This window comes from Hyla sarda, chromosome 3 (assembly GCF_029499605.1).
Source record: "Hyla sarda isolate aHylSar1 chromosome 3, aHylSar1.hap1, whole genome shotgun sequence".
Classification (NCBI taxonomy): Eukaryota; Metazoa; Chordata; class Amphibia; order Anura; family Hylidae; genus Hyla; species Hyla sarda.
Window position 1 is genome coordinate 253774914 of NC_079191.1, and position 1153433 is coordinate 254928346.

Here is a 1153433-nt window from a genome sequence, read left to right on the forward strand (position 1 = left end):
CTCCAGCCGCACGCGCTGGCTGTGAGTGCATGGCCCCGTTACCTCCTGCTGCCGGCGGGGCTGGGATTCACATCACGGGACGCACCCGCTTGCGAATACCAGCCCGTCACTCACCTTGTGCTTCTCCTGCCTCCTCCTCTGCCTCTCTGCTCTGGCATGCGTGTCCCTGCCCCTAGGGCGCACGTGCGCCGGAGCTTGGAGATTTAAAGGGCCAGCATGCCCAACAATTAAGTAACACCTGTGGTTCAGTTATAAATTCCATCACCTACCACACTTCCCTGCCTGATATTTGTTGCCCTAGTGCCTGAGAGAAAGCATTCCTGAGAATTGCCTTGCCGTGTTTCTGACCCTTAGCTCTGTGACCTAACCTTGCTCCTTTGCCGCCTGACTATTGACCTCATGCTACGTTCCTGACTACACATCTGTAACACCTGCCCTGACCTACTGCTATCCTGACCACAAGTTGCCGTATCCTACCTGTTCCTCAAATCTCCTTAGCTGCCTGTGTGTTCGAGCCGTGTCGGGGGTAGCGACCTGGGTGCCGACTGCCGCAGCAAGTCCATGCTGCTTTGTGGCTGGCTCTGGTGAAAACCAGTGGCACCTTAGACTCCGCTCCCTGGTATGGTCCATTTCATCTGCCAGACAGGTCTAGCGGATCCATTACCACAAGTGTTCCCGTCTACTGAACCGTGAGTGTTACAGACTGTAACCCGTCCATATACTTAGAAAAAATGCACGCATGCAACAACGTTCATGCTCTTATTCCGAATAATTTACTTTTCTTTCTGTTTGTTTCTTACAAAACTTCAAATAACGGAGACGGTAATCAACAGAACATAATCACCCAAGTTCTCGTCGCTGTTTAGGGATGCGGCATCTTAATGCAAGTCTCTTGCTCCAGCCAGAGCTTTCATGTGTGCCGATTGTCAGGCCCAAGGCCTGATTATGGAAACATATATGTGTATTATAATTGTACTGTGTGTACTGTATTATCCAGGACATGGGTGAGGGGTCATTCAGACGGTGTGTCCCTGTTTGTGTATTGCATTTTATTAGGGGGCCTGGCTGGTTGTTTGTTTGAAGTCAGGAGTTTCTTTGAAGCGGCAGAATGGGAGATAACAGATGCCCCTTGGTGGGATCAGAGGGGAGGGGGGAGTGGAGCTTCCCTCCAAAAAACAAGCAGATATGACATTTAAACAATGCTAGACTCAAAGTTGGTTGTTAAGATCAGTGCCCCAAGCTGACAAGACCATCCTAAGAACAGCTGGAGACCCACTCTCATGGACTGCTATACTATTACGCTGTAAGAACTTCATTTTTACTTTTCTGAACTTGATTGCTAAACTCTTACATATATTCTTATACCTGTATGTCATTTGTTTATTTTTATGCATAGCACTGTGATACCTATTATCAGATGAAATGTTTAATTAATCAGCTCTGGTCTTTGATCTCTAAATATATGAGCTCACCTTTCTGAAGGCAGCTCGGGTGAAACGCGTTTATTTAAGGGTTAATTTGGTGACTTGCTGGGACTAGTAGTGGATACCTAGAGGTCTGGCGGCTTTAACCTTTGCACCATCACACTCTCTCTAGCGTCTCGGCTGGACCGATAGGGTGTGATCGTGACACCGATCAACCAGCTTTCCTTCCGGACTGACAGCAGACATGCTCACACACCTGTGGGTGGTACTGGCGGCATTTCAGGATCTCTCCCTTTCTCAAGCCTAGCATATGTGCACCCACCACCACTTTACATGAGGACCGAAGTCTTGCGAGAAATCATATCTTAAAGTTATAATGTACAAAACATATTTTAAATAAATTAATAGGTGAAAATACCATATTAAAACATGTCAGAACAGTATAAAAAAATCACAAAAATACATTTAAGTTGCAGTTTTTGTTAACACCATTTAGGGGACATAGCATCGAGTCTAGTGATCCAAAACACCTCCCTTTTCAGTAACGTCCTTTTAACCTCTTCACTTCTGGATCCCCATACTTCTTCCAATACCATCCATCTCAGATCACATACTTGGTGATGGTTCTCAACAAAGTGTCTTGCCATGCTGGTTTCACCATATTTAGTACTTTCCACTTCCCTCTCTTGCATTGATTTTTTAACCATGTTTCTAATAGAGATTTTATGCTCATGAATTCAAATCCTCACCGACCTGGCAGTCTGACTAATGTATACTTTGCCACATGGACACTTTATTGAGTATACAACCTGTTTAGTTTCACAAGTGAACAATCCCCAAATGGGAAAAGTAGTCCCCTTCATCAGATATGATACTGTGTCACCCCTAACAATGCCATTGCAGTTCTGACAAGAACTGCATTTAAACGTACCTCTTTTCTTTTCTTGGCTTTAAGAAACGTCTGTCTTACCCCAGTATTTGCAGATCACATTTTTTACAAACTTAGAGTGCCCATCAAACACAGAAAAAAAAGACACATTATCTCTTTTTTCTCACTCTTTTTGTCTTTTGTCTTTTTTCTCAATGATTCCCTTGGCATATCATCTACAATTCTCCCTGCTTCCTCTACTGTTTTTCATTCATTGCCTCTCTACAAATTTATTCACCAATTTCTCTTTGTTCCTCTCATATTCTATTTGTGTATTGCAAATCCTTTTATCTCTCACTATTTGGCCTAAGGGGATCCTACTAAATACTTGTGGTGTGTGACCACTATTTCTATGGAGCAGATTGTTATGATCTGGCTCCATAGAAAATAGGGAAGTTTCAAGTCTATTCTCTACCTTTTTAATGTGTACATCCAGATAGTGTATCTCCTTTTTTATACATTCACAGGTAAATTCAATAAGTGGGTGACAGCTATTCAGAAACCTAAATCTTCCAAATCTGGACGTGTGCCCGTCCAGAGGACGAACACGTCGTCCACATATCTGAGCCAAATGCTCACATTCTTACCCAATGGACTTGCTGGAACGTACTCTCCTTCAAATTTATTCAAAAAGATGATAGCTAATCTGGGGGCCAATGGGGACCCCATCAAAGTTACTTGTTGCTGTAAATAAAACTCATTACCGAACCGAAAATAATTTTTGTTCAAAATCAGTTCCAACAAGTCCATTCGGAACCTGACCTTTCTGTTGTCTAGGGTGACATCCTACACTAATTCCTCTCTAATGGCCGACATACCCTACTCTGTTGGAATGTTATTTTGAAGACTTTTTATGTCCATAGTACATAACCACATCTCCTCGGTAATTACATAATCCTGTATCCGGTCTAGAAAATCATTGGTATCGCATAAGCAATTGGATAATTTTTTAACAATCTTTTGGAGGTATCCATCAACATACATAGCCAGTGGATATAGGATTATGGGTCGTCCCAGGGGTCGACTCAAGTCATTATGGACTTTGGGCAACAGGTATAACACTGGGACCCTAGGTGTATCATTGCTAAGAGCCCTCTTTACTTCATTACCTATCACACCATTCATAACTGCTTCTCCAAAATTAAACCCACTTCAGTTTTTATTTCACTTGTAGGATCACTTTTAAGCATAAGATAAACATCCTTCTCACCTAATTGACGGTGTACCTCAGACAGATACAGTTCTTTATCTTGCACAATTATTGCCCAGCCTTCATCTGCTTTTTTAACGATAATTCTCTCATCCTCCTGCGATGTTTTAAGGGCTTCCCTTTCTTCCTCTCCCAGATTAGGTCACAATTTATATTTCTTATCATCCCAGTTTTTACACACTTCATCAATCACCACTTGTTGAAAACCGTCTAGTAACTCATTAGTAACCTTCAGATCAAAGTTACTCCTTTTTCTTAATTTATCTGGGACATCTCCCTCTGTCTAGTTTTTACCCCGGTTGACATAAAAAAATGCATTTTCAACCTGATCATTCTGCAAAACTTATAAAAATCCACCATGAATTCAAAACTAGTTGTATCTTTAGTTTGGACAAAACCTGATCCCCAGTTCAATACTTTCTTTTGCTCTTCAGACAGTTAAACAGATGATATGTTGATCAATAGCTCACCCCTTTTGTTGGTTTGTATCTGTTCCGGGCTCTGGTGTGTACTCCCTCGGATCTTTCTCCTTCCTTTACTTTTCCTTTTCTTCTTCGGTTGTTTTTAGGCGCGCCCCTTAAAAATCGTGTGCAGCTTTATTAGAGAAATTTTCATCTCTCTCGCTGTCTGTTGAACTACCGTCAAAAATGTCAAACTAATGAGTGAACTCTCTCTGTTTCCTTCACGTGGGTCTTTTCTCCTCTGCCCACGTATACACTCGATCCAGTATATAATCCTTAGTGTCACGCTCAAATTTGGACAGTTTGACTTGGAGTATTGTAGCTCTTAATTTCTCTATGTTTACCTTTAAATCCACATGCGTTTTGCCAACCACTTCAGTTTTTTTTTGTTTTTTAAACTCTTCGTTCAATGTCTTAATTTCACTTTGTATATCACTTATGGCTTTTTGTAGATGTTGTACCATTAGGTACATAAGATCTAGGGAATGCCGGTTACATAATGCTAACCATTTCTGCCAGTATACAGTGCCATCAGGTAATAATACAGGGAGTACTGGACTCCTTAGTCCCCTTGGTATTCATTGCACCTTCAAATACTCGGTTAGAGTCGATGCATGTAGCTTCCAACTTGTTTCTTTTTTCATCAAATAATTCAACTTTCTGGCAAAATTAACTTTCACTTCACTAGTGACATCCTGTAGGTGTAATCCTGCTGCTTCCGCAGCTGAAAAGATACAGTTCCGATCACCGTCAGGAAAAGCAAAAGAACATATTCACACTTTTTTATAATGTTCATTTTTAGTTCACCCGATTCGTGGAGCAGTCAAGCATTCTATATAACAAGTATGTCGGATTGAATGCACCTTGGATGTAACATTGTGCAAATGAGACTCCACTAACTCTCAGCACAAGGTCCATATACAACACGTGCAACAAAGTTCATGCTCTTATTCCTGTGCTTTACTTTTCTTTCCATTCCATTGCATTAAGATGCCGCATGCCTGAATAGCGACAAGCACTTGGGTGATTATGTTCTGTTGATTACTGTCTTTGTTGTTTGAAGTTTTGTAAAAAACAAAAACAAATGGAAAGAAAAGTAAAGTATATGGAATTAGAGCATGAACTTTGTTGACCGTGTGCATTTTTTCTAAGTATATGGACATTGTGCTGAGAGTTAGTGTAGTCTCAGTTGCACAACATTACACACAAGGTGCATTCAACCAGACATACTTGTTATATAGAGTAACCCTTTAAGTGCAATTGATTACATTATGGGAATTGTGAGTTGTATTACTAATAAATAACTGCTGTGTCCTTTTCAACTAGATGTACAGTTGTACAATTGCACCTTTTTCTTGATTGCTTTTTAGCTATTCTTTACTAGAACTCCAACAGTGACCGCAAGGCCATGTTCACATGTCAGAATTTACAGTGCCTTGCAAAAATATTCACCCCCTTGACTTTTTTCATATTTTGGTACATTGCAGCCTTAAATTCAATGTTTTGTTAATCTGAATGTTCTGTGATGGATCAGAACACAATAGTCTAAGTTGGTGAAATGAAATGAGAAAATATATAAATAAAACTATTGTTTAGAAATAGAAAAGAGAAAATTGGCATGTGTGTATGTATTCACCCCCTTTGTTGGGAAGCCCATAAAAAGCACTGGTGCAACCAATTACCTTCAGAAGTCACATAATTAGTGAAATTATGTCCACTTGTGTGCAATCTAAGTGTCACATGATCTGTCATTACATATACACACCTTTTTTGAAAGGCCCCAGAGGCTGCAAGCAAGAGGCATCAGTAAGCAAACACTGCCATGAAGACCAAGGAACTCTCCAAACAAGTAAGGGACAATGTTATTTGGAAGTACAAGTCAGGGTTAGGTTGTAAAAAAAATATCCAAATCTTTGATGATCCCCAGGAGCACCATTAAATCTATCATAACCAAATGGAAAGAACATGGCACAACAGCAAACCTGCCAAGAGACGGCCATCCACCAAAACTCACAGAACGGGCAAGTAGGGCATTAATCAGAGAGGCAGCGCAGAGACCTAAGTTAACCCTGCAGGAGCAGCAGAGTTCCACACCAGAGACTGGAGTATCTGTACATAGGGCAACAATAAGATGTGCACTCCTTAGAGTTGGGCTTTGTGACAGAGTGACCAGAAGAAAGCCATTACATTCAGTTAAAAACAAAAAGGCACATTTTGAGTTTGCATAAACGCATGTGGGAGACTCCCAAAATGCATAGAGGAAGATGCACTGGTCTGATGAAACTAAAATTGAACTTTTCGGCCATCAAGGAAAACGCTATGTCTGGCGCAAACCCAACACATCACATCATCCAAAGAACACCATCCCCTGGTCGCAGCATCATGCTGTGGGGATGTTTTTCAGAAGCAGGACTGGGAAACTGGGCATAGTTGAGGGAACGATGGATGGTGCTAAATACACGCATATTCTTGAGCAAAACCTGTACCACTCTGTGCAAGATTTGAGGCTAAGATGAAATTTCACCTTCCTGCAGGACAATGACCCCAAACACACTGCTAAAGCAACACTTGAGTGGTTTAAGGGGTAACATGTAAATGTGTTGGAATGGCCTAGTCAAAGCCCTGATCTCAATCCAATTGAAAATCTGTGGTCAGTCTTAAAGATTGCTGTTCACAAGCACAAACTATCCAACTTGAAGGAGCTGGAGCAGTTTTACAAGGAGAAACGGGCAAAAACCCCAGTGGCGAGATGTGGCAAGCTCATAGAAACTTATCCAAAGCGACTTGGAGCTGTGAGTGCAGCAAAAGGAGGTGAATAGTTATGCAAATTGACTGTTTCTGTTTTTTTGCTTCACAATAAATAATTTAAAAAAAGTCTTCAAAGTTGTGGGTATGTTCTGTAAATTAAATGATCTAAATCCTCAAACAATTCATGTTAATTCCAGGATGTGAGGCACCAAAATACGAAAAAAATCGAGGGGTGGGGGGGGAAATACTTTTGCAAGGCACTGTATGTGCTGAATTCTGCATTGGAATTCAGCATGGAGATTCTGCTGCAGCAGAGTCACATTGAATTCAATGGGATTCTGCTGCGCTGTGTGCACGGCGGAAAGAAACATCTGGCAGGGAAATTCTGTTTTCCGTGTCCAGAGAAAGAATAAACCTGTTCATTATTTGTGCACACAGAATACATAGCCGTCAATGAGACCTGGCATTCCGCAGTTTTTCCGGGCCCGCAGTTTGTGGAATGTCCGCACAGAGATTTTCTGTGCAGATATTCCGTAGTGTAAACATAGCCCAACAGTATCTAATGGGAGTCTATAGTAATCTGAAATCTCTCCCCTTTATCCAAAGCTGCAGACTACTTCTGTCATCCACGGCAGCTCTGCCTATTGGGATTGTCTATATGTATAGTGCCCAACCGACTACATATTCACCAGTCAGAGTGCACGGAATTGATTTCCAATACAGCAAGGACAGACTGTATAAAAAGATTATCAGATAACAGGCAAACATGTGCCAAGGGAGATGGGGCTTTGCAAAAATCTCCAACACAGACATCCTCATATGTTAGCACATTACTCTTGGGCTACATAGCAGTGCCAACTCTGTATAGTGATCTCTATAATCATATTAAGTTTTCATCCTGATCATTTAACTGGATTTGATCTCACAGATTTATAGATATAATCCGTGATAACTGAGCTCCATTAGATGTATAAGTGACAACATTTGATAAACAGAATAAATGTTCAGTAATATATGCAGCGTATTCGGTGTATGCGCCAAAGTCATCTTCAAAGAAACAAAGCTCCTCATTGTTCTTCTGTTAGGGCATTGCCACAATTGGATTACTTTCAGAAACCTGCCTTATTCAGCAGACATTCTCCAAGTGTTTCGTGCTGGCTCTAAGGAGCACAGTGAACTGCAGTAACCTCATGTCACTCAGCAGGAAACAAGCTTTATTGTGGACAAAAAAATCAGCATCAATGAACATCTAATGAATATTCTAGTAACCCATACAGTGTATTTATACATACTAACACATACACACCTGTCTGTGTATTAAATGTTATGTGACTTAAAATATTCCTAATAAAATTGTTAAATTTTTTCCCCCAAATATGACCTCTTGAGAAATTAATTCAAGTGCATTGGGCTAGTCTTTTAGTTTCCTGACCCTTTGTCTTAGCCTCACGTATTATCCATGCCACACCTCTTGTCAGTCTATTGGTTGTTGAGAATGCACAGGGTTGGACCCCTTTTTCTTCTCCCTGTCCAGCCCCCATCACCAGTTGCAAGTCTCCCAATAAGTACGGCTCCCATGTAAAGCAGGGCTGAGCATCCAATTCCAGAATCACATTTTCCACTGTGCTCTGTACCCTTCACCTGCTGAAAAAATGGTAGATGCTTTCTGTGCCACCTGGAAACTGGTAGACAGCCAGAACTTTGATGAGTACATGAAAGCCCTGGGTATGTACACATCTGAAGATTACCAATGAATATAGACGTCAACAAAGCCTTTAAACACCTGCAGCATGCAAGTATTTCTTACTAGGGACATAGTAGCAGCAGCTTATTGGATCATAGTATTGTAGCATTACCAGCAAATTAGACTTTCAATACCTTTATCTGTATTTTATTTTCTAATTTCTGCTGCACATTAGTGCAGTGCATTGAATATTACTGTTCTGATGGTTACCTGTTGCTTTTTGCAGGAGTTGGCTTCGCTACAAGACAGGTAGGAAACGTAACTAAGCCAACAGTTATTATTAGTCAAGAAGGGGACAAAGTGGTGATAAGGACTCAGAGCACATTCAAGAATACAGAGATCAGCTTCAAGCTGGGAGAAGAATTTGATGAAGCTACCGCAGATGACAGGAACTGCAAGGTGAGTAGAGCGGAGCAGAATATAATCTTATCAAAGACACGCTGTTTAATGGATTGTGAGGTTATTAATACATTGTGCCATTACTGCACATCAGGGAAATGTGGGTTCCAGCTGAGACATTAGTTACGGATCACCTATGAGCTGTAGATTGTTACATCTAACTACTAAGTATAACTTGATTACAGCATACTGTATACTGGTTCTCACTGAGTTTTTAAAGGGAAAAAGTGACATTGCATCAAGGGTTCATGTGACACAAATTTGTACTTCGACTGAAAAGCCTGTTTCATGTTATTGAATAGGGTTGTTTCTATAACATATGTGAAGAGTTTTGTAAGACCCATTCCCATAAATAATACCTGAAAAAGCTGCCATGTGTAAATATTCCAATAATCGCATCATTGTCAATAAGACATTCCCATTAACTCCATACACACCGTTTACTAACACTAGCTTAACAGTACCATATTGTTAAACAAAGAAAAAAGAGTTTGATAGATAAAGTTGCAATAAAGGGATTTGATCTGGTATATTTATAATTGTAAGATATAAAAGAGGATATGTAAATCAAAATGTAAGTATGTAAAAAGACTTTCGATTATTGGACTACTTTATAATACGCTGACATAAGAACTTAATATTACACATATATTTTAGATGTCATGATGGTATGCAAATCACTCTTGGCTTTAGGATAGAGCAGCCCGGACTCTAATGCAAGGGCTGCATGTAGATTGTTGTCACACTCCATAAATAAATACACAAACAAACAAATAAATAAATACATACATCAATACTGGTTTGCCAGCTGGTCCTTGCACATCCAATTGTAGGATTTCCAGGTGCTTTCAGGGCAGCATGGCTCCATTCTTGTAAGAAATGATCTCCCTGTCTGTGAGGACATCCTTGGATGTATTCCCCGATTCTCATATCCCCTTGTATAATAGTAACAAGTACCTTATGAAAGTTCTATTGTTTGCCTTTTTCCTGATCACACATGCAGGATAATGTAATAGACTACACTTGATATACATGCGTCATTGCATGCAATCCTATTTACACAGTTCCCAAATCTATTTTATATAATTAATAAATAATTAAAAATACTATTAAGAAATATCTGAAATGTTTCTTGCTTTATTAATAAAAAAAAAAAAAACATTCTGCTCTCCGCAGTCCATTGTAACCCTGGAAGGAGATAACCTGGTCCATGTACAGAAGTGGGACGGAAAAGAGACTAAGTTTGTAAGAGAAATAAAGGATGGCAAAATGGTTATGGTAAGTAGTGAAAGAGAGACCGTATTTACTCCAGATTTTATACTGTATGATTGACAAATTGACAAAGATGAAAACTCTTGATTCTCTTCTTAGCATCATGATCAGAAGTAGCATATGGCATTGAAATGGTGCCTTCATCCTCTACTGTTTCCATCTTAATATAAAGTAAAGACAATTTTAGTATTATAAAGGGCTATAATGTATTAGAAGCTAATGAAGATATACACAAACCCTGTCTATTCCTAAATTGCATTTCCAGTAGGCTTGAGGCTTGATAATCCTAATAGTCTGGTGATGATCCCTGTACTTAAACACAAAAGTTAATCGTCATCTCAGTAATTATGAGAACGCCATCTGGAATCGAAACATGGTTACGTCTAGTCTATACATTTTACCCTTAAGACTCATTGCATATACAGTATGATGACTTAGTGGTTAGCACAGCTGCTTTGCAGGACTAAGGCTTGGGGTTTGGATCCAACCAATGACAACTTGGAATTTGTACATTCTCCATTTGTTTACCTTATGAAGAATTTACTATATGATATGTGTTGTACACATTCTTTGTGAGTTGTCTTGATATCTAAATTAAAATATAGTTAGTTTAGAGTTTTGTTTTATAGCACCTGCTATATGCTTACTTAGATCATTTATTTATTTTTAATTTTTTTACTCAATTTTATTACTTCCCCCCTACCTTATGTAATTGTTCCCTCTGATTTGGGTATTATGTTGTCACTACATGAATAAAGATTATTATTATTGCTATAATTCGTGTGCCTTTCACTTTAGATAGCTGAAGTGATGCATATCAAGTATTCATGTAGATAAAATAACAATTTCATATATTTCTTCTCTCTGCAGACTCTAACCTTCAGAGACATTGTTTCTGTCCGTCAATATGAGAAAGCATAGACAACAAAAACATGGTTTCACTTTCGGTTTATTGAAATGTTCCATCCCATGTATGAAACGAAGATGGCCCAAACCCTACTGACCATTTGTATGCCCGGCTTAAAAACAATCTGATCTGTGTACACTATAAAAATGACAACTTTGTACTTTACTCATGACAACAATGTAACAACTTTTTAATAAAATAAAAAAGCAACTATTTTTATGGATTACGTTGATCTTTTTCTTTATTAATAGCCTACATTTGAGAGTTAATAGTGACATGTTTTGTACTTCCTCCTTGAGTTTTTTTTTTTTACTATTCTTAGGCTGATTTGTGAATAATATCATAATGTTTTAAGGTGTTTTTCATGGAAGTTTATGCGCACAACAAAATATGTGAAATATGCAATACACAGAAAACATTTTGGTTTGTGGTATCACAGAGAAACACCATATTTACTGATAAAAGGGCGGGTTACAAACCAAATTTCCAGGAGCGTGCTGACAGGACAAAATGCTATACTGGAAAGGTCCCACAGGTGCAAAATACTGAAGAACAGCCTCACACATCTGCCTTTTGTTATGGGGGTAGCTTCTGAGTATTACAATTGCACCCATGGCTATATGTAGTGCAGCATGCTGGTTTATAAGCTATTGGTCATATCCATAATGCTAGATCAAGAGCGCAACTTTTAAGTGCATCATCTCACAACACATCCAAATAAAAAAAACAAAAAAAAGTTGATGCTTTTTTAGTGGTGTTTTTGGTGGCATTTTTTTTTAGAGGTGCACCGAAATGGAAATTTCAGAACCGAAACGAAACCGAAATAAAAAAAAATGTCCGTCCGAAACTGATACCGAAAATGACTTCTCCCCGTCTTCTGGTAAAATGCAGCGCTCCGCTCATTAGATTAGATTCCCCCACATTAGATTGCCAGCTCCCCCACATTAGTAGGCAGCTCCCCCACATTAGTAGGCAGCTCCCCCACAATAGTAGGCAGCTCCCCCACAATAGTAGGCAGCTCCCCCACAATAGTAGGCAGCTCCCCCACAACAGTAGGAAGCTCCCCCACAACAGTAGGCAGGTTCCCAAATTAGGTCAGCATTTCCCCCACAATAGTAGGCAGCTCCCCCACAATAGTAGGCAGCTCCCCCACAATAGTAGGCAGCTCCCCCACAACAGTAGGAAGCTCCCCCACAACAGTAGGCAGGTTCCCAAATTAGGTCAGCATTTCCCCCACAATAGTAGGCAGCTCCCCCACAATAGTAGGCAGGTTCCCCACAATAGTAGGCAGCTCCCCCAAACAATAGTAGGCAGTTCCCACACAATATTAGGCAGCTCCCCCCACATTTTTAGGCAGCTCCCCCCCACATTAGGTCAGCAGTTCCCCCCACAATAGTAGGCAGGTTCCTCACAATAGTAGGCAGCTCCCCCACATTAGGTCAGCATTTCCCCCACAATAGTAGGCAGCTCCCCCAACAATAGTAGGCAGTTCCCACACAATATTAGGCAGCTCCCCCCAACAATAGTAGGCAGCTCCCCCCACATTTGTAGGCAGCTCCCCCCCACATTAGGTCAGCAGTTCCCCCACATTAATAGGCAGCTCCCCCCAACAATAGTAGGCAGTTCCCACACAATATTAGGCAGTTCCCCCACAATATTAGGCAGCTCCCCCCACAATATCAGGCAGCTCCCCCCAACAATATCAGGCAGCTCCCCCCAACAATATTAGGCAGCTCCCCCCACAATATTAGGCAGCTCCCCCCACAATATCAGGCAGCTCCCCCCCCACAATATCAAGCAGCTCCCCCCAACAATATTAGGCAGCTCCCCCCCCCACAATATTAGGTAGCTCCCCCCCCACAATATTAGGCAGCTCCCCCCAACAATATTAGGCAGCTCCCCCCCCACAATATTAGGCAGCTTCCCCCCCCCAATATTAGGCAGCTTCCCCCCCCAATATTAGGCAGCTCCCCCCCCCACAATATTAGGCAGCTCCCCCCCCCCCACAATATTAGGCAGCTCCCCCCCTCCAATATTAGGCAGCTCCCCCCCACATTAGGTCAGCAGTTCCCCCACAATAGTAGGCAGCTTCCCCCCACCCCACAGACATACAGCTTCCAGCCATATACAGTGTATGGCTGGAGGCTGTATGTCTGTACTGCTGCCCCCACAGTGTTCCAGTCACCGCTCCTCCGGCCCGGGGTCACATCTACTGCTATGGCCTATGAACCATAGCAGTAGGTGCCGGGACCGGAGGAGCGGTGACCGGAACACTGAAGAAGATTTTTTTAGAGGTGCACCGAAATGGAAATTTCAGAACCGAAACGAAACCGAAATAAAAAAAAATGTCCGTCCGAAACTGATACCGAAAATGACTTCTCCCCGTCTTCTGGTAAAATGCAGCGCTCCGCTCATTAGATTAGATTCCCCCACATTAGATTGCCAGCTCCCCCACATTAGTAGGCAGCTCCCCCACATTAGTAGGCAGCTCCCCCACAATAGTAGGCAGCTCCCCCACAATAGTAGGCAGCTCCCCCACAATAGTAGGCAGCTCCCCCACAACAGTAGGAAGCTCCCCCACAACAGTAGGCAGGTTCCCAAATTAGGTCAGCATTTCCCCCACAATAGTAGGCAGCTCCCCCACAATAGTAGGCAGCTCCCCCACAATAGTAGGCAGCTCCCCCACAACAGTAGGAAGCTCCCCCACAACAGTAGGCAGGTTCCCAAATTAGGTCAGCATTTCCCCCACAATAGTAGGCAGCTCCCCCACAATAGTAGGCAGGTTCCCCACAATAGTAGGCAGCTCCCCCAAACAATAGTAGGCAGTTCCCACACAATATTAGGCAGCTCCCCCCACATTTTTAGGCAGCTCCCCCCCACATTAGGTCAGCAGTTCCCCCCACAATAGTAGGCAGGTTCCTCACAATAGTAGGCAGCTCCCCCACATTAGGTCAGCATTTCCCCCACAATAGTAGGCAGCTCCCCCAACAATAGTAGGCAGTTCCCACACAATATTAGGCAGCTCCCCCCAACAATAGTAGGCAGCTCCCCCCACATTTGTAGGCAGCTCCCCCCCACATTAGGTCAGCAGTTCCCCCACATTAATAGGCAGCTCCCCCCAACAATAGTAGGCAGTTCCCACACAATATTAGGCAGTTCCCCCACAATATTAGGCAGCTCCCCCCACATTTGTAGGCAGCTCCCCCCCCCCACAATATTAGGCAGCTCCCCCCACAATATCAGGCAGCTCCCCCCAACAATATCAGGCAGCTCCCCCCAACAATATTAGGCAGCTCCCCCCACAATATTAGGCAGCTCCCCCCACAATATCAGGCAGCTCCCCCCCCACAATATCAAGCAGCTCCCCCCAACAATATTAGGCAGCTCCCCCCCCCACAATATTAGGTAGCTCCCCCCCCACAATATTAGGCAGCTCCCCCCAACAATATTAGGCAGCTCCCCCCCCACAATATTAGGCAGCTTCCCCCCCCCAATATTAGGCAGCTTCCCCCCCCAATATTAGGCAGCTCCCCCCCCCCACAATATTAGGCAGCTCCCCCCCCCCACAATATTAGGCAGCTCCCCCCCTCCAATATTAGGCAGCTCCCCCCCACATTAGGTCAGCAGTTCCCCCACAATAGTAGGCAGCTTCCCCCCACCCCACAGACATACAGCTTCCAGCCATATACAGTGTATGGCTGGAGGCTGTATGTCTGTACTGCTGCCCCCACAGTGTTCCAGTCACCGCTCCTCCGGCCCGGGGTCACATCTACTGCTATGGCCTATGAACCATAGCAGTAGGTGCCGGGACCGGAGGAGCGGTGACCGGAACACTGAAGAAGATGACGCGGTCACTTACCAGGCCCCGGCCAGCGCGCGTTCTCCTGCGACGATCCTGCGGTCCTCCTGCGTCTCTATGGTTGTACGCACGGGACGTCAGTGACGTCCCGTGCGTACGACCATAGAGGCGGAGAAGCGAAGGACCGAAGGAGGATCGTGGGAGGATTGCAGGAGGATGCCGGGGAATGGTGAGTGACCGCCAGACATCCTTATGTCCCAAAAAGATTTTTCGGGACACAGGGATGTCCGGGATAGGATTAGGAATACTTCTTTTTATGTGCCCGGGCCGGCTCCCGTGTGTGACTGCAGGCGGGGGCCGACCAGAGCCTATAAAAACTAATACTGTGTACTAAAAACCAGGGGGCCTCCAGCTGTTGTGAAACTACAACTCCCAGCATGCCCGGACAGACTTTGCCGGTCCGGGCATGCTGGGAGTTGTAGTTTCACAACAGCTGGAGGCCCCCTGGTTTTTAGTATACAGTATTAGGTTTTATATGCTCTGGCCGGCCCCCGCCTGCAGCCACACACAGGAGCTGGCCCGGGCACATAAAAAGAAGTATTCCTAATCCTATCCCGGAAAGCGCAACCCCCCCCCCCCCCAGATGTTGCGGCCAGCCCCCCCTGCACCCCCCACGAGTGCCTCTGCCACTGGCAGTGTTTGTAATTTGTGCTGTGGGCGGGCAGGGGAGGTGGTCATTATCGGCACATTTTTTGTTGTTTCGGCATTTTGCCGAAATAGCTATTTTCGGCCGATATGTATCGGCCGCCGATATATCGGTGCATCCCTAATTTTTTTACTTAGTGTCCTTTTGTCCATGTATTTTTTTCTTACAAGTCTTATAGAGAAGCCTATGAGTATTGCGTGAGATAAAAAAAGAAGAGCATACTGTGTTTTTAAATGCCACTGACCTCAAAAATGGATAAAATTAATTCTAAATCACAAATATCATCATATTCACTGAAGAAATTTTCAGAAGGATGCAAAGAAGCCAGAATGTTACATCAAGGTGTGCAATACTGCTAAACAACCACGTATATGGCTGCCTTTCATTGAGGTAAACACAACTTACTGATTCTAATGGACTTCCTAGTTAGATTTTGAAATGTTGTGGTATTTCAGAAAAAACATAGTTTAAAAGCAAGTCTGGAATGAAAAGAAGAGTAGTGGGGGTTGCTCTCCTTCAGCTTTTCCTACCTAGCTTGGCCTGATACACAAATCTCTACTTATTTGTTTCCTTATAGCACGGGCATCTTCACATGGTGTGTCACAAAGTAATTTTATAAAATTGATGGTAATCTTGTGGCAAACATCTTGAGTTATATGGAGCTGTGTTGAAAATGGGGTGCTAGGATTCCTCATCAATTCATGACGCCAGGGCACCGTTAGCCTATACACGGTTCGAGGTGGAGACAGCTTCTCCTGGGCCAAACAAGGGGGGTTTATGAAACACACTGACATTGGGTTACGGATAACTGTCTTTTACTGAGCAGGTGCAGATGGTTTTACACACAGTAAGGAGCAGAGTAGAAGGGTTACAGTGTAACCCTTTGGGAGTCTTGAGCCTTGCTGGGACTTATGGTGCTTTTCACCCACTTGAATAATACTGACTTGAGATTAGAGACTGTAGATTTTCCACACAGACTAGGGTTCTGACAAGGTCCAATCACTATCACTGCCAGGGCTTGACTCACCGCTGTACAGGGAACACTTGCAGAATGGCAGGGCTGACTTAAGTACTCCAGTGGAAAACAATTTATTTTAAATCAACTGGTGCCAGAAAGTTATACATATTTTTAAATTACTTCTATAAAAAAATCTTAATCTTTCCAGTACTTATCAGATGCTGTATACTACAGAGGAAGTTATTTTCTTTTTGAATTTCTTCTCTGTCTGACTACAGTGCTCTCTGCTGACACCTCTGCCCATGTCAGGAACTGTCCAGAGTAGGAGCCAATCCCCATAGCAAACCTATCCTGCTCTGGACAGTTCCTGACACAAACAGAGGTGTCAGCAGAAAGCACTGTGGTCAGACAGAAAAAAAAATATAAAAGAAAAGAACTTTCTCTGTAGTAAACAGCAGCTGATAAGTACTGGATGGATTAAGATTTTTTAATAGAAGTCATTTACAAATCTGTTTAACTTTCTAGCAACAGTTGATTTAAAATATTTTTTTCCACCGGATTACGCCTTCAAGCTTCCCTCAGGATTCTCCACACACGACTTCCACCTCCTTTCCACACTGGAGCTCAGGCTAAACTGGAGCTAAACTGGGGCAACTTCTCTCCCCCCCCCCCCTACACTATATACATGACAATTTAGGGGTTCCAATTGGCCATGCAGGGCCACCAGGGTAACACCACTCCTCTTGCTCTTAAAGGTACAGTTCATACATTACATAATACACAGTGAATATAGAAAACATAATAAAGTGCTTTAACATATCAAAATATAATAAACATTTTCACAGTGGGCCCAACACAGGTGCAGCAGGCATGCCCAAGGAGATCCGCAACCCACAGGACAGCCTTTGGTGCTGGGACACCACAGACCCATGAGTAAAGGCAAGAAAGGACACATCTGTATACTGTAATATTAAAATTGTGAATTAAATAATACTGATAATCTGGTAACACTTGTCAAAGGGTAAGGCATATAAAACAGTAAGTGAACAGTCTTTAAAGATGATGTATTGGAGGCAGCAAATATGGGCTTGCTTACATTGAAGACCAGCCCTTCCCATTTGATCCTATAGAAAAGGTACTCTTTCAAAAAATGCCTCAAAAGTAATCCTTGTTATGATAGAAAAGGTTAAAAACATACACTGAAGCACAACTACTGTAGTTACTTATGGTGACTACATATCCACAGATCAGTCAGAGCGCCCATGCTGAAAGTACTTGCAATGAGCCAGTAAGCATCCAAATGGAAAAAGGAATTTTGGTGTAATGAAGCATGTTTACATTTAATTACAGGGGTAATCCAGAATAAGAAAAACAGAGCTGATTTCTTCCAAAAACAGCACCACACCTATAGTCAGGTTGTATGTGGTATTTTATCTCAGTTCCGTTTAAGGGAATAGAGCCAAGCTGTAATATCACACTCAACTTAAGGACAGAGGTGGTGCTGTTTTTAGAAAAAATCTGCTCTGTTTTTCTATTTCTGGATAACCCCTTAAGGGTAAGGTCTAGTGTTGAGCAGCATAGGCCATATTTCAATTCGCGATATTTCGCGAATATATGGACGAATATTCGTCATATATTCACTAAATTCGCATATTCGTAATATTCACGTATTTTTTTCGCATATGCGAAAATTCGCATATGTGAAAATGTATGAACTTTATAGCAAGTATACCAGTGTAACTTGATAGAAGCAGCAGAAGGGAGGGATCAATATTCGCAAATATTCACATAGTATTAGAGCCTTCTTTAGACCACACAACCTGAAAGCAGAGAGGGATGATCAAAAAAAAGCGAATATTCTTAATTTCGAATATATAGTGCTATATTCACGAATATTCGCGAATTCGCGAATATGCGATATTCGTGAATAAAATTCGAATTGCGAATATCTGCAAGCAACACTAGTAAGGTCACAAGCAGTGCACCCGCAGATATTTTACGCTGCGGATGTGCTACTGACCATCCCTAGAGTCAGCCTCCTACTTTTCCCATGTGTCCCTGTTTTGTCTGCTTGCCACTACCAGCAGACACAGAGGGAGCTGCGAGTAGCCTGCGTGCATACACAACGTACTTACAGATATCACGGCGCTCTCAGCCTAGTAGAGGGAGCAACCGTGATGGCTGTGAGTATACTTCGCATGCACAACTCAAAACCCCTGGCTGAAGTCCAGGGTCACTAACACCCCTATTAGATTCAATTATTTAAAAAAAAGATCCCTTGCCAAGTATTAGCCTCTAGACAATGCTATTTTTATGGTGAAACATGTTGAGGGTGTACTGCAGCACCCAATACTTGTATACATAAAGGACAGCGTTCCTCTTAATGATGTGGCACTTTTTGTTTTAGCACCATCACAGATATATATGTTTTATTTTTGCACAAGGCATCTTTATTTTAATAATTGAAATAAAAGTTACATTTTAGGGGTAGGCATACAAATCTTGCTGCCTGACCTCTTGACATGCATGACTTCCCCCATCTATCTTAGAAGGGGGCTATTGTTCTCTGCAGAATAACAAGAAGCCAGTTCTACTCGCACACTGAGCTTTGTGATGGCAGAGATCCATAGTGGGAACACCAAGCCTCCACAAACCCAGCTTAATGTGCACACAAAACTTATTCTTACTAGAGTTCCTACAAGTTCCGGGGCTCATGGCGTAATCTATCATTCCTGAGGGATTTCAATGTGTTGGCCAGAAATGAATTGAGCAAAAGCTGCAGGTCTGGTATTCCTGTGTACACACAAATATTATCTAGGGAAAAGTCTTCATACACTTTATGTTATTTCTAAGCAAACACAAGCTGGGGTTTACTGAAGAACACTGCCCTGAAGATCAGTGTGTTAGTAAAGACTGCAAAAAGTATGGTAAATAAAGACTGTTATATATAGGCCACATTCACACAGTGGACAAATCGTTGGCATTATTCCTTTTGTTTTTGTTCTTAAAAAAAAAAAAAAAAAAAAACTATTTTCCACAATTTGTTTTGCTGATTACTGATTAATAATATAATAATAACAATATTAATAATAATAATAATAATTCTTTATAAAATATGTCCCTGATTGAAAGGCATTAAGGATAGGCAACCAATTGCCATCTGTGCCATCAGTTAAAAGGAAAATGAAAAGTCCAACCTAGTTAGTTGCATGAAAAATGTTTGGAGTATTATTCCATCATATAGACACACGTTAAAACTGCTGCCTCCCCTGGTGTTGTCCTCTACCATCCGTGTGGTGGACGGGCAATTTTTGGTGATCTGGTGTTGTTCGTTTTTGAAAGGTTGGATAATACCTTTAATTACAGACCACGGACCAAACCATATTTACACCCCAGACTAGACCCCTAAATTTACACCCCAGACTAGACTCCTAAATTCAGATCCTATACCAACAGTAATGAAAATTTACTCAGACCTATCATCAAATTTGATTACTTGCCCTACATGCTTCTATGAGTTGAGAGAAGCCTGGGTGAGAAGGGTCAGTATAATTGGGCATTATCTATTGGACAAATCCAATATATAATGGCCAACTAACCCCTAAAGGACAAAGCCCAGCATTGTAATTTTTTCTTATTCACCTTTTTAGAGACATAACTTTTAAATGTTTCCATTCACGGTGCTATGGGAGTACTTTGTACTTTGTATTGACAACTTTCATTTTACCTAAAAATATTATTTGGGGGCGGGGGGGGGAATCTTTGGCGCAAAAAGTTGGCACTATATATGCAAAGGGTTTTAGGTGCCAAAGATCATAGTATATATATATATATATATATATATATATATATACATACAGTATATGCCGGCGTATAAGACGACTGGGCGCATAAGACGACCCCCAACTTTTACAGTTAAAATATAGAGTTTGGGATATACTCGCCGTATAAGACTACCCCTTCTACCACTATGTACAGTACCTTGTAGTTCCCCCCACATCAGGTAGGCAGTATAGTTCCCCCCACATTAGGTAGGCAGCATGTTCCCCCACATTAGGTTGCAGTTCCCCCATATTAGGTTGGCAGTTCCCCCACATTAGTAGGCAGTTCCCCCACATTAGGTTGCAGTTCCCCCACATTAGGTTGTAGTTCCCCCATATTAGGTCGGCAGTTCCCCCACAATAGTAGGCAGCTCCCCCACATTAGGTCAGCAGTTCCCCCACATTAGTAGGCAGCTCCCCCACATTAGGTCAGCAGTTCCCCCACAATAGTAGGTAGCTCCCCCACATTAGGTCAGCAGTTCCCCCACAATAGTAGACAGCTCCCCCCACATTAGGTCAGCAGTTCCCCCCACATTAGGTCAGAAGTTCCCCCCCACATTAGGTCAGCAGTTCCCCCACAATAGTAGGCAGCTCCCCCCACATTAGGTCAGCAGTTCCCCCCATATACAATGTATGGCTGGAGGCTGTATGTCTGTACTGCCCCCACAGTGTTCTGATTACCGCACCTCCGGCCCTGGATCACCATATACTGCTATGTACCATAGCAGCAGTCCCGGGCCTGTAGGAGCGGTGACCGGATCACTGAAGAAGATGACGCGCCGCTGGTCACTCACCAGGCCCCGGCCGGCGTGCGTCCTCCTGCGATGGTCCTGCGGTCCTCCTGGTCCTCCTGCGTCTCTATGGTCGCAGGAGGACGTCACTGACGTCCCGTGCGTACAACCATAGAGGCGGAGAAGCGGAGGAGACCGCAGGAGGACGCGTGTTGGTCGGGGAATGGTGAGTGACCGGCAGACATCCCTATGTCCCGAAAAGATCTTTCGGGACACAGGGATGTCCGGCATAGGAAAAGCTATGATTATCTGCTCCCTTGATACTAAAAACCAGGGTGCCTCCCTCTGTTGTGTAACTACAACTACCAGCATGCCCAGACCGGCAAAGGCTGTCCGGGCATGCTGGGAGTTGCAGTTTCACAACAGCTGGAGACACCCTGGTTTTTAGTATCAGTAATTAGTTTTTATCTTCTCTGGCCGGCCCCCGCACACGGGAGCCGGCCTGGGCAGATAGTCATAAGTATTCCTATCCCGGACCCCAATACGCGGCGTATAAGACGACCCCCGACTTTTCCGGAAAAAAGTCGGGGTTAAAAAGTGCCGGAATATACGGTATATATATATATATATATATATATATATATATGTGTGTGTGTGTGTGTGTGTATATATATATATATATATATATATATATATATATATATGTATATATATATATATATGTGTGTGTGTGTATATATTTATCTATATATATTTTTTTATTTTTTTTAGCTCCGACTTAGATTACCTTTTTCTTCATAGTGTTACAAAAACAAAGAAAAGTTTACTAGTTGCCCATAGTAATCAGATTGCTTCTTTCTATAAAAAAATTGAAAAACCCTCCGTCCCCAAAAGAGTTACATTTCAGAGCTCCAGTGCGCACGCGCCCTAAGGGACGGAGATGCGCGTGCCAGAGCTGAGAGACAGAAGGAGCTGCAGGAGCGGAGTGTGGTAAGAGACGGGCTGTTCGGGGACAGAGGGACACTGCGCTCACAGCCGATGCTTGCGGCCGGAGCGCAGTGTGTAACAGTACCCCCCCTTTGGTCTCCCCCTCCTTTTTCGGCTCAAGAATCTTTTGAGAAGTTACTGATCTAGGATGTTATCCTGTGGTTCCCAAGACCTCTGCTCTGGATGCTTCCCAATCTACAAGAAGAAACGTTTTCCTCCGATGAATTTGGAGTCCAGAATTTACTTGACAGGATATACATCAGAGATACCCGAGATGGGAGTAGGAAGAATGTCCTTTTTAGAGAAGCGGTTATGGATAACTGGTTTCAAGAGGGAGACGTGAAAAGAATTTGGGATCCAAAGGGAGGAAGGCAGATGAAGAGAATAAGCCACTGGATTTAGTTGTTTCTTGACCTTGAAAGGACCCAAATAGCGTGGACCCAGTTTGTAACAGGGTACTTTAAAGCGGATAAATTTAGATAACAACCACACCTTGTCCCCGGGTGAGTATTCAGGAGGAGGGCACCTTTTCTTGTCCGCTTGAGATTTAATACGGGTCACGAAGAAGGCACAAAGAAGGGAGAGACGAGTCTTCTTCCAGATGGAGGTGAAGTTTCGTACAAGTTCATCTGCCATAGGGACACCGGAGGGAGAAGACAAGGGCAAAGGTGGACGAGGATGAAGTCCATAGACCACAAAGAAGGGTGGAGTTCCTGTGGATTCTGTATCCCTATGGTTGTAAGAAAACTCAGCCCACGGTAGTAGATTGGACCAGTAGTATTGGCGGGCAGAAACAAAGTGGTGAAGGTAATCTCCGAAGATCTGGTTCGCCCTTTCAACTCGACCATTAGATTGGGTATTATAGGCAGAGGAGAAATCCAACTTAACTTGAAGATGTGAGCAGAGTGCCCTCCAGAATTTGGAGATGAACTGGACTTCCCAGTCAGAGACAATATGTGTCAGTAATCCATGGAGACAGAAGATATGGGAAAGGAACAATTTAGCTAGTTGAGGTGCAGATGGTAAACCAGGCAAGGGCACAAAATGAGCCATTTTAGAAAATCGACCCACAACAATCCAGATGACAGTATTGCCGCTAGAAGATGGAAGGTCAGTAAAGTCCATTGCAATGTTAGTCCAGGGCAGGTCAGGGACAGGCAAAGGATGTAGAAGATCGGCAGGCTTGGCACGTGGTGTTTTGTCCCAGGCACAGACTGAGCAGGAATGAACAAAGATAATGACATCCCGTTTCAGAGTGGGCCACCAATACTGTTGAGAAATTAGTTGCAAGGATTTATGGAAACCGGCATGACCAGCCAACAGAGAGGAATGACCCCATCTTAAGATTCAGAGTCTCAGACGTGGAGATACATAGGTTTTCCCAGGAGGCAGATGCTGAAGACTTGCTGGGGCAGCGGAAATAAGACGATCAGGAGGAACAATATGTTGAAGATGTAATTCCAAGACTTGTACCTCAGAAGATCTAGATAGAGCATCAGCCCAAAAATTCTTCTCCGCTGGATGGAAATGAATAAAAAAGTTAAACCTGGAGAAGAACAGGGACCAGCGAGCCTGTCGACGGTTGAGGCGATGGGCTGACTGAAGATAGAGCAAGTTCTTGTGATCCGTATAGTTGGTTATCTGATGCACTGAGCCCTCTAATAGATGTCACCATTCTTCCAAGGCCAACTTAATAGCCAGGATCTCCTATAGTATAATTTATCTCTGCTAGAGAGAAGGTCTTAGAGAAAAATCCGCAAGTCACAGTCCTTCCCTTGGAAGATCTTTGTGTCAAGACTGCTCCTGCACCAACTGAAGAAGCATCCACCTCTAAAGTAAGTGGCTTGTCCGGATCAGGTCTTGACAACACGGGAGCAGAAGCGAAGGCAGACTTTAAGTGTTTAAACGCTTCTTCGGCCTCTGGAGTCCACACTTTTGGATTGGCAGTCTTTTTGGTAAGAGATGCGATGGGGGCAACCAAGCTTGAATAGTGAGGAATAAACTGCCGATAATAGTTGGCAAAGCCAAGGAAACGCTGAATCGCTTTCAGACCAGAGGCCACTTTAGTACAGCAGATAATTTGTTAGGATCCATTTGTAGTCCTTGACTGGTAACAGAAGACTGTTTTTTTCAAAGGTACACTTTTCAAGTTTTGCATAAGGTTGGTTGTCTCGGAGATGCTGTAAAACTTGACGGAGATGGAGACAATGAATGTGGAGATTGGGCGAATAGATGATAATGTCATCCAAATAGACGACGACCCAGGAGTAGAGAAGGTCCCGAAAAATGTCATTGACAAACTCCTGGAAGACTGCTGGAGCATTACATAGACCGAATGGCATTACAAGGTACTCAAAATGTCCATCTCGAGTATTAAACACAGTCTTCCACTTGTCCCCTTCTCTTATACGAATCAAGTTATAGGCACCATGAAGATCCAGTTTGGAGAAAATCCTGGCACTTTCAGGAACAGACAAGGGGTAGATTCGGCCCCTGGGAGGTGTGGTGCCAGGCAGTAAATCAATGGGACAATCATATGGACAATGTGGAGGCAAAACTTCAGCTTGCTTTTCACTGAAGACATCAACAAAGTCCTGGAGGAGCAAAGGTAAACTGGGCAGAGGACTAGACGATGATTTCAACTTGGACACACGTATGTGAATACAGTGGTTGTTGCAGTACGGACCACAGCGAAGAACTTCTCCAGTTTTCCAATCCAGCTGTGGGGCATGAAGCTGCAACCAAGGTAGGCCAAGCAAAAAAGGAGAAGTACAGTGTGGGAGTACGTAGAAGGACATATTCTCCTAATGCAGGAACCCAATCTGCATCGACAGGGGTTCTGTACGATATAGCATGGTACAGTCCAGTCTTTCTCCATTGACCGTAGAGATGTACAGTGGTTTTAAGAGGCGAGACACTGGCAAACAATACCTATGCACCAGGGAGGCATCAATAAAGTTCCCCGCTGAGCCAGAGTTCAGGAAAGCCAGAATGAGGATGATCTCTTTAGAGGGAAGATGAAGCTGGACCGTCAAATTTAAGCATGGAGAGGTAGAATTCACACCTAGGTGGGAGCGTTTCCCTGTGGCTGTAGACACAGAGGACAATGTTTAAGGAACGGGTTTGCACTGCCAAAGTATAGGCATAGATTTTCGGTTCGTCAGTGAGTTCTTTCCTGCAGAGTCAGGCGAGACCGATCCACTTGCATAGCCTCCATTGCGGGAGGCAACATAGAAGGTTGTGATGGTTGCTGGAAGACTGGTGCCAGACGAGGAAAGCGCCGAGGTCGTGCAGATTCCCTTTCTTGTTGTAGTTCCTCTCGTTGCTCAGAGAAACATATATCAATCTGTTAGATGGCAATTCCCGGGCAGCGAGGACATCCTTAATTTGGCATGATAATCCTTTCTTGAAAGTAGCGCAGAGAGCTTCATTATTCCAAGACAACTCCGACGCCAGGTTCCGGAACTAGATGGCATACTTGCCCACAGTGGAGTTGCCCTGGGAAAGACTCAGCAAAGCCGTCTCAGCGGAGGAAGCTCGAGCAGGTTCTTCGAAGACAAATTCTGAAATTCCATCAGGAACACCTGGAGATTGGTAGTGATAGCATCACTGCAATCCCACAGCGGAGTTGCCCAGGCCAAGGCCCTTCCATATAGGAGACTGATGATGAAGGCCACCTTTGCTCGTTCCGTGGAGAACTGGTCCACCATGAGTTCAATGTGCATGGAGAACTGTGTCACGAAACCATGACAGGACTTTGGATCCCCCTCAAACTTTTCCGGAAGCGACAAACGGAGTTTGGTTCCGGAGGAAACTGCAACAGCGGGAGGCTGTACTGGAGCGGGAGGAGGCTGTGGTGGTTGCTGCTGAGCAGATAGCAACTGCTGCTTCATGGCGGAAAGCTGGTTCAGCTGCTGTGCCTGCTGGGCCAACTGCTATGACTGAAGCACCACGATAGAAGGGAAGGAGACACGTGGGCCGGAGCTGAGAGACAGAAAGAGCTGCAGGAGCGGAGAGTGGTAAGAGAGGGGCCGGGATACGCATGCAGGCACGTCCCATGATGCAGGGACACTGCGTTCACGGCCAGTGCTCGCGGCCGGAGCACAGTGTGTAACAGGCAACTGCATCACTCTCCCTCTAGAAAGGTCTTGATAAATATTCCCTTAATATTAGCTCATCACCCCCCCCCCCCCCCCCCATCTTCAGAGATCTACAATTTGGTGCTTAACCCGGCAATTTGGGATGAAAGAAAACAAAAGTGGCGCATATTTTCAAAGCAGCACAAGGGGCGTTTGAAAATGTGAGGAGAAAAAAAATATGTGATTGATATTGCTGTAGCACAAATTACTGTAGTCTTTAAATATGTTCCCCAGTATGCTTTAATCCCATCTCGCAAATGGACATATATACATGTCCATTCACGATCACAGCGCCGCGGGCGGGCAGGCGGTGATTGGCGGTGACCGCACATCGCTGGGCACCCACCGCAACTGTCAGGAGCAGAGTTGTGCTCCAATCCTGTCAGTTAACTCCTTCAGTGCTGCGGTCAATGTGACCGCAGCACCAAAAGCTGGTGGCAGAGGGAGGGAGATCCCTCTGTTTTCCAATGAGACCCCGCGATGCGATTGCGGGGTCTCATTGGTAGCCATGGAAACCAGGGACCTCCTGGTTACCTGGCTACAGAAGCCGATCAGGCTCTTCCTTAGGCAGAGTCTGATCTGCTCTGCATTTCAGTGAAACATTGACAAGCTGTTATACTAATAGGGATAAGACATTGCAGTACAGATCTGTACTTCAATGTATAATAAGTGCCAAGTCCCCTAGTAGTGATGTCGTGAACGTCCGCAAAAGTTCGCGAACTGGCAAACCGGGCAAACCGCCATTGACTTCAATGGGCAGGCGAATTTTAAAACCCACAGGGACTCTTTCTGGCCACAATAGTGATTTAAAAGTTGTTTCAAGGGGACTAACACCTGGACTGTGGCGTGCCGGAGTGGGATCCATGGCAAAACTCCCATGGAAAATTACATAGTTGATGCAGAGTCTGGTTTTAATCCATAAAGGGCATAAATCACCTATTATTCCTAAATGGTTTGGAATAACGTGCTTTAGCCCCCTTTAGGCAGCACATAGAGCCTCCCTTTAGGCATTACATAGTTAGATTCCCCCCTTTAGACAGCACATAGATTCCCCCATATTAGGCAGCACATAGTTAGAGCCTCCCTTTAAGCAGCACATAGTTAGATCCCCCCTTTAGGCATCACATAGTTAGATTCACCCTTAAGGCAGCACATAGATTCTCCCATGTTAGGCAGCACATAGATTCTCCCATGTTAGGCCGCACATAGTTAGAGCTCCCCTTTAGGCAGCACATAGTGGGATTTGAACAAGGCCCCAGCGCTGCAAGGCAGCAGTGCTAACCTCTGAGCCACCATGCTACACTTAGCATACATCTAATATCCACGGTTGCAAAAATGGACAGAGATGTCAGCATAAAAAAAAACTCTCAGAAAATAGCGATGCACTAACAAGACAAAAAATTGTTTTTATGGTGTAAAAGTAATAGACCATCAAGTAAAGTACATAAATGAGGTATCACCATAATCGTACCAACCTGCAAAATAAAATTACCATGTCATTGATACTGCATGGTGAACACGGTAAAAAAAAAAATAATAATAATGTTGCCAAAATTACTGCTTTTTGGTAATCCTGCCTCACTAAAAATGTTATAAAAAGTGATTAAAATGTGAGACCTTCCCCCCAAAAAATTATATTTAAAAACCACTACTTATCCTGCAAGAAATAACGCCTCACACAGCTCCATTGGTAAAAAATAAAAAATTTAAAAAAGTTACGGCTCTCAGAATATGGTGACAATCAAAATTTTGTGATGTAAATGGGATAAACCATAAAAAACTTATATAAATTAGGTATCGCCACAATTGTACTGAACAGCAGAACAAAAATAACATGTAATTTATACTGCACCCTTGTGTTTCAGAAAAAAATGAGCAAAATCGCATATTTGCAAAAAATAAAACATTTGAATTCCAATTCCACTTTGCTTTAATTTCTGCGAAACCCCTAAAGGGTTAATAAACTTCCCAAATGGGTGAGGTAATTTATAGTTGGTTCTTACATACAGGCCCCTCAAATCCACTTCAGAACTGAACTGGTCTCTAAAAAGATCTGATTTTGAAATTTTCTCTATAATTTAGAAAATTGCTGCCAAACTACTATGTCCCATAATGTCCTAAAAAAGTAAAACAACATTTATCAAATGATGTCAACATAAAGTAGACATATTGTAAATGCAAATTAATAACTGATCTATGTTGTATGACTATCTTTCTTAGGCCCCTTTCACACTACAGGTATCATCCTTTAAAAAACCTCCGTTATTACTTCCTGCAAAAAGTCCTGAAAACGGGCATCAAAAAAATCACATTTATGTCAATGTGAGAATTACTTTTTCATACATAGAATAAACACCAAGCACTGTTCACCTTTTTCTAAAACTTTTTTTTTTCAATCAGTCTAAAGAGTCGGTGAACATCCAATTGGCGGAGGTAGAGGAGGAATCAAGTAATGTGCCAGAGGCCTCCCAGGATACACCACCCATAGAGCCTGAACCAGTAAGTATTGTCATCACTATTGGACACTGTATGTCCAAACCTTTGTATCTTCCCTTATATTATAGTAGATCTTCTGTAACCTTCCAAATGTTTTCTATACAGTGACCTGTTTCTGTGCGAAGAGGAGTTGCAGCAGCCTCTAAGAAATCTGCAGAACGTGGTCGTGTGAATATTTGTATATTTTGTTTTTGGTTGGTTAATATTTGAAAATGTAGATTGATATGTACTTATGTTTCATTTTGTTGTTGCCCATAGCAACCAATCCAATTTTTTTTTTCATATTTACATTCAAACATTTTTTATTTGAGAGGCAATTTGTTATGACAACAGAATGTTTTGTACATATATGTTAACCTCTTCCTAAATTTTTTTATGATTTCAGGGTTCCAAAGGGCGACGGATGCCAGTAACTGATGAGCAGGGCGATTCAATCCTCGTCATGGTTAACGAGAAATCAATATCATTGATCCAGGAACGCCCTGCTCTTTGGGATGCATCCTACCCCCTCCATGCCGAGAAGACTACGGCAAGTCTCTATGGGATGAAGTGTATGCCAGCATGTGTCCCACCTGGGAGGAACTCTCTTTTTATCTAAAAGAAGCAATAAGTAGATTTTTATTTTATTTTAAAATGCTTGTTCACAAGATTTGTGGTGGGTGTACATAATTTTTTCCTTTTTAATTCCAGCAAAACAAATTAAAACGGTGGCACAGTATCTGAGGCTCCGGTGGAAAAAAGAAAAAGAAATACAAGTATGCAAGACTACTGGACTTTCTTAACCCCTTAAGGACCAGGCCAATTTATACCTTAAGGACCGGAGCGTTTTTTGAAATTCTGACCACTGTCACTTTAAACATTAATAACTCTGGAATACTTTTAGTTATCATTCTGATTCTGAGATTGTTTATTCGTGACATATTCTACTTTAACTTAGTGGTAAAATGTTATGGTAACTTGCATCCTTTCTTGGTGAAAAATCCCAAAATTTTATGAAAAAAATGAAAATTTTGCATTTTTCTAACTTTGAAGCTCTCTGCTTGTAAGGAAAATGGATATTCAAAATATATATTTTTTGGGTTCACATATACAATATGTCTACTTTATGTTTGCATCATAAAATTTATGAGTTTTTACTTTTGGAAGACACCAGAGGGCTTCAAAGTTCAGTAGCAATTTTGAAATTTTTCACAAAATTTTCAAACTCACTATTTTTCAGGGACCAGTTCAGTTTTGAAGGGGATTTGAAGGGTCTTCATATTAGAAATACCCCATAAAAGACCCCATTATAAAAACTACACCCCCTAAAGTATTAAAAAAAACATTCAGTAAGTGTATTAACCCTTTAGGTGTTTCACAGGAATAGCAGCAAAGTGAAGGAGAAAATTCAAAATCTTCATTTTTTACACTCGCATGTTCTTGTAGACCCAATTTTTGAATTTTTGCAAGGGATAAAAAGGAGAAAATTTTTACTTGTATTTGAAACCCAATTTCTCTCGAGTAAGGACATACCTCATATGTCTATGTTAATTGTTCAGCGGGCGCAGTAGAGGGCTCAGAAGGGAAGGAGCGACAAATGGTTTTTGGGGGGCATGCCGCATTTAGGAAGCCCCTATGGTGCCAGGACAGCAAAAAAAACACATGGCATACCATTTTGGAAACTAGACCCCTCAGGGAACGTAACAAGGGGTAATGTGAACCTTAATACCCTACAGGTGATTCACGACTTTTGCATATGTAAAAAAAATATATATTTTTTTTACCTAAAATGCTTGGTTTCCCAAAAATTTTACATTTTTAAAAAGGGTAATAGCAGAAAATACCCCACAAAATTTGAAGCCCAATTTCTCCCGATACAGAAAACACCTCGCATGGGGGTGAAAAGTGCTCTGCTGGCGCACTACAGGTCTCAGAAGAGAAGGAGTCACATTTGGCTTTTTGAAAGCAAATTTTGCTCTGGGGGCATGCCGCATTTAGGAAGCCCCTATGGTGCCAGAACAGCAAAAAAAAAACACATGGCATACCATTTTGGAAACTAGACCCCTCGGGGAACGTAACAAGGGGTAACGTGAACTTTAATGCCCTACAGGTGTTTCACGACTTTTGCATATGTAAAAAAAAAAATTTTTTTTTACCTAAAATGCTTGTTTTCCCAAAATGTTTACATTTTTAAAAGGGGTAATAGCGGAAAATACCCCCCAAAATTTGAAGCCCAATTTCTCCCGATTCAGAAAACACCCCATATGGGGGTGAAAAGTGCTCTGCTGGCGCACTACAGGTCTCAGAAGAGAAGGAGTAACATTTGGCTTTTTGAAAGCAAATTTTGCTCTGGGGGCATGCCGCATTTAGGAAGCCCCTATGGTGCCAGAACAGCAAAAAAAAAAACACATGGCATACCATTTTGGAAACTAGACCCCTCGGGGAATGTAACAAGGGGTAATGTGAACCTTAATACCCTACAGGTGTTTCACGACTTTTGCATATGTAAAAAAATATATATTTTTTTTACCTAAAATGGTTGGTTTCCCAAAATTTTTACAATTTTAAAAAGGGTAATAGCAGAAAATACCCCCCAAAATTTGAAGCCCAATTTCTCCCGATTCAGAAAACACCCCATATGGGTGTGAAAAGTGCTCTGCTGGCGCACTACAGGTCTCAGAAGAGAAGGAGTCACATTTGGCTTTTTGAAAGCGAATTTTGCTCTGGGGGCATGCCGCATTTAGGAAGCCCCTATGGTGCCAGGACAGCAAAAAAAAAACACATGGCATACTATTTTGGAAACTAGACCCCTCGGGGAACGTAACGAGGGGTAATTTGAACCTTAATACCCTACAGGTGTTTCACGACTTTTGCATATGTAAAAAAATATTTTTTTTAACCTAAAATGCTTGTTTTCCCAAAAATTTTACATTTTTAAAAAGGGTAATAGCAGAAAATACCCCCCAAAATTTGAAGCCCAATTTCTCCCGATACAGAAAACACCTCACATGGGGGTGAAAAGTGCTCTGCTGGCGCACTACAGGTCTCAGAAGAGAAGGAGTAACATTTGGCTTTTTGAAAGCAAATTTTGCTCTGGGGGCATGCCGCATTTAGGAAGCCCCTATGGTGCCAGAACAGCAAAAAAAAAAACACATGGCATACCATTTTGGAAACTAGACCCCTCGGGGAATGTAACAAGGGGTAATGTGAACCTTAATACCCTACAGGTGTTTCACGACTTTTGCATATGTAAAAAAATATATATTTTTTTTACCTAAAATGGTTGGTTTCCCAAAATTTTTACAATTTTAAAAAGGGTAATAGCAGAAAATACCCCCCCAAAATTTGAAGCCCAATTTCTCCCGATTCAGAAAACACCCCATATGGGTGTGAAAAGTGCTCTGCTGGCGCACTACAGGTCTCAGAAGAGAAGGAGTCACATTTGGCTTTTTGAAAGCGAATTTTGCTCTGGGGGCATGCCGCATTTAGGAAGCGCCTATGGTGCCAGGACAGCAAAAAAAAAACACATGGCATACTATTTTGGAAACTAGACCCCTCGGGGAACGTAACGAGGGGTAATTTGAACCTTAATACCCTACAGGTGTTTCACGACTTTTGCATATGTAAAAAAATATTTTTTTTTACCTAAAATGCTTGTTTTCCCAAAAATTTTACATTTTTAAAAAGGGTAATAGCAGAAAATACCCCCCAAAATTTGAAGCCCAATTTCTTCCGATACAGAAAACACCTCACATGAGGGTGAAAAGTGCTCTGCTGGCGCACTACAGGTCTCAGAAGAGAAGGAGTCACATTTGGCTTTTTGAAAGCAAATTTTGCTCTGGGGGCATGCCGCATTTAGGAAGCCCCTATGGTGCCAGAACAGCAAAAAAAAAACACATGGCATACCATTTTGGAAACTAGACCCCTCGGGGAACGTAACAAGGGGTAACGTGAACTTTAATGCCCTACAGGTGTTTCACGACTTTTGCATATGTAAAAAAAAAAATTTTTTTTACCTAAAATGCTTGTGTTCCCAAAATGTTTACATTTTTAAAAGGGGTAATAGCGGAAAATACCCCCCAAAATTTGAAGCCCAATTTCTCCCGATTCAGAAAACACCCCATATGGGGGTGAAAAGTGCTCTGCTGGCGCACTACAGGTCTCAGAAGAGAAGGAGTAACATTTGGCTTTTTGAAAGCAAATTTTGCTCTGGGGGCATGCCGCATTTAGGAAGCCCCTATGGTGCCAGAACAGCAAAAAAAAAACACATGGCATACCATTTTGGAAACTAGACCCCTCGGGGAATGTAACAAGGGGTAATGTGAACCTTAATACCCTACAGGTGTTTCACGACTTTTGCATATGTAAAAAAATATATATTTTTTTTACCTAAAATGGTTGGTTTCCCAAAATTTTTACAATTTTAAAAAGGGTAATAGCAGAAAATACCCCCCAAAATTTGAAGCCCAATTTCTCCCGATTCAGAAAACACCCCATATGGGTGTGAAAAGTGCTCTGCTGGCGCACTACAGGTCTCAGAAGAGAAGGAGTCACATTTGGCTTTTTGAAAGCGAATTTTGCTCTGGGGGCATGCCGCATTTAGGAAGCCCCTATGGTGCCAGGACAGCAAAAAAAAAAAACACATGGCATACTATTTTGGAAACTAGACCCCTCGGGGAACGTAACGAGGGGTAATTTGAACCTTAATACCCTACAGGTGTTTCACGACTTTTGCATATGTAAAAAAATATTTTTTTTTTTACCTAAAATGCTTGTTTTCCCAAAAATTTTACATTTTTTAAAAGGGTAATAGCAGAAAATACCCCCCAAAATTTGAAGCCCAATTTCTCCCGAGTACGGCGATACCCCATATGTGGCCCTAAACTGTTGCCTTGAAATACGACAGGGCTCCAAAGTGAGAGCGCCATGCGCATTTGAGGCCTAAATTAGGGACTTGCATAGGGGTGGACATAGGGGTATTCTACGCCAGTGATTCCCAAACAGGGTGCCTCCAGCTGTTGTAAAACTCCCAGCATGCCTGGACAGTCAACGGCTATCTGGCAATACTGGGAGTAGTTGTTTTGCAACAGCTGGAGGCTCCGTTTTGGAAACAGTGGCGTACCAGACGTTTTTCATTTTTATTGGGGAGGGGGGCTGTGTAGGGGTATGTGCATATGTAGTGTTTTTTACTTTTTATTTTATTTTGTGTTAGTGTAGTGTAGTGTTTTTAGGGTACAGTCGCACGGGCGGGGGTTCACGGTAGTTTCTCGCTGGCAGTTTGAGCTACGGCAGAAAATTTGACGCAGCTCAAACTTGCAGCCGGATACTTACAGTAATCCTCCGCCCATGTGAGTGTACCCTGTACGTTCACATTGGGGGGGGGGGGAACATCCAGCTGTTGCAAAACTACAACTCCCAGCATGTACGGTCTATCAGTGCATGCTGGGAGTTGTAGTTTTGCAACCGCTGGAGGCTCCGTTTTGGAAACAGTGGCGTACCAGACGTTTTTCATTTTTATTGGGGAGGGGAGGGGGGCTGTGTAGGGGTATGTGTATATGTAGTGTTTTTTACTTTTTATTTTGTGTTTTGTGTTAGTGTAGTGTAGTGTTTTTAGGGTACAGTCGCACGGGCGGGGGGTTCACAGTAGTTTCTCGCTGGCAGTTTGAGCTGCGGCAGAAATTTTGCCGCACCTCAAACTTGCAGCCGGATACTTACTGTAATCCTCCGCCCATGTGAGTGTACCCTGTACGTTCACATTGGGGGGGGGGGGGGGAACATCCAGCTGTTGCAAAACTACGACTCCCAGCATGTACGGTCTATCAGTGCATGCTGGGAGTTGTAGTTTTGCAACAGCTGGAGGCACACTGGTTGTGAAACACCGAGTTTGGTAACAAACTCAGTGTTTTGCAACCAGTGTGCCTTCAGATGTTGCAAAAGCTACAACCCCCAGCATGTACGGACAGCGGAAGGGCATGCTGGGTGTTGTAGTTATGCAACAGCTGGAGGCATACTACTTTGGCTGGGGATGCTGGGGATTGTAGTTATGCAACAGCTGGAGACACACTGGTTTGCTACTTAACTCAGCGTGCCTTAAGCTGTTGCAAAACTACAACTCTCAGCAGTCACCGACAGCCAACGGGCATGCTGGGAGTTGTAGTTATGCAACCAGCAGATGCACCACTACAACTCCCAGCATGCACTTTAGCTGATTGTGCAAGCTGGGAGTTGTAATTACACAACAGCTGAAGGTACACTTTTCCATAGAAAGAATGTGCCTCCAGCTGTTGCAAAACTACAAGTCCCAGCATGCCCATAAGGGCATGCTGGGAGTTGTGGTGGTCTGCCTCCTGCTGTTGCATAACTACAGCTCCCAGCATGCCCTTGTTGCATGCTGGGAGCTGTTTCTAAGCAACAGCAGGAGGCTGTCACACACCTCCAACGATCCAGCCGCACAGGTCAGTCCCTCGTCGTCTCCGCCGCCGCTGCTCCTGGGACCCCGATCCCAACAGGGGCGCCGGGGATCGGGGTCCCCAGCACCCGGGGTGCACGTCCCGCACCCGCTCACGTCCTCCGGAAGAGGGGCGGAGCGGGTTGCGGGAGTGACACCCGCAGCAGGCGCCCTGATTGGTCGGCCGGTAATCCGGCCGACGAATCAGGGCGATCGTGAGGTGGCACCAGTGCCACCTCACCCCTGCAGCCTCTGGCTGATCGGGGCCGTCTCTGACGGCCCCGATCAGCCAATAATTCCGGGTCACTGGGTCACTGGAGACCCGATTGACCCGGAATCCGCCGCAGATCGCTGGACTGAATTGCGGCCATCGCCGACATGGGGGGTCATAATGACCCCCCTGGGCGATATGACCCGATGCCTGCTGAACGATTTCAGCAGGCATCGGGGACCGGCTCCGCTCCAGATGGTTGCGGTGGGCCGGTAAAACACATGACGTTCTCATACGTCATGTGTCCTTAAGGACTCGGAAATGGAGACGTATGAGAACGTCATGTGTCCTTAAGGGGTTAAAAAGTGTGCAGACATGCGGCCGTAAGTACATTTTCATTTTTTTAGGGTACGCTTTTTTTCCCATCATAAGTGCTTACTCTCATTTTTTTCCTTTTAGAACCACTTCAAGTGTCTCATCTGCAGCCACCTGCACCTACTCTGCCCCCACCCCTGCACCCCACTACTGCTGATCAAGGGCAAGATCCTTCTCCCCTACCAACCTCATTGGATTGACCAGGTTGCCAAGCGATCACTAGATCCTTTGAAAATCTGGCCCGTCCGTTGAATTCTGGTAGAAAGCGCCATAGGACTATGGAAGAACTCATCATAGTGACTAGGGATGGAGGGTGAGTTTGGATGAAACAGTAGCAGGCTTACTTGCCAAACTGGTCCCCCATTTGACTGCCTACTGCTTCTCCAAAGCCTGGCCCCCATGATGGAGAAACTGACCCTTGAGCAGCAGTGTGACTTCCACATGGAGAATGTCGATCTGTTTAAGAGGGAAATCTGCTGCCCCCCCTCCCGTTCCCACCCTGTTCCCTACCCTGTTCACATTCTACTCACCCAGCCCGGTCCCCTCACCATTCTTATGCCACTCACCGCTCCAGATCCCCTTCCCTTTACCATTCCAGGTCCACTCCCAGTTCCCATGCTCGCTACCATACCCCATCATCTGCCCCTTCATACGCCCGTCATCGTTCCTGCTCCCCTCCCCGTTTCTATGACCCCTCTCCTTCATATGCCCACTCCCAGTCCTTGTCCTACCCCCTGGGACACTCCCAGCTTTTGGGGAAAATCCATGCACCGCCCCATAGTATTGGCCAAACGCTGTCCCAGGGGGACCAACCTACCCATTCCACCCCTTCTGCAACCTCCCCAGTTTACTTCTCCCATCTAACCTTCACACCCCTAGTATACCCTTTACCCAACAATTTTTCATATTCCCAGTCTTATTCCCTAGATACACCCACAGTTTTTCCCAGTGTTTCCCTAAGCAGATGGACAGACTCCATGCGGCCCCCAGTTCCCCACATCCCTCCCCAAGCCCCCTTCCCCAGCCCCAGTTCCACCAAATGTAGGCCAACACAAATGGTCATGTTCTATGTTAACTTAAAAAATATATATATTTTCTTAAATAATAGTTTTATTTAAAAAAAAATGTACTTTATAATAAACAATTTTTTTTTGTTTCACTACTATGTCTTCTCTCAAATTATTTTATTGAACCATAATTAAGTATGAGTGGCTTGCTGTCAGGATAGGGGAGGTGAAGCTTGTAGACTGGAGTGTGCTTTTGACACTTGAGTCTGCAAGCTTTGCCTCCCCTGTCTTAACCGCAATACAGTGAATAAACATCAACATGAGGGGCTTGCTGTCAGGATAGGGTAGGTGAAGCTTGTAGACTGGAGTGTGCTTTTGACACTCGTGTCTGCAAGCTTTGCCTCCCCTGTCCTGACCACAAATTACACAACATAGGACATAACATACATGATCCAAAAAGGAGACAAGATGCATTGGACAAAGTAAAAATCAATTCTTAGAGTTCAGATCATCTGATCTTGCCATTCCCCTCTGCCAGGTTTGGTCAATAAAAATTCTGAAATAATGTCTCTCATCTGCATAACCGCTGCAGATGATCGTCTAGGTGCATCCTGCTGTCCAGGTAGAGTTGAATCCTCTTCATCCTGAGCAGTGCAGGGAGATTCCTTGGTGAGGATGTATTTGTGTAGAACCATCACTTGATCCACAACAGCTGGGGACAATTGGATCTGCCAAGTAAAGATCCGCCATCTTGATGTCAAAATGCCAAAGGCACACTCTACAAAACGTCTGGAACGTGACAGTCTGTAATTGTAGATCCTTTGGTGGTGGTTCAGTCCCAGGGGCGGATCCAGAGTCAAGTCTCGGGAGGGGCACTATTAGAGTATTTTGTGTTGGCGGACAGAAAACAACATGTTGCTTACGTAACTTACAATATTATTAAATGTATCATACAGTCCTAACCTTGTTTAAGACTCTTAGGCCGTGCTCACATGTCAGAATAATAATCAAATATACCAACTGCCACAGAATGGGAAAGTGCTAAAGAAGTTTTTACCATTTAAAACTACAGCTCCCTGTATGACCTAAGTAGTGGTGAGGGGATGCTGGGAGTTGTTGTTTCACCCATCATTACTGCAGAACTTCTTCAGTGACTCCAGCTCTGATGGGACACACACAGGAGGATGCAGAATGATATCAGTGACTACAGGTGACGTCTTCTCTATAGTGAGGAGAATACACAATGATATCAGTGATTACAGGTGATGTCTTCTCTATAGTGAGAATACACAATGATATCAGTGACTACAGGTGACGTCTTCTCTATAGTCTTTCCTTATCTAATTCAGATGTACATACCACCGGGACTTGTTCCAGCTAAAGGTTCTCTCTGCAGAACTTGATGCCCAGACGTCTCCTCACTATGTCAGCGGATTCTGATCCTCTATATGTAAACAAAAATTATTATAATACTGCCAGACACTGTATTCTTCAAATATAATACTGGCACATACCTTCTGAATATAATTCTGACACACTGTACCCCCTGAATAAACAACACACTGTACCCTCTGAATATAATACCGCCACACACCGTACCCTCTGAATATAATACTACCACACACTGCGCCATCTAAATATAATACTACCACACACTGTGCCCTCTAAATATAATACTACCACACACTGTGCCCTCTACATTTAATACTAGCAAACACTGCACTCTCTGAATATCATACTACCACACACTGCACTCTCTGAATATAATACTACCACACACTGTGCCCTCTGAATATAATACTACCACACTGTGCCCTCTAAATTTAATACTACCAAACACTGCACTCTCTGAATATAATACTACCACACCCTGCACTCTCTGAATATAATACTACCACACACTGTGCCCTCTAAATTTAATACTACCACACACTGCACTCTCTGAATATAATACTACCACACACTGCACTCTCTGAATATAATACTACCACACACTGTACCCTCTGTATATAATACTACCACACACTGCACTCTCTGAATATAATACTACCACACACTGTACCCTCTAAATTTAATACTACCACACACTGCACTCTCTGAATATAACTTGCTGTGCAGTGCACCCTCTGAATAAAATACCCAAATGTATTGTGGCCCATAAAAAAACGTACCACCTCAGAAATTCCTCATAATCTACAATACACTCTGTGCCTTCACATATAGTAATAATGCCCCATCTTGTGCCCCTACATATAATAATTATGACCCGTCCTGTTCCCCCCACATAATAATGCCCTGTGCCCCTAACATATATTGCCCCCTGTGCTGTGCCCTTCACATGTAATTCCCCGTTCTTTACCCCTCACATATAATGCCCCCATCATGCGTCCCTCACATATAATGCCCCCTGTGCTGTGCCCCTCACATATAATGCCCCCCGTGCTGTGCCCCTCACATATAATGTCCCCTGTGCTGTTCCCCTCACATATAATGCCCCCTGTGCTGTGCCCCTCACATATAATGCCCCCCATGCTGTGCCCCTCACATATAATGCTCCTGTCATATGCCCCACACATATAATGACCCCTGTGCTGTGCCCTTCACATATAATGCCCCCGTTCTTTGCCCCTCACATATAATGCCCCCATCATGCGCCCCTCACATATAATGCCCCCTGTCTTGTCCAGTCAGGGGGCATTATATGTGAGGGGCACAGCACAGGGGGCATTATATGTTTGGGGCACATGACAGGAGCATTATATGTGAGGGGCACAGGACAGGGCGCATCATATGTGAGGGGCGCATGATGGCGCATTATATATGAGGGGCACAGGATGGGGGCATTATATATGAGGGGCGCATGATGGGGGCATTATTTGTGAGGGGCACAGCACAGGGGGCATTATATGTGTGGGGCACAGCACAGGGGATATTATATGTGATGGGCACAGAACAAGGGGCATTATATGTGTGGGGCACAGCACGGGCATTATATGTGAGGGGAACAGCACATGGGACATTATATGTATGGGGCACAGCACAGGGGGCATTATATGTGTGGGGCACAGCACGGGGGGAATTATGTGTGGGGCACAGCACGGGGGGAATTATGTGTGGGGCACAGCACAGGGGGCATTATATCATATTATCCCCCTGTGCTGTGCCCCACACATATAATACCCCCTGTGCTGTGCCCCACACATATAATACCCCCTGTGCTGTGCCCCCCACACATATAATTTATATGTGTGGGCACAGCACAGGGGGCATTATATGTGAGAGGCACAGCACAGGGGGCATTATATGTGAGGGGCACAGGGGGCATTATATGTGAGGGGCACAGCACAGGGGGCATTATATGTGATGGGCACAGAACAAGGGGCATTATATTTGTGGGGCACAGCACGGGCATTATATGTGAGGGGAACAGCACAGGGGACATTATGTGTGGGGCACAGCACAGGGGGCATTATATGTGTGGGGCACAGCACAGGGGGCATTATATGTGTGGGGCACAACACAGGGGGAATTATGTGTGGGGCACAGCACAGGGGGCATTATATCATATAATGCCCCCTGTGCTGTGCCCCACACATATAATACCCCATGTGCTGTGCCCCACACATATAATACCCCCTGTGCTGTGCCCCCCACACATATAATTTATATGTGTGGGCACAGCACAGGGGTCATTATATGTGAGGGGCACAGCACAGGGGGCATTATATGTGAGGGGCACAGGGGCACTATATGTGAGGAGCACAGCACAGAGGGCATTATATGTGAGGTGCACAGCACAGGGGGCCCCCCTGTCATGTGCTCTTCACATATAGTGCCCCCAGTGCTTTGCCCTGCAGCCCCTCACATTAAAAATCCCCTTCTCTCTCTCCCCCCCCCCCCTGTACAATATAGTGCCCTTAACAGTGGCACATATTCTGTCCCCAAAATCCCCTGGGCCCTGAGCATACTCTAAGTACTTACAGTATGCTGGCCGCGGGGACGGGATTTCCGGGCGCTGGCGCGATAATGTGACGTCATCGCACCGGCCTGCAGTGGATCGCGTCCCCGCAGCTCACACGCTGTGTACTCACAGCTTGTGACTGCCAAGGTTAGTGAATGGTGGAGCGGGGGCTTACAGCTTCGGCTCCACCATTCTAGGGGGAGGGGGGCAACAATCTCGGGGGGGGGGGGGGTCAATTGCCCCGTTGCCCCCCCCTGGATCCGCCACTGTTCAGTCCTCGGTTGGCGTAATGGCCATAAGGATGGTGGAAAAGTGTATCTTATATATCTTATAGTTGAAGAACTCTGACCCAGTGTTTGGCGGTTTCTGGATCCTAATGAATTTTCAATTGATCCTGTCCGACACAGTTGGGGAACTGTATGATCTGCCAAAACTTTTCTGCCATGACCAGCTATTGTTCTGCAGAAGTCTCAGTAAAAGAACAAAAATTCTCCAGTGAAGGCTCTTCTCCCATAAAATGTTATTCTTTATTCCTTCATCATACATATAAAACAGTGGTAGCACTACCACCTTTTATGGGAGAAGCGCCTTGTTTTTTACTGGGACTTAAGCCGTATGCCAATATCCTCGGAGAATCGGGTACTCCAGGGCTGCTGACCCACTCAAATGACATGCCGCTTTAAATGTAATGCTCTGAGCATAACCAACTTTGGTGAGCACAACTGATCTTCAATTTCCTATATATTTTTTCACCTGGGATAATACACTAGGACCACACTCCTCTATTATTCCATCTTTTCAGTTTTGTTGTTCTGCAGAAGCATGTGGTACATAATCTGCAAGAAGGCAATCCCACAGGGCCTCTCAGGTGGTCCGCAGAATGCCAGAAATGGTGGAAAGTCCAAGCTGAAACTGAAAGTGGAGCGATGAAAAACTCTCTCCAGTGGCTAGGAACCTGAAATAACAAAACACAGATTTAGTTTTTCATGCAAAACCTTAGCTAAAAATAGTACAAGAAAGGAACATGGCAACATACCTCAAGAGGCGTAACAATGAGGCGTTCCTATGGCCACCGACATCTGCAAATAGTTGACAAACTTCTCAGACTGCTGACGGAGCTCGACGTACAGTTGACTATGTATCTCACAAGTTATGCAGGCCGGTGGATCTAGATTCAATAGTGACATCTCTCCTCTACTTGGCATCTTCTCCTTATTCTTCTGGCATGCATCACCAGGACGGTAAGACTGTGACGAACATGGGTAGGCAACATGGTTAAAAGTCGCAATGATAAAAGTCTAGCAGCCAAAAATTAATGCTTGAAATCAGACTGGCATTGGTCCTTAGTGGCGGAAGCCTTTTATACCTTTGATATACCTTAAACTTTAGTTTTTCCTCCTTACCTTTAACCCCTTAAGGACCCAGGACGTACTAGAACGTCCTGGCACCCTGGGCTTTAAGGACCCAGGACGTACTAGTACATCCTGGTGTTTCTCCGGTCTCTGCTGCGCCCCGAGCAGAGATCGGAACGGCTGGCCGGCTGAAATCTTTCAGCAGGCTTGCCGTGCATATGCCGAGGGGGTTCACGCAAGCGATCTTCGGCGATTCGGGTCATTCTGGTCACTTGTGACCCGATGACCGCGAAATACAGGGTGATCAGCGGTGTACGATACACCGCCAATCACCTGCCATTGCAGAAACACTACTATTGGCCGGCGATCGTCCGGCCAATAGTAGCGCGGCAGAGGAGGGGTTAACGGTCCTTCCCGCCGCTGTACCCGCTCGCTGCGTTCAGTCAGCGGGTACAGCAGCGCAGAGAGGACTGTGGATCCCCCCTCAGAGCTCCGGAGCCCTCTCAGGAGCCGTTAGAATAGGGACAGACTCTTGCAGGGACAGGTAGGTGAATAAGTGTCAATAAAGTTAATAAAAGTAAAAAAAAGAAAAAAAAGTAACCCCCCTCCCCCCTGACCCCCTAATAGGTTCTCAAGGGTCCTATTAGGGTCTGATCCCTGACCCCGGGCCCTATTAGGGGTTCAGGGAGCTGCGTGCACCACCCTTTTTTTGGGGGGCCACAGCTTTTATTTAAAAAATCCCCCCTGACCCCCTAATAGGTCCCCCAGGGTCCTATTAGGGTCTGATCCCTTACCCTGGGTCCCCTTTTTTTTGGGCCGCAGCTTTTTTTTTGTTTCTAATAACGGTGTGTGGTTGTAAATCACACACCGTTATTATATAAAGTTTACACCAAGCACCACATACACACTTCCCCACCCCCCGTACACACCCCCTCCCCCCCTGCCCGCCACCGTAACCCCCCCACCCCCGCCACTGTAGAAAAAAGGCTATGGCCCGCCAGGCATTTTCGGCAGCAGAGGCTTACGCCTTTTTAGCCTCCGACTCCGAATCTGCCAGTGAGGACGAGGAAGATTCTACTTTTTTGTGTTCTTCCTCATCCTCCTCATCATCTAGTAGTGATGATGAGTCCCCTGTACGGTGCCGCCAGGCGAGGCCACACCCCCCCCACCATGAGAGTTACCCAGTGGTCGACACTAGTACGAGTGGCAATGCCGCTCGTAATAGGAGTCCGGCCCCCCAGACAAGTGCACCGGAGCCCTCTTCTGATGACCCTGTCTGGAGCCCCCCAGAGGGTTATCAGCCACGGATTCCTGAGTTTGTTGGTGACTCAGGAATCCGTATTGACCATTCTGGCTTCACTGATCTGGACTTTTTAAAGTTTTTTTTCAGTTACAGCCTGGTCAATCTAATGGTGGAGCAAACAAACTTGTATGCCCAGCAGTTCATTGCCCACCACCCCGATTCCTTTTTGGCCAGGTCCAATGAATGGCATGCCATTGATGCAGCGGAAATGAGGACATTTTGGGGCCTCTTGCTGCATATGGGCCTGGTCAAAAAGCCAAGTGCTCGTCATTAAGCTCTCAAAAAGCCAAATATTACTCCTTCTCTTCTGAGCATTGTAGTTCGCCCGTAGTGCACTTCAGGTCAACGTATGGGGTACCGACATACTCAGAAGAGATGGGGTTACAAATTTTAGGGGGTATTTTCTGCTATTAACCCTTGCAAAAATGTGAAATTTGGGGGGAAACACATTTTAGTGAAAAAACTATATATTTTTTTTTACATATGCAAAAGTCGTGAAACCCCTGTGGGGTATTAAGGCTCACTTTATTCCTTGTTACATTCCTCAAGGGGTCTAGTTTCCAAAATGGTATGCCATATGTTTTTTTTTTTTTGCTGTCCTGGCACCATAGGGGCTTCCTAAATGCCACATGCCCCCCTAGCAAAATTTGCTCTCAAAAAGCCAAATATTACTCCTTCTCTTCTGAGCATTGTAGTTCGCCTGTAGTGCACTTCAGGTCAACTTATGGGGTACCGCCATACTCAGAAGAGATGGGGTTACAAATCTTAGGGGGTCTTTTCTGCTATTAACCCTAGCAAAAATTTGAAATTTGGGGGGAAACACACATTTTAGTGAAAAAAAATAATCTTTTTTTACATATGCAAAAGTCGTGAAACCCATGTGGGGTATTAAGGCTCACTTTATTCCTTGTTACATTCCTCAAGGGGTCTAGTTTCCAAAATGATATGCCATGTGGTTTTTTTTTTTGCTGTCCTGGCACCATAGGGGCTTCCTAAATGCGACATGCCCCCCTAGCAAAATTTGCTCTCAAAAAGCCAAATATTACTCCTTCTCTTCTGAACATTGTAGTTCGCCCGTAGTGCACTTAAGGTCAACTTATGGGGTACCGCCATACTCAGAAGAGATGGGGTTACAAATCTTGGGGGGTCTTACTGCTATTAACCCTTGCAAAAATGTGAAATTTGGGGGGAAACACATTTTAGTGAAACATTTTTTTTTTTTTTTTTTACATATGCAAAAGTCGTGAAACACCTGTGGGGTATTAAGGCTCACTTTATTCCTTGTTACGTTCCTCAAGGGATCTAGTTTCCAAAATAGTATGCCATTTTTTTTTTTTTTTTTGCCGTCGTGGCACCATAGGGGCTCCCTAAATGCGACATGCCCCCCTAGCAAAATTTGCTCTCAAAAAGCCAAATATTACTCCTTCTCTTCTGAGCATTGTAGTTCGCCCGTAGTGCACTTCAGGTCAACTTATGGGGTACCGCCATACTCAGAAGAGATGGGGTTACAAATTTTGGGGGGTCTTTTCTCCTATTAACCCTTGCAAAAATGTGAAATTTGGGGGGAAACACACATTTTAGTGAATTTTTTTTTTTTACATAAGCAAAAGTTGTGAAACACCTGTGGGGTGATAAGGCTCACTTAATTCCTTGTTATGTTCCCCGAGGGCTCTAGTTTCCAAAATGGTATGACATGTTTTTTTTTTTTTTGCTGTTTTGGCACCATAGGGGCTTCCTAAATGCAACATGCCCCCCCGAGCAAAATTTGCTCTCAAAAAGCCAAATATTACTCCTTCTCTTCTGAGCATTGTAGTTCGCCCGTAGTGCACTTCAGGTCAACTTATGGGGTACCTCCATACTCAGAAGAGATGGGGTTACAAATTTTGGGGGGTATTTTCTGCTATTAACCCTTGTAAAAATGTGAAATTTGGGGGGAAACACACATTTTAGTGGAAAAAATATATATTTTTTTTACATATGCAAAAGTTGTGAAACACCTGTGGGGTATTTAGGCTCACTTAATTTCTTGTTACGTTCCCCGAGGGGTCTAGTTTCCAAAATGGTATGGCATGTGGGCGGTTTTTGCTGTTCTGGTACCATAGGAGCTTCCAAAATGTAACATGCCCCCCAAAAACCATTTCAGAAAAACGTACTCTGCAAAATCCCCTTGTCGCTCCTTCGTTTCTGAGCCCTCTACTGCGCCCGCCGAAGAATTTACATAGACATTTGAGGTATTTGCTTAGTCAAGAGAAATTGGGCTACAAATATAAGTGTAAATTTTCTCCTTTTACCCCTTGTAAAAATTAAAAAATTGGATCTACAAGAACACGCAGGTGTAAAAAATGAAGATTGTGAATTTTCTCCTTCATTTTGCTGCTATTACTGTGAAACACCTAAAGGTTTAAAACACTCACTCAATGTCATTTTGAATACTTTCGGGGGTGCAGTTTTTATAATGGGGTCATTTGTGGGGTATTTCTAAGATGAAGATCCTTTAAATCCACTTCAAACGTGAACTGGTCCCTTAAAAATAGTGAGTTTGAAAATTTTGTGAAAAATTGGAAAACTGCTGCTGAACTTTGAAGCCCTCTGGTGTCTTCCAAAAGTTAAAACACTTCAATTTTATGATGCAAACATAAAGTAGACATATTGTATATGTGAATAAATTTTTATTTTATTTTGTGTATCCATTTTCCTTACAAGCAGAGAGGTTAAAAGTTAGAAATTTTTCATCAAATTTGGGGATTTTTCACCAAGAAAGGATGCAAGTTACCATAAAATGTTGCCACTATGTTAAAGTAGAATATGTCACGAAAAACCTCGGAATCATAATGATAGGTATAAGCATTCCAGAGTTATTAATGTTTAAAGTGACAGTGGTCAGATGTTCAAAAAATGACCGGGTCTTACGGTGTAAAATGGCTGGGTCCTTAAGGGGTTAAAAAAAATCATAATTCTTAAAATTTTGCACCCAAAAATCCATATGATGGCTTAATTTTTTTGATCCACCAATTCTACTTTGTAATGACATCGGTCATTTTACCCAAAAATCTACGGCGAAATGGTAAAAATAATAATTGTGCGACAAAATTGAAGAAAAAGCGCCATTTTGTAATTTTGGGGGCTTTCTTTTCTACACAGTACATTTTTGGTAAAAATGACGCCTTCTCTTTATTCTGTAAAATCATAACTGCATGGAGGAAAATGTATCTGTTTAAAATTGTCAACTTCTGACCCCTATAACTTTGTTATATTTTCCGCGTACGGGGCAGTATGAGACTAATTTTTGTGCCGTGATCTGAAGTCTTTAGTGGTACCATTTTGGTATTGATCGGACTTATTGACAGCTTATTATTCATTTTTTCATGATATAAAAAGTGACCATAAATATGCTATTTTGGACTTTGGAATTTTTTTGCGCGTACGCCATTGACCATGCAGTTTAATTAACCATTAACTATATATTTTTATAATTTGGACATTTCCACACACGGTGATACCACATATGTTTATTTTTATTTACACTGTTTGTTTGTTTTTAATGGGTAAAGGGGGGTGATTCAAACTTTAATTAGGGAAGGGGTTAAGTGATCTTTATTCCCTTTTTTTTCACTTTTCTTTTGCAATGTTATACCCCCCATGGGGGCTGCACACACTGATCTTTTACATTGATCAATGGTTTCTCTGATTTCCCCGCGGCAGTCCCGAACAGCCCCCTGAGCTGACAGGCATTAGTTTACTTTCACTTTAGATTCGGCGATCAACTTTGAAAGTCTAAAGGTTTAATGTCTAAAGGGTCACCGCGATCAGTGCCGCGTGCTATTAGCCACGGGCCAGGCCCGACCCGCTATGACACAGGATGATACCTGTAGTGTGAAAGGGGCCTAAAGTAGAGAATCTGGAATTCGTAAAAATGCTAAAAAATTTTACATTTAGGAGTTTTTCACACAAAAATGCTGAATTTATTGACCAAAAGGTACCACTAACATTAAGTACAATTTGTCATGAAAAAACTATCTGAGAATCACTTTGATAAATTAAAGTGTCCCAAAGTTATAACAACATCACCGCAGGCAGCCTCAGCAGTGTGCACTGTTTAGTGGAATCCCATTGGCAGCAATGGGATTCTGCTGCACCGGAATTCCTGAGTGGAATTTCAAAACAGAATGCCTATTAAAAAAAAGAAGGGAAAAAAAATGTAAATTCTCTGTGTCCTCAAGGCCAAAATGGGTTGTGTCTCTGTGCGGACATTCCGTCCTGTGAACATAGCCTTAAAGGGGTACCCTTTGTAAATCTATATAACTTTTTGGCACCAATTGATTTGAAAACATTTGTTTTCCACCCGAGTACCCCTTTAAAATCTGTCCTCAAGGCCAAAATGGGCTATGTCCTTAAGCAGAAGTTTCCCTCATCTGTAAAGAAAAGTAACATATGTATATATTTATATATATATATATATATATATATATATAGCTTTTGGTAGGCAGCACTTCCGAATAAAAATGGATGTGGTGCAAGCAGTCTAGGGGCCCTGGTCTTGGGTCCAATTCATACAAAACATAAAGGATGACCGCAGCACTCAATAGTAGTGAAAAAATCAAAAAAGTGGCTTTATTCCAAAAGCAAACAGCAGCGACGTTTCGGTGTTCTCACAACACCATTCTCAAGCTGAGAATGGTGTTGTGAGAACACCGAAACGTCGCTGCTGTTTGCTTTTGGAATAAAGCCACTTTTTTGATTTTTTCACTACTATTGAGTGCTGCGGTCATCCTTTATGTTTTATATATATATATATATATATATATATATATATATATAGATAGACAGGGGTGGCCTGTGTGGGCATTCATTCATTCATTCATTCAAAAAAAAAAAATATGAATCTTGGAATCACAAAATGATGACTTGGCCTCTTGTCTATACTAAGACAAGTTTATTTTGTTAGCATATCAGCTACTCATATTTGTCTTAATATTTGGGTTAATCCTTTCAGGCATTCCAAAGCTGCCTGCTTACTCTAAATCTTCTCATTACAGAACTCCATTACAAATTTCCTTCATCATCATCAAGCACATAATTGTATTTAGCACATGGAATTTTGTTGACTTGTTATTGCAGGATAATTACATTTTATTGCAGTTTCAAGAAATAATGTAGTGACTTGTAGCCTATTGGGAAACACCCCCTCCCCAGAGCCCCCCTACAACTACCCCATTCCTAATGACAGCAAAATTCCTGGTTGGGAAACGCCTCTACAGTTTGCATGTACCACGGTAGATCCCCTGCTGTTAAAGTTTTTTCTGTCAAATGAATGACAGTATACATGAATTTACATATATTCTATCTATTTATAAGTTCTCCCTTGCTGTTCACATGAAATAATTGATTTGCTTACACTCCAAAAATCCACCTTTTTTCCACTGTGCTAGCTTGTTACACCTGTGAAATGACGTTGCTATGTAAAAAAAAATATATAACAAAATAATAATTATAATAAAATTAATAATACTAATATAATTAGGTAAACCTCTTAAGGCAATCAGAGGCAACAAATTGGTTTATGCCTTGTCCGATTGTACCCAGTCTAGACAAGACTTTGTGGGTTAAACACATTAGTAGCAGCTGCTCTAATATATCTGGTTGTTTGTATTTGGTGAAAAGAAAGATATTGTACATAAAGATAACAGAAAGATTTACATTCAGTTAGGCTAGGTTTACATACGTCAGCTGTGCCAGGCTCAGTTTTTTTTCTTAACTGTTTACAACTGATGGCACGACTGATGCTCAAAAAGTGCATAAATTGTCATCAGTCAAAACCATCATTTGCCATCAGTTTGAGAAATTACAGTTTTAGTTTTTTCAAGTTTTGTACTGCTAGCCCACCAGGATTGACGATGCCTACCTTGAAAATAAAGCTGTGGGGAAAGGTAGGCATTGTCAATCCTGGTGGGCTAGTGGTACAAAACCTGAAAAAAAAACTGTAATTGCTTAACCCCTTCCTGCTATAGGACGTACGCATACCTCCCAGCACTCGACACATTTGCATACGTCCTAGTGATTTCCTGCACTGCCATGGGCGTCGCGCTGGTCCCAGTAGCAATAACTCCATAGATGCTGTGATCAATCCTGATTAAGCATCTATGGTGTTGACACCTATGGTGACATCTATGGTGTTGGCATCTATGGTGTTGACAAGCGCACTCCCCCTGTTCACCCACGGCGATGCCGCAATATGATCACAGGTCGTCATTGGTTTCTATGGCAGCAGGAGATCATATCATGACCTCCTGTCTGCCTGCTACGGAAGCCTGTGAGATGCAGCTAGAGGCTGGATCGCACAGGCTGTACTGTGTGCAGCTGATCGGGTCATGCTATGCTGCAGTACAAATGTATTGCAGCATAGTACAACCTGTAAAAAGTGTAAAAAATGAAATAAAAAGTTCTTAAATAAAAGTATGAAGTGTAAAAAAAAAATGCCCCTTACCCAATAAAAGCCCTGTATTATCACCAAAAAAAGATCAAAAACACAAATCATATACATAGTAAATAATAAAGTTCTAGTAGTTTGCAAAATAGTCTCCCTTGTGTCATCATGACTGCATATAAGTGAGTGCATATAAGTGAGTGCATATAATCCTGTCAGCAACAGGGGAACTCCAAAACATACATTTTGTACATAAAGAATAAGAGTTCAAACAACACCTAAATTGAAAAAATATACATCTTTATTGAAAATATTCGGCAATGGAGAAGTGACATAATGGGCATCCAATACGAAAAAAAGGGGCTACTACAGGTTGCTATATAGTCTACAAAGGCAAATCATCCAAGCACAAAAAAGATTCTTTGTATATACAAATAGCAACGGTAGTTTTCATCAAGATTATAGTAATATCCAGAAAATGCACTATGTAGTATTTCTATCATATACCAATGCATAAATACCTGTTAGGGTAAAAATTGGTGAACCCCAAACATTGCTAAATTAGATAAATTCAACATAAAGTGCTAGTGCATTACATATATGTAGCAAATATCAGGTAAACATAGACATGATCTACACATAGTGCGAGAACGAAAAGCAGTAACATCAAAGGGCAAACATAACCTTACCCATATGATAGCAGCCCCGACCCCTACGATCGTTTCGGTTTCCCTTTCTCAAGAGGTACTGATTATACCAGTCACTACCGGGATTTATGTGGCCACTTAATGATATAAATTACTTACAGCAGTGTAAGATCTATGAAAGTGCAGTGAGAACAATATTACTGTAACTTGAATTACACAGGTTTTTGAATAAGTTTCCCACTGTGTGTACTGACAGTGGCTTATCCATAGACTTAAATAATGAAACGAAACATTAGATTAAAAAAGAAAAAAAAAACTTTAGCATCTTTTGCTGCAGTATTTTTGTTATTATTTTTTAATGTATGCTGTTCTTAAGTGCTCTTCCTAAAATATGCTTACAACCAAATCAATCACTTTCTAGTAATTGCTGAATCAAGAACTAATCAAGACACAATAATTAATACTTTAAAAAAACTATTTTAATAGTATTAATGATAATTATAATAATCATCTTTTAAACACAGTCAAATGCTCTGGCTGGATCGCTTTATAAACACAGTCAGAACTTTGCTTCCATCTAGAATAAAGTCTTTCATTGCTCAGACACAAGTGAATGACCTGGGGTTACCCTGAGTGGAGATGCACAGCTCGCACATAAAAGATGTACACATTTTACACTCTGCCGCCCTGAGAAACACCCAACCAAAGCGACTCCTTTATATTTCATGCTTCATTGATGCTTTGTGATGCGCTGTGAATGGTTTCCTGCCTTTGTAAGAACAGCTTGGGCTAAGATGTGATTTACTTGTAAGCCGATTGTTGTTCCATGTGTGGACAGAACATGATCAGTTTGGCGTCAGCCAGTCAGTGCAAGCCCTGGCTATTACATCACCATCAGCCCATGGCTTAGCCAGACACTACCAAACAGCCTTTTTTCTTGTTAGCAATAAAACGTCTGGGAAAAGAAAGGAGCGCCAGCTTTGACTGGGAACTTCTATTCATTTTATCTGTATCATAAGAAAATTTACTTAACAAAACCAGATCCTAATTTATCATAAAGAAAGCTTGGAAGAGAAGAAGTAGCCTCTACCCATAATGATGCCCCTACCACAATCTGGCACCCTTCCATCCAGAAACAGCCTTTGCACACATTCAGTATTCCCTAGCCATTCACAATGAATTATTGCATTCACTATAGATGCTTCTGGTTTATTAACTTATCTCCCCATTTTCTTTCTTGTTTGTTAAATGGCTTGGATGTATTGATCTATGATTTGTGATATGAAAAGAAACAAAAACTCTTATTTCCTTTAAAAGCCACAAGTTATATGTATCAGATTTTCCTTTAAACAGTTTCTTAAAAGTGCTGCCCCTAGTGGCAATTGCAAATATATATACATTTTCCATGAAGGCAAGCAGGAAGAGCATTGTAAGGCACCAATTATTCAAGTGTTGTTAGTGTAAAACGCTTTTTTTCATAATCTTAACAACATCACAAGAATGGGGTAATTCTACCCCTGGTGAGACAGGTGAATTTTTGCCAAATTGGTAAATAAAAAAATCAGTCTATAACCCCCCCCCTCCTCTCCTTGCATCATTTATAAGTAGTAGATTCTACCTATGGGGGGGAGCTATGTGCTGATTTTAGGACTAAGAGAAAACAGTCAGGCCAAGCTCACACGGGAGAATGTCTGCACTGAAACGTACAGACATTCTGCAAACTGTGGACACTAGCATAAAAAGCCTGTGCTAAGACCGTTCAAAAATGTGCTGTCTCAGTAGACGGCAATGCATTTCAGTGCAGACTCCGCAGACACATTGAACCTGTTCAATGTTCTTGTAGATGCCTGGCGTGGAATTCTTCCATCTGAACAGTACAGCAAAATCCGATTAAAATCAATACTGCCTCTGAAACCTTTTAGAAACTTATTGGGACTGATAGGCCATTAGGTTGTCAGGTTGAATCACTTAAGGTGTGGGAGATCAGGGTGCCCTAAACCACAGGTTCTGCAGTGGGGAAACCTTCAATATTGCTCTCGACTCATCTTTATGAACTGAGAAAACCATAACTTTCTTGGCCAGAATGTTTTGATGTCTATTCCTGTGGCCTGGACTCACCTGAGTTTTACCAATACCCTTGGCCATAAAAGGTAGAGCAGCCTGAACTTTCAGAAAATGGACAGAGCATTAACTATTAAATAATTCTCCTCCTGATAGAGAGAGCAGAATGAATCCACTACACTGAACCTGATTGCCATGAGATCCATCTTTGGCATTCCCCTGTCACGTCTGGGAAGGGAAGGAATGCACACTATTCTCGCACACTACCCCTATCCCTGCCTAGTTACGTACCCACCCTAGGTAGCGGGTCCGTATCCAAGGTGATGGTCCCTACTTACAATAAGTGAGGGCAGTCCAGTCAAAATGATAAACTATTATGCAGGCAGAGGTCGGGACACAGAATTGAATCACTCAGACTAACAGTAAAACAATGAAACATACACACAATAAGTCGCTGTCCACAGTCCGAGTCGATACCAAGAGGTTATAGATAAGCCAATTCGCAAAGCCAGGAGCAGAGTCAGAGAGCTGAGCCAAAAGGTCAAAATGACAGACATAACAGATACAATATAAATGCTAGTTAGGAGTACACAGAGCTCTATAGCAGGCAAGGATTGGGAGTAGACTGCCAGCTTACATGGAGCCAGAACAGGTGCTCCAATAAAAGTCAGCTGACCAGTCCAGACAGCCGGAAGTAACCCAGCAACAAGAAACAACAAAGAACCTGTCAGAACCTTTTAACCCATTTTGTTTTGGGTTTGTCTGGGTGAGAGCTGTGGAATTTCCTGACCAAGATGGAAGCATGTATGGACGATGCTGGAACCCACGACCGCTCTTCCGGCCCACACCCTTTTCAATGAAGCAAGTATTGGATCTAGTTTTGAATTCAACAACTGTTCAAAATTTGGAGACCTCATACTCCAGTTCTCCATCGATTTCAACTGGTGGGGGAAGCACAGAAACAGAAGATTGTGAGGGAACATACCATTTTAACAAAGAACAGTGGAACACATTGTGAACCTTAAATGAAGAAGGTAATTTTAATCTGTAACCGACCGGATTAAGAACCTCAATTATCTCATAAGGCCCAATGAACCGAGAAGCCAACTTCTTAGATGGAACTTTGAGACACAAATTTTTTGTAGATGACCACATTTTGTTACCTACTTTAAATTTCATGCCTTTAAAGGGGTACTCCCCCCCTAGACATCTTATCCCCTATCCAAAGGATAGGGGATAAGATGTCTGATTGCAGGGGGTCCCGCCGCTGGGGACCCCCGCATTCTACCATGCAGCACCCACCTGTAACGGCTTCCGGAACAGCAGGAGGCCCTCAGGCTAATACCATCCCGACCATGGGGACGTAAGATCGTGACGTCATGACTCCACCTCCGTGTGATGTCACACCCCACCCCTTCAATGCAAGTCTATGGGAGGGGGCGTGGCAGCTTTCACGACTCCTCCCATAGACTTGCATTGAGGGGGCAGGTGTGACGTCACATGGGGCGGAGTCATGATGTCATGATCTTAAGTCCCCGTGGTCGGGATGGTATTAGCCTGAGGGCCTCCAGCGGTTCTGGAAGCCGTTACAGGTGGGTGCCGCATGGTAAAATGCGGGGGTCCCCAGCGGCGGGACCCCCATGGTCAGACATCTTATCCCCTATCCTTTGGATAGGGGATAAGATGTCTAGGGGTGGAGTACCCCTTTAAGGTATGACTCTTGTTGACAGATTTACTTTATACCTCTTGGGCATTTCTCAGGTTCTTCTGAACCTGGGTCAAAACTGTGCACAGTTTACTCATGGTAGTCTCGACTTCAGGATTATCATTAACAGTGTTGGTACTGGAAGAAAACCGTGAATGAAATCCATATACAAAGAAGAATGGTATCACACCAGTAGAAGATTTTCCACGATTATTAAAGGAAAACTCTGCAAGAGACAAAAATGATACCCATTCATCCAGTCTATCTGCTACGTAGCATCTAAGGTAATGTTCAACATTTTGATTCATTCTTTCTGTTTGACCGTTAGATTGAGGATGAAAAGCGGATGAAATAGACAACTCTACACCTAACTGTTTACAAAAAACTTGCCAAAATTTAGAAACAAATTGAACCCCTCGATTGGACAGAATATTTGCCAGAACCCAGTGGTACCTAACAACTAGAGATGAGTGAATTTTTAAAAAAATTTGATTCAGCCAATTTGCCGAATTTTCCCCAAAAATTCATTTCGGTCCAAATTTATTCACGAAGAATCACTAATATTAAAAACAGACAAAGAATAAGTCAGCCAGCACTTTAGTTGATACCAAACTATTATATGGACCTGGCCTACAGGTGCACGCTACTAGGCTAAATATACAGCAACAGAAGAATGCAGCAGCACACTGCCAGCACAAGGATATAGGTGCAACATGAATATGCAGTTAAAACATGGAGAGCTATACAGCTATGGTGTAATAGATGCAAATGTGAAACTATGAAATAATGAGGCACTTAGCTCGCAAATTTGTCTCCGCCGGCGGTCAAATAGCTTGGACCGTCCCACCGTGATAAGGTAGCCTCCTGGGACGGATAGCTGTATAGCTCTCCATGTTTTAACTGCATATTCATGTTGCACCTATATCCTTGTGCTGGCAGTGTGCTGCTGCATTCTTCTGTTGCTGTATATTTAGCCTAGTAGCGTGCACCTGTAGGCCAGGTCCATATAATAGTTTGGTATCAACTAAAGTGCTGGCTGACTTATTCTTTGTCTGTATTGCACATACGGGGGAGTGGCTACCTCCATGTTGGCCGTGCACCCCACCCACCTCTATCAGGTGTGTATATAAGGTGGCTTGGATGTTCCAGATCCTGCCATGCTTACTGAACTGTTCACACAGAGGCATATTCACAGTGTAGGGTCCGTCCCAGGAGGCTACCTTATCGCGGTGGGACGGCCCAAGCTATTTGACCGCCGGCGGAGACAAATTTGCGAGCTAAGTGCCTCATTATTTCATAGTTTCACATTTGCATCTATTACACCATAGCTGTATAGCTCTCCATGTTTTAACTGCATAATCATGTTGCACCTATATCCATGTGCTGGCAGTGTGCTGCTGCATTCTTCTGTTGCTGTATATTTAGCCTAGTAGCGTGCACCTGTAGGCCAGGTCCATATAATAGTTTGGTATCAACTAAAGTGCTGGCTGACTTATTCTTTGTCTGTATTGCACATACGGGGGAGTGGCTACCTCCATGTTGGCCGTGCACCCCACCCACCTCTATCAGGTGTGTATATAAGGTGGCTTGGATGTTCCAGATCCTGCCATGCTTACTGAACTATTCACACAGAGGCATATTCACAGTGTAGGGTCCGTCCCAGGAGGCTACCTTATCGCGGTGGGACGGCCCAAGCTATTTGACCGCCGGCGGAGACAAATTTGCGAGCTAAGTGCCTCATTATTTCATAGTTTCACATTTGCATCTATTACACCATAGCTGTATAGCTCTCCATGTTTTAACTGCATATTCATGTTGCACCTATATCCTTGTGCTGGCAGTGTGCTGCTGCATTCTTCTGTTAATATTAAAAACAGCTATTTCTGGTGTACAGAGAGCCTCAATAGGGGTGTAGAACACTTTGCCTTGGTGTATCACGCATAGAGTGTGTGCTGAGTTAGTGAAATAATACAGTGACCCCCCGACCTACGATGGCCCCGACATATGATAATTTTAACATGTGATGGCCTCTCAGAGGCCATCACATGTTGAAGGCAGCATCAACATACGATGCTTTTGTATGTCGGGGCCATCGCATAAACGACTATTCGGCAGCGCAGACTGCTTCAGGTGCTTCTGGATAGCCGTTTACGATGCCCCATAAGCTACGGTGATGGTCACTCACCTGTCCGCGACGCTCCAGGACATCATCTTCGGGATCCCCTGCATTTCCGGCGCTCTCCATCGTCGTCATCACGTCGCCGCGCACGCCATCCCATCATCCAATAGGAGAGTGACGTGATGGCGGCTATGAGGAATGATGATCCCAGGCAACAGAGATGTTCCGGATCGGCAGGGACACCCCGGGGACATGGCGGCAGCGATGGACGGTGACATCCAGCAAGGATACCATATAGTGACTGAATGACACAGCGTGGAGGTGGCGGCAGCATGAGGAGAACATATAGTAGCTGAATGACACAGCCTGGAGTTGGCGGCAGCATGAGGCGACCATAAAGTGGCTGAATGACCCAGCGTCGAGGTGTCGGCAACATGAGAAGACCATATAGTGGCTGAATGACACAGCATAGAAGTGGCAGAAGAATGAGGAGAACATATGGTGGCAGAATGGGACAGCCTGGAGCTGACATCAGCCCGAGGAGAACATATGGTGGCAGAATGAGACAGGCTGGAGGTGGCAGCAGCAGCATTAGGAGTACTGTAAGTGACTCAGTGACAGTGGTGCGGCGGGTGCCAATACCAGTACCCGTTGATGAAGGTGGGTGAAAAAGGAGAACTCAGGTGGGTGCAGGATCAGAATAGTAGCTGAGGCAGGTAGGCAGAAGAAAATGGTCTCTTGTAAAAGTGTTGATGTGTACAAGTAAGCATTGAGGATTTGCATTACGTAATACATAACTTTTAATAATATGCTTAGGATAAAATATATCTACCCCCAATTTTTTTTTAAATCAAACAAACAGAAAGGTGTGCAAAAAACAACATGTGCCACCTAAACCACCAAGTATTGATGTGATGCAAAGACCTCTAAAAGGTGGAAGGGAACAAAGTATGGTCTATTGTAACCGGTGGGGGTAAAAACTTCCCCTGTAAGGCCTTACTCTCGCATTATTAATTCCCTTCTTATCAAGTGTTACTTGCTCTAAAAAGGGCGGCCCCACACAGGAACCTCACCCTATTTCCCACTACAAACACTGCCATATCCCAGGGTTTTTTGGTGGAAACAGGGATTGGTTCCTGTGCGGGGCCGCCCTTTTTAAGACGAGTAACACTTTCCTCGAAGAAGGGGGAGGAGAACATGTTGTCCATTGTAGCAGGTGGGGGTAAAAACTTCCCCTGTAAGGCTCTACTCTCGCTCTATTAATTCCCTTCTTGGCAAGTGTTACTCACCCTAAAAAGGGCATCCCTACACAGGAAACTCTCTCTATTTCCAAATAAAACCCTCAGAAATGGCAGTGTTTGTAGGGGGAAATAGGGAGAGGTTCCTGTGTGAGGCCGCCCTTTTTAGGGCGAGTAACACTTGCCAAGAAGGGAATTAATAATGTGAGAGTAGGGCCTTACAGGGGAAGTATTTACCCCCACCGGTTACAATGGACCATACGTTATTCCCTTCAACCTTTTAGAGGTTTTTGCAACACATCAATACTTGGTGGTGTAGGCGGCACATGGTGTTTTTTGCACACCTTTCCTTTTGTTTGATTTCAAAAAAGTTTTGGGTACATATATTTTATTTTTATCCTAAGAAAATTATTAAATGTTAAGTTTTACTTCATGCATTCCCTCAATACTTACTTGTGGTCTGATGCAGAGGAATGTCTGTAACTGGGGAGCAGCACCTTAAATATGTTTTGCACTATCCCTATTTGTGAAGTGTTGGTGTGTGTCACGATGCCGGCTGGCAGGAGGTGGATCCTCTGTGCCAGAGAGGGATTGGCGTGGACCGTGCTAGTGGACCGGTTCTAAGTCACTACTGGTATTCACCAGAGCCCGCCGCAAAGCGGGATGGTCTTGCTGCGGCGGTAGTGACCAGGTCGTATCCACTAGCAACGGCTCAACCTCTCTGACTGCTGAAGATAGGCGCGGTACAAGGGAGTAGACAAAGGCAAGGTCGGACGTAGCAGAAGGTCGGGGCAGGCAGCAAGGATCGTAGTCAGGGGCAACGGCAGGAGGTCTGGAACACAGGCTAGGAACAAACAAGGGAACGCTTTCACTAGGCACAAGGGCAACAAGATCCGGCAAGGGAGTGCAGGGGAAGTGAGGTATATATAAGGAGTGCACACTAATTAGAACCACTGCGCCAATCAGCGGCGCAGTGGCCCTTTAAATCGCAGAGACCCAGCGCGCGCGCGCCCTAGGGAGCGGGGCCGCGCGCGCCGGGACAGGACCGACGGAGAGCGAGTCAGGTACGGGAGCCGGGGTGCGCATCGCGAGCGGGCGCCACCCGCATCGCGAATCGCATCCCGGCTGGAGGCGGTACCGCAGCGCACCCGGTCAGTGGATCTGACCGGGGCGCTGCAGCAACGAGGATGAGGCGAGCGCTCCGGGGAGGAACGGGGACCCGGAGCGCTCGGCGTAACAGTGTGGCACCATGGCCAATTTACTCTGATGTATCAGGCATTGGTGGGTTGAAAAACTGACTGATCCATGCCTTATTCATCTTTACAAAGGTCAGTCTCTCCACATTTTTCATGGACAGACGAGTTCTCCTTGGGGTGACTATGGCCCCCGCTGCACTAAATACCCGCTCTGATGGTACACTACTGGCCGGGCAGGACAGCTTTTCCAGGGCAAACTCTGCTAGTTTCGGCCACAAATCAAGATTGGCTGCCCACAAGTCATGCGGATCTTTAAGGTGTGTTGGCAGGGTCATGTCAAGGTATGCCACAACCTGCTGGTTCAGGTCCTGCACCAGGTCTACTGCTGCTGATAAGTTGCTTCACTATGCAGGTGAAGAAAGCTACACATCAACGACTGTAGACTCAGGCTGCTGCTTATGGAGCTGGTTCTGCTCCTGCCAACCCACCCCTCTCTAGCAGCCATGGCAGTGGAAGGTCAGCGCAGAGGGCCCCTCGAGAGGATGGACAATGGTGCAGATAGGAATTGGCCAACTGACTACGTAGGATGTCTCTGTAGTAGGTCAGTTTGTCCTCCCTCTCAGTGGGTGTGAAAAATGCCCCCATTTTGTGCCGGTAGCGATGTTACAATAAGGGGGAGAGCCAGAAGTCATCCCGCTGCCGAATGGTGACAATTCGGCGATCACTATGCAAGCAAGTGAGCATGCATCGTGCCATTTGTGCAAGTAACTCGAAGGGACTCCCTGCCTCTGTCTCCACTGCATACTGCCACGGTGTGTCTGGGTCCTGTGTCTCCCCTTCCTCATAACCTTCAAGCTCCTCTAGCTGCTCCTCCTCTCCTGTCAGATGTTTAGAAAAACCACCCATCTCGCGAATCCTAAACTGTGCTCTACTGTGCCCCTCCCCCTCCTCCTTCTCAGAGTAATCGCACACTGTCACATGACCAACGGCCTGAGAGCGTAGAGGCAGAAGTGGCATGACCTGTCCAAGTTGCTGTTGTTGTGGCTGTGCAGGAACCACATTCAACCAGTGGTTGTAAAAGATATGTATTGCCCCTGACCGTAGTTACAGCTCCACATATGGGCGCTGGCGTGCACTTTGATAAACACCGATAAGCTCAAGGACAGGCCCACCTTCTGTTCCACAAAATTGTGCAGTGCTGGTACTGCCTTCTTTGCAAAGAAATGACGGCTTGGCACTCTCCACCTTGGTTCGGCACAAGCCATCAGTTCTCTGAAAGGTGCAGAGTCCACCACTTGAAAAGGGAGGGACTGGAGCACCAGCAACTTGGACAGGAGCACATTCAGCTACTGTGCCGTTGGATGAGTGGGCGCATACTGTTGTCTCTTGGACATGGCTTCGCCAATGGATTGCTGGCGGAATGACTGACTCGAAGTAGGAGGAGCAGGAGCATCTGGAGCAACATAAGATCGATATGACACACAGCTCCCTTCAGCTGAGGTGGTGGAGCCTTGGCTGGCTGAAACAAGGAGTGGCATGCCACTGGGTAATGCAGCAGGCTGGACCACCACATCAGAGCCACGCTTCTCCCATGCCACTTCATGGTGACACTGCATATGTTGACGCAGGGCCGTGGTGCCAACATTGGGACCCTGGTCACGCTTCACCTTCTGCCGACACATCTTACATGTGGCCAGGTTAACATCCTCCGGATGCTTGATGAAAAACTGCCCCACCGCCGTGTTGCTGATTTTCCCACCAACAGTCCACACTGATTGACTGCTACTTCTGCCGTCTCCAGGAACCCCTGTTCCACTACCTCCCGGGCACTTTTGGCTCCAGACTTTCCACTTCTGCCACCATACTGACTGCCAACCATGCTACCACTTTGCTGGCTCAGCTGCTGCCTCACGGGCAACCTTCAACCCTCTTCTCCTAATGACGATGAAGCCCCTTCTACACCCAGCTCCCAAGTGCGAGCGGCTTCATCATCATCATTGAGTTGTGTCTGCATGTCACTGATGTCCTCCTCAGGTTCCTCAACAGTGTCTTCTTCAGGATCCTGAATGCTCGCAACACAACCTCCCACGCCACTCTCCTCATCACTACTTGCCCGCTTAACGTAGGAAGCGGCATATGTCTCCTCCACTTCTTGGCTGGGCAGTAGCTGCTGACTGTCCGCTAGATCGTCCACACTAAATAGTGGTGCAGAACCCACAGCATAAGATACTTCTGTAGTGGAGGGAACACCAAAGGACAGAGACAATGAGATGAAAGGGACTGCTCCCGGGCCATGCCAACTGAGGGTTGTGTCTGAGGAACCCACTGACAGTTGACTGGGGGTGTCAGATGTCACTTGTGATGAAGTGGATGACCGTGTTAACCAATCGATGACAGCAGATGTTTTGCTGGTCGAGACACGACCACTAGCTGATATCGGGAGGTCAGCCCTCTCGCTGCGACTCCTGTTGCCACTCGCCCCTAGATTGCTGTGACCTCTGCTGGTGAATTCAGGCCTCTGCCACTCCTCTTTGCATGTCCTGGCCCTTCTCTTCCTGACATACTTAGTGTGTATATGAGAGGAGTACAAAACTTCCTTTTTAAGGCCCTACTCTCGCCCTAATAATTCCCTTCTTGGCAAGTGTTACTCACCCTAAAAAGGGCGGCCTCACACAGGAAACAATCCCTATTTCCACCTAAAAACCCTGGGAATTGGCAGTGCTTGTAGGAGGAAATAGGGAAAGGTTTCCTGTGTGGGGCCACCCTTTTTAGGGCAAGTAACACTTTGCCAAGAAGGGAAATAATAATGCGAGAGTAGAGCGTTACAGGGGGAGCATTCTCCTTCACCACTTACGATGGACAATACATTGTTCCCTTCCACCTTTTAGAGGTGTTTGCATCACATCAATACTTGATGGTGTAGGTGGCACATGGTGTTTTTTGCACACCTTTCCTTTGGTTTGATTAAAAAAAATATATTTTTGGGCCATATATTTTACCCTAAGCATATTATTAAAAGATAAGTTTTACGTAATAAATATCCTTAATACATACTTGTGCACACTAACACTTTTACAAAAGAGACCGTTTTTTTCTACCTACCTGCCTCAGCTACTATTCTGATTCTGCCACCCTCCTGATGCCACACATCTGATGCCAAGTTCTCCTTTTTTCACCCACCTTCATCACCGGGTACTGGTATTGACACCCACTGCACCACTCTGTCACCGGGTCACTTTCAGGAATCCTGATGCTGCCACCTCCAGGCTGTCTCATTCTGCCACCATATGTTCCCGTCATGCTGACGCCATCTTCACACTGTGTCATTCAGGCACTATATGTTCTCCTCATGCTGACGCCACTTCCAGGCGGTGTCATTCAGCCACTATATGGTCTCCTCATGCTGCTGCCAACTCCAAGCTGTGTCATTCAACTACTATATGTTCTCCTCATGCTGCCACCACCCCCACAATGTGTCATTCAGCCACTATATGTTCTCCATATGCTGCCGCCAACTCCACGCTGTGTCATTCAGCGACTATATGTTCTCATCATGCTGCCGCCATACCCTCACTGTGTCATTCAGCCACTATATGGTCTCCTCATGCTGCCGCCATCTACACGCTGTGTCATTCAGCCATTATTTGTTCTCCTCATGCTGCCGCCACCCCCACACTGTGTCATTCAGCCACTATATGATCTCCTAATGCTGCCGATACCTCCATGCTGTGTCATTCAGCCACTATATGGTCTCCTCACGCTGCCGCCAACTCCAAGCTGTGTCATTCAGCCATTATATGTTCTCCTCATGCTGCCGCCAACTCCAAGCTGTGTCATTCAGCCACTATTTGGTCTCCTCATACTGCCGCCAACTCCAAGCTTTGTAATTCAGCAATTATATTGTCAGGATTCGGCAGGCTGGAGGTGGATCCTCTGTGTCAGAGAGGGATTGGCGTGGACCAAGCCGGCGGACCGGTTCTAAGTTGCTACTGGTATTCACCAGAGCCCGCCGCAAAGCGGGATAGTCTTGCAGCGGCGGTAGCAACCAGGTCGTATCCACCGGCAACGGCTCAACCTCTCTGACTGCTGAGATAGGCGCGGTACAAGGGATTAGGCAAGAGCAAGGTCGGACGTAGCAGAAGGTCAGGGCAGGCAGCAAGGATCGTAGTCAGGGGCAACGGCAAGAGGTTTGGAACACTGACTTGGGACATACAAAGAACGCTTTGACTGGCACAATGGCAACAAGATCCGGCAAGGAAGGGAAGGGGAAGTGAGGTTATATAGGGAAGTGCACAGGTGAACACACTAATTAGAACCAGGCGCCAATCAGCGGCGCACCGGCCCTTTAAATCGCAGAGAGCCGGCGCGCGCGTGCCCTAGGGAGCGGGGCCGCGCGTGCCAGGACAGAACAGACGGGGAACGAGTCAGCTGGTCTGACTGGGGCGCTGCGAACAGGCAGACGCTGCGAGCGCTCCGGGGAGGAGCGGACACCCGGAGCGCTCGGCGTAACATATATGTTCTCCTCATGCTGCCGCCAACTCCAACCTGTGTCATTCAGCCATTATATGTTCTCATAATTACAGTCTTCCTGAACCTCCACCATTGAAAAAGGGGACGCAGTTCCCCGAAACGCGTCTGGTGTTAAGACAACCCTGCACATCATCTGAGACAATCTTTACCGCATTGCCGGTCCTCAACTACTCTCTCACCTGCTCCCCGTGCTGTCGGGGTAGAGAGGATACCTCCAGCGTTGCCATGCGCTGCTACGACCGCTAGGCTTCACAGCGCTGCTACACGCTGCTTCCCAGCCATCATCTCCAACCCCCAGCACCGGGGTGCTACATTTCTCCTGTGCCGCCGGGACAGAGGGACGTGTATCCGGATCGCAAGCACAGCTGCACTCACCTGACTGTGCACACTGTAGCCGGTAAGAGGCACTAAATGCCTGAACTGTATAGTGATTGCCCTCTTGCATTCAGTCCCCGTGCCATCGGGGTAGAGGGGGCATCGCCTGTATCTCTGCACCAAAAACGTTTATAGTGGGCCCCAATCTGGGAGGCTCCAGAGCTACCGAAAATTTGCCTTATTGGATTATCAACTTTTTTGCTATGTACTTTAATCTGGATTAATCCTGGCTCTTAAAATATGACTTTACAGTATAGCTAAACAGATACTGTTTTCACTGTCCCATTGCCCCACTTTCATTGTCTCATTGTCCAATTAGTGAAGTGCAATACCACTGTGTATATTTTATATTTTTAGCATTTTATACCATTGTAACCATTTTATCTAGTGACCAGTCTGCGACAAGGGCCCTGCCGCAGACCTCACATCATTTTTCCAAATAAATGTTATCATTTTATGCTATTTTAGACACGTTTTCTTTTTTCTCTCTCTCTTTCTTCTAATTTTTGACCTTATATCTTTTACTCTGACCTAGCCTAGCAGGACTGCCTCCCCTTTTGACACTATTAGTACTCTTTCTTGGAACATGGGTATGTGCAATGCAGTATCCTCGGTATAGGTTTTCTCTTTTTACGTTGAGCTCCCACATTTTTAAAATATATTTTCATTATATGTTCTCCTCATGCTGCTGCCACCCCCACACTGTGTCATTCAGCCACTATATGGTCTCCTCATGCTACCGCCACCTCCATGCTGTGTCATTCAGGCACTACTTAGTCTCCTCATGCTGCCGCCACCTCCACGCTGTGTCATTCATCCACTATATATTCTCCTCATGCTGCAGCAAACTCCAGGCTGTGTCAATCAGCCACTATATGCTGCCGCCAACTCCAGGCTGTGTCTTTCAGCCACTATATGGTCTCCTCATGCTGCTGCCACCACCATGTTGTGTCATTCAGCCACTATATGGTCTCCTCATGCTTCCGCCATCTCCAGGCTGTGTCATTCAGCCACTATATGGTTTCCCCATGCTACCGGCACCTCCACGCTGTGTCATTCAGCCACTATATGGTCTCCTCTTGCTTCTGCCACCTCCAGGCTGTGTCATTCAGGTACTATATGGTCTCCCCATGCTGCCGCCACCTCCACGCTGTGTCATTCAGCCACTATATGGTCTCCTCTTTCTTCTGCCACCTCCAGGCTGTGTCATTCAGGTACTATATGGTCTCCGCATACTGATGCCACCTCCAGGCTCTGTCATTGTTCTGCTCTGCGACAGTGATTCTAATAGAGACGCCTCTGATCCGCATGACATTATTATTTCACTAACCCAGCACATGCCCTATGCGTGTTGCTGCAAGGCAAAGTGTTCTGCACCCCTATTGAGGCTCTCTGTAGGCCAGAAATAGCCATTTTTTAATAACGATTCGCTGCAAATAAATTTGGACCGAACCGATTTTTTTCGGAAAATTCGTCGAATAAGCCTTTTCAAATTTTTCAAAAATTTGCAGATTTTTAACAGTAATTTTATTCAGACCCTGATAATCAATACACGGCCTTAACCCTCTGTTCTTATTTGTCACAAAGAACAAACCTGCTCCCATAGGAGATACAGAGGGATTAATATTTTTGCAAACTTCACTGAATATAATCCTTCATAGCTTCCCTTTCGGGACCAGACAAATTATAAATTTGCCCCTTAGGAAACTTGGCATCTGGTACAATTTCAATAGCACAGTCATAATCTCGATGTAGGGGCAAAGCAGAGGAGGCCTCTTCAAAAATAATTTCACAAAAATCTGCAATAAATTCAGGTAGATTACTTTGGGCCAGACCAAGAGTTGCAACACAAGTGGAAATACATTTGTTAATACAATCAGAACCCCACTTGATGAGTTCCCTGGAGGACCAATCAAAGATAGGATTATGCTAACCTCTTAACCAAGGTAAACCCAAAATCACATTCACTGGCAAATTTTTAAAAACAAAAAATTTGTTTTTTTCAAAATGCAATGACCCCACGAGACAAAGGTGTGTAATCCACTCCAGCAATGGGTAAGGGATTTTCCAACAATTTTAAAGGAACATTCAAAAGCTTATTGAAATTCAGATCAACAAAATTTGTAGTATTTTCATTTAGGCGCTGGTGTCTATCGGCTGCTGATGTTTGGAGCAATTCTGTATTCGATGTCCCATCTGTCCCCAAAAAAGTATGAGTTGTTCTTCTTCTGGATAGATTTTCTCTCCTGGGATGACAATTTTCCTATCTGCATTGGTTCCTCAAAAGGGAAATGAGAGACAGGTAAAGAAGACAACATGGAGTAAGGAGAGTGAGAGACAGAAGAAACAGATCGTTCACATCTTCTCTCTCTCAAACATCAGTCAACTGCTAAAGTGGCCTATTCTAAGGAGTCAGGTGATGAATAGCTCACCAGGATATCCTTAATGGCATGAGATAATCCTAGTCTGAACTGACATCTAAGGGCCGGATCATTCCAACCAAAGACAGTACACCATTTTTGACAATCTGCACAATACTCCTCAGGCCCCTTTCACACTACCAAATGACTCAGTTTTAACGATCCGTACGAAATTCCGTCTGAAAATCAGCTGAAAACGGCATTTACAAAATCCTATACAGCCGTTAGAAAATCCCATTATAGTCTATGGGATTTTTCTAATAGCCGTTTTAACCTGTTATAGCCCGTTATTAATAATGGCCGTCCAATTTGTGATGGAAGATAGTAACAGGAGAAATAGTGCATGCAGGGAAACTGCCAAAGGGGCAAAAAATGCAATTTCCACACAGAGGTAAAAATGCCAGAAAAGCTGCAAAAATGCAGGGAAAATCACTGACAGACAGTTTTTCTGGATTTTTTTCAGGTTTAAAAATAAAAAAACAAGGGGATTCCTAGCCTTAGGGTAAATAGAAGTTTAGCAGGTACTATGAACCCTAAGCATAACCTCAATAGCTGTTTTACCAAGGAATTTCCAGAAAACTATCACTAGCTATGATCTAAAATAGTGAGTCTGGCTTTCTGGTGAGTTATGTAAAATGGGTTGTCCTGGTTAAGTTTTTTTTTTTTCACAGTTATGCTCAGGGAGGGCGGGTTGTAAAAAATTTTTTAAATCATATAGTACGATCATAATTAATCTGGAGGGAGAAATGGAATATAATTAAGACATAAGACCCTTCCTGGCAGAGTCATAAGTACCTTTTAGAAGGTTACAGGGGACTGCTAAACCAAAGGACAAAACAACAGTTTGTAGGAAATTGTATATTTGATTGAGATGAAAGGATAATTCATGGGTGACATTGCACAAAGAAATGCAAGGGATCGTGATTCGCCCAATATGATTATGTGGTGAGCTGGGGTGTTGCTATAGTGTAGTATAGTGTAGTAGGGTCTGGTGGTATTAACCCTGGGAGGCAAGATGTTGTTTACCCCTTAAAGTTGATGACACCAGGATGTGGTTATTCCGGTATGGTAACCGCCGTCAACCAACCCAAAATGTTTTTCAATAAAGGAATGTCCACAGCAGGAATTATGCAAGAACTGGAACTTTTACTTGTAGTTCTTAAGAAACAGTCTTTACAGTTATGCAGTTTCTCTAGAGGCAACCGGGACATAGGATACCTCTCAGGCTTGCTGGGACTTGTAGTATTTAGAATATCTATGCATGCCACTGTGCTACTAATAGTATTCTTGAGTTGAGCAGTAGTCACTAGAATTGTAGATAGAGCTTGATAACTTGCGTTTTGAAGTGTCTGCAGGTTCTTTAGGTTTTGGCCTAGATCAGATGAATTTAGATAGTACAGGTATTGTGCTTGGCTGAAATCCAGGATATAAGAGAGCTAACTGAGAGACTACAGACCCTTATATACTAAGGAGGCTGGACTAAAGCCCATTGGTTGCAAAGCCTGTGGGTCCTGTACCCAAGGAACTCTGGGTATGTTACATGACTAACACATCTGTACACATTTGTACAAACTTTATACATATTGACAATGCCTACACAATATTTACAATGCATTTATAGAAGGTGAGCAAAGGGGTGAACCCTGCAGGAGAGCCCTATGGACTGCAGGGACTATTCCTGAGTGGACTTAGGGAGGGTACCGGACCATGTCCTGTACCGGGACACCACAAACCCCCTTTCTTAATAAAAGTCGTCCTCGACGTCTGTCCCCTTAGGGAGGGGAACAAAATGGCCATAGGGCCAGATGCAGTCCTGAAGCATTTAATCACAATGTCCCATTTCAAGCTGAAGAACAATAAAAATCTGAAAAAAAATTTAGAGTCTCTGTACATATGAATAATGTCCATACATGCTCTGGAACTTGTTATAAACAGGATGATAAGGAATAGACTTTTTCCTTAAGACTCACTAAATATTAACATTCCTCAATAACATGACTATTATGTTATGTTTTATCTCAATACCTTTTTCTTTAGTATAGGCATATTTATTTTATTATGCATCTCTAATGACTTTGCATAAATTATGAATAGCTATCACATCCGACTATAGCTAACAATTTTATTGACATTGTGCTATGACTGATATTTGACATTTGACTATGAATGACATTTGACATTTGACTATGACTGGCAATTTTATTGACATTTGACTGCTATATATATGGTATGTATAATGACTGCAATGCTACTACATACTTTACATTATCTCAATGTTACTTTTTTTTTTATATGCAGTTAATATTATACCACTCATTATTTCCTTTGTTATATACTGCGTGTGGATTGGGTTGCCGTAGGCTTTCTGCCCAATTGTTACGCCTAGCGCTCCGGGTCCCCGCTCCTCCCCGGAGCGCTCACGGCGTCTTTCTCCCTGCAGCGCCCCGGTCAGTCCCGCTGACCGGGAGCGCCGCACTGTCATGGCCGTTGGGGATGCGATTCGCACAGCGGGACGCGCCCGCTCGTGAATCGCATCCCAGGTCACTTACCCGTCCCGGTCCCCTGCTGTCATGTGCTGGCGCGCGCGGCTCCGCTCTCTAGGGCGCGCGCGCGCCAGCTCTCTGAGACTTAAAGGGCCAGTGCACCAATGATTGGTGCCTGGCCCAATTAGCTTAATTGGTTCCCACCTGCTCCCTGCCTTTATCTGACCTCCTCCCATGCACTCCCTTGCCGGATCTTGTTGCCTTGTGCCAGTGAAAGCGTTTAGTGTGTCCAAAGCCTGTGTACCTTAACTTCTGCTACCCATCCTGACTACGAACCTTGCCGCCTGCCCCCGACCTTCTGCTACGTCTGACCTTGCCTCTGCCTAGTCCTTCTGTCCCACGCCTTCTCAGCAGTCAGCGAGGTGAGCCGTTGCTAGTGGATACGACCTGGTTGCTACTGCCGCAGCAAGACCATCCCGCTTTGCGGCGGGCTCTGGTGAAAACCAGTAGCCTCTTAGAACCGGTCCACTAGCACGGTCCCCGCCCTTCCCTCGCTGACACAGAGGATCCACTACCAGCCAGCCGGAATCGTGACAGTAGATCCGGCCATGGATCCCGCTGAGGTGCCGCTGCCAAGTCTCGCTGACCTTACCACGGTGGTCGCTCAGCAATCGCAGCAGATTGCCCAACAAGGACAGCAGCTGTCGCAGTTGACCGCCACGTTACAGCAACTTCTGCCTCTGCTACAGCAGCAACCATCTCCTCCGCCAGCTCCTGCACCTCCTCCGCAGCGAGTGGCCGCTCCTAGCCTCCGCTTGTCCCTGCCGGACAAATTTGATGGGGACTCCAGACTCTGCCGTGGATTTTTGTCTCAGTGTTCCCTGCATATGGAGATGATGTCGGACTTGTTTCCTTCAGAACGGTCTAAGGTGGCGTTCGTAGTAAGCCTTCTCTCAGGAAAGGCCTTGTCTTGGGCCACACCGCTCTGGGACCGCAATGATCCTGCCACAGCCACAGTCCAGGCCTTCTTCACTGAACTCCGGAGTGTCTTCGAGGAGCCAGCCCGAGCTTCTTCTGCCGAGACTGCCCTGCTGAACCTGGTCCAGGGTAATTCTTCCGTTGGCGAGTATGCCGTACAATTCCGTACTCTTGCTTCAGAATTATCCTGGAATAACGAGGCTCTCTGCGCGACCTTTAAAAAAGGCCTATCCAGTCGCATCAAGGATGTGCTGGCCGCACGAGAGATTCCTGCCAATCTGCAAGAACTCATCCATCTAGCTACCCGCATTGACATGCGTTTTTCTGAGCGACACCAAGAGCTCCGCCAGGAAAAAGACTTAGATCTCTGGGCACCTCTCCCACAGTATCCGTTGCAATCTACGCCTGGGCCTCCCGCCGAGGAGGCCATGCAAGTGGATAAGTCTCGCCTGACCCAGGAAGAGAGGAATCGCCGCAGGGAAGAAAATCTCTGTCTTTACTGTGCCAGTACCGAGCATTTCTTGGTGGATTGCCCTATCCGTCCTCCACGCCTGGGAAACGCACGCACGCACCCAGCTCACGTGGGTGTGGCGTCTCTTGGTTCCAAGTCTGCTCCTCCACGTCTCACGGTGCCCGTGCGGATTTCTGCTTCGGCCAGCTCTTCTCTCTCAGCCGTGGCCTGCCTGGACTCTGGAGCTTCTGGAAATTTTATTCGAGAGTCCCTAGTGAATAAATTCCGCATTCCGGTGACCCGTCTTGTCAAGCCACTCCACGTTTCCGCGGTCAACGGAGCCAAGTTGGATTGCACCATACGTTTCCGCACGGAGCCCCTTCTTATGAGCATCGGATCTCATCATGAGAGGATTGAACTTTTGGTCCTCCCCAATTGCACCTCGGAAATTCTCCTTGGACTTCCCTGGCTTCAACTTCATTCCCCTACCCTGGATTGGTCCACTGGGGAGATCAGGAGTTGGGGGTCCTCTTGTTCCAAGAACTGTCTAAAACCGGTTCCCAGTACTCCCTGCCGTGACCCTGTGGTTCCTCCTGTATCCGGTCCCCCTAAGGTCATTAAGGACTCTGCCTGCCACAGGAAATGCCCCTCCCCCCCTCCCAGTCCCGTCAGGCAAGCCTCTGTGCCACCCCATGGCCCCCGTCCTGGTGTCACACTGCCCCATGCCAGGCCTCGCCCTCTGCCCTCCCTCCCCATTCCCACTCCTGCTGTACTGCCTGCCGTTGAGGAAACCCTCCATTCTTTCCAGGTGTCCTCATCCCAGGGGAGGCAGTTACCGGGCAAAGAGAAGGGGAGACCTAAGGGGGGGGGTACTGTTACGCCTAGCGCTCCGGGTCCCCGCTCCTCCCCGGAGCGCTCACGGCGTCTTTCTCCCTGCAGCGCCCCGGTCAGTCCCGCTGACCGGGAGCGCCGCACTGTCATGGCCGTTGGGGATGCGATTCGCACAGCGGGACGCGCCCGCTCGCGAATCGCATCCCAGGTCACTTACCCGTCCCGGTCCCCTGCTGTCATGTGCTGGCGCGCGCGGCTCCGCTCTCTAGGGCGCGCGCGCGCCAGCTCTCTGAGACTTAAAGGGCCAGTGCACCAATGATTGGTGCCTGGCCCAATTAGCTTAATTGGTTCCCACCTGCTCCCTGCCTTTATCTGACCTCCTCCCATGCACTCCCTTGCCGGATCTTGTTGCCTTGTGCCAGTGAAAGCGTTTAGTGTGTCCAAAGCCTGTGTACCTTAACTTCTGCTACCCATCCTGACTACGAACCTTGCCGCCTGCCCCCGACCTTCTGCTACGTCTGACCTTGCCTCTGCCTAGTCCTTCTGTCCCACGCCTTCTCAGCAGTCAGCGAGGTGAGCCGTTGCTAGTGGATACGACCTGGTTGCTACTGCCGCAGCAAGACCATCCCGCTTTGCGGCGGGCTCTGGTGAAAACCAGTAGCCTCTTAGAACCGGTCCACTAGCACGGTCCCCGCCCTTCCCTCGCTGACACAGAGGATCCACTACCAGCCAGCCGGAATCGTGACACCAATACCTTAGCTGCCAGGGTCTATCGGTACTACACACTTACCCCTAGAACTCTGGATCTAGAGGCACCCTGGTTGGGAGGGAACCGCTGGTTAAAAGGGGTACTCCAGTGTAAAACTTAAGTTCCTTCAAGCAACTAACTACAGTATTAAAAGGGCTATAAGTTCAGTCCATGTGTCTTGCAACAGCTGGAGGCACCCTGGTTGGGAGGGGACCGCTGGTTAAAAGGGGTACTCCAGTGTAAAACTTAAGTTCCTTCAAGCAACTAACTACAGTATTAAAAGGGCTATACGTTCAGTCTGTGTGTCTTGCAACAGCTGGAGGCACTCTGGTTGGGAGGGAACCACTGGTTAAAAGGGGTACTCCGGTGTAAAACTTAATTTCCTTCAAGCAACTAACTACAGTATTAAAAGGGCTATACGTTCAGTCCGTGTGTCTTGCAACTGCTGGAGGCACCCTGGTTGGGGACCTCTGCTTAAAAGGGGAACTCCACTGGCAACCTTTTTTGCTCATTGTCACACTAGTGCAAATCCCATTTGGTGTGACAGTTGTTCAAATAAAAAATAAAAAAATACCTTTTTTGGATGTGAAATAAAACCAGTGCTGCGTAAAGAGGGGCTCTAACTATGTGCTGCCTAATATGGGGGAATCTATGTGCTGCCTAAAGGGGGGGATCTAAATATGTGCTGCCTAAAGGGGGCTCTATGTGCTGCCTAAAGGGAGGCTCTAACTATGTGCTGCCTAATATGGGGGAATCTATGTGCTGCCTAAAGGGGGGCTCTATGTGCTGCCTAAAGGGGGGCTCTAACTATGTGCTGCCTAACATGGGGAATCTATGTGCTGCCCAATTACACTTACTGTTACCTTTTTGTATACGTGTATTTTTTTAGTTAGCTACAGGAATACCTTCTAGCCACAAAAGCCTCCTGAACACTTAGAGATAAGAAAGAACAGATTAGTACATGACATTTGTGCATAACAGTGGTATGGACTGGTAATAAACAGGTTACAGTCCCTAATAAACATTGACTTGTGTACTGGTGGGATTGGTATGGGAATTTTTTTTTTTTTATTTGCTTGGAACACAAAGGTTACATATCAGCAGCCAAACAATTGAGATACTCAGGTTATCTTTACCTGCTGCTTGAGTGCAAAATTTTGTGCATATTACTATTATTACATTTACATTAACAGACATGTAAGGCTCGACAGTCCACCTACATTATGGAGTCCTGGATGAAAACACGTCTATAGCCGGGCACAAAACTTAATAGAATCTCCTCAGGCAAGCAGTCCCTTGGCCGAGCCGGGCACAAACTTACGAAGGTGGTTGCGTTGCAAAACAATCAAACTTCTTGGCATAGTCCTGCCAGGCACTTTATCTCGAACTGAAGAACCTGTAACAATAAGAAGATACTCGTGTACCACACTAGAGATGTCGCGAATTGTTCGCCGGCGAACAGTTCCCGGCGAACGTAGCATGTTCGCGTTCGCACCGCCGGGCGAACATATGTAAAGTTCGATTCGCCCCCTATACTTTAACATTGCGGTAAACTTTGACCCTGTGAGTCAGAGTCAGCAGACACATTACAGCCAATCAGCAGAAGTCCCTCCCTTCCAGACCCTGCTACCTCCTGCACAGACGCCATTTTGCCTTCATTCGGCATGCTGCAGGCTTAGAAAGTGGAGGGACAGAGAAGCTGCTCCTGCTGTAATAGGGAAAACGATAGCTAGGTTGCTGCTAGGTGGTGTATTCAGGGTCCACTTTACTCCTAAAACACTAGTCTAACATCTGCTTTAAGGACAGCACCCAAAAAAGCCCTTTTTAGGGCTCAAATATCAGTCCGTGTGTCTTGCAACAGCTGGAGGCACCCTGGTTGGGAGGGAACCGCTGGTTAAAAGGGGTACTCCAGTGTAAAACTTAAGTTCCTTCAAGCAACTAACTACAGTATTAAAAGGGCTATAAGTTCAGTCCGTGTGTCTTGCAACAGCTGGAGGCACCCTGGTTGGGAGGGAACCACTGGTTAAAAGGGGTACTCCGGTGTAAAACTTAATTTCCTTCAAGCAACTAACTACAGTATTAAAAGGGCTATAAGTTCAGTCCATGTGTCTTGCAACAGCTGGAGGCACTCTGGTTGGGAGGGAACCGCTGGTTCAAAGGGGTACTCCAGTGTAAAACTTAAGTTCCTTCAAGAAACTAACTACAGTATTAAAAGGGCTATAAGTTCAGTCTGTGTGTCTTGCAACAGCTGGAGGCACCCCGGTGGGGATGGGACCGCTGGTTAAAAGGGGTACTCCAGTGTAAAACTTAAGTTCCTTCAAGCAACTAACTACAGTATTAAAAGGGCTATAAGTTCAGTCCGTGTGTCTTGCAACAGCTGGAGGCACCCTGGTTGGGAGGGGACCGCTGGTTAAAAGGGGTACTCCAGTGTAAAACTTAATTTCCTTCAAGCAACTAACTACAGTATTAAAAGGGCTATACGTTCAGTCCGTGTGTCTTGCAACTGCTGGAGGCACCCTGGTTGGGGACCTCTGCTTAAAAGGGGAACTCCGCTGGCAACCTTTTTTGCACTAGTGCAAATCACATTTGGTGTGACAGTTGTTCAAATAAAAAATAAAAAAATACCTTTTTTGGCTGTGAAGTAAAACCAGTGCTGCGCAAAGGGGGGCTCTAACTATGTGCTGCCTAATATGGGGGAATCTATGTGCTGCCTAAAGGGGGATCTAAATATGTGCTGCCTAAAGGGGGCTCTATGTGCTGCCTAAAGGGAAGCTCTAACTGTGTTGCCTAATTTGGGGGAATCTATGTGCTGCCTAAAGGTGGGCTCTATGTGCTGCCTAAAGGGGGGCTCTAACTATGTGCTGCCTAACATGGGGAATCTATGTGCTGCCTAAAGGGGGATCTAACTATGTGATGCCTAAAAGGGGGATCTTACTATGTGCTGCCTAAAGGGGGCTCTATGTGCTGCCTAAAGGGAGGCTCTACCTATGTGCTGCCTAAAGGGGAGCTCTAACTATGTGCTGCCTAATATGGGGGAATCTATGTGCTGTCTAAAGGGGGGATCTAACTATGTGATGCCTAAAGGGGGGCTCTATGTGCTGCCTAAAGGGGGCTAAAGCACGTTATTCCAAATAATTAAGGAATAATAGGTGATTTATGCCCTTTATGGATTAAAACCAGACTCTGCATCAACTATGTAATTTTCCATGGGAGTTTTGCCATGGATCCCACTCCAGCACGCCACAGTTTAGGTATTAGTCCCCTTGAAACAACTTTTAAATCCCTATTGTGGCCAGAAAGAGTCCCTGTGGGTTTTAAAATTCGCCTGCCCATTGAAGTCAATGGCGGTCGCCGGTTCGTGAACATTTGCTGAAGTTCGCGTTCGCCGAACCGAAAATTTTATGTTCGCGACATCACTATGCCACACAGTTAATAATGAGCAATAATGATGACTTTAGAAACAGGATCTTCTTCCTTCCCAACCTCACCTATCGGCGTGTTTCCTACTTTGCGGCATGTATCTAGGGGCACGAGGTTGGGTTTCCCTTATGGGATTGACCGTAGTGTCCCAGGCTACATTATAGAGCCATGACTGTGTTATTGACGGATTCAAACTGACGACAACATTAATGGCAGCGTCTGAGGCCACTGGTACAACAGTTGGTGCTGGCTGGTTCGGCCACACCTCCTTAGGTGTAGTGGGCCGCGGCAGATCAGTTGGTGCCTGCTGATTAGGTCACACCTCCGATTCCGGAGTAGGCCTAGGCACATTGGGTGGTACCCGTGAATCAGGCCTCACCTCCTCAGAGGGAGCAGGCCTGGGCACATTTTCCGTTACCGATGATGCTGACGTTGACCTCTTCATGTACTTGGGATCAATGATGGGCACCTTGTACTTGGACATTTCTTCCTCCCAGGCTGTACCTGGTAACCTCATCGGCCGAATTCCATGGGGATTTCCTACCCAGTCGTCCGATGGAAAATAAGTGAAGGGTAGCTGAGTGGGCTTTTTGGGCCTAGTTATGGCTGCAGCCCATTCACCCCGCAGACTCTTGACTGGGGTTGACTAAACTATATCCCCTTGTTCAAGGAAGTGATACTTTGTAGGCAAGTAGTCCCACTGAACAGCCCTTCTGTTGACTAATATGGTCCCTCCATGTCGGCAGTCCTGGAGGGTACCAAAGCCTTGTGCTTTATCAAATTTAACAACTGTGGTGCGGCGGCGCTCTAAGGGTGGCTCGCCCTCTCGGGAATAGTCCAGCATGCGTACGTATAGAGCTTCCAGCTTTTTAGTGTCCCTCTGTTGCTCTACTTGGACTTCATAAGTGAGGCGTTTCGGTCCATATCTTTTTCTGTGCTGGACTTTTAGCTTTTCAATGATGCCGGTAATTTCGGCCTCCCTGCAGGCTCTCTCTTTAAATAGTACAGGTATCATGCTTGGCTGAAATCCAGGAGATAAGAGAAAGAGTTTAGAGACTACAGCCCTTATTATACTAAGGAGGCTGGACTAAAGCCCATTGATTGCAAAGCCTGTGGGTCCTGTACCCAAGGAACTCTGGGTATTTCACATGACAGTGCTTCTCATGACTAACACTTTTGTACAAACTTTATACATATTGACAATGCATACACAATATATACAATGCATTTATATGAGACAATAGAAGGTGAGCAAAGGAATGAACCCTTCAGGAGAGCCCTATGGACTGCAGGGACTCTTCCTAAGGGGACTTAGGGATACCACAATTATAAAATGTACCCTGCTCCAGTTGCCCAAACACGTCGGAGGTGTGGTGGGTGACTGGGGAACGGGGGGGGGGGGGGGGGGTCTCTGTATATCTGTTTACTAGCTGGTCTTGTACTGCTTTTTTCCGGCTCCCTGGTATTTGATGTCTATTATTGTGCTTGATACTTGTTTAGGAGACCTTTCCTATGTACTCATATGTATTTATTTGTCACACCGCACTTCTCTTGCATTTTTTGCACGATTGCATTTATCTTTATTTCTACCTAGTCCTGCCATGTACATCTGTGTGGTACTACTGTTTTATTGTTTTTGTTTGGTATAAATCTGGCCATGACTTCTTATTAGTGCTACATAGCCATTATCATATTTGATTCTGTACCCCTCCTTACCCTAGTCCCCACCTTTTTCTGTGTCCATGCCCCTTGCTTTTAACCAATTTTTTGTATGATTTTCATAATAAAGATTGACTATTTTTATATATGGTCTGTTTTTGAGTGGTCTTTAAGGTTGATAGGTTATAGAAATAAAAATTAGTTTATTCTCCTAGAGGAATTTATAAGTCTTGGTGACTTTTATTGTCTAAAGGCCAGGTGAGAACATTGGATTATGGAATACAGGGAGTAAGGAGGTTGGCTATGTTTGTAATTTATATTAAAACAAGTCCCTTGCAACTGTTACAATTTCTGCTTGCATTTCATCTTAAGTCTTTGGCGCCATCTTGTGTAGTTTACAGTGTGTGCAATTGTGGGCCTTGACGCATACTTTTTTTTGTTTTTGTTATTTACATGTACAAATGGAATTATCAGTTTCAGGAACAAGCACAAATACATACAATTTAAGAAGTATCTTAAAATGAATTCAAAGAAATAGTCTGTTTTAGAAAGAAATGGGGTTCAGGTTGTAGATCACTAAGTGGTCTCAAACTGTAGCCCTCCAGATGTTGCAAAACTGTGGCCCTCCAGAAGTTGCAAAACTACAACTCTCAGCATGCCCAGACAGCAGTTTGCTGGCTGGGCATGCTGAGAGTTGTAGTTTTGCAACATCTGGAGGGCCACAGTTTTGAGACCACTGGACAGTGATTTACAACTTGAACCCCTCTAAATCTTGCAAAACTACAACTCCCAGCATTCAGGAACAGCATAAGGCTGTCTTGGCATGCTGGGAGTTGTACTTGCGTGCCTCCAGCCATTGCATAACTACATCTCCCAGCATGCCCTTCCGCAATCAGTACATGCTGGGAGTTGCAGTTTTGCAACAGCTGGAGGCACACTGGTTGGAAAATACTGAGTTAGGTCATAGAACCTAACTCAAGGTTTTCCAGCCAGTGTGCCTCCAGCTGTTGCAATACTACAACTCCCAGCATGCATGGTCTGTCAGTACATGCTGGGAGTTGTAGTTTTGACCCCCCTCCCGTGTGAATGTACAGGCTACATTCACACTGGCGGCAGATTACAGTGAGTTCCCCACTGCAAATTTGAGATGCGGCAAATTTTCCGCTGCAGCTCAAACTCCTAGCGGGAGACTCAGTGTAATCCGCCGCCAGTGTGAATGTAACCTAAAAACACTACACTACACTAACATAAAATAAAGAATAAAACACTACATATACACACGTACACTGCCCCATCCACCCCCCACCCCCCACCCCCCTTCTCCAATAAAAATGAAAAACGTATTGTACGGCAGTGTTTCTAAGATGGAGCCTCCAGCTGTTGCAAAACAAAATCTCCCAGCATTTCTGGACAGCAATTGACTGTCCAAGCATGCTGGGAGTTTAGCAACAGCTGGAGGCGACCTGTTTGGGAATCACTGGCGTAGAATACCCCTATGTCCACCCCTATGCAAGTCCCTAATTCAGGCCTCAAATGCACATGGCGCTCTCACTTTGGAGCCCTGTCGTATTTCAAGGCAACAGAATAGGGTCACATATGGGGTATCGCCATACTCGGGAGAAATTGCCTAACAAATTTTGGGGGGCTTTTTCTCCTTTTACCCCTTATGAAAAGGAACAGTTGGGGTCTACACCAGCATGTTAGTGTAAAAAAATAAAAATGTTTACACTAACATGCTGGTGTTGCCCTATACTTTTCATTTTCACAAGAGGTAAAAGGGAAAAACGCCCCCCAAAATTTGTAACACAATTTCTCCCGAGTACGGAGATACCCCATATGTGGGCGCAAAGTGCTCTGGGGGCGCACAACAAGGCCCAGAAGGGAGAGTGCGCCATGTACATTTGAGGTGATTTGCACAGAGGTGGCTGATTGTTACAGCGGTTCTGACAAACGCAAAAAAAAAAAAAAAAAAAACACATGTGACCCCATTTTGAAAACTACACCCCTCACGGAATGTAATAAGGGGTGCAGTGAGAATTTACACCCCACAGGTGTCTGACGGATCTTTGGAACAGTGGTCCGTGAAAATGAAAAATTTTGCACAGCCCACTGTTCCAAAGATCTGTCAGACACCAGTGGAGGGTAAATGCTCACTGTACCCCTCATTACATTCTGTGAGGGGTCTAGTTTCCAAAATGGTATGCCATGTGGGGGTTATTTTGCTGTTCTGGCACCATAGGGGCTTCCTAAATGCGACATGCCCCCCGAGCAAAATTTGCTCTCAAAAGCCAAATATGACGCCTTCCCTTCTGAGCATTGTAGTTCGCCCGTAGTGCACTTCAGGTCCACTTATGGGGTACCTCCATACTCAGAAGAGATTGGGTTACAAATTTTGGGGGGTCTTTTCTGCTATTAACCCTTGCAAAAATGTGAAATTTGGGGGGAAACCCACATTTTAGTGAAATTTTTTTTTTTTTTTTACATATGCAAAAGTCGTGAAACACCTGTGGGGTATTAAGGCTCACTTTATCCCTTGTTACGTTCCTCAAGGGGTCTAGTTTCCAAAATGGTATGCCATGTGTTTTTTTTTGCTGTTCTGGCACCATAGGGGCTTCCTAAAGGTGACATGCCCCCCAAAAACCATTTCAGAAAAACGTACTCTCTAAAATCCCCTTGTCGCTCCTTCGCTTCTGAGCCCTCTACTGAGCCCGCCGAACACTTTACATAGACATATGAGGTATGTGCTTACTCGAGAGAAATTGGGCTACAAATATAAGTATACATTTTCTCCTTTTACCCCTTGTAAAAATTAAAAAATTGGGTCTACAAGAACATGCGAGTGTAAAAAATGAAGATTTTGAATTTTCTCCTTCACTGCTTTTTGCTGCTTTTCCTGTGAAACACCTAAAGGGTTAAAACATTTACTGAATGTCATTTTGAATACTTTGGGGGGTGCAGTTTTTATAATGGGGTCATTTATGGGGTATTTCTAATATGAAGACCCTTCAAATCCACTTCAAACCTGAACTGGTCCCTGAAAAATTGCGAGTTTGAAAATTTTGTGAAAAATTGGAAAATTGCTGCTGAACTTTGAAGCCCTCTGGTGTCTTCCAAAAGTAAAAACTCGTCAATTTTATGATGCAAACATACAGTAGACATATTGTATATGTGAATAAAAAAAAATTATTTGGAATATCCATTTTCCTTACAAGCAGAGAGCTTCAAAGTTAGAAAAATGCAAAATTTTTAATTTTTTCATCAAATTTTGGAATTTTTCACCAAGAAAGGATGCAAGTTACCACAAAATTTTACCACTAAGTTAAAGTAGAATATGTCACGAAAAAACAGTCTCAGAATCAGATTGATAACTAAAAGCATTCCAGAGTTATTAATGTTTAAAGTGACAGTGGTCAGATTTGCAAAAAAGGGCTTCGTCCTAGAGGTGAAAATGGGCTCCGTCCTTAAGTGGTTAAGGGTTAAAAAAGGCTTCTAAGAAATTATAGATGCAATCTGATTGGTCAACTTTCCCTCTGCTCATAGCTCTCCCAATACCCTTTTGATGGAGCAAACATTAAGCGGGTAGTAAAGAATTACTCATGTGACAATTACAAACACAAAGTCATACTAAGAAAAAACATTTTACATGCAATGAAGCAATAAAGAGAGGCCTGACAAAGCATGAGACGATGCAAAATGGTTTTCGTATACCCCCTGTATGTCTCCACTCTCCCCCCAAAAGTGATGTGAGTATTTCTTCAAAAAAGAAGAAAAAATGAAGATCCCGTGAGTGCAGTCTTTGTATTTCTATTATTGAAGCAATAAGAAAGGTTGGCATTCTTGTAATGTTAAAAAATCCTTGAAGTTTTGAACAACCACATTGAAGTCACAAGTAAACTAAACAACACGCTTTGTTGCAAGAGGAAAAGGATATGCAAGGGAGACCTTCAAAATATGCCATCACCTACTATGTAGTAGCATGCATCTTATATAGGGTCGCATGGGGTAAAACCAACTTATTCTAAATAGAAGGCATTTATTTGCAGGTTAGCTGTAATGATACATGGGATCTGATCTTGAAAGATAATATTTAGACAAAAACTAACAGCCAAAACATTACACAACTATGGCAGGGCCTAAACGTAAACCTGTGACCTTTCCCAATATTGGACAGACTTAACTGCCAGACAGCCAGGATGCATCTGGCTAGATGAAGTAATGGTCAGAGGGTTGGAAAATATCACAGAAGCCACAAGAAGTAAAGAGTGGTTGCCTAGCTGGGTTTGACAAGCCAGTAAATGTTTTAAATTACATTTATCTACCAAAAGTAGATGCCTGATTTCAATAACCCGCCACACAGGAGCATTGGATGCCAAGCTTGAATCCGGATTGTCTTGGCATTCTAATGCACTAATAGGCCAACTAGACCGCCTTACAGTGAGACTGATGGTCATGAAAGCCCTGTGACACCCCTCTCAGCACCCCATTGCTAAGCAGAGAAGTGAACAACTGAGAAAAGCACTTCAGGTGCTCTGATAGGTGAGTATTTTACAATTGTACTACACTGAAAAACATATTCAACTATTCATTTCACTTGGAAATAAAACATGTCGGCCCAAAAGAATTCCCAATGAATACTCTGTAAATGGGGCTTTGCATTGTTTTAGAATATGCTTTGGGAGTTTTTATGATGCATATGCCAAAGATGCAATATAAATGCAGTGTAAGCATAGCCTTAAAGGATTTGTCTGAAGAATTTATTTTGGATTTAAATGTGTTTAGGGTGAGATGAAAATGACTCACCTGCCACTGGTTGCCCACTTGTGCCATTCTGAGGATGTATGGTCAGTCATTGACCACAGTGGTAATCTGATTTAGTCAGTAATAGGGTAAGCAGGCATTGAAAGGCAGGCAGAAAGTGCTTGTTAGTGGAGATGTGCACTGTTGAGGCATTGACAGCAAGTGAGCAGATTAGTCATATATGAATGGGCACTTTAATTTGCAAAAACTTTTTATATGATGTAGATACGATTATAGGGGTCAAGTATTAAGCTCCAATATGAGTTTAAATCTTGCACCACATTTAACAAAGTAGATTTGCTGGCACAAATGTTTATTTAAACCAGCAAATCTACCGTGTATGGAATGGGTGGGTAGGGGGTGTTTTCATCCCAGAATGTATTAAGTGTGAATTTTTAAAAGTGCTTTAAAATTCACACAACACATGTGTCAGCCAGGAACTGTGTACACATGTGCCAGCCAGGAAAGGTGTAAAGGCCTGCATCCTGCTGGCATGGGCTGTGTGGGGCACATATCATTCCATGCGTGTGGCTCACAGAGTGAGGAATGCCCTATGTACTGTATACAACTGTGCATAGTGCACCACAGAGTCACTTCTGTCACTAATGATGGGAGTGCAGCTCTAAGTGGCCTGGTAAAGTACAGTATACAGGGGTGCACCCTGCACTGACTGCTGTAAACTTAACTCTACCATTATACTGATGGGAGTGTCCACGAACTGTGACAGCAGATTTACAGCCATAGAAACAGCTTGGCTGAGCAGGTATATATTGTAAGCCTCCTTCATCCCTCCTTAAATCTACAGTGTTCCACAAAGTTAGGCTAGGTGCTCTGCACCGGCCCAGCAATGAAGGGGTTAACTAGCAATGCTGAGCATTGCTAGTAACACCTTCTGTCCAATGCCGGGATGTCATGTCCAATGTCAGGCCCAGAGGCTCTAAAATGGTGTTCCCAGGCTTGGCCGATAGCAGGCTGTCAATAATACATAAATAAAAAAAACCTTTGGTTTCCTGTATTGGTTTATGATATTACTAGGGTGGGTGAGGACTATAGTTTTTGCATTCCCCACGTAAACAATGGCTATCTGTTACCATCCTGGCTGGGGAATGCCATTTAAGACACTCCATGCCTGTTGGTACTGGCTTTTGCTGGTACCCGTGAGGTGTTAGGTACCAGAGTATTATTGGGGGGTTAGCGGTTTTGGAGCTATCACTGGCTTATTTTTTGGGAGCTATCCTGGCTTATTAACGGATGGAATCTATCATATGGTTTCCACTCACAAAACTGTAAATTAATATATATATAATAAGAACTGATGGATTGTGAGAAATTAAAAACTTCACTTTTATTATTTCCCATTAAATTGTGAACAAAAAATTATTAACAAATAGTGCAAAAAAGTTTCGGCTGCCACCTTAATGAGTTATCACTATTATGGGATACATTGCAAATAGTCAATAGCTGAGAGGTGTAAATATTAAAACTAAATTACACCTGTGAACCTAGGACACATAGGATACCATATAACATGTGTGCGGTTTGTCACACTTGATGCACTAGGATGATCTGAACATCTGCAAATAAACAATGGTGGTATAAACAGTACCCGCTGCACACCTCAAATAATAGTATACAAATGTATGGCACCATTATTAGTGTGAACAAAGACTCTACTCTAGAAGTGTTTTTGGGTGTTACAGCCAGAAACTATATGACACCAATATCAGTGTGAACTTTAACTTTAACTGAACAAGTGGTTTTGGGTGTAACTTACTCCTGGCAAGAGACAATTGTGTTGATACCGCATATCATATTACTTTCAGCTCGTTAAGGTGGCGGCCAAAACTTTGTTGCACTATTTATTATTAATTTTTTGTTCACAATTTTATGGGAAATAATAAAAGTGAAGTTTTAAATTTCTCACAATCCATCAGTGCTTATTGAATTTGAGTGATAAACTACCTCTACATACCGTGGGAATACACGGATCAGTGCAACATATATATATATATATATATATATATATATATATACACATATATATGCAGACGAGGTAAGGCTGCTCACCACTCCCGCGTGTACTGCACGATCTCGTGCTGCGGACACCGGTACCGCTCCCGGCTTAGTAGAAATCACACAAAGAAATCCTGCCTTAAGCGTGTGAATAAAGCCATTGACAAGTTTTACCTGCATCTTCCCGAGTGCCGGACGTTTTTCTTGTGTGATACACATATATATATATATATATATATATATATATATATATATATTTGTAATATACAATGGTTAAAACATGTATATTTTTGGGTAAAACAATACTGTCTTGCTGCTCTGTGCAGGCTCCTGATTTGTCAATTAGCTCAGCACAGTTCATTGAGACTCTGTGACACGCCCCTGACTCCCATAGCAAAATGATTGACAGGAGCCTGCACAGAGCCGCTCTTGTCTGCCCACACTTCTATTATTTTGTCCCAGCTGAGATACATAGGCAATAACTGCAGGGACAAGACAGCATTTTTCACCCAAAAATATACAAATTTTTTAACCAATGTATGTTACAAATACATAAATTTTTATTATCTATCTATCTATAGACAAGAGAATGCAGCAGTACACTGCTAGCACAAAGATACAGATAAAACATGAAATGCTATATTGCTACAATGCAAAAAATGTAGGTACTTTGCTCACCATTTGGCAAAATAGTTTGGACCATGCCACCACGATAAGGTGACCTCATTGGGACGGACCCTACACTGTGAATTTGCCTCTGTGCAACCAGTTAGTAGGCTTGCAAGGTCTGAAACATCCAGCACCTTACAAAATTTTTCATGTTTTGCATTGTAGCAATATAGCATTTCATGTTTTATCTGTATCTTTGTGCTAGCAGTGTGCTGCTGAATTCTCTTGTCTATGTATATTTAGCCTAGCAGCGTGCACCTGTATGCCGGGTCCACGCTGTAGTTTGGTACCAGTGTGTGCTGGCCAACGTATCCTTGTTTGTATCTATCTATCTATCTATCTATCTATATAAAACTCAATGGGGGAGATTTATCAAAGTTGTCTATGTCCCGCATCAATATAGACCAAACTACAGAGCGTTAGACTTCGGGATTTATGCTTTAGACTGTATTTAAACCTGCTCCAGAATGGTCTGACATTTCAGAGTACTCTCAGCTGATGCGACTAGTTGCCAAAAAATCGTTTCTGATAAATTCAGCACCAATGCATTTTTCCATCTAAAATAGACTAGAATGCATCATGTTCTAAAAATCCTCTAAAGCAAAAGTCTCAAAAAAGTCGCACATATTTAGACTGCGACTTTCTGTGCGACAAATTTATAGCTTTGATAAGTCTCCCCCAATAATATGTGTGTGTGTGTTCCAGCATCACGTCCACACGGCTAAAGATATTAACATGAAACTTGGCACACATGTTACTTATATGTCAACAACAAACATAGGATAGGTGATTTAACCCTTACTCCCCCCCCCTCCATTTGCCAAGGGCGGGGTTTTTGTTTAAAGTCCCATACAAGTCTTTGGGAATTACGGTATATGTTACTGCATAACTTCCAAACGGCTGGCGATATCTCGATAATACTTGGTCACATGTTACTTATATGTCCACTTAAAATATAGGATAGTTAATTTAACCCTTAACTACCCCCATTTGTGAGGGTCGGGGTTTTTGTTTAAAGTCCCATGCAAATCAATGGGAAATGTATGTTTACACATAACTTCCATACGGCTGGAGATATTTCAATAATACCTGGTACACGTATTACTTATATGTCAAATAAAATGATATGATAGTTAAATTAACCCTTACATACACCCTTATGTAAAAGATGTTTTTTTTTTCAAGTCCCATGCAAGCATATGGGACTTCCAGTACCTTACGCCACAAGCTCCGCTCTGCATCTCCTGGTGAATGTGTCAATCCGGCTGGCAAGCCCCACCCCATCTCACAAAGACACTCTGACATTTTAAGCCCCACCCCTTTTATTATCTACCCTTTTGTGCAACGGTCTGTCTTGCAAATCAACCCAGTCCCACAAAGCCACGTCCCCTTCTATATTCAGCTTACAATATCTCCATCACAAATCAGTCCCACCTGAGGACAGGATATGAGGATGGGACATAAGGACGGAACATGAGGTCAGGATATGAGGAAGGGATATGAGAACTGGATGTGAGGACGACATATGAGGATGGGATATAAGGATGGTATATGAGGTCAAGATATGAAGATGGGATGTGAGGACGGGATATGAGGATGGGATATGAGGTCGGGATATGAGGACAGGATATGAGGTTGAGATAGGAAGATGGGAAATGAGGTCAAGATAGGAGGTCGGGATATGAGGACAAGTTATGAGGACGGGATATGAGGTTGAGATATGAGGATGGAATATGAGGACAGAATATGAGGACAGGATAGGAGGTCGGGATAGGAGGTGAGGATAGGAAGTTGAGATAGGAGGTCGAGATATGAGGATGGGATATGAGGATGGGATATGAGGTCGGGATAGGAAGTCAGGATAGGAGGTCGGGATAGGAGGTCAAGATATGAGGTCGGGATATGAGGACAGGATATGAGGGCAGGATATGAGGTTGGGATAGGAGGTCGAGATAGGAGGTTGGGATATGTGGTCAGGATATGGGGATGATATATTAGGTCGGGATAGGGAGATGGGATAGTGGGACGGGATATGGGGTTGGGATATGAGGTCGGGATATGAGGATGAGATATGAGGATGGTATATGAGGTCGAGATATGAGGAGGGGGTTTGTAGTTGGGATATGAGGAAGGGATATGAGGACAAAAGCTTCCTCCTGTTTCTTTTCCTCCCCCACAAGGATTAGGTAGGAAAAACCAGGCAGCTCCAGGTACTCAGCTAGTGTTATATAAAGTGTTTTTGCAAATGACAGTGCCCATTGAAATATCAAAATAATTCTTTAGGCAACCCCTTTAACCATAAAATAAATGTAATTGGTTAAAAATATATATTGAAAACGATGCTAAAATATAACAAAAAGGAATACTAAAAAAGACGAAAGGCAATTGTTCTTTGTTGAATTGCAGCTAACATAGTCTCCATGTTTCTTTGTTTTTAAACAATATCTGGTTGATATGGTAAGTTAGAAGACATATGTATGCACCAAGGAACTTTGCATAAGTACAGTATGCACAGAACAGTTCAGTTTTTCTTGAGCCTTTCTGGATGTATACATGACCGAGCTTACTTGGATGCCGTTAGAATATCAGACTGTTTCCTAACAGGATCAGCAGAAACAGTTACTATGGAAACTAGATTTTTTTCTATTAAATGGCATACAATGTACACTTGACATCAACAGAGGCTGATATTTAAAGACACCTCACTTTGTTACCTTTTTGGTTATCTGTTTTTATTCTAGTTAATCTATAATAGCAAACAGCCAATAGTCTGAACCCAGGAGTCTGACCAAATAATTTGAGATTTTCCTAGGCTTGATGATGGAAAATATGGATTTTATTAAAGACAGGTGGCAAATATTATATGCATTTCGTTCTTTTCTGATTTCATCCAGCAGTGAAACAGTTAAAGTTAAGATGAAATGAAAAAACGTTAAAGATGCACACAAATATGCTAAACATTATGCGCAGCCATTCCGTACATAGGCAAGGTGATATAAACTGTTGGTACAGTCAGTTATCCCTCTTTCTTTGATGATGTATGGAAAATGTAGTAAGAATATCGATATCTTGAAACCAATAACCAATCTTGAAAATGAAGTCGAGGAACTCGTTAGTAGAACCAGAAGAAAACTCGGAGTTCTTGAAGATGAGGAAATTTCCATAAGAGTTTAACCCCTTAAGGACCCGGGGGTTTTCCGTTTTTGCATTAAAATTTTTTTCCTCCTTACCTTTAAAAAATCATAACTCTTTCAATTTTGCACCTAAAAATCCATATAAAATCCGTCAAAAAAAAAAATCATAACTACATGCAGAAAAATGTATACGTTTAAAATTGGCATCTTCTGACCCCTATAATGTTTTTATTTTTCCGCGCATGGGGCCGTATGAGAGTCCATTTTTTGCACCGTGATCTGAAGTTTTTAGTAGTATAATATTTGTATTGATCGGACTTATTGATCGCTTTTTATTCATTTTTTCATGATATAAAAGTGACCAAAAATATGCTATTTTGGAGTTTGGAATTTTTTTGCGCGTACGCCATTTACCGTGCGGTTTAATTAAAAATATATATTTATAATTCAGACATTTCCACATGTGGCGATACCACATATGTTTATTTTAATTTTAATTTACACTGGTTTTTTTTAAATGGGAAAAGGGGGGGTGATTCAAACTTTTATTAGGGAAGGGGTTAAATGATCTTCATTAACTTTTTTTCACTTTTTTTTTGCAACATTATAGCCCCCATAGGGGGCTATAGCACTGCACACACTGATCTTTTACATTCATCAATGGTTTCTCATACGACACCATTGATCAATGATTCTGCCGCTTGACTGCTCATGCCTGGATCTCAGGCACTAAACAGTCATTCGGCGATTGTACACCAGGAGGCAGGTAAGGAGACCCTCCTCCTGTCCTACAGCTGTTTGGGATGCCGTGATTTCACCACGGCGATCCCGAACAGCCTGCTGAGCTATCCGGGGGTAGTTTACTTTCACTTTAGGAGCGGCATTCAACTTTGAAGGGTTAAAAACGCCCTGCACCACGATCATTACGGCACCACGAGTCCCGGTCGTTTTTAGAGGCAGGGCCCGACCCTCTATGACACGGGGCCACGCCTTATAGAATGGGAGCGGACTCAGGACGTACAGGTATGCCCTGGGTCCTTAAGAGGTTAAACAGCTAAAAATTAAGAAAAAACAAGATTATAGGGATGGTTAAATGGGTGTCTTTAATAAACTCATATTTTCTGTCATCAAGACTAGGAAAATCTCCAATTTTATTATAAGATGGAGGCTCATATTATATGCAAGTTTAAAGCTAAAAATGATTAAAAAAAAACATGAAAAGTAAAACAAGATTAAACAGTATAGAGAAAAATTAGAGGACAGTCATAGATACATGAGAGTCAGGTTTGAAATAAAAGGTCATAAAAGTAGATTCTGAAGACCAATTAGCTGTTTTGAGAATGTCAGCCAAAGAACCTCTGGTGGAATGAACATGAAAATGGAAGTATCTATATCTGCCATGGGCATGGATTGTTTAATCCACCTAGCAAGAGTAGGAGAGGAAACTGGACAATGAAATTTGCAACATGAAGTAAGTAATTGAGAACAAGAGTGGAGTCTAAGAGGAGATGTTTTAGCATTGTAGGATTTCAGATAACGGACCATACATAATTTCTCTTGATGAGGGAAGGAAGGATAGAACACAGAATGTAAATTGGTTATTAGTCCGCCTGAAAAGGGAAAATTGAACACCATGAGGTAAATATTGTCTATGAGAACCATCAAAAGCTTTAACATCTGAAACTCTTTTTATGGATATCAGACAAAGGAGAATAGTGAGTTTGAAAGAGAGGGGTAAAAAATCATTAAGGAATGTTTTTTGTTGGGTAAACTCAGAAGAGCTAATTGGGTGATGACTACAAAACCCAGAAATTCCAATTCTTTTGGAGGAGTGAGGATGGATTTCTGTTGATTGATCTTAAAGCCAAGGTCTGTGAACCCCTTAAGGACCAAGCCCATTTTCACCTTAACCCCTTAAGGACCAGGACAATTTTCACTGTAGGACCAGAGCATTTTTTGCACATCTGACCACTTTCACTTTAAGCTTTAATAACTCTGGGATGCTTTTACCTTTCATTCTGATTCCGAGATAGTTTTTTCGTGACATATTCTACTTTATGTTAGTGGTAAAATTTTGCATTTTTCTAACTTTGAAGCTCTCTGCTTGTAAGGAAAATAGACATTCCAAATAAATTGTATTTTGATTCACAAATACAATATGTCTACTTTATGTTTGCATCATAAAGTTGACATGTTTTTACTTTTGGAAGACATCAGAGGGCTTCAAAGTTCAGCAGCAATTTTTAAATTTTTCACAACATTTTCTAAATCGGTATTTTTCATGGACCAGTTTTGAAGTGGACCAGGTTTGAAGTGGATTTCAAGGGCCTTCCTATTAGAAATACCCCACAAATTACCCCATTATAAAAACTGCACCCCTCAATGTATTCAAAATGACATTCAGTAAGTGTGTTAACCATTTAAGTGTTTCACAGGAATAACAGCAATATAAAGGAAAAAATTCAAAATCTTCATTTTTTACACTCGCATGTTCTTGTAGAACCAGTTTTTGAATTTTTACAAGAGGTAAAAGGAGAAAAAGCCTCTCAAAATTTGTAACCCAATTTCTCTCGATTAAGGAAATACCTCATATGTGTATGTCAAGTGTTCGGCGGGCGCAATAGAGGGCTCTGAAGGGAAGGAGCGAATATGGGATTTTGGAGAGTGAGTTTTTCTGAAATGATTTTTGGGGGGCATGTCACATTTAGGAAGCCCCTATAGTGCCAGAACAGCAAAAAAAAAAAAAAAAAAAAAACACATGGCATACTATTTTGGAAACTAAACCCCTCAAGGAAGGTAACAAGGGGTACAGTGAGCTTTAACACCTCACAAGTATTTTTACGACTTTTTGTTAAAGTTGGATGTGTAAATGAAAAAAACATTTTTTTATTAAAATGCATTTTTTTCCCCAAATTTTACATTTTTACAAGGGGTCATAGGAGGAAATTACCCCAAAATGTGTAACCCCATTTCTTCTGAGAATGGAAATACCCCATGTGTGGACGTCAAGTGATCTGCTGGCAAACTACAATGCTTAGAAGAGGAGGAGCGCCATTGAGCTTTTGGAAAGGGAATTTGTTTGAAATGGAAGTCAGGGGCCAAGTGCATTTACAAAGCCCCCCTGTGCTGCCAGAACAGTGGACCCCCCTCATGTGACCCCATTTTGGAAACCACACCCCTCACGGAATGTAATAAGGTGTGCAGTGAGTATTTACACCCCACTGGCGTTTGACAGATCTTTGGAACAGTGGGCTGAGCAAATGAAAAATTACATTTTTCATTTTCACGGACAACTGTTCCAAAAATCTGTCAGACACCTGTGGGACGTATATGCTAACTGTACCCCTTATTACATTACGTGGGGGGTGTAGTTTCCAAAATGGGGTCACATGGGGTTCGCCCGCAGAGCACTTTACATCCACATATGGGGTATGTTCTTATTCAGAAGAAATGGGGCTACAAATTTTGGCTGGCTTTTTTCCTATTTTCCCTTGAAAAATTTAGGGTAACGCCAGCATTTTAGTGACATTTTTTTTTCATTTTCCCATCCAACTTTAATGAAAATTCGCCACACACCTGTGGGGTGTTACGTTCCGTGAGGGGTGTAGTTTCCAAAATGGGGTATTTATTTTATTTGCATTTATGTCAGAACCGCTGTAAAATCCGCCTCCCCTTTGCAAATCACCAATTTAGGCCTCAAATGTACATAGTGCGCTCACACTCCTGAGCCTTGTTGTGCGTCTGCAGAGCATTTTACGTCTACATATGGGGTATTTCCGTATTCAGGAGAAATTGCATTACAAATTTTGGGGGTCTTTTTTTCCTTTTACCTCTTGTTAAAATAAAAAGTAAAGGGCAACACCGGCATGTTAGTGTACATTTTTTTTTTACATTAACAGGCTGGTGTAGACCCCAACTTTTCCTTTTCATAAGGGGTAAAAGGAGAAAAAGCCCCCCAAAATATGTAGTGTAATTTCTCCCAAGTACGGAAATACCCCATATGTGACCCTAAACTGTTTTCTTGAAATACGACAGGGATCTGAAGTGAGAGAGCGCCATGCGCATTTGAGGACTAAATTAGGGATGGCATAGGGGTGGACATAGGGGTATTCTACGCCAGTGATTCCCAAACAGGGTGCCTCCAGCTGTTGCTAAACTCCCAGCATTCCTGGACAGTCAGTGGCTGTTCGGAAATGCTGGGAGTGGTTTTTTTGCAAAAGCTGGAGGCTCCGTTTTGGAAACATTGCTGTACAATACATTTTTCATTTTTATTGGGGGGGATAGTGTAAGGGGGTGTATATGTAGTGTTTTACCCTTTATTATGTGTTAGTGTAATGTAGTGTTTTTAGGGTACATTCGCACTGGCGGTGGTTTACAGTGAGTTTACCGCTAGGAGTTTGCGCTGCTGCAAAAAATTTGCCGCAGCTCAAACTTGAAGCAGGAAACTTACTGTAAACCTGCCTGTGTGAATTTACCCTGTACATTCACATGGGGGGGGGGGGGGGGGGGCAAACCTCTAGCTGTTTCAAAACTACAACTCCAAGCATGTACTGACAGACCGTGCATGCTGGGAGTTGTACTTGTGCAACAGCTGTAGGCACACTGGTTGGAAAACCTTCAGTTGAGTTTTGTTATGTAACTCAGTATTTTCCAACAAGTGTGCTTCCAGCTGTTGCAAAACTAAAACTCCCAGCATGAACTGATCGCCGAAGGGCATGCTGGGAGATGTAGTTATGCAACAGCTGGAGGTATGCAACTACAACTCCCAGCATGCCGAGAGAGCTGTTTGCTGTTTGGGCATGCTGCAATTTGCAGTTTTGCAACACCTGGAGGGCTACAGTTTGAGACTACTGCACAGTGATCTCCAAACTGTGGACCTCCAGATGTTGCAAAACCACAAATCCCAGCATGCCCACATAGCAAATAGCTGTCTGGGCATTTTAGGAGTTGTAGTTTTGCTAAATCTAGTGGGCCACAGTTGGATCACTGCACAGTGATCTCCAAAGTGTAGCCCTCCAGCTGTTGCAAACTGCAAATCCTAGCATGTCCACACAGCAAATAGAAGTCTGGGCATGCTGGGAGTTGTAGTTTTGCAACATCTGGAGGGCTACAGTTGAGACCACTGTATAGGCAAGTCACCAGCTTCCGTAGGATCCAGGTAGCCAGACGCACGACATAGCCGCCCGCCGATCTCCGACACCGATCGTCGCCCGCAGCCTCGCCCGCAGGGTAAGTGGACCTCGTCGCCGGTCCCCTTCGGTTTTGCCATTCTGCCCCTCCTATTGTGGGTGGGCAGAACGGGGAAACCTCAACTTAGCCCCCCCACCCTCGATCTGCTATTGGTTGTCGCGTCTATACGGCCAATAGCAGGGATAGGAGGGGTGGCACCCCTGCCACATCACTCCTATCTCTTTAGGGGGATTGTAGGTGTCTTGGACAACCCCGATCCCCCTTATTTTCCGGGTCACCATAGACCCGTATGACCCGGAATAGCCGCAAATCGCAAGTGTGAATTCACTTGCGATTTGCGCGATAGCCGACATGGGTGGGTCTGATGACCCCCCTTGGCATTTGCGCGGGGTGCCTGCTGAACGATATCAGCAGTCACCCCGGTCCGACGCGTGGTGGGGACCGAAATTCCCACGGGGGTACAGGTCCCCATACTGTGTGAAATTTTGTGGCCCTCTACCCCTTTCCAGCAGATCCCCCCCCCCTGTACTCATCTTTCTGATGATGGGGGTGCTACCGCTGGAGGGGTGTTGCTGGTGTATGATGAGGGTCCTACTGGCAGTAGCATCTCAATCATCCAACACCCCCCTTCCCCCAGTAGTAGTAGCCCCATCCCCCCGGAATATAAGGGGGGGATCATGGTTGTCTAAAACACCTACGATCCCCCTGAAGGGATAGGAGTGAGGTGGCAGGGGTGCCACCCCTCCTATTCCTGCTATTGGTTGCCAGAAGCGACGACCAATAGCAGATCGGGGGCGGGGGGGGGTAACTTTTGTTTCTCACCCACAATAGGCGGGGCAGGACGGGGAAATGACGGGGACCGGCGGCGAAGATCCACTTACCCATCCGGGTGGGCGACGGAGGCAGCGGGCGACGGAGATCGGCAGGCGGCGATGTCGTGAGGCTGGATCGTACGGAAGCCGGTGAGTTGCCTAGCAACATCCGGAGGGTACAGTTTGAGACCACTATACAGTGGTCTCTAACTGTAGCCCTCCAGATGTTGCAAAACTACATCTCCCAGCATGCCCAGACAGCTGTTTGGGAATGCTGGAATATGTAGTTTTGCAACAGCTGGAAGGCTACAGTTTGAGACCACTATACAGTGATCTGCAAACTGCAGCCCTCCAGATCTTGCAAAACTACAACTCCTAGCATGCCCAAACAGCAGTTTGCTGTCTGGGCATGCTGGGATTTGTAGTTTTGCAACAGCTGGAGGACCATAGTTTGGAGATCACTTTGCAGTGTTCTCTAAAACTGTAGCCCTCCAGATGTTGCAAAAGTGCAAATTTCAGCATGCCCAAACAGCTGTCTCAGCATGCTGGGAGTTGTAGTTGCGTACCTCCAGCTATTGCATAACTATATCTCCCAGCATGCCCTTTGGCATTCAGTACATGCTGGGAGTTATAGTTTGGCAACAGCTGGAGGCACACTAGTTGAGAAATACTGAGTTAGGTAAGAGAACCTAACTGAAGGTTTTCCAACTAGTGTGCCTCCAGCTGTTGCAAAAGTACAACTCCCAGCATGCAAGGTCTGTCAGTACATGCTGGGAGTTGTAGTTTTGAAACAGCTGGAGGTTTGCCCCCCCCCCCCCCCCATGTGAACGTACAGGGTATATTCACACAGGCAGGTTTACAGTAAGTTTCCTGCTTCAAGTTTGGGCTGCGGCAAATTTTTCGCCGCAGCGTAAACTCCTAGCGGGAAACTCACCGTAACATGCCAGTGCGAATGTACCCTAAAAACACTACACTAACACATAATAAAGGGTAAAACACAACATACACCTCTTACACTGTCCCCCCCCAATAAAAAACCAATAAAAATTAAAAACGTATTGTATGGCAGTGTTTCCAAAACGGAGCCTCCAGCTGTTGCAGAACAACAACTCCCAGCATTTCCGGACAGCCACTGACTGTCCAGGCATGCTGGGAATTTAGCAACAGCTGGAGGTACCCTGTTTGGGAATCACTGGTGTAGAATACCCCTATATCCACCCCTATGCGATCCCTAATTTAGTCCTCAAATGCGCATGGAGCTCTCTCACTTCAGAGCCCTGTTGTATTTCAAGGAAAAAGTTTAGGGCCACAAATGGGTGTATTTCCGTACTCGGGAGAAATTGCACTACAAATTTTGGGGGGCTTTTTTCCTTATGAAAAGGAAAAGTTGGGGGCTAGATCGGCTTGTTAGTGAAGAAAAAAAAAATTTAAACTAACATGCTGGTGTTGCCCTATACTTTAAATTTTCACAAGCGTTAAAAGGAAAAAAATAAATATATATATATTGAAGAGACCAATATATGGAGGGTAATTCCAAATATACACTTATAGGCTGCCCTAGGGCAACCCAAAGTAACCTATTTTCCCATATACGAAAAGGGGGGGGGGGGGGGTTTGTTAAAAGTGCAATCTTTATTAACTGTATCCGCACAAACAGATTAAAATATGCAAGTGCCTATAGCCTTTCACTATTGATCATGTCCTGACTAACCAGCCTTGGACTATTGTATAACCTGAACGATGCCGGGTGTCTGCAGTTACATCCGCATCTAAGAAGACATAGGCATAGACACTGACAATTAAAACCAAGGTGGAATGGCCCACCCTCGACATGTTTCGCCCATTAGCCTCTTGACAAAGCCAATTCGGTGGCGAAACATGTTGAGGGGGGCCGTTCCACCTTGGTTTTAATTGTCAGTGTCTATGCCTATTTCTTCTTAGATGCGGAATGTACTGCAGACACCCAGCATCGATCAGGTTATACAATAGTCCAAGGCTGGTTAGTCGGGACATGATCAATAGTGAAAGGCAATAGTGAAAGGCATATTTTAATCTGTTTGTGCGGATACAGGCAATAAAGATTCCACTTTTAGCAATACCCCCCCCCCCCTTTTTCGAATATGGGAAAATAGGGTCTTTTGGTTTGACCTAGGGCAGCCTATAAGTGTATAAAAGGAAAGAAAGACCCCCAAAATTTGTAACACAATTTCTCCTGAGTACGAAAATACCCCATATGTGGGCGTAAAATGTTCTGTGGGTGCACAACAAGGCTCAGGAGTGAGAGTGCACCATGTACATTTGAGGCCTAAATTGGTGATTTGCACAGGGGTGGCTGATTTTAAAACGGTTCTGACATAAACGCAAAAAAGAAATACCCACATGTGACCCCATTTTAAAAACGACACCCCTCATGGAATGTAATAAGGGGTATAGTGAGCCTTAACACCCCACAGGGGTTTAATGAAAATTCTTCAAAGTTGGATGGAAAAATGAAAAACAAAAAATAAAATTCACTAAAATGCTGGTGTTACCCTAAATTTTTCATTTTCACATGGGAAAATAGGAAAAAAGGCCCCCAAAATGTGTAACCCCATTTCTTCTGAGTATGGAAATACCCCATATGTGGATGTAAAGTGCTCTGCGGGTGAACTACAATGCTCAGAAGAGAAGGAGCGCCATTGGGCTTTTGAAGAGAAAATTTGTCCGGAATTGAAGGCCACTTGTGTTTACAAAGCCCCCATAGTGCCAGAACAATGGACCTCCCCCCCACATGTGACCCCATTTTGGAAACTACAACCCTCACATAATGTAATAAGGGGTACAGTGAGCATTTACACCCCACAGGTGTCTGACAGATTTTTGTAACAGTGGTCCGTGAAAATGAAAAATGTAATTTTTGTTCTGTTCTGGCACCATGGGGGGCTATGTAAACACGCATGCCCCTGACTTCTATTCCAAATTTTTTTTCCCAAAAGCTCAATGGCGCTCCTTATCTTCTGAGCATTGTAGTGCGCCAGCAGAGCACTTGACGTCCACACATGGGGTATTTCCATACTCAGAAGAGATGGGGTTACAAATTTTGCGTGCAATTGATCCTATTACCCCTTGTAAAAAAAAATTAATTTGAGGGAAAACTAGCATTTTAGTGAAAAAAAAACAATCATTTACACATCCAACTTTAACGAAAAGTCATCAAACACCTGTGGGGTGTTAAGACTCACTGGACCCCTTTTTACGTGCCTTGAGGGGTGTAGTTTCCAAAATAATATGCCATGTGGGTTTTTGTTTTTTTTGCTGTCCTGGCACCATAGTGGCTTCCTAAATGGGACATGCCTCCCAAAAACCATTTCAGCAAAATTTGCTTTTTAAAAGCCAAATGTGACTCCTTCTATTCTGAGCATTGTAGTTCGCCCGCAAAGCATTTGACATCCTAACATGGAGTATTTCCATACTCAGAAGAGATGGGGTTATAAATTTTGGGGGCATTTTGTCCTATTATCCGTTGTAAAAATTTAAAATTTGAGGGAAAACTAGCATTTTAGTGAAAAAAAAATTATAATTTGGGTGGCAATTGATCCTATTACCCCTTGTAAAAAAAATACATTTGAGGGAAAACTAGCATTTTAGTGAAAAAAAAACAATCATTTACACATCCAACTTTAACTAAAAGTCGTCAAACACCTGTGGGGTGTAGTTTCCAAAATAGTATGCCATATGTTTTTTGTTTTGCTGTTCTGGCACCATAGGGGCTTCCAAAATGTGACATGCCCCCCCAAAAACGATTTCAGAAAAACTCCCTCTCCAAAATCGCTCCTTCCCTTCTGAGCCCTCTACTGCGCCCGCCGAACACTTGACATACACATATGAGGTATTTTGTTACTCGAGAGAAATTGGGTTACACATTTTAGGAAGATTTCTCTCCTTTTACCCCTTTTAAAAATTCAATAACTGGGTCTACAAGAACATGCCAGTATGAAAAATGAAGATTTAGAATTTTCTCCTTCAATTTGCTGCTATTTCTGTGAAACACCTAAAGGGTTAACAAACCTTTTGAATGTAATTTTGAATACTTTGAGGGGTGCAGTTTTTATAATGCGGTCATTTATTGGGTATTTCTAATATGAAGGCCCTTCAAATCCACTTCAAAACAGAACTGGTCCCCTAAACCTCCTATTCACGTTATTGAGCATTGCAGCAGAGAGGGGCAGATAGCTGTCAGCTGCCTCATACAGATCTCCAAGCTGCCTGAACTTTCTGAAGCATCTTATCTCCTAATTGTTCAGCCCAATTGAGTTTATTTTTGTTTGCTCCACAAAACTTCTGCTGCTCAGAATTGTGTGACAGAGTGCAATTTAGGGTTTAATCCCTGGATTTTTTTTTTTGTGGTGCTGCACTGTTGGGTCCTGCTGCTGTTCAGAAATACATGATTGCTCAGTGGACTGTAGTGCATTTGCACCATTTTGTACCTGTTAATCTGTCAAGAGGCTGGCTACATACTGTGCAAGTCCAAACAATACTATTCACTGGCTGTGTTTTTTTTTTTAAACAGTTTTTTCTGCTTATAGTTACGCATATATAACTGCCCTCATCAGTGCTTACCGCCTAGGTACATGCAAGTATTGTACCATTAACACCTGTTAAGCTGTCAATGTGCTCCATACGGTCAAAGTCCAAACAATAGTATCCACCGGCTAGTGTATTACAAAAATACAGAGTTTTTTCTGCAAATAGTTAGGCATATTACTGCCCTCATCAGTGCATACCGCATAGGTACATCCAAATATTGTACCATTTAGTACCTGTTAAGCTGTCAAGGTGCTCCATACCGTCAAAGTCCAAACAATAGTATCCACCGGGTGGTGTTTTACAAAAATACTGAGTTTTTTCTGCTAATAGTTAGGCATATTACTTCCCTCATCAGTGAATACCGCATACGTACATCCAGGTATTGTACCATTTAACCTCCCTGGCGGTATGATTCTGTGTGGAAATTTGTACCAAAAGCGGTACAATTTTTTTAACTGAATTTCACATCTCCCTCTGCCCATTTCACATCTCCCCTGTCACATTCCCCCTCTCCCTTGTCACATCCCCCGTCACATTCTCCCCCCTCCTTGTCACATTCTCCCCCCTCCTTGTCACATTCTTCCCCCTGTCACATTCCCCCCCTTGTCACATTCCCCCCCTTGTCACATTCCCCCCCTGTCACATTCCCTCCCTGTCACATTCCCCCCCTTGTCACATTCCCCCCTGTCACATTCCCCCCCCCCTGACACATTCCCCCCCTTTTCACATTCCCCCCCCCCTGACACATTCCCCCCTTGTCACATTCCCCCCCTGTCACATTCCCCCCCCCCTGACACATTCCCCCCTTGTCACATCCCCCCCTGACACATTCCCCCCTGTCACATTCCCCCCCCCTGACACATTCCCCCCCTTGTCACATTCCCCCCCTGTCACATTCCCCCCCCTGACACATTCCCCCCCTTGTCACATTCCCCCCCTGTCACATTCCCCCCCTGACACATTCCCCCCCCTGTCACATTCCCCCCCCTGACACATTCCCCCCTTGTCACATTCCCCCTCTGTCACATCCCCCCCCTTGTCACATCCCCCCCCCTTGTCGCATCACCCCCCCCCCCCCACTTGTCACCTTGTCACCTTGTCCTGCAGCAGTATACACTAGGTTTGCCGGGCAGATTTCAAACCTAGTGTATTTCCTGCAGAACAAGTCCTTTCCCCTTCAGCCAATCACAGGCTTTACACCACTGCGGCCTGTGATTGGCTGAAAAGTGAAAGGTCCTAGAAGATGAATAGTGAAGAGAGGACACCCCGGACCGCACGGAGGGGAACAACATCTGCAGGGACCGGGACTAGGTGAGCAAAAGTTTTTTTTTATTTTACTACTTTTTCCTTTTACACTTAGCTCAGTGTTTTTCTAACAGGGGGCCTCCAGCTGTTGTGAAACTACTACTCCCAGCATGTCCGTACAGCCTTTGGCTGTTCGGGCATGCTGAGAGTTGTAGTTTTGCAACAGCTGGAGGCCCCCTGGTAGGGAAACACTGACTTTTAGTATTTTTCTTTACCTGCTCTGGCCGGCCCCCGCAACGGGAGCCGACCAGAGCAGATAATCGCATGTTTTCCCGGGGGCCGCATCGCTATATCGCATTGCTTTTGCGATATATCGTGCAGCCCGGCCGGGAGCTCTGCAATTCTACCCCGAGAATGACTCGGGGTTACCGATCCTAGCAGGGAAAATTAACCCCAAGTCACTCTCGGGAATACCGCTCAGGAGGTTAATAGCTGTCAAGGTGCTCCAAACCGTCAAAGTCCAAACAATAGTATCCACCGGCTGGTGTTTTACAAAAATACAGAGTTTTTTCTGCCAATAGTTAGGCATATTACTGCCCTCATCAGTGCATACCGCATAGGTACATCCATGTATTGTACCATCTAGTACCTGTTAATCTGTCAAGGGCCTACATACTGTGAAAGGACAGCCATAAGTAATCACCTGCTGCTGTTCTAGACAAATACTATTTAAAGAGTAGTGTAGCGTATTGTAATACCCTCATAAATGCACTTAGTATGTCAGGTAGAGAAGTGCCAGGACGTGCACAGAGGAATGGCAGAGGCCTAAATACTTCAGGCAGAGTTGGCACCAGACTTGGGGCGAGTGACAGCAGGAATCGCAGCGAGAGGCCTGAGCTCCCGTTATCAGCCAGCGGTCGTGTCTCCACCAGCAACCCATCTGCCGCAGTCAACAGTCGGTGGGTCCCTCAGACACAACCCTCAGTTGGCATGGCCCGGGAGCAGTCCGTTTCCTCCCATTGCTTTTGTCCTCTGCTGTTCCCTCTCCTAAAGAAGTATCTTGTGCTGTGGGTTCAGCTCCACTATTTACTGAGGACGATCCAATAGAGGACAGTCAGCAGCTACTGGACAGCCAAGAAGGGGAGGAGACATGCGCCGCTTGCTCCACTAGGCGGCCAAGTAGTGATGCGGAGAGTGACGTGGGAGGCGGTGTTGCAAGTGTTCAGGGTCCTGAAGCAGACACTGTTGGGGAACCTGAAGAGGATATCAGTGACGTGCACACAATTGTTGATGATAATGAAACCGATCGCAATTGAGAGCCGGGTACAGAAGGGGCTTCATCATCATCAGGAGAAGAGAGTTGCAGGTTGCCCTTGAGGCAGCAAGGCGGTAGCACGGTTGGCAGTCAGTGTGGTGGCAGTAGTGGAAATTCAGGAGCCAAACGTGCCCGGGGGAGACCACCTGCTTCGCGGCAGCCTACCTTTCCGGGAGGTAGTGGAACAGGGGTTCCTGGAGACGGTGCCAGTAGCAGTCAATTAGTGCGGACTGCGGGTGGGAAAATCAGCTACTCGGAGGTGTGGAAGTTTTTCATAAGGCATCCGGAGGAGGTTCACGTAGCCACATGCAAGATCTGTCGACAGAAGGTGAAGGATGCCCAGGGTCCCAATGTCGGCACCACGGCCCTGCGTCAACACATGCTTTGCCACCATAAAGCAGCCTGGGAGAACCGTGGCTCCGATGTAGTGGCCCAGCCTGCTGCATCACCCAGTGGCCATCCGCTCCCTCCTTCATCCAGCCAAGACTCCACCACCTCAGCCGAAGGGAGCTGTGTGTCAAACCCTCCTTCTGACGCTCCTGCTTCTCCCGTTTTTAGTCAGCCATTCTGCCAACAATCTATCGGCGAAGCCATGTCCAAGAGACAACAGCATGCGCCCACTCATCCAATGGTGCAGAAGTTGAATGTGCTCCTGTTCAAGTTGCTGGTGTTGCAGTGCCTCCCTTTTCAAGTGGTGGACTCTGCACCTTTCAGAGAATTGATGGCCTGTGCCGAGCCGAGGTGGAGAGTCCCAAGCCGTCATTTCTTTGCGAAGAAGGCAGTACCAGCCCTGCATAAGTTTGTAAAAGAGAAGGTGGGCCAGTCTTTGAGCTTGTCGGTGTGTTCAAAAGTGCACGGCAGCGCCGACGTGTGGAGCTGTAACTACGGGCAGGGACAATACTTGTCTTTTACGGCTCACTGGGTAAATGTGGTTCCTGCACAGCCACAACAGCAACTTGGACAGGTCACACCGTTTCCTCCTACACGATTTCGCTCCCAGGCAGTTGGTCCTGCTACAGTGTGCAACGCCGCTTCCTCATGCTCCACCATGTCTCGGCCTCCACTGCACGTCCAAATCTCGGTGGTCATTCATTGTGCCATGTGTGTAGGGCACAGCGGTAACAAGCTGTTCTTCACATGGTTTGCCTTGGCGAACGGAGTCACACAGGGGAGGAACTGCTAAAGTTCATTCGTAAAGAAATCCGAGTATGGCTTATTCCACGGAATCTGGAAATGGGAAACATGGTGACAGACAACGGGAAGAATATCGTGTCCGCGCTGCGACAAGGATGTGTGAAACATGCGCCCTGCATGGCACACGTGTTGAATCTGGTTGTCAAGCACTTCCTCAAGTCTTCACCCCATTTGCAAAACATCCTGAAAATGGCAAGGAAACTGTGCATGCACTTCAGCCACTCGTACACCGCCAAGCACACCTTCCTTGAGCTGCAGCGTCAGAACGGTATCCCACAACATAGTCTAATTTGTGACGTTGCCACACGTTGGAATTCCACCCCCCATATGTTGGACAGACTATACGAACAAAGAAAAGCCATCACCAATTTCTTGATGATACAAGCAGATAGGAGTACTCCCCTGTGTATCTTCAATGTGAACCAGTGGCAGCTTATGCGTGACACCTGCAGTTTGCTGAGGTCCTTTGAGGAAGCCACATTATTTGTGAGTCGCCTGGATTACACCATGAACGACGTAATTCCACTCCTACATTTCCTACAACAAATGATTGAAACCATATCTGGTCACGGCAATGGAGATGTTGCACCTACATCTCAAGGCTACATGAGCCCTGTGGGGGCTGAACTGGAGGAGGAGGATGATGAGGGGCAGAGCGGAGCACAGTTTAGGTTGGATGAGATTGCCAGTGTTTCTAGTCTTCGGACAGGAGAGGAGGAGCAGGAGCAGCCAGAGGAGCTGGAGGGTTATGAGGAAGTTGAGACAGAGGACCCAGACACACCGTGGCAGTATGCAGTGGAGATGGAGGCAGGTAGTCCCTCCAAGTCACTGGCGCAAATGGCACGATGCATGCTCAATTGCTTGCGTAGTGACCCCCGAATTGTCAAAATTCGTCAGCGGGATGACTTCTGGATCTCCACCTTATTAGACCCTCACTACCGTCCCAAAATGGGGGCCTTTTTTACACCCACTGAGAGGGAGGACAAACTGACCTACTACAGAGACATTCTACGTACTAAGTTCTAAGTACTAAGTACTAAGTTCTACGTACGTACCTTACGCCGGGAAAGGTGAAGAGCTGTGTTGTGGTCTGTGACCGTGATGTGAATGCTCGAATCGCGGTCACAGACCGCAACACAGCTCTTCACCTTTCCCGGCGTAAGGCCGTTCTACACCACACGAGCCTCTGCAGCAATCAAAGATATCTGAGGAAGACCCTCATTTGGGTCAAAACCTCATATAATCTGTCTGGATTGCTACATATGCAGAATAAAATTCACATTATTCAGATCTAAGAGTGCCGAGTCTATTCATCTTGAGTGATGTTCTATTCATATCACTGGCCGGAGTATAGTGCAGAGATGCGGAGCGCAGGAGAAAATCGCTCCGCATCTCTGCAATAGATAGGACGATCGTATTGGGTGTCAGGAGTGATATCTGCTGTGATCTGTTCTTAACTGCAGGTACTACTACTCCGAACATGGAGCACACTCTGATCCATGCTGGGAGCTGTAGTACCTGCATTAATAGACAGATTGGCCGCATCTATAAATGATAAAGAAGGATTGCAACAGACCCATAGCAATCTGTCAATTAGTACAGGTACTACTACTCCCATCATGTGTTCCATGCTGGGAGTAGTAGTACTATCTATAAAAATGTAAAATAAAAAAAAAGTGAAAAGCACACACACACGCCATTGGCTCAACATGCTTTGCAAAACCACCAAGGAGCTAAAAAAAAGGGTGAAAAAGACTCCAAAAGGATAAAAAAAATTAAGAAAAACGCCAAACTGAAAAACGCCAAGTGGAAAAAGAATTTTGAGATTTCTCATTGATTTACAGTATCTGGCTGCAGCGTGTTTTGGCGGAAAAAACGCCATGCGGCAGAATTGGTGTTTTTCTTAGTGTTCCCCCCACCCCCCCCAAAAAAAAAGTTTCTAAGTAGAAACTTAGCCGAACATCAGCCTTCGTAACTGCTTGCAAGAGAAATAAGGTGAGTTCGGATAGGGCAGCCGGAAGCTTTCTACCCAAATGCCTTTGCTGCTGGGCACTTTTGGCTATAGCTACTTCTCCCTAGAACATTATACAAATAGATATACATTTTCTGATAAAATATGACACTATTACCTATACATAGTAACTCTGCCTCTGCACGTGTTTACCTAGGATTCCAGGAAAACTCTCTGGCCAGTAGAGCACCCTATACACGATGGACAGGAAAATAGACATTAGATATGACATTTAATAACTGATGTGGACTGGAAATATGAACTGGTTAGTTAAAGTCCTAACTGGACATGACATTTGACTAGTTTATACACATAAAACACTATGTACGCCACTGACTTCTCTGTACATAACATGACATTAGAATTAGTTAGAATATTTGTTCTGGACTAACTATGAGTGTACTATGGACAAAAAACTTTTGTACAAAGGTACTATTATTCTTTGTAACGGGCTGGTAACTGTCATGGCAGTAAGGTAGTGGATACACTTCACTTGACAGGGACAGGGTACCTCCTATACAATTTGCCACGTGTAAAAGGATATTATACTCTTCAGACATTTTTGTATGAACACGCTATATACACTTTATTACAATGTGCCATAAACAATACAATAACAATATTTGCATTCATTGGTGCAAAAAGAGTAAACAGTATATATTACTCTGAATATATATATTTTTCTCTTTGGAGTAGCGCTCCACAGTTCTGGTACATTTAGAGTTCTCAGTAATGTATCATGGCTAGAAGCCGGGCACATGAACTTATGTAAATGGTTACAGGATATCTTGGAGAGTCCACCAGGCACTTTTTCTATGCGTTGCAGGAACCTGAACACAACAATAATGCTTCACAAAACAAAGTTAGTCTGCTAGTCGACTGCATAGCAATGACATTACACGCATTCTTCAACCTGGAAATTTTCCCTCTCAACCTCATCTATCAGACTGCTTCCTAGGCTGTGACATATGGCGGGGACCACGGGACTGGGCCCCTTCTAAAGGACTCAGGTGTTCAAATTTACCCTGGTCAGGGTAGACTCAGTGATGGTGGGACTGATGGTAATCACCATCTGAACTGCAGCAGCTTGCGCCACTTGGGGAACAGACATTGGTGCCTGTTGGGCCGGCCAAACCTCTTCTCTCTTAGCCCTCTCGGACAGGGCCACCGGAAGTGGGGGATGGGGCTTCCCTGGCAGGGGTAGAAGGTGCTCTCTCATGTACTGGATCAAGCTGGGCTTATTGCCAAATAGCCACCAGGGCAGCGGGGGTGACCGGGGGCATGCTGTGGGCTTCTGGACCTGGGGGGTTTGCTCTGGGTTGGGGGTAGAAGGAGGGGTAGAGAAAGCAGCCTAAGCTGGGGTACTCACTTCTGATTCCTCTGTGTTGATCTCCGCCCAGGATCCCCAGGCCCGGTGATGAGGGGACAGCCTCATTGGCGACACTCCTCTAGAAGATGCCTGCGTACCTACTGCCGGGTGCCGGCTGGCAGGAGGTGGATCCTCTGTGCCAGAGAGGGATTGGCGTGGACCGTGCTAGTGGACCGGTTCTAAGTCACTACTGGTATTCACCAGAGCCCGCCGCAAAGCGGGATGGTCTTGCTGCGGCGGTAGTAACCAGGTCGTATCCACTAGCAACGGCTCAACCTCTCTGACTGCTGAAGATAGGCGCGGTACAAGGGAGTAGACAAAAGCAAGGTCGGACGTAGCAGAAGGTCGGGGCAGGCAGCAAGGATCGTAGTCAGGGGCAACGGCAGGAGGTCTGGAACACAGGCTAGGAACACACAAGGGAACGCTTTCACTAGGCACGATGGCAACAAGATCCGGCGAGGGAGTGCAGGGGAAGTGAGGTATACATAGGGAGTGCACAGGTGAACACACTAATTAGAACCACTGCGCCAATCAGCGGCGCAGTGGCCCTTTAAATCGCAGAGACCCGGCGCGCGCGCGCCCTAGGGAGCGGGGCCGCGCGCGCCGGGACAGGAGCGACGGAGAGCGAGTCAGGTACGGGAGCCGGGGTGCGCATCGCGAGCGGGCGCCACCCGCATCGCGAATCGCATCCCGGCTGGAGGCGGTATCGCAGCGCACCCGGTCAGTGGATCTGACCGGGGCGCTGCAGTAGCGAGGGTGTAGCGAGCGCTCCGGGGAGGAGCGGGGACCCGGAGCGCTCGGCGTAACACCGGGGTTGCTGGCCGACCTGGAAGATGATAGTTGAGATCATTCTGGTGGTAAAATAAAAAAATGAAACTATGAACTTTCTGGTTAAAGAATTACTGCTTGTAAACAGCCATTCTTTGAGTACAGCACCACTTGAATAATCTGGAGGCATAAGATCATTGGGACCAGAGACAAGACTAGGAAAAGCTTGGGATTGTGGAAATGAGCATCACTTAGACCATTAACCTGATCACTTGTGTTTAGGTGACAGATCTTATGGAAACCATTTCGACATCTTCCTCTAAGTCTGAAAATTGTGGATTGAGTGCCTATTCTACTGAAAAGACCTTCACATCTCACCTCTACTAGATAGATTGTGTTTTGGACAAAGGGCTACATCAGAGATCTCTAACAAAATATTCTCAGGTCCTGGTGTCAGAATTCCTTCTAGCTTCTGGCATGTAGAAAGGTGGCAATATTTGAGCAGGCCATCTTCATGACTAAGTAGATCCCTCAAAGGGTATACATTCATCACTGAATATGTGGAAGACTTAACCTTTCAGTTCCTATGGAAGGTGATCTGTGAGGTCTTGGTTGGAATTGCTGTGTCATTATGTTTAGTTGAAGTACTACACTTGTACCTAGAAAAAGACTGCTCCCAAAATGTTTGATGGTTGGCTCCTATGAGCCATTTGTCTAGTCTCCGGCACTTTGGACTTTATCAAGGAAATCCAGTCCTGATCAATACAAAAAAAAAAACACCAGTCCATACTACAAGTATATTATGATTCAACAGAGTTTATCTTAGAATCTTAAAGCATATTATAAGATCTTCTGTGGCAGAAGAGACTATACCATCAGAACGTGACTTGAACATTTACAATTTCAAGCAGATTGTAGAATCTAGAAGATCCGGAAATAGTCTTGTGTCTCTGAGTTCAACATAAAATTGGAGAAGTTGTACCTTTGCAGGATGCCCATCAACCAGTGCTAGATGTTCTCAGTTGGTGAAATTGTTTTATATATATATATTGCTCCTCAATCTTATTAATTAAGACATCTTACAGAAGATCTCTACTTAAAGCCATTTGTGATGGTTATCCTATTTGGTTTTCAGAGTCTGGTTTTTCAAACTATTGTGTATATAAAAGAGAATTCTGAAATCTTCTGCACCAAGATTTGCTGTAGACAAGATTTCTATTATCTTTGTAACAGGCTTTAATTGACTAATTTGATATAAACAGAGAAAATACTGATGAAAAAAATCCTTCACGTTTCATGGTTGATACCTTGCTTCAGAAAATCAGCTACACTTTGGGTCTGTAATCTTTAATTAGGAGTTACATTTCCTCTCCTGAAGAAACATCTGTCATACAATGACTGCAGAATGTGAAGTCACCATGTTTGTTGATGATAAGATTCCATAAAGTGATGAGAAAATTGTAGTTGATTTAGGTCCTTCTCCTGAGAATTCCTCTTGTTCTGAAAGGGATCTACTAGAAGGAGAGAAGAAATGGTCAACATCCTTCATATATCCTAGGCAGCTGCCAGAGGATGAAGTTCTAGGACTTTGCCCCCCTATTGTACCTGAAGGCTCTTATTGCAAAACAGTAGAAGAATAATCTTCCTTGGATGTCAAGAGGGCTCTTGTTTTGTCCAAAACAAAGTGTTGACTATCTGAGATCTGCAAACCTTTTGTGCTCCCGGGCCAGAAAAGGTTGAAAATTTCATAGATCTGAAGTGGAATTAGTGTTTTTCATCTCTTGAACACAGGTGGAAAAGGGAATTTTTCTTTCTCCAGTAAGGGTTGTTCTGCCAGTTAAACTTCCCCCTGACTGGCAAAGAGGCTCTAATTTCTTAAAGAGTTGGTAATGCAGCCTTCTGGTCCACACTGTTATCCTTTGAAATTCTATGTCTCAAGTAAAGACTTCTAGAATTCAGCCTATGATGCTGTTGACCTTTTTAAGATTTACCCTCCCCTCTGGTTTTCTATTTTAGATTCCATCTGTGCTGCCTAAGGACCAAGAGGAAAAACAAAATTTGTCTTACCTGTAATTTTGCTTTCCATGAGTCCTAAGGCAGCACACAAATACCCTCCCAATACTAGTTTTTTCTAATTCGTCTCTATTTTACTAGATAATACACAGGTGAGCTGTAGGAGAAGGTTCTTATTAGGTAAGCAATTAACTATGCTAATTTCTTGATTTATCTTGCTAGGTTGATGGTCCTAGGGTGGAGTCTGGGGGATGAAATATCCCATCTGTGTTGCCTTAGGACCTGCAAAATTGCAGGTAAGACACATTTTTTTTTATCCTCAGTATGATGGAACTTTTTAGCATTAGTTGAAGAAGTGCTGCTCCAACCCATCTTTCTATATGACCAAGTTGTCCCTAAAAAGAAATTTCAGATGCTAGCCAATATGCTGAAACCCACTTGTGATGTCAAAACAGCATTCCTGACTGAACCAAATTGTGATGCCATCACGCCATTCGGGACTGAACCTTCTTGTGATGTCACAGCAGCATTTCTGACTAAAACCCACTTGTGATGATTCAGCAGCTCACCTGACTAAATCCAACTTGAAACTACAAAGCTTAATTTGTTTATTTGATGACAGTGTTATAGTAGCTATTAATTTATTTTTATATCTTATAGCTATATCTTATTCAGGGGAATTATGTTTTGATATTCCGCTCTGAAATTTTGATGTAGAGTCCTATTGCTGTTAAAAGGGAACTCCGGTGGGGAAAAAAAAAATTCAAATCAATTGGTGCAAGAAAGTTAAACAGATTTGTAAATCACTTCTATTTCAAAATCTTAAGCCTTCTAGTACTTATCAGCTGCTGTATACTACAGATATACTACAGAGAAATTTGTGAAGTTCTTTCCAGCCTGACAACAGTGCTCTCTTCTGACATCTTTGACCATGTCAGGAACTGTCCAGAGCAGGAAAGGTTTTCTATGGGGATATGCTTCTAATCTGGACAGTTCTTGACACAAACAGAGATGTCAGCAGAGAGCACTGTTGTCAGACAGAAAAGTAATTCACAAATGTCTCTGTTTTATACAGCAGCTAATAAGTACTGGAAAGATTAAGATTTTTTAATAGGAGTAATTTACAAATCTGTTTAACTTTCAGGCACCAGTTGATTTGAAAACATTTGTTTTCTATTTGTTTCCACTGGAGTCCCCCTCTAATGGAATTTGGCTGTGTAGTGCACACAAAGGTATTTCAGCCACAGAGGTTTTTACTGTGGAAATTATTCTGCCTAAAAAATTATCTCAGAAAATCATTCTGACTAAATTATAGTCAGAATATGCAAACAATAAATTGCTGTCAATGGGGACAGCAATGTCTATGCGTGAGCAAAGCACCATGAATAAATACATTACCAAACCCAAGCTCAATACATTATTTCTGCATCAGAACCAAGTTCAAGTAATAAACATGGTACCAGAAGCAAGCTCATCACAATAATAAACTTATAGATTTTTTTTTCTTCATAACTATGGTACTAGAAGCGATTAGTTTAAAAAACAATGCAGAATAACAGAACAAATACACTGCTAGGACAAAGTTCTTTTTACAAATACTGTATCACAACTAAGCAAAGAAAATAAATACAGGGTAAGATTCAAGCTCAGTGTATTAACATGATATTAAAACTAATCATAATACTAAATATGGTACCATGGCTAAGCAAAGTAAAGAAATACAGTACTAGAATGAAAGGAAGTTATTAAATATGGTAACATAATGACAGTCAAAATAAAATACCGTATATACTCGAGTATAAGCCGACCCGAGTATAAGCCGAGACCCCTAATTTCAACCCAAAATCCCAGGAAAAAGTTATTGACTCGAGTATAAGCCTAGGGTGGGAAATACCTCATCCCCCCCTGTCATCATCCAGACCCGTCATTAACATCCTCATCATCATCCCCGCCTGTCATCATCCCACACATCCCCCCTTCATCATCCCCTTATCATCCCACACATCCCCCCCTTCATCATCCCCTTGTCATCATCCCACACATCCCCCCTTCATCATCCCCTTGTAATCATCCCACATCCCCCCTTCATCATCCCCACCCCCTTCATCATCCCCACACCCCCCCCCCTTCATCATCCTCTTCTCATCATTCGCCCTCAGTGGTCTTCAACCTGCAGACCTCCAGAGGTTTCAAAACTACAACTCCCAGCAAGCCCGGGCAGCCATCGACTGTCCGGGCTTGCTGGGAGTTGTAGTTTTGAAACCTCCGGAGGTCCGCAGGTTGAAGACCACTGCGGCCTTCAACATCATCCAGCCCCCTCTCACCCCCTTTAGTTCTGAGTACTCACCTCCGCTCGGCGCTGGTCCGGTCCTGCAGGGCTGTCCGGAGAGGAGGTGGTCCGGTGAGGAGGTGGTCCGGGCTGCTATCTTCACCGGGGGCGCCTCTTCTCCGCGCTTCCGGCCCGGAATAGAGGCGTTGCCTTGACAATGACGCAGAAGTACGTTGGCAATGAACGCACCTCTGCGTCGTTGTCACGGCAACGTGACTATTCTGAGGCCGGGCCCGAAGCGCTTAGAAGAGGCCTCCCCGGTGAAGATAGCAGCCCGGACCACCTCCTCACCGGACCACCTCCTCTCCGGACAGTCCTGCAGCACCGGACCAGCGCCGAGCGGAGGTGGGTATTCAGAACTAAAGGGGGTGAGAGGGGGCTGGATGATGTTGAAGGCCGCAGTGGTCTTCAACCTGCGTACCTCCGGAGGTTTCAAAACTACAACTCCCAGCAAGCCCGGACAGCCGATGGCTGCCCGGGCTTGCTGGGAGATGTAGTTTTGAAACCTCTGGAAGTCCGCAGGTTGAAGACCACTGCGGGTGGGGGAGTTCACTCGAGTATAAGCCGAGGGGGGTGTTTTCAGCACGAAAAATCGTGCTGAAAAACTCGGCTTATACTCGAGTATATACGGTACAGTATATGAACCAAACTCAGCAAAAAAAAATATAATATAAGGATTTAGCACAATTAAATATGGTAAAAGTATTGTATAAGGTATAATTAATAAAATTAACAGAACAGGCCAGCAACGTCTCCAGACCACACAGATTAAATGGGAAAAAAGGAATCCAGCTCAAGGAATAGTAAAATAAAAATTCTTTATAGTGTCATCCAGCAAACAGCATATACAGTGGGATACATACTGCCAACGTATTTTGGGTTCTCAGGACCCTAAATATGGCCTGGAACTGGATAATCCTTTTTCTAGTAAGCACCAAGACCAACAAAAATATATGGTACTATGCAGAGTTCAAAGTCATGGTATCAGAACTAAGCACAGTAAATAATTACAATATAAGAACCTAGCCCATAAATTAAGTACATAATAATAACAAAGCACAGTTAATAGATATTGTACCAGAAATAAGTAAAGTAAATAAACACAGTATAACACCCAAATCTAATAAAGAAATATAGAAACAAAGCTAAGATAAGCCGAAAGATAAATTATAAAGTAACAACCAGAAACAGAAAAAGAAGTAGAAATGAAATGGCACTGAATGTACTACTGCTATAATTGCAACTTTGTTAGTATCTGTACAATGAATGGAGATGGAGCATCTATATCCCAATTTCGGAGCCTAATCGGTGCTTCACAGAAACAAAAGATATTTCAAATATGTGGATGCCAAGAAAGTGGAAAACGGAGCACTCACCCGGTACGTGTCCTCAAAGGTAGGCTAGTCCCCTTGTCAGGGAGGCGGTAGATGGAACGGGGGCAGCTCAGACGCTGACCACAGTCCGTATTGCGCCAATGGGCACTTCATCAGGCCATGCACTCTTCATCACGCTACTACACGTTTTTAACTCGCTGTGAAACAGGTGAACAGAAAACTTTCTTGCCGGTGAATCCACCTGTATTTTTTCAATAGTAGTGTGTCATCTTTATTCTTCCCTTTTATTGCTGCATCAACTTTTTCCAGAGCCGCAAACTTTATTTGTTTAAATTAGTTTTTATGAAAATTTTGTATGTGATGAATTAATCTTGCTGAACCCTTTCCTGTAGCAAATGACCTCATGTGCTCTTTTCTATGTGCTCTTTAATAGTATGTCCCCCTAAATTAAATTCTTCTTTCTCATATCATATTCACAAAATGTACATGAGCCGCAAGCATAGTTTCCTTTCATATTTTCATTTTCTAACCAAGTATTTGTTCTATTAGCTTCGGATTCTGTATGGCACAAGGTCTGGATGTAGAAGATTACGCACATGTACGAAACCTAATGGAATTATGGGACGAAGGGGATGGGATTTCTCCTATGCAGGAAGACAATACAATATCTAAGGCCGATAAAGGCGGCTCTGTAGTAGTATGGTGGAAAAAAGATTACGATAAGGAATTAAATAGAATCCAGGTGGATTCTAAGAGTAGATGCGACCAGCCCCATAGGGCTCAATGATAAAAATGAGCTTGGAGCCTTATTGTAAGATTATTCTACCCCCTTGAATCCTATTCACATGATCGTTTCTCCTTTTCTTGTTTTTAACTCATTTCACTGGCACATTATGAGTTAACACTCACCTGGAAGAAAGTTTTCTGTTCACTTGTTTCTTTTCACAGCAAGAGTTAAAGGGGTATTCCAGGCCAAAACTTTTTTTTTATATATCAACTGGCTCCGGAAAGTTAAACAGATCTGTAAATTACTTCTATTAAAAAATCTTAATCCTTCCAATAGTTAGTAGCTTCTGAAGTTGAGTTCTTGTTTTCTGTCTAACTGCTGTCTGATGACTCACATCCCGGGAGCTGTGCAGTTCCTATGGGGATATTCTCCCATCATGCACAGCTCCCGGGATGTGACATCATCATTGAGCAGGTAGACAGAAAAGTTCAGAAGCTAATAACTATTGGAAGGATTAAGATTTTTTAATAGAAGTAATTTACAAATCTGTTTAACTTTCCGGAGCCAGTTGATATATATAAAAAAAGGTTTTGCCTGGAATATCCCTTTAAAACGTGGAGTAGAGTGATGACGAGTGTACGGCCTGATGAAGCGCCCATTGGCACCATACGGACCATGGCCGGCGTCTGAGCTCCCCCCGTTCCATCCACCGCCTCCCTGCCGAAGACCCTGCTAGGGGACTAGCCTAGACTAACCTAACCTTTGAGGACACGTACCGGGTGAGTGCTCCGTTTTCCACTTAGGATCCAGGATCCACATATAAATCATAAGTCACCTGCCATATAACTCCCCTAGTTCCTATGATGATATATTATACTCATGGTCTGGACAATTGTATGGCTATGTTGGGGTTGTTGTTGTTATTAAAAATTGTACCATTTATCATCTGGCTTTAGATCATACAGGGAATCCAGTTCTGATCTGATGAATCTGATACATTTTAACATTCAGTGACTTACAAGTGATGTCTTTGTGATTGTGATCAGGCCCTCACCGCCATGACAATGTCTTCCTGCCATACTTTGCAGCCAAGTCACAGTAAATAAGACATCATCAGTGAAATTACAAATCCTACCATGATCTGACAAATGAACATTGTATGCTGGGAGAATGGTAGTAAACACGCATTAGCAACATATTTCGAAAATTCAGGATGAGGGTTTGGGAGACATCCAACAGAATCCCATAGTATGATTAGACCCTTGGGAAAACAATTCATTCATACTCCAGACCAGACCCATTAATAAATTTACACCTGACCAGGCTCTAAATTTAACTGGACCCCAGAATCCAGATCAAACCCTTACATTTTTTCAGACACCAAATTGCAAAATGAATTCAGATCTTGGACTATTAGCCAAAAAGCTGTAAATTCAGATCCTCACAAATTTACCACACACACTGCACACACACCAGATACTCTATATTCATACAATGCTCATATTCTTCCTCCTCTGCAGAGCCTATATGCAGGATCTTGGACATGTAAGGTCATGTTCACATGGTGCAGAAAACATGTGTGGACATTCTGCATATTTGCCGGAGCTGGTGGGCGCTAGGAGTGCTAAAAAATAAATAAAAATAAGCATTGTCTCATAGACTGCAATGCATTTGTGGTGTCCCGGTATCGGACATAGTCCTGTACCTTGTGTCGTAAGTCCCTATAGTCAGAGTTCCTTCGTGCTGTTAGGATTCTCTTAGTGGGATAACCCTTAGTCACCTCATCAAAATGTAATTTATTGTATATATTTAATATATTTAATACTTTAAGGTTACTTACAGGACCTTAGTTATATAGATAAAACTTCGTACACCACTGTTGAATTGAATCAAGGTAGCTTTATTTGCAATCCCAAACAAGATTTAATGACATTTAGGCTGTAATGTGGTTTTACACCCACTTTTATTTATGAGACCTAGGTTTATAATTCATTTTGATTTTATATACATATACATCATTTTTCCATATATACACTTGATTTATGATTATCTGGAGACAGTATTTCTTCCTTTATTTTTTATACTGAGTGGTCCTTATATTTTCCATCAGTCCTTATGAATTTTCCTTTATTTTTACGTTATTAGACATTTTTGTTCTGATTTTCATTTATGTTCATGTGATTTCTTAGATCTGATGAAGGTCCAGTGTGGACCGAAACGTCAGAAAATCTTGTTTGGGATTGCAAATAAAGCTACCTTGATTCAATTCAACTTAGTTTTATCTACATAATTATTTAAGGATTGGGATTCCTACTCCTGCACCCATGACCAATTTGAGTGTGACGTATTTCTACATAAATTACAGGACCTTAGGTCATGTGATCTATAGTAAATGTGTTATGCTAAAGTTAAGGACCTTTCAGGTCATGTGATTTAGTCATGTGATGTATCACAATCCTTTGTGATAGGACTGACAGGTTTGGGGAACCAATAAGCTTTTAGCCTGCCCCTTCAGATATAAGGGTGTTGTTACCCAATCATCGCTCTCTTTTCTCTCTTTCCCCCAGGATATGACAGCGAGCAGAGTACAAATCTACAAGACTAATTAGGCCTGAAGCCTAACTCTTCAACTTCTTGATAACCATGAGTCTACCTAACTCCAATTCAGCTAATTCTACGTGACTACTGAACCTAAATCAAACCCCTAAATTCAGTGGAACAGAGTAAAGCAAGCATCAAAGCTTATTCCCTACAAAGTCCCAGCCAACCTCTGAGGAGCCTAAGTACCGGTCCTCTGTATAGACTGCTGATTTCATCCTGCATAAAATCTGCAGTAAAGTTATTTCCAGTTTACTACAATTCCGGTTGTGGACAATCCTTTATTCCTCCCTATTGTTCCTGGGACGGGTGGCGGTAGGATATATATATATATATATATATATATGCAGAGGAACCCGCACCCTGGTGTCATGACAGTTAAGGGTTAATGCTACACCCTTTCGTCACTGCACAGCTACACCCTATTCACTCTGCACCCCCCAAGCTTACCACATATTGCCGAGCGAAATCCACAAAACGGGTAGGCAAGGCTATTTTTGTGGACGCCAAAATCAGAATTTCTGCAGCAGAAACATCTGCCATGGAAATTTCACAGTGTGAACAGTGCAGCAGAATCAATCAATGTGACTCTATGAAATCAATGGGACTCTACTGCAGTGGAAAGTCAGTGCTGAATACTCCCACAGAATTCCCTTACAGTTATGTTAACATAAATCCTACAACTCGTTCTGTTGCTGTTTTACTGCAAATTACTGTTATGCAAGATATATAAATATATCAACTCACATCAGAAACAATGCGAAAATCCAAATAAAATGATTAGTAAATATGCAGTGGTGGCTTATTTTTGTTTTAGCCCTGCCTATAGATACACTCCTATAGAGGGCATTAACATGTGTGCATACAACAGATGGAGGCACACTGGTTGGAAAACACTGTCTTAGCCATTAAAGGTTATCAAGCAATAGAAAAACAGAGCTAATTTCTTTCAAAAACCGCTCCCCATCTGTCTCCAGGTTGGATGTGGTATTACAACTTGGCTCCATTCACCTCAATGGAACTAAGCTGCCGAACCACAACCAACCTGGAGACAGAAGGGAGCAGTTTTTGAAAGAAATGAGCTCTGTGTTTCTATTTCTGGATAACCCCTTTAAGAATATTTGCCACCTGCACATAGGGTTTATTAGAACAGAGAGCCTGAATACTCCATTCCTCATTCCTCCTCAATGCGAGACCAAATACATAATATAAAAAAGTGTTTTGAAACACACCTAGCCATCATTGAACTTAGATATTTCATTCAGTCCCATTGCCACAGGTGTATGAAACCCAGCACCTACCAATGCAGTCTGCCTTTATACAATTGTGGAAGAATAACCTGTTCTGAATTCCAGCGTAATACAGTAAAAAGATGCCACCGCTGCAACATGTCAGTTTATAAAATGTATTCCCTTTTAGATTTTTCACGATCAACTCTGCATGGTATTTTTGAAGCATTTGCTGTAGAAACCACAGCATCTCACCATGTAAAGTACAGACCAAGGTCACCAAGTGCTATGATGCAATGAATAAAATCCGCCAACGCTATGCTGATTCCAAACCTCATCTAACATTAGAGTCTGCACAAAAACATGTATGCTGGCAGCTTCATGACATGAGTTTTCAGCTGCATGCCAACTTTACATCACTAACCACAATACTAAGCACTGGATAGAGTTGTGTAAAGTACTCTACCACTGGCCTCTGCAGCAGTAGAAACATGCTGTGTCATTAAGGGGTTAAACCAGTTTAAATGGGTTCTGGATGTTTTTCTTGAAAAATATAATATCACAATGTATACTAGATTTATGGGGATAGAACATTGATCCAGGGACTTATTCTGATGTGTGTGTCTGATCTTACTTAGCGTACATGTGTGTGTGTGTCTGACTGTAGTAAGTGTGTATGTGCACACACTTACTGACTGTATAATGTGCCATGTAATTGCACTGTGCCAAGTGGTTATCATATTTGGTATTGCTGTGTGTGTTCTATTGTAGAAACTGCTAAATATAATGTTAATACTCCTGCACACTTAACTGTGTAATCTGATTTATGCAAAAAAAAAAAAAATGGTTCAGATTAAGACCTACAGATCACATCTTAGGCTGCTTTCACACTATATAATTACTTCCGTTATGAACGCCCGTTGTAAAAAGCCTGGAAATCAACAGTTATACGTCCGGTACAAAATCGCTCATAGCCATTGGAAAATCCCATTATTGCCTATGGGATTTTTCTAATCCGTTATTGCCCATTATTAATAACGGCCATTATTTTGTGACGGGCGATAGTAATGGGAGAATTAGTGCATGCTGGACAAGAAGGAGGAGGTGGCTGACGAACAGAGCAAGATACCGGGACACTGGGAAGCAGCGGCAGGTGAGTCCTCTTTATTATTTTATTTCAAGGCAGCCAGGGTGACACTTTCACTTGAAATATACATGGTGGAGGCATAGAAGTAACTAGCCCCCAGTTGTCAACTATGAAAGGTCTGGATATATGATGTTTAACCCCTCAGATGGCATGAATAGTGACCACAAGATCCTATATGTTAGAGAGGGGAAGCAGGCTCCCTCTGTGAACCCATGTACTTCTACTCTTTTGTATTTCTCAATAACTGTACATTAGGGCCCTGCCAAAAGAGTTTACTCTGTTGTGGTAATTCCAACTCCACACTTCACCAGCACAGATGGATTTATTAAATAAAAAAACGCACAACGCATTCTGAAGCCGACCTTACCTGGTACTTGAGAAAGAAGCCGGTTCAGCTTTGAAACACGTTGTACCTTTTTTATTTAATAAATCCCATCTATAAAGTTGAGGGCAGCGCTCCTTTATCCTCCGTGGTGGTAAAGTGTGGAGTTGGAATTCTAATTTTTCACGACTTGCAGCCTGTTGTGTGAGAATTAGCACAACCGCTCCAGGTGAGTCAGCAATAAACTTATATATGGGATGTGTCAGGTCGTGGGGGCTCCAATTACTGGGACCCCGCAAACCTCCGTATGGTTTCTCGTTCTCTTCATAAATGTAGTGTGTTGACTAGAGCACGAAGTGGTGGCTGACACACCCCCTCCATTTATCACTATGTGAGAAACAGAGATACAGTGTTCTGGTATCTCCGGCTCTCCCATAGAGATGCATGGAGGGGGGATGTCAGTCACAACTTTGTGCTCTGTTCAACACACTACATTCATGCAGAGAGCAGAGTGCCGGAAAGAAGATCACAGGGAGTCCCAGCTATAAGAACTAGTAGAAAGTATGTGTGTGTGTGTGGTGAGGGGAAAAAGAACTGGCTGTATGGGGCTTAAAGCATACCTGTCAGATCCCTCCCCCACAAAAAAAACTGTTATATGTTGCTCAATACCTCATCCTGATCATGTACATCTAATTTGCATGTGTATACGACCTACATTTCTCTCAGAATGACCTTTATTTACTTGCCATCATTGCTCAGTGATGTTTCTGTCCATGCAGAGGCATTGGGCGTGTCCCTCTTTTCTTCTCACTGTGATGACTCCACCCCCTCCCTCACTCTGCCCAGAGCAAGCAGAGCAGTTTTGGACCTGCCTGCAGCCCTGTCAATCACTCATGGTGACCATAAAGTGTCTATCACCACTGGACACTGCCGTACTGGTATGTGTCCCAGGAGGCAGGGGGACACCTAGTGGCCACTTTTTCAGTTGCCTTTTTCAGTATGAAATACTGAAAATTTTCTGATGAAAGCAATTGCAAAACATATTAGTTTTGCATGCTTTATAACATATCAAAAGTAATTGTATCTGACAGTGCCCATTTAGAAATTCCTGATGGTGGCCCTAGTTGAAACATACTGACAAAGAGTACCAAACATTATTTGGAAGTTCGTGATTTTACCTTGCATAACATGGACATGATAGGTATCGGATGTTGTATGGACACGAGTAAGTGACATGAGTAATGTACAACTATGCATTACCGACTTGAAGATCTATTTGTATGACCTTGATTGGGGTAGTGTTTTAACTGAGATTTCAATAAAACACTGTGATAAATTATTAAATGGGCACTGTCAGATACAAAAACTTTTGATATGTTGTAAAGCATGCAAAACCAATAGGTTTTGCAATTGCTTTAATTAGAAAAGGAACAACGGCCCCTCCCCTTTCCCCATCTGCTTGGACACATACTAGTTCTGCTATGTCCATGCATCATCACCTATGTCATGGACACACTTCCTTGATTGACAGCTGTGAGCGCTGGGCTCACAGCTGGAGGAAAAATTCTCCCACTGTCAGCTTGTGTCGCGCTACTGTCAGTGAGGACAAGCTGGGAGTTGTAGTTTTGCTAATGCTAGGGGAGATGTGAGCAGACAGCATACTGAGCGAGGGGGCGGAGACCTGCACAGTGAGGCCATGCCCCTCCCTTTGAGAGGAATTCAGGCTAGTGAGCTAAATTAAAAGTGTAATAAAATAAATAAATAAAGGTGCTAGACACATAAACATTAGATGTACATGGTCAGGATTAGGTACTAAACGATAAATATTATTTAAAAAAATGTGTTGGATCTGACGGGTATGCTTTAAGGAAATATTTGAATAGTTGGGTTGTAGGTTACAGTGTTGGGAAATCATCCTTTGACGAACAAAATGGTAAAACCCACTTGTCATTTTATTCATATATTTTCAGAAAAAATAATGTAAGTAGCAGCACAACCTGGAGTTACAGGACAATAATATGCACCACAATTGTTTATTATGGGATATAAAAAGCAGACATGTCAAGAGAATGGACACCTCCTAAACTCAGTGAGCTATTACTGGCACAAACAATACAGCCCCAAAGAGTTAAATGCAAAGTCAGATCTTAATTTTTTGCTATGTGTATTTTGCAAACACACAATGTTTATAAACACACAATGTTTGTAAATATTGAAACAACAAAGATCACAGTGTTTGAAACTAGGGAAATTGGCAAGTGTTGTTCCTTATACATGTAACGACCTAATGGTGGGCTTGAAACAGTGCAGGGAGGGGTTGTGCAGTGAGTGGGACCACAAAGGAAAAAACAGCAGGTGCAGAATGAAATAGAGATCTCTAACAAAGAATGTGAGTGGCATGTTGGGGGGAGATAAGAGCAGGGAGGATGCTGCATACTGCTGAGTCCCAGCTACTAGCTGCATAGTACTGGCTGGGCCAAGGCTGACGTCACCCTCCCTCCAGCAGCAGCAGCAGGACCACAAGTGATTGAATGCACAAAACAGACGGGCAACCTCTCATCTTATTGCCATCCAGCACACAGCAGCTGGGAGCCAGCTATGAAGGCAGGCTGACCACTCTAGTGATGGAGCTGGATTCTCAGGAGCAGGCATCATATGATCTATGGTGGTGTGACAAATAGGAGGAAGTGGAGCCACTGGACCATCCCTTTTCCAGAACCTTATTGCCTGGGAAGAGACTGTCATCACAGCTAGGGGATCACAGCTAGGGGATCACAGCCAGGAGATCATAGCTAGGGGATCAGCTGCAGTGAGCCACATGTAGAGGGTCTCCAGCCTCCTCCTCCTTGATGTTTCCCTGCTCTGTAAGGCTGAATGGTTCTGCTGCTGGATTGGGCTGCTCTCAGGTACTGCATGCTGCCGCATTCTTCCTAGGATGAGATGTATTCAGCTATCTATTGGTACAGGATGGGCTTTAGGAAACCATTGAACAGGCACAGCTGAGAAGACCCCTGAGCTAACAGAGCAAACTGGATTTCTGCATGCACACATTTAAGGAGATTTCATCAGGAAAAGGAGATGCTACTGGCTTGGGATATATATATACTTAAGTATCATGGCTAAAATGCTGAGGATTCTCAATGCTTCTGAATATTAGTGCTGCCTCCTGCCGCCTGGGGGCGCTCCCCTCATCTGTTCAATTGTTATCCTTGAGCCTGGAAGATAAAGCAACAAGGGCTTATATTTGATATTGCTTCATTTTTTTTATGCTGTGAAAAACAAGGGATTCAGTGATTTTGTAGACCTGTAGAGGATTCCTTTCCAGTGGTTTTACCTTGTGTAGTATTCTTCATATCTATCTGGTGTACTGCAGCTTTGCTGGGCACAACTTGCAGGCAGGGCCTCTCAGGAAGGTAAGGTGAACAGTCTTGCCTAGTCAATATGACTCACTTACAGGCTGGCCTGTCTCCTGAGACACTGGAGAAAGCTCGTTTGGAGCTGAATGAGAACCCAGATACCTTGCACCAGGATATCCAGGAGGTAAGAGACATGGTTATTACTCGACCAGATATTGGTTTCCTCAGGACAGATGATGCCTTCATCTTGAGGTTTTTGAGGGCCAGGAAATTTAACCACTTTGAGGCTTTTCGCTTGTTGGCCCAATACTTTGAGTACCGACAACAAAACCTGGATATGTTCAAGAACTTCAAGGCCACTGATCCAGGAATCAAGCAAGGGCTCAAGGATGGATTCCCAGGAGTACTCTCGAATCTTGACCACTTTGGCAGGAAGATACTGGTATTATTCGCTGCTAACTGGGACCAGAGCAGGTAAATTTGGCATGCTAAAAAGTTTGAATGCAACTAGATGGAGCAAATAGGGTTAAATGCATTATACAAGCTTTGAATATATTTTTTTATCCCATAATAGATAGGTTATTGTATATTCAGCTTGTCTTGTAGTCATCAAACTACGTTTCTGCTAGAAACGTGTCCTTTTTCTAGGTTTAAGAATATCGAATACTGGATTGTGTACTCAATAAACTTGGCATTTTGTATTTAAATAACACGTAGAAGTATAGGCCATGTTTGAGCTTTGGACATGTTTATTCTCTTTAGTGACGGAAAGCCTGTGGCACATTACAGGAATGCTTTTTCTCTACTGTCTATATATATATATATATATATATATATATATATATATATATATATATAGGTTCAAATGCAAAGCTGCAACAAAAGTGGAAAAACAGCTGAAAGAGCCATGTTGTATTGTCTGAATAGATCCATGTCTTTATCCTTACAATTGATTCTTGCATCTCATTTACATGCAACATGCATTGTTCTCATTGTTACATAATAACCAACAGATACAGATTTTTGTTGCCGGTACATGAAAGTCAGTTTCTATGCTATGTGTATAATAATGCACCAAGATTTCCATTTATGTAGTATAAGCCTAGTTATATATTACTTTGTGACACCCATCACATTTCTCTTGTGCTTTGAAGGAATGTTGTCTGTGCAGTAAATCTTGGGTATGTGTTTACGTTGATTCCATGTCAATAGTTGGTTTTGCTCGCCCAAACGTTCTGGTAAGTAAATGGTGCTTTCTGGTACACAAGGCATTGTGGCAAATTTCCTTGTCTTCGAGGAAATGAAAAAATGATAAATATAAACATATATTTTTGTAAGTAAGCACGTATTGGAAATAGTTCAGAGAATTGTAACCTACGGGATGGGCATAAATTAGGTGGCCTACTGTTATAGTGATTGGATAACACTTAACAGAAGGGCAATAAACACTGGCCAAAGAATTCATAACAGCATGCAACATGTAGTGAACAGACACACATTTTTGGATGCCAATTTTGTGTCCATTTTTTTAAGGGGGGGGGGGTGGAGAAGGTTAAAGGAAAGATGTTGCTCTTATAGTTAAGTCCATCTGCGTTCAGGGTGTAAAACACTAATAGAGATCATTTCCTTTTTTTTTTCTAAATCCATCCATAAATTCCATCTTTAAAAAAAAGCAAAAAAACAATATGCTGTACACCAACAGCCTAAAGGCCAAAATTTGGCTACATTATTAGGTAGGCCTTTGTGACAGCGTTGAATCACGCTGAGAAAGTCATATTGGTTTATGCAATAGTGTTACAATTGTTCCCTCTATAGTTGACCTATTGTTTCAGATAAACACATCTATAACATTAGAATTCTTTGATTCAATTTCAACCTCATAACAGCTTACGTAATAAATATTGGGCATGCTCCAGCATCCTTATTGGGTCCAAACATACCTACGGTTATAAAAAGAGCTGCAGACACTGTTGGATAGATGTTGGGGTATAAAAACAAAGTAAACCTTTCCTGGATCGTATGGTGGTTTCCAAACTTATATAACTGCCTTTATAGTTTTCAGCCAAGTGTCAAGAAGCTGGTGGCAAGGTTTTCAAGTGCCATAGCCTGGCATGCTCCCTCACTCACCCCCACCTCCCATTGTTTCCTTAAAGGAGTACTCCAGCGCAAAATAACTTATCCCCTATCCAAAGGATAGGGGATAAGTTATAGATCGCGGGGGGTCCGAGCGCTAAGGCTTCCCGGGATCTCCTGGACGGGGCCGCGGCAGTCTGCCGGAAGTGAAGTTTCGTCCCCAGCAGAAAGCCACGGCAGACACTCCCCCTCCATGTATCTCTATGGGATTCATGGAGGGAGTGTGTCGGCCGCCGCGTCATGCGGGGATGAAACGCCCCCTTTCCTGTATATTGCCGCGGCCCCGTACCGAAGAGCGCGGGGGGCCCCAGCGCTCAGACCCCCCTTCGGATAGGGGATAAGTTATTTTACACTATATATGTCCTTTAACTTATTTTCAGGACTCAGGAATCTTGGAAGTGAGTTCGAATGAGAAAATGTGTTGGGCTGTGTCCTTTGAGTAACTTGACTCCATTTCCTTGACACTTGGCAAAAAAATTGATAAGCAATTATACAAGTTTGGCAACCACTATCATCTTCAGGAAAGGTACAGTTTGCTTGTACTCTAACCTGTACTGTTTTCTTTTATCCAAATTTTTTCTTATTTTGGTTGACACGTTGCACAGCCATGCCTTAAGCTAAGATTAGTTGGGGTCTTAAAGCTGAAACCCCTTTCGATCTGACTGATGCCTTCCATATACTAAAATGAAGTGCATCAGTGTGATTGGGCAGCAAGCCAGGGAGTGAAGCGAGGTGCCACAAGCTTCACCTGGCTATTAAGATGGGAAACACTGAGACTCTGACTGATCTTAACTTTTGACATGTCTTTGCAACATGTGAAAAGTTGATAATTATGACAGTAATACTTTAATGTTGTGCAATCATTTAGAATGTAGGAGCTTACATAGGTAAAGCTGCCATGATAGCAATTACAGTTGCTGCTACAATGCCCATTAGATAAAAATTATGCTTGTTTCTAAAGAGTAGTGAGGTGCAACTACTGATCAATGTAGGTGATATATAAAGGTGACAAAAGTTATTGGAGTGAAGATTGTTGGGAGGCCATAAGGGATAGAGACTTAAGTCATTATAATTATCTTATGACAGAAAACATTTGTTGTTGACAGTAGTTTTGGTGAAATGTCCCATTCTAAGCTTTGCAAAGAGGTCCCATGCTTAACCCCTACAGGACCCATGACGTAACGGTACGTCCAGACACCCTGGGTCTTAAGGACCAAGGATGTACATTTACGTCATGGGCAGTTCTGGTCCCCGCCGTGCGCCGGGCGGGGATCGGACCGGGATGCCTGCTGAAATCATTCAGCAGGCATCCCGTGCAAATGCTCAGGGGGTCATTAGACCCCCCATGTCGGCGATCGCCGCAAATCGCATGTGAATTCACACATGCGATTTGCGGCTATTCCGGCGATGCGGGTCACGTGCGACCCGCTGACCCGGAGATACAAGGTGATCGGGGGTGTATGATACACCCCCTATCACCCACTGTATCTATGGGGAGGTGGCGATTTCGCCACCCCCCCAGGATCGCTGCTATTGGCTGGACGATCGTCCAGCCAATAGCAGCCGGCAAGGGAGGGGTTAACAGCATCTTCCCACAGCTCCCGCCGCTGGCTGAGTTCAGTCAGCGGTCAGAGCTGCTGGAGGAAGACCGGGACCCCCCCTCTGCCGAGATCGGAGCCCCCAGAGAAGAAAAGAAGCCCCCCATAGATCAGGGAAAGCATACAGCCCAGGGAAAGGTAGGGTAAATAGTAAAAAATAGTTAAAAAAAGTAAAAAAAAAAATTCCCCCCCCTGACCCCCTAATAGGTCTCCAAGGGTCTTCTGCAGTTTTTCAGTGTGACCCGGGCCCTATTAGGGGTTCAGGGCGCTGCATTAACCCCCCCCCCCATTTTTTTGGGGGGCTACAGCATTTTTTCCCCACCATATAACGGTGTGTGATTTCTAATCACACACCGTTATATATAGTATATACCAAGCACACACACAGTACATAAACCCCCACACACACACTACCCTCCCCCCCCGCCATCGCCCCCCCGCCACCGTAGAAAAAAGGCGATGGCTCACCGGGCATTTTCGGTAGCGGAGGCATACGCTTTTCTTGCCTCCGACTCCGAATCTGTCAGTGAGGACGATGAAGATCCAACATTTCTGTGTTCTTCATCGTCCTCCTCATCATCTAGTACTGATGATGAGCCCCCTGCATGGCGGCGGAGACGCCGCCAGGCAAGGCCATGCACCCCCCATGATAGTGGCCCAGTGGCCGGCACTAGTGCGAGAGGTGATGCCGCTCGTACTAGGAGTCCGACCACCAGACAGGTTTACCGGAGCCCCCTTCCGGTGAACCTGTCTGGAGACCCCAGAGGGTTATCAGCCACGGGTTCAGGAGTTTGTTGGCGACTCCAGAATCCGGATTGACAATTCTGGATTCACCAAAATTGACTATTTCAGTTATTTTTTCAGTGACAGTTTTGTCAATCACATGGTGGAGCAGACGAATCTGTATGCCAGGCAGTTCATTGCCCACCACCCTGATTCTTTTTTGGCCAGGTCCAATGAATGGTGCGCCATTGATGCAGCAGAAATGAGGACATTTTGGGGCCTCTTGCTGCATATGGGCCTAGTCAAAAAACCAAGTGTTAGACAGTACTGGAGCGGGGACATCCTCTACCAGACCCCGCTTTACAGTATGGTCATGACACGGAGGCGGTTCGAGGCCATTTGGAAATGCCTGCATAATGCAGATAATGCGGCATGTCCACCCTGAGGTGATCCCGCCTATGACCGGCTTTACAAAGGGAGGCCGGTCATCGATCACTTAGGGGACAAATTTTTGGAGGCCTATGTACCCCTCAGGGAGCTCTCGGTTGATGAGTCTCTTATCAGTATTAAGGGGAGACTCATCTTCCCCCAGTATATTCCCTTGAAGCGGGTGCGGTACGGCGTGAAGCTCTATAAACTTTGTGAGAGTACCTCCGGGTACACTCTCAAGTTTAGAGTGTATGAGGGACGAGATTCCCGTATTGAACCTCCAGATTGTTCCCCCACAAGCTCGTTTGGGAGCTTGTGCACCCATTGCTGGATAAGGGTTACCACGTGTACGTGGACAACTTTTATACCAGCATCCCTCTCTTCACATCCCTTGCCGCCAGATCCACGTCCGCTTGTGGGACCGTGCGGAAAAACCAGAGAGGCCTCCCTCTAAATTTTGTTAAGACACCTATTCCCAAGGGTGAGTCCCGTGCCCTTGCCCATGAAAACCTGTTGCTGGTCAAGTATAAGGATAAGAGGGATGTCCTTATGCTGACCACTATTCATGGCAACGGCAGCTCACCTGTCCCTGTGCGAGGTACCACAACACCGGTCCTCAAGCCCGATTGTATTCTGGACTACAATCGGTATATGGGGGGAGTTGATCTTTCTGATCAAGTCCTCAAGCCATATAACGCCATGCGGAAAACACGGGTATGGTACAAGAAAGTTGCGGTCTACATGGTACAGGTTGCCATGTACAACTCTTTTGTACTGTCCCAGTACGCTGGCAACACAGGGACATTCCTCCAGTTCCAAGAAGAAGTCCTAAAGGTCCTGATCTTTGGCGACCGGGAAAGAGCAGGCTGGACTTCCCAAGGAACTGAAGTAATAGGTGCCAGGATGGTCCCAGGCCAACACTTTCCAGGTGAGGTCCCCCACACTGGAAAAAAGGGACGAGCCCAGAAAAGATGCAGAGTGTGTTACAAGAGGGGGATTCGGAAGAACACCACCACTCAATGTGACACTTCAGGGAGTATCACACTTCCATGTAGTTCTAAATTTTCCCTCTTAATTTTAATTTTCCACAATTTGACCCAAATGTACCAAGTCCAGAGTACATTCCAAGTTTTAACCCCATAAAACCACTAAATTGCCCAAAAAAATATTTAATCCAAAAAAACAAAAACAAAAAACTAATAAGACCTCTGGGGGTATTTTTTTAATAAAAAATGGGTCATGGGTCACTGAGTCACTATCATCGGGGACTTTTTATGTTGCCTCAAATGCGCAGCGCTCTCTCTCCACCTGAGCGGGGTGCGCATTTGAGGCAACAAGTTAGGGACGGCCACACATATCACATTCTAGAATGATGATTCAGAGCTTAGGGTTTGGGGCGGGCATATTTTTTTTTTTGGCTATGCTCTGGGTCATCATTCTGGGAACATAATCTGTTTTATAATTTTATGTCCCACTGTACCCCATTTTTGTTACTTAGTGTACCCCAATTATTTACCCCATGTAATGCCCCTTGAGGGGGGGGGGGGGGTCCCACTGTTCTGGCTCCATAGGAGAAAGCCAAAGCTCAAGGACCCTGACTGATCTCCGGCACCTCTGAGACCGGTGTGCACGCTGTTTACGCCCAGACTTGAGGTATGTACTTACTCCAAAGAAATGTATTTACACATTTACAATGACATTTTCTCCTTTTACCACTTGTGAAAATGAAAAATTTGGGGTAACCCCAGCATTTTAGTGTAAAAAAAAATCAAATTTTTCATTTTCACATCCCACTTCATGAATATTTATCAAACACCTGTGGGGTGTTAAGGCTCTTTGTACCCCTTGTTATGTTCCTTGAGGGGTGCAGTTTCCAAAATAGTATGCCATGTTTTTTTTTTTTTTTTTGCTGTCCTGGCACCATAGGGGCTTCCTAAATGCGACATGTCCCCCCCATTTCAGCAAAATTTGCAAATGTGACTCCTTCTCTTCTGAGCATTGTAGCGCTCCCGTAGTGCATTTGACGTCCACTTATAGGGTACTTCCATACTCAGAAGAGATGGGGTTACAAATTTTGGGGGGTATTTTCTGCTATTAACCCTTGCTAAAATGTGAAATTTGGGGGGAAACACACATTTTAGTGGAAATTTTTTTTTTTACATATGCAAAAGTCGTGAAACCCCTGTGGGGTATTAAGGCTCACTTCATTCCTTGTTACGTTCCTCAAGGGGTCTAGTTTCCAAAATGGTATGCCATGTGGTTTTTTTTTGCTGTTCTGGCACCATAGGGGCTTCCTAAATGCGACATGCCCCCCGAGCAAAATTTGCTCTCAAAAAGCCAAATATGACTCCTTCTCTTCTGAGCATTGTAGTTCGCCCGTAGTGCACTTCAGGTCAACTTATGGGGTACCACCATACTCAGAAGAGATGGGGTTACAAATTTTGGGGGGTATTTTCTGCTATTAACCCTTGCAAAAATGTGAAATTTGCGACATGGCCCCCGAGCAAAATGTGAAATTTGGGGGGAAACACATTTTAGTGAATTTTTTTTTTTTTTTACATATGCAAAAGTCGTGAAACCCCTGTGGGGTATTAAGGCTCACTTCATTCCTTGTTACGTTCCTCAAGGGTTCTAGTTTCCAAAATGGTATGCCATGTGTTCTTTTTTTTTGCTGTTCTGGCCCCATAGGGGCTTCCTAAATGCGAAATGCCCCCCAAAAACCATTTCAGAAAAACGTACTTTCCAAAATCCCCTTGTCGCTCCTTCGCTTCTGAGCCCTCTACTGCGCCCGCCGAACACTTTACATAGACATATGAGGTATGTGCTTACTCGAGAGAAATTGGGCTACAAATACAAGTATAAATTTTCTCATTTTACCCCTTGTAAAAATTCAAAAATTGGGTCTACAAGAACATGCGAGTGTAAAAAATGAAGATTTTGAATTTTCTCCTTCACTTTGCTGCTATTCCTGTGAAACACCTAAAGGGTTAAAACGCTGACTGAATGTCATTTTGAATACTTTGGGGGGTGCAGTTTTTATAATGGGGTAATTTGTGGGGTATTTCTAAGATGAAGACCCTTCAAATCCACTTCAAACCTGAACTGGTCCCTGAAAAATAGTGAGTTTGAAAATTTTGTGAAAAATTGGAAAATTGCTGCTGAACTTTGAAGCCCTCTGAAACACGCCAATTTTATGATGCAAACATAAAGTAGACATATTGGAAATGTGAATACATTTTTTTTAAATTTGGAATATCCATTTCCCTTACAAGCAGAGAGCTTCAAAGTTAGAAAAATGCAAAATTTTCTATTTTTTCATAAAATTTTGGGATTTTTCACCAAGAAAGGATGCAAGTATTGACAAAAATTTACCACCATGTTAAAGTAGAATATGTCACGAAAAAACAATCTCGGAATCAGAATGATAACTAAAAGCATTCCAGAGTTATTAATGTTTAAAGTTACAGTGGTCAGATGTTCAAAAAATGCTCTGGTCCTAAGGTGTAAAATGGCCTGGTCCTTAAGGGGTTAATATTACATCCTTGATTGTGGCAACTAAATATTTAATGAGTAATAAATAATTGTGTTGCGGTAATGTCCTGCTTATAGGGGTTGTCCCTGGAAATTACACTTATTCCCTATCCACAAGAGATAAGCGTCTGACCACTGGGGCGCCCCTGGAATCTCCAAAATGGGGGTCTGGCTACTCACCTGTACTAAGAGGTGGCTTGCACCATTCAAGATGTGAGGAATATATATATATACATATATATATATATATACATATATATATATATATATATATATATATATATATAAAAGGGGTCAAGTAATTTCCTCAGGGAGAGGAACACCGCTTCCGGTGTAAAACGGAGATTCAAAAAGGCCATTAGCACTCTGTGGGATTTCTGGGTAAGAAGTATGCAAAGTAACTCATCACACCACCTTCTCAGGTAGAATGCCCTAAGATCAGCTATGGCTCCAGTTACTTTGTATACTTCTTATATATATATATACACTTAGCCATATATATAGGTATACATCCCTCTGTCATTTGACACATAAGATATATATAATTAAGTACATTGCTATTGATGATAAGTTACCATAGCAGTTACATAAAAATATTCCATTAAAAAACACTAAACCATATAGTGTCTAACTATCTATGATACACTAAATAATGGAAAAATATATCATTTCTAGCTACTATGATGCATTCCCTAGATATCATTCACAAATAGAACATATGCATATCACAAATAGAATATATGTATGACAATCATTTAGCAGAATCTAGACATAAATATATTTTCTTAACACAGGTTCAGATTTTGCGGTTTCCTGCTGTTTCCCAGAGAAAGGAGAAGTTCGCTAATATTGTAACGCCCCAAGGGTGTGGACACACTGTGCCACAAGGAGCAGCTGCCCAGGCAGGCAGAATGGGGCAAAAGTGACAATAAAAAGCGTCAAATGCAGCAATGCTGATATAGGTGTTTATTTACAAGCAGGTACAGAGTCCAAATGATAAGGCATTGTCAAATCCAAAAAATGGCAGGGATCAGCAGACAGACAGACAGGCTTCAGGACAGGCAGGTTACAAAGACCTAGCAGAGCAGGATGAACAACCAGAATACAACCTTGATGAAGCATCAGGAAACAGGTGAGGGACGTTTATGTAGGGAGTGGCATCCATTAGGGAATTTAGGGACACAGTAAACGTTGCACGATGCTGCTATGAGCCAGGACACATGGTACACCGGTGGATGCCAACCAGCAGCGTTACAAATGTATAGCACAGTCCTTGCATGAATTTGTAAGTATAAATGTATAAGATCTTAACACAGGTTCAGACGCTTGCGCTTTTCTGCTTCCCAGACTTGCTTTCCATATAACTGACTATTATTTAGGAGAATCCTAGAATTAACATATAAGTATGAGATCTTGAGGCAGGTTCACAGAACTTTTATTGAGAGTAGAATGACAATACAGGTGTCAGGTGTATACTTGACCCTTTTGGATGACTACAAGGTTTGGGGAGAATTTTTTTCTATTTCCATGATACCTTTTTCCAAGGCTTCCAAATTATTATAATGGACAAAGGAAACTTGTATAGAATTAATTTCCCAGTGGATTTCCCCCCAAAGCATGATTTTCAAGCATGATCCCATAACCATTGCACATGTCTTATATTACCATGTGCCTTATATAACAGATTTAATGCAGATTTCCATAGCAGATTATGACCGTCACTGTGCACACTGAGGCTGACTTGAGCTGTCAGTTGTCAGTCAAAACCATTGAGATTGCCACAAGACATTGAATATTCTGCAATGATTCTGCCATAATTCATTATTGGAGACAGTATGATTATATTAGGTTACATTACATTAAAATCATTCCTGAAAATAGTACACTTTATGAAAAACCATTGTATAATACAGAACATTGTGATCCATTAGAACAGATATTTAAAATAGTGAAAAGAGCAGCATAAGACATGTTGACATTTCATATTACAGAGAAAGAAGTGCTACTATTTTCATAAAAAAAACGGCATACATTAACATGTGGTTCATAGCTAACTATTCACAATACATGATTTAAACTGATAACATTGTTCACAACAGACATTTCTGTAATGCAAAATAATGACTTTTTTTTTTTTTTTTTTTAGATAAACAGTAGACACTTTGCTGGTACTTAAAGTGGAACTCCTGTATTTAACTTCATATTACCTATCCACGAGATAGGGAATAAGTGTTGGATTACAGGTGTCCGACTGCTGGGACCCCACACGATCTCCTGTCTGGCGCCATGTCTCTCCTCATGCATGGAGAAGTGTCAATGACCGCATGTCCACTCCATGCATCAGAGATACACAGGCGCTATGCTGTGGATATTGGATAAGAAGTTGTATACCGGAGTTCCCCTTAAAGATCTCACAACATCACATTAACCTCAACAACATTTACATTAAATACATGTGCTGTGGGATTTAAAGAGAATTTGACAAATTTGGCTCCTAAAGAATAAATTAGAACATTTTTAAAGATTGGTTCTCGAGTTAGAATACCGCTAAAACAGGGTGGTGGAGTGGGTGGTGGTTTGCCATCAAATTAGCTAATATCATCTTAAAGATGATGCTGTCATACTAGTCAGACACTTAAAAGTCAGGTTTACTGAGAAATGTATTGCAGTTCCCAACTGTTAAAGAAGTGATTTGTTAATACAGTAGAAACAAGTGTATTTAAAATAATTCCATAATGATCCATGTTTTACCAATACCTGTTTGCCAAATGAAGGCTCATGGGCCCTTTAGGAAAAGTTTACCTTGGGCCATATTGTGCAACCTGTCTTCATGGTCACCCAAGTCAGAAGTTTAGCTACAGTCTTAATTACTTAAAGTGTAACTGTCAGATCTCACAAGAAAAATTTATAAATAAATAAAAATAAAAAAAATGAATGTAACTCAGTACCTAAGCCTGATCATGTACATGTAGTTTTTATGCCTCTATCACCTATATTTATTATGAAATCCCTCTTCTTATTAGCTCACAGTGTTAGAAATCCTCTCAATGGAAAGGGGCGTGTCCCTTCCTTGTGGCGGTGGGAGGTGATTGGTGTGTCTGCTCATGCAGCCTTGGCCATGATTCATTACTTATCCATGACTAATGGACAAGCCTGATGTCTCTGCAGGACTGGTTACTGTCCCAGTAGGTATTGAGACCCCTAGTGGTGGGATTTTCAGGAACTGTTTTCTTTATTAAATATTCAAAAATGTTTGAACAACCATATTAAAAAAGATCTTTAATTTTCATCAGTAACGTCATATAAAAAGTTTTTGGGACACATGCCATAAATGTATGCAGCTGCAGTAAATAAGGTTGTGCATACTGCCATATATTTATGGCACGAATATGAAGTGAGCACAGAATTTTTGCCTCACAGCTGGTCAGTTCCAGGGACTCACCGGTAATAATGGACATCAGCAATCACTCTTATGCCTGCCATTAACCCTGTAGATGCTTTGAACAATGCCAACTTTTTTAGTACAAAAATGTGGGACTTTTAGGTATGTTATGCCAGCTTTGCCACTTTGGTGTGGTTTAGCATAAGAGGGGCATGGCATTCAAATCTTCTGATGGCTAATGGACATCATGTAATGTGATTGTTAGTATGCCTGTGGCAGGATTTGAAGGCCTACTTGTTTCTCTGCTTGACATTGTGGTAAAGAAATCAACTGTGTACCTCCACATGTCTGGCACTTCCTTGGGAATAACTTCTAAACACCTCAAGATTTAACATCCTGGGTTTACACAGCCATCATACAGTTCCAGAACTTGATGCTTTCAATTGCTCCAAAGGCTAACCTACTTTAGCGCATAAAATAGATCAGTCCAATAACAAGTCTTATGAATATACTGGAGAAAGCAGGTAAAAAAGTATGTATATCAACAGTAAATGTGTCCTATATCGACATGACCTGAAAATCTAGCTATTGCTCCAAACCTGCCATTATAAAGCCAGGTTATAGTCTGCATCTTCACATGGGAACAAGGATTTTCCTATGACCTGATGAAACAATGATGGAACTGCTCTGCCATAATGACTATGATTATGTATACAGGCTAAAGGGGAGGCTTGAAAGCCAAAGGCTACCAAAAATGATTAACCAAAGATAGACAATGTAAAAACATTGCTACTGAATACTAACCACATGTTACACACCTTCTTGACCATTGGAAAGTTATGTGATGTTAAAAATATATAATTTTTCTACTCCATTTTGGATTTCTTAAAAAAAAAAAAAATCCTTCAGTTGGATAACCCCTTTAAAGTTGCCTTTCCTGAGTATTCAGTGAGTATTCAGACCCTGACCGATCACTAGAATATTTCTTTGCTTTGTGCCCATCGAAGCAAGATAGTCTCATGAACTTATATAATGTTACTGTCTCAGTCACATGACACAGGGTCAGGAGTAAACACGCTAAGCGTACACTTGTCCCGTCTCTATGTTCAGTCAAGGGCTAAACACTGAGACTCAGACTGATCAAAACTTTTTAAATGTCTCCCTGACATTTCATACGTTTTTTCTAATGAAAGTGCCAATTTATAAAAATTGTGCAAAGGAAATATATGAAATACAACTAGAGTAGGAATAAATTGTTGGGGACAATGGAGAAGAAAACATTAAATCTTAGCACAGTGTGTGAGTGAGATCTCTGGAGCTGTGTGTATGAGACTACTTTCTATGAGGTCAGTGGACTTCTCCACACAAAAAATGTAAAGATCAGAGCTGCAGAGAGTTGGGGAAATAGGCTACACAATAGAGATTGTCTGTTTTTTCATGGATACTAGAATAGCACTGTAACTTTTTTTTCCAATTTGGTGGAAAAACACCTTTAAATGGGTACTCCGGTGAAATTTTTTTTTCTTTCAAATCAACTGGTGCCAGAAAATTAAACAGATTTGTAAGTTAATTCTATTTAAAAATAGTAATCCTTCCTGTACTTATCAGCTGCTGAATGCTACAGATGAAGTTGTGTAGTGCCTTTCAGTGTGACCACTGTGCTCTCTTTCTTTGTAGTATACAGCAGCTGATAAGTACTGGAAGGATTAAGATTTTTTTTAATACAAGTAATTTACAAATCTGTTTAACTTTCTGGAACCAGTTGGTTTAAAAAAAAATAATAAGTTTTCCACCAGATATCCCCCTTAGGAAAATTAAAACTTTATGAGACAAATTTCTAATTTTTAAATATTAATTTTCTCTTTTAGATACACACTTGTAGACATTTTGCGTGCCATATTGCTATCTCTGGAAGCTATGATAGAAGATCCAGAACTCCAAGTCAATGGATTTGTATTGATTATAGACTGGAGCAACTTTACTTTCAAACAAGCCTCAAAATTGACCCCAAGTATGCTGAGATTAGCGATAGAAGGACTTCAGGTAAGAAGATCGTTCACTTCTATGTTGTTCATCTTTGCCAACAGTACTACTCTTGTAGTGTATTTAAAGTGGTGTATAAAGACGTCAATTTATTATTTTCCAATGTTATACCTTAACAGTTTAGTGGAAGTACTATTCTTATGACTCTGCCTTTAAGTACAGTAATAACTACTGTATTTTATCTATCTGTTGTGAAAACAATCTATCTATATATATATAAAACTCAACATGTGTGTGTGTTTGTGTATGTATGTTCCACAAAAACTTTCAAACGGCTAAAGATATTAACATGAAACTTGGCACACATGTTACTTATATGTCAACAACAAACATAGGGTAGGTAATTTAACCCTTACTCACCCCCATTTGCCAGGGGAGGGGCTTATGTTTAAAGTCCCATACATGTCAATGGGAAATATATGTTACTGCATAACTTCCAAACGGCTGGAGATATTTCAATAATACTTGGTCGCATGTTACTTATATGTCCACTTAAAATATAGGATAGTAAATTTAACCCTTAACTACCCCCATTTGTGAGGGTCGGGTTTTTTTTTTAAAGTCCCATGCAAATCAATGGGAAATGTATGTTCCCATATAATTTCCGTAGGGCTGGAGCGATTTCAATACCTGGTACACATATTACAGGTTGGGATAGGAGGTCGAGATATAAGGATGGGATATGAGGATGGGTTAGGAGGTCGGGATAGGAGGACGGAGATAGAAGGTCAGGATAGGAGGTCGGGATATGAGGACGGGATGGGAGGTCGGGATAGGAGGTCAAGATAGGAGGTCGGGATAGGAGGACGGGATATGAGGAGGAGATATGAGGTCGGGATAGGAGGTCGGGATAGGAGGATGGGATAGGAGGACAGGATAGGAGGTCTGGATAGGAGGTCTGTATAGGAGGTTGGGATAGGAGGTCGAGATAGGAGGTCGAGATAGGAGGATGGGATAGGAGGTTGAGATAGGAGGAGGGGAAAGGAGGACAGGATAGGAGGTCAGGATAGGAGGTTGGCATAGGAGCTCGAGATTGGAGGACGGGATAGGAGGTTGGGATAGGAGGTGGGGATAGGAGGTCTGGATAGGAGGTCGAGATAGGAGGACTGGATAGAAGGACAGGATAGGAGGTCGAGATAGGAGGTCGAGATAGGAGGATGGCATAGGAGGATGGAATAGGAGATCGAGATAGGAGGTCAGGATAGGAGGACGGGATAGGAGCACAGGATAGGAGGATGGGATAGGAGGACGGGATAGGAGGACGGGATAGGAGATCGGGATAGGAGATCGGGATAGGAGGTCGGGATAGGAGGACGGGATAGGAGCACAGGATAGGAGGACGGGATAGGAGGACGGGATAGGAGGACGGGATAGGAGATCGGGATAGGAGATCGGGATAGGAGGTCGGTATAGGAGGTCGGGATAGGAGGACGGGATAGGAGGTCGAGATAGGAGGTCGAGATAGGAGGACGGCATATGAGGATGGGATAGGAGGTCGGGACAGGAGGTTGAGATAGGAGGACAGGATAGGAGGTCGGGATGTGGGGTTGGGATATGACAACAATATATGAGGACTGGATATGAAGTCAAAAGCTTCCTCCTTTGTTTATTTTCCTCCCCAACAAGGATTAAGAAGGAAATACCGGGCAACGCCGGGTACTCAGCTAGTATATATATAAAACTCAATGTGTGTGTGTGTGTGTATGTATGCTCTACAATCATGTCCAAACAGCTGAAGATATTAACATGAAACTTGGCACACATGTTACTTATATGTCAACAACAAACATAGGATAGGTGATTTAACCCTTACTCACCCCCATTCGCCAGGGTCCCAACCTCATGACCACAGTGCTCTCTGCTGACATCTCTGTCCATTTTAGGAACTGTCCAGAGCAGGATATGTTTTCTATGGGGATTTTCTCCTGCTCTGGACAGTTCCTAAAATGGACAGAGGTGTCAGCAGAGAGCACTGTGGTCATGATGTCAGCAGAGAGCTCTGTGTTCCAAAATGAAAAGAATATCCTCTGTAGTATTCAGCAGCTAATAAGTACTGGAAGGACTAAGATTTTTTAATAGAAGTAATTTACAAATCTTTCTGGCACCAGTTTATAAAAAAAAAAAAAAATTCCATCAGAGTACCCCTTTAAGATTTTTAAATAGAAGTCATTTACAGAACTGTTTAACTTTCTTGCATTTGTTAATTTAAAAAAAAAAATATTTTTTCCAGTGGAGTACCCCATTTATAAACGGCGCTGCAGCACGGCAGGGTTATGAAGCCAGCCCATGAGCTGAGCTCGCATCATACCTGCACAGTCCCGGCTGCCATCAGCCAGGATCCGTGGCTAAAGCCAGGATCCGTGGCTAATGCTGGACATCGCCGTTCAGGCAGATGTCCGGCATTAACTCTATAGACACTGCAATCAAAGTTGATAGCCGCGTCTAAAGTGAAAGTGAAAGCTTTCCACAGCTCAGTCGGGCTGATCAGGACCATCGCGGTGAAAATGTGATGTCCCGATCAGCTAGGACGCAGCAGGAGGGTGACTTACCTGCCTCCTGTGCATCCGATTGGCGAATGATTGCTCCAAGCCTGAAATCCGGGCTTGAGCAATTGACCGCTGATAACACTGATCAATGCAATGCAATGGCATTGATCAGTGTATTGAATCAATGTACTGCATGTTATAGTCCCCTATGGGGGCTATAACATTGCAAAAAAATAAAAAGTGAAAAAAATAAAGTTAATAAAGATGATTTAACCCCTTCCCTAATAAAAGTCTGAATCACCCCCCTCTTCTTATTTAAAAAAACTAAAAAACTGTGTAAAAAAAAATATAAATAAACATATGTAGTATTGCCGCATGCTTAAATGTCCAAACTATAAAAATATATTGTAAATTAAACAGCACAGTCAATGGTTTATGCGCAAAAAAAAAATCCAAAGTTCAAAATAGCGTATTTTTGGTCACTTTCTACACCATAAAAAAAAATTATAAAAAACGATCAAAAAGTCAGATCAAAACAAAAAAGGTACTGATAAAAACTTCAGATCACGGTGCAAAAAAAACAAGGCCGCACAACAATGTGGAAAAATAAAAAAGTTATAGGGGTCAGAAGATGACAATTTTAAACTTATTAATTTTCATGCATGTAGTTATGATTTTTTTCCCGAAGTACAACAAAATCAAACCTATATAAGTAGGGTATCATTTTAATCGTATGGACCTACTAAATAAAGATAATGTGTCATTTTTACCGAAAAGTGCATTGTGTAGAAACAGAAGCCCCCAAAAGTCACAAAATGGCATCTGTTCTTCAATTTTTGGTGCACAATGATTTTCTTTTTTTGGTTTCACCGTAGATTCTTGGGTAAAAAGACTGATGTCATTACAAAGTAGAATTGGTTGCGCAAAAAATAAGCCGTCATATGGATTTGTAAGTGCAAAATTGAAAGGGTTATGATTTTTAAAAGGTAAAGAAAAAAAAGGAAAGTGGAAAAATGCTATGTCCTTAAGGGGTTAATATCATTCAGACCAGGTGCCTATTGGATTAGATGTAGAACTGAAAAAACCTGATAAGGTAACAGATTACTTTGTTCAGAACATTTATGTGATGTTAGCTGCAGTAAACTAGGACTTTGAAGTATGAAATGCCTTTAATATGTCACTTTAACATTAAATTGATACATTTTAGCTTTGTCAGAAGACTAATGATGTCAGTTTCCAGCACATCTACTGTTATCTATAGACCTATACTAATGCAGCCACCTTAATTCACTATTTCACATTGTTACCTTATGTGCATTAAATAACATATATATAGGTATATGTCCAGCATGCGGCATAGGTGAACTGACCCTAAATCTCAACGCACCTGATGCCGCAACTGATGACAACGTGCATCAGTTGTCATCAATTGTATGGCATTTGGCGTCCATTGTTTCTGGCACTGGATAGGGGAATGCAGTAAGCTGTGTTCCCCTGTCCAGTGCTGTCCAGTGTGTCCAACCATCCGCCGTCAAAATTGGGATCCTGGATGATTGTGAACTGTCCCATTTAAATGAATAGGATCAGTTCTATTCAGTGTCTGAAACTATGCCGGACAATTGATATATGTAAACCCAACCTTACAGAGTGCACCTATAGTGCATGTGATTTGGCAAAGCCATCTCCAAACACATCTTTATGCTCCACCAGAAATATATACAGTATGCATTTTAAATTAAAAGTATTTAAATTATTAAAATATAAAAATAAATGGAGGGCCAATGGTCTTATAATGGAAATAAAAGTGTCCATAGACTATTACAGTCTCATGTAAGAAATAATAACTTAGCTGGGCAGCACCTATACTTACTAAGATAAAAATAGAGGAAAAATATATACCTCTTATAGACACAAACATATGGAAGAATAATAACATAATATTATTACATTTATTTATTTCTTTTTTTTTACAAATGTCCAAAAAATTGGAAAAATATATGCAGTTAAGGCTTATGGAAAACATTTTTCCATAGGTCTTTATTAGCCACTTAATGTCCACAATACATGTTTTGTCAGCAAGGGAAAAGGATTTCGGTTCTGAATATTGCTGCAGTTTAGCACTTGCATGACAGCAAATCATCTGCTCTTACTGCCAGGAGCAGGGACGCCTCTGATGCTTGTATTTTAAGATGCGGATGGGTTACCTTATGAAGTTCTCCAGGTATGCTACGTATTTTAATTTACATGGCTGTGCCTGTGGCAGGGCTGGATGGGTCGTCTGTCATCTTTTTATTGACAGGATAATACACAACAGTAGTAGTAGTGCAGGTTATTATATAAGCAATCAGGAGATTGCACATCCAAGTCCAAGAGGACTTTTTAAAAGAAAAATGTAAAGTTTAGCAAAATATATATTATATATATATATATATATATATATATATATATATATATATAAAAACGAATATGCATTTTTTATTTAGAAAATAAAACCACACGTTTTTGGTATCCCACATGGTGAACATTTTCAAATGAAAAAAATAATAAATAAAAAAAATCACCAGAATTGCTATATGATGTTAGTCTGCTTTCCCAAAAAAAAAAAAAAAAAAAGCTGTCAAAAAAACCATGTGTAACCATGTAAAATAAAAATGTGATAGCTGTTGGAAGGCGGCAATGAGAAAATAAAGAGAATTGCGTGGGCATTAAGGGGTTAAACAATTCTGCTCCCTTTCTTTTCTACAGCTGTAAGATATTTATCCATCCTCTTGCGTTGCATCTCCCCCCTGCACATTCGCCACTCTGATAAGACCTGTGATGCTAAGCAGTTGGGTTCTAAGGATTTCCTTGGCTACAAACCTCACTGTTTCTAGAGTGTGGGCGGGGACGGGTTTCTACTTAAAGGGGTATTCCAGGCCAAAACTTTTTTTTATATATCAACTGGCTCCAGAAAGTTAAACAGATTTGTAAATTACTTCTATTAAAAAATCTTAATCCATCCAATAATTATTAGCTTCTGAAGTTGAGTTGTTGTTTTCTGTCTAACTGCTCTCTGATGACTCACGTCCCGGGAGCTGTGCAGTTCCTATGGGGATATTCTCTCATCATGCACAGCTCCCGGGACGTGACATCATCATTGAGCAGTTAGACAGAAAACTTCAGAAGCTAATAACTATTGTAAGGATTAAGATTTTTTAATACAAGTAATTTACAAATCTGTTTAACTTTCCGGAGCCAGTTGATATATATAAAAAAAGGTTTTGCCTGGAATACCCCTTTAAAGGAGTACTCTGTCAGTAGGGTGTTTTTTGTTTTTAAAGATACCCAGCATACCCCTTATTAAAAAAAAAAAACCTTTATTCTCCTCCTGTGAACCCCCTGGTGCCTTTTGTATTGCTGCTCCTGTCCCTGGTGCAATACTTTTTCTGGTGCTAGGAGTTGGTCACAGTGTAGCTCAGCAAATTACTGGCCACAGCGTTGTCCCGCCTCAACTAGTGATTGGCTAAGCTGCAATGTGACATATTGAGCCCTGGCCCCAGTTTTCTTCCTAGTGCTGGGGCTCAATATGTCACATTGCCGTTTAGCCAGTCACTAGCTGAGGTTGGACACCGCTGCAGCCAGGGATTCATTAAACTACACTGTGATGGATTGACCTCTGTCTTTGGCAGATATCTGTGAGTTTGTTTTTTTTCTTGTCTCGTATACTGCGTTCTACTGCTGAATTTGAATATTCTGGCTATAGACTTTTAGAATAATTACTTGGTAATCCTTCTTGTCTGCTTATTCTGTCTATAATGCGACCTCCTTGCATTGCCTAGTGAACTGTTAATCTGAACTGTTAAGCTGTTAAACCTTTGGAATCTGATTTTGTATATACATGGGCCCAGATTTATCAAACTATGTGAAAAGAAAAAGTGAATAAATTTTCCCACAGCAACCAATCACAGCTCAACTAACGAGCTCTGGTAAAGTGAAAGCTGAGCTGTGATTGGTTGCTGTGGGAAAATCACTCCATTTTTTCTATCACACAGTTTGATAAAACTGGATATATATTTTGGATATATATTCTTCTGACTCTGGTTAATCTTTTGTTAGCTGTCATTGTCCTGACAAGTCCAACCTTTGGGTTGGTCATGAAAAAGGTTAGACATTCTATCAGGAATAGCAGACTGATTTAACTCAGTAAGGTGTGTAAGGGACACATCAAGAGGCTGTAGAAGAGAAGGTGAGCAAAATTAAAAAAAAAGACCTATGGAGAAAATATTTTTTGTACCGCAATCAATACAAAGCGAGAATTATAAATGCATTCATGTGTCCATAGTCTTTAATGATTATTTCTAAAAAGAATAGATATCCAAAATCAACAAGTGATAAATAAATAATATATAAAAAATACCCATGCTGGTGAATGTCAAGTTAGGTGTCAAAAATATAAATTTGTCAATAAGACTGTCAAAACAGCACAGTCTAGAAGTGTTAAATTATTTTTATCTAAACAGTCTCTCAGTTATAGCATTATATACATGAAGCATATGCAGATGGTTCTTTTGCACCTTTCACTACTTTCGAAGTAGATGATTCTTGATAACTCCATAATTTCTCATTGTATCTCAGAGTTCCAAATATGGTATTGTTCTGCCCATTCAATGTTCCTCCAGCATATTGTGAATGCTGTGTTTTCTATCTTTGTTTGGGTAGTACTGACAGGTGTGTACACGTTCTCAGAATTGGCACAATATTATCATATTATATATATACAGGGTGGGCCATTTTTATGGATACACCTTAATAAAATGGGAATGGTTGGTGATATTAACTTTCTGTTTGTGGCACATTAGTATATGTGAGGGGGGAAACTTTTCAAGATGGGTGGTGACCGCGGCAGCCATTTTGAAGTCGGCCATTTGGAATCCAACTTTTGTTTTTTTCAATAGGAAGAGGGTCATGTGACACATCAAACTTATTGGGAATTTCACAAGAAAAACAATGATGTGCTTGGTTTTAACGTAACTTTATTCTTTCATTAGTTATTTACAAGTTTCTGACCACTTATAAAATGTGTTCAATTGTGTTGGATTGTCAATTCAACCCTCTCTTCCCACTCTTCACACACTGATAGCAACACCGCAGGAGAAATGCTAGCACAGGCTTCCAGTATCCGTAGTTTCAGGTGCTGCACATCTCGTCTCTTCACAGCATAGACAATTGCCTTCAGATGACCCCAAAGATAAAAGTCTAAGGGGGTCAGATCGGGAGACCTTGGGGGCCATTCAACTGGCCCACAACAACCAATCCACTTTCCAGGAAACTGTTCATCTCGGAATGCTCGGACCTGACACCCATAATGTGGTGGTGCACCATCTTGCTGGAAAAACTCAGGGAATGTGCCAGCTTCCATGCATAAAGAGGGAAACACATCATTATGTAGCAATTTCGCATATCCAGTGGCCTTGAGGTTTCCATTGATGAAGAATGGCCCCACTATCTTTGTACCCCATATACCACACCATACCATCAATTTTTGTGTTCCAACAGTCTGGGAGGGATCTATCCAATGTGTGTTGGTGTCAGACCAATAGCGGTGGTTTTGTTTGTTAACTTCACCATTCATATAACAGTTTGCCTCATCACTGAACAAAATCTTCTGCGTAAACTGAGGGTCCTGTTCCAATTTTTGTTTTACCCATTCTGCAGCACCTGAAACTACGCATACTGGAAGCCTGTGCTAGCATTTCTCCTGCAGTGCTGCTATCAGTGTGTGAAGAGTGGGAGAAGAGGGTTGCCTTGACAATCCAACACAATGGGCAGCACATTGAACACATTTTATAAGTGGTCAGAAACTTGTAAATAACTCATGAAAGAATAAAGTTACGTTAAAACCAAGCACATAATTGTTTTTCTTGTGAAATTCCCAATGAGTTTGATGTGTCACATGACCCTCTTCCTATTGAAAAAACAAAAGTTGGATTAAAAATGGCCGACTTCAAAATGGTCGCCATGGTCACCACCCATCTTGAAAAGTTTCCCCCCTCACATATACTAATGTGCCACAAACAGGAAGTTAATATCACCAACCATTCCCATTTTATTAAGGTGTATCCATATAAATGGCCAACCTGTATATATATATATATATATATATATATATATATATATATATATATATATACATAACACAGTGAATTTTGAGGCTCAAGAAAGGGTTCAAAGGGGTTAAAAATGAGCCTTAATTTGTCAATGCCTTTTGGAGCATGTTTTATTCAGTGTTTAATGAAGGTTTTTTTTTTTCAGATGTTTTACAGATGCTTTTTGCAAATCCGTCTTATTTTTTCCTTTAAAAAGTTTTGAAGCATTTACACACAAAAATGCACAAAAAGTATATCTGCATGTACATGACCAAAAACAAGTACTTGCATTTATTTTTTTCACGGCTTAGGGTAGGTTTCTACACGTTTTTTTCTGGCAGTTTTTGGAATACTGCCACTGCAGTTTTTAAGCCAAAGCCAGAAGTGTATTCAAAAGGAATAGGACATATAAAGGAAGGGCTTATACTTATACAGTGCTCTCTGCTGACATCTCTGTCCAATTTAGGAACTGTTCAGAGCAGGATAGGTTTGCTATGGGATTTTCTCCTACTCTGGACAGTCCCTAAAATGGACAGAGGTGTCAGGAGAGAGCAGTGTGGTCAGACAGAAAGGAAATTAAAAAAAGAAAAGAACTTCCTGTGGAGCATACAACAGCTGATAAGTACAGAAAGGATTACAATTTTTTAATAGAAGTAATTAGCAAATCTGTTTAACTTTCTGGCACCAGTTGATTTTAAAAAGGCGAGTACCCCTTTAAAGGTAATTCAATGGAAATAGTGCTTGCATATATTTTGTAAGATGGGATTTAGTTTGTCATTCTGTGATCGATAAAAAAAAAAAAACTATTACACTTACTTAGTTGCCTTTTTCTTGTCCCCTTTTAACATCCTTGTAAGCTATTAATTTTGCCAAGTTACAGTCTCATATATGAATACGATTAGGCTGAATATTTCCCCTGGTGTATATTATACCATTTGAAAGGTACAAGAATTTTCACATGCATTAATCACATAGGACCCACTGCACCTGCTAAGTAGAATAAGTATTTTGGTTCGTGAATCTTTGGCCTCCTTCCAAACACTTTTTTCAAATTTTTTTTTTTGCGGTTTTGCTTTTTCAACACAGTAATTGTGATTTTTTTTTTTAAGTATTGTAAAACATTTAATTTCCTGTTGATTTCCAGCTAAAACCTGGGTGCAGAGATCTCTTACGAGATCTTATTTGTGTCTGTGGGATATTTTACCTGAATGACATATTGATATTTTCTACTGATCTAAACACTCACCAGGAGCCGGTTTGAAACGTTCTGCAGTGTCCTTAAGCGAACCTTGTTTGTGCTATAGTAAGTTACAGAAGTTACTTTAAAAAAAAAAAAATACGTTATCTGTTTCTTGGTTACGTGATCTCTGACTAAGGTCTTTAGATGGATCCAGATAAATTGTCTGTATTGCTCAAGTGGACCTGTCCACAGGGCCTAAGGAATTTACTCTTCACCTCTCTACTTCGTTCGTTTAACAGCCCTCACCTCCTCTGCTTCAGGTCTTCATCAACCTGATCTAAGCAAACTGTCTTTATTTTATACCTAGTAATATCTTCTGTAGGTGTAGGAGAACTCTTACCTGCAGCTTCTTTACTAAAGCCTTTTCCTCTACTTAGAAGAATTATTGTGTTGGCAACTATGAACTTTTGTTCATTAAAGAGGACATGTGGCCAACCCAAAATGTGATTTATTTCTCGAATAATTGGGCCACTCTGACAAAGTTTAATGTATTTATTTAATATGCTCAAAAAAACACACAAAAAAAATGTGCCCACCTCCTGCATTCCCCAGTGCCTCAGGTTCTGCTGCTATGGTCCCCAGTGGGGTAGATGGTTCACAGTTTAGCACAGCAGATGACTGGCTGCAGAGGCGTCATGCCTTAGCCAGTGATATGCAATTGCATATGTCTGGTGTATATATATATATATATTTATGGTTAATATACAAAAAAAAAAAAAAGGTTGCAGCAGCACTCTTTTGATCAACACTTGTGTCCCATCCACCATGCGGAGGTGGCCTCACTTCAGATGAGATCCTAATACGCTCATTCCACTGACCTCTGCTGGGCATATAGCCTCTGACTGGGTGACATGCAGAATCCACTATCAATTTAAAAAACAGAGAGGGTTGCATGGCTAAAGAGGGTGTGATTCCCCCTAACTTGCTTAGCAAAAAAAAAAAGACAAATAGTCAGCACAACTACCTAATACACCCCTCCCTGTTCACAGGAGTTTTTTTTTAATTGATGGTGTACCCTGCATGTCACCCAGTCAGAGGCCATATGCCCAGCAGAGGTGAGTGGAATGAGAGTGTTAGGGTCCCATCCAAAATTAGGCCACCTCTATGTGGTGGATGGGGGACACATTTTTATCAAAAAGTGCCTTCCTCCATTTTTTAACAACCAAAAGAGAAGTACACCCAATATTTCACAAAAATATCAATCTTTATTCAGTTTACAAAAACATATAAATACATCTAATCAGAATATTGCCTATTAAAATACATTTAAAAAGGCACAAAAAGGGAGAAGGCCATTGGACCCCTCCCAGGGCACCTAAATATTTTGCGTCCCCTACACTGCCTCATAAATGTATCAATAATAGTCTCAATACACATAGATGTTCCAGGACCAATGAATGCAATACAGCCTGTATATGCATTAACATTAGCTACAACCTACCAATCCCGCATATACAAAAATAATAATTAAAGGCAAGGTACTGAAGAAAAAAAAGACCTGAGGCAGTATACAGAGATGGTAAGTTAAGGCAGGTGCCCTCCTGGACCCCACACGTTCCATCACCTGTGGGTGACTTCCTCAGGGGTGTATATATAGTTAAAAACAACCTAAAAAAGTCCTATGTACTGTGGTCTGAATAAAATTGGGGAAAACCCAAAACAACCACTAAAAAAACCTATAAATACGCCACTGCAGCGTATAGGGTAAACCCACCAAGAGTAAAAGATGTATATAATAAAATAAATAAAAAGTATATTAATCTGAAAAATCAATTACCATAGAATTTAATAAATATAATTTTATTTTACAAAAAATACATATATCATACACAAGCAAGAAAAGTTAAAAATAATATATAGCTATATAACATACATAAAAATAGTAATCATTAGCGCAATTTGATAATGTGTATAATTATTTAAAAAAATATTTTATATGTATATATATATATAAATAAATAAGCTTAAAAAATGCAAAGGATAGCAGGGACGGGAAAAAGGATGTAAAAAAGTTGTAATGAGGGAAGACGTAAATGTCGGGGTCAACTGATCACCAATGGATCATAAAAACACCTTTTGCTAAAAAAATATATATATATACGTGCAATGTGACACTCAATTTAAAGCATAACAAAATGTATGTAACCTTAAAGATAAAAATATATAAGGTGCAAATGTGCAACACAGAAATGTACGTGTATACAATAAATATAAGAAAAGGGGAAAACAGTGCAAAAAACAAAAATTAAGGTGCTGGGAGTAAAGGTGTCAGAATGTAAATACTTGACCCCACATGTAAAAAGAGAATGGGTTCCACGTCCCTGCGATCGCCTCCAACGCGTTTCACCGTGACCGGCTTTGTCAAGGAGTATCCTTTGCATTTTTTAAGCTTATTTATTTATATATATATATACATATAAAATATTTTTTTAAATAATTATACACATTATCAAATTGCGCTAATGATTACTATTTTTATGTATGTTATATAGCTATATATTATTTTTAACTTTTCTTGCTTGTGTATGATATATGTATTTTTTGTAAAATAAAATTATATTTATTAAATTCTATGGTAATTGATTTTTCAGATTAATATACTTTTTATTTATTTTATTATATACATCTTTTACTCTTGGTGGGTTTACCCTATACGCTGCAGTGGCGTATTTATAGGTTTTTTTAGTGTATATATAGTTACATAGTTAGTACGGTCAAAAAAAGACATATGTCCATGAAGTTCAACCAGGGAATTAAGGGGTAGGGGTGTGGCGCGATATTGGGAAGGGATGAGATTTTATATTTCTTCATAAGCATTAATGTTATTTTGTTCCAGGAATGTATCTAATCCTGTTTTAAAGCTGTAAATTGTTCCAGCTGTGACCAGTTCCTGAGGTAGACCGTTCCATAAATTCACAGTCCTCACGGTAAAGAAGGCGTGTCGCCCCTTGAGACTAAACTTTTTCTTCTCCAGACGGAGGGAGTGCCCCCTCGTCCTTTGGGGGGGTTTAACCTGGAACAGTTTTTCTCCATATTTTTTGTATGGGCCATTAATATACTTATATACGTTTATCATATCCCCCCTTAAACGTCTTTTCTCAAGACTAAACAATTGTAACTCCTTTAATCGCTCCTCATAGCTAAGATGTTCCATGCCCCATATTAGTTTAGTCGCGCGTCTCTGCACCCTTTCCAACTCCGCAGTGTCCCTTTTATGGACAGGTGCCCAAAACTGAACAGCATATTCCAGGTGAGGCCGTACCAATGATTTATAAAGGGGGAGTATTATGTCCCTGTCCCTTGAGTCCATGCCTCTTTTGATACATGACAATATCCTGCCGGCTTTGGAAGCAGCAGCCTGACATTGCATGCTATTCTGTAGTCTGTGATCTACAAGTACACCCAGATCCTTCTCTACCAGTGACTCTGACAGTTTAATCCCCCCTAAGACATACGATGCATGCAGGTTATTAGTACCCAGATGCATAACTTTACATTTATCCACATTGAACCTCATTTGCTAAGTGGATGCCCAGACACTTAGTCTATCCAAGTCATCTTGTAACTTATGCACATCCTCTATAGACTGTACTGTGCTACAAAGCTTGGTGTCATCTGCAAAGATAGAAACAGAGCTGTTAATACCATCCTCTATATCATTGATAAATAAATTAAACAACAGCGGTCCCAGTACTGAACCTTGGGGTACACCACTAATAACCGGGGACCAATCAGAGTACGAATCATTGACCACCACTCTCTGAGCCAGTGTTCAATCCAGTTACAAACTAAAATTTCCAAACCCAAAGACCTTAACTTACCTGTCAGACGTCTATGAGGGAGAGTGTCAAACGCTTTAGCAAAATCCAGAAACACTATATCCACAGCCATTCCTCTGTCAAGGCTTCTACTCACCTCTTCATAAAAGCAAATTAGATTGGTTTGACAACTTCTTGTCACGATGCCGGCTGGCAGGTAGTGGATCCTCTGTGCCAGAGAGGGATGGCGAGGACCGCGCTAGTGGACCGGTTCTAAGCCACTACAGGTTTTCACCAGAGCCCGCCGCAAAGCGGGATGGTCTTGCTGCGGCGGTAGTGACCAGGTCGTATCCACTAGCAACGGCTCACCTCTCTGGCTGCTGAAGATGCTGAAGATAGGCGCGGTACAAGGGAGTAGGCAGAAGCAAGGTCGGACGTAGCAGAAGGTCGGGGGCAGGCGGCAAGGATCGTAGTCAGGGGCAACGGCAGGAGGTCAGGAACACGGACTAGGAACAGACAAGGGAACGCTTTCACTAGGCACAAGTGCAACAAGATCCGGCAAGGGAGTGCAGGGGAAGTGAGGTGATATAGGGAAGTGCACAGGTGGGAGCCAATTAAGCTAATTGGGAAGATTGGGCCAGGCACCATCATTGGTGCACTGGCCCTTTAAATCGCAGAGACCCGGCGCGCGCGCGCCCTAGGGAGCGGGGCCGCGCGCGCCGGGACAGAACAGACGGGGAGCGAGTCAGGTACGGGGACCGGGGTGCGCATCGCGAGCGGGCGCTACCCGCATCGCGAATCGCATCCCGGCTGAAGGCGGGACCGCAGCGCACCCGGTCAGTGGATCTGACCGGGGCGCTGCAACAATGAAGATGAGGCGAGCGCTCCGGGGAGGAACGGGGACCCGGAGCGCTCGGCGTAACAGTACCCCCCCCCTTGGGTCTCCCCCTCTTCTTGGGGCCAAAGAACCTGAGGAAAAAAAACTCAATTTTTCCGTGATGAGGTCCGATGCAAATTAGGAGGGGTTCTGTGTGGAAACGTACGAGACAGTCCAATCTTTTATTGTAAAAACAATAGATGTAGAGGGGTCTGGCGAGACTGGTCACAGGAACGTAGAACCTGTTGATGAGAGAGGCCAAAAAAAATTTTCCTGCAGATCCGGAATCCAAGAAGAGCATAGTAGAGAAGGAGAAGGTAGAGGCAGATATCCGCACAGGCACAGTAAGGCGTGGAGAAGCAGAGTTGACATCAAGAACTGTGTCACCTTTGTGCGGAGTCAGCGTACGTCTTTCCAGGCGGGGAGGACGGATAGGACAATCCTTCAGGAAGTGTTCGGTACCGGCATAGTACAGGCAAAGATTCTCCATGCGGCGTTGTGTCCTCTCTTGTGGTGTCAAGCAAGACCGGTCAACTTGCATAGCCTCCGCGGCGGGAAGCACAGGAACAGATTGCAGAGGACCAGAGGAGAGAGGAGCCGGAGAGAAAAAACGCTTCGTGCGAACAAAGTCCGTATCCAGGCGGAGCTCCAGACGCCATCCGGAAGAACGCATGTCAATGCGAGTGGCTAGATGAATGAGTTCATGTAGGTCAGCAGGAGTCTCTCGTGCGGCCAGAACATCTTTAATGTTGCTGGATAGGCCTTTTTTAAAGGTCGCGCAGAGAATCTCACTATTCCAGGACAACTCGTAAGCAAGAGCACGGAACTGAATGGCGTACTCGCCAACGGAAGAAACACCCTGGGCCAGGTTCAGCAGGGCAATCTCGGCTGAAGAAGCTCGGGCAGGTTCCTCAAAGACACTTCGAATTTCCGAGAAGAAGGAGTGTACAGAGGCAGTGACGGGGTCATTGCGGTCCCAGAGCGGTGCGGCCCATGACAGGGCTTTTCCAGACAGAAGGCAGAACACGAAAGCCACCTTAGACCTTTCAGTAGGAAACTGGTCCGACATCATCTCCAAGTGCTGGGAACATTGCGAAAGAAAGCCACGGCAATACTTAGAGTCCCCATTAAATTTGTCCGGCAAGGACAGGCGGAGGCTAGGAGTGGCCACTCGCTGCGGAGGAGGTGCAGGAGCTGGCGGAGGAGAAGATTGCTGGAGAAGTTGCGACTGAAGTTGGTGCGAAATGGTGGACATTTCCGACAGCTGACGGGTTAGAAGGGCGATCTGTCGGGCTTGCTGGGCGGCCACCGTGGTGAGGTCAGCGACAACTGGCAGAGGAACTTCAGCGGGATCCATGGCCGGATCTACTGTCACGATGCCGGCTGGCAGGTAGTGGATCCTCTGTGCCAGAGAGGGATGGCGAGGACCGCGCTAGTGGACCGGTTCTAAGCCACTACAGGTTTTCACCAGAGCCCGCCGCAAAGCGGGATGGTCTTGCTGCGGCGGTAGTGACCAGGTCGTATCCACTAGCAACGGCTCACCTCTCTGGCTGCTGAAGATGCTGAAGATAGGCGCGGTACAAGGGAGTAGGCAGAAGCAAGGTCGGACGTAGCAGAAGGTCGGGGGCAGGCGGCAAGGATCGTAGTCAGGGGCAACGGCAGGAGGTCAGGAACACGGACTAGGAACAGACAAGGGAACGCTTTCACTAGGCACAAGTGCAACAAGATCCGGCAAGGGAGTGCAGGGGAAGTGAGGTGATATAGGGAAGTGCACAGGTGGGAGCCAATTAAGCTAATTGGGAAGATTGGGCCAGGCACCATCATTGGTGCACTGGCCCTTTAAATCGCAGAGACCCGGCGCGCGCGCGCCCTAGGGAGCGGGGCCGCGCGCGCCGGGACAGAACAGACGGGGAGCGAGTCAGGTAGGGGGACCGGGGTGCGCATCGCGAGCGGGCGCTACCCGCATCGCGAATCGCATCCCGGCTGAAGGCGGGACCGCAGCGCACCCGGTCAGTGGATCTGACCGGGGCGCTGCAACAATGAAGATGAGGCGAGCGCTCCGGGGAGGAACGGGGACCCGGAGCGCTCGGCGTAACACTTCTATCCTTAGTAAACCCATGCTGGCTATCACTTATAATACAATTATCCCCTATGTATTCCTGTATGTAATCCCTTATAAGTCCTTCAAACAATTTACCCTCAATGCACGTTAAACTTACCGGTCTATAGTTTCCTGGGGAAGACCTAGAGCCCTTTTTGAAGATTGGCACCACATTCGCCTTGCGCCAGTCCCTTGGCACAATACCAGACACCAGAGAATCTCTAAATATCATGAACAGGGGTACAGATATTACTGAACTTACCTCTCTAAGAACTCTTGGGTGTAGTCCATCCGGTCCTGGGGATTTGCTTACATTTATATCACTTAACTTACCTTGTACCATCTCTACATTAAGCCAGTTCAGTACATTACATGATGTGTTACCAGCACTGACCTGGCCAATGTCAGCTCCTTCTTCCATAGTGTATACAGAACTAAAGAACCCATTCAGTAGCTCCGCCTTCTCTTGATCGCCTGTGACAACCTCCCCATTATCGTTATTAAGGGGTCCTACATGCTCTGTCCTAGGTTTTTTTGCATTTATATATCTAAAAAAATATTTAGGATTAGTTTTGCTTTCTTTTGCCACCTGTCTCTCATTTTGAATTTTTGCTGTTTTTATTACATTTTTACAGATTTTATTAAGCTCCTTGTACTGTTTAAATGTTATAGCTGACCCATCAGATTTGTATTTTTTGAAGGCTATTTTTTTGTTGTTCATTGCTCTTTTAACATCATGTCTCAGCCATGTAGGATTTAGTTTTAATCGTTTATATTTGTTCCCCTTTGGTATATATTTAGCTGTATAGTTATTTAGAGTTGATTTAAAGATGTCCCATTTACCTTCTGTATCAGTATTTGACAACACCTCCCCCCAGTCTATGTCCTGTAGTGCAGCCCTCAGCCCAGGGAAATTTGCCTTTTTAAAGTTATATGTTTTTGCCTTCCCCGCCTGTCTTTGTTTTCTACATTTTAAGTCAAAAGTAACTATATTGTGGTCGCTATTACCAAGGTTTTCCCGCACAGTTACATTACCAACCAGCTCTGCGTTGTTGGAAATGATCAGATCCAACAAGGCATCACTTCTTGTTGGTTCCTCCACAAACTGGCCCATAAAATTATCCTGCAATAAATTTAGGAATTGTCGCCCCTTTGTAGTTTTAGCCAACCCCGGACCCCAATCTATATCTGTATAGTTAAAATCTCCCATTATTACCACTGTACCTGCCAGGGCGGCCCTCTCTATTTGTTTATGAAGCCGAACTTCTATCTCTTCAGTGATATTAGGGGGTCTGTAGATTACACCAAATACTATTTTTTCAGTATTTCCCTCCTTTTGTAATTCTACCCACAATGATTCCACATCCTCAGAATCATCACACACTATGGCATCGTTCACACTGACTTTCATACCACTTCTTACATACAGACAGACTCCACCACCTTTTCTGTTCATTCTATCCTTGCGAAACAATGTAAACCCCTGCAGATTGACAGCCCAGTCATGCGAGGAGTCCAGCCAAGTCTCAGTGACCCCAACTATATCAATATGTTCCTCCAGTATCAAGGCCTCAAGCTCCCCCATTTTATTTGCTAGGCTTCTGGCATTTGTGAACATACACTTTACATTTCCATCCTTTATGTTATTGGGGTTAATGGGATTCAAGGATGTAAGTTTTATTTTCCTATGAAGCTTATTCCTATTAACTATTCTAACCCCTCGCTCCGCTCCACCCCCAGGTACATTTATAATTCCCACCTCTCTATCTACACTATCTTCCCCCTCTTTGCTGTAGGTTCCCTCCCCCCAAGTCCCTAGTTTAAACACTCCTCCACCCTTCTAGCCATCTTCTCCCCAAGCAAAGCTGCACCCTCCCCATTGAGATGCAGCCCGTCCCTACGGTAGAGCCGGTAACCGACAGCGAAGTCAGCCCAGTTCTCCATGAACCCAAACCCTTCCTTCCTACACCAGCTTCTGAGCCACTTGTTTACCTCCCTGATCTCCCGCTGCCTCTCTGGTGCGGCTTGTGGTACTGGTAGTATTTCAGAAAAGACTACCTTGGAGGTCCTTGCCTTAAGCTTGCGGCCTAAGTCCCTGAAATTATTTTTAAGGACACTCCACCTACCTCTTACTTAGTCATTGGTGCCAATATGTACCATGACTGCTGGGTCCTCTCCAGCCCCGCCCAACAACCTGTCAACCCGATCCGCGATGTGCCGAACTCGTGCGCCAGGCAGACAACACACTGTTCGGCGATCCCGGTCTTTGTGACAGATTGCCCTGTCTGTCCCCCTAATAATTGAGTCCCCCACCACTAGTACCTGTCTGGCCTGCCCTGTACTCCTCCCTCCTTACTGGAGCAGACACCCCCCTGGCGGTCAGAGGCGGTATCCTGCTGCAGTTCTGCTAGCTCTGTAATGGCATCCCCCTCATCTGCCAAGCGGGCAAACTTGTTGGGGTGTGCCAGTTCAGGACTAGCCTCCCTGACACTTTTTCCCCTACCCCTCTTTCTAACTGTAACCCAGCTAACTGCCTGACTGTCCTGCAACTCCGTCCCACTGTCCTCCCCCACCTCTATTCCCGAGAGTGCCTGCTCAGTGAGCAGGAGACTCCTCTCCATGTTGTTAATGCTTCTCATTGTTGCCAGTCGCCCCTCTAGATGCAGGATCTGGGCTTCCAAACGGACAACTAGCACACATCTCGCACAACAATATGCACCCTCAAACTGTTGTTCAAGGATTGCATACATTGAACAGGATGTACATTGGACTGCATTTTCCAACATGGAGGCCATCTAGTTATGGGGATTTCACAAATGTATAGGAAAAAACAGACAGTCAAAATTACACTTAAAATTTTTTGTAGACCTTGTGGGTTCAAAAATTAATACAGCAATCTCAACCTCCTGCTTTCAAACTCCAGTTTTGAAACTCCTCTTTCACGCCCCCTCTTACACAGCAACACTCAGAAAGAGCAAGCTCTCAATAAGAGTCCCAAGCTAAGATTTATACACCTGTGCCCAATCTACTCCTCCTCCCCCCAAAATATGAATGTGGGCTATAGGCAGTCGCACCCACTCCACAGATTCACTCCACACAACAGATAATCACAGTTTTTGAAACTCCTCTTTCACGCCCCCTCTTACACAGCAACACTCAGAAAGAGCAAGCTGTACACCAGGTCTTTTGGAAGAACAAAAAGACCTGAGGCAGTATACAGTGATGGTATGTTAAGGCAGGTGCCCTCCTGGACCCCAAAAGTTCTGTCACCTGTGGGTGACTTCCACAGGGGTACACCCCTGAGGAAGTCACCCACAGGTGATGGAACGCGTGGGGTCCAGGAGGGCACCTGCCTTAACTTACCATCTCTGTATACTGCCTCAGGTCTTTTTGTTCTTCAGTACCTTGCCTTTAATTATTTTTTTTGTATATGCAGGATTGCCAGTTGGCAGTTTGTATCTATTGTTAATGCATATATAGGCTGTATTACCTGTATTGGCCCTGGAACATCTATGTGTATTGAGACTATTATTCATACATTTATGAGGCAGTATAGGGGACACAAAATATTAAGTTGCCCTGGGTGGGGTCCAATGGGCTTCTCCCTGTTTTGGGAGGGAATTTTTGTGTCTTTTTAAATGTTTTTGAATGGGGAATTGTCTGATTAGATGTATTTATGTGTTTTTGTAAACTGAATAAAGATTGATATTTTTGTGAAATATTGGGTGTGCACTACATAGTGTACTTCTTTTTTGGTGGTTGGATGTGCAATATGGTACATAGGGTAGCACCCGATTAGAAATATTTTAAGGCTGAGCCTGCTTGTATTTTAGTGCTTCCATTTTTTGACCAAGAATGCTGCTACAACCTTCTTAATTTGCTATATATGGTAAATATTGTACCTAACTGTGTTGTAAAATTAAACATTTGTACCTGTTGATGTCTATAGACCGAGCAATATATGTTGTTTACTGAAATAAGGTTATTAAGTGCTTATTTCTGGAGTATAGACAAGTGGCAAGTTGCATCCATTAAAAGTTTTGGCTAGGATTATGCATAAATAGAAAAATGTTCATATTAATTGTTTTCCCATAGGGAAGAACAGAACTGCTGGTCGGAGCTGACTGTCTTACAAAGCATCCTATTCTTATTCCCCTAGGACAAGTGTTCTGTAACTCAATCCAGCGTTCTCTCTTAATTGCTATTAAAGTCTTGGTTGAAGAAAGTGTCTTTAATTATGGTCTTCAGTTTGTTTCGCACTCATTGCCAGTTATTTAGCAACAAAGGGCAGATGAAATGAACCAGTAAGACAAAAATAGCAGTTTATTTGCACACTGCATGCACCGTGTTGAAAGGAAACCCAAGGGCTAATGTAAATTATACATTAAACCAGATTTTGATTTGGAACATCTTTGTAAAAAAGTTGCTCAAAGGCATATGGTGCTTGTTGAAAATTTCTTGTTATCTTGCCTGGTGGGTTATACACATTAGTTTTTAAAATGTAATGCTTTCCCTGTGTTGTGTTCTGGCATATTATGTTTTATTTTTTATTTTACAGGACAGGCTTATCGTGTATTTTTCTTTTACAGGATAGTTTTCCAGCTCGGTTTGGAGGAATCCATTTTGTCAATCAACCTTGGTACATTCATGCCCTGTATACTGTCATAAGGCCCTTTTTGAAAGAAAAGACAAGAAAAAGGGTATACATATTTTTCATTGTACAATGAGGGTGATTTGTTAATGTTTGACACCAGAAAGCTAGTTGCTAATTTTTGTGCAACGCCATCAATTTTTTTTTCGGAAACACTGGAAAATTCACTAGCTAATTGTGAGGTCTGGTGAATTCCTGCGCTGCTTTCTATTTCTACAGTCTGTTTCCTTGTGCTTCCAGACACTGGTGTTAAGGAGAATTGATTCTAGTTTCTTCCACCTTCAGACTGCATTGTGTTTGCTTTCCTTCCTATCTATAGCCCACATGAGCTCTCCTTCTTCAAAACACTGTCTGGAGCAAAAAACTTGATATACAATATTTATTCTAGACATTCTGGAAACAAATAAACTATTAAAATAGTACAAAGGTGACCATATAATTTAAAGATAAAGGGGGACTTTTATTATGTGCAGAGTTTTGGTGCATCACACAAAAAAAAAAGGCTGTGCCCATTTTTGGTCTGCTTAATTTAGCAGCTCCCGCACACAACTATATACAACCTATTGGGTGGTCCTAAAGTCGCATGTGAGGAGGGCATGCCCCCTCTATACAAAATCAAGGCCCCTTTCAGCCTCCTTCAGGCCTCTTTCATGCCTCCTTGTTGCAAGGGACGCAGACCCTCTAAAGTCACACATTTTTGCAAATACATTTTTGACAACTTGGTACAACTTGATAAATGTCTCCCAAAAGTTTTATGGTTCTGTTTTATATCAAGGAATTAAGGCTTGGAAAAGTCTTAGTAGTCCAGCGGGCAGTGTCATTCAATGATTGAAAGCCCTCCTTTTATGAGCATGCGTACAGTGGTTACTGTCACTGACTGGGACCACCCATTGGACGCCTAAACACCGAATGAACAGATATTTCAATCAATATATCATAAGCTGTATTGAAACTTTTTCCCCACTTAACTCCCCCCCACTAAACTATATATCAATCTTCTCAGCACCTTCACTTTATAACCCAGTGGTGACTGATCAGACTTCTTGACATTACAGGTTCACCATAAGAGGACATTACAGGTTCCCTTTCCTAGCCTATTCAGAAGACGAGGCTCTGCATCTTATATAGTAGAGGATCATATTTCACTCATCATGACCACCTGACAAGATGACCATTCTGGAAAGCAGTAGCTCAGGAGATTAAAGGACTCCTGGAGGCATTGTGCTTACTTCTTTGCAAGATGTTACAGTTCTATATTGAATTGTTTCAGTGTATTTTTATGACTATTCTATCATGATCACAACAGAATGATTTAGGAGTATCAAGAATATTGCATCCTTCCATTTTTGCCCTTCCATTAAAATGATTTCTGCTATAAAATAAAATGAAAACCCCACAGTTCAAAGCTGCTGTGGTCCTCCCTTCCCACTTTGTATATAGGACTGCATCAATGATGTGCCCATTTCCTCTTGCCACCACTTCAGCTAGTCACTGGCCTCAATGGTCTTGTCATGTACAAGAGTCCAGTGTTTGCTTCAGCTATAACTTGGGTATATGACATGTCTTCACTACAGCCATGTAAACAAAGCCATTGTGAAAGATCAGAGCAGGTAGTGATGGGAATTAAACTAATTAATATAGTTAGTAAATACCTCTTAAACATATATTGTAAAAGGAATTTATAAGAAAATGAAATAAGTTGATGTAATCTTTGAGTGGAAATAATATTTTCTTTTTATTTGCTTGTTATCTTTTACAGATATTTTTACATGGTAATAATCTCAATAGCTTGCATCAGCTGATCCACCCAGAGATCCTGCCTTCTGAGTTTGGAGGAATGTTGCCTCCATATGACATGGGAACTTGGGCAAGAACACTCTTGGACCATGAGTATGATGATGAAAATGAATATAATGTAGACTCATATAATATGCCAACGAAAGTAGATGTGGAAAAGGATTTGTCTCCTAAAACCATGAAGAGGTAAATTACACTTATTCTTATTACTACCGGATGACAATATAACGTACAATTACATGAAAGCATGTTAATGGTTAAGAAAATGTTAGCATGTCTAGAGAAAAAGCCAAACTGTCACGATGCCGGCTGGCAGGTAGTGGATCCTCTGTGCCAGAGAGGGATGGCGAGGACCGCGCTAGTGGACCGGTTCTAAGCCACTACAGGTTTTCACCAGAGCCCGCCGCAAAGCGGGATGGTCTTGCTGCGGCGGTAGTGACCAGGTCGTATCCACTAGCAACGGCTCACCTCTCTGGCTGCTGAAGATGCTGAAGATAGGCGCGGTACAAGGGAGTAGGCAGAAGCAAGGTCGGACGTAGCAGAAGGTCGGGGGCAGGCGGCAAGGATCGTAGTCAGGGGCAACGGCAGGAGGTCAGGAACACGGACTAGGAACAGACAAGGGAACGCTTTCACTAGGCACAAGTGCAACAAGATCCGGCAAGGGAGTGCAAGGGAAGTGAGGTGATATAGGGAAGTGCACAGGTGGGAGCCAATTAAGCTAATTGGGAAGATTGGGCCAGGCACCATCATTGGTGCACTGGCCCTTTAAATCGCAGAGACCCGGCGCGCGCGCGCCCTAGGGAGCGGGGCCGCGCGCGCCGGGACAGGACCGAGGGAGAGCGAGTCAGGTACGGGGGCCGGGGTGCGCATCGCGAGCGGGCGCTATCCGCATCGCGAATCGCATCCCGGCTGAAGGCGGACCCGCAGCGCACCCGGTCAGTGGATCTGACCGGGGCGCTGCAACAACGAAGATGAGGCGAGCGCTCCGGGGAGGAACGGGGACCCGGAGCGCTCGGCGTAACAGTACCCCCCCCCTTGGGTCTCCCCCTCTTCTTGGGGCCAAAGAACCTGAGGAAAAAAAACTCAATTTTTCCGTGATGAGGTCCGATGCAAATTAGGAGGGGTTCTGTGTGGAAACGTACGAGACAGTCCAATCTTTTATTGTAAAAACAATAGATGTAGAGGGGTCTGGCGAGACTGGTCACAGGAACGTAGAACCTGTTGATGAGAGAGGCCAAAAAAATTTTTCCTGCAGATCCGGAATCCAAGAAGAGCATAGTAGAGAAGGAGAAGGTAGAGGCAGATATCCGCACAGGCACAGTAAGGCGTGGAGAAGCAGAGTTGACATCAAGAACTGTGTCGCCTTTGTGCGGAGTCAGCGTACGTCTTTCCAGGCGGGGAGGACGGATAGGACAATCCTTCAGGAAGTGTTCGGTACCGGCATAGTACAGGCAAAGATTCTCCATGCGGCGTCGTGTCCTCTCTTGAGGTGTCAAGCGAGACCGGTCAACTTGCATAGCCTCCACGGCGGGAGGCACAGGAACGGTTTGCAGAGGACCAGAGGAGAGAGGAGCCGGGGAGAAAAAACGCCTCGTGCGAACAAAGTCCATATCCAGGCGGAGCTCCAGACGCCATCCGGAAAAACGCATGTCAATGCGAGTGGCAAGATGAATGAGTTCATGTAGGTTAGCAGGAGTCTCTCGTGCGGCCAGAACATCTATAATGTTGCTGGATAGGCCTTTTTTAAAGGTCGCGCAGAGAGCCTCACTATTCCAGGACAACTCGGAAGCAAGAGCACGGAACTGAATGGCGTACTCGCCAACGGAAGAAACACCCTGGGCCAGGTTCAGCAGGGCAGTCTCGGCAGAAGAAGCTCGGGCAGGCTCCTCGAAGACACCACGGACCTCAGCGAAGAAGGACTGGACTGTGGCTGTGGCAGGATCATTGCGGTCCCAGAGAGGTGTGGCCCCAGACAAGGCCTTTCCAGAAAGGAGACCACGGCAGAGTCTAGAGTCCTCATCAAATTTGTCCGGCAGAGACAAGCAGGGGTTAGGAGCGGCCGGTTGCTGCGGAGGAGTTGCAGGAGCCGGCGGAGGAGATGGTTGTTGCAGTTGCAGCTGCTGTAACTGTGACTCCAGTTGCTGTGTCACGGTGGACAAGTATGCCAGCTGGTGATTTTGTTGGGTGATCATCGTGGAAATGTCGGCAAGACTTGACAGCGGCACCTCAGCGGAATCCATGGCCGGACGCTGCGGAGGAGTTGCAGGAGACGGCGGAGGAGATGGTTGTTGCAGTTGCAGCTGCAGTGTCAGTGGCAGCAGCTGCTGTAACTGTGAGTTCAGTTGCTGTTCCACGGAGGACAAGTATGCCAGCTGGTGATTTTGTTGGGTGATCATCGTGAAAATGTCGGCAAGACTTGACAGCGGCACCTCAGCGGAATCCATGGCCGGATCTACTGTCACGATGCCGGCTGGCAGGTAGTGGATCCTCTGTGCCAGAGAGGGATGGCGAGGACCGCGCTAGTGGACCGGTTCTAAGCCACTACAGGTTTTCACCAGAGCCCGCCGCAAAGCGGGATGGTCTTGCTGCGGCGGTAGTGACCAGGTCGTATCCACTAGCAACGGCTCACCTCTCTGGCTGCTGAAGATGCTGAAGATAGGCGCGGTACAAGGGAGTAGGCAGAAGCAAGGTCGGACGTAGCAGAAGGTCGGGGGCAGGCGGCAAGGATCGTAGTCAGGGGCAACGGCAGGAGGTCAGGAACACGGACTAGGAACAGACAAGGGAACGCTTTCACTAGGCACAAGTGCAACAAGATCCGGCAAGGGAGTGCAAGGGAAGTGAGGTGATATAGGGAAGTGCACAGGTGGGAGCCAATTAAGCTAATTGGGAAGATTGGGCCAGGCACCATCATTGGTGCACTGGCCCTTTAAATCGCAGAGACCCGGCGCGCGCGCGCCCTAGGGAGCGGGGCCGCGCGCGCCGGGACAGGACCGAGGGAGAGCGAGTCAGGTACGGGGGCCGGGGTGCGCATCGCGAGCGGGCGCTATCCGCATCGCGAATCGCATCCCGGCTGAAGGCGGACCCGCAGCGCACCCGGTCAGTGGATCTGACCGGGGCGCTGCAACAACGAAGATGAGGCGAGCGCTCCGGGGAGGAACGGGGACCCGGAGCGCTCGGCGTAACACAAACATTGTATCTTTATCTGTAAAAAAAAATTGGACAGAATGAGGTTCTTAAATTTGGAAAAAGGGAAGTTATACAGTAGTTGGACTTCATTATGTAATTTATCTGAAATCTATTTATAAATAGATGATAAAGATCAAGAATATTATAACTATGTACACCCACCACTGTAAGCATAACAAGGGAAGTATAAAAAATAAGGCGGTATTTTTTACATTTTTCCCAGGGGTTTCAATATTTGTATTTACAAATGAAGATGAGAGGAGAGCACGCGTAGGTGTAGGGGTTAGCACACACACCTGCCAGGTGATGGCTGGGTGGAAATGGCAGCGACTACGGGACATCAGAGTTTTCAGAGAAGAACCGATCTGCGGGGTGCAGAAAACTCACAGCAGAATCATATAATAGACGTAAAAGAAAGAAAGCATCTGCACTCACCGCTAGGTATCGGTAGTAGCGTCCGGGAGTCCGGGGTCAAAGGGGCAGCATGTCGCAGGAAGCGCTCAGAGACAATACCGGAATTTCGCACAAGGATGTGCTTCGTCCGATCTCGTTTCAATATTTGTTACAGCTCTCACTGTGAAGGATTCCGCACGATCATGCATTTCATGGTCGTTCATTTACATCCTCAATAGCATTTTGACTAGTGTTTTAAGTGGTAAAAATATGACAGACATTTTGATGGTACTATTTCAAGTATAGCTCCACTTTTAGGTCTGAAATGCTAGGCACTATTAAGAAACAATAGAGGCAGATTAAAGTAAATGTATTTACTAGATGTTTTTTAACTGATTAGAGCAAAATAATGAAACATGTTTTTTTTTATCCGTTTCTATTTTCTGATTGTAATTTTTTTTTATTTAACTTTTACTACATAATAATGGGGGCTGCCATCTCATGTACGCTGTTTTTAACAGCATTTAGAGATATATGTTGCAGCAAGCCCCATGAGCATTGGAACAATAGAATCCTCCTGACCCTATTCACTAGAATGGGAGTGTTTTCTTGGCATGCTCTGTGGCCCGTGTATAGGTAATAGCTTAGGGAGCTGTGCTTTGACCATCATCTATTGTGTCAATACAGTGGTGTCACCTTTTACTAGAATTCTGTCTGTGATGATAAGTGGGACACTGCTGGAAAGGGATCTGTACATAACAGGAAGTGTAATCTTAGTTTTAGGCTTAGAGGTCAGAATGAAAAACCTGTAAGATTTCAGGGTTAATTTAAAATCTAAATAGCAAAATGTGAAATTGACAAAAATAAAAATTCAGTAAAAATTCTTGAAAAATGTTTAGCAAAAAAAAACATTTTTTTTAACCCATTAAGAAACATTACTCTTTTTGTTTTTATCCACTAAGCCATTGTATTGCAGGGGTCTAATAAGCCCATCTAAATCCACAGGCAACTATGTTTTGCTTATACAGCAGATGTCATGATTTACATTGATCATGGCATTTATAGGGTTAATTACGCTGATGTCCACCATTATTGGTGAGGTCCCTGCGGCTAATAGCGGTTCATGTCATGTTCATGACATAAATGTACTTCATGGTGCTCTAAGTCCCTGGGCACCATGACATACATTTACTTTATGGATCCTCTTCGGGTAAAACAATAGGTTATTTTTTTGTATAGTACACTGTTTGCAAGTATAGCCCCTTAAAGGGGTTCTCCACTGCCTTAACCTACTTTTAGCAGTTAGTTAGTTCTGTGGCTATATGTTATTATGGCTTTTTTTCATGTTGCTAACGGTTCTGTATGTGGTGTTTTACTTACCTTTTTTCCAGACCCGGAAGCTGGTTTCTTCATTTGCTTCCTGCCTTGCCTCGACCACTTTTTTTCTTTTCTTCCGCCGCCATCTTGCCATCGGGACGTCACCGTGGAGGGTGGTGTGTTGGAGGCCGGCCTGCCCCTCGCCCCGTACATGCCCGCCTCCCGCGCGATGGAATCCTCTGCCGTCATCAGCACGCACCCTCCTTACTTTCAGCTTCTTCTAAACTGAATGCGGATTGGGCTGCTTTCAGCGAATCGGATGCCGTGATGGGCGCATGTGCAGTTGGTCCTCGCTCCGGACTATCATCTGCGCATGTGCCATAGTGATGTCAGCATCGGGCCTGACGCGCTGGAGGATTGTTAACCCTAACCTGGCCAGAGGTGAGTCCCGGAGCGCTGGACAGCTCCTGAAGGTTTGCTATGGCAGTGTTTCCCAAGCAGGATGCCTCCAGCTGTTACGAAACTACAACTCCCAGCAAGCCCAGACAGCCTTCGTGGTAGGCGGGCATGTACGGAGCGAGGGGCAGGCCGGCCTCCAACACACCACCCTCCACAGTGACGTCCCGATGGCAAGATGACGGCAGAAGAAAAGAAACAAAGTGGTCAAGGCAAGGCAGGAAGCAAATTAAGAAACCAGCTTCTGGGTCTGGAAAAAAGGTAAGTAAAACACCACATACAGAACTGTTAGCAACATGAAAAAAAGCCATAATAACATATAGCCACAGAACTAACTAACTGACAAAAGTAGGTTAAGGGAGTGGAGAACCCCTTTAAGGCAATTTTATTTTTGCATTTTCGTTTTTTCCTCCTCGCCTTCTAAAAATCCCAACTCTTTTATATTTCCATCCACAGACCCATATGAGGGCTTGTTTTTTGCGTCACCAACTTTACGTTGTAATAACATCACTTATTTTACCATAAAATGTACGGCGCAACCAAACAAATATTATTTATGTGGGAAACTTGAAAAGAAAACTGCAATTTAGGAAATTTTGGAAGGTTTTGTTTTCACGGTGTACACTTTATGGTAAAAATGACATGTTCTTTTTATTCTGTGGGTTAATACAATTAAAATGATGCCTATGATATATGTTTTTCTATAATTGCATCGCTTAAACAAAATCTCAAACTATTTAAGCAAAATTAGTATGTTTGAAATTGCCCTATTTTGACCACCTATAACTTTCTCATTTTACTGCATATGGGGCAGTATGAGGGCTCATTTTTTTTGCGTGGGAATCTGTAGTTTTTAACGGCACCACATTTGCTTAGGTTTTACTTTTTATTTATTTCTTATAAATTTTTTGGGGGATTAAAATGTGACAAAAATGCAGCAATTTTGGATTTTTTTTTTCGTTTACGCCGTTCACCGTACGGTATAATTAACAATATATTTTGATAGTTCAGACTATTACACACGTGGTGATACCAAATATGTTTATTAATTTTATTTTACGCTTTTTGGGGGGTAAAAATGGGAAAAACTGATAATTTACTTTTTTATTGGGGAAGGGGATTTTTCAAATTTTTTTACCTTTTTATTTTTTAAATTTTTTACTTTTTTTTTTTTTACATTTTAATAGTCTCCATAGGGAACTATTTATAGCAATCATTTGATTGCTAATACTGTTCAGTGCTATGCATAGAGCATAGCACTGATCAGTGTTATCAGTGATCTTCTGCTCTGGTCTGCTCGATCTCAGATTAGAGCAGAAGACCCCTGGAGATGGATGGAGACAGGTGAGGGGACCTCCGTCCACCATCATGGATGATCGGATCCCCGTGGCAGCGCTGCGGGGAATCCAATCATCCATTTAAAGTACCGCACTGCCGCAGATGCCATGATCTGTATTGATCACGGCATCTGAGGGGTTAATGGTGGACATCGTGGATGTTCGCCATTACCGGCGGGTCCCTGGCTACTGATAGCAGCCAGGACCTGCCGCACATGGCGCGAACACCGGTCAGGTGCTCTTGGTCATGGCGGAGCGTAAATATACATCATGGTGCGTTAAGTACAACGGCACCATGATGTACATTTACGTCCCTTGTCATTAAGGGGATAGTACACAATAAAAGATCTTTGTTGTGCTCTTAGTAAGTAATAGAGTGTACAAAATGAATTCATGCTTAAGGCTTCATTGACTTTTCACGGTCTAATAAAAGTATAATGTGCACAAAAATAAATTGTATTAAAGAATTGTTTCTCTATATTCAATTGACTTCTATTTGGAGAATGTGAATCTGTAGTATACATTTTTTAGGTAGCTTGGGTAGGCTCAGAATCGTTGGAAAAAATTACCATGTGACCCTAAAAACTCAGGGGGAGATTTATCAAAACCTGTCCAGAGGAAAAGTTGCTGAGTTGCCCATAGCAACCAATCAGATCGCTTCTTTCATTTTTCACAGGCCTTTTCAAAAATGAAAGATTAATTCCTATGGGCAACTCAACAACTTTTCCTCTGGACCGGTTTTGATAAATCTCCCCCTGAGTTTTTAGGGTCAGACTTTTCATTATTGTTTTTTTTTCTTATGACTGTCTTCTATGGAACTGAGAAACCAATGGTAATTCACTTTATTCAGTAAAATTTTATAGCTATAATTTTACAAACATAAAATTAAGAGCAAGTCCAAATTTTTAGCAGTTTATGAAGTTTTTTTTGGGAAAAATATTTTGGCAAGTATTTAGGGCCATCTATATCCCAAAAGCTGCTTTTCTTATTGTATAATAACATCTGCCATAACAAAAAAAAGGAACACATTGAAACATGAAAAATAAAGAATGTCAAGAAATGCCTCAGAAATGCACAAATTGGTAGAAAAGACATTTTCAGGATTTGTTTTTGTATAAAAAAAAAAGCTGCCATTTATGATGCTAAAAATAAGAAATGGCAAACAGTGAGTTCTCCGGTCCCCTCCTCTGGATCGGAGCGCTTGCTGTCTCTGCCCCAGTCTGCAGTGTTCCTGCGCGTCCCGGTCAGACACGTTGACCGGGAGCGCAGGGTCTCCTCTGTCGGGGATGCGGTTAGTGTGGCGGCCGGTCCCCGCACACACGCCGCATCCCGTGTCCACTTACCCGCGGCACCGTCCTTATGCGCTGCCTCTGCCTCTCGGCGCGTGCAGCACCGCTCCTTAGGGCGCGCGCGCCGGCTTCATGTATTTTAAAGGGCCAGCGCACCATTGATTGCCTGGTCCTCACTGTCCTAATAAAGGTCTCCTGCCCTCGCCGGATCTTTGTGCCTCGTGCCAAGAGAAAGCGTTCCATATTATTAAAGTGTTCCCTGCCTGTTGCCGACCCTTGCCCGTGACCACCGCCTCTGAACCCGTGCTGCCTTCCTAGACCTGTTGCTAGTGACTACCGCTTCTGATCCTGTGCCGCCTGCCCTGACCTTTGCTACGTCTGACTACGCTTCTGCCTGTTCCTCCTGTACCGCGCCTATCTCAGCAACTTGAGGGGTTGAGTCGCTATCTGGCGGAACGACCTGGGGGCTACCTGCCGCAGCAAGACCATCCCGCCTTGCGGCAGGCCCTGGTGAAGATCAGTAGCCCCTTAGATTCCGGTCCCTTGGTACGGCCCACGCCATCACTCCTCTGGTCCAGTGGATCCACCTCCAGTCACCTGTCCGGACCGTTACAATAAAGTCCAAAAAAACTTATGCAGGGAGATTTATCAATACCTGTGCAGGGGAAAAGTTGCCCAGTTGCCCATAGCAACCAATCAGATCGCTTCTTCATTTTGAAAAGGCCTTGTTAAAAATGAAAGAAAAAATCTAATTGGTTACCGTGGGCAACTGGGCAACTTTTCCTCTGCACAGGTTTTGATAAATCTCCCCCATAGTCTTTATAAATAGAACCTCATAAGGCAATATGAAGAATTGTGTAGAGGAAATAAGGAGGCATTATTAAACATATAGAAAAAGATGCATCCACTTAATTGTTTCGGCATTGTCAGTATCAATTATATGTTTATCTGAGCAATGTACCCTAAAATAATAATATTCATAATTTATAAACTGTATTAATAGACTTTAATATAGTTTTTCTAGGAGGACACAGCTGAGAGGTTTGAATTCTCAGAGCACAATTTCTCATTTTGCCTAAAACATGCATATGAATAGGAAATAGCTAAAATAAAATACAACACTGAGTGGTATAGCACTGCTCTTTCAGAGGTATGAATATGTATGGAATCTGAAATGTTTTCCATTGCAAATTACAGCTATTATTGAGCGTGAAATAAAGATCCTCAGGGTGGCTGGGAACATTGTGCTGACAATCTGAAAAAAATAAACTTCCTATTTTTGTTTGCTTGCAGATCTCAGTCAGTAGTGGATCCTGGGGTGTTAAAGCACAATGACAAAAATGAAGATGACAACACACAGCAACCCTTGCTGTCTCTTGACTAGTTGGATGTCTGCAGTGCTCACCATTTAGAAGTGGAGGGACCATTTCCAAAAATAACTAAACACTCTACAGGAATGTACCAACTGGAAATGTATCATATATGTTAATGTTGCATAATGTAAAAGATTTCTCTACAGTCCAAGTGTTAAGGGGGGCCAGCGACTAATGCTTTTATTCTGTAAGTGCCAACTTGTGGTTTGTAAATAGAATTCAAAGTATCTCTCTGTAGATTTCTAAGCACTCATATGAACACTTCTGTGAAAAGCAAAAATGATACTTCACCAATCCATATTCAAAGTTGTGTAATGTAAAAAAAGATAGGAAAGACAAAGTATATTATTATAGTAGGCTCCATCCTTTTATATAAAGCCATATAGCAGCCACCACACTGCGTTTTATTCCGAATATGACATAAAGACATTTCACTATATGAATGCTTTACGAAAATCTTTAAAAAGGTCCATTCCTTTGCTGCTTGCGGGAGATGTCCCAGGAAGACACAGCAAGGCATGTTGGCTTTATAGGACAAAAGAACCAAGCCTTTCTTTAATGTGCCAAACTGGTTTGTTATTGAAATTTGTGATGATAAATTTTTCTTTTTCTTAAATATTTATCATTTTCTTTTACATTATTAGTATTCTTTCTTCAAAGCAGAAGAATGGAGGGTGTAAACCAGTGCCATTGAGTAGAGACATTTAGGACAATTTTTTGGAATCTCAGATGAATTTGTCTGAAAGCTGAACTATTTCATTGTTGATAGTAGTAATGTCTTCAATATTGTACATTGAGAACTACGGGTTGGTGTATTCACAGACAGTAAGCAACAATCACTCTGAATTTAGCAGATGTTACACTTTTGTGTTTTGATCTACTGTGGTTTTGGTCAGTGTCCAAACTGTTTAGTTTTTTTCCCCACAATTTTGTTGATGATGAATAAAACACAGGATGGAGGAATTGTTACCATAGTTCCTTTTTTTTTTTGTTTAAGTAATTTGTATGAGGTGCTTTTATTTTACCATTGATGGCTATTGTATCTTGTGATTCGATACATTTTCAAGGTTCCTTTCCACTAATTCAAGAGATTAATGTCACCACTTTTAAATCTTACTTACGGCAACTCACAATTTTTTCAGCTATTTTTCATTTATATAGATTATTTACCTTAATTTTATGTATCCTTAAACTGTGATTGTTTATATTCTATATGTGTATGTACTGTAATAAGAAATGAGGATACATCCAACCGCTTGGATATTTGAATCTATTTCTTATTATTATTTTAAAAGGCCACTCTGATCCATGATGTCGGAGAACTGCTATAACTTGCATAATGGTATTTGTTATTACATTATACTTTCATACGATTGTCTTGTATGCATATACATAAGTTATTTTTAAAATGGCTTCAAAATTCCTATTTTTAACAATTGCACCTGCATTAGTGAATGGCGATTTAACAAATTAACTATTTAGGTAGAAAATCCAGGACTACATATTTAATCATACTAATCCCTTTTTATTTACCTATAGATTGATGTTGGTCAAACAATACATCTGTATCCTTCTGATCTCATACAAAGGCACACAAATTGTCACAATCTCCAACGCAATCCTCACTATTAAGCTATTGCCCATTAGAAGCATTTCTTGTAGAAGACAATACATGCATAGTCCTGCTCTCAGCTAAGAATTAGATGCAATTGTATACAGTCTAGGCCAGTGTTTCCCTACATTGTGCCTTCTGCTGTTGAAAAACTACAACTTCCAGTATGCACGGACAACCAAATTCCGGTAGAAAAAACATGGGTCTAGGCGATGTTCCATGATCTGATTGGATTTAACTTTAAATGGGTACTCCCCAGAAAAACATCTTATCCCCTAGGCTAGGGGATAAGATGTCTGGGGACCCCCGCAATCTGCGGCGCAGCACCCTAGTCATCTGTACATGGAGCGAACTCCGCTTCGTGCTGGATGACTGGCGACTACAGCCACCACGCACCCTCCATTCATGTCTATGGGAGGAGGCCTGACGGCAACATACAAGCAGTTACTCCCCCTCCTATAGACTTGAATGGAGGGGGCGTGACAAGCTTCCATGTTCTGGACACTGCCACTGCCGGACTGGAGAACAGACACCTTTGCATAGGGCATAAGATGTTTTTTGGTGGAGTACCCCTTTAATATATTGCATCAAACTACCCATAGATCTTTGTAGTTTCTGCCGATGTAGTAAGCTGGCAGAGCTTTGTTTTGTTTATAGAAGGCCTCCAGATCATCATCTACATACACAGGATTCAGTTAGTATTACACATGTTTGCTGAGTCTCATTTCTTATTAGTTCATACTGCAGGCAGGCTTTTTTAGTTCAGTTTGCCTGCCTGTTGTCTTCATTACTCTTCTTGTTCGGGTACCCATTTTAGTACATGTGCATCCTATTTATTTACAAACAAAACTATTGAGTAATGACCAAATAATACATTATAATTTACCAGTAGACTTCTCATAGACATCTCTTTGTGCAACCAATGAGATGTTTTGTTTAAAACCTGTAAATCCCACTGTGTGTCTCTCACACACTCATTGGCAGGTCATGTTATAAGGCTATTAGGCAGGGGTCAAGTCTTGGGGAAAAAAAAAGTGTGGGAACTCACCCAAGATTTCCAATTAGGGCTGGTCCTGCTAATGGGAATGGTGTTCCTGTTGTGGATAAAGTGCAGAAACTCAGTTCTTACACATTCCTGCAGGACTTGAGCCCTGCTACTAGGACATCTTAAAATGGAGCATGCACAAATGAACAGTAGTGTTCTCTACATGCCGCGTTAAACATTAAAGGGTTACTCCTACTCTAGACATTTTAGGGGATAAGATGTCTCATCGCGTCAAAGGGGGAAGGATGGGGTATCCAGCTGGGAGGAATATCTGTTTACTTGATTTATATTATGTCTGTTTACTTTGAGGAAGGATTCAGAGACTGTAGATACAGCTACAGATACAGCTTTAAGAGGTTGTTCCATTTTAATGGTTATTATATTATGGGGCTTTCATATTAAGAGGCTATTTACAATTTGGTTTGGCTCTGAGCTGCAGGTTTATGACAGGATACTGTCGGAAAGGTATAAGTCATAGGTATAATAAATAAAAATAATATAAGATAAATATTTGGGATATAATTCAGATAAACTTTTTAATGGCCAACTGTAAATCTGTCATTTTTAATTTGTAAATATTATGTTATTGTATTGTTCTTTGTGTAAACTATGCATACACACAGTTCATCATTGTTTATCGACATAGTATTTCTGTACTACTCAATCAGCTTTAAGGTTGCATTCACATCATGATTTTGGGAGACGGCAGCCAGATCCGGTGGGAATTTGAAAACCAGCTGCGGTCATATCCCTGCCACACCCATGCCACACCCTATTTATTACAGCTAGTTATGACCCACTATGGTGATCAGACAGGCTCATTTCAACTGCAGTCTCCTGAAAGTATTAATAGTTGGTCTCCACTGCACATGCAAGCAAGAGGGATTGTGGGATGTAAGTTACTTTATTTAGGACCAGCACAATTGTGCTCCTATACATATATGAATGTGCCATGAATATGAATCTGATGATTTTACCAATGTTTTTTTGTAAAACAATCCCTTTAATGTGCAAATGTCTTCAAGGCAACAGTGCCTATATGTTTTAAGGATTTGGAGTGTAAATACCCGCCAATTAGATATTGGAGTAACAGTTTTTATGCTTCTCCCAGACACAATTTTGTTTCATATTTTTGTGGCCTGAAAAGTACACCACTAAAAACTGCTCCTTTTTTCTCCTCCAGGAAGAATTATATGTGGTGTTTCATCCTCAAAACGACATGTATTAGTATAGGCATTTATCCCCCTGTGCCATGTGATTCTTTTATCATATGACTGCTATAGAGTTCAGTAGCAGGAAAATGCCACAAAATCAGTAAAAAAAACAAGAGCAACTGGACCAGAAAATGCCACTAAAGATACCAACATAAAAAAAAATGCCAAGTAGAGATGGCATTTTATATTTCCTTATTGATTCTTAACTAACATCTGGACACAGCATTTTCTGCAAAAAAAATAGTAATGTGGCTAATATGCCTGTTTTTTTGAGGGGGACTTTCAGATAAAACCACCATTTGTGTTTCTAGCTGTAACCCTTATTTACATGGCTGTATTAGTGGTCCATGTTACAAGATCCAGATCTATCTGTGGCTCGAAAGTGTAAGGCGTTCATATAGATGCAGTGCTGCATTCCACATACCACGGCTGGGGGAGGGGAAAACCGGGCTCTCCCGTACCCCAGCCAGACTAGTTCTGAAATCCATTTACTTTAATGAGCTGACCGGAGCCAAACAGTGACTCCGGTCAGCTCATTTTTGACCCGTATCTGGTTTTGTGACCGGACCTAAAACCATAGTATACTACAGTTTTAGATTTGGTCAGGAAACCGGATACAGGTAAAAAATGAGCCGACAGGAGTCACCGTTTGACTCCGGTTGGCTCATTAAAGTAAATGGATTTCAGCGCTGGTCCGGCTGGGGTACGGGAGTGCCTGGTTTTCCTCTCCCCCAGCCGGCACCCGTACAGTGAAAATGAGGTGTGAATGCAGCCTAAGCCTACACATAACAGTTGGAGTCAATTGGGATGTCTACACTCTTTCAATGCTGTTTTCAGGATTCATGGATTATTTCCATTTAATTTGATTAGGGTCTTCCATTTTCTCTTAATATCCATGAACATGTAGTACATAAGTGGAGTTTGAACAGAGGGGCAGGTTTACTAAAACTGTGTAAATCTAGACAAGGCCATCTAAATGTGCTCCAACTTTTTTATAGGGCTTTAACTGTTTAATAAATGTGGCATATCATTAGGCTGTCTTTTTCCAGTTATCTAGGGGTATGTATAAAACTTTGTACTCCTTTACTACTACTTTGTACTATTTTGACTGTAGTTTGTCTCTATTTTTGATTCAGTTGCTTTTTAGAGACAAAGTTTTGCGACAAACCAAATAGACATTTTTTTTTTCAAAGTGACATTGGAAATTGAGATTTCAGTTAAAATCATGCAGGGGTCAGGAATTTATGATTTGTGACTTTTCAGTTTTTCGCATATTTTGGTGCATCTAGGCTTATTTAGGCGCAATTCTACACCAGTCCTCAGTTGGCTTAGAAACTGACAGTATTGTTAAAAAGTCGCACATTTGTAGCACAGATGAAAGAGTTGCACAAGAGGTCGGAGAGAAATGTGATAAGCACCAGATTTATCACATGCCCTGCGCCGTGTAATAAATTTGGTGCAGGTACACAATTTTCAACACGAGAATTAATGGAGTAAAAAGACGTTCACCTCCTCTACTTTTCATGCATTGAGCTTAATGGAACTCAAAGGAAAAATGTCTTGACTTGGGTAGAAAGATGGAACCAAAGACTATGTCAACAAAGCCTAAATCTGAATTCCCTTGTGTAACAAAGCCTTTTGATGAGTTAGCCTATGCAACTTCATTTTTCTAAATTTTTGCTTTTTTAAAATAAAACTACTAGAATTAGTACTACTAGACTTCCTAGGAATTTTTTCCCCTTTTCAGAGTTTTTTACGCCAGCTGCATTGGGGCAAAGTGTCACATCTTGTCCCTGACACATTTAACAACGATTTGCCAGCAAAATACAACACCAACATTTTTTTCTAGGAAGGAGCACTTCATATTTATGAAGAAGATTGCACCTTGGTGCATAATGTTTGCATAAAATAGACCAACAAGAACGTACTATTTAACAAAGATGAGGTTGATAAAACTTACATGACAAAACCCCACATGCCAGTAGATGGCATTCAGAACACTATTGGGCTAAACCATACAATCTTAAATCTGGGCCAGTGACCCAGATTTATCAATCTGTCTGACACCAAAATGTGTCTGATTTATGTCTCAGACAGATAGTAACCAATACCAGCACAGATTTCATTTCTCTAAGTGCTCTGGTAAAATAAAAGATGAGCCATGATTGGTTGCTATGTGTCTAAGAGTGCCGTCATCTGCATGTGGTGATCTGGCTCAGTTAACTGGGCACAATTGATACAACTAATGGCACAACTGATGGCAGGGGTCCATCACCCAGTTACTCTTGCAAGCTGGATAGGGGAACATTGCAAAATGCGTCCCTCTATCCAGTGTTTCCAGCAATCGCTGAACATGCCGGATGGAGGAATCTTGCAGTGTTCTCCCCATCTGACCCAGCATCCTAACTGAGAAGCTGAATAAATCTGAACAGTCCCATTCAAATCAATGGGATCAGTTTGATCACTTGTTGCTCTGTAATGCTATTCTATAGGGCTGGAGGGAAGTTGAGCCAGATCGCCACATGTATGTGTTGTCACCCTAAAACAGATTGATAAATCTGGGCCAGTCGGTCTATGAAGTTTGTATAGTTATTCTTCTTATTTTCCATTTCTAGCATATATAGTATTATCCGTGCTGCATTCATTTCATCCTGCATTTTACTCTTTCTTGTATTCTGCAAGCTCTGCTTTATGTTGTTCGCTAGATACCACTAAACAGTCATTTTAGTCTATGTTTCAATACACAGTTGGGACTGTAGAGAGTTCTATCTGCCATAAAAATATATTAGTACCTATTCATGCATTACAGCCTGCATTTATGACCATACAGTCAGAAATGATGAAATACAGGATAGAAATATTCAAAGAAAAGAGGAGAATTGCAAGAAAGGCAGTGAGGGAACTTGGAAATATAATGGCAGAAAAATAATCTTTCAAATGTTAAGCTTTCTATAGATATCTACAACTGAAGCAACAGTGTATAACAATAATTTAATAAATTATAGGAAAGAGCAACTTAGGTTACACCAAATAGGTAAACGTTTTTTTTTTGTTTTTTTTCTGGACTGTGTACCCGCTTTATAGGCATACATAAAATATACTCTCTTAAAACGTCTTTAGAAACCATTATAAATTAATTCCCATTGATATTATTTGCTTATATTGTGAGATAACTGCATATCGTACAATCAAAAATAACATTCTCCCTAAAAGAATTAAGTTATCAAGTATTGGAGCCAAGCTTGCTTGTAAATGTATTGTTAATGGACCACCACATAATTCACAGGCCCCTTCTCTGCAGAAAACACTGAAAGCAAACCTCAGCCGTGTTCATCTACAGTTTATACTCCTGTGTGTATTATATTTATTTGCTTTCTTAGTGAGACTTTTGTTTATTGTATTTTTTTGTTAAGTTATTGGAGGATAAATAGTTAAAACACGATGCAGCTTCTAATAAGCCTTCCTTCTTTGTTATATTATGGCACATACAGCACACACTGGCTATCTTACATGACGATGAGACACACTCCAGAGAGACTGTAGGCCTTAGAGTGTAACTATGGTAACTGAGTGATTCCTACTCTTGCTGACGCTCCATTTCTCCAGTGCATTATAAATATTTCATGTAAGAAAATGTCTCTATGCTGCCATCCTTAAGAAAAAAAATCCTGTGCTTAATTTTCTCTTTAACAAATATGTGTTTTCTTCCTGAGAGATTGTGTAAACTAAGTCTTGTTTATATTTATTACGTATAGAGAGAAGAGATTAAACTGGCTAGGGCTAGAATCTCATCATCTCATTGTAATTACTATATATATATACACATATATATATATATATATATATATATATATATATATATATATATAGTTCGTAAAATTCTGCCTTCATAGCAAAGATGTTATTGTCCATTGGATTACATACTGGGTTTTACTCACAAAGTTTTAGTGGCAGTTTTTCATTCTTTATCTTTTGAGCCAAAACCATGAGTAGATCCAGTAGTATATGTTCTTTCTTTATATTTCTCTATCCTTTTTAATCCACTTTTGGCCTTGGCTTAAAAAGCTAAATGAAAATCTACCACAAAGTGCTGTGTGTGAAATTTCTCATTAAAGCATTGCCTATAGGGAAGAGATACCAGTTGCCACATAGGGCACCATACAGTGTACCACTGTATGGTGCCCTATGTGGCAACTGGTATTCCTGAAAGAAAGCCTATGGAGGGAATTTATCATATGTAGCTCAAGTTATTTTTCCCGCCATTTGCCCGTGCATACATCATGACCCAAATTGACCCAAATATATCAAAAAAGGTGCACGTTCTTTATAAATACCTAATACGTCTGGTCTTGGTGTGGAGATCAGGTCCCATAGGCTCCTGAACTAAAAGTGTAGTAGAAATAGCACTTTTACCACCTGTATTCTGTGGCTAGAAAGTAGTTGTGATTTATAGAAGGTCTTCACAACCATACCTTTTCTCTCACCTTGTGGTTGGGTTCACACATAGTACTTTGGCCAGTCTTTTTAGGCAAAACCAAGAGTAGACACACTGTAAAAGGTGCAAATATTTTGTTGTAATTTTCTCAGTTTTAGGCTAAATATATGGACTAAATAACTTAACTAACAAACCAAAATACTGAGTGTGAACCCAACCTAAAGCTGTGTTCTTTAGGTTCAGAAACAGCCCCAAAATTGACATTTTTGACATTAAGATACAGGAAATATAGATGGTAGTTCACATTAAGCAACATTTTATGGCTGTACAATTAAATATCAAGTCCTTTTTTAAGGCCAAACATTTTTGAGAGGAGTTTTTATCCCCAAAATATATGTGGTTTGCAAATTGTATAATAGCATTTGCTGTACCAAAAAATATGACTAATGTCTGAAAAAAAATATTTAAAAAATGCAAAAAATGGTTCAAGAAATAAACCAAATGGAATACTGTTTTGTAGTACAGTATAGTAAAAGTCTATTTTCTGAGGCTGTATGTAAACATAGTCCCAATGGTGCCTGTATTGTGTTGACACAGCACCAGAGAGGACAGTTAAGTGGAATTTTATTGAAATTTTCCAACAAATAAAGTCCTTGGCCTACTGCCGTAAAATCCAAATCCTTTTTTTATAAAAAACTCATGAAATACAGGCAGGTAATAAATAACTCAAGGCCAGGAGGCATACTATTGGAATTGTATTTATCTGTACCTGTTTTCCCCATTAACTCTATAGGGTGATTCATGTGACACGTATGTAAGTTAGGGAAAGACTATAAATGCAGCACAGTGATTTTAGCATCCTGGGTCTTTGTCATATACAGTGGCATCTGGTGCTTTTGATTCTATGCCTAGATCTCCTACATTCTATCTTAAATCCTTTTATTTAAAATAAAGTGGATCTGAAGTGATGAGCACGGGAAATCCGCAAATAGATGCATCCGAATCAGCCTGAGACTCGGTGAAAGCTCCTCCAAGCTTCATTGTGCTTTAGTCATGGTCTGTGATCCAGTCTGCTGCACAAACCTCTTAATATCTATCCGCTCTTGCAAAAACATCACAAACGGGTTGTGTCTTTCTTATTTTCCTTACAAATGTAAGTATTCATGTAATAGCTGACGTTTGTGTAATGCTTGTGAATCATGCCAACTGAAAAGGAATATTTTTACAAACTTGCAATGACCTGTTTAAAAAAAATGTTAGGAGAAATATTTTATTTTATTTATTTGTATTTATTTAACTTATTTTATCAAGAATAAACTTAAGAGCATTCTGCCACTTTATGTGTCCTGAAATATTTATTAATAATATTAATCAGGTTTTAGAAAACCTCCACAATTGATCAGATGTAATTCAGATGAAAACATGTATGGTTTAGAAAACATAACTTTTATACATTCTGTTAGGGATACAAGTTAATTGCGGGGGTCACCTGTTTCAAATCTTCATGTTCTTAGTGTAGAGATTAGCTATAAAGTGTGTCTCCTTTTTTAGGTGACACTACACTGTATTTCCCCAGTGATGATGCTGCATGAAAATTGAACACTTAGGGGACAGTCACACTACAGAATTGGAGAAATTATGGTGCAGCAGCCTCCCATTATCTTCAATGAGATTCTGCTGCATTTTACTCTCTTAGGAAAATGTATCACCTATCCAAAGGATAGGGAGTAACTTTCTGATCGTGAGGGGTGTGACCGATGGGACCCCCCGCAATCTTCTTCACAGAGCTCCGGCTCTCCTCATACAGTGGTCCCTCAACATACGATGGTAATTCGTTCCAAACGACCTATGGTTTGTCGAATTCATCGTATGTTGAGGGATCCGTGCAATGTAAAGTATAGGAAGCTGTACTCACCTGTCCCCACCGCTCCGGACCAGGTCCTCACCGCTCCCGATGCTGTCCCAGGGGCTCCCGATGCTGTCCCGCTGCTCCGGTGTCTTCTTCGCGATCCTCCGGCTTCTTCCGCATCTTCTGCAGGGTCCGGGCCTTGCTTTCTGGTGATGTTATTACGCTGCTGCGCTAACGCGGCGTGCGTAGTGACGTAATAAAGACGCCGGAAAGCAAGGCCCGGACCCTGGAGAAGATGCGGAGGACACCGGAGGATCGCGAAGTGGACCCGGAGCAGCGGGAATAGGTAAGCAAACCTGCCAGTGATGCTTAAACTGCTATCCGACAGCAGCTTAAGCATTTTGCACTGTCGGATAGCAGTTAATGCGATGGCCCCGACATATAAAAGCATTGTATGTCGATGCTGACATCGACATGCGATGGCCTCTGAGAGGCCATCGTATGTCGATTTTATCATATGTCAGGGCCATCGCATGTCAGGGGTTACTGTATATGGAACAGGGTCAGCACACACCCTCCCCTCAACTCTTTGGAAGAGCTGGAGATACACAAGTACAGTGCTTGTGTATCTCTGGCTCTCACATAGAGATGCATGAAGGGTGCATGCTGACCCCGCTCCACGCAGAAGGAGAGCTGGAGCACCGTGCAGGAGATGACAAGGGGTAGGACCCCCCTGTAATCAGACACATTTTCCTAAACTGGACTTCACCTCTAATGCAGGACTTTACAGTTGCCAAAGTTGCTCTGTTGCTCTGCCTGAATAGTGCTACTTAACAGCCAGGGGCATAACTATTGTGGGTGCAGTGGTAGAAGTATCATCTGCCCCATAAGAGACCAGTATTATTAATGGTACATGGGGCCTGTTGCATATTTTACACTGGATTCCAAAAGCTACAAGTTACACCTTTGATCACATCTAATTTCATTGAACGGGTTGTGTTGTTACTGCAAGTAGCAGAGACACAAAAATCACCAGAAATCCACCGAACATGAATTTTTGATAGAGCGATCCCATTCACATACTGTACTGTAGCTGTGATGTAGCAGAAATCAGGGAGAGTGACACAGAAGTTTTTGGCCTCATGACCTGTGTCATGGCCAAAGTCGCCATGTGGCCCCAACCACTTTCTCATAAGGGTTTTACACTTCACTGGGATATGACATCCAATGTTCAATCACTGGCAATTCATTCATTAAAGGGATACTCCCCTGGAAAACATTTTTTTAAATGAACTGATGCCAGAAAGTTAAACAGATTTGTAAGTTACTTCTATTTAAAAATCTTAATCCTTCCAGCACTTATCAGCTGCTATATGCTACACAGGAAGTTCTTTTATTTTTGAATTTCCTTTTTGTCTGACCAAAGTGCTCACTGCTGACACCTCTGTCCATTTTAAGAACTGCCCTGAGCAGGATAGGTTTGCTATGGGGATTTGCTCCTACTCTGAACAGTTCCTAAATAAGACAGATGTGTCAGCAGAGAGCACTGTGGTCAGACAGAAAGGAAATTCAAAAAGAAACAAACAGCAGCTGATAAGTACTGGAAGGGTTAAGATTTTTAGGCCCCTTTCACACTATAAAAATTCTTCCGCAATGAACGTCCGTCATAAAAATCTTGAAAATGGGCCGTTAAATGTCCGTTAGAAAATCCCTAACGGCCAGTAGAAAATCCCATTATAGTTATGGGATTTTATAATAGCCGTTTTAACCCGTTATCGCCAGTTATTAATAACAGCCGTTATTTTGTGACAGGTGATAATAACGGGAGAAATAGTGCATGCACTATTTCTGCTGTTTGGGCATACTGGGATTTGTAGTTTTGCAACAGCTGGAGTGCTACAGTTTGGAGATCATGTTGCAGTGGTTTCTAAACTGTGGCCCTTCAGATCTTGCAAAACTACAACTCCCAGCATGCCCAAACAGCAAACAGCTGTCTCGGCATGCTGGGAGTTGTAGTTGCGTACCTCCAGCTGTTGCATAACTACATCTACCAGCATGCCCCTCGGCGATCAGTACACGCTGGGAGTTGTAGTTTTGCAACAGCTGGAGGCACACTGGTTGGAAAATACTGAGTTAGATAACAGAACCTAACTGAAGGTTAGCCTTCCAACCAGTGAGCCTCCAGCTGTTGCCAAAGTACAACTCCCAGCATGTACGGTCTGTCAGTGCATGCTGAGAGTAGTCATTTTGCAACAGCTGGAGGTTTGCCTCCCCCATGTGAATGTACAGGGTACATTCACACAGGCGGGTTTACGGTGTTTTTCCTGCTTCAAGTTTGAGCTGCGGCAAATTTTCCGCCGCAGCTCAAACTCCTAGCGGGAGACTCATCATAAACCCCCGCCAGTGCGAATGTACCCTAAAAACACTACACTACACTACCACAAAATAAAGGGTAAAACACTACATATACACCGCCTTACACTGCCCCCCCAATAAAAATGAAAACGTATCGTACGGCAGTGTTTCCAAAATGGAGCCTCTAGCTGTTGCAAAACAACAACTCCCAGCAGTTCCAGACAGCCACTGACTTTCGGGCATGCTGGGAGTTTAGCAACAGCTGGAGGCACCCTGTTTGGGAATCAATGGCGTATAATACCCCTATGTCCACCCCTATGCAATCCCAAATTTAGTCCTCAAATGCGCATGGCACTCTCTCTTTTTGGAGCTCTGTCGTATTTCAAGGAAACAGTATTGGGCCACATATGGGGTATTTCCGTACTCGGGAGCAATTGCACTACAAATTTTGGGGGACTTTTTCTCCTTTTATCCCTTAGGAAAAGGAAAAGTTGCGGTCTACACCAGCCTGTTAGTGTAAAAAAAAAAAAATTACACTAACATGCTGCTGTTGCCCCATACTTTTTATTTTCAAAAGAGGTAAAAGGAAAAAAGACCCCCAAAATTTGTAACGCAATTTCTCCTGAGTATGGAAATACCCCATGTGTGGGCGTAAAATGCTCTGCGGACGCACAACAAGGCTCAGGAGTGAGAGCGCACTATGTACATTTGAGGCCTAAATTGGTGATTTGCACAGGGGTGGCTGATTTTACAGTGGTTCTGACATAAACGCAAAAAAAAATAATTACCCACGTGTGACCCCATTTTGGAAACTACACCCCTCACAGAACATGACAAGGGGTATAGTGGTCCTTAACACCCCACAGGTGTTTGACGAATTTTCATTAAAGTTGGATGGGAAAATAGGAAAAAACTTCTGCGGGAGAGTGGCCTGACGAAGCGCGATCTCGCGTGAACACGGTCTGTTTGCCCAACCCCCCACGCCAATCCTCTCTCCCGCACTGTGTTTGTTACCTGCTCCAATATTGAATAAAGCCTGAAGATTTTGCATACTTCTACTGGGTGAGTGCTCCGATTTATTCTTCTCCACACGTCTTCTGAGTAAAAACATACTCCATATGTGGATGTAAAGTGCTCTGCGGGTGCACTACATTGCTCAGAAAAGAAGGATTGCCATTCGGATTTTGGAGAGAAAATTTTGTGAGGGGTGCAGTTTCCAAAATGGGGTCACATGTGGGGGGGGTCCACTGTTCTGGCACCATGGGGGGCTTTGGAAACACACATGGCCCCTGACTTCCATTCCAAACAAATTCTCTCTCCAAAAGCTCAATGGCACTCCTTCTCTCCTGAGCATTGTAGTGCGCCACCAGAGCACTTGCCATCCACACATGGAGTATTTCCATACTCAGAAGAAATGTGGTTACAAATTTTGGGGGGAATTTTCTCCTATTACCCCTTTAACAAAAAGTTGTCAAACACCTGTGGGGTGTTAACGCTCACTGTACCCCTTGTTACGTTCCTGGAGGGGTGTCGTTTCCAAAATGGTATGCCATGTGTTTTTTTTTTTTGCTATTCTGGCACCATAGGGGCTTCCTAAATGTGACATGCCCCTAAAAAACCATTTCAGAAAAACTCACTCTCCAAAATCCCATTGTCGCTCCTCTTCTGAGCACTCTACTACACTCGCCGAGCACTTCACATACACATATGCACATATGATGTATTTCCTTGCTCAAGAGAAATTGGGTTACAAATTTTGGGGGGCTTTTTCTCCTATTACCCCTTACAAAAATTCAAAAACTGGGTTTGCAAGAACATGCGTAAAAATGAAGATTTTGAATTTTCTCCTTCACATTGCTGCTATCCCTGTAAAACACCTAAACGGTTAACAAACTTTATGAAGGCTATTTTGAATACTTTGAAGGGTGCAGTTTTTATAATGGGGTCATTTATGGGGTGTTTCTAATATGAAGGCCGTTCCAATCCACTTCAAAACTGAACTGGTCCCTGAAAAATTCAGATTTTGAAAATCTTCGGAAAAATTGGAAAATTGCTGCTGAACTTTGAAGCCATCTGATGTTTTCCAAAAGTAAAAACATCAACTTTATGATGCAAACATAAAGTAGACATATTGTATATGTAAATCAATACATAATTTATTTGGAATGTCTATTTTCCTTACAAGCAGAGAGCTTCAAAGTTTAAAAAAAAATGCAACATTTTGGAATTTTTCACCAAGAAATGATGCAAGTATCAACGAAAATTTACCACTAACATAAAGTAGAATATGTCACGAAAAAACATTCTCGGAATCAAATTTCTAGGTAAAAGCATCCCAGAGTTATTAATGCATAAAGGGATAGAGGTGAGATTTGAAAAAAAATGCTCCCATCATCATAATGGGCTCCCTCCCCAAGGGGTTAAAATCCCTGCTTCTTTACAGCAAACAGTGATACTTTATGCATTAGTTCTTACTTTGTTTCAGCGAAAGGAGGTTAGCAGTGGTACTGTGCATTGCCTCTCATGTTCCTTACACTTGCTGGACCAGGCGAACCCTCAACCAGAATGTATAGGGCTCCATCTGAATTAACTGTTGAATCTGAATCGAATTGATGGCTACTTTACAGCCAGTCCTCCTGAAATGAATTTTGTGAGGTTTGCTCATCAATACAAAACTACATATACATGTTACATACCGTAAAACATGGCATGCAAGGTACACAGACACTTTAACACATTGCAAACATACATACCATGTTTGTTGAAACCTTTACACATACATTTTTAAAACTATTTTGGGTAAAAAAATATGGGGACGTAAGACTGATTTGCTGTAGAAAAGTCCACAAAAAAATCCACAATAATTTTGACACATATTTTCTGCAGAAATTATGTAGACTTGCTGGGTATTTTATGTAGATTTAACCTTCCCCATTCATTTAATAGGGAAATCATGTTTACTTCCTGGTATTGTAATCTGATGCGGATGTGCCATGTGAGTTTCCCAAAAGAAATTCTGCAAATCAGTTTAGTAAGTGTTTATCCTGATGATTTCTCTTGTCTATAACTTTGAATAAATCATCATATATAGAATATATGAAAATGTATAATCTTTATTGAGAAAAACCCTCTAACCCTTTTTTTTAAATGTACCAAGTGGAGGATGGGGATTTCAGTCCAAAAACATTCAGAAACATAAATAATGGTGGTCACTGAACACAAATGTGTAATGATACTAAAATTAAAAGACAAAATATGAAAATAAGAATAAACACAAATAACCCAAAATTGCAAACAAATCTGTCCTAAAGTATAAGCTGATAAAAATGAGTGAATACTCAGCGACTATATTTAAAATGCACAGTAGGTTTGGTTAAAAAAAACACACAAAGCCTTATACTCTAAGAAGGCTGGGGGGAAACGTTTGTTCAGGGAGGAAATTGTAGCCACGGGGCATACTACTACATTAACCAGTGCTTACATTTTTATATATTCTTTGTGTGACTATTTATGTAATGTGTGATGATTTATGTAATGTAGGGGGTTTCCTGTAGGTGTATTGTAAATAATTACTCTTTTCCATAGACTGGATCTCATCTCCATTCTGTTGTCTGAGCTGACCTGCAATACCAGACTCAACCCACTAACAAGAAGAGCACTGTTTATGAATGAAAGCAGACCCATTCTTTTTAATCTCACAACTGTTTAATGTATCCACCAGCATATCATTTCACTCCTTGAAATAATCACCTCCTAAAGGTTCCTATGTTCCCTGGGATTCTTTCATTCCTACATAGAGTAGATGAGGATACTGTATTTTTACTGTACATTAATAATACTAAAAGCTACTGTAAATTTTCTTTAACCCTTTAAGGACGTAGGGTTTTTCCATTTTTATATTTTAGTTTTTTCCTCATCACCTTGTAAAAATCATAACGCTTTCAATTTTGCACCTACAGACCCATAGAACGTCATTTTGTAACTTTTGGGGGCTCCCGATTCTATGCAGTACACTTTTCGTTAAAAATGTCACCACAACTTTATTCTGTAGGTCCTTATGGTTACAAAGTTACTCAATTTATATAGGTTTTATTTAATTTTACTACTTTAAAAGAATTATAACTACACGCACTAAAATTAGTATGTGTAAAATTGTGATCTTCTGACCCCTATACCTTTTTTATTTTTCCTTATACGGGGATATATGAAGGCTCATTTTCTGCACCGTGATCTGAAGTTTTAATCGTTACCATTTTTTGTGGGACTTTTTGATCTCTTAATATACTTTTTTTTAGGGTATACAAAGTGACCAAAAATACGCAATTTGGGACTTTGGAGTTTTTTTTAAGTGTACGCCATTGATCGTGCAGTTTAATTAACATTATATTTTTATAGATCGGACATTTACGTACGTGGCAATACCACATATGTTCATTTTTGTTTACATAAAGGGGGGTGATTAAAACTTTTATTAGGGAAGGGGTTAAATAACATTTATTAACAATTTTTTTACACTTTTTTTTTTTGCACTGCTAAAGCCCCCATAGGGGACTATAACATGCAATACCTTGATTGCAGACACTGATCAATGCTATGCCATAGCATTGGATTGATCAGTGTTATCGGTGCTCTGCTGCTCCAGCCTGGATCTCAGGCATGGAGCAGCAGAGCGATGATCAGGCAGCGGGAGACAAGGTAAGAATCCTCCCGCTGTCCTCTCAGCTGTTTGGGATGCTGCAATTTCACAGCATCCTGAGCACCCCACTGAGCTAACCAGCAACACTTTTCTCCCGTTTTAGACGCCCCGGTCAACTTTGATCGCAGCGTCTAAAGGGTTAATACCGCACATCAGCCCGATCGGCGATGTCTGTTATTAGCTGCGGGTCCTGTCTGCTGATAGCAACCGGGACTTGCTGGGTATGAAGAGCAATAAAATGGAGGAAAAAAGCGGAGGTAGCGCCGGGTGCGGTGTAGGTCTTTATCCGGTATAGGTGGGTACCCAGGTGGGGGTAGCATATTCCTTGCCGGTGATGGTAGCTTGGTATGCAGGCAAGCAGCGTGAGGACAGAGCCCAGAGGAGAGTCCGTAGAGTAATGCAGAAGTATTGGAGGAAAAAAGCTGCTTGGCGCTCCCAAGGAAGTAACCCAAGTTGTGGGTATTGATGCAAAATAATTTATTCTTACAGCATAAGAAATCAAAGAAAATAATAAATATAAAGCAAGACGCGCTTCGGGAGTCACAGCTCCCTTTTTCAATTGCAAGTGGTTGTTGTATCACCTGCAAATGAAAAAGGGAGCTGTGACTCCCGAAACGGGTCTTGCTTTATATTTATTATTTTCTTTGATTTCTTATGCTGTAAGAGTAAATTATTTTGCATCAATACCCACAACTTGGGTTACTTCCTTGGGAGCGCCAACGCAGCTTTTTTCCTCCAATACTTTTGCTGGGTATGAAGCGCACTCAGCTCCTGAGCACGCTTCACATAATGGGAGCTGGCCAAGAGCATAAATATACGCTCGTGGTCGTTAAGGGTTTATAGAAGAGTCCTAGAATTTTATATGTAAAATATCCCTGACTGGTGGTAAAAACAATGCAATGATTTCAAAAGCAACAATTTTCTCTTTATACACATTGATAGAAACAAGATAAAAACCGAAGACATGCAAGGGTTAACTGTTGAAGCTGAGAAGAAGAGAAAATCACAAGGTGAGATGGCGGAGCTGTCTGGCTGCTATGAAAGCAATGATTGATATTAAAGTTCAAGCCTACAGAAGGTCTCTTGGAAGAGGGAGGTCATGAAAGACGACAAATTGTATTGATGCAATTATCAAAATAAAGTTGACTTCTGTCAACGTTTTTGCTAAACTGTTAGAAGCATATGGAGGAGTTCATGTGCAAGACATGAATCAGAAATAATAATGTGTCTTAGAAAAACATATTTGGACTTGGAGACAAAAGAAAGAGCCAAGGTGCTATACTTGGATAAATCCAAATTGTTGATGTCTGACAAAGATAGTAATCTGTTTTAGGGGCCAGGAATAAAGTAATTCATGCATGTGGCTATATAATGATCTATAGATTTTTTTGTCTGAACAAACTGTAATGCATACATGTTTATGAAAGAAGAATATCCTAGACAAGAATATGTTGCAGTAAATAACTCAACTTCAACATAATTCAACTGGAATAGCTATGTCCTCAGTCTCAAAGTCTCTATATTTTTAACTAGGGATGAGCGAATCGAATGTGACGAATCTGAATTCATTGCAAATTTCAGGAAAAATTTGATTCGCAAGGAATGCGAATATTGCCACAATTCAATTGCGCCAATCGCTTCATTAAACTCCATTTAGTGCAGTCCAGGCTCCAGGGCATCTAAAATGGTGGATCACATGCAGCATGCAGCCTATCAGCAGCCAGTCACCCCTGTGAGCAGCCCTATATAATCGGCAGCCATCTTGAGGTAAGTCACTTCAGACTTTCACTGCAGAGAGATAGATAGGGACAGAGAGAACTGTGTTTTGCACAGAAAAGCTTTTTTCCAGCAGTGACTCACCTCCTAGTCAAGTCAGCATTCTGTTACACAGAGAGAGGGACAGAGAGCTGTGTGTTTTGCACAGAAAAGCATTCACTGTCTACAGCGTTCTATTACAGAGAGGGACAGAGAGCAGTCTGTAGTCAGCACATAACAGCAGCGATTCAGCTCAAGCAAAAATCCTGCCTAGAAGCACTGATAAGGAAGGGAGTGAGATTGAGAGAGAAATTTTGGGTGTAGTACACAGTGACCGTGTGCTGCAGCACTGCGTGTACTGCTGGTGTGCACAATACTTTTTTAAGCGTACTGTAGCGCATTGTCCTCTCTAATAAGTGCATACCACATACGTACATCTAAGTGGTGTACTATTTTGTGCCTGTTAAAGTCTCAAGGGCCTAGATACGGTGAAAGGCCAGGCAAAAGTACACACTGGCTGGTGTTGTACACAAATAATTTTCTAAGCGTACTGGAGTGTATTGTACTCCCCTCATATACGCACTAAGTATATCAAGTAGAGAAGTGCCAGGATGTGCACAGAGTAGTGGCAGAGGCCTAAATTCATCAGGCAGAGTTCGCAGCAGACTAGGGGCGAGTGACAGCAGGAGTTGCAGTGAGAGGCCTGAGCTCCCGGTATCAGCTAGTGGTCGTGTTTCGACCAGCAACATATCTGCCATCATCGATTGGTTAACACGGTCATCCACTTTATCGCAAGTGACATCTGTCACCCCCAGTGAACAGTTCCTCAGACACATCCCTCAGTTGGCATGGCCCGGGAGCAGTCCCTGTCCTCCCATTGCCTCTGTCTTATGCTGTTCCCTCCCCCACAGAAGTATCTTATTCTGTGGGTTCAGCTCCACTATTTAGTGTGGATGATCTAGCCGCTTCTAACACTAGGCGAGCAAGTAGTGATGAGGAGAGTGGCTTGGTGTTGCGAGAATTCAGGCTCCTGAAGCAGACACTGTTGAGAAACCTGAGGGGGAAATCAGTGACGTGCAGACACAACTCGATGATGATGATGAAGCCGATTGCACTTGGTAGCCGGGTGCAGAAAGGGCTTCATAATTATCAGGAGAAGAGGGTTGCAGGTTGCCCGTGAGGCTGCAGCTGAGCCAGTAAGGTGGTAGCATGGTTGGCAGTCAGCATGGTGGCAGAAGTGGAAAGTCTGGAGCCAAACATGCCCGGGGTAGACCACCCCAGGAGCTAGTGAAACAGGGGTTTCTGGAGTTGGCGGCAGTAGCAGTCAATAAGTGCAGACTGTTGGTGGGAAAATCAGCTACTCGGCGGTGTGGCAGTTTTTCATCAAACTTATGGAGGAGTTTAACCTGACCAATATATGTCAGCATAAGGTGAAACGAGGCCAGGGTCCCAATGTCGGCCCTTTGTCAACATATCCAGCATCACCATAAAGCGGGCTGGGAGAACTGTGGCTCCGATGTGGTGGTCCAGCTGTATGCATCACCCAATGGCACGTCGCTCACTGTTTCAGCCAGCCCTGGCTCCTCAGCCAGTGCCAAAGTGCACGGCAGTGCCAATGTGTAGAGCTGTAACTACGGTCAGGTACAATACATGTCCTTTACAGCTCACTGGGTGACTGTGGTTCCTGCGCAGTCACAACAACAGCAACTTGGACAGGTCACGCCGCTTCTGCCTCCACGCTCTCAGGCTGTTGTTCCTGTGACAGTGTGCGACTCCACCTCCTCATCCTCCCCCGTGTCCTCAGCCTCCACTGCACGGACAAGTCTCATTGTGCCATGTGTGCAGGGCATGGTGGTGTCATGCTGTTCGGCACATGGTTTGACTTAGCGAAAGGAGTCACACAGGGGAGGAACTGCTAAAAGTAATTCATGAAGAAATCGAATCATGGCTTACTGGAAATGGAAATGGGAACCGTGGTGACCAACAACGTGAAGAACATCTTGTCTGCGCTGCAACAAAGAAGCCTGATTGTCAAGCGGTTCCTGTAGTGTTCCCCCATCCGTAAGACATTCTAACAACGGGAAGTAAACTTTGCATGCTCTTCAGCTCCTCGTACACTGCAAAGCACACCATCCTTGAACTGCAGCGTCAAAATGGCATTCCCCAACATAGTCTGATTTGTGATTTTTCCACACGTTAAAATTCCACCCTCAATATGTTGGACCGACTATACGAACAGAGGAAAGCCATCACCGATTTTTGCATGATCCAAGCGGATAGGGGGACTCCCCTGTGCAACTTCAATGTCAACAAGTGGCTGCTCATACGTGACACTTGCCGTTTGCTCAGGCCCTTTGAGGAAGCCACATTATTAGTCAGTCACCAGATTACAAGATGAACAACATCATTTCACTGCTTCATCTACAACACATGTTGGAAACAATGGCTGCTCAGGGCACTGGTGACGTAGTGCCTACATCTCACAGCCCTGTGGGGGCTGAACTGGAGTATGAGGGGCACAATGGAGCACACTTTAGGTTTTGCGAGATGGGCAGTTTTTCTAGTCAACTGACAGGAGAGGAGGAGCAGGAGCAGCTAGAGGAGCTAGAGGGTAATGAAGAAGGCGAGACAGAGGACCCAGACACATCGTGGCAGTATGCAGTGGAGATGGAGGCAGGGAGTTCCTTCCGAGTCACTTGCACAAATGGCACAAGGCATGCTCACTTGCTTGTTTAGTGACCGCCAAATTGTCACCATTTGGCAGCGGGATGACTTCTGGCTCTTGACCTTATTGGACCCTCGCTACTGGCACAAAATGGGCGCCTTTTTTACACCCGCTGAGAGGGAGGACAAACTGACCTACTACAGACACATCCTACGTAGTCAGTTGTGTTACGTTATGCACTCCAGCCACACACGCTGGGCATAAGTGCATGGTCCCCTTACCTTCTGCTGCCAACTGAGCTGGGACTCACATCGTGGGACGTGCCCGCATGCGAGCCCCAGTCTGTCACTCTCTGTGTGTTTCTCCTGCCTCTGCCTCTTCCTCTCTGCTCCGGCGTGCGTGTCCCCGTCCCCTAGGGCGCGAGCGTGCTGGAGCTTTAAGATTTAAAGGGCCAGTACTCTTATTAGTCTAATCTACCTGTGGCTCATTTATAAATTCGTCCACCCTCCTCAGTTCCCTGCCGGATCTTTGTTGCCTTGTGCCTTTGAGAAAGCGTTCCTCTGTCTTGCCTTGCCATGTATCAGATCTCTTGTGACTTGACCTTGCTCCTTCACCGCCTGCCTACTGAACTCCTGCTTCGCTTTGACTACTCTACTGTGCCGCTTGCCCTGACCTTCTGCTATCCAGACTACGAGTTGCCTTATCCCTCCTGTGCCTCGCATCTCCTCAGCCGCCTGTGTGGTCGAGCCATGCCAGGGGTAGCGACCTGGGTGCTGCCTGCAGCAGCAAGTCCATCCCGCTTTGCGGTGGGCTCTGGTGAAAACCAGCAGCACCTTAGACTCTGCTCCCTGGTACTGTCCGAGTCATCTGCCACACAGGTCCAGCGGATCCACATCCACCAGGGTTCCTGTGTTCAGAAACATGAGTGTTACAGTAAGATCCAGCCATGGATCCCGCTGAGGTACCCCTGCCTGAAGTCGCGGATCTTCCCTCCGTTGTGGTACGTCAGTCGCAGCAGTTGGCCCGACAGGCACAGCAATTTTCTCAACTTTCAGCCATGATGCAACAGCTTTTGGCCTTACAACAGCAGCAGGTCCCACAATCGGACCCACTCCCACCTTCAGCTCCTGCAGTGTCTTCTGGCTCCCAACTGCACCTGCCTTTGCCTTCCAAGTATGATGGGGATTCTGAGTAGTGCAGAGGCTTTGTTACACAGTGCTCCATGCACTTGGAGCTCATGTCTGAACTGTTTCCGACGGAACATAGTAAGGTGGCCTTTGTCATTAGTCTACTGTCCGGATAAGCCTTGGCTTGGGCTACACCCCTTTGGGACCGGGGTGATCCATTATCCTCCAATTGGCCGGCATTTTTGGCAGAATTTTGCAGTGTCTTTGAGGAACCCTCACGTGCCTCTTCAGCTGAGACGTTGTTGCTGAACCTCAGTCAAGGGAATTCTAACGTTGGTGACTACGCGGTTCAATTCCGCATTCTAGCCTCTGAATAGTGTTGCTCGCGAATATTCGCAATTCGAATATTATTCGCGAATATCGCATATTCGCGAATATAGCGCTATATATTCGTAATTACGAATATTCGTTTTTTTTTTTTGTTTTTTTTTGTTTTTTTTTCTTCACAGTACACATCACAGTGATCATCCCTCTCTGCTTCCAGCTTGTGTGGTGTAAAGAAGGCTGTAATACTACTGTGTGAGACTGGCGTGCGAAAATTCGCATATGCGAAAATTAACATATGCTAATTTACGCATATACGAATTTTTCACACATGTTACTTTTCGTATACACGAATGTTCGCATATGCGAAAATAAAACGAGAATATAACGAATATGCGAATATTCGCGAATATATGACGAATATTCGTCCATATATTCGCGAATATTCGCGAATTCGAATATGGCCTATGCCGCTCAACACTACCTCTGAACTTGCCTGGAATGATGAAGCCTTGTGTGCCACATTCAAAAAAGAACTGTCAAGCAGGATTTAAGATGCCCTTGCAACACGTGATCTTCCATCTTCTTTGACAGAACTTATCCACTTGGCCACACGCATAGATGTGTGTTTTGCCGAGAGACAGGAGAAATTTCGCTTAGAGAGGGAATCTGCCCGCCTGACACCCGTGTTTCAACGTTCACCTCTTCAGTTTCTTGCACCTCTTGCTGAAGAGGTTGTACAAGGAGTTGTACAAGGAGAGGTCGCGACGTCGCAATGAGAATTTGTGTTTGTATTGTGCTAGCCCGGAGCACTTTCTCAAGGACTGCACAGTTCGCCCGCACCTAGGGTACATGGGAGAGGCGTCCCTGGGTGTGAATACTACCTCTCCACGCTTAAATATTCCTGTATAAGTCTTCGCTTCAGCCAAGTCTTCCTTCAGCGCTACAGCATTTTTGGATTCTGGATCAGCAGGTTACTTTATTGATGCGGCTTTAGTCCACAAGTGTCATCTTCCCCTTACTCGGCTTGCCAAGCCCTTGTTCATCTCCTCTTCTCCTCTGTTAATGGACAAAATCTGGACTGTAGGGTTCATTTCCGTATTGAATCTCTTATCATGCAAGTGGGAGTATCGCATAAAGAAAAGATTGAATTCTATGTTCTGCCACACTGTACTTCTGAGATTCTTCTTGGTCTTCCTTGGCTGCAATGCCATTCCCCGCAACTGGATTGGAGAACTGGAGAAATAGTTCGCTGGGGACAATTCTGCAGCGCCAGATAAAGACTGCCTGAAAGACGGAGCACTTCATTATGATGGGGCCCCCCCAACAGTTCCCCCACATTAGGTGCAGTATAGTTCCCCTGCATTAGGTTGTAGTTCGCCCACATTAGATGCAGTATAGTTCCCCACATTAGATGCAGTATAGTTCCCCACATTAGGGGTGCAGTACAGTTCCCCCACATTAGAGGTGCAGTACAGTTCCCCCACATTAGGGGTGCAGTACAGTTCCCCCCCATTAGGGGTGCAGTACAGTTCCCCCCACATTAGGGGCACAGTACAGTTCCCTCCACATTAGGGGTGCAGTACAGTTCCCCCCACATTAAGGGCGCAGTACAGTTCCCCCCCATTAGGGGCACAGTACAGTTCCCTCCATTAGGGGTGCAGTACAGTTCCCCTCCATTAGGTGTGCAGTACAGTTCCCCCCCCATTAGGTGCGCAGTACTGTCCCCCCCATTAGGTGCGCAGTACAGTTCCCCTCCCATTAGGTGAGCAGTACAGTTCCCCCCCATTAGGTGCGCAGTACAGTTCCCCCCATTAGGTGCGCAGTACAGTTCCCCCCCATTAGGTGCGCAGTACAGTCCCCCTATTAGGTGCAGTACAGTTCCCCCTCATTAGGTGCAGTACAGTTCCCCCACATTAGGTGCAGTATAGTTCCCCCACATTAGGTGCAGTACAGTTCCCCCACATTTGGTGCAGTACAGTTCCCCCACATTAGGTGCAGTACAGTTCCCCCACATTAGGTGCAGTATAGTTCCCACACATTAGGTGCAGTACAGTTCCCCCACATTAGGTGCAGTACAGTTCCCCCACATTAGGTACAGTATAGTTCCCCACATTAGGTGCAGTATAACTCCCCACATTAGGTGCAGTATAGTTCCCCCACATTATGTGCAGTATAGTTCCCCCACATTAGGTACAGTATAGTTCCCCCACATTAGGTGCAGTATAGTTCCCCCACATTAGGTGCAGTACAGTTCCCCCACATTAGGTGCGCAGTACAGTCCCCCCATTAGGTGCAGTACAGTTCCCCCACATTAGGTGCAGTACAGTTCCCCCACATTAGGTGCAGTATAGTTCCCCCACATTAGGTGCAGTACAGTTCCCCCACATTAGGTGCAGTACAGTTGGGGGAACTGTACTGCACCTAATGTGGGGGAACTATACTGCACCTAATGTGGGGGACATTAGGTACAGTATAGTTCCCCCACATTAGGTGCAGTATAGCTCCCCACATTAGGTGCAGTATAGTTCCCCCACATTAGGTGCAATAGTTGTTCTCCACGTTATGTGCAGTATAGTTCCCCCACATTAGGTGCAGTACAGTTCCCCCACATTAGGTACAGTATAGTTCCCCCACATTAGGTGCAGTATAGTTCTCCACATTATGTGCAGTATAGTTCCCCCACATTATGTGCAGTATAGTTCCCCCACATTAGGTGCAGTACAGTTCCCCCACATTAGGTGCAGTATAGCTCCCCCACATTAGATGTAGTATAGCTCCCCCACATTAGATGTAGTATAGTTTCCCCGATTAGGTACAGTATAGTTCCCCACATTAGGTGCAGTACAGTTCCCCCACAGACATACAGCCTTTAGCTATATATAGTGCATGGCTGGAGGCTGTATGCCTGTTTACTGCCCCACTTCAGTGTTCAGACCACCGCTGGGGAACCCGGGGTCATAGCAGTAGGTCCCGGGACCGTAGGAGCGGAGGTCAGAACACTGAAGATGACATGCCGCTGGTCCCTTACCATGCGCGCACATCCTCCTCGATGCTCCGCTCCACTCTCTGTTCTCGTATGGGCACATGCACAGGACGTCAGTGACGTCCGTGCGTGCATTATCTCCCGGTGGCCCATTCATTTTTAAAGTTAACGCGGGAGCCGCCGCAGAGAGGTAACCTCCGGGACATCCTTATGTCCAGAAAAGATTTTTCAGGACACAGGGATGTCCCGAATGTGACGGGGGGCCCCTGTGGGCACGTGGCCCAGAGCAGGCGTTCCATAGCACCAATGATGATCCGGCCCTGTGATTCTGTCAAAATGTTTGCCGCCAACCTGTTCTGCATATAGTTGTTTCTCGTCTTCCTCCATTACCTGGCCTGCCGCCAACTTACCAAGATTTATCTGATGTTTTCTGCAAGAAACAGGCTGAGTCTGCCTCCACATCGTTCTTACAACTGACCTATTGATCTTCTGTCTGGTACTTCTCCTCCTCGTGGGAGGATATACCCTCTATCAGTTCCTGAGACCAAAGCCATGGCTGAGTATATCCAGGAGAATATCCAAAAGGGATTTATCCGTAAGTCCTCTTCTCCTGCTGGAGCAGGTTTCTTCTTTGTAGGGAAGAAGGATGGCTCACTCTGTCCATGTATTGACTACAGGGAACTTAACAAAATCACGGTCAAGAACCGTTACCCTCTACCTCTTATCTCTGACCGTCTACGTGGTGCCAAGGTCTTCTCCAAGTTGGACTTACGCGGTGCGTATAACCTCATTCTTATCTGTAGGGGAGATGAATAGTGTTGAGCGGCATAGGCCATATTCGAATTCGCGAATATATGGACGAATATTCATCATATATTCGCTAAATTCGCATAATCGTAATATTCTCATTTTATTTTCACATATGCAAAAATTTGCGTATGCGAAAATTAGCATATACAAAAATAAGCTTAAGCGGAAATTAGCATATGCGAAAATTAGCATATGCAAATGTTCGCATATGTGAAAATTTACACACGCCAGCCTCACACAGTAGTATTAGAGCCTTCTTTACACCACACAAGCTGAAGCAGAGAGGGATGATCACTGTGATGTGTACTGTGAAAAAAAAACGAATATTCGTAATTACGAATATATAGTGCTATATTCGCAAATATTCGCGAATATGCGACATTCGCGAATAAAATTCGAATTGCGAATATTCGCGAGCAACACTAGAGATGAATGGAAAACGGCCTTCAATACTCGTGACGGACATTTTGAGTATCTTTTAATGACTTTTGGTCTCTGCAATGCTCCAGCCATTTTTCAAGAGTTTGTCAATAATATCTTCCGTGATCTTCTCTACACCAGTGTTGTCGTATACCTAGATCTTGATCCTGATCTTCTCTTCCAACCTAGAGGAGCATCATACTCATGTTCGTTAGTGTTGGTCGCGAATATTCGCAATACGAATTTTATTCGTGAATATCGCATATTCACGAATTCGCGAATATTCGCGAATATAGCACTATATATTCGTAATTACGAATATTCGTTTTTTTTTTTTTTCACAGTACATATCACAGTGATCACCCCTCTCTGCTTCCAGCTTGTGTGGTGTAAAGAAGGCTCTAATACTACTGTGTGAGACCGGCGAGCGAATTTTCGCATATGCGATTTTTCGCGTATGGTAATTCTTGATATGCTAATTTTAGCATATGCCAATTTTCGCATACGCGAATGTTTTGCATATGCGAAAATAAAACGCAAATATTCCGAATATGCGAATTTAGTGAATATATGACGAATATTCGTCCATATATTCGCGAAATATCGCAAATTCGAATATGACCTATGCCGCTCAACACTAATGTTTGTCTGGTTCTTCAGCCACTTCGGAATAATCATGTCTATTAGAGATGAGCAAACTTACAGTAAATTCGATTCGTCACGAACTTCTCTACTCGGCAGTTGATGACTTATCCTGCATAAATTAGTTCAGCTTTCAGGTGCTCCGGTGGGCTGGAAAAGGTGGATACAGTCCTAGGAAAGAGTCTCCTAGGACTGTGTCCACCTTTTCCAGCCCACGGGAGCACCTGAAAACTGAACTAATTTATGCAGGATAAGTTATCAACTGCCGAGCCGAGAAGTTCGTGACGAATCGAATTTACTGTAAGTTCGCTCATCTCTAATGTCTAGGCCAAACTGGAGAAATGCCTGTTCGAGAAATCTAGTCTTCCATTTTTTGGCTACATTGTCTCTCATCAGGGCCTGCAGAAGGATCCAGATAAGTTGTCTGCAGTATTGGATTGGCCTTGTCCGTCGGGCCTACGTGCTAATCAACGCTTTCTGGGGTTCGCTAACTATTATCGTCAGTTTATTCCCCATTTTTCATCCTTGATTGCTTCTATTGTGGCACTCACTAAAAAGGCATCTAATCCTAAATCTTGGCCTCAAGAGGCTGAAAAGGCCTTCTCCCGTTTACATTCTGCGTTTGCCTCTGCTCACGTGCTTACAACACCTGATGCCCTTTGATTTGGAGGTTGATGTCTCATCTATTGGAGTGGGTGCCGTTCTCACTCAGAAAAATGCCAAGGGCAAGAGTGTAACTTGTGGGTTCTTCTCCAAGACGTTCTCTCCTGCTGAGAGGAATTACTCCATTGGAGATCGTGAACTCCTCGCTATCAAGCTAGCTTTGGAGGAATGGCAACATTTATTGGAAGGTTCTTCTCATGCAGTCAGCATCTACTCTGACCATAAGACTCTTCTATACCTTCAGTCTGCTCAATGTTTTGAACCCTCGCCAGGAAAGATGGTTACTGTTCTTTTCTAGGTTCGACTTCTTCATTCACTTCCGTCCAGCAGACAAGAACATCAGGACTGATGCTCTCTCCAGGTCCTCTGATTTCATTGGTTTGGACTCCACGCCCAGGCATATTATTACTCCTGACCATTTTATTCCTGTCGCTCCTGCTGAGATTCAGCAAGTTCCTCCGGGAAAATCCTTTGTGCCCGCCAGATTGAAACGCCAGGTCCTGAAATGGGGTCATTCTTCCTTGACAGCAGGACATGCTGTAATATGCAAGACTCTATTTCTTATTTCCCGGCACTACTGGTGGCCCCATATTGAACGTGATGTTTATGATTTTGTTCGGTCCTGTGTAACTTGTGCCCGTGACAAAACTCCTCAACAAAGACATGCAGGACTCTTACAGCCTTTACCCATTCCAGAGACTCCCTGGTCCCATATCGCCATGGTTTTCATCATCGATTTGCCACCTTCTCATAATAACACTCTTATCTGGATCGTTGTAGATCGGTTTTCCAAGATGGCTCATTTCATTCCTCTACCAGGTCTTCCTTCTGCCCTCCAGCTGGCAAAATACTTCTTGCGGCATGTCTTTCGTTTCCATGGTCTTCCTCAGAATATCGTTTCGGATTGAGGTGTGCAGTTTGTCTCTAAGTTCTGGCGAGCCCTTTGTAACCATCTGGACATCAATCTGGACTTCTTCTCGGCCTACCACCCTCAGTCCAACGGCCGGCTGGAGAGGGTTGATCAAATCCTTGATACTTATCTTCGGCATTTAGTTTCAGCTTGCCAAGATGATTGGGTCGACCTTCTCCCCTGAGCTGAATTCTCATATAATCATAAGGATTCCGAGTCAACGAGGTCGTCCCCCTTTTTAGTTGTCTACGGACTCCATCTCTGTTCTCCTCTTCCTCTCCCAGTCTCCTCCGGTATTCCTTCTGTTGATGAGCTGGTCCGTGACCTCTCCACCATTTGGAAACAGACCGACAGTCGTTGTCCCAGGCTTCTTCACACATGAAGGCGCAAGCAGATAAAGGTAGAAGACCTCCTCTGTCCTTCTCTCCTGGTGACATGGTGTGGCTTTCATCCAAGTACATTCGCTTCAAGATCTCCTGTTACAAGCTTGGTCCCCGCTACCTTGGTCCCTTCCAGATTCAGCAAAAGATCAATCCTGTCTCCTACAAACTCTGTCTACCTGCTACGTTGCGTATTCACAATTCCTTCCACGCCTCTCTCCTCAAGCCTCTTGTCATAAACCTTTTCTCTCAGAAGAATCTTGTCCCCACACCTGTCTCCGGCTCATCTGACGTCTACAAGGTTAAACAGATTCTTTCTGCAAAAACTGTGAGAGGGAAACAATTTTTTTGGTTGACTGGGAGGGTTACGGTCCTATGGTCCTGAGATCATGGGGCCCTGAGGAGAATATCCTGGACCGTGACCTCAGGAGTTTTCTCACTTGTAAAAGGAGGGGGAGACCAAGGGGGGGGGGGGTACTGTTACGTTATGCGTTCTGGCCACACACGCTGGGCGTAAGCGCATGGTCCCCTTACCTTCTGCTGCTGATGGGGCTGGGACTCGCATTGCGGGACGCGCCCGCATGCGAGCCCCAGTCCGTCACTCTCCGGGTGTTTCTCCTGCCTCTGCCTCTGGCTCTCTGCTCCGGTGCGTGTGTCCCCGTCCCTAGGTCGCGCACGTTGCGGAGCTTTAAGATTTAAAGGGCCAGTACGCTCATTAGTGTAATCCACCTGTTGCTCATTTATAAATTCCTCCACCCTCCTCAGTTCCCTGGCGGATCTTTGTTGCCTTGTGCCTTTGAGAAAGTGGATCTCTGTATTGCCTTGCCGTGTATCAGATCTCTTGCTCTTGTGACTTGACCTTGCTCCTCTGCCGCCTGCCTACTGAACTCCTGCTTCACTTTGACTATGCTACTGTGCTGCCTGCCCTGACCTTCTGCTATCCAGACTACGAGTTGCCTTATCCCTCCTCCCTGGCATCTCCTCAGCCGCCTGTGTGGTCGAGCCGTGCCAGGAGCTTTGCGGCGGGCTCTGGTTAAAACCAGCGGCACCTTAGACTCTGCTCCCTGGTACTGTCCGAGTCATTTGCCCCACAGGTCCAGCGGATCCACATCCATCAGGGTTCCTGTCTTCAGAAATGTTAGTGTTACAAGTTGGCCAATGCTTATCTGCGCCATCGTCCACCCTTTTGCAGGTCTGACTCGGGCCACTTACACCACCAAATATTGATGTGATGCAAAGACCTCTAAAAGGTGCAAGGGAACAACATATTGTCCATTGTAACGGGTGGGGGTAAAAACTTCCCCTGTAAGGCCCTACTCTCGCATTATTAATTCCCTTCTTTGCTAGTGTTACTCACCCTAAAATGGGCGGCCCCACACAGGAACCTCTCCCTACAAACACTGCCATTTCCCAGGGTTTTTAGGTGAAAATAGAGAGTTTCCTGTGTGGGGACACCCTTTTTAGGGTGAGTAACACTTGCCAAGAAGGGAATTAATAGGGTGATAATAGGGCCTTACAGGGGAAGTTTTTACCCCAACCTGCTACAATGGACAATACGTTGTTCCCTTCCACCTTTTCGAGGAAAGTGTAACTTGTCCTGAAAAGGGCGGCTCCACACAGGAACCAATCCCTTTTTCCACCTAAAAACCCTGGGAAATGGCAGTGTTTGTGGGTAGAAATATGGAGAGGTTCCTGTGTGGAGCCACCCTTTTTAGGGCGAGTAACACTTGCCAAGAAGGGAATTAATAATGCAAGAGTAGGGCCTTACAGGGGAAGTTTTTACCCCCACCAGTTACAATGGACCAATTTGGGGCCATCTTTTTTATCCTAAGCATATTATTAAAAGTTAAGTTTTACATAATGCATATCCTCAATACTTGTGTACACTAACACTTTTACAAAAGAGACCGTTTTTTTTTGCTTACCTGCCTCAGCTACTATTCTGATTCTGCCACCCGCCTGATGTCACACATCTCATGCCAAGTTCTCCTTTTTTCACCTACCTTCATCACCGGGTACTGGTATTGCCACCCACCACCTCCAGGCTGTGTCATTCAGCCACTATATGGTCTCCTCATGCTGCCGCCAACTCCAGGCTTTGTCATTCAGCCACTACATGTTCTCCTCATGCTGTCGCCACCTCCACGCTGAGAGGCACGGGCTGGAACAGGTGGTAGCTCGCCTAGCTGCAGACCGCCAGCTCGATGCACACCAGAATGGGTACTCAAAAAATGTAAATAAATTCAAATGAAATGAAATAAAAATTTCATAAAAAATCTATTTATTCCCTTCAATTTTGACACCATATGGTCTCCCTGCTGCCACATTCAGAAGCTCTGGGTCAGTGATTCTAATAGCGATGCCTGTAATCTGCATGTCATACTGAATAACAGTATTATTTTACTAACACAGCACACTCCCTATGCGTGTTAGGACAAGGCAAAGTGTTCTTCACCCCTATTGAGGCTCTCTTTAGGCCAGAGAAGTAGTGCCTGTGCTACTAGACAGATCGCCCCGGGTGTCACTCCTGACATCCGCTGCGATCGTCCTGTATAATGTATAGATTCAGGCGGCTTTCTCGCATCTAGATAGGACAATCACATCGGATGTCAGGAGTGACACCTGCTGTGATCTGTTCTTAACTGTAGGTACTACTGCTCCCAACATGGAGCACACTCTGCTCCATGCTGGGAGCTGTAGTATCTGCATTAATAGACAGATCACAGGGGGTGTTACTTCTGACACCTGATGTGATCGTCCTGTATAATGTATAGATGCGGACGGCTGGACGCTCTTTTCTGGTCCCACTGTAGTATGAGTATATGCCGTATACAGTCATGGCTGTAAATGTTGGCTCCCCTGAAATTTTTCTAGAAAATTAAGTATTTCTCACAGAAAAGGATTGCAGTAACACATGTTTTGCTATACACATGTTTATACCCTTGTATGTATTGGAACTAAACAAAAAAAAAGGGAGGAAAAAAAAGCTCATTGGACATAATGTCCCACTGAACTCCAAAAATGGGCTGGACAAAATTATTGGCACCCTTAACTTAATATTTGGTTGCACACCCTTTGGAAAAAATAACTGAATTCAGTCGCTTCCTATAACCAACAATAAGCTTCTTACACCTCTCAGCCGGGATGTTGGACCACTCTTCCTTTGCAAACTGCTCCATGTCTCTCTTATTGGAAGGGCAACTTTTCCCAACAGTAATTTTAAGATCTCTCCACAGGTGTTCAATGGGATTTAGATCTGGACTCGTTGCTGGCCACTTCAGAACTCTCCAAAGCTTTGTTGCCATCTGAGTGCTTTTTGACGTATGTTTGGGGTCATTGTCCTGCTGGAAGACCCAAGATCTCATACGACAAAGTGAACTTTTCTCCTTTTATCTGCTTTCAGGTGATTCATTCACTGCCGCCGCCCGAAATGTCCCCACTGCTGCCCTGCTCCTAGCGCAGTCAGCACACTGCCGGGACATGTCTATTCCCTGCTGCTGCCCCGCTGCTGCCTTGCTCCAAGAAGATGAGGAGCAGGCAGTGGGATGGGAAACAAGGACACTGGGGGGGGGGATAAGGATAAGCACATTGGGACCAATGAATTATTATAAACACACAAGGGCCAATGAATTATTATAAATATGCATGGAGGCATACATTTGGGGGTCAAATTAGTAGTTTAAAAACCCTGCCAGGAGCCCTGAATGGCTCCTCAGTGGCAGCCATTCAGGGCTTCCATTGGGGAAATTAAAAAGTGAAAGTAAAAATACACCGTACATCGCAGGGGAGCAGAGCATGCCGCCCGCTCCCCTGTTTAATAACTTCTGATCGCATTGGGTCTCTGAAGTGAGACCCAGTGCGATCAATCCCTCAGCCCGTGTACTACAACCCCCATCATGGAACATAGTATGTTCCATGTTGGGGGTAGTAGTACAAACACTAATGTAGCCTCCCCAGTCACCTGCAGATTCCCGCAGCTGGGGAACTACTACTCCCATCATGGAAACACAGTCCTGGCTACGGGAGTCTGTAGGCAGAGGTGTTAAAATGGCCATAAAATAAAGGTACATGACGGATGTTATAACGGGTCTTAATGGATGAATATGCCCATTATTTTGACGGACATTATTCAGCCGTTATCACCCGTTATTTCATCTATTATTATACATCTGTTTTTTAAATTATACAATACAGAAAACGGATGTTTAATAAAGGATGAATACTCATAGTGTGCAAGCAGCCTAAAATGTAGACTCCATTCTTGGGTGTATAAAAAATTATAAAGCCACCAAATAAAAATGTAATGTTATTTGTAAATTTTTAAACAGGGATCAATTTATGTGGGTGGGCAAGGACCTAAAAATGTAGCCGACAATAATAAAAATGTAGAAAGGGGCCATTTAAATATATATATTAATATATATATTTTTAAATTAGTAGTGCATTTTAATATTGTGTTTAATAAAGTATGTGTGTGTGTGTGTGTTTAACTTTATTTTCTGTATTTTTTTACATTTTTTAGGTTGTACTACTACTTCCAGCATGGAGCAGACTGTTCCATGATGGGAGCTGTAGTACCTGTGCTAATGGACAGATGAAAGCAGGTGTCACTCCTGACACCTGATGTGATTGTCCTTTCTATTGCAGAGATGGAGCGGCTTTCTCCTGCTCTTGCATCTCTACACTACACTCCGGAAGGTCAGTTATGTGAATAGAATTCACATCACTTATTCATATTTCACGCAGAGGGCTGTGATTGGCCAGATGGTTCCAGCCAACCACAGCTCTCTGCAGGAAATATGAATAATAGGTATATATATGGCATATACTCACACTAAAGTGGGACCAGAGAAGAGGGGCCCCCTGCCCCCATCTATACATTATACAGGACAATACAGGTGTCATAAGTAACACCCGCTGCGATCTGTCTATTAATGCAGGTACTACAGCTCCCAGCATGGAGCAGAGTCTGCTCCAGAGAATACAGAGAACTTAGGTTTGGACCCTATCATACATACAGTGCATTTTTTTGTAAAACCGCCATTGCTGTTTTTGAGCCAAAGCCAAAAGTATATTTAAATGGAATGACTTATACTTATCCTTCTTCATGGATCAATTTCTGACTTTGGCTCAAAAACAGGAGTGGAAATTTTCCCCAAAAAATGCCAGAAAAAAGGAGTTGTCGGGTAGCATGTTTTATTTCGCAGTCGACCCAGCCTGTCTAAAAAATAATCAAAAGATTAACTCACCTTTCTCCTTTCCCTCATAGCTCCAAAACAAGGGTGCCCATCTCTGACTGGTCTTCACTGACAGTCTGCTTCACCAGTGCTGTAGACGTGACGTGTCCTGTCTTGGCCAGTGATTGGGGAGCAGCACTGTCAGTTTTCCCAGCTGTAGATGCTACACTCTGCAGCTCAGGGGAAAGCTGTGTTTTATATATATATATATAATATATATATATATATATATATATATATATATATATATATATATATATATATATATGTAATCTTAATTAACTCCTTGGGGACGGAGCCCATTATAAGCATTAGGACGGGAGCATTTTTTTGCAATTCTGACTACTGTCACTTTAAGCATTAATAACTCTGGGATGCTTTTAATTTTCATTCTGATTCCGAGAGTGTTTTTTCGTGACATATTCTACTTTATGTTAGTGGTAAATGTTTGTCGATACTTGCATCATTTCTTGGTGAAAAATTAAAAAAATTGATGAATAGAAAATGTAGCATTTTTATAATTTTGTAGCTCTCTGCTTGTAAGGAAAACAGACATTCCAAATAAATTATATACTGATTAACAAATACAATATGTCTACTTTATGTTTGCATTATAAAGTTGACATGTTTTTACTTTTGGAAGACATCAGAGGGCTTCAAAGTTCAGAAGCAATTTTCCAATTTTTCACAAAATTTCCAAAATCTGAATTTTTAAGGGACCAGTTCAGTTTTGAAGTGGATTTGAAATACCCCTTAAATTACCCCATTATAAAAACTGCACCCCTCAAAGTATGCAAAATGACATTTAAAAAGTTTGTTAATCCTTTAGGTGTTTCACAGGAATATCAGCAAAGTGAAGGAGAAAATTTAAAATCTTCATTTTTTTACACTCGCATGTTCTTGTAGACCCAGTTTTTGAAACTTTACAAGGGGTAATAGGAGAAAAAGCCCCCCAAAATTTGTAACCCAATTTCTCTTGAGTAAGGAAATACCTCATATGTGTATGTAAAGTGTTCCGCGGGCGCAGTAAAGGGCTCAGAAGGGAAGGAGCGACAACGGGATTTTGGAGAGTGAATTTTGCTGAAATGGTTTTTGGGGGCATGTCACATTTAGGAAGCCCCTATGGTGCCAGAACAGCGAAAAAAAAAAAACGCCATGGCATACTATTTTAGAAACTACACCCCTCAAGGCACGTAACAAGGGGTCCGGTGAGCCTTAACACCCCACAGGTGTTTGACGACATTTCGTTAAATGAAAGAAATTTTTTTCACTAAAGTGCATTTTTTTTTCCAAAATGTACCATTTCTACAAAGGGTAATGGGAGAAAAATCCCCCCAAAATTTGTAACGCAATTTCTCCCGAGCACGGAGATATCCCATATGTGGCCCTAAACTGTTGCCTTGAAATACGACAGGGCTCTGAAGTGAGAGAGCTCCATGCGTATTTGAGGCCTGAATAAGGAATTTGCAATAGGGGTGGACCCGGTTACAAGGATGGGGCTTGTCTCCTCCAAAACCCTACAGCAGTGTTTCCCAAACAGGGTGCCTCCAGCTGTTGCAAGACTCCCAGCCTGCCAGGACACTCTATGGCTGTCCGGCAACACTGGGAGTTGTGGTTTTGCAACAGCTGGAGGCGCTGTTTAGGAAACACTGCCGTATGAGACGTTTTTCATTTTTATTAGGGGGGGGGGGGTGACGTGTAAGGGGGTGTATGTGTAGTGTTTAACTTTTTATTATTTGTTAGTGTAGTGTTTTTAGGGTACATTCACACAGGCAGGGGTTCACAGTAAGTTTTCTTGAAGGAAACCCATTGTAAACCCGCCCGTGTGAATGTACATTCACATGGGGGGGGGGGGGAGCCCCAAACCTTTAGCTGTGGCAAAATGACAACTCCCAGAATGCACTGACAGACCGTACATGCTGGGAGTTGTAGTTTTAAAACAGCTGTAGGCACACTGGTGGGGAACCACTGAGTAAGAAAACAGACTCTAGCTCAGTGATTCCAACCCATGTGCGTCCAGCTGTTGCAAGACTACAACTCCCAGCATGTACGGTCTGTCAGATCACTCTGGGAGTTGTAGTTTTGCAACAGCTGGAGGCACACGGGTTGGAATCACTGATTTTTGAAGCAGACTCTAGCTTAGTGTTTCCCAACCAGTGTGCCTACAGCTGTTGCAAAAGTACAATTCCCAGCACGGCCAGACAGTCAGGGATGCTGGGCGTGTAGTTCTGCAATATCTGGCCCTTCAGATGTTACAGAACTACAATTCCCAGCATGCCTGGACAGTCTGGGCATGCTAGAAGTTGTAGTTATGCAACAACTGGGGAAGGACAGTTTGGAAACCGCTAAGTAGGGGCCTCCAAACTGTAGCCCTCCAGATGTTGCAAAACTACAACTCCAAGCTTGCCTAGACTGTCCAGGCATGCTGGGAGTTGTAGTTCTGCAACATCTGAAGGGCCAGATATTGCAGAACTACACGCCCAGCATCCCTTACTGTCTGGCTATGCTGGGAGTTGTAGTTTTGCAGCATCTGGAGGGCTACAGTCTCCAAACTGTGCCACTTCCGATGTTGCAAAACTACAACACCCAGCATGCCCAGACAGCCTTTGGCTGTGTGGGCATGCTGGGAGTTGTAGTTTTGCAGCTTTTAGAAGGCCACGGTGAAGATCACTTATCGTAATCTTCACTGCAGCCTTCTCCGACACACTTTCCGGACGCCGCTCCGATCATGACGCCGCTGCCCGGGATGCCGCCGCCGCAGGTCGGGGCCATGTCCCCCCCGCCCTCGCCGCCCGTGTTCCCCCCGCTCTGTACCGACTTTGATCGGTGGGAAGAGCGGGGGGAAATGAACTATAACCTCCCGCCCCCCTCCTGCCATTGGTGGTCAGCCTGACCGACCAATGGCAGGGGATAGGAGGGGGTGGCAACACTGCCACCTCGCTCCTGTCCTTTAGGCTGGTCAGAGCTGTCTCTGACAGCTCCGATCACGCTTATTTTCCGGGAGATCGGGTCACCAGTGACCCGATTTGCCCGGATTGCGGCAAATGGCAGGTCTGAATTGACCTGCGATTTGCTGCGATTGCCGACATGGGGAGGTCTCAGGACCCCCCTAGGCATTGCCACAGGATGCCTGCTGATAGATATCAGCAGGCATCCCGGTCCGATCACCGCCCGGCGAGCGGCAGTGATCGGAAAGACGGAGGGCGTATGGATACGCCCTCCGTCCTTAAGTGGCGGGACGCGAGGGAGTATGCATATGCCCTCGGTTCCCAAGGAGTTAAAATGCACCATTAATTTAAAAAAACAACAAAGTCAAAATTTTTATATTTTTGGTCACTTTGTATACCATAAAAAATTTATAAAAAGTGATCAAAAAGTCCCATCAAAATAAATATAGTAAGGATAAAAACTTCAGATCATGGCGCAAAAAATGAACTTAACAAGAGTACAAGTTTACTGTAAGCAATTACACACACAGATAAGTTAGTAAAATACAACCACAAGAACATATCTGAAAGGGGCCTTACGAACTGCTTGTAGCGCGAGACGGTTCCGTAGACCACATACACTTCCTCCCGATGTTGTCTCCCTGCACTTTGTCAATGTTTGATATGAAATAAAGAACACAGAGGATTCAACTAATGTGGTGAGTGCGATTGAGTTTTTTCTTTGGCTGGATTTGATATACGGCTTTACTGTTGAAAGTTTAGCACCACCACAATCTGTGTTTGGTTGGTATCACTGCAGCATAGTGTCTATTTAAGAGGACTCATACAGTTGTGTGAAATAGCAGTGCCAGGTTGTCTGTTTCTCCCTTGCTATTGATTACAGACTAAGATATATCAAGGTAAATGCAGAAAAAACATACACAAGTACTAAAACCCTACAATATACAAAACAAAGCAGGCTGATATGGTTATTTCTTCCTAAATGCCCTGGAGGTGGCTGCTGCTGTATGTGCAATGCTTTCTCCTGCCCACTTTGAGGATAACCCCACCACCTTCTGTTGACAACTCTGCCCCTTCATAAATATTCATCCTTTTTTCCTCAGCAGATTTGTGGAGTGTGCGTGAGTGTGTGTGTGTGTGTGTGTGGGGGGGGGGGGGGTTTATTGGCCACTAACCTGTATATTCAGGTTAGTGCTGGTGGTCCTGCTTTCAGTTCTCCTATAAAGGGCTTGTTCAGGGAAGAGGCCTGTTAGTTCAAGAGCACAGTTTTTACTTCTAATGTGACAGTTTTTTTTTACCACTATTCTACCGCTTCAGCTCCAGTGAGCTAACGCTAACTTGTTGTGTTGAACCTGCTTGGTTACTTGCATTACTTTAAAGTTGAATCCTACATTATGGGTCACTGATGCTTAAAATGTTGTTGCTCTTAAGGGAAAACTGTCAGCATGTTCACCAACACTGGGGGAACAGGAATCCAACGAGGGGGTCACTTACTTAAATATGTCCAGTAGGTCCTGAGATATGTCCCCCAGAGGATCCTCTGCTAAATTCAGTAAATCACATGAAGCCCTGTCCCCTTCGTGCGACTAAATCATAAAGCATGAAATAATTTCTATCATTCCTTTTCTTAAAATAGAAAATTTTTGGGCTGAAAAGCTTTTAACCGTCACCTGTCATCCTTGATCTCCTGTGTCACAAACAAGCATGAACAGTTACAAAATAGGGAACTCATTAAGTGTCACACACCCCTTGTATTTGAACCCATTTTCCTATTTCCTGTTCTGCTTTTGAGATGCAAAATCTTAGTAATAATGTTTTAATCTTAAGGAGGTTTTAATCTCCCTTTTTTGGAGGCTTTTGAGGAAGCTTAGCTTTCTTCTATTTACAGGATAGGGGATAGGTGTATGACTACGGGTGGTCCAACTGCTGGGACCACCCCATGATCTTAAGAACGGGTAGTCATGTGCACGCTACTGCTCCACTCGTTGTCTATGGGATTGCCAGAGATAGCCAACAGCTTTACTGAGTTATGTTTAGGAATCCTGTAGACATATATTGAGGTGGCAGAGCTCAAACGTAACCTCTGTGTCATTCTGATGGGGGGTTCAGGACCTCTGTTTACAAGATTGTGGTGGAGGGCTCCAGTAGTCGGACCACCCAGGATCATACACATCTTCTATCCTGTGGAAAAGAAATAAGTTTTAATCTAGAAACAGTTATTGTAACCATAGGGGTGTATACTGCTTGAAAAGAAAGTAAAATAAATGCACAGAAGTCTAGTGGACCCGATTAAGCGACAGTACTGTATGAATTGGCCTGTCATCCCTGACAAACACTCCCCACTGCTTATCTGTCTCTAACCCGCTACACGAATATGATGTACATGTTCTTCGTTAGGATTAAGTTTCTACTTGCAATACTTTTCGGGTGAGTGCCCTATTCATATACTTCTAATTGCACGAAATCTAGTGTAAGGCTGCATTCACACCTCGTTTTTACGTTACGGGTGCCGGATCTGGCTCCGGTTGGCTCATTAAAGTAAATGGATTTCAGCGCTGGTCCGGCTGGGGTACGGGACAGCCCGGTTTGCCCCTCCCCCAGCTGGATCCGGCAACCGTAGCATAAAAACGAGGTGTGAATGCAGCCTAACACTGGACACACAGGCTATCCTTATTGAGTCTTCAGCCCCCAGCATCATAATTATAAAAGTGCAGAGGTAGCGGTCTACAGATCACCTTTCTTTTCCGCAATGTTTTAGGAGTTGTAACCTCCTAACATAGTAAGGAGTAGGGGTTACTAACTTCTTACTAGAGTGATAGTTTGGACATAAACACAATCCAATCAATAGTAACAGTCATCACTCTTTGTTAAACACTTCTTCTATTTTCAAAGCATTAACTTAATGATTGTGTAATATTAGATCAGTTTAAGGTGTATTTTGAAATGAGAATTACAAGTAAGGAGACAATTCATCTAAACATCATTTTACATTAAATATTCATAACATTTTTTGTATGAATACATTTTTGGAAAGGAGTTTGAATTTAAGCTGTCAGGTTAAGGTAATGTGTGGTCAGTCTACACTCCAAATAGGTTCTGAAAATGTCAGATACATTGGCAACACTTACTAATGAACCATTAATAAATGTATTTAGTTATACATTTTATATTTTGAAAAATGGAAATATTGTCTGTGATGTTGCAGCAGAAATACACTATATATTTGACTGGATTCACATACAACATTTTGTAGAAATATTGAGGTGTTTTTGTAGGCAATATTTAGGTATTTAGGGTTTGGGGCATGGCATTTTTTCTGGTGGTTTTCTTCTCTAGACTTCTCTATAGGTATTGGAAATGGCAGATAAAACACATGTTGCAAATGTAAATGTGAACATTTTTTTATGAAAATTTATAAAAAAAAAAAAAAACAATATAAAAAGTCTACTGCATTTTTAGTCACAGAAAATGAGTGTGTGAAGGAGCCCCTATTTAATTATTTTTATTCTCCTCCAGTGTGCCCTATTAGTAATAAATAAAATATAGTCATCCATCCATATTCAAGTTTACATTTTGCGCAGATTTCCTTTTAAGGGTAGGGTCACACATGCTGTATTTAGCTGTGTGTTTGCCGCTGCATATTTTCCTACCCATTAAGGTCAATGGGTTGCTACCAATTGACTTTAATGGCTAGGAAAATATGCAGCAGCAAATACGCCACAAAATTTTGGACCTTCTGAGTTGTGATTTAAAGGGATCTTGTCAGGTCCCTGGGGTCTCACAAACCAGTGATGCCAAAGAGAGCTGAAAATTTAAAGGGGTACTCTGGTGGAAAACATTTGATTTTTTGGGGGCCAGAAAGTTAAACAGATTTGTACATTACTTCTATTAAAAAATCTTAATCCTTCCAGTTCTTATTAGCTGCTGAATACTAAAGAGGAAATAATTTTCTTTTTGGAACACAGTGCTCTCTACTGACATCTCTGTCCATTTTAAGAACTGTCCAGAGTAGGAGAGAATCCCCATAGTTTTCCGGTGGAAAACCTTTTATTTTTTTGGTGCAGAGGTCCAGAGTAGGAGAAAATCCCCATAGCAATCATATGCTGCTCTGGACAGTTCCTAATAATAATTTTACACCGGAGTACCCCTTTAAGTTACCTTAAAGGAGAACAACAGAATATAAAAATTGTCCTCCATACTGCCGGCAGTAAAAAAAATAAATAGATACATACCTTCCTTTGCTCCCCCGGTGCCTCCGGTAACCCACTCCGGTCTCCGCCGCGATCCTCTTCCTGGTTGCCGGTGGTTGGCGAGTCATACTGCACTCAGCCAATCACTGGCCGCAGCGAAGTCCCGACTAGGCCGGCGATAGGCTGAGCGGCAGTGTGACGTTTTCGGGACTTCCCAATTATGGTCTGAGCATTTTTCACCTTTTTTACCCCTGTTTGTATTTGGAATTTTTGAGAGATACATGATAAACTAAAAAGACTGGCACTTTTTAATTTGATTTATACTTATTGCCCAGCTATTGTGTGTTTACCGAAAACACACTTGCTATGTGAGGATATTAGTTTTCTTAGAAGACATTGGGTAGAAATTTCATTTTATTCTTGTTTATCAATTTATTTCCAAAGAATGAGTGCCCTAGTGAGAGTAATCTAAATGTTCAGAGTCTTGTAAAAGGAATCGATCATGAGGGCAAATTTATTTTTCAGCATTTTTCTCCAAAACCGCTAGAATTAAATTTGGCTCTGGTCTATGTTCCCCCATCATTCATCCCTGTTGTCTTGTTCAAACTGAATACTTTTATATAAAATGATTATCTTGTTGTAGTTGCATTATTGATAGTAAATATTGAAGTTTGAACAAAAAGATGAGAGGAAACATGAAGATGGTACTAAGTTAGAGCTTAAAGGGAACCAAGCACTAGATTTTACCAAATATAATACTTGGCAATGCATTTTCCTACTGTTTTTTGGAAAGGTTTTTCCCCCAGGGATAGTGAGGGATGGTCATCACTCTTCTTCCCAGTCACACTGAGGGGGCATCACTACGGTCAGAGCAAACGGACCTGGTAAGTATAGTTCCTCACCCAGGGGACTACTTACAGGACGGCGGGGGTAACTTACAAACTTCATATCTTCACCATCCCTGGGGATGGTGAGGATAAAGATTTTACTATATATATAATGCGTTGCCAATTGTTATATATGGAAATATCTAATGCTTGGTTCCCTTTAAAGGAAATCTGTAATGACTTTCATGCGGCCAGAACCATGAGCAGCATGAAACAAGAACAAGCTCACATTTTGTAGAGGTGTATGATTCACTCTGCTGCAAAAGAATAATGTTCAGGAAACTGGCTGGAAACTGAAAATAGCACTTTGAATCATAGCAGCGGATTGTAGAGAATGCTGGTAGTTGTAGTAGCCAGAGGACAGCAGGCAGTGGTGGACTGGCCGTACTTGAAGTAACCAGGGAACAGCAGAAAATGGTGGACTTATGGTAGCTGTAGGAAGCAAAAGGCAGGTGGTGGTGGACTGGTGGTAGTTCTAGCAGCCAGAGGATGGCTGGTGGTGGTGGACTGGTGATAGTTGTCATATCAATAAGAAGATTTGTAGAGGTATAAAAACTCCAATAAAATTCAGTTTTCTAAGTAATCCTAAAATGTAATTTTAAGATACACATGCTTGTGGATAGACTAAGAAATATTGGAATTTTGGCCCTGATTTACTATTGTAAACCAGATACGTTTTGTCAAATTGTGCTCCAGATCCCATCATTTTCACAAAAAAACTACATATTTACTAAGGTAAAATTAACCATGCGTCCCAGATATAATAGATCTATGCCGTGAGGAATATTAACAAACAAACCATCAAGGCAAGTGTATAGCGATCAAAGATAATATGTATTTTATTAAACAGTAATGCACAAAAAGACATACATTTAAAAGTTGTAAAAAATGCTGAGAGGTAAGTAATTTTTGCAGAATGCTGCTGGTAGAAAAGACTAATAAGCAGAGGCTACGTACATATCATACATATGTAATATATACAAGTCAGTGATACAGATGACTAAGAAAGGACCATAGTGATTCAACTCATCATGTTTGAAGGAGAAAGAAGGCTGAGTTGCATCCAAAGAACACCATACCTACTGTGAAGAATGGGGTGAAAACATCATGCTTTGGGGCTGTTTTTCTGCTAAGGGACCAGGACAACTGATCCGTGTAAAGGAAATAATTAATGGGGCCATGTATCATGAGATTTTGAGTGAAAAACTCCTTCCATCAGCAAGGGCATTGAATATGAAACGTGGCTGGGTCTTTCAGCATGACAGTGATCCCAAACACACCACCTAGGCAATGAAGGAGTGGCTTAGTAAGAAGCATTTCAAGGTCCTGGAGTGGCCTAGCCAGTCTCCAGATTTCAGCCCCATAGAAAACCTTTGGAGGGAGTTGAAAGTCTGTGTTGCCCAGCGAAAGCTCCGAAACATCACTGCTCTAGAGGAGATCTGCATGGAGGAATGGGCCAAAATACCAGCAACAGAGTGTGAAAACCTTGTGAAGACTTACAGAAAACATTTGACCTCTGTTATTGTCAACAAAGTGTATATAACAAAGTATTGAGATGAACTTTTGTTATTGACCAAATAATTTTTTCCCACCATAATTTGCAAATAAATTATTTAAAAATCAGACAATGTGATTTTATGGATTTTTTTCTCATCATGTCTCTCTAGTTGAGGTATACCTATGATGAAAATTACAGGCCTCTCTCATCTTTTTAAGTGGGAGAACTTACACAATTGGTGGCTGACTAAATACTTTTTTGCCCCACTGAATATCATATCCTTGGAATTGCCATGAAAGTCAACTGGAACAAGACCCAAAGATTTGCATTATGGGACAGAATGTGAGTGTCTTTCTGCAAATATGTATAAGGCATTGTTTAAATTTTTAAACCTGACAAATATAATTGGTGACTCATACAGACAAAGCTTCCTGCTAACTGCTTATATAAAGATGCTTGCATAGGCATTACTAAGGAGATTGCGGAGATCCTATTAGAAAATATGTATATAGCCCAGATAGGATTTTAGAAAGGGAGATCATAAGCCAACAACATGAAAGGCTGCAATAGATTTTATCATTAATAACAGAGGCCATGTGACTTCTGTCGCTTGGTGACACTAAGGAATTTGATTGCTTAGAGTAACCTTATGGGAAAGTTTAAAATGTATTGGGTTTGATCAAAACTGTATTAAATGGCTAATATTTACCCCCCAAAAAAACTAAAAGTTGCTGTTTATGTTATGGTACAAGGTTCTTCTATATTTAGAAGCAGGACACCACTGAATGCCCTCCTTAGAGAGTGGGGACCAGAGCAAGCTGAAGACAGGTGAGTAGCAGACCCCTGTACAGGAGATTGGACTCCTGTGAACAGAAATGTATTCCCTATCCTGTGGATAGGGGATACATTTTATTTCACCAGATTACCCATTTAATGTATAATATGACCATCATTTATTTACATATCTTGGAAACTGTGGAGAGGCTTTAAAGGAAATTTTTCACTATGCTACAAGAGGATGGAAAGTTTTACCAATAAATAATAAGGACATGAGATAAGTGAATATTCTAGCATATGTGAGTAAGCAGAATTGCATACAACATTGGTGCTTACCTCTGGGCAGCCCTAATTATTTGATTAAATTGGAATTGGGATCTGGAGATTTGGAAATTAAATGACAGGAGTCCCTGCCCCTGTACACTGTGTGGTGTGGCATACACTGTATTAACATTTGCTAGACTAACTGTAGAACTTTGATAACAGATAAGTATTAGTCTTTAACACATACGTAATCTCTTAAAATATGTCAACATTTCCTGTGGAAGTCTGAATAAAGGAATCAGAGGCCTTTCTTGTCAATCTTGGCCCCCTTTGTGCACCAAATTGTTCCACAGCTCAACTCACTTGAACAGAGTAGTGCTACATTTCCTGCTTCAAAGATGATGGCTAGTAGCACTGCCGTGCAGGAGAAGTGTCCCAAGGACCTCATTTCCTTCATTCATCCTTCCCTCATTTAGAAATGAACAGGTTACAATGCAAATTTAAGAGATAAGGAAGATAATACTTATTGGCTTAAAGCCTTCTCTTTGCCACTGCAATAAATGCCCTTTCTGGACCACTTCTTTCCTAATGCCCAGTGCTTATTTGTGGTTAGTCACGACACATATATTGCGAAATACTAAGAATAAAACATGGCAATGAGAAAATAATAGGCAAAAGCAATTACCATGTGTATAAATCTCAGTGGAGTTTATTCTAATAACACCGGATTCACCGGTCGCTTTTTTTCTTCATAATGTTATTTTTTATTAAGATTTAAAATAGAATGTCAAGTGGATTTGAAAATGGCTCTTCAATCTTCTAGGAGAAATACCATTTGTTTAAATTCAAGAGACTAATTCTTCTATGCCAGGAAAGAAAAACTATTAGATTATGATTTTTTCTCTACTGAGGTGGAACAATTTGAAGCCAATTAAAATAACAGGGGCTTTAGTCTTGTAAAAGCAAATCTGCCCATGATTAAAGCAATTACCTTCTATTGTAGGCTTTTAATGTGTGGTATTGCTGAAGACATGTAATCAGGATTCATGTCGGGGGATAGAGAGGTGCAGCTGCTCCAAACATGTGTCGCCTACTCTATGTTCTGCCTTGCAGCTGGGTTTCTGCAATTGTAACCAGGGAATCATAAAAAGGTGTTGTTTCATCATTAAATAGCATAATTATTGTATAGATCATAAAAAATTTACGTTGCTTGGTGTTTACATTCTAATAAAAAACATTCACTGAAGAGTATTAACATTTAATTATGTAGTACTTTAATGCCATTTAATTTTCTAGCAATGTATGCTTTCCCCTAGTAAGCTGAGTGCAGGTGTCTCTGTCTCCACATTGTCAGTTCCCTGGATTGTGACTCCTTCTGTAGGAGAATTAAGAAGGGGATATATTTTCAGATGCCAGAGGAGGAAGTAGAGATGTTTAACGGTGTAACAATATTGGCTGTTCACCAGATGGCATAACTGGACATCACCTTTTACGGTAACCTTTTCTAGGTTGTAATTCTGGCTTCCCATGCTCAGGGCCAGACTGTATAAAAAAAAAAAAAGTGGCAGTCATAGAAAAATATGTAAAGCACATCAATACTGGCAGGTCACAAGAACAAGTAAGAAACAACCAGAGATGATTTAGTGTATAATAATACAAATGAATGATAAGGATGGCAGTCAGAAATGAAGCAGAAGATGACAAAAATGGAAGATATAGAAAGACTGTCACTTTTTTCCATAGATCTATTACCTATCACAAGACAAACCAAATATGACTGCCCTGGTAGTGTTCCTATCGAAATGATAGATGATTGACTGACAATAGCAGACAAATGTCCACCTTTTTAAAAATGCCAAACTTTATAATCATATATAAAACATCACTGATAAAGCCTATGTGTTTTGTACAATTGCTTGTCCTTAGCCATAGCTGGAAAACACATCACCAATAAGAGATCATGAGAATTATTTCCATAAGAAAACACTATTACAAAAAGGCATATATGCTATACATAATAACAATGAATTCTAGTAGCCCACAGGTACCATTGGTTTTGATCCCACAAAACATATGGTAGGGGAGGTTATGTTTGCCATCTCGTAACCAGACACTTCGAATGTGTCAGATCCAGAGGATGAAGAACAGGAGGGTGGTAACAAAAATAACAAATTTATTGTTAATAAATAAATAATTAATACAATTCCCAGGTAACCAAAATAAGGAATAGAGGGTTGAACAATTTTTTGTGTTTTTCTTTTCTTCTCATTTTAGATGTTTGTATGCTGAGGACTGCTCTGGATTTGGTGGACTATGTCGACGATGACCAGTATTATTTCTTTTTTTAGTAAAATGGTTAACGAGGACTTGTGAGGGAGTGTTTTTTGTAATATATTCTCGTGTTTTTTCAATTTACTTTCTCAATTTTTTCAATTTACAATTTTCAAACTTAGTAGTGAAAGTCGACTTATAGACAGAGTCCATTAATAAGCCAGGGCATGGCATTAGCCCCAAATACAGCTTGAGCTAACCTCCCAATATTATTCTGGTACCCACAGCCACCGGGGTACCAGGAAGAGACAGTACCAACAGGCCCAGAGCATCAAAAACCAGGACCTAGGCGGTAACAGACTGGTGTTATTTAGGTTAGGGAGGGCCAATAACAATGATCTTAGCCTACCCTGGTACATCAGGCTGTTGCTGTTTGGTTGGTATTTGGCTTACAATTAATAAGGGGAAATCCCATGTTTTAATTTATTTATATAAAAAAAAAAAAACAACATGTGGAGTTCCCCCTACTTTAATTCTCAGTTTACAAACTTTTCCACTGTCTGACAAATGGGGCATGACTTTTAAGAAAGGAGATGTGGCCTTAAAGGGGTATTCCAGGATTTTTTTTATTTGACTATGCTACAGGGGCTGTAAAGTTAGTGTTGTTCATAAAATAGGGTCTGTACCTGTGTGTGATGGTTTTCTCACAATTCTTATGTGATTTTCACCCCAATATTTATTTTTAACAGCATACAAAATTACTGTTGACTCAGATATTTCCCAGGTTACAATGTGGCCAAGACCTGACCTGATGACAGGGATCCTGTCTGCTTAAATGGGTGGAGGGATCGCTTGGTTGGAGAGAGATCAATCTGCAACTAATGCAACAGGCACCCTGATTGGAAACCCCAGGTCTTTTGAATGGATGCAGCTCATTTATGTTTCAATGGGTGGGGTGGCTGATGTGTGGGAGGGAGAAAAATGGAATTATGGGATTTGTAGTCAAAGAAAAAAACTCAAAAAGGAAATATCAGTTCACAAAAAGATAACCACAGTGTTATCTCAAAACTTAGCCTTTTAGCCCCAAGACAAGCGCATATCCTTCCTAAGCATGTCCATTACTGCCTGCCAGGTATGTACTAAAATCACCTTATGGTGGATAACCCCTTTAATGTGCAATAATATTGTTAATATTTTGGTGCATGATTCTGGTTTATAGTAAGCCAACTAATAGTTGCTTTAAATTACATACACTGTACATACTTTACTTACATTGTAATTAATCTTGCTTATCATCAATAAAGGCATATTCCAGAAAAAATATTTTTTGACTATGCTACAGGGGCTTTAAAGTTAGTGAAGTTCATAGCGTCTGTACCGGTGTTTATGGTGCTCTCGTAATTCCTCTGTCATTCTTGCCCCAAGATTTATTTTTAACTGCATACAAAACGATTATCGTCAGGTTGCAGTGTGGTCTGGGACATTACATCACTAGTCAGGTGTTCAAAGGAGCCTGTCTGCTTCAATGGGTGGAGCGACAGCTGGGTGGTAAGGAGATCATTTTGCAGGGAATGGTAATTTTGCAACAGCTAGATGCACCCTGGTTAGAAAACACTAGTCTATTGCATGGAAAGGAGTAGAACTGTGTGGGTGGCTATGTGTGGGACGGAAAAAAGTGACCTAACACTCACAAACAAGTAATCGTGGGACTTGTATTTGGAGGGAGCGAACCCCAACAGGTAATAGCCATTTCACAAAAAGATAGCCACAGGGTCATGGTTAACATAGAACATAGCCATTTATTCACAAGACAAGCACGGATCTAAGCATGTCCATTACTGTCTAGCAGGTAAGTACTAAAATTACCTTATAGTAGATAATCCCTTTAAAGACTGTCTACCTAAGAATTTTACAGTTTAATTAAATTTCCTTTTATTACTGTGATGTGAATATTAGGAGACAATCTAGTTTACTGTACAACTAGTTATCTATAAAATAGATATAATAAGATATAAAGATTTATAAGATAAAAACTATCAGGTAGTTATGTTATGTTATTTTTCTTTACCTTTCTATACACTTTCTCTTTGTAATATTTGTAATGATTTTAAAATTATCTTAGAGTGTAATGTAAACACATCAAGTTGTAATAGACTGGTTTGCTTTCATAGAAACCTCAATCCATTAGCTATGGTATAAATTTGCACTGGCTGACAAGAAGATGTGTTCTATTGGTACGTACTAAAAAGGAAGAACATATTCTCTTTTGATAAGTATATCACCACTGGATAGATTTAGGACAATGATAGTCATGGAAACAAGTATGGGATATGAATGTCATAGTGAACCCATTAGAAGACGGTGGAAAGTACAATGGATACAGAACATTGTTCCAGTTTGAGATTTCAAGGTGACTTATTCTTCTACTGGTTTGCTAGAACAGCTTCCTTCATTAACATATGCATGAAGATCACCGATGCCCGAGGACAATAATGTGCAATGTGTGAATGTGTTCTGTGATTAACACAAGCATTCTCTTATTCATGAAGAACCTGCACCGCAGACTGTATTCAATAGAATATTTAAAATACTTTCCTTTATCTCTGGATTATATATTTTATTCAGAAAGACTGTCTGTTCACATTGCACCACTTTCCTCTCATGTGTGACATTCTAAAAAAAAAACATCAAAGAATCAGCTATTGATTCATTATATAAGACTCATGTATATGTACAAATCTGTAATACTCCACCCAGTCAGCTATAAGACATACTGTGGATCTGTGCCCTTTCAATTGTATACCAAGGGGCACATTCACAAAAGAAGACTGCCTGCCGTCTATCTTACCGATAAATTCTACCATAGAAGCAATACAAGTACATGATACCTTATGAAAGTGCATATGGCAGTATGAAAAGAGAATATGAGTCCTTAATAGTATTTTATAATAGATATAATATAGCTATGTAATATTCCTGCACCCAGCATTGTTATGTGCATGGATTGTATGAATAATAGTTATGATAGCATTGTTTGGTTGATAACTAGAGGCGTTGCAAGGGTTCTAAAGCATTCCATGGGCCCTCTGTGTTGCATTTTGCTAATCTGATTTGCAGTGTAGCCAGGACTTGCAGCCATAATAAAGACTCAAAAATAAATCAGTTTTATGCTAGCAAGAACCCATCCTTATATCGTCTTGTAAACATTTCTCAGAGAATCATACAGCTGCTTTAAAGGGGTACTCCGGCCCTGAGACATTTTATCCCCACTGGGGACCCACGCAATCTTGTATTCGCCACCCACCTGTTTGAGCTGCACGCCGTGGTGCCAGCTCACAAACAGCCGGGTGGCGACCACGGGGCTGGAGTATCGTGTCATCACGACTCCACCCCCCGTGTGACGTCACACCCTCGCCCCCGCTATGCAAGATGTCTCAGATGCATATTGCATATTTAATATATACTTGTTAATTTCTCTGTTAGCCGTCACGCCCCCTCTCATAGACTTGCAGAGTCTCTGTAAGTCTATCCTTTGGATAGGGGATAAGATGTCCCAGGGCTGGAGTACCCCTTTAAGGGCTCATTGTGCAAATTTTCCACATTGTACATGCAGATTCAGATGCATATTTACAGAGAAATTAACAAGTATTTAGTAAATATGCAATATGCATCTGAGACATCTTATCCCCTATCCAAAGGATAGACTTGCGGAGACTCTGCAAGTCTATGGGAGGGGGCATGACGGCTAACAGATAACTTAACAAGTATTTAGTAAATATGCATCTGAATCTGCATGTACAATGTGGAAAATTTGCAGCGGACTTGTCTGTGACATAAAGTCACAGAATACTGTATGCAAGTCCTCCCTTAGGGCTCATTCACACCACAGAATTTCCACCCATGGGCGGGCACTCTGTCTATGGCAAAACATGCTGGCGCTAGGACCGCTTGGAAATGCACCATCTCATTAGATGCAATGGGGAGATTCTCAAACAATTTTGTGCCCAAAAAAAAAGTCAATTTCATGCCAAAATTTTGGCACAAAAAGTATTGACCACATTTTCAAAGAGCTTTGTGCCACGGTTTACACTGTTAATGTCAGTTTTGCAAAAGTGGGCATGTCCATATATATTGTTTGCTTTACATGATATTTTCAAAGGGCTGAGAGTCAAGTTTACATAAAAAATTTCACATCAGCTTTTTGTAGAAATCACATAAATGGCTGTAGTTTTATTTATTTATTTGTTTTTTCTTTGCTTTTTGGGAAAAGGTGTTATTTAACGGGGTACTCCGGCGCTAAGACATCTTATCCCCTATCCAAAGGATAGGGGATAAGATGCTTGATAGCGGGAGTCCCGCCACTGGGACAGCTGTCACGCCCCCTCCCATAGGCTTACATTGAGGGTGCGACAGTAATAAGACCTGGAGCGAACACGCTCTGGGGACTGATTCTAATGGGGTGCTGCATGCAAGATCATGGGGGTCCCCAGCGGCGGGACCCTCACAATCAGGCATCTTATCTCCTATCCTTTGGATAGGGGATAACATGTCTTAGCGCCGGAGTACCCCTTTAAGTAATTATTTAAAAAAAATTATTATTGAAAAATTCTATTTAAAAAAAATATATTTATTTGTTTTATTAATTTTTTTCTTGGTCACTGCACCTGCACTCACATTTAAGCTCAGAAATGTTTTATTTATACAGTTATCGCTTGTCTGGACACTAGTAACCATGGAATATTTCGTGAGATGTTTCCACCAGAATTTTCTGAGATGTAAAATTTGGCGCAAAAATTGGCAATTTTGGCACAAAAAAATTCGATTTTGGCACCAAACTGCAATTTTGGCGCAAAAAAAAAAATCCAATATGGCTGCAACCCAAAAAAAATTTGGAGCGAAAAAAAAAAGAGGCGCGGAAATGAATTTTCACATATTTTCATATTTTCAAAGCAGCACAAAAAGACCTTTAAAAATGTGAGGAGAAAAAAAAAGATGTGAAAAATATCGCTGGAACAGAAATAACAGTAGTTTTTGAGAATCTCCCCCAGTGCATTTATAATTTTGTGGTATGACTGGTGAAGCAGAATACCATTGAGAATAATAGAAGGCTGCTGCACCATATTTTCCTAACAAAATTCTGGAGCAGGATTCTGCTTGAAAAAACTGTTATGACAATGAGCCCTTAAAGGGGTACTACCATGCTGACAACTTATCCCCTATCTAAAGGATAGGGGATAAGTTGCCTGATCGCGCGGTGTCCCGCCGCTGGCGACCCCCACGATCTCGCACACAGCACCCCGCTCTCATCAGGCCCCGGAGCGAACATCGCTCTGGGCCTGATGACTGCCGATTATGGGGCCAGAGTATCGTGAATTCACGGCTCTGCCCCTCAATATAAGTCTATGGCAGGGGGCAAGACAGCTGCCATAGACTTTCATTGAGGGGGCAGAGCGTGGCGTCACACGGGGGCGGAGCTGTGACATCATGATCACCGGCCCTGTCATCAGACCCAGAGCGAATGCTTGCTCCGGGGCCTGATGAGAGCGGGGTGCTGCGTGCGAGATCACGGGGGTCCCCAGCGGCGGGACCCCACGCGATCAGACAACTTATCCCCGATCCTTTAGATAGGGTATAAGTTGTCAGCATGGTAGTCCAGCCCTGAGACATCTTATCCCCAATGCAAGGGTGAAACCTGCAGCAAGTCCACAGCAAATGTGCATCCAATTTTGCATAAACAGTGCAGCATACAGACTTTAATTTGTGACATAACTTGAAAGTAGATGGGAATCCATGCTATTGCCTCCATGACACACTTTTTTCAATTGTGATGTTGTGTATTTAGAGCTTTAAAACCTGCAGCAGTAAGTCCAAATCAGATCATGCAGATTTTGGTGTAGATATTTTACTGCAGATTTCGGGGCAAATTATGTAAAAAAAAATAAAAAAAAATCATAACACAAAGGGAAGGATTGATCAAAAGTGTCTAAAAGAAAAACTAGTGTTGTCCTAGTCAGCGATGGGGATCATATCTATCTGAGGCCTCTGTACCTACTTGGGAGCACTACCTGATGGGGATCATATCTATCTGGGAGCCTGTGTACCTACTGGGAAGCCCTACCAGATGAGGGTCATATCTATATGGGGGCCTGTGTACCTACTGAGGAGCCCTCACTGATGGGGGTCATATCTATCTGGGGGCATGATGGGGGCATTATATGTGAGGGGCGCATGATGGGGGCATTATATGTGAGGGGCGCATTATGGGGGCATTATATGTGAGGGGCGCATGATGGGGGCATTATATGTAAGGGGCGCATGATGGGGGCATTATATGTGAGGGGTGCATGATTGAGGCATTATATGTGAGGGGCACATGATTGAGGCATTATATGTGAGGGGCGCATGATGGGGGCATTATATGTGAGGGGCGCATGATGGGGGCATTATATGTGAGGGGCGCATGATGGGGGCATTATATGTAAGGGGCGCATGATGGGGGCATTATATGTGAGGGGTGCATGATTGAGGCATTATATGTGAGGGGCACATGATTGAGGCATTATATGTGAGGGGCGCATGATGGGGGCATTATATGTGAGGGGCACATGATGGGGGCATTATATGTGAGGGGCGTATGCAGCCCAGCCTCACCCAGCCTCTACCTCCAGTGGCCCCCAGATAATCTGAGTTTGAGACCCCTGATTTAAATAAAAAAGCCTCTGAAACATAAAAGAAGCAATCTCATGAGTTGCTATAAGCAACTGGTCAACATTTCCTCTGCTCGGGTTTTGATAAATTTCCCCCATTGAGATGTTAACTAGCCAATCAGTCCAATACAATTCACATTATTGCATTTGCCACTTAGACACAGCTGGCCAAAAAAAAGATGTCAGATTTGCCCTTAGCAACCAATCAATTGTTACTATATGTAAATCAGACAGTTTTTGTCCTGAGATTGACAAATCTGGGCCAATGTCCATTTGAGTGTAGAAAAAAAGTAAGGTCAAGATATAGATTCAGTGCACATCTGTGTATGAAGGAGAGGATTTACTAAGACCAGCAGTTTCATACAATGGCCTAAGAAAACCCCCTTCTGTCAGCAGTGCCAGATTTATTAAAGGGGTATTCCAGGAAAAAACTTTTTTTTATATATCAACTGGCTCCAGAAAGTTAAACAGATTTGTAAATTACTTCTATTAAAAAATCTTAATTCTTTCAGTACATATGAGCTTCTGAAGTTAAGGTTGTTCTTTTCTGTCTAAGTGATCTCTGATGAAACGTGTCTCGGGAAATGCCCAGTTTAGAAGATGTTTGTTATGGGGATTTGCTTCTAAACTGCAGTTCTCGAGACACGTGTCATCAGAGAGTTCTTAGACAGAAAAGAACAACCTTAACTTCAGAAGATCATAAGTACTGAAAGGATTAAGATTTTTTTTTATAGAAGTCATTTACAAATCTGTTTAACTTTCTGGAGCCAGTTGATATATATACAACATTTTTTTCCTGGAAATCCCCTTTAAGAGACTCTCAATAAATCCAACGCTGCTACCTACTAGCCCTGTTGGTGTGTATTTTCAATATAACTTAAGGGGGTACTCCACCCCAGACAACTTATCCCATATCAAAAGGATAGGGGATAAGATGTCTGATCTCACCGGAACCCCTGCGATCTCGACGGCAGAACCCCAGACATCCGGTGCACGGAGCAACTTCGCTCTGTGCTGAATGACTGGCGATGCAGGGCGGAGGCTTGTGATGTCACGCCACGCTTGTGCCGTCACACCCCCTTCTATAGACTTGCATTTAGGGTGCGCGGCCATGACATCACAAACGGCCGTGATGCCACGAGCCTCCGGCACTGCACCCGACGCTCTAAACAAATGCCATATGCAGCAGGGAGATCGCGGGGATTCCCAGCGGTGGGACCCCCACGATCAGACATCTTATCCCCTTTAAGCTAGTTTTTGGTGTAAATTATAGTAAATCCAGCAGGTGCAAAAAGCTGCATTCCCCTTTCTACTAAGCTCTGCTTATTTATTTTTTTTTGTGCAACAGACATATCCCAAAGTTGAACATTTATGCACAAACTGGCGTAAGTGCAAAAATGTGTGACTCTCTTATGTCTGAATGTAGATGTAAATAAATGACGAATTCCCCCAGAAATGTAAATTCAATTTTAAGTGTTAATGTGCTCACTAGTGATGAGCGGCATTGCCCATATTAGAATTTGCGATATTTCACAAATATACAGACAAATATTCGTCCTATATTCGAAAATTTTGCGTATTCGTTATATTCGCATTTGCGAATATTCGCATATTTGCGTATTCGTGGAAGAAAACAGTGAAGGGGTGGGCAACCTTACTATTGGTTGCTAGGGATGTTGTTGACAACCTATGACAAGTGTATTTGCATCATTTTAGTTGGCCCACAAGTGAAAAGAAGGAATATGCGAATATTTATATAAGCGAATATGCAAATATGCACATATGCAGAAAAAAGTGAATATCCACATATTCGCAATATTCGGGAATTCGTGAATTTGCGATATTTACGATAAAAATTCGAAATGCGAATATTTGCGCCCAATACTAGTGTTCACAAGGGCAAAAGTATCTAAGAATTGTTCTCAGCCATGCCATAAAGGATTAGGTCTTTTAGAGGAACTGAAGCTTCATACAAAGGGGAAGATTTATCAAACTGTCTTTAAGATTCTCTTTGTTTTCTTATAGCAACCAATTATAGTTCCATAGTGCATAAGGTTGAAAAAAGTTCAGTCCATCAAGTTCAACCTATATCCATATTGTGTTGATCCAGAGAAATTTAAAAAATCCAAAAAAGATTCATAACAATTGCCCCATACTGGAGCTCAGCCTTTGCTTTGCTAAAATAAAAGCTGAGCTCTTATAGGGTGCTATGGGCAACAAAGAAAACCTTACCATAAGCCGGCTTAATGAGTCTCCCCCACAGTGTTTAAAAAGATGCCAAAATTTGACATGTACTTACAATATAGCAGATGCACCTTAAAGGAAACCAAGCACTAGATTTTACCATATATAACGCTTGGCAACGGATTAAATATGGTAAAGTCTTTATCCCCACCATCCCCTGGGAATGTTTTTGCCCCCAGGGATAGTGAGGATATGAAGTTATAAAGTCTCCCTGACCGAGGCATAAGTAGTCCCCTGGGCGGGGAGCTGTACTTACCAGGTCCTGTTCCTCCGGCCGTAATGACTCACAGCTCTGCTTTGTCTGCTTCGGCAGCAGAGAGGTGGCGCAGGCCGTTAATCAAGGCGGGGGCTGCGTCACTACGGCCGGAGCGATGGGACTTGGTAAGTTTAGCTCCCCATCCAGAGGACAGTCGGGGAGACTTAATAAATTCATATCCTCACCATCCCTGGGGGCAAACCTCCCCCAGGATTGGTGAGGATAAATATTTTAACATACAACATTTTGCCAAGCATTATATATAGTAAAATCTAGTGCTTGGTTCCTTTTAAGGAAGAATATTTAATTTCATAAATATTTTAAAGGCAAATAAAAAAATATATATATTTAAATAAAAAATCCAAGAGACAAAAAAATTAAATCCAAACTTCACTTGAAAATAATCAGTTTATTTTTACGCATTTCATACACACAACTTTTAAACCTGAAAATACAGCAGCATTGTATTTTAAGACAACTCTTTGTAAACATGCTTTAAAAACAACATAAACAACACAAGTTTGTAAGGCATCACAGCCATCACACTGCACTTCTCAGAATCATTATCATATAGTTCAAGTTTAAAAATAGAAATAGCTTTTGCTCTTTCATAACAAAGAAATCTTGGCAGCAGTATTAGCGGTAAAACATGAACATAGCAACATTTCATCATAAAATCCAAGAGAACTGTAATTTTAAATAACAAAGAATTCCGATTTGTAATCATGTTAAAAAATTGCATAGTGAAAATTCTGTTAAAAAATATTTAGTGGGTATAATATCTTGAGTATGCATTGTATTTTTTTACTCATCCAACAATTTAGGAAACCCAAAAGTAGAAAAATCCTAGAAGAGATGCCTACTGACCAGCAGAACCAAAGAGACCACAGAGCTTACTGCAGTACTCTGACACAGCGCTATCTATGTCTGTGTGGTTGTTTCTAGCACTGCAGCCCAACCTTAGTCAAGGTATTGGGATTGCATAGTCATTCTAGATCAAGCCATATTAACAAGGACCACATTGTTTTGGGTGCTTCAGTATGGACTACATAAATGCATTACTGTTCATGCTGTATCTATATACTCATGTTTGATCTATATCTTTGTGCTGGCAGTGTGCTGCTGTATTCTTCTGTTGCTGTATATATGTATATATATATATATATATATATATATATATATATATATATATATATGCTTTTGAGTACAGCTATCTGAAACCTGATCATGTAATAATTTATATTCCTTCTAAAACCATCTTTAACATTGTCCACGTTCTTATACATTATAAAAGGATTTCTAAAAGTAATCCATTGTGGATTGAGATACACATTCCTTTCCAGTCTTCATAACTTTGCAAGACATTATTAATTCTCAATCTTCCCTTTTCTGTTTAAAGTCTAGAGAGTTGTTCAGGGAAAAGACTTGATGTCTTAATAGGGTTATATAGATGAAAGTGTTTTACCTCTACCCTATGTCTGTAACAGAAAGGCAGTAAGCAGAAAAGATGCCCTAAGGAACTCTCTGAACTGAGAAATTACCAGAAAATTCTAGACTGATATGGTAGCCATAGAACGATTTGTTCATAGTCGGCACTTAAAATTCTGTACTGATTTCTGGCATTGTTACATGGTATGTTACATATATTTAAGAAATTATTTATTTTTCTTGTGTATAAGCAACCAAGCAAGTCTGCAGCAAACCTACACCTAAATCTGTATTAAAATCTGCATGTATGGAATTAAGATTTTGTCAGATTTGTCTTTGGTGTAAAACTGTGGCACCTGTAAATCCCCTCCTAGCAGGGTTATCCTCTGCCATGTAATATAGCACAAGGCGTAGCAAAACCCAAGCTATGTTTGGCATATTAATTGCAAGTGTCGTCTACAGGTCTTGTTAAAATTAATAGGTTCTGTACATGATCCTTGCCTTGTTCTCCGATGGTTCACTCGACTTCCTGGTCATCAAGCATGCAGCAGCATCTCTCTGCACTCAAAGTCACATCAGGAGGAAGAGTATGCCTGGACAACCCCTTTAACATAGTTATACCCACCATGAAATCAAAAAGTACAATGATTGAATAAAGCTAAATAAAAATCTTTAAAGGAGAAATAGAGAATGGGGAGGCACTCACGATTTCACAGTGCAGCAGTTTTCTTTATTTTCAGTGCAGGGTTGGAGCAGTACAGCATCCGGAGGATGCCATGGCGTCCTGCAGATGCTGTACTGCTCCAACCCTGCACTGAAAATAAAGAAAACACTGCACTGTGAAACAGTGAGTGCCTCCTCATTCTCTATTTCTTATTTATGTATGTTGCACTATATGCTCTGGAGCACTGAGCACATCGTTTGGTTCCAGCTAGTTGGTTGCTTTGCTGCAGCGCTGAATGGCAGATAGCCAGAGCCTGCTAGAGACTGTTTAAAACCATAGACGCCAGTGCCGGTCTTTGTCTACCTTTCTCAAAAAACTAAAGGACTGCAATACAGATACTGTAGAGCTGAACTTATTCCATAAATGACTGTTTAACAAGTTCATAAAAAAGATATCACCTTATTTTTCCTGAAAATGTTGCATAGTTCTAGTGCAAGCCCCCCAATGTGCAAAACATGTGCCACAAACACCAAGGGGGCACAGTTTTGCACGGAGGGTGAAGTTGCACATTATTGAGAGCCCTGCACAAAAATGTTACTTTTTATTCCCGTTTTCTGGCCTTAGCATTGATAAATTCCACCTCTGATGTTTTAAAAATGTTTTGCATGGCAAGGATTTTAAGTCCTTTAACTTCACTAGTTTGTTCTACTCCCCCGAAACACTGGCAGTTTGAGGGCAGAAATGTATTTTCATAAGGCATCTGGAAGTTATCTGTGTATAGCATAGCCATTCCTGCTTACAAAAACCATAAACTCAGTGAAGTGTTGCTTTTGTAGTAACTAGTATGACAAGTAGAGCTGGGATCTTAATGTACTTGTAACTTCTATTGTTCTCAATTGCATAGTTAGCAGAAAAAAATTGTGGGGAGCCCACTACCAAATATAGTAGGTTATATATATAAAAAAAAAAAACATTTGCACCAGACCTCTTTATTGTGGTTGTCCTTTCTCACGTGTTTCATAATAAGGAAGACATATATGATCTTTGAAGATATATAACAGAATCCCCCCCAATTGTACATATAGGCCCTCATTTACTATTGCAAACCCGACATGTTTTGTCGGGTTGTGCGCCAGTTTCGGGCGCAGTAGGCCTGAAATTCTGTCTGCGCCAGAATATGCGCCTGAAATTCTGTCTGCGCCTGAATTTGCGCCTGAATTGAAAAAACCCCAACTAACTCTCTATTTTGCTAAGAAAACCCGAAAAAGGGGCATGACCATCGGGAAAAGGAGGTGTGGTCACATAAAAGGGGCGTGTTCCTTACATTTTCACAAAATCCCAACATATTTACTAAAGTTTCCACAGAAAATATGGTGGATTTCAGCTGAGGAAAAGCCTACAGGTCATAGCATGTGTAAAAAAAGCAAAGTGTAGGGAAAGTAGAAACTGTAGGGAAAGCTTGGTAAATACTGTGGAAAATAAATTGTAGGGAATTAAAACCCACAAAGAAACCTACACAACACTCTTAGTAAATAAGGGCCATTGTATCCATTCTGTTATCATACCAGTCCAGTTATGGACTGCATTATCTTCTGATACAGCCTACAGGGCCAAACAAGGAATGCTATGTCTTGGCTTGTACAAGGTGTCAGCTATGTTTCCTACAATCACATAATTAAACCCCATGCTAATTGGACTGTGTAATAATAGTGTGAATTGCACATCAGGTCTGAAACACTCTAGAGTACTCCCACTTTATTATACAGGGAGTCTATGGAAAAGAGCAGCTGTCAGAGAACAGATTTGTTCCCTTGACTGAATGTTCATGTTTCATTCAATGTGGCCCAGCTGGTGACACTACTACTGCCTTCATCACTAAAGCACTCAACTAACACCAGAGATGCACATGCATGCATCAGTGAACTCAATGTTTCCATGACAGTGCTTACAATTTAAGACATTAAGTGTGATGGCACATCAATCTGATTTATTAATGACACCTCCTAATGTACACTAATACACCATATATTGCATTAGATTTTCCAACACACTGATTCTTAATCTATAGACATGAGTGAGCCCTGCGTATACTGAATAGAACAAGTATTGTATGGAATCGGACCAGTTTCCAGTAGGATCCTTGTAAAATGTAACACTTCATTTTCCAGTGTAGATCCCAAAAAAGAAAACAGTAATTTTGCAACATATACTGGATATTTAATATACACTACTGATATACAAAAATATCAACAAATGTGTTCAAAAAAGTAAGACATTGATACTTTAAACAGCAAACTGTTACACACAAAAAGCAAAATAGAAGTGGTCATCAGCTAGTCTCTTCCTTGAGCTACTACTCTATGACCCCACTTCAAAGCAACTCTTTAATAGCAAGACATGCCATGCAATGCTTTTATAGCAACTCATTCCATGTATAGGTTTATATATACAGTATGGCATGTGTACAATTCTTGAACTCGATCTACCGATCTCACCGACTCTTGAACTATCTAGCAAAATTATAGCTATTTTCTAGATACATTCAAAATATTGAAAGTTTTAAGCAGCATGATTTTGGCCTCTTATGGTCAACATAATTTAAGTTAATCGATTTCCCCCAGCAAACAATCTCCGTATAGGGTCAATATAACTGTAGCCTATATACAGACCTAAAATATATACTGTTTTACATAGGTTGGTTTGGCATAGGAAATCTGTTTACTGCATAAGAGACCTTTAAGACATGTGCCCATGGTTTTTGAGACACAGTAAAATTCAAGCATTTCATGAATGGGCTTTATACTGTTCAACAGCATCGCACCATTTAGTGAATATTAACCACCACACAACCCATATAACCTGGGTAGCTTGATTTTTTGCTTTTGTAGTGTTCTAGCGGTTACTTGACATTACCTAAGCTATATACTTGTTTTGTGTAAATTACCATACAGTTTGCCCAGAGAAGTATCACATACCGCCCACTACTGATAACACAGGGAAACTGGATGCATTGACTCACATTTTCCCTGTGCTGGTTGTTGACACAGTGGTAAATATAGAAACATATATACATGCTTCATTGCAGTTTGCAACTTCAGATCTTGGCTTTTTGTATTGTCAAATAATGAAGGACAGTCTGCCCTTGTTGTGACACATCCTTACATATTGTGCTCCTTTCTTATACTCATGGCACTTACAGATGTAAAATCCTTCTCTGTCTCATGACCTGCTCCTTGAGCACTCATTGTAAATTCTTTATATTCAAAAGGATTGTATTTGTAAACACACAATCAGATGTTATTATTTATTGTCCATGTGCTCTCGTCTTTGACTCTTCTGATCGTGACAGACTTGAATGCTCTTCCTGACTGTAGGCTGGGGTGGAGAAGAAAGGAAATCCAAAATTTTGCAATCCATTGTTGAATAGATTCTGGAAGTAGGTTAGAAGATCTGAAGGAAGAGTAAACATGTTTGTGTTAAAAGTAAATGATGTGCAGCAATATTTTCAGCTCAAGTAATTATTATGTTATATCAAAGCAAAACATATAAGCACAAAATGGCTACTTATTTTTATTCTTTGTGTATCTCTAACCCCAATTAAGTGTCTGTGCCTCTATTTTCTTCTTCTTTCTATACTTTTATTTGTTACAATAAAAAGACATATTAAAAAAAGTCCATTGTTTTGAGGCACATTTTGGGGTGGTCTCTACACACCCCTTCTGTTTGATCAGTACATGCCTAGGTCATCATATCCAGTGTAGTTATTTTCTTACTGTTGTATATGTTGCTTGTTAATGACCAAAACCTATTTGAACACTGTACTTGTAGACACAGCGACTACAAAGCCCTTTTGCCCTTTTACTTGGATGTCTGAAAGACTATTTAATAAATAATTGCTATTATAGGACACAAATTTGCTTTTATGTGTTTACATAGTACATCGTAAGATTCGGTCACAAGGTAGCAAGCAATCTCTTTATTCCCCAAACTGTTGAGAATTTTTTTTTAACAATGTTTTGGTTCTTATTTACAAGAGTTTTCTCTGTTGTGCTGTTGCTGAGGTAAACCATTGTTGGGAGATTTATTTATTTTTCTCCTTCGTAACTAGGCATGGGATACAATATGAATACTGCAGTAATTCAACCTGAGAAGAAACTGAAATGGTCGCACATCCACAACATGCACCTTGATCTAATGCTTCTCAGCAACATTTATTAAACTAACAGGTCATTAGTGTACTTTATGATCATGTGCAAGCCTCAGGTGCTGTGTGGCATCCATTGCTGCCCCGGTGCCGTGTCTGTGGGGAGGCGTGGCCCAGGATCTAGTTTGAGTGGCATTGGGGCTGCTCTGCCAGCTGGTCATTCCCCCTGTGGGCACTGGTGTTGGGACGGTGGTGGTCACCGCTCAGTGCTGCACCATTTTATGCTAGGGATGTTAGGGACCCACAACTTACAGGTGGCCGTGACGTGGCTAGTGGGCTTGCACTTCATGATGTTGCTAAGAAGCATTAGATCAAGGTGCATGTTGTGGATATGTGACCATGTCTGTTTTTTCTCTAGTTGAATTGACTACTGCGGCAAATTTTCTGCAAGACATGAATGTCAAGAAGACAAGGAAAAAGGCAGCTGAGCGTAGACTTGGTATTACTGTGACAGATCAAATAAAAGTGTTCCTCTTTTATGACAAGAACATTGGTGGCAGAAGCTGAAAAGACTATTCCCATGTCTATCAGATGCTATAATATAAAGTTAAGCGAACGCTATAATTGACAGAATCTCTGTTACATCGCTCTATGAATTACTTTCTGTGGGTGAAGGAAAAAAGTCATTTTGAAATAGGATTCAGAGGAAGTTGCTAAATAATCAAAATCTAAGGTTAATATTATTGAAGTGAAAGACTTCGAATGGATAGTGCTACTGTGGGGATGAAAAGTTTGGGCACCCCAGGTAAAAATTTGTATTAATGTGCATAAAGAAGCCATGGAAAGATGGAAAAATCTCCAAAAGGCATTAAATTACCGATTAGACATTCTTATAATATGTCAACAAAAGTTAGATTTTATTTCCATCATTTACACTTTCAAAATAACAGAAAACAAAAAAATGGCATCTGGAAAAGTTTGGGCACCCTGCAGAATTTATAGCATGCACTGCCCCCTTTGCAAAGCTGAGACCTGCCAGTGTCATGGATTGTTCTCAATCATCATCTGGGAAGATCAGGTGATGTCAATCTCAAAGGTTTTAAATGCCCAGACTCATCCGACCTTGCCCCGACAATCAGCACCATGGGTTCTTCTAAGCAGTTGTCTAGAAATCTGAAACTGAAAATAGTTGACGCTCACAAAGCTGGAGAAGGCTATAAGAAGATAGCAAAACATTTTAGATGCCAATATCCTCTGTTCGGAATGTAATTAAGAAATGGCAGTCATCAGGAACAGTGGAAGTTAAAGCAAGATCTGGAAGACCAAGAAAAATATCAGACAGAACAGCTCACAGGATTGTGAGAAAAACTTTTCAAAACCCAAGTTTGACTACACAATCCCTCCAGAAAGATCTGGCAGACACTGGAGTTGTAGTACACTATTCCACTATAAAGAGATACTTGTACAAATATGGTCTTCATGGAAGAGTCATCAGAAGAAAACCTCTTCTACACCCTCATCACAAAAATCAGCGTTTGAACTTTGAAAATGAACATATAGACAAGCCTGATGCATTTTGGAAACAAGTTCTGTGGACCGATGAGGTTAAAATTTAACTTTTTGGCCGGAATGAGCAAAAGTACGTTTGGAGAAGAAGGGGAACAGAATTTAATGAAAAGAACCTCTGTCCAACTGTTAAGCATGGGGGTGGATCAATCATGCTTTGGGGTTGTATTGCAGCAAGTGGCACAGGGAACATCTCACAAGTAGAAGGAAAAATGGATTCAATTAATTTTAAGCAAATTTTGGATGCTAAATTGATGCCATCTGGGAAAAAGCTGAAGTTGAAGAGAGGATGGCTTCTACAAATGGATAATGATCCTAAACACACCTCGAAATCCACGGGGGATTACATCAAGAGGCATAAACTGAAGATTTTGCCATGGCCTTCACAATCTCCTGACCTCAACATAATTGAAAATCTATGGATAGACCATAACCCCTTAAGGACTCAGCCCATTATTTTTACGTTTTCGTTTTTTCCTCCTCGCCTTCAAAAAATCATAACTCTTTTATATTTTCATCCACAGACTAGTATTAGGGCTTGTTTTTTTGCGCGACCAGTTGTCCGTTGTAATGACATCCCTCACTTTATCATAAAATGTATGACGCAACCAAAAAAATACTATTTGTGGGGGGAAATTAAGAAGAAAACTGCAATTTTGCTAATTTTGGAAGGTTTCGTTTTCACGCCATACAATTTAGGGTAAAAATGACATATGTTCTTTATTTTTTGGGTCAATACCATTAAAATGATACCCATGATAACATACTTTTCTATTACTGTTGCACTTAAAAAAATCGCAAACTTTTTAACCAAATTAGTATGTTTAAAATCCCCCTATTTTGAAGACCTATAACTTTTTCATTTTTCCATATAAGCGGCTGTATTTTTTGCGCCGTGATCTGTACTTTTTATTGATACCATATTTGCGTATATAAAACTTTTAATCCATTTTTTATAAAAAAAAAAAAATTGGAATAAAAAGTTATAAAAAAGCAGCTATTTTTTTATTTTACGTTCACGCCGTTCACCGTACGGTATCATTAACATTTTATTTTAATAGTTCAGATATTTATGCATGCAGCAATACCAAACATGTATATAAAATATTTTTTGTTAACACTTTTTGGGGGTGAAATAGGGAAAATGGGACAATTTACGTTTTAATTGGGGGAAGCTTTTTTTTATAATTTTTTTACTTTATTTTTTTACTTTTGTTTACTTTTATTTTTACACTTTAATAGTCCCCATAGGGGAGTATTTATAGCAATCATTCCATTGCTAATACTGTTCAGTGCTATGTATCGGACATAGCACTGATCAGTGTTATCAGTCATCTTCTGCTCTGGTCTGTGGGAAGGCAGATCAGAGCAGAAGATGCCAGGAAGGCAGCGGAGGCAGGTGAGGGGACCTCCATCTGCCGTGCAGGATGATCGGATCGCCGCGGCAGCACTGCGGGCGATCCGATCATCCATTTTAGTGACTGCGATGCTGCAAATGCCGTGATCTGTATTGATCACGGCATCTGAGGGGTTAATGGTGGACATCCGCAGGATCGCGGATGTCCGCCATTACCGGTGGGTCCCTGGCTGTGATCAGCAGCCGGCACCTGCCGCGCATGATCCGGGCATCGTTCCGATGCTCGGGGTTATGCTTAGGACGTAAATGGGGCAGTACAAGATATTAACTCTGTTTGCAGATGCCATTTTTTTTGTTTTCTGTTATTTTAAAAGTGTAAATGATGGAAGTAAAATCTAACTTTTGTTGACATATTATAAGAATGTCTAATCTGTAATTTGATGCCTTTTGGAGATTTTTCCATCTTTCCTTGGCTTCTTTATGCACATGAATACACATTTTTACCTGGGGTGCCCAAACTTTTGATCCCCACTATATAAGGTTTAGAATAAACACAATATAATTGTGAAGCCAAACATCAGACACAAGATCATTGGCAATGGTGATAACTTAGTAATGTTAGCTTAGGTACTCCACCGGGGACATCCTGCATTAGGTTTATACAGTGGATTATTTGAGAGTCATGAGTTTTCATTGAAATGAAGAGCAAAGTGCCTATCTTACTTGAAGAAGTTTCGGAGAAGTTAAATAAAATAATTCATAACTTTACCTTCTCCCAATTGCCTAAGCCCATTAAGTCCATCATAGAACCAATTTTGTAAACTGTCAAGAAGATCTGAAGGAAAGTAGAGATTTGTCACTGTATATTTTGGTTAACACATAAAGGAAATATAATTTTTTTTTTGGTGTTTTATACTTGTGCTACAATAGAATCTCTTTACCTTTACTAAATGTAGTAAATCTTTCAAGTCCATCGTAGAAGAGACTTTGAAAATATTCAGAAATTCCTAAAGGGCAAAATTTATTTATTTATTTTTTCAAGAACTTTATTATGTTATACATAACATACAACGAATATCAAGCAACGTCACAGAAAAGAGCCATGGTATAAACTGTAACATACAATGTCTGATACAAATTTGCAGTAAATATATGTAAATTACCAACCAATTTGGCTGAATGATTATCACATTATAAATACTACACTCAGACACTTTTTAGGGATAATAAAAGAAACTAAAAATTAAAATTTCATAATCCTATTAAATGGAGAGTCGTCTTTCCACCTCCTCAATCCTCTGCTATATCAATAACCATTAGACCCTGTAGCTGTTATTAAATGGGTACTCTGCCCCTAGACATCTTATCCCCTATCCAAAGGATAGGGCATAAGATGTTTTTTGTTCGCAGGGGGGTCTGGCAGCTGGGACCCTTGCAATATCCAGCCAACATAAATTTTTAGAACGCCAGTTTCGTGCAGCCATGGTCGTGACATTACGCCCCCTCTATTCATGTCTATGGGAGGGAACATGATGGCTGTGGGGGCATCAGGCCACTAGAACTCCTTGCAATCAGGCATCTATCCTCTTTCCTGTGGATAGGGGATAAGATGTCTAGGGACTAAGTACCCCTTTAAGGAGTTTCCATAAATGCTTCCCTTAATTTTGTGTACCTCTTTATATATTATATTATACTTTGTTAAAAATGTTACACATTCTATAGAATAACTATTGTATTTGCAAATCAGGTTAACTTTTATTTAGGATATACTAAATCATAGAAAATGTTGCAAACATGATACTATCAATAAAACACAATATCCAAACCTATCTATTTTTATTGATTTTCCAATACACAGCAATGCTACATATAAGATGATGCAAATGCTATATATAAACATTGAAGGGTACATGTAAATTATAATGCAACAACAAGCAGAATAAGCACAAAACAAGGAATCTAAGAGATATCAGAAATACGCAGATCAACTCACAGTGTAACATAAAGGTTCTTTGGAATATAATTTGTATAGGACAGAGCTAAAAAGGGGATGGAATAGATCACATGTACAGAAATTATGATCCATATTTGGATTTTCGGGTATAACTCAGGAACCAGGTCTTGTATGAAAAAGAAATGTAAAAGCATTGGAATCAGGGTAACTTGCACCATTATCCAGTACCAACAGGTTAGGGCAACTGATGCTGGCAACAGATTCTTTTTAAAGGGGTACTCCGCCCCTAGACATCTTATCCCCTATCCAAAGGATAGGGGATAAGATGTCAGATCGCCAGGGTCCCGCTGCTGGGGACCTCGCGGATCGCTGCTGCAGCACCCCGCTATCATTACTGCGCAGAGCGAGATCGCTCTGCACGTAATGACAGGCAATACAGGGACCGGAGCATTGTTACGCCCCTTGTGACGTCACGGCCCTCCCCGGCAATACAAGTCTATGGGAGGGGGCGTGGCAGTTGTCACGCCCCCTGCCATAGACTTGCATTAAGGGGACGGGCCGTGATGTCATGAGGGGCAGAGCCATGACGTCACGCTGCTCCGGCCCCCTGTATCGCCCATCATTACGCACAGAGCGAACTCGCTCTGTGCAGTAATGATGGTGGGGTGCCGCAGCGGCGATCCCTGGGGTCCCCAGCAGCGGTACCGTGGTGATCCTTTGGATAGGGGATAAGATGCCAGGGGCGGAGTACCCCTTTAAGGAGTCATATCCCAAAACTCAAACATAATACAATATACACTATATGGAGGGAACACATGTAAACCAACATTTTTTGCAATATAGTAACAATATAATCACTGCTAACAAAAAAGAAAGTAAATAGGGAAACATATAGACAAGAAGACAAAACGGGACACAGAACAAATCTATTCTATGAAGAAATTGAGCTATAGAAAATACCTGTTAGGGAATTTGAAGCTTTGTCAATCCCACCATAAAAGAGGTTTTGGAAGAAGTTAAAAGTATCTGATGGATTTAAAAAAGTGTAATTTTTTAGGTGATCTTGGTCAATTGAATTACTTTCCAATAATACATTTAATGCCATGGCAATGTCATCAGAGCCTATGAAGTGAGTTCACCATGAATAATCAGCAATCATATCAGCAATCATGTTTTAAAGGGCTATATCAATAGTGATTGCAGGATTTAAAGGTCCAAATTATGTTCAGTTGTTGTCAGGTGACTAATCAGCATCCTCGTAAGGAGATCACAGGGGTTACAACCAGTTAGTATGGCAGTTAGAGGTCTCTGTGCCTGCCATATTAGCTCAGCTGATACAGCTTGTCTCCGGCAGACTGTACTAGCATGGTGATGATCCGTTTGATCAATGTAATTCCAATGCATAGTTTTAATCAGTATAAGCAATCACGTGATTGCTTAGAAAAGTCCCTATGGGCACTCCTTTGCATAATATTTAGAAGAGGTATATTCCCACCACCACCCCTATAGTGCTTTACTAAAATTGTTGAGTTATGTAATAGGCACAATTCAATGATTATGTTTATTATGATGACTATGATTATGTAAAAAATATCAGCGATTTACTGGTATATGTTACTCTCATATTATAGCCCTGGATTACCTTCTTTAAACTGATAGAATTTGCTGAGTCCATCATCAAAAAGACCCTGAAAGTATTGAAGAAGACCTAGACAAAAGTAACAAAAATTTTAAGTTACCTGGGATCATGTAAAGTTTGCCCTCATTTAATGCACACTATTACTTATACTTTAATTATACACTTCTCTTAGTATTTTCTGGGCTTATGTAATTGATGGCCTCAGGATCACTAATCGACAGGTTGCCAACACCCATTACTACAACTAAGCCCCCATTCCCTTTAATGGGAGCTGAACTGCAGTAACACAGTGCTACCACTACACTATGAACAGTACATTGTTTCTGGCCCTGTTTACTTTATAGTGACGGGTGCCAGCTAATCAGTAATTAATGGCTCTATCAATCAAGCGCAGAGCACACAGATCAATGCAGTTCAACTGAACTGCATTGATCTGTATGAGGAATCTAATGATTTATCGTAAAAGGTCCCCTAAGGGGACCAATAAAGTGTTAAAGAATGTAAATAAAGCTTTAACCCACATACAGTTCATTAACATCATTCATATCAAAAGTTTAAATCACCCCCTTTTTCCCATTTTCTATATAAAAATTAAGTAACAAACATAATAGAAATAAACATCTTTGGAATTGTCACCAACTATTAAAATAAAACATTATTTATCCCTTATGGTGATGTAAACATAAAAAAAATGAAAACAACAAACCAGCTTCCCATCATATCCCAATACCAAACAACTGCAGATCATGGCCCAAAAATTTGCTCATTTAGCTCACATACAGCCAGGTATATGAAGAAGTTATTGGGGTCAGAAAGAGTCAATTAAAAAAAATCTAAAAGAAAATCTCAAAAAAGAAAAGAGAAGCAAGGGAAAAACATTAAAAAAAAAACAAGGGAAAATTGCCTATATGTTTTTCTGATTGTCTATATTTTTTTCCCTTGCTTTTCTATTCTTTTTTCTAAGAATTTTGTATATTCCCAGTTTTAACTATACCCCAAGATTTGAATTATACCCCTAGGTGATCCAGTCCTGTCTGATACCTGTCTGATGTATGGATGCAGGAGTTATAAAATGCCACAACTTTCCTAGGCATTTCACTTATACAACTTCCAATACCAGCTATTGAAAAATGGGACCTGGCTCCCCGAAATGCGTATAGCCAATACCCATACCTTTGCTCATACCCCAATATAAGAAAAACCTGAGGATCTGCAATACTATAAACCTATCTCAAGTACAGAAGTGGAGCGCGCGCCCTCTGAATCTCACTCACTCCGCTGGCCAGCATCATCTGATCTGTCTGAGGAACAGTGTCCCGAGGCTAACTTTACATCAGCTTACATTGGTATTACCTGTAAGACGCACTTGGTGCCAACCCCCCACCCCACTTGGGACTTTCGATTCATTATCCCTGTGCCATCAGGTTAAAGTGGGCAAATAACAAGGGGATTCCAGCGCTGCAGAGCGCACCCGCCCGACATATACCAGGCACTTAGTATTAATCCCCATCCCAACCAGGACTTCCAACATACTAGCCCTGCGCCGTCAGGGAAGAGTGAGTGCGCTTCAGAGCGCACCCATCCGGTCTACACCAGCCTCGCTCAGTGTTTAGAATACGGCATGGCGCTGTCCAAGCGATTATCATAAGAGACAGTTTGCTATTTGAACTATTGTATCACGCTACAGTATTGTGGAAATGCACTAATCCATTACCTACAGCACTGCTAATGAGACATTAAGTTTTTAGATTACTACTCAGTCTGCCAAATGGGGAATAATCTTCCATTTACTGTTTTAATATACGAGCATTTTTTACTATATGAGCATTTTATGAATATTTGTATAATTTTATCTTATTCTATCTTATCTATTTAAACCTGGGACATGTCTGGTGCACGGGCCCTGCAGAAGACATAATAGTGAGCATTATTTATGGATCAATAAATATTCTTAGATTTTTAGTGGACGCATTCTCTCTTACTATCCTTTAACCCAGTAGGACTGCTACCATTTTTTGGTTTGTTTCATATAGTATTTTGACACATTGGGTAATGTGTACCACAGTTTCCTCGGTTTAGGATTTTTGATTTATGTAGAGATCCCACAATCCTTTTTCTTTGCACATTCAGAAAAGCCTTACCTTCTCCATACTCAGTAATTTTGTTGAGCCCATCATAGAAGAGATTTTTAATGTGCTGAAGAAGATCTAAAAGAAAATATTACCATAGTTATTGTAGTAAATATGTGTTATTCATATATTATCTGCACTATAGTACCTTTTATATTAACCCCTTCAGGACTCAGCCCATTTGGGCCTTAAGGACGCAGACAATTTTATTTTTACGTTTTCATTTTTTCCTCCTAGGTTCAAAAAATCATAACTTTTTTATATTTTCATCCACAGATTAGTATGAGGGCTTATTTTTTGCGCGACCAGTTGTCCGTTGTAATGCCATGACTCACATAAAATGTATGGCGCAACCAAAAAAATTATATTTGTGTGGGGAAATTAAAAAGAAAACCGCAATTTTGCTAATTTTGGAAGGTTTCGTTTTCACGCCGTACAATTTACGGTAAAAATGACATGTGTTCTTTATTCTTTGGGTCAATACGATTAAAATAATACCCATGGCTAGATACTTTTCTATTACTGTTGTGCTTAAAAAAAATCGCAAACTTTTCAACCAAATTAGTATGTTTAAAATCCCCCTATTTTGAAGACCTATAACTTTTTCATTTTTCCGTATAAGCGGCGGTATGAGGGCTCATTTGTTGCGCCGTGATCTTTACTTTTTATTGATACCATATTTGCTTATATAAAACTTTTAATCCATTTTTTCTGAATTTTATTTGGAATAAAATGTTATAAAAAAGCAGCTATTTTGGACTTTTTTTCTTACGTTCACGCCGTTCACCCTACGGTATCATTAACATTTTATTTTAATAGTTCAGATATTTACGCACGTGGCGATACCAAATATGTACATAAAATTTTTTTTAACACTTTTTGGGGGTGAAATAGCGAAAATTGGACAATTTACATTTTTATTTGGGGAGGGGGATTTTCAAATTTTTTTTACTTTATTTTTTTACTTTTATTTTTACACTTTAATAGTCCCCATAGGGGATTATTTATAGCAATTATTCAATTGCTAATCCTGTTCAGTGCAATGTATAGGACATAGCACTGATCAGGGTTATCGATCATCTTCTGCTCTGGTCTGCGGGAAGGCAGATCAGAGCAGAAGACTCCCATAAGGCAGCGGAGGCAGGTGAGGGGACCTCCGGCTGCCGTGCTGGATGATCGGATCACCGCGGCAGCGCTGCGGGCGATCATCCATTTTAATGACCGCACTGCCGCAGATGCTGTAATCTGTATTGATCACGGCATCTGAGGGGTTAATGGCGGACATCCGCGGGATGGCGGGTGTCCGCCATTACGGGCGGGTCCCTGGCTGCGATCAGCAGCCGGGACCTGCCGTGCATGATCCGGGCATCGCTCCAATGCTCGCGGTTATGCTCAGTATGTAAATGTAAGTCCTGGTGCGTTAAGTACCACCTCACCAGGACGTACATTTACGTCCTGTGTCGTTAAGGGGTTAAGAAGAGTTACCAGGCATTTATACTGAACCATACAACAAACAAATTCTAATAAAAGAACAGGTAAGGCAACTGAAAAGAAATACCTGAGACTTTCTCATATATTCTACTCTCATTATATCATAGCCCTGGATTACCTTCTTTAAACTGATAGAATTTGTTGAGTCCATCATCAAAAAGACCCTGAAAGTAGTGAAGAAGGCCTGGAAGAAAATAACAAACATTTGAAGTTACCTGGGATTATGTAAAATATTCTCTCATTTAATGCACACTATTACCTTTTCTTTAATTCTATACTTATCTTAGTATACTAAAAAGAGTTTTCTGGACTTATATAATTAACAGCCTATCCTCAGGATAGTTCCAGTAAGAAGCGAAAGCACCGGCACATACACTACTATAAGTATACAAGGCAGTCCCGGTCTGTAGATCCACTTCAAGCACCTGTGCTGACAGCGGTGGTGCACGAAGCCGAAGAGATATATATTAAGCAAAATGAAAGAAAGAACAGCGGCAAACACTCACCATTCAGGAGTGTTTATTTTCTTGTTCAGTGCATAAATCGGGTTGCAGCGGGCAGGGGTCAGAGGCAGGGGTCTCGGGACAGAACTGTTTTGTGCCCTTCGTGTGCGAAACAGTTCTGTCCAGAGACCCCTGCCTCTGACTCCTGCCCGCTGCAACCCGATTTATCCACCAAACAAGAAAATAAAGACTCCTGAATGGTGAGTGCTTGCCGCTGTTCTTTCTTTCATTTTGCTTATCCTCAGGATAGGCCATCTATAACTGATTAACGGGGTGCAACAGCCACTACTACAACTAAGCCCCCATTCCTTCCAGTGGGAGTTGAACTGCAGGTATGTATTGCTACCACTATACAATAAACACTATATGGCTTCTGGTCCTGTTCACAGTGTAGTGCCAAGTGCCAAACAGCTGACAAGTGATTGATGGCCTATTCTGGGAATAGGCCTTCAATCTTATAAGCCTGGAAAATTCCTTTAAGCGTTTGTCAGCAGGTCAAACTCTAGTTCTACTTGTTAAAATCTCAACATCCATAAGCATTTTGGGTAACAGCCATGAACAAGTGTCCAAGGCTTAACTGACCCTATAGTGACAGCTACAAGTTGTATGATTTAAACTATTCATCTGAAGAACAGAAAATCTAAAAGTGCAGTGCAGTACAGTGCAGATACCTAGAACAAAGAATAGTATACTTTTGTTAAAAATAAAACAACAATAAATAGGTAGAGCATGATTAACCATTGATCTATAATAAACATAAATGTCAAATTTTACTTATTGAAAAATATTCAGGTAAAAAATGGCTGTTTCATATCGTGCCTGGATGTCATAATTCAGTGCGTTTACCTTTCCCAAACTCAGTGAGTCTGTCAAACCCTTCATAGGCAAGATTGCAGACATACTGATAAAGATCTGTTGGGAAGAGACAGGTATATTTGCATATTATGCACATGCCTATCTAGCCACAGAAGCTGCGATAATATAGCGTCTAATATAGCTGCTAATAAGTAGTCCGCTCAGCATTTCAATGCATGCTTCTCTGAAATACCTTTGAATCTGCATTCTGACTAATAGTGATCAGTTATTTATTAGTGAATTACTCAAACTATAACTGCTACTATTGCTAGTTCCAAGCTGGCCATCTGAGCAGCATATACTGTGCCTGCTTTGAAACTATCTACAGGAAGTTGCCCATATTTAGGTTCCATTGCGCTAAGCGCCCATAATTTGTCCCACTGTACTACAATTTTACCCAGGTGCCACTTTCCAACAGGTTGTGCTTTTTGTCTCTATTCCCTGATGAATCCACCCATGTGAGCAGAAATGTGTTGGAAATGAAGCGAAGTTTTAGGGTATTACTAAGTTGGCCATATGCAAATCATAGTTTTTCATGGATCTTGCATATTAAAGGTGTACTCCGGTGGAAACTTTTTTTTTTTTAAATGAACTGGTGCCAGAACGTTGAACAGATTTGTAAATGACTTCTATTTAAAAATCGTAATCCTTCCAGTACTTATTAGCAGCTGTATGCTACAGAGGAATTTCTTTTCTATTTGAATATCTTTTTTGTCTTGTCCACAGTGCTCTCTGCTGACACCTCTGTCTATGTCAGGAACTTTCCAGAGCAGCAAAGGTTTGCTATGAGGATTTTCTCCTGCTCTGGACAGTTCCTGATACGGGCATCAGGTGTCAGCAGAGAGCACTGTGGACAAGACAAAAAAGAAATTCAAAAAGAAAATAATTTCCTCTGGAAGGACAAATATTTTTAACAGAAGTAATTTACAAATCTGTTTAACTTTCTTGCACCAGTTGAAATGTTTTCCACTGGAGTACCCCTTTAAGCATAATCCATTTCCCTTCATCATTCCTAACCCTGCTCTACAAGGTGGTTATTTTGAGTAAGACAATTAAGACTCAAGAAGAAATTAGCAAATAATAAAAATTCTACTTAGTGTAAATGTACAATAATGAACATAGAAAATTGCTCTTTAATTCTGTTTTTCTTATTTTGTTTTGCTTTAAGGAGCTAAGAAATAGCTTATGTTATTTTTTAGACTCAAGTGACTTCTACGAGACTGTATTGACTGAACTGATTATTACACTTGACTTATTTTGCTTTTCCTTTTCACTGTTCCCTTCTTTGTTGTTATGTTTGTAGACTTAAAGTAAAATCATATTAAAGTTATTTTCCTGATTTGCTGAAATATGAGCAGGAAAGCATTGAAAAGCCTCCTGGATACCATGAAAGCCCTTGAAATGTCTTTGCTACATTTAAAGTAGCATACTACTTATACAAGGATTAAAAGTTAAAGGGGTTATCCAGGACAATTTATATATATATATATATATATATATATATATATATTTTTATAAAGTAAAATTAAGGGAACCGGCACTGTATAATAGGACTTAAAGTCCAAATCGGGTGCTCAGCCTTCACAGGTTCAAACTCCAAACCCTTCTTAAACAACTCCAAAAAAGGAAAGCGGCGCTCCAATGGCAGAAAAAAGGTGTATTTATTCACCCATCAAGTCAAGTGCGACGTTTCAGCCTCACAATGAAGCCTTTCTCAAGATTGAGAAAGGCTTCATTGTGAGGCTGAAACGTCGCACTTGACTTGATGGGTGAATAAATACACCTTTTTTCTGCCATCGGAGTGCCGCTTTCCTTTTTTGTAGTTATATATATATATATATATATATATATATATATCAACTGGCTCCAGAAAGTTAAACAGATTTGTAAACTCCTTCTATTAAAAAATGTTAATCCTTTCAGTACTTATGAGCTGCTGAAGTTGAGTTGTTCATTTATATTTAAGTGCTCTCTGATGACAACTATCTCGGGAACTATCCAGAGTAGAAGCAAATCCCCATAGCAAACTTCTACTCTGTGCAGTTCCCGAGACAAGCAGAGATGTCAGCAGAGAGCACTGTTGACAGACAGAAAAGAACTACTCAACTTCAGCAGCTGATAATTATTGGAAGGATTTTTAATAGTAGTAATTTACAAATCTGTTTAGCTTTCTGGAGCCAGTTGATATTTAAAAAAAAGTTTTTTCCTGGAATACCCCTTTAACTTAAACTGAATTTATTACCCTCCAGTTGTAAGTACTACAGATGAAGCAAACTTTAACTTGACTGCTAATTCACTATGAACCATGAGGCAGCAAACTTTGAACTGACTTTTCAATTACATATGTTAAGTAAAATGTTGATTATAAGTTTGCTGCATCTGTAAGTATAAATTATATTATAATGATATCTTTACAGTAATGTTTTCTAAGAAAGTGATCTCATGGCAAAGACTAGGACTTCTATGGTAAAGATAGGAAATCTGCAAATTATAGCCATTCATAAAGCAAATTTTAGCAGCCATTTTCCCTCATCTGAAAGCAAAGCTACAAATGCTCATTCATCTAATCCTTAAAGATAGGTTACCTTCTTTGTATTTATTAAACCAGTTCACAATGTCATAGAAAACACCCTGGCAGTAGTGAAGAAGTTCTGAAGATAACATAAGAAAAGGTTGTAACCTAAGTACTGAAGTCAATATTTATGTACTACTACAACTACTGTTACTACTTTTCTACTTCTACCACTACTAAGGTAAGTGCTACTGTTATAAATCACTATATATTCAATAAATAACACAATACTTTAACAGCTGTTCATTGGGTAAGTTTACATCATGCTGAAGAATATAGTCTAGTCTTGTTGTACTGAAGGCAACAATTACCTTCTCCAAATCGAGCAAGCCTATTGAGGCCTTCATAGAAGAGACTATGGAAATTGTGTAGAAGATCTGAACAAAAGTTGTTGAATGTGAAAGACATAAAAAAGCGAAATTAGAATAAAGATAATAAGAAAATTCAAAATAAAAATTTTGAGTTCTTAGGGGGAATTCATCAAGAGTGGTGTAGGTGCACATCTTTATACCCCCACTAGCTGAGTACCCGGCGTTGCCCGGTTATTCCTTCCTAATCCTTGTTGGGGAGGAAAATCAACAAAGGAGGAAGCTTTTGACCTCATATCCTATCCTCATATATTGTTGTCATATCCCATCCTCATATCCTGTCCCCATATGCCATCCTCATATCCTGACTTCATATGCCGTCCTCATATCCCATCCTCATATCTTGTCATTCATATCCTGACCTCATATCCCGTGCTCATAACCCGTCCTCATAACCCGACCTCATATCCCGTCCACACAACCTGTCCTCATAGCCTGTCCTAATATCCCATCCTCATATCCCATCCTCATATCCTATCCTTATGTCCCATCCTCAGGTGGGACTGAGTTGTGATGAAGATACTGTAAGTCGAAAATAGAAGGGGACATGGCTTTTTGGGAGGTGGTGGGATTTGCAAGCCAGACTGATGGTCAAAAAGGGTAGAAAATAAAAGGGGTGGGGCTTCAACGGTGGGCAAGTCTTTGTGAGATGGGGTATGGCTTGCAAGCCAGACTGACACATTCACAAGGAGATGCAGAGCAGAGTTTGTGGAGTAAGGTACCATATACTTGCATGGGACTTGAAACAAAAGCCCATCGTTTACATGTAGGGTGTAGGTAAGGGTTCATTTAACTAATATACAGTATATTTTATTTGACATATAAGTAATATGTGTACCAAGTATTATTGAAATATCTCCAGCCATACAGAAGTTATGCTGGAAAATAAATTTCCCATAGATTTGCATGAGACTTTAAGCAAAAACCCCGACCCTTACAAATGGGAGTTAGTTAAGGGATAAATTAACTATATTTTCTTTTTAGTGGACATATAAGTAACATGTGACCAAGTATTATCAAAATATCTCCAGCCGTTTGGAAGTTAAGCAGTAAAATATATTTCCCATAGACTTGCATGGGAGAAAAACCCTGACCCTGGCAAATGGGGGTGTGTAAGGGTTAAATTACCTATCCTATGTTTTCTTTTTAACATTTAACCCTTTAACCCCTTAAGGACCAAGGAAATACTGGTACGTCCTGAGTCCTTTCCCTTTCTATAACGCCGGGCCACAACGCTGGTCGGGCCCGGCCTCTAGCAACTGCTGCGACCCGTGGCTAATAGTGCACGGCAGTCAACCCTTTAGACGCGGCGTTCAAAGCTGAATGTTGCGTCTAAAGTGAAAGTGAAACCATGCCGGTTAGCTCAGGGAGCTGTTCGGGACTGCCGCAGGGAAATATCGCGGCATCCCGAACAGCTGTTAGACACGAGGAGGGTCTTCTACCTTGCCTCATGGTGTCCGATCGCCGAATGACTGCTCAGTGCCTGAGATCCAGGCATGAGCAGTCAAGCGGCAGAATCATCGATCACTGGTTTCCTATGAGAAAGTGTGCAGTGTGTGCAGTGTTATAGGTCCCTATGGGAGCTATAACACTGCAAAAAAAAGTGAAAAAAAATCTGAAAAAGATCATTTAACACCTCCCCTATTAAAAGTTTGAATCACCCCCCTTTTCACATAAAAAAAAAAACAGTGTAAATAAAAATAAACATATGTGGTATCGTCGCGTGCGGAAATGTCCGAATTATAAAAATATATCATTAATTAAACCGCACGGTCAATGGCGTACGTGCAAAAAAAATCCAAAGTCCAAAATAGTGTATTTTTGGTCACTCTTTATATCATGAAAAAATGAATAAAAAGTGATCAACAAATCCGATCAATACAAAAAGGGTACTGCTAAAAACTTAGATCACGGCGCAAAAAATGAGCTCTCATACCGCCCCATACGCGGAAAAATAAAAAAGTTATAGGGGTCAGAAGATGACAATTTTAAACGTATAAATTTTCCTGCATGTAGTTATGATTTTTTCCAGAAGTACGACAAAATCAAACCGATATAAGTAGGGTATAATTTTAATCGTATGGACCTACAGAATAAAGAGAATGTGTAATTTTTACCGAAAAATTTACTGCGTAGAAACAGAAGTCCCCAAAAGTTACAAAATGGCATTTTTTTTCCAATTTTGTCTCACAATGAATTTTTTTCCGTTTCGCCGTAGATTTTTGGGTAAAATGACTGATGTCACTGCAAAGTAGAATTGGTGGCGCAAAAAATAAGCCATAATATTGATTTTTAGGTGCAAAATTAAAAGGGTTATGATTTTTTAAAGGTAGGGAGGATAAAACGAAAGTGCAAAAACGGAAAACCCCCTGGTCCTTAAGGGGTTAAGGACCAAGCCCATTTTCACCTTAAGGACCTGAGCGTTTTTTGTACATCTGACCACTGTCACTTTAAGCATTAATAACTCTAGGATGCTTTTACTTTTCATTCTGATTCCGAGATAGTTTTTTCATGACATATTCTACTTTATGTTATTTTTAAATTTTCGTTGATACTTGCATCATTTGTTTGTGAAAAATTCAAAATTTTTATGAAAAAATTGAAAATTTTGCATTTTTCTAACTTTGAAGCTCTCTGCTTGTAAAGAAAATAGACATACCAAATAAATTATATATTGATTCACATATACAATATATCTATTTTATGTTTGCATCATAAAGTTGACAAGTTTATCAGAGGGCTTCAAAGTTCAACAGCAATTTTCTAATTTTTCACGAAATTTTCAAAATTGGAACTTTTCAGGGACCAGTTCCGTTTTGAAGTGGATTTGACGGGCCTTCATATTAGAAATACCCCATAAATGACCCCATTATAGAAACTGCACCCCTCAAAGTATTCAAAATGACATTCAGAAAGTTTGTTAACCCTTTAGGTGTTTTATAGGAATAGCAGAAAAGTGAAGGAGAAAATTCAAAATCTTCATTTTTACACTTGCATGTTCTTGTGGACCCAGTTTTTGAATTTTAACAAGAGGTAATAGGAGAAAAAGCCCCCCAAAATTTGTAACCCAATTTCTCTCAAGTAAGGAAATACCTCATAAGTGTATGTGAAGTGTTTGGCGGGTGCAATAGAGGGCTCAGAAGGAAGGAGCGACAATGGGATTTTGGAGAGTGAATTTTGCTGAAATGGTTTTTGGGGGGCATGTCATATTTAGGAAGCCCCTATTGTGCCAGAACAGCAAAAAAAAAAAAAACACATGACATACTATTTTGGAAACTAAACCCTTCAAGGCACGTAAAAAGGTGTCCAGTGAGCCTTAACACCCCACAGGTTTTTTTTAATAAAGTGCAGTTTTTTTCCTCCAAATTTACCATTTTTACAAAGGGTAATGGGAGAAAATGCACCCACTGGCGTTTGAGAAATCTTTGGAACAGTGGGCTGTGCAAATGAAAAACAACATTTTTCATTTTCATGGACTACTGTTCCAAAAATCTGTCAGACATCTGTGTGGAGTAAATGCTCACTGCACCCCTTATTACATTACGTGAGGGGTGTAGTTTCGAAAATGGGGTCACATGTGGGGGGGGGGGGTCCATTGTTCTGGCACTATGGGGACTTTGTAAACACACGTGGCATTCAATTCCAGACACATTTTCTCTCCAAAAGCCCAATGGCTCTCTTTGTATTGTAGATCACCCGCAGAGCATGTTAAATCCACATATGGAGTATGTTCTTACTCAGAAGAAATGGGGTTACAAATTTTGTAGGGCTTTCTTCCTATTTTCCCTTATGAAAATGAAAAATTTAGGGTAACACCAGCATTTTAGTGACATTTTTTTTTTCATTTACCCATAAAACTTTAACGAAAATTTGTAATACACCTGTGGGGTGTTAAGGCTCACTATACCACTTGTTACGTTCTGTGAGGGGAGTAGTTTCCAAAATGGGGTCACACCTGTTTTTTTTTATTTGCGTTTATGTCAGAACCGCTGTAAAAACAGCCACCCCTGTGCAAATCACCAATTTAGGCCTCAAATGTACATAGTGCGCTCTCACTCCTGAGCCTTGTTGTGCGTGCGCAGAGAACTTTACGCTCCCTGAGTATTTCCGTACTCAGGAGAAATTGTGTTACAAATTTTGGGGGTCTTATTTTCCTTTAACCTCTTGTGAAAACCAAAAAGTATGGGGCAACACCAGCATCCTTTTTCCTTTTCATAAGGGGTAAAAGGAGAAAAAGCCCCCCAAAATTTGGAATGCAATTGCTCCTGAGTACGGAAATACCCCATATGTGGCCCTAAACTGTTTCCTTGAAATACGACAGGGCTCGGAAGTAAGAGAGCCCCATGCGCATTTGAGGACTAATTTAGGGATTGCATAGGGGTGGACATAGGGGTATTCTTTGTCAGTAATTCCTAAATAGGGTGCCTCCAGCTGTTGCTATACTCCCAGCATGCCTGGACAGTCAGTGGCTGTCCAGAAATGCTGGAAGTTGTTGCTTTGCAACAGCTGGAGGCTCCGTTTTGGACACACTGCCGTACGATAAATTTTCATTTTTATTGGGAGGGGCAGTGTAAGGGGGTGTATATGTAGTGTTTTGCCCTTTATTATGTGTTAGTGTAGTGTAGTGTTTTTAGGGTACATTCTCACTGGCGGAGGTTTACAGTGAGTTTCCCGCTAGGAGTTTGCGCTGTGGCAGAGAATTTGCCACAGCTCAAACTTGAAGCAGGAAACTCACTGTAAACCCGCCCGTGTGAATGTACCCTGTTCATTCACATGGGGGGGCAAACCTCCACTAACAGACCGTGCATGCTGGGAGTTGTAGTTTTGCAACAGCTGGAGGCACACTGGTTGGAAAACCTTCAGTTAGGTTCTGTTACCTAACTCAGTATTTTCCAACCAGTGTGCCTCCAGCTGTTGCAAAATTACAACTCCCAGCATGTACTGATTGCCGAAGGGCATGCTGGGAGATGTAGTTATGCAACAACTGGAGGTACGCAACTACAACTCCCAGCATGCCGAGATAGCTGTTTGGGCATGCTGGGAGTTTTGCTAGATCTGAAGGGCCACAGTTTAGAGACCACTGCACAGTGATCTCCAAACTGTGGCCCTCCAGATGTTGCAAAACTACAAATCCAAGCATACCCAGACAGCAAACAACTGTCTGGGCATGCTGGGAGTTGTAGTTTTGCAACATCTGGAGGGCTACAGTTTAGAAACCACTATAGTGGTCTCAAAACTGTAGCGCTCCAGATGTTGCCATCCTCTGCCACCCGCCATCGATCGGCGATGGTAAGTGGACCTCCGGCGCCGGTCACCGTCGGTTCCCCAGTTCTGCCCGGACTACAGTGCCCGCCCCTGATCTGCTATTGGTCGGTCGCTTCTGATTGACCAATAGCAGGGATAGTAGGGGTGGCACCCCTGCCACCTCACTCCTATCCCTTCAGGGGGATCATGGGTGTCTTGGACAACCCTGATCCCCCTTATTTTCTGGGCCACCGGGTCACTGGAGACCAATATGACCCGGAATCGCTGCAAATTGCCGGTTTGAATTCACCGGCAAATTACGGTGATCACCAACATGGGGGGGTTCTCAGGACCCCCCTGGGCATTGCCTTGGGATGCCTGCTGATAATTGACAAAAAATTCCCATGGGCATATAGGTACCCCCTTGGTCCTTAAGTACCAGGGAGCGAGGGTGTACCTGAACAGTAACATGTGTGCCAAGTTTCATGTTAATATCTTTAGCCGTTTGGATGTGATGCTGTAACATACACATACACACACATTGAGTTTTATATATATATACTTTTGTGTGCTGGAAATTGTGTACTTGCACCAAATTTATTTCATGTTGCAAAACATATGATAAATATGGTGCTGATGATATTTTTTATTTCAGTACTCCACTTTGTGTAGTTTTCCCTCTTTTTTAACTCATGCAACAAAATGTGGGGCTTTGTGAATATGCTGGGCAATTAAGTAAGCCAAGTCAGGGCTGGTGGAGATTTTAACTTAGCGCAGTTGCGCCAAAAGATGCACCAAACTAAAAAGTCGCATATCATAAATTCCTGAACACTGCATAATGCCAATTGAAATCACTTGGTAACTGAAAAGTCCAAAACTTTGATGCAAAAAATGACTAGGCCAAAGAAAAGCACCAAAGAACAGCAAAAAAATAATAAATAAATAAAATTAAAAAAACAAAGTCCCAAAAACATAAATCCCATCCCCCCCCCTCCATTATGCGTAAGGTACAATTCACAGTTTGCAGTTTTAATGGAGAAAAGAAAAACTGAAAAATGTAACAATCTACTTAATTTCATGTTTTGGCTCCAAAATGTTTGAACTTAGTCTAAGAGTTAACCCCTTAACGACTCAGCCCATTTTGGCCTTAAGGACTCAGACAATTTAATTTTTACGTTTTCATTTTTTCCTCCTTGCCTTCTAAAAATCATAACTGTTTTATATTTTCATCCACAGACTAGTATGAGGGCTTGTTTTTTGCGCGACCAGTTGTCCTTTGTAATGACATCACTCATTATATCATAAAATGTATGGCGCAACCAAAAAACACTATTTTTGTGGGGAAATTAAAACGAAAAACGCAATTTTGCTAATTTTGGAAGGTTTTGTTTTCACGCCGTACAATTTATGGTAAAAATGACATCTGTTCTTTATTCTGAGGGTCAATACGATTAAAATGATACCCATTATTATATATTTTTATATTATTGTTGCGCTTAAAAAAAATCACAAACTTTTTAACCAAATTAGTACGTTTATAATCCCTTTATTTTGATGTGGATCCAGCACTCTTCTTAGCAGCTTTATTGTAACACAGCACTCGGATAAAATCAGCCAATACATCAAACGCGTTTCGAGCGCATGCGCTCTTTTTCGGTCACTGCGGGCGATCTGATCGTTCATTTAAATCGCGAACTGCCGCAGATGCCGGGATCTGTATTGATCCCGGCACCTGAGGGGTTAATGGCGGACGCCCGCGAGATCGCGGGCGTCGGCCATTGCCGGCGGGTCCCTGGCTGCGATCAGCAGCCGGGATCAGCCGCGCATGACACGGGCATCGCTCCTCTGCCCGCGGTTATGCACAGGACGTAAATGTGCGTCCTGGTGCGTTAAGTACCACCTCACCAGGACGTACATTTACATCCTGCGTCCTTAAGGGGTTAAGGACCAGGTCTATTTTGGCCTTAAGGACCAGACCAATTTTATTTTTGCATTTTCATTTTTTCCTCCTCACCTTCTAAAAATCATAACTCTCTCATATTTCCATCCATATGAGGGCTTGTTTCTTGCGTCACCAACTGTACTTTGTAATTACATCACTTATTTTACCATAAAATGTATGGCGCAATCAAACAAATATTATTTATGTGGGAAAATTGAAAAGAAAGCCGCAATTTAGCAAATTTTGGAAGGTTTCTTTTTTCACGCTGTACACTTTCCGGTAAAAATTACTAGTGTTGCTCGCGAATATTCGCAATTCGAATTTTATTCGCGAATATCGCATATTCGCGAATTCGCGAATATTCGCGAATATAGCACTATATATTCGTAATTACGAATATTCGTTTTTTTTTTATTTTTTGTTTTTTTTTCACAGTACACATCACAGTGATCATCCCTCTCTGCTTCCAGCTTGTGTGGTGTAAAGAAGGCTCTAATACTACTGTGTGATACTGGTGCGCGAATTTTCGCATATGTGAAAATTTGCATATGCTAATTTTCGCATTTGCGAATTTTTGCTTATGTAAATTTTTGTTTATGCTAATTTCCGCATATGTAAATTTTCACATACGCGAAGTTTCGCATATGCGAAAATAAAACGAGAATATTACGAATATGCGAATATGCGCGAATATATTACGAATATTCGTCCATATATTCGCGAATATTCGCGAATTCGAATATGGCCTATGCCGCTCAACACTAAAAATGACCTGTTTTCTTTATTCTGTGGGTCAATACGATTAAAATGATACCCATGTTATATACTTTTCTATAATCGTACAGCTTAAAAAAAATCTCAAACCACTAACAAAATTTGTATTTTTGAAATTGCCCTATTTTGACCACCTATAACTTTCTCATTTTTCCGTATATGGGGTGATATGAGGGCTCATTTTTTTGCGCCATGATCTGTAGTTTTTATCATTACCACTTTTGCTTAGGTTTTACTTTTTATAAATTTTTTATTAATTTTTTTGGAATAAAATGTGACAAAAAAGCAGCAATTTTTGACTTTTGTAATTTTTTTTTACGTTTACGCCGTTCACCGTACGGGATAATTAACAATATATTTTAATAGTTCAGACTTTTATGCACGCAGCAATACCAAATATGTGTAATAATTATTTTATTGCGCTATTTTAATGGTAAAATGGGAAAAACAGCCGTTTTACTTTTTTATTGGGGGAGGGGATTTTTCAATTTTTTTTACTTTTTTATTTAACATTTGTTTACTTTTTTTTTTTTTTTTTACATTTTTTATGTCCCTATAGGGGACTATTCATAGCAATCAATTGATTGCTAATACTGTTCAGTGCTATGTGTAGGACATAGCACTGCTCAGTATTATCAGTGATCTTCTGCTCTGGTCTGCTCGATCTCAGACCAGAGCAGAAGACCCCAGGAGACGGCCGGAGCAAGGTAAGGGGACCTCCGTCCGCCATGCTGAATGATCGATCGACGTGGCTGATAGCAGCCGGGACCTGCCGGGCATGACGCGAGCACCGCTCGCGGTGCTCGCGATCTCTTGAACGGGGCCCCAGCAGTCTGCCAGAAGCGGCTGTTCCAACCGCAGGAAGCCGTGGCTGACAAGTCCCCTCCATGTATCTCTTTGGGATACATGGAGGGGGTGTGTGGGCCGCCGCTCTGTGAGGGGGTCGGCACGCCTCATTCCAAAAGACTGCCATTCAGGGTCCCAGCGGTCCGATCACCACGCAATCTTTCTAGGGCATATGGAAAGCTTGGAGGAAGGTTGAAGATGTTGGAACCCTGCTAAGAGCACAAAGCAGCTCCTGCTCCAGTGGACCTGAATACAATGTTCAGCCATTCACTTGTTGCAGGAGAAATGTGTGACTAGATCAAACTTCTTCTGGCAATATTGGGTAACTGCAGGTGTCCAAGAAACAGATCTGTGGTGATCAGGTGTAAAGCTTGAGGTTGTGAGACAACTCAACATGAGAAATAAATACATTAAATGGCTTTTTGTATGTTTCTTTTATTATTATACTTTCTATTGGATATTGGTAATATTACCTTCCTTTATCTGATTTATCTTATCAAGTTTGTCATAGAATGTGTCCTGGAAGTACTGAAGAAGACCTGAAAGAGAAAGGTACAACTGATAAATAATAAAAGGGATATATTGGGATGTGTTTAGAACAACAATATACAATAATCTACAATATCAGAAGATCAGAATTAAATGATTTTGTGAAGGTAATTTACTAAATTTACAAAACTCATAGGATTAAAAATTATTCTCATTTTATTTTGTGTTGTCCTTTTGGGAGTCTCTCTGCTTTTACAGATAATTCTTAAATATTTTAATTGACTGTCCATGCAATGCCCTAAATTAGGGATCAGCAAATCGAATCTGACAATTCCGAACTCATTAGAAATTTCTGGAAAAATTTGATTTGCAACGAATGCGAATATCAGCACGATTCAATCGCACAAATCACTTCATTAAACTCCATTTAGTACGGTCCAGGTTCCAGGGCATCTAAAATAGTGTATCCACATGTGAGGACATGGGCCAAGGAATCCTGGGAAGACGGAACATGGGTAGGCTGGATGACCCTCAATCACATGCAGCATGCAGCCTATCAGCAGCCAGTCACCCATGTGATGTCACAGCCCTATATAATCAGCAGCCATATTGCGGCAAATCACTTCAACCTTTCATTGCAGAGAGATAGATTGGGACAGACAGTGTTGGCCAGAAAAGCTTTTTTTACAGCAGTGATTCATCTCCTAGTCAGATCAGCGTTCTGTTGCACAGGGGGACCGAGAGCAGTGTGTGTTGCACAGAAAAGCATTCTTACTGCAGCGATTCAACTCCCAGTCACTACAGCGTTCTATTACAAAGAGGGACAGAGAGCAGTGTGTTGCACAGTGTGTTGCAAAGAACAGCAGCGATTCAGCTCAAGCACAAATCCTGCCTAGAAGCACTGATAGGGAAGGGAGTGAGATTGAGAGAAAGTGCAATTTTGGGTGTAGGACACAGCTACTGTGTGCTGCAGCACTGGTGTGTACTGCTGGTGTTGTACACAAATACTGTTTTAAGCGTACTGTAGCACATTGTCCTCCCCTTATAAGTTCATAGCACAAATGTACATCTAAGTGGTGTACTAATTTGTTCCTGTTAAAGTCTCAAGGGCCTAGATACTGTGAAAGGCCAGGCAAAAGTACATACCGGCTGAAGTTGTACACAAAAAAAATGTAAGCATACTGTAGCGCATTGTCCTCCACTCATAAGTATTGCATACCACATACGTACATCTAAGTGGTGTACTATTTTGTTCCTAGTAAAGTCTAAAGGGCCTAGATATTGTGAAAGGCCAGGCAAAAGTACACATCTGCTGGTGTTTTAGACAAATACTGATTTAAGCGTAGTGGAGCGTATTGCACTCCCCTCATATACGCACTTAGTATGTGTGGCAGAAAAGTGCCAGGACATGCACAGAAGAGTGGCAGGGACGTAAATTCATCAGGCAGAGGTCATAGCAGACTAGGGGCGAGTGGCAGCAGGAGTCGCAGCGAGAGGCCTGAGCTCCCGGTATCAGCTAGTGGTCGTGTCTTGACCAGCAACCCATCTGCCGTCATCGATTGGTTAACACGGTCATCCACTTCCTCAAAGGTGACATCTGATACCCCCAGTCAACAGTTGGTAGGTTCCTCAGACACAACCCTCAGTTGGCATGGCCTGGGAGAAGTCCCTGTCCTCCCATTTCCTCTGTCATATGCTGTTCCCTCCCCCAAAGAAGTATCTTATGCTGTGGGTTCAGCTTCACTATTTTTCTGCAGGCATTTGTGCAATATTAGTATATATATCCTAACATAAATATATCTGTGGCAGTCCGGAATCTATATCTGTTTTCCCACCTTGTCTTGTATGTTGAGTATGCATATCATTTGTTTCAATAAAGATTGATAACTTTTTTATCTGTGGTCTGTATGAACTCTTTTTATAGTTTTGTGGTACAAGTCAGTGTTTTTTGGAGTTCCCACGATTTAAGCATGTAGGATCATATCTTCACACTATTATAAAAGTATGATGCTGCTAGGCACAAAGTGTCAGTTTCTTTGTATATATTGCCAACTCCAGACTGTGTCATTCAGCCACTATGTGGTCTCCTCATGCTTCAGCCACCTCCAGGCTGTGTCATTCAGCCACTATACGGTCTCCTCATCCTGCCGCAAACTCCAGGCTGTGTCATTCAGGCACTATATGCTGCCGCATTCTACAGGCTGAGTCATTCAGCCACTATATGGTCTCCTCATGCTGCCGCCACCTGCACACTGTGTCATTCAACCACTATATGTTCTCCTCATGCAGCCGCCCCCTCCACGCTGTGTCATTCAGCCACTATATAATCTCCTCATGATGCCGCCACCTCCACGCTGTGTCATTCAGCCACTATATGTTCTTCTCATGCTGCCGCCACCTCCACGCTGTGTCATTCAGCCACCATATGTTCTCCTCATGCTGCCGCAAACTCCAGACTGTGTCATTCAGCCACTATATGCTGCTGCCAACTCCAGGCTGTGTCATTCAGCCACTATGTGGTCTCCTCATGCTGCCGCCACCTCCATGCTGTGTCCTTCAGACACTATGTGTTCTCCTCATGTTGCCACAAACTCCAGGCTGTTTCATTCAGGCACTATATGCTGCCGCCAACTACAGGCTGTTTCATTCAGCCACTATATGGTCTCCTCATGCTGCCGCCACCTCCATTATGTGTCATTCAGCCACTATATGCTGCCGCCAACTCCAGGCTGTGTCATTCAGCCACTATGTGGTCTCCTCATGTTTGTGCCACCTCCACGCTGATCAAAAGTTTGGGTACCCCAGGTAAAAATTTGTATTAATGTGCATAAAGAAGCCAAGGAAAGATGGAAAAATCTCAAAAAAGGCATCAAATTACAGATTAAACATTCTTATAATATGTCAACAAAAGTTAGATTTTATTTCCATCATTTACACTTTCAAAATAACAAAAAACAAAAAAATGGTGTCTGCAAAAGTTTGGTCACCCTGCAGAATTTATAGCATGCACTGTCCCCTTTAAAAAGCTGAGACCTGCCAGTGTCATGGATTGTTCTCAATCATCATCTGGGAAGACCAGGTGATGTCAATCTCAACACCATGGGTTCTTCTAAGCAGTTGTCTAGAAATCTGAAACTGAAAATAGTTGACGCTCACAAAGCTGGAGAAGGCTATAAGAAGATAGCAAAATGTTTTCAGATGTCAATATCCTCTGTTCGGAATATAATTAAGAAATGGCAGTCATCAGGAACAGTGGAAGTTAATGCAAGATCTGGAAACCAAGAAAAATATCAGACAGAACAGGTCGCAGGATTGTGAGAAAAACAATTCAAAACCCATGTTTGACTGCACAATCGCGCCAGAAAGATCTGTCAGACACTGGAGTTGTGGTAAACTATTCCACTATAAAGAGATACTTGTACAAATATGGTTTTCATGGAAGAGTCATCAGAAGAAAACCTCTTCTACGTCCTCACCACAAAAATCAGTTTTTGAACTTTTTCAAATGAACATATAGACAAGCCTGATGCATTTTGGAAACAAGTTCTGTGGACTGATGAGGTTAAAATTGAACTTTTGGAGAAGAAGGGGAACAGAATTTAATGAAAATAACCTCTGTCCAACTGTTAAGCATGGGGTGGATCAATCATGCTTTGGGGTTGTATTGCAGCCAGTGGCACAGGGAACATCTCACGAGTAGAAGGAAAAATTGATTCAATAATATTTCAGCAACTTTTGGATTCCATCTGTGAAAAAGGTGAAGTTAAAGAGAGGATGGCTTCTACACATGGATAATAATCCTAAACACACCTAAAAATCCACGGGGGATCAAGAGGTGTAAACTGAAGGTTTTGCCATGGCCTTCACAATCTCCTGACTTCAACATAATTAAAAATCTATGGATAGACCTTAAAAGAGCAGTGCGTGACAGAAATCTCAAAGAACTGGAAGACTTTTGTAAGGAAGAATGTTCAAAGATACCTCAAACAAGAATTGAAAGACTCTTGGCTGGCTACAAAAAGCATTTACAAGCTGTGACACTTGCCAAAGGGGGAAGTACAATAAATTAACTCTGCAGGGTGCCCAAACTTTTGCAGACGTAATTTTTTTTCCTGTTATTTTGAAAGTGTAAATGATGAGAATATAATCTAACTTTTGTTGACATATAAGAATGTCTAATTTGTATTTGATGCCTTTTGGAGATTTTTGCATCTTTCCTTGGCTTCTTTATCCACATTAATACCATTTTTTACCTGGGGTGCCCAAACTTTTGATCCCCACTGTATGGTATCCTCATGCTTCCGCCACCTCCAGGCTGTATCATTCAGCCACTATATGGTCTCGTCATGCTGCCACCACCTCCACGCTGTGTCATTCAATCATCAAATAACAAACTATTACAGTCATGAAAAAAAACAAATTACACCTTCTTTGAATTCTATGGTTTTAAATATCAGGACATAGAAAAAAAAATAGAAGGTCTTGCAATTAGGTAAATACTACCTAATTTAACAACAACAAGTGACAAATAACACCACACCATTATTTAGTTAACAAATACTAAGCCAAGATGCAGAAGTAGTATGAAAAATGGGTAAGCCTTACTGTTTCCATATGAGTTAAGAAGGTAAGTAGCAACCAGGTGCTGCTAATTAAATGCCTTCAATTAATTGATCACCAGAAAGAGTGACTATCTCTATAGAAGCAGAAATGGTTTGCTGGTCTGGAGCATTAAGGTGTGTGTTAACACAGTGTCAAGGAGGACAGACATCAGCAATTATCTTAGAAACATTTTTTTTTTATATATATCAATCTGGAAAAAGGCCATTTCCAATCATGGTTATAGAATGACAAAGATTATTTGCAAGTGGGAAACAAGTATATCCTTTTGTGGTAACATGATTCCCTCAAAACACTGACCTATTTCATTGGGGCAAATTGACTACTACACTGAAGAATGAACAATGACAATGAATTAATTGTGTTGGCTTGATCTCTAAGTTATTCTATGTAAATCCATGGGATGTGTTATAACAATGTGTTGAACAAAAAAATCCAATCCCTGGAGACCCCACCTTAGAGAACTTACAAGATGTGTAGCCAATATCTTGGTGCCTTAATGAACTAGAGCTTCAAATGCAGCTTTTAAATAGACATGAGTGAATGTAAAAAGAATAAAACTATAAATACCCATGTGTTCAAAGAGAATGTAAACTGCCATAAAGTGTGTCAGGTCAGGGGTTTTAATAGTAATTGCCCATACAAGAGCGGTTTCATTTAAGACATGAGTGAGGTTAACTGATGTAGTTAAAGTTCCTAGCATTTGTGTCATGAGTGCGGCTGTGCATTACAACAACTCTTCTGTCAATAGTATGGGTACATTGGCAGTACCTATGGTAATGCCTTGAGAAGATGGTACATTAAAAATATACCTTATTTACCCCAGTCCTTGATGTGTCATTACATTGCCATGCACAATAAGGTTAAAAGGATTATTATAAAATATTACCTTGTCCAAACTGACTAAGTTTGTTAAGACCATCATAGAAGCTTTTCACGAAGAACTGAGCACAATCTAAAGAAAAACAAAACAAAAACATGGCATTTTATAGCAAGAAAATAAAAGTTTGACTCATGTGCAGTAAATACCATTTTCCTTGTTCACTCATTATTCCCCTTTACACAGTCCCAGCGACAGAAGGCCTATAATTCTAATCTTAAAGCACTTGTCTCGACCTAAAGTACTGTATTATATCTCACAAAGGCTTTATTCAAGAAAGGCATTGGTGAGGCAACCCTGCCTACGTTCTGTTCTAGCACTTATCTTGCTTGAGGAAGACTTCAATGAGTTTACATTCTCTGGTAGACTGTCTGTTATTGCATGAATTGTCTATGTACTGTTGCTCCAATATAATGTAAACAGAAAAGGCCATAAACCACTGCAAAGTGCAAAGTTAACTACATAGCATTAGGCTTATAGTGTTGTAGTCAACTTGTAGAATTACTTCCAAACCAACTTTTATACTTCAACTATATTGTTACTATGTCACCTTCTAACAAATGTTTACCTTCTCCAAACTGAGTTACATCATGGAAGAGATTCTGGAATAATTGAGCACATTCTAAAGAAAATTAGAAACCAAATATATATTAAAATTTTAGAATGCCATGCAAAAATGTCTTCAGTGTCCCCATCATGAATTGACTACAACATGGTCTTTTGCTAATAACATTGCCTGCGGTACAAGACAACTCATGAGGAAATAGTGGCTGTCACACAGAAGAGATCACATTATATTGTAGACAACACCATTATTTTCTATGACGTTAAGGATTTGTATCTTGGACAGACAGCTTCTGCATATATCTCTTGGTAACAAATTAGTAGTGTGGTTCAAGAAAGAAAATAAATGGAAGTGACTACATCAAAGTGCAATGGGCTGTTGAAGAATTGTAGTGACAAAGTTTCCAATATTACCCTTGCCTAACAGTTTTCTTATGTAACTAGTTAAAAAAAAAACACTACTTTTAGGCAGAGCTAAATTTGTCATATAGCTACTTCTTTGAGAACCAAAATAATTGAACTAAAATAACTCAAAAGTTTACTTGGAGTCTTATGTTAGCATATTATGATTTTACAAAGACAGTACTGTACTACCGAACATTGAAAATTTATTTGGGTACAAACAAAATTGTGACAAATACATTTATTTTATGTTATTACCTTCTCCATACAGAGTAACTTTATTAAAAATATCATGAAAGACATTTTGGAAATACTGAGCCCATTCTGGAAAAAAAAAAAAAGACAAAATATGTGCATAAAGATTAAAATCCATATTAACATATGCTACTCCAGAGAACAATTCGAACAATACACATACTTTATGGTTAGGAAAGCAAAGTCATTTTTGTCAACCAATAAAAAGACAATAACAAATATATTAAATACATCCTGTTGTGTCATTGGAAGCAATTATTTAAACAAGGTCTCCAGCCACTAGTCTCCTTATGATGTGAGTTGACTGTGCCATGTTCTTTCCTATAGAAAGAACATGGTGAAAAATTACATGGACATCACAAGTAGTATAAGTTGTGGCAAAGTCAGGTGGATATCTATAATCTATAAGATCGCTTATATAACTATGACAATTCATAAAGGTGTATTTTATTGTTATAAAATTATTTATATATCACTTTGGCTGTTGAAAACAAATAAATAATTCTTCCATACCGTGATCCCCACAGCATCCATTTAAGATATGGCTCCCTTTGATCCCCCAATGCTCTTTGCTTCCTTCCTGTTTTAAGGGAAGAGGCCAGAGGAGGACCTAACCCCTCAGCCAATAACTGACAAAGACTGAACAGGCAAGTCCTGATTGGAGCTCCTGTCTTGGAAGCAGGCAGAAGAAATGAGCATCAGAGGACAGGAAGGAACTGCAACTGGAACAACAGTAGGAGTTGCAGAGGAGTGAGGGTAGTTTTTTTTTATTATTAACAGCCCCAGCAACATATGATTAATTTTATAATACCAGAATACCCATTTACTTACTTGCTAATTAATTTTGTTACATTACCTCCACCATGCTGAGTAAGAGTATTAAGGTTGTCTTGGATGAAATCTTGGAAGAAGTGAACCCAATCTGTAAAAACAAAAATAGCTATGTAATAGATATGTAATAATTACAATTAACATGGTGAAACCTCTTTCAGAACACCACCCAAAATTGCATCCAAAAGTATTCTTCTATTATGGTGGTCTTTTCAGAGAAAATTACCTCTATTCATAAATTATGGGGGACTGAAAATCTGTCACACCAAATTTGGTCTGCATAAGTGGTTGGTCTTCTCTTCTATATTTTCCATGGAATAGTCAAAAATGTATAAATATAATATAAAAAGGAGACAGATGACAAATGCTCCAAAATTAGGAAACATTTTTTCCCTATTCCAAATATGGCACTCAGAATAAATACCTGGATCAATGTCCCACCTCCAAAAATCTACATAGAAACATAGAATGAGTAGGCAGATAAACTATTTGGCCCACCTAATCTGCCCAATATCCTGAATACTATCTATAGTCCCTGGCCCTTCACTCCTTTGCTGTATTTGCAGCTAATACTTTGTCAGGAAGGCTATTCCATGCATCCACTACTCTCTCAGTAAAGTAATACTTCCTGATATTACTGCAAAAACCTTTGCCCCTCTAATTTAAAACTATGTCCTTTTTTTTTTTATATATATATAACTTCTCCTTTAACGTGTTTATTCCCTTTATGTATTTGAAACTTTTATCACATGCCCTTTGTCTCATCTTTCTTCCAAGCTATACATGTTAAGGTCTTTTACCCTTTCCTGGTAAGTTTTATCCTGCAACCCATATACTAGTTTAGTAGCTCTTCTCTGAACTCTCTCCAAAATATCTATATCCATCTGGAAATACGGTCTCCAGTACTGTGCACAATACTCCAAGTGAGGTCTCACCAGTGCTCTGTACAGCGGCATGAGCACTTCTCTCTTTCTATTGCTTATACCTCTCCCTATACATCCAAGCATTCTGCTAGCATTTCCAGAAGCTATATGATATTGTCTGCCAACCATTAAAGGGTACTCCACTGCTCAGCATTTGGAACAAAATGTTCTGAATGCTTAGAAGCGGTGCTGGGAGCTTGTGACGTCATAACCCCGCCCCCTCATACACCACGCCCCACCCATAGACTTGAATTGAGGGGGCAGGGCTATGATGTCACGAGCTTTCGGCGCCGTCTCTAAGCATTCAGAATATTTTGTTCCAAACGCTGAGCAGCGGCGTACCCCTTTAAGTCTTCTGAAATAATGACCCCTTAATTCCTTTTCTTTGGATACTGAGTTTAAGACTGTATGATATATTCTATATTCTGCCCTTGGTATTTTACACCCAAGGTGCATAATCTTGCACTTCCAATAAATGTCAGTTGCCAGAGTTCTGATTAATTTTCTAGTTTACCTAAATCATTTGACATTTGGCACATCCCTCCATGAACATCTACCCTGTTGCAATCTTTTAACCATAACTTGCAATATTCAAGTAAAGCATCCAGGCCTCTCTTGAACTTGTTTTATGAATCAACCATCTCACTGCTATTACAGTAAAATGTCCTCGTCTGTCTTTCCTCTAGATGCAGAGTGTCACGATGCCGGCTGGCGGGTAGTGGATCCTCTGTGCCAGAGAGGGATTGGCGTGGACCGTGCTAGAGGATCGGTTCTAAGTCACTACTGGTTTTCACCAGAGCCCGCCGCAAAGCGGGATGGTCTTGCTGCGGCGGTAGTGACCAGGTCGTATCCCCTAGCAACGGCTCAACCTCTCTGGCTGCTGAAGATAGGCGCGGTACAAGGGAGTAGACAGAAGCAAGGTCGGACGTAGCAGAAGGTCGGGGCAGGCAGCAAGGATCGTAGTCAGGGGCAACGGCAGGAGGTCTGGAACACAGGCTAGGAACACACAAGGAAACGCTTTCACTGGCACTAAGGCAACAAGATCCGGCGAGGGAGTGAAGGGGAAGTGAGGTGATATAGGGAAGTGCACAGGTGTAAACACTAATTGGAACCACTGCGCCAATCAGCGGCGCAGTGGCCCTTTAAATCGCAAAGACCCGGCGCGCGCGCGCCCTAGGGAGCGGGGCCGCGCGCGCCGGGACAGAACTGACGGAGAGCGAGTCAGGTACGGGAGCCGGGGTGCGCATCGCGAGCGGGCGCTACCCGCATCGCGAATCGCATCCCGGCCAGAGGCGGTATCGCAGCGCCCCGGGTCCGTGGAACCGACCGGAGCGCTGCAGTGAGAGGAGTGTAGCGAGCGCTCCGGGGAGGAGCGGGGACCCGGAGCGCTCGGCGTAACAGTACCCCCCCCCTTGGGTCTCCCCCTCTTCTTGGAGCCTGAGAACCTGAGGACCAGACTTTTGTCCAGGATATTGTCCTCAGGTTCCCAGGACCTCTCTTCTGGACCACAACCCTCCCAATCCACTAAAAAGAAGGTTTTCCCTCTGACCTTTTTAGATGCTAAAATTTCTTTGACGGAGAAGATGTCCGAGGAGCCGGAGACAGGAGTGGGGGAAACAGATTTGGGAGAGAAACGGTTAATGATAAGTGGTTTAAGAAGAGAAACATGAAAGGCATTAGGAATACGAAGAGAAGGAGGAAGAAGAAGTTTGTAAGAGACAGGATTAATCTGGCGCAAAATCTTGAAAGGACCAAGATAGCGTGGTCCCAACTTATAGCTAGGGACACGGAAGCGGACATATTTGGCGGAGAGCCATACCTTGTCTCCAGGGGAAAAGATGGGAGGAGCTCTTCTTTTCTTATCCGCGAATCTCTTCATGCGTGAAGAAGCCTGTAAGAGAGAATTTTGGGTCTCTCTCCATATGATGGAAAGATCACGAGAAATTTCATCCACAGCGGGCAGACCAGAGGGCAAGGGGGTAGGGAGGGGGGGAAGAGGGTGACGGCCGTACACCACGAAAAACGGGGATTTGGAGGAAGATTCAGAGATTCTGAAATTATACGAGAATTCGGCCCAAGGTAGAAGATCTGCCCAGTCATCCTGGCGGGAGGAAACAAAATGTCGTAAATAGTCACCCAAGATCTGGTTAATTCTTTCTACTTGTCCATTGGATTGAGGATGGTATGCAGAAGAAAAATTTAATTTAATCTTGAGTTGTTTACAGAGAGCCCTCCAGAATTTAGACACAAATTGGACGCCTCTATCCGAGACGATCTGCGTAGGCAACCCGTGAAGACGAAAAATGTGTACAAAAAATTGTTTTGCCAACTGAGGCGCTGAAGGAAGACCAGGAAGAGGGATGAAATGTGCCATTTTGGAGAATCGATCAACGACCACCCAAATAACAGTGTTGCCATGGGATGGGGGTAAGTCAGTAATAAAATCCATACCAATCAGAGACCAAGGTTGTTCGGGAACAGGCAGAGGAAGAAGAAAACCAGCGGGCTTCTGGCGAAGAGTCTTATCCCGGGCACAGATAGTGCAGGCTCGCACAAAGTCCACCACATCAGTCTCTAGAGTCGGCCACCAATAGAAGCGAGAGATGAGTTGCACAGATTTCTTGATGCCCGCATGACCTGCGAGATGGGAGGAGTGACCCCATTTGAGGATTCCGAGGCGTTGGCGTGGAGAAACAAAGGTCTTTCCTGGAGGAGTTTGCCTGATGGAGGCTGGAGAAGTGGAAATCAGGCAGTCAGGAGGAATGATGTGTTGAGGAGAGAGTTCAATTTCAGAAGCATCTGAGGAACGAGAGAGAGCATCGGCCCTAATGTTCTTATCAGCAGGCCGAAAGTGAATTTCAAAATTAAATCGGGCAAAGAACAGAGACCACCTGGCCTGACGAGGATTCAGCCGTTGGGCAGACTCGAGGTATGAGAGGTTCTTGTGATCGGTGTAAATAATAACTGGAAATCTTGATCCCTCCAGCAGATGCCTCCATTCCTCAAGTGCTAATTTAATGGCTAGAAGCTCTCGATCCCCGATGGAGTAGTTCCTCTCCGCCGGAGAGAAGGTCCTAGAAAAAAAACCACAAGTAACAGCATGCCCGGAAGAGTTTTTTTGTAGAAGGACAGCTCCAGCTCCCACTGAGGAGGCATCAACCTCCAATAGGAAGGGTTGGCATTCAAACAGACATTTCTCAATTTTAGCATAGAGTTGATTGTCACGAAGTCTCTGAAGAACCATACGGACATGCTGGCGGTGTTCTTCTAGATTGGCCGAAAAAATTAGGATATCATCAAGATATACAACAACACAGGAGTATAACAGATCACGAAAAATTTCATTAACAAAGTCTTGGAAGACAGCAGGGGCGTTGCACAGGCCAAAGGGCATGACCAGATACTCAAAGTGTCCATCTCTGGTGTTAAATGCTGTTTTCCACTCATCCCCCTCTCTGATGCGGATGAGGTTATAGGCGCCTCTTAAGTCCAATTTAGTAAAGATGTGGGCACCTTGGAGGCGATCAAAGAGTTCAGAGATGAGGGGTAAGGGGTAGCGGTTCTTAACCGTGATTTTATTAAGTCCGCGGTAGTCAATGCAAGGACGTAGAGAGCCATCTTTTTTGGACACAAAGAAAAATCCGGCTCCGGCAGGAGAGGAGGATTTACGGATAAAGCCCTTTTTTAGATTCTCCTGGACGTATTCAGACATGGCAAGAGTCTCTGGGGCAGAGAGAGGATAAATTCTGCCCCGGGGTGGAGTAGTGCCCGGGAGGAGGTCGATAGGACAATCATAAGGCCTGTGAGGAGGTAGAGTCTCCGCTTGTTTTTTGCAGAAAACATCCGCGAAGTCCATATAGGCCTTAGGGAGACCGGTTACTGGAGGAAGCACAGAGTTACGGCAAGGGTTACTGGGAACCGGTTTTAGACAGTCCTTGGAACAAGAGGGCCCCCAACTCTTGATCTCCCCAGTGGACCAATCCAGGGTTGGGGAATGAAGTTGAAGCCAGGGAAGTCCAAGGAGAATTTCCGAGGTGCAATTGGGGAGGACCAAAAGTTCAATCCTCTCGTGATGAGATCCGATGCTCATTAGAAGGGGCTCCGTGCGGAAACGTATGGAACAGTCCAATCTTTCATTGTTTATACAATTGATGTAAAGGGGTCTGGTGAGACTGGTCACTGGGATGTTGAACCTGTTGACGAGAGAGGCCAAAATAAAATTTCCTGCAGATCCAGAGTCCAAGAAGGCCACAGAAGAGAAGGAGAAGGCAGAGGCAGACATCCGCACAGGCACAGTAAGACGTGGAGAAGCAGAGTGGACATCAAGGATTGTCTCACCTTTGTGCGGAGTCAGGGTACGTCTTTCCAGGCGGGGAGGGCGGATAGGACAATCCCTCAGGAAGTGTTCGGTACTAGCACAGTACAGGCAGAGGTTCTCCATGCGGCGTCGTGTCCTCTCTTGAGATGTCAGGCGAGACCGGTCGACCTGCATAGCCTCCACGGCGGGAGGCACAGGAACAGATTGCAGGGAACCAGAGGAGAGAGGAGCCGAGGAGAAGAAACGCCTCGTGCGAACAGAGTCCATATCTTGGCGGAGCTCCTGACGCCTTTCGGAAAAACGCATGTCAATGCGAGTGGCTAGGTGAATAAGTTCATGAAGATTAGCAGGCATTTCTCGTGCGGCCAGAACATCTTTAATGTTGCTGGATAGGCCTTTTTTAAAGGTCGCGCAGAGGGCCTCATTGTTCCAGGATAATTCAGAAGCAAGAGTACGGAATTGTACGGCATACTCGCCAACGGAAGAATTACCCTGGACCAGGTTCAACAGGGCAGTCTCAGCAGAAGAGGCTCGGGCAGGTTCCTCAAAGACACTTCGAATTTCCGAGAAGAAGGAGTGTACAGAGGCAGTGACGGGGTCATTGCGGTCCCAGAGCGGTGTGGCCCAAGCCAGGGCTTTTCCAGACAGCAGGCTGACTACGAAAGCCACCTTAGACCTTTCAGTGGGGAACTGGTCCGACATCATCTCCAAGTGTAATGAACATTGGGAAAGGAAGCCACGGCAAAGCTTAGAGTCCCCATCAAATTTATCCGGCAAGGATAGTCGTAGTCCAGAAGCGGCCACTCGCTGCGGAGGAGGTACAGGAGCTGGCGGAGGAGATGGTTGCTGGAGCTGTGGTAGTAACTGTTGTAGCATAACAGTCAGTTGAGACAGCTGTTGGCCTTGTTGCGCAATCTGTTGTGACTGCTGGGCGACCACCGTGGAGAGGTCAGCGACAACTGGCAGAGGAACTTCAGCGGGATCCATGGCCGGATCTACTGTCACGATGCCGGCTGGCGGGTAGTGGATCCTCTGTGCCAGAGAGGGATTGGCGTGGACCGTGCTAGAGGATCGGTTCTAAGTCACTACTGGTTTTCACCAGAGCCCGCCGCAAAGCGGGATGGTCTTGCTGCGGCGGTAGTGACCAGGTCGTATCCCCTAGCAACGGCTCAACCTCTCTGGCTGCTGAAGATAGGCGCGGTACAAGGGAGTAGACAGAAGCAAGGTCGGACGTAGCAGAAGGTCGGGGCAGGCAGCAAGGATCGTAGTCAGGGGCAACGGCAGGAGGTCTGGAACACAGGCTAGGAACACACAAGGAAACGCTTTCACTGGCACTAAGGCAACAAGATCCGGCGAGGGAGTGAAGGGGAAGTGAGGTGATATAGGGAAGTGCACAGGTGTAAACACTAATTGGAACCACTGCGCCAATCAGCGGCGCAGTGGCCCTTTAAATCGCAAAGACCCGGCGCGCGCGCGCCCTAGGGAGCGGGGCCGCGCGCGCCGGGACAGAACTGACGGAGAGCGAGTCAGGTACGGGAGCCGGGGTGCGCATCGCGAGCGGGCGCTACCCGCATCGCGAATCGCATCCCGGCCAGAGGCGGTATCGCAGCGCCCCGGGTCCGTGGAACCGACCGGAGCGCTGCAGTGAGAGGAGTGTAGCGAGCGCTCCGGGGAGGAGCGGGGACCCGGAGCGCTCGGCGTAACACAGAGGATGCACCCTTGTCATGGTCATAGGCCTGGGTATTAAAAGATCACAACAGATTACAACAAAAGTCTGTATTCTCCTTTTAAATATATTGGACTTTGTGATCAGATCACCCCTGAGATGTCTTTTCTCCAAACCTAATAACCCCAAGCTTGATAAGCTGTATTGGTCCTGTAATCCACCCATTCCTTGTTTTTCCTCCTCTGCACCCATTCCCTTTCTTTGCTTTGGCAGCAGCTGTCCACCAATACCAACAAGTCCTTTTCAGTGGAAGTTATACCCAGTATTTTAATATTTAGCCCACAGTCATACATCTGTTTGCCCTAGCCCAAGTACATAACATTATATTTATTAATATTCAACTTAATTTTTAATTTCTCTACCCAAACCATCAGTGTCCCCAGATTCCTCAGTAGTATGATATTGTTCTCTTTCTCTGTAGATTTCCTTACAGAGCATAATGTCATCTGCAAATTATGAAATTCTCTGTAATTCTCTGTCCCCATACTGACCCCATAATGCCACAAGCAACAAATACAACACTATTATTTTGTATTGACCCTGGAAATAGTTAAATCTCTCTTAAATGGCATATCTTTTTGTTTCTTGGCAATATCGGCTTTCTAATTTGATTTACCCCAATACTGTAGCTCTTACCCTTAGAAAAGAAATGACAATATGTGACTTGAAAATACACGCCAGTAAAATTTCCATGATGTACTCCTAGTCTAAAGCTGACCATACAAAATAGCAATGCACTGTATTATCTCGCTCTTAACTTGGCCAAATATACATGTTTATTTTAATGGAGAAGGAGTAAGCTGCTGTCATATGCTTGCTCCAGCAGGTCATCTCCGTGGGGACAAAATATTGGACATATAAAAATCCAACATTCACGACCACCCTTTCCCCAGATAACTGCAATCTTGGACAATCAGAAGACCTTTCACATGTATTGTTGTTGACACTGTTGTCCAATCCTGCCAAAATGTGTGGATGTTGGCAACTTTTGAGCTATTACTTACTTAAATGGACACTGTCAGATCCAAAAACTTTTGATATGTAGTAAAGCATGCAAAAACAATAGGTTTTGCAATTGCTTTCATTAGAAAATTTTCAGTATTTCATACTGAAATAGCCAGTCAAACAACTGCCCCCCTGTCTGCTTGGACACATACTAGTCATGCTTCGTAAATGCGTCATCACCTATGTCATGGACACACTTCCTTGATTGACAGCTGTGAGCGCAGGGCTCACAGCTGGAGGAAAAATCCTCCCACTGTCAGCTTGTGTCCCACTACTGTCAGTAAGGACAAGCTGGGAGTTGTAGTTTTGCTAATGCTAGGGTAGATATGAGCAGACAGCATACTGAGCGAGGGGGCGGAGACCTGTACAGTGATGCCACGCCTCCTCCCTTTGAGAGGAATTCAGACTAGTGAGCTAAATTAAAAGTGTAATAAAAAAATAAATAAAGGTGCTAGACACATAAAAATTAGATGTCCATGGTCAGGATTAGGTACTGAGTGATATATTTAAAAAAATATATAATTTTTGTTGGATCTGGCGGGTACGCTTTAAGTGTAAGCCATCTTAAAAATCGTTTTTGATATCTACTTGCACTCCAGGGCACTCAGGGCTTGGAAACTTCCCTTGTGTACCAAGCTCCTGCATTTGCATATACCAAAGAACGGGGATTACAGAAGAACAAAGGCACAGAGCAAGGAACATGTACAGCACATGTCCCTAAGAGGTAAATATGTTACCAGTTAAAAAATGCTAAAAAAAATTGTTACCTCCTCCAAATTGTGTTAGCATAGAAAGTCCATTATAGGAAAGATTCTGAAGGACATGAACATAACCTAAAAGAAATTGAACAGAAACACTATATATTAATATTCTGGAGCTGGTAACTTATCTAATTCCAGAAGATAGAATAACCCTATTGCACTTACTTTAAAATGAATAATATGCATATTTGATCTCATCGAGAGATCATTTAACAAGGAAACAAAACAGCTGCATGCAAGATATTAATAAATATTGTATGATATGTAGCAAATGTTTATAAATATATTATAAAAATACAATAGCTCAGTATGGGTCTGGGTAGACATATGTTAATATAATATCCATAGAGAAATCTGAGGCCATACATACATATGTTCACTGCCTTTTTACATCATGTTATTATATGATAAATAAGGATTTTCCTGAAACTGGTCTGTCTCATGTTTTCTCGAAAGGCAACCAGATATTATAACCAAATATTACAATTTAAAATCTTGAAAAAGAAATCAGTGATGTAGATTGGATCGGCGAGCGGCCTTAACCATGGCAACTTGGCACAACTAAAATAAAACAATGATATAACTTTTCACACATTCAAAATTCTGTTTGTTGCCTTTGCCTATCTTTGGAAAGGAAGATTATGAATGTTTGTATTAGGTTATATCTCACACTCTATATACTTCTGTGTGACTGATCATGGCAAGAAATATCTTCATGTACAATAGGTGACAGATCAATACGATGAAAAACTTGCAGCATTCTAAAGCTCCTTCACCCACCTTCCCCATATTCATTAACAGTGCTGACAGCATCTCTCATGACACTCTGGAGATAGTCAGGAGAACCTACAAAAATCATATTTAGATTATTATTTTAATAATATGGGAGGAAAGTAGAGTATTTCAGTTCATTTACTAAAGGTACTGTAAAGTTGCTATAGTGCATGCCCAGCTTTTAAGACCTTGTATTTCAGAAAGCCAATGTTCTATGCTGATCTATATAGTGTTAAGCATATTTTTTCTTATAATACTGACATTTTAATTATCTGCGTAGACATATAGAAGGAGCAATACAATTTTGGCTGCCCACAGCCACTACTAGAGGGGAGCAGTACTTCTTACAATATCTTAGAGCAGGATGCAAGCCTAGTGGAGGATACAGACTTTTATTATTTAATACAGTCTGTATTCTTCGCTAGGTCTGCATCCTCCAATAGAAAATAGTAAGTAGTAACGTCCCCCTCTAGTGGCAGCTGCAAGCTGCAAGAATTTTATTTCCCTCTATATCTAGGAAACAGATTTTGATGCAGCTCTACTGCAGAAAATCAAAGCTTCAGCCAGTAAAAACATAAATTAAAGGGGTACTCCACTAGAAAACATCTTCTTTTAAATCATCCAGTGTCAAAAGGTTAAACAGATTTGTAAATTACTTTTATTTAAAAAATCCTTCCAGTACTTTTTAGATGATTTACACTACAGAGGAAGTTCTTTTCTTTTTGAATTTCCTTTCTGTCTGATAACTTGCTCTCTTCTGACACCTCTGCCCATGTCAGGAACTGTCCAGAGCAGGAGAGGTTTGCTATGGGGATTTGCTCCTACTCTGGACAATCTGGACAGAAGTGTCAGGAGAGAGCATGTTGTCAGACAGAAAGGAAATTCGTAAAGAAAATACATTCCTCTGTAGTATATAGCAGATGATTAGTACTGAAAAGATTGGGATTTTTTAATCAAAGTAATTTGCATATCTTTTAACTTTCTGGCACCAGTTGATTTAAAATAATTTTTTTTCCAGTGGAGTACCCCTTTAAAGGTGTAGTCCAGTGGTGAAAAACGTATCCCCAAATATCCCCAGATAGCGGATGTCGACCACTGCACGAAGCGGCGTCCGACACGCCCCCTCAATACAACGCTATGGCAGAGCCTGAGATTGCCGAAGGCAGCGCTCCGGCTCTGCCATAGAGTTGTATTGAGGGGGCGTGTCGGCCGCCGATTCGTACGGAGGTCAACACGCCCCCTCCCCCACCCCATCCAGTACACAAGAATGGTGGAGCGGGAGCTTTCATACTTGGAGCTTTAGTTTTAAATGGAAAAAAACTTATTTTAGCACTGTCCCATTCTGTGGCAATTGGTATAGTTGATTATATGATGGCCGGAGGAAGCACGGTGGTCCGTGCAAAACGGAGTCTGTTGCCAGTTTGTCCCCCCACTGCACGTCCTGATCCCTGAAGTTTGTGAATATTTGTCTATGCTTTGCTGACGCAAATAAAGAAGAAGAGAATCGTGGTGAGTCTGCCGGTCTGATCTTTTTGTCTTCATTCCATTATAGTTGATTATTATACTGTAAATAGATTTTCCACGATGTGCTACACCACTTGCACCTGTCACAACAGGCTAAAAAAATACTTTGGGGAAGGGGGTTTGGTTAGGAGGTGACACCATTTTCTATCGCACCAGGTGACACCAACCCTAACATTGCCACTGCTCATACTCAGTATCCTCTGGGTTCCATAAGCAGCACCTTATTTTCTGCCAAAAAACTCTGATAGTGCCCCTGCCGAGACTAGACTCTCAATACGCCACTGTATGGACCACTGTTCCATTCATGCACCTTTCTCACCAGGATCACGTGATGAGAAAATGGGGGGAAAAAGGCACCTGTATTTTAGTGCACATGGGACTCAACATTTACATGTAGGACCTATTCTGTCTGAATATTCATTTAATTTAATTTAATCTTACCTTCCGATTTTATCACAATATACACATAATATTAATTAAAAAAAAACATTTAAAGCCAGCATCTAGCAATTATTATACTTTTTTAACTCTAAGTTATATTCTATTTGGAAATTAAAGAACATGCTTAAACAAAAACAATTTAGACATGTAGAAGACCTACACATGACATTAAAGGCACATGTTATGATTTCATTCTATATTACCTCCTGTGTATTGAGTAACTGCAGTAAACTGATCATAGAGGATATCTTGCAAATAATGAAGGCCATCTAAAGGAAGAAAGAACCTATGAACACACATGTGTAATCTGAATTAAACTGCCTATGGATAGAAAGAGTGTTTTTATAGATGCTAAAAAAAAATTATTCCTTGCATTTGCATTTGATTATTCAGAACATACAAATAACAAACAACCTGGGGGAGTTCATCAATGCCTTAAACCAGAAATCTATTGTATCTGCCGAAAACAAATAAGAATTTTTTATTGTTTCATGTAAAAATTGGGAATGTTGAACAAAAATTTTTAACTTCTGGTGTTAAAGGGGTACTCCGCCCCTGGCATCTTATCCCCTATCCACCACGCCCCTCCCATAGACTTGTATTGGCGGGGCGGAGCCGTGATAGGCGGGGCGGAGCAGTAATGATAGTGGGGTGCTGCAGCGGCGATCCCCGGGGTCCCCAGCAGCGGGACCCCGGCGATCTGACATCTTATCCCCTATCCTTTGGATAGGGGATAAGATGTCTAGGGGCGGAGTACCCCTTTAAGCATTGATAAATTCCTTCTCCCCCCAGCTTAAAATTCAAAACAACAATACCCCAAAAGGGAGAAGTAGGGGGCCCTCAAACTGTAATTGACCAAACCCCAGGGCCGTAGATCAGGGTGAAAAACACCCCTTAATATGTTCCCCTAAAATGTAACTTTTTTCCATCATGTCAATTAAAACTCCCCAACAAAAAATATTAAAAACTTAGTACTGTAATAGAGATGTGTAACATTTGTCACTTCTACTATTCAGAGTATGCTCCCAGTAATGAAAAGGTAAATGGCACTGCAGTATACCTCTTAAACTCTATTACAGAGTGACTAAAATATATCTGTCATACCCTCCTCAACATGTGTTGCTGTTAAAACAGCGTTCTCAAGAGGCTATGTTGACAATGGCCATTTTAATAAAAGCTTTAATTTTGGGGTGTTTTTCACCTTGGGCTACGACCCAGGGGTTTGGTCAATTACAGTATAAAATTCTATAGTGACAGCTGTAGCAAGAAAAACTTATACATGTATTGCTTCTTCACCCACCTTCCCCAAACTCATTGACAATGCCGAAAGCATCTCTCAAGGCACTCTGAACAAAGTCTGGAGAACCTATATGAATCAAATAAGAATTTGCATAAATAAAATGTCACATAACATAAAACCAAAGCCATTCCAAAATCTAATTTCATTTTTAGTATAGTATAGCTCATCAATACGTCTAGTGTCTAGCCTATGTTTAGTCAGAATATGACATAGGATTGGTTAAGTAACCCTGATGTGTCCTGTGACCCAAAATTCATTTAACAGCAGGTTTAAAGTAAACATTTCACAATAAAAATGATGACGCCAGTCCATCAGGTGTCCATCGGGTGTCCATCAGGAGGCCAACATATAGGTAACATGTGATAGAAGAGGAAGGACTGGGCAGATTGATGTATATTTTTCTTGTAAAAAAAAAAAAAAGAAATCAGTACAACAAGGGATTTATTGATTGAAATCTCTTCATTCTGGGCTATGTAGTCAACTGGGCAGTCCTAGACAGTGATAAATAACTATCTTTATATGCACACATACATTGCAGCCTGTCAATCACTGAGTAGGACCTCCCACATAAATTCTTAGCCCAGAATGAGCATGGATAAATGTCAAGTTATACTAGAAACTATATATCAATCTGCTCAGCTCTTCCTGCTCTATAACATGATACCAGCAGACTGGTCTGCATTTTCAAAGTGACAGTGAATGCATTTTCAAAGTTACAGGTTCCCTATATATGACATATACTAAAACATGTGCTGGGTCACATAAAACGTGTAGGTCTTAGGCTCAACCTTTAATCTTGCTCTGTAAGTCAGTGAATACACAATGCATTGCATATCCATGGGATTTACCATTAGACTGTTCAGAGAACAGGAAATAAAGCATAAAACCATGCTGCCCCCATCCTTTCTACATAATTTTATAATAAAGACAATTTTTACATTGCAGTAGAATTAAATTAAGTTCCTAATGGTAATATTATTGCAGTCACATTTTCATTATTTCACTAGCTTAAACTCCATTTAATATAGGAACATATATTGCCTTAATACATTTAGTCTTTGTATTGTGGATAATTAATTTTTACTTATTAGCTTAAAAGATTGATATACTCATTTTCCTTAGGACGTAAAGTAAATCTTGCATTAAGTTGCAACACTTAGGATAAATGGCAGTTAAAGCTGGATTTTTAGGTTGAGCTGTATCTTCTACATTTATGCAGTGACAAAAGAATACCAGCTTTTCAGATTATTCAGGCTAAGTGTCAGAATGATAGCATACAACAGGGCATTGCTCGGAATAGGATCATTTTGTTAAAAGTCAGCTATTAAAGTGAATTAACTAACAGTTGACAGTTGAACAAGAGGTTGTAAGAATAAAAGAAAATACATACAATGGTAAAAGTGCTCAGAGAACTTACCTTCCCTTTCAGGAATGATTTCTTTATGTTCTGAAAGAATCATTCAGGAAGAAAATACTGTTAAAGAAAATCATATTATACTTTGATGGTGCTTTCCATATATTTAATAGTAGTGTTTGTTACACAGAAAACAAGTACTTCAAATAAACCCTTCTAATTATACAAAATTCAACATCATAGTCTTCACCTTGACATTGAGCTTACACGGAAATATACTACAGCTCAATTCCTTTAATCCAGGATTAGATAGAAATGACAGTAGCAAATTACCAGGATTCAAAGGAATAACTGAATGAACTTGAGAACAGTACTTACAGTGTCTGTATCATATCCTCTTTACATACTTTATCGGTTAGGATACAATGCTTAGAGGCAGGAAATGTTAAAAAAAAATGTTTTTTTTATTTTTTTTTCAAGTAGCCTAGCAGTCTTTTATTCCATAGTTATTACCACAGGGCATATACCCTTTCAGATGGGCACCAATCATATGGGATGCTGCACCATATAACCCTGTCTTATCAACCCAATTGCAGCTTGTTCACACCTCAATTTATGCTATACTTGTCATAGGGATGTGTTACCATTAAACCCTGTTCGAGTTCATTTAAAAGCTCAGTGACTTGGCTGTTGTGCTACAGCAAATGGAGTCTTGTCGGTCAGTTCATCTGAAGGACCGTTGTTGGGCGGAGAAAATAATACTGCATGTCCTATATTTTCTGTGCTCAACTCCTGTACAATACCAGACACCCGATGGACTGGCGACAGCTGTCAGCCCCTGTGACCCTGAATGAGTCAGAGCAGAACAACTTGTGAACTTAGCCTAACTTGAGCTATAAACTGATAATATCATAAGTAGCCTACAGTATGAACTAACTTAGCATCATTATATCCTCTTCAGGCTAATATGGTAGATCATGATCCTTCAATTGTTCCAGGGATAGCTTTCCTGACTGGGTGGCAATGATTGTAGCAACAGACTGATGGGCATTATTATTTTTATACTTATTTTTATTTTATATTTGAGCATAAGAGGCACATTCAGCATAGGTAGCAAATGTACTCCCACGAACAGTACATAAATGACATCGAGTTTGAACAACTGACCCTGGTTCTCCACAGATCGTCATAGCATGCAGGATGGGGACAACATAACCAACATCTTGCAAGCAACCACAAGATACATAAATAACTCATGCAGCATGAGGGGTAAATATGCCACAGAATAGAGGATGCACTGGTTAGAGGACACAACAGCTCACACCCCCATCTACTGAGATGTATACTTTTCAGCATCCTTACTGAGATGTTGATTTCATCATATATCAAGTCCCTAACCTTAATGGAGAGCCCTTTGATAACATGGTCCCACTTCAATGTAATGTGGGTGCAATAGTAGGTTTTTGACCGTTTCTGGAAGAGGCAAGGATGTCCCAGGGAAGGAGTAATCATCCATAAAATCCATCTCAAGAGTAAGGATATACAGCTATTATAAATGCTGTATAATGGTATATTGAGCAAAGAATTGATAAAATGGCCTCTGATGAAGATGGAATTTATGGGGTAATAGGTTCTACTCAGGCAATAACAAATATTGAGAACAGTTTAAGCAGCTTGTTCTAAATAGGGCAAATACTATCAATGCTGCACAGTCATAATAGGCTATTCTCACATCACTATTTTCTTTTTTGTGAGAGCAATAGAAGAGGCTCCCTTATGCCTTTCTATTTTTTATGTTTCAAAGTAATAAAAGTAATGGGAATTTTAATGTCGCCAAAATGAAATAAAAAATCTGTTTTAAAGGCACTCACGTGACTAGGATGTGAGAGTGAATAATAATGACTATTTATATGAAGGGCAGGCATAGAGCTGCATACAGGACAAAGGCAGGGAAGCTGGGCAAGCCAACTCCCCCCCCCCCCTCCTTTGCGCGGCAAACCTTACCCACATTCCAGCAATACAGGCCGTATTTTCAAAACAACTGGACCAAATTTTGTAGGTTACACAAAACTGTCCAGAGCAGCATATGTTTGCTATGGAGATTTTCTCCTGCTCTGGACAGTTCCTAAAATGGACAGAAGAGGTCAGTAGAGAGCACTGTGGTCATGACATCAGAGGAAATTTCTTTTTTGGATTTCTCTTTAGTATACAGCCCCTAAAAAGTACTGGAAGGATTAAGATTTTTAATAGAAGTGATTTACACATCTGTTTAACTTTCTGGCACCAGTTGATTAAAAAAAAATAGTTTTCCATGGCAGTATCCCTTTAAATTGAAGTTCCTACAGTCAGTGATAGTATAAACAGCAATTGTGAGAGAATTTCCAAAATGTTTTACTGAAGGACATGAAGTACTTAGATTGTTATAATTGTCTCAAAAATTGTCATATACACTACCTCACTATTCCAACAAGGATATCATTAATGTAGCATTACTACCAAATGAATGCTGTCCATGAAAAATATATTTGTGAAGGGACAGCACCATGGTAATTAAATTGAGCAGCAAGGTGCATGTAGGATCACCACTCTACATAGACTCCTTGTTCACTGTGACATGCAATGAGAACAAAGGGGATGCTCATTACTCCCATGATTGTGATTCCTGAGGATCCCATCAGTGGGGATTGACCTTGAATAATACATTTAAAGGGATACTCCACTGCCCCAGCATTCAAAACAAAATGTTCCAAACGCTGGCTGCTGGCTGCGGGGGTTGTGATTAGAAATGTACTAACTTTTGTAAAATTTGATTCTGCCGATTCGCTGAATTTTCTGGAAAATTTGTTTCAGGTCAAATTTATTTGCTGAAAATCGATACTAAGAGTGGCTATTTCTGGCCTACAGAGAGCCTCAATAGGGGTGTAGAACACTTTGCTTTGTTCTAACATACATATGAAGTTTGCTGGGGTAGTGAAATAATACTGTTATTCAGTATGACATGCAGATCACAGGTATCGCTATTAGAATCACTGCCGCAGAGCGGCACAATGACAGAGCCTGAAAGGGACATCAGTATGAGGAGACCATATAGTGGCTGAATGACACAGCGTGGAGGAGTTGGCAGCATGAGGAGACCATAAAGCGGCTGAATGACACAGCTTGGATGTGGCTAAAGCATGAGGAGACCATATGGTGGCTGAATGACACAGCGTGGAGGTGTTGGCAGCATGAGGAGACCATATCGTGGCTAAATGACAAAGCGTGGTGGTGTTGGCAACATGAGGAGACCATATAGTTGATGAATGAAACAGCCTGGGGCTGGAAGCAGCATGAGTAGTCACTAGAGCTTCACAATCCCTAAGATTAAAAGATGAATTTAGAAATTTTAATTGAAGATTTATGGTAGCTAGTGCTATGCAAACATTTTTTTAGGCCCAGGCCAATCAGCATCAGTAAACCATATATTGGCTAAATGACACAGCCTGGAGGTGGCTGAATCATAAGGAGACCCTGTAGTGGCTGAATGGCAAACCCTAGAGGTGGCTGAAGCATGAGGAGACTATATAGTGGCAGAATGGCATAACCTGGAGGTGGCTGAAGCATGAGGAGACCATATAGTGGCTGAATGACACAGCCTGGAGGTAGCTGAAACATGAAGAGACCATATAGGGGCTGAATTGCACAGCCTGGAGGTGGCTGAAGCATGAGGAGACCATATAGTGGCTGAATGACACAGCCTGTAGTGGGCAGAAGCATGAGGAGATCATTGAAATTTAAGATTTTGAAATTTGAATTTAAGATTTTGAAATTGAAAGTTTAACTCCCAAGTTTTAGTGTCCCGGGCCCCGGCATGTGGGTACAAATGACCAAATCTAACATGGAGTCACATGTCATTTGTCAGCACAATGACAGAGCCTGGAGGTGGCATCGGTATGAGGAGACCATATAGTGGCTGAATGACTGTCTGGAGTTTGTGGCAGCATGGTGAGACCATATAGTGTCTGAATGGCACAGCCCAGAGTTGGCAGAAGCATGAGAAGACCATTGAAATTTAAGATTTTTAAATTTGAATTTAAGATTTTGACTTTGAAATTGAGTATTTTAAAATTGAAATTTTAACTCCCAAGTTTTAGTGTCCCAGGCCCCGGCATGTGGGTACAAAGGACCAAATCTAACAAGGAGTCACGTGTCACATGGCAGCACAATGACAGAGCCTGGAGGTGGCATCAGTATGAGGAGACCATATAGTGGCTGAATGACTGCCTGGAGTTTGTGGCAGCATGGGGAGACCATTTAGTGTCTGAATGGCACAGCCTGGAGGTGGGTGAAGCATTAGGAGACCATACAGTGTCTGCATGGAACAGCCTGGAGTTGGCTGCAGTATTAGGATACCATATAGAGGCTGATTGGCACAGCCTGGAGGTGGCTGAAGCATGAGAAGAGACCATACAGTGGCTGAATGACACAGCCTGGAGTTGGCTGAAGCATGAGGAGACCATATAGGGGCTTAATGGCACAGCCTGGAGTTGGCTGAAGCATGAGGAGAACATATAGTTAATAAGAATGGCAATGAAAGCACTCACCACGTCAAATATGTAGCAGAAAATCTTTTATTTTATTCATGAGACTTCATACACAGAGACGGTGAAGGTGCAGGGCGGCAGGATGGTAAAGGCAGAGGAAAAAGACTGAACGCCGGGGATATGTTTCACACCTAGTGGTGCTTTCTCAAGCGCTCAATGATGTCAGTCTTTCACACCTGTTTAAGTACAGGAATTGATAGGGGAGGGGAGTTGGTTGTGACTTAGAAGCAAAAGTCAGTAACATACAGAAAATATATACCAGTTATAACAATCTTGACTGTAATCCTGTACATAAATCAGGTGGATGTGACTTAAAAATGTATAAATAATTATAAGAAAATATTCAATTAGTTTCTCTCATTGAGACCGAGAGATCACAATGCATCAAGCTGTGAAATCCACAGGGCCTCACGTTGTAGCAAATTCTGATGTGTGTCTCCTCCTCTCGGGGAGCGATCTACTCTTTCTATTCCAAAGAACCGGACCAGAGAGCTATCTCCGGCATGGTGAGTGTTCATATGTGTAATGAACTTAGTTGCACCTATGCCGGTTCGTAATGAAAGGAGGTGCTCCTTAATTCTGATCAATAGCTGCCTCTTTGTCTTCCCAACATAGTACATGCCACAGATAAACCAGGGCAAACACCACGCCAGGAATCCTGCAAGAACACATAGTGTCTGAATGGCACAGCCTGGAGTTGGCTGAAGCATGAGGATACCATATAGTGGCTGAATGGCACAGCCTGGAGGTGGCTAAAGCATGAGAAGAGACCATACAGTGGCTGAATGGCACAGCCAGGAGTTGGTTGAAGCATGAGGAGCCCATATAGTGTCAGAATGGTACAGCCTGGAGGTGGCTGAAGCATGAGAATACCATACAGTGGCTGAATGGCACAGCCTGGAGTTGGCTGAAGCATGTGGATACCATATAGTGTCTGAACGGCACAGCCTGGAGGTGGTGGAGGCATGAGGAGACCATATAGTGTCTGAATGGCACAGCCTGGAGTTGGTTGAAACATGAGGAGACCATATAGTGTCTGAATGGCACAGCCTGGAGTTGGCTGAAGCATGAGGAGACCATATAGTGTCTTAGTGTCACAGCCTGGAGGTGGCTGAGGCATGAGGAGACCATATAGTGGCTGAATGAGACAGCCCGGAGGTGGCAGCATCAGTAGTCCTGAAAGTGACCCTAATGCAGAGGAATTTCTGAAACTGGGGACCAACACCTTAATTATGTTTTGCAGTATCCATGGCAGCACAATGAGAGAGCCTGGAGGTGGTAAGATCAGCATAAGGAGACCAAAGAGCAGCACAATTAGAGAGCCTGGAGGTGGCAGCATCAGCATGAGGAGACCATATGGCGGCACAATGACAGAGCATGGAGGCGGTAGCATCAGCATGAGGAGACCATATGGTGGCACAATTACAGAGCGTGGAGGTGGTAGCATTAGCATGAGACCATATGGCGGCACAATGACAGAGCCTGAAGGTGGTGGCATTAGCATGAGGAGACCATAGAGCAGCACAATGACAGAGCCTGGAGGTGGTAGCATTAGCATGAGGAGTAGACATGTGCAATTCATTTCGGAACGAATACTAAACTTAACGTATTTTTCAGTTTTCGGGTGTTCGTTACAATCCGAATGCACGAAAAAAATAAATTGAATATTTCCGAAAAAGAATACGAATATACAGTTAACGAGTGCATTCGTTAAGTAACGCATAACGAATAATGCATGTTAACGAATAACGAATGCATTCGTTATCAGTAAACCGAATGTAAGGAATGAATTAGATTTTTTTCATTGGGTTTACCTGAGGAAAACTTGCCTTCCTACACAGAGAAAACTGCAAAAAAAGGTGAAAACAACAAGAATCCTAAGGTAACACCTGCTATTTATTACAAAAGAGGATCAGCAAGTGAAACTAATGTGCATTTCGTTTAGTAACGAATGCTAAATTTAACGAATTTTAACAATAACAAAGATCCAAATTAACGAATGCATTCGATGTTATTAACGAATGCATCCGAAAACAAAAAAAAATTTTTTGCGGATGCATTCGAAAACCGAATATGACGAATGCACAGCATTCCGAATATTCACAGAACCGAAAAATTTAAAAAAACGAACAAAACGAAAAAAACTAAATTTTTGGTTCTGCACATGTCTAATGAGGAGACCATAGAGCAGCATAATGACAGAGCCTGGAGGTGGCAGCAGCAGCATGAGGGTCATGTCAACTGAGGGTTGAGTCTGAGGAACCCACCGACTGTTGACTGGGGGTGTTGGATGTCACTTGGGATGAAGTGGATGACCGAGTGAACCGATCAATCACGGCTGCTGGGTTTCTGGTTGCGACACGACTGCTAGCTGACCTCTTGCTGCGACTCCAGCTGGCACACACCCCCACTCTGCTACGATCTCTGCCTGCGCCTGATGAATTTAGGCCCTTGCCTCTCCTCTGTGCACATTCTGGCACTACTCTGCCAGACATACTTATTGGGTATATGAGGGAGTACGCTTCACTACGCTAAAAACAGTATTTGTCTAGAACAGCAGCAGGTGTGTACTATTGGCTGTCCTTTCACAGTATCTAGGCCCTTGAGAGTTTAACACATACAAAATAGTACACTACTTAGATGTAGGTAGGTGGTATGCACTTATGAGGGCAGAAAAATGTGCTACAATACTCTTAAAAATGCGTATTTTATCAAAACACCGGCCGGTGAGTACTTTTGCTTGGACTTTCACAGTATCTAGTCTCTTGACAGATCAACAGGTACAAAATAGTTCACTACTTAAATGTACGTATGTGGTATGCAGAAAAATGTGCCACAGTAAAATTTTTAAAGTATCTGAGTGATAACAACAGCCGGTGGTACTTTTGCCTGGCTTTTCACAGTATCTAGGCCCTTGACAGATTAACAGGTACAAAATAGTACACTACTTATGTGTAGGTATGTGGTATGTACTTATGAGGGCAAAAAAATGTGCTACACAACACTTAAAAAAGTATCTGGGTACAATACCAGCCGGTGAGTACTTTTACCTGGACTTTCACAGTATCTAGGCCCTTGACAGATTAACAGGTACAAAATAGTACACCACTTTGATGTAGGTATGTAGTATGCACTTATGAAGGCAAAATGCGCTACAGTATGCTAAAAAATAATTTGCCCACAACACCAGCAGTGTACAACAATGCTGCAGCACACAGTCACTGGCCCTGATTTCCTAGGACTGGAGTGTAGGTTTCTTTGGGTTTTAATTCCCTACAATTTATTTTTCACGGTATTTACTAAGGTTTCCATTTTTTTTTACACATGCTTTTTTTCCTCAGCTCAAATCCACCACATTTTATGTGGAAACCTTAGTAAATATGTTGGGTTTTTGTGAAAATGTCGGGAACACGCTCATTTTCAGAGACCATGCCCCCTTTCCCCCGCCGTCACGTCCCTTTTTCGGGTTTTCTTAGCAAAATGGAGAGTTAGTCTGGGTTTTTTCAATTCTGCCGCAAATTCTGGTGCAGACAGAATTTCTGACGCAATGTGACAGAATCTGGCGCAATGCCACAGAATCTGGCGCTCAACCCAACAAAACATGTCAGGTTTGCAATAGTAAATGAGGGCCACTGTGTACTAAACCCAAAATTTCAAAAAGACTCTCTCTCAAATACTGTTAGGATTTATACCGTCAACAGACTAGTATAACCAGTAGACCAGTTGTTGTGGAACAAAGGCATAGATTTGCCCTAAAAAATTATTTCTCCCTGCTCTGAACGTTTCTGCAGCACCACACAGCTATCTTCCCCTCTCTGTAATACAATACTGTTCACAGTGACTGAGGGGTTAATCGCTGCAGTAAGAATTAATTTCTGTGCAAAAACGCTGTGCTCTTGTGTCCTACAGAATGCTGAGGTGACGAAGAGGTGAAACGCTGCTGCAAAAAGCTTTTCTGTGTAACACACACAGCGATGTCCGTCCTATCTCTCTGCAGTGTAATGAAGGATATGACAAGCCGCAAAATGGCTGCGAAATATATATATAGGGCTGTGACATCACAGGGGTGACTGAATGCTTGTGATTCAGGGTCATCCCGCCTACCTGCCTTCCCGCCTTACATTCCTGCCTTCCCAGCGTTCCTTGCCCCATGTACTGACATGTGGATTTGCCATTTTAGATGCTGCAGCCTGGACCGCAGTAGACAGAGTTTAATGAAGCGAATCGCGGCGATATTCGCATTCATTGCGAATCAAATTTTTCATGAAATTCGGAAAGAATTCGGGATTGTCAGCTTCGATTCGCTCATCTCTAGTTGTGATGTCACGCCCTTCATTATGCACCCTAAATGTAAGACTATGTGAGGGGCATGGCAGCCACCACACTCCCTCCCATAGACTTACATTGAGGGGACGTGGTATGATGTCACAAGGGGCGTAGCCATGACATCACAACCCCTGCAGCCCACACCCAGTATTCGAAACAAAATGCTCCGAACGCTGGGGCAGTGGAGTACCCCTTTAAGCCCACAGAGATGCATGTAGCTGCAGGTGGTATAATTGCTTGATGTTTATCCTCATAGGGAAGACCATTTGCAACTTCACAGACTCTGCTGGATTGTGTAATCTGAGTGTATTGTCTGTTTTCTCTTTGTGTCTTGTTACTTTATCAATTGCGTAAACTATATCTATTCACTTAGCTACTGTGTGTGTTGACCTATTTACTCTTTAATGAATACACTTTTTCTTGATCAAGGATTATAGGTCGAACTTATAGGGGGACATTTATCATTGTTTGCTTTGGTAAGCAAGTTCTGGAGTAATTTATTTTTTTTTGGTTTAGTTTTGCTTATGTGCTACATATTTATCATAATATCACAGGGGGTTGATAAATTTGGAGCACATAAGCAAAAAAAAAATTTGCAGCGGAGACTTTTGTGAAACTTTTTTGTGACTTTTTAAATTTGCTCACACAAGGCAGTATTGTACTCCAGGTCAGACCTGGAGTAGACTTTTTGTAAGGGGTTTGTGATTTTTCCTTAGGTGCAACTTTCGCACATTATAAATACCTGACCAATGCAAAGTGAAAATTTGCTTAGGTGAGGCTGTTTGTAACTTTTTGCTTACTCACAAAAGTCATACAGAAAAGTGTTTAGGAGCTTGTGCGACTTTTTGTGCGACTTCTATTTAAAAATCTTAATCCTTACAGCACTTATCAACTGTAAAATGCTCCACAGGAAGTAATTTTCTTTTTGAATTTCCTTTATGTCTGACCACAGTGCTCTCTGTTGACACCTCGTACCATTTTAGGAACTGTCCAGAGCAAGAGAAAATCCCCATAGCAAACCTCTCCTGCTCTGGACAGTTCTTTATATGGACAGAGGTGTTAGCAGAGAGCACTGTGGTCAGACAGAAAGGAAATTGAAAAAGAAAATAACTTCCTGCGGATCATAAAGCAGCTGATAAGTACTGGAAGAATTAAGATTTTTTTAATAGAAGTAATTTACAAAACTGTTTAACTTTCTGACACCAGTTGATTTAAAAAAAAAAAAAAAGTTTTCCAGTGGAGTAGCCCTTTAATGTAATTATGTGATCAAAAATAGTCTATGGAAAAACAGCTTTCTGTACACATAGTGTTATTACAGTCTGTGCACTGATGCATGCTTTTTCATAGACTTTCATGGAGGAGATTATTACATGGAAAAAATAATAAAAAAAAAAAAGCATAACCAATGAAGGTTACAACTAGAAGACACCTAATAAAATTAAAACGTGGCCATGCAGTTTGTCTTCATCTAAATGAAGGATTGAATTTATTATTGTAGTATATATTACTATATCATTACATGCTAAGGATATAAATACATACTCTGTGCAGTTAGATTAATGCACCTATGGACATAAAGAACTTGTACAAATTCTTTTTGATGTTTTTGCAGAGAATGAGGGCATGAAATCATTGCTGGGTTGAATGAGGTTACACTGTGTGATACATTTTGACCTACATGTTAAAAAAACATTATTTGCAACCCAATGGGGATAAATAACTCTAAGATTTGATTTTGTGTTGTGAAGCTGAAATCAGCAGAAAGTCATTACTGTTGTTCTTCTTTGCATCAAAAGCCAAATTAATAAGTGAAATACCTAAATTATTCAAATAAAAATAGGTTACATGAAAAGTAACTATAAACGTTTCTAATGATGTCTGTAAAGGGGTACTCAACTGGAAAACATTTTTAAATCAACTTGTTCCACAAAATGAAACAGATTTGAAAATTACTTCTGTTGAAAAATCTTAATCCTTCCATTACTTATCATCTGCTATATGCTCCACAGGATGTTCTTTTCTTTTTGAATGTCCAAGCTTTTGCCCATGTGCTCCACTGGAGGTTTATGTCCTCCCTGAGCTCGCCTTAGGACACCTGCGTTACGGGTTGACAGGTGTACCACCCAGTGCTCTCTGCTGACACCTCTGTCCATTTTAGGAACTGTCCAGAGTTAGAGAAAATCCCCATAGCAAACCCATCCTGCTCCGGACAGTTCTTAAAATTGACAGAGGTGTCAGTTGAGAGCACTGGTCAGACAGAAAGGAAATTCAAAAAGAAAAGAACATCATGTGGAGAATATAGCTGCTGATGAGTACTGGAAGGATTAAGATTTTTTTAATTAGAAGTAATTTACAAATCTGTTTAAAAAAATGTTTTCCAGTGGTGTACCCCTTTAAGGCTGCTTTCACACTATAAAAATGTCAGTTTTCTGTTATTATGACCCGATAATAAAACCTTTAAAAACGGCCGTTACACAGCCATTACAAAATCCCATTATAGTCTATGGGATTTTTACATTTTCTGTTTTAACCCATCATAGCCCGTTATTAATAGTGGACATTATTTTGTGACGGGAGAAAGTAACAGGAAAAATAGTGCATGCACTATTTCTTCCATACTTTCTCAGGTCACAAAATAACATCCCTTTTTAATAACGGGCTATGACGGGTTAAAACGGATAATGTAAAAATCCCATAGACTATAATGCGTTTTGAAACAGCCATTTAACAGCCGATTTTAAGGGTTTTCATAATGGAACATATAATGGATCTTTGAAACGGATGAAGGGGGCTTAAGTCTAATATGCTTGTCTGTTTAACTCTACGTTTATGATCAATTCATGCAGTTCTTTAATTTATGTATGTTCTATGTGCCATAGACCCAAGTAGCAAAGGAGATTGCTGAATAAATCATGAAATATAATATATTATGTGTATTAAGATGTAGTTGTAGGGAGGAAATCTAATGATGAGTTTTAATACATTACATGTGACATTAAACTAAAGATTCAAAACAAAGACATACTCTTATGTAAAATGTTTTAGCAAGTGTGTACTGTACCTTTTAGAACTTCATCTTCCATTGATGCTTTATTCTCAATAATTTTTTCCTTTCCTGAATAAAATACAGGTTTGAAATACACTGATAAAATCTAGGTAAAAGACTTATCACAGCAGCATAGTCACTAAATGATTTGATCATTCACTGTTACCTAATAAATTTAGTTTAAAATTAGCATTTTAATCAATTAGCAACAAAGATGACAAATGGCCAATGGCAAATTTTATTTTGAATATGTTATGAAAGCAGCCAAAAACAACCTATTTTGTCTCTAAAAGGGTACTCAGGTGGAAAACTGTTTTTTTGTTTTTTTAATCAACTGCTGCCAGAAAGTTAAGTAGATTTGTAAATTACTTCTATTTAAAAATCTTAATATTTCCAGTACTTATCAGTTGCTGTTTGCTACTGGGGAAGATCTTTTCTTTTTGAATTTTCTTTCTGTCTGACCACAATGCTCTCTGCTGACACCTCTGTACATGTCAGGAACTGTCCAGAGCAGGATAGGTTTGCTATGGGGATTTGCTTCTACTCTGGACAGTCCCTTACATGGACAGAGGTGTCCGCAGGGAGCACTGTGGTCAGACAGAAACGAACTACACAACTTCCTCTGTAGCATGCAGCAGCTGATAAGTACTAGAATGATTAAGATTTTTAAATATGTCATTTACAAATCTGTTTAACTTTCTGGTACCAGTTGATTTAAAAAAAAAATGTTGTCCACCGGAGTTACCCTTCAGTAACAACTGAAACTAGGTAAAATAGTGGAATGTAATGAACATGGAGCATTCAAGTGTGACAGTGTTAACATCAGGAATTGAACTCCTTAAAAGGGAATACGTCATCAGAAAATGACCTACTGTTTAAATCAAGTTTTTCTTCCTAACCAACTTTTTTAAAGTAATTTTTCATTACATTTTTTTAATTTTTTTATAATTTTCCACTTTAATGTATATATTTTAGAATACCCCTGAAATCTTGCAGTTTCCATTTTGGCCACTAGGTCTAAAACTCTTTTCTGTACAGGTCATTTCTCAATTATGCCTTTCTTATAAGCACAGACAGGAAAATAGTTAAAGGTGACATCAGTAGAGAGATAACACAGGATTCACCACCAATCACAGCAGAGATCAGCACCCTCCTCCCTGCAGAATGACTTCTGGTCATAGATAGTGTTGCTCGCGAATATTCGCAATTCGAATATTATTCGCGAATATCGCATATTCGCGAATTCGCGAATTTCGCGAATATAGCGCTATATATTCGTAATTATGAATATTCGTTTTTTTTTTTTCTTCACAGTACACATCACAGTGATCACCCCTCTCTGCTTCCAGCTTGTGTGGTGTAAAGGAGGCACTAATACTACTGTGTGAGACTGGTGTGTGAAAATTCGCATATGCGAAAATTCGCATATGCTAATTTCCGCATATGCGAATTTTCGTGTACGCTAATTTTGTATATGCAAATTTTCACATATGTTAATTTTCGCATACGCGAATGTTCGCATATGCGAAAATAAAACGGGAATATAACGAATATGCGAATATTCGCGAATATATGACGAATATTCGTCCATATATTCGCGAATATTCGCGAATTCGAATATGGCCTATGCCGCTCAACACTAGTCATAGAGAATGCCCAGTACTGTTCCAATTCATCTAAATGGGACAGGTCACTGTTGTCTATGTGCATGGGTCCCGCTGTAAAGCACATCACTAAAATGCTGTTAAAAACAGTTCAGGTAAGATGGCTGCCCATAGTAAGGCACAAAAAATGAAATAAAAAAATATAACAAATTAGAAAAAAGAGCACTTCTGAGTATTTCACTCTAATCAGGAGAAAAAAAAATCTAAGTAATACTTTCCCTTTAATGACACTGGCCGATATTAATTTTTCTGTTTTTATTTTCTCTCTTTTTTGGTCTTTCAAGAGCTATAACCTGTACAATTTTCCATTTACATAGCCTTATGAGGCCCTATTTTTGTGGGACTAAACGCAATTTGTAAGGACACTTTTAATGTTACCATAAATGTACTGCAAAACAGAACAAAAATTATTTGTGAGGTGAAATTAAAAAAGAAACACAATTTTGTAAATTGTGTGTGTAGGGTGGAAAGAATATTGTTTTTGTTGCATAAAATTGTTGAAATATGCTGTCAATTTTCACAGTAGTATCTAAACAGTGCATTCAACAGGTTAAGGAAGTGTTTCATCAGAAAATGACCTATTGTTTAATTCAGGTTTTTACACTGACAATATTTTTGGTAATATTTAAAAAAAAGAAAATATTCCATTCCATTATGCTGAAATCTTGCAGACTTTATTCTGGTCACTAAGCCTAATAATAAGATCATGCTTCCTGTTCAGATGACTTTTCTGCATTCTCTTGCAAATCATTACAGACAGGATTACTGTGAAAGTTACAAAGCTATAAACAGATGCACCATAAGTATCCACCATTACCAATAGGTGATAAACTGAGCTTCCCTCCTTTCCTTTCCACACAATGAATTCTGCACAGATCACAATGCATGTCCAGAAAACTCAACCATAGCGCCTCTCCAATCAATTTCTTCTGTTTGCATAGGGCTTGCTGTAAAGCATATATCTAAATGCTGTTAAGAGCTGCTCAAGCAAGATGGCTTCCCCCATAATAATGTACTAATATGAAATAAACACATTTATTAGAAAAATATTAGGAAAACAATGTTTCAGTAAAAATGAAAGGCAACATCTACTTTAACACAGGGAAAAGGTTGAGGGGGTGGGAATCAGAAGCAAAGTAGGGGGATGGGGGAACATTTCTCTCATATTATCTTTCTCTATTTAGAAAGAAAAGTGAAAAATCTCACAGCAAAAAAAGAAGTGCCAGGACATTATTATTAGCTTGGGATGCAGATGGGGGATTAGGAGGAGGTTACTCAGAGAAGTCTAGCCAAGGTGACCTATTGTAGTTCTTACTAATGCAATGGCTATTCCAACCTAAAATTCTAGTTAACTTTACATATTCATTCTTATAAAGTAGAGGAATAGATTTTCCTCCAGGTAATCCAGACATGGATTAGGTGGCTGCAAATAAAGGAAACCTGTACTTAGTTTTATGCTACCCACAGGAAACCTAAAACTGGTGCATGGAGTGCCATCCCAACACACTAGGATTTACTCTGAAATACCCGTGAGTTTCTAAAAAAATCTTAGTTTAACCCCTTGGGGATGCAGGGCTTATGCATATGCCCTGCATCCCCGACCCTTAAGGACTCAGAGCGTACCTGTACGCCCTGAGTATTTCCGGTCCCGCTGCTTGCCAGGCGGGATCAGACCGGGATGACTGCTGAAATCATTCAGTAGGCATCCCGGCACATCGCCAAGGGGTGTCCTGAGGACCCCACATATCGGTCATCGCCGCAGATCACTGGTAAATACAAACCGTCAATCGGAGGCGATTCTGGGTAATGGGGGTCACATGTGACCCCATAACGCAGAAAAGGAAGATGATCAGTGGTGTAATATACACCACTAATCATCATCTGTACTATACTGGGAGGTGACAGTGTTGCCACCCCCTCAGGACAGATGTGATTGGACAGTCATAGTGACCGCACCGATCACATTGTATGAGAAGGAAGGAGGAGAGCAGGAGCATGTTGCTCTGCTCTGCTGAGCCCCATTTTGTGTCTGGTGTCGAGCAGGACGGAATCTCGTGCTGCATCTTCCCCTTCAGAGTCCAAAAAGTGCCCCTTGGCATTGTTTCTGTGCCCCCTGGCACAGCAGCGATAAGGGAAAGCTTTAGATTAGGCAGGGACAGAGTTAGGTGGAGAAAAAATGATTTTTTCCCCAGCGTAACATACTGTAGGTGTCTGTCTACCTTTAGCTGTGTGACCCGGGCCGCAGACCTTTTTTTTTGCTAAACTGTGTGGCCGTCCCTCTTCCATACAAAAGAGTGGCCAGCCACCGCTAGCTAAAGCTCACCCACCGCTGATCAGTCCCGCATTGCTGATCAGGTTTTTTTTTTTGTGGTGCAGGCGCTTTTTCGAGTTATAGCGGCTTTTTTTTTTTTGCACCTATAGGCGATCTGTGTCACCAGTAGCAGGCCTACTGTGGGGGTCTGTGTACGTGCCACCAGCCACTGTTCTGGGCTCAGTGACCAGACTCCTGTGCCCCCTGCTGCCACCAAGCGCTAATCAGTGTGCACACCACTGATTAGGTAAACAGGTTTTTTTTTTGGCCACAAGGCTTTTGGCGCTAGAAGTCCTTTTTTTTATTACATTTTTTTTTAAAACACTATTTTCCTTTTTTTTAGTTTAGTTTCATTTTATATTTTTTGATCTTAGGGCGGGTTAGTTAGTAGTTTAGGGCGGGTTAGGGAGGATTAGTGTAGGAAGTCTCGCACCACACCACATGCAGCACACACACCAATAAAGTTTTCCTCCACACATATACACTTCACCGCCCCCCCCCCCATTACAGTAGGGAAATGGCCAACAGGGCGTTTTCAGCGGAGGAGGCAAATGCCGTAGTTGCCTCAGACACTGAAAGCGCAACAGAGGATGAGGAAGACCCCACCTTCCTTATTTATTCCGCATCATCATCATCTTCTGATGAGCCACCACACCACCATGCGAGCCCGTAAACCTCTGCTCCTGACCCTGTGCCCCATTCTAGTATGAGTCCCCCTGGTGCTCATACTAGTCAAGCACCCAAGCCAAGTTTACTGGTGCCTGGCACTGGTGAACTTGTTTGGACTCAGCCAGCGGACCATGAGCCCATGATTCCTGAGTTTGTTGGCGACTCAGGAATCAAGATTGACATTGTCGGGTCACTGAAATGGACTATTTCAGTTTTTTTTTCAGTGACGACTTTGTCAATCTGAGGGTTGACCAGACGAACCTGTTTGCCCAACAGTTCATTACTGCAAACCCGGGTTCCTTTTTAGGTAGGCTAGGTGGCTGTTTCCCAGTCAGTGCAGCAAAATGATGACCTTTTGGGGCCTTGTGCTGCATATGGGCCTAGTTAAAAAAACAAAAGTCAGGCAGTACTGGAGTGGAGAAGTCCTCTATCAGACCCCGCTCTACAGTATGGCCATGATGACCCGTCCCTGGTTTGAGAGCATTCAGAAATGTTTGCATTATGCTGTTAATGCGGCATGTCCCCCCTGAACTGATCCAGCGTATGACCACCTGTATAAAATCAGGCCGGTCATAAATTACTTCGGAGGCCAAATTTAGGGAGGCCTATGTCTCTGGTAGGGAGGTCCCTATTGATGAATCTCTCATCAGCTTTAAGGGGAGACTCAGCTTCCGGCAATGCATCCCAACCAAGCAGGCGCGGTATGGTCTAAAGATGTATAACCTTTGAGAGAGCACCTAAGGGTACACTTGCAAGTTTATGGTGTACGAGGGATGAGATTCCCGTCTTGAACCCCAAGAATGTCCCCCCCACTCTGGGTGTTAGCGAAAAAATAGTTTGGGGCCTTTTGCACACATTGCTAGATAAAGATTACCACCTTTACATGGATAACTTTTACACTAGTATCCCTCTCTTCACATCCCTTGCCGCAAGATCCACACTTGTTGTGGGACAGTCTGGAAGAATCAAAGAGGCCTTCCTTCTTATTCCCTGCAGACTCCTACCCCCAGGGTGAGTCCCGTGCCCTTTCCCATGAAAACCCATGAAAACCTGTTGCTTGTCAGGTATAATTGGCATATCAGTACTAAAATTGCAATTCTCATTTTCCCCAAACTACACTTCATCGATTCCTGGAAAATAAAAATGTCCACTTCCCCCCTATACACCTTCTTCCCAAGGGGTGTACTGTTTGTAATAGGCCCATGTGGGTGTTCCTTTCTTGTATTTTCATCTGAATGTATGTAACTGTTAGGTCCGTAAGAAACATCACCCTCAAATGTGAAGAGTTCTCTCTCATGAGCTCTGTCGTATTTCCAGTTGACAATTCGGAGTCACATGTTAGTTGTTCCCAGATAGATGAAGCAGAGCATAGGTGCAAAATTTCAATTTTCAAAATCTACCCTTCATCCATTCCTGGAAACTAAATTTAGGAAACACCTGTGCGTTCAAAATGTCCTCTTTACCTGTATACCCATTTCTTCGGGTGGGTACTTTCTGTTAAGGTGTCACATGTGGGTGCTTCATTTTTGTATTTTCCTCTGAATGTATGTAACCATGAGCTACTGATATGTCATAGGCCTCAAATGCAAACAGATCTCTATGACTTCTGGGCCTTGTTATGCGCCGCCCAGCACGTTACCCCATATGTGGATGTATTTCCATAGTCAGGAGAAAATCCCTCCAAAATTTGTAACGCAATTTCTTCCATTACCCCTTTGGAGAAATTGGGCTACAAATTTTGTGGAGTTTTTTTTTCTCTTACTACTTGTGAACCTAAAAAAATTGGGTTAATACCAGCAATTCAGTGTAAAAAATCAATTCTTTAGCTTTTACGGTCCACTGTTCAAAAAAACCTGTGAGGTGTAAGTACTCACTGTAACCCATGTGACATTCCTGGAGGGGTTTAGTTTCAAAAATGGTGTCACATGTGGGGGGTTTCTGCTGTTCTTGCACCATGGGAGGTTTGTAAATGTACATGGCTGCCCCTGACTTCAATTTCAGCAAAATTCTCTCTCTAAAAGTCCAATGGCGCTCCTTCTGTTCTGAGACCTGTAGTGCGCTAACAGAGCACTTTACATCCACAAATGGGGCGTTTTCTTAATTGAGAGAAATTATGTTTAAAATTTTGGGGTCCATTTTCTCCTATTACCCCTTGTAAAAAAGAAAAATTTGGGGTAACACCATTTTTGTGTTAACAATCAAATTTTCCATTTTCACATTGGCAAACACCTGTGGGGTGTTAAGGCTCACCATACCCCTTATTACGTTTTTTAAGGGGTATAGTTTCCAAAATAGCGAGCCATGTGTTTTTTTTTTTTGCAGTTCTGGCACCCTGTGGACTTGCTAAATGCAACATGCTCTCCAAAAACGATTTCAGCAAAATTATCTTTCAAAAAGCAAAATTTTGCTCCTTCTCTTCTTAGCATTGTAGTGCGTCAGCAGAGCACTTAACGTCCACATATGGAGTATTTCCATACTCAGAAGAAAAGGGGTTTTAAGTTTTGAGGTTCATTTTTTCCTATTACGCCTTGTGAAAAAGGAAAATGTTCACGTCCAACTTCAAAGCAAAGTCGTCAAGCAACTGTGAGATGTTAAGGCTCACTATAGCCCTTGTTACGTTCCTTGAGCAGTGTAGTTTCCAAAATATTATGCCATGTGGGGTTTTGCTGTTCTGGCACCATGGGGGCTTCCTAAATGCAACATGGCCCCGAAAAACCATGACAGCTAAAATTTTTTCAAAAATCCCAGTTGCTCTTTCCCTCCTGAGCCATGTTGTGAACCCGTAGAGCACATTATGTCAACATGTCAAGAGAAATTGGGCTACAAATTTGTTTTTGTTTTTTCTCTTTATACCACTTTTAAAAATGAAAAAAATGAGGCTTCAAGAACGTTAGTGTAAAAAATGCAGATTTTGATTTTTTTTTCCTCCACATTACTGCTATTCTTGTGAAACACCTAAAGGGTTACCAAACTTTTTGAATGTCATTTTGAATACTTTGAGAGGTGTAGTTTCGATATTGGGGTCATTTTTGGGGTATTTCTCACAGAAAGAGAGAGAGAGACACATCACTAAGTGCTGGCAGGGTGGAGAGCAGCCACTAGGACCTGACCCATTGACCCACATCAGAAAAAATGGACGCCAGATGCCATACAACTGATGACAACTTGTCATCAGTTGTGGCATCAGTTGCATCGAGATCTAGGCTGAGTTCACCTATGCCAGATGCCGAAAATATGTGAACCCAGCCTTAAATCTCTATTTTAAAATAGAAGATAGACAACACAACATTAGAATAGATGGTTTCTGAGTTACTTTAGGGTATGTTCACACAGTGTTTTCCTGCTATATTTTTGCAGCATATAATAATAAGTTGATGCAAAAAATACTGCATTTTTTATATACTGTGTGCCCAGACAACTTTTTACCGATACACTCACATAGAAAACATATATTTAAAAAAAATATCTGTGAACATAGCCTTATACAAATTTTTATAGATGCTGTTGGAGCAGCTGAAGAAGGAAAATTACTTCTCTTATTACCACAAAGAAATATAATAATAAAAAAATAAAAATAATGAAAACAACTCTCAAAACAACATGGCTGTGAAAGATAAATTTTCCCCTCTGAACAGAAAAAACAAACATTTCCTCCATATTCCACGAAATGGAAGCTGGTTTAAATTTAAAAGTGTGAATAACTTTTCACACCATCGTGTTCACACTCTCTCACTAACCTAGTGAATGAACATGAATGCGCCTTATTTTTAAGGAAGACATTAACCACAGTGTGTTTTCTTGAATGCCGTAATATTAAATGCTCTTAAAAAAGGGCATTATACATGCTAAAACTGAGACTTCTAGATGAATTTATTGGCTTTAAAGCTAAGTAAAAATGAATCTTCCATAAAACACAGTGTGAAATGCCTTTGACTTTATCTTTTGCTTTAATATCTGTTACAGTTGCTGCAATTATAAAAACAATGGCTCTATGAATTTACATGCATCTAGTGAACTAAAAACACATATCTCAAAGAAATAACCTGCAGAGTCCAATTCATTCATTAAAGTGAATAATGTCTACAAATAAGAAAAGCAAGCTGTCTTTAGTTGGATAATTGGCTTCACCGATTTGATATAAGGGTCATTTAGTTGTACTACAAAGGACAGTTATAAAATACTTTCTTTACTTGCAGGTTTCTCTTCAGACATTGCTGTTAATAAAAATAAAAATAATGCAAAATGAATAGGGTTTTTCCTGAACTTTAATATTTCTGGCCTACTCTTGGGATAGGCTATTGGTCTCAGATCAGTGGGGATCTATTCTGGGGACCCCCACCAATCAGCTGATTGAAGAGATAGCATTGCTTCTTCAGTTTACTACATCCCTTTCATGGTAACTGTGCCTAGCCGTGCAACTCTCTACAGCTCAGAGCCACTGCTAAATGTACGGAGATGTGAGTAATAAGGAGTGAAGTGGCTACAACACTTGCTTGAGTGATGGGGCCCTGTCACTTAGTTCATCAGGGGGTGCCAGGAGTCTGATTTATCTATTATGGATGGTCTATTTTAAGTATTGGACATCAATACTAAAGTCCTGGTAGAACCCTTTAAAGGGTTAGATAATGAAAAAATATTCAGAAAAACAGCTTGTACAATAATTAAAGAATATTCAGAAAAACATCTCATATGGTTAGGGCTCATGCACAATACAGATAATGGGTTTTCTGCAACTCTCAGCACACTGCAAAATTTTCCTCCATGGAAATTCCAGATTCCAGACTATGCTGAAATAATAAACACGTTCAGCTGAGAAGTGCCTTTTGCAGACATTAGCCTTCATTTTGTTGGTTCCTGCGGCACACAGAATTCCTGACTATCTCTACTTGGCTCCGTTTACAGTGAGGAAATTTAGTAAGGAATTTCCTTAGTGAATTTTCTCAGTGGATCAGTGATTTTCTGCACGGAGCAGAAATAATCCGGAATTAGCACCTATGTTCGTGGAAATTTGACACGGACAAAAGCACTGTCCCATTGACAAACTGCCAGAATCCAAATCCTTGCTGGCAGTTCTGTTGCAGAACTGACCACATGGGAACTGAACTCTACAAAACCCATTGAAATCAATGGGCAGGCAGTGCAAGCCAAAGTTATCTGTAGTATAAATGGGGCTGTACAGTCAAATATGCAGGTTCAAATATAATCCATCCACTCCATAAAATAAAATATTAGACATCTATTAGACATCTAAATAAACATTTGATTACAATACCCAATTTATATAGGATTTGTTTTATTTTGCTAGTGAAAAAAATTCTTTTTGAAAGAAAATTAGTAGGCTTAAAATTGTCCCCTTCTGACCCCTATAACTTTTTTCTTTTTCCGCATACAGGGCTGTATGGGGCTCATTTTTTGTGCTCCGATCTGTCAATTTTAGCGGTATCTTTTTTCTTTTTAATGTACTTTTTGATCACTTTTATTATTTTTTTCTGCTATATGAGGCAATCAAAAATGCCTAATATTGGACTTTTTTTTTCTACGTTTATGCCATTTACCGTGCAGTTTAATTAACATTTTTTAATATGTCAGATATTTACACATGTGGCAAATTCACATATGTTTATTTTTATTTATCTTTTACATAATTTTAGAAACAGCCCTGATCAGTGCAATCTGCGCTATGTTGCTTTAGCCTGCCAAAGCAGGCTATAGCAACACAGAGAAGATCCGCAAAAGTGCTGCACCATTGCCCCGCAGTGGTCCTGATCATAAATAGCAACCAGCCGGCAACATTGAGTTGCCGGCTTTAAGTCCGGTGTCTGGCATAGTTTCCCTCTGACTTGCACCAGACCTGATCCCATTCATTTCAATGGGACAGTTCACAATCATCCAATGCCTCAATTTTTACACCTGATGGTTGAAAATGCCGTAGGGCACCAGACAGGGGAACACAGAACTTCCTCTGGAGCATACAGCAGCTTATAAGTACTGGAAGGATTAAGATTTTTAAATAGAAGTCATTTACAAATCTGGTTAACTTTCTGGCACCAGTTAAAGGGGTAGGCTAGTGGTGAAAAACCTAGCCCCTATCCTAAGGATAGGGGATAAGTTTCAGATCGTGGGGGTTCCGACCGCTGGGGCGCCCCACGATCTCTCTGTATGGGGCCCCGGCCCGCTGGCCAGATGTGTTGACCACTGCTCGAGGCGGCGGCTGACACGCCCCCTCAATACAGAGCCGGAGATTGCTGAAGGCAGCGCTATAGAGTTGTATTGAGGGGGCGTGTCAGTCGCTGCTTCGTGCAGTGGTCAACACGCCCCCTTCCCGCGGGCTGTCAGGGCCCCATACAGGAGATCGCGGGGGGCCCCAGCAGTCGGAGCCCCCACGATCTGAAACTTATCCCCTATCTTAAGGAGCTTTTCAACACTGAATATCTCCTTTAATTTTAAAGAAGTTGTTTTCCACCGGAGTACCCCTTTAAGGCCAAAATGGGCTTGGTCCTTAACCAAATACAAAGATCTGCTGCAGATGGCTACCAGGTCGCTACCTCTGAAAGTGTTCTTTGTGTGGGCAGCAGCTGGCCCAAAGAACTAAGAGACACCAGTGAGAAGCCTTAAAGGAAAACAGTCACCCGTTCACCCACACTAAACCTAATACACAGAGTTATAGTACAGGTGAACAGGAGACCAATGCGTCTCTCTGATTAATAGACATATCTGAAGTCCGGTGCCCAGTCCCTCTGAAGATCCTCTTCTGTCTTCTCTGAATTGCGCACTGGGGACAGGCCCGCCAGCTAGATTAAAATATATTTATGGTCATTGATCAAGTGAGCGCTTTGTGCCCACTGAGCGCTCACGTGACCAGCGACCATGAATATTCAAATCCAGCTGGTGGGCCTGCCTCCAGCACCCAATTTGGAGAAGAGGATCTTCAGTGGGACTGGGCATCAGACTGCAGATATGTATATTAATCAGAGAGACGCATTGGTCTCCTGTTCACCCGTACTATAACGCTGTGTATTGGGTTTAGTGTGGGTGAATGGGTTACCGTTTTCCTTTAAGGGGTAAGGAAAAAAACATGTCCAGGTACAGGCAGAAGTATTGGGCAGGAAGTGTGCAAATATAATCAGGGACAGACAAACAGATCATGGCGAGCAGCACAGGTTTGTAGTCAATAGTCTAAGTCATACACTTTAGAGGCAACAAATTACACATGATCAAGCCGAAATGGAGTTAGAAAGGCAGGCAGAGAGCAGACACAGAATACAGAACACAAAACAAAACACCTTTTATTGGACAAATCCATTGCTAAGGAAAAGTTAGATCCAGTGTGGCTGTCTTAATAGACGGTGCATGAAGGTGGTTGGCATAGAACATAGAGTGGTATATGTGTGCATCCTATGGTCAAGCAGAAGAATTTCAGCTTAATTCAACTTATCGATCAGCTACTGCTGCCATAACAATGCTGCCAGAGTCTCCACTGGTATTTACTCAATGCCTTCATCTCAACACATGGAAATGTAAAAAAATGTAAATAAAAAATCAGCAGAGTACCCCTTTAACATGTAAATATATATACAAAACTGTTTGTTAATGAATATATGGAATCACAGGGCTCCTCTGGTAAGTTATGGAGATTAGTGCTTTCCCAATGAGCACAACTGTACATTTGCTGTTGGTATATGTGTATCAGCAGAACAGCACTGAGAGGCCTGATTGATGTGTTAATGCTCCGCACGTGTTTGGCTGATAGCCCAGCAAAAAAAACAAAGCAACTTAAATGATGTAACATTTTCAAGACCATTAGGCAAACATGTGTCAAGCTTTCATTCACTTTGTGCAGGACTAAAGCAATATTGAATTTTCAAAGTCGTCAGTTAACACGAGTTTGTTAATCGGGCGTGAGCGGAAAAGGTGCTTATTCACTTGTCCTCTTCTCTGTTTTAGCTGCATATAACAAGTAAAGTCAACAGACTGGTATAATAAGCTGCAGCTTACTTAGCTCACCTTACTTATTTTTGTAGTAAAAACACTCTCAAGAGAATACATTATGAAGCCATTAAATATTTCTCCTTTTAAGAATTCAAAAAGTGGGTGCAGCTCAAAATTAATCACTGACCAAGGTAAAATGGGCAATCACCTATACCCAAGGTGTATAAAAGAATTTGGAACTGAGGAAAAATATAGCCCAAACCTAAAGGAGAGTGTCATATTGTAATATTAGTAATCAAAGACCGTGCTTCAAATAAAAATGACTTTTTTATTTTTTTGTTAAAAAAGCATACAGATTGCATAAATTCCCCTCACAGGGCCCTTGTGGGAGGAATGCAATAATAATGCATAAAACATACAATATAAGCAATATAAAAGCAGAAAGAATAAGATCACATATACTGAATAGTGGAATATGCTTTTTTGGCTAGCCTTCCGATGGTCCAGCAATGATATTTATGGTTCAATCTGTAATGTGTATCAATATTATGAACATATGTCCATATACAGTCATTAGGTATGTATATGCAGTATAGAACATTGTTACCGCTATGATGTAATACTCCTGTATTGCCCGTTCTAGTTGTCATCTCCTTGCACTGTGGTATTGGTGCTTAGCAGAGCTCCGAGTGTCAGTTGTGCGCTGGCATGCGCTGGGTGAGGCTGGCTCAGACTGCGCTGAACCCGGAGTGTGTTGCACAATGTTTTCCAGAGACTAACCGTGATGGCAGATCCTCGTGGCAATGGCGTCTGAAGTCAGCCAAGAGATGGTTGTGCAAAACAGCGATAGGTGGCAATATCAGGAGCTGCAATATTAGCGGGGAACCAAGATGTTGCGGTAAATTGATTTCAGGATCGCCAATTCTATTAGATGGATAGCAGTCCTTAGCTCTTGCAAAAATGATGGATTTGCGGTAGTAAATAATCCAGACTCAAGTGTCTGGCAAACCAATAGATTTTCGGTGCGGCTTTTGGCTTGACAGCCGGAGCTCTGCTAAGCACCAATACCACAGCACAAGGAGATGGCAGCCAGAACGGGCAGTACAGGAGTATTACATCATAGCGGTAACAATATTCTATAGTGAATATACATAACTAATGACTGTATATGGACATATGTTCATAATATTGATACACATTACAGACTGAACCATAAATATCATTGCTGGACCATCAGGAGGCTAGCCAAAAAAGCATATTCCACTATTCAGTATATGTGATTTTATTCTTTCTGCTTCTTTATTGCTTATTTTGTATGTTTTATGCATTATAATTACATTCCTCCCACAAGGGCCCTGTGAGGGGAATTTATGCAATCCGTATGCTTTTTTAATAAAAAATAAAAAAATCTTTTTTATTTGAAGCATGGTCTGATTACTAATATTACAATATCTCCTTGAGGTTTGGGCTATATTTTTCCTTAGTTCCATATTTTTCTTTTTAAACTGCATATCTTACCATAGTATTATACAAACCTCATAGTGATACGTTTGTCAGTGCAGTAAACACGTTTGTTATCGTGATAAGTAGTTTTCCCTTTAAATGAATTTACATAAGCTAAGCTAATATGATAAGTCCTAATGATGTTCAATGATATATGACGCTCCATGAATATTAAAAGTTTGGATATTTTTTTTATGATTGAACCCTGATCTATACTTCTCCAAAACTTTTTTTATTTAGCCAAATTGGAGAGCTCCTTAGTCTTTTCATGTTGTAGTGACGTTAAGCACTCTGGGGTCTTTCAGAATAAGTATATGTACACTGATATCATGTGACAGATCATGTGACGCATTGATTGCACACAGGGGGACTGAAGTCAACTCATTTTGTGACTTTACAAGGACCAGGCATTTTTTAGGGCTTTTGTAGTAAAGGTGGTGAATAATTATGCACTTTTCAGTTTTTTTTTATGTTTTAATCACTTTTTTTGTTTTTTTATCGTTTCTGATTTTGTCAGGTCTATTACATATCATTTATACTAAAATCCCTTTAATTCCAGGTTGTAACACAACAAAACAGGAGAACCTCCATGGGGGGGGGGGGGGGGGATACTTTTGCAAGGCACTATACTAGGCTTTAGAGTTACAGTCATGTTTAGCATATATTCAAAAGAAAAAGCCACAGCCATTTAATATTTAACATAATTGTAAGCGGCACTATATAATTCCCATAACTATCAATATTATAAGTGCTGCCAGTTCACTTAAACTTTACTTAACATTAAGTGACAGATGTGATGTGTCAGTTAATATTAAGGACAGTGTCTGGCAAAAATAGTCATCTGGGATTTTAGTATTAAATCCTACATATAATTACCATTTCATAAGTGACATGTAAATGACTGGTATTGCTGTAGTGCAATGTAAACATGCTACTGATCTCTGATTATAGTTTTCACTAAAATTATATTTTGTTGACAGTTTATTTGTTACGTTTGAAGTCCGTGTTGTCAGTGAGTAAACGGATTTGGCAATGATTCTTGTCCCTTCTAGTATCTATGTATGTATATATCTAGAATTAATGAAATTTGTCATGCTGTATGTCACATGTTCTTCCTATTACTGTATAAAGATCTTGTTAACCCCTTAACTCCTTAAGGACCAAGGACATACAGGTACGTCCTTGGTCCTGCTCCAGTGATATAACGCGGGGTTACACGGTAACCCCGCATCATATCGCGGCGGGCCCGGCGTCATAGTGAAGCCGGGACCCGTCACTAATAGCGCCGATCGCGGCGCGGCTAAAAGCGAAAGTGAAAGCTGCCGTTTAACTCAGTGGGCTGTTCGGGATAGCCGCGGCGAAATCGCTGCATCCCGAACAGCTTACAGGACAGCGGAAGGGCCCCACCTGCCTCCTCGCTGTCCGATCGCCGAATGACTGCTCAGTGCCTGAGATCCAGGCATGAGCAGTCATGCGGCAGATTCATCGATCACTGGTTTCCTATGAGAAACCAGTGATCAATGATAAAGATCAGTGTGTGCAGTGTTATAGGTCCCTATGGGAGCTATAACACTGCAAAAAAAAAGTGGAAAAAAAGTGAATGAATATCATTTAACCCCTCCCCGATTAAAAGTTTGAATCACCCCCCTTTTCCCATAAAAAAAAAAACACAGTGTAAATAAAAATAAACATATATGGTATCACCGCGTGTGAAAATGTCCGAATTATAAAAATCTATCATTAATTAAACCGCTCGGTCAATGGCGTCCGCGCAAAAAAATTCCAAAGTCCAAAATAGTGCATTTTTGGTCACTTTTTATATAAATAAGTCCTATCAATGCAAAAATGGTACCGTTAAAAACTTCAGATCACGGCGCAAAAAATGAGCCCTCATATCGCCCCATACACGGAAAAATAAGAAAGATATAGGGGTCAGAAGATGACAATTTTAAACGTATTAATTTTCCTGCATGTATTTATGATTTTTTCCAGAAGTACAACAAAATCAAACCTATATAAGTAGGGGATCATTTTAATCGTATGGACCTACATAATAATGATAAGGTGTCATTTTTACCGAAGAATGTACTACGTAGAAACGGAAGCCCCCAAAAGTTACAAATTTTGTCGCACAATGATTTTTCTTTCCGTTTCAATGTAGATTTTTGGGCAAAATGACTGACGTCATTACAAAGTAGAATTGGTGGCGCAAAAAATAAGCCATCATATGGATTTTTAGGTGCAAAATTGAAAGAGTTATGATTTTTTAAAGGCAAGGAGCAAAAAAAATGCAAAAACGGAAAAACCCCCAGTCCTTAAGGGGTTAAGGACCAAGCCCATTTTTACCTTTAATGGGTATTCCAGGCCAAAACTTTTTTTATATATATCAACTGGCTCCGGAAAGTTAAACAGATTTGTAAATTACTTCTATTAAAAAATCTTAATCCTTCCAATAGTTATTAGCTTCTGAAGTTGAGTTGTTGTTTTCTGTCTAACTGCTCTCTGATGACTCACATCCCGGGAGCTGTGCAATTCCTATGGGGATATTTTCCCATCCTGCACTCTCCCGGGACGTGACATCATCATTGAGCAGTTAGACAGAAAAATTTTGTTTTTGCATTTTTGTTTTTTTCCTCCTCGCCTTCTAAAATACATAACTCTTTTATATTTCCATCTACAGACCCATATGAGGGCTTGTTTTTTGTGTGACCAATTGTACTTTATAATGAAATCTCTCATTTTACCATAAAATGTACGGTGAACACCAAAAAAATATTTTTTTTAGGGAGGATTTTGTCTTCACACTGTACAATTTACTGTTAAAATGACATGTGTTCTTTATTCTGTGGGTCAATACGATTAAAATGATACCCATGGCTAGATACTTTTATATTTTTGTACCGCTTAAAAAAAATCTAAAACTTTTTTGTACAAAATCAGTAATCTAAAATCACCCTATTTTGAACACCTATAACTTTTTCTTTTTTGAGTATATAGGGCGGTATGAAGGATAATTTTTTGCGCCATCATCTTTAATTTTTATCAATACCACATTTTCATATATGAAACTTTTATATCATTTTTAATTAATTTTTTTTATAAAATCTGACAAAAAAAGGAGCATTTTTGGACTTTTTAAAATTTTTTACGTTTACGCTGTTCACCATACAGGATCATTAACATTATATTTTGATAGTTCGGACATTTAGACACGTGGCAATACCAAATATGTTTATAAAAAAAATTATTTACACTTTTTGGGGGTAAAATGGGAAAAACTGACAATTTTCATTTATACAACATAAATAAAACATAAAAAAAAGTAGTGCATTTTTTTTATTTTGTAAAATACGTTTATATCCATAAACAATTAAAAGAAAATCTTTTAATGTACCTTATGCAAGCAATTAACCAGAATCAATATTAAATAACAACCATCCAAGTAACCATCACACGAGTACAAGTTATGCGTACAATATACACAACAGTTTTATCCAATATACGTTATGCTATGTGATCAATTTTTATCCATCCATATATTTCTCATAGTCATATGTCCGTCCTGAGTTCAGTACGGCTGTTGTTATTATGATAGGCCAAACAAGTGACTGCACGTTGCCAGCTCGTATCTCCACAACAATAGTAGCGCAACAAACACACTTCCTCTTTAGTACCTTTAGTTGTTGCTGTGTTGTACTCCGTTCTTCCCTCGTCCCTCCGGGGGTAGGTTTGTAGTCCTGTGGTTGGTAAGATCCTAGATAGCGACCAGGAGCCAAACGCCAGGAGAGCTACTCCGGCCGAAAGTGTCTTACTGGCTGGCTGCCGTGGTCTGACAATTCTGAGCCGAGGCCCATGGTTTGCTTAGTGACGTAACTTACTGCAAAGGCCTAGGGCCAAAAAGGTGTCTGGGATCTGACGTGTTTCGGAAAGTCTGCTTTCCTTTCTCAAAATGGATTTACAACAAGAACGGTGTACAACACAGCAACAACTAAAGGTACTAAAGTGGAAGCGTCTGTTTGTTGCGCTACTATTGTTGTGGAGATACAGGGTGGCAACGTGCAGTCACTTGTTTGGACTATCATAATAACAACAGCCGTACGGAACTCAGGACGGACATATGACTATGAGAAATATATGGATAAAATTTGATCACATAGCATAACGTATATTGGATAAAAATGTTGTGTATATTGTACGCATAACTTGTACTCGTGTGATGGTTACTTGGATGGTTGTTGCTCGGAAGTAACTCATCAGCATTAAGATCAATCACCTCATATGTTTTTCTTCTAGTGAAGAAGCTTAGAGCGTGCCACATATGAATTGTTGAAGCTTAGAGCGTGCCACATATGAATTGTTCTACAATAATCAAGTAAGTTTTATGTAAAACATTTACCCACAATAGCGCTGATACACAATTTTCATAATTACTATTAGCTTTTAACTTTGGAGCGGCAAATCAGGGACCCGCTCAGTTGTATCATAGCTGCTTATATACCATCATTGCACCGGGGCTATAAATTTTATTTGTCAATATTAAATAACAATGCACACACAAGCACTTGAAAGTATATTTAATCTGAACACACAAATATGCAGACAGGTTAATATGCCTGAGCATTGGAAATAAGAAAAGCAATATTTAACATATAAATTATACTTAAATCAAAGCAGCTCAGCTGCTTCTTATATTATACATGCAGATAATGCAAGGTTTCAGGCCTGAAATCGATAAGAAAGGTGACAAAGCCTGTGTTAAGGCTCAATCCAATTTAAATGGGTACTGTCAGATCCAAACACTTTTTATATGTAGTAACTGATTGTGCAAAGGAAAAACACTTGGTCATAAAAGCATAATTTTATTAGTATAAAATGTAAAATATTAGCACATATTTAGTAATGATAATAAGACAAACAAGATACATGAATTTTAGGTTTATATCAAACACAGCTATTCCTAGGTGCTGGGTAGGTCACCAGGGTTGGGTTGCACTGGCCCTTCTAGTCCACTAGGATCCCCTACCTGTTACTGCAGGGAGGCCCTCCTAGAGAGTGCCAACCTGCAACAGGAACCTCCTATCTCTCCCTGGTTCTGGAGGGAATGGAGGCACCGAGTGCAGTATGTACAGCAAGCCACTAGTAATAAACTAGCTGGTTTGCAAAAACCTCCAAAAATTATTCGGTGAGTATACAGTTTGCAAGCACATAGGTTACAGTAAAACGATTGCATACAATATTGATACAAATCAAGCCACATATTTCCAACGAGTTTCGTTGTGGCACATTTTATAAGCGGCACAACTCTTCAGGGACAAGTGTATTTAGGTAGGAGCGTAGTATTTCCTGTCACTTATCTCACTGAATACATTTATCTAGTCGTGATACGACAAAAAGAGGTGTACATAATATGTAGATGTGCTAGGATAAACAAGCCCAGGTAGGATAGACTGGTAGGTGATGGTCCGGTGAAAATATTCCCTCTTTTGAGTAGGTATATTCCGTCCTCTCACTGGTGTGGCAGGTATGTAAGTGTAGCACGGTCCGTGCACAAACTGCTTGTTACAGGCAGATAAACACTTGTATAAAGCTTATATGAATAGGTCTACCTTTAGTATGAGGGTTATTCTTATATGGTCACCCACAGAGAGATGATTCTTACCAAGCAGTTAGGGTTATGCCAGATGGCGTCCAAATAAAAGGTGAAGGAGCCATGGAGATGTCACATTTCCTGCAGTTAGCTGAATGGATGGGCAGCGTATGCAGGGATCCACGGTGGTGCGGTATCTCGTAGTATATGTATTAACTGATGAAATTTTAAGACCTTTTGTAATATGGTTGTTTACATTTTTGGGGGGAATATTTAATAAAGGAAACAGTTCCTGAAAATCCTACCACTGGGGTGCCCATACCTCCTGGGACACTAACCAGTCCTGCAGCAGCAGCAGCTTGTCCATGAGTCATGAAGAAGTGATGACTCATGGACAAGGCTGCATGAGCAGACACACCAATTACCTCCCACTACCACAAGGAGGGACACACACCCTCTCACCACAGGCCAATCACCTCCCACCACCACAAGGGAGGGAAATGCCATCTTCTCCTGAGAGGATTTCTAAGGCTGGGTTCATGAACCTGAGGGAAACTGATGCTAGAACTGATCCCACTCCGGAGGGCACAGGACAGCGGAACACAGCATGATGTGTTCCCCTGTCCATTGCCTAGAAACAATGGATGCCTGATCCCATACAACTGATGACAAGTTGTCATCAGTTGTGGCATCGAGACTTTGGCTGAGTTCACCTATGCTGGATGCCGGACATATATGAACCCAGCCTAACACTGTGAGCTAATGTAAAAAGGTATTGTTATAATAAATATAGGTGTTAGAGGCATAAAAAATGAGATGTTCAGGATTAAGTACCGAGTAACATTTCTTTTTTTTTTTTTTTGTGGCATCTGACAGGTACGCTTGTTCACACACCGTAATACAGCTAAAGTTATTTTAATGCCGTATTTTTATTCGATTACATCCAATTTTAAATGTTGGATTTAAACAATGTGTATGATTCAATATGATTCGATATAGCTTAGTTTTAAATGTAAAAAGGCAGCATTTTATATCTTGTTTTACATCATCTTGACTCATAGTAAGTGGTACATAGCCTTAGTTGTGAGGGGAGATGAAAAGGCATTGAGCCAGGGAGAGAAACGCACAACTGTACACTTTTTTCTTAGCTCACTTCAGATATAAAATCCCTATGTACTGAGATAAAGTTAAAGGAATTATCCAGGAAAAAGTGTTTTTTACATATATGCTCAGGCAGGGTTGATTAAAATATAATCCACACTTGCTGTTCTCACTTTCACGCTACCGACTGTATCCTAGAGCTCTGGTACCTGCTATGCGGCACTTTTATGTTGATAATTTTCTGAGTGGGAGACATCACACACCCACTCAGAAAATGATCAACTTCAACAATGTTCTGCCTAAGCCACTGATTGGCTGAATGCTGTGACATCACATCCCTGTACCTGGAAATGCTGCACAGATGGAATTGGAGCTCCTTGGTACAGGTGGCTCAGTGGGAGAGAAGGTAAGTGAGCGTTTTTGTTTTACACATATATGCAGTCTTAGGCTATGTTCACACATAGTATTTTGGTCAGTATTTGTAGCTCAAACTAGGATTGGAACTGACACAGAGAAAAACTATGATATTAAAGTCCCACCCCCCTGCACCCGTCCGCTCTCCCGCACATGTTTAAACGCTGTAATACTCATATGCAATAAAGAAGTTTACAGTTCCTGAATACCTGGTGAGTGCCGCATTTCTTTCATCTCTTCTATGGAATATATAATATGAAAGTTATGCACCTCTTTGGTGTTTTGGACAAACTCTTTGTTTTGGCTAAAAATTCTGACCAAATTACTGACCAAAATACAATGTGTGAACATAGCTGTGCCAAACATGGGCCCCTATTTGTATGTATGGCACAAGTGTGAGATACCGCTTGGAACTTTAAATTAGTATATTAGAATAATTACATCTAAAATAGATTGAGCCTTTATACAAGAATTAAATAATTAAAATAAAGCAGTTCAATATCTGACAACAACAGGCATTGCGCTTTCTATTTTCATTTTGTAAAAACAATAATGACAAAAATTATATTTAATTTGAAATACTTTTTTGTATTGGTTCATGTGCCATGGCAGGTGTACAGTACACAGTTGGAGCCTTCAATTAAATGCAGTGAGTAGTTTTGTCTATAAACATTAATATCTATGACAATGGGGTTGTAGCTTTCTGGAAAATGTCATGTCTGACATTATAAACTATGCAAAGCAGCTAAAGCAGAAAATAAGAAAATTATTATTTAACTTAGAAATGGCATAAAATGCTGAAGCTGATGTGTGCTTATTTTACTTTCAACACAACACCCATTAAAATCCATTTTCCTGGTAAATGTTTATCATGTTATTTTTAATATTAAGTAATGCTATATTCAAGTCCAGTTTATGAACTACATAAGGATGATATCTTAGTAACAAAAAAGGTATCCAGTCACATCCTGGATAAATATCTGAGGCTTCTATTGTACAGTATTTCTCAGCTGTTAACATCAATACTGACGCAATCACATCCCAATGTTAAAGAATTCATTGTGCTTTCAAGTGGGATACACAATCGCCCTAATAACCTACTGAAAGGAACTGTTTACATAAGATTTCTATGTAATGGCAATAAAGACAAAATGATCTGAAATTCATAATAAAATAATCATCAGCTTCGAACAATCACCTGACCTCTAAAGTCTTTGGTCAAATGATATCAAAAAGGGAAGTTGCAGTCAGATATCTAGAGGGAAAATAATATTATCTGACATGCCATGGATCATATCTATAACTAGACATAACATTCACATGAATATATGATAAAAAGATCAATCTTAAATGTATCTTCTCATCTGAGTGCTTCATAGAAACATATTGAAATTATCATCTGGTAAATATTGAAGGCAAAATTTATAGAATATATTCAATACTTTTCATATTACAAAAAGCCAAAGTTTACACACATTTAAAGCAAAGTTTACCATGAATACATAAGACTTTTAAAAACAGTAAGGAAAATTTTTGGATGCCATCATACAGTAATAGAGGAAAAAGTATTTTTCTTGGTTGCAATGAGGTACATCAGTTAGTGTAACAAGTTAAATATAGAATTAGCATTTTTCTGGTAAAACATGATTGAACACAAATTCAGCCAAGTTAAAAAGGAAAGTCCACACAAAATATAGACAACAATAAATACGAAATGCAAAGCTTGAATCTTTATTGTAATTAATAAGTAGAGCAGTTCAGGTAAACGAAGAAAGGGCAGGAGCCCCAGGCGTGAGTACCCTTTCACTTCTCATTTGACGCTTTTTGACAACAGTCCTTCTTTCTTCGTTTACCCAACCTGCTCTACTTTAAATGGATTAAAATAAAGACTCAGGGGGAGATTTATAAAAACCTGTCAAGAGGAAAAGTTGCTGAGTTGCCAATAGCACCCAATCAGATTGCTTCTTTGATTTTTGAAAAGGCCTCCGAAAAATGAAAGAAGCAATCTGAATGGTTGCTATGGGCAACTCAGCAACTTTTCCTCTAGACAGGTTTTAAGAAGTCTTTTAACCTGCACACATGTTGGTGATTGCCCTTATAATTGTTTCCTCTTTTATATTTATGCAGGTTTTGCCTGCATTAAGACTTGGCACCATCATAAGAACACCTGTTGCTCTCTAGTCATATCCTGAAGACTGGTATATCATTTTTGGATATCTGCAGTACCAACCTATTTGTCTCTTCTTGCTAAAGTTGATTCTAAAATATAGACAACATAGCACTAATTTGTGCCCCAAAAGGAACAGTTCATTGAGGGAACTTTTTATTTTACTATGAGTATACATATTGTAGAAAACAATAAATAACTCAAAATCAATAAATGATAAGTAAAGGGTAGTATGTACAATAGGATGTATAGTGAAATTTGTACAAAATAGTTTCCTTTAAACTAAAACTACTGTAAACATTGTAAAGACAGCATGTAACTAATGAAAAAATGAAAATCCAAGGCACCAGAACTTTCCATAAACTAACTTTTTTTCTGGAAGATTTTGGCCATCCAGGGCCACTCTCAATTCAAGATACAACCACAATAGTAGTATGTAGTTAAGCACAAGTGAGGCTGGACTTTTACATTTATGGGTCTCTGAAGAAAGCAAATCTAGCAAATTTGCGTACTACACTTTTATTCGGGTATATAACTTAGAAAGCTACATACTTGGCTTTTCTTCATGAACAGCCTCTTCAGTCTTCAAGACTTCTTGGCCTGTAAAAAAAAAAAAAAAAAATATTGCAGGAGATAAACAGGACAACAATAAAAATAAGTGAGTAGTAGTAATAAAATTATTTATTTGCTTTTCATACTATACTAACATTACTATTTTAGTGTACACGGCTGTACATATACATAGCCCTAAACAACATTGTTTCTTAAACAATAAATAAATAATAATAATTAGTTTTCTGTTAAGTGGGCACTGTTATTAAACATGATTTTTAGTATTTGACTCCTTATGCCAAATGATTTAATAAGAAAAATGTTATGTTAGTTTTTCTGCTGTATATTTCTGGCCACCAGGGGTCTCCCTTTTTAGCCAGGACACATTCCGTCTGGAGAAGATCTCTCATCAGTGTCACCCACACTAACCTGTTGGTACAGGCTGATGACACTGGTGATAACAATACTTACCTATCCCCAATTTGTGGCCCTGTTTGCCTATTCGCCCATTCTTTATTTGGGCAGCAGGCTGGAAGCAAGGGGGTCACTCCAGGAGTATGCTGATGTCCCGACTTCCCCTTCTTTAAGCCTGCTCGCAGCTGGGCCAAGTGAGGAAGCTGCAATGGTTACGTGAACAGGAACACAAATCGGAGATAGGTGTGCATCATTGTCATCAGTATCACCTGCACTACCAGCCCGTACCAACAGGTTAGTACAGGTGACACTGATGACAGATTCTTTTTAAGTCATGTTAAAAAGGTGGACAGCTTTAAGACATCAGGCCTACTTTTATTGTAGTATAATTTAATATTTTAGGTGCAGGGAATATTTGTACTTGGGTTATAGGACATTTATCTATTTGCTGACCTCAGAAGAGAGCAGCAGCTTAAAGATTTATCTATAGATGTTAAAGAACTACGGGATTGAAAATGTTATCCCCTATCCTTAGGATAGGGGATAAGTTTCAGATAGCGGGGGGTCCGACCGCTGGGGCCCCCCACGATCTCCCGTACGGGGCCGCGGCTCTCTGCATAGAGAGCGCGTGTCAACCACCGCACAAGGCGGCGGCTGACACGCGCCCTCCATTTACTGCTAAGGGAGAGCCGAAGCGCTGCCTTCGGCAATTTCCGGCTCTCCCATAGCAGTGCATGGAGGGGGCGTGTCGGCCTCTGCTTCTTGCGGTGGTCAACACGCCCTCTCTAACCAGAGAGCCAGGGCCCCGTACGGGAGATCGCGGGGGGCCCCTGCGGTCAGACCCCACGCGATCTGAAACTTATCCTTAGGATAGGGGATACATTTTTCAATCCCGTAGTTCTCCTTTAATATGTTTTCTGTTAGAGGGTTCATGTGAAGAATAATAGTGGATGTAGTGGATGCTCAGGTGGAGTATAATAATGGAAGAAGTTAAAGGTAAAAAGTAGAATACAATTCTCAACTAAATTCTATGATATTCATTAATTTTACATGCTGAAGGAAATCACATAGGTAAGTAATCCGTTTTCAAAGACAACTTTACCTTGTTTTTCTGCCTTCTCACTCTGTACAATATCTTTTTCTAAAAGTAGTAAAAAATAAAGAGAAATATTAAAAAGAACAGCAAAATGTATATATATATATATATATATATATATATATATATATATATATATCTATAGATATATATAGATATATATAGATATATACATAAACAGCCAGTACCCACAGGACAGTTTAACAGCCTCAGGGACCAATCCCCTCCAGCACACAGGACAGTGGCAGTCAATAAAACACAAGAGAAGGAGGAGGCAAGGAGTGAAATGGGGATGGAAATGCTGGGCACTTGAGGTAATTGGCCACTCACTATGGGCACTTTACATTTATGAAAAAAAAAACAGCTTGGCTCACAAAGTAAAGTTCTCAGTATAATGGTAGGACTAGGACTGTACTTTTACACCCTATATAGAGCTGTGAAACAATCTGAATAAATTTAAGCTTTAAAGAGTGGTGGTAGGAATATCACTGTCTATAATCAAGGTGCCTTCAGTAATGTAAATCCAGAGGTGTTATCTCTAGCTACCACTAGCAACACTTGAGAAAGAAAGGCCTGATAAAAACATAAAAATAGTTCTGTAACAATATATTTCAGACATATGAAACCAAAATAATATGTGTCAGAATGATGGGAAGAGAAGGATATGGAGGAAAAATACTGGTCCCAGGACCTGAAAGTTAAGACCACCATGCTTGCCTTGCTCTTTCCTGCCAATCAAGTTGTTAGGGTCTATTCACACGCACAGTATTCTGCGCAGATTTGATGCCAACATGATTGGAGGGGGGATGGCGAGTGGCACAATAATACGCCAGCCGTTGGCTGTCCGGGAATGCTGGGATTTGTAGTTTTGCAGCATCTGGAGGTCCGCAGGTTGGAGACCACTGGCGTACAGCCCCCAACAAAGAGGAGGAGGGCAGTGCTTGAACGTGACATCTGTGAGTAGTGCCCCGCTGGGCTGATCATTAATTGGGGGGGATGGCAGAACAGCACTGGCGGGTCACATAGGTTTAGTTCCCCCGATGTGGGGACAGTGCTGCACTGATAATACATTCCTGAGGGGGAGGGACCCAACCGGTATTGCAGTATGGGGAAGATTCATATCGTGCAGCCCAAATAATTCGGTATTCGGTATGAACTGGTATACCGCCAAGCCCTAACTTGACACATGCTTTCCGTTAGCTTCCAGATTCCTGGAAGGATAACGTACTTCTATACCGTTGACTTTAAATACATATATATAAATTTTTTTTTGAAAAAGCATAATACAAAACAAACTCTGTACTCTAGTCTGTATGGATTGCTTTGGTCATTTACATGCATTTATTTTTACTGGTCTCATTATTTTTGAGATGCTGTTATAAATATATGATGTCCAGTTATTTATATACTTACTTGTTTACATAGAATGGTTATTCATTAAAAGGCTTAGTTGTGACATCTAAGCATCTGCCCTTTATTTTCTCTGTATTATTTTACATTAATGACATCCATACAGCCCTTAGTGATGCATATATTCCTCTGCATGTACTGTACCTCCTATTTTTCTAGTTTAATGATGGCTATAGGATGAAACCCAGTAATAAGTAATAAGGGATGGCATTTAGGAAATAATGGTATGTTGTGGGATACTTTTGTAGGGGATAATTATTCAGCATGTTGCCGGATCCTATTTTTGTGGATTTCTTTGGATCCAATTGTAGGCGTTATATTGTTATGGTTATTATTGTGATTAATGTATAAATAGTTTACAGTAAGCTTCTGAAAAATATACAATTTAATCCCTTTCTGCCACAGTGATTTTTGGCAACTGACTTTTTTTTTTTTTTATCTTCACATTTATAAAAAGCCATAATATAATTTTTTTTCCGTACACTATACCGGAATATTCTGCTACAACGGGTGAATGCATAGGGTGACGGAAGCAAGCTTCGAAATCGGTCCACGTTCCCAAAAATCCATTTAATATATGGTCCCCAGATAAGGGACATATCAGATATTAACCCCTTAATGACCAAGCCCATTTTCACCTTAAGGACCAGGTCAATTTTATTTTTGCGTTTTTGTTTTTTCCTCTTTGCCTTCTAAAATCCATAACTCTTTTATATTTCCATCTACAGACCCATATAAGGGCTTGTTTTTTGCGTGACCAATTGTACTTTGTAATGAAACCTCTCATTTTACCATAAAATGTACGGCGAATCCCACCAAATTTTTTTTTAGGGAGGAAATTTTAATGAAAACCAAAATTTTGAACATTTTGGAGGAGTTCGTTTTCACACTGTGCAATTTACGGTAAAAATGTTATGTGTTCTTTATTCTGTGGGTCAATACGATTAAAATGACATCCATGGCTAGATACTCTTAAAAAAATCCAAAACTTTTTGTACAAAATCAGTAATCTAAAATCGCCCTATTTTCAACACCTATAACTTTTTCATTTCTCCGTATATAGGGCGGTATGAGGGCTAATTTTTTGCGCAATCATCTTTCCTTTTTTTAGATACCACATATACCACATATGCATATATACAACTTTTAAATCATATTTTTATTAATTTTTTTAATAAAATGTGACAAAAAAGCAGCATTTTTGGACTTTTTTTTTATTTTTTACGTTTACGCTATTCACCGTACGGGATCATTAACATTAAATTTTGATAGTTCAGACATTTACACATGCGGCGATACCAAATATGTTTATTAAAAAATATATTTTTACGCTTTTTGGGGGTAAAATGGGAAAAACTGACAATTTTCATTTTTATTGGGGGAGGGGATTTTTCACATTTTTTTAACTTTTTATTTTTAAAATTTTCAACTTTTTTAAACACTTTTTATGTCCCCATAGGAGACTATCTCTAGCAATCCTTTGATTGCTAATACTGTGCAGTGCTATGTATAGGACATAGCACTGCTCAGTATTATCGGTGATCTTCTGCTCTGGTCTGCTCGATCTCAAAAGACGGCCGGAGCCAGGTGAGGGGACCTCCGGCCGCCATGCTGGATGATCGGATCACCGCGGCAACGCTGCGGGCGATCCGATCATCCAATCAAAGTACCGTAATGCCGCAGATGCCGTGATCTGTATTGATCACGGCATCTGAGGGGTTAATGTCGGACATCCGCGCGGTCACGGATGTTGGCCATTACGGGCGGGTCCCCGGCCGCTGCTAGCAGCCGGAACCTGCCGTGTATTACGGGAGCACCGTTCCGATGCTCGTGGTCATACACAGGACGTGGTCGTGAAGTGGTTAAACAGATAAGAACAGATACTACACTTGATCTTAGCCAAAAGGCCGAGAAGCAATAACATTTTTAGCTTGCGTTTTAAAGGGAACCTGTCACCGTGAAAATAAAAATGTCATGTAATCTATTGGTATTATATCATAGAGCAGGATAAGCTGAGCAGTATAAGATGTAACTTATCGGCCCTCATTTGCTAAGCTAAAACCGAATAGTTCTTGTCGGGTCATTTTGGCTCATAGTGTCTGTGACATGTCTGCGTCAATCTGTGCCATGGAAATCTGACAAATCTGACATTACAGGGTGAAAAGCTGGAAAGGGGGCATGGTCTGCCATAAAGGGGCGTGGTTTCACAGCCAGACCTATTAACTATTGAATTCACAGAAAATCCTGTGAATAAATGGTATTTTGTTAAATCTCTGCACTCTTCTACTCTTAGGAGTCCAGTAGGAGTCCAATCATTAAATGACACTACCCACTGGACTCCTAACAGTAGAAAGAGCAAGGATATCAATCAATAAATTTATACTAAATTTTATCCTACAAAGATATATTATGTGTCAATCTGTAGAGGTCAAGGAGCAAAAAACAGCAAAAAAGGTTTTTGGAGGCGCTGCTCTTATGTTAAATCAGATAAAACCACCTGCGGAGCACAGAACACCACAGTGTTTATTGGGTTTGGATAGTACAATGCGTTCCAGCACTTACTCTTGCCTTCATCAGGTCCACCAGTTAAACCCCCAGATGAGTGTACTTATTTAGCCTGGGAGCTGGTGCTGTGATCCTGCTTGGTAGCTGTGCTACTGTGGTATCAATCTGCTCAGCTCCTCCTGCTCTATAACATAATGGTGATAGATTAGAGAATTTCCACGGTGACAGATTTTCCTTAATGTGTCATGTAATGTACAGATTTTTTTTTTTGGGTGTGACCGGATTTTAAGTTCTGTAATATAAAAACCATTACAATTTATATAAATATAGAAAAGAAGAAACCTCACAGAATGTTAGTTATTTTTAGAAGGAAAAAAAAAAGCATTCAAAACACCAATTTAAAATAAATATTTCTCTGTTCAGATCATGGTTTCAGTTGTTCAAGAAGCCATATCATCTTTGGCAAATCAGTTTTGTAAAATATTTTTACAAATCCTGACACATCGACATGAAAAGGGTCCATTTCTGTTAGAATTCGGCAAGCTGGAGGTGGATCCTCTGTGTCAGAGAGGGATTGGCGTGGACCGTGCCAGCGGACCGGTTCTAAGTTGCTACTGGTATTCACAAGAGCCCGCTGCAAAGCAGGATGGTCTTGCAGCGGCGGTAGCAACCAGGTCGTATCCACCGGCAACGGCTCAACCTCTCTTACTGCTGAGATAGGCGCGGTACAAAAAGACAAGGCAAGAGCAAGGTCGGGCGTAGCAGAAGGTCAGGGCAGGCAGCAAGGGTCATAGTCAGGGGCAACAGCAGAAGATCTGGAACACAGGCTTTGGACAACACTAAACGCTTTCTCTGGCACAAGGCAACAAGGAAGTGAAGGGGAAGTGAGGTTATATGGACAGCGAGCAGGTAGAAGCTAATTAGACTGATTGGGCCAGGCACCACTCATTGGTGCACTGGCCCTTTAAATCCTAGAGAGCTGGCGCGTGCGCGCCCTAGAGAGCGGAGCCGCGCGCGCCAGAACGTGACAGCCGGGGACCGGGACGGGTAAGTGGCTTGGGATGCGATTCGCGAGCGGGCGCGACCCGCTATGCGAATCGCATCCCCATCGTGAATGTCAGTGCAGCGCTCCCGGTCAGCGGGCCTGACCGGGGCGCTGCAGAGAGGAGAACGCCGCGAGCGCTCCGAGGAGGAGCAGGGACCCAGAGCGCTCGGCGTAATAATTTCTGCAGGGTTTCTATTTTATAACGGTAAGAATTACACAGCAGTCTACACATTTTTGCTAAAAGTTTTTGATTGTGTTTAGGAGTATTACTTTGCATATTTGCAGACTTACCCGTTTTTGGTTGCTCTGGTATCTTTCCAGTATACTCCGTTCTTTTTTCTATGAAATACAATATACATTAGCAGTGGATTTTGACATTCATTTTACATTTATAATATTTGCATTTTTGTTCATATGTGAAAGAGAAAAAAAAAGGATAGTGTAGCTCACTTGAGGCAGAATATGAACCCAAGGTTACTGGTGTTACCCACACCCAAAATAGGCCAAAATATATATTAACCCCTTAAGGACTCAATTTTGACCTTAAGGACTCAATTTAATTTTTTTTTTCATTTTTTCCTCCTCGCCTTCTAAAAATCATAACTCTTTTATATTTTCATCCACAGACTAGTATGAGGGCTTGTTTTTTGCGTGACCAGTTGTCCTTTGTAATGACACAACTCATTATATCATAAAATGTATGGCGCAACCAAAAAACACTATTTTTGTGGGGAAATTAAAAAGACAAACGCAATTTTGCTAATTTTGGAAGGTTTCGTTTTCACGCCGTACAATTTACGGTAAAAATGATGTGTGTTATTTATTCTGAGGGTCAATACGATTAAAATGAGACCCATTATTACTTACTTTTATATTATTGTTGTGTTTAAAAAAAATCACAAACTTTTTAACCAAATTAGTACGTTTATAATCCCTTTATTTTGATGACCTATAACTTTTTTATTTTTCCGTATAAGCGGCAGTGTGAGGGCTAATTTTTTGCGCCATGATCTTTACTTTTTTTGATACCACATTTGCATATAAAAACTTTTAATACATTTTTTATAATTTTTTTTATAAAATGTATTAAAAAAGTAGCAATTTTGGACTTTTTTTTTCTTTTACGTTCACGCCGTTCACCGTACGGGATCATTAACATTTTATTTTAATAGTTTGGACATTTACGTACGCGGCAATACCAAATATGTCTATAAAATTTATTTTTTACGCTTTTTGGGGTAAAATAGGAAAAAACGGACGTTTTACTTTTTTATTGGGGGGGGGGGGAATTTTTCACTTCTTTTTTACTTTTACTTTTACATTTTTTTACATTTTTTTTTACACTTGAACAGTCCCCATAGGGGACTATTCATAGCAATACCATGATTGCTAATACTGATCTGTTCTATGTATAGGACATAGAACAGATCAGTGTTATCGGCTATCTTCTGTTCTGGTCTGCTCGATCACAGACCAGAGCAGAAGACGCCGGGAGCCGGAAGCAGGAAGGTGAGGGGACCTCCGTGCGGCGTTCTGAATGATCGGATCCCCGCAGCAGCGCTGCGGGCGATCCGATCGTTTATTTAAATCGCGCACTGCTGCAGATGCCGGGATCTGTATTGATCCCGGCACCTGAGGGGTTAATGGTGGACGCCCGCAAGTTTGCGGGCGTCGGACATTGCCGGCGGGTCCCTGGCTGCGATCAGCAGCCGGGATCAGCCGCGCATGACACGGCATCGCTCCGATGCCCGCGGCTATGCACAGGACGTAAATGTACGTCCTGGTGCGTTAAGTACCACCGCACCAGGACGTACATTTAAGTCCTGCGTCTTTAAGGGGTTAAAGGAATCTATGTGTATATGTATTGTAGGGGTTTCACTCTGGGATCGTCCTTTGCCGTAGTCAAAGGACACATTTTTTCACAATAAACCGGCAAACAGAAAGTCCTTTCTGCAATTCTGGCTCCCCACCAGGTTTATTAAACTGGTTGCAGGATAAACAAAAATAAGAAAACCATAAAAATAACACCTAGGCCCTCTAGCCACTTCACTACACATGAAGCAATGCCCCAACTATTAACTGGGGGGCTTTTCCCTGCCAGTTTAAACACAATAGGGGAGATTTATCAAAACCTGTGCAAAGAAAAAGTTGCACAGTTGCCCATAGCAACCAATCAGATTTCTTATTTCCTTTTGCAAAGGCCTTGTTAAAAATGAAAGACGCAAGCTGTTTGGTTGCTATGGGTAACTGGGCAACTTCTCCTCTGCACAGGTTTTGATAAATCTCCCCCAATAAGTCCTGCAGCTTTATAAGATACATAAAGTCCCATTCATACAGCCACCTGCTATATGTTACCAGAGCCACTGCTCTCACTCCGGAAGTCCACGCTTGTGTCCTTTGCTGTGCCCGCCTGGCAATGGACATGATGAAAGGAATAAACTGGTCTTATATAATTTTTTATTACATGTGTATATATATATATATATATATATATATATATATATATATATACATATATTCCTTTGTTCACATGTTCATATGGCGACCTTCAGTAAAAAATATATCTGTGCCCCATTTATTACAATATGAATAAAGCAAGAAAAAAGAACCATATTTTGTTGTTTGATGTAAACTTACCGTAGTACAAACTGGGCAACACATGTAGAATATCTATAATATTGGTTTCACATTTTTAGTCTTTCTGCACTGCTTTTTTTTAGAAAAAAGTGGAGCAATCTATAAATATACTTGCGTCACAGGTGTTGCTGATTTACAAAGTCTTTTAACTTGTGTATTTGTTTTAAAGGTGTTAGTTCACTGTAAAAATAAAATGCCTGAATATATATATATATATATCCATAGGGGGTGCCGAGGGTACAAATATAGACCCAAGAAATCTTTCTTTTCTAAATCAGTGCTATAAATAAAGCATTAGAGCTGAAGGCCCTGCAGGACTTTTTGCAGAGAGGTCAAGCCTCTAGTCACTTCTAACAACCGACACATGACAACTGCAGCCAGTGGCCTAAATGGTCACTTATCATACTACTGACATCATGGCTTCCATCGCAAGTATTACTGCACGTGACCCACTGGAGATTCTGTGCTGGATTACTGCTGAACTAGAGAGAATTAGAGAGGTGAGTTAAGGTTTTTATGTTATTTTATGACATTTGGGCAGTGGACACCCTCTTTAATGCAATGATGCTTGCAGGCTCACATTTCTGTATTAAGTGTATTTTTGGACAGTGAGAAATCCCAACAACTAGTTAGGGGCATCGTGTTGAGAATGTAGATAATAGTAAAAAAAAAAAAAATGTAACAGTCACTAAGTTTAAACTTACCTTTTTTAGGTTGTTTTTGATCCTTTTCAAACTTTTCAATTGGCAATTCTGAAAAACATGAAAACAAAAAAATAGGATAAATGTTTTAAACAATACCCCAATTAAATTTTTATTTTTTGCAGCGAGAAGCATTATGTGATTACCTTTCTTTAGTTGCAGAGGTTTTTTTTCAAGCTTTTGGACTGTTTCTACAAAAGATGACACAAACATTTATTTTACTGTAGTTCCCAGACTTTTGTAAGAACTTTAGCCATCCATGCATAATAAATAAATTCTGCATTCATGTCTTCTACAGACACTTACAAAGAACAATAAGAGTGATAACAATTAGAAGGGTTTTACATACTTGACCTGTTTGCAGGATTTGCACACATATTGCATACACATATACAATTAAAACACACATTACAATTCCATATTTATAGACTTACCATTCTTAGGTCCTATTAGTTCTTCATGTTTTTCTGCTGAAGATTCTATTTAAGACAAAATTATATGTAATTGCTTTTGATGCCTTCAGAAGTTCTGCTCTTACAGTTACTTTAATCCCGGCTGCCAGTATTATCAACAATTCAATGTAATGCCAATGCCTCAAGTACAAAAAAAAGACAAAAAAAAAAAAAAGGAAAAATCACAGGAAACAAAATAATAAAACAACAGGTGAGATAATCAAAAGCTGTCTTATTCATAGACAGTGTAAACTTGGGTAAATTTTTAACAGAGACTCATGTTGTTTGAAAATTTAACACATATTTGGACTGTGTAGTCTAAGTTTACAACTTGTATAAATTGTCTATCTTTTACACCAAAAATGTGTGACGAATAGTGGTGCATTTTTAGATGTGTTTAAAGGAGTCATCCAGGAATAGGAAAGCAGAGCTAATTTCTTTGAAAATCTGCTCTCTGTCTGTCTCCAGGTTGGGTGTGGTATAACATTAATCCATTAACTTTAATGGAACTGAGCTTCAGAACCATATCCAACCTGGAGACAAACAGGGAGCAGTTTTTAAAATAAATTAGCTCTGGTATTTCATTCCTGGATTACACCTATAACCCCTTCATGACCCTGCTAGTTTAGGCCTTCATGACCCAGTCCGTTTTTTCAAATCTGACATGTGTCTCTTTAAGTGGTAATAACTTTCAACTGCTTTTACCAAGCAAAGTGATTCAGAGATAGTTTTTTCGAGACATATTGTACTTTATATTAACGGTAAATTTTTGTTGATACATGAAGCGATTTTTGTTAAAAACTCTAAAATATTGTGAAAAATTTGAAAAAAAATGTCATTTCTCTATGTTTGAAACTCTCTACTTGTAAGAGAAATAGTCATGCCAAATAAATTTAGTTATACTAATATTTCCAATTTTTGTTTTAAAACAATGGCCCTGATTTACTATCGCAAACCCAACATGTTTTGTCGGGTTGTGGGCCAGATTCTGGCGCACTGCGATAGAAATTCTGTCTGCACCAGAATTGGAAAAAAACATAGCAACTCGCCATTTCACCGAGAAAACCCAAAAGGGGGGTGACAATCAGGGAAAGGGGCGTGGTTACCAAAAGGGGGTGTGGTGTATTTGAGCTTAGGAAAACCCCACAGATCAGAGCTTGTTTAAGAAAGCAAAATGTAGGGAAAGGGCAAACTGTAGGGAAACCTTAGTAAATACAGTGGGGAAAAAATGTAGGGCCCTTAGTAAATCAGGGCCAATATGTTTTAATATAAATGACATTTTTACACAAATGACAGCTTGTGTTAAATCATAATATATATATATATATATATATATATATATATATATATTCTGAATATGCACGAGAAAGGAGGCTAGGCACAGCGTATCCTATTGTGGACCAACCCATACAGCAGGTGCTCAAACTGTCCCTTAGCTAGGTGCGGTGCAAAGCGTAGAACAACAGGCAACTTGTATGCAGAACAAAGTGAGAAAAGACTCTGCAACTCACCACCTTCAAGCTTGTCTTTATTGCCAACAAATCTTCAACATATACGTGGCTTGCGGTCACTTGACATCGGGGCTGTGCACGGGGGAGAGAGGGTTTGATGGACGCTGCAGGGAGGTCCCTAGACGACCAGCTAGTTTCGCATGAAATGATGCTTCTTCGACCGGAAGAAGCATCATTTGATGCGAAACTAGCTGGTCATCTAGGGACCTCCCCGCAGCGTCCATCAAACCCTCTCTCCACCCCTTGCACAGCCTCGATGTCGAGTGACCGCAAGCCACGTATATGTTGAAGATTTGTCGACAATAAAGACAAGCTTGAAGGTGGTGAGTTGCAGCGTCTTTTCGCTGCATATATATATATATATATATATATATACCTCCAAAAAAGGAAAGCGGCACTCCAATAGTAGAAAAAAGGTGTATTTAATCACCCATCAAGTCAAGTGCGAAGTTTCAGCCTCACAATGAAGCCTTTCTCAAGCTTCATTGTGAGGCTGAAATGTCACACTTGACTTGATGGGTGATTAAAGACACCTTTTTTCTACTATTGGAGCGCCGCTTTCCTTTTTTGGAGGTGTTTAAGAAGGGTTTGGAGTTTGAACCTGTGAAAGCTGAGCACCTGATTTGGACTTTAAGTCCTATTCTACAGTGCCGGTTCCCCTATTTTTTACTCTTCTATCTATATCTATATATATATATATATATTATAGCTTATATTGTTCTTACTTTTTTCTTGTTTTTTGAATTCTTTTACTGTTATTTCTAGGAGGTAAAACATGTTTATAAAGTTCTGAAAACGACCTACATTTGTTAGATTTTCCAGTGTATGTCACACTGTAGCAGATACAATTTGTGAACATTGCATCCTATGTTTATAAAGAATACTATCTCTTATTCATATTTAAATCTGGCCTATGTATTACTACTTTGAGTAGACATTTACTCGGTCTTATTTGGTCATCTGAAAATTATGTTTTTCTCAATATTAACTATTATGGTTACTCAAATTTAATGTTATGCTACTAATTTTGTCTCACATGAAAAAAGTGGATTCATGTCTTCACACAGACAACTGGATAATTTTCTGTACTATGTAAATCATCGGCTCTGCACATTGCCAACTTGTTTAGTTAATAGCACTTTCACCAGCACCATGTCTTGGCATAGCAGAAAGGAGTATGTGATGTGCTGTGATTGGATGAAGTAGCAAGGTAAAGAGCAATAATATGTGTACAACTGGCAACAGCCCAGCTCTGGTCCCTCCTTAAAATGGTTAGAATGAGAAATCACTGTGCCCCATGTAGGGGACTCTCAAGGCTCAGGAACATCAGCCTAAAACCACCTTGTTACCACTCTGACAGGTTAATGTAGCCAAGCCACTGTGGAAATGTGCCAAATAAAACAATACTGAAAAAAAAAGTATATATTTTAAAAGGCTTTGCCTTGACCTTTTGGGAGACACATTTTTTTTAATGGTGGTGTTTGATTCTGTGTTCAGTCCATTTGACAAATATTTCATAGAAAAAAATGAACCTTATAATATGAGCAATTACTTTAAAAGCAAAACGTGCAAAATAGGAAATAAAGTTTTTTTTCTGATATAATAGAGAACATTATACTTTACTACCTAATAAATATTTTACTGTAAAAACATCAGGTGTGCAATAAAGGATGATGATGCAGTAATGGAGAATACTGAGGAGAGTTTTATTACTGTACTTGAAAATAAAATCCCCATGTAAATCATTAAATATATAAAGGAAAGTCATTATCACCTTGCTTTGGTTCTGGTGTTTTATCAGGTTTCTTCTCTGTTATTTCTGAAAACATAATCACAGTTAATAGTGCTATAAATTGGGATTTAAAGGGGTTCTCTGGAGCATTAACACTAAGCTCTATGAGGGACATTTATCAATGTTTGCTTATGTATTCTTTTTTTTAGTAATTTTTTCCTTACTTTTTTTTTGCTTATGTGTGACTTATTTATCAACTGCTTTCAGCCTGTTGATAATTTTCTTTCACCTAAGCAATTTTTCCTTTTTTACTTTGGTAGTAGCTTTTTCTGCTCCATGTTTGAGCTGGAGTAAATTTAGTCAATTTTTAACCCTGTTGCGACTTTTTTTTGCGCAGTTGCGACTGTCGCAGTTAATAAATACCTGACTACCCGTAGTCCATTTAAAAATTATTACTACGTAGTTAATTTTTGGAAAACTTGCTTTTCTCGCTTTCCAGTCAAAATGTCGCATGAAAAATCGCGTAGTCACAGTTGCGACAATTTTGCGACAATTATAGTAAAGAAAACCTGACTAAACCCGTTGATAAATGTCCATATATATGTGGAATACATGTTACATAAGCATAGCAGCTGGATAAGTGGATTTGTCTGGTGCTATGTAAATCCTTACAGTGTGTAGCGGAAGCAGAACTTCTCATACAAAAGAAGATACTGTTATTAACAATGAGAGAAACGCAGTGCAGGCACAGTGCATGTGATTTCTAACATCGACAATATACTGCAGGTTTTGGTCATCGCAGCGCATTAGCTGAGCCACAGTGTGTTGACCACTAGCAACCAGGAAGAAGACGGTACCGGAGAACTGGAATGCTAATACAAGGGCACCAAGGGAGCGGTGTCAGGTGATTCCGTATTGTTGTGCTACATGCTGGTGGCCTAGGGAGGATAGCACAGAAAGGTTCTGAACTAGACTACCCTTTTAACTGTCTTTTTCTATATCAGGCTACCATCTAAAGTCTGACAACTCAAATGCAGGACATATTGGATGCATGTGTTAGATGTCTCTTGTCAGGGCTTTTAGTTTACCAAATATATTATTTTAGTCAGTTGTGGTGGAGGAGGGAGCCAGATAGATTTCTCTGCAGACAATGGACTGCCATTTGTCCTATTACACCTTTACTGTTTTATGAAATGCATTGGATATACTGCATGTGTTTTAGATTTGCTAATCTGAGGCTAGGTTTGATGCCCTTTTACTAAGAGAGCAATAAGATGGGGGTGTTGCTGGTCCTGACTGCTGTGGGTCTGCAAAACTGAGAAAATGAGTAGGCAAATCCCAGTGAGCATTGAACTAAACCTTAGAAATGTATTGCAGTAAGGTTGCTTTACCTGCATGTAGCTTTTCTGTGTGTCATGGAAAATGAGCTAGACAATTACAAGTTTGTGTGTCTTATTTTCAGCCATTTTGGTGTCAAACACAGTTTTTTCATTGCAAACAGCTGTTCAGCAGTGTCTGTAGCTCTTAGCAGCAAATTCAGCTAAAATTCCTTTTAAAGTATAATTCACCAGACAACAATAAAATACCTATCCTCATACAATGATATGGGCGAGAATAAGATAACAAAGAATAGAGTGTGGGATCTGTCAAGATTTGGTATTGATTTACCTTTAGTTTTCTCGGTTGTTTCTTGTGTTTTCACTGGAGATTCTGAAAAGAAAATCAATTTAAATAGTTGAAAAAGTTAGTAATTTAACTGGACATAATTTTTAAAGAGCTTAAAGGGCTCAAAAAAAGAAGCATGCATTTTGTAATCGACACAAATACAGATTCATTGCTGTAAAATACAGATTCTAAGGAACTCACGAAACATATTGCAAGTCAACTATTTTTTCTATGATCATTTCCAAAAGAATGGTCCTTTTTGTTTACTGTAACCCCATAAAGCTAAGTTTCCACTTGTTTTTTTTTTCTGGCAGTATTTGGATATCTGCCACTGCAGTTTTTGAGTCAAAGCCAGAAATGTATTCAAAAGAAATAGGACATATAAAGGAAGGACTTACACTTCTCCTCCCTTATGGATCCACTTCTGATTTTGGCTCAAAAACTGCAGTGGCAGCTATCCAAAAACTGACGGGAAAAAAAAACAAGTGGAAACTTTGCCTTAGGGGGACTTTCACTGTTCGCCTGTTTGTAACAATAATAGCAGTAGTTTTGATTCCACATGCATTGTGTTTTGAGTTTGAGCTCCTGCTAAAGCAAGTTGAGAATAGGTTCAGGAAGCAAAATAAACAATTGCATTCACTAACCTGTAGAAATCTTTATTCACCCCTGGGTAGCCCTGTATCTTTAAATTTTTTAATTAGGCCAGGCATAGGCAACCTTCAGCACTGCAGATGTTGTAGACTACATCTCCCATGTTGTTCTTACAGCCAAAATGCTGTGAAAGCATCATGGGAGATGTAGTCCAAAACATCTACAGTGCCGAAGGTTGCCTATGCCTGAACTAGGCCAACAAGGCCCAGGCCAAGGACAGCAGGGAGAGGTGGCTAAGGACAGGGACATTATCTATTTTTTTTTTCTGTGGCTGTCACCAACTTCGAAAAACCTCCTTTCCAGGAGTGGTAGTAGTGACACAGTGACAGTTGACTGATGAGTATAGGGCAGTACTTCTGTGAGACAGGGGTGGCCTAAGACAGAGTCACCTCACTCTGACAAAAAGGAAGGAAGTGTAACAAGTTGAGCATTGCCACCAGCTCAGCATCATCCAATGCTCTGTCAACCTCAGCATCAGCTGACAATGGATTATGCTGATGGAGGCTTTCTTTATTGGATAATGGTGACCTGGCTATGCTCATCTTGTTACAAATCCTACGTAAGGTGAGACAGCTGACATTTGTAAAGTTTTGTAGTGCATTCATAAAGCAGCTGTCACTAGCCTATCCCTACACTGAGGGTGGGGACTATGAGAAAGGGGTGGGTCTTAAACAGAAAAATGTGTGGTCTTGATATAAAGGAGCTAGATAATTTATACTATGGGTTATATTAGTTTAATGGAGCCTAGGAAAACACTTAACCTAAAGACACAATTGCCTTGACCCTTATTAGGCCAGAGAATGTAAGATTACCTTCTTTTGTGTCTTTCTTGGCAGTTGTCTCCAGGGTTTCTAGGAAACAGGAAGTTAAATAAGTAATTCCAAGTAATTTTGTAGTAACTACACTGCTCAAAAAAATAAAGGGAAAACTGAGATAGCACATCCTAGATCTGAATGAATGAACTAATCGTATGAAATACTTTCGTCTTTACATAGTTGAATGTGCTGACAACAAAATCCCACAAAAGTTATCAATGTAAATCAAATTTATCAACCCATGGAGGTCTGGATATGGAGTCACACTCAAAATCAAAATGGAAAACCACACTTCAGGCTGATCCAACTTTGATGTAATGTCCTTAAAACAAGTCAAAATGAGGCTCAGTAGTGTGTGTGGCCTCCACGTGCCAGTATGACCTCCCTACAACGCCTGGGCATGCTCCTGATGAGGTGGTGGATGGTCTTCTGAGGGATGTCCTCCCAGACCTGGACCAAAGCATCCGCCAACTCCTGGACAGTCTGTGGTGCAATATGGCCTTGGTGGATGGAGCGAAACATGATGTCCCAGATGTGCTCAATTGGATTCAGGTCTGGGGAATGGGCGGGCCAGTCCATAGCATCAATGCCTTCCTCTTGCAGGAACTGCTAACACACTCCAGCCACATGAGGTCTGGAATTAGGAGGAACCCAGGGCCAACTGCACCAGTATATGGTCTCACAAGGGGTCTAAGGATCTCATCTCGGTACCTAATGGCAGTCAGGCTACCTCTGGCAAGCACATGGAGGGCTGTGCGGCCCCCCCAAGGAAATGCCACCCCACACCATTACTGACCCACTGCCAAACCAGTCATGCTGGAGGATGTTGCAGCAAGCAGAAAGTTCTCCATGGCATTTCCAGACTCTGTCTGTCACATGTGCTCAGAGTGAATCTGCTTTCATCTGTGAATAGCACAGGGCACCTGTGGCGAATTTGTCAATCTTGATGTTCTCTGGCAAATGCCACATGTCCTGCACAGTTTTGGGCTGTAAGCACAACCCCCACCTATGGACGTTGGGCCCTCATACCACCCTCATAGAGTCTGTTTCTGACCGTTTGAGTGGACACATGCACATTTGTGGCCTGCTGGAGGTCATTTTGCAGGGCTCTGGTAGTGCTCCTCCTGCTTCTTCTTGCACAAAGGCAGAGGTAACGTCCTGCTGCTGGGTCCACATGTCCTGATGTACTGGCCTGTCTCCTGGTAGCGCCTCCATGCTCTGGACACTACGCTCACAGACACAGCAAACCTTCTTGCCACAGCTCGCATTGATTTGCCATCCTGGATGAACTGCACAACCTGAGCCACTTGTGTGGGTTGTAGACTCCGTCTCATGCTACCACTAGAGTGAAAGCACCACCAGCATTCAAAAGTGACCAAAACATCAGCCAGGAAGCATAGGAACTAAGAAGTGGTCTATGGTCACCACCTGAAGAACTACTCCTTCTTTGGGGGTGTCTTCATAATTGCCTAAAATTTCCACTTGTTGTCTGTTCCATTTGCGCAACAGCATGTGAAATTGATTGTCAATCAGTGTTGCTTCCTGAGTGGACAGTGTGATTTCACATAAAAAGTAAAAAAATGGGAACCCCACCCCCAATAAAAATGTAAATCGTCACTTTTTCCTATTTTACCCCCAGAAAGTGTAAAATTATAAATTAATAAACATATTTGCTATTGCCGCATGTTTAAATGTCCAAACTATCACAATATAATGTTAATGATTGCGTACGGTGAACGGCGTAAATGTTAAAAAAAAAGCCCAAAATTGCTACTTTTTTAAATCACATAATATTCCAAAAAAATAAAAATACAATTAATTCAAAGTTTCATATATGCAAATGGTGTATCAAAAAAAAAGTACAGATCATGGCACAAAAAATTAGCACTCATACCGCCGCTTATACGGAAAAAATGAAAAGTTATAAGTCGTCAAAATAGAGGGATTTTAAATGCAAATAATACAATAATAGAAAAGTATGCAATCATGATTATCATTTTTATCGTATTGACCCACAGAATAAAGAAAACATGTCATTTTAAATTGCACAGCGTGAAAACAAAACCTTCCAAAATTTCCTAAATTTTGTTTTCTTTTCAATTTCCTCACACAAATAGTATTTTTTTTATTTCGCCATACATTTTATGGTAAAATAAGTGATGTCATTACAAAGGAAAACTGGCCATGCAAAAAAAAAAAAGCCCTCATACTCGTCTGTGGATGAAAATATAAAAGAATTATGATTTTTAGAAGGCGATTTTTAGAAAAATACGAAAATGCAAAAATAAAATTTTCTGCATCCTTAAAGGATAGGGGATAAGATAACTGATCGCGGGAGTTCCGCCGCTGGGGACCACCGTGATCTTGCACACAGCACCCCAGTTAAAATCAGTCCCAGGAGCATGTTCGCTCCGGGTCTGATTACCGGCGGCCACAGGGTCGGCAGCGTGTGACGTCATGCCTCCACCCCTGTCACGCCCCCTCCCATAGGCTTGCATTGAGGGGCGGAGCCTGACGTCACACAGGGGCGGAGGCATGTGGTCGCAGGTAATCAGACCCGGAGCGAACCTGCTCCAGGGACTGATTTTAACTGGGGTGCTGCGTGCAAGATCACGGGCGGTCCCCAGCGGCAGGACCCCCGCGATCAGGCATCTTATCCCCTATTCTTTGGATAGGGGATAAGATGTCTAAGCGCCGCCGGAGTACCCCTTTAAGTTCAAAATGGGCTGTGTTCTTAAGGGGTTAAGCAAATGAGTAGTCCATGCTTTACTGGAATTATTTAGAACCATATTGAAAAAGGCCCCTTAAGGACCAGGCCATTTCACACCTTAGGACCAGAGCGTTTTTTGCACATCTGACCACTGTCACTTTAAGCAATAATAACTCTGGAATGCTTTTAGTTATCAATCTGATTCCGAGATTTTTTTTTTGTGACATATTCTACTTTAACATAGTGGTAAAATTTTGTGGTAACTTGCATCCTTTCTTGGTGAAAAATCCCAAAATCTGATGAAAAATTAGAAAATTTAGCATTTTTCTAAGTTTGAAGCTTTCTGCTTGTAAGCAAAATGGATATTCAAAATATATTTTTTTAATTCACATTTCCAATATATCTACTTTATGTTTGCATCATAAAATTGACGTGTTTTTACTTTTGGAAGACACCAGAGGGCTTCAAAGTTCAGCAGCACTTTTCCAATTTTTCACAAAATTTTGAACCGCGCTTTTTTTCAGGGACCAGTTCAGGTTTGAAGTGGATTTGAAGGGTCTTCATATTAGAAATACCCCACAAATGACCCCATTATAAAAACTACACCCCCCAAAGTATTCAAAATGGCAATCAGTAAGTGTTTTAACCCTTTAGGTGTTTCACAGGAATAGCAGCAAAGTGAAGGAGAAAATTCACAATCTTTATTTTTTACACTCGCATGTTCTTGTAAACCCAATTTTTGAATTTTTACAAGGGGTAAAAGGAGAAAATGTATACTTATATTTGTAGCCCAATTTCTCTCGAGTAAGCACATACCTCATATGTCTATGTCTACGGGCGCAGTAGAGGGCTCAGAAGCGAAGGAGCGACAATGGGATTTTGGAGAGTACGTTTTTCAGAAATGGTTTTTGGGGGGCATGTTGCATTTAGGAAGCCCCTATGGTGCCAGAACAGCAAAAATAACCCACATGGCATACCATTTTGGAAACTAGACCCCTTGGGGAACGTAACAAGGAATAAAGTGAGCCTTAATACCCCACAGGTGTTTCACGACTTTTGCATATGTAAAAAAAAAATTTCACGTTTTTGCAAGGGTTAATAGCAGAAAATACCCCCCAAAATTTGTAACCCCATCTCTTCTGAATATGGAGGTACCCCATAAGTGGACCTGAAGTGCACTACGGGCCAACTACAATGCTCAGAAGAGGAGGAGCACCATTTAGCTTTTGGAAAGAGAATTCGTTTGGAATGGTAGTCAGGGGCCATGTGCATTTACAAAGCCCCCCGTGGTGCCAGAACAGTGGACCCCCCCACATGTGACCCTATTTTGGAAACTATACCCATCACAGAATTTAAAAAGTGGTGCAGTGAGCATTTACACCCCACTGGCGTTTGACAGATCTTTGGAACAGTGGGCTGTGCAAATGGAAAATAAATTTTTTCATTTTCACGGATCACTGTTCCAAAAATCTGTCAGACACCTGTGGGGCGTAAATGCTCACTGTACGCCTTATTACATTACATAAAGGGTGTAGTTTCCAAAATGGAGTCCATTGTTCTGGTACTATGGGGGCTTTGTAAATACACGTGGCCTTCAATTCCGGACAAATTTTCTCTTCAAAATCCCAATGGCGCTCCTTCTCTTCTGAGCATTGTAGTGCACCCATAGAGCACTTTACATCCACATATGGGGTATGCTCTTACTCAGAAGAAATTGGGTTACAAATTTTGGGGGGCTTTTTTTATTTTCCCTTGTGAAAATGAAAATTTAGGGTGACACCAGCATTTTAGTGAAAAATTTTTTTTTTTTTCATTTTCCCATCCAACTTTAATGAAAATTTGTCAAACACCTGTGGGGTGTTCAGGCTCACTATACCCCTTGTTACGTTCCGTGAGGGGTGTCGATTCCAAAATGGGGTCACATGTGGGTATTTATTTTTTGGGGTTTATGTCAGAACGGTTGTAAAATCAGCCACCCCTGTGCAAATCACCAATTTAGGCCTCAAATGTACATGGTGCGCTCTCACTCCTGAGCCTTGTTGTGCGTCCGCAGAGCATTTTACGCCCACATATGGGGTATTTCCGTACTCAGGAGAAATTGTGTTACAAATTTTGGGGGTCTTTTTTTCCTTTTACCTCCCATGAAAATAAAAAGCAAAGGACAACACCAGCATGTTAGTGTAAAAAAATTTTTTTTTTTTTACACTAACAGGCTGGTGTAGACCCCAACTTTTCTTTTTCATAAGGGGTAAAAGAAAAAAAAGCCCCCAAAATTAGTAGTGCAATTTCTCCTGAGTACGGAGATACCCCTTATGTGGCACTAAACTGTTTCCTTGAAATAGGACAGGGCTCCGAAGTGAGAGATCGCCATGCGCATTTGAGGACTAAATTAGGGATTGCACAGGGGGGGACATAGGGGTATTCTACGCCAGTGATTCCCAAACAGGGTGCCTCCAGCTGTTGCTAAACTCCCAGTATGCCTGGACAGTTAGTGGCTGTCCGGAAATGCTGTGAGTTGTTGTTTTGCAACAGCTGGAGGCTCTGTTTTGGAAACACTGCCGTACAATACGTTTTTCATTTTTATTGGGGGGGACAGTGTAAGGGGGTGTATATGTAGTGTTTTACTCTTTATTATGTGTAAGTGTAGTGTAGTGTAGTGTTTTTAGGGTACGTTCACACTGGCGAGTTTACAATGAATTTACCGCTACGAGTTTGCACTGCGGCGAAAAATTTGCCGCAGTTCATACTTGAAGCAGAAAACTTACTGTAAACCCGCCAGTGTGAATGTACCCTGTACGTTCACATGGGGGGGGGGGGCAAACCTCCAGCTGTTTCAAAACTACAACTCCCAGCAGCATGTACTGACAGACCGTGCATGCTGGGAGTTGTACTTTTGCAACAGCTGGAGGCACACTGGTTGGAAAACCTTCAGTTAGGTTCTGTTACCTAACTCAGTATTTTCCAACCAGTGTGCCTCCAGCTGTTGCAAAACTTCAACTCCCAGCATGTACTGATCGCCGAAAGGCATGCTGGGAGATGTAGTTATGCAACAGCTGGAGGGATCACAACTACAACTCCCAGCATGCAGAGACAGCTGTTTGCTGTTAAGGCATGCTGGGAGTTGCAGTTTTGCCACATCTGGAGAGCTATAGTTTAGAGACCACTGCACAGTGGTCTCCAAACTGTGGACCTCCAGATGTTGCAAAACTACAACTCCCAGCATGCCCAGACAGCAAACTGCTGTCTGGGCATGCTGGGAGTTGTGGTTTTGCAAGATCTGGAGGTGCACAGTATAGAGATCACTTTGCAGTGGTCTCAAACTGTGGACCTCCAGCTGTTGCAAAACTGCAACTCCCAGCAAGCCTAAAAAGCTCTCTGGGCATGCTGGGAGTTGTCGTTTTGCAACATCTGGAGGGTTACAGTTTAGAGACCACTATAGTTGTCTCAGACTGTAGCCCTTCAGATGTTGCTAAGTAACTCACCGGCTTCCGTCGGATCCAGGAAGCTGCGTCGCGGTCCTCTTCTTCCGCCGATCGTCGCCGCTGCCGTCGCCGATGGGTAAGTGGATCTTCGGCGCCAGTCCCTGTCTGTTTCCCCGTCCTGCCCCGCCTATTGTGGGTGGGCAGAACGGGAAAACTGAAAGTAAACCCCTCCGCCCCCGATCTGCTATTGGTGGTCGCGTCTAGACCACCAATAGCAGAGATAGGAGGGGTGGCACCCCTGCCACCTCACTCCTATCGCTACAGGGGGATCGTGGGTGTCTAGGACACCCGCGATCCCCCTTCTATTCCGGGTCACCGGGTCACCATAGACCCGTAATGACCCGGAATCGGCGCAAATCGCAAGTGTGAATTCACTTGCGATTTGCGCTGATCGCCGACATGGGGGGGGGGGTCTAATGACACCCCTGGGCACTTGCGTGGGGTGCCTGCTGATAGATATCAGCAGTCACCCCGGCCCGGTCCCCGCCCGGCGCGGCGGGGACGGAAATTCCCACGGGCGTACAGGTACGCCCTTGGTCCTTAAGTACCAGGGAGCAAAGGCGTACCTGTACGCCCTTGGTCCTTAAGGGGTTAAGTTCTGTGCCTATGTATAACACGAATGTCATTTTAGCAATTTAGTAGTTTATGAAAGCTTTACAACAGATAGAAAATAGGCCAGCTGTGAATAGAGAATCCTTCAACTACCATCTTAAAATGCTTGTTCCTTGAATAATTATTCAGGCATAGCTTTAGGGCAGTTTCTAGGATGTAGAAATAAATTTATATTATTGACATAATGTTTTCCAAAAAAGTTTATATTCCTATGTAAAATAAGCATTATTGCACAATAAAATATTGTTCAGCCCAAAATACTGCTTTTAACCCCTTAACGACGCAGGGTATTTTCCGTTTTTGCATTTTCATTGTTTAGAAAAAATGCCATTTTGTAACTTTTGGGGGCTTCCGTTTCTACGCAGTGCATTTTCCGGTAAAAATTTCACCTTCTCTTTATTCTGTAGGTCCTTACGGTTAAAATGATACCCCACTTATATAGGTTTGATTTTATATTACTTCTGGAAAAAATCATAGCTACATGCAGGAAAATGTATACGTTTAAAAATGTCCTATTCTGACCCCTATAACTTTTTTATTTTTCCACGTACAGGTTGGCATGAGCACTCATTTTTTGTGCCGTGATCTGAAGTTTTTATCGGTGCCATTTTTGTTTTGATCAGACTTTTTGATCACTTTTGATAAATTTTTTAATGGTATAAAAAGTGACCAAAAATACGCTTTTTTGGACTTTGGAATTTTTTTACGTGTACGCCATTGACCGTGCCTTTTATTAATAATATATTTTTATAGTTCGGACATTTACACACGCGGCGATACCACATATGTTTATTTTTATTTTTATTTACACTTTAATTTTTTTATATGTTTAAAAATGACCTCTTCTAATCCCTATAACTTTTTTTTATTTTTCTGCATATGGGGAAGTATGAGGGTAAATTTTTTGCGCCATGATCTGACATTTTTATTGGTATCATGTTTGTATTGATCTGACTTTTTGATCGCTTTTTATTCACTTTTTATGGTATAAAAAGTGACCAAAAATACGCTATTTTGGAGTTTGGAATTTTTTTTTACATATACGTCATTGACCGTGTGGTTTAAATAATTATATATTTTTAAAGATCAGACATTTATGCACGCGGCGATACCACATGTTTATTTTTATTTACACTGTTTTATTCTTTTATTCGTAAAAGGGGGATGATTCTGACTTTTTTATGGAAGGGGTTAAATGATCTTTATTAACACTTTATTTTCATTTTTTTTTTGCAGTGTTATAGCTCCCATAAGGGGCTATAACATTGCACACACTGATCTTCTACACAGATCACTGCCTGGCAACAGCCGGGCATTGATCAGTGTTATCGCCGCTCGATTGCTCCTGCCTGGATCTCAGGCACGGAGCAGTCATTCGACGATCAGACAGCGAGGAGGCAGGTAGGGACCCTCCAGCTGTTCAGCACGCTGTTAAGGACACCGCAATTTCATCGTGGCAGTCCCGAACAGCTCCACTGAGTTAACCGGCAAAGTTTACTTCCACTTCAGATGCGGCGATCAACTTTGATTACCGCGTCTGAAGAGTTAATACCGGGCATCACCGCGATCGGTGATGTCCGGTATTAGCCGCGGTCCCCGACCGTTGATGGCTGCCGGGACCTACGCGATGTGACGCTTGGTCAGCGTGTGACCCCGCGTTTTATCGCGGGACCCCGCTCATGACGTATGCATACATCATGTAGCCGGAAGGGGTTAAACAATGACTTTTTTTGTAATATAACATTACAATTTTATCTTTGGAGAGTATGAAGACAATAAACACTGACATACAAATTTCAAGAGTTTGACATTGGTTACCATAAGGCTGGAATTTCACTGAGGATTATTTTTTTCAAAAAATGCCATAAAAAACGCCAATTTTCCCACACAGCATTTTTTCAGCGAAAAAAAAACAGCATCCAGATGTTAGCTGCAAGTCAATAGTAAACTGCAAAATGTCAGATCCACTTGGCGTTTTTCAGTTTGGCGTTTTTTTAATCCTTTTGGCGTTTTTTGCATTGAAATCGTGGCGTTTTCCTCCCATAGAAGTCTATGGGAGAGCAAAAACACCAAGAAAAACGACATGTTGGTTTTAACTTTGGCATTTTTGCTGGCAGTTTTTATTCTTTTTTGGACTTTAGCGATCCACAAAAGTGATGGGGATACCTTTTTTAATAATATTTTGTAAGGTATAATTAAAAAATAAATAATAAAAAAGATACAGTAGTGATGGAAAAAATTGTATTTAACCAAATGTATCTTTTTTAGAACAAAATTTTTATTCATTTTTAAACAAGGATCAATTTATGTGGGCGGGCAGGGATCTAAAAATGTAGCCGGCAATAATAAAAAAAAGTAGTTTGTGTGTTTTAACTATTTTTTTACATTTTTTTTAGGTAGTACTACTACTCACAGCATGAAACACACTGTTCCATGATGGGAGTAGTAGTACCTGTATTAATAGACAGATCGTCCCTTTGCGATCTTCCTGTATAATGTACAGATGCGGCCAGCCGCTCTTCTATGGTCCCTGCACTGTCGTATATATACACCTATTCATTTTTCCCGCAGAGCTGTGATTGGCCAGATGGTTCCAGCCAATCACAGCTCTCTGCAGGAAATATGAATAGGTGTATATATACGTCAGTGCAGGGGACCATAGAAGATTGTCCGCCCGCATCTATACATTATACAGGTGGATCACAGCGTGTGTCAGTAGTTACACTCGCTACGATCTGTCTATTAATGCAGGCACTACTGCTCCCAGCATGGAGCAGAGTATGCTCCATGTTGGGAGTAATAGTAGTCGCAGTAAGGTACAGATCACAGCGGATGTCACTCCTGACACCCGCTGCGATCCTCCTGAAGTTAATGTCAGGATCAGCTGTACCCACGGCTACAGAGTCGGGAGAACAGCTGATGCTGAGCAGTAGATATACATCATATATCTACTGCCCAGCAAGAACTTACAGTGAGCCTGCAATGCCTGCTGGCTCACTTAACCCCTTGCTGAGCTTTGAGCTGTGCACAAGCCCGGCAAAAAAAGAGTAAACTTACACTGCTGGACAGTGTAGGTTTACCCTTTGGGTGGTATACACTATATACAGCTATCCATAGATAGCTGTATATAGTGTATACAGAAGAAATCCCCTTCATCCCTCCAGTCCCAGGAGGGTCTGTGTAGCTCCACCCCCTAGTGATGACGACATTAGGGCAGAGCTTCAGGCAGGAGCCAGGCTGGTTAGGCTCTGTTCATATTGTCCGTTTTGTATAATGTGAACAGAGTCTTATGGCAGTGTCTACCCAGACAGGAAGACTCCAGCTGTTGTTAAACTACAACTCCCAGCATTCCCAGATAGCCAAAGGCTGTCTGGGCATGCTGGGAGTTGTAGTTTTGCACCAATTGAAGGCTCCCTGTTTGAGAAGACATTGCATTATGGGCGCTCTCCCCAGCGGACAGCGCCAAAAATGTCCTAACCAATATTTTTATATTTTTTTTCTTCTCAGTTCTGATCCGTGTATGCAGAGGATTACGGCAGATTCAATGGATTACGGCAGATTAACTTTTTTTTCTTTTAATAAAATGGTTAACGATGGCTGTGGGGGAGTGTTTTTTAAAATAAAATAATTTTTCCAATGTGTTGTGTTTTTTTATTTTTTATTGAATTTTCAGGCTTAGTAGTGGAAGCCGGTCTTATTGACGAAATACATACTAAGCCAGGGCCCCCAATTATTACCCTGGTACCCACTGCCACAGGGGTGCCAGGAAGAGCCAGTACCAACAGGCCTGGAGCATCAAAAAATGGCACTCCTGGGCCTAGGCAGTAACAGGCTGGTGTTATTTAGGCTGGGGAGGGCCAGTAACAATGGTCCTCGCCCACCCTGGTAACGTCAGGCTGTTGCTGTTTGGTTGGTATTGTGCTGAGAATGAAAATACGGATGTTTTTTTTGTGTGGGTACTGGGGTAATAATTGGGAGTTAGCGCTAGCTGTTTTTGGGGCTAACGCTAAGCCCCGGCTTAGTAATGGATTTCATCAAGAAGACCGGCTTTCACTAATATGCCTGAAAATTCAATAAAAAAATTAAAAAAACATAACACATTGGAAAAATAGTTTTATTTTAAAAAACACTCCCCCCCCCACAGCCCTCGTTAACATGTTATTAAAAGAAAAAAAACTGTTCATCCACCGTAATCCATCAAATCCGCCGTAATTCACTGCATACACGGAACTGAAACGAGAATAAAAAAAAACACAAAAATATTGGTTAGGACATTTTTGGCGCTGTCCGATGGGGAGAGCGCCCATAATGCAATGTCTTCCCAGACAGGGAGCCTCCAATTGTTGCAAAACGACAACTCCCAGCATGCCCAGACAGCCTTTGGCAGTGAGAAAACTGCCTCAGGGGACAAAACTGTCTATTTCCAGACACCAGGAAAAACGCCAGAAAAACTGCCAAAATGCAAGGAAAATCCGTTGCAGTTTTCCTGACAGTTTTTCCTGGCATTTTTGCTGGTGGGAAAAAAAAAAAAACCTCTGTGGAATTCTAGCCTTATAGCTATAGTTTTTTTCAAGGGATCTGTCAGCTCTATACTAGGTATAGAACTACATATATTTCTTTTGAGTTTTTTTTATTTTTTTATTTTAGTACATCATAGTTACATAGTTACATAGTTAGTACGGTCGAAAAAAGACATATGTCCATCATGTTCAACCAGGGAATTAAGGGGTAGGGGTGTGGCGCGATATTGGGGAAGGGATGGGATTTTATATTTCTTCATAAGCATTAATGTTATTTTGTTCCATGAATGTATCGAATCCTGTTTTAAAGCTGTTAATTGTTCCTGCTGTGACCAGTTCCTGAGGTAGACCGTTCCATAAATTCACAGTCCTCACATCATCTCAATTCATTTCCTTTTCCATCATTGCAGATTTCAGATTTACTTACTCTTTCTTAAAGGAGTATTCCAGTATCATGGTAAAAATAAAAAATATGTGTTGCTTACCTACAGTGGTTCCCCCCAGCTCATATTTCAACAACTAGCAGTTCCCTACTGGTCCCCTCTTCTGAGACAACCTGTCTCAGCAGGACTTGCCATTGACTGACTAAGGCAGAGCACCACTGCGGCCAGTGATTAACTGAGTAGGCAGGGACCAGGGAAGGTAAGTATGACTAAATTTAAATTTTGACCACCCCCATATTATACAAAAAAAAAAAAAAAAAGTTAATTGAAACTAGAATACTAGAATTTCCTTCAGGTATAAACTAGATGTTATATTGAAAAAAAATGCCACCCATTACTCAAAATATAATGTACTACACAATATACCAGTAGTCACCTTTCTTTATTTCTGCAGATACTTGCTGTACTGCTGTTTCTGAGAAAAAATAAATATACAAGATAGATAGACAGATTCCAGTCAACTGTTACATCTTTTTTTATAAATAGGGCTAAAATAAGAGAACATACATAGTAATCTAAAATTCTAATCTTTTACAAATGTGATCCCTAGCATAATTGCGTCTGGCTGCAAGGTATGCTTAGTTTTTATATATATATATATATATATATATATATATATATATATATATATATATATATATATATTTATACATATACACACACACACATGTTTGATATGCTCTATACACTCAAACTACATCCTGGGATCAATATCAATGTTTAATCTAAACCATCAAGAATAAGAATGTCTCATGTAAATCAGCACTGTCACTTTAAAACATCTAAGCTGTTGTAGAGAAAGGTTAATAGTTTGGATCGGTTGGGGTGTGGGCACTTAGACTCTGGCAAATTGCCAAAATGTCATGAAAAGTGCAGGCTGGTCACTTTCTCTCTGAGCTCTGTACATGTAATTGAGACAGACTCCTATTGTAAGTCTCTTGGACAGTCTCATGTTGCGTTCACAAAGAGGATAGAGAGAAGTGCTTAGCCTTGTGCTTCTCCCTGCTAGACCCCAATCAGTCTAAACTTTTGACATGTCTCTAGGGCATGTCAAAAGTATTTTTAAGTGACATATATATTTTAACTTACTGAATATTTCTAGACACAAAATCATTCTATACTACAAATCATGAGACTAAATAACTACTATCACACACCAAAATAAAACTAACTACCAAAAGAATAACCATTCCTTACATAAAGCAAAGTAGTTGTACCATTAAGATTTAAAGGGAAATCCAGTTATCCAGGAAAACATTTATATATATATATATATATATATATATATATATATATATATCAACTGGCTCCAGAAAGTTAAACAGATTTGTAAATTACTTCTACAAAATTTTTTTTACTCCTTTCAGTACTTATGAGCTTCTGAAGTTGAGTTGTTCTTTTCTGTCTAAGTGGTCTCTGATGACACGTGTCTCGGGAACCACCCAGTTTAGAAGAGGTTTGCTATGGGGATTTGCTTCTAAACTGGGCGGTTCCCGAGACACATGTCATCAGAGAGCACTTAGACAGCAAAGAACAACTCAACTTCAGAAGCTCAAAAGAACTGAAAGGATTAAGATTTTTTTAATAGAAGTAATTTAGTGGGCAAATTAGTTTTATGAGCCTTATGTTTAGCAGTGTTTTTGCTCACATAAAGAGAGATACATTTTTCTGTCTGAAAATTAGGTTTAGAAAAAATATATATGTAATCAAAGCTGTAAACCCACAAACTAGATTTATCACTTGTCCACAAATTAGGTGGCAAATGTATAATCGCTGGGGGCAGGGCTGGTGCAAGGATTTTTACTTACTTCAGGGGTGACACACTGTAATGAACCCCCCCCCCTCATGTAATCATCTTACTACTGGGGGGACACACTGTAACAAACCACCTCATCAAGTAATCCCCTTACTAGGGTGACACACTGTAACAAACCCACTCCTCATATAATCGCCTTACTACTGGGGTGACACACTGTAACAAACCTCCTTCTCATGTAATCTCCTTACTATTGGGTTGACACACTGTAATAACCCTCCTCCTCTTGTAATTACCTTACAACTGGGGTGGCACACTGTAACAAAACTCCTCCTCATGTAATCACCTTACTACTGGGGTGACACACTGTAACAAACCTTCTCATGTAATCTCCTTACTACTGGGGTGACACACTGTAACAAACCTCCTTCTCATGTAATCTCCGTACTATTGGAGTGACACACTGTAATAAACCTCCTCCTCATGTAATTACCTTACTGAGGTGACACACTGTAATAAACCTCCTCCTCATGTAATCTCCTTACTACTGGGGTGACACACTGTAACAAACCTCCTCCTCATGTAATTACCTTACTGGAGTGACACACTGTAATAAACCTCCTCCTCGTGTAATTACCTTGTGCAGGCTGGGCGGGTGCTTTGGGTGAGCTGGGACTTTGGTTGCAAGCTGGCTACTAACTTTCTTGCACTGTGCAGAATGGCGCCTCCATCAAGAGGGCACTATAGGTGGCTGCCTATTTTTGTCTATAGGCAGAAACAGCCCTGGCAGGGGGGCCCTTTAATGTAATTGAAAATTTGTAATAGCAAAAACAGACAGGGAAAATCTGTCCATATGTGTATAGCTTATCAATACCTATCCATATAGATTTCCCACCTAAAGGGATTCTATAAAATTCTGACATTATGGAATGCACAGTTACACTGTATATTCAACGACTCTGTCTTCCATGAAGGTAATTAGTAAAGACGCTATTCCTTTTTTGATATTAAACAGTCATTGTCTGTATAGCAATGCCCATAAAATCTAATTAAAGTAATAGCAATTTAATGTTTTTCAATAATACAAGAAAATGTCCAATTTATTCAAATACTGTAATATATACAGTAAACGGTTTGTTTCATATTACTGGTGTTATGACATTATACAGTAAATTAGGAGAAAAAAAGCCTACAAGGAAACCTTCTTCCTTGTTGGGTTGTTCTCATCTCTTATTATAACATTATTCTATATAGGATCTCCAGTTAAAATAAATATTTTCCGAGTATGATAAGGAATAGTACCTTTCTTTGCCACTGCTGGCTCTTTGTATTCTTTTTCTGGTGTTTCTGTGATAAAAAAAATATATATATAAAAAAATAAAAAAACATTTAGTCTGTAAAGGCATCCCTGGAATTTAACATGGGACAATCTTATCCCTGATCTACAAAAAATGGTGACACTAAGATATGAAATATAGAGGCATAGTAGTATTTACATACAGAGAGGGTTTAGTCTCCAGTGGGGGCACAGGGATGGTCAGACATCATAAAGTCATGATAAGTGGGGCAGAGACTGAGTGGGATAAGTATTGTCACGATTCGGCTGGCAGGAGGAGGGTCCTCTGTGCCAGAGAGAGATTGGCGTGGACCGTGCTAGTGGACCGGTTCTAAGCTGCTACTGTTTTTCACCAGAGCCCGCCGCAAAGCGGGATGGTCTTGCAGCGGCGGTAGCAACCAGGTCGTATCCACTAGCAACGGCTCAACCTCTCTGACTGCTGAAGATAGGCGCGGTACAAGGGAGTAGACAAGAGCAAGGTCGGACGTAGCAGAAGGTCGGGGCAGGCAGCAAGGATCGTAGTCAGGGGCAACGGCAGGAGGTCTGGAACACAGGCTAGGAACACACTGGGAAACGCTTTCACTGGCACGATGGCAACAAGATCCGGCAAGGAAGGGAAGGGGAAGTGAGGTAAAATAGGGAAGTGCACAGGTGAATGAACTAATTAAGCCAACTGCGCCAATCAGCGGCGCAGTGGCCCTTTAAATCGTAGAGACCCGGCGCGCGCGCGCCCTAAGGAGCGGGGCCGCGCGCGCCGGGACAGGACCGACGGAGAGCGAGTCAGGTACGGGAGCCGGGGTGCGCATCGCGAGCGGGCGCCACCCGCATCGCGAATCGCATCCCGGCTGGGAGAGGTATCGCAGCGCACCCGGTCAGCAGGTCTGACCGGGGCGCTGCGATTGCGAGGATGTTGCGAGCGCTCCGGGGAGGAGAGGGGACCCGGAGCGCTCGGCGTAACAGTACCCCCCCCCCTTGGGTCTCCCCCTCTTCTTGGAGCCTGAGAACCTGAGGACCAGACTTTTGTCTAGGATGTTGTCCTCAGGTTCCCAGGATCTCTCTTCAGGACCACAGCTCTCCCAATCTACCAAAAAAAGTATTTTTCCTCTGACCGTCTTGGAGGCCAGTATCTCCTTTACGGAGAAGATGTCAGAAGAACCGGAAACAGGAGTGGGAGAAACAAGTTTGGGAGAGAAACGGTTGATGATGAGTGGTTTAAGGAGAGAGACATGGAAGGCATTGGGAATACGAAGAGAAGGAGGAAGAAGGAGTTTGTAAGAGACAGGATTAATCTGGCACAAGACTTTGAAAGGACCAAGATAGCGTGGTCCCAGTTTGTAACTGGGGACACGAAAGCGGACATATTTAGCGGAGAGCCATACCTTGTCTCCGGGAGCAAAGATGGGGGGAGCTCTTCTTTTCTTATCGGCAAACTTTTTCATGCGAGATGAAGCCTGTAAAAGAGAATTTTGGGTTTCTTTCCATATGGTGGAAAGATCACGAGTCACTTCATCTACAGCGGGCAAACCAGAGGACAAGGGAATAGGGAGGGGGGGAAGAGGGTGACGGCCGTACACCACGAAAAATGGGGATTTAGCAGAAGATTCAGAGACTCTAAAGTTGTACGAGAATTCGGCCCAAGGTAGAAGATCTGCCCAGTCATCCTGGCGGGAGGAAACAAAATGCCGTAAATAGTCACCCAGGACCCGGTTAATTCTTTCTACTTGCCCATTGGATTGAGGATGATAAGCAGAAGAGAAGTTTAATTTAATCTTGAGTTGTTTACAGAGAGCCCTCCAGAATTTTGACACGAATTGGACACCTCTATCCGAGACAATCTGCGTGGGCAAACCGTGAAGACGAAAAATGTGTACAAAAAATTGTTTTGCCAACTGAGGCGCTGAAGGAAGACCAGGAAGAGGAATAAAATGTGCCATCTTGGAAAATCGATCAACGACCACCCAAACAACAGTGTTGCCACGGGATGGGGGTAGGTCAGTAATAACGTCCATACCAATCAGAGACCAAGGCTGTTCGGGGACAGGCAGAGGGTGAAGGAGACCAGCAGGCTTCTGGCGAGGAGTCTTATCCCGGGCACAGACAGTACAGGCCCGCACAAAATCAACAACATCTGTTTCCAGAGTCGGCCACCAATAGAAACGAGAGATGAGTTGCAAGGACTTTTTGATGCCCGCATGGCCTGCGAGGTGGGAGGAGTGACCCCATTTGAGAATCCCGAGACGCTGGCGTGGAGAAACGAAGGTCTTCCCTGGAGGAGTTTGCCTGATGGAGGCTGGAGAAGAGGAGATCAGACAGTCAGGAGGAATGATGTGTTGCGGAGAGACCTCTACTTCCGAGGCATCCGAGGAACGAGAGAGAGCATCGGCCCTAATGTTCTTGTCGGCAGGGCGAAAATGAATTTCAAAGTTAAAACGGCAAAGAACAACGACCACCTGGCCTGGCGAGGATTCAGCCGTTGGGCAGACTGGAGATAGGAGAGATTCTTGTGATCGGTGAAAATGATAACTGGAAATTTTGATCCCTCCAGCAGATGCCTCCATTCCTCAAGTGCCAATTTAATGGCCAGTAGTTCTCGATCCCCGATGGAGTAGTTCCTCTCCGCCGGAGAGAAGGTCCTAGAAAAAAACCACAAGTAACAGCATGCCCGGAAGAATTTTTTTGGAGAAGGACCGCTCCAGCTCCCACTGAGGAGGCATCAACCTCCAATAGGAAGGGTTTAGATGGGTCAGGTCTGGAGAGCACGGGAGCAGAAGAAAAGGCAGACTTGAGACGTTTAAATGCGTCTTCCGCTTGGGGAGACCAGGACTTAGGATTGGCATTCTTCTTGGTTAAAGCCACGATAGGAGCCACAATAGTGGAAAAATGTGGAATGAATTGTCTGTAATAATTGGCGAACCCCAAAAAACGTTGGATAGCACGGAGTCCGGAGGGGCGTGGCCAATCTAAGACGGCAGAGAGTTTATCTGGGTCCATTTGTAGTCCCTGGCCAGAGACCAAGTATCCTAGGAAAGGAAGAGATTGACATTCAAACAGACATTTCTCCATTTTGGCATAAAGTTGATTGTCTCGAAGTCTCTGAAGAACCATGCGGACATGCTGGCGATGTTCTTCTAAGTTGGCAGAAAAAATCAGAATATCGTCCAGATACACAACAACACAGGAATATAAGAGATCACGAAAAATTTCATTAACAAAGTCTTGGAAGATGGCAGGGGCGTTGCACAGGCCAAAGGGCATGACCAGATACTCAAAGTGTCCATCTCTGGTGTTAAATGCAGTTTTCCATTCGTCCCCCTCCCTGATGCGGATGAGATTATATGCACCTCTTAAGTCCAGTTTGGTAAAGATGTGGGCACCTTGAAGGCGATCAAAGAGTTCAGAGATAAGAGGTAGGGGGTAGCGGTTCTTTACCGTGATTTTATTAAGTCCGCGGTAATCAATGCAAGGACGTAGGGAGCCATCTTTTTTGGACACAAAGAAAAATCCAGCTCCGGCAGGAGAGGAGGATTTGCGGATAAACCCCTTTTTTAAATTTTCCTGGATGTATTCAGACATAGCAAGAGTCTCTGGGGCGGACAGAGGATAAATTCTGCCCCGGGGTGGAGTAGTGCCCGGGAGGAGGTCAATAGGACAGTCAAAAGGCCTGTGAGGGGGTAAAGTCTCAGCTTGCTTTTTGCAAAATACGTCAGCATAGTCCATATAAGCCTTAGGGAGACCGGTTACAGGGGGAACCACAGGGTCACGGCAGGGAGTACTGGGAACCGGTTTAAGACAGTCCTTGAAACAAGAAGTACCCCAGCTCTTGATCTCTCCTGTGGACCAATCAAGGGTTGGGGAATGGCGTTGAAGCCACGGTAGTCCAAGGAGAATTTCGGAAGTGCAATTGCAGAGGACCAAAAACTCAATTTTTTCGTGATGAGGTCCGATGCACATTAGGAGGGGTTCCGTGCGGTAACGCACGGCACAGTCCAATCTTTCATTGTTAACACAATTGATGTAGAGGGGTCTGGCGAGACTGGTCACTGGGATGTTGAACCTGTTGATGAGAGAGGCCAAAATAAAATTTCCTGCAGATCCGGAATCCAAGAAGGCCTTTGTAGAGAAGGAGAAGGTAGAGGCAGATATCCGCACAGGCACAGTAAGGCGTGGAGAAGCAGAGTTGACATCAAGAACTGTCTCACCTTTGTGCGGAGTCAGCGTACGTCTTTCCAGGCGGGGAGGACGGATAGGACAATCCTTCAGGAAGTGTTCGGTACCGGCACAGTACAGGCAAAGATTCTCCATGCGGCGTCGTGTCCTCTCTTGAGGTGTCAAGCGAGACCGGTCAACTTGCATAGCCTCCACGGCGGGAGGCACAGGAACGGATTGCAGAGGACCAGAGGAGAGAGGAGCCGGGGAGAAAAAACGCCTCGTGCGAACAAAGTCCATATCCTGGCGGAGCTCCTGACGCCTTTCGGAAAAACGCATGTCAATGCGAGTGGCAAGATGAATGAGTTCATGCAGGTTAGCAGGAATTTCTCGTGCGGCCAGAACATCTTTAATGTTGCTGGATAGGCCTTTTTTAAAGGTCGCGCAGAGGGCCTCATTATTCCAGGATAATTCGGAAGCAAGAGTACGGAATTGGATGGTGTACTCGCCAACGGAAGAATTACCCTGGACCAGGTTCAGCAGGGCAGTCTCAGCAGAGGCGGCTCGGGCAGGTTCCTCAAAGACACTTCGAATTTCCGAGAAGAAGGAGTGTACAGAGGCAGTGACGGGGTCATTGCGGTCCCAGAGCGGTGTGGCCCATGACAGAGCTTTCCCAGACAGAAGGCTTACTACGAAAGCAACCTTAGACCTTTCAGTAGGAAACTGGTCCGACATCATCTCCAAGTGCAGGGAACATTGTGAAAGAAAGCCACGGCAAAACCCCATCAAATTTATCCGGCAAGGAAAGTCGTAGGCCGGAAGCGGCCACTCGCTGCGGAGGAGGTGCAGGAGCTGGCGGAGGAGATGATTGCTGAAGCTGTGGTAGTAGCTGCTGTAGCATCACGGTCAGTTGAGACAGCTGGTGGCCTTGTTGCGCTATCTGTTGCGACTGCTGGGCGACCACCGTGGTGAGGTCGGCGACAACTGGCAGTGGAACTTCAGCGGGATCCATGGCCGGATCTACTGTCACGATTCGGCTGGCAGGAGGAGGATCCTCTGTGCCAGAGAGGGATTGGCGTGGACCGTGCTAGTGGACCGGTTCTAAGCTGCTACTGGTTTTCACCAGAGCCCGCCGCAAAGCGGGATGGTCTTGCAGCGGCGGTAGCAACCAGGTCGTATCCACTAGCAACGGCTCAACCTCTCTGACTGCTGAAGATAGGCGCAGTACAAGGGAGTAGACAAGAGCAAGGTCGGACATAGCAGAAGGTCGGGGCAGGCAGCAAGGATCGTAGTCAGGGGCAACGGCAGGAGTTCTGGAACACAGGCTAGGAACACACTGGGAAACGCTTTCACTGGCACGATGGCAACAAGATCCGGCAAGGAAGGGAAGGGGAAGTGAGGTTAAATAGGGAAGTGCACAGGTGAATTAACTAATTAAGCCAACTGCGCCAATCAGCGGCGCAGTGGCCCTTTAAATCGTAGAGACCCGGCGCGCGCGCGCCCTAAGGAGCGGGGCCGCGCGCGCCGGGACAGGACCGACGGAGAGCGAGTCAGGTACGGGAGCCGGGGTGCGCATCGCGAGCGGGCGCCACCCGCATCGCGAATCGCATCCCGGCTGGGAGAGGTATCGCAGCGCACCCGGTCAGCAGGTCTGACCGGGGCGCTGCGATTGCGAGGATGTTGCGAGCGCTCCGGGGAGGAGCGGGGACCCGGAGCGCTCGGCGTAACAAGTATTCTGCTAAGCATCTGAAGAATCATGTCTATTCATAAAGAGGCAGAGTGACTTATAGAGAAACTTAAAGGGGTACTCCACTGGAAAATATTTTTATTTAATCAATTGGTGACAGAAAGTTAAACGGATTTGTAAATTACGTCTATAAAAAAATCTTAATCCATCTAGCACTTATCAGCTGCTGTATGATTGACAGGAAGTTCTTTTCTTTTTTAATTTCCTTTCTGTCTGACCACAGTGCTCTCTGCTGACACCACTGTCCATTTTAGGAACTGTCCAGAGAAGGATAGGTTTTCTATGGGGATTTGCTACTACTCTGGACAGTTCCTAAAATGTACAGAGGTGTCAGCAGAGAGCACTGTGGTCAGGCAGAAAGGAAATTCAGAAAGAAAAGAACTTCCTGTGGATCATACATAGTGTTGCTCGTGAATATTCGCAATGCAAATTTTATTCTCGAATATCGCATATTCGTTTTTTTTTCTTTTTCTTTTAATCACAGTACACATCACAGTGATCACCCCTCTCTACTTACAGCTTGTGTGGTCTAAAGAAGGCTCTAATACTACTGTGTGAGACTGGAGTGCGAATTTTCGCATATGCGAAAATTAGCATATCAAAATTTTCGCACATGCAAATTTTCGATTATGCTAATTTGTTATATGCTAATTTTAGCATATGCTAATTTTCACAATATTACGAATATGCAAATTTAGCGAATATATGACGAATATTCGTCCATATATTCGCGAATATTCACAAATTCGAATATGGCCTATGCCGCTCAACACTAATCACACAGCAGCTGATAAGTACTGGAAGGATTAAGATTTTTTAAATAGAAGCAATTTACAAATCTGTTTAATTTTCTGACACCAGTTCATTTAGAATTTTTTTTTTCCAGTGGAGCACCCTTTTAAAGATGCCCTGTAGACAAGGTACCAAGTAAGAATTTTACTGCACCTCAGAGCATTGTTTTGTTACCTTTCTTGGATATTAAAGCCTGTTCTTTTTTCATTATAGCCTCTGGGGGAAAAAATAAATTTAAATTAAATTTAGATTAATCAACCACGTTGTTTAGTTTAAACTTATTTGATGTATGGTGTTTCTTTAACACGTAGATTATAAATTTGGTTAAATCTATGTGTAAAAGCATGCACACTTTTCAATCCCCTGCTAATCCAGCCCAGATGCTTCAGTGGTTCCCAGATGTGACTTTATTAACCAGTTATGATGTGCTATACCAGCAAGTGACTGCTGCAGCCAAACAGTGGCCTCAGCTTAATTTGCCTTACTACTTGCATCACCAAAAATGGTATGTGACTGATAAGGGTCTGTCAAATTTCTACTAATGTCCATTGTGAAATGGATTAGACAAATAATAGTGTTTTCCATTAAAATGGGCAGAGTCTTATACTCAGTCTGCTTCATCTGTTTATAATAATATTATAGTTTTAGATACTAGCGCTGAGCAAACCACACCCAAATAACCCAAGTAGTGATGTCGCGAACATAAAATTTTCGGTTCACGAACCGCGAACTTCCGCAAAGGTTCGCGAACCGGGCGAACCGCAATTGACTTCAATAGGCAGGCGAATTTTAAAACACACAGGGACTCTTTCTGGCCACAATAGTGATTTAAAAGTTGTTTCAAGGGGACTAACACCTGGACTGTGGCGTGCTGGAGTGGGATCCATGGTAAAACTGCCAGGGAAAATTACATAGTTGATGCAGAGTCTGGTTTTAATCCATAAAGGGCATAAATCACCTAACATTCCTAAATGGTTTGGAATAATGTGCTTTAGCCCTCTTTAGGCAGCACATAGAGCCCCCCTTTAGGCATCACATAGTTAGATCCCCCCTTTAGACAGCACATAGATTCCCCCATATTAGGCAGCACATAGTTAGAGCCTCCCTTTAGGCAGCACATAGTTAGAGCCCCCCTTTAGGCAGCACATAGTTAGAGCCCCCTTTAGGCAGCACATAGTTAGAGCCTCCCTTTAGGCAGCACATATTTAGACCCCCCCTTTAGGCAGCACATAGGTAGAGCCCCCCTTTAGGCAGCACATAGTGGGATTTGAACCTAAGGCCCCAGCGCTGCAAGTCAGCAATGCTAACCTCTGAGCCACCATGCTACCCTTACCGTACATCTAATATGCACAGTTGCTAAAATGGACAGAGATGTCAGCAGAGAGTGCCAGAAAAAATAGTCATGCACACATGGCTCAAAAATTTGGTATTGTTGCAGCCGCAGCTGTAGCAGTGCCCAGAAAAATTGCGGCAGCATAAAAAGTTCAGCACCAGAGGCCAGAAAAATTAGGCATGTACACATGGCTGAAAAATAAGAACAAGCGCATATCCAAGAGTCCAGAAGACTCTATAATGCAGGACGGAGAAACAGACAAATAAAAATTTTCATCAAATAAAGAAACAGAGTTATTTGCTCTCTGTATTTTATTTTTGAAAATTGAAGTTTAAAAATCACACGCAACAAGCGTTCCTTGGTGTAATGGTTAGTACTCTGGAAAATTCAAGTTTAAATTATCAGAAAGTCCAGAAGACTCTATGATGCAGGACCGGGAAAATCACAGAAAAATCCATTTCAAAATAAAATTTTTCATCAAATCAAGATGAAAGCAGCGGCCAGAAAAATTGCAGCAGCAGAAAAAGTGCAGCACCAGAGGCCAGAAAAATTAGGCATGTACACTTGGCTGAAATATAACAAGCGCATATCCAAGAGTCCAGAAGACTCTATAATGCAGGACGGAGAAACAGACAAAGAAATTCTTTTCTAAATAAAAATTTTCATCAAATAAAGAAACAGAGTTCTTCCCTCTCTGTATTTTACTTTTGAAAATGTAAGTTAAAAAATCACACGCAACAAGCGTTCCCTTGTGTAGTGGTTAGTACTCTTGAAAATTCAAGTTTAAAATATCATAAAGTCCAGAAGACTCTATAATGCAGCACGGTGGTGTGGTGTGACTCTCCACTTTGAGGCAAGTAAACCCCAAGATGGCGTAACACTGCCGTATCCGGGATGTGGAATAGCACCTGGGGAGCTGGGGGGGGGGGGGGGGGGAGGGGTGCCGGTGATCTGGACCAAGACGCAGCAATGGAAGAGGACTCGGCCGAGGAGGTTATGGAAGAGGATGGAGTAGGAGGAGTAGAGGAGGTGGCAGAAGGCCTGCCTGCAAATCGTGGCGGTGTCACCAACTCCTCTGACCTCTACTGCGCATCTATATATACAGGTGCCGGCTCACCGCTATGAATGACAAGTAAAGCAGTGAAGGGAGCGGAGGCTCGTGCTGCTGCTGCCAATAACTTACTTGTCATTCATAGCGGTGAGCCGGCATTTGTATATGTATGCTGTGAGGGTCAGACATATATCCATATGTCTGACCCCCACAGCATGATATGCAGCTGCTGCCCACTATGAATGACAAACTCTTAGCAGCGAGAGGGGGCAGCAGCCCTCCGCTCCCCCGCTAATAGAGTTTTCATTCATTGGCAGCCAGGGGAGGGAGAAGATGAAGATTAATTTGCGCAGCTTGGGGGGGGGGGGGCAGTATATATATAAATATGAACAGCGGGGGTCAGTATATGCGCAGCGGGGGTCAGTATAGATATATAATAGCGCTGGGGGGTAGAACATTTATTCAAGCGCAGTGGTCACTAAGTTTGATATAGCGCAGCAGGGGGAAATATATATAGAAACACTGGAGGGGCCAGATATATACCCCCTACCACTACATCTTTGCCCACCACAGCTCGGCCCCGGCCATTCAGGGCTTCTGGTGGGGAATTTAAAAATGAAAGTTTACAGTACATTGCAGGGGATCGGAACATGCCGCCCGCTCCCCTGCTTAATAACTTTTGATCGGATCGGGTCTCAGAAGTGAGACCCGTTGCGATCAATCCGTCAGCCCCTGTACCACTACCCCAACATGGAACAGACCCTGTTCCCTGCTGGGGGTAGTAGGATTCACTCCGTTTTGAGTAATTTCCCGACAGCTCAGAGCTGTCGGGTTTCTGTGAAGCAAAACTCAACGGTTTTCCTGAGAGTTTTCTTCACACTCGGAGGGTTTTTCTCTTTTTGTCGGGAACACGCCCCTTTTGTAGTTATCTTTTTCACTCTGAGTGATTTTGATTTTGTCGGGTTGTGCGCCAGATACTGGCGCAAATTCTGGAGCAAATTCTGGCGCAGACAGAATTCTGGCGCAAAACCTGACAAAAAGTGTGGGGATCCTGTTAGTAAATGAGGGCCATTGTCTTCTTGTCTTCAAACATCTCCTTGACAGATACCTGACTATGGGCAGATGAGCAGGAACTGCTCAAGGCGAGAGACGGAGAGGCGGATGGTTGAGAGGGGGCAAGGAGGACAGCAGTAGTTGACCTGGCTGAAGATTCTGGACCAGGAGGAGGATGGCGGCTTTGACTTTTTGTGCTGCTTGTACTGACGTGTTGATCCCATAGATGTTTGTGATGTGACATCATGTGCCTTCGCAAAGCAGTTGTGCCTAGGTGGGTGTTGGACTTCCCATGACTCAGTTTCTTCTGGCACAGGTTGGAAATGGCCTCGCTGTTATCAGAGGCAGACACAAAAAAAATGCCACACTGCTGAGCTCTGCGATGACGACATTCTGGTGGTGGCTGACTGTGCCACTAGCTCCTTGAGACGACCTCCCCCTTCTTCCAACTCGTCTCCTCCTCCTCTCTGTCTCCAAATCTGAACTTTCCCTCTCTTCTTCTCTTCTAGCGGGCACCCATGTGGCATCCACGGACACATCGTCATCATCAACACCTTCACCGCTATCTGACACCTCAAGAAAGGAAGCAGCAGCGGGTACAACATCATCATCACACCGTACGTCCATGTGTGTAATGCTGCCTGACTGAGACATATCCCTGTTAACTACATCCTCTGGCAATAATGGTTGCGCATCCCTCATGTCTTCAAACTGATGTATAAATAACTCCTCTGACGGATCAAGTAAAGCTGCTGTGGTGCTAGTGTTGATGGTGGTGGCAGGCGGGCAAGTGGTAGCATGAGAGGTGCCCGAAGCTAAGCTAGAGGAGGAGAAGGATGGTGCGTCAAGGTTCCGAGCGGAAGCTGTAGTAGATTGGGTGTCTTGTGATAGCCAGTCAACTAAGTCCTCAGAACTTTGGGGGTTCAGGGTACGTGGCCTCTGAACACTGTCCATTCTAGGGCCAAAGGGAATCCCAGCACCACGACGGCCCCTGCGGGGTAGCCTTCCTCTACCTGTAATTTTTTGGTTAAATTTGCACAAGTGTCACACCAAATGTGATTTGCACTAGGGTGACACAATTTGCCCTTCAGGCAAAAAAAAATGGTAACTTTGATGTGAACTGACAGTGACGACTGGTTTTATTTAACAGCCAAAAAAGGTATTTTTTTTTTATTTGCACAACTGTCACACCTAATGTGATTTGCACTAGGGTGACACAATTTGCCCTGCAGGCAAAAAAAACTGGTAACTTTGACGTGAACTGACAGTGACGACTGGTTTTATTTAACAGCCAAAAAAGGTTGTTTTTTTTTTGCACAACTGTCACACCAAATGTGATTTGCAATAGGGTGACACAATTTTCCCTGCAGGCAAAAAAAACTGTTAACTTTGACGTGAACTGACAGTGACGACTGATTTTATTTAACAGCCAAAAAAGGTATTTTTTTTTAATTTGCACAACTGTCACACCTAATGTGATTTGCACCAGTGTGACAATGAGCAAAAAAGCTTGCCAGCGGAATTCCCCTTTTAAGCAGTGGTCCCCAACCAGGGTGCCTCCAGCTGTTGCAAAACACATGGACTGATATATTTCAGTCCTTTGAATACTGTAGTAGTTAGTTGCTTTAAAGAAAAAAAGCTTGCCAGGGGAATTCCCCTTTTATGCAGTGGTCCCAAACCAGGGTGCCTCCAGCTGTTATAAAACACACGGACTGATATATTTCAGCCCTTTGAATACTGTAGTAGTTAGTTGCTTTAAAGAAAAAAAGCTTGCCCGGGGAGTTCCCATTTTATGCAGTGGTCCCCAACCAGGGTGCCTCCAGCTGTTGCAAAACACACGGACTGATATATTTCAGCCCTTTGAATACTGTAGTAGTTAGTTGCTTTAAGGAAAAAAAAAGCTTGCCAGCGGAGTTCCCCTTTTAAGCAGTGGTCCCCAACCAGGGTGCCTCCAGCTGTTGCAAAACACACAGACTGATATCTTTCAGCCCTTTGAATACTGTAGTAGTTAGTTGCTTGAAGTAACTTAAGTTTTATACTGGAGTACCCCTTTTTAACCAGCGGTTCCCTCCCAAACAGGGTGCCTCCAGCTGTTGCAAGACACATGGACTGATATCTTTCAGCCCTAAAAATGGCTTTTTTGGGTGCTGTCCTTAAAGCAGATGTTACACTAGTGCTTTAGAAGTAAACTGGACCCTGAATACACCACCTAGCAACAACCTAGCTATCTCTTTCCCTATACAGCAGGAGCAGCTTCTCTGACCCTTCACTTTCTAAGCCTGCAGCATGCTGAATAAGGCTAAAATGGCGTCCGTGCAAGTGATAGAAGGGTCTGGAAGGGAGGGACTGCTGCTGATTGGCTGTAATGTGTCTGCTGACTCTGATTCACAGGGTCAAAGTTTACTGCAATGTTAAAGTATAGGGGGCGGACCGAACTTCACATATGTTCACCCGGCCATGCGAACGCGAACATGCTAAGTTCGCCGGGAACTGTTCACCGGCGAACAATTCACGACATCTCTAAACTCAAGGTGGTCTGAACTTTGCTAAACTTTTTAAAAGTTTATTGATCACAATTTTTTTTTCTCTCATCTCTTTTTTTTATAGCTTTTAACTGTCTTCAATGTTGTATACAATATTTTACTCAGGATTTATTAATGTTAACAGAGTTGCACAGCTACTGCAACTTGGGAGAATTGCAAAAAAAAAAACTAAATTTTTATGGATACAGGGGTTTATATGGTTACCTTTCTTCAATTCTTTTGATTTGTCCTTTTTCTCTTGAATTTCTGCAAAATAATGCCATTAATGTAATAAACTAAAAAAAAAATTAAAACACCTACCATTGTTTGAGTGTGATTTTCGTGATGCTTTACTTTAACACTATCATCCCAACAAGTTGCACAAAAGCATTCTTGCTGCATGATGACAAATACGTTTTGAGGGCCATAGTTATGTTTTCTATTCGTTTCTGTTACCTCTACATTTTTTTCCCATCTGGAATTTCTGTAAATGTTATGATTTATGAACTTCAATTTCAGTTGATAACAGTAAACTTATCTATACCTAGACATTCAGATCAAGTATATATGCATAATGTATGGAACTGCTTAGCTTCCACTGGCTCTTTATGATTTTAGTTATTTGATACTCTTTTTGATTTTGTCCACAATCAGATAAGTATTTGTTATTATGTTATGTGATACTGACATTTGTCAATTTACTTTTAGTGTACTTTATATATTATCTATAGGTAAACAATTAGATTTTTTAACTTAACAGTGGTTACCTTTTGGGGGTTTTAAAGGCTCTTCATGTTTTTCCTTTGGTTCTGTGGGTTCTTCAATTTGTAAAGGAGTATCTACATAAAAAAAAAAAAATGTAAATTGATGCCAGTAAATAATTATACCTCTTTTAAAAACATTTCAGGGCAGATAACAGTTGACTGTATGCAGCTTTAGTTCTTAGTTTTTTCACATGCCTTTAGGCAATGTCCACACACCATTTTGAGCCTCATTTTGAGCCTTGTTTAGAGCTTTTTTTTTTTGTTCACACTCACTAGTTTTTCTGGTGTTTCTTGCCTTTGGTTCAGAGGCACACAATGAGTGCAAGTTTAAGCTGGTCCTTGATGTTTGAAGGGCTACACCAATTTGTTATTGTAAAATATGTAATATTTCATTTTCACAGCTCACTGTTTTAAAAATCTATGAAACACCTTTGGGGTCCAAATACTTACGGCACCTCTTGTTACATTCCTTGAGGGGTGTAGTTTTCAAAAAGGGACCCTTTAGGTGTGTTTCTTATTTCTTATTACCCCAAAGCATATGTAAACCTGACATGATACTGGACAAAAATACCCAAATAAGAGGAGGCCTTAAAATCCACTAGAAGCTTTTTTATTTCGAAGGCCTGAGGATGATGCAAGTAGTGCACTAAAGCACATCTTTTTAATTATTTCTAAAAACTGCAGAAACAGGTAAAAAAAAATTAGTCTCTTATGAAAGAAACTGGATTAAAATGGGAAATCTGCAAAGAAAATTAAGATTTTTATTTCACGCCTTCACTTTTTCATGGCCTTACCCCTGAAATAACCTGTGAATCACCTAATGGGTTAACAAATTTTCTGAATATCAAGTTTAATTACTTTGAGGGGTTCATTTTTAAAGTGGGTAATATATGTGAGTTTCTAACATACAGGCCCCTTGTTACGCCTAGCGCTCCGGGTCCCCGCTCCTCCCCGGAGCGCTCACGGCGTCTTTCTCCCTACAGCTCCCCGGTCAGTCCCGCTGACCGGGAGCGCTGCACTGTCATGGCCGTCGAGGATGCGATTCGCACAGCGGGACGCGCCCGCTCGCGAATCGCATCCCAGGTCACTTACCCGTCCCGGTCCCCTGCTGTCATGTGCTGGCGCGCGCGGCTCCGCTCTCTAGGGCGCGCGCGCGCCAGCTCTCTGAGACTTAAAGGGCCAGTGCACCAATGATTGGTGCCTGGCCCAATTAGCTTAATTGGCTTCCACCTGCTCCCTGGCTATATCTGATCTCCTCCCATGCACTCCCTTGCCGGATGTTGTTGCCTTGTGCCAGTGAAAGCGTTTAGTGTGTCCAAAGCCTGTGTACCTGAACTTCTGCTATCCATCCTTACTACGAACCTTGCCACCTGCCCCCGACCTTCTGCTACGTCTGACCTTGCCTCTGCCTTGTCCTTCTGTCCCACGCCTTCTCAGCAGTCAGTGAGGTTGAGCCGTTGCTAGTGGATACGACCTGGTTGCTACTGCCGCAGCAAGACCATCCCGCTTTGCGGCGGGCTCTGGTGAAAACCAGTAGCCTCTTAGAACCGGTCCACTAGCACGGTCCACGCCAATCCCTCGCTGACACAGCGGATCCACAACCCGTAAGCCGAATTGTGACAGTAGATCCGGCCATAGATCCCGCTGAGGTGCCGCTGCCAAGTCTCGCTGATCTTCCCACGGTGGTCGCTCAGCAATCGCAGCAGATTGCCCAACAAGGACAGCAGCTGTCGCAGTTGACCGCCATGTTACAGCAACTTCTGCCTCTGCTACAGCAGCAACCATCTCCTCCGCCAGCTCCTGCACCTCCTCCGCAGCGAGTGGCCGCTCCTAACCTCCGCTTGTCCCTGCCGGACAAATTTGATGGGGACTCTAAACTCTGCCGTGGATTTTTGTCTCAGTGTTCCCTGCATATGGAGATGTTGTCGGACTTGTTTCCTACAGAACGGTCTAAGGTGGCGTTTGTAGTGAGCCTTCTTTCAGGAAAGGCCTTGTCTTGGGCCACACCGCTCTGGGACCGCAATGATCCTGCCACAGCCACAGTCCAGTCCTTCTTCGCTGAAGTCCGGAGTGTCTTCGAGGAGCCAGCCCGAGCTTCTTCTGCCGAGACTGCCCTGTTGAACCTGGTCCAGGGTAATTCTTCAGTGGGCGAGTACGCCATCCAATTTCGTACTCTTGCTTCCGAGTTATCATGGAATAACGAGGCTCTCTGCGCGACCTTTAAAAAAAGGCCTATCCAGTCGCATCAAGGATGTGCTGGCCGCACGAGAGATTCCTGCCAACCTCCAAGAACTCATCCATTTGGCTACCCGCATTGACATGCGTTTTTCTGAGCGACACCAAGAGCTCCGCCAGGAAAAAGACTTAGATCTCTGGGCACCTCTCCCACAGCATCCTTTGCAGTCTACGCCTGGGCCTCCCGCCGAGGAGGCCATGCAAGTGGATCGGTCTCGCCTGACCCAGGAAGAGAGGAATCGCCGTAGAGAAGAAAATCTCTGTCTGTACTGTGCCAGTACCGAGCATTTCTTGGTGGATTGCCCTATCCGTCCTCCACGCCTGGGAAACGCACGCACGCACCCAGCTCACGTGGGTGTGGCGTCTCTTGGCTCTAAGTCTGCTTCTCCACGTCTCACGGTGCCCGTGCGGATTTCTCCTTCAGCCAACTCCTCCCTCTCAGCCGTGGCCTGCTTGGACTTTGGTGCCTCTGGAAATTTTATTTTGGAGTCGTTTGTGAATAAATTCAGCATCCCGGTGACCCGTCTCGTCAAGCCGCTCTACATTTCCGCGGTCAATGGAGTCAGACTGGATTGCACCGTGCATTACCGCACAGAACCCCTCCTGATGCGTATTGGACCCCACCACGAAAGGATTGAGCTCTTCGTTCTCCCCAACTGTACCTCTGAGGTTCTCCTCGGTCTGCCATGGCTCCGGCTTCATTCGCCCACCCTTGATTGGACCACCAGGGAGATCAAGTACTGGGACTCTGCCTGCCACAGGAAGTGCCTCTCCCCCCCTCCCAGTCCAGTCAGGCAAGCCTCTGTGCCTCCTCATGGCTCCCGTCCTTGTGTCTCTCTGCCCCGTGCCAAGCTTCACCCTCTGCCCTCCCTCCCCATTCCAACTCCTGCTGTACTGCCTGCCGTTGAGGAAACCATCCATTCTTTCCCGGTGTCCTCATCCCAGGGGAGGCAGTCACCGGACAAAAAAAAGGGGAGACCTAAGGGGGGGGTACTGTTACGCCTAGCGCTCCGGGTCCCCGCTCCTCCCCGGAGCGCTCACGGCGTCTTTCTCCCTGCAGCTCCCCGGTCAGTCCCGCTGACCGGGAGCGCTGCACTGTCATGGCCGTCGGGGATGCGATTCGCACAGCGGGACGCGCCCGCTCGCAAATCGCATCCCAGGTCACTTACCCGTCCCGGTCCCCTGCTGTCATGTGCTGGCGCGCGCGGCTCCGCTCTCTAGGGCGCGCGCGCGCCAGCTCTCTGAGACTTAAAGGGCCAGTGTACCAATGATTGGTGCCTGGCCCAATTAGCTTAATTGGCTTCCACCTGCTCCCTGGCTATATCTGATCTCCTCCCATGCACTCCCTTGCCGGATGTTGTTGCCTTGTGCCAGTGAAAGCGTTTAGTGTGTCCAAAGCCTGTGTACCTGAACTTCTGCTATCCATCCTTACTACGAACCTTGCCACCTGCCCCCGACCTTCTGCTACGTCTGACCTTGCCTCTGCCTTGTCCTTCTGTCCCACGCCTTCTCAGCAGTCAGTGAGGTTGAGCCGTTGCTAGTGGATACGACCTGGTTGCTACTGCCGCAGCAAGACCATCCCGCTTTGCGGCGGGCTCTGGTGAAAACCAGTAGCCTCTTAGAACCGGTCCACTAGCACGGTCCACGCCAATCCCTCGCTGACACAGCGGATCCACAACCCGTAAGCCGAATCGTGACACCCCTCATATCTTCTTTGAAACAAAAATGGTCCCTAAAATATTTTCATAAAAAACACTGTTAAAATTTTAAGCTGTCTAACATATTTAAGAAAACTAAAAGCATGTTTAACAATTGCTTCCAACATAAAGTTAACATATTGTAAATGTAAATCACAATTTAAATTTATGTGGCATCTCTATGTTCCTTACAAGCAGAGAATTTTGAAATTGATAAAAAAAATTATTACAAATTTTCATAACATTTAGGAGTTTTAACACAAAAGAAACACTGCAGGTGTCAAGTGTACCACTAAGATAAAAAAAAGCAGAATGTTATTATTACATAAAGTGATACATATAAGATATAGAAGATGTGGCTGTGTCCACAAGGAAAACAGACTGTGTTCTTAAAGGGGTACTCCACTGGAAAAAAAAAATCAATCAACTGGTGCCAGTAAGTTAAAAAGATTTGTAAATTACTTCTATTAAAAAATATTAATCCTTCCAGTACTTATCAGCTGCTGTATGATCCACAGGAAGTTCTTTTCTTTTTTTAATTTCCTTTCTGCCTGACCACAGTGCTCTATGCTGACACCTCTGTCCATTAAGTGTATTCTTTACTCTTATTTTAGGATATACTAAGTTGTAGTTGTACCATTTTTACAGTATTACATTTTGCATGTTCTGAAGCCCTTTCATGCTTTTTCTTGGATTCTGTTGGTTCTCCATGTTTTTTCGAAGGCATCTCTACACAGGAAGTTAATTGAAACTGAAAGCTTACAGTGAATTTTTATAACCTGTTACATGTTAAAAGTTTTAGGCAGTGACAAATAATAATACGATACCTTTCTTATGTATTGCAGGTTTCTCATGTGTTCTTTTGGGTTCTGTTGGCACTTCAAGTTTTTTCACAGGTTTCTCTGCAAAGATTAGAATTTGTGAATATAATTCAATTTAGAGTAAACAAGTAAACTTTTCTTTCCTTACAACAGAATTTCTCTAAATAAAGTTGTTTGTGAACAGTGTCACTTTAATTTACTAACATTGCTTAATTTAGTCTAAGGTAAACAGTTGCAGGAAAGCAGTGCAGGCACTTTTAAACAAATAACACAAGCACACACACACACACATACACAAAAAAAATTAAGTACATGACCGAAATTCTAATTGTACAGCATCCTAGTGGTCAGACTTCCCAGGCTCATGTGGCTTTCTTGCCTCTCAGGCACACCATACTACAGACTATATGTAGTCTACTATACATGTGCTCAACAGCTTTGCCTTAGCTTAAAGGAGTTAAAGGATTTTTTTAAAATCCACTGCTGCCAAAAAGTAAAATAGATTTGTAAATTACTTCTATTTAAAAAATCTAAATCCTTTCCAGTACTTATCAACTGCTCTATGCTCCACAGGAAGTTATTTTCTTTTTGAATTTCTTACCTGTCTGACCACAGTGCTCTCTGCTGACACCACTGTCAATGTCAGGAACTGTCCAAGGTAGGAGCAAATCCCATAGTAAACCTCTCCTACTCTGGACAGTTCCTGACATGGACAGAGGTGAGATATAGATTACAAAGAGAGGAGGAGAAATAGGGACAGTTATTGATTAGAAAGAGAGAGATAAAGATAAGAAAGATAGACCTTGTGTGTGTGTGTGTGTGTGTGTGAACAGGATTCAATCACCATACAAGAAGAATCCTACAGGGGCTTCTATACACCAAAACGGCGTATAAGGAGGGGACATCTTAAAGGGGTACTCTGGTAGAAAACATTTTTTTTATATTAACTGGTGCCAGAAAGTTAACCAGATTTGTAAACCAAGCGCCATACACCAGCGCCTATGCCGTGACCCGGCACCCTGTTACCGGACTTCCAGACCCGACTGTCTGCCTAGCGGTGAGTGCATGTATGTGCTCTTCGTTTTTTCTGTACCGAGGATCGTTTTTCAAGTCGCAGGAGGTGATATTGCTTCCTGAGTGGTCTCCCGTTTTCTTGCTTCACTTTGTTGTTGAGATTTGTAAATTACTTCTATTAAAAAATCTTTACCCTTCCTGTACTTTTTAGCAGCTGTATGCTACAGAGGAAATTCTGCTCTTTTTTAATTTCTTTTTTTGTCTTGTCCACACTGCTCTCTTCTGGCACCTGATGTCCGTATCAGGAACTGTCCAGAGCAGGAGAAAATACCCATTGCAAACCTATGCTGCTCTGGACAGATCCTGACATAGACAGAGGTGTCAGCAGAGAGCACTGTAGACATGACAAAAAGGAAATGAAAAAAGAACAAACATTTTTCGGTAGCATACAGCTGCTGAAAAGTACTGGAAGGATAAAGATTTTTTGTAGAAGTAATTTACAAATCTGCTTAACCTTCTGGCACCAGTTGACTTATAAAGACCTAAAAAATGTTTTCCACCGGAGTACCCCTTTAACCTCTTAAGGACTCACCGTGACCACGCATCACACCGGGTCGGTCCCGGCTGCTATTCATAGCCGGGACCCTGGGCTAACAGCGCGCGACACCGATCGTTGTGCCACGCACTATTAACCCTTTAGACGCGGCGGTCAAAGTTGACCGCCACGTCTGAAAGTAAAAGCAAACGCTTACCGGCAGCTCAGTCGAGCTGATCGTAACATCACGATAAAATCGCGATGTTCCGATCAGCTGGGACGCAAGCGGAGGTCTCCTTACCTGTCTCCGCAGCGTCCGATCGGGGTTTGATTGCTCCAAGGCTGAGCTACAGGCTTGAGCTATCTCACTGATCCGTGCAAAGCTATGGCTTTGAAGGGATCAGCATAAGAGATCAGTGTGTGCAGTGTTATAGGTCCCTATGGGACCTATAGCACTGCAAAAAAAAAGTGAAAAAAAAAAGTTTACAAAGGTCATTTAACCCCTTGCCTAATAAAAGTTTGAATCACCCCCCTTTTCCCATAAAAAAAACTGTGTAAATAAAAATAAAAATAAACATGTGGTATCACCGTATACGGAAATGTCCAAAATATAAAAATATATCGTTAATTAAATCGCACGATCAATGGCGTACGCGCAAAAAAAATTCCAAAGTCCAAAATAGCGTATTTTTGGTCACTTTGTATATCATGAAAAAATGAATAAAAAGCGATCAAAAATTCTGATCAATACGGAAATGGTACCGATAAAAACTTCAGAACACGGCGCAAAAAAATGAGTCCTCATACTGGCCCGTATGCAGAAAAATAAAAAAGTTACAGGGATTAGAAAATTAGATTTTTAACATATAAATTTTCCTGCATGTAGTTAGGATTTTTCAAAGTACGTCAATATCCAGCCTATATAAGTAGGGTATCAAAATTATTCGGCTTTATTAAGTCATAAAAACATACAGCATAGGGACAAGAACGCTGACGCGTTTCGGATCTGTATGATCCTTAGTCATGGCATCAACAATATGTCAGGATCCATATAAATAGTACTTTACATCACATGACCACATGACATCATGAATAAAAACAGGTAATGTTAAAAACCTGGAGATACCGCTGGAACGGAACGGTACGAGCTGAGATCATCAATGATGAAGTAAGTCTCTCTGTTGTTAATTTAGCCAGTTATATCATTACACAGGCCCAAGAAAGTGTATTAAATCGGGGATTTGGATTTGTGCCCACATGTAATTTTGATTTGCTTGCTACAATTTTAGATGTTAACAAATGGGCCAGAAACCTGACGGTACAGAGACATTTTTTGATGTCTAATGATTCTCCGGACATTGCAGAAAATATGTGTCCACAGGATGATCCTTGTTACGCCGAGCGTTCCGGGTCCCTGCTCCTCCCCAGAGCGCTCGCGGCGTTCCTCTCTCTGCAGCGCCCCGGTCAGACCCGCTGACCGGGAGCGCTGCACTGACACTGCCGGCGGGGATGCGATTCGCTAAGCGGGACGCGCCCGCTCGCGAATCGCATCCCAAGTCACTCACCTGTCCCGGTCCCCGGCTGTCACGTCCTGGCGCGCACGGCCAGCTCTCTAAGATTTAAAGGGCCAGTGCACCAATGATTGGTGCCTGGCCCAATCAGTCTAATTAGCCTCCACCTGCACCCTGCTCATATAACCTTGCTTCCCCTTCACTGCTTTGCCGGATCTTGTTGCCTTGTGCCAGAGAAAGCGTTTATAGTGTTTGCCTTACCAGTGTTCCTGACCTCTTGCTATCGCCATTGACTACGAACCTTGCCGCCTGCCCCGACCTTTTGCTACGTCTGACCTTGCCTCTGTCTAGTCCTTCTGTCCCACGCCTTCTCAGCAGTCAGCGAGGTTGAGCCGTTGCCGGTGGATACGACCTGGTTGCTACCGCCGCAGCAAGACCATCCCGCTTTGCGGCGGGCTCTGGTGAATACCAGTAGCAACCTAGAACCGGTCCACCGACACGGTCCACACCAATCCCTTGCTGACATAGAGGATCCACATCCAGCCTGCCGACTCCTAACAATCCTGAAATTTGTACGGACTTTACAGACCAATGTAACCTTTTTGCCTTGCATACGTTAAATATGGAATCCAATGTTGTTAATGATCATGTAAAACAATTTTGCATTCCAAACCCAAGGTTTTTTACCCCTTAATGTCTAGAACGCCAGCCCTCGACAAGTTCCAGGACCTGGCAGAGAATTAACTGGTTGCATTACATGAAAAAGTTAAAACTCATAAAAGATCTAACAATATGATTTCGGTAGAGAGACAGGCTATAAAAGAATTAAAAGATAATAAAGAACTAATAATAAGAAATGCGGACAAGGGGGGCACAATTGTCCTCCTTGACGCAAGTCTTTATGCCAAACTCAATTTGGAACTTCTTGGCGATTCCTCTACTTACAGAAAGCTGGAAAATGACTCCACAAAAATGTGTCAAATAGCACTAGGGAAAGTCCTAGATGAGGGTTAAGCTATGGGAGTTATTGATGAAAAAATTAGAAATTACTTATGTGGAGAACCCTGTCATGCCCGTCTTCCACTCTCTCTCCAAGTTACATAAGGGGGGCTTCCCGCCCCCATTACGACCTATTGTAGCCGGCATCGGCTCACTTGGGGAGAGACTGGGAGACTGGCTTGACAGGTATCTCCAACCTTTAGTTAAGGTGACACCCATGTATTTACAAGACACGAGACACGTCTTACAAGTAATGGATCAGATGGAGTGGTCGGACGATTTTTCTTGGGCCACCTGTGAGGTTACTGCTCTTGACCCCTCCATACCATGGCAATTGGGTCTAGAGGCTCTCTCCCGACATTTAAATCTGCACAGTCCTTACTCCCCTAACCTGAAGGAATTTATCATTATGGCTACACAATTTTTATTATCACATAACTTTTTTATGTTTAATGGTAGCTTTTTCCTTCAGGTTAGGGGAGCGTCCATGGGTGCCAAATACTCTCCATCTTTTGCGAATATTTTTATGATTTTTTGGGAGGAGACTTTCATTTTAATTCACCAAAAGATCACCGAAGTGATCCACTAATTCCCTATATTTCCCATATATTTGTTGAAAGGTATAATCTTTATTAATTTCAAAACACCAACAAAAAAGGAGTTAAAATTTGCAGTGTATCTCTCCTCCTGTATTATTGATTATCTGTGCCAGCCAGGCATCACTTATTATCTACCTGTGTGTACCTGCAGTGTACACACGGTTAGTGGAGGAGTCTACACTGTATATTAAAAAACCTATCCTATGCCCCCCTCGACATGTTTCGCCGCAAGACGCGGCTTTGTCAAGAGGCTTAGGGGCACTGAATGAAAAAGCGCCAAAACAGGGGTTAAATAACCTCCTATTGTGACATCATGGTGGGGTGATATCCACTTCTGATTGGTGGGACACCATCCCATCCAATCATCCTCTATTTAATTTGATGGACATTTCCATGCACCTATTGCTGCTCTCATAGTTCAACCAATCCGCATAGTTGTTTATTGGTTGCCTCGGTAATGTATCACATGATTACTGCGTCATGATATCAGAGCCGATGTTCACATCCGCCTCCTGCGCTATGACCCCTGCGCGAGCTCTTGTAACAGCGCCGATATCCACATCCGCTTCCTGCGCCGTGACCCCTGCGCGAGCTCTTATACCAGCGAGCGTACCTTACTGTCGGAGCTGCGCAGTTCTATATGCGCGGGGACTTAGTCTCCACGGGCATTGCCAAATAGATATAATAGTCAGTCACTATGTAATTTCATATGCGCCAGAATTTTTCTATATATAAGGACTGCGTGATGTATAGAAAAATTATATATATAGAAAAATTCTGGCGCATATGAAATTACATAGTGACTGACTATTATATCTATTTGGCAATGCCCGTGGAGACTAAGTCCCCGCGCATATAGAACTGCGCAGCTCCGACAGTAAGGTACGCTCGCTGGTATAAGAGCTCGCGCAGGGGTCACGGCGCAGGAAGCGGATGTGGATATCGGCGCTGTTACAAGAGCTCGCGCAGGGGTCATAGCGCAGGAGGCGGATGTGAACATCGGCTCTGATATCATGACGCAGTAATCATGTGATACATTACCGAGGCAACCAATAAACAACTATGCGGATTGGTTGAACTATGAGAGCAGCAATAGGTGCATGGAAATGTCCATTAAATTAAATAGAGGATGATTGGATGGGATGGTGTCCCACCAATCAGAAGTGGATATCACCCCACCATGATGTCACAATAGGAGGTTATTTAACCCCTGTTTTGGCGCTTTTTCATTCAGTGCCCCTAAGCCTCTTGACAAAGCCGCGTCTTGCGGCGAAACATGTCGAGGGGGGCATAGGATAGGTTTTTTAATATACAGTGTAGACTCCTCCACTAACCGTGTGTACACTGCAGGTACACACAGGTAGATAATAAGTGATGCCTGGCTGGCACAGATAATCAATAATACAGGAGGAGAGATACACTGCAAATTTTAACTCCTTTTTTGTTGGTGTTTTGAAATTAATAAAGATTATACCTTTCAACAAATATATGGGAAATATAGGGAATTAGTGGATCACTTCGGTGATCTTTTGGTGAATTGGTTCAAATAACCCTCCATATATTGGTCCGCAGTTGGATCATAGAGACTTTCATTTTCACACAAGATAATCAATTTTTTTCTTCCATAAAATACATTGGACGTTACATAGACGATATTGCCATGGTGTGGAGGGGTACTGAGGAGGAGTTCTGGAAGTTCGGGACATACATAACTGATAATCCTCTTAATTTGAAATTCATTGCAAGTTTTTCTAAAGATAACCTTCCCTTTCTAGACCTAGAATTATGTGCTGGTAGAGATCCTAATAGGTCTAGTATAGTGATTCAGCCATATAGAAAGGACACTGCAGGGATTACCATTCTCAAAGCGGTGCGTCTAAGACAGAATTGTTCAGAGGAGCCCACATTTCAGCAGGAGTCCCTCCTTTTACATGGAAGGTTAAAGCAGAGGGGATATAGAGATAGTGCACTAGAAAATGCATATGATAAAAGTAAAAAACTAGAACATAACAAACTATTGAAAAATAGCAATAGAAGTCGAAAAAACTCCCAGCACCGAAATAATAACTTGCCCATATTTGTTACGGGGTTCAGCAAACAATTTAAAGCAATAAAAAGTATTATAAATAAGATTCTTCCAGTGCTGGAGAATGATCCCACTCTCTCCGAGGTTAACAAAACAAAAGTGAAAATATTGTCGAGACGTGGCCCATCACTAGGATCTATGTTATCTCCTAGTTTATTTTTGGAAAAAGAAACAAATTCTAGAACTTGGTTAAGCCATCCAGGGACGTGGAGATGCGGACATGCACAATGCATAACATGCAAATTTATTGATAGATCCAACTTTTTTCAATCATACAATACTGGAAAAATGTATTATAATAAAACTTATGTGAACTGCAATACATCTCAAGTTGTATATTTAGCCTCATGCACCCACTGTCATATACAGTACGTGGGCTGCACAACAAATACACTTAAAACAAGCATTCATAGAGATGTTTCTGATATAAATAATGACAATGTTAATGTCTCAGCTTTATCCAGGCATTTTAGATCCATCCATAATAGGAACACATCCAGATTACGCGTTAATGCCATAGAGAGGGTGTTTAGAAATGCTAGAGGAGGAGATAGGAAGAGGATGCTATTTAATAGAGAATCCTATTGGATTTTTGTGTTGAACGTAAGAGAACCGAACGGGATCAACCAAAGACATGATCTTATTTGCACATGTTTAAATGCAGATACATATAGCTTTCATTTACATTTTGTTGTGCATTGTTGCAACCGCATCTCTTAAATTATATGCATTGTACATGTTTAATAACTCGTCTTGTAATTAAGTGTTTCTCCAGGTTTTTAAGATTACAGGTTTTTATGCATGATGTCATGTGGTCATGTGATGTAAAGTACTACTATATATATGGGATCCTGACATATTGTTGATGCGATGACTAAGGATCGTACAGATCCGAAACGCGTCGGCGTTCTTGTCTCTATGCTGTATGTTTTTATGACTTAATAAAGCCGAAGAATTTTGCATCCTAAAGCGCTGGACATTTCCATTTTTCATTTGCTGTTCCTATTGGGCCAGGTGCGCTGCTGGCCTGTCCGAGCGCAGGTGCGGGAGAGTGGAGCTGTCGAGAGACTTCAAGTGTATATAAGTAGGGTATCATTTTAACCGTATGGACTAACAGAATAAATATAAGGTGTTATTTTTACTGAAAAATGCACTGCGTAGAAACGGAAGCCCCCAAAATTTACTAAATTAAATTTTTTCTTCAATTTTGTCGCACAATGAATTTGTTTTCATTTTCGCCGTGGATTTTTGGGTAAAATTACTAATGTCACTGGAAAGTAGAATTGGTGGTGCAAAAAATAAGCCATCATATAGAATTTTATGTGCACAATTGAAAGTGTTATGATTTTTAGAAGGTGATGAGGAAAAAATGAAAATGCAAAAACGGAAAAACGCTGAGTCCTTAAGGGGTTAATCACAGCCTCTGAAGGGCTTATCTTTTGCTGGCACAAATCCACAAATCCTTTTTCAAAGCTCATACCTGCATATGCCTGAATTGAATAGTGTTCCTTAGCCAGCTCCAGTGAGGTGCATTGATCTGTGCCACCCACCCAAAAAGTGTATTCGAGTTACGCTTATATACCTATAGGGCCTGTCAACACAGTAGTGACTATAATAGATTTCCACGAACACCTTAAGTACGCATTGTGCTGTCAACTCTGCTACACAAAAGGCATGTTGAAGTTACACAAATCTAGCCTGTAGTGTTGTATGGTTCTGGTGCATTTTTAACATTGCTCCACAAACAACTTCAGTACTCATTGTGCTGTCTCGTCTGCCACCCAAAAAACGTGTTGAAGTCACAGGTATCTAGCCTGTAGTGTTATACGGTTCTGGTGCATTTAATATTATTTTGCTAACAACGTCAGTACTCATTGAGCTGTCTCCTCTGCCACCCAAAAAGTGTGTTGAAGTTACACATATCTAGCCTGTAGTGCTATTTGGTTCTGCTGCATTTAATATTGTTCCGCAAATAACTTTAGTACTCATTGTGCTGTCTCCTCTGCAGCCCAAAAAGCATGTTGAAGTTACTCTGCAGCCCAAAAAGCATGTTGAACTTAACCCCTTAAGGACTCTGTATTTTTCAGTTTTTGCATTCTTTCAATTTTGCACCTAAAAATCCACATGTTAGCTTATTTTTTGTGCCACCCTTTCTACTTTGTAATGACATCAAGCATTTTACCCAAAAAATCTACGGCGAAACAAAAAAAAAAAAAAAAAAAATAAATTTTGTAACATTTGGGGCTTCCATTTCTATGTAGTAAATTTTTTTGGTAAAAATTACACCTTCTCTGTATTATGTAGGTCCATACGATTAAAATGATACCCTACTTACATAGGTTGGATTTTTTCGTACTTCTGGAAAAAATCATAACTACATGCCCGAAAATGTATATGTTTAAAATTGTCATCTTCTGACTCCTATAACTTTTTACATTTTCCGCGTACAGGGCGTTATGATGGCTCATTTTTTGCACCGTGATCTTAGTGGTACAATTTTAGTACTGATTGGACTTTTTTTTATTGATTTTTTCATGATATAAAAAGTGACCAAAAATATACTATTTTGGACTTTGGAATTTTTTTGATCATATGATATATTATTTTTTATAATTTGGACAATTCCGCATGCGGCGATACCACATATGTCCATTTCAATTTTTATTTACACTGGTTTTTTTTATAGGAAAAGGGGGTGATTCAAACTTTTATTAGGGGAGGGGTTAAATTATCTTCATTAATTTTTTTTCACTTTTCTTTGCAATGTTGTAGCCGCCATAGGGGGCTATAACATTGCACACACTGATCTTTTACATTGATCATTGTTATCCTCATGCCACAATGTCAGGCACCGCAGTCATTCAGCGATCGGACACACAGGAGGAAGGTAGGGACCCTCCTTGTGTGTTCCAGCTGTTCGGGACGCTGCGATTTCGCCACGGCGGTCCCGAACAGCTGACTGAGCTAGTCGGGAGCAGTTTACTTTCACTTTAGATGCGGCAATCAACTTTGAATGCCGCATCTAAAGGACTATTAGCGCGCAGCAACGCGATCAGTGGCACGCGTTATTTGCCACAGGTCCTGGTGAAGGTTAGAGGCCGGGCCCGACCCGCTATGATGTGGGGCTATGCCCTGGTGCGCCCTGAGTTGTTAAGTGGTTATTAGACAGATTGCAGTTGGTGATACTTCTGATACCAGATGCAATCATCCTGTATATGTTAAGACCCGTTATAACATCTGTCATATATCATTATTTGATGGCCGTTTTAACACCTCTGCGTACAGACTCCCGCATTCCAGGACTACTACTACTCCCATCATGGAACAGACTTGTTTCCATGATGAAAGTAGTAGTTCCCCGGCTGCGGGAGTATGCCTGTGGCTGGGGAGGCTACATTAGTGATTGTACTACTGCCCTGATCACGGAACAGACTCTTTTCCATAATGGGGGTTGTAGTACATGGGCTGAGGGATTGATCGCACCGGGTCTCATTTCTGAGACCCGATGCGATCAGAAGTTATTAAACAGGGAAGCAGACGGCATGCTCCGCTCCCCTGCAATTGTACGGCATATTTTTTCTTTCCCTTTTAAATTCCCTGCTGGGAGCCCTGAATGGCTGCCACTGAGGAGCATCTCAGGGCTCCCAGCAGGGTTTTCAAACTACTAATTTGACCCCCAAATGTATGCCCCCCATGCATATTTATAATAGACATGTCCCGGCGGTGTGCTGATTGCTGAAGGAGCATGGCAGCAGCGAGGGACATGTCAGGCGGTGGCCGTGAATGAATGAAGTCTACATGCGGGACATGTTGACTTTATTCATTCATTCAACGCTGCTGGTTCCTGACATGTCCCGCTGCTGCAGTGCTCCAAGAAGATGAGGAGCAGGCAGTGGGAGGGAAATAAGGACACTGTGGGGGGGGGGATAAGGATAAGCACACTGGGGTCAATGTATTATTATAGACACATTGGGTCCAATGAATTATTATAAACATACTGGGGCCAATTAATTATTATAAATATGCATGGGGCATACATTTGGGGGTCAAATTAGTACTTTAAAAACCCCTCCGGGAGCCCTGAATGGCTCCTCGGTGGCGGCCATTCAGGGCTCCCGACGGGGAATTTAAAAGTGAAAGTAAAAATACACAGTACATCTCAGGGGAGAAGAGCATGCCGGCCGCAACGCTGTTTAATAACTTCTGATCGCATTGGGTCTCAGAAGTGAGACCCGGTGCGATCAATCCCTCAGCCCATGTACTACATCTCCCATCATGGAACAGAGCATGTTCCATGATGGGGGTAGTAGTACAAACACTAATGTAGACTCCTCAGCCACCAGCAGACTCCTGCAGCCAGGAACAACTACTCCCATCATGGAAACAAGTCTGTTCCATGATGGGAGTAGTAGTAGTCCCAGCTGTGGGAGTCTGTAGGCAGAGGTGTTAAAACGGACATAAATTAATGGTAAATGATGGATGTTATAACGGGTCTTAATGGATTAATATGCTCATTATTTTGACGGACATTATTCAGCCGTTAGCACCCGTTATTTCATCCATTTTCTAAATATACAATACAGAAAACGGATGTTTGATAACGGATGAATACTCATAGTGTGGAAGCAGCCTAAAATTCCATTCTTGGGTGTATAAAAAATCATAAAGCCACCAAAAAAAAATTAAAAAAAATGTTAATGTAAATTTTTAACGCAATTTATGTTGTCGGGCAGGGACCTAAAAATTTAGCCGACAATGATATAAATGTATAAAGGGCCATTTAAATGTAAACATAACATATTTTTTTATAATTCATTAAAACATTTTTTATTAGTAATGCATTTTTATATTGTGTTTAATAAAGTGTGTGTGTGTTTCACTTTTTTTTCTCTATTTATTTTTTATTTTTTAGGTAGTACATCTACTCCCAGCATGGAACAGACTATTACATAATGGGAGCTGTAGTACCTGTACTAATAGACAGATCACAGCAGGTGTCACTCCTGACACCCGATGTGATTGTCCTTTCTATTGCAGAGATGGAGCTGCTTTCTCCTGGGCTCGCATCTCTGCACTCTACTCCGGCAGGCCACTCATGTGAATAGAATTCACATCACTTATTCATATTTTCAGCAGAGCTGGGATTGGCCAGATGGTTCCAGCCACTTACAGCTCTCTGTGAGAAATATGAATAATAGGTAGTCAGGTCCATAAATATTGGGATATCAACACAATTCTAACATGTTTGGTTTTATACACCACCACAATAGATTTGAAATTAAACAAACAAGATGTGCTTTAACTCCAGACTGTCAGCTTTAATTTGAGGGTATTTACATCCAAATCAGTTGAAAGGTGTAGGAATTACAACAGTTTGCATATGTGCATCCCACTTGTTAAGGGACCAAAATGAATGGGACAATTGGCTTCTCAGCTGTTCCATAGCCAGGTGTGAGTTATTCCCTCATTATCCCTATTACAGTGAGCAGATAGAAGGTCCAGAGTTCATTTCAAGTGTGCTATTTGCACTTGGAATATGTTGCTGTCAACTTTAAAGATGAGATCCAAAAAACTGTCACTATCAGTGAAGCAAGCCATCATTATGCTAAAAAAATAAAACAAACATTAGACGTGGCCAAAACAACTGTTTGGAACATTCTTAAAAAGAAGGAACGCACCAGTGAGCTCAACAGCACCAAAAGTCCCAGAAGACCAAGGAAAACAACTGTGAAGTATGAGTGAAGAATTATTTTTCCTGGTGAAGAAAAGCCCCTTCAACAGTTGGCCAGATAAAGAACACTCTCAAGGAGGTAGGCATATGTGTGTCAGAGTCAACAATCAAGAGAAGACTTCACCAGAGTGAATACAGAGGGTTCACCACAAGATGGAAACCATTAGTGAGCCTCAAAAACAGGAAGGCCAGATTAGAGTTTGCCAAACAACATCTAAAAAAGCCTTCACAGTTCTGGAACAACATTCTATGGACAGATGAGACCAAGATCAACTTGTACCAGAGTGATGGGAAGAGAAGAGTTTAGAGAAGGAAAGGAACATGATCCTAAGCATACCTAAGCATGGTGGTGGTAGTGTCAAGGTGTGGGCATGATACCTGCCAATTGAACTGGTTCTCTTATATTTTCTGATGATGTGACTGCTGACAGAAGCAGCAGGATGAATTCTGAAGTGTTTCGGGCAATAATATCTGCTCATGTTCAGCAAAATGCTTTAGAACTCATTGGACGGTGCTTCACAGTGCAGATGGACAATGACCCAAAGCATTCTGCAAAAGCAATCACAGAGTTTTTTAAGGGAAATAAGTGGAATGTTATGCAATGGCCAAGTCAATCACCTGACCTTTATCCGATTGAGCATGCATTTCACTTGCTGAAGACAAAACTGAAAAGAAAATGCCCCAAGAACAAGCAGGAACTGAACACAGTTGCAGTAGAGGCCTGGCAGAGCATCACCAGGGATGAAACACAGCAATGTCTGCTGAAGTCTATGCATTCCAGACTTTAGGCTGTAATCGACTACAAATGATTTGCAACCAAGTATTACAAATTGAAAGTTTGATTTATGATTATTATTCTGTCCCATTACTTTTGGTCCCTTAACAAGTGGGAGGCACATATGGAAACTGTTGTAATTCCTACACTGTTCACCTGATTTGGATGTAAATACCCTCAAAATAAAGATGACAATCTGCAGTTATAGTTATCTTGTTCGTTTCTTTCAAATCCATTGTGGTGGTTTATAGAGCGAAAAATATTAGAATTGTGTCGATGTCCCAATATTTATGGACCTGACTGTATATATACGGCATATACTCATACTACAGTGGGACCAGAGAAGAGCGTCTGGCCGCCCGCCGGCAACCAACATATTTTACAGGATGATCGCATCGGGTGTCAGAAGTAACACCAGTTGCAATCTGTCTATTAATGCAGGTACTATAGCTCCCAGTATGGAGCAGAGTGCGCTCCATGTTGAGAGCAGTAGTACCTGCAGTTGAGGACATATCACAGAAACTGCCGCTCCTGACACCCGCTGCGATTATAGTATCTATTGCATTGATGCAGGAGAAAGCCCCTCGTATCTCTACATTTCACAGGACTATCGCAGGGGTGTCGCTAATGAAGAAATTTGTTATTTTGAACTGAGTTGAAGTTCGGATTCGGTCAGAATATAATTTTTCATGAAATTTGAAACAAATTTTACTTTGTCAGATTCGATTCGCTCATCTCTAGTGTTAACCAATAGATGACAGCAGATGGTTTGCTGCTTGAGACACGACCGCTAGCTGATAGTCGGAGCTCAGGCCTCTTACTGCGACTCCTGCTGCCACTCGCCCCTAGTCTGCTGCGACCTCTGCATGATGAATTTAGGCCTCTGCCACTCCTCTGTGCACGTCCTGGCACTTCTCTGCCTAACATACTTAGTGCGTATATGAGGGGAGTACAATACGCTTCACTATGTTGAAAACAGTATTTGTTTACAACACCAGCCAGTGAGTACTTTTGCCTGGCCTTTCACAGTATCTAGGCCCTTAAGATTTATCAGGAACAAAATAGTACACCACTTAGATGTACGTGTGGGGGTATGCACTTATGAGGTAGGGATGATCCAGTACGCTTAAAACGGTATTTGTCTACAATACCAGCAGTTGCGTACTTTTGCTTGGCCTTTCACAGTAATTAGGCCCTTAAGACTTTAACAGGAACAAAATGGTACACCACTCAGATGTACATATGTGGTATGCACTTATGAGGGGAGGACAATGCGCTCCAGTACGCTTAAAACAGTATTTGTGTACAACACCAGCAGGTGTGTACTTTTGCCTAGACTTTCACAGTACCTAGGCCCTTAAGACTTTAACATGAATAAAATGGTACACCACTTAGATGTACGCACAGGTTACGCTTATTAGAGGACAATTTCGATTCACTCATCCCTAATTGCAATTGTTAAAATATTAGACTAATAATTTAATTAGTTTAATTTTGACATATGAGAGTATGCATTTTCATAGGAATTTCTGCTAAGTAAATGCAGTATAAGTTAATTGTGATCTATCTTGTAATTTAGTAAATTGTTGCATAAAGCAAATAGTAGGTTAAAGGAAAACTGTCAGATATTTTCTTCCGCGCTATCCACAGGTACTTATGGATAGTGCGGGAGACTCTGATTCCAATCAGCCCTACCTTGCCCGGATCCGCCATGCCGTTCGCTCGTAATTGTAGTTTTATTCTATGTGTAATTCTTGCTGTCACTGGCACGGGCGGGGCATCTGCAGCTAACTGGCACTGACGTCAGTGCCGCTTATGAATATTCATCCCCCCCTCCCTCTAGTTCTCTCTCTCTCTTCGCCGCTCCTAACTGGAGGGAGGGGGGATGAATATTCATAAGCAGCGCTGACAGTAATTAAGCCCTTAAGACTTTAACAGGAACAAAATGGTACACCACTTAGATGTACATATGTGGTATGCACTTATGAGGGGAGGACAATGCGCTCCAGTACACTTAAAACAGTATTTGTGTACAATATCAGTAGGTGTGTACTTTTGCCTAGCCTTTCACAGTACCTAGGCCCTTAAGACTTTAACATGAATAAAATGGTATACCACTTAGATGTACGCACAGGTTACGCTTAGTAGAGGACAATTTCGATTGCACTTGTTAAAATATTACACTAATAATTTAATTAGTTTAATTTTGACATATGAAATTATGCATTTTCATAGGAATTTCTGCTAAGTAAATGCAGTATAAGTTAATTGTGATCTATATTGTAATTTATTAAATTGTTGCATAAAGCAAATAGTAGGTAAAAGGAAATCCACAGGTTGCTGTAACTGGCACAGGCGGGGCTTCTGTAGATAACTGGCACTGACCTCAGCGCCGCTTATGAATATTCATCTCCCCTCCCTCCAGTTCTCTCTCTCTCTTCGCCACTCCTAACTGGAGGGAGGGGGGATGAATATTCATAAGCGGCGCTTATGTCAGTGCCAGTTAGCTGCAGAAGCCCCGCCTGTGCCAGTTACAGCAACTTTTCCACACAGAATAAAACTACAATTGCGGGCGAATGGCCTGGAGGATCCTGGAAAGGTAGGGCTCATTGGAATCAGCATCTCCCGCACTATCCACCAGTACTGTGGATAGTGCGGGAGAAAATATCTGACAGTTTTTCTTTAAGCCTTAAGCCAGGTAAAATAACATCTTACCTTGCTTCAGTTCTGTGGGTAGTTGATCTTTTTTCTTCAGATCATCTTTCTCTTCATGTTTTTTCTTGGATTCTTCAGGTTTTAGCTTGGATTCTATTGGCTCTTCATGTTTTTTCTTCGTTTCTACTTGCTCTTCATGTTTTTGTTTCAGTTCTGTTGACTCTTCATGTTTTTTCTTGAGTTCCACTGGCTCCTCCAGCATCTTTTTAGGTTCTGCTGGCTCAACATGTTTCTTCTTTGGTTCTTCGTGTGTTTTCTTGGGTTCTTTTGGCTCATCATGTTTTGGTTTGGGTTCTGTTGGCTCATGTTTTTCATTGGGTTCTATTGGCTTTTTATGTTCAGTTTTATGTTCAAAATGTATTTTCTTGGGTTTTATTGGCTCCTCGTTTTCCCTTATAGGTTTTGCTGGCTCAACTTGTTTTTTCTCAAATTCTGTTGGTTCTTCATATGTTTTCTTAGGTTCTTTTGTCTCTTCATGTTTTTTCTTGGGCTCTGTTTTCTCTTCATGCTTCTTTTTAGGTTCTTCTGGCTCATCATATTTCTTCTTTGTTTCTGTTGACACTGTTTGTGTTTTCTTGAGTTCTATTGGCTCTCTGTGTTCCTTCTTAGGTTCTGCTGGCTTAGCATGTTTTTTCTCACTTTCTGTTGGTTCTTCATGTTTTTTCTTGGGTTCTATTGGTTCTTTGTGTGTTTCTATGGGTTGTAAAGGCTTTTCATGGTGCTTTTTAGTTTCTGCCTGCTCAACCTGTTTTTTCTTGAGTTCTGTTGGTTCTTCATGTGTTTTCTTAGGTACTACTGACTCATGTTTCTTTTTAGTTGTTGTTGGCTCAGCATGTTTTTCCTTTGTTTCTGATGGCACTGTGTCTGTTTTCTTAAGATCTATTGTCTCTCTATGTTCTTTTTTAGGTTCTGTTGGCTCAGCATGTTTTTTCTTTCTTTCTGTTGGCTCTTCGGGTGTTTTCTTGGGTTTGTTCGTCTCGTCCTGTTTTTGTTGGGGTTCTGTTGGCTCTTGTTTTTTCTTGGGTTCTATTGACTTTTCATGTTCCTTTTTAGTTTCTGCTGGCTCAGCATGTTTTTTCTTGGTTTCTGTTGGCTCTTCCTGTGTTTTCTTGGGTTCTTTTGTCTCTACCTGTTTTTTGGGGGGTTCTGCTGGCTCCTCTTGTTTTTTCTTGGTTTCTATTGGCTTTTCATGTTCCTTTTTAGCTTCTGCTGGTTCAGCATGTTTTTTCTTGGTTTCTGTTGGCTCTTCATGTTTTTGCTTGTGTTCTATTGGCTTTTCATGGTCCTTTTTAGTTTCTGTCTGTTCAACATGTTTTTTCTTGAGTACTGTTGGTTCTTCAAATGTTTTCTTAGGTATTTTTGTCTCTTCTTGTTTTTTCTTGGATTCTACTGACTCTTCATGTTTCTTTGGTTCTGTTGGCTCATCATGTTTTTTCTTTGTTTCTGATGGCTCTTCGTGTGTTTTATTGGGTTCTTTTGTCTCTATCTGTTTTTTGGGGGGTTCTGCTGGCTCCTCTTGTTTTTTCTTGGGTTCTATTGGCTTTTCATGTTCCTTTTTAGTTTCTACTGACTCAGTAGGTATTTTCTTGGTTTCTGTTGGCTCTTCATGTTTTTGCTTTTGTTCTATTGGCTTTTCATTGTCCTTTTTAGTTTCTGTCTGTTCAACATGTTTTTTCTTGAGTACTGTTGGTTCTTCAAATGTTCTCTTAGGTACTTTTGTCCCTTCTTCTTTTTTCTTGGGTTCATCATGTTCTTTCTTAGTTTCTGATGGTTCTGTGTTTGTTTTCTTAAGATCTGTTGGCTCTCTATGTTCCTTTTTAGGTTCTGTTTTCTTGGGTTTGTTTGTCTCTTCCTGTTTTTGTTTGGGTTCTGTTGGATCTCCCAGTTTTTTCTTGGGTTCTATTGACTTTTCATGTTCCTTTTTAGTTTCTGCTGGCTCAGCATGTTTTTTCTTGGTTTCTGTTGGCTCTTCGTGTGTTTGCTTGGGTTCTTTTGTCTCTTCCTGTTTTTGTTGGGGTTCTGTTGGCTCTTCTTGTTTTTTCTTCAGTTCTATTAGCTTTTCATGTTTCCTTTTAATTTCCACTGGCTCAGCATGTTTTTTCTTGGTTTCTGTTGCCTCTTCATGTTTTTGCTTGTGTTCTAATGGCTTTTCATGGTCCTTTCTAGTTTCTGCCTGTTCAACATGCTTTTTCTTGAGTTCTGTTGGTTCTTCATGTGTTTTCTTAGGTTCTACTGACTCTTCATGTTTTTTCTTAGGTTTTGTCAGCTCAGCATGTTTTTCCTTTGTTTGTGATGGCTCTGTGTCTGTTTTCTTGAGATCTTTTAGATCTCCATGTTTTTTATTTCTTTCAGTTGGTTCTTCTTGTGTTTTCTTGTGTTCTTTTGGATCTTCAGTTTTTTGTTGGGGTTCTGTTGGCTCTTCTTGTTTTTTCTTGGGTTCTATTGACTTTTCATGTTTCTTTTTAGTTTCTGCTGGCTCAGCATATTTTTTCTTGGTTTCTGTTGGCTCTTCATGTTTTTGCTTGTGTTTTATTGGCTTTTTATTTTCATTTCTAGTTTCTGCCTGTTCAACATGCTTTTTCTTGAGTTCTGTTGGTTCTTCATGTGTTTTCTTGGGTACTTTTGGTTCTTCTTGTTTTTCCTCCGACTCTGTTGACTCTATATGTTTCTTTTTCATTTCTGCTGACACATCATGTTTTTTCTTAGTTTCTAATGACTCTGTGTGTGTTTTCTTGAGATCTTTTAGATCTCCATATTCCTTTTTAGGTTCTACGGGCTCAGCATGTTTTTTATTGCTTTCTGTTGGATCTTTATGTGTTTTCTTGGGTTCTTTTGCATGTTCATGCTTTTGTTTCGGTTCTGTTGGCTCTTCATGTTCTTCCTTGGGTACCATTAGATTTTCATGTCCCTTTTTAGATTCTGTTGGCTCAGCATATTTTTTTTTGCTTATTGTTGGCTCTTTGTGTGTTTTCTTTTGTTCTTTTTGATCTTCAAGATGTTTGGGTTCTATTGGCTCTTCATGTTTTTTCTTTGGTTGTAATGGCTTTTCATGTTCTCTTTTAGGTTCGGCTGGCTCAGCATGTTTTTTCTTAACTTCTGTCAGTTCTTCATGGGGTTTTTTGGGTACTTCTTGTGTTTTCTTTTGCTCTACTGGCTCTTCGTGTTTCTTTTTAGGTTCTGCCCCCTCAGCATGTTTTTTCTTGGTTTCTGTTGGCTCTTCATGTTTTTGTTTGTGTTCTATTGACTTTTCATATTCCTTTTTAGTTTCTGCTGGCTCAACATGTTTTTTCTTGAGTTCTTTTAATTCTGCATGGGTTTTCTTTGGTACTTTTATCTCTTCCTGTTTTTTCTTGGGTTCTACTGGCTCTCCATGTTTCTTTTTAGAGTCTGCAGGCTGAGCAATTTTTTTCTTGATTTCTGTTGGCTCTTCATGTGTTTTAGTGGGTACTTTTGGTTCTTCTTGTTTTTTCTTGGGTTCTACTGACTCTTCTTGTTTCTTCCTAGGTTCTGCTGGCTCAATTTTCTTGATTTTTGTGGGCTTTTCGTGTTTTTGTTTGGGTACTATTGACTTTTCATGTTCACTTTTAGTTTCTGCTGCCTCAACATGTTCTTTCTTGAGTCCTGTTGGTTCAGTATGTGTTTTCTTGGGCACTTTTGTCTCTTCTTGTTTTTTTGGGGGTTCGACTGGCTCTACATTTTTCTTTTTAGGTTCTGCTGGCTCATCATGTTTTTTCTTGAGTTCTGTTGGTTCAGTATTTATTTGCTTGTGTTCTAATGCTTTAACATCTTTCTTTTTAGTTTCTGTTGGTTCAGTATGTATTTGCTTGTGTTCTATTGGCTTTACATCTTTCTTTTTAGTTTCTGTTGGTTCAACATGTTTTTTCTTGAGTTCTGTTGGTTCAGTATGTGTTTTCATGAGTACTTTTGTCTCTTCTTGTTTTTTCTTGGGTTCTACTGGCTCTTCATGTTTCTTTTTAGGTTCTGCTGGCTCACCATGTGTTTTCTTGGATATTTTTGGCTCTTCCTGTTTTTTCTTGGCTTCTACTGGCTCTTCATGTTCCTTTTTGGCTTCTTTTGTCTCTTCCTGTTTTTCATTTATTGCTGTTGGCTCTCCATGTTTTTTCTCAGTTTTTATTTGCTTTTCATGTTCTTTATTGGGTTTTGCTGCCTCTTCATCATTTTTCTTGGTTTCTATTGGCTTGTCGTGTTTTTTCACAGGTTCTACTGGCTCTTCATGTTTCTTCTTGGGTTCTTTTAGCCTTTCATCTTTCTTCTTGAGTTCTTTTGGCTCTTCACATTTCTTTTTGGGTTCTTTTGACTTGTCATGTTTCTCATTGGGTTCTGTTATCTCTTCATGTGTTTTTTTGGGTTCTGTTGGCCCTTCTTGTTTCTTCTTGGGTTCTTTTGGCTCTTCATATTTCTCCTTGGGTTCTGTTATCTTTTCATGTTTTATCTTGGTTTCTCTGGGCTTTTGGTGTGTTTTCTTGGGGTTTGTTGCCTCTTCATTTGCTTTCTTAGGTTCTGCTGGTTCTTCATGTTTCTTTTTTAGTTCTGTTGGCTTCTCATGTTTTTCCTGCAGTTCTTTTGGCTTTTCATGCTTTTTTTGTGGTTCGGTTGGCTTTTCATGTTTTTCCTGCAGTTCTGTTGGCTTTTCATGTTTCTTCTGAGGTTCTGTTGGCTTTTCATGTTGCTTCTTGCGTTCTTTTGGCTCTTCAACTTTTTTCTTGGTTTCTATGAGCTCTTCCTGCTTCTCCTTAGGTTCTGATATGCCTTCATGCTTCTTCTTTGGTTCCATTGATTCTTCATGTTTTTTCTCCAATTTTGCAGTCTCTATATATTTCTTCTTGTGTTCTGTTGGCTCTTCATGCTTTTCCTTGGATTCTGTCGGTGTTTCATATTTTTTCTTGGGTTCTGTTGATTTGTTAAGTTTTTTCTTGTGATCTGTTGGCTCTTCAACTTTTTTCTTGGGCTCTGTTGGCTCATGTTTTTTTATTAGGGTACCTACAAAGGGAATTTGCATAAGAATTGTACTTTTTTTTTAAATAATATTTTGCACATTTTATTTTGTAAGCTAATATACCAAATATTCGGTCAAGTCAGTGAAATGTTTGTGACATAGGGAAGGTCAGCTCTAATCCCACCTACTTCTCCTGTCACTACCTACTTGGAGTTTCTGTCCTAAGAAATGACAATCCCAAATGGGTGATGGCTTCTTCCTATTTAAATGTACAGGAAAGGGGGAAGGGTCAGTTAGCAACAAACAGCAGATACAGCACTATAGGAGACACATGTCAGGCTTAGAAAAAGCAAATTCAGGTGTCTATGTGTGACAGATGCCTGTCTAAATCTGCTTGCACATGATTGGCCTGGTTTCCTAGCCTCCTCATAGACTAACCAGCTCTAATGCCAGTCAGGTTTGTAGTCATAGCTATCAAGCAATAATGTTGGCACCACAAAAGTCTGTAGTGGGAGATTGTCACTGAAACATGGTCAGGTAATTATGTTACTGTCAGGTAATTAAATGTGTAACCCTTTGACATGTCAGATACATTTATTGGTATGTACCTTTTTTAGATGTTGCTGGCTTTTCTAGTGTTTTCTTGGGTTCTGTTAATTCTCCATGTTTTTCCCTGGGCTCTGTTTGCTCTTCATGTTTTTTAATTGGGGAGTCTGCAAAGTGAATTTGCAGAGGTTTTTCAATATGATTTTTTATTATAAATTATGTAACATGATATTTAAATGGGCACTGTCAGATACAAAAACTTTTGATATGTTGTAAAGCATGTATAACCAATAGGTTTTGCAATTGCTTTCATTAGAAAAAAGCCAAGCAAACAACTGCCCCCCCCCCCCGCCTGCTTGGACACATACTAGTCCTGTTGTGTCCATGCATCATGGACACACTTGGTTGATTGACAGCTGTGAGTGCAGGGCTAACAGATGGAGGAAAAATCCTCCCACTGTCAGCTTGTGTCCCACTACTGTCAGTGAGGACAAGCTGGGAGTTGTAGTTTTACTAATGCTAGGGGAGATGTGAGCAGACAGCATGCTGAGGGAGGGGGCGTAGACCTGCACAGTGAGGCCACACCCCTCCCTTTGAGAGGAATTCAGACTAGGGAGCTAAATGAAAAGTTTAATAAATAAATAAATAAAGGTGCTAGACACATAGAAATTAGATGAACATGGTCAGGATTAGGTCTTGAGTGATATATAAAAAAATGTTTTTTGTTGGATCTGACGGGTACGATTTAAGAGCAAATATTAGTTCACATGTATTGCTATTTGGTGTCCACCTTTTTTAGATTCTGTTGGTGCTTCCTGTTTTTTCTTAGGTTCTGTTGACTCATCAGGTGTTTTCTTGGATTCTGTTGGTTCTTTAAGTTTTTTCTCTTGGGCCTCTGCTAAGTAATAAAGGAAATTTGCATCAATATAAAATTTTGGCACTATTTTATTCAGTTTTATGAAACATGAATATAGTGCAGCACTGTGTCCATTTTTCAAATTGACTTTAATTTTGAATTTAGAACTTAAACACCTTTATTGAGCACTCATTCCCACTGCTCCCCACTGCATATAACTGTCCATCAGGAGATGAGGCTTCTCACTCAGGTTCCATCTCCTAATGCAGAGTTATATGCAGTGCGGGTAGAACAGACCCTCAGTAAATGTATTTCGATGTATGAAAGTATTTTTTTAATGACAGTAATGATTTAAAAAAAAATTAGGTCAGATAATTCTACTTGTAACCATTAATAATAGTTTTTCAAAGTAATCTACAAAATATCATGAGTAAATTTGCGTCTATATCATATTTTGGTATTTGCAATGCATTCAGAAAATCTTCAGACCCTTTCGGCTTTTTCCATTTTCTTTTATGTTATGACCTAAAATATACCCCCATAGAATGATGCTGCCACTACTCCTTACTAAAGGTATGGTACTGGGAAGCTAATATCCAGTGTCTGGTTTCTTTCAAATATGACACTAAAATTAAGGCCAAAAAGTTATACTTTTGTTCCATCAGACCAGAGAATCTTGTTTCTCATAGTCTGGGAGTCTTTTAGGTGCTTTTTGAAAACTTCAGGTGGGTTTTAATGTGTTTTTGTGTAGTCCGAAACAATCGTAGGGGTGACGCCTCCTGGCCACGCTACTAATTGCTCTGTTACATGTGGGTACTGCTCAGTGTGCACCTTTGTTTACCATGTATATTGTCTGCAATTATTGCTGATGTGTATTGCCCTTTATATACTGCTGCTATACTTTGCTGCTATTATACTTGTCTTATTGTACTGTTCACTTATAAAACACAGACTGTGCACATTGTTTTTATGCAATACCCACCATATGTATTACATATTATATGTAGGATATGGCATGTTGCCATTATAGTACTTTCGTGCACTTTTTTGCCAGGATTCGCATTTGTCAGAAGTCATTCCTTTGTGTCTTGTAAGTATTTTAAACCTTGTGTTTAAACAATAAAGGATTTTTTTGTCATTACTTTAGTCTGCTACATTGCTCTTTTCTAGGTTTCAAATTTTTTTTATTTATTTTCTTCTGAGTAGAGTATTATTTTTTTTGGCCACTCTGCCATAAAGTCCAGATTGGAACAATGATAATTGACCTTCTAAAAGTTCCTTTAATCTTTACAAAGGATCTGTGACCATTGGATTTTTGGTTACCAGTGTTAATAGGCAATTAGTATGGCATGGTGGCCGCTCTAGAAAGAGTGGAGGTTGTTCCAAACTTTTTCCATTTATGAATTATGGAGGCCTAGACTGTGCTCTTAGGAGGTTTTAGTAAGCTTGTATAGACCTTATATAGACTGGGGTGTGTCTTTCTAAATCATTTCCAATCAGCCGAATTTATCTCAGGTGACTCTAATCTAGGTCAAGAGTAATGGGAATCCCCAGAGCAAAATTTCAAGTATCATAGAAAAGGGTCTGCATTCCTTTCTAACAACTTTGTCTTCTGTTTTTGTGTTCTTTTTTTATTTTATCACAAGGCCTTAAAGAGGTACTCAGCCCCTAGACATCTTATCCCCTATCCAAAGGATAGGGGATAAGATGTCTGATCGCGAAGGGGGGTCCCGCTGCTGGGGACCCCTGGGACATCACAAGGGGGCGGAGCCATGACGTAAAGATGCTCTGGCCCCTGAAATGCCCATCATTTCGCACAGAGCGAGTTTGCTCTGTGCAGTAATGCAGCTGAGATCCCGGGGGTCCCCAGCGGCGGGAGCCCTGCGATCTGACATCTTATCCCCTATCCTTTGGATAGGGGATAAGATGCTAGGGATGGAGTATCCCTTTAAGATAATGTAACAAAGTGAAGTTCTCTGAAGACTTTCCAAATGCATTGTAAGCTGATAAGAAAAAACTGTAAAGAAAACTTTAAAAATGCATTTTAGGTCTAGTCAAACAATATAACTAAAAATCATTTGTCAAATCAGATAATGTTGTTGTTTACCTTTTTTATGATCTGCTAACAATTCATGTCTTTTCTTGGGTTCTGTTGGAAGTTCAAGCTTTTTTAGTAGAGCCTCTGCAAATCAATTATGAGTAAAATTCCATTTTATAAAATAACATGTATAACTTATAGATTCAGTATATAGGAAAAGGAAACAGAAAAGCAAGCACAACTATGTGCCATTAATCCTTGGAGAAAATATGTTCTGTTAATAATCAGAGTACGCTCACCTTCTCCTGTTGTACTATGAGCACAACACCACCAAGTGCTTGTAACCAACCCTGTGGTTAAGATCAGAAGAGTGCAGCTGGCATAGGTCCCGTCTACAAAGGTCTTTTGGACGGTCCAGAGGATACAGATGCAGAAGTGCTGTATACACAGCAAAAAAAAAGACATCTTCAGACGCTCTCTTATTTGAAGGGTTAATTATATTAACCGAGATGGACCAGTAAAATAACAGCAAAGATATAGTTTGCAATGCAGACAGACAACACCTTTCAAGGGGCAGGACCCCCTCTTCATCAGGTCCAATGATTGGTTCACAGATATTGACATCATTTATACATGAGAAGCAGACAAAATAACCCGTAAATGTTTTATTTATATAGTTATTGCTTGTTTGGGCACAAGTAACCATGGAATATTTTGTGTTTCCACCAGAATTTTCTGGGGATGTAAAATTTGGCGCAAAAATGAATTTTCACATATTTTCAAAGCAGCAAAAGAAACCTTTGAAAGTGTGAGGAGAAAACAAAAAGGTGTGAATAATATCGCTGGAACAGAAATTACGGGAGTTTTTGAGAATCTCCCCCAGAATGTTTGGGATTAAAAAATATATAATTTTGCTGAACAATCTGTCCCCTTACTAGTGTTGAGCAGCATAGGCCATATTCGAATTCGCGATATTTCGCGAATATATGGACGAATATTCGTCATATATTCGCTAAATTCGCATATTCGTAATATGCGTGTTATATTTTGGCATATGCGAAAATTCACATATGCTAAAATTAGCATAAAAGAAAATTTGCATGTGCGAAAATTCGCATACACAAAAATTAGCATATGCAAATTTTCCCATATGCGGAAATTCGTACTCCAGTCTCACACAGTAGTATTAGAGCCCTCTTTAGACCACACAAGCTGGAAGCAGAGAGGGATGATCACTGTGATGTGTACTGTGAAAGAAAAAAAGAAAAAAAATATTCGTAATTACGAATATATAGTGCTATATTCGTGAATATTCGCAAATTCACGAATATGCAATATTCGCGAATAAAATTTGCATTGCGAATATTCGCGAGTAACACTACCCCTTACCTCTATATCAGTGTTTACCAACTAGAATGCCTCCAGGTGTTGCAAAACTTTGCATTCTAGGAGTGTCAGTTTTACAAAGCTGGAGGCACCCTGGTAGCAGAAATTTGTGTGCAACATGGGTATGGAGCAGAACTGAATGTGTGATTATGTGTAAGCATGACCATGCAGAAACTTAACTCTACTACATACACCTGATCACACAATCAGCTCAGCTGCATACACATGACCACACACTCAGCTGTGCTGCATGCACACAATCCCTCCCTCAGCTCTGCAACATACACAAAATCACACGCTCAACTCTACTACATACACACATTCACACACTCAGCTCTGATACATACACCTGATCACACAATCAGCTCTGCTACATACACACAATCACACACTCAGCTCTGCTACATACACACACTAACACACTCAAATCTGCTACATACACACACTCAACTCTGCTACATACACACAATCAGACACTCAACTCTGCTGCATACACATGATTATTCATATACATAGACATAACAGCCATACCTCCTTCTCCCTCCCTGCACATACAGTGGTACTTAGCTGTACTTAGCTGTACAGTCATCATGTTTACACTACACAGGTGTAATCTCCTGCTCTCATCAAGAACAGCGGTTAGAATTTTGCACAGTTTAAACTGTGAAGGGAAGTATTTCACCTGCACTATAACCCAGAATATCATCCTGGTGTATGGGGTTAGACTGCGGGTGAAGGTTTGATCACAAGTGCTCCATAAACATTGCATTGTTAAAAGGTACATGGAAAAGATTTTAAGTATCCCAGAGATAATATAACTGGTGGCAGAAGCATCTGACACTTTGGTACGTGTGCTCCTTGATGTTCTATGTTTGCGTTAAAAATGTCCGCAATGTGCAAAGTTTGACAGTGTAAACAAACCTTGCGCAGGTAATAAGTATGTGTCTACTGCATTTTTCGCTCCTCAGTGCACGAACAATAGACAACATTTGAAAATGTTCCACCCAAAAAGATGTACAAAAAAGACACGAGTGACATTGCTCAAAATTATGCGTCAAAAAATAAACATCTGTGGTGTCCCGGCACTGCATCTTCTACGGTACCTATGTATGTGTGGGTCCCCATAGCCAGAGTCCCTGGGACGTAGGGATCCCTGTTGTGTAGCCTACCCCTTGTCGCCTCTATTCCAACTAATAGCCTAGTAATTTATGTAAGGGTGATGTAAATATAGTAATATATGTAAATAAATGGTTAATTATCGGTTCCATAGCGTTGCAGAACCTGCGGGTCACGTGACTAGGTAAACTCTATGGTATTCTGCTTAAGGACCTTTGGAGGCCTGGTGACGTATGCAATCCCATTACTCTGTGTAATGGTGAATGACAGATGTTCGGACCAATCGGATTCACCCCGCCCCCTGCCCATATAAGGGAGCGGTGGCCATGTTTTCTCTCTCTTGTTCCTTTGCTGTCAAACGAGAAGGATCTGCGCAGCAACTATCGCAGTGAGTTAGGCCCGAGCCTTGCAGCAACGGCTGAGTCATTCAGAATAGAGAGTGTATCAATCCCCAGACACTCTGCAGCATCACCGGACCTAATATAACCCCTAAATCCGGACGGATCAGCAAAAATCTACCCTAAATTCAGAGACTTTCTAAATAGCTCAAGGTCTGCAACAACTGTCAGTCACTGAGCGATATAAGGACTGTTTGTATGAGACTGTTACTGTGCCTTGGATGTATCACAAGCACTTAAGTAAAGTTGTTCAAGTTCAAGTTCAATCTCCTTGTGGACCTTCAGTCATTTCATGCACCTATCGTTACTGGGAAGGGCAGCGATAGGCCGGAGCATTATCTCAGCATACCAGCCCTCAGCCTGGTGTCACGAACTATAGGGTTAACATTAACCCCTCATATACCGATACCATACCACCACTACCATACACCCCCCAAGGGCTACCACACATCAAAAAGGGGTAAACTCAATGATAAATCTCCCCCATTATGTACATATAAGAATAAAAGATATTTGTTAATACAGTCATATATAAAACCTAAAAACATATAACAACCTATCATTAAGGTTTTATTATTGCTGATCAGAATATCATAAAGCAGCAACCTGATTTTTATTGTAGAGACAGTAAATACTGGCGTCTCTGTGGAGGATCGCAAGGGGAAAAACACTTGGAGGTGCTGCCAGGCTGATCGTGCTCCCAATGCAAAGCACAGAAGCGGAACATACTGGGTCATGGTGGGTATGGGTGACCGCCTAGCAGAGGGACATCAGCATTATGTGACAGGAGTTGTGATCTAGTATATCATATCCCTTATATACTAGATCACAACTTCTGTCACATAATGCTGATGTCCCTTTGCTAGGCGGTTTCCCATACCCAGAATCAAAACCTGTGCAGAGGGAAATTTCCCCAGTTGCCTATAGCAACCAATCAGCTTGCTTCTTTCATTTTTAACAAGACCTCTGCAAAATGAAAGAAGCGATCCCATTGGTTGCTATGGGCAACTGGGCAACTTTTCCTTTGCACAGGTTTTGACAAATCTCCCCCAATATGTATATATTTTTATTACACCTGCCCTGTATTATAGGTGATTTCGCAGGCTTCTGATGTATAAATGATGTCAATATCTGTGAACCAATCATTGGACCCTTGAATCGTGTTGTCCATCTGTATTGCTAAATTAATCTTTATTACTTTATTGATCCATCTCGGTTAATATAACTAACCCTTCAAACAAGAGAGCGCCTGAAGACATCAGCTTTTTAGCTGTGTATACAGCACTTCTGCATGTATAACTTATGGAACACATATACAGTATAACAATTAATTTTAGCATGTATTGAATAAAAGAACTTATGAGTCAAAGTAAAGTTTTGAGTCAAAGTAAAGTTCTAGCATTACCAGGACTCAACAACTTTATTGCTTTCAGTATTAGCAAAGCTAACCAAATGTTCCCAATTACTTTGACTAAATGCTAGAATAATAAGAAAGGTCATGTAAACTCATTGGGGGAGATTTATCAAAACCTGTGCAGAGGAAGAGTGGTGCAGTTGCCCATAGCAACCAATCAGATTGCTTCTTTCATTTTCCACAGGCCTCTTTAGAGGCCTGTGGAAAATGAAAGAAGCAATCTGATTGGTTGCTATGGGCAACTGCACCACTCTTCCTCTGCACAGGTTTTGATAAATCTCCCCCATTGTCCAAAAAAAAAAAAATGTACAAAGAAGTTGTTGGAATCAAACAAAGCTTTATATGTGTGAAAGGATTGATGATTTATGTAAGTGATTACAATACCTGAGTGAACAGATATGTTTTTTGGGAAAACTGTAAAGAAAGCTCTAGTACGCTGTTGGGTGTATACAGATATGATGGGGCGTGGAAGCATACAGGTTCTGTATGGCATCCTTTAGCACATTTGCCCAGAAATGTTTTATTTGGTTTTATAGATGTTGCACACTCATATGTTGCTGAATGTAGAGTCCAAGCTGGTCCCATTAATGCTTAATTGGTGATAACCAAGGCTGAGAAAGTGTTGTCATCTGGTGAAGATATTCCTGGAAAACTCTAGCAATGTGTGCATGAGCATTACCCTGCTAAAAAGTACCAGTTGGAAGTTAGAGGCAACACGTGTGGTTGAAGGATGTCTTGAACATATCACTTAACTGTCGGCATCCCTATCGCTGCTATGGGTGACCAACTGTCAGATACAATGACTCCCTTCACAATCACATTAACAGTTTGGGAAGTTTGTCGCTCTGGAGAAAAGATTGGATGGAAGGCCTACATACTAGGCCCTACCTGTCATCTGATCTTGACTGTAGTCAGAACCTGGGTTCCTCACTAAAGACCATACTGTTGCAGTCCGGGTTTCTTGTTTATAATACCACTCCGCTAGCTGTCAATGGTAGGATGGCAAAAATTCTTTGAAACAACCGTCCTGCTTCTCTTAATCCAGTGGATGCACGCTCTCTCAACTTCTGTCAGCTGGGAAGAATGTCTTTGAGTGCATTGTAAAGGCATTTCTAGCAGTCAATGATCTCATGCCAAGAGGTACATTTATAAAAAGTAAGAGGGGGAAGCACTTTTATAACCCCCTTGTGGAAAGAACCAGTGTCTAATCCTACCACATCTGTAATCATTTACATACTTGAGACATATATACTGTGTGTGTATATATATATATATATATATATATATATATATACACACCAATCAGACAAGCCCAATTCCCACTTTAAAGAGTACCTTTCATGATCATGTTAAATTTGTAATCCTCCCAGTTCACTGCCCCCATAATGATAAACCACCTCCTGCCTTTATTTTTAATAATTGTTTAGTTTTCTACCTTGATATTGCTTTGTATTTTCTGCTTAGTCTCAGTCAGATTCACAGACTGGGAAGGGGCATTACCCAGTAGGCTTGACATAATCTGAAGCCATACAGGGGAGAACTTCCTCCATCACTTTGCTACGCACAGCCCAGAGCAGTTCAGTGTGTGAGATGAGCTATGATTGGCTGAGGCTGCCCCCCCCCCCCCCTCCCCTCTCTGCATTTCCTGATATTTTACTTCCGCCAGGCTAGCAGGAATCCAAACTCTGTGCAAAAGAAAGGGGGAAATGTGCTCTAGAAAAGTAGGGAGACACCCAGTGGCAGCTTTTTTAAACACAAATAAAACCTAAAAAACTTTTTTTTTTTTTTAAACAAAGTACATTAGAAAGATTCAATAGTACCATTTGTCCTGCACAAATTCCATTCAGCAAAGTTTGCCGAACAGAATTGCACCAGGATTTTGGCAGAAATTAGTGTTCTCCAAAAATAGAATTTCGCCAAAATTCAAGGTCCATTAAAGGGTTATCCACCATAGGGTGATTTTAGTACGTACCTGGCAGAAAGTAATGGACATGCTTAGGAAGGATCTGCGCTTGTCTTGGGGCTAAATGGCTATGTTGTGAGATTACCATAACACTGTGACTAGCTGTTTGTGAACTGGTATTTCCTGATTGACTTTTCTTTTTTTTACTACAAATGCCACAATTCCATCTTCCTTCCTCCCACACATCACCACCCCACCCACTGAAACATAAATGAGCTGCATCCATTCATATCAGTGTGGTTTTCAATCAGGGTGCCTACAGCTGTTGCAGATTGATCTCTTTCCCACCAAGCGATCCCTCCACCCATTGAAGCAGACAAGCTCCCTGTCATCAACTGACTAGTGAGTCAGGTCTCGTCCGCATTGCAAGCTTGGAAAAATCTGAGACAACAGTCATTTTGTATGCTGTTAAAAATAAATATTGGAGTAAAAAATCACAGAACAATTGTGAGAAAACCGTCACACACAGGTACAGACACTATATTATGAACTGCACTAACTTTACAGCCCCTGTAGCATAGTCAAATAAAAAAACATTCCTGAAATACCCCTTTAAGTTTGATGGGATTCTGCCTGCAATTTAACAAAATTTAAAGACAGGTCTTAAAATTTTACGAAATGCAGAATTTTCACAACGGAATTGCCACAGCCGAAATTCTGCTGTGTTAATGGGACTGCGGAATCCTATTAAAGTAAATAGGCAGTACATTTCAGCAGAATTTCCGCAGTAAATTCTGCTAAAATGTCTGGCCTTAGGAATACTCACCATATTCCAGCATTGCAGTCTGGCAAGCAGCATCCTACAAACATAGCTCCACCCTCTTTGTTCAAGCTCTGCCCACTAATGCTAATAAAAACAGAACTGTGCAATCTTCAGGGCCCTGCTGCAATTTAGCAGACTTATCAGGACCCTGCTTCAGTTTAAGGGTAGGGTCATACTATTTTGCAGCATATTTTACTGTATATTTTCTGCAGCTGATTTTGCTACCCATTAACCTTAGAGGGTAGAAAATACACAGCAACAATATATGCAGCAAAATACATCCAGTCTGACCCTACCCTAACACTTTTAACAAAGGCCCACTGACCTCTGGGTCCCTGTGCAGCTAGACAGACTATGGGGCAGACTTATGAAAACTGAGACAAAAGTTGTCTATCTGCTCATAGCAACCAATTAGAGCTCAGCTTTTATTTTACTACAGCAATTTGAGAATTGAAAATCAAGCTGTCATTGGTTTCTATGTACAAATATGCAAAATTGTGAAATATGCTAAATTTTGGCAAACAAATCACCATCAACAGATACCAAGCAATAGTGTACTGAATCTAAAATAAGTCACTGAAACACTAAAACGTAACATCGGATTAAAACGGATCCACCAGGTCCATGGTGGATACATTTTAAAACGATATTCAACAAATGCAAATTGCAAATACATTTTTGTCTCAGGCATTGAGGGGATTTAACCCCTCAAGGATGGATCTCATTTTCACCTTAAGGACACAGCCCTTTTTCGCAATTCTAACCACTGTCACTTTATGCGTTAATAACTCCGAGATGCTTTTACCGAATATTCTGATTCTGAGATAACTTTTTCGGGACATATTCTACTTTATGTTAGTGGTAAATTTTCGTTGTTACTTGCATCCTTTTTTGGTGAAAAATACCAAAATTTCATGAAAATTGGAAAATTTAGCATTTTTCTAACTTTGAAGCTCTCTGCTTTTAAGGAAAATGGATATTCCAAATAAATTTTATATTCATTCACAAACACAATATGTCTACTTTATGTTGGCATAATAAAATGGACATATTTATACTTTTTTGAAAAATTAGAGGGCTTCAAAGTATAGCAGCAATTTTCCAAATTTTCAAGAAAATTGCAAAATTTGAAGGGACAGATGTTACAGAACTACAACTCCCAGCATGCCTGGGCAGTCAAGGCATGCTGAGAGTTGTAGTTTGGCAATATCTGGAGGGCTACCGTTTGGGCACCACTGTAATAGTGGTCTCCAAACTGTGATCCTCCAGATGTTGCAAAACTACAACTCCCAGCATGCTCCGCTGTCTCCACCGATGATCGGTGGTCCCCACAACATCTTCTTTCCAGGTACCGGCCGCCATCTTCTCCCCACGTTCTGCTCGACATCCAGGGGTGGGTAGAGCGGGGGTTTCCATGGCAACCCCCTGTCGTGCACTGCCATTGGTCAGAACTCATTTTTGACTAATGGCAGGGGATAGGAGGAGATCACAGCACTGCAACCTCGCTCCTATCCCTCAGGATGATCGGGGCCATCACTGACAGCTCCGATCATCCCTATTATCCATGTGATCGGGTCACCAGAGACCTGATCAGCAAGGAATAGGAGAAAATCACATGTCTGAATTGACATGCGATTTTCTCCGATCGCCGACATGGGGGGTCTCAGGACCCGCCTCGGTGATGTGCCGGGATGCCTGCTGAATGATTTCAGCAGGCATCTCAGTCCAGTCCCCAACCAGCTAGTGGCGGGGACAGGAATTCCCACAGGCGTATCCATATGTATGTAAGTCTAAGGGGCTGTCATTGGTCAGGGTCTTAACACTTAAACCCTGACCAATAAATCTCTTTACATGTCCCCAGGAGATGTCATTAAATTTTTATTATTTACAGGTGTGCTTAAAAATTCATGACACATTTAATTCAACAATAGTGTACATTTTAGGTCACTTTAATGCCTTGCGTAATAATGTAGTAAGAGCACATAACAATCACATAAACAGCAGAAAGATGGGCCTTATTTTTTAACAACTGTTTATTTGTTGGCCCATCCTTTCTACCATTCAACCATAATAGCTTATTATATGGATAGACAATCAATGTTATATCCTAGAATATTCATTAACCCCTTAAGTACTCTGTAGGTCCATACAATTAAAATTATAACCTACTTATATACAGTAGGTTTTTTTGAGCCGTGATCTGAAGTTTTTGTCGGTTTTTGGCGCTCCTCTGCTCCTGCATGGATCTCAGGCACCGAGCAGTGAATCGACGATCAGACAACGAGGAGGCAGGTAGGGACCCTCCCCGTGTCCTAACAGCTAATCTGGACACCACATTTTCAACTTTGATCGCCATGTCTGAAGGGTTAATATCGGGCATCACCGCGATCAGTGATGTCCAGTATTAGCCGCGGGTCCCGGCCATTGATAGCTGCCGGGACCGACCCAATATGATGGGGGTCACTGCGTGACCCCGCATTATATCGCGGGGGCAGGATAAGCAGGGCTCTGTGCAGTCTCGTGGCTTGTCAATCATTCTGCTGCATGAGCCAGGAACATGTCACATAGCCTTAAAGTACACAGTCCTACTTTTCCTCAGTGCCTGCTTGTTCTCAGTGTACAGAGCCCTGCTTGTCCTCTCTGCACAGAGCCCTGCTTGTCCTCAGTGTACAGAGCCCTGCTTGCCCTCAGTGAACAGAGCCTTACTTGTTCACTCACACTTCCTGTATTTGGTCACATCACAGAGACACACAGGCAATAGCTTCAGGGACCAAAATATACACTTTTTTTTACCCAATTTATATTACAAATATATACATATAATGTTATTGTCTACATAATTAAAAGTTTTGCTAATGACAGGTACACTTTAAATAATACCCAACAACACAGATGTGCATAAGCATTTATCAAGAGCTAAACACTTGCCAGTATTGATGGTCCAGAGGCCTTCTTTGCACCACTCAGCAGATGCCACTGAGCAGACAGAACACTAAAACAGGTGATACAAGCTGGTGTATACTACAGGGGAAGTTGTGTAGTTCTTTGCAGTCTGACCACAGTGCTCTCTGCTGACAACTGTCCGGAGCAGGAGAGGTTTGGTATGGGGATTTGCTCCTACTGTGGACAGTTCCTGACACAGACAGAGGTGTCAGCAGAGTGCACAGTGATCAGACAGAAAAGAACAACTCAACTCCCTCTGGAGCATACAGCAGCTGATAAGTACTGGAAGGATTAAGATCTTTTAATAGAAGTATTTTACAAATCTGTTTAACTTTCTGGAGCCAGTTGATATAAAAAATTTGTTTTCCAACCGAATACCCTTTACATTTGAAAATTCTTTGTTGTCTAGACTAAGACTAAAGTTTGAAGTTGAGTGGACCATCACCTTAGCTGAAAGTGAACCTTGTAACATTATGAACTTTTACATACCAGTAGATCCACCAAAATTGACTGAGAAATATATAAATGGAGGGTTCTTGAATTACTTAGTCAAAGCCTGGATCTACAATGTAACAGGTACTGCTCTATCCCCGTAACCCGGCTTCCGTGCTGCAGACCGGCAGGGTGGCGTTCCCTTCCACGTGCAATAGTAGAAAACGCAAGATGTCCAGCACCAGGAAGGCAGGTAAAAACTTGTTTATTGAGGTACAAAAGTAACAAACAGCATATCAAGGAGCGTAGAGCCTACGCGTTTCAGGCTGAAGAGCCCTTAGTCATGGCATAAAAACTTTACAGCACTGTGTTCTTTTATAGTAAAATGCATTAGAATCACATGATCTGAGCAGCAAAGTAGTGGATCATCTAAAAAATGCGGCATGGAGTTAATCACAAACCAATAAGATTATGATACATCTATAGAGATGGCGTACAATACACAGGTATAAAGGATAACTACAAGATTCAATTACACTGGTACTTATATTGTCATGAGCAATATTGAGATCTGGTTAAATAGAAGGACCGTATTTACTGATTACTTCTGTTATTAAAACGTTAGTATAAGGTCTTGTCTCAAATTTAACCCTTGTGGTTCTCTCGTGCCTAGCATGAATATCCAGAATGATTCCCTATTGAGAACCATTCTTCTTAAGTCCCCACCTCGTCTCGGTTTCCTAACCTTTTCTATGCCCATGATCTGTAATGTATTCATGTTGCCTCCATGAACATCCCTAAAATGCCTGGACAACGCAGAAATATTACTGTTAAAAGACAAAGTATTTTTTGCATCAGATATGTGCCTGCGTATCCTAGTCTTCAGGGAGTTCATGGTACAACCAACATACTGGCATTGGCATGTTGTGCAGGACGCTAGATAAACTACATTTTTTGTATTACAATTTACATAATCCCTCAAAACAAAGGTTTTGGTATTTGAATATGATTTAAATTCCTTATTGACCTGCATGTAGCTGCAAGTGAGGCAGACATTGTGCCCACACTTCCAGTTACCCGCATGAAGCAACCAATTTGTACCAGTATGTTTGTTATCAGTACTGCTAAACATACTGGGTGATAGGATAGATCCCAAAGAGGGACCTCTTTTGGACACCATCTTGAAATTGTCCTGTAAAAGATTATACAAAACCGTGTCTTGATGCAATATAGGTAAATTCTTTTCAATGATATTCCTGATTTTGTGAAATTGTTTGCTGTACTGTGTGATGAAGAAAGGGGGATGAGCCCTATCCTGTCTCCTTGTAGAATCCTTATCTTGGGTATCATGTGCAATAAGATCCCGTCTATCTAGATTGGCCGCTCTATTTCTTGCCTTATTAAGTGTCTCCGGGTGATATCCTCTTTCCCGTAATCTGTTAAAGAGTAGGTCCGATTCATGTATGAATGTTTCTTGTTTGCTACAATTGCGTCTTAATCTGCACCATTCCCCATAGGGGATGTTGCGGAGAACATGTTGGGGATGACATGATGTAGCTTGTAGTATAGAATTCCCTGTATTCTCCTTTCTATAGGGGGCCGCCACAATCCTATTATTATCCACAGAGAAACATACATCCAAGAAGGGTATGCCTTCCTGTGAAAAATTGTAGGTGAAGGAAAGGTTCAGTTTGTTGTCATTAATGTATTGTACAAACTTTTTAAACTCCAATTCCGAGCCTTCCCACACAAAAATGAGATCATCAATATATCTCCCCATCCATTTGATCTGTTTTTGGTATGGATTACTGTTTGAGAAGATCACCTCCTCTTCCCACTGGCTCATAAAAATATTGGCAAAGGATGGGGAGTATTTCGCCCCCATTGATGCTCCCCTGGTTTGAAGAAAAAAGCGGCCATCAAACATAAAATAATTGTTTTTCAGCAAAAATTCCGTGGCCATTAAAATAAATTCCTTCAAACCAGGGGAGTATCGACTGTATGTGTCCATATGTTTGGCCAAAGCTCTGATACCCTCTGGCCAAGGAATGGATGGATAAAGGGAGACCACATCACACGTGGCCCATGCACATGCGGGATTCCACCTGATACCCTCCATTACTTGTAAGACGTGTTTAGTATCTCTGATATAGCTGGGTGTGACCTTAGTGAGGGGTTGCAAATAGCTATCAACCCAGTCTCCCAGTCTCTCCCCAAGGGATCCAATACCTGCCACAATAGGGCGTAGGGGAGGTGGAAAAACCCCTTTGTGGACCTTGGGGAGAGAGTGGAAGACTGGGGTGACCGGATTCCTGACCATCAAGTATTCTTTCATTTTGTTATCTAAGATACCCATTTGGATACCTTCCTCCAATATTCTATTTAGTGCAGCCTGACAACTACTTGTAGGGTCACTTTTAAGCTGCCTATATGTGGATTGGTCTGATAACATGTTCATATTTAATTTCTCATACAAACCCACATCTAAGACCACTATACATCCCCCCTTATCTGAATTACGGATGATCACATTTTTGTTGTTCTTTAATTCCTGTATGGCTGTTCTCTCTGCTCTGGACAGATTGGAACCATGTGTATTATTTCTACTTTTAACCTCTTCATGTAGTTCCACTAAATCCTTTTCCACTAGTTCCTGAAATCTGTCCAGAGCAGGAGGGCGTGACGCTACAGGATAAAAATCCCTATTACAGGTCATAATTCCTTGTCCCTCATCACAAAAACTAGACGATTCAATATTCAATGCTCTTAATGTAAGTATATTTCTCTGATCAGCAAAATCAACATACGTATCAACATCATTGGTAACTACACCTTCATACATATGTGTGTCGTCACTGTAAGTGACCGTGTCCGGTTCATGTCTTGTAGATTTCGGTATAAGAGAAAAATGTTTGTGCAAAGTCAGTTTCCGTGCCCACCTGTTTACATCCAGTATAGTAGCGAACAGGTTAAAGTCACACGTTGGAACATAATTCAGTCCCTTACTGAGGGCAGATGATTGTGCAGAGGTGATAATAGATGCAGAGAGATTCAATACAGTTTCACTCACTTTTTGTGCGGAGTTTTGGACCGGAGGGCATAGCCGCTTGCATCCACGCTTCCTTCCTCCTCTCCGTGTGCGTTTGCGTGACGAAACCCCAATTGCTCACAATTAACACCAGGTGTAGTTGGAATGAATTTCCGGGACGAAGTGGACAGGCTTTCATTTGATGAGGATATTTCCTGGGCGCTATCCACATCGGAAAAACTCACTCTGCGTTTCACTTTGCGGTTTTTCTTTCGGTAACTCCTCTTTTTGTTCCCATTTCTCAAAATGGATTTAGGTACATTGTGTTCATAGTCCGATGCTTTGTGCATAGCCCATGTGTATATTTCATCCTTCTGATAGTCAAGGGTGTCTCGGTTAAATTTTCCTTTTTTAATGTCCATGATTTTATTTTCCAATTCTGTGGTTTTTTGTGTAACTTTTGATTCTAGTACCTTATAGTTGTCATTGTTTTGAAATGGTTTAAGTTTACTTTTCACATCTTGCATTTCATTTTCGATAGCTTTTAGCTCCAGCGCTTCTTCCTCCATAATGTAGGAAATCAATTTTTGAGAGCACTCGGATAAAGCTGTATCCCACTTATTTTGGAATTGTTGTGAAAAGACTTTGGTAGGTCGTTTTTTTAACCTCAGTCCCCTTGGTATCATAAGTTTCTCATGATAGGTACTCAGTGTTTGGAAATCCCACCATGTCTTGAGTTCCTTTATTTGTAGATTTTCCAATTGCCGCATTAAAAGAATAAGATCTTGTGGAGCAGTGGGAGTCAGATTCCCCAGGTTGGAAGAAAAGACTGACCTGATTTTTTCTGCCCTATCTGTTATAGGGGCAACCATGGCATTTGGTTCCAGGTCCTCCACCGCATCCACCGGTTCCGTCATATGCTGTTCCATGGTTACAGTCAGCGTTGTCCTCTTGTCGGGGAGAGCAGGTAGCGCCAGTTCATAGACAACAATGTAACAGGTACTGCTCTATCCCCGTAACCCGGCTTCCGTGCTGCAGACCGGCAGGGTGGCGTTCCCTTCCACGTGCAATAGTAGAAAACGCAAGATGTCCAGCACCAGGAAGGCAGGTAAAAACTTGTTTATTGAGGTACAAAAGTAACAAACAGCATATCAAGGAGCGTATAGCCTACGCGTTTCAGGCTGAAGAGCCCTTAGTCATGGCATAAAAACTTTACAGCACTGTGTTCTTTTATAGTAAAATGCATTAGAATCACATGATCTGAGCAGCAAAGTAGTGGATCATCTAAAAAATGCGGCATGGAGTTAATCACAAACCAATAAGATTATGATACATCTATAGAGATGGCGTACAATACACAGGTATAAAGGATAACTACAAGATTCAATTACACTGGTACTTATATTGTCATGAGCAATATTGAGATCTGGTTAAATAGAAGGACCGTATTTACTGATTACTTCTGTTATTAAAACGTTAGTATAAGGTCTTGTCTCAAATTTAACCCTTGTGGTTCTCTCGTGCCTAGCATGAATATCCAGAATGATTCCCTATTGAGAACCATTCTTCTTAAGTCCCCACCTCGTCTCGGTTTCCTAACCTTTTCTATGCCCATGATCTGTAATGTATTCATGTTGCCTCCATGAACATCCCTAAAATGCCTGGACAACGCAGAAATATTACTGTTAAAAGACAAAGTATTTTTTGCATCAGATATGTGCCTGCGTATCCTAGTCTTCAGGGAGTTCATGGTACAACCAACATACTGGCATTGGCATGTTGTGCAGGACGCTAGATAAACTACATAAGCCTGGATCTAGGTCAAATAGAAAGACTATTACAAGTGCATTGGGACGGGAAGGCGGACGGCCCGATGCACTGCAGAAAGAATACTTGTCTTTCATAGTGCTGCGGAGGCATATGTACATAGAAGCACTATGGGGGCCAAATAGCGCTATATGTCTGGCCCCACAGCACTTCTATAATCATATTCCTCCGCAGCTCCATGAATGTAAAGTATTCTAACAGCAGTGTATCTGGCTGGGAAGCCGGCTGGCCCAATGCACTGCTGATAGAAAACTTTTCATTCATAGCGCTTCAGAGGCATATGATTATAGAAGTGCTGTAGGGGCCAGACATATGGATATATGTCTTATCCCCGCAGCACATCTATATACAGATGCCGCCGCAGTGCTATGAATGCCAAGTATTCTTTCAGTAGCGCATTGGGCCGTCTGGCTTCCCTGTCAGATGCGCTGCTGTTAGAATACTTTTCATTCATAGCGCTGCCGGGGGCTTATGATAGCGCTGCGGGGGAAACATATATATACACATGCACTGTGGGGGGCATGTGACTGCGCTGCGGTGGACAATACCTATATAAATGCACTGCGGGGAGCAAGACTTATATAGTGCAGCAGAGGACAAGATATATAGAATGAGGGGGCCAGACATATACCCCTCCTCCCCCCAGCAATTCTATATATCTTTCCCCACCGCAGTGTTTCTATTTGAAAACCCTGCCAGGAGCCCTGAATGGCTCCTCAGTACTGGCCATTCAGGGCTCCCGGCGGGGAATTTAAAATTGAAAGTAAAAGTACACTGTACATCACTGGGGAGCACAGCATACCGCCGGCTCCCCTGCTTAATAACTTCTGATTGGATCGGGTCTCAGAAGTGAGACCTGGTGTGATCAATCCCTCAGTCCCTGTACTACTGCCCCTGACATGGAACAGATCAGGAGAGGACACAATGAAATTTAGGGAAGTGCTCCCGTGCTGTGAACCTCCAAGGATAGGTATAAACTGCTGCTTTATGAATATCAAATTTTTTTAACCACACACAACGTGTTTCAAGGCCGAGATTGCCTTTTCATCAGGCGTCTGATGAAAAGGCCATCTCGGCCTTGAAACGAGTTGTGTTTGGTTAAATAAATGTGATATTCATAAAGCAGCAGTTTATACCTATCCTTGGAGGTTCGGCAGCACGGGAGCACTTCCCTAAATTTCATTGTGTCCTCTCCTGATCTGTTACACGCCATCCCGGTGTGGGAAGCCTGCAGCAGCCTGGAAGCATTACACGCAATCTCCTTATTGCCATCTGAGCGTTGTGCCCTCGATATTGCACAACTTTGAAAGGTGAGCACATTACTTACCTTCCCCTCCACATACTTCTTTGGTGGTCTTGCACATGGAAGCGCTCCTGTCTCCATTTGTTTCCTAACATGGAACAGATACTGTTCCATGATGAGGGTAGGATTCACTCGGTTTTGAGTAATTTCCCGACAGCTCAGAGCTTTCGGGTTTTGGTGAAGCAAAATTCACATGTTTTCCTATGAGTTTTTCATCATACTCGGGGTGTTTTTTCTTTTTTTTGTCGGGAACACACCCCTTTTTTTTAGACCTTATTTTGACGGGTTCAAAAAAAACTCTGAGTGATGGTATTTTGTGTCGGGAAATTGTGTCGCACAAAGTGTTGCATGGCCTATGTGGCACAAATTTGGTTGCACAACCAGAGGTTTGACATTCGGGTTGACATTAGTAAATAAGGGCCATTATCATGGCAGCCTAAGGCTTCTACTAGTTCTCCAATGTGGCTGTGACCAAACTACTGCTACAGGCTGCCTACAGAGTGCCAATTTCATGTGTTATTGTAATACTATAGTATTACATTAATCTGTACAAGCAATCAAATTTTTGCTCATACAAGTCACCTGGATGGACTGAAAAAAAAAATCATTAGTTAAAGCATATTTGGTATCACAGACAGCCCTGTAGACTAAAAAATTAAAAACTACAGGGGTCAGGTATTCATTCCTTACTATATTTTTTTACTATATTCCTTACTATATTTTTTTGTTTGATATAAATAGTTATATAACAATGTATAGATTTTGTTTGAGAATACATTTACCTGTCTTAGATTCTGTAGGTAATGCATGTTTTTTCTTGGATTCCTCATGCGCTTTGTGTTTTTCTTTTGGTTCTTCTGGCCCTTTATGCTTTTTCTTGGGTTCTTTTGTCTCTTTATGTTTTACTTTGGAATCAGATGGCTCTTCATGCTTTTTCTGAGGTTCTGTATGCTCCTTAGGTTTTATCACGGGTTCTGCTGGCTCTTTATGCTTTTTTGGGGGTTCAGGCATTTCTTCATGCTTTTTCTTGGTTACTGTTGCCTCTTCATGTTTTTTCTTGAGTTCTACTGGCTCTTCATGTTTTTTCTTTGGTTCTTCTGGCTGTTCATGTTTCTTTTTGGATTCTGCTATTTGCTCTTTATGTTTTGTCTTTTGCTCTGCTGGCCCCTCTGGGTCTTTTTTGAGTTCTGGTGGTTTGTCATGTGTTTTTTTAGATTCTGTTGGCACTACCTGATTTTTCTTAGATTCTAGCAATCCGTCATGTTTTCTCTTGGGCTTTGTTGGCTCTTCTTGCTTTTTCATGGGTTCTACTGGCTCTACATGCTTTTTAGTGGTGACTGTTGACTCTTCGTGTTTTTTCTTGATTTTCTCTGTCTCTCTATGCTTTTTCTTCGGTTCCACGTGCTCTTCCAATTTGTTGGGTTCAGCTGCCTCTATATGTTTTTTGAGGGATTCTTTAGGCTCTACCTGCTGCTTCTTCGGTTCTTTATGCTCTACGTGCTGCTTCTTGGGTTCTTCAGGCTCTTTTTTCCCTTTCTTGTGCTTTGCTTGCTCTACAGGTTTTTCCTTGACTTGACCTGGCTCTACGTGTCTTTTCTTGGATTGTTCTGGCTCTGCATGCTTTTCCTTGGATTTAGCTGGTTCTTCCTGTTTTTTCTTGGGTTCTGCTGGTTCTATATGCTGTTTCTTGGATTCTGCTGGTCTTTCCTGCTTTTTGGGGGGTTTATCTGACTCTTCATGCTTTTTCTTGGGTTCTGCTAGCTTTTTATGCTTTTCCTTGGGTTCTGCTGACTTTTCATGCTTTTTGGGGGTTTCTGTTTGCTTTTCTTGTGTTTTCTTAGGTTGTGCTGGATCTTCCTGCTTTTTCACTGGGGTCTCTATTAAGCAATTACAAATCCATTTCTACTCACCTTCTATTTGCTAATTTTTATCATACTTATAATCACTTTAAAGTGGTTGTCCAGCACTAAAAAAAACTTAGATAAGTGTCTGATTGCAGGGGATCCGTCCACTGGGATCTCCCATGACCTCCAGAAGGGGGCCCCAACATCACTGCTTGGAGTAGTAGACGGCATGTGCTTCATGTATTGTCTATATGAGTGTTGGAGATACTGTATCTCTGGCGCTCCCATAGAAATATCATGAAGTGCATGCTGCCTACCCCTTCATGCAGCAGGGAGAGCCAGGGTCCCATTCTGAAGATCACTGGGTGTCAGACCCACCCCAATCAGCTATTGATAGCCTACCACAAGGGAAAACTACTCATAAAAATGTCCCAGGAAACATATTTAAAGAAACAGCCAGGAAAACTTGAAGGTCATGTGATGCCTGCTCCCCCAAGCATCAAAAATACAAGTAAAATGTATACTGTACAGGATAAAGTGCCTTACCAAATGGACTTACAAGGTACAGTATTTAACCAATTTAAAGGAGTAGTCCAGTGGTGACTCAGTGGTTTACAACTTATCCCCTATCTTAAGGATAGGGGATAAGTTGCAGATCGCGGGGGGTCCGACCCCTGGGGCCCCCCGCGATCTCCTGTACGGAGCCCCGACAGCCCGCGGGAAGGGGGCATGTTGACCTCCGCACGAAGCGGCGGCCGACACGCCCCCTCAATACAATTCTATGGCAGAGCCGAAGCGCTGCCTTCGGCAATCTCCGGCTCTGCCATTGATATGTATTGAGGGGGGGTGTCGGCCGCCGCCTCGTGCGGGGGTCAACACCCGCTATCTCGGCGGAGAGCCGGGGCCCCGTACAGAGATATCGCGGGGGGCCCCAGCGGTCGGACCCCCCGCGATCTCAAACTTATCCCCTATCCTTAGGATAGGGGATACGTTTTTCACCACTGGACTAGCCCTTTAAGATATGTTAATCAGTACTATTTTACCTTTCTTAGGTTCTGCTAGTATTTTTGGTTTCTTCTTGGGTTCTGCTGGCTTTTCGTGCTTTTTTAATGTGATATCTGTAAAAAAAATTATTTGACAATATAATTTATGAAATTAATGCATTTTAACACATTTTAGATCATGCCAAAAGAAATAACATAGTACCTTTCTGGGGTGTTGCTGGTAATTCATTTTTTTTCTTTGTTTCTACAGATTTTTCATGTTTTTTCAATGGAGTCTCTGCAAAGGATTTATGCAACTTTTTAGCTATAATTTACATGTACAGTGTTATATTTTTAGTTAAAATTTTAAGAAGTAAAACTACAAAGGAAAGAGTTTTAAATGCACAATAATAGGAGGTAGTAGGGAAATCTTACAAATTGGAATATGTAAGGTCATGCCCCTTAACAAGGTACTGTATCTTGTATAATAGGTTTATTCAGTTCTTCTATTTCTGCATGCTCATTAGAATTTTTTTTCATGAACTCTGAAAAATTATGGTATAGGAAGAATTGCAGGTTTAGTCATGTAATAGCACTAAAAATATTGCACTTATGTATTATTAACTAGGGAAGCCTTCCGGATTTTGAGAATGGATACATGGGCACCTATGGGCTTAAATTATTGGAATGATCTTATGTATTTCTATTAACTTGATGTCCTGTTTTCCATTTAGGTACCTTTTTTTTTAGAAGTTATAACATCACATAGAACATTTGAAATTATGTAATTTTGGTTTCATTGACAATGTTTCTGTGGCTTGGGGTGTAATCCACATGAGCTTTGTCTTAATGTGTTATCCTATTTACTATTAAGGGTTAATATCTCACATGATGCAAGACTTCATAGGGATCACATGATTTGTTGTTTCCACCTTATCATCTGATCCCCATCTCGCTTACCTGGCTTGCACGTCATCTCTTTTTCCAGTGGGAGGAAACCTGCTAGAACTCCACTTTGTTTAAGTGTCCATAACCCCTAAAATGTTAAAGCTGATATGTCTTGTAGGATCCCTGCATTGATTAGGGGCTACTGTCTGGCCCAAAACATTTCACCATTTCCCTTGTTTTTAGGGACATGTCAATATTTTAATATGCTTATTAAATGCTTTACAGAATGCTTCTAGAGTGTATTCAATGGTACAATTTTATGTGCCATTCTGCAATTAAATAAAAATGGGTTTAGAATATAATAAAATACAAGATAAAAATCTAAAATAAATAAATGGATTGTGGGGGATCACTGTTGAAGGAAGGAGGGGAATGGTAAAATGAGGGGAGACTGATTGTAGAACATTGTACGTCTGTTTAAGAGGATGTGTTTCATTAACCCCTTAACGACGCATGATGTATATTTACGCCCTGCTCCGGCTCCTGCGATATAACGCGGGGTCACACGGTGACACCATGTCATATCAGGTCGGTCCCAGAGGCCATCAACGGCCGGGACCCATGGCTAATACCGGACTTCACCGATCACGTGATTCCCGGTATTAACCCTTTAGACGCGGTGATCAAAGTTTAAACCTGGTGTTCCAATCAGCTGTTAGGACACAAGGAGGGTCCCTACTTGCCTCCTCGTTGTCCGATCGTCGATTCACTGCTCCCTGCCTGAGATCCAGGCAGGAGCAGTGGAGCGCTGATAGTAGTAGCCGCTGAAGGGAAACCAAAACCATCCCAGCAGCTCAGTTGGGCTGGTCGGGACCAATGCAGTGAAATCGAAGCATCCCGATCAGCTTGCAGGACACGAGAAGGATCCCTTCTGTCTTCCTGGGTGTCCAATCACCGAATGACTGCTCCGTACCTGAGATCCAGGCTGGAGCAGTCGAGCAGTGATAACACTGATCAATGCCATGTTAATGCATGGCAGTGATCCGTGTAGGAAATAAATGTATGCTTTGTTATAGCCCCTTATGCCCTTGTAGTTAAGTAGACCCGTTATTATAGAGTGTAAAGTGTGGGAACCAGATTGTAAGGGGCCAAAAGAGGGTAAGGCTTAGTTTACACTGTGTTTGCAGTGTCCATTGGACATCCACAACAGGGGAAGCACCCAAAGTATATGTCCACCGTATACCTATTGTGGATGTTACTTAGAAGCATAGAATGTGTCGGCAGATAAGAGCCATTTTGCCCATCTAGTCTGCCCAATATTTTGAATACTTATAAATAGTCTCTCTCCCTATCTTATGTGAAGGATAGCCGTATGCTTATCCCATGCATGTTTAAACTCCTTCACTGTATTTGCTGTGACCACTTCTGAAGAAAGGCTATTCCATGCATCCACTACTCTCTCAGTAGAGTAATACTTCCTGATATTACTTTTAAACCTTTGCCCCTCTAATTTAAAACTATGTCCTCTTGTGGTAATTTTTCTTTTATATATCCTCTCCTCCTTTATTGTGTTGATTTATTTATGTATTTAAAAGTTTCTATCATATGGCTTCTGTCACACATATGGTCTCATGTTTAAAAAAAAAAAGTATTCTCTTTTCCATCCAGCAAACCCAATGAATGCAATCTAAATGGAAACCAAAATGACACACATTAGACTCATGTCAGGAATTTTGAATCTGTGGGTCTACGTAATGCATGTTCAGGACCCATGACTGTGCTTACATTAAACAGACACTGCTGTACACTAGTAGAGAAACAACGTTTGAGCCAGCACCAACATAACTGAGTAAAATGTTTCTTCTTTATTAGAAAATGTATTTATAGGGGTACTCCACCCCTAGACTTCTTATCCCCTATCGAAAGGATAGGGGATAAGATGTCAGATCGCGGGGGTCCCGCTGCTGGGGACCCCAGGGAACTCGGCTGCAGCACCCACCTGTTGCAGCTTCGGCAGCACTGGAGGCTCTCATCCTAACGCCTCACGACCACGGTGAGTGGGAGATTATGACGTCACGACTCCACCCCATGTGATGTCACGCCACACCCCCTCAATGCAAGTCTATGGGAGGGGGCGTGATGGAGTCGTGACGTCACAATCTCACGTCACCGTGGTCGGGAGCCGAAGCCTCCAGCGTTTCCGGAAGCTGCAACAGGTGGGTGTTGCAGCCAAGATCCCGGGGTCCCAAGTGGCAGGACTCCTGCGATCTTACATCTTATCCCCTATCCTTTGGATGTCTAGGGGCGGAGTACCCCTTTAAGGCTATGTTCCCATATTGTATTTGGTTCTTTTTTGTGCTCATTTTGGTCTCTATTTTTTACCAAACCTAGAAGTGGATCCAATCAGGAAAAAAGATGAAAATGTTTCCATTAGGCTATATTTATTCAGTAGAAAACTATATTCACTCAGTGTAAGTATACATTCACACAGTGGCCCTCATTTACTATTTCAAACCTGGCATGTTTTGTCGGGTTGTGCACCAGTTTTGGGCGCATTGCGCCTGAAATTCTGTCTGTGCAAGAATATGCGCCTGAAATTCTGTCTGTGCCTGAATTTGCGCCTGAAATTGTGCCTGAATTGAAAAAACCCCAACTAACTCTCCATTTTGATAAGAAAACCCAGAAAAGGGGCATGGCCATCAGGAAAAGGGGCATGGTCACAGAAAAGGGGCGTGTCCCCGACATTTTCACAAAATCCCAACATATTTACTAAAGTTTCCACAGAAAATGTGGTGGATTTCAGCTGAGGAAAATGTAGGGAAAGCTTAGTAAATACCATGGAAAATAAATTGTAGGGAATTAAAACCCACAAAGAAACCTACACAACACTCTTAGTAAATAAGGGCCAGTATTAGAGAATGTTCTCAGTGTTTAAAAAAAAAAAAAAACTTGACTTCACTGGGAAATGTTCAAAATCAGTGCTGAAAATGCAGCACAAAATCAGCTCTAAAAGAAGAGCTGTGTCAAATGCCTATTTACTTCAATGGGGAATTAATCTGCTCTCTAAAAAACAGTACTCAAAAAAGTCTAAAACTCCAAATCCATACACAGTCACATCTAAGAACCTGATAAACTTTCCTCAAGACACTGGGGAAACACACCTAAAAAAGACTGACATGTTTCATACTGAAACAGTCTTTACTCATTGCCTAACTTCTGCAGTGACAACTAAAGCTCAAATTTATACGTCCGCTGCACACCTTGCAGAGAGAGGTCGAGCTAGTACATCAAGGACACTATGCCCTTGTGTAATACCACCAGAAGTATATACATAGTTTAAAAGAGGTGATCATAGTATGAAATCAAGTTAGTAATGAAGTATCAGATTTGTTCTTTAAAGGGGTATTCCAGGATATTTTTTTATTTGACTATGCTACAGGGGCTGTAAAGCTAGTGTAGTTAATAATATAGTGTCTGTACCTGTGTGTGACAGTGGTCTTGAAATTATTCTGTGATTATCACCCCAATAATTATTTTTAACAGCATACAAAACTACTCAGGTCTCGGGATTTCCCAGGTTGCAGTGAGTAAAGACCTGACATCAGAGGGAGCCTGTCCTGCTTCAATTTTGAAACAGCTGTAGGCCCCCTGATTAGAAAATACTGTGTTTTACTGGGTGGGGTGGCTGATGTGTGGGAAGAAGGAAAGTGACCTCAAACTCTCAAGCATGGAACTGTGGGATGTGTAGTTTAGAGAACAAAATCCAACAGGAAATACCCAGTTCTGGCAGGTAAGTACTAAAATAACCTTATGGTGGATAACCCCCTTAATGGGTGTTTATTACTACCGATACATGTTAGGTCGCATTCCATACAGTGAATCTTATAAACCACAAATTTTATAATGTAGTTTATAGAATTGGTAATATGTGTTTTACAATCTATGGCATCCATAAATTCTGAGCACTGTGCTGCATATTTACATATAACACATCTGATCTCCGAGCATTTAAAAAGTTCATTTCCCAAATTGTCCTCAGTGTGAATAAACCTGAATCACAAATGTATGTTCATACTGAGGAATTGGAGTGGAATTAAAGAGGAATATTTTGGTCAGGAAGATCTTGATTTTTACTTTTTTCTTCCTCCCATGAAATTGGCTAGAAAGTTGTGCAGATTTCGGTGGAATTTCTGCATGGTATTTAAAGTGAATTCCATGCAAAACACATTTTTTCAATAAAAAAAATTCCACTAACTTCACTGGACTATTAGCCACAGATTCCTCCTGAAGAATAAACATGTAGAATAGAATTCAGCATTGGAATTCTGCCAGCAGAAATTCCTCAGTGTGAACAGGGCAGCGGAAAGTTAATTGAAGTCAATTTATCTTTCATTTAAAGGGGTATTTTGGCCTTAGACATCTTATCCCCTATCCAAAAAATAGAGTATAAGATGTCTGATTGTGGTGGCCCCGCCGCTGGGACCCCCCCCCCCCCCATGTTCTCCGTGCAGCACCCGGCATTCTGTGCAAGGCGCTGCTCCAAAGATGGCCATGCACCCTACATTTATGTCTATGGAAGGGGATGTGACGGCCAGCCCAGCGACGGGACCCTCGCGAACAGACATCTTATCCCCTATCCTTTGGATAGGGGATAAGATGTCTAAGGCCGAAATACCCCTTTAAAGATAAATTGGCATGGAATAAGTGAGCAGAATTACTCATGGGAATTCCTCTCCAATTCCCCAGTGTGAACATACCCTTAGACAAAACAGGCATATGTTTTTTTAACTATTTTTACCACATGGCAATACTCGGCAATGTTGGAAATTACTTAAAGGGGTACTACCGTGGAATTTTTTTTTTTTTAAATCAACTGGTGCCATAAAGTTAAACAGATTTGTAAATCACTTCTATAAAAAAAATCTTAATCCTTCCATTACTTTTTAGGGGCTGTATACTAAAGAGAAATCCAAAAATAAATGCTTTTCCTCTGATGTCCTGACCACAGTACTGACCTCTGCTGTCCATTTTAGGAACTGTCCAGAGAAGCATATGTTTGCTATGGGGATTTTCTTCTTCTCTGGACAGTTCCTAAAATGGACAGCAGAGGTCAGCAGAGAGCACTGTGGTCAGGACATCACAGGAAATGCATTTCTTTTTGGATTTCTCTTTACTTTACAACCCCTAAAAAGTACTGGAAGGATCAAGATTTTTTAATAGAAGTGATTTACAAATCTGTATAACTTTCTGCCACTAGTTGATTTAAAAAAAAAAAAAAAAAAGTTTTCCATGGGAGTAACCCTTCAATGCAATGTAAAGCAACCTTAGAAGAAAGACAGCTGTTAGGCAAAAGTAGACAAAGCAATAGAGGAGGTTAAAAAGGAACTGACATTAGAGACAGGTCATGCATTGTCATTATGACCTGTGAAAGGTCATGACTCATACTGCATTACAATGTATTACCTTTCTTGGCTTCTGCTGCCAATTCCTGCTTTTTCTTGGGTTCTGCTGGTTTTTCAGTTTTTTTCACTGGGGTATCTGCAAATGGTTTTGTTAGTATTAGTTATGTAGTATTATAACAATCTTGTTGTCTGACCATTAAAATTCATTGTGGCTATTTGGACCATATACTACTCTTATTAATACTCTCATGTCAAACTTTTATCCAAAATATTGCCCACCTGCCTTAACTAGGACTTGGCATATAACATCAAGTGGTGTTCACTAATTTTCACCAGGCTGTAGATGGTTTCAGACTTCTTTCTCACCTGATTTACAGCAACAATTACCCAAAAATCCTGGCCATGCATCCTTCCCTTGATATGCACAAACCTTTGCTTCCCCGCTTTGGGTCCTAACACAGGTTTAAGCCTTGTATACCTTCAAACTTTCTTACATCTTTCTATACATCTTATAGATTTGCTATCTCTATCTCTTGGACTCTCAAGGCTTGCCCAACATGTTGCATTAATTGGATAAACGACCTCTGCCCAACATAACCTCCAGCTATACACTGATGACATTCTCCTGGTACTTATCGCTCAAATTACTTTCCTAACTTTTTTGTCTTTTCTACACTCAAAGTAAAATATATCAATTCCAGGGTTTTAATTCCACTCTGGCCACTGCATCATGACAAGATTAAAATCAACTTTAGCATTTTTCTGACTGAATGGTATTTGGGGTCTTTCTCTCATTGTATGCAGCCACACCCCCCCCTCCCACCAATAATTGACACATCTATGGAAGCCAATAAAGAATGGTGCAGCTACCGTATTTTGTGGTTGGCCTGGATGGCTACAGTGAAAGGACACAAATCCTAAAACTATTTTATTATTTTCTGACCATTGCATCCCATGTCATTTTCTCTGCAGGGTTCACTTCATGCTATTGAAATTCATACAGGACAGTTCTATCCCTCAAATCAACTTTTTATAGAGACTTTGTCCGGGGTCCCAATCATTACTACACACTATTAAGCAGAAACATTTAATAGGTTTATTATTTATGCCGTAATCGGGATTTCCTAGGCAGCGACATCTGCTACAAAAATTCTACCGTGTGCATGGTGCAGCAGAATCCCAATGAAAACAATTGTACTCTGCTGCAGTGGAATTTCTGTGGTATTCCGCTCGGAAATTTTGACATATGAATATAACCTTATACAGCCCACTTGGTCCCCCTAATACAATATCAACATGCTTTAGAGGTACCACTATGGCTTGAATTCAGGGCCACCATCAGGGCAGTACAGGCAGTACTGCCGTCAGGGGCCGGGACCACTATGTACAGTGGCCCGCGGCTGTCGGCTGTCACTCTCCTCTTATACTCCACTGATCATGAGGCCTGTAACCTCCCTCTGCCCTGCCTGGTCTCTGCACTAGGGCTCAGCACTTCCCCACACATACAGGCAGGAAGCTGTACCTGGGCCCCTGTCCTCTCTCACGGACCCCTCCTCATCCCTCAGTAAGATCCCCTCACCCCACATGCTTTTAACCCCTTAATGACCAAGGACGTATATTTACGTCCTTGGCCGGCTCCCGCGATATAACGCGGAGTCACGCGGTGACCCCACGTCATATCGGGTCGGTCCCGGCATGTATCTGATGCCGGAACCCGGGGCTAATAGCGCGCGACAGCGATCGCGGTACCGCGCGCTATTAACCCTTTAGACGCAGCGTTCAAATTTGAACGCCGCGTCTAAACCCGAAAGTGAAAGCTGCCCGGCTGCTCAGAGGGGCTGATCGGGACTACCGCAGTGAAAATGTGGTGTCCTGATCAGCTGGGACACAAGCGGAGGTCCTCTTACCTGCCTCCGGCGTGTCCCCTCGGCGATTAATTGCTCCAAGCCTGAGATTCAGGCTTGAGCAATCGACCGCCGATAACGCTGATTATTGCAAAGCTATGGCTTTGCAGTGAACAGTGCTGGCAATCAGTGTGTGCAGTGCTATAGGTCCCTATGGGAGCTATAACACTGCAAAAAAAAGTGTAAAAAAAATAGTTTATAAATGTCATTTAACCCTTTCCTTAATAAAAGTTCAAATCACCCCCCTATTTCCATAAAAAATAAACACCATGTAAATAAAAATAAATATAAACATATGTGGTATCGCCGCGTGCGTAAATGTCTGAACTATAAAATATATCATTAATTAAACCGCACGGTCAATGGCGTATGCGCAAAAAAATTCCAAAGTCCAAAATAACCTATTTTTGGTCGCTTTCACTTTTACGTTTCTTAGGTTCAACTGGCAGTTCACGTTTTTTCTTGGATTCCGCTGGCTCTACACGTTTTTTAACTAGAGTCTCTGCAGAAGAATTATTAGTAAAGTTTAATCTATATTACATTTCATCAACAATTTTTTTCAATATTTATATTTTGTCAGATAATACCACTTTACCTTTTTTAGATTTATCTGGCAAGTCAGTTTTTTTCTTGGGTTCTGCTGGCTCTTCATGTTTTTTAACTGGAGTATCTGAAGAAGAATTATAATTAAAGTTTGAGCTATATAATTTTTTAGAATTTTAATAACAATAATAATAATAATACAATTTTACCTTTCTTAGATTCAGCTGGCAATTCACGTTTTTTCTTGGGTTCCACTGGCTCTTCACGTTTTTTAACAAGAGTCTCTGCAGAAGAATTATTAGTAAAGTTTGATCTATGTTACATTTTATAATTTGTATATATGATATTTAGATTTTGCCAGGTTATATAACTTTACCTTTATAAATAAAGTTTGAGCTATATACTTTTTTTTTTACAATTTTCATAACATTTACATTTTGTCAGATAATACAATTTTACCTTTCTTAGATACAGCTGGCAGTTCACGTTTTTTCTTAGGTTCTGATGGGTCCTCATGTTTTTTAACTGGAATATCTGCAGAAGAATTATGAATATATATATATAAGCAAACTGAAGACAGCTAGTTTCTGGCCTTTAAAACAAGGTGCAATTCAATCTGCTGACTGAAGCTGTAAGTAGTTGGCACCACTGATGAGAGTTTAAAACTGGAGCTTTGCAGCCTCTAGGGGGCATTTGTTGATTGTTGTGTTTGGTGGCTGGTAGTAAGCTACTTGCATAGACAGAGAATGCTTTTGTATAGTTAGTACTGAACCAGTAGGATCAATTTTGTGTTTGTAAGAGTTTTTATTTTTTATTTGCTTAAATATAAAAAGAGTAGAAGCCCTGTTTAACCTTACTTCTGTGCCCCTGTCTCTGACTGCTATTTGCTGGTACTTGCCTGGCTCTAAGAAGCTATTTTCTCACACAATAGATGCTGAGCCCCCTTCAATAGACTTGCAGTGAGGGGGCGGGCCATAACATCACGAGGGGAAGAGGCCATTACATCATGATACTCCCGCCTCTGTATCGCCCCTCATCAGGCATGGAGCGAAATTTGCTCCATGCAGCAGTGTTGCTATATTCTTCTGTAGCATTTTTATGTTTTATACCTGATGCTAAAATACAATTTTAACATTAAAATGAACATACAAATCTTAGAAAACCAAAAGATTGTGAGGATATAAATTGGAAAATTTTGTTGGCTAGGTTTCCACACAGTTTTTTTTTCTGCCACCAGTTTTGAAGTGAGTTAAAACAGAATAGGATATATAAAGGAAGGTCTTAGGCTAGGTTCAGACTACGGAATCTCTGGGCAGAAAATTTCCGCCCGGAGATTCCGAGTGCGGCCAGCGCTGACTGAATCAGTCGGCGCTAGGACCGCGTGGACACTGCAGTCTCCAATAGATTGCAATGTGTTCTGTGCGGTTTTCAGCCTGAAGAAAGAACAATGCCTTTCTTCAGGCGGAAATTTCCAAGCGGATTTTCCGTTCACAAATTCCGCTTCACAAATTCCGAAGCGTGAATTTGTGAACGGAAAACCATTCACTACACTATACGTTTTAGCAAGCGGAATTTCCGCCTGCAATTTCAAAGCGAAATTGCAGGCAGAAATTCCGTAGTCTGAACCTAGCCTTAGGGTATGTTCTCAAGGCGGAATTCCTTTCAGCAATTGCCAGGATTGCGGTGGAATTTCTGTGAAATTCTGTGTTATCTAAAATGAAGTGCGCAGAATGTAAGACTAGTCTTATATTTTGATGAAATGTGGAAATAAGGAATTCTGATGTTAGAATGGGACTGCGGAATCCCATTCAAATCAATTTCCAGTAAATTATGGCAGAATTTCTGGCGGAATTCTTCCATGGAATTCCGCACAGAAATTCCACCGTGTAAACATGCCCTTACACTTCTCCTCCCTGCTGTATCCACTTCTGATTTCGTCTTTTCAAAAAAACACCAGAAAAAAATGTGTGTAAACCTAGCCTTAGAGATCCACCTTATATTTAGTCTATGGCAGATTCATCAACTATTCCCATCTCCTCATTTTTTTTTTTACACAATAATGTACTCTATTAAGCAATACTAGTGTCTTAATTTTGCAAAACTATTGGTATACTCCCAACTTTAATACTCGTCATAAAAGCGCTCTCAGCTTTGCTTTTTCTAGTTCATAATGTAAGTGTTTTTTATTATTTTGTACACGTACATGAAAAGGAATAAATTAATAACACTGCATCCCTGGTAATGAATGGTTCTGGTTTATATTTTATACAATGGTGTTTTTCAACAGCTGAGGTGCTGTACTAATAACATTGCCTCACTGTTAATTAAAGCTTTAATTAAGATGTAATAAGAATAATATCTTAAGAAATACACAAGATTACATGCTGAATTAAGTACAAATCTCCCATATGGAACTTTCATTATGTAGTTAATCATTCACATTTTTTTCTTTCTTTTATTCAATGTGCTTGATATTTTGTTACACGTGCTGAATAAATGTGTTGCTTTATGAAACCCATTTAGAACAATATGATAATGAAGTCAATATAACTAATTTATGTTTTCTTTGGAAAGACATCCACTTCACATAAACAGATATGTATGGTACATCTTCTAATTGCATTTGCAGCAATGATCAAACCGTTTCCTTAAAAAGGAACCTGGCACCATGTTAATTTTTATATAATCTATAAGTACAATGCTATAAGGCAGGGGGAAGTGAGAAAATCTAAAATTTTGTGTAAAAGGATTCAACATAACTTTTTGACTACGAATGTGCTGCAGTGTATTATTGCTTGTCTGGTATAAAACCACGTTTGTTTTGAAATGTGTCCCCTGTCCCAAAAACCATTCTTCAGACATAAAGAAAGAAATATACAACACTATATACCAGGGCTGGGGAACTTCCAGACATCATTCTATCCAGCCCCCAGAAGTGCCACAAGAACCGCCATGGCATTCTGTTGGAAAATATGGCAGAACGGAATGCTCTAGCTGTGGCATAGCACCACTACAGGAGTTCTAAAACCTCTTGGCCTCTCGGCTGCCGGCAAAAGGTATATATTTATCTGGGACATGCACAAGGAGAAATTATAATGAGCTTCCTAAAAGTAGAGATGCTACATACAGGAGGATCAAACTACCTACCAGGACAAGCTACCTTAAAGGGTTACTCCAGTGGAAAACTTTTTTTTAAATTAACTGGTGCCAGAAAACAAATTTGTAAATTACTTCTAATAAAAAATCTTAACCCTCCCAGTACTTATCAGCTGCTGCATACTACACAGGAAGTTCTTTTCTTTTTTAATTTATTTTCTGTCTGACCACAGTGCTCTCTGCTGACACCTGAAATACAACATCCTGTGGAGAATACAGCAGTTGATAAGTACTGGAAGGATTAAGATGTTTAAATAGAAGTCATTTACAAATCTGTTTAACTTTCTGGCAACAGTTGATTTAAAAATAAAATTGCACTGGAGTGCCCTTTTAAGGCTAGGTTTCCACACAGGTTTTTTATTTTATTTTTTTTTTCATTTTTTTTTTGGGGGGGGGGGGGGGGCTGTCACTGCAGTTTTTGAGCCAAAGTAGGAAGTATATTTATATAAATGAATGAGACTGATACTTTTCCTTCCTACTGAATACACTTCTGATTTTGGCTCAAAAACTACAGTGGCAGTTTTCCCAAAGACACCAGGAAAAATCCTAAGCCTAACCTAGCCTAAGATATAATGAATTAAACCTTGAAAAACTGCAAGCAGCAACATCATCAGTACTAGTTAAAGGGGTTATCCAGGAAAAAACTATATATATATATATATATATATATATATATATATATATATATATATCTCAACTGGCTTCAGAACGTTAAACAGATTTGTCAATTACTTCTATTATTTTTTTTTTATCCTTTCAGTACTTATATGCTGCTGAAGTTGAGTTGTTCTTTTCTGTCTAAGTGCTCTCTGATGACAATTGTCTCGTGAAGTAGGAGAAAATCCCCATAGCAAACATATGCTGCTCTGGTCAGCTCCTAAAATGGACAGAGATATCAGCAGAGAGCACTGTGCTCGTGACTCAGCAGAGAGCACTGTGTTCCAAAAATAAAAGAATTTCCTCTGTAATATTCAGCAGCTAATAAGTACTGGAAGGATTAAGATTTTTTTTAATAGAAGTAATTTACAGCTTTCTGGCACCACTTGATTTAAAAAAAAAAAGTTTTCCACCGGCATACCCCTTTAATACTTAAAACAGCTAATTTTAAAGTTCATAATTTTTTATGGTCCACGAATGATTGAATAAATAACCAAAAAGGTCACCCACCCCTGCTTTATACAATTAGTATAGTGTGCATGATATCTAATAAATAGTTTTCATAGCATTTACCTTTCTTTGTTGTTGCTGGTTTCTTTTCTGTTTTATGGGAGTAAAAAATACTATAGTTATAGCACCCTGTATTGAATATACATTTTCCTACACATTATAGTAAATGCTAATAGTAACTGTAATGTTTTATTTTTAGATGTTATGAAATATGTTTATACATTATAAAAGTACTACAAATTTCACCTTTCTTTGGCTCTACCACATCTTCTAGTTTCTTCCTTGATATTTCTAAAAACAATAGAGAACATAGAAAAAGTAAACAATTTATCAATAGATGCTAGATTATTCTTACAGCTATCTACACTTAACATAAGATTGGTGATTGGGACATTCAGTTGTATTGATATTTATCTAAAGAATTGGAAGATGGCAATGAACACATTGAATCTGCTGCAGACTGCAGATTATTTAATAGTGCGTAAGAACTTTTTTATGTAAACAAATGTTATGGTCCCTGTGGGGGCAGAATGGTATGGAAGCTAATTATCTTGTTACTTAATAGTCTCCTGTTTGAAGATTTTTGCACACAGAAGTTAATGGATAGACATTCCAGTTATAAATTGGTGTTGATATCTATTTTGCGCCATTTACCATATATACTCGAGTATAAGCCGAGTTTTTCAGAACGATTTTTCGTGCTGAAAACGCCCCCCTCGGCTTATACTCGAGTGAACTCTCCGCCTGCAAATCCCTTCATCAGTGGTCATGAACCTGCAGACCTCCAGATGTTGCAAAACTACAACTCCCAGCAAGGGTGTTGTAGTTTTGAAACCTCTGGAGGTCCGCAGGTTGAAGACCACTGCGGCCTTCATCATCATCCAGCCCCCCCCTTTTGTTTTGTACTCAGGGTGAGCTGGTCCAGGCCATCTATGCAGCAGGGACCCTCCAGTGGGGATGGTTAGTCGTTGCGGGCTGTCCATTTTCACCGGGGGGGCCCTCTTCTCCGCTCCGGGCCCGGCCCCGGACTAGTGACGTTGCCTTGACGATGATGCACAGGGATGTTGCGCATGAACGTCCCTGTGCATCGTCGTCAAGGCAACGTCACTAGTCCGGGGCAGGCCCGAAGCGCGGAGAAGAGGGCCCCCCCCCCCCCGGTGAAAATGGACAGCCCGCAATGACTAACCATCCCCACCGGATGGTCCCTGCAGCATAGATGGCCCGGACCATCTCACCCTAACTTCCCGCCGAGGGGAGGTGAGTACAAAACAAAAGGGGATGATGACGAAGTCCGCAGGTTAAAGTCTTTAACCTGCGGACCTCCAAAGGTTTCTAAACTACGAATCCCAGCATGCCTGGACAGCCAATGGCTGTCCGGGCATGCTGGGAGTTGTAGTTTTGCAACATCTGGAGGTCCGCAGGTTGAAGACCACTGATGAAGGGATTGACAGGCGGTGATGATGAAGGGGGATGATGACAGGGGTCTGGATGATTACATGGGGGGATGATGTATTTCCCACCCTATGCTTATAGTCGAGTCAATAACTTTTCCTTGGTTTTTGGGGTGAAATTAGGGGCCTCGGCTTATACTCGAGTATATACGGTATGTGATTCAAAGGGTGCTACATGAAATTAATCTTAAACAAGTTGTTGTAGAAGATTGGTCCGCTCTCACAATCCCCAACACGGCTTAACTACAACACGAATGGATAAACAGTGGAACAGCCAGTGGTAAATGATGTAGACTTTATTCAAAAGCCACAAAGCATGCGGTTCAGCCAGCATAAAACAGCAACAATGGAGAAATTGTGGACGTGTTACAGACCCTTCGTCAATGCACACTATTTAACCCGATAAAGACCATGGACGAGTATAGACGTCCAGGTTGGTGGGTGTTCCCGCACCTGGACGTCTATACTCGTCCATTCTTCTCGTGGGTGCTGCCCAGTGCACCCACGAGATCGCGGCTGGGACTCGGCTGCACAGCCGGGACCCTGCTGCACTGCCAGGACCGAAGTAAACTTCGGTCCCGGCAGTTTTAACCCTTACAGCCGCGGTCGGAAGTGACCGCGGGCTGTAAGTGTTATGACAGAGGGAGGGAGCTCCCTCTGTCTCCTCTGCAGCACCCCGCATCGCGATCGCGGGGTGCTGTGTGTAATACGCGGCTGGCCGGGGCCTGCCGCACTGCCGGGAGTGAAGTTCACTTCACTCCCGGCAGTTTAACCCTTACAGCCGCGGTCAGAAGTGACCGCACGCTGTAAGGAGTTCTGACAGAGGGTAGGGGCTCCCTCTGTCTCCTCTGCAGCACCCCGCAGCGCGATCGCGGAGTGCTGTATGTGGCCGCACTGCCGGGAGTGAAGTTCACTTCACTCCTGACAGTTTAACCCCTACAGCCGCGGTCAGAAGTGACCGCACGCTGTAAGGAGTTCTGACAGAGGGAGGGGGGTCCCTCTGTCTCTCCTGCAGCACCCCGGAGCATCGCAGGGTGCTGCTGCATATCTGGGCAGCCGGGGGTCCTACAAAGACCCCCAGGTCTGCCCTGGGTATTGCCTGCTAGTGAAATATTCTGCCTGCTAGTGAAAACTGGCAGGCAGCATATAACTGCAATGCTTTGGAATACTAAGTATTCCAAAGCATTAAAAAGTGTAAAAATAAATAAATAAATAAAATAAAAGTGTAAAATAAATAAAAATGTAATAAAAGTGTAAAAATATATATATATATATATATATATATATATATATATATATATATTAAAAATACATTTATTAAATGAATCTAATAAAAAAAAAAAAAAAGCATAATGTGTAGGATCGCATTGGCGGACATCCGCAGCATGTAATATGCTGCGGATGTCCGCCACGTGATCCTACACATTATGCAGCAGTCACGGTAATGAGCTCACTGCTGCGGCTGGGTAGCTTTTTGCGTCCACTCATAGCGGCGGATTTTCCGCCAGCAGTCATGAACGGACACACTGAGCTACCCAGCCGCAGCAGTAATGGATATATTCGCCATGAGCGGGTGCTTATTCCCACAACATGGTGGATATATCCATCAGGAGCCTTAACTGTCACAGACAGATGCGTTATACTGCCAGCCGACCAAGGACCAATCAGAGAGGTCCCTGGTCCAGCCAATAACTTGTAGGGGTGCGGTATATAAATGGGGTCACTTGTGGGGGTGGGGGTACTGTTCTGCCCTGAAATGGCGCTCATCTCCTTCTGAGTCCTACCACGCGGCCAAGGAACCATATATGGCCAAAGCGGGGGTATTTCCGAACATGGGACAAGCAGCTAAATAAAATATAGGGTGCATTTCTTTCAATATCAGAAGTGATGTGCAAAAAATATGCCCCCCAAATGATGCATTTGTGAAAAATTGCAATTTTCGAATTTTTAACACTGACTTTGTAATAATTCCTGCCAAAAAACTATGGTGTTAAAATACTCACTGTACCCCCTAGCGAATACCTTGAGGGGTCTAGTTTTTAAAATGGGGTCATTTGGGGGGGGGTGTTCCTATGTTCTACTACCTTTTAATTTCTGCAAACCTTTCACAGCACATAAAAAAAGATGCACTTTTCAAATTTTCAAAATTTTCAAAATTTCAAGTTAAATTGTTAGGCTTCTAACTAATTTAAAATGTAAATTAAAAAGTAAAAAATGACGTCAAAATAAAGTAGACATCTGAAAGTATAAGTTTCATAAACTATTTGGTCAGTATGTATAAATATATGCAACCTATTAGTGTTAAAATAGCAAAAAATCTTAATTTTTTGTAAAAATTTCAGAATTTTTTGCATTGTAAAAAAACTACAAATGATATCGGCTTACTTTTACTATGTACATGAAGGACAACTTGTGACCAAAAAACAATGTCAGAATTATCGTGATTGGCAAAACGTTACCAGAGTTATTCTCTAATAAAGACAGACATCCCCGATTTGAAAAAACAGGCCTGGTCTTTCAGGGGCGTACAGGTTTATTTGTATTGGTCCTTAAGGGGTTAAACAAGTTGTTGTTGCTATTCACATAAGTCAGCATGAGGCTTTGTACACACTTTGCGCTTATTGCAAACTTCATTTCGTAATCTTCTGAAAAAAACAAACCACTCGAGGTTGGATATATTAGGGAGCATTAATGATGGCCATTACAGTAAACATAAGGTAATATACAGTAAATGTGCTGAATTAAATATTTACATCTATTCTTATGTGATTTACTGTTGCTAATGGACATGGCTTAGCATTTTTTAGTTTGACACCTAGTTTTAGTTTGACAGAAATGCTTGGTTTTCGATAGGCTGAAAAGTGCACTAGTGCAATGAAATTTCAGGTGACTTGTGGCAAAGCTTTTAGGATTCTCAGGTGCTATAAAAATAACAGTGCCATATATTTTACTATATTAGTATACTTAGTATACTTAGTCCAACTAAAACAACATGTTATTTTATTTTTTTTCATTAAATGGAACATATCAACTTTTTTTTCTGATGAAAGACAGATACTTAAAGGGGTATTCCGGCAATATATCCCCTATCCTTTGGATAGGGGATAAGATGTCTGATCATGGGGGTCCTGCCGCTGGCATTCTGTGCTGGGCGCTGCTCCAGAGACGAAGACATCATGCCACGACCCCTTGTGACATCATGACATGCCCCTCTATTCATGTCTATGGGAGGGGGAGTGACGTCACGTCTCCATCTCTATAGCAGCACCCGGCACAGAATGCTGGATGCTGCACAGAGATTGTGGGGGGGGGGGGTCACAGTGGCAGGACCCCTGCAATCAGACATCATATCCCCTATCCTTTGTATAGAGGATAAGATGTCTAAGGTTGGAATACCCCTTTAAGGATAAATTGGCCATCACGCCCCCTCCCATAGACATGAATGGAGAGAGCGTGACGTCACAAGGGGGCATGAAGTCACGTCTCAAGTTCCGGGAAACACAGGGGTTTCTGAGACTGGAGCAGAAGCCCGGCATAGAATGCGGGTGCTGCACGGAGATCGCAGGGGGTCCCAACGGAGGGCCCCCCGCGTCAGACATCTTTTCCCCTATACTTTGGATAGGGGATGAGATGTCTATGGCCGAAATACCTCTTTAAAGCGTACCTGTCAGATCCCACAAAAAAACAACTGTTATATGTTACTCAGTATGTCTCAGACTGTATGTCTCTATCACCCATATTTCCCTAACAAATAGCATAATAAACCTGATCACTGTCTTTTTCATCTTCTCAGAGGGATAGGGCTGTCAGCCAATCTCTGCACTCTGCCCTATAACCCTTTTCTCCCTAGTTTTAAGCTGTGCACACACAATGATTATTGGAGATTGCTGAACTCTACCACCAAAGACAACATCACCATATGTATAGTAGATAACTTAGATTTTTTTTCTAATTAGTGGAAAGGTTTGTTTTTTTAACGGTGATTTTTATGCATACATTTTCTATTTGTTCCTTTGTCATTCATGTCTTTTTAGTGGAATATCTTGGAATAGTTGGAGGTACAGTGTTTGGATAACTCTTTTTTATATCAGTGTTGCCTTCAGCTTTGTGCCTACAGCTTTTGCAAAACTACAACTCCCAGTATGCACAGACATCCATTGACTGTACAGGCATGCTTGTTTTGCCAAGATGTGCAACATATAAAAAGTTTTTATCTCTGACAGTGCCCATTTAAACATTTCCATTTGTTTCTTACCTGTTCCTATTTTCTGATTTGCATTTTTTTATTTTGTTTTGTACAATGTTATGGGGGCTGCCAACTTGTCTGAACAGTATGGATATACATATATTTTTATTTTCCCTTGATATGCATAATTACCTTCTTTTGCTTTTATTGGTTTCTTTTCTTCCTTTTTCACTTGCGTTTTTGCTGTTAAATGAGAAATTTAAATAATATAAATAGCACGCTTCATTGTGAAAGTAGGATACTTGTTTGATTGTAACAAATATCAGAAAGGAATTTCACATTTAAGTGAAATTTTTACCATATAAATATTTATAGTGAAAGTTTTTTTTTCTTTTCAGAAAACTGGCGATCAGAAGAACTAAGATCTAAAAATACTGAGATATTTTGATGAACAATAGCATAAAAAATAAAGTCACCTTTTCTTTGGCTCAGCTTTTTCTATGGGCTTTTTGACTGCTGTTTAAAGGGGTACTCCCACCCTAGACAGCCATCACGCCCCCTCCCATAGACTTGCATTGAGGGGATGAGCGTGACATTACACGGGGGGGAAGTCCTGACGTCACGGACTTCCGTTCCCGGAGTAGCGACTCAGACCCTCCAGCGGTTCCGGTGAGAACACAGGTGGGTGCTGCATGCAATAATACGGGGGTCCCCAGCAGCGGGACCCCCGCTATCAGACATCTTATCCCCTATCCTTTGGATAGGGGATAAGATGTCTAGGGTGGGAGTACCCCTTTAAGAAGTAAGATATTAGTGTGTTATATTATTGTTACATATGTATATATAACATATTTTATTGTATCATCAAGTGACATTTATTCTCTACACTGTATTATTGTGCCTAAAAGGGTTTTATAACTATAGTCGGCACTGCTTAAATCACTAGTACCAGACATTTTCTAATATAATCTTTGTCCACATATGAGGCTCATTTCCTCCTACGTAAACTCATCATTGACACTAAAAAACAGCTCACACCTACCTTGAGTCTACATGGGGAAAAGGGAAGAGGAAAGAGGGAGAGGAGGAAAAGTAGCTGCAGACAAACTGTAGAGTAACTATGGGAGTTTATAAGGGGTATTTGTTCTTATTCCAGTGCTGGAATCACAGCTTGCACTATTTGCTACTGTGTCTTCCATGCTGCTGCATTTCTCTAGGTATACTGTTTAGATGTAGGGAAGCAGGATCCTCTCTTCTGTTTTTGCAGAGGGGAAATGTGGAGAAAAATGTCATATACAAGTTTTGCACCATATGTAAAAGGATATTGGAAGCGTTTAGGATGTCAGACTCTAAACCCATAGACATTAATGTTAAGTGGGTCTCCCCTTTGCAGTTACAACAGCTTCATTTCTTCAGGGAAGAATTTCTACAAGATTTTATAGTTTGTCTGTGGGAATTTTTGCCCATTATTCAAAAGGTCATATGGGAGGTCTGACAATTATGTTGGATAAAAGGATTTTGCTCAAAATTTCTTTTCTAGGTCATTCCAATGGTGTTTGATGTGGTTGGGGTCAGGGCCCTTTGTGGCCCACTCAAGTTCTTCTTTACCAAACTTACCAAACCATGCTTTTATGGACTGGCTTTGTGCACTAGGGTAGAGTCATGCTGAAACAGCCTTCCCCAAGCTGGTGTGCTTAAAATTCTAAGGCATTAACATTTATATTCATTGTAACTAAAAGACCTTGACTGATACCTGAAAAACAACCACTATTCTTTCTTCACTAAACTTCACAGTAAACACAATGAAGTCAGGCAGGAAATGTTCCGGCATTCACCAATCTCAGACTGCCAGATAGAGAAGTGTGATTCATCACTCCACAGAGTATGTTCCCACTGCTCCAGAAGTCCTGTGGTTGTTTGTTTTACACCACTTTGGCCATCCAATGCTTGGCCTTGTGCTTCATGATGTAAGACTTGCATGCACCTACTTTAAAGGCACGGTAACATTTATGGCTATGGGTTAATGGATGTTACCAGGTGGTAACTAATATGAGGAATAATAAATCACTGCACTAGTCTTTATGCTTATTAAAATTAGGATCCCTTCTTGGAGGCAGATGCCTTCCGATGTTTATGTACACACAGAGGCATCAAAACTTTTTCTAAGTGGTCCGTTAATCCCTTTTTGGGAGAGGCAGCATGTTTTGTGCCTGAAAAGTAAAAAAAAAGTGAAAAAAATAATAATAAATTTAAAAAAAAAAAAAAAGCTTTTTATAAGATGAGAAAAATTTATAAAATTTTTGGGTCAGCAACAGGACTGGCATCCTAGAAAGTGCACAAAAGGAGAGCTGTTTAAAAAGTATCATGGGATTCTCTGAAATCATGTGATCCTTCCTCTTTCTAATTTCTCTAATGTGGCTGAAGCCATTAAGCAGTCTCTACTTCCTACTTGGTTCACTCCAGCATTGACTTTATGTCACAGATTCACCTTTTCACACAGTCACAAGCAATCCAGTGAGTATGACTGTTCCACCATTATTTTCAATAATGCAGTTATAGTTTTCCTTTCATGTGCTCCAGTTTTCTTTTGAACCTGTACATTTTTACCCTGGCTTGTATCCTGATGTTTCCTCTGCTTTACTTGTGTTTTGTACTTTACTGGTATAGGTCTGACAAATTGCTTTTCTTGCTGTGCCCATTGTTTTGCTTGTTAGTGCTTCTGCTTTTTCTTCTTCGTACCTGAATTTGTATTCTTGCTTGTGTTTTGTACTTTACCTCGGTAAAGGTCTGAACAAAGGCTTTTCTTGCTTCACCCCTTGTCTTGCGTGTTTGTACTTCTGCTTTATCTTGTTTGACCCTTAACCTGTTTCCTGAATCTGTATTCTGATCTGTATACCTGCATCCTGTACCTGTTTACCAGCACTCTGTAAACCTGGGGTTAAAGGGGTACTCCGGTGAAAACCTTTTTTCTTTTAAATCAACTGGTGGCAGAAAGTTAAACTTATTTGTACTAGAAATTACTTCGATTAAAAAATCTTAATCCTTCCAGTACTTTTTAGCTGCTGAATGCTACAGAGGAAATTCCTTTCTTTTTGGAACACTGATGACATCACGAGCACAGTGCTCTCTGCTGACATCTCTGTCCATTTTAGCAACCATGCATAGCAGATGTATGCTAAGGGCAGCATGGTGGCTCAGTGGTTAGCACTGCTGCCTTGCAGTGCTGGGGACTTGGGTTGAAATTCAAGGACAACAATAAATAAAGCGTTATTATTATTATAATAACGTCAGCAGAGAGAACTGTGCTCGTGATGTCACCAGAGAGCATTCCAAAAAGAAAAGAATTTCCTCTGTAGTATTCAGCAGCTAAAAAGATTTTTTAATAGAAGTAATTTACAAATATGTTTAACTTTCTGCCACCAGTTGATTTAAAAGAAAAAAGGTTTTCACCGGTATACCCCTTTAAATCTTCTTGGTTACCTGTTTATCAGTATTCTGTTGACCTGTGGTTATATCTGCCTGGTTTCTTGACTGTCAGTACTCTGTATACCTGCTATTTTTATCTTTTTGGTTCCCTGTTTGTCAATTGGGTTAACCCTGTATGTTTCCCTGACTTTTACAGTTCTGTTTGTTGTTTTGACAAGTAACTCCCCTTAACTTTAAGTTAGCACAGGGACCATGGCCCAGTTGAGAGTCCGCTACCTAGGGAAAATTGTCAACTAGGCCGGTACAGTGGTCTGAGCAACGTGACAGTTAAATGAAACCAAAAGATGTAAATGACTCAGAGTTATGTTGGTATTAGCTTCTGTGTTTCATATATTTTGTTTAATTATAAAGTTAATTCTATTATTATATAATGATATAAATAACTCCTAGAAACACAGCATTTAGCTACATTACCTGAGTTCTCCTATTTCTATTCTCCATCTTATTAATTCTTCTTTATGATTTATTATCTTTCCCTATCACAGTTGATCATGGGTGTTATTTTAAAAGTTTAGTAGTTATTGCACATGCATACCTGTCTTTCGCTCGGGTTTCTCTTTTTTCAGCGTTTTCAACGGTACTATTAAAACATATAAAAATATAAAATTTATTTTAAAGCCAAATAACGTTGCCTTAAACAATAAAATTAATTATTTAATCTTTATAACTCACATTTTTATTAGACTAAGTTAAGTTACAGAGAATTATAAAATGAGAAAGAGAACAATATCAATTGTACAGTTAAAGAATATAAAGTTTGTTATTTCCATGTTACTCGTTAAATTGAATAACTTAAAGTGAGGAATCTCCAATATTATACATTCCATGCTACAAATCAATATTAAACAATTTTGTATGAAGAAAAAAAAAGTAAATTAACCTCTGTTAAGGTAACCTCAATAAGCTGTGATAGAGAAAATCCCACAGAAGACATGTAGAAAGGATAGTTGGATTGAATAACTGATGTAAGATACCAACGAGGTAACAGTTCATATTTGACTCATTATATTTTATGCAGATTGCAGACTAAGGGGCATGATTCCAAATAATTTGCCATATCTCAGGGGGGAATAGGATAACTAATAATGGATTACCATTTGGCCACACATTTGTGATTTATACTCTCCTCTCCTAAAGGGAAGGAAAGCATTTGGTAGATCCCAAAAGTCAGTCTATTTTAAGAGCTAACCACTCTTCACAACCTCTAAAGTTGGTTTGGTGGCAAAACCTTAGAGAGGCCAAAGGATGAAGTAACAAAGCAATAAATCTTGTAGTGAGTAGTTAATTTATAGGGGTGAGGCATAGTTTTCATTTTTTTTAGTTTTATTGTATTTGGTAAAGCATATTGTGTTGCCCAAGACAGGATCTACCATGTGGGCCTTTTTGTAGCACATTACATTATGGAGGATTAGATCCCCTCATCCTCTGCCAGCCAGCATGACTGAGCTTGCCAACCTGTGATGCTTTTAGTTTAATTTCCATAAAAAATGTGCTTTCTTTGAGGATGCTTAGCTCAAAATTCTAACTGGAATGTTACAAAATATTAAATCATTTAAGGGAGTTAGAACATCTTAATGACGAATATACAACACAATATGGAAACACAATGAGGTTTTTATTTATTTATAGAGCACAAATTCTGTAACAAGAGTGGAAATAAGTAAAGTAGTATGAGGTAAAAATGTAATTCCCATGTATTTAATTGAGTTGTCCTTCAACTAGTAGCTAAGCTTACCAATGTGTCTATCCTTCCCTTCCCTTGCCGTTAAAAGCTAATAATATTATAACATGCATTAATGCCTGAATTGAGTTTAAAAAGAAGTTAATGGATACTCATATGCATGGGAAATGAAAGGATGGGTAATGGGATATTAAGGGGCAAGGCTTTGGTTTTGGAGATGTTAACTTTAACCCGAGAGTTGATAATACTTCTAATATATTAAAGGATGAGAAGTTAAGGCCAGGCTAAGGAGAACATTTAAAATTAGGGAGACTTTAAATTCTCTGTAACTAACCATGAAACTCTTAATAACTGGATCTTGTTATACAATATCTTGGCCTTGGCCACCATAAGTTCAATATATAGAGCAAAGAAAAGGGAGATGAGGTGTTGCCCTTTCTGGTTCCATTAGAAGTAGTAATATTTGTAAATGAGAGTGAGGTGATCGGACTGTGGCTGAAGGAAATAAATACAGGTCGTGAATAGTTATAAGGAAAGAGCCTGAGGGACTAAATGACCTAAGAACTTTGTACATGAAATGCCAACCTAATCGGTCAAAGAAATTTTCAGCAACAAGGCTAAGCTATAAGACAGAGCCGAATTGTTAGCCAAATCAATATAATTTATAAGGCATTTGATACTCACGTTTGAGAGAAAGAAGCCAAACATTTAACCACATAATTTGAAGCCAGAGTTGAGTAACGTGATAGGTCTATTATTATTTTTGTCTCATAATTGTCTTCCTGCTTTGGAAATCAAAGTGATCACGGGAAGTATGATGGTGGTGATGGGGGTGTGATGGGGACATACATTTATGTCCTTTGTCCTTAAGAGGTTAATGTGTTGATTGCTTTATAGGCCTAGTTTAGGATACCAGAGAATCTTTGCCTATAAGCTCTTGACATGCAAATCTAGAACTGTTTAATAAATTGAAATTAAACAGATAAGTAATACATATACAAAAATTAAGAGCAGAAAAAGTACCTTTTTCTTTTTTAGGCTTTTCTGGCTCTTCGTCATGTTTTTTCACTGGTGTTTCTAAAAATAAAAAGGCTTTTAATTACTGAAGATACTATGACATTGCCTATAAAATTGATAAAAGCCAAAGTTCAGTCTTGTTTATAGCACAGTCATAGTACAGTGGTCCCTCAAGTTACAATATTAATCGGTTCCAGGTGGAAACCTGGTAATTGGAAACCTGGTAATTGGTCCTAGTAAATGGAGCTGCTTTCACCTGGAGCAGCTATCCCTGGCACAGGTGAAGAGTAGTACAAAACATATAGTACCTCCCTGTACTGTAGGGGGCACTACCAGATAGCCAGTCAGTGCATGCACTTTAGGAATACAGGGGTTTTACTAGTGAAAAATGCCCATTCCAATTGTTCAGTTCTTCCAGTCATTGACACGTTTTGCAGATCTGGACTGTTCATAGCATTGTATGTTGAGTCTGGTTTAAAGTAACAATGGTCCAGAAAAGACCATTGTATCTTGAAAATATTGTATGTCGAGGCCATTGTAAGTTGAGGGATCACTGCACTAAAACCAGTGACAAATGCTGTGTGTAGAGAGCTTAGGCTATCCAATTCGGTTTTTATTCCACAAAAGACTTACTGTTGCACAAATTAATAAAAAAAAAAGTGGCTATTGACAAAGAATGGTGTTAACAAACATAGTGCATCACAGTTTATTGAGTATGAGTCTTAACACAGACAGGTCAGGGCTTATGTTGACCCTTTCAGACAATGAAATTGAGAATCTGACCTGACCATAGAACAATGAAAGAAGGTTGCCTAGTCTGATGATTCATGTATTTTGTTTTCCATGCCTACTTACCTTTACGATATTAGGCATTATGTTTTAAATGCTATGGCCAATTGGTGTATGGTGATAAAAAGTAGGGAACCTTGACCCTAGTGTGTGTATGTTTTTTAAGGTATGGCCATGTGATAAAACTTGTCAGTAAATAAATCATTAAAAGATTGTACTGCTAATTCTAGTCAAGTTAATGTATGCTTAAAACAATGGTTCTTAAATGCCTTTAGGTCAGTGAGTCTCACAACAGTTGGGAAAACTTGACCCATTGTATAAATAGACTAGACATTACTAGACCAGATCCTTAATACTGACAGTATAGTGTAGCATGAAATGTATTTACAAAGAATTATTTAAAACAGCTACTAAACTATCTTGGGTTCTGCTCTATCTGGCATTGTTTGCATTACTTTGCTTAATAGAAAAGTTGTATAAAACTTTTATGTATCAGCCACTTTATGCCATGCCCCTTTTGAGAATTCAGCGCAATAAAAACCTTGCCTTTTAACAAAGCCTGGGAGTTATGGTTAATGAAGTTACAATCGGGGCTCAAGTCTTGCAGGAACGAATGGGAACTGAGTTTCTGCACTATTTCCACAGCTGGAACATCGTTCCCATTAGCAGGACCAGCCCTCGAGTGGAAATCTTGGGTGAGTTCCCACACTTTTTTCCCAGGACTTGACCCCTGGTTACAGCACAAACTAGCCCGCCGGACCCAAGAGACCCAAGAACCCTCACTTATTTTCAATAAATACTGTGAATTGGAATAATCTCTTAGGCTGAAAGGGTGTAAACATTATACTACATTATAAACATTATAATAATCCAATAACCTAACTGAACATACAATTTTCTTTTGCTTTAAATGGGAATTTTGTCATTATAAAAAAAACTTTCAACATGTTATAGAGACATGTCAAAAAATTTGAACGGTAGGAGTCTGAGTGTTCAGACCACAACCAATAGCTAGAACTAGCTGAAAGAAGAGCAAGACAAACCTACAATGTTAGTTTATAGGATTGTCTCGGTTAGCCATGCTTTTGCCATGGTTTTTTCTAACAATTGGTCAGGGTCTTAACACTAAGACCCTAACTGATCAAAATGTTTGACATGTTTCTACAACAAGTCAAAAGAAATAAGTGCATTTTACAGCAGTTTTCCAATTTTGTTAAAAAGCAAACCTAATAGATAGTAGCAGCCTACCTTTTGGTCATATGTCAGGACCATGTGCAGCATTTCATTTCATTTCATTCTAAGAAGTATATAAAATATTTACTTTACCTGGGGCAATATCATATAATGGATACAATGAAAGATTCAAGTCTCCCCCTAGTCGGGCAATTCCTTCTTGAAAGTCGTGGAGAGCAGCTATTATTCTTAGGAGAGCGTTTGTTTGCCCTGAAAGTATTAGAAAAGAATTATTATCACATGCTAATATTATTACCCCTGACATGAATGGATAATGTAAATGCATGCAAAGCATTTTAAATGTTTCTTGTAAGAGAAAGCATATATCCCTTTAGAAAAGGTAAACAATGTTGCATGTTAAAGACAATTTGCTAAATATAAACTAACTGCCAATGAGGTGACAATAAATTTCCGAATGGAAAGAAAAACACTTAAAGGGGTACTCCACTGGAAAACATTTTACATGTTTTTTTTTTTTTTTTTTTTTTTTTCAAATCAACTGGTGGCAGAAAATTAAACAGATTTGTAAATTACTTGTAAAATCTTAATCCTAAAATTTGATTCATAACAAATACGAATATCACCACTATTCCATTGCTCAAATCGTTTAATTAAACTCCAGGTTCCAGGGCATCTAGAAATGGCGGATCCACATGTGAGGACATGGGACAAGGAATCCTGGGAAGGCCGGAACAAGGGTAGGCGTGATGACCCTGAATCACATGCAGCATTATGCCTATCAGCAGCCATTCACCCCTGTGAGGTCACAGCCCTATATAATCGGCAGCCATATTGTGGCCAGTCACTTCAGCCTCTCACTGCAGGGAAATAGACAGGGACAGGCAGCGCTGTGTGTTGCACAGAAAAGCTTTTTTCCATCAGCGTTTCACCTCCTACTCAAGTCAGCATTCTGTTGCACAGAGAGAGGGACAGAGAGCAGTGTGTTTTGCACAGAAAAGCTTTCTTATTGCAGCGATTCACCTCCCAGTCACTGTCTACAGTATTCTATTACAGAGAGGAACAGAGAGCAATGTGATTCATTATGTGTTGCACAGGACAGCAGCGATTCAGCTCAAGCACAAATCCTGCCTAGAAGCACTGATAGGGAAGGAAGTGAGATTGAGAGAGAAAGTGCAGTTTTGGGTGTAGTACAAAGCGGCTGTGTGTTGCAGTACTGGTGTGTACTGCTGGTCTTGAGCACAAATACTTTTTTAAGTGTGCTGTAGCGCATTTTTCTCCCCTCATAAGTGCACACAAAATACGAACAACTAAGTGGTGTACTATTTTGTAACTGTTAAAGTCTCAGGAGCCTAGCTACTGTGAAAGGCCAGGCAAAAGAACTCACCGGCTGGTGAAATACACGAATACTTTTTTAAGCGTACTGTAGCGCATTTTTCTCCCCACATAATTGCATACCACATTCGTACATCTAAGTAGTGTACTATTTTGTAACTGTTAAATTCTCAAGTTCTCCTTTTTTCACCCACCTTCGTCACCGGGTACTGGTATTGCCACCCACTGCACCACTCTGTCACCATGTCACTTTCAGGTCTCCTGATGCTGCTGCTGCAACCTCCAGGCTGTCTCATTCTGCCACCATATATTCTCCTCATGCTGATGTCAGCTCCAAGCTGTCTCATACTGCCACCATATGTTCTCTTCATGCTGTTGCTACCACCAGGCTGTGTCATTCAGGCACTATATGTTCTCCTCATACTGCTGCCACCTCCACACAGTGTAATTCAGCCACCATATGGTCTCCTCATGCTGTCACCACCTCCAGGCTGTGTCATTCAGCCACTACATGGTCTCCTCATGCTGCCGCCAACTCCAGGCTGTGTCATTCAGCCACTATATGTTCTCCTCATGTTGCCGCAAACTCCAGTCTGTGTCTTTCAGCCACTATATGTTCTCATGCTGCCGCCATCTCCACGCTGTGTCATTCCGCCACTATATGTTCTCCTCACACTGCCATCACCTCCACACTGTACCATTCAGCCACTTTATGGTCTCCTCATGCCACTGCCAACTAAAGGCTGTGTCATTCAGCCACTATGTGGTCTCCTCATGTTGCCGCTAACTCCAGGCTATGTCGTTCAGCCACTATATGTTCTCCTCATGCTACCGCAAACTCCACACTGTGTCATTCATCCACTATATGTTCTCCTCTTGCTGCTTCCACCTCCAGGCTGTCATTCAGCCACTATATTGTCTCCTCATACTGATTCCACCTCCAGGCTCTGTCATTGGGCTGCCATGTGACTCCTTGTTAGATTTGGTCTTTTGTAACCACACTATTTATTCAAAGTAAACGCCGGGGCCCGGGACATTAAACTTGTTAGTGTACTACCAAATCTAAATTTCAAAATCTTAAATTTAAATTTCAAAAAATCTATGTAATCTTTTCAAACCGGGGCCCTATGATCTTTGACATCATATATTAGCTGTGGAATTACCATAAGAATCCAATGAAACAGGTTGGAACAGGTGGTAGCTCACCTCGCGGTGGACTGCCAGCTCGATGCTTACCAGAATGGGTACTCAAAAAATGTTAATAAATTCAAATTAAATCAAATAAAAATTACATAAAAAATCTATTTATTCTCTTTAATTTTGATGCCATATGGTCTCTCTGCTGCCACATCCAGACTATCTGCGGCAGTGATTCTAATGGCGATGCCTGTAACCTGCATGTCATACGGAATAACAGTATTATTTCACTAACACAGCATACTCCCTATGCATGTTAGGACAAGGCAAAGTGTTCTACACCCCTATTAAGGCTCTCTGTAGGCCATAAATAGCCTTTTTTTAATAGCTATTCGCTACAAATACATTTGGAATTAAACACATTTTTGGGGAAAATTCGGCGAAGCGGCCAAATTTAATTTTTCAAAAATTCGCTCATCTCTAATTGTAACCACAATGCTTACTATGCTTTATAATGTAAACTGTAATTTTCAAGCACAATATGCCACTGCCAGATGATAAAAAAAACATAGGGTCTGAAATAGTTCCATTAAACAGGAACCCTTGACCACTTCTAACATGCTCTATGAACATGACCAGTATTTTTTTAATGATTTTATTATATATATATATATATATATATATATATATATATATATATATACATATATATATATATATATATATATATATATATACGGTATATATATATACTTAACTACAGTCCATTCAAAGTTAACATTATATTTTTTACTTTATCACTCACCTGTTTTTATATCTAAGGGTGTTTGCTCTTCTTTCACAAGTGGAGTCACTACAGGAAAAATAAGACAGAAATAAAATTGGGTAAATATACTTAAATTTATTTAAAGGGAAACTGACAGCCAGTTCACACTCACTAAACCCAATAAACAGAGTTATAGTGCTGGTGAACTGTATTACATAGAGGTTATTACTTATCCCGATCCACAAGTGCGAGGCATACCCAGCATGCCAGGTCCCACCTTCATTTGCAAAGCTAGCTATTAGCAAAGTTGGCTCATACATTGTGTATTTGCAGAGCTGTACTGTGTATCTGGGTAAATGATGCCTCATTGTAATGCTGTTCCCCTGCACTATAACCTTGTGTATTGAGTTTAGTGCTGATGAACCTGCTGTCAGTTTTCTTTTAAAGAGACCTGGAGACAAAGTGTTTTTTTTTTTTTTTTTATCATCATCCCTGATTTACTAAGTGTGGGGTGAAGTTTAGTTTGTAGGTTTTTTTTCCCCAAAAAATATTTTTCCACTGTATTTACTAATGTTTCAATACACTTTTCCCCACATTTTGCTTTTTTTTTTTTATACATGCTCTGAGCTGTGGGTTTTTCCAGAGCTCAAATTCACCAAATTTTCTGTGGAAACCTTAGTAAATATTTTAAATGGAGATTGCAGAAAAAAGAGATAGAGATGGGGCTACATAGTGCCGATTATCAGGGATAACAAGGGAGGGTAGCACAAATATTAATGGACCTTCTCACCTTTGCAGGTTGCACTACACAGGCACAACACTGATCAGCATTAACGCAAGTCTCTGGTTCGGTGTGTCGGGAGCAGCTGGCCGTCGGTACTGTTGAGGACAGTGTGGAATGCAGGAAAACGGATGTGGATAGGTGGAAATCCCAGCAGGGGTTTCCTTTCCTTCCAGTGGAAACATCCGACTTTGACAGATAGCACTACACCGGCGTGATGACACGAAAGTCAGGTGTACAGTAGTGATACTTTTTATTAAAATTCATAATAAGTACAGTATGTTACAGGTACAGACAACGTGTTTTGGAGGGGCCCCCTCCTTTGTCATGTCCTAGTTACAGTTTACAGGTAATGCATCCTATATATATATACATAATACATTTTCAGATTTCGAATTTTGGCAGGACCAGAGGCCATTGGGGGCCGAGAGTGACGTCAGCCTCCATGGTCTGCTATACAGGTCCTGCTTTATACTCCAACACGCCAGCAAGACCTGTGTAGCAGACCATGGAGGCTGACGTCACTCTCGGCCCCCAATGGCCTCTGGTCCTGCCAAAATTCAAAATCTGAAAATGTGTTATGTGTATAAGATGCATAACCTGTAAACTGTAACTAGGACCTGACGAAGGAGGGAGCCCCTCCGAAATGCGTTGTCTGTACCTGTAACATACTTTATATGAATTCTAATAAAAAGTATCACTACTGTACACCTGACTTTCGTGTCATCATGCCCGTATAACGCTACCTGCTGAAGTCACATTTTTCCACTGGAAGGAAAGGAAACCCCTGCCAGGATTTCCACCTATCAACATCCGTTTTCCTACTTAGTAAAAATGTTGGGATTTTTTGTAAAAAAGAGTTTTGAGGACATGCCCCTTTTTGGTGATCACATCCCCTTTTCCCAGCAGCCACACCACTTTTTTCAGGTTTTATAAGTAAAATGGAGAGTTGGTCAGGTTCTGTTTTTTTTCTGCCACCATGCTCCAAATTCTGGCACACAACCTGACAAGACAGGTCAGGTATACGACATTAAATCAGGGCCATTGTGTGCACAGACAACCACTTTCCCATAGACTTATATAGAGAACATTAATGCTAAAAAAAATTGTGTCTGCATTTTTACAAATGAAATACACCTGAAAAACACTGTACAAACCTAGACTTAGGATAAGCCATTTAAAAGTGCTATAAATAAAGTACTGCTGGCATGTCTCTAAACTCTACAGACATTAGTGATCAATATAATTAGGAAGTAAAGTAGAACTAAGCAAGAAAAAGACATTAAAATCAGCCACATTTCAAGGGCTCCCCTTCACATGCATGGGCCTTTTTGTGCCTCTGAATACCTCTGACTTAATATGGAGACAATGAGGTTTTCAATAAATAAATAAAAACATAAATTGTGGCATGCATCGGTGTTTCTTATGTGTGGAGGTAGATTTCCCTAGAAGCCAGGGGCATTTTCCATACTACCTGTATGGCAACACATTCAGGCTACCTATTTACAAAGTTGTTATAATAAAATAACCTTCAGCTTGTTTTTGTGTGTAATACAATGAGACCTTTGCTTATTTTTGTTTTGATGGAGTTTCGAGTTTTCAATCATAATTTTTTTGGTCAGTGACTAATTTGTCTGAAGTGTGGAAAATATGATAAATAATGTCCTATGTACACTTCATTTATAGGCTACATCTAAAAGTCATTGTTAAAAAGCTTAATAAAGTTTTGGCCTATGATTTGAAAAACACTTCAATAGGCCAAGTGTATGTATCAACAAAGGTATGGTGTTATTTAGTTTATATTATGAAAATCAATAGCAGACATGCGATAGGCCAGGCCAGCAATGGCGTGTAGTGCTGGTAAATGGTGTGGCAAAAGTAGTTTACAGTTCATGACACCAGGGCACCATTAACCTACATGGTCTATGGTTGAGCTTCTCCTGGGCCAGGCACTGGGTAGAGAATACACTGATATAAAGTCACAGATAACTATCTTTACTGAGGCTGGAGTAGTTGTTAAAGTACTTACAGGGCAGATTAAAGCAGAGGAGATGCAGAGTAACCCTTGAGAGCCCAGTAGACTTGCTGGGACTTGTAGTGTTTCACACCCACTTGACTTTACTTGCTTTTAGATACTGAAGACTTGCAATTTTAGACTTGATTTTGAGGTATCTCATGCTGACTAAGGTTCTGCTAATGTCCAATTAAAGCTATACCACCAGGGTATGAACTAGCCCTTGGGATCCATCTGCTTGAGGCTTTCTACTGTATCTATCCCAGACTAGCACTGTGTGGCCTGTCGACTCACCTGCTCCTGTGCTCACAGCTAGGAATTTCCGACTCCTCCTTGGCGGGGAACACTTGCAGAATAGCGTGATTGCTTATTCGAAGATTTTTTTTAGGCTTCCCTTGAATCACCTCACACTCCTGCTGACTCTTGTCCACACTGCAGCTCACACTGAACTCTGCACTTTACTCAACTCACTCTTACTCTTACTCTTAAATAACTTCTACCCCCAACACCATTTATGGGCTAGCTAGGGGGCCTCCCATTGGGCAATCAGGGTCACATGGCCTACTCTTCATCATTCCTCCTGACAGATATCCTTAAAGATACAGTGCATAAAATTAGAAATCAACCGGCAAAAACTGTAATGAATATTAAGGCATCGCCTAAGTAGTGGGGCCTAGCACAGATACTTGAGGCAATGTTTACCTGACAGGATCCACTCTGGTACTGGGGCACCAAAGAGATATAAAGCCTTATTGATTTACAGTTCACACTAGAGATGAGCGAACTTAGAGTAAATTCGATTCGTCACGAACTTCTTGGCTCGGCAGTTGATGACTTATCCTGTATAAATTAGTTCAGCTTTCAGGTGCTCCCGTGGGCTGGAAAAGGTGGATACAGTCGTAGGAGACTCTTTCCTATGACTGTATCCACCTTTTCCAGCCCACCAGAGCACGGGAAAGCTGAACTAATTTATGCAGGAAAAGTCAGCAACCGCCGAGCTGAGAAGTTTGTGACGAATCGAATTTACTTTAAGTTCGCTCATCTCTAGTTCACACGTTAGACCATATATTAGTGAAGAATATATATTAGAAAAATTCAAGAAAGGAAAAGGTTTTGAATTGATATAAGTTGTTGTGCTTAGCTGACAATTGTTTTTACAGAGATATTGCAATAAACCGATTATATTTGTGCACAGGACAAGGTCGGGATGAGTTTTTAGCAACTACAAAAATCATTAAGGTTTCTACTGAATTGCAACCAGTCAAACTCTTAAAAACAAGTATTCAAGTACAATAAAAACTGTAATAAGTTATATAATAATAAAGTATAATTAATTATATAATCATTGCATTACATAAAATGTTGATGTGTGTTGTGATACTAGTTCAAAATCAAAGCAAATTGCAAGAAAAAACATTTACCTTTCTCTGGTACAGGAGTCTCTTTTGAAAACTCTTCTTCAATTTCTATGGATAATAAGTATGAAATACATGAATTACTAATACCTAGGACATCTTTAGCAGAGACATATTGGAGAAGATGTATCAAATTGTAACCAATAAAATAGTTTCATTTATTTAAAAAAAAAAAAGCCTCTGAAAAAGGATGGCATTGGGTTGGTTGGTACAGGCAACATTGTTCCTCGGTACGAGGATTAATAAATCTTCTCCAACATGACTCTTTGATTCTTAAGTTTTACATTATATTGTTGACGAATAGAAAAATCCTAGAAACACGGATATCCCCATAGGGAAGCGGTGGCTATATAACCAATGTGGTACATAGGTAAGTAAGGGCTTGTTCACAACTGACGATGTGCTCCGGTAAAGGGAGCTTCATCGACCAATTTGTCGGAAGGGGATGGGTTAAGTGGTGGTTAAAAAAGTGCATGCCCAATTTTTGTCTGTTTAACTCCTGTAAAATACTGGATTTTGGACAGACCCTATTCAAGTCAATGGGATCTATCAGGATCCAGCAGTGTCAGCTGTTCTCCGACAAGTTTTGGATCTGTTTGGTGCAAAAAGAGAAAGAGCTTAACGAACCCGAAATGGGTCATAGCCCATTTGCAGTGTTAACTTAGCCTAACACTGAAGATATCCAATGTTCATTTAGTGAAAATGTCACCAATATTTCACTTGACTACCTCAACCCTACTAACTATATACCTACAAAAAAGAAAAAGAGTTCATATAGTCCAAAATATATTTTTATTGATTCAGACATGAAGAGAATTTCATGGCACTCACACTGAATATATATATATTTTTATTGATGCCTCATAGCAGGCAGAAACCAACAGGAACGACATACAAATCCTATGCCGCCAGTGGCAGTTTCATATCCTTAGTCACTTTGTCAAGGCCTTTACAATATATCTGAGGACATAAAATGGCCATTGGCCACATTTGATTTTTGTGTCAATCCTGTTGGTTTTTACCTGCTATAAGGCATTAGGAAAGATGACTTTACAGAGCAGTTGTGGATTTGTGATGACTTTATTGTCATGTCAATCAAAAATACATATTTTAACAGCAGATCTGCAACTTCAAATCTACGCTGGGTCTGGTATGTGTGAATACACCCAAAATGCATCATACAGTGAGGATCAAAAGTTTGGGCACCCCAGGTAAAAATTTGTATTAATGTGCATAAAGAAGCCAAGGAAAGATGGAAAAATATCCAAAAGGCATCAAATTACAGATTAGACATTCTTATAATATGTCAACAAAAGTTAGATTTTATTTCCATCAATTACACTTTCAAAATAACAGAAAAAAAAATTGTGTCTGCAAAACTTTGGGCACCCTGCAGAATTTATAGCATGCACTGCCCCCTTTGCAAAGCTGAGACCTGCCAGTGTCATGGATTGTTCTCAATCATCATCTGGGAAGACCAGGTGATGTCAATCTCAAAGGTTTTAAATGCCCAGACTCATCTGACCTTGCCCCAACAATCAGCACCATGGGTTCTTCTAAGCAGTTGTCTAGAAATCTGAAACTGAAAATAGTTGATGTTCACAAAGCTGGAGAAGGCTATAAGAAGATAGCAAAACGTTTTCAGATGTCAAAATCCTCTGTTCAGAATATAATTAAGAAATTGCAGTCATCGGGAACAGTGGAAGTTAAAGCAAGATCTGGAAGACCAAGAAAAATATCAGACAGAACAGCTCGCAGTGTTGTGTGAAAAATAATTCAAAACCCACGTTTTACTGCACAGATCTGGCAGACACTGGAGTTGTGGTACACTATTCCACTATAAAGAGATACTTGTACAAATATGGTCTTCATGGAAGAGTCATCAGAAGAAAAACATCTACTATGTCCTCACCACAAAAATCAGCATTTGAACTTTGCAAATAAACATATAGACAAGAGTGATGCATTTTGGAACAAATGGATAATGATTCTAAACACACCTCGAAATCCACAGGGGATTACATCAAGAGGCGTAAACTGAAGGTTTTGCCATGGCCATCACAATCTCCTGACTTCAACATAATTGAAACTCTATGGATAGACCTTAAAATAGCAGTGCGTGACAGACAGCCCAGAAATCTCAAAGAACTGGAAGACTTTTGTAAGGAAGAATGGGCAAAGATACCTCAAACAAGAATTGAAAGACTCTTGGCTGGCTACAAAAATTAGTATGAGAAAGGAAAAAGGTGACTGGTTCTTACCTAGAGAACCAGTCACCTTTTTTCCTTTCTCGTACTAATTGCCATTTGGGTATATAGGAGATTATACATTGACTGAAGTTCTCGGTCACCAGATAGAGTACATCTCACAGACCTATTTTTTCTTTGGCTACAAAAAGTGTTTACAAGCTGTGATACTTTCCAAAGGGGCAGTACAAGATATTAACTCCAAACTTTTGCAGATGCCATTTTTTTGTTTTCTGTTATTTTGAAAGTGTAATGGATGGAAATAAAATCTAACTTTTGTTGACATATTATAAGAATGTCTAATCTGTAATTTGATGCCTTTTGGCGATTTTTTCCACCTTTCCTTGGCTTCTTGATGCACATTAATACAAATTTTTACCTGGGGTGCCCAAACTTTTGATCCCCACTGTATAAGACCTTGTTACATGTGGTGCTTTGTCTCTCTAATCATATAATAATATGGCCCATAATTTATTACTTTTTGTACCAAGATAAAGTACTAAAATTAATTCAATATCCAGCAAGTCTAATTATTTGGAGAAAACAAAGTTTAAATATAAAACATTGCAAACAAAGCTATATAATCGTGTACCATTCAATTTTTCACATTCTTTTAATGAAAGCTGATGTAGCTTTTTATTGTTACCTTCAATTATTTCTCTTGGCTCGGACTCAAGTTGCTTAACAGGTTCTTCTAGAAGGAGAAAATCTTAAATTATGAGCATATTTTTAAGGATACAATTAATTTTATATTTTATCATAAATTTTAAGTAAAACAGAAGAAGATAAAAAAAAAGCAATTCAAAAATATAAAGCACGCAATGACAAAGTGGGTACAGTAATTGACATTGGCTATGATTCTTATAAATTATTACCTTTAATTAATTCTTTTGGCTCTGGCTCATCATGCATTATGGGTTCTTCAAGAGAAGATAATATTAAATTGGAAATTTGTCATTGAAAAAAAAAACAATTAGATTTTTATAACAGGAAAAATTTTAAGCATATAAAAGTACCATACCAATAAGAAAGTTAAAATTTAATTGAAGAGTTGAGAACATTACCTGGTGGTGGAGGCACTATGTCCGGCACGATAATAGCATGTTCCTCTAAAAATAATAGGGACAAAATACTATTGATGTTTTTGTTCTTATGATGAACTTACTCTTTTGTATTATTAGAACTATAATAGCCTTTGTTAATAGCCTAACATTGTTAAGTGCCCTTCATACTCACTACAGGTAACATAATCCTCTACTTGCACACTATTGTGTTGGGTTCCTCCCAAGGGATCTAACATTATCAGGGAGCACAAAATGTGTGCCAGTTACAATCATCATCGGCAACATTGAGCAGCTGTAGGTCATCACATGCAGGTGTGGTTTCAGCCGCACCTGCCCTGTTTAGTTTCAGAAGGCATACTTCCAAAATATACAGTTTTTTTTTTGTGGAATTAGATGAGTAAATGCTTCTTTCTGACAACTCATGCAGCTCATTTTCGTTCAAGTAGTGTCATATTGACTGTCTTGAAACAACAACAGGTTACTTGTGGGTCTTTATTTGTATCCTGAAAAATTCTTCTGGCTAGCAGTTGTGGCTTAAGTCTTTCTTTATCTACCTGACCTTGAATTTGTATCAAAAGATAACATAATTTTACACAATGCAGTAAGTGATTAGCCAATACTGACTGGTATTTTCAAGGCTTTGGATATATTTTTATATCCTTTTCCATCTTTATAAAGTTCGATTACCTTGTTACACAGGTCTTTGACAGTTAGTTTCTGCTCCCCATGGCTCAGTATCTAGCCTGTTCAGTGCAATCACATGAAAGCTAACAAATTGTTTACGCAGACACTAATTGCAATTTAAAAAGCCACAGGTGTGAGAAATTAACTTTCAATTGCCATTTCAAATGGTGTGTGTCACATTGTGTGTCTGTAAAAAGGCTAGACATTTAATGGTTTGTAACTTTTCAATCAGGGCCATTCGGATAATATACATATCCATTTAGCGTTCATAGTGTTGAATGTAGTAACTGTACAGCCATAGAAGGTTAACTGCTGAGATCACTGCTTTCTGGACATTTAATATTTTTAAGGTTACTACTAGAAATGAATGAATCGAATCAGAAGAAGTCGAATTCATTCCGAATTTCATGAAAAATTTTATTCAGACCGAATCCGAACTTCGACACCAATTTCTTCATTAGGGACACCCACAGTGATCGTCCTGTATAATTGTGAGTGGCTTTCTCCTGCACTCGCATCTCTGCAATAGATAGGACAATCGCAGAGGGTGTCAGGAGTGTGCTCCATGTTTGGAGCAGTAGTACCTGCAGTTAAGGACTGATCACAGTGCATGTCACTCCTGACACCCGATGCAATCGTCCTATCTATTGCAGAGATTTGAGAAAGCCGCCCGCATCTATACATTATACAGAAAGATCGCAGCGGGTGTCAGGGCAATCTGTCTATTTGCACAGGTACTACTACTCCCATCATGCACAGTCTGTTCCATGCGCGGAGTAGTAGTGCTACCAGAAAATGTAAATAAAAATTGAAAAAAATGTGAAACACACATACACACTTTATTAAACACATTATTAAAATACATTACTGATAAAAATTTGCTCGGATTTATTCGGATCAAATCTAATTTTGTGACAAATTCGGCAAATTGGCCGAATCAAATTTTTCAAAAATTCGCTCACCTCTAGTTACTACATTAGAGACCCTCCCTATTTTTTTTTACTTTTTGTTCTTTTCATGCTACTATGATTATATCACACATTTTCCATAGTTTCTAATAGAATTTTGTATAGCATTTTAGCTTGATTTTCTAAACAATAATAGTAAATTGGTCGTGTTTTGCCATCATTCTTTTTGACTATAATTTTTTGTGATATTCTGAAAATAACAATTATTGGGGGTTACAACAAGATTATGTAGAAAATCTCTGCTCATTCCTCCAGCAATACAAGCAAAGAGTTGGGTACACATAATATCTCCTGCTCTGAGACCCATTCTGACCTACAGTAAAAAAAAACTGAAGACAGCTACGACTGTGTAATTGATTGTATGAGTGTGTACATGATATATGCACATAGATTTGTGTATGTATAAGAATTTGTGCATAACAGTTTGCTTTTAGATATCAGTTTGAGTACAAAAGCACACAATTGCATTTCATTATTTCAACCAAATGTCAATAAACCAATAAACCAATAAGAGCTTAATTTCAATGGCCTTATGCATCTCCAATAAAGCAGTACAATTTATACATACACAACACACACATAGATAGATAGATAGATAGATAGATAGAGATGTTACTCATTTATTACTACTTTTTAGTAATATGAAGTGATACAATTGTTTTAATATACTGCCATTTTAAATATAAAAAAAAAACATTTGCAATCATGCATTAATCTGCTTACACAATACCATATAATTTTATAAGTAGTACATGGTACAACATTGCATTTCTCACATTATTTTTTTTTTTAAAGTTGATTTCTTTTTTATTGTTACCTTCAAATGTTTCTCTTTGCTCTGGCTCAGGTTCCTTTCCAGGTTCTTCTAAAAAAAGAAATTTTTAAACTATGAGTGACATTTTGTTTTTTAATACATATTTTTTTATATTTCATGTTTTTTGTCATTCAAACTGCAGACCAAATTCCATTGCAAGCATTTAAAGGGGTACTCCACTGGAAAACCTTTTTTTTAATCAACTGGTGCCAGAAAGTTAAACAGATTTTTTAATTACTTCTATTAAAAAAAAATCTTAATCCTTCCAGTACTTATCAGCTGCTGTATGATCCACAGGAAGTTCTTTTCTTTTAATTTTCCTTTCTGTATGACCACAGTGCTCTCTGCTGGCACCTCTGTCCATTTTATAAACTGTCCAGAGCAGGATAGGTTTTCTATGGGGATTTGCTCCTACTCTGGACAGTTCCTGACATGGACAGAGGTGTCAGCAGAGAGCACGGTCGTCAGACAGAAAGTAAATTCATTATAAAGCAGGTGATAAGTACTGGAAGAATTAAAGGGGTTATCCAGGAAAAAAAAACTTTTTTTTTTTAAATATATCAACTGGCTCCAGAAAGTTAAACAGATTTGTAAATTACTTCTATTAAAAAATCTTAATCCTTTCAGTACTTATAAGCTTCTGAAGTTAAGGTTGTTCTTTTCTGTCTAAGTGCTCTGATATGACACGTGTCTCAGGAATCGCCCAGTTTAGAAGAGGTTTGCTATGGGGATTTGCTTCTAAACTGGGCGGTTCCCGAGACAGGTGTCATCAGAGAGTACTTAGACAGAAAAGAACAACCTTAACTTCAGAAGCTCATAAGTACTGAAAGGATTAATATTTTTTAATAAAAGTAATTTACAAATTTGCTTAACTTTTTGGAGCCAGTTGAGATATATATATATATATATATATATATATATATATATATATATACATATATCTATCAAGTTTTTTCCTGGAATACTCCTTTAAGATTTTTTTAATAGAAGTAATTTACAAATCCCTTTAACTTTCTGGCGCCAGTTGATTAAAAAAAAGTTTTACAGTGGAATACCCCTTTAACCTTCTAGAGTGATCGGTTGTTGTGGATCTCAGCATCTAAGGGGTTAAACAGCCAGCACTGGTGATATCTCTCCTGAGCCTGCTCCATACACTATCGCCCAAAATTTGACATTCATGTATGTCAAATGTCAGGAAGGGGTTGAAAACAGCAAATCAGTAATTGGAGTTCACAAATGGTGGATTTGTTCTTTTTTTTCTCGTGTGACTTTTGTAGAACTGAAGTAAAAACCATGAGAACAGTATGTGAATTGGCCCAAACACTGATTTTTCCATTATTTTCAAATATCCACCAACTATCAGTGACAAGAAGTCAATTGACACTTTTGCCTTATGCAAACATTAGGAATCACAGAAAAAGCTAAACAAGTGTTCGTCAATGGACCCATGTTCTATGGGGGTCCCAGCATGAGAATCCTATAGAATAAATGTATGTATCTTTCTATGAATTAATTGTATTTTTATAGTATTGTTGTGGCTGCAATAACTGTAATTTAAGCAGGTGGTGGGGGAAAGGGAATGGACAACAGCATTACTTGTATTGTACATGGGTGGTGTCTTATTTTTTTTTTTACTGGTAGTAGGGGAAAAATTTAATAGTACTGTGAGTGGCGGCATTAATTGTGCTGTATGTGAAAGGTTTAATTGACATCCCAATAGCTGGCTTATTGTACTGTTGATGGTGGCATTTAATGACCACTGGAACATACATCATTAATCAGATACAGTATGGTGGCATTGATTTATAATTGTCTGGGGAGTATTAGCTGAAAATTGTGCTGGAATCTAAGTAGGCTTACAAGGTACATGGAAAACTGTGAAATTCCACATTAAATGATATTACCCTATCTCTTGAGTATTTTATGTATATTAACCATTATGAACCTGACCTGCTTTTGTCGGGTTGTGCACTACAATGTGGTGAAGTGGCAAGTTGGTGCATTGCGCCCCAAATTGTGTCTGCGCCAGAATTCTGTGTATGCATCAAAATAAACCTACAAACCTGAAAAAGAGCATGGAAAAGAGGCTTGGCCGACACAAAAATGGACTCGTTTTCACAACCCTAAATTTACTACTGAATTCACACAAAATCCTGTGAAAAACGGCTTTAAATTCTTACCAAGAAAAAGCATGTCAAAACTTTCCCAATCTGTAAATCCCCATAATAAACAGAAAGGAATTATGTAGGTCTGAATTAACATTCTACACTAATAAAAAATCATTGCTCTTAGTAAATCAGGGCCATTATATTTACATTTTTTTGTGATTACTTTAATGCATGAATTGAAGCCTTGTAGGCATGTAGTGTTTCAACAGCGGGGGATTAGTGGCAGGTGAGTACCATGTATTTATTATCTCCCACCCTGAGCACATTTAGATATTAAAATATTTATTTGCAGAATCCCTTTAAGATTGTGATAGACATTTTCAGTGGAAATACTGAGATAAAATGTATTTGACTAGAGAGTAAAAGAAGAAAGGTAAATGAACTCTGTTATAGAGTCTTGGGCCACCATTTATGCTCCATATAGTTGGCTCTGCCATGTGCTTTAGGCCTAACACTAACCCACCTCTCTGCAACACCTCACTTCACAGGAAATAATGTTGTTCATTTCCTGCTTGTAATTTTTCTCAAATGTAAGGCTCATATGAATCACCGCAAACAAGTTTGACAATTCTTAACATCAAACAACTGTATGGTATAATTTACTGTGACAATAACATTGCCGTGTCAGAAACAATAGCTTTCACGGTCATCAGGTTTCTCACTGAAAAACTAGGATGACTAATTTGAAAAATAAAAATTAAAAATACAAAAAATACAAAAAGCTGACATCTGTTCGAAGACAGGCACAGATTCCTTCTGCCAAATATCCATTGCTAAACATTTTTACTGCCAGGTCTTATTAGTGATGACTAAGGAGGAATTGTAAGTGTTTAATAAAAAAGAAAATTTGGCTAGAACAGATAGATAGATAGATCTCTAACTGTGTATATATAGATCAAGCAAATAAATAACATTGGGGTGCAAGCAACAATAGAGGAAGTCTACAGTAAACTTGATATATATATATATATATATATATATATGCATTGAAGATAGATTCAAAGATGAAATATTCGCACTCACCGTTAGGTTAGCGACAGCCAGCTCCTAGGAATCAATGATGGTTAGACCAACGGAACGGGGAACATGCTGTAACGGGCGCTCAGGTGTGAGGCGATAACCGGTTATTTCGCGCTATGTGGGCTTCGTCCGGCCTCAGAGGCAAGATGAAGCGCACATAGCGCGAAATAACCGGTTATCGCCTCACACCTGAGCGCCCGTTACAGCATGGTCCCCGTTCCGTTGGTCTAACCATCATTGATTCCTAGGAGCTGGCTGTCGCTAACCTAACGTTGAGTGCGGATATTTCATCTTTGAATCTATCTTCTATGCACATTGATTTTTCCTATGTTCGGATCTTCCCAGCACCACCATAGCTGACGGCCTTTTCAGACCCGCCTCCGTGTGAGCTGTTCAGTTGAAGTTTAACCCTATCAGCTCTATAGTAACCGCAAGTAGTTCTATTCCTTTCTCTTTTACTCCATATATATATATATATATATATATATATATATATATATATATATAAATATATATATATATCCCTTACATTTTTGTAAATATTTTATCATATCTTTTCATGGGATAACATTGAAGAAATAACACTCTGCTACAATGTAAAGTAGTGAGTGCACAGACTGTATAACAGTGTTTAATGTTGTGTCCCCCTCAAAATAATTCAACGCAGCAATTAATGTCTAAACCTTGCCAACAAAAGTGAATACACCCATAAGTGGAAATGTGCCCATTTAGTCACTCAGAGCAGGCCTCGCCATGGTCGACCAAGTAGATTGGGTGCACATGCTGAGCATCATATCAAGAGGTTACCTTTGGAAAATACACATATGAGTGCTGCCAGCTTTGCTGCAGAGGTTAGAGGGGTGGGGAGAAGTTAGCCTGTTAGTTATCAGACCATACGCCCAACACTGCATCAAATTGGTATACATGGCCTCTTCTAAATATAAAGCACAAAAAAGTCTGCAAATAGTTTGCTGGAAACAAGCAGACTAAGGACATGGATTACCGAAACCATATCCTGTGGACTGATGATGTGAATCCTGCTTGATGATATTTGGTGGGACACTCTGCAACCTTCTCCTAATTTATGTATAGAGTAGAATTTTTAGAGATACTGGGGGATATTTTCAGAAACTGTCTTACTTTGCTTATAGAATTTGGGTCAGGTTTTTTAACAGTGGCTGAGGTTATTTGAGCATCTGGAACATCTATTGATTATTTTGACACAAGTTAAGTCTATGTAAGTCTATTTTAGGAACTGTCCAGAGCAGGATAGGTTTTGTATGGGGATTTGCTCCTACTCTGGACAGTTCCAAAAATGGACAGAGGTGTCAGCAGAGAGCACTGTGGTCAGGCAGAAAGGAAATTCAAAAAGAAAAGAACTTCCTGTGGATAATACAGCAGCTGATACGTACTGGAAGGATTAATATTTTTAAATAGGAGTAATTTACAAATCTGTTTAACTTTCTGGCACCAGTTCATTAAAAAAAGTTTTCCAGTGGACTACTGCTTTAATAAATGTGATATAACCCCTTCCCTAATAAAAGTTAAAATCACCCCCTTTTCCCAATAAAAAAAAAACCATGTAAATAAAAATAAATATAAACATATGTGGAATCGCCGCGTGCGTAAATATCAGAACTATTAAAATATATCATTAATTAAACTGCATGGTAAATGGCGTTTATTGTATTTTTGGTCACTTTTCATACCATAAAAAAAATGGATAAAAAGCGAACAAAAAGTCAGATCAAAACAAAAATGGTACCAATAAAAACTTCAGATCACTGCACAAAAAATTGCCCATAGGGGTCAGAAGATGACAATTTTAAACAAATAAATTTTCCTGCATGTAGTTATGATTTTTTTTCAGAAGTAATACACAATAGACCCTATATAAATAGGGTATCATTTTAATCGTATGGACCTACAGAATAAAGATTTGGTGTCTTTTTTACCGAAAAATGTACTGTGTAGAAAAGGAAGCCCCCAAAAGATACATAATGGCATTTTTTCTTAAATTTTGTTGCACAATGATTTTATTTTATTTATTTTTTGCTGTAGATTTTTTGGGTAAAATGACTGATGTCATTACAAAGTAGAATTGCTGGCACAAAAAGTAAGCCATCATATGAGTCTGTAGGTGCAAAATTGAAAGGGTTATGATTTTTAAAAGGTGAGGAGGAAAAAACAAAAGTGCAAAAACAGAAAAACCCTGAGTCCCCAAGGGGTTAAAGGGAAGCAAGCATCAGATTTTACCAGGTATAACACATGGCAACGCATTATATATATGGTTAAATCTTTATCGTCACCATCTATGGGGAACGTTCCTGGCCCAGGAATCGTGAGAGTGTGAAGTTTGTGAGTTTTCCCTGCTGACTCCATAAGTAGTCCCCTGGGCGGGGAGCTATACTTACCTAGTCCCATCGGCTGTACTGTATTCACACCCTCTGTATGTGTTTGACAGCCCACATCATCGCTCTGCTTTGTCTGAATAGGAGAAGGAATGCTACCAATAACATTAAAAACACCATCCCTACCATCAAACATGGTAATGGAAACATTATGCTTTTAAGGTGTTTTTCTGCTAAGGGGACAAGACAACTTTACGGCATCAAAGGGTTGGGTAAGAATCTCCTTCTCTCAGCCAGGACATTGAAAATGGGACATGGATCCTAAAATCATACACAGGGATGGCTCAAGAAGAAGCACATTAAAGTTCTGGAGTGGCCAGTCAGTCTTCTGACCTTACTCTAAAAATTCTGAGGAAGAAGCTACTTTTTCCAGTTTCTAAATGCCAGCTTTGAAACCTCAAAGGGTTATTCCGCCCCTAGACATCTTATCCCCTAGGATAGGGGATAAGATGTCTGATCGCGGGGGTTCCGCCTCTGGGGTCCCGCCGCTGGGGACCCCCACAATCTCGGCTGTGGCACCCTGCTGCTTTGTGCATAATGATGGGCGATACATGGGCGATACATGTCATGAGGGGCAGAGCAGTGATGTCACAAGGGGCAGAGCCGTGACATCCTGATGCTCCGGCCCCTGTATCGCTCGTCATTATGCACAGAGCAAACTTGCTCTGTGCAGTGATGACAGGGGGGTGCCGCAGCCGTGATCAGGGGGGTCCCCAGCGGCGGGACCCCCACGATCAGACATCTTATCCCCTATCCTTTGGATAGGGGATAAGATGTCTAGGGGTGGAGTAACCCTTTAATGATTTGGAGAACATTTTCAAAGAGGAGTGGTAAAAAATCCCCTCTCAGCAGAGATGAGCAAGCCCCGGTCTCACTCAGAACTTTGGGGTAAAATACACTGCATTTTGATGCCTAAATAAATGGAAATGTCATCAGGGTAGCCCACCAGAATTTGAAGCTAGCAACAAGATCACATGACTCCAGGTTAGCCAATCATTGCTTGCACTAAATAATATACAGCTCTCAGGCCAATTAGGAGACAGCATAGGGATGGGTTTAAGAGGCTGAAAGAGCCCTATGCACTGCATTCAGACCACCATCTTGGAGAGAGAAAGCTGAGAAAGCAGGATCTACTGATCAAATTAATGTCTTTACAAAAAAATAAAAATTGAAAGCAAGCTGAGAAAAGTATTGAGCAGTGGACAGACTGTGACCTGTCACCTGTCCCTATAACTGTGTCCAGTTGGTGCACTACAAATCCCAGCCAGCAGTGTAATTGCAGAACGAGTCTATAAAAGCTTTCACATTTCAAGTTGAGCAAAGGATTGAGCAGTTGGCTGAACTCAGACAGGGACCTTTAACCTGTATTAGTGTCCTGTTGGTGCACTACAAATCCTAGCAGTCTGACTAAAGAACATGCCCATGAAAGCTATCACATTACAATACCCGACACGCTGAGTAAAGCAGTGGGTTGACTTGTATTAACATAAATACGCCTTGAAAGCATGAAGAGTGATTCATAATAGCCATCTAAGGCCAAGTTGTGGGTATTTCCTGGGTTTAATAAAAAAATATAGTATTTCTACCTGGGTTTAACATAAATATGCATAGAAAGTGTTAATGAGGAACATGGAACAGCCAGGTCAAGTTTTGTGTATTTTCTGAGTTTAATCAAACATATATATATTATTTTGATGAGCATTTAACATACATACCCATTGAAAGCATTTAATGCAAAAGAGCCATCTAAGACCAATTAAAAGGGTATTCGGGGCAAAAATATGTTATCCCCTATCCAAAGGAACTTTGGGGTAAAATACACTGGGGGGGTCTCAGCAGAGGGCCCCCCACGATCAGACATCTTATACCCTATCCTTTGAATAGTGGATAAAATGTTTTTGCCTGGAATACCCCTTTAAGTGTATTTTCTGGGTTTAATCAAACATACAGTATTTTTACCTGGATATAACAAAAATATGCATTATATGCATTGAGAGTAAATTTGTTATTTCAAGCTAGTTGACATGTATTTTCTGAGTTCAATAAAAAAAAAAAAAAAACATAGCCTTTGTACAGTCATGGCCGTGAATGTTGGCACCCCTGAAATGTTTCAAGAAAATGAAGTATTCCTCACAGAAAAGGATTGCGGTAACACATGTTTTGCTGTACAAGTTTGTTCCCTTTACGTGTGTTAGAACTAAACTAAACTAAAACTTTTTGTTGTCCATGCTTAGTGTGGCACACACAGACACACAATGCAAAGACTAAGTGAACTTCTCTCATTTTTATCTGCTTTCAGGTGTGATTTGTATATTGCCCACACCTGTTACTTGCCCCAGGTGAGTTTAAAGGAGCATCACATGCTTGAAACAATCTTCTTTATCCACAATTTTGAAAGGGCCAATAATTTTGTCCAGCCCATTTTTGGAGTTTGGTGTAACATTATGTCCAATTTGCTTTGTTTCCTCCCTTTTTTGGTTTAGTTCCAATACATAGTTACACACAAAGGGAATAAACATGTGTATAGCAAAACATGTGTTACTGCAATTCTCTTCTGTGAGATGCCTGATTTTCTTGAAAAATTTCAGGGGTGCCAACATTTATGGCCATGACTGTAGCTGGGTTTAACATAAATATGCATTTATAGCATTAAGAGTGAAAGTTGACTAGTAAGTGAGGTAGGCTGGGTTCACATATGTCTGACATCTTGCATAGCTTCCCTTTGGCATGCACCGGAGGGAAACTGAGGCTGGAACTGATCCAATTCATTTGAATGGGACAGTTCACAATTATCTAGCATCTTAATTATGGTTGGACATGCCGGATTGCACTGGACAAGGGAATGCATCTTACTGCATTCCCATGGTCGGTGTACAGAAACAATGGATGCTGGATGCCATACAACTGATGATGACTGATGCAAGTTGTCATCAGTTATGGCATCCGTTGCATTGAGATCTTGGCTGAGTTCACCTATGCCAGATGTTGGACATATGTGAACCTAGCTTTACAAATTACCTCAAAATCTTTTTTAAGAAAAAAGAAATATGCCTGTTAAAGAAATTGTTGGATGGGGTAGAATACAGAGCACCCCTGCCATGTTCTCTGCCAGAAAAGGTGTGGTGGCAGTAAAAGCGCCAGTACAGGTAGCAGCAGCAGCCAGGTGCCTGGCGGTAATAGTAGCAGCAGTAGCATCATCAGAAAGAAGTAGCTTTCACTACCTTTCAGGGATTATTTCACATTTGTGGAAGATAGAACAGCCCTTGTGGACTGGTTGACTTGTCTGGGGTCTTCTCAGGAGTAGGAAGAAGAGTCTGCCTGTATGACGTTGAGCCAATTGTCAGTGGATTCCTCATCAACTACAGTTACATGATGCAATGGAAATGTTTGTCCGAGATGGTCTGTTCCATCATCTCTGTCTTTGTCCCCCCCCCCCCCCCACTGCTAAGCCAAAGGATAGCATTAGCCACAAGGAGGAGTTGCGTCCCAGTCAGTCTTTTGAGCTTGTTGCAGAGGTTGTGGAGGTGGAAGTGGCTCTACTGCATTTGCAAGCTTGAAAAAAAGCCTTCCAGAGTAAAACACAGTTGGGTGGGGGTGTACCTATCGCTTTATGGTACCCTGCCGTGTGGAAATTCTTTTCAAAACAGATGCAGAAAACCAGGCACAGTACCATCTCTGCAAAAAGAAAGTAAGACATAGCCAGGGCCTGAGTTTAGGAATTATGGCTTTACATAAGCACATGGAGTGGCATCACAACACCTGGCCCACCAATTCCAGGTGTCCACTGGTTACTACTAGACCCAGTACAATACTTCCTGCTCTCTGCTGGCTACAACAACCACCAGTCCACCACCCTTGATGTTGCGTCTACCAGCCAGGCCTACACCTACAGAAACCATGATCCTCAAAAAAAAAGCATTCTTTTTTTATTTTATACAAAAGCTGTTACTTTTTACTATTTCGGGACACCAATCCTGTTGCAAATCCCAAAAGCGAAGATTTTTTTGTAATTTTTCCAACTTTTCAATATTAACAAATGCTATGTCTTCTCTGTCTACAGGTTCTTTTCAATTTTGAGACACTATCACCAATCCTACTGCAACTCCCAACAAGGAAGAATTTTTGATAATTTTTCAACGATTCAATATTTATAAAAGCTTTTTCGTCACTATCTACACGTTCTTCACTATTTTGAGACACTGTTGACACTCTTACCAATCCTGTTGTAACTCCCAAAAAGAGAGAATTTCTGATAAGTTTTTTCAAAGTTTTTAAGTTTACAAAAGCCATTTCTTCACAATTTACTAGTTCTTCACTATTTTCAGACGCTGCGACTAATCCTCCTGCAACTCTCTAAAATGGGAAAATTTTTGGAAAGCTTGGAAAAAGCCATTGCATCTTTTGATACCTTGTGTGCATTTTAACACCAGCAGGCATCCGACAACAAAAATTGGTTGTTACCACGGGTTATCACATGTCGCTGTAACTTTGACATTAACTTGGTCTTAAACCCCTTTAAAACTACTTGAATGCATTCATAAGTGACCCAAGCAGTGTTATATTGCTTTAGAGCTCTTAGTCTGTGTTATACACATGTTTTGAGGTTAACAGTGTAGAACCTGTTTTGGAAAAGTTTTTTCAGCCCACCGAGCTGAATCTTTGAAAAGTTCACTTAACCCATTAAGGAATCAGCATTTTTCAATTTTTGCATTTTCTTTTTCTCCTCATTTAATTTTAAAAATCATAACCCTTTCAATTTTCCACCTAAAAATCCATATTATGGCTTATTTTTTGTGCCACCAATTCTACTTTGCAGTGACACTAATCATTTTACCCAAAGAATCCACAGCAAAGTGGGGAAAAAAATCATTGTGCGACAAAATTGAAGAAAAAACGCAATTTTGTAATTTTTGGGGGCTTCCATCTCTATGCATTTATCGGTAAAATTACACCTTACCATTATTCTGTAGGTCAATGTGGTTAAAATGATACCCTGCTTATATAGGTTTGATTTTGTCGTACTTCTGGAAAAAATCATCACTATATGCAGGAAAATGTATACGTTTAAAAATGTCCTCTTCTGACCCCTATAACTTTTTTATTTTTTTGCGCCATGATCTGATGTTTTTATTGGTACCATTTTTGTTTTGATCGGACTTTTTGATCACTTTTTATAATTTTTTAATGGAAGAAAAAGTGACCAAAAATATGCTATGGAACATTTTTTTACGTGTACGCCATTGACCGCTTGGTTTAATTAACAATATATTTTTATAGGTTGGACATTTATGCACGCGAGGATACCACATATGTTTATATTTATTTTTATTTACATAGTTGTTTATTTTTAATGGGAAAAGGGGGTGATTCTGACTTTTATTAGGGAAGGGGTTAAATCACATTTATTAACCCTTTTTTTTCTTTTTGCATCTCTTACACTTTTTGTTATCTCTTACACTGTTCACTGCCATGCAATAGCATGGCATTGATCAGTGTTATCAGCGCTTTTATTCGGCAATTGGACATGCAGGAGGCAGGATGGGACCCTTCTGGTGTCCTGCAAGCTGTTCGGGACGCCACGGCGGTCCTGAGCAGCCCGACTGAGCTGCCGGGATGCTTTCAGTTTCACTTCAGACACGGCGGTCAACTTTGATCGCCGCTTCTGCAGGGTCAATACCGGGCATCACCGCGATTGGGGATGTCCAGTATTAGCCGCAGGTCCCGGCCGTTGATGGCCATCCGGACTGACCCAATATGATGCGGGGTCTCCCCGTGACCCCGCGTTATATATGGCGGGAGCCGGTGCAGGATGTATGTTGTTAAGGAGTTAAAGCTACTCTTGAGATGTGTGAAAACATTGTGGCCAACTATAAGAAATGTCTAATCCATGCATTGCTCTATTGTTTCAACTACTTTAGCTAATTTTTCGTTTAAGCAGAGGGACACCTCTCTTTCTGTGTACCAGATGCTGTATATTCTTTAAGGAGCCAGTTTGCCTAATGGGAACCGTGCTTGAGAAGTGTCCTGTGAACCAGCAAGAGTGAGTGGTGGAGCAAATTCAGCACTGTACTCTCACCACTGTCTCTCTTCCATAGCTCAAAACTAGAGATGAGCGGATTTTTGAAAAATTCGATTCGATCGATTCGCTGAATTTTTCCCAAAAATTTTTTTCGGAGCAAATTTATTCGTGCAAATTGCTATTAAAAATGGCTATTTCTGGCCTACAGAGAGCCTCAATAGGGGTATAGAACACTTTGCCTTGCTGTAACACGCATTGGGTATGTGCTGGGTTAGTGAAATAACAATGTTATTCAGTATGACATGCAGATCAGAGGCCTCGCTATAAGAATTACTGTCGCAGAGCGGCACAATGACAGAGCCTGGACGTGGCATCAGTATGAGGAGGGAGACCATAAAGTGGCTGAATGACACAGCGTGGAGGTGGTGACAGCATGAGGAGACCATATAGTGCCTGAATAACTTAGCGTGGAGGTGGCAGCAGCATAAGGATACCATATAGTGGTTGAATGACACAGCATGGAGATGGCATTAGTATGAGGAGACCATAAAGTGGCTGAATGACACAGCCTAGAGTTGGCGCCAGCATGAAGAGACCATACAGTGGCTGAATGACACAGCCTGGAATTGGCGACAGCATGAGGAGACCATATAGTGGCTGAATGACGCAGCATGGAGGTGACGGCAGCATGAGGAGCACATATAGTAGCTGAATGACACAACCTGGAGTTGGCAGCAGCATGAGACCATATAGTGCCTGAATGACACAAAGTGAAGGTAGCAGAAGCATAAGAAGACCATATAGTGACTGAATTGCACAGCGTGAAGGTGGTGGCAGCATGAGGAGACCATATAGTGGCTGAATGAAAAAGCTTGGATGTGGCTGAAGCATGAGGAGAACATATATTGGCTGAATAACACAGCGTGGAGGTGTTGGCAGCATAATGAGACCATATAGTAGCTGAATGACACAGCCTGGAGTTGGCGGCAGCATGAGGAGAGCATATAGTGGCTGAATGACACAGCGTGGAGGTGTCGGCAGTATGAGGGGAACATATAGTGGCTGAATGACAGCCTGGAGTTGGCGGCAGCATGAGGAGACCACATAGTGACTGAATGACACAGCCTGGAGTTTGCAGCAGCATGAGGAAAACATATAGTGGCTGAATGACACAGCCTGGAAGTGGCGGAAGCATGTGGAGACCATATAGTGGCTGAATTACACAGCCTGGAGGTGACGGCAGCTTGAGGAGACCATATAGTGGCTTAATGACACAGCCTGGAGTTGGCATCAGCATTAGGAGACCATATGGTGGCTGAATGACACAGCCTGGAGGTGGCAGCAGCATGAGGAGAACATATGGGGGCAGTATAAGACAGTTTGGAGCTGACATCAGCATGAGGAGAACATATGGTGGCAGAATGAGACAGCCTGGAGGTGGCAGCAGCATGAGGAGAACATACCGTTGTGGCCGTAAATGTTGGCACCCCTGACATTTTTCTAGAAAATTAAGTATTTCTCACACAAAAGGATTGCAGTAACACATGTTTTGCTATACACATGTTTATTCCCTTTGTATGTATTGGAATAAACCAAATAAGGGAGGGAAAAAAAGCAAATTGGACCTAATGTCACACCAGCCTCCAAAAATGGTCTGGACAATATTATTGCCACCCTTTAAAAATTGTGGAAAAATAAGATTGTTTCAAGCATGTGATGTTTCTTTAAACTAACCTGGGGCAAGTTACTGGTGTGGGCAATATAAAAATCCCACCTGAAAGCAGATAAAAAGGAGAGAAGTTCACTTAGTCTTTGCATTGTGTGTCTATGTGTGCCACACTAAGCATGGACAACAGAAAGAGGAGAACAGAACTGTGTGAGGACTTGAGAACCAAAATTGTGGAAAAATATCAACAATCTCAAGGTTACAAGTCCATCTCCAGTGATCTAGATTTGCCTTTGTCCACAGTGCGCAACAATATTAAGAAGTTTGCAACCCATCGCACTGTAACTAATCTCCCTGGGCGTGGACAGAAGAGAAAAATTGATGAAAGCAGGATAGACCGGATAGTGGATAAGCAGCCCCAAACAAGTTCCAAAGATATCCAAGCTGTCCTGCAGGATCAGAAGCATCAGTGTCAGCATGAACTATCTGTCGACATTTAAATTAAATGAAACGCTATGAGAGGATATCCAGGAGGACCCCACTGCTGACAAAGAGACATAAAAAAGCAAGACTACATTTTGCCAAAATGAACTTGAGTAAGCTGAAATGCTACTGGGAAAATATCTTGTGGACAGATGAGACCAAGATAGACCTTTTTGGTAAAGCACATCATTCTACTGTTTACCGAAAACGGAATGAGGCCTACAAAGAAAAGAACACAGTACCTACAGTGAAATATGGTGGAGGTTCAATGATGTTTCGGGGTTGTGTTGCTGCCTCTGGCCCTGGAAGCCTTGAATATGTGCAAAGGCATCATGAAATCTAAGGATTACCAACGGATTTTGGGTCGCACTGTACAGCTCAGTGTCAAAAAGCACCCAGAAATGGATGGCAACAAAGCGCTGGAGAGTTCTGAAGTGGCCAGCAATGAGTCCAGATCCTAATCTCTTTGAACACCTGTGGAGAGATCTTAAAATTGCTGTTGGGAAAAGGCGCACTTCCAATAAGAGAGACCTGGAGCAGTTTGCAAAGGAAGAGAGGTCCAACATTCCGGCTGAGAGGTGTAAAAAGCTTATTGATGGTTATAGGAAGCGACTGATTTCAGTTATTTTTTCCATAGGGTGTGCAACCAAATATTAAGTTAAGGGTGCCAATAATTTTCTCCAGCCCATTTTGGAGTTTGGTGTGACATAATATACAATTTGCTTTTTTTCCTCCCTTTTTTGTTTAGTTCCAATACACACAAAGGGAATAAACATATGTAAAGCAAAACATGTGTTACTGCAATCCTTTTCTGTGAGAAATACTTCATTTTCTAGAAAAATGTCAGGGGTGCCAACATTTATGGCCATGATTGTATGTGGTATGCACTTATGAGGGGAGAACAATGCGCTCCAGTACGCTTAAAACAGTATTTGTCTACAACGCCAGCAGGTGTGTACTTTTGCCTGGCCTTTCACAGTATCTAGGCCCCAGTATTAAGACTTTAAAAGGAACATTATAGTACACCACTTAGATGTACGCACAGATTAAACTTAATAGAGGACAATATGCTTTTAGTGCTCTGCTCACCCTAACTGGCTGGCTGCTATTAGCTTTTTAGTAGTTGAACACACCAGTGCTGCAGCACACAGTCGCTGGGTACTACACCCAAAATTGCACTTTCTCTCTCAATATCACTTTCTTCCCTATCAGTGCTCCTAGGCTGGATTTGGGCTTGAGGTGAATCGCTGCTGTAAAAATGATTTTCTGTGCAACACACACTGCTGTCTGTCCCTCTCTCTCTCTCTCTGCAATAAAAGGCTGAAGTGAATGGCTGCAAGATGGCTGCTGATTATATACGGGTGTGACATCTCAGGGGTCGCTGGCTGCTGATAGGCTGCATGCTGCATGTGATTCAGGGTCATCCTGCCGACCCTTGTTCCCACCTTCCCAGGATTCCTTGCCCCATGTCCTCACATGTGGATCCGCCATTTTAGATGCCCTGGAGACTGGACCGCACTAAATGGAGTTTAATTAAGCAATATTTGTATTAGTTTTGAATCAAATTTTTCCTGAAATTGGTAGCGAATTCGGATTCGTCACATTCGATTCGCTCATCCCTACTGAGAACTATGTTGATCAAAGATATAAGTCAGGAATCTTTTTCCTGCCTCACTCTTCCCAACTGGCCAGTTTGCTTAGCGGGACCTTGGTTTAGAATAGTCCCAAATGCTAGCTGTAGTGAACGGTGGAGCATTAACAGTTATGCACTCACACTGCTATTACTCTCCTACCGAAACATGAAGGTATTTGGGACTGCAGTAGAGTGAGCAGTCTGAAAAGCTATTTTCCTAGCCTGGTGGAGAATCTTTCTAGAGTGGTGAAGTCCCGTTGTTTTTGTGGCTGACTGTGGCAATTCACATTTAAATAGTCACTATCATTTTTAAATTGTGTTAATGAAATAAAGTATGTTTGTCATATATAATATAAAAAATGTACATTAATATGTAAAAATCTCCCTTAGGCTAACTTCCTACTGCATACATTTTTTCCACATATTTTATTTTTCACACTCATTTTAAACATAATTGGCCAAAAATAAAAGGTCTACAAAAAAGCCATAATTTGTATTCCCATTACGGACAAAAATACACATATAAAATAAAATATGTCAGAAATTTTACAGTGTGGACTTAGGAAAATTTTCCAATGGCTGGCTTCTTAAGTACTTATCACAGTGTGGACTTAGCCTTATACATTTATCCACCAGGGATCTCCTCCTGGTTAAAAGTTAAAATGTTGTTGTCCCTCTATTGTCATTTTTATTCTGTCTTTAGTGGCAGCTAAAAAGTACAGAATGTTGAAAGTAAGGTGGCCGCAGCATACCGGAACGAACCTCCCGATTACATGTTATTATAATAGCAGAGAAGCAATGCTCTATATCATTCTACAAATATCAAGACCTGCCCTCTTTGAAAATCAGGAAATCATAAATAATAGTTCCGGTAAATGACTTTTTGCTTCTCATCTCTATAATTATATCATTCTCACCATCCACGATATCAGTCTGATCCTTGGCAGCAGAGTTCTTTAGTATCTCCAGTAATACTACAAATACAATCATAACATAGGAGAGGAGATAAGTGCATGGCTGCCGAGGATTGGACAGAGTACTCTGTACACTCCCAATGCCTTTAAGTCCTAGAAGGAAAGAAAGGGAATGGAAGTTTCTTACACACTCCTGCCAAGTGTCAAAACCCAAGTGACACAACTCCCCTCCTCCCTGGAAGCTGTGAAATGGGCTGAAAGAAAAACAAATTACTGGCTTATCATGGTAAATAAAGACCAGCCTACAGGCACACCATGTTTTAGTGTTGCATTAACTCATATGACAGGTGATAAAGCTATTTATTTTACATGTTATAGAAGACTTTATTAGCACTCTACTAAAAGTCATTATACATAATACACACATCATCACACTTCTTTACACCTATTTTTACCCTTTTGTCTTTAATAATTATTTACAAATTATTCACACGGTAGTGGTAACCAAGATTTTTGCTGCATAATACAAAAGTATTTTTTTTCAAGAACACGGTGGTAAGAACATAAGAATAGAGAGGCAGTGTGATGCTCTGGTCAATATGCTGATTGAGATCTTTACTTCTGTCATTCATATAGTTAGTACTTTGACACATACAACCTACCTACTGTCACGATGCCGGCTGGCAGGTAGTGGATCCTCTGTGCCAGAGAGGGATGGCGAGGACCGCGCTAGTGGACCGGTTCTAAGCCACTACAGGTTTTCACCAGAGCCCGCCGCAAAGCGGGATGGTCTTGCTGCGGCGGTAGTGACCAGGTCGTATCCACTAGCAACGGCTCACCTCTCTGGCTGCTGAAGATGCTGAAGATAGGCGCGGTACAAGGGAGTAGGCAGAAGCAAGGTCGGACGTAGCAGAAGGTCGGGGGCAGGCGGCAAGGATCGTAGTCAGGGGCAACGGCAGGAGGTCAGGAACACGGACTAGGAACAGACAAGGGAACGCTTTCACTAGGCACAAGTGCAACAAGATCCGGCAAGGGAGTGCAAGGGAGGAGACTAGATATAAGCAGGGAACAGGTGGGAACCAATTAAGCTAATTGGGAAGATTGGGCCAGGCACCATCATTGGTGCACTGGCCCTTTAAATCGCAGAGACCCGGCGCGCGCGCGCCCTAGGGAGCGGGGCCGCGCGCGCCGGGACAGGACCGAGGGAGAGCGAGTCAGGTACGGGGGCCGGGGTGCGCATCGCGAGCGGGCGCTATCCGCATCGCGAATCGCATCCCGGCTGAAGGCGGGACCGCAGCGCACCCGGTCAGTGGATCTGACCGGGGCGCTGCAACAACGAAGATGAGGCGAGCGCTCCGGGGAGGCACGGGGACCCGGAGCGCTCGGCGTAACAGTACCCCCCCCCCCTTGGGTCTCCCCCTCCTCCTGGGGCCAAAGAACCTGAGGAAAAAAAACTCAATTTTTCCGTGATGAGGTCCGATGCAAATTAGGAGGGGTTCTGTGTGGAAACGTACGAGACAGTCCAATCTTTTATTGTAAAAACAATAGATGTAGAGGGGTCTGGCGAGACTGGTCACAGGAACGTAGAACCTGTTGATGAGAGAGGCCAAAAAAATTTTTCCTGCAGATCCGGAATCCAAGAAGAGCATAGTAGAGAAGGAGAAGGTAGAGGCAGATATCCGCACAGGCACAGTAAGACGTGGAGAAGCAGAGTTGACATCAAGAACTGTGTCACCTTTGTGCGGAGTCAGCGTACGTCTTTCCAGGCGGGGAGGACGGATAGGACAATCCTTCAGGAAGTGTTCGGTACCGGCATAGTACAGGCAAAGATTCTCCATGCGGCGTCGTGTCCTCTCTTGAGGTGTCAAGCAAGACCGGTCAACTTGCATAGCCTCCGCGGCGGGAAGCACAGGAACAGATTGCAGAGGACCAGAGGAGAGAGGAGCCGGAGAGAAAAAACGCTTCGTGCGAACAAAGTCCATATCCAGGCGGAGCTCCAGACGCCATCCGGAAGAACGCATGTCAATGCGAGTGGCTAGATGAATGAGTTCATGTAGGTCAGCAGGAGTCTCTCGTGCGGCCAGAACATCTTTAATGTTGCTGGATAGGCCTTTTTTAAAGGTCGCGCAGAGAATCTCACTATTCCAGGACAACTCGTAAGCAAGAGCACGGAACTGAATGGCGTACTCGCCAACGGAAGAAACACCCTGGGCCAGGTTCAGCAGGGCAATCTCGGCTGAAGAAGCTCGGGCAGGTTCCTCAAAGACACTTCGAATTTCCGAGAAGAAGGAGTGTACAGAGGCAGTGACGGGGTCATTGCGGTCCCAGAGCGGTGCGGCCCATGACAGGGCTTTTCCAGACAGAAGGCAGAACACGAAAGCCACCTTAGACCTTTCAGTAGGAAACTGGTCCGACATCATCTCCAAGTGCTGGGAACATTGCGAAAGAAAGCCACGGCAATACTTAGAGTCCCCATTAAATTTGTCCGGCAAGGACAGGCGGAGGCTAGGAGTGGCCACTCGCTGCGGAGGAGGTGCAGGAGCTGGCGGAGGAGAAGATTGCTGGAGAAGTTGCGACTGAAGTTGGTGCGAAATGGTGGACATTTCCGACAGCTGACGGGTTAGAAGGGCGATCTGTCGGGCTTGCTGGGCGGCCACCGTGGTGAGGTCAGCGACAACTGGCAGAGGAACTTCAGCGGGATCCATGGCCGGATCTACTGTCACGATGCCGGCTGGCAGGTAGTGGATCCTCTGTGCCAGAGAGGGATGGCGAGGACCGCGCTAGTGGACCGGTTCTAAGCCACTACAGGTTTTCACCAGAGCCCGCCGCAAAGCGGGATGGTCTTGCTGCGGCGGTAGTGACCAGGTCGTATCCACTAGCAACGGCTCACCTCTCTGGCTGCTGAAGATGCTGAAGATAGGCGCGGTACAAGGGAGTAGGCAGAAGCAAGGTCGGACGTAGCAGAAGGTCGGGGGCAGGCGGCAAGGATCGTAGTCAGGGGCAACGGCAGGAGGTCAGGAACACGGACTAGGAACAGACAAGGGAACGCTTTCACTAGGCACAAGTGCAACAAGATCCGGCAAGGGAGTGCAAGGGAGGAGACTAGATATAAGCAGGGAACAGGTGGGAACCAATTAAGCTAATTGGGAAGATTGGGCCAGGCACCATCATTGGTGCACTGGCCCTTTAAATCGCAGAGACCCGGCGCGCGCGCGCCCTAGGGAGCGGGGCCGCGCGCGCCGGGACAGGACCGAGGGAGAGCGAGTCAGGTACGGGGGCCGGGGTGCGCATCGCGAGCGGGCGCTATCCGCATCGCGAATCGCATCCCGGCTGAAGGCGGGACCGCAGCGCACCCGGTCAGTGGATCTGACCGGGGCGCTGCAACAACGAAGATGAGGCGAGCGCTCCGGGGAGGCACGGGGACCCGGAGCGCTCGGCGTAACACCTACACATTGTTACCGACCAACTTCACCCTTTAATGGCAACAATATTTTCTAATTCAAAATTCTCCACTGCAAACATTGTTCAGGAAATCAAACTTCTGACTTGGCCTCCAAATTGCCCATGTCTCAGCCCGACTGAACAAGTAGGGTAAGCTGCAAAAACAAGTCTGATCCTTGCAATGTACAGTACTAAAAGCAACTGTTATTATCGTCCTAATGCCAGGGCACTTTTGGAGGTCTTGTGGAGTTCATTTCAGTTTGCAGTTCTTATGTTATGGCTGATCAGTGGAAATTTCAAGCATGCAATGATAACATTATTTTTAGATACTAAAACTGTAAATTGAATATCCCCAAATACATAAAACATGACATTTAATCTGAGTAAGTCCCAAATGTTTTCTTTATTGGAATTTTAGAGTATTAAGAATGCATTAAACTTGTCATGAAAATTGTTTCCATGGTTACATGTGTTACTATGGTATATTAAATATTATAACAAATAAAATAAAAAATAATCATTTCATGGAAGCTTTTACGAAGTTTATGGATTTGTGTTTTGGGTGTGAATTCATGTAGGAAATACCCACAAATTAAAAATAAAACATTTCAGTTCAACATTTCATTTTTAATGTATGTTTGTATTTTAGCTCTGTGATCTAAAGGCCTCTGTTTGAAGTGTCTTGATGTTGGAATCTGTACCTTTTATCTCTACTTCCAGGAGTTGTTCTTCTTCTATGACTGGCTCTAGACAAATAGAAAGGTCAACTAAAAGTTGGCTTTTAAGGAACACATTTTATAAAGTTAATGAAATAGCAAATATTTATATAGTGTATAACATTCAACATTCAGCTTTACTTTTATGTTTAACATAAGGTATTAAAGGGAACCTGTCACCAATTTAATGCTACTTAAACTCCATGAAATCAAGGTAGAAGGTGTGGAGTCGGCTACTACTTGTGAATGTAGACAACGGTACTGTGATGCATTTAAAGAGGCTAGTAGTCAAATGTATCCTGGAGGAGCTCTGCTAGTAAAAGTATAAGATATAGGGTCCTTGGATGAGGCCCAGGATCCAGCATATGTAGCATTCAAACAGAGAATTAGAAAGCGGACACTCACCAGGATTTTCAGGTTAAAATCTTCAGTGCTTTATTTCTATCATGTTAAAATAGGTAACATGGCAGCATGGAGGGGAGAGGAGGAACAGGTAGATGACGATGACTCGTCTACCTGTTCCTCCTCTCCCCACCAGGCTGCCATGTTAACTATTTTAACATGATAGAAATAAAGCACTGAAGATTTTAACCTGAAAATCTTGGTGAGTGGCCGCTTTCTAATTCTCTGTTTAAATGCAACTTAAACTCCAGGCAACATAAAATTGCAGCTAGTGCGCTCCTGTTTTACTTTGAAACACTTGAGCATATCAGAGTAGAACATAGTTTGTTGGGATTGCCTGACACTTTCATGGTGCCCACAGTTTGGAAGGCATAAAACTGGTGACAGATTCTCGTTAAAGGGGACCTGTGGCCAACCACCACCTCAAAAATGAGATTTTACTGTTATTAAATAGCTTAGGGTCCCTTGATTAAAACACTTTCACGGCTTCTTGATATATCTTTTTATTTAAGAGACATCAGAGTTTTTAATTTGTGTGACAATTCAGAGAATTAAGTCAGATGGGCGTGATCTTAACTTTAAAAATGGGAGTGACTATCAGAAACGGGTGGGTGTTGTACATAAAGGGGAATGAATACCTAATATACACCCCCTGATTGCGACTTCGCCCCCTCGTGACCTCACGGCCCGCCCCCCAATATAAGTCTGTGGGAAGGGGCATGGCGCCCCTTCCCATAGACTTGCATTAAGGGGACAGGCCGTGACATCACAAAAGGCGGAGCCATAACGTCACGATGCTCCAGCCCCTGTATTGCCCATCATTATGCACAGAGCGAGCTTGCTCTGGGCAGTAATGATAACAGGGTGCTGCAGCCGAGATCACGGGGGTCCCCAGCGGTGGGACCCCCGAGATCTGACATCTTATCTCCTATCCTTTGGATAGGGGATAAGATGTCCTGGGGCGGAAGTACCCCTTTAAATAGTCAGACAAACTATAAATCCACATATCTTGGGAAAGAAAATGTGTATCAAGAAACTGTGAAGTGTGTGATCAGGGCACTTTAAGTTACTTAATAATAATGCAATCAAATTTTTTTGGCTTGGCCACAGAGTTCTTTAGGAAGATCATGTATAGTAACATTGTGCTTAGACTCAAAGCTCCATTATTCAGCTTATATATGTATGATAAATGAATGTGCTATCTATGTAGCATACTGTAAACGTAGTTGTGACTGGTTCTGGCACATGGAGATTCTATGTCTCCTTTTTTCTACTAGGAACAACTGTTAGACTATGTTTACACAGTGCTTTATCATTTGTAAAAATGCATTTGTATTGTATTAATGTGCTCTATGAAAGTATATGGGAAAGTGGTTGTCTGTGCACATAATGCTCTTGGAAATCTCTTCATTATTTATTTGAACAAAAGGTTTTCAGCTGTAGTTGGATTCAACATTTCTGCCGGCTGTCACTCATATTGTTAAAACTGCTTGTTAAATCTAGAGATGTTATGACCTGTACCAAGCTGCAGTATAATAAATGAGACCTATCTGGCCATGGATACATTTCTGAATGCCCTGATAACTTGCTCTTGAGATGCTTCTGCAGCCTCCTTATCTGCTAAGGGCTGCAATAGAATCACCTTGTGCAGTCAGTAAAAGTATATTCTATAAATGAGACATTACTCTTTGCCCTCATACAAAGTGATATAGGGATTCTTATTTAGGATCATGAACCTTATGTTCTACAGTATATTTATTGTGAAGCTCTTTATTGTGTGCAGCTTCTGCACTTTCCCTACTGACAATTCATTTAAAGCTTTTTAGATGTAATAGGGCAGTAATATGCATCTTCTGAGATTTCTTTATTTATATGGCAACCCTTTAGCACCGCATGATTTAGAGCTCTAATCTTCTTTAAAGACATAAACAATGGTAAATGATAACATTCCACTGTAAATACCTGCAGCTGCTATACATTGGATCAAAAGTATAATACTGTACAATATGTACAAAACTGCCGTAGGGATGGAGGTAGACAGCTTTTTTTTTTTTTTTTTTTTTTTTTTTTTTATTGAACTTCGCTTTATTTATGCAGAGAATTTGTTTGGCTGTGCTCACATATATCAGTTGTTCGGCATAGTTCCCCTCCAGCATGCACTGGAGGGAAACTGATGCTAGAACTGATTCCATTCATTTGAATGGGGCAATTCACAATCATCCAGTGTCTCAATTTTGACGCCGAATGAATGCACACGCCGGAGGGGACCGAACAGGGGAACACAGCTTGCTTGGGAAGATGCATTCCCCTGTCCGATGCCGTCCAGTGTGTCCAACCATCCGGCGTCAAAATTGAGACACTGGATAATTGTGAACTGTACCATTGAAATGAATGGAATCAGTTCTAGCATCAGTTTCCGTCCAATGCACACCAGAGGGAAACTATGCCGGGCGCCGGACATCTGCAAACCCAGCCTTACTAACATAACAGATGCCAGATATGGCCCCATTGACAATAAGGCTGGGTTCACATATGTCCGGCATCCGGCATAGGTGAACTCAGCCTAAATCTCGACTCAACTGATGCCATAACTGATGACAACTTGTCATCAGTTGTATGGCATGCGGCATCCATTGTTTCCAGGCAAGGGACAGGGGAACGCAGCAAGCTGCGTTCCCCTGTCCAGTGCCCTCCGGCATGTCCAACCATCCGGCGTCAAAATTGAGACATTGGATGATTGTGAACTGTCCCATTCAAATGAATGGGATCAGTTCTAACATCAGTTTCCCTCCGATGCATGCCGGAGGGAAACTGTGCCGGACGACTGATGTATGTGAACCCAGCCTAATAGGATGGGCATCTGTTTCTCTCAAGCAGTTTTACAAGCACACAAAAGAGAATTGTTGCAAAAATAAAAGGGACATACAAAATAAGTTGCTTTTTTTGCATAGTGTCAACATAGCCTAAAAGTTGATTCAGAAATACATACAGTACAGAATTTTGGAACAAGTTACATTTTTAAATAGCACATTTATATTCAGAGGTGCATAATCCATTTCAGGTACAATAATAGGGATGTAAGTTTCTATCTACAGTACAACAATTGAATTTAGAGTTAGTGATAAACATTATTATTCCAAACTTTACCTTTTGGTACCACCAATGCCAGCTTTTCCTCTTCTTTTTCAGATACTGGAAAAAAAAATTATTTGTAAACTCATCAAATGGATAAAAAAAGAAAAGTATTGGATGACTACAGAAAAGGCCTTCTAGTATTGTATATGTCAGTACCTTTGGGTAATACATACTACCCATTTACAGTGCAGCTCTTGTTTAGACTGGCTTTTATAAATAGGCAAAAACCAACAACAAATTCACCAGAAGGTTACTGTATTGAGTGTTATAAGTGTTAATACATATATGGAGGCAAAAGTGCTTTATTCAGGGGTAAACTGACATAACAACCAACAAAACATATTTCAATATGGTTGACCAGCAATTTTTAGCAATATTCAGTATTTTGGACTTACCTATTGGTTCAAGTTCTTTTGGTATTAAAGTCTCTGTAGGATTAATAGAAAAACACATATAAAAAATAAGTTTAACATACAAAACAGTGAATAGTGCATATTGTCAGTAAATTGTAATCTTATCATTCCTATACAGTGCCCTCTGTTTCCTATACAGTGCCCTCTGTATTATTACACAGCATACCTACAGCACTTTCCTGCAGAAGTCAATGGTTGGTTCCCAGCTTAATCCAGGGGTCTTATTTGGTGTATATCAAGGAGCTGGTTATAAAGTATATTTCTAGAACTAGAGCAATATGTCTGATGTTTCAACTGATGGCAAAGCGCATGAGTTGTGTATATTGTCTGGTGCCCAGTTATATCTGCAGGTCAGACTGGGAAATGCTGAAAGGTGTTTTCCCCCTTATGGCTTTTTTAGCAACTCTGCATCCAAACTGGATTAACCCCTTTAGGACAATTTTATATTTACGTTTTTGTTTTTTCCTCCTCGCCTTCTAAAACTCATAACTCTTTTACATTATCATCCACAGACTAGTATGGGGCATGATTTTTGCACGACCAGTTGTCCTTTGTAATGACATCACTCATTTTACCAAAAAATGTATAACACAACCAAAAAATACTTTTTGTTTGGGGCAATTGATAAGAAAACCACAATTTTGCAAATTTTGGAAGGTTTTGCTTTCACGCTGTACACTTTACGGTAAAATTGACATGTTTTCTTTATTCTGTGGGTCAATACGATTAAAATTATACCCATGATTTTAACCAAATTAGTGCATTTAAAATCCCTCTATTTTGCTGACCAATAACTTTAAAATTTTTCTGTATAATAGGCGGTATGAGGCTAATTTTTTACACCATCATCTGTGCTTTTTTATATACCACATTTGCATATATAAAACTTTTAATGTATTTTTTATCAAAAAATTTTGGAATAAAATGGTATAAAAAAAGCAGCAATTTTGGGCATTTTTTTTTTACGTTCACACCGCTCACCGTATGGGAAAATTAACATTATATTTTAATAGTTTGGATATGTACGTACGCAGCAATACCAGATATGTTTATTAAAAACATTTTTTTTACACTTTTTTGGGGTAAAATTGGGAAAAAGGGACAATTTGCATTTTTATTGGGGGAGGGGATTTTTCAAATTTTTTTACTTTTATTTTTTACTTTTTCTTACTTTTATTTTTACACTTTAATACTGCAGTTCCCATAGGGGACTATTTATAGCAATCATTTGATTGCTAATACTGATCAGTGCTATGCATAGGGCATAGCACTGATCAGTGTTCTCGTCTATCTTCTGCACTGATCCAATCACGGATTATTCTGACCGCACTCCCGCAGATGCAGTGATCTGTATTTATCACGGCATCTGTGAAGTTAATTGCAGACATCCGCGCAATCGTGGATGTTGGCCATTACTAGCGGGTCCCTGGCTGCTATCAGCAGCTGGGAACTGCTGCGCATGATCCGAGCATCGATCCGATGCTCGCGGTCATGTACAGGATGTAAATATACATCCTGGTGCGTTAAGTATCTCCGCTCTAGGACATACATTTACGTCCTGCATCGTTAAGGGGTTAATATGAACAATCCCATTCAATTGTATGGCTGGGTTCACATATGTCTAGCATCCGGCATAGGTGAACTCAGCCTAAATCTCGACTCAACTGATGCCACAACTGATGCCAACTTGTCATCAGTTGTATGGCATGCAACGTCCATTGTTTCTGGGCAACGGACAGGGGAACGCAGCTTCCTGTGCCCTCCGGCATGTCCAACCATCCGGCGTCAAAATTGAGACGCTGGATGATTGTGAACTGTCCCTTTCAAATGAATGGGATCAGTTCTAACATCAGTTTCCCTCCTGTGCACGCCGGAGGGAAACTGTGCCGGACGACTGATATATGTGAACCCAGCCTAATAGGATGGGCATCTGTTTCTATCAAGCATTTTTACAAGCACACAAAAGAGAATTGTTGCAAAAATAAAAGGGACATACAAAATATGTTGCTTTTTTTGCATAGTGTCAACATAGCCTAAAAGTTGATTCAGAAATACATACAGTACAGAATTTTGGAACAAGTTACATTTTTAAATAGCACATTTATATTCAGAGGTGCATAATCCCTTTCAGGTACAATAATAGGGATGTAAGTTTCTATCTACAGTACAACAATTGAATTAGAGTTAGTGATAAACATTATTATTCCAAACTTTACCTTTTGGTACCACCAATGCCAGCTTTTCCTCTTCTTTTTCAGATACTGGGAAAATAAATAGTGTTGAGCAGCATAGGCCATATTCGAATTCGCGAATATTCGCGAATATATGGACGAATATTCGCCCTATATTCGCATATTCGCAATATCCTCGTTTTATTTTTGCATGCGCGAAAAATCGCGTATGCGAACATTTGCATAAACATTCCACAAACGAAAATTCGCATATGCTAATATTCGCATGTGCGAAAATTCGCATGACAGTTTCACACAGTACTATTAGAGCCTTCTTTACACCAAACAAGCTAGAAGGAGAGAGGGATGATCACTGTGATGTGTACTGTGAAAAAAATAAATAAAAAAAAACACGAATATTCGTAATTACGAATATATAGTGCTATATTCGCGAATATTCGCGAATTCGCGAATATGCAATATTCGCGAATAAAATTCGCTTTGCGAATATTCGCGAGCAACACTAAAAATAAATAATTAGTAAACTCATCAAATGGATAAAAAAAGAAAAGTATTGGATGACTACAGAAAAGGCCTTCTAGTATTGTATATGTCAGTACCTTTGGGTAATACATACTACCCATTTACAGTGCAGCTCTTGTTTAGACTGGCTTTTATAAATAGGCAAAAACCAACAACAAATTCACCAGAAGGTTACTGTATTGAGTGTTATAAGTGTTAATACATATATGGAGGCAAAAGTGCTTTATTCAGGGGTAAACTGATATAACAACCAACAAAACATATTTCAATATGGTTGACCAGCAATTTTTAGCAATATTCAGTATTTTGGACTTACCTATTGGTTCTATTGGTGGAAGTTCTTTTGGTATTAAAGTCTCTGTAGGATTAATAGAAAAACACATATTAAAAAATAAGTTTAGTATACAAAACAGTGAATAGTGCATATTGTCAGCAAATTGTAATCTTATCATTCCTATACAGTGCCCTCTGTTTCCTATACAGTGCCCTCTGTATTATTACACAGCATACCTACAGCACTTTCCTGCAGAAGTCAATGGTTGATTCCCAGCTTAATCCAGGGGTCTTATTTGGTGTATATCAAGGAGCTGGTTATAAAGTATATTTCTAGAACTAGAGCAATATGTCTGATGTTACAACTGATGGCAAAGCGCATGAGTTGTGTATTGTCTGGTGCCCAGTTATATCTGCAGGTTATACCGGGAAATGCTGAAAGGTGTTTTCCCCCTTATGGCTTTTTTAACAACTCTGCATCCAAACTGACATGCTGGATTAACCCCTTTAGGACAATTTTATATTTACGTTTTCGTTTTTTCCTCCTCGCCTTCTAAAACTCATAACTCTTTTATATTTTTATCCACAGACTAGTATGGGGCTTGATTTTTGCACGACCAATTGTCCTTTGTAATGACATCACTCATTTTACCAAAAAATTTATAACGCAACCAAATAAAAAACGTATTTTTCGCCGTATAAGACGCACTTTTTCTTTCTGGGGGGGAAAGTTGGTGCGTCTTATACGGCGAATACCTGCGGCCATCAATGGCCTGGACCCGCCGCTAATACAGGATATCACCGAACACGGTGATGCCCTGTATTAACCCTTCAGATGCGGCGATCAAAGCTGACCGCCGCTTCTGAAGCGAAGATAACACTAACCCGGCTGCTCAGTCGGGCCGTTCGGGACAGCCGCGGCGTCCCAAACAGCTTGCAGGACACCGGGAGGGACCTTACCTGCCTCCTCGGTGTCTTCTCCGTGCCGGGATCCCCTGCACTCTCCTTCGACGCCATCACGTCGTCGCGCACGCCGTCATCCAATAGGAGCGGCGTGCGTAGCGGCGTGATGACGGCGGCGTGATGACGGCGACGTGATGATGGGGAAGAAGTCGTCCGGAGCAGCGACAGCGATGGAGCGACATCCAAGGCACCGGTGACGCGTCCGGAGCGGCGGGGACACGTGAGTACTACCTCCTATGCCAGTGGTCGTCAACCTGCGGACCTCCAGATGTTGTAAAACTACAACTCCCAGCATGCCCGGACAGCCAACAGCTGTCCGGGCATGCTGGGAGTATTAGTTTTGCAACATCTGGAGGTCCGCAGGTTGAAGACCACTGTTGGGTTCAGAATGTTAATTTTTTTAGATTTGGCACCTATAAATTGGTTGCGTCTTATATGCCGGTGCGTCCTATAGGGCGAAAAATACAGTACTATTTGTGTGGGGAAATGGATAAGAAAACCACAATTTAGCAAATTTTGGAAAGTTTTGTTTTCACGCTGTACACTTTACGGTAAAATAAACATGTTTTCTTTATTCTGTGGGACGATACGATTAAAATGATACCCATGATTTATAACCAAATTAGTGCGTTTAAAATCCCTCTATTTTGCTGACCTATAACTTTTTCATTTTTCCGTATTATAGGTGGTATGGGGCTCATTTTTTAAACCATCATCTGTACTTTTTTTTTTAGACCACATTTGCATATATAAAACTTTTCATATATTTTTTTAACCACAATTTTAGGAATAAAATGTTATAAAAAAGAGGCAATCATCATTCAATTGCTAATACTGATCAGTGCTATGCATAGGGCATAGCACTGATCAGTGTTCTCGTCTATCTTCTGCACTGGTCTGCTTGATCTCAGACCAGAGCAGAAGATGTCGGGAGACAAATGGAAGCAGGTGAGGGGACCTCCGGCCACTTTTACAGATGATCAGATCCCTCCGGCAGTGCTGCGGGTGATCTGATCATGCATTATTCTGACCGCACTCCCGCAGATGCAGTGATCTGTATTGATCACGGCATCTGGGAGGTTAATGGCAGACATCCGCGCGATCGTGGATGTTGGCCATTACTGGCGGGTCCTCCGATGCTCGTGGTCATGTACAGGATGTAAATGTACGTCCTGGTGCATTAAGTATCTCCGCTCTAGGACGTACATTTACGTCCTGCTTCGTTAAGGGGTTAATATGAACAATCCCATTCAATGGTATCAGTTCAATGATCAGTTCTCTTCAGCTCTTTTCCATGCTGCCAAAGGGAAACTGAGGCCAATTATTGGACATATGTGACGGCACCCTTAACCCCTTAACGACGCAGGACGTATATTTACGTCCTGCGCCGGCTCCCGCGATATGAAGCGGGATCGCGCCGCGATCCCGCATCATATCGCGTGGGTCCCGGCGCTAATCAACGGCCGGGACCCGCGGCTAATACCACACATCGCCGATCGCGGCGATGTGCGGTATTAACCCTTTAGAAGCGGCGGTCAAAGCTGACCGCCGCTTCTAAAGTGAAACTGAAAGTATCCCGGCTGCTCAGTCGGGCTGTTCGGGACCGCCGCTGTGAAATTGCGGCGTCCCGAACAGCTGATCGGACACCGGGAGGGCTCTTACCTGCCTCCTCGGTGTCCGATCGACGAATGACTGCTCCGTGCCTGAGATCCAGGCAGGAGCAGTCAAGCGTCGATAATGCTGATCACAGGCGTGTTAATACACGCCAGTGATCAGGATGAGAGATCAGTGTGTGCAGTGTTATAGGTCCCTATGGGACCTATAACACTGCAAAAAAAAAGTAAAAAAAAAGGGTTAATAAAGGTCATTTAACCCCTTCCCTAATAAAAGTTTGAATCACCCCCCTTTTCCCATAAGAAAAATAAAACAGTGTAAAAAAATAAAAATAAACATATGTGGTATCGCCGTGTGCGTAAATGTCCGAACTATAAAAATATATCATTAATTAAGCCGTACGGTCAATGGCGTACGCGCAAAAAAATTCCAAAGTCCAAAAAAGCGTATTTTGGTAACTTTTTATAACATTAAAAAATGAATAAAAAGTGATCAAAAAGTCAGATCAAAACAAAAATCATACCAATAAAAACTTCAGATCACGGCGCAAAAAATGAGTCCTCATACCGCCCCGTACGTGGAAAAATAAAAAAGTTATAGGGGTCAGAATATGACATTTTTAAACGTATAAATTTTCCTGCATGTAGTTATGATTTTTTCCAGAAGTGCGACAAAATCAAACCTATATAAGTAGGGTATCATTTTAACCGTATGGACCTACAGAATAATGATAAGGTGTAATTTTTACCGAAATATGCACTGCGTAGAAACGGAAGCCCCCAAAAGTTACAAAATGGCGTTTTTTTTTCGATTTTGTCGCACAATGATTTTTTTTTCCGTTTCGCCGTGCATTTTTGGGTAAAATGGCTAATGTCACTGCAAAGTAGAATTGGCGACGCAAAAAATAAGCCATAATATGGATTTTTAGGTGGAAAATTGAAAGGGTTATGATTTTTTAAACGTAAGGAGGAAAAAACGAAAGTGCAAAAACGGAAAAACCCTGAGTCCTTAAGGGGTTAAAGAAAAGGCCTTGTTTTCTGTGGCTGAACGTATAATTTTTTGGTGCAGATAAGTGGTACACATAAATTGTTATATAATTAACATCATTTTCTTGGTAGCATGAATATAATTTTTTTTGCATATTTTCCATACTGGTCTTCATATTTGACATCAAATAGCCTATTATATTAATTATTTAGGTCATTTTTGATTTGTGGTTATCTTACGTGTGCACTGGATACCTATTGTTTTTGCTCAGAATATTATTTTTATTATTATTATTATGCTTATATCTGCTGCACTCCAAAACTCATGAGACTTTGCATAGTGGTAGACCCATGAGCTGTGCATAAGCTTATGTAATATAAAGGTCATAGGTCACATGGTAAGGCCTCCATCTTGCTTTTTGTGACAATTTTGCACAATATTGAAAAAAAAATTCTGCATACGTGGTTTTCTCTTATATTCTTTACTAATCACTAGTAAGAACAATGTGAAAATTAGCACACATGTTTGTCATCACTTTCTGTACCACTAGTGATCACCAGATTTGGGGGCCATACTGGATTGCGCAATATTCTGAAAATGTAGTTTTTGCTGAAATTGCTGGTCAGAACAATGTGAAAATTAACACACATGTTAATGATAACTTTCTGTACCACATTTGATCACTAGATTGGGCGGCCATATTGGATTACGCAATATTCTGCAAATATAGATTTCTCTAAAATTACTGGTCAGAACCGGGTGAAAATTAGTGCACGTGATCACTTTCTGTACCACTATGTATCACATGGTTTGGCTGCGATATTGGATTGTGCAATATTCTGCAAACTTAGTCTTCTCTTAAGTTAATGGTAAGAACAATGTGAATATAAGACAACTTCGAACAAGGAGATCACCGTTTCAGGTTACAGACACATCATTTCGGATCTGTTTATCCACCGAACTTAGTCGGTCCTAGCATGGAGGCAGCGGATGACTCCGGGGGGAGCTCAGACGTCGGGGCCAAGGACCGTATCATGCCAATAGGTGCTTTGTCAGGCAACTGAGAGGTGAATATGTGAATATAAGCACACATATCCCCGATCCCCTTCTCCACCATCAGGGGTCATAGCAATCGTGTGTTATAACCCAGCTCTGCAGCTTGGCCACCTGCATTGATGCTTGCAGCTATATTTAAACTTTTTATACTTCAATTACTTTTTAGGACTGTGTTTTTTTCATCCCATTATCATATTGCATATTTCTATTTATAAAAATAACATATGTCTATAAGCTGATGCATTATGTTCTGTGTCACTTGGACACAGGTGTAGCAGCAGTGGTGAAGTGGATCCGCTGAACCTGTGTGGATGATGGTGCGGGCCGTACCAGGGAGCGGAGTCTAAGGAGCCGCTGGTTTTAACAGGAGCCCGCCGCAAAGCGGCACCCAGGTCACTACCCCTGATACGACTCATCCACACAGGCTGCCGAGGTGTAACATGGTACAGGGAGGATGAGGCAAATTCGTAGTCGGGGACAGGCTGAAAGGTCAAGACAGGCAGCACTGGAGTGCAGGGAATGGAGCTGAAGGAACTGGTACACAGAATAGCAGCAGGAGGCGAAGAGACAGTCTTAGGCTGGGTAAATTCAGTGGTTTTGGCAAAAAGGTCCCCAACAAGTGACCTCACCAGATTTCCAGTCGAGATGCGAAGTGTAACGTTGAAGCCAAGGAAGACCAAGTAGAAGTTCCAAAATACACTGAGGAAGAACGTAGAACTCAATCTTCTCCTTATGTAAGACTCCTACTTGCATGATGAGAGATTCAGTGCGGAAAAGCACCATACAATTTAGGTTTTCTCCATTGACAGAAAAGATATACAAACACTTAGCAAGCCGAGTCACTGGGAGACGATGTTTATGGACCAAGGAAGCAGCAATAAAATCTTCTGTGGAACCTGAGTCCAAAAAGGCTGAGGCGTAGAAATATGTCTTAGAAGAAGAGGTATAGACTTAGACCAGCATGGTCAAACGACGAGAGGAAGTATTCACACCCAGGGACGCCTCTCCTACGTGCCCTAGGTGTGAGCATTGAGAAAGTGCTCCAAACTGGCACAATAGAGGCATAAATTCTCACTGCATCAACGGATTCTTTCCTGCTGTGTTAGCCAAGTTCGATCCACCTGCATAGCCTCTTCGGCAGAAGGCAATGGAGACAGTAAAGGAGGATGTTGGAACACGGGTGCCATATGGGGAAATCGCTGTGTTCGGACAGGTTCCCTCTCCAAATGAAGTTCTTCCTGCCTCTCGGCAAAACGCACGTCAATCCAAGTGGCCAAAAGGATTAGTAGACGGAGGATCTTGTGCAGCGAGAGCGTCCTTGATTCTACTAGAAAGTCCTTTTTGAATGTAGCACATAAGGCCTCATAATTCCAGGCCAGTTTGGAAGCTAAGGTGCGGAATTGAACTGCGTAATCGACAACTGAAGAGTCCCCTTAGCTGAGGTTCAGTAAAGCAGTCTCAGCAGAGGAAACCCGTGCAGGTTCTTCAAAGACATTGCAGAATTCAGAGAGAAAGGCCTGTAGGTTGGAAGACACAGGCTTTTCCAGACAGCAGATTGACCACAAACACTACTTTAGCTTGCTCTCTTGGGAACTGATCTGCCATGAGTTCCAAATGCATAGAGCACTGGGTGACAAAACCTCTACACAACTTGGGATCTCCTTCATACTTCGTAAGCAAGGATAAATGAAGCTTAGATTCGGAAGAAACTGCAGGGAGTGAAGGAGCCTCTGGAACAGGTTGTGGCTGCTGCTGTTGTTGCTGATGGACGGAAAGAAGCTGCTGCATCATAGCAGACAACTGATTCAGCTGTTGCACCTAATCAGCTAACTGTTGTGACTGTTGAGCCCTGATGGTGCAAAGATCCGTAACATCAGGCAGAGGCACCCCAGCGGGATGCATGGCCGGATCTTACTGTGAAGGCAGTGGTGAAGTGGATCCGCTGAACCTGTGTGGATGATGACGTGGGCCGTACCAGGGAGCGGAGTCTAAGGTGCTGCTGGTTTTCATGGATCTGCAGCGGTACCCAGGTTGCTACCCCTGATACGATTTGTCCACACAGACTGCCGAGGCGTAATGTGGTACAGGGAGGATGAGGCAAACTCTTAGTCAGGGACAGGCTGAAAGGTCAGGACAGGCTGCACTGGAGCATGGTCAGAGAACGGAGCTGAAGGAACTGGTACAAGGAATAGCAGAACACACAGGAGGTACGCTATCTCTTACGCAGCAAGGCACAAAGATCCAGCTAGGGGAAACAGGAAGTGCTGACACTTAATGTGTCAGCAAGCAGCAGTAACCAGTTAATGGCATACTGACCCTTTAAATCGCAGAGAGCCGGCACGTGCCGGCGACCTGGGAAAGCAGAGGAAGCAGGAGGTGAGTAACAGCCTGGCGTTCACATACAAACCGCGGCACCACCGGCAGAGGAGGACAGGACAGGAAAGCGCTCAAGGCCAGTGTGTCTGGCCGGAGTGCTAGTTGTAAAAACAGGTTACTACTAGGGCTATACTCACTGATTGCAAATCATTTCCTTGGGGTCTCATCGCACTACTGGGAAATCTAATGGACCAACCGGTGGACTACCGTTAAACACCTCATATTAAATCCAGTGGCTCACTGGCTGCCGTTGCTCCTCTTGAGGTGGTGTGTGTTTTTGCGACTTAGGGTGTCACAAGTAGGCCTTAAAGTCACATTTGAGAAAAGCGTGCCCATGGCCTGCCCCCTCCATGCAAGGCTAAGTGCTCATCCAGCCTCCACCCTCTTGGTGTGAACGCCACAGGCCCTCTAAAGCTGCACATTTATCCAGAGAAATGGTGATGTTAGAGCTAACTGTACTAGTGCAGTTTAATAAATATTCCTTATAGTCTTCTGATGATACTTTCTCTCTAAAATGGAATTTACTCTTTGCCAAAATAAACAGTAATAATGTCTTTGGTTGGTTTCTTGGTATTCTGAATGTTCTCATATTATAACAGACGTATATGAGGAACAATATGTTGCTTTGTTTGTTAATTATCCCTAATGCTCATATGTTACCATTCTAAAAAGCAACAGCATACTGTAGCGACTAACACATTAAACATACCAATGGGAAAAATAAAACTTAAAAAGAAGAAGGAAAGAAAGATTCAGTGTGTAGAATTTTACAGAAAAAAACAATTGAATTGAGCAAGCTCTGAAGTCAGAGAGATAAATATTTTCTTGAAATATTTTTCCCCTGGGTGTTTTAGCTTTCTCTTTAAGCAAAACTATGTTTTATTGCTACTGATGTAGCAATGTGGGCAGAAACTGATTTATTACATTACATAAAAGTATACCAGGAAAATGATAGGAAGGCCTTGTCCAAGCAAGAAAAGCTTTACTGATACTGATACTGTATAAAATGGTATACTTATTATTGGACATTTTTATATCTCCACATCATTTATGTTTCAGCTACTGGATGAGATATGGTGAATGACACAGACCAAGTTTTGTCTTTTTCTGTAAAAAACTTTAGTTTATGAATTTTTTTTTTAATTAGGGTATAATTTGATTATTTTACTTTCTGTTATCCTCATATTGTTATTTATGGGCTAGTGCAGAGATAAATGAAACATCCTTCTAAACAGAGAGCTTCTTCTGGGCAGGGCATTATTTCTTACAGACCCTAAAGGTCCACTCCACAAGTTGGCACCTTGTAGGGGTGGAACCTTCTGATAATAATTAAATTGATACAGTAGAGATACACAAAACATTCTTCTAAAAAGAGCTTAATCTAGGCAAGGCTTTATTATCTGATAGGCACTGAGGGTCCAGTCTCTAAGTTGATACCTTGTGGAGGCAGAACTTACTGCCAATAATTAAATAGGCACACTCTGGCCGGCAGAAAGCTACAGTATGGAAGTAGCTGCTTTTTTAAAAAAAATATAACCATATTGTTCATTAAAAGGAGGGGCCATGACACAGACTGGACCATCAAATCTTGAAGTGGGAGGGGAAAAAGTTACTGGCAAAAGCTTTATCCTGGGAGAGTAGGGTGACCATTGTAATTGTCAGGGCCCAGAATGTAATATATATGGGGAGCAGTTAGCTCAGTTGTCTAGCTGCTCTTGTCTCATTATCACTGCCGTTTATTTATGACAAGTCATTAGAGTTAACCTTAAACTGTCTCCCTGCAGTTAACTTCACAATAGGAAAGCAGTGTATGGGCTTAATCTTCTGACGTGCTGCTGCAGTAATCAAAAGTCAATGATAGGAAGACAGGAGCAGCCAGAGAAGGGATCATTGACTTAACCCCTTGCGTGCGTGGCACTGATCGCTATTAACCCTTTAGCCGCGGGCTCAAAGCTGAGCCAAGCGGCTAAAAGTGAAAGTAAAAACTGCCGGTTAGCTCAGTGGGCTGTTCGGGATAGCCGCGGCAAAATCGCGGCATCCTGAACAGCTTACAGGACAGCCGGAGGGTCCCTACCTGCCTCCTCGCTGTTCGATCGCCGAATGACTGCTCAGTGCCTGAGATCCAGGCATGAGCAGTCAAGCGGCAGAATCATCGATCACTGGTTTCCTATGAGAAACCATTGATCAATGATGAAGATCAGTGTGTGCAGTGTTATAGGTCCCTATGGGAGCTATAACACTGCAAAAAAAAAAGTAAAAAAAAGAATTGAATAAAGATCATTTAACCCCTTCCCCTATTAAAAGTTTGAATCACCCCCCTTTTCCCATAAAAAAATACACAGTGTAAATAAAAATAAACATATATGGTATCACCGCGTGCGGAAATGTCCGAATTATAAAAATATATCGTTAATTAATCCGCACGGTCAATGACGTACGCGCAAAAAAATTCAATAAGTCATATCAACGCCAAAATGGTACCGTTAAAAACTTCAGATTACGGAGCAAAAAATGAGCCCTCATACCACACGCGGAAAAATAAAAAAGTTATAGGGGTCAGAAGATGACAATTTTAAACGTATTAATTTTCCTGCATGTAGTTATGATTTTTTCCAGAAGTATGACGAAATCAAACCTATATAAGTAGAGTATCATTTTAATCCTATGGACCTACAGAATAAAGATAAGGTGTCATTTTTACCAAAAAATGTACTACGTAGAAACGGAAGCCCCCAAAGTTACAAAACAGCGTTTTTTTTTTTTCAATTTTGTTGCACCATGATTTTTTTTTCCGTTTCACCATAGATTTTGGGGCAAAATGACTGACGTCATTACAAAGTAGAATTGGTGGCGCAAAAAATAACCAATCATATGGATTTTTAGGGGCAAAATTGAAAGAGTTATGATTTTTTTAAAGGCAAGGAGCAAAAAATGAAAGTGCAAAAATGGAAAAAAAAAACGGTCCTTAAGGGGTTAAACAGGTACTCTGGTGGAAAAAAAATCAAATCAACTGGTGCCAGAAATTTAAACAGATTTGTAAATTAACAAAAGCAAAGGTGGACTCGGCACTGCCAAGTCTGTGTGCGGAGTGGTGTAAGTGGGTGAGGGGATCACGGTCTCTGTTGTAGAAACTCGGGTGGTGCTCAGACTAAATGAAACAGTTCAGTGTACTTGATAGTAGAGATAGCGAAAAAAGTCGGAAACTCACCAGCGTTGGTTCATGTGAGGTCTTGCTTTATTGCGACATACTCACTGTACAAAATGCAGGGGAGAGACAGACAGGTGGGGGGTACGAAGATGGGCACCTTTGTACCCCCCACCTGTCTGTCTCTGCCATGCATTTTGTACAGTTAGTATGTCGCAATAAAGCAAGACCTCACATGAGCCAGCGCTGGTGCTTTGCCGACTTTTTTCGCTATCTCTACTATCAAGATTTGTAAATTAGTTCTACTTAAAAATCTAAGTCCTTCCAGTATACCATAGATCTTTTCTGTCTGACCACAGTGCTATCTACTGACAGGAACTGTACAGAGAAGGAACAAATTCCCATAGCAAGCCTCTACTGCTCTGGACAGTTCCTGACACGGACAGAGGTGTCAGCAGAGAGCACTGTGGTCAGACAGAAAATAACTATACAACTTCCTGTGGAGCAAAAAACAGCTGAAAAGCACTGGAAGGATTAGACTTTTTAAATAGAAGTATTTAACAAATACTTAAAGAGTACCCCTTTAAGACTCATTTACACTCAGACATTAGTGGTCAAAAGAATGTTCAAAGAAATGTTTGTGCCAAATTATAGCTATGTAAAAGGTCAAGCGATATGCCGATGAATGACCGTGTACAGCCATACTGTTTGTTGGCAGCACATATCTTCCTGCAAACAGGGCATGTGCTGCTGACAATTATGAAAGTGAAGGGCTGTATGTTTACTCCTTGCTAACAATTGGAATTTCCCTGTTATCCCACAGTATGCTAGTGCAACATGGGAGGATTTTCACAGCTATATCATAGTCACAATTCCCGGCCATCATAGAGATTCTGTTGTTTTTGGTCTTTAGACCCACAGTCAGACTAAGATTTGCGGCGGTTTTACAGACACATAAATACATCTGGTTTACACTTACTTGACATCCCTGTTGCAGTAAATAGTGAAAATCTGTACTAAACATGCAGCACTTTCATAGCATAAATTCACATGCTCCCAGTGCAACCCCTTAACTGGTTAACGATCAAGGACATGTATACACGTCCTTGTGCCATTAATGGTGTATGATGCGGGCTCCTGACCCATAAAGGACGGCCCCAGCTGATTCTTGTAGCTGAGGCCCAGTGTTAATAGCCGACATTCGGGATTGCTGCGGACGGCTATTAACCCTTTAGATCGCCGCTGCCAAAGCTGAAAGCAGCGTCTGAAGGGACCTGTAAACACTCCCTGGTGGTCCAGTGAGGTGATTCAAGTGCAGATCACACAGATCAATGTAGTTCTATGGAATAACATTGATCTGTATGAGGAATCTAATGATTCCTACTAAAAGTCCCCTAAGGGGACTTATAAAGTGTAAAAAAAAGACCTTTAGGGGTTAAGGACACAGCCCATTTTGGCCTTGAGGACACAGAGATTTTCATTTTTGTGTATTCTTTTTTTCCTTCTGACTTTTTGTTTTGTGCAACCAATTATTCTTTGTAATGATACCTTTTATTTTACCATAAAATCAATGGCACAACCAAAAAATTTTTTATTTATGGTGGGAAATTGATATAAAAAAAAAAAAAAAAAAACAGCAATTTAGCAACTTTTGTGTTTTGTTTTACACAGTGCACTTTATGGTAAAACTGACATGTTCTATTTATCTTGTGGATCAATACGACTTAAATGAAACCAATCTTTACATGTTTTTCTATTATTGTACTACTTTAAGAAAAACTCAAACTTTTTAAAACAAAATTAGTATGTTTAAAATTGTCCTCATCTCATTCCTATAACTTTTTTTAATTTTCAGTATACGGGGCTGTATGAGGGTTTCTTTTTTGCGACATGATCTGTAGTTTTCATCAGTGATTTTTGCATATAGGTGCCTTTTTGATCACTTTTTATTCATTTTTTCTGGGATGTGAGGTGACCTCAAATCAGCAATTTTGGACTTTGGTAATTTTTTTTTATGTTTACGCTGTTCACCGAACAGGATCATTAACATAATATTCACAACGAAGCAGGTAATGAAAGAGGGCAACTCACCACGTTGTAGTAGAAACAAACAGCTTTATTCTTAGACATCGGTGCAGGTATGCGGCAGCACTTCGCCTCGCAGGGCGGACGCTAGCCTTGTTCAGAAACAAGGCTGGCGTCCGCCCTGCGAGGCGAAGTGCTGCCGCATAACTGCACTGATGTCTAAAGAATAAAGCCGTTTGTTTCTACTACAACGTGGTGAGTTGCCCTCTTTCATTACCTGCTTTGTTGTGATTGCCTTGTGTATATCTACACTTCCCGAGAGAGTTGTGCACCACCGACGGCAGTAGCCTCCTATTAGAGATCCCGCACCACTATACACCTGGAAGTAGCAGTGCCTTTCACTCTGTCTCTCACCGTTTCTATGATTAACATAATATTTTAATAGATCACACACGACGATACCAAATATGTTGATTTATTTTTATATTTTCCTTTTTTTTTTTCAAATAGAATAAAAGAAGATAATTTTATTTTCTATTGGAGGGACTAATATACTATTATTAAAACCTTTGTTTACTTTTTTCTTTAGTCCCCATTGAAGAATATTTTTTTGCAATCTTTAGATTACAGATACTGGTCAGTGATATATATATCGTTGTTACCCCTTCAGACAAACTTTACTTTGTGTATTAATAATACAGCAATCTAGGAAATTCACTGTGTTGCAGAAACTGTCAAACACTATATAAATCCAGCCTTGATGGAAATAGTTATAAACACTTTATTTATTCCATCTAAGGCACTCATATTCCCTGGATCATCCTGTTGTTGCTTCATGGGTTGTGGAATAAAGTTTTTTAATATGACTAACTTACTATGTAAGTCTTATTTCAGTGAGAAAAAGATTGCAGTGAGCTGGGGAGCTTTATTTATCAGTATTGAACACCCAGACCCTGACCGATCTAAACTTATCAGATGTCTCTATGACACTTTAAACTATTTTAAATAAGGGTTAATAAAAAAAATGCTTTGTAGCATTTTTTAGGATAAGGTCAAATCTGTTGAGAATGTTTGGTCCCCTTCGGATCCAAAATTTTGCAGACATGACAATAGTAGCCCTGATTTATCTTTGTCAGGTTGGCCCCCAAAGTGTGGCACTGCGCCACAAATTGTGTCTGCACCAGATTTTGTGATACAATGCGCCATGATAAACCTACAAACCAGTCAAACCAGAAAAAAGGGATGTGGCTGCCATGAAAGGGGCATGGCTTGCCATAAAAAGGGCCATGTTCTTACAGCCTGACCTATTTACTGTTGAATTCACACAATATCCTTTGGCTGAAAATGTCTGGAAATTCCCACCAAGAAAAGCTGGTCAGACCTTTCCTACCTGTGAATCCCATAGTAAATAGAATAGAATCCTACAAGCCTGAAACATCAGTCCACACAAATAAAAACCCAACACTTTTCATAAATCAGGGCCAATGTATACAAACATTTGTCAAGTAAAATCAGCATTGTTTTTGAAGGTCCTCTAATGTTTGAGACACAAAATGGCAGATCAATTGAAGAACCAACACTTTCTTTCTCTATTTCTGTTTTACCTTCCTTGCCGTTACCTTTTTAATTAATTATTATTTTGTTCTGTTGCCTTTGGGGCCTCTAGAAGCTCTTTTCAAATTTATTGTCATCTGCAGACATCTCTGTTATTGTGATTTTAATTATTGTTCTACGGTCTAATTTATTTCTTGTTCTGGGGCTGTGTAATATTCTTTATTCTTGACATTTTCTCTAATTGCTATGTCAAAATATGCTTTATATCCTTTTCTTTAATAAAAATTGTTGAAATATCAATTCCTATATTAAGTTTACTTTTAGAACACCTGATGGGGTTGGTGAAAAATCTTTTCTGTTTTTGATATAATGTAATTTGTGTATTCATTTCAAAGAAAAGGAAGGTATTTTTGTATTTTCTTGTCCAATATTAATATTTTCTAATAATAAAATGTGCTTCTTTTCATTTCTCTACAAAGCCTGATATGACATGACTTACAATGTTTTTGTCTTATAATCCTCTAATGTTAGATCTAATTATAAAGCAATAATTATGCCACCAAGAATGTGCCCAGTATATTAGTCAAACATTTTTGAGGAATAAATCTTATCCAACAGAACTACAAAAAAGGAATACCTGCAAGTACTGGCAATTCAGGTTTTTCTTCCTCCTTTGTGATCTCTGAAAAATAAATACGTATAATGTGATGACATTAGAAAAAAATACAAAGTCTATTTTACTTAATATTTTGGTCTTTATTTTAAAGAAAATATGAAGTTTTTACTATATATATATATATATATATATATATATATATATATATATATATTTCATAAAACTTTATTTACTTTATTTATAAAATACAGCAACATATTGGTTGTTTGCTTTAGGGTTTTAATCAATATTTACAATTTACCGGAACTACCAACAGAGCCACTGATAGCAGTGTGAATGAATTCTACAACCTCTAAAAAAGAAGACAAAAAAGATCCTTCAGAAATGGAATCAAATGGAAAAAAAATGGACAGTTTATCTTAAAAGCTTCATGTTTACTGTTTTTCCTTTTTTTGTTAACCCCCTTAAGGATGGACCCATTTTTTACCTCAATGACCAGGCTCTTTTTTTTTTTTTTTTTATAAATTTGACATGTGTCTCTTTAAATGGTAATAACTTTAGAATGCTTTTTCTGAGCGGAGCGATTCTGAGATAGTTTTTTTCGTGACATGTACTTTATATAACATGCAGCATTTTCTGTGAAAAACTCTAAAATATTGCGGAAAACTGGAAAATTTCTGGCATTTTTTAAAATTATATTTTTTTATGGTGTTCAGTGTGCGGTAAAAGTGGTGTTATATGTATTCTGTCGGTCGGTATGATTATGGCAATGCCCATGTTATATAACATTTTATGTTCTTTTTTCTTTTCTGAGCAAAATTTATTTTTTCCCTTTTTTGTGTTATCATTTTCTGATAGCCGTAACTCTTTTATTTTTCATCTGACGCCATTGAGTGAGAGCTTATTTTTTGCGGGACAAGCTGTACTTTTCATTGGTATCCTTTTTGCGATACATGCTACCTTTTGATCTTTTTAATTCCGCTATTAGCACCAAAATTGGTTAATTTTGCGCTTTTTTGTTGTTATAGCTTTATAGTACACGTCATTACGGATTTGGCAATACCTAGTATGTATATGATTTGTGTTTTTTATGATAATACAGGGCTTTTATTGGGAATGGGGCATTTATTTTATTAAATTATTTTATACTTTATACTTTTATTGAAGAACCTTTTATAATTTTTTTCACTTTTTATACAATACATTTGTACTTCAGCGCAGTATGACCTGATCAGCTGCACACAGTATAGCCTGTGTGATCCAGCCTGTGGCTGGTACTCACAGGCTTCCATAGAAGGCAGACAGGAGGTCATCATCTGACCTTCTGCGGCCATAGCAACCAACAGCGACCCGCAATCGTATCACGGCGCCACCATTGATGAACAAAAGGTACACCCTCCCCTTGTCAACACCATAGATGCTGTGATCAGGATTGATCTATGGGGCATATATGGGGTTAATGCTGCCAGGACGAATACAATCGTGGCACCGGCAACTGTGGCAGGACCTCAGCTGTGATTGACAGCTGGGTCCCGCTGGCGATCTCCTGCAGCGCATCGCGCAGAGCATGAGATCGCTAGGACGTATGCATATGTCTAGTTGCACTAACAAGCTAGCAACTTGGAAGTATGTATACATCCTGGGGTGGGAAGGAGTTAAAGCAGGATGTTTCAAAAGTTTTTTTTAGTAATATTGTACTAAAATGTACATAAATACATGGAAAAGAGATGTAGAGTATTTTTTGTCTTTCTTTTTTTGTAAAACAGCATGAAGGTGAAGGGTGACCGCTAGCAGAGGAGCTAAGATATCTAATTGGCCAGGATGGACTGACAGGATTGGATATAACACCAAGAACATACTCACATATGATGGTTATAGCCAACATTTGCACTACATCATATACACAAATACAGTTACTGAAGGATTGACTAAAAAAGTTACTTTTCAGGTATAAAGAACAAATAAGAAATACCTGTTGGTGCTGGTGTAATCTTTTCCTGATCTAGTAAAACCACTGAAAAAAAGGCAAATTATTATTTTGTACAATATGACAAACTGTTTGCTGGATAGTACCCAGAATTTTCTGAGTGTAGCCCTGGTCTATATGGTTCTAGCTTATTCTTTTTTCCAACTTACCTTCTGGTTGTGGTACAATAATTTGCTTTTCTTCTAGTTGCTTTTCTGGCTCTGAAAGAATTATACATAGTGAAAATAATATTTTGATGTACTTTAATATATTCTGCCAAATAAAATTTCATTTGGGCAAAAACATGTTGGAAAGTATGATCATAATAACTGAAAAACAGAAAACAGGTTAGAATCATATACTCAAATTGTAAATGTCTAACTATTTTCTCATATCACTTAGGATTTCAAATTTTTGTTCTGAACAGGTAAAAGTAGTACAAGACAGACATTCAAATACATTTCCCCTTTTTCCCAACAGGGGGGTGGTCTCAGGAAAAGGTAATGGCAAATGGCTTAAAGGGGTACTCCACTGGAAAACATTTTCTTTTAAATCAACTGGCTCCACGAAGTTAAACAGATTTGTAAGTTATTTCTATTAAAACATCTTCATCCTTCCAGTACTTATCAGCTACTGTATACTTAAGAGGACATTCTTTTCTTTTTGAATTTTGTTTCTGTCTGACCACAAGTGCTCTCTGCTGGCACCTCTGTCCATGTCAGGAACTGTCCAGAGCAAGAGAGGTTTGCTATGGGGATTTGCTCCTACTCTGGACAGTTCCTAAAATGGACAGAGGTGTCAGCAGAGAGCACTGTGGCCAGGCAGAAAGGAAAGTCAAGAGGAAAGAACTTCCTGTGGAGCATATATCAGCTGATAAGTACTGGAAGGGTTAAGATTTTTAAATAGAAGTAATTTACAAATCTGTTTAACTTTCTAGTACCAGTTGATAAAAAATATATATATATATATGTTTTCCAGCTACCCCTCAGATTCAAAAACGTTTTCTCTGTTGTACATCTTGGCAAAACATGAACCTCTCTAATATACTTCATAAGAAAATTGTATTTCCTTTTTATAGAAATCATGGCTTATAAAATCATGGCTTTGTCCAAGCTGAAGCACAGGCATGAACAAAGTCCAGTAAGTGAGGGTGGGCTAGCACTCCTTTATGTCTGATCGGAATCTTCTCTGCTGTCTCCTGTCTGATAGTACTTTTCTGTGCTCTCTCCTGTCCTATCAGACAGAAGAGAGCACTGAGGAATGCTAGCCCACCCTCATTTAGGCTGGGTTCACATATGTGCAGTGTCCAGCACAGCATCAGAGGGAAACTGATGCTAGAACTAATCCCAGGGGAACGCAGCTTGCCCAGAAACAATGGACGCCGGATACAATACAACTTATGACAAGCTGTCATCAGTTGTGGCATCAGTTGCATCGTGATTCAGGCTGAGCTCACCTATGCCAGTTGCCAGACATATGTGAACCCAGCCTTACTGGACTTTGTCCATGTCTGTGCTTTAGTTTGGACAATGCCATGATTTTATAGGCCATGATTTCTATAAAAAGGAAATAAAATTTTCTTATGAAGTATATTAGAAAGGTTCATGTTTTTCCAAGATGTACAACATATAAAATGTTTTTGTATCTGACAGTGCCCATTTAAATTGCACACAAATAATATGTGGCAAAAGGTGTTACAGCCTTAGAGTAGACTAGACAATGAAGATGTATCAGATTTCCTATCAGCCTGAGTCACAGTTATTTCCACAGTGTATTTTTAGGTGTATTTCATTGTAAAATAAATGCATCCACAAAATTGCATGCCCATTTTAACAATAATAGGCTTTATGTAAGTCTAAGAAAAAGTGATTATCTGTGCACACAATAGAGGAGAGTTATCAAAACCTGTGTAGAGGAAGAATGGTGCAGTTGTCCATAGCATCCAATCAGATTGCTTCTTACATTTTTCAGAGGCGTATTTAACCCCTTAACGACAATGGACGTAAATGTACGTCATGGTGACGTGGTACTTAGCGCACCATGACGTACATTTACGCGCCGACATGATCGCGAGCACCGGAGCGGTGCTCGCGTCATGCCCGGCAGGTCCCGGCTGATATCAGCAGCCAGGGACCCGCTGGTAATGGCGGACATCCGCATTTGCGCGGATGTCCGCCATTAACCCCTCCGATGCCGTGATCAATACAGATCACTGCATCTGCGGCATTGCGGTAGTTTGAATGGACGATCGGATCGCCCGCAGCGCTGCCGTGGGGATCCGATCATCCAGCATGGCGGCCGGAGGTCCCCTCACCTTGCTCTGGCCATCTCCCGGGGTCTTCTGCTCTGATCTGAGATCGAGCAGACCAGAGCAGAAGATCACCGATAATACTGAGCAGTGCTGTGTCCTATACATAGCACTGCACAGTATTAGCAATCAAATGATTGCAATGAATAGTCCGCTATGGTGACATAAAACGTGTAAAAACAAAAGTTAAAAAATTTAAAATAAAAAAGTAAAAAAATTAGAAAAATCCCCTCCTCCAATAAAAAGTAAAACGTCTGTTTTTCCCCATTTTACCCCCAAAAAAGAGTAAATAAAATAATTAATACACATATTTGGTATCACCGCATGTATAAAAGTATGAACTATTAAAATATATTGTTAATCATCCCATATGGTGAACGGCGTAAACGTAATTTTTTTTTTAAAAAGTCCAAAATTGCTGCTTTTTTGTCACATTTTATTCAAAAAAATTTATAAAAAATGAATAAAAAGTAAAACCTAAGCAAAAGTGGTACTGGTAAAAACTACAGATCATGGCACAAAAAATGAGCCCTAATATTGCCCCATATACGGAAAATTTAGAAAGTTATAGGTGGTCAAAATAGGGCAATTTCAAACATACAAATTTTGTTAAAATGGTTTGAGATTTTTTTTTATTATATAAAAGCATATATCATAGGTATCATTTTAATCATATTGACCAACAGAATAAAGAAAACATGTCATTTTTACCGGAAAGTCTACAGCGTGAAAACAAAACCTTCCAAAATGTGCTAAATTGCGGTTTTCTTTTCAATTTTCCCACATAAATAATATTTGTTTGGTTGCGCCGTACATTTTACGTTAAAATAAGTGATGTCATTACAAAGTACAATTGGTGACGCAAAAAACAAGCCCTCATATGGGTCTGTGGATGGAAATATAAGAGAGTTATAATTTTTAGAAGGCGAGGAGGAAAAAACGAAAATGCAAAAATAAAATTGGTCTGGTCCTTAAGGCCAAAATGGGCTTGGTACTTAAGGGGTTAAAAATTAAAGAAGTCATCTCGGAAACTGCACCACTCTTACTTTATACAAATTGTGATAAATGTCTCTCTATCTCTCTCTTTTCATATGCTAATGTATGCCCTCCCAAGTCCCTCTCAATAAGGATGTGAGAGCCTGCCTTGGGGGTGAACGCCCAGATGAGGCTGCCTCGCTACACCTAGAAAGCTGCGGCACCTGAGCAGAGTGCTTACTCCCAAGAGTATAGTAAATGTATTTGCATAATTATCGGGGGGGGGGGGGGGTTGGGTTCAAGCGGTGAATATTGCACAAAATCACAATAGGAAGGAATAAATAAACGTCCATAACTCTGAAGGTACTACACCTATTAATGTATGTAACCCCTATCTTTAAAGAGGCCCCAATACACTGATAATGTAGAAACTGAAAGGACCTCCAAGTAAGAGTGGAATGCCTGATGCCTGATGAAGCTTTAAGGCGCGAAACGCGTTGCATGTTGGAAATAAACTTGTTCACTCTTACCTGGTATCTGTGGTCTCTCAGTGCCTAAAGCATCCCACTCTTGCTTTGGAGGTCCTTTTTGTTTCTACATTGGATTACATGGTGAAAAGGCGGCAGTGAGATTGTGTATCTATGCTCTAATCCTAAATTGTGCTGAGGCCTGCACAACTCCATTCGGTAAGCGCTCATTCACATGAAGCGGTAATCATGGTAATGCAGTAATACACTGTGGAGTGCTCTATGTTTTTGTTTTAAAGCCTATACACTCCTAGGGAGAGGCATGTCAGCCTCCGGGACCCACCTCGAAGACTACTTACCCAGGTCCGAACTACATTTTTAAACTATGAATTCTCTGAAAAACCCTAGCCTATCGGAGTTATTCATAGTGTTGATGCCAGTTGCCAGTGTTATACTGCCTGCAGTTTGGGCCAAATATAACTGATCAGAGGTTCCCTTTAAAGAAATCACAATATTACCTGCAACTGGTGGAAGTGGTTTTTCATATTCAATTTCTACTTTAGCCTCAACAACAGGCACAGTAACTTTCTCTTCTTCCTTTCCCTTTTCTGGCTCTGGGAAAAAACAAAGTTATATATACGTTATTAAAGGGGTACTCCGATGGAAAACTTTTTTTTTTTAATCAACTGATGCCAGAAAGTTAAATAGATTTGTAAATTACTTATATAAAAAAATGTTAATCCTTCCAGTACTTTTTAGTGGCTACATACTACAGAGGAAATTATATTTTTGGGGGATTTCTTTTCTGTCATGACCACAGTGCTCTCTGCTGATACCTCTGTCCATATCAGGAACAGTCCAGAGCAGGAGAAAATCCCCATAGCAAACTGCTGCTCTGGACAGTTCCTAAAATGGACAGAGGTGTCAGCACAGTGCACTCTTGTCGTGACAGAAAAGAAATCCCAAAAGAAAAGAATTTCCTCTTTAGTATACCGCTAATAAGTACATGAAGGATTAAGATTTTTTTTTTATAGAAATAACAAATCTGTTTAACTTTCTGGCACCAGTTGATTTAAAAAAAAAAAGTTTTCCACCGGAGTACCCCTTTAAACATATACTTCCATGTGCATATAAGGTAGATTAAGATTGAGCATTGGCCAATTAATTATACCTAAAACTTTTTCCAAAACTTTCTCTTCTTTTTCCTTTTCAGCTTCTAAAAGAAACAGGTACAATTGACAGAAATCAAAATATAATTTTTGTAACAATTTAGTCAATGAATTTTTAAACTGTCAAAAATCTTTACAGAAATAATATTAGTTAAATAAAGTATTATGACTATGTCTATGTAATAGGAACATGAACATTGAAAAAAGTTAAATATGACTAATAATGTAAAATAATGAATGTCCCAAATAATGTAAAATTTTTATATATTTTTTTTTTTTTTATAATAGTCACAGCAGAAAATCACAACAAATTATTTTACATATTCAAACCTGGTGGACTAATGCTGTATTGGGGGAATAACATTATGTTTCCTTGTGTTCTAGTGTAAAACAGGGTGTTAATGCCTTGCAGTCTAGGGCCTATATATTTGTATCCATTAGGGTATTCATATTTAGTACGTCTTTACGGGGGTACTTGCACTGTCCTCATTCTGTGCGTTTATGTTTCTAACCTTGGGGGCTACTTTGATTTTACTTTTTGAGTTGGGGTTTAATTGGCTAACAACCATCAAAAAAACACTCTTCTTTGATATATAAGAGGTTCACATTTCTTTCCTTGGTGGACTAAATTTTCACCGATGTTATATATGGTTGTGTGGTGTTTTTTTTTTTTTTTTAACAAATGAAAAATCACTGTGTAACATAGCCTAAGGAAGGATTTACATCTTAACTTAATTAAAAGTAACTTATTTGCGCGGCCCTCGGATTGTAAGGAGGTAAGGTAAGCAGTGATGCAGTGTATTACTACTTACCTCCGTTGGCCATACAGTATCCCAGTACAGTATTGCATGTACAGTACCAATGATACAGTCCCTGCAGAGCAGGGCAGAGTTGTGCCAGCAGCTAAATAGCCTTGGAAACAGCTCATGCTGTGCAGGAGGTATACATTGTATAATTTCTGCCCAGCAACAATATACGGTACATTAAAGCAGTATAGACTGTATACTGTGGGCAGATGGTCACTTATCACCCTGGCTCCTGTTCCAGCCTGAACCGGTGTAGCCTCCCCTTTAATGATTACATCACTACAGGTTGAGATACAGCTAGGAGCCAGCATGGTAAGTATAGTTCTGTTTATATTGTACGTTTTTAGCATGCTTTTTTGTTTAAAAAAAGGCATGTTTAAAATGCATAATGGCTGTACAGCATATGTATACTGTATACCCCCCACTCCCCCAGGAGTTAACTAGCATTCCTGTATGGGAAGCTGAAGTAGGCAGTAATGTTTTGCATCACTACTTATCTCCTTATACTCCGTGGGCTGGACGCTCTGCATCTGACCCAAGGAATGGTACCCTGGAGGCAGTGAAAAACTGACACAGAGTCAAAAAATTGTGTTTTTGCACACATGTTAAAATGCCATTATAAAAGCAACTAGGTTTCTGTGTTTTTTTCTGGCATTCATGGCTTGCCGCTGCCGAAGATGGCCGCCTAGTCTGTGAGCTCCCGCACCTCGTGGCCTTAAATAAGCTGTATCAGCCTCCCATAGCCCTCCGCTTGATGAAAAGGGGTGCCGGCAGCCATAGGAGGAACCCGCCCGCCTGCCTGAACCCCAAGATTTCCTCCAGGACCATCAATCGGTACCTCCGTCCGACCTCCTCCTCAGTCCCGGGCTCTCCGCCTGCCTCTCCGGGCCCTGCATGCTACCTCCGGTCTTGCTCTGTGGCGGCACATAGGTTGTCCAGTCCTGTACTGCCTGGCAGTTCAGCCAGAGACCGGGGTGACCTTCCTCCACTGCCCCTGCTGCCGGCCCCAGCCTTGGATATCCACGAGGGACAACGGCCTTCTGCCCGCCATCTTCTGCCTCCTCTTACACTGTTGCTGAGGACCTGACGGTGCTGCTGCTGAGTGCTTCTGCACGGGACTCCCCTGTTATCAGCTGCCCGTTGCTAGTGAGTGCTACCCTTGTACTGCTTCTACCTGGGCTGGGCTCACCTCCACCGGCCTCACCCTTATGCTTCCAAGCCTCCGGATCCACCTCGGGATCGATATCTTCCAGGGAGCGAGAGGCCATCCAGGGCTTACCTGTTTAAAGGCACCTCACCTACCGCAAAAGCGGCCTCCCCATCTCGGTGCTCTCTTTCTCGCTGCCAGTCTTCCTACACCTCTGCCCCCCCCCCCCTGTGGCCCCAACTGACTGGACTGCTGCTCCTATTTTGCCTTCTGATATAGTGGGCAGACACCTCCCTGGGACTCCACTTCATTGCTTTGTTTTATACTACCTACATGGTCTCCTCTCAGGCTCCTGAGCCACATAAGGTTATGTTACCCTTTTATTCCCTTGTGTTCCAATTTGTCTGTCTTATGTTCTCTCTACTTGTTTCTTGTCCTGCTGGCTTCCTTCGTTGTTAGTCTCTTTTTTTTTTGGTCCGGATGGCTGTCGCTGGGGCTCCCCTGGCCTTTCTCTTTTCCCCTGACATCTCGAGGTATACTTGCTGGTCTGAATTTGCACCTTCTCACGGCTAAATGCATCTCCTTGAATGTGAAGGTCCTTAAGGCCCCAACTAAGCGGTGTCTGCTGCAGAGAGAGTTGGTAGCTCTGAAGGCTGACATTATTTATCAGGAGACACACTTTGACATGACGGGCTCCTTCCATCTCTTACACACCTTTACCCTCAAGTGTACTCAGTATCTACAGACAGGAAAGTGGCGGATGGGGCTATCTTAATTCCTAGATCCTGTCCTCTACATTTCTCTTCTTCCTATGAAGACCCGTTGGGTAGGTTTTTTATTGTTTCTGGGTCATTAGGGGCAAACAACTACTCCTTTCCAATGTTTACGTTACCTCCCAGATCCCTTTTTTTTACCCTGGGTCTTGTCTCACCTACATAAATACTCCTCCATGTGGCTCTTGGGGGGTGATTTAAACTTATTTTTTTCCCCCTCTGTTGATCATCACTCGACACTGGGCACGTCGCTATTCCCCTTCACAGTTGCGCTTGTATATGCTTTTTCGGTGAATGATACGCTTGGCGGCCCTTTATGATCTTTGCCAGATTAACCACCCCTCTGATCATTTTTTTTCCCTTTTATTCTCACCCTCACGAACTCCATACCCGTATTGATTATTTTTTCGTTAACCTTCCTATGATCCACATGTTCTCCTCTGCCTCTCTGGAGTCTATCTCATGGTCTGATCATAGCCCTGTATTGATTTCTTTTTCTCCCTTCACCTCTTACATACGCTGCTGTCATTCATGCCTTAATGATTTTTTGCTTAAAACGCCCTCTTCCCTGGACTTGATATGCATACTTTGCCAACAATGAGGGCTCTTTGTCTTCACCGGCGGTCTTATGGGAAGCCCACAAAGTAGTGGTTCGTGGCCACTGCATCGCTTTGGGCTCTAGATTGAAACGTAACACCTTGGCTCGCGTCTGAGAACTTAGGGCTCAGATAACTCCGTTAGAAGCTCTTCTCCTGTCTTCCACCTCCCTCTCGGTGCTGAGGCGCCTGGTTGTGGTACGATCTCAGTTAGGCGACTTGGCCCTCTATAGGGTGAAGCGTCAACTGCTTTATGCTAAATAGCGCTTCTACGAGAAAGGCAATAAGGCACACACCATGCTGCCCCGTGCCTTACTGATGCCACTCAGGCCCCCTCTGCCCTGAAATATTCTTCCGGTACCCTCCAGCATCACCCTGACTCTGTCTCTAGTCTCTTCTTTGAATACTATTCTAAACTTAACCCATTCCCCTCTCAACTCCCCTCGGACCATGGAGAACGTGCTGCAATGCTCGACTCATTTCTCTCTCAGTGTAGCCTTCTGACTCTTTCAGTGGCTGACAGAGAGACTTTGAATGCTCCGGTCACTCTTGAAGAGCTTTCGGAAGTTCTCAAGACTCTCCCTGTGGGGCTCTCTCTGGGCCCTGATGGCTTCACCTATTTGTATTATAAGACAAATTCATCCATCCTCCTTCCTCAGCTGGTCACTTTATTTAATGCTTTCTTTGGGGGGCGGGGGTGGGTGGGGGGGAGAGAATCCCACAGTCATTCCTTCACTCTATGATTACCTGGATTCCTAAGCCTGGTAAAGATCCCCATGCTTGCTCCAGCTACCGACCCATTGCCCTTCTCAATTCTGATTTGAAGTTTTTTTTCCAAAATTTGGGTGAACCACCTTTGCTGTTTCTTGCCTACCCTTATACACAAAGATCAGGTTGGCTTTATCCCATGTCGACAGGGAGGTGATAACACGAGAAGGATAGTGGACCTCATTGATGTAGTATATCAGAGGTCATGGCAGGCCTTGGTCTTGAATCTAGATGCTGAGAAGGTATTTGATAGGCTAGGTTGGCCATTTTTGTTTGCCCCTTTTCAAAAATTTGGTATCTCTGGTAATTTTCTTACTGCACTGCAGGGTCTCTACTCCTCCCCATCCGCCTCTCTCAAACTCCCCCCGTGCTTCTTCCCCGACCTTTACCTTGTGTAATGGCACTAGGCAGGGGCACTATCCTCCCTGATCTTTGTCTTGTGCATAGAACCCCTTGCTGCCTTGATCCAGGGGGATCTGGACATCTCTGGTGTCTCGCTTCACGGCAGGGATTTTAAGATCTGCCTCTTTGCTGACGATGTCTAGCTTTCTCTTACTAACCCTTTCCTATCTCTGCCTTCTCTGTATAAACTGATACATACCTACGGCCTTGTCTCTGGCTATAAAGTCAATCTTTCTAAATCTGCAGCCATGCCTCTTAACCTTCCTCCCTCATTGGTCTTCCTCTAGCAGGTTAACTTCTCTTTTCGATGGTCCTCTTCTGCTATTACCTGTGTGTCGCTTTCCCCTCGCTATTCCTCTTTGTACTTTGCTAACCATCCTCAACTCTTCCATGAGCTGCGTACTCTGATGGAGAAATGGAAGTCACAATATATTTCTTTTTTTGGACGCATTGCGGCATTGCTTTACTTTTTTGAGATGTTGCCAGTGTGGGTCCCTCTAGCTGTGTTGCGTTCTTTCCAGTCGGCTATTTTCTGGTTTATCTGGGATGCTAAGCGACATAGCAAAGTAGATCTTTTGGGGGGCTGGGTGTTCCGGACGTGACTAAGTATTACTGGGCGGCTCATCTTCGCCACCTGGCGGCTTGGTCTACTTACCATGCCTACAGAAAATGGATGGAGTTGAGAAAATTGTGGCTGGCCTCTATTCATCCTAACTCTCTCCTGTGGATGTTTCCTCTCCCCTCCCCTCCCCTGAACATCCCCTTCTGGGACCCATGTTGTTTTCTCAATATGTCTGGACCTATTGCTTCAGGCGTTTTAGACTTCTCTCCTCTTTCTAACCTTTACAATCCTATCTCTATCATCCTGACTTCCCTCCTGGCTTGACTTCCTGTATGGTTAGGAAATGGGGCTCTAGAGGTCTTTTCTGCTGGGCTGACGTTGTTAATCCCTGCACTCGCTCCTTTCTATCCTTTGATCAATCGGTCTGGCTTCAAGGAGAACGCCGGCTTCATGTGGCACAGGATACAAATGGACAGAGATCAGGTAAGATCAAGGTAGTTTATTTTCCAAGATGCATCGTTTCGCTGCAGGAAAGCAGCTTCATCAGCGTTGTAACTTGGGAAATAAACTGCCTTGATCTTTCCTGATCTCTGTCTATTTGTATCCTGCGCCACGTGGAGCCGGCATTCTCCTTGAAGCCAGACGATTGATCACTAGTATTTAGCCGGAGGGCTCCGGATACTGTACCCTTTGATACGTTGACCATTGTTGTGTATGTTGTTACACAACCAACACTGGTGAGCGCCTCTCTCACTTTTACTTTTATACTGAGCATCCATCTTTTATTACACCAAGAAGTGCTCTTTTTTCCTTTTCCTTTAGACCTTTCTATCCTTTGGCCAACTGGTTGCTCATTGCCCTGCCTCTGAGGAAACCCACTATATACAACTTCGTCATTACTTTTCCTCTAGATGGAGCCCGCTGACTGTCTCCTTACCAACAGGGGACTACTCTCCAGTATATACTCCTTTTTGTTATCTCCCCCGGATGGCCCCCCTCTCATCGCTACATGAGCCATTGGGAGGAGGCCCTCAACACTACTATTATCATCCCTCAATGGTGGCTAATATGGAAACGGGCCTCCAAAGCTTCCATCTGCACAGCATACAAAGAGATGAAATTTAAGATGCTTATGGGATGGTATCATACACCGGCTTTACTCAGTAGTCTGAATCCTGATATCCCTCCCCAATACTGGCGATATGGTGTGGGTTTGGCTACTGTTTTCCACATCTTTTGATTTCGTCCACTGATTACTTATTAGACTCAGGTACAGAAGTTGATCCATGCAGTACTGGAAGTTTTGGTCCCCCTTGACTCTTTGGTCTTATTTTTGCACCTTTCTGCTAGGGTTTTGGCCAAAAAAAACATTTAGGCTCTTTTTCCACATGGTCCTTGCAGCTAGAACCCTCATCGCCAAGCATTGGAAACAGACTTTGATGGGGGCAAACTCCTAGCTAGGATATGTGAGATTCGCTCCCTTGAGTCTCTTACTGCCTCTTTGAATAACACCATTCTGATATTTTTTTCTATATGGGACCTGTGGGATAGATTCACAGACAGGCAGCCCCCATGAGCTCTTTCCTCTTTCTTTCTCCTTGTCCGGACCTCCTCTATTTTTTCTCTCCCTCTTTTTTCTAGTGTTGCTTCCCTTCTTTCTCTCTTTTTCTGTCATTGGTCAGTCTTCTTGTGTCCCCTCCTACCCCCCTTTTCCCTTTCCCTCTCCCTCATGGTCTCCTCCCCAGATTTACATGAATGAGACTTGTTTCATAGTTTTTGCTTTTGGAAGACCATTTGCTATTTACTGACTTAGGTTTTTTTTTACTCCCTTATCAGCTGTTAAAATGCAGAAGAAAACCCAAGTGGAAAACTAGCCTAAAGGTATTTTTACCCAATCATATTTCCACCGATTATGGGGAAAAAGCGGATGGTAAATAATTTATGGTCATATTTTTTACCCTTAAGTTGTATTTTTAATTATTGCTCAGACTTGCAAGGGAATTTAAATCTTCAATTATACAAAACCTTAAGTTTAGTACGCATAGTTACATAAGGGTTTGTGATTACTGAATATTGTAGACTAACATTTATCATCTGCAATTATAAATCAAGATTTTATACAATTTAAATAGCAATTTGAATGTATATTACAAATAAATGTGCGTACCTGGTACAACAGCTTCTTTGTCTCTTTTCCCTTCTTGTTCTAAAAGAAATAAATGACATAGAACACTATGATGTGAGCAAACTTTATCAGTCAGATCTTCTTTAATTAGTTACAGTAAAATAGCATGAAATATATCTTTACTATATATAATACTGAAATGTAAAAAAAGATATTTATTTTCTAATATACGGGTGTATGAAAATAGTAATGGATATTAAAAATTATGTGTTAAGGACCTAGGGGTATGACTTACATGTAAGCCTGCATTCATCATTAAAATACATGGTAGGATAAAAGAAAAATTCAAAGCCTTTCCAATTTCATGCTTTCTAGGACTGACTGCTGATATATCTACTAGTACTGATAACAGTACAGCATGATTATCCTGAATGATATACAATGCTATTATAGTTTGGAAATCTCCCCATATATCTAAATAAAAAGAAAATGTTTAACTGAGTTTAATAGAAACTATATAAAATAATCCATAGCCTAAAATGTATTTTTATGTGTTTTTAAGTGTCTGCATTTAAGTGTATACAACACAAGGCTGGTTTAATATGAACATAATATGGATGCATTTTTGCATCCCCATTACAGCTACAAATCTTGCACTGACTGCGGGTCTGAGGAGAAGTTTCCACTTGTTTTTTTTTTTTGGCCAATCGTGCAAACAGATGTTGGCAGTGAGTCTATAGGGAATTATAAAATGCCAAACCCACTTTGTGTTTTTGGTGTTTCCTTGCTTTTGGGCATTTTTGGTAAAACTGGCAGTTTTCCAAAAACACAACATGCTGAAACTATGGTATTTGTGCTGTGCATCACTACTTATCTCCACCAACGGTACAGTATTCAGGGCTGAATAACGCAGCACTTTAAGTTGTTCCTACTCAAGGCAGGGCTGAGTTGTGCCCAGAGTTATGCTCCAGGGGGAACAGCTCATGCTGGGCAGGAGATATACATTGTTTAACTCCTACCCAGCAAGAAAATACAATAAACCAGCAATCTATATAAATCGCTAGTTTACTGTGAGCTAAGCCCAATCTAGAGCTAGTTCACTCTTTCGGGAGAAGGGGGATATACAGCATACATCCATCTATATGGATGGCTGTATACTGTATACTGTGAGAAGAAATTTATTTACCCTCCTCTGTTCTTGATCTGGCCTGGTCTAGTGTAGCCCAGCCTCTAGTGATAACATCACTAGAGATGAAGCTACAGACAGGAACGACTGTTGGTAAGTGGGGCTCTGTTCTCATTTGGTTTTATCAGCCTGCCATTTTGTTTAGTAAACACTGGTTAAAATATTTGTATGTACCCTATCTGACAGTGTTTCCAAAGCACAGAACCTCCAGCTGATGCAAAACTACAACTCCTAGCATTCCTTTGGCTGTCTGGAAATGCAGGAGGTTGTAGGTCAGCAACAACTGGAGGCTCCCTGTTTGGGAAACACTGCTTTATACACTTTAAAAGTTCTCTCCCCAGGGGAGAGCACCCAAAATATACTAATCCATTTTTTTGCGTTTTTCTTTTCTTCTTGTTTCAGATACGTGTATGCAGAGGAATCAGATTCGGTGGACTACATCGATGACCAGCTCTGCTGTTTTTATTTTTATAAAATGGTTAATGAGGGCTGTGGGGTAGTGTTTTTTATATATAAAATTAATTACCATGATGGGTGAGGACCATTGTTTTTGCCTCACTTCAGCCTCAATAAAACAAAAATGAAAACCCCTAAGACGTTCACAGAGCACATTAATGCTAAAAATGCTGAATTTTGTGGACTAATTTTTTACAAATGAAATATGCCTGAAAAACAATGCATGGACCTAACTTTAGGCTAGGTTTACACAATGTTTTTTCAGGTGCATTTTATTTGTAAAAAATGCCTCTGTAAAATTGCATCCACATTTTTATCATTTATGTGCTCTGTGAAAGTCTAAGGGAAATGGATTTTCATATTTGTTTAAAAATTTTAATGCGTCTAAAATGATAAGCTAAATATTTGTATAAGCATTTCATATTATATTGTTTTTACAGCTGCTATGCATATCTAAGGCTGTGTATGTGCAATGTAAAATTTGGTGGCATGTTATTTTATGTGCACATGTTTCAGCATAATTGGCAGAAAATCTTTGCACATGAGATAAAATTTGCCACCAAATTCTACACTGTGTGAACATAGCCCAAGTGTCTTCAAGCAATAACCATCTGCCCCCAATACATATAGTAGGTTGGCAACAAGTATGGAATAAATAAAAAGGGAGAACAATTGCAGAACCAGACCACATGGTTTTTTGTTACAATGGAAACATAGGGGGAGATTTATCAAAACCTGTGTATGGGGAAAAGTGGTGCAGTTGCCCATAGAAACCGATCAGATTGCTTCTTTCATTTTTCACAGGCCTCTTTAAAAATTTAAGAAGTAATCTGATAGGTTGCTATGGGCAACTGCGCCACTCTTCCTCTACACAGTTTTTGATAAATCTCCCCGTTAGAGCTCTACATAGAAGCTGTAGAAAGAAAAGGAGACTTATTGCAAAGTAGTTGTCTTTTTCGTTTTAAGTGTAGTATAAGAATGCAAATATTAGTCACACAAAATGCATTTAGATTTACATAGTATTATGAATCTACATTTTCAGACTTAAGAGAACAATGGCATTATCTTCTGTATAACAAGCAATTAGTTCCCTTTGTTAGAAATGATGACATAATTTCTGTAGTACCTGATGGTAATGGTATCATCACTTCATGTTCTTCCTCTTCAGGTTCTGAAAAGATAGTTGTGTGCTTATTACCAAAATTGCATTAAGAAATATTCAACAAGAAAAATTTAAGGACAAGTAGAATGTCTAATATATGCATAACATTTTTGGAAAAAATTGCACAATGTGATCATATGATCGGGTGTTTGTGCCATTTTTAGTATGTGAAAGGAACATATGACCTCCGGAGCTACCGCAAGAAATCTGAGATGCGAGCATGACAAGGAAAAAATATTTATATGTTTGTTATTCATAAAAGCTTAATAGGCAAACATAATTAATTGAGTTGGGGACTTAATTAAAGTATATATGATGCAAAGTGTAAGTATATTATGCCATTCCTTAGATATATAACTTTTACTTATATTACATTTTTATTTTCTATTTCCTTGTTTGTGAATAATAGAAAAAAATAAAAATAAACGCAAACAGTACAAGATAAATTTACTTTACATGTATATTTAATTGGCATGTGGCGTAAAAATATTGATAAATAGAATTGATTAAATGTATAACAATTTAACCCCTTAAAGGGGTACTCCACCCCTAGACATCTTATCCCCTATCCAAAGGATAGGAGATAAGATTAGAGATGAGCGAACTTACAGTAAATTCGATTCGTCACGAACCTCTCAGCTCGGCGGTTGCTGACTTTTCCTGCATAAATTAGTTCAGCTTTCCGGTGCTCCGGTTGTCTGGAAAAGGTGGATACAGTCCTAGGAAAGAGTCTCCTAGGACTGTATCCACCATTTCCAGCCCAAGGGAGCACCGGAAAGCTGAACTAATTTATGCATGAAAAGTCATAAACTGCTGAGCTGAGAAGTTCATGACGAATCGAATTTACTGTAAGTTCGCTCATCTCTAGATAAGATGTCAGATCACCGGGGTCCTGCTGCTGGGGACCCCGGGGATCGCTGCTGCAGCACCCCGCTATCATTACTGCGCAGAGCGAGATCGCTCTGCACGTAATGACGGGCAATACAGGGGCGGGAGCATTGTTACGTCACAGCTCCGCCTCTTGTGACGTCACGGCCCGCCCCCATCAATACAAATCTATGGGAGGGGGCGTGGTGGTCGTCACGCCCCCTGCCATAGACTTGCATTAAGGGGACCGGCCGTGATGTCATGAGGAGCGGAGCCATGACGTCACGCTGCTCCGGCCCCTGTATCGTCCGTCATTACGCACAGAGCGAACTCGCTCTGCACAGTAATGATGGCGGGGTGCCGCAGCAGCGATCCCGGGGGTCCCCAGCAGCGGGACCACAGCGATCTAACATCTTATCCCCTATCCTTTGGATAGGGGATAAGATGCCAGGGGCGGAGTACCCCTTTAAGGACCCGGGGTTTTTCTGTTTTTGCACTCTTGTTTTTTCCTCCTTACCTTTAAAAAAGCATAATTCTTTCAATTTGGCACCTAAAAATCCATATAATGGTTTATTTTTTGCACCACTAATTCTGCTTTGTAATGACATGAGTAATTTTTCAAAAACATCTACGGCGAAATGGAAAAAAAATCAATGTGCGACAAAATTGAAGAAAAAATGGCATTTTGTAACTTTTGGGGACTTACGTTTCTACGCAGTACATTTTTTTCGTAAAAATTACACCTTCTCTTTATTCTGTAGGTCCTTACAATTAAAATGATACCCTACCTATATAGGTTTAATTTTGTCGTACTTCTGGAAAAAATCATAATTACATGCAGGACAATTTACAAGTTAAAAATTGTCATATTCTGACCCCTATAACTTTTAAATTTTTCCGTGTATGGGGCGGTATGAGGGCTAATTTTTTGTGCCATGATCTGAAGTTTTTAGCGGTACCATTTGTATTGATTGGACTTTTTGATCGCTTTTCATACATTTTTTCATGATATAAAAGGTGACCAAAAATACGCTATTTTGGACTTTGGAATTTTTTTGTGCGTACACCCTTGACCAGGCAGTTTAATTAACAATATATTTTTATAATTCGGACATTTCCACATGCGACGATACCACATATGTTTATTTTTATATTTAGTAACAATGTATTTTTTTAAAATGGGAAAAGGGGGTGATTTACACTTATATTAGGGTAGGGGTTAAATGATCTTTATTAACTTTTTTTCACTTTATTTTGCAATGTTATAGCCTCCATAACACTGCACACACTGATCTTTTACATTGATCGTTGTTATCCAATAGGATAACATTGATCAATGATTCTGCTGCTTGACTGCTCATGCCATGATCTCAGGCCCTGAGCAGTCAATCAGCGATTGGGCACACAGGAGGAAGGTAGGCACCCTCCATGTGTCCTCTAGCTGTTCGGGCTGCAGTGATTTAGCAGCAGCAGTCCCGAACAGCCCACTGAGATAGCCGAGCTAGTGATCAACTTTCAACACCGTGTCTAAAGGGTTAATAGCGCGCTGCACCATGATCACTATTAGCCATGGGTCCAGGCCGTTGTTAGAGGCTGGGCCCAACCCGTTATGACACGGGTCCTTAAGAGGTTAATGAAGTCATTTAATTAAGACTAGGTTTTTTTCTGATATTTTCATTTAAAAATGCATCCACATTTTTTTACGTAAATGTGCTCTGTAAGTTGGCATAGTTTCTCTCTGGCATGCACAGGAGGGAAACTGTTGCTAGAACTGATCCCATTCATTTGAATGGGACAGTTCACAATCATCCAGAATCCCAATTTTGATGCCAGATGGTTGGACATGCTGGATAGCACCGGACAGGGGAATGCATCCTGTTTTTTACAGCCGGTAAGTGATATGTTAAGCTGGGTTCACATATGTCTGGCATCTGGCATAGGTGAACTCAGCCTAGAATTGGACCCAACTGATGCCACAACTGATGAAAAGTTGTCATTAGTTGTATGGCATCCGGCATCCATTGGTTTGCGTTCCCCTGTCCAGTGCTCTCGGCCTGTCCAACCATCCGGCGTCAAAATTGATAAGCTGAATGGGATCAGTTCTAGCATCAGTTTCCCTCCATTGCACACAGGAGGGAAACTTTGCCGGACGCCTGATATATGTGAACCCAGCCTTACTTATGTACGTGGCTGTAATAATGTGGCTGTATTTTTTCATATTGTGTGCACAGACAGCAACTTTCCCATAGACATACACAGAGCACATTCATTTAAAAAAATGCTGACACAATTTTGCAGACACATTTTTACAAATGAAATATGTCTGAAAAACTGATCACTGTTTACAGTCTAAAAATGTAAAATACAAAGCAACATATTTTATAAAATACCATAAAGCCTAGCTATGACAAGTTGGTGTACAATGACTGGTTAAGTTACTTAAAGAGATTTTTTTTATTTTTTTTACTGAAACAAAATATAAAAATATAAAGGAAATTACACATTTAAAAAAATAATATTAATTGTTATGATTCTTAAACTAGCAACCGCTAAAATGTTGTGCGTTGACTAGACCAGGATAGATTTTATATATATTTGAGAGAACAAGAATACAATGGTCACTCGTATTGTAGTATCTCGTAAAGGACTGTATAGAATGATCTTTATTTTATTAAGTGGTGCAATTTTACTAATATTGTCCAATATTGCTCCACCTAATAAAATACATTACATTATGACCACTTATTAGTTGGCTTACTTTATACCAAAATGCTGCTGCTATGTTTCCCTCACAATGCCATATTCAAGCCAGGGCTCTTTTTCCGCTGAGCTAATATCTTTTTCTGATAAGCCATGCCCCCTGTTATGCCGAGCGCTCCGGGTCCCTGCTCCTCCCCGGAGCTCTCGCGGCGTTCTTCTCTGTGCAGCGCCCCGGTCAGAACCGCTGACCGGGAGCGCAGCACTGGTATCACCGGCAGGGATGCGATCCGCGTAGCGGGACGCGCCCGCGGGTCGCATCCCAATCTCCTCACCTGCCCCGTCCTCTTGCTGTTCTGTCCCGGCGCACGCGGCCCTGCTCTCTAGGGCGCGTGCGCGCAGGCTCTCTGAAATTTAAAGGGCCAGTGCACCATTAATTGGTGCCTGGCCCAATCAGTACCACACCTGCTCTATGTGTATAAAAACCCACTTCCCCTTCCTGTCCTTGCCGGATTTTGTTGCCTTGTGCCCTGTGAAAGCGTTTAGTGTGTTCCCAAGCCTGTGTACCCAGACCTTCTGCTGTTGCCCCTGACTACGACTCTTGCTGCCTGCTCTGACCTTCTGCTACGTCCGACCTTGCTCTTGCCTTGTCCCTGTGTACCGCGCCTGTCTCCGCTGTCAGTTGGGGTTGAGTCGCTATCGGGTGGAACGACCTGGGGGTTACCTGCCGCTGCAAGTCCATCCCGCTTTGTGGCGGGCTATGGTGAAAACCAGTAACCCCTTAGACTCCGTTCCCCTGGTACGGCCCACGCCATCACCCCACTGACACAGAGGATCCACCACCAGTGTCCTCGCTGCATACCATTCCGGATCCTGACACCCCCATGTCAAGCAAGGCACAACATTGTATAAAAAGTACATCATGCACATCAAAAATGTGGTGTAAGTCTTGCCATGAATTAAGATAAGCAAACTTGTCAAACATTTCTGTTATGCTGAACTGCTGAACTCCAACACAAAAGTTTTTGGTCTGACAGAACATGTCCTGTCCGAACCTGTACTTCACCAATATCCCAAAATGTTTGCATAAAAATATCTCGGAGTCCTAAAAAGCCAGCACATCCCTCTTAGGTCACCTAGAAGTGTATCTATGTTCTTCTGAGCTGTTTATAGGCAAAGTTCATTTCAAAGTTACAGCACAATGGATAAATGCATGGTGTCCCTCACAGAGATCTTCACCTAACATATGCTATCTCTAAAATTTCTGCTTAATCTATGTGCATAGGCTTTTATAGTGGCTTTGAAATTACCCCTACATTGACCCCTGATTCGCTGGGAGAGCTGTTTGCAAGGCATGATGGGATTCCCTGAGGTAATGTTATCCTTCTTCCTTTCTGGCATGTGGCTGATATTTTTTAGAAGATTTTGCAAAACTAAACCACCTAAAGAGTTCTAGTCAAACCAAACTTTTTAGTGTGTGTCCACACAAGCGCATTATTTTTCAAATTTGCAGCGCGTTCACCAAAAGTGGTGGGCTCTACGTGGGCTGTTCGCACCAGAGGCGATTCAACTTCAAAAACTCAACTTTTAAAGGTTCAGTTCTCTCATCTCTTGTTACGGCTTCTAAACTACTACAGACATAATACATTAACATGCCAGGATAAAGTGACAGTATAGAGCAGTGTTTCTCAACCAGCGTGTCTTCTGCTGTTACGAAACTACAAATCCCAGCATGTCCGGACAGCCAAAGGCTAAAGGTTCTCTCACTCCTCTCCATGTGCAACATCTTTCCATAACACATTCATTTTTGCTTAATTTTGCACCTACCTATAGAATTCTGCTTAAAACTGGAAAATGTGGCATGACAATGGTATTTTCTGTGTTCCCGATACATTTATTATGGGTTTCTGGCACATGTATTACAGATTCTGTCACATGGTGTTGCCACTTTTCAGATCAACTTTGAATTGGGCTATTCTTGCATTAGTGCAATGATTGGCAGACAATGGCTCAAGAAGTTACAGAGAGTCATGTGAAAAACTAAGCAGTGATCAGACAGGTAATAATTCTATAAGGATGAGAAACGAATACCCAAATGTGGTATGATTTTGGAAAACAGATATTCTTAGTAAATCTGGGCCAATGTTTTAAAAAACTTTTTAAAAATGTTAATAAACATTCAGTAAAGCTTTCACTAGTATGCAATGGTCTTTTGATCCAGTGTGTAAAAGTCCAAAAAAACTCTTTACATATCATCTTCTTTAGGCTAGGTTTCCACTTGGTTTTTTTCTGGCAGTTTTTGGAAAACTGTCACTGCAGTTTTTGAGCCAAAGTCAGAAGTGTATCCATAAGGGGAGAGAAGTGTAAGTCCTTCCTTTATATTTCCCATTCCTTTTGAATACATTTCTGGCTTTGGCTCAAAAACTGCAGTGGCAGGTTTCCAAAAACTGCCAGAATATAAACCAAGTGGAAACTAAGCCTTACACTCAAAAGAGTCCAAGTTGAAGCAAAGAGTTTCCATGAATGAGGGCTGTACGTTTTCTCTCTATGCTCTTTATGATATTTTTGGATTTGTCACCTTTTTGAAGTATACCACATTGGTCCTTTAGTTATGTCTGATGTTGCAACTCAGCTCTGTTGATGAAAATGGGGCTGAGCTACAATACCACAACACAACCTGCTGATAATCCTGCACAGCCATTTTAAGATTACAATAATACCATGTGAGGGCAATACATTCTACATATATATCAAGAAATTATTTTATTGTGTTATATGGGTATGATTTAACTGTATGTTGTGCACAGCGAACCGTTGTGGAGGCTCTAGTTACTGTTTTAAAGTGCAATAGCCTACGGTGGATAGGAAGATAGGACAATGAAGCCCGTAGGATAGATACGAGCAGGGAGCAATCCTAGAGCAGGGAGCAATCCTAGGAGCAATCCTAGAGCAGGGAGCAATCCTAGAAAGTACGGATGCACTAGAAGAAAGTTTTGATACTTGTTACACCAGTGATCTACCTATCAGCTCATAAGATCTCTCCTAATCCACCTACCACAGGAAGAAAAAAAAAGGCTATTGTAACTTTTACACACTATTAATTTTAATTTGGGCCACTAGAAATATTTTAGTATGAATTAATAAAAAGTACATTTTATAAAACTTACAGGGGGGATCCCTATGTATTAGGGTTTAGTCCCACTTAGGGGCGCAAGCTCAGGGAGCAATAAAAAACATGAATGTCTCAACTGTCTCAACTTTGTGGCGATGCAATAAAAGTAAGGATGAAATAAAGGGCAATCTATATTTTTATTTACTAAAAAAAAAAAAAAACAGACAAACTAAGTATCCCATATATGACCAAAATCTCCTTTTATGGCCAAATGCTTTTACTTTGGTTTTAATCAATAGAACACAGTCCTAACAAAGAAGCACCTTATAGCTTACATGTTAGTAGTGTCTATCATCAATGTATTTTGCAGGGATTGATTCATTAAGACAATATATTCGTAATACAACCGCCATGGTTAAAAAGTATTTGCCCCACATCCATGTCCAAATCTTCCTATCTCCTGCAGGGAAATTGTAGCATCACATGTTGATCTTCAAATACAAGGACCAGCTAGTATTACTAAATAAAGACTAGCTATTATTTGGCATATTTTCACTATACTTCAACATTTATTTGCCCTCATAGGTCATATACACGTAGGCTGTCTTCATAAGAAAACCCATTTAATGGTTTGTTTTGAGTAATCAAAATGCCAGAAAGATGGTTTCCATACACACATGGGGTCAGGGATGAGGGCAAAAGAGAGTGCTATAAGAACAGCTGCTCGAATCCCAGTGCTGGATTCACAGTTAAAACTTAATAATGTTAAAACACATAATTTACTGTTCTCCTACCTCTCTGTAGCAAATCCTCTGAGGTGTCAGCAGCATGGAACCTACCTCTCTGTAGCAAATCCTCTGAGGTGTCAGCACCATGCTGCTGACACCTCAGAGGATTTGCTACAGAGAGGTAGGAGAACAGTAAATTATGTGTGTTTGTAGTGTATGGGAATCATAAAAAAAATTAAATAGCTTTAATTATAAATTAATCAAGCAAAATGACCCCTGAGAAAGTCACACTTTTTTTTGCCTATTCAGTAAAGTTCTACTGTTATTGTTTCTAAGAGGGTTTGATATAAATGTGTGCTATATAATTTGCTGGTGCGTGTGTTTTTTAAAGGAAAACTGTCAGCCTGTTCACCCATACTTAACCCAATACATTGGGTTATAGTTTGGGTAAACAAAAGCCCAACGAGGGTCAATTACTTAAATATGTCCAGTAGGTCCTGAGATATGTCCCCCAGAATATCCTCTGCTGAATTCAGTGAATTGTGCACAGGGGCGGGGCTCCACACAGTCAATTTACATATTTATTGTCTATGACCCTATTTCACTTGAATATAAGGTCTGCCAACTCAATTTACATATCCATTATCTGTAAATCCACTTCACCAGGATGTGGAGTCACAGAGAATGAATATGTAAATTAAGTGGGCGGAGTTGCACCTCCTGTGCGTGATTCACTGAATTTAGCAAAGGATCTTCTGGAGGACATATCTCAGGACATACTCAACATATTTAAGTAAGTGACACCTTGTTGTACTTCTGTTCACACACACTAAATGTTTATGGGTTAAGTGTAGGTGAACAGGCTGACAGTTTTCCTTTAATTGTTATTATTTTTTGTCGGAACTTTTCCTTGATGTATTTATAATAAAGGCTTTTGTTTTACATGCATACTTGCGGTTCTGCACCTTTTTTCTTTACTGTCTATTTCTTTTTACAATAATAGTGATTGCGAGGTTGCCGCGCCTAAACTTTCAGTATTTTTTGGTGACATCCATACTCTTGTTGGTATATGTAGTGTTTAGTAGCCATCATAGAGGCTCAGGGAAAAAATACCAAATGCATTCACAGGATAGTGCATCCTTAAACATCGCCAGGAATGACAGGTACACTTGAGCAAAAATATAAGACATAAATTAGGACAGGCAAACACTTGAGATTTTATTTAAATAAATATGCTGAGTATCATACACACTTACTATTTGGCTCTTAGTGCATTATTTTGTAAAACACTGCAATTTCACAATTTCATACAATACACTGTATTTATTAACCAGTTTTCTAGCTGATGCAATACAATAGCATTACCAATTGTAATAACAGAGTTTAGTAACAGTACATGAGATAAAATTTTAAAAAATACAGTAGAAACGCTCCAATAAATAAATAAAAAGATCACCCTCTTGTTCAGTCTAGAATATCAGACCACCATGAAGCATAGTGGACATGTTTTTAAGAGGACCACTTCAAAAGAAAACAATTTTTCAATGCAATTTTTGATGGTTTCTCCAAAGAGGTTTTACTGTAATCTGTAAAATTTCTCAGTTTAGAAACAAAATAATAATGATTTTTTTTATTTTTTTTTAGCAGTTTTGATCTGATTCTGTATAATATATTGATCTTATTTTGTAAACAAGATAAATAAACATCTTTGTTTTTACTATTCTTTAAAATACATTACAGGTTCTTTCTGTCTTTATGAATCTATGGGTACAGAGGACTGAGTGATATTTTATGATATTCATCCAAAGTCACCACATATTGGTTTTACATAAATCCAGTTTTTATCCCCTTAAGGACACAGTATTTTTTTCTAATAGCCATAAAACTTGCAATTTTCCACCTTCAGACCCATATGGGATTGCCTTTTGCACCACCAATTGTATTTTGTAATGACTTCACTTATTTTACCACAAAAATATAAAAACCTTTGCAGCTTTTTGGGGCTTCTTTTTCTACGTAGTGCAATTTTTAGGCAAAGGGCATTATTTAACGCTATTGATACCCAATTTATGAAGGTTTTGTTTTATTTTGCTACTTTAAAAAAATAATAAATATATATCCTTCCAGTACTTATTACCAGCTATATACTACTGTACAGAGAAAGTTATTTTCTTTTTGGATTTTTTTTCTGACCACAGTGCTCTCTGCTGACACCTCTGTCCTCATCAGGAATTGTCCAGAACAGGAGCAAATCCCCATAGCAAACATATGCTGCTCTGGACAGTTCCTTAAACAGTCAGAGGCGTCAGTAGAGAGCACTGTGGACAGAAAAAAAAGAAATTCAAAAACAAAAAAAACTTTCTCTGTAATATACAGCCGCTAATAAGTACTAGAAGGATAAAGATTTTTTTTATAGAAGTCATTTACAAATCTGTTCAACAGTTGATTAAAAATAATGTTTTCCACCGGAGTACCCCTTTAATTGGCAATATTTTTGTTTTGATGGGACTTTTTGATCAATTTTAATAATTTTATTTCTGGTATATGAAGTGACCAAAAATCAGCTATTCTGGACTGGTATTTTTTCATGTTTATGTCATTAACCCTGCTGTTTCATAAACATGATATTAATAGTTCAGGCCTTTCCGCATGCTGCAATATAAAATATGTTATTTTAGTAGAAAAATTGCAAAGGGGGTGTTTCAAACTTTTATCAGGAAGGGGCTTATTCACATTTATTAACTTTTTTAAAACATTTTATTTACAATTTTTTAGCCCTTATAAAGGATTTTTACATGCAATCTTTAGATTGCATACACTTAACAATGTTGTGCCATAGCACATCAGTACTTGATTTCTACAGGCTACTGAAGTTGCCTGCAGCATTGGAGTACCGATTGGAAAAGACGGAGGAAGGTGTGGGACCTCTGTCTGTCCTTTGAGCTGATCAGGACCCCGTGATTTCACAATAGTGGTCTTGATCAACAGTCCTAAGCAACTGGCAAGCTAATTTCAGAACTTTTTGGAGCCGGGATCAACTTTGATGGTGGTTTCTAAAGGCTTAATGCTGGACATTGCTGATCGGGCTGATGTCTGGAATTAGCTATAGGTCCCAGTATGAAGTGCGCTCAGCTCCTAAGGGCACTTAATAGAACATGAATGGGAGCAGGGCATATGTTTAGCCCCTGTATTTACAATTTACTTTCATCATTTGGTGTCCATGTGTTGTTTAAAGGATTCTAAATTCCAGAAAAAAAAATTCACTTAAAAACCAGCTATGAAGTAGCTGGTATTTACATTTTGTTGTATTTAAGTAAATTAGGAGGAACTGCAATACCAAACACAATCAATGGATAACAATGGTACTGTTTCTTGTAAAAAGGACTATTTAGCAAAAAAAAGTTAGAGAACAAAAGATCAGACAAAGCAGTAAAACAGATACATAAAACAATGACTGATAAAGTCTAACAAAATGTCAATGAAGTATGACTTTAAGGTAATAAATTGTCCAACACAGAGGTAGATAAATAAAAACTGTCTAATTCTTAATATAAACTTAGACTTGACAGTCTACACATGTGGTTTGAAAATGTGGCACATCTTTAAACTGTTTAGTCTAAGTTTACACTATCAATTACTTTTATTTATTTATTTTATGCCAAAACTGGGCCCCAAAGTAAAACACACTGAAAATGTGGTGCTACTCATGTGTTCCATTTGTTTTATGCACCAGATTTTTGACCCAGGCAGTTTTATTTATTTTCCTATTGTGCCATAATATAACCAACATAACATATTGGAAAAATTATGGTTAACAGTGACCTTTTCCAAACACATACTAAACAACTACAACAAAAACAAACCATGCAACGAATCACATTATTAGTGTATTATTTGTTATGTTTTTAGAGAACATTTGTTCTAGATACTTTCCTTTATTGTTCTATCTGGACATTTAGATGCATGCTAACAGGCAATGAGGAGACACTATGCCAGAAAAATATCAGAAAAACACTTTATTTTGACAGTTATAATAATTTATGGCAAACACTTATGGGGCGTAGGCTATTCTCCTTCTTAAAGCCACTTGAAGTCATTTCCTCTGTCAAGGTCCTGGAATTGCTGTGACACTTTATGGAAGGTCGATTGATGCAGACTAAGGAACATTCACCCTGCTGATGCCAATTTCCCTGGTGCTTTCCGAAGATATGCTGGAAGTGACATGACAGGACATGATGTGGATCCAAGAGGGAGATAGACATAAAAAGCTTGCAAACTTAATAACACATATGATATTATTGACTGGCATTCGAAACACAAATGCAGTTAACAGCTTAATTTGTTAAATGCACAATGGCACCACACATAAAAAGACAACGACACGACAAATAGTAATGTATGGTATTGGTTAAACACATTATAAATTATCAACATGGAACTATTGAAACATCTACAATACATAGAGGTATCTATCCTCTAACAGGTATCATTGATGAAAACTAAAGTCTAATGCTAAATGATGTGTGTCATGTGGCTCAGAAGCCACCTGCTACCTGAGAGGCTCATTGTGGCTTCAGACTCCCAAAATCACACTGGGTCCCAGAACCTTCTAGGATTATATGTATCTATCATAACTTGCATTTGTCCAACAGATTTTGGTTGACCTCAGAATACAGGAGTTGGCATGCAAAGAGAAGATGTTGTTTGTCTGAAAATTGGCTACTAGAAGTAATTTTTTGGCACTATTTCAAAGTTGCACAATTTTATTGCTAAATTGCTAAGCCATTGGCTAGTCACTATATTGGATGTTTGATACAAACAACTGGCACATAATTTATGCATTCCAAAGACCAATTGACTACAACTGTACCTTCTATAGTCGTGCTGTTGCTTTCCAACCATTACGTTAAAAAAAAAAAAAAAAAAAAAAGACTATTGAATCATCCCATATGTAATGTAAAATGTGTGATTTAGTAAGTATCAACTGTTGTGTATATATTTCCAGACATACAGCCAGGAAACAAAAGAAGAATAAATTAAAGTGGATTATTTCTATTCATTTTCATTTGATGTAAATATATACAAGTAATAGTGTGCTGTGGTTCCTTGCCCAGATTAGAATCGTTTTATAGATCCCGATTCCCCATTTATGAGCTAGAGCAGAGAGCTGCTATAATATATATATATATATATATATATATATATATATATATATATATATATATATACCCAATTTGTATAGTTCTTTTCTTATGTTTTACTACTTTTAAAAAATTCTACACTTAAAAAAAAAAAATGTAATTGCCATTTTCTGACCCCTATTACTTTTATATTTTTCCATATACTGGGCTGCATAAGATCATACGATCTGTAGTTTGTTTTAACAACCTTTTCATACTGTTCATACTTTTATTCGCTTATTACTCAATTTTTTCTGAGATGTGATGTTATTAAAAAACGCAATTCTGGGGTTTGATGTTTTTTATGTTTACATCATTCTCCTTGCAGTTTAAATAATGTTCACATATTTACTCACGTGGTGAGTCCAAATATGTTTATTTTTATTGTGTTTACATACAGTATGTATTACCCTTTGCGACACATGACAGATCTAATACATCATGGCTTTGCCAAGAGTGTATGGAGGGGGCTCCTGACTTGAGCTCACTCCATACCTGGTGACCCCCAGCAGTTCTGACGATTCTGTTTGAGGTGTCAATTAGAGATGAGCAAATCGAATCGGACAAAGTCGAATTTGTTCCGAATTTCATGTAAAATTAGATTCGAACCGAATCTGGACTTCAACTCAATTCGAAATAACAAATTTCTTCATTAGCAACACCCCTGCGATCGTCCTGTATAATGTATAGATTTGAATGGTTTTCTCCTGCAATCGCATCTCTGCAATAGATAGGACGATCGCAGCGGGTGTCAGGAGTGACACCTGCTGTGATCTGTCCTTAACTGCAGGTACTACTGCTCCCCACATAGAGCCCACTCTGCTCCATGCTGGGAGCTGTAGTACCTGCATTAATAGACAGATCGCAGCGGGTGTTACTTCTGACACCTGATGCAATCATCCTGTATAATGTATCGATATGGGGCGGGCGGCCGCTCTTCTCTGCTCCCACAGTAGTATGAGTATATGCCATATATACCCATTATTCATACCCATATATACCCATTATTCATACCCGTATATACCCATTATGGCTGGAACCATCTGGCCAATCACAGCTCTCTGTGGGAAATATGAACAAGTGATGTGAATTCTATTCACATCACTGGCCAGCAGGAGTATAGTGCAGTGATGCGAGCGCAGGAGAAAGCTGCTCCATCTCTACAATAGAAAGGACAATCACATTGGGTGTCAGGAGTGACACCTGCTGTGATCTGTCCTTAACTGCAGGTAGTACTGCTCCCAACATGGAGCACACTCTGCTTCATGCTGGGAGCTGTACTACCTGCATTAATAGACAGATCACAGTGGGTGTCCCTTTTGACACCCAATGTGATCGTCCTGTATAATGTATAGATGCGGGCTGCCAGCTGCTCTTCTCTGGTCCCACTGTAGTATGAGTATATGCTGTATATATACATATTATTCATATTTCTCGCAGAGAGCTGTGAGTGGCTAGAACCATCTGGCCAATCACAGCTCTCTGCAGAAAATATGAATAAGTAATTGGAATTCTATTCACATCACTGGCCAGCCAGAGTATAGTGCAGTGATGCAGCTCCATATCTGCAATAGAAAGGACAATCGCATCGGGTGTCAGGAGTGACACCTGGGGCTATCTGTCCATTTGTACAGGTACTACAGCTCCCATCATCATGCTGAGAGTAGTAGTACTACCTAAAAAATTTAAGAGAGAAAAAAAAGGGAAACACACACACACACTTTATTAAACACAATTTTAAAATACATTAACAACAAAAATTTAAGATTTTTTATTATAAAATATGTATTAGTTTTACATTTAAATGGACCCTTTCTACATTTTTATTATTGTCTGCTACATTTTTAGGTCCCTGCCCACCCACATAAATTGATCCTTAAATTGATTTTGTTTTTTCCTCCTTACCTTTTAAAAATCATAACCCTTTCAATTTTGCACATAAAAATTCATATGAGGGCTTGTTTTTTGCGCCATCAATTCTACTTTGTAATGACATCAGTCTTTTTACCCAAAAATCTACAGCAAAACGGAAAAAAATCATTGTGCGATAGAATTGAAGAAAAAACACCATTTTGTAAATTTGAGGGGCTTCCGTTTCTATGCCGTAATTTTTTTGGTAAAAATTACACATTATCTTTATTCTTTTGGTCCATACGATTAAAATGATAGCCTACTTATATTGGTTTGATTTTGTCGTACTTTTGGAAAAAATCATAACTACGTGCACGAAAATTAATACATTTAAAATTGTCCTCTTCTGACCCCTATAACTTTTTTATTTTTCCATGTACGGCGTGGTTTGAGGGCTCATTCTTTGTGCTGTGATCTGATGTTTTAATCGGTACCATATTTGTTTTGATTGGACTTTTTGATCGCACGTCATTGAACGTGCGGTTTAATTTACAATATATTTTGGTAGTTTGGACACTTACACACATGGCAAAACCATATATGTTTATTTTTATTATGTTTATATATATTTTTATATGGAATTTGGGAAAAGGGGGGTGATTTAAACTTTTATTAAGGAAGGAGTTAATGTGTGTGTTTTTAAACTTTTTTTTTACACTTTTATTCCCTTAGGGTTAAAAATTAACATTAACATTTTTGCTCAATATTAAAAATGAATGAGGAGTGCATTTCATCTTTTATATAAAGGTGTATGGGGTAGTTAAGGGTTAAATTAACTATCCTATATTTTAAGTGGACATATAAGTAACATGTGACTGAGTATTATTGAAATATCTCCAGCTGTTTGGAAGTTATGCAGTAACATATATTTCCCATAGACTTGTATGGGACTTTAAACAAAAACCCCGACCCTGGCAAATGGGGGTGAGTAAGGGTTAAATTACCTATCCTCTGTTTGTTGTTGACATATTAGTAACATGTGTGCCAAGTTTCATGTTAATATTTTTAGCTGTTTGGAACATATGCACACACATACACACAGATTGAGTTATATATATATATATATATATATATATATATATATATATATATGTATATATATATATATAAAGTGGGGATAAAAAGCTTGGGCACCCCAGGTAAAAATTTATATTAATGTGCATAAAGAAGCCAAGGAAAGATGGAAAAATCTCCAAAAGGCATCAAATTGCAGATTAGACATTCTTATAATATGTCAACAAAAGTTAGTTTTTATTTCCATCATTTACACTTTAAAATAACAGAAAACAAAAAAATGGTGTCTGCAAAAGTTTGGGCACCCTGCAGAATGTATAGCATGCACTGCCCCCTTTGCAAAGCTGAGACCTGCCAGTGTCATGGATTGATTTCAATCATCATCTGAGAAGACCAGGTGATGTCAATCTCAAAGGTTTTAAATGCCCAGACTCATCTGACCTTGCCCCAATAATCAGCACCATGGGTTCTTCTAAGAAGTTGTATAGAAATCTGAAACTGAAAATAGTTGACGCTCACAAAGCTAGAGAAGGCTATAAGAAGATAGCAAAACGTTTTCAGATGTCAATATCCTCTGTTCAGAATGTAATTAACCCCTTAACGACCACGGACGTAAATGTACGACCTGGTTTGGTGGGACTTCCTGCACCAGGACGTACATTTACGTCCTGTGTATGACCGCGAGCATCGGAAGGGTGCTCGCATCATACACGGCAGGTCGGGGACCCGCCGTAATGGCCGACATACGCAATTGCACGGATGTCCGCCATTAATCCCTCCGATGCCGTGATCAATACAGATCACGGCATCTGCGGCATTGCGGCACTTTGATTGGATGATCGGATCGCCCGCAGCGCTGCCGCGGGGATCCGATCATCCAGCATGACAGCCGGAGGTCCCCTTACCTAGCTCCGGCTGTCTCTCGGGGTCTTCTGCTCTGGTCTGCGATCGAGGAGACCAGAGCAGAAGATCACCGATAATACTGAGCAGTGCTGTGTCCTATGCATAGCACTTCACAGTATTAGCAATCAAACGATTGCTATATATAGTCGCCTATGGGGACATAAAAAGTGTAAACAAGAAGTTGAAAAATGTAAAAATAAAAAGTAAAAAAAAGTGAAAAATCCCCTCCCCCAATAAAAATGAAAATTGTCAGTTTTTCCCATTTTACCCTAAAAAAGCGTAATTTTTTTAAAAATAAACATATTTGGTATCGCCGCATGTGTAAACATCCGAACTATCAAAATATAATGTTAATGATCCCGTACGGTGAATGGCGTAAACATAAAAAATAAAAAAGTCCACAAATGCTGCTTTTTTGTCACATTTTATAAAAAAAAAATTAATAAAAAATGATCTAAAAGTTTATATATGCAAATGTGGTATCTAAAAAAAGTACAGATGACGGCGCAAAAAATGAGCCCTCAAACAGCCCTATATACGGAAAAATGAAAATGTTATAGGTGGTCAAAATAGGGCGATTTTAGATTACCGATTTTGTACAAAAAGTTTTCGATTTTTTGTAAGCGGTACAAAAATATAAATAGTATCTAGCCATGGGTATCATTTTAATCGCATTGACCCACAGAATAAAGAACACCTATCATTTTTACCTTAAAGTGTACAGTGTGAAAACAAAACCCTCCAAAATGTGCAAGATTTTGGTTTTCATTTAAATTTCCTCCCTAAAAAATTTGGGTTCGCCGTACAATTTATGGTAAATCGAGAGATTTCATTACAAAGTACAATTGGTCACGCAAAAAACAAGCCCTTATATGGGTCTGTACATGGAAATATAAAGGAGTTATGGATTTTAGGAGGGGAGGAGGAAAAAACGAAAACGCAAAAATAAAATTGGCCTGGTTCTTGAGGTGAAAAGTTGATTGGTCATTAAGGGGTTAAGAAATGGCAGTCATCAGGAACAGTGGAAGTTAAAGCAAGATCTGGAAGACCAAGAAAAATGTCAGACAGAACACCTCGCAGGATTGTGAGAAAAACTATTCAAAACCCACATTTGACTGCACAATCCCTCCAGAAAGATCTGGTAGACACTGGAGTTGTGGTACACTATTCCACTATAAAGAGATACTTTTAAAAATATGGTCTTCATGGAAGAGTCATCAGAAGAAAACCTCTTCTACGTCCTCACCACAAAAATCTGCGTTTGAACTCTGCAAATGAACATATAGACAAGCCTGATGCCTTTTGGAAACAAGTTTTGTGGACCATTGTGGTTAAAATTGCACTTCTTGGCCGGAATGAGCAAAGGTACGTTTGGGGAAGAAGGGGAACAGAATTTAATGAAAAGAACCTCTGTCCAACTGTTAAGCATGGGGGTGGATCAATCATGCTTTGGGGTTGCATTGCAGCCAGTGGCACAGGGAACATCTCACGAGTAGAAGGAAAAATAGATTCAATAAAATTTCAGCAAATTTTGGATGCTAACTTGATGGCATCTGGGAAAAAGCTGAAGTTAAAGAGAGGATGGCTTCTACAAATGGATAATGATCGTAAGCACACCTCAAAATCCACGGGGGATTACATCAAGACGCGTAAACTGAAGGTTTTGCCATGGCCTTCACAATCTCCTGACCTCAACATAATTGAAAATCTATGGATAGACCTTAAAAGAGCAGTGTGTGACAGAAATCTCAAAGAACTGGAAGACTTTTGTAAGGAAGAATGGGCAAATATACCTCAAACAAGAATTGAAAGACTCTTGGCTGGCTACAACAAGCGTTTACAAGCTGTGATACTTGCCAAAGGGGGCATTACAAGGTATTAACTCTGCAGGTTGCCCAAACTTTTGCAGACACCATTTTTTTTGTTTTCTGTTATTTTGAAAGTGTAAATGATGGAAACAAAATCTAACTTTTGTTGACATATTATAAGAATGTCTAATCTGTAATTTGATGCCTTTTGGAGATTTTTCCATCTTTCCTTGGCTTCTTTATGCACATTAATACAATTTTTTACCTGGGGTGCCCAAGCTTTTGATCCCCACTGTGTATATATATATATATATATATATATATATATATATATATAGACTAGCTGAGTAACTGGCGCTGCCCAGTTTTTCCTTCCTCATCCTTGTTGGGGAGGAAAATCAACAAAGGAAGAAGCTTTTGACTTCATATCCCATCCCCATATATTGTTGTCATATCCCAACCCCATATCCTGACCTCATATCCTGTCCTCATATCCTGTCCTCATATCCCGTCCTCATATCCCGTCCTCATATCTGTCACGATGCCGGCTGGCAGGTAGTGGATCCTCTGTGCCAGAGAGGGATTGGCGTGGACCGTGCTAGTGGATCGGTTCTAAGCCACTACTGGTTTTCACCAGAGCCCGCCGCAAAGCGGGATGGTCTTGCTGCGGCGGTAGTGACCAGGTCGTATCCACTAGCAACGGCTCAACCTCTCTGGCTGCTGAAGATAGGCGCGGTACAAGGGAGTAGACAGAAGCAAGGTCGGACGTAGCAGAAGGTCGGGGCAGGCAGCAAGGATCGTAGTCAGGGGCAACGGCAGGAGGTCTGGAACACAGGCTAGGAACACACAAGGAACGCTTTCACTGGCACAATGGCAACAAGATCCGGCAAGGAAGTGCAGGGGAAGTGAGGTGATATAGGGAAGTGCACAGGTGAAGACACTAATTGGAATCACTGCGCCAATCAGCGGCGCAGTGGCCCTTTAAATCGCAAAGACCCGGCGCGCGCGCGCCCTAGGGAGCGGGGCCGCGCGCGCCGGGACAGGACCGAGGGAGAGCGAGTCAGGTACGGGAGCCGGGGTGCGCATCGCGAGCGGGCGCTACCCGCATCGCGAATCGCATCCCGGCTGGCAGCGGAATCGCAGCGCCCCGGGTCAGTGGATCTGACCGGAGCGCTGCAGCGGGGAGAGTGAAGCGAGCGCTCCGGGGAGGAGCGGGGACCCGGAGCGCTCGGCGTAACAGTACCCCCCCCTTGGGTCTCCCCCTCTTCTTAGAGCCTGAGAACCTGAGGAGCAGACTTTTGTCTAGGATGTTGTCCTCAGGTTCCCAGGATCTCTCTTCAGGACCACAACCCTCCCAATCCACTAAAAAAAAAGTTTTCCCTCTGACCTTTTTGGAAGCTAAGATCTCTTTGACAGAGAAGATGTCCGAGGAGCCGGAAACAGGAGTGGGAGGAACAGATTTGGGAGAAAAACGGTTGAGGATGAGTGGTTTGAGAAGAGAGACGTGAAAGGCATTAGGGATACGAAGAGAAGGAGGAAGAAGAAGTTTATAAGAGACAGGATTAATTTGACACAAAATTTTGAAAGGACCAAGATAGCGTGGTCCCAACTTGTAGCTAGGGACACGGAAGCGGACATATTTAGCGGAGAGCCATACCTTGTCTCCAGGGGAAAAAACGGGAGGAGCTCTTCTTTTCTTATCCGCGAACTTCTTCATGCGTGATGAAGCCTGTAAGAGAGAATTTTGGGTCTCTCTCCATATGATGGAAAGGTCACGAGAAATTTCATCCACAGCGGGCAGACCAGAGGGCAAGGGGGTAGGGAGGGGGGGAAGAGGGTGACGGCCGTACACCACGAAAAATGGGGATTTGGAGGAAGATTCAGAGACCCTGAAGTTATACGAGAATTCGGCCCATGGAAGGAGATCTGCCCAGTCATCCTGGCGGGAGGAAACAAAATGTCGCAAATAATCACCCAAGATCTGGTTAATTCTTTCTACTTGTCCATTGGACTGGGGATGATATGCAGAAGAAAAATTTAATTTAATCTTGAGTTGTTTACAGAGAGCCCTCCAGAATTTAGACACGAATTGGACGCCTCTATCCGAGACAATCTGCGTAGGCAACCCGTGAAGACGAAAAATGTGTACAAAAAATTGTTTAGCCAACTGAGGCGCAGAAGGAAGACCAGGAAGAGGGATGAAATGTGCCATTTTGGAGAATCGATCAACGACCACCCAAATAACAGTGTTGCCACGGGAAGGGGGTAAATCAGTAATAAAATCCATACCAATCAGAGACCAAGGCTGTTCGGGGACAGGCAGGGGATGAAGAAAACCAGCGGGCTTCTGGCGAGGAGTCTTATCCCGGGCACAGATAGTGCAGGCTCGCACAAAGTCCACAACATCCGTCTCCAGAGTCGGCCACCAATAGAAGCGGGAGATGAGTTGCACAGATTTCTTGATGCCCGCATGACCTGCGAGATGGGAGGAGTGACCCCATTTGAGGATTCCGAGGCGTCGGCGTGGAGAAACAAAGGTCTTTCCTGGAGGAGTTTGCCTGATGGAGGCAGGAGAAGTGGAGATCAGGCAGTCAGGTGGAATGATGTGTTGCGGAGAGAGTTCAACTTCTGAGGCATCCGAGGAACGAGAGAGAGCATCGGCCCTAATGTTCTTATCGGCAGGACGAAAGTGAATCTCAAAATTAAATCGGGCAAAGAACAGAGACCACCGGGCCTGGCGAGGATTCAGCCGTTGGGCAGACTGGAGGTAGGAGAGGTTCTTGTGGTCGGTGTAGATAATAACAGGAAAACTTGATCCCTCCAGCAGATGCCTCCATTCCTCAAGTGCTAATTTAATGGCTAGAAGCTCTCGATCCCCGATGGAGTAGTTCCTCTCCGCTGGAGAGAAGGTCCTAGAGAAAAAACCACAAGTGACAGCATGCCCGGAAGAATTTTTTTGTAGAAGAACAGCTCCAGCTCCCACTGAGGAGGCATCAACCTCCAATAGGAAGGGTTTGGAAGGGTCAGGTCTGGAGAGCACGGGAGCCGAAGAAAAGGCAGACTTGAGTCGTTTAAAGGCGTCTTCTGCTTGAGGAGGCCAAGACTTGGGATCAGCATTTTTTTTGGTTAAAGCCACGATAGGAGCCACAACGGTAGAAAAATGTGGAATAAATTGCCTGTAATAATTGGCGAACCCCAAAAAACGTTGGATAGCACGGAGTCCGGAGGGGCGTGGCCAATCTAAGACGGCAGAGAGTTTGTCTGGATCCATCTGTAGTCCCTGGCCAGAGACCAAATATCCTAGAAAAGGAAGAGATTGGCATTCAAACAGACATTTCTCAATTTTGGCATAGAGTTGATTGTCACGAAGTCTCTGAAGAACCATACGGACATGCTGGCGGTGTTCTTCTAGATTGGCAGAAAAAATTAGGATATCGTCCAGATATACAACAACACAGGAGTATAACAGATCACGAAAAATTTCATTAACAAAGTCTTGGAAGACGGCAGGGGCGTTGCACAGGCCAAAGGGCATGACCAGATACTCAAAGTGTCCATCTCTGGTGTTAAAGGCCGTTTTCCACTCATCCCCCTCTCTGATGCGGATGAGGTTATAGGCGCCTCTTAAGTCCAATTTAGTAAAGATGTGGGCACCTTGGAGGCGATCAAAGAGTTCAGAGATGAGGGGTAAGGGGTAGCGGTTCTTAACCGTGATTTTATTAAGACCGCGGTAGTCAATGCAAGGACGTAGGGAGCCATCTTTTTTGGACACAAAGAAAAATCCGGCTCCGGCAGGAGAGGAGGATTTACGGATAAAGCCCTTTTTTAGATTCTCCTGGACGTATTCAGACATGGCAAGAGTCTCTGGGGCAGAGAGAGGATAAATTCTGCCCCGGGGTGGAGTAGTGCCCGGGAGGAGGTCGATAGGACAATCATAAGGCCTGTGAGGAGGTAGAGTCTCAGCTTGTTTTTTGCAGAAAACATCCGCGAAGTCCATATAGGCCTTAGGGAGACCGGTTACTGGAGGAACCACAGAGTTACGGCAAGGGTTACTGGGAACCGGTTTTAGACAGTTCTTGGAACAAGAGGACCCCCAACTCTTGATCTCCCCAGTGGACCAATCCAGGATTGGGGAATGAAGTTGAAGCCAGGGAAGTCCAAGGAGAATTTCCGAGGTGCAATTGGGAAGGACCAAAAGTTCAATCCTCTCGTGATGAGATCCGATGCTCATAAGAAGGGGCTCCGTGCGGAAACGTATGGTACAGTCCAATCTTTCATTGTTTACACAATTGATGTAAAGGGGTCTGGCGAGACTGGTCACTGGGATGTTGAACTTGTTGACGAGAGAGGCCAAAATAAAATTTCCTGCAGATCCAGAGTCCAAGAAGGCCACAGTAGAGAAGGAGAAGGCAGAGGCAGACATCCGCACAGGCACAGTAAGACGTGGAGAAGCAGAGTAGACATCAAGGACTGTCTCACCTTTGTGCGGAGTCAGCGTACGTCTTTCCAGGCGGGGAGGACGGATAGGACAATCCCTCAGGAAGTGTTCGGTACTAGCACAGTACAGGCAGAGGTTCTCCATACGGCGTCGTGTCCTCTCTTGAGGTGTCAGGCGAGACCGGTCGACCTGCATAGCCTCCACGGCGGGAGGCACAGGAACAGATTGCAGGGGACCAGAGGAGAGAGGAGCCGAGGAGAAGAAACGCCTCGTGCGAACAGAGTCCATATCTTGGCGGAGTTCCTGACGCCTTTCGGAAAAACGCATGTCAATGCGAGTGGCTAGGTGAATAAGTTCATGTAGATTAGCAGGAATTTCTCGTGCGGCCAGAACATCTTTAATGTTGCTGGATAGGCCTTTTTTAAAGGTCGCGCAGAGGGCCTCATTATTCCAGGATAATTCTGAAGCAAGAGTACGGAATTGTACGGCATACTCGCCAACGGAAGAATTACCCTGGACCAGGTTCAACAGGGCAGTCTCAGCAGAAGAGGCTCGGGCAGGTTCCTCAAAGACACTTCGGATTTCCGAGAAGAAGGAGTGTACAGAGGCAGTGACGGGGTCATTGCGGTCCCAGAGCGGTGTGGCCCAAGACAGGGCTTTTCCAGACAGAAGGCTGACTACGAAAGCCACCTTAGACCTTTCAGTGGGAAACAGGTCCGACATCATCTCCAGATGCAGGGAACATTGGGAAAGAAAGCCACGGCAAAACTTAGAGTCCCCATCAAATTTATCCGGCAAGGATAGGCGTAGACCAGGAGCGGCCACTCGCTGCGGAGGAGGTGCAGGAGCCGGTGGAGGAGATGACTGCTGAAGCTGTGGTAGTAACTGCTGTAGCATAACGGTCAGTTGAGACAGCTGTTGGCCTTGTTGCGCTATCTGTTGTGACTGCTGGGCGACCACCGTGGTAAGGTCAGCGACAACTGGCAGAGGAACTTCAGCGGGATCCATGGCCGGATCTACTGTCACGATGCCGGCTGGCAGGTAGTGGATCCTCTGTGCCAGAGAGGGATTGGCGTGGACCGTGCTAGTGGATCGGTTCTAAGCCACTACTGGTTTTCACCAGAGCCCGCCGCAAAGCGGGATGGTCTTGCTGCGGCGGTAGTGACCAGGTCGTATCCACTAGCAACGGCTCAACCTCTCTGGCTGCTGAAGATAGGCGCGGTACAAGGGAGTAGACAGAAGCAAGGTCGGACGTAGCAGAAGGTCGGGGCAGGCAGCAAGGATCGTAGTCAGGGGCAACGGCAGGAGGTCTGGAACACAGGCTAGGAACACACAAGGAACGCTTTCACTGGCACAATGGCAACAAGATCCGGCAAGGAAGTGCAGGGGAAGTGAGGTGATATAGGGAAGTGCACAGGTGAAGACACTAATTGGAATCACTGCGCCAATCAGCGGCGCAGTGGCCCTTTAAATCGCAAAGACCCGGCGCGCGCGCGCCCTAGGGAGCGGGGCCGCGCGCGCCGGGACAGGACCGAGGGAGAGCGAGTCAGGTACGGGAGCCGGGGTGCGCATCGCGAGCGGGCGCTACCCGCATCGCGAATCGCATCCCGGCTGGCAGCGGAATCGCAGCGCCCCGGGTCAGTGGATCTGACCGGAGCGCTGCAGCGGGGAGAGTGAAGCGAGCGCTCCGGGGAGGAGCGGGGACCCGGAGCGCTCGGCGTAACAATATCCCGACCTCATATCTCGACCTCATCCCGACCTCCTATCTTGTCCTCATAACCCGTCCTCATATCTTGACCTCAAATCCCATCCTCATATCTCGAACCTCATATCTCAACCTCATATCTTGACCTCATATCCCAACCTCCTATCCCGTCCTCATATCTCGACCTCCTATCTTGACCTCCTATCCCGACCTCCTATCCTATCCTATTATAATGCCCTCATATCCTGACCTGACCTATCCCATCCTCCTATGCCATCCTCTTATCCTGTCCTCCTATCCCATCCTCATATTCCATCCTCATATCTCAACCTCATATCCCGTCCTCATATCTAGACCTCATATTCCGTCCTCATATCCGGTCCTCATATTTTGTCCTCATATCCCGACCTCATATCCTGTCATCATATCCTGACCTCCTATCCTGTCCTATCTTGACCTCATATCCTGTCCTCATATCCCATCCTCATATCCTGACCTCATATCTCGTCCTCCTATCCCAACCTCATATCCGGTCCTCATATCCTGACCTCCTATCCCATCCTCACATCCCGACCTCATATCCCATCCTCATATCTCAACCTCCTATCCTGACCTCCTCTCTTTGTAAGATGGAGTGTGGCTTGCAAGCCGGATTGAAACATTCACCATGAGATGCAGAGCGAAGCTTGTGGAGTAAGGTACTGGAAGTCCCATATACTTGCATGGGACTTGAAACAAAACAAAAAACATCTTTTATGTAAGGTTGAAGTTAAGGGCTAATTTAACTATCATATCTTTTTATTTGACATATAAGTTATATGTGTACCAGGTATTATTGAAATATCTCCAGCTGTACGGAAGTTGTGTGGAAACATACATTTCCCGTAGATTTGCATGGGAATTTAAACAAAAACCCTGACCCTCACAAATGGGGGTAGTTAAGGGTTAAATTAATTATTCTATATTTTAAATGGACATATAAGTAACATGTGACCAAGTATTATCGAAATATCCCCAGCCGTTTGGAAGTTATACAGTAACATATATTTCCCATAGATTTGTATGGGACTTTAAAAAAAAAAAAACCTCGACCCTGGCAAATAGGGTTGAGTAAGAGTTAAATCACATATCCTATGTTTGTTGTTGACATATAAGTAACGTGTGTACCAAGTTTCATGTTAATATCTTCAGCCGTTTGGATGTGATGCTGGAATATACACACTAGTGATGAGCAGCATTGCCCATATTCAACTTTGCAATATTTTGCGATTATATAGACAAATATTCGTCCTATATTCGTGAATTTCGCGTATTCGCATATGTGAATATTTGCATATTCGCGTTTTCGAGGAAGAAAGCAGGGGTGGGCAACTTTACTATTGGTTGCTAGGGATGTTGTTGATAACCTCTGACAAGTGTATTTGCATCTTTCTAATTGGCCCACAAGTGAAAAGAAGGAATTTGCGAATATTCACATATGCAGAAAAAGTGAATATTTGTAATTTCGAATATATAGTAAATATATTTGCAGTATTTGTGAATTCGCGAATTTGCGATATTCGCGATAACAATTTGAAATGCACATATGCACATATTTGTGCCCAACACTAATACACACACATACACACACATTGAGTTGGAAATTTAAGTAAAAAAAAAAAATGTTAAATAAATGACTTGGACTAAATGCCACATCATCCCCCCAACTTCGTTTTCTTCCGCACCTCAATTTGGTCCTGTCCCCTCCAGTGCCACATCATTCCTTCCCTTTTATCAGTCCCTGTGCCACATTTACCTCTCTCATTGCCTTCCCCCCCATGTCTTATCATCCCCCCATGTCTCATCATTTCCTTCTGCCATAGACCACCACTAGCCATACAGACATTAAGCATTTAGTGCCTCCCTTCACCATCATTTCCCCCTGTCTCATCATCCACCCACCCTGTCTCATCATGTCCCCCATCATTCCCCCCTCATCATCCCCCAACCCTGTCTCATCATCCACCCCAACCTGTCTCATCATCCCCCATCATTCCCCACCTCATCATTTCTCCCTGTGTCATCATCCCCCCCATCATTCCCCCCTCATCTTTTCCCCTGTCTCATCATGTCGCCCATCATTCCCCCTCATCATCCCCCCACCCTGTCTCATCATGTCCCCCATCATTCCCCCCTCATCATCCCCCCACCCTGTCTCATCATCCCCCATCATTCCCCCCCCCCCTCATCATTTCCCCCTGTCTAATCATCCCCCCATCATGTTCCTCCCATGGGCCAGTGGTCTTCAACCTGCGGACCTCCAGATGTTGCAAAACTACAACTCCCAGCATGCCCGGACAGCCAACTGCTGTCCGGGCATGCTGGGAGTTGTAGTTTTGCAACCTCTGGAGGTTCGCAGGTTGAAGACCACTCTTCCCCTTTCCTTACCTGGCTGCGCTTTGGCTGTCTTGCGGGCTGCGGTCAGTGAAGCAGATGAGTGACGTCCTCTCCCGGCTTCTCTGCACGGCATCAGGGATGTCACTTTTCGGCGGCGACTACAGAAAATGAAAAGTGACGTCACTGATGCCGTGCAGAGAAGCCGGCAGAGGACATCACTCATCTACTTCACTGACCGCAGCCCGCACGACCCCCCGCCTGACCTGACCTGCCGAAGCGCAGCCAGGAAAGGAAAATAAACAAAACTATGAAAAGCGGGGGAAAAGGGGGAATGATGAGGGAGGGGGGATGTAGGGAAAATGAAAAGTAAAACTGTCACTTGTTTTCTCCTGCACTATCCACAGGTACTGTTGTGGTGGATAGTGCGGGAGACGCTGATTAAAAGGTAGGGCAGAGAGACAAGGTAGGGTTCATGTTAATCAGCATCTCCCGCACTATCCACCAGTACCTGTGCATAGTGCGGGAGAAAACAAGTGACAGTTTTCCACAGCCGGGAGGAGACGCCGCTGGTCACTGATTTACAGTGGCCGCGGCCGTGCTGCTAATACTTAACAAGCAGCCGCTGCTGCTTTAAATCAGTGACCAGAAGATTTATCGGCGTATAACACGCAGGCAGGATTTTTGCCTTAAATTTAAGTTTTAAAAGTGCGTGTTATACTCCGATAAATACGGTATATATCCATTTTTCACTCTTCACGATTCTTTGAGGACTTCTTTACTATATTTTTAGATCCATGAAAAGGTCTGGATGTATAGTCATCATCACTATTGGAGCTTGGGGATGTCTGGATGCAGGATATGCAGCCCAATTCAGGACTGTCTGTGACACAACCAATGCAGTGCCACACTTAAAGGGCTACTCCCGTTGGAAACTTTTTTTTTTTTTTTTCAAATTAACTAGTGCCAGAAAGTTAAACAGATTTGTAAATCACTTCTATTAAAAAATCTTAATCCTTCCAGTACTTTTTAGGGAGCAATCCAAAAAAGAAATGCATTACCTCTGATGTCATGACCACAGTGCTCTCTGCTGACCTCTGCTGTCCATTTTAGGAGCTGCCCAGAGCAGGAGAAAATCCCCATAGCAAACATATGCTGCTCTGGACAGTTCCTAAAATGGACAGCAGAGGTCAGCAGAGAGCACTATGGTCATGACATCGGAGGAAATGCATTTCTTTTTTGGATTTCTCTTTAGTATACAGCCCCTAAAAAGTACTGGAAGGATTAAGATTTTTTAATAGAAGTGATTTACAAATCTGTTTAACTTTCTGGCACCAGTTGATTTGAAAAAAAAAAGTTTTCCACGGGAGTAACCCTTTAATGTATTCCTCCTTGCTCCTTCTCACACATTAATAGTATGTTAATACATTACTATAACTGTGAGCAGAATAACTGTCAGTCTATTTGGGGCTGGGCCTATTTTCAAGTAAGGGCCTGGAGCTGCAGCTCCTTTAGCCCCCTACCTTAATTTAGCCTTACATATGAACCTATATGACTTAATGCCTTACTTCATTTAATTACTTCTGGTCCTTGAGCTGTCTCCTGGTTTTTAAGTAAAATCTTGATTGCATGCAACATTTGCTAAACTTTTCCTGCAGCGCTCTACTTATCCCTCTCAATGACTTCTGAGTACATACGATGATCACCCTGAGACTGTGTCTGTTCCTGCAATTACTTTAAATTATGATCAGCAATGACATATTTTTGACTTGTATGCCTGGATTTCTCTTACATTGTGACCTTTGGATAATTTGTTAAGTGTCAGCGTGCTAATAAAGTATTAACCACTGACGTTTGGACGAGTTTGACATTTCAAAGAATGTGACCTACTTAAATTCAACTATACAAGTGAGAATTACATTCTAGTTTCTGGGGGAAGGTAACCATGTTTGGATTACTTGTAATATGTCAGAAAAATGGTCAAATGATCTCAACATTGGCTTAAAAAAAAGTGAATGTCTACTTTAATCACCATATTGTTTTAGGTCCAATGTTTATTTTTTATTAACTTCTTGCCATTTTTTTTTGTTGATTGCTTTCTACTTATAGGGGGAGCTTTATCAAAATCTGCCCAGAGGAAAAGTTGATGAGTTTCCCATAGCAACCAATCAGCTTGCTTCTTTCATTTTTCACCGGCCTTTTCAAAAATGAAAGAAGCAATCTGATTGGTTGCTATGGGAAAAGCAGCAACTTATCCTCTTGAAAGGTTTTGATAAATCTCCCCCATACTGTCTAAAGGTAAAAAAGTTGTCAATCACGGGATAAAGGTAATGCACCAGGCTGGGAGTGCAGGAGTTAGTCCCCTTTAGTTTTCTACTGCTTGAAAACATTAAGAAATACATAATTTGAAAGTTAAATATGTGCAGAGGGATTTGAGCTAAAGCTATACTAAGAAATCAATGAGCACAGATTTTTGGGCCTACTTAGATAATACATATATATATATATATATATATATATATATATATATATATATATATATATATACTGTATTTAGGGCAAAATGCCTGCCTGCGTGTTATACCCCGATAAATGTTCTGGCCACTGATTTAAGGTGGCTGCAGCACCGGCTGCTTGTTAAAGATCAGCGGCCCGGCCACTTTAAAAGAGTGACCAGTGGAGGCTCCTGTGGGCCCGGACACTTCTCCTCCTGATTTTAATATTTTTCATATTTACTTACTCAGCCGTGCTCTGGCAGGCTCAGGTAATTGATGGATCTTGTGGGCTGTTTGAATAGTATGATGAGTGACGTCTCTTGCCGGCTCCTCTGCACGGCGTCAGGGACGTCACGCCTCATTTCCTACAGCCAACGTTGGTGAGTGTTCTAAAGTGGCCACGGCCGGGCTGCTAATCTTAGATAAGCAGCCGGCACTGTGGCCACTCTGATCAGCGTTGGCTGCAGAGAATGAGGAGTGACATCCCTGATACTGTACAGAGGAGTCGTCACTCGTCACACCTTACTATCCACACAGCTTACCAGACCCGCCGCCTGACCTGAACCTGTTGGAGTGCGGACAGGTAACGAAATATGAAAAATAGAAAAAGCCGGGGGAGAGGGGGGAACAATGAGCAAGGGAGGATTATAAGCTAGGGGGGAAATAATGAGTAGGGGGGATGAGCAGCGGGGAGTCTGATGAGGCAGAGGGGGGTAATGATGAGCAGGGGGGATTTATGAGTAAGGGGGAAATAATGAGCAAGGGGGATTATGAGCAGGGAGGGAATGATGAGTCAGGTGGGGATTGATTCGCTGTGAGGAATGATGAGCAGGGGGAGAATGATAAGCAATAGGGGGAATAATGATGAACAGGGGGGAATGATGCGCTGGGGGAATGATGCGCTGGGGGAATGATGAGCAGGGGGAGAATGATAAGAGTAGGGTAATGATGAGCAGGGGGGTAATGATAAGTCAGAGGGGGGTAATGATGAGTCTGAGGGCGGTAATGATGAGTCAGAGGGGGGTAATGATGAGCAAGGGGGGAATGATCCCCAGGGGGAGATGATGAGCAGGGGGGGAAATGATGAGCAGGGGGAATCGCAGGTTGAATCGCAGGGGGAATCGCAGGGGGAATCGCAGGGGAAAGGAGGCACACAGGGGATCGGGGGGGGGGTAAATGTGGCACAGGGGCTGATAAAAAGGGGGGAATCATGTGGCCTGGGGGGGGGGGGGAACTGAGGAGCAGGGGAAATGAGAGTGCGTGTTCTACGCCAATAAATATGGAATATTATTTAAGAGTACCATATGTGTCCGTATGTAAATTCCATAGGGACAGTTGCACAAAACTCAAAATTTAAAGGGACTCTGTCAGCTGCAAGTCACTTTCCGAATTGCAGATGCCGTTAGGTAGTTGATAGGACAAGGAAACACATAGTTCTGTTTGTGCTTCCATAGAGTAGAAGAATACTTTTATTTACTGGTACCAAGGGTCAAAGAGGCATTCCAAAGCCTCTAAAATGCTGAAGTATGGAACACCTCCTTGTTTTCTCTACCATCCCTGTCTCTGCTTGATTGACAGCTAGAAGCCAAGAACTTTTTCCTCACATCTGGACACTTTGTAGGAATAGCGCAGGAACAAGATTTGGAAATAGGGAATGGTACTGGAAGCATGACTGCATGATTTGCTGTTGCACAAAACTCAGAAAAAAATGTATGTATTTCCAGTGGCGTTGCTAGGGTTGGTGTCACCCGGTGCGGTAAAAAATGGTGTCACCCCATACCTTCCCCCCAAATAACTTTTTAGTCTGTTGTGACAGACGCCAGTGGTGTGGCTCGTTGTGGAAGATTATTTCCAGCATAATAATCAAAAATGCCAATTGCCACAGAATGGGACAGTGCTAGAGAAGTGTTTACCATTTAAAACTACAGCTCCCAGTATGATCTAAGCAGTGGTGTAAGGGTATGCTGGGAGTTTTTGTTTCCCCCATCAAAAATGCAGAACTCAAAAGTGACTACCGCTCTGATGGAATATAGGGAGGCAGAATACTGAATGATATCAGTGACTACAGGTGAGGTCTTACCTATAGTTTTTTCTAATTCAGATGCCCTGTGCCTCCACATATAATAATGCCCCCACATAACCCTGTGTCCCTCACATATAATGCCCTATCATGTGCAACATATAATGCCCCCTGTCCTGTGCCCCACATTTAATGCTCCCTATTCTGTGCCCCTCACATACAAGCCCGTCCTGTGCCCCTCACTTATAATGCCCCCTGTCCTGTGCCACTCACATTTAATGCTCCCTGTCCTGGGCCCCTCACATAAAATGCCCCCTGTTTTGTGCCCCTCACATAAAATTCCCTCTGTTCTGTGCCCCTTACATTAAATGGCCCCTGTCATGTGCCCCCCAAGTTTTAATAATGCCTCCTGTACCATAGTGCCCCAAACATAGTAAAAAAAAAAAAAAAAAAAACAATTATACTCACCTAATCCACATTTCCACCAGTAGGTCTTTCCCTTGCTTCTTACTTGCAGCATGTGAGCAGCGGAGATGGGATTTTTTCGGGCAGGCGCGATGACGTCACATTATCGCGCCAGCCTGCTGGGGATCACATTATCGCGCGGCCTGCTGGGGATCACTTCTCTCACTCACATTTTTACAGCATGTGAGTGAGAGTGAATGGTGGAGCAGGAGCTGGCTGCTCCCACTCCACCATTCTAGTGTACTGCATCTGCAGCTTGTTGCTGGGGTGACAACATTGTGGGATTACTTCCCTCTTGATAGTGTCACCCCCCCCTTTGGGGGTGTCACCCGGTGCAGCCCCCCCCCCCTCCATAGCAATGCCACTGTGGATTTCTGACAGTGGAACATCCACAACACATACAACATGCCTTGATGTCTTGATTGGAGGAGATGTAAAAAAAAGTGTAAACTTAGACTAGGCAGTCTAAGATTGCACCAGCTTTTTAACAGTGGTTCAGGCTGTTTGGAAATCTGATACATTTTACACTGTCTACAAAAAATGTGTACCATCTATTAAGTGGCATGGATTAAGCTAAACACTTTTTGGTGCACTCAATGACCTGTGCCACATAAAAAAAAAAAACACAATAAATGCACAAAAATACACAAAAAAGTGCGAAATTCTTGAATAACCTCTATCTTCCAAATGCACTTACTTTGTGAATTACCAGTTAGTCCATTCTTCCCTTATGATTACAGTTTATCTGTCATTTGCAAGAACTGTTTATGTAATTAAGATAACACTATATTTATACATGCAATATACATTGGTTAAAAAATGTGTATATTTTTGGGCAAAAAGAGGAAAAGCAAGGCTTTGTGTGCAAAGGCTCTGTGATATGCCTTCGGCTCACACAGCAGGCTTGTTGACAAGCCTGCACAGAGCTTTGCTAGCCTGCCCTCACTTCCTACTTTCCTACCTACTTTCTTATGTATTTACCTACTGGGGAGGAGGTCTACAGTGGGGGGTAGGCCTACTTAATGGGGGGCCTACTATCCTAATTATGGGAGGGCAGTACACTGGAAAAATGCAGAGTCTAACATGTTTTTCCTGCAAATGCTAAAGAGAGGGTTTTTGGCTGGAAGAAGTTGACATGTCGGTCTGATCCAGATGCAGAAGAAAAGGAAAGAGGACATCACTGATCAGAAATGACCATACCTGTGAGTCCATAGATGAAACTAGGATCACTTACAGTACATGGTATACAGATCCTGTGTACAGCTGGTATCTACCTTTATATGGTCCTGTATAAAATCACTTATATAGTATACAGGTCCTGCAACAAAGTCCAAGACCACAGCACCAGAAATTGAAAACTCTGGATATGTGCAAAATAGAAGTAGTATACTGGTTCCCCAAAAGCTTTTTTTGAGGAACAGATAAATGATAGCTCTTTTGAACATATCCGGAGTTTTCCATTTCTGGTCCTGTGGTCTTGGACTTTGTTGCATGTTTGGTATACGGATACCAAACATGAACAAAGTGCAAGACCACAGCACCAGAAATGGAAAGCTCTGGATATGCGCAAAAGAGCTATCATTTATCTGTTCTAACTGGATGACTGCGGGGACAATGGATTTATCCAGTGCTGTCTTCTACTGCTTTTCTGTATACAGATTCTGTGTACAGCTGGTATCTACTTCTTTATGGTCAATGTACAGGGAGATACAGGTCTGTATACAGTTGTTTTATTCAGTAACAGTATGATGCATTAGTCAGTAACTGTGTGATGTAAAGTGTGTTCCTGATGAGGCAGTATTATTTGGTCCTGTTATTGTGTATATTCTGGTATTATTGGTATTGGTAGTCTGTACATAGTGGTTTTTACTCAGTATGGTGGTATTATCCAGTCTTTGTGTGCTTGTATAATTTGTTCCTTGTATACTGATATTATTGATAATATTGGTCTTAGTATTCAGGATTTGGTCAGTAATAATATGGTGGTAATATTTATGGTGATTTTATTCCTCCTTGTATACTGGTTTAAATGCTTAAAATTGTCCTCTTCTATAAGACTTTTACTTATGGGACTTATTTTTTGCTCCATGCTCTGTAGTTATTATTGGTATCATTTTTGTTTTGATGGAACTTTTTGATCACTTTTGATAAACTTTTTTCTGGTATAGGAGACCAGAAATCAGCAATTATGGACTTAGGTATTTTTTAATGTTTACACCATTTACCATGCAGTTTCATTATAGTTATATTTGAATAGTTCTGTAATTTCCACATGCGGCGATACCAAAAATGTTTATTTTTGTTTACACTTTTATTAGGGGAGGGACGTGATCACTGATGTCCGGCATTAGCAATAAATGTAGAGCGCTCAGCTTTTAACCCCTTAACGACGCAGGACGTATATTTACGTCCTGCGCCGGCTCCCGCGATATGAAGTGGGATCGCGCCGCGATCCTGCATCATATCGCGTCGGTCCCGGCGCTCATCGCGGCGATGTGCGGTATTAACCCTTTAGAAGCGGCGGTCAAAGCTGACCGCCGCTTCTAAAGTGAAACTGAAAGTGACCCGGCTGCTCAGTCGGGCTGTTCGGGACCGCCGCGGTGAAATCGCGATGTCCTGAACAGCTGACCGGACACCGGGAGGGCCCTTACCTGCCTCCTCGGTGTCCGATCGACGAATGACTGCTCCGTGCCTGAGATCCAGGCAGGCAAGCGCCGATAATGCTGATCACAGGCATGTTAATACACGCCAGTGATCAGCATAGGAGATCAGTGTGTGCAGTGTTATAGGTCCCTATGGGACCTATAACACTGCAAAAAATTTTAAAAAAAAAGTGTTAATAAAGGTCATTTAACCCCTTCCCTAATAAAAGTTTGAATCACCCCCCTTTTCCCATAAAAAAAAATAAAACAGTGTAAAAAAAACAAAAAAAAACATATGTGGTATTGCCGCGTGCGTAAATGTCCGAACTACAAAAATATATAATTAATTAAACCGCACGGTCAATGGCGTATGCGCAAAAAAATTCCAAAGTCCAAAAAAGCGGATTTTGGTTACTTTTTATACCATTAAAAAAATGAATAAAAAGTGATCAAAAAGTCCAATTAAAAAACAAAAATCCTACCGATAAAAACTTCAGATCACGGCGCAAAAAATGAGTCCTCACACCGCCCTGTACGTGGAAAAATAAAAAAGTTATAGGGGTCAGAAGATGACATTTTTAAACGTATACATTTTCCTGCATGTAGTTATGATTTTTTCAAGAAGTGTGACAAAATCAAACCTATATAAGTAGGGTATCATTTTAACCGTATGGACCTACAGAATAATGATAAGGTGTAATTTTTACCATAATATGCACTGCGTAGAAACGGAAGCCCCCAAATGTTACAAAATGGCGTATTTTTTTCGATTTTGTCGCACAATGATTTTTTTTCTGTTTCGCCGTGCATTTTTGGGTAAAATGACTAATGTCACTGCAAAGTAGAATTGGCGATGCAAAAAATAAGCCATAATATGGATTTTTAGGTGGAAAATTGAAAGGGTTATGATTTTTAAAAGGTAAGGAGGAAAAAACGAAAGTGCAAAAACGGAAAAACCCTGAGTCCTTAAGGGGTTAAGTGTATAGGATACGTCCAGACTGCATACACCCAGACTGCTACCATAGCATACATGTACACCCTGTTTCCTCAATGTGTCAATGATGCCTACACTAACCCCTTGTCCTGACCTCACACACACAGACTACCTCCCACAGTCCTGACAGATCCATACCCCTTGAATTCACTGCTCCCTGAAGGTACCTGGGATGAGGAGCCTGTTTTTCATGCAAAATTGAGTGACCCTGACCCTTTTAGTCCCTCCCCTTTTATGGCTCCGCCTTTTTTCAAAGCCACAACCAGTTACAATGCTATCCCACACAGATTTGTGGGGCTTCCTACACCCCTGAACTAGTTGTTAGACTTCTGGTTTATTTACTAACAAACTTTAGATAAGTCCATTAAACAGTACAGGAGAGAGACGGTAAGGTGAATGGGGATGGAGAGTTACTTTGGGTGACGGTCCGTTTCATGCAAACATGTGTTTTATTGAACCCACTGTTGAAACGCATGTTTAGCAACCAGAAGTCTAGTAAAAATGGTGAGTACATCATACATTTACCTTTATCTTACTTTATATCTGGCTGTTAACCCCTTAAGGACTCATGACGTACCGCTACGTCATGAGTCCGCTCCCGTTCTATAACGCGGGGCCTCTAACAACGGCCGGGACCCGTGGCTAATAGCACGCAGCATTGATCGCGCTGCCGCTCGCTATTAACCCTTTAGACGCCGCGTCTAAAGTGAAAGTTAAAGCATGCAGGTTAGCTCAGGGAGCTGTTCGGGATAGCCGCGGTGAAATTGCGGCATCCCGAACCGCTTACAGGACAGCAGGAGGGTCTCTACCTGCCTCCTCGTGTCTGATCGCCGAATGACTGCTCAGTGCCTGAGATCCAGGCATGAGCAGTCAAGCGGCAGAATCATCGATCACTGGTTTCCTATGAGAAACCAGTGATCAATGTGAAAGATCAGTGTGTGCAGTGTTATAGGTCCCTATGGGAGCTATAACACTGCAAAAAAAAAAGTGAAAAAAAAAAGTGAATAAAGATCATTTAACCCCTTCCCTATTAAAAGTTTGAATCACCCCCCTTTTCCCCTAAAAAAAAAAAAAATGTGTAAATAAAAATAAACATATGTGGTATCGCCGCTTGCGGAAATGTCCGAATTATAAAAAATATATAGTTAATTAAACCGCACGGTCAATAGCATACGCGCAAAAAAATTCCAAAGTCCAAAATAGTGCATTTTTGGGCACTATTTATATCAAGAAAAAATGAATAAAAAGCGATCAAAACATCCGATCAATGCAAAAATGGTACCGCTAAAAACTTTAGATCACGGCACAAAAAATTAGGCCTCATACCGCCCCATAAAAAAGTTATAGGGGTCAGAAGACGACAATTTTAAACGTATAAATTTTCCTGCTTGTAGTTATGAGTTACAAACTCAAACCTATATAAGTAGGGTATCATTTTAATCATATGGACCTACAGAATAAAGATAAGGAGTCATTTTTACCGAAAAATGTACTGTGTAGAAACAGAAGCCCCCAAAAGTTATAAAATTGAGTTTTTTTTTAATTTTGTCTCACAATTATTTTTTTTTTCCCATTTCGACATAGATTTTTGGGTAAAATGACTGATCTAATTAGAAAGTAGAATTAGTGGCACGAAAAATAAGCCAGCATACGGATTTTTAGGTGCAAAATTGAATGAGTTATGATTTTTTAAAGGTAAGGAGGGAAAAACGAAAATGCAAAAACGGAAAAACGCCTTAAGTCCTTAAGGGGTTAAATTACCTTGAATTTCCTAGTAGAAAAAGATTGTCCAGAACTGTAAGCACGATGCAAAGGATGGTTTATTGTAAAATCTGACAGCAAACAGCAACAGGGATCATGAAGTGATGCGTTTCAGCGACCTTAGTCGCCTTAGTCGTACTAAAGTATGTCCAGATCTGCCTCTTATAGTGGATCGCACCGCCCTCCCCCACCAGGTGCATGCACCTGAGCGGATTAGGGCGGCGCACCTCCACACCAAAGAGGCAGATTTACAAGCGTATTCACATTGGATAAAATGAACACAGATTTTTGGTACAAAGCACAAGCCAACAGAAATATAACAACAAGGAAATACAAAGAAATACAATATCAGAAACAGAAAAAGTTTGTGATGATACAAAATAGATCAATCAGCTTTTGCCAAAACAACCATATAAGAATATAATAAATCATCTTGTCTGTTCTAATCCACCAATGGTGAACAACAAAAAAGAACCCATGTCCTCAGTGATGATAAATTATACCAAGCAACAATTTAAGTTGTGCCTAGTATACATAATCGCCCCCATCAACGCTCCGGTGGTTTGCAAATAAAAATGTTGATCAAATTAGAAAAAAATATGTGCTAATAGAAATTCAACCACCACAAAACCCGTAGGGTATTGTGAGTATGTGGTCAGGAACAAAGTGAGTGCGGATTTGGCTAATGTGTGAGGCATGGCTGAATAAAGGGAAGTAACATCCGCTGTCATCCAAATATAATTTTCCTGCCAAGTCATATCCTCACACATAGTCAAAATGTGGCCAGTGTCCTTGATGTACCCCAGAATTTGGCTAATCAGAGGTTGTAGCAGGTTATCCACCCATGAGCATAATCTTTTGTTAAGGGAGGAAATGCCAGCCACAATTGGCCTCATAGGTGGATCCAGATCCAGAGGCAATCGTGATCAACATATCGAACGAGCGATATGTCTTGCTCATGATCGTGATCGCACAGAACTCCTGTCTGGTAGAAAACGGGATCGCCGTCCCATCGGACATGGAGCTGAGGAGATCAAGGGGGATCGGCCTATTACATTCATCACTCAATATAGTGATGATTTCCAGGCCATTCATAACATTGTACAAAAATATATTCCCATGATTTCGGGTGATCCATCCTACTCTGAGATTTTTAGGAGTGGGTTCAGATGTATACCCAGAAAAGATAAAACCATCTCTAGTAGGATATCTCCCAGCCTCTTTTCAAATAGAAGTTATAAGACTAACTGGTTGCGACAACAGGGTTCCTTTACATGCGGACACAATAAGTGTATTTGTTGCTCTGTCATGACTAACAGTGCAACCTTTGTGTCGGCATCTAATGGGGAACAATTTAACATAGAGCACTTTGTCTACTGCAAAACTTCTTATGTTTTATATCTCATTACATGTCAAGAGTGTAACATTCAGTATGTGGGGTGCATGACGAGTGCCCTGAAAGTGAGAGTTCGGAGGCACCTGTCGGACATCCCCCATTTTAACTCCCGACATCTATGGTGAGTCGTCACTGTGCCGAGAAATACTCAGGCTCTTTTCATAGCCTTTGTGTACAAGGTATAGAGAAAGTCATTGCACCTCCGCGAGGTGGAGACCACAGAAGGAAGTTACTTGACTGAAAGGTCTATTGGATTCTGAAACTACATACGAGGTTTCCGATGGGTATGAACAGAGACAGGACACCATGCTATACTATTAGACATATACTTGCATTAAATATCACTGTAATAATTAAGTTAGTTATATGGTGTCCTTCTTTTGTCCTCATATTTTGTCGAGTACAGAATCATCTGTGCTTTTATTGAAGAGTCTACTTGCTGTCATATTTTTGGGGTTCTTCAATACACTACCATCAGTCACCTTTCTTCTGTGTCACAACCACCCAATATCACTAGTCCTCCTCCTATATCCTTGGGTGATATCCTTGACCTATACTTGCCACAATATGGTAACAATTTTTATTTTTATACACATTTGTCATAATATTGTGTGGCTTTGTATTTATATATACATATACATGTCTCGGATCATTGGATCTTCCCCATTTTTCTCCTATAGAACCCTGGACATTAAGTTCTTTTCATGTGCTGTGACAAACCAATATTGCTCTAGCATCATGGTTAAAAACATATACTTTTATGTAACAGCATATAGAATAAGATTTTATTTTTATCATTTTTAACAGTGATTTGGATTTTTCTCTGCTTTCTTTTATGTATACTAGGCACAACTTAGGTTGTTGCTTGGTATAATTTATCATCACTGAGGACATGGGTTCTTTTTTGTTGTTCACCATTGGTGGATTAGAACACACAAGATGATTTGTTATATTCTTATATGGTTGTTTTGGCACAAGCTGATTGATCTATTTTGCATCATCACAAACTTTTTCTGTTTCTGATATTGTATTTCTTTGTATTTCCTTGTTGTTATATTTCTGTTGGCTTGTGCTTTGTACCAAAAATTTGTGTTCATTTTATCCAATGTGAATACATTTGTAAATCTGCCTCTTTGGTGTGGAGGTGCGCCGCCCTAATCCGCTCAGGTGCATGCACCTGGTGGGGAAGGCGGTGCGATCCACTATAAGAGGCAGATAGATCTGGACATACTTTAGTAAGACTAAGGCGACTAAGGTAGCTGAAACGCGTCACTTCATGATCACTGTTGCTGTTTGCTGTCAGATTTTACAATAAACCATCCTTTGCATCGTGCTTACAGTGCTGGACAATCTCTTTCTACTTCGACTGTGTACGTGGTGTCCGCACGAGTCCGTGCACGGAGGCGGCGGTGGTGAGCTGAACGACAACCTACTTTGCATACTTGAATTTCCTAGCCACATTATTTGTGTATTTTCTGCAAATAATCTGCCACAGATCTTTAAGTGACTTTAAATACATTGATTTGTTTGGTGCAACTGTCCTGCAACTGGCCTGCCGCAGATCTGCCGCATGACTACCTTGAAGTAACTATAAATTCCTTTTTTTCCTTTTTTGTATAATGACATCAATTTCCCAAAAAGTTTGTTGTATATTTCATTACCATTGTATTGTTCCATCACTGGGTGAAGACAATATGGCATACACATTTGCCCTGATTTACTATTGTGAACCCGACCTGTTTTGTCGGGTTGTGTGCCAAAAATGTGTTGCATTAGGCCAAAAATTGTGTCTGCACCACAATTTGCATCAAAATTTCAAAAAAATCTGACCAACTCTCCAAATCTGACCAAAGCCTTAAAAAGGGGCATGGTCATCAGAGAAAAGGGCCACTGAAAACCAGTTGTAAAAAGAGCAAAACATAGGGAAAAGTGCAAAACGTAGGAAAAAAATACCTGTGGGGAAACAAAACCAACATCAGGGCCATTGTGTCAATTCCAGTAAATTGTAGTCCATGCGGAAATTGCAAGGTATTGCTTAAAATGTACAGAGATAGGTATTTCATGTTGGAGGCACTGATTGGTTGTTATCAGATGCAGCGAATTAGTTCTAGGAAGCTGGGCAGCCAGCATCTTTGTCATGTCTTGCGCACAAAAAACAGTTTTACATAGAGAACAACATTGTCATTACTTTGGATCAAATAAAATACATGGCCTACATTAAAGAGTACCTTTCACTAAAAAAACTTTTCTAAACTAACTTAAGCAATGTTCCCTAACTACACCTAACACCCCCCCCCCCCCCCCCCACTTCCACTAAAAATGTTTTAGGAGCTCCAAAAAGCTCTATTTCTTATCTTATCTTGTCATCAGGTGCTGCATCACTGAAGTCTGCTTGGGGGACGACTTCCGCCCTCACTTAACGCTGTAGCTGGAGTCTGGGGACCGAGGAGGAGCAGGGGACAGAGGAGGCACAGGGGACCGAGAAGGCATAGGGGACCGAGAAGGCGCAGGGGACAGAGAAAGCGCAGGGGATGGAGGAGGCACAGGGGACCGAGGAGGAGTAGTGAAATAAGAAGCTGCCGGCTGGCTGGGAGAAGGAGAGAACTTCTTCCACAGCTCTGTCACCTGTCTCCAGCCAGCCAGCCATGTCCGGAGCTGATTGATGGGGTGGGAGCAGCGCTGTGCTCGTTATGTGTCCCGTCTGCAGTCTGAGATTTTGGACTCATGCCAGGCCAGCATGAGTCCGAAATCTAGCAGCAGGTTCATGTAGGGAGACCACTAGTGGCAGGTTTTTCTAAATAAAATTACACAGGGAAATACATTTTTTTTAATGACATACATTTAGAAAGTTGCTAGAAATACCTTACTGTACTGTATATACAGGGCTCAAGTCCTACAGGAATGCACAGGAACTTCCTTTGCTTTTTCCACAGGAGGAACGCTGTCCCTGTTACATTAGTCCTGCAGGACCGACCTCTGAATTATTCTTACCCTCCCTTCGTCTCCTCCCCTGGCCCTGACTGCTAGATGCTGGAGGTATATGACCTGTTATGATGTCACCATCACATGGGGGGGGCGGAGCTTAGCTGTGGAGGAGAGGAAAGATCATGGCTGAAGGACCTGTGTGATGCTGTGAAGGAGGCGGGGCTGAGGTGGAGAAGAGGTCACATGTCACCCCAGTAAGGTAATTACATGGAAGAAGGTTTGTTGCAGTGTGTCACCCCAGTAGTAAGGTGATTACATGAGGAGGAGGTTTGTTACAGTGTGTGACCCCAGTAGTAAGGAGATTACATGAGGAGGAGGTTTGTTACAGTGTATCACCCCAGTTCTAAGAAGATTACATGAGAAGGAGGTTTGTTACAGTGTATCACCCCAGTAGTAAGGAGATTACATGAGGAGGAGGTTTGTTACAGTGTGTCACCCCAGTAGTAAGGAGATTACATGAGAGATTACAAGAAGTGATCTGATTGGTTGTTATGGGCAACTGGTAAACTTATCCTCTGCACAGGTTTTAATAAATCTCCCCATTGGATGTAAATATACATCTTGGTGCCCTGGTAGTTAAAGGGGTACTCCTCCCCTAGACATCTTATCCTCTATCCAGAGGATAAGGGATAGGATGCCTGATCGCGGGGGTCCCGCGATCTCGGCTGTGGCACCCCGCTGTCATCACTGCACAGAGCAAACTCGCTCTGTGCGTAATGACTGGCGATACAGGGGCCGGAGTATCATGACTTCACGGCTTCGTTCCTTGAGATGTCCCGGCCCGTCCCCTTAATGCAAGTCTATGGGAGGGGGCGTGACGGCGGAATGTGACGTCGCGGGGGTGGGGGGGGGGGTGGGGGGTTATATTAGAAATCTTGGGTGAGTTCTTTTCCAGGACTTGACCCCTGTATATATATATATATATATATATATATATATATATATATATATATATATATATTATAATTATATGTATATCTCTCTCTCCCTCTCTCTCTCTCTCTCTCTCTCTCTCTCTCTCTCTCTCTCTCTCTCTCTCTATATATATATATATATATATATAGTTATTATATAGTCATGGCCGTAAATGTTGGCACCCCGAAAATTTTTCTAGAAAAGGAATTTTTTCTAACAGAAAAGGATTGCAGTAACACATGCTTTGCTATACACATGTTTCTTCCCTTTGTGTGTATTGGAACTAAACCAAAAAAAAGGGAGGAAAAAAAGCAAATTGTTCATAATGTCACACCACACTCCAAAAATGGGTTGGACAAAATTATTGGCACCCTTAACTTAATATTTGGTTGCACATCCTTTGGAAAAAATAACTGAAATCAGTTGCTTCCGATAACCATCAATAAGCTTCTTAAACCTCTCAGCGTATGTTGGACCACTCTTCCTTTGCAAACTGCTCCAGGTCTGTCTGGAAAGGCGCCTTTTCCCAACAGCAATTTTAAGATCTCTCCATAGGTGTTCAATGGGATTTAGATCTTGACTAATTTTTGGCCACTTCAGAACTCTCCAGCACTTTGTTGCCATCCATTTCTGGGTGCTTTTTGACATATGTTTGGGGTTGTCCTGTTGGAAGACCCAAGATCTCAGACGCAAACCCAGCTTCCTGACACTGGACTGTACAGCGATCCATAATCTGTTGATAATGATCAGATTTCATGATGCCTTGTACACATTCAAGACACCCAGTGCCAGAGGCAGAAAAACAACCCCAAAACATAATTGAGCCTCCACCATATTTCACTGTAGGCACGATGTTCTTTCCTTTGTAGGCCTAATTCCGTTTTCGGTAAACATGTCAAAATGTCGTTTTGCTTTTTTATGTCTCTGTGTCAGCAATGGGGTCTTTCTGGGTCTCCTGCCATAGCGTTTCATTTCATTTAAATGTTTACAGATAGTTTGCGCTGACACTGATGCTCCCTGAGCCTGCAGGACAGCTTGAATATCTTTGGAACTTGTTTGGGGCTGCTCATCCACCATCCGGTCTATCCTGCGTTGACACCTTTCATAAATTTTTCTCTTCTGTCCATGCTCAGGGAGATTAGCTACAGTGCCATTGGTTGCAAACTCCTTCATAATGATGAGCACTGTGGACAAAGGCAAATCTAGATGTCTGGAGATGGACTTGCAACCTTGAGATTGTTAATATTTTTCCACAATTTTGGTTCTCAAGTCCTCAGACAGTTCTCTTCTCCTTTTTATGTTGTTCATGCTTAGTGTGGCACACACAGACACACAATGCAAAAACTAAGTGAACTTCTCTCCTTTTTTATCTGCTTTCAGGTGTAATTTTTGTATTGCTCACACCTGTTACTTGCCCCAGGTGAGTTTAAAGGAGCATCACATGCTTGAAACAATCTTATTTTTCCACAATTTTGAAAGGGTGCCAATAATTTTGTCCAGACCAATTTTGGAGTTTGGTGTGACATTATGTCCAATTAGCATTTTTTCCTCCCTTTTTAGGTTTAGTTCCAATACACACAAAAGGAATAAACATGTGTATAGCAAAAGAGGTGTTACTGCAATCCTTTTCTGTGAGAAATACTTCATTTTCTAGAAACAATTCAGGAGTGCCAACATTTACGGCCATGAGTATGTATATATATATATATATATATATATATATATATATATATATATACACATTTATATATATATATATTTTTTTATTTTTTTATTTTTTTACTTTCTAGGGACTTCATCCCGAAGTAACAGTCACACTTTAATGTTAATGTATTTTACTTTTTGTATTTCACAGAGCAGTAGAGAAGTAGTCAGAACATTTTATGTGAACATTATCGGCATCCGGAGATTTACATTCTTGGCAATTGGAATGCAATTTGTTTTTGTTGCTTTGTAAGACTCCATTAAAATGTTCTTATTTCATGCACAATAAAATCTTTACAAACCACCCTATGTTTGACATCTGCAGTGAATACCAGGCAAATTTATTTTTTCTCAAGGATTTTTTTTTTTTTTTATAAAAATGCTATTTAGAAATGTGTCAAAGATAATAATACTAATTTATCAACAAATCATAGTTATGTTCAATTCCATATATTTATAGTGTGTTTTCCCTCACATTCTTGATTTTCAGATGTTGGGAACATTGAATATGCGTCAAAATGCACAAAATAACCAAAGAGAATTTTGTTAATGTAAGCTCCCATTTAAATGAAAGATCGCAGGGGGAAAAATATGTAAAAAAAAAAACAGAGTGAACAATTTATAAAATTACTTGAACTTTGAAATGTAGGCATGGCTTTCTTCTTTTTAGATAAATGAAAGTGACGACTTATGCCCCATTCACATTGCACGTTGGTAATCCGGCCAGAAGGATGGGAGTTTAGCAGAGAAAAAAATAGTGCAAGCTCTATTTTTTTCTCTGCTAAAGCCCTGTAATATTACCGGGTCACCGACAGACCCCATGCAAGTGAATGGGGGCCTTCGGGAACCGGTAGTAGCCATTCGCATCTGACCCATTTCAGGGTCCAATCGTCTAAAAATAAATAAATAAATAAATAAAAGAGCCAATCGGACCCTTGATGGGTTGGAAGCAAACGGCAATGTGAACCTAGCCTTATTTAGGGAAAAAAAAGGACATTTTGGTACATGTTTTGTGCACAACTTTAATAAATGGAGTGAAATGCATTTTTTACCACATTTTACATGGAGCTACCATAGTAAATGAGGGCCAACATGTGTAGAAAATCAATGATGTATATTTCAGACACAAAACAGAAAATGAAATTGTCCTCTTGAATGTGTTAATCGTTCAGCAAAAGGAAAGAATAAGGAAGGAAATAATTGGATATGAAGCTTTGACAATGCGGAAAATCAATACAAGGATTTAGAGAACAGGTTTTATGTTGTCTTGCTTGATGAGAATAATTTATTTAAATTATTTTTTTTTGTTAAGAAGACAAAGACAAAATTCTTACTGTACCTTGCCTAGCTGCCTTAAGCACTTCTTCTTCTTGTTCTTTTGACAGTCCATCTGCAAATTATAGATAAGACTTAATCACTTTTCTTGTGCTTGTGAATCATGCACCAGTAGAAAACAGGAATCTCGGGAATAGAAGATGATGCTTTCATCTCTAAATCAGCTAAATATCTGTAACAGCATATGAAGAAATGTATACTAAAAGGAAATGTTGGAAGAAGCTTGTTGTGAATTTAACTTACAGGATATGGCTGTTTTAGCATTTCATAGTCAAATAGTAATTGTGCATAAACAACATGCAAAAACCCAGATTCACTATAGTAAATGGGCCAAAATATTAGCTCAATTAGTGCAAAAAACTGCCACATTACAGGGGTATTCTCCCCTTATATGTTTGCTATTGCTCTGAATTTCAAGCATTCCTTTTTCGTGCAATGATACTTCTTGAATAGTGTTGACCGCGAATATTCGAATTATGAATTTTTAACGCGAATATCGACACTGCAATTTCGCAAAAAATTTTAATTTGGCAAAATATATTCGTTATGAGTATAATAGATATTCTTTTTTTTTCCTTTTCACAGTACACATCACAATAAAAAGTGATCATCCCTCCCTGCTTCCAGCTTGTGGTCCAAAGAAGTCGAATATGTGAAAATTATGTGAATATCGGCACTTCCAGAGGACACTGATCCCTCCCTTCTTTTAGCTTGTGGGCCAATGAGAAGGATGCAAATACAGTTGTCAGAAATCAACAACATCCCTAGCAACCAATAGGAAAGAAGTTAGTTGAAAGATATAATCAGGAATGCGCATTTTGCAAATTTTATGACGAATTTCACATAGAAAAAAAAGTGAATGGATATGTCAAATTCGCGAATATAGGACAAATCTTCATCCAAATATTCACAAAATATAATTTATAAATTTCTGCAGGAAGGTTCTATACAACTATATTTTTTGTTTTGCACATGGATCACTATGTTATCACATAATAAACAACAAAAAAAGAAACCATTAATTCCTGAAGTTTTGCAATAAAAATTATTACCTTTTAATATTGACTCAACAGTGATTGCTCTTCCTGAATCAGGTTCTGGAATAAGAAGGAAATAGAATTGTGGCAAATGTTTGTAAATGTGAATAACTTGCAAATAATTGCAGAAGTGCTTTCTTTTTGAATGTTTTATACAATATTTTACATGCACTCAGTAGCTTACTATAAATTATAGTTCTTCTATAATACATGGGAGGTTATCATTACTGTTTCTTAGAGTTATGAAGAAGACAGTACTTTTTAAAGTGGATCTATCACCTAACAATGCTGCCTTATGCAGGGATAGAATATTGCTGCTACAGGTCCATACTCTTAGTAGTTAAAATCACAAAAAAATTAATATGCCACCTGGCTAATAAAATACAGTAGACTTAGTTGCCAGTGTGATCTATTTATAAGAGTACATCTCCCTTTTTCTTCCTACCTTACCCCAGCCTTCACTGTGGTGACTAACAGGCTGCAATAAATTCATATAAACACAGCAGCCTGGAAGCCAGAGAGGTGGCAATATGTGGTGAGAGGTAGGAAAATCTCAGGGATTAAATTTATCAAATGACAATTTTTTGTGCTGTTTAGCTTCTTGGAGAAAGGACTTGTAGCTGACTTATTGATTATAAACAAGTAGAATAAACAGAGGTGTCCATCCTTTACCTGATTTTTGAATTTCTTATGAAGCCCAATTAACATAATATCAGAATGTGCTATCAGAGTGCTCAATACAGTCACTGCATGCTTACACATACATACGTACACAAACACAACATGAACATCTCATGATCGAGGGTCACCAAATCATGTTGTTGTGAATTGCTAGAACTCTCACATCATACATCTCAGGGTATGTTGAGTTCAGAGATAAGTTAAGAAAGGGGATGTCTTTACAAACTCAGAAAACAATTATAAAATGTGCATTTGTTTTATAAATTATTGAAAACTTTAAAAAAAAGAATTAGTTCAACTAGGGGTTTTGAGATCAAGGATTATTAAAACCATTTTCATTCATTATTTTACTCAAAATATTAATTGTCTAATAAACTATAAAAATGTGGAAAGACTTCTTATAAAAATATATATTAAAGGTTAGGGCTACACCATGATTTATTGCTATATAAGCTATATACTATATATTTTGCTCTGTAAGTCGCCACGGCTGTTCCATAACAGATGATGGAAAGCCAGACAACAGGTAACATCTTACAATAAGCAGTTTAAGAAGTAAAATACTTACGACTCGTAAGAGATTCAGACATAATTATGATCACACCAGGGACAATTCGACTAGTTCCACACGTGCCTATGAAGTGTGCAAAATTAGTTTTTAAGTGAAATATTGGTAGTTAAATTGTGCCCTTAGTTACATGCTTGTATTCAATTCAATTTCTAATACATTCATGCACATCTGTACATTCAAGTGAGATAATTAATTGCAATGTTCAGGTAAACATAGATAAAAGCTTCATAGATGCAAATGCTAGCACATGAATATGTTTATAATCCTTAGTTGACCAATAAAAGTTCAGATCCAAAAACTTTTAATAATTTGTTGCTACTGATAAAAATGTAAGACTTTTTGTAATATAGTTGTGTAAAATGTTTTGAATATAAAAAAAAGCAAAACAAAAAAAAAAAAACGCTTCTGAAAATCCCACAACTAGGAATCCCTATACCTACTAGGACAGTATCCAGTCCTGCAGCAGCATCAGGCTTGTCCATGAGTCACGGACAAGAGATGACTCATGGAAAAGGCTGCATGAACAGATGCACCAATTACCTCCCACTACCAAAAGGGAGGTACACACCCTCTTCCCCTGAGAGGATTTCTAACACTGTGAGATAATGAAAAGAGGTATTTTTATAATGAAAATAGATGACAGAGGCATACAAACTATATGTACATTGTTAGGATTAGGTACGGAGTAATATATAATTTTTTTTTTGTGGGATCTGTGGGATTAATTGGTGTTGTTCACTAATTCTTTTTCTAAAACTGCAGACACGCTAAATAAGTCACATTGTGTAACTGAACAGTCCTAAGTCATGAGCAATTGTATAAGACCTTTGCATAGTACATGAAGATAACCTGCACATCAAGATGCGTCCCACCTTACCTTTCAGTACCTTAACAATACATTCCAATTTCAGATCTTTTATATCTGTTTAGGGAAATGTCTTTCCTAACTCAAGCAATTACCCCCAGGGAGAGCTATCAGCATATGAATATATTGTATTTAAAAATACTGAGCTGAATGATTTGAAAAAGCAGAGTAGTAAAGACTGTATTCTGAAGCACTGCACATGTCTGTGGTCAGCTATACCCATCACAATGCCCTCAATTACCTGGTATTGTTTAACTGCAGGCACAGTAAGAAAGTCAGGCTTTGTTGCTTAACATTCAGTGTCCAGAAAAATTGCAAGTGACCTTAAGTAAGTCAGTATTTTTACCAAAACCCAGGAGTGGAACTAACACACAAAAAAAAAAAAAAACATAGTGGGAAGATTGACCCACTTTTGGTTTTGGTAAAAGTACCAACCAAACTGAAAACTAATATAAGACTTAAAATATTGTGCATGCACAAAGCCTTATACTTTAAACAAATTCCACACAAGGTAATGGACTCTGCACTGCTGGAGGCCTATAAATGGCTGGACTAAGGCTGCCGGCCTGTCTCCGCACACGGCCACAGAAAGCCGAAACTGCACCAGGGTGCTGACACACTCAAAGTTAAAGATATATAAACAAGTAGCTCAAAAAGGGAATGATGTGGAGCACCCACCGGGTTAACTAGTTAAAATGCTTATTTTCATTGTTCCTTAGTACGTAGGATTAAACATGCAGGTAAGCAGGTAGATGGAAGATGCAAGGGTAAGTACACAGCCTGTCTTCTTACCCCAGCCTCTTCCATCCACCTGCACCCCTGCATGTTTAACACTATGTCATAAGGAACAATAAAGAAGCATCGAAACAGGCTAACCCAGTGAGTGCTCTGGATTATTCTCTTTTTGAGTTACTTCCTTACACTAAAAATTTTTAGATCTTATTTACAGACCACTATATGGAAATTGGACACTTTCCCTCCTACACCTTTTGTCAGACTTGCAATGATGTTATTATTTACTAAGATGGTGCAGATATTAATGCCATAAATGAAGCATGCAGTGGATGAGTAAAATAATCATTTATCTTAGAAAGCTGACATTGTTATAGAATTTTTTTCCACTGAAAAGAAAAACAAAAAAAAACTTAAAAGAAAGGGAACATGTTATCTTCACAAACACTTCTGAGAACTGTCATGTTCTGCCAAGTGTTAATGTAATTTAAAAAGTCAAACTGCTCCGTGCCTATGACTAGCCAGATACAAGACATGACTGAGACTGAAGTACTAAAAACACAAACAAAGGTTAATGTAGACATTTTTTATCTAATACAGCGATTTTAACTTTTAAATTAATGTAGACATTTTTATCTAATACAGTGATTTTAACTTTTTACCATTAAGGCAACTCATTGTGTAGCTTCCCTAGTGCCCCCAAAACATTTCTGACACACTGAGGCATAGACTCACAAGACCTTTGAAAGTTGCTTTAGAGGTTGTATCCTTTAACGGATGACTTGTAGCTCATGTGAACAGTACCATTGCTTGGCAACAACTTGATACAGTGTGCTAGCGCGTTGTTCTTTTTTGAGATGAGCAGCATTGCATACAGTACTGACTTCATTGAGACTGACTCAACGCACAGTACATTTGTCAGGGAAGGTGCTCTCACACCCAATCTGGTGAATTTTAACTTCTTCACTAGAGTTGAGCAAACTTTTTAAAGGTTTGTATTTCTGGGCTTGCAGAACTTTTTCAAAAAGTTTGGTTCGTGGCAAACAAGTTCTACACAAACCTGCAATGCAATAACCCTCAAACACATGTCTAACACTGCCTTAGAGCTGAAGCCATGTATAACACTGCTAGTAGTTTCAAAATGGTTTAAGGGCTACGTTAATGTCAAAGTCACGGTGACATGTGGTAACCCATTGTAACCCAATCTTGTTTAAAAACACACTGCACTGGTGGATTTTGTATGCTTTTTGACACTAACATAAAGGTAAATAAAGTATCCCTTTTTGTTGGCAGATACCTGCTGGTATTAAAATGCACAGACAGGTATCTGAAGAAGCAATGGCTTTTTCCAATCATTCCAAAAATTCTCCCTTTTAGGAGTTACAACAGGATTGGTGTCCCAAAACAGTGAAGAAGAAAGAGCTTTTGTATGAAAACTGGGGATTATGGGTTGTGTATGTGTATGCCTGGCTGGTAGTAGAGTGGTGGACTGGTGGTAGTTGTTATAGTCAGCAGACAGCAGGCATTGGTGGACTGGTGCTAGTTTTAGTTGCTATGGAACAACAGAGGGTGGTGGACTACTAATACATTTATCCAGGCCTTATTATGCCGCTACATGTGCTTACGCCGAGCTGTAATTCCTAAACTTGCACCCTGACTTACTTTCTTGTTACAGAGACGGCACTGTGCCTGGTTTTCTGCATCTGGTAAAATAGAAAAAAATTCCTCACAGAAAAATACCGTAAACAGATAAATGTAGCACCCCCCAACTGTGTCCCTCCTTTAGAAGCTTTTTTTCTCAAGCCTACAGATGGAGCAGGGTCATTGTTACCTGCTCTTGAGCTGATCATGCCAGTCAGTCTACATCTAGTATGTTTGATAGATTTTTTGGCCTACCCTAGCTCCTTTCTTCATGGCTGACATCAACATCATAAAACTCCTCCTCATCGTCCCCACCACTCCTCTCTTTGAACTTCTGATGTCTGGTCATGGGCTTCTTGTTCCCCTCAGCATATCCACCATGATGCTTTACAATCTTACCATCACCAGTCCCACTAGTGCCATGTTCGGCCACTATTTTCACCTCAATCACCTCTGTAACACATTCCAAAGGCTTACTGTCCTCACATAACTCCTCCTTGTGGCTATCTTTCTGCTCAGCACTAGTAGTGGGAAGGAAAGACAGAAATGATGGGACAGACTAGAGATGGGCGAATTTTTCAAAAATTCGATTCGGCTGATTCACTGAATTTTCCGAAAAAATTTATTTTGATCCGAATACATTTGCGGTGAATTGCTATTCAAAATTGCTATTTCCATGCTACAGAGAGACTCAATAGGGGTGCTGTAGGTCCATACGATTATAATGATACCCTACTTATATAGGTTTGATTTTGTTGTACATGCAGGAAAATTTATACGTTTAAAAATGTCCTCTTCTGACCCCTATAACTGTTTTATTTTTCTGCGTATGGGGCAGTTTGAGAGCAATTTTTTTGCTCCGTGATCTGAAGTTTTTATTGGTACCATTTTTGTTTTGATAGGACTTTTTGATCGCCTTTGATTCATTTTTTAATGGTATAAAAAGTGATCAAAAATACACTATTTTGGACTTTGGATTTTTTTTACGTGTACGCCATTGACCGTGCGGTTTAATTAACAATATACTTTTATAGTTTGGTCATTTACATATGTGGCAATACCACATATGTTTATTTTTATTTACACAGTTTTTTTATGGGAAAAAGGGGGTGATTCAAACTGTTATTAGGGAAGGGGTTAAATCACATTTATTAACACTTTTTTTTTAAATGTTTTTTTTTCCAGTGTTATAGCTCCCATAGGGGGCTATAACACTGCACACACTGATCTTTTACACTGATCACTGGCATGTATTAACATGCCATTGATCAGTGTTATCGGTGATTGACTGCTCCTGCCTGGATCTCAGGCACGGAGCAGTCATTCGCCAATCGGACACCTAGGAGGCAGCTAGCGATTTCATCGTGGCGGTCCTGAACAGCTTGACTGAGCTGCCGGGATACTTTCAGTTTCACTTCACCTTCAACTTTGATCGCCGCGTCTGAAGGGTTCATACCGGACATCACTGTGATCTGTTATGTCCTGTATCAGCCGCGGGTCCCAGCCGTTGACGGCCACCGACCCGATATGTCGCAGGGTCACCGCGTGACCCCGTGTTATATCGCGGTAGCCGGCACAGGTTGTAAATATACGCCCTGCGTCATTACGGAGTTAAACCCAGCTTCATATGCTAAGTTTTTTGATTAAACCCAGAAAATACAGATAACTGGGCATAAAATTTCTAATCCTCGTTCACTCTCAGCACTAGAAATGAGGATTTATGTTCAACCCATCACAAAAGCGATGTTGTTGATTAAATCCAGAAAATACAGGTTACATAGTATAAAATGCCGATTCCACATTCACCCCTTAAACTATGCCCAGTATGTGAAAGCAGCTTTGTAGTGTAATGCAGTCATAACATTGGCTGCCTTTTTCTGTGTTTTTTTTTATCACGAATGATCCTAGCCTTGAAGGTAGAGAAGCTAAAATAGTAGAAATATATAAAGGAATCTCCAGGGCTGATAAGATGGATTTCTTGTAATAGTTGAGCCACTGCAACTTGAGGGTCACAACCTGACCTCTTACACTTACCTAAACTGTAATGCAACATGAATCCTGCAGTGCAACATAGTGATCTTTTGGCATGAGACCCGTGTGATAGTCAAAGTGGCCATATTTCCCTAGCTTTAATAGACCAATAGTAGTAAACTTCACTGCTGCGAGCCAGGGAGTGAAGTGCTTAGACATATGCTTCTCCCCAATCATTCTAAACATCAGTGGGTGTTTCAGCACTGAGATCCTGACCGATCAAAACTTTTTTAATAACAGGGGCACTTTAGCATAAACCTTGGTATGCACTTCTACACAAAGTAAATCCCTTACCGTCTGTTGTAGGAACAGATTCTTCAGCTTTAGGTATTTCTTGCTCTAGGCAAATAGAAAGATAAATATGTTTCAGTTCTATTATAGGGGATTTTTTGCAACACCAAAAAAAAAAAAAAATCACCATTTGCACCACCATATCATTTCTTGATTCATTATAATATTTTTTACATCAATATTTATTTAATTTTTTTATTCAAGTTTTTCTGAAGCTCAGGTGGGAGGGGTTTTATGCAGAGTTCACAGTACACTTAAAATATTGCCAGGTGGACACTTTTTATTTTACATCTCCAATTATAATCTACAAATAAAGCTTTCAATAGAGGAGAAGATCCAGCAGCCACACCAACAAAACCTTTTTTTTTCCTTCTAGCTCTTAGTATTATTAGCAAACTTTTATGGGTTCTTCTCTTGACCCAGACAGTATAGTATACATTGCTCCTACCTTCTTTTACAGCAAGTGGCTTTTCATCTTTTGTTTTTTCTTCTATAATAAAAACAAGAAACAGTTTTTTCATTCCCATTCTAGAAAAATGTTAGGCTGACATTTATTGCTACAGTTAAACTTAAGCAGATAAACTTCCAAAGTCTTTTCCATGCTAGTTTTACCCAGCGTTACCCCAAAGTAAATACTCTTAGCTATGATAATTTTCTTACATTTAATACTTCTCTGCCCAAGCCTTCAACTTATCCAAGCATTAAGAATTTATAACATAATATTTTTGTCAATTGACTTTGGAATAGATTTTACATAACTAATCGAGATGAGCAAATTTGTTGAAAAATTTGATTCGGCAGATTTGCAGAATTTTCCGGAAAAATTTAGTTCGGTCCGAATTTGTTCCCAACGAATCTCTATTAAAAAATGTCTATTTCTGTAAATAGTCAATATGACATGCAGATTAGAGGCGTCGCTATTAGAATCACTGTCACAGAGCAACACAATGACAGTGCCTGGAGCTGCCATCAGTATGAGGAGACCATATAGTGGCTGAATGACACAGCCTGGAGTTGGCGGCAGCATGAGGAGACCACATAGTTGCAGAATGAGGCATCCTGGAGGCAGCAGCATGAGGAGAACATATGGTCGCAGAATTAGACAGCCTGGAGGTGGCAGCAGCACGAGGAGAACATATGGTGGCAGTATGAGACAGCCTGGAGCTGGCACCAGCATGAGGAGAACATATGGTGGCAGAATGAAACAGCCTGGAGCTGAAATCAGCAGTATCAGGAGTCCTGAAAGTAACCTTGTAACATAGTGGGGCAGTGGGTGCCAAAACCAGTACCCTGTGACAAAGGTGGGTGAAAAAAGGAGAACTTGGCATCAGATGTGTGGCATCAGGTAGGTGGAAGGATCAGAATAGTAGCTGAGGCAGGTAGGCAGAAGAAAACGGTCTCTTTTGTAAAAGTGTTAGTGTATACAAGTAAGTATTGAGGATATGCATTACGTAAAACATAACTTTAAAAAATATTCTTAGGATGAAATATATGTACCCATTTTTTTTTTAATCAAACAAAAGGAAAGGTGTGCAAAAAACACCATGTGCTACCTACACCACCAAGTATTGATGTAATGCAAAGACCTCTAAGAGGTAGAAGGGAACAACGTATGATTCATTGTAACCAGTGCGGGTAAAAACTTCCCCTGTAAGGCCATACCCTTGCATTATTAATTCCCTTCTTTGTAAGTGCTACTCACCATAAAAAGGACGGCCCCACACAGGAAACTCTCCATATTTCCACCTACAAACACTGCCATTTCCCAGGGTTTTTAGGTGGAAATAGGGAGAGGTTCCTGAGTGCGGCCGCCCTTTTTAAGACTTAATGGTACACTTATGAGGGGAGTTCAATGCGTTCCAGTACGCTTAAAACAGTATTTTTCAACAACAGCACCAGGTGTGTACTTTTTGCAGGCCTTTCACAGTAACTATGCCTTTAGGACTATAACAGGAACCAAACGGTACACCACTTAGATGTAAGTATGTGGCATGCATTTATGAGGGGAGTACAATGCGCTTCAGTACACTTAAAACAGTATTTATCCACAACACCAGCAGGTGTGTAATTTTCACTGGCCTTTCACAGTAACTAGGACCTTAAGAGTTTAACAGGAACAAAAAGGTACACCACTTAGATGTACGTACGTGGTATGCACTTATGAGGGGGGTAAAATGCGCTCCAGTACACTTAAAACAGTTTTTGTCTACAACACCAGCAGGTGTGTAATTTTGCCTGGCCTTTCACAGTAACTAGGCCCTTAAGACTTTAACAGGGACAAAATGGTACACAACCTATGTACGCACAGGTTACACTTAATAGAGGACAATACGCCAGTATTAGGCAATAATAGCAGGTGATTGTGGCTTTTAGTGCTCTGCTCACCCTAAATGGCTGGCTACTATTAGCTTTTCAGTTGTTGTACACACCAGTGCTGCAGCACGCAGTCACTGTGTACTACACCCAAAATTGCACTCTCTCTCTCAATCTCTCTCCCTTTCTTATCAGTGCTTCTAGGCTGTATTTAGGCTTGAGGTGAATAACTGCTGTAAAATGCTTTTCTGTGCAACACACTGCTCTGTCCCTCTCTCTCTGCAATAGAATGCTGATGTGAGTTGCTGCAAGATGGCTGCCTATTATATAGGGCTGTGACATCACAGAGGTGGCTGGCTGCTCATTTTTTTGGCCTTCCCAGCATTCCTTGCCCCATATCCTCACATGTGGAGCCGCCATCTTAGATGCCTTGGAGCCTAGACCGCACTAAATGGAGTTTAATGAAGTGATTTGTGCGATCGAATTGCGTCGATATTCGCATTTGTTGCGTAGCAAATTTTTCCTGGAAATTCATAACGAATTTGGATTCGTCAGATTTGATTCGCTCATCCCTAATAACTGTCTAGAAAAATATAATAGTACTGATAAAAATAACAAAACACAATTCCTTTAAACTTTTGCTGATATATCAACTTTATTTCAAAAATTTTTGCCAATCGCATCATAAAGCAAGCTAAAGCACATATGCAAAGCTAGTCATGTTACATGTTTGGTAGATGCTATCTGTATTATACTTTTAACTTCTAATAAATACACAAAATATTTTAAAAAATTTAATAAAAATAAAAAAAGACCTTGTCACCGAACTTCTCATATTCTGTTGTTTGATTAAAAGCCAAATTATCTGTCAACAAATACCGGTACTGTCAATGCCACTTTTTAAACTTCTACCAGAGTTGCCACCAAGCTTTCCTGGAAATCGAATGGCAAATCTATCTAGTTTTGTAACAATATTGATTGTCATACTGTACATCTTTTTCAAGAAACAGACAAATAATAAAGGCTAGATAGGATGTTTAAAACATTCTTTAGTCTTAGTTTAATGGTCAGAATAGGCCTACAGACATGTTACATATAAAAAAAACTAGGTTCTGCATCTGTTTTATTCACAAGGATTCTTTTATTAATGCTGACACATTGAGGTATGCCAGCATGCACTTACGGTACCTTGTGCCCCTACGAAACCCTGCATGGATGATACAGCTACTGAAGTGCACACTATAGTACACTACAGTACAGTAGTACTGTAGTTAACTGTTACTTTTTGGAATAGAACCCCATAGTTTTAAAAGCAGGTATAGCAGAAAACAATCCTGATTACACTTAAACATGCTTGATGTGCCTATGTACAGGTATACCTAATATCTACAGTCCTATATTATCTGTGGCAATAAGCCTTCATACAAGTCTATCTTTAAAATGCAACTGTCACCAAGAATATGCTTGTGAAGCTGCACACACAGAGGGAGATTTATCAAGGTATTTAAGCATCTTTTTTGCTTACAAAAGTCGCCCAAAAAGTTGCACGTGTGCCTAAGCAATTTGTGCAAAAAGTCGCAGGTGAGACTTTTGTGCGACTTTTTATTTTATTTTAATTTTCACAGGTACAGTGGGATGAGCGGGTAGGAGATGTACAGGAGGGTGACAAGCTTGTCACCCGCCCACACATCGCCCACCATGCAACACTACTACAACTTCCAGCATGCCCTTACTGTAAGTACGTGCTTGGAATTGTAGTTGTGTGGCATGGGGGGGGGGTGTTCTAGATGAGCAGGCAGATGACAAGCTTGTCACCTGTCAGTGCCGTATGACTACAACTTCCAGAATGTCCTTACTGTATGGGCATGCTGGGAGTTGTAGTAATGCAGTGGGGGAAGGTGACAAGCTTGTCACCCGTTTGCACATCCTCCCCCAGCCCTGCTGCATGACTTCAACTCCGATTATTGTCAGGATTCGGAGTGGTATGCAGGGATGACACAGGTAGTGGATCCTCTATGTCAGTGAGGTGATGGCGTGGGCCGTACCAGGGGAACGGAATCTAAGGAGTTACTGGTTTTCACCAGAGCCCGCCGCAAGGCGGGATGGACTTGCTGCGGCAGGTAACCCCCAGGTCGTTCCACCCAATAGCGACTCAACCTCACTGACTGCTGAGTCAGGCGCGGTACATAAGGACTAGGCAAAAGGCAAGGTCAGACATAGCAGAAGGTAAGGGCAGGCGGCAACGGTTTGTAGTCAAGGGCAACAGCAAGGGTCTGGATACACAGGCAATGGAAACACGGGAACGCTTTCACTGGCACTAGGCAACAAGATCCGGCAAGGACAGGAAGGGGAAGTGGGTTTTATATGTTTGGGAGTGATTAGCACCGATTGGGCCAGGCACCAATTAGTGGTGCCCTGGCCCTTTAAATTTCAGAGCCGGCGCCCGCGCACCCTAGAGAGCGGGGCCACGCGCGCCGGGAAATGACAGCAGGGGAACGGGGCAGGTGAGAGGACTGGGATATGACCAGCGGGGGGGGGGGGGGGCGCTTCCCGCCACGCGGATCGCATCCCCACTGGTGATAGTAGAGCAGCGCTCCCGGTCAGCGCGTCTGACCGGGGCACTGCGAGCAGACAAGTGCCGCGAGCGCTTCGGGAGGGAGCAGGGACATGGAGCGCTCGGCGTGACAGTACCCCCCCTTGGGTCTCCCCATCTTTTTGGAACCGAGGAATCTGTAGATGATTTCCTTGTCTAAAATATTGGCCTCGGGTTCCCATGATCTTTCTTCAGGGCCACAATTCTCCCAATCCACCCAATTTTTTTTTTTACCTCGGACAACCTTGGAAGCGAGGATTTCCTTGATGGAGAAGACATCAGAGGAGCCAGAGATAGAAGCAGGAACAGTGACCTTGGGAGAAAAGCGGTTAAGTACGAGAGGTTTGAGAAGAGAAACATGGAAAGAGTGAGGAATACGAAGAGAAGGGGGAAGATGAAGCTTATAGGAGACAGCATTGATTTGATTCTTGATTTTAAAAGACCCGAGGTACCGAGGACCAAGCTTGTAGCTAGGGACACGGAAACGGATGTATTTGGCAGAGAGCCATACTTTGTCACCGGGGGCAAAAACAGGAGGAATTCTTCTCTTTTTATGCGCGTGTTTCCTGCCAGTAAGAGAGACTTTTGAGTCTCCTTCCAGATGGAGGAGAAATCTTGTGTCAATTCATCCACGGCAGGAACTCCAGATGAAGTGGGAATGGGGAGGGGGGAAGCGGGTGATGGCTGTACAAAACAAAGAATGGAGATTTGGAGGAGGACTCAGAATTCTTGAAATTGTACGAGAATTCAGCTCAAGGCAGAAGGTTGACCCAATCATCTTGACGGGAGGAGACAAAGTGCCGCAAGTAGTCGCCAATTTGATCTTTAATTGACTGCAGAGTGCTCTCCAAAATTTTGAAACAAATTGAACACCTCTATCAGAGACAATATGCGTGGGAAGCCCGTGAAGACGAAAAATTTGTAGAAAAAATTGTTTCGCCAATTGTGGCGCAGAAGGTAGACCCGGAAGCGGGACAAAATGAGCCATTTTGGAAAAGCGATCAACGACCACCCAAATGACAGTGTTGCCATGAGATGAAGGTAGGTCAGTTATAAAGTCCATCGCTATATGAGACCATGGCTGTTCAGGCACAGGCAGAGGAAGGAGAAGACCAGCCGGCTTCTGTCATGGAGTCTTGTCACGTGCACACACTGTACAGGCCCGTACAAAATCGGTCACATCTTTCTCCAAGGAAGACCACCAATAGTGTCTGGAAATTAGCTGTATGGACTTTTTGATTCCAGCATGACCCGCCAGGTGGGAGAAATGACCCCATTTGAGAGTCTGGAGGCGAAGACGTGGAGGAACATAAGTTTTTCCGGGAGGAATTGGCACCAAAGAAGCTGGGACGGAGACGACCAGACACTCAGGAGGTATGATGTGATGAGGAAGAACATCTGATTCCGAGGCATCGGTGGTACGTGATAGAGCATCAGCCCTGACATTCTTGTCCGCAGGACGAAAATGAATAAAAAAATTGAAACGGGCAAAGAATAATGACCATCTAGCCTGGCGAGGATTTAACCGCTGGGCAGATTAAAGGTAGGACAAATTTTTGTAGTCTGTGTAGATGGTGATGGGATGCAAGGATCCTTCTAGAAGATGTCTCCACTCCTCAAGTGCCAACTTAATGGCCAATAGTTCCCGGTCTCCAATGGAATAGTTATTTTCAGTAGGAGAGAAAGTCTTGGAGAAAAATCTGCAAGTGATATTTTTTCCTTTAGCGGTTTTTTGAAGAAGGACAGCTCCGGCACCAACTGAGGAGGCGTCAACCTTAAGGAAGAAGGGCTTCAGAGGATCTGGCCTGGACATGACTGGAGCAGAAGTGAAGGCGGTTTTAAGGTGTTTAAAGGTCTCCTCCGCCTGCAGTGGCCAGGATTTCGGATTAGCATTTTTCTTGGTCAAGGCCACAAAAGGCGCAACAATGGTGGAGAAATGGGTAATGAATTGACGATAATAATTTGCAAATCCGAGAAATCGTTGGATGGCTTGCAAACCAATGGGACGTGGCCAATCTTTTACTGCAGATAGTTTATCAGGGTCCATTTGAAGACCTTGACCGGAGACTATGTATCCCAAGAAGGGGAGACTGCTACGTTCAAAAAGACATTTCTCGATCTTGGCATAAAGAAGATTTTTGCGTAGGCGCGGAAGCACTTGACGGACATGGAGGCGATGTTCCTCTAGGTTGGAAGAAAAAATGAGAATGTCATCAAGATAGACCACCACACAGGAATACAGCATGTCCCGGAAAATCTTGTTGACAAAGTCCTGGAAGACTGCTGGGGCTTTGCATAGACCAAAGGGCATGACAAGATATTCAAAGTGACCATCTCTGTTATTGAAAGCGGTTTTCCATTCATCACCTTCACGAATACGGATGAGATTATAGGCGCCCCTTAGATCAAGTTTGGTGAAGATCTTTGCTACACGCAATCGATCAAATAGTTCAGAGATGAGTGGTAGAGGATAGCGGTTTTTCACTGTGATCTTATTCAGACCTCGGTAGTCAATAAAAGGGCGTAGAGAGCCGTCCTTCTTGGCCACGAAGAAGAATCCAGCTCCGGCTGGAGAAGAAGATTTCCGGATAAACCCTCTTTTGAGGTTTTCCTGAATGTACTCTGTCATGACTTGTGTTTCCGGGGCAGAAAGTGGGTAAATCCTACCAGGGGGCGGTGTGGTACCAGGGAGCAAGTCGATAGGGCAGTCGTAGGGTCTATGTGGAGGTAAGACCTCTGCTTGCTTTTTACAAAAGACGTAAGAAAAGTCCTGATAAGTCCTTAAGAAGACCTGGCAATGGAGTAGCAATGGAGACTTGGCAGGAAGGAACTGGGTGGAGACATCGCTTGTGGCAAGAAGATCCCCAACTCTTAATGTCCCCGGTGGCCCAGTGGAGGCTAGGCGAGTGACGTTGGAGCCAGGGCAAGCCCAGAAGAATTTCAGAAGTACAGTTGGGCAGCACAAAAAATTCAATATGTTCATGATGGTGAACTCCAACACTCATGAGCAGCGGTTGAGTGCAGTAACGCACGGTGCAGACCCGTCTCTCTCCATTGACGGATGAAATGAAGAGAGGTTTGATAAGACGGGTAACAGGAATATTGAATCTGTAGATTAGGGAGGCTTCAATGAAACTTCCTGCTGAACCAGAGTCCAAGAAGGCCACAGCGGAGAAGGAAGTATTAGTATTAGCGGGTATAGCAATCCGCACAGGTATAGTCAGTCGTGGAGAGGAACAATTCACACCTAGCAACGCCTCTCCTACGTTAACTAGGTGCGAGCGTTTCCCTGACGTGGAGGACGAATAGGACAGTCCTTTAGGAAATGTTCGGTACTAGCACAGTACAGGCACAGGTTTTCATTCCTACGGCGAGTCCTCTCTTGTTGGGTCAGGCGAGACCGATCCACTTACATAGCCTCCTCGGCGGAAGGCACAGGAACAGGTTGCAAAGGACGCTGGAAGAGAGGTGCCAGGGGAGGAAACCGCCTGGTGAGAACAAGATCCTTTTCCTAACGAAGCTCCTGGACTCTTTCAGTGAAACGCATGTCGATGCTGGTGGCCAAATGGATGAGTTCAGACAGGGTAGCAGGAATTTCTCACGCGGCCAGAACATCTTTGATGTGACTGGATAAGCCTTTCTTGAAGGTCGCGCAGAGGGCCTCATTATTCGAGGATAGCTCAGAGGCGAGGGTGCGGCACTGTATGGCGTATTCGCCCACTGAAGAACTCCCTTGGACAAGATTCAATAGGGCAGTCTGGGCTGAGAAAGCCCAGGCTGGCTCCTCAAAGACACTGTGTACTTCTGAGAAGAAGGACTGAATAGTTGCAGTGGCAGGATCTTTGCGGTCCCAAAGCGGTGTGGCCCAGGACAAAGCCTTTCCAGACAGCAGGCTAACCACAAACGCCACCTTAGACCGTTCTGTAGGAAATTGGTCTGACATCATCTCCAGGTGTAGGGAACACTGGGGCAGGAAACCACGGTACAGTTTAGAGTCCCCATAAAACATGTCAGGTAGGGACAGGCGGAGTCTGGGAGCGGCCACTCGCTGCGGAGGTGATGCAGGAGCTGGCGGAGGAAATGGTTGCTGTTGTTGAGGCAGAAGCTGTTGTAGCATAGCAGTCAACTGAGTCAGCTGTTGTCCTTGTAGCGCCATCTGCTGAGATTGCTGGGTGACCACGGAGGTTAGGTCAACGACACTGGGCAGCGGGACCTCAGCGGGATCCATGGTCGGATCTACTGTCAGGATCCAGAGTGGTATGTCAGTGAGGTGACGGCGTGGGCCGTAGGGGAACGGAATCTAAGGTGTTACTGGTTTTCACCAGAGCCAGTCGCAAGGCGGGATGGACTTGCTGCGGCAGGTAACTCCCAGGTCGTTCCACCCAATAGCGACTCAACCTCACTGACTGCTGAGTCAGGCGCGGTACACAAGGTCTAGGCAAAAGGCAAGGTCAGACGTAGCAGAAGGTCAGCAGGCGGCAACGGTTCATAGTCAAGGGCAACGGCAATGGTCTGGATACACAGGCAATGGAAACACGGGAACGCTTTCACTGGCACTAGGCAACAGGATCCGGCAAGGACAGGGAGGGGAAGTGGGTTTTATATGTTTGGGAGTGATTAGCACCGATTGGGCTAGGCACCAATTAGTGGTGCACTGGCCCTTTAAATTTCAGAGAGCCGGCACGCGCGCGCCCTAGAGAGCGGGGCCGCGCTCGCCGAGAAATGACAGCAGGGGAACGGGGCGGGTGAGAGGACTGGGATGCGACCCGCGACTACGCGGATCGCATCCCCACCGGTGATAGTAGAGCAGCGCTCCCGGTCAGCGGGTCTGACTGGGGCGCTGCGAGCAGACAAGCGCAGCGAGCGCTCCGGAAGGGAGCAGGGACCCAGAGCGCTCGGCATGACAATTGTGTCCTTACTGTAAGGGCATGCTCGGAATTGTAGCCATACAGTGCAGGCCGGAAATGTGCGGGTGGGTTACAATAAAATGTACTAACCTTTTCCTTGTTTTTTTTTTCCTTTTCATTTCAGGTCCGTGTATCCTGTGGACTACTACAATGACCAGTGTTTTTCTTTTTTGTTTACGGTTAATAAAATGGTTAACGAGGCCTTTCGAGGGAGTGTTTTTTGGAATAAAAGTTTTTCAAGCATGTTTTTTTTTTTTTCACTTTACAGACTTAGTAGCGGAAGCTGTCTTATAGACAGAATCCATTACTAAGCCGGGGCTTAGCGTTAGCACCAAAAACAGCTAGCGCTAACCTCAGATTATTACCTGGAGCGTCAAATATGGAGCTTCTGCTGTAACAGGCTGGTTTTATTTAGGCTGGGAGGGCCATTGTCCTCGCCCACCCTGGTAACGTCAGGCTGTTGCTGCTTGGTTGGTATTTGGCTGAGAATGAAAATATGGGGAATCCTATGCGTTTTTTAAAAATAAATAATTAAATAAAAAAACGCATAAGGTTCCCTGTATTTTTATTCTCAGCCAGATACCAACCAAATAGCAACAGCCTAACGTTACCAAGTTGGTCGAGGACCATTGTTACTGGCCCTCCCCAGCCTAAATAACACCAGCCTGTTACTGCCTAGGTCCAGGAGTGCCATATTTGATGCTTCGGGCCTGTTGGAACCGGATTTTCCCCACACTCCTGTGGTGGTGGGTACCGGAGTAATAATCGGGGGTTAGCGCTAGCTGTTGTTGGAGCTAACGCTAAGCCCCAGGTTAGTAATGGACTCCGTCTATAAGACAGCTTTCACTACTAAGCCTGTAAAGTAAATAAAATAAAATAAACATTTAAAAACTTTTATTCCAAAAAACACTCCCAACAAGCCATTGTTACAAAATGTTGTTAATATTAGACAAAAAAAATGCTGGTCATCGTAGTCCACCAAATCTGAAGTAGCCCACAGGATAGACGGATCTGAAATGAAAATAAAAATAAAAAATAAAATAAAAAATGGGTTGGTACATTTAGGGGGAAAAAAGTGGTAAAATTTTTTTTTAATAAACACACACATTTTTTTTGCTTATGTGTGCTAAGAAAATGGTATTCCAAAGTGATTTTATTGGTTTTTCCTTATGTGAGCCAAATTTATGAACCACCCATGATAGTATAATAAATATGCAAAAAATAGAAAAAATATCGTAGCACTCACCACGGACACGGATGGAGATTTTCAAAGTAGAAGTCTTTTATTGTAACATCACGGAATGCTGTACATCCAAAGTTGGGGAGAGGGAAGGGAGAAAGACAGACATCAGCTCCAAGGAGCTGACAGGAGGCGACAAATTATTTCGCAGTGAATACTGCATGTTCACGCTGGTGTTTGAGAAACCGGCCTCGACTTATATACGCAGAGCTGGTGAATTACTGGAAGTGCGCCCGGACCTGTAAGTGTGTTCATGCAAGGGGGTGAGTAGACAACCATCTACAAAACAGGACAATAAGCCAACCAGCAGCACATCAGAAGTCCCTTTAGGAGGACCACCAGAAGAGGAGACAAAAAGCACAAGAGACACCAGATCAAGACATAAAAGGAAGACAGTGACATGGCGGACATAGAGCAAAACAGAATCTTGAATTTGGCTCAGATTCCACTTGATCAGGCCTGCATATCTTTATTAAATAAAGGACTTAATTACTGCATCTCAACTCCCTTTGATTGATCAAGTTTTGAAATAGACTTATATGAGTCAATAACAAAAATAAACCTGCATAAAATGTTTCACGACAAAAATCCCATTACTACATAACTAAAGGAGGGCGAACAACCCGCCATATTAGGCTCATTGAGCTTTAGCGCATACTTCGCAAATAGCCCTTCGGATACTTCAGACCTCGCACTTCTCCTCAGTTTACAAAATCCTGACATCAATTTATGGGGTAGAGGAGACCACTACTCTGGAAGCCTTCAAAGGGGGAAAAAAATCCTCTTTTTCACCACCCATAATTCAAGGCAGCAATTTAGAACAATTCAGAGAAGCCGTTACTAAAGACATGAGAGCACTGGTGTACCCCAGCCCCCCACAGAACCTGACCATTTCCAAAAAAGAGCTTTGCAATGGTTAAAAAAAAGATATGACATTGTTATAAAAAAAAAGCCGATAGAGGGAATAATATTGTGATTCTCTCGAAACAACAATACCAGGAAGAAGCCTTGAGGCAATTGTCAGACGCCCGAACTTACATAAAAATCACCCAGGATCCCACACAAAAGGTGTTATCAAATCTAAGAACCTTCTTGTGACAGTAAGTAGAGAATGGTCTTATATCCTTAAAGACAGCGGAAAAGCTGATCCCGGAGACCCCGCGGAAACCACAATGGTATTACCTGCCTAAGGTGCACAAATGCCTAGAGCGACCCCCGGGACGCCCGATAATATCGGGCAATGGATGGGTGACCGGGTACCTCTCACAGTATGTAGATTGGCTCCTCTCCCCTCTCCTAATGGATATTCCCTCTTATTTAAAGGATACAGATGCCTTTCTTGAATTATTGCAGGATACACCTGTGGAGAGTACTTACAGACTGGGAACCATAGATGTGGAGTCTTTATTCTCCAGGATTCCTCAAGATCTGGGTGTAAGCACAGTGAGAGAATTCCTGCAAGCTGCGGGAAAGTCCGTGCCCTACTGTGATTTTGTTAAAGAGGCTATTTTGTTTGTGTTGGATAATAACTACTTCCAATTTGACACAGTATGGTACAAGCAATGCACGGGGAAAGCTATGGGGACCCCAGTCTCATGCACACTGACTAACATCTTCCTAGCCATGCTGGAAGCCAAATGGATTTACTCACCATATAATAATTACACTAAGTACATTAAACTGTACAAGAGATATGTGGATATGTGGATGATATGATGGACATATGTCTTTTTTCGACCGTACTAACTATGTAACTATATCTTCCTGCTATGGGATAACAGCGAGGAGCTGTTCAATACCTTCGTAGCAGATCTCAACAGTAAAAACGGAATGAATATGTTTTTTACTTCTTCTTTTCACCCTGAAGAAATTAAGTTTCTGGATGTAGTGGTTTCCTTGAATGAAGATCGAATAAACACCCGAGGCTATAGAAAACCATCATCTCCCATGTTTTACCTGCACTATGATGGCTTCCACCCCGACCATACCAAGGAGACCTTACCATATAGTCAACTATTACGGTTAAAGAAGATTAATAGCAGCGCTTCGATCTATCAGGACCAAGCCAATCAACTACTGTCACATTTAAAAGAAAGGAGCTACTCAAAAAATAGTAACAGATCAAGCCGTAGAACGCATCACAAAAAAATCACGTTCCACCCTTCTGAATAAAGAAAAGAAAGATCAATAACATATTAAACATTTTGTCTTCTCTTTTAAATACAGCAATATGTCCGCCGCACTGAAAAAATCTGTTTTAAAACATTGGCATCTGGTGGAAGGAGACCCAGACTTGCACGATGTTGCAAAGAATAAACCAATCTTTGCGCACAGGAAAAATAAAACAATAAAAGACCATCTGGTACAAAGTACCTTTTTCTCAAGTACACAAGAACCTGACTGGCTTACTTCATCTACCCCTATAGGGAATTTCAAGTGTAGCCACTGTTCTTATTGCCCCAACTTCTTCAGTGGGAAGAACTACCGGATTGGAGGTATGGACATCAATGTGAAAGATCTGATAACATGCAGAACTACTTACGTGGTATATATCATTTTATGCCCGTGCGGCCACTTTTATGTCGGCTCAACCATCAGGAATCTGTTCACAAGATTCAGAGAACATTGCTGAAACTCCAGATTAGGTACCGGAGTACCGGGTTTAGCAGAACATGTCCACAGCAACCATTCAGGGGACCCATCCTGTTTGAAATTCTTAGGAATTGAACGAATAAAAAGACCACTTCCAGGAAGAACAAAAGAAAACACCCTACGTTACAAGGAGGCAGTATGGATCTCCAGACTACGAGCAACAGAAGGATTAGGCTTCAATGAAAAAGATGAACTCTATGCCTGCATCTAACCTTTTTTCCTTAAACATGCCTTAACAATTTATTTGCTCAAGTGTTCTTTCCCCTTATTCCCTTTTATTTTCCCAGCTTTAATGCCGTTATTCTGACATAACACCACCATTGTCATTTATATCTTCCATTCTTTTTGTTTCTGCTTGCTCCGCTCAATAATATACGAATTGTTCCGTTTCCTGAACATTGCAATACTCTGCAGACATGCACCAACTCGGAGACACACCGTAATATTATAGCATTATAATCCTGTTTCCAGATCTCCTTCCAGTGAGATCAGCCTTCTCCCGTGAATGGACCTTTTGACAGCATAAAATGTAATAATAGTATTAATATGCATGCAGCAATTACCACGCTCGGGATTTCCTTGATTGTTACATAATCCCGCAGAACCAGCTGTCAGTCATTCGCGTTGGAGATCGTGTTCCCCCAACTATTTTTTATCTTGCACGTACACATAGTTATGTAAAAAACTTTACTCACCCCCTTGCACGAACACACTTATAGGTCCGGGCGCACTTACAGTGAGTCACCAGCTCCGCGTATAAAAGTTGGTTTCTCAAACACCAGCGTGAACAAGCAGTATTCACTGCGAAACGATTTGTCGCCTCCTGTCAGCTCCTTGGAGCTGATGTCTGTCTTTCTCCCTTCCCTCTCCCCAACTTTGGATGTGCAGCATTCTGTGACGTTACAACAAAAGACTTCTACTTTGAAAATCTCCATCCGTGTCCGGGGTGAGTGCTACAATATTTTTTCAATTTTTTGCATGTCATGAACTCTTTTTTTCTAACACGTTAGCACCTCCACTTTGAGACACACACCTGTTCCCCCGCAATTGTTCCCCCGAAAACCATTCAATGCACATTACATTTGTTCTGTTCGCTTTGTAGTGCCGGTTGCCTTTATTTTTTCTGGACTAGTATAATAAATATGTCACACATAAGCAAACCCAAAGCAAAAAAAAATAAAAAATGCCTACAGAACTCGCTTAGTAAAGCAACGATGATAAATGCCCCCCACAGTGCACTAGGGCTTGGCAAAACATTCTTGGCATACCTTTCTCAATAAATTGGGCTGTTTTATACTTTAAAAAACACAGTTTTATAATTGCTCTGGCAGTCAGGCAATAGTCTGAGAGGCAGAGCCTGGAGCTTGCTCTGTGGGTCTCTGCTTATGTAGCACAGCTGATGAGCACACAGGGCTCAATCAGCTGCGCAACGTTAGCAGAGAGAGGCGATGCGGCCCGGAGCAGAGCGGACTCCAGGCTCTGCCTCTCGACTGTTGCCTGACTGCTGGAGCAATTATAAAACTGTATTTTTGTAAGTATAAAACAGCCAAATTTATTGATAAAGGTATGCCAAGAATATATTTGTGAAGTTTGTGTGTGCAGCTTCACAAGCATATTCTTGCTGACAACAGCAAAGGTCAAAGGACTCTGTTAGTGGTAGCCAAGCCTTTAATAGCTGTAAAGCACATTACTAAGTATGGCTGACATACTTGTTCTCTTCAGTTTAGAAATCTTTGCTGGGAAAAAAAACACATTTTGGTATATAGTTGGTATAAAGCAAACATACCAAATAACAGCTTCTTATGCTAGATGTGTTGTGCATAATATACTTTATTAGACATTCATTTTATGTTTTTATATATGAGAGAACATTTTTAAAAAGGTATTCTTACATATCCCCCATCATAGCTGAGGCATGGCCATACACCTTATTAGACCAAAGGTAGTTGTTTTGCCGAATACTAGAGCATAGTCTACCACAACAGACAATATTCTAAACAATATCCACCTGTTAAATCCCCCCCCCCCCCTCCAACGTGTCTGTGAAAGTCAGTGATTGAATGCAGCACTCACATGTTGATATAACATGAAACAAATGCTGCAATGGGTGGAGCATTAATGCTGGAGAAGTGGGGGATTTAAAATACATATTTTTTGTATTGTTATTTTTAAATAAATTCCTTTGCACTTTACACCCATTTTACTGAAGCCGTGCCTTCTTTTTGACACAGTGGAAAAATTGTCTAAAACACATAATAAATGGGGTTCACAGTATGTAAGCCAAGTTTTGGCGCAACCTGTGACAGTATTCTATGAGAATTGTGGCACATTTTCACATTTTTTAATAGTAAAACTGTTTTATTTTCCTTACCTTGAACTGGTAAGGGTTCTGGTTCTTCTGTTAAAAAATAAAATAAATAAATAAATAAATAAATAAAGTAATTAAATAACTAAAAGCTTCACAGATTTTGTGTATTTCACTGATAAAGGTATGAAATAGGTTTGCTTTCTTTTTTGGAAAAAGCTAGGTAAATGATTGTATGGTCATGTAACATTGGGAAAAGTAGATTTTAAAGTTGTAGAAAAAAAAAATAAAAAAAAAAAATATATATATATATATTTAATATTTTTCTACAACTTTAAAATATATATATATATATATATATATATATATATATATATATATATATATATATATATATATATATATATATATATATATACCGTATATACTCGAGTATAAGCCGAGTTTTTCAGCACGATTTTTCGTGCTGAAAACACCCCCCTCGGCTTATACTCGAGTGAACTCCCCCACCCGCAGTGGTCTTCAACCTGCGGACCTCCAGAGGTTTCAAAACTACAACTCCCAGCAAGCCCGGGCAGCCATCGGCTGTCCGGGCTTGCTGGGAGTTGTAGTTTTGAAACCTCCGGAGGTCCGCAGGTTGAAGACCACTGCGGCCTTCAACATCATCCAGCCCCCTCTCACCCCCTTTAGTTCTGAGTACTCACCTCCGCTCGGCGCTGGTCCGGTCCTGCAGGACTGTCCGGTGAGGAGGTGGTCCGGTGGGATAGTGGTTCCGGGCTGCTATCTTCACCGGGGAGGCCTCTTCTAAGCGCTTCGGGCCCGGCCTCAGAATAGTCACGTTGCCGTGACAACGACGCAGAGGTGCGTTCATTGCCAACGTACTTCTGCGTCATTGTCAAGGCAACGCCTCTATTCCGGGCCGGAAGCGCGGAGAAGAGGCGCCCCCGGTGAAGATAGCAGCCCGGACCACCTCCTCACCGGACCACCTCCTCACCGGACAGCCCTGCAGGACCGGACCAGCGCCGAGCGGAGGTGAGTACTCAGAACTAAAGGGGGTGAGAGGGGGGCTGGATGATGTTGAAGGCCGCAGTGGTCTTCAACCTGCGGACCTCCGGAGGTTTCAAAACTACAACTCTCAGCAAGCCCGGACAGCCGATGGCTGCCCGGGCTTGCTGGGAGTTGTAGTTTTGAAACCTCTGGAGGTCCGCAGGTTGAAGACCACTGAGGGCGAATGATGAGAAGAGGATGATGAAGGGGGGGTGTGGGGATGATGAAGGGGGGTGGGGATGATGAAGGGGGGGGTGTGGGATGATTACAAGGGGATGATGAAGGGGGGATGTGTGGGATGATAAGGGGATGATGAAGGGGGGATGTGCGGGATGATAAGGGGATGATGAAGGGGGATGTGTGGGATGATAAGGGGATGATGAAGGGGGGATGTGCGGGATGATAAGGGGATGATGAAGGGGGGATGTGTGGGATGATGACAAGGGGATGATGAAGGGGGATGTGTGGGATGATAAGGGGATGATGAAGGGGGGATGTGTGGGATGATGACAAGGGGATGATGATGAGGATGTTAATGACGGGTCTGGATGATGACAGGGGGGGATGAGGTATTTCCCACCCTAGGCTTATACTCGAGTCAATAACTTTTCCTGGGATTTTGGGTTGAAATTAGGGGTCTCGGCTTATACTCGGGTCGGCTTATACTCGAGTATATACGGTATATAGTTTCAAGCAGTTGGGGTCTGAGAGTTTAGACCCTGCCGGTTTCCTAGATAGGGCAGGGAGAATCTATGGGACTGTCTCAGAGAGGTGCTCAGTCATTCTAGTGATTGGTCGGGGTCTGAAAACTCAGACCCCAACTGATCCAAATTTTGTTAGGTTAAACGTTTAATTAGGTTAAACAAAAGTAACACTTTAATTAAAAAAAAAGAAAGAATGTGGATATCCTCTACAACCTGATCAGTTGTATGCTTTTTTATAGCAATTGCTAAGCAATGCTGATAAGGCCAAATAAGCAGCTGCTCATATAACAAAATGTGCTTGCCACACTAGATCACACATGTTCTATTCACCATTTTTTATTAATAAAAATCCCAGAAAGCACATTTGGATTCCAATTGACAGGAATGTTTTTCCTATGATTCTCCCTGTTAGAGCACAAGTACAGGAAATCTTTTTTTTTTTAAAGCTGACAAAACGCTGAATACATATTTTACTATTATTATTATTATTATTATTATTAATAATAATAATAATAATATTAATATAATATCATCATTATTATTATTGTTATTACATAAATAATAATGACAACAACAACTGTACTGATAATAATTGTTTCCCATTATCTTTTATCCAAACAGCATGCTTGGGTTTGGTACATGTTAATATTTTACCTGACTGCTGGCATTGCTATGGCACATAGTCTGTTAAATACTGTACACAGGGTACAAGCTCTAAGTGCCCTATATTGTCAATGCTAAAGAACGTTTAAAGGGGTACTACGGCCCTAAGACATCTTATCCCCTATTCAAAGGATAGGGGATATGATGTCTGATCGCGGGGGTCCTGCCGTCAGATGGGGGCGGAGTCGTGACATCACGATACTCTGGCCCCGTAGTGGTGACCCGGCAGACTCCGAGGCTGCAGCACTGCGTGTAGCTCCCGGAGATGGGTGCTGCATGCGAGTGGGACACCCGCAATCAGACATCTTACCCCCTATATAACATGTCTCTATAAGCTCTATTAGATTGGCTATTAACAACTGCTGATCTTGTATATCACAGTACTGTTTGAGTGCCCCTTTTGTTGTCCTCATTTGTCAGCCACACATCCCAATTACACTTGGAGATGTACAGCCCTCAAGTGATGTTTTTTTGCCAGGTTAAAACCAAGTGATCACCTGTTAGCAGCTTATTCAGCTAATATTCTCCCGTGTAATAAAGACCATACTTGTATATCTATTTTAGTGAGATACAGCATAAATATCAGGCAAGAATGACTGTATAAAAAGGAAACTGCTTGTGAATTCACTGTATAGCATCACAGCAGCCTAGCACAAAAGCACAGAAAGCAGGTGGTAATTCACCAGTACATTGGGAACTGGTTTCCCTATTTTTTTTGCAGATTGGACTGGTGTTAAAAAACAGACTTAAAGGGGTACTCCGTCCCTGGCATCTTATCCCCTATCCAAAGGATAGGGGATAAGATGTTAGATCGCCACGGTCCCGCTGCTGGGGACCCCGGGGATCGCCGCTGCGGCACCCCGCCATCATTACTGCACAGAGCGAGTTCGCTCTGTGCGTAATGACGGGCGACACAGGAGCCGGAGCAGCGTGAAGTCATGGCTCCGCCCCTCATGACATCACGGCCCGTCCCTTAATGCAAGTCTATGGCAGGGGGCGTGACGACCACCATGCCCCCTTCCCATAGACTTGTATTGACGGGGGCGGGCCGTGATGTCACGAGGGGCGGAGCCGTGATGTAACGATGCTCCGGCCCCTGTATTGCCCATCATTACGTGCAGAGCGATCTCGCTCTGCGCAGTAATGATAGCGGGGTGCTGCAGCGGTGATCCCCGGGGTCCCAGGCCAATGGCAAAGGGCCAATGACTTTTACTGCCAAGGGGCTGGAAGAGTTTAAGTCAATTCTTGCTTTAAATTCTTGGCAAATAAGATGGTAACCGCAAAGCTTTGGTTAGTAAGGCATAAGCATTCAGCCGTAATTCACGTCTGAATACAGCATCACTGCTATTTACACATACTTGGTTTCTTCCTTCTCACAATCTTTGCTGTAGAAAAAAATATTTTATATTGTAAACAGTATAAAACAGAAAAATGTAAACTATTACATTGTTTTGAAATGTTGTAACTGTTATGAAAAAAATACTGGACCGTCTGTACAGACAGTGCAGCACTGTATGTGTGCACTCTATGGCACATGTAATAAATGGGAATAAATAGTCAGAGTAATGCTAACAGATTACAGTGCAGTATACTTTGTTTTACTGGATCCAGTTCTATGAAAAAGCACAACAGTCTTCTCTTCTCTTCTCAGAAAATACATACTGTAACTTTGGCCCATGGGATATATTTGTTGTATGCTGTATGTGTTGCAGGAGAGTTTTTGATGCATATAGCAAATATACGCCACAAATGTGAAAAGAGCCTCAAGATTCTGCCTTATGAAAGCTTCTAAAAGTACAATAAAGTTGTCATATGTCATCACATCCTTTGTCCTCTAATGATGAGATCTGCTTTCCCTATTCTAGTCTATTTAGCAAAGCTGAGAAGTCAGCTAGAGAAAACAGGAAATCTCAGCCTATTTGTCTTCCTGTAGCTACTTGGAAAAATTGAAAATTGCTGAATTTTTAAATGAATTGTCCAATAAAAAAAGAAAAAACAAGAAAAAAAACAACTAAATGTAAACAAATACTACATTTTATAATACACATTTGACAACTAGTCTTTGATTATATATTATAAAATCTGATTTCTTCAAAGGGAACCAATCAGCAGATTTTAGCATATATAACACTTGGCAATGTGTTATATATGCTAAAATCATTATCTTCACCATCCCCGGGGGATGTTTGTGCCCCCAGGGATGGTAAAGATATTAAGTTATAAAGTCCCCCCGGACCACCTGGCAAGTATTGCCTTGGGCGGGGATTTCTGCTTACCAGCACCTGTCGCTGCGGCCGTAGCCCCTCCCCGACGGCTTGAATGACAGCTTGCATCAATGCTCTGTTCCGTCTGTATAGGGAGCAGAGCGATGACGCAAGCTATTATTCAAGCCGTCGGGGTGATGTTCGATATTAGCCGTGGGTCCTGGCTGCTGATAGCAACTGGGACCTGCCAGGTATAAAGTGCGGTCAGCTCCTGAGCACGCTTTACATAACAGGAGCCGGCAACGAGCATATATTTAAGTGGTCATTAACCCCTTAAGGACCAAGGACGTACCGGTACGTCCTGAGTCCTTTCCCTTTCTATAACGCGGGGCCACGACGTCATAGCACGCGGCATTGATCGCAGTGCTGCGTGCTATTAACCCTTTATACGCAGTGTTCAAAGTTGAACGCTGCGTCTAAAGTGAAAGTGAAACCATGCCGTTAGCTCAGGGAGCTGTTCGGGATCGCCGCGGCGAAATCGCGTCGTCCTGTACACCTGTTAGACACGAGGAGGGTCTCCTACCTTGCCTCCTGGTGTCCGATCGCCGAATGACTGCTCAGTGCCTGAGATCCAGGCATGAGCAGTCAAGCGGCAGAATCATCGATCACTGGTTTCCTATGAGAAACCAGTGATCAATGTGAAAGATCAGTGTGTGCAATGTTATAGGTCCCTATGGGAGCTATAACATTGCAAAAAAAAAGTGAAAAAAAAATATGAATAAAGAACATTTAACACCTCCCCTATTAAAAGTTTGAATCACCCCCCTTTTCCCATAAAAAAAAACAAACTGTGTAAATAAAAATAAACATATGTATTATCGCCGCGTGCGGAAATGTCCGAATGATAAAAATATATCATTAATTAAACTGCACGGTCAATGGCGTACGCGCAAAAGAATTCCAAAGTCCAAAATAGTGTATTTTGGTCACTTTTTATATCATGAAAAAAATGAATAAAAAGTGATCAACAAGTACGATCAATACAATAAGGGTACCACTAAAAACTTCAGATCATGGCACAAAAAATGAGCCCTCATACCTACCCATACGCAGTAAAATAAAAAAGTTATAGGGGTCAGAAGATGACAATTTTAAACGTCTAAATTTTCCTGCATGTAGTTATGATTTTTTTCAAAAGTACGACAAAATCAAACCAATATAAGTAAGATATAATTTTAATCGTATAGACCTACAGAATAAAGAGAATGTGTAATTTTTACCGAAAAATGTACTGCGACAGAAGCCCCCAAAAGTTACAAAATGGCGTTTTTTTTTTTACAATTTTGTCTCACAATGATTTTATTTTCTGCTTCGCTGTAGACTTTTGGGTAAAATGACTGATGTCATTACAAAGTAGAATTGGTGGCGCAAAAAATAAGCCATCATATGGATTTTTAGGTGCAAAATTGAAAGGGTTATGATTTTTTAAAGGTAAGGAGGAAAAAACGAAAGTGCAAAAACGGAAAACCCCCTGGTCCTTAAGGGGTTAAGAAGTTAATATTGTGACAAACATGCTCATGTAGCTTTTCCCACAGATAACGGGAATGCTATGTATAGTACGTTTGGGGTTTGTATAACAGAATATTGATGTCCAGCAATATTGAAAACATAAGCCTTATTGATCTCCTGGAACAGAAACCAACCATTTTATGGTATGTAGGGTATGTAGCTAGATAGCTATCAATCTGATTTAGTATTATAGCTTTGTCTTACCTTTTTTTGGTGTTACTATTGATGGCTCCTTTTTGGACACTTCTGGTTCTATAAAAAACAAAAACAAAACAGAATTCGTTGGTTAAACCCTACAAAGATCTCTTTCATAGCACTATAAGTATTATAGTTTTATTAGATCCTATGAAAAAAAAAATGATTTGCATCTCAATGCTAAGAATCTCTTGCCTATTGAAGCTAATGTGTGTGGCAGTTACCATTGTGATCTTATTTTCTGACTGGTGGTATACAGGTGAAACTCGAAAAATTTGAATATTGTGCAAAAGTTAATTTATTTGAGTAATGCAACTCGTTTGCAGAAGAAAGCATGAAGTGCTCCAAAATCTCCAGGTTGACGGATGTGTTGACCCTGGACTTAATGAAGCACAGTGAACCAACACCAGCAGATGACAGGGCTCCCCAAATCATAGTAATTGGGGGGCTTTGGGGTTTTCATGAGCTGTAAGCCATAATCACCACAATTATGACAACTCACGGCTTGAACTATCTTGCTTTGCATGTAATGATTTTCTCTCATATATTAGTTTCACCTTTTAGGTTGCATTACCGAGGTAAATGATTTTGTACAATATTCTAATTTTTTCGAGTTTCACCTGTCTATGATCATTATACCTCTGCTATAATAAAAACTAGTTCACCATGACCTGCCTTCCTAGTGAGATAATGGTTTATGTGCACAATTCAGTTTATACAAGCAGATCTTAATAAAACCGCTTCTCTACAAAACAACAAAAACAGCAGTAGCGGCAGGAGCGGTGCCCTAATAAAGCAGAACTACAAAGCAGCCAACTAGCAAACACTGCCAAGATGAGTAAATGGCTGGTGGGCATTACCCAAAGTAGCAACTTACATATACATTTTGGGGAAAAGAGTCACCTTTCAAATATATCCCTCTATGGGCAGAATTTATTGAAACTGATTCAAATAAAAGTAAGAGGTGTAACTAAACCCCTGCTGACAAGTCTGCTTGGAGGAAATGCCTTTCTTGTGCTAAGAATAAAGAAAAGTCTCATGTTGTCATAGTTGTGAAAAAACAGATCAATTTGCCATTTTATTCCACTCTTGGATCCTATGGATAACAAAAGAATTATGGTGGATACACAAAGTAGGCAGGGAGAATGGCAGTGAGCGAGCTTAGAGCTGTACTTATCCCTGTATTACATGACATAAGGTACGATGACTCTCTACTATTCGTTAACCTAAATTCAATTTCTCCTTTCTCCTGCACAGTAGTAAGACATACAAAATTGTAATTAACATTGCCACGAAATCCTACACCAGGTTTGATAATACTCTAACTGCTGACCAATCTAGGAAACAAATTTAGAATATAAATAGAAAAGGTAAAAATCCCTTTTGGTAAGAATGTGGACTATAGGAAGATCGAAGAGCATGTAGAAGAACCCATAGCACCCACTCATAGCGTACTGTGCAGATGAGCACTGATGGCAGCCACTAGCTCATTCTGCAAAAAAAAGTTGTTATTTTTTATTTTCTGGACTCTGTTCTTGGACTCTGCCTTTACCTTTTACCTCTGATTACTCTGGTACTTGTAGTGCTTTACCCAAATCCAGACCTCCTGCCTGCCTCCTGTTTGTCGAGCTCTGCCTACAGCTGATTTTCCTTAGGCCTAGCCCTTCAGTATACCCCACCTGGGACTTGTGGTACTGCCTGGTTCAGGTTTATTGGCTCTAACTCCTAGCTAAATCTGATATCTAACAATGCTTCTGTCTCATGGTCTCATTCTGGTCCTGTTCATCTGTGTCCTGCCATTACCACAGCATCTGACTGCCCTTTAGGGACTTTAGGGATTGAGGCCTAAAAATACGCTGCAGCAAAGTCTGATCCTCCTCAAGGAGATTTAGAGGGAAGACCATGACTTCCTTAGACTCCACTCCTCAGATTAGCCAGTCCTCAAAGCAGCTGTGAATGAGAGAAACAGACGCTCCATAGAGCAGTAACGTAAGAACCCCTGGTGAAATAATTATTATACAAATTACTTGCTCACCCTGGGTGGTTGTGCAACAACAATGATGTAAGCGTAGGATAATAGTAGGTCAACTGCTGCCTTCCGGTAGATATTTGCAGTGTAGGATAAGGCTTCAAAGGAACCCGGCTCAATCGGCGCTGAACGACCACAACAAGTGAACGGTTAAAAGGAATTTATTTGACCAGAATGCAAGGCGTTTCGCTGCGCATGCGCAGCGAAACGCGTTGCATTCTGGTCAAATAAATTCCTTTTAACCATTCACCTGTTGTGGTCGTTCAGCGCCGATTGAGCCGGGTTCCTTTGATGCCTTATCCTACACTCAAAGCAGCTGTGACCTAGGGATCTATAACCTGTGCCTAAAGAATCGTGACACTATGTCATGAAAAAATAGCAGTTTAAATCTAAAACTAGCTTAAAGGTGTACTCCATTGGAAAACAATTTTTTTTTTTTTAATCAACTGGTGCCAGAAAGTTAAACAGATTTGAAAATGACTTCTATTAAAAAAAATCTTAATCCTTCCAGTACTTATCAGCTGCTGTTATGATCCACAGGATGTTCTTTTCTTTTTTAATTTCCTTTCTGCCTGACCATACTGCTCTCTGCTGACACCTCTGTCCATTTTAGGAATTGTGGAGCAGGATAGGGTTTCTATGGGGACTTGCTTCTACTCTGGACAGTTCCTAAAATGGACAGAGGTGTCAGCAGAGAGCACTGTGGTCAGGCAGAAAGGAAATTAAAAAAGAAAAGAACTTCCTGTGGCTCATACAGCAGCTGGTAAGTACTGTAAGGATTAAGATTGTTTAATAGAAGTAATTTACAAATCTTTTTAACTTTCTGGCACCAGTTGATTAAAAAAAAATGTTTTCCAGTGGAGTACCCCTTTAAATAACATTATTACATGTTCCCATTTATATATTTTTTTTGTTAGTGTTTTGGTAGTTAATTTTTACGTGTCAAAAATAAAATAAAAGTAGTAGTGCAGATGATCTACAACACCAAGGAAATCTTAACCCTTTATTTTAGAACCTGACAGTCTCTGTCATCTTATGTGAGTAGCACCAACTAGAAGGTCCAGCTTTCCTTGGTGTAGATCATCTTCACGAGTACTGTGATTATTGTTAGCGTTGCTCGTGAATATTCGCAATGCGAATTTTATTCGCGAATATCGCATATTCGCGAATTCGCGAATATAGCACTATATATTCGTTATTACGAATATTGTTTTTTTTTTGTTTTTTTCACAGTACATATCACAGTGATCACCCCTCTCTGCTTCCAGCACGTGTGGTGTAAAGGCTCTAATACTACTGTGTGAGACTAGCGTGCAAATTTTCGCATATGCGGAAATTTGCATATGCAAATTTTTGCATATGCGAATTTTCAAATATGCAAAAATAAAATGCGAATATTACGAATATGCGAATTTAGCGAATATATGACGAATATTCGTCCATATATTCGCAAAATATCGCGAATTCGAATATGGCCTATGCCGCTCAACACTAATTATTGTTCACCATTTCTTCTACATATTGGCATAGGACCTGAGGCAGCACACATGCAATATTTTCAACTAAAAGATTACTTGTGCCCCAAGCATATCAATATTTGGTGAGTGTGGTTTTACAGCTCAGGTAACACTTTCCACTGCACATGAAGTGCTCTCCGTTTTTTCTCCTTCTCTAATTAAACATGACAAAAACATATATATCAGGGGTTTTTTGTAATTTAATTTGAAGTTTTAGTATTCTCTTTTATCCCCATAGACCATCCAGCTAAGTAATTACAAAAGTCTAATTATTCTAATCTGTGATCTGATCATGATTTATTGAACACACTGGTAACTAATGCAGGGAGTTTCTAGGTCAGCCGTTTCTGGGAGTAAAATAATTAGATGAACTTACATCTTTATACCTCTAATGATATGGATACAAAAAGATGGGTGCATGCGGGAGAGAGAAATAGATAGATAGATAGCAATAGGGAGAAGGAACAGCACATCTGTAAAATATTCCAATATTCGGTGCAAAACAGTTTCTGGAGTCCAGGTCAGGAGCCCACTATTTGTACAAAAAGAGGAATCTCACTGCAGCACACATAATCCAGTAAAAAATGTGATTTATTCCATAAAAAGAAGTGTTTTCACAGCAAGTTGCTGTGAAAACACTTCTTTTCATGGAATAAATCACTTAAGGGGTACTCCAGTGAAAACTTTTTGTTTTTTTTAAATCAAATGATGGTAGAAAGTTAAATAGATTTGTAAATTACTTCTATAAAAAAAAATCTTAATCCTTCCAGTACTTATTAGTGGCTGTATACTACAGAGGAAATTATTTTCTTTTGGGATTTCTTTTCTGTCATGACCACAGTCTTTTCTGCTGACAGGAACTGTCCAGAGCAGGAGAAAATCCCCATAGCAAACATATGCTGCTCTGGACAGTTCCTAAAATGGACAGAGGTGTCAGCAGAGAGCACTGTGGTCGTGACATAAAAGAAATCCCAAAAGAAAAGAATCAATCTCAGACCAAAGCAGAAGACCCATGGAAGGCAGCAGAGGCAGGTGAGTCGACCTCAGTCTGCCATTCTGGATGATCGAATCTCCGCGGCAGCGCTACGAGCGATCAGATCATCCATTAGTGACCGCACTCCCGCAGATTTGTATTGATCATGACATCTGAGGGGTTAATGATGGACATGACCCGAGCATCGCTCTGATGCTTGCGGTCATGTATAGGACATAAATGTATGTCCTGGTGCGTTAAGTACCACTACACCAGGACGTACATTTACATCCTGCATTGTTAAGGGGTTAGGTTTTTTACTGGATTATGTGTGCTGCAGTGAGATTGCTCTTTTTTTTAGATAGATAGATAATGCAATGAGCATACCTGACCAATCTGTGTATTTGGTCTGGAAAGAGTTCCAGTTCCAGGCCAATAGCAGCATAGATGGGTGTTATTTCTAGGCCTTTAGTCTTTGTGGCTTTGCTGCTGGTTTGAATTTACACTGCACTTTGTCTCTGTGAGAGCACATGCACTTTGTATTGCCATGGCTTTTTGTCCTGTTAGCTTTTAGCTCTATTTTGATATTCCTGTTATTATGAGTGCCTGGTTGGGTTAAGTCTGTCCTGTTTGTGTCTTGTTATATATTCTCTGTTGGTGTGTTTACACCTGCTTTTGTGAATCTTGAATCTGTTTGTGCTTAGTGCCTTTTTGTGTCACTTCATGATTTGGAGTTTGGCTTGTTGTGCTTTTATCCGGTTCCTCCTAAGCAGTTTCCTGAGCTTCCCCTTGTCAATAACATAGGAGTCAGTCTGCTTTGTATCCAGTTCTGAATTAATTCTGTATATCCAGTTCTTGGTTTATGTACAGACCTGTTGGTCTTTGAGTGTTTTTTTTTCCTGTTCTTGTCATTCTAGTATTTGCATATCCTTGAGTAATGGTGTGTCTGTCTTTACTCTAACCTTGTTCATCCCCTGCATCCCTGGATATATCTCTCTGTATATTATTCCTAGTTTACCTGTCTTATTTACATTATCAAATCTGCCATTTATCTTGTTTTGGTTCTTCGGATGTTGTCCCGTATTCCTTTTACCATGTTTCCCTGATGTCTGTTTTGTGTTACTCTATATTCCTGCTGTATTCTGTATTAGACCTGTACAGTTCCTGTTTATTGTTTAGACTATGACGCCCCTTCACCTTAGCTAGCAAAGGGACTGGAGTCCAGTTGTGAGCCGTCATTAGGGCGGTTGTGCAAGAAGGCAGGGAAAGAGGTTCAGCATCATTTTAGGGCTCACTCTTTCTTGCCCTACATGACGTGATCATGACAGAAAGATAGATAGAGATGAGATAGATAGACATATATGAGATAGATAGATAGACATATATGAGATAGATGGATAGACAGATAAATAGAAAGATAGGTGGATAGATAGGTGGCTGAATGAAGAGAGAGATTTATCTAAAAAATAAAAAAAATATTTAGATAGTTAACAGCTGCCAAGGATGTATACCTAACCATGTGATTCATTGGAGAATACTGTTTTTTAACAAAAAAGCTGAAAAATTAAAATAAAATATGTAATCCTGTACAGTTGAACATTTGAAAAGGAATGTATATTCAGATGATGACCTCTTTTTTAAAATGTTACAGTCATTTAACACTTTTTTGAAATGTCATAGAGACAAGCAAAAAAGAAGGTAGTCCAGCATCCCATTCCATTTATTCAATAATTGTATCTATTAAGTAGCGGCAATGTTTTTCGACTCATATACCCCATGTGACTCTTTGTCAAGCTTAAAGGGGTATTCCAGGGATTTTTTTTATTTGACTATGCTACAGGGGCTGTAAAGTTAGTGCAGTTCATAATATAGTCTGTACCTGTGTGTGATGGTTTTCTCACAATTCTTCTGTGATTTTCACTCCAATATTTATTTTTAACAGCATAAAAAATGACTGTTGTCTCAGATTTTTCCCAGCTTGCAATGCGGTCGAGACCTGACTCACTAGTCAGCTGATGACAGGGAGCCTGTCTGCTTCAATGGGTGGAGGGATCAATATGCAACAAATGCAAAAGCTGGAGGCACCCTGATTGAAAACGACAGGTATTTTGAATGGATGCAGCTCATTTATGTTTCAATGGGTGGGGTGGCTGATGTGTGGTAGGGAGGAAAATTGAATTATGGGATTTGTAGTAAAAAATAAGAAAACTGAAACATGAAATACCAGTTAACAAAAAGCTAGCCACAGTGTTATGGTAATCTCACAACATAGCCATTCAGCCCCAAGACAAGTGCAGATCCTTCCTAAGCATGTCTATTACTGTCTGCAAGGTATGTACTAAAATCACCTTATGGTGGATAACCCCTTTAATAAAGGGTGATCATGCTTTTATAGAATTATGAACAACTTATATTACATTGTCGATAAATCTATGTCCAATCAGATCATACATAATTGTAAGTAACCACCCTGCCCCACTATGAAATAGCATGACTTCACACCCAAACTTTCAATCTATATATAAAACGCAATGTGTGTATGTGTGTTTGTGTATGTATGTGTGTATGTTCCAGCATCACTTCTAAATGGATGAAGATATTTTGATAAATCTTGGTACACATGTTACTTATATGTCATGCTAGGTATGTAAAAAGAATGGAGCACTCAACCTGTCTTTGAATTGCAGTTGCGATCTTCTTTATTTCATATCACAAACAAACACATGCAGGAGAGCAGACAGGAGCAGGGAAGTGGGGAAGTGGTTGGGTGATGGTTGGTATGGCGCAATAAGGGATGTTAACATTAGGGATGTTGTTTTTAAATTCCTGATGTTATACCATGTGTTGTTTACACAGTAACTATGGTGATGGGTTCTTGGTCTTTATAAACACACCATATGGTCACGTTAGGGGCCTGAGGAAGTGCTTAGTGCACCATATGGACCGTTGTCCAACCACTCCTCCACTTCCCTGCTTCTGTCCGTTCTCCCACATGTGTTTGTTTGTGATATGAAATAAAGAAGAATGCAACTGCAATTCAAAGACTGGGTGAATGCTCTATACATGGCTTTGTGATTATCCTTTTCATGTGAGCACTGAAGAGGTCTTATGGTCAGAGGAGCTTCAGAACAGCTTTACTAGTGGTGCAGTAGTGCCAGGATTATCTGTCGTGGATTTGTATTACATATATGTCAACTACAAACATAGGATATATAAATTAACCCTAACCCACCCCCATTTGTGTGGGTTGTTTTTTTTTAGTTTAGAGCCCCATGCAAGTCTATGGGAAATGTATGTTCTAGCATAACTTTCAAATGGCTGGAGATATTTTGATTAAACTTAGTACACATGTTGCTTTTATGTAAAAATAAAATATTATATATATATATATATATATATATATATATATATATATATATAATAGTTAAATTAACCTACCCCCTTACGTGAAGGATGGGGTTTTTGTCTTAAGTCCCATGCAAGTATATAGGACTTTCAATACCTTACTCCAAGCTCTGCTCTGCATCTCCTGGTGAGTGCATCTGTCCTGCCACACCCCTCCTGGATGCCACACCCCATCTCACAAAGCCAAACCCACCATTTAAGCCACACTCCTTTTATGTTCTACCCTTTTTTGTGCATTGGTCCGGCTTGAAAGTAATGCCCACTTCCACAAAACCATGCCTCCTTCTATTTTCGGCCTACAATCTGTTCATCACAACTCAGCCCCGCCTGAGGACGGGATATGAGGATGAGATATGAGTTCGGGATATGAGGATGAGATATGAGTTTGGGATATGAGGATGGGACATGAGGACGAGAAATGAGGACGGGATATAAGGTTGGGATATGAGGACGAGATGAAAGTTTGGAATATGAGGACGAGATGTAAGGTTGGGATATGAGGATGGGATATAAGGTCAGGATATGAGGACGGGATATCAGGCGGGATATGAGGTCGGGATATAAGGACAGGATATGAGGTTGGGATATAAGGATGGGATATGAGGTCGGGATATAAGGACAGGATAAGAGGACAGGATATGAGGATAGGATATGAGGATGGGATATGAGGTCGGAATATGAGTTTGGGATATAAAAATGGGAGATGAGGTTGGGATATAACAATTAGTGATGAGCGGCAGGGGCCATATTATAATTTGCGATATTTCCCGAATATATGGACGAATATTCACCTTACGTTCGCAAATTTTGCATATTCATTCACTTTTCTCCACGCTCCACACCAACTCACACAGTAAATAATATTGTAGCCTTCTTTGGACCACAAGCTGGAAGCAAGGAGGTATGATCACTTTTTTTTACACAGTACACATCAATGTGATGTGTACTGTGAAAAAAAACGAATATTCGTCATTAAGAATATATTTCACTATATTCTAAATATTTGCGAAGTGCCCATATTTGCAGTAAAAATTAGCAGTTCGAGTATTCGCGCTCAACACTAATAAGAACAGAATATGAGGACGGGATATGAGGTCGGGATATAAGGAGGGGATATGAGGAGTTTTATTCACCCTAGGGACCAAGGGGGGGGGGGGGTGATATAAACCCCTGTTACGGCGTCTTGAACTCAGTGCCCTGTCACCTCTTGACAAAGCTGTATCTACAGTGAAACATGTCGAGGGGGGCCGAGGTTTAGTGTTTTTAATATCAGTGCATATCTCCCTCATTCCCTAACCATATAGCAACTGCAGTGCATGTGGATACTTAATAAATGTGACCAGTATGGTACAAGGATTATAATATAGATAACAGGGAGTCTATGCACCGGAATTTTAATCCCAAGTGGTGTGCCAATCAATAAAGTGCATTTTAATTAAAATATATGGGAAAAAGGGTTTTGTTGGACCACCATGGTGGTCTATAGGTGAATAGGTGATATGAGAAGGGGATATGAGGAGGGGATATGAGGATGGGATGTGAGGTCGGAATCTGAAGATGGGATCTGAGGATGTGATATGAGGATGGGATATGAGTTTGGGATATAAGGATGGGATATGAGGTCAGGATATGAGGACAGGATATGATGACGGGATATGAGGCAGGATATGAGGTCAGGATATAAGGACAGGATATGAGGTCGGGATATGACGACAGGATTAGAGGTCTGGATATAAGGACAGGATATGAGGACGGGATATAAGGATGGGATATGAGGATGGGATATGAGGTCAGAATATAAGGATGGGATAAGAACAGGTTATGTGGAAAGGATATGAGGACAGGTTATGAGGTCGGGATATGAGGACGGGATATGAGGACAGGATATGAGGTTGGGATCTGAGGTTGAATTCTAAGGACGGGATCTGAGGACGGGATATGATGACAGGATATGAGTTTGGGATATAAGGATGGGATATGAGGTCAGGATATAAGGAAGGGATATGAGGACAGGATATGAGGGTAGAATATGATGACGGGATATGAGGTGGGATATAAGGTCAGGATATAAGGACAGGATATGAGGTTGGGATATGAGGTCGGGATATGAGGACAGGATATGAGGTTGGGATATGAGTTTGGGATATAAGGATGGGATAGGAGGTATGTATATAAGGACAGGATATGAGGACAGGATTTGAGGACGGGACATGAGGACGGGATATGAGGATGGGATATGAGGTCGGGATATGAGTTCGGGATATAAGGATGGGATAAGGACAGGATATGAGGACAGGATATGAGGATGGGCTTGGGGTCGGGATATGAGGAGGGGATATGAGGAGGGGATATGAGGACAGGATATGAGGTTGGGATATGAGGTCGAGAAATGAGTTTGGGATATGAGGTTGGAATCTGAGGATGGGATCTGAGGACGGGATATGAGTTTGGGGTATAAGGATGGGATAGGAGGACGGGATATGAGGTTGAGATATGAGCACAGGATATGAGGTCTGGATATGACGTTGGGATATGAGGTTGGGATATGAGGACAGGATATGAGGATGGGATATGAGGTCGGGATATGAGGACAGGATATGAGGATGGGATATGAGGTCGGGATATGAGGACAAGTACTTTCTCCGATGTTGTTTATCATCCCTCACAAGGATTAGGTTGGAAAAACTGGGCAATGCTGGGTACTCAGCTAGTTATATAAATAACAGGGGAATATAATCAATGTGCATATATCCAAGGTGCTAGTGATCTAATCACAAAATAGCAGTATACTAGAAGTCTTCTGGAAGAGAGTTCAATCAGGTTTGGTCTGTGCATCTGCTCTTCCTTGGAAATAGTAGTAGGTCCTTGTATGGAATTTGTTTGATGTCATAGAGACATCATCTGAGGACTTCTTATTCTGGCTAGCTGCTCTCCCTCTCTAACTGCAGGAGACATAGACTCCATAGACTTACTATAGAATCAGTCTCTTTCAGCATAACAGGAAAGGCAGTTAGCTGGGGAGAGACCACTTCTCCTGACTCTTTTTAGCGATTGTTGGGGGGCTGAACACTCTGAAAACAGCTGATCAAAAGCTTTGCCATTTCTCAAGTTTTGTTAAATGACAGTAATGCTTTATATCAAATGTTTACCTTTCTAATATTCCATGTCACAATTCCTAATATATATATATATATATATATATATATATATATATTCTGAGCCTCTTAACAGGCTGACCCTTCGTGTTCTATAGAGACCACTACTTCACAGTCATCTCATTATCATCACAGGCCACCTCCATTATAAGACTAATGCAGTGATCAATAACTATCTGCAGGGCTTCTGTGTACTCATCGGACCACCTGCAGCATGATTGATGGGATCCGATGAGTAAGGATGGCCGGTTACCACCACCTGGCTGACTTCTGCGATCTTCTCCTCTGGAGTGCCTTCTGGCAAATAACACTGATCAGTTCTATGCCTTTGCATAGCACTGATCAGTATTAGCAATGAAAAGATTGCTCTTAATACTTCTTTATGGGACTGTCTTTTCCAATCTTACAAATAAAAAAATGTAAAACAATTATAAAAATAATGATCTTTAGCACCTCGGCATGTCATAAAGTAAGAATTATTAAAATAATATGTATATGAACCCGTGTGGCAAACAGCATTAGCGTAAAAAAAAAGTTGCACATTTTTGGTCACATTACATTCCCAAAAAATTTTACAACGTCCCTACATCCCCCCCCCCCCCCAAAAAAAAAAAAATGCCAAAAAAGTTACAAGGCAAAAATGGTACAAAAATAGCCCTGTATATGGAAAAATATAAAAGTTATTAAAAGTTATAGGTTGTCATAATACAGCAATTTTAAAAGCACTACAATAATAGAAAAGGATGTAAACACGGAATTGTTTTAATTGTATTGACCCACAGAATAAAGGGAACTTGTCAGTTTTACCCTAATGTGCACATGTTAAGAACAATAACTCTTTTAGTTTTCCACGCAGAGACCCATATTACATCTTATTTTTTAACTTCATTAACTTCCTTTTTATGTTTTTTATGTCTTCTATTATCATTTGAGCTATATTTTTACCTTTTCTGTGGTATACCTGGAGCAAGGGTCCTGCCCAGATATCCATGATTATTTATGTGCAATACATTTTTAATATATTTTTTACTATATTTATTCTCAGGTTTTTATTTGTTGTTACTTATTTATATATTTCTACTGATCATTAATTTAATTTGTGAAATTATATTAATATATAGATTGAGCATAATCACCACCACTAAATGAGTATACATTTATTTTATATTTTATTCTGATTATCTATTTACCGTATTCACTCGAGTATAAGCCGAGTTTTTCAGCACGATTTTTCGTGCTGAAAACACCCCCATTCAGCTTATACTCGAGTGAACTCCTCGCCCTCAGTGGTCTTCAACCTGCGGACCTCCAGATGTTTCAAAACTACAACTCCCAGCAAGCCCGGACAGCCGGAAAAATGGTGTTGCCTTGATGACAACGCACAGGGACGTTGCTCATGAACGTCCCTGTGCGTCGTCGTCAAGGCAACGCCATTATTCCGGGGCCGGGCCCGAAGCACGGAGAAGAGGCGGTAAAGATGGACAGCCCGGAATGACTATCCCTCCCCACCGGACGGTCCCTGCAGCACAGATGGCCCGGACCAGCTCACCCTAACGTCCCGCCAAGTGGAGGTGAGTACAAAACTAAAGGGGGAGGGGGGGAGGGGTCTGGATGACGACGAAGGCCCGGGCAGTGGTCTTCAACGTGCGGACCTCCAGATGTTTCAAAATTGCAACTCCCAGCATGCCCGGACAGCCGATGGCTGTCCGGGCATGCTGGGAGTTGTAGTTTTGGAACATCTGGAGGTCCGCAGGTTGAAGACCACTGTTAAATCAGACATTGACAAGCGGTGATGATGAAGGGGGTGGTGTGGGATGATGACAGGGTAATGATGAAGGGGGGATGATGACAGGGTAATGATGAAGGGGGGATGATGACGACAGGGTAATGATGATGAAGGGGGGATGATGACGACAGGGTAATGATGATGAAGGGGGGATGATGACAGGGTAATGATGAAGGGGGGGATGATGATAGGGTAATGATGAGGGGGGGATGATGACAGGGTAATGATGAAGGGGGGGATGATGACAGGGTAATGATGAAGGGGGGATGATGACAGGGTAATGATGATGAAGGGGGGATGATGACAGGCGGTGATGATGAAGGGGGGATGATGACAGGGTGATGATGATGAGAGTGTTAATGATGGGGGTCTGGATGATGACAGGGGGGATAATTTATTTTCCCACCCTAGGCTTATACTCGAGTCAATAACAATTTTTTTTTTTTTTTTTTTTTTTTTTTTTTTTTTTTTTCTGGGTTTTTGGGTGAAATTAGGGGCCTCGGCTTATATTCGGGTCAGTTTATACTCGAGTATATACGGTATACATATTTCATATCTATACCTTCCCTTCCCCCATCCTCTTTTTCCTCATTTGTAATCCCTTGAGGACTGGTTATACACTTGTTGTATAAATTTTTTTTGGCTACATTGTTTTTTGGCTACAAGTCTTTTTGGGATTTAGACTTTCCAGTTAACCTCGGGATCACAGCTGAGTGAGCTACACTACCCTCCTTTTCCCTTATTTTTTACTTGACCAATTTTACTTTATAATGACATTTTTCTTTTTACCATAAAATGTACAGTGGAATGAAAAAAAAAATATTTTTTTTTTTTTGCGGAGAATTGAAAAGAAAACCACAATTTTGCATCTTATGGTGTGTGTGTGGGGGGGGGGGGGGGCACCTCTATAAGTTGCAAAATTGTGGTTTTCTTTTAATTTCCCTGCAAAAAATTATATATTTTTTCATTCCACTGTACATTTTATGGTAAAAAGAAAAATGTCATTATAAAATAAAATTGGTCAAGCGAAAAATAAGATGTAATATGGGTCTCTGGATGGAAAACTAAAAGAGTTATGGTTCTTATAAAGCAAAAGAATGAAAATTGGCTATGTCCTCTAGGCCAGAATGGGCTATGGTTTTAAGGGGTTTAAAGAGGTTCTTTGCATTTTAGAAAATGGTATTAAGCTATACTGCACATGACTTGCTCTCGATTTGTAAATCAGTTAAAAGAAATGTATGAAGCGACGTGTGAAGCTGTTTGATAAATTAGTCTTGCACTAAATTAAGCAAATCATCTCATAGAGGCATTATATATAATATATATATATATATATATATATATATATATATATAGTCTGAACAAACAATGCTATAATTTATGTATTTAATTTTTTTTGCATTTTTATCAATGGGTAACATGCTCTAAGTATGTCAAATATTTCTGGTGTTTTTTTTTATTTAGGATTTCAATGCAAAGAGTGGCATTACAAGTTTAACCTGTAAAGGGATTTCTACAATATTTTAAAACACTGAAAAACAGTGTGCAAAAGCATATCCTTATATTATTTTATATACTTGTTTTTTTTGTTGTTGTTTTTATCTTTACAAAAGAAACAAAAGGAAAAATACCTTAAATCGTAAGGGACCAGAAATAAACTATATCATAACTTTTAAGGCATTTTTCTTATTTGCTTGAAAAGATGGATACTTAATTTTCAAAAAAGGGAGAGAGAGAGATTTAGGTGAAAAACAGTAATGGTCCCATGTGGATTCCATGTTACACCAAAAACTTTCCAATTCAAGCAATAAAAAGAATTGATAAGTGCCAGGAAAATTAACCAACTGCAATATAAGAAAAGGGCACTAGATGGCAGCCTTGCTTTTTAAATGTGCGCAATGTAGAGGTGCATTTTTTGGTTTGCAACTTCTGTTATCTTTTTGAAAACAACATTTATATTTAGAATACGGTATTAAGTTAGTCAAATAGCATGGAATTTTTAGAAGTAAAGGAGATAGTATATTATATTGGTTACATGTCTTATGAAAATCTTGCAAGTGTACATTGTCTTTTTCCCATCAAAATAAAAAAATTGAAGTACAATACATAGAGCATTGGAATCAAAGATAGTGATAATACACTGTAAAAAGCTGTCAATTAAATGTTATAGTATGTTTCTCTCATGAAGACAACCCCGGACTGTTAGGATACATGGACATTATAGAGGGGAGTCCTACATTAAGAATTCCTGTATCAGAATGTATATGAATGTCCCCCATTCTGATGGGAAATCTGGGGACTCTGTGATGAGGCGTTTTCTGGGGTCTTGGCTTATTTTTTTTTTTGTTTCTTTCATTTTATTTTATTTCTTATACATATTACAAAATAAGGCTAGGCTTACACACCAGTTTTCAAGTGGTACACAGTTAAAAAACCAGTTAAAAAAACAAAAGTAAAATGAAGCTAAAAAATTGTATGTGAACATAGTCTCAGGCAAAGGAAACATTTGTCTGTCCAAAAGGTACTGGATATAAAGAGAGCAGGCTGAAAGCAGACATAGTGTCTTCAAGCACAGATATATTGCACTTTTATAAAGCAAACAATTTTGACCAAAGTGGATTAATTTTCTCTTAGGCTATTTTCAAAGTTTTCGCACTTTTTGAATGGGATTTTGGAGAACATATTATTTTGCATTGTACATCTGAACGTGGTCTTTGGGTGCATTGGGTACAATCTGTGAACCTACTCTGGTACTGCAGAAATAGCACTGAAAACATGACAGAAATTGCTCATGTGAATATAACCTATTGGTCTATATACAAGGGTTCTTTTTCTTTAGGAGCAAAGCCTAAGCCTCAATTCCACTAAACATGTGTTGGATTGGACACGGATTGAAATCCACATTGAAATCTACTTCCCATACATTTTACCAGGGCAGCCCTATTAATTGACAATGAACCTAATCCACAGCACCACACACTGCCAAGTGTTCCCCATTTTAAGCAATAAAGGCATTGACAGAATTGAAGCCAATATGATGAGAAACAGCTGGGGACCAATTTGAAAATTCTCCAGATAGGTGGGTCCTGATAAGTTTTTTGTGAAAACCCCCTGTTTAAGTCTGATTTAAGGGGTATTCCTGAGAAAAGAAAAGGTTGTCAAACCAGCTGATGCCAGAGAGTCATAGAGATATGTAAATTACTTCTATTAAAGTAACTCATGCCTACCAGTACCTATTAGCTCCTGTATGGGAGAAATGTATGAAGTTATTTGTAATCTGACACAGTACTCTCTGCTGCCACCTCTGTCAATGATCAGTAACAAACTCCCAAGCATCTCTTGCTATGAACAGTTCCTGACATGGACAGATGGCAGCAGAGAGCACTGTGGTCAGACTGGAAAGAACTAAATGAATTCCAACCATAATGTAGCTGATATGTACTATAAGGCTGTGTTTGTATAAGATCCATGCACAGTATATAGCATAATTGAAGCACATAAAAAGCAGAAAGCCGAAGTGCAGCTACTATAAGAGCTTGGGCCATTTGCTTCTGCAAAGCAAAATGTGCTGCTTACTTTTCCTTTTAATTGTCTTCAGACCTTTGGCTGATGGAATGAAAACAAGGTAAATAATGGAGTAACTTTATTTCATTTATCATATTTATGTTACATTGAATACAGTGCACTTCTATAAATTACAGTACATGTGTTGGTTGCATTCCTTGTGACTTAACTACAGGGTAGGCCATTTATATGGATACACCTTAATAAAATGGGAATGGTTGGTGATATTAACTTCCTGTTTGGGGCACATTAGTATATGTGAGGGGGGAAACTTTTCAAGATGGGTGGTGACCATGGTGGCCATTTTGAAGTCGGCCATTTTGAATCCAACTTTAGTTTTTTCAATAGGAAGAGGGTCATGTGACACATCAAACTTATTGGGAATTTCACAAGAAAAACAATGATGTGCTTGGTTTTACCTTAACTTTATTCTTTCAAGAGTTATTTACAAGTTTCTGACCACTTATAAAATGTGTTCAATGTGCTGCCCATTGTGTTGGATTGTCAATGCAACCCTCTTCTCCCACTCTTCACACACTGATAGTAACACCGCAGGAGAAATGCTAGCACAGGCTTCCAGTATCCGTAGTTTCAGGTGCTGCAGAATGCGCAAAGCAAAAATTGGAACAGGACAAGAACAAGATTTTGTTCAGTGATGAGGCAAACTTTTATGTGAATGGTGAAGTTAACAAACAAAACCACCGCTATTGGTCTGACACTAACCCACATTGGATAGATCTCTCCAAGACTGTTGGAACACAAAAATTGATGGTATGGTGTGGTATTTGGGGTAAAAAGATGGGGGCCATTCTTCATCAATGGAAAGCTCAAGGCCACTGGATATACGAAATTGCTACATGATGATGTGTTTCCCTCTTTATGCACTGAAGCTGGCACATTCCCTGAGTGTTTCCAGCAAGATAGTGCACCACCACATTATGGGTGTCAGGTCCGAGCATTCCTAGATGAACAGTTTCCTGGAAAGTGGATTGGTCGTCGTGGGCCCCCAAGGTCTCCCGATCTGACCCCCATAGACTTTTATCTTTGGGGTCATCTGAAGGCAATTGTCTATGCTGTGAAGATATAAGATGTGCAGCACCTGAAACTACGGATACTGGAAGCCTGTGCTAGCATTTCTCCTGCTGAGTTGCTATCAGTGTGTGAAGAGTGGGAGAAGAGGGTTGCATTGAAAATCCAACACAATGGGCAGCACATTGAACACATTTTATAAGTGGTCAGAAACTTGTAAATAACTCATGAAAGAATAAAGTTACGTTAAAACCAAGCACATCATTGTTTTTCTTGTGAAATTCCCAAGAAGTTTGATGTGTCACATGACCCTCTTCATTTTAAAAAACAAAAGTTGCATTCAAAATGGCCGACTTCAAAAAGGCCACCATGGTCACCACCCATCTTGAAAAGTTTCCCCCCTCACATATACTAATGTGCTCCAAACAGGAAGTTAATATCACCAACCATTCCCATTTTATTAAGGTGTATCCATATAAATGGCCTACCCTGTATATCAATAACTGAACCTATTAACATTAGATCAGTGGGGGTCAGAGTTCTGGCACCCCTGCCAACCTTCTATTTTAACATAAATTTCAGCCTGTGTTTTACTTTTCATAGCAGCAGCGCACAGTATTACAGCATTATCCACCTAACATAAATGTGAAAGGGTTACAATACCTTGCACTACAGCTACAGAAAGTACAAGTGCTCATAACAAGAGAAATGTCAAGCTGGCGCGACTTCCTTTTGAAATATAGTTGAAATATGTAACACACCTATAGAACTCTATAGAATACAGACTGTAGGCAAGATAAAAAGATATATCAGAAATAGATGAAAAGCAGCTAAGTTTCCACCAATGAGTCATAATGTGTGGGAAGATGGGTGAGAAACTGATGGGATTTGACTAGTATTAACAGTAAGCATCTACTTCTAAAATAAGACACAAAGATCTAAAAGACCATTACACAACTTGCCTGCTTTCTTTTCTTCCTTCTTTTCTTTGGCTGAAAGATAGACAACAGAAATATTAAATACAACTAAATGAGATAAAATAAAATTGCATAGTCAATGTTGAGTTCCATTTTATTTTCTGTTATTTTTACAGGATTTTCTTTAACAAACTTACATGACAATTAAATATAAAGCAATTTGTGGTGTAGATTATTAGAGAAAAATCATTCTTCTTATGTTTATCAGGATTTTTCTTCCCATCACTCTTAAACGCATCATTTACTGCTAAAACTTGTTCTCTTAGGGAGCTGATCAAGTTTGAGACAAAGTTACATGCTGCCAATAGAAGTCTATTGAGGGAGGAGAAGTAAACTGCAGAGTAAACAGAAGCAGCCGAACGGTTGCATGTACTGGTAGTATTAAAGGGTTCACTCAGGTCACTCAAGTTTGGCCTCCTTCATCTTATTACTGGTCAGAGGCAAAAGAAGATATACATGGAAAATACTGAAAGATCTGTTAACAGTCACATATCATCTCTGTACTTGATTCACAGTTTACACTGCTTAATACAGCTCTTTAAAAGGATAGGGAAAAAATGTCTTCTCATTAGGGGTCTGACCGCTGAGACCCCTGTGATCTTTTGCCCAGTTTTCAGCTCTCCTCGTACATGGAGAGATCTCCGCTCCATGCAAGGAGACTGTCAACCCTCCCTACACGAACGCTGTATCTCTGGCTCTACCATACAGAGGGGACATGTCGGCCACCACTTTGTGTGAGTGTTGAAACAGCTCAGTTCCTGAGGAGAGTAGGGGGTGCCGTGCAGGCAATTGGGACTTGGGGTTTGGGAGGGCTGTTTGTCACAAACCCCCCAGACCCGCCCATGATCAGACACTTATTCCCTATACTGCACCATAGTACTCTTTAAATGTTTTGCATGTTGATGCTTTTTCTGAGGTTGGGTTATAGAGATATAGGTGGGATCCAGATGGTGCCTGGAACCTTTACCACTGTTACAAGTAGAGAGCATCCCCTGCTTCCTACAAAGTGCCTCCACTGCTTTGCAAATAATTTAGCAAAGAGAAGAGACAGATTAATGTGCATCACTACACTGTCTCCTGCTCTTCCTAAAAGTTTGTCCATGTTATGCAAGTAAGGCCACTAGTGGAAAGTGGGGTGAACTTGTTTGCTCCAATCTACATGCTACCCCTGGATATAGGGGAGCAGGATCCCCTAATCTGTGTGCATTGTATGCCAGACACCATAGACAATAGCTGCATCCACTAGCTCAGGGACAACTGAAAATGACAGATTATGCCTTCAGAGCAGAAATCTGGGCAACTTCTATATAAAAGTTATATAAGGAAATAATGCTGTGTACTCTTCATGTACAGAACAGTTTATTTTTTTAGCTATCTTTTAGTAGTCTGTTCCCAAATCCGGTTTAAAAATTCCCTATCCATTAAGACACATTGGGTTAATTATGCTAGGTTAGAGAACATCTTATGGTATATGTAAATAAATAATGGGCAATAGAATTCTATCATTCTATATTTATTTATTTATATTGTGTGTTTTAAGTAATGAAATGTACATTTCGAAAGTAGTATCTATATAAGTGTGTAACAGAACAGCATTCAAGTTTTAACCTTTCACATAGCTACTTCATGCTTCATTCTGAAATTGCTCATTTTATATATCATCTTAGGAACTGAAAATAGCATCCCACATTACCTCAGTTCTCACAAAATAGGTGAAGAAAATGAGCAAATCAGAAAATTTGATGAAAAAAGGGAAACAGGTATGACACATGGAAATTGAATGTCTTCTCTATCCAAAAGCTTAGACAAGAGACGCTTGTAAAATTCCAAATGTGTTTCAGCTGATAAAACATGTGGAAAATCAATGTGGAAATATTCTCTGATTTCAATTTGTGCGGAACACTTGGTAAAGCCTCCTTCTTTAGATGATTAGAAATCCGGCGCCCACTAAATCTTCCAGAGTTGCGTCATTTCGAGATGGCCAGGTTATCTTGGCATGACATATTTTCTAGGACATTTCTGTTCAGCGTTCAGTGTTTGCTTAGCAATACATGCCAAAAAAAAAGTAAATGGAACAGAAATGATCTGAGGAGATGACAGCAGGAAGAGATGAACTTCTTAAATAACATTTCAATAAGTCGCTGTATTTTTCTATTTCTACCTCTAACTTGGGGTTGGAGAAAGTGGCAGAGAGACCTATGAAAGGTTTTACATCCTGAAAAGTACAAGAAATCCATATATCGATCAGGTGCTAGTACAAATCTTTTCAGGGCTTAGGGGAGTAAGGGAATCCAAGCAAGAGATGAGAACAAGAATCTTATTCTTGAGATCCAGCCATCTTGGGCACCCCTATGACTAGCATTTCCCTCCATTATGCTGGTAGTTAGCATAGATGGTATGTGCACAAGTTCTGGCATTGGTGATGTTGCTCAGCGGACAGGAACTAATAACCGCTGGTTACTACAGGTGTCACCAAACCTTCCATACATCACTAACCTCCCAGGGTTAAAAGCACTTTTCAGCTGAATTCTTTACTTTTTACTATGGCTTTCTGATGTGACTCATGGAGATGATCCCTTATATGTCTCATAAATAGATTTTGTTGTCCATATAGGATACCCCTAGGTTTGCCATGTACAACTGCTAGTAAACTGCATTGTGTTGCAGGAAGATTTCAATATTGCCTATATGTAAATGTTTAGTAATATAGGATAGTTTGAAGCACTGCCATATTGACCATCAAAGTAAATGTCTAGGTAGGTAAGTAGTTAGCTAGCTAGGTAGTTTACTAGGTAGATAGCCAGATAGATAGTTATGTAGGTAGCTAGGTAGGTAGGTGTCCAGCCAGTTAGCTAGCTAGGTAGGAAGCTATTGTTGGTAGTTATTCTAGTTATCCAGGTTGGCAAGTAAGTAGCTATCTCGGTAGATAGCTAGGTTGTTAGGTAGGTAGCCAAAAAGGTAGGTGGGTAGCCAGGTAGGTAGTCATAATGTTAGATGAGTAGTTAGGTAGGTAGCTAGGATGTTATCCAGCTAAGTAGGTGTTTATCTATCTAGGAAGGTTGTTTTCTAGCTAGGTAGATAGGTAAGATAAAGGATCACTGCAGCACACCAGCATATCCTTAAAAAAAAAAGTAGGTTTAATCCCAACATGTGCAGCATCTCTGCTGGCTCACCCAGCCATTATCAAGGCTCGCCCAACTATTATCAAGGCTCGCCCAGCCATTATCAAGGCTTGCCCAGCCATTATCAAGGCTCACCCAGCCATTATCAAGTCTCACCCAGCCATTATCAAGTCTCACCCAGCCATTATCAAGTCTCACCCAGCCATTATCAAGTCTCACCCAGCCATTATCAAGGCTCGCCCAGCCATTATCAAGGCTTGCCCAGCCATTATCAAGGCTCACCCAGCCATTATCAAGTCTCACCCAGCCATTATCAAGGCTCGCCCAGCCATTATCAAGGCTTGCCCAGCCATTATCAAGGCTCACCCAGCCATTATCAAGGCTCACCCATCCATTATTGAGGCTCATCCAGCCATTATCAAGGCTCACCCATCCATTAGTGAGGCTCACCCAGCCATTATCAAGGCTCACCCATCCATTATTGAGGCTCACCCATCCATTATTGAGGCTCACCCAGCCATTATCAAACATTGCCCATAACTCAACACATGTTAGAATAAAACCCTGGTGTGCTGCAATGATATCTTGTGGATCTGTGACCAGGAGTCCTACACCAGATAAATCTGCCCTAACAATACTACAAGTTTAATAGCTTTTGTTACTAAGTGCAGTACAAACGTAGATTATAGGCATTCGGTCTCGTATACATTTCTTATATTTTATAAAACACATTCAACAGATGACCAATAGGTGGTGCTGTCAGGCTATGTATATTACTGTATTTAGTTGTAAAAGCTACAAAATTCTAGAAAGCAAGTTGTATTACCTTGAATTATTTTTGGAACCTCTTCTTTAGCTACTGCAACTTTCACATGTTCTGTAAAGAAAGACAAATTGCTAAACATGGTATTCCATATCTTCTGTACAAGGTTTACAAGCAAACATTCATTTTTAGCAGATCTTAATCTCTCTTATGTTAAGAATATATATTATTGGTGAAATTGAAGACAGTTACCACTGCGGTGTATCCTGTTCTAGTAGTAATAGAAAAATGGACAAGATGGTAAAGGTGCCTATATATTTAATATATTTACTATACGTGCTATTGTTCTTACAGCATTTATTTTCTATTAAAATTAGTATACAAAACGGTATATATTTAATCCAGAAAGTCTGTATTATTTTTTTCAATTTGTTATGTTATGGTCTTGCAAATTGTTTAAAAATGCTAAACAAAAATATTGCATGTACATAAGTATTCAGACCCTTTGCTGTGGCATTCAAAATTTAGCTCTGGGGCCTCTCATTTCTCTTGATCATTTTTGAGATGTTGCTACACCTTGATTGGCATCACTTGTTGTAAATTCAGATGATTGGACATAATTTCTTAAGACACAGCCCTGTCTATATAAGGATCAGGATGAGAAGGAAAGAACTGTCTGTAGAGATCAGAGACAGGGTTGTGTGGAGACAAAGATATAGACAATGGTACAAAGCATTGCTGCTGCACTGAAAATTTCCAAGAACACAGTTGTCCACATAATTGTTAAATGGAAGAAGTTTGGAACAACCAGGACTCTTTTTAGAGCTGGCCGCCTCAACAAACTAAGTAATCAGGGGGAGGGGATGGACATTGGTAAAAGAAGATACCAAGAACCCAATAGTAATTCTGGTTGAGCTCCAAGGATCCTGCCTGCAGATGGGGAAGCGTTCAGAAGCACTCCACCAGCAGTCCACCAAACTTGGCTCTATGGCAGAGTGTCTAGAAATAAGCCTCTCCTCAGTAAAAGACATAAACTTTGGAACTTTGGAAAAAAAAGGCATCTTAAGGACTCTCATGCTGTGAGAAACAAGATTCTCTGGTCTGGTAACACCAAAATTAAAGCTTTTCACCTTAATGTTTGGTACTAGAGATGAGCTATCCTGCATAAATTAGTTCAGCTTTCAGGTGCTCCGGTGGGCTGGAAAAGGTGGATACAGTCCTAGGAAAGAGTCTTCTAGGACTGTATCCACCTTTTCCAGCCCATGGGAGCACCTGAAAACTGAACTAATTTATGCAGGATAAGTCATCAACTGCCGAGCCGAGAAGTTCGTGACAAATCAAATTTACTGTAAGTTCGCTCATCTCTATTCAGTACCATGTCTGGAGGAAACCAGGCACTACTCATCACCTGCCCAATACCATCACAACTGTAAAGCATGGTGGCATCATCATGATGTGGGGGTGTTTTCCATCAGCTTGGACAGGGAGACTGGTCAAGGTTGAGGGCACACTTTCCCATCAGAGTTCTACTCATGGTTGCCAAGCAGTGAAAACAAAGGTGGAATTTGAGACACCTGATCAGTGGGTATCATCTAATCTATGGAAAGGTGGTAAATTAAATTTGTGGAAAAATCTCTTTAATATTATGGGGCACAACCTTACAAGGCAATGACGGAGAAACATTATCTGCTATAAATGCGCTATATATACATTATGGACATCTTGCATATCCATTTAAAAAACAACAGGCAAAACTTAAGATTCTATCAAAGTTTACGTTATTCTTCTCTTGGTGTTAAAACTTTCACTTTTTCTAAAAAAAAAAAAAAAATTCCTTTTCTATTGATTTACTTGTTATTCGTTCAAGGCAGCTAAGTGAATTAGTTTAAAATGATAACAACAGTCAGTGCAATACACTCAAGGCTTAAGTCGAAAAAGTCACTGTCAAAATGCAGTCAATAGTAATACCGAGGAGAACTCAATAACAGAAATGAAAAGTAAATCATTTTAAAACTGCACATCTAGATTTCAGGAATGCAAAAGTCTAGTACTGTCTGGGAACAAAAACATTGATTTATGATAGACACAAACATGAACAGAAGACACGACAAACATCTGTATTAACTACTATCGCTATAACACAATATTTTCTTCATTTACCTGCATTTTCTCTTTTACAAAGTTATTCCATTGTTGTCTTATAAGGTCTAACAACGTTAAAGCTTGCAATGGTTGTCAAATAGTTTTAGTCATTTAGTCATTTTCTATGGGATCTGCCAACAATTTCGAAAGTGCTTGTAATGTAAATCACAAAATTTCTTCTGCACGTGGACCTGGCTATGAAAAGGACATGTGGTCAACCCCAAGTCAGTGAGTTTCTTGCATCATAATATAGCTAAGGGGGCCCTGATCAACCAATCAAAGCTCAGCTGAGTAGTAAATGGCAGAAATGCATTATGGGAACGGTGGTCTGCCACCAACATTGGCTGCTTTTTAAAGCTGTACTTGCTGCACTGAAAAGGAGCATCTATGACAATGAGAGGTAATGATACATATTTATAATATGGGGTTAGTGGTATAGTGTTGATTTGTGCACACTGCTGTGTTTTTTTATCTGAACTCTGGAATACCCATTTAAGTTATACATATGCCCAAAGGGAACCCCCAACTCCTAATCCACATATTAGGCCACCTTAAAGGGGTACTCCGGCCCTGAGACATTTTATCCCTTATACAAAGGATAGGGGATAAGATGCCTCACCACAGGGGTCGCGCCGCTGGGGACCCCCGCAATCTTGTATTCGCCACCCACCTGTTTGAGTTGCACGCCGCAGCTCACAAACAGCCGGGTGGCGACCACGGGGCCAGAGAATCGTGACGTCATGACTCCGCCCCCGTGTGATGTCACACCTCCTCCCATAGACTTGCATAGCGGAGGGGTAACGTCACACGGGGCAGAGTCGTGACGTCACAATACTCCGGCCCCATGGTCGCAACCCGGCTGTTTGTGAGCTGGCACCGTGGCATGCAGCTCAAACAGGTGGGTGGCGAATACAAGATTGCGGGGGTCCCCAGCGGTGCGACCCCTGCAGTGAGACATCTTATCCCCTATCCTTTGGATAGGGGATAAGATGTCTCAGGGCCGGAGTACCCCTCAGGGCCGGAGTACCCCATTAAAGATATGATATTTTTTTAGTGTTTTTTTGTGTGTTTTATTTATAATCTGTTTGTAATTTCTGATTGTATTTCTTTTCATTACATCTTTGTACATTATTTTGGGGTCAAAACATTATGTCTGCCTGCAGCCATCACTAGGGGCAGATTAGGAGTTTACTGAAGATGGGATTATCATTGAGTTCAATACACTGTCTTCCATGAATGTCCTTTATTTTATTAAAGGGGTACTCCAGTGCTTAGACATCTTATCCCCTATCCAAAGGATTGGGGATAAGATGCCTGATCGCGGGAGTCCCGCCGCTGGGGACCCCCGGGATCTTGCATGCGGCACCCCATTTGTAATCAGTCCCCGGAGCGTGTTCGCTCCGGGACTGATTACCGGTGACTACAGGGTGGGCGGCGTGTGATGTCACGCCCCCCGCCCCCGTGTGATGTCACGCTCTGCCCCTCAATGACAGCTATCACGCCCCCTCCCGTAGGCTTGCATTGAGGGGCGGAGCGTGACATCACACGGGAGCGGGGGCGTAACGTCACACGCAGCCCACGCTGTAGTCGCCGGTAATCAGTCCCGGAGCGAACACGCTCCGGGGACTGATTACAAACGGGGTGCCGCGTGCAAGATCCCGGGGGTCCCCAGCGGCGGGACTCCCGCGATCAGGCATCTTATCCCCTATGCATTGGATAGGGGATAAGATGTCTAAGCACTGGAGTACCCCTTTAATATACAACACTACTAGGATAGGTTAGTGGAAAGAGATTCATCATTAAATGTATACATATAGACATAGCAATAATTAGATTGCTTAGCTATGTTGTTTTCAGAGGCTTCTATGAGTCATGAATGCTGTGGAAATAATAGAAATGTGATACATATTCCCATCCACTTACAATCAGCCGGTTGTTTTTCTCTGTAATTTCACTCACAGGAAAATATATGTTCTGAAGTGAATAAATCAAATTGGATTTGTTTGGAATGACGAGACAATCACTGTTGGCCCAGATACAGAAAAATGTCATTCAAGGAGACCAAATTGCTGAAACTAAATGTACATTGTTCTACAACAGAACTTGATTTTCTGAAAGAGGACATAGTCATTTCACTCTATAGTGGAAATTATATATTAATGGCAGTGAATTGTGGTACAGTAATATTGTATATGACAATCAAAAAAGAGGTGATGATAGGACCTGAAAGCCTTGCATGTCACTAGTGTCCTCTCTTTATGAGTTTCTTTTCTGCAAGTACTGAATAATTCCTATGAATGAATAATTGAAAAATGGCAGATCTTGGGAATGTCACCTATAGATTCAATGTAGGAACATAGTAAGCTCAACAAACTTTTTTTTACTGTACGCAACATCATATTCAGGGGTGTAGCTAGGGGTCCCTTGGGGCATGTACCAGGAGTTCCTTTAGGAGGTAGGGAAAGTATAGGCTGAGACATAATAAAAGACTTTAGGAGGTAGGGAAAGCATAGGCTGAGTTACAGACACAAAAAGTATCTAGCAGTACGCAAACATAGGAGAAGGGAAACAGCATCATTACCAACTGTCTACACAACTGATTGTTTTATTGAACTTTGAGGTACTTTGTGTGTTGGGCAGCTGCCCCCGAAAACTGTTTACTGTGTCAAAGGGCATTGCTGGGAACCGGACAGACATGTGGACCATGGAGCACTTACAAGATTAAGAGTAGTTATCTTGACTCCACACTCTGTTCAGGCACTTCCCCTCCAACTTAAAGGGGTACTCCACCCCTGGACATCATTTCCCATATCCAAAGAATAGGGGATAATATATCTGATCGCAGGAATCCTGCCGCTGGGACCCCCTGCGATCTTTTTGCAGCACCTAATGTTCAGTTAGAATGTCAGCTGTGGCACTGGAGACTTGTGACATCACTGCCACACCCCCTCATGATGCCCCCGCATGGAGGCCGTCATGCTACCTCCCAAAGACTTGCATTGAGAGGGAGGGCATGGCATCACGAGGGGGCATGGCCATGACATCAGCACCACATCACTAGTCATCAGGCATGGAAGGAAGTTCCGCTCCATGCACAGGATGACTGTGGTGCCGCAGTAGATGTCTCCGCCTCTAGAGGCAGAGTACCCCTTTAAGCCCTAAAGCAGTGGCATGGTCGTGTGACATGTGGTCACCCTCTGCTTGCCCATGACCTGGGTAAAATATATTAGTTGTAAGCCTCAGATACTTGACAAAGCTGGTTCACTAGCAAAACGGTGGGGATAGTTTTGAGTTATAGTTTTAAACCAGTATGTCAGATAATATGGAAATATAATTTTGTCATTGATCCTTACTTCTTTGGAACTGAATTTAGATGCACATAGTGATTGGTTTCTACCTATGTTCCTGTCTGCAGCCTCTTATGCAAATGAAGCGATGGTACTTTGCTGATACAGTAGGAATTCACATTCGATAGAGAGAGGTATAAGGCTAGACATAATCAAAGACTTAAGGCATAATTTATCAGGCAGCAATAGTAAAAATTAGTGGAGCAAGTGCTATAATGTATGAACCACTGCAACACTACTATCTTGGCAGGAAGATGAGTGAACTGCAGTAGGTGGCTATTTATAGAACCACTGTTGCGGCTTACTTACTAGACTTACTAGAGCTGCTGTAGGTGTAAATCTGCAGAGTCACTGTCATATACCAGTCCTCATTAAAGACTATTTAATAGTGCCATAAATATTGGTTTAAAAAATATAAAGACACACCAGTATTTTAAAAATTCCCATTTATTTTCACATTTATGGTTTATAAAAGAATTAATAAAGATTTTTAGGGGGTCCCAAGTTAAAGTAGATTTGGTACCATGAAGACAGTAAAACACTGGATGAGTTTTAGTTATTGACAATTGTACCCTAATGTATCTAATGACTCAATAAACACGTAAAACAATATAATATTTGTTTTAGTATCTAACCCTCAGAGCCTGTGGAGACACACAGAATCTTGAGGTTCTTTAGGTTGCATGGCCAAGTTATTCAGAGCTCTCCGATTTGTCTCCCCGAATTGTCATCAATTTTCCTCTTTCTGCAACATTTTAAATTTAAATTTCTAAATAATGTACTGTAATAAGTATAAAAACTGTAAAGAACTGTATAGAACATTAAGCTGTATAGAACATTATAGCCTTTACCTTTAACATGATGCTTTTCCATGATTTTCTTAATAAGCGCCTGAGACAACTTTTTTCTTAGCTTTCTGTTGCAAATGTTCAATGTTGCAAACACCATGATTAGAGATGAGCGAACTTACAGTAAATTCGATTCGTCACAAACTTCTCGGCTCGGCAGTTGATGACTTATCCTGCATAAATTAGTTCAGCTTTCAGGTGCTCCCGTGGGCTGGAAAAGGTGGATACAGTTCTAGGAGACTCTTCCCTAGGTCTCTATCCACCTTTCCAGCCCACCGGAGCACCTGAAAGCTGAACTAATTCATGCAGGATAAGTCATCAATAGTGATGTCGCGAACATAAAATTTTCGTTTCGCGAAACCGCGAACGTGAACGTCAGCAAAAGTTTGCGAACTGGCGAACCGGGCGAACCGACATTGACTTCAATGGGCAGGCAAATTTTAAAACACACAGGGACTCTTTCTGGCCACAATAGTCATTTAAAAGTTGTTTCAAGGGGACTAACACCTGGACTGTGGCGTGCCGGAGTGGGATCCATGGCAAAACTGCCAGGGAAAATTACATAGTTGATGCAGAGTCTGGTTTTAATCCATAAAGGGCATAAATCACCTATTATTCCTAAATGGTTTGGAATAACGTGCTTTAGCCCCTTTAGGCAGCACATAGAGCCCCCCTTTAGGCATCACATAGTTAGATTCCCCCCTTTAGACAGCACATAGATTCCCCCATATTAGGCAGCACATAGTTAGAGCCTCCCTTTAGGCAGCACATAGTTAGATCCCCCCTTTAGGCATCACATAGTTAGATTCCCCCTTAAGGCAGCACACAGATTCCCCCATGTTAGGCAGCACATAGTTAGAGCTCCCCTTTAGGCAGCACATAAGATTCCCCCATATTAGGCAGCACATAGTTAGAATCCCCCTTGAGGCAGCACATAGTGGGATTTGAATACAAGGCCCCAGCACTGCAAGGCAGCAGTGCTAACCTCTGAGCCACCATGCTGCCCTTAGCATACATCTAATATCCACGGTTGCAAAAATGGACAGAGATGTCAGCAGAGAGTACCTGAAAAATTAGGCATGTACACATGCCTGAAAAATTTGGTATTGTTCCAGCCGCTTCTGTAGCAGCGGCCATTAAAATTGCAGCACCATAACAATTGAAGCAGCAGAGGCCAGAAAAATTAGGCATGCACACATGGAGGAAAAATTGGGTATTGTCGCAGCCGCATCTGTAGCAGCAGTCAGATAAATTGCAGCACCATAACAAGTGCAGCAGCAGAGGCCAGCAAAATTAGGCATGTACACCTGGAAGGAAAATTTGGTATTGTCGCAGCTGTAGCAGCGGCCATAAAAATTGCAGCACCATAACAAGTGCAGCAGCAGAGGCCAGAAAAATTAGGCATGTACACATGGATGAAAAATTGGGTATTGTCGGAGCCGCAGCTGTAGCAGCAGCCAGAAAAATTGCAGCACCATAACAAGTGTAGCAGCAGAGGCCAGATAAATTAGGCATGTACACATGGATGAAAAATTGGGTATTGTCGCAGCCGCAGCTGTAGCAGCGGCCATAAAAATTGCAGCACCATAACAAGTGCAGCAGCAGAGGCCAGAAAAATTAGGCATGTACACCTGGCAGGAAAATTTGGTATTGTCGCAGCTGTAGCAGCGGCCATAAAAATTGCAGCACCATAACAAGGGCAGCAGCAGAGGCCAGAAAAATTAGGCATGTACACATGGATGAAAAATTGGGCATTGTCGCAACCGCAGCTGTAGCATCAGCCAGAAAAATTGCAGCACCATAACAAGTGCAGCAGCAGAGGCCAGAAAAATTAGGCATGTACACATGGATGAAAATTGGGTATTGTCGCAGCCGTAGCTGTAGCAGTGGCCATAAAAATTGCAGCACCATAACAAGTGTAGCAGCAGAGGCCAGAAAAATTAGGCATGTACACATGGATGAAAAATTGGGTATTGTCGCAGCCGCAGCTGTAGCAGCGGCCATAAAAATTGCAGCACCATAACAAGTGTAGCAGCAGAGGCCAGAAAAATTAGGCATGTACACATGGATGAAAAATTGGGTATTGTCGCAGCCGCAGCTGTAGCAGCGGCCATAAAAATTGCAGCACCATAACAAGTGCAGCAGCAGAGGCCAGAAAAATTAGGCATGTACACCTGGCAGGAAAATTTGGTATTGTCGCAGCTGTAGCAGCGGCCATAAAAATTGCAGCACCATAACAAGTGCAGCAGCAGAGGCCAGAAAATTTAGGCATGTACACATGGATGAAAAATTGGGTATTGTCGGAGCCGCAGCTGTAGCATCAGCCAGAAAAATTGCAGCACCATAACAAGTGCAGCAGCAGAGGCCAGAAAAATTAGGCATGTACACATGGATGAAAATTGGGTATTGTCGCAGCCGTAGCTGTAGCAGTGGCCATAAAAATTGCAGCACCATAACAAGTGCAGCAGCAGAGGCCAGAAAAATTAGGCATGTACACCTGGCAGGAAAATTTGGTATTGTCGCAGCTGTAGCAGCGGCCAGAAAAATTGCAGCACCATAACAAGGGCAGCAGCAGAGGCCAGAAAAATTAGGCATGTACACATGGATGAAAATTGGGTATTGTCTCAGCCGTAGCTGTAGCAGTGGCCATAAAAATTGCAGCACCATAACAAGTGTAGCAGCAGAGGCCAGAAAAATTAGGCATGTACACATGGATGAAAAATTGGGTATTGTCGCAGCCGCAGCTGTAGCAGCGGCCATAAAAATTGCAGCACCATAACAAGTGCAGCAGCAGAGGCTAGAAAAATAAGGCATGTACACCTGGCTGGAAAATTTGGTATTGTCGCAGCCGCTTCTGTAGCAGCGGCCTGAAAAATTTCTGTTTGTTTTGCCAGGCATAAAGTGCCCTAAAACATTGCGGCTTGAACCCTAGTTGGTGGCGGATAAGTCACGCAAGTCATCCGGCATTCAGAGTTCAAATACAGCAGCGTGTGGACCATTTTTAGGCCAAGTCAGGTCATCTGATCAGGCCTTGTTCAGTCAAATGTATCGCCCAGTGTCAGTCCCTTCGGGATCCATCCCTCATTCATTCATGAGGTGAGGTAATCCAGACTTTTTTTTTTTTTTTTCAATTTGAAGGTTTTTATTTTCAAACAATAAAACAAAATACAATAAAAAGATTATGGCATAGGAAGAAAGCATACAAGTAGGCATACCTGTCGACAGAATGGTAATGACTACCTCTAAGGTTTACATAGGACTGCAAGTTCCACACAATGAACTCAAAACAATGCTAAGGCAGTTATGGAAACAGTTCAGCAAGTAACAGGCATTGCAAGATCCACCCAACAAGGAGAGTGGGAGAGGCTGTGCTCCGTATAACAGGGAAAACTATAGCAATATTCGAGAATGACTCTTGTTTCGAAAAACAGGCGAGTCCAACCATGAGGAATAAGAAGAAAAGACAAACAAGATATCAGGATAGATGAGGCAGCGAAATAGACACAAAATAAGAAAAGAAGGGGGGGGGGAAGAAATGGGGAGAAGAAAAACAGAAGAGCATAAGAGCAATAAAGACTACAAACGGACATGGGGAGACATCCAGAAACAATAGGAATAGGGGACACAAAAGACAGCCAAGGGGAGGAAGGGAAGAGGGTAGGGAACATGAGAGGGACCAGGAGAGGAGGTTCAAACTCTAGCAGGCTGCTAAGGGGCGGGGGGAGTGCCAAACAGATTCCTATACCCAGGGGAGGATTGAAATGTCAGCCAATCAAACCAAGTTTTCGTGTAACGGTCATTCTCCGCGGGAGAAAGGGCCACTAGCTCCTCCATACTCTGGGTAAGCACAATGTAAGTTAACCACTCCCCAACAGTGGGGGGATCAGGGGATTTCCACCAACGTGGAATGACCGTATGCGCCGCCTGGAGCATATGACTAAGGAGGGACTTCTGGACCGAGTTGGCCGACATAGGTAGATGAGAAAGTAGAACAGCATCCGGTGAATGAGGGATGTCCACCTTTGTCACCTCCCGTGTCACTCTGAGTACCGTAGACCAGAAAGATGTGAGACTAGGGCAAGACCACCATATGTGGGTCATAGTGCCTACTGACTCCCCACATCGCCAACAAGCATCAGGAACCATTGGAAACCAATGCCGAAGTTGGGCTGGTGTACGGTACCAATGAGTGAGCACTTTATAATTCGTCTCTTGGGCCTTACAAGCCACCGCTGATTTATGACAGAGCCTAAAGCACTTAGCCCACTGGGCTGGGGATAATGATATACCCAGCTCTTGTTCCCACGCTGCACAGTAATACGGGAGAGTCGTGTTGTAACGGTAAAGCAACAAGCGGTACAGAAAGCCGTGTGAGAGGGCACTGGGGGCAGTAGACACAGTTTCTCAAATGCGGTCAGCTCCCTATGCAGCTTCGATCGTCGTTTGGTAGCAGCATAAAAATGGTGAAGTTGCGCATAGGTATAGAGACAACTTCTACTAGGGGATCCTTCCCGCATAAGAGAAGCCATGGGCAACAGGTCAGTAGCGGAAAGCATATGGCAGAAACGAGCAGGGGGTAATGTCGGAACCTGCAATAGGCACCCGGGGGCTAGCCCAGGAGGAAAAGCAGGATTACCAGTGACAGGGAGCATAGGACCAGCAGGGTCTATTAAGGAATCGTTTAACTTCTGGCCACATAAAACGGACAACGTCCGTTGGGAGGTGATGGTCAACAAGGACAAGGAGGAGGGGGGCGGGGGCCATGTCCAAGGCAGTCCAGCCAACACACCAGGGTATAAGACATGGGCCATCCGTACCCAGAGTTTCGATTCAGCGTTATGCAACAAATCCAACAGTCTAGCATGCATAGCTGCCAGATAGTATAAACGACAGTCCGGAAGGCCCAAGCCCCCCTCCTGCTTTGGACGGAATAAGACCCTACGGCTAATCTGCGGTCATCCACACAAATAATCCAAACCTCCCGTGCATAGTACGCCAATAAGAAGCTGGCAAGGTTATGGGGATTGTTTGTAAAAGGTACAACAACTTGGGTAGAAGAGTCATTTTCAGGGCATTGACCCTCCCAAACCAAGAAAGAGTCTTGGTCTGCCAGTTCTCTAGGTAGGACGTGAAGTGGGAAAGGAGAGGAGCAAAATTACGCTGGTATAAGAGGGATAAGTCTGAGGGGACCACAATACCTAGATATTTGATTCCCTGAGGGGGCCAGGAGAAGGGAAAATTGGATTTAAGCACATCAACCATTGGGAGGGGGAGCGAAACATTCAGAGCCTCGGATTTGGATACATTAATTTTAAAATTGGACCAAGCCCCGAATCCGGACACCACAGACATCAAGGAGGGGAGTGACACAAGGAAGTTAGTGATATAAACCAAAAGGTCATCTGCAAATGCAGAGCATTTATAGTCTACTTCACCAATCCTAATCCCTGCAATGTCCTGATTCTTGCGGATTGCTGCCAGAAGGTGTTCCATAATAAGCACATAAAGCAGGGGGGATAAGGGGCAACCCTGGCGAGTGCCGTTATGAACAGAAAAGGGGGGGGGATAGAGAACCATTAATCCTTAATCTAGCGGAGGGGTTATGGTATAAGGACATCATTTTAGCCTTAAGAACCAGAGTAATCCAGACTTTTTTGACCAAGGCGACTCCTCTTCTCACTGACAATACCTCCTGCTGCACTCAAGGTCCTTTCTGACAGGACACTTGAAGTTGGACAGGCCAGAAGTTCGAGCGCAAATTGAGATAGCTCAGGCCACAGGTCAAGCCGGCACACCCACTAGTCAAGGGGTTCATCGCTCCTCAGAGTGTCGATATCTGCAGTTAAGGCCAGGTAGTCTGCTACCTGTCGGTCAAGTCGTTCTCTGATGGTGGACCCCGAAGGGCTGTGGCGATGCGTAGGACTTAAAAAGCTCTGCATGTCCTCCATCAACAACATGTCTGTACAGCTTCCTGTCCTTGCCGGCGTGTTCGTGGGAGGAGGAGGAGGATTACTTTCACCTCTTCCCCTGTTAGATCCCTGTTGTGCTGTGACATGACCCTTATACGCTGTGTACAGCATACTTCTTAATTTATTTTGGACCTGCTGAATCCTTTCCGCCTTGCTGTAATGCGGTAACATGTCAGGCACTCTATGTTCATACCGGGGGTCTAGTAGCGTGGACACCCATGACAGGTCGTTCTCCTTCATCCTTTTTATACGAGGGTCCTTCAACAGGCACGACAGCATGAAAGACCCCATTTGCACAAGGACAGATGCCGAGCTACTCATGTCCCGTTCCTCGTCCTCAGTGATGTCAGGGAAGGTATAATCTTCTTCCCTCCAGCCACGTACAACACCACAGGAACCAGATAGGTGACAAGGAGCACCCTGGGATGCCTGCTGTGGTATGTCTTCCTCCTCCTCTTCAAAGCCACATTCCTCCTCTGACTCCTCTTCCTCACAATCCTCTTCCAGCGTTGCCGCAGGTCCAGCAAGCGCTGCTGATAAGGCTGTTTCTGGTGGTGATGGTGTCCACAACTCTTCCTCTTCACGCTCATCCACTGCCTGATCCAGCACTCTTTGCAGGGCACGCTCCAGGAAGAAAACAAACGATTTGATGCCGCTGATGGTGCCTTCGGTGCGACTGACCAGGTTTGTCACCTCCTCAAAAGGACGCATGAGCCTACAGGCATTGCGCATGAGCCTCCAGTAACGTGGAAAAAAAAAATTTCAGCTCCGCAGATGATGTCCTAGCACCCCGGTAATACAAATATTCATTGACGGCTTTTTTTTGTTGGAGCAGGCGGTCAAACATTAGGAGTGTTGAATTCCAACGTGTCGGGCTGTCGCAAATCAAGCGCCTCACTGGCATGTTGTTTCGCCGCTGGATATCTGACAAGTGCGCCATGGCCGTGTAGGAACGCCTGAAATGGCCACACACCTTCCTGGACTGCTTCAGGACACCCTGTAAGCCTGGGTACTTGAGCACAAAGCGTTGTACAATCAGATTCCACACGTGCCATGCACGGCACATGTGTCAACTTGCCCAACCTCAATGGCACCAACAAATTTGTTCCGTTGTCACAAACCACCTTGCCGATCTCCAGTTGGTGCGGAGTCAGCCACTGGTCCACCTGTGCGTTTAGGGCCGACAGGAGCGCTGGTGCGGTGTGGCTCTCCGCTTTGAGGCAAGTCAACCCCAAGATGGCGTGACACTGCCGTATCCGGGATGTGGAATAGCACCTGGGGAGCTGGGGGGGGTGGTTGCCGGTGATGTGGAGCAAGATGCAGCAGTGGAAGAGGACTCGGCCGAGGATGTTATGGAAGAGGATGGAGTGGGAGGAGTAGAGGAGGTGGCATCAGGCCTGCCTGCAAGTCGTAGCGGTGTCACCAACTCCTCTGCAGAGCCATGCATTCCATGCTTGGCAGCTGTCACCAGGTTTACCCAATGAGCAGTGTAGGTGATATACCTGCCCTCACCATGCTTTGCAGACCAGGTATCAGTGGTCAGATGGCTACAAATTTTTTAAAGGCCTCAGACTCCACCAGCTTGTATGGTAAAAGCTGGCGGGCTAGCAGTTCCGACAAGCCAACTGTCAAACGCCGGGCTAGGGGTGACTTTGAGACATTGTCTTCTTGTGCTCAAACATCTCCTTGACAGACACCTGACTGTGGGCAGATGAGCAGGAACTGCTCAAGGCGAGAGACGGAGAGGCGGATGGTTGAGAGGGGGCAAGGAGGGCAGCAGTGGTTGACCTGGCTGAAGATGCTGGACCAGGAGGAGAATGGCGGTTTTGACTTTTTGTGCTGCTTATACTGACGTGTTGATCCCATAGGCGTTTGTGATGTGACATCATGTGCTTCAGCAAAGCAGTTGTGTCTAGGTGGGTGTTGGACTTCCCACTGTTGCAAATGGCCTCGCTGTTGTCAGAGGCAGACACGCAAAAAAAATGCCACACTGCTGAGCTCTACGATGACGGCATTCTGGTGGTGGCAACAGCATGCGTTGATTGGCGTCCCGTCTGGCTGACCCCGGGTGCCGATCCATGCTGTCTGACTGTGCCACTACTTGCGACGACCTCCCCCTGCTTCCAACTCTTCTCCTCCTCCTCTCTGTCTCCCCATCTGAACTTTCCTCCTCTTCTTCTCTTCTAAGGGGCACCCACGTGGCATCCACGGACACATCGTCATCATCAACACCTTCACCGCTATCTGACACCTCAAGAAAGGAAGCAGCAGTGGGTACAACATCATCATCACACCGTACGTCCATGTGTGTAATGCTGCCTGACTGAGACATATCCCTGTTAACTACATCCTCTGACAATAATGGTTGCGCATCACTCATGTCTTCAAACTGATGTGTAAATAACTCATCTGACGGATCAAGTAAAGCTGCTGTGGTGCTAGTGTTGGTGGTGGCGGCAGGCGGGCAAGTGGTAGCATGAGAGGTGCCAGAAGATAAGCTAGAGGAGGAGAAGGACGGTGCGTCAAGGTTCCGAGCGGAAGCTTTAGTAGTAGATTGGGTGTCTTGTGATAGCCAGTCAACTAAGTCCTCAGAACTTTGGGGGTTCAGGCTGATTTTATTTAACTTGCGCAACTGTCACACCTAATGTGATTTGCACTAGTATGACAATGAGCAAAAAAACTTGCCAGCGGAGTTCCCCTTTTATGCAGTGGTCCCCAACCAGGGTGCCTCCAGCTGTTGCAAAACACACGGACTGATATATTTCAGCCCTTTGAATACTGTAGTAGTTAGCTGCTTTACAGAAAAAAAGATTGCCAGCGGAGTTCCCCTTTTAAGCAGTGGTCCCCAACCAGGGTACCTACAGCTGTTGCAAAACACACAGACTGATATCTTTCTGCCCTTTGAATACTGTAGTAGTTAGTTGCTTGAAGGAACTTAAGTTTGATTCTGGAGTACCCCTTTTAACCAGCGGTTCCCTTCCAACCAGGGTGCCTCCAGCTGTTGCAAGACTAACAGACTGATATCTTTCAGCCCTTTGAATACTGTAGTAGAAAGTTGCTTGAAGGAACTTAAGTTTGATTCTGGAGCACCCCTTTTAACCAGTGGTTCCCTCCCAACCAGGACTGATATCTAAAAAGGGCTTTTTTGGGTGCTGTCCTTAAAGCAGATGTTAGACTAGTGCTTTAGGAGTAAAGTGGACCCTGAATACACCACCTAGCAGCAACCTAGCTATAGCTTTCCCTATACAGCAGGAGCAGCTTCTCTAACCCTCCACTTCCTAAGCCTGCAGCATGCTGAATGAGGCTAAAATGGCATCCGTGCAAGAGGTAGGAGGGTCTGGAAGAGAGGGACTGATGCTGATTCGCTGTAATGTGTCTGCTGACTCTGACTCACAGGGTCAAAGTTTACTGCAATGTTAAAGTATAGGGGGCGGATCGAACTTCACATTTGTTCGCCTGGCGATGCGAACATGCGAAATTCGCCGGGAACTGTTCACCGGCGAACAATTCGCGACATCTCTAGTCATCAACTGCTAAGCCGAGAAGTTCGTGACAAATCAAATTTACTGTAAGTTCGCTCATCTCTAACCATGATATCAAACAGCACAGTGACTACTTTTCCCCCTTTAAATAGGCAGACTGGCTGATAACAAGTTTGGAGACAGCTGTGACGATAATTGCAGGACACACCTTAGTGTAACATGCCCCTATTGTCAAATTATTTCCTATATTTTCCTATATAAAAGGGTACATTTTTGCCCAGATTCATTATTTTGTTTTTCAGTTATTCTGTAGAACCACGATTCAAAAGAAATGTCTGATTTTTGTCATTTCATTTTCAGTAAATGTTTTATTACTACTGTTGTCAATTTCACGTTAGTATTGTGGGTTTTGTATGTCTTTAATTAAATGGTACCAACAGTTTTGTTCACATCTGTATATCTCTATTTAACTTTGTAAATCTTTCTTGAACTGGGCTTCTATGCCTTTCATCACTTTTATCACCTTAACCCCTTAAGGACCAAGAGTTTATCTGTTTTTGTACTTTCGTTTTTCCCTCCTTACCTTTTAAAAATGATAAACCCTTAAATTTTGCACCTAAAAATTCAAATGAAGGCTTATTTTATGCACCACCAATTCTACTTTGTAAAGACATCAGTAATTTTACCCCAAAATATATGACGAAACGGGAAAAAAAAAACATTGTTCGACAAAGTTGAAAAAAACGCCATTTTGTAACTTTTGGGGGCTTCCGTTTCTACACAGTAAATATTTCGGTAAACATGACATTTTATCTCTATTCTTTAGGTCCATACGATTAAAATGATATCCTACTCATATAGGTTTGATTTTGTCGTACTTTTGGAAAAAATCATAACTACATGCTCATTTTTTTGCGCTGTGATCTGAAGTTTTAATTGGCACCATTTTTTGTTTTGATTGGATTTTTGATTGCTTTTTATTCCTTTTTTATGGTATAAAAAGTGACCAAAAATATGTTTATTTTGGATTTCGGAATTATTTTGATTGTGTACGCCATTGACCGTGCGGTTTAATTAAGGAAATATTTTTATAGTTCGGACATTTTCACATGTGGCGATACCACATATGTTTATTTTTATTGTGCTAATATATTTTTTTAATGGAATTTGGGAAAAGAGGGGTAATTAAAACTTTTAATTCAAGGGGTTTATGTGTGTGTTTGAAAAAAACACTTTTAGTCCCCTTAGGGTTCTTTTAGGAGGAATCATTTGATTCCTCATACAGATGAATGTGGTCCCATAGAACCACATTGATCTGTGTGCTCTGTGCTCAATCGATAAAGCCTGGTCCTGCCAGGCTTTATCATGCTGAGTGCTGAAGCCTGCACAGGAGCAGAGGTAAGCCATCTGGCTACTTCAACAGTGGATTACCCCTCCACGATCGAGCTGGGGGGGGGCGATCCACCTCACTGGACCACCAGGGATTGTATAAAGGCACCTTTAGACGCCGCTGTCAGCTTTGACAGTGGTGATCTAAAGGGTTAATAGCCGGCCGCAGCGATCGCTGCACGTCGGCTATTAACGCCGGTCCCCAGCTACAACAATCAGCTGGGAGCCAGGCGGTATGACGCGGGCTCGAATCGGGAGCCCGCGTCATACCCGGATAACGGCATATGGACAGACATAGACGTCCATGGTCGTTAACGGGTTAATCTTATATCCCATATATAACACTATCAGGGGAATAACTACCGTATTTATCGGGGTATACCACCCACCGGCCTATAACACGCACCCTCATTTTACCAAGGATATTTGGGTAAAAAAAGTTTTTTACCCAAATATCCTTGGTAAAATGAGGGTGCGTGTGTGTGCATGTGTATACCCCGATACACTGTTTCTGACCCGCAGAAGCCCCCGGGAAAGGCAGCGGGAGAGAGGCCATCGCTGCCGGCTTCTCTGCCCCTGCCTTTCCTGGGGTCTAGAGCCCTGCTGCCGCTGCTTCTCTCCCCCTGCTATCGGCGCCGCTGCCCCTTCTCTCCCCCGGCTATCGGTGCCGCTTCCCCATTGCCGGCGCCGATAGCCAGGGGGAGAGAAGCGGCGCCGGCAATGGGGCAGCAGCGCAGACAGACAGGGGGAGAGAAGGGGCAGCGGCACCCATTGCCGGCTCCGCTGCCCTGTTGCCTCCCCCATCCCCGGTTGTATAATTACCTGTTGCCGGGGTCGGGTCCGTGCTGCTTCAGGCCTCCGGTGTGCGTCCCCTGCATCGTTGTTATGCGCTGCACGGCGCGACGCAATGACGAGTGACGTCACTCGTCATTGTGTCTCGCAGCGCATAGCAACGACGCAGGGGACGCCACACCGGAGGGCTGAAGCAGCCTAAAAAATGCATGTTATATACCGATAAGTACGGTATATAGGGTGCAGAGGTGGCAGTCGCACCGGGTCCCTGGTGCCTAAGGGAGCCTCAAGGAACATCTGCCCAGAAACCAGTAATAAAAATTGGCACATGGAGCCCTGTTACAGATTTTCCATTTGGGCATAGAAGCTAGATGTTACATCTTTGAACACTATTACCCCCCTTAGATATTATTTGTAATATCCTAGTGTCATACTTATCTACTTATACATACTGATCTAACTTTTTGCCTTTCTAAGTCCTTGATTACTGTAACTTACTATTAAATATACAAACATTAAACACACAAAAATTCAGCATCCAGGTTGGTTGGTTATTAGAGAGTGCTCAAAAATTAGCTACACCATGTTGAAAGGGATGCAAAATTATATTGTTGTTCTCTGAACTCAAGGAAATGCCATTATTCCATTGCCATACTATACCTACGATACCTATTGGTGAGTGGTCCGGCTGCAGGGACCCCCGCGATTTCCGGCCTGACACCCCAGTTATTTGCTGCACAGAGCGAACTCCTTCAAATAGGGGATAAGATGTCCAAGGGGCGAAGTACCCCTTTAACCCCTTAAGGACTCAGACCATTTTGGCCTTAAGGACTCAGACAATTAAATTTTTACGTTTTCATTTTTTCCTCCTCACCTTCTAAAAATCATAACTCTTTTATATTTTCATCCACAGACTAGTATGAGGGCTTGTTTTTTGCGCGTCCTTTGTAATGACATAACTCATTATATCATAAAATTTATGGCACAACCAAAAAAACACTATTTTTGTGGTTAAATTAAAAAGAAAAACGCAATTTTGCTAATTTTGGAAGGTTTCGTTTTCACGCCGTACAATTTATGGTAAAAATTACATGTGTTCTTTATTCTGAGGGTCGATACAATTAAAATGATTTCCATTATTATGTACTTTTATATTATTGTTGTGCTTAAAAAAAATCACAAACTTTTTAACCAAATTAGTACGTTTATAATCCCTTTATTTTGATGACCTCTAACTTTTTTATTTTTCCGTATAAGCGGCGATATGAGGGCTCATGTTTTGCGCCATGATCTGTACTTTTTTTTGACACCACACTTGCATATAAAAAACTTTTAATGCATTTTTATAATTTTTTTTAAATAAAATGTATTAAAAAAGTAGCAATTTTGGACTTATTTTTTTTTTTTACGTTCACGCCGTTCACCGTACGGGATCATTAACATTTTATTTTAATAGTTCGGACATTTACGCACGTGGAGATACCAAATATGTCTATTGAATTTATTTTTTACGCTTTTTGGGGGTAAAATAGGAAAAAACGGACGTTTAACTTTTTTATTGGGGGAGGGGATTTTTCACTTTTTTTTTACTTTTACTTTTACATTTTTTTACATTTTTTTTTACACTTGAATAGTCCCCATAGGGGACTATTCATAGCAATACCATGATTGCTAATACTGATCTGTTCTATGTATAGGACATAGAACAGATCAGTGTTATCGGTCATCTTCTGCTCTGGTCTGCTCGATCTCAGACCAGAGCACGAGACGCCGGGAGCCGGAAGGTGAGGGGACCTCCGTGCGGCGTTCTGAATGATCGGATCCCCGCAGCAGCGCTGCGGGCGATCCGATCATTCATTGAAATTGCGTACTGCCACAGATGCCGGGATCTGTATTGATCCCGGCATCTGAGGGGTTAATGGCGGACGCCCGCGAGATCGCGGGCGTTGGCCATTGCCGGCGGGTCCCTGGCTGCGATCAGCGGTTATGCACAGGACGTAAATGTACGTCCTGGTGCGTTAAGTACCACCGCACCAGGACGTACATTTACGTCCTGCGTCCTTAAGGGGTTAAAGACGTTCTCCGGCCCTAAGACATCGTATCCCCTATCCCCGTGGTCGGGAGGCATAAGATTTGGGTGCTGCATGCTAAATTGCGGGGGTCCCCAGTAGCGGGCTCCCCGTGATCAGACATCTTATCCCCTATCCTTTGGATAGGGGATAAGATGTCTTAGGGCTGGAGTGCCCCCTTTAAGGAGTACAGTAGTTCCTTGAAAACCTGTAGACATCTCATAACCATAATACCTAAATGTTAGGGCAGCTACAGGTATATATTGAATTTCAACACCTAGGTCCACATTTACTATGCTTTCTTATGAATTATTGGTGTTTTTTTTTTTGCTTATAAAGAATTTACACACCATCCCAGTCGGATCGGTTAAAAGTTCCCATCATTGTGTAATTGTGAAAACCAGACCAGTATAAGACCATAGCAGCATTTTTAAATATCAACAAACAAACAAAACAACCTAACCACAAGTGTGGTAAAACACAGATGAACTACAATGAATGGTATTATAAGAAATATACCACATTGTATAAAATGCTGCGGTCATTACAGTATAAAAGCTGTTAAGCCGTGTGAATGATATGAATACGTGGGATGATATCTATTTTTTTCTGCCAGATCTAAAGCATCATCCCAACAATTCATTGAAGGCACAATGATTCTTTCCTGTGACCCTGATCATTCATGACACACAGTGCCTCCTCTGTGAACTCTGGAAATACAAAGGTTGAATAAAGGTTTCATTGGTATAAAATCCATTATGTAGTGTTGCTTCATAGAACAGATGTGTTTTGATTCTAACAAATAACCTTGTGTTTAAAACAATTAACCTTGTGTTTAAAAGAATTAAACACATCTAAAATGCTTGATCTAAGTAACAGTTTTTAGATGTTCAAAAAAAGTGAACCCACATTATTAAAGAGATTGTCCTGGATTAGAAGGAACATTCTGCTTTCATTCCACATCTGCCATTGACTATTTGTGGTATAACAGCTCATTGAAGTAAATGTAGCTGAACTGCAATATCAGAAGGAGCTCATAGACAGACATGCTGCTGTTTCTGGGGAGAAAAGATGGGTATTTTTTTTCTAATACTGGTTGAAACTTTTGTATAATTTTATGAAAAATATTTAAAGGAAAACTGTCAGCCTGTTAACTCAAACTAAATCCAATACACTGGGTTAAAGTGTGGGTGAAAAGGAGTCCAATGAGGGGGTCACTTACTAAAAGGGGTTATCCAGGAAAAAACATGTTTTTATATATCAACTGGCTCCAGAAAGTTAAACAAATTTGTAAATTACTTCTATTAAAAAATCTTAATCCTTTCAGTACCAATGAGCTGCTGAAGTTGAGTTGTTCTTTTCTGTCTAAGTGCTCTCTGATGACACCTGCCTAGAGTAGAAGCAAATCCCCATAGCAAGCCTCTTCTACTCTGTGCAGTTCCCGAGACAGGCAGAGGTGTCAGAAGAGAGCACTGTTGTCAGACAGAAAAGAACAACTCAACTTCAGCAGCTGAAAAATATTGGAAGGATTAATATTTTTTTTATAAAAGTAATTTACAAATCCGTTTAACTTTTTGGAGCCACTTTATATATGTAAAAAAAAATATTTCCTGGAATACCCCTTTAACCCCTTAAGGACTCAGACAATTTTATTTTACCGTTTTCGTTTTTTCCTCCTCCCCTTCAAAAAATCATAACTCTTTTATATTTTCATCCACAGACTAGTATGAGGGCTTGTTTTTTGTGCGACCAGTTGTCCGTTGTAATGCCATCACTCACTTTATCATAAAATGTATGGCACAACCCAAAAAATACTATTTGTGTGGGGAAATTAAAAAGAAAACCGCAATTGTTTTCAATTTACGTTTTTATTGGGGGAGGGGATTTTTCAAATGTTTTTTACTTTATCTTTTTTACTTTTTTTTACTTTTATTTTTACACTTTAATAGTCCCCATAGGGGACTATTTAAAGCAATCACTCGATTGCTAATCCTGTTCAGTGCTATGTATAGGACATAGCACTGATCAGGGTTATCAGTGATCTTCTGCTCTGGTCTGCGGGAAGGCATATCAGAGCAGAAGACTCCCGGAAGACAGCGGACGCAGGTGAGGGGACCTCCGTTTGCCGTGCAGGATGATCAGATCGCCGCGGCAGCGCTGCGGGCGTACCGAGCATCCTGTTAATTGACCGCGATGCTGCAGATGCCGTGATCGGTATTGATCACGGCATCTGAGGGGTTAATGGCGGACATCCGCGGGATTGCGGGTGTCCGCCATTACCGGTGGGTCCCTGGCTGCATCCACAGCCAGGACCTGCCGCGCATGATGCTGGCATCGCTCCGATGCCCGCAGTTATGCTCAGGACGTAAATGTACGTCCTGGTGCGTTAAGTACCACATCACCAAGACGTACATTTACGTCCTACTTCGTTAAGGGGTTAAATATGTCCAGTGAGAGATGCCTCCCAGAAGATCCTCTGCTAAATTCAGTGAATTGTGTGCAGGAGGTGGGGCTTTGCCTGCTCAATTTACATATTTATTGTCTGTGACTCCACATCCTAGTGAAGTGAAGTCACAGACAATGAATATGTAAATTGAGCCAGTGAAGCCCCATCTCCTGCACTCGATTCACTGAATTTAGCTGAGAATTTTCTACTCGACATACTTAAGTGACCCCTCGTTGGACTCCACATCATAGTGAAGTGGAATCACAGACCATTAATATGTAAACTGAGCAGGTGAAGCCCCGCCCCCTGCACTCTCAGGACCTACTGAACATATTTAAGTAAGTGACCCCTCGTTGGACTCCTGTTCACTCACACTATAACTCAGTATATTGGGTTTAGTGTGGGAACAGTCTGATAGTTTTCCTTTAAAGCAGTAGATACAGAATCAAACATGTTCAATTTCAGAAATTAAGAATTGTAACTTAATATGAACACACCTGTACATTAAAAATAACTTTTAAAACCTACATGATTTGATTACATTAACCTTCGAGAGTTGGCAAAAATGTTATTTTATGGCTCTCAATGCTATTACTGAGCCCCTAAAAGTTCCCTCCTTGGTCCACAGTAAAAATTAATTATCTCCATTTAAGATAGCGAAACACAGCTGGCTTGTTAATAAGCAGTACTCACACCTGGACTTCCTTTTTCTTACTTCTCTGGTCAATCACAGGACAGCAGCTGATCTTCTCTTCTATGTCATGTCATAGTGCAGGGTAAAGTTCACTGGACTGAATAGGATTGTCCTGTGTTCTTGGGTAATTAATAGAGCACTACAATTGATAGAATGTAGTTCTCTAATAGTGCAGAGCACGCACAGCAGACTTGCCAGTCAGCAAGAGTGTGACACACCTGGAAATCATGGAAATAGATGAACAGGCTATGTTGGAGCAACTAGACGCAGCGATACTCACAGGAAGAGAGGATGTGGGGGGATATTTCCTTGACTGTAACCTCAAGGAAGAAGTAGAAGTTATCAGTCTGAAGACCCTTGAACATCGTATTACCACATTATCAGAGAAGGAAATTGCATCCTTCTGGACAATTCATTCACTACAATCGTATGAGCAATGCGACAGAGCCCCTAGAGGCTTACGTATGTATAAGCAACCGGCAATTTTCCAGGATGATGCTATTTTTACTCAAACATGGATCCAAGCTCATCACGAACACGCTATGAAGCTACTGCATATAGTCCTCACACGTAATCGCATAGAGCACGACAAAATCACAGAACGTTTACAGGAAGCAAAATTGGAATACATTAAAAGATCATCACCCGATCAAACCAACCTATTCTTAGAGAAATTAAAAGATAGATTGCTACCATTACAGGAAAATCTGAAAATTAAGAAGCGCGATAAATTTGTCAGAGATAAAAGGGACTATGATAAGAATCAGGAATTTATCTGGCAGAATAAGAATCCTGCGAACAAACCAGGAAATAAAGAAAGCCAGAAACCACAAATCCAAAACAGATAAATATTATAACAATCCAACCACAAGCCACCATAGCACAACGGAGAAAAAAACGCATAAGGAAACGCCACTACAATCTGAACAAACATCTACTAATAAATATGAAGCCATAACTTTAGAGAAAGAAAAAGAATTAGAAGAGGAAGACAAAAGGCAAAGAAAAACTGACCAAGACCCATTAATGCAAGAACCAAAGAAGAAGAGGACTGCAACATGGAGGAACAAAACCTAAATTCCAATGTCATCAATCTTACCACCGACCCACTGGACTCAGCCACTATATCCCTCCTCACGAAAGGACTTAATTATGGACTTTCAGAATGTTTCAATGAGACTACCTTCGAAATAGACCTAGCAAGGGCCACTCGAGAAATCAGTTTACATAAATTTTTCTCAAATAAACCTACATCTAGTCAGCAGATATGTGAGAGTGACAATCGTATATGTATAGGTCCCCTGGGGTTCTTCCCTCCCGATACTGATGGTACAGACAGAGAATGCATAGCTATGTTAGCTACAGAATTCGAGCAAGATAGGAAGTCTACTGATGACCCTGGGAAGGAGAGTAGTTTTTTCAATAAAGGGAAAGAATCTAAATTTAATCCACCAGTTACACAAGGCAGTAGTATAGACTCCTTTGTCAAAGCCGTCACAAGAGACGTAAAAGCTATGATATACCCGAATTCTACCATGAATCTCTCCAGTCAAGAACTACAGGCACTAAAGCGGTTAGAAAAAAGTGAGGATATTACTGTAATTCTTGCCGACAAGGGGGGGAGTGTCGTAGTGCAATATACATCAGAATATATGGAGGAAGCTGCCAGACAGCTGGCTGACACTGAGACATACACCCCCTTGTCGGCCGACCCAACCCCCAAGATCCTTAATAATCTGACTGTTACTAAAAAGGTTATATCAGAAAAAAATGCGGAAAAATTATTACCTGATATTGCAAAACCAGCACGATGGTACCACTTGCCAAAAGTCCATAAATCGCTGAGCCGACCCCCAGGCAGGCCAATAGTAGCCGGGATCGGCTCAGCGACCGAAGTTTTGTCTCAATATCTAGACTGGATTCTTACCCCATTACAAACATTTATATTGTCACATGTAAAGGACACTAAGCATCTTCTTCAAATTTTAAAAGAAGTTCATGTAGAAGGAGGGAGTAGTCTATGTTTGATAGATGTCACTAGCCTGTATACCCGTATTCCCCATGAGGCGGGTATACAGGCAGTGAAAGAGTCTCTCACACAAGCTAATGTTTCTGAGAATATGATTGAATTCGTGACAGAGGGCCTTAATTTTGTACTTCACAATAACACCTTCATGCATGGCGAACAATGGTACAAACAGAAGACCGGCACCCCTATGGGGACACAGGTCTCCTGTGCCTATGCAAATTTATTTTTGAGTAGTTTTGAAAATCGGTTTATATACAGTACCACCAATCCATATCTCCCTTTCATAAAAATGTATTATCGCTATGTTGACGATATCATCCTAATATGGACCTGCACGCAAGCTTTATTTAATGAGTTCACAACATACTTGAATAAAAATAGTGTGAATATGCATTTCACCAATAACTATGGAGGCAAGACTTTAGAGTTTATGGATCTAAAACTCCTTATTGAAGGGAACTGTATAATTACTGAAAATGACAGAAAAACAGTAGCTAAAAACACACTGCTACATTTTAATAGCTCCCACAGATTTATGACAAAAAAGAACATTCCATATGGGCAATTTATTCGCCTAAAAAGAAATAACAGTAAAAATGATACTTATGTAATACAGGCTAATGAGTTAGAAACAAGGTTAAAAAAAACGCAACTATCCTGATGATGTAATAAATTATGGTATAAATAAAGCAGAGATAACTAAGAGGGAAGATCTACTTAAAAATAAAAATCCTCTTAATAAGTTGGAAAATCTAAAAGAAAGATTCACCTTTGTATTCCAAAATACTCCTATGAATCCAGTTATAGAGCGAGCTATACGTAGAAACTGGTTTCTATTGGAAGCCGATGAGGATTTGAAAAAAAGAGCAGAAAACAAACCACGCATAACATACAGAAAGAACCTTACCATAGGAGATAAATTGAGAAATAAATCTAAGAGTAGCAATACATCAGCGAAAAAAGAAACCTGGCTAAGTGACATCACACCTAAAGGTACCCACCAGTGTAAAAACTGCTATCAATGCAGATATTGCTGGGAAACTAAACATGTAAGGCTAGGAGCAGTCTTTCATACTATTAAAGAGTTAATTACCTGTCGCACGAAAAATGTTGTCTATGCTATAATATGTCCTTGTGGCTTCTTCTACATAGGCCAGACGAAACGCCAGCTCCAGATGCGTATTAGGGAACATTTTTATACCATACGCACTGGAAAGCCAGGAGCGTCCCATCTGCAGGCCCACGTAATAATAACCCTGATGTACTACGCTTTGTAGGCTTAGAAAAAGTGTCATGTAATAATTATGAACGAATAGAATCAAAATTATTACGAGTGGAGACACTATGGATCATTAAAACTAATGCCACAGGCAACATAGGGTTAAACGACAAAACGGAGCTCTCAGCATGCTTCTAACTATCTTTGCTTTTAACACACCTCCCCCCTACCACGTCACCTGATCATGTGAGAGATGTTCAGGTGCATGATAGGTGAAGCACTAGGTTCACTTGTATATAAGGCAGTCATAGGCAGTATGGGTCATGGCCGGACGAAGCACACCAAGTGTGCGAAACTAGAGCTCGGTCGCCACCACTTGTCCCCCCACTCCCCTCTCTTCTGTACCCCGCATGTGAGTATGTCTCAATAAAGAAGACCCTGCAGCCACACTGGTGAGTGCCGATATTTTCATTTCTCTTCACGGATATCGTGAAGTGGGGTTTGTTGATGCACTGGCTTTCCAGGTGCTACGCAGGCAAAAGGGAAAACTGCACCAGCATCACATCTAGGCAGGGGGTTACTTAATATAACACGCTCTGGTCTAAGCAGTGAACTGCTACTGTTGAAAATGATGAAAATGATGAAAATCTTCGGAAGGCACAAGGTGCCCAGAAATTTATGAGCAGTCAGAGATAAGAGTGTTTGACAATCAGTTGACTACTCTAAACTGCTGCTCAAAGTATATAGTATATATAGCCAAACAACAGAGAGTGATGGGATTTTTGAGGTTCTCTGGCAGCTGACTTCAAATACCCTTTTTAGGAAATAGAGCACATCTGGATAAACCATGTATATAACGCATTTCAACACAAAAGTTTCTAATAATTACAGAAAAGTTGATTAAATCATATAGAACACAAATAAGAATTTCTACTCTGACAGAGACTAACTGATGATGACATGTGAGGTACAAAGTACAGCCACATTTGTCCAATAGTATATTAAATTTACAAAAACAAAATTTCAGTCAGCGATCAGTGCGCTACCAAACACAGCCATGTCTATATGGACAGAATATACTGTATTGCAGGGGTCTCAAACACAAATTATCTGGGGGCCACTGGAGGTAGAGGCTGGATGAGGCTGGGCCGCATGCGCCCCTCACATATAATGCTACCATCATGCACCCCTCATATATAATGCCCCATCATGTGCCCCTCACATATAATGCCCCATCATGTGCCCCTCACATATAATGCCCCCATTATGCTCCGCTTACATATAATGCCCCCATCATGCACCCATCATATATAATGCCCCCATCTTCCGGGACAAAGGCTGAACGTGCCGAAATGCGCATTGGGGTGACACTATCAAGGACCCTACTGCTGTCACTATTCACTTTATTCTGCACTTGCACTTTTCCCATGGTTAGAATTCTACTTTGGCTCATGTATATAGCTATGTGTCCTTATTCCTTGAACCTGTAATGCAGATAATGTAGCTAGTACTATACATGTAGTTGGGCACTTGCCAGTTACTATATGATCTTACTATGATCCAGAGAGGTTTTAGTCTTACTTCTTTTGTATGTCCATGTTCTTACTCCTATTGTATGTATCATCATACTTAGTGCTGATATTGTGGCAGCATGAATTCTGGTGTATGGTGAGTGATTGAAATAAATATAATATATTTTATTGCACTATTTGGAGAGACTCCACGTTTCTTCATTGGTATTTGTTTTGCATTTGGAATCCACAATTGATTTGCCCTACTATGTAATTAGGGGTTTATAGGATTACACATCAAATTATGCAAATATAACCAAAATTAGTAAATTTTCTGGCTGTGTGATAAATCCCCAATTTCCCCCTATAAATGTGTGTTGTTTTGGTGTATTACCCTTGTTTCTGTAGCCCTATTCAGTTTTAATCGGAGCGTATTGTCCAGCTCTCATAGTTGTAAACTGTTCATACACCTACGTGGTGTACGTTATTTTTGGCATTTTTGAAAAAATAATTTTGGCATAGTTACTGTGAAAGGCCAGCCAAAGCTACGCCCTTGTTTCTGTAGCCTTATACAGTTTTAAGCGGAGCGTATTGCCCAGCTCTCATAAGTGTAAAATGTAGGTACACCTACATGGTGTATGTTTTTTTTTTCCTGAAAAACTAATTTGGGCCTAGTTACGGTAAAAGGCCTGCCAAAGCTACCCACTTGTTTCTGTAGCCTTATACAGTTTGTAGTTGAGCGCATAGTCCTCCTCTCATAAGCTTAAACTGTACATACACCTACCTGGTGTCCTTTATATATTTAACTGTTAAATTAATTTGGGCCAAGTTACTGTGAAAGGCCAGCCAAAGCTACACACTTGTTTTTGTAGCCTTATACAGTTTGTAGTGGAGCAAATTGTCCACCTCTCATAAGTGTAAACTGTACGTACACCTATGTGGTGTCCTTTATATATTTTCCTGTTAAACTAATTTGGGCCTAGTTACTGTGAAAGGCCAGCCAAAGCTACAAACATGTTTCTGTAGTCTAATACAGTTTTAAGGGTAGTGGAGCGTATTGTCCTCCTCTCATAAGTGTAACATATACGCAATCAGCTGGTTTATAACTATGTCAGGCAGAGAAGTGTCAGGACATGCAAAGAGGAGTGGCAGGGGCCTAAATTCATCAGGCAGAGGTCACAGCAGACTAGGGGAAAGTGGCAGCAGGAGTCACAGTGAGAGGCCTGATCTCCCGGTATCATGCTAGCAGTCGTGTCTTGACCAGCAACCCATCTGTCGTCATCAATTGGTTAACTCGGTCATCCACTTTATTACAAGTGACATCGGACACCCCCAGTCAACAGTCGTTGGTTTCCTCAGAAACAACCCTCAGTTGGCATGGCCCGGGAGCAATCCCTGTCCTCCATTGCCTCTACCTCTGCCCTTTACTCTTCCCTCCCCCACAGAAGTATCTTATGCTGTGGGTTCAGCTCCACTGTTAAGTGAGGGCGATCTACTAGGGGACAGTCAGCAGCTACTGGCCACATGCAAGATGCGTCGGCAGAAGGAGAAGCGTGGCCAGGTTCCCAATGTGGGCACCATGGCCCTGCGTCAACATATGCTGCATCACCAATAAAGCGGCCTGGGAGAACCGTGGCTCCAATGCGGTGGTCCAGCCTGCTACAGCACCCAGTGGTACACCACTGTGTGTCATACCCATCTTCTGTCGCTCCAGATGCTCCTGTTCCTCCTATTTCAAATCATTCATTCCGCCTGCAATCCATAAGCAAAGCCATGTCCAAGAGACAACAGTATGCGCCTACTCATCCAATGGCACAGAAGCTGAATGTGCTCCTGTCCAAGTTGCTGGTGCTGCGGTCCCTCCCTTTTGAAATGGTGGACTCTGCACTTCTCAGAGAACTGATGGCTTCTGCCGAACCGAGGTGAAGAGTCCCAAGCCATCGTTTCTTTGCGAAAAAGGCAGTGTCAGACTTGCACAATTTTGTGGAACAGAAATGAGCCAGTCCCTAAACCTGTCGGTGTGTACCAAAGTGCACGGAGGAGCCGACGTCTGGAGCTGTAAATACGATCAGGGAAAATACATGTCCTTTACGGCCCACTGGGTAAATGTGGTTCCTGCACAGCCACAACACCAACTTGGACAGGTCACACTGCTTCCGCCTCCACGCTCTCAGGCCATTGGTCCTGTGACAGTGTGCGACTCTGCCTCCTCATCCTCCACCGTGTCCTCAGCCTGAACTGCACGGACAAGTTTCAGTGCCCCTCCAGCATACCATGTGTACAGGGCACGACGGTGTCACACAGGGGAGGAACTGCTAAAAGTCATTCATCAAGAAATCAAATCATGGCTTACTCCACGAAAACTGGAAATGGGAACCATGGTGACCAACAAGGAAGAACATCTTGTCTGCGGTGTGACAAGGAAGCCTGAGCCATGCACCCTGCATGGCACACGTGTTCAATCTGGTTGTCAAGTGGTTCCTGAAGTGTTCCCCCATCTGCAAGACATCCTAACAGTAGGAAGGAAACTTTCCATGCACTTCAGCCACTCGTCCACCACAAAGCACACCCTCCTTGAGCTGCAGCGTCAGAACAGCATCCCCCAACATAGTCTGATTTGCGATGTTTCCACATGTTGGAATTCCACCCTCCATATGTTGGACCGACTATATGAACAGAGAGAAGCCATCACTGAGAAAAGACTCCCCTGTATAACTTCAATGTCAACCAGTGGCAGCTCATATGTGACACCTGCCGTTTGCTCAGGCCCTTTGAGGAAGCCACATTATTAGTCAGTCGCCAGGATTACAGGATGAACAATGTCATTCCACTGCTTCATTTCCTACAATACATGTTGGAAACAATGGCTGGTCAGTGCACTGGAGACGTGGTGCCTACATCTCATGGCCACATGAGCCCTGTAGGGGCTGAACTGAAAGAGGAGGAGGAGGGGGACAGTGGAGCAAAGTTTATGTTACACGAAATGGATGGTTTTTATAGTCATCTGACAGGAGAGGAGGAGCAGGAGGAGCTAGAGGATGATGAGGAAGACGAGACAGAGGACCCAGACACACAGTGGCAGTATACAGTGGAGATGTAGGCAGGGAGTCCCTCCGAGTCACTTGCACAAATGGCACAATCTACGCTCACTTTCTTGCATAGTGACCGCTGAATTGTCACCATTCGGCAGTGGGATGATTTCTGGCTCTCCCCCTTAATGGACCCTCGCTACCGGCACAAAATGGGGACCTTCTATACACCCACTGGAGAGGACCACCTGACCCACTACAGAGACATCCTATGTAGTCAGTTGGCCGATGCCTATCTGCGTCATCGTGCATCCTCCGTCAGGTCTGACTCGGGGGGGGGGGGCTCTGCCCTCACCTACCACTGCCATGGCTGCTGGGGAGGGGTCAGGTGGCAAGAGCAGTATCAGCTCCATCAGAAGCAGCCTGAGTCTACAGTCGCTGATGAGTAGCTTTCTTTACCCGCATAGTGAAGCAACTCATCAGCAGCAGGTAGACCAGGAGCAGGACCTGAACCAGCAGGTGGTGGCACACCCTGACATGACCCTGCCAACACACTTTGAAGATCTGCTGGATTTCTGGGCAGCCAAACTTGATTTGTGACCACAACTAGCAGAGTTTGCCCTGGAAAAGCTGTCCTGCCCGGCCAATAGTGTGCCATCAGAGCAGGTGTTTAGTGCGTGTTTAGTGCGGTGGGGGCCATAGTAACCCCAAGGAGAGCTCCTCTGTTCATGAAAAATGTGGAGAGACTGACCTTTGTGAAGATTAATCAGGCATGGATCAGCCAAGATTTCCACACACCAATGCCTGATGCCTCAGAGTAGATTGATCATGGTGCCACACCAACACTTCACAAATATGGATAGTGCAAAACATATTTAAGGTGTTAATATTTGATGATATGCATTAGCTAAAACGTAACTTTTCTTAGGATAAAATATATGGACCCTGTTTTTTTTTTATATCTAAGAAAAGGAAAGGTATGCAAAAACACCATGTGCCACCTACACCACCAAGTATTGATGTGATGCAAGGACATCTAAAAGGTGGAAGGGAACAACGTATGGTCCATTGTAACAGGTGGGAGTAAAAACTTCCCGTAAGGCCCTACTCTCGCACTATTAATTCCCTTCTTGGCAAGTGTTACTTACCCTAAAAATGGCAGCCCCACACAGGAACCTCTCCTTTTTTTATCTAAAAACACTGCTATTTCCCATGGTTTTTAGTTGAAAATAGGGGAGGTTCCTGTGTGGGGCCGCCCTTTTTAGGGCAATAACGCTTTCCAAGAAGGGAATTAAAGGGGTATTCCAGGATTTTTTTATTTGACTATGCTACAGAGGCTGTAAAGTTAGTGTAGTTCATTAATATAGTGTCTGTACCTGTGTGTGACAGTTTTCTCAAGATTCTTCTGTGATTTTGACCCCAATATTTTTTTTTAACAGCATACAAAATGACTGTTGTCTCAGATTTTTCCCAAGTTGCAATGTGGTGAAGACCTGACTCACTAGTCATCTGATGACAGGGAGCCTGTCTGTTTCAATGGATGGAGTGATCGCTTGGTGGGAGAAAGATCAATCTGCAACTAATGCAACAGCTGTGGGCACCCTGATTGAAAACCACAGGTCTTTTGAATGGATGCAGCTCATTTATGTTTCAATGGGTGGGGTGGCTGATGTGTGGGAGGTAGGCAAAAAAGAAAACTCAAACAGGAAATACCAGTTCACAAAAAGCTAGCCACAGTGTTATGATAATCTCACAACATAGCCATTTAGCCCCAAGACAAGCGCAGATCCTTCCTAAGCATGTCCATTACTGTCTGCAAGGTACGTACTAAAATCACCTTATGGTGGATAACCCCTTTAATAGGATGAGAGTAGAGCCTCATATGGCAGTATATGTAGGTGGAAATAGGGAGAGATTGCTGTGTAGGGCTGTGCTTCTTAGGTCGAGTAACACTTGCCAAGAAGGGAATTAATAGTGCGAGAGTAGGGCTTTACAGGGGAAGCTTTTGCAACCACTGGTTACAATGGACCATACGATGTTCCCTTCCACCTTTTAGAGGTCTTTGCATCAAATCAATACTTGGTGGTGTAGGTGGCACATGGTGTTTTTTGCACACCTTTCCTTTTGTTAAATAAAATAAAAAAAACAATTGGGTACATATATTTTATCCTAAGAATATTATGAAAAGTTAAAGGGGTACTCCCGTGGAAAACTTTTTTTTTTTCTTTAAAGTTAAACAGATTTGTAAATTACTTCTATTAAAAAAATCTTAATCCTTCCAGTACATTTTTTGGGGCTATATACTACAGAAGAAAGGCTTTTATTTTTGGATTTCTCTGTGTCATGACCACAGTGCTCTCTGCCGACCTCTGCTGTCCATTTTTGGAACTGTCCAGAGTAGGAGAAAATCCCCATAGCAAACATATGCTGCTCTGGACAGTTCCTTAAATGGACAGCAGAGGTCAGCAGAGAGCACTGTGATCATGACATCAGAGAAATCCAAAAATAAAAGCATTTCCTCTGTACTATACAGCCCATAAAATGTATTGGAAGGATTAAGATTTTTTAATAGAAGTAATTTATAAATCCGTTTAATTTTCTGGCACCAATTGATTTAAAAAAAAAGTTTTCCACGGGAGTACCCCTTTAAATTTTACGTAATGCATATCCTCAATACTTACTTGTGCACACTAACACTTTTACAAAAGAGACCATTTTCTTCTGCCTACCTGCCTCAGCTACTATTCTGATCTTGCCACTCACCTGATGCCACACATCTGATGCCAAGTTTTCCTCCTTTCACCCACCTTCGTCACCGGGTACCGATATTGCCCCCCACCACCCCACTCTCTCATCGGGTCACTTTCAGGACTCCTGATGCTGCTGATGCCAGCTCCAGGCTATCTCATTCTGGCACCATATGTTCTCCTCATGCTGATGCCAGCTCCAGGCTGTCTCATTCTGCCACCATATGTTCTCCTCCTGCTTCTGCCACCTCCAGGCTGTGTCATTTAGCCACTATATGGTCTCCTTATGCTTCCGCCACCTCCAGGCTGTGTCATTCAGCCCCTATATGGTCTCCTCATGCTGCCACCACCTCCAGGCTGTGTCATTCTGCTGCCATATGATCTCATAATGATGCTACCTCCAGGCTTTGTCATTGTGCCTCTCTGCGACAGACGTTCTAATAGCGACGCCTGTAATCTGTCATACTGAATAACACTATTATTTCACTAACACAGCACACTCTCTATGAGTGTTACATCAAGGCAAAGTGTTTTACACCCCTATTGAGGCTCCCTGTAGCCCAGAAATAGCCATTTTTAATATCGATTCACCACAAGTAAATTCGGACCGATCAACATTTTTTGGAACTAAAAAAAAAAAATTACATGGGTAAATAAAATAATACTTTTTCCCATTTGGGTCATACATTTTATTTTTATTTTTTTGCTATAAACATGTTGCACGAGTTGTCAGACATATTTTGTGACTTTTATCTGGTATATTGTATTTATTTCCTTTATTTGACTTGATACATAAGCCTTTTTCCCACATTTTCCATATTTCAGGCCTAACACAGGCAAAGGCACAAGCAATGAACTGAAATATCTGCCTAGTAAAAGCAGAACAGAAACAAAATGATTGAGCTACAGTGAAATCGCTGATCGACTTTTTGTAAGTGTAAAATAGAGGATTTGGTTCTAAAGACATTCCAGTTCCTTGACATCATATTTCCAATAAGTAATTTTAATAGTTGAAATACAATTTTGAAGTGGAAAAGTGGATCAGGCTGATTTACCTGTCAGCAGAATTTCCTTTGCGCTTTTAGAATCTACTGAACCATTGGAATTGAATTTTCTACACAACTTCAGTCTAGGATGTGAGTTTTTATGCTAGAAAATGAAGTGGTATCATTTCCATAAATCACAATATTAAATGACAAATGGCAGGAATATTATCTTAAATGATGAGATGCATAGAAACATGTATGTAAGATGTTCAACTACAGTCAATGCTGGACATTACTTACTCTTTAATAAATTCAAGTTAACCCTTGCTATAAACAAATATCAGTAAATGTGTCCTGAAGGGCATTTCCACATTTAACTTATTGGGGGAGAGACACAAAAACCTTTTACATTGGCTCAGGCTGACATTTAAGCCACACCTACTTTCCAATAGGCCATGCTCCCTTAGTGTGGCACATATCTCAATTATTTTCTTCTTATTTGTTAAAAAAAATCTAAACTGTGTGCCAATTATTTTTTTAAGCAAAATGGCCAGAATTTTAAAGCACACACGTGTATTTATGTCCCCCAATATTTTCAATTCACTTTTGAATTCAATATTTCGGTCTTTGTTTATCTCCAAAGGAAAATAAAAAGTTGTGTTAGTTGTGGCATTTTACATACAATTGCGGACAACAGTATTGGCATCCTTGATTATTTGGTATGAAAAGGCCACATATAATGAGCAGGGATTAAAAAACCCTTTATACAATACCTTTAGGTGATACGTGCATTTGGAATATGCAAAGCAGCAAAATCACACCACATTTTTAGGTAGCATTCCCTAAACATGTGAACTTGTAAGCTAAGATTTGTGAGTTTGTTTCAAGTATGCAAAGGAACAATAAGTGCCCACAGGGTGGGGCTGATTGCTTGAAGTGTCCAGAATTTCCATCTTATATCTCTGTCTCCTTTTCCTGCATTTGATTGACAGCTTGAGCACTGTAGGTAATGGAAATGCTGGCATATAAGGCAATCGACCCTTCCCTGTGGGGGCTAGTTGCTTACTTGCATAAATAAAAAGAGAAATGCTAATATCTCGGTTCACAAACAAAATGTTGCCAATCTAAAGGTATACCTATGAAGGTTCCTCTAATCTCTACCTGGCACTGTGATTAGCTACACTTTGTAAAACCATCTGGCAGATTCCATTTTTATCCCTGTTAATTTCAATTACTTTTTAGTTTCTATTTCTCATCTGTACAGTACAGTAAAATGTGATGTAGACTAAATGTCAGCAAGCTGTTGTTGTCATGTTGGGTATATTTATTATGTGTCTTTTTTTTTTATACTTGTGACTGCCTCATTAGCATTCAATTATTAATACACATAATAGACAAAAATATAAGCTGAACATGTATAGATGTACCAGGATCTAGACTGGTTGGTTTAGAATTTTTTAATTAACTGTTATTAATTTTTTTACAGATCACCTGATCAACAGACAAAAATTAAGAAAACAAGTACGTGGATATACTGAACAATATAGTACAAATACATAAAATTTTGTATTTCATGACTGCTATATATAGTCAATGTTATTGACAATGGAGCTTGCTCTAATAAGTGTCAATTTCCAAGTTTTTTATTTTTATTTTATTTTATGGAGTTCTGATGACCAATGGAAAATCAGTCTTCCTGTTGTCAAGTGTGGCAATGATTATATGTGACTATTGCAAAGTGGGGCAGAGGAACTTAGTTCATTGAATTTCTGAACTTTTCTGAATCTATTGATAGCAGTAAGCCATTACAGTCACACAGGCAAGTGGTAAAAGAGAACTATAAGTATGTAGAGTCAAAGATAAGAGATACAAATATTTGTTGAAGGTAAAGTAAGATTATATCAAATACACATACCGATGGATAAGGTGGTCTGTTAATACTGCCATTGATTAAGGCAAAGCTCGAACCGGGTTGGTTTGTTATAGGGGAGGGATAGCATTTCCCCTCCAAGGTAAGAGATTGTATGGTTCACTCTGAGGCACTACTTTATTGTGCCGTTTGTTGTTGCTTGTTATTTTGTATATGTGAGCTGCTGTTTTCTGGTGATTATGTGACATGTATTGGCTGTGCATGTTTAGGTCCTTGCAGGGCCGTTTGAAGGAATTTGGGGGCCCCAAGCAAAATAGACATGGTGGCCCCCCCTTGATGTTCACTCACGTCACACTCTAAGGCCGGCGTCAGGACGTAGTAACGGCCCTTAAATTCAGGGAGTGCGACGTGAGTGAACATTGATACGAGTTCCCCCTACATTAGGTGCAGCTGTGTTCCCCCCACATTAGGTGCAGCAGTGTTCCCCCCACATTAGGTGCAGCAGTGTTCCCCCCACATTAGGTAGGCAGTGTTTCCCCCACAGTAGGTAGGCAGTGTGTCCCCCACATTAGATAGGCAGCGTTTCCCCCACATTAGGTAGGCAGCGTTTCCCCCACATTAGGTAGGCAGTGTACCCCCACATTAGGTAGGCAGTGTTTCCCCCACATTAGGTAGGCAGTGTTTCCCCCACATTAGGTAGGCAGTGTTCCCCCCACATTTGGTAGGCAGTGTTCCCCCCACATTAGGCTGGCAGTGTTCCCCCACATTAGGCTGGCAGTGTTTCCCCACATTAGGCTGGCAGTGTTCCCCCACATTAGGCTGGCATTGTTCCCCCACATTAGGTAGGCAGTGTTCCCCACAGACATATAGCCTCCAGCCATATACAGTGTATGGCTGGAGGCTATATGCCTGTGTACTGCCCCACTTCAGTGCTCTGACCACCACTCCTCCGGTCCGGCCATAGCATTAGTTCCCGGGACTGGAGAAGTGGTGGTCGGAAACACCGAAGATGACGTTCCGCCGGTCACTTCCCAAGCTGGCCAGCGCGCGTCTTCCTCCTCCTCGATGCTCCGGTCTTCTGCGCCTCCGTTGCTATGGGCGCATGCACGGGACATCAGTGATGTCCTGGCGTGCGCTATTTCTCAGCTGCCCCTGCGTTTTTAAACTTAACGCGGGGCCGCAGAGAGTTAACGGGGGCATCCCTGTGTCCCGCAAGATGCCCTTAATAGTGATGGGGGAATTGCCCCGGTGCTACAGGACTGGCAAGCACCGGCTCTGCTCGGGGCCCCAAGCAATTGCCTGGTTTGCCTGAATTGCAGCGACGGGCCTGGGTTCTTGGTTGCCTGAACTGTAGGGTTGCAGTATACAATGGTGCTGCCATGTCCCCTCACAGTAGCTGGCAGTGAATGATGTTTTCTCAGACATCAGCTAAGAGGAGTAAGTGCTAGCATCAGCATAGACCATTGAAGATCCTGATATTGATATGGGGATGTGGGTTGTGATGCTAAATAATACTCTATAAGAAGTTATTTTCTTTTCGAATATCTTTTCTGTCTAACCACAGTGCTTTCTGTTGATACATCTGTCCATGTTAGGAACTGTCTGAAGCAGGATAGGTTTGCTATGTGGATTTTCTCCTGCTTTGGACAGTTCCTGACATGGACAGAAGTGTCAGCATAGAGCACTGTGGTCAGACAGAAAATAAATTAAAAAAGAAAAGAACTTCCTGTGGAGCATACACCAGCTGATAAGTACTGGAAGGATTAAGATTTTTAAATAGAAGTATTTTAATTTAATTTTCTGATTAACTTTCTGCCACCAGATGACTTAAAAATTTTTTCCACTGGAGTACCCCTATAACCCCTTAAGGACGCAGGACGTAAATGTACGTCCTGGTGAGGTGGTACTTAACGCACCAGGACGTACATTTACATCCTAAGCATAATCGCGGGCATCGGAGCGATGCCCGTGTCATGCGCGACTGATCCCGGCTGCTGATCGCAGCCAGGGACCCGCCGGCAATGGCCGACGCCCGCGAGTCCGCCATTAACCCCTCAGGTGCCGGGAACAATACAGATCCCGGCATCTGCGGCAGTTCGCGATTTAAATGAACGATCGGATCGCCCGCAGTGCTGCTGCGGGGATCCGATCATTCAGAACGCCGGACGGAGGTCCCCTCTCCTTCCTCCGTCCGGCTCCCGGCGTCTCCTGCTCTGGTCTGTGATCGAGCAGACCAGAGCAGGAGATGACCGATAATACTGATCTGTTCTATGTCCTATACATAGAACAGATCAGTATTAGCAATCATGGTATTGCTATGAATAGTCCCCTATGGGGACTATTCAAGTGTAAAAAAAAATGTAAAAAAATGTAAAAGTAAAAGTTAAAAAAAAGTGAAAAATCCCCTCCCCCAATAAAAAAGTAAAATGTCATTTTTTTCCTATTTTACCCCCAAAAAGAGTAAAAAAACTTTTTTTTATAGACATATTTGGTATCGCCGCGTGTGTAAATGTCCGAACTATTAAAATAAAATGTTAATGATCCCGTACGGTGAACGGCGTGAACGAAAAAAAAAATGTCCAAAATTCCTACTTTTTTAATACATTTTATTAAAAAAAAATTATAAAAAATGTATTAAAAGTTTTTTATATGCAAATGTGGTATCAAAAAAAAGTACAGATCATGGCGCAAAAAATGAGCCCCCATACCGCCACTTATACGGAAAAATAAAAAAGTTAGAGGTCAAAACGTACTAATTTGGTAAAAAAGTTTGTGATTTTTTTTAAGCGCAACAATAATATAAAAGTATATAATAATGGGTATCATTTTAATCGTATTGACCCTCAGAATAAAGAACACATGTCATTTTTACCATAAATTGTACGGCGTGAAAACAAAACCTACCAAAATTAGCAAAATTGCGTTTTTCGTTTTAATTTCCCCACAAAAATAGTGTTTTTTGGTTGCGCCATACATTTTATGATATAATGAGTGATGTCATTACAAAGGACAACTGGTCGCGCAAAAAACAAGCCCTCATACTAGTCTGTGGATGAAAATATAAAAGAGTTATGATTTTTAGAAGGCGAGGAGGAAAAAATGAAAACGTAAAAATTAAATTGTCTGAGTCCTTAAGGCCAAAATGGGCTGAGTCCTTAAGGGGTTAAGCAGTAAAAACCTGAGTTCATGTGAGTTGCTTGAAAGACCTGTGATTGGCCTGTGTGATAGTTAGGAATGAGTTTGTAGCATGTTAGGGAGCAAGAGGCCAGGGTGGCTTATTTGTGGGATGTGGGAGAACATGGAAGCCAAAGTAGGTGATGAGAAACCCTTGGAAATCTTGCATAGTAGACAACTAGAATGCTTTGGGAGCCATACTGTCTAGGTAAAAGGAGCAATGTTAATATCACCTGGCAAAGCCTGTATATCATTGCTGGAAAGAAGACAACAACAGACATTAAGGGCGGTCAAAGTTACGGAGCAACTTTCACAGTGTGAAAGTAGCCTTACGGCAGGAAATGCTGTAATTTGAGAACAGAAGACTGTGTGCTTGAAGAATCAGCTTACTGAGTTTTGTGGGGGGCTGTGGGGAGTCTTCTGGAGGCTTTAAGAAAACTCAGCCCACTAAGAAGCCAAAAACTATTGGTTTGTTAGTGACCTCAACCCTGAAGTCATGTTATAGCTGGGTATTGGTTGGCCTGTTTGATGCTTAAAAAAAGAAGGGTGGTCCTGTGTTTGGTAGAAAGTTGGATGCCTTAAGGTCCTTTCCGGTAGTGAAGTAAGTAAAACTTGTTGGAGGGGATGGTTAAAATGTGGCTTTCAGGAATAGACCCAGTTGTTATTAGACATAAAGTGGCATTGATAATTTGATACAGGGAATTGATATTTAACAGTGTCATATTATAGAGGACAGCAAAAAAAAAAGGCAGCATTGCTTTTAGATCTGTGAAAAGTCAACACTGACCTAAATAAACCTACTGTATGGGCAGGGTCACACAAGGTGCAGTATTTTTCACGCTGCGGATGCGCCGACAGAAGTCAAAGTAGGACCGTAGAGAGGCTGTGGCCTGGTAGCTCCATGAGTCCCTTCCTTGTACAGTGGGAAATCCGCCACTACGAGTGGACACACATGGCTACCCAATCACAAATGGGAGCTCGCTCTGCAGTCCCATTGTGACTGATATTGTCCTAAATGTGCAGTGTATAATAAATATGTCCTAATAGTAAATAATAAAATCAAATATGAAACCAATATTATATAGAGACACATCATAACATTTAAAACATATAATAATACTGAAAGACTGAAAAAAGGCTTAATTCTATACTTCCTTGGTAAACTATAAAAAGTCCACATACTAAAATTACTAACAAGAATATAATAAAAAATACATTTGAGAATAATAATGATAAAATACATCATAGACAGAGGAAAACATTTAATTGCTAAGCCCCTCTTCTTAATCCACATCTTGAAAAGCCAGATGGAGAAGGGAGTGGACACATGGTACAGGTAATATTTTAAAAAAATAACAAATGTAAGGTTCTTGCATATAACAGCTTAAAGAGTACCTGTTATCATGTAAAAAAAGAAAAACATATTTTATAACATACCACCCTCTACCTTTAATGTTGTGATTTTTCGATTTTAGGACTTACTTAAGCACTCTCTGCAGCTCACTTTCTCTGAGCTCCGGAGTGCTGGAGGGGTGTTCGCTGGCAGATGCAACTTTACATGAAGACCTGCGGGAGAGAACTTCAACCCACCCTTCTCTATGCTGCGCTCAGGAGTCGATCATGGCAGGCTGCTGCTAAATCCCCTCATCTATGTTTTGCCATGTAGGAGCAACAAAGGAGAGGAGGGAGATTGGAGCCGACCTGCCACACACTAATTTACTAGCAACTCAGCCCAATAGGACTGAGTGAAAAGTCCACTTGTTATCCCTCACTATAAACAATAATACCTAACTTTTATTAAATCATCATTAATAACTATGAGCTAAACATGATTTAAAAGCCGAGCATCACAAGCACTGTTCTGAAAATATTGCAAGAACGTCCACCAGAACTGTTATTGTGCTTATAAAACAGCACACCTGCAGTATGTGCTGTTACTAGTGCTGATGCTGTTCTTAAAATCTTTCACACCTGCAACACACAGCGCTCGCTCTCACCTGCTTGATTGACAGGCAGAGAGAGAGAGAGAGAGAGAGCACTGTGCAAACCCATGGTCCCTCCTTAGCTCTCTGACTTCTGTCTCTGCCAGGCCGCTGCAGGAGACAATCCTGCAGTGCAGGGGAATAGAACAGTCGGAAGCAGTACACCAAGCAGCAGGATCTTTACTGCTTATTTTTATACACAAAACATTTTTTTTTTTTAAAGAAGTACATTAAGAATTAAGTGGGCATTAGCTTATCTTTAATATTTAAAATGTCATCGATGATGATAGGTATCATTTCAGTTCCTGAAGGAACTTCTACCTACTTCTACTTTTGCACCATGATCACCAGGTCTTCAACAGCCCTATCCAAATATCGACCCAACCAACAATATGTCAAGCTCAAGTACCAAGAAGACAACAGACTTTAATGACCCTGATTTTTGTAGCAGATTACTCTGATATAGAGTTTATGCATTTCAATTGTTGATATATTATTAGGGTGAATGGCAGCTGCATACATCGCTGTTGTATTAACTGCCTGGAAAATTTGGAGCAATTGCCAGCAATTTGATCTTGTCATGACAGTCCATTTGAAATGCTTTTTTAGATTATGACTTTAATTAGTAGAAGGCTTCTTGATATGGCAGAGGTATTGATTGGCAGCACCTGTTAGCTTCAAGAGCTTTTCAACATCTTTAATTGCCTCCTCGTTGATGCAAACTAGAGCATTAGAGGCTGGCAAGCAAATCATAATTGAAATGACTTTAAATGGATTTACACTGATTTATAAGTAGACATGAAAAAACTCAGTAAAGCAGTTTAAGATGGCAACTCGTGATGGTCTTAAAGCTCTAATGTAAAGAAATGAACTAATCGTGATAGTGCATTAATCATAAGATTTTGGAGCAGAGTCCTTCATTGAATGTTCATTTCTCTTTGACTTTCCTTTTGACTCCTTGTTTCAGCTATCTAGTTAACTGTCACGTTGTATTCAGCGTGACTAATAAAATCGTTCAACTACATAACAGTAGTTAATACGGTATTGTTATATTTTACAGATATCACAAATAGGGTGATGGTTGATCTGCTGCCCACAGCAACCTTTAAGGCACAGTCACAGACTGAATTAGAGAAACAGAACTAAAATAAACCAAATAAACACAAAATTTCAGGATGGCAAACTTGATCAGCATAGGTTACATTCACACCACATTTTCTTCATAAGTTCACCGGATCCGGCAGGGAGATGTCAAAACCAGCTGCTACCATATTCCCACTGGATCCAACTTCACATCTCATTCATTTGAGTGAGTCGATCGGAGTCAGACAGTGACTCTGGTTGGAGCATTTTTGCACCGTATCCGGGTTTGTTGCCGCACTGTAAACCGCAGCATACCCTAGTTTTTAGTGCGGCTACAAAACCGGATATGGTACAAAAATGAGCCAGCCGGAGTCACTATCTGACTCCAATCAACTTATTCAAATGAATGAGATGCAGTAGAGGCCGGTTTTGACCCTTCCCCACCGGATCCGTTGACCCTAAGAGATGCCTTTAACCTCACTTACTATGACAAATTTTCAAAATAAAAAATGACAAATACTAAATGGGATATTTTTAAAAATGTTGTACTGTATTAGTGTCATGAAAATAAAATTTTAACATGGTCATCCAGACAGGACCCTTGTGGTACTAGAGAGATACCACATGGGTCAGTACAGGACCTTATTCTCTTTATCAGTTACCTTTTAGAGGACCTTGCAGAGCTGAGAAGTAGCAAATATGATTTAACACTAAGAGGTTATGCACATAGGATAGGGGATACGTTTCTTACCACAGGACATCTTTAAACCTGATCACATTCACCTGACAAACAAGCATTCGCTCATTTGTTGTCTGATTGTTGGACCTATTACACATGGCAAACCTTAAAGGGGTACTCCGGCCCTAAGACATCTTATCCCCTATCCAAAGTATAGGAGATAAGATGTCTGATCGCGGGAGTCGGCTGCTGGGAACCCCCGCGATCTCTCCTGCAGCATCCTGTGTCATCTGCTGCACGGAATGAACCTAGCACAGGGCCCGCCATGCCCCCTCCCAAAGACTTGCATGGGTCATGACGTCATGATACTCCGGCCCCTGTATGGCCTGTCATCAGGCACAGAGCGAAGTTCGCTCCATGCAGCAGATGACACGGGGTGCTGCAGAAGAGATCACGGGTGTTTCGAGCCTCAGGCCCCCACGATCAGACATCTTATCCTGTATCCATTGGATAGGGGATAAGGCGTCTAGTGGCAGAATAACCCTTAAACCTTGTGCAGGATAATTGCCCTGAGTAATAGGACCTTCAGTGAAGCTTAACTGTATTACCAGATCATCCTGTGGATAGTCTGTAAAAAAAACTGCCATTTTTATTTAATCTTAGTTAACTGATTTACAGTTTATTTACATAGTTATACTTCTATTTTTAACTTCAAGTTATAAAAGAAAATCTGGGGTGAAATGGCAATAAACTTGAACACTCCATAAATAATGTACTACCACAAAAATTACCATACCTGTTTTTTTCTCTTTCTTTATTTCAGGCACTGCCTTCTCCTTTTCTTTTGGTTTTACTAAAATAAGTAAAAATAAAGACAACATTTTTAACGTAGTTTCAAAAGCTTAAATCCATCTCAGTTTTAACAATGAAACTTTGTGTGCATATAAAAATATATGTGTGTATCTATATACCACTCCATAGACATTTGTGTGTAAACAAATATAATAGCACAGATTCCTATTAGGAAACACAGCTAACTTGAAATTGTAGATCTGCTCTAATGCTGCGATTACTTGGAAGTTCATACAACAATATTAAAAATAATATTGATTTTAGCAAAAGTACTTTCGACATTGTAGTTATATGCTGAGTGTTTTTTCCACTGCGTGTTTTATCCAAGGTGTTTATTATGTGATTTACTTGCAATTTAATCCCATTGACATAAACATTCTTGCTGTATTCACAGAGGAAAATGGAATGTCAGGTGAAATGCAGCAGGATAAGATAAATGCCCCAGTACATGTCACCCGTCTTACCCAGAAAGAAGGACAGTGCTACCTAAAAAAAATCTAAATAGACCAATCACCAGGTCCAGATGACATTCACCCCTGTGTTCTAAGGGAGTTAAGTAATGCAGTAGCCAGACTCCTATATCTAATATTCAAGGACTCTATAGGGACAGGAACAAATAGTGACCCCAGGAATTATAGGACTGTTAGTTTAATCTCTGTCGTATGCAAACTGTTTAAAAGGGTACTCCGCCCATAGACATCTTATCGATAGGGGATAAGATGTCAGATCGCTGGGGTCACGCTGCTGGGGACCCCCGGGATCTTGGGTGCAGCTCCCTGCTATCATTACTGTACAGAGCAGACTCGATCCATGCATAATGACCAGCGATACAGGGGCCGGAGCATCGTGACATCACGGCTCCGGCCCCTCGTGACGTCATGGCCCGTCCAATTAATGCAAGTCTATGGGAGGGGGCATGATGGGCACCACACCCCCTCCAATAGACTTATATTGAGGGGGAGGGCCGTTACATCATGAGGGGGCGGAGCCGTGATGTAATGATACTCCAGCCCCTGTATTGCCCGTCATTACCCAAGGAGCGAGTCTGCTCTGTGAAGTAATGATAGCGGGGTGCCGCAGCCAAGATCCCGGCAGTTCCCAGTGGTGCGACCCCGGCGATCTGACATCTTATCCCCTATCCTTTGGATAGGGAATAAGATGTCTAGGGGCGGAGTACCCCTTTAAGGGTTTTACCTGATAAGTGCGATTTTGGAGTATCTTGACAAAATAAAAGTATGACCCATATCAGCATGGGTTTATGAGGTATCGGTCCTGTCAAACTAACAGTATCAGATTTTATGAGAAGGTGTGCTCATAACTGGACTTGGGTGAATCACTGGATGTTGTATATCTCAATTTTTCCAAAGCATTTGATACTGTGCCACATGAAAGGTTGGTATATAAAATGAGAAGGATTGGGCTGGGGGAAACCATGTGTATGTTGGTAAGTAACTGGCTCAGTCATAGGAAACAGAGGGTGGTTGTTAATGGTGCACATTCTGATTGGGAGGCAGTTCCTAGTCGGGTACCACAGGGGTCAGTTTTGAGGGCTATTCTTTTAATATATTTATTAATTACTTTGTAGAGGGGTTGTATAGTAAAGTAGCAATCTTCGCAGAGGATACTAAACTCTGTAAAGTTGTTGACACAATAGAGGACTGTGCACTGTTACAGATGGATCTGGATAGGTTGGAAGCTTGAGTTGAGGAGTGGCAGATTAGGTTCAACACTGATAAATGTAAGGTTATGCACATGGGGAGGAAAAATCCAGGCTGGGAATATGTATTAAATAGGAAAACTGACATGGATAAGGTCTTAGGAGTTTTAGTATGAAGAGATCTATAGGGTACATTTTTGATAATCCCCTGTGCCCAGGCTGCAAAAAGTAACAAAACAAACTTTAACTCACCTTCCTACGTTCCCCCATTGCACAGTTATCAGTGTCTCGGTCCTCCGGTGATGGTCTTCCTGGGGACGGTGACTCCTTCTTCCTGGGGACGGTGACTCATACTGCGCTGAGAGCATCACTGGCCGCAGTGATGTCCCGCCTCGGCTGGTGAGAGGCTGAGCGCACTGTCATGTAAGGAGCCTGGGCCCTGCCTTCTCCCTGCTGCCCGTGCTCCTTACATGACAGTGCGCTCAGCCTATCACCGGCCGAGGCGGGACATCAATGCGGCCGGCGATACGCTGAGCGCAGTACGAGTCACTGTCCCCAGGAAGCAGGAAGAAGACGATCACCGGAGACACCGATGACGACACAATGGGGAACGTTGGGAGGTGAGTTAAAGTTTGTTTTGTTACTTTTTGCAGCCCGGGCACAGGGGACTATATAAAACGTAAACTACAGATCTCCTTTAATAGTAAATTTACCTTAAGTGACCCATGTCAGGCAGCTGCTGTCAACAACAATGAAATAATTCTACCACTGTACATATAACTAGTCAGACCACACATGATAAACTGTGCACAGTACTGGGCACCAGTGTACAAGAAAGATATAGTGGAGCTGGAGAGGGTTCAAAGACGGGCAACCAGAGTAACATGTTGAATGGGAGGACTACAGTACCCAGAAAGATTATCAGCATTAGGGCTATTTTGTTTAGAAAAATACAGTTTAGAAGTGACATAAAATCTATTCATAAATCTATCAGGGGGCAGTACAGAGATCTCTCCCATGACCTATTTATACCCAGTACTGTATCTATTACAGGGGGGAATCTTCTACGGTTGGAGGAAAGAAGGTTTCTACACCAATAATAAGAAGGGTTCTTTACTGTAAGAGCAGTGAGAGACTATGGAACTCTCTGCCAGAGGAAGTGGTCATGATGAACACAATGAAAGAGTTAAAAAGAGACCTGGATGTTTTTCTGGAGAGTAATAATATTATAGGTTATAAATAATAGATTTATAGGGACAGAACGTTGATCCAGGAATTTATTATTGCCATATTTGGAGTCAGGAAGGAATATATTCTCTTGGTATGGGGCAATTGGCATCCGGCTTTTTGCCTTCTTCAGGATCAACACAGGAGGGACAAAATAAAGTTCTAGTTTGAACTTGATGGACTCTGGTCTTTTCAAACTTAAAGGGGTACTCCAGTTGAAAACATTTTTTTTCAAATCAACTGGTGCTAGAAAGTTGAACAGATTTGTAAATGACTTCTATATAAAAATCCTAGACCTTCCAGTACTTATCAGCTGATGTATGCTCCACAGGAAGTTGTATTTCTTTATGGAGTTCTTCTCTGTCTGACCACAGTGCTCTCTGATGACAAACCTCCCCTGCTCTGGACAGTTCCTAATTCAGACAGAGGTGTCAGCAGAGAGCATTGTGGTCAGACTGAAAAGAACTCCAGGACTTAAGAACTATGCAACAATGTAAGAAACTGCATGATTTTTTTATGTGGTCTTTTTCAATATTCTATGAGGTGCTGAAGTTTAAAAATGAGAGAAAAAAATTGCATATTAAAAACTTAAAGAAAAGAAAACGCAAGCAAAAACCACATTTATAGGCAGTAATTCAAAATAGATGGAAACTACAGAGTAAAACAGTAGTTCATTTCTAATAAATATCATACAAGCCATGATCAGCAAGAAGCCAAGCCACCACTATTTTTTTTCTTTCTTTCTTTCTTTCTTTCTTTTTTTTACCTGCTTTCTTTGGCTCTTGAACTTCCTTCTTCTCTGGAACTTTTTTCTTTAGTTCTTCTTGCACTGAAGTGGAGTAAAATTCATGATTATATTACTTAATAAATAACATAGTGAGGTGGTATTTCTGAAAAAAACACTGCACTTTTCACATATCTATTAAAGGGAAACGCCGGCAAAAAAAAAAAAAAAAAAATTAAATCAACTGGTGCCAGAATGTTAAACAAATTTGTAAATTTATAGTAAAACATCTTACTCTTTCCAGTACTTATCAGCTGCTGTATACTACAGAGGAAGTTCTTTTCTTTTAAAATGTATTTTCTGTCTGATGACTGTGCTCTCTGCTGACACCTCTGTCTGTCTCAGGAACTGTCAAGAGCAGGATAGATTTGCTTGGGAAAAAGATTTGGAAAAACTGATGATTCACTGCTCACTCCTGATGATGGATTCCCTCATCCAAAAGCATCTCAAGGTATGCAGAGAACTCGGCACAAAAATCAACATGACCCCAATACAACTTGATCCATTTTTCCAACATCCAGAATTCCAGACCATACGCAACAGAATCAACACCAAGATCAAAAACTTTGAAAAAGAACTCACAGAAGCCAAATCAATGAAACTGAAACTTGATAGACAAGACTAGTTAACCATCTGTCTACACCCTGCAGACCGGAAAAAAGGAGGAAAAAAAGACTCCACTCATAACCCATCCAGGGTAATACTCAACACCCCAAAATGACACATGCCCCTACAATAAGAACAAGGTTTTACATAGATCCTCAACACCAGATACCTATAGAAAAACCACATCTGAACAAATGTCCAAACAATGTGAGCCTTCCGCAACTCATATTTCACCACCAAATTTAATACAGAAAACCTCCCCAACAAACAACCCATTGATCACATACCTGCAATACAAAAAGACACCCCATAGCACACTGGAAGGAATTCTTTGGAAGCTCTTCAACCATCTGATCCCCTTACACCCATCAAACCAGACTCACTTATCAGTCTTCAAGATTCCATTTTCTCAATATATGACCTTACTCCCCTGGACACAATGACCCATATGAAAACAAAAACATCACCATTATACCCATTTTACAGAATACTACAGAATGGCACCTACCGTTCTTCAACTCACCTGCAGAATTAGTATCACCACTCAGCATCTCCTCTCAGATTTATTTTTTAGGTTTTTCCCCCACCAAGACCCACTGGAAATGGAAACTGCACAACTAAACAAAATCACCAAATACTTCCAACCGACAGCAACGGGTACACCCATATTGAAAATGTCAACCAAAAGAACCAGAAGAGGAAAGAAGAGAAACAAACATCGCAAAACACCAGTTCCAAACCCCAAAGAAAAACAAGCTGAAATGATCAAAACCTTCAACCTATCCACACATCTACTTTCAAAAGTCAAACATTCACTTCTAGCCATGGGCTTATCATTTTGCCCCACACAATCGATAAATTATTTTGATATTTTTGTAAATTTGAACTCCTTTATAGGGAAACTCACATTAAAAGACATTTCGAAGTAGAAAAATGAAAAAATATATTGATCACTTCTACTGCGGATTTCCTTCATAACCCTTATGTACATCAGATGGTTAAAGGAAAGTCTAACTTTTACCCTCACCATCATAAAGGACATCATCTCCACACCTTCTATAGCATTGTACTGGAAGAGCTTACTAGGTTACCCACCACATAATCCCACAGACTGACCACCAATAAGCTTATGAAAGGGGAAAGCTGCACCTTGAAATCCCTGAAAGAAAACCGGAATTTAGTTATATGCAACACAGACAAAGAAGGAGGTGTAGTAGTCCAGAACAGCGATGACTACCTCAAGGAAGCCACTTGATTCCTATCAGTCACGTCTTATTACACTAAACTTCATGAAGATCCATCTCTAGAATATATTCGTGACTATATGCAACTCATTTCTGCAGCACACACCGAGGGCATGCTCAATAAAAACGAAAAGCTATTTCTTTCAGTAACAGCTTCCCAAGTTGCATTTTTCTATCACCTGTCTAAAATCCACAAAGACCTGAAATGCCCACCCGGCAGATCACTAATATTGGGAATTGGATCACTGACCAGTCAATTATCACACTTTATAGATCTGTTGCTACAAGGAATCATCACCACTCTTCCATCATACCTGAAAGATTCAGCAAGCCTAATCCGAGATCTTATGGATATCAACTGGGAATCCTATTACATGTTTCTCACCCTTGATGTATCCTCACTCTACTCCAATATCCGTCACAAACTCGGTCTAAAAACCGCAGCAGATTTTCTAAATAAAACTGGAAATCTAGAAACAAAACAGATTGACTTTCTTCTGGAAGGTTTAGAATTTATTTTGACCCACAATGTTTTCAGTCACAAAGGCAACCTTGACCACCAGAAGTGTGATACAGCAATGGGGACCCGTGTGGCCACCAGCTATGCCAATGTTTTTATGGGGGGCTTTGAAGCCAAATATATCCATGGATCCACTGAATACAACAGCGACATCCTATACTACAAACGATACATAGATAACCTGTTTATCGTCTGGAGAAGAGGACCAAAACGAGCAGAGGACTTTATAAATCATCTAAACAACAATGAATGGGGCCTGGAATTCTACCCGAACATGAGTCAATAGTATTCCTGGATCTTGAGGTAAGCCATCATGACAACCAAATTAAAACACGCACCCATTTCAAAGAGGTCGACACGAACAGTTTTTTGGATTTCAAAAGCGCCCATTATAAAAACTAGCTAAAAAACATTCAGAGAAAAACCATTCAGCTTAGTATAGCAGAATACAAAGGAATTGCACTCAAGTGGGTGACTATAAGGCACAATTCCTACAGAATGATTTTAAACAAAAACTCTACCCCACTGCCATTCTAAAAGAGGCCTTCACATGCAACCTATCCAGCAGCCAGATCTCCATACTTCCACTACCTACCAATAAGATCCTCGATCAAGCATCAAGCTCTGCCACTAATACAGACAAAAAATCGGAAAATGAGACTGAATTTGGTACCAACTTCATAACTACGTACAATCAGTCACACCAGGAAATTCGTAACATCTTCAAAAAGAACTGGCATATCCTCCATCAAGATCCCATTTTAAAGAAAATAATCCCCACCACACCTGGACTTACCTTCCGCAGAGCCAAAACATTGAGGAATAGTCTGGCAAAAAGCTGTCTGAAGAAGAAAGAAGCAATAAAGGTGCCACTTCAACAAACCCTAAATCCTCTGCTAAAGGGGTCTTACAAATGCGGCCAAAAAGACTGTCTCTGTTGTGAAAGTATCACCCATAATATATGCTCCTTCACCTCTAGGACTACTTCCACCCATCAAAACTCATCTGAACTGTAGTTCCTCCTATGTCAGCTACCTCATTGAATGCATTTATGGGATACAGTACATCAGGGGGCAGGGCCATGACATAATAATTCTCCAGACCCCGTACTCCAGTACTTCGACAGTGCGGTTTAGCTACCATTATATTTTAATAGTTCAGACATTTATGCTGGCGGTGGTACCATATATGATTATTTTTTATTACATTATTATTATTAGGGGAGGGGCTTTTTCACAATTATTAACTTTTTTTTTACACTTTTTCTTTTTTACACCCTATAGGGGGCTTTACCATGCATAGCATTGATCAGTGTTATCGGTGCTCTGCTGCTCCAGCCTGCTGAAGCTTTCTGGATCAGCAGAGCTCTGAGAGAGGAGGCAGGTAAGGGGCCTTCCGCCGTCCTCTCAGCTAATCAGGACATCGCAATTTCGTCGAGGTGGTCCCGATCAGCTCCGCTGAGCTGCCGGGATAGTTTCATTTTCATTTTAGATGCCGTGATCAAGTTTGATTGCTGCGTCGAAAGGGTTTATGCCAGGCATCAGCTCGATCTGTCATGCCCGGCATTAACCTTGGGTCCTGGCTGCTGATAGCAGTCAGGACCCAACGGGTTTAACGCACGCTCAGCCCCTGAGCATGTTTTAAATGCCGGTAATGGGACCAGGATGTACATGTATGCCCTGCATCCTTATCAGATTAAAAATAGATCAAATATACAGAAATATCAAAAGAAAACTGACAACCTTTTTTTTTATTTTAAAATGTATTTTGAAAAGTGTAATGCTTCTATGCTTATATTAGAATAATAATAATATTACAGTAATAATAATAATTGTCATGGGGGCGTGGCCTGGCTGCCGAGGACACTGGCCGCATAGTGTGTGAGCTCCGTGCTTGAGGCCTTACAAAGCGACTTTGCCACGCGATTTCTGCCTCAAAACTCACCCACCTGATAGCTGTTGCGGTGGGCACCATGGCTGGCCGGAGAAAGAGAGTCCAAAAGCAAGGGACACCTCAGAAATTCTGTTTTACCCGCGCTGGGCGGGCTCAGCAAGATGGCGTCAAATGCAGCTCCCGCGCCTCTCCTCCCCGCTCGCTAAGTAGCCAGCGCTCAACTGCCTCCTCTCACCCCCGGAGATTCAGTTCCGACCCGGCGCTGTTTCCCTCCTCACCTCCGCTGTAGCAAGTGAGTTCCCCGGATCACAGACTTCCAACTTCTGCCCACAGCACGGGTGACCTTCGCTCTGTGAGGGGGGATGCTTCGCCTGCCGCTCCCATTCATGCGGCTTCCACACTGTCTGCCTCCCCATCCTCCAGCAAAGCAGCGACCGAGGCTGAATCCGGTTGCTGACATTGTGAAACCAGGCAGCGCTGACTGGGGTGACATCCAGACGCCTAATCCTGCTGTGAGTACCTCTCTAGACTCCATAACGGTATCGGGACACATGGTCACTGATGTGACAATGAAAGCCATGCTGCTAGTACTACGCCAAACTTTCTTGGGGGACATTAACCACATGCTTAGCCCTGTAAACTCAGTCATATCAGAGTTGGGGGGCAGGGTGGATCATATTGAAGATAAGATGGAAGAGTTATCTGATTCACACAATACCCTGATTGATTCCCATACTTCTCTAGAGGAGTCTGTTGACATGCTGAAAGCAAAGATCTCTGATCTGGAGGATAGGAGCAGACGAAATAATATTAAACTGCGGGGTATACCAGAATCAGTCCAACCTGGAGATATCCCGCAATATGTCCGCTCTCTGCTGCAATCAGTTCTCCCCTCCTGCACCCCGCATGAGCTAGAAGCGCATAGGGTCCCCCGCCCGAAGCACCTGGATGACTACTTTCCCAGAGATGTCCTGGCCAGGATACACTTTTTCACAATTGAAGAAAAGGTAATGGAACACTCCAGGCGGAATGGAGGGCTGCCTGCCCCTTACCATAAAGTATCTCTATACGCGGATTTATCAGCATCCAATCTCCAAGCTCGAAGGAATCTACAACCTGTGACGCAAGCATTGCGACGTGCGACCATTCCTTACAGGTGGGGATTCCCCATGAGACTCTTAGTCCGCAAAGATAATACTCTCCATGTGATTCGCTCCTTAACTGAAGGACTTGCTTTCCTGGATGAAATGAATCTTGAACCCGCACCCCCAAACCGCCCACCTGGAGCAACTCTCCCATCTAAAATCCCCAGAGAATGGCAGGACACTTGAAATAGAGGCAGAGCCTAATAAGTCGAAACCTCTTGACATGGGCCTCATGTCACTAACTTTTGTCCTCAGGTTACGGTGTGGACTAATACCCCACTCTTTCCTATAAGCTCCATACTCTGGAGCTCAATGTCTATGGTTTTCAGGTTTTTATTGTTTATGTTTTGGTTTCTCAGTTTTATGTCTGGCTTACATGTGCTATGTGTTATTTGTTCCTCTGTGATCCATGTATGTGTCATGGCTCCATGTAGAGGTGGTGTGTGCTGGCTGGGAGGCTCGCCAGTTCCCTAAATTTGATTACCTGCTACTATTTCTGTTGTATTACCAATCCTCCGCCCATGGTAGTTAAAATAGCCAGCCTAAATGCGAATGGTCTGAACTCCCTCACAAAAGGTCCCACCTGTGGAAGGAGGCTCGCTCTCTTAGGTGTGATATCCTCTGTGTTCAAGAGACTCATTTGTTAGAAAAGGATGCCTCTAGAGTTAGGTGTCCCTCTTTCACACAATAATAATTGTCATGATAATCATCATCATCATTATCTTTGGTACTCCATTTTAAGTGCACAATTTAGAAAGATATCAGACATAGTATAGCACATGTAACATTTTGTGTGCCCGGAGTAAGCAATAAAACAAAAAGCTCTAAAAGCAATGCTAAATCTCCCCCTATATCTGTTTATGCTCCTTGTTAGGTTTTTTTTTACCTAAGAAGCAACTCGACTTAAATGCCAAATTGTGATAATTCTAGACAAGATCTAATACAAGCTGAGTAGCTATTATTTTAACTCATACCTGCTTTCTTTGGCTCTTCCTTCTTCTCTGGAACTTTTTTCTTTAATTCTTCTTTCACTGCAATAAGGTCAAAGTCAAAAACTATTTACATGTAGGCAACAACATTATTTTTACCTAATAAACAACATAAAAAACATATATACACCGTATATACTCAAGTATAAGCCGACCCGAATATAAGCCGAGGCCCCTAATTTCACCCCAAAAACCCAGGAAAAGTTATTGACTCGAATATAAGCCTATGGTAGGAAATACATCATCCCCCCTGTCATCATCCAGACCCCCGTCATTAACACCCTCATCATCATCACCCTGTCATCATTCCCCCTTCATCATCACCGCCTGTCATCATCCCCCCTGTCATCATCCCACCCCCCTTAATCATCACCGCCTGTCATCATCCACTTATCATCCCACACCCCCCCTTCATCATCCCCTTGTCATTATCCCACCCTCCCTTCATCATCCCCTTACCATCCTACACCCCCCTTCCTCATCCCCTTGTCATTATCCCACCCCCCTTCATCATCCCCTTGTCATCATCCCACACCCCCCCTTCATCATCCCCTTGTCATCATCACACCCCCCCCTTCATCATCACCACATGTCATCAGCCCCCCCCCCAGCCACCCCTTCATCATCACCGCTTGTCAATGTCTGTTACAGTGGTCTTCAACCTGCGGACCTCCAGATGTTTCAAAACTACAACTCCCAGCAAGCCCGGGCAGCCATCGGCTGTCCGGGCTTGCTGGGAGTTGTAGCTTTGAAACATCTGGAGGAACCCAGGTTGAAGACCACTGCGGCCTTCGACATCATCCAGCCCCCCCCACCCCCTTTAGTTCTGTACTCACCTCCGCTCGGCGGGACGTTAGGGTGCGCTGGTCCGGGCCATCTGTGCTGCAGGGACAGTCTGGTGCAGAGGGATAGTCGTTCCGGGCTGTCCATCTTCACTGGGGGGGCCTCTTCTCCGCTATTCGGGCCCAGAATAGAGACGTTGCCTTGACGACGACGCACAGGAAGGTTACTCATGAACGTTCCTGTGCGTCGTCGTCAAGGCAACGTGACTATTCCAGGGCCAGGCCCGAAGCGCGGAGAAGAGGCCCCCCCCCCTTGTGAAGATGGACAGCCCGGAACGACTGTCCCTGCAGCACAGATGGCCCGTACCAGCACACCCTAACGTCCCGCCGAGCGGAGGTGAGTACAGAACTAAAGGGGGTGAGAGGGGGGGGGGGGGGGCTGGATGATGTCGAAGGCCGCAGTGGTCTTCAACCTGCGGACCTCCAGATGTTTCAAAACTATAACTCCCAGCAAGCCCGGACAGCCGATGGCTGCCCAGGCTTGCTGGCAGTTATAGTTTTGAAACATCTGGAGGTCCGCAGGTTGAAGACCACTGAGGGCGGAGAGTTCACTCGAGTATAAGCCGAGGGGGGTGTTTTCAGCACGAAAAAATCGTGCTGAAAAACTCGGCTTATACTCGAGTATATACGGTATATATTATATTTGAGTCAGCCGTTTTAGTCCAGTGATGCAGATGCAAATCAAAAAACTTTGCAGTATCTTCTTGTAATACCTTTATTATTGGACTAACAGAATTTTTTAGAGACAAGCTTTCGGGATTCCTCCCTTTATCAAGTCCAAAGCAAATCTAAGCTCACAAGCAAAAGACACAGGTTGCATCTCACAAATATCCTTCACACACAAAAATAGGCATCATATACAGCCAAGCTACCAGGTACCATCGCATCTGCTCCAACCCTGATGACAGAGACCTGCACCTACAATCACTGTCTGAGAAATTAAAACAAAAAGGATACAAACCAAGGATAATCAATAGGAAAATACACTCCGCCCTTCAAACACCACGGGAATACCTGCTACAATACAAAGAGATACAACCATCACCACGCGTACTACTGGTAGCCACATGAAGAAATACGTAATATATTCCGATATTGGCGGAAGATGAGATGCTAAAAGAAAAGATGCTAAAAGAAATCTTCCCTGAACCTCCCATCTTGGCCTTCAAACAACCACACAATTTAAAACAAAAGCTGGTCAGCCGAAAATTACCTACAGAAAGAACAGACACAGACAATGGGACCAAAGCCTGCACCAAACCTCGCTGTAAACTCTGCCAACATATCTGCACCAAGATGGAAGCCACCCACAACAACAAGAGATATAACATTAGGGGACTATACACCTGCACATCCCAAAATGTGGTCTACATGATACAATGCACCAAGTGTGACATGGGATGCTAGATTGGTGAAACCGGCCGGAATCTCAACGAAAGGATGAATTTACACGGACATTCCATAAACCGATATAAAGAAAATTACTACTGCACCCCAGTTGGACATCATTTTACTCAAACATGCCACTCCATACATGACCTTACAATCAAGATACTGAGAGGGAATTTCAAAAACAAACAAGAGACAAAGACATTTTATGGTATATGAAGTGACCAAAAATGCACAATTTTGTACTTCGACTGTGTGGTTTGGCTACCATTATAGTTTAATAGATGGGACATTTACGCTTGCGGTGGTACCATATATGATTATTTTTATTACATTATTATTAGGGGAGGGGCTTTTTCACATTTATCAACTTTTTTTTCAACTTTTCACTTTATTTTTCTTTACACCCCATAGGGGGCTGTACCATGCAATATTTTGATTGCATATACTGTTCATTGCTATGCCATAGCATAGCATTGATCAGTGGTATATGTGCTCTGCTGCTCCAGCCTGCAGAAGCTTTCTGGATCAGCAGAGATCCGATCAGACAGAGAGTAGGCAGGTAAGGGCCCTCATGCCGTCCTATTAGCTAATCGGGACATCACAATTTCGTTGAGATGGTCCCGATCAGCTCCGCTGAGTTGTTGGGATAGTTTCACTTTCATTTTAGATGCCGTGATCAAGTTTGATTGCTGAGCCTAAAGGGTTAATGCCAGGCATCGGCCCAATCTGTGATGCCCGGCATTAACCTTGGATCCTGGCTGCTGATAGCAGTCAGGACCCACCGGGTTTAACGCACGCTCATCCCCTGAGTGTGTTTTAAACGCCGGTAATGGGACCGGGGTGTACATGTACTCCCTGCATCCTTATCAGGTTAAAAATAGATCAAATATAAAGAAATCTCAAAAGAAAACTGACAAAAAAATATGTATTCTTTTAAAATTTATTTTAAAAAGTGGAATGCTTTTTGCTTATATAATAATAATAATATTACAGTAATAATAATGTCATGATAATCATCATCATCATTATCTTTGGTACTTAATTTTAAGTGCACAATTTAGAAAGATATCAGACATAGTATAGCACATGCAACATTTTGTGTGCCCGGAGTAAGCAATAAAACAAAAAGCTCTAAAAGCAATGCTAAATCTCCCCCTATATCTTTTTATGCTCCTTGTTAGGTTTTTTTCTACCTAAGAGGCAACTCGACTTAAATGCCAAAGTGTAATAATTCTAGACAAGATCTAATACAAGCTGAGTAGCTATTATTTTATCTCATACCTGCTTTCTTTGGCTCTTCCTTCTTCTCTGGAACTTTTTTCTTTAATTCTTCTTTCACTGCAATAAGGTCAAAGTCAAAAACTATTTACATGTAGGCAACAACATTATTTTTACCTAATAAACAACATAAAAAACTGATATATATATATATATATATATATATATATATATATATATATTATATTTGAGTCAGCCGTTTTAGTCCAGTGATGCAGATGCAAATCAAAAAATGTAGCAGTATCTTGTAATACCTTTATTATTGGACTGACAGAATTTTGTAGAGACAAGCTTTCGGGATTCCTCCCTTTATCAAGTCCAAAGCAAATCTAAGCTCACAAGCAGAAGACACAGGTTGCATCTCACAAATATCCTTCACACACAAAAAAAGGCATCATATACAGCCAAGCTACCAGGTACCATCGCATCTGCTCTAACCCTGATGACAGAGACCTGCACCTACAAACACTGTCTGAGAAATTAAAACAAAAAGGATACAAACCAAGGATAATCAATAGGAAAATACACTCTGCCCTTCAAACACCATGGGAATACCTACTACAATACAGAGAGATACAACCATCACCACGCGTACTACTGGTAGCCACATGAAGAAATACGTAATATATTCCGATATTGGCGGAAGATGAGATGCTAAAAGAAAAGATGCTAAAAGAAATCTTCCCTGAACCTCCCATCTTGGCCTTCAAACAACCACACAATTTAAAACAAAAGCTGGTCAGCCGAAAATTACCTACAGAAAGAACAGACACAGACAATGGGACCAAAGCCTGCACCAAACCTCGCTGTAAACTCTGCCAACATATCTGCACCAAGATGGAAGCCACCCACAACAACAAGACATATATCATTAGGGGACTATACACCTGCACATCCCCAAATGTGTTCTACTTGATACAACGCACCAAGTGTGACATGGGATGCTACATTGGTGAAACCAGCCGGAAACTCAACGAAAGGATGAATTTACACAGACATTGCATAAACCGCCATAAAGAAAATGACTACTGCACCTCTGTTGGACATCATTTTACTCAAACATGCCACTCCATACATGACCTTACAATCAGGATACTGAGAGGGACCTTCAAAAACACACAAGAGAGAAAGACATTTGAAGCCAAAATGATACTGTTTTTTTGATTCCAAAAACAGGGGACTCGATGTGGATTTGAGCTTTTTATCTCATTATCAAAACTTCTTATAACCTGTGCTGTATTGGATTCTCTTTTGCATCTCAATATGTCCTGCTTAAAGGACAACTGCAGCGCAATATACACTATCCCCTATATATATATATATATATAGAGATAGAGATAGAGATAGAGATAGAGAGAGAGAGAGAGAGAGAGAGAGAGACTTATCAAACTCTATGCAGAGGAAAAGTTGACCATTTGCCCATAGCAACCAATAAGATCGCTTCTTTCATTTTTTTATTTTTTATTATAAGTGAGTTAAAAAAAAAATTATTAACAGTTGTTCAATAAAATACAAAAAGCTGTCATGTCAGGTTTGCCGGCCTAAATAAAGCATTGTTGATACAATATGTAAATAGGCAATGGTATTTTGGGACAATGATTACACATGGTTACATAGACTAGTAGAGAAAAAAATATATCCTAGTTGGCAAGTTATTTAAATAAGGGCTTAAACAATACCAATAAGGCATTAATAATACCAAAATAGTAATACTCCAAACTTCAACATGGAAACTACTATTAATATTATTAATATACTACTATAATACTATACTGTAACAACCTTTTCAGCGCAAGTTCCGGCTCTGGCATTGCCTTCATTCTCCCCTCCGGCGACTAGTGGCATATCTTGTTGTCCTGGCAATAGCCCGGCATGTTGCAGGGCTATTCATCATTCTGTGATGCAGCCAGCCAATAAGGACACGTGAGCTCCGGGCCAAGCAGATGCGCCACCGGCACTCACAACTTTCAGAAATGGAATATTTAAACTACAGTATGGAAATACTGTAAGTATCTTGAAGAAATATGATAAAATGTGGGGACATTGGATTTATCTGGCTCTCTGGGATAGTAATATTTCTCTACCAGACCTTCCATTGAGATCCCAGTCCTCCCCAGCCCAACCCCATTTCCACCCTATTTCAAATGTCTTTCTTCTCTACTATCCCTTTATTATTTTACATTTTTATGCACTGGTTTAGAAACTATTGTGTCTGTTTAATACATACTGTTAGCATTCATTATATATTTAGTAATTTTGTAATAATTTCCACAAATTTGCTGTACCTGTTCAAAATGTATTTCTCTGCTTACATTCTTATACTAGATTACTTTACTTTATGTATTTGGTTACTGCTTGATATTTTTCACTTTTCAATGTTGGCCATATTTGTAATCTGAATAAATTCAGTAAATTAAAAAAGAAAAAAAAAAGACAGGTACAATTTAAATCCATAAGCCTATTTGCTAATCATATTAATTCACTTGGTTGCTCTGAACTTGTCATTTGGCCAATGAGGGGGAAAAAAAAAGAAGGAGATACGAAGACTTAATTTCCGGCCATCTATTTCCCAACAGGGTAAATTTAGGATGAATTAATTATTGTTAAACAGTTGTACATTATTTACACAAGACTACTTAAAGGCTTATTGGGTAAAAGAAATAAATGATCACAAGACAGGTTTATGTTCAGTAATATATTCACTCAAAGCACATAGTGCGTGGAAAGAAAAGACATTTTTCTCTACTTCTTACACACATGTGATTTAGGAGGTAAAAGTTAATAATGCTTTTGAGCAGATCAATAGCCTTTTTACAGACTATACATAGCAGAGTGTTTGAACACCAGTAAGTTTTTAACTCAAGGAAATTTGGCAAAACTGTTAAAGGGGTATTCCAGGAAAAAACTTTTTTTTATGTCAAATGGCTCCAGAAAGTTAAACAAATTTGTAAATGACTTCTATTAAAAAATCGTAATCCTTTCAGTACTTATGAGCTTCTGAAGTTAAGGTTGTTCTTTTCTGTCTAAATCCTCTCTGATGACACCTGTCTCGGGAAACGCCCAGTTTAGAAGCAAATCCCCATAGCTAACATCTTCTAAACTGGGTGTTTCCCGAGAAAGGTGTCATCAGAGAGGATTTAGACAGAAAAGAACAACCTTAACTTCAGAAGCTCATAAGTACTGAAAGAATTAAGATTTTTTAAATAGAAGTAATTTACAAATCTGTTTAACTTTCTGGAGCCAGTTGATATATCTAAAAACGTTTTTTTTCCTGCAATACCCCTTTAAATATAGAATTCAGGCTAGTGAATGTCTGTCATGTACAGTATACTGTAGCATACAGCAGCACCATTAATTTCAATATTCCATTGGTATATACTAATTTAATGGAACGTAAAGTAGAATTCCAGTGGTGAGAAATGTATCCCTTATCCACGGGATAGAGGATAAATGTCTGATTGTGGGGGGTCCAACCCCTGGGACTCTGCAATATCCCATTTGGGGCCCTAGCTCAGCTGCTCGAAACTCGCACCCTTTATTCATCTCTATGGGAGAGACACACAGAGATGCTGTGTCTCTGCCACTCCCATAGAGATGTATTGAGGGACCCCGTTTGGATCAGCTGACCTGTTGTGTGTGAAATGTGATGAAACACAGCAGGTCAGCTGATCCAAACACAGGAGATCGCAGGAGGTGCCAGCAGATAGGGGATACATTTCTTACCACTGGACTTTTTTTATTTTTTCTATTCGTTTTATTGAAACAATAAAAAACTCCGGTTACATGGTCAGACAGTCAATACAAAACAGATAATGTTAGGATAACACCAACATACAATGCACATCAGTATGTATTGAAAATCCGTCCAACCACATAGGTGCAAGTACTACACAGATTAGACTGGCAACAGTAGCAATAAATTGGATTCTTCTTTAATAGCATAATCACCTGCACTATTATGTCCCATTAACCTCTTTTTGAGAAACCTCTCCTATGAGAAACCAGTGATCAATGTAAAAGATCAGTAAGGGAGATTTATCAAAAACTGTGCAGAGGAAGAGTGGTGCAGTTGCCCATAGCAACCAATCAGATCGCTTCTTTCATTTTTAACAAGGCCTCTGTAAAATGAAAGAAGCAATCTGATTGGTTGCTATGGGCAACTGGGCAACTTTTGCTTTGCACAGGTTTTGATAAATCTCCCCCAGTGTGTGCAGTGTTCTAGCCCCCTATGGGAGCTATAACACTGCAAAAAAAAGTGAATAAAGATCATGTAACCCCTCCCCTAGCAAAAAGTTTGAATCACCCCCCTTTTCCCATTAAAAAAAAAACAGTGTAGATAAAAATAAACATATGTGGTATCGCAGCGTGCAGAAATGTCTAAATTATAAAAATATATAGTTAATTAAACTGCACAGCCAATGGTGTACGTGTAAAAAAAAATTCCTAAGTCCAAAATAGTGTATTTTTGGTTACTTTTTATATCATGAAAAAATGAATAAAAAGAGATCAACAAGTCCTATCAATACAAAAATGGTACAGCTAAAAACTTCAGATCACGGCGCAAAAAATTTGTCCTCAAACTGCTCCATATGCGGAAAAATTAAAAAGTTATAGGGGTCAGAAGATGACAATTTTAAACGTATACATTTTCCTGCATGTAGTTATGATTTTTTTCAAAAGTACGACAAAATCAAACCTATATAAGTAGGGTATCATTTTATTGGTATGGACTTATAGAATGAAGAGAATGTGTCATTTTTACCGAAAAATTTACAAAATGGCGTTTTTCTTTTCAATTTTGTCTCACAATGATTTTTTTTTACCATTTCACCGTAGATTTTTGGTTAAAATGACTGATGTCATTACAAAGTAGAATTGGTGGCACAAAAAATAAGCAATCATATGGATTTTTAGGTGAAAAATTGAAAGAATTATGATTTTTTAAAGGAAAGGAGGAAAAAAATTAAAGTGCAAAAACTGAAAAACCCCTGCTCCTTAAGGGGTTAAACTAGCATCATATCATTCTTAGTGGAATGCCAACAAATACCTGTGACAGACAACATAAGTCGGTGTCAAGCTAGCCTTAGCTGTTTGTTGCTAATTGCTGGATCTGGTCCTTGCGCTGTTTGAGTGATGCAGCCGACCCGCCAATGAGAACATGTGGTTGCTGGGCCAATCAGTTTCGGGGTCGGCACTCATGCATAAAAGAGGCAGGCTATTTAAACTCAGGTTTTCTTTTAACCTGTGACCATGATTGTGGTTTAACCCATTACCAACATTACTTATTCCTTGCATTCCTATTGTTGTTCTGTTCTCCTGTGACCTAACATTTTACCCAGCACTGGCCGTGACACAGAGGAGCTTCAAGGTCAAGCTTTTGTATTCTTGTACCTCCAAGTGGTACGTACTGTGTATCATTGGTCAATGTCATAATAATGTTTATGCCTCATTTTATGCCATTTTTCCATAAAGACATATATCCCACTCTCCTCTATCAATTGAGGGTAAATATCAGGCTACTGGAGGTGAAAATCTGCAAATATTTTACACCTATGGTTGTATGTAGAAAAACACTTATCCATAACAAAGGAATCCTATGACTTAAAATTCTCACTGTAATCATAGTCATTCAGACTTGTAGCACTTGACATTTTTAAGATTTATTGAAAAGTGAATATCTAAATAACGTGATATTTTGTTATATGTAAAATCAATTCCATTTAAAATGCTTTACAGAATCAATTATATATAGAACAGAACACTTTTCATATACTCATATACAGCTTGGAAAGATGAAAATACGGAATCCATTTAGTGGCACCGGCCCATTCACAGGGGCATATCCAGAAGGTTTTTCTAATAATTGTTTCTCTGACTTCACCTTATGCTGTAAACAGGAAAGACAGTGATCAAACTGTGATGCCACTTGGTGTTCATTGTGCATATGTGTGTGTAAAAACACAAGGACACCTCCAATGTCAGCTAGTAAGGAGCATGAACATTTGGGCACATTCTAGGCACCGCTGGGATATCAGAAACCAAGCTGCTTTTTTAAAAGACTTTCAGAGCATTAAAGCAGAACTCCAATTATACCACCTGCTAGGACGTGTTAGCTAGATGTTTAACATCAGCTGTTCTTTTTTTCTTAATACTTTTTTTTAGCTTGCCCTGCAGTGAATTTCAAACTAAAGTATGTAAGGGTTAATTGAAAACTTTTTCTATCCTTGGTTAATGAATAGTCGTATGCACGCAACAATATGCAACAAAAAAGCAGGAAGAAGCCCAGTGTCAGGAAGGATTTGTGTTAAAAACTTCAATCTTTATATTAATGATGACCAATGTCCTAAGAACATAAGTCAGCTGATCGGACTCTGTTTGGACTTATTTGGATGTAGTAAAGCTTGAAGAATTTAACAAGAATCCTTTCTGAGCTTTTTCCTACTATTGTTGCGTTAATGGAGCCCAATCTCTGGGTCTGTAGGTCACCTAACTAGATTAAAAGAGTACTCACTTGCTCAGCGTTTGGAACAAATTGTTCCAAATGCTGGAGCCGGCGCCGGGAGCTCTTGACGTCATAGCCCCCTCCTGACATCACACCCCACCCCCTCAATGCAAGTCTATGGGAGGGGGCGTGAAGGCTGTCACGCCCCCTCCCATAGAATTGCATTGAGAGGGCGGGGCGCAACGTCATGAAGGGGCTATGATGTCACGAGCTCCCGGTGTCGTACCCCTTTAAGTGGAAAAGAAACATGGGGGGCACTCACATGTCTTGAATCAGTTGCTGGCTGTACATGCGTTCCTTTGCACCCTGAATAAAGAAGCCAGCAACTGATTCAAGACATGTGAGTGCCCCCTGTGTTTCTTTTTCTTCGATATTTGAGATTGCCTTTTCTCTATACGGCTGGAGCACCTGTTGGGCTCAAAATTGGCAGAGGTGCAGTCCTGCCGCTGCTTAAATCTTGAGATCTACAACACTATTAACATTATTTCATCAGTGCCAACACCTGTTTCTATTTCTGCAAGCCTATCATCATATAGGTGGTCCACAATGCCTGTCATTTCACACACAGCATATATGGGATACAAATTCTATTAGGGAGATTTATCAAAACCTGTCCAGAGGAAAATTTGAGCAGTTGTCCATAAAAGAAAATTTGAGCAGTTGTCAAAAAAGAAAAAACTATCTGATTGGTTGCTATGGGCAACCGGTCAACAGGGTTTGATGAATCTCCCCCGTATATCTTTACATCATGTAAGAATAATGAAAGTAAATATATATATATATATATATATATATATATATATATATATATATATGTGTGTGTGTGTGTGTGTGTGTATAATCACCTTAAAAACAGGCACATTGGTCTAACAAAGTAAAATATGCATTAATCACGCACAACTGCCCCCACCCCCACCCTACTGCCATTCTGGTGCTTGTTGGTTCCCGGCTGATCTTCCTGGTCTTATCTCAGAAGATAGGAAATGGCTTCTCAGCCAATCATTGGTCGGGATGTGTCCCCACAGCAGGTAGTGATTGTCGGAGCAGGCATTTCCTATGCAACGACAATCCCTTTAAATAAATATTTGTAATACCATTTATCACCTAGCTTTTTACATTCACTCAAGTTTATTCTTATACATGGAGTGCCTCACAATTCGCCTCAAGGGCTAAGTATGACACAGAAAGGCAAGGAAAACTGTAAGATATTGTTGACAAGGATTATTACTGCCAGCCCGAGCTTTTTTAAATGTTTGACAAGTTTGTTCCCTATGAAGTGATGCTACATTCTAATTACCTGCATTTTAACTAATCATTAAGTCTCACACCCAGCTTGAAACCTCCAGGCTGCATACAAATGTGCTGCTTAAAATGTAGATAACATATATTTAACATTTCATTATAAATGCATTTTAAATGCATGCTTGGGGTGTTTAACAGAAAAATAGTGACCAAATAAAGCAAGAAATATGGTCACTTCAAATCTTGCTGCTGCGAATGTTAAGTATGCTTATGTCATTGTGACACACAAAATAAAATGAACAAACGGCATGAGCTGCAGTAAAATATTGTTGGCACATGAGTGTATATGGGCTCATGCCCAAGCTTCAACTTCTTTAGAGCTGCAATAGAACATCAGCAGGGCTACAATATACCTCCACAAAAAAACGTATATGGAGGGTTTTTTGTATACGATAAAATGTATCATTCTTTATTCACTGCTCTATTCTGATTGCATACTTGCAGCAGGGTATCCAATTTATTTGTAATACATAATATGATATCATGAACTGCCATTAGACCCCTTTCACACTATACATTCTTCCATTTTTAACCCCTTAAAATTTTTTCTGTTTTTGCATTTTTGTTTTTTCCTCCTTACCTTTAAAAAATCTCAACTCTTTCAATTTTGCACCTAAAAAAATCCATATGATGGCTTATTTTTTGCGCCACCAATTCTACTTTGTAATGACGTCAGTTATTTTACCCAAAAATCGATCGCGAAATGGAAAAAAAATAATTGTGAGACAAAATTGAAAAAAAAAACGCCATTTTGTAATTTTGGGAACTTCCGTTTCTACGCAGTACATTTTTCAGTAAAAATGACACCTTCTCTTTATTCTGTAGGTCCATACGATTAAAATGATACCCTACTTATGTAGGTTTGATTTTGTTGTACTTCTGGAAAAAATCATACAGAAAAATGTATACGTTTAAAATTATCATCTTCTGACCCCTATAACTTTTTAATTTTTCTGTGTATGGGGCGGTATGAGGGCTCATTTTTTGCGCCGTGATCTGTAGTTTTTAGCGGCACCATTTTTGCATTGATAGGACTTATTGATTGATAGGACTTTTTATTAATTTTTTCATGATATAAAAAGTGACCAAAAATGCACTATTTTGGACTTTTGGAATTTTTTTGCATGTACGCCATTGACCAAGCGGTTTAATTAACGACATTTTTATAATTTGGACATTTCCGCACGCGGCGCTACCACATATGTTTATTATTATTTTTATTTACACTGGATTTTTTATGGGAAAAAGGGGTGATTCAATTTTATTTTTAGGGAAGGTGTTAAATGATCTTTATTCACTTTTTTTCACTTTTTTTTTTCTTTTTTTTTTTTTTTGCAGTATTATAGCTGCAAGTCAATACAAGTGAATGCATCCTTATCTAATACAAGATAGGCATCTGGGTAAACCAATAGAATCTGGAGGCAGTTTGGAAGTCATGTCATGTATAGAGCTGTACGGATCTTCCATTCTGAAGAGTCCCGGTTAATGAAGAGATGAGTAAACAGGCTGCTGGCTTCTGATTGCACAGTTGGCTTCTCAATATGTTTCTCAGATCACTTTTCCTTTTGAGTGTTGGGTTATGGAGTTTGTTTTTTCGCTTGCACTGTGTTTAAGTGACATACAGTCTGCGAGATGATTGCATGCTCTCTGATTTTAATTCACAGCCTGACACAACGCACTACAGAGGAAATGTTCTCAAATTACTTTTATTACTGGCTTGTTTGAATTTACCTCCAGAGATTTATGAAAGCAACCAATTTGGCTAGTATTATCAAAAACAATCTCTCTTTTACACATAAAGATGACATAAAGATGACGTAAACTGTGCAGGAGGAAATGTTTGAAAAAAATCAAGGAAAAACAAACTTCACAAGCAAAAGGAGTAAATAAAAACAACAATGAGAAAGGAACATAGATACAGTGAAAAAAGGTGCATTTATACCCCTAGATGATAAAAGGGTAAAAGAGTTTATTCATTGTATAATGAAAAGTTATAGAATTTTCAAACATACTTAGTATATAATTTTCACAGTTTTTACCCCCTAATGATCAGAGTGTTTTAGTCCTAAAAAACTAGATAGTTTTATTGCTTTTCGTGCACAGGGTGATTTAACCCCTTAACGACCACAAGCTTATATTTACAATTGTGCCGCCGGCTCCCATTATGTGAAGCACGCTCAGGAGCTGAGCGCACTTCATACCCAGCAGGTCACAGTTGCTTTCACCAGCCAGGACCAGCGGCAAATACCAGACATCGTCGATCGGCTAATGTAGGTATTAACCCTTTAGACGCCACAATCAAAGTTGACTGTGGCATCTAAAATGGGAGAAAAGCATTGCTGATTAGCTCAGTGGGCTGTTCAGGACTGCCGCAGTGAAATTGCGGCATCCCGAACAGCTGAGAGGACAGCAGGTCGCTTCTTACCTCGACTCCCGCCTTCCATTCGTCGCTCTGCTGCTCCATGCCGGAGATCCAGGCTGGAGCAGCAGAGCACCAATAACACTGATTGATGCAATGCTATGGCATAGCATTGATTAGTGTCTGCAATCAAGGTATTGCATGTTATAGTCCCCTATGGGGGCTATAACATTGCAAAAAAAAAGTGTAAAAAATTGTTAATAAATGGGATTTAACCCCTTCCCTAATAAAAGCTTAAATCAGCACCCTTAAATAATTAATGTATATAAAAATAAAAATAAACATATATAGTATCACCACGTGTGTAAATGTCGGAACTAGAAAAATATGTTGTTAATTAAACCGCACGATCAACGGCGTACACATGAAAAAATTCCAAAGTTCAAAATTGCGTATTTTTGGTCACTTTGTATACCCTAAAAAATGTATAAAAAGCGACAAAAAATTGTATCAATAAAAACGTCAGATCACGGCGTAAAAAATGAGCCCTCATATATCCCTATATATGGAAAAATAAAAAAGTTTTAGGGGTTAGAAGATGACAATTTTACACATACTAATTTTAGTGCATGTAAAAAAAAAAAAAAAAACAGCAGTGGGTGTGCTCAATCTATTGGGTCGTACGAGAATCCAGCATGGTGTAAACCCCTAGTGGCTACACCAGGTTTTGACAGAAATTAGTGGCAAACAATAAATATAGAATAAATGTGTTGGTTCTCAAGGACTTTTGTGAGCATGTGTAATTATGATGGTATATGATAGGTGCAATGGAACTATAAATGATGTCATCTGGGACATAGGAAGATATGTATGGATAGAGCCTAAAACTCTCAAAAGTAAGAGGTAGTGGTGACTTTGAGTTTTTAAATGATATTTAATAACATCTAGTAAAATCAATACAATCTCTCCAGAGTGGATGCCGGCAATCCACCCTGGTGTTTCACAGTATAATACAATGGTTTTAAAAGGTTAAGAATTTGTAAAAATGCACAAAATCAATGTTCAAACACTTCCAAATCAATGTCCACAGTTGGTAAAATTTGTAATCCACGGGATATGTAGTGAAAGTGCACAAAGCAGCTTTTCTTAGTGTGTGAAAGCAGCGCTGGAGCACCTTGGCAGTGTGCCCACTTTTTCAGCGCTGATGCCATGTGCGTTGATATGAGCGCTCCTGCCGACTCTGCTGACACGTATACACTCTGTGAACAAGTGAATGTTTGTCAGGTCAGGGAAGCGCTGGAGTCCCGTGAATGGTGTCCATTAATATAGCCTGATGCTGCGCGCTGCAATGAGTGCTAATACAGGCTCTGCTGTTAGGATAATGGCGGGTCAGAGGAGCGCTGCAATAAGGTGAGAGCAGACACCTGGTAACTGGTAATAGTGGGTGAGACAGTATAGCACAACTCGGCGGTCGGCAAAAAAGATAAAATAATCTGTTCATACCAGGGAGACGAAAGTCCTCAGATGACAGGTCCCGCAGTGGCAGCGTGCTGGCTTTAGACGGCGGAGTCTGCTTTCAGACAGACCAGCCCGCTAACATGTAGCATCCTAGTGTTTCTTTGCTGGATGGATCCTCATGGAATAGTGCACTCACTGATGGTGTGTGAGTGAAATCAGGTGGATCGTCCGTAGATCAAGCTATGGCAGGCTTGGTGGGACGATTGGGTGGAAGTCTGAAGCGGGTTCAGTGATCACCATTTAAAAACTCAAAGTCACCACTACCTTTTAATTTTGTTTTAGTTTTAGGCTCTATCCACACATATCTTCCTATATCCCATATGACATAATTTATAGTTTCATTACACCTATCATATACCATCATTATGAAATATGCTCACATAAGTCCTTGAGAACCAACACATTTATTCCATAATTTTGGAGTTATAATTTTATAATTTTTTTAAAGTAGTAAAATAAAATAAAACTTATATAAATTAAGTATCTTTGTAACCAGATAGACCTACAGAATAAAGATATTGTGTCATTTTTACCGAAAAGTGTACTGCATAGAATAAAAAGCCCGCAACATTTATAAATTGGCATTTTTTTTTTTTGCCCCACAAAATTTATATTTTCTGGTTTTGCTGTACAATTGTACAATTGGTGGTGAAAAAAATAAGCCCTCATATAAGTCTGTAAGTGCAAAATTGAAAGCGTTATGATTTTTAGAAGTTGATGAGGAAAAAACAAAAATGCAAAAATGGAAAAACCCTGTGTCCTTAAGGAGTTAAAGGCTCAAACATATTGTTAAAAATTTAAGTTTATGTAAGATTTATGGCAGTTCCTGATTCCTGATCCTATAGGGGTTGCGCTTGTGCACAGTCTGTCTTTTTAACCCCTTACCGACCCATGACGTACATGTGCGTCATGGGTCGGGTGGGCGGACATGACGGCGGCCCGCGGAGCGGGTCCGCATCATGACTGGGAGTTGTCCACTGCTATCGGTAGCTGACATCTGCCGGTAATGATGGACTTCAGCGATCGCGCCGAGGGCCGTCATTTAACTGGTTAAATACCATGATCTATACAGATCACAGCATTTAAACACTAAATGCTGCAATTCCCTGGTGTGTAGTGGTCCCATAGCCGCCCCCCCCTCAATGTAAAAATATAAAAAAAATCTCTCCCCCAATAAAAATTCTAAGCACCCCCTTTTCCCATTTTTTAAATAAAACACTGTACAAAGAAAAAAAAAATACAAATATTTGGTATCATGCATAATCGTCCGAACTATTAAATCATTATGTTTCTGATCCTGCACGTAAACACAAAAAAAATTCAAATGCCAAAATTGCTGATTTTTGGTTACATTGCATCACAAAAAATGTGGTACCGTTAAAAACTACAGCTCATGGCGCATAAAGCAAACCCCAAAAGAGCTGTCTAGATGGAAAAATAAAAAAGTTATAGGGATGAAAACATGTTATTGAACAAATATATTTATATATATATACAGCAACAGAAGAATGCAGCAGCACACTGCCAGCACAAAGATATAGTTGAAACATGATCATGTTTCAACTATATCTTTGTGCTGGCAGTGTGCTGCTGCATTCTTCTGTTGCTGTATATCTAGCCTAGTAGCGTGCACCTGTAGGCCAGGTCCATATAATAGTTTGGTATCAACTAAAGTGCTGGCTGACTTATTCTTTGTCTATATATATATATATATATATATATATATATATATATATATATATATATATATGTATATATATATATATAAAGGTTTCAATAGTTTTTTTAACAATAAAACAAAACAAAAATGATTAAAGTTTGGTATCACTGGAATCATACTGACTCATAGAATAAATCTGGAATGTCTGATTTACCGTATTTTGAACTTCATAAAAATTATTGCCCTATAAATTAGTGCAATTCCATATTTTTTTCAATTTTGCCCTGTAGATTATTTTTTTATGGCTTTGTAATACATTGTATGAGAAAAAAAAGGGAATCATTGGAAATTCCAACTCGTCACGCAGAAAATAAGCCCTAACGCAACTTTGTTAGTCGAAAAACAAAAAAGTTATGGGTCTTAGAATGTAAGGAGGAAAAAAATATGAGCCAGAAATCAAAATTTGCTGGGTCATGAAGGAGTTACGAGCCAGTGCATATTAATTCCTGTTTCCCTTCCTCTGCCAATCTCTACAAATCCGAGGAGCCTCCAAGGGAGCGGCGGATATCAAAAGGAGCTGGACATACTCTTAGGGTAGAAACACTTTAATCACCCATCATGCAACGCGTTTCACAGATTATCTGCTTCATCAGGCAGATGCCTGATGAAGCAGATAATCTGTGAAACGCGTTGCATGATGGGTGATTAAAGTGTTTCTACCCTAAGAGTATGTCCAGTGCCTTTTGATATCCACTGCTCCCTTGGAGGCTCCTTGCATTTGTGCAGATTTTCTCAGGTGGATCGGCTGCCGGCATACACCATTACACGCTACTTTCCATGGTTACACTTGGCGAGTGTAACCTTCTGGGTGAGCATTATCCATATCTGAGTTCACCTGTTATTATCAAGTGGTGATGCGCTACTGAGCGCCCTCTCTCTTCTTTTGCTCTGCCAATCTCTGTCAGGCACCACCTATCTAACTCTGCTCCACACATCCCCTGGTGCCTGAGCAATAGTGTAGTTGGACTACTAGAAAAGGTTTCTGCTGCTATTTCTATCTTACGTTTCTGGTTTTCACCCAAGTCTGTTACCTGGCTCTGCATCTGTCTGATACCTCAGTGTATGACTTGGACTGTTAACCACGCCTGTGCTCTTATAAAGCCTGCACCATGTGACTACATCATGTGACTACATCAATCTGCTCTACAAACTCGGCTCAACTATAACACCTATTCAGCACTGTTACTTTGTACTCTTCTGTGCTGTGATACCACAGCGGAAATGAAAATTTCAAGCAGAGGAGGAGAAGAGTATAATATATATATTATCCTCTTTTTTTTCATGCGGATATTCCACGCCAATTCCGCGAGAATTCCGCGTGGAAATGATTCTGACTGAAAAAAAAAATTAACATTGATCTCTATGGGAGTAAGACGCTGATTCCGCTTGAAAGAAAGAACATGTTCTTTCTTCAAGCGGAACAGACTTCCTCGTCAGAATTCTGCTTGAGGAAATTCCTCAGTGTGAACTGAGGGGCAGAAATTCTGCACAGCTCTATGGGGATTTTCACTGCTGAATGAATTGGAGAGGAAAAAGCAAGCAGAATTACTCGTGAAAATTCCTCTCCAATTCCTCAGTGTGAACATACCCTTAAGCGGAGAAAAATATAGTGCATGCACTATTTTTTTCTCAGCTAAAATCAATGGAATTGCCGATAGAGCTCCGCATTGCTAAGCCCAACGGTAATGTGAAAGAGGCCTTACTCATCAAAGTTGTATTATTTTGTTAGGAATATGCAAAATAAAGTTTTATACAATTAAAAAAAAGTCTGTTTTTCAATACCTTTCCATCGAGAGTTTTCTTATGGTAAAATTTACAAAGAGTATAAAAAAGATATTTTCAGTTTCAAATTCTTTATTTCTATTTTTGCATCTTGTATTAAAATGGTTTCCCTTTCTTATTAAGTTGTTTTGACGCATACTTAGGGGAATAAGTAAAAACTGTAATGTAAAATCTGTCTGGTTTGGCTCATAACAACCAATCACAGCTCAGTTTTTATATCTTAACAAGTTCTGGTAAAATGAAAGAAGAGCTGTGATAGGTTGCCATGGGCAAACCAGATAATTTCTGTTAACACAGTTTTTATTTCCACCACCACATATAGCCTCAGCTATATGAAGTAGTTATGACAAGTTTTGCTTGATACTGGTTAGTGCACTTCTATTATTTTTTTTTTATTTGTATATATATATATATATATATATATATATATATATATATATATATATATACACACACACACACACACAACACAATGTAACTCAAAGTCTATCCCACTTCTGTGAAATCCACTCAGGAAGTAACACTGATTGACAATCAATTTCCCATGCTGTTGTGCAAATGGAACAGACAACAGGTGGAAATTACAGGCAATTAGCAAGACACCCCCAATAAAGGTGTGGTTCTGTAGGTGGTGACCACAGACCACCTCTCAGTTCCTATGCTTCCTGACTGATGTTTTGGTCACTTTTGAGTGCTGGCGGTGCTTTCACTCTATTGGTAGCATGAGACGGAGTCTACAACCCACACAAGTGGCTCAAGTAGTGTAGCTCATCCAGGATGACACATGAATGCGAGCTGTGGCAAGAAGGTTTGCTGTGTTTGTCAGTTTAGTGTCCAGAGCATGGAGGTGCTACCAGGAGACAGGCCAGTACATCAGGAGACGTGGAGGAGGCCATAGGAGGACAACAACCCAGCAGCCGGACCTCTACCTCCACCTTTGTACAAGGAGGAACAGTGCCAGAGCCCTGCAAAATGACCTCCAGCAGGCCTAAAATGTGCACTTGTCCTCTAAAACAGTCAGAAACAGACTCCATGAGGGTGATATGAGGGCCCGACGTCCACAGGTGGGGGTTGTGCTTACAGCCCAACACCATGCAGGAAGTTTGGCATTTGCCAGAGAACACCAAGATTGGCAAATTCTCCACTGGCGCCCTGTGCTCTTCACAGATGAAAGCAGGTTCACACTGATCACATGTGACAGAGTTTGAAGACGACGTGGAGAATGTTCTGCTGCCTGCAATATCCTCCAGCATGACCGGTTTGACAGTGGGTCAGTAATGGTGTGGGATGGCATTTCTTTGGGGGGCCGCCCAGCCCTCCATTGGCTTGCCAGAGGTAGCCTGACAGCCATTAGGTACCAAGGGGAGATACTCAGACCCCTTGTGAGACCATATGCTGGTGCGGTGGCCCTGGGTTCCTCCTAATACAAGGCAATGCTAGACCTCATGTGGCTGGAGTGTGTCAGCAGTTCCTGCAAGAGGAAGGTATTGATGTTATGGACTGGTCCGTATGTTCCCAAGACCTTAATCCGATTGAGCACATCTGGGACATCATGTCTTGTTCCATCCACCAACGCCACGTTGCACCACAGACTGTCCAGAAGTTTGCCACAGACTGTCCGTCACCTCATCAGGAGTATGCCCAGGCATTGTAGGGAGGTCATATGGGCACGTGGAGGCTCAGTACTGAGCCTCATTCTGACTTGTTTTAAGGACAGTACATCAAAGTTGGATCAGCCTGTAGTGTGGTTTTCCACTTAGATTTTGAGTGTGACTCCATATCCAGACCTCCATGAGTTGATAAATTTGATTTCCATTGATAATTTTTGTGTGATTTTGTTGTCAGCACATTCAACTATATCAAGACAAAAGTATTTCATACCATTAGTTCATTCATTCAGATTTAGGATGTTATCTTAGTGTTCCCTTAGTGTTTTTTGAGCAGTGTATATACTGTATATAATGAGTGTGTATGTATGTATATATGTGTGTATGTTCCAGCATCACTTCCAAACGGCTAAAGATAATAACATGAACCTTGGTACACATGTCACTTATATGTCAACTACAAACATATGATAAGTAATTTAACCCTTACCCACCCCTATTTGCGAGGGTCAGGGTTTTTGTTTATCCCGTTAAGGACCCAGAGCGTACATTTAGGCCCTGACATCCTGGGACTTAAGGACCCAGGGCGTACCTGTACACCCATGGGAATTTCAGTCCCCACTATGCGCCAGATGGGGACCGGACTGGGATGCCTGCTGAAATCATTCAGCAGGCACCCCGTGCAAACCTCTGGGGGCGTCCTGAGACCCCACCATGTCGGCGATCGCTGCAAATCGCCAATCAATTCAGATCGGCGATTTGCAGTGATTCTGGGCTGATCGGGTCTCATCTGGCCCTTCAGATGTTGCAGAACTATAACTCCCAGCATGCCTGGACAGTCTCGGCATGCTGGGAGTTTTAGTTTTGCATCCTCTGGAAGGGCACAGTTTGGACACCACTACACAGTGGTCTCCAAACTGTTCTCCTGTTGTTGCATAACTACAGCTCCCAACATGTCTACATGGTGTCCAAACTGTAGCGCTCCAGATGTAGCAAAACTACAATTCAAAGCATCCCAAAACAGTCCAGGCATTATGGGAGTTGTACTTTGGCAACATCTGGCCATTCAGATGTTGCCGAACTCCAACTCTCAGCATTCCTGGGCAGTCTGGGCTTCCTGAGAGTTGAAGTTTTACAACCTCTGGAGGGCTACAGTTTGGACACCACTACACAGTGGTCTCCAAACTGTTCTCCTGTTGTTGCATAACTACAGCTCCCAACATGCCCTTTCGCTTTCTGGGCATTCTGGGAGTTGTAGTTTTGCAACAACTGGAGGCACACTGGTTGGGAAACATTGTCTGTTTCCTGACTCAGTGTTTCCCAACCCGTGTGCCTCCAGCTGTTGCAAAACTATAACTCCAAGCATACACTGACAGACCATGCATGCTGGGAGTTGTAGTTTTGCAACAGCTGGAAACACTGAGTTAAGTAACAAACTCTCAGTGTTTTGCAACCAGTGTGCCTCCAGCTGTTGCATAACTACAACCCACAGCATGCCCGGACAGCCAAAGGGCATGCTGGGAGTTGTAGTTTTGCAACATCTAGAGGTTTAACCCCCCTCCCCCAATGTGAATGTACTGGGTACATTCATATGGATGGGGGTTTACAGTGAGTTTCTCGCTGCAAGTTTGAAATGCAGCAAATTTTCCGCTGCAGCTCAAACTCCCAGCGGGAAACTCGCTGTGAACACTACACAAAATAAAAAGTTAAACACTACATATACACATAACCCTACACAGTTACCTCCCCCCAATAAAAATGAAAAACGTCTGGTACGTTTCCAAAACGGAGCCTGGGAGTTGTTGCGAATCAACAACTCCCAGTATTGCCGGACAGACATTAACTGTCCAGGCATGCTGGGAGTTTTGCAACAGCTGGAGGCACCCTGTTTGGGAAACACTTTTGTAGGGTAATTTTGGTAGCAGAGGCCCTTCGGAGCCCTGTCGTATTTCACGGCAACAGTTTAGGGCCAAATAGGGGGTATTTCCGTACTCAGGAGAAATTGTCTAACAAATTTTGGGGGTCTTTTTCTCCTTTACCCCTTATAAAAAGGTAAAGTTGGGGTCTACGCCAGCATGTAATTGTAATTTTTTTTTTATTTTTTACACTAACATGCTGGTATTGCCCCATACTTTTCATTTTCACAAGAGGTAAAAGGAATAAAAGACCCAAAATTTGTAACGCAATTTCGTTGAGTACGGAAATACCCCATATGTGGACGTAAAATGCTCTGCGAGCGCACAACAAGGCTTAGGAGTGAGAGCACCATGTACATTTGAGGTGATTTGCACAGGGGTGGCTAATTGTTACAGCGGTTCTGACCTAAACGCAAAAAATAAAAACACCCACATGTAACCACATTTTGGAAACTACGCCCCTCACGAAATGTAACAAGGGGTAGAGTGAGCCTTAACACCATTCAGGTGTTTAAAGAATTTTCGGTAAAGTTGGACGTAAAAATTATTATTTTTTTTTCACTAAAATGCAGGTGTTTTCCCAAATTTTTCATTTTCACAAGGGGTAATAGGAAAAAAAAAAAACATAATTTGTAACACCAACACTCTTCTGAGTATATAAATACCCCATATGTGGATGTAAAGTGCTCTGCTGGTGCACTAAGAAGCTAAGAGGAAAAGGAGCACCATTAGTCTTTTAGCGAGAGAATGTGTCTGGAATTGAAGGCCATGTGCATTTACAAAGCCCCTATGCTGCCAGAACAGTGGGACCCCCCCCCCCCTCTCCGACATGTGACCCCATATTGGAAACTACACCCCTCAAGGAATGTAACAAGGGGTGCAGTGAGCATTTACGTCCCACAGGTGTCTGACAAATTTTTGGAACAATGTAATTTTTCATTTGCACAGCCCACTGTTCTGGTAGCACGGGGCTTTGTAAATGCACATGGTCCCTGACTTCTATTCCAACCAAATTCTCTTTCCAAAAGCTCAATGGCGCTCCTTCTCTTTTGAGCATTGTAGTTCACCCAAAGAGCACTTTACATCCACACATGAGGTATTTCTATACGCTGAAGAAATGGGGTTACAAATTTTTTTTTTGGGGGGGTCCTATTATCCCTTGTAAAAAGAAAAATATGGGGTAACATCAGCATGTTCCGAATTTAATAAAAAAATGTGATTTGTACCGAATCCGAACTTCAACTCGATTCTAAATACTGAATCTTTTCATTAGTGACACCCCTGCGATCGTCCTGTATAATGTATAGATGGAAGCAGCTTTCTCCTGCGCTCGCATTTCTGCAATAGATAGGACGATTGCAGTGAGTGTCAGAAGTGACATTTGTTGTGATATGTCCACAACTGCAAGTACTACTGCTCCCAACATGGAACGCACTCTGCTCCATGCTGGGAGCTGTAGTACCTGCATTAATAGACAGATTGCAGCGAGTGTCACTTCTGACACCGGATGCGTTCATCCTGTATAATGTATAGATGCGGGCGGCCGACCGCTCTTCTCTGATCCCACTGTAGTATGAGTATATGCGGTATCTTTACCTATTATTCATATTTCCTGCAGAGAGTTGTGAGTGGCTGGAACCATCTGGAAAATCACAGCTCTCTGCGGGAAATATGAATATATGTATATATATGGCAGTGCATAGAAGACCATAGTCAGAAGTGACATGGGCGATCTGTCAATTAGTACAGGTACTACTACTCCCATCATGGAACAGTGTGTTCCATGCTGGGAGCAGTGGTACCACCTAATAAATGTAAAAAAATAAATAAAAAAAAAAGAGTGAAAAACACACACAAACTACATTTTTATTGTTGTCAGCAACATTTTTAGTGCCCTGCCTGCCCACATAAATTGATCCCTGTTTAAAAAATTTATTAAAATTTCATTATAATAAAGATACATTTTGTTAAATTAAATTTTTTCCATCACTAGTGTATCTTTTCTTTATATTTTTTGTATTGGCGCCCTAGGAAATTTTGTTAAAAAAGGTATCACCATAATTTTTTTTGGATCGCTAAAGTTCAAATTTTCCCTGTTAATGCCTCCTAAACAGACCATTCTAATAACGGATGCAAACTGATGCAAAGGAAGAAGAATAGTGCAGAGATGCGAGCACTGTATAGAGCTGCTCTGCATTTCTGCTATATTATGAACGATCGCAACGGGTGTCAGGAGTGACACCCAGGGCGATCTGTCTATAAGTACAGGAGCTACTACTCCCATCATGGAACACACTATTCCATGACTGGAGTAGTAGTACTACCTAAAACATATGAAAAATAAATTGATTCCTGTTTAAAAATTAACATTAACAATTTTTTTTGTCTTTCAATTATCGGGAGAGGGCAGGGTCCAGAAAATTCAGCGCTCAATATTAAACATGAATGAGGAGTGCATTTCATAATTTTTTTTCTTGTGTTTGTTCTAAATAACTTTTTTTTTTCATTTTTACTTTACTTTTTTAGCCCTATTTTTAATATTGAGCTCAGAATTTTCTGGTCCCTGCCAGCTCCCGAAAATTGAAAGAAAAAAAAAAACTGTTGATGTTAATTTTTAAACAGGGATCCATTTATGTGGGCGGGCAGGGACCTAAAAATGTAGCCGACAATAATAAAAATTTAGAAAGGGGACATTAAAATGTAAAAATAATACATTCTTTATAATCATTTTTTTTACATTTTTTATTACATTGTGTTTAATAAAGTGTGTGTATGTGTGTTTCTTTTTTTCTCTCTATTTTTACATTTTTTAGGTAGTACTACTAATCCCAGCATGGAACAGACTGTTCCATAATGGGAGCTGTAGCACCTGCACTAATAGACAGATCACCCTGGGTGTCACTCCTGACATCCAATGCGATTGTCCTTTTTATTGCAGAGATGGAGCTGCTATCTCCTGTGCTCTACACTATACTCCGGCTGGCCAGTGATGTGAATAGAATTCACATCACTTATTCAAATTTCCCGCAGAGAGCTGTGATTGGCCAGATAGTTCCAGCCGCTCACAGCTCTCTGCGGGAAATATGAATAATATATATATACATATTTACGGCATATACTCATACTACAGTGGGACCAGAGAAGAGCGGCCGGCCGCATCTATACTTTATACAGGATGATTGCATCGTGTGTCAGAAGTAACACCCGCTGCCATCATTATATTAATGCAGGTACTAAAGCTCCCAGAATGAAGCAGAGTGTGCTCCCTGTTGGGAGCAGTAGTACCTGCAGTTAAGGACAGATCACAGCAGGTATCACCCCTGACACCCGATGCAATCATTCTATCTAGATGCGAGAAAGCCGCCCACATCTATACATTATACAGGAAGATCGCAGCAGGTGTCAGGAGTGACACTCAGGGCAATCTGTCTATTAGCAGAGGTACTACAGCTCCCATCCTGGAAAAGTCTATTCCATGCTGGGAGTAGTAGTTCTACCTAAAAAATGTAAAAAAAATTGAGAAAAAAGTGAAACACACACACTTTATTAAACACATTATTAAAATACATTACTAATAAAAATTTGCTGATAATTTATTTGGATCAAAACTATTTTTTCTTTTTTTAATTTGGCGAATCGCCCAAATCACATTTTTTTTAAAATGTTCTCATATCTAGTAATAGTACTAAATGAGCAAAAAGTCTAAAGGTTGGAGGAGGGGGTGAGACAGTTAATACTTATGCAATTTACTGTACAAGTGTATATAAAACTGTAATACTGCACAATTCTCAGAAGGATTAGATTGTCAAAATTAGTTGAAAGGAGGATAGCTATTAAAAATCTCGAAGACCAAGGTACAACAGAGTTCTCCGAGACACTAGTGCTCTGGGGAAAAAAATCGGTGTCCAAAAAGCGCTCTCTCCTCTGCGTCAGCTCGCAGGTATCAGATACAAATGGTGGTCATGAAAAGAAGTAGCCCGGCTCGGTGGAGTAGTTTAGTAGTTGGAGTTTATTAAAAGAAATCACAGATAACGCGTTTCGAGGGGTGGGACCCCCTCTTCGTCAGATCCAATGATTTTTTTCCCCCAGAGCACTAGTGTCTCGGAGAACTCTACCGATTGCATCCTCCAGACGTCCCGGATCCACAGGACGCCACGGTGTGAGCCGCACCTCCTAAATTGAGCCATTCCCGTTGCACCGGGAAACAAGCACTATATGGTGTTGTGCCCAGTGCACAACACCCCAAGGTGAGCAAATTTTTCACACATCTTCTGCTCAGTGTATTAAGAACTACATTTACGGCACATTGTCGCGCTATTCTTTTTGTTTCTATTTTTCCATATATCAAGTATAAGGTACAATACTTAGCTGACTAAGGATCACATGCAAGGCATGTCCTTTGGCCAGGACAGCATCTAAAGCTTGATAAATGTGTGTAGACCCAGTACGAGCTGTACCAGCTGCTATAGTGAACAATATCAGGTGATTTAGGTTAAATTAAAAGGTTTGCTGGATGGTAAAATGTTGGTTTCAAGTGCAGAAGGTCTACATAACTGTGTTTTCTACAGTGTTTATCTGTTTTTGATAAGTCATAATAATACATTATTAACAGACGTAGAACATTCAGGGGGTTAAAGTTTAGCTAAAATTGTCTTGCATTGCTTTAGCAAAATTTGGAAAAATCGAAAAGAAACAACCCCTAAAACATAACCTTTACTGATGCTTGTAAACAAAAAAAAAAAACTCATCATAAGGTAAGAGTGCTATAGTGACTTATAAAAATATAAATACATCAAAAGCTTTTCCTCATATGCCAGAAGAGTCATAGTGTATCACCTCTGACTGACTGCAATATGACCTGATTACAAATCCGCTTGAAACAAATATATATATATATATATATATATATATATATATATATATATATATATATATATATATATTCATATTTAACCCCTTAAGGACCAGGCCCATTTTGGCCTTAAAGGGGTTATCGAGGAAAAAATTTTTTTTATATATCTACTGGCTCTAAAAAGTTAAAGAGATTTGTAAATTACTTATATTAAAAAATCTTTATCCATTCAGGACTTATGAGCTTCTGAAGTTAAGGTTGTTCTTTTCTGACTAAGTGCTCTCTGATGACACCTGTCTCGGAAACCACCCAGTTTAGAAGAGGTTTGCTATGGAGATTTGCTTCTAAACTGGGCAGTTCCCGAGACACGTGTCATCAGAGAGCACTTAGACAGAAAAGAACAACCTTAACTTCAGAAGCTCATAAGTACTGAAAGGATTAAGATTTTTAAATAGAAGTAATTTACAAATCTGTTTAACTTTCTGGAGCCAGTTGATAAATATATATATATATATATATATATATATATATATATATATATATATATATATATATATATATATATAAAAAGTTTTTCCTGGATAACCCCTTTAAGGACTAGACCAATTTTATTTTTGCATTTTTGTTTTTTCCTCCTCGCCTTCTAAAAATCATAACTCTCTTATATTTCCATCCACAGACCCATATGAGGGCTTGTTTTTTGCGTCACCAATTTTACTTTGTAATTACATCACTTATTTTATCATAAAATGTAGGGCGTAACCAAACAAATATTATTTATGTGGTAAAATTGAAAAGAAAACCGCAATTTAGCAAATTTTGGAAGGTTTTGTTTTCACGTTGTACACTTTACGGTAAAAATGACCTGTTTTTTTTATTCTGTGGGTCAATTCAATTAAAAAGATACCCATGTTATATGCTTTTCTATAATTGTACCGCTTAAAAAAAATCTCAAACCATTTTAACAAAATTAGTAGGTTTGAAATTTCCCTATTTTGACTACCTATAACTCTCTCATTTTTCCATATATGAGGTGAAATGAGAGCTAAGTTTTTGTGCCATGATCTGTAGTTTTTATCAGTACCACTATTGCTTTGGTTTTACTTTTTCTACATTTTTTATATATATATTTTGGAATAAAATTTGACAAAAAAGCAGCAATTTTGGATTTTTTAAAAGATTTTTACATTTATGTCATTCACTGTATGGGATAATTAATAATATATTTTGATAGTTCAGACTTTTACGCACGCGGTGATACCAAATATGTGTATTAATTATTTTTTACGCTTTTTTGGGGGTAAAATGGGAAAAACGGACGTTTTACTTTTTTTTATTGGGGAGGGGATTTTTCACATATTTTTTACTTTTTTATTTTACATTGTTTAACTTTTTTTTTTTTTACTCTTTTTATGTCCCCATAGGGGACTATTCATAGAAATCATTTGATTGCTAATACTGTTCAGTGCTATGCATAGGACAAATCACTGATCAGTATTATCGGTGATCTTCTGCTCTGGTCTGCTCGATCTTAGACCAGAGCATAAGACCCCGGGAGACGGCCGGAGCCAGGTGAGGGGACCTCCGGCCGCCATGCTGGATCATCTGATCGCGGCATCTGAGGGGTTAATGGCGGACATCCGCGCGATTGCAAATGTCCACCATTACCGGCGGGTCCCTGGCTGCTGATAGCAGTGATCGCGGTGCTCGCGACCAAGGCAGCGCGTAAATGTACGTCATGGTGCATTAAGTACCACGTCACCATGGCGCACATTTACGTCCATTGTCGCTAAGGGGTTAATTAATATGTTAGTAGTGTGCTGATATAAGACACAACCAAGATATAAATTAAAATCCTATTCAATGTGCTTCTCCACAACTAACTATTACAGCTTTTCAGGGTATGTATGTAACAAAGAACAACTGAAAAAAAAAAAAAAACAGTAGTATAGTAAAATGTTGATTCATCAGCGACTGTTCAATAGAAATGCTGCATGTGCAAACTCCATAAAAAGACCTGTTATGCAGTATATACTGTACGTCATTAAAACCAAGAAGGACTAAAATACCACGATACTCAGAAAAGACACAAACATTTTAGGTATAACATGAAAAATAAGGACAAAAAGAAATGCAGACAATCTATATTATAAACAAAGATGGTCAAGGAACCATTATCATCCCATAGATAGTGGTCCAACAAAATTGAAAGTTCTAGTAGTTTTGGCCGTTTATATAGCATTGATGCATATTTTTCTGCTCAAAATGTCTGTGATGAGACCCTGGACCGAATAATACTGGTCTCCAAACACTATAAATAAATAAATGAATAAATACCTATAGAAAATGCAGACTGTTGATAAATAGTGATGAGCGGCATTGGCCATATTCTAATTCGCGATATTTTGCGAATTTCACGTATTCGTTATGTTTGCATATGTGAATATTCGCATATTCGCGTATTCAAGAAAGAAAACAGTGAGGGGGTGGGCAACTTTACTATTGGTTGCTAGAGATGTTGTTGATAACCTCTGACAAGTGAATCTGCATCATTCTAATTGGCCCACAAGTGAAAAGAAGGAATATGCAAATATTCACATATGGGAATATGCGCATATGGAATATTCACATATGAGAATATGCGCATGTGCGGAAAAAAAGTGAATTTTCGTCATTTCAAATATATAGCGAACATATTTGCAATATTCGCAAATTTGCGATATTCGGGATAAAAATTTGAAATGTGAATATCCGCGCCCAACACTATTGATTAACCTCTTCAGGACCCATGACGTATGCATACGTCATCACACCCTGGGTCTTAAGGACCCATGACGTATACATACGTCATGTCTTTTCCTGGTCTCTGCCGCTCACCCGGCGGAGATCGGAAGCAGATCCCTGCTGAAATCCTTCAGCAGGGATCCAGGGCAAACGCCGAGGGGGGCCATGTAGGCGTAAGGGAAATCGCCCTTGCGATCTGCGGCAATACCGGGCTGATCGGGTCTCTGGGACCCGACCGCCGGGAATTTCGCATGATCCCGGCTGTCACAGACAGCCAGGACCATGCTGAAGACTAGGAGCGAGGTGGCAAGCCTGCCACCTCCTCCGATCCCCTGCGATTCTTCGGTTAGTTAACCGACCAATCGCAGGGGGCGGTTACTTCCCCCCGCCCTGCCCGGCCCCTGGAAGTCCGGAGAGGACGGGAGGAAGACCGGAGGACATGGTGGGGGACGGGGGAGTGCTGGGGCCCGGCCCCGGTACTTACCTCGTCCATGAAGACCCGGATCCCGGCGAGGAAGATGGCGGCGGCGACAGGTGAGTAGATCTTCAGCCGCGGTCGGCCCCTCTACAGCAATGCTCGTCGCCGTAAAGCGACATGCATTGCTGTATTGGGACCCTACATACTACAACTCCCAGCATGCCCAGACAGCCCTTGGCATCTGGGCATGCTGGGAGTTGCAGTTTTGCAACATCTGGAGGTCCACAGTTTGGAGACCACTGTGCCCTTCCAGATGTTGCAAAACTAAACATTCTCAGCATGCCCTTACTGTCCAGGCATGCTGGGAGTTGTAGTTCTGTAACATCTGGCCCTTCAGATGTTGCAGAACTACAACTCCCAGCATGCCTGGACAGTTTTGGCATACTGGGAGTTGTAGTTTTGCAACCTCTGGAAGGGCACAGATTGGGAATCACTGTATTAGTGGTCTGCAAACTGTAGTCCTCCAGATGTTGTAAACTACAACTCCAAGCATGCTGGGAGTTGTAGTTTGGCAACATCTGTCTCTAAAGATGTTGCCGAACTACTACTCCCAGCATGCCTGAGAATGTTTGGGAGTTGTGGTTTTGCAACAACTGGAGGCACACTGGTTGGGAAACATTGTCTGTTGCCTAACTCAGTGTTTCCCAACCCGTGTGCCTCCAGCTGTTGCAAAACTATAACTACCAGCATGCACTGATAGACTGTGCATGCTGGGAGTTGTAGTTTTGCAACAGCTGGAGGTCCCCCCCCCCCTGTGAATGTACAGGGTACATTCACATGGGCAGGGGGCTTACAGTGAGTATCAGGCTGCAAGTTTGCGATGCAGCAAATTTTGCGCGGCAGCTCAAACTCGCAGCGGGAAAATCGCTGTAACCCCCCCTGCCCGTGTGACTGTACCCTAAAAACACTACACTACACTAACACAAAATAAAATAAAAAGTAAAAAACACTACATATACACATACCCCTACACAGCCCCCCTCCCCTCCCCAATAAAAATGAAAAACGTCTGGTACGCCACTGTTTTCAAAATGGAGCCTCCAGCTGTTGCAAAACAACAACTCCCAGTATTGCCGGACAGCCGTTGACTGTCCAAGCATGCTGGGAGTTTTGCAACAGCTGGAGGCACCCTGTTTGGGAATCACTGGCGTAGAATACCCCTATGTCCACCCCTATGCAAATCCCTAATTCAGGCCTCAAATGCGCATGGCGCTCTCACTTCGGAGCCCTGTCGTATTTCACGGCAACAGTTTAGGGTCACATATGGGGTATCGCCGTACTCGTGAGAAATTGCCTTACACATTTTGGGGGGCTTTTTCTCCTTTCACCCCTTATGAAAAGGTGAAGTTGGGGTCTACACCAGTATGTTAGTGTAAAATAATAAAAATGTTTACACTAACATGCTGGTGTTGCCCTATACTTTTCATTTTGACAAGAGGTAAAAGGGAAAAAAGCCCCCCAAAATTTGTAATGCAACTTCTCCCAACTACGGAGATACCCCATATGTGGGCGCAAAGTGCTCTGGGGGCGCACAACAAGGCTCAGAAGGGAGAGTGCACCATGTACATTTGAGGTGATTTGCACAGGGGTGGCTGATTGTTACAGCGGTTTTGACAAACGCAAAAAAAAATAAAAAATCCACATGTGACCCCATTTCGGAAACTACACCCCTCACGGAATGTAATGAGGGGTGCAATGAGAATTTACACCCCACTGGTGTCTGACAGATCTTTGGAACAGTGGGCTGCGCAAATTAAAAATGTTGTACAGCCCACTTTTCCAAAGATCTGACAGACACCAGTGGGGGGTAAATGCTCACTGTACCCCTTGTTACGTTCCTCAAGGGGTCTAGTGGGGGTTACGTGGGGGGTTATTTTCCTGTTCTGGCACCATTGGGGCTTCCTAAATGCGACAAGCCCCACGAGCAAAATTTGCTCTCAAAAAGCCAAATATGACTCCTTCTCTTCTGTGCATTGTAGTTCGCCCGTAGTGCGCTTCAGGTCAACTTATGGGGTACCTCCATACTTGGAAGAGATGGGGTTACAAATTTTGGGGGGTATTTTCTGCTATTAACCCTTGCAAAAATTTGAAATTTGGGGGGGAAACACACATTTTATTGAAATTTTTTTAAATTTTTTTTACATATGCAAAAGTTGTGAAACACCTGTGGGGTATTAAGGCTCACTTTTTTCCTTGTTACGTTCCTCAAGGGGTATAGTTTACAAAATAGTATGCCATGTGGTTTTCTTTTTCCTGTTCTGGCACCATAGTGGCTTCCTAAATGCAACATGCCCCCAAAAACCATTTCAGAAAAACGTACGCTCCAAAATCCCCTTGTCGCTCCTTCCCTTCTGAGCCCTCTACTGTGCCCGCCGAACACTTTACATAGACATATGAGGTATGTCCTTACTCGAGAGAAATTGGGCTACAAATATAAGTATACATTTTCTCCTTTTACCTCTTGTAAAAATTCAAAAATTGGGTCTACAAGAACATGCGAGTGTAAAAAGTGAAGATTGTGAATTTTCTCCTTCACTTTGCTGCTATTCCTGTGAAACACCTAAAGGGTTAAAATGCTGACTGAATGTCATTTTGAATACTTTGGGGGTGCAGTTTTTATAATGGGGTCATTTGGGGGCTATGAAGACCCTTCAAATCCACTTCAAACCTGAACTGGTCCCTGAAAAATTGTGATTTTGGAAATTTTGTGAAAAATTGGAAAATTGCTGCTGAACTTTGAAGCCCTCTGATGTCTTCCAAAAGTAAAAACTCGGCAATTTTATGATGCAAATATAAAGTAGACATATTGTACATGTGAATAAAATAAAATAATATTTGGAAGAGCTTCAAAGTTAGAAAAATGCAAAATTTTTTAATTTTTCATCAAATTTTGGGATTTTTCACCAAGAAAGGATGCAAGTTACCAAAAAATTTTACCACTAAGTTAAAGTAGAATATGTCACGAAAAAACAATCTCGGAATCAGAATTATAACTAAAAACATTCCAGAGTTATTAATGTTTAAAGTGACAGTGGTCAGATGTGCAAAAAATGGCCGGGTCCTAAGGTGTAAAATGGCTGGGTCCTTAAGGGGTTAATAGCTCTTCCAGACATTACAGGGAGATAGAGTCCTGGATAGCAGTGAAAGAGACAGGAAACTGATTATGGACCAAGTCTGTCCAGACACAATTACCAGCATGCAGAGATGCTGAGATTTTGAAAAATATGTACAGTATCTATTCACATGTACAACTCCTTGCCAAAACATGCAGACTATCTCAACTCCACCCCACTAGAATAGGTGGCTCTAGTTTTCCAGAGTCAGAAGAGAACATGTTACTCTTTATCTCCTGTCACACCACATGAGGAGACTGCCATAGTGAGTCTAGGTCAAGCTAAAGTCAGACTTCACTAGTCTTTTCTGCAAGCAAACTCAACTTGTTTGCCCAGCCTACCATCTTGCTGCAAAGAGTAAAGTTACTCTTCAGAAAAACAATCAGAAGTCACCAAAAGAAGGGGCTAACAGCAAAAATAGGTTGTACAACTGCTTTATTGAAAATACTAAAGTTTTGTTTTGCCTCGTGTCATGTAAGGCTATTTTCACACTGCCGCTAAGCTCCATTGAAGGTAATTTCATTACAATATGACAGGAGTTGATCAGAGAAAAATTACTGCATGTCCGGTTTCTCTGCTCTACTCGTCCAATATAACCGACACCCGACGGACCCCATGAAAAGTCAATTGGAATCCTTCAGGACTCTGCAGTGCCTGGGCTCCAACCTTTCATGGTACGTTAAGCAAAAAAAAAGAGCCTGACAGACCCTTAACTGGACTGAGTATAGTGGCAGTGTAAAACTAGCCTTACCAGTGCCTCACCTGTTAAATCAGGGGAATGTCTCCTGGATACCCATTCAGAGGGTGGTTTATAGAGTTTTTCATAACAGTAAGGGAAGTGTATTTCTAAGCCCCATTCAATGTATTTGTATTCTTTTGATCAGTAAACTTTACAATTGTTCACTAAAACCCTGGCTATCAGAATTTATTTATTTTTTCTCCCTGGACTTTGTTTAAGTGGAACAGCTTCATTTGAAAAGTACATTGTGGGGTTCACAGAGGAACTCATGTCACTACCTCTAGATGGCACGTGCTCCATTGAAATGAATGGAGCGCATGCTATCCAGCGGTGGATGACACGTGCTCCTGACTGAGCGGGACGTGGTTCGTTCAGGAGGTCGCGGGAGGCCCCAGCAGTTGGACCACACGCATTCAGCTATTTATTCCCTATTCTGTGGCTAGGGGATAAGTTAATTTTGGCCACAGTACTCCTTTAAAGGGGTATTCCAGGCAAAAACTTTTTTTTATATATCAACTGGCTCCGGAAAGTTAAACAGATTTGTAAATTACTTCTATTAAAAAATCTTAATCCTTCCAATAGTTATTAGCTTCTGAAGTTTTCTGTCTAACTGCTCAATGATGATGTCACATCCCGGGAGCTGTGCATTATGGGAGAATATCCCTTGCATTATGGGAAAAAATCCCCATAGGAGCTGGACAGCTCCCGGGACGTGAGTCATCAGAAAGCAGTTAGACAGAAAACAGTAACTTAACTTCAGAAGATAATAACTATTGGAAGGATTAAGATTTTTTAATAGAAGTAATTTACAAATCTGTTTAACTTTCCAGAGCCAGTTGATATATAAAAAGAAGTTTTGCCTGGAATACCCCTTTAAGTAAAAAGACTTATCAGGGACTTCTACCCTCATCAAACCAGCTCATAACATTATCATTACAATCCCCCTGTAAGCCACCACAGACACTTTTTGGGGAGCTGAAGAGTGTCATGGGTGAATAAAGTTATTCTACTCCTGCAGTAAAAAATGTGAAGTGCATCCTTCATTGTTGTACTTGTACTGAACTGTCGGCTGACTTTTCCTTACTTAGACAACATGGGAATGACAGCTAGACTGGATATAATTAAGGATAAACTATTGTTATAGTAAAAGACCTTTTAAATATATCACTGCTAGATCTAAAATCAATAATAATTTGTATGATAAAAGTGCTGAAATCTGCTAAATTATAAAGCCAGACACTGATTCATTGAACACAACATTTGTTACCATGAAATGTCAGTCAAGCTTTTGTGTCACTATTTAATATCCAGGAAGGCATTCGTTGGACAATAACTAATGAATGTTTCAATAATTGGGTTACCAATGAAAAACACTGATAAAGCATTGTACCTCACTATAAATAATGCAAGTTAGAATTATTAGAAGTGCACTTATTAGGATATTATTGTATTTAGATTATTTTATTTTATTTTACTACATGCATTCAATTTTCTTATTCTTTTATATCATTCCGATTTTCTGTAGAAAGTCCTGTAGATATAATGGAGAGTATATGGGGACATCAAGATTTGATTACCAACCATGGCTTAAAGGGGTGAAAGAAAACCAACTTTGTAGATAATGAAGGTTGATAATGAGTTGATCAGTTAGAGGTGTCATATATTGCAGAAGAGTCAGAATGAACTGGAGGTAATGAGCCTGGTATTCCAAGGGGCGGTAAGTTGCAGAGTTCTGAGAAATGTAAATCTGTCCCTAGTGTCAGTCATATTATATAGTATACATAATGAGGGTTAAAGGTAATAATAAAGAAGTGGGCAGATTTTTGATCTTGAATTAAGTAAATTAATTAGAGTAATTATTTCTCTGCTACTGATGTGACAGGAGATGGAGCCAATAGTTAAACTTGTTAGTGGCAAAGTGGTTGGAAATTCCACATTCCAGTCTCTCAAAAAAGACTTTAGGAATAGTGTTGAGCGCAAATATTCGAAATGCTAATTTTTACCGCATTTCACAAATATTTAGAATATAGTGATATGTATTTGTAATGACAAATATTCTTTATTCTTTGTTTTGTCTTTTTTGCGAATATGCAAATATTTGCTGATATGCAAATATTCTCGAATATCGGCACTTACAGTCAGAGCACACTGATCCCTTCCTTCTTTTAGGTGAACGATATAATCACGCATGCGCACTATGCAAATTTAATTCCGAATTTTTGCATGAAAAAAAAATAGAACATAGCAAATATGCAAATTTTGTGACTATAGGACAAATATTCGTCCATATATTTGCAAAATATTGCGAATTGGAATATGGCCTATGCCGCTCATCACTATGTAGGAATTTGTGGTTGTAAGAAAAGTCACTCTAGCTTGAACAGGTCCAGTTGGTGGGCTAAGAGACTGTGCTGTTCTGAGAACATAGTAGGAGACCTAGGATATACACCATTCCAAGCAGAAGGTATGGAAGAACTGTTCTTGATGTTCAGAGCTTTGAGCTCCATTTTTTGCGATCACTAAAGGGTTCTGTTTGCCAAAGCCAGTGTTGAAGCCATCTGGATAGGAAATAAAGGAGGTAGGAAGTAGACTGCCATATGTCGACTCCACCTAGTCGACATAAGTGAGATGACCGACTTGTCTTTTGTTTTTAACTGCCTTCATAGAGAACCTGATTCTAACTGTGTTTCCCCATTCCATGGTTGAAAAACCATGCCCTACTCTTTGCCATGCCCCCTCTTCCAACCATTGTACAGATTACAATTTTTTACATATTAATGGTGTTTATTCCTCTTCTAACAGCTCTCTAGGTAAGGCATCTATGCATTTGCCAATAATAACTTTGTTAGTTCCTGGAGTCCTCTTGATTCTTGTCAGAATTTTTTTTGGCACATTACAACTTCATTACATTCAAATTAATTCAATCAACAGAAGAGAGAACTTAATGGATGTAATGAACGTCTCCCATTTATTAGATTCACTCTTCATTAGACTGATTAGAAGAAAGGACTTCTGTCTCGAAAAGTTATGCAAAGCAATACGTGATTATTATTAGTTCAGTTCTCAACCAAAAAGTGATTGCAAAAATTGCAGATTTCTATATATTCTTGTAGAATTGCATTATTCAGCTATAAAGGTTTCAATAATTTCCAATGGCTCAATAAACATATTTGTTCTCAGTGAGTACTAGATTTTCTTGACAACTGCATGCACTAACGTTTATCAAAAATTCCTTAGACCACATGGCAGAGCCTCTACAACAGTACACAGAATCCATATTGTTCCTCTGTATGGTGGCACAAGCCATGTTTTTTTATACGTATTCGAAAAAACGTAACTTGAATGACCTCTTTAAACAAAGATGGTATCGTTGAATCCTATAGACTGCTGTGGGTCCTATATCACAGCTGTTTTGAACTCAGAGCTGTAAAGACATTTCTACTAAGTGTTATATAAATACAAGACATAAGCACCACCTCCAGACAATTCAATACAGTTGAGCTTACATTGGGACTCTCAAAAGAAAGCTGGTTTACCATTACTTGTCAGACGTTTTTTTTTTTTATCATCCTTAAAGGATCATGCATAATAAATGATCTTCTGTGATCTAAAACTTATCCCCTACACTTTGGATAGGGATAAGTTTAAGATGTGGGGGGCCCGACTGCTGGGATCCCGGCAATCTCCTGCACAGGCCCCCTGCTCTCCCTGGGAATGGAGAGTCATGACCCCCGCACAAAGCAGCAGCCGACACTCTCCCTCCATATATATCTATGGGAAAGCCGAGACAGCTGAATGGCTCTCTTATAGAGATATATGGAGGGGGTGTGTCGACCACTGCTTTGTGTGGGGATTGGCACGCCCCGTTACCCGGGAGAGCAGGGTGCCCATGCAGGAGATCTAAAATGTACCCCTATCCAAAGAATAGGAGGATAAGATTTTATGCATGACATATCTCCTTTAAGTGTACACTGTAAAATGATGCATCAATCTCTCTTTTTCTTTTTGCCCTTTTTTGATTGTTTAAACATCAACATACTATGAAAAATATTACTTATAGTACTGTTTGTTTAGTGTGGTTAAAAAATGCATTATTTTATTTAAACTAAAGCAAAATCCTTGAACAATATCACATAATCCAATAACATACCTTTTTTAGAGGGCAGTGAAGGTGCTACTGCTTTTGCTGGGGAAATTGCAGGAGTCATTGGCTGCTTACCAGCTGTGATAGATAAAAAGTATATAATCAATTACAGGAAAACTTCTCAAGGTTTCTATCTTTATTTCTGTGCATATCTGAAAAAAAATATCAAAGTGCACTTATGTAACATTTCCCATAGAAAGGTTAAATATTAAGGGCTAGAATACTACTTAAAAGATATTCTCCATCTGAATTTATTTTAAGAGTTTAATGTGACAGTAAGGTTGCCTGTCAAGCTTCTTTTTTCATGTTCTGCCCTCGCTTCAGTGGAAGCTCTGCCTTGAAAGAAACACATTGGTTGCTAGGGATGCACTAGATGGCTGTCAAAATAAAGAAAAAAGTAGTTTCTAAGCAGTGTATCCCTAGAAACCAGTCTTTTTTACATGGCTTTTAGGCTTTGTTACTCTCTTTTAATCTAAAGATAGATTGACACAGTACTGGTAGAAGAAAAAAGTTAACTTAGCATGCCTACTGTCAATCCATGATATGTCCAATCCTGGACTACTCATCAGATTTTTTGAAAAATTATTTTCGGGGTCTTTCTTTATTAATAAGTCTCACACACACACACACACACACACACACACAAACACAAGCATAATACAATTGCAACTTCTTACTACCTACAAGTTGTATGAAGCTATAATAAAGATATATAGACTTCTATGGACTCTTTGTACCTTCAGATACCATTGACTTCATGCAGAGGCACGTACAGACTTTATCAGTAGGACATGCTCAGCACCATGTAGGAAAACTGTACCAATAGCGCCATAGTTCAAAGCGTCAGGGACTTTGACTTGTACAGCATCCTGTATGAATAGTTGTTTAGATCACAGCTGGAGGGACACTCGATTTTGGAAAGTGGGGCAGCATTCAAGCCATGCCATTCTGATATCACCCCAGAGTTAAAAATAAGAACTTGGAAATATAGGAAATTGGAAAATTTCATTAAAGATAATGTTTAAGTAATTTAACAGGGCCATCAAACAAAAAGGACTAGCTGAGTTTTTTTAATGCAATATTAACCCTTAAAAGGGAATATGTTGCCTATTTTTTTTTTTTTTTTTATTGATTAGAGTCAGATATTGAAGTACATTCTTTTTTTCTAATTCTTTTCTATTTTCTGATTGTATTTGTTTTGTACATTATTGCAAGGGCAGCCAGTTTTTAACAGCATTTACAGATATGCTTAAAGGGATACTCCAGTGGAAACCTTTTTTTTTTTTTAAATCAACTGGTGCCAGAAAGTTAAACAGATTTGTAAATCACTTCTGTTAAAAAATCTTAATCATTCCAATACTTTTTAGGGGCTGTAAACTAAAGAGAAATCCAAAAAAAGAAATGCATTTCCTCTGATGTCATGACCACAGTGCTCTCTGCTGACCTCTGCTGTCCATTTTAGGAACTGTCCAGAGCAGCATATGTTTGCCATAGGGATTTTCTCCAGCTCTGGACAGTTCCAAAATGGACAGCAGAGGTCAGCAGAGAGCACTGTGGTCATGACATCAGAGGAAATGCATTTCTTTTTTGGATTTCTCTTTAGTATACAGCCCCTAAAAAGTACTGGAAGGATTAAGATTTTTTAATAGAAGTGATGTACAAATCTGTTTAACTTTCTGGCCCCAGTTGATTAAAAAAATTTTTTTTTTCCACGGGAGTACCCCTTTAACAGCAAACACCACAGACCGAGGTAACAACAGTCAGGATATTTCCCAATGACATGAATGGGAAAGGTTACTGTGAACTTTTCAGAGGTTATTTCAAAGGAGGAAAGGCTAGGCGGTGAATATCATCTATTGTAAATGCATGCTATATCTAAATACTGGTGTCACATTTCACTGTACTCCTGTCTGTGATAGTAAGGAGGATACTGCTACAAAGTGGTCTGCACAGAACAGGAAGTCTCGGATTAATATTAGACCTAGTGGCAAGACTAAAAACTGCATGATTCCATGATTAATTTATAATAAAGAGCCATACCTTTTTATTGTTTCATCAATGGAACCATATAAGGGCTCGTTTTTTCATTTTTTGTGTAACCAGTTGTATTCCGTAGATGTTCTTACATTTAAAAAAAAAATTCTGGGTTGTGATATAAACCCCTCCCCCCCCCCCCCCCCCCCCCAAAAAAAAAAAGAAAAAGAAAAAAAAAATGTCAATTGTTTGTTTACCCCATTGACCATGCAGGATTAAAAATTTTAATTTATATTATATAATATATTAAATAATATTTTGGACAATTTCACTAGCAATGATACTAAATAGTTTTTTTTTTTCCCCCGCTTATATTTATTTCAAAGATAGTAAAAGGGTAATCATTTTAATTGGGGATTTTTTTTTAAATATTTGTAAAAAAAAATTTACACTATTTCAGCCCATCTAGGGGATGCTTGTAATCAATAAAAAGATAAGCAGACCAATCTGTCATGTTAGGCTGCTTTGAAAACTGATTAGTACCCGGGGGTGCCGATTGGACCATTGGGCAACCAATGATGCATGTCAAAACTGCTTAAATGGAGCAATTACTATTGATCGCAGCATTAAAACTGTTAAATTACTGCCAACTATGTTGGTCATTACTGCCTGGTTTCACTGCAGATAGCAGCCGGTGCCCACCAGGTATGGAGCGGACTCACCTCCTGAGCCAGCTCTTAACTTACTCAATGCCCAGCTGGGGAACATGTATAGCAGCTGGCTATAATCAGGTTAAAACAATTGTAAAGTAGTGAAAAATGTATAATAATAATCTTTTTTTCAAGAGCCAAGCCAATGTTTCTGTACTTAGGTTCCAGGAGATTTTACAAGTTGCATTAATTGTCACATTATATCAGGAGATGTTTTTTTTTCTCAAAGTCAGGTTTACTCTTTATTCTCTGCTATACTTCTTGGAATAATACATTGACAGCCATCCTGGTGTCTAACCATGTAAATAATGTATGACTGCTTTATAGAGCTACAGCCACACTCTAAGCACATACAGTACAACCTGGATGATGATGCATATATTAAGCTAAAACTCATCATTTGCTTGCCATTTGCAAGTTTGCAAAATCAATGTTTAAATGAAAACATAACATAAGTAATACCTGGTAATAAGTAAAATCTTATGATTCTCAGATGTTAACAGTTTCTTTTCCTTCATTTTAGAAAAGAGGAAATACAAGTGTAAAATGAAAATGTTCAAATTTTCCAGTATTTGCTTTAAATTAAATATAGTATCAGTAGGACTTTATGGGGGAGATTTATCAAAACCTCTGCTGAGGAAAATTTGCAAAGATACCCATGGCAACCAATCAGATTGATTCTTTCATATTATGGAGGTCTTGTTAAAAATGAAAGAAGCGAGCTGATTGGTTGCTATAGACAACTGGGCAATTTTTCCTCTAGACAGGTTTTGATAAATATCCCCCTATGTTTCTACAAAATCCAAGGAAACTTACGCAAAGAGTCACACCTACGCTTTTCTTCACCCTAGGTTAAGATTCAATTCACTGCCAAAGTCCTATACTTCGTACTGTAGTACTGTAAATACCCTGGCCAAGGCAGAGTTGTTTGTTGGCACCATGACTACCTTCCCCTATCCAGGGTACATATCTAACAAGCTCGCTCCTAAGCTAAAATCCTGCTTGTGCTACACAACCTTTTAATATGCCTTTTTGGTATCTTAATTGACTGTATTTACTAAATCTTCAAAGCAGCAGCACATAGTTTATTTAGTTGTTTCCTATGTTTTATAGCCATCGATACTCTATAAGGAGGCTTACCAATGGTATGGTTAGTAAAAATGTCTATTAGATATCAGTAAGTAAATTGAGAAAGAGATATCCTTTTTTAGTCTATTGCTTTTCTTTGCTTCATTTTATTGCAGGTAAGATGAATCTGCTTCTAACTTCTCTAGTTAATAACAAATTTCATTAGTCAAAGCCTTTCCAAAGCCATCAGCCAATAGTCAGTATCTCATGAGTTTTCTTTTTATCAAAACAGGAATCAGATATATATTCCTCAATAAAATACAATATTTGGAAAGACAAAAAATAATGAAGTAAAGATTGTGATATAAATATCCTTTATAAGTCTTCAAAGTAAAACTGGATTGCGAGAACTTCTGTAATATTTTAAGAAAAACTACTGTATGCACCAACAGAATACATTTATCAGCACTAACATTAAGGGTAGGGTCAAGCACATAGCAAATCCGAAACATATTTGACACTGCGGATGCACTATGGACAGTCCCTAGAGTGTGCCTCCTGTTGTGCCCGTGCATCCTGCTTTGTCTGCTCATCGCTTCCAATCCTCCACTACTAGCACACAGGGGTCTACGAGTCACACACTCATGCGCTGTGTACTCACAGACATCACGGTCGATTTCCCTGCTTCCTGAACTAGGCAGAGAGTGGTCGCAATGTCTGTGAGTCTGCACAGACATTGTGGACATCGTGTGTCTGCTCGTAGTGGCGGATTGCTACTGAGAGCAGACAAAGCAGGATGTACCGCAAGAGGCATATGCTAAGGATCGTCAGTAGCGAATCCGCAGCGTCAAATACCCTGCGGATGCGCTATGTGTGACCCTACCCTAAAACTTCCTGCCTAACCATGGGTAGGTCCCCCTTATGCCACTAAAGTTTCAGTGGAGTGGTAATGGGCATGCTTAACTGCTGTTCCATTCAATACGTTTTTCTAGAATATCTCAGAGTTGCTTGATCAGAGTGAACTGGGAATTTTGGAGGTCAAGCAAACACCTTTTCATGTTCCTGATCAATTTTTGAAGTGTGGCAGGGGGCATAATCCTCCTGAAGTGCATCACTTCAATCATGGAAAAATACTACTACCATGAAATAATCTACTTGTTTTGCAAGTAGTACATGTCAAAGTAGCATAACATCCGCAATAATATTTGCTTGAAGCTTGAATCACACACATTTTTATGCAGTTAATACTTTAAAATCTAGAAGTGAGAAAGGAAGGAGAAGTATTGGGATGGATTTTCATGCAGTTTATTTATTTATTTTTTTATTTGCATTGCCATATTGCCATTGCGGACAGTGATTTTTGTTGTTAATTCAAAAACTCTGCTGTAGCCAGGTGTTACCTCAAGTACTGTGGTGTTAGCTTTTTTTATTTGAGATTTGTGGTGTTTTTCTCCCTATAATGTGGCATGTTTTGCTCAGCTTTTTAAAAAGCTGAAAAAATAGCATGTGCAAAGTAGGCCTAGAGAGAATACTTTGGCTCAATAAATTTTCAAAAAAATTTAAAATCGCACTAAAAACTGCATTAAAACTGCATCAAAAACTGAATCTATAATTCCACCTCAAAGCAGTAAAAATAATACTTATCACTGGGTTATATGCTGCAAAGAATTGTTTTTCCCATTAAATTAATTTGAATAAAAATTCAATTGTTTTATATAACTGACTTCCTGCTTGGGCAGATGGAAACCCTGGGAGTTGTAGTAGCATATCAGCAACAATCAAACATTGCCTCTCCGTTGTACTATCAAAGATACATAAAGATTCGTAATGTAGTGTGCTCTCCACAAATCAGAAATAATGCCTCTCCGCAGACCTCAGTATCAGCCAAGAGTTAAAGCAGATACTATAATGTGCTATTTATGAGCTGTATATTCACAGGTCTAAAATCACTCACAGTTTATTTAACCAACATTACAGCTGTATACCATTTCCAATTCACTTTTTTTGTAACCTTGTGCTGGGAATTCTCATCTAGAAAATCATATTTCATGTCACATACAGAGGTCTGTTTTCTCATTTATACCCACCCATGCAGATAAATTCATCCTTGGCCAAGCCAGATTATTAGTTGTTCTGCTGTCTACCCAGCAGCAGTAAAATCAGGCGCCCTGCGATAATAAACGTTTCTCGCTTCTTTCCTGTGCTATGGCGTGAAAGAACAGAAAAACCTATACATCTTAGGATCTTTGATTCTTGGGCTTACAAGGAGAAACCTTTCGATGAAAACTCCACAGACGTTAATGGTATTTTCTATAAAAAGTTGATTGTTTCTCTGGAAACTTGAGTAAAATGCGTTCCTAAAGAGACTATAGAAGATGATTATATTTTTGTTAACACTGAGAATCGCGCCGCCAAATGTCTCATTACTTGGTGAATGCAGGAAAGACAATAAAAACATATTGAATGTTCTAAACATTAATAGTCAATACATCCTCTACATCTTCATTTTGGTTTATTTCCCATTAAGCAGAAAATATATAGCATGATAATTATGTGAAGGAGCAGTACGGAAACAACATATTCTTTTCCCGTAATGTAGTATAATGAGATTGCAGACATTGGTCCTATGGTGAATCTCAAATTGAAAGCTGTAAATGTTAAACTTGTTGAGGCATGAGCAATAAGAATATTTGAGACAGCATTTGAATCCAAAAGTTATTCCTGTAATTTCTTAGCAAATGACCATCCATATGTTTTTAGAATTACAAAGCGAAGCCTCTAAAAAAAATAATCATGATTTGTATCCTTTCTTTTTGAAGATAGTGAAACTTAGATTTACCGTCATAACTCAGTAGGCGGGTTTTGAGTTTAATAAAAAAAAAACTTGTGCACAAAACCTAATAAGTTACATAAAGTTTAAAAAGGATGCACAAGCGGTAGAAGACATAAATCAATGAACACATTTTTTTTTTTTTTTTTTGCAAAAATAACTTTTATGCAGACAATCAATGTAACAAACCCCTTGAATGAGTGACTGGCTCCTGGACCCACACCAAGGAATTATAATACCTAGTGACACTCTTGTTCCTGTTATTGCCCCATCTTTACTCAGAACTGATCCATTCCCCCTGCACTCCTTCCACTGAGTGCAGCTGAACGGATAGGTTGGGGAGCAGCCACTTGCTGCTCTATCCTATTAGACACTGTTCTCTCACCCCATCCCCCTGCATCTGATAATGATTGTTCACCCTATTCGCCCCCTGCCCATGTATCTTCCTATAGTTTCTATTTAGTCCTGTGCTCTCTCCAGCTGAACTGTTAGGAGCCCTATTAACCTTCTGTCAGGCCCTGGACTTCAGTTTTGCGGCCTCCCCCCCCCCCCCCGGGTGCCACTTCCATGATACCACCCCTAGGTTGAGAGTTGGACAGGCTCCTACTCTGTGTTTGACCCTTATGACCTCTTCTCTTAGTCCCTGTGCACCCGTTCTCTTATGGGTGCTATACAGGCTCTCCCTTCCCCCTTCTTTTTTTTTCTTCTCACTCTTTTTTCTGTCTCCCATCAACCTGTAGAATGGTCCCCAGCAGAGCCTTGACATGACTTCTTCTGGTTGTGACTGCTGCCACAAGAATCCCTACCTAGTTCTTTTGTTTGGTCTCCCTGCTCCTCTCTACTAGGACTTGTTGTTATGTCACTATTGCTGAAGGGAGTAACCTCCTGTTTGGTGCTCTGGCCCCGTCAACCTTTGTATAGTTTGCTAAAATCTTTTTAAAAAATTACTATTGAAATATAGGCAACAAAGTTATCTGTTCACACTAAGCCACACCTCTTCATGTGCAAAAATACAAAAAAGATGAAGCAAGTGAAAGTTGCAAAAAAGCACAGAACAATTCTAGATAAGGTGCACAGCTTTTCAAGTCAGAAAATGTGCACCTATAAGTCTAAGATTTGGTTAATGAATGAATAGCAAATGGACATGGAAAGACTTTCTGACATTGACTAGAGATAAAGAAAAATTTGGGCTGCAGGATTTTCAACAAGTGTAGTTTTGCTTAAATCTTGGACTAAAATAATGACATTTCTTTTATCCCGAATTTTGCGGTTTTTTTTTGTTTTTTTTAAATAATTGTAATGACTTTTTAGAATTAACATCACTAATGATACATCCAAATATACCCAATTTGATTATAAAATGTGTATAAATGATCAAATTTGTCTATGGAAATTATAGCAGTCAGAGATACCATGACAAGTAACATGTAAAGCTGGATTGAGCATGTGGAACAATAATTGCCTCTTAGATTGTTAGATGATAGTGAAAATGTTCATTTATTTATTACATTTTTAATGTCTCATATTTTTACACCAAGACCGCGACCGGTATAAAGAAGAAATGTCATAAGGCATCTGTAAGGGATATGACATACTAGTGAACTTTTATTGTTGAAAAAAAAATTATCCATAGGGCACTGTGGTGACCATTCAGCTGAATAATAACTACCAAGCAGCCCCAATCCTGGCGGCATAGAAGGTGTACATTGGGAGGTCTTGTTGTTTTATTAACAATTCTGCTGCCCGATGTGCTCTTCCTTTAGACAGATGGCTTGTTTACTCTATAAAACAAAATAAAGGGCCTGTACATATGTTTTTAATTCACTAACTGATTTATGTATTTATGGTTATTAAAGCCCATTAAAGGAAATAAGAGTTTTTATTCTTAACAGGATTTGGCAGTTGAGCTGTGGTTGTTGTACAAGGGAGATCGTCTCACCTCTGCAAGTGATAAGACGACCATTGATGTGAAATGGAATCTCTTTATTTGCTGTTTACTGAAAACGTAATAAATTAGAGGAAAAAATAAAAACTGAGGAAAATACAGACGCTATATGGGCAGGAATTACAGAACAATTGAGAGTGAATTATCATTGCGTCATAGTTAGGCTATTTACTTCATCAGCTGATTCCGTAACATTACGTGTCCCAGAGCACTTGCGCCACTCTGCTCTTCATATTCTTCTGCTTCCCGTGCTTGCCTTTAGTGAGCGGTGTTCCCTCAGACTTCTCCCATCCCGTCATTCAGTCTGTGATGTGCTGTTATCTGCCGGTGACCTGTACTATCCTCTGCCTCCCTCTGGCCATCCTGATACGTCAGTTCCTCTAATTACATATTCACCCCACTGCCTGTGGGTGGTACTCCAGCATTTCTCCCAGCCTGCTTGAGGTAGTGATTACTCTCATACTACATTGAAATTCCTTCCTTTTATCCCTATTAACAAGCAATAAACTTATTAATCCTTCCTTTTCTCCTCAGGTTTTCTTCCCCTACGTTCCTTACATTTATTTTTTTACTCTCCCTAATACAAAATGACATCAGAAGTGGCGCTGTAGCTTAGTTGGTTAAAGCGCCTGTCTAGTAAACAGGAGATCGTTAGTGTTAGCACATCGTACCTGGAACCTTGCAGGTGCCTTTTGGCCCACAGGGAAAGGGTTTGGATTGTTGGGGAGCCTCTCTCCTTTCGGAGAAGGGCTTGCGATAGACCGCATCGTCGTGCACGTTTTTTTGTGTGAACACTTGCACTTGGGTGATTTGAGAGCACGTACCTCGGCTTTCAATAAAAAAAAAAAATGAGTTGCAAACACCCCGGGTACTGCTGCTCTGGCAGGGTACCTACCATTATCGGCTCTGCGGGCAGATACCTTGGCTAATGCCAACGGGGATGCAGGGAGCATTTGTGGTCCCTTAGTAGCCTTGGCGAAAAGGGACATTGAACCTGGAACCTCGCAGGTACCTTTTGGTCCGGAGGTGAAGGGTAAGGTTTGTTGGGGGGGCCTCTCTCCTATCGGAGAAGGGCTTGCGATAGACCGCATCCTCTGTGCACGTTTTTTTTTTTTTTTGTGTAACACGTTTGCACTTTTTCTTGCACTTTGGGGGATTCGAGAGCACGTTCCTCGGCTCTTAGATAAAAAAAATGAGTTTCGATCTTAAAGGGGTACTCCCGTGGAAAACTTTTTTTTTTTAAATCAATTGGTGCTAGAAAAATTAACAGATTTGTAAATCACTTCTATAAAAAAATCTTAATCCTTCAAGTACTTTTTATGGGCTGTATACTAAAGAGAAATCCAAAAAAGCAGAGAGCACTGTGGTTGTGACATAAGAGAAATCCAAATAGATAACCATTTCCTCTGTAGTATACAGCCCCTAAAAAGTACTGGAAGGATTAAGTTTTTTAATAGAAGTGATTTACAAGTCTGTTTAAAGGGGTATTCCAGTGCTTACACATCTTATCCCCTATCCAAAGGATAGGGGATAAGATGCCTGATCGCGGGAGTCCCGCAGCTGGGGACGCCCCTGATTATGCACGTGGCACCCTGATTGTAATCAGTCCCCGTAGCGTGTTCGCTCCGGGTCTGATTACGGTCAACCGCAGGGCCAGTTGATTTAAAAAAAAAAAGTTTTCCTCGGGAGTACCCCTTTAAGCATGTGTCAGGCCATCTAACAGAATGGTGCTACATTATAAACAAAAGTACCACTAGAGCTACCGTAGTTAGTTTATTTCTTTAGTTGTACATATTATAATAGCATCCCCATATAGCTAATATGTAAATTATTCCTGTCAATATCAGTATACTTAAAATTAGAGTTCTTTAGAAGGCTATCTAACTTTTTTTTGTTAGGTTGTGGGTGATCAATGAAACTATTTAGAGAATGAGAATGTTTTGTAATTTGGTGCTTTATTTATGTTTTCAGCAATATAACTACATTCATTGATCTGGTTATCTGGTTACTATTTTCTGTTTATTATCATCACTTACTCCTTAGTCTGTTCTTAAGGTTTGTTTCTAACAAAAAAAAAAAAAGCTCATTGTTTAAACAGAATCTTTGTCTGGCCTGGGTATATTATCCAATGCTCCACACATTATATGTACCTTAAGTTTTTAAAGGTCAAATGATGACAACATCGTGAAATGCAATTTTGTAGAAATGTTCAATTCCTATCAGCTTTGCCAGTTATGGATTTTTCTTAAAAATATCAAGGCATTCATGCTAAGAAATGATTTATAACTAGCTTTTACGCAGGACAAAAAATGTATAAACATGCACTTGCTGTACATACTGATAGATCTCTTACTCGGCTATGATGAATAGTCCTGCTTGTCTGATAACATTTGTAACATGATTGTGCTTTGCACCAGTTAGTAGCTTCAGATTTAGATGGAAGATATTTTTATATAGTATACAAGCTGCAGTGAATGAATGGACGACTGTGTGTCTGAACTTTATGAATATGTGTTCCGTAAGCTGTTCACCAGCAGACAACTTATTTTATGTTCTAAGAACAGAGGAATAGTGACACTGCAAAAAGCATACAATCATTTAGTATTATTTTCATTGCATATGATGATAGGCATGTAGCGTAGAATTTCATAGTTTCCATGTTTGGACTGGTATAATTAAAACCAGCAAATTTACTTACAGGAGAACTCAAGCCAAAATTTACCCACAGGATATGGGATAAGTAGCTTACTCCTAGCAGTCAGACCCTCTACGATCTCTGGTACCCAGGTTTCTTTGGTGCTCCCATAGAAATGGAAAGAGCACATGCCAACTTCCACACACACTCCTCACTGAAGCCTGGTCCGGTTCCAGAGATTGTGGAAGGTCCCAGAGGTTGGACCCCCGCAATCAGCTACTTATCCCCTATTTTTTATAGTTACAAATAACACTATTGGGGCTACCTGCATTCTGATAGGTGACTACTTCTTCTTACTAGATCTCCTAAGCATGTCTATTACTGTCTGCAAGGTATGTACTAAAATCACCTTATGGTGGATAACCCATTTAAACCCAGTAAATATCAGAAAGAAGACCTTATAATGGAAACCAGGCGCTGCTTTATCCAGGGTATACCCAAGAAAAATTCTCTGGATGCCAAAGTATTTTTGAATCACAAAAGTGTTTATTGAACAAACACTGCATTCAGGTGATGACGCATTTCTGGTGTTCAGACCCCCTTCCTCAGATTGAGTAGAGAGGCAATCTGAGGAAGGGGGACTGAACCCCCATAACACGTCATCGCCTGTATGCATGCTGTGTTTGTTCAATAAACACTTTTTTGATTCAAAAATACTTTGGCATTCAGATAATTATTCCCTGGATAAAGCAGCTCTTGGTTTTCTTTTTCCGATACTTTTACTGTATTCTGACAGGTTGGGTACTTGGGGTGATATGCACTTTAATCTCTAGTACAAAGTAAGAGGCCATCTTGGTCATTTAACCATTGTGACCTTGCACCTACTCTACAGATAAGGGATCCCCACTAAAGGATCCAAGCCTTCCAAAGGTAACGCACGAGGTGCTCCCCTCCAGTCTTCCTTTTTCTACTTCTATACAGGTTAAACTGACTGCAACTGATGCCACAACTGATGCTAAAACTGAATCAATTGGCATTAGTTGTTTAAGATATGAAATTCAGGGGAATGCAGCAAGATGCTTCACCTTTGGAGAAGGGAGAAAAGAATGGCAAATTCTCATGGACACCTTGAGCACTCCAATGCCATTTGACAGCCCTAGTTAAATGTTCTTTATTCCCTCGCATATCACTTGACTTAATAACCCCCTAGTATTGTTCCCATAGCATCCCTTCTTCTTTTCCTTACATGTGATAGAGTAATGGTGCCAAAGTATCTAATAGTTTGGCTGAACAGAGATTTACCCTTTCAAACCATTTCAAGCAAATCCTGGAAGTCCTTTCTGAGTTTTCTGTTTTCTTTATTACTACCTATTTAGAACGTAGGTAATTTTCAGCTTGTTTACCCATGCATTATGTCCAAGTCATCTGCTAGAAAGTAACTATTTGCAAGAGAATGAGTGATCTGACTGTGATTAAATATCCTTTGCTACTGCCTGGTGTGACAGGACAAACTTGATACCTGACTTTTGTAGACGTTCAGCCTTTACCCTTTTCTTTTTTCTGTACCCATTTAATGTTTCTAAATTTAAATAAAAAAGTTTTATAATAAAAAAAAACTAAGTAAAAAGCATTAACGCTAAGAAGTGTACCATCTGTCATTATTTATTAACCCCTTAAGGACCAAGCCCATTTACACCTTAACCCCTTAAGGACCCAGGGTTTTTCTGTTTTTTGCATTTTCATTTTTTCCTCCTTACCTTTAATAAAAATGATAACTCTTTTTGCGCCACCAATTCAACTTTGTAATGACATCAATCATTTTACCCAAAAATTTACGGCAAAACGGAAAAAAAAATCATTGTGAGACAAAATAGAAAAAAAAAACACAATTTTATAACTTTTGGGGGCTTCCGTTTCTACGCAGTACATTTTTCGGTAAATATGACACCTTCTACTTATTCTGTAGGTCCGTACGATTAAAATAATATCCTACTTATATAGGTTTGATTTTGTCGTAGTTCTGGAAAAAATCATAACTACATGCAGGAAAATTAATACATTTAAAATTATAACTTTTTTATTTTTCTGCGAACGGGGCGGTATGAGGGCACATTTTTTGCGTCATGATCTAAAGTTTTTAGAGGTTCCATTTTTGTATTGATAGGACTTATTGATCGCTTTTTTAAAATTTTTTCATAATATAAAAAGTGACCAAAAATACACTATTTTGGACTTTGGATTTGTTTTTGCGCGTACACCATTGACCGTGCAGTTTAATTAATGATATGTTTTTATAATTCTGACATTTCCACATGCGGCGATACCACATATGTTTATTTTTATTTACACTGTTTTTTTTTTTTTTTTAATGGGAAAAGGGGGGGGATTCAAACTTTTATTAGGGAAGGGGTTAAATTTTTTTTGCAATGTTATAGCTCCCATAGGGACCTATAACACTGCACACACTGATCTTTATCATTGATCACTGGTTTCTCATAGGAAAGCACTGATCGATGATTGTGCCGCTTGACTGCTCATGCCTGGATCTCAGGCACTGAGCAGTCATTTGGCGATCGGACAGCATGGAGGCAGGTAGGGATCCTCTGGCTGTCATGTAAGCTGTTCAGGATGCTGCGATTTCGCCGCGGCAATCCCGAACAGCTCCCTGAGCTAACTGGCATTGTTTTACTTTCACTTTAGATGTTATTTTTGTGTTTTTGTTTTTTCCTCCTCGCCTTCTAAAATCCATAACTCTATTATATTTCCATCTACAGACCCATATAAGGGCTTGCTTTTTGCGTAACCAATTTAAGTTTGTAATGAATCCTCTCATTTTACCATAAAATGTACGGCAAACTAAAAAAAAAAAAAATTTTTGCGAGAAAATTTTTATGAAAACCACAATTTTGCACATTTTGGAGGGCTTCGTTTTCACACTGTACACTTTACAGTAGAAATGACATGGGTTCTTTATTCTGTGGGTCAATACAATTAAAATGATACCCATGGCTAGATACTTTTATATTTTTGTACCGCTTTAAAAAAACATCTAAAACTTTTTGTACAAAATCAGTAATCTAAAATTGCCCTATTTTGACCACCTATAACTTTAACATTTTTCCATATGTAGGGCGGTATGAGGGCTCATTTTTGTGCCATCCTCTGTACTTTTTATTGATACCAAATTTGCATGTATAAAACTTTTAGATAATTTTTTATTAATTTTTTGGGGAATAAAATGTGTCAAAAAAGCAGCATTCTACACTTTTTGGGGGTAAAATGGGAAAAACTGACAATTTTTATTTTTATTGGGGAGGGGATTTTTTTTAACTTTTTAATTTTGCATTTTTCAACTTTTTTTTTAAACACTTTTTATGTCCCCATAGGGGACTACCTATGGCAATCATTTGATTGCTAATAATGTTCAGTGATATGCATAGGACATAGCACTGATCAGTATTATCGGCTATCTCCTGCTCTGGTCTGCTCGATCTCAGACCAGAGCAGGAGACGCCGGGAGACGGACAGAGGCAGGTGAGGGGACCTCTGTCCGCCATTACAGATGATCGGATCGGGTGATCGGATCATCTGTTTTAACTTGCGCATTGCTGCAGATGCAGTGATCTGTACTGATCACAGCATCTGAGGGATTAATGGCGGACATCCGTGCGATCGCAGATGTCGGCCATTACCGGTGGGACCCTGGCTGATGATAGCTGCCGGAACCTGCCGTGTATGACAAGAGCACCGCTTTGATGCTTGCAGTCATACACAGTATGTAAATGTACGTCCTGGTGCGCGAAATACTGCCAAGCCAGGATGTACATTTAAGCGGTTAATTATGCTTGGGAGATGATAATAACATTAATCATCCAGTCCACTCCAAAGATCTTGGCTATTATAGAATGACTCATATTTGTCCTATGCTGAGTCATTTGTTTAATGCGTCCATGTATTTTACTGCATTGAAGGAAATACTGTATATACTCGAGTATAAGCTGAGGTTTTCAGCATGATTATTCGTGCTGAAAACGCCCCCCTCAGCATATACTCGAGTGAACTCTCCGCCTGTCAATCCCTTCTCAGTGGTTTTCAACCTGCGGACCTCCAAATGTTGCAAAACTACAACTCCCAGCATGCCTGGACAGCCATTGGCTGTCCGGGCATGCTGGGAGTTGTAGTTTTGAAACATCTGGAGGTCCGCAGGTTGAAGACCACCGCTGGGCCTTCGTCATCATCCAGACTCCCCCTTTAGTTTTCTACTCCCCTCCCCTCGGTGGGCAGGAAGGGTGAGCTGGTCCGGGCCATCTATGCTGCAGGAACCGTCTGGTGGGAAAGGTTAGTCATTCCAGGCTGTCCATCTTATCCGGGAGGCCCTCTTCTCCGGTTCGGGCCAGCCCCGGACATGTGACGTTGCCTTGACGACGATGCACAGGGACGTCCCTGTGCATGAACGTCCCTGTGCGTCGTCGTCAAGGCAACATCACTAGTCTGGGGCTGGTCCGGAGCGGAGAAGAGCGGAGAAGAGGGCCTCCCGGTGAAGATGGACAGCCCGGAACGACTAACCCTCCCCACCGGACGGTCCCTGCAGCATAGATGGCCCGGACCAGCTCACCCTTCCTTCCCACCGAGGGGAGGTGAGTAGAAATCTAAAGCGGGGGGAGGTCTGGATGATGATGATGAAGGCCCAGCAGTGCTCTTCAACCTTTGGACCTCCAGATGTTTCAAAACTACAACACCCAGCATGCCTGGACAGCCGATGGCTGTCCGGGCATGCTGGGAGTTGTAGTTTTCCAACATCTGGAGGTCCACAGGTTGAAGACCACTGATTGAAGGGATTGACAGGCGGTGGTGATGAAGGGGGGGGATGATGACAGGGTGATGATGATGGGGGTCTGGATGATGAAAGGGGGGGATGATGTATTTCCCACCCTAGGCTTATAGTCGAGTCAATAACTTTTCCTGGGTTTTTGGGGTGAAATTAGTGGCCTCGGCTTATATTCAGGTCGGCTTATACTCGAGTATATACAGTACTTGCCAAGTGTAGACCTTTGTTAATAGACTAACAACAATTGTTTGTTACCTCAGCTCCAGACATCTCCATTAGCCTGAAATACAAGGGGTTAAGGTTCTAGGACCTGTGATGATGTCACCATCACATGTTGGGGGCGGAGCTTAGCTGTGGAGGAGAGGGAAGATCGTGGCTGAAGGCCCAGCAGTGCTCTTCAACCTTTGGACCTCCAGATGTTTCAAAACTACAACACCCAGCATGCCTGGACAGCCGATGGCTGTCCGGGCATGCTGGGAGTTGTAGTTTTCCAACATCTGGAGGTCCACAGGTTGAAGACCACTGATTGAAGGGATTGACAGGCGGTGGTGATGAAGGGGGGATGATGACAGGGTGATGATGATGGGGGTCTGGATGATGAAAGGGGGGGATGATGTATTTCCCACCCTAGGCTTATAGTCGAGTCAATAACTTTTCCTGGGTTTTTGGGGTGAAATTAGTGGCCTCGGCTTATATTCAGGTCGGCTTATACTCGAGTATATACAGTACTTGCCAAGTGTAGACCTTTGTTAATAGACTAACAACAATTGTTTGTTACCTCAGCTCCAGACATCTCCATTAGCCTGAAATACAAGGGGTTAAGGTTCTAAAAGTATTAAATTGTCCTGATTGTTCTAAATACAATTAAACATAGTTTGGATTTTAGTAAGTCATGACTTTCCCGTTTCACTGAGTTTTTACCTTATCCTGTAAAAAGGGGTGGATTTTAGTAGAAAATCTATTGTTACTCTTCAGGAAGTTATTGCACTGCTTTGAATTTTATTTGCAGCACAAAAGGCAATGGTAACGATTGAGATAAAATACAGCACAGTATGTAACATTCAAAAGATAGACGGCGCTGCTTTGCAATTCATTTTAAATTGTTAACACAATGGGGTACTTACTACTGCATATATCGTCATTTCACTACTGGGGTTTAAAATGCCATTTCCTCAATGAAGTCAAATTCACCATTGGACAATAATACACTATACAATAAACTGTGCACATTATAGTAACATACTATACAGTACATGTAAAATTCCTTATACTAAATCCACTGATTAAGTTTTCTTTTTGCACAGTAAACCAGTGCCTATGGGTGGCCCTGGAGGAACTGTTGTGGAAAATGAACATATGATTAGTGAACAGTCTGCATTTATTTGCATATGATGTGTGTTTATACAGATGTAGCCAGCTCCCGATATATTGTTGGTGAGCAGCATCTGTACCAAAGCACACTAGGCTATTATCATAGCATACTTTGGATGCAGCAGGAAGTCCTGTTTATGACAGGAGTCCCTGATTCTCTATGTGCTTTCCAAGGTGCCCTAAGCTATTCCAATAAGGCAGTGAAGCAGAGACACTTGTCAAGAATGCATTGTGCATCCAGTACACTACTGAGCAGTAAGCCATATATTGTATGCCTCACTGCTAAGATACAGAGTATAAGCAAGAGATGCATATAGCACTACTTGTACAGATATTAGCTGGAATAGGTGCAGAGTGCCTTTCTCAGTAAATGGACTGACAATAAGCTGGTGAGCATGAAGCATTGCTGACTTACTGTACAGTAGATGAGCAGGGATTCCTTTTGTTTGACAGGAGTCCCTGTTCCTCCAAGCAGTTTGCATGGTGCTCTACACTAATAGAATGGCACATTAACTTCTGGCACATTCTATACATACTTTGATGTTGGTGCCTGCATGGTTTAGGTGTTGCCACTTGTTTAGTGGTGGATACATCTGTATGTTAAAGGAGTAATTTCATCTCATAAAGCAATGAGATTGACTTGTTTAAAGGGTGGAGTTCCAACCTCTAGGACCCCTAATTGGGAAATTGAAGGGGGCACAGCACAAAAGTATCACTGTGCCCTGCACACTGTATTTTTGCTGCGTGGCTACCCCATCCATTCTAATATGCTGGTATTTTTTATTTTTTTTTATAGAAACTTGCAAAGCAAGAAGGAGACTCAGGAATTAACATATGGTAAAGTATAGATGAGGCAGCATGTGATAAGTGCAGCTTTATTTTCTCAAATGTTTTAAAGCCACACATGAATGTATAACATATGAAGGGCCGAGTCTAACAGTCTGTTCCTACATGCTCTCTTAAAGCATTACTGTCATGTAAATAAACTTTTGACATTGTGCACAGGCATATCAAAAACCTTAGATCAGTTGGGGTCTTAGTTCTTACTCCTAAAACCCCTTCTCATTATGAGATATAGCCAGGTGAATCGCATGCAGGACTCGAGTCCTGCAGGAACCCACAGGAACGGTGTTCCTTCACTTTTTCCAGAGGAGGAACGCCGTCCCTGTTACATTAGTCTTGCAGGACCGACCTCTGAATTATTCTTACCCTCCCTCTGTCTCCTCCCCTGGCCTGGACAGCTAGATGCTGGAGATGTAGGACCTGTGATGATGTCACCATCACATGTTGGGGGCGGAGCTTAGCTGTGGAGGAGAGGGAAGATCGTGGCTGAAGGACCTGTATGATGCGGTGGAGGAGGCAGGGCTGAGCTGGTGGAGAGGTCACATGTCACTCCAGTAAGGTAATTACATAGAAGGAGATTCAATACAGTGTGTCACCACAGTATTAAGAAAATTCCATAAGGAGGTTTGTTACAGTGTGTCACCCCTGTAGTAAGGATATTACACGAGGAGGGGCTTTGTTACAGTGTGTCACCCCAGAAGTAAGGTGATTACATGAGGAGGAGGTTTGTTACAGTGTGTCACCCCAGTAGTAAGGAGATTACATGAGCAGCAGGTTTGTTACAGTGTGTCACCCCAGTAATAAGGTGATTACATAAGGAGGAGGTTTGTTACAGTGTGTCACTGCAGTAGGAAGAAGATTACATGAGGAGGAGATTTGTTACATTGTGTCACCCCAGTAGTAAGGAGATTACATGAGGAGTAGGTTTGTTACAGTGTGTCACCCCAGTAGTAAGGAGATAACATGAGGAGGGGGTTTGTTACAGTGTGTCACCCCAGTAGTAAGGAGATTACATGAGGAGGGGGTTTGTTACAGTGTGTCACCCCAGTAGTAAGGAGATAACATGAGGAACAGGTTTGTTACAGTGTGTCACCCCAGTAGTAAGTAGATTGCATGAGGAGGAGGTTTGTTACAGTGTGTCACCCCAGTAGTAAGGAGATTACATGAGCAGCAGGTTTGTTACAGTGTGTCACCCCAGTAATAAGGTGATTACATAAGGAGGAGGTTTGTTACAGTGTGTCACTGCAGTAGGAAGAAGATTACATGAGGAGGAGATTTGTTACATTGTGTCACCCCAGTAGTAAGGAGATTACATGAGGAGTAGGTTTGTTACAGTGTGTCACCCCAGTAGTAAGGAGATAACATGAGGAGGGGGTTTGTTACAGTGTGTCACCCCAGTAGTAAGGAGATTACATGAGGAGGGGGTTTGTTACAGTGTGTCACCCCAGTAGTAAGGAGATAACATGAGGAACAGGTTTGTTACAGTGTGTCACCCCAGTAGTAAGTAGATTGCATGAGGAGGAGGTTTGTTACAGTGTGTCACCCCAGTAGTAAGGAGATTACAAGAGAAGGAGGTTTGTTAAAGTGTGTCCCCCTAGTAGTAAGGAGATTACATGAGGAGGAGGTTTGTTGCAATGTGTCACCCCAATAGTAAGGTGATTATGTGAGAAGGAGGTTTGTTACAGTGTGTCCCCCCAGTAGTAAGGAGATTACATAAGGAGGAGGTTTGTTACAATGTGTCACCCCAGTAGTAAAGTGATTACGTGAGAAGGAGGTTTGTTACAGTGTGTCACCCCAGTAGTTACAAGATTACGTGAGGAGGAGGTTTGTTACAGTGCTGCCCCCCCTCCAGTAGTAAGGAGATTACGAGGAGGGGGTTTGTTACAGTGTGTCACCCAAGTATTAAGGAGATTACATGAGGAGGGGGTTTGTTACAGTATGTCCCCTCACTCGTAAGATTACATGAGGAGGAGGTTTGTTACAGTGTGTCACCCAGTAGTAAGAAGATTACATGAGGATGTTTTTCACAGTGTGTTATCATGATGATAGGGACATAGGGAGGTTTTTGTTACAGTGTGTCTCCCCAGTAGTAAGGTAATTACATAAGGAGGGTTTTGTTACAGTGTATTATCAGAATGATAACCCCTTAAGAACATTGGGGAGATATAGAAAGACCTATGCAGAGGAAAAGTGGAGCAGTTGCCCATAGCAACCAATCAAATCGCTTTTTTCATTTTTCAGAGGCCTTTTTAAAAAAAATAAAGAAGTGATCTGATCGGTTGCTATGGGCAACTGGTCAACTTAACCTCTGCACAGGTATTAATAAATCTCCTCCATTGGAGGTAAATACACGCCTTGGTGCCCTGGTACTTAATGCACCAGGAAGTACATTTACATCCTGAGCAGCAGACCAACTATTCAGTGAGTGCAGGTACCCTTTTTATTTATTTATTTATTTATTTATTTATTTTTTTGCTGTTCTGGCACCATAGGGGCTTCCTAAATGTGACATGCCCCCCAAATGCCATTTCAGAAAAACTCACTCTCCAAAATCCCATTGTCACTCCTTCCCTTCTGAGCCCTCTAGTGCACCCACAGAGCACTTTAAATTCAGGTATTTCCTTACTCAAGAGAAATTGGGTTACACATTTTGAGGGGCATTTTCTCCTTTTACCCCTTGTAAAAATTTAAAAACTGGGTCCACAAGAACATGTGAAGAAAAATGAAGATTTTGAATTTTCTCCTGCACTTTGCTGCTATTCCTGTGAAACACCTAAAAGGTTAACACACTTTCTGAATGTCATTTTGAATACTTTGAGGGGTGCATTTTTTTTATAATGGGGTCATTTATGGGGTATTTTTAATATGAAGGCCCTTCAAATCCACTCCAAAACTGAACTGGTCCCTGAAAAAATTCCGATTTTTAGAATTTTATGAAAAAAATTTGAAGCCCTCTGATGTCTTCCAAAAGTAAAAAATATGTCAACTTTATGATGCATACATAGGGGAGAATTCATCATTGGTTTTACCCTGGTTTTGTGGTGTACATTTGTCTCACAGTTTGTCTCAGTTGCTGTTTTGAGACTTTTCATTGTGACTTTTGCTTTCAAAGGTTTTTCTAAAGGAACATACCAAGTCATGATTTCAGGTGATATCCTGCAGTGGTCAGGAATTCATGATGTACGACTTTTCAGTTTGTCACATCTTTTGTCGCAACTGTGCTAACATAGGCGCAAATCTACACCACCCCTGACTTGGCTTACAGAACTGACCTTGGACAGCATTTTTTTAAAAGTTGCATATTTCTTCGCTCAGAATAAAAAGTCGCACAAAAAGTCACAAAGGAATCACCATACAAAGTGGAGTACTGAAGTAAGAAATGTGATCAGCACCAGATTTATCATATGCCTTGCACCAAGTAATAAATCAGATGCAGGTACACAGTTTCCACCACATGAATTAATGGGGTAAAAAGACATTCACCTGCACCACTCTTGATGAATTCCCCCCATAAAGTAGACATATTGGGGGGAATTCATCAAGAGTGATGTGAACGTCTTTTTACCCCATTAATTCATGTGGTGGAAACTGTGTACCTGCACCAGATTTATTACACGGTGCAGGGCACATGATAAATCTGTACTGATCAAATTTCTTACTTCAGTACTCCACTTTGTATGGTGATTCCTCTGTGACTTTTTTGTGCGACTTTTTATTCCGTGAGACAAAATGTGCGACTTTTTAAAAATGCGGTTCACAGTCAGTTCTGTAAGCTAAGTCAGGGGTGGTGTAGATTTGCACCTAAGTTAACACAGTTGTGACAAAAGATGCGACATACTGAAAAGTCGCATATGATGACTTCCTTACCACTGCATGATAACAATGAAATCATGACTTGGTATGTTCTTTTTGAAAAACCTTCTAAAGCAAAAGTCGTAATGAAAAGTCTCAAAACAGCATCTGAGACAAACTGTGAGACAAATGTACACCACAAAACCTGGGTAAAACCAATGATAAATTCACCCCCATTGTATATGTGAATCAATATATAATTTATTTGGGATGTCCATTTTGCTTACAAGCAGAGAGCTTCAAAGTTTAAAAAAATGCTAAATTTTTCATCAAATTTTGGAATTTTTCACCATAAAATTATGCAAGTATTGCCAAAAATTTACCACTAACATGAAGTAGAATATGTCATGAAAAAGCTGTCTCGGAATCAGAATGAAAAGAAAAAGCATCCCAGAGTTATTAATGTTTAAAAACAGTGGTCAGATTAGCAAAAAATGCTCTGGTTCTTAAGGTGAAAATGGGCTTGGTCCTTAATGGGTTAAATTATTGTAGATTAAAAATATATATATTATTATTATTGTTTAGATTTAAAAAAAAATTATATTTATAAAAAAAAAAATAAGCCACAAATGTTTATTTGTGAATTGAAATAAACCCATACAGTACATTTTCTTTTGAAGGCTTTTCTTGGTAACAAAAAAAAAATGATAAAAGATAATTCAGAGATAAAGCCTCGGGTAATTTATACAATCTTATAATTTACCTGATTTTCACACATTTATGGAAAGGTTCAGTTTTCAAAATGATTGCAATTTCCATAATTGTGTATTACTTAAACTGGTATAAATTCTTGTAGGAATATATATTTGGCAAGTGAATGTGTTCAAAGAATAATATCATATCAATTTTGTGGGGGTGGAGACTTCAAGAGACACTATACCTAAAAATAAATCTCTTGTCCCAGAGGCTTTTTTTTATTTTATTTTCATAAAACAGATCATTGAATTTATGTAGTGAAGTTATTGCTAAAATAAAATGCAGTAGGGTAGTAACACAGTTTGTAAGGCTGGAAAATATCTAATCCAATGGTGTTCTGAAAAAAAAAATGCCTGGATCAATGACCAATCTACTGTTATCTAGTAGCCATGGCTTAAGTGTCAGTGTTTCCTAAGCATCATCCTTAGGTACCCCCAACAGGATATGTTTTTAGTATTTCCTTAGTCTTCAGGTAATATTATTATGGTCAATGCATCATACACCACCACGAGTGTTCTCTGTATAGGCTATCCTCAAATCATGACCTGTTGGTTGTACTTGAGGACTACAAATGGGAAACATTGGCTTATAACATTAAGAAATACATCCAAATCCCTGTAAAATAGTTTAATGAAGTTACCATGCCAACTTTATTTGTCTTACAGATACATAGTCTCAATGGGGGAGATTTATCAAAACCTGTTTAGAGGGAAAGTTGCTGAGTTGCCCATAACAACCAATCAGATTGCTTTTTTTAATTTTTAACAAGGCCTCTACTAAATGAAAGAAGCAATTCGATTGGTTGCTATGGGCAACTCAGCAACTTTTCCTCTGAACGGGTTTTGATAAATCTCCCCCAATGATCTTACAGTAAAGAATCCCAACGTTGTCGGAGGTTAACTTTCTTAGTGTATACCTTTATGTTAATGATGTCTTCCTGCAATGGTCCAACCTTGGCACATCCCACTGGTGTCTTTAAGACTAAGCCACAGCCATTGTGTCCCAATTTAATAGAAATGCAGGCAAGGCAGAATGTGTGCCATATCAAGCAGATTCTATTTTTGTCTTACATTTCTGTGTAATATTAGTTCTGACATGGCTGATATATTACTGTCTTGTGAAGATGTTGGAACCTGTTAGATTTCTATTATTGACCTATTGCTCCTCACCGCTCTTTGTTGACCTAATTTGCCATTTGATGCCTCTCTGCTTACTGATTCGGAACCTACTGGATTATATTTATTAACCAGCATTGCTCCCGAATTATTATTTTTTTGCTTTACTATTGTCCTCCGATCTGCAATGACTGATCCTTCAGCCTTTGTTATGAAAGTGGCTTTCTGTAATATGTCGTTCTCCAGTCAAGTTAGGTGGGGGATTTGTCAAAACCTGTGCAGAGGGAAAGTTGACCAGTTACCCATAGCAACTAATCAGATTGCTTCTTTTAAAAACTTAAAGAACCAATTTGATTGATTGACTGCCAGGCCGGCGTGAGTCCGAAATCAATGAAAGAGCTTGCGGTCAGAATGAAAATACACATAAAAGGAAGCATTTTAAATTTTTTTTTATCTAATTACAAAGATGTTCTATATAGCTCTAACATATCAAAAAAAAATTTGATGATAGGTACTCTTTAATCTCAGTGACGATTATTTTCAGAACTCTTTAGTCAATCTCATTCCAATAAATCTACACACAAAGGTCTATAAAGTATGTGAAATAAAAGCATGATTGGAGTTAACAAACATATGGAGTGTGAGGCACGAGCTTGAAAATTCATAAACATTGGTGCCGAGAGAGGAGGAGGAGGGGTAAAAACTAATCACAAGAGGAGGAAATAAAGTCTACGAAGGCAGAGGAGGTATCCGCCAAAGGAAATTCATCAACTTGCCATATAGGTAAGTAAAATAATACATGAGTGCATCGTAACTGGATACTTACCGTCACCTTTCAAACCATAATCAAAACTGCATTATTTAAAATATCATTAAGAAAGTAAATCCTTCCTATTCTAAAGGTTTATGTTTGTTAGATTATTTTTAGGTATACTTAGTTAGTTAACCTGCTATTATAAAGTTAACTTGCATTGTCATAGCTGCTCTGTTTAAGAAAGTCTCATGCCGACCCCAAAGGCTAGACTAAAAAAAGAACTAGATACTTTTATGTCATTAACTTATGAGTGCATGTAAATATGGTTATATCCACATGTTTGTATTATTTGAAAAAAATTGAAATAAAAATTACTTTAAAAGGAAGTTAACTAAGGCCTGTCATGTACGAATGAATGATTGGCCAAAGGCCTCACTGAACAATTACGCAGGCTTTAGCCTATAGATTCAGTGAGATAGAAAATGCATTGACTTCTTAATGTTTAGAGACAGTCATCTGTTTCAATTTTTTTACAGTCATATTTTAAGTTCATTTTTAGTACATCATGGAGGCTGCAATCTTGCCTGAGATGCTTTTAAAGAGTACCTATCATAATCTTGTTAAATTTTATAATGCTCCCAGTTAACTGCCCCATCATGATAAACCACCACCTGCCTTTATTTGTATTATTTGTTAATTTTCTACCTTGATATTGCTCTGTATTTTTCGCTCAGTCTCAGTCAGATTCACAGACTAGGAAGGGGCTTTACCCAGCAGGTGTGACATCATCTGAAGCCATACAGGGGAAAATGTCCTCCCTCACTCTGCTACAAACAGCCTAGAGCAGTTCAGTGTGTGATGTGAGCTCTGATTGGCAAGGGCTGCACACACCCCCCTCAGCATTTCCTGATTTTGGACTTCTACCAGGCCAGCAGGAGTCCAAAGTCTGTGCAAAAGATGGGGGAAAATGTGCTCTGGACAAGAAGGGAGACACCTACTGGCAGCTTTTTTAAACACAAATAAAACATAGAAAACTTCATTTGTTTTAAACAAAGTACAATAAAAAGATTTTTATTTACGATAAGGAGAGCAATAGCAAAAATTTATTTTAATGAGAGTGCCAATTTAAAGAGTTTCTTTGATAAAAAAAATTTAAAAAAACATTCTAATTCTATAAAAAACAAAACACAATAAAAGGGCTCAATAGTGTAGATACCACAATGCAAAAAAAAGCAGAAGTCTGGGATAGCTTACTGGATAAAGCACAAGTATGAGCAACAAATGGAAGGTAAAATTGGGCAGGTCCGGACACAGCCACCCCTGATGTCAAGATCAACATTGCCAATATGAAACTCCACCTACCAATAGGATGATCTAGATAAAAGTGTCCTATCTGGTCAGTGCCAAGATTTTCCTATTGGTTAGTATCTATAAAAAAGTTTTGACATGTTAACCAGATATGTCAAAAGTCTTGACTACATTGGGTCTCACTCCTGAGATCCACTGTAGTTACTAGTAATAAGCCAGGGAAGCAAAGATCTGGCAGATATGACCTTTCCACTGCATATATTTCTGTAATTAAGAGGTGGGATTTGATTGACACCTGGGGAGTGAGCGGCGTGCTTGCAGCAGGTCTGGGACCCAGTGCGTTCAAAACCTTTAACATGTCAAAGTTGATTTTTTTTTAATGATAGTAGTAACCCTTTAACAGCATTTACAGACATGCCTTACAGCAATCCCCATGAACATAGGAAATAGTATATTGAAGTTGCCCCTATTGACATCTATGAGAGAGTTTTATAGACGTGCTCTGTAAACTACTTAGGTCTTTATGCATGAACAGGGATGAAATGAGCTGTGGCCATCACTAGAGATGAGCAAATCGAATAGGACAAAGTCAAATTTGTTCAGAATTTCATGAAAAATTTGATTTGGACCGAATCCAAACTTCGAAACGGTTCAAAATTACGAATTTCTTCATTAGCGGCACCCCTGCGATCGTCCTGTGTAATGTATAGATGTGAGCGGCTTTCTCCTGCGCTCGTTTCTCTGCAATAGATAGGACGATCTGTCCTTAACTGCAGGTACATGGAGCACACTCTGTATCTGTAGTACCTGCATTAACCCCTTAAGGACTCAGCGTTTTTCTGTTTTTGCATTTTCAATTTTTCCTCCTTAACTTTAAAAAATCATAACTCTTTAAAATGTTCACCTAAAATTCTATATGATGGCTTATTTTTTGCATCACTAATTCTACTTTGTAATGACATTAGTCATTTTACCCAAAAATCTATGGTGAAACGGGAAAAAAATCAATGTGCAACAAAATTGATGAAAAAACACTATTTTGTAAGTTTTGGGGGCTTCCGTTTTTACGCAGTACATTTTTTGGCAAAAATGATACCTTATCTTCATTCTGTAGGTTCATACGTTTAAAATGATACCCTACTTGTATAGGTTTGACTTTGTATCACTTAAGAAAAAAATCATGAATACATGCAGGAAAATTTATACGTTTAAAATGGTCATTTCTGACCCCTATATCTTTTTTATTTTTCTGTATTCAGGGCGATTTGAGGGCTCATTTTTTGCGCCGTGATCTGAAGATTTTAGCGGTATCATTTTTGTTCTGATCAGACTTTTTTGGACTTTTTTTGCGCGTACGCCATTGAACGTGCGGTTTAAAAAGCGGTATATTTTTATAATTCGGACATTTCCGCACGCGACGATACCACATATGTTTATTTTTATTTACACTGTTTTATTTTTTTAATGGGAAAAGGGGGGTGATTCAAACTTTTATTAGGGAAGGGGGTTAAATGATCTTTATTAACACTTTTTTTTAAACTTTTTTTTGCAATGTTATAGCTCACATAAGGACCTATAACACTGCACACACTGATCTTTAACGCTGATCACTGGCGTGTATTAACATGCCTGTGATCAGCGTTATCGGCGCTTGACTGCTCCTGCCTGGATCTCAGGCACGGAGCAGTCATTCGCCGATCGGACACCAAGGAGGCAGGTAAGAGCCCTCCCGGTGTAATGTAAGCTGTTCGGGATGGCGCGATTTCATCGCGGCAGTCCCGAACAGCCCGACTGAGCAGCCAGGTTACTTTCGCTTTTGTCTTTAGCCACACGGCTCAGCTTTGAGCGCGCGGCTAAAGGGTTAATAGCGAGCGGCACCGCGATCGGTGACACGCGCTATTAGCGGCGCGTCCCGGCTTCCCTATGACGCCAGGCCCTCCGCGATACGATGCGGGGTCACCGTGTGAGCGTGTAAGCGTACGTCATGAGTCCTTAAGGGGTTGATAGACAGATCGCAGTGGCTGTCACCATGCGATCATCCTGTATAATGTATAGATGCGGCCGGCTGCTCTTTTCTGGTCCCACTGTAGTACGAGCGAGCATATACCTATTATTCATATTACCTGTAGAGAGCTGTGTTTGGTTCCAGACATCTGGCCAATCACAGCTCTCTGCAGGAAATATGAATATGTGATGTGAATTCTATTCACATCAAAGGCCGGCCGGAGTATAGTGCAAAGATGCGAGCACAGGAGACAGCCGCTCCATCTCTGCAATAGAAAGGTAAATTGCATCGGGTGTCAGGAGTAACACCTGGGTGATCTGTCTATTAGTACAGGTACTACAGCTCCCATAATGAAACAGTCTGTTCCATGCTGTGAATAATAGTACTACCTAAAATGTAAAAAAAATTGAGAAAAAAAAGGTGAAACACACATACACACACACTTTATTAAACACAATATTAAAATACATTACTAATAAAAAAATAAAAATAAATTTGTTATAAAAAATATATTGTTTTTACATTTAAATGGCCCCTTTCTACATTTTTAATATTGTAGTCTACATTTTTAGGTCCCTGCCCACCCATATAAATTGATCCCTGTTTAAAAATTTATTTTAAAATTAAATTTTTGTCTTTTAATTTCTGGGAGCGGGCAGTGACCAGAAAATTCAGTGCTCAATATTAAAAATGAATGGGGCTAACAAAGTTAAGTGACAATAAAAAAAAAATGATGATTTTGAACGAAAACTAGAAAAAAAAATGCACTCCTCCTTCAATTTTAATATTGAGCGCTGAATTTTCTGGTCCCTGCCCATTCCCAAAAATTGAAAGACAAAAAAAAAAAAAAAATGATGTCAATTTATATGGGTGGGCAGGGACCTAAAAATGTAGCCGGCAATAATACAAATGTAGAAAGGGGCCAATTAAATGTAAAAATAAAATATTTTTTATAATTAATATATTTTTTTTATTAGTAATGTATTTTAATATTGTGTTTAACCTCTTGGGGATGCAGGGCATATGCATATGCCCTGCATCCCCGATCCTTAAGTACTCAGGGCGTACCTGTACACCCTGGTCCGGTATAACGGGTTTAAACCCTTCTCACCGGCGGACAACGGGTTAAACCCAGTGGGTCCCGGTTGCTATGGGCAGCCAGGATCCACGGCTAATGCCGGGTACGCCAGATCGGGCCGATGCCCGGCATTAACCCTTTAGATGCCGCAATCGCAAGTTGATTGCGGCGTCTAAAACTAAAGTAAAAGAATCATGGCAGCTGAGCGGAGCTGATCGGGACTATCGCAACAAAATCGTGATGTCCCGATCATCTCACTGGACGATGGGAGGGTCCTCAACTGCCTCTCTGTTGTCCTTTCAGCAATCTACTTCTCCATGCCTGTGCAGCAGGCTAAAGCAGCAGATCGCCAGTTACACTGATCAGTGCTTTGCGTTGGTATAGCACTGATCAGTGCATTCAATCAGAAGATTGCATGGGGGCTAAAAAAAAATGTTAAAAAAATTAATAAAAGTTAATTAACCTATTACAAGTTTAAATCCCCCCTCTTTTCCCATTTAAAAAAAAAAATAATGTAATAAAGAATAAAAATAATCATATGTGGCATCGCTGTGTGCGTAAATGTCCGAACTATTAAAATATAAGGTTAGCTAAACCACATGGCATACACGTAAATAAATACCAAAGTCCAAAACTGTGCATTTTTGGTCACTACATATACCATAAAAATATTAATAAAAAGTGATCAAAAAGTCCCATCAAAACAAAAATGGTACCGATAAAAACTACAGATGATAGCGCAATAAATGAGCCCTCAAACCGCCTTGTACACGGTAAAATAAAAAGTCATAAGATGCCAATATTAAACTAACGCATTTTTTTAAAGTATTAAAATAAAATAAAAACTATATAAATTGGGTATCCTTGTATGGAACTACAGAATAAAGATAAGGTGTCATTTTTACCAAATATTGCACTGCGTAGAAGCGGGAGCCCCAAAAGTTACAAAATTGCGTATTTTTTAATTTATTTCATGCTACAAATAATTTTTGGGGGGTTTCGCCGCAGGTTATATTAGAAAATAAGTGATATAATTGCAAAGTACAATTGGTGACGCAAAAAACATGCCCTTATAAGGGAAGGAGGAAAAAGCAAAAATGCAAAAACAAAAATTCCTTAAGGGGTTAATAAAGTGTGTATGTGCGTTTCACTTTTTTCTTTATTTTTTTATTTTATAGGTAGCACTGCTACTCCCAGCATGGAACAGATTGTTCCATGCTGGGAGCTGTAGTACCTGTACTAATAGACAGATCTCCCAGGGTGTCACTCCTGACACCCAATGCGATTGTCCTTTCTATTGCAGAGATGGTGCGGCTTTCTCCTGCTCTCGCATCTCTGAACTATACTATGGCCAGCCAGTGATGTGAATAGAATTCACATCATTTATTCATATTTCCTGCAGAGAGCTGTGATTGGCCAGATGGCTGGAACCAATCATAGCTCTCTGTGGGAAATATGAATAATAGGTATATATACGGCATATACTATAGTGGGACCAGAGAAGAGCGACCGGCCGGCCGCATCTATACATTATACAGGAAGATCGCATTGGGTGTCAGAAGTGACTCCTGCTGCGATCTGTCTATTAATGCAGGTACTACAGCTTCCAGCATGGAGCAGAGTGTGCTCCATGTTGGGAGCAGTAGTACCTGCAGTTGAGGACAGATCACAGTGGGTGTAACTCCTGACACCAGATATGATCGTCCTTTTTAGATGTGAGAAAGCAGCCCACATCTATACATTATACAGGACGATCGCAGCTGGTGTCAGGAGGGACACCTGGTGCGATCTTTCTATAGCACAGGTACTACTACTCCCATCAGGGAACAGTCTGTTCCATGCTGCAAGTAGTAATACTACCTAAAAAAATGTTAAAAAAAACTATTGAGAAAAAAAGCGAAACACACACACTTTATTAAACACATTATTAAAATACATTACTAATAAAAATTTGCTGAGAATTTATTCGGATTGAATGGATTTTTTTTTTTTTTTATTCAGTGAATCGGCAGAATCAAATTTTTCCAAAAATTTGTTCATCTCTAACCATCACCTATTGGGAATTACCTTATCCCATCTTTTTCTTTTTTATACTGGTGTGGAAAAAAAATCCATTCCAGTCATTGCTATATATATATGGTTATATAGAGGCGGGAATAGGGACATAGTTTGGCCATTTTTTTTTGTATTTGTTTTCTTTTGTTTTTCTTATTTTTTTAATGTTATTAGTATATACGTTTTTGTTTTTTTTTCCACTGATACATATGTTTATTTCACATTGTGTGTCCCTATAAGGTCATAAAATACTTTTTGGGGGCATTTTCTAATGAAAATAAATTTTTATTGTTGCTAATTACCCGTGTTCCTGAAGCTGACATAGTAGATCCAGATAAAGGGGAAACACAGGCCCTGAATTCATCTTCAGGGCTTATATGGGTCTTCTAAGACCCAGCAACTTGTGTCATATAATCGCCTAGCCTTGAAGCAGAAAGGAGAATTACTTCTTGCATAGTTGTATACACAGTACTCACTGAGCACTATGTATACATCGATCAGAAAAGAAAGGACGGTAATGCAACATACCTGCCTTCTATTAGTAGAGATCCACAGTGCGATCTCTGTGCTGCTGCAACACTCTGCACAACCATTTTAAAAGGGCCATGCAGAGTTTATTGCCAACCAACCAGAAGCATAAAGTCTACTAGTGGTCAGCAAGTGGTTATACAATGTGGTTTGCTGGAAAGCAAAAGTAAGCAGCATATTATATACTTTAAGCTCAAGTATCTGTAATTACACATAACGAGCAACTTAAATGGGCACTGTCAGATTTAAAAACTTTTTACATGTTGTACATCTTGGCAAAACATTAACCTTTCTAATATACTTCATAAGAATTTCTTTCCTTTTTATGGAAATCATGGCTTCTAAAATCATGGCTTTGTCGAAGGAGAGAGCACAGATGAGTCCTATCAGACAGTAGAGTACACATAGGAGTCCTATCAGACAGGAGAGAGCACAGATGAGTCCTATCAGATAGGAGAGAACACATAGGAGTGCTATCATACATGAGAAAGCACAGAGGAGTCCTCTCAGACATTAGAGAGTACAGAGGAGTACTATCAGACAGGATAGAGCACAGAGGAGTTCTATCAGACAGGAAAGAGCACAGAGGAGTCATATTAGACAGGAGAGATCACAGAGGGATACTATCAGACAGTAGAGAGCACAGAGGAGTACTATCAGACAGTAGAAAGCACAGAGGAGTGTTATCAGACAGGAGAGAGCACAGAGGAGTACTATCAGACAGAAGAGAGCACAGACGAGTCCTATCAGACAGGAGAGGGCACAGAGGAGTATTATCAGACAGGAGAGAGCAATAGAGGAGTACTATCAGACAGGAGAGAGCACAGAGGAGTCCTATCAGACATGAGCGAGCACAGAGGAGTCCTAACAGACATTAGAGAGCACAGATGTACGATGAGACAGGATGAAGCACAGGGGAATCCTACCAGACAGGAGAGAGCACAGAGGAGTACTATCAGACAGGAGAGAGCACAGAGGAGTACTATCAGACAGGAGAGAACACAGAGGAGTACTATCAGACAGGAGAGAGCACAAAGGAGTACTATCAGACAGGAGAGCAGAGGAGTCCTATTAGACAGGAGAGAGTATAGAGGAGTGCTATCAGACAGGAGAGAGCACAGAGGAGTACTATCAGACAGGAGAGAGCACAGAGGAGTACTATCAGACAGGAGAGAGCAGGATTGCAAGCCCACTCTCACTCACTGGACTTTGTCCATGCCTGTGCTTCAGCTTTTACAAAACCATGATTTTATAAGCCATGATTTCTATAAAAAGGAAATAAAATTTACTTATTAAGTATATTAGAAAGGTTAACCTCTTAAGGACACCTCTTAAGGTTAACCTCTTATACCCTGCGCCCAGTCCCGGTATATAATGCGGGTGTTACGCCTAGCGCTCCGGGTCCCCGCTCCTCCCCGGAGCGCTCACGGCGTCTTTCTCCCTGCAGCGCTCCGGTCGGTCCCGCTGACCGGGAGCGCCGCACTGTCATGGCCGTTGGGGATGCGATTCGCACAGCGGGACGCGCCCGCTCGCGAATCGCATCCCAGGTCACTTACCCGTCCCGGTCCCCTGCTGTCATGTGCTGGCGCGCGCGGCTCCGCTCTCTAGGGCGCGCGCGCGCCAGCTCTCTGAGACTTAAAGGGCCAGTGCACCAATGATTGGTGCCTGGTCCAATTAGCTTAATTGGTTCCCACCTGTTCCCTGGATATATCTAGTCTCCTCCCTTGCACTCCCTTGCCGGATCTTGTTGCCTTGTGCCAGTGAAAGCGTTTAGTGTGTCCAAAGCCTGTGTACCTGAACTTCTGCTACCCATCCTGACTACGAACCTTGCCGCCTGCCCCCGACCTTCTGCTACGTCTGACCTTGCCTCTGCCTAGTCCTTCTGTCCCACGCCTTCTCAGCAGTCAGCGAGGTAGAGCCGTTGCTAGTGGATACGACCTGGTTGCTACTGCCGCAGCAAGACCATCCCGCTTTGCGGCGGGCTCTGGTGAAAACCAGTAGCCTCTTAGAACCGGTCCACTAGCACGGTCCCCGCCAATCCCTCGCTGACACAGAGGATCCACTACCTGTGAGCCGAATCGTGACAGTAGATCCGGCCATGGATCCCGCTGAGGTGCCGCTGCCAAGTCTCGCTGATCTTCCCACGGTGGTCGCTCAGCAATCGCAGCAGATTGCCCAACAAGGACAGCAGCTGTCGCAGTTGACCGCCATGTTACAGCAACTTCTGCCTCTGCTACAGCAGCAACCATCTCCTCCGCCAGCTCCTGCACCTCCTCCGCAGCGAGTGGCCGCTCCTAGCCTCCGCTTGTCCCTGCCGGACAAATTTGATGGGGACTCCAGACTCTGCCGTGGATTTTTGTCTCAGTGTTCCCTGCATATGGAGATGATGTCGGACTTGTTTCCTCGGTCTGCCTTGGCTCCGGCTTCATTCCCCCACCATTGATTGGACCACCGGGGAGATCAGGAACTGGGACTCTGCCTGCCACAGGAAGTGCCTCTCCCCCCCTCCCAGTCCCGTCAGGCAAGCCTCTGTGCCACCCCATGGCCCCCGTCCTGGTGTCACACTGCCCCGTGCCAGGTCTCGCCCTCTGCCCTCCCTCCCCATTCCCACTCCTGCTGTACTGCCTGCCGTTGAGGAAACCCTCCATTCTTTCCCGGTGTCCTCATCCCAGGGGAGGCAGTTACTGGACAAAGAGAAGGGGAGACCTAAGGGGGGGGGTACTGTTACGCCTAGCGCTCCGGGTCCCCGCTCCTCCCCGGAGCGCTCACGGCGTCTTTCTCCCTGCAGCGCTCCGGTCGGTCCCGCTGACCGGGAGCGCCGCACTGTCATGGCCGTTGGGGATGCGATTCGCACAGCGGGACGCGCCCGCTCGCGAATCGCATCCCAGGTCACTTACCCGTCCCGGTCCCCTGCTGTCATGTGCTGGCGCGCGCGGCTCCGCTCTCTAGGGCGCGCGCGCGCCAGCTCTCTGAGACTTAAAGGGCCAGTGCACCAATGATTGGTGCCTGGTCCAATTAGCTTAATTGGTTCCCACCTGTTCCCTGGATATATCTAGTCTCCTCCCTTGCACTCCCTTGCCGGATCTTGTTGCCTTGTGCCAGTGAAAGCGTTTAGTGTGTCCAAAGCCTGTGTACCTGAACTTCTGCTACCCATCCTGACTACGAACCTTGCCGCCTGCCCCCGACCTTCTGCTACGTCTGACCTTGCCTCTGCCTAGTCCTTCTGTCCCACGCCTTCTCAGCAGTCAGCGAGGTAGAGCCGTTGCTAGTGGATACGACCTGGTTGCTACTGCCGCAGCAAGACCATCCCGCTTTGCGGCGGGCTCTGGTGAAAACCAGTAGCCTCTTAGAACCGGTCCACTAGCACGGTCCCCGCCAATCCCTCGCTGACACAGAGGATCCACTACCTGTGAGCCGAATCGTGACAGCGGGTCACGCCATGACGCCGCTTCATACCGGGTTAGTCCCGATGGCTAATGAAAGCTGGGACCCTGGGCTAATAGCGTGCCGCACTCTATTAACCCTTTAGACGCAGCATTCAAAGTTGAATAAAATAAAAGTAAAAACTTCCCGGCAGCTCAGTTGGGCTGATCGGGACCATCGCGGTTAAATTGCGATGTCCCGATCAGCTAGAACACGAGCGGAGGTTCCCTTACCTGCCTCTGTCGCATCCAATCGGCGATTGATTGCTCCAAGCCTGAAATCCAAGCTTGAGCAATCGATCGCAGATAACATGGATCTTTGCCATATCAATGTATGGCAATGATCTGTGTATGAGATCGATATGTTTAGTGTAATAGCCACGGGGGGGGGGGGGGGGGGGGGGGGAATGGGGGGGGTGGGGGGGGGGCTAGGAAGGCGACTGGGGGAAAAAAAGAAAAAAGTGTGAAAAAAAGTTAATAAAGATCATTTAACCCCTTCCCTAATAAAAGTAAGAATCACCCCCATTTTCCCATTTACAAAAAAAACTGTATAAATAAAAATAAACATGTGGTATCGCCGCGTGCAGAAATGTCCGAACTATAAAAATATATCATTAATTAAACTGTATATTTAATGACGTACACGCAAAAAAATTCAAAAGTGCAAAATAGCGCATTTTTGGTCACTTTTTTATATCATGAAAAAATTGCATCTTCTGGTACCGCTCTCAACCAGACCAATTCTGGAGCACCTGCGCAAGGACACGCCGGTCTCGCTCTCGGCTTTGTGCAACAATAGAAGAAAAGATTGTCCAGCGCTAGGCTTGCAGATAAAAGCTTGCTTTTATTTGGATAATCCAACAGAAGTCACTTGACAGAGGACAATGACTGACACGTTTCACACCTAAGTGCTTAATCTTAGTCTAGAATTAAGAATCTAGGTGCGAAATGCGTCAGACATTGTCCACTGTCAAGTGACTTCTGTTGGATTATCCAAATTAAAGTTTTTTTTATCTGCAAGCCTAGAGCTGGACAATCTTTTCTTCTATCATGAAAAAATGAATAAAAAGCAATCAAAAATTCCAATCAATATAAAAATGGTACTGATAAAAATTTCAGATCATGGCACAAAAAAAGAGCCCTCATACCTGCCCGTACGTGGAAAAATAAAAAGTTATATGGGTCAGAAGATGACAATTTTAAACGTATAAAGTTTCCTGCATGTAGTTATGTTTATTTTTTTTAGAAGTAATACAAAATCAAACCTATAAAAGTAGGGTATCATTTTAACCGTAGGGATCTACAGAATAAAGATAAGATGTCATTTGTACCGAATGCACTGCATAGAAACGGAAGATCCCAAAAGTTAGAAAATTACATTTTCTTCAATTCTGTCGTACAATTAATTTTTTTCCGCTTTGCCGTGGATATTTTGGTAAAATGACTAATGTCACTGCAAAGTAAAAAAATAAGCCATAATATCGAATTTTAGGTGCAAAATCGAAAGCGTTAGGATTTTTAGAAGGTAATGAGGAAAAAATGAAAATGCAGAAACGGAAAAACCCTGAGTCCTTAAGGGGTTAATGTTTTGCCAAGATGTACAACATATAAAACATTTTTGTATCTGACAGTGCCCATTTAAGTTCATTAAACTATATTTCTCTAAAATAATTTTTTTCTTTAAATATAATTCTTCCAATACTTAGTGTACAAGATTCTGAAAAAACTCTATTCTAAAATGTATTTCAAGGTATTTTCCTTCAAAATAGTCAGAATTTCAGCATGAGTTATTGTTGTGAAAATATAACAGTGGGAAAAGTGGGAGAAAATCCAAACCTTGTTATAACAATGACTGTAATATGAAAGTTCATAATTCTAATGAAACAACTATACAGGCTTGTTACAATATTTATGTATATCTCTTGGCTTTTACAGATCACATCTTGTCCAAAAACCAACATACAAAACATTCTTGTTATAAGATTATCTCATGCAAAAGCCTACTAAGCTGCTGTGACAATCCACTCCAACACAATACCAGTTTAGCTCAGTTAGCAATGAACCACAAGAATTTGCCGGGCTAGAATAGATGTGCAAAGACTTTTGCTTGAAAGTCATTCTTCTGTGCAGTTTATATAATCTGAAATCACTTTCTGGAACAGCATTTTCAAGATTTGCCAATGGCTGTTTGCAGGTGTTTTTGTCGCTATAAGAGCCTACTGTTTTGTAAGCACTGAAGCCTAGCAGTAGGTCAAATATATTCTTAAGTTATTTAGAAGAGTCACTTTCAGTAACTCCAAATTCAGTTTTTTTTTTTTTTTTTTATAAAAGTCATTTGGACATTTTGAAATTTTACATTTGAGAAAATATTAAAATAGTATAAGGTCTATTATGCATTGTTTGTAATAACTCATCTTAAATTCCTAAACAATATCTCAGACTTCATCAAGCAAGAAAATAAACTGCTTTATGGGCTCTTCCTATAACTGTTAACAGACTGTAATGGAGAAAACACTGCGCAAACAAAATCAACTCTTAAAGCTGATAAAACAAGTGGTCTCTTTGCACTTTTCAGGAGACAGGTTAAACCTATTTTTCTAATGTGGGAAGTTTTTCAAACCGTCAATGTTTTTGGTAAATACAGTTGTGTAAATACATATTTATTTCCTTATGTAAGCCTAATAGCCATATGCTGTCTCAGTGTTTGCAGTTGTGAGCTACAGGTTAACTCTATTCAGATAACCAGATTACAAATCTGTCATATGCTCAAGGGCATACATAGAAGTGAACCACATAGCAAAGATCCAACTTGGTCTCCAATTATTTCCCAACATTTCTCCCCATAATACAGAAGAGTTGAGTGTTTGTTTCCCTGTTTATGCCCTTTCCATAACCAGTGGGGCAGTCTGTCACTCATTAGGTTGCTAATAATGAAGTTGAACTGTGCTTCACAGATACTTGCCCCCCCCCCCAATGGCATCAAAGACTGGGCTTCCTTGAACCAAGGGCCCCATTGCAGATGTCTTGGACACCTCTATATTACATTCACTGTTTCCACTTGTGAACTTTTCCATATCCAGAATCTCACATAAGTGAATACACCCCTTACTGAAGAAAGGACACTGTGCTACAATGTAATGTAGTGAGTGCAAAGCCTGTATAACAATGGTAATGCTGCTATCCCCTGAAAATATGTCAAACCTTGGCAACAAAAGTGAGTACACCCCTAAGTGGAAATGTCCAAATTTGGTCCGATTAGCCCTTTGGACCAGATTCGGCTGGGGGGGGGGGGGGGGGATTTGAATGATCTGACTGGAGTCAGATAGTAACTCCGATAGGCTCATTTTTGCCCCCTATTTGGTTTTCTGACCGGACCTAAAACTGTGGTATACCGCGGGTCCGGCTGGGATACAGCGTGGAGGGGGCGCCCGGTTTTCCCTCCTCCCAGCCGGATCATTCCCTGTAAGCTCAAAACATAGTGTGAACCCAGCCTTACAAGATTTTAGGTGTGAATGGGGAGTAGGTATCTTAAATGTGTTGTTTTTTGCTTTCACACTCTTGCCATGGTACCTCATGGCAAAAAAGGATTGGAAAAAAGGAATTGTTGCTCTACATAAAGATTGTATAGGCTATAAGACATTTGCTAAGTCCCTTAAACTGAGCTGCATTAGGAGACCATATAGTGGCTGAATGACACAGAGTGGACGTGGGAGCAGCATGAGGAGACTATATAGTGGCTGAATAACACAGCGTGGAGTGGGGGCAGCATGAGGAGAACATATAGTGCCTGAATGACACAACTTGGAGGTGGCGGCAGCATGAAGAGACTATATAGTGGCTGAATGATACAGCGTGGAGTTGGGGGCAGCATGAGGAGACGATATAGTGGCTGAATTACACAGCCTGGAGTTGGCGGCAGCATGAAGAGACCTTATAGTGGCTGAATGACACAGCATGGAGGTGGCGGCAGCATGAGGAGACCATATAAATCAATTATTAAAAGAGCTTAGTCGTGAGTTAGCAAAACTGTTAACAGATTTATTTAACCAATCACTGGTAACAGGAGTCATCTCGGAAGATTGGAAATTAGCAAATGTTGTGCCCATTCACAAGAAAAGTAGTAGGGATAAAACAAGCAACTATAGGCCAGTAAGTCTGACATCAATAGCGGGGAAATTAATGGAAACCCTATTAAAGGAGAGGATTGTGGAACATCTAAGATGAAAAACAGCATTGGTTTACTTTAGGGAGATCATGTCAAACAAATCTTATTGATTTTTTTGGCTGGGTGACCAAAATAGTAGATGGCGGAGTGGCAGTAGACATCACATATCTAGATTTTAGTAAGACTTTTAACACTGTCCCACATAGAAGACTTAAATAAATAAACTACAGTCATTGAGCTTGGACTCCCATATTGTTGAGTGGATTAGGCAGTGGCTGAGTGACAGACAACAGAGGGTTGTAGTCAATGGAATATATTCAGAGCAAGGTCTTGTTACCAGTGGGGTACCTCAGGGATCTGTACTGGGACCAATTTTTTTAAAATATCTTCATTAGTGATATCTCAAAAGGTCTCGATGGTAAGGTGTGTCTTTTTGCTGATGACACAAACATATGTAACTAGGTTGATGTTCCTGGAGGGATACACCAAATGGAAAAGGATTTAGGCAAACTAGAAGAATGGTCAGAACTCTGGCAACTGAAATTTAATGTGGATAAGTGCAAGATAATGCACCTAGGGCATAAAAACCCTTGGGCAGAATATAGAATATTTACTATTGCAAACCCGACATGTTTTGTCGGGTCGTGCGCCAGATTTTGCGCAAGAATTGAAAAAACTACGACTAACTCTCCATTTTGCTAAGAAAATGCAAAAAAGGGGCGTCACCGCCGAGAAAATGGGTGTGGTCTCTGAAAAGGGGCGTGTTCCTGACATTTTCACAAAAACCCAACATATTTACTAAGGTTTCTCCATAAAATGTGGTGTATTTGAGCTGAGGAAAACCAGACAGATCAGAGCATGTGTAAATAAAGCAAAGTGTAGGGAAAGTGGAAAATGTAGGGAAACCGTAGTAAATACCGTGGAAAATAAATTGTAGGGAATTAAAACCCACAAAGAAACCTACACTCCATTCTTAGTAAATAAGGGCCAGTATCTGAGGAAATGGATTTAGGAGTAATTATTTCAGAAGAATTAAAGATAGGAAGACAATGTAATAGTGCAACAGGAAACACTAGCAGAATGCTTGGAAGTATAGGGAGAGGTATAAGCAGTAGAAAGAGAGAAGTGCTCATGCCGCTGTACACATTGGTGAGACCTCACTTGGAGTATGGTGCACAGTACTGGAGGCCATATCTCCAAAAGGATATAGATACTCTAGAGAGAGTTCAGAGAAGAGCTACTAAACTAGTACATGGATTGAAGGATAAAACTTACCAGGAAAGGTTAAAGGACCTTAACATGTATAGCTGGGAAGAAAGAAGAGACAGAGGGGACATGATAGAGACTTTTAAATGCATAATGGGAATCAACACGGTAAAGGAGGAGAGCATATTTAAAAGAAGAAAAACTACCATAAGAGGACATAGTTTTAAATAAGAGCGGCAAAGGTTTAAAAGTAATATCAGGAAGTATTACTTTACTGGGAGAGTAGTGGATGCATGGAATAGCCTTCCTGCAGAAGTGGTTGCTGCAAATACAGTGAAGGAGTTTAAACATGCATGGGATAAGCATAAGGCTATCCTTCAAATAAGATAGGGCCAGGGACTATTGACAGGATTCAGATTATTGGGCAGACTAGATGGGCCAAATGGTTCTTATCTGCCGACACATTCTGTGTTTCTATATAGTGGCTGAATGACACAGCGTGGATGTGGTGGCAGCATGAGAAGAACATATAATGGCTGATTGACACAGCCTGGAGTTGGAGGCAGCATGAGGAGACCACATAGTGACTGAATGACACAGCCTGGAGTTGGCGGCAGCATATAGTGGCTGAATGACTTAACCTGGAGTTTGCGGCAGTATGAGGAGAACATTTAGTGGCTGAATGACACAGCCTGAAGGTGGCAGAAGCATGAGGATACAATATAGTGGCTGAATAACACAGTGTGGAGGCGACGGCAGCATGAGGAGACCATATAGTGGCTCAATGACACAGCGTGGAGGTGGCGGCAACATAAGGAGACCATACAGTGTCTAAATGACACAGCGTGGAGGTGGCAGCAGAGTAAGGAGACCATATAGTGGCTGAATGACATAGTGTGGAGGTGGCAGCAGAGTGAGGAGACCATATAGTGGCTGAATGACACAGTGTGGAGGTGGCAGAAGCATGAGGAGACCATACCGTGGCTTAATGGCACAGCCTGTAGTTGGCGGCAGCATGAGGAGACCAAATAGTGGCTGAATGACACAGCCTGGAGTTGGCAGCAGCATATAGTGGCTGAATGACACAGCCTGGAGTTTGCGGCAGTATGAGGAGAACATATAGTGGCTGAATGACACAGCCAGGAGTTGGTGGCAGCATGAGGAGACCACATAGTGGCTTAATGACATAGCCTGGAGTTAGCAGCAGCATATAGTGGCTGAATGAGACAGCCTGGAGTTTGCGGCAGTATGAGGAGAACATATAGTGGCTGAATGACACAGCCAGGAGTTGTTGGCAGCATGAGGAGACCATATAGTGGCTTAATGACATAGCCTGGAGTTGGCGGTAGCATGAGGAGAACATATAGTGGCTAAACAACACAGCCTGGAGGTGGCGGAAGCATGAGGAGACCATATAGTGGCTGAACTACACAGCCTGGAGGTGGAAGCAACATAAAGAGAACATATGGTGGCAGTAGGAGACAGCTTGGAGCTTCCATCAGCATGAAGAGAACATATGGTGGCAGAATGAGACAGCCTGGAGGTGGCATCAGCACGAGGAGAACATATGGTGGCAGAATGAGACATCGAGGAGGTGGCAGCAGCAGCATCAGGAGTCCTGAAAGTGACCTGGTGACAGAGTGGTGTGGTGGGTGGCAATACCAGTACCTGGTGTCAAAGGTGGATGAAAAAAGCAGAACTTGGCATCAGATGTGTGACATCAGGAGGGTTGGAGGATCAGAATAGTAGCTGAGGCAGGTAGGCAGAAGAAAACGGTCTCTTTTGTAAAAGGGATAGATTGCACTAGTAAGTATTGAGGATATTCATTACGTAAAACTTAACTTGTAATACCATTCTTAGGATAAAATATATGGACCCAAAATAGTTTTTTTAAATAAAAAAAAAGGAAAGGTGTGCAAAAAAAAACACCATGTGCCACCTACACCACCAAGCATTGTTGTGATGCAAAGACCTCTAAAAGGTGGAAGGGAACAACGTATGGTCCATTGTAACTGGTACGGGTAAAAACGTCCCCTGTAAGGCCCTACTCTCGCATTATTAATTCCCTTCTTGGCAACTGTTACTCGCCCTGAAAAGGGTGGCCCCACGCAGGAAAATCTCCCTATTTCCACCTAAAAACACTGCCATTTCCCAGGGTTTATAGGTGAAAATAGGGATTGGTTCCTGTGTGGGGCTGCCCTTTATAAGACGAGTAACACTTTCCTCGAAAAGGTGGAATGGAACAACGTATTGTCCACTGTAGCAGGTGGGGATAAAAACTTAAAAGGACGGCCCCACACAGGAAACTATCTTTATTTCCACCTAAAAAAAAACCTGGGAAATGGCAGAGTTTGTAGGGGGAAATAGGGAAAGGTTCCTGTGTGGGGCCATCCTTTTAAGGGCTAGTAACACTTGCCAAGAAGGGAATTTATAATGTGAGAGTAGGGCCTTACAGGGGAAGTTTTTACCTCCACCGATTACAATAGACCAATACGTTGTTCCTTCCACCTTTTTGGAGGTCTTTGCATCACATCAATACTTGGTGGTGTGGGTGGCACATGGTGTTTTTTGCACACTATTTGTTTGATTTCAAAAACATTTTGGGTACATATATTTTATCCTAAGAATATTATTAAAAGATAAGTTTTACGGAATGCATATCCTCAATACTTAATGTGGAGGAATGTCTGTACCTGGGGAACAGTGCCTTAAATATGTTTAGCAGTATCCATATTTGAGAAGTGTTGGTGTGGCACCAAGGTCAATCTACTCTGATGCATCAAGCATTGGTGGCTGGAAATCCTGGCTGATCCATGCCTGATTCATCTTTACAAAGGTCAGTCTCTCCACATTTTTCATGGACAGACGAGTTCTCCTTGGGGTTACTAAGGCCCCTGCCGCACTTAACATCCGCTCTGATGGCACACTACTGGCTGGGCAGGACAGCTTTTCCAGGGCAATCTCTGCTAGACAAATCATGTTTGGCTGCCCAGAAGTCCAGCGCATCTTCAAGGTGTGTTGGCAGGGTTATGTCAAGTATGCCACCACCTGTTGATTCAGGTCCTGCTCCAGGTTTACCTGCTGCTGATGAGTTGCTTCACTATGCGGGTGAAGAAAGCTACTCATCAGCGACTGTAGACTGAGGCCATGGCAGTGGAGGGTGAGCGCAGAGGGCACCCTGAGTAAGACCTGCGAGAGGGTGGACGATGGCGCAGATAGGCATCGGCCAACTGACTACGTAGGATGTTTCTGTAGTAGGTCAGTTTGTCCTCCCTCTCAGTGGGTGTAAAAAAGGCCCCAATTTTGTGTCGTAGTGAGGGTCCAATAAGGTGGCGAGCGAGAAGTCATCCTGCTGCCGAATGGTGACAATTTGGCGGTCACTACGCAAGCAAGTGAGCATGCATAGTACCATTTGTAATAGTGACACGGAGGGACTCCCTGCCTCTATCTCCACTGCATACTTCCATGGTGTTTCTGTGTCCTCTGTCTCACCTTCCTCATAACCCTCTAGCTCAGTGGTTATTAACCTGGGTTCGATCGAACCCCAGGGGTTCGGTGAATCAGTCCCGGGGGGTTGGCGGGGGAGGTCGCAACAGGTCAGGCAAACCAAGCAATTGCTTGGGGCCCCGAGCTGGTCTGGGCCCCAAGCAGAGCCGGTGTTTGCCCGTCCTGTAGCGACGGGGCAATCCCCCCCCATTACTATTAACTCCTTGCGGCCCTGCGTTAAGTTTAAAAACGCAGGGCCGCCGGGACATAGCCCACGCCAGGATGTCACTGACGTCCCGTGCGTGCGTCCATGGAAACGAAGGCGCTGAGGACCGGAAGATAGAGAAGGAGGAAGATGCGCGCTGGCCAGCTTGGCAAGTGACCAGTGGCACGTCATCTTCGGTGCTCCGACCACCGATCCCGAGACCTACTGCCGGAGCCGTGGTCGGAGCACTGAAGTGGGCAGTACACAGGCATACAGCCTCCAGCCATACACTGTATATGGCTGGAGGCTGTATGTCTGTGGGGGAACACTGCCTACATCAGTGGTCTTCAACCTGAGGACCTCCAGATGTTGCCGTTGGCTGTCCGGGCATGCTGGAAGTTGTAGTTTTGCAACATCTGGAGGTCCGCAGGTTGAAGACCAATGGCCTACATAATGTGGTGGAACACTGCCTGCCTAATGTGGGGGAACACTGTCTGCCTAATGTGGGGGAACACTGTCTGCCTTATGTGGGGGAACACTGTCTGCCTTATGTGGGGGAACACTGTCTGCCTAATGTAGGGGAACACTGTCTGCCTAATGTGGGGGAACACTGTCTGCCTAATGTGGGGGAACACTGCCTGCCTAATGTGGGGGAACTCTGCCTGCCTAATGTGGGGGAAATCTGTCTGCCTAATGTGGGGGAACACTGCCATTGTTGTGAAAATGACATGAGAGTGGCACTTGTCATGGTAAAGCCACGCATTTCTGAACTGGTCTCTGAAAGACAACAGCAGAAGTCAAACTGATTTGCAGTAAATATTCATTATGTTTTTGTGTGAAAATCATGTTTTCATGGTTTTGTTCTTTGTTCTTAATGATTTTGTTCATTTTGTGCACCTATGTATAAATATATACTTAAATATATACCTCCTATGTTTTGAATTTGAAAAAATCATATTGAATTTTTCCAATTAAGAGGGGTTGAATGCGCATATGAAACTGGTGGGGTTCAGTACCTCCAACAAGGTTAAAAACCACTGCTCTAGCTCCTCTAGCTGCTCCTGCTCCTCCTCTCCTGTCAGATGACTAGAAAAACCACCCATCTCGCGAAACCTAAACTGTGCTCCACTGTCGACTTCCTCCTCCTCCTCCTCTCCCAGTTCAGCCCCCACAGGGCTCATGTGGCCGTGAGATGTAGGCGCCATGTCTCCAGTGCCCTGACCAGCCATCGTTTCCAACACATGTTGTAGTAAATGAAGCAGTGGAATAATGTCGATCATCCTGTAATCCTGAGGACTGACTAATAATGTGGCTTCCTCAAAGGACGTGAGCAAATGGCAGGTGTCACGTTTGAGCTGCCACTGGTTCACGTTGAAGCAGCATAGGGAAGTCCCCTTATCCGCTTGGATCATCAAGAAATCGGTGATGGCTTTTCTCTGTTTGTATAGTCAGTGCAAAATATATGGAGGCTGGAATTCCAACGTGTGGAAACATCGCAAATCAGACTATGTTGGGGGATACCGTTCTTACACTGCAGCTCAAGGAGGGTGTGCTTTGCGGTGTACGAGTGGTTGAAGTGCATGCAAAGTTTCCTTCCCATTGTTAGGATGTCTTGCAGATTGGGGGAACACTTCATGAACCGCTTGACAACCAGATTGAACACGTGTGCCATGCAGGGTGCGTGTCTCAGGATTCCTTGTCACGGCGCAGACAAGATGTTCTTCCCATTGTCAGTCACTATAGTTCTGTACTATCCACCTCGGCTCAGCACAAGCCATCAGTTCTCTGAAAGGTGCAGAGTCTACCTTAAAAAAGGGAGGGACTGCAGCACCAGCTACTTGAACAGGAGCACATTCAGCTTCTGTGCCGTTGGATGAGTGGGCACATACTGTTGTCTCTTGGACATGGCTTCGCTGATGGATTGCTGGCGGAATGACTGACTTAAAGTAGGAAGAGCAGGAGCATCTGGAGCGACAGAAGATGGGAATGACACACAGCTCCCTTTGGCTGAGGTGGTGGAGCTTTGGCTGGCTGAAACAGTGAAGGCGTGCCACTGGGTGATGCAGCAGGCTGGACCAACACATTGGAGCCACAGTTCTCCCAGGCTGCATGTGTTGACGCAGGGCCATGGTGCCAACATTGGGACCCTGGCCACATTTCACCTTTTGCCGACACATGCATTTGGCCAGGTCAACATCCTCCGGATTCTGCCACACTGCTGAGTAGCTGATTTTCCCAACTGTCCGCACTGATTTACTTCTACTGCCACCGACTTCAAGAACTCCTTTTCCCCAAACTCCCGGGAAGGTAAGCTGCCGCGTAGCAGGTGGTCTAACCTGGGCATGTTTGGCTCCAGACTTTCCACTTCTGCCACCATGCTGGCGGCCAACCATGCTACCACCTTGCTGGCTCAGCTGCTGCCTCCCAGGCAACCTGCAAACCTCTTCTCTTGATGGTGATGAAGCCCCTTCTGCACCCAGCTCCCAAGTGCAATTGGCTTCATCATCATCGAGTTGTGTCTGCGCATCACTGATGTCCTCCCCAGGTTCCTCTACAGTGACTGCTTTAGGAGCCTGAATGCTCGCAACACCATCTCCCATGCCACTCTTCTCATCACTACTTGCCCGCCTAGAGGAGGAAGTAGCGGATGTCTCTTCCACTTCTTGGCTGGGAAGTAGCTGATGATTATTCTCTGGTAAATCGTCCTCAATAAACAGTGGAGATGAACCCACAGCATAAGATACTTCTGTGGGGGAGGGAACAGCATAGGTCAAAGGCAATGGGAGGACAGGGACTGCTCCCGTGCCATGCCACCTGAGGGTTGTGTCTGAGGAACCCACCAACTGTCAGGTGTCACTTGTGATGAGGTGGATGACCGTAGTAACCAATCAATGATGGCAGATGGGTTGCCGGTCGAGAGATGACCACTAGCTGATAACAGGAGCTCAGGCCTCTTGCTGCAACTCTTGCTGCCACTCGCCACTAGTCTGCTGCGACCTCTGCCTAATGAATTTAGGACTCTTCCACTCCTCTGTGCATGTCCTGGCACTTCTCTGCCTGACATACTTAGTGCGTATATGAGGGTAGTACAATATGCTCCAGTACGCTTAAAACAGTATTTGTGTACAACACCAGCAAGTGTGTACTTTTGCCTGGCCTTTCACAGTATCTAGGTCCTTAAGACTCTAAAAGGAAAAAAATAGGACATTACTTAGATGTACATATGTGGTATGCACTTATGAGGGGAGATATACGTATGTGGTATGCACTTATGAGGGGAGGACAATGCGATCCAGTACGCTTAAAACAGTATTTGTCTACAACTCATGCAGGTTTCTGATTTTGCCTGGCCTTTCACAATATCTAGGCCCTTAAGACTTTAACAGGAACAAAATGGTACACCACTTAGATGCATGTATGTGGTATGCACTTATGAGGGGAGGACAATGCACACCAGTACTCCTAAAACAGTATTGTCTACAACACCAGCAGGTGTGTACTTTTGCCTGGCCTTTCACAGTATCTAGGCCCTTAAGACTTTAACAGGAACAAAATAGTACACCACCTAGATGTACGTATGTGACATGCACTTATGAGGGGAGGACAATGCGTTCCAGTATGCTTAAAACAGTATTTGTCTACAACACCAGCAGGTGTGTACATTTGACTGGCCTTTCACAGTTTCTAGGCCCTTAAGAATTGAACAGGAACAAAATTGGTACACCACCTAGATGTACGTATGTGATATGCACTTGTGAGGGGAGGACAATGCGCTCCAGTATGCTAAAAACAGTATTTGTCTACAACACCAGCAGGTTTCTACTTTTGCCTTGCCTTTCACAGTATCTAGGCCCTTAAGACTTTAACAGGAACAAAATGGTACACCACTTAGATGTACGTACAGGTTACACTTAATAGAGGACAATATGCTTTTAATGCTCACCCTAACTGGCTGGTTACTATTAGCTTTTCAGTTGTTGTACACACCAGTGCTGCAGCACACAGTCGCTGTGTACTACACCCAAAATCTCTCTCAATCTCACTCCCTTCCTTATCAGTTCTTCTAGGCTGGATTTGGGCTTGAGGCGAATTGCTGCTATAAAAAAGCTTTTCTGTGCAACACACTGCTCTTTATCCCTCTCTGCAATAGAACACTGATGTGACTGGGAGGTGAATCGCTGCTGTAAAAATGCTTTTCTGTGCAACATACACTGCTCTCTGTAACTCTCTCTCTGCTATAGAACGCTGATGTGACTGGAAGGTGAATTGCTGCTGTAAAAATGCTTTTCTATGCAAAACACACTGCTGTCTGTCCCCCTCTCTCTCTCTCTGCAATAAAAGGCTGAAGTGACTGGCTGCAAGATGGCTGCCGATTATTTAGGGTTGTGACATCACAGGGGTGACTGGCTGCTGATAAACTGCATGCTGCATGTAATTCAATTTCATCCCACCGACCATTGTTCCCACCTTCCCAGGATTCCTTGCTCCATGTCCTCACATGTGGATCCGCCATTTTAGATATCCTGGAGCCTGGACTGCACTAAATGGAGTTTAATGAAGTGATTTGCGTGATCGAATCATGGCGTTATTTGCATTAGTTGCTAATTGAATTTTTCCTGAAATTTGTAACAAATTCGGATTCGTCAGATTCGATTCGCTCATCCCTAGTGGCCACAAAAAATATTTGTCCAGTTTGGACATTATTCACTTTTGTTGTTGCCAAGGTTTAGACGTTTCTGGTGGTGTATTGAGTTATTTTGAGAGGACACAACATTAAACACAGTTATACAGGCTGTGCACTCACTACTTTATAATGTAGAAGTGTGGCACTTCTTCAGTGTTGTCATATGCAAAGATCTAATACAATAATTACAAAATGTAAAGGATCTTCTCACTTACGTGAGGATAACAGCCCTAATTTAAGTGGGTCAATTCTGATGATACATTATCTTTACATTTATAGGTAACACCAAAGGTTATTATAGCTTGAAATTCCATCAGGTCAGTTGTTGATGTTCCATGCCCTTTGCAGATGGTCAGTAGTGTATATCAAAGTTTGCTTAGATGATTAATTGAAGAGGTTGAACGCCATTAATAAAAAGTAAGTAAATAAATAAAAACAGTATATGAAATATTAAGGAAGTATGTTTAAGAAGGATATTCATCATTTGAAACTACTTTTGGTAATATTATGATTTGTTATGTATGGTCTGCTGATAGAAATGCACAAATGGTCCCTAGCAAAAAATAACAAATCCATCTTTGCTACATGTGTATCATGTTTAATATACATTGATTCTTTGTACGTGCTGTTAGGCTCAATCACATGCACAGCAATTATATAACTTATGTGGGCCACAATATATCATAGCAACTACTAGTAAAAGTAAAAGAAAGTCTTTTATTCTTGTGGATAAAAAAAAGATAAGACAGAAAGTTCTCTGTGAGTAAGATGAGACCAATTAGAAGAAGTGCTCTTCAGTCTGACCGGAATGATTTGTTGCACTATAATGTGCAGTATGAGAAAATGCCGCTTGTAAAGTAGAAAAGTTATCACTTCACATAGGGTTTTAATTAGACTTGAATGAAAGGTAAACCCTATTAATAAAAAGTTTTCCATAGCGCTATCTGGGTAGATTGAGACAATTAGCTGCCAGCTCTTGTCTTTATTACAGAGTTCTCTCTGTGGAAGTATTTTATCCACAAGGAATTATAGGCAAAGGTAAGTTGAGCCTTTCAGAAAAGCAGAGAATATTAAGCTAGCGCACAAAGACATTTTGAAATACCTGTGTATAAGTCCCCGTGAGCATACATGTCAACCACATAGCGACAGAACTGATACTGATCTAACAGAACAGAAAGGGAAAAAAGACCAATCAACAGAATGGATACATCAAGATGGCTTATTCTCAGCAAGAAAGAAAAATACATACAGTACAGTGGTTACAAGCTATAGAAAATGATGTCTCGTATAATTCCCAAATAGTCAGAATCAAAGAGCTTGAAGGGCTGTATATTTTACATAGTTTATTTTACAGCATCAAAGATCTGCCTACAATATGCAACTCACTAAGCAAGACACAGGAATGCAGAAACTAGATGGTAACTTTTAAAGGAAACCTGTTATCACTTTCATTCTGCCTGAACGACAAGCCTTCTGGGCAGGTCCCTGGTGTTCATAGTCAACAATTGTTCTTTGATAGAAATATAAACTTCCTAAAAAAAAAGGCTGAATGCCTCATAGGATAAATTTTTCAACACAAAGAAATAGGGGAAAATGGTGGTTCTCTCCTGAAGGGGTTGTAGAGAAGCCACAACTGCCAAGACAGCCTAAATAAAACAATTCCAGGAAAGAGAGTAGCTCCAAGGTCCCAGTACTTTCAGTGCAATGGCAGCAGTGAGCAACACACATTCCCATATTGCTAGGTATAGAAGTAAAGTCCAAATGAGGTAAAGAGGTAAAGTCCAGTATGGTCATTTTCCTATGTAGCTGTTTCAGTGGACGTGTACTGTCTGTCCTAAATCGGTAGCATCTCATTGAGAAGTGGATTGTACACTGTTGTATCAGTACCATGGCACCGCTTGCACTATCTCAATGAGAATACTATCCGTTTTACCAAATCATGTAACAAGCATCATGTGAAGTGATGAGTCTGGGACATCACTTTCAGCCCAAAGCACTTCTATTGTGTCCCATGACTTGGCTCATGTGACAGGAGTAACTCATCACTTTCAGTCTTTGGTGTTCTTGTGGTATCCATCAGCAGAAGAAATGTATTTGTAAGTTTTTACATTTCTAAATTTTTTTTATTGTAGTTTTCCTTTGCGATAATGTATATAGGGTGGATCCTATTGGTATACCAGGGCTCTGATTGGTTGTGGATTTACCCACAGAGCCCCACAGATGATAATTTTTCGGTATTTATGTTTGTAATAGTGTTATACACTTTGTATGACCTTTTATCTGAAAAAGGAGACATGCTTTCTGAAAGCGCTTATACGGGACCAATAAACTTTCTTGTCCATACATCGGGTCCTCCTTGTGTTTGTGCGCAGTTCGAATGGAACACTTGTTTTATTTCTTTAGTTTAAAATACTTCCAAGCAAAAGCATTTTGTACATTTTTAACGGGAAAATAAACCTTGCACTAAGATTGCACATGTAAGTGGAGATTTACTAAAACTGTTGTTTCATATGTCTCTCAGTAAATCCTGCACATCTGAGGTTGTACATGTGTCAAGCTCCAAGCTGGCATAGATTTCAACTACAATTTAAGCCTGTTTGCAGGCATGGAAAAGCCAATCCATTTTCATGCAAAGTTATTCACGTCCACGTGGAGCAGACAGGCAAAACGTAATAAAACTCTTGTGCAAACCATGCGATTGCGCAGAAATTAGCAACTGTTTTTACTGGTCTGCACCTTTGATTAAAGGGGTACTCCACTGAAAAACATTTTTTTTTTAAATCAACTGGTGCTAGAAAATTAAACAGATTTTAAATGTTAAAATTGTAAACCTTCAAGTACTTATCAGCTGCTATATGTTCCACAGGAAGTTATTTTCTTTTTGAATTTATTTTCTGTCTGACCACAGTGCTCTCTGCTGACACCTCTGTCCATTTTGGGAACTTTCCAGATCAGGATGGGTTTGCTATGGGGATTTGCTCCTACTCTGGACAGTTCCTAAAATGGACAGAGGTGTCAGCAGAGAGCACTGTGGTCAACCAGAAAGGAAATTAAAAAAGAAAAGACCTTCCTGTGGAGCATATACCAGTTGATTTAAAAAAAAAAAAAAGTTTTACAGTGGAGTACTCCTTGAAATAATTTCAATTTCCTGATGCATTCGGAAGAATAGCGTTATGCAAATCGTCCCTTTTCCTAAGCCTGTAGTTTTTATTTCCCAACCTCTTTACAAGACACTGTCGTTTTACCTCTCAGAAACATGGGACACTAATCCAAATTATAGGACAGTTAAGAGAGTTGCATAAGATTTATTAGTATGACATGCACCACATTGATGAATACATTGCACTTGACTGAGCTACAAAGCAAATAATAGCTGAGCGGAACAAAACCTAGCTGACTTTCCGAGAAGACAGACCTTGTAATTTACACATGTAGAAGAAAGATGATACCCACCAGTCATGTAGAAGAAAGATGAGACCCACCAGTCATGCACAGTGAATATTTATTATGCCATAGTGTAGTACAAGGACAGTTTACGGCATGGGTGACTTCCTCAGCTGTCTGCCTAGGAAGGTTCCCACGCCAAAACGCGTCCTTGTACTACACTATAGAATAATAAATATTCACTGTGCATTACTGGTGAGTACTGGGTATCATCTTTCTTCTACCTGTAGCTTTACCCTACCTTGTGCACCACCGCAGATTCCATGGAAGTGACGACATATCTCAAATCGAATATTGAACATGACATAACCCAGTTACCTAGTTTACGAATGCCTTCTAACTCACCTGGTGTGGATGTTTTTTTTTTAAGGAATAAACAGGCCAAATATGCTTTCCATGTAACAACCTTTAGTTTAGGGCAGACTAGATGGGCCAAATGGTTCTTAACTGCTGACACATTCTATTTCTATGTTTTTAAGGATATGTTCCCAGGAAGCAGATGCTTAGAAGACATTTTGGCCATTTAAAAATGAATTCCATACATCTGAATGGGGTTATGGATTTTTGCAAGGCCAACTCAGATGAATGGGGCAGTTATATACATTTCTACAGTAAATCTGTCACAGGGAAATCTAGTACTATAGTGTAGTATAACAAAGAGGAATATAGAGGACAAGGGTTCTTGAGTGTCCAATCTTAATCTTTTATTAGAGATGTGAATTTGTATTTAACCTATTTTTTTAACTCTCCTACTTTATTTTTGTACTAGCTGAGCACCCGGTGAAGGAAGCTTTTGTTCTCATATCCTGACCCCAAAACCGCTTCTCATATCGTGACCCCCCAATCTTCTCATCATGGAAGAGATTTATCAACATCTGTCCAGAGGAAAAGTTGCTGAGTTGCCCATAGCAACCAATCAGATCGCTTCTTTCATTTTTAAGAGGTTTTTTCAGAAATGAAAGAAGCAATCTGATTGGTTGCTATGGGCAACTGGAAAACTTTCCCTCTAGACCAGTTTTGATAAATCTCCCCCCATATCCCTACCGCAAATCCCCTCCTCATATTTCGACCTCATATTCTGTCCTTGTATCCTGACTTCATATCCCGACCCCATATGCTGTCCTCATATCCCGTCATCATATCCTGACCTCATATCCCATCCTCATATTTTGTCCTCTTATCTTGCCCTCATATCCTAACCTCAAACCCTCAAACCTCATATCTCGACTTCATATCCCATCATTAGATCTAATCCTCATATCCCATCCTCAGGTGAGTCTGAGTTGTGATGAAGAGATTGTAAGACAAAAAAAGAAGGAGGCGTAGCTTTGTGTTAGTGGGCGTGACTTGCAAGCCGGACCGATGCATAAAAAGGGTAGAAAATAAAAAGAGGTGTGGCTTAAATTATGGTTGTGGCTCTGTAAGGTGGGGTGTGGCATGTGGAGAGAGTGTGGCTTGCAAGCCGTACTGATGCATTCACCAGGGGATGCAGAGCAGAGATTGTGGATTTAAACACAATGGTCCAGGTTTACTATTGCAAAAGTGCCAAATTTGGGTGCAATTTGCATCAAAAACCGGCACACATAGCTTTCACCACATTTGTTATGAGTTTTCAACACTTTTTAGACACTTTTCTGCAAAATCTAAAAAACTCCAACTGTGACTTATGCACCTATATATTTGATGTTCAACAACTTTTCTTTATGTTTGGATTTAAAATTATTACTGGTGGAAACCATGGCAACAATACAATCACATGGGAATTTCAGTCAAACACAGCTTTGATAGAAATATATCCTTTGATACAAGGCTTTTTTGTAATATTAAAATAAATATAATTGGAAATCCACTGCTATACATTACTTTATTTTTCTGGAGTCTTTTTGCCTCTTATTATGTGATTTCCACTTGTTATGTCCGCAATCTTCATCAGTATTCATTTGGCTATTTACCTTGTGTTTCTTCTTTAGTTTCCACCATCTCTTTTTCTTTCTCCTTGCTCTTTGGCTTTGCTTTGCTTTCCTCTGATGTTTTTGTTTCCTTGATGGCTTTTGTTACTTTTGTTTCAGATGTTTTGGCCTTTACTTCTTTTTCTACCTTTTCTTCTGTCAAAGAGACCTTAGCTTTCTTTTCATCTAAAAGCAGGGAAAAAACATGTGACTTTTTAAATTCGGAAATATATTTAAAGGTAAATTCAGTAAATAATACAACATAAGCTAAATGATAACAAACTAACTTATCTTTAATGAGTAAATGCAAATAATTATTTGAAATGTTTAGCATTATTTTATCAAATTTTTTCTACTTTTTAAAATTTTGTCTAGAAAACAAGAAAATGCCAAAATACTGCATTTTTAAGTTGTATAGTTGAGTTTGTCTAGAGTGTTAATTCATATGTATATATATATATATATATATATATATATATATTTAAAAAAAAAACAATGCATGGGGACCTTAAAACTTAACATTTATTCCTTTTTCATGATAAAATAGCATTGCACATACTATGGTGCTCACTCACACTTAGTTTTTGGTATGGCACGATTGTAGGTTACGTGTCACATTCTATTGCAGTAGGTCTACAATTGCACATAGTCCCTTGTATTGCTCTTATTGTGAACTGTGTATCAAAAATGCACACTATATTGCACTTATTTCCTTTTGAGTATGCAACCTTATTCACATTTGCATAACTCTACAAGCATTTTTATCCACACATTCAGACCCTTAGCTTATCTTCTCTTCAGTGGGCATCCATTTGGTGTGCAATCTTAGGACATTATCCACATTTTAAGCGTTAATCGGTATCCATTTGTATGCAGTCTTTGAACGTCATTCACATTAGATGAGTAGATCCTACGCGTTTCATCGCTATGATTCTTCAGGGATCTCGGTTAGCATATTTTCGTTTGACTTCAGATCTTTTGTGTGCAGCTCTGTACCTCCGGCAGTCTGAAGTCAAAGAAAATAGGCTAACCAAGATACTTGAAGAATCATAGTGGATGAAATGCGTAGGATCTACTCTTCTAAAGTGAATGATGTTCAAAGACTATTTATTTATTTATTTTTTATTTATTTATTTGTCATTCACTTTATAAAGAGTTTTCAACAAGTGGAAAAGATTTCCTGAGCCAATTCTCCAAGAATATCTATACTTATATAAAACAATTAACAACCGTTAAACTAATATTAACATTATCGTCAGTATGTTAGAATTTAAGAATTCTTAATACTAACCTTTGGCTGGGGTTCTTTTGTCAAGCTTAGCAAGTTTCTCTTGTTCTGCTTTCTTATCTATTCAAGAAAGAAATATGTTTTATGACAAACACATTTCCTTAGATACATAATATAGTCATTTCAGCTTATTTTGACTATATATATATATATATATATATATATATATATATATATACATATATATATATATTGAACAATAGTGCAGCTCCCTATTGGCTCACAAGGAACATACTTTTGCATATTTTTGTCTCACGCTATACAAGGCTTTGTAGGAAATTAGCTTTATAAGAAATAGCAATGAACTAAAAGTTGTATCAAAAGTTTGGTGCAAAAAAAACGTAGTTAGGCAAGACTGTCTAAAGATGTGCCAAATTAATCAAACAGCATGAGCCACTGCAATAATTCTGATTATTCTTAGACTGCCTGATTTACATTGTGTTTTAGACTCTTCAAACAAATGTAGGTCATAGACTGTTAAAGGGGTTTTTCTGGCAAAAATGATTAATGGCCTATCCCTTAAATCGGCCATGAATTACTGATTGACAGGATGCCAACACCCGGCACCTCACTGGTCAGCTGTTCAGTGGTGCTGACATGGCAGAATTTAGGCAGTGAATAAGGCCTGAAGCAGTTGACAACATTCACTGCATAGTGGCTGTGCTGGGTTACTGCAACTCAGCTCCTATTCACTTGAATGACACTCGGCTGACCAGTGATTAATGGCTGACCCTGAAAATAGGCCATCAATTATGTTTACATGGAAAACCCATTGAAATGGTTGTCCAGAATGACAAAAAAATTACTTCTTACTTCCAAAAACAATAATAATCCTGTCTATTGGTTGTATCTGTTATTGAAGCTAATTCTACAAACAACCTAACAAGTCATGTTTTTCTAACCCTAGAAAACCTCCTTAAACATAGAAGTTTTCAGGTTCACAGTACCAATTTATTGAGCATTATTGAAAACAATAAAACAATTCTCAGTATGAGCCAACTTACAGATATTTGCTATCTTGCTGTTAATTTGAAACTGATTATATATTCAGCCATTAATTAATTATTTAGTCGCTGATTTAATTAATGTAGTGATTAATAAAATAATATATATATATATATATATATATATATATATAAAAATTAAAACACTGTATTATTGGTGAAATAAAATGCTGAGGACTAACCTTTAGCTGGGGCTTTTTTCTCAGGCTTTAAAACTTTTTCTGGTTCTGCTTTTGCAACTATTCAAAAAAGAAATATGCAAGTGTGAAAACGGTGTAATTATAAAGCAGAAGATATTATATTCTATAATTCATATATAAATGGATGATGATATTGAACTCTCTATCAGTTCTGGTAAATAATGCATGTTCTATTTTGTGTCAATTCTCCATTTATATTAACACAGTATTACTTGGGTGGATAAATTGGATGGATATGCTTTAGATTTGCCACAGCAGATTCATGTATGAAAAATCTGTAGCTTATTACAGAAGCAACAAAGAGGATGGGATTTGTAGAAATCTTGTCTACACACTAAATAAAATCTATAAATAATCTGACCCGACAATTTATGCTGTAGAAACATTGTGGATTTACTGCAGACTCTCCCAGTTGAATGGTATAGTACATCTCTAATTTTCTCATACCTCAAATACATAAAAATACACACACACATACATACATATATATATATATATATATATATATATATATATATGTGTGTGCAAATATGTCTTTGAGAATTATGTAGGAGCAAAACAAAGTACGTAGAGTAAGGTCACAGATGTTTATGAGGAAATACTTTATATTAAAAAAGTAATTCCCCCTTGTCTAAAGGCAAAATCACCCCAATTTCTGCCTCCAGTAGCCATGCATGGACCCAACCACCAACGAGAAACAGAAAGGCTGCTGTTTATAATAATGTTTTATACCTTTAGTAGGAACTTTTTTGTCAGTTTTTTCCTTTTGATCCTTTTCTTTAACAATTGCTGGAATATAAAAAATTCAGGTATAGTAATAAGCACAGGCAATGAAAGATATACCAGATTTATTGAGAGGTACAAATGTTTTACATAATTTTGGGCATCATACTTGAGTTCATCTTTATATTAAAGTGTACCTGACCTTTTATACTACTTAAACTTCAAATTGTGTTTGGAGGCGTTCTGGCTGCCCTCACTGCTTGTTAGAACCAAGAGACAGAAAGATGGAGGCTATGTTCACAAGTCGGTATGACCGCACGTAAAATCTCTGTGCAGATATTCCGCAGACTGCGGGGAATATGTAATCTCATACACGGCAATGCATTGCATGTGGAGTCTGCAGAAAGGATGGACATTTCCATTCTTTCTGCGGCTAGCGGAATAAGAGGTTTCTGGTGTGGAAATTCCGCTGTATTCAAAGGAATTCTGCTGCTGTGGAATCTAAGTGTGGAACTCCAATGCGGAATTCTGCACAGAAATTCTGATTTGAACATAGCCTTAGCTTAAAGCGGTGTCTCTTTGTTTCTGCTAATCTATTCTCTGACACTATAGCAGTTTCTGTTTATGTCTATGAGACTGTTGTGGTGTCTGTACACTCATACACTTCACTTTCTGAGGTATTTCTGCTCAATCTTCCTTAGAAGGACGAGCATATGGGGGGAAATGTATCAAAACCTGCCCAGGAAAAGCAAAACCTGCCCAGATGCCCATATCAACCAATCAGATTGCTTCTTTCAATTTTCAGAGACCTTGTTAGAAAAAAATAGGCAATGTGATTGGTTGTTATAGGCAATTGGGCACCTTTTCCTCTGGACAGGTTTTGATAAATCTCCCCCATGGAGTATAGACACCATGACAGTCTCATAGACATAAATAGAGACTGCCATAGCATTTAAGGAAAGGTGAGTAAAAACAAAGAGACACAGTGTTAAGCTTAGTGCTTTTGTCCCTTCATTCTAGCCATTGTTGAGGGTCTCAGAAGCAGGGCCCCACCTAACACAACTTCTGTTGCGTGGCTATGACATGTCAGAAGTTATATAAAGGTTAAGGTAGACTTCATGTGTAAAAGATGAAACATCAGACTCAATAAATTCCCCCTAAGGCTAAGTTTCCACTTGGTTTTTTTTCTGGCAGTCTTTGGAAAACAACCACTGCAGTTTTTGAGTCAAAGCCAGAAGTGTATTCGAAAGGAATAGGACATATAAAGGAAGGACTTACACTTCTCCTCCCTTATGGATCCACTTCTGACTTTTTCTTAAAAACTGCTGTGGCAGTATTCCAAAAACTGCCAGAAAAATAACAAGTGGAAACTTAGCCTAAGTGCTATTCAAATTTTCTTGCCCACGTGACTAAATGTCTAATTTTAGCTCTTTGACAATCTCATACCTTTTACAGGAACCTTCTTCTCAGCTTTGACCTTTTCTTTAGGCTCTTTCTTTGGAGTTTCTGAAACAAAGCAAACAGTACCTAAAATGTGCAGTATGGGTAAAATTTGGCACAATACCAATAGCAAACTGTTTATAAGCACTGATCAGGAGAACAGCACCCGAAAGCTGCATATTAATGATGATGGCAGCTTTTATTTTCAATTGTAAGCAATAATTTCTAGTCATTTACATGCAGCTTTTATTGTTAGGTGATAGTTAAAGAATAAACTTTGATGAATTCTGCTGAGAGTTGACATTTACAGCATGAATGATTAGAATACAACAGATCCCAGGACATAGTCAAGCTTCAATTGTTTAAGGAGTTTGTATTACAGTATATGTGGATTTGCTGCAGATATCAAGATTTGCATTGCATTGTGCAAGTAAAAAAAATAACTAGTGGTTTGTTTTATAACTAATTTTAAGGTTTACATAATGTAGGTCAGTGGAAATAACAGACGGGCTCATCAATATTTACAAAAAGGGTCTTTTCATCTCTAAAATTATCCCCTCTCCACAGAATAAAGGATAGCAAGAAAGTGGAGCCTGACTAATGGGACGGTCACGATCACAAGAAAATTGGAAAATTGTCCCCCAGAATAAATGGAACACACCACACGTGTATGACCAGCACTCCGGGTATTCTCTATGGGCTTCCTTGCTAGCATTAAGCTTGGCAATGTATTGATTCCAATAAGGAATGATGGGTATCCTAGTGGTCTAGCCCACACCATATAACTTGGTACTTTTGTGGTTGGGAATACCCATACAAGTTTGTATTAAATCTGCACTATACTAGGCATTGGTGCAGATTAAAAAATCCACAATGGGCCCTGAACTCAGAGATTTACCCAGTTTGCTACATTTATCCTTTGGCTATTGTGTTGGATCCATTAACCAAAGTCCCATACATGTGTGCACTCTCCACTTGGATTCTGCTGATATTTATTTTGGATGTGCCGCTTTTATTGAACTAGATAGATAGACAGACAGACAAACAGACAGAAAAGACAGAAGGAAGCAGCAAAACGTTAACAAAAATAGAAGGTGGGTGCAATTCAGTGGGAGTCCTAGGTCACAGGGCCCCAAACGATACATAATGCTAAATACACTGCAGCACTCCGGTAGGTAGGTGAAAAAAAACTTGTAAAAGTGGTTGTAAAAGTGGTTTATTCCATCAAAGTGCAATAGGCAACATTTCAGCTGGCTTGAAAAAGGCTGCATGCTTGCAGCTGAAACGTTGCCTATTGCACCTTGATGGAATAAACCACTTTTACAAGTTTTTTTCACCTACCTACCGGAGTGCTGCAGTGTCTTTTGCATTGTAGATAGATAGATAGGAGGTGGACAAAGATAATTATTATCATAGTACAACAGGATTGTTTTTTTTTAAACACTTTTGTCAATGTTTAAGGATAGTCAAGAAACATATTTTGGTTTCTGATGGCACATACCTTTGCCTTTTTTCTCTACCTTCTTTTTTTCTGGTGTTTCTTTTACTGTTGCTAAAATTCAACAAAATCAAATGTTTAGAGGGACACCTTTATATGTGACAGCAGAATGACTTTACAAGGGCCTAAATGTAAGGCTATGTTCTCACTGTGTACAGTATTTTTGTGCTCATTTTGGACACTATTTTTTACCAAACCAAGGAGTGAAACCAACAAAGAAAAATATGAAAATCTTTTATTTATGCTATATTCACTTGATATAAAACTATATTCACTCAGTAGTAGAACGACGGTTACGTGTAACACAGGCTGCCTCGGTATATAATTCTTTAGTGGTGTGAGCCTCTCAATCTCTTTCTCTTTTTACATTCACTCAGTGTAAGGATATGTTCACATGTATAAGGGTATCGCCACCGACAAGAGAAACATGCAAACCACAACAAAAATGTCAACGTTTAAGGATAGTAAAGAAACATATTTTGGTTTCTGATGGCACATACCTTTGCCTTTTTTCTCTACCTTCTTTTTTTCTGGTGTTTCTTTTACTGTTGCTAAAATTCAACAAAATCAAATGTTTAGAGGGACACCTTTATATGTGACAGCAGAATGACTTTGCAAGGGCCTAAATGTAAGGCTATGTTCACACTGTGTACAGTATTTTTGTGCTCATTTTGGCCACTATTTTTTACAAAACCAAGGAGTGAAACCAACAAAGAAAAATATGGAAATCTTTTATTTATGCTATATTCACTTGATATAAAACTATATTCACTCAGTAGTAGAACGACGGTTACATGTAACACAGGCTGCCTCGGTATATAATTCTTTAGTGGTGTGAGCCTCTCAATCTCTTTCTTGTTTTATATTCACTCAGTGTAAGGATATGTTCACACGTATAAGAGTATCACCACCAACAAGAGAAACATGCAAACCGCAACAAAAATGTAAAGCAAAATGTAAATCTTTATTAAACATACATTTCATAAAACCATGGTAGAAAAGAAGTTTAGGCACAGTGGATATCACTGAACAGAGTACAGGAGGTTTACAGCATGAACATTGATACATTGGGGTAAGTGCTGGTGGTAGATGGCTCAGCATTAGTTATCTGTTAACATATTTTTCTGTAGCCTTTTCCTCAGATACCTTGATTGACTCTATTTATGCTTGTATTTGTATTCATTATATGTGTCTCATCCAATCTGTTTGATGTGCTACATACTTCTTCACAATTATGTACCAATGTTCATGTGTATACCTCCAGTACTCTGTCCAGCGATATTCACTGTACCTATACTTTTTAGCATGGTTGTATGATATGTATGTTTAATAAAGATTTGCATTTTGTTTTACATTTTTTTTGCTGTTTGCATGTTTCTCTTTTCGGTGGTGATAATCCATGGTTTCCCAGCAACACACTATACCTTTATTGATTTGTTTGGTCATGTATAAGGGTATGTCACCAGTGTAAAAAAAAAAAAAAAAGCTCCAAAAGGTTGCCATGATAGGAAACCCAGTTCCCATTTCCACATGACTTTACTGGGAAATGTTTAGGAACAGGGCTAAAAATGCAACACAAAATCCCCTTTCTGCACCTATTGACTTTAAAGGGAAATTGCAAAATCTGCCCTGAAAGCAAGCAACTCTGAAAAAGGTGACATGCCACTTTTGTTATTACCTTGAATACACTCCTAGATGACCTTTGTTACACAGAGCTTTTAGGACTAATTTAAAACAGAGTGAGCCAGGGACAAAATTGTTGGTAAATTTAGTAATACAGCAGAACCTTAGGCTCCTTTCACACTATGAATTTCTCCGTTTACAAACTTCCATCACATGTTCCGTCACTACAGCTGCAAAACCCGGCAGTTACAAAACCCCTGACGGCCGTGACTAAATTGCATTGCAGCCTATGGGGTTTTGTAACTGCCCTTTTGCACCCGTATATGCCCGTAACTCATTACGGGCATTATACAGTGATGGGACATCGTGGCGGAAAAATTACAGCATGCAGTTTGCTCATGTCTACTGACACAAGTGCCACAAAACTCCACGAAATTGCAGTAGACTGTTTTGCAGACAATTTTTTTTTGTGCTGAGCTGTATCAAATTTATCAAAATGGCACACAATGTTGATAAATTTGGTGTAGCAGGGAATTGAAGTTTACATGGGTTATTTCACCTTAAAATTCCTTGCTGAATTGAAAAAAAAGATAGTTTAACCACTTAAGGGCACAGTCCATTTTGGCCTTAACCCCTTGTCACAAATGTACGTGAATGTATGTCCGTTGCAGGCTCCCAAGGTATGACCCGCGCTCAACAGGTGAGCGCGCATCATACCCAGTGGGTCCTGGTTGCTATACGCAACCAGGATGCACGGCTACTGCCGAACATCGCTGATTGGGCTGATGTCCGGCATTAACCCTTTAGACTCTGTGATCAAAGTTCATTGCGGCATCTAAAAGAGGTTAATTTAACTCCCGTGGCGAAGGAGCGGCATCCCGATCAGCTGAGAGGATGGAGGAAGGTCTCTTACCTTCTTTGCTGCTGTCCAATTGCCGATTCACTGCTCCGTGTCTGAAATCTAGGCAGGAGCACTGGAGCGTCAATAACACTGATCAATGCTATGCTATGGCATAGCATTGATCAGTGTCTGCAATCAAGGTATGGCATGTTATAGTCCCCTATGGGGACTATAACATTACAAAAAAGAAAAGTGCAAAAATAAAGTTAATAAATGTGATTTAACCCCTTCCCTAATAAAAGTTTGAATAAAAAAGTTACAAGGGTCAGAAGATGACATTTTTAAATGTATTAATTTCCGTGCATTTTTCCACAAATAATTTTTTCTGGTTTTGCTGTAGATTTTGTGGTGAAATTATTCATTGTATTACAAAGTAAAATTGTTGGTGCAAAGAACAAACCCTCAAATGGGTCTGTAGGTGGAAAATTGAAAGTGTTGTGATTTTTAGAATGTGAGGAGGAAAAAACTAAATGAAAAAATCATCAAAAGGACACAGCCAATTTTCTTTTTGCCTTTTTTGTTTCTTCCTCCTTGCCTTCTAAAATCCAGAACTCTTTTATATTTCCATTCACAGCCCCATATGATGGCTTTTTCTTTTTTTTTTGTGGGACTATTTTTTTTTTTAGTACTTTTTAATGAGATCACTCATTTTACCCTAAAATTTATGGTAACCCCCCCAAAAAAAAATTTGTATAAGGAAATTAACAAAAATCATAATTTTGCAAATTTGGGGGGTTGTTTTCACGCTGTACACTTTACAGTAAAAATTACATGGTTTATTTATTCTCTGGGTCAATACGATTAAAATGATGCCCATGGTTACATACATTTCTATTATTGTACTGTATTTATAAAATCTAAATTTTTTTTTACAAAATCAGTACGTTAAAAATTACTCTATTTTGACCCCCTCTAACTTTCTTATTTTTCCATATTCAGGGATGTGTGAGGGATAATTTTTGTGCCAGGATCTGTAGTTTGTTTTAGTACCACTTTTGCGTATATGTGACTTGTTGATCGCTTTTTATGTGACAAAAAAGTAGAAATGTGGGACTTTTTTTAACGTTTACGACGTTCGCCATAGGAGATCATTAACATTATGTTTGTTATAGTTCAGACATTTACGCACGTGAGAATACCAAATATGTTTATTATTTAACGTTTTTTTTATGTTTTTTGTATTAATATTCAAATCTTTTATTTTTTTTTACATTTTTTAAAACCTTTTTTTTAACATTTATTTTACACAGTTTTTTCCCCATAGAGGACTTTTTATAGCAATCATTAGATTGCTTATACTGTTCAGTGCTATGCATAGGCATAGCACTTATCAATATTATAGGCAATCTTCTGCTCTGGTCTGCTGGAAGGCAGATCAGTGCAGAAGACCCTGGGAGATGGACAGAGGAAGGTGAGGGGACCTCCGTCTGCCACCTTGGCTGATCTGATCCTCGCGGCAGTACCACAGGCAATCAGATCAGCCATTTTAAGTCCAGTACTGCCGCAGATGCCGGGATCTGTATTGATCACGGCATCTGAGGAGTTAATGGCAAGCAACCAGCAATCAATAATGTCCGCCCCCTTCCCATAGACTTTCGTTGAGGGGGCGGGCGTGACATCACGAGGGGCAGCCCTGAACACGGAAGCCCGCACACAGCGTTCGGAACAATAAACTTCTGGACGCTGGGAGCTCTGGAAGCAGGGCAGCGGAGAACCCCTTTAATGGCTGTTGAAGCTGCACGCAAAGACTTTTTAGATGCATCTGACCCACCCACATACTGTCTCTTGTTCGACTGCAAGCTGTATGTAAGGCATTATTGGATTCTTTGAGGTCAGGTGATCCTTCCTTCTCCTTGCAATGTATTCCAGGCTACCCTAAAGTGAAATGTTCCTCTTTCCTTCTCCTATTGTCACATAGCACTGATGTCATTTTACTACATTTGGCTGTAGTGAACTGGCCAAAGTTCCACTTGTGCAAAACCAAAATTTTCTTAAAGTTCAAGCCTGATTCAGTTTGTTCAACTCTGGTTAGAGCAATAAAACAAAATATACAGTAGATTAGTATTCACTAGCAGAACATTAAAGTCTTAAGTCAAAATAAAGCCTTATGACAGGGCTTTCAAGGTTTCTTCATAATTTCCAGAAACCAATGCTAATAAGAGCAAGGAAATATTTGTACAAAAGAAAAAAGTTTAAATTTATGGTCTGATAAAAAAAAAAAATTAAGCAGGTGTGAAACTTTATTCACTTTGAAGAGGCAAAACCGAGTTCACAGACAATCAGGAGGACAAATGAAGAAAACAGGCAAAATATTAAGACTGTGAAAAAACAGCTGTCGACTGTTATGACTAAATGGCCAATAACAACCCTGTGCACCACAACAAAAGGTTCTTCAGTGTGCCCCTCCTCAGAAGAAAAAAAAAACCCTCTTATTTTATAGCAAAGAGTCAATAATATATATCACGTGGAAAAATTGTTGACATTAAATACAGGGCACCATGAAAAATCTATTAATTTCCAGGATTCCTGTACAGATTTACTGTCTGAACAACTATGACCGTTGTGGTTGCATGCAACCTCCAGGACTTCAACCCCCACCTCTCTTTTCCACCCAGTGTTCTTTTTTTTTTTTTTTTACTTTGTGTAGGTTTCATAGATCTAAATGTAACTACTGTAAATTAGAGTGTAACCATTTAATATACCTTCTTATTGGCATGAAAGGAGCAAAACAAAGGTTTTTCCTTTTTTTTATTTTTTTGTAATCCTTAAAATTATTTCTAATAAAAAGAATTAAAATGTAACGTAAGAGACATCACTGTGTGAACAATACACTGTTGTGTGACATTGTTGCTGCTTGCATTGTCTGAAAACATCATATGTGGAATGCATGGTCATTTTAGAGAATGCAGGCCCAGAACAATTGCAGAAACGTTCTTAACCTTTACATATAAGTAAGTAACTAGGTTGAAAGAATCCCAAGAACAAATCAAGGGGACAAAATGATGAACATGTACGGTAATTCCTGTGAAGGTTGTCTTCTATTATTCCCAGCACATTTTGACCACAAAATGCCATTTACATTGTTATAGTCAGATTTAGAATGTTGCATTGACATAGCCAAATGCCTTTAAATAAAACTTTCTAGCAAAAGCTTCATACTAAATATAAAAGAATTATTCCAAAAACATGCTGAACAATTACATAGAAATCACCTTTAGATACTTTTTATATATGATACCGTGAAAATCCAATAGAACCCAACATCTAACACTTTACACTTAGTATAAAACTCAAGGACGTAGATATATAAGGCCGGCTGTTTTCTGCATAATTAATAAGACATTTAGTGTAAGTCAAAGAACTCAATTTATCAACACTTGGTGCTACCAATGGAACAGACAGTATAGCTGGCAAACATGATACATACACTGAAATGTTTCCGAGATGAGACGGAGGAGGTAAAACAGGAGATGGGGAGGACAGAACTGTCTTGCACTCTTTTTGTATGTCTTTTAAACCAGCACTGAGCTCTGTCTTTTGAATTTACACACAAGAAGATGTATGCAATTTCTTGTTTAGTGCTAAGATTTCCTTACAGGTAAAATCCAGCAAGCCCTAAAAATCTCTAAATATACCCTGACGCTGCCACCAGTTGTCACGATCACACCCTATCGGTCCAGATAAGACGCTAGAGAGAGTGTGATGGTGCAAGGGTTAAAGCCGCCAGACCTCTGGTTATCCACTACTAGTCCCAGCAAGTCACCAAATTACCCTTTAGATAAACATGTTTTACCAGAGCTGCCTTCAGAAAGGTGAGCTCATATATTTAGAGATCAAAGACCAGAAATGATTAATTAAACATTTAATCTGATAAAAGGTATCACAGTGCTAAATATATAAAAATACAGGAACAAATGACATACAGGTACAAAAATATATAAAAGAGTTTTGCAAGACAAGTTCAGAAAACAAAAGATGAAGTTCTTACAGCATGATGATATAGCCGTCCATGAGAAAGCTGTTCTTAGGATGGTCTTGTCAGCTTGTTGCACAGCATTGAACACCCAACTTTTATTATAGCATTGTTTAAATATCATATCTGTTTTCTTTGGAGGGAAACTCCATTCCCCCCTTCCCTCTGATCCCACCAGGTGGGGCATCTCTCTTCCTGACCCCTTATTTGTTTCATTATATGATGGGACCAGAGTTCATGACTTTAAAAGAGCCTTTAACTTCAAAGGAGATGTAAATAAACAGCCAGACCCCCAATAAAATGCAATACACAAAACACAGTCTGAATGACCTCTCACCCATGTCTTGGATAAGACATTACACAGTTACAATTATAATACACATATAGGATTTTAATAATCAGGCCTTGGGCCTGACAGTCGTATATCTATATTTTAATCGTACTCTACCTTGCCCCCATATTCATTTATTCAGCAGGGCTTCCAGGCCCTTAAACCAGTTGTCCAGTATCCACATAGGGGAAACTCTAATAACATAGGAGAACCATTTTTAATAAAGCTACCCACTCCGCTTCATTGAGTAAAATCCTACCCCCAAATATCAATTGTCATTTTAACCTTAACCCCTTAAGGGTTTTTCTGTTTTTGCACTTTCGTTTTTTCTTCCTTACCTTTAAAAAATCATAACCCTTTAAATTTTGCACCTAAAAATCCATATGATGGCTTATCTTTTGCACCACCAATTCTACATTGTAATGACATCAGTCATTTTAACCAAAAGTCTATGGCGAAATGGAAAAAAAAATAATTGTGCAACAAAATTGAAGAAAAAATCAGTAATTTTTTTACTTTTGGGGGCTTCCGTTTCTACACAGTACCTTTTTTTTGTAAAAATGACACCTGATCTTTATTCTGTAGGTTCATACGATTAAAATGACACCCTACTTATATAGGTTTGATTTTGTTGTACATCTGGAAAAAATCATAACTACATGCAAGAAAATTTATACATTTAAAATTGTCATCTTCTGACCCCTGATCTGAAATTGATAGTGGTACCATCTTTGTATTGATCGCACTTTTTATTCCTTTTTTCATGACATAAAAAGTGACCAAAAATACACTATTTTGGACTTTTGGAATTTTTGTTTCGCCTCAGTTTATGTTATAAAATAAGTAATGTCATTACAAAGTACAATTGATGATGCAAAAAACAAGCCCTTATATGGGTCTGTAGGTGCAAAAGTGAACCGTTATGATTTTTAGAACACGAGGAGGAAAAAACGAAGGTGCAAAAACAAAGATTGTTTTGAGTCCTTAACAGGTTAAGCACCCCCTCTATGAACTAAAATAGAGGAGCTCCAAAGTGCAGCTCCAGTGAACTTGGCGAGTCCATGTGTGACCCAATTGTTCTTTTTCCCCAGTGATGCATATATTAATGGCCAAGGTTAGAGTAACCACAATTACAGTGATGATCTAATGTTGAGGTAGCTTCACTACTAGAATCCTGCAGAAAATTCAGAAAAGCATTGGATCTTATGGTCAGTAACCTTTCAGGCAATAGAAAAATAAAACTATGGGCTATTCAAATAAAACAACATCTATTAGGCTCATGATAAGAATGTTTTTTTGTGCCTAGACAACTCCTTTTAAGAGCTTGTATGTCCTTAACATTCATCTGACAAGGCTTCCTATGTATAGTACTATGGCTTAATTCACAGAACATAAAATAACCCACCTTGTCCATTACATATTTCTACTGCAGATTTTCCAACCACAACCACTGGAAATTTGTTTCAAGCATGGACTACACTTGCTCCTGATCTTTTTCTCATCTAATCTGACATTGTACCCCTTTGTTCTTGTGTTAAGTTTCCTAATACAGACGCTTTCCTCTTGAACGTTAGCATATTTAAAGGTTTTGATCATGTCTCCCCTTTCCCTTTGTTCCTTCAGGCAACACAAATTGAATTCTTTATGTCGCTCTTTATAAATGTTATGCTTAAAGGGAATCTGTCAGCACTCGGACACGATCCAAGCCTGTAACAGTGTGATATAGCGTCTTGTAGAATAAAATGAAAAGTATCTTTGTGGTAGCTGTTCATGTTGTCAAAACTGAGAAAATTGCATTTTGTATCTTCTATGAAGAGTCAAATCAGTTCTGTGGTCTGGTAGGTCTCACCATTCCTTCCCTACTTACTCTCCCTTCTTTACTGATATGTGTGTCTCAACTTCCTAAACCAAGCCCTACATCCAAGTCTTGCAACAGCACTGTTAATTTAAAGGGTAGCACACTCAGGTACTCACTGCCTTTAAAGAGTTATTCAGGTATATAAAAGCATAAAACAGCTAAAGTCTACAAAAATTAAAAAGTGCCACACCCCTCAGGTTGTATTTGGTATTTTGACTCGGTTCTATTCAATTCTTTGGAATTGAGTTGCAATACCACACACAACCTGATGATAGATGTGGTGTTGCTTTATAAAGAAATATTATTATTATTTTTTTTTTTTTAACTAATCCTGGATAACCTATTTTTTGCTTTCCACTATTTGGTAGCCCATATTTGGACCAGTTTGATGAAGAACTCTGCAAATATCATAACCAAAAAGATAAAAACAAACAATGCAAGAGTAAATGCAAAGAATGGTTTGGTGAATACCCAGCTCAGTGGTCATGTATTTCATATATATATATATATATATATATATATCCAAGAAGAGGCTGCAGCACTCAAGGTTATGAGTGTAAAAAAGGTGTTTATTCCATATCAATACAAAAAGTGCAACGTTTCTGCTGCCAATGCAGCCTTTTTCAAGCAACAAACAGTGATCACATGGGTGCTATATATATGTAAATGCACAAACAAATCAATAAAGAAGCTAATCAAACAATTAAGAGGTATATACCATATAAAGTGCAAATAAGATATAGGGTAAAAACTACCACTATAATGATAAAGTGCATAGTGGACCATGTATGTTAAAAACACAATGAAACTTTACAAAAGCCACAGTTTACAAACAAAAATGTCATAATACAGTAATTGCATCATTAAATTCAAACATGTGTTACATGATTAATGACAATACGGGAGGCGAGATGGTTCAGTTGCACTCACCCTATATATTATATTATATTCGAATCATGAATCCAGTGTAACCAGCGATGCAGCATGGGCGTCCGCGCGCGCGGCCACGTGACACGCCACATGATCATCCTCCACCGCGTCACGTGTCCGCGCGCACTTCCGGTCATGCGCACCGACATGTAAACAATGAACGGCTACATTGGAACAAATGCGCGTGTGCGCATGTCCAACAATGTGACTCTAAGTGCGGTTCGCAACGGCCGCAAAAAAGGTCAGAATAGACAGCGATGTGCATCTTTGTCCAGTTCTATTTATTTCATAATATTTTTATTTTATTTTATTTCATTTATTATTATTATCATTTATATATGGTATATACCTCTTAATTGTTTGATTAGCTTCTTTATTGATTTGTTTGTGCATTTACATATATATAGCACCCATGTGATCACTGTTTGTTGCTTGAAAAAGGCTGCATTGGCAGCAGAAACGTTGCACTTTTTGTATTGATATGGAATAAACACCTTTTTTACACTCATAACCTTGAGTGCTGCAGCCTCTTCTTGGATGTGTAACCTACCTTGACCTAGGATTTTTTCATCGCTGCCTGCACCATCTACTATCTACTTGGGCGCTGCTCTACATTTTTGTTTGCTATATATATATATATATATATATATATATATATATATACACATATGATTTAAGGAGTGAATCTTGTTTCCTAGTCTGACAGCAGCACAATGATGGGGGTAACTCCGCCCCTGTGAGCTTGCAGGACCTTAGGATAATTTTAGTAGAAAACAACCTGAGTAATTAGAGCCCCTCCCCCCACATGGGGACATAAGGCCTCCGGTAACCACTCCTCCTGAGTAATTATAACGTATAACAAAAAAACTATATTAAGAGTGAGGGAAGCTTGTGCTGCTGTCATGGAAACAAGATTAACTACTTAAATTTTACACTTCCCTGTCGTCTGCCAGCAGCACAATGATGGGGATTAACATAGCATAACCCCAGGGTGGGAATATAATTGTTACGCCGAGCGCTCCGGGTCCCCGTTCCTCCCCGGAGCGCTCGCCTCATCCTCGTTGCTGCAGCGCCCCGGTCAGATCCACTGACCGGGTGCGCTGCGGTACCGCCTCCAGCCGGGATGCGATTCGCGATGCGGGTGGCGCCCGCTCGCGATGCGCACCCCGGTCCCCGTACCTGACTCGCTCTCCGTCGGTCCTGTCCCGGCGCGCGCGGTCCCGCTCCCTAGGGCGCGCGCGCGCCGGGTCTCTGCAATTTAAAGGGCCAGTGCACCAATGTTGGTGCCTGGCCCAATCTTCCCAATTAGCTTAATTAGTTTCCACCTGTGCACTCCCTACTTATACCTCACTTCCCCTGCACTCCCTTGCCGGATCTTGTTGCCCTTGTGCCTAGTGAAAGCGTTCCCTTGTTTGTTCCTAGCCCGTGTTCCAGACCTCCTGCCGTTGCCCCTGACTACGAACCTTGCCGCCTGCCCCCGACCTTCTGCTACGTCCGACCTTGCTTCTGTCTACTCCCTTGTACCACGCCTATCTTCAGCAGTCAGAGAGGTTGAGCCGTTGCTAGTGGATACGACCTGGTCACTACCGCCGCAGCAAGACCATCCCGCTTTGCGGCGGGCTCTGGTGAAAACCAGTAGTGACTTAGAACCGGTCCACTAGCACGGTCCACGCCAATCCCTCTCTGGCACAGAGGATCCACTACCTGCCAGCCGGCATCGTGACAGTAGATCCGGCCATGGATCCCGCTGAAGATCCTACACTGGTCGCCCAGCTAGCCCTAAAGATCGCCCAACGAGATCACCAGCTGACCTCCGTGACACTGCATCTTCAGTCACAGATACAGCAGCTTCAGTCACAACTTCAGTCACAGCTACAGCTGCAACAACCATCTCCTCCGCCGACTCCTGCAACTCCTCCGCAGCAACCGGCCGCTCCTAACCCCTGCTTGTCCCTGCCGGACAAATTTGATGGGGACTCTAGACTCTGCCGTGGTCTCCTTTCTGGAAAGGCCATGGATCCCGCTGAAGATCCTACACTGGTCGCCCAGCTAGCCCTAAAGATCGCCCAACGAGATCAACAGCTGGCATACTTGACCTCCGTGACACTGCATCTTCAGTCACAGATACAGCAGCTGCAGCCGCAGATACAGCAACTTCAGTCACAGCTACAGCTGCAACAACCATCACCTCCGCCGGCTCCTGCAACTCCTCCGTAGCAACCGGCCGCTCCTAAACCCTGCTTGTCCCTGCCGGACAAATTTGATGGGGACCGCAATGATCCTGCCACAGCCACAGTCCAGTCCTTCTTCGCTGAGGTCCGTGGTGTCTTCGAGGAGCCTTCCCGAGCTTCTTCTGCCGAGACTGCCCTGCTGAACCTGGCCCAGGGTGTTTCTTCCGTTGGCGAGTACGCCATTCAGTTCCGTACTCTTGCTTCCGAGTTGTCCTGGAATAGTGAGGTTCTCTGCGCGACCTTTAAAAAAGGCCTATCCAGCAACATTAAAGATGTTCTGGCCGCACGAGAGACTCCTGCTGACCTACATGAACTCATTCATCTTGCCACTCGCATTGACATGCGTTCTTCCGGATGGCGTCTGGAGCTCCGCCTGGATATGGACTTTGTTCGCACGAGGCGTTTTTTCTCCCCGGCTCCTCTCTCCTCTGGTCCTCTGCAATCCGTTCCTGTGCTTCCCGCCGCGGAGGCTATGCAAGTTGACCGGTCTCGCTTGACACCTCAAGAGAGGACACGACGCCGCATGGAGAATCTTTGCCTGTACTATGCCGGTACCGAACACTTCCTGAAGGATTGTCCTATCCGTCCTCCCCGCCTGGAAAGACGTACGCTGACTCCGCACAAAGGTGACACAGTTCTTGATGTCAACTCTGCTTCTCCACGCCTTACTGTGCCTGTGCGGATATCTGCCTCTACCTTCTCCTTCTCTACTATGGTCTTCTTGGATTCCGGATCTGCAGGAAAAAATTTTTTGGCCTCTCTTATCAACAGGTTCTACGTCCCTGTGACCAGTCTCGCCAGACCCCTCTACATCTATTGTGTTAACAATGAAAGATTGGACTGTCTCGTGCGTTTCCGCACAGAACCCCTCCTAATGTGCATCGGACCTCATCACGGAAAAATTGAGTTTTTTTTCCTCAGGTTCTTTGGCCCCAAGAAGAGGGGGAGACCCAAGGGGGGGGGTACTGTTACGCCGAGCGCTCCGGGTCCCCGTTCCTCCCCGGAGCGCTCGCCTCATCCTCGTTGCTGCAGCGCCCCGGTCAGATCCACTGACCGGGTGCGCTGCGGTACCGCCTCCAGCCGGGATGCGATTCGCGATGCGGGTGGCGCCCGCTCGCGATGCGCACCCCGGTCCCCGTACCTGACTCGCTCTCCGTCGGTCCTGTCCCGGCGCGCGCGGTCCCGCTCCCTAGGGCGCGCGCGCGCCGGGTCTCTGCAATTTAAAGGGCCAGTGCACCAATGTTGGTGCCTGGCCCAATCTTCCCAATTAGCTTAATTAGTTTCCACCTGTGCACTCCCTACTTATACCTCACTTCCCCTGCACTCCCTTGCCGGATCTTGTTGCCCTTGTGCCTAGTGAAAGCGTTCCCTTGTTTGTTCCTAGCCCGTGTTCCAGACCTCCTGCCGTTGCCCCTGACTACGAACCTTGCCGCCTGCCCCCGACCTTCTGCTACGTCCGACCTTGCTTCTGTCTACTCCCTTGTACCACGCCTATCTTCAGCAGTCAGAGAGGTTGAGCCGTTGCTAGTGGATACGACCTGGTCACTACCGCCGCAGCAAGACCATCCCGCTTTGCGGCGGGCTCTGGTGAAAACCAGTAGTGACTTAGAACCGGTCCACTAGCACGGTCCACGCCAATCCCTCTCTGGCACAGAGGATCCACTACCTGCCAGCCGGCATCGTGACAATAATATAACAGCATCTATTGCAGTCTTCGGAAAGTGAGATTTTCAGAATATAAATCCTCAAGTCTGTAATGCTTGAAAAAAAATTCAAATGGGCTGTACCTCATTTAGCCCAAGAGGCAGCGACCATTCAGGTAAAGCAGCATTTGTAGATACAGGCGGATCTATGTCAGCCATTAGTCAGAAGAGATTCAATCAAAACATCTAGATATTATGAGTTTGGAAACTTTCTTACCACGCTTTGTGCCCTGATATACCACAAAGATTTTTCTCCTTCCTAAAAGGGATTTCTCCTTTGAAGATACATTTTTAAGACATCTGAGCAGATCCAAGGTTTTCACATTCTGATCTTTACCAGTAGAGATGTCAGGTATTGACTGTGGAAGAACTATTCTCTGGGTACCATTAGTGAAAGTAGAGACTTTCAGAGTAAAAGATAGCAAAAATCTCAGTAAACCCTTTATCAGACAGAACGTAGTGTGAGGTTCTCTAGCCGAGAGGCCTGTAGGTCTCCCACTCTTTTGGCAGAAGTGACAGCTCGTGAAAAGTCAACCTTAAGATGTTGTTCAGGCTCAAGCTTGTTTCTCAAGAGGCTCAAACAAAGAGAAGCACCCAGTTGCTTTACCGCGCAGATAAACCCAGGGACCTCCAGTCTTCTAAACTGTAGTCCCTTCATGGCCTTTAGAACATTCTTTATTTTTGGGATTTGGAAACGCTACCTGCAAGAAATGCAGATCTAGCAGTCGACTGTACTTTATTGTACTTGGAGAAAGGCCCTTATCAGCCATCTTATAGAAACTCCAGTATTTAAAGAACAGAAGGTGAAGATAAATCAATCTTCCTGTCAGGAGGGAAATATCCTTATAACTCTTTACATGTCTTTTTGATGGCCTCACTCCTAAAGTGGGAAAGCATATTCCATATTTGGTCTGAAAAAACCCTTGGCTTTAAATCTGGACCTATCAATCTCCAAGCTGTCAGATTCAGAGACATTGTGGCAGAGCTGTGTGCCCTAAGACACCGGGTTCTGCTGTACAGGAAGCCTTCAATACCTCCCTCGGCTCATCAGCATAAGCTTGGAGAACTATGACACCTTGGGCCAAAATGGAATCACCGCAATGACTGAAGCTAGATCCTGCTCATTCTTTATTAATACCCTTGGTATTATTGAAGTTAGTGAAGAAATATATGCTAGTTGGAATGTCTTTGGTATGGACATTGTGTATACTACAAAAGAACAATCCACTAAATAAAGGGAGCAGAAGATCTTTAGTTTGTTATTTAAGTGAGCGGCCATAAGATCTATTTCCGGTACATCCCAGTGGAGTATGATCTGGCTGAAGATCTCTGGATTCAGGGACCATTCTCTTGGAATTGTCATATTCTTGCTCAAACGATCGACTAGAACATTCTGCACTCCCTGATATGGACAGGAGATAACCTCCTTATCCTGGATACTACCCAACCAAAGATCTTCCCCACCTCCAGGTGGAGGATTTGAGATCTGGTGCCTCCTTGTTTGTTTATGTAAGACATGGAGACTATATTGTCTGATCTTACCTGTATTGCTCTCCCCAGAAGGAGAGGGGAGAATGACTTCAGAGCGTAAACGATTGCTCTGAGTTCTTTGTGGTTGGAGGAAAGAAAAAGTTATTCCGAATTACGGACTCCAGAGACTGTTCTGTCTTGTAGATGAGCTCTTCCTTCCCAGCCTGAAGCATCCATTGTGAGAATCATCTATAGCAGTTGTTCTATAAACCATCCTGTAAGTCCGCCACCAACTTACTGGTCTTCTTGTGTTTGTGGACAGCACATGAAGGGTCTATATCAGACAATCTTCTGTTCCATCTGTGAAGGATCTCCGACTGAAGCGAGCGAGAATGCAAACGGCAAAAGAGAAAAAGCCTAGAAACCTCAGAGTTCTAAGGAACACTGTGCAAGGGATTCAAAGACACCAAGACAACTTTATTGTCCTTCCTGGCTGGTGAGAGATGAAGAGTCATAGACTGAGAGACCTTTCTGAATCCTAGATATTGCCGGATGTATTCAGGTTTAAATCTGATTTGTCCAGATTTATAATCCAGCCTAGATCTGAAAGGAGGTAATTCTGACAACTGTATGGAGCTGGCAAAGATCTGCCAGAGGTCAGGTATAGGATAACTCTTATTTCTAGTCACCTGACAATCACAACCATAGCAGTAATGATCAGTCAGTGGTCAGGTATGGAATAATTCTTATCTCCAGTCTCCTGACAATCACCACCATAGCGGAAATAACTTTGGCAAATGAGAGTGATGTTATGCCAAAGGGAAGTCCTCTGAATTGAAGGTGTTTCCTTTAATTCTTACAGCAATCAGAATAAAGCTTATGTGCACTGGCTTTTTACATGTCCCTAATAGTTGTCTCTTTAACGGTTGGAGGGATAGGTCGGTATGACAGACAAGTTGTGTAGTCACTGTCATCAGGCAACGTATTGTCGCCATAGAAAAAATAGATTCTGAATCTATAAAAAAAAATCCTGAACAAAAATAAATGGTAAGACGGAAGATAAAGCCACATTGAACAGCAACAAACACATTGAAACAAAAATAGTGCAGCGCAGAAGCAGACCAGCAGTACCAGTAACAATCAGCTCCAGGAGACACAGATCAATCCAGCCTCCATATATATATATATATATATATATATATATATATATATATATATCTGGAGGAACAGACCTAAACCTCTTCTGAGAGGCTAATAAATAATAATGTACTAAACATGTAATATACATGACATATCTATAATCTATAGTCTGAACCAGCCTCCTTATATAGAGGCCAGGAGGAACAGACATAAGCCTCTCCTGAGAGAGACCAATAATAATAATGCAGTATAACATGCATGACATATCTATAGTCTGAACACCTCCTTATATAGAGACCAGGAGGAAGCAGATATAAGCCTCTCCTGACAGAAGCAAATAATAATAATAATAACAATAATAATAATAATAATGCAATATACATATAATATGCAAGACATATCTATAGAATGAACCAGCCTCCTGATATAGAGGCCAGGAAATAAGCCTCTCCTTACAGAGGATAAAAATAATAATAATAATAATAATAATAATAATAATAATAATAATAATAGTAATAATAATAATAAAAATGTAATATACATGTAACATACATATATTATACATGACATATCTATAGTCTATCTATTTAAAAAACGGATATTGCAGGAGCAAAGACCACAGAGCTACAGCTTATCTTTATCCAGCAGAGAGGTAGCAGTCAGCTGATCAGTGAGGTGATACCAGTCAGCTGATCAGTCAGGTGATCCTCCAGTCAGTAGATCCTAAGTCAGCTTATTCTCTACATAAAGTCACTCTAGATAACAGCAGGTATATCCCCCAGTGCATGCTTATATAAACACAGGAGAGCGAGTTAAAACCATCATGACTGCAGCGAGAAGTAATACAGTAGAATTCCTTGTACAGAAGTGGCGCACATCCCACCCAAGCCAGAGAAAGATAAAACGCACAGCGCAGCAAGCATAGTGCCACATTCAGCAATGCTGTCCTCGGCACTAACAGCAAGGAGTGCGCCAAAAACACACAGCAGAGCAGTCAGTCCTATAGTCCTGCTCTCAAGACAGAAAAAACTCAGGGGAGTGGTTACAGGGAGCCTTATATCCACTTGTGGGGGGGAGGAGTCTAGTTACTCAGGATAATTTTAATAAAAAAAACAACCTAAGGTCCTGTAAGCTCACAGGGGTGGAGTTACCCCCATCATTGTGCTGCTGGCAGATGACAGAGAAACTATATTATATATATATATATATATATATATATATATATATATATATATATATTTTTTTTTTTTTTTTTAAGCTAAACTAGGGCACTGTGTGAGCTAAGTTATGTATCTCATTTATTAATTGCCAGTTCCTTATTACAGACATACACATTTTACCTTTGGCTGCAACTTTCTTTTCAGGTTTTTCTTTCTCGTCTGTTTTTGCTGAAATGGATAAATGAAACAAAAGTTACTGGTGCAGTGTCAAAATGTAGTCCCATGGTGGTAAGAAATGGCTCATTGACATATTATACAATTTTGAATTGTTTATTAAAAATGTCATACTAACGTATATCACAACTCAAAGGGGAGATTTATCAGAACCTGTCCAGAGGAAAAGTTGTTGAGTTGCCCATAGCAACCAATCAGATTGCTTCTTTCATTTTGCAGAGGCCTTGTTAAAAATGAAAGAAGCAATCTGATTGGTTGCTATGGGCAACTCAGCAACTTTTCCTCTTCACAGCTTTTGATAAATCTCCCCCAAACAGACTACAGTATTGTGGTAAGTGGTTGTCAGCCATCCTTAACAAGCAAATTATGTTATTTACTATTTTTCTGGGTGAATTTATGTAAATATTTTTTTAATTATCAGCAGGGAAGGGAGTACTGACTCATATGTAAACAGAAAATGAGAGTGCACAAACTATTTCACTAATATACATTTTTAAAACAGTCAGATATAGTAATCGTTACAGTGCTTGTAGTGTTTAAAGTGTAACTGGCATTTTACATAAGTGAATAGTACATGGGAATATAAGAAAGTCTGTATTATATCGTATATCAGAGAAAGATGCTTCTTTCTTATCAGGCTCCTTCCCCCTCTCCCCTTTTTATCTGTTCAACACAGAATCCAAAGGGGAATCCAAAATGCTGTGAGAACACAGTCTTTTAGCTTCAGCCTGCCCGTAGAAGTCTATGAAGAAGTAAGGGGTGGATAAGGGAGAAGAATGAGGGAGAAGCAGAAGGGATTCTGGGAGAGATGTAGATTAGTCTGCTCAAGTACTGCTTTATTATGTCTTTTATGCTGCTGCTACTTCTTAGGGTTTGCTGCAGAGAGGTAGGGATACAGGATCCCATATTTTTTGTGTGTATTTAGTGTATGGCAGACATCAAAGAGACTAGTCTCCATCCACTGTGCAGCTGAGATCAGATGGAGCCATATACAATTTATATACATTGCCATATTCAAGTTATATAAAATGCCATATACAAGTTATATAGTGGCCTGAAATAGAGCTATAGTAGAAGGACGTCAATATATGATACCAGCTACTGAATGTTTTGATAAGTTTTTTACTACTTTTGCTACTTTCTTAATGCTTTTGTTCTATACATCACAAATGAAACATTAATGTCCTTGTTCCTAACGTTGTATTTCACATTAGATAGCCGTCAGCCAAATGCTTGCTTGGCTAGCTGCTTTCTTTCCCAGCTCCCCCATAAACATTTTCCCTTGGATTGACCGAGCATTTAGATCATTTCAAGATCAATGCAGGATCACTGGCTGAAATCAGCAGATTCTGTAAGATTTTATATAATGTTTATAGTCAGCATAAACAATTGCAAGGGTAGCACAGTAAGATTGTTTTATACTACCCTTGTTATTCTGTTTGTACTGAAATGTAAATGTTATGCTATTAGGTACATGCTGCTTTCCTCCTAAATTCTGGTAAATTCTGATGCTCTTAAATTGTGAGGTATAGCAGAAAACATTTATGTTATAATTATCATTTTTTTTTTACACTCACCAAATTTGGGTACATTCTATGCAGAGTAAATTATCATTAAAGCACAATCATATATAGAGCGTAAAAACTAAAACTAATTTTTGCTACTGCACTCCTCATGGTAAAAATGTTTCTAATATACTTTGTTTAAAAAAATGAAGTTTTCTATGTTTTATTTGTGTTTAAAAAAGCTGCCACTATGTGTCCCCTACTTGTCCAGAGCACATTTTTCCCGCATCTTTTGCTCAGACTTAGGACTCCAAACACAGGAAATGCAGTCTGCAGTGCTAAGGGGGGGGGGGGGGGGTAGTCCAGTCTTATCCATGCATAGCTCCTCTCACACTTAACTGCCATTTGCAGTTGGTTGCAGAGTAAGGGAGGAAGTTCTCCCCTGTATGGCTTCAGGTGATGCCACACCTGCTGGGGAATGCCCCTTCCCAAAATACAGAGCAATATCAAGGTAGAAAACTAACAAATAATAAAAATAAAGGCAGGGGTGGTTTATCATGATGGGGGCAGTGAACTGGGAGGATTATAAAATGTATCAAGTTAATGAGAGGTACTCTTTAAAGCATACTGTAGATTCTCTGGAGTCGTATGGTTAATACCTGAGTTTGGCACATGTATACATTTATCTCAATGTATAAATGTATTTATACTGTTGGGGCAATCTGTTACATTTTATATTATTCAGCTTCCCCTTATGATTTATTGCCACAATAGTAGTGAAATAATATTGTTGCTTGGCAATGGCTATACAAGCTTTCAATAAGTTATACTTAAAGGGGTTCTCCACCATAAGGTGATTTCAGGCAGACAGTAATGGACATGCTTAGGAAGGATCTGTGCTTGTCTTGGGGCTAAATGGCTATGCTGTGAGATTACCACAACACTGTGGCTAACATTTTGTGAACTTGTATTTCCTGTTTGAGTTTTATTCTTCTGTCTAGAAATCCCTGAATTCCATTTTCCTCCCTCCCACACATCAGCCACCCCACCCATTGAAACATAAATGAGCTGCATCCATTCAAAAGACCTGTGGTTTTCAATCAGAGTGCCTACAGCTGTTGCATTAGTTGCAGATTGATCTCTCCCCCACCAAGCGATCCCTCCACCCATTGAAGCAGACAGGCTCCTTGTCATCAGCTGACTAGTGAGTCAGGTCTCGGCCGCATTGCAAACAGCAGTCATTTTGTATGCTGGTAAAAATAAATATTAGGGTGAAAACCGTCACACACAGGTACAGACACTAAATTATGAACTACACTAACTTTACAGCCCCTGTAGCATAGTCAAATAAAAAAAATCCTGGAATAACCCTTTAAAATTTTGAAGATCAATGAATGTGATCATATGGAAATAGCTTCTGTTGTTTGTCCTATGAACAGTATGTCACATTAGCTAACCTTTGGTTTGGACTTTTTTTTCTGATTTCTCCTTTTGTTCAGTTTTCTCTTTGGTTATTACTGTAATGAGACAAATATAGAAATACAGATCTGAAAGTGGCAGTACATGATAGAGTGAAAAACATAGCACCAACAAGGAAGTGACTCACTAGCCCGTGTGTCTGCCTTTACAACAACTTTCTGGTTCTGCTGTGTCAGACCCATCATGCATGGCTGCAATATCTGTCCCGCCCGCAGTGCAGAATCACATGCCATACTCACAGTTCCACATCAATGACATCAGAGGGGAGTATTACTGCATAAACGCCCATAGACGCGTTGCCATGTGGAGGAAGGAGTCGCGGAGATGCATTCAGTGTCTCACCGGTTACTAACTAAAGAGAGGTTTGTGTACAGGTACAGCCATTTCCCCATTTATGTAGGTAAAAGGAATATCATTTTAAATAATAAAAAAAATCTCAAATGCTGAAAAAATTCTATTTTCTATAATCTTATTTTTGTTGGTTTGTTTTTAATTCTATTTTCTTTACACTATTATGGGAGTTGCTATCCCCCAATAGCAGCCGGAGCATTTAGAAATATACTTTACCGCAGCTACATTGACCATAGAAATCTGTGAACAGAAGATGACTTACTGACTTCTATATGAGAGTTTTCTAGACATGCTCTGTGACCTGTGCATCACCTATTGTGATTGGTGAATCCCATGTTATCTATAAACTCGTGTAGACTTTTTTTTGTAATCCTGCCGGTGATGATAATGAGATGACTGTTTTAGAATTGATCTCTACAGAAAAGAATATATCAGCCGGTTATGAGGCTCAGTGGCTAGCATAAAAATGGCAAGAATATAGGATTTCATTTTAATATAGATAGTGGCAAGGAAAAAAAAAGCCAAAATGTTTTTTATGTTTGAGGGTGCGTTCACACGCTAGCAACTAGCAATGGGTTTCCAGCTGCAGGAAACCCCCTGCGAGTTACGCTACCATTCATTTGAATGGGTCCTCGGACAGTCCGCAAATCTGACACTATTGCGGACTGTCTGTGGACCCATTTAAATCAATGCTAGCGTAACCTGCAGCGGGATTCCCTATCCAGAGGATAGGGGATACGATGTCTGATCACCGGGGGCCCACCAGTGGGACAAACAATCTCCCTGCAGCACCCGCATTGTATGCGGGGCTGCGTCTCCAGTGTTGGAAACTTCAGGGTTTCAGAGACTGGAGACGTGACATAATGTCACGCCCCCCCCCCATGACATCACGCCCCCCCCCATGACATCACGCCCCCTCCATTCATGTCTATGGTAGGGAGCGTAACGTCCGTAGACTACAGTATTTAGAAAGCATTCATTTGAGAGGCATCATTGTCCTATGGACAGAACTATATGCACGGAAATGCTGTGTGCATAAGCACTTAAATGAATAAATTGATAACCATAACTAACCTTTGGCTTGGTCTTTCTTTTGGGGCTTCTCCTTCTTCTCTGGCTTTTCCTTTGTTGTTTCTGCAGCAAAAAAAATTGTATGTAGTATTAGTAGGTATGTCCAAGCAATGAACAGAGTTTTCAGCTCACCCTCAGAGGCCCCACGCGCGTGGACGGTGCAAGGCAAGCACCACATCAATAGAGAAAATAGGACTGTCCAGTGCAGATGGTCGTGCATGACAGGAGGAAAAGTAAGTACGTACTTTTCCTCCTGTCATGGCTTTTATCCAATAAAGAATAACCATCTTTGCACGACCATCTGCGCTGGACATTCCTATTTTCTCTATTAGTAGGTATGTATATTGAATACAATAGCTATAAGAAGATAAAAATTAGGGATGTCCCGATACCGATACTGGTATCAGTGCCGATACTAGCTATTTGCATGGTATCGGAGACTCGTTTAATGTCCCCGATACCATGCCCAATACCTGCTGCCGCTCTGCTGCCCCGTTCTCCCGTCCTCTGGTCCGTGTCATGTTGTCCTATGGAGGAGCATGTGACACACACGTCACTCCGCCTCCTCCCCTGCGCACTGCATAATGCTACAGAGGAAGCAGAGGGACGTATATGTCACATGCTCCTCCATAGGACGACATGATACGGACCATAGGACGGGAGAACGGGGCAGTGGAGCGGCAGCACCAGCACCCGACAGAGGAGGTGAGCTGCCTGCAAGGAGGGGGCTGCTACAAATGTTTAAGGGGGGGACTGCTGGTGTCTACTGGGGGGGCCCTGCTGCTGTCTAAACGGGGGGCCCTGCGGCTGACTAAACGAGGGGCCCAGCTGCTGTCTAAATGAGGGGCCCTGCTGATGTCTAAAGGGGGGTGCCCTGCTGATGTCTAAACGGGGGCCCTGCTGCTGTCTAAAGGGGGGGGGCCCTGCTGCTGTCTAAAGGGGGGACCTTGCTGCTGTCTAAAGGGGGGCCCTGCTGCTGTCTAAAGGGGGGCCCTGCTGCTGTCTAAAGGGGGGCCCTGCTGCTGTCTAAAGGGGGCCCTGCTGCTGTCTAAAGGCGGGGGGCTGCTGCTGTCTAAAGGGGGGAGGGCCCTGCTACTGTCTAAAGGGGGGGGGCTGCTGCTGTCTAAAGGGGGGCCCTGCTGTCTAAAGGGGGGCACTGCTGCTGTCTAAAGGGGGGTCCCTGCTGCTGTCTAAAGGGGGGGGCCTGCTGTCTAAAGGGGGGGCACTGCTGCTGTCTAAAGTTGGGGCCCTGCTGCTGTCTAAAGGGGGGAGGGCCCTGCTGCTGTCTAAAGAGGGGGCCCTGCTGCTGTCTAAAGGGTGGAGGGCCCTGCTGCTGTCTAAAGGGGGGGCCCTGCTGCTGTCTAAAGGGGGGCCCTGCTGCTGTCTAAAGGGGGGCCCTGCTGCTGTCTAAAGGGGGGCCCTGCTGCTGTCTAAAGGGGGGCCCTGCTGCTGTCTAAAAGGGGGGGGCTGCTGCTGTCTAAAGGGGGGGCCTGCTGCTGTCTAAAGGGGGGGCCTGCTGCTGTCTAAAGGGTGGAGGGCCCTGCTGCTGTCTAAAGGGGGTGCCCTGCTGCTGTCTAAAGGGGGGGCACTGCTGCTGTCTAAAGGGGGGGCCCTGTTGCTGTCTAAAGGGGGGAGGGCCCTGCTGCTGTCTAAAGGGGGGAGGGCCCTGCTGCTGTCTAAAGGGGGGGGCTGCTGCTGTCTAAAGGGTAGAGGGCCCTGCTGGTGTCTAAAGGGGGTGCCCTGCTGCTGTCTAAAGGGGGGCCCTGCTGCTGTCTAAAGGGGGAGGGCCCTGCTGCTGTCTAAAGGGGGAGGGCCCTGCTGCTGTCTAAAGGGGGAGGGCCCTGCTGCTGTCTAAAGGGGGGAGGGCCCTGCTGCTGTCTGAAGGGGGGTGGGCCCTGCTGCTGTCTAAAGGGGGGGGGGGGCCCTGCTGCGGTCTAAAGGGTGGGGCCCTGCTGCTGTCTAAAGGGTGGAGGGCCCTGCTGCTGTCTAAAGGGTGGAGGGCCCTGCTGCTGTCTAAAGGGGGGGAGGGCTCTGCTGCTGTCTAAAGGGGGGGCTGCTGATGTCTAAAGGGGGGCCCTGCTGCTGTCTAAAGGGGGGGCCCTGCTGCTGTCTAAAGGGGGGCCCTGCTGCTGTCTAAAGGGGGGCCCTGCTGTCTAAAGGGGGGCCCTGCTGATGTCTAAAGGGGGGGGCTGCTGTCTTAAATGGGGGCCCTGCTGCTGTCTAAAGGTGGGGCCCTGCTGCTGTCTAAAGGGGGGGCACTGATGCTGTCTAAAGGGGGGGGGCTGCTGCTGTCTAAAGGGGGAGGGCCCTGCTGCTGTCTAAAGGGGGGCCCTGCTGCTGTCTAAAGGGGGGGGCCCTGCTGTTGTCTAAAGGGAAGGACTGCTGTCTTAAATGGGGGCCCTGCTGCTGTCTAAAGAGGGGGCCCTGCTGCTGTCTAAAGGGGGTGCCCTGCTGCTGTCTAAAGGGGGGCACTGCTGCTGTCTAAAGGGGGGGCCCTGCTGCTGTCTAAAGGGGGGAGGGCCCTGCTGCTGTCTAAAGAGGGGGCCCTGCTGCTGTCTAAAGGGTGGGGCCCTGCTGCTGTCTAAAGGGTGGAGGGCCCTGCTACTGTCTAAAGGGGGGCCTGCTGCTGTTTAAATTGGGGCCCACTGTCTAAAGGGGGGCTGTGGTATACAGGGGTCTGCTCCTTATGTTTACAAGGGGGTGGGCCTGCAGTCTACAGGGGGGAGTTGCTGTCTACAGGGGGGGCTGCTACTAATGACTGCCGGGGGGGGGGGCTGCTGCTAATGTCTGCAAGCGGATGCTACCTACTTGAATTCATATGTAGATAGTGCAGGTGACTCGGTTTCTACCGTTGCTCACAATGTGGTCATAGGTCTCGCCGCCAATGCAAATTCCCTTTCTGTCTAATGGAGAAGAGAGAGATCTTGGCTCATACTACAGCAGCCGCCTCCATTGTACACAACAAAGAACCTACATTTCAGCACGGTAAGCAGCGCCAGAAACAGGGTCACCCTGGTGTCATATTCCCTTTAAAATAAAAGTACTCGTACTTGGTATCGGCGAGTACTAGAATTAAAGTATCGGTACTCGTACTCGGTCTTGAAAAAATGGTATTGGGACATCCCTAATAAAAATATTTTCTTATACACTAAGATAACTGTCATATGACATTTACATAATAGCTAGAGGTAAAAAAAAAATCATGAACAGTGTAGTTAGACAAGCCTCCTTCAGTATCTGTAAGTGAAAATCAAAATGAACAATAGTAAATAAAAATTTTCGAGTGGCAAAGGCAAGAGACCAATGACCAGTTCATGCTCTTGAAAATCTAACAAGTAACATGTTTACCTTGATAACATAAGATCTGAAAAGCCATGTTCCTTAACCCCTTAAGGACCAAGCCCATTTTGGCCTTAAGGGCCAGAGCGTTTTTTGAGCATCTGACCACTGTCACTTTAAACATTAATAACTCTGGAATGCTTTTATCTATCATTCTGATTCTGAGATTTTTTTTTTCATGACATATTTTTACCACATAATTTTGTGGTAACTTGCATCCTTTCTTGGTGAAAAATCCCAAAATGTCATGAAAAAATTGAAAATTTTGCATTTTTCAAACTTTGAAGCTCTCTGCTTGTAAGGAAAATGGATATTCCAATTTTTTTTTTATTATTCACATACACAATATGTCTACTTTATGTTTGCATCATAAAATTGATGTGTTTTTTCTTTTGGGAGACATCAGAGGGCTTCAAAATTCAGCAGCGATTTTCCAATTTTTCACAACATTTTCAAACTCGCTCTTTTTCAGGGACCAGTTCAGTTTTGAAGTGGATTTGAAGGATCTTCATATTAGAAATACCCCATAAATGACCCCATTATAAAAACTGCACCCTCAAAGTATTCAAAATGACATTCAGTCAGTGTTTTAACCCTTTAGGTGTTTCACAGGAATAGCAGCAAAGTGAAGGTGAAAATTCAAAATCTTCATTTTTTACACTCGCATGTTCATTTAGACCCAATTTTTGAATTTTTACATTGGGTAAAAGGAGAAAATTTTTACTTGTATTTGTAGCCCAATTTCTTTTGAGTAAGAAGATACCTCATATGTCTATGTAAAGTGTTCGGCGGGCGCAGTAGAGGGCTCAGAAGCGAAGGAGCGACAAGGAATTTTGGAGAGAACATTTTTCTGAAATGGTTTTTGGGGGCATGTCACCTTTAGGAAGCCCCTATGGTGCCAGAAAAGCAAAAAAAAAAACACATGGCATACCATTTTGGAAACTAGACCCCTCGGGGAGCATAACAAGGAATAAAGTGAGCCCTAATACCCCACAGATGTTTCACGACTTTTGCATATGTAAAATATTTTTATTTTTTACCTAAAATGCTTGGTTTCCCAAAAATTTTACATTTTTAAAAAGGGTATTAGCAGAAAATACCCCCCAAAATTTTAAGCCCAATTTCTCCCGATTCAGAAAACACCCCATATGGGATTGAAAAGTGCTCTGCTGGCGCACTACAGGTCTCATAAGAGAAGGAGTCAGATTTGGCTTTTTTGAAGCAAATTTTGCTCTGGGGGCCTGCCGCATTTAGGAAGCCCCTATGGTGCCAGGAAAGCAAAAAAAAAACACATGGCATCACATTTTGTAAACTAGACCCCTTGGGGAACGTAACAAGGGGTAAAGTGAACCTTTATACCCCACAGGGGTTTCACAACTTTGGCATATGTAAAACAAAAAAATTACCTAAAATGCTTGGTTTCCAAAAAATTTTTAATTTTTACAAAGGGTTAAAGCAGAAAATACCCCCCAAAATTTGAAGCCCAATTTCTCCCGATTCAGAAAACACCCCATATGGGGGGGGGGGGGGAAACTGCTCTGCTGGCGCACTACAGGTCTCAGAAGAGAAGGAGTCACATTCAGCTTTTTGGAAGCAAATTTCGCTCTGGGGGCATGTCACCTTTAGGAAGCCCCTATGGTGCCAGAAAAGCAAAAAAAAAAACACATGGCATACCATTTTGGAAACTAGACCCCTCGGGGAACATAACTAGGAATAAAGTGAGCCCTAATACCCCACAGATGTTTCATGACTTTTGCATATGTAAAATATTTTTATTTTTTACCTAAAATGCTTGGTTTCCCAAAAATTTTACATTTTTAAAAAGGGTATTAGCAGAAAATACCCCCCAAAATTTTAAGCCCAATTTCTCCCGATTCAGAAAACACCCCATATGGGATTGAAAAGTGCTCTGCTGGCGCACTACAGGTCTCATAAGAGAAGGAGTCATATTTGGCTTTTTTGAAGCAAATTTTGCTCTGGGGGCCTGCCGCATTTAGGAAGCCCCTATGGTGCCAGGAAAGCAAAAAAAAAACCACATGGCATCACATTTTGTAAACTAGACCCCTTGGGGAACGTAACAAGGGGTAAAGTGAACCTTTATACCCCACAGGGGTTTCACAACTTTGGCATATGTAAAAAAAAAAAAAAGTACCTAAAATGCTTGGTTTCCCAAAAAATTTACATTTTTACAAAGGGTTAAAGCAGAAAATACCCCCCAAAATTTGAAGCCCAATTTCTCCCGATTCAGAAAACACCCCATATGGGGGGGGGGGGAAACTGCTCTGCTGGCGCACTACAGGTCTCAGAAGAGAAGGAGTCACATTCAGCTTTTTGGAAGCAAATTTCGCTCTGGGGGCATGCCGCATTTAGGAAGCCCCTATGGTGCCAGCAAAGCAAAAAAAAACACATGGCATCACATTTTGGAAACTAGACCCCTTGGGGAACGTAACAAGGGGTAAAGTGAACCTTAATACCCCACAGGGGTTTCACGACTTTGGCATATGTAAAAAAAAAAAAAAACAATAATAATTTTACCTAAAATGCTTGGTTTCCCAAAAATTTTACATTTTTACAAAGGGTTAAAGCAGAAAATACCAACCAAAATTTGAAGCCCAATTTCTCCCGATTCAGAAAACACCCCATATGGGGGTGAAAAGTGCTCTGCTGGTGCACTACAGGTCTCAGAAGAGAAGGAGTTACATTTGGCTATTTGGAAGCAAATTTTGCTCTGGGGGCATGCCGCATTTAGGAAGCCCCTATGGTGCCAGGACAGCAAAAAAAAAAAAAAACACATGGCATACCATTTTGGAATTTTAGACCCCTTGGGGAACATAACAAGGGGTAAAGTGAACCTTAATACCCCACAGGTGTTTCACGACTTTTGCATATGTAAAAAAAATAATAATAATCACTAAAATGCTTGTTTTTCCCCAAATTTTTCATTTTTACAAGGGTTATAGCTGAAAAATTACCCCAAAATGTGTAGCCCCATTTCCCTTGAGCAAGGAAATAACCCATAAAAGGACGTAAAATGCTTTGCTGGTGAACTACAGGTCTCAGAAGGGAAGGAGCTAAATTTGGAGAGAGAATTTTTTGGGGGGCATGTCGGATTTAGGAAGCCCCTATGGTGCCAGAACAGCGGGAACCTGCTGAGGTAGTTATCTAGGGGTATAATGAAAATTTTTAAAGTTTTGTTTAGGGGTTTATCAAGATGGTGAAAATGAAAATGCACAGACCGGGTTTGTGGGGACATGTCTCATAGTGGTATATAGTGCATTTTCTAATGCCACGCTTGGAGCACACCCGACACCGCTTCTGTTGCCTGCTCCCCGATTCTCTACGGGGAACTACCGCAGGAAAATGTTGCCCTGGAACTATTCTGTTCTCCGATCCTATGGCTTTGCTTCCCTCCCCTTCCGGATCCCCAAACAGAAAGTCCTTAATAACATTTTCCTGGAATTGCAGGTATGTGCATGTATTTCCTGCACGTTTGTACACCACAAATGAATTGTACATGGTAATTTGGAAGAGGTGCAGTGCCAATTTTCTATACCAGGTCTTAGTTTTGCGTACAGGCCGTACAGGTACAGCTATTTTCCCATTTATGTAGGTAAAAGGAATATAATTTTAAATAATTAAAAAAAATCTCAAATGCTGAAAAAATTCTATTTTTTATAATCTTATTTTTGTTGGTTTGTTTTTAATTCTATTTTCTTTACACTATTATGGGAGTTGCTATCCCTCAATAGCAGCCAGAGCATTTAGAGATATATACTTTACCGCAGCTACATCGACCATAGAAATCTGTGAACAGAAGATGACTTACTGACTTCTATATGAGAGTTTTCTAGACATGCTCTGTGACCTGTGCATCACCTATTGTGATTGGTGAATCCCATGTTATCTATAAACTCGTGTAGACTTTTTTTTGTAATCCTGCCGGTTATGATAATGAGATGACTGTTTTAGAATTGATCTCTACAGAAAAGAATCTATCAGCCGGTTATGAGGCTCAGTGGCTAGCATAAAAATGGCAAGAATATAGGATTTCATTTTAATATAGATAGTGGCAAGGAAAAAACAAAAAGCCAAAATGTTTTTTATGTTTGAGGGTGCGTTCACACGCTAGCAACTAGCAATGGGTTTCCAGCTGCAGGAAACCCCCTGCGAGTTATGCTACCATTCATTTGAATGGGTCCTCGGACAGTCCGCAAATCTGACACTATTGCGGACTGTCTGTGGACCCATTTAAATCAATGCTAGCGTAACCTGCAGCGGGATTCCCTATCCAGAGGATAGGGGATACGATGTTTGATCACCGGGGCCCGCTGCTGGGACAAACGATCTCCCAGCAGCACCCGCATTGTATGCGGGGCTGCGTCTCCAGTGTTGGAAACTTCAGGGTTTCAGAGACTGGAGACGTGACATAATGTCACGCCCCCCCCCCCCCATGACATCACGCCCCCTCCATTCATGTCTATGGTAGGGAGCGTAACGTCCGTAGACTACAGTATTTAGAAAGCATTCATTTGAGAGGCATCATTGTCCTATGGACAGAACTATATGCACGGAAATGCTGTGTGCATAAACGCTTAAATGAATAAATTGATAACCACAACTAACCTTTGGCTTGGTCTTTCTTTTGGGGCTTCTCCTTCTTCTCTGGCTTTTCCTTTGTTGTTTCTGCAACAAAAAAAAATGTGTGTTGTATTAGTAGGTATGTATATTGAATACAATAGCTATAAGAAGATAAAAATTAGGGATGTTCCGATACCGATACTGGTATCAGTACCGATACTAACTATTTGCATGGTATCGGGGACTCATTTAATGTCCCCGATACCATGCCCGATACCTGCTGCCACTCTGCTGCCCCATTCTCCCGTCCTCCGGTCCGTGTCATGTCGTACTATGGAGGAGCATGTGACACATACGTCACTCCGCCTCCTCCCCTGCGCACTGCATAATGCTACAGAGGAAGCAGAGTGACGTATATGTCACATGCTCCTCCATAGGACGACATGATACGGACCATAGGACGGGAGAACGGGGCAGTGGAGCGGCAGCACCAGCACCCGACAGAGGAGGTGAGCTGCCTGCAAGGAGGGGGCTGCTACAAATGTTTAAGGGGGGGACTGCTGGTGTCTACCGGGGGGTCCCTGCTGCTGCTGCTGTCTAAACGGGGGGCCCTGCTGCTGTCTAAACGGGGGGCCCTGCTGCTGTCTAAGCGAGGGGCCCTGCTGCTGTCTAAACGGGGGGCCCTGCTGCTGTCTAAACGGGGGGCCCTGCTGCTGTCCAAACGGGTGGCCCTGCTGCTGTCCAAACGGGGGGCCCTGCTGCTGTCTAAACGGGGGGGACTGCTGCTGTCTAATTGGGGGGCCCTGCTGCTGTCTAAAGGGGGGCCCTGCTGCTGTCTAAAGGGGGGGGCCCTGCTGTTGTCTAAAGGGAAGGACTGCTGTCTTAAATGGGGGCCCTGCTGCTGTCTAAAGAGGGGGCCCTGCTGCTGTCTAAAGGGGGTGCCCTGCTGCTGTCTAAAGGGGGGCACTGCTGCTGTCTAAAGGGGGGGCCCTGCTGCTGTCTAAAGGGGGGAGGGCCCTGCTGCTGTCTAAAGAGGGGGCCCTGCTGCTGTCTAAAGGGTGGGGCCCTGCTGCTGTCTCAAAGGGTGGAGGGGCCCTGCTACTGTCTAAAGGGGGGCCTGCTGCTGTTTAAATTGGGGCCCACTGTCTAAAGGGGGGCTGTGGTATACAGGGGTCTGCTCCTTATGTTTACAAGGGGGTGGGCCTGCAGTCTACAGGGGGGAGTTGCTGTCTACAGGGGGGGCTGCTACTAATGACTGCCGGGGGGGGGGGGCTGCTGCTAATGTCTGCAAGCGGATGCTACCTACTTGAATTCATATGTAGATAGTGCAGGTGACTCGGTTTCTACCGTTGCTCACAATGTGGTCATAGGTCTCGCCGCCAATGCAAATTCCCTTTCTGTCTAATGGAGAAGAGAGAGATCTTGGCTCATACTACAGCAGCCGCCTCCATTGTACACAACAAAGAACCTACATTTCAGCACGGTAAGCAGCGCCAGAAACAGGGTCACCCTGGTGTCATATTCCCTTTAAAATAAAAGTACTCGTACTTGGTATCGGCGAGTACTAGAATTAAAGTATCGGTACTCGTACTCGGTCTTGAAAAAATGGTATTGGGACATCCCTAATAAAAATATTTTCTTATACACTAAGATAACTGTCATATGACATTTACATAATAGCTAGAGGTAAAAAAAAAATCATGAACAGTGTAGTTAGACAAGCCTCCTTCAGTATCTGTAAGTGAAAATCAAAATGAACAATAGTAAATAAAAATTTTCGAGTGGCAAAGGCAAGAGACCAATGACCAGTTCATGCTCTTGAAAATCTAACAAGTAACATGTTTACCTTGATAACATAAGATCTGAAAAGCCATGTTCCTTAACCCCTTAAGGACCAAGCCCATTTTGGCCTTAAGGGCCAGAGCGTTTTTTGAGCATCTGACCACTGTCACTTTAAACATTAATAACTCTGGAATGCTTTTATCTATCATTCTGATTCTGAGATTTTTTTTTTCATGACATATTTTTACCACATAATTTTGTGGTAACTTGCATCCTTTCTTGGTGAAAAATCCCAAAATGTCATGAAAAAATTGAAAATTTTGCATTTTTCAAACTTTGAAGCTCTCTGCTTGTAAGAAAAATGGATATTCCAATTTTTTTTTATTATTCACATACACAATATGTCTACTTTATGTTTGCATCATAAAATTGATGTGTTTTTTCTTTTGGGAGACATCAGAGGGCTTCAAAATTCAGCAGCGATTTTCCAATTTTTCACAACATTTTCAAACTCGCTCTTTTTCAGGGACCAGTTCAGTTTTGAAGTGGATTTGAAGGATCTTCATATTAGAAATACCCCATAAATGACCCCATTATAAAAACTGCACCCTCAAAGTATTCAAAATGACATTCAGTCAGTGTTTTAACCCTTTAGGTGTTTCACAGGAATAGCAGCAAAGTGAAGGTGAAAATTCAAAATCTTCATTTTTTACACTCGCATGTTCATTTAGACCCAATTTTTGAATTTTTACATTGGGTAAAAGGAGAAAATTTTTACTTGTATTTAGCCCAATTTCTTTTGAGTAAGAAGATACCTCATATGTCTATGTAAAGTGTTCGGCGGGCGCAGTAGAGGGCTCAGAAGCGAAGGAGCGACAAGGAATTTTGGAGAGAACATTTTTCTGAAATGGTTTTTGGGGGCATGTCACCTTTAGGAAGCCCCTATGGTGCCAGAAAAGCAAAAAAAAAAAACACATGGCATACCATTTTGGAAACTAGACCCCTCGGGGAGCATAACAAGGAATAAAGTGAGCCCTAATACCCCACAGATGTTTCACGACTTTTGCATATGTAAAATATTTTTATTTTTTACCTAAAATGCTTGGTTTCCCAAAAATTTTACATTTTTAAAAAGGGTATTAGCAGAAAATACCCCCCAAAATTTTAAGCCCAATTTCTCCCGATTCAGAAAACACCCCATATGGGATTGAAAAGTGCTCTGCTGGCGCACTACAGGTCTCATAAGAGAAGGAGTCAGATTTGGCTTTTTTGAAGCAAATTTTGCTCTGGGGGCCTGCCGCATTTAGGAAGCCCCTATGGTGCCAGGAAAGCAAAAAAAAAACACATGGCATCACATTTTGTAAACTAGACCCCTTGGGGAACGTAACAAGGGGTAAAGTGAACCTTTATACCCCACAGGGGTTTCACAACTTTGGCATATGTAAAACAAAAAAATTACCTAAAATGCTTGGTTTCCCAAAAATTTTTAATTTTTACAAAGGGTTAAAGCAGAAAATACCCCCCAAAATTTGAAGCCCAATTTCTCCCGATTCAGAAAACACCCCATATGGGGGGGGGGGGGGGAAACTGCTCTGCTGGCGCACTACAGGTCTCAGAAGAGAAGGAGTCACATTCAGCTTTTTGGAAGCAAATTTCGCTCTGGGGGCATGTCACCTTTAGGAAGCCCCTATGGTGCCAGAAAAGCAAAAAAAAAACACATGGCATACCATTTTGGAAACTAGACCCCTCGGGGAACATAACTAGGAATAAAGTGAGCCCTAATACCCCACAGATGTTTCATGACTTTGCATATGTAAAATATTTTTATTTTTTACCTAAAATGCTTGGTTTCCCAAAAATTTTACATTTTTAAAAAGGGTATTAGCAGAAAATACCCCCCAAAATTTTAAGCCCAATTTCTCCCGATTCAGAAAACACCCCATATGGGATTGAAAAGTGCTCTGCTGGCGCACTACAGGTCTCATAAGAGAAGGAGTCATATTTGGCTTTTTTGAAGCAAATTTTGCTCTGGGGGCCTGCCGCATTTAGGAAGCCCCTATGGTGCCAGGAAAGCAAAAAAAAAACCACATGGCATCACATTTTGTAAACTAGACCCCTTGGGGAACGTAACAAGGGGTAAAGTGAACCTTTATACCCCACAGGGGTTTCACAACTTTGGCATATGTAAAAAAAAAAAAAAGTACCTAAAATGCTTGGTTTCCCAAAAAATTTACATTTTTACAAAGGGTTAAAGCAGAAAATACCCCCCAAAATTTGAAGCCCAATTTCTCCCGATTCAGAAAACACCCCATATGGGGGGGGGGGGGGGGGGGAACTGCTCTGCTGGCGCACTACAGGTCTCAGAAGAGAAGGAGTCACATTCAGCTTTTTGGAAGCAAATTTCGCTCTGGGGGCATGCCGCATTTAGGAAGCCCCTATGGTGCCAGCAAAGCAAAAAAAAAAAACATGGCATCACATTTTGGAAACTAGACCCCTTGGGGAACGTAACAAGGGGTAAAGTGAACCTTAATACCCCACAGGGGTTTCACGACTTTGGCATATGTAAAAAAAAAAAAAAACAATAATAATTTTACCTAAAATGCTTGGTTTCCCAAAAATTTTACATTTTTACAAAGGGTTAAAGCAGAAAATACCAACCAAAATTTGAAGCCCAATTTCTCCCGATTCAGAAAACACCCCATATGGGGGTGAAAAGTGCTCTGCTGGTGCACTACAGGTCTCAGAAGAGAAGGAGTTACATTTGGCTATTTGGAAGCAAATTTTGCTCTGGGGGCATGCCGCATTTAGGAAGCCCCTATGGTGCCAGGACAGCAAAAAAAAAAAAAAACACATGGCATACCATTTTGGAATTTTAGACCCCTTGGGGAACATAACAAGGGGTAAAGTGAACCTTAATACCCCACAGGTGTTTCACGACTTTTGCATATGTAAAAAAAATAATAATAATCACTAAAATGCTTGTTTTTCCCCAAATTTTTCATTTTTACAAGGGTTATAGCTGAAAAATTACCCCAAAATGTGTAGCCCCATTTCCCTTGAGCAAGGAAATAACCCATAAAAGGACGTAAAATGCTTTGCTGGTGAACTACAGGTCTCAGAAGGGAAGGAGCTAAATTTGGAGAGAGAATTTTTTGGGGGGCATGTCGGATTTAGGAAGCCCCTATGGTGCCAGAACAGCGGGAACCTGCTGAGGTAGTTATCTAGGGGTATAATGAAAATTTTTAAAGTTTTGTTTAGGGGTTTATCAAGATGGTGAAAATGAAAATGCACAGACCGGGTTTGTGGGGACATGTCTCATAGTGGTATATAGTGCATTTTCTAATGCCACGCTTGGAGCACACCCGACACCGCTTCTGTTGCCTGCTCCCCGATTCTCTACGGGGAACTACCGCAGGAAAATGTTGCCCTGGAACTATTCTGTTCTCCGATCCTATGGCTTTGCTTCCCTCCCCTTCCGGATCCCCAAACAGAAAGTCCTTAATAACATTTTCCTGGAATTGCAGGTATGTGCATGTATTTCCTGCACGTTTGTACACCACAAATGAATTGTACATGGTAATTTGGAAGAGGTGCAGTGCCAATTTTCTATACCAGGTCTTAGTTTTGCGTACAGGCCGTACAGGTACAGCTATTTTCCCATTTATGTAGGTAAAAGGAATATAATTTTAAATAATTAAAAAAAATCTCAAATGCTGAAAAAATTCTATTTTTTATAATCTTATTTTTGTTGGTTTGTTTTTAATTCTATTTTCTTTACACTATTATGGGAGTTGCTATCCCTCAATAGCAGCCAGAGCATTTAGAGATATATACTTTACCGCAGCTACATCGACCATAGAAATCTGTGAACAGAAGATGACTTACTGACTTCTATATGAGAGTTTTCTAGACATGCTCTGTGACCTGTGCATCACCTATTGTGATTGGTGAATCCCATGTTATCTATAAACTCGTGTAGACTTTTTTTTGTAATCCTGCCGGTTATGATAATGAGATGACTGTTTTAGAATTGATCTCTACAGAAAAGAATCTATCAGCCGGTTATGAGGCTCAGTGGCTAGCATAAAAATGGCAAGAATATAGGATTTCATTTTAATATAGATAGTGGCAAGGAAAAAACAAAAAGCCAAAATGTTTTTTATGTTTGAGGGTGCGTTCACACGCTAGCAACTAGCAATGGGTTTCCAGCTGCAGGAAACCCCCTGCGAGTTATGCTACCATTCATTTGAATGGGTCCTCGGACAGTCCGCAAATCTGACACTATTGCGGACTGTCTGTGGACCCATTTAAATCAATGCTAGCGTAACCTGCAGCGGGATTCCCTATCCAGAGGATAGGGGATACGATGTTTGATCACCGGGGCCCGCTGCTGGGACAAACGATCTCCCAGCAGCACCCGCATTGTATGCGGGGCTGCGTCTCCAGTGTTGGAAACTTCAGGGTTTCAGAGACTGGAGACGTGACATAATGTCACGCCCCCCCCCCCCCATGACATCACGCCCCCTCCATTCATGTCTATGGTAGGGAGCGTAACGTCCGTAGACTACAGTATTTAGAAAGCATTCATTTGAGAGGCATCATTGTCCTATGGACAGAACTATATGCACGGAAATGCTGTGTGCATAAACGCTTAAATGAATAAATTGATAACCACAACTAACCTTTGGCTTGGTCTTTCTTTTGGGGCTTCTCCTTCTTCTCTGGCTTTTCCTTTGTTGTTTCTGCAACAAAAAAAAATGTGTGTTGTATTAGTAGGTATGTATATTGAATACAATAGCTATAAGAAGATAAAAATTAGGGATGTTCCGATACCGATACTGGTATCAGTACCGATACTAACTATTTGCATGGTATCGGGGACTCATTTAATGTCCCCGATACCATGCCCGATACCTGCTGCCACTCTGCTGCCCCATTCTCCCGTCCTCCGGTCCGTGTCATGTCGTACTATGGAGGAGCATGTGACACATACGTCACTCCGCCTCCTCCCCTGCGCACTGCATAATGCTACAGAGGAAGCAGAGTGACGTATATGTCACATGCTCCTCCATAGGACGACATGATACGGACCATAGGACGGGAGAACGGGGCAGTGGAGCGGCAGCACCAGCACCCGACAGAGGAGGTGAGCTGCCTGCAAGGAGGGGGCTGCTACAAATGTTTAAGGGGGGGACTGCTGGTGTCTACCGGGGGGTCCCTGCTGCTGCTGCTGTCTAAACGGGGGGCCCTGCTGCTGTCTAAACGGGGGGCCCTGCTGCTGTCTAAGCGAGGGGCCCTGCTGCTGTCTAAACGGGGGGCCCTGCTGCTGTCTAAACGGGGGGCCCTGCTGCTGTCCAAACGGGTGGCCCTGCTGCTGTCCAAACGGGGGGCCCTGCTGCTGTCTAAACGGGGGGGACTGCTGCTGTCTAATTGGGGGGCCCTGCTGCTGTCTAAAGGGGGGCCCTGCTGCTGTCTAAAGGGGGGGGGCTGCTGTCTAAAGGGGGCCCTGCTGATGTCTAAAGGGGGGGTGCCCTGCTGCTGTCTTAAGGGGGGGCCCTGCTGCTGTCTAAAGGGGGGGCCCTGCTGCTGTCTAAAGGGGGGGCCCTGCTGCTGTCTAAAGGGGGCCCTGCTGCTGTCTAAAGGGGACCCTGCTGCTGTCTAAAGGGGGCCCTGCTGCTGTCTAAAGGGGGAGGGCCCTGCTGCTGTCTAAAGGGGGAGGGCCCTGCTGCTGTCTAAAGGGGGAGGGCCCTGCTGCTGTCTAAAGGGGGGGCTGCTGTCTAAAGGGGGGGGAGGGCCCTGCTGCTGTCTAAAGGGGGGGGCTGCTGCTGTCTAAAGGGGGGCCCTGCTGCAGTCTAAAGGGGGAGCTGCTGCTGTCTAAGGGGGGGGGGCCCTGCTGCTGTCTAAGGGGGGGGGCCCTGCTGCTGTCTAATGGGGGGGTGCCTGCTGCTGTCTAATGGGGGGGCCCTGCTACTGTCTAAAGGGGGGGCCCTGCTGCTGTCTAAAGGGGGGCCCTGCTGCTGTCTAAAGGGGGGCCTGCTGCTGTCTAATGGGGGGGCCCTGCTGCTGTCTAAAGGGGGTACCCTTCTGCTGTCTAAAGGGGGGGGGGCTGCTGCTGTCTGAAGGGGGGAGGGCCCTGCTGCTGTCTAAAGAGGGGGCCCTGCTGCTGTCTAAAGGGTGGGGCCCTGCTGCTGTCTAAAGGGTGGAGGGCCCTGCTACTGTCTAAAGGGGGGCCTGCTGCTGTTTAAATTGGGGCCCACTGTCTAAAGGGGGGCTGTGGTCTACAGGGGGCTGCGACTTATGTCTACAAGGGGGTGGGCCTGCAGTCTACAGGGGGGGGGGGCTGCTACTAATGACTGCCGGGGGGCTGCTGCTAATGTCTGCAAGGGGATACTACCTACTTGAATTTATGTGTAGATAGTGCAGGTGACCCGGTTTCTACCGCTGCTCACAATGTGGTCATAGGTCTCGCCGCCAATGCAAATTCCCTTTCTGTCTAATGGAGAAGAGAGAGATCTTGGCTCATACTACAGCAGCCGCCTCCATTGTACACAACAAGGAACCTACATTTCAGCACGGTAAGCAGCGCCAGAAACAGGGTCACCCTGGTGTCATATTCCCTTTAAAATAAAAGTACTCGTACTTGGTATCAGCGAGTACTAGAATTAAAGTATCGGTAATCGTACTCGGTCTTGAAAAAATGGTATCGGGACATCCCTAATAAAAATATTTTCTTATACACTAATAACTGTCATATGACATTTACATAATAGCTAGAGGTAAAAAAAAAAAAAAAATCATGAACAGTGTAGTTAGACAAGCCTCCTTCAGTATCTGTAAGTGAAAATCAAAATGAACAATAGTAAATAAAATTTTTCGAGTGGCAAAGGCGAGAGACGGGGTGTACAATGACCAGTTCATGCTCTTGAAAATCTACCAGCATGTCATGGTGATAAAGTAACAACAAGTTACATGTTTACCTTGATAACATAAGATCCGAAAAGCCATGTTCCTTAACGCCTTAAGGACCAGAGCGTTTTTTTAACATCTGACCACTGTCACTTTAAACATTAATAACTCTGGAATACTTTTATCTATCATTCTGATTTCAAGATTTTTTTTTCATGACATATTCTACTTTAACATGGTGGTAAAATTTTGTGCAACTTGCATCCTTTCTTGATGAAAAATCCCAAAATTTCATGAAAAAATAGAAAATTTAGCATTTTTCAAACTTTGAAGCTCTCTGCTTGTAAGGAAAATGGATATTACAATTTTTTTTTAATTCACATACACAATATGTCTACTTTATGTTTGCATCGTAAAATTGATGTGTTTTTTCTTTTGGGAGACACCAGAGGGCTTCAAAGTTTAGCAGCGATTTTCCAATTTTTCACAACATTTTCAAACTCGCTATTTTTCAGGGACCAGTTCAGTTTTGAAGTGGATTTGAAGGGTCTTCATATTAGAAATACCCCATAAATGACCCCATTATAAAAACTGCACCCCCCCAAAGTATTCAAAATGACATTCAGTCAGTGTTTTAACCCTTTAGGTGTTTCACAGGAATAGCAGCAAAGTGAAGGAGAAAATTCAAAATCTTCATTTTTTTTACACTCGCATGTTCATTTAGACCCAATTTTTGAATTTTTACAAGGGATAAAAGGAGAAAAATGTTCTTGTATTTGTAGCCCAATTTCTTTTGAGTATGAACATACCTCATATGTCTATGTAAAGTGTTCGGCGGGTGCAGTAGAGGGCTCAGAAGCGAAGGAGCGACAAGGGGATTTTGGAGAGAACATTTTTCTGAAATGGTTTTTGGGGGCATGTCACCTTTAGGAAGCCCCTATGGTGCCAGAAAAGCAAAAAAAAAAAAACACATGGCATACCATTTTGGAAACTAGACCCCTTGAGGAACATAACAAGGAATAAAGTGAACCCTAATACCCCACAGGTGTTTCACGACTTTGCATATGCAAAATAATTTTTTTTTTACCTAAAATGCTTGATTTCCAAAAATTTTACATTTTTACAAAGGGTTAAAGCAGAAAATACCCCCCGAAATTTGAAGCCCAATTTCTCCCGATTCAGAAAACACCCCATATGGGGGTGAAAAGTGCTTTGCTGGCGCACTACAGGTCTCAGAAGAAAAGGAGTCACATTGGTTTTTTTGGAAGCAAATTTTGCTCTGGGGGCCTGCCGCATTTAGGAAGCCCCTATGGTGCCAGGACAGCAAAAAAAAAACCCACATGGCATTGCATTTTGTAAACTAGACCCCTTGGGGAACGTAACAAGGGGTAAATTGAAGCTTAATACCCCACAGGGGTTTCACGACCTTGGCATATGTAAAAAAAAAAAATTACCTAAAATGGTTGGTTTCCCAAAAAATTAAAATTTTTACAAAGGGTTAAAGCAGAAAATACCCCCCTAAATGTGAAGCCCAATTTCTCCCGATTCAGAAAACACCCAATATGGGGTAGGAAAGTGCTCTGCTGGCGCACTACAGGTCTCAGAAGAGAAGGAGTCACATTCGGCTTTTTGGAAGCAAATTTTGCTCTGGGGGCATGCCGCATTTAGGAAGCCCCTATGGTGCCAGGAAAGCAAAAAAAAACAACAACATGGCATCACATTTTGGAAACTAGACCCCTTGGGGAACGTAACAAGGGGTAAAGTGAACCTTAATACCCCACAGGTGTTTCACGACTTTTGCATATGTAAAAAAAAATAATCACTAAAATGCTTGTTTTTCCCCAAATTTTTCATTTTTACAAGGGGTTATAGCTGAAAAATTACCCCAAAATTTGTAGCCCCATTTTCCTTGAGCAAAGAAATAACCCATAAAAGGACATAAAATGCTTTGCTGATGAACTACAGGTCTCAGAAGGGAAGGAGCTAAATTTGGAGAGAGAATTTTTTGGGGGGCATGTCGGATTTAGGAAGCCCCTATGGTGCCAGAACAGCAGGAACCTGCTGAGGCATTCATCTAGGGGTATAATGGAAATTTTTTAAAGTTTTGTTTAGGGGTTTATCAAGATGGTGAAAATAAAACTATACCTGCCAAGGTATTCATCTAGGGGTATAATGGGAATTTTTAGTTTTATTAGGGGTTTGCCAATTAGATTTTTTGAAATAGTGTAGTGGAGAAAAGGAGAAAATAAATGAATTGCTCACATTTCATTCCAAGGGTGCATTGGGTAGAGTTATCCAAAGTCATTCTAAAAATAATTAAAGGGGACAAATTTAGATATCATATGTTGTGTGATAGATTTTAAAACAGTCTTCAATGCACAGACCGGGTTTGTGGGGACATGTCTCATAGTGGTATATAGTGCATTTTTTTAATGCCACGCTTGGAGCACACCCGACACCGCTTCTGTTGCCTACTCCCCGATTCTCTACGGGGAACTACCGCAGGAAAATGTTGCCCTGGAACTATTCTGTTCTCCGATCCTATGGCTTTGCTTCCCTCCCCTTCCGGATCCCCAAACAGAAAGTCCTTAATAACATTTACCTGGAATTACAGGTATGTGCATGTATTTCCTGCACGTTTGTACACCACAAATGAATTGTACATGGTAATTTGGAAGAGGTGCAGTGCCAATTTTCTATACCAGGTCTTAGTTTTGCGTAGGGCAGTGTACAGCTGCAAGGCCTGATCTGACAGATCCACCCCTCCCATGAACTTATTTTTGTCCTGGATACACACAGGTTTAGCGGCACTCTCTGTGGTATCACGGATTTGGACAGGGGTGGATCTGTCTGGGTGTAAGGTGGTTAGTATGTTTTTAGTATGGGGGGACACTCTGGGGGCTCTATTTTAGAGTATTTCCCCTCATAAACTCTGAATTTGTGCGTATAGCCGGTTGCGCTCTCGCACAATTTATAAAGTTTTACCCCATACCTGGCCCGTTTGTTAGGCAGGTATTGCCTAAAGTGCAACCTTCCTTTGAAGTGCACAAGAGATTCGTCCACTGCAATCTCTTTTTGTGGGGTGTACACTTCTGAACATTTTTGATTTAAATAATTAACAAGGGGACGAATTTTATATATGCAATCAAAATTTGGATCACTGGGAGGTGGACAATTCTCATTATTAGCATAATGTAGAAATTTGAGCAATTGGCATGACCGACCGGTACAGTGGAGTATGGTAAAGCATATCATTACTCCAATAGGAGCAAATTGTGGACCTTTTAATTATGCCCATGTTAAACAAAAGGGCAAATTTTTTTTTTAGCTCTAGTGCATTGGTTGGCGTCCATTGGTAAGGCCTAGCATGATATGCCTTTGGATTGGCAGCAATGAATTGCTCAGCATACCGGTTGGTTTCCTCCACTATCAAATTAATTAGCTCTTCTGAAAAGAAGAGCTGAAAAAAATCCACTTTAACCCCGCAGTGTCAACACGAATGCCTGCAGTGGCCACAAACTCAGGCAAATTGGGTATAAAGTTTGAAGCTGGAGCCCAGTCAGAGATGGCACTAGGACCTGGCTCAATATTGGTACTAGGACTGGTACTAGGACCTGGCCTAGGGCGGTGGCGGGGAGGTTCCTTGTCAGAATCAGTGGAAGAGGAAGAAGAATAGGGCAAATATAGCAACTCTTCACCGCTATCTGAACCAGAGGAAGATGCCAAGAAGGCATATGCCTCCTCAGTGCTGTACATGCGATGCCTTGACATATTGGATGACACTATAACTGGCGAAGTGTCTCTGATGTACAACACTAGAACTATTTATTATTTTTGTATTTTTATTTTTTTATAATTTTTTTTTCCTTTTTTACATTTTTTTTTTCACGGAAGCAAATAACCAAAATGTAACCGCGCTGCGAACAACAAAACGATGGCGAACTGTCACCGCTGTCCTAAATCCCTAGAACTAAGCTCGCGGTTAGGAGAGTATGGATTAAAAAAACAGAAACTGTAACATCACCACTAGTACTATAAGATGTCACAAATAGCTAATATATATCATTATATATTTTTTTTCTTTTTTACTTTTTTTTATAACAACGGAAAAACTGAAACAAAAAGCGCCACTAGAAGTAAAAAAAAACAGCGGCGAACTGTCACTGCTGTCACTAATCAGTGACGCACTAGGTAAAAACGTAACAGGGTAGTATGGAGGTGTGTGAGGTGGTGATGGGATGAAAGGGTGACAGTCACTTCAGGGGCACTGAAGTAATTTATATTATTCTTCAATGTCACTGTTATGGTCAGTGACAGACTTCAATTTCTTCACAGATTACAGCAGCTGATGAATGAATGAATGAACGAATGAATGAATCAGCAGTAGGATAAGGGGCACTGATGGGCACTGAAACTTTATTACTGTACTGTACTGTAGAATGTATCTATATTCAGTTACAGTTACAATCTTCAATGCAGCCTGTCAGATCACACAGGCTGCAGACTTCAGACAGGGAGGACAGCAATTGGAAGGGGCACTGCTGGGCACTACTGGACACTGATGGGCACTGATGGGCACTACTGGACACTGATGGGCACTGCTGGGCACTAGTTTGTCACTGTTATATTCAGTGACAGTCACTGGGATCTTCACTGCAGCCTGTCAGATCGCACAGGCTGCAGACTTAGGAGGCAGAAGGTGGGCACGGATGGGCACTGAGGGGCACTGAGGGGCACTGCTGGGGCACAGATTTATACAAGACTGTCACTGTTATATACAGTGACAGTCACTAGGATCTTCACTGCAGCCTGTCAGATCGCACAGGCTGCTGACTTAGGAGGCAGAAGGTGGGCACGGATGGGCACTGAGGGGCACTGCTGGGGCACAGATTTATACAAGACTGTCACTGTTATATACAGTGACAGTCTTTAGGATCTTCACTGCAGCCTGTCAGATCGGACAGGCTGCAGACTTCAGACGGCGGCAGCAGCAGCAGGGTAAGGGGCACTACAGGGGGGGTTCTTTTACTTTCACTTTAATTTTTAGAAAAGCTTAGGACAGAAGACAGAAGAGTGTAAAAAAGCTTTTCTAACACTAACACCGGCTCCGATCGCTGTTCAGAACGAACTGAAAGCTTCGGAGCCGGTGTTAGTGTAACAAAGTCGCTGATAGACTGTTATTGGTCCACAGGGACCAATCACAGGGCTCTAATCCCAGGACCAATCACAGATAGTCCTGGGATGTCAGGCAGAACTTGTCTCCCGCCGCTGGGCAGGGGATTTCTGCCTGTTAACCCATGCGCTGCTGTGCAGCGCCGGGTTAACTGCATGTCATTTATAAACGTCGGGATGTGCGAACGCACTGCAGAACCCGGCATTTATATATGACATTCTGCGGGAAGGGGTTAAATGATGTAGTAATGATATGAAAAAAAAAACCTGGGCAATGTGGTAGGGCTTTCCAGATCTAACAAAACATTTGCTTTAAAGATCAAGCGACCTACTGTGTGGCACATTTACAACAATAGAGGACAAATACTTATCGCAGCACTTTAACTTGAATTCCTTCCAATTTAGCAGTTTGGTTGATGCTGAATTAAAGTTATGATGAATTGGTCTTTGGCAAAGTCCTACTCTAGATATGGTAATGAGTAGTTGCTGATATACTATGTATATTCACCCCAAGCAGCAATTATGTGGTCGACTAATGCTACAGAAGCCATGGTTATTGAAGCCTACCGAAAAGCACATATGCTCTGACCTTTAGTCAACCTGCACTGATGTATGAGGGATCTGCACTTAATATATATGTATTATTAGAATTGTTAATTTTACAAGTGAGAATGAATGATAAAACATTTGCAGGACTGCAAGGAATGTGAATGCTGCTTTGAAGCCTTAAAAGTCTGTAAACAAATAATAGCCTGTATTACGTCTGTCATGGCTGTCTTACCTCAGATTGGGACAACAGACAAGGAGGCCATTGTAAAATGTACAGTAATATGATAAACAGCCATGAATAAAATCTGCAGGTTTGACAGAGCTGGAACCAATAAAAAGATATGCTGGGCTGTTGAATTTTTAATGGAGATTAAGTCATTCAGTGTTTTTCTTTAATGGGAGTGTGTCAGCACATTTTAGCATATAAAACCATGGTCAATGATGGAGGACTTCTGGGAAATCCTGTTCAAACATAGTTGATATTCCATGGCATTGGTTATGTCTATTAATATGTTAATGTGTAGTTACTTTTATACTATGTATATTCCCCCTAAGCAAGTAATTATGTGGTTGACTAATACACAAGAAGCCATAATTACTGCAGCTTACTAAGAATGTGTGCATGCTTCGACCACTAGGCAACCTGCACTGATGAATGAAGGAGAGCTACTTATAGCTATTACCTACTGTAAATGCTTTATCAAGTTCTAAATGTTGTAAATAAATAAATAATTCAAGGCAACATTTAAGCCAATTATGGCCATTACCACGCCAAAAGCGGCAGATTTTTTTTTTTTTTTTTTGCTTCCGTTGGTTTAACAAAGGTAATAATTGGCCAGAAAAAAAACAGAAAAAAAAAAAAAAAAGATTTGGGTTAAGCAGGTCTGGTGAACCCAGTTTTCAACTTGCCTAAACCTAGCTATTCAGCCAGTAAAGCAACAATTTGTACAGATGACAGACCTGAAACTGTTTATATAAGACAATGTCCTAAAATGTTTCCAAGCTGATGTGCAGAACCAATCCATAATTTCCAAAACATTTTAAATGCAGTTATTGATGTACAAGGGGGTCATAGCAGATAATAAACACAAAAGTTCACATACTTTTGCCACCCAAATATGTGATATTGGAATATTTTCAACAATAGATAAATTACCAAGTCTAATATTTTTCACTCTATTGTTTTTATTTTATTTTATTTACTTCTAAGAGTTTTGTAAAATTATAATGTATTTTAAATGCAGAAATCCATAAAGCATACTGTGGCTAGTTGGAAGGTCTTTTCAAGCTAAACAGTGGCTGGGCTACAGCTACAAGGACACTGGCAGTCCCCCCAAAAAACTTGGATGTGACAGCAATCCTATACTCGGGGCATCAACTTGGGTATGTTTAAACATCATTTCCCCGCAGCTATCTGGTGCTGGCTTTGGTATTATATGTGAAAATGTGCTGACAGACTACTTTTAAGAGTTTGTTCCTGAAAAGTAATCATGAACGTTTGGTTACTGCATTTGACTGATACATAAATCTACAGGTTCTTGTATAGAGAATACCATGGATCACTGAATGTTACAAAACATTGTGTGGTAGAAACAAGTGCCACACTTTCAGATTATACTGGATTATCTGGTGCTTGAAAGGAGAGATAAAAACAAACAAAGGGGCGCTCCCTGTAGAGGTATATTCACTGGCGTGCACCCTCCACCACAACAAAGTAATATTCCGACCTTTGAAATCGTGGCTGCACCATAAAGTGCAGCAAGGGTTATTATGGCAGAGACGGTTGTAGGTACTGGCTGCTGCACTCCGACCGGTATCTGGCTTCAAGATTGGAGGCCGATGTTAGAACAAAGTGGGTTATTGCAGTGGGGAAAAAAAGTTTTTTGGAGATGCTGCGCAGTTTGCAGAGCAACGAGACAAGACAAAAGCACCACAGGACAACAAATTATTTTATCCTTGTAACAGGGACAACGCGTTTCAGCATTCATCAATGCCTTCCTCAGGTCCACTAATAATTCTTAAAAGACAAATATGTACACAGAATGTTCCATTGTGGTGGACAAGATATTGTAACACAAAGAAAATTATATGTGTCTATATGTATATGCCCACACGCATATATATATATATATATATATATACACGCACACATGCACACATACATATATATATATATATATATGTATATATATATAATCCCAAAATAAAGCAGCACTACTTATCCAGTCCAACCAAAAAATTGGTGCCAGCGTCCCAAAGGACTTGATCAGAGTCCATCCAAGATAAGAACCAGATACAGGCGCAGCACTCCAACAAAAAAGTGATTTAATATCTCATGTCAGCATTACAACGTTTCAGCTCCTCCTGGAGCCTTTTTCAAGCATGCTTGAAAAAGGCTCCAGGAGGAGCTGAAACGTTGTAATGCTGACATGAGATATTAAATCACTTTTTTTGTTGGAGTGCTGCGCCTGTATCTGGTTCATATATATATATATATATATATATATATATATATATATATATATATATATACCGTATATATATAAGCACATGCATATAAACTATTGATGGTTTCCCATATGCATGATTTTGTTAAAAAGAAGGGTCTTTTTAATCCATTCTGGTTTATTTTTGCCTTTTACTGTTTAAATCATGTATTTTTATATTATATCATATTTTTATATTATACGATATGAACACCATATGACAACTCATTTTATTTCATACCAATTTTATGCGTATACATATATCTATATTTGCCTTTGAGTGTCTTTTTAACAGAATCATGCATATGGGAAACCATCAATAGTTTACATGCATGTGCATGCGTATATATATATATATATATATATATATATATATATATATATATATATATATATAAATTTTCTTTGTGTTTCAATATCTTGTCCACCACATTCTGTGTACACATTTGTCTTTTTAGAATTGTTTGTGGACCTAAGGAAGACATTGGTGAGATGCCAAAACGCGTTGTCCCTGTTACAAAAATAAAATCATTTGTTGTCCTGTGCTGCTCGTGTCTTGTCTCGTTGCTCTACATACTGCACAGCGCCTCAAAAAAAAAAAATTCCCCACTGCAATAACCCTGAATTATCTGGTGTTAGAGTTTTCACTTTAGGCTTTATTTCTCTTATACAAAATATTTGCAGAGCATAGGAAATGAAAAATGTTATACCGTTTACACAGCAAATATTATTGCTAGCTACTGACCTTTGGTTACAGATTTCTTTTCAGCCTTCTCCTTCTTAGGTGTTTCTTTTGGTACAGCGAAAATACAGAAGATAAAGTTATAATAAGCACAATGTTAGTTGAAGGAATCCTAAGATCACTCATGGCCTAATGGCCTCGGCACAGTAATTATACCTGTCAATCAATCCTGCGTGAACAAAAAAAAAAAACACTTTCTACACGGCATGCTCCTCATGATTTCTGGAACACACTGCGTATCAGCTGAACTTTCAGTCATGTGCATTTTATTTAAATTTTTTTATTAATCCTACCCACATATACATCCCAGTATGAATATTAGGATCAGAGTCAGATGAGAATAGTCTGACAGCAATGAGAGTGAGCGGTTATAGAGAGGTGGTTAAAGATTGAAAGTAATTGCCAGACAATTAAAAGGTAGAAAGGTAATATACATAATGTTTATAGGGAGCAGTATACGTAGGGAGAGAACCGCTTAATATTTTAACAGATTTTATATAGTAAACTAGTTATAAAATTCTAGTTGCTAGCTTTGTAGGAGTTACATTGTTTTATGATAGGTTTGCCAAGCAATGTTCTCTCTATGTTTGCAATCTAGAAAGGAAAAAGTCAAAAGACAGTTTAACACTCCATATTCGCTATGTTCGTTCTTTTTTTTTCCCATGCGAAAATTTGTATGAAATTCCCATAGTGCACATGCGCGATTATATAATTCACCTAAAAGAAGGGAGGGATTGGTGTCCTCTGACTGGAAGTGCCGATATTACTCATTACAAATATATATCACTATATTCTAAATATTTGCGAAATGCCGATATTTGCGGTAACAATTAGCATTTTGAATATTCACGCTCAACACTTTTTATAAACAGGTGCAGATATACCGCGCGCTATTAACCCTTTAGCCGCGCGCTCAGAGCTGAGCCGCGCGGCTAAAAGCGAAACCGAAAGTGGCCGGCTAGCTCAGTCGGGCTGTTCGGGATAGCCGCGGCTAATCGCGGAATCCCGAACAGCTGACAGGACAGCGGGAGGGCCCCTACATGCCTCCTCGCTGTCCGATCGCCGAATGACTGCTCAGTGCCTGAGATCCAGGCATGAGCAGTCATGTGGCAGAATCGTTGATCACTGGTTTCTTATGAGAAACCAGTGATCAATGATGAAGATCAGTGTGTGCAGTGTTATAGGTCCCTATGGGACCTATAACACTTCAAAAAAAAAGTGAAAAAAAAGTGAATAAAGATCATTTAACTCCTCTATTAAAAGTTTGAATCACCCCCCTTTTCCAATAAAAAAAAAAACACAGTGTAAATAAAAATAAAAATAAACATATATGGTGCGGAAATGTCCGAATTATAAAAATATATCATTAATTAAACCGCTCGGTCAATGGCGTGCGCGCAAAAAAATTCCAAAGTCCAAAATAGTGCATTTTTTGGTCACTTTTTATATCATTTAAAAATGAATAAAAAGTCCTATCAATAAGTCCTATCAATGCAAAAACTGGTACCGTTAAAAACTTCAGATCACGGTGCAAAAAATGAGTCCTCATACCGCCCCATACAGGGAAAAATAAAAAAGTTATAGGGGTCAGAAGATGACAATTTTAAACGTATTAATTTTCCTGCATGTAGTTATGATTTTTTCCAGAAGTCCAACAAAATCAAACCTATATAAGTAGGGTATCATTTTAATCGTATGGACCTACAGAATAAATATCAGGTGTCATTTTTACCGAAAAATTTACTACGTAGAAACGGAAGCCCCCAAAAGTTACAAAACGGCGTTTTTTTTTTTCAATTTTGTCGCACAATGATTTTTTTTCCGTTTCACCGTAGATTGTTGGGAAAAATGACTGATGTCATTAAAAAGTAGAATTGGTGATGCAAAAAATAAGCAATCATATGGATTTTTAGGTGCAAAATTGAAAGAGTTATGATTTTTTAAAGGCAAGGAGCAAAAAACGAAAATGCAAAAACGGAAAAAAACCCGGTCCTTAAGGGGTTAAAGGGGTATTCCAGGAAAAAACTTTTTTTTTATATATCAACTGGCTCCAGAAAGTTAAACAGATTTGTAAATTACTTTTATAAAAAAAAATCTTAATCCTTCCAATAATTATCAGCTGCTGAAGTTGAGTTGTTCTTTTCTGTCTGGCAACAGTGCTCTCTGCTGACATCTCTGCTTGTCTCAGGAGCTACACAGAGTAGAAGAGGTTTGCTATGGTTATTTGCTTCTACTCTGGACACTTCCTGAGTAGAAAAGAACAACTCAACTTCAGCAGCTCATAAGTACTGAAAGGATTAATATTTTTTTATAGAAGTAATTTGTTTCACTTTCTGGAGCCGGTTGATATATATAAAAAAAGTTTTTCCCAGGAAAACCCCTTTAAAGGATTATCTGTGCTATGGAGACAATAAAGATGAATTTTACATAAATGATGCACACTAAAGTAAAATATTATTGACTATTGCAAATAAGTATCTACAATTAAGAAGGAAAATGTTATGTTATTGAAGTTAAGCTGAACCAACTTAAAATGTACAATGGCTACAAAAAAGATTATATATATACATATATATATATATATATATATATATATATATATATATATATATATACACATTACAATTACATACCTGTGGCTGGCACTTTTTTGGCTGCTTTTGTCTTTGTATCAGGCTTCTCTTTATCCACAGCTACAATAAATAAGTAAATAGATTCAATGGCTTTGGAGGGTTTATTTGGCATCTGAAGCTGCAATCAGATATTATTTTACAATACAACAGAACGGCTGGATGATTCACAAGTACTCAACATGATTTCACTGCTTATGGGTTGATTAGAATTGCGCTGTGTCACCACTGATTTATCTATAGGGCTCTTTGGATAAGAGAATTTGTAGTAGGTTCTCCTATTTTGGCATTGCTTATTGTTCATGTGCTAGTCAGTAGAAATGTTATCTGATTCATATTATGTACTTGGTAAAATTATACATTTATAAAGCCAGTAACCCCAAATAAAATAACTCACATTAAATAGGGTTGTTACCTATAAATGTGTAAGGAATTAGAACCTTTCTGAGCAGAGAGCTGCTGAAATGCCTCTGGCAATCTGGAGGACTGCTGACATTTGTGTCCTATGCAGCCCCTAACTTTAGTCTGAAGCATTTAATGCTCCTTACACACTCCAAATTCTTGAAAAAGCCAGGTACAATGCAAAGTGAACTTTGGCCAGTTTACTTTGGCCTGGTAAAATAGCGTCATATGAGAGTTGGAAAAGAAAGGAATAATACATTACCTTGTAACTTTGCAACAGTAAAGAAGGATCACATGATCTAAGGTTAGCCAAATGTCTTTCAAGAAGGAGTAAGGAATACCTGACCACAGAGAAGTCAACCTTACCTTACATACAGCTGCCAGCAAATCAGGAGATCAGAAGGCAGCATGGTGTGTGTGTGTGTGTGTGTGTGTAGGGGGGTCAGAGGCATCAAAAAGCCTATTAAGGGACCTGCAGTGGACATTTTGGGAAGAGCATCAGGGAGGAGTACATCTGTGTGATTACAGTGTGTACATGGTGTACTTAACACCCCAGATATGAGTAGGACCCATTCATTATCACAATATTCCAAAGCAGTTTGCAGGAAGTATCAATCCCTCTGAATAGATAAAATTGCTAAAGTTGATGTTTAAATGAATCTATAATATGAGAAAGGTATGAATGGCAGGCAAAGCTCCACAGTCCTTAATGCACACAACCCACAATAGCACCATAGCCAGCCATGTGAGAAGCAAACAATATCCCAACACAGGACCATCTCGGGTTCTCAATCCCAGTAGAAAATAGTTCACAAGTAGCATAGAAAAGTCAGAAATCACTCACTACGGTATACTGTGGGAACAGGAACTTCTTTATAGCATGGTGCGGTTACAACTTAAATATGGGTAGACAAGGACACCAAACATCGAAGTAGGTTATAGCTATTTCAGGACAGGTATTGACGCTTCTTCTGAACACCGTTACACTATGCTATAACCTACTCCGGTGTTTGGCGTCCTTGTCTGCCCGTTTTTAAGTTGTAACCAGCAATAAAGAAGTTCCTGTTCACACAGTATACCGTGGTGAGTGACTCTTGACTCTTCTATGCTACTTAAATGAATGTATATTGGTAAATAAACTTATTTTGCTACCTGCCTGGGGTCTTATAAGCATTCCTTCAAGCTATATCCTCTGTTGTCTTTATTATCCCAACTTCCTGTCTAATGTACATCCTACATTGAACATCCTGATTCTGCTGTACATGCTATCTGGGAATTCAACCAGCTCTATTACTCTCCTACTATGTGGGTGGATCCTGTGGGTGAGGTGGGCAGGACCACAGTCAACAAAGTTGTAGTGGAAGGGAGATAGAATTGGCAGAATTCCCAGCTACAATGTACAGCAGAAACAGGAAGTCTGTTACAGGATGTACACTAGGTACACAGATAGTTGAGCTAATGTAGACAACAGTAGACAAAAAGATCACAGAAAGGCAGTGAAATAACTTTTTTACAGACATAGGTTTATTTATTAGACAGTCTAAAAAAGTTTGGAACTGAAAAACCTATATAAAGGGGTACTCCGGTGAAAACCTTTTTTCTTTTAAATCAACTGGTGGCAGAAAGTTAAACATATTTGTAAATTACTTCTATAAAAAAATCTTAATCCTTCCAGTACTTATTAGCTGCTGAATGCTACAGAGGAAATTCCTTTCTTTTTGGAACACTGATGACATCACGAGCACAGTGCTCTCTGCTGACATCTTTGTCCATTTTAGCAACCATGCATAGCAGATGTATGCTAAGGGCAGCATGGTGGCTCAGTGGTTAGCACCGCGGCCTTGCAGTGCTGGGGTCTTGGATTCAAATCCCACTAAGGACAACAATAAATAAAGCATTATTATTATTATAATAATGTCAGCAGAGAGAACTGTGCTCGTGATGTCATCAGAGAGCATTCCAAAAAGAAAAGAATTTCCTCTGTAGTATTCAGCAGCTAATAAGTACAGGAAGGATTAAGATTTTTTAATAGAAGTAATTTACAAATATGTTTAACTTTCTGCCACCAGTTGATTTAAAAGAAAAAAGGTTTTCACCGGAGCACCCCTTTAATTCTATTAAAGGGGTACTCCGCCCCTGGCATTTTATCCCCTATACAAAGGATTGGGGATGAGATGTTAGATCGCCGCGGTCTCGCTGCTGGGGACCCCAGGGATCGCCACTGCTTCACCCCGCCATCATTACTGCACAGAGCGAGTTCGCTCTGTGCATAATGACGGCCGATACAGGGGCCGGAGCAGCGTGACGTTATGGCTCCGCCCCTCATGACATCACGGCCCATCCCCTTAATGCAAGTCTATGGCAGGGGGTGTGACGACTGCCACGCCCCCTCCCATAGACTTGTATTGACGGTGGCGGGCCGTGACGTCACGAGGGGCGGGGCCGTGACGTAACGATGCTCCGGCCCTTGTATTGCCCGTCATTACGTGCAGAGCGATCTCGCTCTGCACAGTAATGATAGCGGGGTGCTGCAGCAGCGATCCCCGGGGGCCCTAGCAGCTGTAACTGTGTAACTGTGTTGTAACTGTGATAAGAATACCAGGATGTGACATGAACACTCTAGCAAATTTGAAATCTAAATTGTAAAAAAATAAAAAAGAATGGGACTATTTGGATTACAAATCTCAGTTTTTACATATTCAATTGGGGATAATGTTTTAGCCAAAGCAGACAAACATCTTTAACTATCTACTAGATGCACATATCATGTAATCTGTGTGCTTTTTTACTAGGTATACTGTGCAGTTATTGAAGTATCTGAAGGGTTCCAATACAGTTACAACACTTATCACAGTTTTACTTTATTTCTTTTTTTTCTTTTTCTAAGGAAATGTTTGATGTTTCATGCATGGAAAGTTATTGTATTGCCTCTGTGCTATTTCATTTTATTCTATCCAAGTGCTTTATACAGAACAATACAGACAACATTACATGCATATTATTTGTTTGACTTGAAATGAACCATAAGATAGGATAATAAATAATCAAACTATAAAGTATAATGATATTTGTGCTTCATTTTGCAAGCAAAAATAGAATATATCACAATTCGCTGTAGCAGAAAATAAGCACAAATAATATTTACAGAGGAAATGATTAAATATATGACAACAAAACAACTATTAGACGCTGCATTAAATTTCTTTACCCATGAAATTATTGACCAACGCTCTCTTTTAGTATGTCAAACCGGTATTGTGCTTTTGTATGCTGAGTGGTTTCTCTGTGCCCGCGTACCATATGTGCAAGGGAAGCTAAAGAGGTTAACAGCCGTTAAATCCCTTGAGTCCAGTTACTTGTATTTAATTGTATTATTGACACTCTGGGAAATGGAAGCAGGTTAGCTTTTATTAGAGATGAGTGGTAAATAGGAAACTAGGTTTATGGAGAAAACTTTTACTGCACAAACTGACATTTATGTGCTAAATAAAATGCTTAAACATTGTTGTAATATGTAGAAATCTGATCCTGCTGTTTGTTTTGAACAAGGGCACAATTTTACTAAAACCCATTTGCCAATTCATTTCATAACATAATGAATAGGAATTAATTTATTATGTAACACCTTTTGCAGTACCTAAGGAGGTGGTGCGTGACACAGGGGTGAAACGATAGCTCAGTAAGGCTGGGTTGACCTATATCTGACGTCTGGCATCTGGCATAGTTGAACTCTGCCTAAATCTGAACCCAACTGATGCCACAACTGATGACAATATGCATCAGTTGTCATCAGTTGTGTAGCTTCTGGCATCCATTGTTTCTGGACACTGGACAGGGGAACGCAGCAAGCTCTGGTACCGCCCGGCAAGTCCAACCATCGAGCGTACAAATTGAGATGCCGGATAATTGTGAACTGTCCCATTCAAATGAATGGGATTGATTCTAGCATCAGTTTCCCTCCAGTGCACGCTGAAGGGAAATGCTGCTGGACAACTGATTTATGTTAAGGGGGCCTAGGAATTCAGGGTGTATGATCTGGTTTTGCTACACTGCACCCTTCCATCATCTTGCTTACATTCTGTAGAATGTGGGTCCTGTTGCATGTGCCAACGTGCATTGTAAATAGGCACTGAGATAAGACAACCATTGTGTGGGGAGGGCCGCATGAATAATGTTTTATTTTAGCAAGGTAGCAAGGCAAATTAAGGGATCGGAAGATGAACGAGTGTTTGATCATTCATTGTCAGATTGCAGGCCCTATAACATGGGGGGGTATAAGCTTATTTATCCAGTAATTGGCCTGTATAATTGGACCTTTACTATGAGTTAGGAGGAGCAAAAATGAAGAAGATATGACTGGTAATTATACTGCATAGGTTTTTATTTGTAGTCTGTAACCATGGATACACAAAGGAATAGGCTTGTACAAAAATAGTCAGTAATGCTTGTCTACGGGTATCAGGGGTTTTACATAAGGAGTAGCAAAGGTGCTTGGAGAATAGCCAAGTCTGCAAGAGTCAACATTCCCTCTGCAAAGCAGGGTAGGTATGACTGGTATCTTACAATAACAACAGATTAAGACAGTCTTTGAAAAAAGACTAGTTAACTTTGTAAAGCGTACTTGTTTTACTGTTTTGCTGCTTTTCTAGGTTGCAATTGAGTAATTCTTATAATGGCTGTTCTTATCTCTACAATAGGCCTGAACAAGATACGGACTGCAGGCCGATGAACCTTGATTTATTTATATAGTAGTTTCCATTGGGGTTTAGATTTATTTGCCATATGGAATAGTGCAGCCGCACTACTCCATAGAACTCTATACAGAAACAACATATATTGAACTTAAAAACTGATATTGAATATAAAAATGTTTTACTTTATTTTTTTACTTTTACACTTTAATAGTCCCCATAGGGGACTATTTATAGCAATCACTCGATTGGTAATACTGTTAAGTGCTATGTATAGGACACAGCATTGATCTGCATTATCGGTCATCTTCTGCTCTGGTCTGCGGGAAGGCAGATCAGAGCAGAAGACACCGGGAAGGCAGCGGAGCCAGGTGAGGGGACCTCCATCTGCCATGCTGGATGATCGGATCACCGCGGCAGCGCTGCGGGCGATCTGATCATCCATTTTAGTGACCACGATGCTGCAGATGCCGTGATCTGTATTGATTACAGCATCTGAGGGGTTAATGGCGGACAGCCGTGGTTTTGCGGGTGTCCGCCATTACGGGCGGGTCCCTGGCTACGATCAGCAGCCGGGACCTGCCACGCATGATCCGGGCATCGCTTCGATGCTCGCGGTTATGCTTAGGATGTAAGTGTACCACCTCACCAGGACGTACATTTACGTCCTCAGTCGTTAAGGGGTTAAAGGGGTACTCCAGTGGGAAATTTTTTTTTTTAAATCAATTGGTGCCAGAAAGTTATACAAATTTGTAAATAACTTCTATTTAAAAATCTTAACCCTTCCAGTACTTATCAGCTGCTGTATGCTACAGATATACTACAGATACATTTGTGAAGTTCTTTCCAGTCTGACAATAGTGCTCTCTGCTGACACCTCTGTCCGTGTCAGGAACTGTCCAGTGCAGGAAAGGTTTTCAATAGGGATTTGCTTCTTCAGTTTCTGACACGGACAGAGGTGTCAGCAGAGAGCTCTGTGGTCAGACAGGAAAGAACTACACAATTTTCTCTTTAGTATACAGCAGCTGATAAGAACTGGAAGGCTTCATATTGTTAAGTAGAAGTAATTTACAAATGTGTTTAAATGGCCACTCTCATGAATTTTTTTTTTGCTATTGAACTCCTTCTTATGGTAAATAAAACATCTTTCTAATATACAGGGTGGGCCATTCATATGGATACACCTTAATAAAAAGGGAATGGTTGGTGATATTAACTTCCTGTTTGTGGCACATTAGTATATGTGATGGGGGAAACTTTTCAAGATGGGTGGTGACCATGGTGGCCATTTTGAAGTTGGCCATTTTGAATCCAACTTTTGTTTTTTCAATAGGAAGAGGGTCATGTGACACATCAAACTTATTGGGAATTTCACAAGAAAAACAATGATATGCTTGGTTTTAACGTAACTTTATTCTTTCATGAGTTATTTACAAGTTTCCGAACACTAATAAAATGTGTTCAATGTGGTGCCCATTGTGTTGGATTGTCAATGCAACCCTCTTCTCCCACTCTTCACACACTGATAGCAACACCGCAGGAGAAATGTTAGCACAGGCTTCCAGTATCCGTAGTTTTTTAACATAGAAAACTTAATAAAAAAAATGAAAAAGTATATTAAAAATATTTTTTATTTACCATAAGGAGTGCAATAGCAAAAACTAGTTTTAACGAGAGTTACTATTTAACTTTCTGGCACCAGTTAATTTGAAAATATTTGTTTCCCACTTGTTTTCCACCGGAGTTCCCCTTGAGGCTAAGTTTCATTTTTTTTTTTGTTTGGGAGGGGGGGTTTAATGCTGAGAAAAACGCCATATCTGCCACATGCCATTTTTTTCGGACAAAAACGCTGTGGCCAGATGTTAGCTGTAAATCATCGAGAAATCACAAAATTCTTTTTCCACTTGGCGTTTTTAATTTGGGCGTTTTTTCTCTCTTTTTTAGTTTATATCAGGTCCTTGGCGGTTTTACAAAGTCGCAGTATGTTGAGCCACTGGCATTTTTTTTTTGTCAAAATTGTGGTGTTTTTCTTCCCATAGAAGTCTATGGGAGTGAAAAAACGCCATTAAAAATGCCATGTATGTTTTGCATTTGGCTTTTTTTTTTTGCCATTTTTTCACCTGTGAAAAAAAGGGGCTTTTCCCACGAAGAGGAACAGAAGCCATTTTCTCTGGAGTCAGCCAAAAAGTTAAAAAAAATTCAACTTGGAAAGGCTGGAAATACTGCCAAGGTGCCAAAAATGCAATTTCCACACAAATGAAAAAATGCCACAGGAAATTGCAGAGGTGTTTTTTCAGACGTTTTTTTCTTGCGTTTTTTTCAAACAAAAAACGCAGGACAAGTAGAGACTTAGCCTTAATGTTTTTGTACCATGTCACTGAACTGCATTGGTCGTACCTATACATTGGAGTTTTATGTTGGAAAACTACCCTGATGTACAGTATATCTCTGGTAGACATTGCACATTGCAGTGTGAAAAAAGCCGAACAATCAGGGTTGTGCTGGGTCTAAATAGACCAAATAGCATTGTCATTTGTCAGCTGTCCTTGTAATCCATTGCTCACTGGGGGCTGTGTATACAGCACAGGGATTGAGAAGGCAGAAACAGTGAGAATAAACCATTTATTCTTTCTCACTACACTATATGTAAATTCACCCCCAAAAAATGACAAATCAAGGTGCTTAACAATCTGCATTTTATGGTGCATTCACATGACGGTTTTGCCATACTATTTTGAATCAGTTATTTATTCATTTATTTTTTTAAGGCATATAACTCAAAAACTGACAAAACTGTATACGCTTTTAATAAAGGACACAAAACCCTTTGTAGACAAAAATGCATAAAAAGTGCAAAAATGTACACAACAAGATATATCTTTGTGTTTTTATATGGATGGTCAATGTATAAGGCAAGCAATATGGTTGTGTACGGTTTCCAAACACAAAACCGTACATGGCAACCATGTAGCAAAAACGTGACATAGATGCACCCTAGTTTTGCCTAAGGTACTAATCTTCCCAATTAAAAATAATTCTAAAATCTAAAGGTTGAATCTAAAGGCGGAAATGAATACAATTACTTCAAGAGGATTTTCAGAATTGCCATATTACCTTTTATGGCTCCAAAATTACCATAGTGAGGCCACCTCAACACATTATTATGTACAATGGCATAAAATAAATCCATGAAGTGAGAGTACTTTCTTTGATTCTCTGTGTAGATTCTGCAGTTCTTTCTTTATATGTTGTAAATGACACTTGTAAAAGTACACACAATGTGACAACCGTGAAACATCAGCAACAGGTGGACATATAAGTGGTGTAAGAGTGTGCTATAAATAGTGTTGTTAATGTACTAGAAACTTTTCCAGTTCACAATACAGTAAATGTGTCTGATTCACACATGCAGGTGAGAAATAGCAGAAACTGTACCACCCATGTATTTACGCTGGTTTACTATAACTGTATACAAATCCACATGCATATACTGTATGTCTAAAATATACTGTTTATTACCAGATCAATAAAGGTTGTTATTATCTACTGTGCAGTTGTAATACAGAGGCCTTGGTCTTTTGGAATCTGGTAGGTGTCAAAAGTGACTCTAAAACGTGACACCTTTGGCACCTCAGTGACATTATTTAGATGAGACCCATTGCGTATGAGCTTGCAATTTAAAGTGCTAATATTCAGTAGACACCTCCAACCGAGTAGTGTGACTTACATATCTGCTAACAAATGGGATAAATGTTGGTTTTCTATAGACTGTACAATATGGAATATATATTATATATATATTAGAGATGAGCGAACTTACAGTAAATTTGATTCGTCACAAACTTCTCGGCTCGGCGGTTGCTGACTTTTCCTGCATAAATTAGTTCAGATTTCCGGTGCTCCCGTGGGCTGGAAAAGGTGGATACAGTCCTAGGAGACACTTTCCTAGGACTGTATCCACCTTTTCCAGCCCACCGGAGCACCGGAAAGCTGAACTAATTTATGCAGGAAAAGTCATCAACTGCCGAGCTGAGAAGTTCGTGATGAATCGAATTTACTGTAAGTTCGCTCATCTCTAATATATATATATATATATATATATATATATATATATATACACATATATACACATGTTATATTCCTCTTGTTCTTTGTAAAATAATCTGAATTACTTTAAATATATTTGAATACTTTTGTTTTTTATGGAAGAAAATAACTAGAGAAGGGGGTGAATTTTTTAAAAATTTGATTTGGCCAATTCGATACGAATATATTTGCGGCAAATCACTATTAAAAACGGCTATTTCCAGGCTACAGAGAATTTTTACACTTATTGCCCTTTAAACAGAAAAAAAGAACGTAGAACTGCGGAGTGCGTATATTTTTCCCTTTTTTTTTACAGTAATACACCCCAGTACGGTTGCAACAGAAAAATGCGGACTCTCTCTCTCTGAACTGTCCCTGCCTGCACTATGTTTGCTGGCAGTCTTTGAATAGGGAGTGCTTCCTGTGATGATCTCAATTGGCAGACTATTAAACGACTTCAAAACTCTCCCTGCCTGCCTGCCTGCAGTGATGCGGGCTTGAGGTCAGTGGATTTCTCCTGTGCTGATCTGTATTGTCAGTAACGCTGATTAGAGACCACAAAGTGTCTGCTCTCTTTCTAGCCAGAATGAATGCGGGCTTGAGGTGAATGGATTCACCGATGTAAAGATCTGTATTGTCAATAACAGTGATTAGTGCACGCACACAATATCTGCTCTCTCAGCAAAATGAGAAATGCCCGTCTTCAGCAATGGCTGCTGTATATATAGGGCTGTGACATCACAGGGCTGGCTGGCTGCTGATAGGCTGCATGCCATCATGTGATTTAAGGTGATCCCATCTACCCGCCTTTCCACCTTCCCAGACTTCCTTGCCCCATATCCTCACATTTGTAGCCACCATTTTAGCCCCCTGCTCACACAAAATGTATTGAATGGAACAATTCGTTACCATGAAGGGCAAGGAAATTCGGATTCATTCAGAATCAAATTTTTCATGAAATTCGGAACGAATTCCACTTTGTTAGCTTTGATTTGCCCATCTCTAAAAATAACCTTTTTTTTCTGTAAGTAGTTCTACAATGAATGGATAAATGAATATAAAATCACCAAATGTGTGCTCCTGAGATTTTTTGTATAAAATAATTGTCAGCAATATTGGATACCACTGTCCTGAATTTTAATCCAACCGAGGACAATTCTACAGAGAGAATTTGGGTTTCCTCTGGGTACTCTAGTTTCCTTCCACACATCAAAAACTGATAGGTTGATTGGCTTTTAATGAAACTGACCCCAGTATATTTTTAGATGGGGGCAGCAGAAGACCAGGGTATTCTTTTTTGGTTACTAACTGGTGGGGTCACTGCAGTTGCTCCTAACAGGAACGGTTCTAAAATAAAAGTGTCCAATAAAGATCAAGTAAAAAAAGAACAGTTGCATTTAGCCATATGTAGAAATCAAATGGAAGTGCAGCAAGGAGACAAAGATATTGTTACGCCGAGCGCTCCGGGTCCCCGCTCCTCCCCGGAGCGCTCGCTACACTCTCCTCACTGCAGCGCTCCGGTCAGATCCACTGACCCGGGGCGCTGCGATACCGCCTCCAGCCGGGATGCGATTCGCGATGCGGGTAGCGCCCGCTCGCGATGCGCACCCCGGCTCCCGTACCTGACTCGCTCTCCGTCAGTCCTGTCCCGGCGCGCGCGGCCCCGCTCCCTAGGGCGCGCGCGCGCCGGGTCTTTGCGATTTAAAGGGCCACTGCGCCGCTGATTGGCGCAGTGGTTCCAATTAGTGTTATCACCTGTGCACTTCCCTATATCACCTCACTTCCCCTGCACTTCCTTGCCGGATCTTGTTGCCATCGTGCCAGTGAAAGCGTTCCCTTGTGTGTTCCTAGCCTGTGTTCCAGACCTCCTGCCGTTGCCCCTGACTACGATCCTTGCTGCCTGCCCCGACCTTCTGCTACGTCCGACCTTGCTTCTGTCTACTCCCTTGTACCGCGCCTATCTTCAGCAGCCAGAGAGGTGAGCCGTTGCTAGTGGATACGACCTGGTCACTACCGCCGCAGCAAGACCATCCCGCTTTGCGGCGGGCTCTGGTGAAAACCAGTAGTGGCTTAGAACCGATCCACTAGCACGGTCCACGCCAATCCCTCTCCGGCACAGAGGATCCACTACCTGCCAGCCGGCATCGTGACAGTAGATCCGGCCATGGATCCCGCTGAAGTTCCTCTGCCAGTTGTCGCTGACCTCACCACGGTGGTCGCCCAGCAGTCACAACAGATAGCGCAACAAGGCCAACAGCTGTCTCAACTGACCGTTATGCTACAGCAGTTACTACCACAGCTTCAGCAATCATCTCCTCCGCCAGCTCCTGCACCTCCTCCGCAGCGAGTGGCCGCTTCTGGTCTACGCCTATCCTTGCCGGATAAATTTGATGGGGACTCTAAGTTTTGCCGTGGCTTTCTTTCCCAATGTTCCCTGCACTTGGAGATGATGTCGGACCAGTTTCCCACTGAAAGGTCTAAGGTGGCTTTCGTAGTCAGCCTTCTGTCTGGAAAAGCCCTGTCTTGGGCCACACCGCTCTGGGACCGCAATGACCCCGTCACTGCCTCTGTACACTCCTTCTTCTCGGAAATCCGAAGTGTCTTTGAGGAACCTGCCCGAGCCTCTTCTGCTGAGACTGCCCTGTTGAACCTGGTCCAGGGTAATTCTTCCGTTGGCGAGTATGCCGTACAATTCCGTACTCTTGCTTCAGAATTATCCTGGAATAATGAGGCCCTCTGCGCGACCTTTAAAAAAGGCCTATCCAGCAACATTAAAGATGTTCTGGCCGCACGAGAAATCCCTGCTAATCTACATGAACTCATTCACCTAGCCACTCGCATTGACATGCGTTTTTCCGAAAGGCGTCAGGAGCTCCGCCAGGATATGGACTCTGTTCGCACGAGGCGTTTCTTCTCCTCGGCTCCTCTCTCCTCTGGTCCCCTGCAATCCGTTCCTGTGCCTCCCGCCGTGGAGGCTATGCAGGTCGACCGGTCTCGCCTGACACCTCAAGAGAAAACACGACGCCGCATGGAGAATCTCTGCCTGTACAGTGCTAGTACCGAACACTTCCTGAGGGATTGTCCTATCCGTCCTCCCCGCCTGGAAAGACGTACGCTGACTCCGCACAAAGGTGAGACAGTCCTTGATGTCTACTCTGCTTCTCCACGTCTTACTGTGCCTGTGCGGATGTCTGCCTCTGCCTTCTCCTTCTCTACTATGGCCTTCTTGGACTCCGGATCTGCAGGAAATTTTATTTTGGCCTCTCTCGTCAACAGGTTCAACATCCCAGTGACCAGTCTCGCCAGACCCCTCTACATCAATTGTGTAAACAATGAAAGATTGGACTGTACCATACGTTTCCGCACGGAGCCCCTTCTAATGTGCATCGGATCTCATCACGAGAGGATTGAACTTTTGGTCCTCCCCAATTGCACTTCTGAAATTCTCCTTGGACTTCCCTGGCTTCAACTTCATTCCCCAACCCTGGATTGGTCCACTGGGGAGATCAAGAGTTGGGGGCCCTCTTGTTCCAAGGACTGCCTAAAACCGGTTCCCAGTAACCCTTGCCGTGACTCTGTGGTTCCTCCAGTAACCGGTCTCCCTAAGGCCTATATGGACTTTGCGGATGTTTTTTGCAAAAAACAAGCTGAGACTCTACCTCCTCACAGGCCTTATGATTGTCCTATCGACCTCCTCCCGGGCACTACTCCACCCCGGGGCAGAATTTATCCTCTGTCCGCCCCAGAGACTCTTGCCATGTCTGAATACGTCCAGGAAAATTTAAAAAAGGGCTTTATCCGTAAATCCTCCTCTCCTGCCGGAGCCGGATTTTTCTTTGTGTCCAAAAAAGATGGCTCCCTACGTCCTTGCATTGACTACCGCGGTCTTAATAAAATCACGGTTAAGAACCGCTACCCCCTACCCCTCATCTCTGAACTCTTTGATCGCCTCCAAGGTGCCCACATCTTTACCAAACTGGACTTAAGAGGTGCTTATAATCTCATCCGCATCAGAGAGGGGGATGAATGGAAAACGGTATTTAACACCAGAGATGGACACTTTGAGTTTCTGGTCATGCCCTTTGGCCTGTGCAACGCCCCTGCCGTCTTCCAAGACTTTGTTAATGAAATTTTTCGTGATCTTTTATACTCCTGTGTTGTTGTATATCTGGACGATATCCTGATTTTTTCTGCCAATCTAGAAGAACACCGCCAGCATGTCCGTATGGTTCTTCAGAGACTTCGTGACAATCAACTCTATGCCAAAATTGAGAAATGTCTGTTTGAATGCCAATCTCTTCCTTTCCTAGGATACTTGGTCTCTGGCCAGGGACTACAAATGGATCCAGACAAACTCTCTGCCGTCTTAGATTGGCCACGCCCCTCCGGACTCCGTGCTATCCAACGCTTTTTGGGGTTCGCCAATTATTACAGGCAATTTATTCCACATTTTTCTACCGTTGTGGCTCCTATCGTGGCTTTAACCAAAAAAAATGCCGATCCCAAGTCTTGGCCTCCTCAAGCGGAAGACGCCTTTAAACGGCTCAAGTCTGCCTTTTCTTCGGCTCCCGTGCTCTCCAGACCTGACCCTTCCAAACCCTTCCTATTGGAGGTTGATGCCTCCTCAGTGGGAGCTGGAGCTGTTCTTCTACAAAAAAATTCTTCCGGGCATGCTGTTACTTGTGGTTTTTTTTCTAGGACCTTCTCTCCGGCGGAGAGGAACTACTCCATCGGGGATCGAGAGCTTCTAGCCATCAAATTAGCACTTGAGGAATGGAGGCATCTGCTGGAGGGATCAAGATTTCCAGTTATTATTTACACCGATCACAAGAACCTCTCCTACCTCCAGTCTGCCCAACGGCTGAATCCTCGCCAGGCCAGGTGGTCTCTGTTCTTTGCCCGATTTAATTTTGAAATTCACTTTCGGCCTGCCGATAAGAACATTAGGGCCGATGCTCTCTCTCGTTCCTCGGATGCTTCTGAAGTTGAACTCTCTCCGCAACACATCATTCCTCCTGACTGCCTGATTTCCACTTCTCCAGCCTCCATCAGGCAAACTCCTCCAGGGAAGACCTTTGTTTCTCCACGCCAACGCCTCAGAATCCTCAAATGGGGTCACTCCTCCCATCTCACAGGTCATGTGGGCATCAAGAAATCTGTGCAACTCATCTCTCGCTTCTATTGGTGGCCGACTCTGGAGACGGATGTTGTGGACTTTGTGCGAGCCTGCACTATCTGTGCGCGGGATAAGACTCCTCGCCAGAAGCCCGCTGGTTTTCTTCATCCCCTGCCTGTCCCCGAACAGCCTTGGTCTCTGATTGGTATGGATTTTATTACTGATTTACCTCCTTCCCGTGGCAACACTGTTATTTGGGTGGTCGTTGATCGATTCTCCAAAATGGCACATTTCATCCCTCTTCCTGGTCTTCCTTCAGCGCCTCAGTTGGCTAAACAATTTTTTGTACACATTTTTCGTCTTCACGGGTTGCCTACGCAGATCGTCTCGGATAGAGGCGTCCAATTCGTGTCTAAATTCTGGAGGGCTCTCTGCAAACAACTCAAGATTAAATTAAATTTTTCTTCTGCATATCATCCTCAATCCAATGGACAAGTAGAAAGAATTAACCAGGTCTTGGGTGATTATTTACGACATTTTGTTTCCTCCCGCCAGGATGACTGGGCAGATCTCCTTCCATGGGCCGAATTCTCGTATAACTTCAGAGTCTCTGAATCTTCCTCCAAATCCCCATTTTTCGTGGTGTACGGCCGTCACCCTCTTCCCCCCCTCCCTACCCCCTTGCCCTCTGGTCTGCCCGCTGTGGATGAAATTTCTCGTGACCTTTCCATCATATGGAGAGAGACCCAAAATTCTCTCTTACAGGCTTCATCACGCATGAAGAAGTTCGCGGATAAGAAAAGAAGAGCTCCTCCCATTTTTTCCCCTGGAGACAAGGTATGGCTCTCCGCTAAATATGTCCGCTTCCGTGTCCCTAGCTACAAGTTGGGACCACGCTATCTTGGTCCTTTCAAAATTTTGTGCCAGATTAATCCTGTCTCTTACAAACTTCTTCTTCCTCCTTCTCTTCGTATTCCTAATGCCTTTCACGTTTCTCTTCTTAAACCACTCATCATCAACCGTTTCTCTCCCAAATCTGTTCCTCCCACTCCTGTTTCCGGCTCCTCGGACATCTTCTCCGTCAAAGAGATTCTGGCATCCAAAAAGGTCAGAGGGAAAACCTTTTTTTTAGTGGATTGGGAGGGTTGTGGTCCAGAGGAGAGATCCTGGGAACCTGAGGACAATATCCTAGACAAAAGTCTGCTCCTCAGGTTCTCAGGCTCTAAGAAGAGGGGGAGACCCAAGGGGGGGGGTACTGTTACGCCGAGCGCTCCGGGTCCCCGCTCCTTCCCAGAGCGCTCGCTACACTCTCCTCACTGCAGCGCTCCGGTCAGATCCACTGACCCGGGGCGCTGCGATACCGCCTCCAGCCGGGATGCGATTCGCGATGCGGGTAGCGCCCGCTCGCGATGCGCACCCCGGCTCCCGTACCTGACTCGCTCTCCGTCAGTCCTGTCCCGGCGCGCGCGGCCCCGCTCCCTAGGGCGCGCGCGCGCCGGGTCTTTGCGATTTAAAGGGCCACTGCGCCGCTGATTGGCGCAGTGGTTCCAATTAGTGTTATCACCTGTGCACTTCCCTATATCACCTCACTTCCCCTGCACTTCCTTGCCGGATCTTGTTGCCATCGTGCCAGTGAAAGCGTTCCCTTGTGTGTTCCTAGCCTGTGTTCCAGACCTCCTGCCGTTGCCCCTGACTACGATCCTTGCTGCCTGCCCCGACCTTCTGCTACGTCCGACCTTGCTTCTGTCTACTCCCTTGTACCGCGCCTATCTTCAGCAGCCAGAGAGGTGAGCCGTTGCTAGTGGATACGACCTGGTCACTACCGCCGCAGCAAGACCATCCCGCTTTGCGGCGGGCTCTGGTGAAAACCAGTAGTGGCTTAGAACCGATCCACTAGCACGGTCCATGCCAATCCCTCTCCGGCACAGAGGATCCACTACCTGCCAGCCGGCATCGTGACAGATATGAACAGCGGGATTGATACCTAACGGTAACAGTCGTTTCCTGCATCACATAGTGATACAGGAAACAGCTGTTGCCATTAGGTATCACTCTCGCTGATTGTTTGTCACTACACTGCACTTTCTGTATATACACTGACAAAATAATGATTTGATTTCTACATATGGGTGAACGCAACTGTTCCTGTTCTACTTAATCTTTATTGAACATTGTTACAGCTTTTATCAGTTTGCACCAGTATAGGTGCAAACTGTTCGACTCAGCACAGGATATACCTGTGGATAGACTATCCATAGTATGTGCCGCAGTAGAGGCGCAGCAGTGCCTAACTAACCTTCTTGGATTCTGTTCTTTAATATAAGAGTTAGCCCTTTACACTACACAAATGCAAACATAGATTTGACAATATTTAAGAAAGAAAATGTGTTAGAACAATACAAAAAAAAGTGTTAAGTAAAAATGTACTGGACATAAGGCTTCGGTGCTGCAGGCCTAGAGCTCATATGTTTCGAAGCTGCTAATCATTCGGAACATATTGAATCAGGCTGCAACAATGTGCTAGTTCAGCTGTTGGCTATCACCACTGCTAATAATAATGTGCAACCACATAGACAGACCTTACTGGCGCAGCATTCCTAGGTCCTGATTTCATTCAGGCTGAACATGTTCTCCCAGCTCTCCATTTCTTTTTCTTTGCCAGACCATTATGCCGAGACCTCTTAAATCTTGTGATATGATTTCTAGTACACTGCGCTGTTACAATCTTTAATTTTATAGATTACACAAATCATTTGTACCATATTTTATAGTATAGGCCATAGTTCACCTTTATTTAAGGAATACACTGGCTGATGTATAAAAAATAATATAACCTCTCCTGATCCATATGGTAATGTGGTGTTACAGACTCTGAGCTTCATGATCTCCATAATGTAAAAAAAAAAAACACAAGGTGTGAAAACGAAGAAGGAAAAACCGTGTAAAGTGCAGATGGAAAATTACATAACGTATAAACTTTTGGAATCTGAACCATGCCCCAGTGATCTCCAAAAATTAAGTACAAGAGACAGATTCTATGTGATGTTGCCCATGATATTTTTTTAGATCATGTTCAGACCAAATACACAAGGGAAGGTCTAACAATGAATTGTTTTTTTTACCAATGTACACAGTAATAACAGGATAAGAGAGAAACAATCTCAAATTTCATTCAGCCACAATGCCGGGGATAATCAAACTTGCCTGCATTATAATTCTGGGGCAATTTACATGACTTTACAACGTGGCATTTATTCAGAAAATAAACCTGGCACTGCTAGTTGGTAGCTCATTTCATTAGCTCTGTGAATAAAACCTGGTGTCTGTCTGCATGCAATGGTGTGGGGTGTCTTAACGTGGATCAGGACTTTCAGGGTTATCCACAGGCAATGCAGGCCCCTGAATAACCCTGCATCTCTGTCTGTTTCCCGATTCTTTACATCACGGATGATGGAATAAAAATAAGGTGCTGATCACAAGATCATAATGATGATTTTGAAGGGCAACATGATAGAGCCAGTGAACGTCCTTGCAGCCCTGCCACACAACTGCTCAAACCTTGTGAATGCTCTGTGAACAAGTGCCAACCACTGAGATCAGAGCTAGCTTACTGCTTAAAGTAAGCCCATCTATACGGGCCTTCGGGAATGATTTCTAAAAATCTGTGTAGAGAAAGAGTGGTGCAATTGCTCATAACTAGAGATGGGCGAATCGAAGCTGACAAAGTCTAATTCGTCCCGAATTTCATGAAAAATTTGATTCTGAATGCTTCTTGGTAATGAATCGCTTCATTCACTACATTTGGCGTGGGCTGGGGGGCTAAAATGGCAGCTACACGTGTATGGACATGAGGCAAGGAAGTCTGGGAAGGTGGGAAGGCGGGTAGGTGGGATCACCCTGAATCACGTGGCGGCATGCATCCTATCAGCAGCCAGCCTTGTGATGTCACAGCCCTATATGTATTCAGCAGCCATTGCCGAAGATGAGCATTTGCAGAGAGCAAAGACTGTGTGTGCACACTAATCACCGTTGCTAACAATACAGATCTTTACAGCGGTGAATCCATTGACCTTAAGCCCCCATTCATTCTTGCTAGAGAGAGTGCAGACACTGTGTGGTCACTAATCAGCATTACTGACAATACAGAACAGCACAGGGGAAATCCATTGACCTCAAGCCCGCATCACTGCAGGCAGGCAGGGAAATTTTAGAAGTTGTTTCATAGTCTGCCAGTTGAGATCATCACAGGAAGCACTCCCCATTCAAAGACTGAAAGCAACCATAGTGCAGGCAGGGACAGTTCAGAGAGAGAGAGAGTACGCTTTTTTCTATTGCGTCTGTACTTGGGTGTATTGCTGTAAAAAAAAATCTCTTTAATCTCTCTAATGGTGATGCCATATGGTCTCCCGACCCTGCTGCCACATCCAGACTCTGTCATTGTGCCACTCTGCTGCAGTGATTCTAATAGCGATGCCTGCAATCTGCATGTCGTAACTGAATAATAGTATTATTTCACTAACCCAGCACACACCCTATGCGTATTACAGCAAGTCAAAGTGTTCTACAACCCCTACTGAGGTTCTCTGCAGCCCGGAAATATATTCGTATCGAACCAAAGTTGTAATAGGTCAAAATTTACATCTTCCTAAAACGCTGCATTAAATCTAGCACATGGTTGTATTTAGGATTTGTATCATAGTGGGGTCATACTGCATAGCTGTGTGCCTCAAACATTACATGGAGATACCAAGAAGTGTATGCAGGCTTTGTGAAGAGGACACATATATTAGACATCATAATTATTTTATTGGTAATAGAAATTATTCATATAATTGTTTTTATATATTATTTTAATTTATTTTGTTTACCAAATAGCTCTTCCCAAGGTTAGCGAGTGAATATGGTTTAACAGAAGTATGGAAACTTGAAAATGCTATCATATTCACTGAATGTGCCAGCTTTGAGGAAAGAGACACTTCATCTTCAATGCTGTGTCACAGTCATTTCCCACCGGGGAGCGGAGAGTGAAGAGGACAGCTGAAGTTGCTGCTGTTACAGTGATCCTGCTTGTGGTGACATTTGTGAAGACTTTAGACTGGGATTGTATATCATGTTCTCTTACTGATGTCACGTCTGTTAAGTTTCTATCCATATGGGCGGCCTGCATTGACATCATCGGAAGATGAGGTTAAAGAGCTGATAAACTACGATGTGTTCCACTGGACTCCGGCTAAATGTACTTCCTACTGTTGAGGGGAGGAACGGAGAATGTCTACAAAACATTGATCTGCGGCCGACTATGCTTTGTGTAAACTACAAGCCTTCTTCTATGTAAATTCCATCTTCAAGTGTGTTACTTATGTACCTAAACCTCCAACACATTTGTGGAAAAAAAACCTGTTTTTTTTTAGCAGCATCACACAAATATTTTCCGATGTTGGCATCTGTATACAAAGAAAAGTGCTCATCTGCCAAATGCAGAGTTTACAGCTCTTGTTTACCATCGCATAGCGGTAAATAATTTTTTATAATGTCTCATGTAGAAGTATGAAGCTAAGCAGTGCTTATAGTATTTAAGAACATTTCTATGTTCACATTGCCTGCTTGCTGCCGGAATTGTTAGAATAATCTGTACAATTAGATTCTATTCAACATCAAGAACACTTCTGTTACCTTTGGCAGGGGCCTTTTTCTCTGGTTTTTCTTTCACTTCAGGCTTTGGTCTTTGAATTTCTACAATAGAAAACATGATTTGGGTTAATGTTTGACTTCATACTATTTTGACCAGGGATAGTCAACAACAACAACTTCAGATCCCCGATTCCGTTCAGCTGGAATTGTATAGTGCCACCTGACTGTCCCCCTGCTTGAGTCCTACTGAAACAGAAGTGAATGGGAATGTTAACTGACACCTTGGCCTGTATTAGAGTATGACGGATCTAGGTATATATGTTACTAAAGCCGTTTTGTGGCCTGATCTATTCCCTTTTGCAAAAAGTGATGGTGTAGGAAGTAAAACTGTTTAAAATGTTATAGCACAAAAACAAGGTAATACGTGCACTCACCGCCGAGGAGGTATCTACACGTACAGGATCACAGGGTCTTGGAAGCCAATGCTGTGAAGTGCTCAGAGGCAACGTCGGCCATTTTGCACATGCCAAACAGCCAGAAGTTGCCTCTGAGCCCTGCATAGCGTTGGCTTCCAAGACCCCATGATCTCAGATTTCTGGATGTGTAGATACCTTCTCAGCGGTGAGTGCACGTATGCTCTTATTTTCGTGCTGTGATATTATTGATACTTCACCTAGTTCATGCTCGCCGTAGGTATCACTGACTACTGGACCCAGGACCTCTGCTCCCAGAGGTCTGTGTTATGAATATTAGCTTGTGACTATACTATATATAGTGTGCTCTCCCCATTTTCTCTTTCTTATACCTCTTATACATGTTTAAAATGTTAATTAGTATTAGAGTGGCACATAGAAAAGAAGAACCCTAAGCAAAGATGAAAGAGGGCCTCTTGTTAAGGCATGTGATTTTGTCAATGCTTACACCAGAAAACTGTATGAAAAAAGTAGTAAATTTTTGCAACTGTATGTTGTGCCATGAGGAAAGGTAAAGGAGCGCACCGCTGTATATATTGAATGGGAGGTCTGGGTGTTAAATAGTCTAGAGTTTGTATGTGCTTTGCTTTCTCTCTACAGTTGTATGCAGATTATATGACTTTCCATCCTTATTCTGTAAAATCTCTTATGTGTCCATTTTTGTCCTATCTGTCTTCTATGTGATCTGCCCTCAGTGGATGCTACCCCCCCCCCCTCCACACTCTATATTGGTGTGTACAACCCCATTTCCCTCACTGAGAGAAAGGAGATGAATAGTTGAGCAACACCCAAAGCTAGATGCAGGCCTTACACAGAGAGCAGAAATATTGTAGGACATTTTAAAAAAAAAAAAAGCTTATTGAGGAAGATACTAAGATAATTCATTTTACATTTAGTAAACATATGAACAATAAAATTAAATCTGAACTTGTTGCATGTTTATAGGCAACAATACTGTGGGTAAAGTGAATAAAAATAGATACAGTAGTGTGAATAAGACCGCATGCTTCATTAACTTTCTGTCTTGTGCCACGGTAAAAGATTGAGTACCCTGCATTTTCTCATCCCTAATCCAGGATGCAGAACATCCTCCATTTCCAGTAAGATGGAGTTTGGAAATATGCCTCACTACTCTCTATTGGAAAAAGTCTATTTAATTCTGGTAAATATATACCATAAAATCACTTTATTGCAGCAATTACTAGGGACAGCTTATCAGAGTTGATATAAATGAATGAAAACCCTCGGTAGCTATGATGTACAGTACTTATATACGGCAATAATATATATATATATATATATATATATATATATATATATATATATATATTGTCTACCACAACAAAACATACATGGGCACTATTAGAAAAAATATAAAAAAGTATTGTTTATTGTTTTGTTACCAGTTTTACCTCAATGAAAATGCTACAGAACCTTTACAGTACTTAAAGGGGTACTTTACAGTACTTAAACAGATTTGTAAATTACTTCTATTAAAAAATCTTAATCCTTCCAGTACTAGTATTAGCTGCTGAATACTACAGAGGAAATAATTTTCTTTTTGGAACACAGTGCTCTCTGCTGACATCACGAGCACAGTGCTCTCTGCTGACATCTCTGTCCATTTTAGTAACTGTCGAGAGCAGCATATGTTTGCTATGGGGATTTTCTCCTACTCTGGACAGTTCTTAAAATGGACAGAAATGTCAGCAGAGAGCACAGTGCTCATGATGTCAGCAGAGAGCTCTGTGTTCCAAAAAGAAAACAATTTCCTCTGTAGTATTCAGCAGCTAATAAGTACTGGAAGGATTAAGATTTTTTAATAGAAGTAATTTACAAATCTGATAAAAATAGGATATTAGTCCTCAGCTCAATATCAAAAAAGATTAATGGGGGATGTCTGGTATCAATAATAGAGAAAAAACATAATTGGTATATAAATGATATTTAATAGATATTAGATATTAAATAGTGCGTTCCCGCAGGGCCCTACGGTGGCGCACAATTAGTTAAAAAGTAATAAATATAAAAAATGCAACAAGTTATTACACTACAGAGCGAATGATACTCCTAATAACAAATGTATCTATTATGGCTAACAGCCATATAATGATACACTGGGTGATGATGTGACATCCAATGTTACTCTGATCAGAATGGTGGTAAGTTCAATGTGCACAGAAAATAAAAATAAATATAAAACGTTCCTCCTGGAAAGGAAATGGCTTAATAGAAAAAATAATAATAAAAATAATAATAAAAAAAATAATAAAAAATGCAAAAAAGTCCTGTAAATAAAAAGTGACAGTGCAAAAAGTCCTGTAAATAAAAAATGACAGTCCTATAGATGATGGAATTATGTCCTGTAGGGTGGATCCTACAATTAACCTGAAATAATGTCCTGCAAAAAAATCGTATGCTGTATATGATTATAACATATGAATTAGTTGGAATTGGATCGCTGTTGCCGGTTTCTCCACTCCACAGCCAGATGGCCTGCAAATAGAAATAAAGTCGCTGACACAATTGTGCCACTCACCGCACCGCTGGTGGACAGATGGACGATGGACAAATGCGCTCTAGCCGGGGCGGCGTGATGGTCACAGGATATACAGCCGTTCTCACCGGCGAGCTGTCCCTTGGCGTCAGGTGTACTCTAGCCGGGGCGGAGTGTTAGTACACCACTGAGGAAGGGGCACTACTAATCTGCTTTGAACCCCGAAACGCGTTTGGTGACTGTGATTGAGCCTTTTTATATTGGTCTAGTTCACACTACAGCTGCGGTTATTATACAAGCACTGATCGGATAGTTCCTCTCTGGAGAGATCTTATTTACTATTCATCCATTACATGGTCCTGTATTCCAATCCATCTGCTGAACCGGTGCAGAGCCCTCCATCATCGGATTAATATCTCCATCTGCATGCATTATTGATGTTCAACGTCATCTAGTATCAACTAACCTCCCGCACAAGGTCAGCTGACCTGCCATCAGCTGACCTGCTACGTCAGACGCCAAGAATCAACTCGCCGGTGAGAGCGGCTGGATATTCTGCGACCAACACTCCGCCCCGGCTAGAGTACACCTGACGCCAAGGGACAGCTCGCCGGTGAGAACGGCTGTATATCCTGTGACCATGACGCCGCCCCGGCTAGAGCGCATTTGTCCATCGTCCATCTGTCCACCAGCGGTGCGGTGAGTGGCACAATTGTACCAGCGACTATATTTCTATTTGCAGGCCATCTGGCTGTGGAGTGGAGAAACCGGCAACAGCGATCCAATTCCAACTAATTCATATGTTATAATCATGTACAGCATACGATTTTTTTGCAGGACATTATTTCAGGTTAATTGTAGGATCCACCCTACAGGACATAATTCCATCATCTATAGGACTGTCATTTTTTATTTACAGGACTTTTTGCACTGTCACTTTTTATTTACAGGATTTTTTTGCATTTTTTATTATTTTTTTTATTATTATTTTTATTATTATTTTTTCTATTAAGCCATTTCCTTTCCAGGAGGAACGTTTTATATTTATTTTTATTTTCTGTGCACATTGAACTTACCACCTGTTACGCCGAGCGCTCCGGGTCCCCGCTCCTCCCCGGAGCGCTCGCTTCTCTCTCGCTACCGCAGCGCTCCGGGCAGCTCCACTGACCCGGTGCGCTGTGATACCGTCTCCAGCCGGGATGCGATTCGCGATGCGGGTAGCGCCCGCTCGCGATGCGCATCCCGGCTCCCGTACCTGACTCGCTCTCCGTCTGTCCTGTCCCGGCGCGCGCGGCCCCGCTCCCTAGGGCGCGCGCGCGCCAGGTCTCTGCGATTTAAAGGGCCACTGCGCCGCTGATTGGCGCAGTGGTTCCAATTAGTGTGTTCACCTGTGCACTCCCTATTTATACCTCACTTCCCCTTCACTCCCTCGCCGGATCTTGTTGCCATTGTGCCAGTGAAAGCGTTTCCTTGTGTGTTCCTAGCCTGTGTTCCAGACCTCCTGCCGTTGCCCCCGACTACGATCCTTGCTGCCTGCCCCGACCTTCTGCTACGTCCGACCTTGCTTCTGTCTACTCCCTTGTACCGCGCCTATCTTCAGCAGTCAGAGAGGTTGAGCCGTTGCTAGTGGATACGACCTGGTCACTACCGCCGCAGCAAGACCATCCCGCTTTGCGGCGGGCTCTGGTGAAAACCAGTAGTGACTTAGAATCGATTCACTAGCACGGTCCACGCCAATCCCTCTCTGGCACAGAGGATCCACTACCTGCCAGCCGGCATCGTGACAGTAGATCCGGCCATGGATCCCGCTGAAGTTCCTCTGCCAGTTGTCGCCGACCTCACCACGGTGGTCGCCCAGCAGTCACAACAGATAGCGCAACAAGGCCAACAGCTGTCTCAACTGACCGTGATGCTACAGCAGCTACTACCACAGCTTCAGCAATCATCTCCTCCGCCAGCTCCTGCACCTCCTCCGCAGCGAGTGGCCGCTTCTGGTCTACGACTATCCTTGCCGGATAAATTTGATGGGGACTCTAAATTCTGCCGTGGCTTTCTTTCCCAATGTTCCCTGCATTTGGAGATGATGTCGGACCAGTTCCCTACTGAAAGGTCTAAGGTGGCTTTCGTAGTCAGCCTTCTGTCTGGAAAAGCTCTGTCATGGGCCACACCGCTCTGGGACCGCAATGACCCCGTCACTGCCTCTATACACTCCTTCTTCTCGGAAATTCGAAGTGTCTTTGAGGAACCTGCCCGAGCCTCTTCTGCTGAGACTGCCCTGTTGAACCTGGTCCAGGGTAATTCTTCCGTTGGCGAGTACGCCGTACAATTCCGTACTCTTGCTTCAGAATTATCCTGGAATAATGAGGCCCTCTGCGCGACCTTTAAAAAAGGCCTATCCAGCAACATTAAAGATGTTCTGGCCGCACGAGAAATCCCTGCTAACCTACATGAACTCATCCATCTTGCCACTCGCATTGACATGCGTTTTTCCGAAAGGCGTCAGGAGCTCCGCCAGGATATGGACTTTGTTCGCACAAGGCGTTTTTTCTCCCCGGCTCCTCTCTCCTCTGGTCCCCTGCAATCCGTTCCTGTGCCTCCCGCCGTGGAGGCTATGCAGGTCGACCGGTCTCGCCTGACACCTCAAGAGAGGACACGACGCCGCATGGAGAATCTCTGCCTGTACTGTGCCAGTACCGAACACTTCCTGAAGGATTGTCCTATCCGTCCTCCCCGCCTGGAAAGACGTACGCTGACTCCGCACAAAGGTGAGACAGTCCTTGATGTCTACTCTGCTTCTCCACGTCTTACTGTGCCTGTGCGGATATCTGCCTCTGCCTTCTCCTTCTCTACTATGGCCTTCTTGGATTCCGGATCTGCAGGAAATTTTATTTTGGCCTCTCTCGTCAACAAGTTCAACATCCCAGTGACCAGTCTCGCCAGACCCCTCTACATCAATTGTGTAAACAATGAAAGACTGGACTGTACCATACGTTTCCGCACGGAGCCCCTTCTAATGTGCATCGGACCTCATCACGAGAAGATTGAATTTTTGGTCCTCCCCAATTGCACTTCCGAAATCCTCCTTGGACTACCCTGGCTTCAACTCCATTCCCCAACCCTGGATTGGTCCTCTGGGGAGATCAAGAGTTGGGGGCCCTCTTGTTTCAAGGACTGCCTAAAACCGGTTCCCAGTACCCCTTGCCGTGACTCTGTGGTTTCCCCGGTAACCGGTCTCCCTAAGGCCTATATGGACTTTGCGGATGTTTTTTGCAAAAAACAAGCTGAGACTCTACCTCCTCACAGGCCTTATGATTGTCCTATTGACCTCCTCCCGGGCACTACTCCACCCCGGGGCAGAATCTATCCTCTGTCCGCCCCAGAGACTCTTGCTATGTCGGAGTACATCCAGGAAAATTTAAAAAAAGGCTTTATCCGTAAATCCTCCTCTCCTGCCGGAGCCGGATTTTTCTTTGTGTCCAAAAAAGATGGCTCTCTACGTCCTTGCATTGACTACCGTGGTCTTAATAAAATCACGGTAAAGAACCGCTACCCCCTACCCCTCATCTCTGAACTCTTTGATCGCCTCCAAGGTGCCCACATCTTTACCAAACTGGACTTAAGAGGTGCTTATAATCTCATCCGCATCAGAGAGGGGGATGAATGGAAAACGGCATTTAACACTAGAGATGGACACTTTGAGTATCTGGTCATGCCCTTTGGCCTGTGCAACGCCCCTGCCGTCTTCCAAGACTTTGTTAATGAAATTTTTCGTGATCTCTTATACTCCTGTGTTGTTGTATATCTGGACGATATCCTGATTTTTTCTGCCAATCTAGAAGAACACCGCCAGCATGTCCGTATGGTTCTTCAGAGACTTCGTGACAATCAACTTTATGCCAAGATAGAGAAATGTCTGTTTGAATGCCAATCTTTTCCTTTCCTAGGATACTTGGTCTCTGGCCAGGGACTACAAATGGATCCAGACAAACTCTCTGCCGTCTTAGATTGGCCACGCCCCTCCGGACTCCGTGCTATCCAACGTTTTTTGGGGTTCGCCAATTATTACAGGCAATTTATTCCACATTTTTCTACCGTTGTGGCCCCTATCGTGGCTTTAACCAAAAAAAATGCCAATCCCAAGTCTTGGCCTCCTCAAGCGGAAGACGCCTTTAAACGGCTCAAGTCTGCCTTTTCTTCGGCTCCCGTGCTCTCTAGACCTGACCCATCTAAACCCTTCCTATTGGAGGTTGATGCCTCCTCTGTAGGAGCTGGAGCGGTCCTTCTACAAAAAAATTCTTCCGGGCATGCTGTTACTTGTGGTTTTTTTTCTAGGACCTTCTCTCCGGCGGAGAGGAACTACTCCATCGGGGATCGAGAGCTTCTAGCCATTAAATTAGCACTTGAGGAATGGAGGCATCTGCTGGAGGGATCAAGATTTCCAGTTATTATTTACACCGATCACAAGAACCTCTCCTATCTCCAGTCTGCCCAACGGCTGAATCCTCGCCAGGCCAGGTGGTCTCTGTTCTTTGCCCGATTTAACTTTGAAATTCACTTTCGGCCTGCCGATAAGAACATTAGGGCCGATGCTCTCTCTCGTTCCTCGGATGCCTCGGAAGTTGAACTCTCTCCGCAACACATCATTCCTCCTGACTGCCTGATTTCCACTTCTCCAGCCTCCATCAGGCAAACTCCTCCAGGAAAGACCTTCGCCTCTCCACGCCAACGCCTCGGAATCCTCAAATGGGGTCACTCCTCCCATCTCGCAGGTCATGCAGGCATCAAGAAATCTGTGCAACTCATCTCTCGCTTCTATTGGTGGCCGACTCTGGAGACGGATGTCGTGGACTTTGTGCGAGCCTGCACTGTCTGTGCCCGGGATAAGACTCCTCGCCAGAAGCCCGCTGGTTTTCTTCATCCTCTGCCTGTCCCTGAACAGCCTTGGTCTCTGATTGGTATGGATTTTATTACAGACCTACCCCCATCCCGTGGCAACACTGTTGTTTGGGTGGTCGTTGATCGATTCTCCAAGATGGCACATTTCATCCCTCTTCCTGGTCTTCCTTCAGCGCCTCAGTTGGCTAAACAATTTTTTGTACACATTTTTCGTCTTCACGGGTTGCCCACACAGATAGTCTCGGATAGAGGCGTCCAATTCGTGTCAAAATTCTGGAGGGCTCTCTGTAAACAACTCAAGATTAAATTAAACTTTTCTTCTGCATATCATCCTCAATCCAATGGACAAGTAGAAAGAATTAACCAGGTCTTGGGTGATTATTTACGACATTTTGTTTCCTCCCGCCAGGATGATTGGGCAGATCTTCTACTATGGGCCGAATTCTCGTATAACTTTAGAGTCTCTGAATCTTCCTCCAAATCCCCATTTTTCGTGGTGTACGGCCGTCACCCTCTTCCCCCCCTCCCTACTCCCTTGCCCTCTGGTTTGCCCGCTGTAGATGAAGTGACTCGTGATCTTTCCACCATATGGAAAGAGACCCAAGATTCTCTTTTACAGGCTTCATCTCGCATGAAAAAGTTTGCCGATAAGAGAAGAAGAGCTCCCCCCATTTTTGCTCCCGGAGACAAGGTATGGCTCTCCGCTAAATATGTCCGCTTTCGTGTCCCCAGTTACAAACTGGGTCCACGCTATCTTGGTCCTTTCAAAGTCTTGTGCCAAATTAATCCCGTCTCTTACAAACTTCTTCTTCCTCCTTCTCTCCGTATTCCTAATGCCTTTCATGTCTCTCTTCTTAAACCACTCATCATCAACCGTTTCTCTCCCAAATTAGTTTCTCCCACTCCTGTCTCCGGTTCTTCTGACGTCTTCTCAGTGAAAGAGATACTGGCCTCCAAGACGGTCAGAGGAAAAAGGTTCTTTTTGGTGGATTGGGAGGGCTGTGGACCTGAAGAGAGATCCTGGGAACCTGAGGACAACATCCTAGACAAAAGTCTGCTCCTCAGGTTCTCAGGCTCTAAGAAGAGGGGGAGACCCAAGGGGGGGGTACTGTTACGCCGAGCGCTCCGGGTCCCCGCTCCTCCCCGGAGCGCTCGCTTCTCTCTCGCTACCGCAGCGCTCCGGGCAGCTCCACTGACCCGGTGCGCTGTGATACCGTCTCCAGCCGGGATGCGATTCGCGATGCGGGTAGCGCCCGCTCGCGATGCGCATCCCGGCTCCCGTACCTGACTCGCTCTCCGTCAGTCCTGTCCCGGCGCGCGCGGCCCCGCTCCCTAGGGCGCGCGCGCGCCGGGTCTCTGCGATTTAAAGGGCCACTGCGCCGCTGATTGGCGCAGTGGTTCCAATTAGTGTGTTCACCTGTGCACTCCCTATTTATACCTCACTTCCCCTTCACTCCCTCGCCGGATCTTGTTGCCATTGTGCCAGTGAAAGCGTTTCCTTGTGTGTTCCTAGCCTGTGTTCCAGACCTCCTGCCGTTGCCCCCGACTACGATCCTTGCTGCCTGCCCCGACCTTCTGCTACGTCCGACCTTGCTTCTGTCTACTCCCTTGTACCGCGCCTATCTTCAGCAGTCAGAGAGGTTGAGGCTTTGCTAGTGGATACGACCTGGTCACTACCGCCGCAGCAAGACCATCCCGCTTTGCGGCGGGCTCTGGTGAAAACCAGTAGTGACTTAGAACCGATCCACTAGCACGGTCCACGCCAATCCCTCTCTGGCACAGAGGATCCACTACCTGCCAGCCGGCATCGTGACACCACCATTCTGATCAGAGTAACATTGGATGTCACATCATCACCCAGTGTATCATTATATGGCTGTTAGCCATAATAGATACATTTGTTATTAGGAGTATCATTCGCTCTGTAGTGTAATAACTTGTTGCATTTTTTATATTTATTACTTTTTAACTAATTGTGCGCCACCGTAGGGCCCTGTGGGAACGCACTATTTAATATCTAATATCTATTAAATATCATTTATATACCAATTATGTTTTTTCTCTATTATTGATACCAGACATCCCCCATTAATCTTTTTTGATATTGAGCTGAGGACTAATATCCTATTTTTATCATTTTTCTATATCTCTCTGTGGGGGAGAGCTCTTAGTTAACCTCGCTCATTTTTTGTGGTTGAGCTACACATATCTGCATTTCCTTAATTTACAAATCTGTTTAACTTTCTGGCACCAGTTGATTTAAAAAAAAAAGTTTTCCACAGGAGTACCCCTTTAAAATAATATTGTGTTAACCACTATGCATTCCATTGCCTTCCATTCCATTGTGAGCACATAGCACATCAGCACACAGAGGTGTACCTGCCAGTGGTCTAATGTGGAATATGTTGACCTTTTATTAAATAAGAAAAAATATGAATACTATTTATTATTGTTATTATTATTATTATTATTATACCACAATTTGGATACTTCTTAGCATCATTGTCATGGCAATGTATGGTTTAGACTCTGCATGCCACTTTGGAGGACTGTATAGGACCGTGAATTTAAAGGGGTACTTCTGAGAAAAACTAATGCTTTCTATTCTACTGGTGCCAGAAAATTAAACAGATTTGTAAATTGCTTCTATTTGAAAATATGAATCCTTCCAGTACTTATTAGCTGCTGTATACTACAGAGAAAATTGTGTAGTTCTTTCCAGTCTTACCACAGTGCTCTCTACTGACACCTCTGTCTGTGTCAGGAACTGCCCAGAGAAGGAGAAAATCCCCATAAGTACTAGAAGAATTAAGATTTTTATATAGAAATAATTTACAAATCTTTTTAACTTCCTGGCATCAGTTGATTTAAAAACATTTGTTTTCCACCAGAGTACCCCTTTAAAGGAGATATCCAGTGCTTAAAAACTTATCCCCTATCCTAAGGATAGGGGATAAGTTTCAGATCGCGGGTCCCCGGCAGCCTGTGGGAAGGGGGCGTGTTTACCACCACACGAAGCGGCGGCTGACACGCCCCCTCAATACAACTCTATGGCAGAGCCGGAGCGCTGCCTTCTGCAATCTCCAGCTTTGCCATAGCGATGTATTGAGGGGGCGTGTCTGCTGCCGCTTCATGCGGTGGTTGACACACGCTATCTGGCCAGCGAGCTTGGGCCCTGTATAGAAGATCACGGGGGCCCCAGCAGTCGGACCCCCGCAATCTGAAACTTATCCCCTATCCTTACGATAGGGGATACGTTTTTCAGCACAGAACTATCCCTTTAACACTTTAAAGGTGGTCTTATTTATAATTACATGCAGAAAATAATGTAATATATGTTACACATTAGGACATTTAGATTTTTAATGATTTAAAAAATATTCTCCCATCAATAATCACTAAGGGTAGGGTCACATGTATTTCACACTATGGATGCCCCAATGCCAGTAACTAGAGCACTCTTTCCCAACCAGGGTGTACAACATGCTGGGAGTTGCAGTCTGGCAACAGCTGAAGGCACCCTGGTTGGGAAACACTGTTCTATCCACTTTTGCAAAAGAATGCATGACTTTGTCCCCAGATTTCTTTACACCTTTAGGGTCTATTCTAGACTTGCGCATGACCAAAGTATTCGTTTGTTTCGTTTTTTTTTTTTCGTATATATTTTTTTCGGTTCTGTTAAACCTTCGGCATACAGTAATTTGTTTTATTCTGTTTTTGGACGCATTCGTATATATTTTTTTCGGTTCTATTCGGAAACTGTTCGGCTGTCAGATGCATTCGTTATTTTGGATCTATTCGTTATATATATATATCATTCGTTTCACTTTAGTTTTCGGACAATTTTGTTTTTCGTTTTAATGCTTCTTTCTAACGCTTATTTCTAATGCAGACCTTGCTGATCCTCTCTTGTAAAAAAAATAGCAGGTGTTACCTTAACTTGTTTTACAGTTGTCTCTGTGCCAGAAGCCAAGTATACCATCCATTTCTGCAAATCCAGTGACTCCACACTCCAGTAACACCAGGAAAACTCTCCCCGGACTACCTCACAACTAATTTAACAGTCTCACTGTCTGTGATACAGTAGGGATCGACTGGAATAAGCTAATTGGCGAAAAGCTATCATGTAACAATTAACTCCGATCATGTGACCTCCCAAGAACCAATTGAAAAAATCGAATTAATAATTTTCTTTCGTTTTATGTTTAACGAATGCATTCTTTATCCTAGGAATACATTCGTTATTTTACGAATGTATTCCTTAATCTGATGTTCATATTATTGTGGTTATTCGGAAATGTTCCAAATATGTTTTCGTGCGTTCGGCTCAATCCAAACGCCTGAAAACGGTGGAATTCGTATAAATTAGCATTCATGACGAAACAAATTGCATGTCTAGTCTTTTCACACGTCCAGTATTCTGCGCGGATTTGATGCGCAGGATTTCCAGCTGTGTTCACTCATTTCGTGTACAGTGAAATCTGCAGCAGAAAATCCTGCGCAGAATACTGGACGTGTGAATACACCATTAAAGGATACAGCAATCACTTCCGAAGATCCAAAACTGACATTTTATTTCCCAGTTAATTTCAAAGGAAAATTCAGTTGCTTGGCATTAGTTAATGCAGAACTGACAATATGAAGTCAGGAGTTTATATCTACTCCTGTAAGACACTCCTCTAAGTGATATTTACATATGGATAAAGCCAAAAAACAGGCAGTGGGGGGATAAACATACTCATATGATACTGAATGACCTTTACAAAATGTTAGCTTACATTTATATACATACCTTTGTGCTTTGGCTTTTCAATTTTTTCTTCTTTTACTGGCTTGTCTTTATGAAGTGCTAGAAAATGCAAAATATATATACACAACCGTAAGGGTCACCGTACACTGTACTTTACATGCCTATGACTTGAATGCATTCAAGGGGTTATCCAGGATTAGAAAAACATAGCTGCTTTTTTTTTTTTTTTTTTAAACAGCACCACCCCTGTCCTCAGGTTGTGTGGGGTATTACACCTTGGAACTATTCACTTCAAAGAAACTGAATTGCAATACCACACACAAACTGAGGACACAAGGGCCGCTGGTTATAGAAAAAAAAGCAGTTTTGATTTTCTAATCCTGGATAACTCCTTTACATATGTACAAAGGATTCAAGGGAACTGCCAGGACAAAAACTGGGAAAAAGTCATGCATTTCTAGTTGGGTTTGCTTGTGTCTTATTCTAGATTTTCTATGTAACAGAAAATGCTGAAACAATAAAATATTTCACTTCACTTTAACTTACTGATATAGGTAAATTAGAAAACTTTAATTTGTTTAAAAGTTATACAAAAAGAAACGTAAAGTGATTTAAAGTTATAGTGCCATTTCTTAAACACATTGGGGGTTATTTACTAATGTGTTTTCAATGTTTTTTTGTCTGGTTTTGCGACTGAATTTAGGCGCACATCATGTGCAGCATAATTTACGCCCCCCCCCCCCAAAAAAAAAAACTTCAAACCCGACCATCACTCCCTTTTTTCAAAATATTTACTAAAGTTTCCACATAAAATGTGGCAAATTTGAGCTCCGGAAAACTCGTATTGTTGTAAAAAAAAAAAAAAGAAAAGGGAAGAATTTGTAAATACTGTGGAAATATACCGGTACCTGTCGGGAAAACAAACCCACAAAGAAAAGTCTACTCCACTCTTAGTAAATCAACCCCTTTGTCATATGAAGACAACCCCTCTTCATGTGGCTTATGATAGGATAATTTGAACATCAACAAGGGAGACCTCCTTTTCTTACAAGTTGGTATAGAAGGCCACTCTGTATGAATAAGGCTAGGTTCAGACTACGGAATTTCCGCCTGCAATTTCGCTTTGAAATTGCAGGCGGAAATTCCGCTTACTAAAATGTATAGTGTAGTGAATGGTTTTTCGTTCACAAATTCACACTTCGGAATTTGTGAAGCGGAATTTGTGAACTGAAAATCCGCTTGGAAATTTCCACCTGAAGAAAGGGGTTGCTCTTTCTTCAGGCTGAAATCCGCGCGGAACACATTGCAGTCTATGGGAGACTGCAGTGTCCGCGCGGTCCTAGCGCCGACTGATTCAGTCAGCAATGGCCGCACTCGGAATCTCCGGGCAGAAATTTTCTGCCCGGAGATTCCGTAGTCTGAACCTAGCCTTACTATTATTCTAGTGAACTCAGGCTATGAACACACATCATTTTAAAGCCTCATATTGGGATGTAAGTTGCTGAAAAACTGACTAAAGGCAAAACAATTTGGCCGTTTACTCTTCAAAAAATAAAATAAACAGACAATTTTATTGTGTTTGAACATAGTCTAGGATACACCATTTTAGAAACCTGCATTTATATGGATTTGTGTGGACTTCTATATCTGTTTAGAAATGATACTTTTTAACTTCTCAGCACTGTGCACTTTTATGGTGTTTGAATGATTCAATAGAAAGGTCGGATCACCCTGGGTTTGCTTAAGGAATTTTTAAACGTTTACCCTTCAAAAAATGGCCAATTTTTCTAAAGCCATACTTGTACAAGGTCATGACTTCCCCCAGCAAAATCAGTGGTTGGGCAATGGTGCCTGGAGCAACCCCAGGGAGATACACCTCTTCTATTGTATAGTTCAAGCACCATAAATGTTGAAACAAATATACGATTAAACTTAAATAATTTAAATTTTGATTTTCAAAAGCAAGTGACCGGTATAGACAATGCATTTTACTAAATAAAATATTATAAATTTCCCAAGTAATTCATTTCAGTAAACATTCTTGACTTGTGACAGCTTTGTAGGCTTTCCGTCTTTTTATTTATTTATTTATTTATTTTTTACTTTAACTGTACTTGCTTTGTTATCTCTCCTTGAACCATTTCTTACCTTTCTGCAGCCAAGAATAAAATGATATTCTATTTTGATGCATACTATTCTGTCTATTGTTAAAGCCTGCGTATTATAGGTAGAAGAGACAGGAAAAAAATTTAAGAAATCAGATAATATCCCAATTGTTTTAATTTTTTTTAAGGGGTTGTCAGGTTTCTAAAACATATCGTCATATACCGATTAAAAGGGAACCTGTCATGTTTCCACTGCAGTTCAATCTGCAGATGTATGACTTTCCATTTAATAATGTAAATCTGTGTACAATCTGGGCTAAGTAGTCAAGGAGGCTGTATACACAGATAGCTGTCAGTCACTCAGTGGGGCCAGCCACATGACTACCTAGCCCAGAATAAGTAGAGATGTACATGAATAAATGATAAATGCTCTATATCAAGATGTCTGAAGATTTGTCTGTATTTTCAATGGCTTCCCTATAAATAGCACTCAGTTAAGAGACAGGGATCTCCCATATCTAATCTATTAGTAAGAGAGAGAGAGAGAGGCAGCTACAGAGGATGTCTCAAGACTTGCTTCTGTATATTTTTTTCTTTTCCCTTTTTTCAATCTTTTGGCCATTTTATAACTATTTTTGGGTTGTCTCTATTACAAACAGCCATTTTTTGGGCTATAACTTATTCTACAGCTCAAAATTGGTAAAAAAAACAACAACAAAGACGTGGTCTCAAATGGCAGTTGGTGCTCAACCCCAAATGCAGATGTGCATTTATGTTGGGGGAGCAGATCCTGCCCTTGAGGTCTGTTGCTAGGGGCGACCCCCAGCATAAAAATGCATACAATGGGGGATGCCTGCAGCAGACTACAAGTGCTACAATGGCATCCTACACCAGATAAACGGAGTGGATGTGTAACAATTAGAATAATACAATACAGGAATTTAGGTGCACTACTGTGGTGGATGTAAACAATGACATTGGCTATCCATCAACACTGATGTTAACCCCTTAAGGACCGAGGGTTTTTCAGTTTTTGCATTTCGTTTTTTCCTCCTTGCCTTTAAAAAATCATAACTCTTTCAATTTTGCACCTAAAAATCCATATGATAGCTTATTTTTTGCGCCACCAATTCTACTTTGTAATGACATCAGTCATTTTGCCCAAAAATCTACGGCGAAACAGGAGTGTATCTTTACTACTACTGTATCTTTTTTAATATATTTTTTTAATGGTACCCTATGAAATTGTATTACCCCTTAACGACACAGGACGTAAATGTACGTCCTGTGCGGTGGTACTTAATGCACCAGGATGTACATTTACATCCTATAGATGACCGCGAGCATCGGAGCGATGCTTGGGTCATGTACGGCAGGTCCAAAATTGCTGCTTTTTTTACAACATTTTATTCCAAAATAATATTGATAAAAAAATGTATTAAAAATACAGATCCCGGCGCAAAAAGTTAGCCCTCATACAAAAAAAAAATGAAAAAACTGAGAAAATATGAACTTTAGCGATCCAAAAAAGTGATGGAGATACCTTTTTTAATAAAATTTCATAGGGTAGCATTAAAAAAAAATAGTAAAAAAGATACAGTAGTGATGGAAAAAATTGTATTTAACAAAATGTATCTTTAATGTAACAACATTTAAATTTATATTTAAACAGGGATCAATTTATGTGGGCAGGCAGGGCACTAAAAATGTATCCGACAATAATAAAAATGTAGTGTGTGTGTTTTTCACTTTTCAAAAAAAATATTTTTTAGGTAGTACAATTACTCCCAACATGGAACACACTGTTCCATGATGGGAGTAGTAGTACCTGTACTAACTGACAGATCGCCCGTGTCACTTCTGGCACCTTTTGCAATCCTCCTGTATAATGTATAGATGTGGTCAGCCGCTCATCTATGGTCCCCTGCACTGCCATATATATACACCTATTCATATTTACCACAGAGAGCTGTGATTGGCCAGATGGTTCCAGCTAATCAAAATTTTCAGTGGGAAATATGAATCGGTTTATGTATCCATCAGTGCAGGGGACCATAGAAGAGCCGCCGGCTGCCCGCCCATTCATATTTCCCGCTGAGAGGGGTGATTGGCTACCACCATCTGGCCAATCCCCACTCTGGGCGGAAAATATGAATAGGTGTACATATACATCAGTTCAAGGGTCCATAGAAGAGCGGCCGACCGCATCTATACATTATACAGGAGGATCATAGCGGGTGTCAGGAGTGACACGCGCTGTGATCTGTCTATTAATGCAGATACTGCAGCTCCCAGCATGGAACAGAGTGTGCTCCATGTTGGGAGCATTAGTACCTGCAGTTAAGGACAGATCACAGCGGGTGTCACTACTGACACTCGCTGTGATCATCTTTCATCCCTGAGTTGCTGAGCGTCTCTCTCCTGCGCTCTCATCTCTGCTCTGTAATCCGGCCGGCCAATCACGGCTCATATTTCCCGCTGAGAGCGGTGATTGGCTGCCACCATCCGGCCAATCCCCACTCTTGGTGGAAAATATGAATAGGTGTATATAAACGTCAGTTCAGGGGACCATAGAAGAGCGGTCAGCCACATCTATAGATTATACAGGAGGATCATAGCAGGTGTCAGGAGTGACACTCGCTGCGATCTGTCTATTAATGCAGGTGCTGCAGCTCCCAGCATGGAGAAGAGTGTACTCCATGTTGGGAGCAGTAGTACCTGCAGTTAAGGACAGATCACAGCAGTTGTCACTCCTGACACCCGTTGCGATCATCCTTCATCCCCGAGATGCGGAGCGGCTTTCTCCTGTGTTCACATCTCTGCTCTGTACTCCGACCGGCCACTCACCATTCATCTTTCCCGCTGAAAAAAAAAAGTGAAAAACACACACACACACACACACTACATTTTTATTATTGTCGGCTACATTTTTATGTCCCTGCCAGACCACATAAATTGATCCCTGTTTAAAATGATTGATCCCTGTTTAAAAATTAACACTAAAATTATTTTTTTGTCTTTAAATTTTCGGGAGCGGGCAGGGACCAGGACTAAATCATAATTCTTTTAACTTCCACTTTACTTCTTTTTAGCCCCATTTTTAATATTAAGCTCTGAACTTTCTGGTCCCTGCTCGCTCCCAAAAACTGAAATACAAAAAAAAAATGTTAATGTTAATTTTTAAACAGGGATCAATTTATGTGGGTGGGCAGGGACCTAAAAATGTTGCCGACAATAATAAAAATGTAGAAAGGGGCCATTTAAATGTAAAAATTATATATTTTTTTTACATTAGTAATGTATTTTAATATTGTGTTTAATAAAGTGTGTGTGTGTTTCACTTTTTTTTTCTATTTTTTAATTTTTTTAGGTAGTACTATTACTCCCAGCATGGAACAGACTGTTTCATGATGGGAGCTGTAGTACCTGTACTAATAGACAGATCACAGCAGGTATAATGCCCGACACCCCATGGGATTGTCCTTTCTATTGCAGAGATGGAGCGGCTTTCTCCTGCGCTAGCATCACTGCACTATACTCAGGCCAGCCAGTGATGTGAATAGAATTCACATTGCTTGCTCTTCTGAGTGTTGCTGTGTAAGAGGGGGCGTGAAATAGGAGTTTCAAAAACTGTGATTATCTGTTGTGCGGAGTGAATCTGTGGAGTGGGTGCGACTGCCTATAGTCCACATTCATATTTTGGGGGGAGGAGGAGTAGATTGGGCACAGGTGTATAAATCTTAGCTTGGGACTCTTATTGAGAGCTTGCTCTTCTGAGTGTTGTTGTGTTAATTTCTGAACCCACAAGGTCTACAAAAAATTTTAAGTGTAATTTTGACTGTCTGTTTTTTCCTATACATTTGTGAAATCCCCAAAACTAGATGGCCTCCATGTTGGAAAATGCAGTCCAATGTACATCCTGTTCAATGCATGCAATCCTTGAACAACAGTTTGAGGGTGCATATTGTTGTGCGAGATGTGTGCTAGTTGTCCGTTTGGAAGCCCAGATCCTGCATCTAGAGGGGCGACTGGCAACAATGAGAAGCACTAACAACATGGAGAGGAGTTTCATGCTCACTGAGCAGGCACTCTCGGGAATAGAGGTGGGGGAGGACAGTGGGACGGAGTTGCAGGACAGTCAGGCAGTTAGCTGGGTTACAGTTAGAAAGAGGGGTAGGGGAAAAAGTGTCAGGGAGGCTAGTCCTGAACTGGCACACCCCAACAAGTTTGCCCGCTTGGCAGATGAGGGGGATGCCATTACAGAGCTAGCAGAACTGCAGCAGGATACCGCCTCTGACCGCCAGGGGGGTGTCTGCTCCAGTAAGGAGGGAGGGAGGAGAACAGGGCAGGCCAGACAGGTACTAGTGGTGGGGGACTCAATTATTAGGGGGACAGACAGGGCAATCTGTCACAAAGACCGGGATCGCCGAACAGTGTGTTGTCTGCCTGGCGCACAAGTTCGGCACATTGCGGATCGGGTTGACAGGTTGCTGGGCGGGGCTGGAGAGGACCCAGCAGTCATGGTACATATTGGCACCAATGACAAAGTAAGAGGTAGGTGGAGTGTCCTTAAAAATGATTTCAGGGACTTAGGCCGCAAGCTTAAGGCAAGGACCTCCAAGGTAGTATTTTCTGAAATACTACCAGTACCGCGAGCCACACCAGAGAGGCAGCAGGAGATCAGGGAGGTAAACAAGTGGCTCAGAAGCTGGTGTAGGAAGGAAGGGCTTGGGTTCATGGAGAACTGGGCTGACTTTGCTGTTGATTACCGGCTCTACCGTAGGGACGGGCTGCACCTCAATGGGGAGGGAGGGGTTAGAATAGTTAATAGGAATAGGCTTCATAGGAAAAAAAAAACTTACACCCTTGAATCCCATTAACCCCAATAACATAAAGGATGGAAATGTAAAGTGTATGTTCACAAATGCCAGAAGCCTAGCAAATAAAATTGGGGAGCTTGAGGCCTTGATACTGGAGGAACATATTGATATAGTTGGGGTCACTGAGACATGGCTGGACATGGCAAGGATAGAATGAACAGAAAAGGTGGTGGAGTCTGTCTGTATGTAAGAAGTGGTATGAAAGTCAGTGTGAACGATGCCATAGTGTGTGATGATTCTGAGGAGGTGGAATCACTGTGGGTAGAATTACAAAAGGAGGGAAATACTGAAAAAATAATATTTGGTGTAATCTACAGACCCCCTAATATCACTGAAGAGATAGAAGTTCGGCTTCATAAACAAATAGAGAGGGCCGCCTGGGCACGTACAGTGGTAATAATGGGAGATTTTAACTATCCAGATATAGATTGGGGTCCGGGGTTGGCTAAAACTACAAAGGGGCGACAATTCCTAAATTTATTTCAGGATAATTTTATGAGCACGTTTGTGGAGGACCCAACAAGAAGTGATGCCTTGTTGGATCTGATCATTTCCAACAACGCAGAGCTGGTTGGTAATGTAACTGTGCGGGAAAACCTTGGTAATACCGACCACAATATAGTTACTTTTGACTTAAAATGTAGAAAACAAAGACAGGCGGGGAAGGCAAAAACATATAACTTTAAAAAGGCAAACTTCCCTTGGCTGAGGGCTGCACTACAGGACATAGACTGGGGGGAGGTGTTCTCAAATACTGATACAGAAGGTAAATGGGACATCTTTAAATCAACTCTAAATAACGATACAGCTAAATATATACCAAAGGGGAACAAATATAAACAATTAAAACTAAATCCTACATGGCTGACAAATGATGTTAAAAGAGCAATAAACAACAAAAAAAAATTGCCTTCAAAAAATTCTAATCTGATGGGTCAGCGATAACATTTAAACAGTACAAAGAGCTTAATAAAATCTGTAAAAATTTAATAAAAACAGCAACAATTCAAAACGAGAGACAGGTGGCCAAAGAAAGCAAAACTAACCCTAAATATTTTTTTAGATATATAAATGCAAAAAAAACAAGGACAGAGCATGTAGGACCCCTTAATAATGATAATGGGGAGGTTGTCACAGGCGATCAAGAGAAAACGGAGCTACTGAATGGGTTCTTTAGTTCTGTATACGCTATGGAAAAAGGAGCTGACATTGGCCAGGTCAGTGCTGGTAACACATCATGTAATGTACTGAACTGGCTTAATGTAGAGATGGTACAAGGTAAGTTAAGTGATATAAATGTAAGCAAATCTCCAGGGCCAGATGGATTGCACCCAAGAGTTCTTAGAGAGGTAAGTTCAGTAATATCTGTACCCCTGTTCATGATATTTAGAGATTCTCTGGTGTCTGGTATTGTGCCAAGGGACTGGCGCAAGGCGAATGTGGTGCCAATCTTCAAAAAGGGCTCTAGGTCTTCCCCAGGAAACTATAGACCGGTAAGTTTAACGTGCATTGTGGGTTAATTGTTTGAAGGACTTATAAGGGATTACATACAGGAATACATAGGGGATAATTGTATTATAAATGATAGCCAGCATGGGTTTACTAAGGATAGAAGTTGTCAAACCAATCTAATTTGCTGTTACGCCGAGCGCTCCGGGTCCCCGCTCCTCCCCGGAGCGCTCGCTTCACTCTCTCCGCTGCAGCGCTCCGGTCACGTCCTCTGACCCGGGGCGCTGCGATTCCGCTGCCAGCCGGGATGCGATTCGCGATGCGGGTAGCGCCCGCTCGCGATGCGCACCCCGGCTCCCCTACCTGACTCGCTCCCCGTCTGTTCTGTCCCGGCGCGCGCGGCCCCGCTCCCTAGGGCGCGCGCGCGCCGGGTCTCTGCGATTTAAAGGGCCACTGCGCCGCTGATTGGCGCAGTGGTTCCAATTAGGGTAATCACCTGTGCACTTCCCTATATTACCTCACTTCCCTTGCACTCCCTTGCCGGATCTTGTTGCCTTAGTGCCAGTGAAAGCGTTCCTTGTGTGTTCCTTGCCTGTGTTTCCAGACCTTCTGCCGTTGCCCCTGACTACGATCCTTGCTGCCTGCCCCGACCTTCTGCTACGTCCGACCTTGCTTCTGCCTACTCCCTTGTACCGCGCCTATCTTCAGCAGCCAGAGAGGTGAGCCGTTGCTAGTGGATACGACCTGGTCACTACCGCCGCAGCAAGACCATCCCGCTTTGCGGCGGGCTCTGGTGAAAACCAGTAGTGGCTTAGAACCGGTCCACTAGCACGGTCCACGCCAATCCCTCTCTGGCACAGAGGATCCACTACCTGCCAGCCGGCATCGTGACAGTAGATCCGGCCATGGATCCCGCTGAAGTTCCTCTGCCAGTTGTCGCTGACCTCACCACGGTGGTCGCCCAGCAGTCACAACAGATAGCGCAACAAGGCCAACAGCTGTCTCAACTGACCGTTATGCTACAACAGTTACTACCACAGCTTCAGCAGTCATCTCCTCCGCCAGCTCCTGCACCTCCTCCGCAGCGAGTGGCCGCTCCTGGGATACGCTTATCCTTGCCGGATAAATTTGATGGGGACTCTAAGTTTTGCCGTGGCTTTCTTTCCCAATGTTCCCTGCATCTGGAGATGATGTCGGACCTGTTTCCCACTGAAAGGTCTAAGGTGGCTTTCGTAGTCAGTCTTCTGTCCGGAAAAGCCCTGTCATGGGCCACACCGCTCTGGGACCGCAATGACCCCGTCACTGCCTCTGTACACTCCTTCTTCTCGGAAATCCGAAGTGTCCTTGAGGAACCTGCCCGAGCCTCTTCTGCTGAGACTGCCCTGTTGAACCTGGTCCAGGGTAATTCTTCCGTTGGCGAGTATGCCGTACAATTCCGTACACTTGCTTCAGAATTGTCCTGGAATAATGAGGCCCTCTGCGCGACCTTCAAAAAAGGCCTATCCAGCAACATTAAAGATGTTCTGGCCGCACGAGAAATCCCTGCTAATCTACATGAACTCATTCACCTAGCCACTCGCATTGACATGCGTTTTTCTGAAAGGCGCCAGGAACTCCGCCAAGATATGGACTCTGTTCGCACGAGGCGTTTCGTCTCCTCGGCTCCTCTCTCCTCTGGTCCCCTGCAATCTGTTCCTGTGCCTCCCGCCGTGGAGGCTATGCAGGTCGACCGGTCTCGCCTGACATCTCAAGAGAGGACACGACGCCGTATGGAGAACCTCTGCCTGTACTGTGCTAGTACCGAACACTTCCTGAGGGATTGTCCTATCCGTCCTCCCCGCCTGGAAAGACGTACGCTGACTCCGCACAAAGGTGAGACAGTCCTTGATGTCTACTCTGCTTCTCCACGTCTTACTGTGCCTGTGCGGATGTCTGCCTCTGCCTTCTCCTTCCCTGCTGTGGCCTTCTTGGACTCTGGATCTGCAGGAAATTTTATTTTGGCCTCGCTCGTCAACAGGTTCAACATCCCGGTGACCAGTCTCGCCAGACCCCTCTACATCAATTGTGTAAATAATGAAAGATTGGACTGTACCATACGTTTCCGCACGGAGCCCCTTCTTATGAGCATCGGATCTCATCATGAGAGGATTGAACTTTTGGTCCTCCCCAATTGCACCTCGGAAATTCTCCTTGGACTTCCCTGGCTTCAACTTCATTCCCCTACCCTGGATTGGTCCACTGGGGAGATCAAGAGTTGGGGGTCCTCTTGTTCCAAGAACTGTCTAAAACCAGTTCCCAGTAACCCTTGCCGTAACTCTGTGGTTCCTCCAGTAACCGGTCTCCCTAAGGCCTATATGGACTTCGCGGATGTTTTCTGCAAAAAACAAGCTGAGACACTACCTCCTCACAGGCCTTATGATTGCCCTATCGACCTCCTCCCGGGTACTACTCCACCCCGGGGCAGAATTTATCCTCTCTCTGCCCCAGAGACTCTTGCCATGTCCGAATACGTCCAGGAGAATCTAAAGAAGGGCTTTATCCGTAAATCCTCCTCTCCTGCCGGAGCCGGATTTTTCTTTGTGTCCAAAAAAGATGGCTCCCTACATCCTTGCATTGACTACCGCGGTCTTAATAAAATCACGGTTAAGAACCGCTACCCCTTACCCCTCATCTCTGAACTCTTTGATCGTCTCCAAGGTGCCCACATCTTCACTAAATTGGACTTAAGAGGCGCCTATAACCTCATCCGCATCAGAGAGGGGGACGAGTGGAAAACGGCATTTAACACCAGAGATGGACACTTTGAGTATCTGGTCATGCCCTTTGGACTGTGCAACGCCCCTGCCGTCTTCCAAGACTTTGTCAATGAAATTTTTCGTGATCTGTTATACTCCTGTGTTGTTGTATATCTGGACGATATCCTAATTTTTTCTGCCAATCTAGAAGAACACCGCCAGCATGTCCGTATGGTTCTTCAGAGACTTCGTGACAACCAACTCTATGCCAAAATTGAGAAATGTCTGTTTGAATGCCAATCTCTTCCTTTTCTAGGATATTTGGTCTCTGGCCAGGGACTACAGATGGATCCAGACAAACTCTCTGCCGTCTTAGATTGGCCACGCCCCTCCGGACTCCGTGCTATCCAACGCTTTTTGGGGTTCGCCAATTATTACAGGCAATTTATTCCACATTTTTCTACCATTGTGGCTCCTATCGTGGCTTTAACCAAAAAAAGTGCTGATCCCAAGTCCTGGCCTCCTCAAGCAGAAGACGCCTTTAAACGACTCAAGTCTGCCTTTTCTTCGGCTCCCGTCCTCTCCAGACCTGACCCTTCCAAACCCTTCCTATTGGAGGTTGATGCCTCCTCAGTGGGAGCTGGAGCTGTTCTTCTACAAAAAAATTCTTCCGGGCATGCTGTCACTTGTGGTTTTTTCTCTAAGACCTTCTCTCCAGCGGAGAGGAACTACTCCATCGGGGATCGAGAGCTTCTAGCCATTAAATTAGCACTTGAGGAATGGAGGCATCTGCTGGAGGGATCAAGTTCTCCTGTTATTATCTACACCGACCACAAGAACCTCTCCTACCTCCAGTCTGCCCAACGGCTGAATCCTCGCCAGGCCCGGTGGTCTCTGTTCTTTGCCCGATTTAATTTTGAGATTCACTTTCGTCCTGCCGATAAGAACATTAGGGCCGATGCTCTCTCTCGTTCCTCGGATGCCTCAGAAGTTGATCTCCCTCCGCAACACATCATTCCACCTGACTGCCTGATCTCCACTTCTCCTGCCTCCATCAGGCAGACTCCTCCAGGGAAGACCTTTGTTTCTCCACGCCAACGCCTCGGAATCCTCAAATGGGGTCACTCCTCCCATCTCGCAGGTCATGCGGGCATCAAGAAATCTGTGCAACTCATCTCCCGCTTCTATTGGTGGCCAACTCTGGAGACGGATGTTGGGGACTTTGTGCGAGCCTGCACTATCTGTGCCCGGGATAAGACTCCTCGCCAGAAGCCCGCTGGTTTTCTTCATCCTCTGCCTGTCCCCGAACAGCCTTGGTCTCTGATTGGTATGGATTTTATTACTGATTTACCCCCTTCCCGTGGCAACACTGTTATTTGGGTGGTCGTTGATCGATTCTCCAAAATGGCACATTTCATCCCTCTTCCTGGTCTTCCTTCTGCGCCTCAGTTGGCTAAACAATTTTTTGTACACATTTTTCGTCTTCACGGGTTGCCTACGCAGATTGTCTCGGATAGAGGTGTCCAATTCGTGTCTAAATTCTGGAGGGCTCTCTGTAAACAACTCAAGATTAAATTAAATTTTTCCTCTGCATATCATCCCCAGTCCAATGGACAAGTAGAAAGAATTAACCAGATCTTGGGTGATTATTTGCGACATTTTGTTTCCTCCCGCCAGGATGACTGGGCAGATCTCCTTCCATGGGCCGAATTCTCGTATAACTTCAGGGTCTCTGAATCTTCCTCCAAATCCCCATTTTTCGTGGTGTACGGCCGTCACCCTCTTCCCCCCCTCCCTACCCCCTTGCCCTCTGGTCTGCCCGCTGTGGATGAAATTTCTCGTGACCTTTCCATTATATGGAGAGAGACCCAAAATTCTCTCTTACAGGCTTCTTCACGCATGAAGAGGTTCGCGGATAAGAAAAGAAGAGCTCCCCCCGTTTTTTCCCCTGGAGACAAGGTATGGCTCTCCGCTAAATATGTCCGCTTCCGTGTCCCTAGCTACAAGTTGGGACCACGCTATCTTGGTCCTTTCAAAATTTTGTGTCAAATTAATCCTGTCTCTTATAAACTTCTTCTTCCTCCTTCTCTTCGTATCCCTAATGCCTTTCACGTCTCTCTTCTCAAACCACTCATCCTCAACCGTTTTTCTCCCAAATCTGTTCCTCCCACTCCTGTTTCCGGCTCCTCGGAAGTCTTCTCGGTCAAGGAAATTTTGGCTGCCAAAAAGGTCAGAGGGAAAAATTTTTTTTTAGTAGACTGGGAGGGTTGTGGTCCTGAAGAGAGATCCTGGGAACCTGAGGACAACATCCTTGACAAAAGTCTGCTCCTCAGGTTCTCAGGCTTCAAGAAGAGGGGGAGACCCAAGGGGGGGGGTACTGTTACGCCGAGCGCTCCGGGTCCCCGCTCCTCCCCGGAGCGCTCGCTTCACTCTCTCCGCTGCAGCGCTCCGGTCACGTCCTCTGACCCGGGGCGCTGCGATTCCGCTGCCAGCCGGGATGCGATTCGCGATGCGGGTAGCGCCCGCTCGCGATGCGCACCCCGGCTCCCCTACCTGACTCGCTCCCCGTCTGTTCTGTCCCGGCGCGCGCGGCCCCGCTCCCTAGGGCGCGCGCGCGCCGGGTCTCTGCGATTTAAAGGGCCACTGCGCCGCTGATTGGCGCAGTGGTTCCAATTAGGGTAATCACCTGTGCACTTCCCTATATTACCTCACTTCCCTTGCACTCCCTTGCCGGATCTTGTTGCCTTAGTGCCAGTGAAAGCGTTCCTTGTGTGTTCCTTGCCTGTGTTTCCAGACCTTCTGCCGTTGCCCCTGACTACGATCCTTGCTGCCTGCCCCGACCTTCTGCTACGTCCGACCTTGCTTCTGCCTACTCCCTTGTACCGCGCCTATCTTCAGCAGCCAGAGAGGTGAGCCGTTGCTAGTGGATACGACCTGGTCACTACCGCCGCAGCAAGACCATCCCGCTTTGCGGCGGGCTCTGGTGAAAACCAGTAGTGGCTTAGAACCGGTCCACTAGCACGGTCCACGCCAATCCCTCTCTGGCACAGAGGATCCACTACCTGCCAGCCGGCATCGTGACATTTGCTTTTATGAAGAGGTGAGTAGAAGCCTTGACAGAGGAATGGCTGTGGATATAGTGTTTCTGGATTTTGCTAAAGCATTTGATACTGTCCCTCATAGACGTCTGACAGGTAAGTTAAGGTCTTTGGGTTTGGAAATTTTAGTTTGTAACTGGATTGAACACTGGCTCATGGATCGTACCCAGAGAGTGGTGGTCAATGATTCGTACTCTGATTGGTCCCCGGTAATTAGTGGTGTACTCCAAGATTCAGTACTGGGCCCACTGTTGTTTAATTTATTTATCAATGATATAGAGGATGGTATTAACAGCTCTGTTTCTATCTTTGCAGATGACACCAAGCTTTGTAGCACGGTACAGTCTATAGAGGATGTGCATAAGTTACAAGATGACTTGGATAGACTAAGTGTCTGGGCATCCACTTGGCAAATGAGGTTCAATGTGGATAAATGTAAAGTTATGCATCTGGGTAATAATAACCCGCATGCGTCGTATGTCTTAGGGGGGATTAAACTGGCAGAGTCACTGGTAGAGAAGGATCTGGGTGTACTTGTAGATCACAGACTACAGAATAGCATGCAATGTCAGGCTGCTGCTTCCAAAGCCGGCAGGATATTGTCATGTATCAAAAGAGGCATGGACTCAAGGGACAGGGACATAATACTCCCCCTTTATAAAGCATTGGTACGGCCTCACCTGGAATATGCAGTTCAGTTTTGGTCGCCTGTACATAAAAGGGACACTGTGGAGCTGGAAAGGGTGCAGAGACGCGCGACTAAACTAATATGGGGCATGGAACATCTTAGCTATGAGGAGCGATTAAAGGAGTTACAATTGTTTAGTCTTGAGAAGAGACGTTTAAGGGGGGATATGATAAACGTATATAAGTATATTAATGGCCCGTACAAAAAAAATGGAGAAAAACTGTTCCAGGTTAACCCCCCCCAAAGGACGAGGGGGCACTCCCTCTGTCTGGAGAAGAAAAAGTTTAGTCTCAAGGGGCGACACGCCTTCTTTACCATGAGAACTGTGAACTTATGGAACAGTCTACCTCAGGAACTGGTCACAGCAGGAAAAATTAACAGCTTTAAAACAGGATTAGATACATTCCTGGAACAAAATAACATTAATGCTTATGAAGACATATAAAATCCCATCCCTTCCCCAATATCGCGCCACACCCCTACCCCTTAATTCCCTGGTTGAACTTGATGGACATATGTCTTTTTTCGACCGTACTAACTATGTAACTATGTAACTATATTTCCCGCAGAGAGCTGTGGTTGGCCAGATGGCTCCAGCCACTCACAGCTCTCTGCGGGAAATATGAATAATAGGTATATATATGTCATATACTACAGACGGACCAGAGAAAAGCGGCCGGCCTCCCGCATCTATACATTATACAGGATGCTCACAGTAGTTGTCAGGAGTGACAACAGGGGCGATCTGTCTATTAGCACAGGTACTACTCCCATCATGGTGAGAGTAGTAGTACTACCTAAAAAAAAAATTTTAAATAGAGGAAAAAAGTGAAACACACACACTTTATTAAACACATTATAAAAATACATTACTAATATAAAATTGCCGAGAATTTATTCAGATCGAATCGACTTTTATTTTTTTCATTTGGCAAATTGATCGAATCGTCCATTGTTTCTGCATGGCAGACAGGTGCCCATGTCCAACCGGTGTCCAACCATCTGGCATCAAAACTGAGACGCAGAATGATTGTGAACTGTCCCATTGAAATTAATGGGTCAGTTCTATCATCAGTTTCCTTCCGGTGCACGCCGGAGGGAAACTATGCCGGATGTCTGATATATGTGAACCTAGCCTAATGCTTCATTCAACCTATGGTGCAATGCAAGGGAATAGAACACATTCTGCAGGATACTTTACATATTACAGCTCAATATAGAGAGTCCCATCTCTGGGATACCCGGTGATCAGTTCATCATTAGCAAACCAAAGTAGACAACACATTCAAGCTATCTTGTTTTTAAGGGATCGCTTCCTTCCAGAATTCTCAAGGGATGATAAAGAATGTGGCATGTAAATGGATACATTGATCTCTATGTAGCCTTGCGGATGTATTATTGAAAATAATACCAATTTATAAAGGGAGCAAAAATAGCATTTTAGTAGGGAACAGCTTATATCGTAATTCTCTAAAGTACCGGTAATAGTTAAAGTGGCTTCAAACAAATGCGTCTCTTCAAGAATCATTCATTGTTAAACATACATTCATTTACATATGTAACCCTGCATGCATTTCCTAACACATTAAAGAAATTACTACTAAATGATTGATCATCTATGTTTTTGAGTTTTCTTACGTCTTGATATAGTTTTGACTTGCAATTTTTCATGCTTTTCTTCTCGTTCTATATGAACAACTGCAAAAAAAGAAAGGAAAAAGAAAGAAATAGAATGTAGTAAGATAACGCAATGACTAATGGATGTAGGCTAACATCAGAAATTAAATTAAAAACATAATAATTTTTGTTTCCTTGTCATGCAGAATGGACAATTATGCTGACGTTACCAGCTAAATCACTTCTTACATAACTAGTTTCTAAAGTGCCATCTACAGTTTGTACAAGGACATGTTTACAAAGTGTTATTTCACGCTATTTTGACCAATTTCAACCTGAATACATTTTTTTTAGTTTATCGGAAAAATATTTTGTACATTTTCAAAGACAGGAAACATAAACTTAATATTTTTACACCATAATTGTGGCTTATTTATAAAAAAAACTTTCAACAAAATGAAATTATATGAATGTAAAACAAGGTGAATACATTAATACTGGAGAACATTCTGCGAGAAATGTCTCAATCTGTCCATGAATTGCAATTGTTAAACCAGCGTTGAAGGGAAAAATGAAATGCAAAAACATTCCAGGTATCACAATAAATAAACTACAGGTTAGCCGATGTATTATATAGCAAAATATTTCAATTCATGCGTTACAACCATATATTGATAACTCTAAATTGTTATTATAAATGGAAAAAGCAAATGATAAATGGATCCAAAGTAAAAGACAATGAACATGTATGGAATCAATAAATCAATCAATGGAAAGCAGACTTAAAAAAATATTTCTTCCCTCTTTCCATTCTTTACACTAAAAATGTTATATTTGTAAACTATTTTGCAACAGTAATATGTAATAGAATATGTAATAAAAAAATGTAAGGATTTAAAAAAAAATGGTTTACTAAGATAAGGAGAGCCCGTATTTTTATTTATTTATTCAATTCTCAGCTACGGAGATCGTGAAATAAGCTTCACTGTATGGACTGGGAAATAGCTCTAGTAATTATGTGTTGAAATTAACTCTTAATATGATACAAAAATGACTTGAAACTTTATGAATCCTTTGCCAAGAACATAACAAAGAGTGTCACAACAGAAAAATAGAGGATGGCACTCATTTGTTCTCAGCATACAGTGAAGTTTATAAAAACAGTCGGGTCGCCGAAACAGAGATGGCAAACGGGCCGTTTCATGCTATCTTCAGTGCTTCCTCATGACCTGTCTGAGAGGTCATGAGGAAGCACTAAAGATAGCATGAAACGGCCCATTGTCCATCTATGTATCGGCAACCCGACTCTTTTAATAAACTTCACTGTATGCTGAAAACTAGAGATTGGCGAATCGAAGCTGACAAAGCTGAATTCGTTATGGATTTCATGAAAAAATCTATTCAGAATTAATCCGAATTTCCTCGTGTTTCGTGGAAATGAATAGCTTCATTCATTACATTTTGTGTGGGCCGAAGGCTAAAATGGTGGCTACATGAGGCAAGGAAGTCTGGGAAGGCGGGTAGGCGGGATCACCCTGAATCATATGGCGGCATGCAGCCTATCAGCAGCCAGTCAGCCCTGTGATTTCATGCCATATAGTCTCCCGAAACTGCTGCCACATCCAGACTCTGTCATTGTGCCGCTCTGCAGCAGTGATTCTAATAGCTACGCCTGTAATCTGCATGTCACACGTGTTACAGCAATGCAAAATGCAAAATGTTCTATGATTTTTGCCCTTTCAGAAAGTAGAGGACATAGAACTCAAAGGATGAAAGGTGTAGCCTAATGTATGAAAGCTATTCCAGGTTAAAGTTGAGCATAGACTTTCCGTTTTTCAAAGAATTGGATCTGTTTCTGTCTTATGCCGGGCCCTACAGAGCTGAACAACTGAATCTATATTAAACTAAAACAGGTCATACTTTTATTTATTGTGTTGTTAGAAAGGGCACTCTTCTTTTACATATTGAAGTTTCTGGTACTACCTATAGCCCTTTGCTTCCTTTTTAGCCTCTTCAGGTGGTCAATAATGGAGCTGTAGCCTGAGCACCATGAGTCATGCTAGGTCTTTCCAGGAAGCAAGCGGCATCTTTGCTCCTGTTCTATCCTACACAAGCCACTCATATTCTAGCTCTGTAGTATAAATAAACCTTTTTCCCAGTAATCACCACCTTCTCAACAGCAACCCATCAATCAACAATACATAGAAGACTTTTTTTTAGAGATTGTGAAATCTTATACAACATGCAGTTAGATAACTCTCTATCTCAAACCACAGAATCTTTGATAAGGTTATGCCCATGCTTGTAGTCTATACTGTGCACTTCAACAGGTTTTATGCTCATACAGATAAACGTGGATTATTTGTGTTATGTTGTCTGTAAATTAATAGTTTTCTTTTCAATAAAAAAACGATTTATGTGGGTTTTTGCCTTCCTCTGGAACAACATGGTGGGACTTGATGTACCTGTGTTTTTACTCATCATTTCAGATATGTACAGTATGTATAATGGGATCAAAGAAAGATGTCCAGCCTTGTTGACAACAAATAGAATGACATCACCTTAGTCAAACAACTGATAGAATCAGTAATTGTCAGACAGCACGGTAAAAAAAAAAAACATAATACAGTTATAGAGACATGTCAGACGTTGTGAGCAGTGGGGATCTGTTTGCTGAGACTCACACCAATAGTTATAATGAAGCAATGGGACTCTTTGTTTCTGCATGGCATTCCTGGGTCAGCTTTGTATAATAAATATGTATGATACTTCCTTTATGCAGGACTATATGTAAGTGTCAAATAGGAAACAATTCTGATGACAAAACATATGAGTAGCAGGATGAAAAGTAGCGTTACTGACCTAGATGGAGACAAAATTATTGTATTTCATTCCCATATTTATATTCTCCTTTATTACTCAAAGGAGCCTTTTGCATAACGCCTTTAACCCCTAAACGACAATGGTGCCCTGGTAATTAACGCTTTAGGAGACACTTTTACATCCTGAGCTGCATTCTACGGCGCGAGCGCAGGAGCTGGTCTTGCAACTGCTCTCAGCAGATTTGTATTCACAGCCAATGGTGAACATCAGCAATCATATTAATCCCATTAACCCCATAAGTGCTGTGTTTAATAGCAATCATGGTAATTTAGAGCCTTAATGACAGCTAAACTGCCCGATAGGCACCTTTACAACATATCTTGTGGGCTCCCATACCAAAAATTCAGCTACAAGATTCTGGTGCAGCAAAGTCCCATTGCTGGCACTATGGAATTTTATCGATGGATATTCTGCTGCTGAAATTCCACTGCCAAAAGAATGGTCTTGTCCATTCTTTTGGCGTAATCCACTCTGCAGGCATTGCCGTTTATGTAGTCCTACCACCATCTGATTCAGTTGGCACTGGCTTCGTAAGTGTAAACCTAGCCTTACTGTGCTGGATTACGTCACTGTACTGTACCTTGTGTAACTTAAAACTGTTGTACTACTATGAAAGAATCAGAGACTTCAGTACTCCATTGATTATACATAGAAGCAGAATGTTTTACTTTACCCAGCAATCATCTGTAATTTTCCAGGAAATAAATTACTTTTCAGTGCCTTTACATTTTAGTTCTGTGGACAAAACCTATTTCTTACTATAAATGATACTTCAATATGAATGAATTAGAAATATATTTAGGTATTGTTTTAACATACATTTTTTATTTTTGTTTAACAATGCTGCACATAGAATATGATAATAAAATATGTCGAATGGTCCATTAGCACATATTATGGCAACTTAGAATAACTGAGTAGTGATGAGCGGCAGGGGCCATATTCGAATTCGCTATATTTTGCGAATATGTGGACGAATATTCTTCCTATGTTTGCGAAATTTGCATATTCACTATGTTTGTTCTCTTTTTTTTCATGCAAAAATTTGTAATGAAATTCGCATAGTGCGCATGCATGATTATATCTTTCACCTAAAAGAAGGGAGGGATCAGTGTCCTCTGACTGGAAGTGCCGATATTCCTGAATATTTGCATATTCGCATATTTGCATATTCGAAAAGAATATTCGTCATTACAAATATATATCACTATTAGGGATGAGTGAATCCAATCTAACTAATCCAAATTCATTACGCATTTCAGGAAAAATGTGATTCGCAACAAATGCTAAGATTGCACAAAGCGCTTCATTAAACTCCATTTAGTGCGGTCCAGGCTCCAGAGCATCTAAAATGGCGGATCCACATGTGAGGACATGCGCCAAGGAATCCTGGGAAGGCAGGAACAAGGGTCAGCGGGATCAGCAGCCAATCACCCCTGTGATGTCACAGCCCTATATAATCAGCAGCCATCTTGTGGCCAGTCACATCAGCGTTCTATTCCAGAGACAGAGGGACAGACAGGAGTGTGTGTTGCACAGAAAAACATTTTTAAAGCAGTAATTCCCCTCCCAGTCACATCAGCATTCTATTGCAGAGAGAAAGGGACAGAGAGCAGAGTGTGTTGCACAGAAAAGCATTTTTACAGCAGCAATTCACCTCCCAGTCACATCAGAGTTCTATTGCAGAGAGGGACAAAGAGCAGTGTGTTGCACAGAAAAGCTTTTTCACAGCAGCGATTCACCTCGAGCCCAAATCCTGCCTAAAAACATTGATAGGGAAGGGAGTGAGATTGAGAGAGAAAGTTCAATTTTGGGGGTAGTACAGAGCAACTGTGTGCTGCAGCAGTGGTGTGTACTAGTGTTGAGCACGGATATTTGTAATGCCAATTTTTATCGCGAATATCGGCACTTCACGATTTTGCAAATAATTTGAATATAGTGCTATCTATTCGTAATAGTTTTTTTTCACATTCATATTTTTATGCAAATTCTCCATGCACAATTTAGCATTGAAAAAAATTTGCGAATATTCGAATTTTGCAAACATGATACGAATAATCGTCATTATATTCACGAAATATCACTAATTCGAATATTGCCCCTGCCACTCATCACTAGTGTGTACAACAACTGAAAAGCTAATAGTAGCCAGCCAGTTAGGGTGAACAGCGCACTAAAAGCATATTGTCCTCTATTAAGTGTAACCTGTGCGTACATCTAAGTGGTGTACCATTTTGTTCTTGGTAAAGTCTTTAGGACCTACTGTGAAAGGTCAGCCAAAAGTACACACCTGCTGGTGTTGTAGACAAATACTGTTTAAAGTGTACTGGAGTGCATTATCCTCCCCTCATATGTGCATACCACATGCGTACACCTAAGTGGTGTCCCATTTTGTTCCTGTTAAAGTCTTAAGGGCCTAGATACTGTGAAAGGCCAAGCAAAAGTACACACCTGCTGGTGTTGTAGACACATACTGTTTAAAGCATACTTGAGTGCATTGTCCTTCCCTCATAAGTGTATACCACATACGTACATCTACGTGGTGTTTTAAGCGTACTGGAGTGCATTATCGTCCCCTCGTATGTGCATACCACATGCGTACACCTAAGTGGTGTACCATTTTGTTTCTGTTAAAATCTTAAGGGCCTAGATACTGTGAAAGGCCAGGCAAAAGTACACACCTGCTATTGTTGTAGACAAACACTGTTTTAAGCATAGTGGAGCATATTGTACTCCCCTCATATACGCACTAAGTATGTCAGGCAGAGAAGTGCCAGGACATGCACATAGGAGTAGCAGAAGCCTAAATTCATCAGGCAGAGGTTGCAGCAGATTACGGGTGAGGGGCAGCAGGAGTCGCAGCGAGAAGTCTGAGCTCCCGGTATCAGCTAGCGGTCGTGTCTCGACCAGGAACCCATTTGTCGTCATCGATTGGTTAACACGGTCATCCACTTCATCACAAGTGACATCTGATACCCCCAGTCAACTGTCGTTGGATTCCTCAGACATAACCCTTAGTTGGCATGGCCCGGGAGCAGTGCCTGTCCTCCCACTGCCTCTGTCCTATGCAGTTCCCTCACCCAAGTATCTTATGCTGTGGGTTCAGCTCCACTATTAGTAAGGACGATATACTAGAGGACAGTCAGCAGCTATTGCATAGCCAAGAAGTGGAGGAGACATCTGCCGCTTCCTCCACTAGGCGGGCAAGTAGTGATGAGGAGAGTGGAGTGGGAGGTGGTGTTGTGAGCATTCAGGCTCCTTAAGCAGACACTGTTAAGGAACCTGAGGAGGACATCAGTGACGTGCAGACACAACTCGATGATGATGAAGCCAATCGCACTTGGGAGCTGGGTGCAGAAGGGGCGTCATCGTAGTCAGGAGAAGAGAGTTGCAGGTTGCCCATGAAGAAGCAGCTGAGCCAGCAAGGTTGTAACATGGTTGGCTGTCAGCATGGTGGCAGAATTGGAAATTCTGGAGCCAAACGTGCCTGGGGTAGACCACCTGCTTTGCGGTAGCCTACCTTCCGTGAGGGAGTGGAACAGAAGTTCCTGGAGTTGGTAGCAGTCAATCAGAGCAGACTGTTGGTGGGAATATCAGCTACTCGGCGGTGTAGCAGTTTTTCTTCAAGCATCCAGAGGATGTTAAACTGGCCACATGCAACATGTGTCAGCAGAAAGTGAAGTTTGGACAGGGTCCCAATGTTGGCACCATGGCCCTGTGTCAACATACGCAGCGTCACCATAAAGCAGCCTGGGAGAACCATTGAGGTGGTCCAGCCTGCTGCATCACCCAGTAGCATGCCGCTCCCTCTTTCATCCGGTCAAAGCTCCACGACCTCAGCAGAAGGGAGCTGTTTATCATACCCATCTTCTGTCACTCCAGATGCTCCTGCTCCTCCTTTGAGACAGTCATTCTGCCAGCAATCCATCGGCGAAGCCATGTCCGAGAGACAACAGTATGCGTCAAAGTTGCTGGTGCAGCAGTCCTTCCCTTTTCAAATGGTGGACTATGCTCCTTTCAGAGAACTGATGGCTTGTGCCGAGCCGAGGTGGAGAGTCCCAAGCCATCATTTCTTTGCAAAGAAGGCAGTACCAGCCCTGCACAATTTTGTGGAACAGAAGGTGGGCCAGTCCTTGAGCCTGTCGGTGTGTACCAAAGTGCTCGGCAGCACCGATGTGTGGAGCTGTAACTATGGGCAGGGAAAATACATGTCCTTTACGGCCAACTGGGTGAATGTGGTTCCTGCACAGCCACAACAGCAACTTGGACAGGTCACGCCGCTTCCGCCTCCACACTCTCAGGCTGTTGGTCCTGTGACAGTGTGCTACTCAGCCTCCTCATCCTCCACCGTGTCCTCAGCCTCTACTGCACGGGCAAGTTTCAGTGCCCCTTCAGCATACCATGTGTGCAGGGCACAGCAGTGTCACAAAGTTATTCACATGGTTTGCCTTGGCGAACAGAGTCGCACAGGGGAGGAACTGCTAAACGTAATTCATCAAGAAATTGAATCCTGGCTTACTCCACAAAAACTGGAAATGGGAATCATGGTGACCGACAATGGGAAGAACATCTTGTCTGAGCTGCGACAAGGATGCCTGAGACATGCACCCTACATGGCACATGTGTTCAATCTGGCTGTCAAGCAGTTCCTGAAGTGTTCCCCCCCATCTGCAGGACATCCTAACAATGGGAAGGAAACTTTACATGCACTTCAGCCACTCGTACACCGCAAAGCACACCCTCCTTGAGCTGCAGCGTCAGAACGGTATACCCCAAAATAGTTTGATTTGCGACACCTCCATATATTGGACCAACTGTATGAACAGAGAAAATCCATCAACAATTTCTTGATGAACCAAGCGGATAGGGGGACTCCCCTGTGTAACTTCAATGTCAACCAATGTGACACCTGCCGTTTTGCTCAGGTCCTTTGAGGAAACCACATTATTAGTCAGTTGCCAGGATTACGGGATGAACAACGTCATTCCACTGCTTCATTTACTACAACATGTGTTGGAAACAATGGCTAGTCGGGGCACTGGAGACGTGGCGCCTACATCTCATGGCCCCATGAGCGCTGTGGGGGCTGAACTGGAAGAGGAAGTCGACAGTGGAGCACAGTTTAGGTTTTGTGAGAAGTGTGGTTTTTCTAGTCATCTGACAGGAGAGGAGGAGCAGGAGCAGCTAAAGGAGCTAGAGGGTTATGAGGAAGGCGAGACAGAGGACTCAGACACATCGTGGCAGTATGCAGTCGAAATGGAGGCAGGAAGTCCCTCCGAGTCACTTGCACAAGTGGCACAATGCATGTTCACTTGCTTGCGTAGTGACCATTGTAACAATTCGGCAGTGGGTTAACTTCTGGCTCTCCATCTTATTAAACCCTCACTACCGGCACAAAATGGCGGCCTTTTTTACTGACCTACTACAGAGAAATCCTACATAGTCAGTTGGCCGATGCCTATCTCCATCCTCTCGCAGGTCTGACTCGGGGGGACCCTCTGCGCTCACCTTCCACTGCCATGGCTGCTGGGGAGGGGTGGGGTGGCAGGAGCAGTACCAGCTCCATCAGCAGCAGCCTGAGTCTACACCCACATAGTGAAGCAACTCATCAGCAGCAGGTAGACCTGGAGCAGGATCTGAACCAGCAGGTGGTGGCACACCTTGACCTGACCATGCCAACACACCTTGAAGATTCGCTGGACTTCTGGGCAGCCAAACTTAATTTTTGGCCGCAACTAGTTTGCCCTGGAAAAGCTGTCCTGCCTGGCCAGTAGTGAGCCATCAGAGCGGGTGTTTAGTGTAGTAGGGGCCATAGTCACCCCAAGAAGAACTCATCTGTCCATGAAAAATGTGGAGAGACTGACCTTTGTGAAGATGAATCAGGCATGGATCAGTCAGTATTTTCACCCACCAATGCCTGATGCTTCAGAGTAGATTCACCATGGTGCCACACCAACACTTCATAAATATGGATAGTGCAAAACATTTTTAAGGCGCTGCTTCCCTGTTACAGACATTCCTTGGCATCAGACCACAAGTAAGTATTGAAGATATACATTAGCTAAAACTTAACTTTTAAAATATATGTACCCAAATTTTTTTTAAATCAAACAAAAGGAAAGGTGTGCAAAAAACACCATGTGCCACCTACACCACTGTCACGATTCGGCAGGCTGGAGGTGGATCCTCTGTGTCAGAGAGGGTTTGGCGTGGACCGTGTCGGTGGACCGGTTCTAAGTAGCTACTGGTTTTCACCAGAGCCCGCCGCAAAGCGGGATGGTCTTGCAGCGGCGGTAGCAACCAGGTCGTATCCACCGGCAACGGCTCAACCTCTCTGACTGCTGAGATAGGCATGGTACAAGGGATAAGGCAAGAGCAAGGTCGGACGTAGCAGAAGGTTGGGGCAGGCAGCAAGGATCGTAGTCAGGGGCAACGGCAGGAGGTCTGGAACACAGGCTAGGAACACACAAGGAAAGGCTTTCTCTGGCACAAGGGCAACAAGATCCGGCAAGGGAGTGCAGGGGAAGTGAGGTATAAGTAGGGAGTGCACAGGTGGAAACTAATCAAGGTGATTGGGCCAGGCACCAATCATTGGTGCACTGGCCCTTTAAGTCTCAGAGAGCTGGCGCGCGCGCGCCCTAGAGAGCGGAGCCGCGCGCGCCAGCACATGACAGCAGGGGACCGGGACGGGTAAGTGACTTGGGATGCGATTCGCGAGCGGGCGCGTCCCGCTGTGCGAATCGCATCCCCAACGGCCATGTCAGTGCAGCGCTCCCGGTTAGCGGGACTGACCGGGGCGCTGCAGGGAGAGAGACGCCGTGAGCGCTCCGGGGAGGAGCGGGGACCCGGAGCGCTCGGCGTAACAACCACCAAGTATTGATGTAATGCAAAGACATCTAAAAGGTGGAAGGGAACACATTATGGTCCATTGTAACTGGTGGGGTAAAAACATCCCCTGTAAGGCCCTACTCTCGCATTATTTCCCTTCTTGGCAAGTGTTACTTGCCCTAAAAAGGGCAGCCCCACACAGGAACCTCTCCCTATTTTCACCTCTACAAACACTGCCATTTCCCAGGGTTATTAGGTGGAAATAGGGAGAGTTTTCTGTGTGGGGCTGCCCTTTTTAGGGCGAGTAACACTTTCCAAGATGGGAAGTAACAGGTCGAGATTAGGGCCTTACAGAGGAATTTTTTACCCTTACCTGCTACAATGGACAATACGTTGTTCCCTTCAACCTTTTCGAGGAAAGTGTTACTCGTCTTTAAAAGGGCGGCCCCACACAGACACCAATCCCTATGTCCACCTAAAAACCCTGGGAAATGGCAGTGTTTGTAGAGGTGAAAATAGGGAGAGGTTCCTGTGTGGGGCTGCCCTTTTTAGGGCAAGTAACACTTGCCAAGAAGGGAAATAATGCGAGAGTAGGGCCTTACAGGGGATGTTTTTACCCCACCAGTTACAATGGACCATAATGTGTTCCCTTCCACCTTTTAGATGTCTTTGCATTACATCAATACTTGGTGGTTGTTACGCCGAGCGCTCCGGGTCCCCGCTCCTCCCCGGAGCGCTCACGGCGTCTCTCTCCCTGCAGCGCCCCGGTCAGTCCCGCTAACCGGGAGCGCTGCACTGACATGGCCGTTGGGGATGCGATTCGCACAGCGGGACGCGCCCGCTCGCGAATCGCATCCCAAGTCACTTACCCGTCCCGGTCCCCTGCTGTCATGTGCTGGCGCGCGCGGCTCCGCTCTCTAGGGCGCGCGCGCGCCAGCTCTCTGAGACTTAAAGGGCCAGTGCACCAATGATTGGTGCCTGGCCCAATCACCTTGATTAGTTTCCACCTGTGCACTCCCTACTTATACCTCACTTCCCCTGCACTCCCTTGCCGGATCTTGTTGCCCTTGTGCCAGAGAAAGCCTTTCCTTGTGTGTTCCTAGCCTGTGTTCCAGACCTCCTGCCGTTGCCCCTGACTACGATCCTTGCTGCCTGCCCCAACCTTCTGCTACGTCCGACCTTGCTCTTGCCTTATCCCTTGTACCATGCCTATCTCAGCAGTCAGAGAGGTTGAGCCGTTGCCGGTGGATACGACCTGGTTGCTACCGCCGCTGCAAGACCATCCCGCTTTGCGGCGGGCTCTGGTGAAAACCAGTAGCTACTTAGAACCGGTCCACCGACACGGTCCACGCCAAACCCTCTCTGACACAGAGGATCCACCTCCAGCCTGCCGAATCGTGACAGTGGTGTAGGTGGCACATGGTGTTTTTTGCGGAAAGTGTTACTCGTCTTTAAAAGGGCGGCCCCACACAGACACCAATCCCTATGTCCACCTAAAAACCCTGGGAAATGGCAGTGTTTGCTGGTGGAAATAGGGAGAGGTTCCTGTGTGGGGCCACCCTTTTTAGGGCGAGTAACACTTGCCAAGAAGGGAATTAATAATGTGTGAGTAGGGCCTTGCAGGGGAAGTTTTTACCCCCACCGGTTACAATGGACCATACGTTGTTCCCTTCCACCTTTTAGAGGTCTTTGCATCACATCAATACTTGGTGGTGTAGGTGGCACATGGTGTTTTTGCACACCTTTCCTTTTGTTTGATTTAAAAAAAAAAACATGTTCTGTCCATATATTTTATCCTAAGCATATTATTAAAAGTTAAGTTTTATGTAATGCATATCCTCAATACTTACTTGTGAACAATAACAGTTTTACAAAAGAGACCGTTTTCTTCTGCCAATCTGCCTCAGCTACTATTCTGATCCTGCCACCCGCCTGATGCCACACATCTGATGCCAAGTTCCCCTTTATTCACCCACCTTCGTCGCCCGGTACTGGTAATGCCACCCACCACACTATAATGTCACCGCGTCACTTTCAGAACTCCTGATGCTGCTGATGCCACCTCCTGGCTGTCTCCATATACTGCCACCATATGTTCTATTCATGCTGCTGCCATCTAAAGGCTGTCTCATTCTGCAACTATATGGTCTCCTCATGCTGCCGCCAACTCCAGGTTGTGTCATTCAGCCACTATATGGTCTGCTCTTGCTGCCGCCAACTCCAGGCTGTGTCATTCAGCCACTATATTGTCTCCTCATGCTGACGCCAACTACAGGCTGTGTCACTGTACCACCATGGGGTCTCCTTATGCTGCTGACACATTAAATAAAACTTTTTTTTTTAAATGTATTTAAATGTTAAAAAATATCTTTAATCTTATCAATTGTGAGGCCCTATGGTCTCGTCAGGCTGTTGCCACCTCCAGGCTGGGTCATTCAGCCACTATATGGTGTCCTCATACTGATGCCACCTCCAGGCTCTGTCATTGTGCCACTCTGCGACAGTGATTCTAATAGCGACACCTCTAATCTGCGTGCCATACTGAATAACAGTATTATTTCTAGTGTTGCTCGCGAATATTCGCGATGCGAATTCTATTCGCGAATATTGCATATTCGCGAATATTCGGGACTATAGCACTATATTACAAAAAAATTCGTATTTTTTTAATTATCTTTTTCACAGTACACATCACAGTGATCATCCCTCTCTGCTTCCAGCTTGTGTGGTGTAAAGAAGGCTCTAATACTACTGTGTGAGACTGGCGTACGAATTTTCGGATATGCGAAAATTAGCATAAGCTAATTTTCGCATATGCAAATTTTTGCTAATGCTAATTTTCGCATATACTAATTTTCGCATATGCTAATTTTCGCATGTGCGTATTTTCGCGTATGCTAATTGTTGCATATGCGAATTTTCGGATATGCAAATTTTCGCATATTCGAAAATAAAACGGGAATGTTACGAATATGCGAATTTAGCGAATATATGATGAATATTCGTCCACATATTTGCGAAATATTGCGAATTCCAAAATTGGCCTATGTCGCTCAACAGTAATTATTTCACTAACCCAGCACATACCCTATGTGTGTTACAGCAAAGTAAAGTGTTCTACACCCCTTTTGAGGCTCTCTGTAGGCCAAAAATAGCCATTTTTAATACAGATTCGCCACAAATAAAATCGGACCAAACCAAAAAATTTTGAAAATTGGCCGAATCGGACAAATCAAATTTTTTCAAAAATGCGCTCATCTCAAATCACTATATTCTAAATATTCTCGAAATCGCGCAGTGCCGATATTCGTGGTAAAAATTTGCATTTCGAATATTCACCCTCAACACTATAACTGCGTACCTACACTTATGCAAGAAAGCTTCACAGATACATTTTTGGCTGATCACTGCCCTCTAAACCCATGATAGAGACTTTTCTTTCATTAAAAGTCATTAGAATCTATTGATTTTGATGGGTACAGTAAAGGTCTGTAGTTTTTCTACTAACTTATGAACACACAGAACTTGCATTTATATCTTGAACTTAAGTCATACTTGGTCAGTTTGAGGTTTTCCTCATTAGATGTGGTCAGATATTTAGTAACATGGCCTATGAAGGCCAATAAATATTCTAGTATCAAGCAATAGTGATGAGCGGAATATGCCATATTCGAATTCGCGATATTTCGCGAATATGAGGACGAATATTCGTCCCATATTCGTGAAATTCGAATATTCGTGAGGGTTTTTTTCCATTGCGAAATTTCGCTCATCTGCGCATGCGCGCTATGACATCATGCGAGAACGGAGATCATTTCCTGGATCTTTGCCAGTTGCTTTTCGCGTCACGATTTTCAGCTGCCCTGCGAAGCGAAGATGGTGGGGAGTAACTTTTCACCAAGTGAGGAAAAACTGCTGATTTGTGTAAGTAATGTCACCACTGTTATTTCATTATATTAAACTGCATTTTAGACTAGTTTAAAAGTTATGATATAAGATCAGATAGCAGTGTTTCCCAAACAGTGTGTCTCCAGCTGTTGCAAAACTACAAATCCCAGCATGCACTGACAGACCAAGCCTGCTGGGAGTTGTAGTTTTGCAAAAGCTGGAGGCACCCTGGAGTTAGGTAACAAACTCTCAGTGTTTCGCAACCATTGCGCCTCCAGCTGTTGCTAAACTACAACTCCCTGCATGCAACTCCCTGCATCCCCCCCCCCTCTCCCCCAATGTGAATGTACAGGGTACATTCACATGGGCAGGGGCTTACAGTGTGTTTGTAGCTGAAGCAAAATGTGCGCTGCAGCTCAAACTCTCAGCGGGAATCTACTGTGAACCCCCGCCCGTGTGACTGTACCCTAAAAATTACACTACATTACACTACACTAACACAAAATAAAAAGTAAAAAAACACTACATATACACATACCCCTACACAGCCCCCCTCCCCCAATAAAAATTTAAAACGTCTAGTACGGCACTGTTTCCTAAACGGAGCCTCCAGCTGTTGCAAAACAACTCCCCAGTATTACCGGACAGCCATTGACTGTCCAGGCATGCTGGGAGTTTAGCAACAGCTGGAGGCACCCTGTTTGGGAATCACTAGCGTACAATACCCCTATGTCCACCCCTATGCAACTCCCTAATTTAGTTCTCAAATGTGCATAGCGCTCTCACTTTGGAGCACTGTGGTATTACATAGGACTGCAGGTCACATCTGCTACATTATCTGTACTCATAGAGTTATCACTGTGTTATATGTGGTGTTACATAGGACTGCAGGTCACATCTACTACATTATCTGTACTCAAAGAGTTATCACTGTGTAATCTGTTGTGTTACATAGGACTGCAGGTCACATCTATACATTATATGTACTCAGAGTAATCACTGTTATCTGTGGTATTACATAGGACTGCAGGTCACATCTACTACATTATCTGTACTCAGAGAGTTATCACAGTGTTATCTGTGGTGTTACATAGGACTGCAGTTCACATCAACTACAATATCTGTACTCAGAGTTATCACTGTGTTATCAGTTGTGCTTCTTCTGTTTAAAAAAAAACAATTGGGTTCTCTTCTGCTTTAAAAAAAAGCAATTGGTTGTCACAGGATGCAAGGCACAAAGGATGCAAGCAAAAGCACAGAAACACTCTCCTCTCTAAACCCCCATGTGAATCTGCAAAGGAATGCTGGTGGGGAGTGATGTTATATACTGGTTGTGCCAGCAAGTTTCTATTGGTTGCTAGGGACGTTGCTAAGCTCTGACAACTGTGCTTGCAGAACTCTCATTGGCTCACAGGCATAAGTAGGGCGGAATTTCATAGAATATTTGCATGCATAAACCTTTCGCCTCGTTGTCTCATCCCTGGGTCTTCAATGATACAAGCATTGCATTTATCAGTCGAAGGAGATCCCTACAATGTGCTCAATTTTTAAAACAGTTTAAAAAAAAGACGAATATTCATAATAGCAAATTTTTAGCGTGAAATTCGTAATATTCGTGAATTCGCGAATATCAATATTCACTGCCAATATTTGAAATTCGAATATTCGAGAGCAACACTATCAAGCAATTACCTGAATTTCTCTCTTTATGAGCTGAAGCTATTTGATGGCTACAGGGGAGTAATTCCCTGGGCATCAGGGGGCACATTGTCCCCATTTAGGGGTCAGGGTGATAAAAGCTACTTCATCTCTACTCATTAAGTATTCTGTTGACACACAGTAAGGTGAAATATATGTATATGGTTTATTTGATTTCTCCATGTCCACTCTTCTTCATTAACAGGTTGGCTACTGCTTGAAAATAGAACAATCTGGGTATTCCAGAAAAAACAACAACATGTCTTAGGCATGGGTGCAGCACATTTGTTTCACATCCACAATCACAAAAAGGCTTGAAGGACCCACACTAACCTAAAAAACCTAAAATCTAACTATTGTTATAGTTTTATAATAAATACTACAAAGTGGGAATAGTATATACAGATTTATAAATAAAATTCTAAACTATTGCCTCCCAACATGCTTTATTCCAAAAGGAACATCACCAGTTAAGGTCAAATATAGATGTGCTCCTGACCTGTGATTATATTCCTGTTAGAATAAAACATGTTTTGGGAGGGGGGAGAGATACATTTAAACAGTTGCAGCAATGTATATGGAACTGCCATTCATAATCGTAACTCTAAACCACCACTGATGAGGTATAGGTCACGTGTATATACACTTCACACTTTGTAGTATTTACTTTCAATACACAAAAGTAAAAGTTAAAGGACTACGGTGGAAAACATTTTTTTTTTTTTTTTTCATTAGCTGGTTCCAGAATCAACAAATCTGTAAATAACTTCTATTCAAAAATCTTAATCCTTTCAGTATTTATCAGCTGCTGTATGCTCAACAGGAAGTTCTTTTCTGTCTGACCACAGTGCTCTTTGCTGAGCAAATGCTTATAGCAAACCTATCCTGCTCTGGATAGTTCCTGAAATGGACAAAGGTGTCAGCAGAGAGCAGTGTGGTCAGAAAGAGAAGACCTATACATCTTCCTCTGTAGTATACAGCAGCTGAGAAGTGCTGGAAGGATTAAGATTTTAACGTAGAAGTAATCTACAAATCTGTTTAAATTTCTGACACCAGTTGATAAAAAAAAATATCCTTAAAATTTTAGGGTGGGATTGCAAGCAGCGGCTTTTGTGGGCCCTTTGTGCCTTTTTGTATTTGTGGATGTCAATCTGGCTAATAGCTTAATATTAGAGAATTCCTTAAAGGAAATCTGTAGTGTAATATCATTTATCCCCTCTCAGAAGAATAGGGATAAGTTATAGATCATGGAGGGTCCCGGCGGATGGGCCGTGGCAGTCTGCAGGGAGTTCAGTGTCGTCCCCAGCAGAAAGCCGTGGCAGACAAATCCCCTCCATGTATCTCTAAGGGGTACATGGAGGGGGCGTGTTGGCCTACGCATTATGCATTGATGGAACTCCCCCTTTCCAGCATACTGCTGCGGCCCCCAGCATTCGGACCCCCCACAATATATAACTTATCCCCTATTCTTTGGATGGGGGATAAGTTATATTGCACTACAGATGTCCTTTAAATATGCACAACTGAAGGCAATTTTTCAAAAACAATTTCATGTTATATAATTCATGTTCTATAATTTTAAGTAATATATTCATTTGACATAGGCATTAACAAGACTTTGAGGTTTCTGCTCATGTTAAAAAAAAATAAAAAATACAAACGCTCCAAGCATTAAAAGTTACTATTTTGTTCTTTTGGTTAAATTGGGAATTTAAAATATAAAACAAGTTGCAAACAGCTATATGACTAAAAGCAAATACAAGCTCTTTTAATAGGCAACCAATTTGTTTAAAAAGATTAACATTTTAAAAAAATATATTAAAATAAATACATTATTCTAAAATATTTTGACAAAAAAAATCACTGTATCATTATGTCATGGAGCGACTCTTATTGTCCCAATAACCAGTGTCATTCTCTTGAGCGTGAAATGATATCGCAGCATTACCCCTGAATGTATGTACAATGGAAATAATAGAAATGCATTTAGAAGTCAATTTCTTTCCTATTGAGTGTTTTGATATGTCACCTCCTTTATGACAAATGGCTTTAATTTTCTGGTAATCACATCATATTATATTGCTAAGTTGATAAAGAGGATCTCATTTTAGGGAAGACTTACATGCCCGGCGTAAAACATGCAATTTATCCTTATCAATGTGACACATTGTTAATAAATCCTAATATTACCAGCTAGTATTCAGAAAAAAAATGACAGGATGTGGAAGCTGCCGGGCTAATCTTTGTTGCCTTGGCAACTGAGCAGTTTGCGAAAAGTTTATTACATTATATAGAGGACGTATATTTTTTAGAGCATGCATTTTATTATTAGATCCCTCATTATTCTGTAGATATTCACAAAACGCCTCATTTTCTCATGTCTCTCTCGCTTGACCTTGTGTCATAGTGTTAGTGTACTTGTTAAATTTTATGCCGCTGAGCGGGACAAACATGATAAGGGGTTTACGGTGGAAAAGTAACTAGAAATTAATCAGAATTGTTGTTACATATTGTGGACAAAAGGTGCACTGAATGTGTCTTCTGGAGAGGATGGCTGTGTTCCCCTAGACAAATCACCTACTCTGCAATGGTTATAAAAACAATCATGGTGTAATAACTACTATTATATTTCATAAGATTTATAGCCACCATATTTTACACTGGCCAGCGTAGCTGATCGCACCATTTAATAGCCAACACTAAACCAAATGTTAAAGACTGATTCGAGGAGGCTGCGAATGCAGTAGGGCTTACTGATAATATTCACATATCTCTCTTTAAAGAAAAGAAAAACTGTCTATACTCCAAACTACCATGCACTATGGTTTATTTTATCAAACCTTCTCATGAGTTATATGCTAGAGGTACAGTAAGAAAAAGTGTCACTCACACAGGCATAACACGGCAATCTAGATATATGTACCATTCTATTGGATAGGTTAGTTTCAACATTGAGCAAAGAGCAAAAACAGCTTGTGTTGTCTCCATCTGGTCACGTCCATGGTTACTAAGATGTGACTCTAACATTCAGCTGGAGGCAAAGAGTATATCTATAAATATTGTTGAATAGGCAGTTTGTAAGACTTTGTTCAGACCCGCTTAATTACATTTTTACTTTGGGTTACTGTTGCTCTTTGATGTTAACTATCCAGTAAAAAAAAAAAAAAATCTGAAATGAGGGATCTCAACAGCTCTTATTATATCTAGTAAATGGATCATGAAAGAGCATAACTGATCCATCAAATGAAAACCATGACAAAGAGCCATACTGTCACACCATCTAAAGCTACACTGTCTAGACAATACACCAAAATTGGGAACTCTGAATGGGGTTGAACAATTCCACTGCAATTTCGTAGGTAACCCATGGACCAAATCAGAGCTAATACTAGTTTCTTAAAGCAAAAAATAAAAAAGCAGAAGTTCCTTTACAAAACCTCCCTAGCCCCTTATTAATCTTCTTAGAACTATAACTCTTATTTTTCGATATACAAAGCCAAATTGAGACTGGTTATTGGTTGAATCAATTGTTAAAGGAGATGTCCAGCACAGACTTTTTCTATTCCATCCTGCCTGGGTTGCAAAAAAAGACAAAACACACTTTCACTTACCTCCATATGTTTCCCGGAGCTCCGCAACAGGTGATCGGTCGGCCGGGCTGTTTACTTCCCACTTCCTTTAGCCTGCTACATCACACGGCTCTTCAGCCTATCACCGGCCGAGGCAGGACATCGCTGCGGCCGTTGATAGGCTGAAGTGCCGTGTAACGTACCGGGCTAAAGGAAGTAGGAAGCAGACAGCCCAGCCGACCGATCAGCTGTTGTGGAGCTCCGGGGGAACATATGGAGGTAAGTGAAAGTTTGTTTTGACTTTTTTTGCAGCTCAGGCAGGATGGAATAGAAAAAGTCTGCGCCGGACATCTCCTTTAATTTCGATGGCATCTTTTATTCTGACATTAAATATAATATACGGCAAACCAAGAAAAAATATAGCAAATTTGGGTGAGAAGGGTTATTTTCACACCACACAGAGATACCCAAGTGCTTAAAATTGTAGTCAACAAAGACTAATTAGAATATCCATAGATTATTGCAGTTAGGGTATATATGAAGCCCCAATATTGGTTTAGAAAATTTGATGCATCACAGTGACATCACAATATCACAATAAGAGGACTTTAGGATGTCGAGGACCATGGAGACATAAAGCTCTATAGCTTCTCCTACATTCTTTATCCAAATAAGAAAAAGAGTGTGAAGATCCTGTAGAAGCTGGAAAGACAAAAATATTTCTTGGTCAGTAAAAACAAAAACTTGGTTTGTGCCTCCTCTACTTTAAAGGCACCTGATGATCTCTGATAATTTTGGTAGCAGGCTGGAATTCTTGACATCATGCCAATGTAAGAGCAGAAAGATCTGGGAACACTTTCAAATGTCTTGCTGCGAACATAAGTTCATCCTTTAAATGGTTATAATGCAGTCTTGCAATGATGTCCCAGGAAGATGGCAGTTTTTCATCAAGCATCCGGAGGAGGTTCAAATAGCCACATGCAACATATGTCGGGAGAAGGTGAAGCGTGGTCAAGGTGCCAATGTTGGCACCACGGCCCTGCGTCAACGTTTGCTTTGCCACAATAAAGCGGCCTGGGAAAATTGATGCTCCGATGTGGTGGTCCAGCCTGCTGCATCACCCAGTGGCACGCCGATTCCTCTTTCAACCAGCCAAGGCTCCACCACCTAAGCTGAAGGGAGCTGGGTGTCATACCCTCCTTCTGTCGCTCCAGATGCTCCTCCTACTTTTAGTCAGCCATTACGCCAACAATCCATCGGCGAAGCCATGTCTAAGTCAGGCGATGCCAGGTATCACACCTGAGGAAAGGGTTTACACCCAGAAACGTGTTGTGTGAATATAATTAAAGTACTTCTCTATTACCCACGTCTTGGGATGCATGCTGACTTATATTGCTTGCTAGCAGCGCGGATACCATTTCCCAGTTCCTTTCTCCTCCTCAATTGAATGTCTAAGAGACGACAGTATGCGCCCACTCATCCAATGGTGCAGATACTGAATGTGCTCCTGTCCAAGATGCTGGTGCTGCGCTCCCTCCCTTTTCAAGTGGTGGACTCTGCACCTTTCAGAGAACTGATGGCTTGTGCCGAGCCGAGGTGGAGAGTGCCAAGCCATCATTTCTTTGCAAAAAAGGCAGTACCAGCCTTCACAATTTTGTGGAAGAGAAGGTGGGCCAGTCCTTGAGCCTGTCAGTGTGTACCAAAGTGCCGACATCTGGAGCTGTAACTATGGTCAGGGAAAATACATGTCCTTTATGGCTCACTGGGTGAATGTGGTCCCTGCACAGTCACAACAATAACTTGGACAGGCCACACCGCTTACTCCTCCACGCTCTCAGACCTTTGGTCCTGTGACAGTGTGCAACTCCGCCTCCTCATCCTCCACCATGTCCTCAGCCTCCACTGCCCAGCCAAGTCTCAGTGGCTCCTTAGCATACCATGTGTCGGGCACAGCGGTGTCAAGCTGTTCTTCACATGGTTTGCCTTGGCGAAGGGAGTCAAAAAGGGGAGGAACTACTAAAAGTCATTCGTAAAGAAATCGGAGCATGGCTTACTCCACGAAAACTGGAAATGGGGACTGGTGACTGACAACGGGAAGAACATCTAGCATGCGCTACGACTGGGAAGGCTTAACCATGCGCCCTGCATGGCACACATGTTCAGTTTGGTTGTGAAGCGGTCCCTGAAGTGTTCCCCCCATTTTTAGGACATCCTAAAATTGGAAAGGAAACTTTGCATGCACTTCAGCCACCGCAAAGCACACCCTCCTTGAGCTGCAGCATCAGAACGGTATCCCCCAACATAGTCTGATTTGTGACGTTGGCACACGTTGGAATTCCACCCTCCATATGTTGGACCGACTGTACATTCAGAGAAAAGCCATCACCAATTTCTTGATAATACAAGCGGATGGGGTACTTTCCTGTGTAACTTCAATGTGAACCAGTGGCAGCTCATACATGACACCAGCCGTTTGCTCAGGGCCTTTGAGGAAGTCACATTATTTCTTACAACACATGTTGGAAACGATGGCTGGTCAGGGCACTGGAGACGTGGCGCCTACATCTCACGGCCACATGAGCCTTGTGGGGGCTGAAGTGGAGGAGGAGGGGCACAGTGGAGCACAGTTTAGATTTTGGAGCACAGTGGAGCACAGTTTAGATTTCGGAGCACAGTGGAGCACAGTTTAGGTTTCGGAGCACAGTTTAGCAGTGCAGGTTCAGGAGCAGCCAGAGAAGCTAAAGGGTTATGAGGAAGGTGAGACAAAGGAGCCAGACACACCGTGGCAGTTTGCAGTGGAGATGGAGGCAGGGAGTTCCTCCGAGTCACTTGCACAAATGGCATGATGCATGCTCACTTGCTTGCGTAGTGACAGCCGAATTGTCACAATTCGGCAGCTGGATGAATTTTGGATCTCCACCTTATTGGACCCTCACTACCGTCACAAAATAGGGGCCTTTTTTAAACCACTGAGAGGGAGGACAAACTGACCTACTACAGAGGCATCCTATGTAGTCAGTTGGCTGATGCCTATCGGCGCCATCGTCCATCCTCTCGCAGGTCTGAATCAGGGGGCCCCCTGTGCTCACCTTCCACTGTCATGGCTGCTGGTGAAGCACTGTCACCCGCATAGTGAAGTAACTCATCAGCAGCAGGTATACCTGGAGCAGGACCTGAACAGCAGGTGGTGGCATACCTTGACATGCCCATGCCAACACACCTTGAAGATCTGCTGGACTTTTGGGCAGCCAAACTTGATTTGTGGCCGCAACTAGCAGAGTTTGCCCTGGAAAAGCTGTCCTGCCTGGCCAGTAATTTGCCATCAGAGCGGGTGTTTAGTGGGACTGGGGCCATAGTCACCCCAAGGAGAACTCGTCTGTCCACAAAAAATGTGGAGAGACTGACCTTTGTGAAGATGAATCAGGCATGGATCAAACAGGATTTCCAACCACCATTGCCTGATGCATCAGAGTAGATTGACATAGTGTCACACCAACACTTCACAAATATGGATAGTGCCAAACAGATTTAAGGTGATGCTCCCCAGTTGCAAACATTCATCTGCATCAGACCTTTTTTCACCAACCTTCATCACCGGGTACTGGTATTGCCACCCACCACACCACTCTGTCACCGGATCAATTTCTGGACTCTTGATGCTGCTGCCCCCTCCATGCTGTCTCATTCAGCCACTATATGGTCTCTTCTCATGCTTCAGCCACCTCCGGGCTTAGCCATTCAGCCACTATATGGTCTCTTCATGCTGGCACAAACTTCAGGATGTGCAGTTCAGCCAATACATGGTTTACTGATGCTGCTGGGCCTAGGCTTAAAATTCAGACACTGTGAAGCCCTAGTGTCTACTCATCCTTCTGCCAACTCCAGGCTGTGCCATTGAGACACTATATGGTCTCCTCATGCTTCAACCAACTCCAGGCTGTGTTATTCAGCCAATACATGGTTTACTGATGCAGCTGGGCCTAGGCTTAACATTTTTTTTATGGTAGCACTAGCTACCATAAATCTTCAATTAAAATTTTGAAATTCATCTTTTAATCTTAGGTATTGTAAAGCCCTAGTGTCTACTCATGCTGCTGCCAACTCCAGGCTGTGCCGTCATTCAGACACTATATGGTCTCCTCATACTGATGCCACCTCCAGGCTCTGTCATTGTGCTGCCATGTGACATGTGACTCCTTGTTACTCTTGGTCCTTTGTACCCACACACCGGGGCCCGTGACACTAAAACTTGGGAGTTAAAATTTCAATTTCAAAATCCTCAATTTCAATTTCAAAATCTTAAATTTCTATTTAAAAAATCTTTAATTTCAATGGTCTCCTCATTCTTCTGCCAACTCCAGGCTGTGTCATTCAGCCACTATATGGTTTACTCATGCTTCAGCCACCTCCAGGCTGTATCATTCAGCCAATATACGGTTTACTGATGCTGCTGGGCCTGGGCCTAAATGCTTTTTATGGTAGCACTAGTTACCATAAATCTTCAATTTAAATTTCAAAATTCATCTTTTAATCTTTGGGAATGGGAAGCCCTAATGTCTACTCATGCTTCTGCCAGCTCCAGGCTGTGTCAATCAGCAACTATATGGTCTCCTCATGCTTCAGCCACATCCAAGCTGTGTCATTCAGCAACTATATGGTCTCCTCATTTTTCAGCCATATCCAAGCTGTGTCATTCAGCCACCATATGGTCTCCTCATGCTGCCAACACCTCCACGCTGTGTCATTCAGCCACTATATGGTCTCCTCATGCTTCCAACACCTCCACGCTGTGCCATTCAGCCACTATAAGGTCTTTTCATACTGATGCCACCTCCAGGCTCTGTCATTGTGCCGCTCTGCTGCAGTGATTCTAAAAGTGATGCCTTTAATCTGCATGTCATTCTGAATAACTATTATTTCACTACCCTAGCACACTCCATATGCGTGTTAGAACAAGTGTTCTACACCCCTATTTAGGCTCTCTGTAGTTCAGAAATTGCTGTTTTTTAATAAAGATTCGCCACAAATAAATTCTGATCGAAACAATTTTTTTCGAAAAATTAGCTGAATCGGCCTAATCAAATTTTTTAAAAGTTCGCTCATTTCTAATATATATATATATATATATATATATATATTTTTTTTTTTTATGTTATTACCATAGATACAATCTCATAGATTTTCCATACTAATGTTATCATGAAACGCACACACAAAACTATAATGCATATGTGTATAAAATTTTAATCTTATCCTTGTTAATACAAAAACTGTTATCAACAAAAATATAGTTAAAAAAAAACAAAAAAACATTCTGTCCTGAAAATGTCAAAGGGTTGGTTACAAAACTAGGTTAAAAAGTGTTAACAGACCAAAAGCATTACCTTTTCGTGTCACTGGTTGTATCCCACCTGAAATGTACATCAAAGAATTCATTAGAAAATTATGATTTTTAAATGATACAGATCTAATGAGGACATTTACCATCAGCTCAATTTGAAGACAGTAATTTTTGAAGGGATAGTCTCATGAAGACAGCACCTGTCATATGTCCTATTAGGAAATGATAAAGGGAGTGCACCACTTCGGACCCCACACTTTGAGCCAGAACAAAAAAAGGTGATCTGTAAAAGTGGCTCCCATTCTAATGAACTCGAGCTGACCTTGTATTACAAATTCAGATAAATGTCTGTCATGTAAAATTACTGTACATTCCTATTGCAACATCTGCTACAGGAAAAGGATCAGACGGAGATTCAGCATTCAGATTTCTCCGTATCTCCAATAAAGATATATGGATGGTGTGTTGACCACAGTTTCGGGCGGGGGGTATTAGGGGGGACAGCGGCCGCGCCAGCACCCCCCACCCTTAGGATCAGACATGTATCCCCTATCCTGTGGATAGGAGATACGATGCTTGTGGCGGAGTACCTCTTTAAGCTTCAGTGGTCTGAGAAATGAGACAAAGGGCAATCAGCTAAATTCCCCCTTGGGTTGTATTTTTAAAGGGTTGTCTATAATGAAACAGCTCCTTTATTTAATATTGTAATGACCAACCATATTTATTACTCAGTTTACCATGCACACTAACTGTACATTAAGTGCATTTCATACATTCCAACTAGCCAACCCATCACTACCTGCTGGACCACAGACCAAGAAGTCTGAAAGATCTCTTGTTTTCTAGTTTGTGATTATAATAGTCTACATTTAATATATACCCTATAGGCAACCAAGGTAGATATTACATGGCTTCAGTGTAGTTTAGACCCTTAGTATATGGAGAAAGTATAACTGCACTAGGCTTCACCTTTTCACAAGCAACAGAAACTTAAGAAAAGGGAGAATAGACCATAAAGTTACACAGTCATGGTAATCTGATATGTAACCCTATTTAAAGGGGTAATTCCATTTACCAGAGTTATATCCCTTATCCATAGGATAGGGGATAACAAGCTGATTTGTGTATCTGACTGTTAGGACCTCCATCAATCTTGGGAACAGATGGAAATTTTACCTCCGAATAAATGGAGCACACAGTATGTGCACAGCCAGTGATCCATTCATTCAATACAGGGTTTCTAAACATTACAGAAACCAGTGCTTAGCAGTGTTCAGATGTTCAATAGAGAGTGAATGCACAATGTATGAAGCTAAATTTGGGAGATGGGGACATTCCTTTAAGAAAGATCAGTATTTAAGGGGTTATCCACTTCTGCAACATTTTGGAAGGATGACTTATGGGTTGGATGGGCTGGGTACCATGGGCAGTGTTAATAAAGCACTTTACCTTGTTCAGGTTATTTAGATACAAGGCTAGGATAGCAAGATGAAATTTTACCCTGGGTGAAGAAAAGTCTAGCTATGTATGTAATCTGAAATAGTGTCCCTGTTCCTCTAAATAAAGATCAGTACAAGATCCTATTACCATGCATTTTAACACATGTTGTGCAGTACAAAATATACCAAAGCATTTAAGAAATGTCTGTAGGAACTATGCTGTGCAATATATACAGTGGTCCCACAATGCAGATAGAGGTTTTAAGGCTGGGTTCACATATGTCTGGCATCCGGCATAGGTGAACTAGATCTGGACGCAACTGATGCCACAACTGATGACAAGTTGCCATCAGATGTATGGCATCCAGCGTTCATTGTTTCTTGACGGCAGACAGGGAACGCAGCAAGCTGTGTTTCCCTGTCCGGTTCTCTCCGGAGTGTCCAACCATCCAGCATCAAAATTGAGATGCTGGATGATTGTGAACTGTCCCATTCAAATGAATGGGATCAGTTCCAGCATCAGTTTTCCCTCCAGTGAATGCTGGACGCTTTGCTGGACGCTTGATATATGTGAACCCAGCCTTAGCTCACCCAGGTGAGTCTCCTCTGCAACCCGGATAGTGCTGGGTGGGACTCAAAGTAGAAACTAGAAGTGAAAAAGAAATCCAGCACAAGATGAATGCAGTGAGTGGGTCTTTTTATTCCATAAAAATCATCAATTTCATCATAGAGTCGCATGTATCGGCTGAGTACCACCATTAGTCATACACAAAAGGTGGTACACACCCAATTTGCATGACTCTATGATACACCACTGTTGATTGTATTAAATAAAGTGACTTTAGTTGGTAAAACCTTGTTGGGGTACAAAGTTTGGATGGCTAAACAAGTTTCGGGGGAGTCCCCTTCTTCAGTAACGCTATAGCAAAATCGCTATATATCGTTACTGAAGAAGGGGACTCCCCCGAAACGCATTTAGCCATCCAAACTTTGTACCCCCAACAAGGTTTTACCAACTACTTACATTCATTGAACTATCGCAACAGCTGGAAGCCCCCAAGTCGGGTATCACCACAGCGCGCGCGCTAATAGCGCATCATTCACATGAGGACGCCGGCCGCCACTTCCGTACTACCGAGCTCTCACCGCTGTCTCCAGCCAAAGCCTCCCAGTCGCAGGTATCATCTCATGATGGGCCAGAAGCAGTCAGTGCCACCCGAGAACTATAAGAAGGCCAGGAGACATTGCCGCCGGACGCAACCCATGCCAGCCCACACCGCGATCCTCTGTATTCATCTGGGTCAGTGAGTAATGCTGTGCACCAACTTTCTCCAATTATTTCTATCATAAGAAAGTTTACATAGGAGAACTATACCACCAATGAAATTATTTCCCAAAAGGAACGTTATTTATGGATGTGAACCACTATATTACCAATGACTACCAGAGATTAATTGCCGCTATACAGACATTTTATGCTATCTTTCTAGTTGGTATCACCTTATGCATATTGTGCATTTTATTATTTTATATATTATTATCTATTATTTTACATTGCTATAACCCATACATTGGACGCAATGATAGTGAGTTAATTTTATAAATTTTTATTAATTTATATGAATAAATCATTTGTATTCACCTAGCCGTATTATTCATATCTTTACACTTTATACACTCCAGTACATCTACATAGAAGGTCTGCACCCTCTCTGTTAGGGTATCATGTTTTTCACCTCGGTACCCTGTACTTCTTTACATATGTAGTGTGAGCCCCCATTTTTTTTTCTCAACCATTCAGAGTGAGCATTCTGCTTGTAAAACCCCTGTGTTACTGAAGTGTATGCAGTGATCAGGTGTCTAGCCTCTCTACAGTGCAGTGCAATACTACACAATACTACTGTGCTGATCTATTCCTGTGACGGGATGTGCTGATCTCTTGGACACTAAATAAATGCGGCTCCATTTTCCTAGTACACTCTGTGCTCCGTTCTGGACCCTGGATAGGCTATTATCATCTACAATGAATGGGATTTACAACTTTCAGTTCTTTCTGACTTTTATATGAAAGGATTTCCTTTATATGTATAGAATTATGTGCATAGTTTTCTTTAAGCTTCTTGTTTTCCTATAATGGGATGACATTTTTGAGGGTTGAGGACTGATTACCAGTTTTTCATAGACTTACGGTCTCAGCATACAATGGTTTCAGCATTCAATGGCTGTTCTGGAACCAATTAATATTGTTACTTGAGGGACCACTGTACCTATTTAAAATACCATTGCAACATATTTTTACTGCTGACCTGTTATTTACATATTCATTTACAAATTGCTGTAACTTTTTTAGTGTATTGTCAGCATCCTGCATGCTTAACATAGTCTTCACTCGACTAATATCTATTGTTGTCTCTACTAAGTACATATTTATGATAAGATCTTGTTTGGCAAGTGTCATTGCTGATATCATTGGTGGTAGTTGTTTTACAATAGAACATGACAGTAAGTGAATATGCTGTAGTATCAGCTGTTTCTCATTACCACACTTCTATATGGATTACATTAGCAATAAATCTACAATTGCATTCAACTATTTAAGTCACAATTAAGTTATGTTAATAGGTATGGTTGAGTAAATTGAAACACCCATTCAAGCCACTTTAGGCCAAAAAATCAGCTAGTATTAGATGAAGCTCAGTTTCCCTATCATGAGGCTAGAACCAGACATGCCGCTTTTAACACCAAAGAAAGAAGCTATATTCACTCCATGTTTTTTTTTTCCCCTTTAGTGGTGTTTTTTTTTTTTTTTTTGGCTTAGTGGCAATGTTTTAAAATTTCTGCATGCGTTAGTTTGGCCTTTTTTTTCCAATTTTGTGGGACCTCTATAGGTTGGGTAAAAACACTGGAAGAAAGAATGTTTTTTCCGGTGTTTTTTCCCAATTATCGAGTAGAAATTCTTAAAGGGGTTATTCAGGAATAGAAAAGCAGAGCTAATTTCTTTCAAAAACAGCTCCACGTCTGTCCCCAACTTGGCTTCATGCATTTCAATGGAACTGAGATGTAGAACCACACCCAACCTGGAGAAAGAAACTTGCTCTGTTTTCCTTTTCCTGGATAACCCCTTTAACTCCTTAACGATGCAGGGCGTATATTTACGTCCTCCGCCGGCTCCCGCAATATGCCGCGGGGTCACGCGGTGTCCCCGCGTCATATCGGGTCGGTCCCGGACGATATCAACAGCCGGGACCTTCGGCTAATACAGGACATCACCGATCGCGGTGATGCCCTGTATTAACCCTTCAGACGTGGCGATTAAAGCTGACCACCGCGTCTGAAGTGAAAGTGAAAGTATCCCGGCTGCTCAGTCGGGCTGTTTGGGACCGCCGCGGTGAAATCACGGCGTCCCGAACAGCTTACAGGACACCGGGAGGGGCCTTACCTGCCTCCTCGGTGTCCGATCGACGAATGACTGCTCTGTGCCTGAGATCCAGGCAGGAGCAGTCAAGCGCCGATAACACTGATCACAGGCGTGTTAATACACGCCAGTGATCAGCATGAGAGATCAGTGTGTGCAGTGTTATAGGTCCCTATGGGACCTATAACACTGCAAAAAAAGGGGAAAAAAAGTGTTAATAAAGGTCATTTAACCTTTTCCCTAATAAAGGTTTGAATCACCCCCCTTTTCCCATAACAAAAATAAAGCAGTGTAAATAAATAAAAAAATAAACATATGTGGTATCGCCGCGTGCGTAAATGTCCGAATTATAAAAATATATCATTAAATAAACCACACGGTATCATTTTAACCGTATGGACCTACAGAATAAGGATAAGGTGTCATTTTTACCGAAATATGCACTGCGTAGAAACGGAAGCCCCCAAAATTACAAGATGGCGTGATGATTTTTTTTTCTGTTTCGCCGTGAATTTTTGGGTAAAATGACTAAGTCACTTAAGGGGTTAAGTCACAGGATGAAAGAATGTCATGACTTGCAGGAAATACAGATCAATTACAGATAACTCTATCATAGAGTATGTTAGTTGTAATGGGAGAATGATGGTTAGTAAAGTGGTTGACTGAGAAATTTACATGCATAAAAGGTAGAGAAATGCACTCATTCAGACCATCCCAGTCAATCACACTACCATCCATCATTTTCAATATTGTGACCAGTAGTTTGCAGAATAGTCATGATATGTGCCTGGGCTTCACAGTCACACAATAATAATAACAATTAAAAAAAAAGTTTGCAGCTGGCAACAGTAACTATATTGTGAACTTCCCAGAATGTTAGCTATCCTTGTAGATATGATATAGGTTGCTATGTTTGTATCTATGGTTGACTACTTCTCTAGCTTAAAGGGATCCTGTCATCAGATTTTACGCAATTTAACGTTTTTCAAGCCGTATTCTAATGATCCTGAAGTAGTCTCAAGGTTGTGTAGCTTTCTGTAGTAGTCACTGCTGCATCAAGCTGTAACCACTGCTACTAGGCGTAGGCACCTCTAATGTCACCGCCCTGCTCCCTGAACAGACCGCAGCATCTTGACTACTTTAGGATTATTAACATACGGCAGAGGAAATGTTTAAAAGTCACTTTCTTCATGAGCAAGAACGACAGCAGGACCGGAGCACATGGTAAGAAAGAATTTACCCTATATAATGCTTTGCCACCTGTTATATAGGTTTAAATCTGTCAACTGCTTTATAGTTTTCCAAAATAACTCAGTTTAATATTGTGAAATTCCTTTCATATTTCACAAATGAGAAACAATAAATAAGTAACTAACCAATTCTTTCACTGCCGACTCTGCAAGTCCTATATTGGAATAAAAGAAGACTCATAAGAGACCTTGCTGGCTGCTGGCACGTTTCTGCTGGAGTGGTTGGATATATTTAGCTTTCTGTAGCATATTATATGCTACACATGAATCCCACAGATGTTAGCACAACAGTCACTTGATATCCAAACTGTTACATTTAGCATGAATTACACTAAGCATTATTAATGTTCACCCACTGCTTCTTTAGAATACAAAATCACATCACACTGGTTGCAAAACTGGCACTCTATGAGAAGCATTCAGCCGAGCTGGCATGCAACAACTTAGTCAAGAACTAGGAAACAGCACATGTTATTGCTTGGAGGGTTCTCGTATGGTCTCCTAAAATGAACATGTCCCTAGAGCCCTCATTCTTCACCTGCTTGATGAGTTGTTTTTAGATGCTCTGCTCATGTTACTACTGCACTAAATGTAATGTTTTCTCTGTTAGTATAGGTCACATGGAAACTTTATGAATTTGGCAACTGTTCACTCTAAACATTATGCTGCTCACCCCCATCCACAATTTTCCTGGCACCCTGGTAGTCCCCAGCAGGCAGGGCCGGCATTACCTATAGGCAAAATAGGCAGCCGTCTAGAGCACACTCATGATGGGGGCGCCGCTCTTCCCGCAGCAATAAAGTTAGCCAGCATACGAAGCACCCGCCCTTCCAACAAAACCCTGCCACCCCAGTATTAAAATGATTACACGAGGAGGAGGTTTGTTACAGTGTGTAACCCCAGTAGTAAGGACATTACATGAGGAGGAGGTTTGTTACAGTGTTTCACCCCAGTAGTAAGGGAATTACATGAGGAGGTGGTGTCACCCCAGTAGTAAGGCGGGGCGTGTCAAAGAGTGAAGCCAACAGGCGGGGTCAAGGGGTGGCAAAATTAGCTTTTGCCAAGAGTGGGAGAAATCGTTGCACCAGGCCTGCTAGCAGGTCCCAGTGGTCGGACCCACGGCGATCAGACAGTTATCCTCTATCCTATGGATAGGGGATAAGAGTTCCTGCACTGGAATACTCCTTTAACATTTTGATTCTTAACAAAAATAAAGTTAAAAATTGAAGTATGAAAGTAGTGAACTCAAAATGTATCCATAGTTATTTCCCACTTGTAGTTTTTTTTAGCTGCAAGAGAAACAAAAACGTATTTAACTTGCTCTAAGAAAAGAAACAGCAAAACTGCACTGCCGATGGCTGAAACAATAAACTACCTACATCTTCCGATGGTGCAGACTGTGCAGCTAAAAGGCAGTCTCAGGTAGAAATTTCTTAAATTTCTCTCTATCCTATCGCTATCTCAAAATCTAACTTGAATGTCTCGCTATATATGTATGTTAAATCTATATATGAATATATACAGTATACATATGTTATTGCTCAGGCATTAGCATGGGCTTTACCAGGATTATATCAATAATAGCTTATCTCTGAATAGACCAGTCAGGCTGTCTGGAAAAAGGACACCACCTGTAATATTTATGGTATATTTTGTGAATAGGTCAAAAAAGCTTTAGATGGGAACACCTCTCCCGTTAATGCATCAGCCATTTTGTTGTTTTTATTTTATTGCTTCTTCCTCATCTTTAAATAACCTCTTTTATTTTTCCATCTACAGACCAATATGAAAGCTTGCATTATTTTTTTTTTTTTTGCAAGATCAATACCATAAATATGCAGCAAAATTGGAAAGAAACAATTATTTGTGAGGTAAAATAAAAAATAAAATAAAATAAAAAATAACAAATTGGGGGGAAGTGGCTTTTTAACGATGTTCATGCAGTCAAACTGACATGTCATCTTTCAGGTCTGTATAATTACAATGATAGCCATGTGCATAGTTTCCATCATGTTTTGCAATTTTTTTCAAAATGTTTAACTTTTTTACAAAGAAATATATTTGAACAATTCGGACAATTCTTTCTTTTGTTTAAATTTTATATGCAAAATGGAAGTGTTTTAAACTTTTAGTTTCTAAGTGGTTAATTTATATTTGTAAAAAATTTTATAGAATTTTTTTTTTTTACACTTTATAAGTACCCCTAGGGACGATTGCTCATACAGATCAATACAGGACATATACATCCATCATATCCATACTCTACTGATAGAGCCTGCAACAGTGATGGAAGGCTAAATACGGTCTTGTGCTGCCTTGGCAATGGGTCATGGCCATGGGGGATATTAGCAGTGGCACCTGGCTACTGAAATCATCTAGAGCCACCAGGTATGGAGCCGGCTCAAGTCAGGCACCTGCTCCATTTGTCCTTCATGGCCCCATAACATATATCATGAGGTGTTAAGAGGTTAAAGGGATTTTCTTAAGACCAACAACATATATGACTCCGTCTCCTACTAATCATAAATGTATGTTACTCCAATGCCACAAATGTATTAAGAGAACCCCCCGAAAGCCCTTGCCTGCAACAATACGCCAAATTCTGCAAAAATCTATAGATTTCATCTTGTCAAAATGTCCACAGAGAAGAAGGTGACAGTAAAAGTAAAATAAGACAAATTTGCCATTTTACTTTAAATAAATTTTCTTCGAGGCATCAATGTAAAAAAAAAAAAAACATCTGTGGGCTGCATTTACTCCCATAATAGCTGGATATGTTCCAAACTTCTTCCTTTGGTAGTTGTGCTTATTACACCACTAAGCTTTCCATTTGTAGCAGCTATTAGATGCTTGTCACAGGGTCACCAGGAAAAGCGTTGGCTCCCCAAGTTTCATATTTAAATAATCACATCAAATTGAGTGCAGGGCCTAAGCTATAATAGTTTGCAAATGATATGCTACAAAAATAGCCAAATCATACAGTAGTAGTATATAACAGTAATAGTATATTATTTTTTTATAAGAAACATTTTTGCAATTGTATTAAATTTCTCTAAGCGTTTTTCTTCTGCATCATGCATGGATTCCAATGGCAAGATCCTCAGTAGTGTAAATTCTGTCAGACAGGCTCTCAGAAGCCTTAGTCTCCAGTTATTCCTGACTTCCCCTGAACACTCATCAAAGCTAAATTCTGATAACATTCAAAGTTGACTTTGTGGGATGATCTGACAGTCCCAATAGACTTTTGATTTCTGGCAGAACCCACCCAAATTCTTGAGATCTTCCCAGAGGTGTAACTTGCCCCACCCTCAAGTTGGCTATATTCACATATATCCAGCACCCGGCTCAGCATAAACTTGTCCCAACTGATGCCACAGCTGATGACAAAACTGTATCAGTTGTCACCAGTTGTTTAGGATCCGGCATTCATGAATTGTGCATGCTGAACAAGGGAAGGCAGCAAGATGCATGGCGCCCATAAGGCGTGTTCTATTGTTTAGCATCCAACTTGAGACGCTGGATGAATGTGAACTGTCCCATTCAGTTCTACAATCAGTTACCCTTTGGGGCTTTCTATAGCACTTGCGGGAAGCGCTTCCGGATGCTGGTGTTATGAAGAAAACTGTGTCCTTGTAGCAGAATGTGACCCTCCGCACAGGGAAATAGTTTTCTGTTTTACACCTTCTTACTCCATTCCTGCTACCCTCACTCAAGGGGACGTGGACACAGTTTCTTCACACATCTCTCCGCTGCTTAGATAGACTGTGGAGATCAGCCAGAGGAGCACTCCCCAGCCTTTCTCCCACCCTCCCGCACAGCTATCACCTGCTCGCGCTGCACATCTACCAAACGCCTGCTACCTGTTGCAAGACTACAAATCCAACAGCATGCCCTTACAGTGAGGACATGCTGGGGGTTGTTGTCTTGCAACAGCAAGTGGATGGATGGTGAATGTGTAGTGTGGGCAGGTGGGAGAAAGGCTATGAGATAGAGTAGTGGGGATGGAGTGAGAGGGAGCGGGCTGTAAAGCAGATAACAGTGTCATATTCCGCTACAGGGACACAGTTTCCTCCATTATGTCGGTCATATGTGGACATATGGGGCCTTACATGTCACATATAATACTGCTTCCTCTTATTTAGAGGAGACTCTGGCCCTAAACACACCAAGACTCAACTGTGACTGTATCCTCTAATATCTCACCCTTTTTTAGTGATTTATGCAGATCAGCTAGCAAAATTGTCATGTCTTTTGCCTGCTTTACTCAATATGTGAGACTCACTAAGCATTGAACTAAAATTTGCATTAAGTCTACGTTACCTTCAAAACATCATTTTCTGTATTATGCAATTTTAATTGATAATATGAGTAAAACTATCAGAAGAATCTCTGCAGCGAGTCCTGGAGCAAAGTGTTTATTTAGGATTATTTGTAATCAGGAGTTGGATCTCATATGTATTTCAGCAGCTGAGTAACCAACATAGTCAATCACAGAGTCTAAACAATGATGAGCGTACAAACATTTGATAAAAATAGTTTCCTTTTAATTAGAGATATGCTAATATCAGAGCTGAGGGATGTAATGCAGAATACAGCAAAGCCACATTATCATGGCTGCTGCAGACCACAGAAATCCTCAATATTAATAAACATAAAATTACCACAATTTGTTTCTGTGTAACAAACTATAAAAGGGAATTATACATTAAACTTTATAGAATTCATATGTGTTAGTATAGGATAGTTGAAACACTGTAGATTAGCTTATAAGATACAATTCTCAATAAAGTACGCATTTTAATATATTTTTAATATATGCTATACGATCTAACTCTAAAAACTATATATCATTTTTGTGAATGTTTGTTCTTTCAGCTGTCAGGTTTGGTGGTTGCAATATCTTTAGGGAGGAAATGCACACAGATCAATGTAAGTATTGCATCCATACAATCTCAGTACCTTACATCAGGACATGGAGGACATTTTCAAATATAGCAACAGGTGCTATGAAAATGTTAGTCTTTTTTTCTTACAAAAGGCTGAGGTTTCAGAGAGCAGAGCTTGATTTGTGGTATTTTATAACTGGTAATATCACAAAGCGTTATCTGTGCTTTTTCAAAGAGTGACATGTAAATCTGTTGTATCACCATTCCTGCGTAATTCTGTAGCACAAACAAACAACTGAATGACAAATTCACCTCTTCAACTGCATCTGTACATAAATAGATATGACTGACTCTCACAAACAACAAATACCCCGAGGATTCCAGGGCAAAATTATAAGCAACAACTTTTAGGGGTAATCCCCCAAAGGGGTTAGCCCTAAAACAAGAAATCCCCTTTAAATTAAAACTTCAATGTTTTATTGGATCATTTAAAATAGGAGAACAAAATAAGTGTTTGGTGCTTGTTAAAAACCCGACCTGCGCTCAGCAAATTGAATGTGTGCTATTAGCTGTATAGCAAGCATTCGCTCTTTTGTGTATATAGCAATTAGCTCTGCATATGCACTTATATCTATGCTGGCATTAGTGGTTGCTGTTAAAATTCAATGCTAGCCATCAGCCCCCGACGTTTCGTCAGCCCACGCTGACTTTATCAAGGGAGTTCGGCTAAAGACTGACTCTCAGACTCTATTCAGATTATATGGCTGACTTGAAGTCCCTGCTCCTGTACATTGAGGAATATTGCAATAAGCTATGCCTCACTACACAGTTAGAGGGGCAAAAAGAAACAAGCTGTGCATGGTGTCAAAAAGTATAATATGGCAAATTACTAATATAAAGTTAGCCATACTGCACAAATCTTCTATTATCAGCTCTTTTGTCTTCCTTGTAGCTGTGATGTCATATCACAGGCTGTAAATGCAGAGCTCCCATCCCTGCTCCCTCTCCCTTCCTATCTGCTCAGGCGAGATCAGTTATGTAAGAAGGGGAGATCATATTACTGATCATCAAATTTTAAGGCAGCAAGAAGGCTTTCTTAGATAAAACAACAGTGAGCGTGTTCTGACAGAAACCACTGTGGCTGAGAAAGGTTCCCTGCTGCCTTAAAATCTAATGAGCAGTAATATGAGCTCCCCTCTTTACATCACTGGTCTCATCCTGAGCAGACAAGAGGGCAGGGGGGGTGCAGGGATGGTAGCTCTACATTCAGAGAGTGTAACATGATGTTACAGCTGCAAGCCAGACCGAAAAGCTGATAATCAAAGCATATATTAACATTGATAACATTATATTAGTAAATTGCCTAAATATACTTTTTGACACCATACAATTTTTTTTTCTATCACTGAACAACCCCTTTTACATACACTGGGCCAGATGCCGAGTGTTCCACACAATAACTATACTACGGGTTATTGGCAAAGCATACAGCATCACCACTTGCTTTGTAAATGCTAACTGAGCACTGACATAAAAGGGGTGGCTCTACTAAGACGGGTATTTCTCACTCTGGTCTAAAATAAATCCCTGCCAGTACAAGAGTTCCCTGAGTTTTATCAAGAGTCTCATGCCACTTGTCAAATCCAGGCTCATGGGATGCAGTCTCAGTTCCACTATAATTTTCACCATGTAGCAGCCAAAAAATTTTGTGAATTTGGTGTGGGGTGACACCTGTCTGACAAAAGCCCCACCTAATCTGCAACTGCAGCATAAACTTTAAAAACTTAAAAGCATAAACTTTTAGCAAATCAGGTGCTTGCTCAAAAAGTATGTGATTTTCTTTGCAGTTTGTGCTAGGCGCATGCATGACAAATGCCCGAATAATGTATGCCTAGCCAATTAATGTGAAAGAGAAGGCACTCCTGCCCTTTGACAGAAGTTCTTGCTCTTGTATATACTTTTTGTGGCACCCTACACTATCAACATAGGTCACAATGAAAAGTATGTACAAGAACAGGGACTCCTATCAAAGGCATGCAATGCCTCTTAGTTAACACAGCTAAGGTATCCCTGCTCCTGTACTCATTTTGTCTGAAACTAATTTGCAAAAATTCTTAATTGGACAAATCCAAATTATCTAAAAAGAATCCAGAGCAATTTTTGTGCCATGTATTCATATAAAAAAAAAATAATTAATTGGAGCCAAAGCCAGATGTGGATCCAGTAGGAAGGAAAATTCCTTTATTTTTCCCATTCAACTTGAATCCACTTCATGCTTAGGCTAAACAAAATTGGCCATATTATCTGCCACTGTTTTGCAGATAAAGCTAAGAAGCCACAAAACAATCAATATTAGATAACTGAGCATGAATAAGAAGTTACTACAAACAATGCATGGTCTGCTTTGCCAACAGGGACGTACAGCAGAAATATGGTGAGGATTTGTTTATTGCTTCTATATGAATCTCACAGAACACTTGTAACTCTTAAGGCCCGTTCTCACTACAGAATTTATGTGCTAAATTAAGTGTGGATTCCACTTGCAGCAGAATCCCATAGATCTAAATGGAATTCTGCTTCCCAGCTCACACTAAGGAAGACCTCCAGCTAAACTTCTGTAGAGGAATTGGATTCCACCTGCTCCTTAAACAAGAATTCCCGGTACTATGCTGTAGGGAATGGTATGGTGCTTGCTGTTCACAGCAGATTACCCCGGAAATTGAGTGACAATTCCTGATGAGGCTGCTAAAAGCATGGAAATTCTGGGCTTCTTCATGGAAATTGTGGAATTTATTTTCTGTTTTTCTGTACAACATAATGACTTATATTACGTGTAGTCCTTAGGAAACCACAATTTGTAAAGTAACTGTGGCAGACTCAGCACTATTATGTTCGCAAGCTCAGCTCTGCTACATTTGTACATTTAGAACTACACCATCATTACTTAAGATAATGTAGAGCATAATACATATAGGATGGACCAAAAGGATGTTCAGCAAAAGGATGGGTGAACATATATATATATATATAATATCAACAGAAAATTCCAAGGACACCCATTATCCACCCACTATAAACATCTACATGGAGGATCAGCAAAGGGGACAATTTTCTTTGGTATTGAAAAAGTACCCCCACATTGAAGAGGGGGGAACCATATTGTCCAGATGTCTAAGCTGGAGGGCAAATGGATTTTCTAACTTGACACACTGGCCCCTTGGGAGTTAAATGTAGATTTTTAACTCTTTGCCTTCTTATAAAAATATGTTTCTGAATACTAGGTGCCTTTCATATACAGAATGTCCAGAAAACAAGGTGAAATATTATTGTGAAAAGTCGCTTTAATGTTGGTGGTATGTATAACCACCTCCCATGCATCTGGAACTACAAAGGAATCCAAGGATGGGAGAAGATTGCATCCCAGATGAAGGTGAAAGGCAGGTTACAGAAACGCATTGGATCTATTTTGTACTCCTCTGCAACCAGTAGGGACGTCACCCACAGGCAAAGATCCCTATTCTGGAGTTCTAACGGGCAGGAGATTGGTTGAGACGCCGCCGGCCGGGAGTTCTAACGTATGACGATAACAGCAGATATTTTTCAGGTACTGCTATAGATATTTTAACTCTATATGGCACAAGAACTCTGCAAAGCATTGCGCTGTATAATAGACTATTGGGAGTACGAATTAAACTCTTGTTTCGACAATGTGCAACTACTCTTGTTCCGGCAATGTGTCTATAACCTTATTCCTACAAACTGTACTTTATGAGCTAAGCTTGTTCTTTTCTGCAGAACAAATCGGACCACCCTGTGAACATATTCTATGCTATTACGGAGAATCTTATACCTTGAGCAGGCATAGCGCACCTAGGATCGCAATAGATAAGTGAGTCTGCAAAATGTTTCTCCCAGTGTAGCGATATTGGCTTTACTTATTTTGTTGTATTTTATCCCTAAATAGCTGTTGCTTTGACCTTGTACATAAATAATAATCTATACCCAGTGGTTATTGGACACCTTTCGAGATCGCATGAGTCACTTTATTAAGAAAATCTTAGCGGCAGATGCAGAACATCGCTCCGCTGCAAGTGAGCGGAATTCCCATAGTCACTATTTCAGTTTACTTGCTGCCCTTAACACTAACTTATGTATTAAATAGCTCCTCATATTCATGTTTTTGTAGACACATCTGGAGGATCCCAGTTGAATAGCATTGCAGGAGATACAAGAAAGTAAGCACTATTTATATACTTTTCTCTATTTTTTACACTGTGGTTCAAGTGCTGGTATTACTTATATAATATAAAGTAGAGCATTCTTTGCATAGTTGTCAGAAACAAAGATATCCCTTGTGTTTTAGTACAGATGTTGTTTAACCTCACAATAGAAGAATTGAGTACTGCACCTATTAATGGGTTTATCTAAACAATATACAATGTTCTGAAATGCAAAAGGTCTAAAATTATCAACAAAACGTGTAGAATGAAGACTGGTATGTCATGTTGCACTTCTTTGTTTAAAGAGACCCTAGATCATGATCATGGCTTAAGGGTCAAGGAGGCGGTGCTGAGCCACAACAAGTATGAATCCTTTCTCCAGCATGCCTAATTGCCTTAAATGATTTACATACAGGAGTCCTGTATGTCAATCTGTTAAGAAAGGGAGGGGTGGGGGATTGAGAAAGCGTGCATCACATGGCTAAGCACCGCCTCGTTGACGTTGGAGTCCTAAGCAAGATCTAGAGCTGACAGAGTCCCTTTAATTAATTATAAAATACACATTGTACCACACAGACAATGCTGAGCTTCTGAGTGTTTGTGTTGTGTCGCCTTATTTCAAACTGTCAACATTAATAGTATTGCCTTCTTAGCTTCTGTTGTCTTTTTCTCCATCGTGGATTAATCCCACCATGACCAGCTATATTCTTACTCCTCTGTTTATTCTACAGTAGTATGGTTGATGCATTCATTAATAAAGGGGTACTCTGCTGCTCAGTGTTTGGAACAAACTGTTCCAAACACTGGAGCCAGCACCGGGAGCTCGTGATGTCATAGCCCTGCCCCCTCATGGTATCATGCCCCACCCCTCCCATAGACTTGCATTGAGGGGGTGGGTGTGATTTCATGAGGGGGTCGTGCTATGACGTCACGAGCTCCCGCGCCAGCTCCAGCGTTCGGAACAGTTTGTTCGAAACGCTGAGCAGCGGAGTACCCCTTTAATGTGGATAGGTTGTTCCTTGAGGACAATGACTTGCTTATTTTTATGTAGGTGTTATGCCCTTTTATTTTAGCGTGTATTTAGTTGATTGATTGATTGAATAAAGATGTGAATTATTTTATATCAGTTTGCATGTTTTTGTTGGCAATAATATAACTGAGGTTAAACATGAATGAGTACCTTTGCAAGTGATATTACAAGGCATGCTGGACTTTATGGAACAAAACACAGACCTGTCTCTGCACAGAAGAACGATAGTACAGTATATGTGGAAAGAAATTTCACACCACATTTGGAACAAATAGGCATTTGAGCATATTTAGCAGTTGTACAGTATGGTTCAGATACCTTTGCTCTCATCTTCGAATGATATAAAGTCAGACACAGTAGAGAAGATAGCATGTATCCAATCATACGTATCATCCACAGCTTCATGTATGATTCTCACTGGGTCATTCCTCAACTTGCTTATTGGTCCTCCTAAACATATATATATATATATATATATATATATATAAAAAAAAAAAATTAGTAAAACAGATTATATATATATTTTTTGCTATTCAAATGTCCAAGAATTTCACAATGCAAGAGAGCAAAAAACTAGAATAACATACATCCATAAGGTACAGTAATACAACAAGTACAGAGTATTCCAAGAAAGATTGACATTGTCAGTTGGCACTATTCATTAATACTAACTTCTTAGACGGGGGGGGGGGGGGGGGGGATTCATCAAGAATAGCATTTTACACAACTATCTGAATTAATCTTCCACCAGCACACACGCATGCTGGATTAATGTAGAGGCATTTGAAAGTGTAAATTCTAACAAATTTGGTGCATCCATGACCTCATACTAACTTTGCATCTTGCTTTACCCACTTACCCCACAAATATTTAAAAATGCAACAAAATTAACATTTTCTCATAGATGGGCTTTATGGGTGTCTTACCCACTCTGTAAAGATATTTAACCTGAGCTAACCTACATCATTTTCTCAGTTGTCACTATTGCAGGAACTTTGGCCATAAATGAATACACTACCTTATATACATTTTCACTCGTGTTACCTAGCACAGTTGAAACACACTTTCTCTGCAACCAGCTATAATGCTGTGATTGTTTATGTTTATGTGTGGTGAGGGTGTGATGAAGGCAGATGTTATTACCCTAGGGGCAGATGGCAATAACTCCTTGTATTCGTGACGCCAGGGCGTGGTTTAACCTCTGCACCACCCGAAGGTATGCTGCTGGATCCTGGGCTAGGCACGGGGCAAATAATGACTGTGACGCCAAGTTACGGAACAATGGCAGCTTTACTGAGGTAGACAGGTGTAATAGTCTTGACAGCTCAGTTAGTTCCAAGAAGGTGACCAGTGATTTCAGAGACTCTAGGGCTCGCTGGGACTTGTAGTGGATTTGGACAATTTGCTGCAGTCCCACACTGACTGTATACAGACTGCTCTTGACTGACTTGACTAGACTGACTTCACCCCATATGTAGCTTACCAGGTTTTGATGTTCACCTGTGGGGTACTAGATTTCTGGAAGCGTGGCTGTGTGCTAGGCCTTGGGTCTCCTCAGGACACCAGACATTCTCTCAGGACTTGACCTCACTGTTCCTCAGCAGCAACTACACAAGACACAAGAGACTGAACTAGCTCCTCCCAGGGTTTATATGGGGAGACTCTGGAGGGGTCCCATAGGTCACCCTATTAGTCACTTGATCACCAGCACCTTCCTTGGTTACAGCACTTAGTAACAGTATTTAAAGGCACATAACAGTAAAATGACATTAACATAGACAACACAATGTATAATTAACCATTTATATGCCATACATAAAAGAGGGAATCATGAGACACCGAAATAGAGTCTGCCTGACAGGACAGCAAGGGTACAGGGGTGCAACTCCTGACTGGGCCACCACATATGCCTTAATTTTCTTTCATAAGTGGATAACTGATTGTTTTTGTATTTTTTTTATGTGCCTGAGAAGCGCAAATTTGCACCTCTTTACATGTATTATAGCAGCTGTGACTGTCAACTGTCAATTTGTTTGTTTAACTTTTCTTGAAAGATTTCAATAAAAAACTATTAAACGTTAAAATGTAACAACATTTTAGCAGAAAGCATTTGTTCTCCAGGAGAAGGGATAATACATTTCCCCCTTAAATGCTTACACAATAACGGCCTGAATTTCTTATGGCTACTGAAGGTCTAAAGAGGATGAGGCAAGATGTTTTTTCCAGTACTAGCCATGAAAAGAACATGGGACATAATGTTACTGTATATTGTGAATTTCCTGTATTGGTTATTCTGGGACATTGGAGGGGGGGGGGGGGTGCTTTAATGGTAACATTTTGAAGATTTTTTTTGAAGAACATGTCAATACATGATTTATCCAAAAAGACTGCAATAATTGTGACACTGTACTGACAGTCTACAAGAAAAGAGTTACTATTTAAAAATGGCTAAATATTGTACTAAAGATCGGCGTCATGGGGATATATGGTTTTATTTCAAGGTAACATTTTAATAAATCTTTCTTAAAGACAATGCCCTTAGTTTACTTGCAGTTTTAAAACAATAGATAACATCCTATTCATCCATGTTTCAGAAAATATGCATCATCACAGAATGGGACATTGCTAACTTAAGTCTGCTACTTATTATATTCTATTTCCTTCTGTATTTACTAACTCAAGGAGGAACTAGAAGTAATATCAATACAACCATCTCAATCTAATACAATAGACGGTATAGGTAGCTATATGGTGTGCAGCAAGGATGATGACCCAGCTGATGTGGAAGGAGAAATTCCAGACAACCCTCATAGACTTTAGCTAGCAGGCTATATGTAGAATATAGATATATTAGGTCAGTCTTTTGTTAAAAATGTTGTTCTGTTTACCACCATTTCTAACTGCAGTGTTGTGTTAAACATGCCAGAAATAAAGTAATGCATTCCAGTCACCACAGATATCCAATTCAAGCAAGGCAATGCAAACAAGAAAGATGCACACAGACTTAAAGGGAATATATCACTTAGATTTGTCTTACGGATTACATCCAAATAACGAAACATAATATATATATATATATATATATATATATATATATATATATATATATACGGTATATAATTTTTATTTTTTTGCTTTTTTTTTTGTTTCTATTTTCTAATTGTACATTTTTTATCTACCGTACTTTTTTCATTGATACATTATCACGGTAGGCAATTAATTATTTTTTTTTTTTGCTTTGGTAGTGGCTTTTTCTGCTCCATGTTTGAGCTGGAGTAAATTTGGTAGTTTTTTCATGCTATGCCACTTTTTTCCGACTTTCGCACTTGATAAATCTCTGACCACTGCAAGTCAAAAATCACTTTTTGCTTTGGTAAGCAATTTTTTTTTTGCTTAGGGCACTGCACAATCAAAAAGCCGCACAAAAAACAGAGTAGTCGCACAAAACCCTACTAAATACTTTCATAAATGTCCCCCCATGGGTTTACAGCCATACCTGCACACTGACAGTTTACAATCAATTCAAAACTATCACACTTAATAGGCCCAATTAAAAAAAAAAAAAAAAAAAAACTTTAAAGGGGTTATCCAGAAAAAAACTTTTTTTTTTTTAATATATCAACAGGCTCCAGAAAGTTAAACAGATTACTTCTATTAAAAAATCTTAATCCTTTCAGTACTTATGAGCTTCTGAAGTTAAGGTTGTTCTTTTCTGTCTAAGTGCTTTCTGATGACACGTGTCTCGGGAACCGCCCAGTTTAGAAGCAAGTCCCCATAGCAAACCTCTTCTGGGCGGTTCCCGAGACATGTGTCATCAGAGAGCACTCAAGACTAAGATAAAACTTGTTCTGTTCTGTCTGTGATGATAAGGAAGGAGGATACTGGAAAGTAACCAATGCAGCATTACAATGATCTGGTCTGAACACTGTAGCCAGCACCGGGAGCTTGTGACGTCATATCCCCACCACCTCATGATGTCACATACCATCCCCTCAATGAAAGGCTATGGGAGGGGGTGTGTCACGGCGCCTTCCATAGACTTGCATTGAGCGGACAGGGAGAGATGTCATGAGGGAGCGGGGTTATGACGTCACGAGCTCCCGGTGCCAGCTCCAGCGTTCGGAACAGTTTGTTCCAAACGCTGAGCAGCGGAGTACCCCTTTAATATGTTATTGAAAAATCATTCAGAAAGGCTCAATGAAACCTCCATCTTTGAATATACTTACAATGTTTACTATGAATCTACTTTATGACATAGTAGTTATGTGATTTAGTAACAGAATTCCTATCGCCAAGTTATTTACCATTTGTGATAGAATCTAATCTGTCTAGATCTAGTGAGTAATTGATGTTGCTATACAACAAGTTCTCTGAATAATGAAACATCAAAGTGTCTGTAAAAAAATTTATTTATTCTTTTTATTCCAAAACCGAGGCTCTTTTTCATCCCATAATGACATTTTCATGCGTGGCATAAAATGATCCATAAGGAACATTAATAAAGCAGTGATTTTTCCATAAGGTGGCTTGCTCGTGAATAATACTTGACTTTGACTTTTCTAACACTACATTATCATCTTATCATTTACGTCCAAACACAAGCGCATACTGGAGGTAAAACCATGCACCGAAAACATGCAAAAAATGAAGAATGGTCCTTGCCTAAAGGGCTTTCAGCTCCCTTCAAAGCATAGCCAGAAGCAGGCTGGTGAGATCCTATTAGGACAAAGGGTATATAAGTAGGAATAGAGAACAGCTATAGTACAGGTACTGTATATTATATGTACAGTAGACAGCGTGAAGACTATTAGCTAATGGCACATAACGCTGGACATGAAACACTTGGCATTTGTAATGAAAGTTAAGTGACTATTATTTTGGGCTGTTGCGGCATTCGGTAAACCACATGTCTAGTGTATTACAGCAACAAAAGACACCTGTTGATGGACTCGCTAATATTGTGTTCTGGCAGCAGAATAATGGTCACCTTTTAGCAGCTAATGATTTCATTTATCAACACTGACTCAACTAGCGGATGAAAGACCGATGCAGAAAACAACTTTCTTTAAGTTCCAGCGGGAGAGAAAATGTCTGCGCCACTAAATGTAATGATGGACTATGATCTTGTGTAATGTAAAGAGATGAGAAATATACCCATAGAAGTACACTTATGATCATACCTACAGAAACATATTCTGTTAAAGAACTTCTCCAGTCTAATCCGCTATTACATATAAGTGCAGGGCAGTTTGTTTGTGTATACATATACTGTTATGTAAGGGAACACCAGACAATCCCATTAAACTCCATAGGCTGCTCCATAGGCAGTCCACGGGCTGATAGATTTATGAAATAGAAATTTCAGCATATTTATCTGTTTGTCAAAACAGCTATTCTGAAAATAAAATCTTTGGTCAACATTCAGTTTTTAAATTTGATCACCAGGCGTATTGAATTATATGCCGTAACAGTAGCATGTGCGTATAGTTAGTAGCATAGAGTGCCATTAGAAAAGGACCCCTGAGTAGCATGCTTTTGCCTGTTAACATCTATGGACATATTGATGCAGATGTTGGGATATTTTTCTGGCATACTGTATGTGTGAAGATTTAAATTTAACCATAAAGGTGATGTATATTTATGCAATTCTACATAGGTTGACTAATCTTGAACTTACACTTTCAACATTGCAGTTATTATTCAAGCAGTTGCAGCATTGTGAACAGGAGGTTTTAAAAATATCATATACAAACATCTGGACTTATGTGACAATAACCAAGGAAATATTAGTACTGTAATTCTCCTCCAGAAGGAAAAAAATGCTTTATTTTTTTTTTGCGCCACCTATGGGAGTCAATGTTTAAACAGGTACTCCGCCCCTAGACATCTTATACCCTATCCTAACTCTGCTCTGTGCCGGATGAGGGGCGACCACAGCCAGCCCAGATTTTCATACAAAAGCAAGTGACATACTTTATACCCTTATCAGCACATAGCATGGTGCTGCTTGGCTAGTAGAAAGGTTATTGTTGTGGGAATGACATTACATTAACCCCTTAGTAAGCAAGGGAAGTAACACTGCTCTTATTCGAATTTTCCTAAATTTGTTGTTATTTGTTTGAGCCAAAAGCTAAATGTTGGTCATGAGACATTAGCAATCAAGATAGTACAATAAATAAAACTCAGTTCACACTATCATCAGGGTTTCTGTTTACAGCAGCTATGACTGGTCAGTTTTCAAACAGATTGTGACAAAGGGACACACCATTTTGGTGTATAACTAGTTCCAGCCAGTTCAGGCTTACAATGTTTTTACTGCTAGAATAGTGCTGCAAAAACTTCCATATTGATGCTGCAAAGTACTTGAAACCCTGATAAAAACTTAAAAATGCTTATATTTAGATTTACATGGGACTGCAGGAGAACCTTACAATGCAAACTTAAAGGGGTATTCCAGGCCAAAACTTTTTTTTTTATATATATCAACTGGCTCCAGAAAGTTAAATAGATTTGTAAATTACTTCTATTAAAAAATCTTAATCTTTCCAATAGTTATTAGCTTCTGAAGTTGAGTTGTTGTTTTCTGTCTAACTGCTCTCTGATGACTCACGTCCCGGGAGCTGTGCAGTTCCTATGGGGATATTCTCCCGTCATGCACAGCTCTCGGGACGTGACATCATCATTGAGCAGTTAGACAGAAAACTTCAGGAGCTAATAACTATTGGAAGGATTAAGATTTTTTAATAGAAGTAATTTACAAATCTGTTTAACTTTCCGGAGCCAGTTGAGATATATATATATATATATATATATATATATATATATAAGGTTTTGCCTGGAATACCCCCTTTAAAATGGGTGAGTTATTATGAGGCTGAAATGATGCAGCCCCAGACAAAGCCCTCTGTATAACACTACCCCCATGATCATGAATATAAACAAATAGCACTAAGTGCTCTGTATTTAGTGCACACTGGTAAACATGTAAAAATGAGTTTATACAGTGTCCATTTTAGGACATCGTCAGTCGTCAGCCGTAGCTCTGTCCCGCCTCAGGTCAAAACAGCATCCCGCCTCCTCCCTCGGACCAATCTCCGTTAGGCTTCAGCCGCATCTCCCTCCTCTGTCATCTGAAACTCCCTCATCCAAAACTCTGTCATCTCTCAGACGAAAAACCTTCCTGCCGTGTAGTCAGTGTCGGCTCTCTGCTATTCGGGTTCTGCTCTTCCCTGTCGGCTCTGCTTTACAGACTCTGTAGCACATGTAGGGTCTGTAGTACACATGCAAGTTTCAAAGTTTGGACTCTGCTATACATGTGCAGCATCGGCTCTACTATGGGGCAGGAAGTTGCTTCTGAGGGTGCGTTCACACTGCATAATGAACCCTGAATCTCTGCTCGCAGAATTCAGCGAGCAGACACTCAGCCTGGTCGGCGGTAGGACACCGAGGCACTGCGCCATCACCACTGACAGCTATGCAGTGCTCTCGGAATTCTGCACAAAGAATGAACATGTTCATTCTCTGTGCGGAACAATTTCAGTGGCGGAATTTTCCACTGCTGAAATTGCTCAGTTTGAACCGGTCTCGCGGAAACCCATTAACACTGATGTAAAAGTTCACCGTGTGTACTTCTGTGGGAATTGCGTAGTGTGAACGTACTCTGAGGGAGAATCGTCTGAGTGATGACGGCGTTTTGGACGAGGGAGTTTTGGATAAGGGAGGAGGGAGTTGTGGCTGACGACTGACGGAGGATTGGTGTGAGGGAGGAGACAAGACGCTGTTTTGCCTGACGGGGGACGGAGTTATGGCTGATGGCGATTCGTCCAAGGGAGGAGGCGGGATGCTGTTTCGCCTGATGCGGGACGGAGTTACAGCTGACGACTGACGATGTCCCATAATGGACGCTGTACATTTATTCACTAAAATGATCAAAAACATCCTAAAAATACTCCACAAAAAATGAGTATGGGGTGTCTGGGGTGCCACAAAATAGCTATTTTAGCCCACATATTAAAAATATCTCACAGGAAGTGTTGTTCATGTATTCTTGTTGCCTATAGCAACCAGAGTGCAGCTTTCACTTCCAAAGATACCCTAGGTAAATGAAAGCTGCATTGTGGTTGGAGATTATACTGTGAACAGTTTTAATATGTTTCTGTATAGATGAACAGATGGAGATTATCTATGCTGACTGGAGTAACAGCTGCCGGCAACAGATGTAACGCCTACAAACAGTGTAACTATATGCCCTTTGGAAAGGAGTAGATCTTTATTTACAGTAATAGTAATAAAAGGCCTCATGTAGCAAATTGGTCATAGGGAAAAAATTTAATAAATGCTAACGGCAACCACTGTTCTGTACTTAAAATATAAAACCTAAAGTCAATTGCCAAAGAACAATGTTTCTCTGAGTTCCCATGCTCTCAGATGCAAAAATGGAGTTTCCAGAACAATATTAATGGCCTACCCTAACCTTAGAGTAAGCTATCTATATCTGATCATTGTAAGTCCAAATCCTGGCACCCCCTCCATCATTTGGTTGAAAAAAGGGCCAACGTTCTCCAAAGAGCTCAGCTTTCACTTTATTGTTTACCAGGCACTGCGCCTTTCATTTGGTTGTGGTTCTGGCAAGTAATGCAGCTTATTATACTCCAGCCTCACTTAAAGGGGTACTCAGCCCCTAGACATTTTATCCCCTATCCAAAGGATAGGGAACAAGATGTCTAATCGTTGGGGGTCCCACCGCTGGGGCCCCCCACGATCTCCCTGCAGCACCCAGCATTCATTTAGAGGGTCAGGTGCATTGCCGGAGGCTCGTGATGTCACAGCCATGCCCCGTTCGTGACATCACGGCCATGCCCCCTTAATGCAAGTCTATGGAAGGGTGCATGAGGAATGTCACGCCCCCCCCAGACTTGCATTGAGGGGTGTGGCCGTGACATCATGAGCCTCCACCCCACATCGCCAGTCATCCGTCATGGAGCGAACTTCGCTCCGTGCACTGGATGTCTGGGGTGCCACAGCAAAGCTTGCCGGGGTCCCCAGCGGCGGGACCCCCGCGATCAGATATCTCTCCAAAGGATAAGATGTCTAGGGGAGGAGTACCCCTTTAGGTGAATAGAAGTGAGCTGCAATACCAGGCACCACCGCTATCACATCTATGTTGTATGCATGATAATCAATAAAAAAGATTTCACAAGAGAAGTGCAGCCCCCTTTAGTTGAAATGCAGAGGGCCCCCATTGATGGTCTATCCCAAGTATAGGCCATTAATGATATCATAAACCTTTCAGAAAATGGTAGAACAATAAAGTCATAAGTCACTAAAAGGTGGAAACCCCTTTTAAATGAAAATATGAGTCATGTGCTAGATTATCATAGCTGCTGTCCAAAGCTCAGATGGACACCTGGGACTATTCTATTTCTGGACTTGTGGATTATAGTTTAGCATCGTGGATCTAATATGTAACCCAATCACTGCCAGAATCTGTTCTTGTGCAATGTGAGTACATTGTTTACGAAATACTTTAGGGAAGTTAAATAAATCTGTCTGTGACCATGTAGCACAATTTGATCAGAATTTTTAGACAAAGGGGCATAGCTTACTGAAGAATGGGAATGGCCTCTGTGAAAGGGAACAGGGCTTTTGGAGCAGATTTTTGCTGTAAAGTAGGCCAATGAATGGATGGTGTAAACTTAGACTAGGCCGCCAAAGGGACAAAAGATATTTAAAGAGAATCAGACATATTGATAAGCGTGGCTCATTGGTGGACTGTCTACAGGTGTCTAACAATTAGTTATTAGAATTAGTTTACACAACTGAAAACTTCCTAGATTTTGGGAAAAAGAAAAAAAGGCTGTGCTATCAGTTAATGCACACATGACACCACATTAGTATGCAAAATGAGGATGCCTATGCAATGCCTGTACACCACATAGACAGTCTCAGACATAACTGTAATAACACAGAAGGTTAATAAAACAAAAACACTGCAGGCAGAATGTCTTTACCAGGTGGTAAACAGGGGTCATCACAGTACTGGGAATAGGTGTCTATTGATGATGATGGCAGGAGCATTCATGGCGATGATGGTAATGGAAAAATAAAGGAAACATGTTAGCACTTTGCCCTTGAAATTGTATTGATGTAGAATATCGGTAAGCATTGAGCACATATGTGCTTAGTATTCATCACCATCAGGTCCCAACTTCAGTGGATGGGAAATATAGTGTTCTACAGCCAAGTTTGTCCTTTCCTCTCTAAAACACCAAAATACCAGTGGAAAGGGGTTTCCAGATATTTTAAATATCATATGTATAAGGCTGTATATGGATAAACAAATAGTCACATACTCATGTACCAAATATCACACCGATCAAGAGGAAGAATTTCTCAATTAAAAACGATGGCCTTATTTATAAAAAAAAACTAATAGAAAAGCTTGGTTGCCCAAAGAACCCAAACTTTACCCCTTAAAGGGGTGCTCCGCCCCTAGACATCTTATTACCCACCCAAGATGTATGATCGCGGGGGTCCCGCCGCTGGGGACCCCTGCAATCTCTCCTGCAGCCCCTAGTCATCTGCAGAATGGAGCCAAAGTCGAAGACTGTGGGTGCCTGATGACTCATTATATGTCGGCGCCTGTGACATCACGGCCCGCCCCCTAAGGACATCATGCCCCACCTCCTTAATGCAAGTCTATGGGAGGGGCATGACCACCATCACGCCCACTCCCATAGACTTGCAATAAGGGGTTGGGGGGGGATGTCACAAGTGGGCGAGGCTGTGACATCACAAACCGCCGGCCCCTGTATCGTGAGTCATCAGGCACGAAGCAAACTTTGGCTCCATTCTGAAGATGTATAGGGAGCTGCAGGAGAGATTGTGGAGGTCCCCAGCGGCGGGACCTCCACGATCAGACATCTTATCTCCCATCCTTGGATAGAGGATAAGATGTCTAGGGGCGGAATACCCCTTTAAGGATGCAGTAATTTCAAATTTTTGTTGAATTTTGTAATTCAATTTTTTTAAACAACATCACTTATTTACCATAAAATCTTCAACAGAATAAAACAAATATTTTTTGGCAAAAACAGACAAGCACAACCTGCAATTTCACTAGTTCGGGGGGGGGGGGGGGTATGGTGGACAGTGCTTGTTTTTACGCAGTGCATTATTGGTAAAAATTACATCTTTATTCCGTAGGTCAATACAATTAGATACCCAATTTATATAGATTTTGTTTTATTTCACTACCACTAAAAATATTAACTTTTTGTAAGAAAACTAGTATTCTTAAAATTGTCATCTTCTCACCCATATAACCCTTTAATTTTTGTGCCATGATCTGTAGTTTTTATCTGTATCATTTTTGTTTTGATCAGACTTAATCACTTTTATACATTTTTTCCAAGAATATGAAGTGACCAAAATCAAATTTTTATTTTTGATCACTTCATATTCTTGGAAAAAATGTATAAAAGCGATTAAGTCTGATCAAAATAAAAACTTTAACACTTTAAAAATAAAATCACAATTTTTTGTCCCCACAGGGGACTATTATCTGCTATCTTTCCATTGCAAACAAGTAAAAATGCTGTGCAATAGCATAGCATTGATCAGTGTTATCGGTGCTCCACTTATACAGGCTGCCAAAGCAGTCATTTTAGGTGATCTGGACCTGACAATTTCACCAAGGAGGTCCTGATAACCTTCACATACTGACCGGCAATGCAACTCTACTGCTGCCCAGCTGCTGATAGCTTCATACAGTGGCAGCGGGCAAGGGTTTACATTTCATCCTCTGTCCTTAAGGGGTAAATGAGGACCACTTTTATTATAATAAATTGTATTAGCGTAGTTGCCAAAAGTCCCTGGAAAAGGGACAGGGCTGACCACAAAGGGGTGAAGACTGGATGAAATTTGGGGATTATTAGGCATTCCTAGAGTAATTTGGGGATGGAGCTTAAATGTAGAGGGAATTAGTTGGATACTATGCATTAGGTGTCTATGGTTACTTGTTTATCATCATTGCCAATTAGAAATTTTTCTCCGCTCTAATTCTGTCTAATAATAGACACTGAATGCCTGACAGGTCTAATAGACTCTTAACTAAGGTGATGCTACTGTTATACTATTTATAAACCTACTGGTACAACATAAAGAAATATCTAACAACAACCTAGCCATTACTTACATAGGTTTCTTAAGCACCAGTCAGATTTTTACAGCTTAACAGCGCAATAAGAAAGTATTGAAATCCTTTAAAGCAGTTACTGTGAAAACCCACAGAACACATTAAACATGTTTGGTGGGCAATTTACTTTAAGTGGATAACACTCAATTCCTTACCTTCTTTCCAGAAGACTGTAATTTAATTAAGGTTTTCTTAGTACAGAGGCTTAAATTAAATAGGTTCGTAATTGCACAAAGCATTTTGATTCCCAGATATGGTCATCAATTAAAATAATGTTAAAAGCGCATGGACTGAATACAGAAATGATCAGCAGGAGTTGACAAAACAAGTTATCAGAATTAGAGATGAAGAATGAATTGAAAATCTGTGCACAGCATGTGGTTAATAAAGGAAGAAAAATGGTCTTGTAAACAATGGACACGTAATTGAATCCTTTTTTGGGAAAACTATGTTATTGCGTAAATATGTGCTTTTAGTTATTTAGAATTCTATAAAATATATGGGACCTCTAACTGGAACTTTAAATTTCCTTATGATAAACATCACAAGTCAGGACACAAGGAGGTATGTATCTTTCCACTAATTTGCCATCTTATCACTCATTTACCCTGGTAGTTCTGCCTGTTTTTGACTATTGCAAAAGAGAAGTCTCAAAGGTAGTAAGGATCATATTCACAAGGGGGTGGTGGGGTTGGGTTAGAGGCCAGAAAGATTGCTCTTACAGGTAAAAAGTACTTTATCCCAGATCCCCAGATGAGAACAGCTCTAAACTGAATCTGCATCCTTTGGACACACATGTAGTTTAGTTTACAGCTATGGAAAAAAAGCAGAAAACTTATGGTGTGGAAAGCATCAATAAGAAAAAGAGAGGATGAGGGCATGGGGCCTTATATTATGGGAACAGTATGGGGGCCATACTTCTTTATGTGAGCAGTGTGGAGCCATACGACTCTTTGGGGGCACAGTCTGGAGGCCTGACTGTCATTATAAGGTATGTCCAAATTTAGGCTAACAAACAAAAAAATATGTACTGTTATATCAGATATTCTGTGGAGAACTTCTAGGGGGGGAGGGGGGAAATTCAATATTGTATTGATTATTGTATTAAAAACTAGTAGAAGGATAATTCAAAAATGTGTTGGATCTATTTATTTTTATAGTCACATGCAAGTTTTTAATTTTTTTTTTATAAAGCAGGAATGTTTTACTAAGAAGTTGATGTCTGGAGTGCTGGGATTTTCTCCATAGTGGAGTTTTCTTTTCATTATTCTGTTCCTGCATTGTGGCTGGAGAAATAAAGTGGAGTGGTGAGCCGATCATATTTTTTCCTTTGGCTTTAATGAAATTTCATTGCTACTGTCAGTATTGACCAAGGCATCTACAGTGTAAAATGACCAGGATTGAGGTCCTCCAGGTGGTTTAATGGTTAGCACCCTCACGTGATGGTGTGGACACAGCTCCTGCCATTACTGGAGCTTCCTATTTCAGAGGTTCACATTAAGTGCACTATTTACTTTTTAAAGAAGAAACGTGTCTAGAAACATAAGATTCATACTGATGACAATCTACGGCCCTACTTACATCACGCTATGGCCCTCTGTTTTAAAGGAATGGAAGGCTCAGATATATTCCACTGTATGTTCAGACACGTTTGCCACAGGATCCCACTGTAACCTTTCTACATTTCTCTATAGAATAGTATGTAGAATTTTTTCGCAGTCTACCCACATGTGCTGGCTTGATGAAGGCCAGATATACACCCTTTTGGCTGCACTTGTAAACAAAACTCCCGAGCCAAGCATTTAGGCAATGCCTATCTTATGTGTACGGCCAACTTAAAAGTAAGTTCTACCAACTTTATTAATACAAATGGACATTTGAGTTAATCATATACTAATATAATATCCATATGGTATCATGTATGTGTATATATATATATATATTAAATTAATAAACTGAAATAGTAAATTACAAAGCAAATTTAGCAAGTGTTTCCCAATGTTTTTATTGAATTTTATAAACATAAGAAATGTAACATATAACATATATATGTTTGCTGTCTTTGTAACTACATACAGCAGCTTCTTTAGATTATAGGGTTATTATATACTGATTAGTACACAAATTATGTCTATGTCTTTTGTATAGATATTTAGTAACATAATCAATAAATGCAAATTAGTTGATATTTGAAGTAGTTTACATTGCTGACATAAGCTACAGAAATGGCCAAATATTATAACTAGAATTTGATCAGGTAGGAAGCTTAATGATACAAACAAATAACACTGTATTTATCATAGCATTATTTCCATATCTGCAGTACCATCAAATTAAACACATGAAGTATGAGGAATGAAATAATGAAAGGCATGTATTTGTGGCAAACTTCAAATGAAGTGAACATTAAATAGAAATTTACATTTCATTATCTGGCTATGAATAGGGAAATGACAATGGCAGATATTTTATTACATTTTGTGCTGAAATTAATCCTACTGTCAAATATGTGAAAGACAGGAGCCTTTCTATGAATAGATGTAATGAACTACAAGCCTGCTACCAGAGCGAAAGGTAATGGTTATTAATGAGGAGACAGCTGAAGATTATTGTTCTTAATCTACTATTTATTATGAAATTATGCTCGTCCTACAATAAAATGTGTGTTTGAAGTGAGAGGTATTTAGCTTTTTATGTAAAGGAATTTATGAGATTAGTCTTTAGCTCTAGGTAAAAAAAAGAAAAACTAAACTGCTAACAGTTCAGGGATTATGGGTATTATATTTTATTATAGTATATTGACAAAATAATAAAAATTATTATATCGGTGGCATCCGCTGCCTTTAAATGTTGTATACTATATAGTCAAATAATAATAAAAATGTATTGTGTCTGTTGAATCACAAATCCTTGATACATCGAATGGGCTATTTAAAAAAAAAAATAAATTGGTTATTGATGTTTTTTATTTTTTTGTTCTGTTTTTCTTAATCTTGATCATTGTGTACTTACAAATTTGGAGGAGATTTGTCGCTATTTCTACATGTTTGGAAGTTATAAGGAGCATGAACCTTTTACTGTGGGTATAAAGAAATAGTAGGCACAGCATAATACTAAAGAGGGTATAACAGCCAGACATGTGGTTATCACTAGGGATGAGCGAATCAAATCTGTCGAATCCTGAAAATGTTTATTTGTAACGAAAGCGAATATCGCCGTGATTCGATTGCGCGAATCACTTCATTAAACTCCATTTAGTGCGGTCCAGGCTCCAGGGCATTTAAAATGGCAGATCAACATGTGAGGACATGGGGCAAGGAATCCTGGGAAGGAGGGAACAAGGGTCGGCGGGATGACCCTGAATCACATGCAGCATGCATCCTATCAGCAGCCAGTCACCCCTATGATGTCACAGCCCTATATAATCAGCAGCCATCTTGTGGCCAGTCACATCAGCATTCTATTACAGAGAAAGAGGGACAGAGAGCAGTGTGTTGCACAGAAAAGCTTTTTTCTCTTGAGAAAGGCTCTATTGAGGAGCCGAAACGTTGCGCTTTTCTACAGATGTGTGAATAAATACACCCGCACGGGGTTACACGTACTTGGAGTGCCGCTCTCTTTGTTTTTTGGTATATATATATATATATATATATATAGATGATGATAGAGCTGTCATTTTCATTTTTCCCTTAGACTTCCTTTCAAACAAAAGAACTTCTCAGGAGTTTGAGTAAGAGTGGTTTGTCAAATCAGAAATTTAAGAAAAGAATAGTCTGTTACTTTTCTTTACTGCTAGAGGAAAGAAGCTTTCACCATTAACACAGCCGGGGATTCTTTACTGTTAGAACAGTGAGTCTAAGGAACTCTCTCCTCATGATGTTGTGATGGCTGATTTATTAATGGAGTGCAAGATTTTTGCCTTTTCCTTGCTTAGACTAATACAGTTATGGTCTAGCAACCATGGTCTAGCAACCTTTGGCACTGCAGATGCCAAACCTCCCATGATGCTTTGGCAGCATTTTGGCTGTAAAAGCATTATGGGAGATGTAGTCCAAAACATCTGCAGTGCCGAAGGTTGCCTATCACTGGTCTAGCACACATCAGATCTGGGGGGAAAAATGATCTAATACAAAGAAGAGCTGAAGGATGAATAGACTGGCATATAGGATATCTGAAGAACTTAAAGGGGACCTCCACTGGCCAGCCTTCCGGCTGAGTTCAGAACATTTAGTTGCTGTGCTGTGCGCGTGCTGCGGGGGTCGGCCATGCCCCCTTGTGCCATCAGGCCATGCCCCCCAATACAAGTCTATGGGAGGGGCATAACATCATGAGGGGGCATGGCCGACCCCTGCAGCATACACAGCGTTCAGAAGATTAGTTCCGAATGCAGTCGGAAGACAGGCCAGTGGAGTAACCCTTTAAGTCTAGCACTAAATGGAGTTGGGGAAGGAGGTACTGATCAGCAAGTATAGGGCACTGTAGGAATGGGAGTAAAGGTGGATCAGGCAGATGAGTATGACAACTTTTTATTTGAGCCAGATTTAACCACTTTTTAATTATTTATTTTTAGTGCCAGACATTCCGTTTAAGATGTGTTAATAACACGTATACCAGTATAATGTCAACAAAATTTTAACCTACCTGCAAATGTTTTGTAATCCACTAAATCGAAAATTACAATGGCAACTGCTGACCAAGTCACTATGAGGGCAACCACAAGAATCCATGCAGCTGGGGAGCTGAATGTCGACTTCAGGTCTTGCGAGACTGATCTCGTCATCTTCAGTGGTGGTTTGTGGACAGATCCATTCTTACCATCTATGACTGTTGTTGTGGTGGTAGATGAACGACCTGCATGACATATGACAAATAAGAAGGAATTGAAAACTAACATCTTTTAACATAAGCTTAATAATAAAAAAAAATTGAAACAATTAAAGGAGTATTTTAAGTAACAATAGCTTATTCAATATCAACAGTATAGGGGACCACTGACAGATCACTGGGAAACCCATTGATAGACCTCCCAGGATCCCAGCGCCATAGACATTGAATGGAGCAGTCGCCCCACCATTAATAACAATGAATTGGAGCCCGTTCTGGAGATTACAGAAGGTTCCAGTGGCCCCTCCCCTCCCTCCTGATCTGACACTTCTCCCCTATCCTGTGGATAGGGTGTAAGTTATATTACTTATATTACCTTGGAATACTGCTTTAGGGTACGTTCACATGGGCGGATTACCTGCGGAATTTGACTTCAATGCTTAAGAAGAATATCTGCAATAGAAGCAGTTTTGCAGATTTTCCTTTGGACCCATTGAAGTCAATGGTAGCAAAATCTGCTGTGGACATTCTGCAGGTAATCTGCCCGTGTGAACGTTCCCTATGGGTACGTTCACATGTACGCAGATTTGATGCGCAGGATTTTCTGCTGCAGATTTCAATGTAAACTAAATGTTATCCCCTATTCAAAATTGGTACCCCGTGATCTCCAGCATGGCAGCCCAATAATCTGCATGCACAGAGCCAACTCTGCTCCATGCCAGATTACCAGCCATCACAGCCCAATTCATATATGTCCTTTATACATAAATTGAGGGGGCATGATTACCATGGCCACCTAAAGTCTTGCACAGCCGGAATTCTGAACATAAATCAGTATGCTGGGGTGCTGTCCCGGAGATCGCTGGGTGTCTCAGCGGCCCAACCCCCCGCGATCAGACATTTTTTCCCCTTTTCCTTGGATGGGGATAAGATGTCTAGATGCGGACATCTGGCTGGTGTTAGGGTAAAGTGGTGATCACATGATGTTTGTGTTTTTTACACCCAAATGCGATATTTACTTTCTATATGAGTCATAGGACTGACTCCCGGTAAATCTGCATCACTGAAAGCTATCATTATGTCGTAACAAGAGGTAAAAGATAAGCTGATGCTGGTACATATATATACTTGAAAACCCAAACATTACTTACAATGACAGAAGATAATCCTTGGGCATTGATAAAAATCTTGGCATCGATATGATTTTGAAATACAACATATTGCTCAGTAAATTTTCTAGTTCACTCTGCTACAAAATAGTCAAGACGGAATGTCCTTAATCAAAATTGCAGCATAAATATTTTTCGGCATGATGCCAATTCGACAAATAGCAATATAGATGAGCTATAAACAAGATATGTAATCCAAATAATTAGACTTTTTATAAATAAATATTTTATTCCTAAAACTTTTTGCTTATCCCTATGTAAACTCCTTGCCAACACTCTGTAATGAAAATGTTTTACAGTTCAATCTTTTTGCTTAATTACTTCTTGTTTTGTCACAATCCTCCTCCATGTCGGAATCTATTTCTGTGTAGTTGAAAATCTTGTCTTTTGAATCCATAATGATACCGGAGTACTGTACTGCGAGACAGATTTATGGGCCGGGTGCTTACATGAACAGCTGTGATTGCAGAATGCTAACCTGCTAACAATCAGCCCAAAGGGAGACAAGAAATGTATAGGCAAAGCATTCATTTACTGAATAAATAGGGGCTGGAGATGTATAGAATATTTAACATTTGGAACAGTTTGTTTATTTTAATCATATTTTTTATGTTAATTTACAGTCCAACTGGGATCTCATTGGTTAAAAAAAACTACATACACAGTGCTCCCAACCTATTAGATAATTAATAGCCTGAAATAAATATGTAGTACGATAGCTAGGAAAAAGTTCCGAATAAATAAAACCACCTCTTTATCACTTTAATACCTATGGCTGGGTTCACACTTTGGTATAAGTGCGAACCCATTTTGTTTTTTACTGACTACACATGAAAATGCACATGTGAAGTAAGAGAGAGCGAGAGAGAGAGAGAGAGAGAGAGAGAGAGAGAGAGAGAGAGAGAGAGAGAGTATAAGTATGTATTAGATACATAATATAATTACATACTGTAAATAGATAGATAAGAAAATAATGCTGCACTTGAGAACAAATGGATGTAAGTGCAGGCAGACAAGACCTTAATCTGAGTTCACTGATACGATAGAAAAAAAAATAGTAAAAACTGTAAAAATTACTATTTATTAATACTTTAATTTCCAGCTCACATAAGGGCATCTTTAAATTTTTTTTTTTTTTTACACCAAGACCTTCTGGAATGCTTTTCCTATGATAGATACTGTAGATAGCTAGGAGATAGATAGATTGATAGACGGATAGATAAACAGATGGATAGAAGATAGATAGATAGATAGATAGATAGGAGATAAATAGATAGGAGATAGATTGATACATAGATAATAGATAGATCGACCAACAGATAGATAGAAAAAAGATAGATAGATAATAGATAGAGAGATAGAGAGATATACAGATAGACAGACAGACAGACAGACAGACAGACAGATAGATAGATAGATAGATAGACAAGAGATAGAAATGAGAGATACCATAGATGGATAGATAGATATGAGGATTCAAAAAATAACGGATTCTGCAGCACTTTCACCAATTGCGCAAAACTAGGAAGTATTGGGTACTCAGTACCCTAAAGGGACCAGGTCCAGAAGACCCAGGTTGGATCCCAACAAATAAATGCCAAAGCACTCCGATTATAGTGAAGAGAAAAAAATTATTTCCTTAAAACGTGAAAAAACTGCATTATTTCCGTCCTCACCAGGACCTTTCTCTTAGATAGATGATGAGAATATATGAAAAAACAAAGTGCATTTTAGTGATCCAATATGGATACTATAGAAGTTCCTGTTATGAACAAACCTGATAAATCATAGAGACATGGGAAAAGTTTTTATCGGTCAGGCTCTAAGTGTTCAGACCTCGACCATTCAGTAGAATAAGCCGGCACTGTGTCAAGTGACCAGGACAATTTCATAATGTAAGTTTATGAGACAGTCTTGCTCACACAAATGTCCCTAGGACATGTTAAAAGTTTTTATAATGACAGGTACACTTTAATAATTTAACTATGCGACATGACAATAACCTATTTATGTTTCTGAGTGCCATATTGCTTGTATGTTAGATTCTTACAATTTTTTTTTACTTCTTTATAAATAGAGCAAGAAATTAATTAGCAAAATCATTTTATTTAGAACCCAGTGACAACAAGAAGTGTGATAATGTGTATTTTGTAGCATCTGGGCTCAACAAAAAAATGGCAGTACAAAAGTACATGTACTGTAACATCTGTCACACACAAGGTGGGGAACAAGTTTTATTAGTTCATTTGTTATATGAATATAAATTTTATTGCGGTGTCACTTCATGTAATGAGTAACATCTGTTCACTATATGTACAACTGTCAACTATTACATAGATTTGGGAAAGATTATGTCATATGAAACTATATAAAATGTATGGAAAAATTCTTCTTGGGATCCCTTTATAGGTACTGTCACGCCCCTTGTGATGTCACACCACGACCCACAATGCAAATCTATGGGACTTGCATTGGGGGGGGCGTGGTGTAACATCACGAGGGGACATGACAGTGACATCAAGATCCCAGTCGCTCGCTCCCAGTGTTCGGAACAAAATGTTCCAGAATGGTTCCAGAAATAGAAAAGCATTGTAACTTTCTTCTAGAAACAGCTCCACTCTATCCTTCAGTTTGTGCTAGGTATTGCAGCTTACTTTTATTCTACTGACGTGAATGAAGCAGAATAGCAATACCACACTCAAACTAAAGACGGAGATGTCCTGTTTGTTAAAGAAAGTTGCTGTATTTCTCAGGACAGGCTATCAAAATAGATTTGTGGGGGATCTGAATCTTGACACCTCTGCTGTTTAATTGTTCCAGTGCACACTGTAAGCTCTGCATCAGATTGCAAGCTATATCCTATTCCCTGGAATGGGCAGCAGTACCCGATACTGAAGAGTCGCAGTAAGTGGTTGGCACAAGAGATGGAAGCTCCTTTGAATGTGATATGTGACAGACTGCTTCTCCAAGAAGGGATGAGAAGCATTTTGGAGGCCCACTCATCTATGTACCCATCTACTAGATTCTAACATAAATTCAAATCAATTCATCAAAATGTGATTTTTTTTTACAAAAATACACGAAGATCTCAATTGACAATTTCTTAAAACATGTATTATAAGACTGCTTTGTTGAAGAATTGCTAAATTACGCTTAGTGATCTAAAATACAGATTACCCATATAGTCCTGTGAACTACAAAGTAGCCTTATTGCCCAATGTCCCAGTTACCATGACCTTGGGGCCATTTATATGGTGGGGCCTACTCACTGTATACCAGATGTGTGTGTGTGTGTGTGTGTGCGCGTGTGTGTGTGTGTGTGAATATCATGCCCTTGCAGTCGTTTCTATTATTTCATATCCTCAGTATGTAGAAGGACACCAGCTTAAAAGGTACCTCTCATCAAAAAAACTTTTGATATATTATAGATTAATGTATGCAGAATAACTTTACAATTGCATGTTATTAAAAAATATGCTTCTTTCTATTTAATTTTCCACTTTGAAGAAATGACCACTAGGGGTCTCCCTACCAGTCCTGGCAGCAAGCATTTCAGACTCATGCTGGAGTCCTAAACACTACGAGCTGCCAGTCTGCTTTGTTCACAAAGGAGAACACTCAGAGCGGCCAGCCTGCTTTGTTCACAGCCTGTTTGGCTGTGAACAAAGCAGGCTGGCAGCTCTGAGTGTTTAGGACTCCAGCATGAGTCAGAAATGCTTGCTGACAGGACTGATCGGGAAAAATACAATAGAAAGAAGCATATTTTTCATTAACATGCTATTGGAAAGTTATTCAACATTCATTAATCTAAAATATATCAAAAGTTTATTTGATGAGAGGTACCCTTTAATACTATGTCCGAACATGGAGATCAGCCATGCAATCTTGCATTAACTCCCTGCCCCTCCATGCAATCGTAGAGGTCACATTCTCTTTCTTATCCTGTCTACTGAGCTGCTTACAGTGCAGGCTATAGGCTGGAAAAGGGCACAGTCCTGAACTGTCCTGCTATGTGAGGAGGGGATAAAGAGGAACCATCTATCTATATATGTGGACATTGGAGATGCTGAAATTTGAACTAGTCTAACTATAAAATGTATCTATATTTTAATCTAATTATGTAACCATAAAGATTAAGATATAGCTGTAAATATATTGGTTGTTACTGCAATTTTTTCTGATGGAAATGTTGTTGCTGTTGGATTTGTATGAAGTCTGACGGAAAAGACCTTTGTATCCTTCTGTATAAAGTCAGAGACACAGAAAAGGTACAGTAAGGTCCCATGCATATCGACAGATACGAAACTGAGCTGTGAAACAGCATGAGGCCTTACACTTTGTGTGAACTCAATTTAAGCACCTGATTTGAATGGCAAACTGATATACGGTCTCCCAAAGATAAAAAATAAAGTTTAGATAAGACTTTCTCGTGTTACTTACCTCCATGATAACATTACTGATTCCATTTACATAGTAATATTGTGATTATGCTTATTAAGTTTCTGCATACAATTAGCTATTGTGGTCCCATTAATTGTGTATTTCAATTGTATTCAGTCACTTTTATAATCAGTTTACCATTAAAGTCTTAACTAAATCATTGTAATGATATCATATGCATACGTAATGATTCATGTACATTATTATTGAGCGCTCTAAGGGAATGCACCTAGGTCTTATATATTTCAAACATTTTGTATGTTCAAAGTGCCAGAAAAATAAATTTATTCTACAAAAAACAAAGAATACAAAGCCCTCCATTTCATACACACTCTCCTACGCTCTACTAATCATCAGAAAGCAGTAGCTAAAACAATGTACAGATGGTACTATACGCCATACAGGCTCCATCTTTTAGACCCCTCATGCCCAAAACCTATGCTGGCGTGGTTGCGGGATGGTGGGAACCCTATTTCACACACTTTGGGAATGCCCATTACTGGCTAATCTCTGGCAGGGAGTCACATTACTGTCTAATCGACTATTACATACCCAGCTAGACCTCTGTCCTGAAACAGTGCTATTGTTGATAGACCGTGACAAAATTCTTCCGGAAGTGAGATTCCCACTAGCTCACATGCACGTCAGCAAAACTACTATCACCAGGTTATGGAGGACGAATAAAGTACCCGCTCTATGTGAAGTTATTAATCTAGTGACTCTGAATTGTGACGCCTACGCCTATAAAAACACCTACTCTCTTGCTCAGCACAAACATTGGATTGCTTGGATGTCAAGCCCTCACTATCCCAAACAACCTAACCCACAGGTTTCTTAGCCTGACATATAAACCTCTCGTATTTGTATCCCCTTTCTAATGCTCAGTCTTTATGTGTTACTTTCTCGCTCTTATGTCACCTTTACCTACTTAGGTGATATGTTACTTTTCCATTGTATTATTATGCTACTGAATTCATATGATTGTATAGCTTTTCACCATCACTCTGTGAAACACATTGGGGGGGTATTTATCAAAGGATTTATGTGTCTTTTTTAACGTAACTTTGGCGCAATACTTTGGCGCAGTGTCAGTTTGGCGCATCTTCTCCGCTGTCATTTTTAGAACTTTCTCAAAATCACACAGTCCTGTGTGTGATTTTAACTTTAGAAATAAAGACAAAAAAGACAACTGGGAGGCAGCGCCTCGTGTATTACCCTTGGCAGGTGAGGGAACCAAAAGGTATGCTGAATGTACACCCAGGACTTAAGTCAGGGTGGCCGCTCACCTTAAAGTAGAAGAATTGCGCATATCACCCCTTGATTGGGGTACCAGATAGAGTTGGATGAGCTGCCGAGCCTGATGGTCACAGGAGCGTGTCAATGCCCTGTAGAAACTGGAATACTTGTGAGAAAAAAGACCAATGGATCCAGGCGCTGCTCTATCCAGGTATACACAGGATGCAGGTAAGTGTTCTTAATCAAGCAATTTTATTGAACACAAAACAATAAAAGGATCATGGCGCGTTTCGGGGTAAATTCCCCTTCCTCAGATGATCTTTGGAAGGGGAATTTACCCCGAAACGCGCCATGATCCTTTTGTTGTTTTGTGTTCAATAAAATTGCTTGATTAAGAACACTTACCTGCATCCTGTGTATACCTGGATAAAGCAGCGCCTGGATCCATTGGTCTTTTTTCTCACAAGTATTCCTGTATTTTAAGTATTTTAACTTTAGTCAGTAATTCATTTGCGCCAATCGATCTTTGGAGCAAATCCCGTTTTTTTATCGCAAATCCCCACCAAGAAATTTTGCACATAGAAAACACACTTAGCAATGTCAGAAAATGTAAAGGTGTCAAAATACATTAAACATTTTTTTTTGTGAAAGCAGCGACGCCTCCAGGGCTGCTCAATACTATCCTGCGACATAGTTGTCTCTGAGGAACCTTCACCCTCCGTTGAGCCAGCATTGGACATGGCCACACAGGTTCAGGAAAAGTAAGCACTAAAGCAGTGGTCTCCAACCTGCGGACATCCAGATCTTTGGATAAATTTGGTACATGTCCACGGAAACCAAAGTGAAAAAAAAAGGGTAAAAAGAAACTGTCAACAGGCAAAATTGATAAATACCCCCCATTGTTCTTGTGTCAAATTTGCATCAGTTTCTCACTAGGTTAAGAGATACTTATCCTGTATTTCATGTGTACATTTTTTATTGTACCTGTTCCTTGTTATATATTAAAATTGAAAAAAATTTCAATAAAAAAATAAATCAAAATACAGAACACAATTTACTAATTAATTACCAAGGAAATCAATAAGACAAATGCAAGACATTTTAATAAGTGCATTAGTTACAATGAGATCGATAGGTCTAAAACTGGATAAATATACTCTAAATAAGTACATTGAGTTTTCGATAGGACTGCAGTTAAAGGAGTTGTCTGATGACATTTTTAAATGTTACTATTATCCCCAGCCTTGCTAATAAAACAAAAACTTAAAGGGGTACTCCGCTGGAAAACATTTTTTTTTTTTTTTTAATCAACTGGTGCCAGAAAGTTAAACAGATTTGTAAATTGCTGTATGCTCCACAAAAAGTTATTTTCTTTTTGAATTTCCTTTCCGTCTGACCACAGTGCTCTCTGTGGACGCCTCTGTACATTTTAGGAACTGTCCACAGTAGAAGCAAATCCCCATAGAAAACCTATCCTACTCTGGACAGTTCCAGACATGGACAGAGGTGTCAGCCGAGAGCACTGTGGTCAGAGAGAAAGGAAATTCAAAAAGAAAAGAACTTCCTGTGGAGCATATAGAAGTCTATAAGTACTAGAAGGATTACGATTTTTTAATAGAAGTAATTTACAAATCTGTTGATTTAAAAAAAAAAAATTCCAGTGGAGTACCCCTTTAACTCTCCTTATTCAATTCCTCATAGGTCCTGTTATCAGTCTGCTGCTTTCCTCCAAGCTGCAGGGCGTTGTGTCTGCAGCCGGAAAAGCTGACAGTGCCCCTCAAAATCATTGGCTGAGATGGGACACTGCTGTGGCCAATGATTGGCTAAGTATGGCTATAACGTCAAGCTCTGGCCGGCTCTGGAAAGGAGACTGTCAGCAGAGACCGGGTTGGAGATGGAGCGTCCTGATACCCAGGCTATGGGTAGAGGAGGAAGGTGAGTTAAAGTTTTTGTTGATTTATTAGGCAGGCTGAGGAAAATAGGAAAATAAGAAATATCCCCTTTATATCATACCTGTGACTTCAGGTCCCTTTTTAGGATAAGACGTAGTGTGTGTGTGTATAATAAATAGCATTATTGTACAGTATAGGGCACTCATCGGATTTCGGCTCTGCAGGCCTCATTTTTAGTTCCCACTGAGCTATTGAGTGTAGACTAGCGGCAAATAAGGCACTGGTGTTAAATTTAAGACTTGTTAGATAGTCTCTGCACCTGTCTGTCTCTTTCTTTCTCCAGTCAGTCCCCCTTCACCCCCTTCTTCTTTCCATAGACTTCTGAGGGCATCTGTAATCTGATTCTTTAGTGAGCAAATACATCTCAAGACATGCTTGAGCAGTTTATCAGAGTGAATGATGAGGTCAGGATGGACGAAAGAAGAAAGGACATAGATACATGGAGAAAGACTAATTTTTCTCTAACAACAATATATGACAGATTTTTGTTATGTTCACATGTACTATTGATTTGTTAAAACCACAATATCCATTTAAACATACTGGCCCAAATTGATCAATCTGTTGGAAACAAAAAACATTGATAACCACCAGGACCACCCAGCTTGTGACCCCGCATCATAGCAGGGGAGCGGGTGCAGGGTGCACAGGTACGCCCTGTATCCTTAAGAGGTTAAGATAATAAAGCCATCTTTTATAATAATAATAATGATAATAAAACCACAAATAAACCGGATGGTTAGACACGTCAGTGGGCACCAGACAAGAGTTATAATTGGTTATGAGCCAATCACTCCAATTTTTTGTTATCCAACAGATTAATAAATCAGGGCCACTGAATTATCAGAGTGATCAGAAAAAAACTAAAAGTAAAAAGCTTCAGATTACAATCTCTTCATATGCTGTTTACCAGTAGTGTTTTAACCGCTATCTGATATATCTGGTCTTTCTGTCACACATTCTCAATTGGTATTGTATCACTTCTTTGGTCTTTCATTGCCATTAGCATTCTGTTGACAGTAATAATGTACAGATCTGTGAAATGTATCAGTATGTTACAAACTGGAAATAGTGGAAATTATTGAGAATTCTTCAAAATGGAACATCTTAGATGATAATTTTGGAACAACTCACTATGGAAATTTGCCACTTTGGCCCAAAATGTACTAAAGCTGTCTATATTTTCCATAAAATCAAATCACAGCTCAATTTGTTATTAAGCGCAACAACGACAGTTTTTGTCTCAGACAGTTTTAGTACCACTGGGAGTTCCTTAGGCACCCTTATTTTGCACCCTAAAATGGAAATAATCTTAAGACCTCTATATGCCATAACTACCAAGATAGGCACAAACAGAGCATGAAACACACAATACATTTTGTGAATGTTCTGGTGACTTTCATGATAGAATCCTGCACCAATGGTTGCTATTATTACTTATAATTACTTATAATGACTTTGTTATTATCTTTTCTGCCATTTTTGCTTTTTTTAAATCCTGTATTGATAATTAATGTTGATGCTTAATAAATGTGCATGGTAATGCATAGTATCAATAACGTAGGTATAAATGGAGCTGGTCCTACTTTTTTTGTACCAGTAAGGCTGGGTTCATATATATTAGGCATCCGACATAGCTTCCCCGGCATGCACCAGAGGGAAACTGATGCTAGAACTGATCCCATTCATTTGAATGGGACAGTTCACAATCATCCCGTGTCTCAATTTTGATGCCAGATGGTTAGACACGCCAGTGGGCACCAGACAGGAGTTCACTTATGCTGAATGCCGGACATATGTGAACCCAGCCTTACTTGGTATTATGTTCTTGCTCAGACATAATCTCAGGGCAAGAGTATTCAAGCTCATATAGAGTCTTTTGGGATTTATAGTTCTACAGGTTAATATGATTCCTGTATATATATACTTGACCTCACAATAAGTTACTCTCTTTTGTATATGTTCATTGCTGTTACAAATGCAGAAGAAATGTATTACTGTTACTATATGCGGACTGAAGGCATGAATGAAGGGGGCAGAACAGGAAGTCTCTGGGCTGCACAGCACTGACTGATGTCAGAAAGGTTTGTCAACATCTGCTGTACAGCCCAGTAATATGCAGCAGCAGTTGTTATTGCTTATGGTGTAGAAAGTACCTTGGAAACTTGCACTTGTGTTACCAGAGTAAAAGAATTGATGTCGCAAGTATGAGATATGACTTTAGTATTCATTTTGTGGTTATAAAAATATGTCCCGGGTTTCACTTTAAGAAAAAAGAAAATCATCAATTGCTGAATCATTCTATAAAGAAATAAAACTGTCGGGAGGACAATTCTGCGCTCTACTTACAAAGGGTTCTGTTTTCAAACTGGTAACCATTGTTAAGTCTTATTTGATTTCATTTAGATACTCTTTGAGAATCGCTACACTGGCTCTGTACTTATCGGAGTTTATATTTGGCTATATTAATATTTAGATAATGGGGTCATAAGCAGCTCCTGAGTAATAATGAAATCTAATATGAATTTCAATTTTAGCAAATGACTCCCCTTCTTTTCTTTCACAGAGTCAAACATATGCATCACCTATTTACATATTCTGGGTACACCATCGAGAGCTTGCCAAGTCAGGCCAGACCTAGTGAAGCAATTAATCACAAGTCCTTCTGGTATTAATTTCCTTTCCCATTATATGAAATGAGCCAACGTGCTGCAATATATTAGTGAGAGCTGGTAAGTAAACCTAGATATGTATACATGAATGCATCATTATTTCATCAGCAAAAATGAATATTTATGATGCAATTAAAATGCAGGGCCCAAAGCCGCTTCTATAGTTTTAGCATACAGTATATACCGTATTTGCTTGACATTTACAATTATTCATAAATTGTGAAAAAGGGGCTTTAAAAATACCATAAATTGAGAGACCTCAAAAATAGGCAAAAATAAATAAGGCAATACAGTGGCTGCAGGGTCTTATTTTTTATACTTTAGAGGTATAGCCTCCTATATCAAATTTTTTTATTAGGTTTTTACCAAATAGCATATGCGGTTGGCATTCCAGGAGCTGTCAGTAAGCAGGTCTTCTCCGTTCAGTTTTACAGAAGCAAAGTCAATATTAGACCAGCAATGATTGATGTGGTCAAATTTTATTCACTATTCTAAAGGAATTTGTAACCACCATGTGCCATGGGATATGGCAGACTTACTATGCATTAGACCTCACAGACATGCTAGGATTTTGACACTTTGTATTGCTCGATTTTTAAGAGTGTGGTTTATAAGCATTATATGTTAAATACATCCATCATATTTCTTGCTTCAGCTAAGCAATAAAACTGAATATTTGACATTTCTAAAACGCAGAAATCAAAATTAGAATGACTGAAAGCGACCCTCCAGGCTCCCCTTACTAAGGCTCATTTCCTTCAGTATATTTTGGTTAAGTACCCAAAATCATCTTACTGCTGCTTTAGTCATCTGTACATTAGAATCCTTCAGTTTTTGCTGTAATAGAAATAAGTTCTTTATATACTGACTTCCTCTTGTTCCTGTATTAGACCTCTATTTATACTCTGTAGCCAATCTGAGGAGGCGGGGGGGGGGGGGGGGGGGTGGTGTATGTAGACCCATTAGATGTATCTCAGGCCACCTCATTCCTCCTGTAGGCCCTGTAGGAAACTGAAGTCACAGATCATATACAGTATATGTCCTATGTGCATCTTAGGCTACTTTCACACTGCCTTTATGACACAGCAGTGTGACGGGCATCAGGGGAGCCAGGGAGAATAGCGGGTGATTACTACAAGAGTTGTTTTTTTTCTCCCGCTATTCCCATAAAAAAACAACCTCCTAGCAGCCCTCATAATAGTAAATGGGAGGGTCTGGGACCCGTTGTTGCCCATTGCTTCCCGTCACGAGAACATCCCTTAAAGCAAAAAAAAAAAAACAGAGACTTCAATGGCCGTTCTCAACGGGGAGCAATGGCAGTGTGAAAGGGGCCTTAGCTAACAGGCAGCTACCAGCTGTAAAATTAATTTCCACTATATATCAAATGTCAGTATTGTCTCTGTGGACAGTTGTTTAAACTTCATCCTTTAAAATATTTGATATTTTAATAATTTCTCAACATAGCTATGCCTAAAAATAAAAGAAGACTATTATCCAGCACCCCTTTAAGGTACGTTCACACGTACAAAATTAGCTGCAAATTTTATACTATGGATTTTATGCTGCACATTTAATAAATATAAATAAATAAGCCTGTAGCATAAAATCTGCAAAATGTAATCCACACTGTGGAACCAAAAGTGAATTAAGTATGTGTGAACATAGCCTTAGGTTCATTTACAGTATGACTGCAACTTGCCTCCTTAGAGTCATCATTCTGAAATTCCCCTGCCAGATACAGCTGCTGTATGTTCCAAATGTGGTATAAATGCAGCCTTAGTAAAGTATGATACAAATATTTAATTAAATAAATAAAATCAACTGCTGGTGATGATTCGATTGAATAGATTTTTTTCCATTTATTAAATTTTTCACATGCTCACATTTTGAAAGCTGGCACAGTAAAGGGGAACTGCCCAATAGTGTAGATGATAATAGTTTCCCTGGGACACACCCCTTTCAATAGTCCGGTCTGATGATATTGGATGCCCTTGGTGTTGTACGGCAAACAAGAAGTCCATATACTGAGTTACTAAAGAACGGAACAGTCTTTACTTACGTTTTGAACTTAAAGGGTAGCTCCCACCATCCTATATATATTTTTTTTTTCTGTCCCTGCCTATTGCCCATCTATCCCTAACCCCCTCCCTGCTTTTAATTTTTTTTAAACTATTTTAAAAAGGCCTTTTTGTCTGCCTGGTATTGTGCTCACTACCAGGCAAACTTCCCCAGCAGGCAGACGTCACTGATGCCTGCTGGGGCCGGCACTTCCGCCCTTAGTTCATCTATACAGGGTGCCTCCAGCTGTTTCACCACTACAACTCCCAGCTTGCCCTGACATCTATTGGCTGTCAGGGCATGCTGGGAGTTGTAGTGGGGAAACAGCTGGAGGCACCCTGTGTTGAAAACAATAAGTTAGGGCCATGGGCGCAGCGCTGCGCGGCGCTACCCTGTTCCCTCCGGCATAAACACCCCCCCCATGTTGAAACCCCGCTCTCCCCGCAACCCCCGTGTTCAAACCCCGCTCTCCCCTCAACCCCCGTGTTCAAACCCCGATCCCCGCAACCTCCGTGTTCAAACCCCGCTCTCCCCGCAACCCCCGTGTTACAAACCCCGATCCCCGCAACCCCTGTGTTCAAACCCCGATCCCCGCAACCCCCGTGTTACAAACCTCGATCCCCATACATGCAAACTGCAGAGTCCAGTAGCATCAGCGGCGTGCAGGGGCAGCATCAGCGGCATGGTGCAGGAGGAGTGGCCGGTGTCTGAGGCCAGGGAGCCAATGCGCTCGCTCCCTGCCTGTCTGATTGACAAGCAGGGAGCGAGCGCAGGCTGAATTAATTGGGACTGATGCCCGGCCGCATCAGTCGGAATTCATGCGTGACATCACGCCAGCCTGCAGCCGGCCACTAGGAGGGAGACCCCAAGTGGCCGGTTTTCAAACGTTAATTTAAACATTTTAATAAAAAAAAAATTATGAAAATATATTAGAGATAGGTTGTAGTACATATGTACTACAACATATCAAAAAAAAAAAAGTTGATGACAGTGTCCATTTAAAGACCAGGCCAATTTTCGTTTTTGCTCTTTTGTTTTTAAATTTTGCACCTACAGACCTATATAAGGGCTTTGTTTTTTTGCTTCACCAATTGTACTTTGTAATAACATCAATCATTTAATAACAAAATCTACCACAAAACCCAAAAATATATATATTTGTGGGTTGAAATCTAAAAAAAAAAACATGCAATTTTCTAACTTTTGGGGGCTTCCGTTTCTACGCAGTGCACTTTTCGGTACAAATTACACCTGATCTTTATTCTGGTAACAATGATACCCGATTCATGTAGGTTTTATTTTATTTTACTACTTTAAAAAATTTATAACTACATGCACCAAAATCAGTATGTTTAAAATTGTCATCTTCTGCCCCCTATAACTTTTTATTTTTCCGTATATGGTGATGTATGACGCCCTTGGTCCTGGTGGGGTTAATTAAATAATTATTCCACAAAAATGGAGACATGGGGGGGCATTTGTCAAAATCTGTAGAGAGGAAATGTTGCCCAGTTTCCCATAGCAACCAATCAGATTGCTTCTTTCATTTTTGAAAAGGCCACTAAAAAATGAAAGAAGCTATCAGATTGGTTGCTATGGGAAACTGCCAAACTCTTTGTCTACATGGGTTTTAATAAATTTCCCTCATGATCTCTACTGAACACAGCCAGACAATATGGCTGGAGCAAGGTTAGCTTTTTTGGCTAAGAACTTGAGGGATCACTGAAGCATTTTGCCAATATTCTAACCAATACTGTAACTCTATGCCAAAATATTTCTTTTTTTCTCAATAATATTTATATATTTTTTCCTTTTATAACAACACAGACAAATCTAAACTCTTTTTGCCCTAAACAATTGGTTGCCTCTCAATGAATTACAAAGAGTCTTTGTGCCACAGAGCCCACTCTGAGCCCATTCTGAGGTGCAGATCTCTGATGAAGTGGCTGAGCATCCACTAGGTTCCTAGGAGCAGCCTAAAGCTCTAGAGAGTCCATAGGTAAGCTATGGGGCATATGGCAACTATGGGGCAACTACATCCCATAGACTCTCTGTAAAATTCTCTCTTTTTTTTTCACTTTCTCAGGACTGGATCACCATGACAAAGAAAATTGCGCATGACCAATGAAAGGAGAGATATTGGACAATTCACTTTCCTCGTCACTTTACACTTACACTAGTGTTGAGCGTGCATGTTCCAAATGCAAATTTTTTCACTTTGCGATTTCGCAAATATTTAAAATATAGTGATATATATTCGTAATGAAAAATGTGGTTATTTTTTTCTTCACAGCACACATCACAACAATGATGTTGATTGTGTAAAAAAAAAGTGATCATCCCTCCCTGCTTCCAGCTTGTTGGTGCAAAGAAGGCTCCAATAATATTTAATGAGTGAGTCGGTGTGGAGCGTGAATATTTTGTATATGCGAATATGCAAATATTCACAATTATTGGCACTTCTAGAGGACACTAATCCCTCCCTTCTTTCAGGTGAAAGATATAATCGCGCATGCACACTATGCGAATATCGAATTTCGAATTTCGCGAATATAGGACCAATATCTGTCCATATATTTGCAAATTTCACAAATTCGAACATGGCCCCTGCCACTGATCACTACTCCCCACTCTAGAAAGTATCCTGTTTAAGTACATGGGAATGTGTGAAGTGTATTTGTCACGATGCCGGCTGGCAGGTAGTGGACCCTCTGTGCCAGAGAGGGATTGGCGTGGACCGTGCTAGTGGACCGGTTCTAAGCCACTACTGGTTTTCACCAGAGCCCGCCGCAAAGCGGGATGGTCTTGCTGCGGCGGTAGTGACCAGGTCGTATCCACTAGCAACGGCTCACCTCTCTGGCTGCTGAAGATAGGCGCGGTACAAGGGAGTAGGCAGAAGCAAGGTCGGACGTAGCAGAAGGTCGGGGCAGGCAGCAAGGATCGTAGTCAGGGGCAACGGCAGAAGGTCTGGAAACACAGGCAAGGAACACACAAGGAACGCTTTCACTGGCACTAAGGCAACAAGATCCGGCAAGGGAGTGCAAGGGAAGTGAGGTAATATAGGGAAGTGCACAGGTGAAAACCCTAATTGGAACCACTGCGCCAATCAGCGGCGCAGTGGCCCTTTAAATCGCAGAGACCCGGCGCGCGCGCGCCCTAGGGAGCGGGGCCGCGCGCGCCGGGACAGAACAGACGGGGAGCGAGTCAGGTAGGGGAGCCGGGGTGCGCATCGCGAGCGGGCGCTACCCGCATCGCGAATCGCATCCCGGCTGGCAGCAGGATCGCAGCGCCCCGGGTCAGAGGACGTGACCGGAGCGCTGCAGCGGAGGGAGTGAAGCGAGCGCTCCGGGGAGGAGCGGGGACCCGGAGCGCTCGGCGTAACAGTACCCCCCCCCTTGGGTCTCCCCCTCTTCTTGGAGCCTGAGAACCTGAGGAGCAGACTTTTGTCAAGGATGTTGTCCTCAGGTTCCCAGGATCTCTCTTCAGGACCACAACCCTCCCAGTCTACTAAAAAAAAATTTTTCCCTCTGACCTTTTTGGCAGCCAAAATTTCCTTGACCGAGAAGACGTCCGAGGAGCCGGAAACAGGAGTGGGAGGAACAGATTTGGGAGAAAAACGGTTGAGGATGAGTGGTTTGAGAAGAGAGACGTGAAAGGCATTAGGGATACGAAGAGAAGGAGGAAGAAGAAGTTTATAAGAGACAGGATTAATTTGACACAAAATTTTGAAAGGACCAAGATAGCGTGGTCCCAACTTGTAGCTAGGGACACGGAAGCGGACATATTTAGCGGAGAGCCATACCTTGTCTCCAGGGGAAAAAACGGGGGGAGCTCTTCTTTTCTTATCCGCGAACCTCTTCATGCGTGAAGAAGCCTGTAAGAGAGAATTTTGGGTCTCTCTCCATATAATGGAAAGGTCACGAGAAATTTCATCCACAGCGGGCAGACCAGAGGGCAAGGGGGTAGGGAGGGGGGGAAGAGGGTGACGGCCGTACACCACGAAAAATGGGGATTTGGAGGAAGATTCAGAGACCCTGAAGTTATACGAAAATTCGGCCCATGGAAGGAGATCTGCCCAGTCATCCTGGCGGGAGGAAACAAAATGTCGCAAATAATCACCCAGGATCTGGTTAATTCTTTCTACTTGTCCATTGGACTGGGGATGATATGCAGAGGAAAAATTTAATTTAATCTTGAGTTGTTTACAGAGAGCCCTCCAGAATTTAGACACGAATTGGACCCCTCTATCCGAGACAATCTGCGTAGGCAACCCGTGAAGACGAAAAATGTGTACAAAAAATTGTTTAGCCAACTGAGGCGCAGAAGGAAGACCAGGAAGAGGGATGAAATGTGCCATTTTGGAGAATCGATCAACGACCACCCAAATAACGGTGTTGCCACGGGAAGGGGGTAAATCAGTAATAAAATCCATACCAATCAGAGACCAAGGCTGTTCGGGGACAGGCAGAGGATGAAGAAAACCAGCGGGCTTCTGGCGAGGAGTCTTATCCCGGGCACAGATAGTGCAGGCTCGCACAAAGTCCCCAACATCCGTCTCCAGAGTCGGCCACCAATAGAAGCGGGAGATGAGTTGCACAGATTTCTTGATGCCCGCATGACCTGCGAGATGGGAGGAGTGACCCCATTTGAGGATTCCGAGGCGTTGGCGTGGAGAAACAAAGGTCTTTCCTGGAGGAGTCTGCCTGATGGAGGCAGGAGAAGTGGAGATCAGGCAGTCAGGTGGAATGATGTGTTGCGGAGGGAGATCAACTTCTGAGGCATCCGAGGAACGAGAGAGAGCATCGGCCCTAATGTTCTTATCGGCAGGACGAAAGTGAATCTCAAAATTAAATCGGGCAAAGAACAGAGACCACCGGGCCTGGCGAGGATTTAGCCGTTGGGCCGACTGGAGGTAGGAGAGGTTCTTGTGGTCGGTGTAGATAATAACAGGAAATCTTGATCCCTCCAGCAGATGCCTCCATTCCTCAAGTGCTAATTTAATGGCTAGAAGCTCTCGATCCCCGATGGAGTAGTTCCTCTCCGCTGGAGAGAAGGTCCTAGAGAAAAAACCACAAGTGACAGCATGCCCGGAAGGATTTTTTTGTAGAAGAACAGCTCCAGCTCCTACTGAGGAGGCATCAACCTCCAATAGGAAGGGTTTGGAAGGGTCAGGTCTGGAGAGCACGGGAGCCGAAGAAAAGGCAGACTTGAGTCGTTTAAAGGAGTCTTCTGCTTGAGGAGGCCAGGACTTGGGATCAGCATTTTTCTTGGTTAAAGCCACGATAGGAGCCACAATGGTAGAAAAATGTGGAATAAATTGCCTGTAATAATTGGCGAACCCCAAAAAGCGTTGGATAGCACGGAGTCCGGAGGGGCGTGGCCAATTTAAGACGGCAGAGAGTTTGTCTGGATCCATCTGTAGTCCCTGGCCAGAGACCAAATATCCTAGAAAAGGAAGAGATTGGCATTCAAACAGACATTTCTCAATTTTGGCATAGAGTTGGTTGTCACGAAGTCTCTGAAGAACCATACGGACATGCTGGCGGTGTTCTTCTAGATTGGCAGAAAAAATTAGGATATCGTCCAGATATACCACAACACAGGAGTATAACAGATCACGAAAAATTTCATTGACAAAGTCTTGGAAGACGGCAGGGGCATTGCACAGTCCAAAGGGCATGACCAGATACTCAAAGTGTCCATCTCTGGTGTTAAATGCCGTTTTCCACTCGTCCCCCTCTCTGATGCGGATGAGGTTATAGGCGCCTCTTAAGTCCAATTTAGTGAAGATGTGGGCACCTTGGAGGCGATCAAAGAGTTCAGAGATGAGGGGTAAGGGGTAGCGGTTCTTAACCGTGATTTTATTAAGACCGCGGTAGTCAATGCAAGGACGTAGGGAGCCATCTTTTTTGGACACAAAGAAAAATCCGGCTCCGGCAGGAGAGGAGGATTTACGGATAAAGCCCTTTTTTAGATTCTCCTGGACGTATTCGGACATGGCAAGAGTCTCTGGGGCAGAGAGAGGATAAATTCTGCCCCGGGGTGGAGTAGTACCCGGGAGGAGGTCGATAGGGCAATCATAAGGCCTGTGAGGAGGTAGAGTCTCAGCTTGTTTTTTGCAGAAAACATCCGCGAAGTCCATATAGGCCTTAGGGAGACCGGTTACTGGAGGAACCACAGAGTTACGGCAAGGGTTACTGGGAACCGGTTTTAGACAGTTCTTGGAACAAGAGGACCCCCAACTCTTGATCTCCCCAGTGGACCAATCCAGGGTTGGGGAATGAAGTTGAAGCCAGGGAAGTCCAAGGAGAATCTCCGAGGTGCAATTGGGGAGGACCAAAAGTTCAATCCTCTCATGATGAGATCCGATGCTCATAAGAAGGGGCTCCGTGCGGAAACGTATGGTACAGTCCAATCTTTCATTATTTACACAATTGATGTAGAGGGGTCTGGCGAGACTGGTCACTGGGATGTTGAACCTGTTGACGAGAGAGGCCAAAATAAAATTTCCTGCTGATCCAGAGTCCAAGAAGGCCACTGTAGAGAAGGAGAAGGCAGAGGCAGACATCCGCACAGGCACAGTAAGACGTGGAGAAGCAGAGTAGACATCAAGGACTGTCTCACCTTTGTGCGGAGTCAGCGTACGTTTTTCCAGGCGGGGAGGACGGATAGGACAATCCCTCAGGAAGTGTTCGGTACTAGCACAGTACAGGCAGAGGTTCTCCTTACGGCGTCGTGTCCTCTCTTGAGGTGTCAGGCGAGACCGGTCGACCTGCATAGCCTCCACGGCGGGAGGCACAGGAACAGATTGCAGGGGACCAGAGGAGAGAGGAGCCGAGGAGACGAAACGCCTCGTGCGAACAGAGTCCATATCTTGGCGGAGTTCCTGACGCCTTTCAGAAAAACGCATGTCAATGCGAGTGGCTAGGTGAATAAGTTCATGTAGATTAGCAGGAATTTCTCGTGCGGCCAGAACATCTTTAATGTTGCTGGATAGGCCTTTTTTGAAGGTCGCGCAGAGGGCCTCATTATTCCAGGACAATTCTGAAGCAAGTGTACGGAATTGTACGGCATACTCGCCAACGGAAGAATTACCCTGGACCAGGTTCAACAGGGCAGTCTCAGCAGAAGAGGCTCGGGCAGGTTCCTCAAAGACACTTCGGATTTCCGAGAAGAAGGAGTGTACAGAGGCAGTGACGGGGTCATTGCGGTCCCAGAGCGGTGTGGCCCATGACAGGGCTTTTCCGGACAGGAGACTGACTACGAAAGCCACCTTAGACCTTTCAGTGGGAAACAGGTCCGACATCATCTCCAGATGCAGGGAACATTGGGAAAGAAAGCCACGGCAAAACTTAGAGTCCCCATCAAATTTATCCGGCAAGGATAAGCGTATCCCAGGAGCGGCCACTCGCTGCGGAGGAGGTGCAGGAGCTGGCGGAGGAGATGACTGCTGAAGCTGTGGTAGCAACTGTTGTAGCATAACGGTCAGTTGAGACAGCTGTTGGCCTTGTTGCGCTATCTGTTGTGACTGCTGGGCGACCACCGTGGTGAGGTCAGCGACAACTGGCAGAGGAACTTCAGCGGGATCCATGGCCGGATCTACTGTCACGATGCCGGCTGGCAGGTAGTGGACCCTCTGTGCCAGAGAGGGATTGGCGTGGACCGTGCTAGTGGACCGGTTCTAAGCCACTACTGGTTTTCACCAGAGCCCGCCGCAAAGCGGGATGGTCTTGCTGCGGCGGTAGTGACCAGGTCGTATCCACTAGCAACGGCTCACCTCTCTGGCTGCTGAAGATAGGCGCGGTACAAGGGAGTAGGCAGAAGCAAGGTCGGACGTAGCAGAAGGTCGGGGCAGGCAGCAAGGATCGTAGTCAGGGGCAACGGCAGAAGGTCTGGAAACACAGGCAAGGAACACACAAGGAACGCTTTCACTGGCACTAAGGCAACAAGATCCGGCAAGGGAGTGCAAGGGAAGTGAGGTAATATAGGGAAGTGCACAGGTGAAAACCCTAATTGGAACCACTGCGCCAATCAGCGGCGCAGTGGCCCTTTAAATCGCAGAGACCCGGCGCGCGCGCGCCCTAGGGAGCGGGGCCGCGCGCGCCGGGACAGAACAGACGGGGAGCGAGTCAGGTAGGGGAGCCGGGGTGCGCATCGCGAGCGGGCGCTACCCGCATCGCGAATCGCATCCCGGCTGGCAGCAGGATCGCAGCGCCCCGGGTCAGAGGACGTGACCGGAGCGCTGCAGCGGAGGGAGTGAAGCGAGCGCTCCGGGGAGGAGCGGGGACCCGGAGCGCTCGGCGTAACAGTATTGTTTAACCCCTGATTCTCAGCCGTAAGTGGTATAAATACACCTGCAGCATAACATCAATATAAATACAATGTAAAGGTGGTAAGCCTTCATTTCATAAAGGGGATGTCCAGTTTCGATCTAATTAGCTCATTGAGTACACCACAACAGTGGCTTCTTGAGAGGAAATGTAGTATTATATTTTGAATTTATCAAATGAATGAATGATAAATTGATAAAAGTATATGCTGTGTCCACCAGTGGGAAAGACACTCTCTAATCTGGCAAATTGATGCCCCAAACAGAGGACACTCTTCTTTTCTTAGATATAGTTTTCACACATTTTCTGTGGAATTTTACTGCTCTTTTTTTTAATGTTGCGTCCAGATGTTACTTTCAAGTCCATAATAAAATATTAAATGGTTTATGTAAACAGCATCATGCTCTTGGCATTGTTTTCTGAAGTTTCTCTTCATTGGCTTCTCTATAGGACATCAAATACAGAAAGTATGATATTTAATTTCCTATAATGCATAATAACATGAGACATCAGTATCTGCCATAGATTAACTCCATTCAGAATAGACAAAAAAATAGATCTTTGACTGTTATTCAATCCATCACTTCTTTTTTTTTTTTTATCAATTAGGAATGTGTCAGGAAAGCAATATATGTCTTCTTCACAGATACTTGGCAGTAGACTGAAGACTTGTGATTGCTTTGAGGATTTTATTAGAACTAATTTGTCAATAACGTTGACAAAAATTCCAAAGTGGAGATTAGCAGATTCTGCCAGCCAAGAGCAAAATATGTATCATGATGGTCTGTGAGAATGTAGAAGAGCACAGAAAAAGATTTAAATTTCGATGCTATTTTCAACATCACATAGTGAAGGGATATGAGCAAACTGTCTCATTTACATAACAAAGGCCTTCTCACAGGTTTGGATTCCCTATCCCTCTGACAGTCTGACATTAGCCAAACGTAGGGGAAGGCTTTTGATGTTCTCTATGGAAATGGAACACAGAACAAAAATGACAGGCTTTGTAAGTTACCTATTATTTTCCATTCCAATAAAAATATGAAATTTTTCTGACAAAGTGCTAACCACATTTCAAACCTTCTGTATACTGTACATTATGAGAAGGTTATGACAGAGGCACTATAAATCCAGATATTATGAAGAAAACGTATTTGGTGTTTCTCGTGGGCATGTACAGGATAACATTTTTATCCCCTGTAGTATTACTATATAAACAAAAATGGAATGGAAAATCAGCAGAAAATACTTGCATGCGATAGCAACACCTAGGTGAAAAAAACCTGGTTAGGCTGGGTTCACATATATCAGGCGTCTTGCACAGTTTCCCACTGGTGTGCACCGGAAGGAAACTGATGCTAGTACTGATCCCATTTTTTTGAATGGGACAGTTCACAATCATCCAGCGTCTCAATTTTGATGCTGGATGGTTGGACACGCCGAAGAGCACCAGACAGGGGAATGCAGCTTGATGCGTTCCCCTGTCCGCCGTCCAGAAACAAGGGATGTCGGATGCCATACAACTGATGACAACTTGTCATCAGTTGTGGCATCAGTTGCATCCAGATCTAGGCTGCCGGACATATGTGAACTCAGCCTTAGCTGGTCAAGAAGGTCCAGACAGAAGGTTGCAAATACCTATTCTAAAGCAATCCATTGCATTCTAGTCATTATTGAGACATGCGGTAAAATATATCTTGCACCCTTATGGATGTATGCATGTAACTATGTCCACATTTTCAATTTACAGTTAGTGTGCAGGTATGTTCAGTGACTACAAGGTGTCAGGAGCTGTGTTCGCTCCATCCACAGAGGATGCCAGCTGTGAAATACATCTGACATGGTCGGGATTATAGCAATTCTCTTCCAACTATGGTATACAGACAGTTAGACAGAAGCCCCCACAGGTGCCCAAAAAATGCAATTGCATTGTTCTATGGCAGCTGAGAGTCTAAAAAAGGCCCCATGCCTGCCATAAGTGATGTAACAGACATGCAGTAATAGATAGCTAGTCAGTTTACTACTGCCAAGCAATAATATTTTGGTATACTGAGTATAACAAAGCATTATATCAGCAATGAAAAGATTGCATTGTGAGGACCACCAGTGGGACTAAATTAAAGTTCTTATAAAGTGAAACAAAATGCATTAAAAAAAAATATGCACACTAAAAAAAAATAATAAAATAGTGAAAGTGGACATATTTTGTAAAAGTGTTTAAAAAATACAAACATGATTAATATATATATATATATATATATATATATATATATATATATATATATATATATACACACACACACACACACACACACACATTTAAAAATTGTTCACCCATAGTAAAACCTCAAAAATATACACATTTGATATGAGATTGGGGCCAAATATGAAAAAAATAACAGGGAAAATGACAGACACTGTATCAGCATAATGATGGTGTTTCTTAGAACAAGCACCAAAAATAAGGTTTGAACAAATTTGGCACACAACCTCTAAACATTCCGCACAGTCCTTTCATGAAGCTGTAAGGATATGCCACCTGTTTAAGCTTTTTCCTACTGCCAAAAACAGGAAAAGAATCCATCCAACTGCTGACCAAAATAAAAAGGCTTGCATCAGCCATATGTCTACTAAGGCTACAAAGTCATTAAACTTTCACAACATGTTATGTACTAATGGATTTTAGAAACTGTAAAAAAAAAAAAAATGGCAGAATGAAATATGAAATAGATACAAAAAAAAAATAAACACTATTTCGGCATTTAAACATAGCATTGCTGGTGAATGAATTATCATATTGTGTCACTAGATCTAAATGACCAGAGCATTGTAGTCAAACTGACAGCTGCTTCCTGTTTATATGATGATTTATCCAGGATTTGGGAATTGTAATAAAAGGGTAATATTTCCACTCTTAGATTACTTGTTTATTTGTTGACTGTTTGATGTCCGAAAGAGTGTATTTATAAAGTACTTAATTATGCTGATGATTCAGGATGAGCGAATCGAATCTGAAGAATCCGAATTCGTTCCAAATTTCAGTAAACATTTGATTGGTAACAAATTCGAATATCGCCGCGATTCGATAAAACAAATCGCTTCATTAAACTCCATTTAGTGCAGTCCAGGCTCCAGGGCATTTAACCCCTTAAGGACATAGGGCGTATCCATACGCCCCCGTTTCCAAGTCCTTAAGGACCGAGGGCGTATAGATACGCCCTGAGCATTTCCGGCCCCCGCCGCTAGCCGGAGGGGAGCCGGGGCCGGATGCCTGCTGAAATCGTTCAGCAGGCATCCCGGCATATCGCCCAGGGGGGTCATTATTTCCCCCAATGTCGGCGATTGCCGCAGATCGCTGGACAATTCCGTCCAGCGATCTGCAGCGGATTCCGGGTCAATCGGGTCTCCAGTGACCCGATGACCCGGAATTACTGGCTGATCGGGGCCGTCAGAGACGGCCCCGTACAGCCAGTGCCAGCAGGGGTGAGGTGGCACTGGTGCCACCTCACGATCGCACTGATTCGTCGGCCGGATTCCCGGCCGACCAATCAGGGCGCCTGCTGCGGGTGTCACTCCCGCAACCCGCTCCGCCCCGCTCCGGTGTTTCACAACCTGTGTGTCTCCAGCTGTTGCAAAACTACAACTCCCAGCATCCACTGATAGACCGCACATGCTGGGAGTTGTAGTTTTGCAACAGCTGGATGTTTCCCCCCCCCCCCCCAATGTGAACGTACAGGGTACACTCACATGGGCGGAGGATTACAGTAAGTATCCGGCTGCAAGTTTGAGCTGCGGCAAATTTTCTGCTGCAGCTCAAGCTGCCAGCGAGAAACTACTGTGAATCCCCCGCCCGTGCGACTGTACCCTAAAAACACTACACTAACACAAAATAAAAAGTAAAAAACATTACATATACACATACCCCTACACAACCCCCCTCCCCAATAAAAATGAAAAACGTCTGGTACGCCACTGTTTCCAGAACGGAGCCTCCAGCTGTTGCAAAACAACTACTCCCAGTATTGCCAGATAGCCACTGACTGTCTAGGCATGCTGGGAGTTTTACAACAGCTGGAGGCACCCTGTTTGGGAATCACTGGCGTAGAATACCCCTATGTCCACCCCTATGCAAGTCCCTAATTTAGGCCTCAAATGCACATGGTGCTCTCACTTTGGAGCCCTGTTGTATTTCAAGGCAACAGTTTAGGGTCACATATGGGGTATCGTCATACTCGGGAGAAATTGGGCTTCAAATTTTGGGGGGATTTTCTGCTATTACCCTTTTTAAAAATGTAAAAATTTTGGGAAAACAAGCATTTTAGGTAAAAAAAATAATTTTTTTTTACATATACAAAAGTCATGAAACACCTGTGGGGTATAAAGGTTCACTTAACCCCTTGCTACGTTCCCCGAGGGGCCTAGTTTCCAAAATGGTATGCCATGTGTTTTTTTTTTTGCTGTTCTGGCACCATAGGGGCTTCCTAAATGCGGCATGACCCCAGAGCAAAATTTGCTTTCAAAAAGCCAAATGTGACTCCTTCTCTTCTGAGACCTGTAGTGCGCCAGCAGAGCACGTTTCACCCCCATATGGGGTGTTTTCTGAATCGGGAGAAATTGGGCTTCAAATTTTGGGGGATATTTTCTGCTATTACCCTTTTTAAAAATGTAAAAATTTTGGGAAACCAAGCATTTTAGGTAAAAAAAAAAAAATTTTTTACATATGCAAAAGTCGTGAAACACCTGTAGAGTATTAAGGTTCACTCTACCCCTTGTTACGTTCCCTGAGGGGTCTAGTTTCCAAAATGGTATGCCATGTTTTTTTTTTGCTGTCCTGGCACCATAGGGGCTTCCTAAAGGTGACATGCCCCCCAAAAACCATTTGTCGCTCCTTCCCTTCTGAGCCCTCTACTGCGCCCACTGAACAATTAACATAGACATATGAGGTATGTGCTTACTCGAGAGAAATTGGGTTTCAAATATAAGTAAAAATTTTCTCCGTTTTATCCCTTGAAAAAATTCTAAAATTGGGTCTACAAGAACATGCGAATGTAAAAAATGAAGATTTTGAATTTTCTCCTTCACTTTGCTGCTATTCCTGTGAAACATCTAAAGGGTTAATACACTTACTGAATATCATTTTGAATACTTTGGGGGGTGTAGTTTTTATAATGGGGTCTTTTATGGGGTATTTTTTAATATGAAGACCCTTCAAATCCACTTCAAACCTGAACTGGTCCATGAAAAATAGCGAGTTTGAAAATTTTGTGAAAAATTGTAAAATTGCTGCTGAACTTTGAAGCCCTCTGGCGTCTTCCAAAAGTAAAAACTCATAAATTTTATGATGCAAACATAAAGTAGACATATTGTATATGTGAACTCAAAAAAAAATTATTTTGAATATCCATTTTCCTTACAAGCAGAGAGCTTCAAAGTTAGAAAAATGCAAAATTTTCATTTTTTTCATCAAATTTGGGGATTTTTCACCAAGAAAGGATGCAAGATACCACAAAATTTTACCATTAAGTTAAAGTAGAATATGTCACGAAAAAACAATCTCGGAATCAGAATGATAACTAAAAGCATTCCAGAGTTATTAATGTTTAAAGTGACAGTGGTCAGAATTGCAAAAAATGCTCTGGTCCTTAAGGTGAAAAAGGGCTCGGTCCTTAAGGGGTTAAAATGGTAGATCCACATGTGAGGACATGGGGCAAGGAACTCTGGGAAGGTGGGAAGAGGCAGGATGACCTTGAATCACATGCAGCATGCAGCCTATCAGCAGCCAGCCAGCCCTGTGATGTCACAACTCCATATAATTGGCAGCCATCTTTCAGCCAGCCATTCCAGCGTTTTATGTCAGAGAGAGCTTTTTATCGCAGAGAGATAGATCATTGTGTGTGTGTTGCACAGAAAAACAGCTTGACAGCAGCAATCAGCACAAGCCCAAATCACTGCAGAAAAGCACTGACAGGGAAGGGAGAAAGAGAGAATGTACACTCTTGGGTGTACTACACAGCGACTCTGTACTGCTGCAATGGTGTGTACTGCAACTCTAAAACTTATAGGGGCCAGTTAGGCTGAGCACTAAAAGCCATTGTCACCTGCTATTAGTGCATAATAATAGCGTACTGGGCTGTACTACACAGTGACACTGTACTGCTGCAGTTAGGTGTACAACTCTAAAGCTAATAGAGGCCAGTTAGGCTGAGCACTAGAAGCCATTGACACCTGATGTCAGTGCCTAATACAGGTTGCGTAGCGGGGAGTGTTGTTCTCTCATAAGTGTAACCTGTGCGTACATGGGTGGTGCTTTTTTTTTTCTCCCTGTCAAACTAATTTGGGCCTACTTACTGTGAAAGGCCAGCCAAAGCTACACACTTTTGGCATGGCCCGGGAGCAGTCCCTGTTCTCCCATTGCCTCTGTCCTATGCTGTTCCCTCCCCCACAGAAGTATTATATCCTGTGGGTTCAGCTCCACTATTTAGTGAGGAAAATCTACTAGAGGACAGTCAGCAGCTACTGCCCAGCCAAGAAATGGAGGAGACATCTGCTGTTTACTCCACTAGCTGGGCAAGTGGTGATGAGGAGAGTGGCGTGGAAGGTGGTATTGCGAGCGTTCAGGCTCCTGAAGCAGACACTGTTGAGGAACCTGAGGAGAACATCAGTGACGTGCAGACAAAACTAGATGATGATGAAGCTGATCACACATGGGAGCTGGGTGAAGAAGGGGCTTCATCATCATCAGAAGAGGGTTGCAGGTTGCCCGTCAGGCACCAGCTGAGCCAGCAAGGTAGTAGCATGGTTGATAGTCAGCATGGTGGCAGAAGTGGAAAGTCTGGAGCAAAACATGCCCAAGGTAGACCACCTGCTTTGCGGCAGCCTACCTTCCCAAGAATTGGTGGATCAGGGGTTCCTGGATTCGGCAGCAGTAGCAGTCAATCAGTGCGGACTGTTGTTGGGAAAATCAGCTGCTCTGCGGTGTGGCAGTTTTTCATCAAGAATCCGGAGGATGTTAACCTGTCCAAATGCATGTGTCGGCAGAAGGTGAATTGTGGCCAGGGTCCCAATGTTGGCACCACTGCCCTGCGTCAACATATGCAGCGTCACCATAAAGCAGCCTTGGAGAACCGTGGCTCTGATGTGGTGGTCCAGCCTGCTGCATATCCCAGTGGCATGCCGCTCCCTGTTTCAGCCAGCCAAGGCTCCACCACCTCAGTTGAAGGGAGCTGTGTGTCATAAAAATCTTCTGTCGCTCCTGCTCCTCCTACTTCGAGTCAGTCATTCCGCCAGCAATAAATCGGCAAAGCCATGTCGAAGAGATAACAGTATGCGCCCACTCATCCAACGGCGCAAAAGTTGAGTGTGCTCCTGTCCAAGTTGCTGGTGTTACAGTCCCTCGCTTTTCAAGTGGTGGATTCTGCACCTTTCAGAGAACTGATGGCTTGTGCTGAGCCGAGGTGGAGAGTCCCAAGCCATCATTTCTTTGTGAAAAAGGCAGTACTAGCCATGCACAATTTTGTGGAACAGAAGATGGTCCTTGAGCCTGTCGGTGTTTACCAAAGTGCATGGCAGCGCCGACGTGTGGAGCTGTAACTACGGTCAGGGACAATACATATCCTTTACGGCCCACTGGGTAAATGTGGTTCCTGCACAGGCACAACAGCAACTTGGACAGGTCACGCCACTCCCGCCTCTATGCTCTCAGGCCATTGGTCCTGTGACAGTGTGCGACTCTGCCTCCTCATCCTCCATCATGTCCTCAGCCTCCACTGCACGGAAACTCTCATAGCCCCTCAAGCATGCCATGTGTGTAGGGCACGGCGAGATCACACTGTTCTTCACATGGTTTGCCTTGGCGACGGGAGTTATAGAGGGGAGGAGATACTAAAAGTCCTTCATCAAAAAATAGAATCATGGCTTACTCCACGAAAACTGGAAATGGAAACCATGGGGACCGACAACGAGAAGTACATCTTGTCTGCGCTGAGACAAGTAAGCCTGAGTCAAGCGCTCTGCATGTCACACAGGTTCAATTTGGTTGTCAAGCGGTTCCTGAAGTGTTCCCCCATTCTGCAAGATATCCTAACAATGGGAAGAAAACTTTGCATACATTTCAGCCACTTGTACACCACAAAGCACATCCTCCTTGAGCTGCAGCGTCAGAACGATATCCCCCCAACACAGTCTAATTTTCAAAGTTTCCACACCTTGGAATTCCACCCTCCATATGTTGGACTGACTGAACAGACAAAAAAAAGCCATCACCAATTTCTTAATGATCCAAGTGGATAGGGGGACTCCCCTGTGTAACTTCAATGTCAGCCAGTGGCAGCTCATACGTGATACCTGCCGTTTGCTCAGGCCTTTTGAGGAAGCCACATCATTAGTCAGTTGCCAGGATTATGGGATGAATTATGTAATTCCACTGCTTCATTTCCTACAACAAGCGTTGGAAATGATGGCTGGCCAGGGCACTGAAAATGTCGCGCCTACATCTCATGGCCACATGAGCCCTGTGGGGGGCTAAACTGGAAGAGGAGGAGGAGGGGGAGGGGAACAGTGGTGCACAGTTTAGATTTTGTGAAATGCGCAGTTTTTATAGTCATATAACATGAAAGGAGGAGCAGGAGCAGCAAGAGGAGGTAGAGGGTGATGAGGAAGATGAGACAGAGGACCCAGATGCATCGAGGCAGGGAGTCCCTCCAAGTCACTTGCACAAATGGCACGATACATGCTCACTTGCTTGCGTAGTGTGCGCCAAATTGTCGCCGTTAGGCAGCGGGATGACTTCTGGCTCTCCACCTTATTGGACCCTTGCTACCTCCACAAAATGGGCAAGAAAGAGAGGAAGGGGGGCTCAGCTAAAAAAATTGTATATAAGCCTGGGTGCTTAACCAACATTATATAGAGCAAAACGACAACAAAACCAGAAATAATGCAAGAATGGAAGCACACCAAAAGTATTCAATTTATGCAAATATAACAATCTTTATTAGGAGCACATAGTTAACATAGCAAAAAGCGAAAATTATTATAGTAATGTAACAGACACACAAGAAAGATTAAAACCACTTAAAAAGGCCCATATTGGGCCACACCACACAGATGAGACATGGTACATGTCTCATCCGGACCAGGGCCAAATGGTACAGCTGTCCTACCACAAATAGAATAGCAGTATGCTATGCCCCCGTCTGACCTTTATTACACAGGCTCACCACAAAGTGACATATGCAAGATACACAAATTATATTTATATATGAAGGTGTCACAGTGAACATCAGAGAATGACATACAATATCTCTATGAATAAAGTGCCAAGTATCTGCGTAATAAGCAAGAGATATCAACAAAATTTGAGGTCAGGTAAGAGGCAGGGCCAGCATGAGGTAGGAGCAAATATCCTCCATACGCCCGGGTCCGAAGAACCTCCACGCGTTCCGTCACTGAGTGACTGGGGGCCTTTTTTACACCCACTGAGAGGGATGACAAACTGACCTACTACAGAAACAGACATCCTACGTAGTCAGTTGCCCAATGCCTATCTGCGCCATCGTCCATCCTCGCACAGGTCTGACTTGGGGGGCTCTCTGTGGTCACCTTCCGCTGCCATGGGTGCTGGGGAGGGGTGGCAGGAGCAGTACCAGCTCCATCAGCAGCAGCCTGAGTCTATAATCGCTGATGAGTAGCTTGCTTCACCCGCATAGTGAAGCAACTCATCTGAAACAGGACCTGAATCAGCAGGTGGTGGCATAGCTTGACATGACCTGGCCAGCACACCTTGAAGATCCACTGGACTTCTGGAAAATTGATTTGTGGCCGCAACTGGCAGAGTTTGCCCCAGAAAAGCTGTCCTTCCCGGCCAGTAGTGTGGCATCAGAGCGGGTATTTAGTGTGGTGGGGGCCATAGTAATCCCAAGGAGAACTACTCTGTCCAAAAAAAATGTGGAGAGACTGACCTGTGTGAAGATGAATCAGGCATGGATCAGCCAGGATTTCCACCCACCAATGCCTGATGCATCAGAGTAGATTGACCATGGTGCCACACTAAAACTTCAAAAATATGGATAGTGCTAAAAATATTTAAGGCGCTGCTCCCCAGTTACAGAAATACCTTCGCATGAGACCACAAGTAAGTATTGAGGATATGCATTAGCTTAAAACAGCATGTGCCACCTACACCACCAAGTATTGATGTGATGCAAAGACCTCTAAAAGGTGGAAAGGAACAACGTAAGGTCCAATGTAACTGGTGGGGGTAAAAATTTCCCCTGTAAGGCCCTACTCTCTCATTATTATTATTCTTTTTTTAAGCTCCCCTTACAGGGGAAGTTTTCTCGCACACCAGTTACAATGGACCATACGTTGTTCCCTTCCACCTTTTAGAGGTCTTTGCATCACATCAATACTTGGTGGTGTAGGTGGCACATGGTGTTTTTTGCACACTTTTCCTTTTGTTTGATTTCCCCAAAATTTTGGGTACATATATTTTATCCTAAGAATATTATTAAAGGGGTACTCCGGCACTAAGATGCCTGATCGCGGGGGTCCCGCCGCTGGGGACCCCCGTGATCTTCCACGCCGCACCCCATTAGAATCAGCCCCTGGAGCGTGATTACTGGCGATCACGGGGACGGAGCATAGTGATGTCCCGGCTCCTCCCCCTCAATGCAAGCCTATGGAGGGGGCGTGACAGCTGTCATACTCCGTCCCCGTAATCGCCAGTAATCAGACCCGGAGCGAACATGCCCTGGGGGCTGATTCTAACGGGGGGAGGCGGGACCGCCGCGATCAGGCATCTCATTCCCTATCCTTTGTATAAGGGATAAGATGTCTTAGCGCCGGAGTACCCCTTTTACAAGAGAGACTGTTTTCTTCTGCCTACCTGCCTCAGCTACTTTTCTGATCCTGCCACCCGCCTGATGCCACACATCTGATGCCAAGTTCTCCTTTTTTCACCCACCTTCGTCGCCGGGTACTGGTATTGCCACCCACTGCCCTACTCTGTCACCGGGTCACTTTCAGGACTCCTGATGCTGCTGATGCCACCTCCAGGCTGTGTCATCCTGCCACCATATTTTCTCCTCATGCTGATGCCAGCTCCAGGCTGTGTCATTCTGCCACCATATGTTCTCCTCCTGCTGATGCCAGCTCCAGGTTGTGTCATTCTGCCACCATATGTTCTCGTCTTGCTGCCTCCAACTCCAGGCTGTGTCATTCAGCCACTATATGGTCTCCTATTGCTGCTGCCACCTCCAGGCTGTTTTACTGTACTGCCATGTGATCTCCTCATGCTGCTGGCACATTAAATAAACTTTTTAGGTTCATGTATTTGAAATCTTCAATTTAAATGTAAAAAATGTAAAAACATATCTTTAATCTTTTCAATTGTGAGGCCCTATGGTCTCGTCAGGCTGTTGCCACCTCCAAGCTGGATCTTTCAGCCACTATATGGTCTCATCATGATGCCGCTACCTCCAGGCTGTGTCATTGTACTGCCGTGATATCTCCTCATGCTGCTGGCACATTAAATAAAACTTTTATGGATCGTCTATTCAATTTAATTGTTAAAAAATATCTTTAATATTTTCAATTGTGAGGCCCTATGGCTGGGGTCTCAAACTCCAATTATCTGGGGGCCACTGGAGGTAGCAGCTGGGTGAGGCTGGGCTGCATTTGTCCCTTACATATAATGCCCCCATCCTGCACCCCTTACATATAATGCCCCCATCATGCGCCCCTCATCATCCACCAGCAACCCTCCCATTCCCCCTACCCCCGTGGGGTTATAGCATGAGCTGACGGATGATGGAGGTGCTACTTCTGGGGGTTCCCCACATTAGGTAGGTAGTAGCAGTTTCCCCACATTAGATAGGTAGTAGCAGGTTCCCCACATTAGATAGGTGGTAGCAGGTTCCCCACATTAGGTAGTAGCAGGTTCCCCACATTAGGTAGTAGCAGGTTCCCCACATTAGGTAGTAGCAGGTTCCCCACCTTAGGTAGCATTGTCGTTCCCCCTGCTCCCCCCTCCCCTCTCTCACACACACACACACACCTCCTCTCCGGCGGCAGCCTGACGAGGGACGTCACTGACGTCCTCCTGTGCGGGTCTGCGGAGGGACATGCGCAACATCCATCAGACTCAGACCGGACGGCCAACTGGAGACGCAGAGGAGGGCAGGTAAGTGAAGCCTTCCGGCATTTAGCGCTGCTTGTCCGAAGCAGGACTAAATGCCTGAAGAAGTTACTTGCTCGGTGCCCGAAACTGCATGTCTCAGGAGTCGGGCAATACAAATTACACATACCTGGTGCGGGCCACAAACTTTTGTTCCGGGGGCCGCAAGTGGCCCGTGGGCCGGGAGTTTGAGACCCCTGCCCTATGGTCTTGTCAGGCTGTTGCCACCTCCAGGCTGGGTCATTCTGCCACTTTATGGTCTGCTCATATTGATGCCACCTCCAGGCTTTGTCATTGTGCCGCTCTGCGACAGTGATTCTAATAGCGATGACTCTAATCTGCATGTAGCACTGAATGGCAGTATCATTTCACTAGCCTTGCACACTCCCTATGCATCTTACAGCAAGGCAAAGTGTTCTACACCCCGATTGAGACTCTCTCTTTAGCCCAGAAATAGCCATTTTTAATAATGATTTGCTGGAAATAAATTCGGACCGAAACTAATTTTTGGGGAAAAATTATAATTTTTCAAAAAATTCGCTCATCTCTAATAGCAACCAATCAGATTCTTTCATTTCTGAAAAGGCCTCTGAAAAATGAGCAACTCAGCAACTTTTCCTGTGGACAAGTTTTGATAAGTCAAACATTGTGTGTATATATATATATATATATATATATATATATATATATATATATATATATGTACATATACACACACACACACACACTGCTCAAAGAAATAAAGGGAGCACTAAGATAACACATCCAAGATCAGAATGAATGAACTAGTATTATAAAATACTTTCATCTTTACATAGTGGAATGTGCTGACAAAAAAAATCATACAAAAATTATCAATGGAAATCAAATTTATCAATCCATGGAGGTCTGGATATGGAGTCACACTCAAAATCAAAGTGAAAAACAACACTACAGGCTGATCCAACTTTGATGTAATGTCCGTAAAAATTTTTCAAAATGAGGCTTAGTAGTGTGTGTCCTCCACATGCCTCGCTACAATGCCTGGGCATGCTCCTGATGAGGTGGCAGATGGTCTCCCAGACCTGGACTAAAGCATCGGCCAAGTCCTGGACAGTCTGTGGTGCAACGTGGCGTTGGTGGATGGAGCGAGACATGATGTCCCAGATGTACTCAATCGGAATCAGGTCTGGGGAACGGGTGGACCAGTCCATAGCATCAATGCCTTCCTCTTGCAGGAACTGCTGACACACTCCAGCCACATGAGGTCTAGTATTGTCTTGCATTAGGAGGAACCTAAGGCCAAGCGCACCAGCATATGGTCTCACAAGGGGTCTGAGGATCTCATCTCTTTACCTAAAAGCAGTCAGGCTAACTCTGGCAAGCACATGAAGCGTTGTGCGGCCCCCCAAAGAAATGCCATCCCACACCATTACTAACCCACTGCTAAATAAGTCATGCTGAAGGATGTCAGCAGCATGTTCTTCACAGCGTCTCCAGACTGTCACATCTGTCACGGGCTCAGTGTGAACCTGCTTTCAGAATGAACCTGGCGAATTTTCCAATCTTTGTGTTCTCTGGTAAATGCCAAACGCAGAACGCACAGTGTTGGGCTGTAATCACAACCCCCACCTCTGGACATAGGGCCCTCATACCACCCTCATGGAGTCTGTTTCTGACCGTTTGAGTGGACACATGCATATTTGTGTCCTTCAGGAGGTCATTTTGCTGGGCTCTGGCAGTGCTCCTCCTTCTCCTCTTTGCACAAAGCCAGAGGTAGCGGTCCTGCTGCTGGGTTGTTGCCCTCCTATGGCCTCCTCCACATCTCCTGATGTACTGGCCTGTCTTCTGGTAGCACCTTCATGTTGTGGACACTACACTGACAGACACAGCAAGCCTTCTTGTCACAGCAAACCTTGTCACAGCTCGCACTGATGTGCCCTCCTGGATGAGCTGCACTACCTGAGCTACTTGTGAGGATTGTAGACTCTGTCTCAAGCTACCACTAGAGAGAAAGCACTGCCAGCATTCAAAATTGACCAAAACATCAACCAGGAAGCATAGGAACTGAGAAGTGGTCTGTGGTCACCACCTGCAGAACCACTCCTTTATTGGGGGAGTCTTGCTAATTGCCTATAATTTCCCCCTGTTGTCTGTTCCATTTGCACAACAGCATGTGAAATTGATTGGACATTGTGATTTCACTTTGAGCAGTGTATATATATATATATATATATATATATATATATATATATATATATATGTTCGTGTGTGTGTTTTGTTTTAAAAAGAAGATTATGCAGTTTTAATGACTCATTAGCTTTAATAAGTTTTAATGTTAAAGGAAAACTGTCAGCTTGCTCCCCCTGCACTAACCAGCGGTGCTTGGTTGTAGTGTGGGGGACGCTGATCAGTTTGATGTTTACTGTGCCCGGATCCGCAGCACCGTTCGGCCGTAAGCTTTGATTTTAGGTATATGCTAATGAGGTGCTAACTGGCACAGGCCGGGCTAACTCGCACTCTGACGTCAGCGCCACCGTTCGCAGCGCTACCAAGCTCATCAATATTCCTCCCCTCCCTCTGCCTCTCCCCGCTCTGTAATGAAGAGAGAGGGAAGGAATATTGATGAGATGGGCGGTGCTATGGCGGCGCTGACGTCAGAGTGCCAGTTAGCCTGGCCGGTGCCAGTTAGCACCTCATTAGCATATACCGAAAATTGAAGATTACGGCCGAACGGCGCTGACTATCCGGGCACGGTAAGCATCAAACTGATCAGCTTCCCCCGCACTACCAGCCAGTACCGCTGGTTAGTGTGGGGGGGGGAGCAAGCTGACAGTTTTCCTTTAAAGGGGTACTCCAGGGAAGTTAAGAAAAAAAAAATGCCCCAAAGCCACCACAATGCCTGTTCTGTGTCCCTTGTAGTTATTCATTTGGTTTTGGCAGCTCCTTTGGCCCCTGATGTATCCTAAATTATTTTTCCTTGTTTGCAGCACAGACTACAACTCCCAGAAGTCACTGCAGCTCTGTGTAATGGCTGCCAGCCAACTGCTTTCACTATATGTGTGCATGCTTACACTGCAGCTCACACACACACTGTATTTGTCTTTTCTTTCAGACTATCCTTCCAGCAATAAATCATGCTTTACTCTGAATAGCAGAAGTCAGTGATTAGATATTCAGCAGAAAAACAGAAGCTATGTGCTCAGTTGTGAGCTGTGAGAGAAAAGCAGTAAAGATTCTTAGTCACAAGCTCTCACACAGGGAGGGGAAGTGTGGCTGTACAGCCAGGGCTCTAGACCAAACAGAAATGAGACAGATAAGCTGGTTTTGTCCTGAAGGATGGGGGTTAGTTTCAGTGAGGGGTTAACCCCAAGACACGGTGTATTTGAGAATTACATTTTTCCATCATTTCCTGCCTGTAAATGACAGCTGAAAGAGGGAAACTGCTGTATATAGCTAATGACTGATATTTAGACAAATATATAGGTTGGTGATAGGGAAAGGATGGGATATGGGTTTAGTTCCCTGGAGTATCCCTTTAAGTGTTTGGATCACCCTTAGGCCATGTTCACACGGTGACGTTTCTGAGCACAATAACGCGGAAATCTTTTACTCAAAAATTTCTGCTGCAGAAGAGTCTCGCTGATTTCAATTTCTGCTGCACTGTGCACAAGGCAGAATCTGTGGCGGAATCATCTACTGCGGAAATCCCAATTTGCGCATGTTCATCATTTCTCTGGATACCACTCGAAAATACATTGATATCTATAGAGACGGTGCATTTCTGAGCAGAACAACACCGGCAGAGCATGCAAATGTCCACCAATGTTTCTTCCGAGCAGACATGCCACAAATTTTCCACCATGTGAACATAGCCTTAGAGAGGATGATAAGAGACAGGGGAATGTTTTTTTTTTTTTTTTTTTTGCTTAGTTCATGAAGACTGCATGTTCATAGCATTTGGCAAGTTGGGATATGTCACAGATGATTTGTGATATTGAACAGTCAATAGGCAAGTGTTGTGTCATGTAATACAGCCATCCCATGTTATCAGTGCATATGTCAGTTCACCCCATTGCCAAAATGTTGAGCTAGCTGAAGATCCTGACAGTCTTTCATGGTGCCTGTCAGTCTGCCATGGTGTTATATACAGTGCATTATTATACAAACAAAGAGCCCTGAACAACAGATAAAGTCCACTTTTTGAGTGTTCTGCCTGTGATTATTTGGATACCATAGACACATGGTAACCATAGTTTGCACGACTAAAGTGACCAAAAATCTGTTTAATGAGGTATTCACAACTCTCACAGGATATGGGATAACAAGCTGATTGGTGAGGGTCCTCCAGGAGAGTGGAGGAAAACTGAACTTAGCAATGAGGGGAGGAGTACAAGTGTGTTTTGCCTACAGTCAAGCATGGTGATGGGAATGTTACAGTCTGGGCCTGCACAAGTGTTGCTGGCATTGGGGAGCAACAGTTCAATAAGGGAACCATGAATGCCAACATTTAATGTGACATACTGAAGCAGAATATGATCCCCTACCTTCGAAGACTGGGTCGCAGGGCAATATTCCAACATGATGATGACCCTAAGCACACCTCTAAGATGACCATTGCTAACGAAGCTGAGAGTAAAGGTGATGGACTGGTCAAGCATGTCTCCAAACCTAAATCCTAATAAGCATCTGTGGGGAATCCTCAATGGAAGGAGGAAAAGTGTAAGGTCTCTAACATCCACCAGCTTTATGATGTCATCATGAAGGAGTAGAAGAGGACTCCAGTGACAACCTGTAAAACTCTGGTGAACTCCATTCCTGTAAGGCTTAAAGCCGTGCTGTTTAAAGAGTACCTGTCATCATCTAAACTTTCCCTGATCCCCCTTCCCATCTGTCCCCTTCTCTAACTATGCCTATCCCTGTGTTTATTGAGGTTTAAAACGCTGTGGAAATACCTTTTTTTATCCCTCTTCATTAGCTCAGGAGCACTGTCTTTCTGAGGGGTGGAAGGAGGCGGGTCCCGGCAGGCATGATGTCATATGAAGCTTGGCTGGGACTCTGCTTCTGCCAGTCTTCCTGTATGCTGCTCTCCCTCTGCAGCAGTGTTTCCCAACCAGGGCACCTCCAGCTGTTGCAAAACTACAACTCCCAGCATGCCCAGACAGCCAACAGCTGTCCAGACATGCTGGGAGTTGTAGTTTTGCAACAGCTGCAGGCACCCTGGTTGGGAAACACTGCTCTGCAATGTGCATACAGACTAAGTACAGGTGAGGGATGGCAGCCTGTCTCTCTCCTGTGTCTCTCTGCACTAAAAAGTCAATGCTGAGAACCAGGGGCTGAGGGAGCAATTACAGAGGCAGTGATTAAGATGAATGTCAGGGGGGGGGGGGGGGGGCACACAGCAGGGAGTGCAGTGAGATAATACAATGTATAAGATAACGTGTGGTGAGGGGCAGGGAGAACACAGAGCAGGCGGGAGGGGGAGGTGACTGGCTGTTATATGAGAGGCATGTGTAGGCTTGTAGCTCACAGGCTGGGAGCGAGTCCTGAGCTGAGAATACTGAACTTCCGGTGGAAGGACCAGAGCCCTTTCAGCATTAGTCCTAAAAGCTGTACACTTACTATGAAAAGCATAGGATGCTGCTTGCAGACCAGGCATAGAAGAGTGACCCCTAGTGGCCAAAAGTATAAAATGAAAAAACTGGTATAAATATTAATATTTTTTAATGAAGATATCTTACAATATCTCTTCATTAATGATTATGAACAACATATTAAAAGTTTTTGTTGATGACAGGTACTCTTTAAACATTTTCACTCAGGGGTGTATTAACTTTTGTTACCAAAGTTTAGACATTAATGGCTGTGTTAAGTTATTTTGAGGGGCACAACATTAAACATTGATATACAGGCTGGGCACTTGCTGCTCTGTAGCAGAGTGTTATTTCTTCAGTTTTGATGCATAAAATATATATATTTAAAAAAATGATTACAAAAATTTGACAGGTGTACATATGTATGATTCTGTACATCACAAGTATAGTATACATATCAAGCACATGTCACATTCATCAGACAAGTGCATGCTGTCAGACAAATACAGTCACACAAAGTATGACACATACATTGGCCCTTATTTCCTAAGAGTGTTGGGTTTATCTCTGAGTGTTTCTTCATTTACCCTGTGTATTTTTGTCCCTGAGTTACTAATGTGTCGCACGGGAAAAAAAAATTTGTGTCACATGGGTTGTAAATTGTGTCGCAGGGTAATTTGTATATATGCCCCCCACACAGCGCAATCACATGCCCCCAGCAGCGCGCGCATGTATATATATATGCCCCTGCAGCGCATGTGTACATATATATCCCCTCGCATAGCGCTATTATATACCCCTTGCAGTGCATGTGTATGTATGTATGTATGTATGTATATATATATATATATATATATATATATATATATATATATATTGTGACGATCCGTCTTGGGGATTAGCTCTGGGATCGTCCTGGAATACGCCACAGGATGCGTTTCTTCTCAATAAGCCACAAAACAAACGCTTATAATGCAAATCTGACACCTTGCCAGTTTTATTAGACAGGTTGCAGGGAAAGAAATAAACAAAAAAGCAGGAACAAAACAAAATCCTAGACCGTCTAGTCACTGACTAAACAGATCAGCTTGTCCTGACTAACAACCGCTGAGCTTCCCTCAGCCGGTTAAACTTATGTCCCCTACAACCTTCCACTCACAATTCATGTCACTCTCTTTGAGCCCCTCATAGCTCGGGCTGTGTACTCCTCAGCAGGCTCTGTCTCCTCCCTACAGCCCACATGCTGTCTCCTAGGAAGAGCCCACATTAGACTGAGTCTCCATCTCATATACACCTCCCTTCCCTCCTGCCTCATTACTTAAGAAGCAGGTGAGAGCTTCTGCAGGGTGAGCCAAGGAAATACACCCTTTCCTTGCCACTATATATATATATATATATATATATATATATATATATATATCCATCCATCCAAGGTAGTAATCCGCAGCACTCCAAGAGTAGGTGCAAAAATAAAGTGCTTTATTCCATACTAATACAGAGCAACGTTTCAGCTGCCATGCAGCCTTTCTCAAGCCTCAGGCTTGAGAAAGGCTGCATGGCAGCTGAAACGTTGCTCTGTATTAGTATGGAATAAAGCACTTTATTTTTGCACCTACTCTTGGAGTGCTGCGGATTACTACCTTGGATGTGTGACTGCCTTGACCGGGCTATATCGCCGCTGGCACCGCTTTTACTTATCTACCCTTTTGGATGTGCTGCTCTGTTGGTATTTTGGAAATATATACATATATATATATATATATATATATATATATATATATCCCGCATAGCGCTATTATATACCCCCTGCAGCGCATGTAGATATATATTATACATGCCCCGCACATCTCATCTATATACGTATTTCTCTGAAGCGCTATTAATGACTAGCTTGTCAATGATAGCGCTTCAGAGGCATATGTATATAGAAGCGAAATGGGGACCAGACATATAGCGTTATCTGGTCCCCACTTCGCTACAATACATAATCCTCAGCAAACACCAGAGCTGCCCCATCGCCTCCCCCATCCCCGGTGTTATAACTACCTGTTGCTGGGGCCCGGGGTCCGCGATCATTCTGGCTTCAGCACTGTTGCTGTGCGCTGTCACTGTGTGCACTGATGGTGACATCACTACGTGCATTGGGGATGTCACTCGTCAGTGCGCACAGTGAGAGTGCACAGCAACAGCGCCAAAGCTAGAATGTTCGCGGACCCCGCGCCCCGGGCCCCGGCAACATATAATTATAATGGGGGAGGCGATGGGGCAGCTCTGGTGTTTGCTGACGATTATGTATTGTAGCGAAGTGGGGACCAGATAACGCTATATGTCTGGTCCCCACTTCGCTTCTATATACATATGCCTCTGAAGCGCTATCACTGACAAGCGCAGTGGTCTCCAACCTGCGGACCTCCAGATGTTGCAAAACTACAACTCCCAGAATGTCCGGACAGCCAACGGCTGTCCATGCATGCTGGGAGTTGTAGTTTTGCAACATCTGGAGGTCCACAAGTTGGAGACCACTGAATTAGTCATTAATAGCGCTTCAGAGGCATATGTATATAGATTTGCTGTGCGGGGCATATATTATATCTACATGTGCTGCGGTGGGTATATAATAGCGCTATGCGGGGGGGTATATATGTGTACACATGCACTGCGGGGGTATATGATTGCGCTGTGCGGGGGGGTATATATATATGTATGTATATACACATGCGCTGCGGTGGGTGACAAGACATATGGCGAAGCAGCGATTCTATATATCTTTCCCCACTGCAGCTCGCAGGGATCCCTGAATGGCTCTTCAGTACGGGCCATTCAAGGATCCCAGCAGGGAATTTGAAAGTGAAATACATCGTATATCGCTGGGGAGCGGAGCATGCCGCCCGCTCCCCTGCCTAATAACTTTTGATTGGATCGGGTCTCAGAAGTGAGACCTGATGCGATCAACCCCTTAGCCCCTGTACTACTACCCCCAACATGGAACAGACTGTTCCATGATGGGGGTAGGATTCACTCGGTTTTCAGTAATTTCCTGACAGCTCAGAGCTGTCGGTTTTTAGTGAAGAAAAATTCACAGGTTTTCCTTTTAGTTTTTCATCATACTCCGAGTGCTTTTTCTTTGTTGTCGGGAACACGCCCCTTTTTGTGATAACCACGCCCATTTTGACGGGTTTAAAAAAACACTCGGAGTGATGATATATTTTGTCGGGTTGTGCGACCAAATTTGTGTCGCATGGGTTATGTGACACAAATTTGGTCGCACAACCCGACAAAAAAAGTCGGGTTGACATTAGTAAATGAGGGCTATTGTAAACACATGAACATATTACAAAATTGCAGCACACATGCTGGATCACACAAATCAAACAAGCACGATCCACACACTGGGCAAATATTAGGTAGGTGTGGCAAATATCAGACACACCTACCAAGTTGCTCATCCACTGAGCCCATGCCACTTACAGGTTATATTTACACTGTGCAAATAACACCACACTATAAACACTATAGATTCATTTTAATTGCACTAATGCTCACCATATCCCTCTGATGTAGTTCATCAAGCAGAATGTTACATACAAAGCCCTGCCCTCTAATGTCACTAAACCACATCCCCACTGAAAACAGAGCTGTACACTCAACATAGCTGTTCTACAATCTAGTGCAGTGGTCCCCAACCCAGTCCTCAAGACCCACAAACATTCCATTTTTTTTTTTTTTTTTTTAGTAACTCTATTGTAATAGAACAGGGACGAATTTAAATTCCTGGACTGTTGTTGGGCCTTGAGAATTGGGTTGGGAATTCTGATATAGTGGACTAGTCAGGACCCGGCCACATTTTAAAACTTCTAACAAAGGCCTTTCTGGAACCCTGTACAGCTACACATGCTAGGGGGCAGATTTCTCAAAACTGAGACGGTCTATTTGCCCATAGCAGCCAATCAAACAATTTGTTTAGATAAAGCATATGTTGAGTTGGATAAAATTATATTTAATTTAACAATATCATATCTTTCAACATTCTTTCGACATTCTTAAGAGGTTAAAGGCTGGCATAATCAGGGGCCACCATAAGGGGGGTACAGCCGGTACCCTAGTCAAGGGCCCGGGCAGCCAGAGGGGCCAGGGACCCTAGGGCTGCAGCATGCTGGAACTGGTGCTGACACGGTCCCTGTATGTGCATAACCAGACCATTCACCTGCAGGCCCCATGGTAGCCCCTATGACAGGGCCAGTAGGTGAAGGGGGGTGCCTTCAGATCTGGGACACCTGTCCCGAGTCCCCAAGTGGCTTTCAACACTGAGTGCGCCTTTCAGACGCCTTTAAGAGGCCGAGCGCACTGTCATGTAAGGAGCCGGCCCGAGCTCCTTACATGACAGTGCGCTCAGCCTATCACCAGCTGAGGCAGGACATCACTGTGGCCAGCGATACGCTAACCTCAGTGGGACATTTCAAGCCTAATAAGCTTGATGTAATATAGTAAGAACATACAACCATCATGTAAACAGCAGACAGTAGAGCCACGACACAAGATGGCATATCAGGTCCTGGTCAGGCAGAGGCGCCATAGCGCTTTTTTTCTACTAAGCATGGGAAGCCCTAATGATTAAACACCAACTACTGCCCATTCTTAGCATATTATAAAAATAGGCAATCAATTTTATATCCTAGAAAATCCATTAAATAACACCCTAACAATACAGATGTTTAGTAGACTGTAAAGTGTACTTAATAATATATATTAACTGCAAAATAATTTTGAAGCTGGGCATACATTGCCATTGAGTACTGTTGGTACAAGATCTGTCTGCTATATTATGACTCTTTACAGCAGGGCATACATGGGTCTTTAAAAGAAGAATTATTACCATGCATTTACCAGGAAATATTGTCAGAGTCTAAAGTAAAGTAACAATCAGACATGAAATGTCATGTAATGGTTCTCTCAGAACTTGAAGGGTTTATGTACGCTGTACAGATAGGTTTCGTCTTTTGTCAAAGACCCTTTCAGTCATAAGCATTAATGTAGATATTGCACATATAATTTGTGGGGACTATAGAGAGAACAAATTTATAAAAAAAAAAAAAAAGGTTGTACACAGCTGTACATACATTAGACATTTTACATTATATTCAGAAAACATCACCCTCAAAGATAATATAAGGATGGCCATATACTAGGAACCAGATAGTAGAGTGCTAGTCTATTTGGTAACTATGTTTCTTATACTCACAGGGGCATAAGAATTTTTTATAAGCATCAACCATTATAGCCGCACTTCTTTATGTCAGTTTTACAAAAATGGGCACCAAAATTAAATAGAAACATGTAAAAATCTTTGTAATCTAACAAACGGAAATAACAGACTTTCACTACAACTCCCTATAGCTAGCTTAAGTCTCATATCTGTTTAAAGCATGATGATCACCTCCCCCCACCCTGTTCCTGAGTGATGTATGGCTTCATAGCCCTTTGATAGCCCAGGTTATCTGTCAGAGGTGTGTAGTCAGAGCTGGCCGCACTTGATAAACATGATCTCGTATCTCACAAGATCCTGCTGACTGAGCATGGCCAGCATTGACTTCATGCACCATACATTAAATTATCAGGCCCCTTGTTTGAGTTACTGCATCTAGCATAGAACACATTATAATCAAGGTCTTAGCACCTCTGATGGATTACCTCATCCCCAAAGCCCTACTACTCAGAAACGGGGGTTGATGATCATCAGGCTACAAACAGATATGTGATCATCCCACCCTAGGCTCGCTATAGGTTACATTGTCTCTTCTTCAGATTGACAACAGGTCTCATTCAATAGAGGGCCATTTTTGTGTGGAAAGGTTTTCAATGGGTGACACATTAAAGGAAATCTGTCATCAGTGTCACCTGCACCTGCACTGCATCTGCAGTGTCACCTTGTTGGTACAGACAGGAAGTGCAGGTGACACTGATGACAACCATACTTACCTAGTCCTGTTTCCTTGCTTTGGTTCTCCCGCTATCTTCCTCTTCCATTCAGGGAGCATGGACAACGCTTCCTGACGAGCAAAGAAGCAGCAGCAGTGATGTCAGGAAACTCCGCCCATGCTCCAAGTTGGTCCAGTACAAAAAGGATGAATATAGCGGAGGAACTGGAGCACAGAAAGTGATGAGGTAAGTTTGAATGTCATCAGTGTCACCTGCACTGTCTATACAAACAAGTTAGTGCAGGTGACACTGATGACAGATTTCTTTTAAATACTGTGACTACTGCATTGAGTTGCACATTATTTGAATTTGACAGTGAAATTAGAACAGATCTTACACGACTTTTGAGGAGGAAAAATACTACATCAATGTTGCTTAATTGAAGGAGAACTCCGGTACATACGTTCTTATCACCTATTCACAAAAAAGAGCATAAGTGTCTGATCGCAAGAGGTCCAACTGCTGAGACCCCTCCTCCTTGATCTCCTACCCAGCACCCTGTCTCTTGTACAGAGCGACCCCTTCTAATGTACAGATTTCTGTCGACCAACACAAAGCGGTGGCCGAGACACCTCCTCCATGCATTTGTATTGGAGAGCTAGAGATGTAGTGCTCGTGTCTTTCCCACAGTGATGCATTGCGATGGCGTGTCAGCCGCCGCTTCGTGTTGCAGTGGTAGACAGCAATCCATTAATGGAGCAGAGGTGGCACCATGCATTAAGAGACACAGGGTGCTGGGCAGGAGATTTCTGGGCTCCCAGCAGTCGGACCCCCTACAACCGGACACTCATCCCATATCTTGAGTTTCCTTTTCTTTAGCCATTCTTCTCATGAGCATCTCAAGACAGAAATGTTCCTCAGGCTAAATTATACTCTAAGGTAGGGATGTCCCTATGCGGATACTGGTATCAGTATCAGGACTGGTACTGGACATTTGCATGAATAATTTTACCTGTGCAAATGTCCCTGATACCTAATCCGATACCGGAGTCCCGCTGGCAGGTATCACGGAGGTGCGGTAAGCCGCCTACACTCTCCGCTCCCAAGCTATGCAGTGTGCTCAGCAGCTGAGCGCACATCATAGTCGGGACCTGCATTAACCCTTTAGATGCCGCAATCAAAGTTGATCGCTGCATCTAAAAGTCCTGAGATGTACTGCCGGGTAGCTCAGGGATGCTGATTGGGATCACCGCTGTGTAATCAGCTGTGAGGACGGCCGGAGGTCCCTTACCCTGCTCCATGGTTCCAATCGTTACTCCTTTACTTCTGCCAGCCATGTCAGGCATTAGTGAAGGAGCGTCGATAACACTGATCACTGCTATGCTATGGCATAGCATTGATTAGGGGATGCGATCTACAGATTGCATGTAATAATCACCTATGGGGACTAAAAGTGAAAAAAAAAATATAAATGTGAATTAACCCCTTCGCAATAAAAAGGTAGAATCACCCCACTTTTCAAAAAGTAAAAAAAAAAAAAAAAAAAAAATTATATATATATATATATATATATATATATATATATATATATATATATACACACATACATACATACATATACATACATATATATATATATATATATATATATATATATAACATAAAAAAGCTCTCTCTCTTTTTCCCATTAAGGGTACTTCACACAGGCGGATCCACAGCGTATTTTACACTGCAGATCCACCTCTGAAGGACTGCTACATGCTACCTTTAGATGTGCCTGCTTGGAGCGGTAATATGCCGCTACAAGCAGACACACTGAAGCAATGTGCGAGTCGCTGCGCATGCATGGTGTTATCACAAACATCGCGGCCTCTCCCCCTGCTCCATGAGCTAGGCCAAGAGCGACTGCCATGTGCGAGTACATTGCACATTACAGTGTGTCTGCTTGTATCGGCATATTGTCGCTCCGAGCAGGCACATCTAAAGGCACCACGTAGCGGTCCTTCAGCGGCGGATCCGCAGCGTAAAGTATGCTTTGCATCCGCCCGTGTTAACGTACAAACCCTGTCATATGACATTGTAAAAAGTATTTAATTGGTAATTAAATTGGTATTTGGTAATTGATATTGGCGAGTACTTAAAGGGGAACTTCGGTGGTTCAAATCAACTGGTGCCAGAAAGTTAAACAGATTTGTAAATTACTACTATTTAACATTCTTAACCCTTCTAGTACTAATTAGCTGTTGTATGCTACAGATATACTACACAGAAATTTGTGAAGTTTTTTCCAGTCTGACAACAGTGCTCTCTGCTGACACCTCTGTCTGTGTCAGGAACTGTCCAGAGCAGGAAAGGTTTTCTATTGGGATATGCATCTAATCTGGACAGTTCCTGACACAGACAGAGGTGTAAGCAGAGAGTACTGTTGTCAGACTGGAAAGAACTTCACAAATTTCTCTGTAGTATACAGCAGCTGATAATTACTGGAAGAATTAAGATTTTTAAATAGACGTAATTTATAAATCTGTTTAACTTGCTGCCACCAGTTGATTTGAAAAACAATTGTTTTTCACCAGAATACCCCTTTAATTCCCCATCCAAAACTGCTATAAAAAGGAATGAAATATACACACAGAAAAATGTGCTGTGTGACTTTACCTTACGACTGAAATCACATCTAGGCCCTGATTTATCTAAATGTTTGAGAGAAAAACTGTCTGATTTGTCTACAACAACCAATCACAGGTCAGCGTTCATATCCTCACGAGTTCTTGTAAAATGAAAGCTGACCTGTGATTGGTGGATGGATAGATAGATATGAGATAGATAGATATGAGACAGATAGATATATAGATAGATAGATAGATAGATATATCGATAGATCGAAATAGGAAATAGATATATAGGAAATAGATAGACAGATAGATAGATAGAAAGTAGATTGATATGAGATAGTTATGAGAGAGAGATAGAGAGAGATAGATAGATAGATAGATATGAGATAGATAGTTATGAGAAAGACAGATGGATGGATGGATGGATAGATAGATAGATAGATAGATAGATAGGTAGGTGAATAGATCATGTTCCACTTTAATGTAGACTGCAAAAACTCCCAATGAAAATAAAGTTAAAAAAAGTTAAAAAAAAAAAAAAAGCAGTAAAAAATACTCAATGGGGAGAATATATCAAAAAGGAAAAGTGAGGCAGTTGCCCATAGCAACCAATCAGATCATTTCTTTAATATTTCAGAGGCATTTAAAAAAAAATGAAAGCCGGGATCAGTTTGGTTGCCATAGGCAACTGCTCAGCTTTCCCCTTTGTACAGGTTTTGATAAATCCCCCCCAGTGATTGTACTATGGATAGAATAATAAGATATTAGTATAAATAGCTAACCACAAGCAGACTACTAGCACAGCTCTTCACTAAGTTATTCTGTGGTGTTTAAGTAAGCCACAAATAATGATATAAGAAGATACAACCTTAACAACTGCTGTCCAAATACTTAATGACAGCAAGCCAATTTAGGCGCAATAATGGCAAGACTATTCAGCATTGACTCTAAAGAGTTAAAGCACAAGAAGTTGATGAGTCCAATTAATGCTGTTCTTATGTCACATTAGAAGATGGTAAGAGATCGTCCTTAGCAGGATTCAGATTTCAAGTTATTTATAGAGGGTACAAGAGATTTTATGTACCGGCATCCGAAAAATACAAAAAGACAAGATGAAAAACCAAACTAGTATTAAACAACTGTCTCCAACTAAATTTTAAAGTGATGATGATCTCATCACTTTCCCCTTCTCACTAGTAATTGGTATACACAACAACCAACAAAAACCTTTCATCAAATCAATAGAGCAGAAAGAAACAGAAGGTATTGTGTGGAATGCCACATTTAATTATTGATCCACTTAATGTAACATTAACTCTATCATTGCAAATCAATGCTATCTAATTGTGTCTTAAAAATGCTTGTATTACCTTCAGCTGTGTTTTCCATCATAGCGACGATTGGACGTTAAGAAATCAATGGCAGTAACAGGTCCTAAGTCTTCAGGTCTGGAGACGCTCAATTTTAGAGTTTTTGGATAGGATTCTGTGTTTGGTAACTCAGTTCCTTCCTCTTTTATGCTGCCTGGAGCTCGATTCAATTCAGCGTCCCCTCCTGAAGCCTAAAAGGTAAGAAGTCCTTAGTATATACTACGTGTTTCCAGGTCACTACTTGAAAAGTTTTACAGTCCTTCTGAGGATCCCTAATAATATTAGGTGTTCAACTCTAAGAAGAACTGAAAATCTGAGACAGCAAAAAAAGCAAAGGAACTGATTCGAGCCAGTCAAGGCCCTGCAGTTTGTCTCATAATAACTGCACTTTGCAGGGGACAGGTCTCTGAGTGTCTTGTAACATTATCCAATGATGGTCTGGTTTATTCTTAGCACACATGCTTTTGCATTCTTCTTGGCCTTATTTGGTTGAGGGTGGGTCCCATCTGTGATGTCTGTCAAGCACTCATGTCATTCACTCCTTCACTGCTGCATGTGTCAGTGAAGACCCTCATTTCAGTAACCCATATGTACATTACGTCGACATGGCACTACTTTCTAACATTGAACACAAAAGCCAGAATGGAAGCTAGGATATTACATGTTGATAACTCATCATTATATGCCAAACAAGAAATCCAGGCCTGCTTAGACAAAATCTGCTCCATTACATCTGTACACAAAAATACAGTTCAAGCCAGAGTTAGTATTGGATATAATGTTACATCTTTAATCATTTCAAATCTGAATATAGTTCATAGACCCTGTACTATAGATTAAAAAAAATAAAAAAAAAATAATTCTGTAGACATAAAAGGGTATTCCAGGATTTATTTTTTGTTTGACTATGCTACAAGAACTGTAGTTTTGTAACAGCTGGAGGCACCCTGGTTAGAAAACACTGGTCTATTGCATTGAAGGGATCATAGGTGTTTTTTCAATGGGTGGGGTAGCTGATGTTTGGGAGGAAAAAAAATGACTTCACACTTCTAAACAAGGAATAATGGGACATGTAGTTCCAGGGAGGGAACTCTAACAGGAAATAGCCAGTTCACAAAAAGATAGCCACAGCATTATGGTTGACTCAGAACACAGCCATTTAGCTCAAAGACAAGCATGGATCCTTCCTAAGCATGTCCATTACTGTCTGACAGGTAAGTACTAAAATTACCTTATTGGATTACCCCTTTAAGAACTAATCTGAATTAATAATAAACACTGTCATAATTTTAATTTTTTTATTCTAGAGACATGCCAAAAGTTTCAATCGGTCAGGGTCTGAGTGTTCAGACCTCAACCGATCACTAGATAAAGCTGGTAAAAGTGGGAAAATTATTTTTAAAAGGGCGCCCCTACTCATTCATGAAGTAAAGGACACAGTTAGGTGTGGTTTATATGGCTCCATCTCAGATTCTGTTCTACAACAGAAATAGAGCAGGCCAGTCCTTTCAATGATTGACACTCAAAGATGCTATCAGGGGGGTAGGTCATTACCCCAGTAAGGGACCCCAGTCTGCAGGTGGGCTCGGGCCCAGCGGTCAACATTGCTGCTGCCATGAGCAGACTGACAGGGCTGCTGTAAGGAACCAAAGGATTGACTTACACTGAGAGATTTTGTTTGGTCTTGTTGCTTTGGTTACGCCTGTCTGCAGAGACTGGTCAGCTGACCTTGATTGAACACCTGGTCTGGACGTATTTAAGATGGCAGTGTTCTTCCAGCCCTTGCCTGCTAAAGAGCTCAGTTTGTACTCCTAGATAGCTTTCTACTGTTTCTGTAATATCTGGCATTTTGACCCATTGGCTTCGCTCTTTGACTCTTCTCTCTGGTATGAGCAATTTTGTACTCTGACAACTCCTGGCTTTTGACATGGATAGTGGACATTGACTTTGTGTGTGTGTGTTTTAGTTTTGCTTTGTTAGTCTGTCTGTTCCCTACTGTTCCTTCATCTGAATCTGTATTATTGTATTTTATTATTTTGACAATTACGTCCCTCACTTGTGTAGGGAAGGACTGTCACAGTGTTTACAGACCCATCGCCTAAGGATACAATCTTTTTAATGATATTCTTGTGCGGCTTGGTGAAGGTGTGACCTCTATCTCCAGACGTGTGGGCCTAGAACTGTCAAAACGCATCTACCTGCAGTTTATATCTTTAGAACCAGACATATCGCTTGATCTATAACAGAACATGATAATATATGTAACTAATAGAAAGCTTTCATGTTTATATTTTTATTTAGTTTCTATGAGAGTCCACACATTGTTTCATGTTCAGTAAATTCTAAAATGAGTTTTGGGATCCATTTTCCAATTAATTTGCTTGTCTAGATTCCACATTCTGGTTATTACCAAGAACCCTGTATCTTTAAATTTGATATAAACATTGGCAAACATGGTCCTGCCTCTTAAGTAATTTTCCCCTTTTTCATTAACTATAATTGGCAGCAAGATTGTTAATAACATTTTCAGAAACACCTGAAAAATATCTAAACTCTATATAGCATTTCAATACTTTCTAAAGGGGAAATATAAATTTAACAAATGAGATATATGATAGTAGTCGCAACAATTGCTTAGTTGTCAGACTGATTTTCTAACCTATGAACAACCTGACAAATGGAACCTTGAGAAAAGAGTTGGATGTAAGCGGATAAAAAAAAACCTATACCATAAAATTGTATGTGAACCTGGTGATTAAATGCTGCAGCTAACACAATATCCGACACAAACCTCAAGCCCCTTCGCAACCGTAGCATGAAAATGTAGACATAAACTGAAACATAAAACACTTGTTGGCTCAAAAAATAAAAATAAACTATCAGTCTGTTTTTTCCACGATAACTTTGAGACATTATTGGCAGAATATTATTGGTGCTGGTCCCAGTCTTTTCTCTATACAGCTTTAAAGCAAAATGACCACCAAAACATAGCTCCTGTTTGTTGTTGGAAAGGGGTTATTTAAACAGCCTTTTAAAACCCATACAAATGATTTCTCGTGTGATTTTTCTCACAGTTTTTTCTGTAATATGCAAAGTCTGCACTAAAACATCACAGTGGCATGTCAATGCTTTGGGGTCCATAATATCATGGGGCCTGTACTGATTTGTGTCCCCTGCTTGCTATAGCAATGTTATAGCAGCTGTTTGGAGGTACCCCTAAGGAGAGCTCATGGTGCGTAGAATTATACCACTCCATAGAGTTCAGTACTAGCTGTATAAATTCATATGCAACAACTCCATTTTGTGGAGGCTACAGGCTGCCAGAATTTTACTCTTAACCCCTTAAGGACGCAGGGTTTTTTCATTTTCGCATTTTCATTTTTTCCTCATCCCCTTCTAAAAATCATAACGCTTTCAATTTTCCACATAAAATTCCATATGATGGCTTATTTTTTTGCGCCACCAAATCTACTTTGCAGTGACAGTCATTTTACCAAAAAATCCACGGCAAAACAGAAAAAAAATTCATTGTGCGACAAAATTGAAGAAAAAATGCCATTTTGGAAATTTTGGGAGCTTCCGTTTATACGCAGTGCATTTTTTGGTAAAAATTACACCTTATCTTTATTCTGTAGGTTCATACGGTTAAAATGATACCCTACTTATATAGATTTAATTTTGTCGTACTTCTGAAAAAAATCATAACTAAATGCAGGAAAATTTATACGTAAAAAATTCTCATATTCTGACCCCAATAACTTTTTTATTTATCCGCGTACGGGCCGGTGTTAGGGCTTATTTTTTGCACCATAATCTGAAGTTTTTATTGGTAAGATTTTTGTATTTCTGACTTTTTGATCGCTTTTTATTAATTTTTTCATGAAATAAAAAGTGACCAAAAATACGCTATTTTGGACTTCGGAATTTTTTTGCGTGTATTCCATTGACCGTGCAGTTTAATTAACAATATATTTTTATAATTCTGACATTTCCACATGCAGCGATACCACATATGTTTATTTTATTTACACAGTTTTTTTATGGGAAAAAGGGGGTGATTCAAACTTTTATTAGGGAAGGGGTTAAATGACTTTCATTAACTTTTTTTTTAACTTTTTTTGCAGTATTATAGCTCCCATAGGGGGCTATAACACTGCACACACTGATCTTTTACACTGTTCACTGCACAGCCATAGCTTTGCATTGATCAGTGTTATAGGCGGTCAATTGCTCAAGCCTGTATCTCAGGCGACGGGGCAAAGTAAGGGGACCTCCGCTCGCGTGCTAGCTGACCGGGACATCGTGATTTTATCACGATGGTGTCAATCAGCCCGACTGAGCTGCCGAAAAGCTTTCACTTTTATTTTAGACGTGGCAATGAACTTTGATTGCCGCATCTAAAGGGTTACTAGCACGCGTCACAACGATCGGTGCTGCACGCTATTAGCCCAGGGTCCGGGCTATCATTAGCCGCCGGGACCAACCTGGTATGACGCGGGGTCATGGCGTGACCTCGTTTTATTTACCAGGACCGGGTGTAGGGCGTACAGGTGCGCCCTACATCCTTAAGAGGTTAAGTGTCAAAAAAACAATGCCTTGCTATACAGATATATTGTAAAACTAGCTGAGTACCCGATGTTGCCCATTTTTTCCTTTCTAATCCTTGTTGGGGAGGAAAATTAACAAAGAAGGAAGCTTTTGACTTCATATCCCATCCTCATATATAGTTGTCATATCCCAACCCCTTATCCCGTCCTCATATCTCAACCTCATATCCCATCCTCATATCTCGACCCCCTATCCCGATTTTCTATCCCGTCCTAATATCCAGTCCTCATATCTCGACCTCATATCCCGTCCTCATATCCCATCCTCATATCTCCACCTCATATCCCGTCCTCATATCCCGACCTCCTATCCCGACCTCCTATCCCGTCCACCTATCCTGTCCTCCTATCTTGTCCCCACATCCCGTCCCCACATCTCGTCCTTATGTCCCATCAGGTGGGACTGATTTGTGATGAAGATATTGTAAGCTGAAAATAGAAGGGGACGTGGCTTTGTGGGACAGGGCATGATTTGCAAGCCAGCCAGATGCACAAAAAGGGCAGAGAAAAAAAGGGTGGGACTTAAACAGGGGGCATGTCTTTGTGAGATGGGGTGTGGCTTGCAAGCCAGACTGAAACATTCACCAGGAGATGCAGAGCGGAGCTTGTGGAGTAAGGTACTGGAAGTCCCATATACTTGCATGGGACTTGAAACAAAAAACTATCTTTTATATAAGGGTGTAGGTAAGGGTTAATTTAACTATGATATCTTTTTATTTGACATATATGTAATATGTGTACCAGGTATTATTAAAATATCTCCAGCAGTACGGAAGTTATGTGAGAACATACATTTCCCGGAGATTTGCATGGGACTTTAAACAAAAACCCTGACCCTCACAAATGGGGGTAGGTAAGGGTTAAATTAAATATCCCATATTTTAAGTGGACATATAAGTAACATGTGACCAAGTATTATCGAAATATCTCCAGCCGTTGGGAAATTATGCAGTAACATATATTTCCCATAGACTTGTATGGGACTTTAAACAAAAACCCCAACCCTCGCAAATGGGGGTGGATAAGGGTTAAATCTCCTACCCTATATTTGTTGTTGACATATAAGTAACATGTGTTACAAGTTTCATGATAATATCTTTAGCCGTTTGTACGTGATGCTGGACATACACATATTGAGTTTTATATATATATGTGTGAAGGTTAATTGATTTACTCATTTACCCTGTGTTTGTGGGAGGGGCGGTACTCACTCTTAAAAGCCGCGGCTCCCCTTGGTCAGTACGCCACGGCTCTCGCGTTGTTTGGGTCCGTGACGTCAGACGCCAGAGGAAATTCCCCTGTCGAAGCTTTGTCGCAGGTTAGTAATAGGCGCTGGGTTAGGGGGTGTTGACGGAGGGTCACCGCAGTTATTCAGGTTTCGCTGGGCTCCGTGGTGACCCCCCGTGCTGTTATGTGCACTCGCTTCCGGCTACATAGCTCTGCACTCCAGGGGCATGTCTTTACTGTTTGCAGGGTTCCCTGCCTGTTTTATTATTTAATGGCCACGTCGGGCTGATGTCAGATGTCGCACGCTTCCTGCTGCTCGGCTCTGCACGTCAGGGTGGTGGGGGGGGGTTGGGGTTTCAGATGGAGGTGTCTTTGGAGCTCAGGTTTTATGAGGTTCCGCAGTTACCTCCCGTCTCTGTGGTCTACGCTGCTTGTTGCTTCTAGCCTCAGTAGGTTTTCTCAGTCATGTTGCGATAACAGTGCTCGTTTTTGCTAATGCTAGTCGCTACCACATGTTTGTGTTTTGCCTTATAAATCAACTCTGCCTCGTTCCTGTATATTCTACCATTCATTTCCCAGTCGCTTCTCAAATCCCATGCCATTTCCCATTTCATGTATTTTCTCTTGCTGCTTGCTGCTTGCTACTAACTCTTAATCGTTTAGTTATAGCTCATGAGTCTTCCTGCGGTTGTTACTATGCTACTTGCTCTTTACAGCATTGTTAGCCTGTGCCTGCAGTTTGGTAAAAAAAAAAAAAAAAAAAAAAAGGGGGAGAGTAAAGAGTATGGGTTGTTAATGATGTTTGGTTCCCTGTGGGGGGGGGAGGGGCTTCTGCTTAAAAAAAAAAAAAAAGAAGGATGTGGAATAGTGGACGTCTAGTTTTGTTGGTCTATACAGTTTAATTGTATATCGTGGTTTCATTTCCCTGCTGCTTTTCTTAGTTCACGGCTAGTTCTCACTATCAAATCACCGTGTGCTTAGCTTCCCAGGTTACGTTCCCACCTCATACGTTGCTGATTCACTACTACTACTCCACTGCTAGTATGATATTATAACTCGGTCTCACATTGTTGGTTTTTCTTTGCTGCTTTACTACATTGTCATAGTCTGGTCTCCTTATGGCGTTTATTGCTAGTCATAGTAGTTACCATATTCGTTCTTCTGCCAAGTCAGCTAGTAGCCTTGTCGCCAAGGTGCGCCGTGTCTGTACTGCAATGATATTCGCTGTTAACTGGTTAAGTATGTTTGTTATGTCTGCTGAAAAAAAAAAAAAAGAAAAAAGAAGAGCTCTGTCATGGTCTCCCGGTATGCTCTGTTGGGTGACGGTCCTCGCCGGCTCTTGTTTAGTCATGTGGTTTGTTTACTTTGTCTTGTTTCTGTTCATTTATTTAGCTTCTTCCCTTTCTAGCCTTATTCGCTGTCTAATTAGGCGCCCTCTGTATACCTGGTACTTGTCTTGTTGCTCCTGCCACTTTCCTCACTAGTCTATTTTTCGCTTACCTCGCTGTGTTCCTAATCGTCATCGTGATCAGTACCCCAGTCGCAAGTATCCGTGGTACTCGTGGTTGCCTACATGCAGTTGTCCATTACAATCTTGTCGAGGTCAAGCTGTGAGTTTACGCATGTTTTCTGTTTCAGCATATTTGTCAGAAGTCTACCTCCTACTTTAGAGCGTCATCTTTTCATTCAGCATTGGTTGTCTATCTGTCTAGGCTCGAAGTTCGTCTTTTCGTGAGTCCGTTTCTCCCTTGTCCCTGGCTCGGTCGCTTTAAAGGTATTAAAAAATAAATTAAAAAAAAAAAGGGGGTGTTAATAATAAAGGTATTATTAATGTGCAGCTTGGTCTGTTCTCCCCATTTCGCCTTTGGGGCTCGGTACATTTTCTTCCCACTGACTCAACTCGTCCTTGGGTCTTCGTGTGGGTCCGTGTTAGCTGGTGTTTAGTTATATGCCTGTGTGTTTTATCCAGCAGTTGTCCACGCTCGTTCTAGTGGCTTAACGTCTGCCGTCATCTACGTCGTTTTAGCATATCCATCATTGTACAGGTATGTGCAGTCTACGCTGTTGGTGAGTTATGATAAACGTTCTCTTTGTACGGCTTTCCTTTGAGCCCACAGTTTTCACTCCGGTGGTCTCTTCTCGCTTTAGCCTCTACGTTGGTCCAGCGCTCTGTTCGTGGCAAGGTTGACCTACGTCGCTCAGTAATCAAGGTTGGTAAACTGTTCCTCCAGGCGCTGTCTTAAGTAAGATCGCGGTCCTTATTGCTTTTCTTTTAGGCACAGTCGGTTTGGTACTCTGAGTAGCACAGGTATTCATGTTTTAGTTGTTACCCATCACGTCCTTGGGTATGCCTTTACCCCCTACCCACCACGTCTCTGGGCCAGGGCTTCGTTTGTCACGAATGACTCTCACGTAGCACGCAATTAGCATATTTTCTTCACTACACGTCACCCTTCACTTACTAGTCTAATTACGTTTTAGACTTAGTTCCTTCACTACTGTTATGTGGCATCCGTGGCTTTGGTTCCAAGTTGGTTTTGCGCTGATTGGTGAATTTCACTGTGGTGGGCTGCTGCCTTCCGGTGTCAGGGTTTGATTGTTATGTGTCTAATTTTTTCAGAAATGTCTCACGCTTCAGACATTGAAGATGCAGCCTCTGTTCTGGACATCGTCGCTAGAACGTCGGATCTGGGTAGCGTCCCCTCACTTCGCAACTGGACTATTCCCAAGCTGACGGCTGAACTCGTCCGCAAAGGCATATCGTTCCCGGCCACTGCCCGCAAGGCGGAACTTTATCGTTTATTGGTCTCGGAGCAGTCAGGACTTTGTGATCAAGCAGGCACTAGCAGCGGAGAAGTGTCCATGCAGACACTTAATACGTCCATCCTGCAGTTGCATACTTTAATTAACTCGCTGTGTTCTAGAGTTGACACTTTGGAGTGCAAGAATTCAGAAGTTCCCGCTTCTGCCCCAGTAGTTGGTTCGGTTCCTGCCGTTCCGCAGACGTCCGTTCCCCCTCAGGTTTCTGCTACTCCGCAGGTTTCAGTGTTACCGGTTGGACTTAACATGCTCGTGCCCAATATCGCACCAGCTCATTTCATTCCGGCTAATCTGAAGAAGGACATTCTCGATGGTAAGGACGTTAACCTCGCTTCCTTGCTTATTGCATCTCACGATGTTTCTGAGAACAAGACTATTTCTTGTGGTGAGGTGTCAGTGATCCTGAAAGCTAAGGACGTTAGGTTAAGTCGCAAGCTTACACTAGCTGAATTCAGTACGGCGTTCGCCATTTATCGTGACGTCTTGTGCTCAGTTAGGCCAGAGAGACGCGAAGAGCTTGATATGTATCTGTACAAAGTCACAGAATTGGCTCATAAATACGGTGGGTCCACGTTTTATGATTATCATAAATCGTTTTCAGCTAAGGCTGCGGCTGCTCTAGTACAGTATAACTACACAGTCAATTGGGCGTTGGTCGACACCGAGATTTTTTGCAATCATTTTGCAGGTCTTAAAGCCCCAGTTTGCTCTCGGTGTCAATCCATCACCCATACCACCGAGTGGTGCAATACCGTTAATTCCCCAGCTGAAGTGACTCCCGGCACGTCCTCACCCACATTTCAGCCTAGGAATCAGAAACAGACCGGCTTGATTGACAAACTAGGTAGGCCCATTAAATATCTCGGTAAATCGCAAATCTGCAATAATTACAATTTCGGGTCTTGCAATTATAACCAGTGTAGACTTTTACATGTTTGCGCAGTCTGTTTCAGAGCCCATCCTAAGTCCAGTTGTTCACAAAAGTCGAAAGCATGACTAGCTGTGATAAATGTCTTCTGTTTAGAGTATTTTCTCGCTGATCACCCAGATAAGAATTTTGTTCAATTTTTGCTTAATGGTTTCCGGTCAGGTTTCCATACAGGTTTTGTTACTTTACCCTCTGCTACGTATGAGTGTGACAATTTACGTTCTGCTCTAAGGGACCCTATGGTTGTAGATACCCTGTTACAAGCAGAAGTAGACAAGGGTTTTGTCATTGGTCCGTTTGATGAGCCCCCCTTTGACGTTTGGAGAGTAAGTCCACTAGGGTTGGTGGCTGGGAAATTCAGCAATAAACTACGTTTAATTTATGATTTGTCTGCCCCTTACTCTGCACACACACCTAGTTTAAATTCTCTTATCCCCGCAGGAGAATTTTCCTTGAAATATGCTTCCATAGATGAGGCAATAGCGGTCATCCTGAGCATGGGCGGTAACACGTGGCCGTCCAAGATCGACATATCTGATGCCTTTAAACTCCTGCCCATTTTGCCTCAGTTATGGAAGTGGCACGGTATTAGGTGGCGTAATAAGTATTATTTTGCTGTGAAATTAACTTTTGGCGCTAGAAGCAGTCCTTGGTTGTTTGATAAATTTGCACAGGCCCTACACTGGCTCTTGGAAAACAGGTTAGACTGTTCCCATGTTATCCACTACTTGGACGACTTCTTGTTTATTGAACCGGGTAATGAGTGCCCCAGAGATTTGAAGACCTCGTTAGCAGTATTTCAGCAACTGGCAGTTCCGGTGTCAGATAAAAAAGTTGAGGGCCCTTGCAAGTCACTGACCTTTTTAGGTATTGTTCTAGACACACAGGCCATGGAAGCCAGATTGCCGTTTGACAAGCTCTTACGTATTAGACAGACCATGCATGTTCTTGCCAATTCACCCAGGGTGACTAAGGTACAACTCCAGTCCATTCTCGGCATGCTGAACTTTGCCATGCGTGTAATTCCACAGGGCAGGAGTTTTGTGTCCAGGTTGTTAGACGCTATGAATTCTGTACCTGGCCAAAATGATGTAGTCAAGTTTGACAAACACGCGCTTGCTGATTTCGCCATGTGGCATACGTTCTTGGCTGACTGGAATGGGGTATCCTTTTTCACCCCTGGTATCGACAATGCCTCTCCTCTGGTTTTCTCTGATGCCTCCCCCTCAGTGGGTTTTGCAGCTATTTGGGAAAACCATTGGTTGGCTAGTGCTTGGCCAACCGAAGTATCCCTATCTCCAGGTTTTAGCAGGTCATCAGCATTGTTCGAGCTGTACCCTATAGTTGCAGCTGCCGGGGTGTGGGGTCATCTATGGTTTAGGAAGTCAGTTCTGTTCGTTTCTGACAATGAAGCTACGGTGAATATTTTACTCAAAGGTAGATCCACATCCCCACAGGTTATGTCTTTGATGCGTAAACTAGTATGGTTGTCATTGTCGCATAATTTTCACTTCTCTAGTGCTCATATAGATGGTGTTAGAAATACGGCTGCCGATGCACTATCTAGGTTCAATTTTGCACTCTTCTTCCAGGTGATGCCAGAGGCCGATCCGTCAGGATGCACGGTTCCAGCGTTCCACGATTTGATTTTGAATTAAATGCCTATATGTCTGTTGGTCAGGATTTGATTAATAGTTCACTTTCCCGTAACACTCTGAGAGTTTATCGTACGGCCTTTAATCTGTTTACCAAATTCTGTCAGTCTCACCCGCATGACGATTTCCTTTCTGTGTCTTTTCTTTTAGCCTTTATAGGGTTTTGCCACTCCTTCTTACGGCTAGCATATAACACCATAAAAATCTATTTGGCAGGCATACAACACTTTGTTACCTTGAAGTTCCCGGATAGGGCATCGTTGTTTACATCACATGCAGTCAAGGCTGCCCTTAAAGGGGTTGCTAGGAGCAGAGTACCAAAGCCTCCAGGTAGGCAGCCCATTTCAGGGTCTCTATTTAGGCAGCTGGCAGATGCCTTGGATCACTCCCCGTTTGGTTTACGTAATAGTTTGACACTAAAAGCAGCCCTCTTCTTAGGTTATTACGGCTTCCTGAGACCGGGCGAGTTCACGTGCAAAACTAGCACCGCACCGTTTCTCAAGTTTGGGCAATTGCAGCGTGCCACGGATCATTTCACTCTCGTGTTGCGCGACACAAAGACATCACTTCCCGGTCAGGAAGTGCACGTTAAATATTTTAAAACCTCTCACAAGTGGTGTCCGGTGTTGGTCTTCAATGCGTTACTTGCTCTCCGTGTTCACGACAGTCTAGGGAGCCCGCTGTTATTGTTTGATAATGCTGCTCTTACTTCCTCAGTTTTTGTACGTTATTTACGTGTTTTAGTTAAATCCTTGGGTCACAATGCTTCAGTTATATCCGGCCATTCGCTTCGCATAGGGGCAACAGCATCGGCCTCTCGTCATGGCGTTCCTGCTCATGTCATTAGGAAATTAGGTCGCTGGAAGTCCAGCGCGTATATGCGTTATGTTCCAAACCCGAAGGTGGAGATGCAATATGCTTTTGAATCACTTGTAATGTAATGCCTAATAAAGATTTGTGTGTTGATATCTGAGTTTTGCCCTCTTATTTTCCAAGGTGTACCCTTACGCGGCAGTATATGGCACAATTCAGACTGCCTAGTCTTAGCTGAGTTAGTTTTAGTTAGGTAGGCTCGCTATTCTATAGCACCGACCACAAATATATATTAAACAACAAAGGATTTGGGACCTAAAAATACAATTTCAGACATTAAAGTGAATAAAGACAAAATCATTTTGCAAATCTATCAGAAGGGAGTTGCTGTAGGGTCCTGCAATTACTGTATATATGAATAAGTGACACAAAAAGCCATAAAACACAACACTAATTTTGTAAACGTTAATCCAGATTTTTTTTACATAAAATATCTGTGCACTACGTTTTCTTAACTAAAATAAAAAATGTATTTTATTGACATAGACTTGACACAAGCAATACACCAATATCGACTAAATAAACTAGAGTAGTACTACAGCAGATTGTATTTTATTTAGCGCTTTACTCTTTTCTAATATAAACTGCTATTCTTTCATGAACATGAATGATTTACTCTCAGATGGACAATTATTTTTCCAACATAACCTGTATTGTACTGTTACAGCACTTCCAAAATACAAGGCTTGCAATGGTAGCATGAGTTCTGTTTCAGTGGGAATTAGCTGTTTCTCTTGTTCATGTACTAACTCAGTAGAAGGGGCCATTACATTTAAATATAGGTAATATTGGACTGGGGGGCCAAGGGCCCACCTGTAGAATTGGCTTTGCATGCAAATATTGCATTTATTTGAAGTCAGTATGCAAATTTTTTTTTTATGTTTTCATCCCAGCGACAAAAAATATTTATTTCTACATTTATGTAACCAAAAGGCACCATTTGAGGGGGGAGTAGAAAAAATAGTCAATTTACGATAGTTTTTGGATTTTTTTTTTTTTAACAACTCGCACCAGATGTACATCTGACTGCACTACTCATGTAATTATGCCAGTATTCCACAAAATGCATTGTTGGGCAGGCTGAATAATATTTACTGTGATTCGTAGCAAAACAGAATGCTGTGAAAATGGCTTTCTTCCTCTCCCTATTCAGTAGGTGTTTGTTCTGGCTAAACTTTGGCAACAGAAGTTAGCACACCCCTAAGTGAAAATGTCTAAATTGGGCAAAACGTGTCAATATTTAGTATGCTCACCATTATCTTCCAGCACTACCTTAAAGGGGTTATCCACCATAAGGTGACTTTAGTACTTACCTGCTAGACACTGCTGCCTTCTTTTTGTAAAATGGCTGTTTCCTGTTAAAGTTCCTGAGCTACAATTCCCTGCAAAGCTGTGGAGAAGGATTCCCTCCACTAACCCAGTGATCACTCCACCCATTCAAGCAGACAGGCTAATTTCAACACCTGACTAGAGATGTAAAGTCTCGGGATGCACTTCAACCTAGGAAAACCTGAGACAATACTCATTTTGTATGCTGATAAAAATGAGCATAGAGGCAAAGATCACATAAGAATTGCAAGACCAGCCATCAAACACAGGTACAGACACTATATTATGAACTACACTAATTTTACAGCCTCTGCAGCACAGTCAAATAAAAAGAAGGAAAACAAAAATCCTGAAATACCCCTTTAAGCTACTCCTGGCAGCATTAATATATTTGCTTTAACAACTACCACCATCATTTGTTCTCACCACTGCATATCTGTTTAGCTGTATTTAAATAATCAACCTGGTATGTCACTCATCTTGTGAATGTGTACTCCCATTCCCCCATTATTGCATTGTCATGTATATTTATTACTGTTATCTGGCAAGTGTTTCTATTTTGTTTGATCACAATTTATTTCCCCTGAGTGATCCCAAAATGTTAATTTTTTTTAACTTTCTTCCCCAAATTGTATTGCTCCCCACCCACCCTTTTTCACACCTGATTGCACTCCTCTGCCAATTTTCTGGCTCAGCCTAGCACTATATATCAGAGGCTATAGGTCTGCTAGACCTTAGGTCTGGAGACATTTATATATGCTATCTCAAACTGCTATCTAAAGTGCTTCTTAAGTGTGACATCAAGAATTATGCCAGAATTGAACCAGAATGGACCAAAAGGGAACTAACTCAACATTATAACTACAAAAGTAAGTCACTCTTTGTAAAAAAAAAAAAAAAACATGCACTCACTTATTACTTACATCATTGCGATACATTTTCTCTTATATCCCCCACCGATTTCTCCGGTGGACTCTATATACATCTGTCCATGCCTCCTTCCCTTACATATGTATTGCTCGCATGCACTGCTCACCATCATAAACCACCCAGAGTCCCCTCATTCCATGGTACAGCACAGAAGTCGTTCCATCACTTCACCCAGCCATCTGCTCTCCCTCTTCTTTCTTCTGCTTTTAGCTGCTGGGGACATTGCTCCTAACCCTGGCCCACCTTTCACTAATATTTGCTCTACACTACCTGCCTCTTGCGGAACCACTACAAACTTTAACTTGCGCTCTTCTAAACTCTCGATCTGTGTGCAATAAGCTCACCCAAATTCATGACTTGTTTCTCACAAATTCTCTTAATCTGCTGGCTCTCACAGAAACATGGATACAACCTTCTGATGCTGCTTCTCTTATGGTGACTTTGACTTTTCCCATACCCCTAGATCTGACACCAGGCATGGTGGAGGAGTTGGGGTGCTTCTAGCCCCACAATGCACTTTTCAAGTCATACCCCCATTACCCTCACTCACATTTCCCTCTTTTGAGGTCCACACCCTTAGGTTCTTCCACCCATTGTCTCTAAGAGTGGCGGTCATCTATCGTCCTCCTGGTCCTCCCCAAATGTTCCTGGATCATTTTGCCACCTGGCTCCCTCACTTTCTTTCCTCAGAAACACCTACACTCATCATGGGTGATTGTAATTTCCCCATTGATACCCCAATCTCCTCTTCTGCCTCTCGGCTTCTGTCTCTTACCTCCTCCTTTGCCCTTTCACAGCTTACCGACTCTCCCACACACAAGGATGGGAATACACTGGACTTGATCTTCTCTAGACTTTGCTCTGTCTCTAAATTCACTAATTCTCCTTTTGAGCTCTCTGACCACAACCTTCTCTCTTTCTCTATCAGTAACTCCTATCTTCTTCCGGACACTCCAGCCTTGTACACTTACAGAAACCTGCGTGCCATAAACACCAGTCAATTTATAGACATTCTACAATCTTCACTATCACCAATCTCTTCTTTCTACTGCCCTAATCTAGCAGCCAAACATTACCATGACACCTTAAAGTCTACCCTGGATCAAATGGCACCCACTGAAACACGAACCTCCCGACACAGATGGCAGCAACCCTGGCACACGCTAACAATCCGCTTTCTCAGGCGATGCTCTAGGTGCGCTGAATGTCTGTGGAGGAAAACTAAGACTTCTTCAGACTATCTGCACTATAAATTCATGCCTAAATCCTATTACTCCGCTCTTCACCTCGCCAAACATACATATTTTACCTCCCTCATCTCCTCTGTCTAACAACCCAAAACGCCTTTTTGACACGTTCAACTCTCTCCTTCGGCCTAAAGTACAGACCCCAATCACTGATCTCTGTGCTGAAGACCTGGCCAAATACTTCAAAACTAAAATCAATGACATTTGTGATGAAATCCTCTCCCAGTCCCCTAAAAGTTCTGATCCAATTCCTAGCCACGTCTCCTCTTCATCACTCTCAGTTTTTGAGCCTGTAACGGAGGATGAGGTTTCCAGGCTCCTCTCCTCCGCCCGCCCCACTACCTGCTCTAGTGACCCCATGCCTTCACACCTCATCCAGTCTCTCTCTCCTGCTATCAGCTGTCACCTAACTAAAATCTTTAACCTCTCCCTCTCTTCTGGGGTCTTTCCCTCCTCCTTCAAACACTATCATAACCCCACTATTGAAAAAACCATCTATGGACCCGTCTTGTGCAGCCAACTATCGACCAGTCTCAAATCTCCCCTTTATCTCCAAACTCCTGGAACGCTTGGTCTACTCCCGCCTTAACCGCTATCTCTCTGAGAACTCTCTCCGCTCTTGCCTGATTTTCCTCCTATCTCTCTGGCCGCTCCTTTAGCGTCTTGTTTTCTGGCTCTACTTCTTCTCCTCCTGCCCTTGCTGTCGGGGTTCTCCAGGGATCGGTCCTGGGTCCTCTACTCTTTTCACTCTACACATCCCCCATTGGAAAAACAATCAGTAGATTTGGTTTCCAGTACCACCTTTATGCTGATGACACCCAACTCTATACCTCTTCCTCCAACATCACCCCTGCACTCCTACAGAATACCTCTCTGCCGTCTCAGACATCATGTCCTCTTTAGATCTGAAACTAAATCTTTCTAAAACAGAACTTCTTGTTTTTTCTCCACCAACTGATACTGTACCTAACCCAGACATTTCCATCTCGGTATGTGGTACTACCATAACTCCCGGGCAGCAGGCTTGCTGTCTTGGAGTTATACTTGACTCTGATCTGTCTTTCACTCCCCATATTCAGTCTCTTTCACCTTCTTGTCACCTGCATCTCAAAAACATTTCCAGAATCCGCCCGTTTCTCACCACTGAAACTGCTAAAACTCTCATTATTGCTTTGATTCACTCCCGCCTCGACTACTGTAACTCTTTACTAATAGGCCTTCCTTTCTCCAAACTCTCTCCTCTTCAGTCCATCCTTAATGTCGCAGCCAGACTCATCTTCCTCTCCAGCCGCTACACCGACGCCTCCTCCCTGTGCCAGTCACTACACTGGTTACCAATTCAGTCCAGAATACAGTACAAAATCCTCAGTCTCACACACAAAGCTCTCCACAATGCTGCACCTCCCTACATCTCCTCTCTCATCCCCGTCTACCATCCTACACGTTTTCTCCGATCTGCTAATAATCTCACACTAACATCTTCTATAATCCAAACTTCTCACTCCCATCTCCAAGACTTCACTCGTGCTGCACCGGTTCTCTGGAATGCTATACTTCAATCCCTCAGACTCAACAACAACATCCATAGTTTCAAACATGGCCTGAAAACACATCTCTTCAGACAGGCCTATAACATTCTTTAATTGGCCTCAACATATCCTCAACATATCCCCAGACCTCTTGTTCGAATAATTATTGTGTAATATTAGGTCCGATACTTGTCTTTGTTTGTACCCCATAATTGTAAGCGCTGCGGAATCTGTAGGCACTATATAAATAAAATTATTATTATTTGCTTCTTAACCTCTTCAGGACATAGGGCGTATGGATACGCCCTGCATTCCGAGTCCTTAAGGACCGAGGGCGTATCCATACGCCCGTGGGAAATCCGGCCCCCACCGCTAGCCGGAGGGGCGCCGGAGCCGGATGCCTGCTGAAATCGTTCAGCAGGCATCCCGGCATATCGCCCAGGGGGTCATTATGTCCCCCCATGTCGGCGATCGCAGCACATCGCTCATCAATTCAGATGAGCGATGCGCTGCGATTCCGTTCCCCGCCGCTCGCCGGGCGGGGATCGGAGCCGGATGTCTGCTGATTTCTATCAGCAGACATCCTGGCAGTGTGCCGGAGGAGGTCCGGAGGACCTCCTATACCGGCGATCGCTGCAGGACGCCGGTAACTACTAACCGGCGTTCTGCAGCGGTTCCGGGTCCTCAGGGTCACGTGTGACCCTGTTACCCGGATATAGATGGTGACTGGTGGTGTAGTATACACCACCAATCACCATCCGTACTGTACGGGGGGCTGGCATTGTGGCCACCCCCCTCAGTACAGTTGTGATTGGGTGGCCAAAGTGGCCACACCAATCACAATGTAATGGGAGGGGATGGTGGGGGCTAGGAGCACGTTGCTCCGTTCTGCCCACCATTCCACAGAGATCTGGTGTGCAGGACGGAGCCCCGTGCTGCCCACCATCCCCTCAGTAAAAAAAAAGTGCCCCTTGCCCCCTTTCTGTGGCCCCTTGGCACAGAAATCCCCAGGGATAGCTTTAGATTTAGGTAGGGACAGGTTAGGGTTAAAAAAAAAAAGTTTTTTTTTCTTTTCTTTTTTCGGCATACCTCAGTGGGTGTCCGTGAGTCCGTAGCACCTTTAGCTGCGTGACCCCGGCCCTGCTGGGTCGCTGCGGTCTGCCGCCAGCCTTTTTTTTTTTGGCGCAGATCTTTTTTTTTTTCTTTTTTCCCTAAGCGTGTGTTATAAAAGAGCGGTCCGCCACCGTTTGTTAAAGCCCACCCGCCGCTGATCAGTCCCGTAGTACTGATCAGCGTTTTTTTTTTGTGGTGCCGGGGCTTTTTTACGCGTTTTCTAGCGCTTTTTTTGCACCCATAGGCGGTCCGTGCCACCAGTAGCAGGCGTGTACTGTGTGGCCGGACCTTACCTGTGTGTGCGGCGTGCCTCACCGCTGTCAGTGATTTATCACTGATCAGCGTTTTTTTTTGTGGTAAAGGCACTTTTTTCGGTTAACGCGTATTTTTTTTGCACCCATAGGCGGTCCGTGCCACCAGTAGCAGGTGTGTACTGTGTGGACGGACCGTACCTGTGTGTGCAGCCTGTCCCACCGCTGTCGGTGATTTATCACTGATCAGTGTTATTTTTTTGTTCAGGCGGGTGCATTTTTTCCGGGGTTAAGCGTTTTTTTATTTTATTTTTCGGGTTTTTTGTGTGGGGGTCTGAGTACAAGCCACCAGCCACTGTTCTGGGCTGAGTGGCCGGACCCCCCTCTGACTTCTGCGCCCCCTGCCGCCACAAGCGCTAATCAGTGCACACACCACTGATTAGATAAACGCTTATTTTTTTGGCGCAGGGTTTTTTTTGCGCTAGAAGTCCCCCTTTTTTTTTTTTAAGTCCCCTTTTTATTTTATATTTTTTTCTGTTAGGGCGGGTTAGTTTAGTTAGGTTAGGTTAGGCTAGGGCGGGTTAGGGCGGGTTAGGGAGGTAGTATCGCACCACACCACACGCAGCACACACACCAATAAAGTTTCCCCCACCCACACTTCACACATACCCGTATCCCCATTAGAGTAGGGAAATGGCCCGCAGAGCGTTTTCGGCGGAGGAGGCATATGCCATAATTGCCTCCGACACCGAGAGCGGCTCAGAGGACGATGAAGACCCCACCTTCCTTATTTCATCGTCCTCCTTATCATCTAGTTCTGATGATGAGCCACCAAGGCGGCGGAGATGCCGCCGTGCGGTGCCGCAAACCTCCTCTGCCCTTGACCCTGTGCCCCATGCTAGTATGAGTCCCCCTGGCGCTCATACTAGTGAAGCCCCCCTGCCAAGGTCACTGGTACCTCGTACCGGAGAACTTGTCTGGGCTGAGCCAGCGGACCACGAGCCCGTGATTCCTGAGTTTGTTGGCGACTCAGGAATCAAGATTAACATCGCTGGGTTCACTGAAAAGGACTTTTTCGGTCATTTTTTCAGTGACGACTTTGTTAATCTAATGGTTACACAGACGAATCTGTATGCCCAACAGTTCGTCGCTGCTAACCCGGGCTCACTTTTAGCTAGACCCGGTGGCTGGACTCCAGTCGATGCAGCCGAAATGAGGACCTTTTGGGGCCTTGCGCTGCATATGGGTCTAGTTAAAAAACCCAGTGTCAGGCAATATTGGAGTGGGGACGTCTTTTACCAGACACCCCTCTACAGTATGGCCATGGCACGTTCCCGGTTCGAGGCCATTCGGAGATGTTTGCATTATGCTGATAATGCGGCATGTCCCCCCCGAACTGATCCCGCGTATGACCGCCTGTATAAAATCAGGCCGGTCATCAATCACTTCGGGGCCAGATTTTGGGAGGCCTATGTCCCTGGAAGGGAGGTCGCTATTGATGAGTCGCTCATCAGCTTTAAGGGGAGACTCAGCTTCCGGCAATACATCCCTACCAAGCGAGCGCGGTATGGCGTGAAGATGTATAAACTTTGCGAGAGTACCTCCGGGTACACTTGCAAGTTTATGGTGTATGAGGGACGACATTCCTGCATTGAACCCCCAGATTGTTCCCCCACTCTGGGTGTTAGCGGGAAAATCGTTTGGGGCCTTTTGCACCCATTGCTAGATAAAGGTTACCACCTTTACGTGGATAACTTTTATACTAGTATCCCTCTCTTCACATCCCTCGCCGCCAGATCCACGCTCGCTTGTGGGACAGTCCGGAAGAATCAAAGAGGCCTTCCTTCCTATCCCCTGCAGACTCCTATCCCCCGGGGTGAGTCCCGTGCCCTCACCCATGATAACCTGTTGTTGGTCCGGTATAAGGACAAGAGGGATGTCCTTATGCTCACCACAATTCATGGGAATGGCAGCACCCCTGTCCCTGTGCGAGGTACCGTGGGACCGGTCCTCAAGCCCGATTGTATTCTGGACTACAATCGGTATATGGGGGGAGTTGATCTTTCTGATCAAGTCCTCAAGCCATATAATGCCATGCGGAAAACAAAGATATGGTACAAAAAAGTTGCGGTCTACATGGTACAGGTTGCCATGTACAACTCTTTTGTACTGTACAAGAACGCTGGCAACACAGGGACATACCTGGAGTTCCAAAAGGAAGTTCTAAAGGCCCTCATCTATGGTGACCGCCAAAGAGCGGGTCAGAGCACCTCTGGAACTTCAGGTCCCCGGATCGTCCCCGGCCAACACTTTCCAGGTGTGATCCCCCACACTGGAAAGAAGGGACGATCTCAGAAGAAATGCAGAGTGTGTCGCAAGAGGGGGATTCGGAAGGACACCACCACTCAATGCGACACTTGCCCCGATCATCCGGGCCTCTGCATAGGCTGCTTCAGGGAGTATCACACTTCCATGGAGTACTAAATTTTCCGTCATTTGCCCTAATTTTCATTACCCACAATTCGACTCCAATGTACCAGTCCAGGGTACATTGTCTTCCAAATTTTAAACCAACCCCCCCCCCCCCCCCAAAAAAAAACAAAAACCTTTTTCTCAATACCCCCAATATCTTTTTTTTTTCTTCCCCCTAAAAAATGGGTCATGGGACACAGAGTCAACAGCATTGGAGGTTTGCAGTTGCCTCAAATGCGCAACGCTCTCTCTCCCCACCTGGGCGGGTTGCGCATTTGAGGTAACAGAATAGGGACGGCCCCACACATCCCCTTCCCAGAATGATGATTCAGAGTATAGGGTTTGGGGCGGGCATCCTTTTTACTTTTGGCTGTACTCTGGGTCATCATTCTGGGAAAATAATTGGCATATCAGTTCTAAAATTGCAATTTTCTTCCCCCCATAGTACACTTCATCCATTCCTGGAAAATAAATGAAGGGAACACCCATCTGTTCCAAATCTCCACTTCACCCTATACACCTTCCCTAGGGGGTGTACTGTTTGTAATAATCTCACATATGGGTGTTCCTTTCTTGTATTTTCCTCTGAATGTATGTAACTGTTAGGTCCGTAACAAACATCCGCCTCAAATGCGAAGAGTTCTCGCTGAGCTCTGTCGTATTTCCAGGCGACAATTCAGAGTCACATGTTAGTTGTTCCCAAAAAGATGAAGCAGAGCATGAGTTGAAAATTGCAATTTTCAAAAGCTACCCTTCATCCATTCCTGGAAAATAAATTTAGGAAACCCCTGTGCGTTAGAAATGTCCTCTTTACCCCTATACCCATTCCTCAGGGTGGGTACTTTCTGTAATGGTGTCACATGTGGGTGTTTCATTTTTGTATTTTCCTCGGAATGTATGTAACCGTCAGCTACTGATATGCCACAGGCCACAAATACAAAGTGACCTCTATGACTTCTGAGCCTTGTTGTGCGCCCGCCCAGCACGTTACCCCATATGTGGATGGATTTTTATAGTCAGGGGAAAAAGCCCTCCAAAATTTGTAACCCAATTCCTCATATTACCCCTTGTGAAAAAGTTAAAAATTGGGTAACCCCAGCATTTTAGTGTAAAAAAATCAAATTTTTTAATTTAGGCCCACTTTTCAAAAAACCTGTGAGGTGTAAGAACTCACTGTAACACTGTTACGTTCCCCGAGGGGTCTAGTTTCCAAAATGTAATGCCATGTGGTTTTTTTTCTGCTGTCCTGGCACCAAAGGGGCTTCCTAAATGAGGCATGCCCCCAGAGCAAAATTTGCTTCCAAAAAGCCAAAATGTGACTCCTTCTCTTCTGAGACCTGTAGTGCGCCAACAGAGCACTTTTTACCCCCATATGGGGTGTTTTCTGAATCGGGAGAAATTGTACTTCAAATTTTGGGGGGCATTTTCTGCTATTACCCTTTTCAAAAATGTTAAATTTTTGGGAAAATAAGCATTTTAGGTAAAAAATTTTACTTTTTTTTTACATTTGCAAAAGTCATGAAACCCCTGTGGGGTATTAAGGTTCACTTTACCCCTTGTTATGTTCCCCAAGGGGTCTAGTTTCCAAAATGGTATGCCATATGGTTTTTTTTTGCTGTCCTGGCACCATAGGGGCTTCCTAAATGCGGCATGCCCCCAGAGCAAAATTTGCTTCCAAAAAGCCAAATGTGACTCCTTCTCTTCTGATACCTGTAGTGCGCCAGCAGAGCACTTTTTACCCCCATATGGGGTGTTTTCTGAATCGGGAGAAATTGGGCTTCAAATTTTGGGGGGTATTTTCTGCTATTACCCTTTTCAAAAATGTAAAATTTTTGGGAAAACAAGCATTTTAGGTAAAAAAATTTTACTTTTTTTTTACATTTGCAAAAGTCATGAAACCCCTGTGGGGTATTAAGGTTCACTTTACCCCTTGTTATGTTCCCCAAGGGGTCTAGTTTCCAAAATGGTATGCCATGTGTTTTTTTTTTTGCTGTCCTGGCACCATAGGGGCTTCCTAAATGCAGCATGCCCCCAGAGCAAAATTTGCTTCCAAAAAGCCAAATGTGACTCCTTCTCTTCTGATACCTGTAGTGCGCCAGCAGAGCACTTTTTACCCCCATATGGGGTGTTTTCTGAATCGGGAGAAATTGGACTTCAAATTTTGGGGGGCATTTTCTGCTATTACCCTTTTCAAAAATGTTAAATTTTTGTGAAAACAAGCATTTTAGGTAAAAAATTTTACTTTTTTTTTACATTTGCAAAAGTCATGAAACCCCTGTGGGGGTATTAAGGTTCACTTTACCCCTTGTTATGTTCCCCAAGGGGTCTAGTTTCCAAAATGGTATGCCATGTGGTTTTTTTTTTGCTGTCCTGGCACCATAGGGGCTTCCTAAATGCGGCATGCCCCCAGAGCAAAATTTGCTTCCAAAAAGCCAAATGTGACTCCTTCTCTTCTGATACCTGTAGTGCGCCAGCAGAGCACTTTTTACCCCCATATGGGGTGTTTTCGGAATCGGGAGAAATTGGGCTTCAAATTTTGGGGGGTATTTTCTGCTATTACCCATTTCAAAAATGTAAAATATTTGGGAAAACAAGCATTTTAGGTAAAAAATTTTACTTTTTTTTTACATTTGCAAAAGTCATGAAACCCCTGTGGGGTATTAAGGTTCACTTTACCCCTTGTTATGTTCCCCAAGGGGTCTAGTTTCCAAAATGGTATGCCATGTGTTTTTTTTTGCTGTCCTGGCACCATAGGGGCTTCCTAAATGCGGCATGCCCCCAGAGCAAAATTTGCTTCCAAAAAGCCAAATGTGACTCCTTCTCTTCTGATACCTGTAGTGCGCCAGCAGAGCACTTTTTACCCCCATATGGGGTGTTTTCTGAATCGGGAGAAATTGGGCTTCAAATTTTGGGGGGTATTTTCTGCTATTACCCTTTTCAAAAATGTAAAATTTTTGGGAAAACAAGCATTTTAGGTAAAAAATGTTACTTTCTTTTTTTACATTTGCAAAAGTCATGAAACCCCTGTGGGGTATTAAGGTTCACTTTACCCCTTGTTATGTTCCCCAAGGGGTCTAGTTTCCAAAATGGTATGCCATGTGTTATTTTTTTGCTGGTTTGACACCCTAGGGGCTTCCTAAAGGTGACATGCCCCCCAAAAACCATTTCAGAAAAATGTTCTCTCCAAAATCCCCTTGTCGCTCCTTCGCTTCTGAGCCCTCTACTGCGCCCGCCGAACAATTAACATAGACATATGAGGTATGTGCTTACTCAAGAGAAATTGGGCTACAAATACAAGTAAAAATTTTCTCCTTTTACCTCTTGCAAAAATTCAAAAATTGGGTCTACAAGAACATGCGAGTGTAAAAAATGAAGATTTTGAATTTTCTCCTTCAGATTGCTGCTATTCCTGTGAAACACCTAAAGGGTTAAAACACTGACTGAATGTCATTTTGAATACTTTGGGGGGTGTAGTTTTTATAATGGGGTCTTTCATGGGGTATTTCTAATATGAAGACCCTTCAAATCCACTTCAAACCTGAACTGGTGTCTGAAAAATAGCGAGTTTGAAAATTTTGTGAAAAATTGGAAAATTGCTGCTGAACTTTGAAGCCCTCTGGTGTCTTCCAAAAGTAAAAACTCATAAATTTTATGATGCAGACATAAAGTAGACATATTGTATATGTGAATAATAAAAAAAAAATTGGAATATCCATTTTCCTTACAAGCAGAGAGCTTCAAAGTTTGAAAAATGCAAAATTTTCAATTTTTTCATGAAATTTTGGGATTTTTCACCAAGAAAGGATGCAAGTTACCACAAAATTTTACCACTATGTTAAAGTAGAATATGTCACGAAAAAACAATCTCAGAATCAGAATGATAACTAAAAGCATTCCAGAGTTATTAATGTTTAAAGTGACAGTGGTCAGATGTGCAAAAAACACTCCGGGCCTTAAGGCCAAAATGGGCTTGGTCCTGAAGGGGTTAAAGACAACCTCTGTGTGGGGTGTACTCATGTGAGATACTGTATATTATAGTGTCTCTATTGTGCTAAAAAAATGGGAACCTATCTGTTTTAAGTTGCATACATATAGACTTGCTTCACATATACCCCATCTACTGCTCATGGCCCTGCATTACATAAACTGCTATTCATGACCGCCCCACATAGAATTCTCTTCATGGTCCACTCTATTTCACATAGATTGCTCCCAATAACACCCCCTCCCCCCCTGAGCTGCTGCACATGACCCACAATTACATAATATGCTGTTTAGGCCCTTTTTAAATAGACTACTGCTCATGGCCTGCTTTCCATAGACTGCTGTTCATGCGCCTTTTATACAGACTTCTATGTATTTCCATACCATTTCAAAATGATTTCTTCCCATGGGACCACCTTTCACAGACTGCTTTTCATGGTTCTCCCCTTTCTAGGACTGGTGTAAAATTGTCTTCTGAATATATTTTCATAGCATTGCCCATGTTTACCAAATTTTAGCTATTATTGAATCGGAGCAAATAATGAAATTCCCCACTAAAGAGGATTGACCTCTATTGATGTCTTGCCCTACACCATGATAGCCTTTAAGAATGGTGGCATGAGATCAATAGAAGTACTGTAAGTGTCAGAAACTCCACCAGGAGGTAACTTGTGTGAAACCACTCAGCCTGCATTCACACTTCGTTTTGAAATTATGGGTGCCGGATCCGGCTGGGGGAGGGGCAAACCGGGCTCTCCCATACCCCAGCCGGACCAGCGCTGAACTTCATTTACTTTAATGAGCCGACTGGAGTCAAACTGTTAAACAACAACCTTGGGGATATATGTCCCCTCAGGGAAACCCTGAATAGAGACCCTCTGTGGTCTAAAACTTAACTTTTAATACATTTCAAAATAATAATTTTTGTGCTCAAAATTACCACTAGGTGGCAGCAACAAATGCCACCAAATGTGGTGAATGCATCACAGCAACAAATGCCACTGAATGTGGTGAATGCACCACAACCACAAATGCATTTTTTAGGAGGGACAATGACTGGCCCAATGCATCCAGCCACAGGTCCACCCCATTGACAAATCTGAGTGAGATGAATGATAACATATATGACCATGATGGAGAAGATGACAGCATGCAGATTATTAACTTGTCCTCTCATGTTTTAACAAGATCTGATTAGAATCTGCTCAAGAGGGGTTTGTCCTTCACACCAATACCCAAATTCAATTAATTAGAATGGGTGAAGGACATAAACCTGTTTGCCCGGCAATTAGCCCTCCATAAATGGCATGATAACCAGTATAGAGCCGACAGAACACAAGAGAGACAAGATAGACAGGTAGTAGATACATTAAACTCACTTCTGACCGAAAATGAAGATGGTACTACTGGTGGAGTAGCCCCAATGACAGACCTCAAACCAAGGTCCAAGATGTATCCTACAATCTCTCAATATGCTGAAATTGAAACATTTGTTAATTTAGTAACAAGAGAGATACAACAGATACATCCACAGAGTTCTAAAATAGGTAACAACCTCAACAAGGATGAGAGAGAAGCACTTGAAATATTTAAAAAGATGAAATAATGATCAAACAGTCTGATAAAGGTGGTAATGTCATCATCCTGTACACTCCAGACTATCGTAGAATGGTATGTGCTATCTTGGAAGATAGAGAAACATATCAAATTATACCAAATGACCCCACTAGTACTTACCTACAGGAATTGAAGACACTTCTCAGTTCAACCATCTCAGAGGGATTAATCTCAGAACATGAGATGAAGTACATTTATAATCCGAAGCCCACCATCTCTACTTTTTATGCCCTGCCGAAGATGCACAAAGGGACAAATCCTTTAAAAGGACGTCCTATCGTCTCGGGTAATAATAATCTCACACAAGGGGCAAGCAGTTATATTGATCAAGTATTAGCACCTCTTGTACCTTCCCTAACCTCATACTTAAAGGACACGAAAGATACAGTCACTAACATAAATGATCTTGAACTCACTGATACAACTTTATTAATGAGTCTTGATGTTGAAGGTCTTTATAGTAACATTCAACATCACTTAGGAATCACAGCTGTAAAAACGTATTTGGACATGAAAAGTACACTTTTTCAAAGACACTTTATTTGTCACTCAATTATTATTATTTGTTTTAACACACAACTACTTTTTGTTTGATGGTGTCTTCTACAAACAAAGGGCACAGCTATGGGGACGATTTGTGCACCAACTTTTGCTAATCTTTTTTTGGGGTGGTGGGAAAGCACATTAGTTTTTGGTGATGATTTTGGTTTATTCACAGAGCATATTTCTTTTTGAGGGAGGTACATTGATGATATTTTAATTTTTTGGGATGGGCCACTTTCATTATTTTCGGAATTTGTGAACAAATTAAATGAAAATCAGATAGGCATGAAATTCACCTCTGAGATAGTAGGAAAACAACTGAACTTCTTGGAAATTACAATCTACATAGATGACAATAACAAAATACAGACCAATATCTACAGGAAAACCACGGCCACCAATAGCCTGTTACAATGGCATCCAACATCACTGAGAAGTAATATACCCGTAGGTCAGTACCTCAGAGCGAGGAGAGATTGCTCTGAGAAGGAGAATTTTGAGATAGAAAGTCACAATTTATTCAGGAAATTTAAACAAAGAGGATATCCCTCTAAACATATGAGAAAAGCATATAACAGAGCCAAAAGGACTGAAAGATCAGAATTGTTGAGAGATAAGAGAAGAGAGAATCCAAATGAGAGAAAAGAACAGATAAGGTGTATTGGAACTTACGATGCATATTCAGAGAAGGTATATCAAATCATGAAGACACATTGGCACATACTCTTGTCAGACGAGGACCTTAAAGAAAGACTAAGCATTAGACCAGCACTGACGTATCGAAGGGGTAAGAACCTACAGGACCTTTTGGTCCATAGTCACTTTTCTGAAAAATTGGACACTACCACTAACTGGTTGAGTAATATATCAAAAGGAACCTACTCATGTGGACATTGCAAAAATTGCAAGTTTATTCCAAAAATGAAGAATTTCATAAATCCAGTAGATGGCAAACAGTATGAATTATGGGACTACATAAATTGTGGAACCAAGAATATCATTTATGTAGCACAGTGTCCATGCCCAAAACTATACGTGGGCAAAACTATTCAAGAATTTCAGAAAAGAATAGGCAAACACATCCGTACAATTCGTACAGAGGCAGATACCCCGATCGCACAACATATAAACTCGGTCCACAGAGGCGAGAGTTTTGCCATTAAATTTTGGGGACTTAGAAAAATGCAAATTGCGCAAAGGAAAGGTGATATAGATAGAGTACTACTGAAAGAAGAAACAAGGTGGATATACCGCCTTAAAAGTAGGAGCCCAAGTGGGCTAAATGAGGACTTCACATATTCGGCATTCATGGAATAGAAATTGGGATTGATTGTAATAATCACTAGGTTATGGTGTATGCACTGAGAATGGCAGCGAGTAATATAGCCCATACATATAACCAACATCAATTATCAGGCCACACACAGAAAGAAGTAAAAGTGGACAGAATATTAGCAAGGAAAAAGGAAAATAGATAATGAACAGCTGATAATGAAAAAGAGCTAATTTAAATATACTTACCTGGAATAAAAAGGCTGGGAGATGGTGCTGCGGTGTCGCATAGGGACCCGACGTATGAACGCATCGGGAGACTGGGAGATCTGGCTGTTGACTTGTCTGACCACATGTTATGGCGGATAGTGGCACATCTGGCTTGGAGTGAAGAGCTGCCCAATTCCTCACGCTAGACAAAATACATAGAAATACAAAAAAATGGTAGCTAAATAGTAATCAATTCCTCGATATGAAAATGTACAAGCATAAAAATCATTAAAACATATATACAGATAAGGATTAGCATATATATATGGTAGTGCAACAATTTATAGGCCCACATCACTCCACAATTCACGAGAAGATATTTCATGTGCATAGCAATTAAGGCTCATGAATAGGGAAAAACTGTTAGGGGAAAAATTTCACTAGTCAAATGGTGTTAATAATAGAGCTATACTATAATATACACATGAAAAGGACAAAATGAATAATTCTCAATAGATATAATGTGGCCATAAAAAGTACACTGGATGCACTAAACTTTTATATACATACTGTTAGTAGCATTTATTATTCCAGAGATGCACATCAAAGATAGTGATTATTTATGCCACACCAATAAGTCATACAGTACTTTCTGGAATAAAGGCCAATTATTAAAAAGAATAGACATAACGAATACCAAAAGAGCTCACTAATAAAGTATATGTGCTTAAAATATGAAAGTAACTATTTACAGCAGGTTACCAAGATAGATGGAATGCTACCTTATAATGGGGACATTTACAATGCGAAGCAGTGATATAACTGTATCTGCCGGTTGTTAGACAAAAAGAATAAGAAGCCCGAGAGTGCTAACTGTAGTGTATGAGGAATAAATACAATGACTAAACACATTAACATTAAGATTACAGAAGGCATCTATGCTGATTAATTAAAGTCACAAGTTTAGTAAGCAATGTCAGTACTCACTTTGTCCTGAATAATACTAAGTCCATAAACATGCGCAGTACAAGTCATGGACACTGAGAAAAACTAAGTCCAAAGACACGCGCAGTAAAGCACTGCCATACTAATAAATACTAAGTCCAAAGACATGCGCAGGATATAAGCGCAGTCAGTCAGAATTAGAAGCCGATATTATTAAGTCCGATACCATGCGCAAAGCAGTAACCTCCATTGGCTTAATACTGAAGTCACATCCACCAATAAGAGCTCAACACATGTGTTGCCTGTATGATGTAAGAAGATGCACAAAGTGGGATTGGACAATAAGAACGCCGAACAATTAGCGCCATTAGCAGCGAGGGCATAAATAACGAGAGGAGCCATTACTCAGTGTTCCTCATACTCTTGAAAAAGCTAGGTCCAACTAGCGAAACGTTGAGTCAGAGGAGGAAGTTTTAGCTCAGTCCCCGTACTTACAATATGGATGGATCATGGTGCGCTGACACTATGTCTGTAGACGGTGTCAGAGCAGAATGCTACAAACAGAGCTCCGTGATCGGTTTCATCCCCGCATAGAATGCGATAAAAACAATTACAAATAGGGACTGTAATTTTAAAGCACACACTGCCACCTAGTGGTAATTTTGAGCACAAAAATTATTACTTTGAAATTTATTAAAAGTTAAGTTTTAGACCACAGAGGGTCTCTATTCAGGGTTTCCCTGAGGGGACATATATATCCCCAAGGTTGTTGTTTAATAATTAAGTGCCCGTAGACCCTCTAGGGGGTATTTGTTAAGCTATGGAGTCAAACTGTGACACCGGTCAGCTCATTTTTGACCCGTATGCGGTTTTCTGACCGGACCTAAAGCTGTAGTATACTACAGTTTTAGGTCCGGTCACAAAATCGGATACGGGTCAAAAATGAGCAGACCGGAGTCACCGTTTGACTCCAGTCGGCTCATTAAAGCAAATGGAGTTCAGCGCTGGTCCTGCTGGGGTACGTGAGAGCCCGGTTTGTCCCACCCCCAGCCGGATCCGGCACCCGTAATGTAAAAACGAAGTGTGAATGCAGCCTCATAGTGAGAATGACTGTTACAACTGTGATGTTTACATTTAGAAATGTATTTATTTTCATTTAAATTCCCTTTTATTTGCATTATGTTTTATCTCTCTTTTTTTGTTTGTTTTATTTTGCTTATGACAAAATTAGATTACATACCATAGATTGCTCAGTAACAACACATTGGAACAGCAGGCGACATAAATGACTATGGTACAAATTACATATACATCTCAGGTGTTTATTGTTATATGTTATCTTTGTGTATGAAAAACAATAAAAATTATTTTAAACAGAAAAGAGCTGTATGGAATGTGACTATTGTAATGCTGTTGTTGACTGAGCAAAGGAAGAGAGAGACCTTCACATCGTACTACAGAACCTATATTAGGGTGTTCCTCTGCTCTGGTCAGTTCCTTCCAAAGCATTATCACTGCTGCTTTGTGACTAAGGATTGTCAATTGCCTGTTTTAAATGGACCCAGTAAATAGAGACTACATCTATCTACAGGATCTAAATCTCTGTGCCTGTTTTAACATCAGGGCACCCTAGCTTCCACCACTTCCAACATTGGCATTTATGGAGTTCCCCAAGATAATCACGACTATCATCTAAAGTGCAGCTTTCGAAGCAATTGGATCAGCCCTTTTGGTCCAAACCAATACAAGGAAGTCAGCTCTCACCACCGCAACCTGAATCCCGGAGCACGGAAGAACCCAGAGCGTCTTGGGCTCACTTGCACAGTCCCAAATAAAGATAGGTCCAGCTCACCAGGATATGGCATAAAAACTGGATACTTTATTCAAAACTTCTTCAGCAACATACAGACAGGCAGTAAACGCTGATGCATTAAGAGCCCTTAAACTTTTGCTCAGCCCTTTTGGTTAGCTGTGGCCCTACTAAGCCCAACAAGCTTGCAGGTCATGTTCACCCATCAAGTGGTGGCCTTCAAGGCTGCACACTGATTATGACAATTTCCTGAATTTAGTACAGAGGAACTCAAGTAGCATACACAAAACCTTTATCTCAAGCCCATGAAGTGCCATTGGAATGAACGCAAGGCAATTGTGAGCCAAACGTCTTGTCAAACATCAATGTATGTAGCAAAAATGCTCTTCTAGCTGGGAAAAAAAAGTGTAGCTAAACATTTCACTACTGGCTAGCTGTCTTTTTTGTCTCAATGCAGGAAATGGGCTTAACTGTACAACAATGCAAAACTAGGCGTGTATCGTTCAGCAGCACTATTTTTACTGTCTACATCTAACAATTGTGCACACCTGAACAGCTAGAACCTAACCATTTAATCAATAAATGATGTGTACCCTAAGGCTAAGTTTCCAGAAAAAAACTGCCAGTGCAATTTCTTGCATCTGATGATTTTTCTGGCATTTTTTCTGGTGTTTTTGCATTTGAGTGGAAATTGCATTTTTGGCCCCTTTGTAATTTTTTAAAAAAATGTGTTGGGTACCAAAAAAAAAGGATGCAGTAGTGATGAAAAAAAATGTATTTAACAACATTTATACTTTTATGACAACATTTTAATTAATTAAACATTAATTAAACAGGGATCAATTGATGTGGGCAGGCAGGGCACTAAAAATGTAGCTGACAATAATAAAAATGTAGTCTGTGTGTGTTTTTCCCTTTTTTTTTCTTAATTTTTTATATTTTTTAGGTATTACTACTCTATACGGCTCTATACAGTGCTCGCATCTCTGCACTATACTCCGGGCCGACCAGTAATGTGAATAGAAATTCACATAATATTTTCCGCCCAGAGTGGGGATTGGCCAGATGGTGGCAGCCAATCCACACTCTCAGCGGGAAATATGAATTGTGAGTGGCCGGCCAGAATACAGAGCAGAGATGCGAGCACAGGAGAAAGCTGCTCCGCCCTCAATGCAAGCCTATGGGAGGGGGCGTGACAGCTGTCATGCCCCCTCCCATAGGCTTGCATTGAGGGGCGGAGCGTGACGTCACACGTGGGCGGAGGATTGACGTCACACGCCGCCGGCCCCATGGTCGCCGGTAATCAGACCCAGAGCGAACATGCTCTGGGGACTGATTTTAACTGGGGTGCTGCGTGCAAGATCACGGGGTTCCCCAGCGGCAGGACCCCCGTGATCAGGCATCTTATCTCCTATCCTTTGGATAGGGGATAAGATGTCTAAGCGCCGGAGTACCCCTTTAACTGCAGGTACTACTGCTTCCAACATGGAGCACACTCTGCTCCGTGCTGGGAGCTGTAGTACCTGCATTAATAGACAGATCGCAGCGAGTATCACTTCTGACACCCTTTGTGATCCTACTGTATGATGTATAGATGCGGGCGGCTGCTCTTCCATGGTCCCCTGCACTGACATATATATACACCTATTCATATTTCCCACAAAGAGTTGTGATTGGCTGGAACCATCTGGCTAATCACAGCTCTCTGTGGGAAATATGAATAGGTGTATATATGCGGCAGTGCAGGGGACCTTAAAAGAGCGGTCGTCCGCATCTATACATTATACAGGAGGATCGCAACAAGTGTTAGAAGTGACACTGGCGATCTCTCAATTAGTACAGGTACAACTACTCCCATCATGGAACAGTGTGTTCCATGTTTGGAGTAGTAGTACTACCAAAATTTTTTAAAAATAAATAAAAAGATAAATAAAAATAACACACACACTACATTTTTATTATTGTCGGCTACATTTTTAGTGCCCTGCCCGCCCACTTAAATTAATCCCTGTTTAAAAATTAGTTAAAATTTCGTTATAATAAACATACATTTCGTTAAATACAATTGTTTCCTTCACTACTGTATTTTTTTTTATATTTTTTTTTAACGGTACCCTATGAAATTTTATTAAAAAAGGTTTCTCCATCACTTTTTTGAGATTGCTAAAGTCTGAAAAAGAAAAAAAATGCTTGCAAAAACGCCAAAGTTAAAATGCACATGTCGTTTTTCTTGGCAATTTTTTACTCCCATAAAGTTATATGGGAGAAAAATGCCATGATTTCAGGGGGGAAAAAAAAAAACACCATAGGCTCAACATGCTGAGACTTTGCAAAACTGCCAAGGAGCTGAAAAATGCCAAAAAAAAGAGTGAAAAAATGCCAAAAGGAAAAACGCAAAGTGGAAAATGAATTTTGTAATTTCTCATTCATTTACAGCTAACATCTGTCCGCAGCATTTTTTGGCTAAATAAATGCCATGCAAGAGAATTGGCTTTTTTCCTGGTGTTTCCCCCCCCAAAAAAAACAAGTGGAAACTTAGCCTAAAATGGTGCCACTGAAAAAACATGCCTGCAAAAAGCAAGCCCTCATATACTTAAAAAGTGGCCTCAATATTTTGTATCGAAAACAGCACATTTGAGAATTTGTTTTGCCACTTCAATTTCTCCTGCCACTTTTCATAATCATTTATACAAAAGGTATCTAAAAGGACATAATACATTTGGCATACATAATATACATAATTTTATAAGTGTATCCTGCAGCAGAAATAATTTTGCTTCATTAATCCGAGATTTTATTGCAATAGTCCCGATCAGCCCGACTGATATGCCGGGAAGCATTTACTTTCACTTTCAGCGTGGCGATCAACTTTGATCGCCGCGTCTGAAGGGTTAACGCGCAGCACAATGATCGGTGCCTCGCACTATTAGCCCAGGGTCCCGGCTATGAATAGCAGCCGGGACAGACCTGGTGTGATGCGGGGTCCCGGTGTGACCCTGTTTTAAACACCGGGATCGGGCGCAGGGCGTACAGGTAAGCCCTGCGTCCTTAAGAGGTTAAGGATCAAGCCCATTTTCACCTTAAGGACCAGAGCGTTTTTTGCACATTTGACCCGTCACTGTAAGCATTAATAACTCTGGGATGCTTTTATTTTTCATTCTGATTCCGAGAATGTTTTTTCGTGACATATTCTAATTTATGTTTTTTATAAATATTCGTCGATACTTGCATTATTTGACTTTTTTTTTTTTTTTTTACTTTGAAGCTCTCTGCTTCTAAGGATCACGGACATTCCAAATAAATTATATATTCATTCACATATACAATATGTCTACTTTCTGTTTGCATCATAAAGTTGACATGTTTTTACTTTTGGAAGACATCAGAGGGCTTCAAAGTACAGCAGCAATTTTCCGCAAAATTTTCAAAATCTGAATTTTTCAGGGACCAGTTCAGTTTTGAAGTGGATTTGAAGGGCCTTCATATTAGAAATACCCCACATATGACCCCATTATAAAAACTGCACCCCTCAAAGTATTCAAAATGACATTCAGTAGGTGTGTTAACCCTTTAGGTGTTTTGCATGTTCTTGTAGACCCAGTTTTTTAATTTTTACAAGGGTTAAAGGAGTTTGACACTTTTTCGTTAACAATGTTTCAATGTAAAAAAGGAAGTTTCAATGAAAAAACATTTTTTCACTAATGTGCAGTTTTTTCCCAAATTTTATGGGAGAAAATGCCCCCCCCAAATTTGTAACCCCATCTCTTCTGAGTATGGAAATGCCCCATGTTAGGACATAAAATGCTCTGCGGGCGAACTACAATGCTCAGAAGAGATGGAGTCACATTTGGCATTTGGAAAGCAAATTTTGCTAAAATGTTTTTTGGGGGGCATGTCACATTTAGGAAGTCCCTATTTGTGCCAGAACAGAAAAAAAAAAAAACTAAACACATGGTATACTATTTTGGAAACTACATCCCTCAAGGAACGTAACAAGGGGTACAGTGAGCCTTAACACATAAAAAAAAACGAGGTTGATATAGGTGGTCAGGATAGGAGGTCGGGATGGGAGGACGGGATAGGAGGTTGGGATAGGAGGTCGAGATAGGAGGTCGAGATAGGAGGTCGGGATATGGGGTTGGGATATGACAACAATATATGAGGATGGGATATGAAGTCAAAAGCTTTCTCCTCTGTTGATTTTCCTCCACAACAAGGATTAGGAAGAAAAAACTTGGCAACGCCGGTTACTCAGGTAGTATATATATATATATATATATATATATATATATATATATATATATATAAAACTCAATGTGTGTGTGTGTGTGTGTGTATGTGTGTATTTTCAAGCATCACGTCTAAAAGGGCTAAAGATATTAGCCCCTTAAGACCAAGGATGTATATTTACTTCCTTGGCCGGCTCCCGCGATATAACGCGGGGTCACGCGGTGACCCCGCGTCATATCGGGTCGATCCTGGCATGTATCTGATGCCGGGACCCGGGGCTAATAGGCTAATAGCGCGCGGCAGCGTTCGCGATGCAGCACGCTATTAACCCTTTTGACTCTGCGTTCAAAGTTGAACGCCGCGTCTAAACCGAAAGTGAAAGCTGCCCGGCTGCTCAGCGACGCTGATCGGGACTATTGCAGTGAAAATGTGGTGTACCGATCAGCTGGGACACGAGCGGAGGTCCTCTAACCTGCCTCCGGCATGTCCTTGCGGCGATTGATTGCTCCAAGCCTGAGATGCAGGCTTGAGCAATCGACCGCCGATAACGCTGATCATTGCAAAGCTATTGCTTTGCAGTGAACAGTGCTGGCAATCAGTGTGTGCAGTGTTATAGGTCCCTATGGGAGCTATGACACTGCAAAAAAAAAAAAGTGTAAAAAAAAAAAAACGTTTGTAAATGTGATTTAACCCTTTCCTTAATAAAAGTTCAAATCACCCCTTTTTCCCATAAAAAAAAACACCATGTAAATAAAAATAAATATAAACATATGTAGTATTGCCGCGTGCGTAAATGTCCGAGCTATAAAAATATATAAATAATTAAACCACACGGTCAATGGCGCACGCGCAAAAAAATTCCAAAGTCCAAAATAACGTATTTTTGGTCACTTTTTATATCATAAAAAAATGAATAAAAAGCGATCAATACAAAAATGGTACCGCTAAAAACTTCATCTGCATGTAGTTATGATTTTTTACAGAAGTACAACAAAATCAAACCTATATAAGTAGGGTATCATTTTAACCGTATGGACCTACAGAATATATATCAAGTGTCATTTATACCGAAAAATGTACTGCGTAGAAACGGAAGCCCCCAAAATTTACAAAATGGCGTTTTTTCTTCAATTTCGTCGCACAATGATTTTTTTTTCCGTTTCGCCGTAGATTTTTGGGTAAAATGACTGATATCTCTGCGAAGTAGAATTGGTGGCGCAAAAAATAAGCCATCATAAGGATTCTTAGGTGCAAAATTGAAAGGGTTATGATTTTTAAAAGGTGAGGAGGAAAAAACGAAGTGCAAAAATGGAAAAACCTGTGGTCCTTAAGGGGTTAACATGAAACTTGGCACACATGTTACTTATATGTCAACAACAAACACGGCTCTGCCCCTGGTGACATCACGGCCCGCCCCTTTCAATACAAGTCTATGGGAGGGGGCGCGGTGGTCGTCACGCCCCCCTGCCATAGAATTGCATTAAGGGGACAGGCCGTGATATCACGAGGGTCGGAGCCAGGACGTCACGCTGCTCTGTCCCCTGTATTGCCCGTCATTACGCACAGAGTGAACAGAGCATTTTAACCCTTTAGGTGTTTCACAGGAATAGCAGCAAAGTGAAGGAGAAAATTCACAATTTTAATTTTTTACACTCGCATGTTCTTGTAGACCCAATTTTTTAATTTTTACAAGCGGTAAAAGGAGAAAATGTATACTTCTATTTGTAGCCCAATTTCTCTCAAGTAAGCACATACCTCAAATGTCTATGTAAAGTGTTCGGCGGGCACAGTAGAGGGCTCAGAAGGGAAGGAGCGACAAGGGGATTTTGGAGAGTACGTTTTTCTGAAATGGTTTTTGGGGGGCATATTGCATTTAGGAAGCCCCTATGGTGCCAGAACAGGAAAAAAACACATGGCATACCATTTTGGAAACTAGACCCCTTGAGGAACGTAACAAGGAATAAAGTGAGCCTTAATACCCCACAGGGGTTTCACGACTTTTGTATACGTAAAAAAAAAAAATGTTTTTTTTTTCACTAAAATATGTGTTTCCCCCCCAAATTTCAAATTTTTGCAAGGGTTAATAGCAGAAAATACCCCCCAAAATTTGTAACCCCATCTCTTCTGAATATGGAGGTACCCCATAAGTTGACCTAAAGTGCACTACGGGTGAACTACAATGCTACAAGAGAAGGAGTCATATTTGGCTTTTTGAGAGCAAATTTTGCACGGGGGGCATGTCGCATTTAGGAAACCCCTATGGTTCCATAACAGCAAAATAACCCCGACATGGCATACCATTTTGGAAACTAGACCCCTTGAGGAACGTAACAAGGGGTACAGTGAGCATTTACCCCCCACTGGTGTCTGTCAGATCTTTGGAACAGTGGGCTGTACAACTTTTTTTATTTGCACAGCCCACTGTTCCAAAGATCTGTCAGACACCAGTGGGGTGTAATTTCTCACTGCACCCCTCATTACATTCCGTGAGGGGTGTAGTTTCCGAAATGAGGTCACATGTGGGGTTTTGTTTTTTTTGCGTTTGTCAAAACCGCTGTAACAATCAGCCACCCCTGTGCAAATCACCTCAAATGTACATGGCGCACTCTCCCTTCTGGGCCTTATTGTGTGCCCTCAGAGCACTTTGCGCCCACATATGGTGTATCTCTGTAGTCGGGAGAAATTGCATTACAAATTTTTGGGGGCTTTTTTCCCTTTTACCTCTTGTCAAAATGAAAAGTATAGGGCAACACCAGCATGTTAGTGTAAAAAATTTATTTTTTTTACACTAACATGCTGGTGTAGACCCCAACTTCACCTTTTCATAAGGGGTGAAAGGAGAAAAAAAAATTTGTAAGGCAATTTCTCCCGAGTACGGCGATACCCCATATGTGGCCCTAAACTGTTGCCTTGAAATATGACAGGGCTCCAAAGTGAGAGCGCCATGTGCATTTGAGGCCTGAATTAGAGATTTGCATAGGGGTGGACATAGGGGTATTCTATGCCAGTGATTCCCAAACAGGGTGCCTCCAGCTGTTGCAAAACTCCCAGCATGCCTGGACAGTCAACGGCTCTCCAGCAATACTGGGAGTTGTTGTTTTGCAACAGCTGGAGGCTCCATTTTTAAACCAGTGGCGTGGGGAGGGGGGCTGTGTAGAGGTATGTGTATATGTAGTGTTTTTTACTTTTTAATTCATTTTGTGTTAGTGTAGTGTAGTGTTTTTAGGGTACAGTCACACGGGCGCGGGATTACAGCGAGTTTCCCGCTGCGAGTTTGAGCTGCCGCGCTAAATTTGCTGCATCGCAAACTTGCAGCCTGATACTCACTGTAAGCCCCTGCCCATATGAATGTACCCTGTACATTCACGGGGGGGGGGGGGACCTCCAGCTGTTGCAAAACTACAACTTCCAGCATGCACAGTCTTTCAGTGCATGCTGGTAGTTATAGTTTTACAACAGCTGGAGGCACACGGGTTGTGAAACACTGAGTTAGGAAACAGACAATGTTTCCCAACCAGTGTGCCTCCAGTTGATGCAAAACCACTACTCTCAAACATTCTCAGGCATGCTGGAAGTAGTAGTTCGGCAACATATTTAGAGCCAGATGTTGCCGAACTACAACTCCCAGCATGCTTGGAGTTGTAGTTTGCAACATCGGGAGGACTACAGTTTGCAGACCACTAATACAGTGGTTCCCAATCTGTGCCCTTCCAGATGTTGCAAAACTACAACTCCCAGTATGCCAAAACTGTCCAGGCATGCTGGGAGTTGTAGTTCTACAACATCTGAAGGGCCAGATGTTACAGAACTACAACTCCCAGCATGCCTGGACAGTAAGGGCATGCTGAGGATGTGTAGTTTTGCAACATCTGGAAGGGCATAGTGGTCCCAAAAATGCGGACCTCCAGATGTTGCAAAACTGCAACTCCCAGCATGCCCTGGGCTGTCTGGGCATGCTGGGAGTTGTAGTATACAGGGTCCCAATACAGCAATGCATGTCGCTTTACGGCGACATGCATTTCTGTAAAGGGCCCGACCACGGCTGAAGATCCACTCACCTGTCGCCGCCGCCGTCTTCATCGCCGGGATCCGGGCCTTCAGGGACGAGGTAAGTACCGGGGCCGGTCCCCAGCACTCTCCCGTCCCCCGCCGCGTCCTCTGGTCTTCCTCCCGTCCTCTCCGGACTTCCAGGGGCCGGGAGGAAGTAACCGCCCCACCCCCTGTGATTGGTCGGTTAACTAACCGACGGATCGCAGGGGATCGGAGGAGGTGGCAGGCTTGCCACCTCGCTCCTATACTTTAGCATGGTCCTGCCTGTCTGACCAGAGACCCGATCAGCCCGGTATCGCCAGAGATCGCAAGGGCGATTTACCTTGCGATTTGCGGCAATCACTGACATGGGGGGCCTATATGGCCCCCCCTCGGTGTTTGCCCTGGATCCCTGCTGAAGGATTTTATCAGGGATCCGCTTCCGATCTCTGCCGGGTGAGCGGCGGAGACCAGGAAAAGACCATGACGTATGCATACGTCATGGGTCCTTAAGACCCAGGGTGTGATGACGTATGCATACGTCATGGGTCCTTAAGGGGTTAAACATACTGATTTTGTAAAAAAAAATAAAAAAAATTTGACACTTTTTTAAAAGCAGTACAATAATAGAAATGTATGTAACCATGGGAATCATTTTAATTGTATTGACCCCGAGAATAAAGAAAACATGTAATTGTTACCGTAAAGTGTACAGCTCGAAAACAAAGCTCCCCAAATTAGCAAAATCTTGATTTTTGGTTAAATTTCCTTACACAAAAAAATTTTTTTTTGGGGTAAAATTAGTGATATCATTACAAAGTATAACTGGTCATGCAAAAAACAAGCCCTCATATGGGTCTGTGAATGGAAATATAAAAGAGATGAATTTTAGAAAGCGAGGAGGAAAAAAACAAAACGCAAAAATAAAATTGGCTTTGTCTTTAAGGGGAAAATTAGTCCTTAAGGGGATAAAAGATGGGCTTTTGTTTCAAGTCCCATGCTAGTTTAAAGGACCTCCAGTACCTTGCTCCGCACTGCATCTCCTGATGAATGCGCCAATCTGGCTTGCAAGCCACACCCCATCGCACAAAGACATGCCAACATTTAAGCCGGCCCCTTTTATTATCTACCCTTTTTGTGCATCGGTCTGGCTTGCAAATCACGCCCAGTCCCGCAGAGCCACGTTCCCTTCTATTTTCAGCTTACAATATCTTCATCACAAATCAGTCCCACCTAAGGACAGGATATGAGGATGGGACATAAGGACAGAACATGAAGTCGGGATATGAGAAGGGGATATGAGGATGGGATATAAGGACGGGATATGAAGACAGCATGTGAGGATGGGATATGAGGATGGGATATGAGGATGGGATATGAGGTCGGGATATGAGGTCGGGATGGGAGGACGGGATGGGAGGACGGGATAGGAGGACGGGATAGGAGGACGGGATAGGAGGACGGGATAGGAGGACGGGATAGGAGGACGGGATAGGAGGTCGGGATAGGAGGTCGGGATAGGAGGTCGGGATAGGAGGTCGGGATAGGAGGACGGGATAGGAAGTCGAGATCTGAGGTTGAGATAGGAGGATGGGATATGGAGTTGGGATATTACAACAATATATGAGGACAGGATATGAAGTCAAAAGCTTCCTCCCTTGTTGATTTTCCTCCCCAACAAGGATTAGGAAGGAAAAACAAAGACCGGGCAATGCCGGGTACTCAGTAGTATGATAAATGTGTCACACATAAGCAAAACCAAAGCAAAAAAATAAATAAAAAATAAAACACTTCAAAACTTACTTTCAAAAGACATCAATCATAAATCTCCCCCATAGTGTTTAATGGTTTTCTAACTATGCTGTATTCCACTTTTACTTTTTTTTTTTGTGGGAAAAGAACAAAACATATGTCTTGATTTTTGTGTCCATGACATTTTTATGTCCTAGTAATGACTATTGTTTTTTTACTATTATTAACCTATTGCTGTAGTGTAGGTTTTTCACTAAATCCCATGTAACTTAAAAGAATACTGTAGTGGAATATAACTGATCCCCTATCCAAAGGATAGGGGATAAGTTAAAGATCGTGGGGCTATGACCGCTAAGACAACCGCAATCTCCTGTACGGGGCTGCGGCAGTCCACAGGAAGCACCGTGCCATACCCAGCAGGAAGCAGCGGCAGTCCACGCCCCCTCCATGTACCTCTATGGGATACATGGAGGGGGTATGTCAGCCACTTCTTCATGCAAAGACGTCACTCCCCCTTCCTGCGGACTGCCGTGGCCCTGTATGGGAGATCGCAGGGGGTCCCAGCGGTCAGACCCCATGCGATCTAAACTTAAAGTTATCATCTATCTGAAGGATAAGTTATATTCCACTACAGTAATTCCGTTAAAGGGTGCTTCAGTTAAAGGGTGCTCAAAATGACGTTTCCAAACTTTATATCTGAGGGCGTCCAGGTGCTGAGACCCCACCAATCACCCGAATGAAGTGGCAGGAGTGCGCAGAGCAGAAATGAAGGGGCACAGTACATGCAGTCACATGTTTCAGCTTCTTTATTCTAGGGATTATGGGGGTCTCAGCAACCGGATCCCCACAGATACAAACGTTTGACATGTCACAATCACATGTTAGATGTTTGTTAAAATGATAGGTACACTTTTAGCTCTCTCCTTTAAAATAATAGCATAACAATATTCATTTAACTAAGCTAACTCTTGTCTAAGGAAGGGTTAATCAATGTTTTTTTTTTTTTTGTTTCTATATCCCAAACAATTTATTACTGAATTATGAAAATCATCATCTCATGGATAGTCTTGGCCATAAATTTTGTTAAAATACAATTTTTTAGGCCATCTTGACAATGTGAAATTTATAAGAAAAATGTAGCCTTTGTTTGGATGTATGTCTGACAGTTCCAGAACACTTATGCAGTTAATCATCACTCTCTGGCATGGCAAATAAAATATCTCTGGCAAAATATTGAAGCGTTGACAAGTAAAAGGTTTGAACAATGTAAAGTGTAAAACAATCCCTAAAATACCTGCTGCAGTTGAGAAATAAAATTATTGAATGTTCACAGCTGTATACACGTCCTTGTGCCGTTAAGAGTGTATGGCACAAGCTCCTGACTCATTGCTCCCTACCCGGCGGCCCTCAGCTTATTCCTGTAGCTGAGGGGTGCCATTAATAGCCAACTTGCAGCAATCATTGCAGCCAGCTATTAACCCTTTAGATCGATGTTGTCAAACAGTTCCGGTGGTCCAGTGGGGTGGATTGCCCCTCTGCAGTGTGATCGCGGCAGAGCGTTCCATTGCTGAGGTAGCCAAAGGGCTTACCTATCCGCCTGCGGCTGCTGAAGCTCTGTAAGGCTGCATTCGCATTCCGTTTGCTTCCTTCAGCTGCCGGATCTGACTGGGAAATTTGAAAAACTGCGCAGCTTCTCATTCACTTTAATCTGTGTTCGGGCTTCATCCATGTACTAGTGACAGGAAAGATTGCCTATATACCTATACAAGATCCTACCCTAGCATAGCGATCTGAGCTGTGCCAAAACCGTGCAATGAGGGCACGCCTATAGAGGGCATGCCCTATGGGGAAGGAATAAAATAAGGGAGGGTTGGGAGGGTTCCACAATCGTCACATGCTCCGCCCCTGTAGGAGAGGGGAAAGTTATATACACATGCCCCCACCTGTTCCCAATAAGCCCCACCTGGAAGTGCAGGGAGCGATAATTACTTCCGCCCCTCTCACAAATGCAGCCCTGCAGGCTTTAAACTTGTGTTCGGGCTCCATCCATGTACTAGTGACAGGAAAGATTGCCTATATACCTATACAAGATCCTACCCTAGCATAGCGGTCTGAGCTGTGCCATAACCGCGCAATGAGGGCACGCCTATAGAGGGCAAAAAGCCACCATGCTATGATAAATACAATTCCTGAAATAACACGTCCTACACCCAGCATCAATCTTCACATAGTAGACTATACCTAGTGTGCTGAAAGAGTAGCCTCGACCAACTAGTGACTACTAGAGGTGGTAACCATACCTTGGAAACTGTGGCAGTAATGTCCATCTGTAAAGAAACGACCTGAGAATGATAACATTCCCTGCCAAATAGTAACTGAACTATACCTATTACCATCCCTACTTGTGACATTACTTTAAATGGACACGGAACGGCTAACTTCATGGCAGGTCTTACAAGCACCAATCCCCTGCTGTTTAAGAGGCAAAACTAAACTGACAGGTAAATGACAAGAAATACCTACCAACCTGATAGACCGTGTGGATCATGTCGTCTGACAAGGTTCACGAAGGCACCTTACCTGATTGACTGTAACAACAGACATACCTAACTAGCCAATGTACTGCCCCAACTGGACTTGGGAGTGATGACCCTTTGCCGATGACAGCTTCCTGCGTGAGCAATGTACCTGCAGACGTGACCAGTGTTTAGGTGAACCATCATGCCTGTAGCCTGACAGGTCTTTGTGACACAGTCGTGCCTGAACTCGTCACAGGTCCCCGCGAAACCATCGAGCTTGTAGACATGACAGGTCTGTGTGAAATCATGTCTGTAACGTAACAGGTCTTTGTAAACCCCCTTTTTTTTTCATAAAACGAAAGTGTGAAATGCCATAGTGAGACTGTATGCAATCTGAAACGTGTCAGATTACCTACATAACCATGTCAAAATCAATTTCTCTGAAATGAGACAGCAGTAACCACGATTCAATCCCCGATCCTAAAGAGTCATGTAACTGTATTAAATACGCAATATATCTGCAACTAAATGCCGACCCTCCTTAAAAGAGAACGTGCAACTATGCTGGATAGTTGAATCTGTGTACTACAACGAAATGATAACGTAATCGAGAAATACAACAGACGAAGTTTATCTAACCTGAAAATGTGTCAGGTCATAACAAATATAACAAACGACAAAATTGCTCTGAAAACGAGTCAGTAACAACTGACATTACCCCTTTAACCTGATTTTTTTTTCCTTTTTTTCCTCCGGCCCCTGAGACTGCTGTGGACAAGTGAGGGACAATCAACCACATGGTCTGCTCTGAGGACGCGTCAGCAACAGGCGTGTAATGTTGCTGCCCCTACCTAAAGACTATTCTGAGAAATGGGTCAGGAACAGTGGTTTGCGTGGGCTGCTCCGGGAACGTATGAAATAACAAGTATGTGATGCTGTAGTATAAGTACTGATACTGTTCTGAAGGAGTCAGGAACAGCGGAACTACATGGCCTGCTCTGAAGAAGTGTCAGTAACAAGCATGCAATACAGTACTAAAGACCTGAGACTGTTCTTAAGACAAGTCAGGAACAGTAGACTACGTGGCATGCTCTGACTACGTGTCAGTAACAAGTATGTGGATGGCGTACTTAACAACCAAGACTGTTCTGAAGATGAGTCAGGAACAGTGGAATTTTGTGGCCTGCTCTGAAGACGTGTCAGTAACGAACGTGTGATGCAATACTAAATGAACTGAGACTGTTTTGAAGAGGAGTCAGGAACAGTAGACTACGTGGCCTGCTCTGAAGACGTGTCCGCAACAAGCATGTGATACAGTACTAAAAGAACTGAAACTGTTCAGAAGACGCGTCAGGAACAGTAGACTACATGGCCTGCTCTGAAGACGTGTCAGCAACAAGCATGTGGATGACACACTTAACAACCGACTATTCTGAAGACGAGTCTGGAACAGTGGAATTACGTGGCCTGCTCTGAAGACGTGTCAGTAACAAGCATGTGATACAGTACTAAAGAACTGAGACTGTTCTGAAGACAAGTCAGGAACAGTAGACGATGTAGCATGCTCTGAATAAGTGTCAGTAACAAGTATGTGGATGACGTATGTGGATGATGTACTTAACCCCTTAAGGACAATGGACGTACTCCTACGCCCCCGTTTCCGAGTCCTTAAGGACCGAGGACGTAGGAGTACATCCTGTCCTTTCCCGGCCCCCCGCCGCTAGCCGGAGGGGAGCCAGTGCCCGATGCCTGCTGAAATCGTTCAGCAGGCATGGCGGCATATCGCCCAGGGGGGTCATTATGTCCCCCCATGTCGGCGATGGCCGCAGATCGCTGGACAATTCAGTCCAGCGATCTGCGGGGATTCCGGGTCAATCGGGTCTCCAGTGACCCGGTGACCCAGAATTACTGGCTGATCGGGGCCGTCAGAGACGGCCCCAAACAGCCAGAGCCTGCAGGATTACCGGCAGACCAATCAGGGCGCCTGCTGCGGGTGTCACTCCCGCACCCACTCCGCCCCTCTTCCGGAGGACGTGAGCGGGTGCGGGACGTGCACCCCAGGTGCTGGGGACCCCGATCCCCGGCGTTAATGTTGGGATCGGGGCCCCAGGAGCGACGACGGCGGTGGCGGCGGCGGGACTGACCTGTGCGGCGATCAAGCAGCAGCAGGAGGTGAGTGACAGCCTCCTGCTGTTGCTTACCAACAGCTCCCAGCATGCAAAAAGGGCATGCTGGGAGCTGTAGTTATGCAACAGGAGGAGGCAGACCACCACAACTCCCAGCATGCACTTATGGGCATGCTGGGACTTATGGTTTTGCAACAGCTGGAGGCACATTCTTTCTATGGAAAAGTGTACCTTCAGCTGTTGTGTAACTACAACTCCCAGCTTGCACAAACAGCTTAAGTGCATGCTGGGAGTTGTAGTGGTGCATCTGCTGGTTGCATAACTACAACTCCCAGCATGTCCGTTGGCTGTCGGTGACTGCTGAGAGTTGTAGTTTTGCAACAGCTGAAGGCACACTGAGTTAAGTAGCAAACCAGTGTGTCTCCAGCTGTTGCATAACTACAATCCCCAGCATCCCCAGCCAAAGTAGTATGCCTCCCGCTGTTGCATAACTACAACACCCAGCATGCCCTTCCGCTGTCCGTACATGCTGGGGGTTGTAGCTTTTGCAACAGCTGAAGGCACACTGGTTGCAAAACACTGAGTTTGTTGCCAAACTCGGTGTTTCACAACCTGTGTGTCTCCAGCTGTTGCAAAACTACAACTCCCAGCATGCACTGATAGACCGTACATGCTGGGATGTTCCCCCCCCCCCAGCTGGATGTTCCCCCCCAATGTGAAAGTACAGGGTACACTCACATGGGCGGAGGATTACAGTAAGTATCCGGCTGCAAGTTTGAGCTGCAGCAAATTTTCTGCTGCAGCTCAAGCTGCCAGCGAGAAACTACTGTGAACCCCCCGCCCATGTGACTGTACCCTAAAAACACTACACTAACACAAAATAAAATAAAAAGTAAAAAACACTACATATACACATACCCCTACAATAAAAATGAAAAACGTCTGGTACGCCACCGTTTCCAAAATGGAGCCTCCAGCTGTTGCAAAACTACAACTCCCAGCATGCACTTATAGACCCTACATGCTGGGAGTTGTAGTTTTGCAACAGCTGGATGTTCCCCCCCCCCCCCAATGTGAACGTACAGGGTACACTCACATGGGCGGAGGATTACAGTAAGTATCCGGCTGCAAGTTTGAGCTGAGGCAAATTTTCTGCCGCTGCTCAAACTGCCAGCGAGAAACTACTGTGAACCCCCGCCCGTGTGACTGTACCCTAAAAACACTACACTACACTAACACAAAATAAAATAAAAAGTAAAAAACACTACGTATACACATATCCCTATACAGCCCCCCTCCCCAATAAAAATGAAAAACGTCTGGTACGCCACTGTTTCCAGAACGGAGCCTCCAGCTGTTGCAAAACAACTCCCAGTATTATCGGACAGCCGATGACTGTCCAGGCATGCTGGGACTTTTACAACAGCTGGAGGCACCCTATTTGGGAATCACTGGCGTAGAATACCCCTATGTCCACCCCTATGCAAGTCCCTAATTCAGGCCTCAAATGCGCATGGCACTCTCACTTTGGAGCCCTGTCGTATTTCAAGGCAACAGTTTAGGGTCACATATGGGGTATCGCCGTACTCGGGAGAAATTGTGTTACAAATTATGGGGGGTATTTTCTGCTATTACCCTTTTTAAAAATCTAAAATTTTGGGGAAACCAACATTTTAGGTAAAATATTTTTTTTTTTTTTTTACATATGCAAAAGTTGTGAATCACCTGTGGGGTATTAAGGTTCACATTACCCCTTGTTACGTTCCCCGAGGGGTCTAGTTTCCAAAATGGTATGCCATGTGGTTTTTTTTGCTGTCCTGGCACCATAGGGGCTTCCTAAATGCGGCATGCCCCCAGAGCAAAATTTGCTTTCAAAAAGCCAAATGTGACTCCTCCTCTTCTGAGACCTGTAGTGCGCCAGCAGAGCACTTTTCACCCCCATATGGGGTGTTTTCTGAATCGGGAGAAATTGGGCTTCAAATTTTGGGGGGTATTTTCTGCTATTATCCTTTTTAAAGGTGACATGCCCCCCAAAAAACATTTGAGGCTCCTTCCCTTCTGAGCCCTCTACTGCGCCCGCCGAACAATTAACATAGACCTATGAGGTATTTCCTTACTCGAGAGAAATTGGGTTTCAAATACAAATAAAAAATTTCTCCTTTTTACCCCTGGCAAAATTTCAAAAATTGGGTCTACAAGAACATGCGAGTGTAAAAAATGAAGATTGTGAATTTTCTCCTTCACTTTTCTGCTATTCCTGTGAAACACCTAAAGGGTTAATACACTTATTGAATGTCATTTTGAATACTTTGGGGGTGTAGTTTTTATAATGGGGTCATTTATGGGGTATTTCTAATATGAAGACCCTTCAAATCCACTTCAAACCTGAACTGGTCCATGAAAAATAGCGAGTTTGAAAATTTTGTGAAAAATTTCCAAATTGCTGCTGAACTTTGGAGCCCTCTGGTGTCTTCCAAAAGTAAAAACTCATAAATTTTATGATGCAAACATAAAGTAGACATATTGTATATGTGAACCCAAAAATGTTTTATTTTGAATATCCATTTTCCTTACAAGCAGAGAGCTTCAAAGTTAGAAAAATGCTAAATTGTCATTTTTTTCATCAAATTTGGGGATTTTTCATCAAGAAAGGATGCAAGTTACCATCAAATTTTACCACTAAATTAAAGTAGAATATGTCACGAAAAAACAATCTCGGAATCAGAATGATAACTAAAAGCATTCCAGAGTTATTAATGTTTAAAGTGACAGTGGTCAGAATTGCAAAAAACGCTCTGGTCCTTAAGGTGTAAAATGTCCTGGTCCTTAAGGGGTTAACAACGAAGACTGTTCTGAAGATGAGTCAGGAACAGTGGAATTACGTGGCCTGCTCTGAAGACGTGTCAGTAACAAACGTGTGATGCAATACTAAATGAACTGAGACTGTTCTGAAAAGGAGTCAGGAACAGTAGACTATGTGGCCTGCTCTGAAGACGTGTCAGCAACAAGCATGGGATACAGTCTAAAAGAACTGAGACAGTTCAAAAGACGAGTCAGGAACAGTAGACTACGTGGCGTGCTCTGAAGATGTGTCAGCAACAAGCATGTACACTGATACCCCTACCCAGACTATTTGAGAAGGGAATCAAATTAGTTGTTTGCGTAGTCTGCTCTGTGGACGTGGGCGTGACCCGTGGTACTGTGCACAGGGGTCAAGTCCTGGGGAAAAAAAGTGTGGGAACTAAGGACTGGTCCTGCAGGACTTTTGCTACTGTGAACACATTTCCTGCTGTGGAAAAAGTGCAGGAACTCCGTTCCCATGCGTTCCTGCAGGACTTGAGCCCTGACTGTGCACCACCCAGACCCTGAGACTTCTCTGAAGAAGAGTCAGAACCAGTTGACTGTGTGGCATTGCTCTGAAGATGGGTCAATATCGAACATGTACTGCTGTGTTTAGGGGGACTGTGACTGATCTGAAGAAGAGTCAGAAAAATGAGTAGAGTGCTGGCTTTGAAATACTTGAGTAAAACGTGAGGCAACGTGTGACTTAAGGCAGCCTGCTCTGAGGACGTGTCAGTACCAAGCCACCAAAACCAAAAAAAAATAAAAAAAAACCTATGAGTGTACTGCGGACATGTCAGGAACGGTCAGTTTACATATGCCAGAAAGCAGGGTTTTTTTAGTTTTTTTTTACCAATTCCCTGCTAGTAACTATACACACCTTAGCAGCACTTAGGAACTTTGATGTTGACACGAAGAAAACTGCATAAACGAAACATAATGATTGCACCTGGCCACTGAATGACAGTGGCTACTCGACCCTCTACTGAGACTGTGGGCCACCTGAATGCCCTAAGAGCCTGAAGGGTAAGAAGAAACAAAGGGGGGGGGGGCGCCGCTGGGTTTGCTATGGGCAACCGGAGCCCCGCAGCGGCAAGTCAGGCAACAGGGTAACATTGTGAGTATTCCTGAAATTGGTTGCTCTGAATGTGAGTCAGTAACAACCGCAATTCAACCCCTAATCCTGAAGGAACGAGTCAGGTGACCGGGTATTGAACAGCCGATTAGTGCCACTAAAATGAATGACCACCCTTTGAACGCGTACCTGTGCCGGATAGTTGAATATGTGTACTATAACTAACTGATAACGTAGTCGTGAAATACAAGCGAGGAGGTTGTATCTGACCTGAGAACGTGTCAGGTCATAACAATAAACAACAATGCGATTGCTCTGAACAAGTCAGTAGCAACAGACATTGACCCGTAGACGCTACGGATGAACATGCAGAATAAATACCATTACCCATGTGCAGTAAACGCTATGGATGTTAGTACAGAGAGCAAAACAGAATGAATGCTACATGTACGCAGAATAAGCATTACAACGTGTCAGCATAATAAACACTACCATCGTATGTACAGACTGAATGCTACGAATGTCCGTGTGGTGTACTGCTACAATTATATGTGCAATATACATGACGTGAGCATGTCTGTGGTATGAATACAACAAGCGTATATGTGGTATAAATGCTATGAGCGTATAGTGGTATGATACTATGAGCAGTATAATGCTATGAGTATACTTGTAGTATCAATGCTAAAAGCGTATGTGCCTGATGTAGGCCATGTGTATGTGCAGTATAAACGCTACAAGTACCTGTGCAGTATAACCGTCGAGCGCATGTGCGTCAGGAGTGCTATGAATTAATATGTGGTATGACTCTATGAGGTATGAGTACTATGAGCAGTATAATGCTGTAAACATGCTAAGAGCGCGTGGCCACAACCGCACCAAACAGCATGACACTACGTGTGAGAACCGTATGAACCCTGCGTGTATGAATGCGGTGAACATGTGAACAACTTAAGAACCGTGAGCGTGTAACCACTATAACTGCCATGAGTGTATGAACCATATAATTGCCATAGGCAGTATACTGCCGTAACCAATATGACATACCATTAACATATGAACCGAATGACACTTTGAGCGTATGAACCAGTGATAAGTACGAGGTGTTTGACTGCCATGAACGTAACATGGTATAGAAAGAACGTAAGACCATGAACATGCCAAGAATATATGAACAGCATAAATGCCAAGTTTGTGGAGCGTGTATAACACCAGCGAGTGAGAATAACCATGAGGTGAACAGCATAAACGAGTCTATAGTATAAATGCTGTGAATATATCGTCAGTGAGTATATGTACCATATAATGATATTAGCACATGAAACTGTATACATACTATGCGCGTACGAGCAGTGTGCCATAAGCGCATAAATTAACCATGAGAGTACGGACAATAAGAAACTCATGGAGTTATCAAACCGTGAAGATGCTCTACTCGTGTGCACCTTGTACCAGTAATGCTTGTATGCCCATTATAAACCAAGCGTATGAACCGTATGGATACCATGATCATGCAAATAACGAGTATTACACTGTGTATACTATGATTTAATTAGATGTAGCCTATGTTATATCTCTACAGAGCATTGCACCCTACTGTATACTATATTGAAACAAGACACTCTGCAGAGCAATGCATCACCACACAGCATATGCTACCCTGCATCGTGATCCTCTGCAGAGTATTGCACCACACCAAACACAGTACATGCCACCCTGTGTTGCAACGAGACCCTTCGCAGAGCATTGCACCACACTGCACATGCTAACTGTAACGACCCTCTGCAGAGCATTGCACTATACCCTATATAGTATGTTATATTGAAACCATCCCATCTGCAGAGCATTACACTAACTGTATAAAGTTTGTTTATAATGAGACCATCTGCAGAGTATTGCACTATACTGTATATAGTATATATTATATTGTAACAAGACCATCTGCAGAGCATTGCACCATAACTATATAGCATGTATTCTATATTGTAACAAGACCATCTGCAGAGCATTGCACCATAACCATATATCATGTATACTGTATTGTAACAAGACCATCTGTAGAGCATTGCACCATAACCATATATCATGTATACTGTATTGTAACGAGACCATCTGCAGAGCATTGCACCACAACTGTATATCCTGTATACTGTATTGTAACAAAACCATCTGCAGAGCATTGCACAATAACTGGATATCATGTATACTATATTGTAACAAGACCATCTGCAGAGCACTGCTCCACACAGTACATATTGCAACGAGACCCTTTGCAGAGCATTACACTGTACCGTATACTGCAATGGCACAGTATACCCCGCAGAGCACCGCAGCACACAGCAAAAGTTATATTGAAACGACTCTTTGCAGAGCATTGCACGACACTGTATACAGCAAACGTTATATTGAAACAACCCTCCGCAGAGCATTGCACTATACTTTAGATTAACGATAGCAGACAAGCTGACAGGACCGCCTGACGAGCGGCCATGCAGAGAACTGGGCAGCTGCCGCAACCTGTCCCAAGGACATAGACAATTGTAGCTGTGCGGGTGGCGGGCGGTCCACATGCCGCCATGAGGCAGCTAGCGGGCTGCGCGAAATGCTGAGGCCGCGCCACCCCCAGCAACAATTTAGCTCACCTGCTTTGCCGCTCCTGGCCCCCACTACCGCTGCGGGCCGAGCCAGCCAGCACCATACCTGCCCTATATTACCTTATAATCAGAGTTAGACACAGCATCCCCAGATAAGACAGCCAGTGGAGCTGCCAGGAATGCCACACCTGCACCCCCCCCAAGCCAGACTCATGATCAGCGAGGCCTCCGCACCGTGATCAGCAGCTCTGAAGATTTGTGGGAGATTCAAACACCAGACACAAGAAGCAGAGATTCCACAAACGTCTCGTGCTCCGCCCCTGTAGGAGAGGGGGGAGTTATATACACACGCCCCCACCTGTTCCCAATAAGCCCCACCTGGAAGTGCAGGGAGCGATAATTACTTCCGCCCATCTCACAAATGCAGCCCTGCAGGCTTTAAACGAGCCGAACGGAGTCAGATAGTGACTCGGGTAAGCTCATTTTTGCCCAGTATCCAGTTTTGTGAACCGACTTAAAACTGTAGTATCCAGCAGCCATAAAAAGCAAACGTAATGTGAATGCAGCCTTATTGATCAATCAAGTACAGAGCACAAAGATCATTGTAGTTCTATGGCACTGATTGCTCTGTATGAGGAACCTAATGATTTTTACTTAAAGTCCCCTAAGGGGACTAATTAAATGTAAAAAAAAAGTTGAATAAAAGTTTTCAAAAATTCCATATTAAATGTTTAAATCACCCCCTTTTCCCAAATTCCATATAAAAAATATGTAAACACACCAAAAAAAAAATATATATATATTTGGTATCGCCACGTGCTTAATTGTCATAACTATTTAAATAAAACATTTATCCCTTATGATGAACAGCATAAATGTTAAAAAAACACAGTTAAATGGATCAAGAAGTCCGATAAATACCACAATGGTACTGATAAAAACTAAAGATCACGGTGCAGAAAATTAGCTGATCTTGCTTCATAGACGGTAAGTGATGGTTGGTATCAGCAGCCAGCACTCACAATCAATGACCAATATCAGCAATTCCAATGAAAAAAATGTAACCCCTCAAGATCCACTGTGTAAAAGTATGACACAGTTTGTTTAGTCCCAGGCAGCTTTGCTGTTTATATTTTCTTTTATTTCTTTTATTTTTTATTTTTTTATCTTTAGTACATCTTCATGGTAGCAGTCATGTTGCTTGAGCTGTTTTTAGTTATATGCTTTACAGAAAATCACATGGACATAGAAAATAATATTTCCAGATCCCATTCTTTATGTGGAACATGCTCTGTAACTTTGGGACCTGTGAAGATGCTCATTTTACCTGGAAACGGAGGCTAATCTACTTTATCTACGTTGTCTACTCTATCTACTGTCAAATTGACATGTATTTTAAGACGCTTAAATGCCAGAACAGGGCACCATTCTCCCTCTACCTGCATTATGAGACGGAGCTTCCAGCTTCATCTCTGTAGCCGCTGTCTTCAGCGCGAGACCCAATGCTTTAGAAAAACATTATGCTGGGTCTTGTACTGGAGATTGCTCCTATAGAAACAAAGCGGGAAGCTTTGTCTCATAATGCAGTAGGGGAGTGTGGATAATGATACCTTGTTCCACCACTTAGGCACCAAATTTGAAATACAGATCAATTTAAATGATGCTTGTTGTGCACAGTGCTGCATGATAGTCAATTGGAGGTACATGGCAAGGTCAAGAAGCTGTCTTAGCGGCAGAAGAGAAAAAGGCAAAAGAAAGAATCAGAAACATCAAAGAGCAAACATATTCTTTCTGAACATCTAGAACCTTTTCTGTTCTACATTTCTTTTTTCTTTTTTTTTCTATGCCATAATCCAACATACTAAAGCAGAAAAATATTTTACTAAATTGTGTACATAGATACCATGGCTATTTGTGTCTTTCTTTCTTTTTTTCAAGTATTTTTTTAATGTATTTATTTATTTTGTTTTGTCTTTTTAAAAACATTTTTTTAATTGTGCCTCACATGAGGTTTTTGCTACTTTTTTCTTCTTTGTCCCGTAACTGTTGATTTAATATTGGACCTACAGGGAATACGGCCCCCAGGGGTATGGCACACTGTAGCCCACACTGCAAGGTGTTTCAAGATAATTTCATTGACTTCTTTATTTGTTATGTTACCACATCTCCCATTCAAGTCAATGGGGGATGATTTTTTTAAATTAAATTGTGTATTTTTTACGCTTAAATCTGCACAGTTTATACGTCAAGCCAAGCAATTTTTATCATAAGCACATACTCTAACAAAAGTTCATGCAAGAAGAAAAGTGACAGGCACTGCAGGTGTAGTATAGATTATATTCTCCATAAGGTGAATTGGAACCAGGTCGCCTCCTATACACTAATTTGTTCTGTCAGTGTCCCTAACACCTGGTGTATACCGTGTGTCTGCTATAAAATAAAAGCTTGAAGCACATATCCTAACACTCACCACAAAGAGGATCTGAATCTGCTCAGGCCCAGCAGCTCCTGCAGAAAGATCGCTAGACAGAAGCAAGAAGCATCATGGCTGCTTTTGGAACATAATACAGTGATCAGGAAGTAAGCAGAAAAGCAAGGACAGTGATAAAACCCTCTCTATCCCTCCATCTGTCTCAGCACTCCTGTCCTGCAACTGAACAATTTTCTCATTGCTACAGACTCTTCAAGGACATTAAAGGGGTACTCCGGTGGAAAATATATATTTTTTTTAAATCAACTGGTGCCAGAAAGTTAAACAGATTTGTAAATTACTTCTATATAAAAATCTTAATCCTTCCAGTACTTCAGCTGCTGTAAACTTCAGTTCTTTCTTTTTGAATTTTCATTCTGTCTGACCACAGTGCTCTCTGATGACACCTCTGTCCGTATCAGGAATTGTCCAGATTAGGAGCAAATCCCCATAGCAAACCTCTCCTGCTCTGGACAGTTCCTGATATGGACAGAGGTGTCAGCAGAGAGCACAGTGGTCAGACTGAAAAGAACTCCAGCTAGAAATACAACTTCCTCTTGAGCATACCGCAGATAATAAATACTGGAAGGATTAAGATATTTAAATAGAAGTAATTTACAAATCTGTATAACTTTCTATCACCAGTTGATTTTAATAAAATAGTTTTCAACTGAAGTATCCTTTTAACCCCTTAAGGACACATGACGTACTGGTACAACGGCCTCTAACAACAGCCGGGACCCATGGCTAATAGCGCGCGGCAAAGTGAAACCGAAAGCATGCCGGTTAGCTCAGTGGCCTGTTCGGGATAGCCACGGCGAAATCGCGGCATCCCGAGCAGCTTACAGGACAGCGGGAGGGCTCCTCGCTGTCCGATCGCCGAATGTCTGCTCAGTGCCTGAGAGCCAGGCATGAGCAGTCAAGCGGCAGAATCATCGATCACTGGTTTCTTATGAGAAACCAGTGATCAATGATAAAGATCAGTGTGCAGTGTTATAGGTCCCTATGGGAGCTATAACACTGCAAAAAAAAAGTGAAAAAAAAGTGAATAAAGATCATTTAACACCTCCCCTATTAAAAGTTTGAATCACCCCACTTTTCCCATAAAAAAAAAACACAGTGTAAATAAAAATAAACATGTATGGTATTGCCGCGTGCGGAAATGTCCGAATTATAAAAATATATCGTTAATTAAACCGCACGGTCAATGGCGTGCGCGCAAAAAAATTCCAAAGACCAAAATAGTGCATTTTTGGTCACTTTTTATATTATGAAAAAATGATATAAATATATATATATAGGATCAATAAGTCCTATAACTGCAAAAATTAAACCGTTAAAAACTTCAGATCACGGCGCAAAAAATGAGCCCTCATACCGCCCCATACGCGGAAAAATAAAAAAGTTATAGGGGTCAGAAGATGACAATTTTAAACGTATTAATTTTCCTGCATGTAGTTATGATTTTTTCCAGAAGTGCGACAAAATCAAACCTATACAAGTAGGGTATAATTTTAACCGTATGGACCTACAGAATAAATATCAGGTGTCATTTTTACCGAAAAGTTTACTACGTAGAAACGGAAGCCCCCAAAAGTTTCAAAATGGCTTTTTTTTTTCAATTTTGTCTCACAATGATTTTTTTTCCGTTTCACCGTAGATTTTTGGGCACAATGACTGATGTCTTTACAAAGTAGAATTGGTGGCGCAAAAAATAAGCCATAATATGGATTTTTAGCTGCAAAATTGAAAGAGTTATGGTTTTTTAAAGGCAAGGAGCAAAAAACGAAAATGCAAAAACGGAAAAACCCCAGGTCCTTAAGGGGTTAAGGAACATTCTTGTAAAGTGATATAGGATTCATCCGGTTCTTTTAAGACATTCGGTAAATGGTATGGTAAAATAGACAAGGGGTATAAAGTAAAGCATCTACATTACAAGGGAGTAAACAGCTAAGGCAGGAAATAGTTGAAGAAGTTCACAGGGAGTATGAAACGTTTATTGTTTTCAAGAACCCTTGTTCTAAAGATATCCTGTGGACATACTAAAAATTTCTATATCATGAATAAGTCACTGCAGTAAATATTTCATAAAATGAAAAGAAAAAAATGCCTATTGGAGCGATTCATACTGGCACTGCAGCTGGTTAATGCCAATAATAGCTGAAAACAAGGACATCATACAATGGTTCCTGCTCACTCCAAAGTGGTTTTATGTCTCAAAAGACCAAGTATTTACCCAATATATAGGCATTATTAGATCTAAGCCGCTTTAAATGTATATGTATGTCTAATGTATCTTAACCATTAAAGCAGAGCAGTCATCAGTTTTGAGCTGTCAGAGAAACTAGAGTGGAGCCTGTAGTCTCAGTAATGCAGCTTGGTTGACCAAGAAACATGCTTTTTAAGCTCCCAGCTTCGACAAGTTCTGGATCTATCTGTTAGATGCCCAGAGCACTCCATATTGAGAGCATTCTTTGCCCATCTTCTCCGAGAAGAACGTTTGAGCTATAAGTCAAAAACGTATGCGGTTGCAGTACGGTTTTGAAACCGGAGTCAAAACCGTGGTTGACCACGATTTTGTCTCCGGTTTAAAAACTGTACTGCAACCGCATACGTTTTTTTTTAACATGGACGTCAATGGGAAACGCACATGCATACGGTACCATACGGGAAAAACGTATACATTTTTACTTTGCACATGCGCATTTAAATCCTAAAGTCCCCATCCAAGACTCCTCCCATTAAAAATGTACAACATTTTCAAAAACGTATAGTTTTTTTTTCTATAAAAACTGACGGAACTGTATGCACTTTTAAAAAGAGTATACTGTTTAAAAACGCATACGGTTTACTTTTTTCCATACTGTTCCATCCGTTTTTTTGTCATACGGTTTTCTTTAGAAAAACGGATTGAAAACAGTATGGCAAAAACGTGATGTGAACCCAGCCATAGCCTTCCTGGCTCTTAATACAGGAAACTCTGGGCACCTAGCAAGAAGAATCTGCCATGCATGCTATCGGAGACCACAGGCAGCTCCACTTCCCTCCAAAACATCTGTACATGGCTGTCAGCAATTTTGGTAGGTCAACCCTAAATACAGGTCCACTTTAAAGGGGTTCTCCCTTGTTTATACTGTTTTTTGTTATTAAGTTTGTGTGTTATGTGTGTATAAGTATGTGTTTTTTTATGTGTGTTGTGATCATGTATATATGTATTTTCTTACCTTTTGTGAAGATCAGGAAGCTGGCCCCTTTTTCTTCCAGTGGCTTGCTGTGTAACCTTGGCCTCCGCCATGTTGTGTTCGGTAAGTGGGATGTCGGGCGGTGTGTTCTTGCTTCTGTCTTTCCTATCTTCTGACTTCCAAGGCGAATCTTTTCTTCCTGTTTCTTCTGTGGCTCAGCGACAAATCGGAGGCCTCATCCGGCGCATGCGCAGGTAGTTTTTTTTTCTCTCTACCAATAACGTTTTTTTTGTCTAATTAACAAACTGTCTGCGCATGCGCGAGTACGCAAGTGCTACACTAACAGCGTAGCGTACGTTAGGTCTACGCTAATAGCGTAGCTTCGCGCAAGCGCAGACAGTTTGTCAATTAGACAAAAAAACTTTATTGGTAAAAAAAAAAAAAACTACCTGCGCATGCGCCGGAAGAGGCCGCAGATTCGTCGATGAACCACAGAAGAAACAGGAAGAAAAGATTTGCCTCGGACATCAGAAACACACCCCCCGACATCCCACTTACCAAACACAACATGGCGGAGGCTGAGGTTACACAGCAAGCCGCTGGAAGAAAAAGGGGCCAGCTTCCGGATCTTCACAAAAGGTAAGAAAATACATATATACATAATCACAACACACATAAAAAAACACATACTTCTATACACATAACACACAAACATAATAACAAAAAACAGTATAAACAAGGGAGAACCCCTTTAAGTACTTGCTGAAAGGAACTGTTACCCTTTCCCAATATCTGATGACTGTGAGTAATATGTAGACATTGCCAAAGATATAGGCTACAACACACTAGTTGCTAATTGCTATTTCCATGGAAAGTCACTAATGTCTGGAGTGGGGAAGTGTTTCTTCTATCAATATATCTATCTTACATTAGCAACTGGAGTGCCCATTTGTCTATTTTATAGACAAAGAAACATTCTGGGGGTGATTTATCAAAACCTGTCAAGAGAAAAAGTTGCCCATTTGCCCAAAGCAACCAATCAGCTTGCTTCTTATTTTTAACATGGCCTCTGCAAAATGAAAGAAGAAATCAGATTGGTTGCTATAGGCAACAGGGCAACTTTTCGTTTGCAAAGGTTTTGATACATTTTCCTATATGTACAGTGTCTATGCACACAACTATGCAGTAGATTTAACTAGATTTTTTTTATCCCAGCTTTTCTTTAAAAAGAAAGTAAAATTCCAGATATAAACATGAAAAAGCATGTAAGAGTTAAATGACATGTTTAATTTGCATGCCATATTCTGCAAACTAAATAATGTGAAGCTTGTTTTGGTCTTTTAGGCTATTATAGTATTCAAGCAGATAATTGCACTGAGATGAAAGTAAAGCAATACATCTACCTCCTTGTTGCGCTGACATTGTCTTTATAGAACAGCATGTCTTGCCACCTGTTCGTAGACAGCGCACTTACTCAGAGCTTTCATTCAATCCCCCTCCTAATGCAAATCATATTGCACTTACTTTATTCTCATGCTTGGTGAGAATCAAGTTTAAAGCTAAAAAAATAGGTTCTGTATAACTATGCATTTGCTGTATGTTTCTTGTACAGCACCATGACATAATTTGACGCCTCATTGATTTCAGACAAGTAATTACAAAAATGACTGATGAATTAATTAAACGGAAACTGACAGCTGGTGCACCCTCACTTATCCCAATACATGGGGTTATAGTGCGGGTAAACCTGGATTACAACAAGGTATAACTTACCCCAATTTGTGGTAGGGCTTTAGAGATACCTGTTGTATCAGTTTACATTGCTAATAGCGTCTTTGTGCAATGGAGGCGGGACTCGAGTGATACCTCACTGTAATCTGGTTCACCACACTATAACCAGGTGTATTGGGTTTAGTGTGAGTGAACCGGCTGTCAGTTTCCCTTTAAAGTAAAAAGTTATCAACACCTGCTTTACCTACTGGAAAGGAAATTAACCCATAACTCTATGCCAAGATTTGCCCCCATTTGCATTAACAATTGCAACCATATATTTTGCAGATCAATGAAAGTGGCATAAAATATAACCTCTATCGAAAAGAGATAACATCAAGAAGGTCACCCCTATTGCAAAAGGATCCAGGCATCAAAAATTACATCATATCAACAATTTGATAAGATGACATAAAAAGGTTATTTGTAAACGGATGAAATAGTGTGTCAATGGTGGAAATTTATTAACCCCTTCAGGACGGAGCCCATTTTGGCCTTAAGGACCGGAGCGTTTTTTTTTGCACATCTGACCACTGTCACTTTAAACATTAATAACTCTGGGATGCTTTTAGTTATCATTCTGATTCCGAGATTGTTTTTTCGTGACATATTCTACTTTAACATAGTGGTACATTTTTGTCGATACTTGCATCCTTTCTTGGTGAAAAATACGTAAATTTGATGAAAAATTAGAAAATTTTGCATTTTTCTAACTTTGAAGCTCTCTGCTTGTAAGGAAAATGGATATTACGAATACATTTTTTTTGGTTCACATATACAATATGTCTACTTTATGTTTGCATCATAAAATTGATGAGTTTTTACTTTTGGAAGACACCAGAGGGCTTCAACGGTCAGCAGCAATTTTCCGATTTTTCACAAAATTTTCAAACTCAGTATTTTTCAGGGACCAGTTCAGGTTTGAAGTGGATTTGAAGGGTCTTCATATTAGAAATACCCCATAAATGACCCCATTATAAGAACTACACCCCCCAAAGTATTCAAAATGACATTCAGTAAGTGTTTTAACCCTTTAGGTGTTTCACACGAATAGCAGCAAAGTGAAGGAGAAAATTCACAATCTTTATTTTTTACACTTACATGTTCTTGTAGACCCAATTTTTGAATTTTTACAAGGGGTAAAAGGACAAAATTTTTACTTGTATTTGTAGCCCAATTTCTCTCGAGTAAGCACATACCTCATATGTCTATGTAAAGTGTTCGGCGGGCGCAGTAGAGGGCTCAGAAGCGAAGGAGCGACGAGGGGATTTTGGAGAGTACGTTTTTCTGAAATGGTTTTTGGGGGGCATGTCACCTTTAGGAAGCCCTTATGGTGCCAGAACAGCAAAAACACCCCACATGGCATACCATTTTGGAAACTAGACCCCTCGGGGAATGTAACATGGGATAAAGTGAACCTTAATACCCCACAGGTGTTTCACGACTTTTGCAAATGTAAAAAAAAAAAAAAAAAATTTACCTAAAATGCTTGTTTTCCCAAAAATGTGTAATTTTTAAAAAAGGTAATAGCAGAAAATACCCCTAAAAATTTGAAGCCCAATTTCTCCTGATTCAGAAAACACCCCATATGGGGGTGAAAAGTGCTCTGCTGGCGCACTACAGGTCTCGGAAGAGAAGGAGTCACATTTGGCTTTTTGAAAGCAAATTTTGCTCTGGGGGCATGCCGCATTTAGGAAGCCCCTATGGTGCCAGGACAGCAAAAAAAAAAAACACATGGCATATCATTTTGGAAACTAGACCCCTCGGGGAACGTAACAAGGGGTTAAGTGAACCTTTATACCCCACAGGTGTTTCACGACTTTTGCATATGTAAAAAAAAAATTTTTTTTTTTACCTAAAATGCTTGTTTTCCCAAAAATTTTACATTTTTAAAAAGGGTAAAAGCAGAAAATACCCCCCAAAATTTGTAACACAATTTCTCCCAAGTACGGCGATACCCCATATGTGACCCTAAACTGTTGCCTTGAAATACGACAGGGCTCCAAAGTGAGAGCGCCATGCGCATTTGAGGCCTAAATTAGGGACTTGCATAGGGGTGGACATAGGGGAATTCTACGCCAGTGATTCCCAAACAGGGTGCCTCCAGCTGTTGCAAAACTCCCAGCATGCCTGGACAGTCATCGGCTGTCCGATAATACTGGGAGTTGTTTTGCAACAGCTGGAGGCTCCGTTCTGGAAACAGTGGCGTACCAGACGTTTTTCATTTTTATTGGGGAGGGGGGCTGTATAGGGATATGTGTATACGTAGTGTTTTTTACTTTTTATTTTATTTTGTGTTAGTGTAGTGTAGTGTTTTTAGGGTACAGTCGCACGGACGGGGGTTCACAGTAGTTTCTCGCTGGCAGTTTGAGCTGCAGCAGAAAGTTTGCGGCAGCTCAAACTTGCAGCCAGATACTTACTGTAATCCTCCGCCCATGTGAGTGTACCCTGTACGTTCACATTGGGGGGGGGGGGGGACATCCAGCTGTTGCATAACTACAACTCCCAGCATGCCCGTTGGCTGTCGGTGACTGCTGAGAGTTGTAGTTTTGCAACAACTGTAGGCACACTGGTTATGTATCACTGAGTTTGTGACCTAACTCAGTGTTTCACAACCAGTGTGCCTCCAGCTGTTGCAAAACTACAACTCCCAGCATGTACGGTGCATGGTGTACGGTGACTGCTGAGAGTTGTAGTTTGCAACAGCTGGAGGCACACCGGTCGTGAAACACTGAGTTAGGTAAAAAAAACCTCTAAGTTTCACAACCAGTGTGCCTTCAGCTGTTGCAAAACTACAACTCTCAGCAGTCACCGACAGCCAACGGGCATGCTGGGAGTTGTAGTTATGCAATCAGCAGATGCACCACTACAACTCCCAGCATGCACTTTAGCTGTAGTTATACAACAGCTGAAGGTACACTTTTCCATAGAAAAAATGTGCCTCCAGCTGTTGCAAAACCATAAGTCCCAGCATGCCCATAAGGGAATGCTGGGAGTTGTGGTGGTCTGCCTCCTGCTGTTGCATAACTACAGCTCCCAGCATGCCCTTTTTGCATGCTGGGAGCTGTTGCTAAGCAACAGCAGGAGGCTGTCACTCAGCTCCAACGATCCACGCCGGAGAGTCAGTCCCTCGTCGTCACCGCCGCCGCCGCTGCTCCTGGGGCCCCGATCCTGCTGAACGATTTCAGCAGGCATCCGGCTCCGGTCCCCAACCGGCTAGTGGTGGGGGCCGGAATTCCCACGGGCGTATGGATACGCCCTCGGTCCTTAAGGACTCGGGTTGCAGGGCGTATCCATACGCCCTATGTCCTGAAGAGGTTAAAAGCTGTGTAGAGTGGTGCAGTTGCCCATATCAGCCAGTCAGATTCCAGCTTTTATTTTTGCAAAGGCCTTTAAAAAAAAATTGAAAGAAGTGATTTTATTGGTTGCTATGAATAACTTTTCCACTTTTCCTCTGCACAGGTTTTGATAAATCTCCCCCAATGAACTGTGCAAGAACCCCTTTGGACTGACTGGGGCCCTCCAAAGTTTGATATCATTTGAAAAAAACATTGTAGACTCTGACATGAAAGCACTGCATATAAATGTCATTTATTGAGTTTGGCAAAAATGGTGGCAGAGAAATTTGAGGCCAATTTGTACATAGGATGGACTAGCATGGAGAACATGTTGTGTGATTAAAAATGACAACATGACTGTTCCATATGTTAATCCCCAGTTGCTGTGTACTGTGGGAGTGTGAGCAGTTAGTTTTGAGACAAAATTCAGTCTTTCTGGGCGGCTGTTTGATATTGCAGTGGTGTGAGAAAAAGATGTCTGCTGGAGCAGCAGAGACATCAATGAGCAGACAATATGCTGGGATGAGACAGTAAGTACAATGCTAAAAACAAAATAAAGGTAACACTTAAACAACACAATGTAACTCCAAGTCAATCACACTTCTGTGAAATCACACTGTCCACTCAGGAAGCAACACTGATTGACAATGAATTTCACATGCTGTTGTACAAATGAGACAGACAATAGGTGGAAATTATAGGCAATAAGCAAGACACCCCCAATAAAGGAGTGGCTCTGCAGGTGGGGACCACAGACCACTTCTCAGTTCCTATGCTTCCTGGCTGATGTTTTGGTTACTTTTGAATGCTGGTAGTGCTTTCACTCTAGTGGTAGCATGAGACGGAGTCTACAACCCACACAAGTGGCTCAGGTAGTGCAGCTCATCCAGGAGGGCACATCATTATTGAAGGCAGCAGAAAACTGCATTAGACTTGTCAGTAAAAGCAGAAAAAGGAAGAGACCACTGTGGTACTCAGCAGAAGTGGCAAAAATCATAAAAAACTAAAAGCTAGCATTTAGTAATTATAAAACAACCCAGAGCAATGAAGATAGGGAAATCTACAAGACTAGACAGAAAGAGGCCAAGCAAGTTATAAGAACTTCTAAAGTGCAGGCAGAAGAAAAACTAGCTCAGTCTGTGATAAAAGGGGATAAGACATTCTTCAGATATATAAATGAAAACAGGAAGTTAAAACAAGGAATAACTAAATTAAAAACAAAGGAAGGTATGTATAATAGAATAAAGGGCTAGCCGACTGCCTTAATTAATACTTTTATTCAGTTTTTACAGATGAAAAAGAAGGAAAAGGACCTCCATTTGGTAGGAAGACTAATGAATCATTTGATCCATGTGTCTTTACCGAGAAAGAGGTTCTATGTTTGCTGTCTAAAGTGAAGACAAATAAGTCACAGGGCCTGATGGGATACACCCAACAAAAGAGCTTAGTGGTGAGCTAGAAAACTGTTAACAAAGTTATTTAACCAATCAATGGTAACAGGAGTTGTCCCGGAAGATTGGAAATTAGCAAATGTCATGCCCATTCACAAAAAAAGTAGTAGGGAGGAATCAAGCAACTATGGGCAAATAAGTATGACATCAATAGTGGAAATTAATGGAAACCTTACTAAAGGATAGGATTGTGGAACATCTAAAATCCCATGGATTGCAAGATGAAAAACAACATGGGTTTACTTCAGGGAGACCATGTCAAACAAATCCTATATATTTTTTTGATTGGGTGACTAAAATAATAGATCATGAACCAATTCAAAAAATAAATTGTCCCTGGAGGTTACAGGGCAAAACAGTCTATAACAACCTTTAAGGGGTTACCCCCTCGCGGGGAAAACCCTTACTAGAAGCCTCGCTACCGATGACAAAGCTGATTCGTTCAGTGAAACGTCAGGGAGGCTAGTAGCTGGTTGTTTTAATACAGAGGATATATAGGGTGGCATCAACAGGAGAGGGACTTGACACCAGAAGCTAAGGGATGCTGTATAATAAGCACGCAGTTCATAAGCAACATTCTGGACTTCAACATACGTCCCCTATAAAGTGAATTCTAGGTATTCACTATACATATACCACCTAAGCACCGCTGGAGTTTTAAATGTTTTTTTGGGGTATATTTTAAAGATAGGTCAATAAAGATATCAAATTCAAATGGAGAATTAATGAAAGCACTCACCATGTCAATGTGCAGGTAGTAGTCTTCAAATATTGATTCTTGACACTGTGAACATGGAGGGCGTGGAGGAGCAGGGTTGCGGGATGGTGAAAGGCAGGGGAAAAAGACTGAACACCGGTGCTTTCTCAAGCCCTCCTGGATGGAGATAGAGGCAGGTAGGAACCCTCCCCCGTCCTCTTAGCTGTTCGGGACACCGCAGTGGTCCCGAACAGCCCGACTGAGCTGCCGGGAATGGTTTACTTTCATTTTAGACGTGGCAACTTTAATATCTTCGTCTGCTATGACGCGGGGTCATGGGCTTACCCTGCGTCATAACCAGGTGGTCACAGCAGCTATCAGCCGCCAGGACCCGTGTTTAATGCCAGACATCATTGATCGCCTGGCTATTATGCAAGGTCAGCCCATGACCCCGCGTCATAGCAGGGGAGAGGGACTAGGGCATACAGGTACGCTCTTGGTCCCTAATGTTTTAAGTAGATTGGACATAAGTGTACGCCCTGATGCGTTGGTGCTCTGTGCACTAGGGCCCATTTACGTCCTGTACAGAGCTGCGCTCTCTTAATGCACGGTGGGAACCGGTTGCTATCAGCAGCCAGGGACCTGCCGGCAATGGTTTACATCAGCGATAACACTCATGTCCACCAATAACTCCTCAGATGCTGTGATTAATATTGATCAAGGCATCTGAGGCAATATGGCCGCCAGATCAGAACGCAGGGATCAGATCAGCCAAGGTGCCAGATAAATGTCTCCCTACCTGCCTCCGGCCGATTTCACAGGGTCTTTTTCTCTGGTCTGCTAGAAGGCAGATTGCTGATTATACTGATAGGTGCCTATGCACTGAACAGTATGAGCAATCTAAAGATTGATATAAAAAGTTGAAGGTCAAAATATTCCTTTCGAGATTTGCACCATTTTTCTGGTGCAAATCTCAAAAGTAATATTTTGAACTTTAACTTCAATTCTACCTTTACTAATAAAGTGGGCAGAAATTTGGAGAGGGAGTTCTGAGGTGGCTCTACCATGAGGCAAGTTCGGTGGCCACCTAAGGCCTTGCATTCCTGGGGGCCTTACGTCCGCCTAACTTGCCCCTCTAAGAAAGTAAAATGAGTGGCAATGCCTACAATGTTCGCAACGCCACTCAGTTTTGTACAGGAGCAGGGAACAGAAATCCCTGCTCCTGTACTCTATCTTAGCTCTGCATCTCTTACCGTGCAAGCTGATCGTTATTACGTCAATTCATCACGCACTGCCTGTCGGCACTGAAAAGACTCGGGCACGGGAGGAGAATGGCTTCGGAGCTAAGACTGAGCGCTACTGCAACAGTGGGCACTGACAGCAGACAACAGGATAATAGCAGCGGCAGCAGGGTCACTTTTAAGGGGGATAGGAGGAGTCTGTAATAGTGGACAGAAGGCGTCTATAAGGGGGTAGAGGAGGACAAATATTTAAGGCAGGTGTGCAAGAGGAGAAGATTGCTTTATATAAAGGGGGTACAGGTGGAGAAGATGACTCTATATAAGGGGTACAGGAGGAGAGGAAAGGGCTCAATACAAGGGGGTACAGAAGGAGAAGAAGGCTCTATATACAGGGTACAGGAGACGAGGGCTCTAGGAAAGGGGATACTAGAGGAGAGGAAGAGGGCTCTGTACAAGGTGGCAAAGGAGGAGAAGAGGGATCCATATAAGTGGCTACAGGAGGAGAGAAGGGGTATTTAGTAAGGGAAAGGAGGAGAAGATGGGTCTTAAGGAGGGGCCAGGAGGAGTGGAGGGATCTATAAGTGGGGACAGAAGGAGAATGGGGTGTTTGGGCAGACAAGAAGGAATGCATTTATATTGGGAAACAAAAAAGTCTATGTGGGGATGCAGAAAGGGCACCTATTAGAGGAGGATAAGGGGGAGGGGTCCATTCAGAGGGTGGACAAGGAGTCTCATGGACAGGGGAAGTTTCACAGGGACGGGTCAGGGGGAAGAAGACATACAGGGCAGCAGAGCCTTAGTGTGCCCCCCTGTCTGTCACTATGAGGTCCCTTCTGGTCCTGTTTCTGTTGCTCCCATTCTAGACAACTGCTCAGTATTTTACACAATACTGTCTCTTGGCTCAGGTGCTGCCAACTGTTACGCCTAGCGCTCCGGGTCCCCGCTCCTCCCCGGAGCGCTCACGGCGCCCTTCTTCCTGCAGCTCCCCGGTCAGCGCTGACCGGGAGCGCTGCTCTGCCATGGCCGTTGGGGATGCGATTCGCACAGCGGGACGCGCCCGCTTGCGAGTCGCATCCCAGGTCACTTACCCGTTCCCGTCTCCTGCGGTCATGTGCTGGCGCGCGCGGCTCCGCTCTCTAGGGCGCGCGCGCGCCAGCTCCCTGAGACTTAAAGGGCCAGTGCACCAATGATTGGTGCCTGGCCCAATTAGCTTAATTGGTTCCCACCTGTTCCCTGCTTATATCTAGTCTCCTCCCATGCACTCCCTTGCCGGATCTTGTTGCCTTAGTGCCAGTGTTACGCCGAGCGCTCCGGGTCCCCGCTCCTCCCCGGAGCGCTCGCTACACTTCCCTCACTGCAGCGCCCCGGTCGGTTCCACGGACCCGGGGCGCTGCGTTACCACCTCCGGCCGGGATGCGATTCGCGATGCGGGTAGCGCCCGCTCGCGATGCGCACCCCGGCTCCCGTACCTGACTCGCTCCCCGTCAGTTCTGTCCCGGCGCGCGCGGCCCCGCTCCCTAGGGCGCGCGCGCGCCGGGTCTTTGCGATTTAAAGGGCCACTGCACCGCTGATTGGTGCAGTGGTTCCAATTAGTGTTTACACCTGTGCACTTCCCTATATCACCTCACTTCCCCTTCACTCCCTCGCCGGATCTTGTTGCCCTAGTGCCAGTGAAAGCGTTCCTTGTGTGTTCCTTGCCTGTGATTCCAGACCTTCTGCCGTTGCCCCTGACTACGATCCTTGCTGCCTGCCCCGACCTTCTGCTACGTCCGACCTTGCTTCTGTCTACTCCCTTGTACCGCGCCTATCTTCAGCAGCCAGAGAGGTTGAGCCGTTGCTAGGGGATACGACCTGGTCACTACCGCCGCAGCAAGACCATCCCGCTTTGCGGCGGGCTCTGGTGAAAACCAGTAGTGACTTAGAACCGATCCTCTAGCACGGTCCACGCCAATCCCTCTCTGGCACAGAGGATCCACCACCTGCCAGCCGGCATCGTGACAGTAGATCCGGCCATGGATCCCGCTGAAGTTCCTCTGCCAGTTGTCGCTGACCTCACCACGGTGGTCGCCCAGCAGTCACAACAGATTGCGCAACAAGGCCAACAGCTGTCTCAACTGACTGTTATGCTACAACAGTTACTACCACAGCTCCAGCAATCATCTCCTCCGCCAGCTCCTGTACCTCCTCCGCAGCGAGTGGCCGCTTCTGGAATACGACTATCCTTGCCGGATAAATTTGATGGGGACTCTAAGTTTTGCCGTGGCTTTCTTTCCCAATGTTCATTACACTTGGAGATGATGTCGGACCAGTTCCCCACTGAAAGGTCTAAGGTGGCTTTCGTAGTCAGCCTGCTGTCTGGAAAAGCCCTGGCTTGGGCCACACCGCTCTGGGACCGCAATGACCCCGTCACTGCCTCTGTACACTCCTTCTTCTCGGAAATTCGAAGTGTCTTTGAGGAACCTGCCCGAGCCTCTTCTGCTGAGACTGCCCTGTTGAACCTGGTCCAGGGTAATTCTTCCGTTGGCGAGTATGCCGTACAGTTCCGTACCCTTGCTTCAGAATTATCCTGGAATAATGAGGCACTCTGCGCGACCTTTAAAAAAGGCCTATCCAGCAACATTAAAGATGTTCTGGCCGCACGAGAAATCCCTGCTAACCTACATGAACTCATCCATCTTGCCACTCGCATTGACATGCGTTTTTCCGAACGGCGTCAGGAGCTCCGCCAGGATATGGACTCTGTTCGCACGAGGCGTTTCTTCTCCCCGGCTCCTCTCTCCTCTGGTCCCCTGCAACCTGTTCCTGTGCCTCCCGCCGTGGAGGCTATGCAGGTCGACCGGTCTCGCCTGACACCCCAAGAGAGGACACGACGCCGCATGGAGAATCTCTGCCTGTACTGTGCTAGTACCGAACACTTCCTGAAGGATTGTCCTATCCGTCCTCCCCGCCTGGAAAGACGTCCGCTGACTCCGCACAAGGGTGAGACAGTCCTTGATGTCTACTCTGCTTCTCCACGTCTTACTGTGCCTGTGCGGATGTCTGCCTCTGCCTTCTCCTTCTCTGCTGTGGCCTTCTTGGACTCTGGATCTGCAGGAAATTTTATCTTGGCCTCTCTCGTCAACAGGTTCAACATCCCGGTGACCAGTCTCGCCAGACCCCTCTACATCAATTGTGTAAACAATGAAAGATTGGACTGTACTATACGTTTCCGCACGGAGCCCCTTCTAATGTGCATCGGATCTCATCACGAGAGGATTGAACTGTTGGTCCTCCCCAATTGCACTTCTGAAATCCTTCTTGGACTTCCCTGGCTTCAACTCCATTCCCCAATCCTGGATTGGTCCACTGGGGAGATCAAGAGTTGGGGGCCCTCTTGTTCCAAGGACTGCTTAAAACCGGTTCCCAGTAAACCTTGCCGTGTCCCTGTGCTTCCTCATGTAACCGGTCTCCCTAAGGCCTATATGGACTTTGCGGACGTTTTTTGCAAAAAACAAGCTGAGACTCTACCTCCTCACAGGCCTTATGATTGTCCCATTGACCTCCTCCCGGGCACTACTCCACCCCGGGGCAGAATCTATCCTCTGTCCGTCCCAGAGACTCTTGCCATGTCTGAATACGTCCAAGAAAATTTAAAAAAGGGCTTTATCCGTAAATCCTCCTCTCCTGCCGGAGCCGGATTTTTCTTTGTGTCCAAAAAAGATGGCTCTCTACGTCCTTGCATTGACTACCGCGGTCTTAATAAAATCACGGTTAAGAACCGCTACCCCCTACCCCTCATCTCTGAACTCTTTGATCGTCTCCAAGGTGCCCATATTTTTACCAAACTGGACTTAAGAGGTGCTTATAATCTCATCCGCATCAGAGAGGGGGATGAATGGAAAACGGCATTTAACACCAGAGATGGACACTTTGAGTATCTGGTCATGCCCTTTGGTCTATGCAACGCCCCTGCCGTCTTCCAAGACTTTGTTAATGAAATTTTTCGTGATCTCCTATACTCCTGTGTTGTTGTATATCTGGACGATATCCTGATTTTTTCTGCCAATCTTGAAGAACACCGCCAGCATGTCCGTATGGTTCTTCAGAGACTTCGTGATAATCAACTCTATGCCAAAATAGAGAAATGTCTGTTTGAATGCCAATCTCTTCCTTTTCTAGGATACTTGGTCTCTGGCCAGGGACTACAAATGGACCCAGATAAACTCTCTGCCGTCTTAGATTGGCCACGCCCCTCCGGACTCCGTGCCATCCAACGTTTTTTGGGGTTCGCCAATTATTACAGGCAATTTATTCCACATTTTTCTACCATTGTGGCTCCTATTGTGGCTTTAACAAAAAAAAATGCCGATCCCAAGTCTTGGCCTCCTCAAGCGGAAGACGCCTTTAAACGACTCAAGTCTGCCTTTTCTTCGGCTCCCGTGCTCTCCAGACCTGACCCATCTAAACCCTTCCTATTGGAGGTTGATGCCTCCTCAGTGGGAGCTGGAGCTGTCCTTCTACAAAAAAACTCTTCCGGGCATGCTGTTACTTGTGGTTTTTTTTCCAGGACCTTCTCTCCGGCGGAGAGGAACTACTCCATCGGGGATCGAGAGCTTCTAGCCATTAAATTAGCACTTGAGGAATGGAGGCATCTGCTGGAGGGATCAAGATTTCCAGTTATTATTTACACCGATCACAAGAACCTCTCCTACCTCCAGTCTGCCCAACGGCTGAATCCTCGTCAGGCCAGGTGGTCTCTGTTCTTTGCCCGATTTAATTTTGAAATTCACTTTCGGCCTGCTGATAAGAACATTAGGGCCGATGCTCTCTCTCGTTCCTCAGATGCCTCTGAAATTGAACTCTCTCCTCAACACATCATTCCTCCTGACTGCCTGATTTCCACTTCTCCAGCCTCCATCAGGCAAACTCCTCCAGGAAAGACCTTTGTTTCTCCACGCCAACGCCTTGGGATCCTCAAATGGGGTCACTCCTCCCATCTCGCAGGTCATGCGGGCATTAAGAAATCTGTGCAACTCATCTCTCGCTTCTATTGGTGGCCGACTCTAGAGACTGATGTGGTGGACTTTGTGCGAGCCTGCACTATCTGTGCCCGGGATAAGACTCCTCGCCAGAAGCCCGCTGGTTTTCTTCATCCTCTACCTGTCCCCGAACAACCTTGGTCTCTGATTGGTATGGATTTTATTACTGACTTACCCCCATCCCATGGCAACACTGTTATTTGGGTGGTCGTTGATCGATTCTCCAAAATGGCACATTTCATCCCTCTTCCTGGTCTTCCTTCAGCGCCTCAGTTGGCTAAACAATTTTTTGTACACATTTTTCGTCTTCACGGGTTGCCTACACAGATCGTCTCGGATAGAGGCGTCCAATTTGTGTCTAAATTCTGGAGGGCTCTCTGTAAACAACTCAAGATTAAATTAAATTTTTCTTCTGCATACCATCCTCAATCCAATGGACAAGTAGAGAGAATTAACCAGATCTTGGGTGACTATTTACGACATTTTGTTTCCTCCCGCCAGGATGACTGGGCAGATCTTCTACCTTGGGCCGAATTCTCGTATAATTTCAGAATCTCTGAATCTTCCTCCAAATCTCCGTTTTTCGTGGTGTACGGCCGTCACCCTCTTCCCCCCCTCCCTACCCCCTTGCCCTCTGGTCTGCCCGCTGTGGATGAAATTTCTCGTGATCTTTCCACCATATGGAAAGAGACCCAAAATTCTCTCTTACAGGCTTCTTCTCGCATGAAGAGATTCGCAGATAAGAAAAGAAGAGCTCCTCCCATTTTTTCCCCTGGAGACAAGGTATGGCTCTCCGCTAAATATGTCCGTTTCCGTGTCCCGAGCTATAAGTTGGGACCACGCTATCTTGGTCCTTTTAAAGTTTTGTGTCAAATTAATCCTGTCTCTTACAAACTTCTTCTTCCTCCTTCTCTTCGTATCCCTAATGCCTTTCACGTCTCTCTTCTTAAACCTCTCATCCTCAACCGTTTTTCTCCTAAATCTGTTCCTCCCACTCCTGTTTCCGGCTCTTCGGACATCTTCTCTGTCAAAGAGATCTTGGCCTCTAAAAAGGTCAGGGGAAGAACTTTTTTTTTAGTGGATTGGGAGGGTTGTGGTCCAGAAGAGAGGTCCTGGGAACCTGAGGACAATATCCTGGACAAAAGTCTGATCCTCAGGTTCTCAGGCCCCAAGAAGAGGGGGAGACCCAAGGGGGGGGGTACTGTTACGCCGAGCGCTCCGGGTCCCCGCTCCTCCCCGGAGCGCTCGCTACACTTCCCTCACTGCAGCGCCCCGGTCGGTTCCACGGACCCGGGGCGCTGCGTTACCACCTCCGGCCGGGATGCGATTCGCGATGCGGGTAGCGCCCGCTCGCGATGCGCACCCCGGCTCCCGTACCTGACTCGCTCCCCGTCAGTTCTGTCCCGGCGCGCGCGGCCCCGCTCCCTAGGGCGCGCGCGCGCCGGGTCTTTGCGATTTAAAGGGCCACTGCACCGCTGATTGGTGCAGTGGTTCCAATTAGTGTTTACACCTGTGCACTTCCCTATATCACCTCACTTCCCCTTCACTCCCTCGCCGGATCTTGTTGCCCTAGTGCCAGTGAAAGCGTTCCTTGTGTGTTCCTTGCCTGTGATTCCAGACCTTCTGCCGTTGCCCCTGACTACGATCCTTGCTGCCTGCCCCGACCTTCTGCTACGTCCGACCTTGCTTCTGTCTACTCCCTTGTACCGCGCCTATCTTCAGCAGCCAGAGAGGTTGAGCCGTTGCTAGGGGATACGACCTGGTCACTACCGCCGCAGCAAGACCATCCCGCTTTGCGGCGGGCTCTGGTGAAAACCAGTAGTGACTTAGAACCGATCCTCTAGCACGGTCCACGCCAATCCCTCTCTGGCACAGAGGATCCACCACCTGCCAGCCGGCATCGTGACAGCCAGTGAAAGCGTTCTTTGTGTGTTTATACCCTGTGTACCAGAACTATTGCTATCTCCCCTGACTACGAACCTTGCCGCCTGCCCCCGACCTTCTGCTACGTCCGACTTTGCTTCTGCCTACTCCCTTGTACCTCGCCTATCTTCAGCAGCCAGAGAGGTGCCGTTGCTAGTGGATACGACCTGGTCACTACCGCCGCAGCAAGACCATCCCGCTTTGCGGCGGGCTCTGGTGAAAACCAGTAGTGTCTTAGAACCGGTCCACTAGCACGGTCCTCGCCATCCCTCTCTGGCACAGAGGATCCACCTCCTGCCAGCCGGCATCGTGACAGTAGATCCGGCCATGGATCCCGCTGAAGTTCCTCTGCCTGTTGTCGCCGACCTCCCCACACTGGTCGCCCAGCAAGCCCGACAGATTGCCCAACAAGATCACCAGCTGTCGTACTTGACCACCATGACTCAGCAACTCCAGTCGCAGCTACAGCAGATTCAGTCTCAGCTACAGCAGCAGCAACCATCTCCTCCGCCAGCTCCTGCACCTCTTCCGCAGCGAGTGGCCACTCCTAGCCTCCGCCTGTCTTTGCCGGACAAATTTAATGGGGACTCTAAGTTTTGCCGTGGCTTCCTTTCCCAATGTTCCCTGCATCTGGAGATGATGTCGGATCAGTTTCCTACTGAAAGGTCTAAGGTGGCTTTCGTAGTCAGCCTTCTGTCTGGAAAAGCCCTGTCATGGGCCACACCGCTCTGGGACCGCGATGACCCTGTCACTGCCTCTGTACACTCCTTCTTCTCGGAAATTCGAAGTGTCTTTGAGGAACCTGCCCGAGCCTCTTCTGCTGAGACTGCCCTGCTGAACCTGGTCCAGGGTAATTCCTCCGTTGGCGAGTACGCCATACAATTCCGTACTCTTGCTTCTGAACTATCCTGGAATAATGAGGCTCTCTGCGCGACCTTTAAAAAAGGCCTATCCAGCAACATTAAGGATGTTCTGGCCGCACGAGAGACTCCTGCTAACCTGCATGAACTCATTCATCTAGCCACTCGCATTGACATGCGTTTTTCTGAGAGGCATCAAGAGCTCCGCCAGGAAAAGGACTTAGATCTCTGGACACCTCTCCCACAGTCTCCACTGCAATCTGCGCCTAGGCCTCCCGCCGAGGAGGCCATGCAAGTGGATCGGTCTCGCCTGACCCTGGAAGAGAGGAATCGCCGTAAGGAAGAGAATCTTTGTTTGTACTGTGCCAGTACTGAACATTTTCTGGTGGATTGCCCAATCCGTCCTCCACGTCTGGGAAACGCACGCTCGCACTCAGCTCTCGTGGGTGTGGCGTCTCTTGATGCCAAGTCGGCTTCTCCACGTCTCACGGTACCTGTTCGGATTTCCACTTCAGCCAGCTCTCCCCTCTCAGCCGTGGCCTGCCTGGACTCTGGAGCTTCTGGGAACTTTATTCGGGACTCCTTTGTGAATAAATTCCGGATTCCGGTGACCCGTCTTGTCAAGCCACTCCACATTTCCGCGGTCAACGGAGCCAGGGTGGACTGTACCATACGTTTCCGCACGGAGCCCCTTCTTATGAGCATCGGATCTCACCACGAGAGGATTGAACTTTTGGTCCTCCCCAATTGCACCTCGGAAATTCTCCTTGGACTTCCCTGGCTTCAACTTCATTCCCCAACCCTGGATTGGTCCACTGGGGAGATCAAGAGTTGGGGGTCCTCTTGTTCCAAGAACTGTCTAAAACCGGTTCCCAGTAACCCTTGCCGTAACTCTGTGGTTCCTCCTGTATCTGGTCCCCCTAAGGTCATTAAGGACTCTGCCTGCCACAGGAAATGCCCCTCCCCCCCTCCCAGTTCCATCAGGCAAGCTTCTGTGTCCCCTCATGGCCCTCGTCCTGGTGTCACACTGCCCCGTGCCAGGTCCCGCCCTCTGCCCTCTCTCCCCATTCCTACTCCTGCGGTTCTGCCTGCCGTTGAGGAATCCCCCCATCCTTTCCCGGTGTCCTCATCCCAGGGGAGGCAGTTTCCCGATAAAGAGAAGGGGAGACCTAAGGGGGGGGGTACTGTTACGCCTAGCGCTCCGGGTCCCCGCTCCTCCCCGGAGCGCTCACGGCGCCCTTCTTCCTGCAGCTCCCCGGTCAGCGCTGACCGGGAGCGCTGCTCTGCCATGGCCGTTGGGGATGCGATTCGCACAGCGGGACGCGCCCGCTTGCGAGTCGCATCCCAGGTCACTTACCCGTTCCCGTCTCCTGCGGTCATGTGCTGGCGCGCGCGGCTCCGCTCTCTAGGGCGCGCGCGCGCCAGCTCCCTGAGACTTAAAGGGCCAGTGCACCAATGATTGGTGCCTGGCCCAATTAGCTTAATTGGTTCCCACCTGTTCCCTGCTTATATCTAGTCTCCTCCCATGCACTCCCTTGCCGGATCTTGTTGCCTTAGTGCCAGTGAAAGCGTTCTTTGTGTGTTTATACCCTGTGTACCAGAACTATTGCTATCTCCCCTGACTACGAACCTTGCCGCCTGCCCCCGACCTTCTGCTACGTCCGACTTTGCTTCTGCCTACTCCCTTGTACCTCGCCTATCTTCAGCAGCCAGAGAGGTGCCGTTGCTAGTGGATACGACCTGGTCACTACCGCCGCAGCAAGACCATCCCGCTTTGCGGCGGGCTCTGGTGAAAACCAGTAGTGTCTTAGAACCGGTCCACTAGCACGGTCCTCGCCATCCCTCTCTGGCACAGAGGATCCACCTCCTGCCAGCCGGCATCGTGACACCAACCTACATTACATTGAGACATCTTGTCAGTGAGGACCTCATGTTAAAGTTTCACCTAAGGCCTCATAAAGTCTAACGCTGCCTCTGGGGAAGTTGGCATTAGAAGAGTGGCTATGATTGCTGACTGATTTTCTTTGGAAAATGGTCAGTATCTACTGCAAGCTGAAAAAAGTGTGTGTGTGTGGGGGGGGGGGGGGGTATATGGAATTATGCAGATTTCTTAGCCCATTAGGCCCAGTGATTTCCCAATAGATAAAGATTTAATTGCTTTATTTTTTTCAGATTGGGAGAGTTGTGCATTAAAGAGGTGCTCCGGTGGAAGACAATTTATTTTAAATCAAATGGTGCCAGAAAGTTAAACAGATTTGTAAATTAGTTATATTTAAAAATCGTAATCCTTCCAGTACTTATTAGCTGCTGTATACCACAGAGAAAGTTTTTATCTGTTTGAATTTATTTTCTGTCTGTCCACAGTACTTTATGCTGACACTTTTGTCCGTGTCAGGAACAGTCCAGAGCAGGATAGGTTTGCTATGGGGATTTCCATTTGTTCTGTACAGTTCCTGAAATGGACAGAGGTTTCAGCAGAGAGCACTGTGGACAGAGAGAAAATAAATTCAAACAGATAAAAAGCTTTCTGGACTGACAAAAAAAAACTGTCCAAAAGGAAAGAACTTTCTCTGTAGTATATAACAGCTAATACGTACTTGAAGGATTAAGATTTTGTAATAGAAGTTAACTTTCTGGCACCAGTTGATTTAAAATAAATTGTTTTCCACCGGAGTGCCCCTTTAAGAATCCCTAAATGAGAGTTAGAGGGGAGGTGGAGATGAGAAAGGAAACATTATGACTGTGTGTGTGTGGAACAGGAGTTTGAGGGTCATATATAGAGATGAGCCAACTTTTGAAAACTTCGATTCGGACGATTCGCTGAATTTTTTGAAAACATGGTTCTATACGAATTTATTTGTGGCAAATCTATATTAATACCGGCTAATTCTGGACTACAGAGAGCCTCAATAGGGTTGTAGAAGACTTTTCTTTGTTCTAACACGCAAATGGAGTGTGCTGGGGTAGTGAAATAATACTGTTATTCATAATGACATGCAGATTACAGGCATTGCTTTTAGGCACAATTATAGAGCCTGGAGGTGGCATCAGTATGAAGAGACCATATAGTGGCTGAATGACACAGTGAGGAGGTGTTGGCAGCATGAGGAGACCATATAGTGGATGAATGGCACAGCGTGGAGGTGTTGGCAGCATGAGGAGACCATATAGTGGCTGAATGACACAGCCCGGAGGTGGCATCAGTATGAGGAGACCATAACGTGGCTGAATGACACAGCGTGGAGATGTTGGCAGCATGAGACCATACAGTGGCTAAATGACACAGCGTGGAGGTGTTGGCAACATGAGGAGACCATATAGTGGCTGAATGACACAGCTTGGATGTGGCTGAAGCATGAGAAGACCATATAGCATCTGAATGGCAAAGTCTGGAGTTGGTAGCAGCATGAGTAGACACTAGGGCTTCACAATCCCTAAGATTAAAAGATTAATTTTGAAATTTAATTTGAAGATTTAGGGTAGCTAGTGCTACCATAACATTTTTTTAGGCTCAGACCCAGGGCTAGCAGTATAAGTACAGCCTGGAGTTGGCTGAAGCATGAGGAGACCATTGAAATGTAAGATTTTTAAACAGAAATGTAAGATTTTTAAATTGAAATTGAGAATTTTGAAATAGAAATTTTAACTCCCAGATTTTAGTGTCCCGGGCCCCGGCATGTGGGTACATAAAAACAAATCTAAAAAGGAGTCACATGTCACATGGTAGCACAATGACAGAGCCTTGAGGTGGCATTAGTATGAGGAGACCATATAGTAGCTTAATGGCACAGCCTGGAGTTGGCTAAAGCATGAGAAGAGACCATATAGTGGCTGAATGAGACAGCCTGGAGGTGGCATCAGTATGAGGAGACCAAATAGTGGCTGAATGACTGCCTGGAGATTGTGGCAGCATGAGGAGACCATATAGTGTCTGAATGGCACAACCTGGATTTGGCTGAAGCATGAGGAGACCATATAGTGTCTGAATGGCACAGCCTGGAGGTAGCTGAAGCATGAGGAGACCACATAGTGTCTGAATGGCGCAGTCTGAATGTGGCTAAAGCATAAGGAGACCATATAGTGTCTGAATGGCACAGCCTGGAGGTAGCTGAAGTATGAGGAGACCATATTGTGTCTGAATGGCAAAGTCGGGAGGTGGCTGAAGCATGAGGAGACCATATAGTGGCTGAATGGTACAGCCTGAATTTTGGGGCAGCATGAAGAGACTATACAGTGGCTGAGTGAAACAGCCTGTAGGTGGCTGAAGGATAAGGAGACCATATAGTGGCTGAATGGCACAGTCTGGATTTGGCTGAAGCATGAGGAGACCATATAGTGTCTGAATGACACAGCCTGGAGGTAGCTGTAGCATGAGGAGACCATACAGTGTCTGAATGGCACAGCCTGGAGGTGGCTGAAGCATGAGGAGACCATATAGTGTCTTAATGGCACAGCATGGAATTGGCTGAAGCATGATGAGACCATATAGTGACTGAATGGCACAGCTTGGAATTGGTGGCAGATGAGGAGACAATAGGGCCTCACAATCTCTAAGAATAAAAGATTAATTTTGAAATTTCCATTAAAGATGTATGGTATCTAGGGCTACCATAAACATATATAGGAAATGCCCTAGGCCCAGCAGCATCACTAAACCTAAACATATAGTTGCTGAATGACACAGACTGGAGCTGGCGGAAGCATCAGTAAACCATATATTGGATGAATGGCACAGCCTGGAGGTGGCTGAAGCATGGGGAGACCATATAGTGGCTGAATGACACAGCCTGGAGTTGGCTGAAGCATGAGAAAAGACCATATAGTGGCTGAATGAGACAGCTTGGAGGTGGCAGCAGCAGTATCAGGAGTCCTGAAAATGACCCGATGACTGAGTGGAGCGGTGGGTGGCAATACCAGTACTGGTGATGAAGGTGGGTAAAAAAGGTCTGATGCAGAGGAATAATTGTAACTGGGGAGCAGCACCTTAAATCTGTTAAATCTAACAAGGGGTCACATGTCATATGGTAGCACAATGACAGAGCCTGGAGGTGGCATCAGTATGAGGAGACCATATAGTAGCTTAATGGCACAGCCTGGAGTTGGCTAAAGCATAAGAAGAGACCATATAGTGGCTGAATGAGACCGCCTGGAGGTGGCATCAGTATGAGGAGACCAAATAGTGGCTGAATGACTGCCTGGAGATTGTGGCAGCATGGGTAGACCATATAGTGTCTGAATGGCACAACCTGGATTTGGCTGAAGCATGAGGAGACCATATAGTGTCTAAATGGCACAGCCTGGAGGTAGCTGAAGCATGAGGAGACCATATAGTGTCTGAATGGCACAGCCTGAAGGTAGCTAAAGCATAAGGAGACCATATTGTGTCTGAATGGCAAAGCCGGGAGGTGGCTGGAGCATGAGGAGACCATATAGTGTCTGAATGGCACAGTCTGGAGTTTGTGGCAGCATGAAGAGGCTATGTTGGCTGAATGGCACAGCCTGTAGGTGGCTGAAGCATGAGGAGACCACATAGTGGCTGAATGGCACAGCCTAGATTTGGCTGAAGCATGAGGAGACCATATAGTGTCTGAATGGCACAGTCTGGAGGTAGCTGAAGCATGAGGAGACCATATAGTGGCTGAATGGCACAGCCTCGATTTTGTGGCAGCATGAAGAGACTATACAGTGGCTGAGTGGCACAGCCTGTAGGTGGCTGAAGGATAAGGAGACCATATAGTGGCTGAATGGCGCAGTCTGGATTTGGCTGAAGCATGAGGAGACCATATAGTGTCTGAATGACACAGCCTGGAGATAGCTGTAGCATGAGGAGACCATATAGTGTCTGAATGGCACAGCATGGAGTTGGCTGAAGCATGAGAAGACCATATAGTGGCTGAATGGCACAGCTTGGAATTGGTGGCAGATGAGGAGACAATAGGGCCTTACAATCTCTAAGAATAAAAGATAAAATTTGAAATTTCCATTAAAGATGTATGGTATCTAGGGCTACCATAAACATATATAGGAAATGCCCTAGGCCCAGCAGCATCACTAAACCTAAACATATAGTTGCTGAATGACACAGACTGGAGCTGGCTGAAGCATCAGTAAACCATATATTGGATGAATGGCACAGCCTGGAGTTTGCTGAAGCATGAGAAAAGACCATATAGTGGCTGAATGAGACAGCCTGGAGGTGGCAGCAGCAGCATCAGGAGTCCTGAAAGTGACCCAATGACTGAGTGGAGCGGTGGGTGGCAATACCAGTACTGGTGATGAAGGTGGGTGAAAAAAGGTTTGATGCAGAGGAATAATTGTAACTGGGGAGCAGCACCTTAAATCTGTTTGGCACTTCATATTTGTGTTGGTGTGGCACCATGGTCAATCTACTCTCATGAATCAGGCATTGGTGGTTGGAAATCCTGGCTGATCCATGCCTTACAGAAATGTAGGTGCACTACTGTGGTAGATGTATACAATGACATTGGCTAATCCCTCAACACTGATGTTAAAATTGAGACATTCGCCAGTGTATCCTTATATTAAGGACACACCAGAGCCCGCACACCAACGCCAAGGTTTCTCAGATGGCACGGGACCTAACGCTAACCTACCTGTGCGTAATAAGCAAAAACCAGGGGCCAGTGGGCAATTACAGCAGCACTAGGTCGACATGTAGCCTGCTCCCAGTTCCCTCCAGCATGACTAAGCACACATACAATGGAAGGGGGGAGAGAGGCTACAAGCCCCACCCAAGTTGGCTGATATAGGTGCATGGCCTCACAGGTGCAACCCTAATGCTGACTGGAAAATGTTCAAGGCGCATTAACATATGGAGTTTACACACCTCCACGTATAAATTTACAAACAACAACAAAAAACGTGGTCTCAAATGGCTGGAGGTGCTCAACCCCAAATGCAGTTGTGCATATATACTGGGGGAGCTGATCCATGCCTCATTCATCTTCACAAAGGTCAGTCTCTCCACTTTTTTTGTAGACAAACGAGTGCTCCTTGGGTTGACAATGGCCCCCGCCGCACTAAACGTCCGCTTTGATGGCACACTACTGGCCGGGCAGGACAGCTTTTCAAGAACAATCTGTTAGTTGTGGCCACAAATCAAGTTTGGCTGCAAAGAAGTCCAGCAGATCTTCAATGTGTGTTGGCATGGGCATGTCAATGTATGCCACCACCTGCTGGTTCAGGTCCTGCTCCAGGTGTACCTGCTGCTAATGAGTTGCTTCACTATGCGGGTGAAGAAAGGTACTCATCAACGACTGTAGACTCAGGCTGCTGCTAATGGAGCTGGTACTGCTCCTGCCACCCCACCCCTCCCCAGCAGCCATGGCAGTGGAAGGTGAGCACAGGGGGCCCCCTCAATTCAGACCTGCGAGAGGATGGATGATAGGCATTGGCCAACTAACTACATAGGATGCCTTTGTATTAGGTCAGTTTGTCCTCCCTCTCAGGGGTGTAAAAAAGGCCCCTATTTTGTGGTGGTAGCGAGGGTACAATAAGGTGGAGATCCAGTAGTCATCCCGCTGCTGAATGGGGACAATTCGGCTGTCACTACGCATGCAAGTGAGCATGCATCTTGCCCTTTGTGCAAGTGACTCGGAGGGACTCCCTGCCTCCATCTCCACTGCATACTGCCACGATGTTTCTGGGTTCTCTGTCTCGCCTTCTTCATAACCCTCTAGCTCCTCTGGATGCTCTTCCTCTCCTGTCAGATCACAAGAAAAACTGCCCGTTTGGCGAAACCTAAACTGTGCTCCGCTTCGCCCCTCCCCCTCCTCCTCTTCCAGGTCAGCTCTACAGGGCTCATGTGGCCGTGAGATGTAGGCGCCACGTATCCAGTGCCCTGACCAGCCATTGTTTCCAACACGTGTTGTAAGAAATGAAGCAGTGGAATGACGTTGTTCATCCCATAATCCTGGCGACCGACTAATAATGTGGCTTCCTCAAAGGGCCTGAGCAGACGGAAGGTGTCACTTTTGAGCTGCCACTAGTTTACATTGAAGTTACACAGGGGAGTACCCCTATCCGCTTGGATCATCAAGAAAATGGTGATGGCTTTGCTCTGTTCGTACAGACAGTCCAACATATGGAGGGTGGAATTCCAATGTGTGGCAACATCACAAATCAGACTATATTGGGGGATACCATTCTGACGCTGCAGCTCAAGGAGGGGGTGCTGTGCAGTGTACAAGTGGCTGAAGTGCATGCAAAGTTTCCTTCCCATTGTTAGGATGTCTTGAAAATGGGGGGAAAAGGAACTGCTTCACAACCAGATTGAACACGTGTACCATGCAGGGCGCATGGCTCAGCCTTACCAGTCGCAGCGCACACAAGATGTTCTTCCCATTGTCAGTCACTATGGTTCCCATTTCCAGTTTTCCGGGAGTAAGCCATGCTCCGATTTCTTTACGAATGACTATTAGCAGTTCCTCCCCTGTGTGACTCTTTTCGCCAAGGCAAACCATGTGAAGAACAGCATGACACTGCGGTACCCTGCAAACATGGTATGCTGAAGGGCCACTGAGACTTGTCTGGGCAGTGGAGGCTGAGGACACGTTGGAGGATGAGGAGGCGGCATCGCACACTGTCACACGACCAAAGGCCTGAGAGCGTGGAGGAGGAAGCGGCGTTACCTGTCTAAGTTGCTGTTGTGGCTGTGCAGGAACCACATTCACCCAGTGAACCGTAAAGGACATGTATTGTCCCTGATATTAGTTACAGCTCCTGACGCCTTCGCTGCTGTGCACTTTGGTAAACACTAGAGATGTCTCGATACCATTTTTTTAAAGACAGAGTACGAGTACCAATACTTTAATTATAGTACTCGCCGATACCAAGTACTAGTACTTTTATTAGTCTGACAGCAGGGTGACGCGGTCTCTGGCGCTTCTTACCGTGCTGATATGTGGGTTCCTTGTTGTGTGCAATGGAGGTGGCTACTGGAGTAAGAGCCAAGATTTATCTCTTCTCCATTAGGCAGAACAGAGAATTTGCATTGGCAGCGAAACCGATGTCTCCGAAGCGACTGTGCTGATGATCACATGGTGAGCAGCGATAGAAACCAGGTCACCTGCACTATCTACTTATAAATTCAAGTTAGTGCAGGTGCTGGCTATAATATTGCCTTTAATTGTAGGGATTATAGATAGGTGCAGACATTAGTAGCAGCCCCCCTGTAGACCGCAGCCCCCCCCATTGTAGCCAGCAGACCCCCCCCCTTGTTGATAGCAGGACCCCCATTGTAGATAGCTGGACCCACCTTGTAGATAGCAGGCCTCCCCCTTGAAGATAGCAGGACCCCTCTGCATATAGCAGGACCCCCTTGTAGATAGCAGGGCCCCCCCCCCTTGTAGATAGCAGGACCCCCTTGTAGATAGCAGGACCCTCCTTGTAGATAGCAGGACCCCCTCTTGTAGATAGCAGGCCTCCCCTTGTAGATAGCAGGACCCCCTCTTGTAGATAGCAGGACCCTCCCTTGTAGATAGCAGGACCCCCGCTTGTAGATAGCAGGCCTCCCTCTTGTAGATAGCAGGACCCCCCCTTGTAGATAGCAGGACCTTCCCCTTGTAGATAGAAGGACCCCCCTTGTAGATAGCATGACCCCCCCCCCCCCCTTGTAGATAGCAGGACCCCCCCTTGTAAATAGCTGGATGCTCCCTTGTAGATAGCAGGATCTCCCTTGTAGATAGCAGGCCTCCTCTTGTAGATAACAGGACCCCCCTTGTAGATAGCAGGACACCCCTTGTAGATAGCAGGACCCCCCTTGTAGCATTACGATGGGCGCAGTGAAGTGACGTGTGTGTCACATGCTCCTCCATAAGACGCAATGATGCGGACGGCAGAACGGGGCAGCGGCAGTGATGCGGATGGCATAATGGGGCAGTGGAGCGGAGCACTCCACCAGGTATCAGATTTAGTATCGGGGACATTAGACGAGTCCCCGATACCATGCAAATACTTGGTATCAGCCCCAATACCGATGCTAGTACCGGGACATCCCTAGTACACACTGACAGGTTCAAGGACTGGACCACCTTCTCTTCCACAAAATTGTGCAGTGCTGGTACTGCCTTCTTTGCAAAGAAATGACGGCACTCTCCCCCTCGGCTCGGCACAACCCATTAGTTCTCTGAAAGGTGCAGAGTCCACCACTTGAAAAGGGAGGGACTGCAGCACCAGCAACTTGGACAGGAGCACATTCAGCTTCTGCACCATTGGATGAGTGGGTGTATACTGTTGTCTTTTGGACATGGCTTTGCCAATGGATTGTTGACGGAATGGCTGACTACAAGTAGGAGGAGCAGGAGCATCTGGAGCAGCAGAGGGAGGGTATGGGCTGAGGTGGTGGAGCCTTGGCTGGCTGAAAGAGGGAGTGGCGTGCCACTGGGTGATGCAGCAGGCTGGACCACTACATTGGAGCCAGGGTTCTCCCAGCCTCTTTATGGTGGTGAAGCATATTTTGACATAGGGCCATGGTGCCAACATTGGGACCATGGCCACGATTTACCTTCTGACGACATATCTTGCATGTGGCTATGAGAACCTCCTTCGGATGCTTGATGAAAAACTGCCACACTGCGGAGTAGCTGATTTTCCCACCAACAGTCCACACCAATTGACTGCTACTGCCACCGTCTACAGGAACCCCTGTTCCACTACCTCTCGGGAAGGTAGGTTGCAGGTGGAAGCAGGTGGTCTCCCCCTGGCACGTTTGGCTCCAGAATATCCACTTCTGCCACCATGCTGACTGCCAACCATGTTACCACCTTGCTGGCTCAGCTGCAGCCTCACAGGCAACCTGCAACTCTCTTCTCCTTATGATGATGAAGCCCCTTCTGCAACCGGCTCCCAATTGCAATCGGCTCCATCATCATCATCAACAAGTGTCTGCATGTCACTGATGTCCTCCTCAGGTTCCTAAACAGTGTATGCATTAGGACCCTGAACCCTCCCACTGCACTCTCCTCATCACTACTTGCCAGCCTAGCAGAGGAAGCGGCAGATGTCTCCTCCACTTCTTGGCTGGGCAGTAGCTGCTGACTGTCCTCTACTAGATCGTCATCAGTGAATAGTGGAGCTGAACCCACAGCATAAGATACTTCGGTAGGGGAGGGAACAGCATAGGACAGAGGCAATGGGAGGACAGGGACTGCTCCCGGGCCATGCCAACTGAGGGTTGTGTCTGAGGAACCCACCGACTGTTGACTGGGGGTGTCAGATGTCACTTGTGATGATGTGGATGACCGTGTTAACCAATCGATGATGGCAGATGGGTTGCTGGTCGAGACACGACCGCTAGCTGATACCGGGAGCTCAGGCCTCTCACTGCGACTCCTGCTGCCAGTCACCACTAGTCTGCGGCGACCTCTGTCTGGTGAATTAAGGCCTCTGCTACTCCTCTTTGCACATCCTGGCAATTCACTGCCTGACATACTTAGTGCGTATATGAGGGGAGTACAATACGCTTCACTACGATTAAAACAGTATTTGTCCAGAAGAGCAGCAGGTGTGTACTTTTGCCTGGACTTTCACAATATCCAGGCCCTTGACAGATTAACAGGCACAAAATAGTATACTACTTAGATGTACCTATGTGGTATGCACTTATGAGGGAGGAAACATGCACTACTGTATGCTTCAAATTTTTTTTTAGTAAAACACCACCCGTTGATTACTTTTGGCTGTCCTTTCACAGTATGTAGGCCCTTCACAGATTAACAGGCACAAAATAGTACACCACTTAGATGTATGTATGCACTTATGAGGGCACAACAATGTGGTACAGTACGCTTAAAAAAAACGTATTTTGGTAAAACACCAGCCGGTTATTACTTTTACTTGGACTTTCAAAGTATCTAGGCCCTTGACAGATTAACAGGTGCAAAATACTACACTACTTAGATGTACGTATGTGGTATGCACTTATGAGGGCAGAAAAATACGGTATAGTAAGCTTACAAAAATGCATTTTAGTAAGACACCAGCCGGTGATTACTTTTGCCTGGACTTTCACAGTATCTAGGCCCTTGACAGATTAACAGGTGTAAAATAGTACACTACTTAGAAGTAGGTATGTGGTATGCACTTATGAGGGCAGAAAAATACGCTACAGTACGCTTAAAAAACATATTTTTGCATAACACCAGCAGTACACAACAGTGCTGCAGTACAAAAAAGCTGTGTAATAAACAAAAAATTTCACTCTGCCAAAGACTATTAGGAATGGACTTCTGGGTATTATACCATCTACAGACTAGTATAACCAGCAGATGATTTGTTGTGGAACAAAGACACAGAATTGCGCTGAAAAATTATTCCTGCCTCCTCTGCTAAGGTTTATGAAATTGAGGCAGCTTTTTGAAATGTAGGAGGCAACATACAGCTATCTTCACCTCTCTGTAATACTATGCTGAAGAAAGTGACTGGGAGGTTAATGGCTGCAGTAAAAATCATTTTCAGTGAAAAAAACAATGCTCTCTGTCCACCAGAACGCTGATGTGACTAGGATGTGAAATGCTGCTGGAATTAGCTTTTCTGTGTAACACACTCAGCGATGTCTGTCCTATCTGTATGCAGCGTAATGAATAATATGACGTGCCGCAAAATGGCTGCTGAATATATAGGGCTGTAACATCACAGGGGTGACTAGCTGCTGATAGGCTGCATCGTGCATGTGATTCGGGGTCATCTCGCCCACTTCCCTTCCCGCCTTGTCTTCCCACTTTCCCAACATTCCTTGCCCCATGTGCTGACATGTGGATCAGCCTTTTAAGATGCCCTGGAGCCTGGACTGCAGTAAATGGAGTTTAATGAAACAATTTGTTCTATAGAATTGCGGTGATATTCGCATTCGTTGCAAATCAAATACTTCATGAAATTTGCTACGAATTCGGGTTCGTCAGCTTCGATTAGCTCATCTCTAGTTACAATGGACCATACGTTGCTCCCTTCTCTCTTTGCATCACATCAATACTTGGTGGTGTAGGTGGCACATGGTGTTTTTTGCACACCTTTCCTTTTGTTTTAATTTTTTTTTAAATGTACGTATTGCATATCCTCAATACTTTCTTGTGCACATTAAAACTTTTACAAATGAGACCATTTTCTTCTGCCTACCTGCCTTAGCTACTATTCTGATCCTGCTACCCGCTTGATGCCACACATCTGATGCCAAGTTATCCTTTTTTCACCCACATTACTCACTTGGTACTAATAGTGCTGGTAGTGCCACCCACTCTGTCACCGGGTCACTTTCAGGACTCCTGATGCTGCTGCCACCTGCAGGCTGTCTCATTCTGCCACCATATGTTCTCCTCATTAGACTTGTGCACAAGAAAATTTTTTGTTTCGTTTAGTTTTTTCGTTTTGGATAAAATTTTCGGTTCAGTAATATTTTCGGTTTAGATTTTTCTAATACATTCGATATTCGGGTGTTCGGTTTGATTTTTCGGATACATTCGGTATTCAGGTTTTTATTTTCTTTCGGATACATTTGGTATTTGGGTACATTCGGGTAAATCTTTTTATTCTTTTTTGGACTTTAGCGATCCTAAAAAATTATGGAGATACCTTTTTTATTAAAATTTCGTAGGGTACCATAAAAAAAATAATAAAAAAGATACAGTAGTGATGGAAAAATTGTATCTAACAAAATGTATCTTTTTTATTATGAAATGTTTAATCATTTTTAAACAGGGATCAATTTATGTGAGCGGGTAAAGCACTAAAAATGTAGTCGACAATAATAAAAATGTAGTGTGTGCGTGTTTTTAATTTTTTTTTAAAACATTTTTTAGGTAGTACTACTACTCCCAGCATGTAACACACTGTTCCATGATGGGAGTAGTAGTACATGTACTAATTGACAGATCGCCGGGGTCCCTTGCAATCCTCTTGTATAATGTATAGATGCAGCAGCCACTCTCCTATGGTCCTCTGCACTGACGTATATATACACATATCAATATTTCCCGCAGAGCTGTGATTAGCCAGATGGTTCCAGCCAATCACAGCTCTCTGTGAGAAATAGGAATATGTGTATTTTTTCGGCCGTGCAGGGGACCATAGCAGAGCGGCCGCCACATCCATACATTATACAGGAGGATCACAGCTGGTGTCAGGAGTGATACCTGCAGTGATCTTTCCTTAACTTCTGACACCCGCTGCGATCTGTCTATTAATGCAGGTACTACAGCTCCCAGCATGGAGCAGAGTGTACTCCATGTTGGGAGTAGGAGTATCTGCAGTAAGGGACAGATCACAGCGGATGTCGGTCCTCCTGACACCCGCTGCGATCCTCCTGATGTGAATGTCGGGATCAGCTGTTCTCAAGGCTACAGAGCCGTGAGAACAGCTGACTCTGAGCCGTAGGTATACATTGTGTACCTACTGCCCAGCAAGAACTTACAGTGAGCCTGCAATGTGTATACAGTATACAAATTGCTGGCTCCCTTAACCCCTTGCTGAGCTGTGCACTATGCGCAAGCCCAGTAAGGAAAGAGTAAACTTACACAGCGTAGGTTAACCCTTTGGGCAGTATACACTATATACAGCTATCTATAGATAGCTGTATATAGTGTATACAGAAGAAGAAGTCCGCTTACTTCCCTCGAGCAGGTCAGTGTAGCGCCGCCCCCTAGTGATTACATCATTAGGGGGCGGAGCTACAGACGGGATTCAGGCTAGTAAATCTGAAGCTCTGTTCACATTGTCCGTTTTTCTTCTGCCAGTGTCTACCCAGACAGGGAGACTCCAGCTGTTGCTAAACTACAACTCCCAGCATGCCCAGACAGCCAAAGGCTGTCTGGGCATGCTGGGAGTTGTAGTTTCGCACCAATTGGCGGCTCCCTGTTTGCGTAGACATTGCATCATGGGTGCTCTCCCCAGCGGACAGCGCTAAAAATGTCATAACCAATTTTTTGTGTTTTTTTATCTTCTCGTTTCAGATCCGTGTATGCAGAGGATTACGGCGGATTCGATGGATTACGGCGGACTAATTTTTTTTTCTTTTAATAAAATGGTTACCGAGGGCTGTGGGGGAGTGTTTTTTAAAATAAAATAATTTTTCCAATGTGTTGTGTTTTTTTTTTTTATTGAATTTTCAGGCTTAGTAGTGGAAGCCGATCTTATTGACGGAATCCATTACAGCTAGCGCTAACCCTCAATTATTACCCCAGTACCCACCGCCACAGGGGTGCTGGAAAGAGCCAGTACCAACAGGCCCGGAGCGTCAAAAATGGCACTCCTGGGCCTAGGCGGTAAAAGGCTGGCATTATTTAGGCTGGGGAGGGCCAGTAACAATCGTCCTTGCCCACCCTGGTAATGTCAGGCTGTTGCTGTTTGGTTGGTATTGTGCTGAGAATGAAAATAAGGGGAACCCTATACGTTTTTTTTTTTTTATTTATTTAAATAAATAAATAAAAAATGCATAGGGTTCCCCGTATTTTCATTCTCAGCACAATACCAACCAAACAGCAAAAGCCTGACGTTACCAGGGTGGACGAGGACCATTGTTACTGGCCCTCCCCAGCCTAAATAACGCCAGCCTGTTACTGCCTAGGCCCAGGAGTGCCATTTTTTATGCTCCGGGCCTGTTGCTACCCCTGTGGCAGTGGGTACCGGGGTAGTAATTGGGGGTTAGCGCTAGCTGTTTTTGGGGCTAGCGCTAAGCCCTGGCTTAGTAATGGATTCCGTCAATAAGACCGGCTTCCACTACTAAGCCTGAAAATTCAATAAAAAAAAAAACACAACACATTGGAAAAATTATTTTTTAAAAACACTCCCCCACAGCCCTCGTTAACCATTTTATTAAAAGGAAAAAAAAAAAATCCGCTGTAATCCATCGAATCCGCTGTAATCCTCTGCATACACGGATCTGAAACGAGAAGAAAAAGAGCTAGAAAAAATTGGTTATAACATTTTTGGCGCTGTCCGCTGGGGAGAGCACCCATGATGCAATGTCTACCCAAACAGGGAGCCACCAATTGGTGCAAAACAACCTTTGGCTGTCTGGGTATGCTGGGAGTTGTAGTTTAGCAACAGCTGGAGTCTCCCTGTCTGGGTAGACACTGGCAGAAGGGTCTGTTCCCATTATCCAAAATGGACAATGTGAACAGAGCTTCAGATTTACTAGCCTGAATCCCGTCTGTAGCTCCACCCCCTAATGATATCATCACTAGGGGGTGAAGCTACATGGACCTGCTCGAGGGAAGTAAGCGAACTTCGTCTTCTGTATACACTATATACATCTATAGATAGCTGTATATAGTGTATACCGCCCAAAGGGTTAGCCTACACTGTCCAGCAGTGTAAGTTAACTCTTTCCTTGCTGGGCTTGCGCATAGCGCACAGCTCAGCAAGGGGTTAAGTGAGCCAGCAATGTGTATACTGTATACACACATTGCAGACTCAATGTAAGTTCTTGCTGGGCAGTAGGTACACAATGTATACCTACGGCTCAGCGTCAGCTGTTCTCACGGCTCTGTTGCCTTGTGAACAGCTGTTCCTGACATTCACATCAGGAGGATCGCAGCGGGTGTCAGGAGAAGTGACATCTGCTGTGATCTGTCTCTTACTGCAGACACTACTACTCCCAACATGGAGCACACAGATCGCAGCGATCTGTCTATTAATGCAGGTACTACAGCTCCCAGCATGGAGCAGAGTGTATTCCATGTTGGAAGTAGTAGTACTTGTAGTTAAGGAAAGATCACTGCGGGTATCACTCCTGACACCCGCTGTGATGCTCCTGTGTAATGTATGGATGCGGTGGCCGCTCTCCTATGGTCCCCTGCACGGCCGTGTATATACCCATATTCCTATTTCTCACAGAGAGCTGTGATTGGCTGGGACCATCTGGCCAATCACAGCTCTGCGGGAAATATGAATAGGTGTATATATATGTGAGTGCAGGGGACCATAGAAGAGCGGCCGGCCGCATCTATACATTATACAAGAGGATCACAAGGGACCCCGGCGATCTGTCAATTAGTACAGGTAACTACTACTCCCAGCATGGAGCAGTGTGTTCCATGCTGAGAGTAGTAGTACTACCTAAAAAATTTACAAAAAAAAAGTGAAAAACACGCACACACTACATTTTTATTGTCGGCTACATTTTTAGTGCTTTACCCGTTCACATAAATTGATCCCTGTTTAAAAATTAATAAACATTTCATAATACAAAAGATATATTTCGTTAGATACAATTTTTTCCATCACTACTGTATCTTTTTTATAATTTTTTTTTATTAGAATTAATTCTTTACGTTCATTTACGGATAATTAATGCATTCGTTATTTACCGCATGCATTCGGTAAATAACAAATGCATTCGTTATTTTGCTATTCGTATTATCGTGGCTATTTGGGAATGTTCAAAATATGTTTTCATGCATTCGGATCAGTCCGAATGCCCGAAAACGGTAAAATTCGGCAAATTAGACATTCGTGCCGAAACGAATTGCACATGTCTACTCCTCATGCTGATGCCAGCTCCACGCTTTCTCATTCTGCCACCATACGTTCTCCTCATGCTGATGGCAGCTCCACACTGTCTCAATCTGCCACCATACGTTCTCCTCATGTTGCTGCCACCTCCAGGCTGTGTCATTCAGCCACTATATGTTCTCTTCACGCTGCCGCCAACTTCAGGGTGTGCCATTAAGCCACTTTATAGTCTCCTCATGCTGATGCCAACTCCATGCAGTGTCATTTAGCCACTATATGGTCTCCTCATGCTGTCACCGACTCAACGCTGTGTCATTAGGCCACTATATGGTCTCCTCATGCTGCTGCCAACTCCAGACTGTGTCATTAAGCCACTATATGATCTCCTCATGCTTCTGCCACCTTTATGCTGTGTCCTTCAGCCACTATATGATCTCCTCATCCAGCTGCCAACTCCAGGCTGTGTTATTCAGCCACTAACTATATGGTCTCCTCATGATTTCGCCACCTCCATGCTCTGTCATTAAGCCACTTTATGGTCTCCTCATGCTGCCGCCAACTCCAGGCTGTATCATTCAGCTACTATATGTTCTCCTCATGCTGCCTCCAACTCCAGGCTGTGTCATTAAGCCACTATATGGTCTCCTCATGCTGATGCCAACTCCATGCAGTGTCATTTAGCCACTATATGGTCTCCTCATGCTGTCACCGACTCCACGATGTGTCATTAGGCCACTATATGGTCTCCTCATGCTGCTGCCAACTCCAGGCTGTGTCATTAAGCCACTATATGATCTCCTCATGCTTCCGCCACCTTTATGCTGTGTCATTCAGCCACTATATGATCTCCTCATTCAGCTGCCAACTCCAGGCTGCGTTATTCAGCCACTAACTATATGGTCTCCTCATGCTTTCGCCACCTCCATGCTCTGTCATTAAGCCACTTTATGGTCTCCTCATGCTGCAGCCAACTCCAGGCTGTGTCATTGAGCCACAATATGGTCTCCTCATGCTTCCGCCAACTCCAGGCTGTATCATTCAGCTACTATATGTTCTCCTTATGCTGCCTCCAACTCCAGGCTGTGTCATTAAGCCACTATATGGTCTCCTCATGCTGCTGCCAACTCCAGGCTGTGTTATTAAGCCACTATATGGTCTCCTCATGCTGCCGCCAACTCCAGGCTGTGTCATTAAGCCACTATATGGTCTCCTCATGCTGCTGCCACCTCCACGCTGTCTCATTCAGCCACTTTATGATCTCCTCATGCAGCCGCCAACTCCATGCTGTGTCATTCAGCCACTATATGTTCTCCTCATGCTGCCGCCACCTCCATGATGTGTCATTCAGCCACTAAATAGTCTCCTCATGCTGCTGCCACCTCCACGCTGTGTCATTCAGCCACTATATGGTCTCCTCATGCTTCCTCCACCTTTATGCTGTGTCATTCAGTCACTATATGATCGCCTCATCCAGCTGCCAACTCCAGGCTGTGTTATTCAGCCACTATATGGTCTCCTCATGCTTTCGCCACCTCCATGCTCTGTCATTAAGCCACTTTATGGTCTCCTCATGCTGCCGCCAACTCCAGGCTGTGTCATTCAGCCACTAAATAGTCTCCTCATGTTGCTGCCACCTCCACGCTGTGTTATTCGACCACTATATGGTCTCCTCATGCTGCCGCCACCTCCACGCTGTGTCGTTCAGCCACTAAATGGTCTTCTCATGCTGCTGCTACCTCCACACTGTGTCATTCAACCAATATATAGTCTCCTTATGCTTCTGCCACTTCCAGGCTGTGTCATTAAGCCACTATATGTTCTCCTTCTGCTGCCGCCAACTCCAGGCTGTTTCACTAAGCCACTATATGGTCTCCTCATAATGCCGTCAACTCCAGGCTATGTCATTTAGCCACTATATGGTCTCCTCATGCTGCTGCGACCTCCACGCTGTGTCATTCAGCCACTAAATGGTCTTCTCATGCTGCTGCTACCTCCACACTGTGTCATTCAGCCAATATACAGTCTCCTCATACTTCCGCCACTTCCAGGCTGTGTCATTAAGCCACTATATGTTCTCCTTCTGCTGCCGCCAACTCCAGGCTGTGTCACTAAGCCACTATATGGTCTCCTCATAATGCCGTCAACTCCAGGCTGTGTCATTCAGCCACTATATGGTCTCCTCATGCTGCTGCGACCTCCACACTGTGTCATTCAGCCAATATATAGTCTCCTCATGCTTCCGCCACTTCCAGGCTGTGTCATTAAGCCACTATATGTTCTCCTTCGGCCGCCGCCAACTCCAGGCTGTGTCACTAAGCCACTATATGATCTCCTCATGCAACCGCCAATTCCACGCTGTGTCATTCAGCCACTATATGAACTCCTCATGCTTCAGCCGCCAACTCCACGCTTTGTCATTCAGCCACTATATGTTCTCCGCATGCTGCCGCCACCTCCACGATGTGTCATTCAGCCACTAAATAGTCTCCTCATGCTGCTGCCACCTCCATGCTGTGTCATTCAACCACTGTATGGTCTCATCATGCTTCCGCCACCTCCAGGCTGTGTCATTAAGCCACTATATGGTCTCCTCATGCTGCTGCCACCTTCATGCTCTGTCATTCAGCCACTATATGATTTCCTCATGCTTCGCCAACTCCAGACTTTGTCATTCAACCACTATATGGTCTCCTCATGCTTTTGCCACCTCCAGGCTGTGCCATTCAGCTACTATATGGTCTCCTCAAGCTTCTGCCACCTCCAGGCTGTGTCATTCAGCCACTATATTTTTTCCTCATGCTGCCGTCAACTCCAGGCTGTGTCATTAAGCCACTATATGGTCTCCTCATGCTGCCGCCACCTCCACACTGTCTCATTCGGCCATTATATGGTCTCCTGATACTGATGCCACCTCCATGGTCTGTTATTGTGCTGCTCGGTGACAGTGATTCTTATAGCGACGCCTCTGATCTGCATGTCATACTGAATAACAGTATTATTTCACTAACCAAGCACACACCCTATGCGTGTTACAGCATGGCTCTCTGTAGACCAGAAATAGCTCGATTCACCGCGAATAAATTCGGACCAAAACAATTTTTTTTTTATTTGGCGAATTGGCCAAATTGAATTTTTCTAAAATTCGCTCATCTCTATGTGCTGTTATCATGTTCACTTGTAACCGCATCCTTTTTCATATATTCCTTTCATAAGGTACTGCCACTCTTTGTTATAACTTTCACACTTCCATGATTAGACTTTAAACTCACTGTTTGGTCTTTTCCTATTGTTCATGGGGGGAAACTAAAACCCTGTGTATTAATAATCTTATGTTTCCTTAATACAAATACAGTTGAAATAGATAGAAAAAAGGAAAAACAGATTCTAATCTCGAAGTGGTTTGGGTTTTTATATTGTAATTGATTATGTACATGACATAATCTTGGAAATAACATATTCGTTGAATAAAGCTATGTTCAAGCAATAATGTCTTTAGGGCATTTAAAGTCCAGTGTTCTGGAACAATAGGTTCGCTATACTTACTATTAATTCACACATTATCCATTTACATCATTTGAGCCTTGCACACTTTCATTTTCTATGTTATTAGTTCAATAAAATGGCATGTTGGTAAGGTTTAGGATAGATTCTTGGCTCCCTTGGATCAATGAAATACTGTGGAGATGGTTAAAGTAGTGGGATCTGACTGGGATCAAAGAATAGATAGCTGAATATGTATTTCTAAGTTACATGACTTTTCCATTTTAACTTTTTCATATAAAGAATATATGGTTAATGTGTAGCCTGGGGTCCACAAGCCGCCAACAATACTGTTCTCTGTATTCAGTAGAAAAAGAGTCTTAATCTGTAATGCATTAAAACATTTTTCTCTGTAAATGCTAATCTCAACAATACTATTCTATGAGTTGTTTAGGTTGAATGTTATTAAAGCTTATATTACACATTGGCATAGCTTTTTCTAGTAAAGGTTCAGGTTCCATCTTATTATTTTGCAGATCTTTTTAAAATGAGAGATGCAACCTGATTGGTTGGTAAGGGTCTTAATCCACTTTTCCTCTCTATCAGTTGTAATAAATTCCTCTGATTGTGTCAACATCAATGCTATGTGAGCAATACTAGATGTAGCAAACTTCCACGTGCCATTTATCACTTTAAATTCCTTGATGCAACAAACTTGAACCACCTAAGGACACAGCCCATTTTGACCTTGAGAACACAACCAATTAAAAGTTTAGTGTTTTTGTTTTTACTCTTCGCCTCTTAGGAGCCATAACACTTTTAATTTTTTTTATCCACCAAGCCATGTCAGGGTTCGTTATCAGGGTCATGCATATATAGGGTCCATAGGGGGCTTGAGCCCCTTCCCTCTTACTGCACCTGCTTCTTTAATGCCCCCTTTAAGGACACAGCCAGGTTTCATTTTTGCATTTTTATTTTTCCTCCCCTCCTTTTAGAGTCATAACTCATTTCATTTTCCATCCACGGAGCCATGTGAGTTTTTTTTTTTTTTTTTTTGCGTGACCAATTTTTAAGGTCCTCTTTCATTGTACCATAAAAAGTTGTTAATTTTTGGAAAGGAAAAATAAAAACAGCTATTTTGTAACTTTTGGGGGTTTTGTTTTTACACAGTGCACTTTATGGTAAAACATGTTCTCTTTATTCTGTGGGTCAATACGATTAAAACAATACTCATGTATACATGGTTTTTATTATTGTTTTACTTTAAAAAAATCTTTCTTGTCCTATTCTGACCCCAATAACAAATTATTTTTCCATAATCATTTTTTGCACCGTGAGCTGTAGCTTTTGTCTGTATCATTTTTGTTTTGATGGAACATTTTGATCGCTTCTTATTACTTTTTTTCTGACATATGATTTGACCAAAAATCTGCAATTCTGAAGGTCACTGACATCTTCATCTAACACCTTTTATCTCTAAAATGGCTGCAAAAGCTATAGTGGCACTGACATCAACCTCATACTGCCTCTTGATTGTCTGGGAGAGCAGTTTTAAATGCATTATGGGATTCCCTGAGGTCATGTGATCCTTCCTCCTCCTCTCTGACATATGGCTAATGTTTTTTAGGAAGGTTCTGCCAAACCACCCGAAGTTTGGGTTCTAACCTAACTAAACTTTTATCAAAGTTTGGACTGAACTTGGGTTCTATAGGTTCTGTTCTCTCATTTCTATTTACAACCATCATTGTTATTGTAGTTATTAAACAAAGCATGATGTCATAACTAATAATCCAAACCAAATCCGTAAAGCTAGAGACACATATGACAAATACCAGAATATTTCTGATAATAAAAAGATTAGTGCTGGAAGTATGTCCAGGAAAATGATCTTATTATTTAAGGTGTCTTGCTTACTGGAGTTAATAGGAATAAGAATGCAATTTTCGCCAGCTTTTTATTACTTTTAAATAAAAGATATCAAAGTAAAAGATATTGCTAATTGTGAAAGTCATTGTGTCAGTGGACGTCAGAACACCAAAACATTTAGAATTGTTAGAAACATAATGTTTGTTTATGTACCAGGTCCATGTAACCCCCGTGCCCACAGTGATTCATGTTCATTCTTTGAAGCCTTACACCTTTTTTTTTTTTATGCCTAATCATCATGTTTTCCTAAACTCCGGATATATTAACCTGATACATGGACAAAATGCTCTATGAGAAAGTCTGGCTCTAAGTGACATTTAGTAACGTGTCTTTGTAGGCCATCAAAGATTTCTGAGTCGCATTTCAATATGAAAGCATTTTGAGATTAGAAGAGTATGTCATCTCAGAGTTGCAGCTATGTATATTTTTGTGCTTAGCAGTCTGTTATCATTTTTAAACGTTTGATCAATGATCTAATACTTTTGATAGCTTTCTAAATGTGCTAAAACATACATTATAAAATCACATGAAGAATGTCAGAAATCACAAGTGTTTAGCTACAATTCCTCAAAAAATATCATTCACAGTTTGAGGGCTGCCCACTCTAAGGCTTTGTTCACATGGAGGAATTTCCGTGCGGAATTCAGCATTGGAATTCTGCACAGAGATTCCGCAGCAGCAGAGTCCTATTAATTAAAAAGAGATTCCACTGCACTGTTTACATAACATACATGTCTATTGTTTCTGCAGACTCCGCATGGAAATGCATTGCCGTCTATGAGAGGGCACATTTTTGAGTCCCCCCCCCCCAAGTAGGTGTAGACAGCAGAGTTTTACCCCTCCCCCAGACAACAGAGTCCCCCCCTTTCTAATAGGTGTAGGCAACAGAGTTAGAGTCATTCCCCCCTTCTAGTAGGTGTAGGCAGCATAGTTTGAGTCATCGTCTCCAAGTAGGTGTAAGCAGCAGAGCCCCCCCCCCCCCCCAGAGTCACCTGATGTCCCACACAGCTATCTTCTTCTTCGGACCACAGGGGCCCGCATCTTCCTTCCTGCACAGACGCTGATGAGTGATGTCATCGGTGCCTGCACTGCATGCTTCGTGGGGGTGGAGGTCACATCACCTCTGTGTGCCACTGATGAAGCTGCTACTGCTCCTGCCACCCCACCCCTCCCCAGCAGCCATGACAGTGGAAGGTGAGCGCAGGGGGCCGCCTGATTCAGACCGACGAAAGTATGGATGATGGCACCGATAGGCATCGGCCAACTGGCTACATAAGCCTCTGTAGTAAGTCAGTTTGTCCTCCCTCTCAGTGGGTGAAAAAAATGCCCCAATTTTATGGCAGTAGCGAGTGTCCAATAAGGTGGAGATGCAGAAGTCATTCCGCTGCTGAATGCTGATATTCAATCCGGCTGTTCCTACACAAGCAAGTGAGCATACATCATGCCAATTGTTTAAGTGACTCAGCTGGACTCCCTGCCTCTATCTCCACTGCATACTGCCACGGTGTGTCTGGGTCCTCTGTCTCGCCTTCCTCATAACCCTCTAGCACCTCTGGCTGCTCCTCCTCTCCTGTCAGATAACTAGAAAAACTGCCCATTTGGCAAAACCTAAACTGTGCTCCACTGGGCCCCTCATTCTTCTCCAGTTCAGCCCCCACAGGTGGGGGCCACATGTAGGCGCCACATTTCCGGTGCCCTGGCCAGCCATTGTTTCCTACATGTGTTGTAACAAATGAAGCAGTGGAATTATGTTGTTCATCCCGTAATCCTTGTGATTTACTAATAATGTGGCTTCTTCAAAGGGCCTGAGAAAACGGCAAATGTCACATATGAGCTGCCACTGGTTCACATTGAAGTTACATAGGGGAGTACCCTTATTAGCCTGGATCATCAAGAACTCGGTGATGGGTTTTCTCTGTTCGTACAGTCGGTCCAACATATGGAAGGAGGAATTCCAACGTGTGGCAACATCACAAATCAGACTATGTTGGGGGATGCCGTTCTGACGCTGCAGCTCAAGCAGGGTGTGCTTTGCGGTGTACGAGTGGCTGAAGTGCATGCAAAGTTTGCTTTCCATTGTTAGGATATATTGCAAATGGGGAGAACACTTCAGGTACTGCTTCACAACCAGATTGAACACGTGTGCCATGCAGGGCACATGGCTCAGCCTTCCCAGTGGCAGCGCATGCAAGATGTTCTTCCAGTTGTCAGTCACATGGTTCCCATTTCCAGTTTTCGTGGAGTAAGCCATGCTCTGATTTCTTTACGAATTACTTTTATCAGTTCCTCCCCTGTGTGACTCTTTTCGCCAAGGCAAACCATGTGAAGAACAGCGTGACACCGCCATACCAGTACACATGGTATGCTAAAGGGCCACTGAGACTTGTCTGGGCAGTGAAGGCTGACATCACGGTGGAGGATGAGGAGGCGGAGTCGCACACTGTCACAGGACCAACGCCCTGAGAGCGTGGAGGTGGAAGAAGTGTGGCCTGTCCAAGTTGGTGTTGTGGCTGTGCAGGAACCACATTCCCCCAGTGAGCCGAAAAGGGAGGGACTGCAGCACCAGCAACTTAGACAGGAGCACATTCAGCTTCTGCGCCGTTGGATGAGTGGGCGCATACTGTTGTCTCTTGGAAATGGCTTCGTCGATGGATTGTTGGCAGTATGGCTGACTAAAAGTAGGAAGAGCAAGAGCATCTGAAGCAACAGAAGGAGGGTATGACACACAGCTCCCTTCAGCTGAGGTGGTGGAGCCTTGGCTGGCTGAAAGAGTAAGCGGTTTTGCTGCTGGGTGATGCAGCAGGCTGGACAACCACATCGAAGCCACGGTTCTCCCAGGCCGCTTTATGGTTATGCTGCATATATTGATGCAGGGCCGTGGTGCCAATATTGGGACCCGTGCCCTGCTTCACCTTCTGCCGACATATCTTGCATGAGGCCAGGTTAACCTCCACCGAATGCTTGATGAAAAACTGCCACACCGCCGGGTAGCTGATTTTCCCACCAACAGTCCGCACTGATTGACTGCTACCGCCGCTGAATCCAGGAACTCGTTTCCCTACCTCCCGGGAAGGTAGGCTGCTGCGAAGCAGGTGGTCTACCCCGGGCATGTTTGGCTCCAGAATATCCACTTCTGCCACCATGCTGACTGCCAACCATGCCACCACCTTGCTGGCTCAGCAGCTGCCTCATGGGCAACTGCAACCCTCTTCTCCTGATATGATGAAGCCCCTTCCGCACCCGGCTCCCAAGTGCGATAGGTTTCATAATCATCGAGTTGTGTCTGCACGTTACTGATGTCCTCCTCAGGTTCCTCAACAGTGTCGGCTTCAGGAGCCTGAACACTCACAACACCACCTCCCACGCCACTATCCTCTTCACTACTTGCCTGCCTAGTGGAGGAAGCGGCTGATGTCTCCTCCACTTCTTGGCTGGGCAGTAGCTGCTGACTGTCCTCTAAATCGTCCTCACTAAATAGTGAAGTTGAACCAACAACATAAGATACTTCTGTGGGATAGGGAACAGCATAGGAAAGAGGCAATAGGAGGACAGGGATTGCTCCTGGGCCATGCCAACTGAGGGTTGTGTCTGAGAAACTCACTGACTGTTGACTTGGGGTGTCAGATGTCCCTTGTGATGAAGTGGATGACAGTGTTAACATACCGATGATGGCAAATAGGTTGCTGGTTAAGACATGAACGCTAGCTGATACCAGGAGTGCAAGCCTGCTGCTACTCGCCCCTAGTCTGCTGCGACCTCTGCTTGATGATTTTAGGCCTCTGTCACTCCTCTGGGGACATCTTGTCACTTCTCTGCCTGAAATACTTAGTGCATATATGAGGGGAGTACAATACGCTCCACTATGCTTAAAACAGTATGTGTGTACAACACCAGCAGGTGTGTACTTTTGGATGGCCTTTCACATTATCTAGGCCCTTTAGACTTTAACAGGAACACAATAGTATAACACTTAGATGTACATATGTGGTATGCACTTATGAGGGGAAGAAAATTAGCTCCAGTATGCTTAAAAAAGTATTTGTGTACAACACCAGCAGGTGTGTACTTTTGGCTGGCCTTTAACAGTATTTAGGCTCTTAAGACTTTAACAGGAACAAAATAGTAAAACAATAAGATGTACATATGTGGTATGCACTTATGAGGGGAGGAAAATGCGCTCCAGTACGCTTAAAAAAGTATTTGTGTACACCAGCCGGTGTGTACTTTTGGATTGGCCTATCACAGTTTCTAGGCCCTTAAGACTTTAACAGAAACAAAATAGTACACCACTTAGATGTATGTATGTGGTATGCACTTATGAGGGGAGGACAATGCACTCCAGTATGCTTAAAACAGGATTTGTGTACAACACCAGCAGTACACACCAGTGCTGCAGCACACAGTTGCTGTGTACTACACCCAAAATTGCCCTTTTTCTCTCAATCTCACTCCCTTCCCTATCAGTGCTTCTATGCAGAATGTGGGCTTGAGGTGAATCGCTGCTGTTCTGTGCAACACAATACTCTCTGTCCCTCTCTGTAATAGAACAAAGTAGGGACTGGGAGGTAAATTGCTGCTTTAAAAATGCTTTTCTGTGCAACACACACTGCTGTCTGTCCTCAGCAATACCTCTTTAATCTCATGCCTACACAGTTTTTTCCAATGCTGCAACCAGGACTGGATGTTATATTTGTATAATCCCCATCAAGCTTTTTATAAGATTTACATCTTGGCAAAACATAAAGGATAGGACAGGAGAGAGCACAGAGGAGACCTATCAGACATGAGAGAGCACATAGGAGTACTATCAGACAGGAGAGGGCACAGAGGAGACCTATCAGACAGCAGAGAGCACAGAGGAGTCCTATCAGACAGGAGAGAGCACAGAGGAGACCTATCAGACAGGAGAGAGCACAGAGGAGTCCTATCAGACAGGAGAGGGCACAGAGGAGACCTATCAGACAGGAGAGAGCACAGACGAGTCCTATCAGACAAGAGAGAGCACAGAGGAGTCCTATCAGACAGGAGAGAGCACAGAGGAGCACTATCAGACAGGAGAGGGCACAGAGGAGACCTGTCAGACAGCAGAGAGCACAGAGGAGTCCTATCAGACAGGAGAGAGCACAGAGGAGACCTATCAGACAGGAGAGAGCACAGAGGAGTCCCATCAGGCAGGAGAGGGCACAGAGGAAACCTATCAGACAAGAGAGAGCACAGAGGAGTCATATCAGACAGGAGAGAGCACAGAGGAGACCTATCAGACAGGAGATAGCACAGAGGAGTCCTATCAGACAGGAGAGGGCACAGAGGAGACCTATCAGACAGGAGAGAGCAAAGATGAATACTGTCAGACAGGAGAGAGCAAAGAGGAGTACTGTCAGACAGGAGAGAGCACAGAGGAGTCCTATCAGACAGGAGAGGGCATAGAGGAGACCTATCAGACAGGAGAGAGCACAGAGGAGTCATATCAGACAGGAGAGAGCACAGAGGAGACCTATAAGACAGGAGAGAGCACACAGGAGTCCTATCAGACAGGAGAGGGCACAGAGGAGACCTATCAGACAGGAGAGAGCACAGAGGAGTCCTATCAGACAGGAGAGAGCACAGAGGAGTTCTATCAGACAGGAGAGAGCAAAGATGAGTACTGTCAGACAGGAAAGAGCAAAGAGGAGTACTGTAAGACAGGAGAGAGCAAAGAGGAGTCCTATCAGACAGATGATAGCACAGAGGAGTGCTATCCGACAGGAGAGAGCACAGAGGAGTACTATCAGACAGGAGAGAGCACAGATGAGTCTTATCAGACAGGAGAGAGCACAGAGGAGTCCTATCAGATAGGAGAGAGCACCGAGGAGTGCTATCAGACAGGAGAGAGCACAGAGCAGTACTGTCAGACAGGAGAGAGCACAGAGGAGTACAATCAGACAGGAGAAAGCACAGAGGAGTACAATCAGACAGGAGAGGGCACAGAGGAGACCTATCAGACAGGAGAGAGTACAGAGGAATCCTATCAGACAGGAGAGAGCACAGAGGAGTACTATCAGACAGGAGAGAGCAAAGAGGAGTACTGTTAGACAGGAGAGAGCTAAGAGGAGTCCTATCAGACAGAAGATAGCACAGTGGAGTGCTAACAGAAAGGAGAGAGCTCAGAGCAGTACTATCAGACCGGAGAGAGCACAGAGGAGTCCAATCAGACTGGAGAGGGCACAGAGGAGTGCTATCAGACAGGAGAGAGCACAGAGCACTACTGTCAGACAGGAGAGAGCACATAGGAGTACTATCAGACAGGAGAGAGCACAGACGAGTCCTATCAGACAGGAGAGAGCACAGAGGAGTACCATCAGACAGGAGAGAGCACAGAGGAGTGCTATCAGACAGGAGAGAGCACAGAGGAGTACTATCAGACAGGAGAGAGCACAGAGGAGTGCTATCAGACAGGAGAGAACACAGAGGAGTACTATCAAACAGGGGAGAGCACAGAGGAGTACTATCAGCCAGGAGAGAGCACAGATGAGTCCTGTCAGACAGGAGAAAGCACAGAGGAGTGCTATCAGACAGGAGAGAACACAGAGGAGTCCTATCAGACAGCAAAGAGCACAGAGGAGTCCTATCAGACAGGAGAGAGCACAGAGGAGTGCTATCAGACAGGAGAGAACACAGAGGAGTACTATCAAACAGGGGAGAGCACAGAGGAGTACTATCAGCCAGGAGAGAGCACAGATGAGTCCTGTCAGACAGGAGAAAGCACAGAGGAGTGCTATCAGACAGGAGAGAACACAGAGGAGTCCTATCAGACAGCAAAGAGCACAGAGGAGTCCTATCAGACAGGGAAATTTGCAAAATAGTGATTTTTTTCAGTTTCACCCTTCAAATATATATTTTGGGTAATGAAGCCATTACAAAGTACAATTGGTGGTGCAAAAAACAAGCTCTCAACCCCTTAAGGACCCAGGGTTTTAAAAAGTCATACTTCTTTCAATTTTGCACCTAGAAATTCATATGATGGCTTATTTGTTGCAACACCAATTCTACTTTGTAATGACACCAGTAATTTTACACAAAAAGCTACGGCAAAAAAGAAAAAAAAATCATTGTGTGACAAAATTGAGAAAAAAAATATGCCATTTTGTAAATTTTGGGGGCTTCCGTTTTTACACAGTACATTTTTCGGTAAATATGACACTTATCTTTATTCTGTAGGTCCATACGATTAAAATGATATCCTACTTATATAGGTTTGAATTTGTCATACTTCTGGAAAAATTCATAAGTGCATGCAGGATAATTTTTTAATTTAAAATTGTCATCTTCTGACCCTTATAACTTTTTTTTATTTTTCCACGTACGGGGCAGTATGAGGGTTAATTTTTTACACCCTGATCTGAAGATTTTTGCTGTACCATTTTTTATTGATTGGACTTTTTAAAAAAAAATTTCATGATATAAAAAGTTACCAAAAATAAGCTATTTTGGACTTTGGATTTTTTTTTGCGTGTACACCATTGACCATGCGGTTTAATTAATGATATATTTTTATAATTCGAACATTTCCGCTCGCGGCGATACCAGATGTGTTTGTTTTTATTTTTATTTACACAGTTTGTTTTTTTAAATGAGATTAAAGGGGTTAAATGATCTTTATTAACTTTTTTTTCACTTTTTTTTATAACCCCATAGGGGGCTATAACACTGCACACACTAATCTTTTACATTGATCATTGTTATCCCATAGGATAACATTGATCAATGATTCTGCCGCTGGACTGCTCATGCCTGGTTCGCAGTCATTTGGCGATCGGACAGCGAGGAGAAAGGTAGGGACCCTGCTTGTGTCCTCCAGCTATTTGGGATGCCGCAATTTCGTGGTGGCAGTTCCTAACAGCCCACTGAGCTAGCTGGAAGTAGTTTACTTTCACTTTAGACATCTAAAGGCTTATCAGCGCGCGGCACTGTGCATCGCGCAATTAGCCACGGGTCCCAGCCGTTGTTAGAGGCCGGGCCCAACCCGCTCTGACCCACCCATTATAAAATTGGAGCGGATTCGGGGGCGTACAGGTATGCCCTTTGTCCTTAAGAGGTTAAATGGGTCTGTAGGTGTAAAATTGAAAACATTATGGGGGAGATTTATCAAAACTCAGGCAAAGGAAAAGTTGACCAGTTGCCCATAGCAACCAATCAGATCGCTTCTTTCATTTTACACAAGCCTTTTTTAAATGAAAGAAGCATTCAGATTGGTTGCTGTGGGCAACTGGGCAACTTTTCTTCTGCACAGGTTTTGATTAATCTCCCGCTTTGATTTTTAGAAAGGGAGGAGGAAAAAACAAAAGTGCAAAAGCAAAAATTGTCCTGGTCCCTAAGGTCAAAATGGTCTTCGTCCTTAACCCCTTAAGGACCAAGCCCATATTGACCTTAAATGGGCACTGTCAGATACAAAAACTTTAGATATGTTGTAAAGCATGCAAAACCACTAGGCTTTTCAATTGCTTTCATTAGAAAATTTTCAGTATTTCATATTGAAAAAGCCAGTCAAACAACTGCCCCCCCTCCCCCCCCCCCCCGCCTGCTTGGACTCATACTAGTCCTGCTGTGTCCATGCATCATCACCTACGTCATGGACACACTTCCTTGTTTGACAGCTGTGAGAGCAGGGATCACAGCTGGAGGAAAAATTCTCCCACTGTCAGCTTGTGTCCCGCTACTGTCAGTGAGGACAAGCTGGGAGTTGTAGTTTTGCTATTGCTAGGGGAGATGTGAGCAGACAGCCAGGGCCGGTTTTAGGCTTAGCGTGGCCCTAGGCAAAATCAAAAGTAGGACCCCAAAAGTCGTAATAGTGCACTAACCAGATTTGAACATTTTTGGCCACTTCAAATACTATAAAAAATATTTAAAAAGCAATTGAAAAGTCCCTTCAAAACAAAAACGGTAGCGATAAAAACTGCAAATCACAGCGCAAAAAATGACCCTCATACATCCCTATATACAGAAAAATAAGGGTTATAGGGATCAGAATAGTACAATTTTATATTTTTGTTTAGTCCCCCCACATTAGGGGCAGTATAGTCCCCCCACATTAGGGGTAGTATAGTCCCCCCCATTAGGTGCAGTATACAGTAGTCCCCCCCATTAGGTGCAGTATACAGTAGTCCCCCCCCCCATTAGGTGCAGTATACAGTAGCCCCCCCACATTAAGGGCAGTATACAGTAGCCCCCACATTAGGTGCAGTATACAGTAGTCCCCCCACATTAGCTGCAGTATACAGTAGTTTCCCCCACATTAGGTGCAGTATACAGTAGTTCCCCCCACATTAGGTGCAATATACAGTAGTTCCCCCCACATTAGGTGCAGTATACAGTAGTTCCCCCCACATTAGGTGCAGTATACAGTAGTTACCCCAACATTAGGTGCAGTATACAGTAGTTACCCCCACATTAGGTGCAGTATACAGTAGTTGCCCCACATTAGGTGCAGTCTACAGTAGTTCCCCCACATTAGGTGCAGTATACAGTAGTTCCCCCACATTAGGTGCAGTATACAGTAGTTCCCCACATTAGGTGCAGTATAAAGTAGTTCCCCACATTAGGTGCACTATACAGTAGTTCCCCACATTAGGTGCAGTATAAAGTAGTTCCCCACATTAGGTTCAGTATACAGTAGTCCCAACATTAGGTGTAGTATACATTAGTCCCCCACATTAGGTGCAGTATAAAGTAGTTCCCCACCTTAGGTGCAGTATAAAGTAGTTCCCCACATTAGGTGCAGTATACAGTAGTTCCCCACATTAGGTGCAGTATAAAGTAGTTCCCCAGATTAGGTGCTGTATAAAGTAGTTCCCCACATTAGGTGAAGTATACAGTTGTCCCCCCACATTAGATGCAGTATACAGTAGTTCCCCCACATTAGGTGCAGTATTCAGTAGTTCCCCCACATTAGGTGCAGTATACAGTAGTTCCCCTCATTAGGTGCAGTATAAAGTAGTTCCCCACATTAGGTGCAGTATACAGTAGTCCCCACATTATATGCAATATACAGTAGTTCCCCACATTAGGTGCAGTATAAAGTAGTTCCCCACATTAGGTGCAGTATACAGTAGTTACCCCCACATTAGGTGCAATATACAGTAGTTCCCCCCACATTAGGAGCAGTATACAGTAGTTCCCCACATTAGGTGCAGTATACAGTAGTTCCCCACATTAGGTGCAGTATACAGTAGTCCCCACATTATATGCAATATACAGTAGTTCCCCACATTAGGTGCAGTATAAAGTAGTTCCCCACATTAGGTGCAGTATACAGTAGTTACCCCCACATTAGGTGCAATATACAGTAGTTCCCCCCACATTAGGAGCAGTATACAGTAGTTCCCCACATTAGGTGCAGTATAGAGTAGTCCCCACATTATATGCAGTATACAGTAGTCCCCCACATTAGGTGCAGTATAAAGTAGTTCCCCACATTAGGTGAAGTATACAGTAGTTCCCCCCACATTAGGTGCAGTATACAGTAGTTCCCCCACATTAGGTGCAGTATACAGTAGTTCCCCCACATTAGGTGCAGTACACAGTAGTTCCCCCACATTAGGTGCAGTATACAGTAGTTCCCCCACATTAGGTGCAATATACAGTAGTTCCCCCACATTAGGTGCAGTATACAGTAGTCCCCCCACATTAGGTGCAGTATACAGTAGTTCCCCACATTAGGTGCAGTATAAAGTAGTTCCCCACATTAGGTGCAGTATACAGTAGTTCACCACATTAGGTGCAGTATAAAGTAGTTCCCCACATTAGGTGCACTATACAGTAGTTCCCCACATTAGGTGCAGTATAAAGTAGTTCCCCACCTTAGGTGCAGTATAAAGTAGTTCCCCACATTAGGTGCAGTATACAGTAGTCCCCCACATTAGGTGCAGTATAAAGTAGTTCCCCACATTAGGTGCTGTATAAAGTAGTTCCCCACATTAGATGAAGTATACAGTTGTTCCCCCACATTAGATGCAGTATACAGTAGTTCCCCTCATTAGGTGCAGTATAAAGTAGTTCCCCACATTAGGAGCAGTATACAGTAGTCCCCACATTATATGCAGTATAAAGTAGTTCCCCACATTTGGTGCAGTATACAGTAGTTCCCCACATTAGTTGCAGTATACAGTAGTTCCCCACATTAGGTGCAGTAAACAGTAGTTCCCCACATTAGGTGCAGTATACAGTAGTCCCCCACATTAGGTGCAGTATAGTTCCCCCACAGACATACAGCTTTCAGCCATATACAGTGTATGGCTGGAGGCTGTATGCCTGTTTACTGCCCCACTTCAGTGTTCCGACCACCACTCCGGGGTCACGATCTACTGCTAGAGTGGTGGTCGGAACACTGAAGATGACCGCTGGTCACTTATCATACCCGCGCGTCCTCCTCACTGCTCCGCTGTACTGTAGCTATGGGCGCACGCACGGGACGTGACGTCCCTGCGTGCACTTCCTCCCAGCGGCCCCTGCATTTTTAAAGTTAATGCGGGGCTGCTATGAGGTAAACGGGGCATCCTTGTGTCCTGAAAAGATTTTTTGGGACACAGGGATGTCCCGAATGTGATGGGGGCCCCTTGAGGGCACGGGGCCTGGAGCTTGTAACTGTTTTAAAGCAGCCACGGCCGGGCTGCTAATCTTTATCAAGCAGTCAACGCTGCAGCCACTTTAAAACAGTTGCCCCCCCCCCCCTTACTGAGCAGCCGGCAGGGGGCCCCCTGGGGGCCCTAGGCAATTGCCTTGTTTTCCCTGCCTTAACGCCGGCCCTGCAGACAGCATACTAAGGGAGGGGGCAGAGACCTGCACAATGAGGCCACACCCCTCACTTTGAGAGGAATTCAGACTAGTGAGCTAAATTAGAAGGGTATTAAAAAAATAAAAGGTGCCGTCATCTGTACTTTTTATTGATACCACATTTGCACATATAAAACTTTAAGATCACTTTTTATTATTTTATTTTATTTTTAAATAAAATGTGACAAAAAAGCAGCATTTTTTGCCTTTTTTTATTTTTTACATTTACGCTGTTCAACGAACGGGATCATTAACATTATATTTTGATAGTTCGGACATTTACGCATGAGGAAATACCAAATATGTTTATAAAAACCAAATTTTACGCTTTTTGGGGGTAAAATGGGAAAAAGGGACAATTTTCGTTTTTATTGGGGAGGATATTTTTAACTTTTTTTTTTACTTTTTTTTTTTTTAATTTTTCAACTTTTCACACTTTTTATGTCCCCATAGGGCACTATCAATAGCAATCAGTTGATTGCTAATACTGTTCAATGCTATGCATAGGGCATAGCACTGATCAGTATTATAGGTGATCTTCTGCTCTGGTCTGCTCGATCTCAGACCACAGCAGAAGACGCCGGGAGACTGTATTTATCACGGCACCTGAGGGGTTAATGGCGGACATCTGCGCGATCGCAGATGTCGGCCATTACCGGCGGGTCACCGGCTACTGATAGCAGCAGGGACCTGCAGAGTAGGACGCGAGCACCGCTCCGATGCTCGTGGTCATACATAGTACGTGCATTTAGGGTTAAGGGTCTAAGGTGTGTTTGCAGAAAAATATGGTTTATGGCCAGATACGTGTCAGAGAAACATGCTTTTGTATTCTAGAAATGACAGAACAATGAGTACAGAAGGTGTTTGCGGAACAATATGAAATGCCACAGACCTGTATTAACACTAAAGGCTTGATACATGTCATTTCAACATGCTTTTTAGGTGGCACAGATCACTGAACCTCACTGGCTACTGTAGCTGGTTCAGGAACACCAGGGCCGGACTGACCATCGGGCACACCAGGCATTTGCCCGGTGGGCCGGGAGTCCACCTCCCCTGATGTGACACACACATACACACACACTCTGCATCAGCCGCTGCTTTGAAACTGGCGGCCGGCAGTATTAAAACTCAGACCAAACTGACAGTTTGTGTGTCGGTGTTGCTTACGCCTACCGGCCGTCAGCACTGAAATACTCCTCAGTGCTCTCTCCTGTCTGATAGTAATCCTCTATGTTTTCTCCTGCCTGATAGGACTCCTCTGTGCTCTCTCCTGTCTGATAGCACTCCTCTGTGCTCTCTCCTGTCCAGTCGGACCCCTCTGTGCTCTCTCCTGTCTGATAGTACTCCTCTGTGCTCTCTCCTGCCTGATATGACTCATCTGTGCTCTCTCCTGTTTAATAGGAATCCTTTGTACCCACTACTGTCTGATAGGAATCATCTGTGCTCTCTCCTGCCTGATAGGACTCCTCTGTGCCCTCTTCTGTCTGGTAGTAGTCCTCCGTGCTCTCTCCTGTCTGATATTACTCCTCTGTGCACTCTCCTGTCTGATATGACTCCTCTGTGCTCTCTCCTGTCTGATAAGACTCCTCTGTGCTCTTGCCTGTCTGATAGCACTCCTCTGTGTTCTCTCCTGTCTGATAGCACTCCTCTGTGCTCTCTCCTGTCTGATAGCACTCCTCTGTGCTCTCTCCTGTCTGATAGGACTCCTCTGTGCTCTTACCTGTCTGATAGCACTCCTCTGTGTTCTCTCCTGTCTGATAGCACTCCTCTGTGCTCTCTCCTGTCTGATAGCACTCCTCTGTGCTCTCTCCTGTCTGATAGCACTCCTCTGTGCTCTCTCCTGTCTGATAGTACTCTTCTGTGCTCTCCTGTCTGATAGCACTTCTCTGTGCTCTCTCCTGTCTGATAACAGTTTATTATGAAACATTTTAGAAAGGTTAATGTTTTGCCAAGATGTAAGCATATAAAAAGTATTTTGCATCTGACAGTGCCCATTTAAGCAGAGAAACCCTTTAAAACAATCAGTAGCTTTGAAAGTTTAAGAATCTGGCACCACAATAGACTAGAGGGTATTGGATTAGAGAACCAATATTTTAAACATGATATAATGGCATTTAAATGTCAGGTAATGTATACTACCAAAGTAAAACTGCTCTAATAATCTTCTAAAAATCTACAGTATATAGCCAATAGAAGTAAATACCTTGGAGGATTGAATTAAATAAACCTGCGAGAGACTGCAAAATATGTTGATAAATGTAACTTGTGGGATGATCCTTCTATTACCCTTGAGACTAGTTTGACTGTATAAACATTACAGAAGTACAAGCTAGTGTGACAGGCTGTTTCAATTAGAGCCTGTGTGTTGGTATTGAAATATAATGATATGGGAATCTCAGACATGAGAAACAGCAATTTGTCATTCTAACAGACGGCTTCCAAATTAGCTATTTTCCTTGCGATGTAGACTTTGCATACACAATGACTACTGACATGACATCATCTTTAGGGCATATATAAATTATAGTTAAACATCTGACTAGTTATCTCAGTTTACTAACAGCAACTATATAAAAAGATCTAAAACACAAAAGTGCTCAGACTCGATACACAGAAAAAATGATTTAATATTATGTTGACAAACAGCTTTTTTCTAATAGGCAAACTAAGTGACTGGAGCGTTTAAATAGAACTTGTCAACGTGACAAACCTATAAAATAAGAACAGCAGTGAAAACGTTTGCGAAATTCGCGCATTTGCTGTTAGTTTTTTCATGCAAAAATGTGTAATGAAATTTGCATAGTACGCATGCGCAATGATATATTTCACCTAAAAGAAGGGAGGGATCAGTGTTGTGCCGATATTCGCATAAATTAGCATAAAAAAAACAAATATTCGTCATTACGAATATATATCATGATATTCTAAATATTCACAAAATCATGAAATGCCGATATTTGTGGTAAAATAAAATCGCATTTCGAATATTCTCGCTATTTGTAAGTTCACCCACTGAACAGCCCTTACATGTTCCTAATTCTGTTATATCAAATCATTACATTGAAACAGTGAAACATCTGAAAAGGACCATAAACTGCATTATGATCTATATATCCTGTATCAGAGTGCAGTCCTCAAGTTAAGGGTCTCTTTACTGACAACTGTATGGTGCTATATTTAATAGCGTTACAGAGAAAGAGTAAATGTTTCTTGAAAAATGCAAGGAATAATAGTGCAAGATTCAAAAAGACTTCTAAACCTTCCCATAGCTAGATGGCCTTTACTTTTTATTTTAGTTGCACAATAGTGACACATAGGAGTATAGGGCAAGAAGTGTGCTGGAAGATATAGAGAAAGAAAGTTGCATGTTTAAAAATGTTCATAAATCACTAAGAAAACCCAGATGTCTTCAGACTTAGACGTTTACACGGTAGACTTTTCAAGTGGAAGCCAGTGGAAAAATCCACCTTGGAAATTCCATCCATGGAGATGGTGCATTTTAGAGCCATCCCAGCTCCAGCATCTTCTACCGTTGCCCACTGCAGAAACTTTACGGTCTGCCATTTTACCGTGTGAATATAGCAATAAAGTGCTACTAATACGTACTCCTTTGACACACGTCAACATGCCTCTTAACAGCATAAATTCCAAATGAGTTTTGAAAACTTTGTAGTTGGAGTGACTTTAAAGGGGTTATCCAGTGGCAGGGTGATTTACTTTACCTTTACTTACCTCCAGCACTCCTGTTCCACTCATGAATTGTGACGCCCGATTGGAGTGAAGTCAGGGCCCATAGTGTAACAAAGCCCCTCAGCCAATCACTGACCAAGGAGGGACATCACTGTGGACAGTGAATAACTGATGGGCAGTGTGACACTATGGGTCCTGATGTCACTCTTAATCCCTCCAGTACTTATCAGCTGCTGTATACTCCAGAGGAAATTCTTTTCTGTCTGTCCACAGTGCTCTCTGCTGACACCTCTGTCCATGTCAGGAACTGTCCAGAGCAGGAGATGTTTGCTATGGGGAATTGTTCCTGCTCTGGACAGTTCCTGACATGGACAGAGGTGTCAGCAGAGAGCACCGTGGACAGACAGAAAAGAATAGATGTGATTTACAAATATGTTTAATTTTCTGGCACAAGTTGATAAAAAAAAAAAATTCCACAGAGTACCCCTTTAAATGGACATTGTTGTGAACAATCACGCTTCCACTGGATAACCCATTTAAGGAAAAGGTACTGACAGCTGTCCGGGACCTAAGGCGAGGTGAGGTGATTTATGGTTTAGTTGAGTGCTGCAAACTGTTTGTTTTAGCAAGCTCCCCACTCCCTATGACATGTTAGTATGACATGTCCAATGTATGTATATATCATTTGAATTGTGAGTAATAAAGATATGAATGATATATCGGTAGTATAAATGACATGACTAGAGATGAGCGAATTTCTGAAAAATTAGATTTGTCCGATTTGCCGAATTTCCCCCCAAAATTCAGTTCGGATCAAATTTTTTTGCTGTGAATCGCTATTAAGAACGGATATTTCTGGCCTACAGAGAGGCTCAATAGGGGGTGTAGAACACTTTGCCTTGTCCTGACACGAATAGAGAGTGTGCTGTGTTAGTGAAATAATACTGTTATTCAGTATGACATGCAGATTACAGGCATCACTATTAGAATCACTGCCACAGAGCATCTGGATGTGGCAGATGTTTATGTAATTTTTATTTAATTTGAATTTATTTTAATTTTTTAAGTACCCATTCTGGTGAGCATCGAGCTGACGCTCCGCCAGGCAAGATTCCACCTGTTCCAGCCCATGCCTCTCAGCGCCACGATGACTGTGAAAGTGTGAATGTTTCATTTAATCAGTTATGGTTCATTGTTATTGCTCCAAACTGTTTCATTGGATTCTTGTGATAATTCCACAGGTAATATGACGTTGACGATCATAGGGTCTCAGTCTTGAAAATATTACATTGCTTTTTTTAAATTTAGATTTAAGATCCCAAGTTTAATGTCCCGGTGTTTACTTCGAACTGTATGACCACAAAACCCAATCTAACAAGGAGTCATATGGAGGCACAATGACAGAGCCTAGAGGTGGCAGCAGCATAAGGAGACCATAATCTGGCAGAATGACACAGCCTGGAATTGGCGGCAGCAAGAGGAGACCATATAGTGGCTGAATGACACAGCCTGGAGTTGGTGGCCGAATGAGGAGATGATAGGGCCTCACAATCCCTAAGATTTAAAATCTTCAAATTTAAATTGAAGATTTATGGTAGCTAGTGCTACCACAATTTTTTTTAGGTAATGTCCCATTAAAAGTTTTGAGTAAAACACCATCCGGTGATTACTTTTGCCTGGCCTTTCACAGTATCTGGGCCCTTGACAGATTAACAGGTACCAAATAGTACACTACTTAGATGTAGGCAAGTGGTATGCACTTATGAGGGCAGAACAATGCCCTTCAGTACACTTAAAAAATTATATGAGTAAAATGCCAGCCGGTGATTACTTTTGCCTGGCCTTTCACAGTATCTAGGCCGTTCATAGATTAACAGGTACAAAATAGTACACTACTTAAATGTAGGTACAGTGGGGATCAAAAGTTTGGGCACCCCAGGTCTCCAAAAGGCATCAAATTACAGATTAGACATTCTTATAATATGTCAACAAAAGTTAAACTTTACTTCCATCATTTACACTTTCAAAATAACAAAAAAACAAAAAAATGGCGTCTGCAAAAGTTTGGGCACCCTGCAGAGTTAATATCTTGTACTGCTCCCTTTGGCAAGTATCACAGCTTGTAAACGCTTTTGTAGCCAGCCAAGAGTCTTTCAATTCTTGTTTGAGGTATCTTTGCCCATTCTTCCTTACAAAAGTCTTCCAGTTCTTTGAGATTTCTGAGCTGTCTGTCACGCACTGCTCTTTTAAGGTCTATCCATAGATTTTCAATGATGTTGATGTCAGGAGATTGTGAAGGCCATGGCAAAACCTTCAGTTTACGCCTCTTGATGTAATCCCCCGTGGATTTCTAGGTGTGTTTAGGATCATTATCCATTTGTAGAAGCCATCCTCAAACTTCAACTTTTTCACAGATGGCATCAATTTAGCATCCAAAATTTGCTGACATTTTTTTGAGTCCATTTTTCCTTCTACTCGTGAGATGTTCCCTGTGCAACTGGCTGCAATACAACCCCAAAGCATGATTGATCCACCCCCATGCTTAACAGTTGGACAGAGGTTTTTTTCATTAAATTCTGTTCCCCTTCTTCTCCAAACGTACCTTTGCACATTCCGGCCAAAAAGTTCAATTTTAACCTCATCCGTCCACAGAACTTGTTTCCAAAATGCATCACGCTTGTCTATATGTTAATTTTCAAAGTTCAAATGCTGATTTTTGTGGCGAGGATGTAGAAGAGGTTTTCTTCTGATGACTCTTCCATGAAGACCATATTTGTACAAGTATCTCTTTATAGTCGAATAGTGTACCACAACTCCAGTATCTGCAAGATCTTTCTGGAGGGATTGTGCAGTCAAATGTGGATTTTGAATAGTTTTTCTCAAAATCCTGCGAGCTGTTCTGTCTGATATTTTTCTTGGTCTTCCAGATCTTGCTTTAACTTCCACTGTTCCTGATGACTGCCATTTCTTAATTACAGTCTGAACAGAGGATATTGACATCTGAAAACGTTTGGCTATCTTCTTATGGCCTTCTCCAGCTTTGTGAGCGTCAACTATTTTCAGTTTCAGATTTCTAGACAACTGCTTAGAAGAACTCATGATACTGATTGTTAGGGCAAGGTCCGGGCATTTAAAACCTTTGAAATTGACATCACCTGGTCTTCCCAGATCATGATTGAAAACAATCCATGACACTGGCAGGTCTCAGCTTTGCAAAGGGGGCAGTGCATGCTATAAATTCTAGAGGGTGCCCAAACTTTTGCAGATGCCATTTTTTTTATTTCTGTTATTTTGAAGGTGTAAATGATGGAAATAAAATCTAACTTTTGTTGAGATATTATAAGAATGTCTAATCTGTAATTTGATGCATTTAGGAGATTTTTCCATCTTTCCTTGGCTTCTTTATGCACATTAATACAAATTTTTACCTGGGGTGCCCAAACGCTCGATCCCCACTGTATGCGGTATGCACTTATGAGGGAAGGGCAATGCGCTACGGTACGCTTAAAAAAGTATTGGAGTAAAAACAGGAGAGGTTTGCTATGGGAACTTGTTCCTACTCTGGACAGTTCTTGACAAGGACAAAGGTGTCAGCAGAGAGCACTGTGGTCAGACAGAAAAGAAATTCAAAAAGAAAAGAACTTCCTCTGGAGTATACAGCAGCTGATAAGTACTGAGAGGATTAAGATTTTTAAATAGAATCATTTACAAATCTGTTCAACTTTCTGGCACCAGTTGTTTAAAAAAAAAACAAAAAACATTTTTGCAAACACAAACGAGCAAGAAGAAGCACTATACATGTGAAACAGACGTTGCTCGTTTGTGTTTGTTTGCACCCTGCACTGTTATAGTACCCCATGTAAACCAACCTGATTGCTAAGGTATCAGTGAGCTACCGCATATTCCTCTTCTTTGAGTTACGATATATATGTTGCATTGATGGCAAAAAAAATCAAAACTTTTTACACAATTGTGCTGCCTTGGCAGGTTTATGCCGCGTTTGCCACTTTTGAAAAGGCAGGCAGACAGCTTGGCAGATATATTATGATTTATGCCAGTAAATGGGTGTAAATTATAGCAGAGGTTTACTCCAGCTTGGAGCTGACACATGTTTCATTGTGTACTGCAAATTGCAGATTTATTGAGGGGCTAGTACTTCTTAATAAATCTGCCAAAACAAACTGCTGTTATGACACACATTTAGTACTATGTTTAGCCATGAAAAGTAAGGAATGGCAAATCATAGCTTTGTTCATGGTACTCATGGTCGCTCACCTAAACCGGGAAATGTATTAATGGTTTTCGTGTAGAAGGAACATGTTACCCAATTTGTAGCACTAAATTGCACAAACTTTGGTTTTGTCCTGTTTTCTGGAGAAAGCACACCATAAGGTAATTTTAGCATTTACCTGCCAGACAGTAATGGACATGGGGAGCCGTACTTGTCTTTGGGTTAATCAGCTATGTTGTGAGATTACCATAACACTGTGACTATCTTTTTGTAAACTGGCTCTTTCCTGTTGGAGTTTTCTCTTTTACTACAAATCCCATAATTGCACTTTTCTTCCTCCCACACATCAGCCACACCACCCATTAAACCACAAACAAGCTGAATTCCATGCAAAAGACCAGTGCTTTCTAACAGGGTGCCTCTATCTGTTGCAAATTCCGAGTGGTCGCTCTACCCATTGAAGCAAAACAGGCTCCCTGTCATCACCTGATTAGTGAGGTAGTATCTCGGCCGCACTGCATCCTGGGAATGCCTGAGACAGGAGCAATTTCATATGTTGTTAAAAATGAACATCCAAAGCAAAGATCACATAAGAATGCGAGACCAGCCATCAGAGACAGGTACAGACACTAGAATATATTATGAACTACACTAACTTTACAGCCCTTTACAGCAACTTTACAGCATCGTCAAATACAAAAAAAAAAAATCCTGGAATATCCCTTTAATAAATCCCCACTTGTTGGCATAGAAAGAATAAACACTCATGCACAGAGGTCCTCTATGGTCCCCCTGACTGTTAGATTTGTGATTGAAAGTGGCGTCTCTAGCAAAGTCTTTGATATACTGTATGCTGAAAGTATAAAGCAAGCAATGTAAATGCCGTACTTAACTTTTCTTTTTATGTGACTTAATTCCTGGCATTATGGAGCATTTCTGTTTTTCCTAAAAAGACTAAATCCATTATCTATATCCATTGAAACTCTCCATCCTCTATAGTCAGCATTCTCGTGTTCTCTCAGGTGTACTAAGTGCACCTGTTTTGTCTCTGCTCTCTTCGCAGGCAGCTGGCACTATGAGAGCGAGTCATTTGCTCCCTGCCTTGCCTTCTGCTCTGTGTTTGCCAGAATATCAGTTTTAAATGAAGTCAGTTTTTATCATTTCTGGTTGGCTGATTGGGAGGCAGCAATTGAAGTTTACCATAATGACTCACTGATAATGCAGCTTAAATACAGCGCACATTTTCTACCACTTACACCTTTGTGTTCAGATGGGCTACGGCTATGAAACTTATTTTTCATGGTCTGTAAATTGCACAGACATTTTATTGTAAGAGAATTTCACCAAACTATTTTCTTGATTTATTTGATTTAAACCAGATTAAAGTTAAAGGGTTTATCCAGGAAAAAAAAACTTTTTTTTTATATATATATATATATCAACTGGCTCCAGAAAGGTAAACAGATTAGTAAATTACTTGATTTAAACCAGTTTAAAGTTAAAGGGTTTATCCAGGAATTTTTTTTTTTTTATATATATATATATATATCAACTGGCTCCAGAAAGGTAAACAGATTAGTAAATGACTTCTATTAAAACATATTAATACTTTCAGTACTTATGAGCTGCTGAAGTTGAGTGGTTCTTTTCTGTCTAAGTGCTCTCTGATGACACCTGTCTCAGCAACTGTCCAGATTAGAAGCAAATCCCTCTTCTACTCTGTGCAGTTCCCGAGACGTCAGTAGAGAACACTTCAGCAGCTGATAATTATTGGAAGGATTAAGATTTTTTAAGAGAAGTAATTTACAAATCTATGCAAACATCCAAAAGGAATAGAAAGCGGAGCACTCACCAAACCTTCTTATGCAGATAGCCTTTATTGAACGAAAAGTTCAGGTGCACATCGGGGAGATACAGACAGGGGAGTGTGACTTAGAGACGCGGGGGTATCCTCTCGAGAGGAAACCCCCGCATCTCTAAGTCACACTCCCTTGTCTGTAGCTCCCCGATGTGCACCTGAACTTTTTGTTCAATAAAGGCTATCTGCATAAGAAGGCTTGGTGAGTGCTCCGCTTTCTATTCCTTTTGGATGTTTGCATGGACTATGTTGACAGCGTGGTAGCACCTTATGTAACTCCAGCAGTTGCAAAGGGAGAAGTTAAGGGTCTGAGATTTTCCTATCCTAAGGATACAGCGAGTGGTGCCGAGCTATTCTGTTATAGTTATAATTTACAAATCTGTTTAACTTTCTGAAGCTAGTTGATATTAAAAAAAAGTTTTTTCCTGGAATACCCCTTTAAGGACCACAGGTTTTTCCATTTTTGCACTTTCATTTTTTCCTCATTACCTTCTAAAAATCATAACACTTTCAATATTGTACCTACAGACTCATATGAGGGCTTAGTTTTTGCGCCACCAATTGTACTTTGTAATGACATCAATCATTTTACCACAAAATTTACGGCGAACCCAGAAAAGAAAATATTTATGGGGCAAAATTAGAAAAAAAACATCATTTTGTAACTTTTGGGTGCTTCCGATTCTACGCAGTGCGCTTTTCAGTAAAAATGACACTAAATACTTGTTCTTTAGGTCAATACGGTTACAATGATACCAAATTTATATAGGTTTTTCTTTATTTTACTACTTAATTTTTTTTTAACTACATGCACCAAAATTTGTATGTTTAAAATTGTCACATTCTGATCCCTATAACTTTTTTATTTTTCTGAATACAGGGATGTTTAAGTGCTAATTTTTTGTGCTGTGATCTAAAGGTTTTTATTGGTACCATTTGTGTTTTGATCAGACTTTTTAATCGCTTTTTATTCATTTTTGATGGTATAAAAAGTGACCAAAAATACTACATCTATTTTGGACTTTGTCATTTTTTTTCGGGCACGCCATTTACCATGTGGATTAATTAATTATATATTTTTATTGTTTGGACATTTAAACACGCAGCAATACCACATATGTTTATATTTATTTTTACTTACATTGTTTATTTTTTTTTAAATGGGAAAAGGGGGGTGATTTAAACTTTTATTAGGGAAGGGGTTAAATCCCATTTATTAACTCTTTTTTTTACACTTATTTTAACTCTTATTTTACTCTTTTTATATTTTTTTGCAATATTATAGCCCCCATAGGGGACTATAACATACATTGCACTGATTGAATACACTGATCAATGCTATGCCATAACATTGCATTGATCAGTGTTATCGGAGGTTGATTGCTCAAGCCTGGATCTCAGGCTTTCCTCTCAGCTGTTCTGGATGCCGCAATCTCCAGGCCAACAAGCAGACCTCTCCCTTCCCTGGCTCACCGGCGCTGACGACTCGTCATTCCAAGGAGCGACTAGGTGTCCGGTTCGGAAGCCGCTGTGGGTAAGTAGTGAGAGCGCCGTGGGATCCCGCCAGGACAGGTAAGCTAACACTGTCCTGCAACTTCCAAACTTTGTTCAATATCATTACATAAGATTGTTGAAGTCTCTCTAAGCTATACGGAACTTTATCCACTGGATTACAAATTGTGCAATATTGCATTCGATAACGCTGCCTATCCTTTGGATTGCATAATATGGACCTTTATTACTTATCTGCATAATAATTTTTGTAATAATTTTTATATTCTATTTTATTAATTTTATATTTGTTTGTATCTATTGACACTACTGCAAGCGCCCTGCAGGCAGTTGCCATACACAATTACATCAATAAACATGTATTTGTTTTAATACAATATAATATATATTGTTTCTACTTCAGTACCAACTGTGTACACACACAATTCTTTATATATGCTATCTCACCATATTTTCAGAGCATACAAAAGACCAGATTTGAGGAAAGTGTTTCTCCTCTGACTTTCAATATTATTTCCAGGTCGCATAGGATATGCGACCGTACACATCAGTACCGTACTCATCTGGCATACCTAAGCTTTATCAAATGGTTTTTGCAGTTAGAGCTACCTTTCCTCTCTATATGATATATTTTTAAAGTTCGGACATTTACGCAAGCGGCGATACCACATGTTTATTTTTATTATGTTTATATATTTTTTATATGGAATTTGTAAAAAGAAAAAAAAGGGGGGGGGGGGATTTAAAAGGAAGGGGTTAATGTGTGTGTTTTTCAACTTTTTTTTTTTTTTTTACACTTTTAGTCCCCTTAGGGGACTTTTAGGAGGAATCATTGATAGATAGAATCCCATTGATCAGTGTGCTCTGCGCTCGATTGATAAATCATGGTCCTGCTAGGCTTTATCATTCAGAGCGCAGGAGCTGCCGCAGCAGGAGAGGTAAGCCCTCGGGCTACCTCAGCAGTGGATCACCAGGGACAGAATAAAGGCTTTGACAGCGACGGTCTAAAGGGTTAATAGCCGGCCACAGTGATGACGCAGGCTCGAGTCGGGAGCCCACGTCATACCACCTTAATGGCCATTGGACGAGTAAACACGTCCATGGTTTTTGTTAAGGGGTTAAAGTCCCATACAAGTCTATGGGAAATATATGTTACTGCATAACTTCCAAACGGCTGTAGATATTTTGATAATACTTAGTCACATGTTACTTATATGTCCACTTAAAATATAGGATAGTTAATTTAACCCTTAACTACCCCCATTTATGAGGGTCAGGGTTTTTGTTTAAAGTCCCATGCAAATCAATGGGAAATGTATGTTCCCACATAATTTATGTACAGCTGGAGATATTTCAATAATACTTGGTACACATATTACTTATGTCAAATAAAAAATACGATAGTTAAATTAACCTTTACCTACACCCTTATATAAAAGATGGGTTTTTGTTTCAAATCCCATGCAAGCATATGGGACTTCCAGTACCTTACTCCATAAGCTCCGCTCTGCATCTCCTTGTGAATGCGTCAATCCGGCTTGCAAGCCACACCCCATCTCAAAAAGACATGTCCACATTTTAAGCACCACCCATTTTATTATCTACCCTTTTTGTTCATCGGTCTGGCTTACAAATCACACCCAGTCCCACAAAGCCACGTCCCCTTCTATTTTCAGCTTACAATATCTTCATCACAAATCAGTCCCACCTGAGGACAGGATATGAGGATGGGACATAAGGACGGGATATGAGGTCGTGATATGAGGTCGGGATATGAGGACAGTATATGAGGTCGGGATATGAGGGCGAGATATGAGGTCGGCATAGGAGGACAGGAAATGAGGTTGAGATAGGAGGATATGATATGAGGACGGGATATGAGGATGGAATGAGGTTGAGATATGATGGATGGAATATGAGGACGGAATATGAGGTCAGGATAGGAGGTCGAGATATGAGCATGGGATAGGAGGTCGGGATATGAGGATGGGATATGAGGACGGGATATGAGGACAGGATATGAGGTCGAGATAGGAGGATGGGATATGAGGTCGGGATATAAGGACGGGATATGATGTCGAGATAGGAGGTCGGGATATGAGGACGGGATAGGAGGTCGGAATGTGAGGACGGAATATGAGGTTGAGATAAGCTCCGCTCTGCATCTCCTTGTGAATGCGTCAATCCGGCTTGCAAGCCACACCCCATCTCAAAAAGACATGTCCACATTTTAAGCACCACCCATTTTATTATCTACCCTTTTTGTTCATCGGTCTGGCTTACAAATCACACCCAGTCCCACAAAGCCACGTCCCCTTCTATTTTCAGCTTACAATATCTTCATCACAAATCAGTCCCACCTGAGGACAGGATATGAGGATGGGACATAAGGACGGGATATGAGGTCGTGATATGAGGTCGGGATATGAGGACAGTATATGAGGTCGGGATATGAGGGCGAGATATGAGGTCGGCATAGGAGGACAGGAAATGAGGTTGAGATAGGAGGATATGATATGAGGACGGGATATGAGGATGGAATGAGGTTGAGATATGATGGATGGAATATGAGGACGGAATATGAGGTCAGGATAGGAGGTCGAGATATGAGCATGGGATAGGAGGTCGGGATATGAGGATGGGATATGAGGACGGGATATGAGGACAGGATATGAGGTCGAGATGGGATGATGGGATATGAGGTCGGGATATAAGGACGGGATATGATGTCGAGATAGGAGGTCGGGATATGAGGACGGGATAGGAGGTCGGAATGTGAGGACGGAATATGAGGTTGAGATAAGAGGATGCAGTTGGGATATGACAACAATATATGAGGATGGGATATGAAGTCAAAAGCTTCCTCCTTTGTTGATTTTCCTCCCCAACAAGGATTAGGAAGGAAAAACCGGGCAACACCGGGTACTCAGCTAGTACAAAGATAAAAGTGTGATGCCCCAATGAGTGAGGCCTTGCTGTGTTACTTAACTGGTTTGATTTAGGGCCAAACTTGGGAGGGGAGTCTAAGTATCCCCTAGGTTTCACACTTTATCCTGCTCCAGGATGTGAAAACTGGACTTCTGCTGCTAGAATATACCAGGTCACTTCCACAAGAGTGATCCCTGTATAAGTAAAAGCTGGCCAGACAGCCCTGATGCCAGGTACCAGGGATAAAGGCAGACTAAATTGGGCTGGCTAGAAATAGGCTCAAGTTAAGCGTCAACAGTTCGGGCCATGCAAAGCAGAGTCAGCCAGGTACACAAGGTTCAGGAAGAGCCAATGTAAGGTAAATAGACACAGGTCAGATCCAGGTTAGCAGATCAGGAACAAACACCTTTGCTATGGCTAAACTACAATATGGTTCAGGCAATGATGACCAGGCAGAGCAGTCTCAAATAGGTAATGTCAGGCAGAGATAGGTGGGGGACACATTAGAGAAGCACATAGGCCCAGATTTATCAAAGAATGTCTACGGTAGAGCTATTTTCCCACGTTTCTTTGGATGGTGGGTTGCTGCAGCAGGATGATGAATTTTGTGCAGCTCTGCTGTGGTGGGAAAAGCTCTACCACATACACTTTTTCTAGACGCTTGTGAGGGAGGGAAGTAGACACTTTCCCTGGTCCTGAATTTGGCAGGTTAGGTGTTTTTACTTACTTTCACAGCGTGGGACGCTGTGGTCCACAAGGGGTTAAAGGTTGAATTGTGGAAGGTAGAAATTATTCTCACACCTACTGGTAGGTGGTGTAGCTTTCCGCCTAAAAAAGTACCTTTGCGCACAGAATAGCGACTTTTAACAAAAGTCTCAAATGATAAATATGTGATCACTACATGGTCAAAAAGAAAAAGTTCTACGGGTAGGCAAAAAGAGTAAAACTGTCTATTTCAAAAGGCGCATAAAAGTCTCAAAATATGCTGCTTGAGCCTGAACTGCGCCAAAACACATACAAACAAATCTCCCCGCTAGTGTTCCTTTAACTCCTTAAGGACGTAGGGTGTACCTACATCACACCAGGTCGGGACCAGCTGCTAATCATAGCCAGGACCCTGGGCTAACAGCACGCGGCATCGATCGTTGCGCCGCGTGCTGTTAACCCTTCAGACGCGCCGTGTCTGAAAACGAAAGTAAACGCTTCCCGGCAGCTCAGTCGGGCTGATCGGGACATAGCGATAAAATTGCGATGTTCTGATCAGCTGGGACGCAGGCGGAGGTCTCCATACCTGACACCGCGGCATCAGATCGTCGATTGATTGCTCCAAGCCTGAGCTACAGACTTGAGCAATCCAGCCCCTATCTCACTGATCCGTGCAAAGCTATGGCTTTGCAGGGATCAGCATAGGAGATCAGTGTATGCAGTGTTATAGGTCCCTATGGGACCTATAAAACTGCAAAAAAAAGTGAAAAAAAAAGTTAACAAAGCTCATTTAACCCCTTCCCTAATAAAAGTTTACATTTTTCCCATAAAAAAAAAAAAACTGTGTAAATAAAAATAAACATATGTGGTATCGCCTCGTGCGGAAATGTCCGAACTATAAAAATATATTGTTAATTAAATTGCACTGTCAATGGCGTGCGCGCAAAAAAATTCAAAAGTCCAAAATAGTGTATTTTTGGTCACTTTTTATATCATGAAAAAAGGAATAAAAAGTGATCAAAAAGTACAATCAATACAAATATGGTACCGCTAAAAACTTCATAATATGGTGCAAAAAATGAGCCCTCATACCAGCCTGTACACAGAATAATAAAAAAGTTATAGGGGTTAGAAGATGAGAATTTTTTACATAAAAATTTTCCTGCATGAAGTTATGATTTTTTTCTGAAGTCCGACAATATCCAACCTATATAAGTAGGGTATCATTTTAACCGTATGGACTTACAGAACAAAGATAAGGTGTTATGTTTACCAAAAAATGAACTGCGTAGAAACGGAAGCCCCCAAAATTTGCAAAATGACATTTTTTCTTCAATTTTGTCGCACAATGAATTTTTTTTCCGCTTCCCGTGGATTTTTGGGTGAAATGACTAATGTCACTGCAAAGTAAAATTGGTGGCGCAAGAAATATGCCATCATATGGAATTTTATGTGCAAAATTGAAAGCATTATGATTTTTAGAAGGTGATGAGGAAAAAAATGAAAATGCAAAAACGGAAAAACCCTGCGTCCTTAAGGGGTTAAGTTCCAGCCAATGCACATACATGACCCCTCGAGGGCAGAGCCAGAACTGCAGCCATGGAAGAAGCAACAGAAAAGAAGGCAGAGGAGAAAGTGTGGAGTAAACAGCAGGGAGGTGGAGCAGAGATGAGTGCATGGACATGCTGCGGGCTAACTGCTGGTGTTAAACATGTCATATGCCTGGATTATAAAAATTATTTTTCTATCTGATGGTCTTTACCTTATTCTTTTAGAAATGAATCCAAACTCTCCTACTAGTTTACAAAACTCTTTGCTATGTTGCAATATCATATGTTTCTGAGCACAGTTTTCCTCCCACCAACCTAAAATCATCATCCTCATCTCTCATCAGATTTTCTCTATGCTAACATATTACCCTAAGCCATTAGAATTATATTTCCAGCTTTAAGTGTGCATTAAAGATACATCTCTCCAAGGAGAAGGTGACAGAACTAAAATTTGGTCACAAAAAACACTCTACTACACATTGCTATAGCTTCAATTTGCTCCACTTTTTGCACACTGAACTTCATACTGTATCAGAGTTGGCTTAGATAGTATAACACTGACTTGTTCTTTTAGCCTTATTCCTAACAGAAGTGGCTTATCTTCTAGACAAAATGAACGCCATGTACCTACTTTATGACTCCATGCAAGTGTTGATAAGCAGGGTGCTCTCTGATATAGTCGATTGAAGCTACTGTCAAAAAGCAGTCCATATGTGAAATAGTATAGTAGTTAGGGTTTAGATGTTGGAAAAAAAATATTTCTTCTAATGTTTGTTTATTGTGCTCAATTCCCGGTAATACACTTAAAATAAAATAAAAATATTAGTGTCAATTTTTAAATGTTTTACTTAAAAGCAGTAATTTTGCAAGAAAAACTTGACACTGATATGCAATGTTTCTAATGGTATTACACTACACTGGTAACCATAGCAACAGGAGAAGCCTATAAAGGACTTTATTGTTAATTACTGAATATTTGCATCTAAATTGTGTGTCTACTTAGGATGGGATCTCTTTTATTCATATACAAAATGAAACCTTTAACTTCAATCCTTTTAGTGAAATATATAAACACTGGGATATTTGTACTGCAATAATTGTACTAATAGGTCTGTATGGTAAACAAAGCACATAATGGCACTCATCCCTGTGGCCACACATTAGATAAAAGTAGATTGATTGCTCAACAACCATTAAACAAGCAAACATCTGATGAACGACTATTTCACCAATGTAGCCACATAAATGTTACTTCATATTGCCCTTTAAAATTGTTTAAACTATCCATATGTGATCATTGACATTGGGCAATCTTTCTGGGAAGAACACAGCCCTCACGCATCCTCCCATAGACATAAATGGAGGAGGTGTGATGGTTGTGATTGCCAGTCATCAAGCGGAGTTTACACCATGCACCAGATGACTTGGGTGCCGTGGCGGAGATTGCAGGGGTCCCCAGCAGCTGACCCCTGCGATCAGACATGTTATTCCCTTTCCTATGGATAGTGAATAACATGTCTATCATCGGAGTACCCATTTAAGTACACATATTTGATTACTCAAAAGTTTCTGTGGCAAATAGTGAAAAGCGCCACAAAAACTTTATAAGTGGAGCAAGGCTACCTTTCAAAATTGCACAGGAGTCCACTGCTCCGCTTGCAGAGCAGTAAGTAAGCAATATTTTATGCATTGCTGGCTTACTGTTAGTAGACTCGTTGGGCTTGGAGCTCTGCACCTGAACCAGGTTATCTGTGCTGCTCCTTAAAAGTATGATGCCTGTACTTTATGTACCTCTCACTCACTTCTAAGAATTTGCTGTGCCTGTGTCTGTATGAGGTAAGACACAGATTTTCCTGTCCAGGAAGGTATAACACATTTTAGTACATAATCTTTTGCTCCTGAGCAGAAAACCAAGTGACTCAACAGACATGGTAATGGGCCCAACCAGACTTTCTGAGTCCCAGCATTACCTGGTTATAAATAAATACACTGCTCAGAAAAATAAAGGGAGCACAATTGGGACAACTGACGTGGAAAAGGAGTTAGGAGTCTTAGTTAATAGTACATTTATCTGTAGTCCCCAGTGTCGGGTAGCTGCTGCCAAGGCAAATAAAATCATGGGGGGCATCAATAGGGGCATAGATGTCCACGACAAGGAAATAATTCTACCACTGTACAAATCACTAGTGAGACATAGAATACTGTGTACAGTACTGGGCACCAGTGTACAAGAAAGATATAGTGGAGCTGGAGAGGGTTCAAAGACGGGCAACCAGAGTAATACGGGGAATGGGAGGACTACAGTACCCAGAAGGATTATCAGAATTAGGGTTATTTAGTTTAGAAAAAAGAAGGTTTAGGGGCGATCTAATAACTATGTATAAATATATGAGGGGACAGTACAGAGATCTCTCCCATGATCTATTTATACCCAGGACTGTATCTATAACAAGGGGGCATCCTCTACGTTTAGAGGAAAGATGGTTTCTACACCAGCAAAGACGGGGGGTTCTTTACTGTAAGAGCAGTGCGACTGTGGAATTCTCTGCCTGAGGAGGTGGTCATGGTGAACTCTGTAAAAGAGTTCAAAAGGGGTCTGGAGGCATTTTTGGAGAATAATAAAAGCACTGGTTATGTATACTAAATATATAGGGACAGAACGTTGATCCAGGGATTTATTCTGTTGCCATAATTGGAGTCAAGAAGGAATTTTTACCTCTAGTATGAGGGTTTTTTGCCTTCCTCTGGATCAACTCAGTAGGGACTCATTAGGGACATAGGTTGAACTTGATGGACCCTGGTCGTTTTTCAACCCTATGAACTATGTATGAAACATTTAACCCCTTAAGGACCCAGCCCATTTTCACCTTAAGGACCCGAGCATTTTTTGCACATCTGACCACTGTCACTTTAAGTATTAATAACTCTGGGATGCTAAACTTTCGATACTTGCATAATTTCTTGGTGAAAATTCCAAAATTTGATGAAAAATTTGAAAATGTTGCATATATTTTTTTACTTTGAAACTCTCTGCTTATAAGGAAAATGGAAATCCCAAATAAATTACATATTGATTCACATATACAATATGTCTACTTTATGTTTGCATCATAAAGTTGACATGTTTTTACTTTTGGAAGACATTAGAGGCTTCAGAGTTCAGCAGCAATTTTCCAATTTTTCACAACATTTTCAAAATCGGAATTTTTTAAGGACCAATTCAATTTTGAAGTGGATTTAAAGGGCCTTCACATTAGAAATACCCCATAAATGATCCCATTATAAAAACTGCACCCCTAAAAGTATTCAAAATGACATTCAGAAAGTGTGTTAACCCTTTAGGTGTTTCACAGGAATAGCAGCAAAATAAAGAAGAAAATTAAAAATCTTAATTTTTTACACTCGCATGTTCTTGTAGACCCAGTTTTTGAAAGGGGTAAAAGAAGAGAAATCTCCCTAAAATTTGAAACTCATTTCTCTCAAGTAAGTAAATACCTCATATTTGTATGCCAAGTGTTCGGCGGGCGCAGTAGAGGGCTCAGAAGTGAAGGAGCAACAATGGGATTTTGGAGAGTGAGTTTTTCTGAAATGTTTTTTGGGGTCATGTCACATTTAGGAAGCACCTATGGTGCCAGAACAGCAAAAAATCCCCAACATGGCATACTATTTTGTAAACTACACCACTCAAGAAATATAACAAGGGGTACAGTGAGTCGTAACACCTCACAGGTGTTTGATGACTTTTCCTTAAAGTTGGATGTGTAAAAAAAAAAATTTCCACTAAAATGCTGGCTTTTCCCCAAATTTTAAATGTTTACAAGGATTAATAAGATAAAATGCCCCCCAAAGGTTTTAACCCCATCTCTTCTGAGTATGGAAATACCCCATGTGGGGATGTCAAGTGCACTGGGGGCGCACTACAATGCATAGAAGAGAAGTAGTCACATTTGGCTTTTGGAAAGCAAATTTTGCTGAAATGGTTTTGGGGGGGCATGTTGCATTTAGGAAGCCCCTATGGTGCCAGAAAAAAAAAAAAAAACACATGGCATACTATTTTGGAAACTTAAAGTCGGATGTGTAAATTAAATTTGTTTTCACTAAAATGCTGGTGTTACCCCAATTTTTTTGTTTTTACAAGGGTTAATAGGAGAAAAATCCTCCCAAAAATTTTAACCCCATTTCTTCTGAGTATGAAAATACCCCACATGTGGATGTAAAGTGCTCTGCGGGCAAACTACAATGCTCAAAAGAGAAGGAGCGCCATTGGGCTTTTGGAGAGAGAATTTGGAATCGGAAGTCGGGGGCCATGTGCGTTGACAACTGTGGACCCCCCTACATGTGACCCTATTTCAGAAACTACACCCCTTACAAAATGTAATAAGGGGTGCAGTGACCATTTACACAACCGCTGTAACAATCAGCCACCCCTGTGCAAATCATCTCAAATGTGCATGGCGCTCTCACTCCTGAGCCTTGTTGTGCGCCTGCAGAAAATTTACAAATTTTTACCTCTTGTGGTGGTAATGGTGTAGGGGTATGTTTATATGCAGTGTTTTACTTTTCATTTTGTGTTATAGTGTAGTGAAGTGTTTTTAGGGTACATTCACATGGGCGGGGGTTTACAGCGAGTTTGTGAATGTACTCTGTACCCTGTACATTCACATGGGGGGGGGGGGCGGGGGGGTGCAAACCTTCAGCTGTTGCAAAACTACAAGTCCCAGCATGTCCTTTGGCTGTCGGTGCATGCTGGGGGTTGTAGTTATGCAACAGCTGGAGGAACACTGGTTTCAAAACACTGAGGGGGAGATTTATCATTGCTTTTAAAGTATTTTTTTGTCCATGTTCAGACGCAGTTCAGGCGCAAGCAGCATATTTTAAGACTTTTATGCGCCTTTTGATATAGACAGTTTCACTCTTTTTGCCTACCCGTAGAACTTTTTCTTTTTGACCATGCAGTGGTCACGTACTTATCATTTGCGACTTTTGTCAAAAGTCGCTATTTTGTGCGCAAAGGTACATTTTTAGGCGCAAAGCTACACCCCCTACCAGTAGGCGTGAGAATAATTTCTACCTTCCACAATTCAACCTTTAACCCCTTCCCGCAGAATCCCATCTGTAGACGGCGAATTGTGCAGGTCCTTCGCGCATTCCGCCGTCTATAGACGGCATTCAGTTAACCAGGCGATGCACGGCATCGCGCGGCTTAACTGTCAGAAGTCCTGCTGTTACCAACGGGGGACAACTGCTGCTACTAGGGATCGACCAATATCGATAATCTATGACCTTTCAGGCCGATAGCGCATAACTTATACTGATATTCCAGTATAATTTATCGGCTATACCGCCACCCGCTTCTCTCCCCCTGCCTGTCCTGGGGTCCTGCCTAGTCCAACCACTGCCCCATTGCCTCCCCCATCCCTGGTTTCATAATTACCTGTTCCCGGGGTCCATGCTACTTCTGGCTCCAGTGGCGTCCTGAGCTGTCACTGTGCGCATTGACGGTGAAGTTGCATTGAGGACATGCACTGCACAGAGCGCATGACGCCGCAGAAGCCAGAAGTAGCACGACCCCGGGAACAGGTAATTATAAAACCAGGGATGGGGGAGGCAGTGTGGCGTCGGCAGCGTTGGCATTAGAGGCAGCAGTGAAAATCATCACTAATCTTTGCTGCTGCTTCTAGGCTGTCTGGACATGCTGGGAGTTGTAGTTTTGCATTTTCACATGCTGTTGTGCAAATGGAACAGACAACAGGGGGAAATTATAGGCAATACAAGCACGTGGAGGCCACACACACTATTGAGCCTCCTTTTGACTTGTTTTAAGGACATTACATCAAAGTTGGATCAGCCTGTAGTGGGGTTTTCCACTTTGATTTTGAGTGTGACTCCATATCCAGACCTCCATGGGTTGATAAATTTGATTTCCATTGATCATTTTTGTGTGATTTTGTTGTCAGCACATTCAACTATGTAAAGAAGAAATTATTTCATATGATTAATTCATTCATTCAGATCTAGGATGTGTTTTCTTAGTGTTCCCTTTTTTTTTTTTTGAGCAGTGTACATAGTAGAGCATTGAGGAACTATAAATCCTATCATAGCCTAACGATAAGTAAATACACAGGGGAAATAGAAGTTCCAGTATAATCAAGCAATCAATAAAAATGCAGCAGAGTATTGAGGTACTGCAGGTGTCAGCATCACTTAGACTTGAATAACTACACCATGGAGCTTTGGGGCACTACATGTTTAAAAATAACTGAGAAAATTAATATACAGTGGAACTTTTTGCACTACAAATCCCAGCAAAAAAGAGCTGCAACATGCATGCCTCTTCCTTCTCCTATCTTGCCCTGCATGATTGATGTACAGGCCTCAGGACTAGAAGCGAAGCAGGGAGGGGTAGGGGAGAGGGAATTTGTGCATGCTGTAGCTAAGCTCCACCTCTTTGATACTTAAGCTTGAAATGAAAACATGATTCTATAACTTTACAGACATAAGCTAAAAGACAGGTATCACATGTTTTACCTCTCTTTCAGCTACCTACCCATGTCTGCCGCTCTGAGCACAATATACAGCGGACAGATTCCCTCTAACCATTATGATGAAGGACAAGGACTGATATAACTATAAAACATTTTGGCATATTTAATTGCCTCCCTCCTACATGTGTTCCTTACTTACCACCCTTTGAATGACTTTACTGATTTGTCACAATCTTTCACAATTGTTCACAATACAACCATGTAGTTATTAGAATTGATTAAATTGATCTTTCCGGTACAATTTTGCACTACATAATTGCTTTCTACAGTATGCTCATCCATCCTTAGTCCATTTATTATCTTTCTCTTTCTTCTGTTAATTAGGTCTCATACTGTTTTCCTTTCTTATTCTTAATAATCTTATTCTCTCTTACACATTTATTATGCCCTTAATCCAATTTTCTTGAATTCAGCATCCTCTTTCCTTGAAATGACCTTCCAAATTGTCAATAATAGATTATGACATATATTCTGTTTCCAATTAGGGAAACTTAAAATTTAAAGGGATACTAAATGTGAATATGTTCTCTACCTAAAGAAGTTTTCCCACCCACTGTTTGGACCACATTGACCACTAAGGGGCTGCCCTATGAAATGCCCCATGCCTTTGTTTTTGTTTTTTGCAACATATTAATACTACATGCTGATACTTTCTAAGGTCTATGGGGCTGTGCAACAGTTCTGTGCTCATTGAAAGGGCCCTTCATTGTTCAGTCCATGTGACTGTATATGCAAGCCCAGCTAGTCAGATAGCCACTTCTCTCTCATCCTTATGGTATGCCATCACTTAGTAAGAAAAAATATACTTTAAGTATGTTTAGCATAGTAAAACCCATGTTTAATGCTGGAAGAAAACAAGAACCAATTAGACTTAATATTTTGAAAGTCAAACCCTTAGTCATCAACTATATTTACCTAGAGATCAACTTAGTTTATTGTTTTTCTCTATAAAACAATCCAGAGGAAAAGTCACTATGTCTGGACTACTGGACATTCATGCTGAATTGGTTTCCTTCAGGATTTACAGGGTTGCTACTTGTTGCTCCCTTGTGTTATAGAGACCCCCCACACAAATTGAAGTCCCTTGTAATTGGCCTCAGCCACTCACAGGAGGGCAGAAGAAGAAGAACAGCCACTGCAGGATAAAAGCCCCCAGGCACATAGCCAGTTGGCCAGTCACCTTCCCTTGACACAACCTCTATTGAACATGCAGGTTGTATATGCCTTTTTGTGGCTGAACTTCCCCCTTACATTTCTCTCACACAGCGCTCCACAGCTGGGACTCTCCAATGGCACAACACTGCTTGTCTAACACAATGGCCTCTAGCAGAAACCACCACTTGCTACTTTTACACTCACCCTTTATAAACGAAGATACCACCTCCTGGGAGAACTGCAAATGTGGTGTCCCAGCACCAATAGGTGTCCTGTGGTTTTGGACTGTCCCGGGCAGCTTGGCAGCATAAGGTGTTGGGCCCACTAAAGGACTTAATGCTATATTCATTATGATCACATGCTATAGCAAAGTATTATATTTTTCTAAGTCAATTATATTCTTGTTATACAGTATGTATATAGGTTTTTATGTGTTACTGTACCCTTATATAAGAGCAGTGAACCCCATGTAACCCTGCCTGCCAATGGGAGCCCTTACAGTCTCCCATGTATAGTTTAGTGGGGGGGAAGAGTTTTTTAGTAGAGTGAAAACGAAGCTATGAGAGGCCTAGCTCAAATCTAATCTCTCTGGTCATCCTGCAAGGATTACTCGCAAGGTGGAAGTTCATGACCTGGTGTAGAAGGCTTCAATACCTTGACAGGACTCTAGCTACCAGGATTCATCTATCCGTCTCACAAGTCAGTATTAATCTGTTTGGTGTTAGACCTACAAATCCCAGAAAGGAAACAGAGCTCCCAAGGGGTTAGCTGCACTCTCTCACCTAAAGCCAGCTGTATGGGTATGACAATCTGCACCCAGGTCAGTAATCCGTAACCTGACGTTGGTGTGTTCGTTTACTCCTGGCCCAGGAGAAGCTGTCCCCAACCTCAGACCGTGTATAGGATAACGGTGTCCTGGCATCATGAAGTGATCAGGTATTTCCACTAACACCCTCATGGCACCATACAAAACTATTACACTCCTAGGCACATGGTCACCCAGCAGCCCTAGGCTTTAACCCTGCATACCATGAAAACAGGTCCTAGGGAACAAGTAAGAAGCAGGCAAAAGTAAACATAAAATGCACCTTACAGAAACTATAAGATGCTCTTACCTGTATAATGTTACATGGCCATGGTTATTTACCTATATTTCCCTAAAGTTTTAGATAAGGGACTATATTAGTGAGGTGATGTTTTATATGTATTTGGACATTATAGAGGGGGCCCTTCACTGGGGACCCCCAATAATGAGCTATTGTGGGGGCAGTGAGTGCAGCAATTAATCACTGGAGGGTATAGATGCCACATCTGTTGCCATCAGCTGCTTGCCAGGCTAGCTTAACAGGTCAAGCTTTTTAGCAAAGTATTTTATTATAACAGAATTACACATTTCTAAATTACACTAACATAGTTACCATTTAAATAAATACTTGTAAAATCAGACTAAGTGATAAATTGTTCTATTACCTAGTGCAGTTATTTTTTCATCACATATATTGTAGTAATGAATTTTGCACAATTAAGCTAACAAGTGCACTCACAGTGCTATGTAATTAGACTGGAACATCTATAATTGCTCAATTGAGTCAAGTTATTAACACAGGTAGAGGTCTGGATGCTTCAAAGGTTAGATTTTCTAGACAAAAAAAATGACTAGTATGTGGGCAATAGAAATTCAGCCATGCGTTCTGATTTGTCATTTAAGGCTTACAGGACAATTCCACCTCAGAGCACATCAAGGAATGATAAGAACCTCAAGTACCTCAGTGCATGCTTATGTTTCAAAGCAGGAAAAAATTGAAAATTATTAATTTTGCTGAAACATTTTCTATGATGCTTGGAAAAAGTTGACAAATCCTATTGTGTGTTTGAGACTGACACAAATCTTGGTTATGACAAGGTTTGCTGCTTTAGTGTTTTTAGATTATGATTTTTATGGGTACTGAAGTACATTTTTAAGTATTTCATATATTTTGGAACTTCATAGGCTTGCATTGAGGGAGCGGTTTGAGGGGGCGGAGCGTGACGTCACACGAGGGCGGGGCCGTGACGTCACAATGCTCGGGCCCCCGTGATCGCCAGTAATCAGACCCCGAGCGAACATGCTCCAGGGACTGATTATAACTGGGTGCTGCATGCAAGATCATGGGGGTCCTCTGCAGCGGGACCCCCCGCGATCAGGCATCTTAACTCCTATCCTTTGGATAGGGGATAAGATGTCTTAGCGCCGGAGTACCCCTTTAAATGGGCACTGTCAGATTCAAAAACCTTCATATGCAGTACATAAAATTAACCTTTCTAATATACTGTATAAGAAAATGTTATTTCCTTTTTTTATAGAAATCATGGCTCATAAAATCATGGTTTTGTCAAAGCTGAAGGACAGGCATGGACAAAGTCCAGTAAGTGAGGGTGGGCTAGAACTCCTCTGTGCTCTCTCCTGTCTGATAGAGCTCCTCTGTGCTCTCTCCTGTCTGATAGGATTCCTCTGTGCTCTCTCCTGTCTTATAGTACTCCTATGTGCTCTCTCCTGTCTGATAGAGCTCCTCTGTGCTCTCTCCTGTCTGATAGGACTCCTTTCTGCTCTCTCCTGTCTTATTGTACACCTCTGTACTCTCTCCTGCATGATAGTGATCCTCTGTGCTCTCTCCTGTCTGATAGCACTCCTCTGTGCTGTGTTTTGTCTGATAGTACTCCTCTGTGCTCCCTTCTGTCTGATAGGACTCCTCTGTGCTCTCTCCTGTCTGATAGGACCCCTCTGTGCTCTCTGCTGTCTGAAAGCACTCCTCTGTGCTCCATCCTGTCTTATAGCACTCCTCTGTGCTCTCTCCTGTTTGATAGGACTCCTCTGTGCTCTCTACTGCCAGATAGCACTCCTCTGTGCTCTCTCCTTTGTTATAGCACAGAGGAGTACTATTTCCTGTCTGATAGCACTCCTCTCTGCTCTCTCCTGTCTGATAATACTCTTCTGTGCTATCACCTGTCTGATAGCACTCCTCTGTGCTCTCTCCTGTCTGATAATACTCTTCTGTACTCTCTCCTATCTGATAGCACTCCTCTTTGTTCTCTCCTGTCTCATAGTACTCCTCTCTGCTTTCTTCTGTCTGATATTACTCCTATGTGCTCTCTCCTGTCTGATAGAGCTCCTCTGTGCTCTCTCCTGTCTGATAGGACTCCTTTCTGCTCTCTCCTGTCTTATTGTACACCTCTGTACTCTCTCCTGCATGATAGTGATCCTCTGTGCTCTCTCCTGTCTGATAGCACTCCTCTGTGCTGTGTTTTGTCTGATAGTACTCCTCTGTGCTCCCTTCTGTCTGATAGGACTCCTCTGTGCTCTCTCCTGTATGATAGGACCCCTCTGTGCTCTCTGCTGTCTGAAAGCACTCCTCTGTGCTCCATCCTGTCTTATAGCACTCCTCTGTGCTCTCTCCTGTTTGATAGGACTCCTCTGTGCTCTCTACTGCCAGATAGCACTCCTCTGTGCTCTCTCCTTTGTTATAGCACAGAGGAGTACTATTTCCTGTCTGATAGCACTCCTCTCTGCTCTCTCCTGTCTGATAATACTCTTCTGTGCTATCACCTGTCTGATAGCACTCCTCTGTGCTCTCTCCTGTCTGATAATACTCTTCTGTACTCTCTCCTATCTGATAGCACTCCTCTTTGTTCTCTCCTGTCTCATAGTACTCCTCTCTGCTTTCTTCTGTCTGATATTACCCCTCTGTGCTCTCTCCTGTATGATAGGACTCCTCTGTGTTCTCACCTTTCTGATAGTACTCCTCTGTGCTCTCTCCTGTCTGATAGCTCTCTTCTGTGCTTTCTCCAGTCTGATAGTAATCCTATGTGTGCTCTCCTATCTGATTGTACTCCACTGTGCTTTCTCTGTCTGATAGTACCCACCCCTCCACCTCCTCTCCAAACTGGCCAACTAAATGGTGAAGGACCTTTGATGATGTCACTTACATGTGACCAGTTACGTGAGGATGAGGTTTGTTACAGTGTGTCACCCCAGTAGTAAGGTGGAGTGTGTCAAAGGGCAGAGCCAATGGACAAAGTCAAGGGGGCAGCAAAATTTGCTTTTACGTAGGGTAGCAAAAATCCTTGCACGAGCCCTGCCGATGCATTCCATGGCTGTCATGTCTGATGTGCATGAAGTGAGTGCATCTTCTGTTCTCGTGTCATGTACAGGACGTAAATGTACATCCTGGTGCATTAAGTATTGAGGCACCAGGACATACTTTTACATCCAATGTCCTTAACCCCTTAGGGACCACAGGTTTTTTCATTTTTGCACTTTCGTATTTTCCACCTCACCTTCTAAAAATCAGAATGCTTTCAGACCCATGTGAGAGCTTTTTTTTTTGTACCACCAATATTACTTTCTAATGACATCAATCATTTCACCATAATATTTACGGCGAAACAAGAAAAAAATATTTGTGGGGCAAAAAAAAAACTAAACACCATTTTGTAACTTTTGGGGCTCCCGATTCTACATAGTGCACTTTTCGGTAAAAATAAAACTATATCATTATTCTGTGGGTCCATATGGTTACAAGGATACCTAATTAATATAGGTTTCATTTTATTTTACTTCTTAAAAAAAATAACTACATACACCAAAATTTGTATGTTTAAAATTGTCATCTTCTGACCCCTATAACTTTTTTTTTTTCCATATACAAGAATGTATGGGGGCTAATTTTTTTCACCATTATCTGAAGTTTTTCTTGGTGCCATTTTTGTTTTGAAGAGGCTTTTTGATCGCTTTTTATACATTATTTTAGGGTATACAAAGCGACCAAAAATACAAAAATTTTGACTTTGGAATTTTTTTACGTGTACACCATTGACCGTGCGGTTTAATTAACATTATATTTTTATAGTTCAGACTTTTACGCACGTGTCGATACCACTTATATTATTTCTATTATGTTTACATATTTTTATATGGAATTTGTGAAAAGGGGGGTAATTTAAACTTTTCATAAGGACGGGGTGTTTTTTTTTTACTTTTATTAAACTTTTTTTTACACGTTATGAGTCCCCTTAGGAGACTTTTAGGAGGAATCATTAGATTCCTCCTACAGATCAATGAAGTTCCATAGAACAGCATTGATCTGTGTGCTCTGCGCTTGATTGATAAAGCCTGGTTCAGCTGGGATCCGCAGAGGATAATATGTAAGCCCTCCAGCTACCTCAGAAGTGGATCACCTCCTCCCTGCGATTACGCTGTGGGGGTAATCCACCCCCACTGGACCACCAGGGAGTGTTCAAAGGTCCCTTTAGATGACAGTCAGCATTGACAGAGGCGATCTAAAAATGTTTATAGCTGGCCGTGGCGATCGCCAAATATCGGCAATTAACGGCAGCCCCCAGCTACAGGAATCAGCTGTAGGCCAGCCGGTATTGCACGGGCTTGAGTCGGGAACCCGCATCATACACTGTTAATACACTGTTAACGGCACAAGGACGTGTATACACATCCTTGGTCGTTAACAGGTTAAAAGGTTAATTGACAAATCAGGTTTATGCAAAGACTAATTATTTATAAGAGTTAACTCTTCTTTTTTTAGACTTTACCATTTACCCTGGCATGCTGGATATCAGCTTCTGGGTCAAATCATAACTGATGATTGACAACACATTCTTGTCCAGTCAATGCTTGGAGGGTATCAATGATTGGAGGTTATCACAATTGCTGTATTTTTGTTTGTCCACACTTTTTGAGAACTGACCACAGGTTTTCAATGGGATAGGGATCTGGGGAATTTCCTATCCATGAGTCAAAAATTTCAATGTTTTGTTCATTGAGCCATTTAGTTATCACTTTTGCCTTGTGACATGGTGCTCCATTATGCTGGGAAATTCTGTATGTTGTTCTTCACCAAATTTCTGCTGGATCATTGGGAGAAGTTGTCTTAAAGGATGTTTAGATACCATTTAGCATCGGAATCATCTCCTAAAGAGAATTTACTTACAGGATCGGTTCAACACCAGTGCAGAGCTTGAGCAGAATTGGCACCAGCCAGATGCCAGTGCATCTGCATGCATAGTAAAGTAAAGGCTTTGAGAGGAAGGCCTGGAGATAAGAAAGTCAGCAAATATGCTTGTTCACTCATAGACATATAGCAAGCACAGAATGGCATACTGCAAGAAGTCCAGGGATTGGATTGTGGAAAGCAGAGGTAAAGTTATTGACTGATTTACTAAGAGTGTTGTGTAGTTTTCTGTGTGGGTTTTAATTCCCTACAAGTATTTTCCAACAGTATTTTCTAATGTTTCCCTACATTTTGCACTTTTCCCTACATTTTGCTTTTTTTTTTTTTTACAGCTGCTCGGAGCTGTGGGATTTTCCAGAGCTCAAATCCACCACATTTTCTGTGGAATCCTTAATAATTATGTGGAATCTTTTGAAAATATCAGAGACACACTCCCTTTTCGGCAGCCACACCCTTTTTGGCTGGAGTAAAATGGTTTGAGTAAAATGGAGAGTTGGTTTAAAAAAAAAATGATGTGGTGCAATGTGACAAATTACGGTGCCCATCCCAACAAAACAGGTTGGGTTTACAATAGTAATTCAGGGCCATTTTCTCTGATAAAGCCTCCTTCAGACTGTTTGGGACATCTGGAAAAATAAAAGTCCGGAGAAGAAAAGATGATTACTTGAATCCTGCATTATGCCAACAGAAAAGCATCCTGAGATCGTTCATGTGTGGGGCTCACTACCATGAATAAAGAATAGTATGCCAATCTTCCAAAAGCAACGTCCCCCAACAATCCAGAGGCAATTTGGTGATGAACAATGCTTTTTCCCATCATGACAATGCACCATGCAACACCAGAAAGACAAAAGTGATAACTAAGTGAACTCGGTGAACAAAACATTGCAGATTTGTAGTCAATCCTGAAATTCAGGTAGACAAATGAAAACACAGAAATTGTAATAAACTTTAAGCACTGATAAGACAAGAATGGGTTGTCAATGATTTGGCCTAGAAACTGATATCCAGAAGTCTTGAAAAAGACAATAAAAACATTGAGTCTTTGCATAAAATTTATGTATTTGTCAAAAGTTTAAAAACTTTTAATATGCCTATAATTACTTTTCAATAACCATGGAAACATCTTCCTAAAATATCTAAAAACACTGAAGCAGAAACATTTGTGAAAACAAAGTTGTCAGTCTCAACTTTTGGCAATGGCACTGTACAGCTCTGTTAATAAATTAAGCTAAAGCCATGAAAATCATAGAATCAGATTAGGGTTATTTTGAACCCCCTTTAACATAGCCCTAATCTGATTCTAAATTCTACATTTTTTAATAGATTTAATTAGATTTTTTTCAGATTCCTAGTGGAAGATCTCTTTAAAGCGGTATCACAGTTCTCATTTTCCAGTAAAATTGGCTTCCTGGAGCTGTAGACAATACATCCCATTGCTGCTCAGCCAAGCAACAATGCAACATATTGGGAAGTTTAGCGGACACCAGGAGCTGTGATACCGGAAACTACTGGGGGGTGAAGGAGGTAAATAAACTAGGGGGGGGGGGGGGCGCAGGAGGTAAATATAGGGTGTTTTTGTGTTATGACACAACCTGGACACATTTATAGAAAAAATGGTTTTGCTGGGTGACCCCTAGCTCAGATTGACCACATCCCCTCATGCCTTTTGGCAGTGTGTATCTATAGATCCTCTCTACATTCACCAACATTTTAGAAAAAAAAGAGAGAGGAGATTAAGCCAGATAGACGATCTGGCTGGACAGGGTTCTCCTCTATGCCAAGGCATAGGGCAAGGTTACTTAGTGTTTCTCAGTAAGTAGTTAGAAGTTCACTAAAACACAGGTAGCATTGTGGCAAAATTATGTCAATCTATTCCAAGGTGTATGGCAAAGCAGTTATGCTATCTGAACCAAATTACAGTTCTAGGTACACTTGCCCTGTCTTCAACATTTTTTTGAATGTAAATATCTGAGCAGGTGTTATTCATGTGTAAAAAAAAAATGTGCAGGAGTTCCAACAGGATTGATAGTAACTGGTGAAGGCAATTGTTTTGGCATAAAGCAGCACCAGTACTCTTTCTCATTTAGACATACCAGATTCTTTAATATTATCAGCAACTATCATCAGTTTAAAGGGGACTGAAACTTGACAGTCCTTAATTATGATTCGGCCAATCTAGTCTGCCAAATATTCTATGAATAGTCCCTGCCCCATCTTATATGAAGGATAGCCTTATGCCTATCCCATGTATGCCTAAACTCCTTCACTGTATCTGCATCGACCACTTCTACAGGAAGGCCACTTCACAAGCTTTTCTGTGATAAGTGATTAATACATTTATCTTAAATATTGTAACATTACCACACCGGCTCCTCTTCATAGCTCCACATAGATTTAACACCGGACAAAAGAAATCTTTGCTGACCGATGTTGAAATATTGGGAATAAATTGTTCTTTTCATCTTTTTATTAATTGTGCTACTTTGAAATGCCCATAGGAATGAAGTTACTCAATAGAGCGTGTCTTTCATCCTTTTTTAATAGAACAATTCCACATTATGAGATGTGCCCTGTTATCTGACATTTGGAGAATATTTTCATTTCTTCGGCACCAGCTTAACAAGTCAATGCTAACCTGGTTGACATTCAATTAAGATACTGTTAATGAAGCCGCACATCAGGAAGTCTCTAGGGATGTTAGATTACCAAAGGATTGTTCCCTCACCAGCATTGAGCTGCTACTTTCTAGCTATACACTCCTCACAAGTTACCTGTCAGAAAGGTGTAGAACCATCAAACTCGGTTATTGTTTTTCGTGAATAAAACCCCAGCGTGCCGAATGCTTCTATGTTTATCCTTAAATGAAATTCAGGCTGCAGCTATTCCTAACTCCTACAAGTATAAATGAATGTAAAGCGCGGACATAATTACCTATGTAGGCAACCAAGCACAGTAGGGTTTTTCAGTCTTGTCAACCAAAACAATTGTCACAGTACAGAGGAAGGAAAAAGGGCTGATATAAATTCAGTTTACAAGGAAAATAGAGCAACAGGGATTCTTTTTAACAAATGACAATTTTAACAAATATAAATAGGCTTTCGTTGTACTTTGGGGTTTTCTGGTTATGTTTTAAACACATAGAATATTGGATTAAAAAAAAAAGCATTTATTTTGAAAATGTATTCAATAGAGAAAGCTAAAAATAAATAGATAAGATATCAAAGGAGTAATTTAGTCATACACACAGACACACACACACACACACATATATATATATAACATAATATATATATATATATATATATATATATTATAATTTTGATTTATAAATAGATAGAAAATAAATTAGATTTAGAACATAACAAACAAATATCACACTGATGATAGATAACAGATAGATGATCGATGATAGATAGCATTAATATATTCTAACATTAGAATATTAACATGACAGATATCTACTGTATTTATGATATAGTTAAGGCATATTGGTTGTTTTGAAAGATTTTTTTAAATGTGCCTAGTCTTGTTAGGTTGCCCCTTAAGAGTTGTGACAAGGGGATTTTATTTCTGTCACTGCTGTTATTGAACAACTGATAGTTCCCTTCATGATGCACAACTACTTCTCAAACTCTTCATTTAAGGGGAAATGGCCAGAGCTGGACTGTTTGCTAGTTGTACACAACATTATTTCCTTTACCTTAGTTGTTGGCCAATCTCAGCATAGCACAACACCTAGTCCTTACTAGTCCTTACAATCCATGCTAATGAAAGTGTCCTGGACTAAACAAGCTAATATTGTGCTGATTGAGAATTGATAATATAATACTATAGATAGTAGATGTGGAGGGGAAGGGGGTTACTAAAGTACTGGTTTATCAATGTGTTATGTGAGAAGAAGTGAAAGAAACCGTAGCAACACAACAAGGAAGAGGTTACATCAAGGACTGAGCTGCTACTGTTGTGAGATGAGAATTGAGTATTGAACTACCTTTAATGGACAGCACAGCAGCTGTTACCAATCAAGGACAGTGTGGATCCTCTAAAGGATAAAGAAAGACTCATAGATTGTAGGTAGATATACAACCTTGGCTTTTGCCCCCTTCCTCTCCTGCACATAGCAGTAGCTAAGCCCCACCTCTACCTCCTTTGTTTTTGCTTGCTACTTCTTTCACTATAGATAGAATTTCTTTAACATCAGGAAATTGACAGTAGACTGCACAGAAGTTAGATACAAACAACAACAAAGATGTGGTCTCAAATGGCAGGAGGTTCTCAACCCCAAATGCAGTTGTGCCTATATACTGGGGGAGCAGATCCTACCCTTGTGGTCTGTTGTTAACGGTGATCCCCAGCATAAAAATGCATACAATGGGGGATGCCTGCAACAGACTACAAGTGCCACAATGGCATCCTACACCAGATAAATATTGTGGATGTGTAACAATTAGAATAATACAATACAGGAATTTAGATGAACTACTGTGGTAAATGTATACAATGATATTGGCTATCCCTCAACACTGATGTTAAAATTGAGACATTTGCCAGTATATCCTTAGATGAAGGACATACCAGAGCCCGCACACCAATGCCAAGGTTTCTCAAGTGGCAGGGGACCTAACACAACCTACCTGTGCGTGATAAGCAAAACCAGGGGGCAGTGGGCAATTACAGCAGCATTAGGCCCGACTTACAGCCATCTCCCAGTAACCTCCAGGGTGGCTGGGCACACATACAGTGGGAGGAGGGAGGCAGACTATAAGCCCCACCAGAAGTTAGATACCCCAGTACTGATCTGTAATTTTCAGCTTTCTACTAACTTGAACTTCCCCAGCCTGAAAACTGTCTGTGCTCTGCATTTTAATGCAGGAAAAAAAAAACTTCATACTAAAAGTCCTCTCCTAGGGGCTGCATGCTGTAATCTTACTGCTGGAATCTTGAATAAGCTTTTTGAGTTGCATGGACAGTATTCATCTTCATAATGGATACTCAAAATAGAGCAATATACTTTCCATAGAGTACAAACAGTGATTCTATAGATGTCCAGAAAAAGATGTGCTGTAGCCAAAAGAGTGGAGAGATCCCTTTGTGACACAAAGCCAAACTTTCATAAAAAGCTATACAAAAACAAACAATCCTTTGAACCCTGTCACAATGATCTAGCAGTGGGATATGTAAACCATCCGGCATTCTCGTAGCCCAAGACTCGACCCGGAACTTCCAGAATTTTGTCTAGTGATCACATCATGTTGGGCCAAGTCTGAAGCTACAAAAATCCGGGCAGATTTATGCATTTCCCAATGATCGATTATTGTGACTGCCACCTATTAAGGACACATCCCATTTTGATCGTAAGTACACAGGAAATTTTAATTTTTGCATTTTAATTTTTCCTTTCTAAGAGACATAACCCTTTAATTTTTCAATCCACAGATCCATATGAGGGATTATTTTTTACGTGATCAATTGTACCTTGCAATGACATTTTTTTACTTTACCATAAAATGTACAGTGAAACTAAATACAATAATATTTTGTAGGAAAAATTGGAAAAAAATGCAAATTGCTAGTTTTGGGGGTTTAGTGTTTACGCCCTACACTTTACGGTAAAACTAAAAATTTTTGTTATAATATGGATCAATTCGATTAAAATGATACTCGTGTTTATTTTGTTTTTCTATTTTACATTACCTTAAAAAACATCCAACTTTTTTCACAAAACAAATATGAATAAAATTGACCTACTCTGACCTTTATAATATACCTTTATTTTTACGTATTTATGAGGGCACATTTTTTGCTCTGTCATCTGTAGTTGTTATTAGTACCCTTTATGTTTAGATGGGACTTTTTAATCACTTTTTATTCATTTTCTGATATATGATGGTAACCAAAAACCAGCAATTCTGGTGTTTAGTATTTTTATATGTTTATGCCATTCACTGTATGGCATCATAAACATTGGAGGTTATTTACTAACATACAAGTAGTAGAGGTAGTATACCTGGACACTGCTACAAACAGCCTCTCAGTTACCCAGCGCATATGCTGCTTTCTAATTTCCCCCTAGTGCAGTCCCATGTAGGAAGTAGTGTGGTGCTGCTCAAGTTGATCAAGTAGAAAGCAGAAAAAACTCCATAAGCTGAAGTAAGGCCTGACGAAGCACAATTGCGCAACATGGTCCATCGATCGCATGCAGCTCCCCCTTCCATGCTCTCCCCTACTCCCTCCCTAATTGCTGTACCATGGATCATGAAATAAAGAAGTGATACCTTTGAAGATTAACAGTGAGTTGCTTGGTTCCTTATTTCTGTTTATTTACTAACATGTTCCCAATGTTTTTTTATTTGGTTTTGCGGCTGAATTTTGGCCGCAGAATTTTGCGCCAGATTTTGCAGCCATAAAAATCAATTAACCTGACCTACTCTCCAGTTTTTTCAGAAGACCTGAAGAAGGGGTGTGTCCGCCGGGAAAAAGTGGCATATCCCTGGCATAAGGGGTGTGACCCCGACAAAAATTGTAAATACCGGTGAAAAATACCTGTCGGGAAAAAATCCCCACAAAGAAAATGACACTCCACTCTTAGTAAATCAACCTCATTTGTCAGGGTCACACACTTTTTGTCGGGGACACACCCATTTCCCCGGGTGGACATGTCCCTTTTACAGTAATGGTCAGGTTTTAAGGTTTGTTTGGGCGCAAATTTTGGCACACATGACATGTGCCTAAATTCAGTCACAAAACCTAACAAAAAAACATTGTAAACACACCTACATGTGTAAAAAAAAAAAAAAGTATAAGCGTCAATTACCATCAACTATTCATTCTTGTAACTTTATTAAAATGCTGATTTCATGTGACACAAAACTGATGTTGCCTTGCCCCGGCCCCTGCCCCTCTTTCCTGCAGTGTGTCAGCTTTACCAGATGATGTTTGTTTCTACAATGCTACAATAAACATCCGGTGAAATACTACATCGTAGTGAGTGCCATGTTTCTCTCAATGCTCTTTGATTTGACTGATCTATTCTGCTTGCTAAATTTGCATTGAGCGCAACTACATTTAAGCTGACCGCTTTTTTGTTATTAGTGGCATAGGAGTGCACACCTTAACTTGGTTTATAATTGCAGTGACTAGTTGCGTTTCTTTCTTTGACTGTATTTTAATAAATGAACTGCAAGAATGAATCTTTAGTGGACGTTGACTTTTTATGGATGTTTTATAAAGACATTCTGGATATTTTCTAGGTATTTTATACCACAAGAGAAGACTTACAACCGGCATTGTTGATGAGTAAGAGTAGTAGTGCCGACTCTCTCAGGGACTTTAGCTTAGATATTCAATTACGGTACTCAAGTTATTTATAGCAAAGTACACTTAGGAAATATTGTGGTAATCATATTGTAAATGAAATGAATGTGGAGTTTAATTATAATAAAAAGAGAACTGCTGTGTCTAGACAGTGTAAACCATAACATAACATATTGTCAGTGTACTCTACTGTAAGATGTAGAAAAGGAGAAATGTCTAACTTTCTGTGGCTTTGCTCAGTAAAAGCAACGGTTTGCCAGGGGTTTGGGGAACCATTAGGGTGGTATTTCCTGGTGAGACTGTGTCTTCCCGGAGTACTACTTTAAAGGGACTCCATAAATATATTTAAAGGGGTATTCCAGGCCAAAACTTTTTTTTATATATCAACTGACTCTGTAAAGTTAAACAGATTTGTAAATTACTTTGATTAAAAAATCTTAATCCTTCCAATAGTTATTAGCTTCTGAATTTGAGTTGTTGTTTTCTGTCTAACTGCTCTCTGATGATTCACGTCCCAGGAGCCGTGCAGTTCCTATGGGGATATTTTCCCATCATGCACAGCTCCCGGGACGTGACATCATCAATGAGCAGTTACAAAACTTCAGAAGCTAATAACTATTGGAAGGATTAAGATTTTTTAATAGAAGTAATTTACAAATCTGTTTAACTTTCTGGAACCAGTTGATATATAAAAAAAAGTTTTTGCCTGGAATACCCCTTTAAGGAGTCTAATTTAATGAATACTCTAACTCATCAAGAAAACAGAAGGGCTGTTTTGATGATATTCTCTGCCCTAGAGGACGCCATTCAACTTTCAAAGGGCAAGTAAAGAGCATGATTATTTAGAAGAGTTGCACCACCCTCATGAATCTTAAGCAATATTTTGTATACAATTTATTTATAATTCTATTATTCCACAGTATAAGGCATTAGTGAAGGTTTAGGAGTGGTCCTGACTAGAGATGAGCGAACTTATAGTAAATTTGATTCGTCAAGAACTTCTCGGCTCGGCAGTCGATGACTTATCCTGCGTAAATTAGTTCAGCCTTCAGGTGCTCCGGTGGGCTGGAAAAGGTGGATACAGTCCTAGGAAAGAGTCTCCTAGGACTGTATCCACCTTTTACAGCCCACCGGAGCACCTGAAAGCTGAACTAATTTATGCAGGAAAAGTGAACAACTGCCGAGCCGAGAAGTTCGTGACGAATCAAATTTACTGTAAGTTCGCTCATCTCTAGTCCTGACCTTTCCTAAGTGCACAGTAGTGTACTTTACTCCCTGTCTCTCAGCTATTTTAGTTTTCTTGCTCCACTATAAGTCTCTGGGGCAGGGAGGCAAAGAAGAATAAATACCGGGGAGTAAAGTACGCTACTGCACACTTAGAAAAGGTCTGGATCACTCCTAAACCTTCACTAATGTTTTCTCCTGTAAAATAATAGAATTTCACAGTATACTCATTCTCCTGATTGATATGGTTCTCAGCAATGAGACTACCAACCGATAAAAACTTTTGACGTGTCAAAAGATTTTTTTTTTTAGTACAGAGACACTGTAATGTACTAAACTAACATATTTCTATATGTTAGTGCATGATGTCTGAGCATAATGATCTCATAATGATAATGCTAAGTATCTATATGCCTAAAGTATGCATCAGACATAATAACAAGGTTATAGGATTCTTCTGCAGTGTTATGCTTTTATATACCATTAGAGCCCCTATATTAAAACATAATATTAATAACCCCATTACTATTGCATTTATAAATATGGTAGTTATTTTCCATAACAGAAATAAAAAAGAATATCTAGAATTGGCTAAATTATCACTACTAAGAATTCTATATAATGTTATTCTAAACTTACTGTAGTAACCATAGGTGCTTTGTCCCACATGAATGCCCTAGCAGCGTACAACTAGCCCGGAAGGAAAGCTATTTGCTGAAAGAAACAGAACATTAGAGTTCAGGTGGCTTATTGGTGACAAGTGAATAAGTGACAAAATGGAAGTACTTCACATGGTTATAAGCTTTTGTTCCCTGGGGACTATGAGAGGATACATTAGCTCTTCATCCCACTCTATTAAAATCCTTTCAGCATGAGAACCTGAATGAAATAAACAAAATCCCATTAATACAACTTCTTGGATTTCCTACAATTTTTTAGATGTAACAAACATTGCTTGCACATAATAAATATTGAAGACAACAAAGACTTTTCTAATATAATATAATTAGATGTTACTTTTCAGTATTTTAACATCTTATTTGTTGTTATCCACTATAATATATCATCCTAAATACAAACAAAAGTGGCAACTTAGAAGCACGAATGATCCAACAACAGTCATAGAAAACATTTTGGGTTCTTGGGGGGGGGGGGGGGGGGGAATGGAGGTATTTATTAATTCTTCTTGTAGAAACTGATAGCTGGCAAAAGGAGTCTTACAGATTAGGCAATGTTCCCTTCTTTTTCCCAGGGAGCATTGCCTGAGCTATAAACCTTTTTACATAAGTTGGTTGGTCTACAGAAGGAGAACACTACCCTCCCGAGAGTTAGATCACATGCATCCTACCTGAACAACCAACACCTAGCTATGTACAAACAAGTGATAATAATCTGACACAGTCGAGTTGACTGTGAAGTATTGGTTGACTGTGATCTCCAGATCTCAACCCCATAGAAAATCTTTGGAGGGAGTTAAAAGTCTGTGTTGCCCAGCAACAGCCCAAAAACATCACTGCTCTAGAGGAGATCTGCATGGAGGAATGGGCCAAAATACCAGCAACAGTGTGTGAAAACCTTGTGAAGGCTTACAGAAAACATTTGACCTATGCCATTGCCAAAAAAAGGGTATATAGCAAAGTATTGAGATTAACATTTGTACTTTTTTTTTCCACCACAATTTGATAATAAATTCTTTAAAAATCAGACAATGTGATATTATGGATTTTTTTTCTCATCATGTCTTTCATAGTTGAGGTATACCTACGGTGAAAATTACAGGCCTCTCTCATCTTTTTAAGTGGGAAAACTTGCCCAATTGGTGGCTGACTAAATACTTTTTTGCCCACTGTAAGATGTATAACTTGTAAAACTTGAATTAAGGTGCGGCCTGCCGCCAAAATTGAAATGCTAATTTAGTGTTTCCAAACCAGGGTGTCTCCAGCCTTTGCAAAAATACCAACTCCCAGCATGCCTGGACTGCCTTTGGCTGTCTGGGCTGGGAGTTGTAGTGTGGTGTCCGGTAGGGCTCTCCTGCAGGGTTCACCACTTGCTCACCCTTCACTGTCTTATCTGAATGCACTGTATATCTATATTGTGTACATATTGTTCTTGTGTATAAAATTGTACAGTTTGTATAAAATGTATAAGACCTTCCTTGGTCATGTGACCTACTGTCATGTGATATATCCAGAGTTCCAAGGGCACAGGAACCCCAGGCATTAGCAGCCAGTGGGCTTTAGTCCAGCCCCCTAGTATATAAGGGGCTGTAGTCTCTCAGTTAGCTCTCTTGAGATCTGGACCTAAAGAGAGCATAAAGTCCTGTATACTGCAAATTCATTTCATCTAGGCCAAAGCCTAAAGAAATGCAGCCACTTCTAAAACGTGAGTTACAATTCTCTCTACAAATCCAATGACTACTACTCAGCTAAGTAATATATTAGTAGCACAGTGGCCTGCCTAAATATCTCAATAACTACAAGTCCAAGCAAGCCTGTGAGGTATCCTGTGCCCCGGTTGCCTCTGAAGGAACTGCATAATTGTAAAGAATGTTCCCTAAACATTTCAAGCAAAAGTTCCAGTTTATTCAGAATTCTTGCTGTGGACATTCCTTTATCGCAAACCGTTTTTGGGTTGGTTGACGGTGGTTTCATACCGGAATAACCACATCCTGGCATCACGAACACTAAGGGGTTAACAACACCTTGCCTTCAGGGTTTATTCCACCATATCCTGCTACCTACTGCAACACCCCAGTCACCACAGTAGTTTTACAACAGCTGGAGGCACCCTGGTTGGGAAACACTGGCCTAGGTAATAATCGGGGCACAGAAAATGTTTTAAAAACCTATGCGCACCTATTCCCGGTCCCCATAGGTCTGCTGTCGCTCCAGTTCTCCTCTATAGGGTCCCGATATCTTCTCTCTGCCCCAAATAAGTGCTGGTCTCAGGACCTTTCCTGCTCAGCCAATCAGTAGACGCAGTGGTGTCACGTGTCAGGTCAATGATTGAGCGGGAAAGGTCCTGAAACCAGCATTTGTCGGGGTGCAGAGAGAACATACCGGGACTGCACGGAGGAGAAAGGGATCTGGGGGGAACGGGGCTAGGTAAGCATAATTTTTTTTTTCCTGTGCCCTAGCACATTAATGGGGGAGAAATGTGATAGGGAGGTGGAGAAGCCTGAGGGAGTTTTGTGGATGGTGGTGGTGGTGGGGTGGTTGACATTAAGAGCTTGAAGCAAGGTTAGGAGCGGAACAGAGCTGTCTAGAGGAGGACAGAGGAGTCTGGAGAGAGGGACAGAGGGATCTAGAGAAGGGGGGAAAAGAGGGGTCTGGAGGTGGGGGAAAAGAGGGATCCGGAGGAGGAATACATAGGAGTCTGGAGGAGGATTACTGAGGGGTCTGAAGAAGGACAGTGCAAGAGTGGGATTCAGCTTAACTGAAAAGAAACAGTGTGTGACAGTATTATTATTACAGGTACAGAGTGTGGCAGGGGGCACAGTTTCTGGCAGAGTTATATTCAGTGGGCATGATGTCTGACAGGGTTATATTTAGGGGGCACAGTTTCCAGCAGGATTTTAATGCTTATTGTCTTTATACAGAGGATGAGGATCTGCTCACAAATTAAAGAACCACTGATGTCCGGGTGTCAGACTCTGCAGAGAAGAAATAGCTGGAAGAAGTCCTTACGTCTGGACCAGATGAAGAAGAAAAGAAAAGGAAAGACAACAGAGAAGACATCACTCAGGTCACTGATATCATTGTATACTCTATAGACTGTCCTATCAGAGCTGTAGTCACTTGTAAGTTCTGCAATTATAATGGGTAACAATTTTCAGGATTCGGCAGGCTGGAGGTGGATCCTCTGTGTCAGAGAGGGATTGGCGTGGACCGTAACGGTGGACCAGTTCTAAGTTGCTACTGGTTTTCACCAGAGCCCGCCGCAAAGCGGGATGGTCTTGCTGCGGTGGTAGCAACCAGGTCGTGTCCAGCGGTAAGGGCGCAACCTCACTGACTGCTGAGAGTGGCGTGGGACAGGAGGACTAGACAGAGGCAAGGTCAGACGTAGCAGAAGGTCAGGGCAGGCGGCAAGGTTCGTAGTCAAGGGCAACGGCAGAAGGTCTGGTAAGACTGGTAAGGGCACTAACAAAACGCTTTCACTAGGCACTGAGGCAACAAGATCCGGCGATGACAGGAAGGGGAAGTGGGTTTAAATACACCTGGAGCAGGAAGCTAATAGACACTGATTGGGCGAGGCACCAATTAGTGGTGCACTGGCCCTTTAAATCTTAGAGAGCCGGCGCGCGCACGCCCTAGAGAGCGGAGCCACGCGCGCAAGGACGTGACAGTCGGGGAACGGGACAGGTGAGTAGATTGGGATGCGACCCGCGAGCGGGCACGTCCCGCTACGTGGATCGCATCCCCGCCGGCAGTGACAGTGCAGCTCTCCCGGTCAGCGGGTCTGACCGGGGAGCTGCAGAGAGGAGAACGCCGCGAGCCCTCCAGGAAGGAGCAGGGACCCGGAGCACTCGGCGTAACAGTACCCCCCCTTAGGTCTCCCCCTCTTTTTATCTGCATGTCCCTTCATACGAGACGAGGCCAGCGGGAGCGACTCTTGAGTCTCCTTCCAGATAACAGAGAAGTCCTGGGTTACTTCATCTACGGCAGGAACTCCAGAAGAAGTGGGAATGGGGAGGGGGGCAGAGGGTGAAGCTTGCCACGGGGCAGAGTGGTACCAGGAAGAAGGCTATGAGGAGGTAAGATCTCTGCTTACTTTTTGCTGAAAATATCAGAAAAGTCCTGGTAAGCCTTGGGAGGGCCCGGTAAGGGTGGAATCTCAGGAGTTAGACAAGTGGGAGCAGATGTGAGGCATCGTTTGTGACAAGAAGGACCCAAATTTTTTATCCCTCCGGTGGTCCAGTCAAGGGTAGGAGAATGGCGTTGGAGCCATGGCAGACCGAGGAGGACTTCAGAGGTGCAGTTGGGGAGAACAAGAAATTTAATTTTTTCGTGATGCAGTCCAAAGCTCATAAGCAGGGGTTCTGTGCGGTAACGCACAGTGCAGTCCAATTTTTCTCCGTTGACAGAAGAAATGTAGAGCGGCTTGACGAGACGGGTTACTGGGATACTGAACCTATTAACGAAAGAGGCCAAAATAAAGTTTCCTGCAGAACCGGAGTCCAAGAAGGCCACAGCAGAGAAGGTGGCGTTAACAGAAGGAGAAATCCGCACAGGTACAGTCAGTCAGTCACGTGGAGGGACAGAATTTATGCCAAGAGACGCCACTCCCACGTGAACAGGGTGCGTGCGTTTCCCAGACGCGGAGGACGAATAGGGCAGTCCACTAGGAAATGTTCGGTACTAGCGCAGTACAGGCACAAATTTTCATCTCTGCGATGAGACCTCTCTTCTTGGGTCAGGCGAGACCGATCCACTTGCATAGCCTCCTCGGCGGGAGGCACAGGAGTAGATTGCAGAGGATTCTGGGAGAGAGGTACCCAGAGATCAAGGTCCTTTTCCTGGCGGAGCTCCTGGGGTCTTTCAGAAAAACGCATATCAATGCGGGTGGCCAACTGGATAAGTTCAGATAGGGTAGCAGGAATTTTTCGTGCGGCCAGCACATCTTTGATGTGACTGGATAAGCCTTTCTTGAAGGTCGCGCAGAGGTCCTCATTGTTCCAGGATAGCTCAGAGGCGAGAGTACGAAACTGGATGGCGTATTCGCCTACGGAAGAACTCCCTTGAACGAGGTTCAGCAAAGCAGTCTCGGCTGAGGAGGCCCGGGCTGGCTCCTCAAAGACACTACGAACTTCAGCGAAGAAGGACTGGATTGTAGCAGTGGCAGGATCGTTGCGGTCCCAGAGCGGTGTGGCCCATGGCAAGGCCTTTCTAGACAGGAGACTGACCACGAAAGCCACCTTAGACCGTTCAGTGGGGAATTCGTCCGACATCATCTCCAAGTGCAAAGAACACTGGGACAGGAACCCACGGCACAATTTAGAGTTCCCATCGAACTTTTCAGGTAGGGACAAGCGGAGTCTGGAAGTGGCAACTTGCTGCGGAGGAGAAGCAGGAGCAGGCGGAGGAGATGGTTGCTGCTGTAGAGGCAGAAGCTGCTGTAGCATGGCGGTCAACTGTGACAGCTGTTGTCCTTGTTGGGCGACCACGGTGGCGAGGTCAGGGAGACTAGGCAGTGGCACCTCAGCGGGATCCATGGCCGGATCTACTGTCAGGATTCGGCAGGCTGGAGGTGGATCAGCTGGAGTGCAACTTGAACTGATGTGATTGGTTGGGGTCCCAGCAGTCAGACCCCAACAAAAAAAATGGTCTGCTTATGCCAAAATGCTCACGCCAGGTTTTGGTCCCAGTCCGGCCCTGCCACAGGTTAAGGGTGTGTTTGTGGGTGTTGTAAGGGTGTGGCTGTGGTTAGGGGCAGGGTTGGGTTGTGGGCTCTAGCCACGGTCTTTTGGAGACCTAGCAACACCCCTGCTGACAATCCTTAATTATGTCTCAAGGCTCATTGACACTTACAGGATATCTACCGCCAATGGTGTGGTACTAGAATTAAAGCATTTTCCTTCTTGAAAAGAGAGATAGTTTGCAATAGGTTTGGATGATATAGGGATAGTATAATAGTATTGGATTTGCTAAAAAATGTTATGTTATGTATTCAGGTTACATTCGTTGTACATACCATTTATTTAAATAAACAAGAAAAGCCAGATAAGTCTGGGACAAACAAATCAATTTATTCACAAAAACCCTGAGACACTAGGTCCTGGGCATTAAGGTCCCATTAAGAGACTAACTACCTTAAAACTTAGCTTTTAATGAGTAGATGTAACTAAAACCTGGTGAATGATAAACTGTTAAAATTACATCACAATATCCTATATAAATATATTATTATGACCAGTGGGTTGCAACTCTCTGAAAGGTTGCTGTTTTAGCTCTTCCACATATTGTTACGTTATGCACTCCGGCCACACACGCTGGCCATGGGCGCATGGTCCTCTTTCCTGCTGCTGCTGCCAACGGGGCTGGGGCTCGCATCGTGGGACGCACCCACATGCGAGCCCTAGTCCGTCACTCTTTGGGGTGTTTCTCCTGCCTCCGCCTCTGCCTCTCTGAGCTTTAAGATTTAAAGAGCCTGTACGCTCATTAGTGGAATTCACCTGTGGCTCCTTTATAAATTCCTCCACCCTCCTCACTCCCCTGCTGGATCTTTGTTGCCTTGTGCCTTAGAGAAAGCGTTCCTCAGTATTGCCTTGCATCTGATCCCTTGCTTTGTGACTTTGACCTTGCTCCTCGGCCGCCTGCCTACTGAACTCCTGCTACGTCTTGACTACGCTACTGTGCCGCCTGCCCTGACCTTCTGCTATCCAGACTATGAGCTGCCTTAACCCTCCTGTGCCTCGCATATGATCAGCCACCTGTGTGGTCGAGCTGTGCCAGGGGTAGCGGCCTGGGTGCCGGCTGTTGCAGCAACTCCATCCCACTTTGTGGCGGACTCTGGTGAAAACAGGACTCTTACAGCCTTTACCCATTCCAGAGACTCCGTGGTCCCATATCGCCATGGATTTCATCACCGATTTGCCACCATCTCATAATAAAACTGTCATCTAGGTCATTGTAGATCGGTTTTCTAAGATGGCTCATTTCATTCCTCTACCAGGTCTTCCTTCTGCCCCACAATTGGCGAAGTACTTCTTGTAACATTGTAATAGATGTTTCTATTGTCACGATTCGGCTTACAGGTTGTGGATCCACTGTGTCAGCGAGGGATTGGCGTGGACCGTGCTGGTGGAACGGTTCTAAGAGGCTACTGGTGTTCACCAGAGCCCGCCGCAAAGCGGGATGGTCTTGCTGCGGCAGTAGTAACCAGGTCGTATCCACTAGCAACGGCTCAACCTCGCTGACTGCTGAGAAGGCGTGGGACAGAAGGACTAGGCAGAGGCAAGGTCAGACGTAGCAGAAGGTCGGGGCAGGCGGCAAGGTTCGTAGTCAAGATGGATAGCAGGAGTTCAGGTAACACAGGCTTTGGACAACACTAAACGCTTTCACTGGCACAAGGCAACAAGATCCGGCAAGGGAGTGCAGGGGAAGTGATCAGATATAGCCAGGGAGCAGGTGGAAGCCAATTAAGCTAATTGGGCCAGGCACCAATCATTGGTGCACTGGCCCTTTAAGTCTCAGAGAGCTGGCGCGCGCGCGCCCTAGAGAGCGGAGCCACGCGCGCCAGAACACAAGACAGGAGGGGCCCGGGACGGGTAAGTGACTTGGGATGCGATTCGCGAGCGGGCGCGTCCCGCTGTGCGAATCGCATCCCCGACGGCCATGTCAGTGCAGAGCTCCCGGTCAGCGGGACTGACCGGGGCGCTGCAGGGAGAGAGACGCCGTGAGCGCTCCGGGGAGGAGCGGGGACCCGGAGCGCTAGGCGTAACATCTATGGTTTCCTTCCATGTAAAAAAATGATTCATTTAGGTGGCCCCTTCCCCATCGGTTTTCCTGCTCTGCTCCTTCCGGTATCTTGGCCCACACCATCTTGGCCTCCACCATCGTGTGAAGACTGAACAAAAGAGACTTGTGAAACAGTTACAGGAAGTGGAGTGCCATGAGGACAAGACACATTCCTCATGATATTTGCACACTCCCTAAATGCTAGAACATCCCCTAGCAGGGGGTGGGAACTTATGTTAATGACAAAGGTGATATAAGCTTGAACGATTTGAAATAACGCCCACTGGACAGCACACAGGGAATGCTAAAGCACAATGGCTCTGTCTGATTTATTTCTCTATGCTTCGGTATATACATTCTGTATACAGAGTTGTCCGGGAGTAAGATAGCTATAAGAACGCTGAGTTAATCTACCACAAATGGTGCCCAATGTCATGGGGCTGGATTATAGGCCTCATGTGCAGTACCCAGACCAGACGATGGAACAAAGACGGACGCAGATGGGATTTGTTCAACTCCAGGCGTACGGTAGGACATACTTGTACCTAGCCAAAAGCACCCATGTCTCCCCTTTGTTTTGTCATGCTGATCTAGCTGACTTGCATGTGACCTAACAGAGAAAGACAGATAGATTCTCGTCCAGCCAATTACCCATGTATAAGATGTCATAATGTATCTATCTTACTGCCCGAGAGTGTATGAAGTGTGTGAGTGAATAAGTGGAATTGGGACTGTTTATTGGGGAGTTAAGTTGCGGAGTACGTTGTCATAAATAAGCATTGGGATGTTAAGGCATCATCAGAATGTTTAAGACAGAGTCATAAATAGATAAGTGATCTAGGACAGATAGGTGCTGGTTGCCTGGTATAACGTCATAATTAGAGCTTACCTAGGACTGGGGGTACAAGGGATTTTCCCGGCAATAGCAGACTTCTGGAACTTGTCCCATTATAACTGATTGAATATGTGATATGTGTCTTGTCTTGTCTTAATGTGTATTGTTAAATTAGCTAATTCAGACGAAGAGGGGGAAATAACTTCCCTTCTAATACTAGATCTAATGTATTAGTGTTTTAAGGACATCTCCTAAAAAGTAAGAGGTTTTTGAGAGGGCTTTAGTTGGCAACAGCTGGAGGCATCCTAGGCTTTGTGGGCTCTTTGAAGGAGACAGAGGGGGCTATAGATGAAGAGAGCTGCAGGGATTTGGAATGTGCAGAAGTAAACTGATAGAATTGCATATGGACCCCCCCCCTCACAGTACTTATGTGTTACAGTTCCTGAAATCCTTACATTTTATGTGCCCATGTGTTGCAACAGACCTCGAAAGAGGGATACGCAGAGGTGGCCTACTGGTCACCCTATTGCCCTATGCACTTTAAGACATGTCGCTATGGATGGCTGCTCTTCTTTCCAACTATAGTATGAGCCACGATATGGTATGTCACCCTGAACACAGATTTTCCTTGTCATGGTCTTATGCAGGCGTGTCCCCTTTTGGGCTCTATTATGGGGAACTTGTCTGATTCATTTGCAAGTCACATCGTGTTTCTTATGTCATGCTATTTGTCTTTCTTGTCCTATTTCACATCTTTGGATGACTTGTTTATATTGAAAAATCTATAAAAAATGTATTACAAAAAAAAAAAGAATTGCATATGGAGAAGAAGTGGGGGAAGGGAATTACATAGAGTTGTATACAAAGAAAATGGAGTTTTGATTGAAAGCATGTGGTCAGCTCAAAATGGAATTGATAAATTATAGATATTAAGGCAGTTGCAAGTTTGAAATAGATTGATGGTTGATAGGAACCAAGAAGGTTTATATATATGGCAGTGTAATATACAGTTATATATAACAGTGTGATTCTTGAGAACAATTGTGATTTGACTTAGTTATGTTGTAGTTCTCTGAATGGATATAGATAGGCAAAAGAATGTGAGGTGTATAGATAAGCATAAGATGTTGGCTTAAAGTATGATGCAAGTATTTAGGTATTGAAGTTAACACCGATGTACAGGCATACATTTGTTTATAAACAGGTGATAGGATGGTGAGAATTATCATATTTTTAATTAAGAGAGTCTTTGTAGTAAGACGGGGGAGGGAGTGTGAAAATTGGTCTGTGTAATATTATTATTATTATTATTATTATTATGGAGCTAAGAATCCCTTATGGAGTGACACCCTAATACTAATCCCTACAGTTATAACCCAGATCTTACCTTTCTTCATTTCATGCTTTTTTCTCTCTTTCTCTCTCTCTCTTTCCATGAGGCTGCTAGTCTCTGCCACGTGCTCACTCATGGGGGCAGCCATGTTACCACTACCAGAAGTGAAGTTCCTCCCCCAGCAGCCATTTTAGTTCATACAATTAGTTCTCACCTCCACTCCCCTGTAGCCATTTTTAACACACCTAGTCAATTGAAACATATATGATAAATTAGGAATACACGGAGTATGACCAGTGAAGGGATTTAGGTGAAACTGTGTATGTACATGATTATGTCATAATGAAACTACTTGACGATATTTTATTAATCTCTTAATAAGTTTGTTTTTCGCAGGAGTGCAAGATGGATAAAAAAAAAAAGGAAATTTATAAGGAAATGCAATTAACTGTCTGATTATATTATAGGAGTAACGAGAGAAGTTTGGCCAAGGAGAATAAAATAAAACGTAAAATAAATGAAAACGTGATCACGGTTTAATTAATGAATATTACTTTAAGCATTTAAAATCAGCTAATGGTTTATTGATTATAAATAATGCGCATTGAAGATGATTTTTTCCCAATTTTTGAAAGAGCTCTGTATATATTTTTATTCTTTTACATTTTATTTTTGGTGAGAATGTGGGCCCTGTCTGTGTGTGTTGTATGTTGAGTATTTGTAAATGTTGGTAATGTTATATGTTACATGTATATTTTATGTCTCCATGTAGGCACTGATTGCTCAAGAATTTTTGAGGAATGAACAAACTGAAAGAAAGACAAAAAGCCAGACTCAAAGGAGTGGTGACCAGTGACATAGAGGAGTGGAAGGAGAAAGGCGGGGCTTATAGGAAGATTGACAGAACAGCCTTGGTCTAAGGAAACACGGTCACATTAAATTGAAGGAACTACAAATCTACTGTTTAAATGTGTTATAGTACCTGCATACACAACGTGATATACCTATACATTCTACATTATATTTATTTGAATAACATTAATTTTAAGTGGATAACTTTATAATGATATTTAGTGTAATATGAAGATGCTGATTGTCTTGAACTTATATGATTAAAAAATAAAAAATTTCAAGAGCCATGATAGGATATCGGAGAATCCATGGTATAAATGTAAGTTTGTTCTAAGTAATGTAAATATGTAATACATAAGACAGGATATATCGTGACCACATGCAGAATGAAGTTCAACTGCAATAAACCACTTGATCTGAGCTGGTGGTTCAGAGAAGTAAAGTTGAAGGTATTCACTGAGATGTGTAAGATATCTAAAGGTATGACACAATGAGTAAGGGTACACTTTAATTATTGCCCACAAGTATGGGCCTATTGAAGTAAGAGTGTTGTTGAATCCTTGAGCGAACCAATCTGTAAATTTGTAATTGAAGTGTTCAAAGTACAAGAGCTGCCAGAGAAAGTGGCCATCGTAAAGATCAGAGACACATGAAGGAAACAGCCCCAGAAGCCAAGGGGATTGAATGGTGAAGGAGGCTGCCAAGGCTGCAGTGCTCCTGTTTCCCCACAATGAGGGTACAAAGTGTACTGGTGGATGGGCACTGTGGAATTTTCTGGTTAGGTCTCTTGCAGGAACCAGCATGCTGAGAGAAAGACCAATGGAAGAAGAAAGAGGTGGTACAGGGCAAAGACAGCATCCTTAAAGAGTTGGTAAGAAAATGTTTCTGCCAGCAGTCTTGTACCCCATGGTAACATATATGACCCCATACACTAAGCGGAGCTATGTGCATAGTAATGTCAGTACATTGGGTCGCCTCAGGATTCAACAATGCAGAAAGAAGGTTTGTACAGACGTCATCATTTACATCTGACATATGACCTAGGTAAAAGCAGTAAAGGTACCTTACCAATACGCTCCATAAACATCTTACCTGTTTCAAAGAATACGAGTAGACTTCATCTAACTGCCTGGGGTAGGTCAATATCAGTATCTCCTTGTCTAATTGTACTGATCCCTAACCATAGATACAGTAAAGTATACAATTGCCAGTGGGCAATTACGACAGTATTAAGCCGACTCATAGCCTTCTCCCAGGTACCCCCCCAGCGTGGCAAAGCACACATACAATGGGAGGAGGGAGACAGGCTGCAAGCCCCACCTAAGTTGGCTAATATAGGTGCATGGCCTCACAGGTGCAACCTTAATGCTGCCTGGAAAATGTTCAAGGCGCATTACATATGGAGTTTACACACCTCCAAGTATAAATTTAAACAACAACAAAAAACGTGGTCTCAAATGGCTGGAGGTGCTCAACCCCAAATGCAGTTGTGCATTTATACTGGGGGAGCAGATCCTGCCCTTGTAGTCCGTTGCTAGGGGCGATCCTCAGCATAACAATGCATACAATGGAGGATGCCTGCAGCGGACTACAAGTGCCACAATAGAATCCTACACCAGATAGACGGTGTGGATGTGTAACAATTAGAATAATACAATACAGGAATTTAGGTGCACTACTGTGGTAGATATATACAATGACATTGGCTATCCCTCAACACTGATGTTAAAATTGAGACATTCGCCAGTATATCCTTATATGAAGGACATACCAGAGCCCGCACACCAATGCCAAGGTTTCTCAAATGGCACGGGACCTAACGCTAAACCTACCTGTGCGTGATAAGCAAAACAGGGGCCAGTGGGCAATTACGGCAGTATTAGGCCGACTCATAGCCTTCTCCCAGGTAACCTCCAGCATGGCAAAGCGCACATACAATGGGAGGAGGGAGACAGGCTGCAAGCCCCATCTAAGTTGGCTAATAAAGGTGCATGGCCTCACAGGTGCAACCTTTATGCTGCCTGGAAAATGTTCAAAGCGCATTACATATGGAGTTTACACACCTCCAAGTATAAATTTAAACAACAACAAAAAAAGTGGTCTCAAATGGCTGGAGGTGCTCAACCCCAAATGCAGTTGTGCATTTATACTGGGGGAGCAGATCCTGCCCTTGTAGTCCGTTGCTAGGGGCGATCCCCAGCATAAAAATGCATACAATGGAGGATGCCTGCAGCGGACTACAAGTACCACAATAGAATCCTACACCAGATAGACGGTGTGGATGTGTAACAATTAGAATAATATAATACAGGAATTTAGGTGCACTACTGTGGTAGATGTATACAATGACATTGGCTATCCCTCAACACTGATGTTAAAATTGAGACATTCATCTGTATATCCTTATATGAAGGACATACCAGAGCCCGCACACCAACGCCAAGGTTTCTCAAATGGCACGGGACCTAATGCTAAACTTACCTGTGCGTGATAAGCAAAACAGGGGCCAGTGGGTAATAACGGCAGTATTAGGCCGACTCATAGCCTTCTCCCAGGTACCCTCCAGCGTGGCAAAGCACACATACAATGGGAGGAGGGTAACATATATGACCCCATACACTAAGCAGAGGGGAGCTATGTGCATAGTAATGTCAGTACATTGGGTCGCCTCAGGATTCAACAATGCAGAAAGAAGATTTGTACAGACATCATCATTTACATCTGACATATGACCTAGGTAAAAACAATAAAGGTACCTGACCAACACGCTCCATAAACATCATACCTGTTTCAGAGAATATGAGTAGACTTCATCTAACTGCCTGGGGTAGGTCAATATCAGTATCTCCTTGTCTAATTGTACTGATCCCTAACCATAGATACAGTAAAGTATACAATTAAGAACCTTTTGTGAAACTGTACCTAGTCCAGATTCTGTAATTGTCACCCATTTCTTCAAAACCTATGGAGGAAATAAGTGAGGAAAGAGAGGATTGCATATGATGATCCTGTATAGATGTATCTCTGATAACTGTTAAATCTATATCTGTGCATAACCATGGTTGTTCCAAAGGGAAAGATAATCACAACGGATTGTTAGGAGGTGACATTGTATGAGGAGAAACAGTAGGTGAACATGTACAAATAGCAGGGTGCAACAAGTATTTCAGTGAGTAATAATGTTATAAAAGAAAGGAATACTTGGTGTAAGATTATAGAAAGGATAGACCTAGCTAGCGGGATGAGTAAACGGTAACTATAGTAAAGTATGGGATACTTGGAGATATGAAGTTTAGAGTTAAATTAGAAAGGAATTAAACTGGGAAATACACCTTAGTCAAGACACGTCTGCCCATACACACTTCCATTACCGAACCTACAAAGAAATCCAAACCACACTTTAGAGGAAAACGTACAGCTCCTGCTGGGAGTTTTGGTCCCTTTGTGTATATTGATGTTAAAGGAGTCCCAAGGGGGGCCCCAGATGAGTTTTATAGCTAGAGATCAAATAAAAAGCCGGAGTTGAGTCAATAATATCCCAGATTTCCATGAGTTAAATTAATTATATCTATTATAACCAACTAAGATTAATACATTTCTTTGTAAATGCTCTTCAAGGTTAGACCGAACAACTAAGAGTCACATCCGCTATAATATTCCAAAATGGTAAGGCATTAGATATGATGTATGGTGTAAAAGGAAAAAGGGGGGTATACAAGATGTTTGGGAGACTTGTTACGCATATATCTCAGCCAATATAGGACCGGTAAAATAACCATACTCATAATTCTAATAATCTTGCTTTGTTGTGTGTTGTGTTTTGCCTTGCCTAAAGAAGAAGAAGTGTGAGGCGACCGACAAGAATGCCACGCCAGTGATGACAAATGTGGACTTTGAGATTGCAGATGAAGCCTATACCCCATTACAGAGCTTCAATGCCATCTATAACACCAGTGACCCATAGGGACAGCATCTGACTCCATATGTGTAAAGTCTGAGGCAAAGGGGGTCCATGGATAAGCCATGGGTCGTCTAAAGTACAGTGAAACGTTCGAGAAAACACATTGGGGCAGATGAGTTAGGATGATGGAAATTAGGGAAAGGTAGAATGATCATTTTTTAGGAGGGCTTGTAATAGATGTTTCTATGGTTTCTTTCCATGTAAAAAAAATATTCATTTAGGAGGCCCCTTCCCCATCTGTTTTCCCCCTCTGCTCCCTCTGGTATCTTGGCCCCCACCATTGTGTGAAGACTGAACAAAAGAGACTTGTGAAACAGTTACAGGAAGTGGAGTGTCATGAGGACAAGACACATTCCTAATGATATTTGCACACTCCCTAAATGCTAGAACATCCCCTAGCAGGGGGTGGGAACTTGTTAATGACAAAGGTGATATAAGCTTGAACGATTTGAAATAAAGCCCAGTGGACAGCACACAGGGAACGCTAAAGCACAATGGCTCTGTCTGATTTATTTCTCTATGCTTCGGTATATACATTCTGTATACGGAATTGTCCGGGAGTAAGATAGCTATAAGAACGCTGAGTTAATCTACCACAACATGTCTTTCGTTTACATGGTCTTCCTCAACATATCGTTTTGGATCGAGGTGTGCAGTTTGTCTCTAAGTTCTGGCGAGCCCTTTGTAACCGTCTGGACATCAATCTGGACTTCTCCTCGGCCTACCACCCTCAGTACAACGGTCAGATGGAGAAGGTTAATCAAATCCTTAAGATTTATCTTCAGCATTTTGTTTCAGCTCGCCAAGATGATTGGGTCGACCTTCTCCCCTGCGATGAATTCTCATATAATCATAAGGATTCCGAGTCCACGAGGCTGTACCCTTTTTTGTTGTCTACGGACTCCGTCTCCGTTTTCCTCTTCCTCTCCCAGTCTCCTCCCATGTGCCTGCTGTTGATGAGCTGGTCCGTGACTTCTCCATCATCTTTCAACAGACCCGACAGTCGTTATCCCAGGCTTCTTCACACATGAAGGCGCAAGTGGATAAAAGTAGAAGACCTCCTCCGTCCTTATCTCCTGGTGACATGGTGTGGCTTTCATTCAAGTACATCCGCTTCAAGATTCCTTGTTACAAGCTCCGTCTACCTGCTACGTTGCGTATTCCCAATTCCTTCCACGTCTCCCTCCTCAAGCCTCTTGTCATAAACCGGTTATCTCAGAAGAATCTTGTCCCCACACCTGTCTCTGGCTCTTCTGACGTCTACAAAGTTAAACGGATTTTTGCGACCAAAACTGTGAGAGGTAAACAATTTTATTTTTTTTTGTCGACTGGGAGGATTACGGTCCTGAGGAGGGATCTTGGGAGCCTGAGGAGATCCTGGAACATTACCTTCTCAGGAGTTTCCTCTCTCGTAAAAGGAGGTGGAGACCAATGGGGGGGATACTGTTACTTTATGCGCTCGGTGCGCACACGCTGGGCGTGAGTGCATGGTACCCTTACCTGCTGCTGCCGACAGGGCAGGGACTCGCATCACAGGACGCGCCCGCATGCGAGCCCCAGTTCGTCACTCTCCTGCCTCTGCCTCTCTGCTTCGGCGCGCGTGTCCCAGTCCCCTAGGGCACACGGGCACCGGAGCTTTAAGATTTAAAGGGCCAGTATGCTCATTAGTGTCATTCACATGTGGCTCCTTTATAAATTCCTCCACCCTCCTCATTCCCCTGCCGAATTTTTGTTGCCTTGTGCCTTAAAGAAAGCATTCCTCAGTATTGCCTTGCTGTGTATCTGATCCCTTGCCTTGTGACTTTGACCTTGCTCATCTGCCGCCTGGCTACTGAACTCCTACGTCTTGACTACGCTACTGTGCCGCCTGCCCTGATCTTCTGCTATGCAGACTACGAGCTGCTTATCCCTTCTGTGCCTCGCATCTCCTCAGCCATCTGGGTGCCACCTGTCGCAGCAAGTGCATCCCTTTGCGGCAGGCTCTGGTGAAAACCAGCGGCACCTTAAACTCTGCTCCCTGGTACGTTCTGAGTCATCTACCACACAGGTCCAGCAGATCTACATCCACTGGTGTTCCTGTCTTCAGAAACATGAGTGTTACATATATATATATATATATATATATATATATATATATATATGTATAAATATATATATATATATATATATATATATATATATTATAACCAGTGGTTTGCAACTCTGAACTCTGAAAGGTTGCTGTTTTAGTCTTGTTTTTCAGTGGTGCCTAAAGGCTCTTCCACACATATATAAATATATATATATATATATATATATATATATGTAAGAATGAATAATGTCTTCATACTGATATTATCGTTTATCGTTTGGGCCTACAAGCTCTTCCAGGTATATATGTAAGAATGAATAATGACTTCAGACTGATATTATCCTCTATCAGTAGGGCCTACAGGCTCTTCCACCTAATAGCATCTATACTTGTGGGGCCTGCTGGCTCTTCCACCCTCCTGTCAGATATAGATGAGTGGTGCCCAAAGGGCTGTTGCAACCCTCTGTTGGTGGGGCCTACAGGCTCTTCCACCAGAGTAGCTGCAATCCACTGTTTTTATAGAAGATATGATGTTGTAGGATAATGGACGCAATTAAATCCAAAACACTTTGCCTCCTCTACATGTTTCGGTGTCATCACAGCGTCATCAGGAGGAATTTAGAGGGAAACCACCTACCATATGCTCAAACAAGTATTTATAAGATATCACCTCTTCTGTCATGATACTGCACCCTGCATAAGCCAATCACTGCCTAGCATCTATCAGTTTTCATGACAGCCAGCCCTAATCCCAACCGATGTCCAATAAAATCCAGTGAACTGCCGATTTGCCTGTTACCTCACATCCCGTTGTATCACCGCTGCGTGCCGTGGATAAAGATCCCGAGACTTGCGAAAACCCACACATGTCTGCGGACTTGTGCTCTGCTGCGCTTCTCCTTGTTATTGATATTTTGCAGATTATCTTCGGTACTCGCTCCATACTAGCGCGAGTTGACTGAATCCTGCGCATGACCGCGGACTTATACTCCAGAATCATCAATCCCTAATCATGCTGTAAAGAGCACAGGGAGAGGTATTAATAAAACAGGCTACTTTTCAGTGCAACACTATAGTGATTGTAATCTATATATATAAAACTTAACGTGTGTGTGTATGTATATATGTATGTATGTATGTATGTTCCACAAAAACTTCCAAACGGCTGAAGATATTAACATGAAACTTGGCACACATGTTACTTATATGTCAACAACAAACATAGGATAGGTGATTTAACCCTTATTCACCCCCATTTGCCAGGGGCGGGGTTTATGTTTAAAGTCCCATACAAGTCTATGAGAAATATATGTTACTGCATAACTTCCAAACGGCTGGAGATATTTCGATAATACTTGGTCACATGTTACTTATATGTCCACTTAACCCCTTAAGGACTCATGATGTACTGCTACGTCATGAGTCCACTCCCGATCTATAACGCGGGGCCACTGCGTCTGAAAATGAAAGTAAACCGTTCCCGGCAGCCCAGTCGGGCTGATCGGAACATCGCGATAAAATTGCTATGGCTTTGCTGGGATCAGCATAGGAGATCAGTGTGTGCAGTGTTATAGGTCCCTATGGGAGCTATAACACTGCAAAAAAAAGTGAAAAAAAAAAAGTTAACAAAGGTCATTTAACCCCTTCCCTATTAAAAGTTTGAATCACCCCCCCTTTTCCCATAAAAAAAACTATGTAAATAAAAATAAGCATATGTGGTATCGCTGCGTGTGAAAATGTCCGAACTATAAAAATATATTGTTAATTAAATCACACGGTCAATGGCGTGTGCGCAAAAAAATCCAAAGTCCAAAATAGTGCATTTTTGGTCACTTTTATATCATGAAAAAATGAATAAAAAGTGATCAAAATTTTTTTATAGGGGTTAGAAGATGAGAATTTTTAACATATAAATTTTCCTGCATGTAGTTATGATTTTTTTCCGAAGTACGACAATATCCAACCTATATAAGTAGGGTATCATTTTAACCGTATGGACCTACAGAATAAAGGTAAGGTGTTAATTTTACCGAAAAATGTACTGCGTAGAAAGGGAAGCCCCCAAAAGTTACAAAATGAATTTTTTTCTTCAATTTTGTTCCACAATGATTTTTTTCCGCTTTGCCGTGAATTTTTTCGTAAAATTACTAATGTCACTGTAAAGTAGAATTGGTGGCGCAAAAAATAAGCCATAATATGGATTTTTACGTGCAAAATTGAAAGCGTTATGATTTTTGGAAGGTGATGAGGAAAAAATGAAAACGGAAAAACCCTTAAGGGGTTAAAATATAGGATAGTTAATTTAACCCTTAACTACCACCATTTGTGAGGGTCGGGGTTTTTGTTTAACGTCCCATGCAAATCAATGGGAAATGTATGTTCTCACATAATATGCGTACGGCTGGAGATATTTCAATACCTGGTACACATATTACAGGTGAGGCTATGAGGACGCGATGGGAGGTTGAGATAGGAGGTCGAGATAGGAGGACGGGATGGTCGGGATAGGAGGTCGAGATAGGAGGTCGAGATAGGAGGATGAAATAGGAGGACGGGATAGGAGAACGGGATAGGAGGACGGGATATGAGGATGAGAAATGAGGACGGGATAGGAGGACGGCATAGGAGGAAGGGATAGGAGGATGGGATATGAGGATGAGAAAGGAGGACGGGATAGGAGGACGGGATAGGAGGTTGGGATAGGAGGTCAGGATATGAGGACGAGATAGGAGGATGGGATAGGAGGTCGGAATGTGAGGACAAGAAAGGAGCAAGGGATAGGAGGATGGATAGGAGGTCGAGATAGGAGGTCAGGATAGGAGGTTGGGATTGGAGGACGGGATAGGAGCACCGGATAGGAGGACGGGATAGGAGGTCGGGATAGGAGATTCGGGTATGAGAACGGGATATGAGGTTGAGATATGACAACAATATATGAGAACAGGATATGAAGTCAAAAGCTTCCTCCTTCGTTGATTTTCCTCCCCAATAAGGATGCGGAAGGAAAAACCGGGCAACACGGGGTACTCAGCTAGTATCTTTATAAAAAACAGTTGCTAGTTTAATCTGATATCAACCACTATATTATTGCAAAAAAAGAATACTATTCATCCATTTTTGCAATGTGTTTATTATTCATTTGACTCCTTATGTCAAGGACATTTGATATTACCCTTATTCTATATCATGTGGTACTTGAGATATTGACTGTATAGCATGTGGGTAATATCAAATGTCCTTGACATAAGGTATCAAATGAGTAATAAACACATTGCAATAATGGATGAATAGCATTCTTTATTTGCAATAATATAGTGCAGTGATTCCCAACCGCGGTGCCGCGGCACACGTGTGTGCCATTCGCCACTGGCCGTGGTGCCGCGGGATTTTGCCGTGATTTATTTATTAATTTTTTTATTGATTTTTTAAAAAAAATATCCCGCCCCGGCCTGTGCGCTTATGACTGGCGGCGCTGGGGGGAAGGGAAGCCTGCATGCGCACTGCGCACACAGCGTCCCCCTCCCCACTGCGTTCCCTGCGTCCCCCTCCCCCTTCTACCTTGCGGTGCAGTGGGACGAAAATGGGTCCCTGGATCGGAACGATCTTCACCTGCCGGACTCCCGTGCCTGCCGTGGACCTGCAAAGCTGTGCGGACCGGCTTGCTTAAGGTACTGTACCCTTTCCACCCCTCTGTTACCCCTTCTCAACCCTGTCCAACCCCCCCCCCCATCACCCGGGTCCACCGTATACCCCCCCCTGTCACCCATGTCCACCCCCCCTGTCACCCATGTCCACCCCCCCCTGTCACCCATGTCCACCCCCCTGTCACCTATGTCCACCCCCCCTGTCACCCATGTCCACCCCTCCCCTGTCACCCATGTCCACCCCCCCTGTCACCCATGTCCACCCCCCTGTCACCCATGTCCACCCCCCCCCTGTCACCCATGTCCACACCCCCCTGTCACCCAGTCCGCCCCGTCACCCAGTCCGCCACCCCCCGTCACCCAGTCTGCCCCCCGTCACCCAGTCCGCCCCCCCTCCTGTCACCCAATGTTCACCCTCCTGTCATCCCTTTCACTTCCGGTCACCCCCTCCTGTCATCCCTTTCACTCCCATTCCCCCCCCCCCCCGTCCACCCTCCTGTCACCCATGTTCACCCTCCTGTCACCCATGTTCACCCTCCTGTCATCCATGTTCACCACCCTCCTGTCATCCCTTTCACTCCCATCCACCCTCCTGTCACCCATGTCACCCATGTTCCCCCTCATCCATACTCCTGTCACCCATGTTCACCCTCCTGTCACCCACGTTCACCACCCCCCCTGTTCACACCCTTGTCCACCCCCCCCGTTCACACCCATATCCACCCCCCCCTGTCACCCATGTCCGTCACCCACGTCCACCCCCCCTGTCACCCATGTCCACACACACCCTGTCACCCATGTCCACACCCCCCCTGTCACCCATGTCCACACCCCCCGTCACCCAGTCCGCCCCCCCCCTGTCACCCATGTTCACCCTCCTGTAATCCCTTTCACTCCCGTTCACCCCCTCCTGTCACCCATGTTCACCCTCCTGTCACCCATGTTCACCCTCCTGTCACCCAGGTTCACCCTCCTGTCATGCCTTTCACTCCCATCCACCCTCCTGTCACCCATGTTCACCCTCATCCACCCTCCTGTCACCCATGTCCACCCCCCCTGTCACCCATGTCCACACCCCCCTGTCACCCAGTCCGCCCCCCCTGTCACCCAGTCCGCCCCCCCTCCTGTCACCCATGTTCACCCTCCTGTCATCCCTTTCACTCCCGTTCACCCCCTCCTGTCACCCATGTTCACCCCCTCCTGTCACCCATGTTCACCCTCCTGTCATCCCTTTCACTCCCATCCACCCTCCTGTCACCCATGTCACCCATGTTCACCCTCATCCACCCTCCTGTCACCCATGTTCACCCCCTCCTGTCACCCATGTTCACCCCCTCCTGTCACCCATGTTCACCCTCCTGTCACCCATGTTCACCATCCTCCTGTCACCCCTGTTCACACCCATGTTCACCCTCCTGTCATCCCTTTCACTCCCATCCACCCTCCTGTCACCCATGTTCACCCTCATCCACCCACCTGTCACCCATGTCCACCCCTCCTGTCGCCCATGTCCACCCCCCCTGTCACCCAGTCCGCCCCCCCTCCTGTCACCCATGTTCACCCCCTCCTGTCATCCCTTTTACTCCCATCCACCCTCCTGTCACCCCTGTCACCCATGTTCACCCTCATCCACCCTCCTGTCACCCATGTTCACCCTCCTGTCATCCATGTTCACCACCCTCCTGTCACCCATGTTCACCCCCTCCTGTCATCCCTTTCACTCCCGTCCCCCCCCCCGTCCACCCTCCTGTCACCCATGTCCACCCTCATCCACCCTCCTGTCACCCCTGTCCACCACCCTCCTGTCACCCCTGTCAACCACCTTCCTGTCACCCCTGTCCACCCTCCTGTCATCCCTTTCACTCCCGTTCACCCCCCATCACCCATGTCCACCCCCGTCCACCCTTCTGTCATCCCTCTGTCACCCATGTTCACTCTCCTGTTGACCCCTGTCCACTCCTCTGCATCCCTGTCCACTGCTCTGCACCCCTGTCCACTCCTCTACACCTCTCTGTTCACTCCTCTGCACCTCTCTGTCCACTCCTCTACACCTCTCTGTCCACTCCTCTACACCTCTCTGTCCACTCTTCTACACCCCTGTCACCCATGTACGCTCCTCTACACCCCTCTGTACGCTCCTCTACACCCCTCTGTCCACTCTTCTACACCCCTGTGAACCATGTACGCTCCTCTATACCCCTCTGTACGCTCCTCTACACCACTCTGTCTGCTCCTCTACACCCCTGTACGCTCCTCTTCACCCCTCTGTTCGCTCCTCTACACCTCTCTGTCCACTCGTCTACACCCCTGTCACCCATGTACGCTCCTCTACACCCCTGTCACCCATGTACACTCCTCTACACTCCTCTGTCCACTCCTCTACACCCCTGTCACCCATGTCTGCTTCTCTACACCCCTGTCACACATGTACGCTCCTCTACACCCCTCTGTCCACTCCTCTACACCCCTGTCACCCATGTACACTCCTCTACACCCCTTTGTCACCCAAGTATGCTCCTCTACACCCCTCTGTCCACTCCTCTACACCCCTGTCACCCATGTCTGCTTCTCTACACCCCTGTCACCCATGTACGCTCCTCTACACCCCTGTCACCCATGTACACTCCTCTACACCCCTCTGTCCACTCCTCTACACCCCTGTCACCCATGTCTGCTTCTCTACACCCCTGTCACCCATGTACGCTCCTCTACACCCCTCTGTCCACTCCTCTACACCCCTGTCACCCATGTCTGCTTCTCTACACCCCTCTGTCTGCTCCTCTACACCTCTCTGTCCACTCCTCTACACCCCTGTCACCCATGTACACTCCTCTACACCCCTCTCTCCACTCCTCTACACCCCTGTCACCCATGTATGCTCCTCTACACCCCTCTGTACACTCCTCTACACCCCTGTCACCCATGTACGCTCCTCTGCACCCCTCTGTCTGCTCCTCTACACCTCTCTGTCCACTCCTCTACACCCCTGTCACCCATGTACACTCCTCTACACCCCTCTCTCCACTCCTCCTACACCCCTGTCACCCATGTACGCTCCTTTACACCCCTCTCTCCACTCCTCTACACCCCTCTGTACACTCCTCTACACCCCTGTCACCCATGTACGCTCCTCTACACCCCTCTGTACACTCCTCTACACCCCTGTCACCCATGTACGCTCCTCTGCACCCCTCTGTCTGCTCCTCTACACCTCTCTGTCCACTCCTCTACACCCCTGTCACCCATGTACACTCCTCTATACCCCTGTCCGCTCCTCTACACCCCTGTCACCCATGTACACTCCTCTACACCCATCTGTCCACTCCTCTACACCCCTGTCACCCATGTCTGCTTCTCTACACCCCTGTCACCCATGTACGCTCCTCTACACCCCTCTGTACACTCCTCTACACCCCTCTGTCACCCATGTACACTCCTCTACACCCCTGTCACCCATGTACGCTCCTCTACACCCCTCTCTCCACTCCTCTACACCCCTCTGTACACTCCTCTACACCCCTGTCACCCATGTACGCTCCTCTGCACCCCTCTGTCTGCTCCTCTACACCTCTGTACACTCCTCTACACCCCTGTCACCCATGTACACTCCTCTACACCCCTCTGTCCGCTCTTCTACACCCCTCTGTCCACTCCTCTACACCCCTGTCACCCATGTATGCTCCTCTACACCTCTCTGTCCACTCCTCTACACCCCTGTCACCCATGTACGCTCCTCTACACCCCTCTCTCCACTCCTCTACACCCCTCTGTACACTCCTCTACACCCCTGTCACCCATGTACGCTCCTCTACACCCCTCTCTCCACTCCTCTACACTCCTCTGTACACTCCTCTACACCCCTGTCACCCATGTACGCTCCTCTACACCCCTCTGTTCGCTCCTCTACACCCCTCTGTCCACTCCTCTACACCCCTGTCACCCATGTACGCTCCTCTACACCCCTCTGTCCGCTCCTCTACACCTCTGTCACCCATGTACGCTCCTGTACACCCCTCTGTACGCTCCTCTACACCCCTCTAAACCCCTTTGTCACCCATGTCCACCCCTCTACATCCTTCTGTCACCCATGTACACTCTTCTACACCCCTCTGTCACCCATTTAAAAAAAAGTTTGGCGCCTAATAGATTTGTTTTGCAGGTTTAACGGTGAAGAATTGTGTGTGGAAGAAATCGTGATGATGGCCCGGACAAGATGGAGAAGAGAAGGCAACATTGCAAATGAGAGAATACGTCATATACGTCATTGGTGAGTTGCTGTATAAAGCAGCACTTTAAACTACATACCACTGATAAATAGATATAGTGCATTGCATTTTTTACCATTCCCCCCTTTTTTTTTTTATTTTTTTTTTTTTTTGCTCGTCAACCTCTGTAGCGGTGCCCCGCGGAATTTTTTTTTTCGAGGTGTGCCCCGACCCGAAAAAGGTTGGGAAACACTGATATAGTGGTTGATATCAGATTACACTAGCAACTGGTTTGCATAAAGATATTACAATCACTATAGTGTTGCACTGAAAAGTAGCCCGTTTCATTAATACCTCTCCCTGTGCTCTTCTAAATGTCACTAATATGCTTTACAGCATGATTAGTGATTGATGATTCTGGAGTATAAGTCCGCGGTCATGCACAGGATTCAGTTAACTCTCGTGTTAGTATGGAGCGAGTACCGAAGATAATCTGCGCAGTCTCAATAACAAGGAGAAGCGCAGTAGAGCACAAGTCCACAGACATGAGCGGGTTTTCACAAGTCTTGCGATCTTTATCCATAGTGCTCAGCAGTGATACAACAGGATGTGAGGTAACAGGCTAATTGACAGTTCACTGGATTTTATTGGACATTGGTTGGGGTCAGGGTTGGCTGTCATGATACATGCCGGGCAGTGATTGGCTTATGCAGGGTGCAGTATGATGACAGAAGAGGTGATATTTTATAAATACTTGTTTGGAGAACATGGTAGGTGGCTTGCCTCTAAATTCCTCCTGATGAATGTGTGGTGACACATGTAGAGGGGGCAAAGTGTTAGGGTTTTAATTGCGTCAATTATCCTGCAACATCATATCTTTCTATAACAGTGGATTGCAGCTACTCTGGTGGAAGAGCCTGTAGGCCCCACCAATAGAGGGTGGCAACAGCCCTTTGGCACCATTCATCTATATCTGACAGGATGGTGGGGGAGCCAGCCGGCCCCACAAGTATAGATGCTATTAGGTGGAAGAGCATGTAGGCCCCACTGATTGAAGATAATATTAGTCTGAAGATATTATTCATTCTTACATATATATGTGGAAGAGCCTGTAGGCCCAAACGATAAACGATAATATCAGTCTGAAGACATTATTAATTCTTACATATATATATATATATATATATATATATATATATATATATATGGAAGAGCCTTTAGGCACCACTGCACAATAAGACCATAACAGCAACCTTTATTGCATACTGTACCTTGGTTGGGGGTCCCCAAATTCAGAGTTCCTAGGAACTGTGGGGGTCCGCTTCCCTAGTCATCCCCCAATCACCCCTCAGATAGTTAATATTCTGTTAAATTACATGTAAATGCTGTATATAAATGTATGCTTACCTTCATAGCGTCGCAGGGCCTTTGGTCATGTGATTGGAGTTGGTACTCATGTGACTCGGGTTGGTAGGTAAAAGGACCTTTGGAGGTTCATGGGTCATGTGATTACCCATAACACTTTGTGAAGCTGATTGACAAATGGTATGGACCAATCCTAAAATGGTCAGCCCCTGCCCATATAAGGGAGCTGCAGCCAATAGTCTCTCTCTTGGGTTCCGGGTCGTTGAAGAGGCAAGATCTGCGCAACTTACAGCGACAACTACTGGGCCAAAGCCTGCTGGCCTCGGCCTGAACAGTGAGTTCTTACAACTTCCCCGCTAATGCTAGCAGGATCACTGGACCTAAACAAACCCCTAAATCCAGCGGATCTATGCTTACCAATCCTCTCAAGCTAAAAGAACTTACAAAGTTTCAACCACATGTCAATCTTCGCTTGCTTAAGCTGTACATAGACTCTGTTATATGGACTGTTCCTGTTTTCCCTGTTACAGAAAATACTCAGTAAAGTTTCTGACAGTTTTTAGCAAAGCTTCTGGTTGTGGACATTGCATTTATTCTTCAACTCCCTATAACTCTTGGGAAGGGTGGCGATAGGCCAAGCATCACAGGATTAACCCTCACCCTGGCATCATGACTGACAAGAGTTAATTACAACCTTGATATACCGCATAGCAACACCCCAACTGCCATACACCCCCCTCAAGGCACCACAAAGCCTTTTTGGCAGGATACGGGTGTGTGCCTGCTGCTGTTGCCACCAGTGAAAGTGTACTCCCCCCATATAAGAGACTGTAGACTGTATTCATATTGTCACGATGCCGGCTGGCAGGTGGTGGATCCTCTGTGCCAGAGAGGGATTGGCGTGGACCGTGCTAGAGGATCGGTTCTAAGTCACTACTGGTTTTCACCAGAGCCCGCCGCAAAGCGGGATGGTCTTGCTGCGGCGGTAGTGACCAGGTCGTATCCCCTAGCAACGGCTCAACCTCTCTGGCTGCTGAAGATAGGCGCGGTACAAGGGAGTAGACAGAAGCAAGGTCGGACGTAGCAGAAGGTCGGGGCAGGCAGCAAGGATCGTAGTCAGGGGCAACGGCAGAAGGTCTGGAATCACAGGCAAGGAACACACAAGGAACGCTTTCACTGGCACTAGGGCAACAAGATCCGGCGAGGGAGTGAAGGGGAAGTGAGGTGATATAGGGAAGTGCACAGGTGTAAACACTAATTGGAACCACTGCACCAATCAGCGGTGCAGTGGCCCTTTAAATCGCAAAGACCCGGCGCGCGCGCGCCCTAGGGAGCGGGGCCGCGCGCGCCGGGACAGAACTGACGGGGAGCGAGTCAGGTACGGGAGCCGGGGTGCGCATCGCGAGCGGGCGCTACCCGCATCGCGAATCGCATCCCGGCCGGAGGTGGTAACGCAGCGCCCCGGGTCCGTGGAACCGACCGGGGCGCTGCAGTGAGGGAAGTGTAGCGAGCGCTCCGGGGAGGAGCGGGGACCCGGAGCGCTCGGCGTAACAGTACCCCCCCCCTTGGGTCTCCCCCTCTTCTTGGGGCCTGAGAACCTGAGGATCAGACTTTTGTCCAGGATATTGTCCTCAGGTTCCCAGGACCTCTCTTCTGGACCACAACCCTCCCAATCCACTAAAAAAAAAGTTTTTCCTCTGACCTTCTTAGAGGCCAAGATCTCTTTGACAGAGAAGATGTCCGAGGAGCCGGAAACAGGAGTGGGAGGAACAGATCTAGGAGAAAAACGGTTGAGGATGAGAGGTTTAAGAAGAGAGACGTGAAAGGCATTAGGGATACGAAGAGAAGGAGGAAGAAGAAGTTTGTAAGAGACAGGATTAATTTGACACAAAACTTTAAAAGGACCAAGATAGCGTGGTCCCAACTTATAGCTCGGGACACGGAAACGGACATATTTAGCGGAGAGCCATACCTTGTCTCCAGGGGAAAAAATGGGAGGAGCTCTTCTTTTCTTATCTGCGAATCTCTTCATGCGAGAAGAAGCCTGTAAGAGAGAATTTTGGGTCTCTTTCCATATGGTGGAAAGATCACGAGAAATTTCATCCACAGCGGGCAGACCAGAGGGCAAGGGGGTAGGGAGGGGGGGAAGAGGGTGACGGCCGTACACCACGAAAAACGGAGATTTGGAGGAAGATTCAGAGATTCTGAAATTATACGAGAATTCGGCCCAAGGTAGAAGATCTGCCCAGTCATCCTGGCGGGAGGAAACAAAATGTCGTAAATAGTCACCCAAGATCTGGTTAATTCTCTCTACTTGTCCATTGGATTGAGGATGGTATGCAGAAGAAAAATTTAATTTAATCTTGAGTTGTTTACAGAGAGCCCTCCAGAATTTAGCCACAAATTGGACGCCTCTATCCGAGACGATCTGTGTAGGCAACCCGTGAAGACGAAAAATGTGTACAAAAAATTGTTTAGCCAACTGAGGCGCTGAAGGAAGACCAGGAAGAGGGATGAAATGTGCCATTTTGGAGAATCGATCAACGACCACCCAAATAACAGTGTTGCCATGGGATGGGGGTAAGTCAGTAATAAAATCCATACCAATCAGAGACCAAGGTTGTTCGGGGACAGGTAGAGGATGAAGAAAACCAGCGGGCTTCTGGCGAGGAGTCTTATCCCGGGCACAGATAGTGCAGGCTCGCACAAAGTCCACCACATCAGTCTCTAGAGTCGGCCACCAATAGAAGCGAGAGATGAGTTGCACAGATTTCTTAATGCCCGCATGACCTGCGAGATGGGAGGAGTGACCCCATTTGAGGATCCCAAGGCGTTGGCGTGGAGAAACAAAGGTCTTTCCTGGAGGAGTTTGCCTGATGGAGGCTGGAGAAGTGGAAATCAGGCAGTCAGGAGGAATGATGTGTTGAGGAGAGAGTTCAATTTCAGAGGCATCTGAGGAACGAGAGAGAGCATCGGCCCTAATGTTCTTATCAGCAGGCCGAAAGTGAATTTCAAAATTAAATCGGGCAAAGAACAGAGACCACCTGGCCTGACGAGGATTCAGCCGTTGGGCAGACTGGAGGTAGGAGAGGTTCTTGTGATCGGTGTAAATAATAACTGGAAATCTTGATCCCTCCAGCAGATGCCTCCATTCCTCAAGTGCTAATTTAATGGCTAGAAGCTCTCGATCCCCGATGGAGTAGTTCCTCTCCGCCGGAGAGAAGGTCCTGGAAAAAAAACCACAAGTAACAGCATGCCCGGAAGAGTTTTTTTGTAGAAGGACAGCTCCAGCTCCCACTGAGGAGGCATCAACCTCCAATAGGAAGGGTTTAGATGGGTCAGGTCTGGAGAGCACGGGAGCCGAAGAAAAGGCAGACTTGAGTCGTTTAAAGGCGTCTTCCGCTTGAGGAGGCCAAGACTTGGGATCGGCATTTTTTTTTGTTAAAGCCACAATAGGAGCCACAATGGTAGAAAAATGTGGAATAAATTGCCTGTAATAATTGGCGAACCCCAAAAAACGTTGGATGGCACGGAGTCCGGAGGGGCGTGGCCAATCTAAGACGGCAGAGAGTTTATCTGGGTCCATTTGTAGTCCCTGGCCAGAGACCAAGTATCCTAGAAAAGGAAGAGATTGGCATTCAAACAGACATTTCTCTATTTTGGCATAGAGTTGATTATCACGAAGTCTCTGAAGAACCATACGGACATGCTGGCGGTGTTCTTCAAGATTGGCAGAAAAAATCAGGATATCGTCCAGATATACAACAACACAGGAGTATAGGAGATCACGAAAAATTTCATTAACAAAGTCTTGGAAGACGGCAGGGGCGTTGCATAGACCAAAGGGCATGACCAGATACTCAAAGTGTCCATCTCTGGTGTTAAATGCCGTTTTCCATTCATCCCCCTCTCTGATGCGGATGAGATTATAAGCACCTCTTAAGTCCAGTTTGGTAAAAATATGGGCACCTTGGAGACGATCAAAGAGTTCAGAGATGAGGGGTAGGGGGTAGCGGTTCTTAACCGTGATTTTATTAAGACCGCGGTAGTCAATGCAAGGACGTAGAGAGCCATCTTTTTTGGACACAAAGAAAAATCCGGCTCCGGCAGGAGAGGAGGATTTACGGATAAAGCCCTTTTTTAAATTTTCTTGGACGTATTCAGACATGGCAAGAGTCTCTGGGACGGACAGAGGATAGATTCTGCCCCGGGGTGGAGTAGTGCCCGGGAGGAGGTCAATGGGACAATCATAAGGCCTGTGAGGAGGTAGAGTCTCAGCTTGTTTTTTGCAAAAAACGTCCGCAAAGTCCATATAGGCCTTAGGGAGACCGGTTACATGAGGAAGCACAGGGACACGGCAAGGTTTACTGGGAACCGGTTTTAAGCAGTCCTTGGAACAAGAGGGCCCCCAACTCTTGATCTCCCCAGTGGACCAATCCAGGATTGGGGAATGGAGTTGAAGCCAGGGAAGTCCAAGAAGGATTTCAGAAGTGCAATTGGGGAGGACCAACAGTTCAATCCTCTCGTGATGAGATCCGATGCACATTAGAAGGGGCTCCGTGCGGAAACGTATAGTACAGTCCAATCTTTCATTGTTTACACAATTGATGTAGAGGGGTCTGGCGAGACTGGTCACCGGAATGTTGAACCTGTTGACGAGAGAGGCCAAGATAAAATTTCCTGCAGATCCAGAGTCCAAGAAGGCCACAGCAGAGAAGGAGAAGGCAGAGGCAGACATCCGCACAGGCACAGTAAGACGTGGAGAAGCAGAGTAGACATCAAGGACTGTCTCACCTTTGTGCGGAGTCAGCGGACGTCTTTCCAGGCGGGGAGGACGGATAGGACAATCCTTCAGGAAGTGTTCGGTACTAGCACAGTACAGGCAGAGATTCTCCATGCGGCGTCGTGTCCTCTCTTGGGGTGTCAGGCGAGACCGGTCGACCTGCATAGCCTCCACGGCGGGAGGCACAGGAACAGGTTGCAGGGGACCAGAGGAGAGAGGAGCCGGGGAGAAGAAACGCCTCGTGCGAACAGAGTCCATATCCTGGCGGAGCTCCTGACGCCGTTCGGAAAAACGCATGTCAATGCGAGTGGCAAGATGGATGAGTTCATGTAGGTTAGCAGGGATTTCTCGTGCGGCCAGAACATCTTTAATGTTGCTGGATAGGCCTTTTTTAAAGGTCGCGCAGAGTGCCTCATTATTCCAGGATAATTCTGAAGCAAGGGTACGGAACTGTACGGCATACTCGCCAACGGAAGAATTACCCTGGACCAGGTTCAACAGGGCAGTCTCAGCAGAAGAGGCTCGGGCAGGTTCCTCAAAGACACTTCGAATTTCCGAGAAGAAGGAGTGTACAGAGGCAGTGACGGGGTCATTGCGGTCCCAGAGCGGTGTGGCCCAAGCCAGGGCTTTTCCAGACAGCAGGCTGACTACGAAAGCCACCTTAGACCTTTCAGTGGGGAACTGGTCCGACATCATCTCCAAGTGTAATGAACATTGGGAAAGAAAGCCACGGCAAAACTTAGAGTCCCCATCAAATTTATCCGGCAAGGATAGTCGTATTCCAGAAGCGGCCACTCGCTGCGGAGGAGGTACAGGAGCTGGCGGAGGAGATGATTGCTGGAGCTGTGGTAGTAACTGTTGTAGCATAACAGTCAGTTGAGACAGCTGTTGGCCTTGTTGCGCAATCTGTTGTGACTGCTGGGCGACCACCGTGGTGAGGTCAGCGACAACTGGCAGAGGAACTTCAGCGGGATCCATGGCCGGATCTACTGTCACGATGCCGGCTGGCAGGTGGTGGATCCTCTGTGCCAGAGAGGGATTGGCGTGGACCGTGCTAGAGGATCGGTTCTAAGTCACTACTGGTTTTCACCAGAGCCCGCCGCAAAGCGGGATGGTCTTGCTGCGGCGGTAGTGACCAGGTCGTATCCCCTAGCAACGGCTCAACCTCTCTGGCTGCTGAAGATAGGCGCGGTACAAGGGAGTAGACAGAAGCAAGGTCGGACGTAGCAGAAGGTCGGGGCAGGCAGCAAGGATCGTAGTCAGGGGCAACGGCAGAAGGTCTGGAATCACAGGCAAGGAACACACAAGGAACGCTTTCACTGGCACTAGGGCAACAAGATCCGGCGAGGGAGTGAAGGGGAAGTGAGGTGATATAGGGAAGTGCACAGGTGTAAACACTAATTGGAACCACTGCACCAATCAGCGGTGCAGTGGCCCTTTAAATCGCAAAGACCCGGCGCGCGCGCGCCCTAGGGAGCGGGGCCGCGCGCGCCGGGACAGAACTGACGGGGAGCGAGTCAGGTACGGGAGCCGGGGTGCGCATCGCGAGCGGGCGCTACCCGCATCGCGAATCGCATCCCGGCCGGAGGTGGTAACGCAGCGCCCCGGGTCCGTGGAACCGACCGGGGCGCTGCAGTGAGGGAAGTGTAGCGAGCGCTCCGGGGAGGAGCGGGGACCCGGAGCGCTCGGCGTAACACATATGCTGAAAACCGCGTTTTCATGTACAAGAGCGGTGCTTGTGGTGAACGATACAAGGGGGCACGTGAAAAATAAGGGGGAAGGCGAAGAGTACAGGGGAGCTGCAATTCGCATTGGATAGAGTTTAAACTAGCGCAGGGCCTTCCTGCGTGCGGGATCCTGAAACTCTGCCCACCAAAGCCTTCGGTGCAGGGGCGGCCATCTTGCTGGAGCCCAAAGCCAGGAACCTGCTACAGAACACAGTTTGCAGTGCGAAAAAATGTAGAGTGCTACAGCGGACTGAAACTCAACGCACTCAAGTTCCAGAATTAGAGAACAACTGCACATCTCCTTGGGACCTGCGAACCCGAAATTCATTTAAAGGGCCAGCACACCCAATAGAAGAATGTCAGAGCCTGCAGGACCATCGTTCCTGTGATCTCACCAATGAGGTCCCCACTGCAAGTCAGAAGGATGCTGCTGCCTTCACCGATGCTACCTACTCTACAAAGACGGGGTCCTCCTGTGTCCCTGGCAGAATCATCACTACGGGTAAAACAGGATCCGCCTAGCCCGTCTCCAGTTTCTCCCTACGTGGTTGGAGCCCCTGTTGCTGCACCTGTTTTTCTGGGGAACCCTGTTCTTCCTACTTATACCGGTGATCCCTTCACATTGAGAGACTTTAAGGAGTTTTACAGTCTCTTCGGGATCTATGCCCTTCCTCCTCATCAACAAGTACAGCTGCTCAGGGGACAGCTCCAAGGGCCAGCCTTGGAGGAGCTCTGTACCTGGCCAGTGGACGATAAGGCCACCGTGGGAAAAATCTTCGAGGGGCTCTCTCAAGTATTCGAGTCTCATTCCCCCCTCCGAGGTACGCCTGAGACTGTATGAGTGATGTCAGAAACCAGGTGAGACTCTCCGGGCATATGCGGTAGCCTTGCAGAATGTGTTAGAGGCAGTGCAGAAGTTGGATGGCATCACGCCCGACCAGGATAATAGAGTACTGATGGACCGGTTTATAGAGGGGGCACAGAATAAGTGGGACAAAGCCCAACTTAGAATGCTAGAGGTGCAAAATCCCGATATGGATTTCCTAGCTTTTAAAAGACTAGCAGTTGAAGAGATTGAGTCGGGGTCCCAGGTAGAGGAAGCTAGTGCCCCTGCTGCAGAACCCATAGGGGCCTCGCCCTAGCCCTCGGCCCCTTCTCAGCCTGTCCTTGCTACACAGCCCTCTAGTCCATGGACTGCTGATTTACAAGACATTAAACAGGACATTGAACAGCTAGCCAAGGCATTTAAAGAGATGGCAGGCCGGTCAAATCCCCCTAGGCCTGTGACACTCCCACCTTAGAAACCTGACCCCTGCCCTGCCAATCCCCCTGATAACCCTCCTGTAAGACTGCCTGGGAATTAGAGGCCTGTCTGCAACCATTGTGGTAAGACTGGACACTGGAAGAGCCAATGCTGAGCTTTAAATGAGCATCCCCTGGGGTTGAGGACCGCACCCCAGGAGTAATTACAGAAGGTCCAGAATCAACCGGCACCAAGAAGGGACTGGCTATGTATGTTGCCCCTTGCCCGTATGTTCAGGTGATAGTAGAGGGGATCAAATTTCAGGCATTAATAAATACCGGTTCCCAAGTGTCTACCATTCCGAAAGCGGTCTTCTATAGGTATTGGGGGCCTTAACGATTGTGTGAGCCTGGGAGGTAGAATTTAGAGTTATTGCAGGGAAGGGGAAACCAGTACCCAGGCATGGCTACTGGGAGCCCACGATACAGGCGGGGGAGCACATTCTAAAAGAACAAGGTGTAATTGTTACTAATGTTGAGGATGAGGGTGCAGCTGAATTCATATTAGGTATGAACATCATGAGGCATTTTTTTGAAGACATTGTTAATTCACTTCATGCATCTCTCCCTCACATGTCACCACCAGGCCGTCGAGCCGCACAACACCACCTCAGGATACTTCAAGCGGAGCGGAAGTTCGTGAATCATCAAGGAGAGATCTGTCGGGTGAGAATCCAAGACATACAGGCTGTTACCCTGCAGCCCCAGACAGAGACAGTTATCTGGTGGCGCGCCTGACCTGGGGAGAAGAATCAGGATTACCAGGCACTCTTGCAACCTATCCTGTTGGAGGATTACCCATTGGTGCAAGCCACTAGGAACCTAGTAACCATAAGTTCTGGTGAGACTCATTGACCTCTCTGAAGTTGCTGCGAGCCTACCCAAGTATACCCCGGTAGCCCAGCTGAGCCGCTTGGACTCTAAGGACGTGGTCTCGAAGATGCAAGTTGCCCAACCAATAAGGACCCTACAGAACCCTGGTGGACCCAATTGCAAATCAGGGATGGAGAAACCCCCAAATAACAAGTGAAGGGGGTCATTCAAGTAGCCCAGCAGTACCAGGAAGCTTTCAGCAAGTTCCCCACTGACTTCGGCCGGACCACGATGATTCAACACCGGATTCTCACCGGCGACAGTCCCCCTATCAAAGAGATGCATCGTCCAGTAGCACCTGGAATGTACCAGACCATAAAGAAAATGCTGTGGGAAATGAAGGAGGCTGATGTGATTCAGGAGAGCCAGAGCCCCTGGGCGGCTCCATTGGTTCTTGTCAAGAAGAAGGACGGAACCATCCGTTTATGTGTGGACTACAGAAAGCTCAACAATGTAACCCACAAGGATGCCTATCCTCTTCCCCCGAATAGAGGAATTTTTGACTGTACTGGGATCCGCAGCCTATTTTTCCACGTAAGATTTGACCAGTGGTTACTGGCAAGTACCAATGGCTGAGGAAGATATAGAAAAGTCGACATTTGTGACACCAATGGGGCTCTTCGAATTCAAGAGCATGCAATGCACCAGCCACCTTTCAACGCCTGTTGGAGCTATGTTTAGGGCACCTCAACTTCCAGAGTGTCCTCCTGTACTTAGATCAGTGTTTCCCAACCAGTGTGCCTCCAGCTGTTGCAAAACTACATCTCCCAGCATGCTAAGCAGCAGGTATCATGGTCTGAGCAGTGGATGGGAGACCAACAGCAATGCTCAGAGCAGTGTTTCCCAACCAGTGTGCCTCCAGCTGTTGCAAAACTACAACTCCCAGAATGCTAAGCATCAGCTATCATGGTCTGGGCAGTGGATGGGAGACCAATAATACGCAGAGCAGTGTATCAAAACCAGTGTTCCTCCAACTGTTGCAAAACTACAACTCCCAGCATGCCCGGACATCCAACGGCATGCTGTGAGATGTAGTTTTGCAACAGCTGGTTGGGAAACACTGACTTAGATGATGTCATTGTCTATTCCTGAATAGAGATGTCGAGAATTGTTCACCTGGCGAACAGTTCCCGGCGAATTTAGCATGTTCGCGTTCGCATCGCCGGGCAAACATATGTGAAGTTCGATCCGCCCCCTATACTTTAACATTGCAGTAAACTTTGACCCTGTGAGTCAGAGTCAGCAGACACATTACAGCCAATCAGCAGCAGTTCCTCCCTTCCAGACCCTCCTACCTTTTGCACGGATGCCATTTTACCCTCATTCAGCATGCTGCAGGCTTAGGAAGTGGAGGGTCAGAGAAGCTGCTCCTGCTGTATAGGGAAAGCGATAGCTAGGTTGCTGCTGAGTGGTGTATTCAGGGTCCAGTTTACTTCTAAAGCACTAGTGTAACATCTGCTTTAAGGACAGCACCCAAAAAAGCCCTTTTTAGGGCTGAAATATATCAGTCCATGTGTCTCGCAACAGATGGAGGCACACTGGTTGGGAGGGAACCGCTGGTTAAAAGGGGTTGTTACGCTGAGCGCTCCGGGTAGGAGCTCGCGACGTTCACCTTCTTGCAGCGCCCCGGTCAGACCTGCTGACCGGGAGCGCTGCATTAATGTTACCGGCGGGGATGTGACCCGCAAAGCGGAACGCGCCCGCTCGTGGCTCGCATCCCGGTCTCCTCACCCATCCTGTTCCCCGACGGCTCAGTCCCGGCACGCGGCCCCGCTCCCTAGGGCGCGCGCGCCGGCTCTCTGCGATTTAAAGGGCCAGTGCGCCACTGATTGGCGCCTGGCCCAATTAGTGCTCACACCTGTGCCCTCTCTATATAACCTCACTTCCCCTTCCCAGCATTGCCGGATCTTGTTGCCTTGTGCCAGTGAAAGCGTTTCTTTGTATGTCCCAAGCCAGTGTTCCAGACCCTCTGCTGTTGCCCCTGACTACGATCCTTGCTGCCTGCCCTGACCTTCTACCACGTCCGACCTTGCTCTTGCCTAATCCCTTGTACCGCGCCTGTCTCAGCCGTCAGTTGGGGTTGAGTCGCTATCGGGTGGAACGACCTGGGGGTTACCTGCCGCTGCAAGTCCATCCCGCTTTGCGGCGGGCTCTGGTGAAAACCAGTAACCTCTTAGACTCCGTTCCCCTGGTACGGCCCACGTCATCACCCCACTGACACAGAGGATCCACCACCAGTATCCTCACAGCACCCGGATCCTGACAGGGGTACTCCAGAATCAAACTTAAGTTCCTTCAAGCAACTAACTACTACAGTATTCAAAGGGCTGAAAGATATCAGTCTGTGTGTCTTGCAACAGATGGAGGCACCCTGGTTGGGAGGGAACCGCTGGTTAAAAGGGGTACTCCAGTATAAAACTTAAGTTTCTTCAAGCAACTAACTACTACAGTATTCAAAGGGCTGAAATATATCAGTCCGTTTGTTTTGCAACAGCTGGAGGCACCCTGGTTGGGGACCACTGCTTAAAAGGGGAACTCCGCTGGCAAGCTTTTTTGCTCATTGTCAAACTAGTGCAAATCACATTTGGTGTGACAGTTGTGCAAATTAAAAAAAAAAACCTTTTTTGGCTGTTAAATAAAACCAGTCATCACTGTCAGTTCATGTCACAGTTGGCAGTTTTGGTGTGACAGTTGTGCAAATTAAAAAAAATATATACCTTTTTTGGCTGTTAAATAAAACCAGTCGTCACTGTCAGTTCATGTCACAGTTGCCATTGTTTTTGCCTGCAGGGCAAATTGTGTCACCCTAGTGCAAATCACATTAGGTGTGACAGTAGTGCAAATAAAAAAAAAATACCTTTTTTGGCTGTTAAATAAAACCAGTTGTCACTGTCAGTTCACGTCACAGTTGACAGTTTTGGTGTGACAGTTGTGCAAATTTAAAAGAAAATACCCTTTTTGGCTGTTAAATAAAACCAGTCGTCACTGTCAGTTCACGTCACATTTGCCAGTTTTTTTGCCTGCAGGGCAAATTGTGTCACCCTAGTGCAAATCACATTAGGTGTGACAGTTGTGCAAATAAAAACAAAAAAACTTTTTTGGCTGTTAAATAAAACCAGTCGTCACTGTCAGTTCATGTCACAGTTGCCAGTTTTTTTTTTCCTGCAGGGCAAATTGTGTCATCCTAGTGCAAATCACATTTGGTGTGACACGTGTGCAAATTTAACCAAAAAGATGACAGGCAGAGGAAGGCTACTCCGCAGGGGCCGTCGTGGTGCTGGGATTCCCTTTGGCCCTAGAATGGCCAGTGTTCAGAGGCCACGTACCTTGAACCCCCAAAGTTCTGAGGACTCAGTTGACTGGCTATCACAAGACACTCAATCTACTACAGCTTCCGCTCGGAACCTTGACGCACCATCCTTCTCCTCTAGCTTAGCTTCGGGCACCTCTCATGCTACCACTTGCCCGCCTGCCGCCACCACCAACACTAGCACCAGAGCAGCTTTACTTGATCCGTCAGAGGAGTTATTTACACATCAGTTTGAAGACATGAGTGACGCACAACCATTATTGCCAGAGGATGTAGTTAACAGGGATATTTCTCAGTCAGGCAGCATTACACACATGGACGTATGGTGTAATGATGATGTTGTACCCGCTGCTGCTTCCTTTCTTGAGGTGTCAGATAGCGGTGAAGGTGTTGGTGATGACGATGTGTCCGTGGATGCCATGTGGGTACCCGCTAGAAGAGAAGAAGAGGGGGAAAGTTCAGATGGGGAGACAGAGAGGAGGAGGAGACGAGTTGGGAGCAGGGGGAGGTCGTCGCAATTTGCTAGTGGCACAGTCAGACAGCATGCATCGGCACCCGGGGTCAGCCAGACGGGACGCCAATCAACGCATGCTGTTGCCACCACCAGAATGCCGTCATCGCAGAGCTCAGCAGTGTGGCATTTTTGTGTGTCTGCCTCTGACAACAGCAAGGCCATTTGCAACCTGTGCTAGAAGAAACTGAGTTGTGGGAAGTCCAACACCCACTTAGGCACAACTGCTTTGCGAAGGCACATGATGTCACAACACAAATGCCTATGGGATCAACACGTCAGTACAAGCAGATCACAAAGTCAAAGCCGCCATCCTCCTCCTGGTCAAGCATCTTCAGCCAGGTCAACCACTGCTGCCCTCCTTGCCCCCTCTCAGCCATCCGCCTCTCCGTCTCTCGCCGAAGCAGTTCCTGCTCATCTGCCCACAGTCAGGTGTCTGTCAAGGAGATGTTTGAGCGCAAGAAGCCAATGTCTCAAAGTCAATCTCTAGCCCGGCGTCTGACAGCTGGCTTGTCAGAACTGCTAGCCAGCCGGCTTTTACCATACAAGCTGGTGGAGTCTGAGGCCTTTAAAAAATTTTTAGCCATTGGGACAACGCAGTGGAAGGTACCCGGCCAAAATATTTTTTGCACAAAAGGCAATCCCCAACCTTTACTCCATTGTGCAAAAGGAAATTATGGCATGTCTGGCACACAGTGTAGGGGCAAGGGTCTATCTGACCACTGATACTTGGTCTGCAAAGCATGGTCAGGGCAGGTATATCACCTACACTGCGCATTGGGTAAACCTGGTGACGGCTGCCAAGCATGGAATGCGTGGCTCTGCAGAGGAGTTGGTGACACTGCCACGACTTGCAGGCAGGCCTGCTGCCACCTCCTCTACTCCTCCTACTCCATCCTCTTCCCTAACATCCTCGGTCGAGTCCTCTTCCACTGCTGCATCTTGCTCCACATCACCGGCACCCCCCCCCCCCAACTCCCCAAGTGCTATTCCACACCCCGGATACGGCAGTGTCACGCCATCTTGGGGTTGACTTGCCTCAAAGCGGACAGTCACACCGCACCAGCGCTCCTGTCGGCCCTGAACGCACAGGTGGACCAGTGGCTGACCCCGCACCAACTGGGGATCGGCAAGGTGGTTTGTGACAACGGAACAAATTCGGTGGCGGCATTGAGGTTGGGCAAGTTGACACAAGTGCCATGCATGGCACATGTGTGTAATCTGATTGTACAATGCTTTGTGCTCAAGTACTCAGGCTTACAGGATGTCCTGAAGCAGTCCAGGAAGGTGTGTGGCCATTTCAGATGTTCCTACACGGCCATGGCGCACTTGTCAGATATCCAGCGGCGAAACATGTTTTTCACCGTCCTGCATTAAAGAGTCTTCTGGACTTTATGATAATTTAAACTTGAATTTTCAAGAGTACTAACCATTACACAAAGGAACGCTTGTTGCGTATGATTTTTTTAACTTAAATTTTCAAAAGTAAAATACAGAGAGGGAAGAACTCTGTTTCTTTATTTGATGACAAATTTTATTTAGAAAATTATTTCTTTGTCTGTTTCTCCGTCCTGCATTATAGAGTTTTCTGGACTCTTGGATATTTTTCAGCCATGTGTACATGCCTAATTTTTCTGGCCTCTGGTGCTGCACTTTTATGCTGCCACAATTTTTCTGGGCACTGCTACAGGTGCGGCTGCAACAATACCAAATGTTTGAGCCATGTGTACATGCCTAATTTTTCTGGTACTCTCTGCTGACATCTCTGTCCATTTTAGCAACCGTGCCTATTAGATGTATTGTAAGGGTAGCATGGTGGCTCAGAGGTTAGCACTGCTGCCTTGCAGCGCTGGGGCTTTGGGTTCAAATCCCACTATGTGCTGCCTAAAGGGGGGCTCTAACTATGTGCTGCCTAATATGGGGGAATCTATGTGCTGCCTGAATGGGGGATCTAACTATGTGCTGCCTAAAGGGGGGATTTAACTATGTGATGCCTAAAGGGGGGCTCTATGTGCTGCCTAATGGGGGCTAAAGCACGTTATTCCAAAGAATTTAGGAATAATAGGTGATTTATGCCCTTTATTTAATTAAAACCAGACTCTGCATGAACTATATAATTTTCCATGGGAGTTTTAACATGGATCCCCCTCCAGCACGCCACAGTCCAGGTATTAGTCCCCTTGAAACAACTTTTAACCCCTTAAGGACACATGACTTACTGGAACGTCATGTGTCCGCTCCCGATCTATAACGCCGGGACCCGTGGCTAATAGCGCGTGGCATTGATCGCAGTGCCGCGTGCTATTAACCCTTTTACGCGGCTTTCAAAGTTGAACGCCACGTCTAAAGTGAAACTGAAATCATGCCGGTTAGCTCAGTGGGCTGTTCGGGATAGCCGCGGCGAAATCGCGGCATCCCGAACAGCTTACAGGACAGCATGAGATCCAGGCATGAGCAGTCAAGCGGCAGAATCATCGATCACTGGTTTCTTATGAGAACTAGCATTATCTCACTAGACATATTAAAGCTTTCTAAACATTTTGAAGCTTTCTAGACATTTTTTAAAGCTCTCTAGACATTCTTCAAGCTTTGTAGACATTTTTAAGCTTTCTAGACATTTTTAAAGCTATCTAGACATTTTTCAAGCTATATAGACATAGACATGCTAGTTAAAATGTCTAGTGAGAAAATAGAAAAAAAAATTCAGGATGTATATAATGTATATAATATGTGTATATAATGTGATAATAATAACTTGTTTTAAGTAAGGGGGTTTGTGGTGTCCCGGTACCATATTGCATACTGTACCTTGGTTGGAGGTTCCCAAAGTTAGAGTTCCTAGGAACTGTGAGGGTCCGCTTCCCTAGTCATCCACTAGTCACCCCTCAGATAGTTAATATTCTATTAAATTACATGTAAATGCTGTATATATGTATGCTTACCTTCATAGCGTCACAGGGCCTTAGGCCATGTGACTCGGGTTGGTACTTTATGGTAGGTAAAAGGACCTTTGGAGGTTCATGGGTCATGCGATTACCCATAACATTTTGTGAAGCTGATTGCAGATGGTATGGAACAATCCAAAAACGGCCAGCCCTGCCCTTATAAGGGAGCTGCAGCCAATAGTCTCTCTCTTGGGTTCCAGATCGTTGAAGAGGCAAGATCTGCGCAACTTACAACAACAACTACTGGGCCAAAGCCTGCCGGCCTCGGCCTGAAACTAAACAGTGAGTTCTTACAACTTCCCCGCTAATGCTAGCAGGATCACTGGACCTAAACAAACCCCTAAATCCAACGGATCTATGCTAACCAATCCTCTTAAGCTAAAAGAACTTACAAAGTCCCAACCACATGTCAATCTTCGCTTGCTTAAGCTGTACATAGACTCTGTTATATGGACTGTTCCTGTTATCCCTGTTACAGAAAATACTCATTAAGGTTTCTGACAGTTTTTAGCAAAGCTTCTGGAAGGGTGGCGATAGGCCAAGCATCACAGTATTGACCCTCACCCAGGTGTCACGACTGACAAGAGTTAATTACACCCTTGATATACAGCATAGCAACACCCCGACTGCCATACACCCCCCAAGGCACCACAATACCCTTTATCCCATTTATTTGAACCAGCTAGAACAAGTGAAACCTTACATGAAACCTTATTTATCAAGGGTCTTGAGAATTACATTCTTAGTATATGTCATGCTAGGTAATAAATAAACGCCTTTTGTCTTTGCTGTCAGATTAATTCTTCATATTAACCAAATGGATTTGAATGCAAATGACAATGCAGTGTTTACCTAAAGCATTGATCTCTTCTAATTGAGTGCTGCACCAGTTAAAGATGTTGTTTGGTGATTTCTTTTAAAATTGCTATTGTTTCAAACAACTTTCCTCCATTTGATAATATATGTGATCTTTAACATGTAAATCACTATATTTACCACAAATGACTCCTTAACCCAGAAAAAACAGCTGTAAAGTCTTGTCCACTGGGAGACTTACTTGTCTGCAATCTGATGTTCACTGTTAGTTGTTAGATGGTATCCGTCTCTTGTGACAGATGGGGGTACACCAATGGAAAACTTTTTTTTTAATTGTTACTGTGGACAAAGATTTACATAACCATATTGTTTCACTGCATTTTAAAGAGATTATGAAGCTTTATAAAATTTATAAAAATCCATCCCCATCAGCTGTTTGAAGGGCAATGCTGTTTAAGTGATCACTGCAGACTTTTCAACGTTAACAGTGCTTGTGCCTGAAACACCTGTTTAGGTGAACTGGAAAAGGCTGCAGTATCTTGCACCATCCTTGTTAAAAGTACTGCTTTGCAAGTGTGAGCACTGGTAAACATTAAAGGGGATGTGGTACTAGCAAGAGCACCACTACTTCTTCAAACAGCTGATCAGTGATACAGCTGATATAATGATGGATATGTCATTGATTTTATAAGACTGGATAAACTCTATAATGTAACTATTTATAAATACAAGTTTATGGACACAGTGACACAGCCTTGAGGTATCGGACGCATGAGGAGACCATGAAGTGGCTGAATGATACAGCCTGTAGTTGGCAGCAGCAAGAAGAGACCATATAGTGGCTGAATGACACAGCCTGGAGTTGGTTGCAGCATGAGGAGACCATGTAGTGGCTGAATAACAAAGCATGGAGGTGGCGGCAGCATTAGGAGACCATATAGTGGTTGAATGACCCAGCCTGTAGGTAGCAACAGCGAGACCATAGGGCCTCACAATTGAAAAGATTAAAGATGTTTTTTTACATTTAAATTGAAGATTTCAAATAGATGAACCTAAAAAGTTTTATTTAATGTGCCTGCGGCATGGGGAGACCACATGGCGGTACAGTGACACAGCCTGGTGGTATTGGAAGCATGAGGAGACCATATAGTGGCTGAATGACACAGCCTGGAATTGGCGGCAGCATGAGAAGACCATATAGTGGGTGAATGACAAAGCCTGGAGGGTGTGGATAATAGCCAATTTCGTCCATTATTGGACGTACAATAACGCAACACCGATATTCATAAACCCCGGGTTATACAGACTCAGGTTCGTTCTGTTAAGCCTGCAATAATACTGATAATTATTACTCTTTTATGTGGTGATGAGTTCAGGGTTTGGATGTTTGTTAAAAGACACTTTAATAAAAGCTACGTTTTAGGCACTATCTTTTTTTTTTTTTTGCAGTATTAGACAGCCTGGAGGTGGCATTAGCAGCATCAGGAGTCCTGAAAGTG

General features: G+C 42.2%; 4 protein-coding genes and 1 pseudogene across 4 annotated transcripts; 2 read left to right on the forward strand and 3 right to left on the reverse strand.

Annotated features, from left to right (window-relative positions):
• Positions 1–8310: 8310 nt before the first annotated feature.
• On the forward strand, positions 8311–11316 carry FABP7 (fatty acid binding protein 7). The gene is made up of 4 exons (XM_056563303.1): positions 8311–8496; positions 8742–8914; positions 10091–10192; positions 11057–11316. Exons 1-4 carry the CDS (start codon positions 8424–8426, stop codon positions 11105–11107), a joined length of 399 nt encoding a protein of 132 aa, XP_056419278.1. The 5' UTR covers positions 8311–8423; the 3' UTR covers positions 11108–11316.
• A 108561-nt stretch (positions 11317–119877) lies between these two features.
• CLVS2 (clavesin 2) lies at positions 119878–171359 on the forward strand. The gene is made up of 5 exons (XM_056566459.1): positions 119878–121263; positions 134454–134628; positions 155805–155915; positions 157626–157849; positions 166935–171359. The coding sequence occupies exons 1-5, from the start codon at positions 120875–120877 to the stop codon at positions 167023–167025; spliced, it is 990 nt and encodes a 329-aa protein (XP_056422434.1). The 5' UTR covers positions 119878–120874; the 3' UTR covers positions 167026–171359.
• Positions 171360–226439: 55080 nt separating this feature from the next.
• Positions 226440–501783, reverse strand: LOC130361041 (trichohyalin-like). Its single transcript, XM_056563601.1, has 67 exons — positions 501750–501783; positions 501028–501066; positions 493809–493853; positions 493156–493251; positions 489058–489108; positions 488894–488935; positions 486943–486987; positions 472629–472670; positions 469198–469242; positions 465634–465678; positions 445181–445228; positions 442712–442756; positions 442523–442567; positions 442294–442341; positions 439408–439452; positions 435231–435278; positions 432089–432205; positions 429980–430033; positions 427811–427855; positions 423982–424032; positions 418399–418443; positions 418216–418242; positions 414289–414363; positions 414039–414113; positions 413882–413956; positions 413714–413788; positions 411444–411518; positions 405316–405390; positions 405153–405227; positions 403048–404142; positions 385762–385836; positions 383589–383696; positions 382861–382965; positions 377296–382296; positions 361337–361411; positions 356581–356652; positions 356039–356080; positions 350029–350070; positions 343136–343180; positions 340454–340492; positions 328308–328346; positions 326848–326889; positions 325222–325266; positions 321919–321963; positions 321631–321675; positions 321488–321535; positions 318438–318485; positions 313193–313231; positions 311677–311724; positions 287795–287848; positions 275888–275917; positions 274471–274536; positions 273374–273439; positions 271212–271277; positions 270438–270503; positions 261724–261789; positions 260871–260936; positions 259656–259721; positions 254131–254196; positions 244497–244562; positions 240672–240737; positions 239075–239140; positions 236937–237002; positions 236255–236320; positions 234282–234347; positions 234110–234175; positions 226440–229723 (listed from the first exon to the last, which is right to left on the reverse strand). Exons 1-67 carry the CDS (start codon positions 501781–501783, stop codon positions 229578–229580), a joined length of 9945 nt encoding a protein of 3314 aa, XP_056419576.1. The 3' UTR covers positions 226440–229577.
• LOC130363484 (U2 spliceosomal RNA) lies at positions 316359–316515 on the reverse strand (annotated as a pseudogene).
• A 1710-nt stretch (positions 501784–503493) lies between the features above and the next one.
• TRDN (triadin) lies at positions 503494–912298 on the reverse strand. The gene is made up of 34 exons (XM_056563602.1): positions 912292–912298; positions 911382–911591; positions 894863–894994; positions 854119–854178; positions 837568–837624; positions 824952–825011; positions 804987–805046; positions 802357–802401; positions 791181–791240; positions 775356–775403; positions 772340–772387; positions 755340–755390; positions 754843–754893; positions 753348–753407; positions 751911–751967; positions 751161–751217; positions 749978–750034; positions 748690–748872; positions 744396–744455; positions 694537–694608; positions 659718–659774; positions 656188–656244; positions 649788–649850; positions 646082–646138; positions 601862–601912; positions 597899–597928; positions 579488–579535; positions 573163–573189; positions 557535–557576; positions 557090–557134; positions 551524–551589; positions 550290–550334; positions 549242–549292; positions 503494–503798 (listed from the first exon to the last, which is right to left on the reverse strand). The coding sequence occupies exons 1-34, from the start codon at positions 912296–912298 to the stop codon at positions 503689–503691; spliced, it is 2184 nt and encodes a 727-aa protein (XP_056419577.1). The 3' UTR covers positions 503494–503688.
• Between the last annotated feature and the right edge of the window lie 241135 nt (positions 912299–1153433).

Bases quoted from the DNA above. Each gene is read 5' to 3' on its own strand.
- FABP7 (XM_056563303.1), top strand. From the start codon at position 8,424: ATGGTAGATGCTTTCTGTGCCACCTGGAAACTGGTAGACAGCCAGAAC. The intron at 8,497-8,741 runs GTATGTACACAT...TGCTTTTTGCAG, and splicing joins TGAGTACATGAAAGCCCTGG to GAGTTGGCTTCGCTACAAGA. The intron at 8,915-10,090 runs GTGAGTAGAGCG...TGCTCTCCGCAG, and splicing joins CAGATGACAGGAACTGCAAG to TCCATTGTAACCCTGGAAGG.
- CLVS2 (XM_056566459.1), top strand. From the start codon at position 120,875: ATGACTCACTTACAGGCTGGCCTGTCTCCTGAGACACTGGAGAAAGCT. The intron at 134,629-155,804 runs GTAAGAAGATCG...TTTCTTTTACAG, and splicing joins TAGCGATAGAAGGACTTCAG to GATAGTTTTCCAGCTCGGTT. The intron at 157,850-166,934 runs GTAAATTACACT...GTTTGCTTGCAG, and splicing joins TCTCCTAAAACCATGAAGAG to ATCTCAGTCAGTAGTGGATC.
- LOC130361041 (XM_056563601.1), bottom strand. From the start codon at position 501,783: ATGCCCAAAAGCAAGGAAACACCAAAAACACAAA. The intron at 501,067-501,749 runs GTGGGTTTGGCA...TATTTCTTTTAG, and splicing joins GGAAACACCAAAAACACAAA to AACAAGAAGGGAAAAGAGAC. The intron at 318,486-321,487 runs GTAAGTTTAAAC...TGTATTTCATAG, and splicing joins TCAAAAACAACCTAAAAAAG to AAAAAAGAACGGAGTATACT.
- TRDN (XM_056563602.1), bottom strand. The intron at 775,404-791,180 runs GTTAGTTGTGGT...TAATAACCAAAG, and splicing joins AAAGAAAGACCAAGCCAAAG to AGAAAACTGAACAAAAGGAG. The intron at 751,218-751,910 runs GTATAAAACATT...TTTTTTGAATAG, and splicing joins CAAAAAAGTTCCTACTAAAG to TTGCAAAAGCAGAACCAGAA.